At 46.0% G+C, this 1,153,433-nt stretch overlaps 1 protein-coding gene across 2 annotated transcripts; it reads left to right on the forward strand.

The window, feature by feature from the left end:
- The first annotated feature begins 108,783 nt into the window (after nt 1–108,783).
- LOC138575511 (phospholipid-transporting ATPase IK-like) lies at nt 108,784–659,590 on the forward strand. Of its 2 annotated transcripts, XM_069649489.1 has the most exons (28): nt 108,784–109,012; nt 205,637–205,711; nt 209,514–209,605; nt 219,282–219,395; nt 228,477–228,575; nt 271,804–271,865; nt 275,923–275,995; nt 276,528–276,598; nt 285,688–285,773; nt 293,094–293,252; nt 304,219–304,307; nt 372,382–372,575; nt 378,696–378,904; nt 392,541–392,572; nt 396,356–396,512; nt 416,391–416,579; nt 429,895–430,007; nt 440,779–440,943; nt 500,411–500,522; nt 503,145–503,220; nt 503,691–503,805; nt 521,146–521,419; nt 532,256–532,479; nt 555,324–555,407; nt 573,093–573,332; nt 585,647–585,776; nt 587,788–587,921; nt 658,238–659,589. In XM_069649489.1, exons 2-28 carry the CDS (start codon nt 205,657–205,659, stop codon nt 658,439–658,441), a joined length of 3,552 nt encoding a protein of 1,183 aa, XP_069505590.1. In that variant the 5' UTR covers nt 108,784–109,012; nt 205,637–205,656; the 3' UTR covers nt 658,442–659,589. The 2 variants fall into 2 exon arrangements, with proteins under 2 accessions (XP_069505590.1, XP_069505591.1); XM_069649490.1 differs by lacking the exon at nt 440,779–440,943 and having other exon boundaries at nt 658,238–659,590.
- The last annotated feature ends 493,843 nt before the right edge of the window (nt 659,591–1,153,433 follow it).

Below are 1,153,433 nucleotides of genomic sequence, written 5' to 3' on the forward strand. Positions count from 1 at the left end.
TCCTGGGCAGAACTTTTTCCCCAGGTATCCACCCAATTTCCAGCCCCAAAATCATCCATCCTTCTTTCCCCAATTCCCTGAGCCCAGACAACCTAATCCGGGAGAGGGGAGGCCAAGGGTGGAGGGGTACCAAAATCTTCCCAACCAGGGGTACTACCAGAGAAGGGATAGCTACCCTTCCCGGGATCAGCCCAGGGGAGAAAATAGAGCCCCGTATCAGCCTGAGCGGGTTTCCCAGTTACAGCGCCAGGTCCAAAATATGGCACGGGATCTGGGTCACATACTGAGGGCTGAACAGAACCCTCAGATGAGCATGCCACCGCAGAATGCCCCAAACTCTGGACGTGGTGCTCCAGAACAATGACGGGGGCAGCACCCCGATAACACACCGGTTCCCAGGGAGGAGGCACAAGTAGAAAGGGGGGTGTAAAGCCTTGGAGGAAGCTTCCTTCCCAACTTGTAAAAAGCCCCTGGAAAACCAGGAACCGGAAACAAAATCTCCTGCCCCTGAAAGCCCGCCTCCCAAGGAGCAGAGGGGGGGTAGGAGAAACAAAGGACCCAAACAGACCCACTTTGTGGAGGAGGTACAGGTCTTCCAATTTGAGGGAGAGGGATCCTCAGAGGATCCTGGGGAAAGGACCTTCTCCTTCAGAGATGGGGGAACTCCTCCCAAGGAAAAATGGGTCCCAAGGGATGCCAATTCAGACTGGGGAGATATGGAGACTGAGCTACCGCCGCCCATCATCTCATCCCAGAACCCACAATACCAAAATCCCCTGGTTCAAACCCATCCTGATGACTGCCTCCAAAAAGGGGGGGGGGGCCGCCCAGAACCGGAACCAGGGGAACCCACAATGGCTCTGATCTCCAGTTGCCAACTTTTTCTTTCAGATTCCCAAGACTCTCCACAGAATTCTGCCCAAATCTCTTCTCTAGCAATGTCCAAAACCAGAAAGTTAGCCCACCAGTTGTCCAAAAATGTGCATTATCTGTGCCCCCTTGAGGAGAAGGAGGGAAGATATTATGCCCCGGTACAAGTACAGGGGCAGGGTACGATTTCAGCGCTGGTGGACACGGGATCTCAAGCTACCCTTCTGTCCAGAAGGGCCTTTGATGAACTGAATGCAGGAAGGGGAGGGAATTACCAAATTCCTCTCACCTCACTTCCTGGACAACTCCAGAACTTTGACGGGAAGGAAATTCCCGTCGAGGGGACGGCAGATTTGGACATTAAAATTGGGCGACACAAGTTGAAACACCCGGTCATAGTTGTGACTCCAGAGGGCACCCCTTGTTTACTAGGGAATGACCTCCTGAGAAGGTTGTCACCCCTAATAGATTGCGTAAACAAGGTCCTCTGGACCCAGACTAGCCGACCCATAAAATTAAAACAGAGTGTCAACCATGTTAGTTTAAACGGCACCTGCCACATGGTTGAACAAAAATCTGACCAAGTAGAATTTCACTTCCAGAACAACCAGATTCCAGACGTGACCGTAATAGCAGTAGGACAACATACTGGTGATGGGGGGTCCTCTCTATTTCTGAAAATCAACCTTCCTTCCAGTTTAAGGTGGTATTCCACACTGGAAGGAAACACCCTGAAATTCTTTACCAATCCACAATCAGAAACTCCCACTCCTATAGTCCAGAAAGATGTGAAATCAGCTCAGAGCCTGGCTGATATTCAGCAAATTGGAGAGCAGTTGTTCATCCCTGTTCAGTTAAATGATGGGAAGGACTCTGTTCTCGCTCGAGTGTGCCTGAACAATGGTAAGAGCTTCATCAGCGAAGCCATGTTCCGCCAACTCCCAAAAGATCCAGCCATTCCCACATTCAAACTGATAGACAAATGGGAAATGGACCTGGAAGCACCTAATTCCAAACATCTCCTGCCAAGCAGGTGTATGCTCAAAATCTCCATTGGCAACAAGAGCATAGTCCACAATTGTTGGGTCGTGCGAGACGTCACTGCCGCTTTTTACTTAGGCAGTGACATTCTCAATCGCTTTGCAATTAGTTTGGACCTAATAAACTTCAAAGCTTGGTCCCGATTAGCGGATAATCCCATGGGCTTTGATGATCCAGAAAAAGCATTTAGGTCAGCTCAATTGCTACCTTATGCAGTTGAAATTCAGATTAAAGAGGAAGTCACCATCCCAGAAAGGACCCGACAATTCTCCCTGGAAGTGAAAGTTAAAAGAGGACAACATTTGAAAAACCCTGATGCTTACATACGTCTAAATGCTTCTCTCCAACAGCAAGGGTTGGGGGTAAACCCAACTCCATTAGTCAACATAGAACATGGCACCATTCTAATAGAGGTGGATAACAGCGACTTAAAGAGTATTACTCTAGCCGCAGACACCATTATTGGAATGGCGGTTGATGACCGACATTTTTCCATCGATTTGGGAAATTAACTGTTAGGACCAATCCCCAAGGACTGTTTTGACAGTGCCAGTGAGGACAATACAACACCAGACAGGATTTTTACCCACCATGGGGGGAACTTCCTGGTGTACACTTCTTGCCCTTATGGTAAGGAAGATGTGACTTGTGACTTCAGGAGGGATGAGGTGATTTTCCAGGTCCATGAGGGCTGCCTTTCCCACCTGAAGCCTCCAGTCCAAATCAGCACTCTGACCAGGGACTTCTCCACCCAGCTGGAGGAGGCCGCTGAGATAGCCAAACCAGAAGTCTTTCCAGGCTTCAGGCAGATGGTGGAAGAGAGAGTCAACCTAGCTGATGCCTGTGTGACTCTGGAACAGAAGCAAAAGTTGAAACAAGTCTTCTTGGATTTCCAAGATCTCTTTGCGGTAGACTCATATGACTGTGGTCGCACCGACATCCACACAACAACAATCCCCACGGACCCTGGCATGACTCCAGTGTTTGTGAAGCAATATCGCTTGCCTCTCGCATCAATGGAGTCCCTTACTGAAATAATTAAGAACCTTGAGTCCAGGGGAATAATCCGTCCCGTCCACAGCACCTTCAATAATCCGGTGCTGGGAATATTAAAGCCAAACGGCCAGTGGAGACTCTGCGCTGACCTTAGGGAGCTCAACAAACGGGTCCATACTTCCCGATGGCCTCTTCCCTACATTGACCAAGGGCTGGCCCAGATTCAGGGGTCACAGGTATTCACTGCAATAGACCTGACCAATGGATACTGGACCGTGCCGGTCAGTAGGGAGGACCAATACAAGCTGGCTTTTACCTTTGGGGGCCAGCAGTATACATGGACCCGGACTCCCTTCGGATACCACAACTCCGGCAATGAATTCAACATTTTCCTACATAAGGCCATGCCCGACCTGGGTGCGAGGGGTAACCTGGCTTATGTAGATGATGTCCTCATCAAAAATTCATCTGTGGAGGAACACATAGCGGAGATCCGTTATGTTCTGACCCAGTTGAGGGCCGCCGGAGCAAAACTTTCCTTTCAGAAAGCACAGTGGTGTAGAACCCGTGTTAATTTCTTGGGGCATGAGATTACTCCTCAGGGTCTCTGTCCCCAGGAAAAGAAAGTGGAAGCACTTCAGAAACTGAAAGACCCCGCAACTCTGCGGGAACTAAGGAGCCTCCTTGGACTGACTAATTACAGCAGAAAGTTCATTGAGGGCTACGCAGAGATCACCAGACCCGTAATTCATCTCCTGAAGGGGGGGGTCAAGTGGGAATGGGGTCCAGAACAAGCCGAGGCGGTAAAACAACTCAAAAGAAGCCTCTCACAAGCGCCTTGCCTAGCTTACCATGTCAGGAACAAGGAGTTCTTCCTGGAGACGGGGTTCTCTAATACGTGCTTGACAGCAGTATTATACCAAAAGCATGACAAGGTCAATAAAGTGATCTCCTATGCGAGCAAAACTTTATCCTCTGTGGAGGAAAAATTCAACGATTGTGAGAAGGCACTCCTGGCAACGGTGTGGGCATTGAAGAATTACCACCCGTTTATCCATGGGGAACACATCATAGTGGAGACTCCACACCAGCCTCTGCAATATCTCCAAAGTCACAGAATCCGGGCCGGAAATGTGAGTAATTCCCGAATTACTTCCTGGATTCTGTCAATGCAAGGCTTTCCTGTGGAGGTCAGATATGGCCAAAACAAGAAGAGTCCCCTCGCGCAAGGTCTGGCTGACTTGCATGATTGTGCCAGAGGAAACTGTCTCGAGGACGAAAGTCTAAAAATCAAGGACAACACAGAGGCATACCTTAATTCCCCACACAAAGTCTTTGAAGAGGACAAGTGTGAGGGAATGCCCACTGTCTATGTGGATGGATGCTCGTACCATGTTGACAACGTCGGGGAGAAAGAACTGGTGGCTGGCGTAGGGAATGCATGGGTGAAGGAGTTCCCAGAATCCTCCGCTGGATACAAAATTGGTCCCCGAAGTAGTCAGGTGGCAGAATTGATGGCTGTGCATCAAGCCATCCTCACTGCTGTCCAACATCAACTCCACGAACTGGTCATAATCACCGATTCGGATTATGTCCGGAACGGGTTCGTGGAGCACCTGGTTAATTGGAAAACCAGAGGCATGTTATGTGCTAATAACAAACACTTGAAACATGGGAAGTTGATCCAAAACATTGATGATCTGGTCACCTCGAATGAGATGACCATCTATTGGAAAAAGATCAAGGGTCATTCCAAAGTAGAGGGACCAGACAAAACTGGAAATGACTTAGCTGATCAGCTGGCCAAAACCGGGGCCATCCAAGGGGATCTAATAGAAATAGAGTCCCTGTTGGGGGAAATCCAGGTCACTGCTATCACTAGGTCCCAGACAAATGCTCACAATGATCTGTCAACTGCCCAATGGAGCAAGGAGACCCCTGATGCTGATTTAATTACAGCTCAGAAGGGGGATCCAATAATTGGTACATTTTACCAACACATTGAGGACCCTGAGAACTTTCCCCTGATGGATACCGATTACAACGGGAAAGAGGACCTTAGAGTGTTGATGAAATGTCCAAAAATGTTCCGGATCCAAGACGGTTTGTTGGTAAGGAAATCCAAAGCTGGCCACGATCAGTGGGTGGTTCCTACCTCATTCCGAAGCCTGATGTTAAGTCACGCCCATGATGCGGCCACCGCCGGTCATAGGGGGTTTCACACAACACTGGAAATCTTAAGAGAGGTTGCATACTGGCCACACATGGGCCAGGACCTCAACCAATACTTGAAGGGTTGTCTTGTGTGTGCACAATTTCAGCCAACATCCCTCACACACCGGGCGCCTCTCCAAAAGAGGGGGATGACACTGCCATGCTCAGATTTACAAATCGGCTTTGTAGGCCCTGTGATTCGCTCAACTAGAGGAAACAAGTACATGTTGACCGTTACATGCTTGTTTACCAAGTGGGTGGAATGTCTCCCAGCCCCAAATTGCAAGGCAGAAACTGCAGCTGCCCTGATGATTAACCATCTTTTCTCGGTTTGGTCTACCTCACAGAATTGAGTCTGACAGAGGTAGCCACTTTACCAGTGAAGTAATGACAAAGATGTGGGAGATACTGGGGGTCAAAAGGAAGTTGCATATTGCTTACCGGCCAGCTTCTTCTGGGGCAGTAGAGAGATATAACCGGACCATTGTGAGCATATTAAAGAAGTTTGTGGCAGATTCTTGGCCAAGTTGGGATATCCGATTACCTCTGGTCCTAATGGCCATCAGATCTACCCCTTCATCTGCAACCAAAATGTCACCATTTGAGTTGATGACTGGACGCAAGATGGTGCTTCCTCAGCATTTGCTCTACAGAACCCAAGAGCAAACATTGATAAATGCCTCCACAACTCATGAGTATGTGGAGAATTTAAGGAAACACCTTCAGCATGCTTTTGCCTATGCTCAGCGGAATCTAGAAAGATCAGCTGAGAGTATGAAGACCCACTATGACCTGAAAACTTCCAGGAAGGAATATCAGGTGGGGGACCGGGTCTATTTATTCAATTTGCAAAGGAACCAGGCCAAACAGCGAAAATGTTTGCCTACATGGAAGGGACCCTTTGAGATTATAGACAAGATCTCCCTGTGGCCTACAAGATCCGCATCCCCAAAGGCGGTTTGGCAGAGGGGGAAGACAAGTGGGTACATATAAATCAGCTTAAGTGTTGCCATCCCAGGCACACTCTGCAACAACTGGAGGAATCCTCTGGAATCCTAGAGGGTACTGTCTCAGATTAATTCAGTTCTAACTTAAAATATCCGACATATCGCCTATCAAATTCTGAGTTTCTCAATGTGGGTGTTTTGGTTTTTGAATGCAAAAAGAAATGTGCATGTTCATATGTTTTGACTATAAATTTATATGCCACCCCACTATATCAATGGTGGGGGAAAAATGTCTATGAATAGGTATTGCCGCTCTTCCTTTGTCGTCCTAGGAGAAAGAAAACCTTGAGACTGGCCAGGGAGGAAGATCCGGAGACCGGGGGCAGAGACGCAAGGGGCCCGGGGTACCGCCCAATCTTCCCATCAGGACTGGCGAGGAGAACCGATCGATCCGACCGGATGGAGAAAAAGATGCTGAACTGTGCCATCTATTGGAAGAAGATGAGGAAACATCCCAGATCTTGCGAGTTCCATCAGTGAAACAGAATGGCCATCGCAAGAGGGGGGCTTGTGGGATGTTTTTACCCATGCATCCGAGCCCTACCGCAAAAACTGTGCAGTACTGGCATTGAAAACATCATGATGGCCAGAGCTTCCCAGAAAATGCCCAGGGAAATGCATGAAGAATAGGCTGCCACCCATTTTTGCCGATGTTATGGGCACAGAAGGGCACTGCCTAAAACCACCATTGGACTACCCACACAGTAGCCTGAAACCATTGGGAATGGCAATGCTGATTGCCAAAAGCAACCTAGAACTGTGGGGAATTCATTTTCTTAAATCCCCAAAATGGTTGCATTACCAGTACTCACCACTATCAGAAAGCCGGCGTTTTAAAACCACCAGACTTTTGTGTAAAACTGAATAAATGAACCCAAAGCAGGCCAAAGAAAGACTTACTGAGAGGTGGATACAATGTAAAGTTATATTCTGAAGTGACTTGAATGTTCATAACAAGACTGGCTGAGCTCTGCAGGTCTGCAGCAGCCTAACTGAAACTGGATTTAAAACTACCAAAAATCGAAAATGTTTAAATTAACTGAGTGACCTACTTTTGAGTGTCACATAGTTTGTCACTGTTGAAATGTCATAGTTTTGAACTTAGAATCAGCATTCTAGCTGCATATGTAAAAATTGTCTTGACTTAAACTGGGGAACAAAAAGTGACATTTTATCTGAAACCTGGCTTAATGAAACTGAATTCTGCCCACCAGCTACCCCCCACAGGAGTTGAGACTTGCACAACAGCTGTGTTCCCAGGCCTAGCTGCCTTTTGCTGTTCCCACCAAAAGGGATATGACACTTCTCTGATTGAATTACCTGGGCTCTGCAGGAAATTGAACAAAGCCCTGTCCTGACTCAGGCAAATGTTTTATTATGGGGGTCGTAAAAGTGGCTTCCTCCTGGAAGGAATGGGGAGGAGCACTGCCTGTGAGAGCAAGCTGGCTTGGCAGAACTGGAAAAACCAGAAATTCAACCTTGTGCTGGGGGAAACCACACCCCTTTGGGGCCAGAACATAAATCTAAAAAGATGGATCATTCATAGAGCGGTCTTGTGAAAATTTTATAAGTAATATCATTATTCTTGTGATTTTTCTGTGCACATTTGAAGACGTGGTAGGACCCGGTGGTATGTTCAGGGGGGTTTTAGCGGAAAAGAGGACATTACTCTAAATGTATGTATGTTAAAAATCTGACACTCCACCACCTAATGCCCACATGCTTTGCGAACATTTGTGTAAATGCGGGGACAAATCCAATATTGGTAACCCGACCAAAAAGTGAAATATGTTGCCATTTTTGAACCCAAGCTCCTAGAAACGACAGAATTGGAACAGGGGCTTCCATCAGTAAATGCATGATGTGTGTATGCAATGCCAAACAACTGTCTATCGGGGAAGTATGTATTTGTATCAGATATAGATTGTGTGTAAAGTTGACAGGGGTGGGTTCTCTGTATCATAAACAGACCTCATCATGATGACACTTCATTTCATTCCCCCAATCAAGGGGAAGAGGAGGAAGTGGCCAATGACAAGTGGAGAGGGGTAGGGCCTAGAAAGCTAGCCTCTCCAACCACTTTCAAAACACATAAAAGCAGACAGTCAGGACAGATAGGGACATTCAATTCCATTTGCTGCGGAGCATGCTGCCGGACCATACAACATCCAGAGATCCAGACTTCAAATCCATCAATCTCCAGAACCTGTAGCAGTACTTAGAAAGCAGAGCAGTATCCAGAATCCAGAGAGGCTAGACCAGCAGAGCAGAGCTGACCCAGACCGCTGTTCGCAGAACCAGAGAGCTGAACCGGAGTCCAGTCCAAAACCTGACCAGATCCGTGGCGAGGCCTATTTTAAAATATATTGTGAGTACCTAGCAGAACTGTGCAGAACCAATCTCTTAGTTAAAATAATCTAAACCAAACTATTTTAATCTAAGTAGAACTGCCTCCTAGTTGTCACTTGTCATTTGCAAAGCTGTCACCTGTCATTTTCTAGCTGCAAGCTGTAACCTGTCGCTTTGAACTTTTAAAATTTCAAATCCTAAAAACTACCTTTATTTAATCGTCGGTATCTCTGGAACCGTTTGGGCTAGGAACTTGGTTTAACTTTCCTCTGAAAGCGTAGAATCTCAGCTTTTCAACGAGCCTAGAAGCGACTTCCTACTCCTTATCCTTTCTTCGTAATCACGATTCTCGCACTCGCGAATTTTACCGCGATTTGCGATTTGGTTAAAAATCCAGCCACGTGTGAAAACAGCAGCTTCATTGCTTTCCTTTGCCAAAAATTTGTTTAACCTGCTAGTTACTCCTAGATCCTTGCTAAAGTGAGCCTGAACTCATCCCAAGTATATTTCACTCACCCTGAACCTCCTAAAGGGAATTAAAACCATTTTCAGCATATTTCTCACTGCATTGTCACCATATTCAAAGCATTTTGCCTGTGTTTCAAAACTCCTATCTGTTGTATAAGCTGCTGGGGGGGAATTGAACTGAATTCTATTTGATTGCATTCCTAAGAACTGTGTCATCTTCATCTCCTTACAGTGCATAAAAGGGGGGGGGAATTGTCCAAGAAAGTGATTACATTGTCTTTTGCTGAAATCCTATCAAGTTAATTTCTGTACTGCATTTCATTCCACATTGCATCCATTTGAAACCATAAAAGTATTGTTGCTATCGTATCCATCCTATAACCACTCATCATTGATTATAAAGAAGTGTGCTAGTGCCGGACTATCCATTATTGATTACTGCTCAGATTAAGTGTGACATTCAATTATTAATTTATTATGAAGTGTGATATATATATATATTGTTTAAATTATCAAATAAACCGTTTAAACTTGCAAAACAGAACTACTTCGTGGCTCAGTGGGGTCAGGGGAATTCCAAGAGAGGGGTGTTATATAGGGGTAGTCATCCAGAACGCATGAACTGGATGTAAAGATATATCAATAAGGGTTTCCATTCAGTATCCCAGACTAGGCATTGACTTAGCTGTAGTGTTGAATTGAATCCTCTTACAGCAACAAATAGTTCAGAGGATGATGTCCAACAGGACGAGGCTGACACGGCAGGGCAATGCATGTCAGAGGACACTGAGGGAACACCATCTATGGGGCACACACCACAGCACTCCCTGGGACATGGGTCATGTGGTGGATGAGATGGCTGGACCCATATTCAGCCCTCAAAGCAGTCCAACTCCAGCTCCCATGCGACCCCCAGCACTCATTGACATATGTGACCTAGAGGCCCGCATCACCCGCATGGAGGAGCGTCAGCAATCTATGGACGAGATATTGCGACAATTCATCACAGTAGGGGAAGCCACACGCCAGGCCCACCGTGACAGCACACAGGCACTCACCCATGTTGTGAACCTCGTTGCCAGGCGGGTGCGCCAGGGCATGGAATCAGTCACCCAGGCACTCACACATTTGATGCCACCATGGCACAATGCCCTGCAGCACCTGCCGAGTCACAACCCCGCCATCCACGAGCAGTACCCCTGTAAGCTCGACTCAGACAAGTCCAGTGCGTAGGTCGCTACGCACCATGCACCGGCCAGGGGAGCCACAGCCTCCATGCAAAAGGGGCCGACTGTAGCCAGACAGAAATGCGGGAAGGAGGCTGTTAGAACTCATATTGTGCGCAGGGACGTGGGTGTGTGGGGGATTTTAGGGATGGGGGATGTTTGGGGGATGTGTGGGGGGGTTAGAGGGATGAGAGGGATGAGCGGTGGAGGGTGGTGGGAGGGGACAGGGTGGGTGGGTAGACTCAGTTGCATCGTGGGTGAGCTGTTCATATATGTAAATAGTTTCATTGATAATTACATCTCATTTGGAAACAAATAACATGACTGGACATTTTTATTGAGTGTGTCAGAATATAATGCCAAATAGTGTACACTGCCCAGAGTCCCCCTATCCCAGTGCACAGCGAGTGCGAATTGATGCACCCTGTTCATCACAGTCAGGGCCGGTGCTATTACTAGGCAAGGTTAGGAGCTTGCCTATATGTGGAAAAGTTATAGAGGCAAAATGCTGCTTTAACACCTCCACACTAATTGTATAATACTAACTGCCTTGCCTGGGATAGCACCGGCCCTTACTGTCTGCAGGCTGAGGCTGGCTACAGCAGCAGCAGACCAGGCGGCGCTGCCACGCTGCAAAGGTTGGGGTCGGATCAGGGTCACGAGTGGCATGGGTGTGGCAGTGCTGGCACGGTCCGGCACCTGCGCATTTGCACCCCACGTGGCAGGCCATGAACAAAGCACCATACGTGCCCTCTCGAGTCTCGACCGATCTTCGTGATGGTCATGGTGTGTCTCTATAAGGGAATGCTGCAGTGCACTGTGCAGCTTGATTGAGCCCCCTGCCTTGAGCGAGCCTGTTAACTTGAATTGGTCCACTGTCCGGACCATCTATCAGACGTGGTGGCCTACGCACGCTGGCTGGAGGCCAGCATCAACCTTTTGCTGTACAGCATCGGTGCACCAGGCTAGTGAGTACATATCGTGTAGGCCACCCATCCTGGACACGGCGGACCATGCTGTGCTGTGAGAGCGGCCCTGGGGCTGGGCCCTGCCTGTACTGGAGCCTGTGCTGAGAACAGTCCGACGTCACGCAGGTGAGGGCTCCACACTAACTGTATGCTGCCTTGTCTTGATAGGATCAACCCTGCTTCCTTCGCACACTCGCTCCTCCTCTTCAAATCCCCCTAGCATGAACTGGTACCTGCGTTAACATGTGTGCTCTGCTGTACTGCGCGTGCAACACTAGGAGACTGACACTGTGCAGATTGCATGCTCGTGTGTGCCCTGTCAGTGCATCCCCTGCAAGCACCTTTAAAACATTGTCTGGGTTGCACTCCCATTCGTACCCTTAATCTAAATGCAGTGACTATAACAGCAGAAAATAGCACGGAGTGTAGGCAGCGGTGCGTGCATACAATATATTATGCATTAACTTAGCTCACTTTGTTAACACACCTGCTGTAGACGCCCCGCCTGTGTACAGTGCAAACCCTTCCGGTCAATGACACTAATGCAAACAGGACCGACTCCACCTTTCAACTTTCCAAGGTCAATCAATAACATGGCTGCCATTTCCTTCTTGGGGCAACGCTTGTTCTTGACAGAGCCAATACCTCGAATAATGTAGCCAGTCCCCCACACTACCCATTTGGGGATTTGGAATATAGCTTTTCAACACATACAGGGGAGCTGGAGGAAAGAAATTCATGGAATGCCCCACGTGGAATAAATTCGGGATGTTTACTGAGACCCTGGAATGCAGGCAATCTCAGTGTCCCTGCAGGTCGCAGAGTCTTCCTGATTCTCTGACATTGTTTTAGTGATTACATCAAATGCGAGGAACATGGGCGGTCTGAGTTGCCCCATCTGCCTTTGTGGGACACTTGTGCCCATTTGAGCTTGCAGTTCATTGACTACCAAAGGCCATGCTAATCCCTATGGCCAGCCATTCCCACCCACTTCCTGGCCAAAACGCATCCACTCCTGGGATGTCTTTGAGCTCGCTTTACTCAAGCCAATAGCCCCATATCGCCCAAGGTCATCTCAGAGTCACCCCTCGGCCCCATCAGTCAGGCTGTTCCAATGGCAAAAGATGTTTTGAGTAAGTGCAGTTCATTACTGCTCGGTCACAGCACTGCTCAAGTAGGTCACTTTGAAAAACAGTTGTTGCTTAAAAAAGAAAAAGGGGAGTTGTGGGCTGTGAGGAGTGCCGGCTCATCACACTTCCTCTAGTACTGGAGTGCAAAGTAACCTATTTAAGGGAACATCATGACACTAATTTATTTATTTTTACTTATTTTATTGTTCGTTTATACAGCGCTTATACACAGGTGTAGTGATTCAAAGCGCTTCAAGGCGGGAAAGGAACAAGGAAATACAATAATCACTCTTAGGCCTTGAAGTTTCAGAGTGATTGACAGAAACTCTAGCATACTTGGCATGAAGTGTTACAGTAGCGTCCAAACTAGGGATAAGGGACACAAAAGGGTGGGTGGGTGGGGCTGGACGTTATGCAGTCATTATTATGAATACCAAAATAACTAATACCATTATAACGAACCTAAAATAACAAATTCCAAAATATGGAATTCAGAAAAAAACTAAAAAAGGGGTTTGGAGGGGGGATAGTGGTTTTGAGGGTGGAGAAAAGTATTATGAACAAAAAATGGGGGGTTTGGGGCAGAACCCCCACACCCCCAAAAACAATGATAAAGGAATTTTTTATTTGGGAATTCATTATTATGGTATTCGTTATTATGGTACTAGTTATTTTGGATTTGTTATAATTACATGTGACCGACAGAACAGACAAACTAACTAGTCCTGGTACATTTAGGTCCTGCATGCGTACAGACGGAGGTGCGAGAAAGGGAGGGCTGGGGGGAACAAATGAGGCCAGTCCAGCAGGGCCCTGGGTTAAGTGCAGAGAGGTTGCCCCGCTCATGGAGCGTGATCTGAAAGTGCAGTAATGCTGAACATAGTGCAGTGGCCCGGAAGCAAGTGTAAAAGACTGGCGGGGGAGCCTGGGACCTGTAAGGCTCTGGAGCTGAACCAGGCAACCAGTCAGCAAAACTGAACAAATTTAGGGAGGAGAAGAAGGGTGGAGAGAAAAAGAACGGAGGTTAGCAGGTGAGAGGGAGAGAGAAGGAGGAAGAGAAGAGGAAGGTCTTGAGGAGTTTACGGAACTTAAGGTGCTCCGGCTCAAGACGGAGAGAGGCTGAGAGGCTGTTACAGAGGGAGGCACCTAAAGAAGATAGAGATCTACCCCTAAATCTCTGTTTGCGAAAGTCGCTCGCCAACAGAGAGTTGGCGGACGATGAGTGGAGGACGCTAGAGGGAGAGTATTTAGGAAGAGAGCATTGTAGATAGTGCAGGCCCCAGCCCCAGAAAGCCTTGTGGATTATGCAGAGGGTCTTGAACTTGATCCTTGCAGCATGGGGAGCCAGTGGAGGGATTTCAGCGCCAGAGAGATGCCTACCCTGGGCTTGAGGCCAAGGATAAGTCTTGCGGTTCTGTTCTGGATGAGTTGTAGAGGACAGATAGTAGAGGTAGGAAGATTGAGAAAGAGACTGTTGCAATAGTCCAGCCTAGAGAGAACCATGGCTTGCGAGGTGGTGAGTCTCTGAGGAAAAGTGAGAAAAGGCAGAATACCTCTCAGGAGGTGCAGTTGGTAGTGGAACTTTTTGGAGATGTCTGAAATGTGAGAGGAGGAAGACAGATGACCCCTAGATATTTTGCCTCATTGGTAGGTGAGGGTGCAGGGCCGAGGGAGGTCGGACAGTGTGAGAGTGGGAAAGCGGGAGCAGGGGTCCCAATGAGTACGATCTCTGTCTTACTGGCATTCAGGCAAGGATCGTTAGCAGCAAACCAAGACTGATCTGCAGATAGACAGTCAGGAATGAGCAAGGAGGAGGAGGAGGAGGAGGAGGCCGAGGGTAGCCTGAAAGAGAGCTGCGTATCATCCCGGCATAACACTGAAAGTTAGAGGTAAAGGTAAAGCTCCTGTGGGCCAAGGGGGCCATGTAGATATTGAAAAATCAGGGGGATAGGTTATATCCTTGTGGGACACCACAAGTAGAGAGAGTAATAGAGGAGAGAAAGGACCCAAGTTCCACCTGGGAGGGCCGGTCAGAGAGAAAGAAGGTGAGCCACGCCAGGGCCTGATCTGTGATGCCCATGGTATCACAGAGACGGGTGATCAGGATGTTGTGGTTTACCATATTGAAAGCAGAAGAGAGGTCGAGAAGAATGAGGACAGAGGGAGAGTTAGAGTCAAAATTTGAGAACAGGTCTTCACAGGTGTTCAGAAGAGCAGTTTCTGTGCCTCTGGATACTCTAAAGCCACACTGATGGTCACGGAGACAACCAACAGAATCAGTGTGGAGGGTAAGCTGCGTGATAGCAAAACAAAAGAAAGCCAGACTGTGTTTACTTTACTTTATCAGCCAACATCAGTCATCAATACAAGAAAAGCCTGCTGTGTGCATCCCTGTGTACAATAAGTGTCACACTGACATGAACGCTCCATGCACTGTGAAACAGTCCCTTTGAATAATAACTCTGCACAAGCAATTAGCTCTCGGTTGCTGTTCCTGGCCATCTCTCAATCTACCATCACCTGCTGCGAGCATGTGTGCAGCTGATGCACAACCGCACCCAAGAGCCTTCACAAGGCAACCAGCCTGCCTGGATACAGTGTACCAGTGACATGCTAGTGCTCTTCCAGTTTAATGTGAATAAAGTCCATTGGAATCTATACACAGCTGAAGACGTGAGCAATGTGTTAGGTGAAGGTAATGTAATGGGTTGCAGCAATCAGTAACAAAATGGTGACGGTTGGTTGAGAACGGTTAGAACCCGGAAAGATCGTGGTGGGGGGGCGCCAATCAGACAGTTTGCCTAGGGTGGCAAAATTCCTTGCACCGGCCCTGATAACAGTGCATCAAACGTAAATGTCCATCACTGATTGGCGCACAGTACGTCCTTCATGGGCATTGGCACATGGCTGATGTACTACTCTTATCCTTCATCATCCCCATCTTCACCCGGTGTTTGCTGGTCAATGTCTGGTGGCAGGGGTAAGTTCCACCGGATGCACATTTTGAGCAGTATACCACAGACCATGGTGATTTTATCCACCTTCTCAGGCCCTTAAAGGAGTACTCCACCAGAACTGCTGAGGCAGCAGAAACGTGCCTTCAATGGGCTAAAGGTCTGCTCGATCACAACATGGGTACAGGAATGAACCCGATTTTGCTCCTCTTCTTGACTGGTCTACGGTATCTGAACGGGGGGGAGAAGCCACAGATTCAAGGGATAGCCACCATCACCAGCCTGGGTGCACAATGAGGTATGTGTGACTCAATTTCTGCCATTACATCTGTAGTAATCACTGTCATGGCTGCAGCTATTTTGTGTTCATATGCACATGTCCCTGGATGTATGCATACAGGTACATTTGTCGCAATGTGTGCTGGACAATGGTCTGCAGGTGTGGATTGCGTTGTCCAGAGTTTGCAGGGTGTTCACTTGCATGCTCTTGCAGATGTCCTGTATTGTGCTTTGCTGCATTCATGTGAGGCATACTCACTGCATGTTGATGGATTGTGTTGCAGAGGGTATACTCAGTTGATGTGCAGTGGACACGTTGAGGGATGTGGCCTGCTTCTACGTCTGGCGTATCGTCATTGATGTGAAACATTGGTTTTATGTAATGCGTTGTTGGGTCTGGTTCCGGTCGGAAACTGTAGGGCCACAGTGTTATGCAGTATGTGCTGTCTCCACTCACCCCCCAATCCCACCCAGGTGGAGTATTCATCCCCCCAAACTGCACTGCCTTGTGCCTGTCAGGTACTTACCGAGCTGCCACGCACGTCGTCCAGCATGTCACTCCATGTAGCGGGGTAGTGAGGGATTCCGCAGCACCATGGCATCGTGTGTGGATCTGGGATATCGGGCACAACAATGTGTGGTGATCTTGCTGGAGTCACATACCCTCTTCACCTTTATGGAATGGTATTGCTTACGATTTTGGTACACAACCCCTATAATAAGGCGCTTTGGCTGATCCAGACCTTTAGATGCTTTGAGACCCATTCCAGGGGCTTTACGACCAGATGAGTCCATTGAGTTCTCACTGCTATCCCGGACTAGTGAGGTTTGGTGTAGAGTAGCAGATCCTGGTCACCAGCAAGGGTCACACCAACATGCCCTGGTAGTGGGTAGGTAGCAGCCCTTGCCGCTTCCTTGGACAGCTTCTTCTTCACCTCAGTGTCTGGAGGCTTTGGTAATATCAACTTTCCCAAATGAGGTCCAAATTAATTCTTCCTTAAGTCTTGAAGTCCAAAAAAGATTCAAAAAAAGATTTAGACAACACCTCTTTTAAAGGCAAAAGTCCACAGATGATTGGGCAAAAGCCAGCCTACTTTAAGGGGTCTAAACCCTGTCTTTGAGAGAAGTGGGCTTTGCCTTTTGACTTCATACCTCAAGGGCTTTGTGCTAAAGGACGTGGAGGGGCCAGGAAGGGAAGAAAGGTACAGACAGAAACAATATTGTGAAACCTTTCCTACTTTGGGCTGAGCTCCCTCTCTATACACTAACCCCACCCCTTTTCAGTATACATAGCATCAAAGGCCCCTTGGTATGCAACACCTTGTTGGGAGGCAGGTCATATTGTATAGGATGTGCTCCTTGATGCTGGTTCCCCAGAAACATTTGTGCTGTAGAGAGGTGTTCCCTGACCTCATAAAGGATCAAAAGAGAGAGTGAGAAACCTGAAGTTGTCTCTCTGACTAGTCCCAGGGATTTTTCATCCAGGTAGCCAGGGCACAGCGATTGCTATTTGATCCAGTTCCTGGGGGTGGACCAGTGAGGCAGCATCACCTGGATGGGGGGTCCTCGGGGAGTGGAAGTGGTACACCGATGGGTGAGATGCAGGATCCCCCTTCTTCTAAAACCTTTTCCCCAGCCTACCACTTAGGATACTCCAAAACTCCAACCCACTCCTTTTCCAACATGAACACTTTCACACAATAAGAAAGACAACGGACTAACACCCGAGCCGTTTATCTGACATGTCCCAACACAAGGGTCAGGCAAAGTGAGGCAATTGACCATAACGATAAAAGGTGGAGCACAAGAGCACACTACGAGCAAGGCAGACCGCACAATGAGAGAGCTATCCAAGCATGGCAGTTAAAGAGGAGAAGAAAGACAGCGAGAACTGAAGGGGCAACAAGGAGAGAAGCAACCTTGCCCTTTCTGACCCAGACCTGTGAAGCCTCAGTGGAAGGAAACATAAAACTGCAAACAATAGCCAGAGTGTGTTGCAGCAGATATCAAAGATACAGAGCATACTTACGCTGATATGCCAGACAGAGACGCCTGCTACCGTGGTACCATCCTTGACTCCAGATACAAGTAAAGCAAAACGGTTCATCACAGCCAGTGAGTCGAGCAGAGAAACCGATAAGAAATCGAACTGTGTTCAATGAAATTCGCAAAGTGGCAAGTTAAGAAAAGCTAATAGAACTGTGAGCATTGCGGGAATCCAGCTGCAGATGGGTCCGGCACCACGGAATCCCGTCTTCTCCCGTACTAAAAACATGGGGACTTATCATTTATGAACACTAATTTCTTTCTTGTGAACCTTATCACACACTCTTTTTGTATTTAGTTGTAAGGATTGGCAATAGATTTTGCGAAGTTTAGGACCTTTTATTTGACAAGACGTCACTAGGAAAGTCATTATTATTTTACGGTTGTAGCTTGCTCCTATCTTAGATTTAGGTTTAGATTAGCCGTTTTTCCAACCAGCACATACAGTTTAATAAACACCCTTGATCTGTGATCACTTGTGTCTGTCTTTACTGTTGCCACCATGAGTTCCTTACAAGAGGCACAGTCATTCAGTGTCTTTCCCTGCGAGTGGCAGGGCCAGGATGTCAGACCAGAATACACTATATCTTTCTGCAGTTGGCGTAGGCTCACAGTGCCGACACACGTATGAGATAAATCAGATGTGGCTACTTATAGGTATGTGAATTACTATCCAACATACCTTAAACTCAAGTATGGCTTTATGTTTAGATTTTAAACTGCCACCAGACTAGTCATTTCTCATGTCTTTGTGGTTTTGGAAAAGGGCTAAAGTGACTTTTTTGTCTTAGCCACAGGAGAGCAGGTGCTGCAGATCAGGAGAATGATGCAGCATGGCACATGGCACTATGCTTTTGGCATGGAGCTTATGGTTGGCAGAACACCCTCTGTGAATCGATTTACCCACATTAAATTAATTAATAAAAATAAAAAGCCAGGGCAATTCCTCACAATGATCTTTTCCAAATGTTCATATGCTGCAGTGCTGCTGTAAACTACAATAGTCTTTGGGTTGGGTTATCCCATGAGCAGCCAGGGAGAGAGGAACAAACTCTTTAGGGAGACCATAATTATCCAAGCCAAGCCAACGTGGGTGGAACCTATCTGTTTGGAGGAAGGCTATTCCTCTGGACTTGCCGACAGATTGTCTAAACTTCTAATGAACAGTGACTTACATGGTGTACAGACCTGTGCTTTTTGTCTATTGTTTTTGTTTCAATTCTATTTAATTGAATTGTTGTAATACAACCAACCTGTTTGTTCTTATTTGCTGGTGACCTTCCCTTACAGTGAATTGCCCATGATGGTCGTACTGCATGATTTCTGCTGAGAGGCTGATATTTTATTTTGGAGAGTCCGAGTGTGACTATCTTACTGCAGCATGCATATGCGTCAGCACAGTTGCAATTATTCAGACATGGGCGTCATTATAGGTTTGCCGGTCCAGAATTAACGTGCCAGTAATTCCGTTTACCGACACGTTTCCACACAGGCAAACTACAAGTTTGCCGGTGGGGTGGCCTGATTTACCTCCAGCCAACAGTAATCGATAAGTCAGACTCCCCACCAGAAATAACTGCTGGTTTTAATTGTACTTGTATTACCGGTGCTGGCAATACCGGCCATCCCCTCATGGAGTCCTATGGGACTCCATGGAATGGGGATTAACGTACCCTTACTGGCACCTGTAATCTGCTTGTAATTCCGCCAGATCAGGTGCTGGTATCGCTTTTGCCATCTGGTGGTATTCTTACCACCAGATTTAGAATGAGCCTGATCGATTCATTTGTAGTAGCACAAGCAACAACTGAACTAATGCTTCAGAGCAATCGTTTAACACCAGACTTTGGCAAAGGCAAATTAATTTGCAGTTCACTCTTCATTACAGCCATTTAATGTGAAAGGCCAACACTTTTCAATCAAATCACTATAAATAAACAGAAGTGAATTTGGGTGTTTACAATTTATCCCAGAGTGCCCATTCACTGCTTGTCAACTATGTATACAAGCAACAACAAAACCATAACCTCTTTAACTTGTGATCTCATTCGGCGCACGACTTGAAAGCCATGCCCCTCTTCTGATCTCAGGGCCTCATTATGAGGTTGGTAGTGTGTGAAAAAGTGGCAGTAGTTCTGTTACCACCACATTTCCTGCACCTTCAAATTACAAGTTTGGTGGAATAACAGCCGGCAGAATTACTGAGTGGCCCTATTCTGATCTCAAGGCCTCATTTATCCATTGCGCCTGTCCAAACCGAGAGTGCTGAACAAGACGAATTTAGTAGCCGCCAGTGGCCAGAGATGGAACAGTGCTTAGTTTTGCAGGGGTCAGTCAGCGTGGAGGGCAGATAATAACACACTCCATAGGAGGACGGCAAACTTGCGTGTGTCAGAAGCATGCTTTTGTTTATATCCTGGCTGGGCTGGCTCTGTCATTCATACTCCAGCAATATATACAATTAGTTCTGTTTACTTGGGTAAAAGTGTAATTGGTTGTTTATTAGTGCTTGGCCAACTTGGCCCCCAAATACTTAGTAGACAAATTCTCCAGAAAGCAACCCTCCAGACCCACCAGAGCCAACTACTCTCATCAGAGGTTGAAGTGGGCGGGAGCGGTCGAGAGCGGTGCTCCTATTCTTTTTATTTTTAAGTTTCACCGTTCCTATACTTGTATTTTAAAAAGAAACTGTTCTGGAATGGTTTCGTTTTAAAAATAAAGTGTAGGAAGAAGTTGAAGCTTGCACTTCAGTGCACTGCACTGAACATTCCCATAAAGAGAAGGTGTGTTTGTTTGGGGATTTGGATTGTGTGTAGGAGGGGGTGTGGTGATGGAGTTTGTGGGGTGCGGGGGCAGGCCAGCAGGGAACATAGTTCCACTACTTCTTTCCGTACACTTCGATCACTGACTCTCATTGCTTAAACATCCCTAAGTTTAAACAACACAAAGCCGGCGGATCTAGCTTCCCGGTTTTGGCAGCCAAATCATTGAACTCGTTACCCCTTGAGCTCAGAATCGAACCCTCCTTCCTCTCCTTCAGAAACAAGGTAAAAACCTGGCTTTTCTCTCAGTTGTTCTAATATCCTACTATCCCTACTTCCCCTGGCCCCCTTGAATGCCAAAAAATTGCCTCCCCTTATGACGACTTTCGCCTAGATCTGTAACACTAGACGAAAGCCCTGGTGTCATCTCACTTGTTGAAGTTATGCTTCCTGATCTGTAACACAGGACAGCTCACCTATCCTCGATTGCACTTTTCTTCTCTTTTCATGTACAAGCAGCCTCCATGTCGGCACTGCTCTGTACATCTTTTGTAAGCCTCGTTTGTCATTACCCTCAATGTGCACTCTATGTTGTAACCACCTCTGTACTGTCAAGTAAGCACCCAGATGGGCTCGGCGTGCGATATAAGCAAATAAACTAAACTAAACTGCAAAGCTGCTGTGGTGCTACCGATCCTCATTGTGATGCAGTGTAGCAGTGGTGGAGTGGGCACTGGGAGTTTAAGGAGCTGGCTAGTTAGGTCTCTCACACTCTTTCGCTTGCTCTCTCTGACTCTCTCTTCTATTACCACACATTGGGAGACCCAGATTCTCTCCCAAATTTAGATGTCCCTCCACAGTCTGACACAACCACCTCCCTCCTGCCATGCTGGATACTCCCCAGTTGCCAGGGTTGTCCACACAAACAGTAAAGCTTCAAAAAGAATGGGGTCTGAGGCACGCTGGGATACTTAGTGCAAATGGGCACGCCATGGCAAAAATCATTGGCCCAACCATGACCAAACTCCTATTGTATTCAGTTTGGCACAGCATAGGCTTGACTGAATGCCACTTTCAAGTGCCTATTCCTTAAACATATGGGCTGTCTTAGGTAGCAGCAGCCCAGGGAAGCCCCTGGTCTATAATGATCCAGGAAATGCCCAAGAGAAAGTAATGATGTGTTACCTTCATTCTAGTGTCTGACTGAATTGTTGAAGATATTGGCCTCATTACAAGTATGGAGGTAGCCATGCCGCTATTAGTGGCATGGCTACCCCCATACCAGGTACTGCGTCCAGGTTCCCGGAATGGGGAAGTACCGGGGCATTCCGACCTTGGAGGGCCCGATAATTCCCCTTCCAAGGCACTCGGACCCAGTACATCCCATTCCCATAGGGCTCGGTGGGAATGGGGAGGATGCAAACAAGTTGTTTGCATCCTGGTCTGCTCGCGGGACCCGCTAAGGACACCTGGTTTTACCAGACATACTTAGCAGGTCCCGCAAGGAGACCTCGTAATGAGACGGTAGAGGGTTAAAGGGGCCAGCAGCTCTACCGGCCCCCTTAGCCCTCTACCGCCAGGGTCGTAATGAGGCTCATTGTCTCAGATATGGCCTTCCCAGTGAGCTGTCCTCCACAAAACGAAATAGGTTAATGAGCTTCAGCTTTGACGTCCAGATCTCTTTCTCTTTAATTAAAAGCAAATAAAAAAACAAACGGTATTAGTGTTTATAACTCATTTTAGCAAGCATATTATTATAGCAGTAACCACCTGACAGTGTTTGGGTGTGGGCGGCTGCACTCTGGTGTCGCCAACAGTGACGCCCTGTGCATTGATGTGACAAAGGACTGCTTCCCAAGTAGTTTCTATTGTAACGGGCAAGAGCCAAGCAGCAGGTGGGAGATTTAAAGAGAACATTTTACTGAGGATGAGCGTCGCAAACAAGTGGAGCTTTTCACCGGAGCGAATGGGTGCGTGTGGGACAGCGGGTTTGGTGTTGAGACTCGATTGCAGAAACTAGGACCTGATGTGTCGATCCGGTGAGAAATTGGGACAATAACTGGCCGTACGCCGTGACGTTGTTTTTTTTTACGTTCTGATGATACATGCTCGCCCTTGTCCACATCCCTTTTGTTTAGAATCTTGCTGTCTGGGGGGATTACGCCAGTGCCGTGTGGATTTACACCAGGGAGCGGGCCGCATATACTGTACTCTCAATGGGAGGAGTGTTTGGAGTCTGCTTTGATGACAGCGGTCTGGATATTGCAGGGTATGGTTTGCAAGCTTAACCGAGCCTCTCCAGACATCCAGTTGTCTGCCAGCTGCGTGAGCAAGGGCCCCCGCGCTGGTCCTTGAGTGTAGCATCTGCTAAGCACGTGGGCACCTTTAACAGCACATTATCAAAAATGCACACATATATTAAAGATGACGTCCTGCCAAAATTACTAAGGTTTATTTTAGGAAGCTCCCTTATTGGGAAAAGATGCATATTGTTTTATTAGATAAAGAAATCTGTATATTGCTTTAAAACCTTTTTTTAAAAATTGTGGTATAATTCAGGCGAATAAATGCCGGTAATTCAGGCAATCCCATCCATGGAGTCCTTTGGGAATTTACCAGCATCTGTGCTGCCCGTAAAATCCTGGCAATATGGTAAGGCAGTTTTTCTGGTATCCCGCCAGAACTAGCGGCGACCAAACTGTAACGAGCACCAATATTGAAGCCGATATATATTATGCACCAATAACAAATGATTCCAGTGTTCGTTTTTTTAATCATACTGCTGAACAAACCGACATTTCTCTGCCTCTGCAGCTTAGTCATGGTAACAAACAATGGGGCTGATAGGAAGATAAGTGTCATAAATTCAAATACGCCCAAAATGAGTTGTGGTGGAGATAACGTACACATATTTATGAAAAGGACTTGCGATAAAACAGAGACGGAAGAAAAAAAGAAAAAGAGCATAAGTCATGGCGGAACTTCCATCAAAGACGGAAGTTACGCAAATATGAAAAAACAAACGATATCAACAACACATAAAAATCAATATCTCTGAAACTAATAACCATAAATTACACAACAACAGCTACAATCACCACTAAAACACAGACTCAAAATCCAACACATGGGCTGTAACACACCACAAGTTAAAAGAATCACTGAAACTACAACGCCATAGGTTGAAAAACACAAAATATCCCCACTTAGGACAAACACCCCATGCCAAAGACACACATAAAACAAACAAAAAACACCTAAACACCAGACACACGCAGCTGCAGACCATCCAGCACCACCCAGGGGCAACCACCCCATACACTGATGCACACCAGCGCGCACAATCCCGATATAAAGTCACACAGCGCCATACCTCTCCTTCCTGCACTAGTAATGTATCACTGCGACCTGTTGATAGTGCTATAGGCGCAGGAATAGCATAATGCTGTTACATGCTGCCACTGCTGCACCCCAGCCGTTTGGAGGGGACGGAGTGAGCAGGGTCTTCCGCACCAGGGTCACCCTCTCGGCATGGCTGACACAGAGGTTTACAGAAGGTATCATTTCCCTCTGCATGCCATCATGGACATGTGTAGGAGTGGGGGGCTGATTTGCATGCCACATGGCTCATGCCACATGCCATCAGCCAAATGTGAAGCTCCTAGCTGCCAGGTATTTCCTTGGCCCTGGCTCTTTCCAGAAGACCAGTGGCATCACGGCTGTCATCTCCGAGGCCACAAAGTCATGCACCCTGTACCAAGGAGTGGCATCCATTAAATCACACAGTCAATGCCATGTCCACATGCCCTCAACCCAGGAGAAACAAAGACAGGTGGCACGCAGATTTTATGGAGCACACTGATTACCCTGGGTCATCTCGCCAGGCCACTGACCGGGGGGAATTAATTGCAACTGCAGCACGAGCAAGGGAGCGGCTGGAAAACAACTTCTTCATATGAGCTTGCACGCTGCTGGAAGGGAACAGTGACCACACACAGATGGTGTCCATGATGAAAGGATGGCAAGTGCCAGGATGAGTATGGAGAACAACAGCAACTCCATTGTAGATAGAAGAACTCAGCCCTTAGCACAACCAGATTTCTCATCAGTGTCCACATGTACACCCACACCATAACACATTTGGCCTATATGACATGTCACATATGCCAATCATCTATATGCCTTACCGACCCCAATGACCAATTTGTGCACGACAAATCCTGACACAATGACGTTACAGTCGAACAGAGTCAAATGGACAAATGAAACAACATTGTCTGAAATGCAATGCAGAGATTATGACATTCCCCGGTGAACATCGGCCACCCTCGTATCAGCAGGAAGCCGGTAATGGCAAGAAAGCACTGCACAACACTCGCTCACAAGACACTTATTCTGAAGGGGTAGAGGTGCACTGGGACACATCAGGGAGTGTGCATGTGGAGATACACATTCCCATTTTGCATGGATGTGGTGCCATTAGGCATGGCCGGAACCTCACCCACAATGACATTGCAGGCAAGCATGGCCAACTATTGTTTTACACTACTTTAGGTCTGCACGGACATGACACTGTGTCTATCTGGAGCAGGAGTCTCAAAGTGCACCCATGGAGTGAACAAAACAAACATTCTACCACCCAGAATTGCACCACAATGATTGACTGGAACACTGTGAGCATGGGCCCTGGGATGCACACATGATGGGCCATGGCCCGGTGAAGTGACACCAAGCATTAAACTAGATGCACTGGTACCACTGAGTACAAAGTCAGAAGGCAGATACATCATCTTCTCTGCAGTGTGGGGGGAGGGGGGCACACAGGTGAGCCGAGTGTGAATTCCAAAAGCAAAATCACCAAGAAACACCCAGAGAGTGCGGTGACACATGGGAACGTCTCGCATGCTGTGATGCTATGAACTGACACACAACATCGTCAACAGTGGAGGGTGTGGCTCAACATGATCTGGCTTAGCGACAGGATCATCGGCAGGCACGACAGGGAAAACTAAAGACAGCAATCCTGGGGTTGCACTGATGAAATAAGGCCCTGAAACTGCAGGCTACAACAAGCTGAACTTCAGTATGTATCAACGTATACAACCACACAGATCAAACAACTCATGATGACAATAACACCCCTAGCGTCTAGGGTACTAATAGTGAGGGCAGGTGTTGACTGGCAAATTCTGATGCACACTGCATAGATGTAGTGCCTGGCTTGAGGGATCAGAGGGAGAGGGCACTACCTTGACAACATTGACTCACATGAAAGGTCTACCCACACTGTGGCAACAACTCCAATTGGCCCACATAAGGATGTACAGCACCACGCCCACCCACTACAGATAAAAAAACACTCCCTAAATGTGAACCTCCCACATCCCTACAACCAACATGACAGCCCATCTTCAACTCAGCACAAGTGTGAATTCGAGCGAACTATTATTACCTGACGTACAACACAGCAACGGATGATCTGTTGGTAAGCACCAGGACACCTTTACCAGTAGAATGCAACAGGATCCCCGCATGATCCACAAGGATTGTCACACCTCCCCACAATGTCCCTTGCACCCCACATCCTGGCATAGCCACTCAGCATGCATCTGAGATAAGCTGCAAGTAGCCACAAATGGCCAAGAGCACCAGCATGAGCAGCAATCACAATGTACAACCGACATGCTCATGGTGCATGGGGCGACTGTGCTTATTATTGAAAATCACAATGATTGCTTCCCAGGGATAGTAAGAGGGCATTGATCACCATGCATAGCATAGCATGCAGGCAAATCAGTCCATACATTTCACTGTGCCATGATCAATAGATACCCGAAAAATGGCAGTTGAATGGCCGTCACATCTTGAAAAAATAATTTTTTGGAGACAAAAATCTTTCAACATCGACAAACAGCAACAATGTATCTAGGTACAGGGAGAGGGAATCCACAGTCAGAACCTATGGGATGTCAGACCCCATAATTTCCACAGTTTGCAGCAACACACATGCACGGAACCATGCTAATAAGAAGTGTTCTTACATCAAATGTAGAGATCCCAAAAGATAGACTTGTGTCGAGATCTTCACCCTGTGCACAGGTTCCATGCAGGTCCTGTAAGACATACCAGCACATGCTCATGGAAGGGCTGATAATACATACAGCTCTGCACACAGTCGTTCAGTGTTGGACACACTGGTACACGCATATTTGAAATGTATACACCTGTAGTCCGATAGTATCTGGAAGAGGAGCAGCCTGAAATCCAAGGTACACCCCGCCCAGACCCTTTCTGTGCAAAATACTAGCAGGACAGCATATGAGCCAATATACATAATCTGCCAAAGGAAATCATGTCCAACACACACATACTAACGAGTCATCCACTGTAGGACTCCCTCTCCAACAATCAGTTGAGGTAGGTTGCAATAAATAGTGTGTCCTTCACTGTTGCAGAGGAGCCTTTCAACCCACAACCCACAAGGTTGCAAGAAACAAGGCCCCATTTACCTTATCAACAAAGCTGGAAAGACAAATGTCAGTGTGGTGTTCCAGGATGTAGGCAGGCCATGGCAAATGTGTACATGAATGTATGGCAACAAACACACTCCGGCCCATCTCCCCTCACCCAGACTACAAGAATACCTTGGGTGTTACCATCCATGTGGGAACATGCCAGTGCAGCGCCTACTGTCCCGACCACGCTTGCACATGATGCAAGATGATGTGGACATGATGTATAGACCGATTCATGAGCAGATCACCTCCATGCCTGCAAATTACACTTCCAGCAGCTGGATGCCCTGACATGCACATCACGGATGGAGTGGATACACAGCCTCTATCACAGGACTACTCTCCTAATATACAAGTGGAGGCACATGTGCATATGTGAACATGTTTCGGGAAATGAGCTTGCATGGCACAAATCTGAATGCCTTACAGTGTCATGCTAAACAATACACTTGTCTTGACCATGTGCTGGTTCAGGCCAGACATCGTCCTCCACACTACAACCTACACTGGCACAAAGTACACACACATAACAAAATGGACATGAGTCATGGATGACACATCACAGCGATGCAAACAGTGGGGAAAAATGTGCACAGGAGCATACACAAATGAAATGGTCAGGGCAGGTTAATAAAACATACGGAATGAATGTGGCATCTAGCTGAGGACGTCAGACGTACAAGTGGGAAAAAGAAAGGCGAACAGAAATGTATGTACAAGCCACACTGTGCCGGGAGAATGAAATGGGATGGACAAAAAAGGGGAAATGACATACAATTATATTTCATCCTCTGTCCTCTCAGACTCACTGTCCCCCACGACTACCACCTCATTCTCCTTTTCCCTCACCTCACCATGCAGCGGTCCACTGGCATGGCAGGATTGTAGTAAATGAGATGGAGGTGCCACTTGTTATTCCATGCTAGCCACCCCTGGGCATAGGAGGAGTGAACGGGTAGGGGACCTTTGAGGCATAGAGGCTGTCTGTGTCAGTGACAGATGTTGTTGGATGACACAGACAGCATCTTTGATCTTCCTCAATTCCCCTCTCAGTACTATGACCTCCTCCCTCCTGGTCCTCTGTTTCAGCAACTGTCGCTCCCCTGTTTCCCTCACCTCATTTGCCACTTCCTGCAAGCCCATCCTGATGCCCCTCAGTATCCCCAGCAACTGTTGCTTGAAGTCCACACTACTGTCTCCAGGTGTGGGGACCTGAGCCATGGTGAAATTCCGGCTGGTCCCCTGAAGGTTCAGTAGCAGCGGTCGCTGGGGCGGGCACAGTTGACTCCGTAGTTGGGCGAGCTGCAGCCAGCAAAGATGGTCCAGTCCGCACAGCAGACAGTATGGGCCACACTCCTACAGCTGTCACAGCACATGGTCATGCCCCATTCAGGATGGCATGAGGCGTACACTCCCTGCGCACTCGTGCTGGCCCAAGATCCGGAAGGGCGATGGTCTCACGGGTCTCACAGGGGAACAAGAGCATGAAGCAATCTGGACTCTGGACTACTGAATGCCTGTGAGTTTGCTCAGTACACCTGGTGGCCCGGGATGCTTGTGCATGACACGTGTTTGTGAGACTTCACCGCTATATGTGTTCGATGTGTGCATATCAGATATCGCAGGACCAGTATCTCCATGCATGCACATGTGTCATGGCCCTGAAACCAGTGCATGACTCAGATGTGGAATCGGACTGTCGACTTTATGTTGTGCTGCCTCGCATGTGTCAACGTCGCCTGAGGTGAATTGACACTGTTGGTTCACTCTTGCTTGTGACATTGCACTTGTCCAGCCTATGTGCATGAGCCGTGTGTGTGGGTGAATGAAATACTGATGTTGTTACACACAGAGATGGTACTGGAATACTGCACAGCATTCAGTGTCACTAGACTGATGTGTTGAATGGACACATGTCAACTGCTGGAACAATAAAGTGTTACATGGTACATTGCCTTGGTAAAGGTCGAAGTGTGGTGTGATGTTGAATGTGCAATGTACGTTAATGAATGTGGCAGCCTATTCCCAATTTATCTCGCCCCAGGGCTCCACAAACACAGTTACAACTTCCCTCCACTCATATGCAAGTCATGTCTGCATCTTGCAAGTCACGACAGACATGTTTTGGTATTAATGATTTCATTTAATAGGTGCAGTACAAAAAGTACATTTGTGCCAATGTGTGGTAATGTACAAGGGGCAGTGGGTGATATGCAGGGGTTTATCTGATGCTGCCATTCTCAGTAGGAGGGTAATGCTTCAGGATTTGGTGGCACGTGTGGCATAGAGTGTGGTTGAGGGGGGAAAATTAGGTGAGTCCTCTGTGGGAGTCGGGGCCACTTTCTGTGCCTCACATGTTGCCATTTGGCCAGTGAATTAGCCTGGGATGCCAGGGAGGCCACCTGTCTTCTCCAATGCCTTGGCTGCTTCCTAACTGAGTGGCACTCTGGTGAGTGGTTGATCTGCGGGCAGGTTGTGGCACACAGGGTTGGGTGCCAGTGACCTGCACGGCCCTGTCTACCGGGTCTCCTCATCGGTGTGCTGTCCCTCATCAACAGATCATCAGATCTCCCAAAACTCCCAACTGTGCCTCAGTCGCATTATCTAAGGAGGTGCCTAGCTCAAACATTTCTCACCTTATGTCCTTGCCAGTGTTGTTAATGGCATACTGGTGGCTGAACACACCTGCAATGTTCTGTACGATGTTGCACCTGACCTCAGCCACGGTGTCTAATATCAGCCACTGCAGGAATTTGCGGAGCCACTTGGGCTACTCCACCCTTGATGGTTCTGCAGGCTGTGGTGGGGGTTCTGCTGCCTGAGGGTGGGGTCTGGTGTCAGCAGCAACTCGGGACGAGGTATTTGGGCACGGCACAGGTGAGGCACTGTGTTCAGAGTGAGGGTGGGGGAGGTGATGTGCGTGGAGTCTCCGCTGCTGGTGTCCTCAACGTATTCCCCCACCTGTGCAAGGGGCTTGCTGTCCTCAGCCAGCAACTCTGGTGCTGCCTCCTCTGCAGGCAGGGCGATTTACAGACACAGTGCTCCCCCATTCCTCCTGGGCCTCATCAGTGGGTAGGCTCCGGACAGCCAGGTGTGAGCCTCCCACTGAGATGTTATCATGTTAACAGACTCAGCAAGCACACCATTTACAACTGGAGTTTATTAGTAATGTTACATGGAACATTTGTCCCTAAAGTTCATTCATGTCCCACTTGTGATATCCATTAACTGTTCCCACCCTAGGCTCTGCTTACCCAGGGCCATCAGTCAATCTTGCCTATCGGGTTCTTTGCCTTACATCTGCCACTGATGTTCATCTGGGGTGGAATATGTTGATTGCTGGCAGTGCAGAGATGGCACATGTGGCATGGCGGTATGCTCCATTTGGTCGTAACTGAGATTCTCATGTGCCTAGTTTGTGAGTGTTTTCTGTGTAGTCGCTGATGTGTATATATATATATATATATATATAATGTGAACATTTGTTTTACAAGCATCAGGGTTAAAGCAACAAAAACTTAAAGCCTACAAACATTAGTAATAATAACCTTAAGGTGACAATATAAAACTATATTATCAATTCATCAAGCCCCTTAAGGCTATTGAACTTATGTTCCTTTGTGGTTAATGTGTCATGCAGTGGATGGGATGCAGAATACCTCTTACACTAACTCAGGAAGATGGCAAAGTCCAATTTACTGTTTTATTATCAATTGTCTAAAACAGGACGTTACAATTACAATGGACATCAACAGACGTTGCAAGCGTTCTCTCAAAGCATTTCATAAAAAAATCATACTTTTATAGTAAAAATTCATCATACGTCACGTCATACTATGTGTCAAATAAGACAAACCTACGGGGGTTTGTGATAGGCTCAAGGGGAATGTCTAAGTATACTGTCTATATTGGGTTGGGTTGTGAATGGGTATCTAGGATCAGGTGGACAATACATGCCCACCCCTAGTGCAAGTCATCTTCAGAAATGTTTAGATGCACGGTACATCATTGGCTCTCAAACTCCTTCGTTATACGGTACTCTACAATTAGTTGGCACACTGGTGCCATGTCTGGAACATTCGTCTTGTTTTGGACTTCCTGCAGAGGCAGTCAGCTGCTTCTCTACACTCCCTCCTCTGGTCGATTCATCAACCACTCCTTCATTGTTTTCCACATCTTGATACCTTCTTTTGAAGAAGTGCTTCTTTGGAGTCCAGATCTTCATTACTCCTTTCAAAGATCTGGTTGATTTTATATGTTCATACACAATTCAATTCATATACCTGCACTGCCCATTCAGGTTACAATAGACCCACCATCCCACATTTTTCTTCTGATTCCTTGGATACAGGAACTTTGTTCCCTCAGGTGCTATGATGCTGGCCTCTATACATTTTCTGATTACTTCATTCGTCCACTCATTGGGTCCACACCAATCAATCATGATCTTCATTCCTACTGCTTTCTTGGCTGTCTTCTCGCACTGTGTAATTATTATCCTTATCACACATAATCCAAACATCACCATGACTAACACTGCTCCAAGAAACTTGAAAATGTTCGCCATCCACTCTGGAAGAAATGAGAACATAGATGCAAACCAACTGTCGTCTGCAACATCTTCTGTCTCATCTTCCATCTTGTTATACAGGTTCGTCAACAACGTTATGGCCTCCGGCAAGGTCCCATTATCGTCATCGTGAGAAGGTATGAATGTGCAACATGATGGTCCGATTTTGGCGCAAACTCCTTCCACCGCAGTGATCAGGTCAAGGACATATTTGTTCTGGAGAGTCATCAGTCATATGGCCCTCACTCTTCCTTGATAGCATTGAATCCTTTTATAGTAGTGTTGATTGTTTGCAGAAGCTCCCATCTGGTAATCTGTAACCATTTAGCATTGGCCATCATCTGGATCCCAGGCATAAAGATAGTCGCGAAGATTGAGGCATTCTTGCTGAACAGTCTATGCTCATATGGGATGGCCTCAAAGGCTTCTATTGATTTAGCTGAGAAGTAGTTCTCTCTTTTGGTTCGATTGAGAAATTCGAGCGATCTCCTTCCGAAATGGGCATCTGCTTTTGGAAATTCTCCAATGTTTAGGTCGCTTTGAGGAATCACTAATGCTGGAACATGGATGTGTACCAAGGAACACATCCCTCCCCTGTCCTTGGGCAGCTTCATGTAGGCTATGGACCCACAAGCCCAATAATGATCATTTACGACTGCTGTCCCTTCCTTCATGCCTGATACATAACAAATGCAGCCACACTGGAGATTCTCTCTAATTTTCCTCATACCATTATTTCTAAACATTAGGACACATTCTTCAGGAGTAGTATCTCCAATGGTCCTCTCTTATCGTCGACCCATGTCAACAATCTTGCAATCTTTGGCCATTGATCTTTTCATTCTTTCTCTGCATTTTCCACAACTACTTCCCACTGTCTGGTTAATGCTGCTGCTATGCACAAAACCAGTTCATCAGTCCATCCTTAGTAAGAATTGTTCCTTTGATTTGTAGTTGACCCCTTTCCCAGCATTCCTGCATTTCCTTCCCATTCTTATCTTTGCATTGCAGAATCTTGTTTTCTTCTATCTTGATTCCGGCTTCATTTATTCCAGGCTGTTCATATTTCAATAGTTGATGCTTTGTTTCTGACTTCTCTCTTGTCTTTAAATCTTGCACATAATTGTCTTCTCTTTGAGATGCTGTTTTAGTCATCCACACTATGGATGCTATTCTGCCCTGGAACTGTCCTCTTGTCAGGCAAAGTGTGAGATGTGTCAGGCAAAGTGCTTTTTTCACTGCTACTTCTGTGGCTATGAATATATTAGAGGTTCCTAAAGCATAAGGTATCAGGGAACACACATAGCAACTCTCCTTAGATGTTCTCTCTCCTACCTTCTTCATGTGTTGATACCACATGTTATTATCCAAGTGTGCTGTATTATGTAGATATGTGTTTATCCCTTCATTATTTCCTTCTGCACTCCTCCTATACCTCAGAATGGTGGCGACATTGGGAAACAGCTCTGAAGCAGCTCTACTACAGGGAGACATCACAAAGGTTTTTGTCTCATCGGTAATGAGCAAATCAACAGCAGTTCCTGTAGTAGGGGGAACTATAAAAGTTTCTGTCTATGCAGAAGTGCTCGTGTAATAGTGGCTGTGAAACGTGAGGAATAGAAAGATAAAGAGTTGGTTATGCAGGCATACATGATACACCAAAACATGAGTAACCACCTTTTGTGACATTTCACCGATTTTGGTTCATCTTCTAGAACCACATCAGCTTCTATGTTCCTCATGTTAATGTACTCTACCAAATTGATTTTTACTCTCGCAGTTACAATGCTTGTACAATAATCACTGGCCCATTTTTAGGATCCTGTAAAAAAATGCAAATATCAATGTCTCTTCTTTTTTTTTAAACTTCTTTTTATTCATTTAACGTCGCAGCAAAAAAAGACAGGCGAACATCACCAGGCAGGTACAATACAAGTACAATAAATATACAGTGCAGGTAAACAGGAGTTACATCGGAGATGAACACAGCCATTGGGCACTTTTATAACATAAACAACAAAAAGTCTGGAAGCTATGGTGGGGGCGAGTGCCCGGGTCGGTGGGGAGAGGTGGCTAGAGGAGATGTGGCCGGTGTCATATTCAGATCTGACATATAAGATCGGAATCTGAGCCAGATATTCCTGGGCCTAGAGTGGGTAGGTTGTAGGTGAGACCAGGCTTCCTCCGAGTCCGAGGCCCACGTGACCGCTCTTAGCCATTGGGCGTGTGTGGGAGGCAAGGGGTGAAGCCAACACAGTAGGATGGATCGAACAGCAAGAAGCATGCAGAGGCCCGCTAGTTTTTTGGAGTTCCGGGAGAGGCCCGGGAGGTCGTGAAAGAGGCATACCACTGGGGAGGGACTGACGGGGTGGTCGAGCAGACTGCCTCCTAAAACTGTGAAAGGCGGGGGCAGGACCAAATCATATGAATGTAATCAGCTGCATCAAGGCCGCACCTAGGGCAGCTAGAGGGGTGGTCACTGGACATGCGGTGCAATCTGATCGGGGTGTAGTGGAACCTATGTAGGATTTTAAACTGTATCAGTTTAAAGCGGGAGTTGAAATACACCCGGTGTATGCGATCACACAAGTGTGCCCAGCGCTCATCAGACATTTCAACACCAAGGTCCACCTCCCACGCCCGCCTCAGTTTAGTGAATTCTGGAATAGATCTGGATTGCAGCATGGTGTGTAGTCTAGATATTTTACCTCTAGTGGGTGAGGGGGAGGTGAGCTCCTCGATGATAGGGTCATCCGGTGGTAAAGCCGGAAACATCGGATAATTACGCTTAAGGGTGCTGCGAAGGGATGAATATTGGAGCCACACACTCCGGCCTCTTCTCAAGGACAATGGGAGGTCGGGCCATTCGACAAATGTTCCCTGATCGAACACATCGCGCAGCAACTCATATCCCGCCTCAGCCCAGCGTCGGACCATGGCCGATGGCACCCGTGGGACCCCAGGTAGGAAGTTCCAAAGAGGGAGGTTACCATGGAAGGTGTGAACAGTACCAGACAATTTCCATGTTTTGGCCAGTGCCAGGGATGTGCAGGCAACCGGGCTCTGTGAGTCCAGCACCAGAGGGGTGGGTTGTATCACCAAGGAGCGAATGTCACAGTCGCAGACCGCAAGTTTCTCGAGTCTAACATGTGGGGGGGGGGTCCGTTGCGTTAAACCAGTAGGATGTATATTGGATTTGGGATACCAGCCAGTATTTAAGGAAGTCAGGGGCACCAAAGCCCCCATAAACCATAGGGGTAGATAAGGTATCCAGTTTAAGGCGGACCGCGCCCGAATGCCAAAGGAAGGAATTGACCGTGTGAGTCAGTTCCCGGAAGAAACCACCCCCCGGCCACAGGGGGATATTGGCGAACTTGTAGAGTAACTGGGGCAACACCACCATTTTCAGTAGGCCTATCCTGCCTGCGAGGGATATTGGGAGTTTGTCCCAGGCTAGAACCTTAGATGACAAATGTGTGAGATACTTTTGATAGTTCTCGTTGAAAGTCAGCGCCCGATGGCGCGTTATCTCGATCCCCAAGTAGGTGAAAGTAGACTGGGCCCATGTGAACCCCTGGGTGTCAGGGGGGGGGAGTGCATTCTGTAAGAGGGAAAAGTGTAGATTTCGAGCAATTCACCTTGAGGCCAGAGATTCGGCCAAAATGCTTGACGTCTTCCAGTATTGGGGATAAATTGACGGAGGGAGAGCGTATAAGCAACAAAGCATCATCGGCATATAGAGACACTATGTCCGCCTGGCCCGCCGTACGGAGTCCTCTATGTGCGTGGAATTGACGGAGCATGTCAGCGAAGGGCTCTATTGCTATAGCGAAGATCAAGAGAGAGAAGGGGCATCCCTGTCTCGTCCCCCTGGCGATCCCAAAGAGGGGGGAACAGTGGTCACCGGTACGGACCCTAGCCACGGGGTCAGAGTAGAGCAATCTGACCCAGGAGAGAAAAGAGGGACCAAACTTACAGCTCTCGAGGACCCGCCACAAATACCTCCATGAAACCGAATCAAACGCCTTTTGCATGTCGAGGGTGGCCGCTACCGCGTGTGTCTCGGGGTTTATTCTGTTAATTATATTAAAGAGACGCCTAAGTTTCAGGGAGGTAGAGCGACCGGGATGAAGCCCCCCTGATCCGGATGGATGACAGATGGCAAGAGGGGAGCCAACCGGAGTGCCAGTGCCTTAGCGAATATTTTGACATCGCAATTTATAAGTGAGAGCGGGCGGTATGAACCGCATTGTGAGGGGGATTTACCAGATTTAAGTAGTACCGTAATTGTGGCTTCACGGAGTGAGGGGGGAAATACCCCGGCTTCAACCGACTCCTCCCAGAGAGCCAACAGGTGAGGGAGCATCTCGTGACGGATAAGTCTTGCCAGAAATCGGCCAGGGCGCTCACCCTCCCCGTATCTCCTTGCCATGCCAGGGTTATCCAAGAATGTTTGTTTGCGTTCCGCCAGGGATCGGAACGTATCCAGCTCCACCCCGATGTCAGCCAGTGTTCCCGGAGTGGAGTGAAGTGAACATTGAGCCTCAAGGGTTGATAATTTGGATTCGCTCTCTGCGAGGTTTCTACGGATCGATTTAAGAACACCGTTCTCCTTCGATAGCGCCATCCCTCTAATGTAAACCTTGAAGGACTCCCATAGAATGGCCTGCGATGCTACCGAACCTGTGTTTGTCTCAAAGAACTCCTCGATGGATAGCTCGAGCTCAGAGCAAAACTCCGGGTCTAGCAGGGAAAGAGGCTTCAGCCTCCAACGTCGGATACAGCCCGGATCCGGTCCCCAATTCATGGTAATGGTCACAGGAGAGTGGTCAGACAGGGTCCTGGGGAGAATCTGTAGCTGTATGACATTCTTAACCAGGACATTGGAGATCACCCATCTGTCAATACGGGAATAAGAATCATGGACCGAAGAGTAGAAAGAATAAACGCGGGAATCCGGGTAAAAGAACCTCCATGCATCAACCATGGCGAGACGGGGAAGGGACGATAGTGCAGCATAGGCTGCTCTAGAGAGTTGACGAGGTTTGGACCCAGACTTATCGAGGGTTACATCGAAAATTGTGTTGAAATCCCCCCCACAGAGGATGGGGACAAGGGGGAAGCCATCGAGAAGGGACGAGACCTGTACATAGAATTCTGGATCATCTATATTGGGACCATAAATGTTCAGCAGGACTATCTCCTTATTTTGAAGCGTAGCATGAAGCAGTACATATCTGCCCTGAGGGTCTATGTGTGAGGAGATGAGAGTGAACTTGAGACTCTTATGGATGAGGGTCATGACCCCACGGCTTTGGGAAGAGAAATCGGTGGAGAATCTGTGGGGGCCCCATGATTTGGCAAATCTTATGCACTGTTCCGTGCGGGCATGTGTCTCCTGTAAGAAGAGAACCTTGGATCCATGACGCTCAGCCAGTAGCAGTAGCTGCCTCATCTTTTTGTAGTTACCCAACCCCCGAACATTCCAGCTCATAAAAGTCAAGTCGCTCCCAGACATTGATGCGAGGACAAATATATCAGAGAAAATACCAATAGCCAATGGGCCAGTTTAGCAACCCTGCAGTAACAGTCGTTGAGTACCACATCGCGGTCCGTAATTGCTGCCAACGCCAAGCTTTTTGTAACATAACCCCCAACATGTTCCACCGCCACCCACATCCCCCCCCAAACAGAGGGATGACAATCCCAAAACCCCTCAACAAAAACCAAACAAAGGGCATCAGCGCCTGGGGGCCTGTAGGCCGGATTGTCCGTGTCTCTCCGGGCACGGCAGGTCAAAGTGAAATGAAAGGTGCCAACAGTGAGAACTTGTACGTAGCTTGGGCGGAGATGTTGCACATGTTGACGTGGCACATATTCGTGACAGTTAACATTCTAAACAGGTTACAGAATAGAAAACCATTGTGACTCCAGTATAGGAAGGTGGCAGGGTGAAGGCCCTCCTTGACCGGGCTAAAGGGTAGCAGTAGGGCCTTGGACAGAGAGGGGGTATTAGCCTGGGAAATGTTCGTCCAGGAACTTAGAGGCCTCTTCTGGAAGAGTGAAGAAGAACACCCAGTTGGCGTGTTCTATACGGAGTTTGGCGGGGTAGAGCATGGCGTATTTAACTGAGAGATCACGCAGCCTGCGTTTTACCGCCAGGAAAGTCTTGCGCTCACGTTGGACGGCCACCGAGAAGTCTGGATAGAGGTGGATCCTCGCACCACCCAGTAAGAGCTCACCCTTGAGCCTCGCGGCCCTGAGGAGGGCATCGCGGTCACGAAAATTCAGCACACGGGCTATGATGGGCCGAGGAGGAGCGCCAGGCCTGGGTTTAGCCGTTAGGGCTTGGTGCGCATGCTCTATGGAAAATTGCGGGGAAAGTTTGGGTGAATCGAGGAGTGTCAGCAATGTATGTTCGACAAAGTCTTCCATTGATTCATGAACTTCATTCTCAGGAACGCCGATGATACGAAGGTTATTGCGCCTTGATCGGGATTCCAAGTCCTCGTTCTTCTTTTCCACGTCAAGGACTCGATTGGGAAGGGCGATGACCTCGGAGCGCAGGGCACCCAATGCATCCTCAGCGGAGCCCACCCTTGTCTCGACCTCCGCCACCCGGTTATCCATCCTCTCAATATGGGCCTTGATAGAGGATATAGTGCCAATCATGTCATCTAGTTTTGAGTGGAGTGCGGTGAAGCCCTCCCGGATAAAATCCATCATGTTTTGAGACTCCGGAGCTATGGCGGATGATGACGCTTTTGGAGCCTGCTCGGTGGTTTCCTCTGGCGGTCTCACCGATGACTTCACGAACATATTGATGGAGCTCTGTTTCTTTGAGGCCCCCTTAGTCATCCTGGCAAGGTTGGAGTTCCTATAGAGTAAGTGGGGGGTCACAGCAGCTCAAGAGAGGGAGGTATGGGAACCTCACGGGACGTGATGTAGAGCAGGTGATTTTCAGAGGGGAAGTCAGCGACTGTAGACCCGTTATGTGGGGACTGTGGCGGCCGGTGGGGCCCGTGGAGGTGCAACCAGCCCCCGCAGGTGCGGGAGGCAAAGCCCGGAGAGATCAGGTGTAGGCGACCCAGGGGCCGAGAGTGGTGGTGTGTAGTGGCCACCGTGAGAGCCGAGGTCAAGGAATGGTAGTCCAAGCGAGGCTGTAGGAGGGGTAGGGAAGAGCCCCAACCAGCCTTGTGTCCCACCGATGAAATGGACAGGCTGAGACTCCAGAACAGCGATGTGGGATGAACCAAACCCCGAGGATCTTCAGGCCAGGAGGTCCCTCAAAGTAGTTGATAATAATGTGGGTGACTGGCGTGGCCCAGAGCACCCCAAGTCAATTGCCGGATCCGCGGGGGAGAGGGGCACCCAGGTGATGTAAATTCAGGGCGAGGCCAACTGCGCTGGGTGAGAGCGCCAGCGTACAGCAAGGTGAGCCCCAAGTCACTGAGGCTGGCACCACCAGCACTCGGGCCACGGAGTGAGGCGGTACCCCCCCCACACACCACGTACCTTATTGGGCCCGGGGCCCTACGGTGTGTGTCAGCAGGGGAGCACGGCGCCAGGCGTCCAGGGGGGCACCGCAGCTCGACCCCTCCATTGAAGTGTCCCCGAGGGGGGGGGCCTCCAGCAGTCGGCTCCCCCGGCGAGCAGAATCACAGTCCGGGAAGGGCCAGGCCACAGCGGCGCCAAGGACACCCCACGAGGCGGCGCCCGATTGCGCTGCGGCCGCAGCCGTATGTGTGCCGCCCCTCCGCGAGGGGAAGGGGCGCAGGGTCCGGGCTCCGGGGAAGGCCCCATGGTCAGCGAGCACCGGCGGGAGTGGGTGAGGATCCTCGCCAGAGCTTGCGGCGGCTCCAGCAGATCCAAGAAGCCCGGCACGTCCCGCAGCCGAGAAAGGACGTCGGCGCGAAGCCGCCTCGCAGGTGGGGGAGGGGCGAAGAGATGTCCGGATCTCGGGGTCCCCGGCCCCGTTTCGCGCCGGGGTTCAGTCCAAATGGAGCACGGATCGTCCTCGATCGAGTCGTGCCCTCCAGAGTCCAGTGCGAATCCAGAAAGGTGCCGCAGAAAAGGATCCTGTGACTGCCTGCCGCGGAGAGTCACATTCAGGCGGCCATCTTGTTCGGCGCTAAACAGCGCACCCCATCAATGTCTCTTCTAACAAGAGTTGGATAAGCTTGGAGTATAAACACAATAACAGCTAACAGTTCACACCATGGGATTCAAATACTGTTACGCTCACCTGACTCGCATGGAGGCGCAGGCCTGATTTGGAGTGCTGTTGCCTCTTCTATGGTGAAGCGCAGGACTCGGAAGATGGACAGGACCGGACCCTCAAATCTGGCTTGTCTGGCTCGCAGAAATATCCTTCTGTGTGTGAAAAGGGAGTATTAACAATCTGCGGGATAATGTGTAAGCCTCTCACTCCCTTCTCACCCTCCACGAAACCCTTCTGCGATTCCCCGTGAAGTCTCACCTTAGGGTCTGAAAGGACGAGCTCTCCATCCTGCTTCTGATGCAGGGGCGCGTTGTAATCCAGTTACTTCACTGGATCATGGATTGTAAAGAGTTCAAGTTTGCTTGACCTTCCCGGTAAAGTACTGTGAGAATTCTGTTTATAAGTATGAGCCCGAAATAATAATTGTCCGTTGTCTCTATTTCAGGTTCGGAAATGCCGGAGATATGGCACCGACCCGAAGTGAGAGGTGCAGTTCCAGTAGATATCAGGTAAGTCTTTAATGAGCGTTCAGGTAATGTCTAGCATTCGCTCACTAACGCTGATGTCTCTTTTTTCCCCTTAGGGGCCGGGGTCCGGAAATGCCAGGATGGGGCACCGACCCGAAATGAAGTGGGAATGACCCAACAGGTAAGTCTTATGATGGCAAATTAAGGTTTTCTTATTCTCTTCCCTAGCTCACCTTTGTTCTTGTCTTTTTCTCCCTAGGCGCTGAAATGTGGCTGCGGATCCAGATGGTCGCTGATGAACATGGAGGCGCCTAGTAAAGGTGAGTGGAATGCGGCGCTGCAGCGATCGATGCGATGTGCTTTTAAAATGAATGTCTTCCTTTTTCAGGATCGTCGGCGAAATGTCTCCGGAATGCGGATTTAGCAGGTAAGGACTCTTCTTTCTCCTATTCTCTTCTCTTCTCCCTTTGCAGGTGTTCCAGGATGCTGGCGGGCGTGGCAGAAGTCAGGATGCAGGAGCAGACACGGTGAGCGTCCAGCTGCTAGATGCAGAACAACGCGAAGCGTGAGTTGCTGCTTGGGCGTGGCTTAAATAGCCTTCAAAGTAGTTCCAGGTATGTATCCTTCCTCTCAGGTATGTATTCTTCCTCCAGCCACACCCGTGTGGTTAAGTAGTCCCCAAAGATAAAGTAGTCCCATTCAGGCCTCTAGATGGCCTGGATGTTGCAGCATTGTCTGCATCAGGTAAGTTTACACCAAGCACCTTTAAACACAAAGTCATCTTTTATGAGCCTGGCGCCTATGGCGCCAGGACTGTTGTCCAATATGAGCCTGGCGCCAAAGGCGCCAGGACTGAGTCCAAAGGGCCCCTACTTGGGGCTGCTGAGACTTCCCTCGGGGACATGATGTCTGCCTCTGGGGTAGCTGGGCCTGGTCTGGCTCCTTGGAGGTAGGCATCATGACAGTACCCCCTCCCAAGGCCCCTCCCAAGGGTGTTCTCTCCGGGGGTTTTGGCTTGTTTGGGAATTTTCTGTGGAATTTTTGTATTAATCGCGGCGCGTGTACATGGTCGCTTGGTTCCCAAGATCTCTCCTGAGGTCCATACCCCTTCCAATCAACTAGACAGAAGAGTTTTGACTTTAACACCTTGGAATCCAATATGTCTTTAACTTCAAATTCTAATTCCCCATCAATCTGAATTGGTTCTGGTGGTTTGATCAGTCTGGTTCCTGGTTGCACCGGTTTCAACAGTGAGGCGTGAAAAACGGGATGAATTTGCATGTTCGCTGGTAGATCGAGTTTAAAGGCCACCGGGTTGATTATAGCTTTGATGGGATAGGGTCCTATGTGTCTGGGGTTGAAAGTCTGCGGTCCTTTGAGAGGTAAATGTCTAGTTGCTAGCCACACCTGGTCCCCTATTTGGTACGGAGGTGCTTCACTTCGATGTAAATCAGCATTTTCTTTGTACTTTCTCTTGGCTTGCTGAAGATGAGTCGTAGCTTCTTTGAAAGCTCGGGTTATCGTGGAATGCAAATGATCTACCGCAGGCATTTCCAGGTTTTGAGGAGGTTCCAGGTCTGAGGTTCGAGGATGATGACCATACAAGGTGTAAAAAGGGGTTTGTCCTGTTCCAGAATGTACAGAATTGTTATATGCATATTCTGCGATCCAAAGAATGTCTTTCCAATTGCATTCAGATTGGTGCAACATACACCGAAGATATTGTTCAAGGGTTTGGTTAGTTCTCTCGGTTTGGCCATCGGTTTGGCGATGGTCACTGGTGGATAGTCGTACATCAATTTGCGCCAGTTGACAACATTTCCTCCAAAAATGGGAAATAAACTGGCTTCCTCGATCTGAGACTAATATGGATGGAAAACCATGCATACGAACTATGTTCTCCAAAAATTCCTTGGCCAAGATGGAGGCTGAGGGTGACCCTTTTAAAGGGATAAAATGGGCCATTTTGGAGAAGAGATCCACAATCACCAAGATAGTGCTGTATCCATAGCAAGGAGGCAGGTCGGTAATAAAGTCCATCGACAAGGTGTGCCAAGGTGCCGGTGGAATATACAAAGGTTGTAGAAGACCGGCTGGTCTTTTCTTTTGACCTTTATTTTGGGCGCAAACTCCGCAAGACATCACAAAAGATTTTATGTCTTTTCTCCAGGATGGCCACCAGAATTGTCGCTTGATCTTTTCCTCAGTTTTAGAGATACCAGGATGTCCTTCCATTAATGTATCATGATAATGGGCAATAACGAGTTCTTGCAGTTCTTTGTTAGGCAGAAATAATCGCCCCTGGAAGTACGGTAAATCGTTATTAACGGAAAAGTGTGACCCCTTTTGGCTCCATTCTTGTAAGGCTGTGGAGTCTAATAGTTGTTTAACTCGAGTTTGAACGTCCTCAATAGTTTGTAAAGAGGTCAAACCCAAAATTCTCTGTTCAGGTATAATCGGTACAGGTTCTAAGCTTGAATTTGTTTCTTCCATCCCAATCCGGGATAAAGCATCCGCTTTGCCATTCTTGCAACCAGGGCGATATGTGATTACAAAATCAAATTCCGCAAAGAATAAAGCCCATCGGAGTTGACGTGATGATTGGGCTTTGGCCGTCTTTAAATATTGCAAATTTCTGTGATCTGTAATCACCGTGATGGTGTGTCTTGCGCCGAGGAGGTAATGACGCCAAGCTTTGAAGGCGGACTTAATAGCTAGTAACTCCTTGTCGGTGATTGCGTAATTAATTTCAGGAGCCGAGAATTTTCTGGACCAAAAGGCTACAGGGTGTAGTTGGTTAGTTATTGGATCCCTTTGAGACAGGACAGCTCCCATGGCTAAGCTGGATGCGTCGGTTTCAACAATGTAAGGGAGATCTGGGCGTGGATGCTTCAACACAGGTGTGGAGGTGAATTTAGTCTTTAGGTCTTGAAAGGCCTGTTCTGCCTCATGAGTCTATTCGAAGCGTTTATTCTTCCGTAAGAGAGCTGTGATGGGTTGGACCACTCGAGAAAATTCCGGGATGAATCTTCGATAAAAATTGGCAAAACCAAGCATGCTCTGAACCCCCTTCACAGAGCTAGGAGATGGCCATTTGAGGATGGCGTCCACCTTTCGCGAGTCCATTCGGACTCCTTTAGGTGTCAGGATGAATCCGAGAAACTCGACTTCTGTGGTATGAAAAACGCATTTTTCGAGTTTTGCGAACAGTTTGTGCTGGCGCAATTTTTCAAGAACTGCCCTGACATGTTTTCTGTGATCGGATTCCGAAGAGGAGTACACCAGGATGTCGTCGATATATACGATGACACAAACATCGATAAGTTCCCGAAGAACATCATTCATAAAGTATTGAAAGGCGGCAGGTGCGTTGCACAATCCGAAGGGCATCACCTGATATTCAAAGAGCCCATATTTGGTGCGGAATGCAGTCTTCCATTCGTCGCCTTCTTTTATACGCACCAGGTGATAAGCTCCCCGGAGATCTAACTTGGTGTACATACAAGCACCTTTTACCTGGTCGAGAAGTTCAGGGATCAGAGGCAGAGGATAACGATTCTTAATCGTTATTTGATTTAGGGCGCGGTAGTCAATACATGTTCTAAGATCGCCTTCTTTGTTCGGCACGAAGAACAGAGCTGAGGAAACAGGAGACTTTGACGGGCGAATAAAACCATTGGCAAGGTACTGATCTACATACTGACGCAAATGAAGGTTCTCAGGTTCAGTAAGAGCATAAATCCTACTACAAGGCAGTTGAGCATTGGGTACCAGATCGATTTGACAATCGTATGACCGGTGGGGAGGTAACGTGTTGGCCTGTTCTTTTTGGAAAACGGCTTGGAATTCTTGGTACTCAGCCGGTAGTTGGATAGTGGCGCAAGTTACTGAGGCCAGGCCCATATTTGGATTTCTTGGATAACAAGTTTGTTCACAATCAGGAAAGGTTATTCTCTTTGCTCGCCAGTCTATTCGAGGATTATGTGTTTCTAACCAAGGAATTCCTAGAATTACTTGAAACTGTGGGGCCTTGATTACGTCAAACACAATAGCTTCCCGATGTCCATCCTGACCCACTAGTGTCACTTCTGTAGTGGAATGAGTTACCGGCCCTGAGGCTATTTCGGTTCCATCAACTGCAGTAATGACATCCTCGTTAGTTTTCGGACGGAGAGGGAGCTTAATCCTGGAGGCCAATTCACGATCTACATAGTTTCCAATAGCTCCACTGTCGATGTATGCCTTTATAGCATGCAACCGCCGAGGCTGTTTCGGATCCACAAGGACCATTGGTATGATGAAATTCGAGGTCAAAGAGTTTGTTTTCAAGCTCGGCAAGCGGACCTCTACGCTTGTCGGGCTTGGTCGTTTCCCGAATCAGGTTCTGTTAAATTGTTGTCAGTGGCTCCAACCACCTTCTTAGGTGGTTTTACCAGACAATCTCGTAGAAAGTGACCAGAAGCTCCGCAATAGAGACATAATTGCTTTTGCTGCCTTCTCTCCCGTTCCTTCTGCGTTAATGGTCCTTTAACTCCACCGATTTGCATAGGTTCTGAAACGTCGGTACTCTTGGGGTTAGCATGAGTTTTGATCAACACTCTGGTTTCAAACTTGGATCGATCTGCTTTTCTATTCTGAAGTCTGTGATCAAGTTGGACCACAAGGTCTATGTACTCCGCGCAGACTTGGGGTGGATTTACTATTTGGGCTAGCACGTCTTTAAGTTCTCCGCGCAGACCTCGATGAAATAATGTGATCCTTTTATTCTCTGGCCACCCAGTTTCCACAACCAACCTATTAAAGGTAGCAATGTAAGATAAGAGATCCTGGTTACCTTGTCGTAAGGATAGCAGTTCGTTGTCTAGGGCCTGTCCCTGAGAGTGTCGAGCGAATAATCTTTCCATGCTTGCCTGGAAGCCTTGAAAATCCTGGAGAATTGGGTCATCTTGATTTACCAAAGGAACTGACCAATCGGCAGCACTTCTGCTGAGATAAGATAATACAAAAGCTACCTTGGTCTGGTCATTAGGGAAGGCCCGAGGTCTGCATAGGAAGTGTAAGCGACATTGGTTCATAAAAACGGCATATTTCTTGGGGTCCCCAGCAAAACGTTCAGGCGGGGCCAAAGGCATGTTTCTAGGTAGATTGATTTGTACCGGGTTATTCGAAATCATAGAAGTGGGATTACCCCCGGAACTAGGTAAAAGAGTTTGTCCTGCCTGACCCTGCAACAACCGTTTGGCCAGGTCATCAGTTCTTTCCTTAGATAGGATCAGTTCTCTTTTGAGAGCGTTAGTCTCCTGGCGGGCGGAGTGTACTTCTGCCCGTAATTCCCCCAAAAGCTGGGCCAGCTGGTCTGTCTCGGAAGTTTCCATAGCGCCCGGGTGGGAAATTGTAGGTAGGCTCTTCGCGTTCTGTTACGCTCACCTGACTCCCACGGAGGCGCAGGCCTGGTTTGGAGTGCTGTTGCCTCTTCTATGGTGAAGCGCAGGACTCGGAAGATGGACAGGACCGGACCCTCAAATCTGGCTTGTCTGGCTCGCAGAAATATCCTCCTGTGTGTGAAAAGGGAGTATTAACAATCTGCGGGATAATGTGTAAGCCTCCCACTCCCTTCTCACCCTCCACGAAACCCTTCTGCGATTCCCCGTGAAGTCTCACCTTAGGGTCTGAAAGGACGAGCTCTCCATCCTGCTCCTGATGCAGGGGCGCGTTGTAATCCAGTTACTTCACTGAATCATGGATTGTAGAGAGTTCAAGTTTGCTTGACCTTCCCGGTAAAGTACTGTGAGAATTCTGTTTATAAGTATGAGCCCAAAATAATAATTGTCCGTTGTCTCTATTTCAGGTGCAGAAAAAAGATTCCAAGATGAGCAATGGAACCGACGAAGGAAACTCAGGTGAGTTGTTTGATGAGAGATTCATTTAGTGTCCTTGCATTAATGAACTAATGCTTGTGTCTTTTTTCCCCATAGGGGCCGGGGTTCGGAAATGCCAGAGATATGGCACCGACCCGAAGTGAGAGGTGCAGTTCCAGTAGATATCAGGTAAGTTTTTAATGAGTGTTCAGGTAATGTCTAGCATTTGCTCACTAACGCTGATGTCTCTTTTTTCCCCTTAGGGGCCGGGGTCCGGAAATGCCAGGATGCGGCACCGACCCGAAATGAAGTGGGAATGACCCAACAGGTAAGTCTTATGATGGCAAATTAAGGTTTTCTTATTCTCTTCCCTAGCTCACCTTTGTTCTTGATTTTTTCTCCCTAGGCGCTGAAATGTGGCTGCGGATCCAGATGGTCGCTGATGAACATGGAGGCGCCTAGTAAAGGTGAGTGGAATGCGGCGCTGCAGCGATCGATGCGATGTGCTTTTAAAATGAATGTCTTCCTTTTCAGGATCGTCGGCGAAATGTCTCCGGAATGCGGATTTAGCAGGTAAGGACTCTTCTTTCTCCTATTCTCTTCTCTTCTCCCTTTGCAGGTGTTCTAGGATGCTGGCGGGCGTGGCAGAAGTCAGGATGCAGGAGCAGACACGGTGAGCGTCCAGCTGCTAGATGCAGAACAACGCGAAAAGTGAGTTGCTGCTTGGGCGTGGCTTAAATAGCCTTCAAAGTAGTTCCAGGTATGTATCCTTCCTCTCAGGTATGTATTCTTCCTACGGCCACACCCATGTGGTTAAGTAGTCCCCAAAGATAAAGTAGTCCCATTCAGGCCTCTAGATGGCCTGGATGTTGCAGCATGGTCTGCATAAGGTAAGTTTACACCAAGCACCTTTAAACACAAAGTCATCTTTTATGAGCCTGGCGCCTATGGTGCCAGGACTGTTATCCAATATGAGCCTGGCGCCAAAGGCGCCAGGACTGAGTCCAAAGGGCCCCTACTTGGGGCTGCTGAGACTTCCCTCGGGGACATGATGTCTGCCTCTGGGGTAGCTGGGCCTGGTCTGGCTCCTTGGAGGTAGGCATCATGACAAATACTTAGAACAGGTATATACCAAGAAACGAGTCTGAATACTGAGCACTTTTCCAGTTACAAATTAAAAAACGGACATTTAGGCATAATTTTGATTCGTCAATATATATCTAAAGTTCATTTTTCAAAATTCCTAGGGCTCTCGGCAAGGGTTTGCACTCCCACTATAATATCTATAAGGAGTGTCCATTAGGGACCTAATCCAAATGCAAAATCTTCATCATCTGCTGGTTGCTTTATCATCCTTCTTCCTCGTCATCGATCGAGTCTGCAAACACTGAAATTCTCCTTCTTGTCTTGCTTCTGGATCGGCAACAGTGGGAGGTATGGTCTCACCTTTGTAAGGTTTTATGTCATTTAAATGAAGCCAAGCTTGCCTGCCTTGGACTTTTACTGCTAAGGGGGTTATATTTTCAACACAGAAAGGACCATGGAAACATGGCTCGTGCCATTTTTGGGTAAAGTTTCTGATCAGAACGGTGTCACCAATAAACAGTTTAAGTGTTGATAATAGTTCCCTTGATCCGATTGCTTCATGGTCTTCATCTGTGTTCTGAGACTGACCCCCTTGGTACTTGAGTTGATCTGAAATGAGAGAGATGCTAGATATCATATATGTCAAATAGACATCCAATTCATCATCTAACAATTTTGCTGTGCTCTGGGCATCACTTCTATTCCTTGATGGAGGTGTAATGGGCATTCTCTTTCGCCTCACTTTTACTGGTTCATGTGGGGTGAGGTGGTTGTCGACCAAGGCTGATTCCATAGGGCATATAAAGCTAAGGGCAGGCAATAAAACCATCCCTTCTTCAGAGTTAGTTTAATTAAGTTTAATTAAGGAAAGTCTTTCTTTAAGGAGGCCATTGAGTCTCTCACATAATCCATTTGCTTGTGGGTGGTAAGCAGAAGAAAACATTTGCTTAATATTCAATAATAGTCCTATCTGTTCAAATACTTAATTAACAAAATGTGGCTCAGATCTCAACACTTCACACACACCCATCGTGGGAAGAGTTTCCGTACTAGAAGCTTTGCTGCACAAGTAGCATCAGGATGTGTACATGGGCCTGCCTCGATCTACCTAGAGAAGGGACATACCACCACTATCAGATACCTATATCCATCACACACACACCTGCAGCATATCAATATAATCAAAATGTAAATGATGAAATGGACCCTTCGGTTGAGGAATTTCTCCTCTAATCATTCTCAGTGTATGCCCAGCGGTAAACTCTTGACATACGATGCAGTTTACTACAAAAAATGCAACGTGTTCTAACAAATTTGCAATGAACCAGTCTTCTGCAATTGTTGCAACAAGACTTTCCCTAGTTAAATGTGCATGGTAATGCAGCTGGTCAAGCGCATCCTTTAATAATGCAAACTGGCATCAACCGCCTTCCCAGTGCGATCCTGCCGCCATAATGCTTCTGTGGGGGATAATGAACCGCCCCTTCACTTCCATAATTCCTGCTCTTCCTGCGGTGCACTTCCTTAAATTTCCATCAACTGGGTCATTGGCATTCTATGAAACCCTTCTTGCATCACCATAATTGTGATTATTTTCTCTTTGACATTTGGTGTATCAAAACTTGAAATATCTGGAGAATATTCAACCCTTTTGGCTACTTCATCCATGACTTTGTTCCCCCAAGAAATAAAATCTGTTTGCTTAGTGTGAGCTATGCATTTAACGACTGCTATGGCTACTGCGAGTTGTAGTGCCTTTATAAGCCTGTCCAATAAAGATGCCTGCTGTACTGGAGTGCCATCCACACAGAGGTAGCCCCTCCTTTTCCAACGTGCTAGACCTGCATGTACAGTTGACATCACATAGGCGGAGACACTGTACATCGTCACTTCCTCTCCTTCATGTTTCTCAAGCGCGACAATGAGCGGTACGAATTCTGCTACTTGTGCAGAAAAAAAGACGGTAGTCTTACACTTTCCACAACTTCAAATTCGGCATTCAATCTATGCCTCACTACAGCTGCACCAGAATGTCTTTCCACACTAGTCTGATCAATTTTCGAAGAACCATCAATAAAGAGAATTTCCCCTCCTCACACAGCATTTTCTTTCACATGCGGTGTTAGGGAGAATTCTCCAGAATGGCTAATTTCCATTTCCTACAGAGTCACTCAGCAGCTTTGCTGGGTTTCTAGGATTTCTTTTTACCTGGTAAGAGTGTGAGCCTTTTTTCCCACTCTTACATGTGTTTTTCTGTGTGTGTTTAACATTTTTGTGTTCATAGACTGTGGAGCTTCACCTACTCCATAGGCATCATCTTTTTACTATGTGTTACACAGCACCTTTAGTGCAGTGACACAGGGTTGTCTTTTTCAAACTTCCCACTTCAAACTCAATTTTCTGGGACTGACTACTGTCTCCCAGAACATGTAAATTTGCCATCGACTTCTTCTTCTTCGTCTTTTTAAACTCCCAGACCCAGTACAAACTATCTTACTCAGAGTTCTGGAAAGGATTTATAGCTATCCATTTTTGTCTGTTTCTTGTGGAACATTATTTCATTCCCCTTTCTTTAAGATTTGGCTGGTGGCAGTGGTATCTACCCTATTTTTCATACCGCGGTCTATTTAAATAGCCTTGGTACTGTTTTACTCTAAGTTAGTAGCCTCAAACTTAAATCCGCTGGACCCCATTTACTTTTATTTGGTTCCGGCTGGGTTTATTCACAATTTCTTTTTGTAAAGGTCTTTCTCGTGTTTTACTCTGCGCTTCAAACCAGGTTTGGTTCCTTTGTTCGCTGTCCTTTGGCAGGCTTCTGCACAGAAGCCCTCCTTAGGCGCCTGAATGTCCGAGGGGGACAGGATGTGAGGGAGGGGTTTGAGACTCCCTGCAAATTGTCTCTTTGGAGACCCATGTCACACTCTGTATGATTGGCTGTGGTGACTGTCCCGCCGGGACAGCCACCCTGCTGTGTGATTGACAGCCAGGCTGCGTGAATGGGGGAAAACTGCATAAAACTCAGATCTCTGGGACAGAGAAGGCAGAGTCGCCACTGGATGGACAGAAACCAAAGAGAAGCTGACAGAAGAGGACCTCTACCAAGACTGAACCGCCCAGTTAAGCCCTGCTGTGGGTCCGAATCTCCAAACTTCAACGACATGGAAGATCTGCAAGGAATCTTCTCTCCTTGAGCTGGTGGAGCCAACCAGTTCGCCAAACTGCAAACCAGGCCTCCTCCTCTGGTCGAATTTGCTGTGCACAGCTACAGTGAACTGGATAGCCAGGAGGACCGGACCTTTCTTGGGTTTTAAGGAGCACACCTTTTATTTGGTGCTTTTCTCTGCTGCTGGTTTCTTCCCTGGGCAGTGCAGGACCCTCCAGACTTCCTACTTCATGTCAGTCCAACAGTCGCTTCAGGAACCATGAGCCTGCAGGACCTGCCAGGAATGTCTACCTCAGCTATAGCCTTCTTCTCCATTTAAGGTACTGTTCAAACCTGGTTGTTCGTTCCGTCCGACCAGGGTGAAAGTGTTTGAAATCTTTCGCCAATCCGAGGGCTTGTCCTTCTCTATTCTTTAAAGTAACTTTTCATCCGACCAACTTCATTCTGAACTCTTGGCAAAGACTTAACCGCAAACTACTCTGAACTGTGTGATCCTAAGACTTTGGTCCATTGACCTTGGCCCAGGCCTCTTGATTTGATTTCCTCACCGTAGTTACTTTTTCTAGATTGCCCTGCTTACTTAATTGTTGGTGCTGCTCAACTTTTGTCTAACCTTGCCTTTCGCTCCCCTTTATATTGCTGGAGTGCCATTTTGCTCACACTTCATTTTGAGCTTAATTTGTCCAGAATCTATTGGGTGGGGTGTAGTGTATTAAGAGTGTGATTTTTCTACTGCTTTACTTTGGTGAATTGTTTTACAACTGATGTGTAAATAAATGTATATTCTTTTACTCAGAAACCTTGAGTAAGTGTTTGTTTGAACCATAGTAATTGCTGTCCTTTGTGTAACTATTGGTACTGCTCACTTTACTCTTGAGGTAAGTCTGATTGCTCAGCCATTGCTACCACTTTACTGTGTAGTACACGCTTGTACCAAAGGTGAATTTTTACTGTCACTTGTAGTCTTAATTGTGTGTGGTGTTCCCAAAGGGTACTGCATATGATATTGCCTAACACTGGTGTACAGCGGTGAGAGTCAAGTATAGTATTTACACTTAGAGTGCTCTATTAGCTTGGATCAACTAACCACAAGGCTAACTATCCATAAAAAGCAATATTAATCATGTCTGATATGGAAAGCTACAGTCAGCAGCGGGGTCGGACTGGGACAAGAAATAGGCCCGGTCACCCAAAATAAAGTGGCCCAACCCTCGCCTCAAAAAAGTGGCCCACCTCTTGCCTCATGACCTTTGACCTCTGATGACATCACCTTTCACCCCTTGACAAAACAGGACGTGGCATCAAATAGCATTGTTCCTAAGTACACTAAATTACTGTGAATCCAAGCAGACGTCCAGGGCCTAATGATAATATGTTATTGTATAGCACTTATGCTTAAAGCTCTTTTTTATACAACAAATATGCATACAATCTCACCCAGCCTGTGTTGGTACACATTTATCGACCTAAGAAAGATGAAAGGCTTTTTGGAAAAAGAAGAAAAAAAATTGAAAACAAAAAATATATATTTTTTCCATTTCTTTTTCTTCCAAACCGGCCCAGGCATGGCCAGAAACCGTGCCCCACTCCCCAGGCATGATTTCAGCCCGGCCACGGGCCAAAAGGCTGAGGGTCACATCCAACCCTGGTCAGGAGACCCTTCTTGATTGAAAGGTTGTTAGTGAAACAAAATCTGGAGGGTGGGTCTAAAATACCTAACCCCTCAGCAAAGGTGGAAAATGATGAGGACGATCATGTGTCTGTTATTGATGAGTTAGATGAGGCAGATGTGTCTCACAATGTAGGCTTCACTGCTCCTCTACCTGCTCAACAACCTCAACCTTTGTCCACTGGGGCCCTACAGGTCCTACACTCAGTCGTGAATTCATTGCTCTAGAAAAGATGAGGCTTGAATTGGAATTTAAACGCCTGAATGCTCAAACTGAACAAAAGCATCAGGAACTTAAGCTCAGAGAAATGGAGATGAATCATGTCTTAGAAATGAAAAAGTTGTCTTTGGAAAGTCCTTCTCTCCCAGAGTCTTCTAGGTCTTCCAGTCCTAAGAGACGCTGTAGGCCTGAAGAAATTGTTGATATGTATGAGGCTAAGCTTGATATTTTGGATTGGTTGGCAATGTTCAAATATAACCATGGGACTCAAGACATTAGAGGGAATCAGTTGCTTCCTTGGCTCTTCTCTAGGCTACCCACTGTTGCAACTGATGTGATGGAGTTGGGGGAGGTGGATAGAATGGAGTATGAGTGTGTGAAGCTAGCTTTAATTGCTAGATGTGGGGAGACACTTCCCAGTACCTTGAGAGGTTTAGGACCCTCAAAAAGCATGATGGTACCCCTTGGGCTACCTGGGTATGTGAGTGTTTTAAAAACTTAGATGGTTGGGTTAAGGGTTACAGAGTAAACACTTATGAAGGTATGAAAAATCTTGTTATGTTGGAGAAAATGCATGATGCCTGCTTTACTGAGTTCAGACAGCATTTGGCTGATTCTAAGGAGATAGATCCAAAGACGTTAGCTAAGGCAGCTGACTTGTGGGTTGCCAACAGGGCTACTCACAAGGATTCTGGGGCAACTCAGAAGAAGGATGAGGGCAAGCAGCCAAAGAAAGATAACAAGGAGAATTCTAATAGCTCCCATCCAAAAGAGGGCCCCAAACAGAACAATAAGGGTAAGCCACAAGGGACACCGAATCAGGCTAGTGTACCATCTGGACCCAAACCAGATGGAGGTCAGAATAAGCCCCCATTCATCAAAACATTTGGAAAATGTTATGTTTGTGGGTCAACTGACCATGTGAAAGGGGATCCCAGATGTAAGGGTAAACCTTCATGGGTCCACACTGTCTGCTTAGCCTTTTCCCCAGAGGAAGAAGTACCTATGGCAAGTGGAAACTTTCATCTACTGGCTGATGAACCCATGAGAGTCTCAGCTAGTGTTTCTTTGGTGTCTCTGGGGTTGTGGGAACAACAGAATTCAGTTGTCTATAGTTCCATCCCAGAAAATACTAAAGAGTATTATATAGATATTGTTCTTGTGAATGGCCAGGAGACCCCTGCCATCAGAGACACTGCAGCAAGCATAACTATGGTTGATGAAACATTTTTCAAGTTTCAGGGTGGAGGATGTTGCTAAGGCACACAAATGCCTAACCAAGTTAGCTGGAGGCCCTGTGCAAATGCTTCCCCAGTTACCAGCTCTCATCCTGTGTAATGAAATGACTGTCAAGATACCTGTTAGTGTGCAGAGTGAAGTGCCTGGGAGAGTCCTGTTGGGTAATGACCCGAAAACTCTCGGAGTTGCGTCCAGTAGCCCCAGGCCTCCCCATAAAAGGAAACAGGAGCTCACTAGGCCTGCAAGGGAGAGGACTTTGAGAGGCTCTCCAGAGGAGTTGGTAGAGGAAACTATCACTCCCAGTCCACAGGAGTTGCTCACTGTTATTTCTGGAAAGAAAGAGGCAAAGGGGAAACCCAAGACCTCCAAGAGAAAGACCGATAGCACCCTTGTGCTACCAACAAGGACATCCCCAAGATTGTCCAAAATCACACCTGTGACTCCTCCACCTGCTGAGGCAGAGTGTGAGGTACAACCCTGTGTGGTTGATCCAGTTTCTGGAGAGTCATATCTGGAGGAAGACAATGTTTTAGTTGGAGATCTAGACCCTGTTGACCATCTTAAGCTGCAGTCTTTACTGGCAGAAGGTGGACCCAACAGGGCAGACTTCAGCAGAGGACAAAGAGAGTGTCCTACTCTCGAAGGTCTTAGCCTACAGGCAGCTTCTCAGCTTGATGGGCAAGAGCCGGGAAGCATGGGTTGCACTGGGAATATGGCCTCTTCTACAGTGAACCGACTGAGTCTATCCCTGGGGACTTCAGAAAACCTGCAGTGCCCCTAGCCAACAGACTCCAGTTCCTACAGTTGGCCCATGAGATACCTTTGGCTGGTCGTTTTAGTTTCAAAATGACCAACGAAAGGCTCTCCTTATACTTCTACTGGCCTAAGATGGGTTCAGAAGTTGACAAACTCTGTAGGAGAGGTCACACTTGCCAAACCTCAGGCAGGAGTGTAGCCAAGAATGTGGCACCCCTGGTGCCTCTCCCAATGGTGGGAGTTCCTTTTGAGAGGGTGGGCATTGACATTGTTGGTGTGGCTTAGTAAGCACCCCGACCTCGGCCTCCCCAGTACACACACTCTCCTCACCTGAGCTGCTGGAAGTATCAAGGTCTTACAGGTGACGTCTCACTAGGTAATCCTTCTGTTTTTTGGGAAGATGGTGCTTGTCACGGAGGGAAGCCACAGTGACCGCTGTAAAAACAACTGTCCCGCAACTCTCTTCCGGAACCAAGCCAGAAATCAGGGAAAAACCCCCAAGGGGAAAAAACCCTGCAGTAGAGCAGTGACGCTCTTCAATCCAGATGTCAGTGTGGACCGTTGGCAATGTTCGAATCCGAGGCAGAGTATAGTGTCTGTAGTGAAGGGATGGTCCAGATGCGAGGAGTGTAGAAGTACGGGAATCTGCGACCAGAGTGACCAGAATGAGGCAGAGAGGAAGGCTAGACCTGGAATTGGGACCGCTGGAAGAGGAAGAGTCTCAGGGAAGCAGAGCGGTCAGGTAAGGAGAGGAAAGGAGAGAAAGAAAACAAGCGGCAGGAGGCGCGGAGGAGAGAGAGAGACCGGCAGAGCATGGCTCCGCATAGCGGGGAAAAGAAAGGTGCCGACTGCGTGGATCCGGAGAGAACAGGAGTGAAGCAGAGGCACCGAACAGCAAAGGTAGGAAAGTTTCTGTAAGAAAGCCGAAGCCAGAGGACAGAAACAACACAGCGTGTTAACCCGGAAGCAGGAAAACATCCAGAGGAGGGTTGCAACGCAGCGTCGTGCCGGAAGGCGGAGCCTTAAATACGACCGGCCGCGCTGCGCTGCATCACTGGAGACGCGGAAACAAAGAGGGGACTAAACTCTACCTCGGCGTCTCCAGCTCCAACGCGGTAGCAACCACCAATTTCGGCTACGGCCGGCCTGGCGGATGACAGTATGCCCCTCCCTAAATCGCACCCACCCCGGCTTCCCCGGGTGGAGGCGATGGTACTTGGCAAGCAAGCGAGGGGCATGCACCTGTGAAGCTGGCTCCCAGGAGTCCTCCGACTCAGGGTACCCCTTCCATGACAAGAGATATTCCAAACATCCCCGGTTATACCGAGAATCCCGGATGGTAGAGACTTCGTACTCCTCCTGAGAGGAGGCAGGAGCCGGAGACTGCCGGAAGGGAGTCCGGGGATGTGGATCAGGGAAGTAGGGTTTGAGAAGAGAGGAATGAAAAACAGGGCGAATGCGTCTAAGAGACGGGGAGAGTCTTAAGCGATAGGCCACAGGATTAACCCTAGAGAGAATAGAAAAAGGACCCAGGAAACGAGGTGAACGTTTGGAGGGTCTCGCCCACTTGGGCAGAAACCTGGTCGACAACCACACCTTGTCCCCTGGTTTCCAGGATGGGCACGCTCTGCGGTGTTTGTCAGCACTAGCCTTATTCTGTCGTCTGCTGTCTTCCAGGCTACGCAAAGCGGTGGTCTGAGCCTCTTTAATATTCCTCAAAACCTCTTCTGCCGTCGGAGAATTCGAGAACTTAGGCACATCTGAAAGTAGAAATCTGGGATGGACCCCGTAGGTACAAGAAAATGGAGAGAGACTTGTGGCAGAGTGCTTGGAGTTGTTGTAAGAAAACTCCGCAGTAGGGAGTAGGGAGACCCAGTTGTCCTGATGACTGGAAATGAAGCATCGCAGGTACTGCTCAAGTGTTGCATTGAGTCGCTCCGTCTGGCCGTTGGATTGCGGATGGAAACCTGAAGAAAGAGCCCTTTCAATCCCCAATCGGGTACACAGGGCCGACCAAAACTTTGAGACATACTGACTCCCCCGGTCCGAGATTATTTTGTCAGGTAACCCGTGTAATTTGAAAATGTCTCGGGCAAACACCTCTGCCATCTTGGTTGCTGTGGGGAGACCCGTTAAGGGAGAAAAATGAGCCAGTTTAGAAAAGGCGCCCACTGTTACCATGACACAGGTACAAGCTTCGGATTTGGGAAGATCCACGATAAAATCAGTGGAAATTAGTCCCCACGGGCGAGTCAGCAATTCCACTTGGGTAAGGAGTCCGAGGGGTTTGCCCGAGGCGTGCTTGGTCCTAGCACAAATGGGACATGTCTTAACATAATTCAGCACCTCCCTTCTGATATTGGGCCAGAGGAATGACCTTGATATTAGTTCAAGAGTACCGTCGCCACTTCTGTGCCCTCCCATGCGGGAGTCATGACACCAACTCAACACCTTGTTGCGTAGTGGACCTTCGGGGATGTACCACTTCCCTTAATAGAACACCCAGCCGTCCTTCATTTGAAAAGGGGAATCGGAACGGAAGGAGAGATGGGGTATCTTCTGCATGACAGTGGCCGTAACCTCCTGGAGAAAAGAGCCCACCGTGGCCAGTATTTGATTCCTGTGGAACGTGGGCTCGACCTTGATTGCCGTTCTTTCGGTGTGGGAATCCTTGCGAGACAAGGCATCGGCCAGACGATTGAGTGACCCAGGAATATAGGTGATTCGAAAGTCATATTGCGAGAACAGGTATGCCCATCTTGCCTGTCTAGAGTTCGAACATTCCATCTCCTGTAAGGCCTTCAGGTTTTTGTGATCCATACGAATGAGGAACGGGTGTCTTGCCCCCATAAGGAGATGCCGCCATTCATCACAAGCAGTCTTCATGGCAAGTAACTCTTTTTCGAGAACCGAGTAGTTGAGTTGGCTGGGTGAGAGCGTTTTAGACAGGTAGGCCACCGGGTGTTCAACTCCTTGAATAGTCTGAAGAAGCACGGCCTCAATGGCTATGGCGGATGCGTCCGTCTCTAGAATGAATGGTAGTGTTTGATCCGGATGTTGTACTATTGGGGCCGAGCAAAAAAGGCTTTTGAGACTGCAGAAACTCTGCTCCGCGGAGGCGGACCAAGAAAAAGGGTAGGCTTCTTTTTTAAGCAATCTGGTGATGGGAAACACGACCTCCGAAAAGTTTGTGATGAACCTCCGATAGTAATTAGCAAGACCTAAGAACCGCTGTACCTCCCGGATGGAAGTGGGGGCTGGCCAATCCAGTATGGCATTCACCTTTTCTTGGTCCATGGCAATCCCTCTCTCAGACAGGACATAACCCAGGTATTGCACAGAAGATTCCGCGAATCTGCATTTCTCTGCTTTAACAAGTAGATGATTCTTCCGAGGGCGTTCTAGTACCAGTCTGACCTGCTCAATGTGTTCGGTCATGTTAGGGGAGAACACCAGAATGTCATCCAGATAGATGACCACCAATATCAAGAGCATGTCGGAAAACATTCTGTCCATAAACCTCTGGAATGCCGCTGGGGCATTCACCAGTCCAAACGGCATAACTCGATACTCGAACAATCCTAGAGGGGTCCGGAATGCGGTTTTCCACTCATCTCCTTCTGCGATTCGCAGCAGATGGTAAGCGTTCCGGAGACCCAGTTTGGTAAATACTTTGGCTCCCTGTACTGCATCAATGATGTCAGTGATGAGGGGCATGGGATACCTATCACGAACAGTAACCTTGTTTAGACCCCGATAGTCTATGCAGGGCCTAAGATCGGTAGGGTCTCTCTTCTTGATAAAGAATAGTGGTGCTCCAGCCGGTGATTTTGAGGGTTGAATCAGACCGTTCTCCAAATTGGTGTCTAAGTAGTTCCGAAGAACCTGTCTCTCCGTCTGTGTGAGAGAGAACATCCGTCCGAATGGCACCAAAGCGTTGGCTTCCAGGTCGATGGTACAGTCTTCTGGCTGGTGAGGTGGCAACTTGGCATGAACGTATTTCTGAAACACCTCTGAGAATCCTGAACAGAAGTTGGGTAAAGCATGAACTCCTATGTGATGGCTGGAAGAGATCTTAACTGGTTGTAGGTCTCCCCGACATTCCAGTGAGAAACATTGGTTTGCGACAATAGGAGGAATCAAAACTTAGCTCAGTCCGATTTATTCGGGGATTATGCCGGCAGAGCCAAGGGATACCAAAATGATAGGGAAGTGGGCAGCCCTAATGATGTCGAAGCATAAGACTTCCTTGTGATGATCTATCGTTAAGGCTAAGTCCTCTGTGGTTTGGGTAATGGGGCCAGAGGATAAAGGGGACCCATCCACACCTTCAACCTTCTGACCCTCCTTCCGCTGTATCCGGCGTAGACCCACTCGGTCTGCCCACAGGGTGTCGACGAAGTTGCCCGCCCCACCGCAATCTAGTAGAGCTAGGGCCTTAATTTGTCGGTCGTCGAGGTCAAGAAGTACCGGAATCACCATAAGTCTGGAGTCGTCCTGCGACCCGGGTGAAGAAACCGAGAGGGATACATAGGGACGAGGAGAAACATTTGGAGACCCTCGGTCGTCTGTCCCTATTGACGCCGAGGGGGACCGTTTCCCGACCTCTTGCTTGGCAGCTCTGTGCAGTCTTTAAGAAGGTGTTGGCCCGAGCCACAGTAGGCACACAGACCTTTCTCCCGTCTGCGACGTCTTTCAGCCGAGGTCAGTGGTGATCGGGTGGTGCCGATCTGCATTGGTTCATCCGTCGGCGAGACTGTGGAACGCCCAGGGGAAGAGTGTGTAAGGGGTTCTGGAAGATAACCAAGGCCCTTTTGTTTGCGACGTTCAGCCCTCCTTTCTTGGAGGCGATATTCTATGTGGAATGCCGCAGCAAGCGGATCCGCGAATGTAGGTGAACGTGGAGACCTCGCAAGTTCATCCTTAATTTCTTCCTTCAAACCCCTTCTGAAGATGGCGTATTGTGTGGATTCGGCCCATCCTGATCCAGCCGCCAACGTTTTGAAGGTTGAGATGTAAGACAAGACATCCAGGGAGCCTTGTTTGACGTCCAGCAATTCTTCACAAGCGGTAAATGATAATTCCGGGCGTTCAAAAGTCTGCTTTAGCAGATCCTGAAAAGCCGAGAAATTCTGTAGAATGTCGTTACCGCTGGTCACTAGTGGAGTAGCCCAGGATAATGCGTTTCCTGTCATATTCGAAATCAGAAAGCCCACTCGGGCTTGATCAGAGGAAAAAGTGCGAGGGCGGAAGGTGAAATACACCATACAAGCTTCTAGAAACTCCTTCACCTTCTTGGGAGAGCCGTCAAACTTTCCGGAGGATAGCGCCATGGGTGGCAATTCAGGGGGAGCAGGTTCTCTAGTGGAGACCATCTGTTTTAGCAGAGCGTTCTTGGTCTTTACCCCTTGTAGCTCCTGAGACATTGCTTGGAAAGCTTTCCATAGCTCTTGGACTTGATCTTCCGCTGACATTGTGATTCTTTTTGACGTTGCAATCTGTGGCTTAGTAAGCACCCCGACCTCGGCCTCCCCAGTACACACACTCTCCTCACTTGAGCTGCTGAAAGTGTCAAGGTCTTGCAGGTGACGTCTCACTAGGTAATCCTTCTGTTTTTTGGGAAGATGGTGCTTGTCACGGAGGGAAGCCACAGTGACCGCTGTAAAAACAACTGTCCCGCGACTCCCTTCCGGAACCAAGCCAGAAATCAGGTAAAAACCCCCAAGGGGAAAAAACCCTGAAGTAGAGCAGTGACGCTCTTCAATCCAGATGTCAGTGTGGCCGTTGGCAATGTTCGAAACCAAGGTAGAGTATAGTGTCTGTAGTGAAGGGATGGTCCAGATTCCAGGAGTGTAGAAGTACGGGAATCTGCGACCAGAGTGACCAGAATGAGGCAGAGAGGAAGGCTAGACCTGGAATTGGGACCGCTGGAAGAGGAAGAGTCTCAGGGAAGCAGAGCGGTCAGGTAAGGAGAGGAAAGGAGAGAAAGAAAACAAGCGGCAGGAGCCGCGGAGGAGAGAGAGAGACCGGCAGAGCACGGCTCCACGTAGTGGGGAAAAGAAAGGTGCCAACTGCGAGGATCCAGAGAGAACAGGAGTGAAGCAGAGGCACCGAACAGCAAAGGTAGGAAAGTTTCTGTAAGAAAGCCGAAGCCAGAGGACAGAAACAACACAGCGTGTTAACCCGGAAGCAGGAAAACATCCAGAGGAGGGTTGCAACGCAGCGTCGTGCCGGAAGGCGTAGCCTTAAATACGACCGGCCGCGCTGCGCTGCATCACTGGAGACGCCGAAACAAAGAGGGGTCTAAACTCTACCTCTGCGTCTCCAGCTCCAACGCGGTAGCAACCGCAAATTTCGGCTACGGCCGGCCTGGCGGATGACAGTTGGTCCCATTGACCCTCCCACATCTTCAGGGAACAGGTTTATCCTGGTTGTAGTAGACCATGCTACTAGGTACCCTGAAGCAATACCTGTGAGGACTGTTACGGCTCAGGCTGCGGCTAAGGCTCTACTTGGTGTTTTTACCAGAGTAGGGTTTCCTAAGGAAGTGATATCCGACTGGCGATCCAATTTTATGTCCCTCTACATGCAAGCCATGTGGAAAAACGGTGGTGTCACTTACAAGTTCTCTACAGCCTACCATCCACAGACAAATGGACTGGTAGAGAGGTTTAATCATACTACGATGAGCATGAAAGGTGCTTAAGAGGAACCCCTTAAATGAAATTGGGACCTTCTACTGCCATGCCTTCTCTTTGCTTATAGAGAAGTCCCTCGGGAGGGAGGTGGTTACAGTCCCTTTGGCTATCCAGTCATAGGTCCATTGGCCCTAATTAAGGAGGGGTTGGAGAGTGCTCCTTCCCACAAGCCAGTCAGAGTGACTGACTATGTGATAGGTCTCCAAAGGAGAATGTCACACATGATGGCAGAAGCTAGTGATAACTTAAAAGCAGGTCAGCCTCTGGTCAAACATTGGCATGTCCAGAAGGCCAGCATGGTTGAGTTTACTCAAGACCAGCTTGTACTAGTTATGGTGCCAACAAGGCAGAGGGCCTTGCAGGACAAATGGATAGGACCCTTCAAGGTTGTGGGTAAACTTGGAGAGGTGAACTATCTGGTGGACTTAGGCAGAGCAAAGGTGGCTCCCAGAGTCTTTCACACCAACCGATTGAAGGCATATGTCTCGAGACCAGAAGTGGGAGCTTTGCTTCTAGCTTCAGCTCAGGAGGAGGAGGAGAGTGAACCTCTACCTGACCTACTCAGAGGCCAACCTTTGGATGAAAACATAGAAGGAGTTAATCTCACTTCTAGTCTGACATCTGAACAGCAGGATGAGTGCAAGTTTCTGTTGAATCAGTTTGCCTCCCTGTTTTCACTTTTACCAGGCTTGACACCTTGGGGCCAGCATGATATTCTCACTGGTGACTGTTTACCTGTTGTTAAGAAGGATTTCTGATCTCTGACCAGGAGGGGCAGAGGTTCAGAAGGCTAACCTAGTTTCTTGGAACAGGGTAACCTCTGGACAAGCCAGACCAATCAGGGTAGCTATGGCAGGCAGTCGGGACTAAGTCTGAGGAGGGGTGAGGGTGACTGAAGGACCTCAATGAGCACACAGAGTAAGGGCACTTACAAATTACTCCAGACAGGTGTTATATCCAAAAATATAGACACATTTATTACAAGGCCTTTGTAACATAGACCATAGCAAAGAATCACAGTAACACTAGGTAAACCAATACATCACACTCAATACAATATATATACAAGACCAGGGGGGTCTACAGGGGTGATTGCACGAAATATGTCGACAACCTAGATGGGAAGGAAACAGGCAGTGCAGTTAATCTTTAGTCCCAGTTCAACAACAGTTATTCACCTATCCAAGAGGCAGTCCAATCCCTAAGGAGAGGGGAGCCTTGTGCTCAATAGTACTTGTAATGCAAACACACATGGTTGTTCCAATGGGCAAAACAGGGTATCTTCAGGGGTCTCTAGCAGCTCGGGAAGATGGATAAGGCGATGAAGAATAAGTTCCTACTATTCAAGAAGGACCTCCACTTGAAGGCAGAGGCAGTCTGTGAGTTTGGGATGGAGTCGCTATTTCGCAATAGCAGTGGACAGGAGAAGGGCTCTCAGGGGCCACTCGTGCAAAAACATGGGCTCTTGCGCTAGGGGCCACCGGTTGGGGTATTGATTACTCACCGGCCCCTGATGCAAGGAGACTCAAACTTCAGAAGGTCAGTCCAATTCGCTTGCAGGTTCGAGTGAGGCAAAAAGGACGTCTCGGCACCTTTTAGTTCCTGAGATCCAGCAATGATTCCCAAATGGGACAGTGGCGATTTCTCCGCTCTGAGTGGATGAATCACCCCAGTTTCACTGCAGCAGGCTTCAGGGGTAAGAGGGTCACAAATGTAGAAGACTTTCAAAGGACTTTGCCGCAGCAGGGCAACACGGTAACCGCATTTTCTCCGGTTCGGGTGCACTTGTCTCACTTCAGACCTGGGAATGCCAAGTGTACGAAATTCGTTGTGAGGGTGCCTCGAAACGACGGCGGAGACAGAGCAAAGGTCCTGCGTAGGCTGATCAGCCCACTGGTTGGCCCAGGGACACTTCCGAGAAATCTTACTTGCAGGTTTCGGTGAAAGTGCCGAAAATAGTTGGTCCCACTATTCCAATGGGTCGAAGCATTTTCGCAGACCTTCTAGGATGACCAGATGCAGAGGGGTCCCATGGGACTACAGCGGGCTCAGGGTGCCAAACCTTCCTGCGGGTCACCAGCGGTTCCTCGACTCAGCTTCGTACTTGCAGGATACTTGGATCCTATCCTTTGTTCAGTGAGAACTCAGGAGATCGACCTGGTAGTGGTGTTTTCAGCCTCCTCTTATCCAAAGTTCCCTTTGCGCCAAAACGGAGAGGACCCAATGCGAGATCTGCTCACAAACACACACTCCATACGTGGACCAATCCCAGACCACAGTGGTCTCAGGCATTCAGGGCACTCCAGACTCTCTGGCACCCAGGATGTGTATTGGGACCAGACATCCCAGCCCACTTCCTGGAGTCACACACACAAGGCATGCAGAAGCCCGCGAAAACTCTGGGATTTGTGGGAAAGTGCATGCCCAAATAAGGACTGGCCTGGTCGACTCGACCTGGGGAAGGTGAAGGGGCAAGATGGCCAAAGGACAGGACAAAGAACCTCTTGGCATGGCCATTTTGGAGCCAGGCCACCTATGCATGCCAAACGCGGTTAACGTGGTAAACATGGCAGAAAAGGGTTAAAAATAGTGCAAAACGATAGCTGCCACCAGTCCTGTCCATGATACCTCTGCACAGTTCATAAAAAGTCCAGCAAGAGTATCTAGGGCCTTTGGAAATTACTATAGACCCAAGATACATTGCACACTTGTAACATGTTGCACAAAAGTTGCAACATGAGAAAAGGACTAAGTGAAACAAAATCTCCCAGTACTGACTGTCTTAAGGGCATGTCAGTTTCCCCATAAAAAGTGAGCGAAAGCCCAAAGGAGTGCAGCTGAAGGCTGTGCTTCTCTGGCAAAGTCAGTCAATGGTGTCTAAACAGTAGCAAAAAGTTTGGGGGTGGACACATGGGGGGAAAATTACATATACTATGATATCTTTCCTAACACTTGTGGAACGCAGAGATTACAGAATGTCAGAACATACGAGATCCCACATCAAAGGAGAGGTCAACAAGATGCTTGATCTCGGGGTTATAGAACACTCTACACGTCCATGGTCTAGTCCAGTTGTTCTAGTACCAAAGGCAGGATCCAACTAGTTGAGATTCTTTGTGGCCTATAGAGCTCTAAGTGCAGTCACTAAGACTGATGCCCATCCTTTGCCAAGGACAGATGAGCTGGTGGATAAACTTGGTGCAGCCAAGTACCTCAGTACATTTGATCTAACATCAGGCTATTGGCAAATAGCCCTGACAGACCATGCCAAGGAGAAAACTGCATTCTCAACCCTAGCAGACCTCTACTAGTTTAAGGTCATGCCTTTTGGATTAAAGAATGCACCTGCTACATTCCAAAGAATGGTCAATCAAGTTCTGAATGGGATTGAGGACTTCTGCATGGCATAATTGGATGACATTGCAGTGTTCAGCCCTACTTGGAAACAACCTGTTGATCGCTTAGGGTATGTTTTGCAGGCTCTTGAGTCAGCCCATCTGACCATAAAGGCAAGCAAATATCAAATTGGTCATAGCAAAGTGGTCTACCTTGGTCATGAGGTAGGAGGAGGAGAAATAAGGGCATTGCCTAGCAAAGTAAAAGCTGTACAAAACTGGGCCACCCCTACTACTCAAACCCAAGTGAGAGCCTTCCTAGGTCTCACTGGGTACTATAGGAATTTCACTGAAACTATGGGTCCATAGCTTCTCCTTTGAATGTAATCTCCTCTCCAAAATTCCCTAAAAGTTTAGATGGAATGAAGAGTGCACTCAAGCCTTTGAAAACCTGAAGAAAGCCCTTTGTCAAGCTCCAGTCCTAAGAGCTCCTGATTACCACCAACCCTTCATTGTGCAGACAGATGCATCCAATACAGGTATGGGTGCAGTCCTTAGTCAACTGGATGAGAAAGGTAGGGAGCACCCCATTTGCTTCATCAGTTGGAAACTGAAAGAACCATAAACAAGGTGGGCAACCGTACAGCGTGAGTGTTTTGCCATTGTGTGGTCTCTGAAGAAGTTTAGACCATACTTGTATTGATCTACTTTTGTGATTCAGACAGACCACCAACCCTTGAGATGGTTAATGCAAATGAAAGGGGAGAACCCAAAACTTCTAAGATGGTCAATCTGCCTGCAAGGGTTTGATTTCACCATTGAGCACAGGTCAGGATATCACCACCAAAATTCTGATGGTCTATCTAGGATGTTTATAACTAACTAGAGTGAAGAGATTCCCAGGAGTGGATTAAATCCTCCTGTCTCTTAATCTGGGGGGCGAGTGGTAGGGAGAATTCTCCTGAATGGCTAATTTCCCTTAGCTACTGAGTCCCTCAGCAGCTTTGCTGGATTTCTAAGATTTTTTTTTACCTGATAAGAGTGTGAGGCTTTATTCCCACTCTTACATGTGTTTTGCTGTGTGTGTTTAACATTTGTGTGTTCATAAACGGTGGAGCTTCACCTACTTCATAGGTAGGCATCATCCTTTTACTGTGTGTAACATAGCACCTTTAGTGCAGTGACACAGGGTTGTCTTTTTTAGACTTCCCACTTCAAACTCCATTTTCTGGGACTGACTACTGTCTCCAACATGTAAAGTTGCCATTTACTTTATTACTCTTTTTAAACTCCCACACCCAGTACAAACTATCTTACATAGAGTTCTGGAAATGGTTAATAGTTATCCCTTTTGTCTGTTTCTCGTGGAACAATATTTCATTCCCTATTCTTTAAGATTGGCAGTGACATCTACCCTATTTTTCCTACCGCGGTGTATTTAAATAGCCATGGTACTGTTTTAGGCTAAGTGAGTAGCCTCGAACTTAAATCCACTGGACTCCATTTGCTTTTTTTTGGTTCCAGCTGGGTTTATTCACCATTTCTTTTTGTAAAGGTCTTTCTCGTGTTTTACTCTACGCGCCAAACCAGGTTTGGTTGCTTTGTTCACCGTCCTTTGGCGGACTTCTGCACAGAAGCCCTCCTTAGGCGCCTGAATGTCTGGAGGGGCAGGTTGTGAGGGAGGGATTTGAGACTCCCTGCACAGGGTCTCCTTGGAAACCCATGTCGCACTCTGTATGATTGGCTGTGATGATTGTCCCACCGGGACAGCCACCCTGCTGTGTGATTGACAGCCACGCTGTGTGAATGGGGGCAAACCGCATAAAAAGCAGGTCTCTGGAACTGAGAAGGCAGAGTCGCCACTGGATCGAGAGAACTGAAGAGAAGCTGACAGAAGAGGACCTCTACCGCGAATGAACCACCCGGTGAAGACCTGCTGCGGGTCCGAATCTCCAAACTTCGATGACAGGGAAGATCTGCAAGGAATCTTCTCCCCTTGAGCTGGTGGGACCATCCTGTTTGCCAAACTGCAAGCCACGCCTACCTCCTCTGGTTGGATTTGCTGTGAACAGCTACAGAGAACTGGATAGCCAGGAGGACCGGACCCTGGAGCACACCATTTATTTGATGCTTTTCTCTGCTGCTGGTTTCTTCCCTGGGCAGTGCAGGACCCTCCAGTCTTCCTACTTCGTGTCAATCCGACAGTCACTTCAGGAACCATGAGCCTGCAGGACCTGCCAGGAATGTCCCATTTGTATGCCTCAGCTACAGCCTACTTCTCCATTTAAGGTACTGTTCAAACCCGGTTGTTCGTTCCGTCTGACCAAGGTGAAAGTGTTTGAAATCTTTCACCAATCCAAGGGCTTGTCCTTCTCTATTCTTTAAAGTAACTTTTTGTCCAACCACCTTCATTCTGAACTCTTGGCAAAGACTTAACCGTGAAGTACTCTGAACTGTGTGATCCTCTGCAAAGACTTTGGTCCATTGACTTTGGCCCAGCTCTCTTGATTTGATTTCCTCACTGTAGTTACTTTTTCTAGATTGCCCTGCTTACTTACTTGTTGGTGCTGCTCAACTTCTGTCTACCCTTGCCTTTCGCTCCCTTTTATATTGCTGGAGTGCAATTTTGCTCACACTTCATTTTGAATCTATTGGGTGGGTGTATTGTATTAAGAGTGTGATTTTTCTACTGCTTTACTTTGGTCAATTGTTTTAGAACTGATGTGTAAATAAATGTGTATTCTTTTACTCAGAAACCTTGAGTCAGTGTTTGTTTGAACCATAGTAATTGCTGTCCTTTCTGTAACTATTGGTACTGCTCACTTTACTCTTGAGATAAGTCTGGCTGCTCAGCCATTGCTACCACTTTACTGTGTAGTACAGGCTTTTACAAAAGGTGTATTTGTACTGTCACTTGTAGTCTTAATTGTGTGTGGTGTTCCCAAAGAGTACTGTATATGATTCTGCCTAACACCCGGTATGTCATCATAAAATTCAACATAATTAGCACAGCCATGCACATGGTCACCCTCTGTCACTGGCTCAGCTACAAACGTGGCAGGATTCACTATTTTACGCCTGACAATTTTGGGTTTGAAATCATTGCCTCACAGGCAGAAGCTGTCTGAGATGTCAATGTGCCTTTGGAATGGCAAACAGAGTATGTTCCACAAAGAGAGTCATAGAGCAGCCCATCACAATGCTTGTAGACATTTCAATTGTGAACGTGGCGGCTGCCAATGACTGTTCGCAAGGAAAGTGTTCTTTCATAGCCGGGTCTAAAATTCCACTGTAATATGCTAAAGGCTTGCACCCCAATGTAGTCGTCTGTGTAAGCACTGCTGTCATAACTGTCCAATTGGTATGCGAGAATAAATAAATCTCCTCAGCAAAATTGGGGATTCCAAAAATGAGAGCTGTACACATTGCCTTTTCAACTTCCCAAACCCTTCCTACATTTCTTCAGTCCATTCTATTGTAACTTTGTCCACGTGTGGTTTCTTTAAAGCTTGCAATAGGGGTCTTATGTACGAACTCTAATCCCAAAAACTGCTGCATTTGTTTCACTGCATTTGGTTTTGCAGTTTTCATAATCGCCTTAGCTCTTTCAGGTGTCACCTTCCTTCCCTCATGTGAAATCAACTGTCCTATGTATATCATCTCTTCTTGAAAATACTGCAATTTGTTTTTGTCTACCTTGTATCCTTTGTCTGCTAGGATAGTCATCAACTGAATCAAGCCTTGTCTACACTCATCTTCTATGGTGCTACAAATCAAAATGTCATCTACCTACTGTATCACTGCACTTTTCAAATCAACATTGCCTAAGTCCATCTATAGGACTCTGTTAAAGATCGATAGAGATTCACAGTACCCATGAGTCAAACGAATATGTTTCAGTCGAATTTGGCGGAACGTAAATAACGTCAAGTCTTACAGTCCCTGTGTAACGGGATTGAGAAAAACTAATTAAATATCGTGCTTCCACTGGGATACTGCATAATTTCATCGCTGGATTAGGAACTAGAGGAAACTCCGCCTCTACAATCTGGTTAATCGGTCTCATATCTTGTATACATCTCCATAACCCTCCCTTTGATTTTTTGATAGGATACACTGCAGTATTACCTGATGATTCTGATGGCACCAAAATACCTTGTTTCATCAGTGCTGAAATGTTTTTAAACATGGGGTACTGTTTTGCTCGATGTAAAATCGCCCCTGGCTTTAACTTTATTTTTACTTCCCCTATCCTCTTTAATAATCCTACGTCATAAGAGCCTGTGGTCCACAGGATACTTGCCACTTTCTCCAAGACTTCCTCAAAAAATGCTGGATGCTGAGGCATTATCGCCATTCGATGTGAGATTTCCCTCTTCTCTATTTTCATCCAGTATGCTCATAAAAAACGCTACTTCATCATCTGTTGAGTCTTCTCTAAACATATCATCAGCAGTAAGGTCAGTCAATCTATACCCTTCTTCGAGAGCTATTACTGTCTTCCATGGTCTACTCTCACCATCCGTTCCTTCGAGCATCACCATTTCCCTTTGTATTATGGCTGATTCTAACTCTAGACGGATAGTCTGTCCCCCCTCTTCCTCAAGAGGTATCTGTGGTCTGAACAAAAACGTATCCGGCATCCTCACAGTTTTTTCCCACTAAGCCAGGTAGCCATGGCAGTAGAATGCTCACTCCATACAAGAAAACCTCTGACTCTGCTGGAACGCCCTGCAGAGCTACTTGCCCTGTAAATGCCAGTATAAATATGCTTACATTTAAGTAGTATATTCCTGGAGTTGAACACACTATTACTTCAGCAGTAAATGAAATCGTCATGTTAAGCTTTGTCATCAAATCTCTTCCCAAAATGTTAACTGGTGCCTGTCGTGAATACAACCATGGAACAGACATGTTACATTCTCCCATTGAGACTGGTTATTCATCAGTGAAAGGAACTCAACTGGTAGCTCCAGAGAACCCTTGAGCATTCATAGCAATTCCCGACATTGGATATTTTCCATCTTGTATACATGAACTTGTAGCCTCAGTGTCTACTAGAAAAGAAAACGATTTGGCTCCTGTTGTCACATCAACCCATGGTTCCTATTGGGCGTCTGATGTCACTGATAGTACTGAACACATCAAGTCACCCTGTGAGCTGTCCTATTTTGGGTACGTGTATCCTCCTGTTCCTTTGAAAGGATTTATTCCCACTACAGTGGCACCTCCTATTCTGGGTGTAAGTAGTTGTCCAGTGTTTGCATGTATTTGTGTCTGCATGGGAGTGTTTTTTGTGACAGCCCTTGCAGTGGATTCATTTGCACTTGCTCTGATTGCTGTGTTGGTTGCATTCATGGTGCTTGCGCCTCATACACTGTCTGATCTTGGGCAAACCCTTCCCGTGTCTGTGTACTATATTGTGGAGGATAACCTGTCCCCGTTGCTTTGCAGATTGCTTAATAGGCAAGGTGGCCTCCGGGGGAGCCCACCCTTATCTCTTCCAGAAGAAGAGTAAGAGTAAGAAGCTAACCCCCAACAAAGAAAGAAGAAGGGCAAGTGCCCAGACACTTCCACAGGAGACACAGGTGTGGAGACAGAGGAAGAATCCTACAGTGGTACTCCATACACAGCCCTAGATTCTGAGACATGTCTGGAACATTCTGCTCATTAAGCCGCACTAAAGCTCATATCCAGGTGCTAGGAGGTGGATATGACTTTGCCTCCCCAGCCCAATTAGTCCAACATCTCTCATCACCCATGCCTTCTTCCATGAAGATTGTCTTTGAACTTGGCCTTGCAAAGTATCCTCGTCACTGGGAATATAAGGGAGTGTGGGCAAGCTCTTATCATAGTTCTGGAACTGAATGCCAATGCTATTTTCATCTGCTGCTCACGTGACAGGAGACCATAATTCAGCCTGTGAATCATGATTGTAAAAAATGGCTTTGGTTATAGTTGCTCTGACAGGCGACTCCTTACAATGCCTTGAATGTTGTCAAATGAATTAATAGATTGTTGGCCATAGTGGAATATGAACAGTCCTGTAGATGTCGCAGGTCACTGGATTCGGACGGTAGAAAAGCTTAACCATCGAACAGAAACAATATACCAGGAAATGAATCCAGGACTCAGAGCCATCAATTGCATATATGTTTGGGTTTAATGATCAACCAGCTATGTCATTAAAGCCCATAAAATGTAGATGACACGTGTTTCGGCTACCTTAAACCTTGTTCAAATCTGGGCTATTGTTAAGCACCAATAACATTTAACAAAGTTTTATGCAAATGTATCATAGCACATTATGAAAATGAGTTAGTTAGAAGAAATAATGCAAATCAAAGATAATAAGCAATAAATGATATAAATTGAATCGAAAAATATGAAAAACACCAATTGTGCGGTTAATATAACAACATACCGCAAAGAGCACAAAATATTTCGATTAAAAATGATTGATCATAGACAGAAAAACAAGGATTGGTGAAGGGGAGGATTGAAGGGGTAAAGAAAACAAAAGATTGGTCAACATTGGTATGCAGTGAAAAAAGGGTAAAAAAGAGAGAATACAGACAAAAACATCATTAGTATGCAATATGCCAATCAATCACTGCTGGCCTAAGAACCAGCACAAATTACAATACAGTACCTCACAGGTTAGCTTACCCGTGGATGTTAGGATCAATTCAAAAAGACAGTTGTCTCGAAAATAATAGCAGGTCCAAATCCCCAGGTCAAACAGAAGTCTGAAAACAAAATAATGACACAGATTGCTAAATCAACCATGGTTTCCCAGAACATGTGTCTATAGCATAAATACTTCGGGTGTGTCTTCTATTTAAAACATTAGCAGGGTAATTCATAGAATTTCGCAGAAAAGTGTCGCAAGCGGCTGGCGCAGAGTGTCCGCGTGCGATTGTCTGGGCCAGGCACGTGCGCTAAAACCGATTTCCGCGCACAGCGTATTCATGGATTTTAGGCTCCCAAACCAGCCGTGGCGCAGAGTATCGCAGCGACCCTGCAGCAGTGCCAGTAACGCCCCCAAGAACGCCCTCGCGCAAGGAAAAGCCATCAAAATCACTAAATCATCGCAAAGGGCTGCGCTAACCCTGGACCAGTTTACAGGGCTGCCAAACAAGGAACGCAAAGCGGGTAACGTTCATATCAGGGGTACGCGGGAAGTTGTACACGCGATTAGCCAGGGTACGTGTATTACAGGGGTACGCGGGAAGTTTAACACGCGATTGGCCAGGGTACGTGTATCAGAGGGGTACGCGTTAAGTTTTACACGCGATTAGCCAGGGCACGTGTATTACAGGGGTACGCGGGAAGTTTAACACGCGATTGGCCAGGGTACGTGTATTAGAGGGGTACGCGTGAAGTTTTACACGCGATTAGCCAGGGCACGTGTATTACAGGGGTACGCGGGAATAATCACACGCGATTTGGCTGGGTAGGTGTATTACAGGGGTACACGGGAAGTTTTACACGCGATTTGGCTGGGTACGTGTATTACAGGGGTGCGCGGGAATTATCACACGCGATTTGGCTGGGTAAGTGTATTACAGGGGTGCGTGGGAAGTTACACACGCGATTAGGCTGGGTGGGTCCTCACAGGTGTTCCCTGTACACCCTCCACGGCCCCTGCAGGCAGCCCACAAAACAGGGGACTACCCTGCACACCTGCTCATGTCCCCCTGCACCCCCACCCCCCAGCCACCAGGGACATCCTCCACCAGGCCCCCACCCATGTCTACCACCCCACCCCCCAGCAGTGCAGGGGCACCCTCCACCAGGCCCCCACTCATGTCCCCTTGCACCCCCACCCCCCAGCCACCAGGGGCAGCCTCCACCAGGCCCCCACCCATGTCTACCACCACCCCCGCCCCCCAGCCACCAGGGGCACCCTCCACCAGGCCCCCACTCATGTCTACCACCCCACCCCCACCCCCCAGCCACCAGGGGCAGCCTCCACCAGGCCCCCACCCATGTCTACCACCACCCCCGCCCCCCAGCCACCAGGGGCAGCCTCCACCAGGCGCCCACCCATGTCCCCCTGCACCCCCACCCCCCAGCCACCAGGGGAAGCCTCCACCAGGCCCCCACTCATGTCCCCTATCACCCCCAACCCCCAGCCACCAGGGGCAGCCTCCACCAGGCCCCCACTCATGTCCCCTATCACCCCCACCCCCCAGCAGTGCAGGGGCAGCAGGCAGTCAGGCAGCAGCAGGTGGGAGCGTGCTCGGGCTCTGGGGGGCAGTAGTTCGGCCTTCCGGGCAGGAGCGTGGTATTCCGTGTGCGTACGCGTGGCCAGCTTGGTACGGAGTGATTTTGCACGTGAAAATCCTGCACGTCAGCGTGAAAACTGAGGAAAGGCCCTCAGCGCGTAAGCGCGTCTGTGACGTGACCCGCACAGGTGTTTCCCACACAGCACGTGATGACAGAGCACACGTGGAAAGACTGCATGTCAGAGTGTAATCGCGTGTGATTGGTGGAAATGGCCCTACACGCAGAAGTGACAAAGCGTGTGATTGGTGGAAATGGCCCTACACGCAGAAGTGACAAAGCGTGTGATTGGTGGAAAGGGCCCTACACGCAGAAGTGACAAAGCGTGTAATTGGTGTAAATGGCCCTACACGCAGAAGTGACAAAGCATGCAATAGGTGGAAATGGCCCTAGCGCGTACACGCCGCGTAAGTGACGCTGGACGTGTGGGCCTGTATAAAAGGTACGTGTAGAACACGTTTTCCTTGTACGTGCTTTTCGTGGAGAGCGAGTGGGTGAATTCTGTACTTCTTGTTGTTTCACACGCGATTTACTTCACGGCGTTTCTAGTTCGTATTCCCTGTTACCTCTGACAGCTTTTTCTCTTTTCTCTCTTTTACTGGTTTACCTGGGCCTGTTCCCTCAAACAGTGTTCCCTTCTACTGTTGTCCTGTCTCCTCAGACAGCGTACAAATCTTCTTTTGGCGGGGGTGTTGCCAACCAAACGTGCTCCTTTTACACGCTCGTTTACCTGGCAGACGGTGATTCACGCACGTATCTAACATCTGTGCTAGCCCCGTGTGTAGCCTACCCCTTCAGAGGTCATTCTAGGCTGCGTGTGACACGCATACGTTCATTCTTGTGTTTCTGGGTGCCACAGCATAGTGCAGGTTTTTCTTTCTGCACACGTGGTCTAGGAGGGGTTGCGTCTCCCTTTTTTGGGCCTCCTGTGCGTTGCGTGACCCGTCATCTTTCCCCAGGGGTTACATTCAGCCTTGCTAGAGCACTAGGGTACAATTACCATCTGGTACCCAACCCCTTTGACCCCCAATTGCCCAGGACAATAGTCTACATCCACTCCCATACGCACATTAACATCAGTGCCATGGCTGGGAGGCGAGGATTCCGTAAGGGTGGCAAAGGTGGAAGAGCCACAAGTGGTGGCCGTGGTGGATCCGGTAGGGGACGTGGTCGTAACTTGCAGGGTGAGCCTGTCCCCCCATGTGTGGAGGACCAGTCACGGGCACCCATAATCCCCCCCCCCTCCCATTGAGGCTGATGTGGCTGACACCATCCATGCTCAGCCCTTGTTGGACCAGCCCATTGTGGCACCAGACCTGGCTGACTCCATGGCTGACTTCCAGGTCACGTGCGCTGGTGCACGTTGATGCCATCATGCCACGTGGATCTGGGGCAGCAAGGTCATCTGCTGCACCAAGGAGGCAGGGCGGAGAGGCTGCAGGGGCAGCTGCGGCTCCATCCACCCCAGCCCTCACACACCCAGCCAGGACAGTGTCGGTCCTAGTCCATGCTGCTGACATTCCCCCTGACACCATCACACTAGAGCTAATGCCTGCACCAACTCCCATGCTGAGTGTGCAATCCCACACTCCTGATACAGAGTCCACCAGGGCTCCTGCCCCTAGTGTCCAGAGTGGCGCAGGACACTCAGGATCACCACCACCTTCCAAGCGGAAGAGGAAGAGTGCTCGTCCGGCACAGGCTGATGCCCCAGACACGGCTACACAGTCCGGCCCGTCCAGGAAGCCCAGCTTCACGGATGACGAACTGAATGCACTTGTCGAGTATGTGTCCGGACATGACAACGAGATGGTCATTGTTGCAGGATCCAAGACCACATCTGCACAACGCCAGGCACACTGGCAGACCGTTGCGGACATCGTAAGTGCCCTTGGAATTGTGAGGCGCACAGCCAATGATTGCTATAAGCGCTGGAATGACCTAAAGCGCAGGGCAAAGAGTAAGCTGGCCTCAAGTCATGCCGCAACTCTAGTGACTGGAGGTGGGTCTCCAGTAGTAGACATGGAACTCACTCCACATGAGTCAGTCGCTGGGACCTACGTCACGGAGGAACAGATCCAAGGCGTGGGAGATCTGGCTGATTACGAGGCATTGTCCGGTGAGTGCACATGCATGTGTGTGTCATCCATGTGCATGGTGTGTGTGTGAGGGCTTCTGTTCGGGTGCCAGGTGAGAGTGTGTGCACCTGAGTCGCATGGGTCAGCCATGTGCTTCATGCAATCCTTCCTGCGCAGCTGCATTTGGCCATAGCAGTATCCCTTCTGCCAACAGTAGACATCTAGCCCAACTGCACGCCAGTTGCCCTTGAAGTGTCACCTTGCCACAACATATTTGCTTCTTTTTCACTGTTCATTCAGTCAGTTTGTTTGCATTCCACCACTTTCACTAGGCATGTCGCTGTCCACTAGTCACATGTCTGACATGGGTATGGTAAAGTGGAGTGACTTTGTTACCTGGATATCATTTGTACACACATGTCCCTGTGCAATTGGACCATTTCAGACTGGCAGCTCCAGGTGAAAAATCTGACCTGTTAGAATTAGAAAAGCAATTACATGCGGGAACTGGACTGAATGAATAGGTGCTGCCCTCCTCTCCATCTTCACTCAATAGCAATGGTACATGCCATCTGTGTGATGGCATGTGTGTTTCACCTGCCAATCACAGGCCAATGTGTGATGCCACTGCCAGGCAGCATGCAGAAAATGTGTTCATCTTCCATCTTGGTGTCATCAGTGTGTGCCATTTGCCTGCACTTCATACGCAGTGAGGGTGCATGCATGGGAGGGTTTTAGTCATGTGGGACATGTGTCAATCAAGTACTGGTTCTCTTGCTTCTCAGCCCTCAATGTGTGCCATGGTGCTAATGCCTGTTTCCATTTCTTTGTTTTCATGTCTTTGCAGGGGAAGACGCACCTGATACTGCTGGGGTTGTGGAGATGGTGCAGACCCAGGAGGGGTCCGAGGGCCGACCAACCACCAGTGAGGGACGTGGTGTGGTGGTGGGGGAGAACCGACAAGTGCTGCAGGTCGTGCTCTCAAGGGGTGTCTCTGGCTGCACCTCCCCCGAGCTGTACTCAGGTGTTGATTCGGATGAGACCTACGTGCCGTCGCAGGTGAGTGTTCCAGGGAGGGATTCTGTTCTGTCTCACCCACCTGCACCAGGGTCAGAACCCTCCATGGGGATGTCAGTGTTGGCAGCTACGCCTTCGGTGGTTACGGATGCAGGGTCACACTCCGCGACATCTGATCCTGTTCCTGGGCCAGCAGATCAGAGGGGGAATGCAGTCCTGCAGCCTCAGGCAGTGCCGGCACAGCAAGGCGCAGTTCGCCTTGCCCCAGACAGGTGTGGTGCCCGCCGACGTGGTGGCCGTACGCCACCCGGCAATACCGCACGGGAGCAATCCATTTACGGTATGGCAACCCAACAGGCTGCATCATCCGAGATGATGGCTCAGGCCATGGATAGGGTGGCCACTTCCATTGTCCCCCCAGAAAGGCTGATGGAGCGACTAGAGCAGGCAACCGACTCCATCTGCCAGTCACACAGGGAGGACATGTTGGGGTCCAACAGGGACAGGCGGGCGGCACTGGCGACTCTGCAGGAGGCCATCTCCATTGAGTCCCAGGGCCACAGGGAAGCCCTGAGGCAGGAGCTCCTTCACCTCAGGACGACTCTTGTTGAGCTTGAGGCTTCAACACACCAAAGGACAGAACAGCAGCTGGAGCGTCTCACCCGTACGCTCTCAGCTGAGATGCAGGCAACGAGGGCGGAGGTCCGGGCATCCCGTGAGTTGTTGCATGGGGACCTCCGCACACTCATCCTCCAGAACCAGACCTACCACACCCGCATGCTTGCAGCCATGGAGGAGCAGACTAGGGCCTTGCGTGGGCTGCCTCCCATAGTGCAACCACCTCCGGATGCAGCTGCACAGGGTGATAATAGCGACAGCAGTGATACTCCCACAATAGGGTAGCCGTGTGGGCCATGAGCCCATGGAGGTGTTTTATCTTCCCAGGATCCACGCAGGTGGGTTCTGGTGTGCATCCTGTCCTCGGACCTCCTGGGTGGCCTCCCCAACCCCCCCGGGCCCATCAATGGCCATTTTTGATTGTTTCTTATTTTTATTTTTATTTTGATTTCTTTTATTCCCAATTTTTTTGGGACGATCTGTTGGCTTCCATGGTTCCTGTGGGCATACGCTGCATTGTGGCTGGGCACATGCAGGCTTGTAATGTATTTGGTTCAGATGCTTGGGTTTGAGTCACACACACCCCTCCTGCTTCCCGTTTCCATGGGCTTGTAAAGGGTGTGCCCAAGTGACAGTGAATTACACAGTGACGTTGGACTCCCATGAGCTGTGTGGGCAGTCTGTAGTCAATACTGTGTATACATTCCTAGTGCATATTGCTGTTGTGTTGTACACTGCATGTTGCATTGATGTGTAACTCTTCTTCTGTGTCTACCTCCCAATTTGCAGGTCCCTTCCTCATGTCCACACAAGGACCTCTAGTCTGGAGATGGGGTCCATGTTGGCAGCAGTGCACCTACAACTCTACATGGCGACAACACTGCACAGTTGGTAGTGGTGGGAGTGCAGGCATTTCCAGGTGGTGAGACTACTAATATGTAACATTTGTGATGTCATGTTAATGGTACTACGTGCTCAAGTATGTTGTTGGTCCGGCATTGCTGTGAGCATTTCAGGTGTTGCAGGTTTCTAATAGTGCCACTGTACATAGTGAGACTGATGTCATGTTGTGGGGATTACTTTGTTTACCTGCAATTAGCATGACATGGCACGGTGTGTCGTGTGGCGGTGCTGGGGTTGGGTTGGCTGACATGGCACTGTCCTCTTGTTGCATTTTGCAAGTGGGTATTCATTTTAGCTGCTTCAATGTGTAACTTCACAAAACTGCATTGGTGGTGTCTGTGTGGGTGGGGATGCACACATTGTGACACTTCCAGGTGAACAATCTCAGGCTGACATGGTATTCCCGGTTCATTCTCCAGACATTCAGGATCAGTGTCAGGTTGAGTCATCATTGATTGTCAGATGGAATGTGCCAGGGCAGTGTGCACTCCACAGGGGTGTGATTTCTATGTGAAGTAATTAGCCACTAGCTGTGTACGGGCTGCCTCCCCCGTGCCCTTTCCCCTCAAATGCGCAGCGGCTGTGCATGTGGTTGGGGATGTGGGGCCACCACCATGTCCACGGCCAGGCCCCGGCGTGTTGCAATGTTGTGCAGGACACATGCTGCCACTATGATCCTGCACACTACTGGGGGAGCGTATAACAGCTGCCCGCCAGAACGGTCAAGGGAGCGAAAGCGTGACTTTAGCACTACGAATGTGCGCTCCACTATGCCCCTGGTTGTAATGTGGGCTGTGTTATATCTTACCTGGGGTGGCGTGGTGGGGTTCCGAATTGGCGTCATCATGTGGGGGCTGAGAGGGTAGGCACTGTCCCCTGTGGAGGTGGTGATTGGTATCATTGGTGGGGTTGTGACCTTGCCCAGTATCCAACATGCATGCATGTGCAGTGGCATACATACTCACCAAGCAGCCATGTATCGCCATGCCGCCCAGCTTCTAGGTCCCGGCTTAGGGTGGAGATTCGGTAAATGAAGCTGTCGTGGGTGGAGCCGGGATAGTTGGCATATACTGAGGTGATGATTCCCTTGGCATTACATGCTACCTGCACGTTGATGGAATGCCAGTGCTTGCGGTTCCTATAGATGTGCTCAGATGCCCTGGGGGGACGTAGAGCCACATGGGTGCAGTCGATGGCACCTAGCACTTTGGGGAATCGTGCCACAGCGTAAAAATCCAGGGCGGCAGCATGTCTTTCTGCAGGGGTTCTGGGCAGGTATATGTGCCTGCGGACTGATGGCCGTGCAGTGATGATGTTCAAGACCTGGTGTAGGCAGCGTGACTGGGTGGCCTGTGACACCCCACCCACTATGGCACTTGTCCGCTGAAATGATCCAGTGGCTAAGAAGTGCAGTACATTGAGGACCTTCTCCAGGGGGCTGAGTGCTTGGGAGCACAGGGTGGGTGATGTGAGGTCATCCTCCCACTCACTCACCAGGTCCAGTATAATGTGTGGTGGAAACCTGTACCTCCCATACACCTGGTCATCAGGCATCCCGAAAAGGCTGGTTCTGGGTGTGAATATTCTGGCCCTGACTATCCTCCTCCTCCTCCTTTGGTAGCCCACTGCCACTGCTGCTAGGAACGGTATGTTCATCCTGGCGTCTGAGCTTGTTATTGTTAAAGTCAGCAAAATTATGCTTTGCGCGTGTTCTAGGCGAGCGTGTGACCCGCGCACCCCTGGAATCCAGTTCCCAGTCCAATAGTGTGTGGAAATTCACACGCACCACGGGATACAGCGTGTGACCCGCGCACCCCTAGAATCCTGTTCCCAGTCCAATAGCGTGTGGAAATTCACACGCACCACGGGATACAGCGTGTGACCCGCGCACCCCTGGAATCCAGTTCCCAGTCCAATAGCGTGTGGAAATTCACACGCACCACGGGATACAGGTTCGCTGACGTACTTGCGTGTGTAAGTGCCCGCGCACCCATTAAATACACGTACATGGGCCAATCGCGTGTACGTGCACTTTTGTCCAATTACACGCGATGACACTCTGACGTGCAGTATCTCCACGTGTGCCCCGTCATCACGTGCTGAGTGGGGAACACCCGTGCGGGTCACGTCACAGACGCGCTTACGCGCTGAGGGACTCTGGTCCAATAGAATCGCGTATGCGTGCTGACGCGCTTACGCGCTAAGGGCCTTTCCTCGGATTTCACGCTGACGTGCAGGATTTTCACGTGCCAAATCACTCCATATCAAGCTGGCCACGCGAAAACACACGGAAGACCACGCTCCTGCCCAGAAGGCCGAGTTACTGCCCCCCAGTGCCCCGAGCAGCCTCCCACGTGCCATCTGCTGCTGCCTGCCTGCCTGCCTGCCTGCTGCCACCGTGCCCTGCCATTTGGTGCCTGCACATCAGCCATCTGCAGGGGTCCAGTTGCTGTGTCCACCCCTGCTGGAACTGAAGACTCCCGACTGGGATTACATCGCTCCACAGCCCAGCCCCAGGACCCAGTTGCCCACCCACACCTGCCTCTGGGGTTGCCATGTCGGGCACTTCCACATCTGGCACCAGTGGCAACCCCAGGCCAGAGGGGCAGAGGGGCACCAGCTTCACTGTCACCGAAGTTGGTGTCCTGGTGGAGCATGTCCTGGGGCAGTATGATGCCCTCTTTGGATCGTCCCGCGCCAGCAAGGAAGGACGGCAGAGGATCTGGGCCGACTGTGTGGTTGCCATCAACGCGGAGGGGGTGGCAACCCGCGACGTCCTGAAGATCAAGAAGCGCTGGGAGGACTTGAGGTCCAGGACCCTTGTGAAGGCCCGGCGCCTCGTGGAGGGGGGCCGGGGCCGCATGAGTTCCATCCAGATGAGGGTCCTGGAACGCGTACGCCCAGCGCTCCACGCCCAGATCCTTGAGAGGGAGGCCCGTCTGGAGTTGAGCGGTAAGTGTCCATGCATTACTGTGTGAGACAGGGCATGTTGCGGTGTGCTGGTTCTATGATACTTGCCTGTATGTGTGCCATAGGCCATGTATGCATGTATGTGTGCAGGGACATCATGGTAATGCATGTGCGACCAGTGATGTGTGATGCACATGGTTGTTGCATGTGTTGAAATGCCGCATGGGGAGCCCTATGCAGATTTAGAACATGAGAGCATGCCAGTCTCTGTACCTGGACATGGGTGGGGGTGAGGGATGGGTGCTGATGCCAGGTACATATATGGTAGCCATGTCTGTGTGCCTGACCTGCGTGTCTGTGACTTGTGCATGCCATGGATGCATGACACATGTGTGTGACAATGCACAGATTCAGTAAAGCAGCCAAATTACCCTTGTATCCGCTGTGTTTAGTGTGTTTGGGGCCAGATGGATGTGACTGAGTTGAAGTGTGTGCATGTGATAGGCATGAGCCATGATGCATGTGAGTTACATATCATTGAATGTTTCAAGAGTCCATTGGACATGCATGGAAATGTCCATGGCATGCACCATGCCTGTTACTGTGTGTGTTTTGCCTGGACTGACCCATGTGTTGTGGAGGGACATGATGGAAGTGTACTTTGACAGTGGTGCTCATCTGCTATTGCTTCCTGTCTAGGGGACCATTGTACAGTGCCCTGATGCTTGTGTTCTTTGTCTCCCTCTACGCAGCGGCTAGTGAAGAGGAGGGCGGAGACGGCGCTGTGGAGCAAGGCGGCGGGGATGCCCCCACGGCTGCAGCGGAAGGGGTGGGTGAGCCCCCACAGGGGCCTGCTACGGTGGGAGACGGTGAGGAGCCATCCAGGTTGGTGGTTTGCACAGAGGAGGAGGAAGCCGCCACTGGGGCACACATGGGGCCTGGTGGGGGCATCCCTGCTGGTGCAAGTGGTGCAGTCCAGGGCCAGGGGCAGGAGGCAGCACAGGTCACCGTGGAGGGGCCTGTGCATGTCGCTGTCCCTGACCCTGTGAGTGCACCACCATGCACCAGCAGGGATGCCCCGTCCCAGGCCTGTCCGCAGGTAGAGGGGATGTCCATGTCACCTGACTCCCCTCCACCTGCGGACGTGGGAACCCCTGGCCGTGCGGAGAAGGTCCTGATTGGGGTCGCGATGCGCACGGCTGTGATTCGTGATGCCGTGCGTGCTTCCCAGGAGGAGCACACACGTCATCACGAAGTGCACCGTGCCGACGTGGCCCAATTGGGATCGGCCATGTTCGGGGGTTTCCTGCATGTGTTGGCCAATGTGGCGGCCCTCTCCTCCTCTGTGCAGGCTATCCACCAGTCGTTCTCCTTGCCGTCTTCCAGCCCAGATGCCACCAGGGCCCCCTGTGGACCTGCCCCGACCAATGCAGCCAGCTCGGTGGGGATCCCATCCCTGCCACAGTCGGGAGTCAGAGATCCAGCAGGGGTGGACACCACAGCAACTGGACCCCAGCAGATGGAGGATGTGACGGGCAGGGCACGTGCACGACGGCGTCGGTGGTTTCCATCAGCCTGGATGCCGTCGTGCTGGCACAGGCAGATGCGTCGGAGGCAGCAGCAGGCTCAACGTGGGAGGCATCATGGCTCGGGGCCATCAACATCAGGGGTGCAGGCATCGGCCGGAGGGCAGGAGAACCCTGGAATGGGAGTGGCTTCCGTGTGGGAGCGGTTGTGCCAGCGGATAGGTGCGGAGCGGCAGCGGGCAGAGGAGGAACGGCTCACGATGGTCAGGGCGGAGGACTCCATGCGGAGGGCGCTGAGGCGGGCTGAGTGCCTCGAGGGTCTTCGTAGGGAGTTTGAGCTTGACACTGCGTTATCCCTGCGGGACCTCGGGGCCAGGGAACATGCCCGCTTCCAAGCCATTGACCAGGAGTTCAATGATGCCCTGGCCCATGACAACAACCAGTGAGCCGTCCGCATAGCCCGCTGCCTTTGTATATAGTTGTATAGTTAGGGTTAGGTTTCCTTTGTTTTTTTTTTGCACGTTTTTTTGGGGTAGCGATTGGACAATGCACCACTTTTTTTTATATAGTTCAGTTTTTAGTTAGTAGTCATAGTTAGGTTTAATTTGGTTGGGCTCATGGACCCAGGATGATCTTCTTCATGGTTCTTCATTGGCTTATTTTAATTTTTCAGATTATTTTCTTGGACATTCATCTTGTTTTGTTTGATTTGCTTTGTGTTTTTTCTTATTTCATTTCCATTCTACTTGCTGTTCAATACATTATTTTTTTTATTCTTCAATGTGTCGTATCATCTCATTGCTTTCAGGCATGTCATGTTGGGTGTTTTGTCATTCACTTGCAGCCATTGTGTGTGACAGACATGTGTTCAATTGCATTATTTAAATTGGGGGTGTAACATGTAATTGCCTTTGATATGTGGGTGGGTGTGATAGTTGTTTGGGCCTTTTGGCAGGGGAGGATGGGCATTACGGACATGATTGGGGAATGTTGGGACCCAGGTGCAGGGGGGCATGGATTGGACATGGGTGGGGGCCTGCTGGCAGGTGCCCCACAGTGCTGGGGGGGTGGGGGTGGTGGGAGACATGGGTGGGGGCCTGGTGGAGGGTGCCCCTGGTGGCTGGGGGGTGGGGGTGGTGGGAGACATGGGTGGGGGCCTGGTGGAGGGTGCCCCTGGTGGCTGGGGGGTGGAGGTGGTAGGAGACATGAGTGGGGGCCTGGTGGAGGGTGCCCCTGGTGGCTGGGGGGTGGGGGTGGTGGGAGACATGAGTGGGGGCCTGGTGGAGGGTGCCCCTGGTGGCTGGGGGGTGGGGGTGGTTCGAGACATGAGTGGGGGCCTGGTGGAGGGTGCCCCTGGTGGCTGGGGTGTGGGGGTGGTGGGAGACATGAGTGGGGGCCTGGTGGAGGGTGCCCCTGGTGGCTGGGGTGTGGGGGTGGTGGAAGACATGAGTGGGGGCCTGGTGGAGGGTGCCCCTGGTGGCTGGGGGGTGGGGGTGGTGGGAGACATGAGTTGGACATGGGTGGGGGCCTGCTGGCAGGTGCCCCACAGTGCTGGGGGGTGGGGGTGGTGGGAGACATGAGTGGGGGCCTGGTGGAGGGTGCCCCTGGTGGCTGGGGGGTGGGGGTGGTGGGAGACATGAGTTGGACATGGGTGGGGGCCTGCTGGCAGGTGCCCCACAGTGCTGGGGGGTGGGGGGGGTGGGAGACATGAGTGGGGGCCTGGTGGAGGCTGCCCCTGCACTGCTGGGGGGTGGGGGTGCAAGGGGACATGAGTTGGTGTTCATTAGTTCAAGGAGACATGTGCCTTTGCTGGGGGGCATGCCCATGGTGGGTGGGCTGCCTGCGGGACATGACCAGGGATGCAGGGTAGTCCCCTGTGGTGTGGGCTGCCTGCAGGGGCCGTGGAGGGTGTACAGGGTACACCTGGGAGGACCCACACTGTCAAATCACATGTGGAACTTCCCGCGCACCCCTGAAATACACGCGCCCAGGCTATTCGCGTGTGGAACTTCCCGCGCACCCCTGAAATACACGCGCCCAGGCTATTTGCGTGTGGAACTTCCCGCGCACCCCTGAAATACACGCGCCCCCAGGCTATTCGCGTGTGGAACTTCCCGCGCACCCCTGAAATACACGCGCCCAGGCTATTCGCGTGTGGAACTTCCCGCGCACCCCTGAAATACACGCGCCCAGGCTATTCGCGTGTGGAACTTCCCGCGCACCCCTGAAATACACGCGCCTAGGCTATTCGCGTGTGGAACTTCACGCGCACCCCTGAAATACACGCGCCCAGGCTATTCGCGTGTGGAACTTCACACGCACCCCTGAAATACACGCCCCAGGCTATTCGCGTGTGGAACTTCCCGCGCACCCCTGAAATACACGCGCCCAGGCTATTCGCGTGTGGAACTTCACTCGCACCCCTGGAATACACGCGCCCCCAGGCTATTCGCGTGTGGAACTTCCCGCGCACCCCTGAAATACACGCGCCCAGGCTATTCGCGTGTGGAACTTCACGTGCACCCCTGAAATACACGCGCCCAGGCTATTCGCGTGTGGAACTTCACTCGCACCCCTGGAATACACGCGCCCCCAGGCTATTCGCGTGTGGAACTTCCCGCGCACCCCTGAAATACACGCGCCCAGGCTATTCGCGTGTGGAACTTCACGCGCACCCCTGGAATACACGTAGCCCGCTCCCCCAGGCCCGATCGCGGGAGGAACTTCACGCGAACCCCTGTAATACACGTAGCCCGCTCCCCCAGACCCGATCGCGTGTGAAACTTCACGCGTACCCCTGAAATACACGTAGCCCGCTCCCCCAGGCCGATCGCGTGAATAACTTCACGCGAACCCCTGTGATGCACGTACCCTGCTGAAATCGCGTGTTAGACTTCCCGCGCACCCGGGTATACACGCACACGTATTCTTTTGTCAGCGGGTGTCCGTGTTTGTGGGTACCCCTTTGCACGTCATTTTTCCTGGAGGGCCACAGTATGGGACATTCATCATGGCAGTATATAGGTGCTATTTGTTGGCGCACCTTTTGGCGCACATTTCTTACAGCCGCAGAGACGCTACCGCCTGCTTTCTTGTGGCGGTCGTGTTTGTGCCTGTGCGCTGGTTTGAGCGTGCGCTTTTTTGCCCTATTCTATTCCATGAATACGTGTTGTAGGCGAGCGTGTGGGCGTTCCGCGCACTTGTGCCCTGTACTTCCCCCGTGACGCCCACGTTTTGGCAAGTTGTTCCCCATTCCGAGTGTTACGCCCGTGTTCCGCCTACTTTTGTTACGCTGTTAGATGGCCTGTGCGCCAACGTGCGCCGCACACTTTTTTATCGCACATCTGCTGGTTTTCTCACGCACGGCCTTCCATGAATCGACGTGCGCTGCTTTTCGTGCGATTTTCGCAATTGCACTGCGATTTTCGCTATTCCACTGCGATTCGCACGTTTTTGCCCACTTGCGCCGCGCTAATTATTCCATGAATCGGCCTGTAGGTCGTGGAGTGTGCATGCGAAACATAGGATGTTAAGGGCATATCCCAATACTCCTTCGTATACTTTTAAGTCTGTACTATCATGCAATAATTAAGTCTTTAAGTAAACTATGCAAAAATGCCTAAGATGTATTTCCCATTTGTTACAATAGGCCTTAACGAGTCCATGAAAAACGTAGGGTGTCTAGAGCATATCGCATTACTCCTTCGTATAATGTAAAGTCTGCAAACATCATGTATCATGTATGTTACATGACCTGTTTAATCTTACACTACAGGAATGAAACCATCTCATTATCACTGTTGAGACCTGAACATGTTGAGTTAAAGAAACAGATGGCATGTGCTTCCGCTTGCCTGAGTGCTTTCAACCTGCCCCCCCCTCTCTTATTAAGGGTTACTTGTTGTAAACCTATGAACCTAATTTCAGATTTATTATGCAGTTGATGAAAGTTCTGCCAATGTTCAGCAAGTGGGAAAGAGGGATTCTGGCTGCCCATCTTGGCCAGGTGTTCCCGTATTCTTATTCTCATCTCCCTCTTGGTACTCCCTATGTAAATCTTATTAAATACACAAATAATGCAATAAACGACAAACTTAGTCTTGCAGTTAATCCCCTGTTTGATGTTCCAATGTTTCCCATTCAAATCTTGATATTCGGTGGTCTTCTCATGTGCATATTTACATTGTGTGCACATGCCACATTTCCTGAAACCAATCTCTTTCTTGTGCAGCCATGTAGTTTGGATCTCTTTTGTTGGATCTGGTAGTAGGGATGGACTTCAGCGTACCTGCTCTGTTAAAGATCATACGCGGATGGTTGCCTACAAGATTACAAATGTATTCATCCAATTTCAATAAATACAATGTTTTCTAAGTATTTTCTGGATTTTCCAATGATCAGTACAATATTTGGTAATAAACCTTGGTCCCATGTTTGTATCTGTAATTGCCTCAGTTCTCGGTTGTAGTGTGTGTTGTTGTTGCATGTGCTTGGAATTTTGTAAGCCGCCTTAATAGATTTGTGTGAGTATCCCCTGTTTCTGAGACGCATTTTGTAGTAGGGCACATTCTTCTTCAAATTTGCTCTCCTCTTGACAGTTGCGTCTCGCTCGAATATATTCACCAAATGGTATGTTATGAATAGTCGGGTGAAAATGACAACTGCTCGTATGGAGCGTGGAGTTCCCTTCTGTCGGCTTCCTGAAAGTCCAGGTCTGCAGTTCGTGCCCATCAGAGTGCATTGTTAAGTCCAAAAAGTTAATTGTGTGATTATTGCATTCACCTACAAATTGAATGTCAAAATGGTTGGTGTTCAAAGTTTTAACGAATTCTTGAAAATCATCTTCATTCCCATCAATAATACAAAAAACGTCATCTATATATTGCATCCACATTTTGATTTTGTTCAAGAAGAAAGGTTCTTGATAGGCCACTTTGTCTTCCAGCATACCCATAAAGAGGTTGGCTAGGGCGGGAGCATATTTAGTGCCCATAGCCACCCCCTTCGTTTGCTGATATATCCTGTTATCAAAAGTGAATATGTTGATATCAAAAGTTAGTTGCAACATTTCTTTAACCATCGGGATTTGATTGTAATAAGATGCTGAGTCATTCCTGAAGTTGTAATCAATTGTGATCATTGCCCATTTATGCTGAATTGAAGTATATAGGGCCTTCACATCTAGAGTGGCTAGTAAAAATGTGTTGTTCCATGTAAAACCATGTAGTCTCCGTATAAGGCTTGTTGAGTCCTGCAGATATGAACGCAGCAAGCTGGTCCTTGGCTTGAGAATCAAATGAAGATATTCAGAAATATTTTCAGTGACCCACCCAATCCCACTCATGATTGGGCGACACTTTGGTATAGTATCATACACTTTATGGATTTTCGGAAGGAAGTTTATTTAATTATAATCGCTTTTTGAAAAATACTAATAAAAGTTTCTCGAAGTTTTTTGCCATGTTGTAACTGTCTCTAAGTCTCTGGCGCCCGGTTACCCCAGGGTTCGGCGCGCGGTACAAATAAAGAATCTAAACTAAACTAAACTAAACTATAATATGAATACCATTATGTATTTGCGCAATTTCTTCTGGGTATCATTATGAAAATTGCCAGAATCTGAGGAAGCTTGTAAAAGTAGACTTATATGTTATTAATATTAAAATAATGTATATTTTGAACTTGTGTTGCATTTTATTGATGCTGTTAGCTTTACATTTTTTAATTAGTAAAATCTATTTTCGGTGTTAGTATGTTTTGTACAGCATAAAGCAAAAGTTAGAATTATACTTTGTGTTGTATGCATTTTCAATATCAATGAATTTCTTTTTTTAAATTAGTATGAAGTGTATTGGTGTATGTTGTATTGTTTTATTAATGTGTAAAGTACATTTACCTGACTTATTACATTTTAATTTTATAAATAAAAATAATTTTACTTTTATAATAATGGTTCTTTTATAAGGTGCTTAATACCAATGAGTGTTTTCTAAGTGCAGGATCGGGATTGGAACCTGTGTTGTGTTGTCTTGTTTCCAAGACAAACATGTTGCCCCTGAGCTATCCTTCCTCCTCATATTATAATTACTTACATTAAAGAGGTAAATAAGTTGGATTTACATTTTGAAAATATATAATGTTGTTTGGGCCATATTATTGCTTTACTATAGTTGAATATTTGATATTTAGCTAACATGAGTATGTACAAAACATACTTTAGTATTTTATAGTTATACATTATTGATATATTTAATGTATGTAAATATATGTGACTTTTAATTTTAGACAATAATGTTAATTATGTATTAGTAAATTATTATCTAACACACATACATGTGTCTTAAGAGTTTGTAAAAATATTAATTGTTTTGTGGAGGAATTTATAATTATTTAAAAAAAATATAAGTTTATTTTGGTTTGGAAATATACAAATATGTTATTTTAATACATTAATTATTATTATTAAAAATAAATAGGCCATATTTACGAATATGCAAGAAAGTACACTTTTTAAAGTGCAGAAATGTATTTGTGTATTTTTGCTATATTGTAATAAAACATCTGGTTTTAATAAATATTAACTTTTTAAAAGTGTCTTAATTGATGATACTTTCATTTTTACAGACGAGTAGCAGCATTGGCTTCTCCCACTGTAATTATTGTTAGACTTTTTAAGCAGCCTTATACAGAATAAGCATACTCTGGATCAATAGTTGGTGACGTTTGAAGTGACACAGAATCACTTGATATATTTTGGGAACTTTCAAAGGTACAGGTTCATGTCCTTTTTTGTACTTTTACAGTTAATTTATGTTTTCTTTCATTATTTTGTTTTTAAGATGTACTGACTACAGTGGAACTGTTTTTTTAAGTTTGTTCAGTTATTTTATTTTTATGAAAATGTTTAAAATATATTCGATCATGTTTATTTTGCATATGTGCATATGTGCTAACATTGCTGAATTTCCTAAATTATATTTTTAAGGGTCCCCCCTTTTTAAATTAGCTTTGAAGATGGTGCATATTACTTGAGTAATATTCCGCACATCATCTGGTTCAGGAGTTTAAAAGTAGTCCCAAATCCAAGATCTTAATTTTCCAAATGTAATTTCTCCCGCAGTGGTTATATTTTTGGGATGTTTTTTGGTTTTGTTAATAACAGCGCTTGAAATGCTTGTATTACTGTCAGTAGTAGGGACATTGGGCCTCATTACTGGACTGGCGGTAACCCTGCCGGTAATACCGGCAGGTTGCCGCTGGACCCGTAAAAGATTACTGGTGCCTGACTTCCCGGTGCCACCGCGTCCGGGAAGTCAGGTGCCGGCAACTTTGTTACTCCCCATTCCTTTAGAGACCCATAGGACTCTATGGGACCACAAAAGCACTGGTACCATTGCTAATGTCTGTCTGCTGTGGCCGATGTGCTCGACAGGGTCAGACCTGTCGGGCACAGCGGCTGCGGCAGGCATATCTGTAGTATGCCGGTCTGGAAACAACGGTGCCGGAAACCTTACCGGCACTGTTGTTTCCGGACCGGCATACTTAAAATGAGACCCATTGTGTTGTGATGTGTATTCAGTAGTTGATCTTTCTGATGTATACGTAAAATAAGTGCCAGTAATAGGTACATTATCTTTTTTGATTTGTGGGCCATGCCCGTTTTGCTACTTTAAATAGAAGAAGTTTTAAGTTGTTTTTTGATGATGTTTCAGGATTGGCATTGGCAAATCACATGTTTTATTTCTAGGTATATGAGAAATTTTAGTTTTTGAAATACAAGTAGTCGAAGTGCTACGATGTATTTTGTTTTTTGGCTGAATAAAAGTACTTTGCACCGTTAAAATGGTACTAGTAGGTAATCTTTTTTGAAACTTCTATAATGACAGTTTGCAGTTTCAAACTCGTATTAGTAGTAGTGGTAGGTAATGTGTGGGTGTTTATTTTGGGGGAATTTGTGGACTTTCAACTGTTGGAATAGTAGTATGTTTAGTATTACGTGATGTATCTTTTGTCTTATTTGGTGTATAAGCACTTATTTGGAGTAACAGCACTTCTGATTATTAAAACAGTGCTAGAACTGGTAATAGGAAATGTAGGTTGTATTTCTATTTGAATAAGATTTGTTTGTACTGTTGAAACACATTAAACTTCAGACTGAGTACTTTTTGTTAATTTTAATTTGTTGACTTTAGGTGTTTGGCATGGTGAATGTAATTGATGAGGAGTGGTACAGGTAGCCTCAGTAGTAACATTGGGAATATTGAAAAGTATATTTGTATTTTCAGTTCTTTTTTAAAATCTTTTAAAGGACTGATGGATACTGAAGGAAATTGGTTCAATAAACAATGTTGTTTTCGTATTAACTCTTAAAGGGGCATGCTATGATGCAGAGCGGAGCAGCTGTGACTCTCTAAGATCACTCTTGTCGCTCTGTAACATATCCTAACATATCCTGTTAATGATCACATGAGGTTTCACTGAAGATGGGGAACCTTTGAGGATCCACCCAGCTGTACCCGACCCAAAATTGAGGTGTATTGCCAGTGTTTGGGACCAGATCTCTGCCAGAGAGTCGACAGCATTGTGCAGCCACCATCTTGTGTGAGCCCTGCCTGGTGGATCCCTGCTTGGTGTGGTGCCTCCGGGTGCGATACAGGATCTGCCTTTCGGGCTCAGTTTGTGTGTTTGTTGGCTGAGTTCCTAGTAACGGGGGGCACAGGAGTGACGGACCTCCACTTGTTGGCTCTGTGGAGCCCAGGCAGCGTCAGCAGCTGCGAATGGCCGGAGCACGAATTGAGGTAAGCCGTACTCTGCATCTCCCAGGCCATGATATCTATCCAGGTGGTGATAGCACTGGGGCGGCAGGCCTTCCCCCTCACCGCCAGCCTGTAGATGGGTGTGCATACAGTGATTATGATGCAACTGACTTGCAGCATGGCTACCCCCTCGTTGATGAAGGATCACACCGTGTTGGTAGGGGGGCTGGTGCTTGTGTTACCTAACCTGAGTTGAGGGCCACAGTCCAAGTTGTGTGTCTGGGACCCTGAAGACACTGAACACACTTGTGTGTGTATACTGGCTGCTTTTATCAATAAATGCCTACAAGGCAGGAGCTCTAGATATGCTGACAGCCAAGGTGATACCCTGCACATGCCTGAACACGCCTCCCTATGGCATTACTCTTGGTACATGTTTGTGTGGTGGTGACTCGAAATGGTGTAAGGCCAACAACAGCAGAAACTGGATCACTTCATAAGTGGTAGAGAGAAACATGCCAAATCGTCCCAACAGAATGGGGTTGACGGTTGGCTACCTCGGAGGAACAATTTATGGAGGCCATTAAAGACTCTCTTGACAATAAAGTGCATTCGGTGGTAGCGGAAGTGCCATTGGTAAGGGCTGACCTCAGGAAAGTGAATGAGAGGGTTGCTGAGGTTGAGCAGAGGGTTGGCGAGGTGGCAGATGTGCTCTCTTTCCTGTAGGCCAGGCTCAATTCACTGGCAGCAGCGACGTGATCCCTCCAGGAGAGGGCAGAGGACGCAAAAGGCCATTCTAGAAGATGGAATGTGAGGATACTCTGCATACCTGAAGTTAAAGAGGGGCACAGTACTGAGCTATTCATTGAAAAGCTCATTGCCAACCCGTTGCTCGTCAAGGGGCTGTCGCAATGGTTCATCATAGAGCGTGCACACAGAGTCTCTGGAAGAAAACTACCAGTAGGCACTCGGCCACACATTATAAATGCCAAATTTCTCAACTTCTGAGACAGAAATGCAGCACTCCAGGATGGCAGGCACCACTCGGCATACATGGTTGCTGGTTCTAGGGTCCTCAGGTTTCCAGACTTCACAAAGGAGGTACAAGGCCAGCGGAAATCCTGTCAAGAGGAAACTGAGTGAACTAAACCTAAAATACATGATGTTCTAAATATCAAGGTTGAAGATACTGGTACATGACAAATCTTTTTTTTTCACTAGGCCAGAGGAGGTGTGGTATTGGGTCGAGGAACAGGGACACCCTGATGGGGCTTGCAGATGTGGAAGGGAACATCAGCAGACCACTGAAAGACCATTGCCTCCGGGGTCTTTTGCAAGGGTGCCAACTGGTAGGGTGCTAATGACCTGGTGATGGATGAACTGGCCTGTGGCCCTGGTTTGGAGGATTCACAGGGCACTCAGCATGTTGGCCCGGCAGACTGACAAGGGGGAGAGAGCCATGCTGCGCTGTAGGGTAATAGGCTTTGTGGAGAAACTGAAAGGATTTCTTGGAGCTTATATATGTGTTCGGGGATCAGTTGTGTTTCTCTCTGTGCTGGTTTTGATACAGGTCAGGATCCATGGGAGCGTGATCACTTGGGGCTGGATATTTTGAATGGCTGTGATCTACATATAGGGACATACAGGCAGGAGGTAACCTTCTTGGTTAAAGTCTCCAATTTTGGTGCAGGTGCGCCTGTACCGAAGAAACTGCCCAAAGGGCAAGTCGTCACGCAACGCACACGGATGGTAACGCATATATTTCAGTAATGCATTACGCTCAGTCAGTTTTTTGTAGATTTTTGAGATAAGACTGGCGTCATGTGCAAATATGTGAAGACCCAGGAAATGGGTTTCAGTTTTGCCATAGTAATTTGTGAACTTCAAAAAGGGGGTACATTCATTAAGCCATCGATGGAATGTCAGTAGGTCATCCTTGTTGCCTTCAAAGATCATGTAGATGTCATTGATGTATCGTTGCCACACTATGATCTTTTTCAGATGTGTGTTGGTGGCAGGGTAGATGTTTTCTTTTTCAAAGTGTTCAACATATAAGTTTACAAGGCTCGGGGCAAAGGTAGCACACATGGCCATGCCTGAAATCTGTTGGTAGAATTGTGTATTGACCAGAAAAATCTTTTTGTCAAAGCAAGTTCAGTAAGTGCCATAATGAAGTCTCCATGGCCGGACGTGATGTTTGGGTTACGTGCCAGATGTCTTCTAACCATTTCCACAGTTTCCATCTGTGGAATATGTGTATAAAGGGACTCAATGTCCATCGTCACCAACCACTGTGTGTTGGCATTGAAATGCAGGGTATCCACTAGGGTGAGCATAGCATTGATGTCAAATGACCAACAACGGCCAGATCTGATTCGTCCAAAAGCTAACACCCTGTAGAACCCAGGTGCTAGATTCATGCATATACATCAGCATTCGTGGTGCCCATTGACATTGCTGGCCAAGAACAAGTGCATCTAAACTTGGTTCAACCAATGCACACTGTCCATAATCATTTGGAATCAATTAAACGAAGTCTGTGAAAATTGACCACTATATAGTGGATGGGAGAACTCCAAATGAAAAAACAGGTCATACACTACCCGACTGGCACCTATTAATATGGTACCCGTAGGGCCAGCGAAACGTGATCCGCATATACAGTACGTTGCAAGCGCACATTGCAAGCCTGTTCCAAAATGGTGGCTGCAGCGTGATCGCGTTACGTGGTGCGTGATCACGTTACCAGGAAGAGCAATCATATTACACGGCAAACAGGAAGGACTCGTGACTGCCGATAAGAGCAGCGCGAGATTCCACGATGGGAGCCTCGCTTCCCGCTTATAAAGAAACACGGAGGAGAAATAGGTAAGATCCTGTCTTTTCCCACACCTTGACCTCAAGTAAACATCCGGTGCACCTTTGCCGTGATTATGGCTTAAAGAGCACAAGTAATAGATGTAGGATACCGCAGAAATAGGGTCTCCCTCTCATGATTTCTTCATGCTTTTGCATGACAGAGTAGTGATCTGTAATCCTTATCGGGTCACCCAGGAATGCCATACCAGCACGGATGAGGGTCACCCTAACTTGATAACGTGAGACACTATCAGACATAGCCATTGATCACAAAGAGGCTGCATGCACTCCCAGAGCACGGGTGTAAACATATAACAATCTTAGCCACACTTGGCTATTGCATCTTAATGTGTTGTCCACAGTTCCACTTGTACTATAGGGCTTCCCCTTTACAGTATCCCCCCGTGAGAAGTTCCCATGTACAATTGAAGCGGGCGACATCGTTTAAAGAGTCTGTGAAATATAACCACCTGTGAGATACCATCCTGAGGGCAATGGCTGATTTGCTGCTAGGAGCTCGCACAAACAGGTAAACAGGGGTAAAGTGGTAGTCAATACGCCCAAACCAGGATATTGAAGTCCAATAGAGACGACCAATCTCTCCATGTGTCCCCTACAGTGCAGTGAGAATATACTGACCACATCTATGCCAGATCAAAGAACCAGAGTCACAAACAGAGGCAGCTTGATCAGCGGCTGCCCTAACACCTCCTGCAAAGTGTGAAGACCAGGTAAACTAAACTAATGATATAACTACAAAGTTACAAACTATGCAACATAAGAAAGACCTGATAATGGGAATAGTACATGTCCTCAGTACATCTGGCCCTGGGTGGGTGGGGGGGCCCATCCAATACCCAATGGGCCCCTTAAATAAATCTTCCTACATGATTAAAACAAGTGAAATGTCAAATGCCCTACTCCACTTCCGCCTCAGAGAAGTCACCCTGGATTTTCGATCTTCCTTTACAGAAGTCGCTGTGCCATTTCTGATGGGTAAACAGATTCAATGTCTCTGATGGAAGAAATCGGTCCTGAAGAAGATGACGAATGAAGATAAATGTCATTGAAACCGGTCGACCACCAATTTGGAGGTCTCATAATTAAGGGAGACCCATAGAAAGATTATCATATACATCGACTACTCTAGATCACTAAGGAATCCTTGGAGCGTAGTCTCTCTTTCTTACCCTCGATACCTTCCCACACAAAGCCACAGGAAGAACACTCCATTTTGAAAAAAGATGTTAAATAGGACATCTAAACAGAGAGAATTAATCATAGCTCTCTCGTCTCTTGAGCACTATACTGACTGCTGTATTGAAACTTCTTTTTATTAAAAAACACTCTCGAGCTGATCAGTCACACTTCATGGAGGGCAAATAAATTGTCCTCATGACACACAGTCGCGCGTGAACTGCCTGACCAACCGAGATAGGCAGTATGTTAATATGTACTGCTTCTTAATAGTTTACTTCTAAGCTGTATGCAAGAACTCATTTCTTTGTTTTTAGTGATGTATCCATTGTAGATTAGGGTGAGTTTCCCTCTTACCTATCTCTGTTAGATAGGCGATGCCACAGCGCTACCTAGGGTTTGTTCAGACCACCCAGGGAGAGGGTGTTCTTCTATTTAGGGTTAGTGTTAGGGTACACATTAATAGTGTGAAAAATAATGGCAGAATGATAGCCCTATATGTTCATTGTTTTGTGTGATACCATTATTATGGCTAACAAGGAGGGCAATATCCCATATTTTTTAGGTGAATTTTGAAGAATATGCACTATCCCTGTTTTGTTTGGAATTGCTCTAGTTAGCCATGATTCCTGCAAGGAGTTTGACTTTGTTGACTGGGGGTTCCAATGACAGGTATGTGGTCATGTGTTGCAATACCACTCTTGACAATGATCCTCCTTGTGGCCACGGCATGATGTGGCATGATCTAAAACATGACAAAGCACTGTTGTCCTTTTAATCAAGAAACTTCTTTACTTGTTTTCCCTTGAATCATGAACATTTTATCTGCTGTGCCCTTTACTCATTCTGCACTGTACTGTTTGAGCTTCGGCATATTTTCTGGCAGTGTCTTGCATAGGTGCATGAGAGGAGTATCCCCCATAATGACAAGTCTCAATTGACTGTCAATACTTACCAGGCCATTAAATAAACCTTTTACATTGGCTTAAATCACCTCTTTTCAACGTTTTTTTTAAAACAACAAATATGAGCAACCACCATCAATCACTGCTCAATCCTCTTTTTTCATTGGCCTATCTATTGTTTTGATTGGCACCACTGATCATGGGCAATGGGAGGGGGTGCTTTAGCGTCAGCCAAAGGGTTGGTGGGGAGTGGGGAATACTGTAGGTGAGTGGGGGGCCATGTTCCGGGACAGGCTCTACAAAATGCGTTCAATGCTATTTACATACACATATGCTACCCTTACGCCCATGGAGGCAGATGCTCAAAATATCACATATGAAAGCATAAAGAATGCACTCTTTGACTGGATGGTTTTAAGACAGATGGAGGTTAATTTACTTGCAAACGTGAGTTGCCGTTTTGTGGTGGGACAGCGCATCAGGGCATTGATGCGCTGGCAATACCTGCGCATGTATTTATGTCCGGAACATGCTCATGGTACTGTATGACTGGCTCCAATCACCCGTAAAATACCTGTCATTGTGAAATGACAAATAATAAGAAAAAACAACTCTGTAGATATTCGAGTGAAACAAATGGGAGGAGGGCAGTAGAATGTATACTCTCATGCAGAGGAGCCTACTTATGAATTTCCTGGGGGATGCCCAAATATAGGAAAGTGACATCGCCGGCAGTTATATGACCGCATTTGCACGTAGTCGCACACTTGGTGCAAGGGGGGGTGCAGAACAGTGGAAACATTGGCAAGCATGTACTGCATATACTAAAGTCAAGTAAGAAGGTGATGCAAGCCTTCCAGTTGGATTTCGGTAAACCATCACTGCCCCTTCTCCACCCCTCTATAATCATCCATGTTGTAGCAGTCCTCAAAAGGCAGAGCAACATGATTAGGATGGGAGACCAAAATGCTCGCGAAATAGAAGGTACAGTTGCAAGGTGGAGTACCAACACCAAAATAAAGTTTCCCAATTCAAGGGAAAACAAGTAGAGCAGTTTCTTGATTAAAAGGACAACAGTGCTTTGGCATTATCTAGATCATACCCCGCAAACCGGAGCATAACCATCACCCCAAAGGTGATCTAAATGCCCACCTGAAGCTATGGCAGGTTTTCCACTAAACCGTATTGCTGTACCAGAAGGATCCTCAGGAAGTTGGGTCACTGCAATCTAGTGGAAGAGAAACTACTACCACTGAGAACCGTGCAGACTTACTATTGGACACCAATATTGTTTTGGGTCCACCTTCTGTGTGAATATATGTATTGTGCTTTTTACCCATTTGTTGTGTTTTTGATTAACATTAGATGCTATCAGTATCTTCCCTACAGTTTCAGTAAACCATGTGCATTATAGTGGCTTCTATACTCAAATAGAAACAAATTAAAAAAGCTGCGACTCTTGGTTAGTTTTTATGTGTTATGTGTATATATTAACTTGTAAAGATAATGTATGAGCATTAAATATAGTATAGTCAAACAATACACAGTTCATTTCATATTGCTAATATTTGGGAGTAGATACCCAGTATCCTACTCTTCCATTTACTTAGAAAATATTTAAACTACCAAGCAACATGTGTGTGTGGTGCCATAGCCCAGTCAAACCTCAACAAATCAAACTCACAATAGTGATGCTGTGGATTGGCCAGACAGGAGAACAGGAGAGCTGTTTTCATTGCAGCACCTTCCCCATGCAAAATGTATTCTGACAAACAACAGTTTGTTGGATACATTCATCTGCAATCGCTTCAACATCCAGATGTGCAGCTTCATCTTTGTGTCCATGGAGCAAAGTAACAGCATTTAATCGAGTTTGTCCCATTGTAGCTCTCAGATATGCTTAGGTGCGCCGAAGGCTAGAGAATGAGCGCTTTGATGAACAAGAGGATTCAGGGATAGTGACTGCAATTTGAAGTCGTCGTGCCAGTTCTGGGAACAAATTGCGTATAGGACAACCCCTTTCACCTTAGAACAAGTCAAAGGCATTGTGAAAACACATAACCAGAGTCTTATCCCTCTGTATAAGTTCAAGGAACATATTTCTATGTAACTCTAGCTTGCATTCATGGAAGTCAGTCTTGTAAAAATTCATGACATATGTACTGGTGGTGTTCCGTGTAACACTTTTTCTATGTTAACCATATGGACACATGCAGTTGTATTGAAGCGTTCTGACAAAGCTACCAATGTACGGTCCATGAGTTCATAATAAACTTGTCTATAGCGGTCTTTGGGAGACTGGAAAATATGGGGAACTGACCCTTCATCCAGGCGCCATGGGATTTTCCTGGCCCTTCTTTGCACAACAATTTCTTCTAGTTCCACATCTAAATCAACGGCCGCTGATGTGGTTTTTGAAAAGAAGTATTCAAATCCCTCACAGAGCTGTACAATTATGGTCTTAAGGTTTTCAATCATAACCAATGCTTTATGGAACCTTAGATTGGCCTTCTGTAGGCTAGTGTTCAGTTTCAACATGGGACAATATCATGTAGAAGATGAAGTCCTCAAAAGGTTTCGAGTTTATGGAGCTGTAAATGGAACCCATTGGCTTTTGCTCCCGCTTCACAGCGGGCACTTGCTGCAAGTCACAGAAATTCTATTACAGAACTGTAGTTGGCGGGCACAGTCTTCAAAAATTTTGCTTGTACCGTCCATCAGGTAGGACCGAATGGAAGCAGTTTGACACTCCCTTCCTCTTGACAACGCTCAAAACAAGCAAGGTGTTTTGGGTAATTTTGAATGAACCCGCAAGTCCTTTACAAAAACCAATAGATCCCTGAACTTGTCAATGCCCATAGCTATATCCTGAACTACTACGTTCAGATTGTGTGCAAAGCAGTGCAAATGAATAGCGTGTGGTGCCACCTCCTGTACCAATGTCTGCAAACCATGTCTATGTCCAGCCATATTAGAAGCCCCATCATAACACTGACCCCAACAGTTTTCCATTTTATAGCCAAACCTTAGGAGAACATCTTTTAAAATGGCAAACAGAGTTTGTGCTGTAGTGCTAGACATTTGATAAAAGTCCCAAATAATCTCCTCCACCCAAAGATCCTCTTTTGCAATGTGAAAGACTACACACTACAGAGGTCTGCTCTTTTATTGACACATCAGCAGTCTCATCTAAAATAATAGAAAATAATGTTGCATCATGAATTGCTTTCATCAGGCCATGGAGCAAATTATGTGGTATAATTGCCAGCATTTCATATAATATGTCATGACACATCTAATTGTACTCCGTTCTTTGAAGCTAAGTTTGCAGTTCTGGGAAATATTTGCCACAAAGCGACAGAATTAGATTAAAGTGCTCGACGGTATTGCCCCAAATTACAAGACCTTGCCGACCTAAAGGCAACAATGTGGTCAAGATATATACCAGCGCACTTCTGTTATCCCTCATCTGCTTGAGGTGACCCAACGACAGAGCTGTTGCAACTTTCGTACCTCTTTTAACAGATGCTAGTGCCATTGCAGCTGCCCGATGAAGATTTGAACTCTGATGGCTGTTACATCTCCCTATGGCCTTCCTAAAATTGTTAAAGCCGTGTTTAATGAAAGAATTCCAGGCATCCTTATCACAGCTAATTTTTGGCAAAGGCACACCCTTTTCATTAGCAGACTGGCATACCTTACAGAAATATTTTTGAACAGGCTCATCATATGTAAGTCAGTTATAGGTTTCTAACCATTTCTTTTGAAAAGTGTGGCCCAGCTAAGAATTAAAACCATTAGATTAATTAATGTTTGGGCAGCATTCCTGTGTCACATTGCTGCTGTCAACATCACTGACTGTAGGTGCATCTGATATACTTTCTGCGCATTGTGCCTGGCAGTTTGATGCAACTGTGGAGCTTGAAATTACTCAACTGCTTTGGGACCTCTGCTTTGGTTTAGCAGGGATTATTGTAATAAACCTCTGTGATGCAAGAAATGCATCGGAGGGACAGGGCCTCCCTATCCTTGTCCTTTATTGCCTTATCATGTATGTTCTGTCTTGTTTTCCGTGCAGGAGTTCAGGTGGGACTCCTGGCGGTGCAGCTCTTCCTCTTTTTGGTTTGGTGTACAGACCCTGGGATACCCTTATAGCACCCATGGGCAGGAGTATGACCCTGTACTCCTAGTGTATGTTTTTGGGCACCTGTGTTGGCCCACAGGGCAGGGTACGTGCTGGCAGCAGCTCTGTGCTGAATTGACAGGTGCCCTGCACCTCCTCCATTTTGGGATGCACAGCCCCTGTCATTGGAATCAGTGGATTCCGAATAGGAAACAAGATGGCTCCTGTGGCTTCTTGCTTTCTATCGCCTGTTACCTTACTTTTCCAGAAGGCCCGGGAAGCCCTGACTCTGTCCCTTCCCCCTGACTGGCTATTGGGTGGAAGTTCCATATATGGTGTTTTGGGGAAGTCCAGGCCAGACTGGCTGGAGCGTTCCCAATGATTGCATGTTGTGGGTACGCCCGTGCGGTGGGACCTGGGTGAATGGAGTGTGTGACGAATATGCATTCTGTGTTATGGGTGTCTAGTATCTGGTGTTTGACATAATGACTGAGACAGCCTTGCCCGAAACTGGTATGAATGCAGTGTGTAGTGCTGAATGGCAGAGTACTTGTCTGAATCCACATTCTGTGTTGATAGTGTCTGGATGGAGAAGAATGGCCTGAATGCACTGTGAGCCGATTGGCTGCCTGACTGCCTGAATACCCTTCTGAATGAACGGTTGCCTGAGTGTGACCCAGCAGAGTGAATGGGAGATCAACAGTATATCTGGGGGCTTCTGACTGCTAGAAATCGTTCAGAAGCTGAAGTAGAAACTGACATCGAAACTGACGTCGTTCAGAAGCTGAAGTCGAAACTGATGCTTAACTTTGAAGCCCACTGGAAGAAGAAGAACTGCTGCTGCTGTCCCTCGCTAATCTTAGAGCTGCTGTGCCTTCAAGGAACTGATCCAAGAGAGAAACTGGCTCGGAGACCTGTTCCCGAGCTACAAGGGACCATCGTGCACCAGCTGATCTTTGTCAAAGCTCCCTGGTAGACAGACCTACAAAAGGCTGCTGACCGGAGAAGGGGACCGCCGAGGAGAATGAAGAGAAGCACCGGACAGCCATCCACCATCGCTGACTGCTGTCGCCGACCGTAGCCGCAGTTCTCCCTTTGCCTAAGACATTTGATCCAAGGACTCCCTTGCTCATCCTGGTCGACTGCTTTCATCCTGCCGGAGAAAGTCAAGGCTGCCGATGACCTAGGAGAATCTGCCGGTGGATTTCCCACCACCTGAAGACCTCAGAGACGCCAATGAAGCCACTGAAGCCAGCTGTGGTCCCCGTTCGCCAACAACCTGATGCCCTTGCTGGGCCAAAGTTCTTCATTGATTCTTTGCGGCAACACTCATCGTCGAGGTGTACCACACGCCTCAGTTTGCAGGACATTTTTTGACCGATCGTCAACGGGCACCACAATAACTGAAGCTGCTGCCACAACAACAGTGACTCCCTTTTTCCTTGTGGGATCTTGACGATCCGTGGCTCCTGCCTTAAAGGCAGCCACTCAAGAAGAATCCGTCGACGATGCAACGTCGAACTTTGCTATTCCAGGTACATTGGGATTGTAGAACTATTTAGAAGGAAATTAGACTCTTGTGAACAATATATGGACTGGGCTTGTATGATATATCTTTATTTACATGGTGCCCAGGTGGGGGGATCCTCATACAGAACTGTGTCTAGGTAATGGGGCCAGTATTCTGCCAATTGTTCTGCCCAACTGCTTTCCTCCTATGCCTATTGTTGGTTCTCTTAATTACTTGATTTGTGTGACATTTAAACTAAGTGCCGTTGGTGCACATTAATGAAATCATATAGTAATTGTGGTAACACGTAGAACTGTGTATATATTTGCCATTGTAGATTAACTGAGCACAAAGTGAGTTATTGTGATTGTGTATATAACCTTGTACCTTAATTAATACAGTGTGTAGACATTCCTTTGTGGGTGCTTGTGGACTACACTGTACTTAAGAACCAGCCTGCATCACCTCCTGAGAAGATAGACCTTGATTGTTCGACCATAGCTACCATAATAGAGAATCTTGGCTGGGGTCCTCTGTGCCTCTCCTCTACCATATAGAGAGCAGGAGTACAGACACCCCCCTCCAGTCTTTACAACCTCTCCATGATTGCTTTGGGGTTTCAGATGCATCTTTTCCAGGTGACTTGGGTGAAGCGGTCGCTGCTCGGTATGATGTCTCAGAAAACGTCTAACTGGCATACAACTGCAAGAAAGAAAATTGGATGCTGTAATTCATGCAAAAAGCATCTCTTGATGCAAAAAAAGTTCTCGTTGTGAGTTTCCTGACTTTACATTTTATTACGTTTAGTTCATCACCAATCAATGTATCCGCTTCAGGGCGAAATCTTTAGTTTTTTGTCTTTATCCGAGGGGCCATGAGGACCAGATGCCCGGTAATTTCACAATAGATATCCATAGGTTTCTCATGAGTTGATGCCATATGGTTCTCGTATGGGCTTAACATGAATTCCCATTTATCTTTTCAGAGGTTGCTTATTTTTTTAATAGCCACTGCTCATTTGCCTTGTGCACTTTTGTCTAAAAGGACAAATGAATTAAAACTGCACATTTCACTGTACTATATTGTTACTGCCTGTGTGTAGGTTAATGAGATCATTAATGAGACCCCACTTTATCTTGGACTGGAGACCTGCTGGTTTTGTTAACATTTAAAGAGCTGGAATCCACATCTGCTACTTCTGAATTAAAAGTATATTGCTAGTGTGGACAATATGGGCAAATAAACACACACACCACATGAATGCAATTGTGAAAACGCTGCAAAAACAGTTTACTTCAATTAGCAAAACACAAAGCACAATCACCACGGCACTGCTTTCCAGTCAGATAGTGTTTAAACCAAAGTTGCACGACCAGGGCTTTGGAAATCCCAGGGCTGTCTAGAACACTGAGACTATGCTTGTCCTGACTGAGATAGATTGGGAGAGGGGCACAGGTGGCAACTTTATTTTCTCTAGTGGGGAACGTGGGGGGAAGAAATCACCACACCCTGAATATAAACAAGAACTACCTGGATCGAAACGGTGCATTCTAGAACATAATATTTAGAAGGAATTGAGGGGAAAAAGTCAAAAAAGCTATAGGCAACACTGAGCATATAACATCTCAGCTGCAAGTCAACCGTTACTCAACAGGGAGCAAAATTGAGATTGGAGAAGGGACCCAGAGCTACCACTTGCGAACAAGGAGCTAGTACATAGCATCCCGCAAACTAACTTCCACATAAGATACAAACATATAATTTTGTCCATTGTGTATGACCCCATACACTTTAAAGGTCATATAGATATGCCCTAAGGTTTGTTCATAGATTGCCCCAAGCTCACAGAGTTTAAATGTAGATGGGCGTGTTTAGTGTTCATGTGCCTTTATGTGTGTATGTTTTTGGGTCGGTTTTCCTGAAAACCCATGTATGGGACCTGTGTAAGTAATGGTGTATTTATTATTGCACCTGTGTGTGGGAAATGGAGTCCGGAAAGGTCAATGCACCCTGGTGCAAATGTCACATTGACTGCCTTTAGTTAGCCCGATTCTGAGAGCTGCACCAGATCCAATGATTGGGATAATCACTCCTGTCCACCCAAAAGCAATGGTGGTGCCACTGACTAGTGGCGCTTATGTCTGGCCCTGCTTGTATTAACCTACTGTAATGCTGCCTTGTCTTTCTTTTTTTTTCTTTTTTTTTTTAAAGATGGGATAACACTATTTGTTCCATGGTCATTGCTGCTTATGCCGACACGAGTTTTGACCACATCAGTCTTTTTCGATGCACGAATTACAGCCTCAAGAGCTCTCAGCCTCCAACTCTCACCAGATTCGCCAATAGTTAGGGATGTAACTTTCTCTTAACCTGGGGGGGCGTGGCTACAAGGCCATGTAAGCGGACGTGCTTGCCGTGAGGCTCCGGGCGATCCTGCAAACATCATTTGAAAAAGTGCAGTTGCACTGGCCTGGCGAGCATGCAAAGATAAGCACCTTCCTATGAATATACGGTGTGCACCCGGTACTAATCTAGAGCCCGCATGATCCTTGGAACAGCTGCTAGAGGTGCGTGAAGTCCGGTGCTGATGAAGACCCGAAAATAAAAATGGCGACCCTCCGAGACAAGGAAGACGGGATGAGCGGATCGATGGAGGCGCTGGCTGGGGGATGGACACTGAGACAAGCGAAGCAGCAGGTGCGTGCACCCTGAGGAGTGACACCGGTATGCACAATTGCTCTGTGTGGCCTTGAAACGGGCAAAGAATCTCTGCAGGCAGCGCGAGTCGGAGGAGCTGCCGGCACTAGGACCGCGCGGGTGCCGCACAAAACAAAGCGGACCCTGCGGCCCGAGCGAAATTAGTGCCCAGAGGCATCTAGCGGGCAGGAGGAGAGACGGGCCACGGCCCCGAGTGAACAGCTGTGGGCCGGGACGGCGGATCAGGGACTGAGACACCCACCCATGGGCTCTGTCCAACCTGCGTGCAGCGGTCCGAACTGGACAGGGGACCGTGACAGGCATCAGCCTGGCCGGATGGTGCGGAGCCTGCGGGCTGGGTACGAGACGGACGTCAGCATGCGGAAAACACCGGAGCGGTCACAGCGCTCCATAGAGTGAGTGACAAGGTGTAGAGATACAGCTGGAGAGAGCTGCGGAGGCGAATGGGAGCACAATATCTCATATGCACCGCATGGAGTGGACGCATGCGTGATCATTAAAAACAATAGTAGCAACACTCAGGAAGCCTATATTGAGCCTGTGAACTGCAGGACACCCCCTGGCACAGCCACTACACACTGGATGGTGCAAATCATAAGGATGGTTACCTGACCACTGCCACCATCCTGACACCGGCCCAACAGCACAGAAGAAGAGAGTGCACAGGCTGGCCATCAGGGACACAATGTTTCCGAACGGCACATGGCCCTAGGAAATGACAAAAGACAAAAGGCCCAAGACCAAAAGGACACGCGCTAGCCATCCAGCAAGCCCGGTGAAGGGTGTACACAGGACGTGAATGGTGGCTTTGAGGCCCATGTGTGTGGCTTGATAACTGACACTGGGGCTGCCGCTTGTAGCAGTTACAAATCGGACACGAATCATAGGGCGTCCCTGCGGACACATAGAGGTATTGGAGGAAAGACTCATACAATTATGTGGAAGAACACAACCCATTGAGGCACACTCCTGAGGGGGCCTCCCTGAACGCAATAGACTGTATAGAGTTGCCCCCGCTGGGAGTGCAGATCACAAGTGGTGTGACAGACCCACGACCCATAACAACAAACCTCCTAGACTTAAGGGGAAGCAGCCCACGTTGGGCGAATACGCCAAGACACCGCCCGGCCCGGAAGGTGCCAGGAGTAAGGACAGGCCTCCTGGGGGTGGCATGGCCGTCACGGGCACGAACCAAGAGGTCCTAGCCGCAATTGCAGACCTGAAGGCAGCATGGGAAACCAAGCTTGAATTGGTGGTAACCGAACTGAAAAGAGCGCTGGACCGCAAGGTAGGAGAGGTGCAGGAAGAGGGGAATCTCCTCCGGCAGGATGTCAGGTCATTGGCGGAGCGCACTGAGAACCTCGAGAAAGAGGTGGGCCCGAACACAGCGGACTGTGCCTCACACAAGTCGGAACTACACGCCCTGGTGCAGCGGGTGGGTAATCTGGAGAACAGGGCGGAGGAGGCGGAAGGACGCGCCCGGAGAAATAACATCCGCATAGTGGGCTTGCCGGAGGGAGAAGAGGGCCACAACCCCACGGAATTTATTGAATCCATGTTGCTGCAAGAGATACCAGGAGGGGTCCTGTCTCAGAGGTTCGCGGTGGAAAGGGCGCATAGGGCTCTTATGAGAAAGCTGCCGCCGGGTAACCTGCCCAGGCCAGTGATTGCCAAGATCCTTAATTACCGGGATCGAGAAAGGATACTGGAGCACTTCCGCAAAGGGGGAACAATTCAAAGAGGGGCGGCAAACATAACGGCCTACCCACACTATACCCTGATGGTTCAGCGGAGCCGAATGAACTTTGGGGCGGTCAAGAGGAGATTGAGAGAATCGGGCCATAAGTACATGTTGCTTTACCCGGCGAAATTGAAAGTCTTTCATAAGAATAGAACCGTATTCTTTGAAACTCCGGAGGAGGACATGGGATGGCTCGATACGCAAGGTTGCCCACAGGAGCCGGACGAATGGAAGAGGTGGAGGAGATAAGTAATGTGCAGGGGGGGGCACCTTGAGGGGGTGCGGTTTGAGACTATGGGACTTGACTATAGTCAGTAATTTGGCCCGCTGGCCGGTAAAACTAGCTTGAAACAGAAAATGACACATGAGCACTGTAACTGATGCTTTATTAAGGAGCCTTGCAGAGCCAGTCTGCATACCCCCATTTAGGTATATTTAGTTAGGTCACTGTTAGATTGGTGATGCCCCGCGGGGTCCTAGTCCTCGGATACGAGACAGGACCAGACGCGGGTGGGCCTCAGATCCAGGGATGGAGCTGGGCATTTGTTGGGGTAGGGTAGGGGGGAGGGGTTGGGTTGTGTGCTGTGGAGTGGAGTTGGGGGACAGGGAGGGGGGGAATTGTTGAATGAGGGAAGGGGGAGAGTCGGAAAATGAGCCATTAAAGGGAGGGGTGGGTTGGGAACAGACCGAGTAGATGGCATTGGGTAATCTCCGAATTGTGACCTGGAATGTACGGGGCCTCAATAGCTATCTGAAACGAAATAAAGTGATGCTGTACTTAAAGAGGATGCGCATTGACATAGCCCTGCTGCAGGAGACTCATCTCACTAGGGAGAAGCTGGAGGTGGTCAGGAGAAAATGGAGGGGTAATGTTGTGGGGGCTACATACTCAGGGTACGCTAGAGGGGTTATTACTTGGGTGGCGCCGCATGTGCCGTTACAGGTGCTTAGCTCAATGGTAGACCCGGAGGGCAGAATGGTGGCGTTAACAGGGCTCCTGGAAAACAGGGAAGTGCGTATCATAAATCTGTACGCCCCCAACCACGACACAGCGGCTTATTTTAGGTCCCTTTACGGCAAACTTGGCCCCCTGGACTGGGGCGCGGTGGTGTGGGGAGGGGACTTTAATTGCACCCTGAATCCCAAAATGGATAGGTCAGTTGACAAGGCGGGGAAAATGGTGCCGGCGGCCAGAGCGCTGGGGACATTGTTGGAAGACCTAGGCCTAGTGGACGCGCGGAGAAGGCTGCATCCTATGGATAGGCAATATTCGCACTACGCAGTGCCACATGACTTGTACATGAGGCTAGATTATGTGTTTGTAGCGGCTGAGATAGCGGGAGAAATGGTAGGAGCAGAATACAAGGCCCGGGTATTATCTGACCACTCGCCTTTGGTGGTAGAGTGGCGACACCAACCCCCCAGATCGTGGATCCCAACATGGAGACTTAGGACAGAGGCACTGCAAGATGAGGGGTTCCGGGAAGAACTGAGGGATGCCATCGAGGAATATTTTGATATAAACACAGGCAGCGTACGCTCTGTGGGAATGTAAAAAAAAGAGAAAAACAAAAATAAACTTTCTCTTAACCTCTCCGTGGACACATCAGATGTTCCGGGTGAAGTATAACGCAATCACGTGTGGTTCCAGACTTAGGGGAGAGTGCTAACTGCTTTTAACATTGTAGTTTACCAGAAAATGTGGTAAAGTAGTGTACAATATTAAAAGCAGTTACCTAGGCTAATCCTGCACCCATGTGATGTTTGGGACTGATGGAAGAACTCACGTCTAAGTTGTAACCATGCTTGTTTCCATTTTTTAAAAACACCCACTTTCCTTGTTTCCAACATTCATTTTAAACACCCCTTATTCCAGAAATGAAGGAGTACAAAAAATAATTACACCCGACCTATGCTTAATAACATGTTACCTTCCAAGAGACAAGCATACACCTCTTTAAACTGCCTTATTGTATCCACAACACAGAAGCCGCTTTTTCACACAAGCATCTAGAAAACATAGGAAGCATGCAAAGCATTGTTAACACAGTTTACATATCAACAAATTAGACACTCACAGACTAATCATTGGTAAATTAGAAAATACACAGGTTTATGCAGTGGAGGTAGTCAGGGGCGTTGGAATGCCAATGGCCCCATCCCAGTGAGCTGGGACTTCCGAGAAGAGGGACATTAGCCCTCTCCACTAAGACTTGTGCCTGCCCCGCCCAGTAATAAAAGAAACAGACCTGGTGCATGACCAGTCAGTGGCCTGTGAAGCCGTGCAATGACTTCAGCAAGACTTTCTTTTTCAATCTGTTAATAAGACAGATCTCTATGAAATACACTAGGACGAGGGTGTGTATCACACAGCAGAGCAGCCTGAGATTCAGTCTCTGCCACCACCAGGGGGTTTAGGGTTGGTGGGGACTCGGGGAACGGTGTAGGTGAGTGTGGGGGGGCAGCGATTAAAATTTTAAAAGGCCAGGTCACCACAAAATACAGGGCAGGGGGAGGGTGGGGTTGCTTTACCGTCAGCCACAGGGTTGGTGGGGAGCTGGGAACTCTGTAGGTGAGTGGGGGTCATGTTCCCGGCCGGATGGGCACTGGGAGGGCAATTCAAACGACGGGGAAAAACAGGGCGCGGGGTGGGGGTAAGGGGCTGGGTAGTGTTGGCAAATAAAAGAATGGAGTGCATGAGGGGGAGACAAAAAGTAGCGGGTGAAGGAAGAAAAAGGCTGAAATGCCCAAAATGACAAAAATAAAAAAGTACCTGCTTCTCAACTTCTCTGGACCTGCTACTGGTATGATTCGGTTGGCATTATGTCCCGTGGGCCTGCTCCTCCTGCCTTAAACAGCAAGCGAACCGGAAGCAAAATATTCATTGCTTCTGGTGGCTAGTCCGTAAGCCCTCCCCTCCAGGCCCAACCAGCAATATGAGGCATAGAGGGGAGGGCTTTGTTTGAACTCTTTGCGGCATTGAGTGCCACAGGGTCAGAGAGAGAGAGATGCAGTATGGATCCCAAAAGAAAGGGCCAGCCACCCTGCGTCTTCTTTCCAGCCCGGGTTGTAGGGGGGTCTGCCCCAATTGATTCTACCGGTGGGTGTCCGTGCCCCGGAGCACCCGTGTACTCTGCGCCCCTGCTCTCATGCATCGTGCACCTCCCTGCACTTGTTTGAAACTGGCACAGGGAGATGCCTTTGTTTTCTACACGTTTCAATGCACATCCCATTTGTGAATTCGGGGTGCGCACACTCGGAAGACCTTTGTTCATAGGGTGCACCTGCTATCAGACCTTTGGTTAAACTTTGTGCAAATCACTATTTAAATATGTGGATGTCAGCGCTCAGAATGAAATGTCGTGGGAAGCTCGCTCTTCTTTGCAAGGGAGCACATTATGGCATTGAACATGGGTAGACGATTCCCTAAGGACAGAGTGAAATTGTCCAAAGTGACCACCTCCCACTGAAGACGACCTCCAGTTAACTATTATCCTCTCTTTGTCTTATCATTAATAGACGGACTGGATCTCTGAGAGGTGTCTCGCGTTGTTACCTTCAAGGAAGCGAGGAGGACAGATTCCTGTGCAGCGCTGGAGCCCCAGAGCACCCAACCGGGGAAGACCAGAGCCTGCAAACAACCCAGCAGAGGGAGGTATAGGACACCTGCACGAGGCAACCCGCTTCCTTCCCTGAACAGAGATTGATACCAGTGGGACGTGTCCTCAGCTAGTTCACACATACTTCAATTGCAGGTAAGTGCATATGTAATCTTAAAGAACAGGAAGTCAATGTGTCATCTCCTCTGTTACATGTATTCCACTACAGGCCTGGATGCTTTTTCTTTCTCCCAAGCCAAAGATAGAATCTGGTCGACTCAGCTCAGACGATCAAGCACTGCCCATTTCCCAAGTCACAGCCAGGCACAGAGACACGCACGCATGCACACACACAAACACACCACACACACCCCACCTCCCCACCATAGACGTTTTTATGGGAGGGCAAAAGGGGCACTTGCCCAGGGCCCCCACCTCGGAGGGTTCCCCACAAGGCTGCCTGATCTAAAGAAGTAAGATTCCTTTGTTCACCCGACTTATATAGCACACATCAGGATATTTTTTGGCATGGTACTGAAGCTCTACACCTATTGCCTTTTTTGGCAACTACATTCTGCCTCGATCAATTCATCATGTAACGCTTTCTGTGTTCACTGTGGTATATATAGTTTGTGTGTTTGTTCCTTGTGGCACAACTCCTCTAGCATTCTTTCCTTCCTGCAGGAATTATGTTGATCATGTGCAATAGACAAATTTGAAATCCATATTGGTAAATTGAGTGCCACGATGGTTCAAAAGTTAGCTCAGTGTGTTTAGCACACCTTGCAGAGATATGTGTTCCTACACAAGATTAGAATAGCACATTCCTGTAATGCTGGTTGAGCCTTTCCTATGTCTGAAGTTTATAAACCTGCCTGCGTATGTACTTGGTCTTGCAGCACAACAGGTGCTATTATCAGCAATGTACCTGCACCAGATGGGGTTGCTATAAAAACGAACATGTCATCCTTATGATGAAAGTCTAGAAATTGGTTTGTTCAGATAGGGGGTTGTAAAACCTAGGTAATCACCTTGAATGATGAGCAAAAACTGTTAGTGCAAGAGATGAATAAGTATCCAAATTTGGAACCAAAGCATTCACACTTGTATCCTGGCTTTACCAGCAGACAATACAGTGACCCTGGTCATCATCTAATATCTCGCACATTACTCTACCGTCTTCTGTGAAGTTTGCCTCTTTGCATGCTCATGGCATCGCCCATTACTTGATCTTTCCTCTTATGCAGGCAATTTGAGTTGAAGGGGTGGTAAACAGAAGGGAGTGGACCAGGTGGTGCAGGGCTATGGCAAGCATGTTTTAAAGTATGCTCATTTGACACAAAGAAACGCTTAGCATTTTTGTAAAAGTCAAAAGTTTTTCTTCACGTTTAAAAATAACAATTTCACAAGCCAGTGTTTTGGAACCATGTAAAGTTTTAAAATACAAATGACCATCCAAGATTAAATCTGTTAAATGACACTGATTGGTCTGCTGGTACTTATATAATTCTCTGATGGAGAGAATTAAGCTAGAATCATTCTCGGTTACACACTTCTATAATATTTTGTTTTAAAAAATGATCATGTTTGGTAATGTAATTGGTGCACTTTCCAAGTCAGTTTTGATAAAATTAGATAATTTTAGTTCATGGTAAGAAGTGGTAATGAAAGTGTTCAAATGCAGAAATTGCAGAGTTGACACAAATCCCAGATTCACCGCTCAACCAGTGTGTGTAATGCTGGGCATCTAATTTAATATTGTATTGCCTAACTTCTCGAAATTGCCAGTCCCTAAACCTTTCAGAATTGTCAGCCCTTCATAGAGATTTCCTTCTCAGTGTGTAATCTTCAAAACAGCCTCTCTCATATTGCAAAGCACAGGCACTTTATTTTATTATGAAACACCTGTGTATAGGCGAGTTATAAATGCCATATCATATATCATATCATATTCTTTTGATCTCTAATGGCAACACTATTTGAAAACCATGTCCCGTTTATAACCTCAGTCTGTCTGGATACAGACATCTTCCTGGTAGCTTGTAATCTGCATTCAATCTCCATGCTATGGTATGTTCAGCTTTCTCCTTCCTTACAGTTGGTCGCCTCTATCCTTGCTTGAGCATGTTTGCATTCTGTGAGGCAGCTAATGTGAGTTCTCTGTCGATTCTGGGTTACATGTACCTTTTACACACAGTCCTGCATGAATACTACAGGCTTCAATAACTCCTGGAGTCTATTGATAGAAAGTCTCCAGAATCTATGCTAGAACAGAAGTAACCTCTCTGTAGACTGATAATGTTGGCCTTCAAATGGTACTTGTTTATCATTCTGATTTGAGCATGAATGAAGAGGGTAAGGGGACTTAAAGCGAGTAAACATTCTTATTTTTAATGTGGGGAGGAAGCATATCAACCTATGGGTTGTGATTGTGGAGGGTGGTGGGGCAGATATTCTTGATTCCTTCATTCCTTTGGTTAGGTGGAGGAGCCCAAAGATGTCCGTGCCCAGGGCCACAAAAGTGCTTAAGATGGCCCTGCTCCCCACCCCTCCATGGTTCAGCAGCATCTTAACGGCCCTGCAAACACATTTCTTTTGTCAGCAGCAGAGACTTTCATATGCATGGTGGATCATTGCCAACTGAAAGGCCTTACTTTGTTTATATCCATGAGGACTATTGCTGGACATGCACACAATAAAGTTTGCTTTAAAGTAGATGTAGCCAAATGTTCTCAACAACATGCATAAAATGGAGTTTAAGAACATCCATATCTAAGTTATTATACAACTTGTTTTATTCGTGTTTTAAAGCCCTGAAAGTACACTTGGGTTAAATAGATTAAATTATTTTACATTCTGGGACTTAAAGTTTACCATTCAGGATATGGAAAATACAACTGAAATGATAATCGTTTGACTTAAGATGCTGCCATAGGAATGGACATGCAGTCATGTGGCTTTACTATGCGAATTGTATACTTTGTAAGTAAACTCTATAAGACCGTATTATTGTAGGCCTTCAAATCCAAAACTTAAATATTGTAGCAAGTAAAGATTGGAAGGTATGTGGTTACATTTGCAGAGTGGGTTAAAATCCCTGTTTCACTGTCACTCCAAAGTGTGGGATCCAGGTCAAATAATTTCATGTTACTCTAACTTAACTACAAAAAAAGAGGAGTCTTTATATGTGATCAAGTTCACACTATTTGAAAAAAGACACCCTTGCAATGGAATAGATTTGATGAGTAGGACCAGAATGGTGTACACTCGTGCTCCTCCGTTAGTGCTTCCAAAGCGGTCATCTAGAAGGGCATTATTGGTCCAGTGGGCCTCCCTCAGTCCTATATTCCTTGGTTTGACAGGCATATTATCCCAGCAGGCAGTCAGTCCGCTATACTAGAATCTTTGGTACACTAAGTACGGCAGAGACAAGATAATCATTTTCCCGATGCTGCCTGTCACAAACGTTGCATGGGCCATGCAGATTACTGCACCGCAGGAGAAGGAGTTACACCATTTGTTATGCCATGTAATGCTAGGTTATTGCGTCTCTTATAACACACCTTCTGCCATTTTCTCACTTTCTAGGGACTTCAGGGTCTGCAAGCAGTGGGGCAGGGTCTAATGCAGTAGCAGGGAGGAGCGAGCAGGGCAACTATAATTTGTTACAGTGTTGATGTGTGCCGATCTGAAGACTGGGCTCTGAGCAGTGTACATTTTAGATTTCTTGTGAGCTGTCTGGGGCAGTAATTAATCTGCACGCCAGGTTGCTAAGGTACTTGTTTGTCTGGCTGTCTGTGAATCTGGCAAGGAGTTGCTTAAGGAGTGTGGGGAGTTGTGTTGGTGTATCTGTTGAGGATTCATTTTTGGGTTTGGCATGTTTGGTGGTGCTAAATTGTAGTGTAAACTCGAAGAGTGAAAGGGAAGTTCGGGAGCAGACTCTCCCATTGGCATGGCAACTGACCGACGCTTACTGGATGAAATGGTCGAAGCACTGACTGGGCCTTGATTTGATTCTATGAGGGATGTGCTTCCTGGTCTATGTTAGCAACGCTGTGCTTCCTGGTCTACGAACGACAAGCCCACAGAGTGACTCAGCTTCTTCTGCTGCACACTGCACGCGAACGCAGAGACTATAGAGGACACCAGTCCCTTCGAGGCCAGCACAGATCTTTTTCAAAAGACCACAGCCTCATTGAGGAGGAGCCCATTGGGACCTTCACAGATGAGTTTGTGTCCCTTTTCAAGCACCTGGGGCATACAATCCCATAGCACTCAATGAACATCCATCTCATACAGTTCCTCCTTCTGAAGAAGGGAATGTAAGACATGAGGCATATACAGCCCCTATAAGATGGCTGAAACACCCTGGTGTAGACGCACCTTTTAACCACAGTGTATCATCACTGTAACTGGAAGAAAATGTGTTACTTGTTGTATTATCTATGTTCAAAATGTTCCCTTGTCTTGAGTAAGATACTGTCCATCATTTAATGACAGTGAAAGACTCACTCCTTGTTTTGACGCACAAACAATTGGATCAATTATTGTTCATGCTTTTGTGCTCTTTTTTCCTGTATGACTAACACTGAAAGTTCTATGATGTTTGTTTTATGTACCTTATCTCTGGTGACTTCATAAAAATACCAAGAATCGACCACAGTTCTGTTACCATGGATTGAGTGTTTTTTTCTAGCTGCCACGGTGGTAGGGAATAGGAAAGTGCAGGAGTGAATTTCCTGACCTATTCAAGTTTATCCTTGTTTCACAAGTAGCCTTCCTGGGCAGAATAGGGCCCCCACCAGGAGCCCAGATCTTTAAATCTATGAGGGATGTGCTTCTGCCATTGTATCCCATAGTAGTTCAGTTGCCGTGCCAAAGCAAAATGACCTAATGCTAAGGAGCTATGTCAGCAGATCGTAGGAAGGAGCGATTGCAGGAGTAGGAAGGTAGGAGTGGAGTACAGGGGGTCGGGCATTCAGACGCCCACCCTTGCCTAGAGGCCTTCATGGTGACCGGCACTTCCTCAGGGGGGCAGAGGATTTGTTACGGCAAGATGGAATTATTTCAAATGTTTGCTGCTGTAGGATTAGAGTGCGACCGGCACTATCATGCCTCACCCAGCGGCCACATTTCAGTGGTGATATCACCTACCACTAGCCCCAGACGTTACATGTTAGAGGGATCCGGAGCTACCACAGACGAGGGAGGCCCAAGTCAATGACATGAGAAGCAGAAGAAAGGGACCTATGCCTCTACGCATGCATCCATTCACCGGTACATCACGGAAGTTGTGGTTTATGCTACTTTGTTGACTAGCTGAAGCCTCAGCAGCTGCTCAGGAGGCGGAACTGCGATTCCTGCTGTGCCTTTGTCAAGACGCCAATTTATTTTCCACTATGGTTTTGTTGAATATGTTTGGGGGTGTGTTACTTTTGTTGCTACAGGACTGTTGTGGCTTATGTTAACTAGCTTCAAAGCTAGTGGATTTGGAATGGGACAAAATGATCAAGGGCAAAAAGTCTGACCCCCAAAGGTTTGACCCCCATTTTCTGCAGATATATATGTGGGGGGTAAAGTTAATAAAAATATATAGGGGTAAGGTTGGGGGCTCTAAGAGGTCTCCCCGCACATACATATTTGTGGAAAAATGGAAGTAAAAAAAAGGTCGGACTTTTGGTAGTCAGACTTTTGCATTCGGTCATTTCACGCAGATCTGTGGATTGGGGATTTGGCTCGGGCTAGGGGATTTGTTACATAGAGTGAAACAATTTTAAAACGGAAACCAGAGAAAGGGTGTTGAGCTTTTGTTACAAGGCTGGCTAAGTGCCAATGGCCAGTAATGTGTTTGAGTGTTTTACGTGTATCGTGACGTTTTAGGAGAGTTTCCAATGAAGCTTTTTACATTGCATTAGTTTGCATTCAGCATTTCTGCTGACAAATTCTTGCCGGCGCAGGGAAGGTTCGTCCGACCATCAGCTAAGAGTCATGTGCCAGTCACAGGTCGATTGCAAAATGCATTCTTGCATGAGATGTTGCAACCCTGAACTCAGCGCCAGTACCCCAGTACGTTACACTTGCGGAAAGCTCACTATTGTGCATTCAAATCTCACTCCTGTTTTTTCTCACACCTATATTTCGTGTTCTGTTGTTGGTTCGTGTTAATCTAGAGGACGATTAGGGGTTGGCAGATAAAGTTTCACGGATTTATGATCTGGAATTTGACCTGGGCGATGGGTGTCGTTTTCTTTTTATTGGAAAAGTCACGTACAGGCAATCACAGTTATACCCCAGCCTTTTGCTTAACATGTGCTGTGCTTTCTAATTGAATTTGGCGTCTATCCTGTCGTAAGTAGTCCAAGCACCTACCACCGGAAAGCACGCATTTGAGTTAGAAGGTGCAGCCGATGGATCATTCTTAAAGTTGGATACCTTTAGCTGCTGAGATCCTTATACTGTTGTTGCCGAGCTCAGTGCAATAGCGCCTACTTGTCTGTGGTGTTCAGAAATAGAAGTGCAAACTGACACGATTCAATTGTTTCTGAGAATGGGTGTACTCTTTATTGTTCGTATCCGCAGGACAGTTTGTAAAATGAAGTCACCTGATTTGAATGAGCTGCTCCACAGTACTGTCTTGTGGCCAATGCTGGATTTGACTTGTATGGACTTCATTGATTCACGGTGCATCACCCTTTCTCAACTCTCATGCTGGACTTCCTTTGCATGCTGTACTCTTGCATGCTAGCCCTGAATCATGCTGTTCCCATGCTCATCTTGTATCCTGGCTTACAACATTATGTGTTACTACTGACTTCTGCAATTGTATTTGATCTCCCCTCTTGCTTCTCCACTCTTTTTGTCTGCTTACTCTCTGTTCTCCTCTCCACTCCCTTTCCCCATATCCTGCCCTCCTTCCCTTACTTCCTTCTATGCACTTACTCGGTCAGATGTATCCCTGGACCTAGTATGATATCAACTTTGCCCATCTCCTCCCTACTCCCCTTACTTGTCCCCCCCCCCGCCTGCCCCCTCCAGCACTATCTGAAATATCGTCAAGCCTAGTAGGGTAGTCGCTTGTTTTGTTCCTCCCCTCCCTTTCTGCACCCCTCTCCCTCACCGTTTGTTTTTCTCCGGCTCTACCAGAAATGTCATCAGGCCTAGTACGGTAGTCACCTGTCTGTTTCGATTTCCTTCCCACTCTCCCCCTCCCTTCCTTATCTATGTCTTAGCTCTTGCACTATCTGAAATGTCGTCAGGCCGAGTACGATAGTACATTTCACATCCTTGCTGTTCATGGCCTGTAAGAATGTCATTGTATTTTCCCTTGTTCCCTCCCTTGCCTTGAAGCGCTTTGAAACACATTGTGTATGGGCGCTATACAAATAAGCTATCATATCACATCATATCATTACTCGTTGAGTAAACATCCCGATTGGTTCACTTTTGGCAGTGGAGAGTTTTTTTTAATTATAGAATTCGAGGTGCTACATTATTGGCTTTGTGGTTTTACTCAACTTTTTTCTCTCATTCAGTTTTTGTCTTTGCTTTTGCCCCAATTGTGTGAAACCTGCTGTAAATTAGACATGCAACAATGCTTCTTTATGTTACTCATGTTCGTTGCCCAGTTGAGACAGTTTCTGCGTGTCTGGGTTCCTCTACAGCCCCAGAATCCCAAACAAGCTGAGGCTAGATACATGAAGATTGCATGAGGAGATCCATGTTTGTGCTCAGTTAAATCATTATTGGTGCACAACAGGTTTTCTGAAATGTTACACCTATGCAAACGTCTGTCAGTCTGTCCTGGTTGTCAGCTATGCCAGACATTTGGGAGGCCAGACTATTTTAAAACAGATCGCCACCTGCATACGGATGATTCCTATGGTTAACGGGCAAGATTTGCACAGATCTTGAGTAGACCGTTTTGTCACAGATTCTGTCGCTACGCATGTCAATGTGTGATCAAGTGCTGAAATTGCAGAGTACGTTAAAATTCTTACTTCACTATTTAACCAAAGTATATTATGCAAGGACAAATATTCAATCTCACTCTGACTTAACTACACGTGGGTCCTCATAAGTGATTACATTTACTCTCTACCCCCAACCATCCTACCCCCTCTTTCTCAACTCAACTGCACCTCCTGTCCCTCTACCCCCACCATGCACGCTACCCCCTTCTCTCTAGCCCCACCCACCCTACATACACCCTTAATTGCACCATCCACCTTCTCCCCTCGCCCTACCCCTCTCATCCTTCCTCTCACACTCTCACTTTATTTGTTACCCTCTCACTCTCGCCCTTCCTTGTTAATTTTTCCTCTTACTTATTATCGATGGCACACTCTATCAAAAGCGCATTAAGGCCACACAAATGGGAAAAGAGCGCTATATTAATAACCAAATACAATAAAATACAATGGCAAGCGGTGCCTGGCAGCGTTTACTCACTTTGCACTGTGGAGTATAAATGTGAAAGGCAAAAGACGGCATACACGTTTGTACGCTTCCTTTTGCCATTTACATTTTCACCCAGCTGTGCAAATGATGAAAATCTGCCTGCGGGAAGCTGCTTACATTACGGTGTAAACGTCCAAGACAGCAATTTAACCAGTAGATCTCACTGTGTGATTCTACTCTTGCTTACTGCACATGTAAAGTAGAAAATCAATTCAACTTGATAAATTGTCACATACTTCAAAAACTTTAATGTGATTCTAGTGCTATGCTTTAAAAACAATACACATCATTTTGGTTGAACAGCAGAAACATGTTAATTATTAGTTTGGAAATTATGAATCTCGGAGTGCTGTGGGGGGTGGAGCACATCAACAGGCTGATGATTTCAAAGCAACAGCTTGTTATGATTTTTTTCCAACAAGCCTCTCCTGCCCTGCCAAAGACCAGAGTTGAACTTTAAGATCCTGGGAGGTTTGAGGCGGTTGAAAGCGATCCTCTTTAGGTGCACCGGTTTTACCCGGCATATGCAGCACTTAATCAAATATCAAACAGAATAAATGCTCACATGGCTCGCAATTTGGTAGCCAATCTAAACAATTAGGCTGCACCATGGAAATGTGGCTGATGAGCTCAGATTGCAGCATAGCATAACGATGCAATCTCAAGAAATAAAACAGTGGGCCTCATTACGACCCTTGCGGAAATGGAAAAATGATGGCGGAAATGCAATACCGCCATCGAACACCGCTCGTTGCGATCATGACCCGTCACCGTAAAGTACGATGCCATTAGCGACACCGCAGTGAACGGCAACGCTAACTGCACCAAGTACGCGCACGCGCGCCTTGCAAAACCGGAATCACCGCCATGGCGCAACGGTACGCGAATTCTGACCCTAGCGGACATGTACTGAACGCCATCAAGCACGTCGTAAAGTACCATTCCGCCATGGCGAGAAATACGGCAACGCGAACCAACCGTAAATGGCCCACTGAGTGCCTGTACTCCACTCCCTGGCCTCATTGCACAACTCCTGGCAGGCGCAATGTACTCACACTATGCAACCAGTGAAATCCACAATTCACCCATGCATGCCAACGTAGAAAAGCATGCAGGGGCTCAAAGCGCCCCGTGAGTGGGCATCCATGTACGGCATGTCACCATAGCCGTACTGACGCAGCACAGGCATGTGAAGGTACAATACATCAAAATGAAAATCAAGAACACATGACACAAAACAACAGTAGTCCCCCATCGCTTGCCACCAGCGCAAGGCAACATCCAAAACAGCATCCTGAGGGGGATTGCACCAGCCCTGTACTCATGCCAGTAAACAAACCAACCATCAGCAGAAGCATGTACCACACAAGTCGGCAGAGTGACTGAGCAGCCAGGCTCATCCCAAGAGGGGCCGATGGGAGCTGCAGGGCACAGATGGCATCAATACAGAAGCTATTCCAATGGACATGACCCCAGTCCCCCTCCAACAAACGCACGCAAACACAGTCACCTGTGACCAGCCACATTCTGAACAACCCATCATTCCACCAATCGACCTGGCTGACAGGCACCAGTCGGCCAAAAGCCAATCCCCCGCCCCTGAACAGCACATCATGTAAACAGTCACAATGGCAGCCCCTATCCGTGACCATACTGTGCTACGTAGGCAAACGCGGCCAGTACTGTACCACACAACTCAACTCAGAAGGCGGAACACAATGCAGATCATCACGCAATACATACCGCCACAAAGCGAAAATCGCCACATCACCTGCAAAGAACAACGCAACACGACAAATATCGGAATACAATTTAAATGCACATCCAAATGACAAAGGCCCCACAGCAATTTGCAAAATACCACCAAAACAACCATCATCACCGAGGGCTGCATCTGCAATAATTGACCGGCTTCCACTTGTGTGACGCCCTGTACCATCATGGCACACAGGGCCTACATCAACGTTCCAAAAGGCACCATGGAAGCGGCAAGAACCGCAGGTCCGTCCCATGAGGCAGGCACTAGTCGAGCTGAAAGGCCGAAATGTTGCACCTAGCCACCAGTACAGCGTAAGGGCATGTGGCCCATTGGCGATCGTCCCATATGATCGAAATGGTGCTCCACTGATTCACCCGAAGCTGCAGGAGTCGAGAGTAAAAACCATCTGGAGGAGTGGCGTAGAGATGGCATCTGCAATAGGGCAGGAGATACCTGTCACCCAAAAGAAACACAAATCAACCGATTGCATTACGGGACTCATGATGCATTACAATCTTCATTCAACACACCAAATCCACACCCATATGCATGCTAGCCCACTCCAAAGGAATATACACACCCCTAAATCAGTATCGAATCATAACGAAACCAATCGAGCTAAATACACCATTGTCAACGTCGGTTACTGTGCATGCGTCCGTCAAGATAGAACCCATGACATGGGATTAGTAACGTGCCTAGACACAAGTGTATGAAGGCGCGTCGAGACAGGGAGGATCCGACAAGGGCAGATAGACGTATGTCCCACTATGGCAGCCTTGCATCACATAACGCAGGGGAAGGGGAGTGAATCAAAAAACCCATGTACATGGCAGACCCTAAACGGAATCATCAGTCCATGCATCCACACATCATTCCCTCATCCCGCAATGAAAACGCATGAATATTCACTCACATAATATGTGAAACTTCCATCGCGTCTGTGCGTAATGCAGTCCGCAAAAACCACTGTGCCCCTGGCCGGATCTGTAGTGTTGTGAAGCAAGATGGATTTGGGAACGTCCTGCCTTATCGTCCACTACGCTGTTGCGCATCCCATTCAATTCATATCATTCATTGCCTGCTCGTTATGGGCCATGTCCCAAGGACATTCTACAATAGAACGTTACATTTCCAGCCAGACCTGTGGGCGTATCCTCGCCGCTACTTCAAAACCCAAAATGCTGGCCTTCGAATTCCTCACTTGCAACATTACGTCGAAAAGGCTTCTGTGAACGCTTGCATTCACAATTACATCAATGTAGTGCGGCTGTGTGTCATGATGCTAACTGGCTGCAATCACAAATGGCACGCCACGCCCGTCGGTGAAGTACGTTACTGTGCTGCATGAGGGTCGGCCATCGATCGAGCCCTACATACCACTGACTCTTCACAGGTATGGAAGCGGCTGCAATCATAGCATGTGTAACAATGGGAGCATAGCATGAAAATCAGTCAAAGTACATCACACTGCCATCGGGATTTGATACATGATTCAAATCCCAAGATGCCATGCGGCCAAATGCAGCCTTACGTGCGGGACGTGCTCGGCCAGAAGGGATTGCATCTGCCACAGATTCATTCAATCAGCACAGGTGGAGGCCATACAGGCCGACAGCACATATATTGCAGACCCAAACCCCTCCCACAACCACTCCCACTCCAAAATGCTACCGGCAGGACTAGCGATGTTGGGCCTGGGGTATCAGATAGCACTGCAAGTGCTACAACTACAAGAAGACGACGAACAACAACAGGTACAACAACCGGGCGCACAGGGGAGACGGAGGAGAAGGAGGAGGAGGAGGGCAAGGCAGGGTCAGCAAGGCCCACAAGCACTGCCACTACCACCACGCAGGCGGCCCGCAATCCCACGCCTCCGAGCCGATCCGTTCAACCTCACTGCTGAGCAGATCCACACCCTCTACCGTTTGGACCGGGACACCATAATCGCCATTGTGGACATGACACATGCTGACCTCGTGAGCATGATAGATAGCCCAACCGCCATCCCACCCCTACTGAAGGTGGTGTCTGCACTCCACTTCCTGGCCACAGGCACCTACCAGCACACAGTGGGACAGTTGCATGGCATTTCACAGCCACTGTTCTCACGGACACTCTTCCAAGTGCACGATGCCCTCCTGAAGCACGCCGACGACCACATCACACTACCACGCACGTACCAGGAGATTACCAACGCTAAAGTGGGATTCCATGCACTTGGCGGCATCCCGGGTTGCATTGGTGCCATCGACTGCACCCATGTTGAATTGGTTGTCCCACATGCCATGGAGGTCCAGTACCGCAACCGGAAACAATTTCATTCAATCAATGTGCAAATGGTGTGTGACTCCAACAAGATCTTTACGCATTGTTGTGCCAGATTTCCAGGATCTACCCATGATTCTATGGTCCTGAGGAACACAAGAATACCACGCTACATGGAGCGACACGCAGGGCACAGATCCTGGCTACTCGGTGAGTCTCATTCCATGCATGACATCGTGGCCCATTTGATGCGTCAATGACCTTGCAGGGGGGGGGGGGCTACTTAGCACTATCATTCCACTGACACCCTTTATTCGTCTCATACAGGTGATGCCGGGTATCCACTGAAGAGATGGCTCCTTACACCAATCCGGAACCCACAGAACGAGCATGAGGAGGACTACAACCATGCCCACTCACGTACCCGTGTGGTCATTGAACAGGCATTCGGCCTACTGAAGGCTCGTTTCCGCAGCCTCAGCAGGTCTGGCGGGGCACTCATGTACAGCCATGAGAAGGTTTCTAAGATGGTCATGGCATGTGTCATGCTGCACAACATGTGCATACGTAGGAATGTGCCCATGCCCCCTGACGCTGTACTGCATGCACCTGAAGATGATGATGGTGATGAGGGTGGGGATGTGGAGGCACCTCAAGGAGTCCATGAGGCACAGGATGTACGTGCAATCCGACAGAGCATCATAGATGCATGCTTCTAGCAACCACGCATGGTGCCTATTACACGGAAAGGGGACCTGTGGCACTGTGTGTGTGTAGTACAGGCACATTGTGGACTGTACGCCTATGAAGGCCTCGTACGCAAATATCAATGTCCACACATGTCATTGGATGATAATGAGGTGCTGTATTGTTAATGTGATTTGATTTATACACCCTATGGACCCGCCACCCAGTGAAGCCCAACACACCCCCTCCACCCTACTACCTCCCCCCCCAACACCAGTGTCCAAATATGCATGCTGTCCGTGGGTAGACGCTATTGCAAGCCCCCTCTACGGGTATCAGGGGCACCCCTGCCCGTGGAGCGCAGGTTCCTGCCAGATCTGCGTTGGGGGCTGCCCTGGACGGAACTTGCCACGGATGATGTCTCTGCCTGCTCGCGTCCATGCATGTCTCTGAGGGTTTGTGAGAGCTCCGAGAGCACACGGCGCACAGCAGCAAGTTCAGCACAAACGTCTTTGGACGTCGCATGCAGTTCCCCCCTCAGGCTCTCGGTGCTTTTCTCCATTTGTGCTCTCAGGCTCTCGGTGCTTCTCTCCATTTCTCCCCTGAGGCTCTCACTACTTTTCTCTATTTGTGCCCTGAGTGTCTCGGTGGATGTTTCCATGGCTGCCCTGGAACCCCCGCATTCATTTGCATGGTCCTTGAGTAGCGTGGACGCTTCCTGCTGTTGCTCGATCAGCAGGTCGAGGGACTGTTGCCTCTGCTGGGCCATGGACATTTGCGGTGGTGTGACAGGGGGGCTGCTCAACACATGTTGCCTTGGCACAGGACTTGTGGGGGTTGGCCAGTCGTCGTCTTCAGGGTGCCCCTGCGTGGTTTCGTCATGGTGTAGGGGATGGAACATGCAGGGGGATTGGGAAAGGTCATGGATGGTACCTACGTCGCCAGCACTGTTTTCCGTGTCGGAGCATGCTGGCATGACAGCTGTGTCACCTATGGTGCTGCTACCACCAGAGGCAGTGCCATCAGATACGTTCTTTGGGGGGACCTGTGGTGCTGGGGTTGTGGACTTGCTGGCTGCTGGGGTGCCTGTTGCAGTCCCCTCCAGTGTGCTGCCACTTGATTCCTGCTGCTGCCGTGTCTTGATCCTTGCACCTGAGGTGGAGGCTCTTGGGACGTTGGTCCTGGCCCTCTTTGCAGGCGTGCTGGTAGGGGTGTCCTGCAGCTCGTCGTTGGTATCGGACCCTGTGGTGGAGTAAAGAGGGGCGAGCGTTAGTTATGGGTCTGTCGGATTTGGAATGGCAACGTATCAAATGCATTGGGGTGGTACATGTGGCTGATTTGGGACTGGGCCTTGGAGGTGGTCTCATTTTCGTGTGGATTGAGGATGCATTCATTTGGCTGCCTGCAGTTAGGGGGTGCATGCTGCACATGTAGGGGTTGTTTATGGCTTCTTGATTGATTTGTTTGTTCATTCTGACTTTTAGAGGGCGCTGTCAGGGCAAAGTATGTATTGCACTATGGGGTCACATGGTACTGCACATGTTCGTGGTTTGTGGATTTCGCATTGTTTCTCTTGGCCAACCTACCTGATTCTCCGGATGTCGGCACTCCTTTCTCCATCCCTCCGACTCCCTCTATGCTCTCCATTCCTATGGTGGAGGCGCAGATTTCCTCCCAGGGGGTCAACTTGATGGGCGACTCTGAACCCCCCCCGGTAGCTGTGGCGATGTTCCTGTTCGCAGAAAGTATGCTGCGTACGCGGATCCGCAGGTCGTCCCACCGCTTGCGACATTGCTGTGGCGTGCGGGGTGTTGTCCCCACCGCACTTACGCGCTGTGCCACCAGGGCCCATATGGCCTTCTTGTTGGCAAGGGCCGTCCTGGTCATTTGACTGGAGAAGACGACGGCGGAATTTTCCTGGAGGGTCTCGGTGAGCACGGTCAGTTCCTCTCGGGAGAAGTGTACCTGCCGCTTGCGGTCACACGCTTTCTTGGCTACCTTTCCCATATTTATTTTTTTAACTGGGGTTGCTAACGGGTTGGGATGTGTGTCAGGGTCGGATTTTTTATGGTTGTGTTGGGATTCGGATTTTATAGTTGTGCGGCGTGCTGTTTCCCGTTCCGGCCACATGCTTTTACTTCCGTTTCCGTATATTTACGGTGGCCGTAATTTGCGGTGCACGCTCGTTACGGTGACCGCTCATTACGGTGACCGCTAAGATGGGTGGCGGTATTGCACCTGGTGCAGCGTACGGCGGCGGTAAGGGCCGTTTTGGGGTCATTTCCGCCATCGCAGCCTTTCGGATTCCGCCATGGCGTAATGCTCGTGCCCGATGGGTCGTGATTGGCCGCACTTTGCTCCTTCGTGCAATGGCGGAAACGCTATTTACGCTGTTGCGGTCCGGTCAGTCACTTTCCGCCAGGGTCGTAATGAGGCCCAGTGTCTAGTAGGTTATTCTAAAAATACATAACCATTTAGTGACAGAAAAATATCACATGAATCTTCTTTACAAAATCTATGGTTGATAAGATTATAGTGTCACACCAAAAAACCGCACAGGTTAATTAATTCTACAAGTTGAAATGTACCAACATGTTTTGCCATTATCTCAATCTTGCCTGTATCAACAGTATTTTTGCTAAAGAACACATGCTGAGTTGCAAGACTGGGCATGTGTCGTCTGCTATTCAAATGAATTGTTTCTAACTTTATTATGAATTCTATGTCAAGCAGAGGCAGTTAAAAAAACTAAGGAAAAAAACAAAACTTGCAAAAAAGTTGTCCAAAAAGGATGGAAAAAATCATCCTCTTATCTGGTTTTAGTTGATAATTTGTACGTACACAACTGCAGAGGATTCACTGCTGTAAGGGATATTTGCAGTTGATGAAATTTGTTAGTAGAGTGAGGATCCCACTTAGCCACCAGAGATTCCAACTAGTCGTTAGGTCGCTCTGTCCGATGGTCATGCTGTTCCTGATGTATCTCTATCAGTTTTTTAGAGAAAGATATAAAGAGAAAAAGCAACAACCCTCAGCTGTGACATGATATGCTTCTCACTAGACTGGGTTGTTTGTGAGTGGACCAGTTTCAGTGGAATGCTGCATGCCTTACATTTTTTAAATGCAGTGTTGTCTGCAGATGTTGGTAATGTGCCCACCCTTTCCATGGTTCCTTAACTCTGAATGGGGTTAATGATGCGCATAGTCGCAAATGCCTGGAACCTTGGCATGCCCTGTTACCTCCTGCGACTCGCCAGACTCTGCACGCGCTTCGTTGCAGAAGGTAACAGGGCATGCCAAGTTTCCAGGACATCTGTCATGAGGATCCGCATGAAACCTGCCTCTAAGCACAACACCTGGTATGATCTGCTCTAGCCTCTCTGAAACGCAGAGCAGAAGTGGCAGGCTTCGAGCACATCTTCTGACAGACTGGCCTGTCACCCGCTCCAAATGCAATGCAGACTCTCCATCCGCTCAAAGAAGCCCTATATCCAAGCCTGCATCTATGGGGCCACAACCAACAGTGGCTGAACTGTTCAAAATCTGCAAGTAACTCGCCAATCCTACTGCAGTCCCCACTTCTCCTCTGCCTTACCTGACCCTCTGTACTGCACTGGCCTCTAACTTCATAACCAAAACACGCTCTCAGGCCTCCTTTGACCCCCCTCTCCTCTTACCTCCTACTCTACTCTTTCTCACCCATATCACTGGGTGAGGTCTCTGGACAAGTCCTCTCTGTGAAAGTCGCTCCCAATCAAGTGGTCCCCTGCTCCTCCAGAACTATCAAGGACAACATTGCTTCCCTTGCTCCAGCCTTGGCTGATTTATGCAATCACTCCTTTGCCACTGGGTCCTTCCCGCCATGCCTCTAGCAGTCCTCTTCTGGATTAGTTGAAGGAAGGATTTAGCAGATTGAGGAAGAGGTTGTTGCAGTACTCCAGCCCAGAGAGGACCAGAGCTCTGGAGACATTGAGTTTCTGGGGGGAAGGAGAGGAAAGGGAGAATGCCTCTGAGGAGGTGCAGCTGAAAGTGGGCCTTCTTGGCAAGGTCTGTGCTGTGAGGAGAGAAGGAGTCAGAGGCGTCGAAGTTGACATCAAGGCTTTTTGTCTCACAGGAGGGTGAGGAGAGGGAGCCCATCGAGGGCAGTCAGAGAGTAGGAGGGAAGGAGGGAGCTGGGGTCCCAAAGAGAAAGGTCTCAGTCTTACTAGCATAAAGGCAGAGATCGTACACAGCAAATCATGCCTGAATAGCAGTCAGACAGTCAGGAATGAGAGAGTAAGAGGAGGAGGCAGTGGAGGGAAGCTTGAAGGAGAGCTGCCTGCCATCCGCATAACACTGGAAGTGAAGAGAGAGGTGGAGATCAAGTGGGCTAGATAATGAAGAGCCACGACAAGATGATAGAGCTCTGAGGGACGCTGCAGGTGGAGAATGTGATAGAGGAGAGAAAAGGGCCCAGTTGAACCTGGGATGGTCAGTCAGATAGGAAGGAGGTCAACTGGTCCAATGCCAGGTCCGTGATGCCAAGGGAATTGCAAAGCTGGTTTATAAGGTTTGCCTAATTGACCATATCAAAGGCAGAGGAAAGGTCAAGAAGGATGAGAATGGAAGGAGAAAGAGAATCGAGTTGGATATATGAGAGCAAGTCTTCACGGGTGCTCAGGAGTACAGTTTCCATGCTTCTGGCTGCTCTGAAGCCAGACTGATGGTCGTGGAGACAAGCAACAGATTCAGTGTGGTGGATCAGCTGGGAGATGACCAGCTTCTCTAAGAATTTGCCCAGGAAGTGGGTAGTGGAGAAAGGCTGGTACTTATCCCAGCAGGAGGGGTCGGCAGAAGGCTTTTTAGGGCCTGGGACTCTGCTAGCTCCAACTCTCTGCAGATCAGATGCATTTCCAGGCAGACAGTGGGAGGTAGATCTTTCTCATTTGCTGATGCCTCCCTCTGGAGTGGCCGACCTGCCCCTTTCAGACTTGAACCGTATCTCCTTAAGTTCTGGAAGCTTCTCAAGACCCTCCTTTTCTCTCCTTCCTTCCCTCTCCCCCTCCCCTGCTATTGTCCCCCTCTGCATAATTTTGACTGGCTGCCTGGTTCCTTCTGGTTCATTCAGGGCACGAGGCCCACATCGACCAGTGTAACCCAGCATGTGGCCTCCCCTGACCCCCTCTTCCTGCACTTGCCCTACCGGGCTACCTCCCCCTGCAATAGCCTGGCTGGACCTGCACCCCTATTGAGCTCATCCAGCCCTGTCCTCGCACTTAGCATGTGGACCTTCTTTCCCTTGCACTCTCTGCATTCCCCTGGCACTCATCCACCTGGCATCCCCTTAGCACTCGCCAGCCCAAGGGCCCTCTTCCCCCTTTCTCCTCCCCACCCCCCAGCACTTGCACGCTTGCCACTCTGACCTGACCTTGTTTGTTTATTTTATTTGTATAGCGCTCCAAACCCAGGGGTACACGGGCACTTAATAAGACGGTTACATAGTTGAGAAGTATCTTAGAGTTACATACTTCGTACATACATACTTATAGTACATGCAATATAGTATAAGGCATACAATTTACAGTTTAAATGTTAGAACAATATACAAGTAGCAATATACAGTTTCAATATACAGTCATGTACACTACTTGAGCCAGTTAGTGATCAGGTGTTAGGGGAGCTACTCTTTGTTCAGGAGCCAGCTGATGACCTGCCTCCTGAACTTCTGGAAGGATTCGATAGATTTGATGTTGAGAGGTAGGGTGTTCCAAAGTTGGGAGGCAAGTACTGTGAAGTTGGCCCCGCCAGCTCTTTTTAGGTGGAATCTGGGCACTGTCAAGCATAGAGTGTTGGTAGATCTGGTGGTTCTGGTGGCAGGTTTCAAGATGAATTTGTTAGCTATATATGGTGGTGCTAGGTGATTGAGGGACTTGTATGTGAGCCAGATGGTTTTTAAATCGATTTTCTGGTTTATGGAGAGCCATTTGTAGGTTTTCCTAGCAATGGAGATATGCTCTCGTCTGGGAATGTTGAGGGCTACGCGCAGAGAGTTATTTTGAAGTACCTGTGGTTTGTTAAGTACGGATTGGTTAGCACCTAGGTACAGGCTGTTGCAGTAGTCCAGTTTGGATTGTATGAGGGCTCTGGCGAGGGTGAGGCAGCTATTGGGTGATAGGAAAGGTCTGCTGGCCCTAATGAGCTTGCTGGTGTAGACAGAGTCTGAGGCGATCATATTGGTGTGTTTGGAGAGGTTGGTGTTGGCATCCAGATAGAAGCCGAGGGTTTTCACGCTTTTGGCAATAGGGATGGTGTGACCATCGATCGTGATGTTATTGTAGCTGGGATTGAGTTTAGTTAGGGTGTTGGGGGAGCCGACGATGAGGAGCTCTATCTTCTCATCATTCAGGCAGAGGCCATGAGAGGCCATCCATGCCTGAATGATGGAGAATATTTTGTTGATCCGGGTGATGTCTGCTTGGTAATTGCCTGTGATGGTGAGGAGTATCTGGGTGTCATCTGCGTAGTTTGTGTAGGTGACACCCAAACAGTCCAAATGGTCAAATAGAGGCTTTGTAAATATATTGTACAAGGTGGGGGATACACAGGATCCCTGTGGGACCCCGCATGAGATGGGGATGGGGTCTGCTTCAGCTGTAGTTGAGAAAACCTGCATGGTTCTATTTGCCAGGAAGGATTGTATCCAAGTGATGGCAGAGGAGGAGAAGTGGGCTGCGGTGGCTAGGTGAATACAGAGGATTTCGTGGCTGACCAGGTCAAAGGCCGCTGAGAGGTCTAAGAGGAGTAGAATTGTGGCATTGCCTTAGTCTTTAATTTCATCAATCTGGCTTTTGAGATCAACAAGGGCGGTTTCTGTTCCGTGTTGGGGTCTGAAGCCAGATTGACGTATGCCTAGCAGTTGGTTGGATTCCAGGTATTCCTGAATTTGGATGTAGGCAACTCTGTCTAGGATCTTTAGTAGGAATGGGACTGTGGTAATGGGCCTGTAGTTGGTGGGTATGGCTGGGTCTAGGGTTTTGTTTTTTCAGGAGTGGGAGAACCCATGATTGTTTAAGGTTGCTGGGGATAGAGTTATTGGTGAAGGATAGGTTAATAAGTTTGGTGATGAAGGGGGAGAGCTCTCTGGCTGCGTCTTTTATGATTTGGGTGGGACAACTGTCTCCTTTGCAGTTTGAGGGTTTTAGGGAGGTGATGATTTTTTGAACTTATAGGCTATAGTTTGTGAGCTTGTTATTGGAGAGTTGTTGGCATTTGTCCTCAATTTTGATTTGGTGTCCTGTAATTTTGTTGTTAAGGGCGTTTTGGATGCTGGTGCACCAGGATTTGTCTTTCAAACAGGTGTCTGGGGGTGAAATAGGGTTTTCTAGTTCCTTCAGAATTTTAAATAATTCTTTGGTGGAGGATCCTGCCTGAGCAATCCTGGTGTTGTATACATCTTTCTTGGTGCGAATTATCTCACTTTTGTAGAGTGAGGATAGGTTAGTGAGGTTGGATTTGTTTTCCACAGAGGGGTTGGTCTTCCATGTGAGATGTGCCTTGGCTTTCTTTTTACTGAGTAATTTGAGCTCAGGGGTGTACCACGAGTTCCGATGAGCTTTAGGTTTGTCTTTACGTAGTTTCAGGGGGGCAACGGTATCCATTGCCTTAGCCATGGAGTCATTGAAGGTGTCAATTAGCAGGTTTAAGTCAGTGTTGGCTGGGAGGGCGTTTAGGGTGGGTAGGACCAGGGGTAGCACGGCCACAGCAGTAATGTTGCATTTGTTCCTGGTGGGACAGGCTGGTGCCGGGGGGTATTTATTGGGCAGTACCTGATTAGTGTTGACCTCAAGAGGAATCATGTGTTGATCAGTCCATGCCAGAGGTTGGGGGTCCTTGCAGGTTGTGTTGCAATTGTAAGTTGCTACCCAGTCAAGGGTTCTACCCTTTTGGTGGGTAGGGAGTGCAATGAGTTGTGTGAAGTCATGCTCTGTTAGGACATTGGCTAGAGATGCAGCATATGCATCGTTCGGGTCCTGGTAACCAAGGTTGAAGTCCCCGAGGATCATAATTTGTGCAGACAGTTTGGTGATTTCAGTGATGAGAGACGTGATGTCTTCTTCAAAGACCCCCGGGGGTCTGTATATGAGGTGGAGGGTAATCGTGGTTGTGGGGGAGGTTTGCAGTTTGGCTGTGAGTATCTCGCAGGAAGTGAGTGACACTGTAGAGGCTGATCTGAGGTCTAGGGAGGATTTGGAGATGATTGCCACGCCTCCACCTCTAGCGTTAAGTCTATCAGCTCTGATGATAGAGTATTTGTCAGGGATGGCTAGCGATAAATGTGGCCCGGATGCCTCATGAAGCCAGGTTTCTATTAGGGCCAGGAAGTCGAGATCATTGGTAAGAATGAGGTCTGCGATTTCTGTGGGGTGGGCAGCCAGGGATCTGACATTGAGTAGGGCACCTTTTAGTGGGGGAGGTATGGGCTTATTCGGCGCATTGTGCTTCGTATTGGTTTTGGTGTTAGGTTTGGTGTTGGGCCTGATAGCTGTAGAGGGGAGCCTGGTGCCTAGTCTGTCGTTGCGGACTGTGAGGTTAGGGATGGAGGAAGGGGGGGTTAGGCCGGGAGGCTTGGAGCGGGTGGGATGTGCGGTGTTCAGTTTCGTTTGGATAGATTTAGCGATGAGGCTGGGGTGGCTGTGTGTTGTGTTGGGTGGAGGGGCAAGGTTGACGTGGGAAGTATGAGGGAGGTGGTGAGTGGGTGGGAATGGGGATATGGTGGGTAGGAACGGTGTGGGGCAGGGGATGGGGTGGTGTCTTGGGGACCCTAGTTTAGCCAGACCATCCTGGTAGGCTATGTAGCTGTTAAGGCTGCAAGGTACGTTGTCCAGCGTTATGCGGAAAGGGAGCATGATTAGGGCGAGCCAGGAGATCATGGTCTGGTAGCAGTGCGGAGGCTAGTGGCACTAGTTGGGGGGGCAGGACAAGCTAAGGCTGGTGGTAGCTAGTTTGAGCAGTAACACATTTGGCTAAAAAGATTCAGGTTCAATTGCTTCAAAATAATACATTTGGCTAAGAACATCCGGTTCGATTGCACAGTTGGTCAGAAATGCACCTTGAGGCAAGATAGTGACTTTGGTTAAAAGCATCTAGAATCGAGGTAGCATACCTACACCTAGATTTTGGAAACACATTTGGCTAGAAATACATCCAGATTCAATGGCACAGTTGGTTAAAGTGCATCTTGAAGTACAATAACACTTAGGAGATGCATAGTAGCGGGGGAGTGAGGAGCGAGTTGTCAGTACTCAGTATGCGCGCACTTGATAGATAAACAGTGTAGTGGTCAACATAGTGGTTATGGGCGATCACTCAGTGCTAGCAGGTAGCCATGTGGTGCAGTTAGGGTTCACAGGTAATGCAGAACAAATCACTATAACCTGCAATAGGGTAGTGACACCATAGGGTAGTGACATAAGTCAGAGCAGTACAATGCAGTGCGAGATTCACAAGGTGGTGCAGGGCAGAGAGACCAACCAAACAGTGCAAAATAGAGCTCATAGGGTAGTGTTGCAGACCAAGGCAATACAGTGCAGTACGAGGTTCACAGGATGGTACTAAGAAACAGTGGGTATCTTCTATGTTTGAAATAGCACTAAGTAGCACCTAGATTCAAAGTACACAAGTTGGCTGGAATGCAATGGGGTACTTACTAAATTCGAGCACAACTAGGCGAGGGGTTGTGGGTAGCACCTAGATTCGCAGTTGCACATTTAGTAAAATGCAGTAAGGCAGTAACTTGATATAGTGGGCTACATTAGAAGGAATGCATATTAAGAAAAATGTTGACGTGTAACGGGAGCTAACAGGGCTCAATGAGGTAAGTTGAACCGAGTGCTTAATATAGTTATGGGCTGCAACCAGTCGTTGTTTCAGTGGTATGCAAGCAGCTATGCAAATCAGAGCAGGGTGCGAAGGGTTCATGGGCCGTCTAGTTGAGTCTTGGCTGCAATGGGTTATGCCGGTGCTCAGTCAGACTGCAATGCTGTGGGCACACGTGTGCACTCAAAATGCAGTGGGGCACCATCTAAATTCAAGATATGCACAGTTAACTCAGAATGCAGTGGGGCACCATCTAAATTCGAAATATGCACAATTACTCAAAATGCAGTGGGCACCATCTAAATTCGAAATATGCACAGTTAACTTAGAATGCAAAGGGGCACCATCTAAATTCGAAATATGCACAATTACTCAAAATGCAGTGGGGTACCACCTAAATTCGAAATATGCACAATTACTCAAAATGCAGTGGGGAACCATCTAAATTCAAAATAAGCACAATTACTCAAAATGCAAAGGGGCACCATCTAAGTTTGAAGTATACACAATTGACTTAATGTAAAGGGGTGACAGCTTTTAGTCTTACTGAGGGGTCGAGTGCAAAGCTAGTTTTTATGCAGGCAAGGTTCGAATCAGGGAGTTGGGATCATGGTTGTAGAGTTTACCAGGTCCCCAAACAGCAATTTAGCAAGATGGGTCACCCTTAGCCTCTGGACATTCTCTGGACAGGCTCAGGACAGGTACACCAGCCTTGGTGCCTGCTCAGGACAGGTACACCAGCCTTGGTGACTGCTCAGGACAGGTACACCAGCCTTGGTGCCTGTGCCTTTGTGCTGGGGCCGGCGTGCGCCTGGACGGCGTGCGGATTTGTGCTAAAAATGCACCTTCAGCCAATCCGGCTTCTAGATGTTGGAGGATGGCTCTCTTACACAGGGACACACATCCTGGAGAATGGGGCGGCCATTTTGGGGTGTAGTTAGCCTCATGGGTGCCTATGGTGGCACAGGATGAGCCCAGTGAAATTTGGGCAGTAAAGAACACAATGCGGCGGTGCTTCACTCAGGAATCACGTCTATAAATAACCTTGCTTTCCCTCATTAGCATTTGTGCTTTCCGCAATGACCGGCACTTCCCCCACCTCCTCACTCCCCTTCACTTCTTGTTACTGCACTTGCACGATTTGAATGACACAAGACCTAGCAGGACCGTTTCTGATTTTCTTCATCCCTGTTACCCCTCGCCTCTTTTGTCTTGTTACATCTTGAAATACCATTTGCTGTATAGGAGCATTATAAATACCCAATAAATAAATAAATACATATTGCACAGAGTCCAGTGAACAGAGTTTCAATAATCACAATTACACGTGCATTGCTGATTCACAGTCACAAGATGAAGAGGGACGTCTGATACACAAGTGTGGCTTCAATGTGCTATGCGTAACCAAATCTTCACCTATTGCACAGGCTTCCACAATGGCATTATCCAATGTGGGTCAAATCTTGCAAGATGCCACTTTAGTTAACAGCTGCGATTCAAGAACATCTCCTCATGTACTACTGCAGGACACCCAAATCCCAAACAATATATAAGGGTAAGATAAGCATGGTAGCTCTTTACGCCAAATAAACTTTGCAGGCACACCAATTTTGAAAGGACCCCTAACAGCATGTCAAGAGGGGGCCAGGAACAACTCTGCTGGATCAGAGAATGAAGAATGATGTCTCATGATCTGGGGATCTCTAGTAGGTAAAACCGCATCCGTCAGTAAGAGGGAAGGAATCTGCATTCAGACAACATTTTATCTTCAAAGTTGAGAATACTCTCTGCCTGCACTATCAGAAAGCTAGTTTTGTGGACAAGGGCACAGCAGATTCCTCAGGGTGTGAAACCAAAGCATCGTGCAGGGGAGCAGCCAAACATGTTCTCTCTTTAAAAGCAGGGACGTCATTTGGGGCTGCCAGGGTCTCCCTTGATATCCCTGTTGTCTCCCTTGCTACCCCCAAAGAAAAAGAAATACAAAAAATGTTTTTTCGTTTTGTCCCTTTATAAAAAAAAATGTAAGCTCCTGGGCCGTGGCCAGTGCCATGTGGCTCTTTATTTTTGGAGTGGCTGGCTTCCTTGTTCAGGCCTCTTAAAAACCAGGGGGTTCCATAAGTGTAACACTTTCAGCAGTGACCCTCAATAAGAAAGAATACGAATAACAAATAATTTTCTTTCTGGAATTCTTTAGAATATTTGCTAGACTCATTAAAGGTTTATTTCAGGCACACTTCAGGGGGTGATTCACTGATTTAGTCTGTTCCTAAAGCACCTCAACTCAGCCTTTCATCCTTCTGAGGTCGATACATGAGTACCAACACAGGTTGGGCGATATTCTATGTATATTTGTTCTATGTAAAGCACTTAAGCTTAAGTGCTCTCTAATAACAAATCATTATCATTTGGCCTTGGATGCCTGCTTGCATTCACATTAATTTGGTAATATGGACCTATACACACTGATATTAATGATAAACATGGTGATCCATTCTTGTATTAAATGTATATCACCGTATAGTGATATCGTAACCATATTGTTCATAGTGTACTTAGGAACAATGCTATGTGATGCCACTTCCTGTTTTGTCAAGGGGTGAATGGTCGTGTTCCATTGCTTCCCGTGATGTCACTTTGGGGTGGGTGTCAAATGACACCACTTCCTGTGATGTCATCCGATATCAAAGGTCATGGGATGTCATTTCCGCTACCCCTGTCATTTTGGTGAAATGACGTCCCTGCTTAAAATGAACAATTACATCAGACCAAGGGGCTTTCGAGGGAGGGAGGGAAATCCTCCAAGTACAAAGTAACCGCCATTCAGATTCTCAGAAGTTTCTCAAGCGCTCTGTTTGCTAATTGGACATTCTTATTATATCAGCCAGACCAACATATGTCAGGCCACAGTGCTTTACTAGCTCCTGGTAACACCCATTTCGGAGTGCCTCAATGCTTTCCTTCAGATGTATATTCAGGGAGCTGATGAGGTGTCAATATTCCTCTCCAGCAGTTCAGATGTACATTTAGCACTGTCCTCCAGTCTCCTCTCCTGTCACTAGGATAGTGTAGGGCAAAGCACAACTGCATATCTGCACATTAACCCTGAACTACTGGCCTTCCTGAGCTTGGGACAGCGGTATAAAAAATATGGCACTACATACTTTTAAAGGGATTACCTAGTTTCGGTGGCTTCTACAAATATTTTAACCTTATTTATTTATTTTAAGATGCACGCCACCAGTCCATTAAAATGCCAGTCATGCAATGTTATATGAACTGCATCTTTCATTATTAACTCACTTAGTTCTCAATGTTTATAAAGAAAATTACTGCAAACACAGCACTCAGTGTTCACACTTTCATCCCACGTTAGAGGACACATGGAATAAAAACCTATCTGGGAGTTTCATTTTTTCCCACCCTTTGTGTGCAGAGCAGGGGTGGTGGTTTGATCAATCAAGAAGCACACAAAGGGCCCACAATTCATGGGAAAGTGCACATTGAACCCGCAAAGTCCCTGCACCGAGACCGGTTTTCAGCGTCCCTGCCCGCATAAGATTTTGTGTGCGCGCCGCCTATTCATGGAATGTTTCCCTCTAAAGTAACCCTATGCACAAGTAGCGGTCGGAACGCCCCCTGACACGTCCCCATGCCAAACAAATCCAGTCACATACACCTACCTTTGCGGGCTCCTCGGCCGTGAACTCATGCACCCCGGTAAAATGGCGTGTGGTCCCCTGCAACCAAGTCAGCACCCCAGAGACACCCCGTGTGGTCCTCCATACCCGTGTACAGCACCCCGACAACATATGTACCATTGTTCATAAGTGTGGTCAATCTGCATGCGACCACCCCGTAAACCACGGCTGCACCCCGCTACTCTGCATACGTGCACCTCTAACTGTGAATGGCACCCTAAGTGCGTGCACGCACCCCTAAACTCCCAATCAGACCTTATCTTTGCATGGCGATTCCTATGCGATTGGGGCCTTACGCCTGCATTCACATGGCAGTGTGGTCCTGAGCTTTGCGTGCTGATTCCCCCGACGTGATGTTGCACAGACAGATCCATCAATATGCTTGTTCTTGCGTGGTGCTGGGAATGCGATTTCCTCACGCATGCCGTCCCCCGACACACCCACCTAATGCCTTGTTCTTCCTCATTCTGCATGGAGAATGAGGAGTGTGCTGCATGGAGAATGGGGAATGTGCATGTTCCGCCCCCTATTTACATCTCTCTGCAGGCCCCACCCACACTCTTTGTGGAGTCTTGCATAATGCGTTTGACTGGTCGCAGAGGCATGCTGGACCTGTGCGAAGTCCCTGCAAGGTCTGGAAAAGTCCTACAAAGTCGACTCCATGAAACAACAAAGGGGTTATGCGTGCAGAATGGCCTGCAAAGTCCCTATTTACTGCCTAAAAAAATCCATGAATCAGGCCCAAAGTTTTTCAGAAATATATCACAAGGGCCTCGGATAGGCTAGTAAATACAGCAAAGAGTCGATGGCATGTCAAGCATTGCTTTACCTCACATATCGCTCCCTCTGCACCAGCCTTCCATAAGCAAAACAAAACATGGAAAAGAAGGCCTGGCAATGTCCACTCTTTCTTCAAGGCAAAACATTCCTGGGGATGTCCAGGCGTTCTACCTACACACAAAGGCATTGAGGTCCATTGGCACATTTCCCACCAGGTTGATGCGTTTCATAGAACAACAGATATGGTAAAGAGGCGTTAATGGGCCTCATCACGGGTTGGGTGGTAGCCCTTAAATCTGGCGGTAACGATATTAGCTAATAATGTCCCCATGCATAATGGCCCCACACGTTCAATGTAATAATGTCTCAGCAAATAACAGCGACTTTTTTTTCAGGAGACATGTTTGCAGGGACATTATTACATGGAACCGCGGTAATGTAATTTGCTCTGCCAATACCGCTCCGCCGAATCATGAGTTGGCAGAAATACCGCCGGCCACCAAATGAACCGGCGCTATTACAGTCAGCGCTATTATAGCCATTACTAATTGTGCTGACAACACAAAGCGCAGTTATAGCCGTATCCCAAGTGCATGTACGGCGGTATTAGCGCTGAAAACAGGCACTAATACAGCCGAGATTTACCTCCAGCTAGAGGTAAATGAACACATTTGTCAGAAATGAAGCCACAGATGCACACAATGCACACCAGCGGGCTACATAAGGCACACAACTACCCCAAACACTGTTTCCAACACCATGCTGCAATTATTTACTGCGAGGTAGGACAGGCAGCTGCTTATGCTGCCCCTGGATCTTCAGATGCAGGACAACCAGGCCAGGGCACAGGGAGCAGAGGGGGGGAGATAGGAGGAGGAACAGGAGGAGGAAGAAGAGGAGGAGGAGGAGAACTGGCTAAACAAAACATGCGCCCATCGCCAGGGTCAGCCATCTCCCTGGGCCCTGACTGACACCCGGTTGGTCACCCTGTACAGCCTCAACAGGGTGACCATCACTGAGGTTCTGGCCACAATCCTGGAAGACATAGGGACCAGGATCAACATCCGGACAGCTGTGCCCCACTGGTCAAGCTGGTGGTGCAGTCCTGCAGTTCCTGGGAACAGGCACCTTCCAGCACTCTGTGGTCATGATGCACGGCATGGCACAGCCCACATTCAGTGCAGTCCTGATCCAGGTGCTGGATGCACTGCCCACCACCCTGGCCCAGGACAACGACATGAAGGCATGGTTTGATGCCACTTCACAACTGCTTAATGTCCTTGCAGCCATTGATTGCACCCATGTGGTGTTGGTGGCACCCCAGGCCCATGAGGCCATATACGGGAACATGAAGCACTGTCACTCCCTCAATGTGCAGGTGACCTGCGACCCTGACCTCATCATCATCCACTATCGTGCCCGCTACCCAGGTTCCACCCACGATTCCATGGTCCTACGCAACATCACACTGCCAGAATACATGCAGAGGCAAAAAGGACAATGGATGTGGTTAGTAGGTCAGTACAATTGCCGCCAGATATGCACACTTGAATCACCTAACCAAAACTGGTGGGGATGTTAACACTGACGCAAAGCATGGCATGTAAAGTAAATGCACCAGCAGCCCCCGGCCAGCACCTGCACTAACATCAGGGGATAGCCAAGGGAGCATACACACATTGGACACACCTGGACACACAAGCTGAAGTACACATACAATTACAACACACATGACCACTTGTACCACAACGCATCAGGAATGAGACATAGGGCCTCATTACGACTCAGGCGGTAAGGGTTTTACGGCGGCGTTAACAGCGCCGACCCTTACCGCCTGAGTACGAGGTCCCTTAGCGCCATGGCGGACTTAACACCTGCTTTTAGCAGGTGTTAAAATCCATGGCGCTAAGGGACCATGGAGTTAATTACGCCACCGTAATTTACGGTGGCGTAATTGACGCCTTCCCCACTCCCATTATGCCCTATGGGGCAAAAATGGGAATGGGGAAGGGTAAATGGGGATTGGGGACTTACCGCCCCGCCAAGGTCGGAATGGGGCGGTAAGTCCGCCAACCACCATGGCGTAAACGTAGTTTATGCCATGGTGGTAAAGTCACGGCCCAGGCGGTAACTTACCGCCTGGGTCGTAATGAGGCCCATAGCGAGGAACCACACTGCAGCACCAAACAGCAGGCCAACCAGTGCCACAGCTATGTGCCCACGTGCATCCACCTTGGAATGTTGACCCACTGCCCTTCGAAGAGTAGTGTAGGACGCCAGTCAACCCAGTATGCCCCATGTATGAGAGCAGCACACAGCCACAAGACATCCACCAGGGACACACCACTAAAAAGCCGCCACAACACCACAAGGTGCATGTGCAAACAAACAAATGCATGCCACCATTGAAAAATGCTGCACAGACAACACACATAAACATGGCATGGGATGACCACATGCATGCACACGATGACCATGGCCAGAATACTGTGTGAGACCACCCCCAAGTATGACACAGTAAATACTGTGTGTGCTTCACCCCATTCAGGTGACTCCAGATATCTGCAGCTGGCAGGACTGATGACCCCTGTGAATGACCCACGTGCACTGCACGAGACCGCCTACGCCCATAACCAGACCCATGTGTGCATTGAGAGCACTTTCGGACTCCTCAAGACACAATTCTGGTGAATAGATTGTTCTGGCAGAGCCCTAATGTACGCCTCTGACAAAGTTGGCAACATCGTGCTAGTGTGTTCAGTGCTACATAACATCCGCCTTAGGGGGAATGTGCCACTACCGGCAGACGCAAACATGCCACACCCAGTGGAAGACTGGTGGAAGGTGCCAGAGCAGCCACTGCCAGGGATGACGTGAGGGATGGGAGACAAGCCTGGAAGGCACTAATAGAATTTTTTTTCAAGGACGATACTCTGGATGAAGCCACTTCCACCACTGTGAATATACTGCACATGAACACAATCAGGAATATCCTTGCATTGATGAAGTTCAACAGTTTAATGAAATATCATGCAGTAACTATCCCCACTACCCCCTCCCACCACCAACTCCCCAACACCATATCCCCCTCCCACCACCAATGCCCAAACACTCTATGCCCCTGCCCCCTCCTACCAACAAAACCCCAACACTCGACCCCCCTACCCCTGCCATCACCATCTCCACAGCATGGCGACTAAAGGCAATTGATGTCACGTCACTGATTATGTCCGTGGCCTCTCCCACCCCTTCAAAGCACCCGGTGATCTGGAGTGCAAATGGCACAGGGATTGACCCCTCAGCGTGCTCTGCTTGGAGTCCCCTGCTGGTGTTGTGGAACTTGAAGTGATGGAGCTAGGCACCCGGAGCTGTTGGCGTACCAACTCATTGCTTTGGTGGATGGCCTCGGCAAGTGCCGAGACGCCTTCCTTCATCTTCCTGACTCTCTGGCCAAATGCCGTCAGTACGGCTGTACTGGCAGTTGTCACTCTCTGGGTCCTTGTGTTGTCCCGCGCAACCCGCGGCCCCTGGTATACTGTTGTGTATGGCCTGCAGGTGTCCTGAGTGGGAGTGCCCAACGGCCACCATCTCCCTCTGTCTCTCCTCCATGTGCCCCAGCCTCTGCAGCATCATGCTGAGTGTTCCAGAAGGCAGCGGTGGAGAGGGGCTGCGCTGTCGAGGTGTGGGCTGTTGACAGGGGAGCCATATGATGGTATGTCAGTGTCTGTGTCAGGTGAATGCTTATTCCGGCGCTGGGGTGGGTTTTCAGGGGTCTCTCCATGCTGTTGCCTTTGGGGTGAGCTCTCAGGGATACCTCCACGCTGTTTCCGGCAGGGTGGGCTCTCAGGGGTCTCTACACACTTATTTCGGTGGAGTGCAAGCTCATGTGTAGTGGAGGGCTGCTGGTGGAGACTGTGCCCATGGGTTGGTGGCACTTCTGCATGTGCTGTGGCCAGGCTACTGTTTTTGCTAGGTGGCGTGGCCTCTGCGGCAGGATTCACAGCTGCAGGTGTGGGTGCCGCTGGCATTGCTGTGCTCCTGGTGGGCTGTGTGGGGGTGTGGAGCTGGTCCTGCTGTGATGCAGTGTTTCATGGCGGGACATATGCCTTTGCGTTGCCTGTCTGCCCCTTTGCAGGGCGGTGGTGGAAATGGTGGTTTCTGAGTCCCAGTACGTCCCACTCACAGCTGGGCCTTCACCTTGTCATCCTCGGATGCCTCTGGCATTGCTTGTGTGATTGTAGGGGACATAGATGTCATCAGGTTTCATTCACCTATGTGTTTTGGCATGCAAGACATTAATTACATTGTGATGAATAGGACCCCGGGCAATTGGGCTGATGGGCATGGTTGGTCAGGGGTGTTTACATGTGGATTCACAAGGATGGGGACGGATGCAGATATGGGTATGTGTCGCATGCCAGTCACATGCCAGTTGGTTTTTGGCCTGTGTGTGGGGATGGCAAAGGCTACATGCTGGGGCATGCATGCTTCTGGTCCCCATGCACTCACGTCCACTCCACAGGTGCCACTCAAATTGGGGGTGCTTGCAACATGGCACTTACAGGTCTCTATAGGGCACTGCTGTGCTGCCAGCATGGCTATGTAGCGCATTCCACTTGGATGGGTCCCTTGCATCCCCTAGTCACTGCTCTGACTCACAGGGGTGACCTTGGTGCACTGGCACATGACTGTTGTGGTAGGTGGCTGATGTGGCACACACTCACTGCACCCTGTCGCCATGGGTCTGTCCACTGAGGCATCTTGTGCTAGGTTGTCATTGATGAATGCACATGTGCTGGGTGGGGACTAGACTCATCTCCTGCCTCCTGGCTGATGGCACCCACCTCTGCACATCCAACTCCCTTGATGCCCTCCATGTCCAGCATTGTGCTGCACCTCTCCTCTCATGCAGTGAGCACCAGTGGCTCCACACTTCCTCCTCTGGTAGCCATGCTCTCCTGCCGGTGCTGTGACAGCAGTCTGTGTACCCTGACCCTCAGGTCATTCCAGCACGTACGGCAGTCCTCCCCATCATGGGGGACACTGGCCACCGCTGTCACCTTCTGGCTGATGGAATGCTAGATAGCTGTCATGTGCTGGGCTGGAGTTTTGCATTGCCTGTGCCCATACAGTTCATCATGGTGTGCAACCACCTCCTCAGCAAGCACAACCAGCTCCCCCTCATTGAACTTAGGGTTTTTAGGCGATCTTGGGCACCCTTTCCTTATGTGTCCCTCTCCTGGGACATTCTGTCTTATTTGTAGGTCCGGGTGGCAACAGGAAGTGGAGATATTTAATGGATTTTCAAAATGGCCACCACAGTGCTTCCCATTCCTGCGCCGGCTGTGGACGGTAACGCTATTTACGCTGGAATGTTCGTAGGTTGCCCTTGTTTCGGCGCAATTTCTGCAGGGCACAAATGGCATTACAGCCGGAGTCAGGTGCGCCTGCTCGCAATAATGTGATACGGTGCTATTTGCACCACGGGTTACGGAGGTAACGCTATTTACGCTCGGTAGTAATAGCCCGCTGCTTACCGCCCAACTCGTAAGGAGGCTCAATGTGAAAGCATCCATCAGTCATGAAACCAATAACCCGATAGGACTGTCTGCCCCTTGTTGTGGAGATAGTTTGGGCAATGAGTTCACTCCTTCCATCACTGCAAGCCCTTCCAATGTGTGATGTCAAGATCAGATGCTGTCTCTTTAAGAGTGATAGACATGGCAAGGAAAATGTGAATTACAAAGAATATATTGTTCAACATGCAAATTACTTTGTGTGTGCCATACTGGCCTTTAATGAGCTGTAGTCTATCATGGAATTACCAGATTAGCCTGCCCACCTCTCCGTGTAGAGCATAGGACGAGGGTCAAGCAGCGGCTTCCATCTCTTCAAGGCTAAATGTTATGTCACTGTGATATGTGCAAATTTTAGAAAGACTCTCTCGAGCCATGGCACAGTTTATGGAGGCTGTCAGACTCGCAAAACACTTTATTATATTGACCGAATATTGACCGAATAAATGCAAATTCTGGTGATTACAATTAATATTTACAAGCGCAGGTAAGCAACTCGTGTTGGATAACAAAAGGAATTGTGTAGGAACAGTCTTTAGATCAGTATGAACTAACAGGGGTTAACCAGGAACAGCCCATACAATGAGTGTTCTTCTATACCGGCTTCACAACACAACCAGAGAGAATTCAGATCAAATGCAATCTTGCGTTGGCTTTCTGGTTCTCCATCCGTCGCTGTATTTTTGCAGTGGTCTCAAAATGGCACAAACCCTTTGAAGAGGTACCCGGTCTCTGCTCCTATAGGTGGCAGGACTGGTAGCCCCTTTGTATGGGAAACCTGAGCTGTGCCTATAAGGCATTTAACCGTCTTTTATTAAAAATTAAAAAAAATCTATATTACAAATAATTTTGCAAAAGCCTTTTTATTGTTGTCAGCCGCCTTTGGGGCTGTTTCAGTGGCGCCCTATATCTCTTAAGCTGTAGCGGGCCAAAGGATGCCTAAGGGATTTGAAAGTCTGAAGAACCTGTTGTCATGATGCATACCCCCGGGGATCCAGACCACGTCCATCAGCCCCAGGAGCAGGCATCATGTTGCCTAGAGAAAACCCAGCAACCCCTGCTAGGGGCTGTCTGGGTTCAGTCCTGGCGCCTATGGCGCCAGGCTCATACGGGACATCAGTCCTGGCGCCATGGGCGCCAGGCTCATAGGTGCACACTTACCTGATGCAGACCATGCTGCAAGAAGATCCAAGCCCATGTGAGGCCTGGAAGGGACTACTTTACCTTAAGGACTATTTGGTTACTCGTGTGTGGTCGGGGAGGAATACCTACCTGGGACTACTTTGGAGGCTATTTAAACCACGTCCGAAGAGCAGCACACGCTTTGCGTTATTCTGCATCCAGCAGCGTAACGTTCACCGTGCCAGCAGCAGCATCCAGCCTTCTGCCACGCCCGCATCGAACCTGGAGCACCTAGAAAGAAGGAAAGAAGCAAAGGTTAGAACAAGAGTATTACCTGATTTCTTACCTGATCCCGGATTCATCGCATCTTCAAACCAGAGGAAAGACTTTGTTTTAAACGCGTCACATTGCCAGCAGCAGCGCCGCGCCATACTCACCGTTCTACGCAGCATCTCTTCGATCCGGCGCTGTCTCCATCTTTATATCGCCGAATCCCGGCACCTAAGGGGGACAAGAAACACAAGGTGAGCAGAGAGAACAGACAGAGACAATCTCTTTAGCCGCCATATGCTTTGCTGATTTTACCGCCGGAGGTATTATTCATCAGCACGCCACATCTTCTTATGCCGCACCTGTAAGAAAAGGAGAAAGCAGCAAGTTTAACCCTTGGCATTATTTACCGGACAGTGTTGTGTAACACAGACTTTTACCGGAGCGCTTTCAGCTGTCAATCTTCGTATTGGGTCAAAGCTGCAAGATAAAAAGAGGAATTGGACAGGAGTGAATTCCAGACATTTTGAACTCTTACGAACTATATACTTACGGCTCTTCGCCAGGACCTTTTGGAGTCAGGATTCATCTACAACTCTTCCAATATCTTCAGGCCAGTGAAGTAACTGGTCATCAACGCGCCCCTGCATACTTCGCAGGATGGAGGGCTCATCCTTCAAGAATATAAGGTGAGATTGCTGAGAGGACACCTCAGAGGTGATTAGTGGGGAGGACAGTGAGGGTGCTATCACTTGAATCCACAAGTGGCTAAATCCATCTCTCCACTTGCAGGAGAATATTTCTACGGGTCAAGCATACAAAATTAGGAAGGCATATCCAGTCAGTCATCGCTGCACTATGCATCACATGGGTTGAGGCCGCAGCAGTCCGGGTCCGACCGACGCCCCTGTGGGAGCCAGGTGAGCGTAACAGAACACGAAGCCTATCTACAAATCCCCACCCGGGCGTTATGGAAACCTCAGAAACCGACCAACTGGCCCAACTATTGGGGGAATTTAGGGCGGAAGTGCACTCCGCTTGCCAAGAGACTAATGCCCTCAGGAGAGAACTTATTTTGTCAAAGGAATGCACTGATGATCTTGCTAGACAACTGCTGCAAAGCCAAGCCGGCCAACCACCACTACCTGGACTCTGAGGGAATCCAGCTCCTGTCTCTTCGAGCAATCCTGTGCAAGTGGTTCTACCAGGGAGCATTCCTTTAGCTCCACCGAACGTTTTGCTGGGGACCCAAAAAGGTTTGCCGTGTTCATGAATCAGTGCCGCTTGCACTTTCTATGCAGACCAGGAGCTTTCCCAAAGGACCAAGCCAAAGTAACCTTGGTACTATGGTACCTTAATGGCAGTGCATCAGATTGCTCAATCCCGCTGGTCAACCAGGATGACCCTCTTCTTCAGGATTTTCAAGGTTTTCAATTGAGCATGGAAAAACTATTTGCCAGACATTCGCAGGGTCAGGCCCTGGATAATGAACTTTTATCCCTACGACAAGGCACTCAGGATCTGCTAACCTATATCGCAACCTTCAACAGGTTAGTGGTGGAAACCGGCTGGCCAGAAGACAAAAGAATTACTTTATTTCATTGTGGGCTTTGGGGTGAACTCAAAGATGTTTTGGCCCAAGTGGTGAACCCACCTCAGGACTGCACAGAATATATAGACTTAGTAGTCCAGTTAGACCACCGACTTCAGAATCGAAAGGCTGATCGAGCTAAATTCGAGAATCGAGTACTGATCAAACCACATGTTACCTCCAAAGGAACTGAAACATCAGAACCCATGCAGATCGGGGGGTTAAGGGACCCCTAACGCAAAAAGAGAGAGAAATAAGACAACAGATGCAATTGTGCCTTTATTGTGGGGCTTCAGGACATTTTCTAAGGGATTGCCCTATTAAACCATCCAAGAAAGTAGCCAGAGTAGCTGTTAGAAATCAAACAGAGCCTGAATCGGGAAACGACCACGCCCGACAAGCGTAGAGGTCTGCTTGCTGAGCTTGAAGAAGGACACTCAGACCTCGCATCTAATCATACCAATGGTCCTCATTGATCCAAGACTTCCATCACGTATGCACGCAGCAAGGGCATATGTCGATAGCGGGGCCATAGGAAACTATATGGACCATAAATTGGGTTCTAGGATGAACCTATCTCTCTGCAAAAATTCAGCTCCGGATGTCGTCACCACAGTCGATGAATAATTGCCTCAGGGCCTGTAACTCATTCCACTACAGAGATGACATTACTGGGTCAGGATGGGCATCAAGAGACTATTGTGTTTGATTTAATCAAAGCTCCACATTTCTAAATAATACTGGGGATATTAGAAACACATAATCCTTGTATTGATTGGTGAGAGAGGAGAATAACCTTCCCGGATTGTGCACACACCTGCTACCCGAAAAACCCTTGAACAAAGGCCTGGCCACAGTCACTACTCCAGTCGTGCAGTTACCTCAGGAATACCAAGAATTCCAGGACGTTTTCCAAAAAGAACAGGCAAATACCTTACCGCCACACAGATCATACGATTGTCAAATCGACCTCATACACGGTGCACAACCCCCATGCAGCAGGATCTACGCCCTCACGGAACCCAAAAAACCTGCATCTACGACAATGTTTAGACCAATACCTTGCTAATGGCTTCATTCGTCCATCCAAGTCTCCTACATCCTCAGCTTTGTTCTTCGTGCCGAAAAAGGAAGGTGACCTCAGAACGTGCATAGACTACCACGCATTAAATCAGATTACAGTAAAAAACCGGTACCCATTACCTCTTATCCCCGAACTACTAGACCAAGTAAAGGATGCTTGTATCTACACTAAGTTAGATCTCCGAGGGGCATATCATCTGCTACGTGTAAAGAAAGGCGACAAATGGAAGGCGGCCTTTCGCACCAAGTACGGATTATTTGAGTATCAGGTGATGCCCTTCGGGTTGTGCAATGCACCAGCAGCCTTCCAGTACTTTATGAACGATGTCCTTTCTGAACTCATTGAAGTCTGTGTTGTCGTATACATAGACGATATCCTTGTGTACTCCTCTTCAGAATCAGACAATGTTAAGCACGTACTTGCAGTCCTTGAGAAACTACGCCAGCACAAGTTATATGCAAAATTGGAAAAATGTGTTTTTCATGTTACGGAAGTTGAATTCCTTGGATTTATTCTAACTCCAAAAGGAGTCTGAATGGACTCACGAAAGGTGGACGCAATTCTCAAGTGGCCATCACCAAGTTCAGTTAAAGGAGTACAAAGCATGCTCGGAATTGCCAATTTCTACCGCAGATTCATTCCGGACTTCTCACATGTTGTACATCCCACAACAGCACTTTTGCGAAAGAACAAATGCTTCTTGTGGACCGAAGAAGCTGAAAAGGCCTTCCAAGATTGAAAGCGAAATTCACATCTGCGCCTGTCTTAAGGCATCCACGCCCAGAGCTTCCATACATAGTGCAAACTGATGGATCCAGTTTAGCCATGGGAGCTGTCCTGTCCCAGAAGGATCCTGAAACTGGTCAACTTCACCCAGTGGCATTTTGGTCCAGAAAATTCTCGGCACCCGAGTTAAACTATGCGGTTACCGATAAAGAGTTATTAGCCATCAAATCCGCCTTTAAGGCTTGGCGACACTATCTTCTCGGTGCCAGGCATAGCATTACTGTAATCACCGATCACTGGAACTTGCAGTATCTAAAAAAAGCCAAAGCCCAATCATCGCACCAACTTCGATGGGCATTGTTCTTTGCCGAATTCGATTTTGTGATCACTTATCGACCAGGCTGTAAAAATGGCAAGGCAGATGCCTTATCCCGAATAGGAATGAAAAAAGTATATGTGAACCCGGAGCCGGTGCCTATAATTTCTGAACAAAGAATTCTTGGCATAACTACTTTACAGACACTAGAAGAAATTCATTTAAAAATCCAACAACTCTTCGATCCAGCAGCCCTGCAGGACTGGGTAAAGAAAGGCCCGGATTGTTCAGTCATCAATGATCTACCCTACTATCAAGGACGACTATTTCTACCAAACAAGGAATTACAGGAACTTGTCATCTCCAATTATCATGATACCCGAATGGAAGGTCACCCAGGTATCGCAAAAACCGAAGCTAAAATTAAGAGACAATTCTGGTGGCCCACCTGGCGAAAAGATATAAAGTCATTTGTGATGTCTTGCGGCATTTGCGCCCAAAACAAAAGTCAAAAGAAAAAACCAGCTGGCCTTTTACAACCTTTGGATATTCCACCTACACCATGGCACATCTTGTCTTTAGACTTTATTACTGATCTACCTACATGTAATGGATTTAACACCATTCTAGTTATCGTGGATCTTTTTTCCAAGATGGCCCACTTTATTCCTTTGAAGGGATTACCTTCTGCTTCAATTCTGGCCAAGGAGTTCCTCGAAAACATCGTTCGAATACACGGGTTTCCTTCCGTATTGGTCTCTGACCGAGGTAGTCAATTCATTTCACATTTTTGGAAGAAATGTTGCCAATTGGCGCAAATCGACGTAAGATTATCAACCAGTCACCATCCCCAGACCGATGGTCAGACGGAGAGGACCAACCAGACCCTTGAACAGTACCTACATTGCATGCTTCACCAAACCGAAAGTAATTGGAAAGATATTTTATGGATTTCCGAATATGCATACAATAACTCTGTACATTCAGGAACCGGACAAAGCCACTTTAATACCATATATGGACACCACCCTCGAACCTCAGAACTCGATTCACCTCAGCACTTAGAAATGCCCGTAGTTAGTCATTTGCATTCTACTATTACACAAGCCTTCAAGGAAGCAACAGAACATTTAAAGCAAGCAAAAGAGAAATACAAGAAAAATGCTGGTCTACATAGAAGTGAAACTCCACAGTACCAAATTGGAGATCAGGTTTGGCTAGCTACAAAACACATACCTCTGAAAGGAACACAGACTTTTAATCCTAGATATTTGGGACTTCACACCATTAAGGCCATTATCAACCCAGTGGCCGTCAAACTGGAATTACCCTCCAATATGCAAATTCATCCTGTCTTTCATGTTTCACTTTTAAAACCAGTACAACCAGGAACAAGATTAACCAAACCACCAGATCCTATCTTGATTGATGGAGAACCTGAATTCGAAGTGAAAAACATCCTGGACTCCAAGGTTGTTAAATCAAAACTTTTTTACTTAATCGATTGGAAAGGTTACGGGCCACAGGAAAGGTCATGGGAACCTAGTGACCACGTTCATGCACCTCGATTAGTGAAAAGATTCCATCGGGACTTCCCAGGCAAACCAGGACCAAGGGGAAGAACGACTTTAGGAGGGGCCTTGAGGGGGAGTGCTGTCATGATGCATATCCCCGGGCATCCAGACCACGTCCATCAGCCCCGGAAGCAGGCATCATGTTGCCTAGTGAAAACCCAGCAACCCCTGTTAGGGGCTGTCTGGGTTCAGTCCGGGTGCCTATGGCACCAGGCTCATGTGGGACATCATTCCTGGCGCGATAGGCGCCAGGCTCATAGGTGCACACTTACCTGATGCAGACCATGCTGCAAGAAGATCCAAGCCCATGTGAGGCCTGGAAGGGACTACTTTACCTTAGGGACTATTTGGTTACTCGGGTGTGGTCGGGGAGGAATACCTACCTAGGACTACTTTGGAGGCTATTTAAACCATGCCCGAAGAGCAGCACACGCTTCGCGTTATTCTGCATCCGGCAGCGTAACGTTCACTGTGCCAGCAGCAGCATCCAGCCTTCTGCCACGCCCGCCTCGAACCTGGAGCACCTAGAAAGAAGGAAAGAAGCAAAGGTTAGAACAAGAGTATTACCTGATTTCTTACCTGATCCCGGATTCATCGCATCTTCAAACCAGAGGAAAGACTTTGTTTTAAATGCATCGCATCCCCAGCAGCAGCGCCGCACCATACTCACCATTCCACGCAGCATCTCTTCGATCCGGCGCTGTCTCCATCTTTACATCGCCGAATCCCGGCACCTAAGGGGTACAAGAAACACAAGGTGAGCAGAGAGACCAGACAGAGACAATCTCTTTAGCCGCCATATGCTTACCTGATTTTACCGCCGGAGGTATTATTCATCAGCACGCCACATCTTCTTATGCCGCACCTGTAAGAAAAGGAGAAAGCAGCAAGTTTAACCCTTGGCATTATTTACCAGACAGTGTTGGGTAACACAGACTTTTACTGGAGCGCTTTCAGCTGTCAATCTTTGTATTGGGTCAAAGCTGCAAGATAAAAAGAGGAATTGGACAGGAGTGAATTCCAGACATTTTGAACTCTTAGGAACTATATACTTACGGCTCTTCGCCAGGACCTTTTGGAGTCAGGATTCATCTACAACTCTTCCAATATCTTCAGGCCAGTGAAGTAACTGGTCATCAACGCGCCCTTGCGTACTTTGCAGGATGGAGGGCTCATCCTTCAAGAATATAAGGTGAGATTGCTGAGAGGACACCTCAGAGGTGATTAGTGGGGAGGACAGTGGGGGTGCTATCTCTTGAATCCACAAGTGGCTAAATCCATCTCTCCACTTGCAGGAAATATTTCTACGGGTTAAGCAGACAAGATTAGGAGGGCAGATCCAGTCAGTCATCGCTGCACTACGCATCACGTGGGTGGAGGCCGCAGCAGTCCGGGTCTGACCGACGCCCCTGTGGGAGCCAGGTGAGCGTAACACCTGTTGCATGTCACAGCCCCTACATCTTCAATACAATCCTTATTCTATTCTGTGCGAAAGGGCCACCCACAAGCAAAACCGAATGAAGATTGAGGTCACCTTTCTGGTGGCTCGACAAGGGACCCAGGTGGAGTCCTGAACCACCAGATGTGTTCATTTTTGCACAGCCAAAACGGCTGGCTTTGCCAGCACTTGTTCTTTCCTTAGGAAGATTGCTTGCTTTTCTGAGAGCTACAGTCAGTATGTATCGCCTATATTTCTGTTGCACAGTCTCTTGGTTTGTCCTTCTTCCATTACACTGAATAGCTTTGCCTCTCTAGGTTTCCCCCTACGCCTTTGCAGTTACTAAGCCTGTTCCTGGTGATTGGCTGACAGCATAAAGTACCCCTGGCAGAGAGGAAGTGGTTTGCTATGGTTTAGATCCTGTACAGGCATCTTTAATAGCCAGGCTAATCTTAATCTCCATGTTGTCAAGTAAGAACATGTGAAAAGTTACACGTTTCGTTAGCAAAATGAAACATTTCAACACCTGTGCATGGCGGGCACAAAATGGCCACATGTGATATGTTGTACAACTTGATCATGTAAGAGGTGGTCGACAATAAACCTATAAACCTCCACTACTTTACGTGCACCCATGCCTTCCTGATAGAAGAGGGATGTCCCACGCGTTGTGTATGTATGTCTGAATGAATTTATGTATGTGCTGGGTTTTATGCACTGCAGATCTAGCTGTGAAGAAACAGTGCTCTGTACAATAATATGGATACAGCTTGAAGCATAGATTGTTAAGAGCCCGGTTCGGAGGTCATGGAGAGAGGACCTGGAGAGAAGAGATACCAGTGAAGCATACTTGATGGTCTGCACCTAGGCTCCTCTTTTGCCATATTCAGCTATGAGTGAGAAAGCCAGGTGTGTCTCTTTTTAATCCCCTCAGAGGACTCCAAGGGGGCAAATCATGAAGCAACTGCTCCTACTTGTTTCCACACCTGTTTCTACGATTATCTCTTGAGCAGTACCAGATGACGGCACGCCACTAAGCAATGCCACCCACATTTCTCCACCGTTTATCTGCCAGTGTTGAGCAGCTTCATACGGCAAATCTCCAGGTTTTTAAACCTCTGATTTTAATACATGAAACTAGGATATAATCAGGAGAAAATCCACTCAACGAAGTTGAACCCCACTTCCTGGGGCAATCACTGCATAAACAAATAGGTGCCAACTTGTTATGCTGATAATGTCCCTGGACCAGTTGGGACCAGCTTTCTAGAATGCTCTTCAAATGCTCTGACTGTAGACGCCTCACTGTGAATCCTATACGAATCCTGAACAGAGAAGGCATGGACAAAGCAACTCGAAGAACAACTGCAGCCGACAGTCTGCCAGTGGCCATGAGCAAGCATTGTGGCATAGACTACCAAGAACATCTGTTGCCCGCAGGCTGCAATCTACAGCCCCTGAGGCTTCTCTGTGGCCCACCCCATCATAAAATGGCTACTGATGATTCAGGAAACCACTTAAACTGCTACAGTAGACAGGTACAAATCTTGCTACCGTAGTGATAAGAACTAGAACACAGAATGAAAATACTATACTCTTGTTGAAGTGGTGGTAGTTGGCTGATGATGACCCAAGCAACAACGCATCCAGTTCAAAAAGACAGCCTGGAAAGTGAGGCAGCATCATGTGTGTCTCCACCTGCCATCAGGAGGCTGGGGAGCAGAGGAGACCTCAGCAGGTAACGCACTGGTGGGAAGAGAGAACCTACTAAGACCGCTTGAGAGCAAGCTGTTTCCTCCTGAAGGAACTGAGAGGCAAAGGCTTTTGCTGAGAACACGCTTCATTTCTGGCACCAAGGACATGAGTTCCAGCCAGGATGATAGACTCGGACAAAAATAAAGCAGCTAGAATTACGCTGTTGGCCAGAAACCTGTGCAAATGGGGCCAGAACAGTGAACCACGTCAGTGCTGAGAAAGCTGGAGGGGAGAGAGTGATCCGCAGCCGAGAGAGGGATGGAATGCACAGAGAAGAGGCAAGTGAACTCCACTACACCACAAAGCCTGACAGAGACCCCTTTATGAACTTGAGCGTGAAGCCAAAGGAGAGCATTAAGGCAAAGCCTGGTTTGCCAGAAGGGATGAGTGTGAGCATCTCAAAGAGTCGAGGTGTAAAGCTAAATACCCGGTCGGAGGAGAGATGCTTGGAACACCGTCACAATCTAGAATTCAGTCAGGTGTTGGGAAGCCGTGTGTGAGAAAGCTGTATGAATCATGGTTGCAGCTTTGCTGTTGCAGCCCACAGACTTAAATCCGCACCAATTCAATCTTTAAAATATCTTGTCTAAATGCCCAGCACATATATTCAAGATTTCCTTAAAAATGTATAGCACGGTTATTAGCCCAGGACATCTTGCCAACATGTTTCATGCTCAGCCGGACAGTCTTAAAGTCTGTAGCGATTTGAACTTTTCCTCAGGTACACAGCTTGGCAAGCAAGTCTTGAACACCAGAGAGACTGAATGACCACATTATGCTGCAAGTTGGGAAGGGACCCCATGGGGTCTCCTGTTTTAGGATGACCTTCCCCTTGAAGCACCACTCTGTCTGTTTAGATATTCACGGGCAGAGTTGCGATTCAACTGAAAGAGCAAAAAATACCATCAGGCTGTAAAATGAATAAGGGATAGATTTAGTTTCAAGAAACGGGAGTTGATATCTAATAAACATAAGGATTTGAGACTAACCTGATCAGGAGGACGCTAGGCTTTTAAACCTGAGGAATCGTCTGATGGCAAAAAAAACTCAGAGGGAACTCACTGGAATTAAAAAGGAAAATCAAACAGGAAAAAACAATCAAAGGAAGAACTAAGAGCGGAAAGGAAGGGAAATTAGTGGTTAGTAGGGTATAAGCCTGGGCGGCACGAGGGCTCAGCTAAAGTTTATTTCCTGTGCACGAATTCTGCATAGCGTCCAGAGTATAGTGCACAGTTAAGTTCCCAGAAAAGAACTCTATGTCACCCAAGTTCCACAATGAGCGAAAGGCAAGAAGTATATCAATCAAAACAGCAAAAAGGAGAAAACTAGGCCATTCAGGACCGGAGCAAAAAGGTCAACTGCCATAAAGAGCAGAGAGTCAAAGGTACAAAATTCGAATTCCAAGAGGCAGTCAAATCCAACTTTCCTGGTCACAACAGGAATCAGCAGAGGTACGGCAATGAAGAAGGCAGAAAAACCAGCGGCACTGACCTTTGAACAGAAGTACCGGCGTTCGGGCGCTGCAGTGCTTTATGGGAATCACGGGAGACACACAACGTGTTTCCGCTGCGCCTCATCCATGGTAACCAAGGCGACCTGATCTTTACCCGACGCGCATGCATACACAACCTTACGTTGCATTTGTTAATGGCGTCTGGGTAAGCGCCATGGCAATCGCCAACATTGCAAAACTGAAAATTAAGGTTTACGCTGTTTGTGTAGACCTTGCTTCCCGCGAATCGTGACAGTAGGTTAACACAAATATAGCACTAGGCAGAGAAAGCGGGTCCTCCTCAGGGAGCTCTAGCACTTCAGGAAGGGGCTTGAGGTGATGAAGAACAGTGTCCCATTATTCGAGGAGGGACTACCCTTGCAGGCAGAGCAACTTTCGATTTTTGGGAATAGCTAGGGAGAGAGTGATCCGCAGCCGAGAGAGGAATGGAATGCACAGAGAAGAGGCAAGTGAACTCCACTACACCACAAAGCCTGACAGAGACCCCTTTATGAACTTGAGCGTGAAGCCAAAGGAGAGCATTAAGGCAAAGCCTGGTTTGCCAGAAGGGATGAGTGTGAGCATCTCAAAGAGTCGAGGTGTAAAGCTAAATACCCGGTCGGAGGAGAGATGCTTGGAACACCATCACAATCTAGAATTCAGTCAGGTGTTGGGAAGCCGTGTGTGAGAAAGCTGTATGAATCATGGTTGCAGCTTTGCTGTTGCAGCCCACAGACTTAAATCCGCACCAATTCAATCTTTAAAATATCTTGTCTAAATGCCCAGCACATATATTCAAGATTTCCTTAAAAATGTATAGCACGGTTATTAGCCCAGGACATCTTGCCAACATGTTTCATGCTCAGCCGGACAGTCTTAAAGTCTGTAGCGATTTGAACTTTTCCTCAGGTACACAGCTTGGCAAGCAAGTCTTGAACACCAGAGAGACTGAATGACCACATTATGCTGCAAGTTGGGAAGGGAAGATTTTGAAATGTCAGAATATTGCTTGGTCTCCAAGTGCTAAAGGCTGGAGAAGCGTCTCGTTCCCAGAATCAGTTGAACTGTTATTTGTCTATCACGCTGAATGTTGTGTAGCCCCTGTTTTCGAGCCCTGGTCTGTGGAAGAGTGTACGCTTTCCTTTCCTGGAGCAGAGATGGTCCCCATGGGGACCACAACCCCCCACCCCTAGACCCGCTGGATAGGGAGGGACATTGCAACTGTAAATAAAATTGCTGTTAATAAGAGATGGGCTACACCTTGAATTCCTACCCTACTAATGGACACAGACATCAGAATGGATTTTATAGCGATCCCAACGCGGACCCTTCTTTATTTATAAACCATGTATTTTTTTAAAAAACATTTCCTATCCACTCCTAACACTTTCCCTGAAATGAAGACAAACCTAACGGGAATCTGCTACATTAACTTATCCTTCATTGGATGGGTATCAGAGACTCATATGGGAAGTCTGACGCAACAGACACCTTCTCTAATTCTAGGCACCACCTACAAGGAGTGTGAGGCCAGAGGATGGCCTCTGTGGGTGGTCCCATCTCCCTAGGCGGCCTCAAGCAGTCCACCACACGCTACCTCATGCCAATGTTCCTCCCCTATACCACCCTATATAGTCTTAACATCCCACAATTACTTACCTGTCCTACTTAACCCTCTATATAATTCCCCACTCTATTATCCCCTCCTTAACATTTACACTACTTAACATTTATTAATTAAATATATACATATACGTACATAAAAACAAACAATTATATACTACATATAAACACATATAGTACATTACAATGGGGTGACTGCTGCAGTCAGTCACACGCTTTCATTGCCTTTCGTGCTGCCCATTGGCTGTCTCTCAATGTCCCATTACCAGGATTCCGTTCTCGGTGGGCTAATCATGTCATTTAGGGTCGAATGCGGGTGCTCTCTGAGGTCGAACGGTGGCAGTTCAATGATGCAGTTGTGTGCGGTGCTACGAACGCTTCACAGTTGTCCAAGTCGAGTCAGGATTTGGCCTCTCGGACAGGTCAGTGAATAATGCTCCAGTGGTTCGAGTCTTGGAAGTGGTAATCAATGGTGCGTCGAGGTGCAATCAATGAGATGGCGGTTCTCGGCTAGCTGGGCCGAGCATTGGTTGTAACTTCCGGTTAGAGTCAGTGAGTGACCCTCCCGAGAGCCAGTTTGTGTTCCGGCGTTGAGCACGCAATGCAGTGTCAAGGTGGTTTAGATGTAGTGCAATAGTTTGGCTGGTTGGAGTAACACAGATACCATCACCAGCACGTTCCCCATTGTTCAGGATGCAGGGAACACAAAGCAACCCGTTCGGTGTGATAGGACAGGGAGCTTCCGCTGGTCAAGCCCTCCGGTTGCTGTGAGGCTTTCACAAAGGATTCGAGGACAGGATGCTCCAGTTCAGTGTCTGCTCTTCTGGCACAGAAGATCTGTTGCAAAGTGGTTGGCCCAGGTCTACAGCACTGGTCACTCCCGATGTTACCTGCAGGTGGTTAGGGAACAGATCTTTGTTCTGTCTTGGGCGACTCCTTCACCTATATTGTTTCATTGGATAATTCATATTTTTTCCATGTTCTGAACTATCAGACTAGGTTTGTAATTATGAAAAATAGATTTTATCAGCTACCCTTGCGCAAGAATAAAAGGAAAATTGATAATAGTGCAACGTGCTTATGGCTGCAATAAGAATTCCAGAACAACAACAACAATGTATTTTTTTGTTTTGTTGGTGGTATGCTCAACACAGATGTTCTGTTTGTTTGTACTGCAGATTGTAGATAATGTCGGTCACCATATTTCATTTTGATGACAACCCATGATTTTGGTTGCTTGAAAAGTATCTTATTTGTGCTATGAATATTATATGGTAAATGCTAGCTGTTAAGATGGATTTCTAAACTCTGACCTGGTGGGCAGATGTTTTGGAGGCCACCCTAGTTTAGTGGAACAGGGGAAACTTCAGGAGAAGCCAGACCAATCACAGTAGCTTGGCAGGCGGTCAAGACTAAGGGCCTCATTACACGGTAGGCGCTAAGGGATTACCGTCACCGGTAAGGTCACCAGTGCCGGTAATCCCTTAGCGCCCTACTACGAGGTCCCTCAGCGGGTACCGTCCTTAACGTCTGGTCTGCCCAGGCGTTAAGGATGGGACCCGCTGAGGGACTTCAGAGCAAATAACGGAACCGCAAGTTGCGGTACCATTATTAGCTCCTTCCCCATTCCCATTGAGCCGTATGGGGGCTCAAATGGGAATGGGGAATGGTATTTGGAATGGGGACTTACCGGGTCCTCCGGGGTCGGAATGACCTGGTAAGTCCCCATACCTCCTACCCGGACCCGGTATGCGGTTAAGGGAGTAGCCATGCCACTAATAGCGGCATGGTTACCTCCTACCGTGTAATGAGGCCCAGAGTGATCGGAAGCCTATAATGAGCACACGCAGCAAAACTCCACAGAATAAGCTAAAACAAGTGTATATGAAAAATACATATACATTTATTATAGGCTTTAATAATGAAACTTGACTAAACCACAGTAATATAAAAGAGTTACCACACACGCCTTACACTTTTTAACATATACACAGTTACGTTTCGCCTAATGCTGTAAAGGGGAAAACACAGCCACAACCTACAACAGAAGAGAAGTTTTTAGTGGGACTCACAAACAGGATTGGAGGCCGGAAGATCAGTCTTCTCTGGAACAAACAAAACCCCGGACCAAGATATGGGCCTCATTACGAGGTGGGCGGTAAGAGATTACCGTCACCGGTAAGAGCACTGGTGCCGGTAATCCCTTACCGCCCTACTACAAGTTCCCCCTGCGGGGACTCCCTTAACACCTGTTTTTTTCAGGTGTTAAGGACGGGACCCGCAAAGGGACTCTGGAGCTAATAACGGTACCGCAATTTGCGGTACCGTTATTAGCACCTTCCCCATTCCATTGAGCCCTGTGGGGGCTCAAATGGGAATGGGGAATGGCCCTGGTGAATGGGGAATTAGCGATCCCGCCAACCTTGGAATGGACCGGTAATTGCTCCATTCACCAGGGCGGAGTCGGAACGAGTTTGGAGGCAGCCATGGCGCTAATAGCGCCATGGCTACCTCCAACCTCGTAATGAGGCCCATGGGGTCTCCTGTTTTAGGATGACCTTCCCCTTGAAGCACCACTCTGTCTGTTTAGATATTCACGGGCAGAGTTGCGATTCAACTGAAAGAGCAAAAAATACCATCAGGCTGTAAAATGAATAAGGGATAGATTTAGTTTCAAGAAACGGGAGTTGATATCTAATAAACATAAGGATTTGAGACTAACCTGATCAGGAGGACACTAGGCTTTTAAACCTGAGGAATCGTCTGATGGCAAAAAAAACTCAGAGGGAACTCACTGGAATTAAAAAGGAAAATCAAACAGGAAAAAACAATCAAAGGAAGAACTAAGAGCGGAAAGGAAGGGAAATTAGTGGTTAGTAGGGTATAAGCCTGGGCGGCACGAGGGCTCAGCTAAAGTTTATTTCCTGTGCACGAATTCTGCATAGCGTCCAGAGTATAGTGCACAGTTAAGTTCCCAGAAAAGAACTCTATGTCACCCAAGTTCCACAATGAGCGAAAGGCAAGAAGTATATCAATCAAAACAGCAAAAAGGAGAAAACTAGGCCATTCAGGACCGGAGCAAAAAGGTCAACTGCCATAAAGAGCAGAGAGTCAAAGGTACAAAATTCGAATTCCAAGAGGCAGTCAAATCCAACTTTCCTGGTCACAACAGGAATCAGCAGAGGTACGGCAATGAAGAAGGCAGAAAAACCAGCGGCACTGACCTTTGAACAGAAGTACCGGCGTTCGGGCGCTGCAGTGCTTTATGGGAATCACGGGAGACACACAACGTGTTTCCGCTGCGCCTCATCCATGGTAACCAAGGCGACCTGATCTTTACCCGACGCGCATGCATACACAACCTTACGTTGCATTTGTTAATGGCGTCTGGGTAAGCGCCATGGCAATCGCCAACATTGCAAAACTGAAAATTAAGGTTTACGCTGTTTGTGTAGACCTTGCTTCCCGCGAATCGTGACAGTAGGTTAACACAAATATAGCACTAGGCAGAGAAAGCGGGTCCTCCTCAGGGAGCTCTAGCACTTCAGGAAGGGGCTTGAGGTGATGAAGAACAGTGTCCCATTATTCGAGGAGGGACTACCCTTGCAGGCAGAGCAACTTTCGATTTTTGGGAATAGCTAGGGAGTGCAGGCAAGCCCAGGTAAGGTGAGTATCGTTTTAGAGCTCCTCGTGCATAAAGAACAATGGCTGTGCCAGGGGGCCACCAGAAAGTGATCAAAATACTCACCGATCCTCGACAGTAGTCCAGGCCAAACTTTGCCAGTTTAGGCCAGGTTGCTTGTAGGTTCAACGCCTGCAGTTGCACATCGCTCTGGCTCTCAGCAGCTGCGGGACTGTATGATCATCCGTGGCGGGACAGTACCCTTTTCTCAGCTCTCCATGAAGAAAAGAGGACAGTTCCAGTGTAGCATGTCTCAGGAAACATGTGGGTAGGCAGGGAAGGCTCCTAAAATGCCCATAACCACTGCAGGGCGACACAGGGAACGCAAATGCTCACGGTGTGGCGCACTCTCTTAAATTGCGACTGAGAAGAGCTAGGACTATGGAATTTGGCGGGAGAGGGCCCAGGACCACATGCTGGCGATTCCTTAAGTCTGGAGTGTCAACTTAGAACAGAAACACTCCTATATGATACACTGGGTTCGAGCTGGTCAGTTCGCTGGATGGCACAGAACCACTTCCAATGAGGCTCTCTGGAAGAGTAATCAGGAGAGTAGTTGCTCCCACTGCTCCAAAGGGTCAAAGCACCCTTCAGGCCTTCAGTGATCGATGCAAAAACAGGGGTCCGACAGGACATCTCTCTCAGGGTGCGAAACCTTACAGCACGTCTCTGGTGGTTGCATATGACTGCTTCAGCGTTTCAGGATACATGCCTCCTTCTTTAGTTCGGAGTGAACTTCAGGTGATCGACCTGGAATGGATGCAGAGCCCCTTCCATTAGCCAAGATTTTATCTGCGCTCAAATCTGGGATAATCAATCGGAGATCTGCTCTCTTGCATGCACATACTCAAATCTGGGACAAACAATCGAAGATCTGCTCTCTTGCATGCACGCCAGACGTGGACCAATCGCAGTCCATGGTGGTCCCAGTCCCACGCCGGATCCAGTCATTCAGGTATACCAGACCAGACATACTCACACCAGTAGTGTGGATTGAGTCCAGACAGTCCCAATCCTGTTCCTGGGCACTAGCGCATATGACATGGAGGAGCCCGCGAAAGTTGCTGTTTTCGCGGCAGGCTGAATGCCCAAATAAGAATATTCCCTGGTATACTTGACCTTGGGGAGAGGAAAGGGACAAAATGGCCAAAGGACAGAACAAATGACTTTGTGGCATAGCCATTTTTGTCACTGGCCACAGTCTTGAGCCAAACGCGGTAAACGCAAAGTGGTTAATTAAAAAGAAGTACAAATACTATGAAAAGTAAACTGCTGCCACCAGTTCGTGCTAGGCACACTTGTACTATCACCAAACAATCCTTTGATGGTGTCTAGGGCCATAAAACAAAAGGACCTATATGAGCGGTACTGTAAAGTACTTGGCACATGGATAAAAAGTTACCAAGAAATGGCAACATAGTCAAAGACTAAGGGAAAAATAGTTTCCTAGTACCGACAGTCTGAAAGATGTGTCAGTTTGCCCATTACAGATGAGCAAAATCCCAGGGAGGGCAGCCGATGGCTGTCCTTCGCTGGTTTAAGTCAGGTTAGGTTAGCCAGACAAAAGCAAAACCTTTGGGGGGGGGCATAAATGGACGGAAATTTGAACCTAAGGGAAATCTTTCCTAACACTATCGTCTGAAAATTGTTATTTATGGTTTTGGGTGATTATCACTTTTTATATGCTGTTATATAGTGTGTATGGTATGTATTGTTGTTTTATGGATTTTATCCAAAATGAACATATTTTCTTTTTCTGATACTAGTTGGGCACGGTTTTGAAGGCTAGGTCTCAGTGTGGATCCTTGTCCATGTGTTGGTTTTATGCTTTCCATCGTTGGTCTGAAATGTGCTTTAAGATGTTCTAGATTTACCCTTCATGTTGTCTTTTGATGATGCGCTGGCCAGGCTTATCCTCCTTCTCCCTAGAACTATGTGAATTTATGGTTCTTTAGTAACATGCATGCAATGGATGGGGTTCACAGAATAACTCTGAGTCCAAATAATCAAACTAACTCAGGAAGATGGCAAAGGTTGCTGTTTTATTAACAGTTATCTAAAACAGGGAGGTCACATCGGACATCAACGGACGTTAGCTCAGTTCTTGACAAATTTCCCATAAAAATATCCTTTTATGCAAACAATATGTCAGCAGTGGCATCATACTATGTAGAAAAGAAGAAAAACCTGCAATCGATTATAATTGGTTCAAGGGGAACATCTAAGTATGCTTTCTATAATCGGTTCACTTAGCAGCACGTAAGCTCATACTCAGGGGCCAGCAGGCGGACTTGAGTTTACCTTCCCACCCAATTAACCCAACATCTCTCATCACCCATGCCTTCTGCCATGCAGATTGTCTTTGAACTTGGCCTTGCAATCTATCCTTGTCTGTGGGAATACATGGGAGTACAGGCTTTCCTTATCGTTGTTCTAGGACTCCAAGCTCAACTCTATTTCCATTCTCAGCTCACGTGACAGGAGACCATGATTATGGTCCATTCGGCAGCATTTCACTGTCTTAAATGAATAAAACGTGGCACTCTTGGTGTACTTTCTTTGCCTGTTAATAAGGGCTGATTCATCTATCGCACATTCACTGCTTTCAAGAATAGATAACTGACCTTGACTACTTCTGTTTTGATGCCAGGCGAGAGCGTTGCCAGGCTCTTCACGATTTCAGCTTATTCTTGCTGTAACACAATTCTCTGCTCAACTTGTGTTTCAGCGTCTGTACAATTATTGAACAGTTGCATTTCTGTAGCACTTTGCATACTTGCAATCTTCTTTTCTGCATTTGAAAGTTTACTTGTTTCATAACTTCGTCATTAGTTTCTGGAAGATATATGCATTCTCTTCATCCAGTATTCTCAGGGCGTCATGCTCGTCCCTTGTGACGTCACTAACTTTTCTTTTACTCCTTTTCATATTCCTCCAGAAAGTTCCTCCTTCAGATTGTCGTCTCTTCGGGGATACGTTGGATCGAGTTTTATCAGTGGATACCTTTTCTCAAGTACTCGCTGTGGTATTGGCACAATTACTGGTGTCAAACATGGCATAGTCTCTGACTTCCAAAATATAGGAGGCAGGGGGCGGGATTTCCTGCAGAGGGATGCAGCTGCTCCTCTACACATGTCTTTGTTTAGAATTGATAGTTCCTGTTCTAGGTTTGCTCTGCTGTTACAAAACACTACTAGTCCTTGGGATACCAGTAACAAAGGTGTTCCTTCCTCTTTAGTGCTGCTTTTCTTTGACCAGCTTATGGCTTTTACTTGGTCATGGTTCTGAGGTATTTATGAAATTTGTGTTGACCAACGATTTTAGGTTGATTGTAAAGGTATTCTGTGTACTGACTGGGTCTTCTAATTGAAAACGAGGTCTCTGATTTGTTCGATTATTCTAGCTGTCTGCATTTTCCACTAGGTTTGCCCTTTTGCCCCATTTATATCACAAAATGCAAGTTTTGGCACTTTTTTGGATTAACTGGAAATGTTATGCATGAATCGAACAATGCATTCACTTTTAAAGTCCTGCAGACTTTCTTTATCAGATGGTGCACAGTGAAATTATTTGAAAAGAAGCACCTATTGGTGGATTCATTCTCAAAGCAAAACCAAGAGCATTTTCAGTTTAAACTCCATTGGGTGAATGAATAGTATGCATGGAGTGCAGGAATAGAATGGTTGCACTGTTTAAAGTGCCATGAAAAGGCTTGAAGCAGGGGACACATATTTCTAGCTGACAGTTACATTTTAAGAAAATAAACCTTAATCAAATATACCTGTTGAATATAATATATTCTCACAGTTAGGCACAGACAGTCGGGAAGTGAGTTCCTAAAATTGCTAATGTTCTTTTAGAAACATATTGAAGGGAATGATTTAAAAACACACAATTGGAAAGCAAGGAATGCTTTAGAATTTCCTTAGACATAGTCTAAGGGCCTCATTACGAGGTGGGCGGTAAGGGATACTGGGCACTGTTAAGGAGACCGGTGCCGGTAATCTCTTACCGCCCAATTCTGAGGTCCCTATGGGGGCTCAAATGGGAATGGGGAATGGCATTTGGAATGGGGACTTACCAGGTCCGCCTAGGGCGGAATGTCCCGGTAAGTCCCCTCTCCACCAGACCGGACTCGGACACGATTTTGGAGGCAGCCATGGCGCTAATAGCGCCATGGCTGCCTCCAAAGTCGTAATGAGGCCCTAATTTTTTTTTTTTCATTTCAGCCTCTATGGTGTGTCAGGACATTATAGTGATTTCAATAAAGTTGCTAAGGTGTACTGGCTGGTATTCAAGGTCACACTACAAAGTATGTCCTCATTGTTAAAATGGTGCAGTCTTCAATGTTACCTAAGTAAAGTGCAAGCTTCAAAATGGCTTCCTGGCTTGCATACAATACGGTATATGCAAAATACGTTACCCATTTTTTAATGGTGCAATATTCGCTGTTATCTCAGTGTGGCTTATGCTCGATAGCCATTTGAGTTTAAAGGCCAAGGTTTCCTCTGTTGATGTCCTGTGTCGACACCTATTAGGGGTACTGTCCAGCAACTGTTGTTGGGAAAGGTATGTGAGGGTTGTCTTCTGGCTTTGCTGATATGATTGCTTTGCTAGTCCTGGACTTAAAGTTGCCCATAGTATGTAATAAAAGGTATAACTAGGTTTAGACCTCTTTCTTTTAGCTTAAGGATGAGCTCCCACGTTCTTCTGGGTGTGGTATTCGAGAAATCACCTTTTAGAACCATCACTGATAGATCCTGCAATATGTGCCAATCCCGTGTGAAGTGTCGACCAACTGGTGTTTCTGTTTTGTGGTGAGAAATGATGTATCTATATAGGATCATCAACTCACCCTTTTGCAATTGATAAAATGATTAATGCTAATGTTGTATCCTGCTTCCTCTCCCTGTTGCCTGTATGTATTAGTATGAACTGTGACATAATGTAATGCCCTGCAGGTGCTTAAGAGGAAGCTAAGAATGTTATGATTTGTCTGGAGTTCCGCCCAGGACATTTGGAGAGACGTGTATTATGGGTGGTGGGAGCCGGTGGGATACTTAGGTCCTGCCTCCTATCTCTGATACCTGACATCATATATGTAGCCTGTAAGCGTGCAACATTAATAAAGAGCCTGAGGACTACTTAATATCAGCTAACACCTATTATAGCAGCACAAGGAGTAGACATTGGGTATTAATTTCGATATATAATCCTAATACTATTATTCTCGTTGCTATCATCAAAGGAGGTCCATTTTATTGCAAGAAAAATTAATGGTGTAAAAACAGTCAATATATCCAAGGATTCTCCCTGCGCCTGTGAAAATTCTTGATATCGTGCTATCGGGGGAGCTATCCAATGTGAATGTTCCCTTTCTACTACAGGTTAGGTGCAGATTTCAGTGGGAGACGGTAGCAGAGTCAGTGTGGAGAGTCGCTAGAGTACACCTTGACCCATACTTCCAGCCTGGGAAAGGCTATCCCAGGATGTCTAGTCGTAGGGAAAGGGAGAGTGATTGGTCCTGGTGAGGGTGAATGGAGGGTCGGCAGCATGTCTGGGAATTATATCAAACTGGCTCTGGCATATGCCTCAATTTAGAAAGCTACAATATTAATTGGGCATGGCCTTAAGTGATCACATGCTGACTTTGAAATAATCAACCAGTCTTGGCTGTTGGGCCCCCTTTCAAGTTGCATTCTGGTATTTGTATTTCTATGTTAATAAACCACAGAAGGTCCATGGCATTTATCAGAAAACCTACCTAGGTAATCCAATTCACTAACCAGTACAATTCTGGTTTCTCCAGGTATTTTACATAGTCTTGGGGTCTTTGTGTTTGAACTTAGAAACATGTCACACAATTTATCCGAACAAATAAATGCATTTTTGTATATCAAGAGCACACATCACTTGCAGGTTTTTGGTTTCATTTTCTCCAGTAACTGAAAGGATCATTAGTATAAGCCATGCCCTATGGAGTAGTGGACAGTGCAAGTGAAAGACTGCCAGAGTCTTCCCATTCTGGCAGACAAGGACACACCAGACAAAATAGCCTGCCCAGAGCTCCAACCCCTGACAAGCAGTGCAGCCATAACCTGAGAACAGACCGCAAATCAAGCCCCCTGAGTGCCCATCCTTCCAGCAACAGTCGGCAGGAGCATGTGATCGGTATTCAAGAATACCCCATTCCACGGAGATGTCCTGAAATGCACACAAATCCACTTACATAAGCCAAGCTGATCACCCCTTCCTAAAATGCCAGTGCCTCATTTGCCGTTAACCCATCCTTACCTAACCCAGAACCTACATTTCCTCAGTGCCAATATATAGCAAATGAACATCCTGAGAAATGAACATTTAAACAAATGTAAACAATCCTGAAACTAAACCATAGAGCAACAGCTGAGGGCCCTGCCTCATAAACTGCCTCCATCCTACCAGGAAGAGTGGAAGCAATCAAGATCACTCTGATTGGCTACAAGAGTCCCATGTGGCATGCTGTGTCCCTTGTTCTTGAGTCTCCCCTGGGTGCCCAGGCTGAGTGTTTCTAGCTAAGAGTGAAAAACGGCAAAGGTAAACTCTCTGTTTGGTCCTGTTTGGTCCAGAAATGGATTAAGGCCAGAGCCTCTGCTCAAACCTAGAGTTCACCAAAGTCACCCTTTGCCTAAATCCTATTTCAAAACGCGGGGATCCTTTGACTCAGTGAGTCACCATTCACACATGAATCTATTATCAACTTGAAGAACTAAGGGGCAGCCCTGTTCTGGGCCTGCTAGCTGTCTTTTGGTAGCCTATAGCCCCATTCAAGCCCAGTTTGAAACTTAGTCCTACTATTTCCCATGCAGCATTTCACTTGTCCCCCCTTTCTTTGCCACTCACACATCTACCCTCTCCTGCTTGGGCTGCACCCTTCTGTCTCCCTCCTTGTACTCACCCTTCCCCTCCTTTCTCTCATATCCTTCAGCCACAGCTCAGTCTATCTTATATCTCACTCTCCTCCCTCCCCAACTGTACCTCACTTACTGGACAACACCTGATCTTCTTCCCAACTCCTAGCCTTCTTTCAATTGGCCCCCGGAATACACAATCCTTCTGCAACAAGTCTTCCTACACCACTGATCACTTAGGCTCTTCACACCCCCAACTTTCACTTCTTGCTATCACAGAAACCTAGATCTCCCCTCCCCTCATCAATTGAACAGGAAGCACTGACTTCCCCATTGCTTGATGCCTTGCCCACATTTAAATCCTCTAAAATAGATACTTCTATCGATCCTCTAGGCAATTTCAATTTTACTGAACCCAATTCAGCAGAAATTTTGGAGTTATTAAAAATATGCACCCCACTAATTGCCCAGGGGAATTTTTTCCTTCAAAATATATACTGGAACTTTGAGATTTGTTTGCACAGTTTCTCTGCCGGTTTGTTAGTTCATCTTTCCGTACTTGTCCATTCCCCAATCTATTAAAAATGTGGCAGTTACCCCTTTGTTGAAAAAACCTGGTTTGGATCTGTTAGATGCTGCAAACTTAAGACCAATTACAAATACCTTGTTTTTCCTTAAACTCATTGATAAGGTAGCTACCACACAGCTACAATCCTACGTATGTCTCACCAGTAAACTACATGTGAAGCAATCTGGCGTCAGGAGCTTTCATGGAACTGAGTCTGCGCTCCTGGACCTACAAACACACATGCTAGGTAAATTAGAACACAGCAAGTCAGGGCTCCCAATGTTATTAGATCTCTCGGAAGCCTTTGACATGCTGGATCATAAAATCCTGCTAAATAGGATGGCAACTGTTGGAGGTCTCTCCAGCAACGGCACTTCCTGGCTTAGATCCTTCTTGGAGGGCCGCCAGTCATGCGTTTATTTGGGTGATTGTGTTTCCGAGCCACAGACAATAACATGTGGAGTTCCTCAAGGGGCATGTCTTCCACCATTATTGTTCAACATTCATATTTTACCTCTATGTGTTGAATTGGAATCCCTGGGGATTTCTTTCTGTAATTATGCAGATGATTTTCAGTTAGTACTGAACATAACTGGGAACTATGATGTTGATCAACAAACCCTGACCGTAGCATGCCATGTCATAAAACATTGGATGTCAGTGAACTGGCTCTGTTTAAATGCCGCCAAAACAGAGTTGATGCTTTTTGGTTCTCAGAATACTCAATCTAAATTAAGCCAAAAATATAATTGCTTCTCCAAGCACTCCAGGCACTCAAATTAAGATTGTGCAGAAAGTTAAGACCCTGGGCACGTACATGGAGGAAAGTCTTGATAGTGAGGCACATGTCACAGCCATTTCTACCAACACAAACTACCATCTAAAGGTACTTAGACAAGTAGCCCCGCTGATATTGGTGGAAAACCGAATAAAACTTGTAAGAGCAGTAAGTCTGCCACGTGTGGACTATTGTAATGCCTTACTAGGAGGAGCCAGTAAGGCCAATATTCAACAGTTGCAGAAAATACAAAATGCAGCCGTACGAATCATCTTTCAGATGAAAAGTTTTTAACCCACTAGCGCTGCCAGAAAAAAACTCCACTGGCTCCTGGTGGCAGCCCGTATTCAATTTAAACTGCTTACTACATGTAATAAATGTATCTTCGGCAATGCTCCTTTATATTTGAAGGAGAAGATTAATATCTATCAACCGAACAGATCTTTAAGATCAATGGAGGGCTCCCTGTTGGTACTGCCACGGACAAAAAGATCCCGAGGACTGGGACGGGCCTTCCATGTTCGGGTTGCACAAGCTTGGAACATCTTACCACCTAAGATGCGCAAGATTGAAGATCATCTTCTCTTTCGTAAACAGTTAAAGACAATCTTGTTCAGTCAGGATTAATTCCTAGTTTTCCTCTGCCACTTCTGTCTTTCGGCACCTGGATGCCCGCGGGCTTTGGCGCCTTATAAATCTGAATAACATAACATAACATCACTCTGCTACACTAGTGGCTCTCACACTGGCTCTGCTATCTTTTCCAACTCTGCTCACCGTTTGGGAAGGGTGGTGGAGTGCATTCCTTATCAATAAGGCCCAAACCTGTGCCCCTCTGCACACTTCAGACATCTTCTTCTCTTTTGAATATACCACTCTTCAACTCCTTACTTCGACTCCTCTCCCTTTTCTGGCTCTTTATCAACCTCAGTCTCCTTCTTATCTGGCCTCAACCTTCCTCTTGAGTCACTTCACACTGATATCCCCATTGCCATCCTGGAGTACTTTCAAAGTCTTCCACAGCCACCGCCTTAAGCTTTTCCCCCTCCTATCTGGGCACTCCCTCTACTCTATCCATGACAGCTTCCCCACTCTGGTGGGCACTCCCTGTACCCTTTCTTTCTCTCTACATCACTCTCCTACTCTGAGCACTCTTTTCACCCTTTTTCCTCTGATGACTGTATTGTTCACTTTACTGTTGCAATCCCTCCAATCCCTCCTCCTCCTCTCCCATCTTCAACGACCAAAAGAGAATTCAAGCAGGACTCTTATCCCTTGCCTTGTTGACTTGAGGACCTCTCTCCTGCCTCTCTCCCCTATTCTTGCATCTTCTGTTGACAATGCTTTTATTGACTTTCACTATGAACTTAAGATTCCCTTTGACCAACACTACCCTGAACGCATCACCTCTGAGATCCAGGCCCTCAAAATAAACATGTGCTGTGAATTTAAACACTGGCGCAAATCCCGAAACCCCATCCTACTTCTAGCCAGCAAAACAGCCTGCAGCATCTTACACCTAAACTCCTCCCACATCCCACATCACCCTTGCAAACTACCCTCCAAGTTTTGTTCACACCTCCCAAGCTCATATGCATTGCTGCCTCCTCCTCCTATGTTAATGAATTTTCTCACACAACCCTCTTGTGCCTCCCTTCCCTGTGCCATTGTGCCCCTTTCTGCCCTCTATTTCTACCCCACTATAGACTATTTTCTTAAGTGTGGTGTGAATGTGATAACAGTAGCAACCCAAACAACAATAGTACAAAAACTCCAAAATAAAAGAATGTCCAGTGAAGGTTCTATAAGAAATATACATATATACTTTAAAACAATATGCAATCAACTATCTAGAACTGGACATGTCATTTTTTACTGGGCATCTATGATACAGTATCATAAATGGGCAGTAAAAAATGTCATGCCATAGTCAGAAATGGATAGACTTACTACACCAAAATGTCACTCTAGGCACGTAATAACACATGTCATGCTTGCTTTAAAAGCATGATAAAGCAAGAATGCTGAGTTATTACATGACTAGAATGCATTTTGATCAAATTGGTCTAGCAGTTTCTTACTGTGGCATGACATTTTTTAGTGGGCATAGATAGGCAGTGAAAAATGTAATACCACAGTAAGAAATGGCTAGACTTACTATACCAAAATGCCAGTCTAGTTACATAATAACACTTATCATGCTTGATTTAAAAGCATGATAAAGCATGCCTAATATGTTTTATTACAGTCTAGCCATTTCTTACTGTAGCATGACATTTTTTACTGGGCATCTATGATAAAGCAGGCATGATAAGCAGTATTACAAGACTAGGCTGACATTTTGGTGCAGCCAGTCTAGCTATAATATCATACTATGGCATGTCTGACGAATTCCTCAATGTTGTCACTTCTCCCCGGGAGGGGGTCCTATCCCATGGGGCCAGAGAGGTGAGGCCGCAACCTGAAGGTCCCCCTGGGGGTAATACTCAGTGGGAGGATCCTTTGTGTGGGGACCCCCCTCTGTGGGAGATGTGAGGACAGTCCAGGGAGAATGCAGTATCTACAACATCATGCGGCTAGACCTCTATCACCCAAACATACAACTAGGAATCAGATACCCCATCCTCTCAAGCTCCTCTTCTATTAATTTCCTTATACATGTGCATCAGGTAGATAGTACTGTGATGAGCGAAGAGTGAATATGGATGACTCCAAATGTTCTGCCACTAGGAAGAGGACGGTAATGAAGAGCCCTACGCAGAACCGGTATGAACATGCTAGCTCTTGTAAGCAAGAAAGATAATTCAGAATAAAAACTGAGTAAGGAGACCACCAGGGGGCACGGGGCAAGATGGCCATGTAACTAACTTACTCATTTCACGCTTGCCTGTCATAACTGATTCACTATGCCCTGCAGAGACCCTATGGTGCTTCCCAGCAGGGAACCATTGCAGCAGAGTGTAGAGAGCAGACTGCCTTGGCCCTGGGTCTCAGAGACAGCGGGTGAGGAGGAGAATGCCCTGGACCCAGGCCACAGCAGTGTTCGATCTGCCCCAGGGCAGTCCAGAGCTGATTCTTGGATGAAGGAAGAGGCCGTTGCTGGAGGGAAGAGAGTGTTGCCTGGGTTGCGACAGAGGCAGCGGGCCATGATTGGAGCAGATAGAGGTTCCCGCTCCTCAGAGTGCCTGGAGCGCCTGTGATGTCGGGTCAGTATCACAGTTCTTACCTGCAGAGGTGCGCATACCATCATGGCGGCCCGGCAGCAAGCTGCCAGATCAGCCTGTATCATGTTTGTCAGCAGTGGTAGCAGATCTTCAGTGGGGCGAGGGGGCAAAGCTGGTGGAGTTGGCTCACCGCGGTCCTGCATTTTCCTGGAGGCTGTGGGACACTGTTGTCAGGTGGATGGGTCCACTTCTGGCTGCAAGGCTATGTGAAGACTGGGTCTGGTTGCACACAAAGGAGTCATGTCAGTGGACGGTGATAGAAGAAGGGCCTAGGGCAGGCTCTTGCATTGGGGGTGACTGCATTGACATAGGCTAGTAGATCTTGCAGCGGGCTGTCAGTGAGGGACTGGGCACTTATATCTGGATTGCGGCAGGGATCAGTGCTGCGCACAGTGCTGCACCTGGACTTTGAGTGGCTGCTGAGTACCCACAAGTGTTCTGGAGGCAACCACTAGCAGTTCCAGCAAATGTCCCACTGGACCAGAGTGTGCCTGACAAGCAGGGGAGAATGACAGACAGTGGTATTCCAGGACATTGGTTACTAGTGAGAAGGGGAAACTGGAGAGAGGTTTGTTACGAGGGAACACATGGTGGCCAAGGAGGGGAGGTGACTCCACAGTCAGAACCAGGTGGAGGTCTTCCGGTCCAACAAAGATGAAGTCAAGGATATCTTACAGAAATAAAGGCGCTAACGGGTGATACTCAGGCTTCCATCTCAGACCTGAGAGGTAGGGTGGAGGTGCGGGAGAAAAAATGTGAAGGGTTGGGGAACAATCACATCAATGCCGACTTATTCCAAATGAAGTATGACACTAGAATGACTGACATGGAGCTGCAGCAGTAAGATTTTGGATGACTTCGAAAATAGGGAGTGGAGGAACAATTTGAGGGTGTTTGGCTTGAAAGAACAGGAAGGGGAAATCCCTAACAACGTCCGCAAGAAGGTAGAAGGGATTGTGAACTCCCAGTTTGTGGATGTTGGTGGGAATGAGGTCGAGATTGTAAGGGCCTACAGGGGTGGTATGATGAGAGGCAAAGGTCTGAGGTTAGTTGTTGCAAAGTTCCTCCAAGGCAGAGGTGCTGAAAAAGGACAAATGCTTGTGAACATTCAATTGAGGGGGACACCATACAGATATACCAGGACTTATCAAATCTCACCTTATCCTGATGTAGTGACTGGTGTCCTTTGACAGCTTCGCTCACCGAGAGGGGACTTTGGTACAGCTGGACTTACCCATTCGCCATGGTCTTTGAGCTTAATTGAGTCTACTACCAGGTTTGCATGGGGTCAGAGGCTCAGCAGGTGCTGAAGCACCTTTCAGAGGGAGAATAGTTGGCCGTGCAGCAGTCAGAGGAGATGGGGGAGGCTAACTGTGGAGATGATGGAAAGGCACTGATGCAACTGATGAATACCCAGAGGGAGGAAGTACCAAAGGCTGAACACCCCAACACCAGTGAAGTGACCTGAACTGTTGTTGACTTGAGACTTTCTTTGGTCTATGATGGGGTGTTACTCTGGGAATAAGGGCATTGCTGCTTGGGGGAGGGGCTGTGGGGCAGTAGTCATAGTTGCATTATTGCGGGGGTTCTACATGTGCGACAGTGAGGGGGTGGGAGTGTGTCATTCTTGGTTGCCCATTTCTGAATGGGCATCTCCGTTTGTGCAGGGGAAGGGTTGGGGGAGAGGGCAGAGGGGAGGGAGCGGGGGAGGGACAGGGAAGTACAGATTTCAAAGGGTTCAGAAACAGTTGCACATTGTGTGGAGATTTTCATGAGAGTGGGACTTTTTTGGATGTATATTGCAGGGTTAGGGTTCGTTTCCAGGGGCAGAACAATCATTTGCTGGAAGGAATGTTAAATGTTAAGGGGGCAAACTTGCCCAACAAATGGTCTTTGATCGCCAGAGAATTCCGGAGGATGGGACTTGATGTGCAGATAATTCAGGAGACGAGGATGTTGACTGGGGAGGACCGTGGATACACAGTGGGCAAGTTGGGCATGTCTTTTGGGTGTTTGGGGACATAAAGAAAGTGTGTGTGGGTATCATGTTGCACAGGAGATTGAGGATGGGGAACCTGAAAATGTGGAGCCAAGCAGTGGCAAAGCACTCGTGGTGTCAGGCACTATACGGGGGGGGGCGTGTGTGGATAATATTGGCCACAGTGAACAGCCCGAGCCAGGGGCAGCTGACATTTTTCAAGAGCACCCAGGCACAGGTAACAACCACTGGGGCACTAATATTAGGAAGAGACTTTAACATGTGGGCCAATCCAAAGGTGGGCAAATGCACTCAGGTGCAGAGGGGAGCGGGAGACAACCTCAAGGACGGGAAGGTCTTTGGGGAGTTACTCGTCATGCAGGGTTTATTGCAGAGGCGTTGCTTGGGGGGCTGAAGGGGCTATAGCCTCTGGTCTTTTGGTTGTAGCCCCGGATAGAAGCTCATGTGCTACAACCAAAATGCTAGCTAGCCCCGAGTCCCGCCAGTCCTGACATTAGTGTAGCCCCGGATCTTTTCCAGACCTAGCAACACCCCTGGTTTATTGGATGTGTGGACGGAATCGCACCCGGAGAAGAAAGGCTTCACATTTTATTCTGTGCCACATGGGACCTATACCCGTATTGGTTACTTATGCCTATGCAAATAGCTGTGGGGGAGGCAAGCATCATGTGACCTGGTCCCCATTGGCTGGTCCGACCATGATCTGGTATTCATACAGTTTATGACGGCAGGTTTATATACTCAGGACTGGAGAGGGATGTGCACCAGGGAAGGGTTGAATAAGAAGAGAGAGAGGGTGCTATTGAAGGATAGATCACATGCTGAAATTATTACACTGGAAGGGAGGATACAGACGAGACCCCACGGGAAAAATGACCTCATAGTGGAAGTCAGAAAAAAGAAGGAAGAGCTACGGTCCCTAGAGATGGGGAAAGTTGTGCAGAAATTACAATTCTTTTGGTAATATAGAGACATGTGAGCAGGCAAAATATGCTGTTTCTGCTTTGACCCAACCCTCTTGGCCTTAAATAGGAACGTACCCAGAATTCCTTTTGAATATAAAACTTGCTGTATAAAAGCTTTCAATTAAAGCATATTACAGAATTAGATAGTGGGCCTCATTACGAGTATGGAGGTTGCCATGCATTTATACATTTATAAAATGTAAAAAATAAAATGCCCTTAATAAGGGCATAGCTGCCTCCATACCGGGTTCCAGCTGCGGGTTCTGTGAATGAGGAATTACCGGGTCATTGCAACCTTGGAGGACCCGGTCATTCACAAAACCAATCCCCATTCCCATTTGAGCCCCCATAGGGCCCAATGGAATGGGGGTGGAGCTAATAACAGGCCTGTTATTAGCTCCTTGGTTCCCTTGCGGGACCCGCTAAGGACGTCTGGTCTGACCAGACGTTCTGTGCGGGTCCCTCTAGGGGACCTCATAATCAGGCATCCCGTAATGAACGGTGCCGGACCGTACCGGCACCCATCATTACGGGAGCGCCAGGGTCGTAATGAGGCCCAGTGTCTCACAACATCTAAGATGATGAACACTTGGATGCAGTGCCTTACGCGGCAAGGGAAAACGAGCTGAGGTGTATCAGGGGGGTGGCCTACTGGTGGGGCGTCACCTACCAGCTCATTAGGCCACGCGTCCTTAGTCCCAGCTTAATGGGCCACAGGCACCCCTGACAGGCAGCACCACCATTAAAGGAATGGTTCGGTCAAAAATGTTTATTGTCCCTATGGGTCGGCCATGTGTTTTTAAGCCTAAGTCGCTTGATTTTAGAAAAATTTCCTATGGACCTTACCCGGGTTTTCGTCATTAAACGCACGTGAAAACAGGCATCAGGGCGCTGCCATTTTGTGATAATCCTATCACTTGCCCCATCGCCCTGGCTGACCTGCTTTTGCGGCACTAAATCATATCCCCTGCCCCTGAGCCTGACATTATCAAAACATTCATATTCCCCGCCTCTCTCTGTGACGTTACTGTGCTGCGTAGGCAAACGCGTCCAGTCGTCTTCTACGCGACTTCACACAGAACCCGGAAACCAACACAGATCATCTCACAACACAGCGCGCCACAATTCGGAATATGAAACTGTACTTTCAAATCAAACAGCAACACGGTACATTTGGCAAAGTACATTTATTTAACATTAAATGTTTATAGAATATTCAGCAATTGGCATATTAAATCGGAATGTGATTTATTTTCTTTTCGCTCTATCCGCAAATCCTGTTCCGTTTTATCGTGAGTCACGCGCTGTTCCTTTATGGTACACAGGGTGTTGGTTTTCGTTAAAAGAAGCACTTTGGTCGCACGGTGAACCACAAGGCTGTTCCATCAACTAGGCACTAGGCCAACGTAAAGGTTGATATGTTGCTTCTAGCCGCTAGTACCGCGTGAGGGCATATGGGCCCTTGGTGATCATCCCATAAGATCGTCAAAGTGGTGCAGTTGTTTACGAGAAGCTGCAGCTGGCGGTTGAAAAAACCATCTGCCGGGGTCTGAAACTGGTGGCAGTAGCAGTAGGGTAGGATATACCTGTTTTGAAAACATAAAAATTATAATTAGTCTCGCCAGCCGATCTTTATTAATATTATTCATTTTATTTATTACGGCCGATCTGAAACTATTTACTTGCAAGGATAGTGCAATGGAGTATGTTCGGCTCTAAAATCAATGTGAAAACTAACGAAATAAATCGAGGTTAACACACAATGAGAAACGACTGTTTGTCTACATGCGTGTGGAATGTGTACCTGCATGCCCATGTGCCCGGTACAAAGACAATCCCACAAACGTTTTACTTGCTCTTCATTCATTCATTCATTCATCCATTCATTAATTCTTCATTCCGGTATAAAAGCGCCTAAAGAGTTACTTACATTATATTTGCAATTTCCATTGTGTCTCTGCGTAATGCAGTCCGTAAATCCCACTGTGCTCTTGACAACGATTTTTCGTATACTGAACTAACATGAAACTCGGTCTAGTTTCAGAATTTTCTGCCTTATCGTCTCTTACGTTATTGCACCCCTCCTTCAAATGAAGTCCTTTCGGCATGGTGCCTGTCTCTCAAGGTCAAAAAACAATAGAACCTTATACTGCCAGTGCGAGTTGTGGGCCTCTTCAGGCCGCCAGCTGAAAATCAAAGCCGCTGACCTTCACTCTAAATGAGCATACATTCTTACTTTGAAACATCCTGTGTAAAGCCATCTTTGAGAACTTGAATTTTCGAATCCATCTATATACTAGGCCTCAATGTGCAAATGCGAACTGGCTTCTCTCCCATCTGCAACGGCTCTCTAGGCGCGTTCTAAGGCCCCCAATTTTGTCCTCGTTGCCCGCAAGCTTTGCAGCCCTAGAGAACCATAACTATGGAGACATTGACTTTTTGGGGGAAGGTCAGGGAAAGTATAACGCACCCGAGGAGTTGAGTTGAAAGTGAGATTTATACTTTGTTTGTTTTATTATTTGCAATACGCAAGCCTCCCCTCGGTTAACAGTGCGCAGCATTTACATGAGATTGTGAAACTTAGTTACAGCAACAAAAATATATACATACACATATTGACAAGGTCAGCGATATGAGGTGAATAGAGAGAGAAGTCAAAGATGACACCCAGGTTGTTTGCCACCCAGTATGGTGAAGGGAGGGGTTAGGGTTAGAATACTTTGTATGTACACTGTACAATAACATTTATTTACAAAAAGACAATCATATTACAATTATTTAAACCGGGATTTGTACTTCACAACCAGCTCTGCTTTGGGTGGACATGGCACAGTGGCAATGTTTGGTGACAATGCATCAGTGCTCTGCACAGAAACGTTCAAAATTCCATATCTGTGCTTCTCGAGTACAGCAAAAATAAGGCTTTTTACAAAGTCGAACTCCATTTCCTCATAGACTGGTTTGATCAACCATTGCTTACTTCTTTTTGAAAACACCTTAGTGTAGCGAGGCATCCGTACATTACCCGTAGTCCTAGATTGTTCACGGCAGAGATTCTCGTTATGGGCCAAGACCGCAAGTAGAGTCCTATGTCTCATGCCCTGTATGCTGAAATGTAAGCGCTTTGGCCTGTACTTTAGGCACATATTGTGGAATACCTCCAAACCTCCTGTGTGACAGAATTCTGTCAGTCCCCTCAAATCTCTTGATAGAGTTTTATCGAAAACAATCTTCTCAATGGCTTTGTGTGTCGGTGATGATGGAATCAACCACTTCTTCTTCCTTGCCTCCTCTGGGGACAAAGGGCCATGCTCACTTTGGTGGAAATGTAGGTTTCTGACCAGCGGTGAACCTTGTTACAGTGGTGCATCAGCGACCACCATTTTTCAAGTAGTATTCCCACTGACCCTTCACAAGTTTTGGAGCTCCACCAAAGATGGTTGCTGATAGACTGGGACCACTCTGAAATACTTTCCAAACCTTTTTTTTTTCCCTGCAGCCGAGATTTTCTTATTGATTGATTTAGCAAGATGCCAAACGTCAAATTGATGTTTAATATGTGGGAACTGCTCTCTCATTGTCTTGCCAATTGAAACGTGTCTGTCCGTGGCTATGAGGTCGATGTGCATTGCCCTCGATTGTAGATATTCCACTGATTTTATAAATCCTAGTTTCTCCATGGCCACTGAGGATGTACATTGTGTTACCTCCACGACCACCAAACCCACAATTTTCTTACTATCCATGTCCTGAAAGTGGTAGGTGCAGTACTTGGCAGAAAATTCAGGGCTGTCGCACTGTCCATCGCCGGCTAGCCTAAATCGTTTGCCTTCGAATGCACTTGCTAGAGACAATTGTTCAATTTTCCAAGCATCACTAATGGCCGGAAATAGATAATCATGTTGGAATTTGTAGTACTGCGTTTTAGAAATGAAATGGAGTCCCACAAACTGAAAGAAAGACTAACTTTCTAAAACTGGAGCCACTAAAAAGTGATCCAGCTGCACACAGTAGATTGCCTGCTGGCAGTTTGCCCAGCATCGGTTGTGCAGACCATGAGAACGTATGATTCAATCTACAGGCATGTATTTTGACGTTACTGCCTTGTTTTTGACGAGTCACATGAATCAATGGCCTCCGACATACTTTCCCTCTGACGGAATGCCCACATTTCAGCATACTTATAATATCCATCAAACAACTGTCGAATACTATGTATTTGCCCTCTTTCATTAGACTGTCATCCGGTGTCACACTTGTTTCGGACTGCATCGTTGAGGACATTTCACCACAACTGAAAGAAATATTGTTGATATCAGGTTCTGATGCGTCGGTGAATGCTGCTGCTAGTTCATTCTCTGTCATTTCAACATCTGTTACTTCAACATTGATGGGAGAACACAACAATGTCGATGCCTTTTTTGGTGGCAATTTCTTGGCGGGTATAGATTGTGTGAATTGATCTGCGAATACTTCCGAGCTATCCTCAATACATTCAGTATCATCTTCTTGTGGTGTTGCAGTCGCACTGTAGCAGTGGTCCAATAAAACTTTACTGGATTCTCCAGACACATTCATTTCATGTTCTAGCCATTGGACATGAGCATCTCTAGTCTCATTACGCCGCGTCTGAATTATTAATTAATAGTTCCTCCATAGTGTAAATGGTCTGGCAAGCAACATCTCTCATTCGCTTCACTGTCTGTGTATGTATAGTTCGTAGACCCACGGGTAAGTAACTACAGGACAGATTGGAAAAGGGATGTTCAGTTTAAACACAAGATAAAGTATAGTACAATTGACTGGAAAAAACATAAAATAGTCCCCAGCACAAAGAAATTCTAAAGTTATGAACTGTTTGTAACTAACCTTATTTTTGTTTCTTTTCTTTGCAACTTTCTTGACTCGACCTTCAACATCTGCACGCTGTAGCTCTGATTCGTTTCCGCATCTCTTCCCTTTCTCTTGCGCTGCAACGACTGTATTTTCTGTATCCGCATAGACAGCACGGAATGAGGCTCCATCAACTCCCTGAAACATAGTACTTTCATTACTATGTATCACAATATTGATAACATAAAACACACGTGAGGACGAACACACAGGTACATCTCAATAGCTCAACATGAATTAAACATTGTGTAGAACAATCAAACTACAAGTATTCGAGCTCTGATGACCTAGTTCCATGGAACTGTCAGTATCCATACCTCTGGCTCTGCATGGACTGCCATGAATGATTGTATTGGAGAGCAGGCATCAGCAACTCCCTGAAACACAGTACTTGTGTTAGTATGGTTTTCAATATTGTAAACATAACACACACTTGGGGTCGACGGCACAGGTACATATAAAGAGATAACCACAAATGATGCATTGTCTAAAAGAATCAGGGAATATTTAAATATGATCAGATTTAATCAACATATTTCTCCAATTTCTTTACATCTGTATCATCTAAATGGGATCTTGTGATTGTAGTGGAAGCTCCATCATCTCCCTGAAACACAGTACTTGCATTCATAGGGAAGAAAGTATAGCAAATGGAATCACGTTATATGATCACGCTCGATGGAGCTGTCAGAATCCATACCTCGTGCTGCTGAAGAATATCTATGGATGTTGTAAATGTGGTGCGCACTTCCGAAAGCTGTTGCGCCGATTCGTATACGCATGATCCCGCTTCCACTTCCCCTGGAATTACTTGAATGTCAGGCTCCGCATCAAGTGCGTGGGTTGACGCCTCAACAACTGCCTGAAACATAGTATTTGCATTAGTAAGGATTACAATATAGAAAATACAACACACACTTGGGGTCGACCGCACAGGTACATATCAATGGCTAAACACGAATGAAACATGGTGTAGAACAATCAAACGTGTTCCAGTCCCGATGATCACGGTTGATGGAGCTGTCAGTATCCATACCTCGTGCTGCTGAAGAACATCTAGGGCTGTTGTCAATGTGGTGGATGCTTCAGCATCTCCCTGAAAGACAGTACTTGCATTACTATGGATAACACTAATTATAACTGAAAACAAACACCAGTGCACGATAACTAAGGTGTATATCAATTGGAAAGCACTAACCAAACATTCTGTAAAATAATCACACGATACATAAAAACTATTACTTGACACTCATAAAACAAGTCTGTAGCGGAATAGCCAAGTAAGATTACCTGATACACGCTAGAAGTGGTTGATAACTGCGAACACGTCACGGAAGTAGAATGTTCTTGCTTCAGATTCAAGGGATAGTCAAGAAGTTGTAAAGGTAAATTATTGTTTGATAATGAAATGCCAATATTTAAAATTGCCATGTAAGGAGACAGAATACTTGAGAGTAATGCTATTGAAAATGCGCAATATCACACAGTTGCCTGTGACCATTTATAGATTTCGTTTGTGGGTTATGCAATCTAAAAAGAATATATTGATAAATGTCATTATTCAAAAAGCTATACACTCATATCAATGTCGAAAGTATTACAAATTGGAAACAACACCTAAAATATCAATTAATCCATCCGGCTACCTACACACTACCGCAAGGCCTAAAGCTAAAAACGGACACTTGACTCACCAGTTGCGGAATGTGGACGAATAGAGTGGGAATAGCGTTTGCGAGCAATTTTCGTGTTGTTCGCCGTTTATTCTTCTTTGTTACCCAAGATGTGGCGTACATGTTCGAGGAAAAGTGCCGGCTGCAGATGCGGTATCGATCACCCCTCTTGTCCTCTAAAACTTCTTGGACTCTACTTTCAAGCTCATCCAGTGGATATCCGCAATGTTTGGCCCATTCTCTTATTCGATCAACAGTTTTCGGGAATACATGCATTGTAGTGCCTTCAGATTTAGCATGGGTCTTCGAAGGACAACCGCTAATCGAACAGACAGGCATTGTTGAAAATTCTGAAAAGTAAATATCGACATTATTAAACAATCTTGATGAATAAAAATGTGATACAAAAGTAAATGAACCATACAATGTTCAATGCAAAGTATGTTTTACTCGCCGGAACTATACCAGTTCATCATGTGCGGCTTAGTATTTGCATAAGTTACAGAAATTTGTAAATGATGTGACTAAACTCTGAACATGTGACTCGTCCCTTGGATGTTCTGTCTTGCACGAGAAGGAAACATGCTTACATTATAGACTGGACCCCCGAAGGATGCGATTCGATGACAATTGACACAGATGAAAATAAATAGATCTATTGATAGCATAACAATTGAAACTCAAGTCAATAGCAATGAGACCAATGACCATAGCACTATTGGGTACTCTAATCGCAAATAGATAGAAATTTAAAAATGACCGAAATATGACTAGGATACATGGCCTTACCTTGACCAACAAACAGTTGGATTCAGCAGGCCGAGCAGTATGTTGCAGGAGAACAGGTAGATGGCCACAGGTAGCACACTGACGAGTTTGCTCGAAGCGGTCACAGATAGTACGACGATGAGCAGATTAGCATAGATCTCAGTGCTTCTCAGGTAGAAGGTGTAGGAGTTGACTTGCAAAGCACAAAGATGTTCTCATGAGACATATCAAGTGGTTTATAAAGTATTAGAAACAGGGGTGTGTTTGTGAATGAATGATTGGTGTATGTCGTGGTATTATGTGGTTTGCAGGGGGGCGGCCTGCCTCAGGGGAGGCCTGCCTGGAGACACAGGGTCTGAGGAGGCCATGTGAGCGATGGCCCCTGGGCGTGGGATACCTTTTGAAGTGTATATGCTGTTTGGCACCTTGGCCGTTTGCGCCCGTGACAGCCCCCCATGCCAGTGCTCATCCCTGGGTGCGAGCCGCGTTTGTTAGAGGGGTGTGGGATGGATGGGCCTGGGGCGTGCAGATAAGGCACAGGAAGACTGCTGAATGGAGACACACTTATGTGGATTGCAGGGGGGCGGCCTGCCTCAGGAGAGGCCTGCCTGGAGACACGGGGTCTGAGGAGACCATGTAAGCGATGGCCCCTGGGCGTGGGATACCTTTTGAAGTGTACATGCTGTTTGGCACCTTGGCCGTTTGCGCCCGTGACAGCCCCCCATGCCAGCGCTCATCCCTGTGTGCGAACCGCCTTTGATAGAGGGGGTGGGATGGATGGGCCTGGGGCGTGCAGATAAGGCACAGGAAGACTGCTGAATGGAGGCAGACTTATGTGGATTGCAGGGGGGGGCCTGCCTCAGGGGAGGCCTGCCTGGAGACACGGGGTCTGAGGAGGCCATGTGAGTGATTGCCCCTGGGCGTGGGATACCTTTTGAAGTGTACATGTTGTTTGCGCCCGTGGCAGCCCCCCATGCCAGCGCTCATCCCTGGGTGCGAACCGCCTTTGATAGAGGGGGGTGGGATGGATGGGCCGGTGGGCGTGCAGGCAAGTGTGTGGGAGCGAGGGGCCATCAGGCCCCTCTCATCCTTTACTTCTCAGTAGAAACTCGGACCAAGTGCCTACAGTAGTGGGTTCGCCCCTTGCCCTTATGTGATGTTACCTTTGGTTGACATTCGCGTAGATGGGACCACTGAGCAGGACACGGGGCATCCATTTTTGTAGCCCCTTTCCACTCCATCTTGGTGACCAGGCCTCACTGCGCAGAGCACATGGCCCCCACCCTCGTTCCCACTCTGACTGGAAAACTCCAGAGGTATTTGCAACAGCTAATAAATGTAACACATCACTCTTCCTCTGAGATCACTGTCCTGCATGTGAACCAGCCTGAACTAAGCACATAGCTCGTTCATCTCCACAAACATGTCCTTGCCCACGCACCCTCGCCAGTGGAAACTTACTGCCATTCTGACCCTGTGTCCCTGCAAGGTATTCTCTTCATGTGCATGACCACTGACCATGCCATGATGCCCACCTAGCAGATCCCCAACTAACATTAGACCCCTACTGCAGTATATCGTTGCCTATCAATAACAAATGCCACATATCGGAGATTCTTGTGAGCACAGACTCACACTTCAAACAGTGTATTATAGTGGTCAAGACCCTTAACCTAAGGCCTGTATAATCCAATGTTAATTGATAGTATAGAAATATGTGTGACTTTTATAGAGACATAACCTACTGAAAGACTTTGAACAAGTGTTATATAGTGCATGCATTATTGAGAATATATTATGTTAGCTTAGATAGTGACCACCCTGCTTCACAGCGACCTGACCTTCACCCATTCGGAGCACAGATGTCTGATGTCCATCCTTGAATGGAGACACACTTGATTCATTTAAAAAATCAAAACAACCGTTGTTAAAATATATGTGGTGTTTTATTTTGTATCTTATTTTGATGACACAAAAATACAAGACTTTACACATTGTACAGGTCAGGTTGCAGCACAGCGAGGGAAAATACCCTGTACTGACCTCTGTCACTTGGGAAAGTTTCTCTTATGGCACGAACGGCACAGGCGGTTATTTCTCTTCAAACGCGGTGTCCAAGCCTCCCGTGAAGCCACCATGTAAAGGAACGATAGGCCACCAGCCTGTACCACCTGTGAAAAGGAATGAAACAAACTGTTTTTAAATGACCAAGATAAGTTTAATAAACATTTGTTGTCAATGAAAATTCTTGTAACTAATGGCATTCTGCTCGGACAAATGCTATCTAGACACTGCACACTATTGAACGACATTCATGCGTTACAATGATATGTATATGTAATTTTGGATATAGTACAAGACCATGAAATAAGAGTGGCATGATAAGCAGAATATACTTACTCGTTACTCCGATTACGAGGACGAACAGTTGCGCGAAGTTCGTGCATAAGCACCATCATTATCCTCAACACGGACCATGTGAGGCAGGCTGCCCTGAAGTCTGGCAGCTCAGTGATGCATTGCGGCCGTGGATCGCCTTCCGAAATGTAGGCCACGCATCCTGAATTTTCACAGCAGCAGCAGTTCTCGTCCTCAGTTGGCATTAGCTTGCACCGATTGCATGTGCTCCAGGTGGAAACACCATCCATGCGACTAGGTCCAGGCTCTTCAGCTGTTGAATCGTCCTCCCAACTGCTGTCCGAAGACCCATTGTTTTCGCGTGTTTCCCTTTCCAGTAGTTACTCCTCGGTATACTCGGGCTCGTACATGTAGGGCATTATTGTAACCATTGTGTGTTAAACAAACTAAAATAATGTATAGCGGTGGTACTGGTATCTGTTCACACGGGCCACAAGCAATGAAGGTAGCTGACCAGAGCACAGAAACGAGTCACAGAATACTCAAAGTAACACAGAGAGAGGAATGGAATCGAAAATCTGCTGCTGTGTGTTGTGAAATGGTCCGTTTATACTTATTGAGGAAAGAGGCGTCCTGCCATTTCCATGGCGACACGTCATTAGCTGAAGCGCAGCGAATGTTGACACGAGACGTGCTTTGGCGTTGTGAAATGGGCGGTAAGCATCTGCTGATGACAGGCTCAGGGGCGGGGGATATGATTTAGTGCCGCAAAAGCAGGTCAGCCAGGGCGATGGGGCAAGTGATAGGATTATCACAAAATGGCAGTGCCCTGATGCCTGTTTTTGCATGCGTTTAATGGACGAAAACTCGGGTAAGGTCGATAGGAAATTTTTCTAAAATCGAGCGACTTAGGCTTAAAAACACATGGCCGACTCGTAGGGACAATAAAAAATTTTGACCGAACCATTCCTTTAAGGCTGAAAAGGTGAGGCCGCAGAAAGCTGAGGCATTTTATTTCTACAACTTGAAGTTCCTCTTTAGAAAAAAAGATCTCAGCTGCCTGGGGCCTCACTCTTTCTCCAATAATGGTGGCACCGCCCCACAGACATCTCTTGGTTGGTAAACCACAATGAAGAAAAGGCATTTCTTTCTAAAGCCTGAAGCTCCAGACTCGGGTCCCGGGAGGGAGCTGTCTCAGAACTATATTTCTAGATTGCCGTGGCTCCGCCTTGGCTAGCCCTGGCCTACTTAAAGCCCTGGTTGCCCACTTTCCTGCCCCATGATGTCTGAGGCAACACTGCCTCTTTGAATGTACCATTTCCCGCTTCTCTATCATTTTGTGTTGTGTTCCTTTCCTTCACTTACTTGTTCATAATCTCTCTCTTCCTTTTCTTATGCAAAAAGGGTCACTGGCACCTCTCCCTATTAGTTGCCTGGATTGTTTCCTAACAGGTGTGACTCACTATTAATCTGGAACAAATGCAAGTTACTGCTTTGTGTGCCTACTTTGGGATTTGTTTACATTCTGAACTTTGTGTATCCCTGCATTATGTATTTGGCCCCCATAGTAGAAAATCAGCTATCTTAAAAGGACCTCTTTAGTTTGCTCCACTTGCGTGCTTGCTGTGTGATTCTTGGCTTCCCTCTCTATTGTGAAGAATGGTTTTTAGTCAACTTCAGAATTCATACTTAAAAAGGGCAGAACCTGGGAAATAGCTCACCCTGCGTCAATCAATTACAGGGATGTTGGCAAAGCAGAGAGTGAGAGAGGACGGGAGCACACAAGGGGTGAATGCGGAGCCCATCAGAGAGATGTTGAGATTTGGAGAGAGAGAAGACGGCAAGATACTAATGGCAGACACAGGCCCTGATACCACAGTGGACTATGGGATCCACATGTGGCACCGGTCAATACCAGTTACACTACTTCACGGATGGTCATGGTGGTGTATTTGGATCTTACAGTAGGCCTGCAGGGGAATACTGTGGACGGGGCTGGAGGGTGTAGGAGGAGCCACCCGGTTACCCTCTCCTTGCTCTGCCACTGAATATTAAGAGTTCAGTGTAGACAGGGTGGTGGAAGAAAGGAGACACAATGTGGGCACCGAAAAGATGAGAGGATGAAGAAAAACAAATAAAGAGGAAACAAGGGTTCAAAGTTGTGGGTGCATGAACGCCATTAATAAATACACATGTGTTCTATTTAGTGGAGATATTTCATTTGCAAAAACAGCTATCAATGCAAGCCCAGACCAATGCCACAGGTTAAGATTAATTCTAAACCTTCTATGCATCACCTCTTTTGTTTTGCAAATATAATGAAGTAAGCATCATAAGTGTTATTACATGGCTATATTAGCATTTTGGTGCAGCTAGTCTAGCAATCGCTTACTGTGGCTTGACATCTTGTACTGGGCATCGTTGATAAAGCAATTATGATAAGTGTAATTACCTGGCTAGGCTGGCATTTGGGTGAAGCCAGTCTTGCCTTTCTAAAGTGGCATGATATATTTTTCTGGCGTCTATGATAGAGTAAGCATGATAAATGTTATGGGGTTAGATTGGCATTTTGGTGCAACCCATCTAGGTATGTATTAATGTGGCATGGAATTATTTACTGTACATCATCAAGGCTACAGAAAACATGATAAGTGTTATTACGTCTCTAGCCTACGTTGTGCAACCATATTTGACATGTTTTCTCATTGTGGCATTGCATTTTTAATAGAAAAACAGTAAGATAGATCAGCAGGTTGAGCAATCACCTTTTGAAACACTTGTGTATATGCGCGTTATAAATGCCATATGATATCATATGATATCATGTCTGATCTGCAGGTTGCAGGTTCGAATCCCGGCATGGCCAACTCAGCCTTTAATTCTTCAGAGATTGATAAATGAGTACTAACTTTGGTTAGAATGATAATTGTATTTCAATGTGTGCTATGTATAGTGCTTTGGCGAAAGCTATGTATAAATAACAAATCATTCTCATGAATCAAAGCATGAATGCTCCTGAGCACTGCTGGTGACTTGCATCTACTGGATACTGTAATATTGCAGCAACTAGCAATGTAGGGGCTCTACTTACAATATAATGACAATACCTGACATGCAGCTATAACTGGCATAATATGGAAATAACTGGTCATGCAATGCTGATGTGGCATATTTATGGCAGTGTCTCAGCCTATGTTGATTCTATTAGGTCTTACCCAAACAGATCATGACTCGATCCAAGGCAACACCCATGTTAGAATATGGTTGGAATCCAAGATATTCTTGTCTACTTACGTACCTAGTTGTTATTTTAAAAATTTTACATTTATGTACTTGTTTTACACCAGCAATCCCCTCTCGGTGTTATCACCAGGGTTAAAAAGGAATTGATGCCATCCAGGTCAAAGGTCATGTGACATCACTTCCTGTCATGCCATCAGGAGTGTGATGTCACTACCGCTACCCCAGGCATTTTTGTCAATTGACGTCCCTATGTGGTAGTGATGAATTGTTGCAGTCGGAGGTCGCTATCAAAGAGGACTCCAAAGTTTCAAGCCGTGAGCGAGGGAGAAAGAAGGTCAGTTGGAAAGGCGATAGGAAAGAGAAGGGACTTCCATTTTTTAGAGTTCAGCATGAAGCAGAAGGTAGCCATTCAATGACAAATTGAAGTGAGGCATTTGCCAATCCATTCCAAGATGACCAGGGTGAAGGAGAAAAAAATTATTTGAGTGTCACCAGCAAACAGGTGATAGTGAAAGCCAAAGGATGAGATAAGTCTTCCTAGGTCAGAGTTACAACGGGTAAAAAGCAGAGGTCCAAGAATTGATCCTTGGGGGATATCGACTGGGAAAGTGGTGGGGTGAGTGCTTTACAGGTTCCCAGAGATTTCAAAAGTTTGACCTTTCAGATAGGAGGCGATCCAGTTGAGAGCAGATTTGCAAACCCTGAGTCCCTGGACAGTGAGCAGGAGGGAGGAATGGTTGACAGTGTTGAAAGCAGCAGTGAAGTCCCAAAGCATCATAGAGAAGGTTAGAGGCATGCATGAGTGCAGTCTTCATAGAGTATTTACTATGTAAGCCAGATAGAAGTGGCTCTCCAAGGCCATTAGCCTCAACAAAGTACATAGTGATCTAATTGAAAACCATCCACTCAGGGACCTTTGAATAATGATATGATATGACATGATAAGTCATTTATAACACGCCTGTATTAAAGTGTTTCTAGGCACGACAAGACAAGGGAGGGAAGACAGAGGGAGGACAAGACAAACAATCTTACTAGGCCTTGTGTCATTCAGATCGTGCAAGTGTGAGAACGAGAAGAGCAAGGGGAAGTGCAAAGGAGAGGGGAGGGGAAAACAGGGCAGCAATGCTCGGAGTAAGTGCAGCCAGGGCAGCGCAGCTCTGGGTAAGTGCAACTAGAACAAGGGACTGTAGGGTTACAATTACAGCCCCTAAGAGTGTGGTAGGGACGGAGACAGTACAAGGGTGACTGATCAAGAAAGAGCCTGGTACCCAGTGAGACTCTGGTGGTAGTCAAGCAACCAGTCGGTACAGCAGACAGGTAGGTCAGCAGGGGAGGGAGAGAGAGAAAAAAGAGAAGAGAAATGTTTTGAGCTGCTTTCCGTACTTCAGGTGGTCCGGATCAAGTTTGAGAGGATAGGGAGGCCATTACAGAGGGGGGAGGAGAGAAACAGGGTGATGTTTTGCTTGGACTTTGGGTCAGCAAACAGATTCTTCAATAAGGGTGACACAGTTGCATACTTGAAGGAGACAGGGAAGAGCCCAGTGGAGAGCAAGAGAGGTTAAAGTGCTCAGAGAGGTAAGAGCAGTTGATTGTGACTAAGTTACTACTGCAGTAGGAAATGGGACAATAGAACAGCAATAACATACATACACTGTAAGGGGTAGATGTAGTCTACTAGGAATGTTCTGGACCTTGGAAGGGGAAGACTTGTGCTCTTATGCCGGCTTCAGCATGTGACCAAATATATGAGAATGTACAGTGGGCCCTCCAGTACTCTCCTTGTGCAATTACTTGGTCCCTTTTCCTTCCCTAACCCCCAACTTCATGATGCTCTGTGTAATCTTATCTCAGTCACACTGCTCATTGTACAGCACCCCTTCATTGAAATGCCCCTTCTGCATTAAATTTTCCCTGTGCAGTGTCTTGCTGTTCTTGGCGCTAGGTCCGCACTTTGTCAGTATGGTAAGATTGGAAGTAATGAAGTACCTATGACATTCTGGGATCAGGCTGCTTCCCATCCTCGCTGTGCAGTGTGGCAACCATTTACCACAGAGAAAATTGTTGTAGCGGGACTAGGTCTATCTTAAATTCTGTGGAACTCTATCAGAACTTTTGCTGTGGCTGCTTTTTGAAGAACACAGCATGGGTCATTTTAAAAAGTGCTGGAGTGCAAAATAAAAGCAAAACATGAATGTGCAATGCTTTTATGCCTTCATGTATGCTTCCGTTTTGTTCTGAGACACTGTTTCGTCCTAAGGGGACGAAACAGAGTCGCAGAACAAAATGACAAGAACAGGGGCACCAAACAGGGTTTGCATGACGTTTATGCCTCCATGATTATCTCATGTAAAATTAATGGATTCCATTACTGAATGACTCAAGCAGGCGGACTTTGTTTTGCACTTCAATGGAGCGTGAAAGTAAAGAGTAAAGATGAGTTTGCCTGGCTTTACTCTTGCACTCTGCCTTGCAAAAGTTGAAAGCTGCATGCAGGGGAGGACCAAAGTGGGGAGAGGGAGAGGGAGAGGGGGAGAGAGAGAGAGAGAGAGAGAGAGAGAGAGAGAGAGAGAGAGAGAGAGAGAGAGAGAGAGAGAGAGAGAGAGAGAGAGAGAGAGAGAGAGAGAGAGAGAGAGAGAGAGAGAGAGAGAGAGAGAGAGAGAGAGAGAGAGAGAGAGAGAGAGAGAGAGAGAGAGAGAGAGAGAGAGAGAGAGAGAGAGAGAGAGAGAGAGAGAGAGAGAGAGAGAGAGAGAGAGAGAGAGAGAGAGAGAGAGAGAGAGAGAGAGAGAGAGAGAGAGAGAGAGAGAGAGAGAGAGAGAGAGAGAGAGACGTTCAATGGCAGACACACACAAACTACTGCCTGCACATTACTGATAGAAAGGACAACGGGCATAATTAGGGATACCATCACTCGTACAAGCCAGACCTAAACAATGCCATGTTAACCTTTCTCCAGACCCAGCAATACTATAAGCCAAAGGGGCACAGGTTCCGTTGGAGTCGATCACAGGTGCAACCAAACAGAACCAAAAGCAGTCCTAAAAACCTCACTTGCTCGAGTCATGGAGACAGGTAGTAAATGAGCCTCTTACATTTGCAAAGGGTTTGGGTAGATAACTTTGATGCGAACACTCTTTTAATCAAATACAAACGCAAGACGTGTATACAAACTTGCAGAAAAAATAAACTGTGTAACAATATGGACACGAAAAAATTACTGTGTCCAAATGAAACATTGTTTTTCAACAGGGACGATAAAATAAACTAAATATAACTTAACTAACACAGTCTACATTGGCGGGGGAGAGGCCGACTGAACACCTGGGTCTAACTTCAATAGCCATTGAAATGCAAATCTTTCAATGTATGTATAGGTTGAACAAAGCACCAACCTAGCTGGAAGTAACAGAGCTCTCTACAGCCATTGGTTACAATAAGAATGCTAGGGCAGTAGAGGAATTGAGCTCTGCAAGGGGAGGCAGGGGCAGGGCAGTCTAGCTGGAAGTAACAGAGCTCTCTACAGCCATTGGTTACAATAAGAATGCAAGGGCAGCAGAGGAACTGAGCTCTGCAAGGGGAGGCAGGGGAAGGGCAGTCTAGCTGGGAAGCAGCAGAGCTCTACAGCCGTTGGTTACAATAAGAATGCAAGGGCAGCAGAGGAACTGAGCTCTGCAAGGGGAGGCAGGGGAAGGGCAGTCTAGCTGGGAAGCAGCAGAGCTCTACAGCCATTGGTTACAATAAGAATTCTAGGGCAGTAGAGGAATTGAGCTGGGCAAGGGGAAGCAGGGGATGGGCAGTCTAGCTGAGAAGCAACAGAGCTCTGTACAGCCATTGGTTACAATAAGAATGCTAGGGCAGTAGAGGAATTGAGCTGGGTAGAGGGAGGCAGGGGCAGGGCAGTCTAGCTGAGAAGCAACAGAGCTCTGTACAGCCATTGGTTACAATTAGAATGCCAAGGCAGCTGAGGAGCTGAGCTGGGCAAGGGGAAGCAGGGGATGGGCAGTCTAGCTGGGAAGCAACAGAGCTCTGTACAGCCATTCGTTACAATTAGAATGCAAGGGTAGCAGAGCAACTGACCTGGGCAGAGTGAGGCAGTGGAAGGGCAGTCTAGCTGGGAAGCAACAGAGCTCTGTACAGCCATTGGTTACAATAAGAATGCTGGGGCAGTAGAGGAGCTGAGCTGGGCAAGGGGAAGCAGGGGATGGGCAGTCTAGCTGGGAAGCAACGGAGCTCTGTACAGCCATTCGTTACAATTAGAATGCAAGGGTAGCAGAGCAACTGACCTGGGCAGAGTGAGGCAGGGGTGTGGCAGTTTCTTTGAATTTGCAATGAACAATAATGTATTTGGCCAGACGTCCAACCTGCACTTTACAAGAAACTCCCGAAGGTCACGCAGCAATTAATAGTTTCTGATGAATTGATGAAGCACACATTTATCATTCAAGGCCTTGCAGAATTCATACTTTTGAACCTTGTATGCCAGGCTCGTCTTAAAAACTCAGCCACTGCAAATCCTATGTCTTTATAAAGACTTTTCCATTTAGATCTATATTGGCTTTATGGTATATAATAATATTGGATTATCGCTGGCGGAATTTCCACCCCTCAGTAATTCCTCCTGACCCAGTGGAGAATAACAGACGCATCATTTTGTGGATTTACTGCTAAAACAGTGGGCAGGGTCATCACGAGAGAGGGGTAATGGGAAGGCATTGGTTTTTCTTTTGTTAATTAGTGGCAGAGCGCAGGGCCTCTGATTATGTTGCACTTTCATACCTTTGCCTCCCATCCTTAGCCAGGGCCCTCCCACTCTCCCCTGTAAACATCAGTCTGGCCAGGGTGTGAACTGCATATCACTTCCTCAGTTTACACCCATGCTTCACATTAGTACAGCTAACTTAGTCCCTCCTGGTGCCATTTCTCAGTTTTCCTCCACACACTGCCGCGTGGAGGCCGTACCAGGAGATTTAGTCCGCAGGACGTTTGAAGAGTGTTTCCACCTGGTGTTTCTCCTGAGTGGCACACACAAGAACACGATATATACAGGCTTTTTCTAGGGCTCCTGGTTTGCGCGAGATATTTGTTCATTTAGAAATGTAACCATCCATGCCATATCCAAGCATTGCAGCTGTGTCAGCTACTCCAAGCTGAAAAAGGATGCCGATGGCAGGAATCGGCCAGTAACATTGTGCAACCAATCGCAGCCTATGCTGAAGAAGATTACAATCCATGGTCAGTATCTATTAATCATATAATATTTTGGTGTCATATAGTGTCACAACAATCCTCCAAAGGACAGCAGCGTCAGGGTGCTTAAGTATCCAAAGTGTGGATTTCTTTGAGTTTGCATTGGAGGCATCTGGGTCCAAATGAGAGATATGCTTCCTCCAGAGCAAGCATTAAGGGGTGGAGACAATAACTGGGATACAGAAGTCACAATAACAAGCCATATTTGGGTTCCTCTGTCAATTTAAAGGCGGGTTCTTGTGTCTTTGGTTGGTGGTTCCCTGGTTCCAGAGCCAAAAATAGTAAGGGGCCCTCACCCTCTTTTTGTTGCTCCAGGCATCACCAAAACTTGTGACAACCCTGTGGCTCAGCGTTCCTTTACTCTTCTTAGTTTGACTATTTCTCGGTAGCATGACAGTTAAGCGCTCTGAAGCCATTTGTGCTATGTAGTGCTTCATGACAAATCACAGTAATATGAACAATTGAGGAATCAACTCCGGCAGTTGCATTCCTCAATGACCGATTCCTTTGAAAAAAATGATCTCCTTAATCTTGGCATTCAGAAGGTTTAGTTTGGTGCCTGTTCAACTGCTCTTGTTAGGGTTTAGAATCTGGGTTTACATGTAACAAAATTACTTATGTCCTGCAGGAGTACAAGGGTGAGTAATGGCTACAGCGGCTACTCCGCCCTTCTACAAACCAAGAATGAATCCACTCATAAAGGTAAAACAGGCACAATTAAGAGATATAACTCCTTCGCCTTTTTTGTAAGTCAGGGGAAGGCTATGCTCTCAAGAGGGGTCTGAATGGGATTCCGTAGCGACCCAAGCAGCAAAGCATAACAGTCCAAAATAAAGGGAGTGTCCCATTAAGGTTCTATGAAAATAGATTTACTTTTATTAACACACCAACTGCAAAGATAACATAATAGAAAAACATTACACAAAACCCAGCCTTAAAGAAAGAACAGCAAATTAGCAAAGATAGCACTTTGCAGCACTAGGGGTAATGAATCGCGGGTGTAATATAAGTCGGCTGCGTTGTTGCAGATTTGGAGCAGGCGTTGAGCCGGGGTCGAGCTGAAGTTCGTTCTGCTTTGAAGAGGAGTGGATAATGAGGGCCACTATTGTCGGTTCATCCGTTGGTTCGATGGAGATGCGACTGGTGAATAAATGCATGGTTCGAGACGAACGGCACAACTGCAGTGTTCAAAGATTGCTGTTCAAAGATTCCTCCAGGGTCTGGCTTACCACTGATGAAGATCTGCAGCAAAGATGCTGGTAGGCCAAACAAGCAGTTTGAAGATGGCAGGTGCAATGATGAGCTTCAGATTCAAGCCAGGGCAGCAATGCACTCAGCTGGTATGGTGCGTCAGGAAACTGGTTTGAATGTGCAGTTCAGCAGTCTGGGTGCAGCAGTCACGTTGTTGTCGATGGGGAGGGGTGTCGAGTTTGGTTTGAACAGGAGCTTGCTGCATTTTAAACGTGACGCTTGAGAAGGGCGATTCGTAGGAGCCACCAGGGTCAGTTCGGTCAGTTTGACTACGAAGATGCTGGAGACTGGATGCACATTTCTACTCAGACAGTTCGATCGAGCACTTGAGGAGCTGTGGATCATAAGGGACGAAAGGGTCAGTTTGATGGTTGGGTCAAAAGCAAATATGCTGGAGACCAGATGTGCCATTAATTTGAAGTGGCTCAATGCAGCATTCGATAGTCAGAGCTTGTTTGACCACCAGGGTCGCTTAGACTGGTGAGGGCTTCCGTGGTTGAAATAATCGTTATAACGCTGTAGTTAATGCGATACAAGATTTGCTTTATTAGTGATAGTGTCAGATTGTTTTCCATATAACATAGGTAAGTGTCATATACACTTGAAGGCAATTGTGCGCCTTGTTTGTCAGCCGACACGTGTTTCGACACGTGGGTCTTTATCAAGGCTATTGTCAAAGGTCTTGAGCCCCCTGTGGGGTCCTGATTCTGGCGTGGGTGCTGTCTTGTTGACAGTCGTGGCTCCTGTCGGGCCCTTGTCTGCGTCTCTATTCTACGGTCTGTCCGGCTCCCTCAGGGAGGGCCTTGATAAAGACCCACGGGTCGAAACACGTGTCGGCTGACAAACAAGGCGCACAATTGCCTTCAAGTGTATATGACACTTACCTATGTTATATGGAAAACAATCTGACACTATCACTAATAAAGCGAATCTTGTATCGCATTAATTACAGTGTTATAACGATTATTTCAACCACGGAAGCAAGATAGCCAGGGGACAAAACTTCTCTATCTACTCAACAAATTGGGGTATTGGCTAAAACCCCAACAGCTCCTGTGATCTTGCAAATGCCAAAATAACTCATTAGTCTCGGACAACAGAGGAGCCTAGCACAGGCTGTTTCCAGACCTAGAGCTAACCCAGATTCTAATGAATTTATCCTCAGGTTTATGTTGAGTGAATCAAAGAAGAAGTGGACAAAATCTAAATAAACAAAAGAGGGTTAGGATTGCTTGTCAGTGATTGGTAAGGGTTGTGCCAATCAATGTTTTATAACACGAAGAAGGAAGGGGTCAACATATTCTTAACAGCAGATTAATTCAGCTGAGCGTCTGTAATGCTCCTGAATTATTAGAACTGTCTCCAGGGGTGAGAAGGGCAGACAAAGCTGGTTAGATCATGTCATGTGTCTTGAGAACATAAGTGTTTTTATGGATTAATTCTAAATACTGAGCAAGGACAGAGAGTAGAGAGGGATAGAGAGAGATCTATGTTACCCTGCTTGTCTAATGCCCTATGCCTAGTTGGTGCTGTTATACCACTTATCTAATAGTGGATTGAGTAAGAAAAAAGAAAACTCAATTATATGTTTTTAAATTATTTATTCTCTCAGTTTCATTCTAAATCCTTTTCTGTTGTCTCAGGTACCGGTTTGTTTATAGATCATTTTGAGACAGACAGGAAAGCTAGCACAAGACCTTAGTGATATGCAATGTTAAAAGTGTATGCTGGGGATGATTCTCAAACAGTATTATGGAAATGATTGCTTTATTGGCCAATACTGAAGGTGAACGTGTCCCGGTTAAAACTAATACTTTAATTGGAGAGCTAAAAACTACTGTGAACACTTATAGCAGGAGCATAGACATTCTGGTTTTTAGAGCTGCCCTTGGTTCTGATGGGAAATGCAGCAGGACGTTTCCTGCTGTCTCCCTGTATGTGTTGACCGGTTTCGGCTGACTGTTTTGCAGAGTGTGTAGTCTGCAGTACATTGGACGTTTTGTTAAGGACTGGACCCACTCTATTCATCGTTCTTTCCATATCAAAACCAAGATTTACCAGGAAGAGAGCAGGCAGAGCAAGCTTCACTGTCATAGTTCCTACTCTGTGGAATGCCCTGCCACCATCCATCCAAGATGAGCCCTCCTACATAACCTTCAGAAATAAATTTAAAATCATACTATTCAACAAAAAGGCCACACCCACCTGACTACAAAAAGGACGACCACGCGCAGCAGCGCACACGCACCCAGAAGTGCACAGGAAGTGCTGTTTTGATGAGACATGCTGTCAGTTTCACAACTGCTGTTGCTGCTGACGAGGAGTGGAGAACAAGCCCTAACGTGGTTGGTGCCATATACCAGATTACATTGACTAAATCATGTAATGATATGGAATGATATGGACTTTAAGAATGGAGTTTAAGAGATCTTATAACTGCCACTCTGTTTTAATTGTTAATAGGATTGACCACTCCGACCCCGATTACAAAAAGGACGGCCACCCAGAAGTGCACAGGAAGTGCTGTTTTGCTGTTCTGTTGCGGTGTTGTGGCTGGTGGTGGTAGTGGTGAGGAGAGCTTAAACTGAGATTAACTGCTATAGTTACCATTATGACCCAAATCTAGCAAGAATACATCTACTAGAGCTCTACTAGAATCATGCTACCGTCTGCTACTAGATAATAGAAATGGGACAAAAATCTAAGCAGACTCTTGAAGCAGATGCTGATGTTGAGTTTGTGCCGTTTTGAATCTTGTTGTATTGTATTTTGATTTTACCTGAGAAAGCCTAGTTGAATACTTGCGACTCATTTTGTTGTGGTGGTTGTTGTTGCGGGTCCACTCGATACAGGTATCGTCAACTACGACTTATCTATAGAGCCGCACTGTGCTGTGTTGTGGTATAGCGTTGTCTGGTGAGTGTAACAAGTGAATATGCTTGTGTGAGAGTGTACCTTAGAGTGTACTTAAAGGAACTGGAACCGGAACCAAATATATTGATGGGAATGGAGGTGAAAGAGCTGTTGCAGGCTTTAACTGCAATAATAACATCAATATTGCTGAAACTGGGATACTTGGCTCTCCAGAACTTGCCGCTGTTGAATGTATCAACATGCAGGCAATCAAGGCAAACAGTACGCATAAAACAAACAAGACAAATGAACTTGTAGAGGAGCAGCTGCATGCCTCTGCAGGAAGCCCCTCCCCTCTACCTCCCATATGCTGGAAGCCTGAGATTGTGCCTTGTTTGACACTGGCAGTTGTGCCAATACGGCAATGGGTGCTCGAAAGAAGATACCCATTGAGATAACCATATTGAATGTATCCCCGAAGGGACGACAATTTGAGGTAGGAACTCCCCAAAGGAATATGAGAAGGTGCAAAGAAAAGAAGCTTGTGACGTCATAAGAGAGTATGAACAACTAGCTGAAGAGGGTGTATAGATCCTGAAGAGATTAATGACGAAGTAAAGAATCAAGTGAACTTTTAAATATGAAAAAGAAGATTACACTTGCATAAAGTGCCGCAGAGAATCAACCGTTCAATAATTGTAGAGACTCTGAAAGGCAAGTAGACTAAGTCATCATAGAAACTGGCTATATGTAGTGAATAGAATGCAGGCGAAGCTGCCATTGTATGGAAGCTGGTCATCGGTCTCATAAATTTAAGCCAGTACCCTTGAAGAGGGAAGAGGAAACTATGTCACAGCAAGAATAAGCTGAATTGTAGAGCTGCATGACGAGGCTGTATGGCTTGGAGTCAAGACTGAAGCAGCCAACGTCAGCTATCTATTCTGGAAAGGAGAAAATGGGCCTCATTCCGGGTTTGGAGCTAACCATGGAGTAATTAGCTCCATGGTTGCCTCCGAAACCGTCCCAAATCCGGCATGGTGAATGGAGTAATTACCGGTCCATTCCAGGGTTGGAGGGACCGGTAATTCCCCATTCACCTTTTGCCCTTCCCCATTCCCATTTCTGCCCCATAGGGCTCAATGGGAATGGGGAAGGAGGTAATTATGGCACTGAAAATTGCGGTACCGTAATTACCTACGAGGTACCTTTGCGGGTCCCGTACTTAACTCCTGCTAAAAGCAGGAGGTAAGGAAGGACCTGCAAAGGGAACTCGGAATACGGAGGTAAGGGATTACCGGCATCGGCACCCTTACCGGTGCCGGTAATCCCTTACCTCCAACCTCATAATGACCCCCAATGTATGAAGGATGAATCATCTTTTGATAAGGTGCAAAGAAAAAACACCAAGAGTGCCAAGTTTAATTCATTTAAGAAATTTAAAACCTTCTAAAATTGACCAAATTGGGGTCTCTTGTCACATGAAAGGATGAAAATAAAGTTTGAACTTGGAGTCCTAGAACATGATAGCGAGTGCCCACACTCCCGTGTATTCTCAGAGACAAGAATACTTTGCAAGGTCAAGTTCAAAGACAATCTTCATGGCAGAAGGCATCAACAATGAGAGATGTTGGGCTAATTGGGTGTGGAGGTAGAGTCAGGCCCATCTCCTAGCACTTGGGTCTGGGCTTCCATGCTGCTAAGTGAACCGAATGTTGCAGACTGGCACAAGTGTGCCAACCAATTGTAGTGATCCATATAACTTAAATTGGGATATTGTTGTAAGGAAATCAAAATGAAAAAAGCCAAAGACCCAGCAGAAAAGCTAAAGGCTATCACTTGGGTAACTACCACAGATGTACCTGCTCAATTTAGGAGTGGTCCCCCATCAAAGAGGCCTCAGTCGAACAGAATTGAAGCCAATATACTCCCAAATGTAGTGACAAAAGTAGCGCAAATTGATGAAGAACATGACAAAGCGTGATAATGGCAATGGTTATCCACAGTTTTTAAGGCCCACTTTGCAGAAATATCACAAGAACATTAGTATACTGTGTTCATGGAACACAAGAGGTTTTGCCCACCTATCAGCAAATGGTGGGCACATAGACAACATCGATTTGTTTAAAATAGTGGCTGTTCAAGAGACATGGATGAATGAGATTGATGGTCAAAGCACACTTAAAATATTGGCAACTAAGGGTCCAGTGGCTAGACCACGTGGTGGGCTACTTGTGGCAGTGTGCCATCTCCGGTTCTGGAAGCACCTCAAAACCTTCCTCTTTGCTTCTGCTTTTTCTCCCCCTCTCCCCTGCTAAATTCCTGACTGAAACTGCACTGAATCTGCAACTGGGCCACTCTCACCGATCTCGGCCCCTGGCCCAGCCACTCTCCCCTTGCACTGTCTCCCTGGCAACCCCTGCACTGCGGGACTGTCTCTGTATCCCTACAGCCCCCCCTTCCCATCACTTGCCTGCACTTACCTTGCACTTGCCACCAGCTGGCCCTTAATATTTATTTTGTTATTCTATTACCCCTGTACTGCACCTGTACTGCACTTTCCCCTCTCCCTATCCCCTTGCACTTTCCCTTCCCCTCTGCCCATGCACTTGCGCGATATGACACCTGGCCTAGTAAGATCGTTGTTCTGTCTTCGCTTTGTCCCCCCTCCCTGCCTCGTCGCGCCTTGAAACACTTGTGTATAGGCGCGTTACAAATGCCATATCATATCATATCATATCCTTGGCACCTAACATCAATGCTGACCACATCCCGATACAAGCAGTAATAATCAGTTGTAAAATACTAGTGCATCTCTACAAACCACCAAATTATGTGGCAACTAAAAACAATACAATAGTGAAAAGAATCCTCCAATCCTTGAACTGTGACATGCCAGTGTTCGTTCTGGGTGACTTTAATGCCAGAATGAATGCTCCAACTGATTCTGTATTCAAGGAAAGTAAATCTGGACCTCTTAATACTTCTAAAACTAATAGGCATGGCAAGGACTGGCTTGTGCTGTTTAATCTTTTCAATTTCTCCATGCTCAATGGTAATTACATAGGTGAACCAGCAAAAGCATTTACCAGAATTAGTGGGAAAAGTGCTTTGACTATTGATTATGGGCCTCATTACGGGTCCGGAGGTGACCGTGCCAGTGATACCGGCGGGTTGCCACCTGACCCGTAAATATTTATCAGCACCTGACTTCCCAGTAACACCAGGGATTTACAACCCCGCCTGTCAGGAAAGTCAGGCGCCAGTAAATTGTAAGTCACCATTCCCATAGAATCCTATGGGACGCTATGAGAATGGGGACTACGGAAGCACCAGCACCGTTGGTAACGGTGCTGGTGGGTTTGTGATGGCATTGCCTACCGTGACCACTGTGCCCCGCAGAGTCAGACCTGTCAGTCACAGGGACTCTGGCAGGCAGACCTGTAGTTTGCCGGTCCGGAAACAACTGTGCCATTAAGCTTGCCAGCACCATTGTTTCCGGACCAGCAAACATAGAATGAGGCCCTATGTCTTTGTCAATGATGGAGGAAGAAATATTGTGACCTGGCCATACTACACCATGAAGAAAGCGATTGCCTTCTGCTGTGTGTATTGTTGGATGTATGTGAGAGCCAGAGCGAAGTTGAACTAAATAGTAATATCTTTCTTAACTCCGGTAATAATCGCATATGCTGGAACCCAGTAAACTTTGAGGAAGCACAAAAAAGCTGAAAAATCCCTCCCTTGCTTTACCGGTCGATGGCTCCATACAGCTGAAATGAAGCGTAAATCTATGCTAATCCATTTTTCTAACATAATTGAATTGATTAGAATAGTCACACAGAAAAAACCCAGTTTTAAGACTCAGAGTGAATGATGTTAATGACTATAGCATCCAAATGGCAATAAAAACATTATGGGATGAAATTTCACTGTTAGGGAGAATTCTGCAGAATGGCTAATTTCCTTTAACTACTGAGTCCCTCAGCAGCTTTGCTGGAATTCTAGAATTTATTTTTTTCACCTGGTAAGAGTGTGAGCCTTTTTTCCTACTCTTACATGTGTTTTGCTGTGTGTGTTTAACATTTTTGTGTTCATTGACTGTGGCGCTTCACCTACTCCATAGGCATCATGTTTTTATTGTGTTTTACACAGCACCCTTAGTGTATGATGCCTGCTCTCTTGAGCTCAGACAGCACTTGGCGGATTCTAAGGAAATAAATCCAAAGAAGTTAGCTAAGGCTGTTGATTTGTGGGTTGCCAACAGGGCTACTCACAAGGATTCTGGGGCAACTCAGAAGAAGGATGAGGGAAAGCAGCCAAAGAAAGATAACAAGGAGAATTCTAATACCTCCAATCCAGAGGAGGGCCCCAAACATAACCAGGGTAAGCCACATGGGAAACCAAATAGGGCTAGTGAATCCTCTGGTGCTCAACGAGAGGTAGGTCAGCAGAAACCCCCATTCCAGAGAGCAGTTGGTAAATGCTATGTTTGTGGGTCAACTGACCATATTAAAGGTGATCCCAGGAGCAAGGGTAAACCTGCAGGGATCAGCACTGCCTCCTCAGCCTTCTCCCCAGAGGAAGAAGTACAAATGGCAAGTGCCCACTTTGAACTATTTGCTGAAGCAACCTTGGGTCTTCAGGCATCTGTATCCTTAGAGTCCATGGGTCTGAGTAAGAAACAGAATATGGATGTGCACAATTCCATTCCAGAACACTCTAGAGGGTATTATATGGACAGTGTCCTTTTCAATGGCCAGGATACTCCTGCCAGGAGAGACACTGGGGCCAGGAGAACCGTAGTGGATGAAAGCTTTTTCAAGCCTGAAGATTTTGATAAGGCACCCAAAGGTCCCACTAAATCATCTGGAGGCCCTGTCCAGTTGGTTCCAATTCTACCAGCTTTCATTCAATATAATAATATGACAGTGAGGATTCCTGTCAGTGTCCAGAATGAGGTGCGTGGGAGAATCCTGTTGGAAAATGATTTAAAAACTCTAGGAGTAGTAGCCAGTACCTGCAGGTCTCCCAGTGAGAGAAAACAGAACCAAACCAAATTGGCTAGAGAGGCAACCTTAAGAGACCACTCTGAGCCTGTAGGAACCTCTGCAGAGAACCCCACTGCAAGCCCTGGTGTTAGTAAGTTGACATCTAACCCAGGCAAATCTGAGGCTAGTATAGTAGGGAAATGGGAGCCCCAACCAAGCTCCATCATTGCCCATCCAATTGTAAAGTCTTTGACTCCCCTTGCTTATGATGAAGAGGTGGACAGACAAATTGGACCCCTCTCTAGGCCTGTGAGAACTGGTAATTCTCAAAGCTGGTGGAAAACCAGGAAACATAGGTATAATGCTAAACCCCTTAAGACTATTGGAGCTTCTACTGAAGACTCCAATGTAAATCCTAGTATTAGGAGAGAAACTTCTAAAATAGGTAAGGTCAGATCTCAAAGGAAGTGGCAGCATGTACCTTGCTTGACCACAGTCCCTCCAACCAAGATACCTGAGACCCAACCTGCTCTTACCAGAGAGGTGGTGTGGAACCATGGAGGCCCCTCTAGATCTAAGTGATCCCTTTCCAAAGACCCCTTGAAAAAGCCTATTATAGGTTCAGAGGTTGTTACAACATCTGAGGGACTGTTAGAACAGATTCCCTATACATTAAAAAAGAGAGGTGTACCACAACAGGTTTGTAGGTCATATAGTCTACAAATGAAAACCATTGCTAAAAAAATTCCTAGCAAGGGTTACAAAAGGTTGATGGTGTACTCAGCAGGCCATTTAACCGACTTGCAACAGGAGGTCCATCCTGGTGGGGATTACACCCTCCTGTCCCTTAGTCTGGGTGGGGCGAGTGTTAGGGAGAATTCTCCAGAATGGCTAACTTCCCTTACCTACTGAGTCCTTGAGCAGCTTTGCTGGATTTCTAGGATTTATTTTTTTCACCTGGAAAGAGTGTGAGCCTTTTTTCCCACTCTTACATGTGTTTTGCTGTGTGTGTTTAACATTTTTTGTGTTCATAGACTATGGAGCTTCACCTACTCTATAGGCATCATCGTTTTACTGTGTGTTACACAGCACCCTTAGTGCAGTGACACAGGGTTGTCTTTTTCAAACTTCCCACTTTAAACTCCATATTCTGGGACTGACTACTGTCTCTCAGAAAGTTGCCATTGACTTTATTAGTCTTTATAAATTCACAGACCCAGTACAAACTATCTTACATAAAGTCCTGGAAAGGGTTAATAGTGATCCCTTTTTGCCTGTCTCTCATGGAACATTATTGCGTTCCCCTTTCTTTAAGATTTGGTTGGTGGCAGTGGTATCTACCCTATCTTTCCTACAGCGGTCTATGTAAATAGCCTTGGTACTGTTTTAGGCTAAGTTAGTAGCCTCAAACGTAAATACGCTGGACCCCAGTTACTTTTATTTGGTTACGGCTGGGTTTAATCGCCATTTCTTTTTGTAAAGGTCTTTCTCGTGTTTTACTCTGAGCGCCAAACCAGGTTTGGTTCCTTTATTCGCCATCCTTTGGCAGGTTTCTGCACAGAAGCCCTCCTTAGGCGCCTGAATGTCTGAGGGGGAAGACATGATGTGAGGGAGGGGTTTGAGACTCCCTGCACAGGGTCTCCTTGGAGACCCATGTCGCACTCTGTATGATTGGCTGTGGTGACTGTCCCGCCAGGACAGCCACCTTGCTGTGTGAATGGGGGAACACTGCATAAAAAGCAGGTCTCTGGGGCTTGGAAGGCAGAGTCGCCACTGGATCGAGAGTACCGAAGAGAAGCTGAAAGAAGAGGACCACTACCACGAGTGAACCTCCCGGTGAAGCCCTGCTGCGGGTCTGAATCTCCAAACTTCGACGACAGAGAAGATCTGCAAGGAATCTTCTTCCATTGAGTTGGTGGGACCAACCAATTCGCCAAACACCAAGCAAGGCCTCCCTCCCCTGATTGAATTTGCTGTGCACAGCTGCAGTGAACCAGATAGCCAGGAGGAAGGGACCCTGTTTGGGTTTTAAAGAGCGCACCTTTTATGTGTTGCTTTGCTCTGCTGCTGGTTTCTTCCCTGGGCAGTGCAGGACCCTCCAGTCTTCCTACTTCGTGTCAGTCTGACAGTCGCTTCAGGAACGGTGAGCATGCAGGACCTGCCAGGAACTTCTGCTTCAGCTACAGCCTTCTTCTTCATTTAAGGTACTGTTCTAACCCGGTTGTTCGTTCCGTCCGACCGTGGTGAAAGTGTTTGAAATCTTTCGCCAATCCGAGGGCTTGTCCTTCTCTACTCTTTTAAGTAACTTTTCTTCCGACCAACTTCTTTTCGAACTCTTGGAAAAGACTTAACCGCAAACTACTCTGAACTGTGTGCTCCTCTGCAAAGACTCTGTACTATTAACATTGGCCAAGGCCTATTTATTTGAATCCTCATTGTAGCAAGCCTTTTCTAGATTGCCCTGCCTAGTTACTTGGTGGTGCTGCTTAATTTTGTATAACCTTGTCTTTCCCTCCCTTTTAAATTGCTGGAGTGCCATTTTGTTCACACTTCATTTTGAGCCTATCTTGTCCTGAATTGATTGGGGGTTGTGTAGTATATTAAGAGTGTGATTTTTCTGCTGCTTCACTTAGTGAATTGTTTTACAACTGATGTGTAAATAATGAATATTCTTTTACTCAGAAACCTTGAGTCCGTATTTGTTTGAACCATAGCAATTGCTGTCCTTTGTGTAACTATTGATACTGCTAACTTATTCTTGTGATAAGTCTGGCTGCTCAGCCATCACTACCACTTTACTGTGTAGTACAGGCTTGTACCAAAGGTGAATTTGTACTGTCACTTGTAGTCTTATTGTGTGTGGTGTTCCCAAAGGGTACTGCATGTAATTCTGCCTAACAGTCACAAGTAGTGAAAAAAAGAGAGGCTAGATATACTACAGAATGACATTCCGAAAATCATTACACATCTTAAAATTAAACATTGTAGCTGGTTGCATAGACACAAAGCAACAAATAAGAGCAAGCTATGGATGCAGCAAGCACATCATGCAAAGACTAACAATAATACTGGGATCCGGACCACACTGAGAGGGGCTACAAAGAAAAACTTGATTATCAGTGTGCCCGAAGAGAGTTGGCGTTGCCACATTAAGAACACCTTGGGGGCCACTCTACCTCGAGATGAAGAACATACGGTATTGATTGATTCCATGTTTTTACTAGGTCATACCCCCAGGGGTCTCTGGGTGTTGATCAACAACTCCTTGGGAGCAAACGCGTGATTTTTGTATTTAGTACAGTTAAAAAGGAACGCTTCAGCCTACTTGAGCAATAAAGGTACTATTGCAAATGTTAGCTGCTTGGAAGACTAATAACATCCCACCGACAGAAAATAGCTGGAGAAGAATTCAAGGGCAGGTTTGCGCTTTGTAATGATCTACTAGGCTGGTAGTTAATGCACTTGCAATAAGATATTTTGGAGAAAAGTATTGAGGGCATTTAAAAGTAAGACGAGCCAGCTTACACTGAATCCTGCTATAGGTTCGCATTCCTGTGAATGGAGCTTTAGGACATGTTTATGATTCACTATCAATATTATGGTGGGTCTGGAAGAAAAAGCAAGAAATAAATCCTTTATGTCTGTAATGGGATAGCCAAATAGGCCATTTCAGCTAAAAAGCCATACGTGCACAGGGCCACCTAGTAGCCATCACTGGAACTTGATCTTCAGATCCAAGCCACACAGCAATGTGCTGATGAGCTGGATGGCTTTCTTTCGGACCCATGTGATGGAATTGTGTAGTGTTTTACGGCAACACTATTTTATACATAGTTCTATGAACACTAGAAAGGCAGCTCTCAAGGATACATCAACCAAACACTTGCACATTTCACCTTCATTGAGGAAGTGAAGTGTAGCTTGGCATCCTTGAGAACTGGCACTGAAAAAGATCTCCTCATCAGGGATCAATGATGTCCTTCCTGGTCATCCGTTCATGCGCTGGGACCAACTCATTGTTCGATCTGGGTTACAAAAACAGCCAAAGCTAGCAGTTTTGGCTGACACCGGTGTTCCCTGCGGAGGCATACTACACTAACAAGCTGGGACTAGCTAGATCTGTTCTATACAAGTTTCAGAGTGGTTCACAAGGGGAGGACCATTGTGCTTATGGAAGTGTGGACCACCAGGTCATTTTCGGAGGATTTAGAAGCGGAATTTGGTTTAAGTTCCAATGATTAGGTATCATAATTCAGTGTACAGGGTTCATTCCCACATGGCCGGGCTGTGCCTCTTTTAGCCAGAGGGCTGGCGAGATGAGCTTTTTACATGGTGGTGGATTAGTTAAATGGACTATGAGTGCATTGCATTGGTCGCGACCAATCGCTTGACCTTTGTGCCTCGCTACTCCTTCTCACTGAAAGGAGGGCTACTGAGCTATACAACTTAAGTGCTTTCGTTGGGGGGAATAACGCTACGACAGATTAGGGTGTTGTGTATGCTCGTTGAGTCTCTTCATAAACAGAGTAGGAAAAATAGGTATGGGAGTTTTGTCACAATTCAAATATGCCGACAATTCAAGAGGTTCTGAGTTTGGCTGAAAAGGATTGCACCTGGAAAATTAAAATCTGTATGCATAATAAAGATACTTAACTGTTTAAGAAACATAGATGTCAACAAGGTGTTTTGTATGCACCATAGAGCGGTCCTACTGGCGTGTATATGACCCATAGTTACTCTAATATGTGTACAATCCACACTCACATGTGTACTGTATGCACCATTGAGGCACTCATGTGTGCAAGCAACGCAAGACCCTCATATTTATCTGAGCCCAGGATGTTCAAATGAGACTCGTCTGTGTGTAATCACTGCAACGTAACTTGGGTGTATGCACAATGAACACTGTCCCACGTGCATGAGCCGCAGAGCCTTTAATATCTGTACGTCTCATAGAGGGTTCTATGGTAGTGCAATGAAGGTCTTTTTTTCAATGGGTTTTTTACCAAAACCTTTTCTCGAAAAAACTCATCACATTTCTTTTTTGATTTTGGGAAGATTCCACAACTTGTTCCTCCCCTATTAATGTAACATTATTGCCTACACCCCCTATCCCTTATATACCCTTACGCACTACCCCATATATTTTATGATGAGTTTTTAAAAAAAAAACATTTCGGTAAAACACCGATTGAAAAAAGACTGTCGGTGTAACAACATTGCACCCCCATGGAGAGCCTCAAACAAATATCCACCAGCTCCTAAAAGGAGATATAGATTTTGAGCCTTCTTATCAATTATGCTTCATGTTTTTGCATCTCCTTAGGTCCAAGTAATGCTGTCAGCATGAGTGACGAAGACCCCTCACCAAAAAGAGAAGGTGGAAAGAAGAAAGTGCCCGGTAAGCAAGGAATCAAGCTGTGTGTTATGCAACTGTGAGTCGTATGTTAGCACCTTTCCATTTAAGAAGTGGATGTGATGTGCCCTTAGACTTCTCACGGATTAGTGGTGTGTGGCATATGGGGAACCCTTTTCAAAATATATGCCCTGATATTTGCGTGTGGTGGCCAAATGGGACCACTCATACCCACAGTGGGATTATGGCTCCTGACATCGGAATCAATTCTGGGAACTGCTCCATAGTTTCCACCACGTACCTCCCCTCCTGAGGAATCAGTAATTACAAGTTTGTTAAATGGGTCACCAACTCTCTGTGATCATGTGATTAGCCTTGGAAAAGACCAAGGATTATCGAAAAAGATGGTATGTTGACGTCTGTTACCGGTCTAAAAAGTACACAAAAGTGATTCTTTACGAATATGAAAATGTTTAATGTATTTCCTTTTTCCCTTTTCTCCCCCAAATGTTTACCAATGACTAGATGTGGGTGCCCAAAAGTGTAGCTTTAAGACTGATCACTGAACCCAGTTATGCTTAAACAGGATGCGCCTTTAGGTACTGATTTCGCATACTGATTAACTTTCTGGCACTTTCAGTGCTCTGCACAATTTTGTTAAAATGGTGTTATTGGCTAATGGCCCCATTATTTAAATTCTTATACCACTCACATAGTCACACTGAGGGTCATCTGAAGTCCTGCTAACTCACATAGGATAACATTAATCTCAAAGACCAGTTAAGAGGTCAATATTAACTTCCTACAGGGATCAGGACCAGGAACAAAAGTAAGAGGTGCATTTTCATGAAGATGCAAAAAACATATCTAGGCGTAAGGTGTGTGGTATTCATTGCTCATTGTAGAATTAGTGTTGTAACACTGGCTTCCTCACTAGACCACATTGTGTGATCCTTGGAAAAATACTGCACTGTCTTTGTGCCCAGTCATATCCCTTATTTGACACCTGAGCTCCTCGAAATGGGCTGTCCACAAAATAATGGTTACCTAAAAACTAAATAATGTTTATATTCTTCAATGAACATCTGTCCAAGTTGGGTTAAGGCGAAACACAGGCCAAAGACTTGTTTATGTAAATCCCAGTCTACTCATCTCTTTTCCTGTGATGATCGTGATATCATTGGATTTAGTGGCTGTTACTGTGGCAATAGGCCCCGAGCTGGCGGGCCATTAATGCTTAACTTAATGCCGCCCGAGCCCATAATTAACGAAGGCCCCAGGGGCATTACCTTATGCTGTAATGGCCTGCCAGCGAGGGCGTTATTGCCGTTAGTATTCCCGGGGTTGAAAGCCCCGGGATGCAAATGGTCTTTGTTTTCCCCGTCGTTTCATTATTACGCTGGCAGTTGCAGTATGCCCCTAGTGATACAAAATTAGGCTGCACATACTGCTTCATTACTATGGAACAGCAGGGCTCCATTTTGGGCTCTAGTTATTCCACGGTAATGAATGTGTTCACAATTATTATGCTTCAAAAGGATTGCAGAACGAATTTTAGGGGTCCCATTGTGGATAATTGAAGTGAATGAAAGAATGAAAGAAAGAAAATGGTAATATATGCAGTTGTTTTAATTGTTGAAACAACTTATGTTAAGCAACATTTTTAGGAAAATAGTTTTAAAATGCAGAGAATTTCAATAATTGAGAAGAAAAGAAGTACTGATATAGAGAGATTGCACCAATTTAGTGTCCAACTTAATGCAAACAAGGATTAAAATAATGTAAGCAATTTTTACAAGGTAGTCATATGAGGAAAATAGAAAGAAATCGTACAGACCTTTAAGGTAAAGGTGAACGTAAGTGGACGGAAAAGATTACAGAACATTACATTTATTTTGCGTTAAATTGAACATTTCCATGAAAAGTAAAGGAACACTGTGGATTAGGGTTATTTTCACAGATGTTCGACAGAATGGCGTTTACTGAATTATAAGGCGATGGAATAGGTGATGTTATACATGGTGCCTCAACATTGATAGTGGGTTCAGATGCAGATCTGGGTGGTATATATTGTGGAGCATGGCCCTGGTGGAGAATTGAAGACCAATCTTAACCTTGTGTTGCTTGGGGCTGCCAATAACTGGTCATTGATGTTAGGATTTGGTGTCCAGTCACAGACACAATTTCTCTGGTATCCAGTCCAGCATTGGAAAGTAGTTGGATTGCAGTTGCCTGAATGCAGTGATTGGTGTACACTTTACTTAAACAAGTGGACGGTTAGTGTACCATGTAGGTTCTTCTGTGCATTGATTTTGATGGAAGTGACGAAGCATAAGTAAAAACAAGGTGCGTGTGTAGGCAATTTAGAGATGTACAGGAGAAGTGATTTCACGGGGCATTCGGGATTGGTGGGAATTACATACATTCTGCCTCTCAGGTTGCTCCGGTTTCGCTCCAATAAATTGTGGTGATTTTTGGTTAATTCGTTGAATGTTAGTGTGGCATACTGCTACCCATTTTCATCAGCCACGACTTTGAAAGTATTTGGTGGGAGCAGCAGCAGTCCGTCACGTCCTCTTCTAGCAAAGTGTATTTTGATGTTGAACCATACTTTAAATTGTAAAGTTTCTAGAAATTTGATATTTAAAAAATTCCACAAGACCGTGGTCTGGTGGGATCCGTACGTGTGATTGGTGCCTTGTGTTGTGCCTGATCCCTCCCATTCCGGCATAGTCTTTTTATAATTCCAATGAATACATTGTTTGCTGCAATTAACTGGTCACTTTGCATTATGTTGGTATTCTACTGTAAGGTAGATTGTTGAGGTGTCGATTTAGACCTGAACGCAGTGAAGTCAGACGTTGTGGCTGATATTCGTTTCCATGTACAGTGCGCACCTCAGCATAAAATGAGCGTAGTAAAGATGAAGTAATGTTAAAAGAAAGCATTTCAAAAGAATATGATTGACCTTTCTGTACAAGCCAGCCCTTGAATGTGTCAACTGCCCATTTGGTTGCACATTGTGTGTTTTGTTCTGATCCATTTAATTCAATTTCATCTAGGTCTGTGTTGCCCAGAGAAATATGCCTGCAAGCAGTTTTAGTCATTGCTTGCTCATTCATGCTGGTTTTTAAGGCTGCTGTTGATATTAGTCCTTCTTCAGTTTCTGTGGTAGTTTCATTGAGCCACTCCACCATTGTCAATGGGCCGGTGATTGAGACGTTGATTACAGCAGGGGCCTTGTAGGAATCGATGCGGGCACTGCGGCAGTCATAATTACCGATGCAGGAGATGTGTGCTGCTTTGTTACAGTTTTGACAGGAATGGTATTAGATGTGGCAGAGATTACAGGCTGGGTATGCTGTCACGGTGTGCTTTCTATCGAGTTCACAGGAAATGTCGGCATTCCAATGAAAGGTAAGAATGAAGCCAACCGGCGCAAGGGGCATGCAGCTCTGTAACTAGTTTTACCATGTAGTAATGCTCAGAATATAACCAATCAGAATGTAGACTGTTTCGCTTTATTGGGAGACCGGGTACTAATGGGGTTAATGGTTTCATTTCCCAATGACACTTCTCTTTTCATTGGCTATGATATCATCTGCGAGGGATGATGGTCGATGTTAACTCATTTCTACAGTTTCCATCCTCACTCCTGAATATGGACCTATGGAAATACCCTCATACATATTAGGACAGGCTATTCAAGGTACACATATCACTCAATCTTTGCATGTCCAAAAAGGACTGCAGGCAAAAAGTGTCAATGTGCAGCAGGATGCTCGGTGGATATATCAGCATGTGATTCAGTGCAACAAGCTCCATTTCTGTCTCTTTGTCATTTCAGATTTCACATGGGAAGTGAGGTCTAATGGTAGCATCTATGACAAATCTGTCAAGAAGAGGAGTTTCTTATGTATCAAGCGACAGAAGTATGCGGTAAGTTCATCATGGGGAAATAAGTCTTTTTCATATAATATGTATATTGAAGTAGCAATTGTGAAACATTCGAGCCTCCACATACATAGTTATCTTTCAACATATCGTATTTATGCTACCACCCATACTTCATTGCCCATGTTTCCACTGACACCGTATTCTTCCATATACCTCACTTCATCACATATCATCACTCATGATAATCCACCTGCGGCACCAAGAGACAATGGGCCTCATTACGAGTCCGGCGGTAACCATGCCGGAAAAACTGGCAGGTAGCCGCCGGACCCGTAATGATTTACTGGCGCCTGACTTGCCGGAATGACCGGGGTATTACAACCCCGGCCTTCTGGAAAGTCAGACGCGGGTAAATTGTAAGTCCCCATTCCCATGGAGTCGGATAGGACTCCAGGGGAATGGGGACCATGGAAGCACCGGCACTGTTAATAACGGTGCCGGTGCTTCTGTGGAAGTCTACTGGCAGGTGTTGTTCTGCCCGCCAGGTCAGACCTGGCGGGACGAAACGGCACTAGCCAGCATACTCATATTCTGGCGTTCTGGAAACAACAGTGACGGGAGGCTTTCCGGCACCATTGTTTCCGGACCGCCAAACATGTAATTGAGGCCCAATGTCATTAATGGACAACACTGTACAAGAGCAACACATCGATCAATCAATTTATTTTTATTTATTTATTGCATTAATGAAATGCCCAGACACGGAGGTATCACAGCATTGTGTTACAGTGGAGACAACACCTAGGTAATTAAGAGGCATAGGATGGTGGGAGGGAGTTCCAAAGGGCCGGTGCAGTAACACAGAAACTCACGCCCTCTGCTTTTTTTGATTTTAAACGGGGCATGTGTAGGGAGATACTGGCATTGGATCTGAGGCCACATCTGTGAGTTGTAATGGAAATGCAATTGTTGAGGTATTGCAGGGACACACTATGAACACAGTGGTGCATGTGGAAGAGTCTTTTGAACTCCACCCGAGCTTTAATTGGTAGCCAGTATGCCACGCGTTTGGTGTCTGATATGTGATCTGAGTGCTTGAGGCCAAGGCCAGAATGGAGCACTTTATTGTGAAGCAGTTGTAGTTTGCTTAGGTTGGCAGAGGAAGTACCCATCAGCAGAATGTTGCAGTAGTCGAGCTTGGGCATGATTTAGTGCGCGAGACAGTTACCGGGGGAGAGGAATTGTCTACTGAGTGAATTGAGTCTCGCAGTGCAGGCTGTTGACGAGGCTAAGGAGCTGTTGTGTCTAGAAATAGAAAGATCAGCTTCAAGGTGAACTCCAAGTGTTTTGATGTTCTTCAGGACTGGGATAGGAGTGCCATCAATACAGAAGAAAGAGATGGAGGAGTCCAGGTGCTTGAGGCGGTATGGGGTGCCTATGATGAGGAGCTCCATTTTCTCAACATTAAGACAGAGATTGTGAGTGGCCATTGTTAAAATGGATTTCTGATCTCTGACCTGGTGGGCAGAGGTTTAGAAGGCCAGCCTAGTTTCTTGGAACAGGGTAACCTTCTGGACAAGCCACACCAATCAAGGTAGCTATGGCGGCGGTCAAGACTAGGTCTCAGGAGGGGTGAGGGTGACTGAAAGACCTCAATGAGCACACAGAGAAAAGGACACTTACAAATCACTCCCAGTCTGGTGTATATATTTCAAAATACAAATACATTTTTTCCAAGGCCTTTGCAATTCAAAACACAGTAACAAAATCACAGCAATACTATTAAACCAATACAATCCTAGCTATACACATATGGGTTCTAAAGGGTGACTGCACCAAATGGGTCCACAACCTAAATAGGGAAGGAAGCAGGCACTGCAAGCAGTCTTTAGCCCCATCTGCATCAAACACAAGCCTAACTGAAGGGCAGTCCAATCCCTAAAATGAGAGGAGCCTAATGCTCAAATATACTTGCGAAGCAGTCGCACGCGGCAGTTCAAATGGGCGAAGTAGGGTCTTTTGTAGGGGCTGTAGCAGCACAGGAAGGCAGGTAAGGTGATGCAGAATAGGTTCCCACTATTTGAGGAGGGTCTCCACTGAGGGCAGAGCAGTTTCCAAGAGTTGGGAATAGTTTGCCAGTTCGCACTAGCAGTGGAAAGTAGAGGGTCCCCATGGGGCCACTCGTGCATAAAAATTGATGGATGCACTAGGGGCCACCGGTAAGGTTTGCAATTACTCACCGACCCCGGGCACAATCTGGACCAAACTTCGGCTGTCGAGTCCACTTCGGTTGCAGGTTCAAATGTGGCAATCTCGCGGCTCTGCGGCTTTCAGCAGCGAAGATACAGCTTTGATTCCCAAATGGGACAGTGGCGATTTCTCTGCTCCTGGTGGATGGATCAAGCCAGTTCCACTGCAGCAGGCTTCATGGCACAGAGGACCACAGCTGCAATGAACTTGCAATGTTTGTCACCACGGCTGGGTGACACGGTAACCGCATATACCCTGGTTCGGAAGCACTCACTTTACTCAGGACCTGGGAATGCCAAATGTACAAAATTCAGTGTGAGAGTGCTAAGAACACCTTGAAACGGCAGCGTATCAGGGCAAAACTCCTGCACAAGCTGGTCAGCCCACTGGTTGGTCCAGGGACACTACAGAAATGAGTTACTTGCAGGTTTTGATGAAGGTGCTGAGAATAGTTGGTCTCACTATTCTAATGAGTCGAAGCATCTTCGCAGACCTTCTAGGATGACCAGATGCAGAGGGCTCCTATGAGACGACAGCGGGCTCAGGGTGCCAAACCTTCCGATCACCAAAGGTTCCTCGACTCGGCTTCTTAGTTTAAGGATACTTGGATCCTATCCTTCGTTCAGTGAGAACTCAAGAGATCAACATGGTATGGGTGTTTGGAGCCTTCTCTTTTCCAAAATCTCCTTCGCGCCAAAACGGTGAGGACCCAATGGGAGATCTGCTCACTTACAGGCATGCCATATGTGGACCAATCATGGACCACGGTGGTCCCAGGCATTCACAGCACTCCTGACTCTCTGGCACCAAGGATGTGTATTGGAACTAGACGTCCAGCCTACATCCTGGGGCGCGCACACAAGGCATGCAGAAGCCTTTGAAAGCTTGCCGTTTCGCGGGAGAATGCATGCCCAAATAAGGACTGACCCAGGTCAGCTTGACCTGGGGAAGGTGAAGGGGCAAGATGGCCAAAGGAACCAAGAACCTTGTGGCATGGCCATTTTGGAGCCAGGCCACCTAACCGTGCCAAACACGGTAACCGTGGTTTACCTGGCAGTAAAGTGTTAAAAATATATGAAAAGATAAGCTGCCGCCAGCCCTGTCCAAGGCACATCTGCACTTCTCCTAAACAATCCTTAGTTACTAGGGTCTTTGGAAATGACAGGAAGACCCAAGTGCACTATACTGGAAGGTACATTGTGCACTTTTAACATGTTGAGGAAAAGTTGCAACATTGACAAGGACTAAGGAAAACAAAGTCTCCCAGTACTGACTGTCTTAAGGGCATGTCAGTTTCCCCATAACAAAGTGAGCGAAAAAGCCCAGGGGAGTGCAGCAGAAGACTGTACTCCTCTGGCAAAGTCAGACTATGGTGTTTAAACAAAGCAAAAAGTTGGAGGGTACACAACTGGAGGGAAAATTACACATAGAATGGAATTCTTTCCTAACAGCCATCCAGTTCTGTATTGTGCTGTATACCTCATTTATAGTTAGAGAGTCCAATCTGTAATCACCTGAGAGAGGGATGAGGATTTGCATATCATCACCAAAATATGTGTAGATATCTCTAGCATCAAGGAGATCAAAATGGGGTCTGGTGTAAGTGTTATAGAGAGCGTGGGAGAGGTAAGAGCCTTCCAGACACCCAGTGGTGCCGGAATAGCATCAGCTGCTGAGTCTCCTATGAAACCCATGTAGTGCGGTCACTAAGGAAAGATTTAACCCAGAGTAGTTTCCTCAGAAAAGTGGAAGTGATTGAAGAGATGTTGGCAAAGAATATTGTGATCAACCAGGTCAAATGTCGCTGAGAGATCAAGCAGAGAGCAGGATACCTGAGTCTCAGATGGCATCCATTTAGATTTTAAATCAAGTAAGGCAGTTTCCGTGCTGTGTTTGGAGCAGAATTCCGATTGCCTATTACCAAGAAGATGGTTAATTTCCAGGAAATGCTGGACTTGGGTATAGGCGAGAAGATCTTAAATTTTGAGCAGGAAGGGGACAGTAGTGATGGGGCAGTAGTTAGTGGGGGTGTTGGGGTCAAGGGAAGGTTTTTTCGGAGCAGTGACACCCATGCTATTTTGATGGAGGAGGGCATAGAGATGGAGGAAAAGGAGGCATTGGTGAAGTCTGTGAGGATAGGAGTGAGGGTGCACATAGTTTGAATATGTGGGCAGGACATGCATCCCCATTTCAATTGGATGGTTTGAGCATTCTGATGGTGTCCGCTTCAAGCTCCTGGGAGACTTGAGAGAAGGAGAAGCAAGGGGTGTTCATGGTGGGAGACCTACTAAAGGGGAAGGAACATCAGAAGGGAGAGCTTTGCTAGTGAGGAGGGTCTTATTTTCATTGTTTTTGGTGAGCAGAGTCGATTTTAATCAGGAGGGCATTTTGGATAGTGGTGCACCAAGCTTTGTCCGAGCGAGTAGTGGCAGTGGGGAGGATGGGGTTTTCAAACTCACAGAGAATAGTGTATAGTTCTTTGCTGTTTGAACTAGCGTTGGTGATTCAATCATTATAATTGTTAGATTTTCAGGTTACAACTGTTTTCTTGTACTCCAAGGCTACAGTGGCAACCGCAGGGAAGTTTGTTGTAGAGGGGTGTTTTTTGCACGGATGTTCCAGGTCTCATTTGTCTCTGCGAAGCAAAACCAACGCCTCAGCAAACCAGTTTTTTTTTGCTTTGTGAGGTTTGGGAATTATGGATTTTATAGGTGCAGGCTGGTCAAGAGCAAGGAGCAGGCCCGCATGGAAATAATGAAATAATTGGCCAGGTCCTCAGCGGATTGTACTTGAGGAGTGGAGTTTGGATAGATTGTTGCAAGGGTGGGTGGTTTCAAGTCTTTGTGCTTTAGGTTGCACGTGTTGTGAAAAAGAATGGGGCTGAGCATCAAAGTGGGTGTTTTGTGGGTCTTCTGTAGTGAGAGATCAAAACGAATTAGGAAATGGTCGAACCGCGTCACTGGTTCGATGGAGGATATGGTGATGGTAGTATAAGCAGTGAGTACCCAGTCTAGAGTACTAGAACTTTAGCGTGTGTAGGGGCTCAGATACACTGGGAGATGTTCATGTCACTGAGTGTGACTGCAAGACCGGTAGTTTTGGTGTCGTTTGAATTGTTAAGGCCAAGGTTGAGGTCTCCTAAAATTATGCATTTGGTGCATGGTATTGGAGTGGCATAATGTGTAGTGGGATATCTAAGTGAGGCTGGCTAGGGCCAATGGGTTGCTTATAGATAAAGAGCAAATTCACTGTGGTTTGAGGGTCACATGTCAGCCTAGGTAGCAACATTTCATACCAGGGGGTGGAAGGGAGAGGGGAGGTTCTGAAGTTCAAGGAAGATTTGGCAATGAGGGCAACTCCACCTCCTATCCCTGTAAGTCGACCAGACCTACAGACAGTGTAGTCAGGGGGATGGACAAGGAGAAAAAGGGGCCGGAGGCATCATGGAGCCAGGACTCAGTGATGGCGAGGATGTCCAGGTTGAGTTCAATGAGTAAGTTGTGAATTTCCACTGCATTAGCTCCAAGTGATCTAGCATTTATGAGGGCGCACCTGAGCCGCTCAATATGCTTCTAATAACTCACTATTGTTTCTTGCCCAGATTCTTCCTAGGGTAATGCAGAATCTTGTTGTAGTACTCTTTGAATTACTAATTAAACAGGAGTATGAGAGCTTGCCACTAAGGACAAACGTGGTTCAAATAAACTGTTCTTTGGAATTCTTCCACTCAGGAGGTTCTCAGAAGGTTCTACAGCCATGTTTTAGCTCATTGCACCCTTCACAGAGGAGCAATATCCATTTGCATATCAGTCTAATCCCACGCACAAGGACAATCCTTCACTGAAATGCTAGGCAAATCTCCTCTGAACAAGAGTACCATCAACAACCCCAGACACCTGTTGTGGCTTTGGTGGGTCTCCTCATTGAGGTGAAGCTGAGACACTATAAAGCACAGTGAGCATTTCTTGGGGTAGTCCAAGTGGGAAAAATCCCCCTGTTAGTGCTATATGTTTCAAGGTAATGAAAAAACAGAAAAGCAAAAATTCTTGAACAAGGCATTTCTTCATTTTTCTTTCAGGTAAAGGATAGAACGGATGCATATTTTAACTTAGTTATCTTTAGTATTGATTCCACAGTACCTAGGTCTCTTGACATATATATTTTGTTCCCGAGGGTTACAGCTATGTCCCTCCTTTAGCTCAATTGCTTATATTTCCACTCAATTGCCTGTATCCTTTACACTATCACATGACAATCCACCTGTGCATCATCATTATAATGACAATCTACCTGTTGACCAATATTCCATTAACAAACATCTACAGAACTAAGTGTGGCATGATTCTGTACATGTACAAGGTTCCTTGCCCAGATTCTTTGCATAGTAATCCAGCGACTCATTGAAGTTGTAGTTTAATTACTGTTCAAACTTTAGATGTGACTGTGAGCTTTGGGCCGAAGAATTTCAAACAAAATACTTTTTATTGAACTAGCTGACAATATTATGCTGAGATGGTAAATGAATAAGTTTTAAAGCCCCATAGACTTTGTCAACTAATGGTGGACACACAATAAATTATCAAAGAATAAAATCACACACAGAGATAGACATATCTTTTACATACAAAGAAAAAAAAAACAATACATTCTCCCACTTTAATCTCCATTGGCTGCAGGAAGAAGGCGGCAGGGGGTTCAGTCCTGCATGGTCTCTTCATCTGCAGGGCCATAAAATGGGAAAGAAACAGAGACTGAAACATTGCAAAGCAGTTCCCGTCGCCAGTGCAGGGAAATTACATTTCAAGCAGGGTCAAGTAATTCACCCAATTGTTTGCAAGTAATGTGTCCAAACACTTAATAACGACTAATAAGTGGAATCCAGAATGAAAATAAATGATGCTGTTGTAGAGAAATTCTGAAATGTAAGATTCAAAGGCACACAATTTGAGAAAAAAGGCTTTGCTTTTTCACACCTTCCTTGCACAGTCTAAGTTCTTCACATGTACAATGGGCTTACATTTCCAATGTTTCGACCAACCTCATGTTTTTCCAACTAGATCCATATAAGTGCCTGCAGTGACTGTAATGAACAGCCGGACTAAGCATAGCACCTTTCACCACTGTGTTGAGAGTGAAACATAGTTATAGTGCATGTCTCTGCAGCCTGCATGCTGGGCAGGTCAACCAGAGTTACTTAGGCCTACTTGCACCAATACAGAATTATTCCCTAAGCTTCTAAGGTGCCATGTCCACATTTACCCTAGCTGTGCCTCGTGTGCTCATACGGGCTTGCACACTGGCAAATACCAAAATAGGTTGCTCATGTTAGAATGGTCCTTTTCATTGTTGGCTTGTTGACTGAGAGTGCCTCTTGCTCGATAATACGTACAAATCATCTGTACATGCTGCCAGAGGATGAGGAAGGGAAATTCTTGCACAGATAAATTCCTCAGCCCACAAAAGGATGCGCCATCTCGCATAAGAAAAGTGGCACTGTTGTCAGTAATTACCTCTGGTGGTAAGTGATCTATGAACAATACCCCTCTTAGTGCTGTGTGTTCTGCTGTAGCAAGAAAACACAAAAACATTAGTGTAAATTTATAAAATAGTTAAAAAGAACAAGATGATCCCTCTGTTTTTTCTGGCAATGAATAGAAGGGATAGGTTACACGTAGTCTCAATTTATCCCCGTTACCGTTGTTTCCGGACCGGCAAACTACGAGTTCTGCGAGTGAGTGCCTTTCAGTCAGCCAGGGCTGTACTGGTGGGCGGAACAGCACCGGCTCGCAGACCATGTCGGATGCACCGGCACCATTCATGAACGGTGCCGGAGCATCCGACCTCCCCATTCCCATTGAGTACAATGGGAATCAAATGGGAATGGGGAGTAATATTTTCTGGCACCCGGGAATGGGCAATTACCGGGTCCACCGGGGCTGTAATGCCCCAATAATTGCCCATTCCCGGGTGCCGGAAAATTCATGACTCCAGTATTTACTGGCATGGCTACCGCCAATGTCATAATGAGGCCAAGTAAGTTAGATGCTTTGCCTCCAGCTTTTTTCTGGAGGTACATCCTACACTTTGCCACTAAAACTCGTAGTACCACAAAACAGTATTGTGGTGTTAAAGTGGTGTAGCACCACTTTCCCACCACTTTTTGCAGCAAAGTGTCAGCTTGTTACTTTTTCAGTAATCTCTGCAAAGGCATCATTAGAAAACAAATGAATAATTTTGCAGTCTCATGAAACAATTACCCATTCTGCCCTATTGCTGCAGTGGAATTTCACACACTGACGTCTGCAGCCCTGCAGTACATGCCATTCCTTTGCATTCTGTAGCAGGGGGTGAAGCTGCCTGAAGCCGCCCTGGAGCTCATGGGACAGAGCTTTTTCTTTAGAACATTCTGAACAAGGCGTTTTTCTCTTCAGTGTTGTTATAGCCCAGAGCGTGGGGATATACATGCAGCAATTAGAAAACTGGAATGTTGGTAGTTTCGTTGCAGACAATGGGGAATAGGAAGGCAAATAATTGCTACAATATGCCCTCTGTGTCAACCTTCCAATATGTTTCCTCTGCTCTCCTTATTGACGTAGAACACACACTTGCACTTACAGGTGAAACCTTCTTATAGCATTGCAGCCCTTCGGACAAGGACTGTACCATCCCTAGCATGGACTCTTTCTAGTTTTAGATCCGCATTTGCAGCTCAGGTCTATAATGAGGCAAGAGGGCATTTACTTGCCAATATAGCCCTCAGTGACAGCGTAGAGAGTGTGTTAAAATGTCTACTCTCAAAATCACAAGGCACTAAGCTCAGAAATCTACATTCCTTCGTTGACCCTCCAGTGCAGTTGGGTGAGATTTGGAGAGGCATAGGGTCTTACAGGAGATTTTGATATGTAGAATAACTGTGTGCATATTAGTTAAATGTTAAACGTTAAATGTTAGAGGTATTTATATCGCGCACCATCACCAACAGAGTTGGTCCGCGGGTGCTCTGGCGGATCTGTAAATAAGCAGGGGCTTGGGGGTGGGTTAATCGGGAAAAGAGGGAGTAGGAGAGTGAGAGAGGCAGTGTGCTGTTGGCTGCTCCAGCTCGGTGCACACTGTGCTTTGGTATTAGTATTAGACCGGGGACAGACCACATGTGCTGTTGGTGTTTATGTGTTAGTTTGTTGATGCAGTGTGGTGAAGTGCGTGCGGTTTTCTGGTCAAGAGTAGGTTGTGTGAATTCTCAGGTGATTTAGGTATGCAGAGATTTGAAGGTAGGTTAAGTGAGGTGAGAATCCTGTTTGTGGCACATCTTGTCAGGTTTAAATTATATTACTACCAGTGGGATTAGTTGCCACTATCCTTTCTTGACCCTCTAACTGTCAAGGATTTTAGCGCGGCGCACTCCCTGTTGTATTCTAATGAACTGTGGACAGTGGTAATATTAGTAATATTCTTTCGATCTTTTTTTCAGGGCAATTCCATCACGACATCCAAATACAATGTTCTGACCTTCATCCCATTGAATCTATTTCAGCAGTTCCAACATGTGCACATACTCTACTTCACCTTTATGCTCATTATACAGGTAAGCAGTGCCCCTTGTCAGGTTTCATTAACAGCATGCAGTGCTCAATGGGAGGTTTGGTGCTCACATCTAAGTGGACATGCAACATGTTACAGCTGTTAAGGGTTTGTTTGATAAAGAACCTTCTTAGTGGACCCTTACAGATGGCAACCAAAGAGCTCATAGACCAAATGCATTGAGATATACTTTGAAAGAGGGCATTACATTTCAGTGGCATTTGCATTTTCTTATTATCCTAGACCTTCATTTAATTGAGATAACAAGTCCTTATCGTCCACATAGATAATGAGTTAGCAGTCAAGTTCCCCTTATAGAAGGCCATTTTGGGATACTACTGAGTTGGAAATGGAAGCAAACGGAAGCAAGTTTGTTCTGTTGACATGCCCTACCAACATGTTGCTCCACAGTGTAGTTTTCAGTTGCAATCTTGTAAAATAAGCATTTGCTAGTAAATTGTAATGGTTGATCATTGTTGACTGAACAGATCCTCGGACCCACCTGACCACCTCCCATGAATAGAGGTGTAGGTCTGTGAATCAATGAGGATTGGAGATTACCTTAGCAGGGTTGCTAATCAAGTGGACAGTGGTGGCATTCATTTGTTAGTAAAATGAAAAATCACATGTGCTACGATCTATGGAAATTATCTAAATTAACAGAATGTAACATTGGTGCAGGGGTGGAGGTAGATGTTCAGATGCGCTACACAAAAGTTTAGTCACTCTCAAATTGTTTACCATGAATTGTATTCAAGGAAAGACACAGAATTCGCTGCAGAAACATGATCTAGATTTTGTAATAACAAACATTTGAAAAAGTCAAAATTCAGTATTTTATTTAGACACATTATTTCACACTAGCTGAACTATGTAAGCATATTCAGTGTGTCTGATGTAAGTTCAAAAACAGAAAAGCACAAATAAAAAGCGCTATAAAGAATGTAACACTATGACCTCATATACCCAATTGCCCATACATGATATAGAGTTCCCAAAAGGTGATTGACCTCTTCTTATTTAACATCTACAGTAAAAACTCTCTCTTTAGGACAGCTGTGGGTGAACTTTAATAGCATGCAGATAGCCAGGAGTGGTATCCTGTGACTCTCAGATGACATCTCCAACAGATGCTAACTGCCTCCATAAAGCTTCTGTTTCCAATAAGGGAAGCTCTTGTCCCACCATTTAATTACATTTCTTTCCAGACAAAACACTAACTGTACATTCATCACAACTATCACTCATCCTTTTAGTTTCATTTTCCAAATGTGAGTTTGCACATTTGTATTCCCCTGACTCTTCCCATTTCCCGCTCCTAGAACCCATTTCCTTTTCTGTATGCCACCACAGCTGGGATCACAATTTGCCTCTACAAGCTTGGAGACATTTTGGTGACATTTTGGCTATAAGGACAAGGCTCAGCTCTTTAGGACAGCTACATAATGATGTATGCAGTATAAAAGACAAATACCATAACACAAAAAATCATAATATTTTAAAAAGGTCCATATCTGTATCTTCAGCTGACTCACTCAGCATCAGTAGACTTAAACTACATGTGAAGATGTTATGACAAATATTATCCTTATTGCAGTGCAATATATGCTACATACCACTACAACACCACTAAAATAATCACCTAGACGGAAGCTCAGCCAAATGTGGCCATAAGATATTGGTGCCTGCTGGCCACAGCACTCGCCTTAGTATTATCGTAGACCAAACCGATTAGAATCATGATGATTAAATCACGCTAAACAGAAATGTGAACGCTTATTAATTTACGATTTAAATTAAAGTGAATGCAAAGTGGCACATGTTAATCCACCAGTCCCATGTCTATTCTTATTACATCTTTAAGTATTGGTTTATCAATATTCCATCTGTTCCAGAAAACAAGTGTGATAACGTAACATCTCCAAATGGCTGTAAAAGACAACCTAGGAAGTATTTTCTTGCTTACTGTGGTCAGGTGATCTGGCATGAAGCAACGCAGTCAACTAGAAAAGCCCTCAGAGAGAAGAGGGCCCGGTCTTCATTAGACAGAGAGCCTGTGAAGGGCATGGAGGCTGCCTCATTTACCCTATCAATGAAAAGAGGAGGGGCCAAATGAGGCTGTTCTCAGGTGCAAACTCGCAAAGGGGGAAAAGGGGCCATTGCCCCCAGGCTGGCTGGGCAGTTGCCCCATGGGCCAGAACTAAAAAACGAAAAATAAAATTAAAAAAAACTAAATCCTTCAGAATATGGCCTGCTTCAAAATAAGAGTCCTGCAACAGATTCTGTGTAAATGAGGCGAGGCATTCGTCTTGATTTCAGCAATGCTGTAGGTGTGCCTGGATGGCCCTCACACATGGTCCCCCACAGTGAGGGGGAGGGAGACAATGCCAGGCTTCAAGGGCATGTTCATACCACCCACATGGCAATGTAGGCATTTAAAAAGATTCTGTGAAACTGGTTGGCCATTTTGGTACAACTGTTCCCCATACACCATTGGCCTGTTACAAACCACAGCAGCCTATCCAACTTGCCAAGGAAGTAAAGGGCTGTATCTTATTGGAGTTTGTCCTTGGTTTGATTCTGTATGAATGTTTCCGCTATGCTGTGGTGAATTTCTGGATCACGAGTGTGTTCATACAAGAAGAGTTTAATAGCACCCTGAATAGCACCAATGGATGTTACTTATATAGTGCTTAATGAAATGGCTGTTGGACTGTTTGTGGTACTTACAACATTTGGACACAGTTGTAAAAATACACATAGAAAGATGTAATATGCATGTATTAATTATTAGAAGACTAGAGACTAAAGGGGTCAATGAAAGCTGGGCCGATATTGTATTACTGATAAAGAATGTTACCAGGAATCAGAGATGCCTACCTTTTTACCCCTTCAACATGGCGATTTGTAAAAACTTGGTTCACTTTATTCAAGGGAAGTACCCATTCTTCCTTTCTCTGCCCTCCAACTTTAAGGTGGACGTAAAAATAGGTGGATTTCCACAAAAGGTTCTCTTAAAATAGCATCACCAGTATTGCAATGGAATACCACTGATGCCATTTGATCAAACCCTGAATTGGATGGACATTAAGATCAACAGTATTCAGAAAATGCTGTTGATCTTCCTATTACCAGCCAACTCTGAATGGCCCCCTAAATCTATGATCGTTTTTTGTTGTCTTGTTCACTCTTCTCTTATGTGACCAGCAAAAGACACATATGCAAAGCAACACCAGATTCAGATATATAGATACAAAATCACATGAACATAGACATCCTTCATCCTAAACTTTACACTGTCACAAATACACTCAAACAAATTAACCCCAACTTATTTTAAAACACACTTAACTATAATGGGCCTTTCTTGCTCCAGCTTCATGTCCACATCCCAGGCGTATTGCCCTTGCAGTTCTCTCTGCTTCTGTGAGTTGAACTATACAGTCACCTTTGCAAGAAAATGCAACTTGGGAGCACATAAAAAGCCACATCCCCTAACTTTCTTTTTCTCTGCATTATCCAAGCACAGACCCCCTGGTTGTGATTGTAAGGGGGACATAAGGGTGTGTGTGTGTCCCAACATTTGTGGCATATCATTCATTTTGTTCCACTCATTTGGCAGGGGCTCCTTCCATTTAGATGTCATGTCTTCCCCAACAATTTCAGCAAAGTTACTCCACTGACCATGGCTCCTTTTCGTGTTTGGCAGAAGATGACTCGAAAATAAAGGTGGTGGACTATCTAACTGTAAACCGGGGCAACAGAAGGTGGAAGGTGATGAGTGGCAATGAATGGGCTGGTGTGATGGGCAATTAAAGGGCGTGGGAGGCAAGGAATTAGTGATTGAGCAATGTAGGCAAGGGAAAGATGTGTGTGCAAGGTAAAGGGATTGAATAATAGTTAAAGGATGGAGTAAAAGGGGAACGGAGGTCTGAAAGTTAATTTTGAGAAACAGGGAGACATTGAGAATGTGTTGCAAGGAAAGGATACCGGAGGATAATGGGTAAGGAAAATAGGGTAAACAGAGCTACACATCTGGGAAAATAGGTCAGCAGGTTGACTGTTGCTGAGATTTATATCTGTTTTGCATGCCACTGCACCAGATTGTGGGACTGGCATTCGTTTTCAGACTAAGTGAAGCATACTTACTTTGTAAATATATATTTCAATTATTACTTATCTCATATTTTTCATATTATTATGTGACTTGGTGCTTTGAAAGTACACACAATTGTACAGATTAAGATTATCATCATTGTAGAGAAAGCCTCACTCATATGAGTTTATACTCCATTGTGTTACGCTATAAACCATGTTAACAATTCTGCTAAGCATACTGGTGTGGACGCAGTATGACAAGTGAGGGTTTTATGTTGTGTGGGGTGATTGAAGGTTTGAGTTTTGTGTTGTGGTCTGGGAAGGCAGACAGACAGGTATGGGTCTTTTGCCATGCCAGCTGATGTTTGACTCTGAGAGCAAACCCAGATCCCTTGGTTCAGCCATGGCTCTATTCTACTAATGAATTATCTAGCCTTGCTACCTATTTACATTGTTCTAAACCTGAAGATGACATGGGATGGGAGGGAATGCAGTCTGATGTCAAATTCCCATTACACCAGTTATATTATCCTGGTGAAATAATTTGACAATGTTTGGTAAGTGGGAGAATTCCCAGGGGTCTGAGTCACTAGGAAGCCACAAACATAACTGAAACATATGTTGCTTAAAAGGAAACTAGTGTCAATAATGTCTAATATATATACATGCTTGGGAATGTGTGGTGGGGAGAGATTGGTATTGAGATGACTTGTTCTGGAAGTTAGGGCTGCTGCACTGTGGGCTTGGGCCATTGCAATATAAGCCAGAAAAACTAAACTTGCTCCCATGCCAAATTTTGACAGTCCTCCCCTGGCTGTTCTGCTGCCAGGGAAACCTTTGAAAATCTGAGGAGTGAGACAGATACACGGGGGTCTTTTAAATTTCTGTCATTGAGCCAGTGAGCACGGGCTAGGACAAGGAAAGAATGGCCCCTGAACATTAAATGATCACAGCTACGCTGAAGGCTGGTGAGAGCAGAAGGTGAGAATGGCATGTGAACCGTTGGCGCTGAGTAGCCAGTTGAGAATGCAAAGTGAGAGGCAGGAGGCCAATGATGGTCTGAACCAAGGTGGGAGGGGGATACACCAGACCTGTCCCTGTAAGTGGGGTGAGAGGATGGCACAATTCAGTGGGAGTTGAGAAAGAGCAAGCAAGACTCCAATTTGAGAGTCCACTGGAAAGAAACCTGGACTAAATCTACACCGCAGGACCTGGAGTAAGATGCCCTTCAGCACCTAGCAAGAATGAATATGATAAGAAGCACTGCATGATGGATTCCTAGAATGCGTGAAAAAGGCTGTCTACTGGGACACAGAGCATGAACACTGGGAGCACACTGAGTAAGTCACCTGCACAAGAAACATGGTATTCTAGGACTTAGAGTGGAAGTCCCTAACAAACACTGATACATTTTATTTTTATTTTATTGTTTAAAGCGCTGACCTAGCTCGAGAGCAGCAGACCCGTACGGACAAGTCATGTTACTCACCCTACTCACCCTACTCTCCACACTGCTCACCACACATTGCATGCTGGTCATAAGCATCTGGGAAAGAAACACTCCAAGGGTTCATTGTATGCAACATGTAGGATTCGAAACACCTCTAGCATCGAGAGGAAGAACCCCAAGAGGATTATAATATATGATGGTTGCAGGAGGCAGACCTCCTTGGGATATAAGAAAGAAATGTTGTCAGGATTTCCTTGTATGTTTTTTGCCTTAGTCAGAACTTCTCTCGCATCCGAAGAAGAGACATTTGAGAAGTTTGGTGCCTAATAGTGTGACGGATCGAGGGAATTCGTCCCTTCTCCCCAAGTGGGATCCCTCCCCAATGAGGCTATGGAGGTGAGCCCACTCCGCAACATACTCCGTAGGGGTCAAGGCCAGTAGGACCTCAGTAGGAGAGACTCCCCCTTTTGGGACAAGGACTCCCATTCCTGTGAGGAACTCCCTTCACCAGTAAACCTAATGGCATACCTGGGATTATCAAATCTTATCAAACTTAATGACTGCGCCGGAGAAGATGCTGAAGGACATTACTCTTCACGAGAAAAGAAAATATCTCTTTAATGAAAACTGACCAATCTACTCAGATGAGTGGAGTGAGAGGAAAACACTCATCATATTAGGAGGGGGAACGAGTTTGGAGGGAGACAGTGCAGTACGTCTCCACGCGGGGGACGTAACCTGCTGAAGTAAGCCTGAGAAGAGGTGGAGCGATCATGGGACGCAGAACCTGCAAAATACAAACGTGGGGTCGAGCTAGTGAATGAATGCCGAACTCTCAGTGTACTGACAAGTTAGAGAGAAGCGGAATTGGTGGTGGTGTGACGCGGGAATAGTCAGGGTGGACAGAAGACCCATGCAATAATGCCAAGACCATCAGAGGGATGCCAATGCAGAGGACAGAGCTCCCTGGTGAGATACCAAAGAGAAAAGAAGTGCACAAACTGCAGGTGAGGAATGCTGAAAATGTCAGTGGAACTTCTGCCACACCCGTAAGAGTCCCAGGACCATTTCCAAGGAAGAGAGAAGGTAACGGGTGACCAGGGAGGCACAGGAAGAATAACGAGGAAAGTAAAACAGAACAAATAACTAATCCCAGTACCAAGTAAGAGTGACTATATATGAACTGTGATTAAATAAGTTTAAAGCACAGTGAAGGAGAATTGGATACAAAAGAATGACCATTATCAAAAGTGAAGAGGGATATTTTATGGAAAAGAACAACATTTTTCCCTGGAGGGGAGTAAAGTAGGAATACAGTACAATTACTAAAATGTGAACTTTGATAAAATAAAGAAGGAATGCATAACATTCCCAGAGAAGAACCTGCATGAAAGAGAAATACATCTTATAAATGTGAATACAAGAGAGAGACAAAGAGATCCTCAAAGAAGGGGACCCATGGAACATATTTCTATCTGGTAAAGAAAGGAAAGCCTCTGAGATACCCAAAGCCAAAGGGTGTGAAAAGAGAATATCAAAGGTTAAAGGCATACTTAGCCGTTACAACCAAACAAGTGGAACAAATTAAAGACTTTCCTAAAGTGGAACATAAACTGTCTACAGTGAGAAAAGAAAAAACTGTTGGAACTGATGAAACGAATTGCCAACGAAAACAGCATATATCAAGAGAACCAGTGCTGGGAGCATGGGGTTAGGGAAGGGAGTCATTCTCCTGCCTTTATTTTGTTAAGATTAATGATAGGGCCAGCTAATAATAGTTTTGGATGGTAGACAGATTGTTTTTGGACATTGAGAAACAGACGATTGACAAGTACCTTAATTATTCTTTAGGTAGGGAACACCCCATATCCATAGAGATAGCTAGACCTTGTTGACTATTATTTAGTAAAACATTCCTAAAATGTTGGTAAAGAGTCTGCGTCCTTCTTCTGACCCTTCACAATAGTTACAGGAGTCTGAACAGCTCCAGCACAAGAACACGGAAGACTAAACCTTGCTGAAAAAGGCCACCAGACAACTCTAACCACATTGGAAAAAAACATTATTCATTCAACTTTAAGTTGCTGTCTACTTTTTATTATGTCCAGTCTATACCACAATATACGCATTTTATTACAAGAACCTCCTGTCACTTATTTCACTCTGATGAGAGCACCTGTGAGGGATGCAGCTTGGTCCAGATATGGGCTAAGCTCTCGGTACACATCAAACTAAACCGCACAGAACTTTAAAGTGATACACATCATGCAGAACAGGAAGAGGGACTCAAATAATGTAAAAGAAGAATAGGAACTCAAATTATTCAAAACAGGAAGAGGAACTCAAATCATGTAAAACAGGAAGAGGAACTCTGTGTAAACCCCCATTTTAGTTGTAGAGCGTTCTAAGTGAAGCACTTTAATCGACGAGCAACCCTCCACATTGGTCCAGTCAGTCGCACATACTACAACAGTGTCTGCTGAACAAAACTGGTTTTAACTGCAGCCCTGTGTACTGGTATGTTATCTCTTACGGATTTAAACGTGTTACATTGTTCAAGTTTATAAGCGCTGGGCAGTGCCTGCCCAAGTGCAAGTATTTCGCGCAGTTCTGTTTCTGATGTTGATTCCAGAATAATCGTTTAACGTTAGATTTGTGGAATAGCATTGACAATACTTTGAGGTAGAAAATGACATAGGCATTTATAAATCCAATCAAAGTATTACAGATCAAATATTGGGGATCAGCGCCTTTTCCATGAAATGAACCACATCTGAATATATGGGCTAAGAGAATGAAAACATCAGAAAGTCCAAGAAAAAGCTAAAATGTCTACATGTAAGTAAGGGTTTCCATACGTGGATCATATTAGAGGTGGGCTCAGTCCTAAAATATTGCAATATAAAAAAGTACAACGTAAACAGATTTCAAGTTTTCTTTTAGTGATTTAGGTTTAAGACTGAAAAACAGATTGGTCTGTAGAAAATAACATTTTTAAACAAGTTAGGTTTGTTTTAGGTCCAAATTTGTTTGAAAATGTATTTTCAGAAAACATGTAGTTGAAAATATGAAGTTTTGATAGTTTAAAATGTATATGATGGAAATCATTTTTAAACTCTGTATTCTGCTACATTGCGTATGTATGTATTATCTGTGTATGGGATTTCTAAAACACAGCTCTAGGTGGAAAGTAACACACATTGTACATCGGGGAACAATGTGAGTAAAGACACGTTCCATTCCCTGACTGTTCTGAGACTGAAGTTGCAATACTTGTTTTATTTAGTCCTGCAATACTACCAGTGAAGTGTTGTGTAATTTAAAAATTCTATTTTTTCGAAGTAAAAGTTTCACAAGTACTAATTTATGCAAGGCACAACATTTTAAAATACATTGTTTATGACGGGATGTTTTGCACAAACATGATTTTGACCATTTGCCTACAAGAAAAAGACTGTCATCCGAAAATGAAGACCCAATCATGACCATGGGACGCTGTTATACAATCCTTAACTCTTCCTCTCTGCTCTTTTTCAGTGCATTCCTGCAATCTCAACCGCGCCTTGGTATGGGGCCACCATACCACTGTCTGTCCTCTTTCTATTACGAGCCCTTAAAGACCTGTCTGAAGATATTGTGAGTATGGAAACACATTGGTTGAAAGAATGAGAGGTTATCTTGGGGATATGAAAATGATCTACAAAAGACACAGGCCACTTTTTCTGAAATAATATCCACCGGAGAAGAACTTCCAGCCAGCACTCAGAGGAGAGTGGGCAGCAGGCACTTCATGCCAAGTCAATTTTCCATGTGTGTGACTGATGCAAGAAAATGTGGGAACCGCCATTTGTGCAATGGAGACTTCAGTTTAAGTTAGATGTGTGCAATAAAAGCATTTTAGGGAACATTGCACATTTATAAATTACACCTAAGCACATGGTATTTTATTTATGTGAATCGGGTATCCTTTCTGCATGGAAAACTTATCCCTGATTCACATGAAACACATCTCATGTGCTTATGTGTAATTTACAAAAGAGCAATTCACATAAAATGTGTTTTTTGCCTACGTGTAACTTACACTGAAGTCTCCATTGCACAAGTGACAGTTCCCAGTGGTCTCAGAGAGGCTAGAAGTGACCGCAAAGGGGGTAGTTAACCCCTACAATTGGACCTTCAATGGGCATCCACATGCCTTTTCTACTGCTTTACCCACACTTACCAACACAACTAATTTATACCAGAATTATCTAGGCATAAGTAGCCTAGTACGTATTGGCAAGTGCATACATTAGTACTGTTTTGCAAATGTGTGGGAGGGGTTAAGATTGTGTTGTTGTTGTTAATTCTGTTTATTGCTTTTTCTACAATTTACATACATAGCGTCAACATCATGGGACAAGACCAAAATAATTCACAACAACGAGAGCATAAAATAGGAGGACGCTAAATAACATACGAGAGACCATGAGGCACCCTTATTCTTTTCATGGAGGTATACACATTACATTCATGTTATTACCTTCCCTCTGGAGAGACCAACAGGCCGATTCATGGAATAATTAGCGCGGCGCAAGTGGGCAAAAACGTGCGAATCGCAGTGGAATAGCGAAAATCGCAGTGCAAGTGCGAAAATCGCACGAAAAGCAGCGCACGTCGATTCATGGAAGTCCGTGCGCGAGAAAACCAGCGGATGTGCGATAAAAAGTGCGCCGCGCACGTTGGCGCACAGGCCATCTAACAGCGTGCGCCAGGTCACAGCGAAAATCGCACAGGCCACAGCGAAATTCGCACATAGCGCGGCGCACGCAACAAAAGTAGGCGGAACACGGGCGTAACACTCGGAATGGGGAACAACTTGCAAAAACGTGGGCGTCACGGGGGAAGTACAGGGCACAAATGCGCGGAACGCCCACACGCTCGCCTACAACACGTATTCATGGAATAGAATAGGGCAAAAAAGCGCACGCTCAAACCAGTGCACAGGCACAAACACGACCGCCACAAGAAAGCAGGCGGTAGCGTCTCTGCGGCTGTAAGAAATGTGCGCCAAAAGGTGCGCCAACAAATAGCACCCATATACTGCCATGATGAATGTCCTATACTGTGGCCCTCCAGGACAAATGACGTGCAAAGGGGTACCCACAAACACGGACACGCTGACAAAAAATACGTGTGCGTGTATACCGGGGTGCGCGGGAAGTCTCACACGCGATTTGGCCGGGTACGTGGATTTCAGGGGTGCGCGGGAAGTTCCACACGCGATTCCATCAGGGTAGGTGTATTTCAGGGGTGCGCGGGAAGTTCCACACGCGATTCCATCAGGGTACCTGTATTTCAGGGGTGCGCGGGAAGTCCCACACGCGATTACAGCAGGGTACGTGTATTTCAGGGGTGCGCGGGAAGTTCCACACGCGAATAGCCTGGGCGCGTGTATTTCAGGGGTGCGCGGGAAGTTCCACACGCGAATAGCCTGGGCGCGTGTATTTCAGGGGTGCGCGGGAAGTTCCACACGCGAATAGCCTGGGCGCGTGTATTTCAGGGGTGCGCGGGAAGTTTAACACGCGATTTCAGCAGGGTACGTGTATTCCAGGGGTGCGCGGGAATTTCCACACGCGAATAGCCTGGGCGCGTGTATTTCAGGGGTGCGCGGGAATTATCACACGCGATTTGGCTTGGTACGTGTATTACAGGGGTGCGTGGGAAGTTACACACGCGATTAGGCTGGGTGGGTCCTCACAGGTGTTCCCTGTACACCCTCGACGGCCCCTGCAGGCAGCCCACAAAACAGGGGACTACCCTGCATACCTGCTCATGTCTCCCACCACCCCCACTCCCCACCATCCAGGGGCAGCCTCCACCAGGCCCCCACTCATGTCTCCCACCACCCCCACCTCCCTGCCACCATGGGCATCCTCCACCAGGCCCCCACTCATGTCTCCCACCACCCCCACCCCCCAGCAGTGCAGGGGCAGCCTCCACCAGGCCCCCACTCATGTCCCCTATCACCCCCACCATCCAGGGGCAGCCTCCACCACGCCCCCACTCATGTCTCCCACCACCCCCACCCCCCCAGTCACCAGGGGCACCCTCCACCAGGCCCCCACTCATGTCTCCCACCACCCCCACCCCCCACCATCCAGGGGCAGAATCCACCAGGCCCCCACTCATGTCTCCCACCACCCCCACCCCCCAGCAGTGCAGGGGCAGCCTCCACCAGGCCCCCACTCATGTCCCCTATCACCCCCACCCCCCACCATCCAGGGGCAGCCTCCAGCAGGCCCCCACTCATGTCCCCTATCACCCCCACCCCCCACCATCCAGGGGCAGCCTCCACCACGCCCCCACTCATGTCTCCCACCCCCCCACCCCCCAGCAGTGCAGGGGCACCCTCCACCAGGCCCCCACTCATGTCTCCCACCACCCCCACCCCCCCCAGTCACCAGGGGCAGCCTCCACCAGGCCCCCACTCATGTCTCCCACCAGCCCCACCCCCCAGCAGTGCAGGGGCAGCCTCCACCAGGCACCCACACATGTCCCCCTGCCCCCAGGTCCTGACGATACTCAATCATGGCAGTAATGGGCAGCATACCCAGCACAAACACCCAGGCAAGGATTGCATCCACCCACATAGTGAATGCAATTACATGATACAACCCCAATGGCAAGTATGTAAATGAACACATGTCCGTCACACACACATACACAACGGGTGCAAGTGAATGTCAAAACCCATATCATGACATGTATGAAACCAATGAAAAAATACCACAAGTGAAAGTTAAAAAAACATGTATTAAAGATGAAAAATAAGTAAACAAATCAAACATACAACAATGGGGATAACAAAATAAATGGTCCATGTCCGAGAACAAATGTAAAAATAAAAAATAAAAAGTAATCCAAAAACAAATGTAGTCCAAAGCAATGTCATGTGGAAGGAAAATAATGAAAAACCATTTCCTCATGGCGAACACAATAATCAATAAAAAAAATTATTCTTCAAAAAGCAAACTATATACACGAATATTCCAGGGTCCATGAGCCAACACCATTAATGAAACCTACTACTACCTAATGAAAAAAATATCTACAAAAAAGTGGCCATTGTCCGAGCGGTCCAAAAAAGATAAAAATGAATAAAGGAAAGCTAACACTAACTAACTAAATAACTATATACAAAGGCAGCGGGCAAGTCCTGCGGCTCACTCGGTGATGTTGCTGGCCAGGGCATCATCGAACTCCATGTCGATGTCCTGGAGGCGGGACTCTGTCCTGGCCCCGAGGTCTCGCAGGGATAACCCCATGTTCAGCTCAAACTCCCTGCGAGCTTCCTCGAGGCACTCAGCCCGCCTCAACGCCCGACGCATGGAGAACTCCGCCCTGACCATGGTGAGCCGCTCCTCTTCCGCCCGCTGCCGCTCCGCACCTATCCGCTGGACCAACTGCTCCCACACGGAAGACACCACCATCCCAGGGTTGCCCTGCCCTCCGACACGGAAGACACCACCATCCCAGGGTTGCCCTGCCCTCCGGCCGATGCCTGCCCCTCTGATCTTGATGGCCCCGAGCCATGATGCCTCCCACGTCGAACCTGCTGCTGCCTCCGACGCCACTGCCTCTGCCAGCACGACGGCATCCAGGCTGATGGAAACCACCGACGCGGTCGTGCACGTGCCCTGCCCGATGATGCTGTCACATCTTCCATCTGCTGGGGTCCAGTTGCTTTGTTGTCCACCCCTGCTGGACCTCCAACTCCCAACTGTGGCAGGGATGGGATCCCCACCGAGCTGGCTGCATTGGTCGGGGCAGGTCCACAGGGGGCCCTGGTGGCATCTGGGCCGGAAGACGGCAAGGAGAACGACTGATGTATAGCCTGCACAGAGGAGGAGAGGGCCGCCAGATTGGCCAACACATGCAGCAAACCCCCGAACATGGCCGATCCCAATTGGGCCACGTCGGCACGGTGCACTTCGTGATGACGTGCGTGCTCCTCCCGGGAAGCATGCACGGCATCACGAATCACAGCCGTGCGCATCGCGACCCCCATCAGGACCTTCTCCACACGGCCAGGGGTTCCCACGTCCGCAGGTGGAGGGGAGTCAGGTGACATGGACATCCCCTCTACCTGCGGACGGGCCTGGGACGGGGCATCCCTGCTGGTGCATGGTGGTGCACTCACAGGGTCAGGGACAGCGACATGCACAGGCCCCTCCACGGTGACCTGTGCTGCCTCCTGCCCCTTGCCCTGGACTGCACCACTTGCACCAGCAGGGATGCCCCCACCAGGCCCCATGTGTGCCCCAGTGGCGGCCTCCTCGTCCTCTGTGCAAACCACCAACCTGGATGGCTCCTCACCGTCTCCCACCGTAGCAGGCCCCTGTGGGGGCTCACCCACCCCTTCCGCTGCAGCCGTGGGGGCATCCCCGCCGCCTTGCTCCACAGCGCCGTCTCCGCCCTCTTCTTCACTAGCCGCTGCGTAGAGGGAGACAAAGAACACAAGCATCAGGGCACTGTACAATGGTCCCCTAGACAGGAAGCAATAGCAGATGAGCACCACTGTCAAAGTACACTTCCATCATGTCCCTCCACAACACATGGGTCAGTCCAGGCAAAACACACACACAGTAACAGGCATGGTACATGCCATGGACATTTCCATGCATGTCCAATGGACTCTTGAAATATTCAATGATATGTAACTCACATGCATCATGGCTCATGCCTATCACATGCACACACTTCACCTCAGTCACATCCATCTGGCCCCAAACACACCAAACACAGTGGATACAAGGGTAATTTGGCTGCTTCACTGAATCTGTGCATTGTCACACACATGTGTCATGCATCCATGGCATGCACAAGTCACAGACACGCAGGTCAGGCACACAGACATGGCTACCATATATGTACCTGGCATCAGCACCCATCCCTCACCCCCACCCATGTCCAGGTACAGAGACTGGCATGCTCTCATGTTCAAAATCTGCATAGGGCTCCCCATGCGGCATTTGAACACATGCAACAACCATGTGGGTCACACATCACTGGTCGCACATGCATTACTATGATGTCCCTGCACACATACATGCATACATGGCCTATGGCACACATACAGGCAAGTATCATAGAACCAGCACACCGCAACATGCCCTGTCTCACACAGTAATGCTTGGACACTTACCGCTCAACTCCAGACGGGCCTCCCTCTCAAGGATCTGGGCCTGGAGCGCTGGGCGTACGCGTTCCAGGACCCTCATCTGGATGGAACTCATGCGGCCCCGGCCCCCCTCCACGAGGCGCCGGGCCTTCACAAGGGTCCTGGACCTCAAGTCCTCCCAGCGCTTCTTGATCTTCAGGACGTTGCGGGTTACCACCCCCTCCGCGTTGATGGCAACCACACAGTCGGCCCAGATCCTCTCCCATCCTTCCTTGCTGGCGCGGGACGATCCAAAGAGGGCATCATACTGCCCCAGGACATGCTCCACCAGGACACCAACTTCGGTGGCAGTGAAGCTGGTGCCCCTCTGCCCCTCTGGCCTGGGGTTGCCACTGGTGCCAGATGTGGAAGTGCCCGACATGGCAACCCCAGAGGCAGGTGTGGGTGGGCAACTGGGTCCTGGGACTGGGCTGTGGAGCGATGTAATCCCAGTCGGGAGTCTTCAGTTCCAGCAGAGGTGGACACAGCAACTGGACCCCTGCAGATGGCTGATGTGCAGGCACCAAATGGCAGGGCACGGTGGCAGCAGGCAGGCAGGCAGGCAGCAGCAGATGGCACGTGGGAGGCTGCTCGGGGCACTGGGGGGCAGAAACTCGGCCTTCTGGGCAGGAGCGTGGTCTTCCGTGTGTTTTCGCGTGGCCAGCTTGATACGGAGTGATTTGGCATGTGAAAATCCTGCACGTCAGCGTGAAATCCGAGGAAAGGCCCTTAGCGCGTAAGCGCGTCAGCACGCATACGCGATTCTATTGGACCAGAGTCCCTCAGCGCGTAAGCGCATCTGTGACGTGACCCGCATGGGTGTTCCCCACTCAGCACGTGATGATGGAGCACACGTGGAAATACTGCACGTCAGCGTGTAATTGGACAAACGTGCGCGTACACGCGATTGGCCTATGTACGTGTATTTCATGGGTGCGCGGGCACTTACACACGCAAGTACGTCAGCGCACCTGTATCCCGTGGTGCGTGGGAATTTCCACATGCTATTGGACTGGGAACTGGATTCCAGGGGTGCGCGGGTCACACGCTCGCCTAGAACACGCGCAAAGCATAAATTTGCGCACTTTAACAATAACAAGCTCAGACGCCAGGATGAACATACCGTTCCTAGCAGCAGTGGCAGTGGGCTACCAAAGGAGGAGGAGGAGGAGGATAGTCAGGGCCAGAATATTCACACCCAGAACCAGCCTTTTCGGGATGCCTGATGACCAGGTGTATGGGAGGTACAGGTTTCCACCACACATAATACTGGACCTGGTGAGTGAGTGGGAGGATGACCTCACATCACCCACCCTGTGCTCCCAAGCACTCAGCCCCCTGGAGAAGGTCCTCAATGTACTGCACTTCTTAGCCACTGGATCATTTCAGCGGACAAGTGCCATAGTGGGTGGGGTGTCACAGGCCACCCAGTCACGCTGCCTACACCAGGTCTTGAACATCATCACTGCACGCCCATCAGTCCGCAGGCACATATACCTGCCCAGAACACCTGCAGAAAGGCATGCTGCCGCCCTGGATTTTTACGGTGTGGCACGATTCCCCAAAGTGCTAGGTGCCATCGACTGCACCCATGTGGCTCTACGTCCCCCCAGGGCATCTGAGCACATCTATAGGAACCGCAAGTACTGGCATTCCATCAAGGTGCAGGTAGCATGTAATGCCAAGGGAATCATCACCTCAGTATATGCCAACTATCCCGGGTCCACCCACGACAGCTTCATTTACCGAATGTCCACCCTAAGCCGGGACCTAGAAGCTGGGCGGCATGGCGATACATGGCTGCTTGGTGAGTATGTATGCCACTGCACATGCATGCATGTTGGATACTGAGCAAGGTCACAACCCCACCAATGATACCAATCACCACCTCCACAGGGGACAGTGCCTACCCTCTCAGCCCCCACATGATGACGCCAATTCGGAACCCCACCACGCCACCCGAGGTAAGATATAACACAGCCCACATTACGACCCGGGGCATAGTGGAGCGCACATTCGGAGTGCTAAAGTCACGCTTTCGCTCCCTTGACCGTTCTGGCGGCCAGCTGTTATACGCTCCCCCAGTAGTGTGCAGGATCATAGTGGCAGCATGTGTCCTGCACAACGTTGCAACACGCCGGGGCCTGGCCGTGGACATGGTGGTGGCCCCACATCCCCAACCACATGCACAGCCGCTGCGCATGGGAGGGGAAAGGGCACGGGGGGAGGCAGCCCGTACACAGCTAGTGGCTAATTACTTCACATAGAAATCACACCCCTGTGGAGTGCACACTGCCCTGGCACATTCCATCTGACAATCAATGATGACTCAACCTGACGCTGATCCTGAATGTCTGGAGAATGAACCGTGAATACCATATCAGCCTGAGATTGTTCACCTGGAAGTGTCACAATGTGTGCATCCCTACCCACACAGACACCACCAATGCAGTTTTGTGGAGTTACACATTCAAGCAGCTAAAAAAAATACCCACTTGCAAAATGCAACAAGAGGACAGTGCCATGTCAGCCAACCCAACCCCAGCACCGCCACACGACACACTGTGCCATGTCATGCTATTTGCAGGTAAACAAAGTAATCCCCACAACATGACACTAGTGTCACTATGTACAGTGTCCCTATTAGAAACCTGCAACACCTGAAATGCTCACAGCAATGCCGGACCAACAACATACTTGAGCACGTACTACCATTAACATGACATCACAAATGTTACATATTAGTAGTCTCACCACCTGGGAATGCCTGCACTCCCACCACTACCAACTGTGCAGTGTTGGCGCCATGTAGAGTTGTAGGTGCACTGCTGCCAACATGGACCCCATCTCCAGACTAGAGGTCCTTGTGTAGACATGAGGAAGGGACCTGCAAAATGGGAGGTAGACACAGAAGATGAGTTACACATCAATGCAACATGCAGTGTACAACACAACAGCAATATGCACTAGGAATGTATACACAGTATTGACTACAGACTGCCCACACAGCTCATGGGAGTCCAACGTCACTGTGTAATTCACTGTCACTTGGGCACACCCTTTGCAAGCCCATGGAAACGGGAAGCAGGAGGGGTGTGTGTGACTCAAACCCAAGCATCCGAACCAAATACATTACAAGCCTGCATGTGCCCAGCCACAATGCAGCGTATGCCCACAGGAACCACGGAAGCCAACAAATCGTCCCAAAAAAATAGGGAATAAAATAAATAAAAATAAAAATAAAAATAAGAAACAATCAAAAATGGCCATTGATGGGTCCGGGGGGGGTTGGGGAGGCCACCCAGGAGGTCCGAGGACAGGATGCACACCAGAACCCACCTGCGTGGATCCTGGGAAAATAAAACACCTCCATGGGCTCATGGCCCACACGGCTACCCTGTTGTGGGAGTATCACTGCTGTCGCTATTATCACCCTGTGCAGCTGCATCCGGAGGTGGTTGCACTATGGGAGGCAGCCCACGCAAGGCCCTAGTCTGCTCCTCCATGGCTGCAAGCATGCGGGTGTGGTAGGTCTGGTTCTGGAGGATGAGTGTGCGGAGGTCCCCATGCAACAACTCACGGGATGCCCGGACCTCCGCCCTCGTTGCCTGCATCTCAGCTGAGAGCGTATGGGTGAGACGCTCCAGCTGCTGTTCTGTCCTTTGGTGTGTTGAAGCCTCAAGCTCAACAAGAGTCGTCCTGAGGTGAAGGAGCTCCTGCCTCAGGGCTTCCCTGTGGCCCTGGGACTCAATGGAGATGGCCTCCTGCAGAGTTGCCAGTGCCGCCCGCCTGTCCCTGTTGGACCCCAACATGTCCTCCCTGTGTGACTGGCAGATGGAGTCGGTTGCCTGCTCTAGTCGCTCCATCAGCCTTTCTGGGGGGACAATGGAAGTGGCCACCCTATCCATGGCCTGAGCCATCATCTCGGATGATGCAGCCTGTTGGGTTGCCATACCGTAAATGGATTGCTCCCATGCGGTATTGCCAGGTGGCGTACGGCCACCACGTCGGCGGGCACCACACCTGTCTGGGGCAAGGCGAACTGCGCCTTGCTGTGCCGGCACTGCCTGAGGCTGCAGGACTGCATTCCCCCTCTGATCTGCTGGTCCAGGAACAGGATCAGATGTCGCGGAGTGTGACCCTGCATCCGTAACCACCAAAGGCGTAGCTGCCAACACTGACATCCCCATGGAGGGTTCTGACCCTGGTGCAGGTGGGTGAGACAGAACAGAATCCCTCCCTGGAACACTCACCTGCGACGGCACGTAGGTCTCATCCGAATCAACACCTGAGTACAGCTCGGGGGAGGTGCAGCCAGAGACACCCCTTGAGAGCACGACCTGCAGCACTTGTGGGTTCTCCCCCACCACCACACCACGTCCCTCACTGGTGGTTGGTCGGCCCTCGGACACCTCCTGGGTCTGCACCATCTCCACAACCCCAGCAGTATCAGGTGCGTCTTCCCCTGCAAAGACATGAAAACAAAGAAATGGAAACAGGCATTAGCACCATGGCACACAATGAGGGCTGAGAAGCAAGAGAACCAGTACTTGATTGACACATGTCCCACATGACTAAAACCCTCCCAAGCATGCACCCTCACTGCGTATGAAGTGCAGGCAAATGGCACACACTGATGACACTAAGATGGAAGATGAACACATTTTCTGCATGCTGCCTGGCAGTGGCATCACACATTGGCCTGTGATTGCCAGGTGAAACACACATGCCATCACACAGATGGCATGTACCATTGCTATTGAGTGAAGATGGAGAGGAGGGCAGCACCTATTCATTCAGTCCAGTTCCCGCATGTAATTGCTTTTCTAATTCTAACAGGTCAGATTTTTCACCTGGAGCTGCCAGTCTGAAATGGTCCAATTGCACAGGGACATGTGTGTACAAATGATATCCAGGTAACAAAGTCACTCCACTTTACCATAGCCATGTCAGACATGTGACTAGTGGACAGCGACATGGCTAGTAAAAGTGGGTGAATGCAAACAATCTGACTGAATGAACAGTGAAAAATAAGCAACTATGTTGTGGCAAGGTGACACTTCAAGGGCAACTGGCGTGCAGTTGGGCTAGATGTCTACTGTTGGCAGAAGGGATACTGCTATGGCCAAATGCAGCTGCGCAGGAAGTATTGCATGAAGCACATGGCTGACCCATACGACTCAGGCGCACACACTCTCACCTGGCACACAAACAGAAGCCCTCCCACACACACCATGCACATGGATGACACACACATGCATGTGCACTCACCGGACAATGCCTCGTAATCAGCCAGATCTCCCACGCCTTGGATCTGTTCCTCCGTGACGTAGGTCCCAGCGACTGACTCATGTAGAGTGAGTTCCATGTCTACTACTGGAGACCCACCTCCAGTCACTAGAGTTGCGGCATGACTTGAGGCCAGCTTACTCTTTGCCCTGCGCTTTAGGTCATTCCAGCGCTTATAGCAATCATTGGCTGTGCGCCTCACGATTCCAAGGGCACTTACGATGTCCGCAACGGTCTGCCAGTGTGCCTGGCGTTGTGCAGGTGTGGTCTTGGATCCTGCAACAATGACCATCTCATTGTCATGTCCGGACACATACTCGACAAGTGCATTCAGTTCGTCATCCGTGAAGCTGGGCTTCCTGGACGGGCCGGACTGTGTAGCCGTGTCTGGGGCATCAGCCTGTGCCGGACGAGCACTCTTCCTCTTCCGCTTGGAAGGTGGTGGTGATCCTGAGTGTCCTGCGCCGCTCTGGACACTAGGGGCAGGAGCCCTGGCGGACTCTGTATCAGGAGTGTGGGATTGCACACTCAGCATGGGAGTTGGTGCAGGCATTGGCTCTAGTGTGATGGTGTCAGGGGGAATGTCAGCAGCATGGACTAGGACCGACACTGTCCTGGCTGGGTGTGTGAGGGCTGGGGTGGATGGAGCCGCAGCTGCCCCTGCAGCCTCTCCGCCCTGCCTCCTTGGTGCAGCAGATGACCTTGCTGCCCCAGATCCACGTGGCATGATGGCATCAACGTGCACCAGCGCACGTGTCGTAGCCCTGCTGACCTGGAAGTCAGCCATGGAGTCAGCCAGGTCTGGTGCCACAATGGGCTGGTCCAACAAGGGCTGAGCATGGATGGTGTCAGCCACATCAGCCTCAACGGGAGGGGGGGCGGGGGGGGGGATTATGGGTGCCCGTGACTGGTCCTCCACACATGGGGGGACAGGCTCACCCTGCAAGTTACGACCACGTCCCCTACCGGATCCACCACGGCCACCACTTGTGGCTCTTCCACCTTTGCCACCCTTACGGAATCCTCGCCTCCCAGCCATGGCACTGATGTTAATGTGCGTATGGGAGTGGATGTAGACTATTGTCCTGGGCAATTGGGGGTCAAAGGGGTTGGGTACCAGATGGTAATTGTACCCTAGTGCTCTAGCAAGGCTGAATGTAACCCCTGGGGAAAGATGACGGGTCACGCAACGCACAGGAGGCCCAAAAAAGGGGATGACGTGCACGCAACCCCTCCTAGACCACGTGTGCAGAAAGAAAAACCTGCACTACGCTGTGGCACCCAGTAACACAAGAATGAACGTATGCGTGTCACACGCAGCCTAGAATGACCTCTGAAGGGGTAGGCTACACACGGGGCAAGCACAGATGTTAGATACGTGCGTGACTCACCGTCTGCCAGGTAAAAGATCGTGAAAAATGAGCGCGTTTGGTTGGCAACACCCCCGCCACAAGAAGATATGTACGCTGTCTGAGGAGACAGGACAACAGTAGAAGGGAACACTGTTTGAGGGAACAGGCCCAGGTAAACCAGTACAAGAGAAAAAATAGAAAAAGCTGTCAGAGGTAACAGGGAGTACGAACTTGAAACGCCGTGAAGTAAATCGCGTGTGAAACGACAAGAAGTACAGAATTCACCCACTCGCTCTCCACAAAAAGCAGTACAAGGAATTGGTGTTCTACACGTACCTTATATGCAGGCCCACACGTACAGCGTCACTTACGCGGCGTGTACGTGCTAGGCCCATTCCCACGAATTACACGCTTTGTCACTTCTGCGTGTAGGTCCATTTGCACCAATTACACGCTTTGTCACTTCTGCGTGTATGTCCATTTGCACCAATTACACGCTTTGACACTTCTGCGTGTAGGGCTATTTCCACCAATAACACGCTTTGACACTCGGACGTGTCACGCAACTTTTTCCTACGCATGCACGTGACTTCATAGACGCGCACACGCGTTTACGCGCTAAGGTCCTTTCATCGATTTACAAGCAGACGTGTGGGATTTTCACGTGCAAAATCACTCACTACGTATCAAGCTGTCCACGCGTTCACACACGAAAGACCACGCTCCTGCCCAGGAGGCCAAATTACTGCCCCCCAGAGCCCTGAGCACGCTCCCACCTGCCATCTGCTGCTGCCTGACTGCCTGCTGCCCACGTGCCCTGCCATTTGCTGCCTGCACATCAGCCAGGGGTGCTGTTGCTGTGACCACCCCTGCTGGAACCAAAGGCTCCCGACTGCTTTTCCGTCGCACCACAGCCCAGCCCCAGGACCCAGTTGCCCACCCACTCCTGCCTCTGGGGTTGCCATGTCGGGCACTACAACATCTGGCACCAGTGGCAACCCCCGGCCAAGGAGGCAGAGGGGCACCAGCTTCAGTGCCAGGGAAGTTGGTGTCCTGGTGGAGGATGCCCCTGGTGGCTGGGGGGTGGGGGTGGTGGGAGACATGGGTTGGACATGGGTGGGGGCCTGCTGGCAGGTGCCCCACAGCGCTGGGGGTTGGGGGTGGTAGGAGACATGAGTGGGGGCCTGGTGGAGGGTGCCCCTGGTGGCGGGGGGGTGGGGGTGATAGGGGACATGAGTGGGGGCCTGGTGGAGGGTGCCCCTGGTGGCGGGGGGGTGGGGGTGATAGGGGACATGAGTGGGGCCCTGGTGGAGGGTGCCCCTGGTGGCTGGGGGGTGGGGGTGGTGGGAGACATGAGTGGGGGCCTGGTGGAGGGTGCCCCTGCACTGCTGGGGGGTGGGGGTGATAGGGGACATGAGTGGGGGCCTGGTGGAGGGTGCCCCTGCACTGCTGGGGGGTGTGGGTGGTGGGAGACATGAGTGGGGGCCTGGTGGAGGGTGCCCCTGGTAGCTGGGGGGTGGGGGTGGTGGGAGACATGGATGGGGGCCTGGTGGAGGGTGCCCCTGGTGGCGGGGGGGTGGGGGTGATAGGGGACATGAGTGGGGGCCTGGTGGAGGGTGCCCCTGCACTGCTGGGGGGTGGGGGTGATAGGGGACATGAGTGGGGGTCTGGTGGAGGGTGCCCCTGTTGGCGGGGGGGTGGGGGTGATAGGGGACATGAGTGGGGGCCTGGTGGAGGGTGCCCCTGCACTGCTGGGGGGTGGGGGTGGTGGGAGACATGGGTGGGGGCCTGGTGGAGGGTGCCCCTGGTGGCGGGGGGGTGGGGGTGATAGGGGACATGAGTGGGGGCGTGGTGGAGGGTGCCCCTGGTGGCGGGGGGGGTGGTGGTGATAGGGGACATGAGTGGGGGCCTGGTGGAGGGTGCCCCTGGTGGCTGGGGGGTGGGGGTGGTGGGAGACATGAGTGTGGGCCTGGTGGAGGGTGCCCCTGGTGGCGGGGGGGTGGGGGTGATAGGGGACATGAGTGGGGGCCTGGTGGAGGCTGCCCCTGCACTGCTGGGGGGTGGGGGTGGTGGGAGACATGAGTGGGGGCCTGGTGGAGGGTGCCCATGGTGGCTGGGGGGTGGGGATGGTGGGAGACATGAGTGGGGGCCTGGTGGAGGGTGCCCCTGGTGGCTGGGGGGTGGGGGTGGTGGGAGACATGGGTGGGGGCCTGGTGGAGGGTGCCCCTGGTGGCGGGGGGTGGGGGTGATAGGGGACATGAGTGGGGGCGTGGTGGAGGCTGCCCCTGCACTGCTGGGGGGTGGGGGTGATAGGGGACATGAGTGGGGGCCTGGTGGAGGGTGCCCCTGGTGGCGGGGGGGTGGGGGTGATAGGGGACATGAGTGGGGGCCTGGTGGAGGGTGCCCCTGGTGGCGGGGGGGTGGGGGTGGTGGGAGACATGAGTGGGGGCCTGGTGGAGGGTGCCCCTGGTGGCTGGGGGGTGGGGGTGGTGGGAGACATGAGTGGGGGCCTGGTGGAGGGTGCCCCTGGTGGCTGGGGGGTGGGGGTGGTGGGAGACATGGATGGGGGCCTGGTGGAGGGTGCCCCTGGTGGCGGGGGGGTGCGGGTGATAGGGGACATGAGTGGGGGCCTGGTGGAGGGTGCCCCTGCACTGCTGGGGGGTGGGGGTGATAGGGGACATGAGTGGGGGCCTGGTGGAGGGTGACCCTGGTGGCGGGGGGTGGGGGTGATAGGGGACATGAGTGGGGGCCTGGTGGAGGGTGCCCCTGCACTGCTGGGGGGTGGGGGTGTTGGGAGACATGAGTGGGGGCCTGGTGGAGGGTGCCCCTGGTGGCTGGGGGGTGGGGGTGGTGGGAGACATGGGTGGGGGCCTGGTGGAGGGTGCCCCTGGTGGCGGGGGGGTGGGGGTGATAGGGGACATGAGTGGGGGCGTGGTGGAGGCTGCCCCTGCACTGCTGGGGGGTGGGGGTGATAGGGGACATGAGTGGGGGCCTGGTGGAGGGTGCCCCTGCACTGCTGGGGGGTGTGGGTGGTGGGAGACATGAGTGGGGGCCTGGTGGAGGGTGCCCCTGGTAGCTGGGGGGTGGGGGTGGTGGGAGACATGAGTGTGGGCCTGGTGGAGGGTGCCCCTGGTGGCGGGGGGGTGGGGGTGATAGGGGACATGAGTGGGGGCCTGGTGGAGGCTGCCCCTGCACTGCTGGGGGGTGGGGGTGGTGGGAGACATGGGTGGGGGCCTGGTGGAGGGTGCCCCTGGTGGCGGGGGGGTGGGGGTGATAGGGGACATGAGTGGGGGCGTGGTGGAGGGTGCCCCTGGTGGCGGGGGGGGTGGTGGTGATAGGGGACATGAGTGGGGGCCTGGTGGAGGGTGCCCCTGGTGGCTGGGGGGTGGGGGTGGTGGGAGACATGAGTGTGGGCCTGGTGGAGGGTGCCCCTGGTGGCGGGGGGGTGGGGGTGATAGGGGACATGAGTGGGGGCCTGGTGGAGGCTGCCCCTGCACTGCTGGGGGGTGGGGGTGGTGGGAGACATGAGTGGGGGCCTGGTGGAGGGTGCCCATGGTGGCTGGGGGGTGGGGATGGTGGGAGACATGAGTGGGGGCCTGGTGGAGGGTGCCCCTGGTGGCTGGGGGGTGGGGGTGGTGGGAGACATGGGTGGGGGCCTGGTGGAGGGTGCCCCTGGTGGCGGGGGGTGGGGGTGATAGGGGACATGAGTGGGGGCGTGGTGGAGGCTGCCCCTGCACTGCTGGGGGGTGGGGGTGATAGGGGACATGAGTGGGGGCCTGGTGGAGGGTGCCCCTGGTGGCGGGGGGGTGGGGGTGATAGGGGACATGAGTGGGGGCCTGGTGGAGGGTGCCCCTGGTGGCGGGGGGGTGGGGGTGGTGGGAGACATGAGTGGGGGCCTGGTGGAGGGTGCCCCTGGTGGCTGGGGGGTGGGGGTGGTGGGAGACATGAGTGGGGGCCTGGTGGAGGGTGCCCCTGGTGGCTGGGGGGTGGGGGTGGTGGGAGACATGGATGGGGGCCTGGTGGAGGGTGCCCCTGGTGGCGGGGGGGTGCGGGTGATAGGGGACATGAGTGGGGGCCTGGTGGAGGGTGCCCCTGCACTGCTGGGGGGTGGGGGTGATAGGGGACATGAGTGGGGGCCTGGTGGAGGGTGACCCTGGTGGCGGGGGGTGGGGGTGATAGGGGACATGAGTGGGGGCCTGGTGGAGGGTGCCCCTGCACTGCTGGGGGGTGGGGGTGTTGGGAGACATGAGTGGGGGCCTGGTGGAGGGTGCCCCTGGTGGCTGGGGGGTGGGGGTGGTGGGAGACATGGGTGGGGGCCTGGTGGAGGGTGCCCCTGGTGGCGGGGGGGTGGGGGTGATAGGGGACATGAGTGGGGGCGTGGTGGAGGCTGCCCCTGCACTGCTGGGGGGTGGGGGTGATAGGGGACATGAGTGGGGGCCTGGTGGAGGGTGCCCCTGCACTGCTGGGGGGTGTGGGTGGTGGGAGACATGAGTGGGGGCCTGGTGGAGGGTGCCCCTGGTAGCTGGGGGGTGGGGGTGGTGGGAGACATGGATGGGGGCCTGGTGGAGGGTGCCCCTGGTGGCGGGGGGGTGGGGGTGATAGGGGACATGAGTGGGGGCCTGGTGGAGGGTGCCCCTGCACTGCTGGGGGGTGTGGGTGGTGGGAGACATGAGTGGGGGCCTGGTGGAGGGTGCCCCTGGTAGCTGGGGGGTGGGGGTGGTGGGAGACATGGATGGGGGCCTGGTGGAGGGTGCCCCTAGTGGCGGGGGGGTGGGGGTGATAGGGGACATGAGTGGGGGCCTGGTGGAGGGTGCCCCTGCACTGCTGGGGGGTGGGGGTGATAGGGGACATGAGTGGGGGTCTGGTGGAGGGTGCCCCTGTTGGCGGGGGGGTGGGGGTGATAGGGGACATGAGTGGGGGCCTGGTGGAGGGTGCCCCTGCACTGCTGGGGGGTGGGGGTGGTGGGAGACATGGGTGGGGGCCTGGTGGAGGGTGCCCCTGGTGGCGGGGGGGTGGGGGTGATAGGGGACATGAGTGGGGGCGTGGTGGAGGGTGCCCCTGGTGGCGGGGGGGTGGTGGTGATAGGGGACATGAGTGGGGGCCTGGTGGAGGGTGCCCCTGGTGGCTGGGGGGTGGGGGTGGTGGGAGACATGAGTGTGGGCCTGGTGGAGGGTGCCCCTGGTGGCGGGGGGGTGGGGGTGATAGGGGACATGAGTGGGGGCCTGGTGGAGGCTGCCCCTGCACTGCTGGGGGGTGGGGGTGGTGGGAGACATGAGTGGGGGCCTGGTGGAGGGTGCCCATGGTGGCTGGGGGGTGGGGATGGTGGGAGACATGAGTGGGGGCCTGGTGGAGGGTGCCCCTGGTGGCTGGGGGGTGAGGGTGGTGGGAGACATGGGTGGGGGCCTGGTGGAGGGTGCCCCTGGTGGCGGGGGGTGGGGGTGATAGGGGACATGAGTGGGGGCGTGGTGGAGGCTGCCCCTGCACTGCTGGGGGGTGGGGGTGATAGGGGACATGAGTGGGGGCCTGGTGGAGGGTGCCCCTGGTGGCGGGGGGGTGGGGGTGATAGGGGACATGAGTGGGGGCCTGGTGGAGGGTGCCCCTGGTGGCGGGGGGGTGGGGGTGGTGGGAGACATGAGTGGGGGCCTGGTGGAGGGTGCCCCTGGTGGCTGGGGGGTGGGGGTGGTGGGAGACATGAGTGGGGGCCTGGTGGAGGGTGCCCCTGGTGGCTGGGGGGTGGGGGTGGTGGGAGACATGGATGGGGGCCTGGTGGAGGGTGCCCCTGGTGGCGGGGGGGTGCGGGTGATAGGGGACATGAGTGGGGGCCTGGTGGAGGGTGCCCCTGCACTGCTGGGGGGTGGGGGTGATAGGGGACATGAGTGGGGGCCTGGTGGAGGGTGACCCTGGTGGCGGGGGGTGGGGGTGATAGGGGACATGAGTGGGGGCCTGGTGGAGGGTGCCCCTGCACTGCTGGGGGGTGGGGGTGGTGGGAGACATGAGTGGGGGCCTGGTGGAGGGTGCCCCTGGTGGCTGGGGGGTGGGGGTGGTGGGAGACATGGGTGGGGGCCTGGTGGAGGGTGCCCCTGGTGGCGGGGGGGTGGGGGTGATAGGGGACATGAGTGGGGGCGTGGTGGAGGCTGCCCCTGCACTGCTGGGGGGTGGGAGTGGTGGGAGACATGAGTGGGGGCCTGGTGGAGGGTGCCCCTGGTGGCTGGGGGGTGGGGGTGGTGGGAGACATGGGTGGGGGCCTGGTGGAGGGTGCCCCTGCACTGCTGGGGGGTGGGGGTGATAGGGGACATGAGTGGGGGCCTGGTGGAGGGTGCCCCTGCACTGCTGGGGGGTGTGGGTGGTGGGAGACATGAGTGGGGGCCTGGTGGAGGGTGCCCCTGCTGGCTGGGGGGTGGGGCTGGTGGGAGACATGGATGGGGGCCTGGTGGAGGGTGCCCCTGGTGGCTGGGGGTGGGGATATAGGGGACATGAGTGGGGGCCTGGTGGAGGGTGTCCCTGCACTGCTGGGGGGTGGGGGTGATAGGGGACATGAGTGGGGGCCTGGTGGAGGGTGCCCCTGTTGGTGGGGGGTGGGGGTGATAGGGGACATGAGTGGGGGCCTGGTGGAGGGTGCCCCTGCATTGCTGGGGGGTGGGGGTGGTGGGAGACATGGGTGGGGGCCTGGTGGAGGGTGCCCCTGGTGGCGGGGGGGTGGGGGTGATAGGGGACATGAGTGGGGGCGTGGTGGAGGCTGCCCCTGCACTGCTGGGGGGTGGGGGTGGTGGGAGACATGAGTGGGGGCCTGGTGGAGGGTGCCCCTGGTGGCTGGGGGGTGGGGTGGTGGGAGACATGGGTGGGGGCCTGGTGGAGGGAGCCCCTGGTGGCTGGGGGGTGGGGGTGGTGGGAGACATGGATGGGGGCTTGGTGGAGGGTGCCCCTGGTGACTGGGGGGGTGGGGGTGGTGGGAGACATGAGTGGGGGCGTGGTGGAGGCTGCCCCTGGATGGTGGGGGGTGGGGGTGATAGGGGACATGAGTGGGGGCCTGGTGGAGGCTGCCCCTGCACTGCTGGGGGGTGGGGGTGGTGGGAGACATGAGTGGGGGCCTGGTGGAGGGTGCCCATGGTGGCAGGGGGGTGGGGGTGGTGGGAGACATGAGTGGGGGCCTGGTGGAGGCTGCCCCTGCACTGCTGGGGGGTGGGGGTGGTGGGAGACATGAGTGGGGGCCTGGTGGAGGCTGCCCTGCACTGCTGGGGGGTGGGGGTGCAGGGGGACATGAGCAGGTGTGCAGGGTAGTCCCCTGTTTTGTGGGCTGCCTGCTGGGGCCGTGGAGGGTGTACAGGGAACACCTGTGAGGACCCACCCAGCCTAATTGCGTGTGATAATTCCCGCACACCCCTGTAATACACGTACCCAGCCGAATCGCGTGTAGAACTTCCCGTGTACCCCTGTAATACACGTACCCAGCCAAATTGCGTGTGATAATTCCCACGTACCCCTGTAATACACGTACCCTGGCCAATCGCGTGTAGAACTTCCCACGCACCCCTGTAATACACGTACCAAGCCAAATCGCGTGTGATAATTCCCGCGCACCCCTGTAATACACGTACCTGGCCAAATCGCGTGTAGAACTTCCCGTGTACCCCTGTAATACACGTACCCAGCCAAATCGCGTGTGATAATTCCTGCGTACCCCTGTGATACACGTGCCCTGGCTAATCGCATGTAGAACTTCACGCGTACCCCTGTAATACGCGTACCCTGGCTAATCGCGTGTATAACTTCACGCGTACCCCTGATATGCACGTTACCCGCTTTGCGTTCCTTGTTTGGCAGCCCTGTAGACTGGTCCAGGGTTAGCGCAGCCCTTTGCGATGATTTAGCGATTTTGATGGCTTTTCCTTGCGCGAGGGCGTTCTTGGGGGCGTTACTGGCGCTGCTGCAGGGTCGCTGCAATACTCTGCGCCACGGCTGGTTTGGGAGCCTAAAATCCATGAATACGCTGTGCGCGGAAATCGGTTTTAGCGCACGTGCCTGGCGCAGACTATCGCACGCGGACACTCTGCGCCAGCCGCTTGCGACACTTTTCTGCGAAATTCTATGAATTACCCTGCAAATCTTATCCCACTAAATAATAATATCAGACAAAAACTAAACCCCTACCCTTAGGCCAACCTGGCCCATCTCACCCCCCAACCTCAGTCTCCTGGTGTATAGTCAGTGTTGTAAAAGCATGGAAGTCCGGACAAGGGCTATATGTGAAGGTCGTTATGGACTGTCCCCCCTATGCATCCCCGGGTGCGAGAATAATGGGGCCACTCTCTATAGGCATAACAGCGTTTAGGTTGGGGGACATTGGGCTCCTAACAGAGCACCGGGGAGGGGGGTATCGGATAGTCATAGTCTGACACCTATCCCTGTACGAATGGATCCAGTAGCCTGTCGGCCTGTGGGTTAACATCCAGATTTAGGCGTTTTATTGCAGCCCGTTCCAGTGTGCAAATCGTGGCCAGTCGGCTTGCCCATTGTGACTTAGAAGGAGGGGAGGGTAGTCTCCAATGTATGACCAGAAATTTGCGGCCGGTAAAAAGCATAATGCCTATGACCCTGCATACGAGAGCATCCGAGTACCGGTCTCTGTGTACAGCTCCAAGAAACATGGTATCGGGAGATAGGGATAGTTCTGATTCTGGGAACGCTGATGTAATGTGTTTATGTATTCTGCGCCAGTACCCCGTTAGCTTGGGACAGGACCAAAGTATGTGCCCCATGGTGCCGTTATTCGCATAGCCACACCAACAGCTGGGGGAAGAGATCAGACCCATCCTATGCAGTCTGGCAGGGGTGTAGTAGGTGCGTTGAATTATCTTAAATTGAATCTCCCTGTTTCTAATATTCACAATGGCCCTCATTACAACTGAGGTGCTAAGTGCACCAACTTTACCACCATGGTGTAAACTACGTTTACACCATGGTGGATGGCGGATTTACCGCCCCATTACAAGGTGAGTGGGGCGGTAAATCCCCATTTCCCATTTTCCCTTCCCCATTCCCATTTTTGCCCCATAGGGCATAATGGGAGTGGAGAAGGCGCTAATTACGGCACCGTAAATTACGGTGCCGTAATTAGCACCAGGGTGCCTTAGCACCATGGAACTTAACGCCTGCAAAAAGCAGGCGTTAAGGTGGGAATCAGGCGTTAAGGATTAGCGGTGGCGTTAACCCTTAACGCCTGAGTTGTAATGAGGAACGGCCGAGGAGAAGTCATAGGGCCTCATTACAACCTTGGTGCTAAGTGCACCAACTTTACCACCATGGTGTAAACTGTGTTTACACCATGGTGGATGGCAGATTTACCGCCCCATTCCAAGGTGAGTGGGGCGGTAAATCCCCATTTCCCATTTTCCCTTCCCCATTCCCATTTTTGCCCCATAGGGCATAATGGGAGTGGGGAAGGCGCTAATTACGCCGCCGTAAATTACGGCGGCGTAATTAGCACCATGGCAGGTTAGCGCCATGGATTTTAACGCCTGCTAAAAGCAGGCGTTAAAATCAGAATCAGGCGTTGAGGGTTAACGGTGGCGTTAACCCTTAACGCCTGAGTTGTAATGAGGCCCATAGATATCCCCCGTGTGTAAGGTGAGGTGGAGATCAGTGTAGCAGGCCGCCGCCAGATCGCTGTTCCTAACTACTTTGTTTGGAATGCTCATATTATAGAAGGTGCAGAGTCGGGGGTGCTCGCATTGTTGCCGCTCCAATTCCACCTCAAACAGGGCTGGGGTAGCTTGGCGGGAAATGCCATTGGTAAGATATAGAATTAAAGCACGGACCGTCCTATACTGCAACCAATGCGTGGTGTTAAGGTACAGCAGCAGGCATCCAGTGTGAAAGGGTATGATTTGCGGGCCTTCGCACAGGTCCATGATCTTTACTTGTGACCATACTATGATCTGACGCGGGTGTAGCCGGTGCTTCCCCCCAATTGCCATCAGCGTGCCTATGCTCATCCACGTGGGTGCCAATCTGACATCGACTCCCTGTTGGGAGCGTAATTTATGCGATTGTGTGATTTTTTTGGGCCCAGTATTGGTTGTGATTTAATGTGGCCTGGGAGACGGGTTGGGGAATAGCTAAGATTTCGATGGGGGTCCGCGGTGCAATCTGGGTTAGTTCTATCTGTTTCCAGCTCGTATTATCCCCCGCATTCAGCCATCTTTTTGCCCAGCAGATCTGCACGGCCTGATAGTTGCTCTGCCACAATGGGAGGGCCAGGCCCCTGTAAGCTTTGTTGGCTGTCAAAGAAATCGACCGCCTGCGCACTTTCTTACCTCTCCATATAAATCTCGAAAGGGTTCTATCCAGCTCTCTATAAAGCTTAGAGATGGGGCTGCATAGGAGCATTGTGGCCAAATATATAAGCTGAGGCATGGAATTCGTTTTTACTGCATTTATCCTGCCTGTTAGGGATAGAGATAACGTTTCCCACCTTTGCAGGTCATTCGGTATGCGTTCGACCATATGGGGTTGATTGAGATCTTTTAGGTCGCCTATGCGTGTGCTGGCTTTGACCCCTAAATATGTAATGTGGAATAATTGGAGGCCAAAGGGGGCCACCCCTGCAGGGTCCCAGGGGATATCTTGATGTAGAGGGAGACTTTCTGATTTATTCCGCCATCTGCCCAAATTCCTGCAATAATTGCTGGACGCGTGGGATGGAGGTCGGGTTCTTCCAGATGTAGAGGTCATCAGCATACAGGGAAACTCAATGTTCCTCCTGGCCCTAGAGTAGGCCCTGACATTGGGGATCTGAGCGTAATTTAATAGCTACTGAGTCTATGGAGAGGGCATAAAGTAGTGAGGAGAGCGGACACCCCTGACATCGACCTGAGTGGAGGTTAAATTATGCTGACGTTGTACCATTAGTGGTTACCGTTGCCACCAGGTCGGTATATAGTAGACGGATAAGGCTGATCAGGGACGTGGGCAACCCATATTCTGCGAGAGCCAGGAACATAAAGTCTCATTTCACTTTATCGAATGCCTTCTCGGCGTCAATGGCTAAGATCGCATCTTCCGAGTCCGGATCGTCCACAATAATGTGTAGCAATAAGCGGACGTTGTCACCCGAGGGCCTCTAAGTGATCAAACCAGTCTGTTCCTGGTGTATTAAGTGCAGAAGGACCCACCTCAATCTTTTGCGCTAGGCATTTCGCCAACATTTTTGCATTCAAGTTTATTAGTGAAATTGCTCTAAATGAGGGGTCTTCCCTTCTTGTGAAAGACAACATAATTTGCTGCTAACATTGATTTTGGCAGCCAGCCTTTTAGTGCTGCCTCATTAAAGACTGCCTCAAGTCTAGCGGCTATGTCTTCGGTCATGGAGCGGTAAAAATCTTTCAGGAGTCCATTCGGACCCATGGCTTTGCCGGATGACAGGGAATGGATAGCTCAATCTACACCTATGGGTGATATTGGGTTGCTTAGCGTGACTTTTTGGGCCTTGTATAATGTCGGAAGTGGAATGGAGCTCAGGAATTGTTGCATTTTTTGGCGCAGAATGTGTTCCCGGGTTGCGTACAAATCAGCATAGTATTCGGCGAATCGGGCATTGATAGCACCATCGCCCAAGAGGGGGTTTCCATTCTTATCCCAAACAGAGGCGATCGTCTGGGTGGCTTGCCGCTGTTTCAAGGCAAGCGCAATTAGGTGTAATGGTCTGTCGTTCTCGGGACTATGTTTGTGTGGCTTCCCCAGTGAGTAGCACTTCTTTTTCTTTCCATTGTTTTAATTTGTGTGGCCATCTTGATATGCATTGGCCTCTCACAAATGCTTTAAAGGCATCCCAGCACGCATGCGTGTCATACGATTGGTTTATGTTGTTGTCCCAGAATCCTGTCATGTCTTCCCTAAGTTGATCGACAAAGTCTGTATGTGTCAGTGCCCTCATATTAAAGCGCCATGGTATGCGTTTGCGAGGAATGTCTGGCAGTGTCATCCGGAACCGCACCGGAGCGTGGTCCTAAATGGTGATAGTCAGTATGGTGCAGTTATCTGCCCTTTACATGGCATTGTGTGGGATAAACCAATTATCGATCCTGGAATAGCTGAGGTGTTGTGGGAGTAGTGTGCGTAATCTCTGCAGGATCCATGTAAATGTCTCCAGGCATCCCTTTGACCTAGGTCCGATAGAAGAGTGTTTAGAGTGGCATGTTTCCTAAATTTTATCGGGCCAGTCATGTCGGTACTAAATCGGTCGAAGATTAGAGAGTTTCTGGACTAAATTCCTACAACGAGGGTCGCAGGGGTGTTTCACCTTTACATTGCACCAGCCGGTGCATTCATTGCAAGTCATTAGGAGAAAGACGACGACGATTTCCCAGCATTGTCGGAGCCTCAGCAGCCCGTGGCCATCTTGCTCTGGCTATAGAGTGCCCCCGCTGGAAGGGATAAGAGTTATGGGAAAAATATTTGTATATTTGTATCTAAGAAAGTAAAAGTAAATACAAAATAACACTTTTCAAAATCCTTTTTTGCAAACCTTTTCATGGGTATTGTTTGAATTGCGTATTGTATTCACAGTAAAGCATCAAGTTGATCTATATGCATATTTTCTGTGAATGCCTACCACATGCACTCATAGGAGCACACCCTAAATAACTAGCACAAAAGCAATAAGAGCAAAGGATGCACTTGTTTTCCTTTGCATTTGTTATAGAACGGCATGGATCGAAGAGCAAAAACAAAAAAAGTGGAACTATGCTCCCCTGCCCTGAACTCTCCTTCCATTCCCCTATCCCTTCTCTGCTCCCCAATGACCCCATTCTTGCCCTTATCCTCCCCAATTCAAACTCTACACCTGTGTCCTCCCTTTCCTCCACTCAATACCACAACCCTGTTTTAAAACTGTGCTATCAAGAATGAAGAAAACAAAGTGAAAGAAAATGCATTTCAATGAACACAATTAGTGTGTCCCCCACCTCATACAGCTTTATTTTTTTACTGTGCAATTTATTACAAACTTCAGACACATGTGAAAGAAAATAAAATTATAACAATAAAAAAAATTATAATGCTATATACATACAATACTGTTAAAATATCTAAGTAAAATTCACATTTAAACATCAACATCCAAACATTTTATTTTGTCCGGTGTTCAATTGATATAGCTAATTTGCATATTAAAATTGCTGCATAAATATATCAATTTGTAACTTTCTTCAAAACTTCTTTCCATATATTGAAAGCAGCCAGCGTAATTATGATTGATGTTGCACTCAACATGGTGGGCCAAAATTGGTCACCAGTGCAATTGTCGATATTAGTGAGGAAATCATTATAACCACGAGAATAGAGAATATGCAATGATTTACAATTCGTCAAGACATGCCAACATTTCTCTGTATTACATAATCGATAAAGGTGATCTTCATAAGGAATCGTTTTCCAGGCTCCAAGTAAATCCATAGTGGGAAGCAAATTCAAACGTAAATACAAAATAATACATTTAAGTTCACTAGTACAGTACTTTAACAAGTATGTAGATATGTGAAAACCTAGTCTTAAAAAATAATGATATCTAGATTTACCATATAGCTTGCTCACTATTCTTAGAGAGGCACAGCTCCTCCCTACTGATGAGGTCCAACCAAACCGAGACACGTGTCTGGGGATGCTGTTGGTACTCTTGTTCAGAGGAGAATTGCCTAGCATTTCGGTGCCGGACTGCCCCAGGGCAGGACAAAGACTGATATGTTTGGGATATTTCTTCTCTGTGAAAGATAGTGAGCTAAAGACTCTGGGTAAGTCCCTCGTAACCAGGACTAATGTCTGGCAGAGGGACTCCCAGGACCCCCCTTGTCAATTTGTTTACGTTATTAGCCATTTCCCAATGTCTAGCTTTTCTTTTGATTTTTTCTATGTAATTGGGGTCAAGCTCAGTTCAGAAATAAATGTTTTTGCGGTATGCGCAGGTTTGACAAGGACATTCTTTTTAGCACCCTGGTGGGTCTCTTTACCTATGATCAAAAATAGGTAATTTGAGATCTGTTTATTACGCAAGAACTTCACATATAAAAGAGTTCTCTGTACATACCAAGAAGTTTTCAGCGAAGTGACCCCAAACTCTAATCACAACGCCTCTACAGGAACACAGTTAGGAACGTTTATGACCAATCTCAGTATTTTACCTTCTAACTGTTCCAACCAGTCGACCTGTTTGTAGTTCAGGATAACATGCTATATAATACAACAGGTACCATACTAGTTACCATACTAGTGCGATAATGAGAATATACCCCTAGTTGTCCTTCAATATTATTACCACCATAATTTGTAATAAAAGATTTAAGGGTTAGCCATTTTCTCCATGCTTTTCAGAGTGATTTTCTCTTGATAATAGGAGACACCAGGATTTGAAGTGATCGGAAAACCCAAATAGTTATACTCGAGTATTTACCCTTGTGGGTGCCTTTTTTACTTATACTAAATGTTTTTGATTTAGCTGTATTAATAACCATGGCATACTTTTGGGCATAGTCTGCCAAGTTTTTAATAGAGCGCTGTAAACCAACTGGGGTAAGGTCAAGCATTATGATATCATTGGCATATGGCCACAGTATCTTTATACCATTCATGCTCGGAGGAAAGTTGTTTATAGAGGAGAAAACTGTACTGAAGTCTGCAGTGAAAAGATCGGTCCCAGCACACAGCCTTGATTGAGGCTGTTGTTAGTTTGCATACATTTAGTGCAGATACCCTCCGAATTCAAGCGAACTGTAATTGAAGTATTAGTATACAATTGCTGTACATAATACAACAGATCGCTGTCTACACCCCAAGCTATGAGTTTGTCCAAGAGTAAATCTGGTGTAACAAGGTCGATGGTTTTGCTGAAATCGATACAACAACAGTATAGGTATGGTCTATTATGTTTCTTCGTTTTCCTTGCTAAATAATGCAAGACGGTTATATTTGTGATAGTATTATATTTTTTTCTAAATCCTGTTTGAAAAAGGGCTAAGTATGTCTCTGTCAGCCCATCTAGTAGGTTTACGCAAGAGGATAGTGGCAAATATTTTTTGACTTGTGTCCATCATGGCGAGTAATCTATAATTTTAGGGGTTAAGCCTATCAGCCTTCTTAAAAATAGGGGCTTCCGGTTTCTTCAATATGCCTGTACAAAAGAACTAATATCTGTTCGCACAGAGAAGGGTGAGCCTCAAGTACGACATTTGGTATACTGTCAGGTCATGCAGTGCGAGAACCTTTTACATTTTTAATGATAATACACAAACGTTCCTCGTCGATATCAAAGTTGGTCATACTGTGAGTGGTAAACTGAGTTTGATTTTGATCTGGCGCTGTTTCAAAATCAAAATACAGGCGAATGATGTATTCTGCCCATATTTTCTCAGAGATAGGGTTAAGTTTGCACGGGCTGATACCCTTCTTGTGGTCATTGAAGTAAGCTGAAAATTCTTTACTATCGTGCATTTTCAACCAACTGAACAACAAAAGCCAATTGGAATTGTTTGTCGGAGATGTATAACATTTATGCCAGTTCCTATTTTTTGTTGTCAGGTTTTTCAAACAAATCAGTTTTTCCTCACAGCCGAGTGATGTTTCTTTTATAACCATGTTTCTGGCTTTACCATAGGCTTTCCTTCTTTCTACAATATTTATCTCATATGCATGATTAACTTTTTTGAAGTGCCATTAATGATCCTTCCTCCAACATTTACCTTTTGCGTTGGGTTAACATATATCTTTTCAAATCCCAATTTGCGTTGGTTAGGGCTGATACTATAGAATTCTTGTCCTGTGAGAAGGCGTCATAAAGACCTTAATTCTTTTTACTGTCCAACTTATACGATTACATCTTATGTTCACACCGACACTGGCAGCCATACCATTTTGTGCATCAAAGAAAGGTAAAATGACAGTGCCATTTGAGCAGAGCATGAACTCAGATTGTTGAATACAGACCTGACTTCACTGAACATAGTTTTAGACTCTGGGTCCACAATGATGTAATCAATATGTGTCTTAAAATTACCATTCGACCATGTGTAGGTCCTCCCAGTATCAGTAGCCTTGTAAATAGTCAAAAACTCAACTCGTACCAATCTAAGAAGGAAAGACAATCACGTGAGCTGTTTAGTTTACAAGAGGTTGAACAATGTAGATCTGTTGCATTTAAGTCACCAGCTTTGATCACTGGTCCAATATTTACCAAACTGGACCATTGAAGGATAAAGTCTTCAATAACTGCGATGATGGTCTTGGTTTGTGATCCACCTGGAGGATCATACACATTAATTATCAACATCGAACTAGCAGTACCCTCATGAAAGTGTAAAACAGCAGGTAGTACGTGTGGTGATGCTCTTTCATGAGAAAAGGTTTGCAGAGAGTGTGTTAATTTAGTGCCTATAGCGAGTCCCGCCCCCCCGAGGCCTAACACGATCAGCAGGATTATATACAATCTGATAGCCATCTATGTAAAACGATGAAGTACACCAGGTTTCCTATAAAATAAAAACTTCACTTGTAGCTATCAGAGCAACCCCCTCAGGGTGTAAAAGAAAAGACTGATATCCTCGTGTGTTCCAAGACAACCATTGCACGTGTTTCTCTTGGGCACAGTGTCAATTTGCTTTGTTAATGATCCGCGTTGGCAACCAGCATTCTTTCTCACAGTGGTTTACCAGTGCAGAATTGTTTCTATTTTGAAAAGCACGTAATGAGTCTCTCTCTGTAGAGTAGTCAACCATAGCGGAAGATATGTGCATTTCAATTGGCGGATAAGGAACACAAGGATCTGCTTTTTTTCCCTTTCCAGGAAAGATTAAGAGATGAACCAAATTGCGTAAATGCCTCGGCATGCAACTTGAGAAGAGCAATAACAAGTACTGAGGAAAATTCTATAGGTGCCCAATTGGATGGGCTACCAACCTGGGTAGCTCTATCCCTTTTATTGTCCGTGGAACTTATGAGGATGAGTTGTGGTATTTCCTGTAGTATAGCCAGTAGTTGAGATCTATTTAAGTATGGACTACCAGCGGTTGGATTTGTTTCCTCAATTATGGCCCAAGTCCCCAGGTCTTTACAATGCCTTTCGTCTAGGTTGGACTGCCGCTGTGCAGGTGTTTTTTCACTTCTTGTAAGCAATCCTTAGTAGGTCATTTCTACCACATTACGTTCCTTGGCTGCGCCTACATTTGCATCACGACTATTACGAGATTCTTTATTTTTGTTTTCTTCAATTTCTTGTTGCGGGGGCCATTTAGGACTACACGACGTGCAGTGCCATGAGGTAAAATGCTTATAACTATTCTCTTCCTGGACAGGTCGTTCTGTACTTTTTGCGACACAAGGACTTTATTAAGAGGTATTTGGTTTTGCAGTTCATTTACTCTGGAAACGTGCACATTTTACACTTTTAGGTGGTTGGACTTCCTGGGCAGCCGTAGTTGTCTCGGCTGCGTTAACCGATTTTGGCGAGATGAAAATGTCCTCGTAGTCCCAATTAGGGATCGCTGTGTCAGTGTGCCTAGAGTGAATAAAAGGGCAAGGTGTCAAGTTCGGTGAGGCTACAGCATCTCGGATCATGATGGGCCGGCTCTTGGTAGCTTTCTGTGCCTTTTCTTGCATCGTTATTTAGTAGGCTGCATTAATGCTATTACAACGTCCAGTCTGGCCATAGTCTGTGTAAATTAGTCCTTAATTGTACTCTGATCCTTGGCGGGGTGACTATTAATGTCGACAGGGCATACATTTTGGCCATGATTGTGTTTAGGCCTCTATGGATGGCCCTGTTGCTATCAGGTCATCTTCACTGTGGCTATATTCTTCATTTTCTTGAGAAGTAATGATGGATTCAGAGGCTGAAGAATTTGTGGCAAAGGCGGCAAGATCCAGTGAGTTTGACAGATCGATGTCGAGGATATTGTCATCAATGTCCAAAGAGGAGGGGCCCTTGGTTTCGCCCAAAGAGACCCTCCTCAAGCCCACGCACAACTTAGGTTATTATTATCAAAGGTACGAGATTGTGAGTTATTAATTGACTCGTCTGTCAATGGGCCTCATTACGACTCAGGCGGTAAGGGGTTTACGGCGGCGTAAACAGCGCCGACCCTTACCGCCTGAGTACGAGGTCCCTTAGCGCCATGGCGGATTTAACACCTGCTTTTAGCAGGTGTTAAAATCCATGGCGCTAAGGGACCATGGAGTTAATTACGCCACCGTAATTTACGGTGGCGTAATTAACGCCTTCCCCACTCCCATTATGCCCTATGGGGCAAAAATGGGAATGGGGAAGGGTAAATGGGGATTGGGGACTTACCGCCCCGCCGACCTCGGAATGGGGCGGTAAGTCCGCCTACCACCATGGCGTAAACATAGTTTACGCCATGGTGGTAAAGTCACGGCCCAGGTGGTACCTTACCGCCTGGGTCGTAATGAGGCCCAATGTAGATTAAGCAATCGTCGCCAATTTTTCCCTCTCAATTTTAAAGAAGGACGAAATTTCAGATTACACTAAAGTGTTTTTTGTGGTAGTCTCGTTGAAGGTTGCCCATGTTTTCCAAATACCACCGAAATGTTATCTCTGATTCCACTCTTTGTGCAAGCAGCAGCACTACGCGGAGTAGCCCTGTGACCAGTGTGTGCCTTCATGGTTATGCAGTTTGCAAATCTGTTAAAGTTCTTTCCTAACAACCTTGCACACAGATGGCAAAACACTGGGCCAGGCACACCGTCACGCTCAAATGCCAGTGGCTTCCAGGGGCTCAAAGGTTACCAAACTGCAGTCGCCCCTTGGAGACCGGTGCAGAGACCTAATGGTTATTAAAAGTGAAAGAGGGCTAGAATGCACACTCTGACCACGACACACTTTGTTGATAGATGTTTAAAAGGTACTAGTGAGTGGAGGCACGAATATTCCTTATACCACAGGTATCCCACTCTTTACTTTCACAATACTTTCTTTGCCTAAGTCGGCGGCTCAAAAGGGGCACACTCCTGCAGTCACCCGGCGAGAGGCACTGATGTGGAAGCAATCGATTGCGCAAGGTGGAAAGAATGCCCGAGCAGGAAAAGAGCCCAGTAATCAGTTTTGTTTGATGGTTCTACATTTTCACAGTCAAAAAAACGTTTGCACAGACCACAGAATGAGCAGAAATGACATTAAATATTCTGTACTCACTATAGTGGCCGTCACCGGTTGGTCTACCCCTGATGGTCATAGAGTGTCAGCCAGCAGCTCTGTAGCCTTCTGATAGCCGACTGCACACTTAATGGCCGCAATTCGCATAACCTGGGCATTTGTCCAATAGCTATGCCGTTTGTATCCAACAATACTCATTTTGTCAGCCCCTTTTCGTTTCCCCTCCAGTAAGGTGCTGCATGAGACATTTCCTTTGGTTTGGCATAACAAGGCCGCAGATTTATTTTTACATATACATAACCACTGCAAACAGGTATTAAAAATTAGTTCCAAAAGGTGTGGCGACTGCTCCTCGTCCTGCTTCCCCCTTTACCTCCATATTGATTGCAGGCACAACTCCCCCAAGGCCTTCGAGTCTGAGAAACCGCCTGCCCCTGCAGGTCTTTGCGGACTGGGGGAGCGCCGTTTGTTGGGGGGAAGTTGAGCCCCAATTGCTACTGCCAGACACCCCCGCCCCCGAGTTTAGGCTCCCAGGAGGCGCTGTCTAGAATGGGCGAAGCCCCTTCCGGTTTAGCAATGGCTCATTCGGAGTCTTTGTCTTATCATAGGTTGCCACAACCCGCCTGTCCATCCTGCGACAACGACGTCCAGGCTCTGTCATAACTGTAGGGTGGGAGGGTGGGAAAACGAAGTCCTCCACTCTTGGCGGGCGCCCGGCTGCTGGAAGAGCTGCAAGTGCTCCTGCGCCGGGCGCCCGCCGCTTTTATGTCCCAAGCCCCGCCTCCTTCCTTTGTTGCCCTTCGCGGGCTTTCCCGGGCTCTTGGCGTCCTTTCCCCTGGCTCCTTTGCCGCCCTCTCCCCTGCCCCTGGGGGGGAGGGGCAAGAGAGCGTAAAGGAGGAAGGCCCCTGCCCCGGTTATCGGGGTGCCTCCTCCACTCGCTGCGCTCTCCCTTCGTCACCTTCAGCCCGCTTCGCAGGTAAAACCATTTTTTAATGATGGTTAAGGAGGGGCAATGTCCAGTCCTCAATGGAGACAGAGAGCAGACCGGCAAAGAAACAGCAATACTTGAGTGTGCCGACTGCAAACTTAATGGCCACACTTCGCGGCCCGCTTCGCATGTGAAACCCATTTTTAATGAAGGCGGAGGTGGGGCAAAGTCAAGTCCTCAATGGAGACAGAGAGCAGACTAGCAAAGATACAGCAATCCTTCAGTGTGCCGACTGCACACTTAAAGGCCACACTTTGCAGGTGAAACACGCTTTTAATGAAGGCAGAGGTGGGGCAAAGTCCAGTCCTCAATGGAGACAGAGAGCAGACTAGCAAAGATACAGCAATACTTGAGTGTGCCGACTGCACAATTAATGGGCACACTTCGCTGCCCGCTTCGCGGCTGAAACCCGTTTTTAATGAAGGCGGAGGCGGGGCAAATTCCAGTCCTCAATGGAGACAGAGAGCAGACCAGCAAAGATACAGCAATCCTTCAGTGTGCCGGCTTCAAAATTAATGGCCACACTTCGCAGGTGAAACCCACTTTTAATGAAGGCAGAGGCGGGGCAAAGTGCAGTCCTCAATGGAGACAGAGAGCAGACTAGCAAAGATACAGCAATACTTGAGTGTGCCGACTGCACAATTAATGGGCACACTTCGCAGGTGAAACCCATTTTTACTGAAGGTGGAGGCGGAGCAAAGTCCAGTCCTCAATGGAGATGGAGAGTAGACCAGCAAAGAAACAGAAATTCTTCAGTGTGCCGGCTGCAAAATTAATGGCCACACTTCGCGGGTGAAACTTGTTTGCAAAGAAGGTGGAGGCGGGTCAAAGTCCAGTCCTCAAGGGAGACAGAGAGCAGACTAGCAAAGATACAGCAAATACTTGAGTGTGCTGACTTTATGCACCCTCCTCTTTCCAATCACCCACTGTGGGACATGGCCAGGGCTATTGCCACACACCTGCCTCCAATCACCTTTAGAGGCAGCTGTGCTTGCAGCAATTCAAGCTTAAATGCAGAAGACAAAGGCAGATCACTGCCAAACAGCGGCTCAGGAATGGATGATACATCCCAAGCGGTCTATTTAAATGAACTAAAGCAATACAGCGTGCAAGATAGCTGAGTAAGATGTGGAGTTGGTGTGTTGCCAGCAGGTGCCTGGTTCGAATCCCCAATAGGAGAGAAGTAAACAAAAACAAAAAAAGGTGTGCCTCCCTGCTGATCGGTGCTCGCGGTGTCATAAAGTAAGGGAACAATGGTGGATTTCACCAAAAGGTATGGGAACGTCGTACCCTTTAGTCCCCGCTCCAGTGGCGGTGGTCATCAGTGGTGGAAGCGGGCGGGAGCGGTTGGGAGCAGTGCTCCTCTACTTTTTTAAATTAACTTTTACTGTTCCTATACTTTTATTTTAAAAAGAAACCGTTGGTTTCATTTTAAAATAAAAGTGTAGGGATAAGTGGAAACTTGCACTGCACTGAACGTTCCCTTAAACAGCAGATGCAAATGTTTGGGGGTTTGTATTGTGCGTGGGAGGGGGTGCGGCGATGGAGTTTGTGGGGAGCGGGAGAAGGCCAGTAGAGAACATAGTTCCACTACTTCTTTTCGTACACTTCGACCACGGGTGGTCAGCACCCACCCTTACGTACCTTTGTGGCTCGCAGTACCCAGGTGAGTGCTGCGAGTGAATTTCAATGTGGCAGAGCCTAAATGTGCTTGTCACTGCAAAGTTCTAACAAAAGATAAAAACATTTCTCTGAAGGCCGTAAATGCAAGTTGGACCACAGTGGTTCATGCTGCTGCTGTTCTATTTAACCAAAAATGCATGACAAGGTGGCAAATGACACTGTTATGCAATGCACAGCCCTCTGTGTCTGCTCCAAACAAGTGCAGAGAGGACAGTCTGGGATTTCTACACCGTTTAAAAAACAAATAATTTTTTAGAACGGGTATGCTTTAAAAAGCGCAGAAACACATCTTGGTTTGCACATGAGTGCAAAGGTGGTAAAATAGCACATTTGAAGGCACACAGTCAAATGCCCTTTCAGAATAGGGTGCATCTCCTTAGTGCAAATGATGTGCTGCCAACTCTAATGTATGCAAGGGGGCTGGCTGGTGCATTTATTTCACTGCTGTCTTCCCCCCTCACATGTGCAAGTCATCTTTGAGAATAAGGAGCCCTGCAACACTAATGTGTGCAAGGGGGCTGGCTGGTGCATTTATTGCACTGCTGTCTTCCCCCCTGAACTGTGCAAGTCATCTTTGAGAATAAGGAGCCCTGCAACACTAATGTATGCAAGGGGGCTGGCTGATGCATTTATTGCACTGCTGTCTTCCCCCCTGATATGTGCAAGTCATCTTTGAGAATAAGGAGCCCTGCAACACTAATGTATGCAAGGGGGCTGGCTGGTGCATTTATTGCACTGCTGTCTTCCCCCCTGAACTGTGCAAGTCATCTTTGAGAATAAGGAGCCCTGCAACACTAATGTATGCAAGGGGGCTGGCTGATGCATTTATTGCACTGCTGTCTTCCCCCCTGATATGTGCAAGTCATCTTTGAGAATAAGGAGCCCTGCAACACTAATGTATGCAAGGGGGCTGGCTGGTGTGTTTATTGCACTGCTGTCTTCCCCCCTGATATGTGCAAGTCATCTTTGAGAATAAGGAGCCCTGCAACACTAATGTATGCAAGGGGGCTGGCTTGTGCATTTAATTCACTGCTGTCTTCCCCCCTGATATTTATTTATTTATTTATTTATTTAAATTTGTATAGCGCGCAAGCAGCCGAGGGGCATTGAGGCGCTGTTACTTGCATGAGCTTAGTTACAGGCATGGTATCAGTAAGAGGCATATTACAGATAGGAACAAGCAAGGTTATCATTACAGCTTATGCGGTTGGTCAATACAACTTAAGCAGTGGGTTCTATGGTTGGTATTATGCTGCTGCGAGGAACCTTATGAGAAGAGGGTGGTTTTCAATGCTTTGCGGAAGGCTAGGAGGGAGGGCTCACTGCAGATGGTGGGAGGTAGGGCATTCCAGTGAGTGGGTGCGAGATAGGGGAAGCTGGATCCCCCTGCTCTGGATCTTTTTACTAGTGGCACAGAGAGCATGTTGGTGTAGGGTGATCTTGTTGGTCTTGTAGAGGCGACGGAGTGGATTCTTTGTGAGAGGTAGTCGGGGGCAGTGAGATGGATGCATTTGTGTGTCAGTGTGAGCGCTTTGAAAATTATTCTCTCCTTTATTGGGAGCCAGTGGGCTAGTTTTCTGGCTTCCGAGATGTGGTCCCTTTTGGCAATACCTTGGGCTGCTCGGAGAGCACTATTCTGGAGCCTCTCCAAGTTTCTTTTTGAGGTTCCTAGGAAGAGTATGTTGCAGTAGTCTAGCCTGGAGCCGGTGATGGCTCTGGCTATGTTTGTGCAGTTCTCTTAGTTCATGGGGGAAGATATGTGCAAGTCATCTTTGAGAATAAGGAGCCCTGCAACACTAATGTATGCAAGGGGGCTGACTGGTGCATTTATTGCACTGCTGTCTTCCCCCCTGATATGTGCAAGTAATCTTTGAGAATAAGGAGCCCTGCAACACTAATGTATGCAAGGGGGCTGGCTGGTGCATTTATTGCACTGCTGTCTTCCCCCCTGATATGTGCAAGTCATCTTTGAGAATAAGGAGCCCTGCAACACTAATGTATGCAAGGGGGCTGGCTGATGCATTTATTGCACTGCTGTCTTCCCCCCTGATATGTGCAAGTCATCTTTGAGAATAAGGAGCCATGCACATTTCTGATAGGAATGCAGATAAAAAAAGACCTCTCCTGCACATTTCTTCATTTGTGTTCGTTTTTTTAAAAAAACATTTTCATTAGTGTTTGAGAATATGCCCCACTTTTCCAATCACTCATGTTTTCTGTGAATAACACGCCAAAGCATCATTTATAAGCACACATTGGCACAAATTAAGCATGCTATGAATCATGTGTGCAATCGCTTCCCTTTGTGAAACAGCACCTTCCTGTTTACCAGTTCACTTAGGGACTTAGATGCACCCTTTAATGCACCTTGGTCAGTTTGATGGAGGCGATTAAATAACAGACACGCATTGTTCATTTAACGAGACACACACAACATCCTTCCTTCCTGAAGGAATGTAGCAGCATTAATCATACTCGGATTGCTTTTGTTTGAAAACATTGTGAAACATGAAGGTTAAAGATTTATTTAACGTTAGATTATATGCGAATACAATGATATTTTGGGACTTCACCATGAAGAAGCTTATCAGTGAGCAATCATTAAAGGTTGTCTCGCAAAAATAAGTTAAGTACATAGATTAATTTCCTTACACCATTGCCAAATACAATCCAGTCTATATGAAATTAGAACCGTAGTTCACATCAGTCAAAGCCCTTCAGAATGCTAAATTTGGTGAGGATTGGTGTAAATGTTCGTTGTTTATATGGTGGTAATTTTTTGTTTTTTGTTTTGCTCCTTGTTGACCATAGAACAGAAATAGGAGACCACTAACTACATATTTTAAATACATCAAAACCAGAGGATTTAGATTATAATTCTGGTAAAAATAAGTAAAATGAGAACCTGGCTCGGGTGCAGTGGTGCACAATCACAATGGACAAAATTGCATGTAGACAAAATATCTGACATCTCTGTTGACTGAACACAAAAATATGGCTATGTCCGTTCAGTTTTCGGAATCGTTCCTGAAATCATCACGATTACATCATAGTTAACGGATTTCTGTTTGGAAATTGATCATAAGGTTGCTACGCCTTTCCATTTGTTGAATATAATCAAAAAGAAGGTATGGTGCAACATTTTATTTTATACATTGCAACTTACTGATTATATGCAAGAAGGATCTATGTAATTTTGACAAAAAACTGATGCCTAACAATTTGGGAAAATGCTAACAAGCAAATGTACCTGAAAATCCAACTAATATTGAAGTTTAATCAGATAAACAATTGTTGATGAAATAATTCCAGAAATGTTGTATCTGACAATTCTTTTTAAAATAACTTTAAACAAGTGGTGAATCCATTATACCCATCATTTTCGGACACTTTTCTCTCTTCGCCAATGCACCTATTTCCAACACAGCACCTGTATCTGTCAGTCTCCTGTTCATACACATTATTTTTGTTTTCTTATTCTTGCTGTCTGCTTCTCCTCCTACTTTTATTCATTTTAATTAGGATTGTTTTCAAATCAGTATTTTTTCAAATCATTCATATGCCAAGCCAACCCCAACAGCTGCTGTCTTGCTTGCTCGCTCATTGCATTAAGGAAGTTGGGAGATCCTTTTTTCTAGCCAATTTATTTTCCTTTTCATTCCTATTTGTCAAATCAAATTTTGATGGATTGGATTGGATTTCTGAACCGCATTTTTTGGTCAGTTCGAGTTTTGTCAGAATGTCATCCTTTGCTTTTGTAAAATGTACTCCAGCATTGAGGTAGGAGGAGGTCTCTGATGCAGCAAGACACACTATAGAAAAGAAAAGGAGTGCTATGACGAAATCAAGAAAGATAGGGAAGATGAAAGAAAGAGAGGGATAGAGAGAGATAGAGAGCTTGCATTGCAACACTGTCTTTTATTACTGTGACACAATGGGGGTGGGCCCAGTGTGTGCCTACCTCGTAGTCTGACTAGTTACTACTATTAATTGGTTGACCCTATTTCAACAGAGAGTAGGACTTATTTATAGTAAGAGTGGCTGGAATTGGACATCCGCCTATGGTGCATCTTGACCACTAATTACAGAATGGGCAAATATTTCTCACTAAATAAATGTAGAAGCCAGGTTACATTGGGTAGTAAAGCATTTCCACTAGTAGTGAGCACATTTCTACCTTGGTAATTACTTTTACCCTGTAATAGTTTTTAGAAGATAACCAACTATTGCCAAAACAAGTGCTTACATGAGATCAACACATAGCGAGCTAATAAAAGAGGAGCTAATTTATATGAACTTGAACATCCAATTTAACAATATTGATTCCTACAGCCTCTTTTCACTGTAGGGGCAAGAAACACACAGGGTTGCACAGAAGGTACATTTCTGAATGAAATAAAAATAATGTAATCAATTTAAACAAATAATACATATATGAAATGTCAATGTCAATTGTGACTCCCTAATTTTCAATGCTACATTTACAGGAATAGAGACTTTTGTAACACACACATCACCATATATACATGTGGTTTGCCACAAGCACGTATCCCCAATGGATTGAAAAAGGCATGTGATTTCAGGATAAAGAACATCCCTGCTTATCTAAATCTCTCCATGTATTTAGAATAAACGTAAACAGTTCCCCTCTACCCAATAAACATGTGAGCATCTCAAACAGCATTACAGAAACTCAATTTTAAAAAACCTGCTACTTTAACTCCTGCATGCAAATTGCTTCCAAAACGCAAATGTATGGTTAACATGTATATTTGTTAGATTCCTTTCAGTGGTGTTTCTATTGCATTCATGTGTACAAATGTGCAATATCCATTTTCAATGGACAATTTAAAGGTGGGAAAATGAGTCACAATTAGTAAACCTTCCCCTTGGGTGGATCAGCACCAGTAACAGGAAATTCCTTAAATTATGTTATTTTTCTAGGTATGTATTGGCTCCCAATGTTTGCTTTATCTTTACTCAGGGGGGTAACAGGGATCTCCCCATATATGCACAATTGGGATCTGTGTTGTCAAATCTATCATTCCAGAAGCACATATGATTCTGATATATTCCCCAGAATGTACAGCCAATGTATATTCCCCTCCCCCTCAGTACATTCACAAATAAAAGGGCTGGGATTTAATCTATTCCCCTTCAGCATATCGCTGTCCTCAGAATGATGCCCCCTTAATATTATATTGACATAGGAATTTCTTTTGGGCTGTCTCACAGACAGGTAGGAACCTTCTTAAGGACTGGTTCAATTCTCACTCTCTGGTAACAAGTGGGCAGCAGTCAGGACGATGGGGTCAACTTTCCTCTACAGCCTGGTTTCCCTCCTTTTGTATTGGGCATACCTGCTGTCTCTTTCACTGAAGAATGCATGGGGTATACATTCCATGTAGGCATCATTTAATGTGCTCTGCTAATTATCCAAAATGAGTCCAAATGAAAGCAATCTATTCTGTTCTCCTTTTCAATTCTCCTTTCACTCCTTCTTTCCCTCAATCAGTCAGTCAGTTAGTGGGCAAGCGAGTGTCCCCAGAATCTATGGGTAGGGCCTTTATAGACCAGAAACCACTGCCTTTAGAGATATGTATCATGTCTCTAATCTAAATGGTCACTGTATCTGATTGGAGAGTTTTCCAAAAGTGACATCACACTAAGCCATGCCCATTGTACTGAGTCGGTATATTAATGAAGAGGGCAGTCTAATGGGAGTGACTTCTAAACCCAGTCCCCCCCCATTTGATGTGATGTCATCTTGGGTATTTCTACATTAAACAATTGTAATATTCTGACACATCATGTTTCTCACATGTGATCATGTTACTAATTATGTGATCTCACATGTGATCATGTTACCAATTTGATGAACTAATTTGTATTTATTTGTATTTATAAATGGTTAATTGATTTAATAGAGCTTTTCACTCTGAACAATTTTTTAAAAAGAAACTTTATCTGACCTTCCAGTCAAGGCTATTTACAAAACTGTGAATCCATATGTAATTTTTAACTAGTGTGTTTTTTTCCTTTACATGTCAGAGGATGAATCAGAATATAAAATGGCATTGCTAGTTCCTGGCTGGTAACAGTCATATGGTGTCAGTTTCTTTAGAGCACAGAACTGATCATTTATGACTGCTGAGAAGGCTGGATATCATGGCACACGTTCTTTGATATTTAGTTTCTCATAGCCACATGTTTATACAGCTCTCCCCTACTGAATGCTCACAGCCCCTTTCCGTCACTTTATCCAGACTCCAAGTCTTCGAAATTGTCAATGGTAACCCCTTGGAAAGAGTTGGCTGATGCAAGATTTGTTTGCGTGGAGAGCAGACCACTGCTCAAGATCTATTTGTTGTATTAAATGGGATTGTTAATGGGTAGCATGTGTTTTGTTTATAAGGCCTTGCCTGGCTTCTGAGAACAAAACTCCAGGCAGTGTCATAAAGTCTATAGTTCAGTTTCAAAAGCCTGTGTTCACACTTTTCTCAAGGGAAAGCAACCCTCAATCCGGTAGCTGTTGGGAAGATTTTACCTTCTAGGCCCAAAACTGCTGAATTATTCTCAAATGCAATCTTTCTTTCTTTTATCCATTGCAACTGTCTCGTTAAACACAGCAACATACATTTTCTTTGCAATCTATCTCCTGTCAAATATTTTCTTTTTATCAACTGTAGATTTAACTTTTTAATACTGATATTTAGTTCTGTAAGGATATAAACAGAAATAATGCAGACCCAATTCTATTTTTATACTAGAAACAGGTTGCTTCCATCTTCTGCATATGGCCTGCTATGTCTATAAATATTGCCAGTGCTAATCTTGTTATTGGCCAGTCATCTTTATTAGTATGTTCTGAGCATTGTGACAAATTTAAGCCGATAGGTGCTTCGACCAATATGGACTTTATCAAAGCTCTAAAATATGTAGATTAAATATTACACAACATGAGACTCTGAGTATATGTTGTAATCCCACCGTTATACAACATGTACTTGGAGTTTCATGTAGTTTAATATTCAATCGACATACCAGGCAACATTTGCATGTTTGAAGCAACCTATTTCTAGTATCAGTATGTTTTTGGGTGACATAGAGCATAGTCACACTGGTTGCATCCACGCTGCATTCCTGGAATATTTCTCAGCCAGAGGGCAATACAAGGTAATGGTAATGGCCAGCCAGCACAGCATTAGACTGTCCTCCTTGCCAATTCGAATTTTTGTTTTCTGTCACATGCTGTGTCTTTACATTCCAAATTGTCTGTTTTTCCATTCAACAAAAGGTTGATTGACACTCCCTGGTAAATGGAAAGATTTATTTTGGGTCTTGTGAGTTACTTTGGACAAATAGATTTGTTGTAGATGGGCTACTGAATTCAAAACACTTTCTTGCATGTATCATTTTCAGATGCTTTTCGCAGGATGTAGATCACATGTTGTTTTATAAATGTAAAGTTATACTTTGCATCCTTACCTTTTGCACAGATTTACCTATGAAGGGAAGAGTCAGAAAAGACAACATGTAGGGGAATGAGAGAGAGAGAGAGAGAGAAAGAAAGAGAGAGAGAGAGAGAGAGAGAGAGAGAGAGAGAGAGAGAGACCTCCTGCTTCGGAAATGAGGACCATTATTCTGCTCGATCTCTCTTCTGCCTTGCCTTTGACACTGTCAACCATGCCATCCTGCTCAACCGTCTCCATGATAACCTGGGTATCACTGCTCAGGCTCTGGCATGGCTGACCTCTTTCCTTTCCAATCGACCCTCCCAGGTCCAACTGGGGTCCTTCCTCTCTGACAACTTTTTCTCCACCTGTGGTGTCCCCCGGGATCTAATCTCTCTCCCTGGCTGTTTAACCAGTATCTGGCACTCCTTCCCCACCACATCGCCGCTCTCTGCCCCAATTTTCAGTGCTATGTGGACGATACCCAGCTCATTTTCAGGCTACCCTCTGCTACCCTCGGCCTCCGGACTGTCTGTCTGCTATCCAGGAATGGTGTGCCGCCAATGACCTCTGCCTTAATGCCAGTAAGACTGAGATTCTACTCATCGGCACACCCACTCCCTCCTTCCCTGCAGCTCTCTGGCCAGCCTCTCTTGGCCCTCCTCCTGCTCCTACCTGCATGGCAAAAAACCTCGGGGTCATCTTCGACTCCACACTCTCCTTCTCTCCTCATATCTCTGACATCTCTTAGAAGTCCCACTACCAGCTGCACCTCCTCAGAGGTATTCTTCCCTTCCTCTCCTTCCCCCAGAAGCTCACTGTCTCCTGAGCCCTGGTTCTCTCGAAGCTGGACTATTGTAACAGCCTCTTTCTTAATCTGCCTGCCTCCACTCTCCGCCCTCTGCAACTCATCCAGAACAGAACTGCGAGACTTGTCCTTGGCCTCAAGCCCAGGGACCGTATCTCTCCAGGACTGAAATCTCTACACTGGCTCCCAGGGGCTGCGAGGACTAAGTTCAAAACCCTCTGCATTGTCCACAAGGCCATCTGGGACCTGGGGCCTAAATACCTTCAACTCTCTCTTCCTAAATATCTTCCTTCCCGAGCCCTTCGCTCATCTGTCTCCAACTCCGTCAGGGTTAGCCGCTTCTCGAAGCAACGAGCTGGGGGTAGATCTTTCTCCGCGGCAGGGGCCTCCCTCTGGCACAGCCTTCCTGCCTCCTTGAAACTCGAGGAGAACCATCTCCGGTTCCGGAAGCACCTCAAAACCTTCATCTTTGCTTCTGCTTTCTCTCTCCCTCTCCCCTGCTAAATTCTTCACTGAAACTGCACTAAATGTGCAACTGGGCCACTCTCACCGACCTCGGTCCTGGGCCCAGCCACTCTCCACTTGCACTGCCTCCCTGGCAACCCCTGCACTGCGGGACTGTCTCTGTATCCCTAACGCCCCCCTTCCCAGCACTTGTCTGCACTTACCTTGCACTTGCCACCAGCTGGCCCTATTTATTTATTTTTATTCTACTTACTTTGTACTGCACTTCCCCCCTCCCCTTCCCCTTGGACTTTTTCCCTTCCCCCTACACCTGCACTTGCGCGATCTGAATGACACCTGGACTAGTAGGATCGTTGTCTGTCTTCCCCTTGTTCCCCCCTCCCTGCCTCGTCGCGCCTTGAAACACTTGTGTATAGGCGCGTTACAAATGCCATATCATATCATATCATATATTTCTCTTTTACTACTAGGCCCGACATAAAAGTGACAAGGTTGTCAATAACAGGCCCTGTGAAATCCTACGAGACAGCAGGTAAGACACATACGCATAAACTAACTCTATGCGATCCATTACTGATAAATGGTGTTACAAAACTGTTCCCTTTATCCAAGGCCAGGAAGTACTTAGCTAAGAAACGATCTCCGGTTAGCAAACCACCATCCCCACTTCCGAGTCTCTGAAACATGGCTACTTACCCGTGATGTATGTGATCTTTGGCATGACCACTATGCACGGTCTATTTAATTTGTAATTGTGGCTATTATGTGGTGAGTAAACACCACTTAGAAGCTGAAACTATTGCATTTGCGTAGAGGCATGAGGAAGATGGACTGTGAGTTGCGATGCACACACAGCTTGAGCTCTCTGGTAGATCTATCAAACAATAACTTCAGATGTTGTGCTGTATGGAGCCAGCAGTCTTCTGAGAGTTAATGCCTTAACTGCAGCTGTAAATGCGCTGCCAGTTTAATAGAAATGCCTTAAACAAGGGCACCTTCAGCCACTTCATTTATAATCTGCCTGTTCCTTGCATTGAAGTCCTATTAAAAACAAGCATTGGCAAAGCCAATATTTGCCAGGCACTTCTGTCTTTGCCGTTACCGTAGAACATTTTGAAAACATTATTTTGTATGGTATAATTGTTCGCATTTTGGCTGTACCAAAATTGGGTACAACCGAACATCTTGAACAATTATACCATACCTTGTCTTGCACTCCCACACTTAACATACATGTGCCTGCAGGCGTTTTCCTTCGAGAATGCTTGTCCCCCGCACAATGACTTTCATTCTCTCTCGCTCCCGTTAGACATTCATTATTTAATTTACTAATTTCATTTGGCACTTCCCCATTGAGCACCCACGTGCTTGCAGCTGTTAGCCTTCGAGAGCGCTTGTTTCCCGCGCAAATTACTTTCACTTTACCTCACTCGCGTTTGATATTCTTTTTTAATTTATTAAGTTTATTTTGCACGTCCCCATTGTGCACATATGTGACTGCATGTGTTCACCTTCAAGAATGCCGGTCCTCCGCTCTTATACTTTTACTTTGCCTCAATCGCCTTTCAGTGCATCATTTATTTATTTAATTTGCACAGCATTTTTTGGCACACTTGACCGTTTGCGAATTCCTGTTCACTTACCACTCACTGCCTCCCTCATTTTCGTTCGTATAATTATTTCTTCCCCACCACAGCACGCTCACCATACTTCACATAATGTTTTAATATCATCAGTACAGTTATTTTAAATCATTTCCCTTCTTTGCCGTTAGCATTCTCATTTTTCTGGATAATTCTTGTGTTCTATCTTTTTTCATTTCATTTTCACCTCCATATATGCATCCAGTCCCTTCATTTTTAATCAAGTATCAAAATGATCTGTTTTTAAGTAACACAACATTTATTTTATCACACATTTCTTTTTTAACTTAAATAAATAATTAACTCATTAATAGTTCAAATGTGCAATTGTAACCCTTCCAAACAGTTGGTTTCATTTCAAAGGTTTTTTCTTAGCTAAATTGCAGTCTTTTTTTAACAGTTCTTTTCACCGGTTTTCACCACTCTTTTTTTAGTACAATGAAGTTTATACTAAATGCCATGCTTTCTATGTAGTCACTTAAACGCAGTGTAGAATGCTTTCTGCAATGTCCTTAATTTTTTTATATTCTGGATCGTTTTCTGATTTTTGTGCACATTTTGTCCACTCATTTTTTGGACAATCGTGTTTTTCTGTATTGCTTGTTCGATTTGTAAAACATTTAAACATTTCCAACTCCATGACTTTGAGTGTCCCATAGCCACGTTTAGGCTATTATGCCAACCTTCAAGTTTATTATTTGTTTTTGCTGAACCACTCAACATCGCACCATAACAGTTCCAAAAGTCTACTTTGATTTTGGCTGTTTTCAGCCGAACCTCGTTTGTGAACCAATCCAGGTTTCCTGAAAATAATTCTAGAAACTTGCCAATTCGGTTTCATTTCTTTGATAATAACTTTCCGTTATCGTGCCCATGAAGCCATCAACTCCCTCTTGTTTCGGTACAAATGTAAGCGCGCCAAGCTTTCTCATGTAGTATTGGAACTCACTGTCTGCACAATATTTACTCTGAGGTCCATGCTTTTGAGTATTTGGCCAGAACGCATGGAAATAACATCCTTGGATTTCACCATTAGGAAATATATGGTTGATACCTTTTATTGCCGATAATTCGAAATCCAGGCTGCATGTTTTTGGGTCACTAAATGTGCATGCGTTCTTTTTTTTGTTTTTTTTTTTTGAACTTCACGGTATCCTTTTTCAGTTTTATTTGTCATCAGTACGTAAACAAATGGGAACAATTCATTTTCTAGTTCACCGTGAATAATATATAATTGCTTAAATCGTTTCGGGCAACTTTTAAAAGTGCCATACATCATCCAATGTTGGTTAGTACATAGTCTGTTCAAGTTTTGATATGTTTCAAATATCAGAATTCTGTTTTCCTCATCTTTATTGTCATAATGTAAGATATTATCCCGCTGCAGTGTTACTCTATCATTTTCCGGGATTTTCAATTCATGAATCTTTTTAGGGATCGTTGGCAGTTTTGTTTCCTTATTTCTGCGATAAATTACTTGCCGTTTTAGTAGATTTGAATGTGGCATCTAGCCTGCCAGATGTTGTGGTAATTCGCCAAGGATCTGTCTCATCACCTGTCCATTTGTACTTGCCTTGGCAATTGCTTTTCTTATTAACTACTCTTTCATTTCTCTCTTACTTGCATTAGATTAATCTGGTTATGAACCCTTACATAAACAATCAAATCATTTGCTGTGCATGCTCTCTCCTGCGCTTCCACCAGCTTTCCTCATTTATTGCTGCGTTCCACATTATATAGATATCCATTGTCACTTAGTTCATTTCTGCCGTTGTGTGACAAAATATAATTTGCCTTATCCATTTTTCTTTTAATTCCTAATGTAATACAATTTAAGCACACTATATTAATTTTCCTTCTTAATCATCTGTTTCATAATGTATTTCTTTGCATTTCCAATAAACATTAATAAAAATACCTTAGATCTCCTTTTTCACTAACAATATGTGAATATATATCCACATTGTGCTTTGTGCTGAATTCTAACTTGCTCTAGTCAGAAACACATGCACAGCAGTGTAACTGTCCTTTTTTTCCTCAGCCGTGTGCTTCCTTGTTTGACGATCACACACGAAATATCGCGAGTGTTCGCAATCAGGAAGAGTTCAACATTCACCCTCGTGCAACGTACCTCCTTTCTCTTATTAATACTGCATGGTAACTTCACTTTAAACTTATGATTTTATAGCGTTTATGCCCGCATGTGTAATTCAAACATTAATTCGGCAATACGAAATTATTGTACTATACGTCCAAATTCACTTTGTTTTTTGGCAGCGTGCAATTTCCTCGTTCAGTATTTCATAGCTCTCAACCATTTGTGTCGAAAAGGCGCATGAAATCACCCGATTTTGTTTTTGGCGGGTGAGACGCCCATTGGAATGAATGGGCGTGCAGGAGGCTTGGCGGTTGACACCGCCAAAACGTGTTAGTTGAGAGCTATGGTATTTTCACGTACATCCAACATTGCAGTGCCTGGAAAATGCCTGTCCATTCCCACACAAAAGTGAAATCTGTTGGCTTTAATGCTTGATGTGCTAATTGTTGACCTCAGACACCGCCATGCAAAAGACCACATGTACATTGGAAAGCAAACTGGCTATGCTTCCTTCTCCTCTTTTCCAATTTTCCCAATCCCCTCTCTTGCATGGTCTGAGTTATTGTGTTCTCCCCCCAAGCCAAAAGGCCTGAGTCTGGCATAGAAATCCAAGTTAGCAATAATAGCTATCAGTCTGATTAAACTCAGTATGCCCTCATCCCTCTAATACACCTTGCAATCTGTGAAATGGATGACATATAAAACCAATGGCAGGCCTCATTCTCTATGGGCATACCAAATGATGCTATGGACACATTGACATGACACAGTCTGCCACAGGCCATGCTGGAACACTGTGTACCAGGGGTCTCCAGGCAAGTCAATTACATTCTCTCTTTCCCTTGAAGATTCTGCCAAATGAAATGGAAACACATCCAAGTCGGGGACATTGTCTGCCTGAAGAAGGACGATCTTGTTCCGGTAAGTGTCAGGTTTGAGGGTTTCTCATCTTTTATCTTTCATTTGTAATTGTAATTGATTAAATAGGTGTTGGTCAGATATTGTGCAATAACTTTTACGAACCCAAGCATGTCTTGAATGAGACAGGTTTAGCTTCCTTGCGGCTCCTCAGTAGAAGTCTGGCAGTACGCTTTCCTTGGCGGCGTGTTTGTCACTTAAGGAAAGGTAAATGCTTTAGTTGGGCATGTAAACTGAGGAGTGGCCTGCCTGAAACCAGGGCCACCACGTTGTTTACCACCTTAGATTAGGCTTTGACTGTGTGCACAGGTGTCAGGGCTTGGCAAGAGTTATGGAATGTGCAAAAGGTGAGATGTACTAATGGACTCTGCTTGTGCAATAGTATTGCATAGTCAAATATGGATCTTAACACAGTTGGAAACATTGTGTTACTACCTCACCCCCACCAGCTTGATGTCTAAGATTAAAATGAAAACTTAAGATCTTTTACATAATGTGTTCAATGCTAACGGGTGCTTCCTTCCTCATTTGCCAGGCGGACTTGCTGCTGCTGCAGAGCTCAGAGCCCAACAGCCTGTGCTACCTGGAGACATCTGGCATTGATGGGTAATGTCAAGAGGAGCGATGAGAGCATACATGCTACCAGGATTACTGACCCGCTTTAAGATCACCCAGTGGAGCTAAATGTGGATAGTTGTAGATGGCAAACACGCATAAATACACATCCACCTTCATGGTGTCTCATTATGCCCCCCTTTTGAATGCTTTGGAATTTTGGTTGGCTGAAACGTGAGCATTCCGTTTGTGCCGTTGTTCTAATGGGTTGTCTCTGCTGTCAATCAAATGGAAACAATTATGAATGTTCCAGACTTGACAGGACAGTGTTCCTTTTTCCTACTTCTTTTGTATGGAGTGTGTGCCTGTTTTGTGTTAAGTACTTCATCACTCGCAGTGGTAAGAGCATTATTGCTGTTCTTTAGTGGGGACATGACATTGATTTGGACATCTGAGGATGCATTTGACATATTTAATGATATTCTGGTGCTGCACTTCTAATATTCCACACCTCTCAGACATGCAAATATCTTGCATATATTTGGGGGTATTGGCCAGTGGGGGCCCATACAGATACTTTTGTCCAACATTAAAATTTTCTGATCCCCCAGACCTATGGTGTGTCATGTTATTTGATATTGGTATAGTTATGACCTCAAAGTGCTGTGGGGTGGAAGTCCCTTCTGAAGACCATAGTCTGTGCAGACCTGAAAATATAAGAACATCATATTGCATGCAAATAGTAATTAGAAATGTGGTTACTATTCAATTACAAGCAGAGACGACGTGTGTAAAACGTTGTGTTCAGGCTCAAAGATGACTGCTATGTCAGTGACGATGTGACAGCTTGACCAAATTGTTTGTGGGACTTATCTGTATTCTATGGGTAGAAGCAAAAAAGGGAAAAATTATATTATAAAATAGTCTGTCAACCCATAGGGCAACTGTCTTACAGGTAAGACTTCTACTATACTTTAAACACAGAGCACATGCACACGGAAATTGTATACACATTTGTCAGATAAATCAAAGATACAGTCAACTCATGTCCTTTTGTCTGTGCCACTAAGTTATTGCAGTACAAATGTTTTATATTGGATACAAACATAATGGCAGTAATACATAGCACTCTATTTTATTTTTATTTTGAATCATTTGTAACGCGCACTTAATGAACAAACTCGTGTCTAGGCACAGGTTAGAAATAAACAACAGGAAAAGAGAGCCAATACCACTTATCCAGCAGACCATGTGATCAGAAACCGCATTTAGGTGTCTCATCCATCCAGATTACTTAAATAGATGGGTTTTCAGCTCCCTGCAGAACTGATATAGGGAATTGAGGTCCTGAATCTCCAAAGGGAGGTTATTCCACAATGTAGGCCCATAAACTCAAAATCTGCGTTCTTCTCTGGAAATTGACTTCCAAGGGGGGATTTGCAATAATAGTTTGTCACTTGATCACAACTGTCGACTGGGTGATACAAATTGATTTTTTTGGATAGATAAGAAGGGGCTAAATTGTTTACACATTTAAAAACTAAGCACACAGTTTTAAAAATCGGATCTATAGAGAAACTACCCTGTGTGCTATCCCTGCAGGCTGAGTTGATAGAATGTGCAAAAGGCGAAGGTATGTCATGAAAACGTGTGTCAAACAGAAAGGTAAGGGAAGAGGAGAAACAATCAGCTTGAGTCCAAATGATTAAGTTCCTCAGCTGTGAGCTAGCTGTAATTCCTCATAACTTTTAAGGGTGCTGGACAATATGGATAAGGACTGTGATGGTCAGGTGGGCATCAGTTTACTTTAAAACCACTTGAGAATCCAGTCAATGTTCTATGGCCTTCCCACCTTAAGCTCGAAGACGATTGTTGTAGTGACTGAAAAGGCTAATCCGAGATCTTGCTGCTCTCTTGCATGTGCAACCTAAATGCCCAGAGCAAGAACTGCATATTTTGAAGTTATCCTTGTGGTGCTGGGCTAGATAAGGACTGAGAAACCCTGGAAGCCTGGGTATGAGTATCAAATAGAGGCAAAGAGATGTGAATAATAAATAGCATGGCATGGCTACTGCATGAGTCCAACAGCAGGCAATTGGTGAATGGCCATCAGCAGAACTCTCCTCCCCTGTCGGTGCGCTTCGAAATCTGACCATGTATGCGCCACTTTCTCTCTCAACATCTAGCCGAGTGGCCATTTCACCAGCCGCTTTTATTCTTGGAGGCAAAATTAGGTTTTTCCATATTTGCTATTAATGTTTTTCTTCTGCCGATTTCCCAACTAAAAATGATCTATTTTTTATTTATTTTGAAACATATCTGTAGCAGTTTTTCTTAGTTGCGTTCTCTTCCATTTTGCGAACTGCCTTCCATCCATGAAACAGGAAGATCCATTAGAGCAACACAGCCAGAGCGTGTCAGGGTGCATTTCCTTTTACTTGCCAGGGACAGGTTTACTTATCCAGTACTCCTCTCCCACCAGTACCCTTAATGCAAATATCATTAGGAGCACTGCCAAAAGTGGTAGTAGTATCAGTTGTTACAGTACCATACATAGTAGAACTTGTAGTACTCGTACTATTAACAGTGATACTACTCCCAGCAGTGCATGTTACTTTTATTTAAAAGAGGTATGTAGTGCTTCACGTTTGCCTTCTTGTCCCTTCTTTATTTTTATTTATTATTGTTATGCTATTCATTGAGCGCAGACCTAGCTTCGAGAAGCAACAGAGTGCTTGTTCACCTGGAAAAGAAAAGAAACTTAGCCAATCAAAGAGCATACAAATGTTGTCATTGCGGGGATACTAGAGGGGCTAGATAGGTAACAGCTGGTTGCCTTTTCTCTGACATTTGTGGAATTAACAATCTTAACAAAAATAGTGGAGGGAAACTACAGTAGGTTTGTTGCATGGAGACAGTCTGTGGCAAGGATTGGGAGCCAGTCATTATCATTCTCTAGTGTCGCGTGTTAAGAATCCGGCCGGGGGTGACATTAGTCATTCACTGTGCTGAACCAGTCCTCATCATTGAAAATGTCTATCTTCAACATTTTCAGAAAGTTTGGCTAATTTCTCAATGTAGGTTTAAGGCGTTCCACAATTTGGGGACGTTGGCCGAGCTCAGGCTTCTAGATAGGGTATGGTGTGGGGTTTGCAGGAGTAGTAGTGCTGGTACTATTATTAATACTACTACTACTGGATCTGTCACTACTAATGCTAGGGTGATACTATTATTGCTTCTGCTACAGCGACAGTAGTAGGGGCATTAGGAGGTGTAATAGTTCTACTAGTTGTAATAGTAGTAGAACTAGGACTGTTGTTACTATTACTAGATACAGTATTGCACTAGTATTCCCATTACGAGTAATAGAAGTACTAGTAGTGTCAGTGATGTGACCAATACTACTATAACTACTATACATGCAACGTCTGCAAGCAAAACTACTACCAGTATGTTTGTGAGTAGGTTTCTTGCACAGTGCTTTCTACCCTCCTTATATCCGTTCAAGATGCTTAAGAGGCAGACGATAAAGGGAAGCGGACAGGAGGGCAAACAGGAAAGAGGTGAGCAGTGAGGAGTATGAAGGGGCGTAAGGAGCTCGGAGGAGAAAAGAAGCAGGTTCTAGGACTCAATCAGTAGCTCTCTTACTATTCCTAGTCTGCCCTGTGTGCCGTGACTCTCGCCCACCTGGATACATTTTCCTGGGATCCGAGAGCTATAGTATGGGAGAGGGAATAAGAGTTGGGCCCCTATGAAGCACATACCCCTAATTTACCTAGCCCGAGAGGGCACTTGGCAGGGTATTAGGGCTCAAGGGAGATGACCCAACTTGGGGTGTGCTGCAACACTGTCGTAGTCCCTTGTATCCTGGCCTATGATCCAGATTTCCAGACCCGTCTCTAGGCTGCTTGGTTGACTGTGCCTTAGAGGCTCCAATTAAGAGAAAGTGCATTGTCCGACAAGGACCGTGGTCGCTTTCGAGAGTCTTAGGGACGTGTGGAGGATGTAAGGTGCAGGTGTCACTCCAGGATCAGACCCTAACCGTGCAAAGAGATAGTTACAGAGCAAGACCCTTGTAACTCGATGGCAGGATGAAAACATATCTAATGGTAGAGGAGGAACATAATGCAAACCCCAAATCATACAGACATATTGCAATGGCAAAGGGATACAGAAGGTTGAAGCGGGAATAACTCTTGGGTAAGATGTGCTGCAACAGCGCTGCTGAGTCAAGGTAAGAGATCTGCTCAATATCTATTGCATGTGACTGAATATCATTCACTGTGCATGTACACTGCGTGCAGCACTACGCACCATAGCACACAGGTGACACCCATGAAAAATGTGGTCCAACTGTCACATAGTCTCTACTGTATGCATGTACACTGCATGTAAAGTATAACAAAGCCCTCAGCTGCACACAGTTGCTCTAGTGGTGTATACACTTGTCATTGCAGCTACTTTCGTCTTTTATCACTGTGCCCCATATTAATATAGCTGAATCCTCCAAAAAAATAATTTGGTCCAGCTGTCACACAGTCTCTATTATCTTTAATATTGTCCTTGCCTCTTCACTATCTATTCTTTGGCTTCGGATCTCTCCACACTAGACATTTCTGCTTTCTGTACAGTGCCTTAGCTACCATTTCTGTTGCATGCCTTAATTTGCTCCTTTCTCTTGTCTTTTCGTATGCTGGAAATACCTGTTATATGGTAGCAATTCCTGCCTACTCATGTAGGAACAAGTGCATACCATGGCAATACCAACTCTATGCTGTCACCTGGGTTTATGATACCTGGGCGTGAGAACCTGGGTATGAAATGGCAATAGCCAGCAAGACAGATGATGGGTCCGCTGCCCATAAATCAACACTCTTCGTGCTGTCAGTGCTTGTATTTCCTGTTTGCTGACTGTCCTGATCTTTTTCATCTTATCCTACTTCATTTTGTCTTTTGCTCTTGACTCTTCCTCTTCTCGCTTTCTCTCGCCGTAATGAAGGAAGACTATACTGGCCTACATTACAGTGGTTGAGAAGCATCCTTTTTTGGCACATTAAGACATTAATGAGGAGACACAAAAGTAATAAGGAGTAACAAGGAGTGGCAATCAATTCTGCCCCATATTGACCTCATTGGTATCTCCTCACACGTAGGTCAAGAAGCTGATTTTCCACGTTGTCCTGTGTTGTGATATCACACATAGGACCATACACATTCAGTTTACTTTTAAGACAGGATTCTTCTCTCTCACAGAAGACTGGGGAATTGGCCGTAGCACATTTTCTGCCAGATCAGCATGTCCTAGCAACTTTAGTCGTCCTCTCTCACCGCAGACAGATTTCAGCCAAGAGTGGAAAGGAGAAGTCATGGCTAGAAGAATGCACTTAAGCCAATAAAATGGCTCAGTTTAGTGAAGCATCTGTAACAGCAAATTTTGCATTTGTATTTTGCTTAAATAAATGAACATAGCTAGAGAGCAATGGAGTGATGTACAGTTGTGGCCCCGGTGGGCAATTTGCGTACAAACTGCGGATCACAGATGTGAATCCAAGCAGGTTATCTTCCTGGGTCAGCAACGTCAGTCACTTGGGTAAGCAAGACTGGTGCAAGGATTAACTCTTAACTGGGCAGATTACTATTTAGTATAACTCAACTATGGGCCAGATATAATGCTTTGAGGACCACTGGCAGTGGGGGCATAGCAAGTTGCCTAGGACTGCCCTATTGTAGCAATGTCCATGTGGGTAATAGCGTAAAGTCTGTGCCTAAATGACTACTGCTCTGCAGAGTACAGGGATGAGTAGTGGATAAAGCACCTACACAGCCACGCACTGTTACTAAAGCAGCAGTGACCCCGATCATAAAGGTGAAGAAGACACAGCCAGACCACTATCCCCCATTTGCTACCTTTGGTAACTTCGGCCAAGAGCAGGCTATACCCTGCACTAGGGATATGAGCTAGCACAGAAGCATCCCAAAAGGCATTAGTTCTCTGGTGCCAAAATAAATGAAATATCCAATCAAGGTTCTATAAATATACAAAACTTTAATTAAATAAAAAATCCCACAACTAATAAACAGCAATAACCAGCTGTTGTGAAGGAAAACACACAGAGTTCAGACTTTGAAGTCAGGGCCAAACAGGCAATAAGTTTAGCAGCAAATCTCAGGTTCATTAAAGATTTCTTTTGAAAGGTAGAGAGTGGGGTCTTAAAAGTTCCTATTGTCCTTTAAGGCAGATTTGGAACACAGGATGACTTCAAATATCCTTAGATCTTGTTCGAAAGGGCACATCAGCTTTTGGCTAGGCTTCTAGGAGTGTCTGGAGGTGATGATTCGACGGTGGGTTGGTGAGCTGGTCCAACAAGTTGTGCGGTCAGTGCAGCAATTGGATGTGGCATGAAGAAGAGTGGGACAGGCAGGCAAGGTCTGAGTCTGTGTGGCTCACAAGTGGTTCGAGGGGGGAACTGGGGCCCAAGGTTGTACCTTGACATCTGGGTTTCTGGTAGACCCAGTCCAGGGTTTCTAGGGGCAAGATGAGCCATGTGTTCTGCCCTTTCACTTCTGGAAGGTCGCCAGGGAGCACCTGCAGGTATTTTTCACCTTCAGTGAACAGGCCTGGTTCCAGTATTCAAGCGGCAGATGGTCTTGTCCACACAACCTTCACCCCAATTGGTCCTCTAGGATGATTGGGGAAATTATCTTGCCTCCTTCTTGGAGCTCCTGATCCTTACCTCTATCAATCCGTACTCCAATCAGGATGCAGTGAATAATTCCTTTTCTTCTGTCGGTCCTATTAGGAGGGTGTCTTCGCCACCAAATAGAGACAAGGTGTTATAGTGGATTTGTCTAAAGCAAACCTGTTTTTAAGGGTCCACATCTGGCTGCTCAGGCAAGTCTTCTCTGCCTTCTGATGTCATACTCAGAGAGCCCTGTCTGCAGGAAGTGAGGCGGGTACAGGAAGTTTGGGAGCCCTAGCAAAATCAAAAATGGCAAGATCCCTCTCTGAACTGAAGATCACATCTGGGCTATTCTAACTCTGCCCTTTCCGCTTTCTGCCTCCATCAAAAGAGGACTCATAAGGGGACTCAAGTAGGATGTGATTTTTGACCCACTGTGGTCACCTTGTACACGTGGCTGACCGCACTTACCAAAGAGTCTCACCCAGACCAGGGTTCCACTACTGATCTACCAGACCCAGCTTTGGCACATACCTCTAGCCAGATAACAGCACCACTAACCTTGACTAGGGTTCTGCTTCTGATCCACTCAGGCTCCCTTGGACACATGCTGCCTGCAGCTGCCAAAAAAACTCAGCCAGACTAGCGTTCGACTTGTGAACAACTGAGACCATACTGCTGTCACTTTGATTCCAGCTGCCAATAAGACTTATCTAGACTAGGTTTCCACCCAGGCCCACTGCGGCAGCAAGGTCATACAACTAACCCCCAGACAAGCGTTTTACCTCTGACACGTTAATTTCACACTGGACAAGCGCCTAATCTAACCGCTAAAAAACTCCAATAGAGTAGGATCCTACCTCAGACTAAAAGATGCCTCTTAGACACACGGATCACCCCAGCTACCCCAAGACTCAAACAATGACCTCCATGCTTAGGTTCCTGCTGTGGTCATGTACTGCTCCTTTATCAAGCCTCACCTTCACCTGTTAGGTATTCATATGTTTTACTGTATTTGTTTGTTTATGTATTTATTGTGATTTATAAATGTGCCAAATGCAGGGGCTAGTCGCTCCAGGATGCTCCCATTGAAAAACATACAGGAGCATGGAACATCACAGGAAAGCGTTAATGTTCCATAAACAGGTGCGCATTGGAGAAACAAAAATAACTTTGGTTACACATGAAAGGGTAGCAACAATCCTTTGGAGGCCAAGAGGACCTACCCCGACTGCAAAAGGTGCTCTAGTGTGCTTAGTACTAGTGGGCTATGAAGGGGGAAAGTCAGGGCAGGAAAGAATTGAAGATCTTATATCTGGGTGTCTTTGAGCAATTTCTTTTAATGGGCTCGATTGAAACGCTTGTGATTTAGCGTTTGCCTTAAATCAGTGTTCATTTCCTTCCACAACGCTGGTTCCTCGGTCACAAGGGATGTACTATTAAGGCTAATTTCCTTAGAGAAAGCGTATCTAATTGATGCGAGGTTGAGGACCTTAGAATTCCAGGTGGAATGTACTGCATGAACTGACGGGAGAAGTATCAGGGCTTTGTGTGTTGGGTGCATCTCATGTGGGATCCATTTTAGAAAGTGTAAAGCTGATGATACATGGTCAGAGGCCGGAGAATAGTCCAGCTGCTAGCTTTTTCACTGATTACATTTGTTTTAGAACGTACTCTGAGAGAGCCAGGTACGTCATCTTGCAACATGTCTAACCTGTAAAGGCCAAATGTATTACACTTAAGACAATGCAGATTTGAAAATAATCGCCAGAATGTTGAACTGTATTTGCCAGAATGGCGAGTGCATCGGTTGATTGGCAAGTTGAAGGCGATATACAGTCTAGGATTGGTTTCTATTTTAATATGGGTTTTTTTCAGGATTAAAATAGGGTTTGTTTGTCATCATCCACTTTGACATTGAAGAGAGGCCTACTGGCATTTTCTTATTTCGGTTTATGTCAGATTGGGTCTCAAATACTAGCTGGATATCGTCAGCACGGAGCTGAAAATACTGTGTCTACTCACTGATTATTTCTACCATTGAACCCATGGATATATTAAATATCCCGCCTAAGATCAAAGAGACCTCGGAGACTCCATATTCCAGGTGTAATGCGGCTGCTGTGAACTCTTTCCTTTTTGGTGTGAACCTGTTGCTAACCACCTATCCTTTTCTAGTCACTTCGTTAGGCTGCTTGCATCTATCTACTTTTGGTTTGTACACTGTCCCTTCTCACTTTCATTCTTATTGTATATCATGATGGCCCTAATAAGTGTCAATGAAGATTCAAAAGGTGATAATAGGATGAATGGAAGGATGTTTGGGTGTATATGAGGAATGGGTAAGTGATAGATGAAGGGTGGGAGAGAGAGGGAGAGGAGACAGGGAAGAAATAGGAAGGGAAGAAGAATATGAAAGATTTTGTCAAATTGTCATTTTCTATTTACCACTCCATTTAGGGAAACAAATCTCAAATTTCGCCAGGCTCCGATGGTTACACACGTTGCACTGAGTCCACCTGCGGAGGAACTGACAAGATTTAATGGTGAGTTTAACCTCAGGGAAGTCATCACCAGCTGTGTATGGAATGCTTCAGCAAACGTGTTGCAGAGGGACTCTGGATCAATGGTAATTCCCTTTCATGGCTTCACATTTCCGAGGACGTTTTGCAACATATGCACAGGCACACCGTTGGGAATACCATGGGATTCGCTTGGTAAAATTAAACATTCCCCAATCAAATGCACTCTCCTGCCCACCCCAAACTCACCAACTACATATGTTGTTCTTTATTCCGCTCCTTACATCTACACTAACATGAAATCACCCTTTTCCCTATTTCAAATGCTGTTTGAGAACTCCTTTGGCATTGCGCAGGATTTCCACTGTAATTACTCACATTGAGCAAAAAGAAATAAATGGCAGATTTTCATATGTGAAAAGCTACACTGTTGCAATGCACCATGGGAGATACATAAAGATTTTATGGCCCAGGCACTCCCTCGTCTGACAATTCTATTTTTAAACCCGCGGATGGATTAACACCAAAACCAAAAAAAGGAATATCTGTAACACTTAGTACCCAACTTGTTTCTTATTTAGTTAAAATATGTCTTTGTGGCAAAATGAATGGGAGAAGGCTGAAAACAGCTTTCTGTTTTTTTTTTAATAACTTTTGGACCATTGAACGAGTTGTCCATGAATTGCTTAGCTAAAAGGGGCCCATGCCAGACACTGTGTTTGGAAAATGTAATCCAAATCTGTCCAGCAAGTCAAAAGTTATTAGCAATAACATTTTGGAAAATGTCAGTGCAAATAAAACTTATCCTAACCATAGGGTGGTGAAATACATATATATAATATGCCTTAGCATCACCGCAGGGCATAGTTAAGGTTAAGACAAAGTCTCTATGGTGTTTCAGAAAATCTCTTTTCTCAATACCTTGAATGAAAAAATCTGAAATTCTTCCACAGTAATATTTCGACGCAGCCACTTGCGCATGTAAAATTCCAGAATTGTACATTTACGGCTTCAGAGTTTAAAGCATATTTAGTTTGATTGCATTTTGAAAAGCTTTTAGCATGGATTTTTCAATATAGCCCAAAAATATTTTTTCAACCCTGAAAATCTCTAAATTGGCTACTGAAATGTTTACATTATTTTGCAAGCACCTAGATTACATCTGGAATTGGTGTACTGAACAAAAATGTGAACATCGACTTGGATGTTTCTATACATGACGGAGGCTCAGAACGTGCATATTTCATATGAACTGTACAGAGAACATATGACTTTTACAGTTCGTAGATTGCACAATTAATAGTTTGCACAATGCACAATTAACATCTCCTAAAACTCTCATCAATGGCAAGTCTCAGTTGACCTTGATGTCAATTTTAAGGTGATGGAATAAATGTACACTTTTCATACGAACTGTACACAGAGGGTATAAGTTTTACAGTTCAAACATTGCACAATTAGCATGTAAATCTCATATCAAAGGCAAGTGACAGTTTTCAAGTGATGCAATAAATGTACACCTTTCAAACAAAAAGTAACACTTTGCATATGAATATGTACATTGTCAGAGGCATACAATGCATGAGAGAATGAAGGTAGAGTTCATATTAAAACCCCACTTGTACATTTGTGCTATTACTATTGTGTATATTTACATTAATAACGTGCTCCTACAAAATGCACACCTAATACACGTGTGCTTACTGCACATAACATATAGATATACAAGTGCTCTCACATGCACCTAGGACAAATGCACCTAGGACACATGCACCTACGATGCATGCTCCTAGTACACACACTCTTACGACAAAAACATACTGCACAATGTTACAGCACACATTGTAATGATACACACTCTGACGACACATGCTCCTATGACATGCGCTGCTATAACATGTGCTCCCAACAATATACACTCTTGTAATACATTTTCTGATGACAAGCACACCTTTTACACGTGTGTCTACTACACGTAACATGTGGATGTATGACACTTGCTCTTATGACACATGTTCCGACCCCACATACTCTTATGATGCACACTTACCGCACACTCTTATGACACAGATTCCGATAAGTGCTCCTACAAAATGTGCTCTTCTGACAGCTTATACACCCGCTCCTACTACACGCCCATATGCTCCTATGACACATGCTCTTACAACATATGCTCCTGCAACACATGCTCCTATGACGCACATTCTTACAACACATACACCTTCCATACAGGCGCCTACAGCATGCGCTGCAATCACGTATGCAGACCGCATGCATTTTACAGTTGGTACAGGACAAAATGAACAACTCCTGAAAACTCACATCAAAGGCAAGTCATGAGAACTGTACACAAAGTGTATGAGGTTTACTGTTCATACATTACACAATCAACATTGCCTAAAAACTCACATGAAAGGGAAGTCACAGCTGACTTTGATATCAGTTTTAAAGTGATAGAATAAATGTTTTTTTTTTCATACGAACTGTACACACAGAGTATGGGTTTTACAGTTCATACATTACACAATTAACATCTAAAAAGTAACATCAAATGCAAGTGACAGCTAACTTTGATGTCAGTTTTAACGTGATGGAATAAATTACACTTTTCGTTCAAAGATGTTCACTTTAGGAGGCATACAATGCATGAGCAGAATGGAGGTACATTTTATATTTGAAACCCGACATGTGCATTTGTGATATTAACATTGTGTATACAATAATGTTTCAAATGTTACACATCAATATTTAAAAACACAAATGTATCTTTGTCAGAGTTCTAGCCCAGCGGTCAAAATTTGATGCTTAGACTGCAGACTAATCAATTACCTCTTTTGGTCATCCAGGGAGCATACACCAAGATGCTGTTTGAACAAAGGGAGTGTCGCATTTGTAAAATACCTCAAATGATAGTGACTGTGAAACACGTCTTTACAGAATGTATACAACTGGGAGCAGCCTATATGTGTACATTTGGTTAATATGTGCATGAGTACGACACTATGAAAACAATGGAATTTTGGGACTATGATCTCAATTCTGAGTCAAAGAGCCTACATATTGCATTTTATCGGTTGTAGCACATTATTCCTAAATTTCTTTCTTAAATTATAGAGGACATTGACAGGAAGCTATTACTAATGTCTAGACATGTTTTCAAGTGTTATGTTACATTTTATTTACTCTTAATTCTTTTAGAGTTCAGTTCCATTTTTGTGTCGGTATTTGTAATTTGTAACCGAGGTTCTAAGATGATTGGAATGATGTTCTTTTTAGTAATGAATTGGAAATGGAGTTCTTTACTGATTACTCAATCACTTTATGTATTCATGAAATAATATTGTACATATAGATTGATGTTTCTGTAGAGGTTCTTTTAGAACCAAAGACAAATAAATAAATAAATAAATAAATAAATAAATAGAAAACATACACTGAACAAGTAAAAAACATGTCATATGATAAATTAATGCAAATTGTAGATGGTAACAATAGCAGCACAAATGTAATACACATTAAAAACATAAATTAATAAAAACAGTTGAATTTCAAGAGTGTTGATGCATTAAATAGGAACAAATTAATTTTCCCGTTACTAACTCTATTTTGCTATACTATAGTTTGTTCAGGGCTCACTAAGCATGGCTTTTCGACCGCAGCCACTGTGCTTGTTGGACAAATATGTTTCTTCAGGGCCCACTAGCCATGGCAAAAGGCCATGACAAGTGGCCACATGTTGCACCAATATGTTTCTTAAGGCCAACAAGCAATGGCCAAAGGCTGTGGCCACTGTACATATTTTGCCAATAAATCCCTTTGGGACCCAATAGCCATGGCTGAACTATACATGTTGCATCAGTAAGTATCTTTGGGGGCCAGTAGCCATGGTCTTTGGCCACGGGCACTGTACACGTTGCACCAATATATTACTTTGGGCTCCACTCGCCATGGCCTTTCGGCTGTGGCTACAGTACTTATTACACCAATATTCTTTTACCAGGACTCACTGCCCCTGACTAACAGATGTGATTGCTACAGGTGTAAAAAATTCCACTCCCTCTTTTCAACTCCTGTGGTTGTATAGCGGTGTGCCAATTTTCATGGTAATGGAAAACATGCTAGAAAAGTCTTCCCTGTCCTCACAGGCACTTACCATGTGTCCCCCACCTCTTTTCTTGGTCTCCCCACTACCCGCAATTGCTATTTTCCCTGCCTGACCATCTCCCATTACCCCCTATTACATTTCGTTTTGTGTGATGCTGTTTCTTTTCCTAGCACGTCTTGCAGCATTGACGTGGTAATGTCGCTCGATTCCCAGGTATTCCCTTGATAAGCCAGGATTTGGCTGTGTGTAACTGGCTCCCCAAATCACCCCCAGCTCCCCAAATTCACATGGTGTCCTGTTGCCCCCTAACCATATCTATCCTGATGTTATCACATCCTTTTGCTTCCTGCAAATAGCATTTTGAGCACTTTTCATTTTTGCTTTGACCAGTATCACGTGAATTGCTTACATCCAACACAAAACAAGGCACCTGTTCCATTCTGAAAAGCCACTCAGCCTCTCTGCTGCAAATGCTCCATGGGAGATATATAAAAGCTTTTAGAAAGCAGGGTGCACCCTACTTCTCCATCGAATATTTTAAAAACTACTGGACAGATTTGGCCCTAAACAGCAAAGGAAAGATCTTCAACGCTTTGTGCCCAAGTTGTTTCTTATTTGATTAAATTTCGTCCATTAGTTTCTCTATGGGAAATGAGTGAAACAAGCCCGAAAAACAGCATTTCTTTGTTTTGTTTAATAGCTTTTTCGATACTCTTTAACACATTTATTACCATTACCATTTGTGGGGAGTAACCAACTTTTATGTTTTGAAAAAGTTCATTGATATCCATCCAGTGGGTCAAACGTTATTAGCAATATAATTTTGGGAAAAGTCTATGTACACAAGCATCACTTAACTATAGGGCATATTTACATTCATCTACATTGCTATAATGTTGGTCTAATGTTGGATATGTTTAATTCATTGCACCAGTTCATTTCCTAGAGGCCATTTTTTCTTCTTTAAGATCATCATAGAACAAATACTTTAATGAGGCTGCTATGGAATTTTGCATTTTCCCCCAAATATAACAAGCCACATCTTCTCTCTTTATTTAAACCCTATAGATCCCCAATTCAGATAAATAATGTTCACCCTTGCTAATTGTCAGAAAAGGAATAACTTATTAATGCATTACTTTGGTTGGTTTATCCATTCAATTTTACATTTATTAAGGCTCGAATCCTATACAATAGGATATAGGCTATCTTTATGTCATGTAGATTTATCATTGGTATGGTACAACCCATAGTATTTCATGATGTCCTTAATCACAAATAAAATCTTTATAGGACATTTTGATGAGGCCTCAAATATAAGTTCATATAGAATTTGAGTTCTAAATAGTTATATTCCAGAACACCACCTCTATGTTTTGCTTTTTTTTTAACAATTACATTTTCATAAATGTGTTTGGCATTAAACATCATGATTGCTGATATTTATAGTATTTATTTCATTGGCGGTTTCAATGTATTATTTCCAGAAAAATCTCATTCATATCATCCATATATAAATTGAACACGACTGAGCATACTAGGCATGCTTGTTTTAATGCACTCAATTCTATTTTATTCAGTTGAAATATTGTTTTGAGAGCATCAAGCACAGGCCAACAATTTGTATGCACTTTAATGAACACTGCAAGCAAGAACCCAGGAATTCCACATGTGGCTAACTTTTGCCATGATAAATGTCTATCAACTCGATCAAAGGAATTAATTAAGTCAATAAAACAACAATAAAGCAGAGATTGGTTTCCCAGGCATATATTTAAGAACCAGCTGATTGGAGACTAACACATTATTGATTGTAGTCACATTCTTAATTAAACTAGTTTGGTTAACCAGAATGACTACCTTTTTTCTACCCATTCTACCAAAGTCCCTAAAATATGCTTTAAAAATAGTTGGACATAAGTATTCTGTAATGGTCGCATGCTATAATTCTTTGCATCCATTCAATCCTTATATTTAAATATGGAGTCCCTGACGTTAACTTTCCAATAAAACTGAGATCATTTTTTGAATTAATATTTGAATTAAATACTGGAGTCATAATATGTGTCCAAAACTCTGTTCTTTTTTTCAAGCAAGTCTATTGAAATGTTCTCACTGCCCTTGATCCTTTCATCCATTTTATATAACTATTTAACTCTTGTTCGTATATATTAAAAGGTATCCACTAGTCCTATCCCTATGCAGTGAGCCCTCTTGTGCCTTATATACATTTAATAAACAAGATGCCCTTTGTTCACATGATACATCAGATGTGATTAGCTTATACAATGTTACCAACCCATATTTAATATGTTTGGGCCCGTATGATGTTCTGCTTGTATCAGTTTGACCTGCTTCACTTAGGAAATGGCAAATAAACAAGATTTTTAGTAAAAAGGTTGCTCCAGTACTTACTAAGAGCACAATCAAACCAATTGTGACTATACTTCAATGTACCAAATGTCAAGATACCATGTCCTGGCACTTTCAAGAAGGCCGCAGCTTTCCTTCACTACCACGGGCATATTAGAGTTCAGCAAATGTCTACTAATTCTTGCACGCCACTGTAACTTCAGAACACCCTCGGGCGCTTTCGGAAATTATACTGTGTACCCTAACTGACCATAACCTTAATGTACCTCTTACCAGTCTGCTCCACTTGACTTGAGAAGGATATTGGGAATTGCCTTAATTTCCTTTCCTAGCAAGCAACCTGACCTATCCTGGCATGAGCACTGCTGATTGAATTCCATGTACCTCTCAGATCCCTCCGTCTGCAGCATTCGGTGCGCTTGAATACTGGAGATTCTGGATGGTCTTACCTCGTTTATGGAATGATCTGCTGATTGGAATGATCATGCCAAATCCCTTTTCTTTTCTTTATAAAGCTTTAAAGACTTTTTCTTTTACTGAATTGCATGTCCTTCGGATTCATTACTGTTTTTCCATATATACTGTGTGCCTAGTTGCAGTTTATTCTGCTGAGTTTGCACAGCATATATAACTCAAACCAAATCAAATGACAGATCTGTACATAGGATGCCAAAGCCCTCCAATCCATAAAGAGTGGTGTCACAGAGGGGCATTGTATCAAGGGCATCTGCACCGAATATTGGATGTATATGGATATTGTCCATTACATCAGCCATTGCCATACGATCTTATAGCAACTTGACATTTGACCTAAATATCCTTTGAAACAGTGTTTGCCTGTAAAATGAGTTGTGTTTGTGATCCAGGTAAAGTTCTTTGCGAGCCTCCCAACAGCCATATGCACACGTTCATTGGAACCCTTGAGTGGAGAGGGGAAAAGTACCCCCTGGATAATGAGAAGATGCTCCTGCGTGGGTGCAGAATACGGAACACTGATACCTGCTTCGGGCTGGTGGTTTATGCAGGTAGGTGTCCTTTATTTCACCGGCTCCTTTAGTTTCACAGATGCTTGTGAAATGGCCATATAAGCTTCTAGTCTTGGTAATTTATGAGTGGCTGAGTGCTTTTAACTTTTAAAAATATAGGCTGCGCAGCAACTGTTTCACGCCAGTGGGCTCAGTGAAGAAAAGTGGGCATAAGCAACCAGAGAATGGCCAACAATGGACTGTATCAACTTCATTTGGTGGCTTCTAACTTGCAGCAAGAAACCTGCGCAGTAAAAAACCAGCACCATACTATAACGTGACATGCTGAAGAAGTGCATTAATGGCCATGTAGTAGCTCCTGCTTCACACCACACCCATGATTAGGATAAATCATTATGGTAAAAATGTATGGATGTGAATGTGTTACTTTCTATGTCAGTCATGTGATTGCCTTGGGAAAGCTGGAAACTCCAATATACATAAAGTACAACATTATTTCCTCCCAGAAGAAGGTGCAGAGAGGTCAAGAATCAATTGATCAAGAAAGGTTGAGAACTGCAATGTAAGGAGGTCATCAATCTTTTCCCATGGAATGCTGAGTACTAGGGTGTCCTCACAGAGAAGAAGGTCTCCAGCAGAGACTATGGATGGAGACAGAGGGGCCATACGTTCAGCTTGCCTGAAAGTGATTTTGTGTGAAGCAGTTGAATTTGAGCAGCCTTTGGAACGAACGAGAGAGAGAGAGAAAGAGAGGGAGGGAGAGCATTCTATGTTGCTATGTCAAAGTCAGTGCTCTGACCCTGTCCCAAGTCAAGGAGGATTCTACATCTTTTTGGTCTGCAGCCCAGGAAAGCCAGTATGCCTGGGCATTGTCAGAGCTGTGATCTACCTGGAGGTGGTGGTAGAGGGTTGGATCTGCAGAGCCCATCCTTCAAACCTATAGCCATACCCAGACCTGAAGCTCTAGAAGTGTGTCTCTTGTCCTTTACTTTTTGCCGTACCCGCTCTCCAGTCTGGGTAAGGTTTAGTTCCTGGTGGCAAATAATCCATTGGAGGATACGAGCTTATCAGCAGGGTAATAAGCCATTTTGTAAATAATAATTGATAGATGGTGGGGCCTGTTTTGCACTTCCCAACTGAATAAATGCCATTCGGAATTTTGTCGATAGAATTGAGAATTCCATTACACGAAACATAATTTAACACTCAAGCTCGTTGTCCACCACACATCGCTTTTGGTCCACAACTTTCAAAAGCTACAATTTAGGGGTATATTCATTTCACAAAATTCATCATCTTAAGAATGTTCCACTATTTGCGTTGTAGAGTTCATGTAGCAATGTACTATAATGTATCACCTGCATCTAACCTAGCACCTACCAATGAGACATGTTCTTCTTATACTATAAGCTTTATGCATTTACTAAACAGTTTCAGGCTCTGGATTATCTATAAATCTGGACAATCATGGGTTTCCTTTTTGACTTATGTCCTTTTACCAGGATATTGATTAACCCTCACCATGTTTCAGCCCTCATCTCTAATCACTCTGGGACATCGGTCAGCATACTAATTGGGCAAAGCATTTTTATCGAAACTATTGTGACCAGGTGCAAATCAACTCTTCGTTAGCATTTCACTCCCGACACCCTCTGATTCCAGTGTGTCTTGAAAGCAAAAAGCCAGAAACCAACATACATTCTATTAGTCAGTGTCATCCTCGTGACACACCGCATGATAACTGCTGCATCACAAATCAAACATATTGCCTTCATTCTCCTGAGAGGACCTTTCTTTGATTGCTAAGAACACATCTTTGGTCCAGCATCTATTTATTAAAGGGACCTATTGCAGTGTACACTAAATTAATGAATGGCATGGCAGTGAGATCACATTTTCCCCCACTCTTGTGTGCACATGCGTTGCTTTTGCTTGCTTATCTCTCCCCTAGGCAATAGATGGAGGGTATCTGCTTTTGCGCTTGAGCCTTTGCAAAGTCTATTTGACTCTTTTATCTTCGCCTTATCCCTGTGTCTTGGCTTGTCTATATCTGTGGACAAGTATAGTGGAGAACACAAATTACTCTCCAGAAATGTGTTAATATATCTGTCTGTCTGCGTCTCTTCTACCTTGGTAGGTTTCTAGTACGATCTCTGGATTGACGGCATTGTTGCATCTCTGCACATATGCTGTGGTCACCTCTCTCTGGAGTTGCTCTTCTCTTTTCACAGCAGCATGCGTGACCTGAGCTTCATGATGTCATTGCAGGTCACGTGTGGATTGCCAGGCATCCCCATGACTCTTGGGAAAGGTCGTTTTGCACGTTGAGCCTTGTTCTACTTTTATAGAAAAGAGCATTATACTGTTGAGAGTACATAATGCAGTCCTTTACAGTCCCCCTGGACCAGTAGAATAACTGTGTCATGTTCCATTGCTCCTACTTGGTTGACTATAGGGGCAGTGCTTTAGGAATATTATCCAACCACAAGACCTAATGGTCTGTGTTATGTTGCATTTGATGTGCTTTTCTCCCACCTTCGTATTACTTTATGCAATTCTACAATTTCCAAACAGACACAAGGATGCATGTTCAACACGCATGCCCCTGTAAACCCCTTAAAGAGGTATTTGAAAATATTCCGACTGAATTAACTAAAATGTACTTCTTCATGTGCTCGCAAAATTCCTGTTCTGGTGATTGGTGTTGGAGCAAAAGAACGTGGGCATTCACAAGTTTTAATATAATCGGCCCTGGGTATCTTAAGGGTTTCTGAAAGATTTACCCGAGTAGGTACCACGCAATGCCCCATTAGTAATGCTGCTGACAAAGTACCCAGGTGTGTGAGTCGTCCGCGGAGGAATTTATTTGTGTTTTACAGGTTTGATTGGAAAAACTGTGAGAATTTTGTCTCTGAAAGTTGTTTGTATTTTAGTGGACACCTTTTGTCTGCCATCATGGAAATGTTAGCCCCCCAACACACACACAGACACTCACACACACTCCTATTGGTCACCCACTCCTTTCCATTCTTGTGGTTTATGTTACTATTTCCTTCCAAAATATGATTTTGTTACCAGTGGCAATTCCTTATGTGTACAGGAATTTTGCTCGTTTTTCTTTATTCCCAAAGTCCTTTAAATATTTTGAACTTAACAGCAGTGTTGTGACAACGGCTGTGAAGCCACAGGAATGTGACATGTATCACTCCCCAACCCCTCAAAGAATTAAATAATACAGGTTAGCGGCACTCAGTTTAGGTAAAGCGCTATGTCGACTAATACAAACCGGAAAAAGCAGACTCTACAACCTGTCTAAAGCTAGTACCACGCCACTACCTTCTATTAGCAAGAGGAGTAAACAACAGCCCACATTGAGAAGGGGAGTCAGGGCTGGATTATGTAGATTAACCCCCACAAGAGCACAGCTCACGCCAAGAGGAACCCAGCCTCCTACACTACTATTACCATCACCATAAAATACCAGCAGGCCACAAGAATTCCGGCAGCCCTGTGCACTTTTAAGAGTGTCTGTGGTTCCTCACAGCTTTCCTGTTTATAGAACCTGGTCGTTCTGGGACCAATGAGAATGTGGAAGGGTGTGTGTTATGTTGCTCCTTTGGGCATCACTTAAATACACATTGCAGGAAGGTCTGAAAGCCTCTGCTTAAGCACCAGAGAGCCAATTTCTGGTTTTAAGCAGGCTCAACTGTACCAGTACCACCTCCAGTTTAGCAGGAAGGAATCCAATATGTTTATCTGGTAAGTAGTCCCCACAACTGATACGAACTCTTGAGCACACATCAACGCCACCTTGCACCCACAATATGACTTAATGTAATACCATCATTACACTTGTAATGGCCTCCATGAAAGTTCTGCCAATCAAAGAAGGTAAACTCTAGCTCCTTCATTTTCTTACATGTTCATCTGTTCAAAACACTAAAACTATACATAATTTATATAATTTCTTGTTTATAATGCACTTAATACCCAGAGGTTTCTAAGCGCGGACAAGGGGATCGAACCTGTGTTGCTGCGCTTCATCTTGCTTCCAAGGCGAGCGCGTTGCCCCTCAGCTATCCTCCCGAGGTTTATGGCTAACACCAGTTATCTTGCCTTTCAATGTCATAGGTCTAGTCATTCTCATATGCAACCTAACAAGGGGATCCCTTAAGCCTTCATTGACTTTACACTGTGAACCTCATCTTTCTCACAGAAACTGTAATAACCGGTCCTATTGCTTGCCTGGTGCTTGACTGCACCATGGGGCCCAAAGCTGCCCGCCTGCAACAATGACCCTTTCATTCCTCCTCATCTGCTGACTCTGGCACTCATCGCCACTCCTTTTCATCTGCTGCCTTACTCCCCTGACTCTTGTTCAAGCCACCCTTGGAACTGCCTGTTCCTGCCTAGACTCTCCTGTTGGTGATCTATCCCGCTGGAAATGCCTGCTCCTGCCTAAGGCTTTCTTGTTGGACATCCATCTGCCACATTCGGCTGCTAGGCCATCTGTTGGGTCATTTTGTGCCTGTACAGTCTCTCCTTCTATCCTTCTACTCCCCTCTCCACCATCTCTAGGGCTCTCAACATCTCTCCCATCTACTCTAACTGCTATTCAATCATCTATCCTCCCTCTCTCGTGAAGAATGGAAGAAAAAAGTTCAAAAAAGATCTCCTGTTCTCTAATCGTGGCTTACCTATCACAGACACCAATGTCTGCGCTACTTCCAGACAGATTGTCACTGCTATCCTTTTTTCTGTCCCCTCTTCAGACCTATGGACTCCTCATCTGATCTCCACTCTCTCCCCTTTCTCTCCCTCACCCATTAACGGTGGCACTAGATGGGAAGTACTCTTGGCTCACTTCTCATCCTCTAGGTGCTTCATTCATGTTTATCACAATGGCACTATCATGACTCAGGTTCCTCAACCCATTCTCCTCCACTTTGCCCTGTGCCTGCCATCTCTAATCAACTTCCTTCCCACTGCTGCCATCCCTCCTTCCTCTCTCTCTGCACCTCCTCCTCCCCCACCAATTGGCATACCGCCCCCATGTAGCCCACCTCGAAAAGCTTTCAAAGGTGGTTACCGGCTTCACTTAGCCATGTGTAATGCTTGCTCTGCTATCAAACATTCTTCTGACATCTGCCTCCTTATTGGAAATGTTGATGTTGACGTCCTCGCTCTCACCGAGACGTGGTTCAGTGCCAGCTCAGCCATTGTTTTTGACTCCCTCCTCCCTGATGGCTACAAGATCGTCTCCGAGCCTCGTCCCAACCAATCTGGTGGTAGAGTAGCCCTGATTTTCCCTGTGCGGGTCCCTTCTTCCCTGATACCCAGCCAGCACTACTCCTCATTTGAAAGCCTGGTCTGCAAGCTTAGCATCTCTCCTACCTGTTGTCTTATCCTTGCCACCATCTACAGGCCCACTGGCCCTCGTTCTCCTTTCATATCAGAATGGGCCAATTTCTCCTCCTCTCTCCTGTCTTCGACCTCTAAACTACTCCTCCTGTGTGACTTCAGCATCCACCTTGACTCTACAGTCACTGCCTCCACTTTTTTCCATGACCTCTGCGGCTCTCTCTCCCTCACTATTCTCCCTTCCAGCACTATCCTCTTTGCTGGAGAAACTCTCGATTCCTTCATACATGCAGATCTTCTGCTCTGTAACCCTCTCTCCACCCTGCTTTCCTGGTCTGACCACTACCTCCTTTCCTCCCACCTGGGACCTCTCAGCCCCTGACCGAGCCTCCTCCAGCACTGCCAGCCTCCTTCGCGGTCATCCCTCCAATGAATCGAGTGTCAGTTGCTACATCTGCCTCTATTTCTTCCCTCCTCCTCCCCACAATGACTCACCCACTGCCTCTGTTCTCAACAATCTTCCTCTCGCTGTCACTTACACTCTCGACATTCTTGCCCCTGTCATGTGGATCCACCTAAAGCCTATCACCAAGTGTAATAGTTGATATGACTCTGATCTAACTGCTCTGAAACTCAAGTGCAGAGCCGCTGAACGGAAGTGGCAGACCTCAAGCTCATCCTCTGATAAACTGGCCTGTTGCCTACTCCAAAGGCAATATTGTCTCTATATTTGCTCCAAGAAGAGGACTTACACCCAGGCCCGCAGCTCTGGATACTCTAACAACATGACTGAACTCTTCAAAATCTGCAAGGAACTAGGCAATCCATCCACAGTCTCTACCTCTCTTCTTCCTTCCCAGGCCCTCTGCACTGCACTAGCTACCCACTTCACTTCAAAAACTCAGGACATCCCGATTTCTCTGTCTTCCTTCCCTTGCCCCACTCTTACCCCTATCCTCCTGCCTCCCTTGGCCTTCCCCCTCCCCCATCCACTCTCTCCTCCTTCTCTCCTATCACGTTGGACAAGGTCACTAGAGTTGTCTGCTATATAAAGGCCTCATCCAAACAGCTCTCTCCCTGTTCTTCCTGAAGTATCAAGGACAATATCTGTTTCCATGCTCCAGCTCTCGCTGATTTTCACCCTCTTGCATCTGGGTCTTACCCTTCCACTCTCAAGCACTCCCTTGTGCACCCCCTCTTAAAAAGCCATGTGTTGACCCCTCGTGTCCGGCCAAATAGTGTCCTATCTCTACCACCCCCTTCCTTCGGAAACTCCTGGTGAAGATGGTCTTCCCCCAACTGACCCAACACACTGAGCTCGTTGGTTCTTGCATGACCATCAATCTGGATTCTGAGCATCTGGAGCCATGTAAAATGCTCCCCTTAACACTTATTTTCTGTGACCTTTCTTCCGCCTTTGACACGGTCAACCACTCCATCTTCATAAAGTGGCTCCATGATACTCTTGGTATCTCAGGCAAGGCACTGGATTGGTTGAACTCCTTCCTCACTGACCACCCCTCCCAGGTGATTCTTGGTTCCTTCTCCACCTCTCTCTCCACCTGTGGTGTCCCCCAGGGCTCTATCCTCTCGCCTTGGCTCTTTAACTTCTATCTTGCTCCTCTTGCTCACCTGATCTCTACCTTTTCCCCCACTTCTACTGTTATGCAGATGGCACACAACTCTTCTTCAGACTCCCTACTTCCTCTCTTCCCACTTCCTCTGTCATCCCTGATTGCCTGTCCGCTATCCAGAATTGGTGCACATCTAACGATCTCTGTCTCAATGCCAGCAAGACTGAGATCTTTCCCATCGGGACTCCTGTTCCCTGTTTCAATCTTCACTCTGGCCACCCTCTATGGGCTCCCCCCTCTCCTTCCTCTGAAACTATAAACCTCAGATTCATCTTCGACTCCTCTCTCTCTTTCATTCCTCACATCTTAGACATTGCCAAGAAGGCCCATTTTCAACTTCACCTCCTCAGAGGCATTCTCCCTTTCTTCACTTTCCCCAAGAAGCTCAATGTCTACAGATCTCTGGTGCTCTCCAGTCTGGACTACTGCAACAGCCTCTTCCTTAATCTTCCTTCTTCCACTCTCCACCCCTTCCAACTAATCCAGTACAGGGCTGCAAGACTTATCCTTGGCCTCAAGCCCAGGAACTGTATCTCTCCAGCCCTATAATCTCACCACTGGCTTCTGGTTGCTGGAAGGATCAAATTCAAATCGCTCTGCATCATCCATAAGGCTGTCTGGGGCCAGGGACCAAACTATCTGCACCTCGCTCTCACGAAATACTCTCCTTTAGATACCTCCATTTCTCCGACTCCAACTGTTTTGCTGGTCACACGCTTCTCTAAGCAGAGAGCTGGTGGCAGATCTCTTTCCTCAGCTGGCTCCTTCCTTTGGAACAGCTTCCCTCACTCTCTCCGTTTTGAACCGGATGTCCTCAAGATCCGCAAGCATCTCAAGACATTCCTCTTCTGTTTATTCCCTCTTTCCCTTCCGTGCTAATTCCCCACAGTGCTGGGATTGACAACCAGGTCCCTTGAGAGTCCTTGGCCTTCTGCCCAAATGCCAACAGCATCTGCCCCTACCCACCCCACCTTGCACTTGCTTTCGGGCCCACACTGGCTTGTGACGTTGTCTTAGATCTGCACTTATTTGATTGGTGGCAGACCTCCCTCTCGCCAGGGTGTCACTGCCTTTGCACTTAACTGTTGCCACCGCATTTGGCATTCAGGTTTTTTTTCCACTGGGAATCCTCCAACCCCCGTCCCCTCTCTTTCTCTGCACTTGCACGCTCTGAAAGTCACACGCCTCGTAGGACCGCTGTTGTCTTTTCTACTTTCATTGTCATTTTCATTCATTCTCATGTTATGTTCCTTTGTTTCCTTCCCTTTTGCTTTGTTGCACTTTTTTAAACACGATTCTAGCTGTATAAGCGCCTTATAAATGACCAATAAAATAAATAAATAAAATACATGCATTGAATGTATCTTTGACATATATGGCAAATGTGAATTTTATTTTTATGCAATTGCATGTCATTCACTGTGCATGTTTACCACATATAAAGAATAGCATGGCCCTCAACTGTAAGCAGTTGCTCTTGGAGTTGATAGACATTTACACTAGCGCATGTTCTTGTTCTGCCTTTAGTGTAGTGCCCCATAGAACAACGAGATGCCCAAAATGTTCAGCTCAGCTGTCACATAGTCAGAGATAACTTCATCCACATCACACCTGAATACTCTTCTTACATCGCCTTTATAATGTCACTATAATAGTGATGTGTGCTAATAATTCAGCAGTTGCGTGAAATGATAAATGCTAATTGCGTGAAATATTATTCTCTTTTTTTAATGTTTCTGTTCAGACTACAGTCTGCCAAAGGACCATTCACCCCACAGCACTTTGAAGCCATAACAATGGAAGTAAGGCACTATACACATATCAAGTTAGATAACATACCATTTAATCTGTTCACATGGCACTGTGTGTTAGAAAAATCTTTTCCAGTCTCTTCAGATAGGTTTGTTTGCAGCCCCCTCATTGTTTGGCCTCATCATTTTTTATAATACTTGGGAAGAATTCAATACCAAAAGCTGACCGAGGAGAACAAGTGTAACATTTTGACTACTCGATGCAAGCAGTAAGTCTGGTACATAAAACCTTCTAATACAGCCTCATTGCGAGTTTTGTGGAATTTCTTCAGAATTACCACCAAAATCAGTTACCATTACCACTACTTGGTCGGGCTGAGTTACCCGTTGATCATGAGTGGTAAGGATTTGTTAATTCCCCCTTTTGAATTCCTTGGGAACCATGTGGATTTTTCTTTTCGAATTTAACATGAGCAATAACTCCACGTGTTAACTGCACAGTTTCTTGGCTTTAAAGTGGAGGGCAATCTTCTACTTCAAGTCAATTTCGGGATTCAGTGGCAAAAAGATATCATTACATTACTGGCCAAAAATGTGATGGTAACGGGATTCCCACCATTTTTTAACGCACATCCAAACTTGTAATGAGGCGCAAGGTATGTTGTATTCTAGTCCTGAGCTTTCAAGACACAGTGGAGCCCCAGGTTTCAGAGAGTTAAAGTAACAAAACATTGATTTACACCTAATCAAAATATTATTGATGAAAATTCTTTGTGGAATTTGTGACGTGACAAATGTCAGAAAATGTTTGTAGAGATCAGGACAGCAACATGTTGGGTCATATTCAGGTTCCTAGTCAAAGGACCTGAGTCAAAGAAAGAATCCATGTGTTCAAGATTTGGAAATATTGGAGGTCGTTACAGAAACTAAAACTGTTTTGCAAATGCACAAACCTAAGAGTATAGGAAATTCCATCTACCAATAATAGTTATGTGCTTGGATTAGACACCCGTGCTTAGCGAGAGGATATCACTAGATGAATTGTACAATGTAAGAAGTGTAAAATGCATAGTGGGCAAATTGTTCTAAGAATAATCTCATGTATGCCATAGAGTCTCTTTTTTAAGTGATGTATTCTGTGCAATAAAGTAAAAACAAAGACACCTAGATTGTTATGTTTGAAAGCTGAGGACCAAAATAGCAGATAGACTATTAAGTTGCTGTAGGTTTTGAACATGTCTTGCAGAGGGGGTCGTGGTAGTTACATCAGGATGGGGGCAATATGGATCTATTTACACGTGCCTTCATCCAGCTAGCCAATGCACAGTGAGTGGGGCTGGGAAGTCCAGTGAGTTTAACGTTGCACGTTATTTGTGTGTTATTTGAGCTTCTATGGTGACATGGAAACTGGCCTTTTTGAAACCTTTGATTTCTGACGAGCACTAAAGACTGGATTTACTATCTGGTGCAAGGGACGGGATAATTCGATAATTCAATAGTATGGAAATAATCTGATTTGTTTTATTTATTGAATTGGCTATATGAGATAAATCTATCATGAACTTGAAAAAGAGTCACTACATTGGTAAATATGCCAGGAACCAATATCAGCGTCCTCTGATTGATCCTCCCTCCAACAATCATGATGCAAGGAATGCAAGCTTAGTGTGCTGGTACTGGCCAGCCCTCCGTGCTCCCCTGTGTTTGACTGTAGGCGCCTCTACCCTAAATGTGCTTCCCCACACTGCTACTCTAGTAGCTGCTGGGGCAGAGAGTGGCCCTGTGCTGTTGGGATGGGATGACCATGGTCCTGCTGCCAGCTTCTTTCATCTTTTCTAGGTCCCAGTGAGCATCATGTATCATTTCACAACACATCTCTCCAGTCCACCTTGCCTGCTCGCTCGATGACGACCTCTCCCTTTCTGCTGCCCACCCAACTTGTATACAGCCCCACCTTTCTTAATTCTTTGCCACACCGCTCTCATTTTCCCCACAAGCACCCATCTCCCACCACACGCTCAATCATGGCCACTGCATGGGTGTGGCCAGTAACGCTTAAGTGACAAAAAATGTGCTTACCAATTCATGCTGATATTTGTCAATTGACGCTGCACTCACATTCGTGGTGTTGTTTTCTGTGATCCATTGTTTACATATTTTGGAATGTAATTTGAACCAGGACGACACTGAAATTGGACCAAAGTTGTACTCAGGCTAACTAGAATTGTTTGAAGCATTGTTTTCCTACTTCTTTTCTAGGTGTTGACACTAAAATAATGAAAAACTCTGGGAAGGTCAAGACGAAGAAAACTAAACTTGACCTCATGATGAATAAGATTATATTCTCGGTAAGTGAATCTATGGCATTTAAATTATTCATGTCCTGGGAAATATATACAAACTGAGCACTGTCCCCTGTGCACTCCCCATGTGAGAACTGGACCAGTTCACCGATCTGAGGGACTTTAAAGGCATGTGATTTGCAATCAGTCGAGAGTGAGGTGAGGCAATGCCCACAGTGTGACTTACCTCAGTGAGATACATCTACAACAGCTAACTTTAAGTAAAGAAAATAAAATATATATATATATATATATATATATATATATATATATATATATATATATATTTTTTTTTTTTTTTTTTTTTTTTTTTATTTTTTTTTACTGGGCCTGCAGTAGCAGTTAAGTTGCTAAACCCATGGGAAGAGCACTTTTTGGGCATCTTATAACTTCGCTCCCCCTGGATGAATCCTCACCATACTTTGCAAAAAGAGTATGTGGCCCGCTCCAGTAATTTTCGCTAAAACGGGCTAAACGTAAGTAAAAAAAATTAGTGATATCTGTGTTTGGTCCGCAGACCCATTTCCCTGTGCGGTCTGCGGACTGTCATCTGATTGACCAATCGAGCAACGTGAATTCTGCGGACATCAGGCGTGCTCGCTGATTGGATGGAGAAAAACGTGAAATGCGTCCGTTTTCCTGAGATGGCCGCCATCTTGGATTTGCAGACTTTTGGCGGTGTCCGCGAACACCGCAGCAAAAAACAAATGCAACATTACACTTGTCAAACTCAACAATCTCTGGGGAAGTGGGAGGGATGAGGATGGGATGGGATATTGCCAAAATAAAGGTGGTTTGAATCCCCGAAAGATGTCCCAGGACAGTCCAGTGGTGTTCGCGGACACTTCAGCTGTCCTAGGACATCTGTGCCCATTTCTGCATTACAGGGTTGGTGAAAAGCAGTTTTTGGATGGCTTATAACTTTGGCGCCACTCAATAAAACTGCATGTAATTTTGGTATTTTATTCTAGACCTAATTTTGAATGGTTTTGCATAATTTTGTGGGAATCTGTCAAGAAGGGGCAAAGTTAGAGGGGAGGTCCCAAAATATTGTAAAAGCTTATAAATGTGGTGCCATTTGATGGATCTGCACAACAGTTGGCAAAACGGTTTTGGATCTATATATAAATGGTTTTGTAAAGTTGTGGATTCTGTCAAGAGGGGGCAAAATTAGAGGGGGGTACGAAAATAATGTAAAGGTTTATAAATGTGGTGCTATTTGACGAATCTACACAAAAGTTTGCAAAAGGATTTTAGATCAACATATACATGTTTTTCTAAAGTTTGGTGGTATTTTTTCAAGAGGGGCGAAATTAGAGGGGGGTCAGAACATTTTTAGATGGCTTATAACTTAGTTGCTATTTGACGAATGTGGACAAAGGTTTTGAGAAAGATTAAAGACCCAACCTTCAATATTTGTGTAATGACTGAATGCATTTTGTCAAGTGGGGGCTAAGTTGTCTGACTATTGTATGTACATACATTTTGACACTTTAAAAAAAAATAAAACATGGGCGGATTTCAAGCAAACTCGTTCAAGGAGCATTGGCAAGGACATTAAAGCATGGTGTTGCTAAGGCGCCTGTGTTTTATGTTTTTACTTGTGTCATAATGTAGGTACAAAAAATAGTGATATACCTCTGGTGACTGAGGTATAGCCTGTGGCCATGGGCAGTGGCCAGATTGTCCTGGTCATGGTATAAGGTCATGACATGGACAATCTGGCTACTGGCCATGATTGCAAGAGACAAAAAAATGGTGTTAAAGTGGCCATGTCTGCTTGGGACCGGCTATGTGATAAAGTTATTCGAAGGTAGGATTGGTTTGAAAGGGAAAAAAAAATTGCTTGTGGTAATATGGTTATAGGGTTCTGCAGGCTGCCATGGAAAGGGAAGAGGGGCTCTGTATGGAGCCCTGCCCTCTCTTTCCATGGTGGCTATCTTGGAAAAGGATTTTCCTTCCTACAGCGGGATGCTGCACGCGTCCCGCTGTAGGAACAAAACATCTATTTTTTAGCACCCCGGGCTCCCAATAGGGTGCTAATGGCCTTTATCCCCCATTGCAGGGGCTGCAATGGAGGAATGGGTCAGAGCCCTCATTATTTATTTATTTATAATGCACCAAAGCCTGCAGACATCAGGGCGCACACAGACACACTTCACTTGGGCCGACAACTTGGTCTGCCGGGCTGTTATCCCCTGTTCCGGTCCCTGGAACGGGGGATGAACGTCACATTATTCCCATTAGCATAACCGAAAAATGATAATGGAAATGTTGGAAAAATGTATTGAGCCTATGTACTTTACTGAGAAATGTAAAGTAGATGGAGTCTTTAAGATTTTTTTTAAGTTCTATTTATTAACTGTGAACGGTGGTTCCTAAAGGAACCTTCCTTTTGTTGTTTTAAAAAAAAGAAATTTGCAGGAGAGGTTACAACGTAACGTGAGGAGGGAATTGAGGGAAGACGCACCAAGCACTAATATGGAGGGGCAAGTGGACAGGGGAAGATGTTGCGAGTGTGTTACTTCTAAGGCAGTGGCCAGTGTTTCACATGATCCTTGATTACAGCTTCAAATGCACATCATTATTGCTTCCCCCTGCACAGTGGTGTGTTGCAGTATATTCAGAGGACTGTTGTCTTCCAAAGAAATGGATCAACAGCCTCTTTAATTGCTTGCAAGGTAGCTGCTGGGATTTTGTGTCCCACAGAAGCAGGCTGTGTGGTTACAGTATTGGTTGAGGAAGAGGAGGTGGAGGAAGACAGCCTACTATTTGCTGAGAAAGGAACAACCTTTCTGAGAGCAATGGAGTCCTCCGGATCCTTTCTTGCATAACCCCGGGACTGGGAAGCAGACCTGCCAAGAGAATAGATGTTTAGAGAGGGGTTGGTGAATAGACTTCAAAACCTCCCCCCGCCCTCCCTGTGTCCCTGTGGAGTGTCTACCCTTACTGGAGTGTGGCTCACCTTTGGTATTAGAGTGGTGCGCTCTCCATCCTGCCTATCTGCAGGGGCGCTGAAGTCTGGGATTTAGAGCCAATTGCAGGCAGTTGAGTGTGCAAGATGCACTTTCTGGAGTTCTCCCAGTTACAGCACTGGGTATGTCCATAAATTCAATGAAAGACGAGCCCACAGGTAAGTCCAAACGTGCGTGGCAAGTTCAACCAGTTGCTTCACTGGATTGCGCGTTGTCTTTGTAAGGTGGGTGGTTGCGTGAGAAAAGATTAACGTAGTAACGCTGTTTATTGACTTTCACAGGTTTCAAAATGGCCTGCTAGCTGGTTGCAGGAGTAGAGAGAATAGTTCTGCTAGCCACAACTCAAAAGGTAAGTTATGTGATAGTGCGGGAGACTGATGTTTTATTTTGCATCCATGTGCTTACTTGCACTGACTTTTGTTCTCTTCTTTCTTCCGTAGCGTTTATCCGACACTCGAAAGAACTGTTGAGCGGGTTCGGAGCACAGAAGAACTGCAGAGCTGGTCCAGAGCGCTGGAGGACGGAAGATCGGGTCTGGACACGTGGAAGGGCAGAGATCCACCTGATCGCGAAGAAAAAACAGCTGATGGTGATCCCAGGATATCCGAGCGATAATAGAGGAAACTGGTAGGTTCGCTCCAAGCTTAGGGCGGCTGAAAAAAAGGTCGGTATCCAAGCGGCGGTGAAAGTGTGCACAAGGCAACAGAAGGCACACAAAGCATGGACCAAATCTTGGGTGTGGCTTATATAGGCAGCCACACCCAAATACTAGAGCGTGCCTTACAGTTCTCACATTTCTTGGATGTCCCGAAGCAGCCATGTTGAGGGTACAGGAAGTGGATGTGAAAAAACAAGCCCCTAAGAATGTGTTCCTACCACACGTTTCTCAGTGCATGTTTTGCTTGCCAGGCCCTCACCCATCTAACCCCAGCTTGTGTTACAGGCCTTATCCCACGTGTTACTGTTCCCATGCGGGTACCCATGTCAGTCCTCCCCCTCAAGGCCCCACCCAAGAGTGTTCTCCCTGGTCCAGGTTTGGTGGAGCTATCCTGATGGAATTTACGCAATAGCCGGGGGCATGAATGTTCTCACTTGGCTCCCATGACCTATCCTGTGGCCCATACTCTTTCCAGTCTATTAGATAGTATAGGGATCCCTTGGTTATCTTAGAGTCCAGAATCCTTTTGACTTCATATTCTGGTTCGTCACCTTCTACAACAATTGGAGCTGGGGGTGTTGCTACTCGTGTATCCGGGTGCATTGGTTTTAGCAGTGAAACATGGAACACCGGACGTAAGCGCGTGTGGGGTGGTAAGATTAGTTTCATAGCAACTGGGGAGATTATTGCTTCGATTGGAAATGGGCCTAAGAACTTAGGTTGGAATTTCTTTGGACCTCTTAATGCTACATGTTTCGATGCTAGCCACACCGAATCTCCGATCTAGTAGTTTGGGGCCTTTTCTCAGTGTTGATCTGCATACCTTTTTTGTATTTCTTTAGCAATCTGTAAATGTCTCACTGCTTCCTTGGCAGCCTGGGTGATCTGTTCATGCAAGGTCTTGACCGCCAGCATTTCAACTGCTTCTGGTGGATCGTATTTCGAAGTTCATGGGTTCCGTCCATATAAAGTATAAAAAGGAGTCAGTTGAGTAGAGGAGTGTGTAGAATTGTCGTATGCATATTCTGCCATCCATAAGATCTCTAACCAAGCATGATTTGTTTGGTGTAGCAGACAACGAAGGTATTGCTCCAGGGTTTGGTTCGTGCATTCCGTCTGCCCGTCGGTCTGTGGATGGTGACTGGTGGATAAGCAGATTTCCACTCCTGCTAATGCACAACATTTCCTCCATTTCCTCCAGAATTGGGATATAAACTGACTTCCTCTGTCAGATATTACCACGGTTGGAAACCCATGTAATTTCAGTATGTGGTTGAGGAAGTTCTGGGCTAATACTTGAGCCGAAGGTATTCCTTTCAAGGGTATAAAGTGGGCCATCTTAGAAAAAAGGTCAACTACCTTCAGGATGGTGGTGTACCCGGAGCAGGAAGGTAGATCCGTGACAAAATACATCGACACTGTGTGCCAAGGAGCTGGAGGTATATTCAGGGGTTGTAGTAGACTGGCCGGTCTTTGCCTTGATGCCTTATTTTGAGCGCATATCCCGCATGAGTTCACAAAATTCAATGTGTCGTTCCGCCAGATCGGCCACCAGTAATTTCTCTTTACTTAGGCCAAGGTTTTGCCCATTCAGGGTGACCTTCCAGGGGCGAACTGTGGTAACTAGTTAGAATCTTTTCTTGAAGTGCATGTGTAGGTAGATATAGGAGCCCCCTCTGGTCCCAGGTTCTTAGTTCTTCAGCGGGAATGCTATTCTTCACTTCTTTCTTGAGCTCATCCAGTGGGGAGAGAGAACTATCGCAAAGGCCTACGATCTTTTCACTGGGAATTATGTCCACTGGGCCAGGATTATTGTAGGCCTCTTCTCCTTTGCCGATGCGCGATAATGCGTCTGCCTTGCCGTTCTTGACTCTGGGTCGATAAGTGATTACGAAGTTATATTCGGTTAACAACAATGTCCAGCGAAGTTGTCGTGATAACTGGGCTTTAGCTGAGCGCAAGTATTGTAGGTTCCGATGATCGGTTATGATCGTGAAGGTTTGCTTAGCGCTGAGTAAATAGTGCCTCCACTCCTTAAGAGCGTACTTGATTGCAAAGAGCTCTTTGGCTGTTATGGCATAGTTTAGCTCCGCCGGAGAAAAGTTCCTTGACCAAAATGCCACCGGGTGTAAGTGGCCAGTTGTTGGATTGCGCTGAGAGAGGACGGCTCGCATGGCTACACTGGATGTGTCGGTTTCTATGATGTAAGGGAGATCTGGTTGAGGGTGCTGTAGCACAGGGGCTGAGGTGAACCTGTCTTTCAATGCAAAGAATGCTTCTTCGGCAGCTGGTGTCCACTCAAACTTCCGGTGCTTACGGAGAAGTGAGGTAATCGGATGCACCAGGTGAGAAAAACCGGGTATGGAGCGTCGATAGAAATTTGAAAAGCCTAAGAAGCTTTGCACCCCTTTTAGAGATGTTGGTGAAGGCCAAGTAAGTATGGCCTCAACTTTTCTATTGTCCATCCAGATGCCTTGCGGAGACAACACGAACCCCAAGAATTCCACCTCCGTGACATGAAACAAGCATTTCTCAAGCTTGGCGTAAAGATGGTTCTCACGTAGTTTACAGAGTACAGCTCACACATGCATGATGTGTTCTTGCATGTTGGACGAATAGATTAGGATATCGTCGATATACACTACCGCACACACTCCAGTAACTCCCGCAAAACATCATTCATGAAATGCTGAAATGCCGCTGGCGCATTACATAGTCCGAACGGCATTACTTAGTACTCATATAAGCCATACCTGGTGCAGAACGCGGTCTTCCATTCATCTCCTTTTTTAACGCGCCCCAGGTCGTAGGCTCCACGTGGATCTAATTTTGTGAAAACTTGCGCTTGTTGTACCTGGTCTAACAGGACTGGTATTAATGGCAGCGGGTACCTGTTTTTTTATTGTGACTTTATTTAATGTGCAGTAGTCAATACATGTGCGGAGGTCACCTTCCTTCTTGGGGACGAAGAATAGTGGTGAAGCTGCAGGTGACTTTGAAGGACGGATAAATCCGTTTGCCAGATATTGATCTAGATACTTCATTAGGTGGGAGTTCTCTTCTTCAGTCAAGGCATAGATTCGACTGCACGGTACTTGGGACTCAGGTAGTAAATCAATTTGGCAGTCATATGAACGATGGGGTGGAAGAGTGTTAGCTTGTTCTTTGGTGAACACGTCTTGGAATTCCTGGTATTCTAGTGGTAGGACCCCAATTATGCCTAGCACTGGCACTGATTTGGGGGACGCAAGTAGTGGGTATTCTGGGCACTTAGAAGTCCCATAACAGCATCTTCAGTCCTCTGAGAAGGTCAGTGTCCTTGCTCTCCAGTCTATACGGGGTTTGTGAGTCTCCAACCAAGGTATTCTGAGAATCACTTGGAATTGTGGAGCCTTAATCAAATCAAAGGAGATTATTTCCCTGTGACCATCTTGGCAGAGGAGCGTGACATCAGTGGTGCGATGAGTAACTGGGCCAGAAAGCAATTGAGAACCATCTACTGCGGTTACGTTGTCAGCTATGGTCTTTGGGCTAACTGATAACCCCATCCTGTCAGCCATCCCCAGGTCCATGTAATTGCCTGCAGCCCCACTGTCGATGAGGGCCTCAATTGCATGCATCTTGGGCGAGTGTGGTGGATTCAGGATGACTGTAATGGCAAAGTAGGAGGTCTGAGGGTTCTTTACCATGCTCGACAAACCAACCTCTATGTTTGCCGGGAGTTGGAGTTTTCCGCCTCCTCTGTGTTTTTGTTTCCATCCATGGCACCTACGGTCTTCCGGGGTTGCTTTGCTGGGCAATTGCAGAGAAAATGGCCTGATTGACCACAGTAAAGGCATAGCTGCTCTTGCCGTCTCCTGTCCCGTTCCAACTTAGTGAGTGGGCCCCATACAACGCCTAATTGCATGGGTTAAGGGTGCGTCTCTGCAGAGGGTCGAGCAGACTCCTTAGGTCGGAGATAGAATGTTCTACTCTCGGAATGGGCAGAATCTGTCTTCCAGTTTTGTAGCCGATGATGAAGCTGGAGAGCAGGATTTATGTACTCAGCAAAACCCTCGGGGGGGGGGGGGTTTACCACCTGTGCTAGTACGTCTTTTAATTCCCCACGTAAGCCCCTGTAAAACAGAGTAACTCATTTTTCTTCCGGCCAATTTGTCTCAGCAACCAGCCTATTGAACATGGCAAGGTAAGCTAGAAAATCTTGATTGCCCTGTCGGAGTGATAACAGCTCGTCGTCGAGGGCTTGACCTTGCGTGCGACGGGCAAAGAGCTTTTCCATTTCATGATGAAAACCAGCCTAATCTCGTAACAAGGCATCGTCTCTGCTTACTAACGGGACAGACCAGTCTGCTGCATGACCCCCTAGATACGATAGCACAAAGGCCACCTTGGATTGGTCAATGGGGAACAACCCGGGTTTGCACAAGAAATGCAAACAACACTGGTTCATAAAGGTTCCAAATTTCTTCGGGTCTCCCGCAAATCTTTCTGGTGGTGCTAATGGAATATTACCCGGAAGTACCACCTGTACAGGGGTTACGGATTGAGTCTGTGGGACTGAGGAAGCAGCAATTCCACCGGGTAATGGTGACCGCCCTGCCTGGGTTTGGAGCAGTTGTCGGGCTATCTCATCAGTCTTGTCTCTGTTGATTATCAACTCGCGCCTCAAGGCGTTTGTCTCAGCGCGGGCTGCATGCACTTCAGCTCGCAACTCCCCCAAAAGCTGGGACAACTGATCCACATATGAGGTTTCCATTGCTCAGGCAGAGTGGTTTACGGTAGGCTTCATGTTCTGTCACGCTCACCTACTCTGCGGGAGCAATGGAGTCTTCCGGATCCTCCCTCGCGTAACCCCAGGACTGGGAAGCAGACCTGCCAAGAGAATAGATGTTTAGAGAGGGTTTGGTGAATAGACTTCTAAACCTCCCTCCGCCCTCCCTGTGTCCCTGTGGAGTGTCTACCCTTACTGGGGTGTGGCTCACCTTTTGTATTATAGTGGTGCGCTCTCCATCCTGCATATGCAGGGGCGCTGAAGTCTGGGATTTAGAGCCAATTTCAGGCAGTTGAGTGTGCAAGGTGCACTTTACGGAGTTCACCCAGTTACAGCACTGGGTATGTCTGTAAGTTCAATGAAAGACGAGCCCACAGGTAAGTCTAAACGTGCGCGGCCAGTTTAACCAGTTGCTTCACTGGATTGCGCGTTGTCTTTGTAAGGTTTGCGTGAGAAAAGCTGAACGTAGTAACACTGTTTATTGACTTTCACAGGTTTCAAAACGGTCTGCTAGCTGGTTGCAGGAGTAGAGAGAATAGTTCCGCTAGCCACAACTCAAACGGTAAGTTCTGTGATAGCGCGGGAGACTGATGTTTTATTTTGCATGCATGCGCTTACTTACTTTTGTTCTCTTCTTTCTTCTGTAGGGTTCTTCCGACGCTCGGAAGCTGCTGAGCGGGTCCGGAGCACGGAAGAACTGCAGAGCGGTTCGGGAGAGCTTGAGGACTGAAGATCGGGTCCGGACGCACGGAAGAGCGGAGATTCACCTGATCGCAAAGAAAAACAGCTCATGGTGATCCCAGGATATCCAAGCGATAAGAGAGGAAACTAGTAGGTTCGCTCCAAGCTGCTGGGCGGCTGAAAACAAGTAGGTATCCAAGCGGCGGTGAACGTGTGCACAAGGCAACAGAAGGCACACGAAGCATGGACCAAATCTTGGGTGTGGCTTATATAGGGAGCCACACCCAAATACTAGAGCGTGCCTTACAGTTCTCACATTTCCTGGATGTCCCTAAGCAGCCATGTTGAGGGTACAGGAAGTGGATGGGAAAAAACAAGCCCCTAAGAGTGTGTTCTTACCAAACATTTCTCAGTGCATGTTTTGCTTGCCAGGCCCTCACCCATCTAGCCCCAGCTTGTGTTACAGGCCTTATCCCACGTGTTTGTGTTCCCATGCTGGTACCCATGACAGTGTGGTGGCGCATGGAGGTGCTCCTGTAGGAGTACTGTCCAGGTAGTCCGCGACTGAGTACAAAGTTGCACTCACTGCATGTCACTTTGGTAGCTTTAGCCTTTGGTACACTCTCAACAGTGGTGAAGAACTGCCACACCCATGATTATTTTTGGGTGCTAAAGTTAGGCACTTCCTCTACCTCATCTTCATGGTCCTCTTCATTGTCTTTGGAAGTACTTTGTTTTTTTTGTTGTGTAAGGTCCTCCAGCTGGTAGTGGTGGCTCTTGGGGCGGAGGGATGGCAATAGCTGTTGCCATTTTGAAGAGAAATAGCAGTTTTGCTAATATTCTTCCAAGTATGTGCTTTGTACTAGATTGTTAATGGATAATGAGTAGGTATAGGTGTAGTAGATGTGCAAGGGTAAATGTTGAGCTTGAAAGTTCCTAGATCAGTCGAAAAATGCAGTTCCAAACAGTCCTCAAAGCATGGACCTGATCGCGAAGTGCAGACACATTTTCAGACACGTCACCATGCTGCGTGCAAGTGCATGGACACGTGGCACTGTCCTGAAGGTCTGTGATGACATCAGACGTTCGCGGACGTCGATGGATGCAAAAACAGTGGAAAAAGTTGCAAAAAGTGTATAGAAGTGTTAAAAATGATTCTAGAAGGTGGGAAATGCCAGAGCTTTAAAGTGAAACATTGTAAATTGGATAGAGGTGTTGCTATAGTGGGGTAAGCATGATATTAATAAGTTGTAGGAAAATAGCATGCACCTGTAAAAACCCATGAAATTCAGTGAAAAAACTTTGTTAAAGGGACATTATGATTAAGTTGCGCTAATAAAATCCTATCAAATTCAGTGAAAAAACTTTGTTAAAGGGACGTTATGGTTCAGATGACCTAACAAAAACCTAGCAAATTCAGTGCAAAAACATTGTTAAAGGGACGTTATAGTTACATTGCACTAATAACAACCTATCCATATTCGCCAGTTATGGTAAGATAAGTAACCATAACTCACGCCACCACTGTGCACTGCTAAGACTAATAGCAACTGGCCCAAAAGAAGGCTCTCCATCTTTAAGCCAAAACGTCACTGCAGCAGGTGCTACCTGCCGTCAGTTCAATATCCTGGAAGTTTTCTTCCCGACGTAGACCAAGGATTGGCCATTACCCATTTAATGTGTAACATCTGAATATAAACAACAAGGTTTTTTGTTCTATTTCCAAACAAATAATCAGGTCTATGTTTTCTTGTGACATTGGACCTGTAGTATGTTTTCATGCCTAGCAAAGTGACATGTTCACAGATAGCTACTGTGCTTCTCAGTAGAACGTACTCAACCTTTGTTGTGACTCTGTTTGTTTAACTTTATCACCATTTGTGCAATACTGGATATATTGAAGTTCACCAATGTTTTACAAAAATTGTAGAAACAATGCTCCTTGTCTTTTGGTTTGAATGTCAGGAATGGATTGTCTCATGCTTAGAGTAATGTCCTGTCAAATCCAGTACTGTTAGCCACTCCTATTCTAGGATTTATGCTTAGTTATGTTGTGGTTACAAGTAAAACCTAAAAACCCCAGAAATGTGCCACTTATGGTAACCTAAGCAATCATAACTCACACCACCACTGTGCACTGCTAAGACTAAACTAACACCCAGGACATAAAAGATGACATAACAAATGTCATTGATGACTGGCTAACTACTGGAGCAGAGGAGTCCCAAGGGTGGGATGCATCCTAACCGTAATATCCCTTCAACAAAGTTTTTTCTGTCAATTTAATAGGTTTTTGTACATAAGTTATTAATAATTCCTCTTTTCATATAGATGAAAAAACTATAAACCTAATTTAAGAAACATGTTTTTGCATGTATGTTGTTATCAGCAGTGCATGCTAGGGATGCATATCATTGTTCAATTGTATACAGCATATGGCTCAACCATGACCCCAGCCGTACAAAACCACCACTATTATTCTCTGCACCTACCCTGCATACTAGCTCAGTGTCCTCTATACCTTAATAATGTTACCAATGGCCAGTGCTCATGGCTTTCAGTCATGGCCAATCTCCAAATCCATGGGGAATGGACTTCGGCTATGCCGCATTCCCGCATTCCCCTATTAGCAAATCACAGTACACATTTGCATTTGTGGAGGACCAGGCCCATTACCCAGACACCAAATCTATATCACTAGTTTTTCTACTTACATTCTTACACTTTGGAAAAATAAAACACAAGACATATTTCCAAAAACATGGTTTCAGGTCCTTGCTAATGCTTGTTGTGCATATTTGTTGTAATCTAGTCCACCACTTCAGGCTGTAACCGCAAGCAGAACATAAGCAAATTACAGTTAATTTTTCTCCTTGCTGACAGCCAGCCCATTGCCCAGACACCAATGTTATATCACTGTGTTGTGTACTTACATTTTCACTCTTTCAAAAAAAAAAACCATAGGACATATTTGCAAAACCTTGCTTTCAAGTTCTTGCTGACGGTCCTGTGCCCACGAGCAAATCATTTTTCCCGTTCAAACCTATCCCAATTCCGAAAAACGTTACCACATAGTCGCTCCCTGGTGGCCATGCCGACTTTAACCCGATTGATGGTCCCTTGTGGTCATGGCCATTAGCCAAAGGCCATGACCCTGACAATCTGGCCACTACCCATGTCCACAGACTAAAGCTCTGTCACCAAAGGTATATCACTATTTTTTGTACTTATATTGTGACACTTTTCAAAAAATAAAACACTGACACATTTTCAAAACCATGCTTTCAGTTTCTTGTCAAAATTTACATACATAAAATAGTCATATAACATAGCACTCACTTGACAAAATCCATTCTTTCAAGGTTGGGTCTACAATGTTTCTGAAAACTATTGTCCACATTTGTCAAATAGCAACAAAGTTCTAAGCCACCTACAAATGTTGAGACCCCCATCTAATTTTGCCCCCTCTTCACAAAATCCCACCAAACTTAGCAAAGACATTCATATCTAGGTCTAAAACATTTTTGCAAACTTTTGTGCAGATTCGTCAAATGGCACCCCATTTATAAGCCTTTCAAATATTTTAGGACCCTCCCTCTAATTTTGTTGGCAAAACAGCACCACACTTTGCAGAAACATTCAGAGTCAGGTCTGTCTAGAATGGACAGATTTGTCACCAAATTTGTGGGAGGAGCGGCAGCCTGGTCCCGAATGTGTGCTTTTGTAAATTTGGTGTAAATCCATCCAGTAGTTTTTTTTTTAAACTCCCAAAACGTATGTAAAACAGAATTATTGATATCTGCATCCAGTCCGCAGACTCATTTCCTGGTTCTGTGTCTATGGACACCTCTGGACCAACCAGAGGGTAGTGTGGTGTTCGCAGACATCAAATGTGCACGCTGATTGGTTGTTTAAAAACATGAGGTGCGACAAACCTTCTGAAATGTTCGCCATGTTGGATCCGTAGACCATGACCTTTGTCCACGGACAGTGGAGTGAGAAGAAACTCAGGAAAATAATCTGGGGTTATTTTATGGCTGAAAGAGTGTCTGGGAAGGGTGGGGGAATGGAAAAAAGTTAATATGGAGCCAATTTTTATTGGAGAAAAAGAATGTGCAGGTGTCGCTGAGTGTGTATAGTAATTAGAGCTACTGTAGTGGGCTTTGAATTTAGACACTGTCTATGGCCATAGTAATAAATATGTGTATAGTAATTCTAAATAGCGTAGAAGGAGTATGAATCTGAACACTGGCCACGGTCACAGTAATACGTGTATAGTAATTATACGTTCTCTAGCGTGAGTGTATAGTATTTGCAATATGGTGGAACAATATCATTGAAGTGAATATAGTATTTATAATCCTACTACAATTGTGTACACTCCGTATGGTGACAATATTTTGTCTTAAATGATTTTGGCTACAGTAGTGTACTGATAGTGGGGATGGATGCTTTCTTGAATATTGTAAGAAGGCTGTAATGTTGTTTTGTAGATGCTGGTGAAATGTATAGAATTGTGTCCTTAGTAAATATGGCCTAAGTAATATGCCAAGGCTGGAATCTATGGATGCTTCTCTATGAAGAAATAAAAGTATAATTTGTTAAACAACATACTCTAAAACCTTGAATTACATACAGTTATACATATAGATTTACTTTTTGACCCTCATAAATAGTACATTGTATGTACTATGTTTGGTATAACATTGCTGCGTGGTGGATTAAAAAACATACAGTTTGTGGCATTTACATGGATTCTAAGTATATAGTTGTTAAAGAATCTTAAAGTACTGTGGATGTAGTATGTAGGTATAAGTGTGATAGCATGTTTATAGTGTATTTTTATGAAGGGTATGGTTAAAGTAGTTATATATCTGTTGGCGTGTTCTAACTGTGTTGGTTGTTACAAGTACTATTGTAGTATTACATACGTATTATCTAAGTATAACTGTGATGGCATGTTTGAAGTGTATTAACATGAAGGTTATGTCTAAAGTAGTTAGATGTCTGTTGGCATATTCTAACTGTATTGTAGTATCCTTTAGTGAGTAAATTTGGGTTGCAAGAATATTAGGTAGGCATTTGTAACATTTGTTGGTAACCTATGTTTTGGAGTAACGCAAGGGTTGTTATATTCAAACCAGCCACTTCCTTTTTCGACATCTCCGCAATATAGTGGCCTGAAGTGATTGTGGCATCACTGTGGTAGATTATGCCTAATGTTGTGAAGATACTTGGCCGTGTGTATAGCTATTGAGCTTGCAGTCATTTTTGGTACCATCTGCCTTGTACCACAGAAGCATATGTATGACATAATGGACATTTGAGTTTATTTGTTTGCAGGAGTGATTGTCTGAATTGCAAAAAGAGCATAATAGCTGGTTAAATGGAAAGCATTCAGAATTTGGTATGGATACATACACAGACGGTTCATTAGGGATGTGTTGTGAAACATGGTTGCAGAGATTGCATGCATGTTCCCACGTGTATGAAATCTGAAAAATGTCATTTATAGGGAATGGTTTTGGTTTCTAGTACCTGTAGTAAGTAAAGTAGAAATGTATGTGGCTATTCCTGTGTGTTTATGGTGAATTTTACCATTCCTGCAAAGTAGACCAATTCTTGCCTTATACCTGAGACACTGTAGGTGCTGTCAGAATTGTTTGTGGCATTTGTATGAAGGATGAGCATTTGCAAACACAATTGGTCTGAGCCGTTTAAGTAAATGTTGTGAACAATTGGTAGCAATTGGAAGAGATTTGATTGTTGCTTCATTTGCATAGCAATTTATTCCAGTTGTGTTGCTGAATTTAAATGGACCAGAGAGTTGTGCCTCTGTATTTTTTTATGGGATGCAGTTGTTTTTCGACAAGACACTCTTTTTGTATTTTGATGGACATGCACTTGTTTTTAGACTAGTGCGTTTTGTGCTCGTAGTATTTGATGGACCAGCAGTTTTTCTTTGTTTTTTTACTTTTATAGCAGGGAGATCTGCTACAGATCATTTTTTATTAGTTTTTGTTTAAAAGGTTTTCTTTTTTGAGGTACAGGGTACATATCTAGATGGGGGTTTACAGTGCATTTAGCCCGTTGTATTCTAGGATGCAAAGATTGTCAGCATTAACTTTGTTTGCATCAAAGTTATCTAGGAATAGACCTAAAAGTGATACGTAACTCATACCTTCTTTGAAGACTGTTCTGCCAATGTCGATCAGTGTGTGGTGTAGCGTTAGACCTTACGACTTGTGAATAGTGACAGAATATATGCAAGAGATCAAGAGAATTGTTCTCTGCGTATATACATGTTCTATGAAAAGAAGGAAATGTAGTATTCTGTGGCCTATTCTTTTAACTTCTGTAAGTTTGTCAAAGTGGATGTTGACTAACAGAATGTTGTTGGCATGTGAATAGTTTTGGAATTCAACAGCTGTACCAGTTGCTCCATTGACTAAACCTTGTTCTACATCAAGGTTACATTTTAGAAATACTATGCAGTTTGGACACGGAGTTAATACGTTTTCTAATACAGCTGTGTCGGAGATACATTTTTTTAAGCTTTTTAGTGGTGCTGTTGCTTGTTGACACACAAGAAGCGCCATATCTTGCACTTCTAGGTTGTCTGTGGAGCTGATATGCATTATGGGCTGCATTTCTTTTTTCAACATTATATCATTGAATTGGCTACAGCTTGCAAGTGTTGGCATTCAGCACATGCATTTTACATTTTGTTGAGTTAATTGTTCCATGACTTCAGGGCAGATGTCTTTTTTATGCATAGAGCTCATGGATTACTCTAGTTTTTAAGATGGATTTAGCATCTTTGGTAAGCAGCCCCATTCTAATTTTGTTTAAAATATTAGCATAGGTTAGATCTGCAGACTGACAAATGTTTTGGGTTAGTCCTCTGTAGGGTAAATGTTGCCAGAGATTTACATTCCCACTGCTGTTGAGTGTATTACTGCATTGTTTGTGTCCCAATGTTTTGGAAATGGGTTCACCTTTTACTGGTGTTAAATGTAGGAGGACTCCAAAAACAATAACGTATTTTCCTCCAAACAGTTGTTCATAGTCAGTGTTCAGGACTTCTTGCATACAGAGATTAATTAAAGGCAGCATGAGGTTGGAAACCATGCTTAATTCATCAACCAGGCATTTTAATTGTTGCAAATTGTTGCGTACTTCAGTAGCATCTTATCCTGATCATTATTGGTGTTCTAGTTTGTTTTGGTGTTCTACTGGGAGGAGAAGTAGTCATTTTAAAGTTACACCTCATATGTTGTAGGAAGCTAAACCAGTGGAGGCTGTTACAACAGCTGAAAGATTGTTGTTTGTTAAGCTTTGTAGAAATGTCCTGATTATTTTAATTAAAAAGGTTTGCCAGAACCTGCTTCTCCCTTATATACAAGAGCAGAGGTTTATAATTTTCACAGCTGCAAGTTTTAGTTTTAGTTTCCATGTTCAATTTGTTCAGTAACTTCTAGGTAAATGGTGAGTTGTTAATCATTTAGTTGTGATTTGAGCACTGACAAATCTTCTCCAGAATGTTTAGAATGAGTGGTTCTCCAAGTGGTTCTTGGCTTCCTGTAAGAGTAGGTTGACTGCCTTCAAGAGTGTCTTTATCTAGTAAAGTTTCAATTTCTTCCACTTATTGGCGTTCATTGTCCAATATTTGTTTGTATTTTTTAAAATTGACATTTGTTATACTGCTTTCATTTGCTTTGAAATGCAGCTTCAAATGTGTCATGGTCACCTAGTAATTCTTAATTTTTCCAAGTTTTGAAAAGTTGCAGTAGGGCCATGTCATAAAGTTCTTTATGCTGTGGAGTTTTAAACGATAAATGTATATGATTAATTAGGCTGGGCTTGGTAAGATTTACTAGGCTTCCTTTCCAAGTTGAGACTGAATATTAGCCGGTTGTCTCATCTGGCATAACATTGTTTTTGTAGGAATAGTTTTGTGCTATGTGGTACAGGCACATGTTTTCCAAGGCAGTACTATTTGGCTAGTATGTGTCAATTCAATTGTTTTTTTTAAATGTCCTGGCTGTTGGTATCATTTGTGGCTATTGTTTCTATCTCTTGGTAGGATTTGTGTGCCCTTTTTCGTGATGAAGCTGGGCCAAGGTTTAGTCAGACAATGTGTTCCCATGTAAGACTCTACCTGTTAAATGGTCTGCAGTTATGGAGTACCCGCATTCTCTATGTGACAGCATTTTTATACCAAAGCAGTACATTTTTTGTGACAGAGTTTTGTCAGATGATATGTCATCCCAAAGTGTTTTTGCTCTGTCCGCTCAGCTTTGGTGAGATAGGCTGTGACATATCTTTCAACTGCAGTGGAATTGTTTGCAGTATGTTGTATGTCTATATTTGCATTCCACAAGAGGGGAATTATCGTATTTTAATCATTGATGTACCAGGATGCTTTGTCTCTTTTAATGTTGCATGTGTTTTTAGGGGATTTCCTTTTTACACTGTGTCTAACAGAAGACATCAAGCTATTTACATGTAATTTGTTCAAAACTGGTCTAGGGAAGTCAAAGCGGCATTTAGAATACTAATTAAATTTTTTTTTATATTGACATTCGCAGTATTTGCCACACTTCATTTTGAAAGCGTAACATTTGTGTACATAGGTCACTATGTGTGGTTTCTGAAGGGATCTCACAAGTAATGTATTTTTGAAAACATTGTAAAACAGTGGCCTCACTTTCATGGCAACATGTGGGAGCATCTTTTATCCATAAAAAGCATGTGGATGTGTGGTGCTCCTCTGGACTGATATTCTTCTCATCAAAAGAACTGTTCTACTTCTCCGAGTGGAGGGGTAGTTTTATTGCAGATGAAATGCAGCATGGCAATAAATCGATGATGAAACTATCATGAAACATTGACAGGGTCAAGATAACAGAGCTCTCCTGGTGTTTTAATGTCTATTCCCTCTTTATTTTGGTTTGCAGTATGTACAAAGTCATGCAAGTCATCTGATGCATATTCTGTACAACTTAAAGTAACAAACCATGTGGCTGGGCCTAGGTTCCTTAGCATACAGCACACATCATGTATGACTATGTGGAGGCAACAGTTTTGGGCATGTGACTGGAAAATCCTTGCAGTTTGCCATGCAGGACACATTTAAAATGTTAATGGAACTGTTTCTAGCTTCAAAGATTATTGTTTCACAGCATAACTCAAAGCCAAATGTGGAAAGGTTCAAACTTGTTTTGTACACAAATTGAAAAAGCCAGGAGGAATGTGAATAAGGCTGTGTGTGCTTTTTTTACAGGATGTCAGAATGGCATCTTTCCACGATGAGAATATAAAGTTTGATGGGAGTGAAAAATGTTTGAAGAGATGGAGTACATGTAAGAGACCTTGGAAATTAGATTTTTCTTTCCAATGTTCAGAATGCCTTGGAACAGTTTTTGTGAGAAAAATAAATAAAACGGAACACGTAAAATATGTAGTAAAGCATTTGTTAGTAGCTAGGTATATATATATATATAAAGGTCAACATTTGATCGTGGCGGGATTTGTGGTGAAGCATTGTTCCTTATACAATTCCACACAGTTTCACCAATCTGTACCAAATTGTGAATGTCTGGAGGTTGTGGGGACCTTCCAGACATTACTCGCTACATGACATTCGGACACCTCACCCCTTTCCCCGGATTTCAGCAAAGGTCAGCATTTGTTTGTGGGTTTGTGGTGAAGCCTTGTTCCTTATACAGTTGCACACTGTTTCACCAATCTGCACCAAATTGTGCATAGTTACCTATTAGGACCCCCCGGACATTACTAGCTGCATGTCATTTGGACACCCTATCCCTTTCCCTGGATTTCAGAGCAATCACACGAGACGGCTGCCTGAAATCAGCAAAGTATCAATGTTGTCATAGACGGACCATTCCCAGCACAAGGAACAAAACCCAAAGTCCAGGCCCTAGGATGCACGGTTTCCAAGATATTTGGACCACAATGCACTGCAACAAACTGTACCACCCCAGGGTGAGGTGACAGGTGGGGTAGAGAACAGAAGGTCCCAGTATGCAGCAGCACACCAACTCTCGCCTCCCCACATTGTCTGCTCTGGGGTATGTCGGCCAGCTGCATGTGCCCATTCTCAGTGCAGTTTACTCCAGGGTGCCAAGCACATCAAGCGATAAGCAAATCGGAACAGCAACCTACAAGATCATTGTTATCATGTCTGTCTACAGAACCCATTCGGAGAACAGGTACTTCTGCTAGTAGTACATAAAAATCAAAAACACCAAAAAACTTTGAAGCAGTTTTTGTAAAACTTATAAAAAACAAATAAGTACAGTACAGCATTTGTTATTATAGTACGTAAAAGAAAAAAAAAGGTTATTTTAAGAGCCACCTTTGTGAGCAGCCTGGGAAAGGGGAAGGCGGACCAAAGTATCCACAGACTAAATAGAGTCAGACAAGGCCCATAGGAAGTTATTGTGTTGGATGGTGTAATGTGTATAGAAGTGTAAAAGCCTTGAGCATGGCTGAAACACTTAAAATGCATGTTACACTTTATGTTTGTTTGTATGCTTGAGAAAAGGATTTGGGTCAGAACTTTTATCTTTTGTATACAAAGCTCCATTATTTCCATTACCATAGAATAAAATGCTAAAGAATATTTTGGAGAGACTTACTGAGTCTAAATACTTTACTGAAAAATGTAAAAGTAGATGGAGTCTATAACATTACTTATTTTTTTAGTTCTATTTTTTAACTGTGAAAGGTGGCTCCAAATTGAACCTTTTTTGTATTTTCTTTTTCTGGAGGGGGAGGCAAGGAGGTAAGGTGTGGGAGGGAATAGAGGAAAGGGGCACAAACCACTGATAAGGAGGGACAGTTGGGCATAGGAAGATGTTGGGCCTTACCAGGACTGGACTGGCCTATAGGGAACTCTGGAGATTTCCCAGTAGGCTTCTGCACCGTAGGCCTCTTTTCTGTGGTAACCTATTTAATTTTCACATTCTCATAGGAAAAGTGTTGGGCTTGCTGAAAATATTATGAGGCTACTTTGAACATTATTTCCAGGGCTTCTTTTGGTTCCCAGTTCACCCCTGGACCTGACCTTAAATCTAAGGTAAGGCGCACTGCATCTCATGCTCCTTGACAGCAGCCTCAATGGCACTTTGAAGCTGCTCCCCCTGCAGAGGATTGTGTTGCAGTGCATGCAGAGAACTGTTGTCCTAGATAGGAAAGGATCAACAGCCTCTTGTATGGCCTGCAAGGAAGCAGGAGGAATCCTCTGCCCCATATCAGTAGCATGTTTGTTGGCAGCAGCAGTTGAGGAAGATGGGGTAGAGAAGGTGAGCCTACTCCCTGAGAAAGGAACAGCCTTTCTCAGAGCACCCAGGTGGAATGTGTGGGTGTAGCGGCGCATAGAAGTAGTACCAAATGAATACTGCCCATGTTGTCCGCAACTTAGTGTGGCTCCCGTGCATATCACATGGGCAGCCTGAGCCTTTGGTACTCCTCCTATGGTGGTAAAAGACCATACCACACCCATGATTCCTTTTGGGTGCTCATGCTAGGACCTACTCTACCTCATCTTCGTCTTCCACTTCCTCCTCTGCTTCAGTCCCCCTGTTCCCCTGTCCAGGCCCTCAGGTGGTGGTGGCCCTTGGGGAGGAGGGATGGCCATAACAGGTTCTATTTCTCTCTTGCAGCTCTCGAAGCACCTCTCATAATTGGGTGCTCTCAGGATCTCTGCCAGAGGAATCGTCCGCAGACCTTTCTCCTGTCTGCAGACTTGGGGGTTTTAAAAAGATTGTGGGAAGGTGTGAATAGTGTTACTCTTAGCAGTGCACAGTGGTGGCGCGAGTTATGGTTGCATAGCTTACCATAAGTGGTGAATTTCCTGGGTTTTCTCGATTTTACCTGTAACCATAATGTTCCTTTAGCAATGTTTTTTCATTGAATTTCACAGGTTTTTACTAGTGCAACTTAACCATAACGTCCCTTTATCAAAGTTTCTTCACTGATATATATTTATAAATATATGTGTATACAATGTAGTATTGTGTGACTACATTTATCTTGATGCCTTTTCATCAATAGCAGAACTGTTTTCCACTAAGGCCACTACATTGATATCAACAACACTGAAGCCCCACCTTTTTTTGCCAATTGTCTCTGGGGTGGCAAGACAAAATACGGGATCCCCAGTTCTTTATTGAACTCATACAGTGTCTCTTCTATACATAACCCTCATCTTTTTTTCCACCGCATATCCCCTATAGATATGTTTGGATTTTCTGGATACTCTCTATTAGTTTCTATATCATCCTGTAACCATCTGTAGTCTTTCTGCTCTCCAAACGTAATTATCGTGGGTCACTCTTGGGAACACGCTGATCTCACACCGCAATGGGTTGCATGAGGGAATGAACAGCAATCTGTGAAACTACTTGAATGGAATACAAAGGTCACACTGTGCTAAAACAAAATCGGTGACATTCAGGGCCCGATTATGTGCTTGTACTAAAAGTAATGAAGAAAGGTGCCATTCTCCCCTCCAGTTTCCAGCAACACCACTTAGTTGTCTGGAAGGATTAGAGGGGAGATGTCATGCTTTCTAGCAGCAAAAGCTGCTTAAAATCTGTCACTGTGGGAGAACCGTGCATGAGTGGCACAGCAAGCTTTTCTTAAGACTGGCAATTTTCTAATTTGTAAAAGTGCCCTTAAGCTTTCAGTAAATTAGAAAAGGGGTGCTGCAGTCTGGGAAATGGTGTTTCTATGAAGGAAGAAAACATGTGCATTAGAATTTAATATTAACTCAATTTCTTGACGTGCAAAATCAGGCCTTTTGCAAGGAGATTTACCTTGCAGGGCCTGCCCTGCATTCCTGATGGTTTCTAGGACTGTTGTCAAGCTGTAAATCAGGCACATGCAAAAGTCGAGGCTTTCATGCCAGGCCGCCACATTTTCACTTTGACAGAATATGGTGCCTTTAAGGAAAGTGTTCTCCAATCATGCAATAACAATTTCCTATTTTTGCATGCACCTCAGAATGAATATGAATACTTTATTGATTCAGTGTGGAAAAGGTTCATAGGGAATCATGAACGCTATGCAAAGTTTACCTCAGTGTTATTAAAGAAATACTACCATTCTATAATCTGAATCAACAAAACATCATGCAAAAATGGAAATGCGTTTCACCATGATTTATAGTATTACAAAATGCAGTGTTTAGAATATGCTCTCTGATGGCTGCTAAGGGCCCGGACCAAGATGGCTGCATAGAACTTAGGTCTGTGTGAACCCACCAATCTATAATGAAGAAGAGATTTTGAGTTTTCAGCCCTCCAGTTCAGAGACGGAGAGCAGGATTGAGGTGCTAGTCTCCTGGGGAAAATGGGGTTGTGTTTGGTGGAAGGGAAGAGGTTGTGGTGATGCTGTGAAGGAAGCAGCCATAACGGCAGTGCTGGTGATGCTGCCAGAGGAGAGGGTCATGGAGGAGCGTACCAGAAGGCACAGCGAGGATGGATGCGTTCGGAGCCAGACTCAGTGGGTGGGTGCCTGCAGGCTCTAATCGCTGGTTGAAAGCAAAGGGTTGCAGCATTACCAGAGAGACCAGTGCAGTTGCCAGCCCACGTGGAGGAGAGAGAGTAAGTGCTGAGGAAGATCCTCAGAGTAGGGCAAGGATCGAGTAGGCCTTCCGGGTAAACCGGTAATCAATGGGACAGAAGAAACTTGATCATTGTGTGATGTGGCGGGCTGGAGGAAGAGGAGTGAGTTGAAAGCATCATTAGAAGTGGGCTGGAGCCCATTTGTTGGGGTGGCTGGTTGAGTGTGGCTGTACTGAAACAATCAGAAGAGTCCTCAGCCCAGGAACCAACGAGCAAGTGCCTACCGTGAGTGGTGGCCTGCAGGTGAGAGTGAAGTGTTCAGCCCCCGACAACAGGTAAACACATGGGATGCCAGAAGGTGGGCCTGACATAAGGATGAGGGGTTGCAGACAGGAGGAATAGGAAGGAGACCCCCATGAAGACACCAGAGTGACTGGGGGTGTTCGTCTAGAGGCCCTGCACGGACTACACATGCACTCTGGCTCGTGGTAAGACAGTATCCACAGGGTGCTGAAGTGGCATCCAGAGTGGACAGTGAGATTAGTGGGCAACCCTGTTGCCATGGAGCCGGAGCAGGCTCAACAAGGGCCCCCTTCAGGGATCCAGGCGTTGCAAAAATATCACAGGATGGAAAGTGCACTGTCGCCTGATGGGTAGCAGAAGTCATCAGAGGGAGCCATCCAGTGCAGATGGAGCAATGAATGAAAGGAGACATTTTGAACATTCTTCAGGAAATTAGAGCTCTCTGCATGAATATCCTACCCTCAGTCATGAAACTTCAAGGTCGTATTGATAAGATGGATGAAAGGATGGAGGGTTTAGAGCCAACTCATTGCAGATGTTATGGAAATGAAGTTGGATGTGAGTCTCATTGACTTTGAGACTCGGGAGGCAGAGCTATAAAGGAAGGTGTATGACCTTGAAAATAGGGTGCAGAGAAATAAATTGAGGGATGTGGGGTTAAGGTAAATGGATGGTGAATCGCTGAGAGATGTTGAGAGGAAGGTGCAGGCCATAATAAATGTTCTCTTTAAGAAGGAAGGTGGGAAGGAAGCCCCACTGGAGAGGGTTCTCAGAGGCGGAGGAGGGGTGAGTGGTCTGAGATCCAGTGTGGCAAAGTGCTCCAGCTTCAAGGAGAAAATGGAGGTGTTGCAGAGGGTGCGCAAGGTGGATAATGTAGATCACAAAGGATCTACAGTGAGGATTTATCAAGACTTATTGGGGATGATACACAACAGGTGAAGAGACTGCAAACAACTCATGACCAGACTGACTTACAGTTGGAATTTTCGTGTGCCCTGGTTTTTGTGTATGGAGGGGAGGACTTCAAATTTACCAATGCAGAGGAGGCAAACCAAGCCCAGAGAAAACTGTTGGAAGTGGGGCCAATGCCACAGGGATATGCAAAGGAGTAAGAAGGGATTATACCTAGCAGCCTGCATTTCAACTGGCTTCTTGGTATATATTTTTGGTTATGAGGGTAATGTTTGGTGTACAAATTTGTGTGATGGGGAAAGTGATGGTGAGATGGGGAGTGGGGATAACGACAGCTGATACTTGAAATTTGCAACTTGAGGGTTAGAGGTTAAAAGGAGGCAAGGACACACTGGGTTTGCAAAGGAGAGGAGCTACGCAAGTGGGTGATGCAGTCTAGGAGGGAGGAGGAGGTGGGCAAAAGATAAAAAATTGGCCATTCTGCATGTAATTAACTCGCCTACAAAAAGATCCCTGGTGGGAAGGACGTTTGAACGTAACACACTGGACATTCTGATGTTGCAGGAGACACAGCTGATAAAGGGGACGTAATGCAGGATTTATAACAAGCACATTGGTCAGGCATATTGGACATCAGCGACTTGTAAGAAAGGTGGGCTGGGAATTCTCCTGAGAAAAATGCTGAACACTGAGAATATAGAGATGTTTAGGGGCCACAATGCGAGATGGTTGACCATTAGATGGACAGTGAATGCAGATAGGATAATAGTCAGCTCTGTCTATTGCCCGAATCAAGGTCAGAGTAACTTTGCAGATACAGTGCCTGGGGAAAATGATAGATCGGAGGGGCTGCTGGTGGTGGGAGGGGTCTTCAATGTGTGTGCTGTAAGGAACTCATGGTGGCAACAGTAAAAACAGACACACGTGATCAAGATTCAAGGGTGTTTATTTAAACCATATCTAGGTTGGAAAAACACCTGATCCAACCTAAATCTAAGATGGGAGCAAGCGTTGACCATCAAATAAAAAAAAAGGCAGTCCTTGTGGCGTATTGATTGGTAAAGTAAAAGGACTATCATTTTTTTTAAAAAGCGATATCCTTACAACTAAGTATAGAAATAGTGTGTGATATGGATTTCAATAAGGAAAGAAAGGTTCACAAATAATAAGTCAGTATGTGAATGTCAGGGTTCTCCCTTCCCCACGTTTTGAGCACGGGACAAGGTGGGTCTCCTGAGCACAGCAGCCACTCGAGCTTCCGCAGCAGTTTCACTCCAGCTATCAGGTTCTTGAACGGTTAAGTCTCTTTTCAATAAAAGTCTCTTGCCTTCCAGGCCTGATGTTCTCAACAAACAAAGACAAAGTTCTGTTTTACAAATGGCTTTGGGTGATGGCTTCACTCCTGGGCCCACTCTTCTGGCGCATACCCCAAAAACACAAAGTTCTGTTTCACATATGGCTTTGGGTGTTGGATTCATCCCTGGGTCCCCCTCTTACAGGCACAGACCCCTCACCAGTCGTATTCGACAAATTAATTAAACAGTTCCTTTCTTTATGAATTTTGGGTGATGACTTTCCAACCCTGGATCTCCCTCGGCCGGGCTCAGTCCCCAAGTGACAAGGGGGACACTTCACTTCACCTTGTCTTGCAATAATTGTTGCTTTTGTAAATCTTAATGTCTTTTTTAAACAGTTCCTCTGGATTCACCAAGCGGGATTAATTTCCCTTAGTTTCCCAATCATCCGTCGGTCAAAGACTTTCGACTGTACAGAGGATTTTACAAGACCCCCTGTATGACTACTTTCACCCCCCTTCTTGCATTTTCTCACAAGGACTACTGGGAACTGTAGTTCAACACTCGGGTAATCGCCTCGAGTGCACACCCATGTGTTGCTTGATTCTGCTATGCTGGCTTTCCCTGTTCTTATATCAACAGTTCTTTGTTAGTCAAAGTTCAATTAGTAGCTGCTTGACACTTTCGTTTAACACAGTTTGGTTTCTTTACCGGCTCTCCCCTCGACTCACCGGCGGTGATAAACTGCTTTACTTTGTCTGTAGAGTTAAGACCAGTGCCATTGGGCCATGCGTCTCTCCCTGGCTTGGCTGTCAGTGTGTCAGCGGAGGAGGCACCTGAGTACTGTTGACACCTGCTGCAACATAAAGTGGCTATTGTTGATGGTTTTACGTTTGCTTCTCTTGAGGCTTCACAGGTCACTTTCGATAAGGGAAAGGTCACTTCTCCCCTTGGTATCCTCTCGACTCTCGCCGTCCTTCTTCTCCTTTTGAACTGCCGGACGAAATTAGTTCTCACGTCGTGCGGTCTGCCTTCCTTGTCCTGTGCTCTCATGCTCCACCTTTTATCCCTGTGTGAAAGTTAAAGTGCCGTAAACTGTGTGTGATTCTGGTCGAATGCCTGACTTTGTCTGACCCTTGTATTGGGACATGTCAGGTAAACAGCTCTGGTGTTAGTCTGTTATCTTTTGTGTTGTGTGAAAGTTTTTGTTTCGGAAAGGGGGGGCAGTGTTTTGGAATATCATATGTGGTTGGGTGGGTTAAAGGTGTTCGAAGAAGGGGGATGCAATGTCTCACCCATTTGTGTCCCACTCCCACTCCCCAAGGACCTCCCCATCCAGGTGATTCTCCCGCACTGGTCCACCCCCAGGAACTCGATACAAAAGCGATGGATGTGTCCTGGCCACCTGAATGATAGATTCCCGGAGACTTGGCAGGGGGACACCTTCAGGTTTCACACAGTGCAGACAGAAACACTGATAGGAAGTAGGGAACACAGGGAGGTGACATTGGTGCCAGAAACACTCTTCAACCGGTTTTAGACAAGTATCATTTAATTGACACATGGAGCGAGCTACACCCACAAGAGAGGGATTGTTCATTTTTCTCAAGTGCACATCGTACCTTCATGAGAATAGATTATATTCTTTTGGATAAGGGGCAGGAGTATTGGAACAGTGTGAGAGACATGATTGAGGTAGCATTGTCAGACCATAACATGGTTATCATGCAGCTGGCCATAGGGCGCATGGAAAAGACTGATAGGATATGGAGTAGTAATGGCTATCACTTGAAGGATGAGGTATTCAGAGGGGAATGGAAGAAGGAAAGAGAGTTCTTCTTCCGGTAGCACGATAAGGAAAACATTAGGTGTAGTGTGCTATGGAAGGAAATGAAGGCTACAGTATGGGGCCTGCTGACAAATGAAGGAATCCAAGAGAAAAAGGGAAAGAGCTTTGATAGAAAATAAACTCAAAAAGGAGATCAGGGAGCTGGAAAAACATGTAGTTGATGGAGTGAGAGATGTAAAATTGTCACTAGAAGACATACAGGGGAAAAGAAGGAGTTGAGGGGTTTGGACATGAACACAGTATTTTGGCTGGTTATGAGCCCAAAGAAGGATCAAAATGGTGGGTCTTTTAAATGGTAAATTGGGGGCACAGGTGAGGAATGCACAGGGCATAGTGAAATGCATTCGGAACTTCTATCAAGAGCTTTGTAATGTAGTGGAAAGGATAGAGAGAGAAGGAGTCAGGGCTAACCTGAGGGTGTTGGCCTGCTGACCCTGGAAAAAGAAAGCGATGAGTAAATAGATGCAGCAATAATGGGTGAGGAGGTGCAGGCTGCAATCAAGGGTACAAAATCCAGCAGAGCACCAGGAGAGGATGGTTTCATGGTGTGGTTTTATAAACATTTTGAGGGTACTCCGATGCCGCATTTTGTTTAATAACATTATGGAGGAGGGGACTCGGCCACCCTCATTTTCAAAGCATTAATCGCAGTGATTCCCAAGGTGGGTAGAGACCTGATGGAGTGTGCCTCGTTCAGGCCCATCTCCTTGTTGAATGTGAATGCAAAAATCTGTGCAAGGGGGCTGGCAACGTGGATTCACAGGGTTCTTCCAAGACTGATAGGTGCAGACCAGGTAGGGTGGATAAGGGGATGGCAGGAGGTGCTTCCAGTCAGGAAGCACCTGAATCTGATGAAGTGTTAAAAGTCGGTCACTTAGACCCGGTGCTGGTATCCCTCAACATGGAGAAAACTTTTCACTGGGTTGGGTGGTCCTTCTTATTTGGGATTTTGGAGCAGGTGAAGCTGGGTGGAAGGCTGAGAGGGCAATAGATGCCTTGTATACAAATCAGACAGTCCAGGTGGTAGTGAATGAGAAATGGTCAAGTTGTATAGATTTGAGGAGGAGCACAAGGCAGGGATGTCTGCTGTTGCCCTTGTTGTTCATCCTGACGTTGGAACTGCTGGTGAGGAAAATAAGAGTGAACCATGATATTTGAGGAATTCTAGTGGGAGATAAGAACTTCAAAACTCTTTGAGGATGACATTCTATTACACTTGCAAGAACCACTGCATACCATTTCGGGAGATGGAGAACTATGGAGAACTATGGTCACCTCTCAGTCATTAAAATAAAGAAGGAGAAGTCAGCGGTATTCCTCTTTCGGCAAACACAATGGGGCGGACATGAAATACCTGGAAAGTATCCCCCTAAGGGTTACTGCAACAAACCTCCAGTATTTTGAATAACCATTACAAAGGACGTTGGGGCCCTTTGTGAGGCAAACGACCCACCACTGATAAGGTCAATCTACAGGGAAATGGATGACTGATCCAACTCAGCCTGTCCTGGCTAGGTAAAGTCAACTAATTTAAGATTAATATACTTCCATGACTGGTGTTCTTATTTCAAATGCTTCCAGTCAAACTGCCAGACACAATCTTATGGGAAGTACAGTACAGGCTATTACGATTTTTGTGGCTAGGGAAAAAGCCCAGGAGTCTCTACCGGATGTTAACACAGCCGAAGGAAGAAGATGGGGTGGGTCTGCCGGTCTTGGATCACTATAGGGAAGCTCAAATAAGGGTTCTGGTTGTGCATTTTAGGGTGGGCAGGGAAAAGCAATGAGTCTTTTTAGAAAATCAGCTGTTGCGTCTGGTTATGTTGGGGGAATGGAAGGATGTGGGGAAAATAGGATGCCAAAATGTGTGAGAGAACACGGACATTGTGGGGACTATGGGATGTCTGGGGAACAGGAGAAAGATGAATGGGATTACAACTTGGCCGTCCCCTCTCAGCCATATATGGGCACCACTGATCGGTGGTGCGATTATGGAGCCATTGGGATTCCAACCCTGATCTGAAGCAGGATTAGAAAGAGCGGGGCAACTGTGGGGCAAGGGTGAGGTTAATACCATAGCCAGGCTGGAAGAAGATCTGCTTATAGGGAAGATTTCCGTTTTTGCTTGCATGCAGTTAAAGTGTGTCCTGGTGGATAAACGCTGGGAAGAAGAGATACAAAGGGAGTTGACACTGTTTAAAAGTCCTTGATGGATGCTCTGGATCGAACATGCTCATATCAGAATTGTGTAAGGCAAATTGAGAGAGAAATGGGAGAGAGCTCTTTCAGACAGATATGTAGGATGCGGATGGCTCAGTGCTGAGTAGAGCAGCCTTTAAGATGTCCATATCATATCAATACTAGGTGCATGGAGTTAAACGTCTGCAGAGATGGCAGTACGACCCGTTGAGGCTGTCAAAGATGTTCCCTGTGTTGGACCCGCAATGCTTGAGGAAATGTGGGGAGGTGGCATCTTTTTGGCATATGTGGTGGGCTTGTGAAAAGGTGCAGGGCTATTGAAAGGAGTTGTTGGGTGGATAAGGGATCTGGGGAGAGTTCCCAGGGATTGTGGCACCTGGCTGTTGCTGTTTGGTCTTCAGGAGGAGGAGGGGAAGAGGAGGCAGGTACCTCACTTGTTGCACTTCCTACTGTTGGTGGCAAGAGCCCGTCTGGTGACTTGTTGGAAAAGGGAGACCCTGCCCACTAAAAGTGAATGGGCTAGGAAGATACGAGATATTGATGAAATGGAGAATCTTACACGGCTGTTGCATGACAAAACGAGTGAGTTTGAGATGGCCCGGACTCCCGAAATAGGCTTTGAGTGTTGGATAAATGAGAACTTGTAGGTGGAATTCGACTTAGTGGTGATTAAGTAGTCAGCAAATGGTGGATCCTCAGATGGTGGGAAGTGGTAGAGGGAGGGGGCGGCTGAGATTGGATTGTAATTTGGATTGTGCACTGATTGTAGAGGATATTGATGATGTTCTTTGGAAAGTTTACAAGAAAAATGTACAGGGTAATTCATAGAAATTCGCACAAAAGTGGCGCACGCGGTTGGCGCACAGCGTGCCCGTGCGAATGTCTGCGCCAGCCACATGCGCTAAAATCGATTTCTGCGCACAGCGTATTCATGGATTTTCGCATCCAAAACCAGCCGTGGCGCAACGTGGCGCAGCGACCCTGCAGCAGCGCCAGTTACGCCCCCAAGAACACCCTCGCGCAAGGAAAATCCTTCAAAATCCCCAAATAATCGCAAAGGGCTGCGCTAACCCTGGACCAGTTCACAGGGCTGGTAAACAGCAAACGCCAAGCGGGGAACGTGTATTTCAGTGGTTCGCGGGAAGTTCCACACGCGATTGTCCTGTGTACGTGTGCATCAGGGGTGCGTGGGAAGTAACGCACGCGAAAGCAGCAGGGTACGTGTATTTCAGGGGTGCGCGGGAAGTATCACACAGAAAAGCAGCAGGGTACGTGTATTTCAGGGGTGCGCGGGAAGGATCACACGCGATTCCATCAGGGTACGTGTATTCCAGGGGTGCGCGGGAAGTATCACACGCAAAAACAGCAGGGTACGTGTATTTCAGGGGTGCGCGGGAAGTATCACACGCAAAAGTAGCAGGGTACGTGTATCTCAGGGGTGCGCGGGAAGTATCACACGCGATTCCATCAGGGTACGTGTATTCCAGGGGTGCGCAGGAAGTATCACACGCAAAAACAGCAGGGTACGTGTATTCCAGGGGTGCATGGGAAGGATCACACGCAAAAGCAGCAGGGTACGTGTATTTCAGGGATGCGCGGGAAGTATCACACGCGATTCCATCAGGGTACGTGTATTACAGGGGTGCGCGGAGAGCACCACACATGAATTGCACGTGTGGGTCCTCCCAGGTGTTCCCTCTACACCCTCCACGGCCCCTGCAGGTGGCGCACACCACAGGGGCCTACCCTGCACATGTCCTGCAGGCACCCCATCCACCATGGCCATGCCCCCCAGTCAACCCACATGTCACCTTGCACTACTGCCCACCAACGCATGTCCCCCTGCACCCCCAGCCACCAGGGGCAGCCTCCACCAGGCCCCCACACATGTCTCCCATCACCCCCACCCCCCAGCCTCCAGGGGCAGCCTCCACCATGCCCCCACTCATGTCTCCCATCACCCCCACCCCTCAGCCACCAGGGGCAGCCTCCACCAGGCCCCCACCCATGTCTACCACCACCCCCACCCCCCAGCAGTGCAGGGGCAGCCTCCACCAGGCCCCCACTCATGTCTCCCACCACCCCCCAGCCACCAGGGGCAGCCTCCACCAGGCCCCCACTCATGTCTACCACCACCCCCCAGCAGTGTAGGGGCAGCCTCCACCAGGCCCCCACTCATGTCCCCTATCACCCCCACCCCCCAGCCACCAGGGCAGCCTCCACCAGGCCCCCACTCATGTCTACCACCACCCCCACCCCCCAGCAGTGCAGGGGCAGCCTCCACCAGGACCCCACTCATGTCTCCCTGCACCCCCACCCCCCAGCCACCAGGGCAGCCTCCACCAGGCCCCCACTCATGTCTCCATGCACCCCCAACCCCCAGCCACCAGGGGCACCCTCCCCCAGGCCCCCACTCATGTCCAACTCATGTCTCCCTGCACCCCCACCCCCCAGCCACCAGGGGCAGCCTCCACCAGGCCCCCACTCATGTCCCCTATCACCCCCACACCCCAGCCACCAGGGGCAGCCTCCACCAGGCCCCCACTCATGTCTACCACCACCCCCACCCCCCAGCAGTGCAGGGGCAGCCTCCACCAGGCCTCCACTCATGTCCCCTATCACCCCCACCCCCAGCCACCAGGGGCAGCCTCCACCAGGCCCCCACTCATGTCTACCACCACCCCACCCCCCAGCAGTGCAGGGGCAGCCTCCACCAGGCCCCCACTCATGTCTCCCTGCAGCCACACCCCCCAGCCACCAGGGGCAGCCTCCACCAGGCCCCCACTCATGTCTCCCTGCACCCCCACCCCCCAGCCACCAGGGGCAGCCTCCACCAGGCCCCCACCCATGTCTACCACCACCCCCACCCCCCAGCAGTGCAGGGGCAGCCTCCACCAGGCCCCCACAAATGTCTCCCTGCACCCCCAGCCACCAGGGGCAGCCTCCACCAGGCCCCCACTCATGTCTACCACCACCCCCACCCCCCAGCAGTGCGGGGGCAGCCTCCACCAGGCCCCCACTCATGTCTACCACCACCCCCACCCCCCAGCAGTGCAGGGGCAGCCTCCACCAGGCTCTCACTCATGTCCCCTATCACCCCCACCCCCCAGCCACCAGAGGCAGCCTCCATCAGGCCCCCACTCATGTCTACCACCACACCCACCACCCAGCCACCAGGGGCAGCCTCCACCAGGCCCCCACCCATGTCTACCACCACCCCCACCCCCCAGCAGTGCAGGGGCAGCCTCCACCAGGCCTCCACTCATGTCCCCTATCACCCCCACCCCCAGCCACCAGGGGCAGCCTCCACCAGGCCCCCACTCATGTCTACCACCACCCCACCCCCCAGCAGTGCAGGGGCAGCCTCCACCAGGCCCCCACTCATGTCTCCCTGCAGCCACACCCCCCAGCCACCAGGGGCAGCCTCCACCAGGCCCCCACTCATGTCTCCCTGCACCCCCACCCCCCAGCCACCAGGGGCAGCCTCCACCAGGCCCCCACCCATGTCTACCACCACCCCCACCCCCCAGCAGTGCAGGGGCAGCCTCCACCAGGCCCCCACAAATGTCTCCCTGCACCCCCAGCCACCAGGGGCAGCCTCCACCAGGCCCCCACTCATGTCTACCACCACCCCACCCCCCAGCAGTGCGGGGGCAGCCTCCACCAGGCCCCCACTCATGTCTACCACCACCCCCACCCCCCAGCAGTGCAGGGGCAGCCTCCACCAGGCTCTCACTCATGTCCCCTATCACCCCCACCCCCCAGCCACCAGAGGCAGCCTCCATCAGGCCCCCACTCATGTCTACCACCACACCCACCACCCAGCCACCAGGGGCAGCCTCCACCAGGCCCCCACCCATGTCTACCACCACCCCCACCCCCCAGCAGTGCAGGGGAAGCCTCCACCAGCCCCCCACTCATGTCTACCACCACCCCAACCCCCAGCCACCACTGGCAGCCTCCACCAGGCCCCCACCCATGTCTACCACCACCCCCACCCCCCAGCAGTGCAGGGGCAGCCTCCACCAGGCCCCCACTCATGTCCAACTCATGTCTCCCTGCACCCCCACCCACCAGCCACCAGGGGCAGCCTCCACCAGGCCCCCACTCATGTCTCCCACAACCCCCAGCCACCAGGGGCAGCCTCCACCAGGCCCCCACCCATGTCTACCACCACCCCCACCCCCCAGCAGTGCAGGGGCAGCCTCCACAAGGCCCCCACTCATGTCTACCACCACCCCCACCCCCCAGCAGTGCGGGGGCAGCCTCCACCAGGCCCCCACTCATGTCCCCTATCAACCCCACCCCCCAGCCACCATGGGCAGCCTCCACCAGGCCCCCACTCATGTCTACTACCACCCCCACCCCCCAGCAGTGCAGGGGCAGCCTCCACCAGGCCCCCACTCATGTCCCCTATCACCCCCACACCCCAGCCACCAGGGGCAGCCTCCACCAGGCCCCCACTCATGTCTACCACCACCCCCACCCCCCAGCAGTGCAGGGGCAGCCTCCACCAGGCCCCCACTCATGTCTCCCTGCACCCCCACCCCCCAGCCACCAGGGGCAGCCTCCACCAGGCCCCCACTCATGTCTACCACCACCCCCACCCCCCAGCAGTGCAGGGGCAGCCTCCACCAGGCCCCCACTCATGTCTCCCTGCACCCCCACCCCCCAGCAGTGCAGGGGCACTTTGAAACTGCTGGCTGACAATGGGACAGAGTTAGGACAGTCAGGGAGCACAAGAGAGCTTAAGTGGGCTTTTCACTCTTTCATGTCTCCTCCAATTTCTGCAGAACAAGGTACCATGGCTATAACATCAGTAGGCATGGGTCACTTTTCTCAAGGACAGGGATGGTACCTCTTAAATGAGGCTTGCTTTCATCCATTTCCCTGTGGTCTTTTACCTATAAAGGTGAGTGTCCTCCACGCTTTCCTTCATTTTGATTAACTTTTGGACCATCAAGAGCATCAAGTAAATTATTTTGGACCCTGTTGGGCGAGCAGTCCTTTCCAAACCTCTCTGCCAGAGTTGAAGACAGATGTTGTAAGGCAGAGAAAAGCTCTGTTCCATTCCCATCCCTGGGGAACAGTGGCGGTGACTTTTGTTGAGGACCAGAGCAGAGACTTAAAAGGTCTCACCTTGCCATAGAGCATACTACAGTGCTACTCACAGCATCCAGAGGGCCAAAGCAGCCAGGTCTCCTCTTTTCATCGCTCAAACCACTACAATCCACTACAATCCACATTCAAACCATGTTCGCAACTTTGAAGACGCCAGGATGCATCTTGTTGCTGCATCACTGAGCCGTACTTGACGCCGCATTGTCTCTGAAGAGCCTTGTCACCTGCCCGGCACAAGCACCAGTTTACCATGTCGGCGACTTTCAACCACTGCATCGAACCAAGCATCGAATAGTCAGAACTTCACATCGTACTTCAACTCGAACAGCTGGATTTCACTCATTGCTGTCACCCACCCGTACTCATCATTTCGAACTAAGTTTGATCGTCAGTTCACACCTGGTATTCCAGCAACCTGCATTACTCAACAATGCCTCAGAAACCTCACTGCTCAAACCCACCTCGACACTAACTTGCCCTTGACTCGCCACCTGGGATCAACGCAACTTGCTGCTCTCTAACCGCATCTCAAAGTCTGGATCGACCCCATCGAAACGCCTAAGAACTGTAATGCTAGTGAGTTAAGTGCATGAAAGCAAAAGCTGTTATTGTGAGTGCACGGCAGCACGTTTTTTGTTGCTTGATGATTTTAATGCCAACTTTCACCGAACTTTTTATCTTGTGGATAGTTTTGTAGACCTCATCCGAGGGCAAACATTTATGGAATGCCGATGTTGTGTGGTTTTCTATGGAGCAGCTGCTGCCATTTTCGTGGTTTCTTGACGGTTTAATATTATCCTACCTTTGGCTGCTGCCATGGATAAACCTATATAAACTATGGAACATTAACAAACGAAATGTGCTCGCTATTTCTGCCTTGCCCTTTTTTCAATACCTTGCTCGAGAATACTAGTGTGTTTTGTAGGAAATAACAGATTCATTTCTGTGAGGGTTTCTGTTGTTGGAATTCGGTGAAGTGTGAAGGCTTGGTCTGTGGGATGTCAATAATTGTCGCCTTCCAGCGAAGAATAACGCAGTAAGTAAATGATTTCCGGGCCCCATTTAACCCCTGACTGAACCCGTGCTATATGTAGGGGAGGGTGTTTTTAGAATTACATTTGAGTTCAAGCACTTCAAAGGTTAACCCATTTTTGGAAGTGGTCAGCTTTTTTCACCAATACAGATTATCGCGCCAAACTAAATAAAGTGTGAGTGAACTCTTCCATTTTGAAACATTTTATTCACTCACACTAAATAAAGTGTGAGTGAGCTCTTCCAATTTGAAACAGACGCTGTGCACAGAGCACAATCCCGTGGTCAATACAGCGGTGGGTGTTGGATGGTTTGTGTAAAACTAACCATGAAAGTTAAGGGGGAACTGTTTGGTTTGTCCCATGCGCGTGTACATGTTTAGTACAGTTAAAAGGGCGCTTTTTTGCTTTCTCCAGTGTGATGCCGCTGATCAAAGGCTTTTAAAACATGTCATTGACTGTCCTACCAGGGCTTGGCTGGCTGCATGGCTGGTCTGAGAACCAAAAGAGGCCCTGGAAATAATGTTCAAAGTGGCCCAAATTACACATTTTCAGCAAGCACAACACTTTTTCTTATGGGAACATTTGGAAATACCACACAAAAGAGGCCAGGTTGGAGAGGCCTACTGGGAAATCTCCAGAGATCCCTACAGGCCAATCCACCCATGGCTGGCTGGCTACGTGTCATATCTTTGCTCCTCACATTATGTTGAACTGCGCATTCAGTACTGATTTAATGCGAGGCTGCATCACGGAAGTGTGAAGCGAAGAGTGAGACAAGGCCAATAGTGCAGGCAGCTTTTGGTGCAGGGGAGATGGGGGATGATAGGGTGCCAGCGGGAGGCTGGGGGCACACTGGGCACCAAGGGGAAAGCTGGGGTGGGGCTTCTGCCCCCTGTTCTCCCTGGCTCTGCCACTGGACGAGGCCTGTTTTGCTGTCAAGTCACACCTCCCTGGCATCATTGCAACCAGTGGTGAAGGTAGGCTGTGACCTGAGGAGGAGCCAGGCCCGCCTTTGCCCTCCTTCTCTCAGGGAGAAAACGATCACCTGACATGCAGAGGAGGGACTGGGGCTGGAGAGAGCAGCCATTGCTCTTCATGAGTTACACGAATGCTGCTCACATTGTGCAGATAATCTCACAGGGAGAAGCAGAGAGCAGGACATGAGGGAAGTAAAAACATTTACAATGTGCACAGGAATGCAAAAAGGCATAATTTGCACCAAATGGCAAAACTTACAGAACATGATTTGAGAGCACGGTTTCAGCATTTGTTTTTTTTTTTTTTTTTTAACAAAAACAGGCTTATGTCTGAAGTAATAATGTTAGGTGAGAAAAATGGGGTGGTGGGAGACATGAGTGGGGGTCTGGTGGAGGCTGCCCCTGGTGGCTGGGGGGTGGGGGTGGTGGTAGACATGAGTGGGGGTCTGGTGAAGGCAGCCTCCACCAGGCCCCCACTCATGTCTCCCACCACCCCCACCCCCCAGCAGTGCAGGGGCAGACTCCACCAGGCCCCCACTCATATCTACCACCACCCCCACCCCCCAGCCACCAGGGGCAGCCTCCACCAGGCCCCCACTCATGTCTCCCTGCACCCCCACCCCCCAGCCACCAGGGGCAGCCTCCACCAGGCCCCCACTCATGTCTCCCACCACCCCCCAGCAGTGCAGCGGCAGCCTCCACCAGGCCCCCACTCATGTCTACCACCACCCCACCCCCCAGCCACCAGGGGCAGCCTCCACCAGGCCCCCACTCATGTCTCCCACCACCCCACCCCCCAGCAGTGCAGGGGCAGCCTCCACCAGGCCCCCACTCATGTCCCCCCTGCACCCCCACCCCCCAGCAGTGCCGGGGCAACCTCCACCAGGCCCCCACTCATGTCTCCCACCACCCATACCCCCCAGCAGTGCAGGGGCAGCCTCCACCAGGCCCCCACTCATGTCTACCACCACCCCCACCCCCCAGCAGTGCAGGGGCAGCCTCCACCAGGCCCCCACTCATGTCTCCCTGCACCCCCACCCCCCAGCAGTGCAGGGGCACTTTGAAACTGCTGGCTGACAATGGGACAGAGTTAGGACAGTCAGGGAGCACAAGAGAGCTTAAGTGGGCTTTTCACTCTTGCATGTCTCCTCCAATTTCTGCAGAACAAGGTACCATGGGTATAACATCAGTAGGCATGGGTCACTTTTCTCAAGGACAGGCAGGGTCGGACTGGGACAACAAATAGGCCCGGACACCCCCAAAAAAATGGCCCACCCCTCTCAAAAAAGTGGCCCACCCTTCGCCTCAAAAAAAGTGGCCCTCAAACCATCATCCGTGAATCGCGTCAATTCACGACTTTACAGAAAATGGTACTCATGGAGGGTTCATGTGTCTGTTACATTACAACACATTACCACTGTAACACATTTTCATGCTGCCTGCCTCTTGTCCCAGTTCTGCCCCACCCATGTCACTCTTGCTGAAAACTGCTATCCCTGCTCGAATTCCACCTCATGGCTGCCATTGTATTGCCCATATCAAATTCTATCGCAGGGAGAATGAGATGAATTATTAAATTTGAGTGTAATAACATGTTGGCATACAATGACTTGGATTCACCTAGTAGTAGTTAACATTGATGTGTGCAGGGTGGTTGGGATCGACCTAAAATAAGCATGCACTGGCAAAGCCAAGAGTTTTGGCATGGAATAGGCATTTGGCAGGCATTGCCGTAATGGTACTACCTGGGCATTTGATGTCAGTGCCTGGCAAATGCCTCACCAATACACAAGCCAGCACTGTTGGCTTTGGCACTGCTTGTTTTTAGCAGGACTTCAGATCAAGGAACAATTGCAAGGACAAACATTTTACTTATAAATAGCTAAAGGCACACCTGGTTAAGACATTTTTTTTACAACAGGGGCTCTTTTACAGCAGAAATTGAGTCATTAACTCTCAGCAGACTGCTTAGATAACACTAGCCGACCAACGTTTGATGTTATTGCTTGATAGAGCTAGCTCAGATCCCAGGATTGAGTTTGGTGGGAATATACATTAGCATGGTTTTGTGCAATCAATGGGTGAGTACAGGCCATTATGCGCTGTACCAGAAAATGCAGATCATACAACGCATTACGCATGCAGCTTTCCCACACCCACCCCAGGCACTAATGGGGCACTATTACTCTCCTGGAATGCAACACCCTTGCCACTGAGAGAGAAACTCAGACAGCAGCAGTCGGGGTGGGCAGTACAAAAAAGAGAATTAACAATTCACCTTTGGTTTTGAATCTTCTCTGCTGGCCGGGATCTAAAGTAATGCGCTGGAAATTCGGTGGCTTAAATGTCTAACATTAGCGACAGCCCTGCAGTAATGAAACAAGTGCTTGGCGTCAAGACACATTCATAATGGTGTATTTGTTTATCACAGTGCTATGAAGCAAAACCAGTTGGAGATGTGTGCTATGCAAATGCCAACTAACATATCAACGGTACACAGAGGTAGAGCAACAACTCACCAGGTCCCTATTAATAAAGGTAGTTAGCATTTGCTGTGCATTATTAAACCAGCAAGCGTACATTTTTTTGCACTGCTGCAAACATTTGCATTGCAAGCAACTGTGTAACGTTCTTGTAATATGTGCATCGAAGTGCAGAATAAAGATCACTAAATACACAGTCCTGCAATGTGAAGCATGATAACTATTGGGCATGCAAATGCATGTCAAATGATGCTTCTATAACACACAGATCACATGGCTAGAATTAGCGAATCTCTTAAATGATGTGAACATGGTTTCTGTCACATGGCGCACATGACAGTGTCTATCGAGGACAGGCTATTTCCATACACATCAATTGGGCCTAGTTTACTGTGCCTTCTCCTAACCACCATCACTCACAGAGAAGCGCAGTGGCAACGTTACATTTTCTACTCTGTGTGGGGCGGCGAGAGACATTCCAATAAGCAGGCACTTGGGCAGGGCAAACTTTGGAGGAGTGGCCCACTTTCTAAATACTACAGCAAAAAAAAGGTGTTCTTCCTGCAGCTGGCCGAGGGTAGATGCGCTCGAAACCGGGTGGCATGTTGCATCCTCACATATAGTGCCCAAGGCAAGACACACCATTGGTAGGCAGGATAGCAATAAGGGATCAATAGAACATGCAGTTTCGGGCTACCATGGTCGCCCAACAGGTTGAGCGACTGTTGCTGAGAGGTTATATGTTGGGAAATTGGTTAATTCTATGACTTTTGATATTAGAAACAAGGGGGTATATTAAAAAGAAAAATGCGTTGTCACAGTCCAGGGGATGGGTTGGGTAGGCACCAGCAGCTTGCTTATATTGTGGGTGGAGGTGGGGGGCGGGGGGTTCTCGTCAGCATAACAGAGGCAACTTTTTTATGGTATGAAGCATTGAGTTGACAAGCAGCATATGAAACATCCGAGAGTATCAAGTTGACACTATCGGATGGATCACCCTGATATGCCTTGCACTGCACAATCACATAGCCTATAGGGTGGCTTAAAGGCAGTGTGACTGCTACTGGCAACTTGGCAAGGGGCATGAGCTTGCGAGATCGGGGCACGCACGGCACAGAGGGCTTATGGGGGTATCTGCTGACTCGATAGCGCACGTTGGGCGCCTCACTGGCACTACCCGCGCAAAGGGCGGTGCTGCTCTGCACCACACACCAACCCTACAGTTCAAAGCATGGGTCCCGTCCAATTACTTTTGCACACCATATGCATAGCACACTTCATTCATGGCCTGACAATATATACAAATGCAGGTTATAACAATAAAATGCTCTACGTTAATAATTGCCACTGGACGCTGAAGAGGGAGACTCTCGGGTCAGAGTAGATGTCTGGATGGCTCACGTTCTGCAACATTAAGGTGGCGACTTGCTTTTTCTTAACTCCCAGCCCATCCATCCATACTTTCCTACCAGGAGGTGTGGGGCCAAACTCAGAGGGTGGGAGTCGAGGACGCAGTCATGCAGATCTGTACATTCTGATGTGATGAGCAGCAGAGATCCCTGGACCATGGGCTGGGCAAGAATAATCGGGGCGCTCTCTGGGGAGGGTTGGAAGGAGGCGGGAGATTAGCGCAATGTGTTTAAGTGGGCGTGGTGATGATAATGTCTGCAGTGCAGCATTGCACATTTATTTTATGATAAACTCGAAGAAATGTTGGTAGATCAGGCCGCCTGCCTATTCACGCGGGATCTAATAAGGAAAAACATGTTAACAGGAACGGCAGGATTGTGTGGCATGGCAGCCTGACTAATTGAATCATTTTCCTTGGACGTTCACTCAACTGTGCAATAAAGGAGCTTAAATGTCCCCAACCCATGGAAAGAAACTATGAGGGTCAGGTGCAGAGCAGATCGCATGCAGAGGACAGATGTGGGTTACAATTACAAACAAAGGGCTGGTTCCTGGCTGGCAATGTATTGCTTCAGGGGGCAGACGCACATGGGGTCAGAGATCATGGGGGCACGATTATCTTACCTAGTAGTGCCAATCCAGACTGCCTCAGGGGGTCTCTCTCCCTCTCTCTACTGCTGTTGCTGGCTGCCTGTGTGCCTGGGGGCCGGGCCAACCTGAGCGGAGGCTGCACTGCACCTCGGACTCAGAGGTGGAGGAGCAAGTGCTGAGCCGGGCGGCTGTCAGGCGGACCGGTAGAGACTGTGCCTGGCTCTGGCTGCCAGGCCAGCCACACTGCGGTGCCCTGTGTGCCCACTACCAGTGGTGCTGCCTAGTCCTTCTGCTGCACACTGCCCAAGGGCCAAGGCCTGCTGCTGCTGTGCTGGACGGCGGGTGTCACAGTCATGACTCGTGTCTTGTGGGTGGTCTTCTGGCTCTGTCTGAGAGAGAGAGTCACGTGGTAGTCCACTTGGCGTTGCGTTGGCGGCACAGAGTCTACTCAGCCGTCAGCCGCATCCCTAGCCCCCAGGCACAAGTTGCTTTCAACTTTGTAAAGTGCAAAGTTGAAAGCAACTTGTTATTATATGGCATGAACTTCTTGGTGGGGGAAGGGGGCAGCCCACCCCCAGGGCAGCTCCCAGCCCAGCAGCAGGCACAGGAAGCAGCCAAGCCAAGCCAGTAGATGTTAAATATGTAACACTTGAAGCGGGGCAGCCAGCCAGCCCGAGGCGAGTACGGCATCCCCGGAGTTAAGTGGCTGCAGCCTGAGGCTGCCTGCCACGCCTTAGTCACGGCCGCCGCCGCCCGCCGGCCTGGTGGCCCAGGCCCACCAACGCCGTGGCGTGAATGAATTATGCACATGCTTGCATCTGCATCTGCATGCATCATAAATTATGATGCATGCATGATGCAGATGCAATCATCAAAGCAAGGTAACATCTAGTGTTACCTTGCTGCTATGATGATTGTGCTGCAGAGTCAGACAGTGCTGCCGGCGCGCGGCGCCTCCCCCTCCTGGCTCCCTGCCATGCCCTGCTGCGCAGCCCAGCCCTGATCCCAGGTGGCTCAACCACCCCTCCCCCTCCAATTCCCCCTCCCCCCCCATCCCCATCTGACTTCCCGCCGGCCGCGAATACTCGCAACGCGAGCTCCACACGGCGCAGCTCAGCAGCGCACACACACTAGGCCGGGGCCGCTGGCCCGGCATGCCAAAAAAAAAAAAAGACATTTAAAAAAAAAAAAAAAAAAAAAACGGCCCCAGAGGTGGCTGCCGGAAAACCGGCCCCAGGGGACCCCAAAGTTGATCGGCCACGGGCCGAAAGACCGAAAGGGCCAGTCCGACCCTGAGGACAGGGATGGTACCTCTTAAATGAGGCTTGCTTTCATCCATTTCCCTGTGGTCTTTTACCTATAAAGGTGAGTGTCCTCCACGCTTTCCTTCATTTTGATTAACATTTGGACCATCAAGAGCATCAAGTAAATTATTTTGGACCATGTTGGGCGAGCAGTCCTTTCCAAACCTCTCTGCCAGAGTTGAAGACAGATGTTGTAAGGCAGAGAAAAGCTCTGTTCCATTCCCATCCCTGGGGAACAGTGGGGGTGACTTTTGTGGAGGACCAGAGCAGAGACTTAAAAGGTCTCACCTTGTCATAGAGCATACTACAGTGCTACTCACAGCATCCAGAGGGCCAAAGCAGCCAGGTCTCCTCTTTTCATCGCTCAAACCACTACAATCAACTACAATCCACATTCAAACCATGTTCGCCACTTTCAAGACGCCAGGATGCATCTTGTTGCTGCATCACTGAGCCGTACTTGACGCCGCATTGTCTCTGAAGAGCCTTGTCACCTGCCCGGCACAAGCACCAGTTTACCATGTCGGCGACTTTCAACCACTGCATCGAACCAAGCATCGAATAGTCAGAACTTCACATCGTACTTCAACCCGAACAGCTGGATCATTGCTTCACTCATTGCTGTCACCCACCCGTACTCATCATTTCGAACTACGTTTGATCGTCAGTTCACACCTGGTATTCCAGCAACCTGCATTACTCAACAATGCCTCAGAAACCTCACTGCTCAAACCCACCTCGACACTAACTTGCCCTTGACTCGCCACCTGGGATCAACGCAACTTGCTGCTCTCTAACCGCATCTCAAAGTCTGGATCGACCCCATCGAAACGCCTAAGAACTGTAATGCTAGTGAGTTAAGCGCATGAAAGCAAAAGCTATTATTGTGAGTGCACGGCAGCACGTTTTTTGTTGCTTGATGATTTTAATGCCAACTTTCACCGAACTTTTTATCTTGTGGATAGTTTTGTAGACTTCATCCGAGGGCAAACATTTATGGAATGCCGATGTTGTGTGGTTTTCTATGGAGCAGCTGCTGCCATTTTCGTGGTTTCTTGACGGTTTAATATTATCCTATCTTTGGCTGCTGCCATGGATAAACCTATATAAACTATGGAACATTAACAAACGAAATGTGCTCGCTATTTCTGCCTTGCCCTTTTTTCAATACCTTGCTCGAGAATACTAGCATGTTTTGTAGGAAATAACAGATTCATTTCTGTGAGGGTTTCTGTTGTTGGAATTCGGTGAAGTGTGAAGGCTTGGTCTGTGGGGATGTCAATAATTGTCGCCTTCCAGCGAAGAATAACGCAGTAAGTAAATGATTTCCGGGCCCCATTTAACCCCTGACTGAACCCGTGCTATATGTAGGGGAGGGTGTTTTTAGAATTACATTTGAGTTCAAGCACTTCAAAGGTTAACCCATTTTTGGAAGTGGTCAGCTTTTTTCACCAATACAGATTCTCGCGCCAAACTAAATAAAGTGTGAGTGAACTCTTCCATTTTGAAACATTTTATTCACTCACACTAAATAAAGTGTGAGTGAGCTCTTCCAATTTGAAACAGACGCTGTGCACAGAGCACAATCCCGTGGTCAATACAGCGGTGGGTGTTGGATGGTTTGTGTAAAACTAACCATGAAAGTTAAGGGGGAACTGTTTGGTTTGTCCCATGCGCGTGTACATGTTTAGTACAGTTAAAAGGGCGCTTTTTTGCTTTCTCCAGTGTGATGCCGCTGATCAAAGGCTTTTAAAACATGTCATTGACTGTCCTACCAGGGCTTGGCTGGCTGCATGGCTGGTCTGAGAACCAAAAGAGGCCCTGGAAATAATGTTCAAAGTGGCCCAAATTACACATTTTCAGCAAGCACAACTCTTTTCTTATGGGAACATTTGGAAATACCACACAAAAGAGGCCAGGTTGGAGAGGCCTACTGGGAAATCTCCAGAGATCCCTACAGGCCAATCCACCCATGGCTGGCTGGCTACGTGTCATATCTTTGCTCCTCACATTATGTTGAACTGCGCATTCAGTACTGATTTAATGCGAGGCTGCATCACGGAAGTGTGAAGCGAAGAGTGAGACAAGGCCAATAGTGCAGGCAGCTTTTGGTGCAGGGGAGATGGGGGATGATAGGGTGCCAGCGGGAGGCTGGGGGCACACTGGGCACCAAGGGGAAAGCCGGGGTGGGGTGGGGCTTCTGCCCCCTGTTCTCCCTGGCTCTGCCACTGGACGAGGCCTGTTTTGCTGTCAAGTCACACCTCCCTGGCATCATTGCAACCAGTGGTGAAGGTAGGCTGTGACCTGAGGAGGAGCCAGGCCCGCCTTTGCCCTCCTTCTCTCAGGGAGAAAACGATCACCTGACATGCAGAGGAGGGACTGGGGCTGGAGAGAGCAGCCATTGCTCTTCATGAGTTACACGAATGCTGCTCACATTGTGCAGATAATCTCACAGGGAGAAGCAGAGAGCAGGACATGAGGGAAGTAAAAACATTTACAATGTGCACAGGAATGCAAAAAGGCATAATTTGCACCAAATAGCAAAACTTACAGAACATGATTTGAGAGCACGGTTTCAGCATTTGTTTTTTTATTTTTTTTTAACAAAAACAGGCTTATGTCTGAAGTAATAATGTTAGGTGAGAAAAATGGAGTGGTGGGAGACATGAGTGGGGGTCTGGTGGAGGCTGCCCCTGGTGGCTGGGGGGTGGGGGTGGTGGTAGACATGAGTGGGGGTCTGGTGAAGGCTGCCCCTGCACTGCCGGGGGATGGGGGTGGTGGTAGACATGAGTGGGGGCCTGGTGGAGGCTGTCCCTGCACTGCTGGGGGGTGGGGGTGGGTGGGAGACATGAGTGGGGGCCTGGTGGAGGCTGCCCCTGGGGAGTGGGGGGTGCATTGAGACATGAGTGGGGACCTGGTGGAGGCTGCCCCTGGTGGCTGGGGGGTGGGGGTGCAGGGAGACATGAGTGGGGACCTGGTGGAGGCTGCCCCTGGTGGCTGAGGGGTGGGGGTGGTGGGAGCATGAGTGGGGGCCTGGTGAGGCTGCCCCTGGTGGCTGGGGGGTGGGGGTGCAGGGAGACATGAGTGGGGGCCTGGTGGAGGCTGCCCCTGATGTCTGGGGGGTGTGGGTGGTGGTAGACATGAGTGGGGCCTGGTGGAGGCTGCCCCTGCACTGCTGGGAGGTGTGGGTGGTGGGAGACATGAGTGGGGGCCTGGTGGAGGCTGCCCCTGGTGGCTGGGGGGTAGGGGTGGTGGTAGACATGAGTGGGGGCCTGGTGGAGGCTGCCCCCTGCACTGCTGGGGGGTGTGGGTGATGGTAGACATGAGTGGGGGCCTGGTGGAGGCTGCCCCTGGTGGCTGGGGGGTGGGGGTGCAGGGAGACATGAGTGGGGGCCTGGTGGAGGCTACTCCTGGTGGCTGGGGGGTGGGGTGGTGGTAGACATGAGTGGGGGCCTGGTGGAGGCTGCCCCTGCACTGCTGGGGGGTGGGGGTGGTGGTAGACATGAGTGGGGTCCTGGTGGAGGCTGCCCCTGCACTGCTGGGAGGGTGTGGGTGGTGGGAGACATGAGTGGGGGCCTGGTGGAGGCTGCCCCTGGTGGCTGGGGGGTGGGAGTGGTGGTAGACATGAGTGGGGGCCTGGGGAGGCTGCCCCTGCACTGCTGGGGGGTGGGGATGGTGGTAGACATGAGTGGGGCCTGGTGGAGGCTGCTCCTGGTGGCTGGGGGGTGGGGGTGCAGGTAGACATGAGTGGGGGCCTGGTGGAGGCTGCCCTGGTGGCTGGGGGGTAGGGGTGGTGGGAGACATGAGTGGGGGCCTGGTGGAGGCTGCCCCTGGTGGCTGGGGGGTAGGGGGTGCAGGGAGACATGAGTGGGGGCCTGGTGGAGGCTGCCCCTGGTGGCTGGGGGTGGGGGTGGTGGTAGACATGAGCGGGGGCCTGGTGGAGGCTGCCCCTGCACTGCTGGGTGGTGGGGGTGCAGGGAGACATGCGTGGGGGCCTGGTGGAGGCTGCCCCTGCACTGCTGGGGGGTGGGGGTGGTGGTAGACATGAGTGGGGACCTGGTGGAGGCTGCCCCTGCACTGCTGGGGGGTATGGGTGGTGGGAGACATGAGTGGGGGCCTGGTGGAGGCTGGCCCTGCACTGCTGGGGGGTGGGGGTGCAGGGGGACATGAGTGGGGGCCTGGCAGAGGCTGCCCCTGCACTACTGGGGGGTGGGGGTGCAGGGAGACATGAGTGGGGGCCTGGTGGAGGCTGCCCCTGCACTGCTGGTGGGTGGTGGTGGTGGGAGACATGAGTGGGGGCCTGGTGGAGGCTGCCCCTGGTGGCTGGGGGGTCGGGGTGGTGGTAGACATGAGTGGGGGCCTGGTGGAGGCTGCCCCTGCACTGCTGGGGGTGGGGGTGGTGGAGACATGAGTGGGGGCCTGGTGGAGGCTGCCCCTGGTGGCTGGGGGTTGGGGGTGCAGCGAGGCATGAGTGGGGGCCTGGTGGAGGCTGCCCCTGGTGGCTGGGGGGTGGGGGTGGTGGTAGACATGAGTGGGGGCCTGGTGGAGGCTGCCCCTGCACTGCTGGGGGGGTTGGGGTGCAGGGAGACATGAGTGGGGCCTGGTGGAGGCTGCCCCTTTTGGCTGGCCCTCACTCATGTCTCCCTGCACCCCCCACTCCCCAGCCACCATGGGCAGCCTCCACCAGGCCCCCACTCATGTCTCCACCACCCCCACCCCCCAGCAGTGCAGGGGCAGACTCCACCAGGCCCCCACTCATATCTACCACCACCCCCACCCCCCAGCCACCAGGGGCAGCCTCCACTAGGCCCCCACTCATGTCTCCCTGCAGCCCCACCCCCCAGCCACCAGGGCCAGCCTCCACCAGGCCCCCACTCATGTCTCCCACCACCCCCCAGCAGTGCAGGGGCAGCCTCCACCAGGCCCCCACTCATGTCTACCACCACCCCACGCCCCAGCCACAAGGGGCAGCCTCCACCAGGCCCCCACTCATGTCTCCCACCACCCCACCCCCCAGCAGTGCAGGGGCAGCCTCCAACAGGCCCCCACTCATGTCCTCCTGCACCCCCACCCCCCAGCAGTGCAGGGGCAGCCTCCACCAGGCCCCCACTCATGTCTCCCACCACCCATACCCCCAGCAGTGCAGGGGCAGCCTCCACCAGGCCCCCACTCATGTCTACCACCAACCCCACCCCCCAGCAGTCCAGGGGAAGCCTCCACCAGGCCCCCACTCATGTCTCCCTGCACCCCCACCCCCCAGCAGTGCAGGGGCACTTTGAAACTGCTGGCTGACAATGGGACAGAGTTAGGACAGTCAGGGAGCACAAGAGAGCTTAAGTGGGCTTTTCACTCTTTCATGTCTCCTCCAATTTCTGCAGAACAAGGTACCATGGGTATAACATCAGTAGGCATGGGTCACTTTTCTCAAGGACAGGGATGGTACCTCTTAAATGAGGCTTGCTTTCATCCATTTCCCTGTGGTCTTTTACCTATAAAGGTGAGTGTCCTCCACGCTTTCCTTCATTTTGATTAACTTTTGGAACATCAAGAGCATCAAGTAAATTATTTTGGACCCTGTTGGGTGAGCAGTCCTTTCCAAACCTCTCTGCCAGAGTTGAAGACAGATGTTGTAAGGCAGAGAAAAGCATCCCTGGGGAACAGTGGGGTGACTTTTGTTGAGGACCAGAGCAGAGACTTAAAAGGTCTCACCTTGCCATAGAGCATACTACAGTGCTACTCACAGCATCCAGAGGGCCAAAGCAGCCAGGTCTCCTCTTTTCATCGCTCAAACCACTACAATCCACTACAATCCACATTCAAACCACGTTCGCCACTTTCAAGACGCCAGGATGCATCTTGTTGCTGCATCACTGAGCCGTACTTGACGCCGCATTGTCTCTGAAGAGCCTTGTCACCTGCCCGGCACAAGCACCAGTTTACCATGTCGGCGACTTTCAACCACTGCATCGAACCAAGCATCGAATAGTCAGAACTTCACATCGTACTTCAACTCGAACAGCTGGATCATTGCTTCACTCATTGCTGTCACCCACCCGTACTCATCATTTCGAACTACGTTTGATCGTCAGTTCACACCTGGTATTTCCAGCAACCTGCATTACTCAACAATGCCTCAGAAACCTCACTGCTCAAACCCACCTCGACACTAACTTGCCCTTGACTCGCCACCTGGGATCAACGCAACTTGCTGCTCTCTAACCGCATCTCAAAGTCTGGATCGACCCCATCGAAACGCCTAAGAACTGTAATGCTAGTGAGTTAAGCGCATGAAAGCAAAAGCTATTATTGTGAGTGCACGGCAGCACGTTTTTTGTTGCTTGATGATTTTAATGCCAACTTTCACCGAACTTTTTATCTTGTGGATAGTTTTGTAGACTTCATCCGAGGGCAAACATTTATGGAATGCAGATGTTGTGTGGTTTTCTATGGAGCAGCTGCTGCCATTTTCGTGGTTTTTTGACGGTTTAATATTATCCTATCTTTGGCTGCTGCCATGGATAAACCTATATAAACTATGGAACATTAACAAACGAAATGTGCTCGCTATTTCTGCCTTGCCCTTTTTTCAATACCTTGCTCGAGAATACTAGCGTGTTTTGTAGGAAATAACAGATTCATTTCTGTGAGGGTTTCTGTTGTTGGAATTCGGTGAAGTGTGAAGGCTTGGTCTGTGGGGATGTCAATAATTGTCGCCTTCCAGCGAAGAATAACGCAGTAAGTAAATGATTTCCGGGCCCCATTTAACCCCTGACTGAACCCGTGCTATATGTAGGGGAGGGTGTTTTTAGAATTACATTTGAGTTCAAGCACTTCAAAGGTTAACCCATTTTTGGAAGTGGTCAGCTTTTTTCACCAATACAGATTCTCGCGCCAAACTAAATAAAGTGTGAGTGAACTCTTCCATTTTGAAACATTTTATTCACTCACACTAAATAAAGTGTGAGTGAGCTCTTCCAATTTGAAACAGACGCTGTGCACAGAGCCCAATCCCGTGGTCAATACAGTGGTGGGTGTTGGATGGTTTGTGTAAAACTAACCATGAAAGTTAAGGGGGAACTGTTTGGTTTGTCCCATGCGCGTGTACATGTTTAGTACAGTTAAAAGGTCGCTTTTTTGCTTTCTCCAGTGTGATGCCGCTGATCAAAGGCTTTTAAAACATGTCATTGACTGTCCTACCAGGGCTTGGCTGGCTGCATGGCTGGTCTGAGAACCAAAAGAGGCCCTGGAAATAATGTTCAAAGTGGCCCAAATTACACATTTTCAGCAAGCACAACTCTTTTCTTATGGGAACATTTGGAAATACCACACAAAAGAGGCCAGGTTGGAGAGGCCTACTGGGAAATCTCCAGAGATCCCTACAGGCCAATCCACCCATGGCTGGCTGGCTACGTGTCATATATTTGCTCCTCACATTATGTTGAACTGCGCATTCAGTACTGATTTAATGCGAGGCTGCATCACGGAAGTGTGAAGCGAAGAGTGAGACAAGGCCAATAGTGCAGGCAGCTTTTGGTGCAGGGGAGATGGGGGATGATAGGGTGCCAGCGGGAGGCTGGGGGCACACTGGGCACCAAGGGGAAAGCCGGGGTGGGGTGGGGCTTCTCCCCCCTGTTCTCCCTGGCTCTGCCACTGGACGAGGCCTGTTTTGCTGTCAAGTCACACCTCCCTGGCATCATTGCAACCAGTGGTGAAGGTAGGCTGTGACCTGAGGAGGAGCCAGGCCCGCCTTTGCCCTCCTTCTCTCAGGGAGAAAACGATCACCTGACATGCAGAGGAGGGACTGGGGCTGGAGAGAGCAGCCATTGCTCTTCATGAGTTACACGAATGCTGCTCACATTGTGCAGATAATCTCACAGGGAGAAGCAGAGAGCAGGACATGAGGGAAGTAAAAACATTTACAATGTGCACAGGAATGCAAAAAGGCATAATTTACACCAAATGGCAAAACTTACAGAACATGATTTGAGAGCACGGTTTCAGCATTTGTTTTTTTATTTTTTTTTTAACAAAAACAGGCTTATGTCTGAAGTAATAATGTTAGGTGAGAAAAATGGGGTGGTGGGAGACATGAGTGGGGGCCTGGTGGAGGCTGCCCCTGGTGGCTGGGGGGTGGGGGTGGTGGTAGACATGAGTGGGGGTCTGGTGAAGGCTGCCCCTGCACTGCCGGGGGGATGGGGGTGGTGGTAGACATGAGTGGGGGCCTGGTGGAGGCTGTCCCTGCACTGCTGGGGGGTGGGGGTGGTGGGAGACATGAGTGGGGGCCTGGCGGAGGCTGCCCCTGGGGAGTGGGGGTGCAGGGAGACATGAGTGGGGGCCTGGTGGAGGCTGCCCCTGCACTGCTGGGGGGTGGTGGGAGACATGAGTGGGGACCTGGTGGAGGCTGCCCCTGGTGGCTGGGGGGTGGGGGTGCAGGGAGACATGAGTGGGGACCTGGTGGAGGCTGCCCCTGGTGGCTGAGGGGTGGGGGTGGTGGGAGACATGAGTGGGGGCCTGGTGGAGGCTGCCCCTGGTGGCTGGGGGGTGGGGGTGCAGGGAGACATGAGTGGGGGCCTGGTGGAGGCTGCCCCTGATGTCTGGGGGGTGTGGGTGGTGGTAGACATGAGTGGGGGCCTGGTGGAGGCTGCCCCTGCACTGCTGGGGGGTGTGGGTGGTGGGAGACATGAGTGGGGGCCTGGTGGAGGCTGCCCCTGGTGGCTGGGGGGTGGGGGTGGTGGTAGACATGAGTGGGGGCCTGGTGGAGGCTGCCCCTGCACTGCTGGGGGGTGTGGGTGATGGTAGACATGAGTGGGGGCCTGGTGGAGGCTGCCCCTGGTGGCTGGGGGGTAGGGCTGCAGGGAGACATGAGTGGGGGCCCGGTGGAGGCTGCTCCTGGTGGCTGGGGGGTGGGGTGGTGGTAGACATGAGTGGGGGCCTGGTGAAGGCTGCCCCTGCACTGCTGGGGGTGGGGGTGGTGGTAGACATGAGTGGGGTCCTGGTGGAGGCTGCCCCTGCACTGCTGGGGGGTGTGGGTGGTGGGAGACATGAGTGGGGGCCTGGTGGAGGCTGCCCCTGGTGGCTGGGGGTTGGGAGTGGTGGTAGACATGAGTGGGGGCCTGGTGGAGGCTGCCCCTGCACTGCTGGGGGGTGGGGATGGTGGTAGACATGAGTGGGGCCTGGTGGAGGCTGCTCCTGGTGGCTGGGGGGTGGGGGTGCAGGTAGACATGAGTGGGGGCCTGGTGGAGGCTGCCCTGGTGGCTGGGGGGTGGGGGTGGTGGGAGACATGAGTGGGGGCCTGGTGGAGGCTGCCCCTGGTGGCTGGGGGGTAGGGGTGCAGGGAGACATGAGTGGGGGCCTGGTGGAGGCTGCCCCTGGTGGCTGGGGGTGAGGGTGGTGGTAGACATGAGCGGGGGCCTGGTGGAGGCTGCCCCTGCACTGCTGGGTGGTGGGGGTGCAGGGAGACATGCGTGGGGGCCTGGTGGAGGCTGCCCCTGCACTGCTGGGGGGTGGGGTGGTGGTAGACATGAGTGGGGACCTGGTGGAGGCTGCCCCTGCACTGCTGGGGGGTATGGGTGGTGGGAGACATGAGTGGGGGCCTGGTGGAGGCTGGCCCTGCACTGCTGGGGGGTGGGGGTGCAGGGGGACATGAGTGGGGGCCTGGCAGAGGCTGCCCCTGCACTACTGGGGGGTGGGGGTGCAGGGAGACATGAGTGGGGGCCTGGTGTAGGCTGCCCCTGCACTGCTGGTGGGTGGTGGTGGTGGGAGACATGAGTGGGGGCCTGGTGGAGGCTGCCCCTGGTGGCTGGGGGGTCGGGGTGGTGGTAGACATGAGTGGGGGCCTGGTGGAGGCTGCCCCTGCACTGCTGGGGGGGTGGGGGTGGTGGGAGACATGAGTGGGGGCCTGGTGGAGGCTGCCCCTGGTGGCTGGGGGGTGGGGGTGCAGCGAGGCATGAGTGGGGGCCTGGTGGAGGCTGCCCCTGGTGGCTGGGGGGTGGGGGTGGTGGTAGACATGAGTGGGGGCCTGGTGGAGGCTGCCCCTGCACTGCTGGGGGGTTGGGCTGCAGGGAGACATGAGTGGGGGCCTGGTGGAGGCTGCCCCTGATGGCTGGCCCTCACTCATGTCTCCCTGCACCCCCACTCCCCAGCGACCATGGGCAGCCTCCACCAGGCCCCCACTCATGTCTCCCACCACCCCCACCCCCCAGCAGTGCAGGGGCAGACTCCACCAGGCCCCCACTCATATCTACCACCACCCCCATCCCCCAGCCACCAGGGGCAGCCTCCACTAGGCCCCCACTCATGTCTCCCTGCAGCCCCACCCCCCAGCCACCAGGGGCATCCTCCACCAGGCCCCCACTCATGTCTCCCACCACCCCCCAGCAGTGCAGGGGCAGCCTCCACCAGGCCCCCACTCATGTCTACCACCACCCCCACCCCCCAGCCACAAGGGGCAGCCTCCACCAGGCCCCCACTCATGTCTCCCACCACCCCACCCCCCAGCAGTGCAGGGGCAGCCTCCACCAGGCCCCCACTCATGTCCTCCTGCACCCCCACCCCCCAGCAGTGCAGGGGCAGCCTCCACCAGGCCCCCACTCATGTCTCCCACCACCCATACCCCCCAGCAGTGCAGGGGCAGCCTCCACCAGGCCCCCACTCATGTCTACCACCACCCCCACCCCCCAGCAGTGCAGGGGAAGCCTCCACCAGGCCCCCACTCATGTCTCCCTGCACCCCCACCCCCCAGCAGTGCAGGGGCACTTTGAAACTGCTGGCTGACAATGGGACAGAGTTAGGACAGTCAGGGAGCACAAGAGAGCTTAAGTGGGCTTTTCACTCTTTCATGTCTCCTCCAATTTCTGCAGAACAAGGTACCATGGGTATAACATCAGTAGGCATGGGTCACTTTTCTCAAGGACAGGGATGGTACCTCTTAAATGAGGCTTGCTTTCATCCATTTCCCTGTGGTCTTTTACCTATAAAGGTGAGTGTCCTCCACGCTTTCCTTCATTTTGATTAACTTTTGGACCATCAAGAGCATCAAGTAAATTATTTTGGACCCTGTTGGGCGAGCAGTCCTTTCCAAACCTCTCTGCCAGAGTTGAAGACAGATGTTGTAAGGCAGAGAAAAGCTCTGTTCCATTCCCATCCCTGGGGAACAGTGGGGGTGACTTTTGTTGAGGACCAGAGCAGAGACTTAAAAGGTCTCACCTTGCCATAGAGCATACTACAGTGCTACTCACAGCATCCAGAGGGCCAAAGCAGCCAGGTCTCCTCTTTTCATCGCTCAAACCACTACAATCCACTACAATCCACATTCAAACCACGTTCGCCACTTTCAAGACGCCAGGATGCATCTTGTTGCTGCATCACTGAGCCGTAATTGACGCCGCATTGTCTCTGAAGAGCCTTGTCACCTGCCCGGCACAAGCACCAGTTTACCATGTCGGCGACTTTCAACCACTGCATCGAACCAAGCATCGAATAGTCAGAACTTCACATCGTACTTCAACTCGAACAGCTGGATCATTGCTTCACTCATTGCTGTCACCCACCCGTACTCATCATTTCGAACTACGTTTGATCGTCAGTTCACACCTGGTATTCCAGCAACCTGCATTACTCAACAATGCCTCAGAAACCTCACTGCTCAAACCCACCTCGACACTAACTTGCCCTTGACTCGCCACCTGGGATCAACGCAACTTGCTGCTCTCTAACCGCATCTCAAAGTCTGGATCGACCCCATCGAAACGCCTAAGAACTGTAATGCTAGTGAGTTAAGCGCATGAAAGCAAAAGCTATTATTGTGAGTGCACGGCAGCACGTTTTTTGTTGCTTGATGATTTTAATGCCAACTTTCACCGAACTTTTTATCTTGTGGATAGTTTTGTAGACTTCATCCGAGGGCAAACATTTATGGAATGCCGATGTTGTGTGGTTTTCTATGGAGCAGCTGCTGCCATTTTCGTGGTTTCTTGACGGTTTAATATTATCCTATCTCTGGCTGCTGCCTTGGATAAACTATGGAACATTAACAAACGAAATGTGCTCGCTATTTCTGCCTTGCCCTTTTTTCAATACCTTGCTCGAGAATACTAGCGTGTTTTGTAGGAAATAACAGATTCATTTCTGTGAGGGTTTCTGTTGTTGGAATTCGGTGAAGTGTGAAGGCTTGGTCTGTGGGGATGTCAATAATTGTCGCCTTCCAGCGAAGAATAACGCAGTAAGTAAATGATTTCCGGGCCCCATTTAACCCCTGACTGAACCCGTGCTATATGTAGGGGAGGGTGTTTTTAGAATTACATTTGAGTTCAAGCACTTCAAAGGTTAACCCATTTTTGGAAGTGGTCAGCTTTTTTCACCAATACAGATTCTCGCGCCAAACTAAATAAAGTGTGAGTGAACTCTTCCATTTTTAAACATTTTATTCACTCACACTAAATAAAGTGTGAGTGAGCTCTTCCAATTTGAAACAGACGCTGTGCACAGAGCACAATCCGGTGGTCAATACAGTGGTGGGTGTTGGATGGTTTGTGTAAAACTAACCATGAAAGTTAAGGGGGAACTGTTTGGTTTGTCCATGCGCGTGTACATGTTTAGTACAGTTAAAAGGGCGCTTTTTTGCTTTCTCCAGTGTGATGCCGCTGATCAAAGGCTTTTAAAACATGTCATTGACTGTCCTACCAGGGCTTGGCTGGCTGCATGGCTGGTCTGAGAACCAAAAGAGGCCCTGGAAATAATGTTCAAAGTGGCCAAAATTACACATTTTCAGCAAGCACAACTCTTTTCTTATGGGAACATTTGGAAATACCACACAAAAGAGGCCAGGTTGGAGAGGCCTACTGGGAAATCTCCAGAGATCCCTACAGGCCAATCCACCCATGGCTGGCTGGCTACGTGTCATATCTTTGCTCTTCACATTATGTTGAACTGCGCATTCAGTACTGATTTAATGTGAGGCTGCATCACGGAAGTGTGAAGCGAAGAGTGAGACAAGGCCAATAGTGCAGGCAGCTTTTGGTGCAGGGGAGATGGGGGATGATAGGGTGCCAGCGGGAGGCTGGGGGCACACTGGGCACCAAGGGGAAAGCCGGGGTGGGGTGGGGCTTCTGCCCCCTGTTCTCCCTGGCTCTGCCACTGGATGAGGCCTGTTTTGCTGTCAAGTCACACCTCCCTGGCATCATTGCAACCAGTGGTGAAGGTAGGCTGTGACCTGAGGAGGAGCCAGGCCCGCCTTTGCCCTCCTTCTCTCAGGGAGAAAACGATCACCTGACATGCAGAGGAGGGACTGAGGCTGGAGAGAGCAGCCATTGCTCTTCATGAGTTACACGAATGCTGCTCACATTGTGCAGATAATCTCACAGGGAGAAGCAGAGAGCAGGACATGAGGGAAGTAAAAACATTTACAATGTGCACAGGAATGCAAAAAGGCATAATTTGCACCAAATGGCAAAACTTACAGAACATGATTTGAGAGCACGGTTTCAGCATTTGTTTTTTTATTTTTTTTTTAACAAAAACAGGCTTATGTCTGAAGTAATAATGTTAGGTGAGAAAAATGGACTTCAGTTTTTTTCTGCATTCATAGCTTTAATAGGATTTCAAATGATCATATTCAGCTGTTACTTTTTCTGCATTTTGCTGTTGTGCAGAAAATGGAAAACTGAGCTTCTGAGCCGTCTTTCACTTTAATGTTTACGCAATAAACAAAACAAGTCCCATTTAGTTGGGTGATGTAAACATGTATTAGTAAAAACTACCGAAATGTACCTGTACTCCGCACGGTTTCTGTAGACAGACATGATAACACACTCATCAATTGTTGAAAATCAATGATCCTGTAAGTCGCTGTTATGAGTCGCTTATCGCTTGATGTGCTTTGCACTCTGAAGTGCACTGCACTGGCTATGGGCACCCGTTGTGGCCTCTAAACGTGGTTTTAGTATTCAAGTTTTGTTCCTCGCATCGAGACGCTTAAAATTAGCACTGTCTGGTCCTTCTGCAACCACATTGATGTTTCGCCGATTTCAGACAACCGTCTCATGTATGAAGTGGCTGAAATTCGGGGAAAGGTGTGGGGTTTCCAAATGTAATGTAACCAGTAATGTCAATAGGGTCCTAACAGTTAGCAATGCAAAATCTGATTCAGATTGGTAGAACGGTGTGGAATTGCATAAGGAACAAACATATTTTCTGATATATATATATATATACATATATATATATTACACGGCCCGCGGTAGCAGACGTGTAGTTATGGTTAAGTTGCTAAACTCATAGCAAGAGCACTTTTTCGGCGGCTTATAACTTCGCTCCACCTGGACGAAACCTCACCAAACCCGGCAAAAAAAAAGTATATAGCCGGCTCTGAATTTTTTCACCAAGTTGGGTGAGGTTTCGCGCAGGGGGGGCAAAGTTATAGGGTGGGTCCCAAGAAAAATGTTTTTCCCCATAGACTGAATGGGCAAAATCTTTGCACACGGCTACAGCCCAAACGGTTGGATGGATTTTCACCAAATTTGCGGCAGGAGCTGAGACTTGGGTCAGAAAGCGCGCTTTTGTGTGTTTGGTGGAAATCCAACCAGTACTTTTGTTGCAAATGACTGAAATCTACATCATAAAAATATTTTGATATCTCTGTCCGCTCAGCGGACCCATTTCCCTGTTCACTCAGCGGACCGAAGTGTCATTGGCCTGCGGCACGCTGTGATGTCGGCAAACGGACGTGGCCGGTGGTTGGCTGGAGGCAAGCGTGCTGTGCATCAAAGTTTTTGGGAAATGCCGCCATCGTGTGTCGGAGGGCAGTGCGCCGCCGAAAGGGACTGACAGACATAATGCATCATGTGGTGGTGGAAAGAGGGGATGGAAAGGGTGGGAGAGAGAGAAGTGGTTCATCACAGATAAGTGATTATTAAGTGGACAAAGACAGACCAGGGCCTGCAACATTAGTGCGTATTGCGTCAATTCGCCGGTACGTAGACAGCCGACTACTTTGTGTGGTGATGTAGACAGCTGTCGTAATGGCCGGATAGCTTGTGCCGCAACCTTTTTTGTGGCGACCACTTACCGTGGTGAGGGGTGGCAAGTGATTTTTAGAAGGCGAGTGAATTGCATATGGCATAGGCTGGGTGGGAGCGCAGATGCCTGTGCTATGTGGATGCATAGCGGTAGTAGGCCACATGGGGACATGCATGCATGATGTATCAGTGGGTCTCTTGAAGGATTAGACTATTGAGTGCATGGCCGAAGGCCGTAGGCTGGCGGCCATGCACTGAAGAGCATAGGGCTTGAGCTCACCAACCCTAGCAAGACTCTGTATCCAGTAGAGGGGGGTGCGTGGATAGTGTGGTGTGTGCAGATTGTTTGGAGTAGGTTTACTGTTACGAGCAGTATGTGGGTAGTTTGGCTGTGACACAATACTTAGTGAATGGAAGTCGGTACATTCGTACAATGTGATTGACAGTGTGCAGGGGTGCAGGAGACAATGTTTTATTTTTACAATATGGTAAATGTGGCAATTTAGTACTGGATAGCTAAATGGCGGTGAGCGGTTGGGTAGGAGTGCTGGTGGGATTGTTGTGCAAGTGGATTGTGTGAGTTGGTGAGATGGTAACATTTATTGTGCCATTACATTGGGGTGGGTGTGTGCAAGGACTAGACTATTTGGTGCATGGCCGAAGGCAGTAGGTCAGAAGCCATGCACTCAAGAGCCTAGGCGTTGAGCAGAACGACGGCACTAATGTATTGTTGCTTCTGCATCCTGTCAGTATGGTAGATATATGTGGTTTCTTAGTGTGCTATGTGCGGATTGATTGTGTAATGGGCACTGGTTGTGAGTAGTTTGTGGTTAGGTTGGCAGTGACACAATACTTTCTGAGTGGAAGTGGGTAAGACAATAGTATGTGAATGAAAGGGCGTAGGGCGGAGACAGTGTATGTCAGTACATTATGGTGACTGTTGCATTTAACGCTGTGCATATGCATTGTGGTGTGGAGGTTGGGTAGTAGCGCTGGTGCCGTGCTGCGTATGTGCATAGAGGTACGTGGTGAAATACTGACATGAATGGTAGAGTTACGGAGCGGGGAATGTGTGCAAGAAGGACACCTTCTGCAGCTTTGCAGGTTTGACAGTGTATTAGGCATAGGGTGGTGATGTTTGGAGAATGGGTGTGGAGCACATTGTACATGTGCTACAGCAGCACAAGTGAGTTCCTAAGGGTGTATTGTGCGTTCCATGGTTGTGGTGAAAGTTGGAACATGGTACAGTATTTGGTGTATGGCAGGAGATGGTGCAGTGAGAAGTTGTGCAGTGTGGCCACAGGGTGCGGTGTTTATTTAATGTGAGTATGGAAGAGGGTATGGTGGAAGTGGCGCTTACATGTGCTTTGTTACTTTGGTGTGTGTAGATTTCTTTGCAGTGGGTGTGTTGAAGGATTGGACTATTGGGTGCATGTACGGCAGGAGATGGTGCAGTTAGAAGCTGTGTAGTGTTGCCATAGGGTGCAGTGTTTATGTAATGTGAGTATGGAAAAGGGCATGGTTGAAGTGTCGCTTACATGTGCTTGGTTACTGTGCTGTGTGTAGATTTCTTTGCAGTGGGTGTGTTGAAGGATTGGACTGTTGTGTGCATGGCCAAAGCTGTGGTGGGTGCGCTTCTTGATAATTGTGGATGCTGCAATCGTGCATTCTTTAGCAGAGGTTTCTGGTGGAGGGGCTTTGAAATGAAACGGGACATGTACTGAGAGTGTGTAACGGTAAATATGGAGTGGTGTTAAATAATGATGGTGTGCTATGCAGAGGTTTTGTATGTGAATGCTGCCTACGTGTTTGACAATTTCCAAGCACCTAATGGGGGAGTGGAGCAAAAATGCTTGTGCAAAGGGAAGAAGTATTGTGTGTGTGTGTTACTTGGCCGTGGTCCTACCTGTAGATGGGAAAGCGTACGTGCCACATTTTGCCATTATGAGCATGGTGGAAATGGAAATGGAATTGTGGGAAATAGGCAATTAGGTGTTTAGGGTGTGGTTGCCAAGAAGGGGTGGTTCAAAATCATCCCAATACTGTCTTGTGAGGTTGGTCAAGATGGTGAGACTCACAGTGCTCATCGTCAGTGACACCTTTGTGCCCAATCTGCACAGGTGTTGCGTGCAAAGAGGCGTTGCTGGTAATTTCGGGGTGGAAGGAGTGCCCGCTTTCTGGGGCTGCCAGGGTGACTGCAGTTTCGGCGGAATGGTTCGAATTTGCAGATACGTGGCATCCGTCACGAACGTGGACTTTGTTGTTGTACACTGTGTTAGTCTACCTTTGGGTTATATGGACGTTTAATCCGCCATCTGAAGAGATTGCTGAATGCAGTGATGCAGATTTTTCCTACTGCTAACGTCGTTTTCTCATGCATAACACCAAGAGGAGAATGGGCCCATGACAGTGTAATTTGTCCCCAGCCAGAGGTCGGAAGGCATGTAACGAGCAGATTTATGCGTGTTTTTATGCAGATTGCAGGCATGTTCTCCACCCATTATGAGGTGATGAGGTTGTACAACATGTAGTGGTTCAGTAGAAATGGCATTTATTTGAGCGCCAGTAGCAATGCTGTTTTCTTATACACTGTGCAAGAAACATTGCGCAGAATGTGGTAAAAAAGTGAGGAGACGCAAACAAAAAAAGCAAATAAAGAGGCAAAACAAAAAAAGTTGCTTGCACACCCGTTAAAAACAAAACACAAAAAAAACCTTTATACATGTACGACGGAAGATCCAATCCCATTGTGAGGTTCATATTACTTACCCCGCCACCCCTCCGCACCCCCCTCACTATCACGAAAAGGTCATAGATTGTGCGGTACTTTTAGGATTAAACGTGCCACATCCTGGGTGGCCATGTGTATACATGTGGATGAAGAAAACGTACATAGTTTTACAAAACTTTGTAGTGGATGTGATTTGCAATGGCGCGCCGCTTGTACTGTAAATGTGTGACGGTACATTTGAAGTGTTGTACAGACGTGACAGTGTTGTATGATGGCAGCTTCGATGCGATTGGTGGATGCGTGTGTGCCTGTTAACGCCTAAACCAATGAGTTAGTGCCGCAGAGAAGATAGTGCCAAGGGAAGAAGGACTACTCCTGCTTTACTGGGGCGCAGCCATGGCACTACTTGGGGAAAGGCACGTGCCAAATTCTGCCCTTCTCAACATGCTGGCCAATGGAAATGGGACTATGGGCCTCATTACGAGGTGGGCGGTAAGGGATACCGGGAACCGGTAAGAAGACAGGTGCCGGTGATCAATTACCGCCCAATTCCAAGGTCCCTTAGCGGGAACCATAAAGGACGTGTGGTGTAACCACACGTCCTTCACGGGTCCCGCTAAGGGACCAGGGTGCTAATAATGGGCCTGCTTTTCACGGGCTCATAATTAGCACCTTCCCCATTCCCATTGAGCCCTATAGGGGCTCAAATAGGAATGGGAAATGGTTTGGTGAATGGGGACTTACCGGGTCCGCAAGGGTCGGAATGACCCGGTAAATCCCCATTCAACCAGAACGGTGCCGGACCGGGTATTGGAGGCAGCCATGGCACAAATAGCACAATGGCTACCTCCAATCTCCGAATGAGGCCCTATGACATTTGGCCAATCAGGTGTTCAGGGAGTACGTGACAGGAAAGAGCACCAACAGGGAGAAAGACTCCTCCTGCTTCACTGGGACGCAGTTCTTGCGCTAGTTCGGAAAGCGAACGTGCCACATTGTGCCCTTGTGAGCATGCTGGGCAATGAGAATGTGCCTGTCAGGATTATCCAATTAGCTCTTAGGTTCCGCTTCACAGGAAGGGGCTGTAACAAATTGTTACAGTGCTTTGTGCAGTCAGACTGGTAGAAATGGAGAAACGCAGAGTGCTGTTACTGGGTGATGGCTTTGTGGTAGATTTGCACGGGTATGCCCAGGAAAAAGACTTGGATGGCAATTTCATGTTGGAAGGAGTGGAGGCATTGTGGTGCGCTGTCGAAGTCTGCAATTTCAGCATTGTCATTGACCTTTGCAAAGAAGTGGTCACTTTCGGGTCTTTTGACATTGTCGTGCTACACTACGGAGCTCAGCATGTGGGTTGCGCCTCTTCTTCATATGTGGTGCATCAACTGAAGAGATTGTTGACAGCAGTGAGGCGTTTCTTTCCCGCTGCGAAAATTCTATTCTCATGTACACCGCCAAGAAGAATGTGGGCCTGTTGGAATGGAGTTTCCTCCCACCCACAGGGTGAAAGGTGTACCATCAATGGAAATGCGGTTTTCTTCCATGACAATGACATGTCTTTGTCGAACATTGGCAATGGTATTTTGTTGCAGCATTTACTAGATGAATTGAAAACCTTACTTTAAGAATGCGCAGAGTACAGGAAAAGGATAATCTGTATAAAAAGCGAAAACCCTTTGTATTATCCCTACCACTAACAAGACTATGCACTTGTTCTAAGGCAGTTTGTTCCCTGCGAGAGGGCGGAACATGTGTCAGCAATGGAAACATGTCTACATTTTTGTATGATGCTGCAATGTTTTTCTGCAAGATTGACATTATTCTGTTGGGATCTCATGTGAAGTCGAAGTCTCACCAGACCTCGGGCGACCCCCGAAGTGCCGGTAAGAAAGAGCGCAAAGCCTTCACTGACTCAGACTAAGCCGCCTGAGAACACAGAGCAGGTCGAACTTCTGGGCCTCCTCTCAAATGGACTGTAAAACGACTCCAGAGTCTGCATTTCATTGCATCACCCTGCACTGTTGAAGGCCAGCCACCTTTAGACTAAATGCTGCACTTGTCTGTTTTGCACTGCTGATTTTGCTGCAGTAATAAAGAGTTAAGCTTATAACACAAGAGCTTCTGCTACATCATTTCACAACACATTGCTTCGAAAAATGCAGACTTATTTGATGACAATGGCATTTCTTTGTGCAATATTGGTAATGGTGTTTTGCAGTTGCATATACAGGATGCAGCGAGGGGGTTGTTGTAATAATGGGCAGAGTGCACAAATATAAAAATCTCAATAGAAACAACAGAAAGAGTTTTCCCTTAAAAGCGTCTACACAAACAAAACCGCGACCACCTCTTTTTTTAAAGCCATCGCTACATATAAAATACACTGTCCTGGTTGAAATGTATTCTGCCACGTCTGCACACAGCACGAAAAGTACACGTAAACCCTGTTACTTCCAGGATTCCACGTGCACATCTGGGCCATTTGCAGAATGGCGCACATGGAACTGGGTCTGTGGAAGCTACGACATTGTGCAATACGGCTTCTGGGTGTGGTGTCAGCAAGAAATCTTGGAAGCATAACGTTTGTAAATTAGTCACCAACAGAATATTACAGTGCTGTATATGATGTTGTTAGCAGGTAATTGGAATAGCTACTGCAAAGGGTGGGCAGGGACTTGGACACGCATTGCCGTCGACTGTTACTAGGTTGCAATACGCACTGTGTTCCTTTCATTTTGCCTGTGAACAAAGGGCCACTGTACAGGTTGCGATCAACAGTATAATAGAACAGCGAATGTACATATCCAACCTCTCATGCACTACTTCTACACAGCTTGTGCAGTGGTGCTGCCATATGTGTAAATGGCTCACCACGGGTAATTTGTTCTCATACTTATTGATGTGCACCATATTCTATGCCATATGTTACACCACAACACTGCTATTTGTACGTCTTCTAATATAGCAATCTGTGCATCCAGGGAAAAGTTCCCTCACTTAACAATATTAGTGGTATCTGTAGCAATTATGGAGATGAGTACATTTTGCCACATAGGACTGCTTTTCATTAGGAGACACACAGTTTCATTAGGAAGCGCAATAAGACAGTTGTTCAGGCAGAGCCACGCGGCCACAATACTTTTGTAACCGGCACTGTTAATGTTTGAGTATCCAAGGTTTTGTTGTTTACTCAGATGGGCTCACATGCAACCGTCTGGGATTTAGCAAGCAGCAACAGCGTTCATATTTTGCAGAGTCACTACTGATTGTCATATGTGCAGTGCAAAATTGTATGCACTTGTGCAAATGGTAGTGAGGAACTTGCTACGTACCTTCACCTTGCTAAGTGCAGAGACAGTGTGTGAGTTTCCCACGTAATGCAATGACAAGCAGCTCATGAATCAAGGCAATGGGCTATTTAACACGCCGACTGTACACTGGAGCATCCTGTTCCTTGCTCCCAATGGGCCCCAGGCAGCCAGCCGTGACGCAGTCCTAAATTGGTAGCTTTGCAACACGAAATTCGTAGGCGGCAGCACAGTTTGAAATGAGGTACTGTGTGGCATGATTCGGTAGGTATGGTGACATGGGCTGCATTAACAGAAAAGAGGATGACTTACGCAAACGTATAGCTGTGCAACTAACAGACATCCGGTGCCACAACTAATTAAAAAGGGAATGAGAATATGCGGACATGAGGCCATTTCTGTAGTCGTATGGACACTTACATTGTGATTGAACATACGCCGGCCACATGCACTCTCAGTAGGAAATCTCCATTTTGCTGACCTGTAGGCATCTGGGGCAGCACTGTGTGCTACAGAGTCACAATGCATTGACAGCACCAAAGCAACAAATATGCACACAGTCACAAACAGTTAACATGTACACGTTTAGTTTGTAAGAAACATCGGCTGTATTTGGACATGGTAGGGGTACTAGTAATTGTTTAGCAATTGTTCCATTTTTACGTACTGGCTGTGTACATTACTTTTTACAGTGTCTCATAGATTTCATGTGGCTACATGCTGTTGTGGAAGAGGTGCCGCTATTGTGCGTTCCTTCAATGGAGAGTATGTCCTATTACACCCAAACATATGTTTGAAGTGTACATAAAGCAATACATATAACCTACATTTATTTTTACACTATGCTGCTTGCCCATGCAGTTAGTATCCTTACTTATTTAGGGAGGAGGGGCGTTCTTTTCCAGCTATTCTAGTGTGCTTGGCATTGTTGCAAAAAAATAACAAATATCATGGTTTGCTATTGTGGTACACCTGCAGAAATTAGTCATTAATAGGAGGCACTTCAGTGTAGTTACCAAATTGGAGTTACGTTTTGCTGTCAATACTTTGCATTTCTTACTCTGCTATTTGTTTCTTCGTTTTCATGTGTAGCGGCAGTGTGGTAATATTGCTGGATGCACATGTGACTTTGTGTACTGGTTGTTTCCATTATGGTGCATACTGTATGCCTTTGGTCTGTGTGTTTCGCAAGTACAGAGTTTGCACACTTACCTTACTTCATTCTCCTTGCGATGTACATACATGGTGATATTTATACATGTTTATTCACTTTGATGAATGGTAGCAGCATGTAAGACAACTAATGTTCTTTTCAGCAGTTGGAATGCTAGCCACTATATGCGCTCAGACGTACATTTTGTGGTTATTGTGCTCCTTGGCATGGAGATATCAACTTCCTATGCTGTATGGTACATCTACGCAACCCAATGGCTTTGTGGTGAAAATCTATTAAATTCAGTGATAAAACTTTGTTAAAGGGAAGATATGTTTACATTGCACTAATAAAAACCCATGAAATTCAATGAAAAAACATTGTTAAAGTGACGTTATGGTTAAGTTGCATTACCAAAAACCTATGAAATTCAATGGAAATACATTGTTACAGGGAAAACCGAAAATCCCAAGAAATTCACCAGTTACGGTAAGGTAAGCAACCACAACTTGTGCCACCAGTGTGCACTGCAAGGACTTACACCCATGGAATCGAAGATGCCATCACAAATCTCATTGATGACATCACTGATGACATCACATGTGCATTTAGGTTTTGACCATTCTAGTTGTTTGGTGAGCTTCAGTTGCTGTGAAGGCGCAGCTGCACAGCTGCATGTGTCAACTGCCGGGTTGATTTATGAGACTGTTGTGGGGAAAAAGAGCATTGCTCAGTGACATGCTAGGTAGTTTTTACCATTCATTTCAATCATGCAATCTATTGTCTCTTCCACATACATCCTGTATGGGCTGGGCATGGCACATCTCTGGAACTGAATACACATGATGGCTCAATTGTGCTTTGTCACTGGAAGGGGATGTTTCCTTCTTCACTCATTAGGACAGGGATGCTGGACCACCTGAAACCTCTTCAGTTCAGCTGTTTGGTTACCTCAAAGGCACTTTGACAATGTCAATCTCACGTACCCAATCTCACGGCCTAAAATATAGGCCTATTGTTGAGATTGAGAGATGGGGTTAGTGGAAGTGGCATCATTAAAGTCCCCTAGAGGCATCGGGTAGTGATGTTGCCAGGCACATTTATGGATACAGGATGTACTTCATAATGAAGGTAAAGGGACATGTGATGTGATTCATGACAGCAGCATTGAGCTGGCAGCCAGGATTCCACATTGCAATCATCTATATCACTCGTATGGCCCTTTAGGTTCTATTCCATACTGCAACAAACATGAAGAGTTGCTGCCATATGTATGGGTCCAACATGCTTTAGGGTAATTTGCCCTGCTGTCTCAATGGGCCTCATTACGGGTATGGAGGTAGTCATGCCGTACCCCCATACCGGGTACCGGGTCCGGGTTCCAGGAATGAGGAATTACCGGGCCATTCCGGCCTTAGAGGGCCCGGTAATTCCCTTTCCTGGGACCCAGACCCGGCTCATCCCCATTCCCATTTGAGGGACTCAATGGGAATGGGGAGGATGCTAACAACGGGCCCGTCATGGTCTGCTAGCGGGTCCATTCTATTCATCCCTGTCAGGTTGACCTGTGCTTTGTGCAATTTGTCAGGTGTTCACTTAACGATTCGCATGGATATTCTGCTGTAATCTACCTTACCTCGATGGGGTGTCCTTATGTGTTTGGTAATCATACTGTTGTTTTACTGTGATTACTGTGATTACTGTGATTACTGTGATTCCTGTGATTATTCGGACAAACTTGGTTGACATGAAAACTTGGTTGACATGACTGCCATTCAAAACGGGCCACATGTTCTCTGACACTAGGATGGTGACATGTCAGTGTTTATCCCCATTTGAGAGTAAATGTCACTGCATTGGTGTTATGGAAGTGTTTCCCTGTGAGGGTATCCAGGGGCCCTGTGCTATGGCAGGATTTGTACATTGCTTTGAAGGCTATACTTGAGATGTCCATGGTGTGGTTTAAACATGCAATTATTGTGGACAAATTCAGGGTGATGCTGTATGTAATGCCATTTGCTGCCACCCCAACATACTGGGGTAAAACATTGTTTCATCTGCTGTGTGGCCTGAAGCTGCACACATGACACGTATGCATTTCCTTCTCATATGTACCCTGTGTCCTCATTCAAACTCACCTTGGTCAAATTGACTGGTTACTCCAGCCTCTGCTGTGCCAGGTCCCTCTATGCCAGCCATGTCTATGAAGCTGGCCACGTGTTCCTCCCAGGGTGTGAGGTGTAATGGCTTCACGGTTCCTCCTCTTGTGTCTAGCAGACGTTGGGAAGCAGAGTCCGCACACATGCCTTCAGGTCGTTCCAGCACATCTTGCAGTCTTCAACATCTGGCTGCACTGTGCCACCCGACACCACCACATCTGGCTGCACTGTGCGACCCGACACCACCGTGTCCCTGATGTCATTGCAGATGATGTTCTTGCGTTGTATGGAAGTCCTCCGTTCCTGCGCACTAAACAGCTCCTCAGCATTGGCCACCACCGCCTCTGCCAAGGGCTGCAGTTCCCCCTCCCAGAATTTAGGCTTGCCGGTCTGCACTTCTGGCACCTTTCCCTTCCCATTGTCTTGTCGCATCTTTCTCGTGTGTATGGGGTATGGATGGCTACAGGAAGTGAGGAATTATAAATGCATTGTGTTTATTAAGATCCCAAAATGTTTGGTTCCATTGCACCCCAAATTATACAGATATCAATCAAATATAATAATTAGAAATAAGATCTAAGGTCCATTCCATGATATGTGTATCGTGCTATTTATTCATAGTTGCCGACATGTGTTTCGACCAGCTGTTCTTTTTGAAGTCATTACATATCATATCCCTCAAAAGTTTCTATTATTGCTCTAATTGTACTGCCATGATTTGTCAATGGTATTCACAATGTCTTCAAACTCTGTGTGTCTCTAATGTAGAATTAATTTCCTCTGTCAGTGGCATTGTCCATTGACAGATGAAACTACATAACTCCTTTTTTGTGGTCACAGGAGAATTCTTTTTTTTATTTTACTGTGTTTTTAAAGATGCCAGCCGCTGAGCTTCCCACTTGACGTTATTTCCGCTCAGTGGTAATGAGGGCCAGAGTGACTTTGGTCTTATAGTTGGAACCCTCTTCACCCTTAGGATAGATGTTGACACACAACTCAACAGAGGGCTGTGGAAAAATCTCACTAACTTGTCCAAGAACTAGGTCCCAGAGTCTGTTCGACTAGTGCACACCTGTTCTGATCTGTTTTTGGCATTGGTGATGAAATAGCAAGAAAGAAAACTTTATGGTGTGCAATTACCAACGCCACATTTTTTATCCAACCCTCTGCTGTCTGAGCGGCTGCAGTTATCAGGCAGTCAACACCCACAACGCAGAGACTGGATCACAAAGTTGAAGTGGCATACAAATATTATGGAGTAGGTTTTGTCTACCGAAATGTTATTTGATATTGCGGAGTAGGATGTGGCAGTCCTCGTCTCTTGATGAGAGAAACAGCCACTGAAGAATGACTGCTCTTCTGGAGGGGGAGGCCTTCTGCTCGCCGACAGGTCATCCTCAGCTGGAAATTGATGGTTTTTAGGCTCCCTGCTCTTTCCTTCCCGTAGACCTGCATGATCCTTGTGAACTAAGGTAGATATCCTAACTGTGCATGTTAGGGTTTGCTTGATACACATGCTTTGGAAACTGCTCATCTCTGCCTACTCTTTATTTCCAGTTTTTCCTGATGCTCATCACAGCAGCTGCTTGTCTGGCCGCCGGTGCTGCAGTTTGGCAACAGACGATTCAAGCGAAACACTACTATATAACAAAGATGCCTCCACAGATCTCAAGTTCTTTGTATGGATTTTTCCTCTTCTGGGGCTTCATCATCCTCCTCAGCACACTGGTGCCCATGATCCTCTACATCACGTAAGTCTATGCCACCAAGTAGCGTGAAGCGCACATCACACCACACATCTCACATGCTCAATACTCCCAGGCACATGTGCAGAGAGATTGGTGGAAGAATGTATTGATGTTGTATTTTGTAGCATGCCGTTAGCATGAAGGATTATTTAGAGCGCTTACGTTGAAAGAGAGGGAAGAGTGGAAAAGGAGGAGGCAAGGAGGTCACACCTTGTAGAATAGATACAAGTAAGGACAATGCTTTGAAGGCTTTTGCGACAGTAGATAGTGGGGAGCATAGTTCTCGCACACTCCGCCCCTGATAAAACATTGCCTCTCAGAAGATTAATCATAAACACCTGTGAAATATTCCAAGAGAGACGTGTTTCCTATCATGTTGCTAGCAAAGAAACTGTATTCAGATATTTCCTGTACAATCCGAACAAGCAAATTCACAGGCAACCGTATCAAGACATTAAACGTGATCTTGTGGGTGAGTGTTGTGACCCTGGTCCTAATGACCTGGGTTCAAATCCCACCTTTGGTACTAGGAAAATCAGCCTGAACGTACTTAACTAATAGTAGGGTACAAAATGTTTTTTTTCTGAATCTGGGTACAGATTTGTTGCTGGATGCAATATGCAAAGAAATTGCACCCAATGCCAGAACTGGGTTATCGGTTACAATATAGATACAGTTTTACATCTTAAGTGTCTAGTAGTATCATGGACCTTAAATTCCAGGCTTGCTATTAAAAGGCATACGTTATAAAGCCTGACGATGAAAGAACATAGAACCGTTTAATCTCATTACTGGTCAAGGAACACCTTTTTGAATTGGAAGGTTGCCAATGATATGATGTAGAGTGGGGAAGAAGGGATGGAATGATAGGTTGGTCAAGGCAGGATTGATGGCCGGCAAAAAGGGAAAGGTGTACCAATACATGTGGGTACTGGTGGAACGAGGGGAGTCTACAGGGGAGGCAGAGAGAGAGAAGGTCATGCATATGAAGGAGTTGTTGGAGGGGAGATTAAAACAAAGAAAGCTGGATAGATAGAGTAATTGATTAATAGTGAGAGGGGTGCATACAGGGTCGAATAGCAGAGAAAAGTATACTGTGGCATAGACGGATTGTTAAAAGAAGAAGTAACAGAGGAGAGTAAAAGAGACTGAAGCGTGGTGGAAATGATGGAAGGAGGAGAGAACAGGAGGGGAGGACGTTTTGAAGGGTAGATTGAATCATGGGGCGAGTGATGGAAAGTCCTGGGTGCACAAAAGGGAAGAATCGGTTACCTGAGACCCTAAAGGAAATGATGAAACGATGTGTGAATAAAAGATAGTGGTACATGGAAATATAAATGGAAGGTATCAGGAAGGAAGGCTGGCAAGGATGAAATTAGAGATTAATTTATGCATTCAGCAATTGATAAAAGCTAGCTGACTAGAGGGGAGAGTGGTTTAGAGGGACTGATGGAAAGAGGAGTGCATAGAGAGGTGGGATGAATATATATGGTCTGCTGTGTGATGGGATTGATGAAATGAGCTAGGAATAAAGGAGAGGGAGGCATATATAGACCTGCATCAAGAGACTGGTTTAGGGTGGGCTATACTAGGGAAAGGAGGAAGGCATAGGTTAATGATAGAGGAATTGATGTTATGTTATGTTATTTGGCATTTATGTAGCGCTCCATAAATCATTGGTATGACCTCAAAGCGCTGGTAGATTGAATGCCCTCGGGGAGCATAGTCCAGGTCAATTGAGAGAGTAAGGTGTCAAAGGGTGCTTGGGTGCACCAGTCATGTGTGCCGATGATGCATTTGCCTGATGGTAGCTGCATCGTATCATTAGGTGTGGTGGAATTGCTATCAGTTGGATGTGTGCAGTCTGAAGGGTGGACTCAAAGACTGGGTTCTGGCTGCGTTAGGCCTATGTAGGATGCTTGGGTGTGCAGCTAGGTCAGTTTGTGATGGGATGTAGCTGCGTATTATTAGAGTGATGAGGTGTTGATGTGGTAGTGTTCATATGTGAGCAGCTAGGCTGAAATTGATCGAGTTATTTTGGGGGACAGTCCTTTGTGGCAGGATGCAGGGCACAACGGGGTGAGAGGAATGAGTGAGTGTTTAAGTCAGGAGTCGAAGGAATCGATGGTTAAGGGGCGATCGAGGGGCAGCATTGCAGGAGGGTGAAGAAACAGGGCTTCGGTTAGGTCGGGGAGGATCTTGACTTTGTTCCAGCATTTGAGATCAGGGGTGGGGGCCGGGGGAGCTGTAGGAGGAGGAGCAGGTGTGTGGATAGAGAAAGGGATGGCAAAGTGGTTGGTCCCAATGAGTGGTTTGGGACGGGATATATATAAACAAGGTGATGGGAGCTGAAAATTGCATCAAGGGTGTGCCCACCTAAGTGGGTTAGACCAGTGGTTTGATGGGAGAGATTGGGCGTATTGAGGCTGTCAACCAGCGGATGAGTCATGGGGTTGTTGGGAATATCGAACCAGATATTTAAGTCTCCCAGGAGTGTAAGTGAAGGGTGATTTACTTGAATGGTAGCTATTGAGTCACAGAGGTTGTTGGCGAAATGTCGGTCATATCCCGGTGGGTCTGTAGATGAGTAGGAAGTTGTGGGTGAAAGTCGGTGGTAGCGAGAGTTTAACTAGAAGGGATTCAAAGGAGGCAATGCATGTCTGGGATTCTATGAGTGACACAGATACAATTAGGGGAGGTAATACATAATTTGGTGCATCCTAGAATCATTTGAGGGAAAGTTGATTAGAGAGAGGGAGTGAGTGAAGAAGGGAAGATATGGAAGCAATTGATGGAAGATGGGGTGAATGGTATGCATACATTTGATCATAACCAAATACTTCCCTACAAAACAGACCCAAGAGGAGGACATTTAGATTTCTGGATTGTGGGTGGGGGTGTTCAGGGATGTGGTCTGGTCTTTAGGCAGGGATATTATGGTTGCAGGGACTCAAGAACTACATGGAGAGGTGCGTGGAAGGTGGGACAGTAGATTACTGTGACAGGAAGGGTGGGAGATTATTGGATCTTGGGGTAGCAGATCATTGAGACCTGGCCTTTGCAGGGAGAAAGCAGGTTTTAGGGCAAGAGGCTATGACTCAGGGTGGGAAACTGGGCAAAGAGATGAGCAGATGAGCAGTACTTTCAAAATGAGATTACTGTGAGTGGGGATTCACATTGACAGGATATGGGATTTGGTGTATCAATGTGAGTTGGATTTAGGGCAGGGAATCAGTCACTGCGGGAGTAATGAAGCGTGTCAGAAGTCGGGGTGGGGGATCACTCTGGCTGGGTGTTGGTGAGGATCTCTGCAGGTTCGGTATAGGTTATCACAGTGACTTGAAAGTGTTCTGGAGTGAGGTCAATTATCACTGCACTTGTGTTGGGACACGGGCTGGGAAATGAGGAGACAAAAGACAGGTTGTCAGCTAGAATAAGTGGTGGATGGAGACATGAAAAGGAAGGTTGGAGAGAATGAAGACCTGAACACTGTAACCTGCAGGGAGAGTAATGTGGCTTGGGGTATTTGGCAGAGGTGGCGAAAGTGAAAAGGGAGCTGACTGAACTGGAGGGTTGTCATAGTGTTTCAAACTATCCGAAAGAGAATACCCGGGGAATCATAGCAGAGTTTCTCATGCTGCTACTTTAATCATGGAGAAAGCAGGGTTGGTACTTTTTTCAATGTGTTCCCATTATTGGAAAATTTTAATGTCAATTGACATTAATCCCAAAACAGTGTGCTAGATTGGCCCATGCATGACCAAGTGTATAAAACAAGTAGCCAATAGAGTGTGTAGAGATGTAGGAGGAGGAAATGATCGAGAGCAAGAGACAGAAGGCCAAATAGGCGGAAGAAAAAGTGGAGAAGAAAAAGGGGGTTGTATAATTAATAAATGGTGAAATTGGAGGAGGCGTGTGTTGACGAAGGGCAAGGATTGTATACACGTGAGCAGAAGGGATTATGTGTGCAGGAGGGAGTAAGGAGAGAAAATAAGAGGCAAGGATGAATAGTCTGATCTACAGCTGGATTTATGGAATTAATAAAGGGGCATGAATAGAAGGAGGGAGAAGGAGATTATAGGATGAGGGTGAGATGGAGTAGATGAACTCATGTTCAGTAGAATGGACCTTATGATCACTTGTAGCATGCTGGGTGGCTTTGTGAAGTACAAAAAAGGTAGCAGGCGCCCCTCTCTAGAAGGAACATGGCTGATAACCTGTTCTGTGTTTTTGTTTCTCCCCATTTTGAGAGTCTGCAGCCATCACTTTTTGCTCACTGTACTTTTCCCAAAGGAGGAATAACCATTTGCATATCAGTCTTTGTCCTGCCCACAAGGGCAGTTCGACACTGAAATGCCAGGAAACCTCCTTTGAACAAGAGTACCAAGAGCAACCCCAGACACGTGTTTCAGCCTTGTTGACTTTGTGAAGTAAATGGTGCAGGATTCAAACGAGAATTTAATCAAATGTTTTTACCACAATTTCGTATTTCACAGGAAAAATGTCATGGGTTTTTGCTGTGATAAGTTTAAACAAAGACCTCTGCGTGCAAAGTGCATAGCATTTTTGATCTACTAAAATACCAGTATGGACATCCATTTAACACAGTTACAGAATGATTAAATAGCTTCCCCAGTCATGTCTATTACTATTATGGTCAAGCTTATGACTCACTATATATATAGTTCAACCAGCACTAGATGCAATCCCACCCATGGGAAATAACAAGGTTAATTTTTTATGAAGAATTATAATTGTCAGCAAAATAACTATCAAGCCCTTTTTAAAGTTTGTATGGCAATAAAAAGCACATCAAATTCCCAATTTAGGAAAAAGTAATTAAAAACATAATTTGTGCTTTGAAAATGTTCCTCCTTGTGTGTGAGTTAATTTTAGATTATGCATTACTGATGTTGATTGTTGATTCACTGTGGGTTGATATATAAGCTCATCACATGCTTTTATTCACCAAAATAAAACTCTATTTCCTAAATAGACTTTTTAATAAAGGGTTTACATTAAAACAATTTTGCCAGTGACCTAACCTTGCTACTGAATACTATTTTGCAACAGAAGATATGTAGTCAAAAAATTCCTAGCACTGAAAATTATAGTAAGTTGACAGATTTTGCAATTGAAATGAGTTGGTGTGATGGTGTTTGGAAATTAAGGCTAAGCCGGCTCTTGATCTGGTGTTCATAGGAGCATAGTGGATGCCGACTGTTGTGGCAATGATTAGAGGAGATAAGTCTGACCTTAACGCTCATGTTGATAAGCAGATGAGATGGAGATCTGATAGTAGTGTTGGTGTTTGTTCAGTGAAGATAAACCTGATTTTGATCTGTTCTTAATGAAGTGTTGAATGGCAGAGATGGTTATTGGTGATGAAGTTTGGCAATTATAGATAGACTGAACTTGCCCTGTTTTACCCAAGGGGTGGGATGGTGGATATCGTTTTTGGAAGTGCCATTTGGTAATTGAATATTTGTTGATCTTGGAAAGTCATTGTTGTAGTGATGTCCGATAGAGATTGTTATTGACTGTATGGTTTGTTGACCAGAGATACGCATGTCTTAACCTGATATTGACAAGTGTTTTTATGGTGGCAGTGCAGATTGTAAGATATAGATTGATCTTTGCCTGACGTTGTTAATCATTGCATAGTGTCGGTTCAGTTTGGTAACCGGGATATTCTGCTCTTTTCCACCTATTGATAGAGAGTTTGATAGAAGGGTATTAGTTGGCAATGCAGTCTCTTAAACAGGGAAACACGCTTTTGGCCCCATATTACTATAGGTTGGAGATCATGTGTAGTTGCTATGGCATGCTGACCTCTACTTGATATGCCCTAGATGTGCATTATGTTTGTTGTGGTGTAAAAATGACATTATGTAAAGGTGCACACAATCTGCATGCTACTATGAGTAAATTTGTACATGGTGTGTCTAATGGTAGAGTTTATGATGCAACTCTGTTGCTAAAAAGAACAATAGCATGTTATCCATTGCATGCCAATGGCACTCGTAGTATGCATTAGACATGTTTGTCATTCAGAGGTTTTTAGGGGTCAAATTGTTTTTTTTTTTACAATTTGCAACATGATTCTTTTTTTTTTTTTGACAGGATGGAATCCATATACTTGGTGCATAGTTTATATATAAACTGGGACTTAGAGATGTATTATGCGGAGACCGACACACCAGCCGCAGCCAGGTCCACCACCCTCAACGACAACCTTGGCCAGATTGAATACATCTTTTCGGACAAAACCGGAACTTTGACCCAGAATATTATGACCTTTAAGAAATGCTGTATCAATGGACATATTTATGGTAATGCCAAGTGAAGTCTCTTTTGCCAATGGTTACTAAATTATTCTAGAAATTAGCACAACTGAAAGCTTCGGTGCCTGCACTTTTTTATTGATTTCTTTTAATTTAGTGAATTTCACACCAAGGGAAGGGCACTCAGCCAATCAGGTGGCTAAGAACACAGGCAGAATCTGCCAGTGGCCACCCAAGTTCTCCCAGCCATTTCTCCAGGTGCTTCCATTTACTTTGAGTTTATCTGTGATGGTGCTTGGCTGCTGGGTCCAGGAGGAGGGCAGGTTGGTTTGGCAAGTGGAAGGTAGTGCGACCGCTTCCGCATCGATGCGCACAGCCATGTTGTCTGCATCACGCATGCACAGAGGGTCAGGATCTGCCTATGCGCAGTATGGCTCTGGCTCCTTACTTACTGCATGGCCATCCAGTTGCTCCTGCCGTACCTCACTCCTAGCTGTGGACCACCTGACTTTACATCTGGCTTCCCTGTCAGTGCTTGACACTGTCTCCACACCATGTAAATCAGGGAGGCCCATCTGTTGTGTTGGGAGTTGGTTCCATGGAGCATGTCTGTGATCCATGGCGGAGAGCTTGCAGGAATCACATTCCAGCATTCACTCATCCCTCTGGGCCATTGAAGACTGTTACACTATCACCTGACCTGTGGTTAGGGACCTTCACCCTGGAAGCACCTCAAAGAACAGGTATCCAGCAAAAGTGGGATGCTGTGCTTGACACCATGCTCCAAATAAATATGCCCCACTCTCTCTACTTGCTCCGCTCCCCACCCAAACTATCTACTATCAATGTGGCCTCTTCCTCCTGGACCGTTGTGCTCGCTTGCCATATTTTGCCACCCTAGAAATAGAAGAGGGACTCTGTCCCTCTTCTATTTCTATGGAGGCAGCCATCTTCTTTTTTTAATACAGATATTTCAGCTCACGCAATATGTGCAGCACCACACTCCCATAACAAAAGCATATTTGGAATCTGTAGTATTTGTGATACAGGTTGTGTGCAATGCCTTTGAAATGCAAATGTTTAATGAAGCCTTTGTGTAGCCCCTGATTTCTGACACGGGTCTGGGCAAGGGGTGTGCCTCCCCTACCCCAGACCAGAGGCAGTCCCCATGAGAATCTGCAAAATAAAATTGCTGTTGACAACAGATGCGCCACGTCCTGAGTCCTTACCTTACACCTTCATTAGACACAGACACCAAGGTGGATTTTTAGGGATCCCAGCTGTGACCCCACTTCATTTATAAAGCACATATATGGGCCTCATTACAAGTTTGCCGGTCTGGGAACTACGGTACCGGTAAGCTTGCCGGTACCATAGTTCCTGGACCGGCAAACTGCGAGTTGTGCTTGCGGGTGCCTTTCTGCCCACCAGGTCGGACCTGGCGGGCAGAGCAGCACCCGCGAGCACAGCAAGTCGGATGCACCGGCACACTTCTGAATGGTGCCGGTGCATCTGACCTATGGGCATGGGGAGTAATGCATTCTGACACCTGCGAAAGGGCAATAACCGGGTCCGGCTGCGTAATAATGACCCAGTAATTGCCCATTCGCAGGTGCCGGAATTTCTCTGAAGTTTGGCGGCAGTCTGCTGTTTTACCAGCAATGCTACCGCCAAACTCACAATGAGGCCCATAGACTTTTCATATTAAATATTCATCCGTTCTTAGTTAATAAACTCCTTCTAAATTCGTCCCTAGCATGAATCTAAAGGGATCAGCCACAGCAGTCCACACTTACTTAGAGGGGCTGCAGAGAGACTCATAGGGTGGAACTGATGGAGCAGAACCTTTACCTATACCTGATAAAACCCATTGTAGAGGGAGCCCACAGGATGTCCTGTGTGGCTGGTCCCACCCCATAGACGGCCTCTGGCAGGCCACTACTTTCCTTACCTTCCTCACACCAGGGTCCTAACACACTCTACCCCTTACACCATTACTTAACATTCCCCCTTTTCAAAATGTCCCACTTAACCTTCCCCCTACGTAACATTCCCCCTACTTAAAATACCCCCTACTTAACCACAACTATACATTAAACATTCATATACAACTATAAACATTCACTTAATTATAAACATAACCATACACAAACAGTGATATGAAGCTTATGATTTTACACAGGAGTGCCTGTTGCATTCAGCAACCCATTGTCATTACCTTTAATGGTGCTGTCCCTGTGGAGACTGGTAGGAGGGAGTCTGCCCCCTGATGAAATTAGGGGTATTTTCCACCAGTTTATTCTTCTTGGTAGTACCTACCACCACGTGGGTCTACCCAATATCATTGTGTGTTGTCCGTGCCATCCATCAGTACATATGCAGCCCCATGCCTGGGTGTGTGACAGCTATGCTTATCACTGCACTCGAGGGTTATTGATAACTTCTTGGTTGGCCCTGTGGCCTGGGGGGGCTGTCCAATGTCACTGCCACAGACCCTCTTTTTCTTCAGGCGGCATCCCCATGGTGTCACCACTGTTATCACTGCAGCACCACAGCGTCACCTTCAGTCTTGCTGCCCCTCCCCCTCTGCATTGCAAAAGAGTGACACAGGGGGTTACCACATACTCAACGAGCTCCGGTTGACGTGCCGGAGCCCTGATCTTCAACCGGGCCACTCCTACTTGGCAGCGGGCTGCTCGACAGACCAGGCCAGGACTTCCCTACCTCTCTCCTCGCTTTGCCATTTCTGCCCAATTGGGCAGCCCGCAGTGTTTTCTTCAGTGATCCACTGTGCGGGCAGAGGGGGCTTCACTGTTTCTTCACTCCCCAAGCTGTGTGGCATACTTGGCTTCAGAAGACCTTTCTGCAGGGCCTGCCTTGCCTACCAAGAGGCAAGTCTTTAATGGGCATGGCTGCGTTGCCAGGTTCGGGTCGTCACACACACGAAGTCCGGACTGGGGAACTCTTTAGCTTCTCCCTGGGCCACAATGTGCACGTGGCTCATGGTCTTTGAGAAGGCGCCCGTCCAGTCTGGCTGCCGGACACCATGGCCCAGTGGATGCCCTGGGTGCCCCGGCCACACATCCGGGGTCCACAGTAAGGATGCTGAGTTGCCGCTCACACGTGGCCTGGCTAGAAATGTTCTTTAGGCCCTAGACGACCTGTCGAGGCCACTCTCTCCTCCTAATCAGCGAGCTCACTCCTGTCTTTTTCCCAGCCGTCCTCTTTACCCATCGTGGGCTGGATGGATCAGTCCAAATAGGCACTGTAACATGCAGACATACTACACATAATATACACACTAAATACAATATTTTATTTACACACCCTGGTGTCTGTGTATTTATTTCTAGGTTCCCCTTAAGGGACAAGCACGGAGCCATCCCTACTCGGGTCCAATTTGGGCCATGGGTTACATTTGTTGAACTGAGATTCAAGTTGGCAAAGTAACGAAAACCTGTTCTGTCCTTGTACAGAAACATAATAGGTGTTTTGTGAAAAGCTTCAGTGAGCACCTGGACACATATCTGGACACATATGGACTGAATGGAGGACTGTTAATGTTTGAAATGGACAGGTCTAAAATTCTTTTTTTTAAAAAATGATTCCTCACAAGGTGCCCAAACCAACAATGGTCCCAAACAATTTTTGCAAAACTCCCTGCATAACTGCCCAACTTCCCTACCAACCTCCATGCTCCATGTAACTCCAAAACTATTGGCCTCCTAGGAAATACTATATTTTTGTCAAAATGGAAAGAGCGCGTATTCGCCTTCCTTCAGCATGTCTGTAGGCAAATGGAAGTGGAATGCAAGGTTAGGGTCCCATGCTTTCTCTTTGCTGCACTGCCCATACATTCTGCTGGCTGCTGGAAATATTTCAGATTTACAGGGGCTCCAATGCAGTCCCTTTCTGTACTTCAACAAAATACTTCCTACTTTATGAATAATGGTACCCCTGCACAGGGCAGCTCAACATATCCACCCTTGCCTCTCAGCCTGAGGCCTACGTAGGTGTCTATGTGGTGGAAATCTCAATGGCTCCTTACAAAATTTTTATGGTCCATATTAATTCTGTTTAACCACTGCCTATTTATGTATGTATCATGTTTAAGCCCTCTCCTGCCACTTCCCACTCTCCCAAACGGACACAGTCACTTCCTTCTCATCTACAGACCACACAAAACGAACACCACGTTCATTAGAGACTTCCCCCGGCCTGGTCACCACCATGTCCCACATGCATGCCAACATCTTCCTAGTTGACTTCAACCTCCCAGGCAACAAGGCCACCAAGCTTGACTGTTCTGACCAACTAGCCGTGCCTTTCAACATCCTGCACACCACCCCAGTCAAGCACTCCCAGCAGAAACCCATCAGGCAAACCTTCAGGTCCTTCAAGAACTTCCTGGTGGAAGCACTCACGGAAGACCTCGCCAACCTCCACCTTACATGGAAGAAACACCCCCAACCGAACTGCGACTTTCTACTGGAAGCAATCAACTCCACCCTCCTAGCCACCATTGATCAACATGCGCTTCTGAAAAAATGCACCAGCAAACCAAAACCGTCAGCACCCTGGTACATGCAAGAACTCAACCTCTGCAAAAGAGTCCTCAGGAAATACTTCCTACTTTATGAATAATGGTACCCCTGCACAGGGCAGCTCAACATATCCACCCTTGCCTCTCAGCCTGAGGCCTACGTAGGTGTCTATGTGGTGGAAATCTCAATGGCTCCTTACAAAATTTTTATGGTCCATATTAATTCTGTTTAACCACTGCCTATTTATGTATGTATCATGTTTAAGCCCTCTCCTGCCACTTCCCACTCTCCCAAACGGACACAGTCACTTCCTTCTCATCTACAGACCACACAAAACGAACACCACGTTCATTAGAGACTTCCCCCGGCCTGGTCACCACCATGTCCCACATGCATGCCAACATCTTCCTAGTTGACTTCAACCTCCCAGGCAACAAGGCCACCAAGCTTGACTGTTCTGACCAACTAGCCGTGCCTTTCAACATCCTGCACACCACCCCAGTCAAGCACTCCCAGCAGAAACCCATCAGGCAAACCTTCAGGTCCTTCAAGAACTTCCTGGTGGAAGCACTCACGGAAGACCTCGCCAACCTCCACCTTACATGGAAGAAACACCCCCAACCGAACTGCGACTTTCTACTGGAAGCAATCAACTCCACCCTCCTAGCCACCATTGATCAACATGCGCTTCTGAAAAAATGCACCAGCAAACCAAAACCGTCAGCACCCTGGTACATGCAAGAACTCAACCTCTGCAAAAGAGTCCTCAGGAAACAAGAGAAACCCTGGTGCCACTCCAAGACCGCATTCCACTTGGCGCTTCTCAAGGAACTCTGAACAACCCACTGACAACTAATCAACACAGCCAAGGCCTCCTACTATCAGAACACCATAGCAGAATCCAACAACAAAAGCAGAGCTGTCTTCAAAGCGGTTAAGCACTGTGTCAACCCGCTACCCTCCCCTGCCATACCACACTCCATCGAAAAATCCACCACCATCAACACCTTCCTCATTGACAAAATCGATCAAAAAGATTTGCAAGCATATAGACACCAGCTCTACATCCACAGACCCACCTCATGACCCAAAATCTCCACACCCTGGACAATATTCAAGACATTCTCAACAGCGGATGTGGTAAAAACCCTGCCCACCCTGAATGCCACATCGTCTACAGATGAAATCCTCCCAGCATCCATCCTCACGACCCTGCCCGCAGAAGCTCTCCTTCCATACCTGGAAATAATCAACATCTCACTAACTCAAGACACCTGCCCATTGGCCCTAAAAACAGTACAAACCCTTCTTCTGTTCGAGAAACCCACACTGGATCCCAACAACCAAGGTAACTATTTCCCCATCACCCATCTACCCTTCTTAGGTAAGAGTATCGAGAAAGTGATAACCTCACAACTGCAGCAACACATTGACACCAACAATCTCCTCCAAACCTACCGATCCGGGTTCAGACCCAGATGCAGCACAGAGACAGCAACCATACAGGTGGTTGACAATGCCCTCAACATCATTCACGATGGCCACCCCTGCTTCCTGGTTCTCGTCGAACTCTCGGCTGCTTTCGACACAGTATGCCACCAGGTGCATACAGACATTCTATATTGGCGCACAGGGATCAGCAACCTTGTCCTATGCTGATTCACGTCCTACCTCCCCAACCACCAGTAGTTTCAAATGGAATTCGCTAGATCGCCGATGCTACCCTGTGGAGTCTCGCAGGGTTCCATTTGTTTTTATTTACTAGCAAAAGTACACATTCTACGAACGGGTTCTGTAGACAGATATGATAGCACACTCATTTTTTAGTTGAAAAAGAATAATCCTGTAGGTCACTGTTCTACCTTACCCTGGTGTGGTGCATGGCGGAGCAAATATCTCAGAAATCGTGCATCCTATGGCCTTGAAACTTGGTTTCAAGGTCCCTGACTATTGTTCCTTGTGTCAGAATGGGTTGAGAAACAATATTTTTTCTTTCCCTTCCCGGTGAACTTGGTTTACGATTTCGTCTGCAGGCACCAGCTCGGAAAAATCCTCTGGAAATGTAATTTCACCTGATGCAGCAATATTTTTTGCTTCCCATCCCGGTAAACATGGTTTACAGCATTGTAAAGCTTGTTTAGAAACAACATTTTTAGTTTCCCTTGCCCGTGAAAAATGGTTTACAGCTTCGTCAGCAGGCACCATCTCACAAAAATCCTGCGGAAATGTAATTTCACCTGATGCGGCAAAAATGTGGAAACCTCTGGAATGCGACCCAACTTCACCTTTGCCTCTCAGGTCCATTCATACATTTGTTTTGTTTCCCTTCCCGGTGAACATGGTTTACAGCTTCGTCGGCAGGCCAAACACCCACAAATTGTTTTAGCTTTTGCTGAAATCTGGGGAAAGGTGTATACAAATATCATGTAATCAGTAATACCTGGAGGGTCCTAACAGGTATCTACGCAAAATGTAGTGCAGATTTGTGAAACAGTGTTGAATTGTATAAGGAACAATGCTTTGCGCCATAAACCTACAAACCTGCACACAACTTTTGACTTTTATATATATATATATATAGATTTATTTCATTTGTTGATAGTGCCCAGACTCAGAAGTATCACAGCGCTAGTACATGTTACAATAGGAAAAAAACTGTCATGAGAAGGTCGATCAAGTCCTATACATATTTGTTAAACAGTATGCTTGTCAGTTTATTTCTGAAGATTATGTAAGAGGGCTCATCTTGGATAGATTGTGCCAAGGCATTCCAGAGAGTAGGAGCTATGACAGTGAAGCTTGATCCACCTGCTCTCTTTCTGGTAAATCTTGGTGTTGCTAGGGTTAAGTTTGTGGAAGAGCGTAGGCAGCATGGTTTGGCACTTTAGAGATACACTGTTTAAGGTAGGTAGGAGCATCGTTGTGGATGCATCGGAGCGTGATAGAAAGAATTTAAAACTCAATACAGGCATTGATAGGCAGTCAGTGAGCCTCACGCGTCACTTGGGCGATGTGATCCATTAATTTCATCCCCCGACTGCCCGAATGGAATTGTTTTGTATCAGTTGAAGTTTGAATAGGTAATGTTCTCAGAGAGTATGGCGTTACAATAATCCAATTTTCTGCCGATGATAGCTCTTGCAAGCGTGAGACAATTGTCAGAGGAGAGACATTTTCTGCTGAGATTGACAAGATTGATGGAACAAGCTGCTGATGAGGTAAGGGCCTTAAAAGCTTTTGCATGGAGAGCTTTGATGCAAGGTACACTCCCAAGGTTTTCACATGGCTGGAGACGGGGTTGATGTTGCCATCATTGGAGAATGAAGCAAAGGCCGGGTCCAGGTGTTTGAGTCGATGCGGGGAGTCTACAATAAGGAGTTCCATCCTCTCCCACGTGATCTTCAATCTATACATGGATCCGTTGGAACCCCTGCCAGCCACATACAACATATTCATCCACCAATACGACGACACACAGCTACACCCCAAGATCAACTCCATCAAGGACACCCATAGGCTCAAAACCTGCCTCTCACTGATCCATTCTTGGATGTCCAGGGCATACTTGAAGATCAACCCCTCCAATACCGAATTCCTTCTCCTCACCAACAACACTGAACACCCAGACATACAGACCTGGCTATCATCCATGAACTCGAAAGGCTTCACACCCGAGCTCACCTCCAACGCCAAGTCTCTTGGGTTCCACATTGACAAACACCTCTCCTTCAAGGCACACACAACTAAGAAAACTCAGACAGCTTGGTATCAGCTCTCCCTCCTTTGGAAAGGCAAGCCCTTCCTCCCTCTGGACAGCTTTAGATCCAACATTCAAGCATTGGACCTATCCCACTTGGATGGGGCAATGCACTCCTCAAACGTCTCCCATCATAATCCCTTGTGCCCCTGAGAAGTATCCTACATGCGGTCACACGTCTCATCAAGGGTCAATGCAGCGTTTGATGGGGGTTACCTTCTCCAAAGTATTTAGGGACAGCAAAAGCTCAAAGCCCAGTGTTCACATTTGGGAGAATAAGGAACCCACAAAGGTTGCAGGGCACAGAATTATTCATGGATTAGCAGGTTGCCCTGTTTCAGACCTGCAGTGAGGGTTCTGTTTACATGTTGTAGTGGCTGTATCCTATTCTTTATGATATGCCCTTGCTTCTGCTCTGTCAGTTTGTGATTGGTTAAGACTCTAGCAAGGGTTAACGTCTGGACTCACTCCATTTAAATGATGAGGTGCACTCTGATTTGCACTTGGAGCACCCCTGGTATGCATTATTTGCTTCTAAAAGCTAAAATGGAAGCATTGTGCTCTCAAGTGCATACAAACACATAGGAGTTCATTTTCCAAGTCTGCGTACCATAAATGAAGGGCCTAAAGGCAAGTGTATTTATGCCCTTTCTTGCATGTACATGCAAACATAAGCACTACCCTCCGGGCAATGACACTGTTTTTAAGCATGAGCTCCATATTGTTTTGAAAATATTGTCCATTGTACAACTATGGAAAATTCTGAATGTATATACTCTGGATTTTGAAAGCTGCAGATGTTCATGCATCTCCATTACACACACAGACCATGTCACATCAGCATTCGGCCTCAAATTGTACACATATTTGTTCCTTTGTATGTATGAGACTTATAAAGCACATACTTAGCGGAGAAGCAATGGATCGCTGTGCAAAGGGGATGAACCCTGAATTGACAATTCATTTAGTGGAGGAGCTGAGATGGGTAGGGGAGCTGGCGGGAAAACTTCAGAGGGGTAGAATAGGGTGGGGTGGAGAGTTCAGCGATCTGACAGATTTTTGGAAGAGTAGGGTCTTAAGGTCCTCCCTGACATGTGGGATGGAGCGGGTCAGTCTTACCTGTGTTGGTAAATTGCTCTAGAGAAAGTGGGTAGCGCTGGAAAAAAGCCTGTTTCCTAGTGTTTGCCTCTTGCAGTTATTTGTTTACAATCTGGTGATGTTGTGGCTTCTGATGGTACGCTGGTCTCCAGAAGGTGAGTTTCTCGGCCAAGCAGAGTGGTGTTCTTATTGTGGCTGCTTTGTAGGTGATGCAGGGAATCTTAAACATGATTAATGCTAGAAGTGGTAAGCCAGTGCAGCTCGTTGACGATAAGGGTGATGTGATTGCATTTTCTTAGTATTGTGCTGAGGCCTGCTGCAGCATGCAAGATGGCTTTTAGAGGGGCCAAGCTGGTATTTGGGGCTACTCTGACTAGGGCATTGCAACCGTTTAGATGGGAGAGGACCAGTGCTTGGATAACTGTTCTGAAACAGGGATGAAAGGCTTGACTTTGCAGAGGAGTGCAAGCTGGTACCGTGCTGCTTGTGTTTTCTTGGCAATGTGTATTTTGAATCACAGGTCACAGTCAATATTAAAGCCAGAGATTTTATACTGGGTGAGAGTTCAGGTATGCCTTTATCAAGCTTCATGTCAGTCAGCCAATTCTGGACTTGAGTGTGCTCGGTGGGAATTCCTAGAAGAGTGAAAGTGGTCTTTGTAGGGTTCAGCTTTAGCTAGATGCTTAAGATCCCGGCTTGGATGAGGGACAGCCAGTGCTTGGGTCAATGAATGCAAACAATGCAATTGATCTTTAGGTAAAGCTGTGCCCTCTGCATCTTGATGTCACTGTTGGCAGGGTGTTCCCTCAGAGATTTCATGTAGAGGTTGAAGGACAAAATGGGGCCTTGAATACTTCACAGGTCTCTGGGCGGAACTGGGATCTGTTTGTTTCCATGTGTATGAGTTGGTCTCTGTGCGAGAGGTATTAAGCGAGCCACTGCAAGACTGTTCTATCAAAACCAATGTGGGTGACAAGGATGTTGGAGTGTGCTTCTTGGTCAAATATATTGATGTCAACAGAGAGGTTGAGGAGGACAGATAAGCAAGGGTCCACTTTGTCAGTGATGTGTAGGGCATCTATAACATGGAAAGTGGCAGTTTCTGTGCTGCCTTGCAGTTAGAAACTGGATTGGTAATCTGTTGGAGAATGTGCTGAGTGATCATTTCATGTACTGGACGGAGACAATCTTCTCAATCACTTTGCTGTGGAAAGGTAGATGTTCAATGTTGTGATCGTTAGCCTGGTCATCTCGGTTGAGTGTGGGATTCTGAAGCAGGGGAAGGATCTTTCCCATTTTCAGTATATATGGGAAGGTGCCTTGTGTGAGGGATTTGCAGATGATGCTGAGAGGTGTGAAAAGGGATTCACCTTAGTTTACTTTCACAGTGGATGAGGGGAGAATGTCATTGTTGTTGGTGGGTTTGAGGGTTGGGCATGCCTTGGGGAGGAATTGTCCTGAATGTATTCCCATGTTGTGCATTAGAATGGGTGGGTGTTCTGTGGCGTGTTTGGATCTATCTCTGTACTGCCTTATCTGATCTATCTTGTCTGTGAAGGAGCTGTTGAATGTGTTGCATTTTTGTCAGTGGATTGTGTTATTGCAGGGTCTGGCAGTAGGTTGATGCAGTGCCTAATGCTTTGGAAGTGCACTCTGCATTTGGTGAAAGCGTCCATAATCGTTGTGTGTACTAGCTTGCTTTGGCTGTGGTTATGAGTGCCCTGCATGCTCATGATTGGAGGGATCTCATAGTGATGAGGTCTTCTGGTTGGTGGGATTTTCTCCAGAGCTTTTCTTTTCTGTGTATCTTGTGCTTGCTATCGATGAGTATTTGTGTGTACAAATGTGTGGAGGGCTTAGATTTGAAGAGTTGAAGGTTCAGTGATGCACTGGTGGTAGTGATCTCAGGGTGAGGGTGTGGTTGAAGGTGCTGAGCTAGCTGTTAACATCCTGTAAGGGGTCAGAATTGAAGGCCAAGGTGATGAGATTTTCTTCAGAGGGAAAGTTACTGAAAGCGCTGTGTTGTGTCTTGGCCAGTTTGGGTTGGCCTGAAAGTGGAAATGCGTGTAGTGGAGAACTATGGGCATGGTTGTATGGTCTGTTTAGTCCAAAAGTTGGGGGTAGACATACGATGTCTGGAAAGTTGGTGAATACATGGTCGAGTATGTTACCTATGTTGTGAGTTGGTTCTATGTTGAGTTGCTTGTTGTCCATGTTGTGGAGCTATTTGAGGAGAGTCTAGCTGGTTTACCAAGTGGCTTGTGTCCAGGGCAAGTTGAAGTGTCTGAGGAAGATGCTAGTTGTGTTGTTGATGAATTCTGTTGTGATGTGGCCTTTGATTTCATTGCAAAGGCCTTGTTGGTTTGGGGTAGTCAGTGGATGAAAGGTAGCTTCTGTTCATGGGTGACTGGGAAAGGAGAAGGGATAAGTTCCAAAGATGCATATGTGGTGTTCTCCTGGAGGTTGCATGTCCATGAGGTCTTGTGGATAAGCTGGCCTCCACCAGGATTCCCTAGGCGGTCATTTTGTTGGATGCTGTAGCCTGTGGGATTAAGAACATGCATGATGTGTGTGGAGGTGGGGGTGAACCATGTTGCTGTGGTAAGGAGGTCAGCAGTGTCGTGTCAGCTGCATGTAGCACTGCAGAATGAGCGTTAATGAGCATGCAGATGTGATTGTGTTTTGTAGGTGGAGTGTGGGTGGTGAGAAGAGGGATGTGGATGAGGTTCTGTTGGTTGGTAATGTGTGGGAGTTGGGTGTAGACTGGTCGTTTGCGTATGAGGGTGAGAATAAGGTGCGGTACGATGCACATACACCCCATACAGGTTTACCTGGGATGGGGGCCCTTGCAGGAGCCTAAGAAGACTAAACAGAAATTCTCTTTTTCTGTATTTGCCCTATGTTTTGGACGCCTGGGCAAGAGACACCCTGTGATCTAAGAGTTAAGAAAGGGAAGGGGCAAAGCTAACTGTCTGCTGTTATCTGAAAATTAAACATCCAGGGTCAACAGTCTTCTTAGCCCTCCTCGTGGAGGCCATGCATTCCTTCCTTGAACACTGTGATCAATTGTCACCTGCAAGTTAACTAGGAATAGATTATCTGACTGATCCCATGACCACCATCATTGAGGCACTTGAAAAACGGGCTTGACTTTATTTAAAAATAAAAAAATGTTAGGGGAAAAAACTGTGACACGAACACAGTTAAAATTCATAGAATATTGCTGTACTCCTGTATGTTTACAGACATGTAAACACGTCTCGTGAAGTGGAGATTTGACCAGCTGGACACTCTGGTGGTCCTCAGTACTCTTATGAAAGTCGAGGAGAATGTAAGATTATGCATAAACGGAGGCAACAAGAAGACATTGGGGGTCATTACGAGTTTGCCGGTCTGGAAACTACGGTATCGGTAAGCTTGCCGGTACCATTGGTTCTGGACCAGCAAACTACGAGTTTGCGAGCAGGAGCCTTTCATCCCGCCAGGTCTGACCTGGCGGGCGGAAAGGCACCCGCTCGCAGACCTTGATGGATGCACCGGCACCATTCACGAATGGTGCCGGTGCATCCGTCCTCCCCATTCCCATTGAGTCCTATGGGATTCGAATGGGAATGAGGAGTAATATATTCCGGCGCTCGGCAATGAGGAATTACCGGGACCACCGGGGCTGTAATGGCCCGCTAAGTCCCCATTACCTGGCACCAGAAAAAAAATGACTGCGGCGGTAGCCATGCTGTTTTTACCGGCACGGCTACCGCCGGACTCCTAATGAGGCCCATTGAAACATCTGATGGTCAGTTTAAATGCATTGGGCTGAAAATGATTATCGGAGATTTGTGACTGATGTAAAATGAATTAATACTGCTCATGTTTAACTGTATCTTACTTTTGCTCTACTTGACTGCTTGTATTAGGTGAAAATTATTTTGAATCTTAAAAAATGTGTAAATTTATTTTATGATGCAAATGAACTAATCATTTTACACTGCAGGACTGCTCATTAATTAAATAAATTCATAATCTACTGTGTAAAAGCAGCATCATGTGGCTTGGTATAAAGCGCCTTGATGCACTTAGCCGGTATAAAAGCTCTACATACGTCTATTACTGTATAATGCTTCAGGGATGTCCACTGTGTGATCTGTTATTACTTCTGTGAGCCTTCTGTGTAACTTAAATGTGTGTTTAATGCAATTTACCAAATGCAGAAGAAGGTGCTTTCATTCCAAGTTAGTTTGTAATTTGTGACTCACGTGCTGTGTCATGTCTGCGTGTATTTCTACAGGTGCAGGATCGGATGCCGAAGCCAATAACCAGGTGCGTAGAGAATATTGTAATGACCTTGTAAAACCGTAAAAGCATCTGCTTGTTGTCCGTAAACTGAAGCAGAGTCAGAAAACCAGGGAGCGGAGTAGGAAAAGGAGAAATGGGAATGGAGAGTTAGGATAGTTCGCTGAGTTAAGCGGTATATTTGTATTTGTTTATTTGTATAGCACGCCTAGCCTGTGGGCATCTGGGCGCATTTCTTACAATGGAGGTTACAGAGGGTGCATTAACAGTGACAGACAGATAACAGAGAGCTTAAATGTACAAGTATTTACAGGGCAGTAGATAATTACAAGTAGCAGAGATCAAAATGTACATAAGTAAACAGAGAAGCACACATTTGCAGAAGTATACAGAGCAGCAAACAATGAAGGACTGCAGGTTTCAAACTTGTGGTTCAGGTGGTGCACAGATAGCAGAGGCCACATGAACAGAGCAGCAAACAATGACAGTGTTGTCGGTTTCAGGGCCGAAGGGCAGAGCAATATCCATGAATCTTGTGCGAGAGGCCAGGTTTTGGCGTTCCTCCTGAATAGGTGGAAGGCAGGTTCAGCTCTTAGCGAGTGTGGTAGGGAGAAAATGAACTTAGCTGCGAGTACCGGGAAGCTGCTCCCTCCAGCCTTTTGCAGCTTGAAGCCAGGTACTTTAAGGCAATGAGCCTGCGCCGATCTCGTAGGACAGCGTGAGGTGTTACGTGTGAAGTTTTTGGTCAGATAGCTAGGTGTGAGATTGGCGAGACATTTATGGGTGAGTGAGAGAGTTTTGTAGGCGATCCTTTGCTTGACCGAAAGCCAATTTAGGTTCCGTCTAGTCTCCGATATATGATGGGATCTGGGAATGTTCAGCACAGCCCTGATGGCATTAGTTTGGAGGATTTGCATTTTTCTCAGGTTCATGTGGCCTCTGCTATCTGTGTACCACCTGAACCACAAGTTTGAAACCTGCAATCCTTCATCGAGAAACTGAATGCATTTAACTTAAGTGATAATAAAGCCTATTATTCCAGCGTTTTGGCGCTGTGGAACTCTGACATAAAGCACTATAATAAGACCTGACATGATGGACCCTTTTATTTGAAGAATATGTGCCCATCGGGAACCTGAAAGCGGCTATCCACGTTGATCTTTGAGAATGGCTGTTACAAGAGGAAGAGTCTGGAATAATATCTTTCTGAGTTTGCAGGTGATTTTCCAATCACTGGCCTTCCCTTGGCAGATCTCCCACGGCTCCTAGATTAGAGTGTGGAGGCGGCTGCCTGCATCTGGTGATGGTGCCAGCAGCAAGCTTTCATCTCTGAAACAACTTGGTGGCATCTGTGTGGATTTACCACCCAGATACCACCAGACTCATAATGAGGTCCATGAGTTGACTCTAATGATTGTGGACCAGAGTGTACCAACTAGGATGGGCCTTCTTTAATTAGAGACCCTTTTCATTCCTTGTGTGATCATTAATTACTCAATTCCTAAATTTTGCCACTTGCTTTGCCTCAATTGCACCACTTGACTTCACGAGGTTGACCCTTCTCAAAGGGTGGGCGGGGGGGCAAGATCAAGGTCTTACATTACATCAAACATCTGGTTGTGGCCATGTTAGGTAGTTCTTGTACATCATGAGAATTGGGTGATGAAGAGCAACTTTGAGGTCCATACAAATGATGGTGATTAGGTGCTGTGACGTTAGATAGGGTCTCATGTACACCAGCCTAGGCTGCAGCATTTTAGTTTCATTATGCGGGTGTACTGTTGTAACATCAGATGGAGGTCCAAGTAAATAATGGGGGCTGGGATTTGAAGGTTCCGTTGGAGTTTAATTTACATCAGGAGCATGTCATGGCCTCTGATTATCAAGTTGATGGTGCAGGGTGGGTGATTTTCCTTCAGAAGTTGTCTTGAGTGCACCGTGTGGTTTTGGTGTTGTAACCTTAAACGGATTCCTAGGTACACCAAAGGGTTGGATCATATAACCGAAGATGGATTTGCATGTGCAGTATAGGGATTGGATGATGTCAAACCAGATACAGTCTCATGTACGTCAAGATACATGACCTTAAGAACCAATTGGCCAACTTCAGAGATGCTGGCAATCCTGCTCTCCTCTTGCTCCTTGATCTATCTGCAGCATTTGACCTGGTGGATCATAATACCCTTTGCCACCATCTCTCATCCACTGCCAACTTCTCCCCCAAAGCCATTGCTTGGATCACCTAATTCCTTCAAGAAAGAGTCATGAAAGTCTTCTCTGACTTTGCCTGTGCCCTTCCAAGAAACATTAAATGCGGAGTTCCTCAAGCTCATGCATTTCTCCTACCCTCTACAATCTGTTTTCAAGGCCACTGTTCCTCATTCTGGACGCCTTGGGCATCACATATACTAATTATTCTGATGACACACAAGTCATCAGCCCCCCTGACTGGTTACTATGAGGTTGACATAGCCACCCTCATGTCCATATACACCACCATCCAAACCTGGATGGCAGAAAACTGTTTATGCCTGAACGGGCAAAAAAACGAACTTCTGCTTGTGGGTTCACCTGTCACCCTGAGGAAACTCGACAAACAATACAGCTCTTTCACTATTGACCATATCCCTATCCCTGTATCGCAAGCTGTCAAGACCTTGGGAGTCTATCTCGACTCTCCATGAATCGGCAATTTAATGCCATTGCCTCAACCACAGCCTAGCACTCCAAATTGCTCAATGCAGCCAGACCTTTCCTGTCGGAACAGAATTGCCTCACTATTGCAAGGGCAATAATTGGGTCTCGGCTGGTCTACTGTAATGCCCTCTTCATAGGGACTTCAGCAGAAAACCTCTCTAAATAGCAGACTATCCTGATTAGTGCCCTAAGGGCTGCTATCGGCATCTCTAAGCGAGAGCATATCTCTGAAACTAGGAGGCAGGTCCATTGGCACCCCATTAAAGAAAGGATAGTCTTCAAAACTCTTGTGCTAATGTACAAATCTGTTCACAACAGGGCAACCCTATGCCTTTTCAAAAGAGTGGTCAAGCCCACGCCAGATAGACCTACAAGATCTGCCTACATAAACAGGATATCTATTCCCAAAACACTGAGGCTGCTGGCAGGCAGATCAAGTTTTCTAGTCCTGGCAGCAACTCACTGGAACGCTCTGCCACCCCACATTAGGAGTACTGAATCACATCTAGCCTTCAGGAAAGCACTGAAAACCAGACTGTTTGTCTAAATAACCGTAAGCACCATGACCTTGGTCTATCCACTCGGCTTGTATTACTTGTGAGTGGCAAGTCTGAGGCAACCATGACCAAAGTAACCTGCATCAAAGTAACGTAATGGAACTACCTTGGACTTTATCAAAGTAACGTGAATGTAATTACCTTTGACTGTTCTGCACGATAACTGTAACCATGAGCAAAAGTAACCTGATTGTAACTATGACGTTTTCATGCAACAGCACCTCGATGCCCCTGGGCTGTTAGTGCGCTTTACAAATCCAAATAATTAAAGTAAAATAAGATGGTGGGATGTTGCGGCCTCAGATGGAGTCTCATGTATGTCATAAGGGCGTGGGGGTTTAAAGCCTCTGATGTACATGCACTGATCTTGAAATTAATGGAGCAGAAAAGGCTTGAACTAGTAGGTTTTCAGCAATGTCCCAATTTCCAGCCAATTTTCAGTAACTGATTTGAGCTGAGCAGAAAGGAATGAGCTCTGAATGCCAGAGGTACAGACATTAGGAGTGTGCACATTATTTAACTGAGTTCCCTTACTGTGACTCTCCACCTTTTGCAGGAGGTGAATTTCTGCTGGAATCCATACGCAGACAAGAAATTCCAGTTTCACGACCAGGTGCTGGTGGATGTGGTCCGCAGTGGAGAGGGGCGAGAGGCAGGGGAGTTTTTCCGACTGCTGGCCCTGTGCCACACGGTGATGGTGGAGAAGAAAGAGGGTGCGTGGCTCAACTGGTAACGTATTGCAATGACCATTAAAAATGAAGGCTGTGAACAGGGAGCCAATAGTGTCTTGAAACACTAGAACATAGGTCTGAGTTTACTTATTGATTGGCTTAGATTTTATATTGCTTACCAAATTCGGTAGTCTCTCTCCCCCTCATTTCGCTTTGCTTCCTAAAATAACAACATCTCATTTATCAATCAGTATAACCATCTTCTCCCCAAAACAATCCTATCCACCACTCTCCACCGTGCTACACCTCCAAAAATGCCTTCTTGTTCATTGTTATCAGTCAGTACGACTGTCCCCACCCGACCCGATCTCCCCATAGAATACCGGCAAAGTAAACTGATGGCATCACAACAGGTCAAGCAAGAAACCTAAATGGCTGCCGATTCCCAGCTAACTCGAACTGAGAAGCTCAGCATCCAGAGCAGATGTGAAGCGTGTCTGATGAAAGATGCGCCAGCAACAAATCATGGCTTCTGGCTGCATGACTTCAGGTCATTAGGACGTTTCAGAGATGAAGGGTTGGCTCGATATCTTCCCTCTCCGGCTCCCAATATGGACTTCCTTTTGCATCCGTAAAAAGTTGCAGAGCTTTCCTGTTCCTCTTCGCTTACACCCTCAGAGCCTCCACAATGAGATCCCATTAGTGTTTCACGAACTATTGGATTCCTTACTGAGGAGCCTTGGAAAATGTTGCTTAACCACTGTGGCCATTGCAGACTATCTGGGGACAAGACAACCAGATATAGTAACTGAGCCAAGGTTTTCTTTCTTGCTTAGCCAACTGCATCGCCTGCACTTGAAAGCGTCATTTGTACAAATCACCTTTTTCATATCTGTCAAGTCGCCCATCTCTCAAACTCATCTCGGAATTATTTTGGGCCCAATGTATCTTCGATATAGACCAGGCACAGTCTTCCATGACGCTGTCTGTTATTTCACCACGAGGTAGTGCCTTACCATTCAAGGGGAAGGTCGAAGCACCTGTACCTTTATACCCTGGCCACCAATGCAATGTATGATGAGGGCACTCCAGTCATTTCAAGCCCAGAGGTGTTCAGGTGTCTGTGTGTCTCTGTAATAGTGCTGGTTACGTGGTATAACATTCACAGGTTGGGGCTGGGATTCATGCGTTTCTTCTACTAGGGCAGTGCCTTATAACCTGGGTGACCCATAATTCACCTGGAAGCCAGGATCGATTCCACCGTTGTATTTTGAATGTGTTCAGTAAAAAGTGTGTTTAACGCCGAGATATTTATTTATTGTTTAGTTATTCTGCTGCCTTATTCCCTGCTTTTTATTGGATGTGTTTATTTACTCTGTGATGTTTTGGGGGGGTATTTGAAAAAACAGGGGAAGCTGTTAATGAGTTACCTATTTATTTTTTATTTATCGACTGCTGTTTTACAGTACACAATCAGTGAGCTTTTTATTTCTTGTTTTTCTGAGACACAGAATCTCACAGATACATTTCTGTTTTTATCATTAGAAAACTACATGTCCCAAAAGGCCATGAGCGTATTGGTATGTCTTAAACACGAAACACATATACTGAGCTTGTATTCTGAAAAGGATTCTAAATTGTACACAAAAACGAACTCCATTTCTCAATGATCTCCTCAAAGCACCAACTTGCTCAAATGTGGTGTGCTGCCGAGGCCTACAGTTTTCAGCCCATGATTAAGCTGGCCGTCTCCCAGCTTAATATTCACACGGAATCTGTTGGTTGTCTCCATGACCATCAGTCTGGCTTCTGTGAAGACCTGCTCTCTAACCTTGACTCTAATCTCCCCTCTGTCCTCATCCTACTTGATCTCTCCTCTGCTTTTGACATGGCCAACCGTACCATCCTGCTCAACTGGCTCCATAATAACCTGGTTATCATTGATCAGGCTCTGGCCTGGCTGACTTCTTTCCTCTCTGACCGACCCTCCCAGGTCCAACCTGGGTCCTTCCTCTACTCTATCTCTCTCTCCACCTGTGGTGTTCCCCAGGGGTCTAACCTTTCTCCCTGGCTGTTCAACCAATACATGGAACCTCTCGCCCACCGCATTACTGCTCTCTGCTCCAACTTCCAGTGCTATGCGGATGAGACCCAGCTCGCTTTCAGGCTCCCCTCTGCCACCTCTTCTCCTTCTCTCATCCTGGATTGTCTGTCTGCAATCAAAGAGTGGTGTGCTGCCAATGATCTCTGTATGAATGCCAGCAAGACCGAGATCTTCCTCATCAGCACACCTGCACCCCTCTTTCTTGTCATTCTCTGGCCGGCCATGCTTGGCCCTCTTCCTGTTCCCACCTGTGAGGCTAAGAACCTCAGGGTTATCTTCGACTCTACACTCTCCTTCTCTCCTCACATCTTCGATGTCTCTAAGAAGTCAAACTACCAACTCCAACTGCACTTCCTCACAGGTATTCTTCCTTTCCTCTCCTTCCCCCAGAGGCTCACTGTCTCTAGAGCTCTGGATCTCTCTAGGCTTGACTACTGTTACAGCCTCTTTCTAAATCTGCCCACCTCTACTCTCCGTCCTCTGCAACTCATCCAGAACAGGACTGCAAAACTTGTCCTTGGCCTCAAGCCCAGGGATGGTATTTCTCCAGCAATGGAAATCTCTCCATTGGCTCCCAGTGGCTGCAAGGATCAGGTTCAAGACCCTTTGCATTGTCCCCAGGGACCTCTGGGGCCTAGGACCAAAATATCTCCAGCTTTCTCTTCTGAAGTATTGTCCTACTCAAGCCCTTCACTCCTCCACCTCCAACTTCTTGAGGGTCAGTCGCTTTTCCAAGCAACGAGCTGGGGGCAGATCTCTCTCCTCAGCTGGTGCCTCCCTCTGAAACAGACTCCCTGCCTCTCTGAAACTTGAGCAGAACCATCTCTGATTCCGGAAGCAGCTCAAGACTTTCCTTTTTGCTTCTGCCTTCTCTCTTCCTCTCCCCTACTGATCTCCTGTCTGATACTGCACTGGCTACCCTCTGAACCACAGGCCTAGGTCCCTGCCCTCCCATTTGCACACCTGCACTGCTTCCTGGCAACCCTTCAGTTAGGGCTGTATCTGCAACCTTACAGTCCCCCTACCTGCACTATCTAACACTTGCTGTCTGCACTTAACCCATGCACTGACACCTGATGGCCACATTACTTGTTTTGTTATTTATTTTCTTGATGTTTCTATCCTATGTCCTGCATTTCCTCCTCCTCCCCTTCCCCCGGCACTTCTCCCCTTTCCTCTCCTCTGCACTTGCGAGATCTCAATGTTCCTGGGCCTAGTAAGATCGTTGTCTTGTCCCCCCCTGCTCCCCTCCCTGCCTCGTCGCACCTTGAAACACTTGTGAATAGGCTCACCATAAATAAAATATCATATCATATCACGAGGCGCCACCATTCTTTTTATTTCTTAAATTTGTAATGCGCCACTTGCAGACTGAATTGGGTTTCATGCGCATGAAACCCAGTGGTGCAAAGCTTGCATGAACAGAAGCATGGAGAAAAGGAGAAAAGGTGGTCAAAAGAAAGAGGGGTATTAAAAGAATGACCACTTGTTAATGGCATTAGCGGAAATTAAGAAAATTATCCACATCTCAGATAAATTGTGGTAGAGCATTGTACAGTCTGGGGGTGGCAACCAAAGAGTGTCGGTCCCACCTTTTCACAAAATTATATAAAGGAATTTTCAACACATTTTGCTTTTGGATCGTAAAACGCTTGATCGGAAATAGGGAAGCATTTTACTTTGAGGATAAGAAGGTGTTAAATCATGGAGGACTTTAACCGTGAGGCACAGTGCTTTAAGATCAATGTGTTTGTTCACTGGGAGCCAACCAAGGTCACAGCATTGAGCAAAGACAGAGTCGACCCATGACAATCAGAACAAAAGACCAACAGCAGCCTTTTGGACTTCTTAGAGCTGATTAATGCAGTATGTCAGGAGGCCTTGGTAAAGTGAGTTACAATAATCAATCTTTGAGTTTATTAAATCACCCACTGTATCTAGCATCGAGTTAAAAAATCAAGGAGATCTTTGAAGGAGTTTAAAAAATGCAACTTTAACCACATAATTAATTTAGACATCGATACCTAGATCTCATTGCTAATGCCAAGATTGTTTTACTTTGGTCGAGTATTTCATAGGTATGGCAAAAAGGGTGTCAGCTTCCAGAAGGCTGTATTTCCTTGAAAATGTGTTGTTAGGGCTCAATACGATGACATCGTTTTTTCTGGATTAAGCTGAAGAGCATTGTTAAGGATCCAGGACTCCACCTAATCCAAAAATTCTGCCAGCTTGTCAATGCCTCTATTCTTCTCAGGCAATCACAAATACATCTCAGTGTCTTCAGCATAGGCATAAAAGCTGAGATCAAACCTCTCAGGATATCAAACAATGGTCTCATATAGATATTGAATAATAGAGGAGACATAGAGGATCCTTGCGATACTCCACAAGGTAAACCATTTTCCGAAGATAAAAAATGACCTATTTTCACCTGCTGGGTTTTGTCTGCTAAGACGGGGCAAAACCAAATGTATCAGGTAATATTATCCCCACCAAAAATATCGCTGTATATATGGTCGTCGAGAACGCCATAGGCGATATTTTTGGGGGGGTAATTTGTGGGAGCAGGGGTTTCGGGTGTGTCACCCGGACATTTCAAAATAATGCAGTGGTTGCGGGGGTGTCCCCCGCAGGGTCCATGCCTCAATATCGTCGCAAAAATATGGTGATATTTTTGTATCGCAATATTTTTGCGGGGATATTAACACATGGAACCAAACCAAAGTAGTGCCGGCTTGGGGATCTTTACATCATGCTCAAGCCTGTGAAGGAGGGGTTGGTGGTCCACTGTTTCAAACGTGGCTCATAAATACAGTATGACTAACGTTGAGAAACCACTCTCATCTGCCTGTTCCAAGATATCATCCCATACGGTCAGTAAAGCAGACTCTGTTCTGTGTCTTGGTCGAAAGTCTGATTGCAAGAGGTGTAGGAAGCTATTGGCTTCTAAATATTCTTGTAACTGAGCAGTGACTACCTGCACTAAATTCTTGGACAGCCTGGGAATCCCAGTAACAGGTCTAAAATTGCTTTAAGTATGCAGATCTAAAGAAAGTTGTTTTATTAGGGGGTTATTAAGGCTAACTTGATCCAAATATGAACAACACCCTCCTCTAGTAATTTGTTGATACAAATCATAATGTGGTCAGCAATTATTTCAGCAAACAGGGGGTCCTGTAGGGTAATAGTGGATTTACATTTTTTAACAGATCTAAACTATCTGCTAAAGTAACAGGATGAAAGCTGAACATGTTATAAGCTTGTTCCCCAGCCGCTGGAGTTGACTGTCTGGAATTGGGCATTTATCATTTTGGGATACTTTGTTGCCTATCCAGAAAGATTCTTCTGTATGTCTGGGATCTTAGACGTGAAATAATCATTAAGTTACACGAAGTTTTCAGCTGATTTGGGAATTGATTGAGCCATAGCCTTAGGACGTATAATGGAGGACACGGTTTGGATGTTGTCAGACTCAAGAATTTGTTTGTGCCGATATTCCTTTTTTGCATTACACATTGATGATTTATATACCTTGTATTGAAGGCAGTGTCAGAATCCAATTTGTTCAAGTTCTGTTCATCCTTCAGTACTTAAGTTTGAAGATTCTTCAAATTATCAGAAAACCACAAAGAGGAGGGTTTTCTTGTTTCTTTTAGTGACTATTTTAGGAGCCACTAGATCACACATATTTGTAAAAGAGTCCATAAGGTCACATGAGAAAATCAGACCAAATGATCAGACCAGGAGACTGTCAAATTATTTATAAAAGAAACAGAAAGGTCTCGGTAAAATAGCTGATCCAAGCAATGAACTTTCCACTGAGAGGAAACGGTGGCCAGCGGATTAAATCTATGAGAACAGAAAAGTTGACTAAAGCTTTTAGACTCAGGGAGAGACTCAACTTCTAGACAAATATTAAAGCCACCAAAAATTAAAAGATTCTTTGTGTATAATAAATCATGACAAAGTCTATATTCAAGGCTAAAACCACATGATTTGGACGAGCCAGTGGGACAGTAGCACAGAACCCTGTTAAAGATCTTTCTTCATCAATATCACATCTCGTGGCAATGCATTCTGTCTCAGCACTGCAGTAGAGTCTGAATCAATTACCTCGAGGTGAACCACTGTCGTAGCGTGCACTTAAAACCAAAGGAGTGATTGCCAAGAGCATTTGTGCTGCTGACTTTTTTTATTATTTTCTAAGACTTCATCCACTACTTCCAAGATTTCATCCGCTACATATGCACTTATCGCGAGAAATAGAGGTTCTACGGCAAGCAGTGGGCCAAGCCACTCACCAGCTCTCCCTCATCGATAACCCAACATTGTCCTGTTAGACGCCTTTCATGAAATACAGGTGGAAGAGACCCAAGACGGTGAAGAAGACAGTGCCATGGAAATCTGAACAAATAAAGCAAAGAACAAGGTCCTACTAAACTGCCAGGATAAATTGCTGCACTGAAATTGTAAACTTCTGCAATACTCTTTCCACTGTTATTGCTATTGGGAGGGTTTGAAACCGTATGAGGGTAAAGTACTTTCTATTTGCTGTTCCCATGACAGCATTTTCCATTATAAATGTCTCATTCATTCACTATTGGCATCGGCATGGTTTCATACTGTACTGTTGTATTGAGATCCCATGTCATTAACATGCTATATGTTTGTTTCTTTAGCACAATATATGTGCCAGTGCTGGTCATCATCTTGGATGCGAATTGTCCCTGAAAGACACCCTCAAGTGGGAGAAAGGTCAGGGACTAGTCCAACCAGCTCGCGTTCAAACAGTAGATCCCTGCACAGAACCTTATCTTGGGTATGGGTGGAGAGACAAGGGGCCTCATTACGACCCTGGCGGTAAGTGAAAAACGATGCCGGTAAAGGATTACCGGCATCCCTTACCGCTAGGGCCGATTATGAACCGAGATAGTGCTATCAGCGGCACCGTAATCAACGGTGCCGCTAACTGCGCCAAGGGTGCGGGCACACGACCTCCCACGCCGTAAATACCGGCATGGCGCAAAATGGGGATGAGTACGAGTCAAGCGGACATGCTCTTAACGCCCTTGTGAATGCCGTAAAGTACTATACCGCCATGGTGCTAATACCGCCATCGCGGACCAACCGTAAACGGCCATGTGCAGTATTCCAAAGTGACACAGGTGCACATAATCAGCACAGGTGGAGGCAATACAGACTGGCCAAGCACAAAAGGAGCACACCCCACCCCTTCCCACACCCAGTCACACTTCACAATGATCCCAATAGGACTAGCAATGTTGGGGCTCGAGGACCTGATTGCAATGGAAGTGCTACAACAACAACAACAACAACAACAACAACAAGCACAACAGGCAGCACAGAGGAGACGCAGGAGGGGAAGGAGGGCAAGGCAGGGCCAGCAAGCCCCACCAGCACAGCCAGTGCCACCACACGGGCAGCCCCCAATCCCACGCATCAGAGCCAGTCCATTCAACCTCACCGCTGAGCAGATGCACACCCTGTACCGTTTGGACCGGGACACCATCACCACCATCATGGACATGATACACAACGACATTGTCAGCATGATTGAAACACGCACCGCCACCCCCCCCTACTGAAGATAGTGTCTGTGCTCCACTTCCTTGCCTCAGCACACAGTGGGGCACGTGCATGGCATTTCACAACTATTATTCTCACGTACGCTGAACCAAGTGCTTGATGCCCTCCTCAAGCATACAGACGATCACATTACTTTACCACGGTCTGCCCAGGAGATCTCAAACACCAAAGTTGGTTTCCATGCACTGGCCGGCATACCTGGTTACATTGGTGCCATCGACTGCACCCATTGAGGTAGCGTACCGCAACCGTAAGCTATACCACTCAATCAACGTGCAAATGGTATGTGACTCGAACATGATCATCACACATTGTTGTGCCCGATTCCCCGGATCAACCCATGATTCAATGGTCCTGCGCAACTCCACAATACCACGCTACATGGAGCGACATGCAGGGCAGAGATCCTGGCTACTCGGCGAGTCGCATGTCATGGCCATGGTAATCTGAAGTGTTTAGGTGATTGAGGTACAGATGCATACTCTACCTGGCTGATATTGGGGGTGGGGGGGAGATGCATACTCTACCTGGCTGATATTGGGGGGGGAGATGCATACTCTACCTGGCTGATATTGGGTGGGGGAGGCAGAGATGCATACTCTACCTGGCTGATATTGGGGGGGGAGAGATGCATACTCTACCTGGCTGATATTGGGGGGGGAGAGATGCATACTCTACCTGGCTGATATTGGGGGAGGAGAGATGCATACTCTACCTGGCTGCGAGTACCAGAGGGAATGGTGCAAGCTCATACCCCAAAGCAGGCCAGACTTGAGCTCACACCTGACCACATAATGCGAGATGTAAGCACCCCTACCATGTGAATGAAGCTGTGTCCCAACCATTCCACAGCCATCTGCATGTCCACTATACCAAATCAGACCGCATCCACCCTCAACAAAATGCAGCTACATGCAACGACTTCAGCCAATACACAGCACCAAACACCATCTACTGAAAGGCCTTTGCCCCATCACTGCGTAAAAAGGAGTCACATGACGGTAAAAAACATCAATACACCACTACACTGACACAGAGGCCCACCTAAATAGCATAACACCTACTGAATTGCTCAGAGATATCATCATGAGGCTGAAAGCAATGGTGCCAGGATGAAAGCATTGATATCAGTGGACATCTGCCAGATCACCAGAACAACCATTGTGGACTAATACAGTGCATGGGCACTCGCAAGGTACTGGACCCCCCTGCGCACACTAGTTGATGGCATGCAAAACAGTCTATAAGAGGAATACACATATAGCAGTCACATCGTGTGACTCCATTCAGGCATTGAAATGGGGTTCAAAGTAAGAGAGGAATGCATGCCATGGTGTCACTTGATGAGGTAAAATCTGATGTTATGACTAACACGTACAGTGTTGCCCACATACAGGTGATGCAGGCTATCCCTTGAAGAGATGGCTCCTTACCCCAGTCCGGAACCCACAAAACCGGCACGAGGAGGACTATAATTGTGCACATACACGAACCCGTGTGGTGATTGAGCAGACATTTGGCCTCTTGAAGGCACGGTTTTGGTACCTCAGCAGGTCTGGTGGGGCACTCCTGTACCGTCATGAGAAGGATGCAAAGATCGTCATGGCATGTGTAATGCTACACAATATGTGCATCAGACGGAATGTACCCCTGCCCCCTGATGCTGAACTTCAACCACCTGACGAAGAGGATGAGGAGGGTGGGGATGGTGCAGTACCTGAGGGAGGAAGCGATGCACAGGAGGGACGTGCCATGCGTCAGACTCTGATTAACCAATGCTTCTAGCACACATGGACGGGGCTTGTCACATGGTGATGGCACTTGGGGCACTGGGTGTGTCTGGGACACGCACACTGTGGACTGTTCAACAATAAAGCACACGTACGCAATGAACAATGTCCACACATGTGATTTGTGCATAACCAAAATGTGTATTGAAATAGAAAATTTAAGTGAACACACCCACTCCCTCCTCCCCCCTCAACTCCCCAACACACCCACTCCCCACTCCCCCCTCAACTCCCCAACACACCCACTCCCCTCTCTCCCCTCAACTCCCAAAAACATGTTGTGGATGCCTGTGCTCAAGTGCATCATGTGGGATTGTTCCACAGGGCGGCCTCTATTGGCACCCCCTCTGCCGGCACCCGGTGCACCCCTGTCTGTACGCCGCAGGTTCCTGCCCGATCTGCGGACGGGGCTGGTTCGGGTAGAACTGGCAGCCGAGGAGGAACTGGGCTGCTCACAAGGACGCATGTCCCTCATAGTTTGAACAAGCTCAAAGAGTACGTACCGCACCACGGCTAGTTCAGCACAAATATCCTTGGAGGTGGATTCTATGGCTGCCTTTACAGTTTCTGAAAAATCGCGCATTTCCCCCCTTGCGTTGGCGCATTCTGCCACATGCTGTGTCAAGAGGGAGGACAGTTGTTCTTGCCGCGTGATGATTTCATGCATCGGGTTCTGTGTTTTTTGGCCTGTGGATGCTGCTACTGGCATGTCCATTGAGCTGCTCCCCTCCTGGACATCTGTCACTGGGCATGGAGTGGTCGGCCATGAGTCATCAGGAGATTGTTCATGTGTGCCATCGTCATGCTGGCTGCATGGGGACAGTTAAGGGGAATGAAGGGTGGGAATGGGGGTACCCACAACAACATCAACATCCCCTTCTTCATTGTCTGAACTGGCAGCGTTGGCAGCAGTCTCCCCAATCGTGCTGCTTCCTGCAAACCCAGTGCCTTCAGTAGACACCACTGGGCAGATGGTTGTCGTTGGTGGTGCCGTAGTACCTGACTTGCTGCACATCAGTGCCGTGGACTGTGATGTGCTTGTTGATTTTGGCTGCTGTGGGGGTTTGATTTTTGCACCAGAGGTGGAGGGACGGTGTTTTGGGTCTTCAGACCTGGCCTTCTTGGCAGGTGTAGTGCCAGTGTCTTCGTCGGCACTGTCCGAATGAGAGCCTGTGATAGACCAAAGGAGGGAAAGGGTTAGTGATGGGTCTGCGGACATTGGAGAGGCATTGAGATGGCTGCATTCATTTTGATTACTAGATGGTGCACATTGGAGGCAGTGACATACAGGTTGTCTCCCTCGTAGGCGATAGAGGCATGGAGGCATGTGGGTGGCTACAGAAAGGGTGTGCATAATGCATGTGTACAAGGTGGAGGTCAGCACTGCCTGTAGGCAGTCTTGTGCTAATGTGTCATGTTGACCCTGTTAGGCATCATTGCACTCCCCATAAATCTGGTCTTGAGTGAGTTTTGCATGGCTGGATTTAAGGCACCTACCTGTGTCGCCTGATGTCGGGGCTCCTCTCTCCATATCTCCGACCCCCTCTATGCTCTCTGTGCCTATGGTTGCGGCACATATCTCCTCCCACGGCTGCATTTTGATGGGCGAATCAGCTCTTCCGCCAGTCGCCATCCCCAGATTTCTATTTGCTGACAGTATACTCCTGACGCGGAGACGTAGATCATCCCACCTTTTTCTGCACTGTCTTGCATTTCGGGGTGTTGTGCCAACTGCACTGACCCTCTGGGCTACCATGGCCCATATGGCCTTCTTCCTCATGATCGCCGGTCTGTTCATCTCTGTTGAGAATACTACATTGGCATGCTCTTGTAGGGTTTCAGCCAACATATTTAGCTCCTCCCTAGAAAAGCGCTCCTGCCGCAGCCGATCTCCATTTTTTTTCAGAACTTTAGTCATTCTGATAATTGATGGGTGTAGGAGAAGGTTTGAAGAGGTCATAATGAGGGCCAAGGAGTTCACAAAAAGCTGTCTCACATCACAATCATTTGGAACAGGGGCAGTGGAGGTACAAGGACTGGATCATGATGATGAGGCAGAAGGGATTTTGGAGGCTGGCAAAAATTAGCTGTCTCTGATCCTTGATGAAGAGAATTTACTCTGAAATGTGCACCCAGAGGTGGCATATACACCACTTAAAGATCACTGCGCACCTACTAATGAGAATGGTGCCTGTGGACTATGGTAGACTTACAATATATCATAGAGGTACAGCCACAGTCTGAAGAACTCACAACCATGACCCCAGCATTCTAGAACTTGTGCCCCTGCACCGTCGAATGCCACTGACAGCTACCTTGGGACATACACTCGCCTTTTCTTTACCAATCTTCCAGTACCCATGTTCACACATCGATATTGTGAGGAGTTGCCTTCTGGCAATGGTGAAGAAGACCTGGCTTTTTTCATTTGTATTAATTAATAATTGACGGGGGGTAATTCAATCTCGGAAAGGGTGGCCTGCTAATAAGACCCCATTTCAGAAGCTCCGTGCCAAAAGCATGACATACATATATGTCCGGTGGCAGAGAGCAGGTGCAGAGGTCACAGGGGCACTTTTAACTGCTGCCTTGACTAACAAGTCCCTGCAATGCAAAGGCTACATTTAAATAAGCACCTCTGCCCCAAAACCACATAATTATGAATGTTTGGAACCTGGTCGCAGTTGTACACTTTTGATAAAAGCCATATCTGAATTTAAGATATGGTGGCTAGTATTTCTCATAATTATTGAAGCCATATCCAATTTGTATCATACTGATGTCTGTGCCTTGAGCCCAGCCCAGCATTGAACAGACTATAGGTATTCCTTCTAAACTGACTGTATTGCTCCACCCAGCAGGTCAGGAGCCATTTGGAGCTGCATCTCTTTTCATCCTTTATGAGGAAAGGAAAAACCTAATTCCGGCAAGACATCCCCTCAGAAGGAGTTGTGCTGGGAAACAGGACTCAAAGGCACACCATACACAAAAGAACTAGCCTCACGCCAGGGTGCTGCATGACAAAGGGCCTTTAATGCTAGTGCAGACAGATGGAGCTCAGCACAAGTGGGGAAGGTTCTACAAATATGGGGCTAGACCTCCATCGATCTAAGGATCATCCATAAGATGCATTAAACTTGTTGCAATTCTATTCTTATTAGTTAACAAGGTATAGAGTCTGCAGTGGTTGCACCAGGTGACACAAGCCCAAGGGTCACCACAAACACATAACCTTCTGCGTTGTGTGACCAGAGCGCTACCACCCTAATTCTACTATACAGTCTTTCAAATGCACAAAAGGTAAGAACAAATCATTATGGACTTGTTGCATAAGTGATGTATAAGTAATGCCCTTATTAAGAGCACTAGGGCATGGTGGTGCTGTTTGGTGTTAATCAGAATCCAATTTTGAACCAATTAATGGTAGTCATTGATATATATTTTGTGTCTTCTTTCCATAACCTCTGACACCCACGTTTGGTCTCTCCATGTGCTGATTTCTGAATCTACCTATGAAATACAACACACTGTATGAAATATGACCTTGCATTAATTGGGTAAAGTATTGACAATTTTGGTTGTGCACATGTTGAATGATTAACATTGTAACTTTTATTTTGGTTAATATTCCGGTTCCTCTAGCCCTGAAGAAGACCTGTGGTTTCAGGTTGAAACGCATGTTGGCAATTCGACTACCCAGTAAAAGAAATTACATCACTTATGCAACAAGTCCATAATGATTTGTTCTTTCCTTTTGTGGAAGTGGGGAAGGGTTCCACTGTCTTGTTTCTCTCTGTAAATCTCTTTTCTTCCTGTCTCTGCCACTCCCTTTTGCACAAAGTACTTTAGGTATGATGTCAGAAATCAAAGACTACTTGTTTAAAAATCAGGGATTGATCCCCTTAAATCAGGCTTGCTTTTGGTCCAAACAATTGTGAACATTTGCCTGTAAAAGAGGGGGTCTCCTGCTTTTTCTTTGATACACCTTTGGACCATCCAGGCAAAAGGAAGAATTCATTTAGACCTCTTTTGGGAGAGTTTATCTTTCCAGATTCCTCTGCCAGTGAGTTGAAGACTGAGTGTCCAAGACAGAGGCAACCTTTGCTCCATAACCACCCACAAGGTCCATTGGGGGTGACCTGCTGCTGGAGCAAGACCTGCTTCGCTGGCTGAGGGTCAGAAGAACCTGAATCCTTGTAATTTGCCATTGAACCCCTTTGAGCTGACATCAAACGCTTCTCAATCCTGTTCAAATTATCAATACCTACCAGTGCTGCTTTTGGCACTCTCCCAACTTCAAATTGCTGCTGCTTGCATCCCTGAAAAAAGTCGACTCATCCCAAGCTGGTCGCATCATTGTCCGACTCAAACCAACTGCTCAGTGTCTGACCTTGTGCCGAACCTGTAGAATGGTCATGTCACACACCGACCCCACCTAATTGTTACCAATGACTCGAACCGGCTCGACATCGAATTGCTGCCTCATTGAACCGCGCATCGGATCATCAGTATCACAGCTTTGCACCATCACCGGACCTCGCCTCGAACTACTGCAGCATCACTCACCGAAACTAACCAGCAGTTACCACGTCTCAAATTGGACCGATCTTCAAACTGCTTGAACACTGAACTCAAACTGCTCTAAGCCATCGATCTGAGCCGACTGAACACCCACTCACCGCTTGAATCTACACAACTTGCTGCACCTGAACCTCATTTGACCTATTTGCGCAGCACCAAGGAGCCTGGTTCAATGCTGTCAAACTGCCTAAGAGCAGCAAGAAGGTACTATTGAATCATACCTGCCTCCTGGCCCATGTTTGGGCCCTGGAGACTGGTTAGGTCACATTTGGCCCTTTCCCTACTAAAGACATATCCTTTTAAATTAATTGTGGTTGCTTATTGCCTTTTCACCCCTCTTTAATTACCCAGAGTGCTGCATCTTCTGTGTTCTCTCTACAGGGGTGGGCTGTTATAATGTTTTTAATAGTTATCTCTACATTGGTGTGCTTTATTAAAGTGTATATATTTGTATATATACCTTAAGCTACCACCTTAACGAAAGACACCGCCAGGTGCAATAGTATCCAGGCAGCCCTGTTACTACAAAATGACACGCTAAAAAAGAAAATCTCCACTAAACAATCCAGACTTGCCCTCCTGCACAGACCCTCACCTGCCCCCACCTCAAATAAGCCTAGAGTCCCCTTATTCAGCTTCAACAAAAGTACCATTCAGGAAAAGGTAGAAACCCTATGCTTTCTGCTTAGCCTCAAGCCTTCTAGAGGTAAAGGAGATGTCTGCCTAGCCGCTCTGATCAAAGACTGTGCTAATACATAAGCACCTTTCATCGCAGCATTCAGTAAGGCCTCCTTCACCACCAGAGTGCTACCAGCCTGCCTAAAGGAAGCCTGGGTACTCCCACTTCTAAAAAAAAAAAACCTCGACCCAACTTCCCCTAACAACTGCCGACCCATCACCAATGGTTCCCTTTCTCCTCAAAATTGTTTACAGGGCAGCATATATTAAAATTCAACATCATCTTGAGTCAGACCACATCTTCGGGATGCGCCATTCTGGCTTCCGCCCAGGACACGGCACGGAATCAGCGCTCTTAGACCTGAAAAATCAGATGGAGGAGATCAGAGATGAGGGGACGCTAGCCCTGCTTTTCCTCCTAGATCTATCTGCCGCCTTTGACCAGGTGAATCATAACATAGTATGTCAACATCTGACATGCTCAGCTTCCTTCTCTAAGGAAACAGCCACTTGGATAGCCTCCTTCCTGGAAGGATGGCTGATGAAAGTCTTTGTGGAGAATGCCTGTGCATCACCTTCCCCATCAGCTTCTCATCATTGGCTCCACCTCAGCTCTAAAGAAATTGGATCGTATGTACTCAGCCTTCAACATTGATGGCTCAGTGATCCCAGTCTCTGCATCTGTGAAAACTCTAGGAGTTTACCTCGACTCTACCCACTCTGCCATCTCCTCAGCGGCAGCCTACTCCACTAAACTCATTAATGCTGCCAGACCCTTCCTCATCAGCGCCGCTTGTCTAACTATCGCCTGCTCAGAGAGAGTATCACGAATTTCAGAGATTTTGGAGGGAAAGTAGTGAGCCAAGCCATTAGCAGAAATGGAGGAGGTGATGGATATCGGCTTGAGTGGCATGAGAAAAGATTAGAAGGTAGATGAAAGTGTTTGGGGGTGATTGCGAAGGGAGGAGATTAGGTTTGTGAAGTAGAAGGATTTGGCAGAGGTTAAGCTGGCAAGGACATTTATGCAGGCTAGAAGTAGGGAAGGTGTCAGTAATTTGCACCAGCAACACAGGTCATGATGCATGTCTGTTTTGAGGGTCTGAATTCCAAAGGTAATCCAAGGCTGAGGATGGGGACAGGAAGGTTTGATTGTGTGAGCAGGATAGTTTTGATCAAACAGAGTCATATCTGCACAGTGAAGGTCAGAGAAAGTACAGTCAATGGAAGAGGCTTGAATAGGGGAATGAGACAGGAGAGACGTCCTCACATCAAGGTAAGGGGCAGGAGAGTCCTGCCTGACTTTCCTCTTGGTCATTGAAGAGAGAAGATGAGGAGTAGCAGGTGGAAGGACCAAGATGTGAAAGGGAATAATGGAGTGATCAGAGAGAGAGAAGTCAGTGGAGAAGTGCAGCGGAGGAAAGTCAATTAGAGAGAAAGACATGGCCAAGAAAGGTCATACCAGAGTAGGTAGGCTGGTCGTGGAGGGAGTAGAGGGTGTGGTCAGATAGGAGCGTTTAAATTCAAGGCAGATGGCTGCAGAGGGCTTGGGAAGGTTAATGTCCCCCACCATTACACTGATGATGTCAGTAGGAAGTGACTCAAGGAAACGGGTCAGCTCAGGGAAGGAGTTAAGAGGACCAGGGGTTGAGAGAGAGACAGAAGAGTGAGAAGAGTAGGTGGAAGGAGTTGAATAGTGGCATGTTCAAAAGAGGTAGAGTTTATGTCAGAAAGGGTAGAGGGGATGGGTTATGGGCCTAATTGAAAAGGAACCTCACATCGCCGGCCTTGCCAACAGGTTTGGGAGAGTGGGCGAAGGTAGCAGAATCAGTGTGGAGAGGAGCTGTTAGTGTAGCAGAGTCGTGATGGGAGATCCAGATTTCCGTGATAGCAAGAAGTGAAAGTTGAGGGTGATAGTCACGAAGACGCTTTGGGGTGATGTGGGAATGGGCAAGCTTTGCATAACACAGGAAACATAAGAATCCAACCTAGGGACAGACAGGTACTGCTACCCTCAAGATCAGAGTGATTCGCCGCACCTGGGCCGAACACTCCCTTTCTTGGAACTTTAAGAGGGGAACGGATTGTGCTTTGAACGTTTGTTGTTTTTTAATTTTCTCCAAGGCATTCCTTTATCTTTCTGAGACTGCCTGCGATTGTTCACTTCCATGGCACCCGTTCCTTACCTCTGACTTGACGTCTGCAGGCACTCTTTCATTTAAGAGGATTAGTGGAAGTCAGCCACTTGCCAATCACTCCCTCCACTCAGGTTGGGAGTGGCGGCAACAGCTGGCACCTGTGTGCAGTAATTATTGTTTCCATATAGAGTTCCCTTCCTGGAATCCGTCTACTTACTGAGAACACTTTCTTTCTTCCATGTTTAATCGTGTTCCACTTCAGCTGCCAGCCCTGTGTAGGCTGAAATCTGACTCGGGAATCTTAATCTGTGGCACGTGGCCATTAGGTACCTTGCAGTGGCGTAGTTGCATTGGTGAATGCTGGTGGCCTGGCTTTATTGGTTAATGCCTGGGTTTATCCACTAGCTAATGGTTATCACATAGCTTGTGTGGTCCGTGTATCTCGTATAGATCAGGTGGGTGCTGGGATCTTTCAGCTGGTGGATAGTGGATGTAGAGCTGAGTGCACTAATCAGTGGGATTGTTCAGTTGAGTAATGATTACTGGAGAACAAATAGGGGTGGAGCTTGCATATGCCACTGGAGTCATTCTTAGGAGATGTTGCAGTTGCCAAAGGCAGATTGCGTACATCTCTAGGTTAACAATCGGGTTGCTCAGTTTGGTAATGTTTGTAAAGCGGCTCTATTAGGGGAATTGCAGACTCATTTGGATGATGATAGTGGAATGGCAAGGTTGACTAATGCTGGAGGGGCAACCGACCGGAATAAGGATAACCCAGTTGCTTAAGGATTACACAATTGCTCGGCTGTCTAATGCTGGGTTGATTAATGATGATGTGACATAACAGCTGTCTATGCTATTCTGAAAGCTTGGTTGTCCCATGATTGTCATTGCTCATCCCTCTAATGCCTGTGTCAGGCCAATTGGCCCGAAAGTGACCATTAGAGGTATTTCAACATTATTACATTGGCGGCAAAATATGTTGTCTGGTCGATGTAAAGGGGAATATTGGTGCACTGTTGCAAAGTGCATTTGTGGGGAGAATAAGGCTGTGCCCCCTCTCAAATGAACAGCTTTGAAGTTTAGTTTCAGTCCAAACAAGCCACTTTGCTCGGGATCAGAGGAATGCATTGCTGCATATTGGCCACGAACCAAAGAACAAAGAGGAGACACAATGTGTGTTGATCATGGCCATGCTTTATTCCTTATAATGGCCTCTTTGTCCATGAGGTTCCTCCTCTTCCTCCCTGAGGCCCCTCCTCTTCCTCCTCTGACAGGGTCCCTCTTAAAGAGCACCATACATCCCCTTACAACACCTCCCTCTCACATATCTCCGTACGTCCAATGTCACGCTCTACGATGTCATATAAAACAAACAAGGTTTGGTTAGCCTGAGGGACAGGTAGCAGAATAGGACAGATACAAGAATCATCAACAAAAAGGGGTGTACTGCTACCATAGGATGACAGCTACAGTAGCTATAATGTTTGAAGGCTAATTGGTTCAGCCAGTTATTAAATTGGAACTCATTATCAAATAATTCCCATTTGGTGCCTGATGCGCCTGACACTGCCAATCATTCGGGACAATATCTTGAACATCTACACATTAGAGGAGGACAGTCACAGCGCTCACGGTGGTGTGGTACACACCAGTGATTAAAAGGGGTATCCAAGCTCCTGTGGTAAGCTGCCTTCTTCCACGGCAAGCACTTTTTCCTTTGCCATGCAACAATTTCATAAACCGATGATCCTGTTTTGATTTAGATGTCTACTCCAGGTGCCAGAAAAAATACATGCAGATCTAAGGTCTCTTTTGCCTTACAGGGTCCGTAATCTTCACTCTGACGAAGGCGGCCATCTTTAATTTCCAACAATATCGCTGCCGAAATGCAATTTTGACAAGAGGGCACACATTATCTCTTCAATTGGTCCATTCGTAACCATCAATATATAGGCTACATCTTTCACACATCAGCCTGCCCACTGTCGCGTCGACACAACTTGCTTCCGATCAAGGACTTCCTAAGGCACAATCCCTTTCTGATAAAGGACTTCCTTGAATACAAAAAAAGACTTTGCGGACATAGAAATTGCAACACAAATAGTTTGCTGCATCATGGCTTTATCTGCCATATGATGAAAATGTTTTCCTTTTGAATGTTTCTATTTAGTTACCACATGAGGCATATGTTTTTCTTTTGAATGTGCTCATTTATCAACACAACAGAATCAGTTTTTACATAATGAAAACATCTCTTTATTGAATATGTTTATCTATGTTTAATTCGTAATTACTATTCTTTTCCCTCACAGTTATTTCCACTGTTGGGGCTAGATTCTACCCACATTTCATCATTACCAATTTTATTGTTCTATTGCTTTTTTTTACTACTAGTTTTTAGGTCTCTATTACCATTTACTTTTTTTTTTTTTTTTTTTTTGTTCAATACATATACAGAGTGTTTGCAAAAAGTAAATATATAACCTTTGTTTTAATCACAACACCTGTTTGGTTTTCTGCGTGTTTTCTTCTGGCACCAAATGCGAATGATTTGATCATTAGTTCCAGTTTAATCACTGTTTGAACCGATTAGGCTTCAAACATTATAGCCACTGTGGCTGACGCTCTATGTTGTCATTTGACCTTTGCATTTTGGCGATCTTTTCCATTTTTCTTTATGTGTATATGTACGGTCAATATGGAAAGTCATCACAATGAAGTCGGAAAATGTGGATTGGCAAATTTGTTTTCGAGAATCTTGCTGCAAACCATGTAGAAATTGTGTAACAAGTTACATATCCTTCCCAAATTATTACACTTCATTGTTTAAACATTTTCTACATGTTACGGGACAGTAACTGTTTTTCCAAACAAGAAACTGCAATCAGATGCCTGGTGCATAAACCAGGCGGTAGTGTGTATCTCATAACCAGTGTTCCACATTGCTACCCAATTAGGTTGTCCCTAAAAGTACGCTGGCCTGTAGATCCTGTTCCCTGCTCACGCGCACCTCCTTTTTCAGGTGACCTGGTTTACCAGGCAGCTTCCCCGGATGAAGAAGCCCTGGTTACGGCTTCCAGGAATTTAGGCTACGTCTTTCTCGGCCGCACGCAGGACACTATCACGGTCAGTGAGCTTGGAGTTCAGAGGACCTACGATCTGCTGGCGCTCATGGATTTTACCAGCGTTCGCAAGAGGATGTCTGTTCTAGGTGAGCTAAAATGTCCGTGTGGTCTGCTGAAAGTGGAAAGAACAATCTATGGGTGTCCAATTCCAGGCCATGAGGACCAGATCCATGTTGGATTTTCTTGATACCCCTTATTCATTTTCATGAGATTTATTTGCATATAATGATTCTAAATATATGCCCAGTTTTCCTCATGAATATTAATGACAATATCCTGAAAACCCATCAGAATCCCAACCCTCATGGCCTGGAGTTGGACAACCCTGACTGCCCAAAATGTTCTGATGTTCTGTCAGTTTTGGCATGCAATACTTTGAGGATGATGTACTCTTGGACACTTCTGACTCATTGTGGTCGATTATTTTTGATACACAAAGCATTCCACCCAAGTGTCATTGCCACGCAACCAACGCTAGTTTCCTGATAAGGCTAGTTTCAGCCTTAGAATTTAGCATGGGTTAAACAATATTCTTACTGGCCAGTTGTTGTATACCATATCACAGACTTTGATTGGTGGCGTTGTAATGTTAATCCCCATTTTTGGAGTACATAGGACACTTCATTGGGGATTTGGCAGATTTACCATGGTTGGCGAATCATACTGTGAGAAATACACCACTTTTATGGCATTACAGTGAGAACTCCTCCACTTTAAGGTCCTCCAAGGTCCAGCATATAATTTGGCAGATTATTTAAAGTACTAGTAGGTCCGTTACTGCCAAAGTAAAACTGGCAGTATCTAAATCACTGCCAATGTTTTACATCACTACCAATCTTGTAATCAGGCACGTCGTTTTACACCACTACCATCCTTTCAATGAGGCCCATTGTTTTAAAACACCATCACCCTTGCAATGAGCCCCATTGTTTTACACCACTGCCATCCTTGCAATGAGCCCCATTGTTTTACACCACTGCCATCCTTGCAATGAGCCCCATTGTTTTACACCACTGCCATCCTTGCAATGAGCCCCATTGTTTTACACCACTGCCATCCTTGCAATGAGCCCCATTCTTTTACACCACTGCCATCCTTGCAATGAGCCCCATTGTTTTACACCACTGCCATCCTTGCAATGAGCCCCATTGTTTTACACCACTGCCATCCTTGCAATGACACCCATTGTGTACCAGAGTTTAAGCCGTTCTATTTCTGCTGTAATACAAGCACAAGCAGCCGACCACAAACACCAATGGAATTAAATGTGCACCACAGTATTCTTCTTAGATGGCCTATACATATTCATATTCTAGAAGAGTACTAACATAGCTTTTGTTATTTTGCTAAAATGTTAATATTTCTAGGTGTACACAATCAGTGTATCAGTTTAAAGTGTCTATAATGAAATGTTTCGGCTCACAGGAAAAGAACTAAACAGCAAGCTTTTTGGTAAATACTTCGCCGGAGCTCCTGAACTGTCCCATGTGCTGTTTTTCTTTGCATTCTCGTATCTTTAGCCCTACAGTTATTGAGTTATTTAGTATCATAAAATAGAGGAATACAGTGTTCAGAATGCCCGACTGTGCTGACTCCACCCCAGCCCTACCGACCTGGAAGAGGCACAGGCCTAGAGATCCCCTGATTTTGGTAAAGGCCAGGCAGGAAGATAGAAAATATATTGCCCTACCATTTGTCCCTTCATGCTACCCCCGGAGCCTATTTCGCACCCTTTGGTGGAATTTGGAAGTGTGCTGTAAAAGCTTTCCTGAGGGAGTAGCGACGTGTATGGAATTGGGCTGCAATGTATCCGTTTTTCTTCCTGGACCTTCATCTATAGAACTATTTTAATGAAATATAATGTTCAGACTTTCTAGGGATGGTACTGGAAACCTAAGATAGGGTTGCTAGATGACTTCATGTCAGGAGGGATAGCATGTCCCAGGACTGGATTCTCACTTTATCAATTGCCTGCTGGGAGTTGTAGTGCTGGGTGACTTCAACTGAATAAAATGGACTAAAGCAAAAATATAGGTAAAGCTAAGCCTAGGGGTGGAGCAGGGAGGCCTAAGGTGAAGTAAGGAAGTATTTGCATTAAAGATGTCTCCATTATTAATACATCGTAATAAATGTAACAGACCTTAGGATCAATGTGACAACAAAATTATACTACGTAAAGTAGAAATCCTCCTAATGAGTGCTCTAGAAACATAATTATATAGATTGTACACATTCTTCACCATTGCAAACCATTATCAGACAAATTGCATCACGATAAAGTCTAACATTTTTAGCTTTAAAATAAGAATTAAAAAAAGCTTTGTGGAAATGTAAATAACAGGGACAAAGAAGTAGAAAATGTCCCAGGTCCTCCGCCCTGCCCCTGTTACAGTGGCAATTCCTAGACGTTGCATTTATATCCAACCTCAGTCTGTCTTTCAATGGTAGCAGATGCAGTCTAGTCATGAGCACGAGCCTCCCACAAGCCCCAAGTCGAATTAAACATATTTCACCACCCCACTGCGTGGGATCACGAGAATCAGCCATCCTCAAATTCCTCTCCAGATCCCACTGCATTGCCTTCTGCTTCACCATAGGCACAATATTAGGCAATGAGTAAAAAAAGAGGGCAATCCGTAAATGGAATACTCCACATTGTCAATAGTGTACACCCCTCATAATACCATTGATATTTGAACATGGCAGGGGATCCTCTGATTTCCCCAACCACCTTCTTTAGGTTTGGATTGGTTGGCTGGTCCATACAAACCTTTCAAAAATAGATTTGTGCCTGGACCTCAATTGTTAAGATCCCTAACTCTAGGCGCACGCCACTATTTGGGGCGGCTTGAGGGAGACCCAATAATTTCTTCAAGATTCTATTCTGAATCTTTTGTAGAGCTGTGCAATCAGCATAGCCCCAAATCTCACTCCTATATGTCATCAAAGTGCGAACCTTGGCTTTGAACACCCCCAGACATTTGTCTAGCATGCAGCCACCATACACATGGTAAAATCTAATCTGGCTACCCAGCCTTGCTGCGGCCTACTCAGGAGTTGCCACGCCATATCCTGACCATTTCCCGTTCTTGGTGAAAAGTCATCCGAGGTAGCAGTATGTTTTTACCACCTCTCTCCTTTCACTACCAACGGCCCAAGTTGAGCGATTTCTGCCCTTGCCGAAGACCAAAACTTTGGTCTTCTGTTTGTTCAGTTACAAGCCATGAGAAGAGAAATATTCTTCAGCGCAAAGAAGGCTCCGCTGAAGCCCACCGGGAGTTAGATCGATCAGGTCAGTGTTGTCAGCCTACAAAAGAGAGCCAAAGGTAGACCATTCAAAGAGGGGGTTAACCCCGGTTTGCAGGCTTTCTGGATTAAAATCAGACACGTAGAGAATAAATAACATTGGGCCAGGGTGCATCCCTGCTTCACACCCTTGTTGGTTTGCAATGGTATCGACAGCTGACCTTCAGAAGAAACATGCACTGAAGCATGAGTGTCCCCATAACAAAGTCGCAGAAGATTCAGGAGTCCAACCGGCATTTTTAAAGCAGCTAGCTTTCCCCATAGCCTTTGCCTTGGGTTCGAGTCAAAGGTCTTTTCCAGATCAATAAAGGCCAGATATAGCTTCCCGCGTCTAACCAAGCAATGTTTATTTATCAGTGTGGAAAGCACCAGACAATGATCAATTTTCGAATACCCTCTTCTGAAACCAGCTAGGGATGAAGTGATACAAACTCCTCTTTCCTAATGTAACATTTCAGTTGTTTTAACTCGTGGCTGGAGTTAGATGTTTAAGCTTAACTGCAGGAGTGAGCAGAGCCTACAATGATTTGCTATGGGAATCCAGGACGAACATACTCGTCCTTAGATCTTAAGGGGATGGCTCTTTGATGTGATGCCACGATGGAACTGAATATTCTGTAAGGCAAATGACTAGAGAACATTTTAATTTATACTGTTGAGAAATGTTTGCCTTAACTGCAGGTGTGGGTGGGGCCTCCAATGATTTTCTATGGGAATTCAGGACGAACATATCCGCCCTTAGCACTTAAGGGGATGGCTCTTGGGTGTGACGCCACGATGGAACTGAAGAATCTGTTATGCAAATGATTAGAGAGCATTTCTACTGTATTTTGTTGAGAAATGTTTTGCCTTTTAATAGATTGTAAAACTATTCAAGGCAATGGGGCTCATTATATGTTTGGTGGTATCCGCTGGTAAATCGGGCGGGATAACAACAAACCGAATTACTGCTACCGGCACTTGGTCTGCCAGAATTACCAGCAGATTCCAAGTGCCAGTAAGGTTAAGTTAATTCCCATTCTATTGAGTCCTATAGGACTCCATGGGGCGATTGCTGGTATTACCAGCACCAGTATTATTGGCGCTGGTAATAGCGGCTATTTTTTGGCAGTGGGGGGCCTGACTTATCTCCAGCTCTTGGCTGGAGGTGAATCAGGCCCCCACCAGCAAACTGGGAGTCTGGCGGTGTGGTAAATGTTCCGGTAAACGGAATTATCGGCACGTTAACGCCGCACCGGCATTTTCCTAATGAGGCCCAATATGTGTATTTCGAGTGCTAATATGATAGTAACGTTTGTTGTATCCGTGCGATTTTAAATGAAACAGAATTTCAAGCTTTCTGAATAGAATACAAGTCTGTCATCGGGACATGCCCATCTGGGGCTGCATCTAGTGTATGAATGCTGTGGCTGTTTTATGAGGGTATATATTGAACATTGCGAAAGTACCTCGTTTTATGTGGCTGTACAAAGCACATTATAGCACCACATGGCCATGTGAAGCTGCTTTTAGTGAATGATGACATTGGCATGTGAGGCTAAAACTGGCACTTATTGGCATTAACTGGCCATCTGATGCTCCATAGGGACATTCAAACAGTATCCTGGGCCGATGATGGTTCTACAGGCTGTGGATGACTGCACCTGGAATATTAGCCTAGTTAATGTCAGTATGCCGTGTTTTGCTGGAGCGCTTTGGGCGACAGTCATTTCATCCAGGCACTTTTGGCACAGGTCCCTTTTACGCATGCATTGTTGGCAGCGGCCAACAGGGCGCAGAGACGCACCGAGATATTTATGTTTTACTTAAATATTTTGTCAACGAAAGCACTGGAAAATGCAGTGCTTTGGTTGACAGTTGACAGCCGCTCAGCACAAGGAGCTGCACTTTGAGTGTACGCTCCATCCAGAAAAAGAATGCTGTGTCCCCAGGGATGTCATTTCACCAAAATGTCAGGGGAAGCAGAAGTGACAACACATGACCCTTGACCTCTGATGACATCACAGGAAGTTATGGCATTTGACCCCACCCCCAAGTGACATCACGGGAAGGGAAGGTACACGGCATTCAGATGAGTCTAACACCGGTGTTTCTAGGCACTCTCCTTCAGCCAGATATAAGAGCCAAGGCACAGAGGGAGGCATGATTTGTCCACAATCACACATTTGGGGAATGTCTTTCTCCAGATTCGACATGGGGCCTATATGTGAAACTTACATAATACAGTACTTGTAACAGAGAAACTGAAATCTCTAACACAGGCTACAGCTGGTGTATGAAACATCTATAGATCAATGGACACAGAAGTACTCGTTAGCTGTGGCATTGATGTGTTAGACAAGCAAAAAAAGCACTGACCTAGGGAGATGTGCGCTGTCTGTTTACCCAGGATCAAAATGCTGCATTAGCAAGGACTTAAAATTAAATCATTGACCAGGATTTAGTATCAGCAAAATTCCCTGGTTATAAACGTATCTATGAGTCAGCTACCACTACGCTAGACCGAACCTATTGTGCGGATGTAAGCTGAGGCCATCTGTCTCTGTGTGCATTTATCTTTAAATTATGTGACAAGCAACCACATCATTTCCCCCACAACCCAGAGCCGAACACAAAATCTTAATGTCCAAGGCTTTGATATGTTAAGGATTACAATCAGGCAATACACCCGGGTCTCAGCCTAGCATACAATGCATACATTAAATACTTATTTATTGTGTCTATAGGTTCAATATTCTGAGTGATATACCACTAATATCACACCCCTTCTCAAAATACCCCAGGTCACAATGGACCCGGAATCAGGCTTGTTGGTAAAGGGAATATTTATTTATTTATTTATTTATTTAAAATTCAAATCAAACATAGGTTTTAATATATGGGGCAGCAATCACCAATGTGGTGACAACACAATAAGAAAGTAGGTAAGGCAGTTGAATTCACATTTTAGCAACACAGAATATAAAACACAGAGAAAAGAACAGTTTTGGCTGGTTTGAAAAGATAGCGCTTAAGTTAAGATTTCCCCCTGTAAATTTCTCAACTCACAAAAAAGCAATTCTACACAGGTGTAAGGAAGCAGCAGGTATTCAGGAAAATGAACAGTATACAGGGTTTAAATACAATCGTCCCTCCCCAAACAAGAGAGAAAAACGTTTTGAAAATGTTACACTAAAATGACCTTTGAAAATGGCTTAGAAAAACAATGTAAAGTGTACAAAAATCCTTAAATTGATATACATCTCTATGATAGCAACACTGAAAAGATCCTAACAAACATAAGCTATAATATAAGCAACAATACACACTTTGAATGAGAATGGAAGTTTGGAAATACTTTGAATGGGAAAAAAACATGTGCAAAACGTTTGCTAAATCGCAAATTCCCGCCTAAATTTCATTTCACTATGTGATTATTAGGAAATGGATGCAGTTTGTAGGTAGGGATGTAGCGAACGGTCTTAGGTTTAAGTCAGAGTTGAAATTAAGTCACCAGCTATTAAATTGAGGAAGTTATGCAAGTTTGAATGAGAGGTGTTTTTAGAAAAATAGAACAGAGAAACACAGAAACTACTACTTAAACTAGATTAATGGCTAAGAAAAAGAAGAATGCCACCCGTGAATCTCCACAGTCACTTGGCCACTGTAACCCTTCATATGGTGGATACCCCATTTTCTTTATGGGAATTACTTTATTTAATCCAAATCACTAATGGCTTATGGTCTTGTAAAACAGAATGAGGAGAAATCAGCGCTAACACTCGGAATCACAAATAGGGTTGCAAGAATTGTTCTGACAATATTATGTTTCTTAAGTTAAAGATGGGATAGGTTGTAGGTTGGGATAGGATAAGGCAATATACTCTGGTTTACTGTGATTCCTATTGATACCTACAGTCCACTTTAATTCAAGATCTGGACCGTCAGGTTCTGGTCATCACGGATCGGGTCTCCAGACAGCAGGGCACTTTTGGCGGGATAGGTCAGCTGGGCGGTCTGGTCACCGGACTGCTCACTGTACTGGATTGGATTAGATTGGCCCTTCTGGTTGTTGGACACTATAGATCAGTGGGATGGCGAGTTTCAGCAGGCAAACCTTAATGGTAGCAAGCCAAACTGGATCAATTTACTTCCCTTTGGTTTTGGGATGGTTTCAGGATTTGAGCCTAGCTGAAAAAGGAGTTCAGCAATTCTGAGGCCTTCGATTTGTAAAGAAATCTGGAAACAACAAGCAAGTTGGAGAATTCAGGAACAAGGCGCCACACTGAAATCAGGATGGAGTCAGGAATCAGTGTTTCTGTGTGTTGTGAGTTTCCCTTATTTATCCTGCCAAATGACATCACTAAGTTTATGGTAGGGGCAAACTTACAACCCACACCCAACAAGGCTATGATTGGTCAAGGACACAGTTCCTGCCTTGCTTTTCGCGGGTTAGATGACAGAAAGGGTTGTCATATTTTATGATGTGACTTGGGAACCTCCCACAGTTATTTGGAACAAAATGTAACTTTCCCACAAAAACATGCCCTCTAATAAAATCGGACACATACATTACATATTTTGTGGGCCACATTTACATACAACTCCCAAGTCGGTGGAACCTGGCTTTGTCTTTCTGTGGAATTTTGGCAATTTTAATCATAAAGGTTTGCCCAAACATTTCCTACTTTGGTACATATATGTGCAATCACTCCTAGAACATGGGTACACAATATTAGATTTGCAGCATTAATATCTTCTGCTCAATTCATAATTTTTCATAACTTCGGTTCCTTACGCAGTAAGAAATCCTAACAAGTCTTCACATGTCTGTCATAAATTCAGATTTCAATGTAGGTACTTTTAATTCCTTTACTTATTTTTGCTGCCAAGTTAAATGTCATGAAGTTCAGTGGCAAAATAAGCAATTTAAATTCAAAATCAAAGGTCAGTTTTTTTTTTCTTGCTTCCAAAATGTGAGTAAATGGCCAGTCCTTTGAAGTTCACTGAGAAGCCTCTCCCAGCATCCTGCCCCTCCCCTGGTGGGATGTGTGTCCAAGCTTTCTATTGTCTTTGCCTGGGCCACAGACACATGTCTAATGAGTCCTTTGTCATGAGTATGCAAGGCCTCCCAGCAGCAATTATTCCTTTCCTGCCAGCAGTGAAGTGTCAATCTTTCCCAGGCTGAGGATTGTCAAGGCAGAATTGTTTTTTTTAAAAAAACAGTGAAATACTCGACTGGGTTTTAACTTTAAGTTTCCCTAAATCTTCCATTAAACATATAAAATTAACACAGTTTATAGGTGGATTTTTACATTAGCAATTCTTTGACATTTCTTAAAGAATTAGGCCTTTCAAAAAAACATGCTTTCAAAACAGGCGATTTTGCACTTTCTTCATGAAAAAACACATTAAACTGAGTTTTTTTAAAACCGATTATCCTATGCAGCACATACACATTTCATTCAGCAACAGTTCTTCCCTTGTGTGCTGGGATTTTTTGCAGTCTGGATACATGTATTCAGCCTTTCTGTCTGCACATCTGATTCTGTTACATGTTGCAATTGTAGCCACGTTTTTCCTGTGGAAACGAAAACCAATGTCCCTGGGCTGCTTTTTCCTTAGATACATTTCATAACTGCTGTCAGTCAATGAGGCCCGGTTCCTCTGTGCCACACTGGATGATCCTGACATTTCAGTACCCTTTAACATCTCAATGATTCAATGGACATTAATGAATCTAGCGCCAAAAACAGCACTTTTGAAGGTTGCAAAGCTAACATTTTAAAAGGCATTTTCAGTTTTCAGCACAATTCTGCTGCTTTGCTCCATGTGAATGTAACATGACCCACTGGCATGCTCCTGCAGTGAGAACTCTGTTTTTCACTCCCCCTGACTGTGTGTGGCAGGGTGTGCAGCTTTTTGTGGTTGTGACCCAAATGCAGTTTTGCAGATTTTGGCACGCACTGGAGTCAGCGCATCCATTTTGGACTGTTTCTTTCACCATTTGTGAAGTGGTGTAGTGGGGCACATTGGAATAGGTCAAATTTCCCACAGATACATGACTCTTCTTCAATCTTTTTTAATGGAGTGAGGTGTGGGGAGGGGGAGCTGCACTCAAGAGTGGGGCTCAATGCATCTATGACTTTCAGAGCTGTATGTGTGAGGTGCGTTATTTTTTTTATTGTGATATTAGTCAAAATCTGACTTTTTACATATCCAAAAGAATACATACTTAAAACAGTTTCACAAAACAAGTAAGAAAACCAGCAAAACCACCTTAAAAAGAGATATTCATACATAAAGGTAAAACAGAGCAGATCATAGAATATAATAATCAACTTAATTGTGCACGAAAACATTCACTTATCCATTCTCAGCTAATAGGTTCATTCATATCCGTTAAAAAACGAATTATTTCAAAGGTAAGGAAGGTTTCTTGACCTTGCACAAGTCTTTCCCAAAACAGAGTAGAGTTCAATACTTGCGGATTGTGCACAAATCTTTGAAATCTTTTCTGTCTCAAAGGCCACGTTCCGAAACACTTTGACAACAAATGGATCGTAGTCTGCTTTACACCTTCTTCGCATTTATCACAGATGTTACATGGATAGGCTGTTGGGTCTCTAATATGCTTCCATTCTAAAGTGAGAACCAAATTTAGTCTAAACCTTAGAAAGTCTGATATTATTCTTTGATTAGATGATTTTTAAAGATATGCTGGGAGGGATAGAATAGGCTTATCAATTTTTGTCCAGGATGCCGATAATTTGGCCTCTCTCATCTTAGAGATAGTTCGAATCCAATCCATTCGGGTTAGATATTTCTTTATCATTAGAGGGTTCTGGATTAGAATATCAATGGTAGTATCTGCTGCTACTAATATGTTTTTACAGACAGAGCTCAATCTATTTAGAAAGAGGTTGTCTCTCTTTTTCATCTTATCTGCTGCTTCAACATACATGACATTGGTATACAGTTTGGCAATAGTAATACCCTTTTCCAGAGCTGGCACTCTATTTTTTCCCAATTGAGTTCAAAGGAGTGCGGATAACACTGTAACCCATAGCTAATAGATGGGAGGACCTTCGCCCCATAGAATTTCATCAGAGGTATAAGGGAGAATTTACAGTATTTACTGTGAACTCTTTTCATTTGCGCACCCAATTTTCTTTTTTTGGGTTTGATTGTTGTTAAGAGATGAGTCATAGATGGGTAAGATGGAATCTGACACTCCAAATAAGTAACCTCTTTGTCTATTGGTACCAGCGTGTTATTCAGTTGCCATGCATAGGATTTAGTTATGTTGTGGGGATGTTTAAAGATTACAGTCTTTGACTTAGCTGGATTTATAGTCAGGTCATTCAGATAGCATAGTCAGATAGTGCTGTCATTAACCTCTGCAGCCCGACTTGGGTGTGATCCATTAGCACTATATCGTCTGCATAGGAGAGCCATGCTATTTTGCCCGCCCCAAACCTTGGCGCCACCAGTCCTTACTCCAGCAACCAATTTGACAAAACCGCCATAAATATTATGAACAGAAAAGGAGCCAAAAGGCAACCCTGGCTAACCCCCTCTCTGTTTTAATAATATTCGATAAAAGACCAGACTTATAGCGGAGTCTGAAAATGTAAAAATGTATTAGGATATTTAGGAGGCCATCCGGTGAACCCCGATTCTTTTTTATTTGAGCCACAACCTCTTCCTATTGATAGCATCAAAAGCCTGGGACAGATCCACCCAGGCAGCAAAGAGGGGAATACCAGTTTTGACAAAAGACGATGATGAGATACAGGTGAGAATGAGAATATCCAGTGTAGTTGATAGGCCCTTCCGAAATCCTGGCTGTTCCTTGTGGATTATATCATTAGATGTCACCCATTTCTCCAGTTCCATCAGGACTAGACCACTGAAGATCTTACCATCTGCATCCAATAAAGATATTGACCTATAGTTAATTGGCAAAGATCAATCTCCCTTCTTGTAAACCGGAATAATTATTGCCTGTTTCCATGTGTCCGTAGTTGTTTTAGAGACAATAATATTGTCAAACAGGATCTTCAGTAATCGGGCCCACAGAGGTGCGTTATTCATTGCCCCACCCCTCCCCCCAGGACCGGCCCGTGAATGAAGCTTCCACTAGGCCCTTTCCAAGAAAGATTTTGAGTGAGGAGGAGTGGGTCACTCCATTGCACTCTTACTTCTTAGACTGTGTGTACAGTGCTTATTTTCTTAAACAGCGTTGCACCAGAGCAGGGTCCTGGTTGAGTTTGTGGCCCCTTTCAACTATTCACATCACATTTGATTGCGTTCAAAGTGAGCAGAGCCCAATCTGTGGTGTAGCCAAAATGCAGGCCTCTCCACCCCCACGCCCCCAAGCTCCTTAACAAAGCACAGGGCATGCCAAACCCTGGACCGCCCAGACCACCACATGTGTGCAATGTCCATGAATATTATGCTGCTGCAGGGGCAGGCACTACTCCAAGTGAAAGAAGTAAATATGTTATTTAATCAAAGCTTAAATGTTTCACCTAGCGTAGAAAGAAGGTGTCAGTGTCTGGTACCCAAATATACCAGCCACCAGTAGTGTTTGGTGAGCTGTTTTATTGAAGCGTGTAAATATTTGCCACAAGTATGCGATTGCAGCCAAGCATAGCGAGTGGCCCCGAACTAACAAAAACGGGTTCGAGAGGTTCTTCCCCCTCCCATGAGAAAATATTTTGAATATTTGGTTTTAAATGGTGCATAACACAGCACACTTTCTGTGAACGTTTGGGTAAAAGGCCAGACAGTTTGCAATCGGTTTTGCAGCGTTTAGGGTAAATCATGAAAAAAAATACAATAGATGCAAGTCACCAAAAGTGCACAAGCACATTTCCCAATGCATTGCCATGCCGGTCCCTTCAATATATGCCAGTATAAAATACATTTTCATGCTGGCTGTGCCCATACATTTTCATGCTGGCTCCACCAGCATATGCTAGTATTCCCATATAAGAACATACTCATGTTTGCTTTTAGATGTTTCTTTATAGTATCATTACTGTCACTAGGCACAAAGCTAGCTCTGCCAATATATGCCAGTACTCCTATGTTAGAAAATACTCCAGTTGGTTTGCTAATTAAAAGTGACATGTCACAATAACAAAACATATCCAAACTGGTTCCAATGTAAGCCAGCCTATACCCATAAGAACACTTAGCATCCTTACTTCATTCTAGATGCTCAGTTCATAAAAACTCATGCTACAGTGAGAAATATACAGGCCCAAACCCCAAAACGAGATGGTGTTGGAGCTGAACGTGGCATGTGACACGTGCCACATGTCACGGTCAGCTCCAACCCCTACTGGGTGTTTCCTTCTTGTGCTGCAAGTCCCGACCCAGCCTTCACCCTGTTGAATGATGACTGGGCTGGGCCCCCCCCAGACCTGGTGGGGCGGGGCCCCTACTACTCCAGTGCCCTGGAGCTTCTGTTTAAAAAAAATAAAATCTAATAAAGGTATAGCAAGGGAGACTGTAGGGGTAGCAAGGGAGGCCAAAATTAACATCCATGTGTGTCCTGCATGTTATTGTTTGCAGGACACAGCATCCTATTTCTGCATGGAGCATGCACTCACAGCGCATCTCCATGTGCTGAAGGCTACTGTTTGCTTAAATGTACTGCCAACCAAAGCACTGCATTTTTCTGTGCTTTGGTTAACAATATATTCAAGTAAAACATAAATATCTCAGTGCCCTGATGGCCACGGCCAACAAGGTGCACCTAAAAGGGACCTGCGCCAAAAGTGCCATGCTGAAATGGCTGGCGACCAACGCTCTGCGCCAAATGTCCGGCTTAGGTTATGTATGGTTAGTAACCAAAAAGAAATGTGTCTGTTTTGGAATCTGTTTTAGGGCCATTTTGAAAACATTGCTTTACAACTGTGATGCAACTTCCTGGGGCGTCATTGAAAGGGGGTTGTAAAAGGGTTTGTGATGTCACTTCCTGTGATGTTATTGGGTGCGTGATGTCAATCTTGGCATTTTGGTGAATAGACACCCCTAGTCTGACATCTACCCACGAGTAAGTGACTGACTCTTTTTCACTTTGTGTTGTTTTTCTGCACACAGTGAGAGACCCGGAGGGAAAGATCATGCTTTATATGAAGGGTGCAGATGATGTCATCTTCCCGCGTCTCGATCCAGACTCTGCAAAGAACGAAGTCACAGAAAAGGCACTGGATGTGTGTACATTGAGACCTCCTGGGAATCCATGGCCTTTGTATTTACCTGCACTTAGCCCATTAAAAGATAGTCATGCTGGGATCTGTGCAACACTTCCCTGGTCTGAATTCGCACATCACCATCGAGAAAACAAGCATGGTCTCTTTACTAAACACCGTCTTTTTGTTGACATATTGTTCTTGAAATTATGCACTTCAAGGCCTTCACTTTGATAATCATGTCAAACAGGTTTAATGACTCTGTGGTTCCACAAAGCACGCTGCTGGTGATGTGGCGTCTCAACACCAAAATTTCTCTGATGATATTAGTGGGAATGGGGCAATTTTAAAGCACATTGGATGGGCAAGATTGACCAAAACATTATTACATTTAACGCCTCTCTGCAGTGTGTTTGTGGTTTCTCCGGAAATGGTGCCAATTAGTAGCAAATGGTGCATTCTAAAATACACTGGGTCATTAGGCAGTATTAGCAAAAATGAACCAATCAGGAATTATTACCAGTAATCCTGTCACCCGTCGATATTATCAACAATAACCCCACCAGACGGCATTTACAATACAATGATCCATTGGGGGCTCTCGATACCAGCTCTCCCACCGTTCTCATCCTTCTTGACCTTTCCTCTCCCTTTCAATATGGTCAGTCATGCTACCCTGATAAATTGGCTTGTTGATATCCTTGGCATCATGGACCTGGCTCTGGACTGGTTGACCTCCTTCCTCTCGGACAAACCTTCCCAGGTTCAACTGGGTCCTTTTCTCGCCACCATCTCACTCTCCACCTACAGTGTCCCTGAGGGCTCTATCCTCACGCCTTGGCTTTTCAACATCTACCTAGCCCCTCTAGCCCATTTGATCTCTACTTTCTCGCCTAACAGCGAACGCACATCTCATCCACCATCTACTCTTTCAAACCAGCATAAAAGGTGCATTAATAAATGCCCGCTCTATGGTGGCCCACGCCACAGATATAGCAGACTTAATCCACAATGAAAAAAATTGACCTCCTGGCCATTACAGAATCCTGGCTTCACTCTGCGGCAGGTCCCGCAATTATGATAGTCATTCTGGACAACTATACTCTTATAAGACTGGATCGTACCACCTCCAGAGGTGGAGATCTTGCTATAATTACCAAGAATAACTTAACTCTAAGACTCTCCACACACCATAATACAAACTCCTGTGAATCCCTTACTGCCAAACTCACCATTTCTAATACTCAAACTATCACCGTTCATGTGATATACCGATCACCAGGCCCTTTGAGCTCCTTTGAGGAAGACCTCACAAATATATTATCCGATAACCTTAAAAACTTATCACAATGCCTTATTCTAGGAGACTTTAACCTTGGATTCAATGACCCACTGGATCCCAATGCCGCACAGATTAATAATTCCCTGGAAGAACTAGAATTCACCCAAAAGGTCACAGAACGATTGGAATGCTGAACATAACTGTCCTACTACTATCACTTCCATACTGCCTCAACCTTGGTCTGACCACTACTTGATATCCTTTACGCTAGAGGTCACACTTCCCACAAATACTAGCAGTATAGCACCTGCCGTTCCTACAGGAAACAAAAGAAATATCACACCTGAAAATCTCATCGCCCTAATCCTTCCTACACTGAACTCTATCTCAGACCAGACTGACCCATCTATCATGGTAGAAATGTACAATAAAGTGATGCTTGCATCCCTTGACGTTATTGCACCTTTGAAGATTAGAAAGAGCAAACCCCACCAACACCTAAACACTTGGTTCTCACCACATCTGAAGGCAATCAGACAAGAGAAACGTTTAAGTGAAAACATTTGGAGATCAGACCCCTCAGACCTTAGTAAAAATAACTTGAATAAACTAGCCGCCCTCTACAAAAAAGAAATTATCCTAGCCAAACAAATCTCCTATAACGCCCGTATCTCCCAAGCTAAATCAAACACCAAAGAACTGTTTGCCATCCTCAAAGAAGTAGAATCACCAATTCAAGCTCCTGACTCCTGTCTCAAGGACAAAAACTGGTGTACAAGTATACAAAATGCTCTGGCCAACAAGATAACAACTCTCCAGGTGAAGATTAACAATAAAAAATACAACTTTACTTCCTCTAGGACCGGTACTGATGCCATTATCTCCAAGACTGGCTCTCCACTACTTAAGACTACCTCGACCCCACCCACACTTTTGACCCCTGGCTTCCACTTTCATAAAGTATCCATCAAAAAAGTCGAAAAAGTTATTCTTACTCTCAAACCTTCTAATTGTCATGGTGACCCTTGTCCAGCCCAAATCATAAAAGATGCCGCACATGAACTCTCTCCATTAATCACCAAACTTATAAATGCCTCATGCACATCAGGCACAATACCTAGCAACCTGAAACATATATGGGTCCTCCCCCTCATTAAAAAACAAACTCTTGACCCATCTATCCCCACTAATTACCGCCCCATAACTGCAGTTCCATTCCTACTTAAAATCTTGGATAAAATAGCATATCTATAAATCCAGCATCATCTGGAACAAAACCACCTACTAGGAGTTCAACAGTCTGGCTTCAGACCTCAACACGGCACAGAGACTGCGCTCATAGACCTTAAGGCACAAATAGACGCAATGAGAGACGAAGGCAAGACAGCACTTCTGCTACTCCTCGATCTCTCAGCTGCGTTTGACTTGGTAGACTATTCGATACTCTGCAACCACTTATACTACGCGGCCTGTTTCTCTCAGGAGGCAGTTGCCTGGATCCAGTCCTTCCTTGACAACAGGACTATGTGTGTCTTCTCTCCTCTTGCAGCAGTGGACCCCACACCCATATTGTGCGATGTACCCCATGGTTCATGCATATCTCCTACTCTGTATGACATCTTCACAAAATCCCTTTTCGATGATCTAGATAGTCTAGGTATCACCTACACAAATTACGCCGATGATACACAGATCCACATCCCGTTGACGGGAGATTATGACATGGATTTGGCCTTTATGAACAGAGTATACCTCATCATCCAGGCATGGATGGCTTCTCACGGTCTATGCCTGAATGATGACAAAACAGAACCTCTCATCTTAGGTACCCCTTCTAACATCAAAAAACTAAGCCCAAACTATTCATCATTCACAATTGACAACAATAACATCACTGTGGCTAAGGTAGTCAAAACCCTTGGCTTCCACATAGACTCTCCGCTTACCTTCGGCAAACAAGTAAATGCTATGGCCTCAGCTACATCCTACACTTGCAAGTTAATCAGAGCAGCCAAGCCTTTCCTTTCACCTAACAATTGCATTACCTTAGCGAGAGCACTCATCCAAATAGGATTATTGCAAATCCAAATTGGATTATTGCAAAGCCCTCTATATAGCCAGCAATAAATACATTACATCCAAAAGACCCTTCAAAACAATGCCTTAAGAGCTGCCCTAAGTTTCCCCAAAAATGCCCATATATCTGACCTCAGGTTATCCGTCAATTGGCTTTCTACGAAAGACAAGATCCTCCTTAAAACTGCATTTCTGACACATAAATCCCTCAACCAAACAGCCCCACAATACCTCTCAGCCAGATTTACTAGACAAACGGCCTCTCGCCCCTATTAGTACCCAGATTTAAGCGTACTAAATCCGGTGGGAGCAGCTTCCCCGTTAAAGCTGCACAATACTGGAACTCCCTGCCCCCTGCCTTAAGGGAAGATCTACCTTACCCACAATTTAGAGCGAGTCTCATTTGCTGGCTAAAGGAACATGACGTCTGACCCAACCTCATCTGCAACGTCCTAGCTTTATTGTATATATGTGACGTCATTGCTTCTGTTATATACTCGTGTCCTACATTTACTCTTTGCATTCTTTGTATTTATTGTATAATACTTATCCACTTGCCTGTTGCTCATGCATACAGCAGTGTAACCAGAGCTGTACTTATTATTCATGTCTACTATGTAACATAAGCTTAACAACCCTCTTTATGCCTTTGCGCCCTTATACCTTTGGGTCTGGTGCGCAATACAAATAAATAAACAAACAAACAAACATAACTTCCAGTGTTATGTGGATGACACGCAACTCTCCTTTAAGATTCCCTTCTCTGCCGCCTCCTCTTCCTCTCTCATTCCTGACTGCCTGTCTGCTATTTAGACATGGTGTACTGCTAACAATCTCTGCCTTATTGCCAGTAAGGCAGAGATCCTTCTCATCAGGAACCCTGCTCGCGCTTTCCCTCCCGCAGTCGGGCTGCCCTCCTTGGGCCTGCTCCCCTCACCCTCCCATGAGTCCAAAAATATTGGTGTCATCTTCGACTCCTCTCTCCTTCTCTCCTCACATCACGGGCCTCGCCAAGAAGGCCCACTTTCAGATGCACCTCCTCCGAGGCATTCTCCCCTTTCTTACCTTCCCCCAGAAACTCAATGTCTCCAGAGCTCTGGTTATCTTCAGGCTGGACTACCGCAACAGCCTCTTCCTCAATCTACCGAACTCCTCCCTTTGTCCTCTTCAACTAATCCAGAGCAGTACTGCAAGATGTATCCTTTTCCCTCAAGCACAAGGGCTGCATCTCTCCATACCTAACATCTCTCCACTGGCTGCAAGGATCAAGTTCAAGACACTTTGCATCATCCACAAGGCTTTCTGGGGCCTGGGACCCCTCTACATCCAACTCTCACTCCTTAAATACCTCCCTGCTGGAGCCCTTCGGTCATCTAACTCTAACTCTCTGCAGATCAGACTCTTTTCCAAGTGGAGAGTGGGGGGTAGATCTCTCTCCTCCGCAGGTGCCTTCTTCTGGAATGGCCTCCCTGCCCCTCTCAGACCTGAGCCGGATCTCCTTAAGTTCCAGAAGCTTCTCAGGACCTTCCTGTTGTCTTCTTCCTTCTCTCTCCCCCTCCCCTGCTAATGTCCCAACCTGTCTCTTGACTGGCTTCCTGGTTCATTCAGAGTTGTACAGGGCACCAGGCCCCCTAATCCAGTCTACACCTGCACTTGGTCTCCCCTGACCCTCCCCGTCTTCCCCCCTCAACCTGCACTTGCCCTTCCGGACCTCTTCCCCCGCACTAGCCTGGCTGGGCATGCACACTTCTAGCCCTTCCAACACCTTTCCTTTCACTTAGCTTGTGTATCTTCCTTCCCCTGCACTCTCTGCCTTTATTTAGCTCTGTCTACCTGGCCTCCCACGGCAATCATTTTTTTTTCTCATGGGCCCTTCTGCCCTGAGCGGCACTCTCCCCCACACCCCTCTCCACTGCACTTCTCTTTACTGCACTTGCACAATCTGAATGTCACAAGGCCTAGTAGGATCGTTTTTGTTTTGTCCTCCTTTTTCCCCCATTCTCTTGTCTTATTGAGCCTCAAAGCACTTGTGTATAGGTGCATTACATATACCCAATAAATAAATAACATAGTAGCAATATTAACCCCAGAAAGCACTTTGTAAAAGCACCATCTTACAGTCAAAGTAACAATGACCCTATAAGGTAGTGTTTGCAATAATGGTCCAATCTGGCAATATAAGTAATAATAGCCCTCACCGTTGGTGTAACTATTAATGCCCTTCACGTCACAAGCAGTGCTATCAGTGCTGGTTTGTTGTGCCAAGTATAAGAAAGTGACGCCATATAGATAGTCTTAGCCCCAGGAAGTAAAGGTAATGTTAGTCACTTTGAGCATATACAATTACGACCCAGGGATAACATAGGAAATAATAGCTTCAGGCAGAAGGAAAGACAAATATGTCTTTCCTTTTTTTTTACATCTTATGGTACCCCTGTCTATATTAGCTTCGTCAGCTATATAAATGTTTTGACTGTGGCTGTGTGACACCTCTCCGTGTTAGGACGGGTAGCTGGTTTGTGGCATTTCAGATGTTATATTTATATATTTTTGTCCTTCTGCCACCCAGCCCCCTAAAAAAGAAGGACACCAGAGCTCTTGTTTTAACTCACCTAGTTTCTCATGTTACATTTTTATGTTACCCTTTCTACAATTAATGGCTGGTGGCAGTGGTTTACTGTTTCCTACCATTGTGTGTTTTTACCGCGGGCTGCAATTGCAGCTGCAGTAAGACACCCATTGGTGCCCATTTCATCAAAATGGCCCTGGTCTTCTTTTTTTGCCATTTCTTATTGGAAAGGTCCTTCTGGAGATGGAATCTGTGCGCCAAACCAGGTTTGGTCCCTTTGTTCATTTTGTCTTTGGCAGGCTTTATTGCTGAAACCTGCCACTGGCTCCAGCATGTCTGGCAAGGGCAGGAAGTCAGGGAGGTGCCCGAAACTCCCTGTGCTTAATCGCCTTGGTTAGCAGAATGCACCGAAAGGTGATTGGCCGGCTGGCTGTCCTCCGAGGACAGCCACCCTGCTGTGTGATTGACATCTAGGCTGCGAATGAATGGGAGAAACCTGCATAAAAGGCAAGGCTTGTTGCTTGGAAGACAGAGTCGAAAACTGGACGAAGGAATCTGAAGAAGAACTTGGAAGAGACGCCTGCTGCAACTCCTGGACTGTTGGTTTGCCCGGTGAAGCCCTGCTGCAGTGCTGAAGCTCCGAAGTCGCCTCGACGAGAGAAGACCTGCAAAGGACAACTTCTCCCCTTGAGTTGGTGGGACCAATCGACCCCAAGAGAGCTCATCTGGAAATCATCTCGGAGCTGGCTGTACTTCCATTGCTGCTGCAGGAACTGAGTGCCAGGGAGAGGAACACTAGAATTGAGTGAGTCTCTTTAAGTCAGACCGCAACGTGCCACTGATGTGAAGTTTGCCCGTTGCTGCCGCCGTCCTTCTATTTGTAGTGTCCCCAGACGTCCTCCCTCTTGTCCCCACAACTGAGGCCCAGGAACAACAGATCTGCAGACCTGCACAGGAACAGAAGCCAGCTGGAAGCAGTTTTTCTTCTAACCAAAGGTACTGTAGAACTATGAGGACTTACCTCTTGTCGTGCAGCCTTGCTAGCTCTTAGTTGAGACTTGTCTCACTTCCCTAACAGGGGTATTCAGAAAGGCCCAGAAGCTGCTTTATGTGTATCTTAACAATTGGGCAACTATTTCAAACTTTCCGAGCAGATGTCTTTGGCTATAGTTGAAATGGTGAGCATCTGGAAAGTTTAGGTCTGTTGTCCCTCACAGCTGCAAATGTGCCGTTCCAGGAAGAGACAACTGCAGTTTAGATATCCTTTACAATGATGGTCCCTCTGAAGCGACCCCTTTTTGAAAGAAACACCACCTCAGGGCCCATTGCTTTTTTCACTGCAATAAATAGTGGATCTTCACAAACTCCAGTGAAATCTGCATATTAAATTGTTCTTAGATTATTTTTTTAAATAGTTTACCCAAAATGTTTGCTCTGTTCTAAATTAAGAAAAAAAGGAAACCTATGTTTCAAATTGAATGCAAAAAAGTCACAAAACAGAGCAAAACTATAAAATACTTCTGGCCAAGGAAAGTATGGATCAGGGCAGGTGAGATGTGCAGAGGTGGGTTGGTAGGGTGTTTGTAGGTCAGAGATGAAAACAACAACCATTTTATTAGGCAGTAATGCTGGCCGTACTACACTTTGCCTCCTGGGCTGTACCTGGCATACGTAGATGGGGAGGAGATTTCTTCCGGCCCGCCCTGTCAGGCCCCAGTACAGGCCGTCATGCGGCATGGCCACTACACATGGTCCGAGCCACCTCACACATGTGGCTCACTCCAGGTGACCCTGTTCTTCTCCCCTGGCTGCACTCATACGCACCCAGCAAACGTTAATGTTGGGACTACCCAGTCTGTCTCCCTTGTGAGCCATCAGCACCCCATGACCCAGTGGGGGACCCAGTTGCTCCTAGCACACAGCCCGGGCCACTCCAAACACTGCCCAGTATTGGAAATGTTTGTGGACCCGGTCGCCGCCCGATACCACCACTCCCACTGAGAGCCTCCTGTTACTGCTGCATTCCTCTGCAATGGTCTTCAACAGTCTTTTTTAGAATGTTCTCTCCCATTCCCAGCCCACTCCTGGGCAGGGGAGGTTCTGTGCAATGTTCCTTTTTTCCCTGTTCTTCTACTTTCCATCCATCCCCATGGTGCAGTCCAGAGAAGTTCACTCAAACTCTACCAAACACAACATTAAATAAAATATTTCTGTCTACACTCTGGTGTATTTGTCTTTATTTCGTTCTTTCCCTCAGGGGACAAGTATGTAGCCCTACCGAGCCAGGCCACAAATTGAACCAGGGGCAACAGGTACAATACATGTTTTTAAGCAAACTAGATGTATTTTAGACAGATATGCTAGTGGAAAATGAGCAAGGCAAGTTCCACTGCAGAGCCTTGAGAATGTTGGATTTTGAGAAACACAATGGCTCCAGATGGCATTATACCAGAACTGGAATCACTCAGACACTTTGGTGACCTATATGTGGCCTATGACTAAGCCATGGACCTGGTTCAATGGCATGATTATTTATTCTGTGATCAGGCAGTGTACATAGAACCAGCGACAAGGCATGATCTTATAGTGTGGAATAAACCATGTTGATTCCCGAACATGATGTCCGCTCTTTTCCTCTATGTAGGCTGTCGCCTTCATGGTAGCCAAGTCCTGCTATTCCCAGAAATCTGTGGGAGAGACTTCCTCCCTAATTCATGGGTGATTTCCACCATTATGCATATCTCCAAGAAGGGGTGTGTGGCGAGCCTGCTGAATGCCTACAGACATTCTGCTGCCCAATCTCTTCCCTACTACAAGGATCTAAGTTTGTTGTCTCTTGTGTATCTACCGTTCCTGTTCGACCTGTGATTGGCCAGTATGCTTTAGGGTATTCCGGAAAACATGTTTCCTTCTACAGTAGCACACTTGGCCACCTGATGTATGTTGTACCCAGATGACATAAAGTGCTCAATCAGATCCAAAGGGGCCTCGGCGACAGCTTGCAGGCTGGAATAATAGTGCCATGTAGTTGATCGCAATACTAATTCCATCACTCAATCATTGGAGTTTGGGAGGGATATTATGCTTATATAGGCATTTAAGGAAACACTTTGCAAAACATCAAGGAGTTTAATGTATTTGGATGTTTAAATGAGACACACCCTAAAGCAAATAGTTTCTGATATTTTACGTGCGGGGGGGAATGAGGATTCGTCTTGAGAGAGAGGTGTAATGGTAGGCAAGTGCATTCGCTTATAGGGAGGTAGGGCATTTTCCGATGGTTACATTCCGTGCATTCCCAGTGCTTATGGCAAAAGGGACATGCTTCAATACAGAGGTGCAATACACTGGTGCAATAGTTGGAATGTTCATGTCTTAAACCACACTCTAGTTAAGAACAGGAGTGATGGACATCCTCGTATATTGGTTGGATGGGTAGTTAAGATCAGGAGTGATGGATATCCTGTTAGTAGGTTGGATGGCTAGTTAAGAACAGGAGTGATGGATATCCTGTTATATTGGTTGGTTGGGTAGTTAAGAACAGGAGTGATGGACATCCTGATATATTGGTTGGCTGGGTAGTTAAGAACAGGAGTGATGGACAGTCTGTTATATTGGTTGGCTGGGTAGTTAAGAACAGGAGTGATGGACATCCTGTTATATTGGTTGGATGGGTAGTTAAGAACAGGAGTGATGGACATCCTGTTATATTGGTTGGGTGGGCCACTTGAACCACTTGAAGTGGTTGTGCTGAGTGCAATTTTCTTTCAATATTGTAGCCCACGATTAAAACCCATTTATAATGTGAATAAGGGTGGCCTAACAGTTTACTTTGAAGGTGTCCATGTCACTGACATGAGGTTTGGTCTAGTAGGCACTAAAACCAGAAGATAGAAGAACATAGGGCCTCATTACGAGGCATGCGGTAGAGGGATAATGGGGTGGGTAGAGATGCCGGCCCCGTTATCCCTCTACCGTCCCATTACGAGGTCTCCAGGCATCCTTAGCGGGTCCCGCGAGGAGACCAGGATGCAAACAATGGGCCAGTCATTAAAGGGCCCGTTGTTTGCATCCTCCCCATTCCCATTGAGCCCTATGGGGGCTTGAATGGGAATGGGGATGTACCGGCTCTGGGTTCCCAGGGAGGGGAATTATCGGGCCCCCCAAGGTCGGAATGGCCCGGTACTTCCCCATTCCGGGAACCCGGTATGGGGGTAACCAGGCCGCTAATATTAGGATGGCTACCTCCATACTTGTAATGAGGCCCATATTCTTTTAAAGACATTGGGCCTCATTACGAGGTTGGAGGTAGTCTTGCCGGTTTTGTCGCATCCCGGTCCACCACCCACGAATTCTGGCCCAGCCGGACCCGGTAATTGCCCTTTCGCAGGTCAGACCTGGTGGCTGCAAGGGCACTCGCGAGCAGAACTCTGAGTATGGCGGTACGGTAGCAACAGTGCCAGTAGCGATACCGGCGCCATTGTTGCCTTACCGCCATACTTGTAATGAGGCCCATTCTGTCTCTGTAGGCCTTATCATTTCAGAGGGACACCGGATACATCAATTCGTGACATGGAATTCTTTAGCGTGCTTTAGAAATGTGTGTAAGTATGAGAAGCAGGTTTTCAATTTTTTTATGTGGTTTGTTTCTTGTGTATTGTTTCTGTATTGTATTGGATGTGTTTTTTATCAGCTGTACAGCCGAAATAAAAATGCGAAAGTATCAAATAGTAGTACAAACACAAGTGGTAAGTAGCACAGTATTTTTGAAATCACTTTATACTCACAGAGAAGCTGCAATGGACAGCCAGTGTGGGATAACATTGATGTTTGCATGACCCCATCTTCCCTTGTTCATCCAACAGAGATTTGCCAACGAGACTCTGAGAACCTTGTGTATAGCGTGCAAAGAAGTGGAGGACCCTGTGTACGCGCAGTGGAGCAAGAAGCACAAAGAAGCCAGTGTAACTCTAATGGACCGGGAGAAATCTCTCCACGCTCTCTATGAAGAAATTGAGACAAATCTACAGGTAACAGAAATGGGTGAATATTTGAGAGAAAAAGGAAGATTTGAAGTATGAGCTGATATGAAAGAAAAGTATTAACGGGTTCCTTCTATGGCAGGGGCCTGCAACCTTTGCTCTCTGTATGATTAGAACTCCAACTCCCATCAGCCCTATTGAAGATTGTCAATTGTTGGAAGTCGTAGTCCAACATGTGGAGAGCGACAGGTTGCAGATCCGTGTTCTAGGATAATTTGCAGCAGGAATAATACCCACACTATTGTCAGCAAACGAAACAACTAGCAGCTTTCATCCTCCAGCTCGCATAGAGAGGAAGCTATGGGCAACCAGGGGGACGCTGAACAGCATCCAGTTATGATGAGGCTTCTGAATGAAGATGTAAAGGAAAAGCAAGCACTGTGTCTGGAACCAAGATATCTAAACCAGAGGAGAAAAATGTTACTATTAGCATGTCTGAGGCCAGCAGGCAAATTAGAAGCAAGCCCAGGCCTCTTAAGAGGACACAGGAGCTACTGTAGAAACTCAAAAGAAATTCCAAGGGCTTGCTCGCACAATAGCGGTACATGGATATCGGGGTTAATAACTAAGGAAACATTGGGTGTCTACTACGACCTAGTATCCTATAAAGTTCACAGATACTGCCAAAGGGAAATTGCATGTTTTTGCTAATATTATGGCAGCACCAAGATACCTTTTGGGGAGTTTGGATCTTAACCTCTGCTCCAGCGCCTCGATGTCTGCGGGCTGTTTGTGCGCTTTACAAATTCAAATAAATAAATAAATAAATAAATGTTGAATTGACAGTGTCAAGTGCGCATTCTTTTCGGTAGGTGATTTCATGGATTTGGGTCGAGTTATGATGACACACTTTGCTAGTTACATCGATTGGCCCTGATAGAGGAGATTTACATTTGTACATTCAATTTGTGTGCACAAAATCCTGCACAGTTCATTCGTCTACTGTTGTGCAGTCAACCTGCACCAAGATTCCTAATGCAGCTACACACATTGGAAATAATGTTGGCGGAACACATATAATGTCTCATCTCCATTCTATAATTCGGAGGGATAGAGCACTTTCAAGGATGGGGACGTAAAGGTGCAATGCAAATGGAGAGATCCACACCCACAAAGCAGCAAGTTTCACGGAGCGTATGCCGATTCCTAAAGAAATTAGCGCCCATTTGCTTGCAGATATATCTGGCTTACCGTATTCAGTTCCAGGGGCAACGTTCAAAATTAGCAAGTCCCCATGAACACTTTTGCGAAATGGCTGCACCATGGGCTTGAGAATCATGCACTAACGAGACGCAGACTGGACTAACCGCTCTGGCATATTGGATGAAGACATACAGGGGTGGCTTTGTTTCGCCACCACATCCATACTGGGTAAGGTGAAGGAGCAGAAGGGTGATCTAACTTTGCACACTGCCCTCTAGCGTGCACTGCCACCACATGTCAAAGGGCCGGCTGCACTCTACTTCAGGGCAGATGGGTCATTCCTGAGGATCAGCGACAACAATGGTGATAAGAATGTTCAAAGCACAGATTTTTACCAGCCACGAGGTCCCCTAATCCTGCAAACCCATTCACAACCCTGCCCGAATAGTGTGCTCATGCTGCAAACATTTCCACTCAATGTTTCGTAGAATGCTCAGTGGGCATGCATATGTCACGTCTTTGGTGCATGGACCAGACAGATGGGGTGTTGCTCTAATGAAGGATCCTTGTTTGTAACCTCATAGTGGCCTGTTTTATTGGACAACATCAGATTGCAAGGTCTGCAAGGTGACAGCGGGCGTGTAGTTATGGTGAAGTTGCTCATCCCATAGGAAGAGCAGTTTTTGGGCGGCTTATAATTTCGCTCCCCTTGGACGAATCCTCACCAAACTTCGTAAAAAAAAGTATATGGCCTGCTCTAAATTATTTTGCAAAGTTTTCTGAGGTTTCGTCAAGGGGGCAAGTTATAGGGGGGGTCCCAAATTTTCTTTTCCACAGGCATAATGGGAAAAAGAATTGCTCACGCCTACAGCCCAAACCGCTGGATGGATGTTCACCAAATGTGCAGCAGGAGCGGCGGCTTGGTCCCGAAAGCGTGCTTTTGTAAATTTGGTGAAAATTCGTCCAATAGTTTTTTTAAAAAACAGGTAAAATGTAGGTTTGTGATGTCATCTTTGATGTCATGGGTGTTAGTCTTAGCAGTGCACAGTGGTGGTGCGAGTTATGGTTGCTTAGCTTACCATAACTGGCGAATTTCTGGGGTTTTTGGGTTTTACTTGTAACCATAATATGAATAGGTTGTTATTAGTGCAAAGTCACTATAACGTCCCTTTAACACATTTTCTGCACTGAATTTGCTAGGTTTTTATTAGGACAACTGAACCATAATGTCCCTTTTAAAAAGTTTTTTCACTGAATATATATATATATATATATATATATATATATATATATATATATATATATATATACCCGTTATGGCAGGTTTATAAAGGATTGAGAAAAACCTTTCACCTGCAATGTTAAAGTAGGAAAGTCCATTTGAGCCGAGTCACACACTCCACAGCTCCAAAAAATGGGACTTTCCTACTTTTACATTTCAGGTGAAAGGTTTTTTTCAAACCTATTTAAACTCTCCATAACTGTCTTGGTGTTGTGAAAACATGGCCAAATACTCCAACAAATCTGTCAGGACTATACTGCACTGATGAACCCTAATAAGGGTGAAACCGGGTATGCAGTTGTCCTGGCAGCCTTGCAAATGTCTGTCTTGGGTTGATTAAGCTATGCATAAAGTAGCACTACCCTTTTAGACAAAGTGAATTTCCTGGAGAGAAAGGTTTGCATTAGGGCTAATTTTCATACCCACAACGCCTTGCTGTTGTGGCTCAGAACTGGAGGTGAACTTCCAGTGATAGATACTAGGTCGCGTTGTGGATATATATATATATATATATGTAGGAATGTCCATTTGAGCCAAGTCACTCATTCCAAACGCCACCTAGTAGCTATCACTGGAATATATATATATACCCCCTTGTACTTTTCATTAATATTTATTTACTTTGAGAATTCAGCACAATTGCTTTTTCTTCATAAATAAATGTATACTCAAATAGCAACAGAAGCTACATTTCAAATATGAACACAATAATTTGATACCAAGCCCCAAAACGTCTCGAATTTTGCTGTTATCGGGAACATGTCAACATGTCCCCGATGGAAACACAAAGGAACTGATGTCCTCTTTTTTTGGCAGAATCACTGGAAAATAATCTAGTGCAGAACAATGAACTGTTTGAGGCACCTGAGAGCAGGATTTCATATCACGGCATTCATTGCTTAATGGGAACTGGTTACCACACGCCCCCTTCATCCTGGGAATCTGATCCCTCAAGGAAAAAACACAAAGCTGAGAGGGATTTGCAAGTCCATTCTCCAGCTGCATTCCTGGATAAACCCTAAAAGGTTTCACGTAGCTCTTTTAGCAGCAAAAGAAAAAAACACATGTCAGGTGTTTACTCATAAATGTGTTCAAGCACAGTGTGCTCGGTGTACACAGCAGCTGATCAGTGGCATTCTATCATTGGGCCGCAGCTCCAGCAGTGTGCAGCACTCAGGAGTTCCGACCCTCTGGTTATAGACTTCTCTGAAGTCACATTCATATGAGATGGTCATAGTCCCCTTCCTTTTGAGGGTGATATTGACACTCAAGATACACACATTGGTGGACGATGGAGAGGTAGCAAATACAGATATCAGATTGTCATCAGTGTTTAATACTTGCCGAGTGTTGTGAACTGAATTCCAAACATTACATATTGTGTACATCGTACATTCATAGAAGTGTGCTGGAAAAAGAGAGACACAGCACGGACTGCTCCCGAGGAAGGGGAGAGACAAAGGTGTGCCTGCAAATTCTAACCACTGAAGCTGTTAAGGCATGTTTTCGCTTCTAGTACCTGCTTTGTATTTTTTATCCAAGATGTGCATACATGTTTGATCGAAAAACCTGGCAATGGTGTATGTGGCCTGGATGTCAATAGCCGGTACAATTGCAACACCTGTCATATGTTGTGAGTATCCAAGTAAATGATCGTAGTTCCTGGGCATATGATGGCAACCGATCTCAAATTGCAACCACCTCCCAACCGCCTGCATAATTCCTGCAGAAAAGCCAAAATGGTTTGCTATTTAAGGCCTGTGTTTTCCTTATAGCACGACATATAAGTCTATGCACGAGGGTCCACTAAAATCTGGTAACATTTGTGGCTATCAAGACAAGATGGTTTTTTGTTTGACAGCAAGAGGGTAGGGAGTGATTCTCTTCCTCATACATCCATACATGTACAATAGGTACATTCTCAAAGCAATCAATTAATGCTACACATTGATTCCATTTTGGAAGCGCAGAATGCACATTACTGGGCTGCAAAACTCCACAATGTGTGCAATTGTTATACAGCCTAATATAATACCTGTATGATGCTTATTTATTTATTTTATTTTATTGTATGTATTTATTTATTTATTTATTTAGTTACATTTGTAAAGCGCCCAAGGCCAAGGGCATCAGGGCCCTGTTGCATCCGGTTACACTGTGATTAGAAACAGTAGGAAAAAGTACTGAGTGTCATGAAACAGAGGAGGACCTGTTTAGGTGAATAGCCAAATCTTGAGAGCTTTATGGAAGAGCAGGTAGGCGGGTTCTGCTCTTAGTTCAGGAAGGAGGGAGTTACAGTGTTTAGCTGCGACCTAGGGGAAGCTAGATCCTGCTACTCTTGATCTTTTGGTTTTGGGCGTCTTTAGACGGTTGGCATAATTTTGCCTTACCGGTCTAGTGGAGGTTGATCTTTCAATGTTCTTGCATAAGTATTGTGGAGCTGTGTTTTGGTAGACATTTGTAATTGGTTATTTATAACGTGCTTAATACCCAGAGGTTTCTACGCGCGGACCTGAGGACCAAAACTGTGCTGCTCCGTGTCGTCTTGCTTCCAAGGCAATCGTGTTTCCCCTCTGCTATCCTCCCGAGATGCGTGATGGAAAGAGTTTTGAAGATGATCCTTTCCCGGACAGGTAGCCAATGGACTTTTTTCTGGTGTCAGTGATGTGGTCTCTTCTGGAGATGTGTAGAGCTGCTCGAAGTGCATTATTTTGGATGACCTGGAATTTGTCCAAGTTATGGTGTGATGTGCCAACAAGGAGGACATTACAATAGTCCAGTCTTGCTCCGATGATAGCTCTAGCGATGGTTAGGCAGCATGCTCGTGAGAGGAAGTGACCGGCTGCATTAATAAGTTTCATTGTGTAGGTGGCCGAAGAGGTGACAGCATTCACTCGCTTTGTGAAAGAGAGGGTGATGTCTAGATGAACCCCAAGCGTTTTACTGAGGTGGATACTGGTATCTGGATGCCATCAATGAAAAAGGAGGGGAAGTTTTCTCCAAGCTTATCGAGCAGCGTGGGTGAGCCCACAAGCAGGATCTCAGTCTTCCCATCGTTCAGGCATAGGTGATTGGTTGGCATCCACGTTTGTATAGTGGAGTAGATTTCGTTGATGGTCAAGGAGTCCTTATGGTGGGAGCCAGTTATGGGGAGGAGCACTTGGGTGTCATCAGTGTATTTCGTGTATGAGACACCCAGAGAGTCAAGGAGGTCGAACAAGGGCTTCGTGAAAATATTGTAAAGAGAGGGGGACACACAGGACCCTTGAGGGACCCCGCAAGGAATGGAGATGGGGGGTGCATTGTCGGTGTCTGAGAAAACTCTCATTGACCTGTTGGAGAGGAAAGATCTGATCCATGATATGGCTTCTAGTGAGAAGTTGGCAGCGAAGGTGAGGTGGTGACATAGAGTGTGTGGTCAATAAGATCAAAGGCTGCCGAGAGGTCTAAAAGGAGGATGATGGCTGGTTTGCCTTCATCTTTTAGGGAGTCTAGTTGCATTTTTTAAGTACAGGAGGGCAGATTCAGTACCATGCCCAGGTCGGAAGCCAGATTGGCGTGATCCTAGGATATGGTGTGATTTGAGGCACGCTTGAATTTGTATACATGCTGCCCTATCCAGGGTCTTGAGTAGAAAAGGTACTGTAGTATTTGGGCGATAGTTGTTCAGTGGGTCGAGTGAGGGTTTCTTTAGTATTGGGAGTACCCATGCTTCCTTTAGACTGTTTGGGACTAAGCTAGAGGAGAAGGATGCATTGATGAATCTAGTTAAGGAATGGACTAAGGTATCTGAACATTCTTTGAGGATCTTGGCTGAGAAATATCCCCTTTGTACCTAGATGGTTTGAGAGTTTTGAGCATCTTTTCTGTTTCTTCAGTAGTCACATTTCTGGATTTAAAAGTTAGGATGGAGTGATAGGACCTGGTCGGGCAGGTGGGTTATTGAAGGTGGTTGCCCCTTATTTCTTTGCAATTTTGCATTGAAGGGATGTTATTTTGGCGTGGATCGCATCCTGAATACTGCAGCATCAGGCTTCATCCTTGACAAGAGTATTGGGTGGGGCGGAAGGTGTTTCTAGTTCCCTGCATATTCTAAATAGCTCTTGTAAGTTGGAGGTGGCGTTGGCTATCGTCGCGTTATAGGTTGATGCTTTAGCCTGGATGATGGCCTCCTTGTATTCGTTTGCTAGGCTAGTGAAGGTGGCTTTGGTGGTGGTGGGGCATTTTTTCCAGGTGCTTTCTGCTGACCTTTTTTTTTTAGATTGTAGGGTCGAGAGGCCTGCAGAGAACCAGGAGTTGAGGTGATCTCTGGGCTTACCTTTCCTTGGGAGGAGGGGGGCAACTGCATTGACTGCATTGGTGAAGGTTCTAGTGTAGAGATTGGCCAGGATTTCTGCGTCCCATGAGTCTGAGTGGTCGGTAGTGAGAGGGGTAAGGAATGGTGTGATGGTGTCTTTGGTAATGTTTCTGCAGCTACGTGCTAGAACAGGTGGTAGATTCTTGGAGGTAGGGGGTGAGGATTTCAGTAGCGGAAGCATATTATGTGGTGGTCTGACCAGGGACATGGGAAGTTGAGTGTGATAGATATATGGCAGTTGATGTCAAAGATCCAGTCCAGAGATCTCCCTTTGATGTGAGTGGGTTCACAGACTCAGTGAGTGAAATCCAAGTCAGTTAGATCTTTTGCTATGGTGGCTGCAGTTAGGTCGTCAGGGTCAAGGAGGCTTAGGTTGACGTCTCCTAGGAGTATGACTCAGGAGTTTAATGTTAGTTCCAATGGAATGTGAGAGTTCTACTTCAAGGGATATGGGAGGGCGAGGTGGTGAGTATAAAATGTGGATGGTGATCGCATCTGATGGGGAGGATATGAGTTTAAGAGAGAGAAATTAGCAGTTTCTTACTACTGGAGAGTGGGTAAATTGCACTTTGAGTGAGTCTTTGTGGATGAGGGCAACTCTGCCACCCCAGATTCCATTCTGTCCTGTCTGAGTATGGTGAAACCTTCTGGAAGGACCAAGGAGAGTGCTAGACCGGAGGCAGGATGGCGTCAGGTTTTGGATATGGCAAGGAGGTCTACATTCTGGGAGGTGAGATCGTTTATGTCCAAGACATGTGCCTACAGCGATCTAGCATTGATGAGGGCAGCATGGAGGAGGTGAGGTTTGGGGGTGGCTATTTGTTAGATGTTGTTGGCTGTGTCAGTCTGGGAAGCGGGTGCTTTCTTAGAGATTCGGTTGTGCTGGATTGGGGGTGTGAGTCATTGCCTGTGGTATGTCTATTATGGCTGCTTGCAGTTTGTGTGATTCCTTTTGGTTTTGATGACCTGGTGGCTTGGATGGGAATTGACTGGCTAGTGGCACTGGCCTTCAGCGAGAGATTTGTCAGGGAATGCGCCACCTGGGAGCGTTCGGAGCGGGTTGCTTGGCCTCTATGCAAGAGGAGCCGAGGGGCTTTGGTAAGGGTCCTAGTTCTGAGGTGGGAGAAAAGGGTACTTTTCGTGGTGAGCAGCCAGTGCTGGGTGGCTGCTGCTGTCCTCAAGCATTGAAAGGTATTTCTAATGGCTGTGGCCACTGCAGTGATATGGGAGGTGGGTTGGAGACATGAGAGCCTCTGCATTTGGTTGTGGTTTGCGCTCTCTGTGTTGTAGGTTGTTATGCTGGGTACTGTTGAGGTGGGCACATCGAAGTTGTTTTGGCTCTGTATAAGGCGGGTGGTAGGAGCCGGTGGGCGGTCAGCGAGTTGTGAGCAGGGGGAGATGCAGTGGGTGACTGAGCGGAGCACGTGCATGCAGAGTCTAGGGGGGCATTATTCTGTGTACCATATTGTCGTGTGGGGGCTGATTTAGGCTGTAATAGGCACATGGCAGTGGCGCATATGGTCAATGCATTCGCAGGTATGATGCTGCTAAATAATGTCGTAGGAGTAGGCTGCGCAACCTGGAAGGTTGGAGGATGGCAGATGGCCAGCTTGGAGTAGAACACTGGGGTGGATGGTAGGAATAGAGTTGGACAAGACAAGGGGGAGTGCTGCATGCATAGCACCTTAGCGAGGCCATTGTGCAGGGGAAAATATGCGCCTTTAGAACAAGTCCAAGCATTAGGCTTACCTTGCCTGGTAAGTGACTTGGAGACAGTGGGCGAGCGGGTCTCACGCAGCGAGCAGCGGAGAGCTGCAGAGAGGACAGAAGGTCTTTGTTCAGGGCCTTTGCACGCCGGCTTCACTGGTTGCAGTGTGCAGCAGTTATAGGGTCCAGTGGTGACAAATCTCATGCCGGGAGGCTGCAATGAGAAGCAAGGGAGTAATTCCTGTTGTAGATGGCAGCCATTTTATTGCAGGTCTCATCTTATCTTATGATGCCTCCACCTGAGTTATTAGGGCAGCCCTGTTGAATTAAGCCAGTTTGGCATTGTGAAATACCTGAAGCAATGAAGAGACTTTCACTCTAAAGCAGAAAATAAATAGATCACAGCCAGTCTATGCTTAAAACGTAGCAGTTGGATTGTAGGATCAAGTAGAAGGTTTTCATGAATGCAGACTCACAGCCCAAAATGATGTATACGGCACGCTCTCCTGAATGGGAACAGTTAAAATCCTTGCTAGAGTTTCAGTAAGATTCTCCCAGGGTAAACCCTTCTCCTCAACAGAGTCTGAAGAATTAATTGTGTGCCAACTGGATGAGCTTCCACCTATGTTTTGTAAACAGTATTGGTGATTTCATTTTAAGGTCTTAAACAGTCTTTAAAGTGTAGAAGTAGAAGACATGATAGTAGTCGTCGGCAATAAAGCACCAAAGACTTTGGGGCATCCAAACATTATGTTGTCTGTCTTACCACTGTGAAGTAATTTGCCTGTCGATATATGGCCTGCCCATTTTAGCATGCTAGTGGCCGAACTAGGGAATATAGCCCACTGTACTCTGGAAGGCCTACCAGACGTCACTGAGTGTCTCCTGCTCCGAGGCAGCACTGTGTCTCTCCAGAACCAACACACTGCAGTTAAGGTTATGTTAGCCAGAGAAATACTCAGGAGCTTTTGAGTGCTGGGCTGAGCTGCCGCTGCTTCAGTCAATGCCCCCTACTGCTCTGAAGCACCAGGGCTCTGAGGAACCTGAGATGGCACTGCTGTGTGACAGTGTTGATGAGGCATCACAGCTTCCTGAAGTCAGGAACTTGTAATAAAGGATCCCGATCCTCAGCAGAGTGCAGGCGACTGAGCAAGTACACAATCACCATCTCAAAGCTCTCCTCAGATTCAATCTCAACATCTATTCTGAATCTCGGTTCAAAATCAGTGGTGGGCCTGCGTGTTCTCAGGTGCCACCACTTCTCTATAATGGGGGGCTCATTGTTCACAGATTCTGCAAGTCTACGTAGATCATAGTGTGATCACTGCAGTTACATAAAATATGTGAAATACATATGAGCAAATGTATAATGTGCACATTTCTCTTGGAAAAGGTATGTCTTCATTGTCAACATAGTGGCTGCACCCTCACCTCTCAGCTAAGGACTTCTTGAATATAAAGCAGAGTTTGGACGTCTTCCATAATCAGATTTATTTTTCCTTACTCGTAATCCATAGCTACATTTACATTCCATCAATGTGTTAAATATAGAACTATGTCAATCAAAGACAGGTTCACAAACTTTGTTGCCCACTTACAGTGGGTGGAGTGGAGTGGATGGAGTCGTGGAATGGGTGGAGCGGATGGAGCGGATGGAATGAGTATAGCGGATCGAATGAATGGAATTGATGGAGTGGATGGTGTGGATAACATGGATGGAACAGGATGGAGCGAACGGAATCGGACGGAGTGGACGAAACGGACGGAGTGGACAAAACGGATGGAGTGGATGAAACGGATGGCGTTGACGGAATTAGATGACGTGGATGGAACTTAATGACGTGAATGACGTGGATAGAGTGGATGGAATTGGACGGAATTGGATAGAACACTTGGAGTGTTCGGAGTCGAAGCAGTGGATGGAGTGTAAAGAGTGTAATTATGTTGGTGGAGTGGATGGAACGGATGAGGTGTAATGAGTGCAATGAGTGTAATGAGATGGGTGGAGTGGATGGAGTGGATGGAATGGACAGAGCTGATGGAATGGACGGAGCAGATGCAACGGACAGAACAGATGAAATAGATGGCGTGGATGGAATAAATTAACTGAAATAGATAGAAGGGATGAATTGGATATAATGAATGATCGAATAGAATGGATGAATTGGACAGAATACATGAATTGACAGAATCGATGAATTGAATTGGGTGGATGAAATAAATAATAGATGGTTGGAATGGATGGAATGGAAGGGATGGGATGGATAAAATGGAGGGAGTGGATAAAATGGATGGAGTGGATAAAACAGATGGAGTGGATGAAACGGATGGAGGGGACGGAGTGGACGGAACGGATGGAACGGACGCAGTCAACAGAATGGATAGTGTGGATGGAATGGATGCAGTGGCAGAATAGATGGAATGGATGGAACGATGGAGTGGATGGAACGGATGCAGTCGACGGAATGGATAGTGTGGATGGAATGGATGGATTGGACAGTGTGGATGGAATCGATGAATAGATAGAATGGACGGAATTGATGAATAGATAGAGTGGACAGAATAGATGAATGGATAGAACGGATGGAATTGATGAATGGATAGAATGGAGGGAATAGATTGAATAGGTAGAGTGGTTGGAATAGGTGGAATGGATGGAAAATATAGAGTGGATGGAATAGGTGGAATAGATGATATAGATAAAATGGATGGAATAGATAGAATGGATGAAGTAGAACAAATAGACGGGAGTGGACGGGATGAATGGGGCAGAATAGAGTGAGCTGAATTTGATGGAATCCGCCCCACACGTTGTATCACTGTATCACTGTACCACTGTGCACCCTGTCCCCCTGTTCCTCATGCTGTTGCAATATATCTGTACAACTGTGCACCAGAGTCCCCCTGTTCCCAATGCTGTTGTTATATATCTGTATCCCCTCTATATATACTATATATCTGTATCCCCCCGTATATACCTGTATCGCCCTTGTCTCTAAGTGTCTGTCGCTATATTCCCACCATCCTGTTCACGTGCCTGGTCTCGGGCAATCTAAAGACAACCACCACATCACATCACTACTCTTACCCTCTACTATACACCATCACTCAACTAGAACACAGCTATACCCCTGATTAATTCGGCCTAGCTGTCCACATACGAATGCGCGTCCTTCAGGCCTAACGCAGCCAGAACCCAGTCTGGATGTCTACCCACCAGACTGCACACATCCAACTGACATCTCCAGCACCACACCTAAACACTAGGATGCAGCTACCAACCAGCAATTACACCAGCTGCACACATATCTGGTGCACCCATGCACCCTACTTCACTATCTCTCTCTACTGACCAGAACTACGGTTCCTGAGGGCGTTTAACCTACCAGCGCTTTGAGATCATACCAATGATATATAAAGCGCTATATAAATGCCAAATAACATAACTTGACATAACATGTTCCAAGCACCAAACAGAAGTGGACAACACATTTGCATGTTGCAGGTGGACAAATCAAAAAAGTGAATCTGCCTTTGCATGGCTAGATTCAACTTTGCCTGTCACCCCATTCTCCGATTGCAGACAGGGGGCATGTCGCGGGAGTGGATGTCTCAGATCCAAGTGCACCATGACACACAAAGGGATGGGCTTTAGTTCCACATACATGCAATCAGCATCTAAAACATACTTAGCTCGGGAGCACGCCTGACAGTTCTGCATGGGTGGGCTGGCTTTAACTCCCACATTCCTGCAGACAGTTCCTTCTACACCTCATAAGGTCTTGCTCTTACCTGCGGGTGCAGATCTGGGAAGGGTACGTATCGCCTCACATTCTGACTCATAATCCATCCACGGTTTTAAGCCCTTAGGGATTCTAGCAGTTATTTTGTGATTCTTTAAGAAATGCATATAGCTTATGATGACTGAAGGTAGCTTAATCTATAGAATCTAGAAGCATAGATAGTGCCCAGTCAGACTAATAATACTAGAGATACAGCAATATTAATGGCAAAGAAAGCAAGAGTAAGTATGGGGATCTCCCTATTGAAACCAGGTGGGCGGTGTTTTATGGGCAGGCCATATGTTTCCACATGGAAAGTTATATTCCTAATATAGACCATTTCTGCGGTTTTCCCAAATGTCTTTTAAACTCGCAAAAGTATTCGGCGATTACTGGAACCAAACTCCATATTCACTGAATGAATCTACTCTAAGGGAATTCCTGACTCCCTGAGGTCCACGCGATGGTAAATTGGCATAATCTTAATAGGTGGAGGGTTATTTTTTGGACGAAGGCCAGATTCTCGTCCTTTCATAGTTGTTGTCTTTAGTGGGTTATTATCAAATATACAATTCGTATCAACGTTATGCAGCCTCATAGGCACAACCAAATATTGTCCTAAATATCCCACTGTCTTCCTTACAACGTTCTAACTATTAACACCCTTATCCTTGTGAATCGTCACCACATATCCACTTCTGCATCCATGGAACTAGCCATTACCAAGGGGTTAACCTCAGAATCTGCTCCCAACAGATGCAAACAGAGTGTCTTCCCCAGTCAAGCCTGAATGAGACCTGGCCAGGGCTGATTTGCAAGGATCAAAGATTGTGAGTGGAGAATCAACACAATCAGGTCCCAGTGCATTTTGCTTGAGGCCTGGAGAGGCATCGGTGAATGCAGTGTGATCTGGTAGTAAATCCACTATCCGGAGTAACCGTACTCTATTGGACCACTATTCATGCTCTGAACTCAGTTGTATTGAGGCTATCAAGTCACCTTGTGCATGATACAGAGCTATGAAATAATAGAGCGTTTCCTGAATCCTTCCCAATCTCGGAATCCCATATCAAGTCTTCCTTCCTCTCAGAGAACTACAGCCTTTATATAATCAAGACAGGCCATTTAAATCCTAGAAAGAGATTCTGTGACATCTACCATTTTCTTCACTTATTTTAAACGTGCGCTTTGTCTTGGGGCAAAGCACTCTCTTTTTTTATCATGATTCCATACAGCAGTTAATGTCTGCTGTGTTTAAAAAAGACTTACATGTAAACACAATTTTTATTCCTTCTGCTGGATCTAGAATGTGCTTTCAATTACCTCAGGGTATAGCCATGGGTGGACTAGGAACCAAAAGAGGCCCTGGAAATATTTTTCAAAGTCGCCCCATATTACACATTCTCAGCAAGCGTAACACTTTTCCTATGCGGAAATGTGGAAATACGCCACATAAGAGGCCCAGGGTGCAGAGCCTACTGGGAAATCTCCAGAGTTCCCTATAGGCCAGTCCACCCCTGGGTATAGCACTGGAGGGCACGGGATTGAAATAAAAGAAGGAATAAGCTCTTTGCTGATGGTAATGAAATTCAGATATGGAGCTTGTGATACAGGTCAAAACCCATGAGCCCTAATTCCAAAGAACAACCTAAACCTTGATCCACATAGAAAGATGAATATTCTAATCAGTGCCATAGGTTTAATGCTTGGTCCTATTCTCAAAGATCTCCAGATGTCATTCTTTCTGCTAATACCTATTACCATAAATGTTCCAAACCAACCCAATGGAACGGCTTTCCCCTTCGGGATAAATCGAAGGCCTGTGGCGTTAACCTTGAATGTAAATATAGTCACAATTACCACTTTTAAAACTGCAAAACCAGTAATTGGCGAAATGGATACCTGAATCATTTTCCACAAAGCTTAAGCTTGGAGTAAGGACATCTATTGCTCCTTTACAATGCAGAGCCTAGCATTGGTGCACATAAAGACAGTGATTGCACTGTACCACTGTTCTCATAATCAACACCAAGAGGTGCTAAAAAGTGCTACAAACACACAGGGTACATGTGAGCATCGAGCACTCTGACCAAGACGGTGAGAAATGAAAAGTGTAGAATTAAGGCAAGGGAATTATCAATCTCCCTAGTTACAAGCAAGAGGAACTGGGCCGAGAAAATCCCCTGCACCAAAAACGGAAGAGTCCAGCCAGGTGACAAAAGGTTTGCTGTTTATTTAAAAATCATCAACAGGGATTAAGATAGGGACAATGCAGCATTCTCCAATACACACCCAAAAAACCTAACAGGGATCAGGATTGGTTAGTAAGGTAGGCTACATATATATTGCATAGGGGCTTAGTACATTGATTGGGTAAAACATATCTGGTGGCTGCTCCTGCGACCACCTCCTAAATGTTGCAACTACAATTATCTCAGGCTAGTGTGCTGTGATTCAGTGATGCAACAAAGTGTGAGCCTAACGTGGAAGGTGGATAGGGATTTGGCAAAGAGGGTCTTCTCAGCCTTGGAGCTTTGGAAAGTTACCAGGCCAAATGCAACTATTCAAGGTTGTGAAAATGGCACGAAGGTGCTGTATGTTCTCAACAAGTTACCATCTCTGATCTCTTATGCCTTGAGACAGAAAATTCGGCCTTGAACCTGGTATTACCTTTGTATCATCCTGCCTTCGGCTGGATGGGAACAGCTACCTTAGCCTGGCTCGAATGAATAAAATCTGTTTCCCAGGTTCAGATCATGTGTGCAGGGACCACAAACTTGATTTCTCTTGCTTGCATTTATGAGGATTTTATGCCTGTATTCTTGCAGGTGCTCTGTCTCTTCTGTTGACTTGAAACTTTCTCTCTGTGTCCTCGGAAAGGCTTTGCACAATGACTGCACTGGAAGCCTGGTTTGCACGTCTCAGCGAAATCAGCCTGTCAGCTTCTTTCTATATTCTCAAGTCCTTTTAGCTCCTTCCATTCACTCCATTGTAATAGTGGCTTCCATCTTGATTTACATGGACACCCATCCTAGTTGCTTTTAAGCATCAGCAAGCAGTTCATATGTATTCTTGTGCCACTTGCGGTTTCTGGATAGCAAGAGTGTGTCCTTCCCCTTTCTAAGTGAGTCATAAGCATGATCTTCCTGGCTACCAGAAATTAATCCAGGATTCTGCGTAACTTCATGCAGGGATGCCTATGTGCTTTATGTCTAACGCATTTAAGTCACGAGGTCAGTCGTGACGTCATCAGCTTTCTTCGAGGTTACAGTCAGTTGTCTTGCTCCATCGATAGCAGACTCATCTCTTCAATGATGTCATCAGGATAGGGTCTAAATTACTGTCTGAGCAAATAGCATTTCTCACACCTGCGATACATCAACGATGGGGAGGAGGGACTGTAATAGATTTTTGTCTTATTGGGGTAAATTTAAAATTTGGTGGTATTTTCTTACTGCAAAAATATTGGCAGTAATTTGGTGGTAAATTAGTCTTGCACTTAGATTGGGTTTGGCATCACATTATTTTAGTGACCTCACCTTGTTAGCTTATATTGGTGGTAATTTTAGTAGTATTTTGTTTTGTGGTAATTATTTCTGTGGTATAGTGGTGAGCATGGTTTTCTTCTTTATACTATAACCCCATCGTAAAACAAAACTTTCCTTTATATTAGAATACCTGTTAGTTGTCTGTAGAGAGTCCCAGACTTATGCACTGTTAGAACCCAATAATTTTATTCAAAGCGCCACCTACAGCTTGTGGCTGGTATCATTGGCTTATCTACATACAGTAATCTATCTGCCCTTAGGCATTACTGGCTCATGGACGTCCAGTGATCTATATATCATATCAGATTCCTTCCCATCAGCATGCAAGGAAGGCACACACACACACACACACACACACAAACCTGCTTTATCACTGAATATTATTATCTTCTTCTGGGTTGTTATTTTACCTGCAGTAGTAAATTGGCAAATGCACTACTGAACAGAAATGAACCTCCCCTGTATGCTTTATGTATATAAATGACTTCACAGATGCAAAAATGACACTAAATTCCATTTGTTTTCATGAATACATATTATATTGAATCTTATTTACATGTCATCAAGTCTTACCATAGATACATTGCATCATCATCTGAAATACAAAAGAAAGCAAAACAGAACAAACAAGCCTTTTGAAACATGGGTTAATGTTCCCCCATTCTGGACATGATGAGAAATAAACATGCAGTGATTTCCTAATCTTTCTACACTGTAACAAATCTTAGCCAAACATACGGCATTCAAATGATCCTCACTTGGCACATGTCTTACCAAGATTAGTGTTTCTTTGAAGTTCCCAGCATGACCATGCTCCACTCGCAAAGGCAGGCCCAGTGTTAGCGCAAAATGATTCTGTAATCTTGTGTGGGGAGCACCGGGGAGATATCTCTCACAGCCAGCGCTCTGACCCCCTTGGAACAGTGTCAGTCTTCTCAACCCAGCACAAACTAACTCTTTCCCCGCATTTCCTGTCCCAAGAAACCTTCTGTCCTTTCCCTTTTGACATTTCTTGTCTGCCTATAATTTCCCCCAATCAGGTTAACAAAAATGTGTCTTGCATCGACCCACATGTTTAGAACAATGAGAGCTTTGGGCCTACCTGAGTAAATGTTTCATTTGGCTTCCTGCTGCCTCTTTCCCGCTGCTCTCCACAAGCTAATACAGAAAAGAAGATGAATTACAGCAGTGCCACTAAAAACATGGATTTTCACCTCATTTTGTATATGAGACTGAATTATAATGTTAGGGAAGTTAGAATTTAGTATTTTAGCAATGTTAATTATATTAGTCAGTTATATATCTTAATGTAGTCTCCATATATGAGGTATCCAACAAAATATGATGCACTTCATTATTTGGCCTGGCAGCACTAAGCTTTTCTATGCGTGCATTTCATTCTCTGCAGTTTCAAGTAGGACTTGGCTGTGTTGTAAAACCTGTACTTTGCATGCCACCAACAACACCTTTACATGTCATACTGGAAAAAATATTACATGGACGCAGTAGTTTTTTTTTAAAATGACAAAAATGTAAAGCAAAAAAATTAGTGATATCTCCGTTCGCTTTGCGGACGGACTTCCCAGTTCGCTCCGCGGACAGTGCCCTGATTGGCCGAGTGGCTTGCGCGATGTTCGTGGACATCCGACGTGTTCGACTCTGATTGAGTGTTTGGGGAGGGTGGGGGAGTATGAGATAGGTGCAATGTTGTATTTTTTTTATGTGCTAGACGCTTTTGTTGTGTTCGATTTGTCTGCGGACAACATGACTGTTCTGAATGTTCGTAAATAAGCAGAATGGATTCGGTGTCAAGTTGAAAGTGTTCTAAGAAGACTCGTGGGGTCCTGGAATGTTTGCAGGGGGTGTCGTGAAGACGTTGTCTGTATTGTTCATTGTCAAGCTGAAAGTGTTCTAAGAACACTCGCGGTGTCCTGAAATGTTCGTACATAAAGAAAATGGGGGTGTCCTGAGGACGCTGTCCGTATCGTCCTCTGGCAAGTTGAATGTGTTCTAGGAACTTCCTTGTGTCCGTGGACATTAAAATGGTTGCAATGCTTGAATCTATGGGTGTGATATGCTGCGGTGGTTGTGGCCAGGGTATAGAATGTTGGGTGCATGGCCATTTGGCCATGCACCCAAGACTCTATGCCCTGGCCACAACCACCGCAGCATATCACACTCATATGCCATGCACCCAAGAGTCTATGCTCTGGCCACAAGCACCGCAGCATATCACACTCATAGTGGCTTATAACTTTGGGTCAAAAACAAATTTATAAGGAACATTGTTATAAGCCAGTACTATTTGGTTTAGTAACGGGAGTCCATGTTTTTCTTGTTCATTTCTGTGATAAAAGAAAATAGCATGTTAGTATTAGTATTTTATAAAGACCTTATTACATTACCTAACCCACCGATGTCTCTACGGCACGGCACCAGCATACCTTAAGAAAAAGTTCAGGTGGTATGAGCCAAGTCGTAGCTTGAGATCCGCCAAGCAAGGACTGATCAATCCTAGCTTTCCAGGCAAAGCCACTGGTCTAGGTCGAGCTTTTCCGAGTTTGGCAACTTCCCACTGGAACAAACTGCCTTGCAGCCTTAGACTGGAAAGCAACACCCAACTCTTTAGGAGGCATCTGAAGACCTTTTTCTTCAAATAACTAGGCAATTTCTACACCGAATCATGTTGCCATCTTTCTGATCCCCTCTCTTTAATTCTTTTGTGTCGTCCTGTTAATCTTCGTCCTCGTGTCTTTTTCGTGCCCTGATGCTTGCGAGCTACGGCGCGTTACAAATAAATAAATAAAATAAAATAAAATTGTACAATCAACATTTTCTTCTTTTTTTTACCCTCATATTTAGTAGATGACAAACCATAGTACTGTGCAATTTGCTCAGTTTCTGTGTTTGTTGCTAAAATCATTGGGTCTGTGGGAGACAAAAAATCCATGTTGGATTAACAAAAAAACATTTTTGTGTTCTGCTACAGTTTATTTGTTTGTTTTCAGTGTTTACTTGTTGTTTCTGGCTAATGCTTTATACATTGGATTGTTCCAGTTTTTGGGAGCAGTAAAATATTAGGTATTTGTTTGGATATTGTAAAATTTTGGAGCAGTTAGATGCCAGTAGGCGTATTCTAACTGTTTATTTTTTTATATAATTTCGTGGTATTGATTTATCTGTTTGGATGTTTCTAAATTTTGGGACAGTTAGATACCAATTGGCGTATTCTAACTGTCTGTTTTTATTCTCTATTTGAGTGGTATTAATTTATCTGATTAGTTGTTGTAGCATCTTTGGGCAGTTAGATAGCTTTTGGAATATTGTGATAGTTTATATTTTTTTACTACAAGTGTACTTAAGGTTTAAGTACAGTTTAGTTATCAAATTTTGGTTTTAAGAACATTAAATAAGCGTTTGTAAGATTTGCTGGTAATCTCCGCTTTAGAGTAATGGTACTATCATTACATTCAAACCATCCACATTTCTTTTTTACATATGCAGTGTAGTGCCCTGAATTGGTTGTGGCTCCTGCGTGGTAGATTATACCTATTGTTGTGAAGGTTTTCCTACCACGTGATATTTGACCATGTGTGAATCCAGTCAGCTTGCAGTTGTTTTTGGTACCATCTGCATTGTAACATAGAAGCATTAGTATTACGTATTTACTATGTGTTTGTATTACTAACGTGGAAAGATTATCTGAATTGCAGGTCGAACATAATCTACCATGGTTTGCATTTTGTACAAGTTGCTGAAATGAAACGGATTCACAATTAGGTATTGATATATACACAAAGCGTTCATTGTAGATTTGTTCTTGTGTCACATAGGTGAAGAGAGTGCATGTATGTTTCCACATGTATGAAATCTGGAAGATTTCATTTATAGGTATGTTTTTGTTTTCCAGTACTAATAGTAAGTACATTAGACATTCTTGTGGATCTTCCTGTGTGTTTATAGTGAATTTCACCATTCCAGCAAAGTAGTCCAATTGTTGTCTTATTCCATAAACACTATACGTGTTGTCAGGATGGTTTGCTGCGTTTCTGTGAAGTACTAACAATTGCAAACACAATGGGTCTGTACTCTGTAAGTAAATGTTCTCAAAAATTGGTGGTAATTGAAATAGAATATTCATTGCTAAATTTGCGTAGCAACTTACACCAACTGTATTTGCGAGTTTAAATGGACCTGGTAGTTCTGTATCTGACTGCTTTTTTGGGGGTTTGTCTTCCTTCTTTGAAGAAGTACCTGGTTTACTTTCCCTAATTGATTCTTTTTTGCTTGTGGCACTTGATGAAGTATTACTTTCTTTTACTCTCTTTGGTAGATTTGCAGTGACATCCTCTTGCTTTTCTGTTTGATTTATTTTTCTTTTATAATGTTTTACTTTTTGTGGAACAGAATATGTGTTTAGATGGGGAGAGTATAGTGAACGAAGTCTATCGTATTCTAAAATGCAAGGAATATCAGCGTTTATTTTACTTGCATCAAAGTTGATTAGATATAGACCGTCAAGTGTACGTAAGCGTGATAGTGCTACGTAGCTCATGCCTTCTTTAAAGACTGTGTTACCAATGTCTATCAATGCTTTGTCTAGGGTAAGACCTTGTGATTTATGAATGGTGACTGCGTATGCAAGAGTTAGAGAAAATTGTTCTCTGCGTACATACATGTCTTTGAAGAGAAGGAATCGAGCTGTTGAGCATTCTATTCTTTTTACTTCTGAAAGTTTGTCAAAGAGAATATTGACAAACTGAATTTTGTTGTCACGTGGGTATGTTTGAAAGCCAACAACTGTACCCAGTGCTCCATTAACTAGTCCTTGGTCCACGTCAAGGTTACGTTTCAGCATTACTCTGCAATTTAAGGATAATTTTAATATCTTTTCCAAGCCTGCTGTGTTTGAGATTGATTTTTCTAAACATATTTAGTCTTGTTGTGGCTTGGTCACACATGGGTAGTGTCATTCCATGTACATCTAGTTTGTCTGTGGCGCTAATTTCCATTATTGGTTGCGTTTCTTTACTTAACATTATTTCATTGAATTTGAAACAGCTTGCAAGAGTTGGCATTAAGGCCATACAATTGACATTTTTGTGGGCTAATTGTTCCATAACATCTGTAGCACATGCATTATCACCATAAAGTGCATGAATGTGCCGGGTTTTCAATATTGCTTCTGCTTCTTTAGAAAGTATACCAACTCTGATACTTTTTAAGATGTTGGCATAAGTGAGATCTACAGATTGGCGCATGTTTTCTGTTAATTCTTTGTATTGGAAATGTTGCCAAAGGTTGACATTTCCTATGCTGCCAACAGTTTTATGGCAGAGTTTGTGTCCTAATGTTTTAAAAATAGGCTCACCTTTTATTGGTGTCAATTGAAGAAGATCTCCGAAAACAATAATGTGTTTTCCTGCAAAGAGCTCTTCATAGTTTGTTTTGAGTACTTCTTGTAATCTGAGGTGAATCAAAGCCAACATTAGGTTGGACACCATGCTCACTTGATCTATTAGTAGCATTTTCATTTGTTTCAATACTCTGCGTAGTTCCATTGCAGCTTCTGCAGAAAGTTTGTAAAATCTAATTTGTTTTGGTGTTCTACTGCCAGGAGTAGTAATCAGTGTAAAGTGACACCACCTATGTTGTAGGCAGCTAAACCTGTGGGGGCAGTGACAACAGCTGACAGTTTGTTGTTTGTCAATTGTTGAAGGAACTTACTGATGATTTTGATTAGGAATGTTTTGCCAGAACCAGCTTCACCACTGACATACAATAGTATAGGTTCGTAATTTTGACAGCTGCTTTCTTTGTTTTCATGTTGTACACCATGTGCAATTCTTTTGTTACTTCTTGAAAAATGCTATGTTGCTCATTGTTTAGCTTTGATTGTAGTATAGTTAAGTCTTCTTTATCTTCATACTGACACATGGTGTTTTCTACTTCTATCATAGCTAATTCTGCCTCATTTGTTATTAGTGGGTCTCCCAGTGGTTCTTGGCTTCCTGTGACAGAAGGTTGACTACTGTCAGGAGTGTCCTTATCTAGTTGGGCCTGGAGTTTTTCTTCGTGTTGCTGTTCATTGTGCAACAATGTTTTGTACTGTGCAAAGTTTACATCAGTTATACTGCTGTCATTTGCTTTGAAATCGTCTTCATATGAGTCATAGTTATCTAGTATTTCTTCTTCTTTTCTCCACGGTTTAAAGTGTTGTGCGGGAACATGTAATATACTTCTTTATGTTGAGGAGTCTTTAATGACAATTTCATATGATTAATTAAATTTGGTTTGGTGAGTTTTACTAAGCTGCCTTCACAGTTTGTCACTTTGTATTTACGGTTTTGTTCATCAGGTTTTATATTATTTTTGTATGTGTAGTTTTGGGCTATGTGGTATAGACACATGATTTCCAAAGTGGTACTCCTGTTCGGTAGTATGTGTCCAATAAATTGTTTTTTAAAATGTCTTGGCTGTTGGGATCATATTTGGCTATTTTTCTATATCTTCGTATGATTTTAGAACTCTTTTTCTAGATTTATCTGGACCAAGACTTAGCCATGCTATATTTGCAGATTTACCATACAATGCAGTACCAGTTAATCGATCAGCTGCTTCATAGGATCCACATTCTCTTTGGGACAGCATTTTTATGCCCAAGCTGTATAATTTCTGAGACACTGTTTTATCTGATGACAGGTCATTCCAGATGTCTTGGAGCTCTGTCTTTTCTGATTTGGTTAAGTATGCTGTGACATATCGTGCAACTGCAGTAGAATTGTCTGCAATGTACTGCACATCTATGTTTGCATTCCATAAGTGGGCAATGATTGCATTGTAATCATTGATATATATATTTTTTCTTTTCTTTTTATGCAATATGTATTTTGAGGTGACTTACCTTTAACACTATGTCTAACTGAAGACATGAGGTTGTTCACTTGCCCTGTATTTGTAACTGGTCTAGGGAAACCAAATTGGCATTTGGTGTAGTATTTCCCTTTGTTTTTGTATTTGCGACGACAATATTTGACACATTTGTGTCTTTGGAATTGTAAAATTTTTGCATGAAGATCACTATTTGTGGATTCTAATGGAATTTCACAAGTGACATATTTTTCAATAAACTGTAAAACAGTGGCATCACTGTCTTGGCCAAATTTAGAAGCATCTTTAATCCATAAAAGCATGTGGACATGTGGTGCTCCTCTGGCTTGGTATTCTTTTCTCCAAAAGAAGTGTTGCACTTCTCCAAGGGGAGGAACAGTTTTATTACAAATAAAATGTAGCATAGCAATGAAGCGATGGTGAACATATCTTCAAACATTAACAGGATCCTGAGAACAAAGTTCTCCAGGTGTTAGTATATCTATGTTTGTTTTGTTTTCGTTTGATATGCGTAGGAAAGCATGTAAATCTTCCCATGCATATTCTGCACAACTTAATGTAACAAACCAAGTGGGTGGGCCAAGGTTTCTGATCATACAACGTACATCTCCATGACGTCGAAACCAGTACTCTTTAGTACCACGCATATTTGCTAATAGATTTGTAAGATTTGCTTGTAAAACCTCATCTTTTTGTTTAGCTTTTTGTAATAATTGTGTAGCTGTCATATTTTGAAAGTGTCATCCTGATTTTAATATGTGTGCAACTCCGTAACATAAAGTTGCTAGTTCACTTTCAAAGAGTAGGTGGAATATGTATTCCACATTTTGTCGAAATCTGGGATCTTTAGAATACATTCGTAATGAGCGATAGTCTGATGCTGATATTTGAATAGGTCTATCATCGTATATTCCTCCTTTGCCAGTCGGAAAGAGTAGAGGAAAAGCACGTGCTTCTATACTTTTTTCCCATATGCTGATTGGTGATCCTTTTGTTTGACGCATTTGGTACATTTCCAGTGCATCTTCTATGGTGTCCTTAGAGTGCAATGGATGAATTGTATAATGGTCTAAAGTGTTTGATATTGTAGCAGGATCTAGGAGCTCAAATTGACCAGCTTCTTGTGTCTCTTGAATTATTTCAGTTGTATCTTCCAAGTTTTCTTCAAAATTAATTTCTTTGCAATATTCATTATTCTCCTTAAGATATTGCAGGGCTTCTCTAACTTTATGTAAATCTCCCAGTTGTTGCCAAATTTTTTTGTCTTTTGTAGGTACTCCATTTACCAAGATAATTAAAGATTGTTGCATTGGACGTTGCACTCCTAGTGTGTGCACATTTTCTTTTAGATCTAATGGTAAATACACTACTTTTCCACAAATACCTTTCACTAATTCAGAGGGAGGTAATTTTGCAGTTTTTGGTTGAAGGCGTATTATTGCTTGAAATGGGTGCACTGTTTGAATTATGATGCTTTCATATAAATTAAGTTGTTGAAGGGGTTTTGGTAGTGGATATAATTCCAAGTTATTTGTGATAGCACGTGAAGGAGTTTGGTTGTTGTCAGGTTTTGTAGTGCAGTAACTGCAAAGTATTATGGGGTCAGTCATTTCGTATTTGTTTTCTGCTATATGGTAGAGAGCTAATTCAAACCATTTATATTCTTCATTGTCTTCTAGTTTGTATGATAGGTCTACAGTTTTTGTGTTACTTTTATAAAAGGTTCTGCAGCAACATACACACACGTGGTTTGGTACTTCAACTGAAGTACTTTCAAATTTTAGTATTTATTTTTTGTATGTGTGTAGTGAAAGGTAGCCATGTGCAGAATTGTTACGAAGTTGGTTTACAGCTAATTCATCTTGTGAATGGGTTTCACTTCCAAAATATTTTGTCTGGATATAGTCGATTTCTTTTAGTAGGTCTTTTGCTGTACCATGTAGAAGAATGTTATTTAAATTGGCTAGTGCTAAAGCAGGACTTTTAGCATAGTACAGTTTATAAACTAGATTTCTTATACTTGCATGATGTGTTGATATCCTTTCGATATCATGGAAGGTTGTTTTGCAAGTAGGTCCTGTAATGCAGGCCAATGAATGTCCTTGTAGTCCTGTGTACTTGCGTACTGGACAAGCATCCATATTTTGCAGTAGTTTAATTTTGATTTTGTCTTTGCTTTTCACATATTGATTGAGGAATTTGCGTAAAGACTTGAACATTTTTTTGTGAATGTTACACATTGACGTGCATGGCCATTTGTACACTAGATGTTCTGATTCAGTTGAATGGAAGGGTAAATCTATGTTTTCAGGGCATATTTTTGTAAGGAGTACTTCTTGTTCTATTATGGTATTATTAACTTTTTCATAACCTCGACCACTGCTATGTATGGCAATTGTATTTGTTTGCTTTCATTTGTACGCTTCTTCATTAAAGTATGGTTCTGTGCTTGAAGTGTGACTCCATTCACCTCCACAGATATTTAAGAAGTTATTTCTGTTGACATTTTGTTTATTGAGAAGTCTTTTTTGTAATTTAGTTATTAGTTTGTTAGTGGTTTTATTCTGTTTAACACTAAAATAAATAACTTTATTTTGAGAAGAATTGCACTGTCTATCAAAGCTTCTAAGATTACTTTTCTACGATAGGTTTGAAGTGTTGAACCTGGTTTCTCTCCTGTTTTCATAAGATTTTGAAGGACTTTCTGACGGAACATTTTGGCTAAAATACTTTTCTTGGTATGCTTACTTTGTACTACATCAAGATTTATAGAAGAAGTTTTATTTGTAGTGATAGTTGATTTTCTGTTAATTGTATTTTGGTTTGTTTTACTTTTTGATAGAGGAGGCAAAGTTTTGTACTAGAAACATCTTCTGTTTCACTACATGACTGTATTAGCTGTTGTGTTTCAACTTTTTTTTACAAATTCTGCTATAGATGGATGTTTATGTTGGAGAGTTTTCTTTTCATTTGCTCTACTTCTGCGTTCCTTTCTACGGAGTTGTTTTTGGTAGGCATTCTTTAGGGTCTGTTGAAAAAATTACAGAAGGTATGGGTTGGGGTGTTCTGGAATGCATGTGTGTTGTGTGCATGAGTGTTTGAGTAAGATGATAAAGATGTGTGTAATGGTGTGTGATTGTGCTTTGGGAAGTACAACTACTAGGGATGGGTATTCTTGAATTAATGTGTTACTAAACTGGGGTTCAGATGACAGAAATAGAATATAAATAGTATATCTAAACCTATACAATTAAAACAGTTGTTTGTTCTACAACATCTAAATTCTAGCGGCTGAGTTGGGTAATTTGTGTGTCGAAAAATAGGAAGTTGTGGGCCATTCTGCCAGTAAATCACTGTTTAAGACGGGGGGATTTTTGGCCACATTGGTGCAGAATCTCTATTTTTAGGCACAGAAATAGAATGAATTAACCTTACAGTGTGTTTGAGTAATAATTCAAATATTATGGTAACATTTTACTTACTTTTTTTCTAAAATGAGCAGTTTACTTCTTAGTTGTTCTTTGTACTTCAAATGTGGCTGCTTCTTTCTGGAGAATGGTCTTCACTGCAATTGTAAAAGAAAGAAATTAGTAATTTGGTTTGTGTATAGCACTGTTACTAATTCAAACATAGATTTTTTAAATTGAAATGCTCAGCGCCTTCCTCAAAACCATTAAAACTATCTTATGACTAACTGTAGGAAAGAAAATATCTTTATTATGGCTTGTGAAATTCATAATGTACCACTGTATACCACTATTCCTGTAACTAAGCTTTTCCACGTAATAGTGAGTCAATGTCATAGCCTGCTTGTCCTATATAAATGTAAGTTATTATATAAAAATTGTGTTTGTACAAATAATATTGTTTGAGATTTGATCATAGAGTGTGCATGTACTTTTGTTTGATTATATGTAGTCTATATATTTTATTTCAAAAATGTTGGTTTAACATTATTTGCGTGTGTGTATGAAGAAATTAAACGGTATAAAGGTTTGTAAGTCACAGTTCATTTTAGGACAATGAAAAAATGATCGTAGATTCATTTTACAGATTATACAAGGTAAAAAACGGTTAGAAAATGTGTTCAGGGTACTGTATAGAAAATATGCATACCTGTAGTTTGTGTTCATGCATATGGATATGGACGAAGCTGCAAGTGGAAATCTTGGAGACTTGTATAGTATTTCTCGTAGATCGTGCTTGCCAATGGTATGAGACTTGTACTCCGAGAGATTCACCGTACATTTGCAGTGCTGATCTATGATGATGCAGTTACATGTAGAGGTCTTGGATTTGATTGGTGGATGGTCATGTGATTTCTTAGCTACATCCAAGGAGGGAATGGTACAGAGAGTGAAGTGGAAAGGGTAGAAGGGCTGTCCATGTTACGATATGTTCGCGGACATAGCGGTAGTTCTAGGACACCGCGTATTACATCTGCGGAATTTGGGATGGGGAGGCATGCAAATGAGATTGAATGTAGCAAGGGATTGGTCAGTAAAGTTTAGTGAGTATGTTGTGCTAGGAGAGGTTTTCTCAGATATTCTTTTTGCTGAGAGAAGAACAGATATGGCTGAGTGTTTCAAAAAACAGATTGTGTGGATTTTGGGAGACTCGTGGATGCATTGGTTGAATGTGCATGCAGAAAGCTGTGGAGTATCTATAGATCTTGAATTCCCACATGTGGAAGTGCACTGGCATGGAATGTGTGGAATGAAGTGGCTGGACTTGCTACCTCTCTGTGCAACTTTGAAGATAGAGGAACATCCAGACATAATTGTAATTCATTGTGGAGGGAACAGTTTAGGACATGTGTCTGGAATTTATTTGCAATTTGCAATGAAAGAAGGACTTCAGAAGATCATGGACATGTTTCCAAACTCCAAAGTAATTTTTTCACGGATTGCGCAGAGACAAATGTGGCTTCGTTCTTTCTCATGTGGTCCACAAATGGAGAAAGCAAGGCGTAATGTCAATGAGGCTGTTTGTGCCTTCCTAAGAGATTTTGGCATGTCCTCTTTTCACAATGAAAATAGGATGTTTCGTAGTGCATACATTTTTCGCAGAGATGGAGTCCACCTTACTTATGCTGGCAATCAGATTTTTCTGAGAAATGTAGAAAATGGATTGCAACCTTTTTTAGAAATACAGCATCCATTTTGAAGTAGGTGTTAAGTATTTATAATTTTTGACATACAAACACCTCCCAAAGGCTCTTTTCAGAGCCACCACTTGCTCCCAGAGAAAAATGCAATGGTTACAATAGGGTAGCACCCCAATTTTTTTTATGTTCGCGAACTGTCCGCAGACTTTTAAGATATACAAAGGGCCCTGCTTTATTTATCTTCAGTTCTATTTTTTAACTGTGAAAGGCGGCTCTGAAAAGAGCCTTATTTTTTTTTTTGGATTTTTGTTATTTTGTATTTTGTTTGGTTTTTTATACATGACACACTAGGAGAGGAGGGGAAAGGAGGGTAAAGGGGGGGACACCAACCACAGGGATAAGAAAGGGCGAGCTGAGAGAGGAAGATGTAGAGTGGGTTTTATTTGGGAAGTGAGCAGGTCTTCTCGTGCTCTGAGACAATAGTCTCAAAATCTCTCCGAAGTTGCTCCCCTCTGCAGAGTTCTGTGTCACAGTACATACATACAACTGTGACCCTCGAAAGGTAAGGGTCATCAGAATTCTGTATGGCCTGTGAAGCAGCTTGAGGAAGACGCAGTCCCACAGAGGTGTTCCTTGTGGTAACAGGATCAGAAACGGAGGATGACGTAGAGGCAATCAACCTACTACGCTCTTCACAAGATACAACCTGGCGAATGGCCCCAGTGTAGAATGAGTTCAGGCGTCGCTTCATGGTCGTTTTCCCAAAGCTGTACGCACCATGCCTCCCGCGACTGAGTACCATTTTGCACTCATTGCAGGTGACACTGTTCGTACGAGCCTTAGGAACATTCCCATGAACGGTAAACAACCGCCACACCCAAGAATCACGCCGAGGGCGGGTAGTAGGGATTTCCTCTACCTCATTCTCGTAATCCTCTTCTTCCTCCTCTGTATCCTCACTCCTGTTCCCCTCTTCAGGCCCTTGTGGAGATGGTGGTGGTGGAGGGGGTGGGGGTGATGCTGAGGCAGATGTAGCACCAGGTGGCAATAGTGGAGCCATGGATGTCATCGTCTTGGAGATGGAAATCTCAAAATCTGCAAAGTATGCAGCAAAATGCAGTGTGCTCTGTGGAATAGCCAGAAACACAATGAGAATGAGCTCTAGGGTGTGGTCTTTTATAGGGGTGCTTGTACGCGGTTCGCGGACATGCGCGCTGTCCGCAAGACAGATCGAACACCAAAAAAGGTTCAAAAAGTCACAAAAACTATGGAAATTTAGGATCAGTATGTGGGATTTGTGGTATGGTGAGTTTTTAATGAGAAATATTGTGGATTACTTGGAAATGTACTTTTAAACTGTTTGGCGATACGAACAGTGTCCGCATTCAGAACACGCGATCAGCGTGGGCGCGGTCACATGATTGCTTCGTGAGCATGTTCGCTAAGGAAGCGGCCATCCGCAGGACACCCAATGTACAGACATTGTTTTGCGCATGCGTGTGGATGTTCTACGGACAGTGTTCGGGTCCTGAACTAATTAAAAGTGTGTCACACGTAAAACGAACAGTTACGGACAGCCGTTTGTCCTTAGCACAGTTTAACTTACTTGCGAACAATACGGACAGACATAGCGTCCCCAGCACACCTCCATTTTCGTTTATTTACGAACAATACAGGACACCAGGAGTGTTCTTAGAACAGTTTCAACTTGCTAGCGAACACTATGAACAGGCATAGTGTTCTTAAGGACACCTCCATTTTCGTTTACTTACGAACATTTCAGGACAGTACGAGTGTTCTTAGAACAGTTTCAACTTGCATGAGAACATAACGGACAGATATAGTGTCCTCAGAACACTTACATTTTCGTTTATTTACGAACATTTCCGAACAACCGCGCTGTCCGTGGACACCTAAATTGGTTTTAACACAAAGAACTGAAAGTAATTACAACACAATATAAAAAAGTAACTTTATTTGACATATAGAAACAATTTATGACTGAGAAGCTGGGGCAGAAACAGAAACAAAAACAGGAGAATTAGGGATTTCAACATAATTGGGATCAGGTGAAGAAGGGATGGAAATGTCATCAAAACATTTTGGTCCATGGAGAGGGTTTGGGGTTAAATGAGTGTGATATGGTGAGGGGGGACAAGTACAGGTGGGACAATGGTATGTTGTTGGTAGGTTTAGGTGATCTTCCACAAAGTTCTTTAAATCGTTAAAATTTGGTTAATGTATTCCAGAGTGTTATCCACCACTTCTTTTTCTGTGGTAGTCGCAATTTTTGTATGGTCTGTAAAAAAAATGTATATGTTAAATGTATAGAAAATAATATTTATTAATTGGTTTATATAGTAAAGTGTGTACCATTAGGTGCATTATCTTCTGACATTTCGTCTTGTGGGAAATGCTCCTCTAGCCACTCCAGAGTAGTACACATTTCTGTGAGAAAACAAAAAAGTAATATTTTTTTTATCTAATACAGAAAGTTTATAAATATATGAGTAAAATGAAGTGCACTTACTATTTCAGGAAAGTATGTGATGAGTAGTCTGTACGTCTGGTCTTGCTCTTAGTTGTGGAGTGTCTGTGAGGTAATTATGTTGGAAGCCACTTTATCTTCTTTTGGTATTGTTAGTGTGTTACATATATGGGTTACATTTCTTAAGTATTACTACATATACTTTGTATGTGTGCTGCTTTGTGAATTTGTTAAATGTTCCTATGTTATGATATAACAATTACACATACCCCCACAGAGTTTTTAGGTGGTGGTACTGTTGTTCGAACATGTCCGCGGACAGTCAAATTTAATAGAAAGTGTTCAGTATGTTCCATATTACATGTACATAAAGTCAAAGTTATTATTGTTAGGTTGTGCTACTAAAAAACTATGAAATTCAGTAAAAAAACTTTGTTAAAGGGACGTTATGGTTCAGTTGCTCTACGAAAAACCTATGAAATTCAGTAAAAAACTTTGTTAAAGGGACGTTATGGTTAAGTTGCGCTACTAAAAACCTATGAAATTCAGTAAAAAACTTTGTTAAAAGGGACGTTATGGTTAAGTTGCGCTACTAAAAACCTATGAAATTCAGTAAAAAATCTTTGTTAAAGGGACGTTATGGTTCAAAGTAAAACTGAAAAACCCCTGAAATTCGGCAGTTATGGTAAGATAAGCAACCATAACTCGCGCCAACATGCACTGCTGACACTAACGCCCAGGACATCAAGGATGACATCAGAAATGTCATTGATAAATGTCATCTCTCGTGTCCTCCGGTCCTACGACCTCTGACATCGACTAAAGAGCAATTAATTTTTCTAAATTAAATAGAAACGAGACCGATTAAGTACATAGCACAATACCAATTTTACCCTTTCTACCATAAAAAAATGTAGTCCAAAACATTTTGCTGGAGTCTTCTGATTTCTGAAACTAAGCACATGTTAAAGAGAAAACAATAATATACATAAGACACCATTATACATCAAAATTATTTCAACATTGTACCATAATAATTCCGCCTAATTAAGCCCCTTATGTCAATGTTTATAAACCTATGGTATTTTCATTTACATTTATCTCTACAATAAGGACTATATCTATTTTTATTTCTATGATGTGGGATACTATAAAGAAAGCTACTGTGTCTTTCTTTCCATGTGTTCAGGGCACTTAAGCTGTTTCTACTTGCTCAAGCCTCCTGATTTCATGTTTGGGATGACAGGGCTTAATTTGGTTAACATGAACAAATTGCTCTGTCACCGTTTCACCCTCTATCTTCAATATTTTGTAAACTACTGGGGACACCTTATCCACAATTTCAAATGGCCCTTACCAGGCTGCAAGAAATTTAGAATTTTTATGTTTACCTTTTCCAAAATGAAATGTATATACCTGATCCCCTACATTATACTCTTTCACGGATGTCTTTCGATCATAATATGACTTTGCACTGTCAGCAGCTCTCTCCAAATTTCGCTGGCCAAATGCAAATGCATGTTGTAAATGCTTCCCCATTTCTTCCACATATTCATGAACTGTAGATGCACTCACAAGTGTCTGCTCAGGGGGCCTGTATAATAAATGTTGTGGCAGTACCATCTTCCTACCTGTCAACACCTCATGAGGGCTGATACCTGTTGCTTTGGCAGGAGTCGATCTGAGTACCATCAAAACCAGAAGTAATCGTAAATCCCAGCTGGAACCTGCCTCTGCTACAAACTTCTTTAATATCTCCACAACAGACCTGTTGCAACATTCAATATTCCCAGAAGAGGCAGGTCGGTATGCAATATGCAGTTTCTTTTTCACCCCCAATATCTGCCACACCTTACTCATCAAGGTGCTTGTGAAATGACTTCCTCTGTCTGACTCTATTCTTTGTGGTAATCCAAATCTTGGAAATATATGATTTACCAGTAATGTAGCTGCTGTTTGCGCACTACAGTCTGGTGCAGGAATACAGTCTACCCATTTTGACATCAAACAAACCACTGTCAAAAGATAACGGTTCCCCCTACTCGACCTTTTTACAGGCACTACATAGTCAATTTGCAAATCTGACCATGGAAGGGTTATGCCTCTTCATCAGTGTAGCTCTATGCATTGGTGAGGCAGGTTTAAATTGGGCACATACTAGACACCCCGTAGTGTATAATTACACAACTTGGGACATATGTGGCCAGTAAACATAATCTTTCAGTATTTCTAAAGTCTTTTGTGAACCTCTGTGTACTGCAGTCATTGCATCATGTGAATGGTGTAGCATTAGCCCTCTACATGAAATGGGTACCACCCATTGTATCTGTCCTGTTATGGATTCCCTGATCATGAGTCCATCCTGTAGTCTAATTCATTTTTTATTCTTTAACAACACCCTCAACTCTTCTTTTCCTGTACAATCATTTTCAGTTAAAGGATTTTGTTCGGGGTTCATCAAATGATTATAATAGATCCCCAATATTGGATCATCTTTTTGCACTTTAATCAGATCTTGATCTGGTGTATCATAACTCCATTGCACTACTGGTTGTTCTACCTCTTTTGGAGCCTTAGAGTGTGTAACTGCATCTATCTGTATTTCACCAATTAAATGTTCAATGGGTAATAACTCTCCCATAGTAGCCCCAATCTTGGCTAATTGATCTGCTTTATCATTTCCCTCCTTATCTTCCCCTGGAGTTTTCAAATGCCCACAAATTTTCCTCCAGTACACTGTTAAATCATTTTCTGACACTAATTTGTCTATAGCCTGTATCATTTTTCCATGTTTGAGTTTTTTTTAATTATATGTAAACAAGCCTCTTGTTTTCCAGCCAGGCAAATACTCTACAAAGCTATTTCGTGCATAATCAGAATCAGTCACCAGGACAATTTCACTGAATTTATTATCAACTGCAGTAGTAATTGCTTTATAAATGGCTGCCAATTCCGCTACCTGACTACTCCAAGCCCGAATTCTCATCCCTATACTAGGAATGTCCTCACATTTCAACCAGACATTTCCTATCCCTGATACCTACTGTTTATTGCTGTCATTTTCAATGTAAAAGGCACAACCGTCATCATATATAGTTGGTAAATTCTTACATGTATTTTCATCAAAAGCTTTGTGTGGTGATTGTTCAAGCTCCTGCAAGCCAGATTCCAGCTCTACTTCGTCTGATACACATTCAGCTGCACAGTCATGTAAATCTGCTAATCCTTGAGCAACTGGGCTCTTTTCATTCTGGCCATACCTCACTTCTACAGGAAAGCCTTGCAATGCCAATGTCCATGAAGTAATTCTGGACTATGCTAGATTGCCTGACCTAATCCTTTTACTCTGTAAAAACTGCAATGGTTGATGATTTGTCTCAATGATTACCTTTTCCCCTAGAACAATGGGGCGGAAATGCTGCAACGCCCATACAGTGGTCAAAAGGGCCTTTTCACATTCACTGAATTTGATCTCAACCTGGGAAAATGCCTTACTTGCATAAGCAATGGTTTTGTGGTTCAAGTCATGTTTTTGAGATAACACTTCTGACATACAATGTTCACTGAAACCTATTTCTATAAAGAAATCTGTTTTTTATGGGATACGCTAAACATGGTGCTTTTATGAGACATTCCTTCAATTTAGCAACTGCCTCAGATTGTTCCTTTTCCCATTTCCAGGGTGTATTCAGCTTCAATAGTTTAGTCAGTGGTTGAGTAATTTCAGCATAATTTTCAAAAAATGTCCTGTTATATCCGGTCATTCCTAATAAACCTTTTAAACCTTTCAGGTTTCTAGGATCTTTCAATTTCTGTATGGCCTCCACCTTTTTCTTTTGTGGATTTAGCCCATGATCAGTTACCTCATGGCCTAGGAATTCACCTTTTTCTTGCACCATTGGGCCTTCTGCAAAGATACTTTGGCACCCGCCTTTTGCAATCGGCCAAGTACATGTCTAATTTCATCAAAATGGCTTTTCAGGTTTTCATTTTTTATCAGGCATCATCCACATAAACTATGGTTCCTCTTTCCGCTGCATCTGCCATAACCTTTCTCAAAAATATGCCAAATTCGCTCCCACTATTGACATACCCAAATGGTGTTCTAGCCCATGCGTATTGTGTTTTATCAAATGAAAATGAAAATAAATTCTGAATATGCTCTGCCAGTGGCACACACCAATATCCAGATGTGAGATCTAATGTGGTAAACACCTTTGACCCATGCACTTGAGCAAGGCCTTGATCAATGAATGGCAGCGGCCATCTAGACACTGGTACTCTTTTATTTAACTCTCTCAAGTCTGCACACAAACACCATTGACCATTTGGCTTTAACGCACCCAAAATAGGAGTGTTGGAGGTAATATGAATGGGCCTGATGATTCCCTGAGACTCCAAGTTTGTAATTATCTCTGCCAATGACTCTAAGCATGCCAGTGGCAATCGATATTGGTGCACAAATACTGGATTTCTACCACACCCCTCCCGTAATGTGGCAACAAGTAAATTAGTTAGGCCGCAATCATATGCATCTTTGGCAAAAACATTTTTAAATTCCATAAATATTTTTCTCAATTCATTCTTATCCTCTTCGCTATCACATGCATCTGCTAACAGAATCTGCTCCTCTACCATTTTTGAAAATTCAGGGAAATCCTCCAGTGGAGGAATCTCTGTGCTCTCTTCTAACTGTGTGGCTGTATCTCTTTGCAAAGTTGCCACTTTTAAATATTTTGGCATATCAGCCTCCATTTCAATGCGCTGATTTTCTGTTTCATTTGCATTCAACTTAAATACTATACAATTCTCTTGGTGACAGCACACTGTCTCATTGGAATCATAAGGGGTACACAGTTTGAATTTTGAATATCCCTTTGGGTTAAGAATCCAGATACTCTGGCAAGACACCCTGTGCATCTACATATCTCTCAGGGATATTTCCAATCACCATGCTATTGAAATCTGCAGTATAATGTGATTTCTGTATGGCCATTCCTAATAAAGAATTCTCTTCTAAATGAATAACCTGACATCCTTTATTATTCACCATAATTTTGACAGACCCTTCCCCAACATCTATCAATGGGGTGTATCAATAATCCAGGCCTTGCTGTTTCATGGATTCATTCAAGCACACAAATGCATTAGAATCTTTCATTTGCTGTCCATTCTTGCATGTTAGTGTTATAGCAACCTGCTTGGTGAATGCAGGAATAGTAATATCCTTCTTCACCTGTAATTCAATTGCATATGGTACCAATTGTGCATAATGATAATCCTTTCTCTTATCATCAAATTCAGGTGCAGGCCTGCCTAACTGGGATCATACTTTTTGGTTAAGGAAATCTAGCACCATACACATTCTGTGCATGATATTGTTGCCCATGTAAAAATCATTTTGTGTTCCACTCACTATCCACACATTGTGGTACATGGTTTTTTGTCCAATGTTAATCTTTAGCATGCACCTTCCTGCAATTCGATTTTCAAAATCATGTTGGTTTCTAATTCTAAATTGTGGGATTTCCTCCCTTTCCATTATTCTCTGCAGTAATTTCTCATTAATAAAACTCCTTTCCTGTTCAAGCGCCAAAGCATCACTTTAGAATGGTCATTTATACCAATGTGAATCCATGGCTGTTCATCTTCCATATGTATTTCAGCAAGGGTGGTGATGTGTCTTTCTGTGTCTGCTATAGGAATAGTGTTCTGTTTGCATTTCTTCTCTTTTAAATAGTGTGTTCATCTATTTCAGTTTGCCATTTCTTCCTAGGATCCAAATAAATCTGCACAGATTGTTTTTCTTTTTCACTTTGTATTTTACTAGGCACAAAGCTATTCTGTAGGTATACCTCCACTGCATCATTTGTTTTGGCAACAGTATGGCATTCACTTACATTGCTGTTTTGGTACTTTATTTTGTTAGGTCTTAATGTTTTTTTTGGTTAAGGACCACAGTACTCCATTTACTCCATCTATGAGAGGAGACAATCTTTTCAGGCAATCAGTTCCCATCAGGAATGGAATTTCACAGATGGATGTGATCAACACTTCCTGTTTCATTCTGTGTTTTCCTATCTGTATGTCAACCTCGGTAACACCCACAATAGGCACCTTCTCACCATTAAGGTTATGCACTGGCCCTTCACTCTGTCTCACTGTGATCTGATTCTGTGGAGATCTCCCTTCATTGATACTTTTTACCAATTCTTTGGACATAATTGGACATAATTGTGGCTTGTGCCCCTGTGTCAATCATGGCAAATGTATTGCATTTTTCTTGCACAGTAATGGGAGCATAATATTTGTCCTCAGCTTCCTCTAACACACACAAAAAGTGTAAATTCTTACAAATTTCAGGACTCACTTTTCTCAGACCTTTTTCACTTTTGGCTAAGCACATTGGTAAATGAAAGGACAGTTTTCCCTCCTTTTTGTCCATTTACGTTTGAGAAACCTTACTCATTTCCCCATATTCAGAGGTCCTTTGGAGTGTGGCCACTGTTCGCCCTTCCATCCGGGGATCATTAGAGTTCACACTACAATCCTCCAACTGAATAAGCGTAGAAACATTACTTGATCATTTTTCACTTTCTAATTCTGGGCATTTGTGAGTGTTTGGCATGGTACCAATCTTTTTAACTTCCTTAAAAATCTGTGCCCCGAAGAACCCTTCAGGTGACTGATTTGTACCCTCCTTTTGAGTACTTATTCTTCCTGCCTGTGTTTTGTTAGTGTTTTGATTGTCTAGAGAGAGCGTTCTAACATCCCCACTTACTCCCTGATCAATTGTATTACCCATGCATGAGTTGTCTTTCTTAAATCTGTCTCTTTGTTCTTTTGGAATTTCATGTTTTCCTTTTTCATTTGTGAAAATCTCCAATGTTTGATTTAACCCCAGGTTAAACCAAGCTTCCCTTTTAGATGTATTTGCAATTTACATCACACGTTCATTTGCCGGTATTTTCATTTTTAAATCATTAAGCATCTCAGAGTCATTATGCAAAACCAGATCATGGCAATCTTTTTAGCATTGCAGGTATCATGAATATTAAGTCACTTATTATCGGAAACCACCCGGTCATTGCTATGGCCTTCTGCCCTCTCCTTTGATGACTGTTTTTGAACTGTACATAGTTTTCCTATTTGTTCAGCCAACATTTTCACTTGGGCCTCGAAACACTGGAATCTTTCCATCTCTCTAGAATCTTCTCTCTGTGGCCTAGGTCGATATTGGTTGTTTTTGCCCTGATTGAATCTATTCTAATATCTCTCAGGAGAATGATTTCTATTGGAGTTGTTTCTGAACTCTTGATTCATGTGGGGCGGGGAGAGGGGTGCACCTATACTTTGGTTGTAGTCCTCCATTGGCGATGATTGTTTGTATTGACGTGGGGCATAATTCATACTCTGCCTCATGTCCTGTCTCTCATTTTGGGAGTATTGTCCCCTATGCTGATTCCCATTTTCAGTAAATAGATCTACATACCGGGGTCTGTTCTGATTACCATAGATCATGGTGTTGGGGTCAAATCTTCTCTGTGCCCCCAATGTCTGGTAGGGACCATTATTTCTTTGATCCTGATTTTGTCTCTGATTATTGTTCATACCTGACATGTCAGGCTGATATCCTGCCCGGGGCCTGTCTCCTAAGTACCTACGGCTAATGTAGCTCTCCCTATTACTAGGATCATGTGATTGAAACATTGTTGCAGAGAGCGGCAACCTTTGTTGATTACCCCTTTGTTCGGGTATCACATTATTTTTACCTGGACTTTGAGCGGACTCAAGTGACATTTTAGCTGACCTGATCTCCATCACTGTTGCTGAGGAGTCTTTAGATTTTGGTCTAGTGTCTTTCATTTTATCACTCTCTCTACCCTGACAATATAGCACTTCATATAGTTTTGTACTTTGGTGCACAATCCACTCAAGGGACTTGTCACGGTCAAATTCACGGACTAACTTTGATATGAACTCTTTCTGCAACCCATAGAAATAGACAGTTTTAAACTCATTGGAATTGGGGTCAAAAGATACATCAAAGCGAGAAAAAGCTCTTTTTAAGTCTTGCAAAAATTGGCAAGGGGATGTATTTGGCCCAGCCGTAATCGTGTTTGCCACTTTCTTTCCCTCCTGTAATGACTGGAATGGAGAAAAAAGACATCAAAGCTCTTTTTCAAACTCTGCCCATGTCATGTTCTGCTGTTCATTTAATCCTTTAATGATACTTGCTGTGGGGGCGTCCAGAGGAGTTAAATGAAAGTATTGTCTGTATTGTTCTTTAGGCATCTGGAGGGCTTTAAATAAATTATGCACCGCTTCTAAGTGGTCTTCTATGCAGCACTCCCCTCCTTTTTTGAATGGTTTGATTAGGGCCTTGATTAATTTCATTATTTTGATAGGGCTACTTATTGCGATACTTGGGATTGCACTACTTTGTGATTCAACCCTTGTTTTAGGCGTATGGGATTGGTGGCGGCCCCCAATAGGTGTGTCAAATCCCCCAAGAGCGTTACAACCAAGTTCAGACACCGGCACAGCGACTGGAGCACTATCTCTCCATGTAGAAATAGAATTCACCTCAACTCCATTGAATGTGGTGCCCTGTCATTTGTCTTGGGACCTCAAAATGCATATTTGCTATTCCAAATCCTTGCACTTTTTAAGGAGTCTATCTGCCTCCTTACGCAAGTGATTGTTTTCATCACCCATCTTATTAATCACATTTTGCATATCGCTCATTTGCATTTGGCATTCATTGAATTCTTTGTCTCTCTTGTCTCTTTCTTGAAACATTTTAACTATCTGTTGTTCAGCATTTTGAAGATCACTGCCTTTCTCAAAATGTTCTTTTTGTAAAATCTGCATTTCCAAAATAACCTCATCTTTATCTTGTCTAACAAAATCTACTAACCCTTTCAAGTGTTTTAATTCTTGCTCACTATCCTCAAACTGTTTCTTCCTTTGGGACAATTGAGTGTCGAGGTCTTTAGATTTTGACTGCATGTCCTTTTGACATACCTCCAGTTCTGCTTTTAACTTTTCCTCTTGTTCATTAGCTCCATCCAGTTCAACTTTTAATCTGCTAATCAGCTTGGCATCATTTTCTTGCATTCGCAGAGACCTATTCAAAATGAACCATGTCTTGGCACATAGCCGTATCAGTCAATCTTTCTCTGCATGTTTATCAGCAGCATTTAATAATCTCAAAAGACAATCCTGGATTATGTTACCTTCTGCAAAAATGCTGTCCAATGGTTCTTTCTGCACTTCACCACAGATACGGTCATGCCACTCTGTGGTGTTATTTGATGACCATGTTCAATGTGCGTATAACTTTGCCTCCAGATATTGCACTAACTCTGGGAATGTGGCCTCCATTTGAGACATTCTGAAATTCATTTCCAGTGTCACGCTGCTCACATAAAATGGGTTCCCTTCAATACACGTATGGCAGTGTTAGACACACTTGCCACGCCCAGTAGGTGCTCTACAGTCACTTTCCCGGCCAACGCAACATTATATGCAATAGATTTTTGTATTATGGGGTAAATTCGGAATTTGGCGGTATTGTTTAACAGCAAAAATATTGGCGTAATTTGTTGGTAAATTTGTCTTGCACTTAGATTGGGTTTGGCATCACATTATTTTAGTGACCACACCTTGTTAGCTTATATTGCTGGTAATTTTAGTGATATTTTGTTTTGCGGTAATTATTTCTGTGGTATAGTGTTGAGCATGGTTTTCTTCTTTAAACTATAAACCCCTCATAAAACAAAACTTTCCTTTCTATTAGAATACCTCTTAGTTGTCTGTAGAGAGCCCCAGACTTATGCACTGTTAGAACCTAATAATTTTATTCAGAGCGCCACCTACAGTTTGTGGCTGGTATCACTGGTTTATCTACATCCAGTAATCTATGTGCCCTTAGGCATTACTGGCTCATGGACGTCCAGTAATCTTTATATCATATCAGATTCCTTCCCCTCAGCATGCAAGGAAGGCACACACACACACACACACAAACCTGCTTTATCACTGAATATTATTATCTTCTTCTGGGTTGTTAGTTTACCTGCAGTAGTAAATTGACAAATGCACTACTAAACAGAAATGAACCTCCCCTGTATACTTTATATATATAAATGACTTCACAGATGCAAAAATGACACTAAATCCCATTTCTTTTCATGAATACTTATTATATTGAATCTTATTTACATGTCATCAAGTCTTACCATAGATACATTGCATCGTCATCTGAAATACAAAAGAATGCAAAACAGAGCAAACAAGCCTTTTGAAACATGGGTTAATGTTCCCACATTTGAACATGATGAAAAATAAACATGTAGTGATTTTCTAACCTTTCTACACTGTAACAAATCTTAGCCAAACATACGGCATTCAAATGATCCTCACTTGGCACATGTCTTACCAAGATTAGTGTTTCTTTGAAGTTCCCCACACGATCTTGCTCCACTCGCAAAGGCAGGCCCAGTGTTAGCACAAAATGATTCTGTAATCTTGTGTGGGGAGCACCGGCGAGATATCTCTCACAGCCAGCGCTCTGACTCCCTTGGAACACTGTCAGTCTGCTCAACCCAGCATGAACTAACTCTTTCCCCGCATTTCTTGTCCAAAGAAACCTTCTGTCCTTCCCCTTTTGATGTTTCTTGTCTGCCTATAATTTCCCACAATCAGGTTAACAAAAATGCGTCTTGTATCAACCCTCATGTTTAGAACAATGAGAGCTGTAGGCCTCCCTGAATAAATGTTTCATTTTGCTTCCTGCTGCCTCTTTCCCTCTGCTCTCCACAAGCTTATACAGAAAAAAAATGCAGTATGCATGTAAAAATTAATTACAGCAATGGCACTAAAACATGGATGTTCACCTCATTTTGCATATGAGACTGCATTATAATATTAGGGATGTTAGAATTTAGTATTTTAGCAATGTTAATTATATTAGTTAGTTATATAACTTAATGTAGTCTCCATATATGAGGTATCCAACAAAATATGGTGCACTTCATTATTTGGCCTGGCAGCACTAAGCTTTTCTATGCGTGCATTTTATTCTCTGCAATTTCAAGTTGGCTGTGTTATAAAAGCTGTACTTTGCGTGCCACCAAAAACACCTTTACATGTCACACTGGCAACAACAAAAATATATATATATATATATGCCATATTACTACTGGCAACAAAAATGCCACTATATTTTGCAATAAAAAAATGCCATTACATTTTGGTAAAATATATATGTCCTTACAGGACCAAGGAACGATGTACACCTTTCATTTCCCTGCCGCCGAGATGAGAGTGGGATAGGTGCAGCGTGGGCATGTTTAGGTCTCCATCTTCAATTTCCCCTCTGGTCGATAGATCAACCACACTTCCTTGACCGTTCTCCCTGTTCAGGGGTGGCTTTTGGATCCATACTTTTGCCACTGCTCCCATGTGACTCTAATACTTCACTTGTTCATCTAAATTCCAGGTCATATAGCAGCAGTCTCCGGTGGGCTTGCACCATACTCATTTTCCCATATAGTTGCGTGGATCCGGGGAAATTGAGAACTGTGTGCCAGGTGTGACTGTAATATGTCAAAAGTCTGTGTCTCTTTGTTTTCTTTTGTCTCTACGTCCAGTAATATTTTCATCCCTATTGTCTTCTCGGTGGTCTTCTCGCACCGTGATATAGCTACTCTAATAACACAGAAGGCTAGCAGTACTAAGGCAGCTATGAGTACCTTCAGTCCATTAGCCATCCATGATGATATCCAGGAAAAGATAAAATGTCAGTCAATCTTTATTTTCTCCTACTGGGTTTGTTACTGCCTCCATCTAGGCATGTAGGTCTGATAAATGCATTATTGTCTCTGCAAGTGTTCCATTCTCTCCATCGTGGGAGGGCAGGTAGGTGCACCAAGACGGCCCAATCTTGGTGTAGACACTCCTTCCATGGCTGTGAGGAGATCCATAACAAATCTGTTCTGCACGGTCATCAGTCAGCCAGCTCTCAGTTCTTCTTTGATAGCATTGAACCCTTCCACTGACTAATGTATTGTCTGCAACAGTTTCCATCTGGTTATCTGGCGCCATTTTGCATTTGAGTTTGCCTGGACCCCTGGAACAACTGATGCAAAGAACATTTTAGTTCTGCTGAACAGTCGGTGCTCTGCTGGTATTGTATTGAGTGCTTCATACATTTGGATGAGATGTAGTTTCCTCTTTTCATTCTTGTGAGCCCCACAAATCTCTTCTTCCTTTGGTGTGCCTCCATGTTGAACCCATCTACTTGTATGCCCTTTCACAGCACCACTAATGTTGGCTTGTTCAGTTGTACTAGAGAGCATATTCCTTACCAGTTTGGCAGTAGTTGCATGTATGCCTTGGACCCACAGGCCCAGTTGTGATATATTATCACTTTGGTACCAACCTTCATAACCGTTATCTTTGATGTTCGTTTGAATGCTTTGTTCACTCCAACTTTCACTGGACCATCATTCTGGAAACACAGGGAAGCATTCTCAAGTTGTATGATAGGCATAGGACCTGCTTCATTATCCACCCATGTGAGCAGCTTGGCACTTGCTGTCCATTCCTTGAGGCAATCATAATTTTCCTTCTGTACCACTTCTACTGGAAATGTCAAGAATGCATGTGCTTTGCACCCCACCATATCTTCGATCCTTCCTTCTGCTTTGTATACTTGTCCATATACCAGCAGCTGAGGTCTCTCCCAGCATCCTGGCTGTCCTCCTGTCTTCTTTTTTTCCAGTCTTTGGACTTTGCAACTCCTTTTGTGTCACTATCCTGGCTTCTTCTTTGTTGGGGCCATCCAAAATGTATTCTGTTGTTTTATCTGCACTCCACTAGTCATCTATCATTGCTTGAGTTTTGATGTAGCTATCTTCATACGGGAAAGTCTTCTGTGACATCCATCACAATGTGGCCCATCTTCCTTGGAATCGGCCTCTTGTGGTGCAGAGCGCTAAGTGCATAGGGCATTCTGCTCTGGCTGCGAATTCCTGTGGCTATGAATGATCTGGAAGCACTCATGGCATAGGGGATGAGATAGCAGCTCTCCTTCGTTGCTTCTCTCCCCAACTTAATCATATGCTGATACCACACATTATTAGACACATGGACTAAATTAGCTGGATAGGCATTTCCATGTTCAAAATCCATGTCTGTGCTCCGCCTGAGTCTCTTTACCTCTCGGGCAGCGCTGGTGACCAGTTCAGATATGGCTTCAGCGATGGCAGGAATTGGGGTTGTGCTCACATATACTTCAGTGTGTGCATGAGATAATACAACCTTTCGTAATGCAAAGAGTATAAACAGGTGGAGGTAGCATAATGAAGAACATGTCAATACAATTGCTTTAGCTGTAAGTTCCATGTCTAGTAGAGCTTTGCGTTTCTTCCTCTGACCAAAGATTCGGCATAAAGATGTACCAAAACTTTTCATGTTAAACATTATCATTTGTTAGAATAATTAAACTCTTCTGTGGTAATATCATGCTAATGCAGCAATAAACAGTTGCTCCAAAACGAATTGGAGGTTTGAGTCCCCAAGCAAAGTAATAATAGGCACACTTCTTCTTTTCCATATTGGATATGTGTGTGTGCAACAGAGAGAAGAAAATCATAGACAAAGACTGCTGCTGGTAGCATCTGTTCCGAGGTTACTATGAGTTCATGAAGTGCTTTTAATGTTCGTGAACGTGTGAAATTACTCGTCGAATGTCAGTTCAAATACTAGCAATAGCCACATAGTGTGAAGAAAAGACAGTGTGCCTAATCTAGCTTTCAATTTGCACTTGCCTAGCTCTAGTTCTTGATTGTATCTGGACTTGTCACTGTGTTTCTTCCTCTTCTTCTTGTTCTTCTTGTGTTGGATTGCCAATGCATTGGGCCAGTAGAGTCTCACATCTGCAGGGCTTGACATCTCCAAGGTAGTTCCAAGCCTTTTTCCTACAAGCTTGATGGCTCTATCTGTTGCTTGCTCTACTTTGAACGGACCGTCAAATCTCAGTTTGTGCCACGCTCTAACCAAGTTTCTCAAAAGCACTCTATCTCCTAGATAAAAAGGTGGTTGCTTAAGCAGTTCAGATTGTTCTACTGGTGTGTTGTATTCATCATTCTTCTTCGATCACCCCAGCGGGGACTTCCACTGTTGAAAGATAAAAGAGGCACTAGCCATTATCGAAGCGAGATAGTCATGCATTTCATCACTGAGAACCGTAGCAACATTTTGGGCATCTGTCAATGCTCTAGTTGGAGGAGCAAGCGGGAGGCACATGGTGGTCAGATCCAGGTTGCTTGCACAATGTGAATAGGGCTAAGGGCAGGCAATGTAGCCATCCCTTTTTCAGTGTCACTTTTGCCTTGCCAATTTTATCTTTGAGCAGGCCATTGAGGCATTCACAAATCCCATTCGCTTGCAGGTGAAAAGAGCATGAAAATGTATGCTTAATCCCCAGCAGGGCTCAAAAACATTGGTTATGAAGTGAGGTCCATTGTCTGAATGCAGGACCTTGCACACCCCCACCATAGCAACACCTCTCTAATGAGGAATTTCACTGCAATGAGGGCATCGGGGTGTGGGCATGGACCATCTTCGATCCAGCAAGAAAATGGGCACACTAACACAATAATGCACCTATATCCACTGTATACATGAATCATATCCACGTAATCAATGTGGAGATGTTAGAAGGACCCATTAGGGCGCAATATTGCTCCTCGCACTACATGCAACATGTGACCCGAGTTGAACTTCTGGCAGACTATCCAGTTGTGCAAGAAAGTGCGGATATATTCCACCAAGTTGGGACAGAACCAGTCTTCCCCTATATGTGCTGCAAGAAGATCTTTACTAAGATGGGTTGGGTAATGCAGCTGTGTAAGAGCAATCAGCAGTAAGGCAAATAATGCAAAGGAAATCACTGGCTTTCCGGTGCTTTCATGTTGCCACAGTGCATCCGTGGGAGATATTGAACACCCTCTCTTTATCCGCAACTCTTTCTCCTCTGCTGGTGCTGGCTTGGCACTTCACTACCACTATGTCTGATGGGAGCTTCAGCCATCTATGAGTCTAGCCAATAGGGGTGCATGCTGCACTGGTATGCCGTTGGCATGTCGATAGCCCCTCCTTTTCCAATGTGACAGTCCTGCGTGTACTACTGATGTCACATAAGCAGAGTCAGAGTAAACTGGGATCTCCTCGTCCTCATGCGCTATAATATCATCATGTGAGCTACTAATTCTGCTGCTTGGGCTTGCTACTACTTCAACTGTCCTGCTCGGCTTTAGCTTTACTACTGCTGTCCCAGTATGTCTCTTTCCTATTGTCTGGTCAATAGTTGAGGACTCATCAATATAAATGACCTCCCTGCCCACAAGGGCATTCTCCCGTGCTCTGGTATGTCATCATAATGTTCTGTGTACATGATACAGTTGTGTACGAAATCTCCTTCTTCTACTGGTTTCATTAAGAATGGTGCCAGGTTTACAACTCTGCACTTAATTACTTTTATTACCGAATTTGAGATAATCACCTCTTATCCAGATGCTCAATGCATGGTCAATGTGCTTTTGGGCTTATCAAGAATGAGGAAAAAAGGTCATGCTCCGCGTACAGTGTGGTGCTACAGTCCATTATGACATTTGCTGGCTTCTCTACTGCAAAGGTAGCAGCAGCCAATGCTTGTCCGCAAGGATAGTGACTTCTCAGTATTGGATCTAGAAGCCCACTGTAGTAAGATATTGGTTTATGCCCTAGGTTCATTTTCTGTGTGAGCACTGCCGTCATCACCACACCGTTGGAGTGTGAAAAACAAGTAGAATTCTGCATTGTAGTCTGGAATCCCTAACAAAGGAACTGTGTATATTGCCCCTTTCAGAAGGCTTCAGTCTTTTCCCTTGTCCATGCCAGTTTACTATCCCCCTTCTGGGCCTCCGTAAGCCTGTTTAGTAGAGGTCTGGTGTATGTGCTGTACTCAAACACCCAGGCCCTGCATTAACTTCAGAGACCCAAACATTGCTGCATATCTCTCACAGTCTTTGGTGGTGGTATTCTAAAAATTGCCTCCGCTCTTTCAAGGGTTAACTACCTGTCTTACTGCAATGTTAACTGTCCAGTATATAAAACCTCGCTCTGGCAATATTGTAGCTTCACATTGTCCATCTTGTAACCCTTTTCTGCTAGTATTGAACTGTACGGTATCCAGTGATAGTAGTGAAAACAATTACAGAGACTACAATAACAGCAAAAAGAAAACAGAGTAAAAAACATCAAATATTTAAAAAAATATATGTAGATTAAGGAAAAAGTCTATGTATAAAGCACTTTGACAATTAAGAACCCTGCACTTGGGAGCTGCAGAGTTTATTGTGGAGAAATAAATCATACTCAATGAGTATAGAAACTGGGTACGAGGCCAAAAACATCTGCTCTATCAAAGAAATGGAGAATTAATGTTGCAGACCTTGGGTTATAAGAACTCTCATAATTTCTGGGAGCTGGTCAATCATTCAAAAAAGTCACAATTAGGGAAACAATGCAATGTGGTGGCAGAGAGGGAGTGGCATGATCATTTCACCCAGATTTATAGGAAATCTCTAAATTAAATCCAGTATAAGGGGAAGCCCTCCAAGTGGTCTTTAGAAATATCAAAGGGGACAATAATGGAATTGATTATAAAGTCCTCTGCATCCAGTGCCTCGGGTCCAAACGGATTGACCAATATAATTATGAAGGAAAATGCGCCTCTCAGGTCAGAGTTGTTGAAGCTGCTTTTGGGGAGGTAGTCAGGGAGAGGCAATTTCCTGTAGCTTGGAAATCTTTGTTGGTAATCCCTATTTACATGGGGGATATTGGGTGATTTCTGGGAATTATCACCCAATCTCCCTCCTTGATGTAGAATATACATTCTTTGCAGGGTTGATTCTGAGAGAGTTGGAGGACTGGATCAGTAAAAACAAGATCCTGGGAAAATTCAAGACCGTATTCAGAAGAGGTCTATCAACCTCTCTGGATGGGCTGGTTTTGAATTTGGTGGGAGGGAGATTCTGGGTTCAGGGAGGTAAACCGCTCTATGGTGCCTGGATCGATCTCTCGAGGGCTTTCGATACAGTGAGTAGAGAGAGACTTTGGTCAAAGTTGAATGCCTGGGGGATACCAAGGTCACTCCTGGCAATCCTGGTAGCATGCATGACGATATTTCTTTGAGGATCAGATTAAATGCAACCGCCCATTTATCAGACCCGGTGAGGGTGGAGAGAGGGTTGAGGAAAGGTTGATACCTAGCCTCACTTCTTTTCAACCTTTATCTATCAGACCTAGATGGTCATCTTGGTTCTTCTGCTTTTGTGAGCCCAAAAATAGATGATGTGAATGTTAGATGGCTGGCATACGCAGACGATATTGTGCTGTTGGATCATTTGCCAGTGGGGTTACAGAGATTATTAAATGCCATGGGGGAATATGCAGTGGAGAATGATCTAAGTAAAAAAGCAGAAAAATCAAAAATAATGATCTTCAAAAGACCAGGGAAGAAGGTCCACAGACGAAGGTTGGCATTACGGAAGAACATAATCACAGTTGAGTAAATAGTGACGTACTTGGGCTTTAGACTGTGTGCTTTCCCAACACTTAAACAATTGGACATGGATCAGAGAGCCAAGATATGCGAGTTGGCATGTTAGATGGGAAAAGTGTTATCAACTGTTTGTAAGTTCTCTCGGACACCACCAATCAGATTCTATACAGCAAATATTCTGCATGCTCTGCTTTATGGGATCGACACAAAACCTATACTATGGCAAATTAACTGGGAAAGAGTCGGGGGTTGGCTTTGGAATACTACCTTGAGTCTCCCTAAATCAGTTCCCTTGACAGGTTGAGGTTTGAACTGGGGATCTTATCTCTAAGGATGCATGTAGAGTGGCGCCTGATTTAATTGTACGGGTCAATATTGGTCCCCCTCACAGATTATCTATACGAAAATATGTCAAACAGAAATTCCTCTGGGATACTTAATGAAGTTAAAACAATGTGTAATGGGTATTCCGGAGGAATGTGGAAGTGATGAAAAAACTTTAGTAGAGAATCCAATGTATATAAAGAGGATACTTAAAAGAACAGATTGGATCCGTACAATAGAGGGGATACGACGATTAAAATTGGCTAAATCCTTCCTCTGGATTGATACAAAATTGGGAATTATCCTGAGGTATCGGAGACTCTTCCCAAGCTCAAAGATCAGGCAAGAATTTTTAAGAGTGTGCATATACCTGATCCCGACTGGAGAAGCGGTTTGTTATCGGAAACAGGTGAGATCTGAGGTGGTAGGGTGCAATCTATGCAATGAAAAAATAACCCAGTCACCAAAACATATCTTGTTGGAATGTAGTGGTTCATGGGAAATCAGGAGAGTTCTTTTCAGTAAATGTGTGGAGAGGGAAAGAAGCATACATTCGGAAATGTTATGGGATACGTTAATGACAGGAGAAGAGGTCTACCTAACCTTTCAGGTTATTCGGGTGTTACAGACTTTGGGCTTTGTTTCAAATTAGAAAACTATAAAGGAAATTAAAGTGAAATAATTCATGTATTTTAGAGGCATGTATGTATATTATCTATTGTTCTTAAATGTAAAAATGAAAGTTGTTTTGGTATGAATATTTAGAATGTATTTTATTGTAATAATGACAGCGGGAAAAGTTACTTGTTAACTATAGTACAATGTATAAATAAAAATAAATAAAATATATTGGGTGGGGTAAAGGGGTTGAGGAGGGGGGTGGGATGGGGTTAAATGTCTAGGAAATTGTGGTGCTTGGGGGGAACCCCCAAATAGAAACAAGAAAAAAATGGATATTGTGTTCACTGTTTTCTATTCAATGTCATTGTCATTCACGGTTTTCTATTAGGTAAAATCACATAGATCCCAACTGTACCGAGTCCTTCCGACACTGCTCTTCCGACCTCCTACATATCGAAATGTCATCTATGTACTGAATGACTGTGCTGTCCAATTGTACATTCCCTGGGTCCATTTGAAGGAGCCTATTAAGTATAGAAGGAGACTCACAGTACCCTTGAGGAAGTCTTGTAGGTTACCACTTTTTATTCCTGTATAGAAATGACGTCAGATCCTGTGACTCTTCGTGAAGTGGGATAGAGAAGAAAGCATTCTTCAAATCTATCTACATGAAATGAGTAGCTTCCGGCGGAATGCTACACAATATTGTTGATGGATTGGGAACTAACGGGAACTCTGCTTCAACAATGTTGTTCAGAGGGTGCAAATCCTGAATAAAATGCCATGATCCCCAAGTCGCCTTTTTCACTGGGTACACTGCTCTGTTGCACTGTGATTCTGATGGCACCAAAATCCCTTGCTGCACTAACGCATACATTGTCTAAAAAATGCCTTTGTCTGCTTCCTTAGATAAAGGATATTATTTTGCCCTTGCTAAAATTGCCTGTGACTTGAGCTTCATTTTGACAGTTCCCACCCCTTTCAGCAAGCCAATGTCATATGGGCTGTTGGTCCATAAGATGCTTGTTACCTGTGCTAAGTCTTCCTCAAGAAAGGGCACTGGTGCCTTTTTCATTAGGGCCCATCTCTGTAGTACTTCCCTATAACGGATTCTCACCCAATAAGTAATGCTCACAAAGAACACTGTCTCAAGGTCCAAATGGTCATCTCAAAACAATTCTTCATCTGTCAAGCCAGTCAGTCTAGGCCCTTGTTCTACCACGATCACTGCTGTGCATGCTTATCCTGCATCATCAGTCCTGTGTAGGACTATCCTTTCATTCTAGTGGAAACACATGTCCTGCTTCCTCGTCTAAAGGAATCTCTGGTCTGAACAAAAACTTGTTGGGCAAGCAAAGCAGTTTGCCCTGTATCCCTCGAAGCCAGGCTAATAGCAATTCCACTCCATATTGAAATAACTCAGGGTCTAAGTGCACCCCCTCAATGCAGTCTGACTGCCAAATGCATGAATACATTCTTGTGCGTTCATGTAGTGAATTCCTGGGGTAGAACACACTATCCCCTGCTCAGTGAATCACATTTATTTATTTAATTTGTTATTTATAATGCCCTAATACCATACCTGAGTTTGGTTTCTAAGCGCAGATCGCGGATTTAAATCTCTGTTGCTCTGCGTTGTCTTGCTTTCAAGACCAGCGCGTTGCCCCTGTGCTATCCTCCGCTCACTGGTCATGTAAAGTCTGCTCATCAAGTCCCACCCCATTATGTTAACTGGTGTCTATTGGGAATATAACAGTGGCATATACTCCTGCTTGCCTTAGAGGCAAAAGCACTATCCCTCCTGCTCATATACAGTATCCCTATTCTCCTCCCTATACCTTCTTCCTCATCATCGTTTAAATGCTTTGAACCTGTCATAATGTCCTCTACCTCCTTGAGTCATCTCTGTCTACTCCTTTCTCTTTCCCGCTCCTGTCTCTTATCTCTTTCCTCTTCCTCTCTGCGTCAATGTTCCTTAACAAGTCTTTCCATTTTCCTCTTCTCTCTCTTAACTTGCAACTGCCTCTCCTTTTCTTCCTCAGCCTTTCTCATCACCTTCTCCTCTATTTCGTACTGCCTTCATTTCTCTCTTTACTGTGTCTCCTTCTCTGCCTCCTTCCTCAATCGTACCTGTTCTTCCTTCTCTTCTTTCTCTCTTCTCTTCACTTTCTCCATTACCTCTGCCCATTCTCTGTCTTCTTCCTCTTTCTCCCTTTGTTTCTTTGCTTCCTCCTCAATGTTTCTATGCTCTACTTCAGGCCTTTCATCCAGTTTGAGCAGCATCTGTTCTCTCACCCACTCATTTGGTGGAACTGTTGCCTTATTGTCCTCAATGCATCCCTAAGCCCCCTCATTGGCCCCAGTCAACGTTGCAGTGTTCCTTGCATTCATCAACTATGGTCCCTGTTTTCTTATTCACCAGCTTAGCGCCACTAGGGGTGTCTTCGCTACTATATGCAGGTGGTGCATATAGTAACAGGATTAGTGTATCCTGAACTGCTTTTAACTGTTTCAAGGGGTAAAATCCCTGGCCTTCTGTTGGTGGGTCTGTAGTTTGAGGATGAGGAGCTGAAGGCACTTCGCCCCTACCTCATGCTGGCTAAGCATCCACTCTCTCTTGAGTGGGTCTTCTACCGTGTCCTCAAACATTTGTCATAGCTCCAACATAGTAAATCGGTTACTCACATTTTTCTCTTTATAGGGTTCGCCATTTTTCCTCTGTATCGCGAGTCCATTCTGTGCTATACTTGCATATTTTGTCCTGATACCACAGAAGGAACTTGTACAAATGCTTAAGGGGTATATACCCCATGATGGCAAGTCACTTTCTGACTGCTGATACTTACTTGACCTCAAGTCAGGATTTTTACACTTGAACAATATCAGATTTAATGTCACCAGCCTCTCTGGCTCACCAATACCAACAAGAGCAGGCTCCGCGCACCGCTTGCACTCTATTCTCTGCCCTCAAAGGCCAACCCACAACTCTCCCACGTGCCCCTCAATCCCAACCCAAATGGTACAATGCTGGTCTATAGCTTCACATCACCTCGTCTAGTTATAAACCACCATCTTTTCCATGTTTTCTCTTTCTTCTTTGCCAACAATTTCCTGCCGCACTGCAGCCTTTACTCTTGCATCACGCATTATGTCCTATTAACAACCTAAAGTGTGACGCCACAAGCTCTTATGCAAAACACTACTTTCAATGTACTCTCAAATCCCACAATACCCCAAGACACAACAACACAAATACCCCACAGCCGTCATCCTGCATCTTGAATCACAGGAGATACCAACTCCTGAAAAAATGTGGTCCTGCTACTACAGCACAGCATAGGAATACATCTATAAAGATATACTATGAAACCACCTGCCTTGACCTAAGCTAGTGCCTAGACACAGGTATACATCTCTTCATCCATAAACTAAGCTGACCATCTAGAAACAGGTATATATACAAAATGAATCCATAAACTAAGCTAGCACATAGAAACAGGTATACTTCTCTTCATCCGTAAATAAAACTAGCACTTAGAAACAGGTATAAACAGATAATTAATCTGTAAACTAAGCTAACAGCTAGAAACAAGTATACTTCTTCATCCGTAACCTAGCTAACGCCTGGAAACAGGTATATTTCCATAAATAACAAAAAAATTGCAATTTTCCTCCCTAATATTTGTCAAATGGCTGGACCTATACTTACACTCTGGGGATCCGTTGAAGCCCTCGGGCACCGCCACACCCACAAACTGCCACTCTGCCATCTGGTTTGCTTGGCATCCCACAGGGAGCGGGCAGGAATTTCTCCAAGGCGGATCCTGATGACCTTCTCTGTTTCCAAGCATTGTTTTCAATCGGGTCCCCGCTAGTCGCAACGCATCCCTTCATCACGCTACAGGAAATAACAGTAATATTGCCGGGGTTCTTAGCAAACGTCCTCTGCTACCACCTATATTAAGGCAGAGGAATTATCAATCTCCCTAATTACAAGCAAGATTAACTGGGCCAAGGAAATCCCTGCACCAACAACCGAAGAGTCTATCCATGTGACAAAATGTTTACTGTTTATTTAAAAATCATCAACAGGGATTAAGATAGGGACAATGCAGCATTCTCCAATACTCTCTCGTCGATCTTAAGCCTGTCATCCAGTTTTGGTGCTGTGTGACATCACAAAAATAAATATACACCCACAAACCTAACGGGGATCAGGATTGGTTAGTAAGGTAGGCTACATATATATTGCATACGGGCTTAGTACATTGATTGGGTAAAACATATCTGGTGGCTCCTCCTGCGACTACCTCCTAAATGTTGCAACTACAGATATGTCAGACTATTGTGCTGTGATTGGGTGACCCAACAAAGTGTGAGATTATCGTGGAAGGTGGATAGGGATTGGGCAAAGAGGGACTTCTCATTCTTGGAGCTTTGAAAAGTTACCAGGCCAAGTACAACTATTCAAGGTGGTGAGAACGGCCCTGAAGGTGCTGTAGGTTCTCAACAAGTTACCATCTCCAATCCCCTAGGCCTTTAGACAGAAAATTCGGCCTTAAACCTGGTATTACTTTTGTATCATCCTGCCTTCGGTTACATGGGAACATCTACCTTAGCCTGGTTTGAATGAATAGGCTCTGTTTCCTAGGTTCAGATCACGTGTGCAGGGACCATAAACTTGATTTCTCCTGCTTGCATTTATGAAGATGTTCAGCTTGTATTTCCCTCTCTCTGTGTCCTTAGCAAGGCTATGCACAGTGGCTCAGCACAGTCAGCCAAGTCAGTCTGTCAGCTTCTCTCTGTAGTCTCAAGTCCTTTCAGCTCCTTCCATTCACTCCAATGTAATAGTGACTTCCTTCTTGATTTACATGGCCACCCATGTTATTTGTGTTTACGCATCAGCAAACAGTTCATATGTATTCTTGTGTAAATTGTGGTTTTGCATAGCAAGAGTGTGGCCGTCCTCGATCTAAGTGAGTCATAAGCATGTTCTTCGTGTGTACCAGCAATTAATCTAAGTGTCTGCATAACTTTGTGCAGGGATGCCTATGTGCTTCACGTCTAAAGCATCTATGTCATGGTGTCAGTCATGACATCATCAGCTTTCTTCGATTGCAGACTCATGTCTTCAATAATGTCACCAGGATAGGTCTAAATGGCTGTCTGAGCGAATAGCGTTTCTCAGACCTGCGATACATCGACGATGGATAGGAGGGACCCAGGAACAATGTATACCTTTCATTTCTCTGCCCCCGAGATTAGTGTGGCATAGTGTGGGATAGTTTAGGTCTCCCTCTTCAGTGTGGTCTTGACTGATTTGCTAAATTGGAAAGAGTTTCGCATGCTACAGCAATGCAGTGCAAAAAATAGTACCGTGGTTCACAGAAGCTTTTCCCAGGTGTGTGGAAAACATAGGCCACATACGAGACCCGTAGGTAGGAAGCCTGCTTGTCTTGTCATGTTTTTATCTTGTCTCTGACTCATTTGCAATTATGAACAGTCGTGACCCAACAAGGCATCCGCTATTCCTCTCTTCTTGCTTCACTTGCGCAGAATTCTCTTCCCCCAGACATCAGAGAAACAGTCCACACAGATTTCTTCGCAACCAAACTAAGAGCCTACCTCTTCACCTCTGAGTTACCCTCTTAACGTACCTCTCATCTGCCTGAAAGCTAAAAATGCTCCCTCACCTCTAGCCTGTCTCTGTTTCTCACTTTCTCTGCCTTCATTCTAGCACTTCACCCATCATGGTCATGTCCCGAGCACAGCTGGCCGTACCACCTACCTACAATTGAAAACGTCCAATGTTGGTTGTCCTTAATCAATGTATGTCCACTTATGTATTGTCCCCGGTGACTATTCCATTTACTCCCCTCCACAACCTGGTCAGAATGTCCCTCAAACTCACCCCATTGTAAGAAGCTCACAGCTTCCTGTCAAATCCGATTTCTTATCTATTGTACTTTGTTTGGTGATCAAAAGAGCATTGTTCCGCTTGTATATAAATACATCAAATGAATACATAAAATAAATAAATGAAGCTCGTCATATGGTAAGCCCATCACCTTTACTAAAACACCTTAACTATCACAGTTTATTCGTATTGATTTCATTTGTAAGGATCAAACTCTTTAGAGGTTAAGATCTTTACAGCGCAGCAGATGCTGACCAATGAGGATCCCCAATGCACTCTGTCAATAACTGTAAACAAACCAACAAAGGCATAAGTAACAAATACAATACATTCCAAGTTTCTGTATGAGTTTCTGTATGAGTTATGATCATTCACATTCACATTAGTACCCGGCGCGCCGATGCCATGAGATACACTTTACGTGAATTGGCTGAATTCCAAGCCATACCATAGTGTAATCCTGTGTAGGCATTTGTGTGCATCGCACGCCGGATCAGAATGCTTCCTCACTCACCTCTCTATTCATTACAATGGATCAACTTGGCCCAAAATGGTGCCCTGTTGATCCGTACTAATAAAGCAGTAGACGCGTTCTAGTCTTTGTACTGCTTTTTTTAACCAGCAAAACAAAAGCCGATTGAAAAAAATAACGCCATTAGAATCCCGGGGCTAAAAACCCCGGAATACTAATGGCAATAACCCCCTCGGTGCTGGCGGGCCATTACCGCCTGAGGTAATGACCCCGGAGCCTCAGTTAAGGTCCTTGCTACGCTCAGGCCTATAACTATGGGTGCCGGGGGCATTACCTTATGCGGTACCATATAAACCAATAGAAAAATGCATTTGAAAAAATGAACTTCATGATGACATTTCATACCACATTATAAAAGTTGCTCTAAAACATATTCAAATCAGTTGCTACATCTCAGATGTTAAATTTATGATATTGCTAAAAATCATTTAGCAGCATTAAATCATCCCACAGACTAAAATAATTAAAAGAAAGTGCATCAAATAAATAGCTACTGACAGCCCATTCAACACCCCAAGAAACACTGGGCCTCATTACGGCTTTGGCGGTAGCCATGCTGCTATTTTCATCATGGCTGCCTCCAAAACCGGGTCCGGGTCTGGGTTCCCTGAATGGGGAATTACCGGGCCATTCTGAGTTAGGAGGGCCCGGTAATTCCTCCATCAGGGAACCCGGGCCCGGACCTTCCCCCTTCCCATTCGATCCCCCATAGGGCTCAATGGGGATGGTCCCCTCGCGGTAATGGCGCCTGGTTTTACCTCGTAATCAGGCAGAATGGGAATAACGGGTCTGCATCCATCAGCGGACCCCGTTAACCCATTCCGCCTGACTCGTAATGAGGCCCATTATCTTTAACACCAAGAGAGGGCTACTCTGATATGTCTATTTCCACTATTCTGTATCATTGGTCTTGACCATCTAAATCTAATGACCAAATGAAGTGGGCGTACAAATAGAAAATGAGACATCTTGGGCTAATGTCATAGCTGAGCTCATCCATAACAACAAAGGAAGAATTTCAAGTTGGCATTTTAAATGAATCTGTGTTACCTGGTCTAAACACCATTAGTGTTCAAAATCTGATTTAATATTCAAATAGTTGCATGTTAAAGACGGAGACATAACCTTGATAACCATATCTAGTATAACCCAAACGTAATACAGGTCTTTATTTTCCTCACATCTACTCTGCTAGCCTACGCAACAAAATCACTTCATCCAATACCGTTCAACATTGATTTAACCTGCCTGCATCAATATCCCCTATAAACATGTAACTTTCTGTACCATATCCCCTATAAACTCGTGTGCCGTATAAACTCCACTGTAGGTACCGTATTTCCTATACACTTCTTCAGTCTCTCCTTATAGGACCCCTACTTGAAACATCCTCTAGATCCCATATGCAAAATGCTCCATGTCTGTCATTTTCTTTATAGTGACATGACCCCCACAACTGAACACATGCTGCAGGCAGCACCTTGTAGTTGATACATGTAGTGTTAACATGACCTCTTTGTTCTGATTGTTATAACTCCTGCCGTGAGAACCGCTTTCTTGCCTGCGGACAAACAGATCGAGACTGAATCCAAAGTGTTGTGCCCGCAGCCCCTAACCGGCCGTCCTCACCGCAGTCCTACACGCAGATGTAGTTTTGGATGTCAACCAGGATGCCAGTTCATCCAAACCTCCTTTCCTCCTCTCCCCTTTCAAAACAAATACAAATAAAGTGGAGCCAAATGCAACTCAGGACTTAACAGGGTGTTCTTAATCTGATTATCCGCATGAATAGACTTTGTTCCTGTGCTTGCATGCTACGTCTGGGAAGCTCCCATTCATTGGACATGACCTGGAACACTGCCTCGTTACATCAGACCACATTGCCTAATTTCACCCTCCCAGGTCTAATTATTATGGAACGCTGGGCACACTGGTTCATTCAAAGGACACATGTGTTGTTCTGCATGTAGGAGATCCAGGTTGGAGTGAACTTTGCAACATTTCTATTGGAGCTAAGGCACATTGAAATTAAGCAGACTTGAGTCTGATGCAGGGTGATAGCTAATCCCATGTGAAAGGTCTGTCCATGCAACATGCATGACATTGGATCTCGCACCACCACTGCAAACATAGGACAGACAGTGCTGCTTTGTTTTATGTGCTAAATGCTTTCTAAACCTAAACGACACAATGCAACAGCGGTCATAGACCAAGCCAATGATCTGTTTGATACATGAACATATAGAGGTTAGCAGGGAATTTTTCGATGTAATGCTACAGGCTAATACGTCACAAATGGTGAAAGGAAATCATCAGTTTCAAATATGTCTTTTTCCATAGCCAGGAGACCTTTGATAAATAGCTAGAGACAGCCCATGCAACACCCCAAGAAACATGATCTTTTACACCAAGAGAGGGCTACTCGGGTATGTCTATTTCCACTATTCTGTATCATTGGTCTTGACCATCTAAATCTAATTACCAAATAAAGTGGGCATTCAAATAGAAAATTAGACACCTTGGGCAAAATGTCATAGTTGAGCTCATCCATGATGCAGTATATAACAACAATGGAAGAATTTCAAGGTGCCACCAACTTCAGCTCTCTAGATGCTTTGGGGTATGACTCCTATGACTCTCATAACCTCCCACCATTGGCTATGCTGGCAAAGGCTGATAAAAGTTGCAATCCAAAACATTTGTAGAGCTCCTGATGGCGGATCCCGGCTTTAGACCAATGTGTCCCACCGTTGGCATGGCTTCTGCCAGCAGAAAGCACATTGGGCTTGGCAATAATCAACCTTTCACTCTCTGTGCGTTGAACAGAACAGGTTGCTGATAGCTGGAGGTAGGGTGAACACGGTGAGAGAAGGGTGAGAGTATAGAGGACTCTGTAATTCCTTCCAAACTGAGGGCCTGATCATGACTTTGGCGATATAACTTGTGGTAACAATGACAAACTGCTTTACCGTCACTGCATGTGGTATGGTCATACTGGGCACCCGAAATAGTCATGCAGACCTTTCATTTAGTTCCCATTTCAGAGCCCCATAAGAATCCATGGGGGCCGGAATGTACTGAAGCGTACATTAATTACCACACATGGTAACGGTTTTGTATGGCGGTAATTACCTGCACTCAAAATCAGGTGTTAAACAAGAGTTTTGGTAATAAAACTCTTAGTCTGGTGGTGCAGTAAATCATCAGGTAGTGGTTATTACCAGCCGTTTACTACCACCGCCAAACTCCTACCAGGCCCGTGGGTTTTGCAACTGAGGATCAGAGAAATCATGTCTTTGAACAAGTGGATGAACTGGACTCCAAGTGCCGTTCCCTAACCACAGGATTGGGGGCAGTGTGCACCTGTAGGAGTCAGGCTCACACACGGAGGGACCGCAAAGAGGGTCACTGGGATGAAATGCAAAGCTCTACTCACTTCTCAAGAGGGTTCCATGTGTTTGCGCCAACTCCCCCCTCTCCAAATCCATCACCCCTGAATCTCTGCCACCAAACCCCCCTCACAGAAACCACGCCCACAGCGTGTGATTCCGTGTGATTGAATGTGGCCGCCTGCCAAATTCAATCACACGGAATCAGCCGTACCCAAAACCCTTATCTGCTCTGCAATGGGAGTTACCAGAAATTGATTTTAGAAAAATGTGGTACTCTCCCTAGATTTGCTTGCAATGATTTTTATTGAACAGGCACATGACTGTCACACCCCATCACTACTCAATGGTTATGGATCCTGAGTAACTTCACAGACCGACAACTAATACCTGAAGAACAAATGCAATAATTTTAAAACAACATTTGGAGGATATGGTTCAAAAAAAGATTGGTGTGTGGGTGTTGGTGTCTCTCCCCCTCTCTCTCTCAATGTGGGACCACATGCACAAAAGCACCTTTCACTTTATCAAGCCCCATCTTGAATCATAGGACTTGGGAAGCCATTTTTCTTCTCTGTCCACCCATTGGTTCCTGGAAGAGACAGTGCAGGCCATGCATTTAGGCTCTGTGCAATAGAAATATTAAGGCATTCCAATCAATAGCCTGGAGGTGCTAATGCACGGGGTGAAAGCTCACGTGGTGCAATGCCTACTTCAGATGATCTGATTTGCCTATTCTTTCCCCAACAGTTGCTGGGAGTCACTGCCATTGAGGATAAGCTTCAGGAAGGGGTCCCCGCAACCATCCAGCTGCTGCAAAAAGCGGATATAAAGATCTGGGTGCTGACTGGTGACAAGCAAGGTAAGCAGTGCTGCGGTACCATTCTCTGCTGCGGGTTTGTGTTCTCTAGTCTTTGGCATTCTGTCATCACGTCTGTTGGTGTCATTTGCCACATGCCCAAAATACACACCAGACGTGCAGATAATCTGGCAGTAAACAAAGCCATATGGCCCTCTATCTTTTGAACCATGAGGGCCTGGTCCCTTCTCATTTTATTCCGCCACTGCTACGCATTTTAAGAGTTGAGGGATACTATCTTCCCTGCACCGTTTTCTCTTTTTTCAGGTCCTTCCAGTTAGGAAGGTTCCCAAACTGTGACTGGCTATTGTGTGGGCCCCAACTAAGAGTGGCTATTTTATGTTCTGAAACGTATGATTATTCCCGCCTCCAAAAATGATTAAAATCCTGCCAGGCCTGTCAGCTGACTAATTTAGTTTATCTACACGACCTAAGCAAGATTACCTGGACCCAGGAACTTGATGGCATATGTTTGCATCAAAGAATATGGTGCAGCATGAAGAAACATTACCTGCGACCTTAATTTGTCTTTTCAAAATTCTCCTCCTGCTGTACATGTCAGACTGCAATTTGCTATAGACTGCAGAGAGTCAGAGATCGCTTGAATGCCAAGTACCATGAAGCAAGGCTAATTTCAGGGCTGTAATGCATTTGGGTGGAAGATTTATATTTTGCAATAGCTTGTTGGTTCGAGTTAGGATTAGAATAAACCTGAACATGATGATTTGAGTTAGTGTTAGAGTAAATGGTCCCATGCACAACAGGCCATCACCCTCAGGCTCGGGATCTGGTTGGGGTGTGAACAGGTGACTTATTGAACAAAAAGAACACAAAATATTGCAGAATGCTACCAAAAAAAAGTACAGGTGGCTGAAAACAGATGCCATATTATGTTAATATGAGTGCAGTGCATGTGTTTTTAATTTGATGAGTCATTCCTCTCCACCCCACAGGGCAGCCGCTCACTAATAATAATGATCTCATTGCACACTGGCAGAGGTATGCAAAAGCCGCTACATGCCGCTGCATGCCATTGGCTCACTATACACTCCTGGAAATGGATGCGCTGGGCAATATACGAATGGTGAGAGTGGACGATTCCAAGCTAACGGCACTTGATGGCCAACAATTTATATATCTATTTTAAGGATCAACATGGGTAACTCTTCTGATCCCTGGAGGGGCTGGATGTTATATGGACACAGGAGCCAGAGACGCCAAAGCACTGGCCTCCAACGCAGCCGCCTCCCCTTCCCAGCCCCTCACTTCTGATATGACCTGTCCGGAATGTACAAAAAAGGGCCCACATGTCTAACGTCTGTGTTGACTTTGCACTGCCTCTCGAATTTCCTATAGTCTCTCTATGGTGCAGTACTTCCAATAAAAGCTCAGCTAGCCGCCGCGCCGGGTCCTTGCTCATCTTTGTCCAGTGCTTGCTACTGAAACTGTGGAGCCTGAGCATAGGGAGATGAGCCTGTCACTCTCTGCCTCACTCAGAGTCTGGCAGTTCCCACATAGAGTGCTGCCGGTGGCTCTGTCCAGGAAGCCATCAGCCTCCATGCGCACATGTGGCTTCACCGCTCATGCCCCATTCTGAGCTTCGGCCTCTAACAGCTCTGTGCCACATCACCAGAAGTCTGTTAACCAACTCTGTCGTGAATATATGCTCATGTTTCAAATCCGTTGCAAATAGGTAGAGAATCATTGACAAAATATCATGAATCCTGTGCAGGCCTTGATTGCATAGCCATGCACTTCATCCAGCAAGTTGCAGTATCGACATTGGGGTCCAGGGGTTTGAGGTCAGTGGGTTTTATTTGGATGACTGGTATGTTGCCAGATCGTTAATGTACACCATTTAAAGACCACATGGATGCCTCTGTGATCTCTTCTTAGAGAAAGCACACAAGCAGGCAGACCCCCAGGCAGGCAGCCTGGCATCTTTGTTCACAATACACATCCACCTCATAGCTACTCCAGAGCCTACCCCCAGACGGCCCACACCCACAGACTTGCATGGCAGACTGCAACAGTCTGACTTCCAGGTAACTGGGATTAGCCTGGCGCCATCTAGGGAGCATCTGTGGACAATGCATTTAACACATACCAAGATTGTAGAAGGAACACTCGATCACAGGGTTGAATAGCATAAAAATAGAACACGTTTCTCCTCAAACGTACTGAACTATGTTTGGGGTCAAGGGATTTCACAAGACCTGCTATTTCATGTGAATGTTGTGTGTGCCCAAACTATGAGTGACGAGACAGTTGTGTGTTCCCAAACTGTGAGTAACTATTGTGTGTGCCCAAACTATCAATGATTGTTGTGTGTTTGCAAACTCTGAGTGACTATTATATTTGACCAAAATGTAAGGGGCAATTATGTACGGTGTCATATGTCTATTTAACCACAGACGGGGTAACAGTAAGTTGTTCTCTAAGGACGCTTGACTGTCCGTAAATCAGTATAAGTAGAGCTGAAGTGTCTGTGGTACACAGAAATTCAGCTTGTCTCTTTGCCCCACTCCTTAGTTGGGAGCCCATGTGCAGTAAGGGGGGCCATCATTAATAGGTGACGCTGACATGAGCCTCTCATTTTATTTCACGGTGACTTCTGTGTTGCAGAAACAGCAGTGAATATCGGCTTCTCCTGTCGGCTGCTTTCGGAAGGCATGGACATCCTGGATGAAAAAGAGGTCTGGTAAGAATGGCTATCCATTCAGAAATCGGATTTGTTTTCTTGTGCAGAAATATTTTCTAGTCATGTGTGGTGGTCAATTGTGCTTGGACAAGGTGACGCAATGCAGAGGACCTGTTGTAACAAAGTGACACTTAAATGAGTCACCATTGCACAGGTCTGCTGGGCTGAAAACACCTCCATTTTGCTTCAAAGCCAGAAGATTTGAAAGCCCCATCTTGGAGTTGATATGTACAGGCTGCATAATGAGCGCCGCAGAACTAAGAGGCATGCTTTAGCCAGGAATCTGATTATTGGGCCAAGTGTTGCTTGCACACAACAAATGGAGAGATGTTACAGCCACTCCCAAAGCCAGAAATGAATGTTCCTAGCATATTTAATGTATTAAAGTTCTAAATGCTGGGAATGCATTCATGCTTGTAATCATTATTACCCCAGATTCCAGTCTGTTTAATGGCCTTTCTTTCACTCAGTGATATCCTGGAAGCCAATTTGAAAAGTATCTCCCGTGGTAAGAAGGATGTTCTGGAGATCAAACAGAAGGAACGGATCCGACAGAGGGCACTTGTGATCACTGGGGAATTCCTGGTAAGACCAGACTCTGCTTTATCCATATCCTCTAGGACCCTCTGCTATTGTTGTGCTTTTAAGTGGCCATAATGGAGTAGAAACTAAAGTAGCAAAGAAATTCAAACAGAGGAAATGCAAAAACAAACAGAGCGCTATACATGCTGATATACAGTTCTATGTAAATTGGACGAACATACTCACCCTTGGAATTAAAGGAGTTAAAGTACAGTATGTTGCCAGAGCAAGACCTGTATGCATGCGAAGATACCTATGCGTTGTACTAGTACAACGTCATAAACAAATAATGAATGAGTGAAACGATTAGAGAGGTTACAGATATGTGGCCTCATTGGGGCTCCTGCATCCGAGAAGAATTGCCAACTTAGAACCACTCGGAGGCTCGCACAAATAGGCAGCCAGCAAAACCACTGTACACTCTAAACCCATTGTGAACATTTCTTCTGTAGCATGACGTATTACTAGAAAAACATAAAAAGCAGCGATTGAGGGTGGAAGATCTCTCCCTTGAGTCGTGCACGTCAATCAGTGGTTAACAGAAAAGAATTTGAGGAGCCTATGGTCTACACCGACCGCTATGGCTACTGGCAGTACAAGCCAAGTGAAAAATGCTGCGCTAACATTATCATGGCAAAAGACAAAGGAATCCTGTCTTTTAATGAGCTCCGAGAGCTGTATTTGGACACTAAGCAGGAATCTGGGTTTGAAGAGTATATTGATATTGTTATCCCCACCCATGCACAAGCACTTTATATTGAGTTTAGGTTGAACACGCTGAGAGTGGCAACATTTACGAGGAACTGGAGAGGGCATAACTCCGCTATTTGTCCCGTATGTGGACATGATGAGACTGTAATACATGTTATGTTAGTCTCCGAAGATTTTAAGGAGTTGAGGGCTATGTATTTGCTACCTATGTTTAAAATTGTACGCATTCATCATGTGAAGGACATTATGATCCATTGCAAATCCACTGTGGATCTTAACGTTGTTTATTTTGTTGCTAAGTTTATTTACCGCGCATAGATCAACAGAACACGGCAGGCCTCCCAGTCATCAGTTAATACAAATGTAGACATGATACCTCATTTGGAATAATAACATAATTTGGTCTACACTGGCAAGAGAGCTGATGCTGGCAGCAAGGGGGACATGTGAAATTTGTAGTCCAGTACAATGCTATATGGATTCATTAAGAACCAATGTTTTTATGAGGCACTATTAACCAACAAATGATATCCTTTTTTTATTTAGAACGAAGAATGTCCTTTTTATTGCATGGTATTACTATTAACTGAACTCTTTATTCTTCAATTTTTTTATCTCTATGCTGTGTCAATGCATTGCATTAATGCTTCACTGTTTGTGTTTTTAATTGTTGGTATTTGGTATATTTTATTAATGTGTTTGCTGTGTTAAAGATTTACGTGAAATAAAGCTTACTTAAATTGAATTGAGAAAAACATACAAAATGTTCTAGGCTGGGTGCGAATCAAGCACGAGAAGGATATCTATTTGGGTTTTGTGTCCTTCAGTAGACACTAGTCAAGCCAAACAATTGAGGTATGTATCATTGATTAAAAAGATATTCCCCTGCCTTGCGTGTCCACAAGAATACAACGGCAAACAAGCCGTGCCCGCATCAAAACACCACCCCAATGCTTGGTTAAAGTTCTGGCTGTTAATTCTACAGCATGTCTAGAAATGAACAAAAAAGTCATTGCGACTTCCAGAACTTTAAAAAAAACATTGTATTAAACAGTAACATATGAAGTTATGGACACTTTATCAAATGTTATAATTTCATATTGATCATGAAACAATTTGAGCTTCAACAAGGAAGTGAAGGTCTGGCTGTTAATTCTTTTACATTTCAAGTAATAAACAATACATCATTGCGACTTTCAGAACTTTAAAAAACATTTTATGGAATAACACCATATCAGATTATGTACAAAACTTCAAATATTATAATTTCATAACAATCAAGAAACAATTTCAGTTTCAACAAGAAAGAGGAGGTCAGGCTGTGAATTCCATTGACTTTCAAGAAATAATCAGCAAACTGCTCCAAAAGCTATTTTCAAGCGCTACAAATGTAGTAAATATATGAACATGCGCGTGGCCAACCAGCACTGCAATATTGACGGCCAAGGTAAAAGAAGACAGCTTATAAAGAAAAATCCTCCTTTCCTGAGCCTATATAGTGTTAGCACATGGAGATCGTTATTGACCTTTTCTCAGCCAATTAGATTGTTTAGAAAGCAGTTAATAATTACAGGTATTGACTGCATTCTGAACATTCTGTCTTCAAAAGCAGACAGGACAACAACAATGCAATTTCCAGGCAAGATGTCCTTCAACAAGACACTCTCTCTCTGGCAGGACCTTTTTTTGATGCAACCTGAAAAAGATAGCTACTTTTACATCACACCTAATGCATGCTCATGTTAAATCTATTTCAGATCAACCAAATTCCAATTAGAATGCTTAATTTATGAAGACAAACATGTTATTTAAATACTACAAAATAAAAGCACATTAAATGTACTAATTCAGTCTGCTTACTTTACTCATTCTTAAAGTAAAATTGTGTACTTCACATCCAAAACATCTATTGCTACTACCACCATGTCCTAATAGCCTTAGGGACCTCGGGAAGAGTCATTATCACTAGGGATAATGACCCTTCCCCAACATATAGCCTTCAGCTTTGCCTCTGCCTATAACTTGGTGGTGGGTCATTATCCTGCAATATTGACCCACAGATCTGATCTATTAGACAAAGAAAATAGATAACAATAAGGAAAGAATAACAGAAAGCAAATTAATACAAGGGTACAACAAAATAAATGCAACTAGCACATGGAGATCGTTTTTGACCTCTTCTCAGTGGGGTTGATAACTGCGTGTCCAAATTGGTCTTTGGAAAATTGGTTTCAATTTTATTTGCGCATTTGTGCATAGATATGTGGTGGGTGGGTTTATGGATATAATTATTGGAAAAGTGTTAAAGGGGTTTGTGGGGGGTTTCCCCCACATAGATATGTGCAAAATGTACATGTCAAAAAAATGTTTTGACCAATTCTCTAACGACCAATTGGATTCAACGTAATCAACCCAAACCCTCTCAGTCAATCGGTATGTTCAGAGTGGGAGGGAATAACTACTGGTATTGACTGCACTCTGAACATTCTGTCTTCATAAGCAGACCGGAAAACAACAATGCAATTTCCAGGTACTGTTTTTTTCAACAAAAAACTCCCTCTCTGAGTATACCTTTTTTGTGCTGAAACATCCTATTTGACACACGAAAGACAAAGCTAAAACATGGGAAAATGTTTTCTCTTTCTAATAGAGAAACCATTTACTTTTACATGACAACTAACACATGCTCATGTTAAACCTTTCATGTAAACCAAGTTTGCAAGTAAAATGCTTAAATTATGAGGACAACAATGTTATTTGAATATTACAAATTAAACCACATTTAAGTTGCTAATTAAGTTGCCTATTTACTTTATCCTATATTAAAGTAACCTTTTTTTTTACTTCGCTACCAAAACTCCAAAACATGGATTTCTACTACCACTATGTTCTAATAGCCTTATAGACCTTGAGAGGGGTCATTGTCGCTTGGGATAATGACCCTTCCCTCGGTCTATAAGACTATACTAGAAAATCCACTTTGAGCATGACTCATGGTTGAAGAAATCATAAGAACCTAATAAAAAAAATATGAACTCTAAAGATTGGAAGAACAATAGCATTGTTGTTTTCAAATCAGGAAAAGAATACCCTCTGATTAGCTTGAGTTGTAATGTCAAGCAAGAGTCATACATGTTTTGTAATTGTCCAAGTCCTGAGGCAATGCATCATATGAGCCCATGGAGAAAAAAAACAACATGCAAAATACAGTAAGAGATCATTAAACTCATCGGGAAAGGGATAAGAGATGTAATGAAATTAATTGCCTACTTCCAGGGACAAAAAGGGGGAGTGAGGGGGTGACTTGGGGTGACTCAGGGGGCACCTACCCAAAACTAGTGGATGTTGGGCATGAAGGCAGAATGGGGAGAATCAACTAGTCACCTTCCTATGGTCCCGGTCACAGAGCACGGGACAATCACACTAACATAAGGAGGCACAGCCCGGGTAGCCTAGACCCTTCCCCACACATCACTGGACGGATGCATGACAGTCTGGATAGCCTTGTACATCATAAAAAACAACAGATTGCACACCTAAGATGATGGAGCGCTTATGTTAGTGCAGGATGTACCCCTGGACAACAGAGTGGCTATTCCAATTCAAACAGAACGACAGCAATCCACTTCCGTTGCTCTGTTCGCACATTCATTTATTCACTTTAATTCATCACTTCAAAATCCAAATGTTTATCACATACACACGAGATTGCACAACATGTTTCGGAAAGTTGTGATGGTCCTTTCTTCAGTGCCTAATGAAAACAGGCACTCTGCCAATGGCTCCGCCGGTCCTGCTCTGCATTTAGCTATTCCAGCCGGTTACAATATGCTGAGACAGGATAGAACGGCGGGTAGGGGAGGAGAGGTTGCCCTTATTCTTCAGTGGGCCTCATTACGACCATGGTGGTCCGGAAACTACAGTACTGGTAAACATGCCAGTACCGTAGTTCCCGGACCACCATACTACGTGCTCTGCTCGTGGGTGCCGTGAGCAGAGCATGTCGGAATACACCGGCACAACTCTGTATGTGGCGGTGCATCCGACCTCCCCATCCCCATTCAGCCCTATGGGGGTGTGGATGATGCTATGGCACTGCCTATCTCTGTGCAGTTTGGAGTGCCACAGAGCGCTTGCATGTCGCTGTGTATTTATAACATCTTCATGGCTCCCATTTGGAACAGGAAGGGGTCCTACTCTCTAACTACGCAGATGATACTCAATGCGTCATTCTGCTCACAGGGTCTCATCTCCAAGATGAAATTGAACTGAATAGAATATTTTCTATTATTGATCTTCGGATGATGCAGAATAACTTAACTGACCCCTTAGCATTAACCGACCCCTTAGGATTTTCAGCTAGGGTATGTGGATATCTCTCCGCTTCACAAGGTCAAAATACTGGGAGTTATTCTTGAGCAGGTGTTGAACATGAAATCTTGTGTGGGAAGTACGGTTTCAATAGCAATTTATTATATTAAACTATTATCTCATCTCAGACCATATATCTCCCAAGACAATGCAGAAGCCATTGCACGGTCAATAATAGGAGCCAAAATTGACTACTGTTGTAGTCTCCTGGCAGGAGTCAGCAAAGTTACCATAAATAGACTCCAAGTGGTCCAAAATGGCGCAGTTAGAGTCGTCAGTGGTCTGGCCTCACGCGCTCATGTAACAGAGACTAGACGCTCACTCCACTGGCTTCCTGTGGAAACGCGTATTAGCTTCAGGCTATTAGTCATTACATTCAAGTGTCGAGTGTGTACTATGCCGTCCTATATCCAAGATCATATTATGGGACAAACCTAACTACATAAATCTGAGATCCAGCAACCAAAACTACCACTTTTTACCAACATGTAAAGCAAAGAAGGTCCAGGGAGGAGCATTCTTCTTTGCTGCTCTCGTATTATGGAACTCTCTACCCTCTTCATTAAGAGGTTATTCCTCTCTGACTTCGTTTAAGAAAGAGCTCAAGACCTGGCTGTTCTAGTATCTCTCTGCTGGCCGATTGCTCTTTTCGTTAACCTGGACTGCTTGTGTCTGTCTTTGTCTGCGCCCTCATGCCCACGGGTTAATGGTTTGTGCTCTACAAATTAAATAAAGTAAAGTAAAAATAAAAGAGAAGAAAGAAAAAAACAAGTGAAAAGTATGCAGTACAGTTTCTCTGAACCAGGCACCAAAGGTGAAAAGAGGGCGTGGCTACAGACAAAGTGCATGAAAACACTGAAAACAGACTCATGTACACAGCATCATGGTATCTGTAGTTCTGAATGACGAATGAAAGCATTGGAAATAAATCCCAAATAAAGTAAATCATTCACATACAATGATCAACTGCTGCAATTCAGCCATATGTCATGCAAAAAAAACGAATTAGCAGTGTTAGGGAGAATTCTACAGAATGGCTAATTTCCCTTACCTACTGAGTCCCTCTGTAGCTTTGCTGGATTTCTAGGATTTATTTCTTTCACCTGGTGAGAGTGTGAGCCTTTTTTCCCACTCGTACATGTGTTTTACTGTGTGTTTTACATCTTTGTGTTCACAAATTGCGGAGTCTCACCTACTCCATAGGCATCACCTTTTTACTGTGTGTCACACAACACCTTTAGTGCAGTGACACAGGTTTGTCTTTTTCAGGCTTCCCACTTTAAACTCCATTTTCTACTTTACATGTTCTAGTAGACTATTGTCTCCTAGAACATGTAAAGTTGCCATTGACTTTATTAGTCTTTTTAAATTCACAGACCCAGTACAAACTATCTTCCATATAGTACTGGAAAGGGTTAATAATGATCCTTTTTCGCCTGTTTCTCATGGAACATTATTTCGTTCCCCTTTCTTTAAGATTTGGCTGGTGGCAGTGGTATGTACCATTTTTTTCCTACCACGGACTATGAAAATAGCCTTGGTTCTGTTTTAGGCTATGTTAGTAGCCTCGAACCTTAATCCGCTGGACCCATTTTAATTTTATTTGGGTCCGGCTGGGTTTATTCGCCATTTCTGTTTGTAAAGGTCTTTCTCGTGTTTGGTTCCTTTGTTCGCCGCACAGAAGCCCTCCTTAGGCGCCTGAGTGTCTGGGTGGACAGGATGTGAGGGAGGAGTTTTAGGCCCCCTGCACAGTGTCTCCTTGGAGACTCAAGTTGCACTCTTGTTTGATTGGCTAGGTGACTGTCCTGCCAGGACAGCCACCCTGCTGTGTGAATGGGGGAAAACTGCATAAAAAGCAGGTCTCTGGGACTTGGAAGGCAGAGTCGCAACTGGATCGAGAGACCGGAAGTGAAGCTGAAGGACGAGGACTACTGAACCTCCCTGTGAAGCCCTGCTGCAGGTCCGAATCTCCTAAACTTCGACGACAGAGAAGATCTGCAAGGAATCTTCTTCCCTTGAGCTGGTGGGACCAACCAGTTTGCCAAACACCAGGCAAGGCCTCCCTCCCCTGGTCGAATTTGCTGTGCATCGCTGCAGTGAACCGGATAGCCAGGAGGACCGGACCCTGTTTGGGTTTTAAGGAGCACACCTTTTATTCGTCACTTTGCTCTGCTACTGGTTTCTTCCCTGGGCAGTGCAGGACCCTCCAGTCTTCCTCCTTCTTGTCAGTCTGACAGTTGCTTCAGGAACCGTAAGCCTGCAGGACCTTCCAGGAACTTTTTCCTCAGCTACAGCATTCTTCTTCTACTAAGGTACTGTTCAAATCCGGTCATTCGTTCCGTCCGACCGCGGTGAAAGTGTTTGAAATCTTTCGCTAATCCGAGGGCTTGTCTACTCTTTTAAATAACTTTTCTTCCGACCAACTTCGTTTTGAACTCTTGGCAAAGACTTAACCACAAACTACTCTGAACTGTGTGATCCTCTGCAAAGACTCTGAACCATTAACATTGGCCCAGGCCTATTGATTTGAATCCTAGTTGTCGTAAGCCTTTTCTAGATTGCGCTGCCTACTTACTTGTTGGTGCTGCTTGATTTTGAATAACCTTGTCTTTCCCTCCCTTTTTAAATTGCTGGAGTGCCATTTTGCTCACACTTTATTTTGAGCTTAACTTGTTCAGAATTCATTGGGTGGTGTGTAGTGTATTAAGATTGTGATTTTATGCTGCTTTATAATAGTGAACTGTTTTGTAACTGATAGTGTAAATTAATGTATATTCTTTTACTCGCGCGCACCCGGAAGTACCACGAAGTACATTGTTGACTGTGGAGATCGCTGATGAACACGCTCGCGCTTTCTGTGGATTTTCTTTCAGTGAGACCTCTACCGTGGCGAAGCGCTGACTAAGAGAGGACGTCTATAGCAGCAACACGGAAGTTGCCTGACTAAATTACACTGTGACTGGCCTGGCTGCCTAAGCCCCGCCCCCAATCCCGCTCCACAGCAGTCAGAAGTTCCCAGTGTGCAGCGAACCGGCGCGCGCACCCGGAAGTACCACAAAGTACGCTGTTGACTGTGGAGATCTCTGATGAACACGCTCGCGCTGCCTGTGGATTTTCCCTTCAGAAGTACCACGAAGTACACAAAGTACACGGAAGTTGGAGATCTCTGATGAACACGCTCGCGCTGTCCATGGATTTTCCCTTCGGAAGTACATCAAAGTACACAAAGTACACGGAAGTTGCCTAACTAAATTACACTGTGACTGGCCTGGCTGCATAAGCCCCGCACCCGATCCCGCCCCACAGCAGCTAGAATTCCCAGTGTGCAGCGCACCCGCGCGCGCACCCGGAAGTACCATGAAGTACACTGTTGACTGTGGAGATCTCTGATGAACACGCTTGCGCTGTCCGTGGATTTTCCCTTCAGTGAGACCTCTACCGCGGCAAAGCTCTGACTAAGAGAGGACATCTATAGCAGCAACACGGTAGTTGCCTGACTAAAGTAATTTTCCTTCCATGCTGCTCTGAACTTGTAGATTTAATTGATTGCCCTCTGCTACACAGAGGATATTGAAGGAGACGCAGATACTGAGTGTGTGTAAAGTCATTAGCCAATCCTCGCTAGCGTCATGACACTCTCTCCTTTCTTTTGATTTTTAGTTACACTGTGACTGGCCTGGCTGCCTAAACCCCGCCCCTGATCCCGCCCCACAGCAGCCAGAAGTTCCCAGTGTGCAGGGCACCCGCGTGCACACCCAGAAGTACCACAAAGTACACTGTTGACTGTTAACTGTGAACGGTGAGAGGTAGCTAGCATATTGCTATAGATTACAACCTTTCCTATGATAGACAGTTTTGTTATTCTTTAAGAGAACGCAGATTTCTGCCCTACTGTGGTAAGCTAAGTCTTAGTGCTTTAAGCAAAGACATGGAACTACGATCCAGAAAAAATACGTATGAGCAATGGTATGACCCAGGAAATTCTAAAATAAATCAGGCTAATGTCGAAAACTTGAATAGCTTAAAGGCCCCTAGAAATAATTGAGCATGAAAACGCAGAATTATATCTCAACCTGGGCTCTTGACAGACTGTAAACTTGCTAAAATGACTACCTTCTTCAATAAAATAGAGCAACCAAGCACTAAAGTGATGCGAGCAGCAATACCACCTATGACTGCTAAAGAAATAGAATGTAGCACCTCAGAAATTATGAGCGAACTTTCCATAGCTTTTCCATGTATCAGTATTAAACTATTGACGCAAGTGATAAGTTCTACCATCCCTCCTAATTCAAAGAGGAACTCTACTGCTCTAGCTAAACCTAGTATAGCTGAGAGTATCAACTCTGAAATTCCTACTGAGTACATTTTTGAAGAGAATGAGAAAGAAAATATTGAATTTTTAAATCCTGGTGAGCGGTTTGAGATCGACCCAAGCTCTGGATTAATTGTAATTGGTCAAACACGTTTGGCCATTAACAATAATATACCAGAACAACATCCGGATAGCCCTCAAGAGAAGAAAGTCAACACTAGTAAAATAGAGATATTAGATGAGACAAGTTTTATTAGTATGAATACAGAAGAGTTATTCCAAGCACTTGAAAATGTTCTAGTGACACTAGTTGAAAAAGGTGATTCTATAGAAAGTAAACTAGCAGTACATTCTTTGTTACTGTATGATATTAGCACTAAAAATCAACACAAGGTCTGTGAGAAAAGTACAAATACTGTGAATGAAAGAGAAAAAGAAGAAATACAAGCAGAGACACAATTAATGATCTAACCAGACCTAATAAGCTAGATGAGCACAATAATGAATATAATGTGTTAGAACACTGTGCACCAATTAAGAAAAAACGAGGAAATAAAGTGAAAAGTGAATATCAAAGCTCTAAAAAACAAGTAAAAATAAAAAAGAATGGTAAGAAGAAAAGCTATGGTCAAGCAGCCATGTATGGCACTATTAAGTTTAAGCAAGTCAACAATGGATGTATAGTTGAGGCTGATGAAAGTGGCGAAATAAGTGACTATGCTATCGATGAGACTGTGAACAAACAGATGTCCAAAATAAATAATTCTAAACAATTGTCAATATATAAAGAACCTAATTTTGCTGGAGACCATAAAGCCATAATACATGAAAATCCTGGGAAAACTAGCATCAAAGCTACAAGCAAAAAAATGAAAAAGGTTAGCGATGCAGATATTAGAGAGTTCTTTGCCAATCCTCCTAAGAAACAACTGAACAAAGCGGAAAAAGAGTTACCAGGTCCGCAAAAAAAGGCGGAGATTAAGAAATGCAAAAAACAGAAAAAGGAGGATCCCATTGATGATATACTAATTGATGTACACAAGCTATATGAGAATACTATATGCTTACAAGGTGAAAATGGAAGAACGAATAAGATAAAAGCAAATAAGAATGGGGAAGAAATGATTGAAAAATCAAAACAAGCGAAAACAACTAATGAAAAGGAGGAGAAAATAACTGTGCAAAAATGGGATGAATCGGGTGAGAGGAGACGGGTGATACAAATTGAAAAAATAGATATAGCCAAGAGTGTTGTCCTTAGTAGAAGACAATCCTGGCTCTATGTTCTTCCCTCGTCCCCTTGCGTATGATTGTCGCAGATGACTTTAAGATAGTAGACCAGCTAGTAAGCACTACTAGAATAGCCACAAATGTATGGTGCTTTGAATGGTCAATACATGAATTTATTTTGAGTCAAGGTAAATTGTTTGAGAAACTAGGATATACCTGTAAAGAAATTTATATGTCAAAAGTAAAATATGAAGAAGAAAATTGTAAACAAAAAGGTAAAACGAACAATCAAGAGGGTAAAACAAATAATGTAGATGCAACAAATCATAAGATGCCATGTGAAGAAATAGCCATTAGACCGATTGATAAAACAATTCCTGAAGGCTATTGGCAATGGCTCCCTGTAGCATTTAAATCCCACTTTGAAGCGAGTTCCTGATGAAAATGAACTTATATTATCTTGGAACACGCGAGGAAATGCGCATTATACATCTAAAGATGGACTTTTAGACAATATAAATATGTTTAAAGTTATCACGTTACAAGAAACTTGCATTGTAAAAGAATGTGCACTTGATGGACGCAGTAATTTCACATGCAACGCCACCCAAGGACTTAGAGGTCGACCGAAAGGAGGACTAATGATTTCAATCAAACAACCATGGAGTGGAAATAAACATACTGAATCCACTAACATGGTATTAATAGTGACTGTCTCCTGTATTTCGTCAAACATAGAAGAATTTGTATTAATCAACATATACAATCCACCTGGTGGAAAACATAATAAATAGAACATATTAACAACTGCTAAAATACTTGATGAATTTAGCAATAAGATTCCTCTGATAATAGTGGGCGATCTAAACATAAAATTAAACTGCAAGTCTGAAGCGTTACTAGAACAACGGAGCTCTGAACCTTTTGCTATACAAAATAGCTCTAGATAAAGTAAGGCGTGGTTATCTTTATTACATAAATATCCTTTGACTGTACTAAAAGGTAGTACCCCTGGAGATAGTATGAAAAGTGTGACTAGAATATGTGGAAAGAGTATGAGCACCCTTGACTATATGATTGTGAACAGAAAAGCACAAGAGATAGTTACCGATATGGCTGTAGGATGTAGAGAAGAAAGCGATCACTTGCCTCTATATCTTCTGCTAAAAGAGAAAGTAAAAACCAGCAGCATATACCAATTGAAGGGTGAGATTGGAGTAAATATGGCAGGTAATCGTATTAAATGGAACCCCACTAATATTCAAAAAGGCAATGCAAGAGATATTCCACTTCTAGATACTTTCATTGAGAGGTATGAACATACTCCAATGAAATTAGAGAGTGATATCTTTGATGAATTGTTTGTTTGTTGTTTGTTTATTTATTTGTAATAAATAAACAAACAAACAAACAATGCATAAATGAGAATGTAAAGGACGGTACAGTGAAGATCAGTAATCTCAAGAGTCAATATAAGAGATGGAAAAACGCTCATCAGAAAAAGAAAAAACATGAGATATGGCTTAACTTGGCTAATGCAGCAAAAAATAAAAATGACCAAGGAATGTGGGCCATCATAAATAATAAGAAAGATAAAACTCTTCCGGTTAACTGCATTCCAGAGAGCAGTGGGAATGCTCATGAAAAAAAAAACTCTGGGGAGTATGACATGTGAAACACCGAGTTACAAAAAAAGAGGAGATGATCTGGAACGGAATATACACCGTTGCTTCATTGATAACACTAATAAAGACATTGCCAAAGTCGAGAGCTGCGGGACCAGATAGCACATGCAATGCCCTCTTGATGCAAATGCCTGAACGATGGGCTAAGGTGTTGCATATTCTATTTGAATGGATTGCTAAATTTGGAAAAGTCCCTGATTCATGGAGAGTATAATTCTACCTATATAAAAAAAAGGTCCACGCAAAGACCCAGGAAATTACAGAATGTTAGCAATGCTTGATATCCCTGCAAAATTATTTGCAAAAATTCTGCTAAATGAGTTAAATCAATGGATATCTAGCAGTGCGATACTTCCCGACAATCAATCTGGATTTAGAGCAAAGTCATCCACATCACACAATATATCTATTTTAGTTAGTGCAGTGGAATACTCTTGGAAGATGCGTAAACTGCCTATATATGTTGCCTATATAGATTTTTCTGCAGCATTTGATACGGTATCTCGTATGGAATTATGGGACAAATTGAAAAAATGGGGTATCCCACATGCTCTGCTACACATGATACAACTATTATATCAGGACACATCTGTCAGAGTGCGTCTAGATTTAGAAGGAAAATTGTCTAAAGCTATATCTACGACACGCTGTGTCAAACAAGGTTGTACTTTAGCAGGGACACTGTTTAATTTATATTTTGCAGATTTTTTAAGGAAAACAGGTCCAACTAATGTTATTAATGATATTAAATTGGGCATAGCGAGGCTGGGATGGCGTGGCTACGCTGATGATCTCCTTTTAATAGACTACACTCCAAAAGGACTACAAAAGGACTGCAAGCAAAGCTGAATGAACTTGAAAGTTTTGCAGAAGCCAATGATCTAATTATTAACATTGATCAAACTAAAATGATGATGTTTGAGTGTAAGATGATGAAGAAAAAACCCAATATGGCGGATAGATAAGAGACAGATTGAAGTCGTAAATGAATACAAATACTTGGGTATCATCATCAACAATAAACTTAAGTGGAAGAAACATTGGAATGAAACCAAGAGGAAGTGCATGATTGCTACAATGGCATTAAACACATTTATTGGAGGGCAAGGGAATATCTCTATAAGTACCATGATGAAACTGTATTCTACAAAAATAGTAGCATGTTTGGTGTATGGTGCTGAAATATGGTGCTGCTATTTCAAAAATGAAATTGAGAAATTTGAAGCAATTTTTCTTTTTATTGAGGATGCCTAAAAATCTGCCATATGAGTATATACTACTCGAATGCAAGATGTGAATCCAATTAATGACTGTTATGCTATATGTCAAATTGACTAGACTCAATAATAACACATTTGCAGTAAAACTAATGCAACAATTTAGATACGGTGAGAATGATGTTGCATTTCTAACATTATATAGATGGAGAATGGAATACCTCAAATGGATAGAGAAAGATACGTTCAGCTGGTTACTCATGAGTATTGGCCAAGTAAAAAGAAAAATGAAAATGATGTTAGATGAACTTGATCATGATCAAAGAATAGTGAATCTAACCATCAAATCAAATAGTAGGTTCTTTCTCGAGTATCTAATAGTAAGAGAAAAGAAACCCTCTTATCAGAATGCTTATCCAGACTGTAATACCATCAGGTGGTATCTGAAGTTCAAATTTAATATATGTGATGTATTAATTATACTTGGAGCAAAGATTGATATACCTAAAGAACTCAGATATTGTAGATTATGTGGCATAAAGACATTAGAAACTGCTTATCACATATTATGTGAATGTGAAAGTCTGACTGGTGTACGTTATTCTCATATCATGAAATATAATATGTATAAATGTAACACTTCAGACATATGGCAAAGATTACTTGAAGGGCACGAAATGAATTTGATATTTTATATGATGAAATGTTATGTGACTATTTTAGATATTTTAAATGAGCTATCAAATGGAATCTATGTGTTTTAAGACAAAAATGTATATTATGTAGGATGGATTTTAGATTTTACATGATTGATATGCAAAACTTTGTAAAGTTATAAGCATATTATTATTAATAAATAAATATTCTTTTACTCAGAAACCTTGAGTCAGTGTTTGTCTGAACCATAGCAATTGCTGTCCTTTGTGTAACTTCTGATACTGCTCACTTTCCTCTTGAGATATGTCTGGCTGCTCAGCCATTGCTACCACTTTACTGTGTAGTACAGGCTTGTACCAAAGGTGAATTTGTACTTTCACTTGTAGTCTTAATTGTGTGTGGTGTTCCCAAAGGGTACTGCATATGATTCTGCCTAACACGCAGCATGACAAGCATGATATAACCAGTACTTTCATACTCAGAATTCTGATACATGAGAGAGTTCTACAAAGTGGCCACGAGATGTCCTAGTTGTGGAAAAATATGCCATTATTTGTGCTTAAAAGGGTGCCCAATATTGGCGAGATTTGTATTTGTATTTATTGTATTTATATATCGCCTTAATCCAAGGCGCTTTACAGTTTAACAACAAGACTACATCAAACATGGAACAGTAGAAGCAACAATATACAGGAATCAAACCAAAAAACAGTATGTAGAACAATTTGCATATGAGAAGGAGGAGAAGAGGAGGGGGGTGGGGAAGGAAGGGTGAGGGAGAGAGATTAGGGAGTAAAGTAAATAGTAGGAAGAGAGTTCATAAGAAAGAAGGGATGTTACTGGTGCTGATGTTATTCACCCGCTCAGCATACAGTCTCGGATAGCACAAAATAAATGTACAATTTGAATTGCTCACATCATAATGATAATGTTTTGAGAACTTGTGAGTTTTACAGGGAAAGTTATTAATCTAAAATACTATACCATGTGTTTAAGTTAATTTGCTGTATAACATATCGACACTCATATGTTTAAATGCACTACATTGAGGTGGGGTCATTATCGCAGGTTAATGACCTGCGCCCAGAATAAGAACCCATGTGCCTTAAGCTTAGAAAGCATCGTTATCAGAAATGAAAATGACCTTTGCTAAGGTGTAAAAGGGCATTATCACATATAGATATGGTGGTGAAGTAAACACCACTGTTTTAACAGTGAGGAAAGTAAATGCAAATAAGGTGTTAGTAAATTAAACGTGGTTTTATCTTGTAGCGTAGTTATAGAACACGATTGTGTTTGTAAGATCATTGTAAACTTGCCTGAAGTGGAACGGTTCAGCATGAGCATGCATTGGGTGCAATGTGAAAGAAAACAGTTTCGATATATCAAAGAACGCACTTTGCACGTTTTAGCTTTGCCATGTTTGCCATGCTGAAGTTGCATTGAAAAAAGATAGTCGCAGCGCCTTGTAAAAAGGCATCTATACTTACAATTGATTGTCTGTTTCTTGAATGCTTGGACATGTTTCCTGCTGTTTTCCTGTCTCTTCTGACATCCGAATGCCCAGAATACAATCAAGAGCAGGTGCTCAATAATGGCTTCTGTGTACTAATCCAACCTACCACTTCATTGTCCCTCAAACTCTATGGGTGCTTACAAAGTAGCAGCATTTGTGCATACCACCTGTTATTACCATTACTGGCACCCTCATAGCGAGGCCCATAACGTATATACCATCAATAACTCTAAAGGATCTGTGCTCGTGCTATTAACTCAAAACCTATGTGTAGCAGATATGGTAAGCAACATCACTAAGTTGTGAGAAGAGAATGCGTGTTTGGTTTTTCCAATACAGCCCACATGTTCTCACTGCTGATTGGCCGATCGGCCTCGTCAAGGACCGAAAGAGTAGAAGACATTACATACAGAACACAAAGCAACCCCCAACCGTAAAAACAAATAGACAAAATTGGGTAGGAGAGAATTGATCTGAAGAGGAAGGCGACACAGTCTTGAGCTAGAAGGACTTCAGCAACTAACTCCTGTATCACCATGGTAAACGTGGGCTATTTGCGCTCAGACACCTTTGGGTCATGACATATCATTAAATACCAAATAGTGTTGGAGCCCTTTCATCTGCTCCTTTTTCCTTGTCATTTTTCAGTGCCTTTTGACCTGAACCACTCATACTTCCCTATATTTCTTTGGCAACTTTGACATACAGAGACAGTTGTTCTGCATCTCACCAACGACTGTACTCAGTCCTGGCTGTGGATCCATGTAGCTCCTTCACCCTCAAAGGTCTTCCAATCCCAGGTTCACCTACTGACAGTTGGAATGTAGGCGGAGATGTATGTATCAAGCGTCCCATAATGGAGGCGCCTGGAATGTTCATTAAACCAAAATGCCATCAAAATGAATCCTTTGAGTTGATCAGTGGATAATTTAATGGCTATACAGATAAATAGTTGCACAGATACACAGCTAGATAAATGACAACAAGGCTTAAACTGACCCCATAAGCAAGTGGGGGAGGGGCTCACCAATTAGAGATAATATTCCAGAAACTAGAAGACCCAACGCGTGAGACAAAGAGTCCTGCAGAGCTATAGGAAAAAAAAGGTGTTGGGCATATAGACAAAAGTGCATCAAGTCTCTAGAAAAATCAGACAAAAATAGAAGGCTCATTAGAGGAATATATTGTTCATAAACAGTGAAACTCACAGAGAAGTTGTATGAAATACAGATGTGTGAGAGCAGAAACATGTAGGCAGTAGCAGGTATAAAGACTTTGAGAAAGCCAGAAGACTAAATGCATAGAAATGGCGGACAACTGATCAGTACTGAGCAGTATATTGGTAGAATGCCGTGAAACCTATCCATCCCAAGGAGAGCATGACCTGCATAGAGCACCATAAAAGACAGCATAGCATGTGGATAAACTGACACCAATCATGCAAGCCATGAACTTATAAATCTTATTGGATGACTAATAAAAGTCGAGCTGGTGGGATAGGAAATATTTGGAAATCCCATCAATTTAGTCTTTAGGCATTAGCGCATTCCTCCCACCGTGTAGACAACTACTTCCCAGAATCACATGTAGAATTGCCTTTGAAATTGTCTAACCACTGTTTTTGTCCAAATCTTCCTGAAGAGCAAGATCCTGAGTACAGATGACAGGAAGGTGAGGAAATCGTACATCGCAAAGAAGCTGGAAGCTTTATGGTGCCGGAAGGAAAGGGAAAAGGACAACGAGAAGACGATGTTGGAGAGGGCCTTTGTAGATCTCGCATCTCGTTGCCAAGCTGTGATCTGCTGCAGGGTTACACCCAAACAGAAAGCCATTGTTGTAGAGATGGTCAAGAAGCATAAGAAAGCCACCACTCTGGCCATCGGGGATGGAGGAAATGACGTCAACATGATCAAAAGTAAGAAACACTGAAATGTCGTCTTGGAATAAAATCTTATCAGGATTGGGAAAAGCAGTGGCGCACCAATGTGAAGTTGGAATTAGGTGTGCCGCTGACAATCATTCAAACACTGTTCACAGAAGAAAGACGGTTTGGTTTGATTTCATCGAATTTAATTGGTCAAATGAGAATTGGTCGAATAACTTTTTTTGACAAGTGGAATTTGCTGCATATATTTATGCGGGGGGAAACCCCACACAGCCACCGCTTCACATCCCGATGAATAATTCTTACAATAAATATTACCCTAAACTCACCCCCACATATATATGTAGCAAGATCTGACAAAAAATTTCCAACCAATTCTCCTTCGATCAATTCGACTGTGCAGTAATCTGCCTATCCCAGGAAGCCATTGACAGGGTGCACAATGTACACCTGCCAGTAGCCATTGACTAGTGATAATTGACTCTTGGGCCCTCATTACAACACCGGCGCTAAACCATGGCGCTATTAGCACCATGGTTGGTGCCGGTGTTGTAACGGGTGCGCCATGGTTCAATGGGGAATTACCACCCCATTCCAAGGTTGGCGGAATTACCACCCCATTCCAAATTACGGTACCGTACTTAGCACCAAGGTCCCTTTGCGGGTCCCTATTTTAACGGCTGGTGTAGAACAGCTGTTAAGGTCGGGTCCCACAAATGGACCTCGTAGTAAGGTGCTAAGTGTTTAACGGCGCTGCAGCCTTTTACGGCGCCGTTAAACACCTAGCGCCAGGGTCGTAATGAGGCCCTTGGTGTGTTGTGTGTGTATAAAATTGAGGTGATAATTAACTTTTTTTATGGGTGGCTAGCTTGCAACTTGACATTTTCCTCCACGTGTCATTTTTTGGGCCCTTAATGACTGTTAATTTGCGTGACATTGGGAGTATGTAGCTTTTTTCAAAATTAATGTTGTGCTCTCCTCGATGTGAGTACTGGTGAAGGAATCCTGAAGGTCAAGATCTCAATAGGCCTTTTACAAGCTCTTTTAGAAATCAATTCAAGAATAAATGTAAGTGTTTACTTTTTGGAAATGTAAAGACCACCTGGCCTCATTCCCTTGTTTTCCTCATCTTATGGCGGGACCCAAATGCATCATAAGGGAAGGTCATGCTGTCCTTCAGAATGCAAGGCAGGCCCCCGACACACATCCTCCTGGCTATTCTAGTTTGATTTGTAAGGCTTATAACTACAAGACGTCATAGTCCGAGACTCAAGGTGCCAAGTTGGCATCTGCATAGCCGTGCACCTTCTCCCGGCGCTGCCCTGCTCCACCCCACAGCTGTATCTAAGCACAACTATGATGGAAGTGGATCAGAGGGCCTTCACCATTCAACCAAGTCCTGTTAAATTGGTGAATTTGCACAGTGATGAACCATTTTGGCAGGGGCACCATTTAGAGTTCCCCTTGGTACCCTTGGAACTCCTCTTGCAACATCGGGCGTGGAGATACCAGGGGCTGTGCAAAGTGACTTACCTTCAAGGCATAAATCTGTGTATGGAGACAGGCCCCATGCTGAGCTTCCGCAGCTGCTTGAATACTTCTGACTTGTAAGTGATGCGCTTCACATTTCATGTCTGTTCCTTCACCCGGTCTCCTCCAAGTGCTGGTGGGTCTTCCTCTTCATCGCAACTGGTCTGAACTGCTGAGTTCTTCCAATCCTATTTCTGCCCCCAATACTGCTAAATACACCTGGATTCAGTTAATCAAATGAGGGCCACTTTTTAAACATTTCAGTTTTGTTTTAGTGGAGAAAAGTGTCTTTTTATCGTTATGAATGTTTTACTACAAGGCCATGGTGTAAGCAGTGTATGGAATGCTAACATGCTAAAGAGTATACATACTTGTGACGTGCGAGTCACGGCATGCGCATGCACGAGCCTCGTTCCGGCTACGCGCATGCGCGGTGTGAAATAAAGTGCGCCCGTGCGGGCAGTTGCCGCCGGGACGCTAACCGGACAACACCGTGTCCCGTGTGTTCCTGTATGCGTGAGTGAGTGCACGAGTGCATGCCGACAGGCCCGAGGCACGGGCGGCCACACAACATCGTGGCGACGAGGATGGGATGAGGCTCGTGTACAGGCCAGGCACCAACAACCCAGCGGACTACCTGTCGCGTCACCCCAACACGGTGAGTGGGGACACGAATGAGGAAGTGTCGGACTGCCAGGGACTACTCTGCCACGTCTTGGAAGGTGCGTTGCCAGTGGCGCTGTCGAGACTCACCATCGCAAGAGTCATCCAAGGATGAGGTGTTCCACATCATCAAGGCGGCAGTGAGGAGTGGTGACTGGAAAGCTGTGCTAAGGGACAACTCCAGGCGGCAGTTAGAAGCACAAAAGGACCTTCAGGCGCTCTGGAAGGTGAGGGATGAGTTGTCTATTTCGGATGACGGACTGTTGCTGAGAGACAAATTGTGATCCCGCAAGCTCTGAGGAATCGCGTCCTGGAATTAGCACACATTGGGCACCAAGGGGTCGTCAAGACCAAAGCGAGGCTCCGTCCGAAGGTGTGGTTCCCTGATCTTGAAGGGATGGTTGAGCGCTTTGTGGGAAGATGTCTGCCGTGTCAGGCAGCGGCTCCAGGGGACAAGGCCCCACCGATTAGGTCGATGGAACGGAGTGAAAAGCCCTGGGGAACTGTCCACGTGGATTTTGGGTCGACTGGTCGGGGGCATGTATTTCTTAGTAGCCGTGGACCAATGGTCGCGATACCAGGAGGTGGAGGTGGTGGAGCACACGGCAACCGAATACACCACTAGGGCTCTGGACAAAATGTTTGCGACACATGGGTTCCCGGAAATAATATGCTCTGACAATGGACCCCCGTTCACCGGCAGTATTTTCGCCCAATACCTCAAGGGCAGAGGCATCCACCACCGGAGAGTATCCCGTCTGTGGCCTCGCGCCAATGGGGAAGCCGAAAGGTTAACGCGCACATTGAACAATTGAATTTCTGCTCACGGGGGGGAAGACCTTCCGAAGAAGCTTGTAGAATTCCTAAGAGAGTACCGGACCACCCCACACCAGTCAACGGGGGTAGCCCCTGCAGAAGCACTGTTTGGACGCTGCCCCAGAGGCATGATACCGGAAATTGATGGCCGCGGGCCAGGCGTCATTGACAATGAGAAAGTAAGAGAGGATCGCATAGCACAGAACCAGCGAGAAAGTGAAAGGAGGGGTCTGCAAGACAAAGAAGTACGTGTATGGGATGCGGTGCTAGTCCGTAACCGCCACCCTGAGGGCAAGTTATCACTGCCCTATGAACCCCACCCGTGGAAGGTCACACACGTAAAAGGGACCATGGTGGCGGCAGCCTATGCACGCGGCACAGTCACTCACAACAGGTCATTCTTTAAGAAGGTTGACACTTCATCGGAGACAAGTGAGCAGAGCGAGAGCAGGGCTTCGGAGGAAACCCCAGATGGTCCAGTGGAAGACGGCCAGAGGGATGCCGGCCCAGCTGAGGATGGTCTCAGTGGAACTGTGCCAGAGATGTCAAGGTACCCTGTGCGGAGGGGTCGCAGACCGCCCTCATACCTCAAGGACTATGTCCTGGACTCGGGAGACTGAGCCGAGGCAGGGGGAGGCGTTCAGTGAGAGAAAGAAAATGTTTGGGTGTTCGAAGTTTGAACTGTTATTTCAAGGTACGTTGGGTTGTGTTTTCGTTAAAAAAAAAAGGGCTGTGACATGCGAGTCACGGCATGCGCATGCGCGAGCCTCGTTCCGGCTACGCGCATGCGCGGTGCGAAATAAAGTGCGCCTGTGGGGGCATTTGCCGCCGGGATGCTAACCGGCCAACACCATGTCCTGTGTGTTCCTGTATGCGTGAGTGAGTGCACGAGCGCATGCCGACAGGCCCGAGGCACGGTCGGCCACACAACAATACTCATTCTCTTAAAATCTTTCTGATTTCCAATGAGCAGAAAGGGCCTGATTCTCAAAGCTTATTGGTGCAGCTGAGGCAATGCGTGAGCGCATCTCCGTTACCTGCACCAGAAAATGTTGTGCAGAAAGGACAAAGGGCCCCAGAATGGGTGCACCTGTGATGCGCAGATTGAGATGCCCAGTATCACCCGCTTTGCTTGTTTCTATGAGGAGGGCATGTCTGTGAATTTTAGTAGGCATGCCAAATGCACTGCATGTGCTTTCAAATGTGTTTGGAATATATTGCATGGAAGGGTCATTTCTGGCCGTATCAGGCACTTCCTTTGAAGTGGGACAGCAGTGGCGTAAGGAAACCACTGCTGTCCCAATTGCATTTCTGCCCCCCAAACAGAAATCAAAATGTGTTTTTCTTCTTTTTGTTGAAATTTCACTTTTCACTGTAAAATGTGCTCATAGCATCACTTGGGAGGTAAGTGCCTGTTATTCATTGGTATCAGGATCGTGCTTCTGACATAAATACATGCTAGGAGGCTGGTCAGTGCATCAGTGCCTGTTATTCACTGGTTTCGGAATGGTGCTGGTCAGGCCAGTGCATCAGTGCCTGTTATTCACTGGTATCAGGATCGTGCTCCCGACACTAATGTATGCTAGGAGGCTGGCCAGTGCATCAGTGCCTGTTATTCATTCGTATCAGGATCGTGCTCCCAAAATTAATGTCTGCTAGGAGGCTGGCTAGTTCATCAGTGCCTGTTATTCATTGGTATCGGGATCGTGCTCCTGACACTAATGTATGCTAAGAGGCTGGCCAGTGCATCAGTGCCTGTTATTCATTGGTATCGGGATCGTGCACCCGACACTAATGTATGCTAAGAGGCTGGCCAGTGCATCAGTGCCTGTTATTCACTGGTATAGGAATCGTGCTCCTGACACTAATGTATGCCAGGAGGCTGGCCAGTGCATCAGTGCCTGTTATTCATTGGTATCAGGATGGTGCTCCCGACACTAATGTATGCCAGGAGGCTGGCCAGTGCATCAGTGCCTGTTATTCATTGGTATCAGGATGGTGCTCCCGACACTAATGTATGCCAGGAGGCTGGCCAGTGCATCAGTGCCTGTTATTCATTAGTATCAGGATGGTGCTCCCGACACTAATGTATGCTAGGAGGCTGGCCAGTGCATCAGTGCCTGTTATTCATTGGTATCAGGATCGTGCTCCCGACACTAATGAATGCCAGACGGCTGGCCAGTGCATACGTGCCTGTTATTCATTGGTATCAGGCTCGTGCTCCCGACACTAATGTGTGCCAGGAGGCTGGCCAGTGGATCAGTGTCTGTTATTCATTGGTTTCAGGATCGGGCTCTCGACACTAATGTATGCTAGGAGGCTGGCCTCTTTCGTGCTAGCTGGCCAGTACATCAGTGTCTATTATTCATTGGTATCAGTACGGTGCTCCCGACACTAATGTATGCCAGGAGGCTGGCCAGTGCATCAGTGCCTGTTTCATTGGTATTAGGATCGTGCTCCCGACACTAATGTGTGCCAGGAGGCTGGCCAGTGCATCAGTGCCTGTTATTCATTGGTATCAGGATCGTGCTCCTGACACTAATGTATGCTAGGAGGCTGGCCAGTGGATCAGTGTCTGTTATTCATTGGTTTCAGGCTCGGGCTCCTGACACTAATGTATGCAAAGAGGCTGGCCAGTGCATCAGTGCCTATTCCAGTGCATCAGTCAGGATCGTGCACCCAACACTTATGTATGCTAGGAGGCTGGCCAGTGGATCAGTGTCTGTTATTCATTGGTTTCAGGTTTGGGCTCTCGACACTAATGTATGCTAGGAGGGTGGCCTCTATCGTGCTAAACTGGCCAGTGCATCAGTATCTGTTATTCATTGGTATCAGGATGGTGCTCCCGACACTAATGTATGCTAGGAGGCTGGCCAGTGCATCAGTGCCTGTTATTCATTGGTATCAGGATCATGCTCCCGACACTAATGTGTGCCGGCAGGCTGGCCAGTGCATCAGTGCCTGTTATTCATTGGTATTGGGATGGTGCTCCTGATACTAATGTACAAGGTTATACTTGACATAAAGGCAATCTACCTAGCCATCAGTGCTTAATTTATGGGGATGTTTGCTGGGAGCTGATTTCTGAGCCCGGCACTCAGACTCAGTTTGATTATGATTTGGTGTTTTGGCAACTTTATTATTATAACAGTCAGTCACATAATACATACATATAGAATCAGAGCAAAATGTAGATGATGATTGTGTTTAAAGACACACTTAAAAATGTGTCTCATGTCAAGACACAACAAGTATGTTATTTTATGTTTATGTTGATTGGTATTTGTAAATCACACATCTGCCGTAGTGAGTACATCTGTCAACCACACTAAGCCATTGGGAGTTATATATTAAGACAGCATGAGGAGTAGCTGTGGGTGGTGGTAACAGTGTGCGGGGAGCTGGCCATCCTGATGTGTCATGGGCATGTTAGAAAATATTTGTGCCGCAGCACGTAGTTATTTTACAAATTAAGCACTGATGGCCATACAAGATTGCTTATTTTTTGCACAACAGTACATGGGCATATCAGGCTGCACTTTGCATTTCATGGCAGTATAGGGGTTTAAAAGTTGGTCTCTATCATATGATGGATGTGCTTGTCACATGAGGCTGTAAATGCAAAAAAGCTGGAAGTATGATAAGATTGGTTATTTATAACACACTTAATACCCAGAGGTTTCTCAGCGCGGACCCGGGATCGAACCTGTGTTGCTCTGTGTTGTCTTGCTAGCAAGGCAAGCACGTTGCCCATGAGCTATCCTCCCGAGGTCAAATACCAGCACTTATGTGGCTGTACTTAGCATTCATGGCAGACCATGTCCGTATGTAGCCGCAAATTCTGGGAGCACCTCAGCATGTGAGACTGCATTAAAGCTAAGACGACAATAACAGACATGTAAGGCTATGACTGGCATCCAGTGGAAGACATTTGACATCAGTGACTGTAATCATATGAAAACGTGCAGTTTGTCTAGTATAGCTCTGCTGGTTTTGCCTCTGGCAAATCATGACTGCATGCATGGCAGATGAAGGGGGCACAATATTGAATATATTGATGTAACTAAATTAGCCTTTTGTCTGCTTTTATATGATATGATATGATATGATATGATATGATATGATATGATATGATATGATATGATATGATATGATGAGTCATTTATAACACGGCTGTACACAAGTGTTTCTAAGTGTGACAAGATAAGTGAGGGAAGACAGTGGGAGGACAAAACAAACAATCTTACTATGCCTTGTGTCATTCAGATCGTGCAAGTGTGATATGCAAAAGTGCAAGGAGGAAGGAGAGGGGAAGTGCCAGGGGGAGGGAAGGGGGAAGTGCAATCAGGGCAGCAGTACTATGAGTACGTGGTGCCAGGTCAGCATAGCTCAGGGTAAGTGCAAGGAGGCAGGGGACTATAGAGTTCCAGATAAAGCCCCTAAGTTCACGATAGGCCTGGCAACCTGTCACCACAGCATACAGGTTGGTTATCAGAAGAGAGAGAGAACGCGGAAGGGAAAAGGAAGGTCTTGAGCTGCTTCCAGAACTTCAAGTGGTCCAGCTCAAGTTTGAGAGGAGCAGGGAGACTATTCCAGAGGAAGCACCTGCAGAGGAGAGATCTACCACCCACCCTCTGCCTGGAGAAGTGTATGACCTTCAGAGAGTTGGAGGTGGCTGAGCGAAGGGCTCGAGAAGGAAGGTGTTTAGTAAGAGAGAGTTTGATGTAGTGCGGGCCCTGGCCCCAGAAAACCTTGTGGACGATGCACAGGGTCTTGAACTTGATCCTTGCAGCCACCGGGAGTAGGGTGGAGAGATTTCAGGGCTGAAGAGATATGGTCCCTGGGCTTGCGGCCAAGGACAAGTCTCGCAGTCCTCTTCTGGATTATTTGCTGAGAGTAGAGGAAGGCGGATTGATAAAGAGGCTGTTGTAGTAATCCATCCTAGAGAGAACAAGGACTCTGGAGACGGGGAGCTTCTGGAGGAAAGTGAGGAAAGGAAGAATACCTCTGAGGAGGTGCAGCTGGTAGTGGGCCGTCTTGGCAAGGTCTGTGATGTGAGAAGAGAAGGAGAGAGTGTAGTCGAACATGACACCAAGGTTTTTAGCCTCACCGGAAGGTGGAGGAAGAGGGCCCAAGGAGGGCGGGCAGCCTGAGAGAGGGAAAGTGGGAGCAGGGGTCCCAATGAGGAGGATCTCAGTCTTTCTAGCATTAAGGTAGAGATCGTTGGAGGCGCACCACTCCTGAATAGTGGATAGACAGTCGGGAATGAGCGAGAGAGGAGGGGAGGCTGAGGGTAGCCTGAAGGAGAGATGAGTGACATCCGCATAACACTGAAAGTTAGAGGAGAAAGTAGAGATAAGGTTGGCGAAAGGGGCCAAGTAAACATTGAAGAGCCAGGGTGAGAGGATAGAGCCCTGGGAAACACCACATGTGGAGAGAGAGGTGACAGTGAGTAAGGACCCAAGTTGGACCTGGGAGGGACATTCCAGGAGGAAGGAGGTCAACCACGCCAGGGAATGATCTTTGATGACCAGGTTCTCATGGACACGATTGAGCAGGATGGCATGATTGACCATGTCAAAAGCAGAGGAAAGATTAAGGAGGATGAGGACAAAAGGAAGGCTAGAATCCAGATTGGTGAGTAGATCTTCACGGATGTTCAGGAGAGCTGTTTCCATGCCTCTGGCTGCTCTGAAGCCAGACTCATGGTCATAGAGGCAACCCACACATTCAGTATGGAGAGTAAGTTGGGAGATGGTGAGCTTTTGCAGGCGTTTTCCCCGGAAAGGAGTGATAGAGATTGGGCAATAGTTTGCCTGACAGGAAGGATCGGCAGAAGGCTTTTTCAGGAGGGGTTGCACAAGAGCAGGCTTACGGTGAGAGGGGAAGATCCAGTGGCAAAAGAGTGATTGCAGTATTTGGCCAAGGCTGGAGCAAGGGGGTCAATGTGGTCCTTGATTGTTCTGGAGGGGCAGGAGAGCATCTGCTTGGGCAACACTTTCATAGACCGGACTTGTCTAGAAATCTCGTCAGGAGCGGTTAGAGAGAAAGGGGAGAAAGGAGGAGGAGAGGCAGCCAGAGGGGGGCCAAGAGAGGTAAAGGTAGAGGAAGAGGAGAGAGAGGACATGATGTCCTGCGTTTAGTGGTGACGTGAGAAGCCAGAGCTGTGTAGAGGGTGTGGGAGGGAACAGGAGATGTGGAGACTGCAGCAGGATTGGCCAGCTCCTTGCAGATTTTAAAGAGTTCAACCGCGTTGTTAGAGGCTGCAGTGACGCAGGCTTGAATGTGGGTGCTCTTCTTGTTCAGTGCAGAGACTCTGTATTGCCTCTGTACTTGCGTTTCAAGCTGGCGAGATCGGATTCATACCAAGAGTTGCGCTTGAAGGTAGGATTCAGACGGATTCTCATGACAGGGGCATGGATGGTAGAAAGATGCAGGTTTGAGAGGGCTGTGTCAGAGTGTGAGTCAGCCACAGGCGTAGGCAGAGCAAAAAAAGTAGTGGCAAAGGCCTCCACTGACCCATGCATCATAGGCCGAATGACTGAGAAGGTAGGTGGCAGTGCTGCAGTCACCTTCGTCTAGGGGACAGAGAGCTTCAGATGAGAGGAGAGCAGAAAGTGGTCTGTCCAAGAGAGAGGAGTGGTGAGAGGCTTAGAGAGGGGGATGTCTCTAATATCTATTTTGCGCTTAAAGTAATTTCTTACATTAGTGAAGCCACTGTTGATGTCACCAAGGGCAAAAGTCATATGATATCACTTCCTGTAATATCATCGGACATGTGATGTCACTTTAACTGTCCCTGTCACTTTGGTTAGTTGATACCCTTGCCTCATGGGCATTTGTTAGTCATGTTTTAAACAAGGTTCTTGCTTGAAAAACGTTAGTAATTTCAAAAACACTTCATAGCTTTATAGCTTAATGTCAGGAGTTGTACATAAATGGTATTATGTCCTGGGGGAATAGCATGGCAGTCCTCCGTTGGCCAATTTCCGGGCCGTACGAGGCGGTATGGCTTAGAAATTAGGGGCAAGCCACATAATTCCCCCCAGTGTTGCTGCTCCGAAGGCTCTGACACCAGCGCTGCTCCCCACATTGACTGGGCCGCAAATGGCAGGTGTGGTCCGGACACTCTGAATTTCCACCTTGCTGCTCCCGGCCTTTAACTCAGTCTTCCGGGTCCATAACTCTCCGTATGGCCCTCAGGCTAGGTATATAAAGCTTAATTATGGCTTTACCTTTCTATATGTAATAATACAATATACACATACACATCTGGTGCATTCAGACATAATATAATATTGTTTTCTGAGTGCTGCGATGTTCACTGTGTAAAGTGTCAGGTGTGCCTATGTTCACGAGTATGTAGTGACAGGGTGGCACCCTGCAAATAATGTTCAGTCTGTGGCAATGGTAAAGTATGAAGTTCATTTCAAAGTTACACAATCTGCATTTTATGTCACGTGACATTTCTGTAGTGCTAACCTGTCATTGGTATGGCCTCAGAAAGCTGTACATTGTCTGGTGGTGGAATGCTGCAAGTTTCTGAGTTTTTGATAGATAGTGGTCTGACATTGCATAACAAGATAAAGGTGCATCACAAAACAGAAAATAGAGCTGCATTGGAAGAGATGGGGTTATGATGTACTACGGATTTGACTAAGTCAGCTGGCAGTGGGATGAGTTGAAATGATGCATAACTCGCACCACAAGTCACAAGATGCAGCAGTTAGGAAATGCAAGCAGGTTCCCTTGGACAAATCGCTTTACGATGACAACCAATGACCTTGCGAAGAAGAGACACGCCATAGCACAGGGTAGACATCCTTCTTGATTTGATCTGGTATTTCTGTCTTGCAGCTGCTCACATTGGCGTAGGCATCAGTGGTCAGGAAGGTCTGCAGGCTGTCATCGCCAGTGACTACGCCCTGGCACAGTTTTGCTATCTCCAGCGCCTCTTGCTCGTCCATGGCCGGTGGTCCTACTTCCGCATCTCCAAGTTCCTCCGTTACTACTTCTACAAGACCTTCGCCTACATGCTTCTGACCATCTGGTTTTCTTTCTACAATGCATTCTCAGCCCAGGTAATTCATTGCTTTTGGGAAACCCTGTGTGCATATACCTGAGGGAATTAATGGGGTCTTCCTCCATACTGCCATCGAAGTGCCTCATCACCTCTATTCCTTTCCTGCCAACTTAAGGGATCGCTGTGGGGTGTAGAGAAGACGACCTAGCTCTCTTGGGCTGGATTTGAGCATTTAGCGCAGGAGGAGTCAGATGTCGACACTCCCCCTGTAAGGATTGGCTGGGGCGTGGGACTCCAGAGAAGGCCAATTCTAACAGCCTTATCAGTCAAGCTGATGTGTCAGCCTTCGCATAAATCGAACAACTTGTGGTGCTGAAAAGGTGTTGGTTTTGCTAGGAATATTACACGCGTAGCACGCGGATTCAGAAGCCATCCCCTGCTAAACCCTCTTGGAAAGATTATTTTCACCACTGCACAAATTAGAATTAGGCTGTCGACGAAAAGCAAGAGTTCAACTAGAAGGAATTGGTGTCTGTCAGATCTACGTTAAAAAGTCAAATATGACGTGTTAAAAGCCGAACTCAAAGTACTCCAGTGCAGTTTACTCAGGTGTTTCAGTTCAAACGAAAAGAGATTTGTAATTGCGTAGATAAGCTTCAGTGTTGAAAGCTGTGTTCAATCAACAATAAAGTAGGAACATTATTCATAATAAAGCACTGTCCCTCCCAGTCACTGCCTCCTCCACCCACACACAGAGACACAAACGCACAAATCTCATTTAATATACTCTTATGAATTAACTTAAATAAGCATTGGGACACCCCATGTCTGCCATGTTCCTGCTGCAAATTGACCCCAACGCTCGTTCTTTAAACATCGTTTGTTAAAAAGAGGAGGGACCCTCTCTCCTCTCCTCTGTAATTTCAATTACTTGGTTCACTTCATCATTATCCTTCTCTTGTAAAAATCTTTAATCTTTTAACATCATTTTTTTTTTTTAAATAGTCAAAATGTATCCAGGTCCTCTAAAGGAAAGACTACCTGTAATGGCTCGGCTACTTTGCATGCCTCTTCTGCACATCTGTGTCATAAGGATTGCCAGGGGGCAGGTTAACACTGCAGATGCAATACAGTTGTGTTATGTTTAATAAATATACATTACATGTGTTTTTTGTTAAAGTGAAAATGAATAAACAATCACCCAGAGGAGTATACCCCGGGAGTTTTTTTGAAGTTTGATACTTTTTACTGTGACACTAGGTCTTACTTACCCAGGATTCGAATCTCAAAAAATAGAAATATCACTATATTATTTTAGCAACAAAGACAATCTGAATGTACTGTTTTTAACTTACAATCCTTCTGAATTGTATGTACATAACACAGCGTAAGCCAAAATCAGTGCCCGAAAAGGCTACTTGTTGGTGGGCCAAGCGAGTTTCATGACTGTGTTGGAATATCTATTCTTTGCTGAGCATGGATGCTGCTGTTGAATACTTGTGATGTCATGCCTAGAACGGGGAGTGGGATGCTGATTGAATGATGTGTTTGAGTGACATCGTTCCACCTGTCCTCTGTGCAAGAAAACTGGGTGCCTGGGAAAGGCTGTGACCAAGATGGGAGCTATATCCTTACAGTACCACATGTTGCAACACCATACACAGAACTTGGTTAAACCCAGAAACCCTCTATCACTGCCTACTTGCCAGTGTCCAGTCACATTACCACTCCAGTCTGTGCTGTCGCCCCATAGAATGTTGCTGTGTTGCCATAGCTCTAGTGACTGACTGCAGACATGAGCGACTGCAGTATTTAGGAATGTCATTAGCGTTGGTGCTACTACTCTTCTGTTCTTGAGTCCTGCTTCTGTTATTTTACACCCACTGTAATGCGCAGAGATCCACCTTCAAACAGGGCAGGCAGTCCACCCGGCATCATTTTTCAGTCCATATGTTGGGTAATCCAGACACCCCTACTTGAGCACAATCAGGGTCGAACTGGGACAAGAAATAGGCCCGGACACCCCAAAACAAAAGGCCCACCCCTCGCCTCAAAAAGTGGCCCACCCCTCACCTCAAAAAAAGTGGCCCTCAAACGATCATCCGTGATTCGCGTCAGTTCACGACTTTACAGAAAATGCTACTTATGGAGGGTTCATGTGTCTGTTGCATGTTATGTTTTGTGTAAACGCTTGAGAAAGTGATAAGGCAGATGAAGACTGCACGGCTGGGTACCAGCTGCTCCCGATGCCTCCTTTCTGAACTGATAAGAGAGGGGGGTGCTTTGAAACACAATTTACTTGATGTATAAGCACCTTACAAATGCACGATACATAAAATGAAATAAATAGGCCAAATAGGCCTCTGGTGCCAGCCAGTGCCATGCCCAGTCACAGCTCACCTTCACTATGCCATGACCTGCCTGGCAGAGTCCCTTTGCCACATTCAGGAGTTTCTGGGCAGGATGTCACCCACCACCTCGCTCTACATTGACCCTTCCTCCATTCCCTCACCTCATTCAGCCGCATCCCCTCCCAGCTACCCCCACAATAAGCTCCCACCACAGGTCACGCGTCCACGAAAGTGAAAGAAGTAACCCTTTGCCCCTCTTTCCTGAGATCACATTTCTTTCTGAGGAGCCTCACAGCTTGGAAATCTGCACTACGGTGATGCACTATAAAGGGATCCAAAGGGTGAAAGGACTATTCAAAGCTGTGACATATGGGAGAAGCTTACGAGTTTGATGTGTGATTCAATGTCGTGAGATGGTGACACCTATGCGGAATTGCATAATGAGACAGATAAAAGACATGGGTAAGTAAATGAAGTAATGATGTTAGTGCGTCCGAAAAGCAAGCTAGCACACTGTGTGGCCCTACCTTGATGATCTCACTGACCACCAGAAGAAAACATAGAGAACGAAAAAGAAACACCAGCGCGAGAGACATACAACAGAGCACAGAACAAGACATAGAAAACAAAAAGGAAGCAAAGAAAGTGGTCAACAATAGAAATAAGAAAAACGAAATAATGAACCTAGTCTAAATACAAAAAACAATCATACATCTAAATCATCATCAGCATCATTACAAAAAATGTGTTCTTCACTAAACGTGTAAAAAACGATAGCAGACAATAAACGTCTTGGTAATAACAAAAGAACACCAGAAGAGAAGGGCAATGCAATGTAGGGCCTGCCATCCTGGTCAAATAATATTAGCAGGGGCGGCCAGTCGGGCACCTGGGGTGGGGGTGAACAACCACAGGCCTGGGGCCAGCCACACACCACCGCTCGCCCACTGAGGGAGTCACACTCTGGGAGGGTGGACTCGTGGACGGCTGACGGGCTGTCTGTCAGCAGGTGAGACTAGGTACTGTTTCATAGGGGGCCAGATCCTGGTGGTGGTCCACCACCGGTCCCGACTCCCTTCATGCCAGGCAGCAAGATGTGATGGCAGCAACGTGACTGCAGACGTTGGAGGGCAGATGACGGCTGCATGGCTGGGTACCAGGCACCAGTTGCTCCCGATGCTTCTTTTCTGAACTGATAAGAGGAGAGCTTAAACACAATGTACTTGATGTATTAGCACCTTGAGGGGACATGCTACTCCCTGGAGGTCAAAGGGGATGAGCTCTAATAGTGCCAATGTGATCCCAACTTATAGTTTAATTCCAATGTTACCCTGTCAGGAGGAAGTGACGCATGCTGGCACTCGAGATGCCAAGTCCAGGTCTGCATTGGCATGTAGCTTTGGGGAAAACCAGTGAAACAAAAAAACGGAGAGATAACACAGTTAGGGATGCAGGCCATCTGTCTAGTCCGAGTGAAACAGACACCTGCATTTTTAAAAGTTGACTGTGCCCTTTTATACAAAGTAAAGTTGGTAGACTTTACTTAATGTGGTTTAATTGCCTATCCCATTTAACAACTGTAGAAAAGTATTAAATGTTACATGGTCTGTAACGTGTTGCTTATGGAAGTCATGATGAGCCCAGGCTATGTGTGACTCGCTTTAAATATAATACAGTGCATTGAACACCCCTTTCCACTGCCGTATCCACGGGAGCAAGTGTAATCACTTCATCCAGTCCTGGTGCTTACTTGAGGTCATTTTGCGGTTGCCAATCAATATCCACTAATAATCCCATACATAAGGCAAGTTACTTTACACAGTTTGGACAATGCATGATAAGGCAGTTTTGAACTCCTATCTGTACTGTACGATTGAGAATGCACCTATTTCTGTACTCCAGTCTAGCATGCATCTCTTTCTATGTGTGCACACAAATGCACGATACGTAAAATGAAATAAATAAATAGGCCAAATAGACCTCTGGTGCCGTGCCAGCCAGTGCCATGCCCGTGCCCAGTCACAGCAGGGCGACACGATACACACATCACCGCCGGCCCACTGAGGGACTCACGTTCAGGGAGGGAGGACTCGTGGACGGCTGACGGGCTGGCTGTCAGTAGGTGAAAGGAGGAGAAGAACTGCCAGGCCAGTGCAGTCAGTGCCTGGACTTTATTCTTACCTTACGGGCCGGCTCCTAGCTGCAGAGTCTCTCTCTGTCTCCTCTTGGATGTTGTCTGCTGGGCTGGCTGCTGCTGGCTGCCGCGGGGGCTGGCAGACCTGGGCTGAGCACTGCTGAGCCACCAAGTGAGGTGGTGGCGCAGGTACGAGGTGCCAGGCCAGGGCGGCAGTCAACAGCAGACAGGGTACAGTGCTGCCTGCCTGCTAGTACCACCAGTGCTGCAGACTGAGTTGGCAGTGCCACTGCAAGCCGGTCCCTGGCAAGCAGCCGGATCAGCAAGAACTTCGGACCGTGTGCTGCCTGCAGCCGGTGTGGAGTAACGGTCCACTGTCTCGGTCTGCTGGCTGGCCTCTGCTGTTCTGCACGCAGCCCGTGGTGGTGTCGTGTTGTGGCTGGCTGACAGTGGCCCGTGGCAAAAATCATCATGCAGGGCAGGGAGGAGAGGCTCAACTAATATCCTTTCTCTCCAGGGAGAGAGGGTCACATGTCACACGTCCAATGGCGGCACAGAGTCTGTGCCGGATCAGCCTCATCCCCATCCCCAGGCACAAGTTGCTTTCAACTTTGCAAAGTGCAACAAATTCGTTGTTGTTACTTCCTGCAAAGTTGAAAGCAACTTGTTATGAGACTGCACTTGGTTGGTGCCCCCGTGCCCCCAGTGCCGGGCCCAGGTCAGCCCAGCCCCAGGCCAGCGGCCCTGCAGGCAGGAGGCGAGCAAGCCAGCCAGCCTGAGGCTGAGCCTGGCTGCAGTAGGTGTTGTAGTTGTAGCCGAATTAGCATTTCAGAGGAGCCGGGGCAGGCCCGAGCGGCGACTAGCACTGCACGCCGCGGCTCCCCCTGGAGTGGCTGCACCATGTCAGCGGCCCTACCCCAGGGTCCAGGCTACTTGATCAGGCATTAATAATATGCATGCATCATAATTATGATGCATGCAAATCACCAAAGCAAGGTAACAACTTGTTTGTTGTTACCTTGCTTTGATGAATAATTATGCGCACAGCCCCAGCCCCTCCTGCAGAGTGCCAGTTTCCATCACTGGCGCTGCCTGCTGCTAGCAAGGCGAGCTGCTGGTGTGGCCACTGTCGGCAGCAGCCAAGCCAATCCATAATTGTACAAACACTGCAGGCAACAAATAAAAAAAATGTTTCAAATGGCCCAGCTTGGCCTGCGCCCACAGCGCTGTACAGCACACTGTGACTGTGTGTCACTGGCTGGCTGCTGCAGCGCTGTGCCGGCAGCGAGTCAAATGTAATAATAAACAAACATTTTATTTATTTTTTTAAAACCGGCCCTGGGGTGGCTTCATAAAAAACCAGCCCATGGTGTCGCGGCCTGCAGCATTTATCAAAGGAAGGTAACACTTAGGTGTTACCTTTCTCTGCCTCTGCGGCGGGCTGGCGGCGGCGGGGCTGCAATTGCAAAGGATCTGTAAGATACTTACTTACAGATCCTTTGCAACTTGCGTCCGTCCGGCGGCGGCGAGGGGGAGGCCCTGGGGGCCGGTTCCTGAAGTGTGAAGGCACAGACTTGAAGCCCATGACTGAGCCGGAGACCGGCCCAGCGTGGGCTTCAGGAACCGGCCCCCAGGTCTCCTCCATGATTTTGTATCGGCCACGGGCCGATTGGCCGACGGCTCAGTCCAGCCCTGAGCACAATAATCAAAAACATGCAGGTTTGAGTATTCTTGGCAAAGTTTGCATAGCACTGAATTACATCCGATATTTAGGTGGAGAGTCTTTCTAGATCCTTCAACTTCTCAGGCTGCTTATCCAATTTCATATTCCAGCACTTTTTTCCTGCAGGACATATGACTGTCCCGGGAGGATGGCTCAGCGGCAACATGCTCGCGTTGGAACCAAGACTACACGAAGCAACACAGGTTCGATCCCCGGGTCTGCACTTAGTAACCTCTGGGTATTAAGCGCGTTATAAATACGCAACTAAGAGACATATTCCTGTAACAGCGCCTCGATGCCCACAGGCTGTGTGAGCGCTTTAAAAATAAATAAATACATGGTTTATAGGAATAACTGCTTTCGTAGTTGTTTCAGAAAACACAGGCCAGCCTCATACCATTAATGACAAGATGCAAATCTGCAGAACTAAGTATGTTCAGGCAGTCTTAGTATTATATCTGGTGTTGTGTTATAAAACCTCACTACCTCTTTAAAGGTTTATATTGTTGCTTGTTCTGGCATGTTCATGTTGACACTGGATTCAGTGGCTGCTTGATGCATTTTCCTTAAGTCAAGTACACATTGGAGCTTATGTTCCTGAAATTCGTAATTCGATGGCGGGGAGCCCTTAGGTGTTAACATATACATTGGCAGCTCCCTGCCACCACATTTTCATCATGTGCACGGTGGTGTGCAAAAGTGCACAGAAAAAGGTGGCATACACAAGTGTACGGCGTCTTTTTCCCCTGCACGTTTGCACTGATTTCTGCAAAGCAAGTAAACGCTGCCTGAGATGCTTGCATGGTAGGCAACATTGACTTTTAATTGTGAGTGCCGCTTGCAGATTCTGGGGAAGCCCATTTTTTTTTATCGCTGATCAGTTTAGACTCCTTGAGGTTCTCATATACACGGCGATCTTCTTTGGTGTGGATGTACCTTAGTGTGTGCAGTTTGGCTGCCAAAGCTTTGGATGGTGCACTGTTGAGGATTGGTGGGCATGGTTACCCTTACCACTGTGCGTGTGTCTTTGTATAAATATGGAGACCAATTCTACTGTCTTCGTGTGGCCCTGACCTTTTTTTGATCCCTATATGTCTCTCTGCGAAGGAGGAACAGCTTGACAAGCTCCTGCTCTGCTTCTCTCCAGCAGTGCATGCTGGAATCCCAACTTTAAGCCCCTGATGCTCTCCTGAAGTACTCATTAGACTGAAGGTGGGAGCCCCTATGTTGCGGCTTTCTGAAACTTGAGTGGAATGCTGCTACACTTCTTCACCTCTGCATTAATTGGGACACCTCTTATCAGCACCTGCACCTTTGCCTGGGGTTGCTTGGTCACTTGTACAGATGAGAGTGCCCTAGCATTTCGCATCTGTGAAGGGTGCAGTCAGTTAAAACATTATCTGGGTGCTGTACTCTTTGTTCCCAAGGCCATCATCAGATGGGGGCCCATAGCAACAACCCTATTAACTTCTCAAGCACTCTCCCTGTCCTTTGCAGTAGTGGAACCACCTCAGCTGCTTGCAGCTCCAATCTTCCATCCTCGTTCACTAGATAGGATTTCAATATGGGCTTCAAGGATGCGTCTTCGAGGGAAAAGTTGTCATTATTGATAATATTGACGCCTTGAATTTGATTTACCAGACTCTGACCCCATGATTGGCCTAGACTCTGACTTACTAGACTTCATCCCCATGATTGGAAAAGGGTAGAGATCAGCCTGGAGAAGTCAGGTACTGGGAACGCCCAGTGGGTCTCTTGTGAGCAGGCACGTGGTAAGCCTTCGGTGGGCTCTTGCACCCAGTCCCCATCCACCCTGCAACTTCAGTGTCAGATCAGATGGCCACGTGTCACTCAGTGCTTACAAGGCCTCTGTCTCCAATTCACCTGCAGGTCCTTCCTTCTGCAAGGCAAGGAGATGAGCGCATGCTCCCAGTGCTGACACTGCTCACTTGCATTGAAGAATAATGACTATAAGATAAGTGTCTCGGGTAGGATTCGATGGACACCCAATCTTTAAATGGTGCAGGGTTGTGGATTTTGCTGAGTTGGGTTACCCCAGCGTGTGCCTCGACCTACAGAGATCCCACGCTTTTCATCAGACCCCCGTTGGAAAGCATATATGGAAGGCTTGAGATGGACAGCTCATGTGTCCTGGCTTGGTCGTGTCCGTTTGTGAATTCCTCTGTGTCTCCATGCTGGGAGAAAATCTTGCCGACGGCTTCTCCTTCTACATTCTAGCTTCTAGCCTAGTGTGCTCGAATTCCAAGCCTGCAGTCTCCGATGTTCTTGTGAAGCCTTCCTGTCCCCATAATATTCGTTAGACTGAAGGGAGAGGCCCTGGTTTCCTTGAAAGTAATGCTTCACCACCCGACTCTGCACCATTGTGGAAACCTTGAAGAGCCTCCTGCTGCTTCCATTTTCAAAAGACCATTCCTCCTTCCTAACTAACACCTATCTCCACCTCAACCTGAGAACTGCTTGATAGATCTTTCTCAAACCACCACGACGCGGTCACTCCTCTGGCTCTCTTCTTCGTCATGGCTAATCCGCAAATGGTCCTTTGGGTCATTGTACTGCCACCTCCTAGTCCTCTAGTCTTTAAAACCGACGTCTGGCCAGGCCTTATGCCAAACCTTAAACTTCACACTGCACCAGGCTTCCCTGGGCTATCACCGTGAGATGCCATCCCCGGCTCCTCTGCTCCCGATACAATCACTGGTCCTGCCCTCTGCAGTGTGTCTTCAGTGCCCCATTAGCCACAACTGTATCATGTTTCTGGGCTAGAGCCTCACATTGCAGACATCATCCTCCAGGTCTTTGGAACTGGAATTGGGTAGGGGGGGAGTCTTCTGGCGGGGTTCCTCAGACTGCACGGATTGATTGTTACCACCTCCCTTGACCTATGAACTGTAAACGGCCTTTACTTACCTCTTCACTCGTCACATTAAAAATGAGGGAACTATTGGCATTGTTTATTGGTCAAACTTTTGGGAATTTCTAAAACTCCATTCAAGTGACATCTCATGTACCTATCTGTAAATGGCCATTCTACATTTGTCTCCCTTGTGGACCTGGAGTTTTCAGAGCAATTCCTACATTTTTAGTTTTTGCTATTAAGTGGCCTAAAGCACTACCTATAAGTCGAAACCATTAAATTAGAATACAGCTAAGGAGAAATGGCATATGAAGAGGCACAAAGATGTTGCGTGTTGTTTGGTGGTTTACCCACCCATTGACTGTCCATAACCATCCTAATCTCTTGGGCCATTCCCATCCACTTCCTGCTCCTCCTACCCTCCAAAAAACATTATGGGATCTCTTTGAGCTAGCTTTACCAAGCCTTATCATCAAACTGTGCACTCGAAGTGCCTGCCAGTGTTTTTTTACAAAGCAGCCTTCTGAGAGTTACGGACTTGATTAAAGGTGTAAACGTGCTCGTTCTGTAATAAAACGTCTTCACCAGGTCTGCCTTCAGCCATTCGAATTATAAGCACCGTGTGCATCCCTCAATGAACAGTTTTGGCTTGTGTATACGTATAAGGCATTTGCCAGCCACTACTATTATATGCCCAGCTATTCACACCATGCTGCATTTGATATACCATTGATGGTCAGTGAATGTTATTACTGCAGTGCCTGTCAAATGCCTTTCCCACGCCTACCCCTAAACCAAAACTGTTGGCTTTGCCAATGCTTGTTAAAGGTCTCCTGTGGTTTTGTGTGTGGTAATTCACTCCTATTCCCTATCCTCTGAAGCAGCTGAACTGTTCTTCATTGTCTCTCTATACGCCTAGTGTTTTTTTCTCTCTATACGCCTAGTGTGTTTTTATGGGTGAACTATATCCTTTTTAGTCCTGCTACTGCATTTAATGTATTTGCAATCAATCACTCAATTTTATTTAACAATTCCGTAAAATAAGGATTACAAAAATGTCAGTTCAGTCACCATGTACATTCAATAAGTATAATTAATTAAAAAACCATTAAACATGCTCAATGCAGTGTACAACGAGATCTTTTAACAACAATCCAAAGACTTAAACCTCTTGCCTTTCTTCGCATTTGCTATGTGCATCGAGACAGCGTGGACCATGTCACCTCATTGCTCATCCGCGACAGTGATCTAACTCCATAGTTAGTAACACAAGTGTTCAGATTGCGGTGATGAATATTAACATGAGCAAGACACAAAAATATAAACTGTTGCTGTAAAAATTCAACCAAGTCCCGGCAAAAAGGACAACAATCAGATGCGTGATAGTCCCAACGTGTTTGGACACTGGCAAGTGGCAAGATTGCTACTCTCATTTTCAATGACCTGGACCTAACAAATAGTCATTTCATGTCTGTAAAATATTGTTCTATACCAATATCACCTTTAAAAGCTAAATATGCCACGCGAGAAGGCAACGAATACACTGAATTCGAGTTTCTAAATACGCTATTTGTATTACAGTTATTTATTTTAATTTAATTTATGGAATATTTATAAGGCACTTATACAGCAAAGACAGTGTTTCAAAGCGCCACAAGGCACAAGGGAAGAGAACAAGGGAGCAAATAAACAAAGAAATTGACAATGAATAAACAGAAATGGACAGTGGTCCTACTAGGCCATCTGACATTCAAAGTGTGCAAGTGCAATGAAAGAAAAAGCAAAAAAAGGGGAGGTGGGTAAGGGGTAAGTGCTATTAAGTTCCCCCCAGGGGAGGAAGTGCCAGAGGTTAGAATTTATAGCAGGCATAATAAGTCAAAAGGTCTCCATAATTTTGCTAGGTGCTAGATATGCCTAATCCAGGGGAATGATGGCCGCCTTCATAATTGAAGACATCCATTTCAACCTCTCCATAGTTTCGAGACAAGTAATAGACCAAAATCAAGCCCAAAAGATTAGAAGTTTGAACTTTATTTTAGTCAGGTTTATGTCTCTTTCTTTGGGTGAACACAATTGAGTGAATCTTTTTATCTTTTTCTATCGGGTCCTTGGTGGGTGGCAGGTGGCATAGCGCATGGGTCATCTCCATCTGGACATCCCGAGTTCCACCTCTCATTTTTCCTGGAGCCGCGACACACAGCGGTTCGGCAGTGTGGTTGCTGTCTTATTGGCCCCATTGATGCATGCGTCAGGGACCAGCATCTGTCCTACAGACATGCACACTTGCCCTTGCGCTCTGATGTCTGCACGGAGGCACGTCTTGCCTTGCTTCTGTGTCTGCGTCCTCATAACGTTGTTGGATGGTCCTCTCATTGCGTCTCAAATCATTTCTGGTGATTGACTCTTGACCTGTGGCCGTACCTTTCTTCTGGCCGGCTTTCCTTCCTTTCCTTATCCTTTGTTTTCCTTGTCCTGTCCTTGCCTGGGCCATTGCCTTTTCGATCCTGATTCCCTTGCTGTGTTGCTTCCCCTTCAGTCACCCTGCCTATCTGCCCTCTTCTCTCGCCTTGCTTGCTTTCTTCTGGCTTACGTTCTTGCCACTTGGATTCCAGCCCTCAGTGCCATGGTCCACAGCTTCTGATCTTTTGGACTGGATCTGGTTGCATCCCGATTCCAAGAATCTACAAGAATACGTGACTGTCCTCTCAGTGTTGGCACTGTCCTTACTCCTGTACATTGTGGACAAGGAACTTCCAGATCCTGTTTATCCCAGGAGCTGTTAGTGGTTCATTATTTTACTTTTACCCGTCATCAACCCTGAGCCAGGGTATCGGACCTGCCACTGCTCACACCTTCAGAAGACCAACAGGTGCATGTCACCAAAACACACTCCATGACATTTATGAACCCATTTGAAGTTCTGCAGATCTGAGCTGCGTCATCTGCAAACAAAAGGATACGTATTTTACCTCCCCCAAAAGTTTGAGCGTCCACATTTAAAGATAACATTCCCTCAATAACTCTAAAATAAGGAAACAAAATCAGCACTAAAGCAAGCTTCAAACGGTACAGAACAAAGACCTGAGAGCAGCCCTAGACATCGACAATAGAGAACACATCTCTGAGGCTAGGAAAGCCCCCCACTGGCTGCCTGTCAATGTCCTCACCATCGCTCACTGCTGCCTCTCAAACAGTGCACTGCCCTACATTGTAAGCAAACTCCAAAAAACTTCTCAACAAGACCTCTAAGACTGGCCTAGAATCACTGCCTCATCATCCTGATATTCAATCGGAATTCAACCAAGCTGCCACTCTCTGTAATTAGCCACCCACGCACTGATGCAATTAACTGTCCTACAATATCTTCAGGAAGAAACTAAAAACCTACCTCTTCAAGTGACATTTGCCTTTGCTTCTCCTATCCCCCTACCTGTTGTTTTTGTTTTGTTTCTATCCCACTACTGTAACCAGCGCCTAGTTGTCTACGGTCTTTGTGCGCTCCATAATTGTCCAAATAAATAAACCACAGCCTTGATGGACCCCTTTTTTCTACAGGGAAAATATTGTATTTACCTCTTTCCCAGGCCCGACCTCACGGATGCTATGTTAATCAACTGCAATTGTACTAAAGCTCCCAACACAGGTCTATGCATATTAATTTCATTTAGTACCCAGCGAGGGCGCAATCAGAATGAAAGAAGCATTCTCGATTCTCGGTCGGGATTCCAGCTGCCTTTTACCCGGTGGGGGTTGTGGCAGCCCCTCAGCCAATGAGGCGGCTCGATGCGGGGCTATCCCCGCTCCGAGCATCCCCACGGCTGAGAAGCTGCCTTCGCCCCCCACCGGGTACTGAGGTATGTTTTTTTCCCTCCCTTCTCCCCACATCCCCACCCCACTAACCTAACGCCTGCTTTGTCGCCGGCAGGGGACGATGGCAGCCTCCAACCATGTGGAGACTCGAAGCAGGGCCATCCCCGCTCCAAGCCTCCACACGGCTAGAGGCCTCCATCGTCCCCCGCCGGGGACCCAGGTATGTTTTTTTTTTCTCCCTTCCTCCTCCCTCCAAACCCCACTTACCATCTTGTCTTTTTTTTCGGGAGTGAATGCGTTGAGAACAGAAGTGTTCCTTTTCCCTGTGGCCATTTTCTTGGTTGTTTTTTTTTTCTTCTGTCCTGAAATATTTCAAGACTGAAAAAAAGGCTTTTAGTGCTCTGGTCACGCAGATCTTGCGGGCCATTTGACCAATATAGTCCAAAAGCGAGTTTGGACAGTATTTACCTGAAACATGACAACATATCTTTTTATTAATTGCAATAATTTCTGATTTTTCTACCTTGATTCTGGTACTCTACCTAAACTGCAAATTGCATTAAAAAGTTGTAACATTAAAAACACCCATATTATGTTTAGAAAAGTCCAGCAGAATCCTACCAGGGCCAGGTACCTTCCCTGCTAATAGACTTTAGAGCGCCATCAAGACCTGTAGGAGCAGATTTGCAAAATCATCAAAATATATCATAACAGGTACTCTATCTTGCTTGTATAACCTTGAAAAAATATCAAACGTTTTAGGTCCAACAATGGCCAATTCAAAGACCAATTCAGTATTACCCTTCTGAACAACATGCTAGAACTTCTTGCTCTCTTGACTTTTGTAGGCAGATATTAATGTTTCGCACCTAGCTTCAGCAAAAACCTTATTCTTTTGATAAATCAAAATTGTTTACTTTTAAAAAAAATAAGAATTGTATCAGTATAACATGCATTCAAAGACTTTAAAGTCTGCAATAATTCCTTTTTTCTTCTGGCAATCTCTGTTAAACCATACTTTCTAAGTGGAGGAGATGGTTTGAATAAGACAGTGGCCCTCATTACGACCCTGGCGGATTTTTTCCGCCATCGACGGACTTTCCGGCCATGGCGTAAAGTCCGTTTACGCCATGGCGGATGGTGGACTTACCGCCCCATTCCGAGGTCGGCGGGGCGGTAAGTCCCCATTGACCCATTTACCCTTCCCCATTCCCATTTCGGCCCCATGGGGTATAATGGGAGTGGGGAAGGAGTTAATTACGCCACCGTAAATTACGGTGGCGTAATTAACACCAAGGTCCCATAGCGCCATGGATTTCTCCGCCCGCAAAAAGCGGGCGGAAAAATGACCATGGCGCTTTGGGAACTCGTAGTTGGCGGTAAGGGGTCGGCGCAGCTAACGCTGGCGTAGACCCCTTACCGCCAGGGTCCTAATGAGGCCCAGTGACCTTTGTCACATATGGGATTATTAATGAAGGAATTTTGTAAATAGAATCCAAAATAAATCTTGAATTTTCCCTATCTGTCAAAGAATAGTTACATGGTTGTTAGACGCTCTTGGTACAGCCAAGGAACAACATGCCCAGATTCAAATCTGGCCAAATCTGTGGAGTTCAGCAACACTCTCCTCTCTCGCCCACTCTTATGTACGTGTGTGGTGTTAAAACTACTGGATTGTGATCACTCGCATTTCTTTGTAAAACTTGCAAATAGTCTATCCTATTCGAGTTCATGGTATTTAATAAGATTGAATGAATGTGACTATCTTTCATACCACTCGAGTTTGTTGGAGCACGTGAAATATCACTGGTAACTCTCCCATAAAAAATTCAAAAGCCTAATTTAAAAAGAGCATTTCATTTGTTCAGTCAATGTGGCTGTGAGAACATATGGTTTTGAACATCAAAGCTTGTGTGCCACAATTGGTCAGTCCAATAATAACCGTTAGCTCTTTGGAACCTTGGTCTTTGGTTAGCCTTTTTGCGGACCAACGCTAGCCGACCCTCAGTAACAGAATAAGGTAGATTTGTAGATTTGAGAATACATACCTACTTCTATGGTAGAGGGCTCGACATGGTGGTCGCCCATTTTCGTAGTCCAATTTAAAAAGAATTTGATCAGTTTGCAAAGCATTTTTGTATTGATGTTTGGATTAACATTTGGGAAGATTCAAATCCCATACCAACAAAAGCATATGCAGTTTTGTGATGTTATTTTACCATTTGCCCATCAGAGAGTCAACAATATACATAGCTTCTTTTGCCTTTAAGGACGATATTTTTGCCTTGTGGTGACTCAGGGATTGGAGGTCAGTGGATCTAGTGTCTAAACATTTGGCTTGTGCATTAAGCTTATTATTAATTCCGATCACCAGACCCTCACTTGGCCCTGTTGCCAACCATTTTATGTGCAGGAATATTATGATGTGAGTACCCTTCAATAGATAGCAGAATGCAAGCCCATGTTCCCTGAAAAGAAGTCTATCTATTTTCCCAATGAGGTTAACCCAATCAGTATCAGCAAGATTGTTTAGCTAGCCCTGCTGTGATCCATGTTGCCATACAGGTTTTACCTACTTGTAACTTTGGGTTGCTATTTTCAATGTTGGCCCAGTGGAGTATCTAGAAGGAGAATTTCTTCAAAATTCTTTCTATATTGTTCTGAATCTATCAAGGAGGGAGAGATAGTGATACTTGCTGGGTCAAGTAATACACAAGTTCTGATGATGAATGGTAACTTTGCCACTAAAGGATCGGGTGCAATAACAGAAGGACTTTGATTATAAACTATATTCACAGGATTTGAGGCAAGAGGGTTATTCTGGACAGGGTTCAGTAGGGTTTGAAACTCCCTGCTTGGCGGCCTCCTTTTAATTCAATCTGTATCCAACCCGGGAGGTGGTGGAGCACAGTAATCAATTGATAGTTGCTCATCAGCTACTACAGTATAAAAGTCATTTTAATATAATCTCTATTTGTACATCCCAGAACACAGACTCGCACAGCATCAGTAATATTGTCCCTCATAATTGAGCATCACCCTTTTTTTGTTGAATCTCGTGTAGGATCTTGTTTATCAGAGAATCCAATATTCTGTCTGTCCCTCTAGTTCCCTCAACCTCCCACCTCACCCAATCTGTCCTGGATGGAGTTCATCTGCAGTGAACCTATGAACTTATTACTGAGGTCAATTCAAGGTAAATTAAATCATCCATATCAATATTCTCTTGTACCTTGCCAATATTCTTCATCTGGCTGTACAATATTGTCAAGCGTCTTCTGAGTTACATGCAGACTACGCTTGCTACCATCATTTTGCCTAACTTCTTTATTTCTAAATCATGGGGAAGTCTTAGTTACATTATTTTCAATAACGTATTATCAATAATGTGCATCCTTCTCTTTAGCAGGGACATCATTTGGGGGTCGCCAGGGGTTACAGTTGCGAACCATTTTTTAAATGTTGGTTTGGGGAACAGAAGATCCTGATGTAGCAGGGCCCCTCCCCCCCGCAGCTCCTGTGGTGCAAATGAATGTGAGAGGGGATGTATGGTTGAGCGACCGGTGAGTGAAAGGGAATACATGTGTGCATGTGTGTGTAAGTGCGTGGGAGCCTGGGGATCACTAGCATATTTTTGGTAAATCCTTTACTGACTTTGCATGTTTTACTGGTATTTTCTGGCAAAGCCAAGTTCATGTGTGTCATTACCTGGCTAGACAGGCATTTTTGGTGCAGTCAGTCTAGCCATTGCTTACTGTGGCATGAGATTTATTAGTCAGCATCTTGAAAAAAGCAAGCATGATAAGTAGTGTTACCTCACTAGACTGATGTTTTGGTGTAGCGGCCTATATATTTTTTACTGTAGCATGACCCATTAACTGAGCATCAATGATTAATCAAGCATGATAAGTGTTCTTATGGGTCTAGACTGGCTTACATTGGAACCCGTTTGAACAGGTTTTCATATTTTGACATATCACTTTTAATGGCCAAACCAACGGGAGCATGTTCTTACATAGGAATACTGGCATATATTGGCAGAGCCAGTTTTGTGCCCAGTGCCAGTACTGATACTATAAACATCTCAAACCGAACATGAGTATGGTCTTCTATGGGAATACTAGCATATGTTGGTGGGGCCAGCATGGAAATGTATGGGCAGAGCCAGCATGAAAATGTCTTTTATACTGGCATATATTGCAGGGACCAGCATGATAATGCATTGGGAAATGCCCTGTGCAATTTTGGTGACTTGCATCTATTGTACTTTTTTTCAGGATTTACCCTAAATTCTACCGAATGTTGGCCTTTTACCCAAATTGTTGGCCTTTTAGCCCTATTTTCACAAATGTGTAATGCACCATTTTAACCCATTATTCAAAACATTTTCTCAGTGAAAAGGGAGGAATTCCCCAAACCCATTTTCGTTAGTTTGGGCTCCCTCGCTAGGCTCTGTAGCAATTGCATACTTGTGGCAAATATTTACACCCTCCAAAAAACCAACTCAACAGTCACTACTGGTGGCTGGTATATTTGTGAACCTAGCACCGCCCCTTTATTTCTATGCTACGTGAAACATTTAAGCTTTGATTAAAAAACATATTTACTGCTTTCGCTTGCAGTAGTGCGTGCCCTTTCAGCGGCATAATCATCATGGACATTGTGCACACCTGGTGGTCCGGGCCGGCCGGGGTGTGGTGAGCCCAGTGCTTTGTAAAGGAGCTTGGGGGGCCCCCACATGATGGCTCACAGGGTGGTTCCCAAATTTTGTGCTACGCCATTGTCTGACAAAGGGGTAGTGTGCACCTTTAAGTCTGAAAGTGTGCAACAATGATATTACATTAAATGGTGGGGGCTTTTTAAGTCCTCTGGCACCTAGCATTAAGCTTACAAAATAAAAACCACAGCGGGTCTTGGGTATATTGAAAGAATCTTGTCAAGGTATAATACTCCAGCAAAGATAACATTATCAGGTGCTCTCTCTCCTGTGTGCATGCAAACCAGTCTAATAGGTTTCTTCTCTCGTAGTGGTAGCTGACTCATAGATACATTTATAACCAGGGAATTTTGTTGATACTAAATTCTGGACAATAATTTAATTTTCAGGCCTTGCTTGTGCAGCATTTTGCTCCTGGGTAAACAGCAGCGCACGCCTCCCGAAGTCAGTGCTTTTTTGGCTTGTTTAACACAGCAACGCCACAGATAACTAGTACTTATGTGTTCATTGATCGATAGATGTTACATACACTAGCTGTAGTCTGCGTTACAGATTTTGGTTACCCTGTTACAAGTACTGCATTATGTATGTTTTACATATAGACCCCACGTCGATATGGAAAATGACATTCCCCAAATGTGTGATCTCGGACAAACCACGCCTCCCTCTGTCCCTCGGTTCTTATATCTGGCTGAAATGAGCATGCCTGGAAACACAGGTGCTAGACACATCTGAAAAATCTGAAGTTCGTTTGCCATCACTTCCCGTGATGTCACTTGAAGGCGGGTCAAATTACATCACTTCCTATGCTGTCATCAAGGGTCAATGGTTATGTGATGTCACTTCCGCTACCCCTGGCATTTTGGTGAAATTACATCCCTGCTCTTAAGATGACGGGGCCACTTGCATTGTATCAAATAAGTGGCTAAATAAGATTGACTTCTGATCAGTTACAACATCCCTTAATTCCTTGATATCATTCGTGGTAACAACATCTCACTATTAAATCCTAAGATCATTATTTTTAAGGATTGTATCTGATGTTTCAACATACAACCATCAATACACAACACTGGCCTTGTAACATAGCACACAGTTGAATGGACAACAGATTTAAATTCCCTAATAATACATTGTTTGTGTTACCTACACATTACAATATCATATGTATGATTAGGTTTAGCTTCTGGATGGGTTTCTGGTTGAATCTGGATACCTTGAGCAAGAGATAAATATCTGTTTGACAGGGAATCCCCGTCTTCTACAGTAAACAATTCTACTAGGGCGTCTGTAGGAAAACTGACCTTATTTAAATTAATATTTGAGACAGTAGCTGAAGATAGCATCGGTGAATTGCTGCTCAGTATTTCAGCAAACATCTTTCCATTTTGTTTATCAAAGAGTTCACCTTCTTTATGAGAGCTATTATTATAGCAGTTCTTTTATTAAAAGACAGGAGATAGGGGGTCATTCCGAGGTTGGAGGTAAGGGATTACCGGCGCCTGTAAGGGCACCGATGGCGGTAATCCCTTACCTCCGTATTCCGAGTTCCCTTTGCGGGTCCCTCTTTACCTCCTGCTTTTAGCAGGAGTAAATTACGGGACCCGCAAAGTGACCTTGGAGTAAATTACGGCACCGTAATTTACGGTGCCGTAATTACCTCCTTCCCCATTCCCATTGAGCCCTATGGGGGCAGAAATGGGGATGGGGAAGGGCTATGGTGAATGGGGAATTACCGGTCCATCCAACCTTGGAATGGACCGGAAATTACTCCATTCACCATAGATACATTTATAACCAGGGAATTTTGTTGATACTAAATTCTGGACAATAATTTAATTTTCAGGCCTTGCTTGTGCAGCATTTTGCTCCTGGGTAAACAGCAGCGCACGCCTCCCGAAGTCAGTGCTTTTTTGGCTTGTTTAACACAGCAACGCCACAGATAACTAGTACTTATGTGTTCATTGATCGATAGATGTTACATACACTAGCTGTAGACTGCGTTACAGATTTTGGTTACCCTGTTACAAGTACTGCATTATGTATGTTTTACATATAGACCCCACGTCGATATGGAAAATGACATTCCCCAAATGTGTGATCTCGGACAAACCATGCCTCCCTCTGTCCCTCGGTTCTTATATCTGGCTGAAATGAGCATGCCTGGAAACACAGGTGCTAGACACATCTGAAAAATCTGAAGTTCGTTTGCCATCACTTCCCGTGATGTCACTTGAAGGCGGGTCAAATTACATCACTTCCTATGCTGTCATCAAGGGTCAATGGTTATGTGATGTCACTTCCGCTACCCCTGGCATTTTGGTGAAATTACATCCCTGCTCTTAAGATGACGGGGCCACTTGCATTGTATCAAATAAGTGGCTAAATAAGATTGACTTCTGATCAGTTACAACATCCCTTAATTCCTTGATATCATTCGTGGTAACAACATCTCACTATTAAATCCTAAGATCATTATTTTTAAGGATTGTATCTGATGTTTCAACATACAACCATCAATACACAACACTGGCCTTGTAACATAGCACACAGTTGAATGGACAACAGATTTAAATTCCCTAATAATACATTGTTTGTGTTACCTACACATTACAATATCATATGTATGATTAGGTTTAGCTTCTGGATGGGTTTCTGGTTGAATCTGGATACCTTGAGCAAGAGATAAATATCTGTTTGACAGGGAATCCCCGTCTTCTACAGTAAACAATTCTACTAGGGCGTCTGTAGGAAAACTGACCTTATTTAAATTAATATTTGAGACAGTAGCTGAAGATAGCATCGGTGAATTGCTGCTCAGTATTTCAGCAAACATCTTTCCATTTTGTTTATCAAAGAGTTCACCTTCTTTATGAGAGCTATTATTAGGGTATTAGGGACATTCCGAGGTTGGAGGTAAGGGATTACCCGCGCCTGTAAGGGCACCGATGGCGGTAATCCCTTACCCTTACCCTTACCTCCGTATTCCGAGTTCCCTTTGCGGGTCCCTCTTTACCTCCTGCTTTTAGCAGGAGTAAATTACGGGACCCGCAAAGTGACCTTGGAGTAAATTACGGCACCGTAATTTACGGTGCCGTAATTACCTCCTTCCCCATTCCCATTGAGCCCTATGGGGGCAGAAATGGGGATGGGGAAGGGCTATGGTGAATGGGGAATTACCGGTCCATCCAACCTTGGAATGGACCGGAAATTACTCCATTCACCATGCCGGTATTCCATGGAGTAAATAGCTCCATGGTTGCCAACCATGGAGCTATTTACTCCATGGTGTAGTCCTAACTCGGAATGAGGGCCATAAACTTTCCACGGTCTTCCGAGGTACAAAATGCACATATAACAGCCAAGTAATATTTTCTATCAAAATCTGTGCACAAATGACAATCAAACACCAGCTGAAGGAAAGCTATTTGGTTTGTTTTATATTGGCGTATAGGCATTTTGACAGGCACTAGCAAAATGAATGGTCAATAATGAAATTATAGACAGACTGTATACAAGCCTGGGACCCAAGTGCGAGATAATTTGAACAGGCGGCTTGGCTCAGCTTTCTGGGGACTTCTAGGGCTAGCAGTACTCAAACTTCCAAGCGAGCACCAAGCTCAGCCTAAAGAAACCTGAACCGGATTTATTTTATTGGTTTTATTGGTTTTTATAAGGCGCCTAATACCATACCAGAGTTCGGTTTCTAAAACGCGGATCCAGGATTCAAACCTATGTTGCTCTGCGCATTGCCCCTGTGCTATCCCATGATAACCAACAGCCTTTTGGGATTGTGTTTGTATATGTGTATAGTGAAATACCTATATTGCAGAGGGAATATAAAGAGATATATTGATCTATATTTTTCACTGAAAAACCTTAGTTAACGTGCACTTCAGTTGCGCATATTTAAAGCAACAAAACTCTTGAAATTCAGCGGATGTGTGAAGTCATGACTGGCTTAACTCAGTACGCTCCTGTTGATGGACCCCATAATGCCATCTCCCCATAATGCCATTTTGTATGTCATTATGAATTCCTTCTCTTATAACATATGTATGTGCTCATGGGTTTTGCAACGGGAACGCACCGAGTTTAGCTGGTCATGACTTCCCACATCTGCTGAATTTCAAGGATTTTGTTTAATTAAATCTGTGCAATTTAACTGCTCATTAACTAAGGCAAATATTTCAAAAACTACTAGAAAGTCCATTTGCGCTGCAAAAATACAATTTGCACTGCTCCATGTATCAGGGTGTTTGTTGGCAGTGCAAAATCATACAATTCCGGGCCATATTTTAAATGCAGTGCAATCTGTGGATTTCTTTGACTTCCTGGATTCAATTTCTCTGAGGTTTTAGAGCTTGTTCTGGACACAAATTCTTCCACAGGGTCTTAAAGGAAGCACTAACCATGAGAGGGGAGTGCACAGGTGAAGAAATCGGCTACTCTCCAGAAGAGATACAAGGCAAGGAAAAGGCCCACACTATGCTGTAACGTGTACCCTAACTCGACTCACTGGTGTGTCTGTCATAAAGGTTGAACAGGTAGAAAGTAAAAGTATAACTGCTTCACGCCTCAATATTAGTAACACGGGCTGAGGGATAGGGAGGAGCAGTAGAAGCCTACAAGCAAGAATAGTGCAATAAATACCAGAATATTGGGAATGTCCATAAGGCCAGAACATTCTGTGCATTCTGATTGGTCAGAATTGCCAGAATTCCAGCCAGTCAGTTGATCACAATGCTTTGCTCATTTTCAATGGTTCGAATGGGGGGGAATTACTGGAAATTACGGCCTAGCTCTGGCCCAGCACTCCACCTGCCAAAACTGGAAAGGACCTCTTGCAATTCTACCCATAAACTGATGAGTAATCAGGGGTATAATCTGCTTTGTCAATTAATATTTCACTTACCCCTTCGGATGATCATTTCTGGCTAGTTAGTGGGTGTTATTATATAGATGTGTTGTAGGACTGCAATTGCGAAGATCACTCACGCAACAACAAAAATAAAAATAAAACATAAAGGGAAACGTTGTTTGGACACTCTCTCTTGAATCTGCCTGTCTGTCAAATTATTAATCTGGAAATATGTTGCTGTTTTATTGATTGATCCATGTGATATGTATTGAGATAAATGTATTTGATTATTGTCATAGGGCTGCTCTTTTGTATTTTACTTGTACATTTGATGGTTTTATCTGAATAAACTTACTTTGATGAAATAAAAATAAACATGATGATGTCACCAGTTTATTCATTCTAAGTGTAACTTCTTCCCTCTCCCTTAGGTTATTTTTGAAGTTTGGTTCATGGCCTTCCATCCTTTGGCCTACACCATCTTCCCTCCAATCTGCATGGGGATGCTAGACAAGGTAAGTGATAAGACAGTCGCGTTAACATCCCCATAAATTCATTTGTATGCCTCTCTCCTGGCCCCATTACAAGTTTGGCGGTCCGGAATTAGGGTGCCGGTAGCAACGTACTCGCACCCTTTCCAGACTGCCAAACGAAGAGTTTGCCGGTAGAGGCACGGAACTCCCAGCAGGCCTGACCTGCCAGGAGTTCAGGCCCCCACCGGCAGTGTTTTAATGGAAGTGACCCCATTCCCGTGGAGACTAATGAGACCCCATGGAAATGGGGATTTACCGTTCCGGCTGCCTGCCGTGATGTCCCTGTGGCACCGGAAGTCAGGCGGTGGAAACGGTTTTAGGGGGTTGCCGATAACCCTCCGCCTAACGGCAGGTTTTCCACAACCCCGCAATGAGGCCCAATTTCTTGCTAAAAGTGAGAATAACTTTGTGAAACCATGAATTATACATTTCCAAACCACAATGGTGGACACTTCAATAGTGAAAAGGAAAAGTAATGGCTATGGAGGAAGACCCATCAGTGGTATGTGATTTGGGGCACAAAAGGGGGGGTTAGCCTCAAGAAACGTAAGAGGACGTAGACTTGACATACCTTCACAAGTTGTTAAGATATTTTAGCCAATTGGGAATTATCTGAGGAACTGATCTACAATGCCTTAGATGCAGTGCTTAATTTGTAAAAAAAATATATAATAAGTGCCGGGGCTCAATTATTTTCAAACCTGCCCATGACACGCCAGGGTGGGCAGCTCCCCACCCACTATTGCCACCACCTACTGCTGTTCCCCATGCTGTCAACATATATGGGGTTAACTCCCACCGGCTTAGTGAGGTTGATGGATATACTCGGTCACTACGGCAGATGTGTGATTTACAAATAACAATCAACATACACATGAAATAACATACCTGTTGAAATGAGACAAATGTTCAAGAGTGTCTTTAAACACAATCATCATTTACATTTTGCTCTGATTTTATGGGTGTTTATTATGTGACTGGCAGTTAAAATCATAAAGTTGCCAAAACACCACATCATAATCAAAATGAGTCTGAGACAATAAGTGCCTGGGCTCAGAAATAAATGCTGGGTTCAGAAATAAGTGCCAGGGCTGAGCCCTGGCAGACACCCCCACAAATTTAGCACTGCTTAGAGGATCTGTGATGGAGGGAATGCTTAGAGAAGAAGTTAAACAAAACAAAATGTTTATATTTAGTGGAAAGTAGGGGCTGTCTCTTGATCTTCTCAATGAACCCCTACTTTGGTGGTAACCATGGCTGCACGCTTTCCACCTGACTGTCATAGGAATGCAGTGTTTCAGAAGAAATCCTGATTGATGTTTTGGGGACAAACTTGAACATGTTGCAGAGGAGGACTAAAATGTCACCGGAATGTATGGGATGGAATGCAAGGATAATTGAGGCCAGCAAAGACTAAACAGTAAACTTTAAAAGAACCTTGAGACAGCCCCTCAAAACAGCAAGAGAGCGGTGCCATCTGAGGGAAATGGGCCACCTAGCTGCGTGAGCCCAATTGTGGGTGAGTTCCCATGAGGATTGATGACCACTCTTGTCATCCAAAACCACAGTGAACAAAATTCACCATCCCAAGCCTTAGGCGGTGCCCTGAATGTCAGGCCTGGAGTGAAATACCCCAGAGGCCAGGACAGCTTTCTGGTGGGACTCACCAAAGCCGGGGCATTTGTTCCAGGCCTTTGCACCACTGGACTGCACTTGGGAAGAGGGCAGTCACGAGGGAAGCGAGCAGGAGGGCGGGCAGTTGCGGGGGGCCTCGCATGAGGGTCTGTCTTCTGTTGTCTTCCTGTGCTGTAGGTCTACAATGATTGTCTCTGTAGTGTGACGCACTCAGACAGCTCCCTGACAATGCAATGTTTTCCCGATTAGAACCCCGCACAGAACGTAATTAGTTGTTTTTCTTTTGGGGAAAGAAAGATTGCAATTCGTTTTTATTAACTTACAACACATCATCGCTAGATAGTTCCCCAGGGTTCACACGTTTGGAAGAAATCAGAACTCTTATGAAGGTTCCGGAGTTGGCTGAGGTGTAGGTACTGTGTCTCTGTGGCTCAGCTCCTCTGATCGACGGGGCTATGATGGAGTTCCGTATGCACTAGACTTGGTCTACTTTCATGCGGTCTGCTTTCCCACACGAGTAACTACTTTTGATTACACATAATCATACATTTCATGTAAGCCTTAAAGGCCAGGAATTCACCATGTGACCGTGCTGCCTCATTGATGCCTGCAGTGCATTCAGTCTTACGGCCGCCTTTCATGGTTAGGTTGTCTGCCTATGAGACCCATCTACAGGCAGTCTATATTAGGTCGCTTTTACTGCCATCAGGAGAACTAACATCCTACCATATGTGTACAGCTAAAGTGGCATTTGGGTAACTAGATGGAAGCACAATGCCTGCTGCACCTATCCCATGCCACCTGGGCCTTCAATTCTAGCGATCACCACCTGCACGTCTTACATCTCTCAAATACACACTGCAAGGCACGGCTCCAATGTTACATTCTGTTATTTGTGGACCTTAAAAGGCCACACCTGCACTTCACTGTGGCCACCTTGAACTGATTGACCATTCTGTGATGAGCTGATGTACTTAACTTGGTCTCCACTAGGCCACACTTCTACCATCAATGGCCAGTTAATAACAATACAGCAGTGACTTGTTCATGCCTACGTAAAAGCCCAAACTGTTAGCATTGCCAAGGCTTGTTTTGCTTTACCCTTGATGCATAGTGCCATGCATCAAGGGTAAAGCAAACATACTGCATTGGCTATAATGAACCACATTGAATAAAGGCCAGTCTAGTCGGTAATAACATTTATGGTGCACAGTCAGCCTGGACATACTTTCTGTGGCATGGCATTTTTTCTGGCTGGGAGTCCTTATATGGCAATAATGGCATATATTGGTGCAGCCTGCATGTACATACATGGGAACAACCAGCATGAATATATTTTAATATTAGCATATGTTGTTAGGCAAAGGCAGCATGAAATGTGTTGGAAAATGTTCCTGTGCTTCCACACAAAACCAATTGCAAACTGTTTGGATTAATACCCAATTTTGCTAATAAAGTGCTGTAAAATGCATCATTTTAACCCAATGTTTCAAACATTTTCTTGGGAGTGAGAAACCCCTCACCACCCCTTGCTTGGTTTGGGCTACCTCACTGTGCTCTGTCGATCCCACATAATTTGCACAAATATTTAAGCCTCTTCAGTTCAGAAATTAACCTGTCTCCAGTTTACATCATCTGTCACTGTTTATGATGTGTGTTTTAATGCGCATACAGGGGCAGGGTGCTCCTTAATGCTGGCGTCCAGCACCATATGCCGTCATGCCATCGTATATATATTTATGCATAGGATGCAAAAGTTTGTCTGGCAAGAACCTTTCTTCAGTATAGAAATCTAACTTTGCTGTAGTTGATATGCAGTTGTAATAATAAACCATATTTGGGTTCCTCTGCACGCAAACTCAAGGGGATATTTCTCGTGTCTCTTTTTTGCTGCAGTGCCGGCACTGGCCGAGTGCAAAATACTGAAAGGGGGCCTCATCCAGTGTTTTGCCCCGGGCCTCGCCACACCTTGTGACAGCCCTGCTTGGGCAGGTTCGTGTTTTCTGAAGTCAGCACGAGTGTTGAGCTGTGTTCATCGTTACACCCTTTTTGGTGCCGTTTCCAAACAAAAGTTAATTGTGAGAGTTGGGTAATTAGGTGCATTATCAGCTTTCATAATCTACCTGAAAATACATTCAGGACACTAGTGAACTAAACTTAAAATAAGCACAGTGTCATGTACTCTGCTGCTTGATGGCTAATTCCAACCTGTGATTGCCGGGTGAAAATAAATCTGTGACCTGAGTGTGGAACTTGCCGAGCTATCTTACTGGTCAGTGTAAGGCTATATGGATGGATGCAGGGTCTTATCCTAATTTTCTCTGAAACTGTTTAATCCTATATCTGTGTGCATTATAAATGTTATGTGTCAAGGAAGAGTATTGGAGAACAATGCCAATAATAGTAAGTGGGTGATGTGGGTAGGGCGAGGTGATGAGGTTGGGTGGTGGGGTGTTGTGCATTCTGGTGGTACAGTGAGGTGTGTTAAAAGGGCGGGGCGGTGTAAGGTGTTATGGTGTGGGCAGGAACATAGTTATCCCTTCAGAGGTTTGTTTCTGCAATATGTTGATAACATCAGCCTATGAAGCACTTTGAGTTGGTTGGTCCTTCCTTTGCATTGTCTATAGAGGATAGCTCAGGGGCAACACCTAGTCTTAGAAACAAGAGGAGGCAGAGCAACACAGGTTCGATCCCCAGGTCCGCGCTTAGAAACCTCTCGGGCTTAAGCGTGTTATAAATAACCCATTACGATTACAACTCCATTTCGTCAGAGTTCCGAAATATTGAGGAAGGCACAATGGAGAACCAAAGAAGATTTGTATGTCAAGTATAAATGGGGACTCATTTGAAATGCAGTCACACATTGTCCCCGCCCTTTAATGCCCACCCTTACATGTTTGGGGCAGATCAGCCTTTTCTGGGAAGTCACTTCCAGCTCAGTCAATTGTTGTGCTTTAGGATTGGCCCCCTCCACCCAACACACAGAGTACTACTATTTCCGATCGGCAGTTTGCTAGACTCCTCTGCAAACAACACAGCAGAACCAAGGACCCAATGGGAAAAGGTGTAATGTAAGGCCTACAAACTCCAAACTCTGCAATCTGAAAACCTGAGCTCACAGCCAGTCCCACCCACTTGACCAATCGAAGTGATCCTGGGCAAATCAGCCACCCTTAAGGGGTCTTATTTTCTTCAGCTGCCGACATTGGGATCATCTGATAGGTGTCCAGTGCACAACACGGCAGACTCATATGTATTGATAATAACATCAATAGTTTATATAGTACAATAGGCTGAATTGCCCCTTGGCACCACCACGTGTGAACAATGGATCTCTCCTAACAGAAAAGTAAAGTCAATGATCTTGTGTTGTTGAGTTTTATTCAGCACTCTGCTGCCATTTGCATGGTCACATGGCACTAGGAGAGTTGAGAAAGATGTCTGCTGAGTTTCATCAGTAGGAATGGAGAGAAAATGCTAAGTACCTTTTCTATTTGCAGGTGCAGGTTGGAAGTACCTGTGTTGTTCTGCGTGCAGGTGTGTTTCTAGGAGGTGTGTGTCAAAAGCACTTGAGGTATCTGTGTCCGTAGGGGAGCCTAATGTGCCCACAGTGTGAGGATGTGTGGGTTCCAATTGGTAGGTGAAACGCAGAAATTGAGGTTTTGCGTGTGCTGGGAGGGGTGTTCAATTGATGTGGGCGGGTGGTTTAGTAGGTTTTCATATTACGGGGTAGAACGTGGAATTTGAGTGTGTTAGTGAGAGGAGCAGGCAGTGGGGGCCCTGATAGGGCATTTGAAGCATCTTATCTGATGTAGCCATGCAAATGTCAGAGTAGCGGTGCACGGCAGAATGTAGGGCCTCATTATATGGTTGAGATAGGGTTGAAAGAGCAGAACAAAGGGTTCTCAGGGGTTGGGGGGTGGAGGGTTGAATCATGTAGAGGTGTTGGGCAGGTGGACAGGTTGGAAAGTTTGGCATTGAGGGTGGCCATCTTTTCTAGGGGTGTTTTGTGGAAGTGTTCAGAGAGTGATTTGCAGAGCTTTTGAGAGGAGGCAGTCGGGGCTGCGGTGCCGGAAGGGTTCAGGAATTCTGTGACGATCCTGTGGAGCTCTTTGCTGCCACTATGCCAATTCATGATCCTTTTACTGTAGTGCTCTTTTTTGGCCTTTTGGATCTCTGATTTGTAGTTTCGGTGGTGGAGGACGAATACTGATTCCCTTTGCAGGGTTCTGGAGGCTCGCAATTTGCGCTCGAGGGGGCGGTTATGGGTTTTAAGAGTTCTTCAGGTGGGGGGTGAACCATTTGGGGGTAGGTCCTTTGTAGTCAGGAGTGAGGGGAGGGAGCGTAATAGTGTCTCAGCCAGGTCTGATAGTACCTTGACCTTGTTCCAGCACTTTCACTGAGATGTAGGGGTAGAGGAGGCCTTGGAGGGTGGTGGCAGTGTGAGGAGAGAGAAATGTATGGCAGAGTGGTCTGTCAAGATGAGGGGTTTAGGGGTGGATGTGGAGATGAGGTCAGAAGAGCTGAACATGGCGTTGAGGGAGTGTCCAGCAGTGTACATGGGCCCTATGATATAGTAGATGAGATTGAGTGCATCTAGGCTGTCGACCAGGGGTAGACTCATGGAGTTGTTGGACACGTTGAACCAGATATTGAAGTCCCCCAGTAATTTGAGTACAGGGTGGATAACTAAAGTGGCTGCCAATTAGTCGCATAGGCTTTTTGGCGAAGTGTCCATCGTATCCGGGAGGCCTGTAGATGAGTAGTAAACTGTGTGAGAGAGTAGGCAGGAGAGACAGTTTGACTAGAAGGGATTCACAGTTTGCTGTGCTGGGTTGTGTTTCAGTGGAGGTGATAGAAATGTGTGGTTTGTGGAGGATGGCTAATCCGCCTCCTCTAGAAGGTCTGTTGTGGAAGATTAGTGAGTAGTCGGGTCGGAATCCTTTGTGAGGGATAGGCTTGGGGTTGTCCAAGAACCAGGTTTCTGTGATGAAAATAAGATCGGGGTTCGCTGTGGTTACGAGATCAAAGATGCTGTCTCGGGGTTTGGCAGGGCTTGGATGCAGACGTGTCATTTCAACAAAATGCCAGGGGTAGTGGAAGTGACAGCACATGACCCTTGACCTCAGAAGTACTTGTCATCTGTGGCATTGATGTGTTATACAAGCCAAAATACCACAGACATAGTGAGGCATGCACTGTCTGTTTACCCAGGAGCAAAATGCTGCATGAGCAAGGTCTGAAAATTAAATCATCGACCAGGATTTAGTATCGACACAATTCCCTAGTTATAAATATATCTATGAATCATCAACCACTACGATACCATTTTGGGGGTGGAAGCTGAGGCCACCTGTCTCTGGGTGCATTTATCTTTAACTTATGTGACAAGCAATCACACGTTGTCCACCGCCACTCATAGCCGAACATAACAGCTTAATGTCTTAGGTGTTGCTACAGGACTCTTAATCAATCTTTTTGAACTTTTGAGGTGAGGGGAGAGGACGCTGCATCTATGATCTTCAGAGCTCTATGTGTCAGCTGTGTTATTCAATTATGCCCCCCCCCAGGACCGGCCCGTGAATGAAGTTTCCACAAAGTCCTTTCCAAGAGCGAGTTTGAGTGGGGAGGGGTGGTCACTCCATGGCTCTCTGTTATGATGTTGCTTGGTGCATTGGTATGAGCTGGCATGGAACACTGTGAAAGCGCTTGGAATGTTTGCCTATGAGCTTCGCTCTAGAGTTCCATTGCTGTCAGTTGATCCTGGGTGATGGGACCCGGTGGTCTTTCTATACTTAAGAGCTCATGTAACTTACAATAAAGAACTTACAAGTAACCTAAGAAGTCTACAGAACCAGCTATTTAACATCAACGACGAGGATCTTCAAGAACCTGAAGCAGAAGCAGAATAAAGCTGTGGTGTGGGAGCAGCAAAAGAAGAGAGAGAGACCACTGGCCCCAACCATCCTAAAGTAAGTCCCATCACCCAGGGGCCCAAAGCACAGGGGTTAAGAAGAGACGGGCGTTGATTGAGTAAAGCAGTTAAGCCCCGAAGTCAGTTAAAATATGCGCAAGATCAAGCTCGAAGGAAAGTGCATGGGGTTTGGAAATGGAGCAACCCCATGTGGGCCATAAAGACAATTGTGGAGTGGAGGCCCAGGGAGAGGCAAGCAGGAATGCATAAGGACTATGGCTGAGAAGAAAGCTCTGTTGTCCCTGGCGAGGAACCGCACCTGAGTTGGAGGAGGAAGAAGCTCTGTGCGTATTCCCCAGCGCTCTGTGCTCCCTAAAGCGAAATGCAGACTCCGCAAGAAGAAGTATATTTTGTTCAGTAGTGGTGGACTGTGATAGTGGATGCCCCAACAGTGTTAGACGTTTAACTTGTGGGCTAAGACAAAGGTAGTCAGGGGTGAACAAAATCGTTGTGGATGAAGAGCGGGGCAGCCGTTACCAAGCAGAAGGTAGTTCTGCCTGCAATAGCAATGAGAAGCTGGGTAAATGAGCCGAAGAGGGAAGCATTAAAAGTAAGAGGAGAATAAGCAGTGCAGTGAAGGTGGAAAGCCGTGTTTCTAAAGTAACCTGAACTTTATACCATTGAAAGTTAAGTGCAGCGTTGGCATACCCCGTACCTCGGTTGTGGCTTGCCAGATGTTGACTGTTGGTCAGCAGGAGCTCTACAATGCTCCGCCGCCGCTCTGTGACTGAGGACATCACACTAAAGGCACCCGATGATAGCAGAGGGTGGAACGCCGCCACTGTAGCCAGAACCAATAGTGATTGCCTCATGAAAACAGCCATGCTGTGATGGTGAAGGTAAATGAAGTCCCGCAGTACAGGGAGCAGTGAGGTTCAGAGCGATATGAGGAAAAGACCTCCTTGTATCGGGCACAACGTCAAAAGCAGGAAGCGGAGTACAACGCTGAATGAAGGCTGGGTAATATGTCTGGTGTTTTGTGTTGGATGTGTCGGACAGTTAAAGACTTAATGGTGACTGCAAGAAAGCGATCAGAGAAGGGAAGCAAGCTCATAAAATAAAGTATTACGCGGCAACACGAAACGAAGAACTTAGAAGCAGCGTTGTGAGAGCAGGATAGGGGAAAATAAAGTTGTCACGCAGCAATACGAAAACAGGTGCTACCAATGAAGAAGCGGCACTGGTTGTGCCCGGAGAGGTGGCAGAAAAGTGTATCCTTTCTGTGTTCCCCAGGATAGAAACAATGTAAAAGCATCCAGCATGGATAAGATATCGATGCACGATGTGGTGTTGTGCCTTTGGTATGAAGTGAGGCTTATAGAGTTAACCATATTTGAGGATTTCTATAGTTAAAAAGGACTCATTTGGACCTCCTGAAAACGTACACAGTGTATGAATATGTGCTTGTGTGTGACAAGATGTAAAAGTGGTTAGGATAATCCCTTTCATGAATTTCAGGGTAGGTTGCAGCGCAACATGGATTTATAGGATTTAATGTGCATGTTTCTGTATTACCTCATTGTATATGCAAGTGTCAGTATATAATGTGATGTATGATAGTGTGTTCTCCAGCCGAATGTGTGTGGGTGAGTGCCACAAAGTTTTAGGAGGTAGCGACTCCGTGTGTGGTGGGTGAGTGCCACAAATGTGTAAGGAGGTGGCGACTCCGAGTGTGTGTGTGTGAGTGCCACAAGGTATTAGGAGGTAGCAACTCCACAAAGTGTTAGGAGGTAGCGACTCCATGTGTTGTAGGTGAGTGCCACAAATGTGTAAGAAGGTAGCGTCTCCGAGTGTGTGAGTGAGTACCACAAAGTGTTAGGAGGTAGCTACTCCCTGTTGTGGGTGAGTGCCACAAAGTGTTAAGAGGTAGCGACTCCGAATGTTGTGGGTGAGTGCCACAAAAGTGTAAGGAGATAGCGACTCCAAGTGTGTGTGAGTGCCACTAAGTGTAGGGAGGTAGCGCCTCCAAGTGTGTGTGTGTGGTTGAGTGCCACAAGGTGTAGGGAGGTAGCGCCTCCGAATGTTTGTGGGTGACTATCACCATGGTGGTCAGTGGTGTCACCCTAGATGTTTTGAGTTGCATCATCTCTAAAAGATGGAATTTCTTTGGCATAGTTCTCCGGAGTGAACATTTCTGTGAAAGTTTACCTTGGCATGGGTGTTGCTTTCTTGGTGGTGTCATGTAAGGAAGGTATGCATATGTTGGAAGTGTTCACTTGGTCCTCAATCACAGCGCTTTTCCTTGTTAGGGTTGTCTTTGTTAAGCAGGGGTGTGAGTGTGGTGGACATCTCATGATTGGTTGTCATCGGAAAGGGAGGAGATGTGTTATGATGTTGACTGTGTTGGACATCTCATGTGTGGTTTGTCATCGGCATGGAACACTGTGAAAGCGCTTGGAATGTTTGCCTATGAGCTTCGCACCAGAGTTCCATTGCTGTCAGTTGATCTTGGGTGATGGGACCCGGTGGTCTTTCTATATTTAACAGCTCATGTAACTTTCAATAAAGAACTTACAAGTAACCTAAGAAGTCTACAGAAGCAGCTATGTAACACTCTCTCACATCTGGGACTGTGTCCAGTGCTTATTTTCTTAGACTGTTTAGCACCAGAGCAGGGTCCTAGTCCAGTTTGCGGCCCCTCTCAACCATTCACATCACACTTGAATATGTTCAAGGTGAGCAGAGCCCAATCATTGCCCCTAAACTCCTTACCAAAATACAGGGTACACCATACCCCGGGCCGGCCCAGTCCACCACGAGTGTGCAATGTCCATGAAGATTTTGCTGTTGCAGGTGCATGCACTACTCCAAGTGAAAGAAGTAAATATGTTTTTTAATCAAAGTTTAAATGTTTTACCTAGTGTAGAAAGAAGGGGGCAGTGCCCGCTGGTCCCCAAATATACCAGCGACCAGTCGCTGCTAGTGAGTTGTTTTATTGTAGGGTATAAATATTTGCCGCAAGTATGTGATTGCTACCGAGCATAGCGAGGGGGGCCAAACTAACGAATGCGGGTTTGAGAGATTCAAGGTGATTCTTCCCCCTGCCATGGGAAAATGTTTTTAATAATTGGTTAAAATGATGCATTACACAGCACACTCTGTGAACATTTGGGTAAAATGCTAGACAGTCTGCAATCGGTTTTGTAGGGTGTAGGGCAACTCATGTGAAATGAACAATAGATGCAAGTCACCAAAAGTGCACAAGCTCATTTCCCAATGCATGGTCATGCCGGTCCCTTCAATATTTCCAGTATAAAAAACATTTTCATGCTGGCTGTGCCTATACATTTTCATGCTGGCTCCACCAACATATGCTATTATTTCCATATAAGAACATACTCATGTTCACTTTGAGATTTTTTTTATAGTATCATTACAGGCAGTAGGCACAAAGCTGGCTCTGCCAATATATGCCAGTACTCCTAGGTAAGAAAATACTCTGATCTGGCAATTAAAAGTGGCATGTCACAATGAGAAAACATGCGCAAACTGGTTGCAATTTTAACCAGTCAAGACCCATAGGAACACATATCATCCTTGCTTCATTATTGATGCTCCGTTAATTACAAGTAAAAAATATACAGGCCGTTACACCAAACGTCAGTCTAGTGAGGTAATACTACTTATCATGCTTGCTTTATCAAAGATGAAGAGTAATACATGGCATGCCACAGTAAGCAATGGCTAGACTGGCTGTACCAAAATGCCACTCTAGCCAGGTAATGGCACACATGAACTTGGCTTTGCTAGAAAATACCAGTAAAACATGCAAAGTTAATAAAGGATGTGTGAAAAATGCTCTAGTAACCCCCAGCCTCCCAGGGCCTTACACACACACACACGCACGCATGCACGCATGCACGCACGCACACACACACACACACACACACACACACACACACACACGCAGACATCCCCTTTCACCCAGCAATACATCTCCCCTCACATTCATTCACACTGCATTTGCTGCACGGATATGCACCCACCCACCCAGAACATTCACAAACACACTCACTTTCATAACCATTCACCCAACAGTCACTCACCCATATACCTTCTCTCATATACACTCACAATGGCACCCACCCAGAACATTTACACACACACACACACAAACGCATGTACATGCTCACATTCCTACTCACTCACTCACCATTCGCTCACCCATAAACCTCTAAGGTCCAGTTGCACTGCATTCTCCACACAGGAATGCACCCACCCACCCAGAACATTCAAACACACACTATCACATTCACCCACCACTCACTGACCCATACACCTTCTCTCGCGTCCACTCACACTGCATTCTCCACACAGACATGTACCCATCCAGAACATTGAAACACACTATCACATTCATACTCATTCAACCAATAGTCACTCACTCATACACCTTCTCTGACATCCACTCTGACTGCATTCTCCACACAGGCACACACCCACCCAGAAAATCCAAACACACACCCTATCACATTTCTTCTCCTTCCCCACCACTCACTGACGTATAGCACATACGTACATCTGACACGCACTTCACGCATGCAAAATATACATCAAATAAATGTCTTAAAGCATTCTTACCTGTTTTTTCAGCTTCGATCCGTCACTGCAGGTCACCCTCGACTCCTCCGTGCTGCTCACAAATAGGAACCAGGGAGCTGGGAGAGCTTTCTGGTTCCTGTATATGAGCCGCGAAAAAGCCAGTGGAGAAGGGGTTGGAGCTGAACGTGGCCCCAACTGAACGCTTCCTTCTCGCACTGCAAGTCCCGACCCAGCCTTCATCCTGATGGACCTGGTGCAGAGGAGGACCCTATTACTCCATAGCACAGGAGTGTCCTTTTTTTTTCTTTCAAATACGGGGGTAGCAAGGGAGACTGCAGGGGTAGCAAGGGTGACCCCATGGGTCGCATCTGCAAACCCCAAATGACATCTCTGCTGGGATGGTCAGATTCACTGGTAGGTTGGTGCGGTTGCAGGCAAAGGGTTGATAGGATCGGACAATGTAGTTGGATGGACGGAGGAGGTCAGGCGGAAGGATACTGTTGGTGTGTGCGTAGAAGGTTGTGGTTGGTTCAGGACCGGGAAGAGAGGGTGGGCAGTCACAGGGCTTCAACAGAGTAGGAGCGTGGGATGAGGGTTCAGTTGATAGCGAGTGGCTCAGAGGATTGAGGCGAGGTAGTGCGATGGGCTGGGTCGTTCGGAGGTGTCGGGCTTGATGCTGTTACAGATTGGTGCATGCGGGCTAGGAGAGGGGGAGATGGTGTGGGTTGAAAGAGAGGGGAGAGGCTGTGTTCAAGGAGGGAAGTGGGAGGCAGGGGTGACAGAGGGGAAGTGGTAGTGGGGCTATGAAAGGGGAGGTGGGTCAGGTGATGCAGGGCTGGTGAGGCATGTCAAGATGAGGGTGAGGGCGGCCTCTACCTCTGCGTTTTGTGCATTTGGGTGCTGAAGGAGGGTGCGAGAGGGTGGGGGGATATGTAGGGAAGAGGGTTGAGGTGATGGTTAGGGAAAGGGCAAGACATGCCATGCTGAGAGAAGTGAAGGGTGTGACCAGAGGTGGTCTTCTGGTAGTGGTTGGTGTGCTTGAGAGGATGGGAGGTTGGTGGGCAATGTTTGGCGAGGGAGGTGTGGACGGGGCGAGGGAGGATGGAAATAGCACTGTATTGGCGGTGGGGGTAGGCCAAGGGAAGGGTGGGGTTAGGCGTTGGCTGTCACAGCTCCCCTGGGGTTCCTGTGAGGTGGTTTTGACAAGAGGGTGTGGGACGAGTTATAAGTGTATATGAGGAAGTGTGAGTGGTTGATGCTGTGGGAGAAGAGGTGGGGCAGTTGGACTGAGGAGGGGCTCCCCTCGTATGAGAGATAGGCTCATTGTGATGTGTGGTGGTCCCTGGGGTTCTAGCTGTGGGGAGATGGACAGGACGGGGCCAGAGAGGAGGGTTTGTTCCCAAAATTAGGCACAAGGGTTGAGCTCGTGGTGGGGGAATGTTTTCTGGTACGCCAGAGGGGTCATCTGGTTTGAGAGTTGGAAGCTGGGTGATGGGGTGCTTTGGGTGGGGGAAGGCCTTATGCCTGAGAGAGTGGGATGGAGAGGTGGGGGAGTGGGAGGGAGTGGGAATGAGGTTTCTGAGAGTGGTGCCTGGTTCAGTTGTTTATGGGTGCGCCAGAGTGCACCTCTGGGCTGAGAGTTGGAAGATGGGTGCTGAGAGGTTGTGGGAGGCTGTGAGTTCTCAGGGAAGGTGGGCAGGAAATCGGGATTGGAAATGAGTAGAGGGTTAGCACAGGTAGTTAGGACAGGGCTCAGTCAAGGGCAAGTGAAGGTGGGCCAGAGAGCTCCATTGGTCTGAGAGTTGGAGGGTGTGTGGTGCTTGCTGGTGGCATTGGGTTTGTATGTGTGTAGGGTTTGAGTGGAAGGGGCAGAGGTGAAATGGTTTTACAGGGTATAAGGTGGGTCCAGGAATGAGAGTGCGAGGGTGAAGGGTGACGGGCGGATGGGATGTATTGCGAAATGTCTGAGAGCTTCTCGTGTATGTGGGTAGGTAGGTGTGTGGTGGGAGGCAGAGTGTGCGTGAGTGATTTTGGGAGAGTGTGGTACTGAACTCAAGAAAGAGGGTGCGAGGGTGAAGGATGTAGGGCGAGTATGTATGTGAGTGGGGATGTGTGTGGTGAGTGGTAGTGTGTGCATGAGTGAGTCTGGGTGAGTGTGGTTCTGATGGACGGGAAAATTGTGTGGGAGGTGGTGTTCTTGGTTGTCGGTGTGTCCGGCTCAAGTGTGTGCTAATCGCCATAGAGATATTAGGCTGTGGCTCGAAGGTGGACGGGTTGGAGGGGCTGAGAGCGTCTAAGCAGGAGATACTGCCATAGGTGGGAATGACAGTTAATGCGGACATACCAAGGTCAGGTGGGGTGTATTCCGGAATTTCTGAGAGCTACATTTGTATGTGAGTGGGGATGTGTGTGGTGAGTAGTAGTGTGTGTGTGAGTGAGTCTGGGTGAGTGTGGTACTGATGGATGGGACAATGGTGTGGAAGGTGGTGATCTTGTTTGTCGGTGTGTCCAGCTCAAGGAGGTGCTGATTGCCATGTAGATGTTAGGCTGTGGCTGGAAGGTGGACGGGATGGAGGGGCTGAGAGCATCTGAGGAAGAGATTCTGCCATAGGTGGGAATGACAGTTAATGCAGACATACCAAGCTTTGGGACACCCGGATAGAAGGAGAAATGCTTAAAATGGGGGCACAACAGTAAACGCAGACACACCTAGATTTGGGATACCTGGTTAGGGGGAGAGACGCCTAAAATGGGTGCAGAAAAGAGACATACCTAGATTTGGGATACCTGGATAGAAGGAGAGACGCCTAAAATGGGGGCAGAAAAGTAAATGGATTAATACCTAGGTATGGGATACCTGGATAGAAGGAGAAACACCTAAAATGGTGCTGGAGGTAAATCCTCTGCTTTAAGGCAACAAATTGGCAGGGTTACTCTGCAGATTACATGCTTGCAGTAACTCTGACAAAATCCCCATGTAGTCCTATGGACTCCATAAATGTGTGTTGAGACTGCCCTTCTACCATTCATAATCCCATGGTAACTCCTCGGGACCTAGTGGAGGTACAGGGTGCAAGTTTGGCATAATTGAGCTGATTTGCTGCCGAATTACTGCCAAACTCGTAACGAGGCCCCATAAGATACAATTACAAGGATTTATTATTAAGTGTACTCTTGAAAGAAAAGAGAAACACATGGGGGAAGAGGTTTGCTGCAGGTATTCAGGCTCTGAAGAGAAAGGCAGCCCCAGTGTTGATTACTTTGTGGTTTTGCAGAGATGGTCCAGTTGTATTCCTTTTTGAGTTCCACAATCTGGCCTTCCGCACTGTACTGTTGATCCCTGCATCCGTATTAGCGATTCCTGCACTTGCCTTCTGCTATAGGAGGGTTTTACAAAGAATGTTCTATTATAATCCCCTCCAATAGATTGTTACGCTATCATGGTAGACCAAGCTACCCAGAGTGCCCCAAACGTGGACCCCTTGTTCCCTGTGCTTATCATCACATGGGCCGCCAGGATTAAAAGAGGGATTGCAGCCTAGGCACAGAACTCACCAGCAGCAGCATGCACAGCTTGCTCATCCACCAGAGGGAATTTAAAGTACACATTTTAACAGCCACCTAAAACTCATAGACCTGTCCTTTCTGCGCACCAACAAAGTTGCATCCATTTTCACCAGGAAAGTGGTGTTCTTCAAGCAGTAAATGGATATGAAAATGCTTGAAAGCATTATGAGTTTGCACTTAGTCCAAATATGTGGGACGAATTTGTTATGAGCACAGACTTTTTTAAATCACCTGCAGATTTTGAATTGTTTGGACTGTTCCAGTAGATTTCCTCTCTGTGATTATGTAATGTCCTACTCCACAGAAGTATGAATAATATTTCTGTAGATTTGGACTGCCTCTATCCATATCTGACCCCCAGAGACATGTAAAGAAGAGGATGAGATGTATGTGTAAGTACAGAATAATGTGGCAAACAGCACAGCAAATCACAGTAGCATCACTAAGCAAGCATCATAAAGTTGCAGACATTTTATGACGATACATCATAGTACCCCACAGCGAAGCAAAACATTGCATATGGTAGGAAGTGAGTTCCATGTTCATATTCGTTGTTGCTTCCTCTCATGTTCTCTCTCTCTCTCTCTCTCTCTCTCTGTCTCTCTCTGTCTCTCTCTCTCTCGCTCGCTCCCTCTTTATCTCTCTCAAGCAATGCACCCCTTTTGCCACAGAGAGTAGGGACTGGGAAATAAAGGGTTGGTTGGTGGCTACCTGAGAAGAAGTTCCATAAGAGCCTTCCTATTGCTTCTTGGAGGTATGGGCTTTTAGGTTGAGATAAAGCACACCCAGAGATATTACACAAATACGCCCTCTTTTTGATTGCGCAAGGGTTAGCAGAGAGCAGTATGATGCCTCAGATTGATGGCGTGCTCAGTGGTTGTGTATCAGTGATGCACACTGATGGTGCGTCCCATGGCACGTCCTTGTACTTTGCCTGTCAGAGAGAGTATGGTGAGAGATGTGCCAATCGTATAGCCAAACACTTTGTCATAGCACAAGCGCCAATATGCTGATGGCTGATGAGGATATTCTGATCCATTCATGATTCATTGCATTGCATTCTGGGACTTGTAGTTGTGCGCCCCCATTGCATTTCAAATCCCACAATTCACAGAAAATTGGACTGTGGAAACATCTCCTAAATGTCATGCTATGTCATATGGGTGATAACATATGCCTGGCCAATCAAAAACCTTTATTTACACTGCCACTTCAATAATGCAATATTGTTGCAATACGGTGGAAAGGTGGGGAAGTGTGTGAGGTGAGCCATAGTTGCCAACTGGCTCCATGTCATACAGATTCCCCTGAAGAAAGTTCATGCATCCAAAACTAAGAAGAACTGAAACTTGTTGGGATATGTGTTTGGAAAATGACACTTTTGGAGTGTATAGTGTGCTAAAGTCATTTATGTTTGTGAAATTGTTAAATGTGTTTAATTGTATGTAATTCAGTCAAATAGGCACATGATATACCCACCATGTGGGTGAAATCCTGGGTCTGTTTTTTAGAATTTTTTAGGAGCATTTTTTCATATTGGAGAATGAATTAAAATTGTTAAACTTGTACAAATGAATTGTGTCCCAAGTCCCTTTTTTCAGGACCAATGGTAATAGGACGTTATACAGCACCCAATCAATATAGATGAGAAAGTTGTGGGATTAAATTACATGAACCTTCTCTTTTGTGTATAAATATCCATGTCATAAGGCACATCTCCAACCTGTATTGTTCTTTTAGCCAACAGTTCTCTGCATCCCGTAATGTGTGGTGAATACCAGATTCCAAAGTTATCTTACCTAAAACAAAATAGTCGAACTGAAGGGGAACCTCATGGCATGGGTCTAGTTGTGAACAAGGGACAACTTGCATGCCAGCGTGCTAGCCTTGGCACTAAATGTTCTTGCACTTTGTAATGTCTTCTATCTCTTCTTCGTCCTGGTTGGCAGGATGTGGATGCCCAGACAAGCCTGCGGTTTCCGGAACTCTACCGGGTCGGCCAGACAGAATCCCTCTTCAACTACAGGATCTGCCTAAAGTCCATTAGCTATGGGATCTACAACTCTTTGGTGAACTTCTTCATACCAATGTGGGCCTTCATGGACCATGCCGGGCCAGAGGGGATTTGCGACCTTCAGGCCTTCTCGATCACCAGCAGCACAGCAGTGGTCTTTGCAGCGACTATTCAGGTGAGAGGCTGTCTCGTGATCAGGAAGAAAGGCGCCTGACTTCAAACATGGTTTTAGGGTCCAAATGTACACATCTAACTCAATAGCTCAACACCAGCTCACCTGTGGTTCTAGTACTGGTCCAAACTATCACCAAACTCAAATTCCTGATGTTCCAGGAATCAACATACTTCTGTCCAACAACCATGAGCCTCCCTTGCTGTCCCAGAACTCGATCCTCAGAACAGCTCTTTTACCTACAAAACAGACTAGTTTACTGACTGTGTAAAGTTAACTCCATGTCATTGGACACACCAGGCCCCAGTCCTGGGCTTTCATTTATTCATCAATGAATCTGAGAGTGTTTGTTTAATCGAAGCCAAGGACTGGAAGAAGTGGTCCTTGCTGGCATGGAGTCATCTGGGACTTGTATGCCTGTGTTATGATCTAACATGGGTCAGCGGATCTACCACAGTGATAACATGCAGTACAGATATTATGCCAGCATGTATGCATGTATGTATGCATGCATGTATGTATGAGATTTCTACGTGCAACACTAGCTTGGAAGCAAACTGGCATCGAACAAAGGAACCGCATCCAGGGGGTTACAAGTAAGGTTGCAGGGTAGCAGAGGGGCTAGGGTGGAAAGTAGGAGCTCCAGAGCCGGAGAACTAGGAGGATTAGGCCTGAGAGGAGTGCCTATGTTATGCAGGCTAATCGCCATTACACAGTCCTAGTTCCTATCCCCCCTTCTGTTCTTTTCGATTTTGTCATGCTTTCAGGACAATCCCCCTTTTCCTTATTCCAAACCCTAGCTGTGACATTAAGGGGATCCTCAGTCTGGCCAAATCCTAAATATTCAAGTACCCCTTGTCAGAACTCCTGAAGGAGGGTCAGGAGGGTTTGGGATATAGAGACTAAGGTGAAAACCATACATTACGTAGGCCCAACCCCAGGGTTGCCTTTCCTTGTCCCAATCCTCCCTCATTTGAGAACATACCCACTTAGAGGTTGTGAGGAAGAGTGGCATGAACAAACACAGGGACTTGCAGCCAAAAACCTGTGTATATTGATACACATTATTTCGTCAGTGTTTTTCAAGGCAAACCTGCTGCCTGCCATATTGTAGTGCCAACACATTTCTCACTGTCCTAATTAACATGAAAATTATAATGATTGATAAAAGTGGAGGCAGAATCTTATGTAAACGACCAGCATACATCTACGAGAGGAACCGCCAGAGCCTCTGCCCAAGAACCTCCTGCACCCCAGGTTTATCTTCCATGTCTGCCAAGGTGAAAGGGGGATCCGCTGCAGGCTTGTATGGTCTGATAATTATAACTTTCATGCACTCACTAAGAGTGGTAACTAACGGTTTCAAACTCCTCTTAGAAACAAAAAGGTCTCCCTGTCCTCAGAACAGCCCTTGTGAGGTCTAGGGATTGGCTGTGCTCTGCAGACCCTGGGAGTCCTTCTCAAGCGAGTACATGTAAAACCACATCCTGTGCAGGAACCGCAGGCCAGGCTGAAGAATGGGGGCCTCCAGGAGGACCCTAAAGTAAGGGGAGGTGCAAACTGAAGAAGGGGGAATCTATGGTGGCTGGATCAGTGCGGGTCATGGAAAGAACCCCAGCTTTCTCTAGTCTACAATTGGCCAGCACCATGGGGATCAGGAGGAAGGGAGGGAAGACATACAGGAGAAACACTGTGCCATGCAGGAGACATAGATAAAGGACGAGGCTTCCCTACAGAACATGTATAATGATTCACAGAATAATTAAATATTACATCCCACAATTTAAACATAGAAGAACACAAAAATGACACTAATTTTCAAATGGCAATTCAAGGTTTTTAATGCAATGGTCCAAATGTGATATGTGCCTAGTGAAATCCACCATATAGAGGGGTCATATAACACTTTATAATTTACATAAACAATCAGCCCACTCGATGGAGGACACAAAGTCTCTCACGAACGTGTTTTCTTTAGTTCTTGACAGTTTTTCGTTTATAAAAGCCAACTTTTCAACTCCATGCACGTTAGGCAAGTCTTCTTCAGGGGTGCAATCAGTTCAGGGATCACACTTCATGTTTAATTATAGTAGGGCTACAGGGCAAGTAGAACAAAGCCCCATTTACCGAGTGCCTATTACTAGTGATGGAAGATCTCAAAGGGGGTGCCTGGGTACTTGGTTCTGGGATCTTTTGCTGGCAGGCGACCCTTGCTTCCATACTAGAGCCTAGACATCCACTCCCCATGCTAAGGACTCCTGATACTGAGCACAGCACCGGGAGACCTGATTGATGTCTCTGTCTGCAAAAAGTTCCCTCTGAGGGACTCCAAACTTCCTGCAGATATCCTGAGTCAGACCCCCAAGGAAACGGGGAAATTGCAACTGCGCTGAACTGCAACTATACTGGGATCCCTTTGAATGGGCACAGTCTGCAAGGATAGGACATTTGATTCTGCCCACTGAGTCAGCCTGGCAGCTGAAATGGTCAGGTGATGATACTGAAACCCCCATCTGCGCTCAAGCAAGCCTTGGCATTGTAGTGTCGGTCCAGATCAAAACCAGGTAATCCCTACGCTCAGGCCTGGAAAATTGCACTCAGCACCTTCCATCTGGAGGATTGGTGAATCTGACTGTTCTCCCATTTTCCCTCTGCAGATGGTGTGCCCAGTGAAGCCCCCGTCACCATCCTGCTGGAATATGTAGTTAACATCAGCGCATAAGATGTTTTGTGAGAGACTCCTTTTCTTAGGAACTCCTTCTTTGGCCACCAGATTAGATATGTCTGAATGTCCAATGAGACGCACATTTGGAAGGTACCTTCTGATGTCTGGTTCTAATGCAGAGGTCTGCAACCTGTGACTGACCAGATATTTTGGACCCCAAATCCCATGATCGCTCACTTTGAATATGCTGGCCAGGACTGATGGGGGGTGTAGTACAAAGCATCTGAGGATCCTACAGTTGCAGACCTCTGTTCTAGTGCCCTACTAGATCTCCAGCTAGTCGTTTGATGTGCACTATGGCCCATGGAACCAAAAAGTAATTGGCAGTGAGAGCCCCCTGGATGGCCAAACAATCAATTGCTAAAGTTGGGTGGGTGGGAAGACAAGATGGCTAACAGCTGGTTTTATAATTTGGCAGCCGTGGTTGCTGGAAGTATATGACCCACGTCCTCCCGTAAATTTTCTCCACTAAGCTCAGTTATGGGTGCTGATTATGGGGGGGTCTTCTCCTATTCCAGTTCATACTTCTAAGAGGGCACCTTGCATTCCCATGGGTCCCCTATCCAATGTGACCAAAGTGCCTTGAATCCTGCTGTCCTTTCCGCTAATTTTCCCACATCCTCTGGAGCCGGCCCAGAGTAGTCATAATACCTGGGCTTTTGTGAGAACGGGCCCTGTTGATGTCTTGTTCCTGATGGATTGGGGTGGGCGTGACCCCTATGTTTGGTGCAGTCTGGACTTGATGGCAAATGACCTATTAGGGTAGTCGACTGGCGACCAGTGAGCAGACGTTCCCCCAGGCCGCAGCCGCACGAAGAAGCACTACTCAATGCCCAGTATCATGCCATGCAATACGTCCATTCACAATCATCATACATGAGCCAAACCCACACGCCTTGATAAAGACCCCCATGTGGTCGAAAGACGTGTCAGCACTTCTAGTGACGTTAAAAACCAATGGCACAAATGGAACCAATAGGTTATCATTTTTTGAATTGAGACCAATCAAAATGACCACTAATACAATTAAATCAAAATACTTGGACTATATGTGCAGCGCCATTCGTAAGAATCCCCAACAATTCTGCAAACTCCTCGCTTGGGGCATTGAGAACTGCCCCATTGGATTCTTACAACAGGCTGCTAGCACGCACCCACTGCAAGGAAGCAAGCACAAGTATGGTAGCCAAACATTCCCGGTGCTCCCAACTCCCTTTCTCCAAATAATGTGCATAGCATTCTCAGTTCCACAAAAAAGGTTTAATGTGTCTTCACGCACCAAACAGTGAAAGAAGCACACCTCTCACGAACTGACCAGACACGTTCAGGACAAAAAACATGAATAATTATGTGTACGCAATTTTCAAGATTCTGTGACGTGACTAGTGCAGGAGAGACTGAGATTCCTGCATGATTGAAAAGGTGGGTGGCAACCAGGAAAGGCACCCTTTTATTCCCCCACCCCACCCCAAGTGGCACGAAAGTTCTCAGAGCCTCTGACTTCCGTAATGTCACGTAGTACTTGCATCGCATCATCGATGCATGCAACATGCATCGCAAGTACTACGTGACTGCCAGTCAGAAGAGGTAGCGGCAGCACCTGCTACGGCACTGTGCTGCGGTTACTCTGTGCCCGAACAGCCGTCTGCTTCGCCCGGGCCAAGAAACGGGCCTGACTGAGACGCTAGGGTGCCGGTGCCACAGCTGCTAGTACTTATCACAAAACCAATGCTTGCCACCTGATGACGATCCTGAGAGACTGCAAGATGTACATGTTGTGCCATGTTATGCACTTTGGATGTATTAACCTAGGATTACTTTATGTAATGGGATGAGAATTTCGATGACAAGGAAATAAAAATGAAATACATTTCAGCAGAAAGCTAAGTGGATGCTACCTTGTGTTCGGCCCCCTTCGTAGGGTCATGTCACACATACCAAATGATTCTACAGGACACATTTCGCTCCATCCTTCTCTATATTCCTCCATTACATGACTGACCCCTTCCTCCTTTGCTCCTCCCCTTCCTCCCCTTCCTCCCTCCTCACGCTCCCTCGTACCCTTGCATGCCCTCTTTCTCTTAAAGGGGCCCCTTCTTTATTCACTCACAACACCTCCCCCTCTCTTAACATGAGACCCTTTCACGGGCTACATTTGTTCGATCAGCCGTTGGGGTCTCTTTATCGTCCGATAGGCTCTGTTCAGCAATTCACGGGTCTCGCCCGCGGTTTCTGGTTGCGGTGCTTCATGTGTCCCTCCTCTCTCTGCTCCTTCCTTCTCAACCGTTTCTTCTTTCATTGGTTCAGGTTCTTCTAGGTATAATTCGGGGAGGATGGAGGCTTTTTGCGTCCTTTCGCTGTGGTCCTTTCTCGTTGTTGGCACTTGTTCTTTGTCCCTTGTGACTGGGAGGAGGTCTGGAGGGTATGTCCTTTCTTTGGCTTTCCTGTCTCTCCCACGTCTTGCTCAGGTGTGCAGTCCTTCCTCTGGGTAACTTTGAATGATCTATAGTGGATGTTCCATGAGGGCGCGCTGTAGTGCCGTCCGATGGCTGAGATGGCTGTTCCCTACGGCGGGACTCGGTATCGTGCGGATGGCGGCGGGTACTCTGTGGTCTCCCTGGGTTGGGTTGCATCGTGACTGACTTTTTGGCTGTACCGCCTGTGCTGTTCCCCACTGGACTGCGTGGGTTTGGGATTTGTCCAGGAGTTGTTCTTCCACCCTTGTTTGGTGGTGTCGCCCTGTGCTGACGTTTGCTGTGGCCTTCACACCCCCCCCCCTGGTTCGACATCTCGAAGGGTCCTGGGTGGTTGCATCACTCACAATCCTCTTGCAGGACGGGTGAGGTTCATGTGTTGTGTGTCGGTCCCGGTCCGTATCTCTTTGGGTTGCATAGTTCTAGTTAGAGGGGGTGTTCATACCCATATAGTCTTGCTGGGTTAGTGTCCATGTCCTCAATCTCTTTCCTGACATGTGGCTGCCTCATGGGCGGACTTAGGTATCTTGCTTGGATCAGTGGTGCCCGTTATCTGTACATGACCGGTGATGGTACGGGTTGGCCTGCAGAGTGTGTAGGCGGCCATACGCGGCATGCTGCCTGAAAGTGACCTTCCTGGCCACATCGCCGGCATCTCTGTCCGGAGGCCGGGCATGGTCGTCTGTGTGGGACCTCTCATCCACACCTGTGACATTTTGTGTTGCACCGGGTTTGTTGCCGTAGGTTTCTGAGTCCACTTCTCTGCCATGGTTTTGTAGGCCTGGGGTATCCTGGCTGTCCTACTGTGAGGACGGCAACGTAGTCACTTTGGGTTTTGTTTTCAATGGTGGCTGATTGTGCGTCCACTCGCTCATGCGTCTTTGCTAGGTTGAGTATCTTTTGTAGGGAGAGGGGCTTTCTAAGGAGATGTTTCCTGAGTGTTGACGAGGTACACCCTTCTATGATCCTCAACCGTATTGCCTCCTCATTATTGAAGTTGGCGAAGTCGCATTGCTCTATTCTCTTCTGGAGACGGATGACGAACTCCCCCACAGATTTGTGTGGATGTTGCACTTGTTGACTGAATGCGTAGTGTTCATAATCCTTGTTGGAATTTATTGTCAGTTTGTCGTTGAGTGTGGCGAGAAGACGTTGGTGCGTGTCTCTTTCCTCAGTGGGGATCATTTTCATGATCCCTTTGATCTCTTTTCCTGCCAGATTGATGAATATGGCTATTTTGTTTGGCGGGTCACGGTCTCCTAATGCTTGTGTGAAGTCTTCAAACTGTTCGACCCATTCTTCCCATCTTTGTCCTTGGTCGTTGTGCGGGAGTAGGGCGAACGAGTTGGTTCTCCGTAGGACAAGGGTGTATGATGCTGGTGTAGCATTCTCAGGGGTCTGGGCACCGGCGTCTGCTGCACTTTGGCCGTAGTCCGTCATGTTGCTGGTTGTGTGGTGTGGCCGTGTGGCTCACCGGTGTGGTGGCCTCGCGTTGGTTTTTCTCTTCCAGCTTGCTCTCACCTCCTTTCCTGCACGGCTGGTGGAGTTGAGGGTTTCTGATATTCGGTGCCACTGCTCTTCCCAGCCCCCTTCTTTTTGCCATGGGGTGCACTGCCTGTGTTGAGGGGTGTACGTTGGGGCAGGTTGCTGGGTGCGGGCTTTGCTGGGTCGTAGTGCCCTTTGGTTTGATGGATTGGGTACTGGGCGTTTGCTCAGGCTTGTGTTGTAGTGACCTTCACTCTGGTGGGGCTGCTGGCAGTATTCAATGGGGCACGCTGTGTGTTTGCAGTGACGTAAGAGGTATGTTATGTCACCATGTCTTCCCACGTTGTGGGTAAAAGTAGGGCTCTGTACTTTTACTGAGCTGTGCAGGGAGGACTGCTGTGATGGCGGTGGCGAAGGTTGCCCCTCACGGTTGGCCTTTTGGTGTTCTTCCGTGGGCCTGGGTTCCTGTAGCGGGAGTCACGGGCTGGCGCTCCAGTGTTGTCACATCTGATATTGTCCATACTATTTTAATTCCTTTCCTTTCCGCGATTGCTGTGAAGCTTGCTTTCCACTTTTTTTCCCGTTGTTTCAGAAGTTAGTGTTTTCTGAAACTAGTGGGGTTTTTTTTCCCGTTATTTAAATTGTTTTGTTTGGGTTTTGGCGGCCCTTTGTAGTGGGGGCTGCCTTGTTCCGCCGCTCTCGGCCTCTTCCCTTCCCTCGCGCGCGGGTTGGCGCTCTTCCTTGTGGCTGCTTTGTCTCCTGGTTCGTGGCTGCCATGCGGTGGTGGGGGAGGGGCGAGGGCTCCTTACCGGTGTCTGGCTTCTTTCCGCTTGGGCTGCCACTTCGTGTTCCTGGGATCCGGGCTCCTTCGGTACTTCTGCCACTTGCCGGTCCTCTGTGACGGTATCCTTCTTTCTTTTCTTTTGGTCCTCACTTGTGCTGCTGGGCTCTTCACTGCGGGCTGACGGCAACCAAGGCCCTCTTTGTTTCTGTAGTGTCCGATGGCTCCCCTCTGCTGCAGGCGACGTTGCCTGCTCCTTCCATCCGCCTCTGCTGGGCACCCCAGCCACTGTCGTGCCGCACGCCGTGGGTACGGCGCCCTCTTCTCCTGCATACTGCGCGGCTCACCGGTCCCTCCTCATCCGCTGGGCACTTCCATCCTTGCTCTGCTCCATCCGTCACGGTGTGATCCTCCGGGTGCTGCACTGCTGGGTCCTTCACCTCCTGGCTCTTCACTGCTGGGCATAACAACCTTCCATTGGTCCCCTGGTCCTCTTACGCGACATTCCTCTTGCAGCGGGCTCGCTGTGCTCCAGCTGCTGTGTTCCCCATAGCAGGGTGCTTCCTTCATGGCACTACTGGCATTCGTTTCTCCTCGTCGCCAGTTGTTGGCCCCCTTCGTAGGGTCGTGTCACACATACCAAATGATTATACAGGACACATTTCTACTTCTCCCTCCTCCCGCTCCCTCCCATCCTTGCATACCCTCTTTCTCTTAAAGGGGCCCCTTCTTTATTCACTCACAACACCTTGTTGCATGTAACAGAACTTTCTCATTGCTCAGGAACTGGCTTCTGTTGAGTACTGCCCAGAACACAGCTCAGCTGTGGCCAGAACGTCAGGTTGGGCCCTTGGGCAATGAAGTTGGGCCTGCACTCTTGTGCCACGCACTGTCTGCGCTACTGCATTCCATTCTTGACATACAGTTTCACCTGCTGTAGAAGCACTGGTGCATGCATTCAGCTTTACCTGATATCTTAGAGGCATATCTCAGGATTGGGCGGCATCGTCGCATGCCAGCGGATCTACAGTGCTGCACTTTTGCTGAACACGGACAACACGAGAATGTGATGTCCTGGAGCTCGCCTGCTGGTCATGTAATGCAACTAAGCCTTGACACACACAGTGGTGTGTCCAGACTCGCGTGGCCTTAGTGGGGGACTGACTGATGCAGAGGTGACATGAATTACGAGCGCACACACACACACACATAAGGATCATAGTTTAGGATACTGGGTGTGGTGGGGGCTGCCTCCGGTCTCCGGGGCAGCCCTCTAGGGCCGTCGGGATCACCCGGCAGCAGCGTGCACGTCGGCGAACAGCCGGCGTGTCTCGGACAGGGAGACACCCTGCAGCGCCCGGTGTCACCGGGCGCAAGATCCAATGAGTGGGGGTGTCACCCCCTGGTCCCAAGCGGTCGCGGCTCCGAGGGCACTCGGGCCGCGCCGCACACACAAGGCCACGACCACGTGGCAGGCCCCAAACATGCAAGGATCACAGACACGAGTTGCCACTTCCTGGGGCTCTGCTGCTCTGCCCTCGCAGCGCAAGCAGAGCCCCTTTTATTAACTGGGCACGCGAGCGTCATGACACAGTCATGACGCTCACGTTGCCCACAACAACTAGACCCCCACACAACATCCCTCCTTTATTATAAACAAACAAAACGACACCCCACCGCAAACATTTGGTGCATTCCAGTCCGCACACCAGCTAACAGCTACTCCAGCCCAAACATATTTCTTTTAACACCGCAAGACAAAACAGGTGTGCTCCAGTCCCCACACTATGGGGCCCCATGACGGGGTCCTCCCACTCAGAAGATTCCGGGATCAAACTGGCTCTTGGCGCCACTGCAGGACACGAAGAACACATTCTCTTCGTACTCCTCCCCCACCTCATACGGTATTTCTCGGGGACTCTCCACCACCTGGACCGCCGCCACTTTGGGAGTCTTTCTCCCCTTTACCTCACTCCCCCCTGACGCCCCCATCATGCCGGCCGGGGCTGGAGCGAGACACACTCGTGCGAAGTGGTCTCCTTTCCCGCACCTTCCACAGATTTGTCCCATCGCCGGGCAGTCCTGCGGGTGAGGCAGATCCCACCCACACTGTTGGCATATTGTGGCATTGGGGTCTCTCTTCGGCCAGTCTCCCCTCCTCATCACTCTTCCTCCTGGCCACCTGCTGACAGCCGCCACCTCCTCAACCTTCACTCGGTGCGTGGGGACCTCCATCTTTAACTGGTTTCTGGAGGAGTCCATGACCGAGGCCCGCACCTCCGCCAGTTCCTGGGACCGGCCAAGCTCCAGTATTCGATCAAGGGTCAGCGCTGGGTCCCTCAGAACCTGCTTGCGCAACTTGGTGGAGCTGCAGCCATAGATGATTTGCGCCCGGATCTCATCCTCCTCGAAGTTCCCCAGGTCACAGCCAAGTGCAATGCCGCGCAGCTTCCCGTGGAATGCATCAAGGCTTTCCCCTTCCTCCTGCTTCGCACACCTCATCCTGAACCTCTCATAGTCCCTGTTGACCATGGGTCTGAAGTATTCGTTCAGGGCTGCGACGGCTGCACCGTATGATTTATTTTGGGGCCTTAGTGTCTTGAACAGTCTCTGGACGGCCAGCCCGGCAGAGTATAGGAGCGTCGGGCGTTTGGCGGCGTCTTTGATCTCCATTGCCTCAAAGTACAACTCCAGGTTCTCCACCCAGGCCACCCACCGGGCCCCCAGGCTTGCCGGCGCACCGAGGATGTCAAAATGGGGTATCGGTGCTAACTGACCCCTACATACCCCTTCATCGTCCGACATGCTGTGGGCAGGTGAGGACGTCATCCGCCAATCACCAGTGTTGGTGGGCACTTGCAGTTGCCCGGCTCAGGTAGTCGTCGATGGGTGCCTGGCGTCCTCCCTGCCCAGGGGCGCACGAGCACTCCAGGTGGAGCCGCAACCCCAGGGCTTGACACCAGTTTGGCCTGTGGGTCACTGCCCGTTTCCCGGTGGCCACACCCTTGTGTAAGGGCCTTCCTCTTCTGGCACCCTAGAGGGCGCACCAGCACTCCGGGAGGAGCCGCCACCCTCGGGCGTGGCACAAAAGCAGCCTGTGGAGGGGTTATTGTCCCCTTTTGTTCGAGCAGGCCGTTCACCGCTGAGGCATGGAGCCTTCCTCCCGGCTCCACCCACGAGACAGGGACCGGCCCCCCCCGCCCCCTTTCGATCGTGGGGCTCACCCGTGGGCCACGCCTCCTTCTTTCCTCCCTGCGAGCAAAGAAAGCCTCACTTCTTTTTTTTTTCGAACAGCGATTTTCACCCGTGGCAGCCCGGGAACTCGGCGGGTGTCCTCCCCGCTCTGTGCCGCGTCGCCGCGGGTCGGAGCTCCAGGCCCCGCCTCCTCACTAATGGAGGGCCGCTCCGTGCGTCCTTGCACGGCCGCCGACTGCGGCCGTGCGCGCGGGCCCACGACTCCGCCCGCCGCACGCACCAGCTGGCGGGCGCGACTTCCTCGTCGCCAGTGTGGTGGGGGCTGCCTCCGGTCTCCGGGGCAGCCCTCTAGGGCCGTCGGGATCACCCGGCAGCAGCGTGCACGTCGGCGAACAGCCGGCGTGTCTCGGACAGGGAGACACCCTGCAGCGCCCGGTGTCACCGGGCGCAAGATCCAATGAGTGGGGGTGTCACCCCCTGGTCCCAAGCGGTCGCGGCTCCGAGGGCACTCGGGCCGCGCCGCACACACAAGGCCACGACCACGTGGCAGGCCCCAAACATGCAAGGATCACAGACACGAGTTGCCACTTCCTGGGGCTCTGCTGCTCTGCCCTCGCAGCGCAAGCAGAGCCCCTTTTATTAACTGGGCACGCGAGCGTCATGACACAGTCATGACGCTCACGTTGCCCACAACAACTAGACCCCCACACAACACTGGGGTGGCACTGGGGTTGGCCAATCAGATTCCAGGGGTAGCACGTGCGACCTCAGGCGACTCCCTGGATACGACGTTGGCACACACAGCAGTCCTTGTTCTTTCCATACTGGTCCATACATTCAGCGCTGCAATGCATCAGAGCCTAGGGCTGCATCGCTCTGCCGTGTGTTTCCGGCTTGATCTGATCGCGTCACTCTGCTTCCTTTCCAGTGCTGGTAGGGGCATTTGCCTACTCCTGCAACGCCTTTTTCGGTACTGGCTCTTGATTGAACTCCACAACGAAGCAAAAATGGATGGCGTCCTTCCCCTGCAACTCCTTCTGTTTGCCTAGTATTTGTACATGCATTCAGCGCGGTACGCCCTCTACTGGCACAGCCTTTTCCGTGCCGGTAGTTTGGCTGTGGTCCTCTTGGCGTAGGTGCCTTTTATGTGCTCCCTGCTGTCTGCGGCCAGAAAGGTGCAGGGACCGAAACATGTTGGGGATATTACGTTTTCCTTAAATATAGTGTCACCCAAATTACTAATAAATGCAGTGTTTCCGGTGACAGTTTATTTAAGGAAAAAACATCACAGCAGTACCTGGAGCTGTACTGTAGCTGAATGCTCCATGTACAAACTAGATTGCTTTGTCCCGCATGCATGAGTGCTTTGGGTGACAATATATTTGAGTGCATGCAAGAGTGCTAAGCCAGAGCTCCACCAAAATAGCCAGCGAACAACGCCTGCGTAGAATGTCCGGCTTTGGCGGTGGGCTATATACAACGCACCTCAGCATTGACCTGCAGCGCCCTCTGCTGTTTCAAGGTTAGAATTATTTCCCCAAGTATGACCAAGGTCCCTCAGAGAGCAACAAAAAGAAAGGCAACTTTACATTTTAAGTGGAAGAATGCAAAGAAGACTGTCTTTTTCACGGTTCTTTTCCCCACTTGCTTCCTGCAGGCCGCCATGGAATTCTCCCAGTGGACCGTTACTTCAGCGCTTTCTGTCGTCATCTCTGTGGTGCTATTTTTCATCATAACGTTTCTAACTCAGCTTCCTTCTGCCAACCCCGTCATGTTTACAATGGAAGGTAAAAACGAAAAAAAAATCTCTCAATTTCAAATAAGAAAACACAGTCGGTAATTGATTGGCAATGATTTCGTTTTGTTTTGCTTATTTGCTTACCCATAATTTGAGCAGGCGTTCTAGTTTCTGTGACCAGCACAATGATTCCTCCACCTTCCACGGCACCTGCATAGCTGCAACCTGGCCCCATGGCAACGTGTCAAATGTGACGCAATTAACCCGTCTGGTACTTGTAGCTTTGTTTCTCTTGTTATTTGCTTGGATGTACACGTCCTGGCATGCAAAGTGTTGCTTGGGTGACACATGTCACGCATGACAAAGTGAATGGGAAAGACTTGAATAAATCATAACCTATGGCAAGTCCTTTAACCAGTCTGCTACTCCATCCATTTTCACCGTACTTTAACATTACAGAATGTGAAAAACCTTATCCAAACCAAGTGGCGCTACCCCAAAAGGGGTAATCTAGCCTGAATTGCTAGGTTAAATCTCTCCCGCAGAAGCCAGCGAGCAGCCCCAGGCATGTTTTAGCCTCACTGGGCATCGTTGGCAGTTTGGGCGAGACAGCTGCCATTGGTGGCAGCACTAAGACTGATTTGCATGTAGCTGCTTACCTTCTGCAATGTTTCCACTGGGATAACAGAAAAAATATATGAAAGGCTCCCCAGATCGATGCCAGTGAATATGATTAATTCTAAACCTTCCATCCATCACTTTGGCATTGGGATTGACTCCACAAATGATACAGAGCTAGTTGGCGGCTGTTTATACTCCAGGGTTCCTTCCACCATATACAGTGGCCTAACATCCCACCTGGGCTTTGTAACACCACCACGAGTGCGGTCTGTTCCACCCAACCCCCTCTCCTCCGTTTGCAGTTATGTTATGTTATGTTATGTTACTGACATTCCTACTGTGCTCTGCTGCCATTGACATTGTCACCAGGCACTCTGGTGGATCTGAAAGAGAGTGAGGAGGGTTAGGTGTGTGGGTAGAGAGGGAAAGTGCTGTTGTGTTGATGCATGCAGACTGGAAGTAACCTAAGCTCTGCGTGCAGGGCCATTTCTAAGCGCTCTTTGTCCAGAGCATAACGCAATCTCAAGGGGAGCCTCATGGGCCTGTGCTGGTAGTATGCTGTCTCTGGGGATGGGATGTGTAGTTTTATTGTATTAGTGTAGCGTTCTGAAGTTTGTTGTCTGTTGGAAGCTTTGTTCAATTATCTTGTGCGGGTGGTTTAGTTGGTGTGTCTACTATGTGATGGGAATGCAGAATTTGAGCATGCTTGTGCAGAGAGCAGCCGAGACTTTCGATTGGCAGGTTGGTGGGGGGTGCAGAGAAGACTGAAGTCACACATAGCAGCAGATCCTAACATGACATGGCATGGAAGGCATAACAAAGCATTAGAAGTAATAGTAAGTCATGGTGTGAAGGGATACAATGGAACACCCCATACACTGTGCCAGTGTGCAATCCACACCTCTCCCCTTTATCCAGAGGCACACTGTTAATTCCTCTGCTAGGTTTTACACTCATCAACCACAGCAAGAGGAGACAGTACTGTGCCGCTGGCCACATGGCGAAAAGTCAGAGTCCCAGTCCCAAACAAGTCATTCCTTGAAGAGGCTAGTGAAATGTGTTTATTTATTTATTTTAATTCTTATTGACACGTCAGATCACCCAAACGCCTCAAGGTGCTCATGACGGGAGTTTATATCAGCGGTAGATTGGCTCTCAGATGGGAACATAGATTTCACAGAAGGCCAGTGCTTCCGAAAGGCCACTATTGTTGAGAAAGAGTCGGTCAAAAACCAGGCTCTGTGACTGACCCTGCACCAGTGGCATTTCAGAGACACCCTCCTTTGTTGCTATCAACCAGCCTGCCTCTGTATGGAGGACCTTTGTAGAAGTGACACGTGAAGCGTGTCGGTGTGGGCCATGCAAAGAAAACTCCCCTGGCTTCCTCAACCTCTCATTCCCAGACACTGAAATGCTGGTATGTGTTCTCTTGCCTCCAGATGCCGGCAGAAATGCCTTCTCCAAGCTGTACATCTGGCTGGTCATCATTCTGTCCACCGCTGTCTGCGTCATCCCATCAATGACTGTGCGGTGCCTGGAAAGAGTTACATCCCGCAGCATCATCAGCAAGGCGGTACGTGTTTCTCAGGGGCAGAGGACCCCCAGCATGCCAGCAATGGGGCGTGAACTAAGGGGAAAAGTCCTGAATTTCTGGGAGCGGTGAGGCTGGGGGGGCAGTGGGGTGCAGGATGTGGTTCTCCCCATGTGTGGTCAATGAAGGCTCGAGACCTAAGCAGCCATCTTCTTGGGTCAATGAAAGCCATGAGGCTGGTCTCAACAATATAGTCCAGCATTGCCATTATAACAATATGTTCATCAGTATTTCATTTGTGCCGGTGTTTGATAGTGGGCAACACCTGCACTCTTTTTTGGGCACCGGAACAGAAGCGCACGACGTGCGGTGTGTTTTAACTTTAAAAAGCATTATCCAACAGAAATGAGTCAACAAACAAAGCTCATTTTGAGCGGAATTGTGTCCTCTGACGTATTCCACATCTATGACAGTAATGACCACAGCGGTGCTGCTTCAGAAATTTTTCTGGCGTAGGCGTCCTGCGTCGATGACGTCGATATACTGTCCCTCGAGGGCATCCGTCGAGGGTCGACGTCACCGGATGTTATATATAGGATGTACAGCGCCCGTAGCCTCAGTTCCGTTTTTTCTGCGAACGTGTTTGTTTCGAAATCTCGGCGCGCTCAGTTCTTCTACTTTAATTGAGAAAATGTCTTCATCTTCTTCTACCCCGAAGTCGGGCTTTAAAAAGTGTCGGGACTGCGGTTCCAAATGTCCATCACAGACCCGCACAACGTCTGCCTGTGGTGCCTCGGCGAGAGCCACGCTACCGATGATTGCCAGTCCCTGACATCGAAGGCCTTGCGGGAGCGGAAGAAGAAATTAACGGTAGCTAGGGTTTCTAAAACCCATAAGTCGAAATCTGCTGGCCTTTTGACCGACGACTCGAGGGGCGACTCTCTGCGTCGGCGTAAGTCCAGGGGGTCTCGGAGTGGGTCCTGCCATTCCTCTGCCTCTTCTAGGCATTCTCGGAAGCGCCGTCACCGGTCGCCTTCCCCGTCCTCATCGGAGGACTCCGCCAGATGGCAGGTGACTTGTCCCACCAAGTCTTCATCCCGGCGGAATAGGACGCATTCCGCCAGCAGATGATGGCGATTTTCAAATTGTAGGGCACCGTTCCGTCCGCGCCTTCAATAGAAGCCGGCAAGGAACGAGCTAGAGCCACCACTCGCACGCGTTTGGGCTCGGGCGGTCGGCGCGATCATCGGGAGCCGTCGAGGTCCCGATCGGACAAGGTTGATCGCCATAGCCGTGCCAGGTCCAGGTCCCGGTCCTCAACGCCCTTTAGACTGGTGGAACCTGTGAGGCCTTCCAAGAAGACATTGAGGCCATCGGCGCCGTGCCCGTCGAGGGACTCTCTCGAGGCTCCGGCTCCGAAGAGGTCATCAACGCCATCGGCGCCGAGGCTATCGAAGGACACTCTCGGGGCTCCAGCCTCCAAACAGTTGTCGAAGTCACTGGCGCCTCAGTCGACGTCGACGCCAATTCCATCGGTGCCCTCGATGCCTTTTGAGGAGAATTTGCCGGAGGTGCCCTGGAGGGCTGTGGAAACTCTGAGGAAAGCTCTCAGTAAGTCAGTGAGCCTGTTTTTGAACCCTTCTCTGTTCCTCCCCCCAGGATGGATTTATTCCAACCTTTGGATTACATTTCAGAGGTGGAAGAAGGGTCTGATGAGGAGGTGGTGGTGCCTCCTGAGGTTCCTGATGACCTGTTGTTTGGTCTCAGTCAAATGGAAGACCTCCGTCAGTCCTTACATGACGCCAGTGGTCTTGACACCTCTCCGGAGGTTGAGTTTGGCAGGCCTGAGCCTGGCACGCATGCCGAATCCTCGTATAGGCGTCTCATGTCGAGGGTGACGGAGTACTTGGGGTGGTCTGCTCCATCTGTTGATTTTCTTCAGGATGATCTGACAGATATCCTGGACCAAGGTCCACCCACTGACCCAGTGTTGCCATTTCATTTGGCTTTGCAAATAAGGGTGGTGGCGGCTTGGACTGCTCCAGAAAGTCTCACGGCAGTGAATAAGTCGCTTCTGAAAAAATACCGTCCAGCCAGTGGTGACCCCTGCTACTTGTCAACGCAACCCACTCTGGAGAGTTTGGTGGTGCAGGCGGCTACGGCCCCAGGGAAGCAGGCTGCGTACCCTACCATCCCTCCTGATAGGGATGACAAGCGCTTTGATGTTTGGGCAAAGAAGGTATTTTCTTCTGGGGGTATGGCTTTAAAGGCAGCCACCTCCGTTTTTGCCTTGGCAAGATTCACTCACACTCTGTGGAATTGTGCATCTTTGGCGGCTGAGCATATTCCCGAAGGGGAGGAACGGGATGGTTTTCTAGCCCTCGTGCAAGATGGCAAGGATGCCATGTGTGAATCCGTTCAGTCAGGTCTGGCCATGGCAGATTGTGTCAGCCGGTCCATGGCGGTGAGCACCGTGATACTCAGGTTTGCGTGGTTGCGGAAGTCAGGGTTTGCTCCTGATGTGCAATCCCGGCTTCTCAACATGCCCTTTGATGGTGTCCATCTTTTTGGCAGCAAGGCTGACGAGAGCCTTGAGAGGTTGCAAACCTCCAAAGCTGCAGTGAAGTCTTTGAGCGCTGCAGTACGTCAAACTCTGCCTTTTCGTCCTAGGGGACAGCAATGGAGGGGAGGTTCCTTTCGGTACTACACTTCCTTTGGTAGATCGAGAGGAGCTGCCAGTCAAAGGGGCCACCCTAGGAGTACCAGAGGTGGAAAGCAAGGTACTCGAGGTGCCAAGGCCACTCAGGCAGTTGCCTCTTTGCCCTCGGGCACTGCCGCAGCTGCGTCCGCTCAGTCATGAGGCCATGTCCCATGGTTCGCCGGTTAGGGGCAGACTGGCGCAGCATCTTGAAGAGTGGCGTGCCATTACTTCGGTTGTGTGGGTTCTGGAGATTATAACCCACAGCTACTGTCTGCCTTTTCGGCAGAGGCCTCACGACAATCCACCGGAGAAGCTCTCTTTGAAGCATCCAGATTCGCTCCTTGCGCAGGAAATCCTATCCCTGCTGGAGAAAGGCACCATAGAACTGGTGCCTGTAGCGGAGAGGAACAAGGAATGGTATTCCCCTTATTTTTTATTCCAAAAAAAGACGGGGGATTGAGACCCATCATGGACTTGCGGGGGCTGAACAAGATCCTCATGAAGGAGAAGTTCAAGATGGTAACTCTTTCTCAAGTCCTCCAGGCCCTTCAACTGCAAGATTGCTTGGTGTCTCTTGACCTCAAGGATGCTTACTTTCATGTGCCGATTCATCCAAAGCACAGGAAGTACCTGAGGTTCGCGGTTGGCGACACGCATTTTCAGTTTCGGGTCCTGCCGTTCGGATTGACCTCCACCCCGAGGGTCTTCACCAAGCTGATGGTGGTGGTGGCAGCGCATCTCAGGAAAGGGGGGATTCACGTCTACCCCTACCTGGACTATTGGTTGATCAGCGCGCGTTCTCCCGAGCAAGCTCTGGATCATCTGTCCATCACCTGCCACTCCCTTCACAAGCTGGGCTTCTCCCTCATTTTAAAGAAGTCCCATTTGACTCCTACCCAGCCGCTCCAGTACATCGGAGCAGTGCTAGACACATCCCTGGGGCAGTGTTCGCCTCTCCAGGTGAGGGCTCATCACATTCTGCAGATGGTGGACAAGTTTCAACATGCCCAGAGTCTCCCAGCGTTTGAGTTCTTGAGGTTGCTCGGCCTCATGGCATCCTGCATTTTCCTGGTGCCAGAGGCAAGGCTGCAGATGAGATCTCTGCAGTGGGTTCTTAAGATGCAGTGGTTACAGTTTTCTGCCAGGATGTTGGATCACGTTCAGATTCCGCCCTCGGTCGCACAGGATCTTCTGTGGTGGGCCGTCGAAGGAAATCTGATTAAGGGTGCTCCATTTTGGCAACCGTGGCCGGAGGTGATGATCGTGACGGACGCATCCTTCACGGGTTGGGGAGCTCATGCCAACGAGCTGACAGCCAGCGGTCTCCATTGGAGTCCAGCCTCTGCATCAATCTGTTAGAGCTGTGGGCTGTCAGGCTAGCCCTGAAGGCTTTTCTGCCATCTGTGCGGGGCAAGAATGTCCTGATTATGACGGACAATACAGTGGCCATGCACTACTTGGCAGTGTCACTCCCATTGTGCAGGAAAGCGATGCAGCTCTGGTTCTGGTCCATCCAGCAGGGGATTTCGATCTCGGCAGTTCATCTGGCCGATGACGAAAACGCAGCGGCAGACGCTCTGAGCAGGCAGAGCACAGTCTCTCATGAGTGGGAGCTGGCTCAGGAAGTTCTTTTGGAGATCTTCGTCACCAGTATCAACCGGAAGTGCAAAAGATTCTGCTCGCGGGAATTTCCTCCAAGAGGAGCATTAGGGGACGCGTTCATAGTGCAGTGGTCCTTCCCACTGCTGTATGCGTTTCCTCCAGTCCCCATCATTCTGCAAGTGTTGAGGTGGTTACGGAGGTTCAGTTCCCGAATGATCCTAATTGTTCCGGCATGAAGCAGGAGAGCATGGTACCCAGACCTTCTAGACATGTCCATCTGCCCTCCACACCGTCTTCCCTACCGAGATGATCTGCTCTCATGGGAGGGGGGTCGGGTTCTCCATCCAGAGGTCAAGTCTCTCAGCCTTCTTGCTTGGTATCTGAAAGGTTGAGGTATAAGGATTGGGACCTCCACAAAGACGTGATGGAGGTGTTGCTTTCGGCCAGACTGCCCGCAACAAAATCCCTGTACCGTTGCTGTTGGAGAAAGTTCTGCGACTGGTGCAGGGTACAGAATGTGGATCCTTTTCAGTGTTCCATTCCTTTGGTCTTGTCTTTTTTGCTTTCTTTAGCACACAAGGGCCTGCAAGTAGGTACCATTAAGGGGTACCTGGCGGCGCTGTCCATATTTAAGCGCTCTTCTGAGGAATGTTCTTATTTTAAGAGCCCTTTGATTTCTCAGTTTCTAAAAGGGCTAACTAATGTGTTTCCACCATCGCCTTTCCAGGTGCCAGGATGGGATTTGAATTTGGTTTTAAAGTTCCTAATGGGAGCTCTGTTTGAGCCTTTACATTCTTGCCCACTGAGACTGTTGTAATTTAAGACTGTATTTTTAGTTTTGGCTACTTCTGCACGCAGAGTGAGTTGCAGGGACTTTCTGCCAAACCACCTTTCACAGTGTTCCATAAGGACAGGGTTGTTTTTAGGGTTCGTCCTTCTTTTCTTCCGTAGTTTGTGTCGGAATTTCATTTAAGCCAGAAGGTGATTCTTCTGGCGTTTTATCCTCCTCCACATCCTGGTAAGGAAGAGGAGAAGCTCCATAGGTTGGATCCTAGGAGAGCTTTGAGTTTCTATCTCTCACGGATGCCCCGGGCCAGAGTGGACGATCAGCTCTTTGTTGGTTATGCTGGAAGGCATTTAGGTCAGGCTGTTTCCAAGCAGACCTTGTCCAGATGGATCATTTTGGTGATCTCTGAGTGCTATCATTTGGCGGGTAAGGACCCCCATATGCTTACGGGCTCACTCTAGTAGGGGTGTGGCTGCTTCCACGGCTCTACAGAGGGGCGTTCCAATTCGCAGTATTTGCGAAGCAGCCACTTGGGCTTCTCTCCATACCTTTGTGAGACACTATTGCCTGGACTCCATCCATGGGCAGGATTTGGCCTTTGGTAAGGCAGTCCTGTATTCAGCAATTTGATTGGGCATTCTAAAATTCTAAATTTGTAAATTCTTTTCCCACCTCCATATGTTGGCACTGCTCTTTGTCATAGATGTGGAATACATCGGAGGACACAATTCCCTCGAAGAACAAGTTACTTATCTTACCTGGTAACGTTCTTTCGATGGGATGTTACTCCGACGTATTCCACATCGAACCCTCCCAGCCTGCCCCTCTACAGAATTTCTTATGCGATTGCAGCTTACATTCCGCAAGGCTTTCTGTAGTCATACTGGCAAGAGATTGGTGCCACACGTTCTGTGAAAAATCTACAACTGAGGCTACGTGCGCCGTGCGTCCTATATATAACATCCGGTCACTTTGTGTCATTGATGCAGGACGCCTACGCTAAAACATGTTTTTCCGAAGCAGCACAGCTGTGGTCATTACTGTCATAGATGTGGAATACGTTGATGGAACATCCCATCGAAAGAACCTTACCAGGTAAGATAAGTAACTTGTTCTTCTGTTGGATAATTTATTTTGTGCTCAGAGCTCTGCTTGCAGTCCCGGCACAGCCCCTGCCGCCTGCCTGTCTACAGCAGCGCAGTGTGAAATGACAACAGAACACTGAGAACAGCCAAGGAAAACGAACATTTTGTGTTACTATACAGTATTTGATACATTCTGTATAGTAACACAAAATGTTCGTTTTCATTGGCTGTTTGCCAGCCAATCAAATGGTCACGTCACGTGTGGTGTGGGGGTTGGCACAGTGCCACCTTCACTTCAGAGTAGGGCGTGGTGGAATCGTTGTCGTCTCGTCGTGACTACTGAACCCCCTGCTGCCTGACTGAGCTAGGCCCGTGGCCCAGTTGCTTGTATTGCTTCCGGCCCTCCCCTCAGCCCTTGGGGTCAACGGATTATTTGTTTCTTGTGTGCCCCACTGCCTGGCCACTCGGGCCCGACCCCCCCGGACCTGCAGAGACACCACGGCCGGCGCAGACAGCTTCAATCAAAGGTAAGTGCGTGAAGACTTATGCCAATAGATTAACCACATTTAAAATGTTATCAGCCTTTTTATATAGGGGTTGTACCTTTTAGTCTTATCCAGCCCTTGCATACACTGATCTCCTTGTGGTAGGAATCCATGCATGGGCTCAGGGTTAGACTGAGGCAAAAATTCCCGGCCATCGAATTGCAACTCATGTTTTATCATGGCACGTTTTTGATGAAAATGCATAGGAACAATACAGCTCCCCAGTAACATCCCCAGCAAGTACTAGCTGCAGAGTAATTAAAGTAGCCCGCTTTGACCTTGAGAACTGTCCCACACTGTTCTGACAGGTCGGTTGTTCGGGCGTTGTTGTGTGGGCCAGGCAAAGTTTGATGGCATGCACTTCACATACTCGCTCGCCTCTCAAGAACTATATCAGTAAGGGTTCTGCCTTTGGACTGACGCTCCTTTGCATGGAAACTATTCTGCGCCGTCAATGCTCTTAGACGTCGCAGGCGCAGCATATGACTTTGCAATGTGTCAGAGGGAAGTGAAGGGGCATTGGAACTACATGGAAAGTCCGATGTTGTGTTCTAAATACTTGAAAATGTCAACTTTGGTAGATACATCAGTGGCTCCTACTAGTCCTCAAGAAGGCCTTATAAACATGTCTGCTAACCCCTTCTGTGAAGTAGATCACGTTAGCAGTAGTAACACTGAGGTCGGTGCTTCACAATGCACACATACAAGCCCGTAGTAGAGGGGTAAGCTCATGCTCCGGAACTGGAGTCATTTGACATGCAGTCTCTAGAATGTGGACAGTACGGGAATAAGTCATATTCGACCGTGTTAAATCATGCCCCCTTCGTCTGAAGGCATGTTGTGTCTGGTGCATGGGGGTGAGCTTGTCACGTGGGATCAATGTTGATTTGAAATGGAAATCCTTGACCCTGAAATTAAAGGAATTCAGCTGCTGCAATTTGCAGCGCTCTTGGTAGTTACGCGGCATGAGGATTGGATTGGATATGGCCATAAGAATTCAAAAAACGGGTTGTTTCACTTCCCGAAAGTCCGCGAACACTCCAGATGTCCTGTCGCGATGCTGTGGTGTTCGCAGACACTTCAGATGTCCTAGGACATCTGTACCTATTTCTGCATTACAGGGTTGGGGAAAAGCAGTTTTTGGATGGCTTATAACTTTTGCGCCATCCATATAAATGGTCTTCTAAAGTTTGGTGGGATTTTCTCAAGAGGGGGCAAAATTAGAGGGGGGGTCTTAACATTTATTAGATGGCTTATAACTTTGTTGCTATTTGACAAATGTGGACAAAAGTTTTGAGACAGATTATAGACCCAATCTCCAATGTTTGTGTAAAGTCTGAATGGATTTTGTCAAGTGGGGGCTAAGTTATATGACTAATGTATGTACATCCATTTTGACACTTTAAAAAAAATAAAACATGGGCGGATTTCGAACAAACTCATGAGGAGCATTGGCAAGGACATCAAAGCATGGTTTTGCAAATGTGCCCGTGTTTTATTTTTTTACAAGTGTATTAATGTATGTACAAAAAATAGTCATATACCTTTGGTGACTGAGGTATCAGATTGTCTGGGTCATGGCATAAGGTCATGACGTGGACAATCTGGCTACTGGCCATGACCGCTATGGACGAAAAATGGTGTCGAAGTGGCTTTGTCTACCTGGGACCGGCTATGTGGTAAAGTTATTCCAAGGTAGGATAGGTTTGAAAGGGAAAAAAAGTGCTTGTGGTAATATGTTCATAGGGATTTGCAGGCTGCCATGGCAAGGGAAGAGAGACTGTGTACCGTGCCCCGCCTTATCTTTCCATGTTGGCTGTCTTGCAAAAGGATTTTCCTTCCTACAGCGGGACGCTGGAAAGTGTCCCACTGTAGGAAGAATAATCCTTCCTTCCTACAGCGGGACGCCACAGGCCTGTGGCGTCCCGCTATAGGAAGACAAATCTATGTTTTAGCACCCTGGCTTCCCGCCTTGGGAACTAGGTGTGCTAATGGCCTTTATTCCCCATTTCAGGGACTGCAATGGACGATAATGGTCTGTAGCCCTCCTTATTTATTTATTTATAACGCACCAATGCCCGCAGACATCAGGCTGTGTGGTTACAGTATTTGTCGAGGAAGATGAGGTGGAGGAAGACAGCTTACTACTTGCTGAGAAAGGAACAACCTTTCTGAGAGCCTTGCGGTCATTGGATTTGGTGTGGCAACGCATGGAGGTGGTCCCTTAGGAGTACTGTCCAGGTAGTCTGCGACTGAGTTCACTCAGTGAATATCAATGATATTTGTGATGTCATCTTTGATGTCCTGGGTGTTAGTCTTAGCAGTGCATGGTGGTGGCGCGAGGTATGGTTGCTTAGCTTACCATAACTGGCGAATTTCAGGGGTTTTCGATTTTACTTGTAACCATAACGTCCTTTTAACAACGTTTTTTACTGAATTTCATAGGTTTTTATTAGTGCAACTTAACCATAACGTCCCTTTAACAAAGTTTTTTCATTGAATAAATATATATACATTTAAGTCTTTCTAACTTTACATTTAATTTCATTGGTCTTTCTATTTTCCTACTCTTTTCAACCCTTCTCTTTTACTCAGACAATTCATTTCCCCTTTCTTTATTTCCTCTTTTCTGTTTCTAAATGCCTCCATAGCATATATCCTTAGAGCTGCTTGTCTTATTGTTCGCTTATTTGATCTCTTAGGTTATTCATTCATTACCTTCGCTGTCTTGCTTCACTGCACCCCAATGCCCCCCACTCCAGCCCTGGAGGAAAGCATTTCTCTTGTTCCACCTGTAGAAATGTTTCTAGATGTATCTATTGATTCTGCTAGGGCGGCACAACCAGTCTGATATTCCTGATGTACAGCTCCCCAGACATGCACACACCTCTGGGCAATAAAAAAGACAGTGATTTCTCAAAACTGAAAAGGTATTTAAAGAATTGAGTCAAATTAAACACAGGTGGTCTCTAGCTTTATACCAAGGAAATCACGGCAATGTTATAGACCCATAAACAATAATTAAACAAAACACATTTTCCCCTGCCTATATGAATCTTGCTACTTCCATTCACACAAGCAATCATAAGTATACTATCAGAGGAAAGTTGTTTGAACAGTTGACATTTAGAATGTATTGGCTTTGTGCAAGTCATTTAATTGTGGGCAAGAACAAGTTGCATATAACTCATACAGGTTTGGATTAGGAAATAAAAAATCTGCAGTCTTCTCTGAACACGTGTGTGCATTCTTCTCAGAATATGTATGTACAGCTTTCTCTGAACTGTGTAGCTTTCAGTCTTTATGTATGTGGCTTTCTGTGTGTGTGTGTGTGTGTGTGTGTGTGTGTGTGTGATAACAGTACCATGTTTTGAAGCACCCTCACCCTGTCACATTATATATGGGCCTACCATATGCATTTTCAGGATAAGGGATAGCATTGGTTTTTACACTTTGCATAACTTTCTGTTAATAGAATGAATTCTCTGTGCTTATTTTTGTTGTGCAAACATATGATTTATGACTAGACTCACACTGGATGCAACATCAGCAGATCACATTAGACAATAGTGTGTCATGACTACAATATGGCCTGTGGATTCTCTGCCAGCAAAAACCAAAGATTCTATTTAATGGGGCTTAGTTTTATAAAAAACACTTCTGCATTTAAGTTGCACCAAAATGCTGTCTCTAGTAAATTGTGCCTCTCAATACAAAAATGCACTACGTTTTAAGGAAGTTACATCTCATTGTGTACTCATTGTAAATGGGAGACACAGGGCACCATATTTAACACTACACCTGTATCTTTCTGAAATTAGCATTCCTCTTAATTCCCAGCCCTCGATTCCCCTGATTTACCATGGACAGTCTATATGGAGCATTTTGATTTATATGTCTATACTTACATTGTAAATGTGACTTCTGATTTTAGGGACACAGCTTAGATCTTAAATCTAGAGCTGCTGTCTCAGCAAGGTCCCTTTTCTGCTGGCTGTCCGGGAATCAGTTTCCAATGTGGGTTGATCACCTCTGCCTGGAAGGGCTTCTGCCTCCACACTATCCAGGAATCAGTCATCCACAATGGTTTCAGCTCTGCTCCCCCAACCTCCTTCCCCCATTTGTATCCAGAAATATATTCTTCCATGCTCATCTACCAATATTCATAATAATAATCATCTTCGGAGGATAGCTCAGGGCAACGTGCTCACCTTGGAAGCAAGACGGCACGGGGCACCACAGGTTCGATCCCCAGGTCCGTGCTTAGAAACCTCTGTGTATTGAGCACTTTTTAAATAACCTATCATATCATAGCTATCTGTGTGTCAGCTACTTTATAATGCTTGGCTCCTCCCCACATCTTGTGACTGAGATGTGGCTTCCACCAGTCCATGACTGATAAGGTTGGAGGGAATTTCACTCATCATGTTATGGAGAAGCATTTGTTTATTTTTATGTAACTTTGGATGTGAGTGTGCACGTTTAATGCAATACAGATCATTGAAATCTACATATCAGGGGGAGAATTCAAAACATGGAATGTGGCTGTGCACTAAATATTTCCATAGACAATTATTGTTCCAATTTATTTAAAATTCTTTTTCATTATGCCTCTGGTGAATTTTAAATAGGGTGGAAGATAAAAAAAATGTTTACTTTAAACAGCTATTTGTTTTAAATTGGTCAAACCTTCCTTTCTAAAGATATGATTTTTCAAATGATTACATTTTTGATTTCAAAGGCACACAAAGAAAATGTTCCTCGGTTTCACAAGAATTATAAGTTAAATAAATGGCAATTTCAGCCTGCAGATGGCACTGGTAGTGCATGGCAAATGGACACATTTCCATTTTACTGACATAGGAAGCTCAAAACCTGAGGTCCAAACACCATCCACCCCCACCATATGTGAGACTGGGTGATCTGATTCACACTGTTTCCTCCCATGCTTACTTGCAGAACTATTGCTGGCAATTGCATTCCCTTCCCTGTTTCTAGATCCTGACTGCCTTGTTTCTCTTCTCCCTAATGTTGTTCTTCCCCCTATGATTATAAAGTTCTCCAATGATTCCTGAAGCTAGGTCCATGCTCAATAAATAACCTAATAATAATAGCAATAATATGATTTTTAATGCAATACACTTGTGGTTTGTCTTGTGACATACATTAGCTCTGAGACTGGTTAAAACAGGATTAATGCAGGGAAAGCTCCCATGAAAACAATAACAAAGTGTTAGCCTGTGATCTGGTTCTTATGACTGCATTCCTTGGGGGGGAGGGGGCTGCTGGAGTGAGGTGGATTCTAGGTCAGCTCAAGTCAACACCAAGCTATATGTTCATACATGTTTCATTTTGAGGTAAATAACATACAGTGTTATTCAAAGTTAAGTTAAATGAAGTGTATGGCAAAATACAATGGAACTTTGAATAATGCCTCATTTCTATCTTACATTATGCATTATTTTAGTTAAAATTACCCATATTACAAACCACAATCATTTCAAACGAATGACAGGTTTGTAATGCAGAATCAGATTTTGCTACTATAATGAGAATCCAGGAACATAGCACTTGTGGTGAAATCCTCAAATTGTCCCTTGAGGCTTTAAAGCTCTGAATATATGTCCTTAAGCCTGGTAAATTCTCTTGCATGTGGTAAACACACCCTTTTTACATGTGTCTTAGTTCTACATCCATGTGCATTTTTCTGCATGTCGATGTAGGATTTCCATTAGTGTCTTTCAAGCATGGAATCGGGCCTTTTGGCACATTTATATGTTGAGTTCCATATAGAAAGTGTAGTAAATATATGCAGTTCTCTGCATTTACTTACAGCCAGACTCTGGAATCAACTGAAAGGCCTTAGAAATGGTTGCAATCTGAAAACATTTCTTTTACTGTGTTGAAAATGTTCATGGGTGCAAGCTTAACTATTCATATTTCGCTTTTTGTCAGGCATCCTTTTCATCATGGCAGTGAGCAAGAGGCATACATCTCCTACACAACACAAACTCTTTTGGGCAATGCAATGCATTTTCTCGAACACACCCTACCCCCAGGAGGTATTCAAAGTGCTGGACACTCAGAAGGAATACTTGCTAATCTATGGCAGGTGTTAAACCCTCCCAAGGCAATGATAAAATGATCCTTTATCTGCAGGAGGTGAAGTTACGGTGTGAGAATGGCAGGCTTGTACTTCTTCTGAATCTGTGGCCTCAGCCATTCTCAGTAGCAGAGACTTATTCCTTTTTCACTGCATCACGTGCCTTGGAGTGTTGTCTGCTTTGCCCATCCCTAGAAACATCACCGGGCCTGCCTTTATGGAAATCACCCAGTAAATGGGTATCTTTAAAAGGGCATTGGCTCACTGCTTCATGTCCTGCCAGCCTTGCCCAAGTACCAGGAAGCTGCATGATTTCCATATGGGCCAATTCACCTCAGGCCTTTTCATGTTAGAGCCCCAAATAGATTGAATTTCTCCCTTTGAGCCATCCAACCTTCACACACCTTGCTTTATGGAATGGTATTCTCATATGTCGAACTTCTGAGTGGCTGATGCTCATCCTAATGTATTTCCGGTCCCATCACTAGGTCTAAGGGCTGATATTAACATTTCTTTAATATCCATCTTTTTTGGCAACACTGGTTGAAGTTTTATTTTAGAATTTGGTTCAGTTTATGATCAGTAGTATTCTGGGAGGTCAAATATATTTTGTTAAGTCTCTAAAAGTTGGCTTTAGTTTGGATGTCAGAATCAATGGTTTTATATTGGTGGTAAGCCATTGATATGTCTTATATCACCTTAAAAGCAAAGATTTGTTTATTTTTGGTTGTAGAAAGAAAATAGATCATTAAAAAATAGGAAAGGAGAATTAAAAAACGGTGGCACAGGAAGTTTGCGTCACTAATCCCCAAAAAAAAGCTCACTTTAAAAGTGTTGCTTTTGTGCCAATAAAAAGACTGCAAGCCATTTAACTACCAAAACAAGACTAGGTAACAGTGCATAGTAAAGGAAAGCATAGAAGTCCGGGTAGCAGTTTTGAAAAATGAGCGGTGCCTAATGAAAGCAGGAGACGCTATTTTGAATATGCTACCATAAGCCTCAAACTGCTCTGGGACAAAACCCTTTATCAATTAAACAATTAAACTAAATTAAACTAACAGAATACAATAATAGCTATTTTTGCAATGTGACTCACATGAATAGTATTTTCTTTCTTCTTGCATAGAAAAAAAACTAGTTGCTAATAATTTCTCGTCTGAAATTCCCAAATACTCGTACCAAAATCACGAGCTTTCAGAGAAAATTCAATTATTCTGTCTAAAACTTCAAAATGAGGAAAAGAAGAATGTACACTGAGTGGTCATGCCATGTTAGATTCTCTATCTGCGAAGCCTGTAAGAACATCACCAACGTGAATTACTCCTGATCATGCCTGATATTCATCATATCACTACTTTAAAGGACCCCAAGCTTTCAAACACAATCGACCCCCTAAAACTGAGTTGGCAGACTTTAGCCAAGGAGAGCCATTTGGGGGGAATTCGCGAAGCCCTGTATTAAATTCAGAACAAGAAGATTTACCATGAAAAAATAACATCTAACATCTTGATCTCCATTGCTCTGTTGCCTCTATAGGGACTTCCTACTAAATTGCTTGCTTTGAGTTTTGCAGTACCAGTAAAAACAGTCAGTATTTCTGACACTTGCTAGATTATTGGTACGCCTGGGCCAAATTGTCTGTCCGAATCCTGAATTACCTAATTTATAGCGTATTTGGGATCCACCAAACTTCATGAACTTTTGAGGAATTTGGGTACACAAATTCAGACAGGCAGTTTCACCTGGCTGTACTCAGGGAAGCTGCTGCAGATCCTCAGCAGTGGCTGGGAATCTTTAAGAGATGGAGGACAGTGTACTGGACTGGTGCATGTTGCTGTCTGATAGCTGGAGCATTTCACTTTCTTTTCTAGGTAGGGATTTTTGGGCTTTTGCATTTAATAGATTAATAGGGAGAGGCAGATAGAAGGAACATTTTAAAGGAAAGGAGGCTTTAAGTGTCTTGCTGTTGGAGTGCTGGAGTACTTTACGTTCACTTTTAGGTTTGGCTTTTTGGACTTTGAAAAAAACATCATTGCATGTAGTACATTTAATATTATATGAGAGAACTTGGGTTGGGAAATTTTAGGCAGTGCTCAACAAAATGTATGTTTTATTTTTGCAAACAACACTTAAAAACAATCTGCATTTCAGTGAAATGCAGATAAGCCTTTGGGATTTTCTTTTGAGAGATTTCACTTTCAGGCAACTCAGCAATTTGCTTTGCATAAATGTACCGGGGCTGCTTAATTGAACAGATTCTTGCCTACCAAAGGCTAAATTTAATTTATTTGCTATACTTTTGGAGGAACAGTAAAAATTGCTCTGATCACTGGTGGGGAACATTAAGGGCAGATTGATTGGTTGTTGATTTTGTTTGAGAGGTAACATTTTTCTGCAAGCACCTCAACAATTTATTTTGAATATTTGCATTGGGGATGCATGTTTCAACACACACTTGCACACAAGCAGTTGAACTGAATTTATTTTAACTGGTTACAAGCCAACCTAACATCATACAGGGGCACAGAAGGCCTTCAATGAACAAGAAGAAGCTCTTTGCATGCCTGTATTAATAATGCCTGACTTCACTTAATAAGGAATTATTGAAACAGATACTTCCTCTATTGGTCTTAGGGTTGTGTTGTCGCAGTTATTGGAGGGCGTTGGGAAGCCTGTTCATCAGTCGGAAACAGTTTCCCTGAGAGAAGAACTATCCAGTGGTCGAGTTGGAAAGGTTAGCCATCAAATGGGCTGTATTTAGCTCACAATACTACCTATCTAATAGTCATTTTAAACGTATTGCTGATGAGGCCCCATACATCCAGAGGGCAAGAAACAAAGACACCAACTATGTATCCCAGTGCCGGATTAAACCCTGTGGAAGCCGATAGGCAGTCGAAATATCGGGGCCTCCCTCACAATTTCTCCATCTACCGGCCGGATTCCCCACCTGCTGTTGCCATCAGCTGAGGCCCCTATGTGCTCAAGTTTACACGCCCTTCTTTGCAGTGTCCATTTACATACACGCGCAACTGCAAGATTAGATTCTCACATGCGCACACTCTGGTCTAACAATACTCTTGTTCCAGAAAACAATGGTGCACTGTTACCTCTCATATCAGCTGCACTCTGGTGGGGGTGTCCCTAACACGCACACCCCGGTGCAATATACACATACGGGTGTATTTCAGTGACACAATCTGCAAAAGCGTACTAGCTGTTGCAGTTTGTGTCGGTTGCAGTTTGTGTCGGTCTGGCACAGAGTGGCACTGGACTGGCTTGTTAAGGTTATAGGTGACATTTTCTGCACAGATTTTCTCACAGTTGCTCTTTCTTCCGCCCAACCTGTTCCCTCCACTCATTCCTCTCTTGTACCCAGTCTCCTCTCAGCTGGCTGCGTTGTCTCCTCTGCAGCCTTTTCACCCAGTTGGTCCTCCCTTTCTCGCCTCACTTTTGCTCGTCCTCTGTGGGCCTCTGATGATGACGTACTACTAGACTGCCTGCTGATGCTGGTGCTCCTGGGCCTGCCTGACCGTGTGTCTCCGAGTCTGCTCTTGGGCCCTAGCTGGCACGCACGGGCACGCAAGTAGAAACTGAAACAAACTGGAAATGCTGCAAGTCGGACTCGGCAGGGACTAGGAGGTCCCACACACACGTGAACACGGGGAGACAGAGACCAATATGAGTTCCCCCCAAATAAATTCTTACGTGGCACAGGCTGCAAATTAAAAAATAGATAATCCAATTTAAATCCAAACTAAATACAAAAACCAATTAAAAGGAGCAGGGCCCATTGGCCGGTGCCTACTTGGCCTAATGGATAATCCGGCACTGCCGTATCCTGAAATGGTTCAAGGTCCCACAACCCTACTTCTTTAGTGTCAAACATTGGGCTGGGATCATGCAAGCCATTGTAGATTATCTATCATACGATCCACTGATATCTAGTGGCCCATTCAAAGAGAAGGGTTTAGGGGAAAGGGTGGAAATGTGAAAACTTGTTGTGATGTTATAGGAAGCCCTCTCAGCCTGTGGTGGGAGGCCTACCACGGTGGAAACCAGAGCCAATTCTATCCCAGATAGATAGAGGTTGGAGGTAAGGGATTACCGGCACCGGTAAGGGTGCCGATGCCGGTAATCCCTTACCTCTGTATTCCGAGTTCCCTTTGCGAGTCCTTCCTTACCTCCTGCTTTTAGCAGGAGTTAAGTACGGGACCCGCAAAGGGACCTCAGAGGTAATTACGGTACCGTAATTTACGGTGCCGTAATTACCTCCTTCCCCATTCCCATTGAGCCCTATGGGGCAGAAATGGGAATGGGGAAGGGCAAAAGGTGAATGGACCGGTAATTACTAAATTCACCATGCCGGATTTGGGACGGTTTCGGAGGCAACCATGGAGCTAATTACTCCATGGTTAGCTCCAAACCCGGAATGAGGCCCACTGTTGCAGACGAGAAGGCCCCAATTCCTGTCCCCTCCCTATGTGGCAGTTTGTACATGGTCAGTACCCCCTTGCTATATCGTATGTCTCTTGTCATCTAGGCTGGACAAGTTTTCTTTTATTTTTCTAGAGTCAATGTCAGAACTCTGCAGCAATTGGGAGAGAGCAGGGGAGAGTGCACAACCCAACAGAGCCCCACACTACTTACAGACGACCAGCATTGGAGTCTCTGAACCAGCAAAAAGAGACGCAGCAGAAGACAGAGCCGAGAGATGATGCAGCCATCTGACATGCCATGCACTGCTCTCCAGAGCAGGCGCATTAAGCTGTTGTGGGCCCCTTAAAACACCAGAGACTTTCATGAAAGCGCCAGACACTAGTATAGACTGTACTCACCTGGGGGGAAGACATGCCAGCATCCCCTAACATGAACTTGGACACTGTGCAGCGTGGCCCACCTTTGATACCTCTTGGCAGCCCTGTGCAGTGAAAAGGGGCAGGGCTTAACCAGATATTTAAAACATCTTCTGTTTGTAACACCTCCTGTATGGGAAAAATCGGGCCAGATTGGTTAGGGCCAGTAAGTCACTGGGAGAAGGAGGCGACGAATAAGAGGAGCGACAGGTAGCAGGAAGTTGTGGTTTGTTCTGGGGAGGTCAGAGTAGACAGATGTGGGGGTGGCAGAGCAAAAATGTAGCAGAAGAAGGACGATGCAATGGATTGGTGTGTGTAAAAGGGGTAGGATGGAAATGTCGAATCCCATCACTGTGAACCTGAAAATGTAGGTTTTTCTGGGTTGAATGTTTGCCCTTCTTTTTCTCACAAATATAGATGGTAAGCGGGGTAGGGGTAATAATTGGGCATGGGCGTGTGGGGATCTGTGGGAAGTCTCCCACCACATTTATTTGTGAGAAAAAATGCAAAAAGGCAGAACAAAAATTGACATTTTCAGGATGCGCAGTGTTGTGAGTGTGAATGCAAGCTGGGGGAGGGTGTTTATTTATTTATTTAGAGGAGCATATGGAGTGAGTGAGAAGTGGTTATGTGAGTGAAAGAAGTGCGACTGTGGATAAGGTGGTGTGGAGCAGTAGTAGTGTGGAGGAGGGAGTAGTAGTGTGGAGATAGGAGCAATAGTGTGGAGATAAGAGTAGAAGTGTAGAGGAGGAAGTAGTAGTTTTCAGGACTAGAAGTAGTGTGTAGTAGGGGGTACTAGAGTAGAGCGGAGGAAGAGGACAGTGTGAAGGAAGGAGTACTAGTGTGAGGCGGGAGTAACATTAACTGGTAGTGTCAAGTGGTAGGAGGAGTGAGAGATATCAGAGGGAGAGAGAGAGAGAAGACGTAGGGAGTAGAAAGAGTGAAGGTGAGTGTACTTATGATATGTGATATGATATATGATATGATATGGCATTTATAACGCACCTGTACACAAGTGTTTCAGGTGTGACAAGACAAGGAGGGGGAAACAAAGAGAGGATAATACAATGATTTTACCAGGCCGTGTGTCATTCAGATTGTGCAAGTGCGGGGAAGAGAGAAGAGAAGTGCCAGAGGGGAGGAGAAGGGAGAAGTGCAGGCAATTTAATAAGTGCAGCCAGCGAATGACTCATAGGTGCAGAGAGAAGGAACAGTAGGGTTGCAGGTACAGACCCTTAAGTGCTGGGGTGCCCGGAGGCAGTGCAAGGGCAACATGACATGGAGGAGCCTGGGCCCGTGTTGCGAGGGTATCCAGATGACCAGTGCGCAGAGCAGTCAGGTACATCAGCAGGGGAGAGGAAGAGAGAAAAGGAAGGTCTTGAGTTGCTTCGGAAACTGGAGGTGGTTCTACTCAAGTTTGAGAGAGGCAAGGAGGATGTTCCAGAGGGTGGCCCCAGCCGAGCAGAGAGATCTGCCCCCATCTCTCTGCTTGTAGAAGTGTCTGAGCCTCAGAGAGTTGGAGGTGGTTGAGTGGAGAGCTTGAGAAGAAAGATGTTTTGGAAGAGAAAGTTGAAGGTAGAGCAGTCAAAGGCCCCAGAAAGCCTTGTGGACGATGCAGAGGGTCTTTAACCTGATCCTTACAGCCACGGTCAGACATTGAAGGTATTTCAGGGCTGCAGAGATACGATCCCTGGGCTTGAGGCCACGGACAAGTTTTGCTGTCACGTTCTGGATAAGTTGTAAAGGTTGAAGAGTAGAGGAAGGCAGATTTAGAAAGAGGCTGTTGCAATAGTCCAGCCTACAGAGGACCAGAGCTCTGGAGACAGTGAGCTTCTGGGGGAAAGTGAGAAAAAGGAAGAATACCTCTTAGGAGGCGCATTGATAGTTTGACTTCTTAGAGACGTCAGAGATGTGAGGGGAGAGGGTGGAGTCGAAGATGACGCCAAGGTTTTTAGACTCAAAGGAGGGAGCAGGAAGATGGCCCAGAATGGGCGGCCAGAGAGAGAGAGAGGAAAGGAGGGAGCAGGTGTCCCAATGAGGAGGATCTCAGTCTTACTGACATTAAAGCAGAGTCTGGTATGAGAGAAGGAGCAGTGGTGGCTGAGAGGAGCCTGAAAGAGAGCTGGATGTCATCCGCATAACACTGAAAATTGGAGCAGAAAGTAGCAAGGGGTTACACAAGGGAGTGTTTGAGGGGGGAGTGGAAAGTTCCAGTGGCAAAGGAGTGATTAAAAAAATCAGCCAAGACCAGTGCAAGCGTCTCGCTGTGGTCCATGATGGTCTGGATGAGCAGAAGAGAACCTTCTTTGACAAGACTTTCACAGATCGGACTTGTCTAAAAACATTGTCTGGGGTGAACAGGGGAAAGGAGGAGAAAGTAGGAGGAGAGACGGTCTCAGACAGGCCAGGGGTCATAGAAGAGGAGTAAGAGGAGGTAGAGGAAGAGATGGTGGAAGGGAGGTCCTGAGTTTTAGTGGTAAAATGAGAAGCCAAGGCCATGGAGAGGGCCTGGGAGGGAATAGGAGAGGTAGAGACTGCAGCAGGATTGGCCTGCTCCTTGCAGATTTTGAAAAGTTCATCTGAGTTGTTAGATGCTGCAGAAACACGGCCTTGGATGTAGGATCCCTTCTTAGAAAGTACAGAGAGTCTGTACTGCCTTTGGAGCAGGCGCCAGGCCAGTTTGTCAGGGGGTGCCCTCCACTTCCTCTCCACCATCCCACACTTGCATTTAAGAATGGCGAGGTCGGAATCGTACCAAAACCTGCACTTGGATTTGGCCTTCAAGCAGATCATCATGACAGGAGCAAAGACATCCAGAGTGTTAGAGATAGAGAGATTAAGGTTATAGAGGCTGTGTCAGGGTGTGAGTCAGCCAAAGGTGCAGGAGGAGAAGAACAAGTAGCAGCGAAAGCCTACACTGACACACACTTCATAGGTCGGATGACCGAGAAGGTAAGTGGCAGTGATGGAGTCAGCTTGACCTAAGGGGTAGAGAGAGAGAGAGGTGGGTGGAAAGGAGAAAGTGATCGCTCCAAGAGAGAGGAGTGGGGTGAGGGTTGGAGAAGGGGAGATCTTAGGAGATCAGAACATCCAGGGCATGCCCTGCAGAGTGAGTCAGGTCAGAGGGAAGAATAGAGAGAGAGACAGGGAATTGCAGCAGTTGCGAAAGAGTCCCGAAGAAGAGCTAGTTGCAGCCAGGTGGATCTTCAGGTCTCTGAGGAGGAGAAGTTGAGAGGTAAAGGGAAGGAGGGAGGACGAGAGGTCAGCCCACTCAGAGAGGAAGAGGGTCGACCTGGCCAGGTGTCCTGTTGATAGTGGCCACAGTGAGAGAGAGGCCAGGAGAGATGGAGAGCCTGCAGACCAGGCATTCAAAGGAGGAGGAGTCTTGCATTGGAATGATAGAAGCAGGGATTAATTCCAGGAAAATCAAGGCTGCACCCACACCGGATGGTTGGTTCTGGGTTTGGAGAGGATCTTGTAGCCATCAGGAAGGAAAATGTCAAAACACATGACAGAGCTGGCCATGAACCAAATCTCAGTGAGACCGAGTACCTCCAAATCAAGCTCTTCCATGTGACGGCAGATGTCAGAGGAATGTTTGGCAGTTGAGAGTAGCGATGTGGAGCAGGTTGCCACATTTGAAGGACTTCCGGGGAGGGTTACAGGCCAGAGGTATACCCTGCGGAAGTGTTTAAGGTGCCAGAGCAGGAAGGAAGAGAAGGCAGGGTAGTCAGAGAGGAAGAAGAGGGTGCCATAGCGGTGGCAGAGGATGGAGGCAACAGGGTGGCCAGAGAAGCAGCAAGTGGATCCAAATAGGTGGCTCAGGAAGACGGTGGTAGGGGAGCCAGTGAGGGGTAAGAAGGGATAGCAGGAGAGGAAAGGAAGTTGATAAGGCATGGGAAGTGTCTATCAAAAAGGAGGAGATTGGCCTGATGGTCCTGGACCAAGACGGTGCCATTGAAATAGACATTAATGATGGTCTTAGAGGAGTGGAAAGGGCCAGGAGAGCATCCCACTGGGTGCCACCATTCATGAGAGAAAAGGAAATAGGAGACAGAATAGAGACCATATGAGGGGTCCATAGGCCTGGAGAGGGAACAACAAAGAGTATGTCGGTAATGGTCTGTCTGCAGGAAGCACTGGTGTAGGTATCAGCAATAAAGTGGCCTGGGTTGGAGACCAGGATGTCCCTTTTGAGCTTCCACCTGCCAGATTTAGTGAGAGGGATAGGATAGTCGATAGAAAAGCAGTTAGAGAAGATAGGTGAGACAGAGAGCACCTTAGGGAATACAGGGAGGAAAGAGGGGGCATAGGGGAGCCCAAGCAGGGTACAGAAGGAGGTATTACGCAGGGGAGGGCAGACAGGAGGTAGGCACAAGGGGGGACACAAAAGGGAAGGGAGTACAACAAAGAACAAGAACAATGAACCTACAAATCAGATTCAATACTGAACCAACAGCAAAGCACAAAGTACAACAGGGAACCTAGAAGTAAAGAATGCAGATGTGATGCAGAACCAAAAGCAAAACACAGAGCACAACAGGGAACCTAGAAGTAAAGAATGCAGATGCAATACAGAACCAAAAGCAAAACACAGAGCACAACAGGGAACCTAGAAGTGAAGAATGCAGGCAATGCAATGTATTGCCACAAACCGTCGAGAGCAACACAATATCAAAACCGTAGAGAACAACGCCCAAGAGAAAGGCCCCAGAAACCACAACCGATAAAGACGATGACTGGTCATGGTTGGCTGCGACCTTAAATAAACAACAGAAGAAGTAACGCCAGGAACCCAAGGGAACCAACGTGTGTACCATGGGTTCATGGAACACTCGCGGCTTCACGCACTTATTTGAAACAACATGGGCCACAGGACTAGATATACTGTGCCTACAAGAAACTTGGCTCACGCACAACCCGCTTCTGGAAGGTTTTAAAGTAGCAATTAACCCAGAGATAAAGCAGGCAAAGGGCAGACCTATGGCTGGTCTTCTCTTGGCTGTAAGGAAAGCATCTGGACTTCGGATCCTGAATTCCTGTAATCCATCTCCATATATTCAGGTCTCCACCATTAGTGTCCAACAGAACGGAAACAACAAGGAAACATGCTTATATATCATCAATGTATACTGGAATCATCTGACCAACGATGATCTGTTTTTATCGATCAAGTAACAGCATTGATCGATGATTTACTAATAAAGGAGCAACCATTGGACCTAATTGTGTGTGGAGACCTAAATATTGTCTGCACTTTAAATACAGATAGAATTGTCGACAAGAGTAGGAAGGTAAACAAACATGAAAAAGCAGCGTCCTAGTGGTGTTTGGAAATGGATTTCCGAGGTCTATCAATGCTCAATGGCCATACGGTCGGCGACATCCCGGCATGTCCTACATGGAGAAGACTAGCTCAACAATCGGTACTTGATTATATATTTATATCTGAAAACATCCACAAACGGACTAGAAAAATGGAAGTCGCCAAAATAAAGCACAGTGACCACGATATGGTTCAATTTACATTTGACTATTCTACTTCGCGTGCCAAGGCATGTTGGCCATTTGTGGTAAGCACAGGGTCTGGCAGGATCAGATTAAATCTTTTGGACACGGAAGCAGCTGCTATCACACACAACTTCTAACACTCCTCGGAGTCCCTCGAATTCCAACATCTCTTGTGCAATTTTGAAGAACGGAAACATAACATGAAACATAGTGGCCCTCATTACAAGTTATGCCGGTAGCCATGCCACAATTCGCGGCATGGCTGCCGGCAAAACCGCATCCGTGTCCTCGGAATGAGGACTTACCGGACCATTCTCAGTCCGGATGGCCCGGTAATTCCTCACTCGAGGACACGGACACGGTTCATCCCCATTTCAGCCCCCATAGGACTGAATGGGAATGGGAGAGGGAGTAAACAACGGGCCATTACGAGATGGCCCGTTGTTTGCTCCCTCTTCCCCTCGCGGGACCCGGTATGCACGCCTGGTTTTCCCAGGCGTGCTGAACGTGTCCCGCGAGGGGAACTTGTAATGTGACAGAACGGGTTGAACGGCGCTGCAGCCTTTACGGCGCCGTTTAACCCGTTCCACTAGGGTCGAAATGAGGCCCAGTGAGTTTCGACCAAAACATAAATTTGATATGTCTATTCTGCAACGGAAAAGAACCATGCGTCAAGAACTAAGGACCCTAAAAGGTCTAAGTATCAATTCCATGAACGAGCGCAAAAGGGTGATCAAACAAAGTTATCGGAATTGGCTTAAATCACACGCAGCCATTATGCTGCAAAATGATTCAGAAGATATGTTCCAAAAAATGTCTGGCAAAAAGTCTGCTGACTACTGGAGACTGATAAACAACAGCATGGCTCCCCAACATGCGCTACAGGCCAACGCAGTCCCGGAAGCAAAATGGGCTGAATTATACTCAAATCTATATGCTAAAGATGTACCTGTCATAGCTTGGGAACCCATGGTGCTAAATGAATGGGACTTGGTGTTTGAACGTCTCGACATACTTCATGTAATTAAAAACGTGCAAGTCTCCAGAGCTCCCAGGCCTGATGGCCTAACAAACTTTACGCTCAACAAAGATCCAGAACTATGGACAGACGTCTGCGTTACCTTGTTTGATAGAGTCATCAAGAGTCGCTCAACCCCAAAGTCTTGGAAAAGCGCTGTGGTGGTACCAATCTTCAAAAAAGGGGACCGAACTAATCCGCAAAATTATAGGCCCATAGCGCTACTTGACGTATTGGGGAAGATCTACGCCAGCCACTTGCAACAAAAACTTCTGAAATGGGCTACAGAATCCAACCACGTAGACCCTAGACAAGCAGGCTTTATAAAAGGGGTAGGATGTGGTCTAAATCTGCTACTGTTGAATCTCTTAAAAATGGAAGCAATGAAGTCAAACTCGAAGATCTATCTGGCCCTGATAGACCTGTCACAAGCGTTTGACAGTATAAACAGGGAGATGCTGTGGGAAAAACTTATCAGATGGAACTGCCCTTCCAGCTTAGTGGACGCAATTTGCAATCAAAATACGGACACATCCATCAAGATCTGCTTGGATGAGAAAGGTATGTTGTCTGCTGCTATCAGTACATACAAGGGTGTGAAACAAGGCTGCCCGTTGGAAGCAATTATTTTTAACCTCTTCATATCCGATGTAAAGCAAGCATTCAACGGTGTAGTCACGTTTCCTCCAAAACTTCATGGGTCGCCCATTGACTACTTGCTTTACGCAGACAACCTCATTCTGATAGACTTGACCCCTATAGGGCTCCAGCGAAAACTGAATTGTCTTGACTCCTATACATTATCCAACGGACTCCAAATTAATAAACAAAAAAGTGAAATCTTAATTTTTGAGAAACTACAAGGAACTAGGGGACGAAAACAGAAGTTTCGCTGGCATCTTGCAAATGAGTGTCTACAAACTGTAAAGAGCTCTATCTGCATGAAGATCAGCGCCAGTAGAAATGACGCACCTTGGTGTGACGCCGGCAGATGTCATGCCAAGCCCTACTGATCAATAAAAAATGTGGAAAATTCTCACTAAAACCAACCATTATGTTCTTCGAGCAAAAAGTTGTACCTGCTCTAATTTATGGTGGGGAAAATGCATTTGGCTTCTCTAGTGTTGTGTGGAACTCACTTGAAAACATCTTTTGGACTCGAGTTCTGTAGCTTCCAAAGGGCTCTTCTATGGTATGCCTACGGTATGAGCTGGGGCAAGAGTTACTTGGAACCTACTGAGCCTGTTCAGAAAAACGATGGTCAAAACTCCTGTGTCCCAATTCCGAATGCTGCGTAAGCCCGACAACGCCGCGGTCCATACTACATTATTTGAATGGAATCTACTCTGCCAGGCTCTACTGAAGGAGTATGACATCAGCCTCCTAACGTTATTAGAGAACCCAGATCTTGCAAAGACGAAAATATGGAGAACTGACTGGATAAATACCTGTGACTCAAGAACAAAATCAAAACTGATGCATGAGGTCCTGGGAGAAGCAAAAGCATACGGTCAGCGACATACTTACTTAACCTGTTTACCAGATCAGTACTCAAGAGCCCTGGACATGCGCTTCAGATTGAATCTGTTACCAAAAAAAGAGCGTCTGGGTACTTGGGCGAAGTATGCTGACATTGACCCTGTGTGCAGATTTTGCAAGAAGAATAAGTAGACCCTCAAACACCTGGTAATGTCGTGTACAGCTTTTGATCAACAAAGAGAGACACAATTTGGGCAAATGATCAACGAGCATCAGCTCATGAGTACAGAAGACTGGTGGAAAGCACTTTTTGAGGAGCACAACAGAGCAGTTTTATTTGCTCTAATAAACCTTCTGCGAATGATAAAAAGCGGTCTGGATACCGAGAAAGAAAAACTGGGAATATGCAAACCGGAGAATCCCGCTGTAGGAGGCACTTGAGTCAGTATTTGTGGTGATAAATTACCATGTTTCCAACTGTTAATGAAAAATGGAGGGATGGAGGGAGGGACGAAAGTTACCTGTATTGCGTCTTTTTAAAGGTTTGAATAAACCAATAAAATAAAAAAATAAAAAAAGAGAACAATGCACAGTCAATACCATCAACAAGACACAGAACACAACAGGAACCTAGAAGAAAGAATGCAGGCAATCTGAAGTAATACCAAAACCGTGGAGCACAACACAGTGTCAAAAACAGTACACAATAGATCGAGGAAGGGAAGGGCTATGATGTGAGAGGAAGGAATGGCCCGCACGGGGGGGGGCAGTATGCACGGACCTATGATGCGATGGAGCGCATGTGGCTAGAGAAGCAAGGGAGCGTTTGTGGCCCATTTGTGAAGGAGCCACTCACGCGAACAGGATGCAGGGACCTACGATGCGAGTGAGTGCACGTGGCTAGAGAACAAAGCAGCACACACAGCCAAGTAGCGAGGAAGCACACTCACACGTACAGCATGCAGGGACTTATGATGCAAGGGAGTGCACATGGCTATTGAAGCTCAGGAGAGCACGTGGCCAAGTTGCAAGGGAGTGCACGTGGCCTATTTGCGGGGGAGCCCACACGGCCTGAAGTTGCAGGAGGGGGCATGCAGCCTAAGTTGCAAGGGAGCGCACATAAGAAGGGGAGACACGAGCGTGTGGGAGGGGACATGGGGGGGCAAGGATCGGTTGCAAGGGGAGCAATGCGTATACAAGAGGGAGAAGGGGCACCAGGTCATGGGGTTGCGTGGAGTGTAGCAAAGCTAATTCTCCCCGCACCTTCTTTCCTTGCGGACGGAGACAGGAGGGTGAGGTAATTCACGCTCACAGTCTGCGCTGCTACCCCATTGCCGCCAAACACCTGCGTCGCTCATCAATGTGGCATTGTCCTGCGAGGGGTTTAGCCCATAGGGTCCAAACCTCGGTTTGTATAGGAACTGAAGCATGGACATAGCGTATAATCGGGCAGCCTCCCCTGCGCACCTGCATCGCTAAACACTGCAACCTTGTCCTGCGAATGTTGAAGAGCAGCGACAGTAGAACATCAGTCAGAGAGAGGGAGAGAAATATGTAGATGTTATAGGAAGAAGGCTGTGTCTGAAAGGCACACCCTATAATCCCTTTCAGACAACTATCAAGATTGCTAGTGTTGGGTCAGTCTAAGAAGTACCTGGTGGAGTTTAGACAGATAAGGCATTGGCATTTAGGTTGTGCCTTCTAGAGAAGTCAGAACCTACAGAGTATGCAGACAGCAGCAGAATACACTAACCTAGGGGGTAGACATTCCTGGCCTAAGCCTAAAGTGGGAGTGTTAATTTTAGACAAGAGAGAGGGAGATGGCCCAGCACCCTGAAAGCAAGTTGAATAAAACCCCTTGAACTGTCTCTGGGAATTGGAGTGTTTCTAGAGCCATCTGTGACATGTGGTGTCATAAGAGGGAACCTGTAGACCCTGATACAGAGGTCACCCCCGGCCATTCAGAATGTTAAGGGTAGTGCAATGGATGATTAGGGCCCGAATTGCCAACTCCTGGAGCAGCCAGATAAGATCTTTATGGGGACTAAGAATTTACCATTCCACCAAAAGGCAAGGGCCTAATCCACAACGGTTACAGATGGAGTTACCAGAGGGCATTTGCCCCAAAGTCTATTTTGGACCAGAAACATTCCCTTGAAGTTGAAGCATTTGTCATTGATAGAGATTACTATGAAGAGGTACAGGTAATCCTATTTAACCTGAAGAAAACATCTCATATTGTCTGGCTGGGCCAACCCATAGCACAGATGTTGTGGAAAATGATTCTTACACTGGACTTCGAGGAGGTAGAAACACTAGAGGCCACCAAACAAGTGGATTCCAGATTCTGCGGCATGATGGAGAGGCAAGAAGAGGGGACCTATTCCCAACGCTGTCCAGGCCCTGCCACCACAGAGTTCGCTGAAGTCCAAAGAATAGATCCGATTCTGAAAGGAGCCCAAAGAAATGTTGTATCAGAAGCTGTGAGCCAAACTCTGAAGACACTGCATTTCCTCAGTAAAAGGTGAATCTTGTATAGAGCTGACGTAAATTTTACGGGTGAAGGCAACAATTACCACGAGCTGTTGGTAACAAAGCAATCCTGGAGAGCTGTGTTAGAATTGGCCCACTCAGCCTAACAGCGCGGCTTCTTGGGTTAGAGAAGACCCATAAGCCACATCTCAGTAGGTTTTACTGGCCGGGGAATATGCATAAGTCAAGCAATTCTGTGCCAGCTGCCCGATATGCCAGAAGATGTCCCCAGAGCCCCACTAGAGCCATTACTGATTATAGAAGTCCCCTTCTTCAAGATCGGAATGGACATAGTCGTCCCTATAGGACCATCTTGAGCAAGGAACTGATTCATCTTGGAAATTGTCAACTATGCGACCCAATATCCTAAAGCCTTTTCTGTAAGGCGCATTACCACGAAAGCTATTCTCAAGGTCCTCATACTGTACTTCACCAGAGTGAGGTTCACTTCAGAGAATCTGACCGACCAATGAAGAAGCTTTATGTCAAAACTAATGAGCGACATGAATTTCCTGATGAACATAAAGACCTTATGGACCTTGATATACCATTCCCAGACCAAATGACTCATAGAAAGTTTCAGCCAAACTTTAAAATGAATCCTGTGCAAACTGGTGGTGGAAGATGGGTGGCATTGGGATGACCTTGTCCTTTGGGCTCTGTGTGCTTTCTGGAAAACACCCTAGTCATGTACAGGCTTTTCGCTGTTTGGGTTGGTGTACCAATGGAACCCCCATGATGTGTTGCATATCATGTGAGAAGAATGGGAAGGGCTAGACAGCGCACAGACCAGTGACCATCTCATGGTCAGAAATACGAGACAGTATATGGTGAAAATGCATAGATTGGTCTGATTAAATCTGCAAGAAGCTCAAACCTGATGAGAGAATGCCTATAACAAAAACACCAGGCTACATGCCTTTCAAGTTGGGGACATGGTGGTGGCTTTAATCCCCAGCACCCAAAACAATCTATAGTCAGGGGTTACAGCCCATTTGTCATCACTGAAGTCGTCTCCCAAGTCACCTACAAAGTCCAACAAGCTAATCGCCAAAATCCTTTACAGGTATACCATGAGAATAAACCCAATGATGGAAAGAAAACAGCAACCCCCAACATCGGTTCCTTTTGCTATTAACACACAAGAGACTCCATTGCTCATCGATGTTTATGAGATTGCAATGCTTCTGGTTCTTTCAATGATCAATCACCAAGAACTTGCTCCACTGATTTGAAGACACCCAAACATCTTTTCTCCTAAAACCTGGATGGATGAAGGGAGTAGCACATAAAATTAGACACCTCAGAGGAGGGTGCTACATCTCAAGCCATACAGACTACCGAAGGCAAAATAATCAGGGAGACACTAATGAAGATGCTCAACCTGGGAGTCATCAAGAATTCTTACAGAGAATGGTCACCCCAAATAGTCCTGATTCTGAAGCCTGACAATAACTGGACATTTTATATTGACTTCCGACGCCTTCACAAAATCTCCTGCTTTGATCATAGTCAATGGTCAGAATTGATGAGTTGATTGAGACCTTGGAAAAGCAAAATATATCTCTAGCATAGACCTGTCAAAGGGTTTTTGACAGGTTCCATTCAATGAAAAAACAAAACAAAAAAATGCTTACTGGGCTCTAGCGGGCCCCATTTCTATTCACTGGGCCTCATTACGACCCTGCCGGTCCGGTAACACCGGTGCTGGTATGCTCATCGGCACCATTGTTACCGGACCAGCAGAGTACAAGTCTACAAGTCTGCAAGCCAGTTACCTTTCTGCACCCGCTCACAGACTTTGACGGAAGCACCAGCACTGTTGCACACGGTGCCGGTGCTTCCATCCTCTCCATTCACATTATGGGACTCAATGGAATGGGGAGTTACTTTTTCTGGCACGACTACCGTTGGGGTCATAATTAGGCCCTCTGTATTGCTATTTAGACTGCACAGGGCCCTGCAGTGTTTCAGAGATTATTGGATTGTGTGTTGGCTCCATGGGGATTCTTTTCAGAAGCATATAACGGTGACATAGTTGTATCATGTAGGAGGCCCATCTCAACCATTTTACAGCTGTCCGTGATCAAAATATATAAGGTCCATTTAACCCTCAATCCAGCCAAATGCCACCTATCCCGCTTGGCAGACAGGGCACCAAGTGACACACATCACTTCCATATACATATTCATACATATTCAATGAATTTTTTGTTCAAATTAAAATTCACAAAACATATCAACAATACATTAAGATAAAATAGACAAATCAAGCAAATACATTGTCATAAAATATTCAAGTTAAAAACAAACAAAACTTTAAATATTAGTATTTAAGCATTACAACTAGTTTGTTTCTTGTATAATTAAATTGTCATTGCACACAGGAAAACACGTGTAAGCATGGGCCTGCATTAAATAGAAATATCTAGGTCTGCAATATTTCAACCAATTATTACAAGGATCCTCATATCACTTTCAGAAAAGAAGACTGTGCACATTTGTTTACAAAGATATGTTATCACAGTCACAACTTTGATCACTATCCAGATTCCATAAGGATTGATATACAGCTAGAGGCAATTGACTAACACATAAATGAGTAGTTAGTTTACGGGTGGATGCATTATAAATACATGTTAAAATGCCATTGCAAATAAGGTAAATAAGCTTTCACCAGACCCTTAGATAGATCTATATCTAACAGAGCATAAATGAGACGATTATTATAATCCTCAATTACCATTTTCCAGGTCTGGGATGTGACTGGAGTTAATTCTTTATCTGGCGAATTCATCGAAAACCCAGTCAGAAAATAATATAATATAGCCAGCTCGATTTTCCTGGTGTCTAATGCCTGCTTTGTAAATGATTAATAATCGAAAGTAACAGTACCATTTCTTCAATATTACAAATTGAAAACCAAAGTGAAATGATAGCAAATTTAAGTTTAATTGTGAAATTTTCAGTTTTAATGTATTCACTAGCTGTTACAGGGGAGACCCATAAGGCTATGTAAACATCATTTTCCTTCCTCTGCACCTATGAACATGGAGTATATCACAAACACCTGCAACAAATCAAGCAATACCACATGTTTTTGCTTGGCACATTTCCAAAGTAGGCGTTATGTCAGTGCCACCATTTTCATTTGAGAAACCAATTAATTCCTGCAGTCGTCTGGTTTATAGAGCTTACCATTTTGTCCATGTGTGATTGCTAAGTATTCTTTTCATGAAATTATACACCCAAATAGTCAAATTCCTGGGTTTCAAGAGTGTACAATTACCATTCCAAAAAGAATGTGTATTGTTAATACATCTGTTGAAAATCATCACATAAGATGTTGATATGTTAATTTACATTAGTTTTGAACTCATAAATGACATGTACTCAACAAATAGCTATTGCAGGGCCATTGAGCTCCTTGCCATAATGACTACAACATCGGCATATGCCAGACAAGGTGTAGCCCAACACAATGTGGCACATCCATTGAGGCAGAAAGTAGATGACACTCTATCCCATCTGCATACATGTGTCACGCTCATCTGATTCCCACGGAGGCGCAGGTCTGGCTTCGAGTGCTGATGCTTCTTCAATGGTGAAGCGCAGGACTCTGAGGATGGACAGGTAGGGCCCCTCTACTCTGGCTTCTCTGGCTCGCAGGAATATTCCCCTGTGCGTGAAAAGGGAGTATTACCTACTGACGGAATAATGCTCAAGCCTCCCACTCCCTTCTAACCCTCCACGATACCCTTCCACGATTCCCCGTGAAGTCTCACCTTAGGGTCTGGAAGGATGAGTTCTCCATCCTGCTTCTGATGCAGGGGCGCGTTGAAACCCAGTTACTTCACTGGATTGAGGTTTGATGGGAATTCAAATAAGCTTGACTATTCAGGTGAGGCGCTGTAAGAATTCTGTAGCAAGTTCAAAAGTTCAAGCTTAATGATAATGTTCATTGTCTTATTGCAGCAAGCGCTAACGCTTATGTCTTTTTCCCCTTAGGGGCCGGGGTTCGGAATGCCGGAGATATGGCGCCGACCCGAAGTGAAACATGCAGTTCCAGTAAATGACAGGTAAGTTCTGGATGAGCGTTCGGGTAATGTCTTTGCATTCGCTCATTCAATGTCTTTGTCTTTTTTCGCCATAGGGGCCGGGGTCCGGAATGCCAGGAAGCGGCAGGACCCGAAATGAAATGGGAATGACCCAACAGGTAAGTCTTAGAAGGAAACTGAGCTTTTCCTATTCCCTTCCTTCTCTCACCTTGTGTTCTTGTCTTTTTCTCTCTAGGCTCTGGGAAGTGGCTGCGGATCCGGATGATCGCTGCTGAAAATGGAGGTGCCCAGGAAAGGTGAGTGAAATGCAGCACTGCAGCGATCGAAGCGAAATGCTTTTAAAAATTATGTCTTCCCTTTCAGGATCGTCGATGTGAAGTCTCCGTGATGCAGCTTTAGCAGGTATGGTCTTCTTTCTCTCCAATTCTCTCTTAACAGGTGACCCAGGATGCTGACAGGCGTGGCTGAAGTCCAGATGCAGGAGCTGACACGGTGAGCGTCCAGCTGCGAGGAGCAGAACAACGCGATGCGTGAGTTGCTGATCGGGCGTGGTTTAAATAGCTTTGGAAGAAGTTCCAGGTATGTATCCTTCCACCGATCAGGTATGTATCCTTCCCCGACCACACCCAGGTGGAAAGTAGTCCCACAGGTAAAGCAGTTCCATTCAGGCCTCAAGAGGGCCTGGATGTAGCAGCATGGTCTGCATCAGGTAAGTGCACATTAAAACACTTGAACACATGTCTAGCTTTATGAGCCTGGCGCCTAAGGCGCCAGGACAGGGGACCAACATGAGCCTGGCGCCCAAGGCGCCAGGACTGTGTCCAAAGGGCCCCAGCTTGGGCCCACTGGCACTTCCCTGGGGGGAATGATGCCTGCCTCTGGGGTTAATGGGTCGGACCTGGCTCCTTGGAGGTAGGCATCATGACAACATGTTATCCAACATTGATGGACTCCCTGGTTAATGGTAAAACACAGTCTCATTTTTGCCATATCTTACTTAAGCTTTTGTATTAGACCACAGCAACATAATAATGCCCTGTAATTGTGTATCAATACTAAGACTAACTACAGTTTTCCAGAAATGTTCCTTGTTCAGCTTGCCAATGCCTATCAACAAGTCCATTAATGCCAAGCAAAGACAAACTTTCTTGGCTCCATAGTACTCATCAATGACAGGTAACAATGATATTTACTATACTACCAGAAATCATTTGTTGGACAGACCACACACTCTCCCAAGGAATACACCTATAATCAGTTGCTTAATTGTTATTCATCTTTTTAATAAATTAATTTCTCAGAAATACTCATTATTAAATAAACTCATATTATCTCATCATCTACATATGAATCAATCTGCCTTTTGGGTACATTGTCATCAGTTTGTCTATCCAAAAGGTGTCTCTTTGTTGTAACCATTGTGTGAGATTTATTTCCGTCTTTGGAATTCTAACAACCTCCAAAATTACATACTTAAGTTAAGCTATCATGTGTCTTTTTTCTCTGCAATGTTGTGCTACTGGTGATTCCATATTCTGCATTCTAATGTTGGACTTGTACTTTTACATCTAGTCTTCACTGTCTTTGATGTGAGTCCTACATAGTCGATCCCACAAGGACATTTGATGTCATGAACCACACTTCTTGTGGACATTTGATACCATTAACCACACCTGCCCAATTTTGTACAATGTAGAAGAATGATTGTATGTTTAATTGAACTCAATTCTAATGTTTGATATTAAACAAAGTTTTGCAGAACTATGTAGAAGATGAGATATTTTGGGTCTATTTAATGAGTATTTGTAATTAATTAAAAGATTAATAACAATTAAGTAACTGATTATAAGTGTATTGCTTTGGAGAGTATATGCTCTATCAAACAAATGTCATCTGAAGGTACAATACATTTTTTTACTTGTAGAACTGAGTGCAGGTTCATGAGTCTTTACACCCAACAATTCAGAGCTTTTTTTATAAGTTTTAAAAATGCTCTTTACATATGTAGTGCATCTCTTAGTCTTCTTAAGTAACAATGATAGGCATTGCTCTGTAGTTCCCTTCTTCCTAAAACCCAGTTGACAGTCTGATAAAATGTTATTATTTGAGACCCAATAATATAACAATTTAATAAAACTTCACTTATTATGTTAAGCAAATATTTCTATTTGAAGCAAATATCGCTAATTGAAAATGGTTGATAACACTTTGGGCTTTTCCTTTTACATATTGATACAATACTGTTTCATGACTATGTAGCAGGCAAAATATGCATTATTAAAATATTCTTGAATGAGATTGTTAAAAGAGATATCCACAGACCTGGTAAATATGTATACAAGTCACCAGGTGGACCACACATAACTGGTGCTTTTTGGACACTTGTATATTTACCTCTGTAATTCTGCTAGCCTCAATAACCTGATCTCCAGATCAGGCAAGCCAGAACTCCCATTAAAGTATTTAAACCATTCCTGATCAGTTATTGTACACAAAATTGCATCTTCAATTGAGTTCTCCCATAGCAACCAGCAACCAACCTCCAGAATTTCCAGTAGTCTTTATTTTTGCTTGCTACTGTAAATGTTGACCAAACATTGAGGTCATAATCTCTTTTTGCTATGTCAAAATTCACTTAATATGTTTTCCTTTCAAATCTACAGTCAAACAATAACTTTCAACGTCCTTAAAATTGATACTTTTGATTTGCGACACCCTTTGTTAAACGAAAATTGCCTCACCTTTTCCTGAGCTAAATTTATTTCAAGAGACAAAGAATCCACAATGATCTTATTCAACATTCCAAAAGCATTTATGACATACATACAGCGCATATTTTTATCCTATTTGGATTTTCTGCTCCATCTTTTCTTTTTGATTGATTTTATTCTGTTTTGGGCTCCTCCTACAGGCTGGAAAATGTAAACTTCCCGGGACGATTTCATTCTTACTTTGGAAATGAAAATCCACTCTAAACCTAAATTCTAGAGGAAAGTGATTACTCTTCACTCTTAGGAAGACTTCCAGATCTTTAACAAGCTACCAATCATACATTTTTGTTGCAAAGTAATACATTTTCCCAACCAATCATCTTAAAAAAGTTCCTTTACTGAGAGTATCAGCAATAGTTCTTCCATTGATTATTTGTAACATTTAATCATCAAACGTTTTCTGCCATAATTATACTGGCTTATTAGAAAAAGTAGATTGCAAAGTAATGTCACAGATTCACCAAATTACAGTTTCGTTTCATTCATAATTCACAACCGATTACAATCTAGGGTGCCCATGCATTCATTTATGTCTACCCTTATAAATAATAAATGATTACAAATGATTATAGTATTGCTGCTGATCTTTTCAAATTACACAAGCCTTTCCTAAAAACGTCAAAACATACAGTTATGTTCTCCAGATACACAGTTATAAATATTTACCATTTAGCAATTCAATGTATGTATTTTTAGCACATATATATTACTGATCACCATATTTTCCACGGGACAAATTAGTCTACATTTAATGGCAACCCACACTAATGTGTTTCCCTTGGGTCTTTCATGAACCTGAAAGGATAACTGAAGTAAAATAAACAGAATAACCTTCTAGATGTTCCTTGCAACCTAATATGAAACCCTAGCAGGAACTCACACAGATCGCAGTCATCCGATTCTGGAGACAAACCGAAAGATATTCCATGAGAGGATCATAAAACACAGCTCTCAATAAACAGTCACATGTCTGTTGACTACCATGCAGGGTTCTCTTTCCCACCACATGACATTACATCACAGTGTGCCTTTTACCACTGCCCTGTAACTGCCCAGAATTGAGAAGGCAAATGCACGTGTAGCCCCTGGCCGAATGAGGGCCCTGCTAGTAGAGTTATATTGCTCACCCCCTGAGGGAAGGGTGAAATAAAAAAGGGCACAGACACCTCTTTGAAAACATTTTTTATTATTTGTGTATGTATTTTATGCTGAAAAGCAGGTTGGGGTATAGGTGCACACCTAAATGCGTTTGTAATACTTAAGTCAGAATTATCATACTAGACTAGCTGGTTTTTAGATATTTGAGGTGCAAGGGAGGAAATAAGGCCTTGGTATAAAGGCCCCGTTATACACATAGAACAGAAAAAAGATCCAACAATAGAGATCCTCTCGTCCCTCGCACACTATCAACAATCCACTGAATATGGTGTTAAACAGTAGTTAATAGACATCAATCAATGTAAGTTTGATAATTTCAAAGTAACAGCAGAAACAAAAGATTTCAGAGAATATGGATATCCTAAAATACACAGAGTTTTTTTTAATCAGATCAAGTAAACATATTTTTCAAAAATCCAAGACACATAATAATATGGCTTTACGCGTTTCGAGGGCATCCCCTCTTCTTCAGAAGCCTTGCTTGGACTGATGATGATTTGTAATTCAAGTTCCAAAAGTACATTATCAGTGAAAAAGGAAAATAGAAAAACCAAACATTAATAGATATAAGCAAATAATAGATAAAGCAGTTATAAGTCACTTAATTATGTACTGGCTCATTGTCCAATGCACATACATCAAACAATCTTTGTGGTTTATGTCATCCAAGTTTACATAAGTCCAGGGATGCCTAAATCCATGGGTATTTGCAAATTCCTGTGCCAAATGGTACAGTAATCAATAGACTACGATAATTCATGGCATATGACTAAAATGGCAGATTTACCCAGCATCAAGACTGGTCTTGAATCAACTAGCCTCTAATGGAATATGTAAAGGAAAGTGGACTCGCCTATTAGAGTGTGGGTATCTTGTAAAAAAAAGGAAGAAGAAGCAGCCAGTGTGGCCGCCAGTAATTCAAGTAGAAAGGTAGCATACATCTAGACCTATTAAAGAGAGGGACCGGGTTACCAAAGTTAGTAAACTCATAGCAATGCTTACAGGTTTTTAAATTAGGGTCGGTGCATGAAATTGAGCCAATTCAGGTGCAAAATGTTAAGCAACTAGAAATGAAGCATAGGTCAAGTCCCACTACAGTTTGCCATAGAGTTATGATCATATGACAAATATTATTGACAGTTAAATAAGATGCGTATATTATTGCATACCTTAATTGCAATTCCAGAAGTTACTACAGCGCCCCATAAGGGCACAGGTGCTGCAGAAAAAAAGATTAAGTTCCTAGGTCGCGGTGATGATTACATAGCATCCCACGTAGACAGGGTGAATCACCAGAATTAAAGGATCCCCAGGATGACAGCAGCACCATGCACTGCTTTAAAGATGAGTAGGACCCTGGTCCTGTCAGGTAGCAGCAAGAGAGTCAGGCTCCAACCCATCAACATCAGCAAAATAAAGGTACTGTTATGCCTGGGCCCAAGAAAAAACTGGAGGGCCATTGGCTTGGCTGACTGCATCATTCACCCCTATTTATTTATTTATTGATTTATTTACTTATTCGCATTTGTTTAAAGTGCACACTCAGCCCGTGAGCATCGTGGCGCTGTTACATGTAGAATATTGGCTGGTTACAAAAAAGCAGGTTACAAAAAGCCGGTTGATACAACCAAAAGTTACAGAGTAGGTACGATGATGATTACAAGTCATTTTTGTTTTACACTAGCAATTTTAGATACATGAGCTAGCAGTGTAGGCATGGCGCATTAAGGAGCAGTTCATATCAGCGGGTGGGGTAGGATTAGGTAAAGAGAGTAGTTTTGAGGGATTTGCGAAAGGAGTACAGAGGGGGTCCAGCTCTGAGAGCGATGGGGAGATCATTCCAGAGCTTAGGTGCTATGTGTGGGAAGCCAATGCCTCCAGCTTTAGCTCTTCTTATGTTTGGGACTTGAAGTTGGTTAGCAAGGTGGCTTCTTATGGGCCGGCAGGAGGATTTCCTGATTATGGTTTCTGATAAGTAGGAGGGCACAGTGTGGTTAATGCATTTGTGTGTGAGGGTGAGTATTTTGAAATGTATTCTTTCCTTGACTGGGAGCCAGTGGGCATTTCTTCGGGCCTGCGATACATGATCAGATTTAGGGATGTGCAGGGCAGCACGGAGCGTGTCATCAATGATATTTGTGATGTCATTTTTAATGCCCTGGGTGTTAGTTTTAGCAGTGCATGGTGGTGGCGTGAGTTATGGTTGCTTAGCTTACCATAACTTGCGAATTTCTGGGGGGGGTTTCGGTTTTACTTCGAACCATATCGTCCCTTTAACAACATTTTTTTCACTGAATTTCATAGGTATTTAGTAGCGCAACTGAACCATAACGTCCTTTTAACAACGTTTTTTTCACTGAATTTCATAGGTTTTTAGTAGCGCAACTTAACCATAAAATCCCTTTAACAAAGTCTTTTTCACTGATTTCATATATTTATAAACATTCTGTATTAGGTACAGTAAAAATAATATATATATATTTCTTTTTACACAGAAATGTCTACTACTTTAGAATGGCTGGAAGAAAATGTTCCTCGTGATGAAATAAGTGAAAACATTGATACTAACTTTGCATCAGGCCATGCAGGCGGCTGCCTGATGTGCCAGCCTCCAGGGGGCGCCACCACCAGCAGGTGTGAATGGGAGTGTGAACGAGGTGCAAATGGGAAGCAAAATTAAAACGCAGGATTGAAAGAAGTGCTCACACACACACACACACACAATACACACACTCTCAGATAAACGTGCGCTTGACGCACTTCAAAACTCTTGCGCCCATGCTGAACCTTCAGACACCCAGGGGCACCTGTGGCATAGGAGTTAAACGCTGTGGGGAGACTCGGGATGTAACACCAGACCACACGTGTGTCTGAGGAGCAGGACTGGGTCCCCGTCAAGTTGAACCTGCCTAGTCACTCGTCTCATAGCACTTAACTTAGATCTCTGTGCCTTCTATGTACTATCATGCATGTATAACCGAAATTGAAACCCTAAGAACCTCAGTTTAAACTGATAGGACTTAAGAAAATAACCATTTGCTGAAAGTCTCACTACTGTGGCCACAATGATGTGTTCTCAGAAATAAGGGACAGTCTTCTTAAAAATATAGGACGCACACATGGTTTAGTTTACCTAAAAACCCACACGTGGTAACACCTCTGCTACAGGAGCATTTAAAAGCACACTACTTGGCATAGCAGAGTGTGAAGAGCAGTCGCAAAACCTGCCGGGAGCATGAGATTTTGATTAACACTTGCATAGCTGTCAAGTGCTCCCATATTATGCCTGATAACACGAGCCTGTTCTTGCTTTTGACTTTAAATGCTGGAATTTGTAGGTCCATACTTAGCACGGGAAACATTAAACTACAAATCCAATCATGCAACGAGAAAAGTCACCAATGGCTCTTAGTGGCTCACATGGCAGCTATTCACTTGGACATCAAGTAGTGGCAGGGAGTTTGGAAATGCAGGCAAAGCTCAAAAGTGCACTGACTGGACAGCAGGATAGGAAGACGACCATTTAATGTAGCGTGAAGCATATCAGACTGAAACCAATGTTTGGCAGACTAGTTACGGATACAGTGATTGGAAGCATGTGTATATTTATGCATTGAAACGACTTCCTTTATAGCACAGAAATCCTCCTTCGTCATGTTTGAAAATGCCAGCATAGTCAGTTGTATACAACCTCTTACCAGAAGTATGCTAAGTAGGCTCACAGTGTGCACCCCCTCAACGAACAACTCAGTGGCATTCCTTTTGTAAATGCCTGCGCATTCTAAGACCGGCCCTCCTAATGGAAAACACCACCATTCTCTATATAAACAAATAATTGCCCATTACCTTATGTGTACTTTCCTCCCAAAAATGCTACAAACACACCATACAGACATTACAAATAATACAGAAACAGACCTTAGAAAATCATCTGCAGCGAATGCAGCAAAAAATTGATCTATTAAAATAATAGTGCACTCAGAAATATTATTTTCCCAAGTGTTCGGGCATGTACTTCTAAGCATACATTCATCGATCGTACAAACATTTAGTATGCACCTTGCTATACTTTTACTCTTTTTTACACATGCAAAATCAGGCAGCAGGGCGTGCCCATCTTGTGATAATCTTATCCATTCCTGCATCGCCCAAGGTGAACTGCCCTGGCGGCACAAATGCATATGCACCGCCCCTGAGTCTAACATCACCAAGCCTAGTGATATGCTCCACCTATCTCCAGAATATTACTATACAGCGTAGAAAAGCGCACCTAATCATCACCTACGTGATAACATTACTTGACGCACAACCCAGAATATCAACACACATCCTCTCACAACACAGCGTGTCCCAACTTTGAATATGAAACCATACTTGTAAAGGAAATACCAAATTGTACAATTTGTAAAGTACTTTTATTTCACAATAAACGCTCCGAGAACATCCGGAGACTTACATATGCAAGCAAATAGGTAATTGTTTTCTTCGTTCTTGATCCACAAATGTTTATCGTGAGTCACGCGATATTCCTGTGAAGACTTCGCATGAACTTCCGCTAGGCCACCACAAAACATATGAAGTTGCTCCATATCGCTGGTATGGTGTATGGGCATATGGGCCCGTGTCGATCATCCCAAAAAAGTGTCACTAGCATCCAACCACTGATGTATATCTGTAGCTGATGGTTAAAAAAACATCAGTTGGTATCTAGAATTCATGACAATCGCAGAAACTCAAGATGTAGCTGTTTAAAAAAAAGATAACAAAAATGTGTCTCAGTAACCAATCTTATTACAGTTTATCATTTTAACCATCAATTTGGGCCCCTGTTACAACTATTGATAAACATGGACGTCAAACATTGGTAACTCAAACAAAAGAACGTGCAAATTACTCTTCAGTTTGCTGTACATGTTACTGCTACGGAGTATGGTGAGCTCGAAATTGGATGCTAACGCTGATGCTACAATCAGAGAGCTAAATAAAACCAAAAAGAACAGATACACAGAATTTCTATGAAATATTAGTGTTCAATTACGCGTTTGTGATCCTGGGGGAACCCACGACTGCACTACACCCATCTCGATGCTGCACTGCCCATATCCCCACGGCAATACACCCTCTAAGCTGTGCGCATGTGCGCTTGCCCAGCTTCCTTCTGGGTACCGCTCAGAAGGTTTTTAGCAGCGCACACAGACAATTCTCACCTATTCAAAATGATTTAATACGGCACAAGCCACAGCAATTACCTGAAATGTTCTTTCTCTTAAAATAAGCAACTGGTCTTGATATTCTGCTCATTTGCATTTGCAAGGGTGGCCGTAAACATATAAAATCCCTAACAGCAAAATGCACACACAAGAGGTTAAAACTAATATGAACAACTGGCTCCATGAACAGAAGAATCTAACCAAGATATGCCTGCACACATTAACCAAATAATGTTCCCTCCACACCCTTGACTCCTCAACTTGACTACAACACTTTCACCTTATGACTAACTTCTGCCCCAGACACATTAAGATACTAACGCACAACATTGACTTTGCCTCTGTTAGCTCTGCGAAAGGTTAGCAGACGTGCAACTACATCCACTTGTTTTATGTTTGTTGTAATATGAATAACGTTCACGTGCCAGAATTTCTGTTACTCATTGTGCCTTACCAAAAGCGTCACCCACAATATATAATCGAACTGCCAGCTCAAATATCAGATACTGACTGTAAGCAAGCAGGCTACTTGGATGTGTAACCTTATCCCATACTTCCTTTTCTTTGTACATATGTCACACAAGTGCTTTGAAGCAGCCCCCTTCCAAGTTAACGCATTATAACACTCAAATATGATTTTGCCCTTTAAGGATTTTGAGAAAACGAAAGTGATGCTCAGCATCTCCTACTTTAGCATTGCTATCATTACCCTATAAGTGGAGAGCAACATTGCAATATCATTTACTTTGCCTACAAGGGATAATGGGTATGGACTATGCCTGGAATTACTCGTCCATAGTATCAGGGCACTGGATATTCAGACAGGAGAATGTTTTTCACACAATCTGCATCGTTTCCAAGTGTTCATAGTTCCCTTAGGCATAGATCTTCACACATTATATGGTAACTCGGTGCTATACAAAAACGGTTTCAATAAGCACTTGTGTAATCCTACACAATGACATAAGGGTGGGAAATGTTGCAAACAATCTTGTATGCACTACAAAAGAATTGTATATATGCAGAGTTATGACATTCTTAAAAATGTACATAATATGTTGAGGCATTAAATATGCCTTGCTTGCCAAGTATTGTGGGTCTACACATTTCCCAGTGGATGTTTACTGCTACAATACCTCCGTTTTTACAGTGCTCTCTCAACTAGTATTAGAGGCTAGTACAGGGGCCGGGTAAGGGTATGGGTGGAACAGCAGAGGTATTCACTCCTTGCAGCACATTTCAAAAACCAAGGCAGACATTTTGGCAGTACACTGAAGGAAATGTGTTGCTTGTTTGCTAAAGAATAGGAAATTTTAGTACCCTTCTAGATGGTTCTATGTGATATTTCCACATCCGAAAGACCGAACACAAAAAGACTGATTTTTTTCTGGCCCTTTTTGTGTTGTCTTTAAAATGCCAAAATATCACATACTGCCCCTGCAAGTTGATCCCTTCCCCACCCCACCCTCTCCCGCCGGTTGTCTTGCTAATCGGGGGTTTTAACCACTGAATACCCCATTTCACCACCCGCCACCCCCTTCCCAGCATAACACACACTTACTCTTCACACATACGTACACAGACACACACATACACACACACCCACACACAGACAGACAGACACTCACCTGATCTGACACTCCTGCAATGACTCCTCTGGGTCTCGCCATGCATGTCAGCCTCTGCATGCACTTGTGTGTTGTAGGGGCGTGACAGTTCGTTTTAGAAAGACTGCTCTGTATGCAAATAACACCGTCTAGACACCAGCACCTTGATTTTCTTTCTATGCTTAGCTGCTGAGGGCTTGCCAATATAACGATGTGTTCTGTGTGTATCGTCTCTAGCATCTCCCTGCATCTTAGTTAACTGATAACAAAGAATTACAGAAGAGGGATCCATAGTTACAGAAGAAGGCACTCTGTTGCATCTCTGATGAATTGATGCTATCAACTTAAAAGGCATATATATGTGATTTTCTTGAAGGGGGTTCTATAATAAACCTCAGTAAGGCTCTTGTTTACATTTCATCTAGGCTGTGGGGCAGAAGTGTGGGCAAAACTAATGACTTTATTATGTGCCCTTTAATTTCACTCCATATGTCAGAGGTAGAAACAGGGCTCTAATCAGATTTTGCTCCCTACCTGGAGTCAAAATGAATTTTGATGGAGTAAAAAAGTAATTAGCTTCGCCGAAAGGGATCCTTTCTGTGTATTAAAAGATGTACTTTCCCCTTACAATTCCTCTTGAGATCGGGCATTAATATTATTAGAGTTCCTTGTGGTCACTGATTAAATAAAAAAATCAGTGGAGCTTTGTGGGTTGAAGCAGTGATATGTGTAGTATCTTGGGTGGCAGGGATTATCAGGTAGTAAGCAGGACCCACTCCAGAGCCATATATGTACAAAAGGTAAGGTTGCATTATTGTTCCAGTTACAGGGGGGAAGGTGAGTAAGGAGAGCAGATAACCATCTTTTCCCCCACCAACCGTCATCCCTGGAACCTAGGTGCCACCTAGGGTCTAGACCCCTCACCACATTCCAACCTCCACTTCACTTACACACACACACAGCTCATGCTTCCAGGTGCTAGGCCACTACAATATGTTCATTGTTTCTCGGTTTTGTTAGGCACATTTGTTTAGGGAGTAAAAATGGATGGTGCATATGTCTCTTAGCTGTAAGGCTAGTGTTATCACTACCCACAAAACAATGTAATGTGGATAGTAGGCAGAGGCACAGGAATATTTGATCATCATATTCTGAGGTGCAGTTATTTTGATGCAATTATCATGCTTACACATTATTACGAGCATGTTCTCCTGGCCCTTGAATTGCTTCATTGAAGTGAGACTTGAACTCCAATCAGCATGTTTTTTGACACATTGCTTTTGATTGCCATTCATCCATTGGCAAATGTTGTATTCTTTCTGAATTTCTTGTCAGCCACATCAGTTACGACACTAGATATTTGTGTTTTGGAATACAAGTGACATGAGTGATTTTCCAGTGGCGTAAAACATAAATATTTCTCTGCATAGAAGTACGTTTGCAAGGTACTTTGGCAGATGTTAAAGTCTTGGACTGGTTGATGAGTTTTCTGTATAATCACATATGACATATTGTATTTAAGCCTATGTGTTTTTGAAAAAAGTGTCTTAAGATTTGTAAAGAATTGCAGTGGCTGGGAAGAAGACATTCCTTTCCAAACTCTCTTCTGCGACGGTAGTTCACTAAATATGCATGCTCACAAGGTGGCTTACCTCATTAGTCAGTGGCGCACAGAGAAAATAATGTGCGCACAACAGTCAACCAGTTCCGCACATAGAAGAAAATAATTAGAGGGAACATTGCCCCACGGCAAAAGAAACTACACACACAAGTTCTAATTGCATGTCATTGCAATATACCACACACAACACACAATACAATTGACCCCAGCAATATTGTCACCAAATTATAATTTGACTAGTTTGGGTACAAAATCGTCCAAAGTAAAACGTACATAATATTCGGCATTTCCATTGTATCGGCGTAAAACAAACACTACGTCCAATTCAATGAATTTTCATAAAATGAAATTACATGTTCCTTTCTCCAATTTTTGAATGGTGAATATTATCATAATTGAAAGTCTTACATCCCTCCCTTCATGCATTCCGTTCGCAATCCTCCCTTTGTTTCAAGGTAAAAAAACTATTGAACCTTATACTGTGTACCATGCGTGAGTCTGCTCAGCTAGGAAACAAAAATTCTACGGCGCCAACCTTCACTCAGAATGGGAGCAGATAGCGCTTCACAGCACAGAGGCATTTCAAATATTTTTGAAAAACATATGAATTGTTTGCTACCAGTCACCAATGCGGGCGACCCACAGACACGCCACACCACCTGTCAGCTCAGCCCATCTTCTGTTCACACAGCAACTCAAAACCAACATCATACTAAAGTGAAACAGCCAGTAGTACATTGATTATATCCACAGACAACCACTATGACTGCGGACATGGTGAACACATCAGGGGCACCTGCCACCTAAACAAATACAGTATTTGACCCATCTCCTACTCCCCAATCCCCCAAGCACTTCTGCACACCAACACACTCCTCAAAATTGCATTTTGCCTCTGTTTGCCGCCACGCTGCTAGTACACCTTCAACAAAAACAGTAAAATTACCTCCCTCTAAATTAGTGAAAGGCATTTGTGGCAAAGTAGTTCGTTTACGATAAGATCTAAAAGAAAATGTACACAATCATACACCACAATCCAAAATATCTACTTCCAAAGGTATCATATAAGGCAGTCCTATTATAAACTGTACAATCTTAACTGCATAGCCTACCCAAAACTTCACATACCAACTCTACAAATGAAACAGTACACAAACTTTTGCGTTCTGGATATTTGATGGGTGTTTGATTCTATGGGTGTGTTATGCTGCAGTGGTTGTGTCCAGGGCTTAGAGTGTTGGGTGCATGGCCTATGGCCTATGGCCACGCACCAAAAACTCTACGCCCTGGTCATAACCATTGCAGCATAACACACCTATAATACCAAACATTTTGACTGTGGTATGTGGGCTGCTTATAGGGGATATTGACCGCTGACATGGCGAACATATCAGGGGCACCTGCCACCTAAACAAATACAGTACTTCACCCATCTCTTACTCCCCAACCCTCCCCAAGCACTTCTGCACACCAACACCCTCCCCAAAATTGCATTTTGCCTCTGTTTGCCGCCACGCTGTCGGCGGATCCAAGATGGCAGGCGCATCGAAACAATGTGACGCACCTCACGCCTCACCCCAGCCAATCAGAGAACATTTTGTGTGTCCGCAGACATGACGCAAGCTGATTAGCCAATCAGTGTCCTGTCCGCGGAGCGAACAGGGAAGTGTGTCCGCAGATATCACTAATTTTTTTGCCTTACATTTTGGCCATTTATAAATAAAAACTACTGGATGGATTTACACCAAATTAACAAAAGCACGCCTTCGGGACTAAGCCGCTACTCCTCCAGCAATTTTGGTGGAAATCCATCCAGCGGTTTGAGCGGTAGGCATGCACAAAGTTTTTTCCCATTATGTCTGGGAAAAAAAGAAATTTTGGGACCCCCCTATAACTTTGCCCCCCGTGGACCCCCTGGACCAAACCTCACTAAAATTAGCAAAATAAATTCAGAGTGGGCCATATACTTATTTTTTACAACGTTTGGTGAGGATTCGTCCAGGGGGCGCAAAGTTATAAGCCGCCCAAAAAGTGTTCTTCCTATTGGATTAGCAATTTAACCATAACTACACAGCCACTACTGTGGCTGTGTGATATATATATAAACATACATACATATACATATATATATCAGTAAAAAAACTTTGTTAAAGGGACGTTATGGTTAATTTGCGCTAGTAAAAACCTATCAAATTCAGTAGAAAAACTTTGTTAAAGGAACATTAGGGTTCAGTTGTGCTACTAAAAACCTGTGAAATTCAGCAAAAACAATGTGATACGGGGACATTATGGTTCCAAGTAAAACCAAAAAACCCTTCAAATCTGCCAGTTATGGTCAGCTAAGCAAACATAAATCACGCCACCACTGTGCACTGCTAAGACTAACATCCAGGACATCAAAGATGACATCACAAATGTCATTGATGACATCACTAATGATAACACATGTACATTTAGTTTTCATGCAGAGGCTCCACAAGAAATTTTCATTATAATATTGGCAGAAAAGTATCAGAGATGTTTGTAGAACTAAAATATGCCACGTAGTTCATTAAGCAATGCATTGCTGAAAAAAACCCATTGCATTACTGAGCTATTTCAGTACATGAACGCACTCATGACAAAATGTAAGTATTGTCTGTGGCATACACTAAAGAGGTGCAATATTTGTAATCTTCCCATGTTGCATACTAAATTGATAAATGCCTCCATTACAGATTTTCACATACTGTGAAACATAAGTATCTACGTATGCTTCCCTTCCCTTCCTTACCCTCCTTTCCCCTCCTCTCCTAGTGTGTCGGGTGTACAAAGAGCCACAAAAAATTTATAAAACAACAAAAAGTTTTTAAAAAAGGCTCTTTTCAGAGCCGCCTTTCTCAGTTTAAAAATAGAACTATCATGTAAACGGTGCAGGCCCCCGCACATTTTTTAAAAGTCTGCGGACAGTCCTAGGACAGATAAAATTTTGCGGTGCAACCCTAGCAAAACCAATGCACTTTTCTCTGGGAGTAAGTGCTGGCTCTGAAAAGAGCCTTTTAGTGGTGTTTTTTGTGTTTTAAAAACTTGGATTCGTCAACATATAATGCAAAATAGGTGACTTCACTTCCAGAAAAGGTTGCAATGCATTTTGTACATTTCGAATAAAAATCTGATTGCCAGCATATGTAAGATGGACTCCATCTCTGCGAAAAATGAATGTGCTGCGAAACATAATATTTTCATTGTACAAAGACGACATGCCAACATCTCTTAGAAAGGCACAAACAGCCTTATTGACATTGTGCCTCGCTTTCTCCATTTGTGGACCAAATGAAGAAGAACGCAGCCACATTTGTCTTTGCGCAATACGTGAAAAAATTACTTGGTAATTTGGAAACATGTCCATCACCTTTGCAAGTCCTAAACTTTTCCCTCCACAATGAATTATAATTATGTTAGGATGACGCTCTGTAGCACAGAGAGGTCACATAGAGGTACCAAGTCCAGCCACTTCATTCCACGCACTCCATGCCAGTGCACTTCCACATGAGGGAATCCAAGATCTGCAGATATACCACAACGTTCTGCATGCACCTTCAACCAATGTATCCATGAGTCTCCCAAAATCCAGATAATCTGTTTTCGAGCACACAGAACCATAGCTGTCTGTTCTCCTCTCAGGAAAAAGACGTCCTCACTAAATCTCTCCGCACACAACACACCCACTAAACTTTACTGACCAATCCCTAGCTCCACTCATTCTCATGTGCATGCCTCTCCACCCCAGAATCCCCTTATGCAATACGCGCTGTCCGCAGACTACCGCCATGTCCGCAGACATGAAGAAGATCTGAGCATGGCGAATGTACATTTAAATAGTGTTTCCCATTTCCCCTTTAAGGTGGGCTCTGAAAAGAGACGTTTTTTTGGTTTTTTTGCAGATGTCTGACAGACACCTGTTATTTTGTATTTTTGGGGGGTTTTTTCTTCTTAGTTTACTCCTAAAATATTCAAATAACCTGTACCAAAGCAACCCTTACATTCCAAAAAAACATGTCATTTCCCAAAAAAGATAAAGAAACACCATCTGCTTCGAAATTAGCCGCATTACTCGAAACAATGTTCTCGTGGCTACAGAAAAACATACCAGTTCTTAGCATTGAAATCAAGCATGCCTCGATTGATTGCACACCTAGCAATGCTTTGATCAGGACAAAAAACAGAACGGTTGTCCCATTTTGCTCTAGGAAGTAATCCAGAAAAAATTACTTTCGCAGTTGGAAAGATGTTGATTACTGCTTCAGCCAACTTTTCCAAATCTCCCAACAAAGTTGGGGAACTTACGTAGCCCAAATGGAAAGCACCATAGTGCAAAACTACCACATGGGGACTGTTCATCCTACGCATATCTCTGCAAACCTGGAGAATTGCCTCTACATTGCAGTCAGTCGCAGCGCTCCACACCACCTCCACTCCTCTAAAATCGAAATTGTTTGCCACATGCCTGCATTGAGAATAGTGCTGTAAACCATGGACAAACATATCTCCAAGCAACAACACCCCAACTGTCTCCACCTCTGCCATCTTCACTACACACACTCTCTTTCTACACAAATCAACAACGTCAACATCTGATGGGCTTATCCCTACAGTCCCCTTTCCATGCTGGATTTGCTGTAAAACCCTGTATGTGGCACGCCCTACCCGCAGACAGGCGCAGTGTCTGCGCCGCACGTAACTCTTAGCCAGCCCTTCTACCCTTTCCACATCACTCGCAAATCCATTCTCTCATTGGACACAGCTAAGCAGTCGCACAACCATCCACCAATCACATCCAAGACCTCTACATCTAACTCCAGCATCAGAGTTCCGCACTTCAAATGTACTGTTGATCACTCTGAATACAAGTCTCATATCATTGGAAAGCACCTACTACAAAAACTACTGTGCAAGTCTCGAAGATTTCTACTTACAGCTCCATGCATATCCACATGCATGATTACAAAGTACAGGTATGCAAATTTTATTCAGAGAACATGTACAACTCTTATGAATCCATATAAAAAAAGTAATGCCACTAAATCTGCATAGCCAATACATACATGCCAACGCTCCCGCTTTAAGCCAAGACTTCTGATTTTTCATTGAAAAATCGCACTACTTTTTACTATCTCCCCCATAAACTATACATACATACCAACCCTCCCGATTTAGGCACGAAACTCGATTTTCATTAAAAAATGTCACAATTTTTTAGTGTCTCCCGCCTAAATTAATGCTAATCCCAATGCGATTGTATGAGAAAAATAAACGTTCCCGATTGCTGTGGTGAAATCTCCCTCTCAGGTGCTCTCGATCATTTGCATGTCTAGTTATAATATGACATTATTCAAGTTTTCCCATCTACTATAATGAACTATCACTTCCAAACCTCTCTGCTATCTACAACACAGCTGCAAAACAACAAGTGAATTTCATGAACTTAAAATTGTACTCATTTGCGAAGCAGGTTGAACTAACATACTGCAAATAGCATATAAAAGCTGCACATAGTCAAATAAAATGGTTGCATACACTATGTTCAGATATCAAATGAGAATACAACCACAAAAACATAAAAGTTAATGTGTACATTAATATCAGTGCTATAGACACACATTATTACTAACTTCTTCCTATTACAATTGCAGTGAAGACCACTCTCCTGAAAATCAACAGCATCTAAACTACAAACAATATATCAGAAGAAACCTGCTCATTCTAAAAAAAAAAAGTAAGTGGATTAATACCTTTATATTCTTACTGTTCCTCAAAGAGGCTGTGTGGGTCATTCATGTAATTTGCGCACCAAAAATAAACATCGATTTCTGAAGCATTCTACCCACAAATCCCCATTTAGTAAACAGAGATTAACAGGCAGATTGGCACAGAAATACCTGTTTTTTTGGAACACAAATAACATACTGAAGTCTTAGAATGTTAGTACTACAAAACAAATAACTGTTTTCATTTTATACCATTACATTTACTATTAATGCTTCTCCTCACCACTAGCTCACTTTCCACTCTCATCTGAACCAGAGTGTAGTAACATACAAACAGAAAAATAGCCTTCCCAACTCATTGTAACTGCCCAATGCACATTCACACACCACCACAAACAACGTCCCCATCAAACTCATACACGCATGCACACAGCACACATACATTGTAAAACAGACCAACCCATACCTTCTTTTTTTTTTAACAGACCCCAAAGAATGCCTACCAAAAAGCAAGTCCGTAGAAAGGAACGCAGAAATAGAGCAAATGAAAATAAAAGTGTCCAAAATAAGCATCCATCTCTACCAGAGTTTGTACAAAACATTGAAACAAAACAGCTAATGCAGTCATTTAGCAAAACAAAAGACGCTTCAACTACAGAAACTTTGCCTCCTCTATCAAAATGTGAAACAAAACAGAAAATGCTTAACAAGAATTCGGCTACCACTACTGCTAACACTGCTCCTATAAATCCTCATATACTAGCACGAAACTAAAAAAAGTATTTTAGCAAAAATGTTCTGCCACAGAGTCCTTCAGAATCTAATAACAACAGGAGTGAAACCATCCACAACCCTTAAAACCTACCGTAGAAAATTAATCCTAGAAGCTCTCATAGACAGTGCAATCCTTCTCAAAAGGAAGTTATTTATTTTAGTTTTAAACAGGATGAAACCACTAACAAAACTAAGAACTAAACTACAAAAGAAACTTCTCAATAAACGGAATGTCAACAAAAATAACTTCTTAAATATCTGTGGAGGTGAATGGAGTAACACCACTACCACAGAACCATATTTTAATGAAGAAGCATACAAACAAAACCAAACAAACACAATTGCCATCCATAGCAGTGGACGAGGATATGAAAAAATCAATAATACCTTCATGGAACAAGAAACACTGCTTACAAAAGTATCCCCAGAAAACTCAGAATGACCTCTCCATTCGACTGAACCTAAACGTCCAGTATACAAATGGCCGTGCACATCAATGTGTTATATTCCCAACAAATGTTTCAAATCTTTACACCAGTTCCTCAATCAGTATGTGAAAGGTAAAGACAAAATCAAATTGAAAGTGCTTCAAAATATGGATACCTGCCCAGTGCGCAAATACACAGGACTACAAGGACATTCATTAGCCTGCATTTCAGGACCTATTTGCAAAAGCACCTTCCATGATATCAAAATGATATCAACACATCATTCAAATGTAAGAAATCTAGTGTATAAACTGTACTATGCTATAAGTCCTGCTTTAGAACTAGCCAATTTAAATAACACTCTTCTACATGGTACACCGAAATACCTACGAGAAGACATGACCGTATCCAGACAAAATATTTTGGAAGTGAAAGCCACTTACAAAATGCAGTAACTTTAGAACAGAGTAGCAACAATTCTGCACATGGCAACCTTCTACTACACCCATACAAAAAAGAAATACAAACATTTAAAAGTACATGCGCTGAAATACTAAACCATGTGTGTGTGTATTGCCGCAGAACTTTTTACAAAAGTAACACACAAACTATAGACGTAATATACAAAATAGAAGACAATGAAGATTTCAAATGGTTTGAATTAGCTCTCTACCTTTTAGCAGAAAACAAATATGAAATAAGTGAACCCTTAATATGTTGCAGTTACTGCACTACAAAACTTGACAACAACCAAACTCCTTCACGTGCTATCAAAAATAACTTGGAATTATTCCCACTACCAAAACCCCTGCAAGAACTCAATTTGTATGAGAGCATAATAATTTAAACAGTACACCCATTTCAAGCAATAATAAACCTTCAACCAAAAACAGCAAAATTACCTCCCTCTTAATTGGTGAAAGGCATTTGTGGCAAAGTAGTTTATTTGCCATTAGATCTGACAGAAAATGTGCACACTCTAGGAGTGCAACGTCCAATAGAGCATTCTTTAATTGTCTTAGTAAATGGTGTACCAACAAAAGACAAAATAATTTGGCAACAACTCGTGGACTTACATAAAGTTAGACAAGCCTTGCAATATCTGAAAGACAATAATGAATACTACAAAGAAATAAATATTGAAGAAAGCTTAAGGGAAACAACTGAAATAATTCAAGTGTCAACAGAAACTGGTCAATTTGAACTTCTGGATCCTGCTACAGTATCCACTCTTTTGGACCATTATACAATTCATCCATTGCACTCTAATGAGAGCATAGATGATGCACTAGAAACTTACCAAATGCGAAAAACCAAAGGTTCACCAATGAGCATATGGGAAAAAAGCATAGAAGCACCTGCTTTTCCACTACTGTTTCCTACTGGCAAAGGAGGAAGATATGATGATAGACCCACTCAGATAACAGCATCAGAATACCGCTCATTACGAATGTTTTCTGAAAATCCCAGATTTAGACAAAATGTGGAATACATATTCCACCTACTCTTTGAAAGTGAACTAGCAACCCTATGTTACGGAGTTGCACACATATTGAAATCTGGAACCCACTTTCAAAATATGTCAACTACGCAATTAATACAAAAAGTGCAAGAAAAAGGTGACGTTTTACAATCAAGAATAACTAATCTGTTTGCAAACATGCGTGGTACGAAAGAATACTGGTCCGACGTCACGGAGATGTACGTTGTATGATCAGAAACCTTGGACCACCCACTTGGTTTGTTACATTAAGTTGTGCAGAATATGCATTGGAAGATTTACATGATTTCCTACGCATATCAAACAACAACAAAACCAACATAAATATACTAACACCTGGAGAACTTTGCTCTCTAGATCCTGTTAATGTTTTAAGATATTTCCACCATCGTTTCATTGCTATGCTACACTTTATTTGTAATAAAACTGTTCCTCCCCTCGGAGAAGTGCAATACTTTTTTTGGAGAAAAGAATACCAAGCCAGAGGAGCACCACATATCCACATGCTTTTATGGATTAAAGGTGCACGTAAATTTGGTCAGGACAGTGATGCCACTGTTTTGCAGTTCATCCAAAAATATGTCACTTGTGAAATCCCTTCACAAACTACACATAGTGACCTTCATGGACAAATTGTACAATTTCAAAGACACAAATGTGACAAATATTATTGCGCAAATACAAAAACAAAGGGAAATACTACATCAAATGCTGCTTTGGTTTCCCTAGACCAGTTACAGAAACAGGTGAAGTGAACAACTTCATGTCTTCACTTCGACATAGTGTTAAAGGTAAATCACCTAAGAACACATATTACATCAAAAGAACAGAAGAATCAAAATATATCAATGATTACAATGCAATAATTTCCCTCTTATGGAATGCAAACACAGATGTGCTGTACATTGCAGACAATTACACTGTAGTTGCACGATATGTTACAGCCTACTTAACAAAAGCAGAACAAACAGAGCTTCCAGACCTCTGGAATTACCTATCATCAGACAAAACACTATCTCAGAAATTGTACAGGCTAGGCATGAAAATGCTCTCTCATAGAGAATTTGGCACCTACAAAGCTGCAGATCGTTTGACCGGTACTGCTTTGCATGGAAAATCTGAAAATATAGTATGGCTAAGTGTTGGTCCTGCTAAATCTAGAAAAAGAGTTCTCAAACCATATGAAGACATAAAAACAATAGCCAAAAATGATCCCAACAACCAAGACATTTTGAAAAACAATTTACTAGACACATACTACCCGAACAGGAGTACCACTTTGGAAACCATGTGTCTTTACCACATTGCCCAAAACTTTGCATACAAAAATAATATAAAACCTGATGAAAAACAGATAGATATAGAGTGACAGTTTGTGAAGGCAGCTTAGTGAAACCTACCAAATGAAGCTTAATTAATCATGTCAAATTGTCATTAAAAACTCTTCAACAGAAAGAACTATATTACATGTCCCTGCTACAACTTTTTAAACCATGGAGAAAAGAAGAAGAGATACTAGATAACTATGACTGCTATGAAGACGCTTTCAAAGCAAATGAAAGCACTATCATTGATGTGAACTTTACGCACTACAAAACAATGTTGCACAATGAACAGCAACACGAAGAAGAACTCCAGGCCCAACTAGATAAGGACACTCCTGGCAGTAGTCAACCTTCTCTAATAGGAAGCCAAGAACCACTGGGACAGCCACTAATAGCAAATGAGTCAGAATTAGCTATGACAGAAGTAGAAAACACCATGTTTCACTATGAAGAAGATACAGAAGACTTAACTGTACCAAATCAAAACTTAACAAAGACCAGCGCACCATTTTTGAAGAAGTAACAAAAGAAATTGCACATGGTGTACAACACGAAAATAAAGAATGTACCTGCCAAAATTACAAACCTATACTGCTGTACGTCAGTGGTGAAGCTGGTTCAGGCAAAACATTCTTAATCAAAATCATCAGCCAGTTCCTTCAACAATTGACATACAACAAACTGTCAGCTGTTGTAACTGCCCCCACAGGTTTAGCTGCCTACAACATAGGCGGTGTCACTTTACACCGATTACTACTCCTTACAGTAGAACAGCAGAACCAATTAAACTATTACAAACTTTCTACACAAGCTGCAACGGAACTACGCAGAGTGTTAAAACAAATGAAAATGCTACTAATAGATGAAGTGAGCATGGTCTCCAACCTAATGTTGGCTTTGATTCACCTCAGATTGCAAGAAGTACTTAAAACAAACTACGAAGAACTCTTTTCAGGAAAACACATTATTGTTTTCGGAGATCTTCTACAATTGACACCAGTTAAAGGTGAATCTATTTTTAAAACCTTAAGACACAAACTCTGCCGTAAAACTGTTGGCAGCATAGGAAATGTCAACCTTTGGCAACATTTCCAGTCAGAGAATTAACAGAAAACATGCGTCAATCTGCAGACCTCACTTACGCCACCATTTTAAAAAGTATTAGAGTTGGTGTACTATCTCAAGAAGCACAAGCAATATTGAAAACCCGGCACATCCATACGCTTTATGGCGATAACACATGTGCTACTGATGTTATGGAACAATTAGCGCACAAAAATGTCAATTGTATGGCCTTAATGCCAACTCTTGCAAGCAGTTCCAAATTCAATGAAACAATGTTAAAAAAAAGAAATACAACCAGTAATGGAAATTTGCTCCACAGACAAACTGGACTTACATGGTATGACACTACCCATGTATCAGCAAGCCACAACAAGACTAAATACCTTAGAAAATTCAATCTCCAACCCAGCTGGGTTGGAAAAAATATTAAAATTATCCTTAAATTGTAGAGTAATGCTTAAACGTAACCTTGACGTGGAGCAAGGACTAGATAATGGGGCGCTGGATACAGTTGTTGGCTTTCAAACATATGCACGTGACAACAACATTCGGTTTGTCAATATTCTCTTTGACAACAACATTCGGTTTGTCAATATTCTCTTTGACAAACTTTCAGAAGTAAAAAGGATAGGATGCTCAACAGCTCGATTCCTTCTCTTCAAAGACATGTATGTACGTAGAGAACTCTTGCATATGCAGTCACCATTCATAAATCCCACGGTCTTACCCTAGACAAAACATTGATAGATATTGGAAACACAGTCTTTAAAGAAGGCATGAGCTACATAACACTATCACGCTTACGTACACTTGATGGTCTATTTCTAATCAACTTTGATGCACATAAAGTGAACGCTGATATTCCTTGCATTTTAGAATACAATAGACTATGTTCACTGTACACCCCCATCTGAAATCTTATACTGTTCCACAAAAAGGAAAACGTTGTAAAAGAAAACTAATTCAAACAGAAATGCAACAGGATCTGACTGCAAATCCTTCAAAGAGAGTAAAAGAAGCTAATACTTCATCAATTACCACAACCAAAGAAGAACCTATTAGTGAAAGTAAATCAGGTACTTCTTCAAAGAAGGAACACAAACTCCAAAAAAATCACTCGGACACAGGAATATCTGGTCCATTCAAATTTTCAAATGTAACTGGTGTAAGTTGCTATGCAAATGTATCAATGAATATTCTATTTCAATTGCCACCAATTGTTAACAACATTTACTTACACAATACAGACCAATTGTGTTTGCAAATGTTAGTCCTTCATAGAAATGCAACAAACATTTCTGACAACATATATAGTGTTCACGGAATAAGAGAAGAATTGGACTACTGTGCTGGAATGGTGAGATTCACTATAAATTCACATGAAGATCCACAAGAATGTCTAATGTACTTACTACAAGTACTGGAAAACAAAAACATACCTATAAATGAAATCTTCCAGATTTCATACATGTGGAAACATACATGCACTCTCTGCAACAATGTGACACAGGAACAAATCCCTAATGAACGATTTGTGTATGTATCCATACCTAATTGTGAATCCATTCCATTTCAGCAACTTGTACAAAATGCAAACCAGGGCATATTATGTACTATCTGCAATTCAGATAATCGCTCCACCTTACTGATACAAACACATAGTAACTACATAATACTAATGCTTCTACGTTACAATGCAGATGGTGCCAAAAACAACTGCAAGCTGACTTGATTCACACACGGTTAAGTGTCACTTGGTAAGCAAACCTTCACAACAATAGGTATAATCTACCACGCAGGAGCCACAACCAATGCAGGTCACTACACTGCATATATTAAAAAGAAATGTGGATGTTTCGAATGTAATGATAGTAGCATTACTCTAAAGCAGAGATTACCAGCAAATCTTACAAACGCTTATTTAATCTTCTTAAAGCCAAAATGTAATAACTAAACTAAAATAACTTCAACATTAACAAAAATGCAATTAAAAGACTATAAACAGTTAGAATACGCCAACAGGTATCTAACTGGCTCAAGATTGTATAAAAACCACACAGATAAATGAATGGCACTGAAGTGTAACAAAACATAGACAGAATATGCCAACAGGTATTTTACTGGCCCAAGATTGTATAACAACCACACAGATAAATGAATGGCACTGAAGTCTAACAAAAAATAGACAGTTAGAATATGCCAACAACTGCATCAAAATGTGCAACAAGCCAACAGATAGAACATTAACCAGAAACAACAAGTGAACACTCAAAGGAAACAAACAAATAGTGTGTAGCATAACAAAAAGGTTTTTTTTTAATCCGACAAGGATTTTTTTCCCCCAGGCCCAATGATTTGAAAAACAAACACAGAGACTGAGCAAAATGCACAGATCACTGGTTTGTAAACTAAATATGAGGGTTGAAAAAAAGCTAAAATGTCTATTATGCAATGTAATAAGTCTTTATAAAATACATACACTAACATGCTCTTTTCTTTTATCACAGAAATTGAAAAAGAATATTTCCTCCAAGTACTAAAGTCATGTAAAAAAAATATTGAAGCTCACCAAATGAAACAGTAAGTATATTTTCAAACATTTCATACATATTCAAATCTATACGTGTGATCTATGGCTGTAATATGGTGCGGTGGTTGTGGCCAGGGCCTAGAGTCTTGGGTGTATAACCTACAGCCTATGACCTTCAGCCATGCACCCAAGACTCTAGGTCCTAGCCACAACCACCGCAGCATATCACACCCATTGTATCAACTTACAACTTTGGTCTTCAACTTTCAATGCTTACAACTTTGGTCAAGCACCCAAGACTCTACATCCTGCCCACAACCACCACAGTATATAAAACCCATGGTGGCTTATAACTGCACTGCTTATAACTTTGGTCTTGGTTGCATGGCCTTCAGCCATGCACCCAAGACTGTAGGTCCTGGCCAAAACCACCACAACATATCACACCCATTGTGCCTTATAACTTTAGTACTTAGAATTTTGGTCTTGTGTGCACGGCCTTCTGCCATGCATCCAAGACTGTAGGTCCTGGCCAAAACCACCGCAACATATCACACCCATTGTGCCTTATAACTTCATTACTTAGAACTTTGGTCTTGAGTGCATGGCATCATTAGCACCTGCTGCCTAAACAAATACAGTATTTCACCCATCTCATACTCTCTTAACCTCCCCAAGCACTCTGACACACCAAAACACTCCCCAAAACTGCATTTCGCCTCTGTTCGCCGCCGCACTGTCAGCGGATCCAAGATGTCGGGCGCATCCGAACAATCTGACGCAGATCACAACTCACTCCAGCCAATCGGTGGACACGTCGCGTGTCCGCGGTCATGACGCAAGCCCATTAGCCAATCGTTATCTTGTCCGCGGAGCGAACAGGGAAGTGTGACCGCGGAGCGAACATAGATATCACTCATTTTTTGAGACATACATTTTGGTTGTTTTAAAGAAAACTACTGGACGGATTGGCACCAAATTTACAAAAGCACGCTTTCGGGACCAAGCTCCTGCCGTAAATTTGGTGAAAATCCGTCCAGCGGTTTGGGCTGTAGGCGTGCGCAAAGTTTTTCCCCCATTCAGTCTATTGGAAAAAAATACGTTTTGGGACCACCCTATAACTTTTCCCCCCATGGACCAAACCTCACCAAACTTTGCAAAGAAATTCAGAGTGTGCAAAGTTTGGTGAGGATTCGTCCAGGGAGAGCGAAGTTATAAGCCACCCAAAAAGTACTCTTCCTATGGAAACAGCAACTTAACCATAACTACACAGCCACTAGCGTGGCTGCGTAATATACTAGAAAAAGTACCCGTTCTCCAAACAGGTTCTGTAGACAGACATGATAATATTCATCAGTTGTTGAAAATGCATCTTGTAGGTCGCTGTTCCGCCTCACCCTGGCATGGTGCATTTCGTTGTAGTACATTTTTGGTGCAGATATCTTGAAAACCGTGCAGGGGTGTTGCTAGGTCTGGAAAAGATCCGGGCTATGCTAATTTTGGGACTGTCAGGACTGCGGGCTAGCTAGCCTTTTTGGTTTTAACCCCTTAGTTTCTATCTGGGGCTACAACCAAAAGACCCGGGGCTATAGCCCCCACAGCCCCCCCTAGCAACGTCTCTGAAACCATGCAACCTAGGGCCTTGAAACTTGCTTGTCGAGGTCTCTTAGGTACCTTAGGTTTTGTTCCACGTGTCGGGATAGGTTGAAAAACAAAAATGTTTGTTTTCCTTCCCACTAAACGTGGTGTACAGCTTTGTTGGCAGGCCCCATCTCGCAAAAATCCTCTGGAAAAGTAATTTTGCCTGAAGCAGCAAAAACGTTTCTTTCCCTTCCATGTGAACATGGTTTACGCCATTGTAAAGCTTGTTTAGAAGCAACATTTTCTTTCCCTTTCTGGTGTACATGGTTTACAGCTTCATCAGCAGGCATCATCTCGCAAAAATACTCTGGAAAAGTAATTTCACCTGATTTGACAAAATTTGGAAACTTCTGGAATGCTACCTGCCTTCACTTTCACCTCAGGTACATTCGGCTCACATACATTTTTGTTTACCTTCCCGGTGAACCCACAAACCCATTTTGACTTTTGCTGAAATCCGAGGAAAGGGGTGGGGTGTACGAATGTCATGTAGCCAGTAATGCTCTCAGGATCCTAAGAGATAAGTATGTAAAATGTGGTGCAGATTGGTAAAACAGTGTGGAATTGTACAAGGAACAACACTTCGCTAAGCCACAAAGCCACAAACAAATTTTGACTTTTGATGAAATACGGGGAAATGGGGTGGGGCATCCGAATGTAATGGAGCCAGTAATGTCTGCAGGGTGCAGATTGGTGAAACGGTGTGGAATTGTATAAGAAACAACGCGTCGCCACAAATCCCGCCACAAACAAACATTTTGACTTTCATATATATGTATATATATGTATTTGTATTACACGGCCCGCGTAGTTATGGTTAAGTTGCTAAACTCATAGGAAGAGCACTTTTTTTCAGCGGCTTATAACTTCGCTCCCCCTGGACAAATCCTCACCAAACTTTGCAAAAACATTATATGGCCAGCTCTGAATTGTTTGGCCAAGTTGGGCGAGGTTTCGTCCAGCGGGGTAAAAGTTATAGGGGGGCTCCCCATATTTTTTTCTTTCTAGAGACGGAATGGTAAAAAACTTTGCGTACAGCTATAGTCATAAAGGCTGGATGGATTTTAACCAAATTTGCACCAGGAGCGGGGGCTTTGGCCTTGTTTGTTTGGTTGAAATTGTTTGTTTGGTTGAAATCGGACCGGTAATTTTTTTTGTAAAACACTGAAATGTACGTACTAAAAAATTAGTGATATCTGGGTCCGCTCCCCAGACCCATTTACCTGTTCGCCCCGCAGATCGCTGTCTCATTGGCCTGCGGTACTCAGTGTTGTCGGCGAACAGTGGATGCCGCCGGTGGTTGGCTGGAGGGAAGCGTGCTGTGCATGAATGTTTTTGGGAAACAGTGAGGACAGTGTAGCAATGTGTGTGGCAAGGGTCTACACTAATGTGTGCATGGCTGGTACACAGCAGTCTCCGTACTGAAAAAAGTCACATGTGGAACCGCTCCACCGTCCTACTTCCCTGTTTGCAGCGCAATCAAAAGTTTGATTGCACTGCAGTGTGCGGTGATGGATTGTGTCAAAAGTGTTTCATGCCCACGGTATGTTGTATTGGAAGACAATGCGGTAGCAAAAGGATCGGAAAATCATAGTGTACGGCATCTGGTGGTGGGAAGAAGAGATGGAAAGGGTGTGGGAGTGAGAAGAACGTCTCGTGATATACATCATTATACAAGAAGACGGTGGTCTGACAGCGGTGTCTGGTGGCAGGCACATTTGCTGAAGGGAAGTGCATTCACCGACACATGACGATGTAAACATAGCATGTACTATGGTGTGCTGTGTGAGGTAAGTTTGTAGGCCCTTGGCTGCATACCTGCATAAAATTATGCTTACTGGTTGAAAAGGTAAGTCGACTGGTTGAAAGCAGGTGCCACTTTGTTGCTTAGTGTGTCACATTTGGCTTCATGTCACACAATGTTGGTTGTATGTGTGTGGTGATTGGTAGAAGAACATACAGCTGTGCGTGTATGGGTGGAGATGGTGCAGTGTGTAGTTATGCAATGTGTCCACTGGGTGTAATAACGGAATAGTGTACATATAGAAGAGTTCCCGGTGCAAATGTTTCTTGTATATTGTTGCATAGTGTCCATTGCGCAGATTAGTAATTGTTGTAGCGCAGTGGCACCATTGGTTCTGTGCACTTACTAGAGTGGTGGAAGCAGGCTGAATGTTGTGAAGATTGTTTTGTTTGGTTGGCATGCTTATACTGGTTTCTGATTGGAAGTGGGTAGCAGTGCCAAACACAGCTGTATGTTGCTGCATCACGGTAAGTGGAACACATGTCCTTGCGTCTCTGCTTTATGCTGTGGCGGTTGGGTGGAAGTGCTGATGCATATGTTGGTTTTGTGATATTTAAAACATGTGTACCTGTTCACCTGCATGGCTCTGTTATGTTGTGGTGAGTGTGGCCTAGGCCTAGACTGTTGGGGTGCATGCCCATGCACCCCAGAGTCTAGACCTTAATCACAGCCTCCACAATATAATGCAGCAATGCAGTTGTTACTGTGCATGCTTTTGGAGTTGGTGAGTAGCACACAATGGTTGCAGAGGACATTGTGCACTTGGTGTGGAACAGCAGAAGTGAGCTGCTATGCCTTCATTACAGACTGCATAATATAATGCAGCAATGCAGTTGTTACTGTGCATGCATTTGGAGTACGGAGTTGGTGAGTAGCACCAAATGGTTGCGCAAGCCATTGTGCACTTGGTGAAACAGCAGAAGTGAGCTGCTACGCGTACATTACTGTTTTGTCTACATCGTTGCACAATGGGGAGCCACATGTCACCACCTGCATTTGCTATGGGTAGGCCCTTATAAGACCCTTCCTTGATGAAGCCTTTTAACACATTGCGCCATGAAAGGAAGTCATCAGCATCAGAAAGTTTCAAAATGCAAAATGTACACAGCCACTCACATACCGGTATGCACAGGCAACACAATGTAATTGAGCAATGTATGTACAGTTGTGGCCAACTGATGGGGCCTGCATTACACATGAAATGAGAAGAAAAACATAAGATGCACTAGGGTGTTGAGTGTGTGGGGAGGCCCAGCAGTCAGTGATGGTAGAACAATGGCAGAAGGGGAGAACAATGTAGAACACATGAAACTTGCAAACTACACTGCAGTACAGTGTGTTGCGTGTGCTAAGTCTGTAGACCCTTCCATGAATGGGTGGCCACCTTGTATTGGCAAAAGAGTGTTGTGGGTTTAAGTAGGTTTTACAATGCTGTCCTCGATATGTGGTTTGTGATCTTTGCACAAAATGTTGTTTTTATAGTTATGGCTATTGGTTGCAATTATTACACTGTGTAGTATACACTTGGACCTGATGGAGTGCCGACTCCTTCCGTGTGTCCTCTCGCAGAAGTGCTGAAGTAGTGGATGCTTACAAGTGGCTACAGGAGACCTGCATGTACCTGGCCACTTGTTCACCTGTATAAGTCTGTTATGGTGAGCTGGGTGTGGCCAAGGGCAGCACTGTTGGCTGTATGCCACAAAGCATGCAGCCCGTAGACATGTCACCGAAGAGGCTATGCTTACTCAATAGCACGTCACCATAACGCTGACATGCACTTTTAAATATGCATGTCTCTTCTGGTGGCGACATTGAAAACATTGTTGTGCAGGACCTTGTAGACGTGGTTCAACAGCACAAGTGCCCTGATATGCATCCGATACAATATGGTACCCATTATGCCACCTACTTGCACACTAGGGAGATACATGTTGCTAATTGTGGTTGATATCAGTTGCCTTTTGCAACACCCGTTATATGTTACGTTTCTGGATTGTGGTATGTGGGAAATGTTCTCTTGCATGAGGCCATTATGTTGTGCTGGGTGTGTTATGTTTCTGGACTGTGGTATTTGAGAAATGTTCTGTTGCATGAGGCCATTATGTTGTGCTGGGTGTAGGTAAGGCCTACAATATTGGATACATGGCCATCGGCTGTAAGCCGTTGGTTATGCGCCCAAGAGCCTATCCCTTGAGAACACCCAGCATACCATACTGCAGACATGTACAGTTGCCTCTGTTTGTGTCCGAGGACGGTGACCTTTGAATAATGGGTGCAGAGAGCATTTTACTCCTGGTAGAACAACCACAGTGAGGTGCTATGCGTTCGCAAGCTACAGGTCGAGAGGTGTTTCATAAACAAAAGCCTGTGTGCCTTTATGTGCAGTGCTGGGATGTTCAGTACCGACTATGACAGCATTAAGGAGCAAGATTTCCACTGAGTGCAAGGAAATGGAATTTTTTTGCCCTCCATTGGCAATGCTGCTTTGTTTGCCACTCTGCAGGCAGCATTGTGTACAATCCTGTAGAACTGTAAGAGAAGCATTGACGTTCAGTACGTAGAAGTGTGAGGAGGAGAAGGGAACAGAAACGCATCGAAAGACATAAAAAACAAAAAAATGTCTAAGCAAGCATGTATATAACAAAAAGAGGACAAAAAAAGTCAAAAAACCATTTCTTTTCTGAGACAGTACTACAGACCCAACTCCTTATCATGTTTTACATTTACGTAAAAAGAGCCTGCTGTAATAGTGCAGGCTACCCAGAAGTACAGCTGTGCAGACAATGATTTTTTGGAAAGTTGCTTTCCCTGGGTATGATGCAATTAATGCTGCTGTTACATTAAGTAAAGCTTTTTCACTGAAATCCAACTGTTTTGTTATGCTATACCTCCCACCACCAGTAATGATACCTTTTTTCTGACATATAATTTGTTATCAATATCTGTCAGACCAACTCCCAACGCTAAAAGTGATTTCTGCAGCAGCGACCCCGGGACCCACTCAAATGGAACTAATAGACAAAGCAAGTGCACCAACAGATTCAGAAACCTCAGAAGTGGGTTCTGATAGTACAGAAGTGGGTTTACATATCTAATTCTACTGCCCACCTCCTTCCATAGGTTTGAACAGGTGCAAGGTCTTCACCCTACCTCTGCCTGGTCATGATGGGTAGAGTTCTAACCAATAACCCCCTACCCCCTGAGCTTCCCCTATGGTGGTGGGATTTGGGGAGGACCCCTCAGCAAATTTGCTTGCTTTGTGCTTCATTACTTGGAACACTTACACCTTTGGCAACACTTGTTCTGCCTTCTTAAAAGACTCCTAACGCCCTACAGAAGGCTAACTTTGGAGACTTTTAGTACCCCATAGGCAAGGACGTTTTAAGCATAAGATCTTATTTTATTTTTATAAGGTGTTGTAATTGTATTATACAGTTCTTTAATGACCTTCCTGATTCTAAATAATGTTATTATTACTCACCTTTTTTCTTCACATGCATTCATTTTACAGTTCTTAATTTTATCTGATATACTGTAAGTGCCAGTGCTCTTTAAGCACCCCATGGTAGATGCACATATGTTGATAGTGTATGTTATGTTTAATAGTTTTGGCATTCTGTGATTTACAAGGCCTAATAAGTATTACTGTATATTAATACATTCCACTTAACTTGATTTTTTACAAGTGCTTAGCTGAATCCTTCATCACCCGCTCACTCTCACTCTAAGTCTAAGAATTACTGCTTAGTTACAAGTTACACTATGGTCGTTTATAACAGACTTAATACCAATCAGTGGTTTCTAAGCGGGGGATCAGGATTCAATCCTGTGTTGCGCTATGTTGTCTTGCTTCCAAGAAAAATGCGTTGCTCCTCAGCTATCCTACCTCCCCAAATGATAGAGATTTACTAGACCTTAGCCTTTTCCTTTTCACTAGAATAGGGTGGCCTCTCAGAATCTGCCCACAGGGTTGATTCGGAAAATCCACCTTAACAGCTAGACATTCTCCTTGTAGAAGTGACAAAAATAAATTAAGTATACATTTCAGAGAGTAGCGTTTGAGTGGAAAAGGTCTAGGAGATGTGACAGAGGGTTCAGAAAGCTGTTAATAAAAATATGAGATACAAGTCAGAGTAGGTTCGGTAATCGAGTCAAGCATCTAACCTTCATAAAATAAACCTGACTTTAAATGCTTCGGGAGAAAACATTTTTAATAGTGCTCTTCTAGGTTTTAGGTGAAGCTAAACAAAGTTTGCATTTTATTTTATTACAAGAGGCTCTGCTTGTTGCTTGAACGTAATGCAATAAAAGTCTAAGCAGCGATATGTGTCCTTATTTCCTCCGAAGATGGGTCTTTAACTTGCGGCTCACAAGATGTTTTACACTATTACTCCCATGATACCTCACCATTGACTCTGCTAGCTAAACCAGATGGGTATCTTATTCCAAATACTCTGGAGAGACTAGCTTTGTAGACCCCTCGTATAGAGCATATCAGTCTTGAGTGGTAAAATGGCCAGTTCCCACCAGTGGAACACTGAGCAGCAGTCGCTTGTGTAGCCCAGGTTATGTTTGCCCTGGCCTGGCAGCTGGCCCACTTGCCACCAGGCCAGAAAGGGGAACAGCTCATGACCACCCCACCAAGGACAACTTAAAATGAAAGGCATTCTAGTCAACCAGTGTAAAAGGATGGGAGGAGAGTCCCTAGGAACTGAAGATGAATTGGCATAACTGACTCTGATGTCTCCTCCATTCTTGCTAAGGATAACCTCACTTCTGTTCCCCCTGATGCTCTTCCCTTCTCCCTTCATCTCTTCTGTTTACCCTTCTCTTATTCGTTTTCTCACTGCTCTTTTTAACTTTGCATTTCTAATGCTGTTTTCTGACATCTTTTAAGCATGCCTCTATTTCACCTATCCGCAGGAAAACCAATTCTCGATCCTTCTTCTCTGGCTAACTTTCACCCTATTTCTCCTCTTCTGTTTATTTTTAAGCTACTGGAATACATTGTTTAAGTGCATCTCTCTTCCCGTGTTAATTCGAATGCTCTTCTTTCTTCTCACCAATCCAGATTACGCCCTTGTCACCACCGAAACGGCCCTGCTCGCTGTTTCTAACTCTCTCCTTACCGCCCGTTATTCCAAACGTTCTTCTCTTTGTGTACTTCTGGACCTTTCCTCTGCTTTTGAGTCTGTTGATCATACTATCCTCCTTTCCTCTTTACAGCACCTTGGTTTTCATCTATCCATCTTACAATGATTCAGCTCCAATCGTTCTGCCTGCACTTTTCCAGCCTCTTGGCTTAAACAAGCTTCCTCAATTTCCTTCTTACCTGGGGGGTTCCTCGAGACTTCCTTGGCCATCTTCTCTCTTCTCTCTATGCCATCCCGCTTGGTTCCATCATTTCTTCTTTAAGAGTCTCTCATCATCTTTATGATTATCTGCATCTGCGCAAATGTATCTCTCTTCTGGAAAGCTCTGAAAAAATGTTCTCATTCTGCAATAGGTGCTATTTGTGTCATGATGCATTAGTTTCAGTCAGCAGATAAATATTGGTAAAATCTTGCCTACATGTGATTTGGTCCACTGAGCTCCCGATACAAATGTATCAAATAAAATCAAATAAAATCAAACCTGAACCACTCTAAAACAGAGGGTCTCCTCTTTCCAGCCTCTACTATTCCTCATACACTTCCCCCCTCCTCTATCTCTTCCCTTCCTCTTCTATTGCTCCTTCGCACTCTGCACGTAACTTTGGAGTGATTTTTGACTCCTCTTTGTCTTTCTCTGCCCACATCTCTGCTATTCCTCGGCTATCAGCTATATGATAACCATAAATCCCATCAGTTTCTTACCACTGAAGCTACCAATTCTATTGTCCCTGCTCTTGCTTTTTCCACTACTTTTCTACTGCTCCTCTCTTCTTCTTGGCCTCTAGGGTACAGACTCACTCTTCTGCGTTCAATCTAGAAGTCGTTTATCCATCTTCCTCTCCATCAAAATCCTTGTGAATCTACTTCCAGCCTCCACCTCTTTGCTGGCATTCTTTTGACTCCTGTTTGCACTTCCATTTTCTTTGGATAGTCTTTAAATGCTTCTATGGTCTTGCCCCTCCTTATCTCTCTTCTCCTGTCTCTTTCTACACCCCCTTGCGCTCTCTTAGGCCTCAGTCCCAATGTGTTCCTTCTATTCCCTTATGCCTATGCATGTCTTTCCATTTTCGTTCCTTTCCTTTACTTGCTCCAAAATTATGGTATGCTCTACCTCTAACTCGTCGTTCCATACCTTCTCTCTCTCTTTTCAAAATTCGTTTAAAGGAACATTTTAGGTCATCTTGCTTGTGATGTCCTTATCCATTCATTTATTATCATTTATTGTACTGTTCTAAGTTTGTTCAGCTCTTTGGTGTAAAGTGCTATAAAAATCCAATAGAATGGAAATGATATAATATGCCCCAGCATCGGAAAAATGCTCAACACAGTTTAAAAGTTTACCTAATAAAATCGGCACATTTAACACACAGTATTACAGCTTGCGGTAAATCCACCAGAAATGCGGGACTCCAAAAATATAAATGTAAAATATGTATTTACACCACTCTAGCACCACTCAGTATCCCCGGGGTAAGACCACAGGTCTAAGTGATGGTAATGGTAAACAGGTATGATGGTAAATCGGTGGAACCAAGCATGAACAAATGTGTCCCTATTCGTGTCTAACAGCAATACAGTAACTTTAAATAATACTGCAACCTCTGGCATATTGGTTCCCTAGCCCTGCTGATCCCATACACCCCTGCCACCAAATGTCAGGCTCCAAGGGAGCCTAGGGGAGTGGGTTGAATGGGACTGAAACCTCTCCAACATCAAGGCCACCTGAACAGCAATTAGACCCATCCCCCTCAGTCTACGCCCAATTCTGGTGGCTTGAGATGAGTGTGGAAACTGGACTGAAAGAGGTACCACCGCCCTAACTCACATCCGTCTAAACACCACAATGAATTTAGCAGGCAGCTTCCATCTGACATAGGTTGGTGCCTGGCACAACTAAAGTCTATATTTGAGGCCCCACCACTACACATAGATGTCATTTCCATTGCCACCTCTTGATCCTATGATGGCTGTCGTTTTACCGACAGCCATAGGTGGCCAACCAGAGGCCTCTCCTCCCTTAGTGTCTGGCCCCATCTCTGCCAGATTGGGTGGGTGGTCCACACCTACAAACGGGAGCATAGGACGGGTTCAGTGCACTCCCGGGGCCGATCTACCAGCACACAGTGACACTGCAGAGAGGCAACTGTAGGAGCGGGCACACCCCGAGCTGCCCCGTGCCAAATGTCTGAGTGCACACACTAGGCTGAACCCGTTCTATCCTCATCTTCCATGCTGGACAGGATCCCCCTTTCCCACACAGCGCTGCTCTGCCCACCAGCACTCAGTGCCTCTTTTTCATCTGAGCCGTCCAACTGACATGGTGACTGAGGTCTCTGGTGTCATTAGGAGGGCAGCGCATCCTCTCCCGTAACCTGGTGCCACTTTGGTCCTGGGACTGGCATATTTTGCTGCGCTCCTGTCCTGCGTCACTCACAGGCATTGCCCTCTCTGAATTGTGCTTCCAGGAAAGACCCTCTGCTCCACTATGAGGCATCCCACTTAAGAGCACTGCGCAAACCCATCTCCTCTGCCCCTGTCGATCTGCACCTTAGGGCAAATGTGTTCACTGGGTGCGACCCGCCACCAGGCTAGTAGCATCCTGCCATGGCCCCCAGTCATCCTGGCTTTGCCTTCCCGGATTGCAGCCTCCAAACAAGCCTTCGGCATGCACCCAGGACCACCCTGGACAGCTTACCACTGAGGAAAAACTCTCTACCAGCCTTCTCTTTTTTCAACTGCTGAATTTCTGTTTTCTCCTGTAACCGTTGTGCTGGATACGTCCACTCGGCTACGCCACCGGGGGGACCCAATCTATTGTTCCACAGCTGGACAGTACTACTGTCCCCTATGAAACGGCATTCGTTGAGCTGGTCAGTGAACAATCCCGTCAGCATCGTAAAATAAACAAACCCCATACCACAAAAACAAATACAATTGACAAAAAAATGCCTTTATTGGCCCGGTGCTGGAATACCTTTGGGGGGGGCAGAGGGGGATGTGTGTGTGTGTGTCTGTGTGTGTCTGTGTCTCTACGGCACAGTAACCCTAACATAGCCAAACATAGCCACGCCCGGTCGGTCAGGGTTTACACTTGTGTTACCTCATAGGCGGTAATCACCTCAGTCTGCCCAGTAGAGGGTGCTGCATTTCTTGGGAACAGCTTAAAGCAGTGGTATTCAAACTGCTGAGCCCCCCTTAAGTAATCCTATTGTTGCCAAGCCCCCCCCCTCTCCCCTTGAGTACAAAAGTTGTTGCCAGACCCCCCTGGATGCATATATCTGCTAATATTGTCTAATGAAAGCAGACACCACACTCCCCTTTCAAAGAGCTTCAGCCCCATCCCCCAACCCCAGGGCATCCTGCGTGCTCCCCCTAGGGGGCAACAACCCACAGTTTGAAGGCCACTGTCTTAAGGGGTTGGGTGATTGGGGAGGACTGGAAACGTTTACTGGCTAATGAAATCCACGTTCTCTCACCACCTCAACTGTATTATTCATTGCATTCCTATCACTGAGAAACCTTAGGTAAATAATCAGAATGGACAATACTGGGTGAGCTGAATGTAAGGGGATGGATAAGCGTTCATTAACTAGGGGAGGCTGTGTGCCTGAAGTAATGCTTTCCCCCAGAAATGTTACATGAAAATCTTCGATTTCCGTTGTACTCTGCATCCGTCAATTCAAAGTTCTGATTACTTTCCAAATGCTATGCCTAAAATTCTCTAACACAAGTATTGTACCTTTTAGGAGGATAGACCTTGCGGGGAAGTAGCAATGGAGGACAGCACTGTTGAACTGGAGTCATATGAGCGGAACGCTTGGATGCGTAGAGCCAGCAATGCATTCTCCCACGATGAAGGCTACGGTGACCTCATCACCCGCGGAATCAGCATCTGCAAGCGGCGGAAGGAAGGCCCTGTGTCTGAGGAAGGAAAACAAACACAACTCTAGAGAACCTGCGCAACAGATACAAAGACTCAGACCCTCCAGGATAGGGGGCCCATTACATTGCAGAAGAATTAACAACATGATGTTTTGCCTTTGAGAATTCAAGTGTGAGAACTGCAGCCTGGACAATACCGGATCTGCTGCAAGAGGGGGATCTGGAATGCACTGCCATCTACTACCCCCAGGGCAAGAGGCTCACACTCCATCAGAGACACTCACTGTCAGGGTTGAAAAGGATAAGGCTAGTAGTACTCGTAGGAACGCAGAACCTGTAGTTGTTTGGTCACAAGTGCTCTGTGCAACCTCTTCTCAGGTCACACCTATAACAATCAATACTTTGCAAAGTTTGTGTACAAAAAATGCATTGTTTTATACCTGTGTTTCATTTGCTAAACACGTGTCTTGATGATGCACATTAAACATTAAAGACAACATTAAAGATGCCTTAAATGTTCGAAGAGCCCTTGAAGACCTGCGATTATTTCGAAAGTGTCAAAAGTATATATCAGTCCAAATGACAGGCAGGTTATGCTACCTCCCACAACTTCACTTATATAAATTCAACGGGCTCCTTTCATCTGTTTGAATATGATGTCTAAAGGAGTTAACAGCTCATACGCGTTGAGTGTGTCTGATTCAGAGCAAGATGTGAGAGCGGGCAGCAGTCGTGGTAAGCCCATATGGTGGCAGAAGTGGGGTGACATCTCCTGTAGGGGCCGCATGCGACATGCTGGTAGCTGAACAGACCAGTAGGTTTATTGCAAGGAACAGTTATAGCTCAAATTGTTACCAAGAAATGTCATCTAGGACACTTATCAAAGTCTCCTTCTTACTCCCCCAAATCCACATGGGGGCTTGGCAAGGCTCATTGAGGAAATGCCCCGGCTGAAAAATAATGTGGAGTTCCTGATTAGGTATTTGGAGGCACACTGCAAAGTGCAGCAAATTGTCTTAGTTACTTTCAGAAGGGGGAGGATACTAGCATTTATTTTTAACCAAAGTTCTTATATGCTTTAGAAAGTTGGGGAGCAGTTTACAGAACACCAGTGGGAATCATGAAGGAAAAGTCAAGGATTACTAGTGTTTTGACTGTATGTTAGGAACCACTTTGAGGCTGGCAGGTGCCAGTTTATGTTGGGAAGAATCTGAAGTAGTAACTGATCTAACAGTGTCTTTTGGTTAAATTTGCTATTTCTAGAATTTTATCTTTTTTATGTGAAATTGAAGAAAAACATTGACAGAAAAACAATACTGAAAAGAATTTGCCCAATTTAAACAAGATTAATGCGAAACAGACAAAAAATAACAGGCAAAACCAATAAAAGGAAACATAATAATGAGAGTTGGCGGTGTGGTCCTTTGTTTCGCCCTGCACAACAACAAAATTCAAAAGTAACTGTATGCACCTAGAAACAGCACAAGAAGAACAACAAACATCTAATGAATGCATAAAACGCAGTTCCAACTCAGATGAACGAGGCAAGCAATTTGATGTACTTTCTTCACCAATTTGTTTCCTTTCCATTGTTCATTAAAGGCATTCACCTTTGATATCCCCATTCAGAATTCAAAATCAATTGAAGGGGAAGTTCTCTCCAAAATGTTACTGTCCCGATCATTGGTGCATGTATTTTTAAGCATACTGTAATCAATCTTAAAATATTTTCCTATTCATTTTACCTTAGTTTTCTTCACTTTTGCACATGCGAAAACAATGGGTTGGACGCAGCCATCTTGTGCTAATCTCACCCGTTGACGCATCGCCCTAAATTCAAGTACGCTCGTGGCACTAAATCATATCACCCGCTGCTGAAGCTGACATCCAAACGATATGCTCCACCTATTTTCATGACGTTCGTGGCCAGCGTAGCCAAACGTGCCCCATCATCACCCACACCATAACATTACTTAACGCAGAATCAGAAAGATAAACACACACGTCCTCTCACAGCACGTAACCTTTCTTTCTTGTCCCAAATAGGATAGCAAAACATAATGTTTTAAGAAAACAATAATCTGCAATGTACTGAGTGCTTTTATTTATCAAGGATGGCTCAGAAGAGAATATTAAGTCCCCAAAATAAATGATATGTGTTTGCCATACAAGTTACAGCTAGTGAACATTGCATGCTTCGAATGTTGTTTATAACTTCCTCATGATGTGCCGAATTGCGATCAGCGATCGATCAATCCCATTACTCCAATTCTTGTGTGTCCTTATGTTACACAAGCAAAACTTTCTAATGACGCACATGGTGTTCCGTTTGTGAGAAGATATGGATTCTTTGTACTTTCAAGCACAACGCTTTAGCTTCAGCATGCTGTCTCTTACATCATAAATGATGACAGGTTGCTCCTTATTTCTGGTACAGCCAGAAGGCAGATTGGTCCCTGTCGGTCGTCCCACATAACTATAATCAAATAAGCACCGTTTATGATTATCCGCCAATGTTGATTGAAGAATCCATCCAATGGTAGCTGAAAACTATGGCATACGCAGAACAGTACAATATATCTGTGTAGATAACAGAATAAAAGAATATATTTTAGTAGCCATTCTGTAATCGAATATAACAAGTTACTGTATAATTCAGAACCGGATGAAACCTAATCATAAACACAAACCACACAGAATTTACACACACACGACAACATGGGGGAGTTTTTGAGACCACGACGTGCATGATAGGTTATCGCTGTGACGTAGGTATAGCTCCCAATGGGATGGAAGCGGGCCATACCAGAGAATAAGGACAGAGATAGTAACATTTTATGTGGAACCACAGACACATGGCATTATAACGTAAAAGGATCTGCCCCCGCCCCTCTCCTCAACCCCCACTTTATGGTGCACAAGGATGCAACAGTGACAGTACACCAAGATATTCCACGGGACAAAGCGGTTTAGGTATAGGTTGTGGATGCGGGTGTTCGAGGAATAATCGTCACAATATGCTCCAGTTAACAGCCCATAACAAGGCCAATAAGCAATATGTCCCAAAAAATCAAACCTCTGTTCACTCCTCTTTAAACTATACTCAAATAACAATCATTACTAGAAAGATAAACAAACCGTGAGCTACACACTCTTTTTTTTATAGTGCGCAGTATAAATATCATTCAACATAACATAACGTATTGTGTCAATTCTTTTGGTCATATCGCACATTCGCACGTCACTGAATTAGTCATTATTTTAATCGCACAAATATAATGTATAATTGAGCTTACATAATTTCAGGAAGTTCGATTCTCTCGTTTTCTAGCTGAGTATCTGCTCCGAACAACAGATCGCATAAATGGAAAATACATTTTCGTATGTCCACTTTCAATATAGTAAATGTTATAATTTTTTGTGGGTATTCGAGACATTGTGTCCTTCGAGCAGTGACTTTCGCTGAAGCCCAAATAACAATAGCTTCCTGTTTTCAGTGATTGAAGCCAGAGAAGGGTGGGTTTCGATTTTGTGAAATAATGCCACAAAAGAAATCTGGACAAGATGCTGCTCCGGGCAAGTAGTTCAGAAAAACAAGGACAGTTACAAACAGCTATGTAAAATATGTTTTGCGACAGGAATGTAGAAACAATCCATAAAGGTATGTTTAGCTGCTACCTCTGGGGATATATCATCTCTGTAAGAAAATTCTATCGAAACACCACCTCTCCCTCGTCCAGCTTTGTTTCCTGGCACAACACGGAGAATGTGTGGGTTAATGTGACTGTATTTCTTCCTCCCTTCCCCCTGGCACCAGCCCACGTGCCTCCCAGGTGCATTCCATAGTGATGTACTAGTAGGCTCAGCATATTATTGTACTTTTCACAATGTAACATGAGAAACCTGACCTTCACTCCATGGAGAGATGAGCCCAGCTGACCCACATGGAAATCAACAGCTGAGAAACAAACCAATGTCCGTTTGGCATCCCCTATGGAGCAGGATCATGTATACTGTCTTACCAATAAACTGTGCGGGTTCAAACCCTATATTTGATGTCATCACTGATGCTCTTGCCTCTCAAAAAGCTCAAACATTAATTCTGGAGTCCAAACGTCCTCGAGCAGCAGAGTCCATTGCTGATAATTTTTGTATTCTGTACAATTTAACCTTGTTATCCTTGCTAGCTATCTCTTGGCTTCTTTCCCTAGAGGCTTGTATTCATTCTGGTGTGAGCATAACAGGGGACTGCCTTCAATTGCACAGCGTTTACTATAATTCATGCATGTCCGTTTATACTCCCTTGCGCACCTGAGGCAGCCCTATCTAACATCATGTGAGAAAGGTGACATTGCGTGCCCATACTAAATAAGTTACATTCCTTCTGTGACTAGGCCTTGTGCCAATCGGCTGTGCTAGTGCATAGGGTAAGGAAGGAGGAGCCTATGGGTGTACAAGTGCTGGAGGGGGTGTTAAGATGCATTTCTAAACTCTTACCTGATGTGCCGAAGTTTAGGAAGCCACCCTCGATTTAGTGAAAGAGGGGAACTTTCTGGACAAGCCAATCTAGGTAGCTTGACAGGCAGTCAAGACTAAGTCTCGGGAGGGGTGATAGCGATCGTAAGCCCACAATGAGCACACACAGCAATGAACCACAAAATACTCTTAGACAAGTGTATATGAACGATATCTATATATTTATTGTCGACAGGACCAATAGATACTAGTAAGTATACAGCATTGTTACAACATGTTTCATAATGTGACAAATGAGGAAAACACAGCTAAAACCTGTAAAGAGAAGGGTTGGTTAACATGCTAGGATGATTAGACAATTTTTCGGTGTCATTCCCTAACTTTCTAGTCTAGCACTGAGAAGTAGGCCTTGTGCTCAACAATGCAGTAGTGCGTGAAAGCGCACGATCGTGCCGATGCAGCAAAAAGCGGTTCTTCTTGGGAAGGCTGTAGCAAGTCAGGAAGGGGCCTGAGGCGATGAAGAATTGATTCCCACAATTATAGTAGGATGTGCCCTTGGTGACAGATCAGTTTTCAAAAGGTGGGAATAGCTGGGGAGCACAGGCTAACTCAGCCAACATTGAATATCTTTATGGGATTTTCGTGCATAAAAGGTATCGTAGTGCCGGTCGGAAAACACCAAGTAATGCAAGGGCTAGGTTTTATGTCTACAATGACATCCTTTTTTATCCCTTTCCATTACCCTTTCATCAAATTTATTATTGATGGGACGCACCTCCACTTCGTACATATATAAAAACCTATACCTTATTGTAATGACTTATTGCGTCTACTACGGGGAGGCTGTTAGGACAGTTTTTCTGAAGTCCAACTAAGCCCTTAGGAAAAGCATTCAACTGTGGCAGTCCAATGCTTCAATCTTAGTATAATTCTGTACAACCTGAGTTCAGGGTAGCATATATAGAGCAGCCTGGCTTCTCTAAGGAGGGAGAGGGAGCTGTGGAATCAGTACAAATGAAATTGTAATACAAAGGGTCCAAAGAAATACTGAAACACTATTCAATTAAAAAAATAAATGGTTTATTTAAATACAAGTAGGCCTGGATAAATCTTGGGGGAAATAAGTACTATCGCATCACATATAACCACAATTATAAAAACACAACACTATGCTTGAAGGTACACAGACCAAAGCATATAACCTTATTTGGAACACCCAACAGGAGTTCTTGAGAAGTCAAAACCAATAGTTACTTTTAGATTACTTTAGTAATACAAGGGTAGTATACCCTATCAGTTGTACCGTGATGCTCAGCAAGAAATCACATAGTTTAATCAACTGGACAATATATCTTTTTGATCTAGTGAAACACAGATACTAGGCACAGTATAAACCTCTACATCTGATTCAGGATAACTATTCTAGGGGAGATGGACCATGGGGTGTAATATTCAATTACAGTTGGTTTTCAGTTCACAGACTAAGGGAAGCAATAACTCTAACTTATTTTAGGATAGCACAGTTACACTCAAGGTAAGTAAAACCTATTCTATGAGCAACTGAAAGGCAGGTGTAACCTAAGACTCTTTTTGTGCCTGTCTAAAACAGACCAGGGAAAGCAAAACCCAGTGTTACATTTTATGAATGACCCAAAGTTATTCTAAGTAGGTAAAACCTAAAGCAGACTTTTTCTGGACAGGCTAACAGTAAATCAGAGGGAGCAAAACCCAGTTGTGGGACACTGATACAATTATCCATAAAGAAATAATAAAGTTAAACCAACAGCATTACTTTTGTGGAAGAGGCCCTACCAAATTACAGGTGAGCAAAATAACCTTATACCTACTTTTCCAGAATGGCAGAACATGTCTAAGGTAAGTAAACTAACATTTGATATACTTTACAGAAAGGTGAGAACATAATTATTTATAATGTGAAGACAATTTGATGCCTCTAATGAAGTCTAGGTAAGCCTTTCACATCAGTAAAAGTGTTCAACAAATGACTGCCACTAGCCATTAATGGTAAGTTTTTCTGTGTAACATAAATGTTACATGTATTTAAAATGAGAAAGGGGATACTCACTGTCACCCCAGCACTCCACTTAAGGTTGGGGGTGCTGGTCTCACTTAATAAAATGTAGAAGGGATCCAAAGATCCTTTCTACCCTTGAGAACTATAGTTCTCTCAAGGTTAGCCAGAGAAGGTTAAAAGTGGAGCCCCTGCGGCGACCTAGGAACAACAAGCACTTATTGCCAAAATGTTGTCAAAGAGGATACATTTTAAAAGACACTATGGAGAGCCCAAAACATCACAACCCATAATAATATTAAAATATTCTGTGCAATGAGGTTCCCACTCACAGAGGTATGAGAAAAAATTATCCACCAGTAAAACTAAAAGTTCTAGAGTTGATACAGGTCAGGAAGATTTATCATTACTATGAAAATCTTACCTAACAGGGGCCATCAGCGCAAGTGTCATGAATTGCATGTGTGCATGGGGTTTGGGTCTAGCAGTGGGTTTGACAGACACCAAGTCTCAGTGTACCTTTCACAGATGGGAAATATCCATTTACATATCAATCTTTCTCCCACTTGAATGGGCAGTCCAGCACCGAAGTGCTAGGGCAATTCTCTTCTGCACAACAGTACCAATAGCAGCCCCAGACACGTGTCTTCTAGACAGAGGATAAGTAATATAAATGAATGAAAAGTAAAGGGTATACATGAATGCCTCATAAACCCGATTATATTAGCGTAAATAAATACTTTGTAATACATTATCTAGCATTGAAATTGCAAGTGTAATACCATTACATTGTTTCTGTACAATGTCCAAACATTGCGGAAAATACCAAAAATGTTATTGCGTTCAGATTTTGAAGACAGCTAAAAATCATTTAAATCTGTAAGTCAACCTTTCAACAAGTTCCGATTTTGAAGGACAAGGATTGTTTGCAATGTTTTGTGGCATTGTATGTGTACTGGGAACAAAATCAGAATCCATTCCATGCATACGCATGGCCAACACAGTCAATGTCAGATCTTTCACAAATTCAAAATCCATTTCCTGGTATACTGGCTTGGCCACCCATTGTTTGCTTCGTTTTGTAAAGGCCATGAGGTAATGAAGCATCCCAAATGTTCCTGCAGTTTTTGCTTGCTTGTTCCCTCCCAACTTTCTCGTTGTGCGCAAGTACAACTAGTTTTGTTCTGGCCTCCATACCATCTATGCCGAAATGCAACCTTTTGGGCTTGTAATTTAGGCACATATTATGGAACACCTCCAAATATCCAGCATGACCGAATTCGGTGAGTCCCTTAAAGTCTCTTGAAAGTGTGTTATCGTACACAATCTTTTCAAGTGCTTTGTGTGAGGGGGACATGGCACCAGCCACTTCTTCTTGAGTTCCTGCTCCTTCAATAAAGGTCCGTGTGCACATTTGTGGAAATGTTGGTTTTCTGTCCATGAGTGTATGTTGGAACACTGGTGCATCAATGAATGCCATTTTTCAAGTAGAACTTCTAAAGATCCATCACAAGGTTTGGAGCTCCACCAAAGATGGTTGCTGATAGACTGACACCACATTAAAAGGTTTTCCGAAACCTTTCTTTTACCAGCAACTGTAATTTTGTGATTGATTTGGCAATGTGTCATACATCAAATTTGTGCCGAATGTGTGGAAACTGCTCTCGCATGGCCTTGGCGATTGAAACAAGCCTGTTAGTGGCTATCAGGTATATTTGCATTCCCCTGCTGGATTCCAGCTGTTCAATGGATTTAATGAAACCATGTTTCTTCATGGCCATAGAGGATGTACATTCAGACAACTGCACGATGACCAAACTTACAATTGCTTTACTTTCCATGTCTTGCGTGGTAAGTGCAGAAAATCCTGGACTGCCACACTGTCCATCGCCAGCTAGCCTGACATGTTTGCCAGAGAATGTACTGTCCATTGACATCTGTTTGAGTTTCTAGGCATGACTAATAGCGGAGAATAAAAATTCCCTCTGATATTTGTAGTACAGGGATTTTGCAAAGAACTCAAATCCCACAAGTTGACACAAACTGGAAATCTTCCTGAAAGTTGATCCGCTGAACAGTAAAGCTGCTGTACAAAGTACATTTCCAGCAAGCACTTTGCAGAGCATCGGTTGAGCAGACCATGAAAATGTGATATGTAGGTGGACACAGCTGGCCAGGATTTTCAGGTTGGTGCCTTGTAATACATGAGAGAAATTCACCAATGGCTCATTGCATGTGTTGCCTCTGAATTTATGATCACATTTAATCATGTGTACAAACTCTAGCAGGCAGCAGTCAAATACAATGTATTTTTGCTCCTTCAATAGCCAATCATCGTGCAGTAGTGTGTTTTGCGACTCAATGCTTGTGGCCAATTCGGCGAAACTAGGCAAACTGAAGCTGAGATCTTGAGCAAATTCCTCAGTCAATTGTGTTGAAGTTCATCCATTGTTGGTTCAGGCTGTGATATTTTGGTATGAATTGGAGAAAAGGGTAACAATGAATGTGTGTTGGGTGTAACATTTTTAGACTGTTTAGATTGTGTCAAAGGGTCTGCGAGCAATTGCAGTGCATCTACATTGTCTTCAGTTTCATCTGGATGCATCTACATTGTCTTCAGTTTCATCTGGGTGATTTTGCACAAAGTAGCAATGGTCCATGGTAACTTTGTTCGGTTCATAGGTGAGATTCCATTCATTTTCCCGCTACTGGACAAATGCATCACAAGTCTGAATATTGACTGGACCACGTTGTGCATCAAATAGTAGTTGCTCCATTGTGAAATCCATTTGGCAAGCAACATCTTTGCTTTCAGTTGCTGTCTGAGTCTTTATACTCCTCTTCGTTGTGGACCTCTAACAGATTGGAGAGAAGAATCATTAAAGAAAGTTAAATGTCAGTCGACCTGAAATGTAAAATCTTTCATCGCACAGAGCACTTCCTCACAAAGTAGCTTAAAATGATTGTAAACCTTATGCTATAAGGTTTGTTATTGCAACACAAATAGAACATTCATATGGACATACACTCAAGAACTGGGCACGTGATTTGGTCATAATATAGGTTTCAGATTTCACATGATAACCTTCATGATGACACATGGACTTGATCTGAAATCACCCTGCAAAACACAGTGATTATAATGTTGCCTCAAAAGTAGTTTTCTTTGTAGTGAATACTTTCAAATCTATTCTGCATTACGGAGGAAATGTTATGTTAGAACCAAAATCAGAAAAGTTTGAAACAGTGCAATGTTACATGCTTTTCAGTTTCAAAGTAGATACTTTGAAAAATTTACTTTCATTCTAGCAAGGAAACTGTAAGTATGCATACCTCATACTCTGGACCTGTTGCAAAGGAGGAAGTAATTGTAGTTAAACTTCCAGATTACCCCTACAAGATACATACTGCTTGTTTTAATACGAATGAAAAAGCAAAATGAAACTGAAAAAATGAGATACAGATGATGGTACATACAGAGAGACACCCATACATGCTACTTTGTGTAAATAACCAATACTATACATAATAATTTTCAATATGTTGAAATTCCAAGCATAACACATGTATGTATTGTTCATTTGCTTGTAAAGGACTATTACAATATAATTACTTCATAGGCGAGTGAGGTTGATGTTGACTCTGGAAAAGTAATTGATGCAGAATCTTGATCCTTCATTTTCAGTACATTGCCAGAAAAGAGTACAATGGAAAAGGTAAATTAGTATTAGACATGTGGCCATGTCCAATGCTCTAAAATATCACTTTGTGCAAGTTGGTGGGACTCACCATTGGGATACTAGACGTGTGGTGAGGGTACTGTGCTTCCATCAGTTTGCTCTGCGTAAAGAAGTACATGTCAACCAACACATTTTGAAAACATTAAGCGACTTTTAAAGGGCACTATGGAAGTTTTTAATAAGGGTCACATTTCACTGATTTATTAGAGGGTCCTGAAAGTGGGGCTGGATAAAGTATATTAAAGTGAAACATTTTTAAATTCGGGTGATTCTGGTAACTATGGAAACTTGAGTAATACAACATTGTTAGAAATAAATACTGAAAAATCTAAACTGTTCATGAAGTTACCTTTTCAATACACTATTGTAAAAAAATCGAGAGATCATAGAGAATACCTATTTATACAGACCACTGTCCTACATACCAACAAACATAAATTCATCGTCCACTACTCACCTGAGCCAGCATGTGGTGAAATTGAGTCGGAATTGCATTGCGAAGCAATTTACAAAGAATTTGGGGTCAACCCATTTTGTGTACTTTGTTCGTACATATCATCGGTAAAGTGCAGGCTGCAGACGTGGAATGGATAGGCCCTCACGTCTCCCAAGACAGTCTGGCCTCTACTTTCAATCTCGTCCACTGGAAAACCGCAATTTGTAATCCATCTCTTTATCAAATCACTATCCTTTGGGATACATGCAGGACTCTGCCCTGAGTTTTGGCATGGCTCACAGAAGGGCAACCGATAACAATACATGAAGACATTCTTGAAAAGTCCCTAAGATCTGTAGAAAAAATACAAATTTTATTACAAGTAATATTGTATGAATGTGAATAAAGCATGTATTACACAGATTTGTCTGTATATTATTGTTTTAAAGAAAGAAATAAAACCTGTGTAACCTAGTTGAATTAACACGGCAATAACTTTCATACAGAATTGATTGTTATACTGCAAATCGTAATGTATTACTCGTCCATTGAATGCTTTCAAACATGGATCATGAACAATTCTATTCTATTACAATGCACAGTGATACAACGTGCTATTTACCGAGATAAGATCAAAATACATCAACATTCGATATGGTGAAGTCTTTGGTATGATTTGATATGATATGATATAGCATTTATAATGCGCCAATACACAAGTGTTTCAAAGCACGACGCGACAAGGGAGGGGGAACAGAGGGTAGACAGAGATAACGATCCTACTAGGCCGAGTGTCATTCAGATCGCGCAGGTGCAGGGGAAGGGGAAGAGGAAAAGTGCGGAGTGGGAGGTGGGAAGGGGACAGTGCAGTATATGAGGTAAAAGAATAAATAACAATAAGAACTAGGGCCAGCTGGTGGCAAGTGGAGGGGTAAGTGCAGACATCATGAGGAGTCAAGTGCTGGTGGGGGACTGTAGGCATACAGAAAACAGTCCCCAAGTGTGGGGGTTGCCAGGGAGGCAGTGCAGGTGTGTAACTGGCAGGGGAGGGGACCTGGGCCCGATATCAGGGGGTGGCCAAGTAACCAGTACAGTTTAGCCAGACATTCAGCAGGGGTGAGGAGGAGAGAAAGAAGATGAAAAGAGGAAGATTGTGTGGTGCTTCCGGAACCGGAGATGGTTCTCCTCAAGTTTCTGGGAGGCAGGGAGGCTGTCCCAGAGGGAGTCCCCAGCTGAGGAAAGAGATCTACCACCAACTCGTTGCTTGGAGAAGCAACTGACCCTGAGGGAGTTGGAGGCAGATGAGCGAAGAGCTCGAGAAGGAAGATATTTAGGAAGAGAGAGTTGAAGCTATTGAGGCCCTTGGCCCCAGAAGGCCTTGTGGACAATGCAGAGGGTTTTGAACGTAATCCTTGCAGCCACTGGAAGCCAGTATAAAGATTTCAGTCCTGGAGAGATACGATCCCTGGGCTTGAGGCCAAGGACAAGACTTGCAATCCTGTTCTGGATGAGTTGCAGAGGGCGGAGCGTAGAAGCAGGCAGATTAAGAAGGAGGCTGTTGCGGTAGTCCAGCCTAGAGAGAACCAGAGCTCTGGAAACAGTGTGCTTCTAGGGGAAGGAGGTGCAGCTGTTAGTGAGATTTCCTAGAGACGTCACAGATGTGAGGAGAGAAGGAGAGTGTGGAGTCGAAGATGACCCCAAGGTTTTTAGCCTTGCAGGTGGGAGCAGGAAGAGGGCCAAGAGAGGCCGGCCAGAGGGTGACAGGAAAGGAGTGAGCAGGTGTTCCGATGAGGCGAATCTCAGTCTTGCTGGCATTAAGGTAGAGATCATTGGCGGCACACCACTCCAGGATAACAGACAGAGATGAGACACGAAGAAGAGGTGGCCGAAGGTAGCCTGAAAATTAGCTGAGTGTCGTCCACATAGCACTGGAAGTTGGGGCAGAGAGCAGCTATGCGGTAGGCAAGAAGTGCCAGGTATTGTTTGAATAGCCAGAGCGAGAGGTTAGACCCCTGGGGACAGCACAGGTAGCGATAAAGATAGAGGAGAGGAAGGACCCAAGTTGGACCTGAGAGGGTCGATCAGAAAGGAAAGAAGTCAGCCAAGTCAGGACCTGAACAGTGATACCCAGGTTATCACGGAGACGGTTGAGCAGGATGGCATGGTTGACCGTGTCAAAGGCAGAAGAGAGATCAAGCAAGATGAGGACAGAGGGGGTGTTGGAATCAAGGTTTGAGAGCATTTCTTCATGGATGTTCAGGAGAGCAGTTTCCGTGCTTTTAGCAGCTCTGAAGCCAGACTGGTGGTCATGAAGACAGCCAACAGATTCAGTGTGAAGATTAAGGTGGGAGATGACCAGCTTTTCCAGGAGTTTGCCCAAGAAGGGAGTGATGGAGATTGCGCGATAGTTATCTGGGCAGGACGGGTCAGCAGAGGGTTTCTTAAGGAGAGGCTGCACAAGGGAATGCTGCACGGGTGATGGGAAGACTCCAGTGGTGAAGGAGTGGTTGCAGAAGTCGGCCAGCGCAGGAGCCATGGAGTCAATGTGGTCCTTGATGGTTTTGGAGGAACAGGGATGAACCTGTTTTGATGAGACTTTCATAGATCAGACTTGTCTAGAAACCTCGTCTGGGGAGAACAGGGGAAAGGCAGAGAAGGAGGGAGGAGAGGTGGCCGAAGAAGGGCCAGAGGAAGGGCAGGGGATAGATGGGAGAGGGGGAGAGGAAGAGAGGGAGGACAGGAGAGAGGACAGGATGCCCTGAGTTTTAGAGATGAAATGAGAAGCCAGAGCCGTGCAGAGGGCCTGTGAAAGGACAGGAGAGGTAGAGATTGCAGAGGTTTGGCCAGTTCCTTGCAGATTTTAAAGAGGTTGGCCAAGTTGTTAGATGCCTCAGAGACGCAGGCTTGGATGTGAGCTCTCTTCTTGGTGCGTATAGATAGCCGGTATTGCCTTTGGAGCAGGTGGCAGACCAGTTTGTCAGAGGATGCCCCAGAAGCACGCCATTTCTGCTCAGCAACCGTGCACTTGCGTTTGAGGTTGATGAGGTCTGAGTTGTACCAGGAATTGCACTTGGCTTTGGACTTCAAGCGGATCCTCATGACAGGGGCAAGAACATCGAGTGTAAAAGATATAGCAGAGTAGAGCATGGAAAGGGCAGTGTCAGGGTGTGAGTCAGCCAAAGGGGGACGAGGGGGATGAGAAAGTGGTGGCGAATGCTTCAACTGACATACGCTTCATAGGTCGGATAATCAAGAAGGTAGGTGGCAGTGCTGGAACTGGCTTATCCTGGGGGGAAGAGAGGGTGAGATGGGAAGAAAGGAGGAAGTGATCACTCCAGGAAAGAGGAGTGGGGAGAGGGATAGAAAGGGGAAGGTCTGAGTAGATCAGAGCATCCAGAGTGTGCCCTGCAGAGTGAGTCGGGCCAGGAGGTAGGATAGAGAGAGTCGCAGAGGTCACGAAAGAGTCCAGAGGGAGGACAGGGAGCATCCAGGTGGATGTTAAAGTCTTCAAGAAGGAGGAGTTGAGTGGTCAAGACCAGGAGGGAGGAGGAGAGGTCCGACCATTCAGAGAGGAAGGAGGAGATCTGACCAGGTAGCCGATAGATAGTAGCCACAGTAAGGGAATGGCTAGGAGAGAGAGCCTGCAGACGAGGCATTCGAAAGAGGAGTAGGCCTGTGTAGGAATGACAGAGGCAGGAATCCACTCAGGGAAGATCAGGGCTACACCCCCCCCCCATAGCGGTTGGACCTGGGTGTGGAGAGGATCTTGTAGCTGTCAGGGAGGAGGGTGTCAAAGCTTGTGACAGAGCTGGCTGTGAACCAAGGCTCGGTGAGACCGAGTACATCGAGGTCAAGTTTCTCCAGGAGGCGGCTGATGTCAGAGGAGTGTTTGACAGCTGAGTGAGAGTTAAGAGTGGCAATATGGAGAAGGTTGCCATCCTTGAAAGACTTCTGGGGAGGGGTACAAATCAGAGGTATGCCCTGCGGAGGTATAGAAGAGGAAGGGGAGAGGGCAAGGTAGACAGCCAGGGAAGGTGAGGAAGCCATGGAGGGAAGAGAGGGGACAGCAGGAGAAGGAAGGAAATTGATGAGGCGCAGGAGGCGTCTATCAAAGAGGAGAAGATTGACCTGAGGGCCTTGGACAAAGATGATACCATTCAAGTAAACATTAATGTTGACCTTAGAGGAGTTGAAGGAGGCCAGGAAGGCCTCCCACCGGGTGCCACCATTGATGGGAGAGGAAGAGAAAGGAGAAAGCACAGAGACCATATGAAGAGTCCATATGTCTGGCGAGGGAATGACAAAGAGGATGTCAGTAAAGGTTTGCCTGGAGGCAGCACTGGTATAGGTGTGAGCGATAGGGAGGCCTTGTTTGGCGACGAGGATATCCTTTTTAAACTACTTCCTACCAGATTTAGTGAGGAGAGCAGGATAGTCAATAAAAAAGCACTTAGAAAAGATAGGAGAGACAGAGAGAACCATAGGGTAGGAGCAGATAGAAGAGGAAGGGAGTGGGAGGGGTAGGCAAGGACACAGGACAGGGTGCATTTGGACGAGACAGAAACAAGACAAATAGAAAATTGGACAGTACGACAGGCACTCAGACAATGGTGGACAGTTGCTAGATGAATGCCTAGCTAAGAGGTCGACCACAGAAGGCAATCCTACCACAGTGATATTTAGATACTGGAGAAGCACACCTAGGTCTGACAGTCCTGTAAGGGGGAGAAAGGCCTAGGTTTTACAATGCAATTTTAGAATACTTTGCAATGCAATTTAAGCTTGAACGCACCAAGAATAAAAAGCACACCTAAGTCTGACAGTCCTGTAAGGGGGGGGGAAAGGCCTAGGTTTCACAATGCAATTTTAGAATACTTCACAATGCAATGTAAGTTTGAACGCACCAAGAAAAACACACCTACGTCTGACAGTCCTGTAAGGGGGGGGGGAGGCCTAGGACACACAATGCAATTTTTAGAACATATGAGAGAAATTAACATTAATATACTGGTTATATTAGGTGGAAATCGATTGAAACTTTCAGAGCAACGATTGATGAAAATAGAGAAGCAAATAGGTGACCTATCCTTACTTGGACAAACAAATGAGTCAATTCAGCAAGCAGTGGAACAAGTAGCTGTGGAACAGGTATCCGGGGAACAGGTAGCTCGATGAAAATATACCTTGTAGATTGCAGAGATGTTCTACTGGTAAATGTCAAGGTATTTATAAAGGCTTACAAAAGTGGGTGTGTATGTGAATGTGTGATGTGTTGGTTGACACCCAGCATCGATGCCAATGTTTCACATCTGCTATACCCACCCACCCAGCCTCCTTGCTAATGCACAGGCATAGGCCTGCTCGTACTGCCTATAGGGCAATACGGCCAGGGTTGAACCACAAATGCAAAATGCTTGTGTGTGTAATTTCCTTTTATGAAAGTGGCCAACTTTTTTGGGCCATGTGTACCAGTTTGATGAGTTACTTCAATATGCGGCCAGTAGTAGTGAACACTGATGGTAAATATATTTTTTTTTAAATGCACAATTAGCATCACCTTTTAATAAAAATTCTCACCTTTGGGTAACATTCAAACGGTGTACGAAAAGGAATGAATAGCGACTTCTAACTGTGTGTCACGTTTTCATTGGTGCCCGAGACAAACGTATGGCCCAGTACGACGCTGTTCATATGTGCCAACTGCCATTAATACTAGGGGGAGGATGGATGGGGACGAGGTGAGCGCAAAAGTCCCGGAACATTGCTAAACAGACAAAAACATATGTTGATTGCAGGGACGTGATATTGAAGAGGGAATTCAGGAGACACTGGGTCTGGCCTGGCCATGTGGAGAAACAGATTTCACACAATTTGGGACGCATTCTTTGAGGATAGTCGCAGCCACATCAGCATGGCATGGAGGCATGGAGACACAAATAGTCAACAAGATTATTATACATTATATATTTTTTGTATAAATACACAAGAATGATCCTTGAGGTTTGAAAAAGGCATCTGAATTGTCAGTGTGTTCTTTTCTGGGGTTCTGTTTGGGACTGCCGTGACCAATTGTGTTTATATATATTGGGGATTAGCTGGTACGTTCAGGGAAAAGTCAGGTCCCCGTGTTCCTATCTAGTATGCTTAAAAATACATGCCCGAACGATCGGGACAATAACATTTTTGAGCAAACTTGCCCTTTAAGAGCCTTTATCTGAGCAAATGTATGTATGAAAACGTTTTCCCCAAGAAATCATAACCAAAAATCAAATCATTATTTTTATTTACTAAATATGTATATTCCAATGTTAAAAAAAAATCATGTGATGCCATCCTATAAATATGTAACCATTCCACTAAAATTATAAGAATGAAATGGTTGGATTGTGGGGGATTTAAAAATGGCTGCCGTGTGAACTGGTAAGGATACGTTTGTGGTGGAAGGATTTGCACTTGCTGGCGTTCACATTTAAATGTGTTATTTTTAACTTTAACCTTTTAAAAAAATTAAACACACAGCACGTTTCATCCAATCAAAGCTCTATGAGTAGCAAGAGCCCCCCTTTTGAGGGCTCCGCAACAGGTAGTGTAAAAGGGCACTAACTGTTAGGGCAATGCCTAGATCATTTATACCCAGGGCAAAATACAAAAATGTGCCCGTTCATACAACAAAGACTGACACAACTATATTAAATTAAAGCAATATAAAGAAAAGCTGTTTTTATTAACTTATAATAAAATTACCTAAACATATTAAGGATGCACCGCAAAGTAGGCACAAATATTTCAAAAACACAATTTATAATCTTATGTTATTTTTTAATTTTTTTCAGTCAGTAATCTTTTATTTCTGAAAGATTTAAATGTACAGCAATCGATAATGTTACGATTAATTTGTTTTCACAAGTAACGAGGGCAAAACATCCAACCATAAGGTTTAGCTCTCAATCCCCAACCAACTATTTTATGGATATTCTCACTGTCCAAATATTGCACAATCTCCTAGAATTCTCTAGCTAAAAAGCGTGCATTGCTGCTGCATAATCTTACTTTCTCTATCCTCTACAGCTCATCGGCCACAAAATACCATTCATATGTATTTATCAATATGTATTTATTGAAACGCTGCTTACAAATCAGCAGTGTCTGAGCCTAGGGCATAGTGAGTTTAAGTGACTTTGCCAGGATCACACACTTTGGTTAAGGGATGAAGCCAGGATTTTAGTACACCTTCAGTTAGGCACTTGATGACATTTCTTCCTACCTCTGGTTGTTACAAATACTTGTTAAATGTGCATATATGGCAGCATGCCTCATTCCATTCGGGACATACTAGTTCAGTTCTGGTTTTAACTTTGCATTCCGGTACATGTAGTCCTGGACACCCCGCATTATAAGCGATGGCGTACAAGTAATAGAAAGCCAAGTAGAAAACCAGGACTGGAGTACCATCTTCCGGATGTAATGGAACATGTTGCCATGTGTGATGGTACTTGTGGTCATTGTTTCGGAGCATGCCACTCGTTAAGTACCTCTCTTCTGTTTATTCACCCACCATTAGCATTTCTAAAGGGAGAGTCCACTCCCAAGGACACACCCTCTACCAACAATCACTTGCCTTTTGAAATGCGCCGCTGATAAGAAAAGAATGCATTTGATGTTTCAAGGACTTGTCAGCAATGCACTGTGCTTAGGTTTTTTCTCTGTGCTTGAAATGCAAAGTAGAAAAACAGGAACAAAGCTCTTCTCTTGAGCACGGAAATCCGAGCGTCTCATCGAGCACCCTAAAAGCGCCTGTGCCCTGAGCAGCCGCCCACTTCACCCACCACCAAGAAGCAGCCCTGCTATCTGTCCCCACTGCTCCCTATTGGGTTACATGGACCCAATGCTGGGAGCCAAGGCTTATTTCCCCGACTGATAAAGCTTCATGTGGGAAGGGACATTGTTGGATTGGTCCAATAGGTACCTTTTGTCATCTGCAGATTGGCTGCGTGCTGACTAGAGAAAAATGCATTCTCTGGGTCATTAAACCATTATGAAGAGGACACTGGGTGAGGAGGATGAAACAGAAGATCCCATGTCGTGGTGTGGGGTGGTACTAAAAGAGTCCTTGAAAGGTGTGGAAGGATATATGCTTACAGTACAGGAACTTCTCACAAGTGAGTGATGACATCGGACTTCTTTGGATACGAGCAAGTGAATCATAAGGCACAAATGACCTCAGGATAGCCAGGGCATGTAACCTGTCCAGAGTCCCTTTACATCTAGCGATGTAACTAGAGGGGGAGGAAGGGGTAGCAACATGATGATACAGAATGCTGACCATGAGGGCAAAGGTCCTGGGATCCAGCCGGAGAATCCTTGAATAAAGAGATGATAACTAGGGCTGGTCCTTACTGAAGACACCAGATGACCACTCCTACTGTTACTTGCAAGAAAAGCCATAGCTGATTTTATGGTATGAGAGTTACATGTACTGTAAAGCTATGTTGTGTTATGCTATGTTATTAGGCATTTGTATAGCTCCTTTTGCCATTGGTATTCATACCAAAGCTCTGTGGGTTGAACGCTCTCGGGGACCGCAGTCCATTTCAGAGGAGAGAGTAATGTAGTGAAACGTGCTTGGGTGCACTTGGTGTGTGTTCAGCCAGTGAGGAATAAGTGGTGTGTAGCTGCATGCTAGGTGTGTTGCAGTGGTTGTGTGAGATCAGTAGAATGTGTGCAGCAAGGCCTATGGACTTGGGTATCTGCATTCTGGTGGCGCTGGAGTTTACGAATAAGTTATGCATGCAGCTAGGCCGATTTCGAGGGGTATAGCTGCATTCTAAATACTGTTGAGGTGATCGTGAAGGTGTATAAGTATGTGGGCAGCTAGGCCGAATTAATCGAGGGGTACAGCTGGATTCTATTGTTTGTTGGTGCAGAGGAAATAGTTAGCATAATGGTGTGTTTGAGTGTCTGTGTGCTTTCCAGGGGGACCCTTTTCCCTGTTGAGCGTCCTTTGACTGTCGAGGGGGTGGTATCTCCCTTTGTGTTTCAAGCTGTTAGGCTAAGGTCCTCCTTGTGTTTTGTTGGGTCAAATTGCTTTGGCGAAGACTGACGGGTGGTGACAGGTCGTTCTGTCCCAACTCATGTTACTGTTTAGGTGCTAGAGACGCCCTTGGTTGGTATTTCTGCTAAATAGATTCCCGGTAGGTAGTTCTGCATTCCCAGCTAGTTGGGATGAGCAAAGAACAAGTGCTAGACGGTCCACAGTAAATAGTTCTGCCTAGGGATTTCCAGATGTGTAGGATTAGATATGGGCCTTTCGTGGACTGATAGCGTAGTGCATATTTGCAGGGCAATGATCAAGTCCATAGGTGCTATTAGTGCTTGGTTTGATATTTCTGCTAGATAGATTCGTGGTAGGTAGTTCTGCTAAATACCTTCCCAGATAGTTGTGATTAGCAAAATAGGTGCTAGACGGCTCCCGACATCTACTTCTGCTCATGATTTCTAGATTAGTAGGATTAGCAAACATGTGCATTTCTTGGACTGATAGTGTAGTGCATAATTGCATGGCATTGATAATGCTCATAAGTACTATTAGGGCTGGGGTAACGAGTCTAGCACAATCGGTCCAGATTATTGGAGATAACTATCTCTAGGCCTCAGAGCATACAGTATTCCGGGTGGAAGAAGGCAATGAATCAATTCTGTCATGTCCATAGGTGCAACTATGATACGGGTTTCAAGTCTGAGGCAAAGGCTCCAGATAATGGGGTAGATATGGTCTGGCCTGAGAGTCTATAAAACGCCCTTATTGAGCGGGTTACCACACCATTTTGTGGTTGTGGTGTAAGTCGAGTGGTCAGGAAATTCCCTTATGTGTTTTTAGGCAAAGAGCCAGGTTTTGAGTGCCTTCCGGAAAGCCATGTAGTCTTCGCTGTGTCTAATGTGGGAAGGCAGTGAGTTCCACCAAGTTGGCACCAGGGTTGAGTAAGCGGACCTTCCGATCCTGGCCGAATTGGAGGTGGGGACACCTAGGAGGAGGTCAGTGCTTGACCTTAGGGTGCGAGTTGGGTGGTAATGAGTAATCTTTTCTTGTAGAAATTTGGGTCCTGCTTTGTGTGCCGTTCGGTGGGTAACACATACCAATTTGAAGGTGGCCCTGCGTCCAATTGGGAGTCAGTGTAGGGTGTGGAGAGCAGGTGAGATGTGGTCCCTTCATCCCAATGCAAGAAGCAGTCTGGCAGCCGAGTTGTGTACTCTTTGGTGTTTGCTTAGCTGGTAGGTCAGTGCATCCAGGTAGAGAGAGTTTGCATAATCAAGTCTGGACATGACAATGGACATAATTGCAGCCAGTCTGTTGGGGTAGGTGAGGTAGGGGAAGATGTGCTCTAGGAGCCTAAGTTGGAAATTACAGGATTTGGATGCATTGTTGATGTGGTGAGACAGAGTTAAGTCTGAGTCCATTGTGCAGCCAAGGTTCTTGACAGTGGTGGTGGTCGATGGGGTTGGTGGGGGGCGGCCAAGTGAGGGTGGCCAGGGAGTTGCTTGGGGAAATAGAGCATTTTTGCCACATACCATGATCTCTGTTTTCCCTGAGTTCAGAAGGAGATGGTTAGTCGTCATCCAGCGGTCAATGTCAGTGAGACATGATACTAGGTCAGGGTGATGGCAGGCGGTCGATTTAGGAATTCTCAAGATGATTTCTGTGTCATTCGTTATAGCAGGTGAGGTTCTTTAAGTAGAGGATCCTGGGCAGGAGGGTCATGTAAAGGTTTAACAGAAGAGGAGAGTGGCAGGCGATTTGAGGTACTCCAGTGTTCACTGGGTGTGTGGATGAGAGAAAAGGGGGAGATGGGTGATTTGCTGTTTATTAGTGAGGAATGAGGCGATCCAGGTGAGCGCTGTCTCTCATAATCCTAGGGAGCGCACTCTGTCAAGGAGTATCATGTGGTTAATGGTGTCAAATGCTCTCGAAAGGTCTAGAAGAACAAGTGCTGCGCATCCTTCTGAGTCTGCTGTGGCTTTGAGGTCATCCCAGATAGAGATCAGCGTGGTTTCTGTTCTGTGGTGCAGACGGAAACCTGATTGCATGGGGTCTAGGAGATTGCTTGATTCCACATAACTGTTGACCTGTGAGTCTGAAGTGGGGTCAGTGAGTTTTGCCAGGAATCGGGTCTTGGAGATAGGCATGTAGTTGATTGGTAGGAGAGGGTCGAGGGATACGTTTTGTTAAGCAGAGGTTTGACATGCACAGTTTTGAAGGATTCTGGGAAGTTGCCGGAGGTGAAGGAGTCATTAAAAATGGACCTCGCCACCTGCGCACGTGGTGGTGAAGTTTTCTTTGAGGAGAGAGGCGGGACAAAGGTGGAGAGGGGTGCCAGTGGGCCGGGTGTCGGATAGTAGTTTGAGGAACTCTTCACTCAAGATAGGGTTGAAAGAGCAGAATGAAGTGTTCTTGGAGGAGGGGGATGGAGGAGGGTTGGTTCTTGAAGAGCAGGTGTTGGGCGGGCGGACGGGATGGAAAGCTTGGCATTGAGGGTTGCTGTCCTGTCTAGAGCTGTTTTGTGGAAATTATCACAGAGGTAGTTACAGAGCGTTTGTGACATGGCAGTCAGGGCTGCGATGCAGGAAGGATTTAAGTATTCTGTGATGATCCTGCGGATCTCTTTGCTGCTGCTATGGCTACTCAACATCCTTTTATTATAATAGGCTTTTTTGGCCTTTTGAATCTCTGATTTGTAGATTTGGTGATGGTGGGAGAGTAGGGTTCTGGAAGCTCGCCATTTGTGCTCAAGGGAGCAGTTATGGGTTTTCAGAGTTTTCAGGTGAGGGTTGAACCATTTGAAGATAGGTCCTATGCGGGAGGGAGCTGACTTGGAGGGGGTATGGGAAAGGAGTGCGTCAGTTAGCCAGTGGTTGAAGAACTCTATGGGTAAGGGCCTATCTGTGGCCAGGAGCAAGGGAGGGTGTGTAGCAATGTCTTGGCAAGCTTCGGTAGTGCCTTGACCTTGTTCCAGCGCTTGAACTGAGATTTAGGGATAGCAGCAGCCTTGGGGATGGCAGTGGTGTGAGGAGAGAGAAAGGTATGGCAGAGTGGTCAGTCCAGATGAGGGATTTGAGGACTGTGTGCATGGGTCCTGTGATATTCTGGGTGAGGTTGAGTGCCTCTAGGCTGTCAACTACGGGCAGGCTCATGGAGTTGTTAGCATGTTGAACCCGAAATTGAAGTCACCCAATATGGTGATTGCAGGGTGGGTAATTAATGTGGGTGCTAGTGAGTTGCATAGGCTGTTGGTGAAATGGCTGTCCTATCCAGGGGGCCTGTAGATGAGTAGGAAGCTGTGCAAGAGAGTCGACAGGAGAGAGAGGTTGACTAGAAGGGATTCGCAGTTAGCTGTACTGGGTTGTGTTTCTTTGGAGGTGATAGAGATGTGAGGTTTGTGGAGGATGGCTAATCCCCCTCTCTAGAGTGTCTGTTGTGTGGTGATAAGTGTGTAGCCTGGTGGGAATGTTTTGTGAGCTATTGGTTTGAGGTTGTCCGAGAACCAGGTTTCTGTGATGAAGATGAGATCGGGATACCAAGAGGTTAGGAGAGATTGTAGATGCTATGTCTGTTTTTAGCCACAGAGCGGGCATTGAAAATTAGGCATGTGACTTTGTGGGGAGTTGTGGGGGTAGTATTTGTCTGGGTGACTGAAACTGGCAGGGATGGGATTGTCTGTGTGGCCGGTAGGAAGGTGGTGGTGGCGGGGAGAGGATGGATTGGGTCATAAAATGTACTTGGGCAGACAGACTTGGTCAGGGGCGGGGATGCTGTTGGTGGGTGCGTAGAGGGCAGCGAGTGGTTAGGGACCGGGAAGAGAGGGCAGGCGGTCGCAAGTCTTCAGCCAGGTAGTGGCACGGGATGGGCGGTCCGTTCTGATGCGAGTGGCTCAGCAGTTTGAGGGGGTGGTGAGAGGAGCTGGGCCCTTCGGGTGTGTCGGGATTGGTGCTGTTACTGAATGTTGCCTGGGGAATAAGAGAAGGAGAGATAATGCGGGATGCATGAGATAGAGGGGAAAGAGGCTGTGCTCAAGGAGGGAAGCGGTAGGCAGGAGGCAGGGGTGACAGAGGAGATGTGGTAGTGGAACTAGGAGAGGCGGGTCAAATGATGTAGGGCTGGTGAGGCATGTAGAGTAGAGGGTGAGGGGCAGCCTCTACCTCTGAGTTTTGTACGTTTGGGTGCAGAAGGAGTGTGCAAGAGGGTGGGCGGGGTTTGTGGAAAAGGGGGTTGAGGTGATGGTTCGGGAAAGGGCAAGATGTGCCATGCTGAGAGAAGGGTAAGGTGTGGCCGCAGGTTGTCTACTGGTGGTAGTCGGTGTGATGGGGATGAGGGGTGGTCAGGGGGCATGTGTGTCGAGGGGGGTGTGTTTGGCTCAAGGGAGGTTGACATAACGCTGGAGGTGGTCGAGAGGGTAGATCTGGAGAGTGGAGAGGTTAGGTGTTTGCAGTCGCAGCACCATTGGGATTGTTCGGGTGTGTAGTGGGAGAGGGCATGGGACATTGTCCTAATTGTGTGTGAGGGAGGATGTGTGGTTGAAGGGATGGTGAGATGGGATATATGGGCATTAGGAGGGCCCCCCTCGTATTAGAGAAAGATGGAGAGTGATGCAAAGTAGTCCCTAGGGTTCTGGCTGTGGGGGGCGAGGGACAGGAGCGGGCGAGGGAGAGGTGCAGGGTGTGTTCTGGAAGGTACATGCAACAGTTGTGTTGACAGTGGTGCAGTGTTTTTGGAGTACTCTGGTCTGAGAGTTGGATACTGGGTGGTGAGAGGCTGTGGGTCGGAGAAAGCCTCCCGCCTGTGAGGGTGTGCTCGGGAGGTGGGAGGGTGGGGAGAGATTGCTGAGAGTTGTGCAGGGTTCAGTTGATTCTGGGTGCACGAGAGTGCCCCACTGGTCTGAGAGTTTGAGAGCGGGCACTGTGTGGTTGAGGGAGGTTGTGAGTTATCTTGAAAGTTGGGCAGGAAGGAAGGATTGTAAATGGGTGCGCGGCCTGCAGAGGTAGATGGGAGCGGGTAAGGAGTGGCCGGGTCTTGGAAACCCTGAGAACTCCTTTGGTCTGGGAGTTGGAGGATGTGTGGTGCATGGTGGTACCTTTGCGTCGGAGTGTCTGTAGGTTTCCAGTGGAAGGGATTGTGGTGCATAGGTCTTGCGGTGTGTAAGGTGGATTCAAGAAGGAGGGTTCAAGGGTGAAGGGTGAAGGGTGTAGAGCAGAAGGAGTTTATTCCGGAGTGCCTGAGAGCTCCTCTTGTATGTGAGTGGGGAGGTGTGTGGTGAATGGCAGTGTGTGTGTGTGTGTATGAGGGATTCTGGGTGAGTGTGGTACTGGGTTCAAGAATAAGAGTGTGAGGGTGAAAGGTGTCGGGTGGAACGGGTGTATTCCAGAGTGCCTGAGAGCTCCTCTTGTATGTGAGTGTGGGAGGTGTGTGGTAAGTGGCAGTGTGTGTGTGTGTGTATGAGTGATTCTGGGTGGGTGTGGTAATGGGTTCGAGCATGAGGGTACAAAGGTGAAGGATGTAGGGTGGCTGCAGTGTATTCCGCAGTGCCTGGGCGCTCCTCTTGTATGTGAGTGGGGAGGTGCGTGGTGAGTGGCAGTGTGTGATTCTGTGATTCTTGGTGAGCGTGGTACTGGTGGATAGGAAAATGGTGTGAGAGGTGGTGATCTTGGTGTTTGGTGTGTGAGGGAGGGTGTGTGGTTGGCAGGTGTGGACAGCAAGATGGGACATATGGGCTGAAGTGCCCCCCTCCTCGTATTAGAGAAAGATGGAGAGTAATGCAAAGTAGTCCCTGGGGTTCTGGCTGTGAGGGCGAGGGACAGGAGCGGGGCGAGAGAGGTGCAGTATGTGTTCTGGAAGGTACAAAGTGTGTATTGGTCACCAGTTGGTGGGTTGGAGTGGGCTTTGACCGTCTTACGGTGGGAACTTCTGGAAATGGGGCCAGCTAGATGTGAGTGAGCCTTATCAGTGTGTGGAGATGCCTAGATCCAAGGTACCTAGGTTTGAAACACAGCAGTAAGTGATAAAATGCTCAGAGTTCGGGTACCTAGATAATGGAGAAAACGCCTGAACTTGGGTTTCAACAATGCATACAGTCACACCTAGGTTTGAAACTCAACAGTCAGTGAATAAATGCTCGAATTTGGGGTATCTAGATAAAAGGAGAAACTCCTAAAGTTGGGACTCAAGAATACATGCAGTGACACCTAGGTTTGAAACACAGCAGTCAGTGATAAAACGCTTGAATTTGGGGTACCTAGATAAAAGGAGAAACTCCAAAAATTGGGACTCAACAGTAAATGCAGTGACACCTAGGTTTGAAAGACAACAGTCAGTGATAAAGTGCTTGAATATGGGGTACCTAGATAAATGGAGAAACTCCAAAAATTCGGACTGAACAGTAAATGCAGTGACACCTAGGTTTGAAACACAGCAGATTTGGGGTATCTAGATAAATCGAGAAAAAGCCTGAATATGGGACTCAACAGTAAATGAAGTGAAACCTAGGTTTGAAACACAGCAGTCGGTAACAAAACGCTCAAATGTGGGTATCTAGATCATGGAGAAAAACACCAGAAACGTAGGCTTCAACAATAAATGCAGCAGCACATAGATTTGTTACTAAGTAGCAAATGAACAAGCAGCTTGATCTGAGACCATTGGGCACTTGGAGTGGACCCCTACATTTGAGAGTCAGCAGTCAACGGATAGACATGTTACTTGACCATACAGCAGTGATAGAGAACCTAATAAATGGTGTGACTAAGGTGGTTGTGCTTAGGATAATAAGAGTAGTAGGGCTTAGCTGGAATCCAGTGATTGCTGCCCTCCTCACCCAGAGCACACTTACCTTGCCAGTCGCTGCTGGTTGACAGCTGGCTTCACAGGTGAACAAGGGCAAACACAACTGGAGCTGCTTCTTCAGGAGCTGCCCTTCACCGACGGGGCTGCACAGGCTGGGGGCTGCCCTAGTGCAATGTATAATATGGGGCTATGGGCCAATCAGGGAGCGGGGGTGGGTCAGGGGGTGGGACAAAACTGCTGGCAAACATGGGAACGGGTATGGAGGGAAAGTGAGAGCACAGGTAACAAGAGAGATGGAAAACTGCAAAATGAAATACACAATAGGGAAATAGGGGCATAAGGCACCAAGGGCACCTGTCTCACCTATGCCTGAGACCAAAGAGGCGCATTGAGACCACAAATGCAGGGTATATACCCACGTTGTTTCAAGATGGAAACTGGCCAATCAGTGAGCGGAGTGGGTCAGGAGGTGGGACTAGACCGCAGGCAAACAGAAAAACGGGTCTGGAGGAAAAGGGAGAGCACATGGAACAAGCGAGATGGAAAAATGCAAAACGAAATACAAAATGAGGAAATAGGGGCACTAGGCGCCAAGGGCACCTGTCTCACCTAAGCCTGGTACCAAAGAGGCGCGGTGAGGTCGCAAACTCAGGTTCTAGACCTGCATTGTTGCAAGATGGAAACTAGCCAATCAGGGAGCAGGAGTGGGTGAGGAGGCGGGACAAGACTGCCGGCAAACAGAGAAACGCGTTGCGAGAGAAAGGGAGAGCACAGAGAACAAGCAAGATGGAAAAATGCAAAACAAAATACAAAATGGACACTGGGCTCGGCAAGCAATTAAGGCAACCCAAGCAATCTACTATCGACTGGGTGTACCTTAGCCGGCGGGCTACGTGAGCGGCACTGGCAGTCCCGGTAAACATGATAGAGGAAGGGGGCAGAAGCCTGATGGCGGAGTCTATTGATCCCAAAGGAGTAGTTGGGGCCATTTGGGCCCATGTGGTCTCTTTAAACTTAAAGGACCAAATTGGCACGGAGGCTCTGTCTGCTGAGAATATGGCCAATATGGACAATATGGATAACATGGACGTGCTAAAGGAACCACTGTCCAGGCTTCAGCAGTGTGAACAAGGTGTCATTGGGGCAGAGTAATGTTGGGCAGACCTGGGCACCTGGAGTATGACTCCAATTGTCTACACTTCCACCCCGGCGCTGGGTCTTATTGTAAGTGGCCTTCGGGAATCGCCTGAGCACAGGCCCGGAGTTGGCAATGGACCTGTGGCTACCATCAGCAGAAGTGCAATGTTGATTTTTCATCTAGAACGTCTCTGCAGAAACTCCAAAGCTCCATTTACCGCCATTATGCTGAGAATTGCTTTCCGAGGTTGGATTGAGCAGGCCATAAGTGAATCAATAGAGTCTAGTGCTCTTTTCCCCCGGCCAACTCAGGATGCAACTTCTCAGAATGGGGAAGTCTTGGGGGGCATATTTCTACAGTGATCATGGACTGTGGCAGTCCGCAATCTGAGCTCCCAGAACTTCGACTGCCAGAGCAACAGACTGCTGTTGAGCAGACGGAATCTTGTTTTTTGTATCCTGAAGATGCCCAACCTATATCATGCTCAAACACAGCCCAAGCACCTCTTCTTGTTCGCCATCTTATTAGTCTTACCGCAGCTTTTTTAGAATTCAAGATGGAATTTAGGTCTTTTAAAGCCTGGTATGACAAAGATACAGGGAGACTGGACTCCTGCCACTCGAGCTGTGGTGGCTAAAGCTGCTGTGGCCTTGAAAGCTGTCTCTGGACAGTTTGATCACTCTGACCCAGGTGTCATCTGCAATCGAAGCAAGAAGCGCATGGGTCCTGGTCGTGGACCAGTGCACTTGGATAGGGAGGCTCTGAATTGCAGGCATGGTCTTGGTGGAGCAACAGCTTTAGCGATTCCAAGACCCCTTATAGGAACAAGATCAATTTCACTGCAGTCTGATGGCCTTGTGACAAACTCTATAGGCCTTCCGAATATTTGCGATCCTGATACAGTGACTGTACACTCTGTCACTGAGATCCAGACGAGACCCAATGGAATGCCACATGGCCATGGAGGCTCTAATCACCAGAATGTTGAGGTTCTCCCGGCCTCTCAGGCTGCTCTCGGTACCACACTGGACCACAGGAGCACAGAGGAGGATCCCTCAGAGGCTGTCAATATCAGAATTCTATCTGTTGTTTTAACGGCCTTACACATGGCAATACAAATGTCTATAAAAGATTATTAGTGCACGGTTTGATGGTGGTGTTGGGGGTGAATAGCATTTCTTTCAAACTGTCCCCAGTCGTCCACATTCTATCGGACTGCATGGTTTGCAAGGGGTGTAACATTCGTTTTTCTTTCACCAATTTCAACTTTCCCACCTGTATTTGGAACTGCAGCGTGATTCTGGCTTTTAAAGGGATTGAAGTTTTTGAAGATATCAGGGCGGAGCTGTGCCACATTCATGACTCTTGGTATCACTGGCAAGATAGGGGGGGGGGGACGGAGATTCCAGTGGTGCTTTTTGTTTTGGGCCCACACTTGTGGATCATCAATGTTCTAAGCGCATTAACCATCCTGACTTGGCCATATCTGAACTGGAGGCGAGGCTGAGGCAGCCCCCTCCAATATCCTTCCATATCTCACAGCAGGCCAGGGGTAGGGTGTATGCCTCGCCATCTGGGCTTCATGGACAAAGCAACAGTAGGCAGGTTAGGGCCCTAACAGCAAGGGAGCCCTTGCACTGTCTCGGCAATGGCCTGCTCAACACAGCCTTCCGTCCTGCCTATGAAATGTTTGTGTTGTCTTCATGCTTTAAGCCTATGGAAACCCTGGTATTTATGCCTTGGAATGTGGTGGGTATCAATTCTAAAATAGGACATTTGAAATCTGTGTTGCTGTGTGAAGGAATTGATATTTTTTTAATAAAGGAATCCTGGGCTATGGAGAGCAGAGTTGTAGAAGTATTCACAACCCACTCTGTACCGGCCCTGAAGAGTTCAAGGGGGCGACACCATGGTGGGCTATGTATATTGGTCCTTCTCAGTCTTCTGAGCAAAGTTTTCCTTTTTGAGTCTTCTCAGCCCTTCTTGCAAGGGGTGAGAATATGTAGGAGTGGTGACAAGATATGCTGGTGATTAATTTCTACAACATCCCCCATCCTCAATTTGGTAAAAAGTGTCTTTCAACTTTAACACTAGAGATGAAGGCTCTGGTGAGTTGGGCGGCCACGAATGAGGCATTCCTCATTTTGGGAGGTGGATTTTAATGCTAAGCTGGGCAGTGAATTAGGTGACACTCTGTTTGATCCGTTCAAAGATGATTCGGCTGGTGAGCCGCCTCCAGTAATGAAAGATGCTCAGATTGGTATGGAGGGGGCTAGGGTCAGGTAGCTTCTTTACGAATGGGGATTGCATTCAGTCAATGGTCGGTTTTATAGTGGACTTCCCGGGGAATTTTACTTTTTTTTCCACATTGGGATGTTCTACCATTGATTACTTTTGTGTCCCAGTCAAGTTTTGGAGCTGTACTACTGGGTTTAGAGCACTGGACGATCTAGGCAGTGATCATTTTCCAATCTGGCTCGAATTAAGACTTCAGCGTGTGCCGCCCCCTGTACGCTTGGTTGTCTCTCAGAGAGTGCCTTCTCTTGCTCTGCACTGCAGGGTGAAATGGCAAGCAGAGGATCTCCGGTGCCTGAAGAGTGTTATTGTTACAAATAACTGGCAGATTTTGGAATGATTACTTAGTGAATGTATGGAACAGGGGGCTACTTGGGCAGATTTTTTGCAAAAAGTACAAAACTGAAGTCCTCCCGGTTAAGAATTCAGAAGAATCCCTTATCTACAAAGTTGAGCATAATTGGGGCTCAAGCAGCATATAAGAAAGTTATTGCGCGTAGGAAGGAAGAAATTGAAAGAGAGACATGGGAGGGTTGGATTAATTCCACAGTCTCTAACAATGCTAATTTGTTCTGGAAAATTGTTAGCAAGGCACCTGTTTATAAATTCAGGACTTGTGGGCAACCTGTGGTGGTTTCGGAACGGTCATGGGTAGCTCATTATTCCTCCCTGTTTGATAGCGACTGTGTGAGTATGTATAGGGAAAGTCTGTCTGGCTAAGGCCCCAAACAGGCAACTTGTGATACAGTGGTTAATGTTGCCTTCATGGTGGAAGAAGTTTTCTTGGCTATCCGAAATCAGGGCAGGAACAAGGCTGCTGGCCCGGACAATGTTCCAGCAGGCTTGTTATGATAAGATATATTTTATTTCTATCGCGCTCGTACACACGTGTTTCAGGGAGCAACAAGGTGTCAGGAATAAGGGCAAGCATGTGTACACTGGGCTCAGAGGGCTAAAACACTGAAAAAGTCCAACAAAACTACAATTCCCAGCAGTACTTGGGAGGCTGGGTAGTTTACTGCCGTGCGCGCGTGGGGCCAGCTGATCATGATTGCTAACGGTTTATGAGCGGCCCACGCCGCGCGGCAGGTGTGGCTTATTTTGTTTGGAGGTCGAAGCTGCGTCGGTCGGAGCAGCATTCGGAGAAGTCAGGAGCCGCCCGCTATGAAATTGGCAGGAACACGGAGGTGGCGGGCGTGAGCACTTTGCAGCGGGGAGAGGAGTGATCTTCACGGCTGCTACGGGCAACAGCATTCAACGTCCGGGAAGGCTCAGGAGCTTCCCGGACACAAGATAAGTGCGGAAAGGGTTTATTGGTCATTAATGAAATGCACATGTGATTACGAGCATGCTCATAGAAGTACTCGGCGTTGAGAGACTGTGCACATTTTTCTGTTCTGCTGCAAGGAAGCATTCGACAAATCTTTATGTTCTACACGTTTAATTATTGTCGTGCTTGTTGTACTTGTTAGTTGCTATAAGTGTTGCATATACCAGCCCAAGGGGCCATGTGTCATGTCTTCATCTTGGGGGTATTCCCATCGTATGTTTCATCTGCTAATCATGCTTTGTTGTTTCATGTCAATGACATACAGTGTGTGAGATACATGTATTAAGATGTTCTCAAGGTATGGGTTATCAGGTAACAGGCAGTAATACCACATATGAAATCAAGTAATCAGAGTATTGCAGAGTATGATGTTATAAGTATTACTAAGTGTAGGCTTTTTCCCTGTACTTCCCCCAGTCCTATCCAAACTAGGTTTTCCTATACCCTCTATCCGGTGTTCCTAAAACCCCTCACCCTGTCCACAACCTCTCCCTAACCCTCTTCCCCCCACTGGCTGCCATGTGGTGTCCTGTCTATATATATATATCAGGTACCTGTGCCAACCACGGTGGGAGGGTCGACTTCATTCGGCTTCTGTGGTTCGGGGGAGAGTGTCGACCTCTCCTCCTATTATTGTGTATTATGACATAATAAGCCACCCCCATATTGGGATACTCAAACCACCCAAGCCAAATGGAAGCGACTCCTCCGCCTTTGGCCGATGTGCTAAAGGCCCTACAAGATATGCAGTTAGAATTAGCTCAGACAAGACAAGAAGCTGAAAATTTGAAGACTCAGGTTCAAAGTTTGGTTGCTCAGAGAACTCCTTTGGAGGGGGTAGGTGCAATGGGAGTTGCCTCTTCTCGTCAGAATTCCACGGTAATTGTCCACCCTCCCAGTAGTGTCCCCTTGGCAGCCCCCGAGCGTTTTTCGGGGGATCCCAGAAAGTACATGATGTTCCTTACACAGTGTAGATTACATTTCCTGTGTAAACCTACGGCCTTCGAGACTATTCAAGCTAGAACGGCTTTTGTCATTTCCTATTTAACCGGGGATGCTGCAGCATGGGCATTGCCCTTGGTACAAAAGGATGATCCCCTATTATATAACTGGGATGGGTTTTTGACGGAATTTGGCCGGCTATTCGATCGCCGAGAGGTATCTCTAGCTCAGGATAAGGAATTGTTGGGATTAAAACAAGGAGTGCGGGACCTAGTAACGTATGTAACTCAGTTTAACAGGCTAGTCATAGAGACAGACTGGCCAACAGCCAAACAAACAGTATTGTTTTACCAAGGATTACGGGAGGAATTAAAAGATGCCATTGCACAAGTGGAGCCTCAACCGAGCACATGTACTGCTATGATAGATTTAGCGCTGAGGTTGGATCATCGCATGAATGAAAGGAAAGGTGATAAAAAGAGACCGGAAGTAGCACCTTTTGTACGACTAGACAGAAGTAGAGGAGGAAGGGCAAGTGAAGCAGAACCAATGCAGATTGGAAGTGTCAGAGGGCCATTATCGGCGGCAGAAAAGGAACAACGTAGGTCCAATAAGTTGTGTTTGTATTGTGGGCAAGCAGGGCATTTTATACGAACATGTCCCAATACTCCTCAGAAGAGTGGTGAAAAGAGTTCAAAGGAGGCGGGAAAAGAATTGGGCCGGCCTTGAGGGGAACACAGGTGTCAGGCCCATTAGAAGTAAGATTCCCCAGGTGGATTGCAAACACGGTGGGTGGGACAACTTCCCATTTTTACATTTTTGTTACATTATGTTTTGCTTTGACGAAACAGGAGGTTAGGGCGATGGTGGACTCAGGGGCCACAGGTAACTTTGTAGACATATCACTGGCTACTCAGTTAGGGTTACCTGTAGTTGACAAGCAGCAGGTAGAAGGAGTCCAGTCGGTAGATGGTTCAACATTAATATCAGGTCCCATACGACAACAGACTGAGGAATTGGAAATGATTTGTGAAGGAGGTCATCAAGAACTAATTACCTTTGACCTTATAGCAGCCCCGTAATTTGGGTTGATTCTGGGAATGCCATGGTTAAGATTACATAACCCGCAAATTGATTGGGTACTACGGACAGTAAGGTTTGATGAACAACGGTGTCAAGAACACATGCTGCTTGAAACAGGCCCCACAGCATTGTTAATTGAGAAGGTAGTAGGGCCCCAAGTGGTGGGAGCAGTGGAAAAAGGAATTCCCTCACAGTACATGGAATTTGCAAAAGTGTTTGACAAAAGAGTGGCGGAGCAGTTGCCTCCTCATAGGACCTATGATTGTTTTATTGAACTAGAAGAAGGGGCGAAATTACCTTGTAGTAGAATATATGCCCTTACAGAGAAGGAAAATGAACACTTACGAGAGTATCTTGATGAAATGTTGTCTAAAGGATTTATTAGGCACTCTACTTCTCCAGTTTCTTCTCCATTATTTTTTGTCCCTAAAAAGGAAGGGACGCTACGCACATGCATAGACTATCGGGCATTAAACAGGGTGACCATCAAGAATCGATTCCCTTTACCTTTGATTTCGGTTCTATTGGACCAAGTAAAGAATGCAAAGATTTATACCAAATTGGATTTAAGGGGAGCCTATCATTTGATACGGGTGAAGGAGGGAGATGAGTGGAAGACGGCATTCAGAACAAAGTTTGGATTATTTGAGTATCTTGTCATGCCGTTTGGTTTGTGTAATGCCCCTGCTGCTTTTCAGTTTTTTATGCAAGAAGTATTGCATGATTTTATTGATCTCTTTGTAATTGTGTACATTGATGATATATTGATTTATTCAGATTCCCCAGAACAACATGTAAAACATGTAACAGCAGTGTTGAAAATGTTACAAGAATATCAATTATGTGTGAAATCAGAGAAATGCGCATTTCATGTAAGTCAGGTGGAATTTCTGGGTTTTATATTGACAAACACCGGGATTGTGATGGACCCAAGGAAGGTGCAAGCAGTAGTGAATTGGCCTTCTCCACAATGTATAAAAGATTTACAATCCTTCTTGGGGTTTGCTAATTTCCACAGACGTTTTATTGGCAATTTCTCCAAGATCGTTAGTCCAATTACACAACTACTAAAAAAGGCAGTGAGATTTACATGGAGTCTGGAGGCAGAGCAAGCATTTCAACAACTAAAAACAGCGTTTACTACCGCTCCTGTGTTAAGGCATCCTAAACTAGAGAGAGCCTTTCAGGTGGAAACTGATGCTAGTAATGTGGCAGTAGGAGCTATTCTATCACAGAAGGATGAAGAGGGAATTTTGCATCCTGTGGCTTTTTTTTCTAAGAAATTGTCAGGGTGTGAACAAAACTATTCTATTACGGATAAAGAATTATTGGCCATTCGATTAGCATTTGTGGAATGGAGACATTATTTGATGGGTGCAAGAAATCAGGTGGTGGTGGTAACAGACCACAAAAACTTGCAATACTTCACAACGGCACAATCGCTAAGCCCTAGGCAACTACGTTGGTCTCAATATTTTAATGAATTTGACTTTGTGGTTACATTCAGACCAGGTAGTAAGAATGGAAAAGCGGATGCTTTGTCTAGACAACAAAATGTGGATAATTCAGTAGGGGAAATTAAAACTGTTATTTCACCTGAAAGAATTGTCGGGGCTATTACACAGAAAATCATTGAGCAGGTCAAGAAGGCTTTACCAGTTAGACAACTGCAGGAATGGTGTAAAACACATCCCGCACGTACCCTACGAGAAGGCTTACCCTATCATCAGGGTAGACTGTACTTGCCCACCAAGGAATTACAGAAGCAAGCATTATACTGGTGCCATAATTCTCCATTGGCAGGGCATGCAGGTTTGAGAAAAATGCAAGAGATGCTAGGGAAATATTTCTGGTGGCCAACAGTAAAACAAGACTCGGAGAAGTACTTAAGGTTGTGTGAGAATTGTGCACGTAACAAGGCAGAGCATGGGAAGAAGAGAGGGTTGTTACAGCCCTTACCAACCCCAAGTCAGCTATGGACTTCCATTTCGATGGATTTCATTACAGATTTACCTCCTGATAATGGTTATGATACCATTTGGGTAGTAGTGGACTTCATGTCTAAGCAGGCTCACTTTGTTCCATGTGCAGGAATACCAGGAGCAGGAAAGTTGGCAGAGTTATTCTTGCAACATGTGGTCAGATTGCATGGGTTACCAAAGTGTATAATATCGGATAGAGGTTCACAATTCACCTCCAGGTTTTGGCGTGCCTTTTGTCAGATGCTGGGAATCAACTGTGCACTCTCTACCAGCTATCATCCTCAAACTGATGGGCAAACAGAGCGCGTTAATCAGACCCTAGAGCAATATTTAAGAGGGTACTTGGGAGATGGCAGAGATTCTTGGGTACAAGCGTTATGGTTGGCAGAATTCACATACAATAATACCTATCACACTTCCCTGGGAATGGCACCAAATGAATGTTTATATGGACAAGTGCAGAATATGCTACCCGAACATTTGCCAGAAGTGGGACAAATCCCCGCGTTACAAGAGCGAAAGCAGTTGCTTCTGGAGATCAGGCAAAAGGCACGGGCAAATTTAGAACAAGCCAAAAGACAATATAAAAGTCAAGCTGACAGACATAGACAAGCAGGTCCTAAATATGCAGTGGGAGATAAGGTGTGGTTATCCACACGAAATTTAGCCTTGATAGGCTCGCGAAAATTTCTGCCTCATTTCATTGGGCCCTACGTGATAATTAAATGTGTGTCAGCCACTGCAATGAAATTACGTTTGCCAAAAAATGTACCTATCCATCCGGTATTCCATGTCTCTTTACTTAAACCCGCAGCTCCGGGGATGACTGCTAAGAGACCACCAGCCATCATGAAAGAAGGTCAGATGGAGTATGAAGTGAAAAGTATTCTGGATGCAAAAATAAGGAATCAACGGTTATGGTACCTGATTAACTGGACAGGTTATGGGCCGGAGGACTGTTCTTGGGAGCTGGCGGAATCAGTACATGCTCCAAGGTTGGTTAAACAATTTCATCGACAACATCCGGGTAAACCAGGTCCTGGGAAGGGCCCTCGGAGAGGAGGTAATGTCAGGAATAAGGGCAAGCATGTGTACACTGGGCTCAGAGGGCTAAACACTGAAAAAGTCCAACAAAACTACAATTCCCAGCAGTACTTGGGAGGCTGGGTAGTTTACTGCCGTGCGCGCGTGGGGCCAGCTGATCATGATTGCTAACGGTTTATGAGCGGCCCACGCCGTGCGGCAGGTGTGGCTTATTTTGTTTGGAGGTCGAAGCTGCGTCGGTCGGAGCAGCATTCGGAGAAGTCAGGAGCCGCCCGCTATGAAATTGGCAGGAACACGGAGGCGGCGGGCGTGAGCACTTTGCAGCGGGGAGAGGAGTGATCTTCACAGCTGCTACGGGCAACAGCATTCAACGTCCGGGAAGGCTCAGGAGCTTCCCGGACACAAGATAAGTGCGGAAAGGGTTTATTGGTCATTAATGAAATGCACATGTGATTACGAGCATGCTCATAGAAGTACTCGGCGTTGAGAGACTGTGCACATTTTGTCCAAATATTGCACAATCTCCTAGAATTCTCTAGCTAAAAAGCGTGCATTGCTGCTGCATAATCTTACTTTCTCTATCCTCTACAGCTCATCGGCCACAAAATACCATTCATATGTATTTATCAATATGTATTTATTGAAACGCTGCTTACAAATCAGCAGTGTCTGAGCCTAGGGCATAGTGAGTTTAAGTGACTTTGCCAGGATCACACACTTTGGTTAAGGGATGAAGCCAGGATTTTAGTACACCTTCAGTTAGGCACTTGATGACATTTCTTCCTACCTCTGGTTGTTACAAATACTTGTTAAATGTGCATATATGGCAGCATGCCTCATTCCATTCGGGACATACTAGTTCAGTTCTGGTTTTAACTTTGCATTCCGGTACATGTAGTCCTGGACACCCCGCATTATAAGCGATGGCGTACAAGTAATAGAAAGCCAAGTAGAAAACCAGGACTGGAGTACCATCTTCCGGATGTAATGGAACATGTTGCCATGTGTGATGGTACTTGTGGTCATTGTTTCGGAGCATGCCACTCGTTAAGTACCTCTCTTCTGTTTATTCACCCACCATTAGCATTTCTAAAGGGAGAGTCCACTCCCAAGGACACACCCTCTACCAACAATCACTTGCCTTTTGAAATGCGCCGCTGATAAGAAAAGAATGCATTTGATGTTTCAAGGACTTGTCAGCAATGCACTGTGCTTAGGTTTTTTCTCTGTGCTTGAAATGCAAAGTAGAAAAACAGGAACAAAGCTCTTCTCTTGAGCACGGAAATCCGAGCGTCTCATCGAGCACCCTAAAAGCGCCTGTGCCCTGAGCAGCCGCCCACTTCACCCACCACCAAGAAGCAGCCCTGCTATCTGTCCCCACTGCTCCCTATTGGGTTACATGGACCCAATGCTGGGAGCCAAGGCTTATTTCCCCGACTGATAAAGCTTCATGTGGGAAGGGACATTGTTGGATTGGTCCAATAGGTACCTTTTGTCATCTGCAGATTGGCTGCGTGCTGACTAGAGAAAAATGCATTCTCTGGGTCATTAAACCATTATGAAGAGGACACTGGGTGAGGAGGATGAAACAGAAGATCCCATGTCGTGGTGTGGGGTGGTACTAAAAGAGTCCTTGAAAGGTGTGGAAGGATATATGCTTACAGTACAGGAACTTCTCACAAGTGAGTGATGACATCGGACTTCTTTGGATACGAGCAAGTGAATCATAAGGCACAAATGACCTCAGGATAGCCAGGGCATGTAACCTGTCCAGAGTCCCTTTACATCTAGCGATGTAACTAGAGGGGGAGGAAGGGGTAGCAACATGATGATACAGAATGCTGACCATGAGGGCAAAGGTCCTGGGATCCAGCCGGAGAATCCTTGAATAAAGAGATGATAACTAGGGCTGGTCCTTACTGAAGACACCAGATGACCACTCCTACTGTTACTTGCAAGAAAAGCCATAGCTGATTTTATGGTATGAGAGTTACATGTACTGTAAAGCTATGTTGTGTTATGCTATGTTATTAGGCATTTGTATAGCTCCTTTTGCCATTGGTATTCATACCAAAGCTCTGTGGGTTGAACGCTCTCGGGGACCGCAGTCCATTTCAGAGGAGAGAGTAATGTAGTGAAACGTGCTTGGGTGCACTTGGTGTGTGTTCAGCCAGTGAGGAATAAGTGGTGTGTAGCTGCATGCTAGGTGTGTTGCAGTGGTTGTGTGAGATCAGTAGAATGTGTGCAGCAAGGCCTATGGACTTGGGTATCTGCATTCTGGTGGCGCTGGAGTTTACGAATAAGTTATGCATGCAGCTAGGCCGATTTCGAGGGGTATAGCTGCATTCTAAATACTGTTGAGGTGATCGTGAAGGTGTATAAGTATGTGGGCAGCTAGGCCGAATTAATCGAGGGGTACAGCTGGATTCTATTGTTTGTTGGTGCAGAGGAAATAGTTAGCATAATGGTGTGTTTGAGTGTCTGTGTGCTTTCCAGGGGGACCCTTTTCCCTGTTGAGCGTCCTTTGACTGTCGAGGGGGTGGTATCTCCCTTTGTGTTTCAAGCTGTTAGGCTAAGGTCCTCCTTGTGTTTTGTTGGGTCAAATTGCTTTGGCGAAGACTGACGGGTGGTGACAGGTCGTTCTGTCCCAACTCATGTTACTGTTTAGGTGCTAGAGACGCCCTTGGTTGGTATTTCTGCTAAATAGATTCCCGGTAGGTAGTTCTGCATTCCCAGCTAGTTGGGATGAGCAAAGAACAAGTGCTAGACGGTCCACAGTAAATAGTTCTGCCTAGGGATTTCCAGATGTGTAGGATTAGATATGGGCCTTTCGTGGACTGATAGCGTAGTGCATATTTGCAGGGCAATGATCAAGTCCATAGGTGCTATTAGTGCTTGGTTTGATATTTCTGCTAGATAGATTCGTGGTAGGTAGTTCTGCTAAATACCTTCCCAGATAGTTGTGATTAGCAAAATAGGTGCTAGACGGCTCCCGACATCTACTTCTGCTCATGATTTCTAGATTAGTAGGATTAGCAAACATGTGCATTTCTTGGACTGATAGTGTAGTGCATAATTGCATGGCATTGATAATGCTCATAAGTACTATTAGGGCTGGGGTAACGAGTCTAGCACAATCGGTCCAGATTATTGGAGATAACTATCTCTAGGCCTCAGAGCATACAGTATTCCGGGTGGAAGAAGGCAATGAATCAATTCTGTCATGTCCATAGGTGCAACTATGATACGGGTTTCAAGTCTGAGGCAAAGGCTCCAGATAATGGGGTAGATATGGTCTGGCCTGAGAGTCTATAAAACGCCCTTATTGAGCGGGTTACCACACCATTTTGTGGTTGTGGTGTAAGTCGAGTGGTCAGGAAATTCCCTTATGTGTTTTTAGGCAAAGAGCCAGGTTTTGAGTGCCTTCCGGAAAGCCATGTAGTCTTCGCTGTGTCTAATGTGGGAAGGCAGTGAGTTCCACCAAGTTGGCACCAGGGTTGAGTAAGCGGACCTTCCGATCCTGGCCGAATTGGAGGTGGGGACACCTAGGAGGAGGTCAGTGCTTGACCTTAGGGTGCGAGTTGGGTGGTAATGAGTAATCTTTTCTTGTAGAAATTTGGGTCCTGCTTTGTGTGCCGTTCGGTGGGTAACACATACCAATTTGAAGGTGGCCCTGCGTCCAATTGGGAGTCAGTGTAGGGTGTGGAGAGCAGGTGAGATGTGGTCCCTTCATCCCAATGCAAGAAGCAGTCTGGCAGCCGAGTTGTGTACTCTTTGGTGTTTGCTTAGCTGGTAGGTCAGTGCATCCAGGTAGAGAGAGTTTGCATAATCAAGTCTGGACATGACAATGGACATAATTGCAGCCAGTCTGTTGGGGTAGGTGAGGTAGGGGAAGATGTGCTCTAGGAGCCTAAGTTGGAAATTACAGGATTTGGATGCATTGTTGATGTGGTGAGACAGAGTTAAGTCTGAGTCCATTGTGCAGCCAAGGTTCTTGACAGTGGTGGTGGTCGATGGGGTTGGTGGGGGGCGGCCAAGTGAGGGTGGCCAGGGAGTTGCTTGGGGAAATAGAGCATTTTTGCCACATACCATGATCTCTGTTTTCCCTGAGTTCAGAAGGAGATGGTTAGTCGTCATCCAGCGGTCAATGTCAGTGAGACATGATACTAGGTCAGGGTGATGGCAGGCGGTCGATTTAGGAATTCTCAAGATGATTTCTGTGTCATTCGTTATAGCAGGTGAGGTTCTTTAAGTAGAGGATCCTGGGCAGGAGGGTCATGTAAAGGTTTAACAGAAGAGGAGAGTGGCAGGCGATTTGAGGTACTCCAGTGTTCACTGGGTGTGTGGATGAGAGAAAAGGGGGAGATGGGTGATTTGCTGTTTATTAGTGAGGAATGAGGCGATCCAGGTGAGCGCTGTCTCTCATAATCCTAGGGAGCGCACTCTGTCAAGGAGTATCATGTGGTTAATGGTGTCAAATGCTCTCGAAAGGTCTAGAAGAACAAGTGCTGCGCATCCTTCTGAGTCTGCTGTGGCTTTGAGGTCATCCCAGATAGAGATCAGCGTGGTTTCTGTTCTGTGGTGCAGACGGAAACCTGATTGCATGGGGTCTAGGAGATTGCTTGATTCCACATAACTGTTGACCTGTGAGTCTGAAGTGGGGTCAGTGAGTTTTGCCAGGAATCGGGTCTTGGAGATAGGCATGTAGTTGATTGGTAGGAGAGGGTCGAGGGATACGTTTTGTTAAGCAGAGGTTTGACATGCACAGTTTTGAAGGATTCTGGGAAGTTGCCGGAGGTGAAGGAGTCATTAAAAATGGACCTCGCCACCTGCGCACGTGGTGGTGAAGTTTTCTTTGAGGAGAGAGGCGGGACAAAGGTGGAGAGGGGTGCCAGTGGGCCGGGTGTCGGATAGTAGTTTGAGGAACTCTTCACTCAAGATAGGGTTGAAAGAGCAGAATGAAGTGTTCTTGGAGGAGGGGGATGGAGGAGGGTTGGTTCTTGAAGAGCAGGTGTTGGGCGGGCGGACGGGATGGAAAGCTTGGCATTGAGGGTTGCTGTCCTGTCTAGAGCTGTTTTGTGGAAATTATCACAGAGGTAGTTACAGAGCGTTTGTGACATGGCAGTCAGGGCTGCGATGCAGGAAGGATTTAAGTATTCTGTGATGATCCTGCGGATCTCTTTGCTGCTGCTATGGCTACTCAACATCCTTTTATTATAATAGGCTTTTTTGGCCTTTTGAATCTCTGATTTGTAGATTTGGTGATGGTGGGAGAGTAGGGTTCTGGAAGCTCGCCATTTGTGCTCAAGGGAGCAGTTATGGGTTTTCAGAGTTTTCAGGTGAGGGTTGAACCATTTGAAGATAGGTCCTATGCGGGAGGGAGCTGACTTGGAGGGGGTATGGGAAAGGAGTGCGTCAGTTAGCCAGTGGTTGAAGAACTCTATGGGTAAGGGCCTATCTGTGGCCAGGAGCAAGGGAGGGTGTGTAGCAATGTCTTGGCAAGCTTCGGTAGTGCCTTGACCTTGTTCCAGCGCTTGAACTGAGATTTAGGGATAGCAGCAGCCTTGGGGATGGCAGTGGTGTGAGGAGAGAGAAAGGTATGGCAGAGTGGTCAGTCCAGATGAGGGATTTGAGGACTGTGTGCATGGGTCCTGTGATATTCTGGGTGAGGTTGAGTGCCTCTAGGCTGTCAACTACGGGCAGGCTCATGGAGTTGTTAGCATGTTGAACCCGAAATTGAAGTCACCCAATATGGTGATTGCAGGGTGGGTAATTAATGTGGGTGCTAGTGAGTTGCATAGGCTGTTGGTGAAATGGCTGTCCTATCCAGGGGGCCTGTAGATGAGTAGGAAGCTGTGCAAGAGAGTCGACAGGAGAGAGAGGTTGACTAGAAGGGATTCGCAGTTAGCTGTACTGGGTTGTGTTTCTTTGGAGGTGATAGAGATGTGAGGTTTGTGGAGGATGGCTAATCCCCCTCTCTAGAGTGTCTGTTGTGTGGTGATAAGTGTGTAGCCTGGTGGGAATGTTTTGTGAGCTATTGGTTTGAGGTTGTCCGAGAACCAGGTTTCTGTGATGAAGATGAGATCGGGATACCAAGAGGTTAGGAGAGATTGTAGATGCTATGTCTGTTTTTAGCCACAGAGCGGGCATTGAAAATTAGGCATGTGACTTTGTGGGGAGTTGTGGGGGTAGTATTTGTCTGGGTGACTGAAACTGGCAGGGATGGGATTGTCTGTGTGGCCGGTAGGAAGGTGGTGGTGGCGGGGAGAGGATGGATTGGGTCATAAAATGTACTTGGGCAGACAGACTTGGTCAGGGGCGGGGATGCTGTTGGTGGGTGCGTAGAGGGCAGCGAGTGGTTAGGGACCGGGAAGAGAGGGCAGGCGGTCGCAAGTCTTCAGCCAGGTAGTGGCACGGGATGGGCGGTCCGTTCTGATGCGAGTGGCTCAGCAGTTTGAGGGGGTGGTGAGAGGAGCTGGGCCCTTCGGGTGTGTCGGGATTGGTGCTGTTACTGAATGTTGCCTGGGGAATAAGAGAAGGAGAGATAATGCGGGATGCATGAGATAGAGGGGAAAGAGGCTGTGCTCAAGGAGGGAAGCGGTAGGCAGGAGGCAGGGGTGACAGAGGAGATGTGGTAGTGGAACTAGGAGAGGCGGGTCAAATGATGTAGGGCTGGTGAGGCATGTAGAGTAGAGGGTGAGGGGCAGCCTCTACCTCTGAGTTTTGTACGTTTGGGTGCAGAAGGAGTGTGCAAGAGGGTGGGCGGGGTTTGTGGAAAAGGGGGTTGAGGTGATGGTTCGGGAAAGGGCAAGATGTGCCATGCTGAGAGAAGGGTAAGGTGTGGCCGCAGGTTGTCTACTGGTGGTAGTCGGTGTGATGGGGATGAGGGGTGGTCAGGGGGCATGTGTGTCGAGGGGGGTGTGTTTGGCTCAAGGGAGGTTGACATAACGCTGGAGGTGGTCGAGAGGGTAGATCTGGAGAGTGGAGAGGTTAGGTGTTTGCAGTCGCAGCACCATTGGGATTGTTCGGGTGTGTAGTGGGAGAGGGCATGGGACATTGTCCTAATTGTGTGTGAGGGAGGATGTGTGGTTGAAGGGATGGTGAGATGGGATATATGGGCATTAGGAGGGCCCCCCTCGTATTAGAGAAAGATGGAGAGTGATGCAAAGTAGTCCCTAGGGTTCTGGCTGTGGGGGGCGAGGGACAGGAGCGGGCGAGGGAGAGGTGCAGGGTGTGTTCTGGAAGGTACATGCAACAGTTGTGTTGACAGTGGTGCAGTGTTTTTGGAGTACTCTGGTCTGAGAGTTGGATACTGGGTGGTGAGAGGCTGTGGGTCGGAGAAAGCCTCCCGCCTGTGAGGGTGTGCTCGGGAGGTGGGAGGGTGGGGAGAGATTGCTGAGAGTTGTGCAGGGTTCAGTTGATTCTGGGTGCACGAGAGTGCCCCACTGGTCTGAGAGTTTGAGAGCGGGCACTGTGTGGTTGAGGGAGGTTGTGAGTTATCTTGAAAGTTGGGCAGGAAGGAAGGATTGTAAATGGGTGCGCGGCCTGCAGAGGTAGATGGGAGCGGGTAAGGAGTGGCCGGGTCTTGGAAACCCTGAGAACTCCTTTGGTCTGGGAGTTGGAGGATGTGTGGTGCATGGTGGTACCTTTGCGTCGGAGTGTCTGTAGGTTTCCAGTGGAAGGGATTGTGGTGCATAGGTCTTGCGGTGTGTAAGGTGGATTCAAGAAGGAGGGTTCAAGGGTGAAGGGTGAAGGGTGTAGAGCAGAAGGAGTTTATTCCGGAGTGCCTGAGAGCTCCTCTTGTATGTGAGTGGGGAGGTGTGTGGTGAATGGCAGTGTGTGTGTGTGTGTATGAGGGATTCTGGGTGAGTGTGGTACTGGGTTCAAGAATAAGAGTGTGAGGGTGAAAGGTGTCGGGTGGAACGGGTGTATTCCAGAGTGCCTGAGAGCTCCTCTTGTATGTGAGTGTGGGAGGTGTGTGGTGAGTGGCAGTGTGTGTGTGTGTGTATGAGTGATTCTGGGTGGGTGTGGTAATGGGTTCGAGCATGAGGGTACAAAGGTGAAGGATGTAGGGTGGCTGCAGTGTATTCCGCAGTGCCTGGGCGCTCCTCTTGTATGTGAGTGGGGAGGTGCGTGGTGAGTGGCAGTGTGTGATTCTGTGATTCTTGGTGAGCGTGGTACTGGTGGATAGGAAAATGGTGTGAGAGGTGGTGATCTTGGTGTTTGGTGTGTGAGGGAGGGTGTGTGGTTGGCAGGTGTGGACAGCAAGATGGGACATATGGGCTGAAGTGCCCCCCTCCTCGTATTAGAGAAAGATGGAGAGTAATGCAAAGTAGTCCCTGGGGTTCTGGCTGTGAGGGCGAGGGACAGGAGCGGGGCGAGAGAGGTGCAGTATGTGTTCTGGAAGGTACAAAGTGTGTATTGGTCACCAGTTGGTGGGTTGGAGTGGGCTTTGACCGTCTTACGGTGGGAACTTCTGGAAATGGGGCCAGCTAGATGTGAGTGAGCCTTATCAGTGTGTGGAGATGCCTAGATCCAAGGTACCTAGGTTTGAAACACAGCAGTAAGTGATAAAATGCTCAGAGTTCGGGTACCTAGATAATGGAGAAAACGCCTGAACTTGGGTTTCAACAATGCATACAGTCACACCTAGGTTTGAAACTCAACAGTCAGTGAATAAATGCTCGAATTTGGGGTATCTAGATAAAAGGAGAAACTCCTAAAGTTGGGACTCAAGAATACATGCAGTGACACCTAGGTTTGAAACACAGCAGTCAGTGATAAAACGCTTGAATTTGGGGTACCTAGATAAAAGGAGAAACTCCAAAAATTGGGACTCAACAGTAAATGCAGTGACACCTAGGTTTGAAAGACAACAGTCAGTGATAAAGTGCTTGAATATGGGGTACCTAGATAAATGGAGAAACTCCAAAAATTCGGACTGAACAGTAAATGCAGTGACACCTAGGTTTGAAACACAGCAGATTTGGGGTATCTAGATAAATCGAGAAAAAGCCTGAATATGGGACTCAACAGTAAATGAAGTGAAACCTAGGTTTGAAACACAGCAGTCGGTAACAAAACGCTCAAATGTGGGTATCTAGATCATGGAGAAAAACACCAGAAACGTAGGCTTCAACAATAAATGCAGCAGCACATAGATTTGTTACTAAGTAGCAAATGAACAAGCAGCTTGATCTGAGACCATTGGGCACTTGGAGTGGACCCCTACATTTGAGAGTCAGCAGTCAACGGATAGACATGTTACTTGACCATACAGCAGTGATAGAGAACCTAATAAATGGTGTGACTAAGGTGGTTGTGCTTAGGATAATAAGAGTAGTAGGGCTTAGCTGGAATCCAGTGATTGCTGCCCTCCTCACCCAGAGCACACTTACCTTGCCAGTCGCTGCTGGTTGACAGCTGGCTTCACAGGTGAACAAGGGCAAACACAACTGGAGCTGCTTCTTCAGGAGCTGCCCTTCACCGACGGGGCTGCACAGGCTGGGGGCTGCCCTAGTGCAATGTATAATATGGGGCTATGGGCCAATCAGGGAGCGGGGGTGGGTCAGGGGGTGGGACAAAACTGCTGGCAAACATGGGAACGGGTATGGAGGGAAAGTGAGAGCACAGGTAACAAGAGAGATGGAAAACTGCAAAATGAAATACACAATAGGGAAATAGGGGCATAAGGCACCAAGGGCACCTGTCTCACCTATGCCTGAGACCAAAGAGGCGCATTGAGACCACAAATGCAGGGTATATACCCACGTTGTTTCAAGATGGAAACTGGCCAATCAGTGAGCGGAGTGGGTCAGGAGGTGGGACTAGACCGCAGGCAAACAGAAAAACGGGTCTGGAGGAAAAGGGAGAGCACATGGAACAAGCGAGATGGAAAAATGCAAAACGAAATACAAAATGAGGAAATAGGGGCACTAGGCGCCAAGGGCACCTGTCTCACCTAAGCCTGGTACCAAAGAGGCGCGGTGAGGTCGCAAACTCAGGTTCTAGACCTGCATTGTTGCAAGATGGAAACTAGCCAATCAGGGAGCAGGAGTGGGTGAGGAGGCGGGACAAGACTGCCGGCAAACAGAGAAACGCGTTGCGAGAGAAAGGGAGAGCACAGAGAACAAGCAAGATGGAAAAATGCAAAACAAAATACAAAATGGACACTGGGCTCGGCAAGCAATTAAGGCAACCCAAGCAATCTACTATCGACTGGGTGTACCTTAGCCGGCGGGCTACGTGAGCGGCACTGGCAGTCCCGGTAAACATGATAGAGGAAGGGGGCAGAAGCCTGATGGCGGAGTCTATTGATCCCAAAGGAGTAGTTGGGGCCATTTGGGCCCATGTGGTCTCTTTAAACTTAAAGGACCAAATTGGCACGGAGGCTCTGTCTGCTGAGAATATGGCCAATATGGACAATATGGATAACATGGACGTGCTAAAGGAACCACTGTCCAGGCTTCAGCAGTGTGAACAAGGTGTCATTGGGGCAGAGTAATGTTGGGCAGACCTGGGCACCTGGAGTATGACTCCAATTGTCTACACTTCCACCCCGGCGCTGGGTCTTATTGTAAGTGGCCTTCGGGAATCGCCTGAGCACAGGCCCGGAGTTGGCAATGGACCTGTGGCTACCATCAGCAGAAGTGCAATGTTGATTTTTCATCTAGAACGTCTCTGCAGAAACTCCAAAGCTCCATTTACCGCCATTATGCTGAGAATTGCTTTCCGAGGTTGGATTGAGCAGGCCATAAGTGAATCAATAGAGTCTAGTGCTCTTTTCCCCCGGCCAACTCAGGATGCAACTTCTCAGAATGGGGAAGTCTTGGGGGGCATATTTCTACAGTGATCATGGACTGTGGCAGTCCGCAATCTGAGCTCCCAGAACTTCGACTGCCAGAGCAACAGACTGCTGTTGAGCAGACGGAATCTTGTTTTTTGTATCCTGAAGATGCCCAACCTATATCATGCTCAAACACAGCCCAAGCACCTCTTCTTGTTCGCCATCTTATTAGTCTTACCGCAGCTTTTTTAGAATTCAAGATGGAATTTAGGTCTTTTAAAGCCTGGTATGACAAAGATACAGGGAGACTGGACTCCTGCCACTCGAGCTGTGGTGGCTAAAGCTGCTGTGGCCTTGAAAGCTGTCTCTGGACAGTTTGATCACTCTGACCCAGGTGTCATCTGCAATCGAAGCAAGAAGCGCATGGGTCCTGGTCGTGGACCAGTGCACTTGGATAGGGAGGCTCTGAATTGCAGGCATGGTCTTGGTGGAGCAACAGCTTTAGCGATTCCAAGACCCCTTATAGGAACAAGATCAATTTCACTGCAGTCTGATGGCCTTGTGACAAACTCTATAGGCCTTCCGAATATTTGCGATCCTGATACAGTGACTGTACACTCTGTCACTGAGATCCAGACGAGACCCAATGGAATGCCACATGGCCATGGAGGCTCTAATCACCAGAATGTTGAGGTTCTCCCGGCCTCTCAGGCTGCTCTCGGTACCACACTGGACCACAGGAGCACAGAGGAGGATCCCTCAGAGGCTGTCAATATCAGAATTCTATCTGTTGTTTTAACGGCCTTACACATGGCAATACAAATGTCTATAAAAGATTATTAGTGCACGGTTTGATGGTGGTGTTGGGGGTGAATAGCATTTCTTTCAAACTGTCCCCAGTCGTCCACATTCTATCGGACTGCATGGTTTGCAAGGGGTGTAACATTCGTTTTTCTTTCACCAATTTCAACTTTCCCACCTGTATTTGGAACTGCAGCGTGATTCTGGCTTTTAAAGGGATTGAAGTTTTTGAAGATATCAGGGCGGAGCTGTGCCACATTCATGACTCTTGGTATCACTGGCAAGATAGGGGGGGGGGGACGGAGATTCCAGTGGTGCTTTTTGTTTTGGGCCCACACTTGTGGATCATCAATGTTCTAAGCGCATTAACCATCCTGACTTGGCCATATCTGAACTGGAGGCGAGGCTGAGGCAGCCCCCTCCAATATCCTTCCATATCTCACAGCAGGCCAGGGGTAGGGTGTATGCCTCGCCATCTGGGCTTCATGGACAAAGCAACAGTAGGCAGGTTAGGGCCCTAACAGCAAGGGAGCCCTTGCACTGTCTCGGCAATGGCCTGCTCAACACAGCCTTCCGTCCTGCCTATGAAATGTTTGTGTTGTCTTCATGCTTTAAGCCTATGGAAACCCTGGTATTTATGCCTTGGAATGTGGTGGGTATCAATTCTAAAATAGGACATTTGAAATCTGTGTTGCTGTGTGAAGGAATTGATATTTTTTTAATAAAGGAATCCTGGGCTATGGAGAGCAGAGTTGTAGAAGTATTCACAACCCACTCTGTACCGGCCCTGAAGAGTTCAAGGGGGCGACACCATGGTGGGCTATGTATATTGGTCCTTCTCAGTCTTCTGAGCAAAGTTTTCCTTTTTGAGTCTTCTCAGCCCTTCTTGCAAGGGGTGAGAATATGTAGGAGTGGTGACAAGATATGCTGGTGATTAATTTCTACAACATCCCCCATCCTCAATTTGGTAAAAAGTGTCTTTCAACTTTAACACTAGAGATGAAGGCTCTGGTGAGTTGGGCGGCCACGAATGAGGCATTCCTCATTTTGGGAGGTGGATTTTAATGCTAAGCTGGGCAGTGAATTAGGTGACACTCTGTTTGATCCGTTCAAAGATGATTCGGCTGGTGAGCCGCCTCCAGTAATGAAAGATGCTCAGATTGGTATGGAGGGGGCTAGGGTCAGGTAGCTTCTTTACGAATGGGGATTGCATTCAGTCAATGGTCGGTTTTATAGTGGACTTCCCGGGGAATTTTACTTTTTTTTCCACATTGGGATGTTCTACCATTGATTACTTTTGTGTCCCAGTCAAGTTTTGGAGCTGTACTACTGGGTTTAGAGCACTGGACGATCTAGGCAGTGATCATTTTCCAATCTGGCTCGAATTAAGACTTCAGCGTGTGCCGCCCCCTGTACACTTGGTTGTCTCTCAGAGAGTGCCTTCTCTTGCTCTGCACTGCAGGGTGAAATGGCAAGCAGAGGATCTCCGGTGCCTGAAGAGTGTTATTGTTACAAATAACTGGCAGATTTTGGAATGATTACTTAGTGAATGTATGGAACAGGGGGCTACTTGGGCAGATTTTTTGCAAAAAGTACAAAACTGAAGTCCTCCCGGTTAAGAATTCAGAAGAATCCCTTATCTACAAAGTTGAGCATAATTGGGGCTCAAGCAGCATATAAGAAAGTTATTGCGCGTAGGAAGGAAGAAATTGAAAGAGAGACATGGGAGGGTTGGATTAATTCCACAGTCTCTAACAATGCTAATTTGTTCTGGAAAATTGTTAGCAAGGCACCTGTTTATAAATTCAGGACTTGTGGGCAACCTGTGGTGGTTTCGGAACGGTCATGGGTAGCTCATTATTCCTCCCTGTTTGATAGCGACTGTGTGAGTATGTATAGGGAAAGTCTGTCTGGCTAAGGCCCCAAACAGGCAACTTGTGATACAGTGGTTAATGTTGCCTTCATGGTGGAAGAAGTTTTCTTGGCTATCCGAAATCAGGGCAGGAACAAGGCTGCTGGCCCGGACAATGTTCCAGCAGGCTTGTTATGATAAGATATATTTTATTTCTATCGCGCTCGTACACACGTGTTTCAGGGAGCAACAAGGTGTCAGGAATAAGGGCAAGCATGTGTACACTGGGCTCAGAGGGCTAAAACACTGAAAAAGTCCAACAAAACTACAATTCCCAGCAGTACTTGGGAGGCTGGGTAGTTTACTGCCGTGCGCGCGTGGGGCCAGCTGATCATGATTGCTAACGGTTTATGAGCGGCCCACGCCGCGCGGCAGGTGTGGCTTATTTTGTTTGGAGGTCGAAGCTGCGTCGGTCGGAGCAGCATTCGGAGAAGTCAGGAGCCGCCCGCTATGAAATTGGCAGGAACACGGAGGTGGCGGACGTGAGCACTTTGCAGCGGGGAGAGGAGTGATCTTCACGGCTGCTACGGGCAACAGCATTCAACGTCCGGGAAGGCTCAGGAGCTTCCCGGACACAAGATAAGTGCGGAAAGGGTTTATTGGTCATTAATGAAATGCACATGTGATTACGAGCATGCTCATAGAAGTACTCGGCGTTGAGAGACTGTGCACATTTTTCTGTTCTGCTGCAAGGAAGCATTCGACAAATCTTTATGTTCTACACGTTTAATTATTGTCGTGCTTGTTGTACTTGTTAGTTGCTATAAGTGTTGCATATACCAGCCCAAGGGGCCATGTGTCATGTCTTCATCTTGGGAGTATTCCCATCGTATGTTTCATCTGCTAATCATGCTTTGTTGTTTCATGTCAATGACATACAGTGTGTGAGATACATGTATTAAGATGTTCTCAAGGTATGGGTTATCAGGTAACAGGCAGTAATACCACATATGAAATCAAGTAATCAGAGTATTGCAGAGTATGATGTTATAAGTATTACTAAGTGTAGGCTTTTTCCCTGTACTTCCCCCAGTCCTATCCAAACTAGGTTTTCCTATACCCTCTATCCGGTGTTCCTAAAACCCCTCACCCTGTCCACAACCTCTCCCTAACCCTCTTCCCCCCACTGGCTGCCATGTGGTGTCCTGTCTATATATATATATCAGGTACCTGTGCCAACCACGGTGGGAGGGTCGACTTCATTCGGCTTCTGTGGTTCGGGGGAGAGTGTCGACCTCTCCTCCTATTATTGTGTATTATGACATAATAAGCCACCCCCATATTGGGATACTCAAACCACCCAAGCCAAATGGAAGCGACTCCTCCGCCTTTGGCCGATGTGCTAAAGGCCCTACAAGATATGCAGTTAGAATTAGCTCAGACAAGACAAGAAGCTGAAAATTTGAAGACTCAGGTTCAAAGTTTGGTTGCTCAGAGAACTCCTTTGGAGGGGGTAGGTGCAATGGGAGTTGCCTCTTCTCGTCAGAATTCCACGGTAATTGTCCACCCTCCCAGTAGTGTCCCCTTGGCAGCCCCCGAGCGTTTTTCGGGGGATCCCAGAAAGTACATGATGTTCCTTACACAGTGTAGATTACATTTCCTGTGTAAACCTACGGCCTTCGAGACTATTCAAGCTAGAACGGCTTTTGTCATTTCCTATTTAACCGGGGATGCTGCAGCATGGGCATTGCCCTTGGTACAAAAGGATGATCCCCTATTATATAACTGGGATGGGTTTTTGACGGAATTTGGCCGGCTATTCGATCGCCGAGAGGTATCTCTAGCTCAGGATAAGGAATTGTTGGGATTAAAACAAGGAGTGCGGGACCTAGTAACGTATGTAACTCAGTTTAACAGGCTAGTCATAGAGACAGACTGGCCAACAGCCAAACAAACAGTATTGTTTTACCAAGGATTACGGGAGGAATTAAAAGATGCCATTGCACAAGTGGAGCCTCAACCGAGCACATGTACTGCTATGATAGATTTAGCGCTGAGGTTGGATCATCGCATGAATGAAAGGAAAGGTGATAAAAAGAGACCGGAAGTAGCACCTTTTGTACGACTAGACAGAAGTAGAGGAGGAAGGGCAAGTGAAGCAGAACCAATGCAGATTGGAAGTGTCAGAGGGCCATTATCGGCGGCAGAAAAGGAACAACGTAGGTCCAATAAGTTGTGTTTGTATTGTGGGCAAGCAGGGCATTTTATACGAACATGTCCCAATACTCCTCAGAAGAGTGGTGAAAAGAGTTCAAAGGAGGCGGGAAAAGAATTGGGCCGGCCTTGAGGGGAACACAGGTGTCAGGCCCATTAGAAGTAAGATTCCCCAGGTGGATTGCAAACACGGTGGGTGGGACAACTTCCCATTTTTACATTTTTGTTACATTATGTTTTGCTTTGACGAAACAGGAGGTTAGGGCGATGGTGGACTCAGGGGCCACAGGTAACTTTGTAGACATATCACTGGCTACTCAGTTAGGGTTACCTGTAGTTGACAAGCAGCAGGTAGAAGGAGTCCAGTCGGTAGATGGTTCAACATTAATATCAGGTCCCATACGACAACAGACTGAGGAATTGGAAATGATTTGTGAAGGAGGTCATCAAGAACTAATTACCTTTGACCTTATAGCAGCCCCGTAATTTGGGTTGATTCTGGGAATGCCATGGTTAAGATTACATAACCCGCAAATTGATTGGGTACTACGGACAGTAAGGTTTGATGAACAACGGTGTCAAGAACACATGCTGCTTGAAACAGGCCCCACAGCATTGTTAATTGAGAAGGTAGTAGGGCCCCAAGTGGTGGGAGCAGTGGAAAAAGGAATTCCCTCACAGTACATGGAATTTGCAAAAGTGTTTGACAAAAGAGTGGCGGAGCAGTTGCCTCCTCATAGGACCTATGATTGTTTTATTGAACTAGAAGAAGGGGCGAAATTACCTTGTAGTAGAATATATGCCCTTACAGAGAAGGAAAATGAACACTTACGAGAGTATCTTGATGAAATGTTGTCTAAAGGATTTATTAGGCACTCTACTTCTCCAGTTTCTTCTCCATTATTTTTTGTCCCTAAAAAGGAAGGGACGCTACGCACATGCATAGACTATCGGGCATTAAACAGGGTGACCATCAAGAATCGATTCCCTTTACCTTTGATTTCGGTTCTATTGGACCAAGTAAAGAATGCAAAGATTTATACCAAATTGGATTTAAGGGGAGCCTATCATTTGATACGGGTGAAGGAGGGAGATGAGTGGAAGACGGCATTCAGAACAAAGTTTGGATTATTTGAGTATCTTGTCATGCCGTTTGGTTTGTGTAATGCCCCTGCTGCTTTTCAGTTTTTTATGCAAGAAGTATTGCATGATTTTATTGATCTCTTTGTAATTGTGTACATTGATGATATATTGATTTATTCAGATTCCCCAGAACAACATGTAAAACATGTAACAGCAGTGTTGAAAATGTTACAAGAATATCAATTATGTGTGAAATCAGAGAAATGCGCATTTCATGTAAGTCAGGTGGAATTTCTGGGTTTTATATTGACAAACACCGGGATTGTGATGGACCCAAGGAAGGTGCAAGCAGTAGTGAATTGGCCTTCTCCACAATGTATAAAAGATTTACAATCCTTCTTGGGGTTTGCTAATTTCCACAGACGTTTTATTGGCAATTTCTCCAAGATCGTTAGTCCAATTACACAACTACTAAAAAAGGCAGTGAGATTTACATGGAGTCTGGAGGCAGAGCAAGCATTTCAACAACTAAAAACAGCGTTTACTACCGCTCCTGTGTTAAGGCATCCTAAACTAGAGAGAGCCTTTCAGGTGGAAACTGATGCTAGTAATGTGGCAGTAGGAGCTATTCTATCACAGAAGGATGAAGAGGGAATTTTGCATCCTGTGGCTTTTTTTTCTAAGAAATTGTCAGGGTGTGAACAAAACTATTCTATTACGGATAAAGAATTATTGGCCATTCGATTAGCATTTGTGGAATGGAGACATTATTTGATGGGTGCAAGAAATCAGGTGGTGGTGGTAACAGACCACAAAAACTTGCAATACTTCACAACGGCACAATCGCTAAGCCCTAGGCAACTACGTTGGTCTCAATATTTTAATGAATTTGACTTTGTGGTTACATTCAGACCAGGTAGTAAGAATGGAAAAGCGGATGCTTTGTCTAGACAACAAAATGTGGATAATTCAGTAGGGGAAATTAAAACTGTTATTTCACCTGAAAGAATTGTCGGGGCTATTACACAGAAAATCATTGAGCAGGTCAAGAAGGCTTTACCAGTTAGACAACTGCAGGAATGGTGTAAAACACATCCCGCACGTACCCTACGAGAAGGCTTACCCTATCATCAGGGTAGACTGTACTTGCCCACCAAGGAATTACAGAAGCAAGCATTATACTGGTGCCATAATTCTCCATTGGCAGGGCATGCAGGTTTGAGAAAAATGCAAGAGATGCTAGGGAAATATTTCTGGTGGCCAACAGTAAAACAAGACTCGGAGAAGTACTTAAGGTTGTGTGAGAATTGTGCACGTAACAAGGCAGAGCATGGGAAGAAGAGAGGGTTGTTACAGCCCTTACCAACCCCAAGTCAGCTATGGACTTCCATTTCGATGGATTTCATTACAGATTTACCTCCTGATAATGGTTATGATACCATTTGGGTAGTAGTGGACTTCATGTCTAAGCAGGCTCACTTTGTTCCATGTGCAGGAATACCAGGAGCAGGAAAGTTGGCAGAGTTATTCTTGCAACATGTGGTCAGATTGCATGGGTTACCAAAGTGTATAATATCGGATAGAGGTTCACAATTCACCTCCAGGTTTTGGCGTGCCTTTTGTCAGATGCTGGGAATCAACTGTGCACTCTCTACCAGCTATCATCCTCAAACTGATGGGCAAACAGAGCGCGTTAATCAGACCCTAGAGCAATATTTAAGAGGGTACTTGGGAGATGGCAGAGATTCTTGGGTACAAGCGTTATGGTTGGCAGAATTCACATACAATAATACCTATCACACTTCCCTGGGAATGGCACCAAATGAATGTTTATATGGACAAGTGCAGAATATGCTACCCGAACATTTGCCAGAAGTGGGACAAATCCCCGCGTTACAAGAGCGAAAGCAGTTGCTTCTGGAGATCAGGCAAAAGGCACGGGCAAATTTAGAACAAGCCAAAAGACAATATAAAAGTCAAGCTGACAGACATAGACAAGCAGGTCCTAAATATGCAGTGGGAGATAAGGTGTGGTTATCCACACGAAATTTAGCCTTGATAGGCTCGCGAAAATTTCTGCCTCATTTCATTGGGCCCTACGTGATAATTAAATGTGTGTCAGCCACTGCAATGAAATTACGTTTGCCAAAAAATGTACCTATCCATCCGGTATTCCATGTCTCTTTACTTAAACCCGCAGCTCCGGGGATGACTGCTAAGAGACCACCAGCCATCATGAAAGAAGGTCAGATGGAGTATGAAGTGAAAAGTATTCTGGATGCAAAAATAAGGAATCAACGGTTATGGTACCTGATTAACTGGACAGGTTATGGGCCGGAGGACTGTTCTTGGGAGCTGGCGGAATCAGTACATGCTCCAAGGTTGGTTAAACAATTTCATCGACAACATCCGGGTAAACCAGGTCCTGGGAAGGGCCCTCGGAGAGGAGGTAATGTCAGGAATAAGGGCAAGCATGTGTACACTGGGCTCAGAGGGCTAAACACTGAAAAAGTCCAACAAAACTACAATTCCCAGCAGTACTTGGGAGGCTGGGTAGTTTACTGCCGTGCGCGCGTGGGGCCAGCTGATCATGATTGCTAACGGTTTATGAGCGGCCCACGCCGTGCGGCAGGTGTGGCTTATTTTGTTTGGAGGTCGAAGCTGCGTCGGTCGGAGCAGCATTCGGAGAAGTCAGGAGCCGCCCGCTATGAAATTGGCAGGAACACGGAGGCGGCGGGCGTGAGCACTTTGCAGCGGGGAGAGGAGTGATCTTCACAGCTGCTACGGGCAACAGCATTCAACGTCCGGGAAGGCTCAGGAGCTTCCCGGACACAAGATAAGTGCGGAAAGGGTTTATTGGTCATTAATGAAATGCACATGTGATTACGAGCATGCTCATAGAAGTACTCGGCGTTGAGAGACTGTGCACATTTTTCTGTTCTGCTGCAAGGAAGCATTCGACAAATCTTTATGTTCTACACGTTTAATTATTGTCGTGCTTGTTGTACTTGTTAGTTGCTATAAGTGTTGCATATACCAGCCCAAGGGGCCATGTGTCATGTCTTCATCTTGGGAGTATTCCCATCGTATGTTTCATCTGCTAATCATGCTTTGTTGTTTCATGTCAATGACATACAGTGTGTGAGATACATGTATTAAGATGTTCTCAAGGTATGGGTTATCAGGTAACATGCAGTAATACCAGATATGAAATCAAGTAATCAGAGTATTGCAGAGTATGATGTTATAAGTATTACTAAGTGTAGGCTTTTTCCCTGTACTTCCCCCAGTCCTATCCAAACTAGGTTTTCCTATACCCTCTATCCGGTGTTCCTAAAACCCCTCACCCTGTCCACAACCTCTCCCTAACCCTCTTCCCCCCACTGGCTGCCACGTGGTGTCCTGTCTATATATATATATCAGGTACCTGTGCCAACCACGGTGGGAGGGTCGACTTCATTCGGCTTCTGTGGTTCGGGGGAGAGTGTCGACCTCTCCTCCTATTATTGTGTATTGCGACACAAGGCAAGGGAGGGGTACAGGGGAGAACAAAACAGCGATCGTATTAGGCCCAGTGACATTGAGAATGCGCTAGTGCATGGGAGAGGGGGAGGGGAAAAGTGCATGGAAGGGGGAGAAGTGGAAAGTGCAAAGCAGAGGAGAAACAGATAAATAACAATAAATAAATAATAAAGGCAACAAACTGTTTTAGTGCAGCCAGCAATTTGCGAGTGCTAGGTTTAAGGCAGCAGACAGGGTAGGTCTGCTAAGTGCAGGAAGAAAAAGGGGGGCTGTATGGGTACAGATACAGACCCCAGTGCAAGGGGTGGCCCGGAGGCAGTGCGGGAGGGTTGCACAGTGAGCAGGTACCTGGGCCCGGAGGACAGAGGGTGGCCAGGTGCATGGTGCCAAGAGAGAACAGATCAGCAGGGGAGAAGTGGGGCAAAGGCAGAAGAAAAGAGGAAGGTCTTGAGGTGCTTCCGGAACCGGAGATGGTTCTCCTCAAGTTTTAGAGTGGCAGGGAGGCTGTTCCAGAGCTGCGCTGTTCATGGCACAGCCGGACATGTGGGCTCCTGTTTTGACTGTGGGTTTTAACGGTGTCTGTGCAGGAAGTCCTGTCTCTGCCTCTTGGTCTTGTTCGTTGATTTGTCCAATATGTAAAAAGGCCCCAAGGGAGCAGCCAGAGTCTTATAGACTAATCTCCCTGTTAGATTCAGCTTTCAAGATCTTGGGACGGGACATTCTAGGGAGACTCAAGTCCTGGGCTGAGAATGCAAACATCTTCTCCCCTATTCAACTGGGCTTTAGGTCGGGTCTGGGAACAGAAGAGCAGGCTCTGAATCTTTATTTGATTGCAGCACATTTGTTGTTTGTTAAGAAAGAGACTGTTTTCTTGGCGTTCATGGATCTGAGCACAGCATTTGACAAGGTCATTCGTGATAGGTTGTGGAACGTGCTCAGATCCATGAACTCCCCTGGTCCACTGGTGGATTTGATGGCAAGATTGCACCTCTATACAATGGCCCAAGTGAGAAATGGAGCTGCTGGACGATGCACCCCCTCTTTCCAGGTGAAATGTGGGCTGCGTCTGGGGTGTGTCCTGGCTCCCCGTGCTTTTTTGTCTTTACACTAATAGCTTATATGAACATTTATTTGATATCATATACTGACTTCCCCAGGCTGGGCAATAGACATCTGTCAGTACTTGCCTGCGTGGATGACGTAGTCTTATTTGCCCGCACCCCCAGGTCATGACGTTTGGTGGATGACTACTCTGGTTTCATGGATAATCTTGGGCTTAAGATAAATGCCTAGGAATCAGCCGTTGTGGCCTGTTGCAGAAGGAAACATCCCCTTAGGTCTCTAGCTATCTTTTGCAAAGGAGATTTCATTCCTAGAGTGCACTATCTTGGGGTGCGAGTCTCTGCAAATATTGTGCCAGAGGTACACATTGAGAAGCAGTCACAAAGGTGTAAGCAGTCAATTGGGGGGACATCCAGAGCTTTGGGCTAATTTAAAGCAAAACCGGTAGAATTGGTAATGAAAGTCTACCATGGCAAAACCGTGTCTGTAGCAAGATATTGTATGGATCTGTGGGGCTTTGTCAAGTTGGAGCCCATCCAGGCATCTGAGAATGACTTTTTTAAGAGCATTCTGGGGCTGCCTGGGTCCGCTCCTAATTTTGCAATACACCAAGAGCTTGGTTGCCGGTTCTTGGGTGATATGGTTGTAGCTTTACTGGTCAGCCATTGGCTCAGAATCTGGGGAAACACTAGAGCCACTGTGACTCTGGAAATATTTAGCTATTTGGTACCCCAAGATCCTGATCTAAAAATACCTTGGCTTAGGCACGTGAAAATGTTGCTGGCTGATATAGGGGTGGGTTATTTTTTCCCTACACCTTCTGAGACAAGACATTCTGTAAGAGGAAGTGTGCTTCAGTTTCTTTTGGCCAGAAGAGTGTCTTCAGAGCTTATGAAGCCTACCAATAGGACACATTCACTGATTACATCTGTCGCTGTTTGTAGCTAGTACCCCCTCCTCATCTGATTCTTCTTCCGTAGAAAGTGCCTCCTCTTGGCCAGATGGAATCGTGGACCCCTTCTTCTTTGATATCTTTCTCTCCTTGTAGAGATATGGCCAACCCTGGGAGGTAGCTACTATGCCCGCAGGGAACACAGCCGAAGCAAGGGGCCAACCTCCCAGGAGTCGCCAGAGACGAGGGGAAAACGCCAGAGGCACAAAAAACCCTTCTAGCTGGAACCTGGCATCTTTCAGCTTCCTTGGATCCAGCAGGTAGTGGTTGAGTTCTGAGTCCAAGAAATATCCAATGTGGAGGTAAGTAGAGGGAAGCAGACAGAGTTCTTTGTGGAATGACACAGTAAGAGAGGCGGGAGTAAGGTGTCCGGAAAGATTGGCAGCTGAACAGAGAGTATGAATTAGAGGATGGTTGTTAATATGGATTTCTGAACTCTGACCTGGTGGGCAGAGGTTCAGAAGGCCAGCCTAGTTTCTTGGAACTGGGTAACCTTCTGGACAAGCCAGACCAATCAAGGTAGCTATGGCAGCAGTCAAGACTAGGTCTCAGGAGGGGTGAGGGTGACTGAAAGACCCCAATGAGCACACAGAGTAAAGGACACTTACAAATCACTCCCAGTCAGGTGTATATATATAAAAATACAAATACATGTATTCCAAGGCCTTTGCAATTCAACACACAGTAAGAAAATCACAGCTATACTATTAAACCAACACAGTCCTATCTATACACATATATATAAAACCTATGGGTCCAAAGGATGAATGCACCAAATGGGTCAACAACCTAAATAGGGAAGGAAGCAGGCAGTGCAAATAGTCTTTAGGCCCTTCTGTAATCAAACACAATCCTAACTGAACAGCAGTCCAATCCCTAAAATAAGAGGAGCCTAATGCTCAAATGTACTTGTGAAGCTGGCGCACGCGGTAGTTCAAATGGGCAAAGAAGGGTCTTTTGTAGGGGCTGTAGCAGCTCAGGAAGGTAGGTGAGGTGATGCAGAATAGGTTCCCACTATTCGAGGAGGGCCTCCACTTGAGGGCAGAGTCAATTGCAAGAGTTGGGAATAGTTCGCACTAGCAGTGGGAAGGAGAGGGGCCCTCAGGGGCCACTCGTGCGTAAACATGGATGGATGCGCTAGGGGCCACCAGTTAGGGTTGCAATTACTCACTGACCGCCAGCGCACTCTGGACCAAACTTCAGCAGTCGAGTACACTTCGGTTGCAGGTTCAAATGCAGCAATCTCGCGGCTCTGTGGCTTTCAGCTGCGAAGTTACAGCGTTGATTCCCCTATGGGACAGTGGCGATTTCTACGCTCCTGGTGGATGGATCAGGCCAGTTCCACTGTAGCAGGCTTCAGGGCACAGAGGACCACAGCAGCAATGAACTTGCAAAGTTCGTCACCACGGCAAGGTGACACAGTAACCGTGTAAACTCTGGTTCGGGTGCACTCACTTTACTCCAGACCTGGGAATGCCAAGTGTACGAAATTCGGTGTGAGAGTGCCATGAACACAGAGCTTGCGATGTGCCAAGTTTCAAGTGCCTCCTCAAAACCGCGGCGGTATCTGACCCAAACGTCTGCGCAAGCTGGTCAGTCGAATGGATGGTCCAGGAACACTTCCGAAAAGGCTTACTTGCAGGTTAAGATGAAGGCGCCGAGAATAGTTAGTCTCACTATTCCAATGGTTCGAAGTGTCGCAGACCTTCTAGGATGATCAGATGCAGAGGGGTCCAGCGGGACAACAGTGGGCTCAGGGTGCCAAACATTCCAGCAGGTCAGCAGCGATTCCTCGACTCAGCTTCTTAGTTTCAGGATACTTGGATCCTATTCTTCGTTCAGTGAGAACTCCAGAGATCGACATGGTATGGGTGTTTGGGGCCTTCTCTTATCCAGAATCTCCTTCGTGCCAAAAATGAAGAGGACCCAATGTGAGATTTGCTCACATACATGCATACCATACGTGGACCAATCATGGACCACAGTGGTCCCAGGCATTCACAGAACTCCAGACTTTCTGGCACCCAGGATGTGTATTGGAACCAGACGTTCCAGCCTACATCCTGGGGGCACGCACACCAGGCATGCAGAACCCCGCGAAAGCTTGGCGCGTCGCAGTAAAATGCATGCCCAAATAAGGACTGACACTGGTCGGCTCGACCTGTGGAAGGTGAAGGGGCAAGATGGCCAAAGGACAAGACTAAGAACCTCGTGGCATGGCCATTTTGGAGCCAGGCCACCTAACCATGCCAAATACGCTAATCATGGTTTACCTGGCTAGAAAGGATTACAAATATGCCAAATGATAAGCTGCCACCAGCCCTGTCCAAGGCACATCTGCACTTCTCCTAAAAAATCCTTCGAGAGTATCTACGGTCCTTGGAAAAGACTAGACCCAAGTGCACTGGACTGTAAGGTACATTGTACACTTGCTACATGTTGCAGAAAAGTTGCAACATAGATAAGGACTAAGGGAAACAAAGTCTCCCAGTACTGACTGTCTTTAAGGGCATGTCAGTTACCCCATTAAAGGTGAGCGAAAAGCCCAGGGGAGTGCAGCAGAAGGCTGTGCTCCTCTGATAAAGTCAGACTATGGTGTTCAGACATCAGCAAAAAGTTGGGGGGTTTACAACTTGAGGGATGATTAGACATGAAATGGAAATCTTTCCTAACAATGGGCTATAGAGTAGAATGGGAAATAAACCCTTGAATACAGCGGCTCCAGGAAGGATGGTGACAGGGTACTGTAAACAGGAGAGCTGAGGGGATCCCTGCCTAAGGATTTGCAGCGGAGATGGAAGCGGCTGCAGAAATGCGAGAGGCGGCAAAGCCGCAAGGAGAACAACGGTTCCCAAAACAAGGCAAGTCACAGCAGTAGGAGAGAAGGTAGCCATATGCAGTACGGAGGAGCCGCAAATGAAATAACCCAGCTGTCAAGCCGTAACGAGGGACCGCTGCATACAACGCAGAGGAGTCACGATGCGAATTAGGAAAAAACACACTGGTGTGCCGTGAGCCAACACGAGGCAGGCGCAGGGCGCCAAAGATAGAAGGCAAAAGCGGGCTGGAAAGAATAGCCCAAAGGAAAGAAAAGCAAAGAGAGTTAGTGGGATAGCAAACTTTACAGCGTGCAAAACCAAGCGGGTACAGCAGCACGAAGGTTTCAACACGCCGAAAAGGGGGTGGGGCCTATTTTTTAAACTGGCGCGGAAAGAAATACTGTAAAGGGCACTGATGTGCTGCAGGGACGTAATGGCATGTTGAATGGAGGATCTTCCATCTCCTCCGCACACTCCAATTGTGTACGCCGGTGACAACATCCTCGGGTCTTCAAGAAAACCTGAACCGGGCCAACCATCCGTCTCAGGGTTTTCCTGTTGCAAGTGCTCGTTTCAACTGCATACACCTGAGAGCTGTGATGGCGTTTTGGTCCAAAGGGAGGACAGACAAGTTTTGTCTACTTTGTAGGGCACCCAAAGAAGATCTGGCACACTTTTTTCTATTTTGTCCCACCTTTTCAACAAATAGGGAACAAACATTAAAACCTGTTTTGCAGGGCCTTGGCCTGCGACGCTACGAGCCTGCATTACATTATTTGTTATGGGTTGATTTTGTCCAGGTGGGGAGGGCTATTCTGATGTTTTAAAAGCGTGCTCTGTCATTAAGAGAATCTTCATTAAAGCTTTACTGTATATATTTTTAGAGTTTTGTTTTTAAGTCTATGTGATGACTTGTTTGATGTCTTTATGGCTTTTGTGATGTTAGGGTGCTGTGTTTTATGGTATGCCACGGCTTACCAAAATAAATTTCTTTTGATTGAATACAAAATGGGGAAAAAGGGGCACTAGGCACCAAGAGCACCTGTCTCACTTACATCTGGGAACAAATAAATGTGTAAATGCAGGCGTATTCAACTGTGCACCTTTGTATTGCATTTTGCAGCGCTAATAGAGTAAATACTGCTTACAATTTAAACAAGGCAGGCAACATTTACAATGGATTCCTATGCAATCGGCCTGCTTTTTTGCTGGTGTAATATGCAAGCAGATTTAAAGGAATCCCCAGCATTTACACTAGAATGAACAAGTCATGCTAGTGTAAATGCTGTTGCATTTGTATGGCGGGGAGGATGGGTAGGCAGAAAAGCATATTCTGTTCCATGTCCCACCTCCGCCATACAAATGAATGAAAATGTGGAGTAGAGGAAACTCTGGACGTAAAATGTTTACACGTGCAGCTTCTACAAATAGACCATTCCCTGAGTGAGATAAGGCAATATAGTACTAAGTCCTAATAAGTCTGAAGAGGTCTCTTAAAAGGCGGTCAAAAGAGGTACAAGCCCAGATACCCATCATGGGAGGGTCCACCACTACCTAGATTCCTTATGCAACAATGTCAGTGCACATTTTTCACAAAGCATATGGTTTATATCATTATATTGCACAGGGCTCTGCTGAGGCGCCGAGCCTGCTGCCTGGCTATTGTTGACATTTAATCTCTAATCTGATCACTTAATCCTTTAATGAATTCTGTTTCACTGTACTTCATGTAGGTGTTGCATTCACTATAGCACAAATTGTGTGGCATTTCCGTTTTTCCTTGGGAAATATATTGATCTTAAGCAATAACCAAATTGGAAAATAATATGTTTCTGTGCAACAATGGTTAAGAAGAGAGAACAGTGTTCACATGCCCGATCACAATCTCAACCAGCTTTGTATGGATGTTTTAATGTACATGGAATCCAGTTTGCTGAACCAAAAAAACATGGGGCGCTCGGATTCCTGTCATGCAAGTAAAAACCTCAACGAGACAGATGTTAGAATGAGACACATTGGGCCTCATTTCGAGGTTGGAGTTAGCCTTGCCGGTAAGCGTGGCGAGGATACCTCCATACCGGCATGAAAGTCCGGCACCCGCGAATGGGCAATTCCCATAGGACTCAATGGGAATGGGGATGTCCGTAGCACCGGCACGGTTCATTACCGGAATGGCGGAATGAAAGGCACCCGCAGCACAACTCGGAGTTTGCCGGTCCGGTAACAACGGTACCGGCAAGCATACCGGTACCGTTGTTACCGGACCGCCAACCTCGTAATGAGGCCCATTGTATTCTTCATAGCCCTACTGCACCAAAATGAGAAAGAATTGTGCATTTCTCTCATCTCTGTAATGTATCATCCCTTTAGATACTTGTTGTTAAGGCGAAACTTTATCATATGCATTAGCATTTCTCTACATAATATGCTATTCCGTACGAATTGCTTTTAGCATCTGCAAATTAAAGATGTGCAATGACAATTACACTGTATTGAAAATGCAAGAACCTTTTTAAATTGTGTTTCAAACACATGTCCCTTTAAGAGCAAGAACTTAGGGCAGATCTGTTATCTGAATACATGCTTTTGAAGTCTCAGTTGACAATACAAAGAGGAGTTGTCATTACCAGATATCAGACATCTCCCAAAGACTGACCCCTCTTAAACTTTGTATAAATCGATTAGTTTGGGCTGCACCCACGCAGATGAAGGCCCACCTTGAAAAAGAAAATAATAGGAGAAAAACATTTTTATGATCTCGTTCAACTTTAGATCCACTCAGCTTTGACGTTTTTTTAATGCATGCTCAGCCATGAAATACCATGAAATACCATCTGTTCATGTGTTTTTTCATGGTTTGAAAATAAGAAACCCAACCTCAAGTTAACGGTCAGTTTAAAAAGACCCACATTTAAAATAAATTCCATTTAAAATGGGCAGTTAAACTGCCCATAATGTCATTTACAAAAAGGACCATAGCTTTTTATCTGCTTGATCGTTTGTAGAAACTAAGACAGTTTTCAGTTCAGGGGAGCAGGCCCCACAGTATAAGTATATGCATGATATATATATAATATATATATACGTATACATCACACGGCCCGCGGCAGCGGGCGAGTAGTTATGGTTAAGTTGCTAAACCCGTAGAATGACCACTTTTTGGGCGGCTTATAACTTTGTTCCCCGTGGATGAATTTGGATTAAACGTTTTTCCCAAAAAGTATATGTGGCCTGCCAAATTTTTTTCAAAAGTTGGGTGAGGTTTCGTGGAGGTGGGGCAAAGTTATAGGGAGGGTCCCAAACATTTTTTTTTCCTTAGGCTGAATGGGCAAAAACCTGCGCACGCCTACAGGCCGAACGGCTGGACGGATGTTAACCAAATTTGTGGCAGGAGCGGCTGCTTAGTCCCGAAAGCGGGCTTTTGTTTGTTTGGTGGAAATCCGACCAGTACTTTTGTTGCAAAGAACTGAAATGAACGTCTAAAAATATTAGTGATATATGGCTCTGCTCCGCGGACCCATTTCCCTGTTCGCTCCGCGGACAAAAGTCGCATTGGCTTGCAGTACGCTGTGATGTCGACATAAATTGGACGCGGCCAGTGGTTGGCTGGAGGGAAGCGTGCTGTGCGTCAACCTTTTTGGCAAATGCCGCCATGGTGTATTGGAGGACAGTGCGTCACCGGAAGGGCCTGGAAAACATACTTTACGCCATGTGGTGGTGGGAAGAAGGGATGGAAAGGGTGGCAGAGAGACAAGTGGTTCATCTGATATATCTCATTAGGTGGAAGAAGACGGTGGTGTGCCTGCAGTATCCGTGTGTATTGCGCCAATTCGCAGGTACCTCCACAGGCGACTACCTTGTGTGGTGAATGCAGGCAGCCTGCATTACGGCACGATTGTTGGTTCGGCAACCTCTTTCCGTGGTGACTGATGGCAGATCAATGGCAGAAGGGAAGTGCATTGCACATGACATGGAAATGTTAACATACAGTGTACTATGATGTGTTGCGTGCGACAAGACCGTAGGACCTTCGATGCATGGGTGGAGGCCTTGTACTGATAACTATGTACCCTGGTTGCAAGTAGGTTTCACATTGTTGCCTTGTGTGTGCGGTTTGTCAACATTGCATACACTGTTGGTTCCATGGGTGTGGGGATTGTTAGCACATCCTACAGTGTATAGTCCATGGCTGGACCTGATGGAGTGAACAGTTCTGCAGTTTATCCACTGGGTGCAGTGTTGAAGTACTGTGTGCATAGAAGTGGATAGGGTTCAACTGCATATTTTATTGGCTTCGGTACTGTCCATTGCACGTGACTAACTACTGTACTGCACCAAGAAGTATCGTTTTTGTGCACCTATTAGAGTGCCGGGAGCAGGGCCACTGTTGTGAAGATTTTGTGGTTGGGTTGGCAGTAATACAAAGCTATGTGAATAGAAGTGGGTAGGGGTGCCGGACCCTGTGGTATGTTTGTGGATTTTGCTAACTGTTACATATGTGCATGCTTTGCTGTATTACTGTGCGGGTGTTGCGTAGAAGTGTCGCTGCCTATGTTACGTTTGTGGATTGTGGTACCTGGCCACTTGTTCACCTGCATGGCTCTGTTATGTTGTGCTGAGTGTGGGCAAGGCCTACACTGCTGGGTACATGGAGAAAGGCTATAGGCAATAGGCCATGCACCCAAGAACTAGGCCTTCACCACAGCCACCACAACATAATACTGCCAAGCAGTTTTACCTCTGCTTCTCTCTGAGGGTGGTGACCTTCAAAGAAAGGTTGTGGAGGACATTTTAGACGTGGTAGAACAGCAGAAGTGAGATGCTATGCACACATTATCATATGGTGTAGGTTACTGCACATGATGCACATTAGGGAACCACATGTGACTATTTGCGTTTGCTATGGTTTGCCCTTTATAACACCCTTCCTATGGTATGTTGGTGGTACATACATGGTACGTGGCCACATTTTCGCAATCATGACTCTATTATGTTGTGGTGGGTGTGGGCAAGGTCTACACTTTTGGGTGCATGGCCAAAAGGCGTAGGCCTTAGGCCATGCACCCAACAGCCTAGGCCTTGTCGATAGCCACCACAACATAATGCAGCCATACAGGTTTAACTCTGCATCTCTCTGATGGTTGTGACCTTTAAAGAATGGTTGTGGAGGACATTTTAGACTTGGTAGAACACCCGAAGTGAGGTGATATGCGTACATTACCATATGGTGTAGGTCATTGCACGTGTTGCACATTAGGGAGCCACATGAGCATTTGCGTCTGCTATGGTGTGCCCCTTATAAGACCCTTGCTGTAGGAAGTGCTTTAAGATATTGCGCCATGAAAGGAAGTCCTCAGAAACACACATTTCAAATATGGACAATACCGTTCCCCACACCCAACGCAACGTGATGCAGCCATGCATGCAAACGTAACCAGGGTGAAAGTTGGCAGGCTCAATTGCAGCTGGGGAGTGCATTGCACATGACATGAGCATTTCAACATAGGGTGTACTATGGTGTGTTGTGTGTGGTGAGGCTCTAGTGTCTTGGATGCATGGCTGGAGCCCTTGCACTGACAACTATGTGGCCTACTTGCGGTTTGCCATTGTTGCGTTCTGTGTGTGGTCTGTGAGCATTGCATACATTGTTGGTTCCATAGGTGTGGTGACGTTAGCACATCCTACAGTTTTAGTCCATGGCTGGAGCTTATGGCGTGAACACTCCTGCAGTGTGTCCACTGAGTGCTGTGTTGAAATACTGTGTGTACAGAAGTGAATAGGGTTGAACTGGATATTTTATGTGTTTGGGTAGTGTGCATTGCGCAGATCACTGACTACTGTACTGCACTTTAAAATATTGGTTATTTGCACTTGCTGGAGTGCTGGGAGGAATATAAATATTGCTACCTGGGGAGACCGCCAGGGGGCGCGGAGCATGACGGACCTGTGAGCTCACGCTCCGTCTGCACCACAGGGCCTAGTGCACTTTTAGGATCCCCGGCCAGGATTTCTAAGCGGCCCCAGAGGAGACCCCAGTCCTCTGACCAAGCCCCACCCGCCCAGCAGCCCAAGAAGCCAGCCTCCCCCGGCGCAACCCTGGGGAGAGCCACTGTGAGAGGGAGAGACACAGCCCGCCTAACGTGACCGGCGTTCAAGGCTGGGGAGACACTTTCGCGCCCTTGCTGGGCGGGCGCTCCGGAGATCCACAGGAGCCGCCAGCGGGGCAGGAATCACCACCCCCTGCATCTACCAAAATAGTGAGGTAGCCGGGCATTGGGGGAGGCACCCCCACTACCGTTGTCCGGAGGGAGACACCAGGTGCCAACATCCAGCACGCAGGACCCCGCGAGGCGGGGAGAAAAGTCGAGGCCGTCCCGAACCCACAGCGGTCCCCCTGGCCAGAGAAGATGGGCCCGCCCCACGCAGTTCCAGGCACTCCTCGTCCGTCCTCCGCGTGAGCGCCCAGGTGCCCGGAACACAGAGGACTCAGAGAAAGCAGGCCCCGGAGAGCTGCGCATGTGAGGGAACCCGCTCCAGCTGACCCCGGCCTCACGGAGGGGCCCGACCCGACACCAATATAAGGTGAGGAGCCGAAGGGGGGAAAGCGAGTTGGTGTCGACGTGGTGGCTTGAGCCCCCCTCCCACCCTCAACCCAACCTCTCAGCTTCACACGGCGCATGGACGGTGGGGCCCAGTGGGGAAACGGCGAGGCAAGGGAGCGCGGAAGTGGAGGCGGCAGGGGAGAAGTATAATACCGGACGCCCAGGCTTTGGCACCACACCAGGGCCCCTGAAAAGAAAGCCCCGGCCCTGACCACAGAATTCCCTTGGTGTCCCGGAGATAATACCTCCCAAAGCCCCGACCTGAGCTTTTAGATCTATACTGGGGTAACCGGCACAGAGACACCGCATCCCGAGTGCCCGGCCTGGACTTGATCCTGGAGCAGACCCCACTCCCCAGAGCGATCAGCTCCCTGCAGCAGTTTCGCCGTCGGCCCCCACCCCAGTCCGAGGCCCCCGGAGCCACTATGCCTGCCGTAGGGGATCCACCCCCAACCCCACTCACCAAGGACGACCTCAAAGATATCCTCCAAGAGATTAAGGCGATCCGCAAAAAATATACAAGCCTCCATTGTAGACCTCAAGGGGAGAGTGGAAACCCTGGAAGACAAAATGGAGGGGATGGAAAGCAATCATCTCCAGGCGGGCCTCCTAGATATGAAGTATGAGGCCAGGTTAACAGACCTGGAAATGAGAGAGGAGGACATGATTCTCAAGATGGACGATTTAGAGAACAGGGAACGTCGAAACAACCTACGCATTATGGGGGTGTCCCAGGAGAGAGGGGAGACACCTGCGGATGTGGGGAGAAAAGTTCAGGGCCTGATTAATCAACTCTTCGCACTGGAGGGGGGCAAAGAGGTCCAGCTAGAAAGGGTGCACCGAGGTGGAGGAGGCGCCGGAGGTGGCCCAAGGTCCATCATTGTGAGGTTTCTCCGCTACAGGGAGAAAATGGAAGTATTGGAGAAAGCAAAAAGGCTGGGGAGCTTCGTCTTTGAAGGTGACACCATTAAGACATACCAAGATCTATCTGCTCTTACGTTCACACGCAGGAGAGAATGCCACCCACTCACACAGTGGCTAACAAGCCAGGACATGAGATGCAGATGGTCCTTCCCATTCGCCCTATCCTTCGAACAAGCAGGGGTGGACTACAGAGTGAGTAGCGGTAAGGAGGCTACACAAGTCCTACAGGTGCTCAAGGGAGACCCTCCAGAGGAGCGAGAAGGAGCAGGAACACAGCCTAGAACAGAAGCTGATAGGGGACCGGTGGGCCCCTGGTCGACAAAGAAGAAAACAAAGGGCAGGAGAAAATTTAAAAAACCTAACACCCCTCCGCCGGAAGCGGGAGGTGACTGACAGAACGAGAGCGAGTGGCTGGGACTTATCAGGACTCTAGCGACACAACCCCGGCCGGGTACATGATCTTCGACTAGGAGAACTGCGGTGCACAATCATGCTTTTGCCCTGGCGGCTTGCCTGTTGGCAGGTGTCACAAACAGGGGGGGAGGGGGAGAACGGGTTGGGGGAAGAAGGAATTCTCGGGCTCTCCTCGGATCCAGCTTTAATGGGGGACAGGGCAGCCCCCGCCGAATCAGGAAAGTAATGAACACCATGCATAGGGGTAATGGCAGACAGTGAAAGAAAGGGCCGGGTCGAGACGATCAGACTTGGTTCACTCAAAGCCAAAGGACTTAATCCCCAACCAAGCGCTCCCTTCTGGGGCGAGAAATGAATAACGCAGGGGCAGATGTCCTCTTCGTGCAGGAGACTAGATGGGTGAGGGGTGAAGAGAGGGCCAGGGAATCCTTGTGGAAGTGCAACGATTTCTTATTGATGGACACCGTCTTTAGAGAAGAAATGTCATCAGCAATTAGAGAATCTTTCGAGCTAAATGACACGGGCGAAGTGGCTCAGGAAACTGTATGGGAGGCGGCGAAGGCAACCTGGAGGGGTAGGCTGATAAGTGAAGGCGCCTCCAAAAAAAGGGTAAGGACCATCCTAGCTCACAGCTTGAGGTCAGATATACTCTCCCTAGAAAGATCTGAGGGGAAGGGGGAAGGAGAGAAAGAGAGAGACTTAGACTTGGCGAGAGAGAAGAGACAGGAACTCAGGGACCTAGAATTGGGCAAAATAGTAGCCGGACTCCAACACCTGCGTCAGAAGTACTACGAAAAAGGGGATAAGACCGACGCCATGCTGGCGGCCAAACTCTGAGGCCAGAGAGCGGACAGGTGGGTCCAACGAATTGGGAACGATGCAGAGGAGGAGAGTACAGACCCGGAAGGCATAGCAGAGAAAATCTCTAGTTTCTATGAGACCCTATATGGGAGGGAGGGAGAAGTGGAGAGGGAGGCGTGGGAGGTGTACCTGGAGGGGGTCTCTCTCCCGACCCTGGGAATGCTGGAGTCCACAGCCCTCGATGCTCCCATCACAGAGGAGGAGGTGCTGAAAGCCATTTCGGGCCTGAAGGTGGGAAGGGCCCCGGGGGAGGATGGATTTACCGCAGGCTTCTACGAGACCTTCTCGGGCCTACTGGCGGGCTTCCTAGCGGGCCTATTCTCGAACATAATGAAGACAGGGAAGGCACCCCCGTCATTTGGTAAAGCACTGATCACAGTGATTCAGAAGGAAGGAAGGACCCAGCAGACTGCCGCTCTTAAAGACCTATCTCCCTCCTCAACGTGGACGCAAAGCTATTCACGAGGATTATAGCAACGAGGCTGGACGGCCATATGCCGAACCTAATCCACTCTGATCAGATGGGGTTTATACAGGGGAGACAGGGGGCCGACACCCTGCGTAAAACTCTACACCTCATGCGGATCGCAGCTCCGATGGGTGAGAACCCAGTCTTAGTGTCCATCGACGCCGAGAAGGCGTTTGATCGGGTCGACTGGGAGTTCCTACATGGGATCCTAGAAAAATTGGGGTTTGGAATAGGGATCAGACAGGCCATCAAAGCACTATATGTGTCACCATCTGCCAGAGTCACAGTCAATGGTCGCCTGTCAGGTACTTTTGGCCTCCAGAGAGGGACGAGTCAGGGTTGCCCCTCTCCCCCCTTCTCTTCGCCATGACCATGGAGATCCTTGCAGAGTACCTCAGGGGTTCCCCCATGGTGCGGGGCATAGTGGTGGGAGACCGCACCTTTAAACTCGGCCTGTACGCAGACGACATCCTGCTGCACATGAGGGAACCCACGCGCTCAGTCCCGGAGGCCCTTCAGATAATCGACCAGTTTGGTCGTTTCTCAGGCTTCAAGGTTAATGTAGGCAAGTCGATGATCTTCCCATTTGCTTCAGACGGGATAGGTGCATAGCTGAATTGCCCCCTCTGGGCCTCCAGGTCTGTGTGGGTGGGATGAAATATCTGGGGATCAACATTGTAAGACCTATTGAAGACCTGAGCCATGCAAACTATCCCCCCCTGTTTGAGAAATTGTTCAGGGAAATGGAGGATTGGGGGAAGGGGCACATTTCATGGATGGGTAGAATAAAAGCTATAAAGATGAACCTGCTCCCTAGAGTGCTCTACCTCTTCCAGATGCTTCCACTGGAGGCCCCTGAGGCATACCTCGGAGAAGCCAGGAGGCGCATAGTGAAGTTTATATGGCAAGGCCAGAAACCCAGAATAGGTTATGAGACCCTCACCCTTCCCAAAGAAAGAGGTGTTGCACTCCCAGATCTCGATACATATCATAGGGCCGCCCAACTCAGAGTTCTTGCCCCCCACCTTAGAGAAGACCCTAACAAACAGTGGGTCTACATTGAGAACTCCCTCGTAAGCCCAGTTACCGTAGGTGAATGGTTGTGGGTCCCACTAAAAAAGCTCCCGAGAAGGATTAGGGGCCATCCGATTATGGGAACTATGTGGAAGGCACTAGCAGGGAAGGGACACAACATGGCCCTCCCCACTCAGTCACATATGGTCCACACCAGTTCTGGAAGAGATCCCAGGACACGTGCATTACCAGTCCTGGTTCGAAGCGGGGCTCTGTAGGGTTGGCCAACTGGTGAGGGTGGACTCCTTCATACCTATCCACGAACTAGAGGAGGCTTTAGGCAAAGGCAGACTTTCGCCACTCCTATACCTCAGACTTAAGGGAATCCTAATGAACCCAAAACTGAAGGAATGCATACAGAGGAAACTCACCCCGTTGGAAAAAATATTGGACTCCCACACGGAAATGAAGGGCCTCATCTCCCTCCTGTACACTGCTCTTCTGACCCCCCGTGAGGGAACTACCTGGAACCTCAGGAGAAAATGGGAAAGGGACCTAGGCTGCACCATCGGGGATGGTCTCTGGGGGAAACTCTGTACTAGGGCCTTCAAGACGTCGATTTCATGCCAATACAAGTCCCACGCTGTCAAGCTCCTCCACAGGTGGCAGTACGACCCGATCTCTCTTTCTAGGATGTTCCCAGACATAGTCCCAATGTATTGGCATGGATGCGGGGAGAGAGCCGACTACTGGCGCATGTGGTGGACGTGCCACAAGGTCCAGACCTACTGGTCAGAGGTGCTTAGTTGGATTTGGGAGGTGGGGGAGGGGGACTACTGTTTGGACCCCATACTGGTGATTTTCGGCCTGCAACACAGAGATGAGCACTGGGAAAAGTTACCAGACGTGACACACTCGCTATTGCTAGCAGCTAGAGCGGCTCGAGCCAGGACCTGGAAAAGACCAGCCCTTCCAACAAAGAGGGAACGGGTGGCAGTGGCCAAGGACATCTACTTTATGAATAAACTAACGGCCGCAATACAAGGCTCAAGTGCGCAAATCGAAACCGACTGGCTGCAATTCATGGAGGCGTTTGCCAACACAGAGGACAAGCCCTGAGGTTAGCCGAGCTTCTCCACCCGGCCCAAACTATTTTTTGTGTGGACCCCTGGACCCCTTTGCATGGGAATCGTGGGAGGCAATTGTATATAGTTGGCCACGGGCCCGGCTGGTGCTGCCCAAAGAGAAGACTTTTAAAATGTGGTCACTGAGCCCCGAGAATGGGGGGGGTGGAAAGCATTAAAGCCTTATGACTCTGTTATATTTTGAAGTTGTTATGGGTGTGCGCCCAATGTATACTATATGCATAAGCTTGCTTTTCTTTTTCTTGAAAACCAATAAAAATTGAATTTAAAAAAAAATATATTGCTACCTGTACTTAGTGGTGATGGGTGCCGCTCTGGGTGAATCTTGAGGCTGAAAGTGTGGATACTTTTGGCGAACTTTTAACTGGAGGTATTTTGAAATCACAGGAGACGTGTACTCTGAGTGTGTAACGGTACATATGGAGTGCTATACAGAAATGATAGTGTTCGATGCAGATGTCTTGGATGTGATTGCTGCATGCCTGTGTGACCATTTGATAGTACCTAACGAGGAAGAGCTGAAAAAACAATGCTGCTTTACTGGGGTACGGCCCTCACGGTACTTGGGGAAGCGCACTTGCCACAGTCTGCGCTTCTCACCATGCTGGCCAATGGAAATGGGACTGTGGGGATTATCCAATCAGGTAATGAGGGTGTTGTTCACAGGAAGGGGTGGTAATACTATTTTTCATTACTCTGCGTAGTGAGGAGGGCTGATATGGAGAAACGCGTTGTGTTGATTTTGGGTGATGCCTTTGTGGTAGATCTGCACAAGTATGCCTAGAAAAGACACTTTGATTGCGATTTCGGTTTGGAAGGAGTGGACGCATTATGGTGTGCTGTCCATGTCCAGTTTGCAATTCACAGAGTTTCTTTCGTTTCCTGTGTCCGTATGTTGTTGTGGAAGGGGTGCTGCTTCTGTTGCATTTCTTTCCTCTCCAATATGTTCTCTTAAAGAAAAAGAAATCTGTTAGGTGTACATGAAGCAATAGGTATTAAATATTTCACATTTCAGACTGCTGTGTGTACGAATGGGTTTACTATCGTAAGTGATTTCGTCATGATGGAAATTCTTTTCCAGCCACTCTAAGGTGCTTGTCGTTGCTGCGTACAAAAAGAAACATTATGCTCATCTACCATTGTATACTGCATCACCTGTGCAATTATCAGACAAACTTTAGTGTGCTTACTACGTTGTAGTGACGTTCTGGTCTTAGTACTTTCCATTCCTTACTGTGGCCATTCGTTCTTTGATCCTATGTAAAGCAGCAGTGCGGTAAGATTTTCGAAGACAGACGTCACTTCTCTTATTGGTGCATTATGTTATGGTGCACTCTCAATGCCTTTGTTCTGTTTCTTTCATAAGTACATAGTTTCCAGACCTACTCTATTTTCCCTTGCATTTCACGTACATGGTGCTGATTTTATATGTTCCTTGTGTTTGCTGAATGGTACCACTATGTACGACAATCTGTGTCTTTCTAAGCAGCTTGGATGCCACCTGGTGTCCGCAACCAGACGCATACTCCACGAATGTTGTGCTCATTAACATGGTGCCAGCGGGTTCAGTATGTTGATGGTACATGTTTAAAAACTAAAGGTATCCTGGTAAAAAACTATGAAATTCAGTGAAAAAACCTTGTTAAAGGGACGTTATGGTTAAGTTGCACTACTAAAGACCTATAAAATTCAGTAAAAAAAACCTTGTTTAAGGGACGTTATGGTTTAGTTGCCCTACTAAAAATCTATCAAATTCACTGAAAAGACATTGTTAAAGGGACGTTATGGTTCAGTTGCCCTAAGAAAACGTATCAAATTCTGTGCAAAAAATGATGTAAAGGGACATTGCAGTTACTCTGTAGTAATACCAACATATCCATATTATGGTTACATGTAAAACTGAAAACCCCCAGAAATTCGCTAGTTATGGTAAGCAAAGCAACCATAACTCCCGCCACCACTGTGCACTGCTAAGACTAACACCCATGACATGAAAGATGACATCACAAATGTCATTGGTGACATCACTGATGAGAACACATGTCTGACTCCCTCTTTTTTTGTTCACGGACATATCTAGGCCAGGTGGTTTTCTTCAGTGACAGTCAGCAAGTAAACAGCCAAAAGGTACTATATTTGTAGAGCTTACCCTTCTCGTATGGTTTTAAACTAGTTTCTTTAAGGTATACTTACATCATTTGATACATATACATAGGGGAAGGTATGTGTTTTATTTGAATTTTAACATGTTATTCACTTACAAAAGACACACAGAAAGAAATATACATCTATGTGCATGTGTTCAAGCAAATGCTGAATTTTACACCTTCATTTCTTTTCTACACATATATAAATTTAGAGTAATCATCACTTTTTTTCAATACCCATGCATGGAAATCTTAAAATATATCCCAATAGATAGTTGATATGTGCACACATTTTGGGGGTAATTCATAGAATTCGGCACACAAGTGGCGCACGCGGCTGACGCACAGAGTGCGCGTGCGGCAATCTGCGCTAGCCGCGTGCGCCAAAACCCATTTAGGTGCATAGCGTATTCATGGATTTATACATCCATAAGCAGCCGTGGCGCACAGTGGTGCAGCGACCCTGCAGCAGTGCCAGTTACGCCCCCAACCCCGCCCCATGCGCCAAAAACATTGCACAAATACAGTACATGTCGCAAAGGCTAGTGGACCAGCATACAGCCCCACAACCACGAAAATGCGTGTAAAACTCCCTGCGCACCCCTCGGAATACACATACGCCACTCGCGCCATCGAAAATGCGTGTAAAACTCCCCAGGCACACCTCGGAATACACGTACCCTGCTCGCGCCAGCGAAAACGCGTGTAAAACGCCCCGCGGACCCCTCGGAATACACATACCCCGCTCGCTCCATCGAAAATGTGTGTAAAACTCCCTGTGCACCCCTCGGAATACACGTACCCCGCTTGTGCCAGCGAAAACATTGTAAAACTCCCTGCGCACCCCTCAGAATACACGTACCCCGCTCGCTCCAGGCCTATTGCGTGTAAAACTTCACATGCACCCTCGGAATACACGTACCGCGCTCGCACCAGGCCTATCGCGTGTGAAACTCCACGTGCACCTCCGGAATACATGTACCCCACTCGCGGCAGGTCTATCACGTGTAAAACTTCACACGCATCCCTCGGAATACATGTACCCCGCTCGCGCCAGGCCTATCGCATGTGGAATTGCACGCGCACCCCTGGAATATGCGCAGGCAGCCCATCCACCCTCCCCATGCCCTGCAGGTAGCCCATCCACCCACCACCATGCCCCGCAGGCAGCCCATCCACCCTCCTCATGCCCCACAGGCAGCCCATCACCTCTGGGCATGCCCCGCAGGCAGCCCATTCCACATGGGGGACTTTTTCCACTACGAAAAAACCTACCTAATAAATAACTATGTACAAAAAGGCGGGGCATAGTCCATGCGCACCAAAGGAAATTAATAAGTAAATGAAAGCTACAACTAAATAACTATTTACAAAGGCGGCGGGCTAGTGCCACCGCTCACTGTTTGATGTTCTGGGCCAGCGCATCATCGAACTCCACCTCGATGTTCCGGAGGCGGGCCTGTTCCCTGGCCTCGAGGTCTCGCAGGGATGCAGCCATGGACTCCCTCAACTCCCTGCGAGTTTCCGCGAGGCCCTCCACCCGCCTCAAAGCCCGGTGCATGGAGTTCTCCGCCCTGACCATCCTGAGACGTGCCCTCTCCACCCGCCGCCTCTCCGCATCTACCTGCTGGCCCAACCGCTGCCACATGGAAGACACTCCCAGTCCGGGGTCCTCCTGCCCCTCGGCCGATGCCTTCCCCCGGGGTTTTGATGGCCCCGAGCCATGATGCCTCCCAGGCTGAGCCTGCTGCTGCCTCCGATGCAACTACCTCTGCCACCACGACGGCCTCTGGGCTGATGGAATCCCCCGGCGCCGTCGTGCACGTGCCCTGCCTGATGATGCCGGCACATCCTCCATCCGCTGGGATCCAGTTGGTGGGGTGGCCACCCCTGCTGGACCTCCGATTACCGACTGCGGCAGGGATGGGATCTCCACCTGGCTGGCTGCGTTGGTTGGGGCAGATCCACAGGGGGCCCTGGTGGCATCTGGGCCGGAAGAAGGCACGGAGAATGACTGACGTATAGTGTGCACAGAGGAGGAGAGTGCCACAAGACTGGCCGACACATGGAGGAAACCCCCGACCATGGAACCTCCCAACTGGGCCACATTGGCACACAGCTCTTCGTGATGATGTGCGTGGTCCCCCCAGGAAGCACGCACGTCATCACGAATGTCACATGTGCGCAACGCGAGACCAATCAGGACAGACTCCATCTGGTCACGGGTCCCCTCGTCCGCAGGTAGAGGAGTGCCAGATGACGTGGACCTCCCCCCTACCTGCGGACGGGCCTGGGACGTGGCATCAACCTGTTGGTGCATGGTGATGCAGTCACAGTGCCAGGGACAGAGACATGCACAGGCACCTCTGCGGCGACCTGTGCTGCTTCCTGCCCCCTGCCCCTGGACTGCACCACTTGCACCATTGGTACCACCCACACCAGGCCCCATGTGCGGCTCTGTAGCGGCCTCCTCATCCTCTATAGACACCACCAACCAGGATGGCTCTGCACGTTGCAAGCCCCTGTGGGGGCTCATCGGCCCCTTCCGCTGCAGCCGTAGTTGCAGACGCGGCACCAGTCCCCTCGCTCCTGGATGATGGAATTTCCTGGGAGGGTGACTGGGCCTTGCGTCGCCGTCCGGCGGAGGCATCCCTGCCGCTTTCCTCCACAGCGCCGTCTCCGCCCTTTTCTTCACTCGCCGCTGTGTAAAGGGAGACATTGAACACAAGCACCAGGGTACTGTACAATAGTGCCCTAGATAGAAAGCAATAGCACATGAGTGGCACTGTCAAACGTCATTTCCATCATGTCTCCCAACAACACATGGGTCAGTGTAGGCAACATTTGTATCCATGTCCACCGCACCGTAGAAACATCTAATGGTGGGCTGAAACTCACATGCATCATGGGACATGCTGATCACATGCACATGCATCACCGGAGGGTCATGCATCTGGCCCCGTGTGCCCACAGACACAGGGGATACAAGGATGAGTAGGCTGTATCAGTGATTCAACACATCGTCACGGACATGTGTCATGCATCCATGGCGCACACACTACTCAGAGAAACACGGACATGTACATCATGCATGTCCATGACAGCAGCACACATCTCTCACACCCCAAACATGTCATAGTACAGACACAGGCATGCATACATGTGTGCATTCCGCATGCTGCTCCGCATGATGTTTTGTAACACATACACCATCCATTTGGGTCACACCTGACTGGACTCACATGCAGCACCATCATGTCCCTGCACACACACACATCCATACATGACCCATGTCACACATGCAGCCAAGTAGCTAACTACCAGCACACTGCAACATGCATTGTTTTAAAAGTGAATGCATGGCCACTTACCACTCGACTCCAGACGGGCCTGCATCCTGCGGATTGGTGGTAAAGCACTGGGCAAATGCGCTCCAGGACCCTCATCTGCTGGGTGGTAAGTGGGGCCCAGAGCCCCACTGCATCCGCTGCCTCCAAGAGGCACCGGGCCTTCTTGAGGGTCCTGTACTTGTAGTCCTCCCAGCGCTTCTGGACGTGTTTCATGTCACAGGGTGCCACCCCCTCCGAATTGATGGCACCCACTATGTCCTTCCAGATCCTCTTCTGTCCTTCATTGTCGGCGCGCGATGGTGTGAAGAGGGCATCATAATGCCCCAGAACTTGCTCCACCAGGATACCAACTTCCTTTTCACTGAAGCTGGTAGCCCTCTGCCTCTGTGCTGGGGGGTTGCCACTGGTGCCGGAAGGTGTTGTGTCGGACATGGCAAACCCTGAGTCAGGTGTGGGTGGGCAACTGGGTCCTGGGGATGGGCTGTGGAGTGATGGAACATCAGTCGGGAATCTTCTGTTCCAGCAGGGGTGGTCACAGCAACTGGACCCCTGCAGATGGCAGATGTGCAGGCACCAAATGGCAGGGCACGGTGGCAGCAGGCAGGCAGACAGTAGCAGTTGGCTCGTGGGAGGCTGCTTGGGGCAGGGGCAGTAATTCGGGGCAGTAATTTGGCTTTCTGGGCAGGAGCGTGGTCTTCCGTGTGTTGTCGCGTGGCCAGCTTGATACTGAGTGATTTGGCACATGAAAAACAGCACGTGTGCGTGAATTCCGAGGAAAGGCCTTTGGTGCGTAAGCACGTAGGTGATGTAACGTGCACATGGGCATTTCCCTCGGCACAGGTTGAAGGTCCCACGTGGGTTTCCATCGCTCTGTACATGCTTTTCGTGGAAAGCGGTGCGTGTGTTTTCCAGGCATTGGGTTTCACACGCGATTACTTCACAGCGGCTACAGTGTGTACTTTTTCTTTTGGCGTGGGTGTTGGGTACGCGTTCTTCTTCTACACGCAAGGCAGACGGTGTCCCTGTTAGTCACTTACCCCTTTTTTTTCCGGCCGTACTAGCCTGCGTGTTGATCACGTACGTATTTTTGGTGTTCCTGGCTGCCACAGCGTTCTGCGTGTGTTTTCTTTGGATGCCTGAGCGTTGGGTGACACGTCATTTCTCCTAGGGGGCCACAGAATGGGACATTCATCGTAGCTGTAAATGCATGTTTGTTGTTTGCGCACACTTTTGTAATGCGCAGGGACGCTACCGCCTGCCTTTGTGTGGCGGACGTGTTTAGGCCTGTGCGTGTCTTTGGCTGTGCGTGGGTTTGCCCTACTGGATTCCAGGAATACGTGTGGTTCACGTGCGTGTGGGCATTCCGTGTACGTCCCAGCAGTACATCCCCAGTTATGCACTAATTTTCACGCCTTGTTCCCCATTCCGCGCATTCCGCCCCGTGTTCTGCCCCGTTTTTGGTGTGTGCACTAACATTGTGCGCTTTCGCTGTGCGTGTTGCGCATGGCGTTCTGGATGTTGCAATGACATGTGCGCCACACACGGATTTGGCACACATTCGAGGGAAAATATGCACAGGCCCTTCCATGAATCAAACGCGTGCATTTCGCACGCGTGCGCCTGCTTTTTCACGCTTGCTCCAGCTTGCGCCACTTATTTCGGTGCACATTTATTGCATGAATTACCCTCTTTGTGTTTATTTTAAAACATAGTAAATAATTAGGGTTCAACATGTGTCTCTTCCTTTTTATTTCTACTAATTTAATTTGTAAATGTATATATAAATTATATTATAGCAAACCTGTCTTAGATATATTTGTCACAAACAGGCACATTCTAAGCAGTGTACTATTTATAATTCAGATATCATCTTTTACCAAAGTACTACAAAGGAAAGCTACACAAGTAGGGATATGATGCATGTGTAGCTGTTTACTGCTTTAAACAATGTACTCATTGTTATGAACTATTTTAAAATGCTAATATCACATATGTAAAAACGTAAGGGTGGTCTAAATATGGGCAAATATCTAGAGTAATCTTATGTCTGATGTCATAAGTCATATAATCATTGATGTCATATATGATGTTATTAGCGATGTCACCAGTGATGTCATAGACAATGTCATTAGTGAGGTTACCAGTGATGTCATCTGTGATACCATTATTGGGGTCATAGGCTGCGCAACAGGGGGTGCAAAGGTAAGGTGGCATTAGCTGAATTTTGGGGGTTTTGTTGCATTAAGTTCTCACCTTAACGTCCAGGCAACTAAAGTGTTTTCCTTGAATTTCAAGGGTTTGTTACAATGGATCGCTCATCTTAATGTGCCCACAACTAAAGCTTTTCCTTGAATATCTTGGGTTTTGTTATTCCATAGATTTTTTCCACACATGGTCAGTGGCCACGGCCTTCAGCCGTGCCCACAGCTCATTTTAAAACACTACCAGACCACTAGCCGTGGCATGTGGCCATGTCCAGTGAGCACAGCCACTCTATATTTCAAAACGCTTGCAACCCATCGCTGAAAGACGTTCATCGATCACAAACTGATATTGACCTGTTTTGACAGTGGTATTGTTATGTATAAGAGATTGCAGGCTTTGAGAACTTACAATTATTTTCCATGGGCCACACACTTTGGTTAAGCAGCGTGCTACAGGCCCCTTGATGTATGGCCAGTGTCTTGGTGACTGTCGTGAAATATCACACAACCCCAACCAACCACATTTAAGCAGCACGTAAAAGGGAAAAGAATTACCAGCTGCAAAAATAACATATGCCCAGGTACTTTTGCCATTATAGCGAAAATCAGAAGCTGGCACCCATGAATATACGCACAGTAAGTGAACATATATCTTAAAGTGAAATGTACACATGTACAAGACAAAATAGCATTGGACTTTAAAAAAAAGTAAGGAACACCAGAAAAATAACCTGAGAGAAGAAATGTTCCAATAAATATGCTAGCAAAGTATAAAAGGTGCTCACATTATAAAACCCAGCAATCCGTTGTGAAATATTCCCTGGAAAACAAAAAATCCCAATATGAAACAATTGCTTGTGGTCTTGTGGATAAGCGTTGCACTGTGAACATGACAACCTGAGTAAAATCATGTTAGCCAAATACTTGAGCAAGCTTGCCAACCTAAAAAAAAACAAGGGGTTGCGTCCGCAGTCTGAAAAAAAGTTATGCTGTCCACCCACATGTATCCTTTACTTGCACCCTGAAAAGCAGCTACAATTAGGGGAAAATAAAAGCAAAAGTGTCCAGGATTGTAAACTGTCTTGCCACATTGTGGGCAAATACTCATGACTTACTTGATCTCTAATCATTTCCCCTCCTCACCCCCATGCCTGCCTTTCAACAATATTCTGCTTTATAAAGATAACTTGAAAAGTACACATTCCATAGTGTTACTTAAATATATAAAACCTTATAGAACTATGTTGGGCAAAAAGTGTACAATTGTGGCATTATTCCCAGTCATCTTGACTGGGGGACTACAAATACCAGAATGCAATTCAGCAAAACGCAAAAAAATGGTCCCTGAATGCAATACTTTCAAGGGCTGACAGTAGCACAGTTTAAAAAAAAAACAATTTGGATGCTTTGTTTTCTTAGTGTGTTATGAAATATTTAAAACTGAGAAAACAGATGTCATCCGGGACTGTGGACTGTCTCCCATCAATGCATTAAACGGGAGCTTAGCGTCAAAGCAAGGAAGGGACCTGCCCCCTCAGCCCATGTTGCTCAAGGTGGTCTTGCAACTTGCACTCATTTATTAGGCAAAATGGGCTGATGAGCTGGCTGCTACATTGCTTTGAAACTAAGCAGAGTCAGTTGCGGTTTCTGCATGGATGGGAGTCCGGAATGCCTATTGTATCACAGTGGTTTTTCACCCCGAAGTCACTGTAGCTGTAAAAATATATTTTTTCTATAGCCACATTACCAAACTACTGATACTCTCGGCTATCTGTACTCATTTTATGTATGGACTACAGATAGCCGTGGCTGTCTGTCATTTTATAGCCGCACATATCAGAAAAACGGAAGGGGGAAAAAATGATTTCTTGCCCCGCCAGGCCCTCATCAAGTGCCCCCTTATCTGTGCCAGCTCCTCTCACTCCCCAGGTGGCCTCATCCCCTCCCCCGCCCTCTCCCATTCCCCCACAACAAACGCTGTTTCTGTGGCACAGTTTGCTTTAAGAGATGTCAGCTATTTGCAGATATAGCCGAGGTTACAGAAATGCTTTGTGTTGCAAACTCAGTCCCTAGACCCTGCAACTCGCAAATTTCACTTGGTGCCCTCGAGTCAACACCCACCGCCAACCCCCACTTCTAGCTTATTGGCATTTGCATGATTTCTTTACCTACAAATTGTTGTTTTCCTGCGTTTCATTTTCCAATATCATTGGCTATAGGCGCACAATCTCTCACATCGAGAGAAAAACAAGATGGTGGCTGTTTCATTTCTAAAAACACCCAGTTTTGCCAATTTGCCCAAGATATAACAAGATATAGATATAGCTATTCTAAATAATATTTTTAAAAAACGACTGCAAGGAATAACCACAAACCACAAAAAGGCCTCCAGTAAACGCATTGTGTCCAAGTTATTTCGGATCTGGTCCAAAATCCAAAAGTGCGTTGGGCTATGCCGTCCGGAAAAAATCAACCTTTTTGTCTATGGGAAAATGAATGGGAAGAAGGCCGCAACTTTGTTTTATCAATATTTTTTTATTTTGTAATGAATGTTTACCAAACAGTGCAGTCTGGGAGGCCCGCGCGTCCCTGATTGCCTTCAATTTCGGTCAAATCCGTCACACGAATCAAAAGTTATGAGCAATTGAATATTTCGAGGTTCCTATGGGAGTCTGACTCACCTTAACAATATTAATACATTTACATAATTAAATCACTTTGTAATCTTTCATGCAATTGGAGCATGTAACATATCTACAGATGAGGATTTATTGTGTGATTCTGAAAATGTACCCCTCTTTACTGAGATAAGTTGAGAACAGAAATGATAGTGGAAATGGATTTTGGTCAAAATCTGGTCAGAACCGCCAGTTGTCATATAGCTGACATGTGCTGGACCTATCCTGATAAAGGGGAACATTGCTTGGAGTGTCAGCATTTGAAGGAACCCAGTGGGAAAACTTATCCATTGAAAGGTTCCTATGTCAGATGACACTGTGTGAGAAGTTTAACCTCTATATAAGTCTGAACGCACAGGAAATAGCGAGAGCTCTCTGGCAAGTCTGTAGATGAGCAAACCATATTCCACAGGAGAGGTGTTCAAGTCGGGTAATACCTTTGAGGTCATTATTTTAAACTACCATATCTAGAGGAAACCTGATGCAGGAATTTCCCTAAATAGGACCAGATTCCCTGATAAGGATTTGAAGAGGAAAGCAGAGACCCAGAGTCATAGCGGACTGGGTGAAGCTGCCTGGAACTGTGAGATGTGATACCGGTCCTGTGCATTTAAAAGACAACCCCAAAATGGAGTATACATTTCTTTGAAACCCATGCAATTAAAAATCCGTCCTCAGAATTAGTTTGACCATGTAGGCCACTGAATGGAGTTGGGCTGTAAGGGAAGCCATAGGGGAATGTGAAGAATCCAAGTCTCCTCCCAGGTAGCCAAGGGAAGGTAGACACTTCCTGATCCAAGCCCCTGGGGGTGGGGTACTGCGGGAGGATCACCTGGGAGGAGATAGGGCCCAGGGTGGTGAGGGAATTTTGTGGGATGACACACAGCATTTGTCCTCTGACAGAGAGACTTTTTCCACTGTACCAAAGGATGTCATAGCCTATCATCATTGCAATATCTCTCACTCTGATATGAGATCTAAAGTTGTGAAACATAAACGTATAAATTCAGAGCACATTATATCAAAAGCAAGACCCTTACTGGTGATCCAAACTAAATACCCTTCTCAATCAAAAAAGTGGAAGATAAAGGAGTATGGAAATGTTGTCTTCTCTGCACCACCTTCCTTTGGAAGAGTTAAATCTCACAGTGCCTCTGTTAAACATATTAAGGGAATAACATCTACCTTTAAAAAAGAGTGTTGAAGTTGAAAACCCTAACTTTTATAGGAACAACTACAAGTCCCAGAATCCTAAAGGGACTAAGAGGAAGAAGGGGGCTGAAGAGGCATGCAGGTATAGTGGTCAGGCAATCAAGCCTAGTGGCCATTGTAGAAGCCAGGCAATTGAACCTAAAGGCTCACACCTGAAGACAGTTAAGCAAGCTGGGAGGCATAAAAGGCCCCAGCCAGGAAGGAGTAGTAGAAGGAGCTGGAACGAGGACTGGAAGGCTGGTGGAAGTAGCAGTAGTAAAGAAGAAGCACAAGGCTGCCAAATCACAGGAAAGTGGCAGGATAGAAGGGGTACCAGAGCATGGAGACAGCAGATTTCAACGGCAAGCTTTAAGAGAATAATTTTCTGTCAAACTCCCAATAGCAGAGGCTGTACAGCGGACTATGTGCAGAAGACTGAGTTTTCCCCATGTGAGTTGCGTTGCAGTGATTGCAGAGCGGTGGAAGTGCTGCAGGAGACTAAGGCAGAAGGAAAAGGCAAGCCGAGGTTCGTGGAAGAAAATGAAACTCCCACAACAAGTGGCCAGGCCAAAGACACCAGTGCTGGAGAGGGATGTGGGTCCCCCAGCAGGCCAGAAGTAGCAGAAGAAATGGAGAAAGTCGGGAAAGCAGTGTGACCCACACAACCAGTGTCACTGAAGCCAGTGAATGAAGCAAGGTATTCAGGTGCACTGTGCAAACCTTGCCGGTAACTGTAACCAGCTCCTAATTTACTCACGTTAGAGCTAATGCGAAAACAAACTTTGTTGCATTGAAAGACTTCTCATAAATGAAGTTGTAGCACGTGTGTATACCATTGAAGATTCTTGTTCGTGTGAGAAACTAACACTCTTTACACCCATTGCTGATGTATCCAAGACTGTTTGCTGAGCAACAAAATGGGTTTGCATCTCTAATTAAGTTAAGAGAACGAGTCCTAAGACTTACTGAATACGGAACATTGTCTTTTACATGTAGCAGAGTGAAAATGTGAAAATGTATAGAAAGAAAGGTTGTGTGTGCCTAATTATATCTCCCGAAAGAAGCCTGAACCTCATTCTTTACTATTATACTATTATACAGGAACGCAAGGTTTGTGTCAACTTTAAACTGTGTGTGTGCCTTATTATGTTTTCACAGTGAAGTCTAAACTCTGTATTGAATCCGGAATTGACATTTGAACTAATTTAAGGAGTAAAGAGGCTAAAGGCCTTAAGGAGAAGAACAAACATTACCCAAGCCAGTAGATATTCCCTTTTCAGAGTAAAATTTGTTTTGCCAATCATCACAAAACCAACTAACTGTTTATAAGGTTGTAAACAGTTACGTGGCATAAGAAGCAAGAAACAAGCAAAGGGGGGTCCTGGGAGTGTTTCTTTACCGGCCTACATCCCGGGTTAGAGTCTTGACCCGAGTCTTTAGCTCACCATCCTTTCACAGAAGAGACATTTCCACATCAGTCTTTGTCCTGCCCAAGGACAATCCAGCACCAAAATGCCAGGCAATTCACTTCTGAACAAGAGTACCAACAGCCACCCCAGACATGTGTTTCGGCCTGGATGGCCCTCGTCCGTGAGGTGGAACTGTGCCTCTCTAAGAACAGTGAGCAAGGGTTCCACGTCTGAATTACCCTAGTAATTTAGGGTGAAAACCCAAAGCTACTTAATATGCACAGACAAGGGGGGTTCTGGGAGTGTCTCTTTACCAGCCCCTATCCTGGGTTAGAGTCTTGACCAGAGTCTTTAGCTCACCATCCTTTCACAGAAGAGACATTTCCACAACATATCAATCTTTGTCCTGCCCATGGGCAGTCCAGCACCGAAATGCCAGGCAATTCACTTCTGAACAAGAGTACCAACAGCAACCCAAGACACATGTTTCAGCCTGGTTGGGCCTTGTCAGTGAGGTGGAGCTGTGCCTTTCTAAGAACAGTGAGCAAGGGTTCCACGTCTGGATTACCCTAGTAGCTTAGGGTGAAAACCCAAAGCTACTTAATATGCAAAAACAAGGGGGGGTCATAGGAGTGGTCTCTTTACCAGCCTATTTCCCAGGTTAGAGTTTCAACCAGAGTCTTTAGCTCACCATCCTTTCACAGAAGAGATATTTTCACAAAATATTAGTGTTTGTCCTGCCCAACGGCAGTCCGTCACCGAAATGCCAGGCAATTCACTTCTGAACAAGAGTACCAACAGCAACCCCAGACACGTGTATCGGCCTGGTTGGGCCTCGTCAGTGAGGTGGAGCTGTGCCTCTCTAAGAACAGTGAACAAGGGTTCCACGTCTGGATTACTCTAGTAATTTAGGGAGACAACTGAGAGCTTCTTACTATGCACAAACAAGGACTATAACCTGGGATATAGGCCGGTAGTTAGAGAAACTCCCAGAAACCCCCTTACTTGTGCTTATTAAGTAGCTTTGGGTTTTCACCCTAAATTACCAGGGTAATCCAGACGTGGAACCCTTGCTCACTGTTCTTAGAGAGGCACAGCTCCATCTCACTGGCGAGGCCCAACCAGGCCGTAACACGTGTCTAGGGTTGCTGTTGGTACTCTTTTTCAGAAGAGAATTGCCTAGCATTTCGGTGCTGGACTGCCCATGGGTAGGACAATGACTGATATGTAGTGGACATTTCCCTTCTGTGAAAGGATGGTGAGCTACAGAATCTGGTTGAGACTCTAACCCGGGATTCACATTACTTGTGAATAAGAAGCAAGTAACTTATCATTAACTAAAGCTGTGAAGGTGGCACAGATGCTTTTAGGTAACTCTTTGGGAATACCTGGTGGAAGGCTGTGTGCAAAGCTAGGGAAGGTGAAACCAATGCTTTTTACCCTAAACTAGAAAACAACCTGTGGTACAACAGACTGCTTGTCACCGCCTGCCCTCCCTGGCGGCTTTGGAATCAGTGTTGCATAAATCACCATTAACGTTTCACCATGTAGCAGCCGACACTAACTCCTTGGTCTAGTCTTTTTCCAACATGGCGGACACTTTCTGTTTACATTCAGAGTTCGGCATTAGTGCTGCACGTTGCAACCCTTGCCTATTCACTTTGGGGAAAGACACTGTTTTCCTGCTGCTGTGTTTCCTTGGCTCTCTCCCTTTGGCTCCCTGCTGTCTATTTTCTCTTTGTTTTCCTCTGGCTCGCCAGCTCTTACGAGGGCTGCTCACTCTACCACACCCTCCTGGGTTCATCCTCCATTTTCTCCTGTTCTTCTGGGTTTCGGCCCCTCGCTTTACTTGGCTTCCTTCTGCCGCCTTCATTTGCTACCTACCTTGCATATTGACTGCTTTGCGCTATCCCAACATGCACCTGGAGGAGTTGCTGCTCCTCTTTCTATTCACAGAGGTTACTCTCTGCTTTGTTTTCAACTCCACCCAGATCTGAAGAACAGGAATCGGACACCTGTGGTTTCTGCTTATGAACAAGTGTTCACAGCTGGGAGCACACTGTGATTCTGCACTAACCCATCAGCAGACTTGGACAGAAGAGTTTTTTCAACTTATTGGCTTTTTCCCTTCTCTTTGTCGTTTCGGGCAGGAGCCTATTGCCTTGGCTGAATCCCAGCAGGTATAGTGGCTTCTTCCTGAGACAGGCTGTATCTCTTCAAGGATAGAAGGTTTGCCAGAAAGAAAGGATCATCTCCGACTCCGGAAGAATCGTCTACTCCATCATCTGAAGAAGATTCAGGTGAGCATGTTTTTGCCGTTGGTGACACTGCTGAAGCTAGAAGGGGGAGAATCCTGTGAGCAGAAACAGGTTGCTCTGGTGGTAGTTAATATCCACTAAAGAGGCAAAGAGGCTGCCCCATTTAAGAAAGCTACTAAAAGAAAGAGTGCCTTGCCTACCTGAAGAGATTGAGTGTCTGGTTAAAATCTACCTAAAGGTCATAAGTACTGAAGCAGTAGTAGTTACACTTGAACTGTGGTGGTGTATACAATTGTCAGTCGATGTCACATTTAAGTGGTTGAAGCAGTCTTGTACTATGAAAACAAGAAGACTGCTCTCATAGTGCTAAAATTAAACGTGTGGTGGTTGGAAGTAGAAGTAGTAGAACATCCTGACAAATATACCAATTGTACAATTGAAACAGAAGAAATTGATCATCATATCCAGGATTACCATTGGTGCTGTTCTTCTTCCTGGAAGTTGGAAGAGGATCTTTTCATACAAGGATAAAGAGTGGCTACCAGTGGATGTCTGTTTGGTGAACCTTGATTTGACTTTGAACATTCAAAAACAGATTTGAAACCTTTCTTTTTTTTTGTTGAACATTTGGAAGTGACTTTGAAGCCTGGGAAGGGAGTCTACCCAGCACAGGAGAAGGCCATAAAGACGTTGTGCTTATATTGTTTATTATATTATTATTTTTATATTGTATTGCTATATAGTTTTCTTTGTATATTGGTTGATTCGAGTGAGGGCCAATTTACCCATGCTAGAGAATGTTAGTCTTTTGACTAGATAGGGAATTCCTGTGTAGAGTACGGCACGCAAGGTATTATTCCAATATATTTTCTTTAATAAAATGGCCTATTTTGAGAATTCTACAAGAGTTGTCCACCTTGCATTACTGACCCCTCACAGGAAGTGATTTAAAATAGAATGACATCGTATTTTCTACAGGAATTGAACAATGCTTTCTGAAAATAGCCAAAGCCATTGGGGAGTGATTTGAAATTATGTGCCATAGCATTTATTTTCAGTGCAAAATGTACATTGTTTTCTGACTGTAGCCTAGTAAATGAAACATTGTTTTTTGACATGTGTATTATAGGACTGGAACTGTGAACTGATGTGCAACAGATTCACAGGTTACAGGGGATTATTTAGCTCCTGACCTGTAGAAGCCATAGTTATTTAAAAAGAGACATGTTGAGTAGCTGTAGACCATTTTAGTGGGGTGAGAAGGAGATTAGATCGTCCATTCCCAGAAAAGGATGCCAATCTAAATGACTAATGAAATATTTCAAATAACATTATTCTGAAAAGAAATTAATCTGCATTAAGAATACCAATGATTGAGGGTTATTTCCTATCTCTTCAGAGAATTATATTGTCATGTGTATGTGATTGTTAATTGAACCAATATGCTGTGCTCTCACTAGAAACTGACAGAAGCACATAGATACAGGAGAATACCACAAAAAGTGGAGAGGTTTGCATTGAATTTAATGCATATGATGTAGATTATCTCTGATGCCAATACCTGTCATTGACGTTGAAAAATATCCAGTGAAATTTCTATGCTGGATTATTCCCCCAACAGTTGTCATTGAAGTTGTAGAAAATAGAAATAGGATTATAACGCTTAGTAGTGTGTAAAATAAGAAAGGATATGGAAGCTGACAAGCAGCGTTAATTTAAATATAGAGTGTATGTTGCTGCATAGAACAAGTAACACTGATTTGATTTATACAAATTAATGTGTGTGTGAATTGACAATGCGCATTTTGTAGATAAACTGCCTGTAGTTGTACAATACTGTGGATGACTTCACCAGCATGAAATTAGGGGACCATCTTTGGTTTTGATTTACTATTTTAACAAAAACAGAATATTCAGACTAAATACAGCCTGTTTATTGTCGCAGAATTTTGAACTGGTGTAACAATAGGGCGTATTATACTAGAGGTTCCGGCTCATTGAAATAAATCATAATTCTACAAATCATTTAAAACACCTCACCACTTGAGATTATAAAATATGATAATATCAACATATTCTGTGCTACAAAACAACCTGCCTGCACCCGAAAGCGCTAGCATTCAAACTAAGGCAGCATTGATATGGTGAAGGTCTAGTGCTCAGTGCTGCCAAAGTTTGTATTGGGAGATGTAGTTCAGTAACCAAAATGGATACAATGAAAGCAAATCAGTAAGGTTCATACCCTGGCTTTGCCACTAGACGGTATTGTAAACCTGGACAGATCTTATCTCACGGTATAGTACTGTGCTGCCTCTTGTAAAACAGCTTGCCTTCTCACATCCTGACGCTGTTCTTCCGCCCACTCCTTGTGCTTTGAAGGCCATTTAAGTGGAAGAGGTTCCAGATAAAAGAAAGCAGCCAAATATCACAGGCATCAGGCAATTTTTTGGTCTTGTTTGCCTATTTGACACAAAAACGATTTGCTATGTTCACGAATTCCAAATGTTCTCCACATCAGGAGTAACCATTTCCAAACTTGTGTCAAGCAATGAGTATAAGCATGAGATCTCGCCAGACTTTCCTTTGGATGGATGTATTTAAATATTTTAAATCCAATAGTAAAACCCAGATGCGATCGTTTAGTCTCACATCAGTTAGTAGTATGGTACTCGCAAGCTCCCATTCATAATGGAGAAAATAAAGGTTCAATCCCACTCCTTTTTCATAACATGTTCCCATAAAGATATGTTTCAATGTTGGCTTGTTGCTTTATTATATAATGTGTGCACATCCCAAATCAGATCTACAAAATAGTGTATTAGGTGAGTGTGACAGTCAAACACAGACAAATAATTCCACCTGACTAAATAGAACAAACAGTAAATCAGTGCCGACTTGATTCAAACACTGTTAACCAGCCTGTGGGATCCTGGCCACCACATTTAATCTCATAGTACCGGACACATTGCCACTTCTTCTATATAGCAAAAATGGTATTGCCTAACAATGGTTTATTTCTCATGGTACGTTCTTTAAAAAAAAAGGCTTACGCGCGTTTTAGTGGGCTCTTGTGTTGCTTCGTATATGATAATCTTGACCAATTATGTATTAGAAATTACAAAGATATGTGTTAATTTGCTCAATAATAGCAACACCATGTGAAAATCATGGCCCTCTTCTAATGTTAGTCTGTGTTCAGATACGTGCACCTATTCTGTGTGTGCCTTTTTCGTTGCTTCCCCACAATTGTGCCTTTGTACATTCTGTGAGAATGCTAATCTGTGTCTTGCATCTCTGATAGCTCTGTGTGTATTTTCCTCAGAGCTTCTAATTCCTTTCCTGTCTTGGTGCTAGTGCCTGGAAAATGGCCCCCCATCTGTAGTTTCTATCCACCTTAGGGGCTTCTAATCTCATAATCCAAAACATCTGCTCTGGTATATGCACCTAAATCAGGATGTTTAACATGAGTTCTATATCGATTCTGAGGTATTTGTGCCTCTTTTATACGTGTTCTGATCTGCCTCCTGCATCTATATTACAGTGCATATACCTTTCCTGTGGCTGCTATTGTTAAGAACATCTGTGTACAAGATGTGTGCCATAACACAAGTATTTGCATCATAGACTGCCAATGGTGCCCTTGAAATTGCATGTTTGTTATTCCGATTCCAATGTGGATGAAGTGGGCAGAGGACCGCAATGTGTTCTCATTCCTTTTTCCTTCTTTACAAATGCAGATTATCAAACTGTGGGTTGTGACTGGGCAGAAGGGGCGGGGAAGTGAATAGAGATTCTTGGATCCCTTAAATTCATTTGTTGGGTGGGAAACATGCCCAAAAACACGTAAGGTGGCCCTGAAGTGCACTGCATGTCTAGAGGTATATGGATGACCGTCATATTTGCATGTTAAACGCAGGGGAAACAAAGAATCTCTGGATACAGGAGAATGGCATGTGTCAAAGGAGGGCATCCTGAAAGGTTCTGGACAGGGGCCATTTATATGACAAAGGGGGGGCTTCTCAGAAGTTCAGGAGAGTGGTCAGTTAGTTGTCAGAATGAGAAATTGGACAATATGTCATATTCCTTACAGAGGAAGGGAAGCAGACTCAATCCTAAGAATGCCCATGACCTGGGGTTGAGTGGCAACAGCTGATATATTTATATGGCCTTCGGGTAAAAGGTTTAAAACCAAGCATAGTCAGCTCAGTCTATCAATCTTCAGAGATAAGTGAAATAAGTATCATTGAGTTCAGATAATGATAGTGAGACTAGAGCTAAGCGCCCCACACTATGTGCAACATTGGCTCAGCCATGAACCAGAGGGAAGGCGATACAGTGTGAGAGGTCCGCAGCTGCGTTTGGCGTCTGATTCATAGACTTTGGCTCACAGGTGTCGCTTTAGCAAAAGCTATTGTTTCTTACAGAGGTAGATGGCAAAAGTGCAAGAACACCAATCTGATATAGTGATTGTATTCCTCTGTCCTTGTTTATGTTCCTGCCATTGTCGTTTTTTGAACACACTGTATGTGCCTTTGTTTCAATTGGTTGCCTCAGCTGTAAATTTGATGGAAAGAGTCATAGATGCCCAGGCTTGACAGATCAGTGTTAGCTTTGCTCCACCTGTGCCTGCTTTGTCTTAAGTTAACCAATGATTGTTATAAATTGCAATGATGCAAACTTCGTTGCTACTCTTTAGTCGTGTCATGACGTTCACTGGGGCATTTGAAATTACACTTGACATGTAAATGCCAAACTGAATTGGCTTGCCAGTGCTTGCTTACTGTGAAGTTCTGCCTGTCTTCGAGATCACAGAGCTGGATGAAATGAAATTTCTACCTCTACATTTGAACTATCTACATTTCTCACAGGGAAAGGGAGAAAATAGGGGTTTAATATTTGATTTCATTGCAGGGGTGCGGAGGGTTTTGGTTTGCTCTGGGTACACTTTGTGCAGGCATGCGCCCATATGGCATACATCTTCCTGCAATCTTAGGTAAGACCAAAAGGTGGGTGGAGGAACGAGATGGGAACAGGAACATTACCATCAGATCAGAGAGACACAGAGAAAGGCGTTCTAGGGAGCAAACCTGAAGGTTAATAAGAGGCCTGCATGCTAGAGGCTGATCAAAGGAACACCTGCTGCTTCTCACTTCAGCGTAAGCTGTACCTACAGCAATTTGGGATTGTTTTACTGAGGTAGAAATGTTCGAGGGAGAAACGACCGAAGATTATTTGTTCTAAATAATCTTCAGTCTTTTCTCCCCTGAACATTCCCAATGGGCCCAAACCCCTAACCACATCCCCACCCACACCCCCATCCCTTTACTTACCTTGCATTCCGTCTAGCCGTGTCCCTGCGGCATCTGTTCCCTTTCACTTTGGTGATCGGGAACCAGCGCCGCAAGTTCCTTTCCTTTCTTTTAATTTTTTTTCTTCGGTTCAGCTGCGGGGGTGACCCCCGCAACCCCTGCTCACTACACTGCCTTTTTTTGGTTGGGGGACTGCAGGACAGCAGGACAGCTGCAGGGGACACCCCCACAGCTCCCGTCACAGTATAGTGAGCAGGGGTCACGGCTGCCCTTTTTCTTTTTTTGGGAGGGCTGTAGGGGACACCCCCCTGTAACCCCTGTTCACAATATAGTGAGCAAGAGTGCAGGGGACACCCTTGCAGCCCCCAGCACCGAATGCATGATCTGGTCGAACTTTTCAGCCATTTGGAATTTTCGAACAGCCGAAAATCGGCCAAATCACACATTCTGACTTTTTTTGCAAACATTTTGCCCTAACCGCCCTACAGCTGCTGAAGACTGCACATGAAAAAATCAAGGAAGAGCAGCAAAAAGAAGATCTGGGCCTGGACCACTGGAGAACTGGCCTTTCTTAGCCATGGGTATGGGACCCAGGAAAACCTACATCCAGTTAGCCTACAAGAACAAGCCACCACCGTGCGAGGAATGGACTTGGCACCACAGGCTGAGAGACTTTGCTTCATGGATGCTATTACCTTTTCTGTTTGCAATTTATTTGATTTTCTGTTGCATTTTTTGCATTATAATGAAGGCTATACACAGTTTCTTCCAATATTAGTCTTTTGTGCATCCCTCTAGATCTCTGGGACATTTGGTGTCAGAGGTGGGATGTACGAAGATTGTGGTGGAAGTCTGTCCTGCTCCTAAAATGAGAGTGCAACAAACTATACCCATAGCCCACATTTCCATGAGAGCCAACCCGGTTTCAGCAGGGGAGTATCTGTTCATTACTGACTAGGTGGACATTGCTATGAAGGTACAGACCCTGGTTTCTACTGGATTCAGAAAGGCACTTCAAGAAGTAACCGATGGACACACTGGGGGTCATTACAAGTTTGCCATTAAGATAGCGGAATGACCTCAAACTCTTATCTGGAGGTCAAACCACCACCTTGCTGGCAAACTTGTAGTAGCCCGGTGCCAGTATACATCAAAATTGCCACATTTTTACTGCACCGGCCAACTCGTAATGAGCACCATTGCCTCTAAATTCAGCCTGGCATTCAGGAATGGGATATGCATAAAGGCTGCGCTATTGACCACAACTACCAGGGAAAAATTAAAGTCCTCCTTTTTAATCCTGGCTGTGAGAGCTTTCTGGTAGGGGAGTAGAACCATGTTACCCAGTTTATTTTTGAGCCATACACCATAATTGAGCCTGAAGAGACTAATGAGGTGGACACAATGCTAGAGGGGTAGCCAGATTCAGTTCCTCATACCTTCATTGTGTTGTGATGTATTAGGCGGTCACTCTCAACTCAGGGAGTTCCTTTCCCACCCAAGCAAGGTGGCGCTTATACAGATTCAAATTTAGTGATGCATCCAACCTATCTTGCACCATCCCAGCAAATATCCTCTGTACCACCAATGAGCTAGGAGCCAGGCCGGTGTATAGTAAGAATATATATTTATTTAAGGTTTGACTAATAATAATAGCAATCAAAACATCAACCACCAACGCCGTGACACAGCACCATGTTACAATTTCAAATGACTTGCACCAATTGACTAAATTGTATTTCTTTTTTTTGTTTAATACATTTTTATTGATAGTTTAATGATAATAGCAGATGACAAAAATGATTAGCTCAATGTAACAGAAGTGATGGAAAGAAAAATAAAAAGTGATAGAATTAAGCAGAGGCCATCTCAAATGAGAGAATAATAACAGTAAGGTATGAATACAGTGATCAACAAGATCAATGACCTAGTTATCATATGAAGATTATGATGGGACAAACAATGGATAGACAAACTAAAGACAAACAGAGAGTGAAGGGATAGGAGGGTGAGGGAGCAATTCCATACAGTAAGATTTGGGTACATGATACATAATTGTACACATGCAATCATTAATTTGAGCTAATGAAATATTTGATATTCATGAACCATGAGTGGACATATTACGATACGTGAGTTAATCAGTAAAAAGAGATCATTTAACATCATGTTTAGATCTAGCATTGAGACGTGCTGCCATGCAGTGTTCCAATCTGTAGATGTGACATATGTTGTTCCACCAACCCTTAACAGATAGGTTTTTAGAGTCTTTCCATTTGGTTGTAATTAGCTTGATGTACAATCGCAATAAACAAGTCATATAAACCATAGGTGGGGTGTGATTTTTTTGTACTATCAAGAGCTAAGCTCCCCAGGAGTATGTTCAAGAGTGTTAGGGGAGGATCAACCTTAAAAATGATATTCAAGAGAGACCATACCTCTTGCCAGAATGAATGCACAAAGGGGCACTGAAAGAACATATGACAGTATGATCCGCAGATGTTGCCACAAGTCCAGCAGTTTCCATCCGTTCTAAATTTGGTTTTCAAGAGGCACATTGGGTAATAAAGTGCATGTGAAGGAAGAAAAATCAATTTTTTGAAATGTTGCCAGCAGTGGAGACAGTCTTGACCTTAGAGCAGCGTGATTCCCATGTTTTGTTATCAAACCCTTTCCCACAGTCCATTTCCCATTGGGTTTGGATAGACCATCGATCAGCAGGAACTCTTTGGTACCTAATAGTTTATAGAATTGAGCCGCTTTGATATTGGGAGTAGAAGTCATGAACAGGATTCTTGTAGAGTTGGGAATTAGCTCATTCTAAGTGAAGTGCGGAAAACTATTAAGGCATGCGTTAACTAATTTATTGTAGAAGTCAAAGTTTGAGGAGGGCAAGGAGAACCTTTTTTTTTTAAATCATGGAAGGTTCCCCCATCAGGTAGTGTGATAGATTTGGTGAATACATCTAATCCCCTTGCAAATCCAGGACTTTCTATAAAGTGTCCTGTTGTTGAATGTAATATGTTTGTTGTTCCATAGAAAAGGTGAGAATTCTAGAGTCAGCGACTGAGTGGGTTGGAAGAGAAAGGTTCTAAGGGCAGAAACAGCCACCATAATCAGGTTAGTAAGTTTAGTAGTGTAAGATCCAAAAATATAGATCAAATCTTGGGTTCTGATGGTTGTGGTTAACTCCCTTTCAAGAATGATCCAGGTAGGGAGGTCCTCGAATTGCATTATGGTATTGTTTGAAGTCTGGAAACTTGACACCACCGTGTTCAAAGGGGGCTTTAAGTTTGCTTACCGAAATTCTTTTATTTTTACTGATGCCCCATAAGAAGTTGAGTAGGATAGAGTTTATGGCAGAGAAGAAGGAAATGGGAAGGGGGATGGGGAGTATTTGGAGGTAATAGAGAATGATGGGTGAAAGCATGATCTTTATAGTTTCAAGACAATCCCACCAAGAGAAATATAGGGGTGACCAGAGAAAGGTAAATTCCTTAAGTTTAAGAAGAAGAGATCAAGAGTTTAATTTTATAGTATTTTTAGTAGAAGGGGTAAAGAGTAAGCCCAAATATTTAAATGAGTTGTCACACCATTTAAAGCCAAACATATCGATTTCATGCTTGAGGCAAAATGAGTTAAGAGGGAAGATCTCTGATTTATCTTAATTTAATCTATAGCCAAATGCTAAAGAGAAATCATTGAGGACTGACAAAAGGTGTGAATATATGATCTTTTGGATGTTTTAGAAGAATTAGAATTTTGTCGGTGTATGTTGCTAATTTAAATTCATATTTGCTGCAGGTTACACCAGGTTAGTTCTTATATGTTGCAACAGAGGCTCAAGAGATCAAACATATAAAATAGGAGAGAAAGGGCAGTCCTGTCTTAGTGCCCCTTTTAAGGGGGAACAAAGATGATGATTGACCGTTAATGAAGATAGAGGATTTGGGGTTGGAGTATAGAAGTTTGACCAGCGAGATCCGCAGCCATGCCAGAGTGAAGATTGGAACCAAAAGTCCCAGTGCACTCGATCAAAAGCTTTTTCAGCGTCAAGCGCTATGGCGGCATAGCCATGATTATCTGTTTTGTCTTTTGTTATAAGATTCATGGCATCCAGTAAAAGTCTTGACTTTGAGGAAATGTTTCTCCCTTTTACATATCCAACTTGATCTGATGTAATTAGTTTGGGGTGACAGGATTCAATTCTGTTAGCGAGTATCCTTGCAAATATCTTACATTCAATGTTTATTATGAAAATGGACTCATAATTATTAAGGCAGGTCAGAGTCTTTTAGGGCTTTAGGGAAGAAAATCAAAGTGGCTTTGGCAAATGACCCGGAAGAGGAGTTTTCGTTAGCGAAATAGGTAAAGAATTATTTGAGTGTAGGCGATATGATACTAGAAAAATGATGAAAGAACTCAGGAGAGAGGCCATCAGGGCCAGATGCCTTCCCAATCTTAAGATCTTTAGTTTCCTGAAAGATTTATTGGGTGGATATTTCAGAGTCAAGGCTGCTAAGATCTATTGGGGATAAGAATCTCTCTTAATGTTTTGGAAGAAAGAGAGCAGGTTATCAAGAGCAATGGTGACATCTGGGGAGTAAAAGTGAGAGTAAAAGGTTTTGAAGATATCTAGAATCTCATTAGAGCTTTTAACGGTAGTGCTCACACTATTCTTAATGTGTGAGATGAAGGTTTTCGCTTTGCAGGATTTTAAATCCGAAGCAAGAGCCTTCTCTGCTTTTTAGAGGTTTGGTATATTTGAATGGTATTAGAAGTTAGTTCAGTAAGTTTCTTATTAATTTGTGTATGCAATAATAAAACTTGATGAAGTTTAGGTTGAGCAGGGAATTGATAGTATATTTTCTCAGTTTTGGAAAGTTCCAGAAATAATTAATCTAACACCCTTTCGTATTCTGTTTTCTTTCTGCTAACATATTGAATAACATGTCCTCTCAGTGCCGCCTTAAATGCATCCCAATTGTTGCCCGTAAAGGTATCCTCATCCTTATTTTCAAGAAAGAACTGTTGCTGAAAACTGGAAAATGACTTAACAAACTGATCAGCTTGTAATAGTGTATTATTGAAGCACCTTCTGCCGGAATGTTTATTAATATTAAGAAAGTCAAAGGTAGTAACGACAGGGGCGAGATCAGAGATCACAATGTTGGCAATACGATAATCAAGAACAGTGTGTGACCGTGATTTAGTGAAACAATATAATCTAGATGTGAGAGGGACTCATGGGGCAGTAAGTGAAATGTGAAGTCAAAGTCTGAGGGGTGCAAGAGTCTCCAAGTATCAACCAATCCAGTCTCTGCTAGGCAGCGGATAAATGTGTCATGGGACTTGGAGCTTCGGAAGACAGACTTGGATCTCCTATCCATAAAGGGCTCAAGGACATTATTAAAGTCTCCACATACCACAAGGTTAGTAAGGTCTGATTGTAAGATGTTTTGTTTCACAGAGTCCCAGAAATGGGGGTCTGGCGCGGTGGCATCATCAATATTCATAACAGAAATAACAATAGCCCCAATCTGTAGTTTAACCCACCGCCCATTATTATCTGAATTTTTATTAATAATCTTGTAGGGGAGGCTCTTGCTAATGAGTATAGCAACACCTATTTTTCTTTGCTGGGGCAGGGCTAGCAATAACATCCTGGACTCACAATGATTTCAGCTTCATTGATGGACAGGTGGGTCTCCTGTATACAGGCAACAGAGGGGCCAAATCTTTTGAGATGTGAGAGAATCTTACATAGCTTAATTGGGTTCTTAATCCCTTTTACATTCCAGGATATGCATTTAAACGTGCTCATTATGGATAAAAGATTCTAGTAAATATGAACAATCATGTAAGACATAGCAATTGAATAATGGAAATACCCGCCGTGGAATTATGATGGAAAAACAAACATAAATGTCATAACTTGTGTAATGTACCAATTAAGAGAGAGCTGGATACATAAGGGTAATACATAAAAAAGGTGGGAAGACGAACAACCCTGACATCTGTATGACATGACAGTAAAATAAGAGATGTAGAGAGAAAAAGAAATGAGGAAAATGAGAAGTGCTGACAAATAGAAGAAAAGATAGGTGTCAGGAAAAAACAGAAAGATGAACCAAGTGAAGATGAGGGCAAGGAGACCCCTAGCTGGACTACAAAATTAGTCCTGCGGGTTGGAGGGCGCCCGGGCCACAACAACCACGCCCGCAAACTATATCAAGGGTAACTAAACATAAAATCAATGCGTGCAGCGAAAGATAGGAGCTGTACCACAATGAGATATGTTTGACTGAGTGGAAAGTCAATTGGCAGAAGTAGAGGACAAGGGTGGAGTAGAAGTGTCCATGCTATCAGCCTTGAGGGATCTTATAAAGGATTTGAGGTACACAGGATCATCGAAGACCGATGTCCTTCCATTGTATGTGACTTTTAAGGAGCAAGGATAGAAAAGGCCATATCTGATATTCATTTGCCGAAGAGCAGGACAATATGAGAGGAATTCCTTACACCTCTGAGCTGTATTTTGAGTGAAGTCCTGCGAAATGTGAATCCTGCTGCCTGGCCAGATGAGATTGCGTTTCTCTTTAACTTTGGAAATGATGAGCTGAGTATATTCCAGTAGTAAAAAAATAAGAGTGCGTGGCATGGGATGTTGAGCATGAGCCAATTTAAGAGGCCCAGTTTTGTGTGCCCGTTGAATAGTGAGGACGATGTCTGATGTAATATGGAGAAGGGATGAAAGCATTTTCTGTAGAAACAAGATGGTATTGTTTCCTTCGCATCCTTCAGGAAGTCCTGAGATACAGAGATTATTCCTTCTGCCACGATTTTCCAGTTCTTTGTTGTGTTTCTGGAGCTCTTCGACAGTAATTTCAAGAGCATTCACTCTGGGAGATAGATCCTCCACCAGGTTTACTCTTTTTTCCACCTCCTACATTCTATTTTTCGAATGTGCACCATCTGTCATTGAGTTGTTGCAACTTTGAGTTGGTAGTTTCAATAAAGGGCTTTAAAGACCTGATCTCCTGAAGTAATAATTCCATGCTGGGGTCCACTTAGTTAGCTGGAGGAGGAGATTCGCGTTTAGGCCTGTTTAGTGTGGCAGGGGATGAGGCTAACTGAGCATCCTTGTGAGGTTGTACTGGCCTTTTCTTGAGGCCATGATGCTTAACTTATTTCTTTTCCCTTTTTTTCTTATTTGGTATAGTCAGTTGTAGTGACAGAAAATGTGGGGACTTGGCCAGTAATATGACTGAATTAACATTATAAGTGATAGCAAATATGATATTTCAGTCAAGTTTGCCACATTATGAGGCTAGGAGTATGATGAGCAGCGTCTTTGAAATAATACAATTAAAATTAAAATAAAATAAAAAGATTCTCACCGCAGTATAAAGCAGTTATTGCTGAATTAGTGCCTTCATTTTCAATTTGTAAGGTTTCTTTTCCACTTAGGTGTTTATTGTTTTTTGGCCCAGCAGATGGCGTATGTGAGAGGCCTGGCTCCGAGACCTCCAGTGTTTCCTGATGAGGCTGCTGAAATTCTAGCCAGCTGTGCCAGCTCCCTGCAAGAGGAAACCGCAAAGGCTACCTCCAACCTCGTAATGAGGCCCAATTAAAATAAATTGATTTGGGTTTTTTATTTGAAAGGCAAAGTCAAGCAAGGAACTCAATGGGGAAGTCATTTGGAGCTTTTTATTTGCATGAGTTACAGGGCTTTGGGAAAATCGTTTTGGGATGCAAGTAAATAAATGGGAAATTTTGTTTTGCACCATTTACATTCACTTGAATGGCAGTGTTTTAGGGTTCCGTATTTTGGGATTATGGACACACCCCTTCTGTACAGAAGACACGGGTTTCAGAAAGGGAGAGTCACCCAAGTACTTTATTGTCAATACCAGCTCTAACACACCGGGCATGAACTTTGTTAGTTTCGAAGTCTAACCAACACTCATCCGGTGATTTTCTATATGGGAATTAATTGATTTAACTTCAATTAAATACGCTAAGGATCTACACAGCTTCCCACTCCCCACAATTTAATGGAAAGTAGTATATCATGAAGTTCCCAACACAATTCAATTTAAATGGATAGGGTGATTTTCTATAGTGGAATTCATTTGAGTTGGATGTTATATAATGTGCCAAGGGTCTCCCAGTTCCACCCTCCTACCCGCTATGCAAGATGGCGATTAAGGCTGGCAGACTCCCCCCACACTTTTGTTGGCATTTAGATTAATCTACTTACATGGGAGGCCTTGGTTATGGGGCATCCAGAGAAACATCAGGGCTCCTCTGAGGACAGCCCATATCTGGTCACAGGCTTCAGTCAAGGGAAGTCCCCTGCACCCAGACTTCCTCTGGCTCCACAAATGGCAGACCCAGCAAGCTTCTAGATGTCCCAGTCTTTGTTTCCACTGCAATGTTTAAGGCATTGGTAGCTCTTCCTGTCCCTCTGATAGTCCTTTGCAAGAGTACAGAAGCAGGCTACCTCCAGCAATAGAGTGGGAAAGTCAAGGGAAAAGGCAAAAGTCCAAAGAAAGGTCCCTAGAGTCGAAAAGCCAAAGAAATATCCTTCTCAGATTGAAAACTGATCTCTTATAGGGCTGATGACACTCCTTCGCGCGATTGTTCTGACAAGAAGGACCGCTTTGTTGGGAGACACTGAAAACAGCACCCTGCTTCATCGAACAACTGTGCACTGCAAGCTTGCTGAAGCTCCTGCCGACGAGCTCTTCGCTTCCTGGAGGAGGCAGAGTCACCGGCAATCACGTGACTGCTCACGTGAACTAACGGCAGCATTTAGAGACTGCCAAAGCGCCCGAGCGGCGCGAGTGTTCTGACAAGAAGGAGCGCTTTGTTGGGAGACACTGAAAACAGCACCCTGCTTCATCGAACAGCTGTGCACTGCGAGCTTGCTGAAGCTCCTGCCGACGAGCTCTTCGCTTCCTGGAGGAGGCAGAGTCACCGGCGATCACGTGACTGTCACGTGAACTAATGGCAGCATTTAGAGACTGCCAAAGCGCCCGAGCGGCGCGAGTGTTCTGACAAGAAGGACCGCTTTGTTGGGAGACACTGAAAACAGCACCCTGCTTCATCGAACAGCTGTGCACTGCGAGCTTGCTGAAGCTCCTGCCGACGAGCTCTTCGCTTCCTGGAGGAGGCGGAGTCACCGGCGATCACGTGACTGCTCATGTGAACTAACGGCAGCATTTAGAGACTGCCAAAGCACCCTTGCGGCGTAAGCCCTGGTGGCAGAAGGGCTGGTGCTGTTAGGCAGGGCTGGTGCTATTAGGCAGGGCTGGTGCTGTTAGGCTGTTTGGCTGGAGAGCAGAGAGCAGTGCCCTTGATGACCGCAAACTCAGGGCCACAGACCAGGAGGAAAACGCTCCAGCATTGGCGGATGTTAAATCCGTGGACCACATTGAAAGCGGCGACCGGCTCCCAAATGGCTCAGGTAAGTGAGCGGGGTGATGGGCTTACTGGCCCTGTGGCGACGACTGCATTCCCCCCCTCTCTCCCATCCACACATCCAACATCCGATGACAGAAGCTCGTCATCACCTGCACATTCGCCTCTTGTAGTGGCTGAAGCAAACGAACTTATTGAATACAATGAAACAAACATTGCAAACAAAGTTCCTGTCACTCACATGCAATCACAGCCACATGAGCCCTGCGACGTGCACCCTCGGGTGGCTGACCCAATTGATTCAATTCCTGCTTCTTCTGGCCGCCTGTCTCCAGCATTAGCATCAGCACTTGGTGAAACTATAAAGCTAAATGAGACTGTTGGGTACAAGGGGAATCTAACACTAGTTACACCAGTTGCACGGCTTTCCACCTTACCTTCGCAGGAAAACAACATGCACATACCCCCTATGGCAACTAGCCCGGAAGTTTTTTACTCGTCCTTTGACCTGACGGATGCCGAAATGATCGAAGCGAACCCCCAATTGTGAATATCTCAGTTGAACTTCATTCCTCTCATACAGCCACTTCTAGTGCTGCAACTGGTAGACCTGCAACATCCGTCCTGAGTGAAACTTTGCCTATTTTCCCCGACACGTCAGCAATATTGGCTCCATTAACTACCTTGTCATCACACGATGGCACCCCAATGATCACAGAAAACACTAGTAAATCTTGTGCTCCGATTGGTACCCGCAAATTTACGGACTGTACTATTTCAAACATAATGCCGATTACACCTTCTTCGTCAAGGAAAAAGACTCATAACACATTTAGACCAACACCCGATGTGAACATTCGAAAAGAACCTTCAAACCCTGTTAATAATCAAGATCTTGACCTTCTCCCGCCAATTTCTAAAGGGCAAAAAAATGGTCATCCCAAAGAAGTCCAATCTGAGCCACCTATCAAGATCAATAAGTTAAACATAGTAGGAAAAATTGTCAATATTGGAAAAAACAGTAGAAGTTTCAGTACTGAAGGACGTGAATTGCGCCTGATGGCACAACTTGACGCTGACTATGCCATAGCAAAGCAAAGATTAATAACCTATTATGATCAACGTCATCAATCTTGTCTTCGGCCAATGCAACAAATCAATCTAAGTGAATCAACTGAATTGGTCACTCCGGGAAATCATCCTCGGCAAGACCACTCGCAATCAAATGTTGAAGGAATCGACCTGACTAAGCACTCCCCTGGCTCTGCCAATGGAGAGCCTGAAATAAATCAGAATGTATCTTCAAATAACAGTGTGGTCGAAGGACGTCGAATAATCAACTTAGCATCTTCAAGCACTCCCAGAGCTAGCGCTTCCTTCTTGAAGAAACAATTGCCTGATCACTCGAAAAAAGCTCAATCGAGCACTCAACCATCATCACGTGAGGACACTTCCTCGAGCCTACACTCTGGTACTGTTGGCTCCTCATCGTCAGCCCAAAAATCTAGTCTTTCGACTGCAGCCGCCACACAGCTGTACAACAATGTGCTTGCTGCGACCACGATGGCGATAATTCCCTTTACAAAACTTTATGAATCGATCCATGATGCTTTAAAAGATCAGACAGCTTTAATTGCAGCCTTATCCGACAAAATGGTGAAAACCGAAAACTTTAATAATTTTCTTAAAAATCAGATCGCGAGAGAAGCTGATTTTACCACCCGGTGGCAGGAACGTCTGACTGACTTAGCCGCACGTCACCACTGCCAAAACGACACCTTGTCGGAAGGACTATTGGACGCCCTAAAGTGGATGCAGCATAATGTTGATGTTGCCTCCTCCAACTCAGTACCGCAAAATCCACTAATCGCTAAAACGTCAGGGCAGCGACCCACAGAGTCTATAATCGAATGTGCGACAGATGATCTCTCAAACTCGTCGGCCAGGCAAAAACCTAGCTCGGATATTACGTCTCCGGCATCCTTGAATGTGTCTCAAAATGGACAACCCAACCAACCAATTCTGCCTCCTAATTTTCCAGGCTGTCAGTCGCACCCTGACGAGCCTAAAAAAAATAAGGACAACACAGAGAAGGAAATCCCTACTCCAAGTAAGAGTCCAAAAGGAGCACCTTCTAACGTGGAACAGTCAGCAGCAACTCTATCAAAAGACAAGAGACAGGTCTCTGTGTTTTCAGTTCCGCAGTGTTCGTCAAACTCGTTTGGCATTTTCACGGGAACTGCGAAATCTATAACTGCGCCTCAGTTCGATCCATTAACCAAAACTTCACAAACTGCGAAGAGCTCACAGGTCTCTAATAAGCCAAATCCGAAAACGTCCTCGTGCTGCAATTGATAAATTGAAAGTAAAAAAATGTATCAGAAATTTATCATCGCCGAAAAAGTTGGGGCTGTTCATTCGAACAGCCCAACCAGAAGAGCTTGTCGCCAAAATCTCCGCTCCATCAGTGAAAGATGTAAGACCAACTTGTGTATCGACTCGCCTTGCAAACAAAAGGCGAAGAATAGAGTCTGAGAGTGGGACAGTTGAGTGCATAGACAGTAGCTCTGAAATTGACCTTTGTGATCTTTCCACCTATTCACACCAGGACGACCTTCTTGAGAGACATAATGCGAGTGAAAATGATAACTCCCATTTCCTCCCAACCGATGTCCAGGGTCCGTCAAAACTTAACAGAAATCAAAGGTCCAAGCCTGCGGTCCTCTCTTTTTGTGTTGGAAATGAAGATCCTAGAGCTCGTGAACAACGTGTGCATCCAATTGAACACCCATCAAGATGGAATCCTAAATGTACCCAAAATCAACAAAGTAAGAAGGTGCACTACGTATCTAGAGCTCATCAAACTCTCTCTTCTCCTTCAATTGCCCAAACTAGGAAATTGCGCCTTCAAAATATTCAAGATGATGACAATGACGTCAATTTAAACCGTGCTAATGTGATGAGCCTATTCAAATGTATTCCGATATTATGCACAATTGAATCATCCAACATCAAGATTGTCGAATATGCAACAGAACGTTCAGCTGATCAGGTTATTTTGCACATTGCTTCTGCCTCTGTTTGCAATACCATCATGCGCGCCTCTGACAAGCTACTGGCTTTTGGTTTGGACATCTCAATCGAACCTCCGGCACAGCCAAAGAGTTCCAATGTTTGCACTCTTTCGCAACCATCAAATACCAACGCCACTATAAGCTGTAATGAGCTAAGGCAGTCGCTTGCTTACATTTCATCAAGGCACAATCAAAATCTCCAGAGTAGCCGAAAGTCAAAATGGGATAACCAAAACTCACGTTCCCGTGACATGAGATAATAGCCATGACCAACTGGCCGTGAACCCTGGTGCGAGTTCCTATCATGGAACACGAGAGGGTTCACGCATCTTTTTAACAACTTTGATGCTGATCTTCAACGAGTGGTTGTAATCTGTTTACAAGAAACGTGGCTCGCTGAGGCTCCAACGAGAGATGGATATGAAGTTCATTTAAACCCTGCGGTAAAAAACTTACAAGGTCGCCCTTATTCTGGGCTACTTACAATGATCAAATTTACCAACTACTGGAAAACTTTGGAAGTCTCCAATCCAAATTCTTTCATTCAGGGGATCATCATGCAAACAACTCGAGGTACTATAGAAGATCGGCAAAACCTTCTGATCATCAATGGATACTGGAATCCTCATAATATCAGCACAGCTCTTTTTTTAAAGGCCATTACTAGTCTCATAGACAATGCTGTCATAATATACAAATATTTGTCTATAATTTTCTTTGGGGATCTTAACTGCTCTTGGTTTGGATTTGACTGCACCCGACAGTTATACTTACCACTGGCCGAACACTAGCTTTCTAGCCGAAGCAAGGCATGGACGAAGGCCCTTCAAAATCGAAATTGCCATTTGGTGAATGGAAATGTCAAGGGTGATGTGCCTCCATCTGCAACCTGGCATCGTGACACCTCTCACAGTGCCCTGGATTACTTTTGGGTGTCTCAAAATATGGTGGACAAGATAAACAACTTGAATGTCGAGAAAATGCGTAACAGCGATCATGACCTCTTACGCCTTTCATGCACGATGGCGTGGTCATTCTCAGAAGGACACTATGAAATCCCCATCTCAGTAAATGCTGCGGGCAACCGCTTGTGAATAAATGGACCTAAACTAGAATTATTGAGTGCACAGTTTTTTAATCTTTATGAAGATCAAAATGTCAACTATGCACCATTGGTTAGCAAAATGAAGTCCACCATAGCTTCAGCAAGATCAATGGGAATGTCCCATAAACATATGGCAAGTACAATCATCTCCGATCAAAAGAAAATGATGAGAGCCGACATAAGACTGCTGAAAAGGCTCTCCAGCTCCTCCAACAACGCAGAGATGATAAGAAAAGTAATTAAACAAAGGCGCCAGGTGTATCGTAACTGGCTGAAATCTCATAAGATGATTATTCAACAAAACAAGGCTGAATTAATGGTGAAAATACTGGTGACCAAAAATACCCGTCAGATTTGGGATATCTTAATCTCTGGTAACTCTCGATGCTCGGCGCATATATCTAACGCAATAAACAGTGCAACCTGGGTAGAGCACTTCTCTGAAGTTTATCAGCGGCCCCAAGAAGAACGTCAAACGGATACAAAGCTATCTGGAGCTGTTTGGGAGTTGACGATGTCTGTTCTTGAAATAGAAAACATGATTAAGATCTTGAAGAACTCTCATGCCGCAGGTCCCGACATGATCACCAATATCATGTTGAAAAAACATGCTCGGAAATGGGCCATCTTGATTGAAGCCTTGCTAAAAATGATACAAACAACAAAGCAAATGCCTGATTCATGGCTAGAGGCAATCGTGGTTCCAATATTCAAGCGGGGCAATCGAGCGACACCAACTAACTATCGCCCGATTGCCCGCCTGGACACTATTGGAAAAATCCTGGGTTCGCACCTACGTCAAAAACTAGACGCATGGGCTTCAAACGCAAACATTTTGGACATCAGACAAATGGGTTTTACTAAGGGAGTGGGTGTTGATGTCAATTTACTTATACTAACCATCTTAAAGCTGGAAACCTTGAAGACAGGAAAAAAACTATTCTTTGCCTTTATTGATCTACGTCAAGCATTTGACATGATCAATCGCGAGCTGCTCTGGACAAAATTAAAAAACTGGAATTGCCCGAGATCCATATTAGAGCCGATACAAGCCTTACACTCGGGCACATCAATGCAAATACGGCTAAATAACCAAGGCCTGTCACCAAAAGGTTTCACACATAGAGGAGTGAAGCAAGGCTGCCCAATGGCAGCTGAGCTCTTTAAGCTCTTTATTGCAGATGTTCCAGCAAGCTTGAACCAGGTCCAGTGTTTCTCTCCTAAAATCAATAACACTACAATAAAATGCATAGCATATGCAGATGACCTTGTTTTAATTGACCGCACCCAGATTGGCCTTCAACGGCTGCTGACCAACCTCAGCGACTATCTAAAACAAAACGATCTGAAACTGAATGTCGACAAAACCAAAATAATGGCTATTGGTTCAATAACATCCCGCAAAGACAAAGGGCCTCATTACACGGATGGCGGTAGGGATTTACCGGTACCGGTAAAATACCGGTACCGGTAAATCCCTACCGCCTTACTACGAGGTCCCTTTGCGGGTTGGGGGATTTAACGCCTGCTTTTTGCAGGCATTAAAATCCAACCCGCTAAGGGACCTTGGAGCTAATTACGGCACCGCAAAATTGCGGTGCCGTAATTAGCGCCTTCCCCATTCCCATAGAGCCCTATGGGGCAGAAATGGGAATGGGGAAGGGCAATGGCGGAAGGGGGATTTACCGCCCCTCCAACCTTGGAATGGGGCGGTAAATCCCTTTTCCGCCAAGGCGGTGCCGGTATTTTACCGGCATGAGCCATGGCGCTAATAGCGCCATGGCTCACCGCCTACCGTGTAATGAGGCCCAAAGCCTTTAAATGGACTATCGAGAATAAAATCTTGTCAACAGTGAAGTCTATTCGCTATCTTGGCATCATGTTCAATAACTCCGTAAACGAACATTATTGGAGGCAAGATCTAATTGCACGGATGAACCAGTTTGCAATTCAAGGAGCCAAGATTAACAGCGAATACGGAAAATTCAGTCTGTCTCCAGTTTTGACATTTTATGCCCAAAAAGTAATTCCAGCAATTGCCTTTGGTGCTGAAGCCGGCTGGAATTTGGATGAACAGACGTGGCACAAACTTGAAGCAATATTCTGGAGGCGTGCTCTAAGACTCCCAAACTACGTATCCATTATTGCGATCCGTTATGAATTATCTCTGAATTCTCTATACTCAGTGGTAATTTGGAAATCACTGTGCGCATGGAGAAAAATGTGAGTTGCTGCACCAAGACCTCCTTACCAAAATCTAGTTGGGAAACATGAAGCCGCCAATAATCAACTGCTGGATGCCTGGAAACAAGCCCTGGACAACCAGCTAACTAATGCGGACATATCAATTGACGATCTAATTAACTTGCCACAGTTGGCAAAAAAGAAATTAGAAAATTGGTCTTGGATTTGCAACTTAGATCATCGAAGCACATTGAAATCCACACTGAAATCAGAAACTAGTGTTCACAAGTTGAACAAACCTTGTAGATATTTGGTAAAATGTCCTGATTCACATTACCGTGAAAACATTTTGAAGTTCCGGCTAAATGCTATTCAGACCAAAGAAATACTGTGGCAACGCAGGAACAAGGATACCATAGATAACATCTGTCAATTTTGCTTTGATGCCATAGAATCGTCACAACATCTGGTGACGGCATGCTCAGGGCTAAATATTCAACAACAATGCCATCTTGGGAAATTTGCCCCACTTGACGGTGACATGGCAAACTGGTGGGGCCGTGTGATTGCCGGACATGATATACAATTAACATGTGCTGTTGTCAACTTTTTGGACTCTCTCTGCTTGCGTTTTGAGGCTTAGCTAACCACTTCCTCTTTTTTTTCTTGCATTGGCACTTATAGAATTTGAATCCAGTTGTTTAATTTTATTAGCACTCGAACTGCTAATCAAGTCTTTATTTGATAACTGGACCTGATCCTTGCAGGCTTATGCATTCTTTCAGTCTAAAACAACCTAGATATTGCGTGGAAACATGACACAATGTCATTCTGTTAATGTTTTTTTGATGGCTGGACGTAAGAAGTTCTTCCGATGTTTAGGTTTTCTTCTATGTAACAAAAGTTATGCTTGACCGACTTTTTTTAAAGTTGTGATCTTATAGCTGAAGTTTCAATAAAAAAAAATTAAAAAAAGATGACACTCCTTCATTACCATAATTCCCATGCTACGGATTGGGCAGCTCTCTCTCTCTCCCTCCCCCCAATACGCCCACTGCCTGCTAATAGGACAAGGGAGTGTGAATGATTGAGGCTGAGGGAGGAGAAAGATTCATCATCCCAAAATGACAAGTGGGTTTTTCAGATAACTGTAGGCACATATATATTTGTGAGTTCTATATTTTATGTCGAGTCTGAAAATACTAATCATATCTCGCCACGCCCTTCCCAGGAGGAGGTACCGTTTTTATAGATTTACTCCTGAGCCAAAATATTCACAAATATGCCCCTTCCTGATTCAAACCTTACTACCACAACCTATTATCACATCAATTTACTATTCCCTCTAATTATGAGACGGTCAGAATCATAAGTGTCTTCGTAACTTAAATTGTATACATCACACAGGATTAATATTTACATGGTATCACCAGGTGTGTTATCCCCTTTAATCTGAGTCCGTGGTGAGCTCACTGGGGCATACGATTCTTTTTTAATTAAAGAAAAGGTGGCCCAATGTTAATCATATAGCAAGGCATCACATGGGTCCCTCGGTTCACATAGCCCCCACCTATTCCTAAGTTGCATTTCTCCATCGTCAAGTGACCCTAACATCTGCTTATCAGCAATCTGTTTCAAACACAATGTTTGATCATCCATTAGTGGCTCTCAAGCCATTTCTTTAGGTCAAATTAGCCCTGAAAATGTCATTTCTCTTAGCCACTAGTGCACAGTTAATGGGGAGGCCTAACCTGAAAGGTCATTTCTGCTGGCTGTGTTATCTGCAACTCCCACATTTTTTTGATCTAATTCTCTGCTAATTCTTTGTATTTAATACTCATGCAGGGTGCTTTTCCTGGTGGGCCTAGCCCACAGGTCTTGAGGTCAAGGATTTATAGGCACAGACCTTTCACTCAGTGGGAAAAACACTAGCTGCATCCATACTTCAGAAAACACAGCTTTAAATTGAGAAGATGTGCTTACATGTAACATTTTAGCATTATATCTGGGAATGTTGTTTGAATTACAATCTTTCTTGACAGACAGTTTGGACAGACGTAAATTCACTTTAGGTATTATTTACACATTGGCCTCAGTTACATAGAAAAATCCAATAAGTGGGCCTTTCCATTTGATTGTCAGTTTATTTGTGAAATGTAAGTGTCTCTCCAAAATATGTCACTTGGCTCCACATTTTAAATAAATGCAAGGCACAATTCCTCGTTGGTATTTTTTACATGCCTATCTTTTCCATGTATACTTTCCCATGTGTACTGCTGCAGTTTTTAATCTGTCAACAGGTGCCTTTTCCCAATTCACACAAAGTCAGCATCTGCAGCACCACATGTTATGTCACATTCGGTGGGCAGCATATCCATCATTTTTAAGCTCTCAGGTAGATTCCCCTTCACTTGCGCACCTGTCAATTTAAAAAAAAAAAAACATATTTTATTAAATTTCACAACTTGAGCAATAACATCACATTTCAATAGTCAGTAACCTCCAATGACATGTATAACATACAAGCTACAATACTCCCTTTCCCCCTCTCCCCTCTATAGTCTCGCTGACAGGCCCCTTGTTTTCCAGATCGTCTCTCCCACTCACTTCTCTGCCTTCTACCGGGCCCAAGTATATCCGGACCAGCCGTAGCTTAAAAGTCAGAGCGGGGAACTTGTCATCAAATTCCAGTAGGGGAGCCCAGATTGCTTGAAATTGATGGAGCTTTCCCTCCTTTGTGGCCGAAACCCTTTCGACGACCAAAATGTCCCAGACTTTGATCCACCATTGTCCCAGGTCAGAGCCTTCTGCCAATTTCCAACAGCGGGCGGTAGTGATATGCACTGCCAGCAACAAATGGGTCATTAGCTTCACCCACTTCCCCGATTTTGTGTATTTCCCTTCACATGGTGCTCCAAGTAACAGGGTCTTTGGGCACAGCAGGAGGTGGGTGCCAGTAACATCATGAATTACCCGTATAATGTTCTCCCAGAAGTTCTGCATTAACGGGAATCCTACCACATGTGGAAATACGAGCCCTGTGCCCTACAATTTCACCAGCAGGTAAGGGGGATTACAGCTTGGAAGTGGTAAATTTGCACTGGCGCATAATACCACCGAAACAGCAGTTTCAAAGCACATTCATTGTCCGTCACACACTTGGACAAGGCTTGGCTTCTAGCCCAAATCTCTCTTCATGCCACATCATCAAGCTGGAGACCTAGGTCTGCCTCCCAGCGGGACATGTAGTCTGGGGGACGCAGGGATAGGAGGTCTATCTGCAACAATCTGTACAATCTGTACAATTTTGAGATCCCCCCTTATACATGGGCTCCCTCACGGTATATTCCAGTGAGCTTAGGGGTTGTGAAGCTTTCTCTCTTATTTCGGGATGAGAAATCCAGTGGCGGTGCTGGGAGTATGTGAATCTATCCCCCTCTGAGAGTTTAAACTTTTTTTTGCAGTATTCAAAAGAGTGTGGTTGGCCCTCTGTATAGAATTGCCCTAAAGTGGTCAAGCATCCCTCTTTCCAATGTTTAAATGCTCCTCGTGGGATGACAGGTGTGAAGGCTGGGTTGCCAAAGACTGGAGTCAGAGGGCCCATCCCCTAGCGATCTTTTTCCCCTGGAGGACCCTATCCTATACCCTCAAGCTGACTTTGTGGACAGTAGCAGGTGGGGCCATTGCTTTCGCAATGCATGGGGGACAAAGGGAAGAAAATGGAGGGACAAAGCACATTTTGCTTGTTCTATTTCCATCCACCTCGGAACCGGGGTCTCCACCGACCACATGGGAAAGTGAGACAATTGGGCGGCATCTGCATATTTCAGTAGGTTCGGGACCCCAAGCCTGGATCCCTCATCATCACCATTCTAGGGATCCTAGATTGCTTCCCACGTCAAATGAACCCCAATACTTTATGTTGGAGTCTTTCCAATAAAGGCTTGGGGATCTCTATTGAGAGGATTGAGCAGTAATACAGCAACCGGGGGAGGAGTTTCATTTTGACGGCAGTAACCCGTCCCATCAACGAAATGTCTTGCTTCGCCCATCTGTCCAGGTCCTGTTCTAATGTCTTGATCAACAGGGGGAAATTAGCCCCATAAAGGTCTCCCATGGAAGCTGTCAAGAGGACCCCTAGATAAGCTATAGCAGTGGCACTCCAGCGGATCGGGCAGATAGCCTGGATCGCCCCTCGTTCCTGTGCAGATAGGGCCACCACTAGTGCCACCGATTTCCCAAAATATATCAAACCCCGCAACCTGCCCAAATGCGTGGAGCTCCCGTACGGCCGCCTGTAGGGAGGGAAGGATGTTGGTGATAGAGAGAACATCGTCATCATATATTGAGACCTCATGGGATGAGTTTCAATTACTGGATATTCCCACGTATATGTTGGGCTAACGGCTCCATTATGAGTGCAACCAGGAGGGGAGATAATGGCATCCCTGGCGTGTACCACATGTAAGGGAGATTGGGAGGGAGCGTTCCCAGTTAATTTGAAGAGAGGTGTTCGGGGCAAAGTAATTGGCAGCTATTGCCTTTCTAAATTGTGGACCGAAGGCAAACGCCTCCAGAGTAAGGTGCAGAAAAGACCAGTCCACTCTGTCAAACACTTTTGTAGCATCTAGAGCCAGGAGGGCCATTGTCTCCTTATTATGCACGGCCAGTTCAATCAGGTTGAGCGCCCGTCTGATGTTGTCCCCCATTTTTCTGCCCAGGATGAAGCTCGTCTGGTCTGAGTTAATTTGACAGGGAAGAAGTAGGGCTAAGCGATTCGCAAGCACCTAGGAATATATCTTAGCATCAATATTCATGGGTGTGATTGGCCTATAACAGGCACAATCTTTTGGATCCTTCCCTGTTTTAAAACCAGAATTGTATTAGAATTTCCCATCAAGGGCATTACATTTCCCACCTCCCGGAATGAATGAATTAAAGAGTGCCGTTAGGGTAGCCAGCAGTTGACCACTAAACAGTTTGTAAAATTTAGGGGAGAAGCCAGCTGGGCACGCGGTGCAGGACTTCAGGGATTTAATTACTGTATCCACTTCCTCCTGTTGCATCAGCACTTCCAGAACCTCCTTGTCTTCCTGTGTCAGTTGGGGTAGGGTGGCCACCGCAATGTATTGCTTCTGTGCTTCCCTTGGTCTGTCCAGATTTATCATAATCTCTAGCAAATGATATTGTGCAATTCGCAATTTCTCCTGTTCCCCATACTGTGTTACACCAGCTTGGGTCCGGAGGCCGGCGATAAAGTTCTGCCTTCTAGTTTTTGATAGTTTCCTCATCAGGAGGTGATTGGCTTTATTACCTTTAGCATAATAGGTCTGTTTAACTGATAGCAGGGTCTGCAAAGTCTCCTCCGCATATAGGGCTTCCAGTTTATTACATGCCACCCAGAGGGCAGAATGCACTTTTGGTGACCATCCCTTCTTGTATCTCCTTTCAATGACTGCTATCTCCTGCTCTAACCGTGTATTCATCTGTTTCTTTCTCTTGTAATATGCCGCTGTGTGTGCTATCAGGTGCCCTCTAATAACCGCCTTCATGGTGTCCCATGTTGTGGCCGGGGAAGTCAATTCCGCTGGGTTCTCCCGAAAGTCGTTTTTAATTGCCTTTGCCACCTCATTTCTTAGGGCCAGGTCGTGCAGTATCGGGTCGTACAGCCGCCACTGTGGTCTAGCTATGGGGGTTGGGTTCCAAGATCTGATCTGAAGGGATACCGGGGCATGATCTGTAAGATGCTTCGGGTGATATCCACCTTGTTCGTGAAAGACAAGAGCTGGGGAGAGACTAGGAGCAAATCGAAGCGTGAAGAGGTGTGGTATACCTGCGAAAAGAAAGTGTAATCTCTTTCCTCCGGGTGAAACACTCTCCAAGCATTCACTACACCCAGGGATCTGAACAGATGGAGAATCCCGAGTGCAATTTTGCAGTCTCTGGAGGCTGGTGCATGTGATTCGTCCTTATCTGGATCAGGCACCCCGTTGAAGTCTCCTCCAATAATGAACTGGCCTTCTAGGAATGGGAGGAGGGCTGTCTCCAAATCCACCAGGAATCGTCCCTGACCTTCATTCAGGGCATACATTGAAACCAACAAGTGTGGTTGGCCAAGGAGCATCCCTTTCACACCTATAAAACGGCCCCCGGGTCTGTGATAGTGTCTAATACCTGGAACGAAACGTCTCTTGCCACCGGATAGCTGTACCCCCTTGCTTAGTGAACCCCTGCCACCCCCGAGGCCAGAAACTTCTTTGGGAAATTTCAGCTTCTGAGACGGCTGTAGTCTTCTGGCAGTAAGTGAGTTACCTGGAGGAATATCACTGCTCCTTCCAATTCTCTCAAACCTTTTAATAATTTTAACTTCACTGGGGCGTTGAGGCCCTCGACATTCAGTATGATGAAGTTTACCACCTGGATTGGGAATTTAAATTCTCTTCAGTGGAGTGTGGCAGGGGGGGTGGGGAGGGTAGATGTTCAGAAGTTGCCATTTAGAGTCCAAAGATTTCTGTACACATGCTGAATTTTTCTTTAACAAAAAAACATATAACTGTGAACTGAGCCTGACCTGGAGTTGGGCTCAGACCGTGTGAAGTCTGATGGTACTAACATTACGTATCCCGATTCTGTTAAATTCCATTAGTTTGGCAGTCCAGGACATCAGAGGACAGCTGTGTACCCTTTAGCTCCCCATAAAGATCTGTGGATTGTGGTGACCAGCTACAGGGGGCTTTATTTTCTGTTTTGACCCTTCTGGACCTTTGACCAAGATCTCCGGTGGAGGTACTTGCAGAGCTACCCGATTTGTCCGGGGTGGCGGGGCTCAGAATTATTTCTGCATCCTCTAAGTGTGCAATCGTTCAAGAGATTCCTTTGTAGGAAAACTGGACTGCGGTGGGGAATAACCAGCAATATCTAATTTTTTGCTCTCGGAGGAAGAGTGTCAGTGGCCTAAGAGCCCTCTGTTTCTGTATTGTCACCACTGCTAGGTCCTGGAAAACTTGAAGGGGGGAACCCTGGAACGAGAGTTTGTCATGGGAGCGGCCAATTGCCATTATTGCCTCCTTGGTCATGTAAAAATGAACGCGAGTGATCACATAAGGAGGGCATTCAGTGTCCAAGCCTCTGCAGGGCTGAAGTCTGTGGGAGCATGGATTGAAATAGGTCTCCTATGTATTCCGCCAGGTTCTGATCTGGAACTGCTATGGGGACTCCTCTAATTCGTGGGTTATTTTGTCGGACCCTGTTCTTTAAATCCTCCTGCTTGTACTCCAAGATCTCATTCCTGTCCGTCAGGGCCCATATTTGTTGTTATATTTCAAGCAGCGACATAGCATGCTCCCCAGTTAGGTCTTCCACTTCTCCCAGTCTTTCATCTGCCTCTGTCACTCTTTGATCTGTGTGTTCAAGTTTGGTGGTGAGTTCCGTCATACACAAGTGGAATTCTGTTTTAATGTCCAACATAAAGGCCTGAATATCTTCTTTGGTGGCCAGTTGTCTGGTCCCTCCAGGTGACGCTTGCGGGGTTAGTTTGGCTGACCACCTTTTTCCCTTTATCACCTGGGAGCAGCATGGTGGAGATGTCCCCACTCTTCAGGGCTTTCTGTAGTTTGGCCATAGTGATGGTGTCTCTCTTCATGCCCCGCAGAGCTATTGTAGGTTTTATGGGTGGTTAAAGAGTTCCCTTCTAGTAACGTTCACTATTACACTGTGGAGCTTGCAGCTTCAGACTCCGGGCTCTAAAGAACTCGTTGGGGAGCCCCCATGCTTTCGTGGTCGTGCGTTCCCCCTTCTCTGTAGTGAGAGGCGTAGAATGTCAGCACGATATAGGTCGGAGACTCCTCTGGTAATTCAACCACCCCAGCACCCTGCTGGACTATCATAGAGGTCTCAGCGTCAGTTCTGTGAGCTTAGATTCCTGGTGGTGCAGCACCAAGGGGGATTCCCCTCGTGGCCAGGGGTGTGTATGCGGCAGCGTCTTCCTTATGAGCTCAAAATAACCAGCATATGTGGGGCAGGGGAGGGAGTCCACCTCCAGTTCACTGTATAGCTATCCCTAGCTTAACTGTGTCCAGGCTCTGGTTGCTTCAGAGGGCCGGGCTGAAGATCCTCCTGAACCGCTCCTCCTGTGACCATGTGGGATACACAGCGTGGGGGGGCAGGCATCTCCCCTCTCGCCTACAAGGCACCTTAGTATGTATTCTTCCTGAGGGGAGTGCCTCCCCCCTTCAGCCTTAGCTCCCCTGGGTTCTAACCGCCTTCTTATCAGCAGCGGAACAGAGCAAGTATGTCTTCAGTCAGCGTAGGGAGACCGCGTAGGATGAGAAGCTGTAGTGAGCGGCGATGACGTCTCCTGGTGCTCCGTAGCACTTTCTCCAGCCCTGGGCTCTTGAGATGGGGGAGAAGCGGCTGCTCATATAGCACACCCCGAATGGGGTCTAGATCTTCCTCCACGCCATGCCGTCATTGTCATTGCGGGGGAGTAGTGGAGTTCCTCCCATACCACTGCGTCGGAGCTCCAACGTCCCTGCTAGGGTCAAGGGCACACTCTGCCCAGCCGGTCAGCCCGGCGACGCCGAGCGGGTGATCTCACTTCCCATTACTCGCTTTATCAGGCAGCCGAAAGGGTTCTTCCAGGCATCTCCTCAGCATGAGCCCACCTCAGCTTCTTGCCTGGAAGCGGTGCATGTCCGCCATCTTGGAGAGCCGGAGCAGCGGATGTCGGGTTAGCAGCTGATTTTAGGTATTAGCCGCACTCTGAATCGTCCCATCTTGGGACAGCTCGTGGATGGTCCCTTCCGATCGTCAGAATCAGGTATTATTACGTAGGCTCCAGGCGGAGGCCATCAGCAGAACAGCCACATTGGTGGCGCTGCTGGCCACGCCCCCCCCCACACCTGTCCATTTTAGTGGAGTTGGCTAGGCCCATTTCTTTCCATTTCACTAGGCCTTATGTCGAAAATCACTGTTTTCTACTGGCGATTATATTCCAATGGAACTCCACATTAGCAAGCTTCACTCTCACAACAGGGCCTCGAACGGCCTCTCCATCTCTGTCCCTCTGGCTGTCTTTTCACCCCACAATTGGTGGGCGGGCAAATCACTTCAAGTGGTCCAGACCCCAGGTTCGCTAACATCCTGCTCAACCTGGGGAGCCTGAAGGAGTCAGCTCCACGTAGGCGTTTTCTTTGGTCCAGCAAAAAGACCCTTACTTAAGGCTGGCTTTTGCCACCATCTCAGCTGATGAAGGCCGAGGCATGCAAGTCCTTATTTTGTGGAGGAAAGGTGCTTCTCTGCAGAGGAGTTGATAATGTAAATGGAGATGGACAGACCTTGGCTATCTATCTACTATACGATGCAGGTCGAGAAACAGAAGACATGCCTTTTAGGCACTCAAATCTAAACTTAGACATCTACAATTGAAGCTGAGGGTCCCAGCCAAGATGAAAACCTTACACAACCACAGCACGAACAGGAAAATAATATTTTATAATAATAATATATTTCATGAACAAGAAACGTTCATGAAACTTCACTAAATTGAGCGTGCGTTTTCTAATGTGGCCACATCAGACTCTTGTGTTGTTGTGTTTGTTGTTGCTTTTGTTATTGTTGAACTTTCATAGATGGTTCAAACTTCACAGAGGAACATCCTTTTTTTGTTTACATTTGTAATGTGTCATGTAACCTTAATTATAAAGTTGTGACAGTGCAGAGTGTGAAAGTGAGATGAAAGTGGCACATAACGGGCAAATGGGAAAACACTGTCAATGTCAGAGGTGTTTCGAACAGGATGCAGCTGCCATTGGTGTCGTTTCTCAGAGCAGCTTTATTACTTGCACCCCTTAACCTCATCCACTCACTGCTCCATTTTTAGTTTTGTCCCAGTGGGGCAAAAATATTGGTATAGAAAGTGTAGAGTGGCGGATGGCATTCCGAAGGCAGAAAAACCTTACAGGCTGCTTTGTCTTGACTTGTGTTGTGCTTTAGCAACGCCACTAGTTATGGCTCACAGGTGACTCTTTAATTCCAGCATTAGTTTAGGCTCACCGGTAGTTGTGTAGTATCAGAAGCAACACGAAGGGGATGATGGCGGGAAGGTTTACAATTAATCTTGACCTCTGGCATAGCTCTGCCAAACCTGCAGACCACCGTCCTTCAGCCTGCCAAGTCATTACAGAAAGGGGCAGGACCATATGCAAATCAGGAGTGGTCACACCCCAAAAGGGGCAGTCCAGCCTGAACTACTTGGTCACATCCCATCTGCATGAGACCATAAAAAACCCCAGACATGTTTCAACCTTATTGGGCATCATCTTTGAGGGGTAGCACGTTTTAAAAAAGACAAACAATATTGGTGAGTTTTTTTGGTTCTGTCATTATTTAGATTTTTGTAGGTCGCGTAACCAAAAAAACGTTTTTTTAAGCCGATTTTACACAGTCCAGTAAAACGTTGCTCAATGTTGCAGAGGCTGATAGGGCTCCAGGCTTCAATAGTTTTCCTCCAAGAAACTCATCTACTACTGAGGGATGAAAAGCATATGGCAAACAGAGCATTCCCTGTTCAGTACTTTTTCTCCAGTGGCTAAAAGACCAAAGGAGTTGGGATACTTCTGCATGGAGAATTGGGTTTTCAGAAGGTGTTCTTGTATAGGGACCCATAGGGGAGATACCTAGTGCTCAGGGGAACCCTGGGGTGACAGGTGTTTGCATTTTTGACGATTTACGCCCCAAATGATCAATAGGACCGACACGTTGCAGCAGAAAATGGGGTGCTGGTGCGAGGGACAGGTGGTGGTGTGCAGGGACTTCAATTGTGTTATGGACCCCATGTTATACAAGACTCTAGCCCCTACAAATAATGATAATAGATTTTGACAGGCCCTGGGTAAATGTTTTAGGGACCTTGACCTAATTGAATCCTGGTGTTTTCTTCATGATACCTAAAGGGATGAAACAGACTTTTCTGGGGTGCATAGGGGATTCTCTAGGATAGATATGGTCCTAGTCTCAGCGACATTGATCCCCCAAGTCACGGTGATAGATATAGTGGTACGGTACCTATCGGATCATGCCCCAGTGACCCTCCAAATTAACTTGATCAAGCCGCAGGAATGACTCCCAAAAAAGTGGGCATTGAACTAACTGGTCCTAAGAGATGCAGCTCTATGGTCTCATATGGAGAAGGTAATTGGTGACTACTTTAGGGAGAACAATACTGGAGAGGTGGATTGGAGAGTGGTGTGGGATGCGGGCCACCAAATGCTATTTTCACTGATGTGAAATTGTTCTAAATTCTGTTTCATTTTGCAGCCAAGCATCTAAATACTTTTTTTTAAACTCTGAAATAAAAGCATGTTTGTGTGTCATCTCTGTGTATCTGTGTGTCTGTGTGTGTGTGCTGTCATGGCTGCGTAATCAACAGGTGGGCATCTAAAAGCTTACAGTATTGTATTTTTGGTTCATAGCCAGTCATGATAGGGTCTGTGTGTTTGATCTTCCATGTCCTCCTAAGCCTCCTTAAGGCTGTGATCCTCAATGCCTCCCTTGCCCCCTCTTTGGTTTACGGGTGCCTCCTTGGGAGTAAACAGTCACTCACAGTCTCTGGGATTCATAGTGCTCTGCATTTCTTTCCTGTTTTGGTGTTGCACTTCTTTCCTGTTTTGATGTTTCCTGGTTGTGGCCAATGTCCTTAAGGTCACACATAGCTGCTGCCAGACTCTCCCACCAGCTACCCACACCTGGTATCTTTAGGTCCTCCAGCGGGGTCCAGGAAATGAGTATCTGATGGGATTCCAGGCGACTGTGACCCTTCTCTTCCTGGTTGGTCTCCATTGAAGGCTGTGGTCTTGTCTATCCTGAATCACTGTACATCATTCCCAAATTCATTCAGATAGTCATGAGACCACACAAGCTGGTATGAGCGGGCCTGAAATGTTTCTTGTTAGCGGCATCAGCAAACATCTGGCCCTCTGATAACCTGTTTTCTCCAAGGTCACCACGCACCTCATGGATGCTTACTGATCATTCCAGTTCTCTATTATTTTTTCCTCACTACACCTATGCCTCCTAGGCCGCCACAGAGACCGAGCCATTGGGATCGCACATTACAATGGCTGGTCATATGCATATACCTCCTCCGGGGAATACATCACAGAGCGGGTAGCAGTGCCAAGCCCCCAGAGTCAACCTAGTTCCATCTCCTAGCCAAATCCATTTAACTTAGTCACAGTTCATTACGTAATGTAAAGTAAAATGGCATTTTATGGCACATCTCTACGATTTTGGCGGCATCTTTCACATGGCTCTGCAAGAGGAGGGATTGATGTATTACTTCAACCAAGAAGGAGATATATGGAAAGCCTGAGATGTTGATGAGTGCAGGCTATAAGTACCTGAGTCCTGGCTGCTGGTATGATCCTATGCAGTTTGTGGCAGTGGCGCTTGAATATGAATTTTATCCAAAGTTGTGAAGCTAAGATCACTTGAAAGACAGAGCTGCAAGGCAAGGTTGGCCACTAGCCAGGGGGACGGGATGTGATAGAGGAAAATATGTATGCATTGGCATTGTTCCATCAGGGTTAATGAGGTAATGATAGGCAGCTCACTATCATGTGCTAAGGTGGTGTGTGCGAAGGTATGCGTACACGCACGTGTGTGTGTGCGTGCACTCGCGCGCTCGTGCATGTTTGTGTGTGGGCAGAGTACATGGTCGGAGATGGAAAAGTGAATTGTTTAGTTGTGTCAGAAGAAGACATTCGGGATGAGTGGGGACTCCATTCATTCGAGATTAATGCTAGACTGAACCGTTTGAGTTCTAGTCTGTTGGTGACTTGGGACTGGCAGTGTTATCGTGCTCTTGTCCATCAGGATGCAGAGTTCTTACTGTGCTTGGCTCCATTGCATGCAAAGGGCAAGGCAGACAGACGCAACTGAGCCTGCTCAGCCAAGTTCCTTGACTCTGGCATCGCGTGCGTTTCTATGGCATTTGTTTGTTGGGGAGAGATACCTGAAAGGGCTTCTGATTTGAGAAGTTGGTCTTCTGATGGTTGTTTGCTGTGGATGGTCTTTGGATCCGTGTATGTGATCTTTATTTTTTTGTGAAATGTATGAGGTGGTTCACCTTTGGTATTGCATTTCAGTTTCCCTGATTGCCAGATTGTTTCTTGTGGGCCTGTGAGTCCAAATCTGTGGTGGCTGTCAGATGAGATATGTCTAGAGTGCTTCGCTTTGGTGTGTTGATCATTATACATCTGTGTTTCCCATTATCTAGTGTTTCGTGTATGGTCATTCAGTGCCTAATATGCTTAAGTTGTTTTTTATTAAGTTATTTGTAAATGAGATGCTTGACAAATTCTTGGGCCGAATTCTGTGGACGGGTCACACCAATGGCCAGGCGTTAGTGATTTATGAATGTGTTTGGAGTTGCCCATGTTGCCTCATTGCAAATTTCTTTTAATGACACTGCTTGTATCTGTGCCAAGAGGCTGCCATACCTCTAGCTGAATGTCCCTGTGGTACTGCATGTAAGGTAAACTGTAGGATGGAGATGGGTTAATTGTTAGTAGAAAAGAGAACTCTGATGCTGCACATTCAACAGTGAGAACAGTGGCATTTGCATCCAGTGAGGAGAACATAGTTTGATACTTCCTTCGTTGCCTTGTATCTCCTGAAGGACCTTGCACAGGAGAGTGAAGAAAGAAGGTGTTCTGGCCAGCAGGCTGACAGAGCATTGACCTTCCAAACGCAAAGAGTGCTGCATACCACAGGAGGCTAACAGGTCCAACGACGGGTGGTCCCCTCAGTCTATGAAGACCTTGGAAAACCTGTAAATACCGGAAATATGTGCGTGAAGGGAGAATACACTGCTTAGATGATCAATTGCCGAATTCTAATGTCCGGAAAGGTGGGCTCCCGTGAGATCCTGCACATGTAGCTCTGCTTAAGAGAATATAAAATGAGTGGTTCTGTTCAGGTGAGTTGATGTGGTGCCATCCTACCTGTTGGCATTTTCTTTTTCAATGTGATTGTCGGTTCTGATCAGGGCCGGTTTCCTTCCACCATCTCCTGGAAACCAAAAAAACCTCTGACGATGGTTCTTAATGCACAGCAGTAGGATTAAATCTAGGCTTCAGTTGGCGTCCAAATGCCCTGGATTCAATAGGTTCCCAAGGTAGTGCCCCAGTCCTTCTTGCGTGCATCAGATATTATGCGTTGTGGAGTCTCAGGATACAGATCCAACCAGATTACTGGGTTCTGAAGACTCTTCAACCATTAAAGGGATCTTTCAATGTCCTCAGAAACCCGCATGGTTTGGTCGTAATTTATGGAAGCTAGAGACCAATGGTTCAGAAAATACTAGGGATGTGAGATGGAAATGGGCCCACAAAACTGGAGTATTAACCATGTCCATGACATTTCCTCTGGTAGTGGCAACACCAGCTACAAGTGTTGCTGCAAATTTAGTGCACACGACAGAGGGAGAAATGCTTTCCTCAACTTCATACGAAAAGGAACCCCAATGAATTGTAGGTCTGGCAAATGGACAAGTGAAGACATTTTGTAATTGACCTGGAATCCATGATTTTGCAGGATTATGCACACTTTGGCAGTGTGTTCTGTGCATAGATCCTCTGAAGGGATCTCTATCAGCCAGTGACCCGGGTAAGGGGGATGGCTATTCCTTCCTCATGTAGGAGAGCCACAATGTGGGCAAGCATTTTTGTGAAGACCTTAAGGGCTGAAGAGAGGTCAAAGGGCAAGACAAGACAATGGTAAACCCTTGTGTCCAAATAAATCAAAGGAGTGACTGGAGTAGAGGAAGCTGCTGTGCAGGCTCTACTTGGGACTCCTCTGACTCTTCCTCTGAATGAACCTCAATTTGCTGTGGAGGACAGCTTGGAAATACACGACCGACTCTAACATCTGTACGAAAGGGCATGCTTGCAGTCACTAAATGAGTTATCCAAATATGAATACAGCGAAGGTCCAAATAAGTAAGGCCCTAGAGAGGTACGCTTGCTCAAGGCTGTCTTCAGTTCCATCACAGTCTTTCAGTTTCTCAGCCACAACCAAAGTGTCTTCTGGCTGCCACTAAAGGTCTCCTACCGGAGGTGGCTCCTCTCAAGATGTCATATTTAAAGTCTGAGAGGTTTTCCAGCTGCCGCACCACCATCTTCAGTAGCGGGAAGTTCAGCAGGCAGCGCACTTCAAATAGGTGTCTAATCTAATTATAAGGTTTATGCCCTAATAGGTTGATTTAAAGGCCGCCTCAATCTTCTTATTCGCCAGATCTGCAGGCAGAGCTTCATCTGGAATATAGCTTGTGTGGCCTTTGAGGATGCCCACCTGTGCCGCCAGTATACTATTGTCTGGGTATTTACTGTCAAACACATTCAGAGAGTAGAGTTTGAATTTGTAATGGGGAGAAGGACTGCTTCTCTATATCATTCCATTCACAATGTCCTCTTTCATGAGAAAGGTAATAGTAGGGAAATCCTTACAGTGTTTAAACAAACTTTTCCTCTGGGACCTGGGTGGTCATCGGGAATTCTAGGTTCATCCTCATATGTTGAAGAATTACATTTAATTCTTCTCTTTGGGTGTACTTTTCAGCCTTCTTCGTCTACAACAGGTTCAGTAGGATCCATCCCCTTGGGAGCCTCCTCACACCACACTGGGTTCGCTTCTTCAGTGGCCACAGCTGGCATGGTAGAATCTGTCATCAGCAAAAGAATCCTTAACCAGTTTGACAATGTGAGCCTCTGTCATATGATCAGGAGACATGGAACAACTTCTATGCTTATAGGTAATGTACATAGCGACCACCTTGGAGGTGTAACGTGTGATGTTATGAGGGCCCAGATAGTCTGATGTCTATGGCGCATGCTGGCAAGGGCCAGGCTTTGTGCCCAGCATTCCATTCCTTATGCGCTGCAGCTGCTAACATGCTCTTACCTGAATCCCTGTTCTGGCATCTCTTCTCCGGCCTCCAGATCTACTCTTTGTTTGGTTGGCAGAATCTTGTTCCTGTCAATTATGGGATCTGCTCAGAACGGCCTGAACACTGGCACCAGAGCCTGCTCAGCGCATTATGGATGGGAGGGGTTCAACCATCTGCAATGAGGCAATCATAATGTATTGATGAGAAGGCCTGCAACAGTATGATAATCGGGAGAGGGGAATCACAATGGAACGAAGTCTGCAACAATGCCCAGGACCTACCTACTTGCATCACTGGTGACTGATAAAGAACTGCCAGAACTAAACAATAGGTAAGTCTGCCAGTGGACAGAAATCACCGATCAGCAGAGGGAGGCGCCATACAGTCCCTGCAAGCGATTGGGGTGAAATGTGCAGAACATTTTCTATATTCAGGGTATCTGCTCAGGAACCACTGTTACAAGGAAGGGAGGTGTGGGGGATGAGGGGGTGGAGAAGGTAATGGCGTTCATGGTGAACGTGTGTGTATTGCGCATCTCATAGTCCGAGTGTACTGTGTATGTGTGTGTTGTATATTGTGTGTGCATTGGAAGATTCCTGAATATTGTCTGAGCTGATTCATGTTCTCATGTTCTGTGAGTATTGTATATGCGTACTGGGCTTACCTCGGCTCTGAACATAATACGTGTCTGTGCATATTGTTTTCATTATATTCCATGCATATTATATTTGTGTATTGTGCTTCCTCACATATTGTAGTTGGGGAGACTTATTCTGAGCATATTGTTTCTAATGGCCTAGTGTATGTGACTACTCTGGGGGAATCTTGTGGGTGGCTGGACAGTTGGGCAGATGTGTGTGTGTGGGGGGCAGAGGGGACAGCGGCGGTTGTATGTGCAGAGGATTTAGGGTGTGCGTGCGTGTGTTTTGTGTGTGGATTTGCATACTGTGATGAGGTCACCTGCAGGGTACATGTTGGGAAGAACCAGGAGAGCAAGGGAGGCAGTGGATGCTGGCTGACATGCAAAGTGACCCTAGGAGATGGTATAGTGGGATCCCAGAGTCTCTCCCTCACCTCCCCAACCTTCTATGTAGGCGCCTTGCTTGCCCAGATAAAGAAATCTCGCGGTAGCATGTCTGCCCCAGTCCCTGCTATGCCAACCGACAGCACCCAGCCATGCAGGGCCAAGACCTGTCATGACAAATGCTCTATCTCCATGAAAGGGTTAAATGTGATATCATCTCTGGAATAAACCATCGAGGGTGACTCGATATTTTATTAAAGGCACTAAACACCCTCCCCAACGTATTTACGGTCTGGTGCAATTATATAAACAAACTCCAGTCCTAGAATATCTGGGGAAAGTGTTGGAAAGTATTTGTATTTGTATTTGTTTTATTTGTAACACGCACCTTCAGGCCCGGAGGCATCAGAGCGCAACTTTAGACATGGTTACAGAAGCATACATATATTCAAAACTTTAAACAGTGCAAAGTATTCAGGGATACAGCAATATATACATATTTACAGAGTATAGATTAGGGCAGGTGGTTTCCTGGGGCAGGCTCCCAAGAACATGGTAGGTCCAGAAATCAAGGCTGGTTGAAGAGCCAGGCTTTGGTTTTGGATTTGAAGGCACTAAAGCATTCTTCAGATCTGATGGTGATGGGGAGGGCATTCCAAAGCTTGGAAGCTAGGACGGGGATTGTAGTTTGAACCTAGGAATGGTTAGACAGTGGGTCTGGGCGCTTCTTTGCGGGCGGGAAGGCGCGTGGCGGGATAGCCGGCTGCAGAGATATGGGGGGCTTTGTTGGCTAGGCATTTGTGGGTAAGGCCTAAGACTTTCAGTGAAATTCTCTGTTTGACCGGTAGCCAGTGTAAGTTGGATCTAGATTCCGAGATGTGGTGGTTTCGCAGGATGTTTAAGGCCGCTCTAATGGTGTTATTCTGGGTGATTTGCAGTTTGTTCAGATTCTTTTGGCTAGTTACAAGGTAAAGGGCGCTCCCATAGTCATTTTGGACCTGATGAGATTTCTGGCCAGTGTGACCGTGTTAGGGGTGGTCAGAAATGGCCTGCAAGCTGCAATGAGTTTGCAGGTGTATGCTGAGGAGGATCTGACTGCATTTGTTTGTCGGAATAGGGATAGAGTGGCGTCAAGGTAGACGCCTAGAGTTTTGGTGTCTTTCGAAACTTGGATGGTGTTGCCATCGATGATAAATGATTGGTAAAATGGCTCAAGTTTACTAAGGCGTTGCGTAGTGCCCAGGATGAAGAGCTCAGTCTTGTCATCGTTAAGGCATAACTGGTGTTGTGCCATCCAAGTTTGGATAACCAGGTAAACATCGTTCAGGGCCTTAGTGTCAGCCAAGTAGTCTCCAGTGATGGGAATGAGTATCTGGGTGTCGTCAGCGTAATTTGTATAGGAGACACCCAGATGGTCAAGTGCATCAAAGAGTGGTTTTGTAAAAACATTATAGAGCGTTGGCGACACACAAGAGCCCTGGGGGACGCCGCAGTGAATAGGGGAAGGGTCTGCAGCTGCAGATTGAGAGAAGACCCGCATAGATCTATTACTCAAGAATGATTTGATCCAGGCCATAGCTGATGTTGAGAAATGGGCATCCGAGTGAAGATGCTTGCATAAGATTGGTGATTGACCAAATCGAAGGCCGCAGAGAGGTCAAGTAGAAGTAACAGGGCAAATTTGCCGTTGTCCTTTAGCACTTCGATTTGAGTTTTTAAGTCTAGCAAAGCTGTCTCTGTTCCGTGTCTAGGGCAGAAACCAGATTGTCTAAGACCTAGAAGATTATTGGCTTCCAGGTGCTCTTGGATTTGCAGGTATGCTGCACGGTCTAGAATTTTTAACAGGAATAGGACAGTAGTAATGGGTCGATAGTTAATAGGTATGCTAGGGTCGAGGGAGGGTTTTTTGAGCAAGGGGATCACCCATGCATCCTTAAGGTTGTCAGGGACAGTTCCTGTTTTAAAGGAGGCGTTGATGAAGGATGTGATAAATGGGGCCAAATCGTGGGCAGATTCCTTAATAATTAGGACAGGGCATGGATCACCCTGGCAGTTGGACGGTTTGATGCTTAGGATAATGTTTTCTACCTCTGCAGTGGTGAGCGATGAGAATGCAAATCGTTTGCAGTTGGGCAAGTCAGGGGAGAGGGCCCCTGCTGAGGTAGGAGGGTGATTGTCCAGTTTCAGGCTATCTTGTTTGGCTATGATTTTAGATTGAAGCATGGTGATTTTATTCAGTAACGCTGCCTGAATGTTAGCACACCATTTGCTATCTTTAATGCAAGTGTCGGGGGGTAAAGGGGGTTTCGAGCTCTTTTAAGATCTTAAATAGTTCCTTAGAGTTGGAGTAAGCATGCAAGATGTGATTATTAAGGGATTCTTTTTTCGCCTCTATAATGGCTGCTTTGTAGGTGAGTGATGCCAGGAAGAAGCCATCTTTGTGCGCGTGAGAAGGGTGGCTTTTCCAACGGTTTTTGGCACAGCTTTTGGTTTTACGGAGTACTCTTAGCTGTGGGGTGAACCAAGAGTTCAGGTGTGCTCGTGGTATGGCCTTCCGCAGTTTGAAGGGGGCCATAGAATCTATAGCTGTCAGCATGCTGCAGTTATAGATGTCAGCTAAGGTGGTAGGGTCATTACAGGAGCCAGTGGCCGCTTTAAGTGTTGGGAGTAGCAGAGGGAGAAGTTTCTCCTTGGTTATGTCCTTTTTGTTTCTGGTCGGGAGAGCAGGCGCTATCACGGTCGGGATACGGGGGGCGCTTCAATATTAAAGTTGATAATGTGGTGGTCTGACCAAAGGCAAGGGGTAATGGCCAGGACATTGATATTGCAATTAGAGCTGGCTAGCTAGTCAAGGGTCCTGCCTTTAGAATGTGTGGGCTCTTGGATGTGCAAGGTGAAGCCAGAGTTGGAAAGGGCGTTTTCCAGATCAAGTGCAATAGGATCTTTGGGGTCACCAAGTCCCAGGTTGAGGTCTCCAAGGATGATGATTTGTGAGTTAGTTTTAGAATTGTCAAGGAGGAGGGTGGATATTTCGTCAGCAAAGGAGGGTGCAGAGTGGCTGTTTGGTTAGGTGTTAGTGCGAGTTTGACTGATAATAGTTCAGCAGACTCAAGTTTGGTGTTGGTCATTACTCTTAAATCCAAAGTGATTTTGTGGATGATGGCTAGGCCACCACCTCTAGAGTGGGAAGCAGAAGTGCGATCACATCTCATTATGCTGAAGCCGGGTGGTATGGCAAGGGACAAGGAAGGGCCGGATGCGGCATGTAGCCAGGTTTCAGCTATGGCAATGAAGTTAAGATCTGACGATGTTGTAAGGTCTGCCATGTCTAGAGCATGCGCTGGGAGGGATCTGGTATTGATAAGGGTGCCTTTGATGACGGGCAATTTCGCCTCTTTAGAGGGGGGTTTGCTGTTGTTAAGTGCAGTGGGTGAGAATGGGAGTGTGTGTCGTGTTTGCTTAGGGAGGTTACTACGAGTGGGGCGTATGCAGAATCTGGTGCCTAGTCTTTTATTTCTAAGAGATAAGGAGCACGGTTGGTTCGGAGTAGGTTTGCTAACAAAGTGTTCCAACCAGAGGGCTGGGTCATTGAGGTAGGGGTTGATGTCGGTATTGGGGTGTAGGAGGCCTATGGTGGGTGTCATAGGGTCCATTGTAGGGGTCGCCATGCACAAAGTCTGAGGGACAAGACTAGGGAGAGACATGGTGTCTGATGGCTGAGGGTGTGTCCGCCGTGTCGGATGTGTGTGTGGCAGAGTGAAGATTGTTGCTTTAGAGGGCAGGATGTGGTACAGTATAAGGAGGAGCGTCCTAAGGAGCATGGTGGATGAACACCTAGGGGATGTGCTTCGTAGCAGGTTCGGTTTTAGCTAGGGCAATGCAAAATCAGCAATAGGCAGGTTCGATTTTAGCTAGGGCAATGCAAAATCAACAATAGGCGGGTTCGATTTTAGCTAGGGCAATGCAAAATCAACAATAGGCAGGTTCGATTTTAGCTAGGGCAATGCAAAATCAACAATAGGCAGGTGTGATAAAGTGCCTTTAAGAAATGTCCAGTCAGTCTTGATGTTATTTCCTCGATATTATCTCACTGGATACCCATGAAAGAAAAGTGCGGGGGACTCCAAACCCTGCGACTGTGAGTGAGTAGAGCTTGAAACTAAAATAAATAAGGTATGCACTTTGGACGCTGGGTTTCACCTGCATAGTTTTTTCTCCTGTGTCATAGGTTAACTTACCAAGGGCCCTAGATGTATTTCTCCAATCCTATCCTTTAGAAATGCAAGGGCTGGGTCATATTTACTTGCGTTGTGAGTTTCTGTTGACCCCCCAGGACATCACAAAACATAGTTATTCAGAGCGTGTTGGTTGTGTGTATGCCTGATCCAAGCTTATTGTCCACACTCATTAGGTTTCTGCATGTAGTGTGCATCCATGAGTTTAGGGCATAGTTCATGTGTACATGCATTGTCAGAGCATATGCACGGTGGCAAGCCTAGGGCCTCATTACGAGAATGGAGGTAGCCATGGAGCTTTTAGCTCTATGGCTGCCTCCGTTCCGGGCTCCATACCGGGTTCCTGCAATGGGGACTTACCGGGATACTCAGACATAGGAGGACCCGGTAATTCCTCCTTGCAGGAACTCATCCCCATTCCCATATGAGCCCCCATATGGTTCAATGGGAATGGGGAGGGAGGTAATAACGGGCAGATTACATCTGGCCTGTTATTGCCTCCCTCTTCCCCTCGCGGGACCCGGAAAGCACATCTGGTTTTACCAGGCGTGCAATCCGGGTCCCGCGATGGGAAGCTCGTAATCGGCGCTCCCGGAATGAAGGGGGCTGGTCCCATACCGGCCCCCTTCATTCCGGGAGCGCCAGCCTTATAATGAGGCCCCCAGTGTTTGAAGTCAACCTGTGTGTGTTCATTCACATACTTATTCCAGTGGGCACCTGTTTTGTAACATTTCGTACGTGCTGCCCGGGTCCGATTAAGGATACATTTTATTTTTTTTGAAAAGTGACTTTGTCAGGTGGTGGACCTGATTTTCTAGATGTAAGGGCTGGATGTCTGATCTAAAATCCCAAAATTCAAAAGGTGAAATTTGAAGATATGCGTCCGCAAAGCCTGTTTTTTTGGGATCTAGAGAAAGCCCAATGTAAAAAAAAAACACATTTTCAACATTCTTTTTCTGACAGAGGGACGCCCTTGAAACGTCACTAAGTGCAGTATGAGTATTTGGATGAGGCTAGAACAGGTGCTGGCGAAATCTGGTAGACTTGAATCGATGGTGTCAAAAGTCACATAGGGACATATTTTCTTATTTCGCAACTTGTCATGCAGCAACATGTTCCTACTGTGACACTATAATGGATATAAAGGGTGTGTCATGCAACAGACAACGCACACTGAAAGGAGCCATGCCTCGGGTGGGGCAGGTGCGGTGCAGGGATCCTGCCTAAGATCTGGGAGGAGGCTTGAGTGACAGAATGAGTTCCTTTTAGCGATGCCAAAACCGATTCATGATGTCAGGGCTTTTATTTTAGGACTATGATTAAAGTTGGCCATGAGGTTGTGGCTCTTAGTGACTAGTACTGGGCTGACACTGATTTATAACAGAAGCGCACAGGTACCCCTACCCCATTCTCAATAGGAACTAAAAACCTACAAGCAATAGCTGTGTCTTGCCTAAGTTAAGACTCAAACGCTACTCTCCATGGAAATCGGCACCTCTGTCAGGTATCCAGGTAGGGTATTGAGTGTAGTCTCGGGGCTTCTGTTGATTGATAAATAAAGTTGCATGTCAATGTCATAGGATGCCGCGACAGCCATGCCATCAGGTGATAGCCCCCACTTGTCTCACACATGTGCTGACCAGCTGAGGGGACAGCACAGACACATGATGAAAGCCAATAAGAACCATGGCTCGGTAGCAGCATGTGGGAGGCCAAGTTCACGAAGGGCTTTGCCTTGCAATAATGAGAGCCACTAAAAAGTCACTTGCAACCCCAACGAGGTCCTAACTCCTCTCAACAACACTCTCTGGTCAGTCAGGGGAGAATGCTCCCTGCATGGTCCAAGAAGTGACACCTATATGTAGACCCTATGAGGGGGGGCATCAGATACTCAGGCATGGCCCGGACATGAACTAGTCACATCCAAAAAGGCCACTCCGTCAAAACAGCTCTACAGCCGGTGAAACGCCACTCTTCACAATCTTACCAAAAACAAGGGAATTTGAGGTTGGATGACCAATGGTGACTGACCACCATCAAATCCAAACAGTTTCAGAAAGCGGTTGGATGCAAGATCTGTCTCCAAATATCATTTCTGGAGTGATCAACCTTTTCCACTAATGACTCTATCTCATCCAATAGACATACCATTCGAATGGTGCAATTGGGATGAAAACGGGATTCTACTATCCCAAAGAAGTCTGCAGGATGACCAATTGCAAGGAAAGCCTGCGGGGAAGTTGGAGGGGACCCAGAATGTGTGGCACTAATAACTGCCTGTTTATATCCCTGCTGTAAATTAATCATAATTCCAAATAGACACCAGGAGATGTGTTTTGGTTAACATTGCTCATTCTGCTGGAGTGTATGCCTTCAGGCACTGTCAGATCAGAATAGCATAGTGGATTGGTCCCAGACTGGGCCCTTTGACGTTAAAGTTTTTTTCATTTCCCACATAAAATATAAGCAAAGTTTATAAAGGATTTAACCATTTTAAAAGAATTAGCCCTTCACCAACAGAGGCGATTTTTGCCATTTTAATCAGGAAATAGAAACACTTTTAAACTGGGTTCGACAGCCAATTTCTTTAGGCAGCTGTCAGGCAGTGATGCCTGGATTCCTCTGACTGCCTGGAGAATCCATGATTTCAGCACACTTTCCTTTCAATAATTCACTGGGGAAAATGACTGAATTTAGCGCCAAAACCGAACTTTGAAGGTTGCCATTGATTAGGAAACTGTATTTAAGAGCATTTTTCGTATTTTAGCCCTTCTGTGTCCTTATTTCAGGTGGCAGTGACAGATGACAGATGACAGCAGCGATTCCTGTTTTTACACCAACTCTGCCTGTGTGTGTGGCAGGTTGTGCAGCTCTTTGTTGGTTGTATGCACCATGCACAATTTTGCAGATTTGGCACGCACAGAGTTACTTCCTCCATTTTTGACAGTTTTCTTTCCCCATTGGCAAAGAGGTGCAGTGTGGTGCAGTGGTGTGGATAAAAATATTCCACAAGAAGTACAGCCACATGCTATGTTATATTATGTTATTTGGCCTTTACATAGCACCCAATGTATCATTGGTATGACCTCAAAGCGCTGATAGGCTGAACGCCCTCAGGGACGGTTGTCCATGTCAGTCAAGAGAGTAAGGTGTCATAGAGTGCTTGGGTGCACTGATTGTATGTGCAGCTGATGTGATTGCCTGATGGTAGCTGCATCCTAGCATTAGGTGTGGTGGGATTTGATATCAGTTGAATATGTGCAGTCTGGAGCATGGTCACCAAGACTGAGTTCTGGCTGCGTTTGGCCTGTGTACGACGCTTATGTGTGCAGCTAGGCTGATTTTTGTGGGGTATATAATTGCGTTTTATCAGAATGTTGAGGTGTTCATGAAGTATTGTTCGTATGTGAGCAGCTAGGCCGAAATTGATAGAGGGGGTAGCTGCCCGCTAATTGTGTGTTGGTGTAGAGTAGACAGTGAGCATAGTGATATGAGAGGTGAGTGTCTGGGTGGAGGTTTTGATCTAACAAGCCCTTTATTCCGGATTTCAAGTGCGCGTTTGCGATTGCTGCGTTCAGAATAAACGTATTAGTGACTTAATAGCCGCATTCAGTGGCGTCATTGCTCGGGATCTCTTTGAACATTTGTCATCAGGTTGCAAGATCTCAGCAGCCTTAGATGGTCTTAATCAGAATTATGGAAAGAGCCAGGTTTTTAGAGCTTTGCGGAAGGCCAGGTAGTCATGGGTGTGTCGAATATGTGGGGGGATTGAGTTCCACAGAGTTGGGGCCAAGGTTGAGAAGGCGGATCCTCCGATCCTGACAGAATCAGAGGTTGGAATCACCAGAAAGAGGGGAGTGCTTGATCTTAGGGTGCAGGATGGGAGGTAGAGATGTATCTTCTCTTGTAGTTACGTTGTGCACTGCTCGGTGGGTAATTCATAGGGTCTTGAAGGTGGCCCTTCGTCTGACTCAGAGCCATTGGAGGGTTCGGTGAGCAGGTGGGATGTGGTCTCTGTGTCCCGGGGCGAGGAGGAGTTTGGCGGCAATGTTTTGGGCTCTTTGGAGCTTATTCAGTGGGTATGCCGGTGGTCCCAGGTATAAGGAGTTGGCATAGTCGTCATAACAATAGACATAACAGCAGTGAGTCTGTTGGGGTAGGAGAGGTAAGGAAAAATGCGTCTTAGAAGTTTGAGGTGGTAGTGACAGCATTTTGAAGTGCAGCAAGGGTAGTATTGCCGCACACCATGATTTCAGTTTTATCAGCGTTCAAAAGGAGGTGGTTACATGTCATCCATCGGTCAATATCACAGAGACAAGCTTCAAGGTCGGAATTGGGTTGTGCTTGTCTTGGTGATTCTTAGGATCATTTGGGTATTGTCGACGTAGTTGTAACAGGAGAGGTTGTGCCTGCGGATGATTCCTGGTAGAGTAATTAGATAGAGATTGAAAAGGAGAGCAGAGAGGCATTCACAGGCAGAGCAGTTGAGACAAAAGGGGAGAGGAAGGCGGTTTGTTTCTTGTTGCTGAGGAAAGAGGCAATCCATTTGAGTGCCGAGCCACAGATTCCCAGGGAGTGGAGGCGGTCAACTAGGATTGAATGGTTAACAGTGTCAAAAGCTGCAGAGAGATCGAGGAGAATCAGCACTGTGCAACCCTCAGAGTCTGCCGTGACCTTGAGATCATCGCAGATCGAGAACAGAGTGGTTTCTGTTCCATGTCAAGGTCTGCAGCCTGATTGTGTGGGGTCGAGGAGTTTGTTGGATTCTACAAAGCAGTTGAGCTGGGAGTATGCTGTCCAGTCAATGAGTTTCGCAAGAAATCTGGTGTTGGAGATCAGCCTGTAATTCTTAGGGTCAAGGGAGTCGAGGATGCCTTTTTTTAGAAGTGGCTTTTGACATGCGCTATTTTAAAGGCTTCCAGGAAGATGCCAGAGATGAGGGAGTTGTTTAGTATGGCTCTTGCATGTTCTCCTGCACATGTAGAGGAATATATTCCTTTCAGAACAGAGGCAGGCAGGGGTCGAGGGTGATCCAGAGGGTCTGCTGGCTGATAGCAGGTAAAGGAACTCGTCTGTGGAGATGGGTTTAAAAGAGTCGAAGGTTGGTAGAGTGGGCATCGGAGCAATGGGATCAGGAGGGGTCGGTGTAGGGTAGGGTGTCAGTGAGGACAATTTGGAGTTAAGGGCTGCCATCCTGTCAAGTGCAGTGTTGTAGAATTGTAGCGAGAGGGAGTCGCAGAGTGATTGCGTGGGAGTGCATTGGGCAGAGGTGCAGGTAGGTTTCACAAATTTAGAGAAGATCTCGTGGAATTCTTTGCTGCTGCTGCCACAATTCAGAATTTATTCATTGTAATAGGATTTTTTAGCCTTTTGGATCTCGGATTTGTAAATACGGTGGTGGAGGGCGAACAGGGATCTGCTGAGATCGGTTTTAGATGCTCAGAGAGTTATTTTATTTTTTTGAATGTCCTCAGGTGGGGCGTGAACCATTTGGGGGACGGTCCTTTGCGTGAAGTTGCAGGGCGCCAGGGAATGAGCGGTATTAGGGATTCTTCAAGCCAGGAGTCAAAGGATTCGATGGTTAAGGGTCTACCACAGGACAGCATTGCAGGGGGATGGAGTATCAGGGCTTTAGCTAGGTCTGGGAGTACCTTAACTTTGTTCCAGCATTTGTGATCAAAGGTAGGGGCAGGGGGAGCCATAGGAGGAGGGGCTGTTGTGTGGATAGAGAAAGGGATGGCAAAGTGGTCTGTCCAGATAAGTGGTTTGGAACTGGATATACAGACCAGGTCATGGGAGCTGAAAATCGCATCAAGGGTGTGCCCACCTGAGTGAGTTGGACCAGTAGTATGGTGGGAGAGGTTGAGTGCATCAAGACTGTCAACCAGAGGATGGGTCATGGGGTTGTTGGGCATATCAAACCAGATATTGAAATCTCCCAGGAGTGTAAGGGATGGGTGATTTACCTGAATGGTAGCTATTGAGTCACAGAGATTATTGGCAAAATGTCTGTCATATCCAGGGGGTCTGTAGATGAGTAGGAAGCTGTGGGTGAATGTCGATGGTAGCAATAGTTTTACCAGAAGGGATTCACAGGAAACGTTGCATGTCTGGGATTCGATGAGGGAGACAGAGAAATGGGGTTTGTAGAGGATTGCCGCTCCTCCACCTCCGAAGGGTCTATTGTGGGCGATAAGCGAGAAGCCAGGGGGGAAGGCCTTGTGCGCGACTGGTGCAAAATCATCAGGGGAACCAGCTTTCTGTGATAAAAATTAGGTTGGGGTGTCAGAGGATAGGAGGTCAAAGATGCTGTGTCTGTTTCCTGCTACAGAGCGTGCATTAAAAAGGATGCATGTGGCTTTGTGAGGGGAGGTGGTTTTCGTGACGCTCATCGCAGGGAGTGCTTGGTGGACATGGGTGCCCAATGAGGTGGGGGCTGTGGTAGGATCATTCTGGGTGCTTGAGACTGGCTGAGGGAGGGTAGAGGGGGGACTGGATGCTTGTGCACTTTGAGTGTTGGGTGAGAGGGTTACGTCATTGGGGTGGAAAGAGTAGGTGGGCGGTGGTAGGTATGTGAGAGATGAGGTGGGGAGGATCAGAGGGGGTTGGGAGGGTGGTGAGTGGAGCACTTGAGGTGTGGGGGTTTAGGCGGGTTGATTCTGATTCGAGTCTGGAGGACTCTGGGGGTTTAGGTGTACTGGGTGAGAAGTCAAGAGCAAAGAGGTGGAGACTGGGAGAGGGGGCAGCGGAGGTTCAGAAGGTAGGGGTGGGAAGGGCTGGGAGGTTTGACTGATGGAGAAGTGGTCAGGTATGGGGGGTCAAGGGAGAGGACCAGTCAGCCTTTTGGCACTTTTTGGCTTTTGGTGCCATAGGAGTGTGAGAAAGGGTAGGAGGGTCAGAGGGGGAATGAGATGAAGCAACTGTTCTAGAAAGGGCGAGACAAGCTACTTTCAGAGAAGGGAAGGGATATGAAGGGGGGGTCTGTGGGTGGGGGTCGAGTAGGGGTTGAGGGGGAGGGAGCGGGCGGTTTGGGAGGTAGGTTTAGAGGGTTGGGAGTTCCTCCGTGGGCACAAGGATGGCGTGGTAGTGGAGGGGGACTTGTGATGTTTGGAGCGCCAGAGAGCTCATCTAACCTGTGAGTTTGATATTGCACGGGGTGTATGGACGTGGAGTGAGGGGTTGTTCTCAACAGATGCTAGAGTGAAGATGGATGGTGGTGTGTTTGGGTGGGTTGAAGGGGACTTGTGATGTTTGGAGCGCCAGAGAGCTCCTCTGGCTTGTGAATTTGATATTGCATGGGGTGTATGGACGGGGAGTGTGGGGTTGTTCTCAATAGATGCTAGAGTGAAGGTGGATGTTGATGTGTTCCGGTGGGTTGAGGAGTAGGGGGTGAGCGTTTGAGGAGACGGGTGTTTGGTGTGCCAGGGTGCTCCTCTAATCTTAGAGTTGGAGGTGGAATGCTGATAGGGGCGTGGGAAGGCGGGGTCCGGATGTATCGTTGTTCGGGGGTAGGAGTCAAGGGTTGCCACCTGAAGCGGGATAAAGGGGGGTTTCATGAATTTGGATGCTAGAGCGCGGGTTATGCGCCGGGAGGGGTGAGTTATGGGGAGAGGGTGTGGTGCACGAAGGCCAGGAATGAGGAGGGGTCGGAGAGGTGGTTTTTGTTGATGTGGGATGTCCATCCCGGGAGAGAGCTAAGGGCAGTGCCTAGAAATTGATGTACTTGTAACAGTAGATGCAGTGACCCTAGATGATTGTCCACCCTAGATGGTGTCCAGATTCTGGACACCAGGACAGTGGTATAGAGTCAAACAGGGGACAACAGTAAAATACAGCAACTCTAGATGCAATAGCAGCGCCCAGATTTAGGACACCTCGACAGAGGGAGAAAGGCCTAACACGGGGACACCAGCAAATGCAGTAGCAAATAATATACAATCACCCTAGATGCAACAGCAGCACCTGGACTTGGGACATCTGGATAGAGGGGGGAAAGGCCTGGCACGGGGACAGCAGTACGTGCAGTAACAGAGAACGCAGTAACCCTAGAAGTAACATCAGTGCCTAGACTCGGGGCACCTGGATGGAGGGGGAAGGCCTAACACAGGGACAACAATAATTGCAGTATCAGAGAATGCAGTAACCCTAAAGGTAACATCAGTGCCTAGACTTGGGGTATCTGGATAGAGGGAGAAAGGCCTAACATGGGGACAACAGTAAATGTAGTAACAAAGAACGCAATAACCCACTAGTAAACGTCAGTGCCTTGATTTAGGACACCTGGATAGAGGGAGCGGGCCTAATATGGGCACAATAGTAATGGCAGTAACAGAAGACGTAAATAACCCTAGATGCAACAGCAGTGCCTAGACTCGGGACACCTGTATAGGGGAGAAGGCCTAACACGGGGACACTAGTAAATGCAGTAACAGAGAACGTATTATCCCTAGATGTAACAGCAGCGCCTAGACTTGGGACACCTGGATAGAGGGAGAAAGGGCCTAACACAGGGGGCACTCCATACTGGCACTCTATAGATGTGACACAATGCAGTATTAACAATTTTCAAGGCAAGCGACACAGGTCAATATTCATAGTTCACGAGTAGAGTGATGCAGGCTAGTATTCGCAGTACTATCTCAAAGTGGCACTTTCTAGGTGTGAATAAATGTAACATTAACAATTTTTTAAGAGTGCGACGGAGGCTAATAACTCACAATACCATCTCAGGGGGTACTTTCTAGGTGTGAATCAATGCAATATTAACAATTTTCTAAGTGTGTGACGCAGGCTAATAATTCGCAGTGCTATCTCAGTGGGCACTTTCTAGGTGTGAATCAATGCAATATTAACAATTTTCTAAGTGTGTGACGCAGGCTAATAATTCACAGTGCTATCTCAGTGGGCACTTTCTAGGCGTGAATCAATGTAACATTAATGGTTTTTTAAGTGTGTGACGCAGGCTAATAATTCACAGTGCTATCTCAGTGGGCACTTTCTAGGCGTGAATCAATGTAACATTAACAGTTTTTTAAGTGTGCGACGCAGGCTAATAATTCACAGTACTATCTCAGTGGGCACTTTCTAGGTGTGAATCAATGCAATATTAATCATTCTCCAAGAGTGTGACACAGGCTAATCATTCCCAGTAATATCACAGTGGGCGCTTTTTAGGTGTGAATCAATGCAAAACTAACAAATTCGCCAAGTGTGTGACGCAGGCCAACAATCGCAGTACTGTTTTAAAGGGGCTTGGCAATTGTCATGAATTTCACCAGTTGTGAGACCAACTAGTATTAGTATCCTGGCATGATATGTTCGGAGGGTAGTTGAGGTGGCAGGGCTTCCGGAGTACAGTGATTGCTCTACTCCACACCAAGGCCACATGCTGAGCATGAGGCAGGAGCAGAGAAAGGCACCCTGCAGTGTAATGCGTGACAATATGCAGGAAAGCAAGAGGAGACTGGTGATGAGGTATTGAAAGGGGCCAAAGGTGAGGAACCAAAATGCAAAGTGGGAACGGGGAGCAAATCAGGATGTAAATGTGTTAGTTGGTGATGGGTTTGGAAGGGGGATTGAAGAGAGTTATGGGAAGTGGTGGGCTTGGAACCAAAAGTGGCCTCTGGAAATGTTTTTCAAAGTAGCCCCACATCACACCTGCAAGCCAGCAAACACAAATACACAAACAAATGAGTGGGGAGTCTCCCACAAGAACAGTTAAAAAAATAGGCCTAAATGGTGAATTTTCAAGCACGTTTGCCCCTATACTTGAATTAAAACGTTTTTATTTAAAACTGTAAATAATACTGAAATAAAACACGTGTTAGGATTAAGGAATAATATGCATTAAGATCTATGACAAATTCTTTGCTTCTAATGATGTGGTTGCTGACAAGCATGGAACCAAGGGGGGCGATGAGCAAAGGAAACAAAGTAAGAGGAACACTATGAACAGGCTACCTACAAGAAAGAGGCCCATGGTGCAAAGGTCCACTGTGAAATCTCCAGAGTTCCCTTTACGTCAGTCTTCCCCTGGTAACAGGGTAAACAATGTTGTACGAGAGTTTTTCCCCCAGAAAGGGTAACCCAGGTGATCATTCCCAAACGAGATAAACATGTGAGCTGTCAAGAAGGAATACGGATGCATGTGCTAGTTAGGCTAAGACTAAGAAGTTTGGTCGCCACTGGCATTATCGAGAATAGATAGTGCAGGGAATCGGGGAAACAGCAGGTTGGGTTTCCTGCATAGTTCCTTCCAAATGACTATGATCGCACCTAGAAACACTTGTGTACGGGCGTGTTATAAATGACTTATCATATCATATCATAGTAACAGCATTATTTGCTTAGTGGCATTGTTCATTCTATGGGGTCTTCTAACAGTGGCTCGCCAGATCTTTTGGTCTATAACTCTGCTGATCTGTCAATATTGACTATCCTCTCTAGGGCGGATGGAATGTATAGGCAAAACATCTGGAGAGCTCTATGTGGCATACCCAGCTGCTGTGAGGTCCTCAGTAGCTGTTGTGATGTTCTCTAGAGCCATGCACACAGATCCATCTGCACACATCTTGCTTCTACTTTAGATACAGTGACTAAAGTTTAGCCAAATAACACACACATTGCTCATTCTATTGCTTTAATTATAACATTTATACTATAACAGCAGTGTCCGCACACCGTGCTAAGGAAGCGAAGGGACATTCCTTACATATCAAGCTGTCTTATTACCTTTATGCAAACCCAAATGCACACATCCACTTTGCTGATAGTAGGTGTGATAGTTTGTTTAAACACACCCATTGCTCTGCAGTTCCCCCTTTCACTGGAGGACACCTGTTTTGGCACCTGGGATCCCCGATATGATATAAGATATGATATATATGATATGATATGATAAGTCATTTATAACGTGTCTGTAGACAGGTGTTTCTAGGTGCGACAAGACAAGGGAGGGAAGACAGAGGGAGGACAAAACAAACGATCTTTCTAGGCTTTGTGTCATTAAGATTGTGTAAGTGCAGGGTGGGAGGGATAGGGGAAGTGCCAGGGGGAGGGAAAGGGGAAGTGCAATCAGTGCAGCATTGCTCTGAGTAACTGTAGCCAGGGCAGCACGGCTCTGGGTAAGTGCAAGGAGGCAGCAGACTGTAGGGTTCCAGTTACAGCCCCTAAGTGCATGGTATGCCCGGAGGAAGTGTAGGGGCTACTGATCGTGGAGAAGCCTGGCAACCAGTGAGATTCTGAGGGTAGCCAGGCAACTTGTTAGCAGAGCAGACAGGTTGGCTAGCAGGGGAGAGAGATAGAAAGCAGAAGCAAAAAGGAAGGTCTTGAGCTGCTTCCAGAACTTCAAGTGGTCTGGCTAAAGTTTGAGAGGAGGAGTGAGGCCATTCCAGAGGAAGGCACCTGCAGAGGAGAGAAATGTACCCACACTCTGGCTGGAGAAGCGTCTGACCCTCAGAGAGTTGGCAGTGGCTGAGCGAAGGGCTCGAGAACTAAGGTGTTGAGGAAAAGAGAGTTGGATGTAGTGCGAGCCCCGGCCCCAGTAAGCCTTGTGGACGATGCAGAGGGTCTTGAACTTGATCCCTGCAGCCACCAGAAGCCAGTGGAGAGATTTCAGGACTGCAGAGATACGGTGCCTGGGCTTGAGGCCAAGGACAAGTCTTGCAGTCCTGTTCTGGATTAGTTGCAGAGGGTGGAGAGTAAAGGAAGGCATATTGAGAAAGAGGCTGTTGCAGTAATCCAGCCTAGGGGGAACCAGGGCTCTGGAAACAGTGAGCTTCTGGGGGAAAGTGAGAAAAGGCAGCTGGTAGTGGGCCGTCTTGGCAAGGTCTTTGAGGAGGGAAGGAGAGAGTGGAGTCGAAGTTGACACCAAGGTTTTTTACCTCAAAGAATGGTGAAGGAAGAGCGCCCAAGATGGGCGGCTATGGTGGGAGAGGGAAAGCGGGAGCAGAGGTCCCAATGAGAAGGATCTCAGTCTTACTGGCATTAAGGTAGAGATTGTTGGAGGTGCCCCACGCCTGAATCGCAGATAGACAGTCAGGAATGAGCGAGAGAGGAGAGGAGGCTGAGAGAAGCCTGAAGGAGAGCTGAATGTCATGCATATAACATTGAAAGTTAGAGGAGAAGGTAGAGATAAGGTGGTCCAAAGGGGCCAAGTAGACATTGCAGAGCCAGGGTGAGAGGTTAGAACCTTGGCGAACACCACATGTGGAGAGAGAGCTGGTGGAGAGAAAAAATCCAAGTTGGACCTCGGAAAGTCAGTCCAGGAGGAAGGAGGTCAACCACACCAGGCCCTAATCCGTGATTCCCAGGTTCTCACAGAGACGATTGATCAGGATGGCGGGATTGACTGTGTCAAAGGCAGAGGAAAGATCAAGGAGGATGAGGACAGAAGGAAGGCTAGAATCGAGAATAGTGAGCAGATCTTCACAGGTGTTAAGAAGAGCCGTTTCCGTGCATATGGCTGCTCTGAAGCCAGACTGATGGTCATGGAGGCAGCCAACAGAATCAGTGTGGGGGTTAAGCTGGCAGATGGCCAGCTTTTCCAGGAGTTTGCCCAGGAAAGGAGTGATAGATATCGGGTGCTACTTTGTAGGACATGTAGGATTGTCAGAAGGCTTTTTCAGGAGGGGGTGCACAAGGGTGTGGTTGAGGGGAGTGGGGAAAGTTTCAGTGGCAAAAGAGTGATTGTGGAAAATGGCCAAGACTGGAGCGAGGATCTCAATGTGGTCCTTGATGGTTCTGGAGGAGCAAGGGAGCACCTGTTTGGACGACACTTTCATAGATCGGACTTGTCTAGAAACATCATCAGGTGTAGTCGGAGAGAAAGAGGAGAAAGGAGGAGGAGAGGGAGAGGCGGCCAAAGGGGGACCGAGAGATGTAGAGGGAGAGGAAGAGGAGAGAGAGGACAGGAAGTCCTGAGTTTTAGTGGTGAAGTGAGAAGCCAGAACCATACAGAGGGCTTGGGAGGGAACAGGAGAGGTGGAGGCTGCAGAAGGATTGGCAAGCTCCTTGCAGATTTTGAAGATACACTGGCTTGGATGTGGGCTCTCTTCTATGACAGGACAGAGAGTCTGTATTGCCGTTGGAGCAGGCGGCAGGCAAGTTTGTCAAAGGATGCTCCTGATGCCCTCCACTTTCTCTCAGCCAAACCTACACTTGCGATTCAGGGTGGTGAGTTCAGAGTCATACCAAGAATTGCACTTGGAGGTAGGCTTCAGATGGATTCTCATGATAGGGGCAAGGACATTCAGAGTGTTGGAGATAGTAAGATGTAAGTTAGTGAGGGCTGTGTCACAGTGTGAGTCAGCCGCAGGCATAGGCAGAGCCAAGAAAGTAGCGGCAAAGGCATCCACTGACAAACGCTTCATGGGCTGAATGACTGTGTAGGTAGGTGGCAGTGCTGGGGTGGGCTTCGCCAGGGATCCGAGAACATCGGATGAGAGGAGAGCAGAAAGTGATCAGTCCAAGAGAGAGGAGTGGTGAGAGGATTCGAGAGGGAGATGTCTGAGGAGATGAGAACATCCAAGGTGTGCCCGGCAGAGCGTGTCCGACCAGATAGTAGAATCGAAAGAGAGAGAGTGTCGCAGCGGTTGCAGAAGAGCACTGTGGAGCAATTAGAAGCATACAGGTAGATGTTGAGGTCTCCGAGGAGGAGAAGTTGAGAGGTAGAGGCAAGGAGAGAAGAGGAGAGGTCAGCCCACTCTGGAAGGAAGAGGGTGGCCTGGCCATGTGTTCTGTAAATGGTGGCCAGATTCAGAAAGAGGCAATAGAGATAGAGAGCCTGCAGACCCGGCATTTAGAGAAGGAGTAGGCCAGTGTAGGAATGACAAAAGAAGGGACCCACTCTGGAAAGATGAGAGTTACTTCCCCCCAGGGTTCCTGGAATCCTGGATCAGTTAGTGGAAGCTCTGGCGGCCTTCCGCAGAGCCTCTATTGTCAACGGGGCACGCAGTGAGAAAACACAGAAGCTAATTGTGATTGTGTGCACTCTGAGTGGCTACATGTCACACCTGAGCACTACATCCTCTTTACTTTAGCCGTCCCGCACGGCACTACACCAAGGACTGCAACATTGCTTGAGAAAGCAAACTCCTCCTAATTAAGGGAACGTCCACCGTGTGCTCTGCATTAAAGACAAAAAGGAAATAAGGAAATGTGTGACTAGTCAAGGCGTTACAGCCAACATCACAGTAGCACTAGGTATGAATATTTATTAGTACAGCGTAATTCTTTGTGCGTGACAAACAGTATACAAGCACTAGATGAGAATAATGATGCCAGCACCGGAAGAGATCCACACCAAGGAAAGTACTCAAGTCAAGTTTATTAAACAGCGTTCAGGGGTGTGCCCGAAATCTCACAGCCGTCCACTTGCCATTGTTTTAGCTTTGGCATCCTATGGCAGAGCCACCTGATGGCAATGTATGTATGTGGGCTTGGTGGCAATGTTTAGTTGAACTGAAAGGACTCTTTGGTTTCGAATATTTGTGTTCCTCCGCTGCTGTCGTCGCATTGGTTTTGTTTGCTTTGTTCATGCAGCCATGTAATGACGCTCTCAAGGGCACAGCTTCCACAATCTCCTTTGGGGGTTCCTCGTGATATTAGGGAAGTGTTCTTCAACAAACACTGTTAGAGCAATAAAGTTATAATGACCAGTAGCCCCACACGCGAGGTAAAGGCTCAGTGCCTTTCCATGTGGGAAACCGGTGAAAATTGAACACTTTCTCAGCTGGCTAGACCACTGACCATTTGACAAGCATCAAACTCCATTTCGAAAAAACAAATGTCCCAAATGTATACCACCGCAAGAAAGTGCACAAGATCTGACATTGTTTGCTTCAAAATAATATGTATCACAAACATAATTCCAACTTGGAAAACATTTACAAACTGAAAAGATAGGAGACCTAGTTTTGCTAATCTTTCAGGCAATTTGTCAAGGCCACTTTGAGTAACACTCAAAATTTGCTACAGTTAATTTATTGATGAATATTTTTGTGAAGCATGGCAACATTTAAAAGATTGAAAAGGGAGAGTCAGGAAAAAGAAAGTCGTATCATTCCATTATCTGTAGTGGGAGAATATGAATACTCAAGAACAACAGTCAAAACGACATAAAATGGCCGACAGTCAGTTGGCGAGGTGATATGTGGGTAAAGCGTGAATGTCCAGTTGTTGATATAACGCCCAATAACTGTGGTTGGTTAGTTTCGAAGTGCTTCAATATTTGACAGATAAGGGAGATGAGGCGCATGGGGGTAAAGCAATTTATTTGCATTGCTTTGCGGCCTCTTCAAAGTGCTTGCACACCTTGTGGGTGGTGTTCTGGTGGAAATCTGTCATTGTGTTGTTAGGCTTTGTAATTGTCTGTTAGGCTGGTGAGTTGCTTCATTTGGAGTTACAAGGAGAGCAACCAGCGGCGCGCTCCTTGATTAGTGAAGCATGGTCGCTCAGCCGAGGGCAGTGTGGACCCCAGTCCTGTTGGGGAGGCCGTTATGCTTCCTTTTCCTTACCTGGAAAATCTAGGATCCCTTAGACATAAGAAGGTTCCCCTTCCGAGCAGAAAGGGTCATGTGTTGCCTTTTCTTACCCACCCAGGGGACTGCACTGGGCTCTAGCAATAACCAGAAGAAAAGTAAATGCCCTCTGGCACAATCCATGACTGGCCAGATTCCATGAACACGTATCCTGGATGGAACGATGGGCACTCTCAAATTTGGGAAAACTTTAATCTACCACTCCTCTTAGTTCAATTGCTGTGACTGGGCTGCCTGGAAGTACTCGAGGCCTGCTAGAAGCTTAGTGGAGGGGAGCAATAGTGGTATGGCAGGCTGAACGCACCTCTGGGCTGTGACTGGGCTCTAGATGGAGTTATATGCATAATCTAGACATATTTGACAAGATCACAGATTGTAGTAAAGTTAGGAAACTGAGACTAGAACCCCTGTGTTCTGGATCCCCAATTGCTGAAAGGATGTGTCCAGTACACTCGAAAGTGACTTTTTTGCTCACGATCTTGATTGTATTTTATGTTGTCGATTCAAAAGGTTGAAAGGACGAGTCAGTTACACCTGCCATATGGTTTACTCTACCCCAGCACTATCAGCCTTTCAGATGTTCAACTTTGAATGAAGAGTTTAATATTATGCCTTTCAGTCTTTTTGATGTTGTCACGCAAAGAGAAAGTGATGAATGAGACCCATCAGACATTCATCTCATTCGTCCACAGCACATTGCGCAATGATGGGCCTACGTTGGAGGCCAGGTGCGCTTTGCTGATCCTTGATGAAATAGGATAGGATAAGCCTACGTTGGAAGCCAGATGGGCTCTGCTGAACCTTGCTGAGATGCAGTAGGATGGGCCTATGTTGCAAGCCAGATGGGCTCTGCTGAACCTTGCTGAGATGCAGTAGGATGGGCCTATGTTGGAAGCCAGATGGGCTCTGCTGAACCTTGCTGAGATGCAGTAGGATGGGCCTATGTTGGAAGCCAGATGGGCTCTGCTGAACCTTGCTGAGATGCAGTAGGATGGGCCTGTGTTGGAAGCCAGATGGGCTTTGCTGATCCTTAATGAGCTGCCGTAGGATGGGCCTATGTTGGAAGCCAGGTGGGCTCTGCTGAGCTTTGCTGAGATGCAGTAGGATGGGCAGATGGGTTCTGCTGATCCTTGCTGAGATGTGGTAGGATGGGCCTATGTTGGAAGCCAGATGGGCTCTGCTGACCTTTGCTGAGATACAGTAGGATTGGCCTATGTTGGAAGCTAGATGGGCTCTGCTGATCTTTGCTGAGATGAGGTAGGATGGGCCTATGTTGGAAGCCAGATGGGCTCTGCTGATCCTTGCTGGGATGCAGTAGGATGGGCAGATGGGCTTTGCTGATCCTAGCTGAGATGCAGTAGGATGAGTAGATGGGCTTTGCTGATCCTTGCTGAGATGTTGTAGGATGGGCAGATGGGCTTTGCTGATCATTGCTGAGCTGCAGTAGGATGGACCGATGGGTTCTGCTGATCCTTGCTGAGATGCAGTAGGATGGGCCTGTGTTGGAAGCCATATGGGCTCTGCTGATCCTTGCTAAGATGTTGTATGATGGGCAGATGGGCTTTGCTGATCCTTGCTGAGATGTTGTAGGATGGGCAGATGGGCTTTGCTGATCCTTGCTGAGATGTAGTAGGATGGGCAGATGTGCTCTGCTGATCTTTGCTGAGATGCAGTAGGATGGGCAGATGTGCTCTGCTGATCTTTGCTGAGATGCAGTAGGATTGGCCTCGTTCTATCACAAGGCAGAGGATGGTAGAAGTGTAGGAAACTAAAGTTATCAGCTGCACCCGCAATACCCCGTCAGATTTCCCAGTTGGGGGTTTGTTTAGTTTATTTCCGCTTTTGGCCAAAAAGTATTAAGCATCTTCTTGTATGACAGTGTATGTTTATGTCAAGTGTAACATAGTATACCTGAATCAGTAACAGGATCTTTGTGCGCTCTAGCTGTCACAAGTGTTGCATTACATCATAGCCCTGTAGTCGTGATGTCCGCGAACACTTACAGACAGGACGCTAAGCTCGTCATGGGTGGCAGCAGCCCGCGCAGGCCGGGTGGCATGAGCCCACAGAAAGATAGATTTTAAAGTCAACAACTGACTGCTTCCAGAAGGAGAATTTCCATTTTCTATTTAATATTATATAAAAGAAATGACATTTTAGGTCATGATAAATCTCCTTCAAGAATGCAAATAGCCTAAGGCCTCATCTTGTATGCTCCCCAGAGCCTCCAAGTGACCTCAAATAATCTTTTAGTGAGCAGCTCGGGGCGCACTATTCCAGGCGTATTCACTGTCCTGATGCAGCGTCACTGGCTGCGGGTGCAAGTGAGGCATACATAACCACAACACTTAATTACGGATTCCGGCAAATATCAACACATTCACAAAAATAAACTGACTTCTGGCTCAGGACATTGGAGCCAGCCCAGAGCAATGCTTGTGCCAGTGCAAATTATTGTGCAAGTGCAAATACGAATTGTTTTAGTGCATTTTGGCCCTGGTGCCTTTTTTTCACTGCCCATAAAACGGAAGTGCCCCGGCGCAAAGTTTCTGTAATATGGTCCATGAAAGCCCCACACAACATTGAAACCATCAGAGGATGGTGTGAAAGAGGAAGGCTGGCCCGTGGGCATATCAAGAGGTTTGCGTACCAGGACCTTGCCATTGAAAAGAGTCCATCGGGACGGGTGATCTGCAGCTGAGCTGGCATCTGGTTCGTCAGAGGGTATGCTCTTCTTGCTAGTGCCCACTACGTGTCGTGACTTTTCTCATAGTTTCATGTACACTGAACTTGATACACGCCGCAGGTGAAAAGGAGAGCCCTCATTTTTTACCCCGGTCCTGGATCATTATGCCCTTGAAATTCCAATGTTCACCATTCTTGGCCAGTTGAGACCTTTGCCAGTACCCCAAATATGAAAATAGCAGCACCCCCGCGCTACCATGCACCACACATGTACGCAAAGCCCGGCATGTTCAGAGTATCGTGTGTCACGTGGGCATCACTGGATAGTCTTCAAGCGTTAGTGCCTCAAGGCCAGTTTGGTCAGTGTGTGGCACTCGTGGGCTAGGGACATGCAGAGCTCTCAGTGAGAAGTTCACCCTGGCTATCTAGCTCAGATCACACGAGGTTGTGGTCCTGCCATATGATGGGGTGATTACCACCATGGGTGACCAGTCAGAACTATGCAGACTTGCATGATAAAAGATGGGTATTACAATCTCTGGGCTGTCTTCCCATTGTCTCCTTACATTCTTGTGGTGTGCTAGAGCAGGTGGTTCTGATGGAGGAAGATGGCCGCTGTTGGTATTTGAGGCAGTGCCAGAAAAGCGAACCTTGGCAGGCCTAAAACCAGGAGTATGGCACGAATGGGAATTGGGGCAGGTAGCCCAGCCTTGGCAGGTCCCTTCCTTGGGCAGACATGGCCACGGTGTCACCCTTCGCCCCTGGCCCAGGCCGGTCTGCTGCAGGTCCTGTCCTGAGCTGTGCGCCAGGAGCCTTCATGGAGGATGAGGAGGGAAGCGGGTGGTTGGCCCACAGCATGGACTCCAGGAAGCCCCCTTTCGGGGGAGGTGCTACTGTACACTGCTGGATCTCTGTGTGTGAGCCCACAGTATTCCCCTCGCTCTTTTCAGTTGGTGCTGGTGGTGGGCTGGCATCGTCCACCTGTCGCTTCTTCTTCACCTCGCATCGCTGGCCTTTGCGGAACTTGGCCCGGCGGTTTTTAAACCACACCTGAACAAAGAAAAGGAATCATGGGTTTTAGTTGCAACTCACTAAAAGCACACATTTCAGCCCTGATTAGAGGAATTATTTGCGTGTAAAACGGGGATTTGCGGCCATTCCGCTCTCAAATCCCAATTCGTCAAACAGGGGTTTGCGGGCAGAATGGCACGCAAATCCATGCTTTACACACAAACAATTCCATGAATCAGGTCTACACCAAGAAGGGAGGCAAGGAGGCACAGGGATGGGGGGAGGGTGGAGAGAAGTGCTTCCGGGCCAAGCACTTTACAGAGGCAGAGATCTACCTCATTGTTGCCACATGCAGGGGCATGAGCATACACTCTTCTGCCTCCCTGGGCACCCCTCCACCATTGCTGTGCACATTCCCCTCTGGCCGGAACTCCCTAAATATAGCAGGCCCTGGTCTCGGGAGGATAGCTCAGGGGCAACGTGCTCGCCTTGGAAGCAAGAGGATGTGGAGCAACACAGGTTCGATCCCCAGATCCGCGCTTAGAAACCTCTGGCTATTAAGCACGTTATAAATAACCAATTACAATACCCTGGGAGTGTGCAAGTGTAACTCCAATGAGGCGAAGAAGCGGGAAATGCAATGAGGCGCACAAAGGATAAAGTGGTACAGATGAGAGGCCATGCCAGTGGGAGTGGTGGGGAACCTGCCTCTAAGACGATCCCCACCCCAGAATTTCCTTTGCTAAGAGAATGCGAGACTAACGGAACAAAGTGAGCATTCACACAAGGCCTGTGTCAATGCATGTGCTGTGTAAGGTATTGGCAGGGCTGGACTGGCCTACAGGGAACCCTGGAGATTTCCCAGTGGGCCTCTGCCCCCTGGGTCTCTTTTGTATTTTATTTCCAAATGTCCCCATAGGAAAATGGTTGTGCTTGCTCAAGATGTGTAATATGGGCACACTTTGAAAATTATTTCCAAGGCCTCTTTTGCTTCCCAGTCCACCCCTGGGTATTGGGGGCAGGAAAGCTGAAAGCCTGAGTGTATATGGGATAAATCGCTCAGCTAGGCCAAAGGAAGCAGTCCAAGGAATATCGGGGGTGTTCACTCTTGTTTTTGGGATTGTATTATTATTTGTATTTTATTTTGCATTTATTAAGCGCTTTACACCAAAGCAACCTAGCAAAACAGCGGCTTCTCGTCGCCGCAGGGCTATGTTCAGTGCACACAGAAGGGACATGCCAGACAGCACTGCTGCCGGGATGATGTGTCCATCGTGGATGTACAGGGAGCCTCTGTATGTGGGCTGTGCATCCGGGGGCCACATCCTGTGGGGAGGCTGGCTTGCCCAGGGTGTGAGGATCCCCGCAAAGGACCAAAATTCGGCAGTGGGACCCGTCTACGTGTAAGTCTACATATAACGGGTCCCGCCACCAAATTCCACGGGACTCGACAATTAGCCACTGAGTTTTAAACAGCAGAGGTTGCAACATTATGGCAGTTGTGATGAAACAGAATCCTTTCTAAAAAACGTTAGTCTGGAGGAAGCAAATGATAAAACTTGCAATTTGGCACAAGAGGTAATTGTATTATTAGGTTTTACCTTCCCTCGGGTCTGTAACTGTGGGCCCCAAGGCATTACCTCAAGCGGTAATGCCCCCCTCACCTCCCCACCGCTCGTGGCTTATTGCCTAAGTATTGAGATTGGAATTTCCGAAAGCTAGAAAAGAAAAGACATGCAGACAGGGTGTTTCCTATTATACCCCAATATTCTGGATCTTTCGTCCAGCAACCCTATGTTTAAATCCACCCCTTTTGTCTTTCTGGAAACATATAACAAGCTATCTGTTTTTAGATGAAAACTGCACTTTTTTAGTTGAATGAGAGGGTTTTTACTTTTTATTTCTGTTTTTTGTTGTATTATTGTGTGCTTTTTTTCACACTATTGTATAAAATGCTCTATGGTGTTCTGCTACATGATTTGGGCTAAGTGTATACCTGTACAGCTGAGAAATGAAATAATAAATAAAAAAGGGCAAGAAGTGGATGGTGGAAATTTGGCATCAAGCAAACTATGGCACAGAGAGAAATAAGTAGGGCACATCTCCTTCCCAGTTTAAAAGGAGAGTCTTAAGCCATAAAACAGGCACATATTTGCTGCGCATCTTTGGTGATGATCTGTTCTAACCTCTGCTTGTGGGGTACTCATTTTAACCAGTGCTTTAAGCGATTGGTACATTGAGGGGGGCTCTCGTTGGGGTGTGTGGCCTAAGTACAAGTGCTTAGGCCACACCCCACAACAAGAGCCCTCCCCCCAGCCTTTGCATTCAAGAAGCCGTGGTTAAAGAAATGTCTGCGGGTGTCGCTGACCCTCCCAGGCAACTCTTTATGGCTCCTTCAAATGGGCTGCCTGCTGCATGATATCTCTTTATTCCATAACAGGAAGAGAGCTGGGTAGGACAGCCTCTCCTTTTGGTTCTGAGTAAAAGAGATAACTCGTAGGAGAAGCCCTTTATCCAAGCACGGTTAATGGGCTTCCTGCTGCATATTATCTCGTTACTCAGAAACAGAAGGAGAGGCATGGTCAACCTAGCCCTCCTCCAGGGTTTATAGTCAAAAAGTCGAATCCAATAATGTCGAAAGTCAAAAAGTCGAAAACAAAAAGTCGAAAACAAAAATGTCGAATTTTTTTTTTTGGTTCCTTTTTTTTCGAAATGGGGGGGTCCTCCCCCCAACCCCCCTTTTTTTATTTTTTTTTTGTTTTACCCCTTTTTTTTTACCCCCGGAGCCCAAAAAAAATATATAAATAAAAAAATAAAAATTCGACATTTTTGTTTTCGACTTTTTGGATTCGACATTTTTGTAATTCGACATTATTGGTTCGACATTATGACTGGACACCCTCCTCCAGTTTTGGAATAAAGACACATCACACAGCAGGTTTAGCCGGAGCGCTGCTCAGTTACACGGCTGACGTCAGGTGTCAGCATTTCGAATTAGAAAAAGAAAAGCCAATAACTTTTCCTTTTTCTAATCCAAAATGCTGACACCTGCAGGCAGCCGTGTAACCGTACAGCACTCGGCTAAATGGCTGCCTGAGAGATCCGCGTGGCTGGGGCTATCAGGGTGAGCCCCGGCTCGGGTGCCAATCTCAGAGACTGGCAGGGATTGGCCCCAGCTAGCACCGGCCCACTTAAAACCCTGCTTTTAACCTTAGAAAATACCAGTTGTGAAAAGTCCTAAAGCAATGCAAGAAATTGAAACAGGGAATGCAGAGGGCTGATATACAGGCGGCATGAGGTTGGGCGTTGTGAGTAGGGGGATAGTTTCGAGTCAGCATTATGAGCAGAGCAGCAGCCAGTTTGGTAGACGAGGAAGGGGCTGTGCTGCTAATGTGGCAGCAAGGTCACAGAAATGTATCCTGTTACCTGAACTCGAGCTTCGGGCAGGTTGACGTAGATGGCCAGCCGTTCTCTCATCACCACGTCAGGGTACTGCGTCTTCTCGAAGGCTTCCTCCAGCGCTTCAAGCTGTGGCATAGTAAAGGCTGTGCGACTGCGACGGTGCTTGGGGTGGCTGCCGTAGCGAGCCTCCAACAGAACCTCTGGGGAACAAATCAAAGAAGAGCAGTCAGGAGACCAGCAGTGTACAGGTCACACGGGGAAAAGCAAGATGGCGACTTGCAGGTCACACGGCGAAGAGCAAGATGGCGACTTTCACACAGGCCTGTAGATCATATCACACGCCATGGCAGCTGGGCAGGCCTTCGAATAAGAGGCCAGACCACTCAGTCACTCAGCCTCATGCACACATGTATCACCTTCCATAGTGCTAAAGACAAAGGACACTACTTCAGAACACTGAAGCCAGGCCTCTGTGTAACCAAATGGCCATCAACAACAGGGTTTCACTACAAAGACAGGGGTCTGCCAACAGGGCACGATAGGTCATCAGTTTGCAGTCAAGAGAAGATGGGCAAAGTGGTGGGAGGGGGTGACAGAGTTAAACCCAACCACAATATGTGAAAAGGTATGCGAGCGAAAGACAAGTGCTAACAACAGTCACATGAAGTGAAAGGGGTGAGAGCGGATGACAGCATCCACAGCAGTCACATGAAGTGAAAGAGGTGAGAGCGGATGACAGCATCCACACCAGTCAAATGATGTGAGGGAGGTGGGAGCGGAAGACAGCATCCATAACAGTCACATGAAGTGAAAGAGGTGAGAGCGGATAACAGCATCCACAACAGTCACATGAAGTGAAGGAGGTGGGAGCGGAAGACAGCATCCATAACAGTCACATGAAGTGAAGGAGGTGGGAGCGGAAGACAGCATCCACAACAGTCACATGAAGTGAAGGAGGTGGGAGCGGAAGACAGCATCCACAACAGTCACATGAAGTGAAGGAGGTGGGAGCGGAAGACAGCATCAACAACAGTCACATGAAGTGAAGGAGGTGGGAGCGGAAGACAGCATCCACAACAGTCACATGAAGTGAAGGAGGTGGGAGCGGAAGACAGAATCCACAACAGTCACATGAAGTGAAAAAGGTGGGAGCGGATGGCAGCATCCACAACAGTCACATGAAGGAGGGAGGTGGGAGCGGATGACCGCATCCACAACAGTCACATGAAGTGAAAGAGGTGGGAGCGGAAGACAGCATCCACAACAGTCACATCAAGTGAAAGGGGTGGGAGCGGATGACAGCATCCACAACAGTCACATGAAGTGAAAAAGGTGGGAGCGGATGGCAGCATCCACAACAGTCACATGAAGGAGGGAGGTGGGAGCGGATGACAGCATCCACAACAGTCACATGAAGTAAAGGGGGTGGAAGTAGAATGCAGCACCCACAACAGTCACATGAAGTGAAGGAGGTGGGAGCGGAAGACAGCATCCACAACAGTCACATGAAGTGAAGGAGGTGGGAGCGGAAGACAGCATCCACAACAGTCACATCAAGTGAAAGGGGTGGGAGCGGATGACAGCATCCACACCTGTCAAATGATGTGAGGGAGGTGGGAGCGGATGACAGCATCCACAACAGTCACATGAAGTGAAAGGGGTGGGAGTGGATGACAGCATCCACACCAGTCAAATGAAGTAAAGGGGGTGGAAGTAGAATGCAGCACCCACAACAGTCACATGAAGTGAAGGAGGTGGGAGCGGAAGACAGCATCCACAACAGTCACATGAAGTGAAGGAGGTGGGAGCGGAAGACAGCATCCACAACAGTCACATCAAGTGAAAGGGGTGGGAGCGGATGACAGCATCCACAACAGTCACATGAAGTGAAAAAGGTGGGAGCGGATGGCAGCATCCACAACAGTCACATGAAGGAGGGAGGTGGGAGCGGATGACAGCATCCACAACAGTCACATGAAGTAAAGGGGGTGGAAGTAGAATGCAGCACCCACAACAGTCACATGAAGTGAAGGAGGTGGGAGCGGAAGACAGCATCCACAACAGTCACATGAAGTGAAGGAGGTGGGAGCGGAAGACAGCATCCACAACAGTCACATCAAGTGAAAGGGGTGGGAGCGGAAGACAGCATCCACACCTGTCAAATGATGTGAGGGAGGTGGGAGCGGATGACAGCATCCACAACAGTCACATGAAGTGAAAGGGGTGGGAGTGGATGACAGCATCCACACCAGTCAAATGAAGTAAAGGGGGTGGAAGTAGAATGCAGCACCCACAACAGTCACATGAAGTGAAAGAGGTGAGAGCGGATGACAGCATCCACAACAGTCACATGAAGTGAAGGAGGTGGGAGCGGAAGACAGCATCCACAACAGTCACATGAAGTGAAGGAGGTGGGAGCGGATGACAGAATCCATAACAGTCACATGAAGTGAAGGAGGGGGGAGCGGAAGACAGCATCCACAACAGTCATATGAAGTGAAAGAGGTTGGAGCAGATGACAGAATCCACAACAGTCACATGAAGTGAAAAAGGTGGGAGTGGATGGCAGCATCCACAACAGTCACATGAAGGAGGGAGGTGGGAGCGGATGACAGCATCCACAACAGTCACATGAAGTGAAAGAGGTGGGAGCGGATGGCAGCATCCATAACAGTCACATGAAGTGAAAGAGGTGGGAGCGGATGACAGAATCCACAACAGTCACATGAAGTGAAAGAGGTGGGAGCGGATGACAGAATCCACAACAGTCACATGAAGTGAAAGAGGTGGGAGCCCACAACAGTCACATGAAGTGAAGGAGGTGGGAGCGGATGGCAGCATCCACAACAGTCACATGAAGTGAAAGAGGTGGGAGCGGATGACAGAATCCACAACAGTCACATGAAGTGAAAGAGGTGGGAGCGGATGGCAGCATCCACAACAGTCACATGAAGTGGAAGAGGTGGTAGATGATGAGAGTGTTAACAACAGTCACATCACGTGAAAGAGATGGGAGAGGGTGACAGTGTAAAGAGCCACATTACGTGGAAAGGAGTGGGATCGGATGACACCACAGGTAATAACAGCCTCATGAAGGGAAAGGTATGGGAGAAGATGACAGAAACAACAACAGTCACATGAAGTGAAAAGGGGCGAGAGAGAATGACAGTGTTAACAACGGTCTCATGAAGTGAAAGGGATTGGGAGAGGATGACCACTCAACAACAGTCACATGATGTGAAAGAGATGAGAGAGAGTGACAATGTAAACAACAACCACATTACGCGGAAAAGGGTGGGGTCGGATGACACCGCCAACAACAACCACATGCAGTGAAAGGGACGGGAGAGGATGACAGCATTAACAACAGTCACATGAAGTGAAAGGGATTGGATAGGGTGCCAGCGTATAAAACATTACGTGGAAAGGAGTGGGAGAAGGAGAGTTAACACCAATCACGTTAAGTGGAAAGCGTGTGAAGGATGTTACAGGCATCATTACGTGGAAAGGTGGGGGATGGCAGAGCCAACAACAGCTATATAAAGAGGAAGGGGCTGGGAGAAGATGACATTGTCATCATCAACTATATTAAGTGGAAAGGGGTGAGAGATGATGACAGCATTAACAACAACCACATGAAGTGAAGGGGTGGGGGAGAGGTTGCGTGTTAACAATGGACATATACAGCAAGAAGTGGTTGTAAGAGAGGAAGCACTTTAGTTTCCATCAGATGGAAGGAAAGTAAAATCACAAGTGATGAAAGTGATCTTCACATTATTTCTGCAAAGTCCTCTGTGTGACACACACTTCTGAGGGAGAAGATGTCAATCTGGTAATAGGCACATCCACAACGTCTGCAGAATAGACCATCCAGGCCCACCTAGTCTAGCGAGGCCACGTGTCTCGGGAGGATAGCCGAGGGGCAACGCGCTCGCCTTGGAAGCAAGACGATACAAAGCAACACAGGTTCGATCCCGGGTCCGCGCTTAGAAACCTCTGGGTATTACGCGCGTTATAAATAACCAATTACAATGTCAGCCACTGCCCTGTGTGTGTATATGGCACATCGATATGATCCGGGTGTTTTCATCTATGAAAACAAATGTGAGACCAACGCCTCCTCCTGGCTTCCCTCCTCACGCAGCCCATGGCCGAGGTCTCCGGCTACACAATACCTGCCAAGTGGTCCACCAGAGTGATGCCATGCAGGGACGATGCCGGGACGCCTGGGCAGAGAGGCCGGGCATAGGGCTCCAGCGCTTGCTGCTGGAGACTGTAGAGCAGTGGCATAGAGCTGACAGCACCCCCCGCGGCGATCGGGTAGCCGTTACTTCCCAGGTAGTAGTACATCATGGGGCGGGGTCACAGTGGCAGAGGACTGACCCCCGACCGACAGCTTCTGCAACACCTGCAGGGGCCAGAAAAGAAAAAAAACAAGCATTGGCAAAGCCAATAGTTTTGGCGTTTACTGAATGTATCTGCATTTTGCATTTATAGGTACCATGGTGAAAGGAGGAGGGTGCAACGTTATAAAGGAGGATGCGATAAGGGGCGCGGGTGTGCAAGTGAATGAGAAGGAAGGAGACTAGCACAATAGCCCAATATGAAATAACTGCAGCTAGTACATGGAAAGCCAGGCGCCTGACCTGCTTCTTACAAAGCTGCTGATTGGAGCAAATACTGTTGTACACAGCACACATTCAAATACAATGATCATCCCAACCATAGCCAGTACTCATTTATCGACCTTGGAAAATTGAAACGTTCAGTTGTCTGTGCCAGGATCTGAACCTCAGAAATGCCGATCCTGCATACATCGCTACAGCAGGCGCTCAACTCACTAAGCTATCTCACCGCAGTAACAAAACCCTGCTGTTGCCAAACCCCAAAACATAACCTGCGAGCACCAACCCTGGTCACGGCTTTCACACATCGCTGCAGCAAAACAAAACATCTTAGGCGCCAGCACGCCATCTTGGCGCACTCCCATTTCAATACCCAGAGAAGTAGTAGTACGCCCAGCTATGGCCCCTATTATTACTGCTCCATTTCCAGCCTACAAAATCTGGATAGCTCTCAATAGTGCAGGAGGACTCCCCACTCCCAATAGGGTGCCCAAAACCTTTCTCTCGGCACCCTATCGAACGCTGTTTTTAAATCAATAAAAACAGCATACAATCACATTTTCCTGAGGGTGACATATTTATCACAGAATAGGCGCAACCTCCGACTTTGGCCCACGGTGCTAGTATCCCTATAAAAACTCAATTCACGACTCAAAATGAACTAGGGCCTCCCTGGCAAAGGTTTTGCCGCCTGCATCCAGCAAGGAGATAGGCCCATAGTTGCAGGGTTGCTCCCTATCCCCTTTCTCTAAAACAGGCCCTATCACCGCTTGGGTCCAGGAGACAGGAACCCTATTGGATTCCAGCGCCGCATTAAACAGTTTCATCAGGTAAGTGCCCACGGGAATCATGTCAGGGCCTGGTGCCTTACCAGCCTTTTGGTTCTGGAGTGCTAGCCCGACTTCCGCCAGGCTCAGCACCAGAGTCCAGTCATCCACTGGGGTGCCTGCATCACAACCACTGCTTTTTAACAATGAGGGCAGCAAGGTCCCTGGTTTCATAACATAAGCTCTCAAAATGCTCCATTCACCTAAATTCAGGGATACAGCCCTCTATGGAGCTCTGGTCCATCACCATGACTTCCCAGAATCTTTTGGTATCCATAATATTAATCGCCAATAATACTGACCCCCAGAGATCCTCTAGGTAGGGCAATTTATTAGCCTTTGTTATGTCTCTGTAGTTTTCCTGGCCTCGCGCAGCGCTACTACTCCTTCTGCAGCCATCGGCTTGGCTTGCCTAATCTGCATTGCCTCGGCACGGCATCACCGGCATGCCAAGGTGACTTGTGTAGTGTATGGGTTTTAACTACTCTCTTGGTTTTAGGAAATAACCTGCCATGGTCCCTGCCGAGACCCTCATGAGTAGCACTTATCTTTGTACATTGCCCATTGGCCAGCGATAGAAAGCCCTCTAGAGTTGGCAAAATGCTACTGTATATCACCGGGACGGTGGTATCGAGATTCAAACTCTCCCATTTAGTGGAGCGTCTAGAGTGGCCTATGATAGATATGGCGAATGTAGAGGTCTCTGATGTCTCCTCTACTACACCCAATAAGGCCCTGACTGCAGTAACAATTACTGGATAATGATCACTCTCAGATCTGGGTAGCACTACAAAGTTCTTAATTAATGCACAAATCTCCAGATTCACTAATATCTAGTCTATCAAGCTGGTGCGATTAAAGGCATTCAATGTTTTATTCACTAGAGAGTCAACCCGGAACCTGCCATGGCATGCCATCAAACTGGATGACATGACCAGGCTGGCTACTGCTTCTGCCTTTTCATACTTCTTTTAGGGCGTGGGGCCTCCCGCTCACCAGTACCCCAGATCGTATCTCCCCATCACCCCCAAAATTCTAGCCGTAATGTCTAAAGGCTCAAACCGGCGGTTAAAATCGCCCATGACTATGACCCTTGCTCTGACAGAACACTTCACCCTCCATGCGTCCACCATTTCCGGCAGAAGGACAGAGAATCTGGACCCTCCCTGCGTGGCCTGGCGGTTATATTGGTTAATTAATAACACCTCTGTTCCATTCACGCACCTCATATGTAGTTTAAAAAGTTCTTATACCGTGTGTCAAAAACCCTAATACTAGTAGAAAGTGTTGCACAGACCCAAGTCAGTAAGCCCCCACTTGGTCTCCCTCCCAAGTCAGTAAGCCCCCACTTGGTCTACCTCCCAAGTCAGTAAGCCCCCACTTGGTCTACCTCCCAAGTCTGTAAGCCCCCACGTGGTCTACCTCCCAAGTCTGTAAACCCCCACTTGGTCTACCTCCCAAATCTGTAAGCCCCCACTTGGTCTACCTCCCAAGTCTGTAAACCCACACTTTGGTCTACCTCCCAAGTCTGTAAGCCCCCACTTGGTCTACCTCCCAAGTATGTAAACCCACACTTGGTCCACCTCCCAAGGCTCTAAATCCCCACTTGGTCTACCTCCCAAGTCTGTAAACCCACACTTGGTCTACCTCCCAAATCTGTAAGCCCCCACTTGGTCCACCTCCCAAGGCTCTAAATCCCCACTTGGTCTACCTCCCAAGTATGTAAACCCACACTTGGTCTACCTCCCAAGTCTGTAAACCCCCACTTGGTCTACCTCCCAAGTCTGTAAGCCCCCACTTGGTCTACCTCCCAAGTATGTAAACCCACTCTTGGTCTACCTCCCAAGTCTGTAAACCCCCCCTTGGTCTACCTCCCAAGTCTGTAAGCCCCACTTGGTCTACCTCCCAAGTATGTAAACCCACACTTGGTCTACCTCCCAAGTCTGTAAACCCCCACTTGGTCTACCTCCGAAGTCTGTAAGCACACACTTGGTCTATCTCCCAAGTCTGTAAGCCAACACTTGGTCTACCTCCCTTTCCTTGCACAGCTAGAAATAGCAATGGTAGCATACCCCTGCAAGTTGGGGGTCACCGTGGCCCACGTCTGCTGCAAGCTTACTACCTCATGGGTGGGAATTAACTGCATCCAACCCTCATCAATCATATGCTTATGGTACGACGTCCTTTCATCGCGGGATGACACTTCACTGGGTTTTTGTTTGTGGAAATTTCGTTGAGAAAAACTCATCGGATTTTTAGATGGGGGTTAGAAATATATATATGGGGTGTGGGTGTTCGGGAATAGAAACATAATTAAAGGGGGTGGGGGCTTGAGGTGGAACCCCCAAAAAATAAAATAAAAACAATTTGATTTGTTTTTTCGATGGCATTTCCGCTGAGAAAATCCCAGCAAAATTGCTTATGGACCCGCACTATGTGCCATGACACAAGATGCCCCTCCAGCGCTGTGGAAACCTCAGCCAAGGGAGTGCATGCCTCAGAGACGCTGCCAACACAACTGGCCCCACCAACAAAATGAGTTTCAACAGTGGTGGGGTGCAGGACCCGTCAGTCAAGTCTCCCTAAGACTGAACGGTCACCTCTTCAGGCTTGTTAAAGCTATGTACTAATAAGGGAGTGTCGCCTGGCCTACTGTCAGGGTTTTCACTTCAAGCGGCTGTCGAGGCTAGAGAGGAAATTGCTAGGAGAGCCCAAATATTCTCTCCCAATATGGCCACCAAGGAGTCCGTACTGGCTGGTACATATATTGCTGAAGCCGAGCCATATCCATAAGATTTGTTGATCAGACTGTCATACGGGTTGGAGAGCGAGCCATCCCGCCGTGCTCCTGCCTGGTCTCTACGAATCCTTGGTATATTAGATTTGGCTATCTCCTGTATTATAGGAGAGCTTGTGCTAATTACAACTTCCAGTACTGCTGGCGAGAGTGCCCTCTGTTCTAGAACAAGCAAACCCTCTATCAACAAAATCACTGAAAGTTGGCTTCTAACATGAATCCTAGTTGAAGTACCCTTTAATCGTTCACATATTACGATGTCATCTCTTATTATAGCATAAAAGCCTCTTTTAGCTCTCAGCCAATGAATGGTTTTGTTCACCAAACTGTCCTTAGCTTCTTTTTGGTTGGTAACCAGCTTTTGGACATTGAGTAAATAAAAGCAAGGCCTATGCTCAGGAAGGCTGGACAGTGCCTACCGATAGGCCTGCTCAGTTCGTGTTGAGTTCTAACTATCCTGAGCAGCGATTTCTTGAGGTCAAAGGCATTAATTACCCTAGTGATCTTATCCGTTGTACTACATGTACGCAGTTAGTTTGGAGCTGTTTCCACCCTAATAACGGGCTGTTATACAGATACCTCCCTTTCTCTCGCTTTACCATTCAAACCCAGCCTCAGTGCCTCAACGGCAGCTTTAATAAGATTAAGTTCTCGGTGGAGGACTCTATAGTCTACGTTTACCGTAGCAACAATGTAATGTGGGTGTTTGCACCCTTCGCACTGGGCGATCTTTGCCTGTGCTAATTATTGCCTATTCCCCCGTCCAGGGCTGTCTATGTAATCCCCCGGCCCCTTTCTAAGCCCGCCAAAGGACTAAACCTGTTCTGCGTGGGAACAGCCGGTGAGATTTCTGGCGGGAGAGGATAGTTCAATCTGGTAGCTGAAGTTCACCCACAATATCAGCCAGCTTTTGTTTCCTCTCCCCACCATGTTGATCCAATATTCCCCAATGGAATGGTAGACCTATCACCACCACTTTGGATTGGGGGGTTCGGGACCTCATAGCCAGGAAGAAGTTCACCCATATCTGCAAGCACTGGGAGAAGGTCCCTTTAGATGATCCAAAGCCTGCCTCCTCATATCCGCATGAGAGGTCTGGGCTTTGGGCAATGGTCTAGCTGTAGCACTTTTACCGCTGGCAATGGGTGCACCCCCTATTAATGTTAGCTCGCCATCATCTTCTGTAGCACAATTCGAGATTGGGCAACCACCCTCTTTGCCCTTAGTACCTTTTTTAAGTGTGGACTTAGGGAGGGTGGACGTGGGTTCTATACATACAATAGGGAAGTTATTTCGTTGATCAATCATTTGCTTCTTCTACATGTTCAGTGAGCATGGCTGCTTGCTTCCCAGCCTGACCATTGGGAGGTGACTTTGGTGTCTTTCGTTTCGCCTTATTTACAAGGCTAGGGAATCGATGGGCTTATTAGACACTAGCACGATACACGTCTTGAGACACCAAGTAAATACTCTGGGCCTCATCGTGCGATGGGAACTTGGCCCTTAAATGCAGCAGTAATGCTATTAGCGCTGCATTTAAGGGTTGTCCCAATCATGAGTCGGGTAGTAAGTCGGAGTTTTAGCGCCTGTAAAAATGTCTCCTTACCAACCGTTTTCGGCCATTCGCAGTAATAGCGCTCCCCAACTCCAATGGACCCAATGGGGAATGGGAACATACTGCTGTACCGCTAATCATAATCCGGCGCTAATAGCGCCAGACAAAGTAGCGGTAACGTTATTTGCACTGGTGGTATCCCAGCGGTGTTACCGCTGGGATACCACCAGACTCCTGATGAGGCCCAGACCTAAATGGCTAAACCCCCTTTAGACACTAGATACAAAACACTAATTAAGAATTCTAAAAAGTCCTAAAAACAGAGCTGGACAGAGTAAAAACAATGAAAACTGGCCTCGACTTAATATACATGCACATACAAATAATAACCAAAACACAAGGCTAACACTGCCCAGAGCACCATCTTCTTTGTCCGTTCCTCGATAGCCAGCCGTCGCCTCTACGCATCTGCCATCTTTTTTCCCCCTCCGCTGCGGATTCTGTGCTCTGGTTTTCGTCTCCCCAAATAAAAACTCCTGCCCCCCCACACCTACACCTGCTGCCAAATGCCTTCTCCTCTGGTTGCACTCCCTGGGTGCAAACGCGGGAATAGGCTTCAAAAACATATTGACTAAATTCCGAAAGGTTAGGCTTGGGATTGTATGACCTCTTGCAAAAACCTTAACTAAAACTGTACTCATGACCTGCGCGTTACAAACAAATCCCTGAGCACTGTCTAAAGAACCATAGGGAACCATCTGCTAAAGCCTTCAGCATGTCTTCATCATAGACTATTGAGGACAATGAGGATCTGCAGGCAAGTTCTGTTGCCCACCTTGTGCCTTGTCTTGTATCATAGGTGCCGCATGATCTTCGTCCTCAACGTCGCTTCTTTGAGGCTAGCATGGTAGCATGGTGGTCCATTTCAAACTACATAAAAACAAGGCAAAACATGCTATCTGTATATTGTGTGTTTCACTCTAGGACATCTACGTTTCAGAGCACTGCTTTTTATATACTTGTTCAAGCTGTTCTCTAACCTCTTCTGTGATATATTAGTCTTTTGCAACTCATTCTCAAGTTTTGACTCCGATCAACAAGAGCTGATTCGTATTCGACTTTCCTAATTCGGTGTGCCAAGAAGCATCCTCATTTATGCCCACTGGCCGATATGCCAACATCAGAGTGTTTTCATCTCTTTCAGTGTCATATTTATTAATTTTGTACTTTTTTAAAATTTCTAATACAAACAGACTCATCTTTACCCCAGCATCATCGCCTCCACCGATGTTCCACAACCTAACCACATGCCTTGAAAAAGACCCAACGAGGGTCGAAACACATGTTGGCTAAAACTGTTATTAAAACCACCATATGAAAAAACCTCATCTGTTTTAGACAAATTCTTGCAAACAGGAGTATTACAAATCAGATTATCGACCCAGTGCCTACGTAACCAGGGCTCTAAACCATTAGGATCTTTATCAGACTGTGGCTTCAGAGGTTCCCTGCTGCAGAGCCGAGCAGGTCAGGTTCTTCATCAGACAGGGGCTGTGGATGCCCCTGCTGCAGAACCCAACAGGCTAAGTTCCACAGCTGACAGAGGCCACAGGATGTCACTGCTGCTAGGTTCTTCAGTAGAAGCTATAGGAGTCCCTGCTTCAGAGCCCAGCAGGCTAGGTTATTCAGTAGACATTGGCTGTAGGGGATTCCCTGCTGCAGAGCCCAGAAGCTTAGGTTCTTCAGCAGACATTGGCTGTAGGGGTTCCCTGCTGCAAAGCCCATCTGGCTGGGTTCTTCAGCAGATTGAGGATGCAGGGCTTCCCTGCTGCAGAGCACCCCAGGCTAGGTTCTTCTGCAGACAGAGGCTGTAGGGGTTCCCTGCTACAGAGTCCAGCTGGCTAAGTTCTTCGGCAGACAGAAGCTGTAGGGGTTCCCTGCTGCAGAGCCCATCCGGCTAGGTTCTTCGGCAGACAGAAGCTGTAGGGGTTCCCTGCTGCAGAGCCCATCAGGCTAGGTTCTTTAGCAGATTGAGGCTGTAGGTGTTTCCTTTTGGGGTTCCTTGCTGCATAGCCCACCAGGCTAGGTTCTTCAACAGACAGAGGCTGTAGAAGTCCCCTGCTGCAGAGTCCAGCCGGCTAGGTTCTTCAGCACAGACAACCACTGAACAGGTTATAATGCCTTGTTCTTCCGAGAGAGGGGCGCCTGCTACCTTTGTTGAATTTGTTGAAGGAACTTGTGGTTGGTCACCCTAGGTTACCTGGGGGCAACCAGACGTGGACTCCCTGCTCACTGTGCTTAGAGAGGCTCAGCTTCACCTCACTGATGATGCCCAACAAGGCTGAAACACGTGTATGGGGTTGCTGGTGGTACTCTTGTTCAGAGAGGAATTGCCATAGCATTTCGGTGCTGGACTGCCAATGTGGGCGGGACAAAGACTGATATGCAAATGGATATTTCCCATCTGTGAAAGGTACAGTGAGCAAAAAGCAGATGGCTGCGAACTCTCAATGTGGTTAACAACCACTGAACAGGTTATCATGCCTTGTTCTTCCGACAGAGGGGCGCCTGCTACCTTTGTTGAATCTTCAGCAGACAGAGGCTGTAGGAGTCCCCTGCTGCAGAGTCCAGCTGGCTAGGTTCTTCAGCAGACAGAGGCTGTAGGAGTCTCCTGCTGCAGAGTCCAGCCGGCTAGGTTCTTCAGCAGACAGAGGTTGTCGGGGTTCCTTGCTGCAGAGTCCAGCTGGCTAGGTTATTCAGCAGAGGCTGTAGGGGTTCCCTGCTGCAGACCTCAGCAGCCTGGGTTCTTCAGCAGACAGAGGCTGTAGGGGTTCTTTGCTCCAGAGCCCAGCAGGCTAGTTTCCTCAGTAGATAGAGGTAGCAGGGGTTCCCTGCTGCTGAGCAAACCAGGCTTGGTTTTTCAGCAGACCGAGGCTGTAGGGGTTCCCCGCTGCAGAGCCCATCAGGCCAGGTTCTTCAGCAGACAGAGGCTGGAGGGGTTCCCCGCTGCAGAGCCCATCAGGCCAGGTTCGTCAGCAGACAGAGGCTGTAGGGGTTCCCTGCTGCAGATCCCAGCAGGTTATGGTCTCCCAACACAGATGGGCGTGGTGACCCAAAGGACAACACTGCAGGTCATGCACTGCCACTTCACGAGTCTGTAGTAGTTACACGATACACAGCCAAATTTGTGTTCCCACACAAAGGCTTTAGGGGTCATCTAATACAGAGCCCAGTGGGCTACTTGCTCCCACAAACATAGGATGCGGTGGTCATTTAATGCAGAGCCCAGTAGGTTATGTTCTTCCACAGACAGAGTTTATAGGGGTTTCCCTGATGCAGGACCTAGGAGATTATGTGACCCCACAATCACAGGCTGTAGGTCATATTTAGTGCAACACCGAGAAGGTTATATGCTCCCACAAACCGTGGATGTGTCCCCACACACCGACGATAGCATGGTCATTTACTGCAGAGCACAGAAGGTTATGTTCTCCCACAGCCAGAGTCTGTAGGGTTTCCTGGCACAGAGCATAGAGGCGTATGTGATCCCACAAGCAGAGGCTGTAGTGGTAATGCAGAGCCCACCAGGTTATGCATTCCATAAAATAAAAGATGCTCTGGTCACTTAATGTAGAGCTCTGACGGTTATGCGTTTTCTGCAGTGGTTAGCTGGTACAGACTAGACTAGTTTATGGTCATTTACTGCAGTGCCCAGGAGGTACAGCCTAGACTAGTTTATGGTCATTTACTGCAGTGCCCAGGAGGTTATGCATTAGATGTAATGGTCACCTGGTACAGACTAGACTAGTTTATGGTCATTTACTGCAGTGCCCAGGAGGTTATGCATTAGATGTACTGGTCACGTGGTACAGACTAGACACGTTTAGGGTCATTTACTGCAGTGCCCAGGAGGTTATGCATTAGATGTAGTGGTCACCTGGTACAGAGTAGACTAGTTTATGTACCGCCACAGGCGAAGTGAGAAGTGGTCACCTGATGCAGAGTCCACTAGGTTATTGTGAGAGCGAAGGTTACATCTTGTCGGACATTATCCTTTCGAGAGAATAAGTGTGATATGCGTATGGTCATATATGGTCGTGGCTGCCATCTGCCTTCGAGAGTGATGGCTACAGTTGCTAGAACCAGATATGATCGGTTTAATGATGGTGTCTGTAATCAAACCTGGCTCTACAACAGCCTGCAAAATGTGATTGTGGCAACCCTCCAGTGACTGGGTGGTCACCAAATGTGTCCACGAATATAACCCTGCAATTGGGAGCCGAGTTACCCCTTCATTCCCTAATGTCCTGCTTAATCCGAGTATCCTCCTCATCCTTACTTTGGCGAATCTGGGGATGAGTCTGGAAGCACAGAAGTAGACGTCTAACCAAAGAGGAATCGTGAGGACGCTCTGCCTATTCCCCACTCCTTCCAAGAACTGCCCGGAGGCTGTAGGCCTGCTCATTTCAGGCGGGCATCAGACATCTATCAGCTCGAGAGGCAAGGGTGTGGTGCTCTCTCACCTCCACCCGGAAGGAACTGGTTCTATCATCTGCTGTTTCCGAATTTCAAAACCACAAACATGTCTTTTTGTGAAGTGTTCTATTCCTTTCAATGGGGGTTCTATCCTCACGCTCCCCTTTAACGCCCACTTTCCAATACCCTCTTCTTTCGAACTTGGCGACCTGGGGGGAGTTGATCCCACATTGTATTTATGTGACCAGGCAGGTTTTGCTCCTTTTCATTAAGTTAATGTCAGGAAGAACGGCAATGATCTAGTTGATGCAGAGGTGAGAGCACGTGCCTCGAGATGACCTATCACTGAGACAGGCTGAGGCCTACATTCTCAAATCTTTACCCAGGGGAGAGTCCGTGGGGCCCCCACATCTCCCCAGCAACGCAGAATGTGTGTGACATCTGGAGCCACTGCTGTGCTGCCCACAGCTCACCACAACTAAGACTGACCGACTGTGTCCATCACCAGAACTGAGGCTCCGCCATACCGGAAAGGGCGCAAAATGAACATTCGTCCATGACTCCTCCAGAACATTGACTCCACGCCCTCCTATGGAGGAAACGTTCACAGCCTCACAGACTAGCAAGACCTAGCCTAAAATCTCTCTTCCGGGCATCTTCATCTTCATATGAACACCCAGTGGCTTTCAGTGCCTCTGCAGAAAACAGTAACACCCTTTTATAATCCGGTTTCACCCAACTACCAAGGGTGGGCCTATGCGTTCATGCTATTCGTTCTCTACTGTGACTTAGATGCTAGTTTCCTCTGCCCCTGCAGGCATTCTGAATCCGTGTGTAGCTTGCAGAAAAGCAACCCCATTGTATGTAAAAGTGACGCTTAGATGTGGGTGAGACCAAAGAATCCATGGGTAGAGCCGAGGCAGAGAGTCTGCAAGTGTTCCCTGCCAGCCCCTGTCAGCCAGCACTGGTGCAAGGGCAGCAGAAGGGCAAGCTTCACTCACACAGAACTGGCACAGACTTTGAAAGCTGCACCTACACCTCGCCCCCGAGCCCTCTCTCTCACCCTCATCCCTTCTCCCCACTGACCTCACCCCCCACCCCCGCCTGTGTTATACATGCAATGCCTGGAAAGGCGCTCCCCATTCTTCATCCTTCAGAGGTTGAAGGATCGAGTACCTTGAGAACTGCACTTCTTTTTTAGGTCGATGAAGTTATAGTGCACAATGCCCAGGTGCCTCTGCACACAGGAAGATCACTGCGTCTTCAAAACATCTCTCGAAAACAGGCTGCACACTACACCTCAAACTACAAAGGAGCGTGCCACCCTCTACAGGCCCAACCAGGGAGGGGGGAAGGAAGGAAGGAAGGAAGGAAGGAAGGAAGGAAGGAAGGAAGGAAGGAAGGAAGGAAGGAAGGAAGGAAGGAAGGAAGGAAGGAAGGAAGGAAGGAAGGAAGGAAGGAAGGAAGGAAGGAAGGAAGGAAGGAAGGAAGGAAGGAAGGAAGGAAGGAAGGAAGGAAGGAAGGAAGGAAGGAAGGAAGGAAGGAAGGAAGGAAGGAAGGAAGGAAGGAAGGAAGGAAGGAAGGAAGGAAGGAAGGAAGGAAGGAAGGAAGGAAGGAAGGAAGGAAGGAAGGAAGGAAGGAAGGAAGGAAGGAAGGAAGGAAGGAAGGGCAAAGTGATGGAAGGAAGGGTGGGAGAGAGGGAAGGAAGGAAGGAAGGAAGGAAGGAAGGAAGGAAGGAAGGAAGGAAGGAAGGAAGGAAGGAAGGAAGGAAGGAAGGAAGGAAGGAAGGAAGGAAGGAAGGAAGGAAGGAAGGAAGGAAGGAAGGAAGGAAGGAAGGAAGGAAGGAAGGAAGGAAGGAAGGGAGGGAGGGAGGGAAGGAGAGAGGTCGATGAAGTTATAGTGCACAATGCCCAGGTACCTCTGCACACAGGAAGATCACACCGTCTTCAAAAAATCTCTCGAAAACAGGCTGCACACTACACCTCAAACTACAAAGGAGCGTGCCACCCTCTACAGGCCCAACCAGGGAGGGGGGAAGGAAGGAAGGAAGGAAGGAAGGAAGGAAGGAAGGAAGGAAGGAAGGAAGGAAGGAAGGAAGGAAGGAAGGAAGGAAGGAAGGAAGGAAGGAAGGAAGGAAGGAAGGAAGGAAGGAAGGAAGGAAGGAAGGAAGGAAGGAAGGAAGGAAGGAAGGAAGGAAGGAAGGAAGGAAGGAAGGAAGGAAGGAAGGAAGGAAGGAAGGAAGGAAGGAAGGAAGGAAGGAAGGAAGGAAGGAAGGAAGGAAGGAAGGAAGGAAGGAAGGAAGGAAGGAAGGAAGGAAGGAAGGAAGCCCTCTCCCGTGCTCTGATGGATGGCCTCGGTCTGCAGGTAAGATACAATGAAAGCCTTGGCACCCTGGCTCGCTCGCAGTCTTTCGAAGTACCCGTAGGATTCTCTGTAATCGTCGCAGTGAGAGCTTTACGCTCGAGATTAAGCTACATCTCACCTGGGGGGCGTTATTGCTGCTGGCCTTGCACCTCCCGGCAGCTCTACCGAAAGACTCCTCTCTCCGACGCCCGAATAAGTTCAATGTCTTCAACCGAAAACTTCTTCCAACTCCTGACCACTTGGGGCTATTTAAAAGCTGCAGACCCCCTCCCCACGCAATTCATGTGAGGCCAAGGAGGCTACCAGCCAATAGAGAGGGGGGCGCGCGCAACAGGATTAAAGATTTGCAGTCGTCGAGAGGGTGATGTGTTTGAAGCTTTGTGTTACCAGAACCCCTCACCCCACGCCGACCCCTAAACCTGAAGCGACAGACTGCCTTGGAAACAGCTAAATCATCAGGCCAGGGATGCTGGGCCCCACTAATCCACGGGCCCCTTTATCAACCATCACTGCAGGTTGGTGCGGCCTGAGGGCACTTCCTCTTTTCTGCCTGCGCGGTCATGTTGCCACAACCTGTATGGAGAGTCCAACTATGTATGTGTCGCTTTACAAAGCGAAACCTTCATGCGCATGATAAGAAACCGTCAGTGCACATGATAAGAAACCTTCAGTGCATGATAAGAAACCTTCAGTGCACATGATAAGAAACCTTCAGTGCATGATAAGAAACCTTCAGTGCACATGATAAGAAACCTTCAGTGCATGATAAGAAACGTTCAGTGCATGACAAGAAACTATCAGTGCACATGATAAGAAACCTTCAGTGCATGACAAGAAACCTTCAGTGCACATGATAAAAAACCTTCAGTGCATGACAAGAAACCTTCAGTGCACATGATAAGAAACCTTCAGTGCATGACAAGAAACTATCAGTGCACATGATAAGAAACCTTCAGTGCATGACAAGAAACCTTCAGTGCACATGATAAAAAACCTTCAGTGCATGACAAGAAACCTTCAGTGCACATGATAAGAAACGTTCAGTGCATGACAAGAAACTATCAGTGCACATGATAAGAAACCTTCAGTGCATGACAAGAAACTATCAGTGCACATGATAAGAAACCTTCAGTGCATGATAAGAAACCTTCAGTGCGCATGATAAGAAACCTTCAGTAAGCATGATATACGCATGATAAGAAACCTTCGGTGCACATAAGAAACCTTCAGTGCGCATGATAAGAAACCTTCAGTGCACATGATAAGAAACCTTCAGTGCGCATGATAAGAAACCTTCAGTAAGCATGATATACGCATGATAAGAAACCTTCAGTAAGCATGATATACGCATGATAAGAAACCTACAGTGCGCATGATAAGAAACCTTTAATGCGCATGATAAGAAATCTTCAGTGCATGATAAGAAACCTTCAGTGCACATGATAAGAAACCTTCAGTGCATGATAAGAAACCTTCAGTGCATGATAAGAAACCTTCAGTACACATGATAAGAAACCTTCAGTGCATGATAAGAAACCTTCAGTGCATGATAAGAAACCTTCAGTGCGCATGATAAGAAACCTTCAGTAAGCATGATATACGCATGATAAGAAACCTTCAGTGCATGATAAGAAACCTTCAGTGCATGATAAGAAACCTTCAGTGTGCATGATAAGAAACCTTCAGTAAGCATGATATACGCATGATAAGAAACCTACAGTGCGCATGATAAGAAACCTTCAGTAAGCATGATATACGCATGATAAGAAACCTTCAGTGCACATAAGAAACCTTCAGTGCGCATGATAAGAAACCTTCAGTGCACATGATAAGAAACCTTCAGAAACCTTCAGTGCGCATGATAAGAAACCTTCAGTAAGCATGATATACGCATGATAAGAAACCTTCAGTAAGCATGATATACGCATGATAAGAAACCTACAGTGTGCATGATAAGAAACCTTCAGTGCGCATGATAAGAAACCTTCAGTAGTAGGGGGCGTGGCTAACCGCCATGTAGAGAGGACGCATCTTCGGTGTGCTCCGCTCGATGAATACTGATAAGCTGCCCTACGGGACACCGATGCTTCACCCGAGCCCGCCGGCGCATCACGAGTGACACTGAAGCCAGGGAGAGGCTCCTGGGCCCCCCACACACGAGGGCTGCAGCCCGAGAGACCTGAACGCGGCTGCGGGAAAACCGCGTATCACGAAGCCAAGATGGCGGCCTCCCCTTGCTGAATCCAGAGAGGCCTGCGCTGGCCCGGCGACCCGCGGAGGCGGAAAACCTGCACAGCGCCTGGAGAGGAGGTGTGTCGGAGAGCGGCCGAGAGGAGTCCCGCCGGGCTCGAGACCTGGCCCGCGGGAAGCGGGCGCAGCGAAGAAACTGCCTGCGCCGCTGGGGCACACCGTTGGCTGGGGCGGCCCGCAGCGGGAACCAGTGGAGCTCGGGGGCCTGACGCTAGCGGCCCCGCGCCTGGACTGGCCTCGCCGGGGGGCTCGTCGGCGCCGCCTGCCCTGCCGGGCCCGCGCCATCGACCGGAGCGAATCCGGAGAGGCCTGCGCTGGCCCGGCGACCCGCGGAGGCGGCAAACCTGCACAGCGCCTGGAGAGGAGGTGTGTCGGAGAGCGGCTGAGAGGAGTCCCGCCGGGCTTGTGACCTGCCCCGCAGGAAGCGAGCGCAGCGAAGACACTGCCTGCGCCGCTGGGGCGCACCGTTGGCCGGGGCGGCCCGCAGCGGAGACCAGTGGAGCTCAGGGACCTGACGATAGCAGCCCCGCGCCTGGACCGGAGCGACGGAGCAAACGCCAACTGCCCTGCTCCTAAACTTGTCCCGCCGGGGGATCTACTAGGGCCGTCTGCCCTGACGGGCCGGCGGCCTGGGGGTGGAAGCACAGATGTGCGGGCCGACCGGAGACTAGAGAACTTCCCCCCCCCCTGCTGGGCCTACCTGCCTGGGGACCAGAGTGAGACCGCGGCCTGCAGACTTAAGGAGAGGAGGTCTGGGACAGTAAATCCATCCACTAGAGGTGAGCGGAACAGGGGCTCTCCCCGCGCGCCATAGACCGGACAACTCCTCGCCGCCGGACAATAGAAAAGAAACTCCCACCACATGTAGCGGAGTGCGGCCCCACGCCAGGCCAATCATCGCACCCCTCCCCGCGCAATACACCTATATTTCAAACGGCGCTGGCATTGAGGCGGATTGTAAGCGACCCGAGGAGACTGGGGGAGCTGGAGACTGTCCCCCCGCGGAGCAGGTCCGCACACCATCCGGGAGCCGGGACGTATCAACCGCCCTTACATATAGAAGCCGGGACCACACCCAGGGCCACGTCCCGGTGCCGGTGCGAGCCTGAAGTCCACAAAACCGCAGGAATGTCAGGCCTGGATAGATCATCGGGAAGAGGAGCTAGGTCCAAGCAGCGACAGACCACCCTGGACGCTTATACAGCCGGCGAGCCCCCCGGCCCCGGGTGCCCGGATGCGGCGGCGGCTGGTGGAGGGGCGGGCCCTACTGGAGCGCCAGCCGAACCCAGCAACACCCAACTCCTGGAGGCTATCACATTGTTCCAGGCGACAAACGTGAACAAAATTGACGCGGTGGCCATAGACCTGGGCCTCCTGCGCCAAGACGTCCGCTCCCTGGCGGGCAGGACCGAGGCGCTTGAGACCCAGGTGCGTGAAAACACTGAAGCGAAAACCCAGCTCCTGCACGAAGTGGATGGCCTGCGGCAGAGGGTCAGGAACCTGGAGGACAGGGCTGAGGAGGCCGAAGGGAGGGCTCGCCGGAATAACATCCGACTGCTTGGCGTACCGGAGGGCATCGAGGGCCCAGACCCCACCAACTACGTAGAGAACCTCCTGTTACAGGAGATCGGAGCTGAGAAGCTATCACAGGGTTTCTCCATCGAAAGGGCACATAGATCCCTCGCTAAGAAACCTCCACCAGGCGGCCCTCCCAGGCCTATGATAGCTAAAGTATTAAACTACAGGGACCGCGAGATCATCCTAGCTTTTTTGCGCTCTGGGGGCCAGATCCTGAGGAACTCTGCCAAAATCGCGATCTACCCTGACTATACCTTCCAAGTACAGATGGACAGAGCTCAGTTCATACACACCAAGGCCAGATTGAAAGCTGCCGGAGTGAAATACATGCTTCTGTACCCCTCTAGGTTAAAGGTGATATACAAAAATAGAACCTACCTGTTTGACACCCCGGCGCTGGCTCGGGACTGGATGGACGAGCAGCAATTACCGGACATTGAAGATAAGAGACGCAAGCCGCATTGAACCACCCTCCAAGACTGCAGAGCTACGGCTCTTACACCAAGTGCGCAGCAACATAAATCGAGCCCTTTGAGCAGCTGAATTGATCTTAAATACGCGGAACACCGAAGCAACAGCTCCCTCAACCCCCAGGAGTTTTCTTTTCTCTTCTCAGGGTACAATTACCCGCCCGTAGGGCACCCGAAGACCATGCTTGGTCTCAAGGAGCGGAAACGGGACAGTCATGACGGGGAACCGCCCGTTGGACCAGTTCTATGTTGGGGAAGTTTATCGGGGGGGAGGGAAACACAGGGGAGTTATACCCACGTTGGGACCTTTGATCAAGATATACCGAGACCTCAGAATGACCTCACTACAGATGCATCTCTAATAGGACCCCGATTGAGTCAGTGGAGGAACTTTGGGCACAACCATGCTCATGGCTGAAACGATTAAAATAATGACGTGGAACGTCAGAGGCATGAACAGTTATGTAAAACAACGCCGGATCCACACATACCTGCGACGCTGCAAGGTCGGAATCGCTATGCTCCAAGAGACACATCTAACGGAGGAGAAATTGAAGGCGCTAGCCAAAACATGGCGAGGGACCTTGATTGGATCCGCCTATTCCTCATACGCAAGAGGGGTCCTGATTTGGATCGACCCGTCTGTCCCCTTCAGAATCACGAGCACCAAGACAGATGACGAGGGCAGGATGGCACTTGTGCAAGGTACGGTAGAGGGGAAAGGCCTGTGCCTGGTTAGCACTTATGCACCCAATCACGATGCCACTCCCTTTTTCCACTCCCTTTATCCCAGACTAGGCCCATATGTAAACGGTGTTGTGATTTTGGGCGGCGACCACAACTGCACCCTTGACCCCCTCAAGGACAGGTCCGATGCCAGACACTCCCGACCATCCCCCCCAGCCAAGATATTGTCCAAACTAATGACCCAACTATCACTCTGCGATCTGTGGAGGGAACTAGGCCCAGAGCGACGAGAATACTCCTTCTTCTCCCCACCACATAAAGTCCACACCAGGCTGGACTACATGCTGGTCAGTCAAGAGCAGCAAGCCACCTTTCGTGATGCACAGTATTTACCTAGAGTACTGTCAGACCATTCCCCTTTGATAGTCACATGGGAGGTATATCCGCCCAGACCCCCGGTCCCCACGTGGAGACTGCGGGCCGAGGCCCTGTTGGATGCTGCCTTTCGGGATCACATTCAAGACAGCACAGACGAATACTGGCAAGACAATCTGGGCAGTGTAGATTGTATTGGCACCGCATGGGAGGCATATAAAGTGGTCATGAGAGGGGACATGTTAGCATCGGGGGGAGGGGCCCAGAGATCCATTGTGAACTCCCTGGCGGATGCAGAAAAAAAGCTGGGGGAGCTGGAGAACAGGGTAGACGTGACCCCCGAGTGTCTACAGGAAATAATCAAACTGCGGCAAGCCTGTCTATCCCACTGGGAGACACTGGGGAAATTAAATTTCGCCAAACATATAGAAAGATCACACGCTCTGGGAGATAAACCCGGCAAACTCTTAGCTTGGCTGTACAAAAGGGAGACCCCTAGCACCCCCATTTGCCACATACGCAAACCCGATGGCACCACCGCGCACACACAAGCAGAGATTAACCAGGTTTTTTCCGAGTTCTACCGTGACCTTTATTCCCAGACCCCTCCCTCAGCCGACACTGGGATCGAGGACGCCCTAGATTGCATTAAGTTACCCAGGTTAGACCCACAACTGGCTGAAGCACTAGACGAACCAATTACCCCTGATGATGTGAAGGCAATAATTAGATCACTTCCCTCCGGAAAGGTGCCGGGCATGGACGGCCTCCCTGGGGAATTCTATAAGACATATGAGGAGTCCCTCGCCCCCCTGCTCGCACAGGTATATAACGAGGCCTTCGAGCGAGGCGCTCTCCCGAACTCCATGAGTGAAGCAATAATAATCCCCATACTAAAGCCTGGTAAAGAGGGGACAGATTGCGGGTCGTATAGACCTCTCTCTATGTTAAATGTAGACAGCAAAATACTATCGGCACTGCTTGCCAATAGACTACGCAGAGTGATTCCCCTTCTAATCCATCAGGACCAAACGGGCTACGTGCCCGGGCGCTCTATTACTGAAAACCTACGTAGGTTACACCACATCATATATAGTACCGAGGGGAAATCCCAGAAATATGCCGTGGCGTCACTCGACGCCACCAAGGCCTTTGATTCGGTCAGATGGGAATGGTTGTATGCCACTATGACCAGGATGGGGATCGGACCCGCCTTCCTTAAATGGACTCAATTGATCTACACCAATCCCACCGCCAGGGTGCGCACCAACAAGACTTATTCTGACAAATGGACCCTCCACAGAGGCACACGACAGGGATGCCCCCTATCCCCCATGCTCTATATCATAGCTGCAGAGCCGGTGGCTGCATATCTCCGTCAGGAATATGGTGACGGAGGCATCGAGCTAGACGGGGTGTCACATCTCATCTCCATGTATGCAGACGACATGCTGCTCTACCTGCAGGATCCCGAGCTCCGCCTGCCCTACATCCTGGAGACATTGGAGTGCTTCCACACACTCACAGGCATACAGATAAATAAAGACAAGTCCTGCCTCTACCCCCTCGCTGCACTGCATAGCGAGGAGTACGGATCCCTCCCCCCACTAGACCTCCAGTGGCAAGTAACGTCCTTTAAATACCTGGGTGTTACCATACACCGTAACCCGAGCACCGAACACATTCTTAACACGGTCAGGGCAAGGGACGCTCTCGCTAAATCCATGGAGTTTTGGGGGAAGCTCCCTCTCTCTGTAGCTGGGCGGGCGGGACTCCTCAAAATGGTGGCGCTCCCACGCCTACTACACTGCTTCACTAATGTCCCCTTTAACATCCCCACCACGTTTTTCAGAGACCTGAACAAGCTCTGTAGAAGGTTTCTGTGGCAGGGGGGCAGGCACAGAGTGGCGCTGGATATTCTCCAAAGACCCTATGAGAAGGGGGGTTTGAAAGTCCCCAATTTCGAACTGTATTATCTGGCTAGTCAACTAAGGCACGTAACGCACTGGATGGCGGATGAAGCCACCACTGATACCCGACTCCTCCAACCGGCCCTGCCGCGACTGCTACTCCGAGACCTCCTTTGGGTCGGGAAAGGGGCTCTACAACATCACCCCTACCTAACCAAACTTGGAACGCAGCTCTGGAAGCGAGCCTGCAAGGCAGTGGGGGTGACAGACCCATATTCCCCGCAGATCCCCATTGCGGCCGTCATGGTGAAAACCTCATGGGGTCTTGTAGGCACGCGCACACAGTGGGAACCCTATGGGGTGGCGGTGCTCGGAGACCTCATCCATGAACAGGAGCTAATGACGTTTACTGACCTCTGCGAGTCCACGGGCCTGCCCACGGGACAGTTCTTGCTCCACAGAGCAGTAATAAAGGCCCTGAAGGAGAGATGGCCAGAGGCTGCCAACCAACTTACGCAGAACGAAGCCATTGAATCATTGCTGGACACTGCCGAAGGAGGTCATGAAACCTCCAGAATATATGAAGCCCTGCTGCAGGGCTCGACAAAGGTCGCACTGAAATGTAAAAGCGGATGGGAGAGCGAAATGGACCTCGAATTCGAGGACAAAGCATGGGAGCAAATAACCCATTACCATAAAAAAGTCTCCAGAAACGCTCGCCTCCAACTTATCCAACTGTACATCACCAACAGAGCCTACCTCACGCCTAAAGCCATATCAAAGTTCAAGGGAGCCACGATTCAGACTTGTCCCAAATGCCACGAGTCCAGGGCGGGTATGACCCACATGTTCTGGAGCTGCCCGATAGTTCAGAGGTTCTGGGCCCGAGTGCAAGAAAAAGTAGCGACGGCTGGAATTAAGGTGATGATCCATGAGCCAGCAGCCTGCATATTGGGGAGTTACAAGCGAAACAGCAAGAATAAGCCCCTAAATAGACTCACTGACTTGATATACATAACAGCGAAAAGGCGCATAGCCATGGGTTGGAAGAGCGCAAGAGGGCCATGCGAAGCCCTTTGGTGGGACGACCTCAAGAGATGGATAGCCGCCGAGACTGCGGCTTGGGAAACGGCGACCCAGACACAAAGGCTGGACTCCAGCGCAGACCTACTCCGATGGGTGGCGCTAACGGTGCCACTACTTCACCCAGTGACGCAAGACGGCGCCTCTAACAGCACTGCCAGTCCCGGCCCGGCTCGTGCCTAGGGACATCTGAGGACTTCACTGTGGTCTCGGTGGGAGGGGGGAGGGGCGGGAGGGTTGGGCACGTTAAGACATGTTGTTTTTGATCCACACATACTGCGTCATCTAACCACTGTTTATATGTGTTGAAAAACCAATAAAGAAATTTAAAAAAAAAAGAAACCTTCAGTACTCATGATATACGCATGATAAGAAACCTTCAGTAGGCATGATAAGAAACCTTCAGTACTCATGATATACGCATGATAAGAAACCTACAGTGCATGATAACAAACCTTCAGTGCACATGATAAGAAGCTTTCAGTGTGCATGATAAGAAACCTTCAGTGCATGATAAGAAACCTTCAGTACACATGATAAGAAACCTTCAGTGCATGATAAGAAACCTTCAGTAAGCATGATATACGCATGATAAGAAACCTTCAGTAAGCATGATATACGCATGATAAGAAACCTACAGTGCGCATGATAAGAAACCTTCAGTAAGCATGATATACGCATGATAAGAAACCTTCGGTGCACATAAGAAACCTTCAGTGTGCATGATAAGAAACCTTCAGTGCACATGATAAAGAACCTTCAGTGCGCATGATAAGAAACCTTCAGTAAGCATGATATACGCATGATAAGAAACCTTCAGTAAGCATGATATACGCATGATAAGAAACCTACAGTGCGCATGATAAGAAACCTTTAATGCGCATGATAGAAAACCTTCAGTGCATGATAAGAAACCTTCAGTGCATGATAAGAAACCTTCAGTGCACATGATAAGAAACCTTCAGTGCATGATAAGAAACCTTCAGTGCATGATAAGAAACCTTCAGTGCACATGATAAGAAACCTTCAGTAAGCATGATATACGCATGATAAGAAACCTTCAGTGCACATAAGAAACCTTCAGTGCGCATGATAAGAAACCTTCAGTGCACATGATAAGAAACCTTCAGTGCGCATGATAAGAAACCTTCAGTAAGCATGATATACGCATGATAAGAAACCTTCAGTAAGCATGATATACGCATGATAAGAAACCTACAGTTTGCATGATAAGAAACCTTCAGTGCGCATGATAAGAAACCTTCAGTACTCATGATATACGCATGATAAGAAACCTTCAGTAGGCATGATAAGAAACCTTCAGTACTCATGATATACGCATGATAAGAAACCTACAGTGCATGATAACAAACCTTCAGTGCACATGATAAGAAGCTTTCAGTGCGCATGATAAGAAACCTTCAGTGCATGATAAGAAACCTTCAGTACACATGATAAGAAACCTTCAGTGCATGATAAGAAACCTTCAGTAAGCATGATATACGCATGATAAGAAACCTTCAGTAAGCATGATATACGCATGATAAGAAACCTACAGTGCGCATGATAAGAAACCTTCAGTAAGCATGATATACGCATGATAAGAAACCTTCGGTGCACATAAGAAACCTTCAGTGCGCATGATAAGAAACCTTCAGTGCACATGATAAGAAACCTTCAGTGCGCATGATAAGAAACCTTCAGTAAGCATGATATACGCATGATAAGAAACCTTCAGTAAGCATGATATGCGCATGATAAGAAACCTACAGTGCGCATTATAAGAAACCTTCAGTGCGCATGATAGAAAACTTTCTGTGCATGATAAGAAACCTTCAGTGCATGACAAGAAACCTTCAGTGCACATGATAAAAAACCTTCAGTGCATGATAAGAAATCTTCAGTGCATGATAAGAAACATTCAGTGCATGATAAGAAACCTTCAGTGCGCATGATAAGAAACCTTCAGTGCACATAAGAAACCTTCAGTGCGCATGATAAGAAACCTTCAGTGCACATGATAAGAAACCTTCAGTAAGCATGATATACGCATGATAAGAAACCTTCAGTGCACATAAGAAACCTTCAGTGCGCATGATAAGAAACCTTCAGTGCACATGATAAGAAACCTTCAGTGCGCATGATAAGAAACCTTCAGTAAGCATGATATACGCATGATAAGAAACCTACAGTTTGCATGATAAGAAACCTTCAGTGCGCATGATAAGAAACCTTCAGTACTCATGATATACGCATGATAAGAAACCTTCAGTAGGCATGATAAGAAACCTTCAGTACTCATGATATACGCATGATAAGAAACCTACAGTGCATGATAACAAACCTTCAGTGCACATGATAAGAAGCATTCAGTGCGCATGATAAGAAACCTTCAGTGCATGATAAGAAAGCTTCAGTACACATGATAAGAAACCTTCAGTGCATGATAAGAAACCTTCAGTACTCATGATATACGCATGATAAGAAACCTACAGTGCATGATAACAAACCTTCAGTGCACATGATAAGAAGCTTTCAGTGCGCATGATAAGAAACCTTCAGTGCATGATAAGAAACCTTCAGGACACATGATAAGAAACCTTCAGTGCATGATAAGAAACCTTCAGTAAGCATGATATACGCATGATAAGAAACCTTCAGTAAGCATGATATGCGCATGATAAGAAACCTACAGTGCGCATTATAAGAAACCTTCAGTGCGCATGATAGAAAACTTTCTGTGCATGATAAGAAACCTTCAGTGCATGACAAGAAACCTTCAGTACTCATGATATACGCATGATAAGAAACCTACAGTGCATGATAACAAACCTTCAGTGCACATGATAAGAAGCTTTCAGTGCGCATGATAAGAAACCTTCAGTGCATGATAAGAAACCTTCAGTGCACATGATAAGAAACCTTCAGTGCGCATGATAAGAAACCTTCAGTGCACATGATAAGAAACCTTCAGTGCGCATGATAAGAAACCTTCAGTGCACATGATAAGAAGCTTTCAGTGCGCATGATAAGAAACCTTCAGTGCATGATAAGAAACCTTCAGTGCGCATGATAAGAAACCTACAGTGCGCATTATAAGAAACCTTCAGTGCGCATGATAGAAAACTTTCTGTGCATGATAAGAAACCTTCAGTGCATGATAAGAAACCTTCAGTGCACATGATAAGAAACCTTCAGTGCATGTCAAGAAACCTTCAGTGCACATGATAAGAAACCTTCAGTGCATGACAAGAAACCTTCAGTGCACATGATAAGAAACCTTCAGTGCATGATAAGAAATCTTCAGTGCATGATAAGAAACATTCAGTGCATGATAAGAAACCTTCAGTGCGCATGATAAGAAACCTTCAGTGCACATAAGAAACCTTCAGTGCGCATGATAAGAAACCTTCAGTGCGCATGATAAGAAACCTTCAGTAAGCATGATATACGCATGATAAGAAACCTTCAGTAAGCATGATATACGCATGATAAGAAACCTACAGTGCGCATGATAAGAAACCTTCAGTGCGCATGATAAGAAACCTTCAGTACTCATGATATACGCATGATAAGAAACCTTCTGTAGGCATGATAAGAAACCTTCAGTACTCATGATATACGCATGATAAGAAACCTACAGTGCATGATAAGAAACCTTCAGTGCACATAAGAAGCCTTCAGTGCGCATGATAAGAAACCTTCAGTGCATGATAAGAAACCTTCAGTACACGTGATAAGAAACCTTCAGTGCATGATAAGAAACCTTCAGTGCGCATGATAAGAAACCTTCAGTAAGCATGATATACGCATGATAAGAAACCTTCGATGCACATAAGAAACCTTCAGTGCGCATGATAAGAAACCTTCAGTGCACATGATAAGAAACCTTCAGTGCGCATGATAAGAAACCTTCAGTAAGCATGATATACGCATGATAAGAAACCTACAGTGCGCATGATAAGAAACCTTCAGTGCGCATGATAGAAAACCTTCAGTGCATGATAAGAAACCTTCAGTGCATGATAAGAAACCTTCACTACACATGATAAGAAACCTTCAGTGCATGATAAGAAACCTTCAGTGCATGATAAGAAACCTTCAGTGCGCATGATAAGAAACCTTCAGTAAGTATGATATACGCATGATAAGAAATCTTCAGTGCACATAAGAAACCTTCAGTGCGCATGATAAGAAACCTTCAGTGCATATAAGAAACCTTCAGTGCGCATGATAAGAAACCTTCAGTAAGCATGATATACGCATGATAAGAAACCTTCAGTAAGCATGATATACGCATGATAAGAAACCTACAGTGCGCATGATAAGAAACCTTCAGTGCGCATGATAAGAAACCTTCAGTACTCATGATATACGCATGATAAGAAACTTTCAGTAGGCATGATAAGAAACCTTCAGTACTCATGATATACGCATGATAAGAAACCTACAGTGCATGAAAAGAAACCTTCAGTGCACAGGATAATAAGCCTTCAGTGCGCATGATAGGAAACCTTCAGTAAGCATGATATACGCATGATAAGAAACCTTCAGGTCGCATGATATGCGCATGATAAGAAACCTTGAGTATGAATGATAAGAGCCCTTCAGTACGCATGATAAGATACTTCCAGTATGCATGATAAGAAACCTTCAGTACGCATGATATACGCATGATAAGAAACCTTCAGTACACATGATAATATACTTTCAGTACGCGTGATATACGCATGATAAGAAACCTTCAGTACGCATGATAAGAAACCTTCAATACGCATGATAAGAAACCTTCAGTACACATGATAATATACTTTCAGTACGCATGATATACGCATGATAAGAAACCTTCAGTACACATGATAATATACTTTCAGTACGCATGATATACGCATGATAAGAAACCTTCAGTGCGCATGATAAGAAACCTTCAGTACGCATGATAAGAAACCTTCAGTACTCATGATATACGCATGATAAGAAACCTTCAGTAGGCATGATAAGAAACATTCAGTACTCATGATATACGCATGATAAGAAACCTACAGTGCATGATAAGAAACCTTCAGTGCACATAATAAGAAGCCTTCAGTGCGCATGATAAGAAACCTTCAGTAAGCATGATATACGCATGATAAGAAACCTTCAGTACGCATGATATGCGCATGATAAGAAACCTTCAGTATGAATGATAAGAGCCCTTCAGTACGCATGATAAGAAACCTTCAGTACGCATGATATACGCATGATAAGAAACCTTCAGTACGCATGATAAGATACTTACAGTATGCATGATAAGAAAACTTCAGTACGCATGATATACGCATGATAAGAAACCTTCAGTACACATGATAATATACTTTCAGTACGCATGATATACGCATGATAAGAAACCTTCAGTACGCATGATAAGAAACCTTCAATACGCATGATATACGCATGATAAGAGCCCTTCAGTACGCATGATAAGAGACCTTCAGGACGCATGATATACACATGATAAGGAACCTTCAGTACGCATGATAAGAGCCCTTCAGTACGCATAATAAGAAACCTTCAGTATGCATGATAAGAAACCTTCAGTGTGCATGATAAGAAACCTTTAGTACGCATGATATACGCATGATGAGAAACCTTCAGTACGCATGATAAGAGCCCTTCAGTACGCATGATAACAAACCTTAAGTACGCATGATATATGCATGATAAGAAACCTTCAGTGCGCATGATAAGAAACCTTCAGTGCGCATGATATACGCATGATATTCACATGATAAGAAACCTTCAGTGCATGATAAGAAACCTTCTGTACGCATGATATACGCATGATATACGCATGATAAGAAACCTTCAGTGCGTATGATAAGATACCTTCAGTGCGCATGAGAAACCTTCAGTACGCATGATAAGAAACCTTCAGGGCGCATGATAAGAAACCTTCAGTGCATGATAAGGAACCTTCAGTACGCATGAGAAACCTTCAGTACGCATGATAAGAAACCTTCAGTACGCATGATAAGAAACCTTCAGTGCGCATGATAAGAAACCTTCAGTGCATAATAAGAAACCTTCAGGGCGCATGATAAGAAACCTTCAGTGCATGATAAGAAACCATCAGTGCGCATGATAAGAAACCTTCAGTACGCATGATAAGAAACCTTCAGTACTCATGATATACGCATGATAAGAAACCTTCAGTAGGCATGATAAGAAACCTTCAGTACTCATGATATACGCATGATAAGAAACCTACAGTGCATGATAGGAAACCTTCAGTGCACATGATAAGAAGCCTTCAGTGCGCATGATAAGAAAAATTCAGTAAGCATGATATACGCATGATAAGAAACCTTCAGTACGCATGATATGCGCATGATAAGAAACTTTCAGTATGAATGATAAGAACCCTTCAGTACGCATGATAAGAAACCTTCAGTATGCATGATATACGCATGATAAGAAACCTTCAGTACGCATGATAAGATACTTTCAGTACGCATGATAAGAGCCCTTCAGTACGCATAATAAGAAACCTTCAGTATGCATGATAAGAAACCTTCAGTGTGCATGATAAGAAACCTTTAGTACGCATGATATATGCATGATGAGAAACCTTCAGTACGCATGATAAGAGGCCTTCAGTACGCATGATAACAAACCTTAAGTACGCATGATATATGCATGATAAGAAACCTTCAGTGCGCATGATAAGAAACCTTCAGTGCGCATGATATACGCATGATATTCACATGATAAGAAACCTTCAGTGCATGATAAGAAACCTTCTGTACGCATGATATACGCATGATATACGCATGATAAGAAACCTTCAGTGCGTATGATAAGATACCTTCAGTGCGCATGAGAAACCTTCAGTACGCATGATGAGAAACCTTCAGGGTGCATGATAAGAAACCTTCAGTGCATGATAAGAAACCTTCAGTGCGCATGATAAGAAACCTTCAGTGCGCATGAGAAACCTTCAGTACGCATGATAAGAAACCTTCAGGGCGCATGATAAGAAACCTTCAGTGCATGATAAGAAACCTTCAGTACGCATGAGAAACCTTCAGTACGCATGATAAGAAACCTTCAGTGCGCATGATAAGAAACCTTCAGTGCATAATAAGAAACCTTCAGGGCGCATGATAAGAAACCTTCAGTGCATGATAAGAAACCATCAGTGCGCATGATAAGAAACCTTCAGTACGCATGATAAGAAACCTTCAGTACTCATGATATACGCATGATAAGAAACCTTCAGTAGGCATGATAAGAAACCTTCAGTACTCATGATATACGCATGATAAGAAACCTACAGTGCATGATAGGAAACCTTCAGTGCACATGATAAGAAGCCTTCAGTGCGCATGATAAGAAACCTTCAGTAAGCATGATATACGCATGATAAGAAACCTTCAGTACGCATGATATGCGCATGATAAGAAACTTTCAGTATGAATGATAAGAGCCCTTCAGTACGCATGATAAGAAACCTTCAGTATGCATGATATACGCATGATAAGAAACCTTCAGTACGCATGATAAGATACTTTCAGTATGCATGATAAGAAAACTTCAGTACGCATGATATACGCATGATAAGAAACCTTCAGTACACATGAAAATATACTTTCAGTACGCATGATATATGCATGATAAGAAACCTTCAGTACGCATGATAAGAAACCTTCAATACACATGATATACGCATGATAAGAGCCCTTCAGTACGCATGATAAGAGACCCTCAGGACGCATGATATACACATGATAAGGAACCTTCAGTACGCATGATAAGAGCCCTTCAGTACGCATAATAAGAAACCTTCAGTATGCATGATAAGAACCCTTCAGCACACATGATATACGCATGATAAGAAACCTTCAGTACGCATGAGAAACCTTCAGTACGCATGATAAGAAACCTTCAGGGTGCATGATAAGAAAGGGGCAGAATATTTGCAAATCAAATTCACTCCCTATCAACCAACTCGCACCCTTCAATCTCTTACCGCCCGCCGGCTAATGGTTCCTCGGTTCAGGTTAGCCCGTAGGGGTGGCCATGCCTTCTCTGTTGCTGCCGCTGAAGCATGGAATCACCTTCCCATCGCTTTGCGAGACATCTCTGACCATCTGGCATTTCGGCGCAGATTGAAAACTCTGCTTTTTTTAGTGGCCCTACATGATCTTGCCTCACTCTCTGTTTGCTCAGCGCCAAGATGCCTGCGGGTGTACGCGCGCTTACATAAATGTCGTTAACATAACATAACATGCCTACATTGATTTTGAAAAAAAGAGGTTGCCCTGCACAATATGAAAAGCTTTGTGGAAAAAGGCCAAATATCTAGGAACGTGATTATGGGTTTAATGGTACAACCTAAGTATGACTACCTGCTGCACTGCTCCGGCTCATTGTCAGTTAATGGGCCCGAACGGAGGATAGCACGGGGCAACGTGCTGGTCTTGGAAGCAAGACCACCCAGAGCAACAGAGGTTCTAATTCCGGATCCGCGCTTAGAAGCCGAACTCAGGTATTAAGCGCATTATAAAAACCAATTAAATGAGTATAAATAAATCTTCTGGGAAATGGTAATTTTGGGGTATAATTGTTAAAAGGACAGGTTTGGGTAGATGATGGGGGACGTAAAAAGATTGTTTTGTTAGTTATTATTCTTATAAACTATCAATAACATACTACAAGGTTATCACTCTGAAACTGCCTTCATGAAAAACTCCCTTATTTGTGGAGAGATGATATAACTCACAATCATTCTTCTGCACCCTAATGTCCATCAACATGTATCCAAAAGCCCAACAACATTACTCTTGAACCCACCCTTGCACGTCTCTCTCCAAGTTTCTCTCTGGTTGTCTAACTCTCCACCCACTTTACCCCTGTGGGGTACATTTACCATCCCAGCAGAACTTCCCCTACATCACCAAACTGCATTTTCAGCAGTTACAAGTAGAATGGCAGCGCTGGCTCTGCTGAGCACTTATTCCTTTGCACCAAAACTACGTTTTGCAGTTACAAAAATAATGGCTGCGCTGTCTCTGCCGAGCACATATGGGGCGATATGAAACATAGAACACCCCGAGAATTGCTGCAGTTATTTTCTTCATGTGCACCAAAAAGAAGAATTCAAAAGTAGCCTGGTGCAGCGCTGCTATGCTGAAAGCTCAAGATTTCTAACTGAAAGAGAAAATGTTCTGTGTTTAAAATGACTGCGCACTGATGCTATTTACATCTTTTCAAAATTACACAATTTGGTTGCTAATAAGACACACCCCTGCCCATCTATATTCAGGTTGTACACCAGCAAAGGAGGGAATTCCTCACTGAATGGCATGTGTGTCAAGTAAAAACTGTAAAATAGCAGAGAAATTCACTCCAGGCCGTGCGGCAAGCGTTTAATCGTGCAACAAACTGACACTGGAAAAATTCCTCACAAGAAGCTCTCTGTCTCCCTTTGCTTATCTCAGTTTCAAGAACCCTTGTTTTTGAAAAGATTCCTGTGTGTTAGGAATTGACCAGAACTATGGAAATGTTCAGAATAAAGATTCGAGGAAAATCGCATTCGTAAATGACCAGGAAAGTAAACCCGTGTTGTACTTCTCTGCAAAGCAGTGAGTGGATATTGTACAAACTCAATGGAAATAATGCTGTGACATGCCCTGAAACAAAACTATATATGTTGGGAAGAAAAGTTTCCAAAATAAAAGTAAATTGTACTCTGTGTACTGTATTTTTCCCCACACAAACAACTTCAAACCTCATGGCTAGGCCCTGAAAATTGCTGCCAAACCTGTTCTTGCAAGGCAGGCACTTCTAAAATGTACCAGCCCCATGGGAAAGGAAGGTCCTTTACGACATGAACGGCCCTGAGGTGTGGGATGTGGCGACATCGTCAGACGAAGTGGCATTGCTGCAGCAAGAGACAATGGACTGCCCTGGCACAGAGGTGTGAAATCCCCTGACACCTCTCCTCAGCTTCAAACTGCCTAGGATCAAAGGGGAGTCATAGCAACTCCATGTGCTAGTTGAGCAGGGAAGGACATTTGCTTGGGGGTTGGAAAGACTGCCCATATTTGGAAACAAAGCCAGCCCATTTGATTTCAAAGGCTGTGCATATCATGACATTTATTTCAGTAACCTAAAGAAACAGTAATGTGAAATTATGATTGTTTAAATGTCATTTTTGCGTCATTACAATACGACATTGTAGGTTCTTCTGACATTTGGTGGACGCAAATGCCATGAAATGGTCATTTCTGGGGAGAGCGTACATGGTACCATTTTGAAAATTAATTATAATATGCCCAGTGATAAGATGTATATATGTAGACAATTGTAGAATTTTAGATGAGATGCTTTCCATGGAAATGGCAAAAGATTGCCAGAATGACTAAACAATATCGCACAAACTTGGCGTTTGGACAGAAATGTCCCTTGTGAAATATGCTCCTGATGATAACATTTGTAAATATAAGTGGTTTGCTTCATAACTGACTTTGGCAAAAGTAACTTTGGTAGAACAAAGCACATTGTGAAAAACACACACACTAAAATTGAGTCACTACCTTCAGTCCAATCGGCTGACAGGGAGGCGGCGACATCACAGGCTGACCTATCCGATTCTTAGAGGTAGGTCTAGCTTAGTTCTGCCCACATCTTAAACATCCTCTGATGTCATCCGGCCTTTATGAGGAGGAAATTTAGCGGAAGTCAGGACATTCAAAAATCCAAGCTTCAAGGAAATCCAACTCAACATCCAGAGATCCAGACATCCAACAATCACCCGGCAAGATTCCAGATTCCAGTGCCAGGCCAGGGGTAGCAGATAGCCGATCCAGCCAGAACCTCTTTCCCAGGCTGAACCACTAATCCAGAATTAAACCGTACAAAAGAACAAAAGAACCCCAATCATTCAGGGGAAAAGGGGAGAAGGCTGCTGAACCCTTTTGGGATTATCCTGCTATGCCCAGTTACCTGCAAAGCCCAGCTGATGCACCCTGCTGTCCACTGAGACCAGACTCCGGTTGTCCCGCAGTGTCCCCAGAGGACAGCCCAGCTGTTGCCCAAGTGACCAGATCTTGGTCCCGTGTCCCGAGGCCTGGCTGGCTGTCCGAACTATTCCATTCAAGTGCTTGTTGTAAGTGTTTCCCTTCCCCAGTAACCAAAAACTGCATCCCTTGCTTTGTTACCTGATAGTATGTCCAATCCCATAGAAATCTTATAAATACCCTAGTAAATCCTTAAAATTGTCATAATCCTCTGTGTATTGTCCTGAGGAAAATCAGTAGTAATCTCCATGTGTTAGCGCCATTCTTTCCAAATCATTTTAGTACGTTGTTTAAGTCCTTAGTACTATTTTGAATAATTCAATCAATTCCCATATAGAGCTGAACGCGGCGTGGATAGGTTGACCTTGCAAGTAACCTCCTTGCGTACTGTGTCTTTCTTTAACAATCTAGCCATTAAAAATATAGTTGCAGTAGAATAAATCCTTTTTCTAACAAAACCGAGTTGCCTGTGAAACTGCTTTCATTTTAAAAAAGCAGAATTTTCCTTTCCCTTTCAGAATCCCATACTGTCATCCATCCAGAGTTACCCTTTCACTTTCATATCATACCTGTGATGTGCCTTTGTACCTTAGCTTTAAAACCACATTCCAATTTTCAGACTAATTCATGGAAGTGTTTTATAATGGCGCAATCCCATAGGAAAACGTTCCATGAATCAGGCCCTTTGTCTGTTTAGCTCAATTTCCAAACCGTTTTGCTATTTTAAACCCGTAAAAGTCAAGAAATTGCAATCCTGCCACGTGTGATTTTGCTGCCCCTTCTTAAAGTCGATTTGCTAAACTATATGCCCACTGTATAGTACTTGCCTTGTAGCTTGTCAGTTTTCATTCTTCTTTGATACAGCCACCCACATTCTTGCCTTATTCATGTTAAATGACTCCAATCAAGCAATCCCACTAAGTCAGTGCCTGGTCTGGGAAGTCCAAGGGAAGCCCTTATTTATATATTTTTATGTCCAGTTCGTGTACTCTGGATGACACCCTTATATAACACCCCTTTCTTAGAATCCCCCTGACTCCACTGAGCCAAGAAGTAAGTTTGTTTTGCAAATTTAAAAGGTTTATTTGAGAATTAAAAAATATATATATATTACACTTTTATAATAAATTAATAATTGATAGCAACTTGTGAATATGAGCAGTAATCAGCAATAGGTAATCCTATAGTAGCACAGTTCTTGGTTACTTATGAATAAGAACAGAGTACTAAGGTAGCAGAGAATGCTTTATATGGTTCAAGGAAATGCAATGTGGAAAAGAAGCAACACAGGAATAAACTTGATATGATTTCAGCAAAACATAATATAAGCACTTTTCCCCTTTTGGCAATTCACCCCGCTCTATGCAATGTAAGGAGGTGGAAGTAACACACACAGTCTTCAGGAATACAATCACAGTACAATACGAATTCAGTTCCTCCCTAGCAAGCTTAGAGAAACAGGGATGATTTTAAACACAAGCAAAGTACTTTAAAGGTGGTATGCGAAGAAGGGAAAAATATGCTAAAATGATTTGTAATTCCCTCTAGAGGTTCAGGAGAGTGATAGCTACTTTAAATTAGTTCAGGATCACTTTAGCAATGCTCTATGAATGATTGTCAGGTTGCAAACGAATTTCAGCAAAGGAAAGCAAGGAGCTGCTATTTTGACACGTGAAGAAATTTGAGCCAAATCGCAAATCGCCGCACTTTTTCAGAGTGCTTCGAGCGCGATAACAGGAAAAAGTATAATGAATCTCGCTTCTATCACAAATGGTTCAAGAGATACGGACCATTTTGTGCAGGTAGATTTTCAGAAATTAAATTTTAAAGTTTCAGAATGACAGATGACAGTTTTGCAGCTTTAAAGTCACAGAAGGGCACACAATGCTATGGTGTAGTTTTAGACAGGTTAAAATAGTTTGAATTAGATTATTTTAAACTAAGAGATTGGTTTTGCACAGTTCTGGCTGAGTACTCACACTATATTTTGGACAGGAATGCGACTTCGTCACGGATCGGGTCAGGATTGGCTGCGGTTCTCTCGCCACTGGGTACTGGTTCTGCGCACAGAGATTTGGGTCATCTCTCAGCGATCTGGTCTGGGTCTGGTCTCTCTGGATCTCTGGTCTCTCTGGATAATTCTGCCTTCTAGGTCTGCTGCTGGTTCTGGCAAAAGTTCTTGGCAAAGAATTCAAACAGCTCGTCCGGCTGTTGAATAGTTTGCAAATGATTTGGAGGCCTGCTGAAAAAGGATTCAGCTTGTGGATTCAGGCCTCTCTGCTACAAGTTCTGGAGTTAAGTTCTGGTCTCTGGGGATTGATGGATTTGAAGTCTGTAGTCTCCCAGCAAAGCGTCCCGCAAGAAAGTGGAAAGTGAATGTCCCTGTCTGGCTTCCAGTGGCTCTTTATATGTCTTTAGAAAGTGGGTGTATGCGTAGCATAACTGAGCCTGCCCCTCTCAACTTACCATTGGCTCAGTTCTCCTCTCTCCCTTGATTGGGGGAACCGAGTTGTGAGTCAGAGTGATGAAGTAGGTTTATGGTCAGAGGATCCTCCCCTTGTCAAATTGCACACAAATCTATTTCTGATCCAAATACATATTTCCCAGATACACAAGTGGTTGACATTACATGTACATATTACAGATTACTTATGGTACATTCTGCTCCAACTCTGATGTTTCTAAGAGCTTGCATTCAAAAGTGACAACTTATTTTCGTTTCTAGTTGGTTTACCAATATCGGACGTTTACCAAAAATGGCACACATGTACACTGCCTTTCTACATATATTCCAGTAAATTTTCATTTTTCTAGCGTGAACCCGTGTCTGCAATCTCCATAATTCATGGGATTTTGCCTCAGAACATGGTATAGAACACCATAGGTATAGAGTTCTAACACCTCTTAAAATGTGCACAGAAAAATCACAAGAATGATGATGTTAATTATATAATTTTTACAAGTCCGCACTATGAATTATCCATCTTTTTAAAATTATGCTCTGGCCCAGAGGGGTGTGGTTTTCCAAAGCACATGGTGGAATTTCTGGTTTATCCACTTCCCCAAGCTCAGCTTGCTCACCGATGCAGTGCCCCTCCCCGTTTCCTTCTAAGAGGAAGCCATTTACGACCCCCCTAATTTAACATTTGCCTGGGCCAAGGACAGTGCTTTGTTTAGTTTCCTGCAGTCCCCAGGTGCCACTCCCCTAATTCAATCAGAGAGGTGTCATCTCCTTTTGACAGGGGCAGCAGAATGCAGCGAGGCCTGGGAACACAGCTGCTGATCAAGTTTCAACTCCTGTCGGGGGTAGTTGCCGGGCAGAATTCACTCTCTTCAAGCCAGGCTTGAATTTATAACCACCTATTTTCATGCTCTCCCAAAATATATAATGACCCAGCTGGTAAGGGATTTTCACAACAACAGGACCCTGGACTGGGTAATAGAGCAGGCTACCCAGATCTATGAGGTCCAAAAACCTGCAGAAAGCAAAAATCCAAAAAAAAAACCACAAACCAACAAACATTCCCACTGCTGCTAAGGTGGCGGAGGTGAAGGTTGCCCCCATTTTGGACCTAGAAATAGGTGGGCCCAAAAACACACCTTTCCAGAACCAGCCAAATCAGAGGCAAAGAAGGCTTTCTGATCAATCAGCAACAGGGGGTAGTCAGGTAGGTAACCCCACCAATGTGACCACAAACTATATCAGTCCTAGATACAGGGGCAACAGACCAATCTTGGGGTACGTGTGGACTCCCCCAGCCCAAGGGGGGATCCAACCAGGTAAGTACTGCACCAGGAAACTTCCCTCATAACCTCCCTCAGGAGGGCAGTAATCCCCCAAATCCTAGGTTAAGCTTTTCCCCTGGTACCTTCCAAGCCCCAATATACAGGACAACCCACCTTACTCTCCCCGTTTTCAGGAGTCCAGACCACCCAATTTGAGAGACTGGAAGCCAAGGGTGGAGGGTTACCAAGGGAATCCCCAGTACCCAGGGTACTTCGGGAGAAGGGATAGTTACCCTTCCCGAGAACAACCTAGGTATGAGCAAAGATCCCTGTGCCAGCCCGACCGGGCGTCCTAACTGGAGCGTCAGGTCCAGAACCTCACTCAGAATCTGAGTCGCATGTTGAGGGCTCAGAACCCTCAGATGAACATGGGGGCTCAGAACCCCTCAAACCAAGGGTCTCGTACACCAGAACAAAGAGGGGGAGAGAACCCTGACAAATCACTGGTTCTAGAGGAGGAGGCACGGGAGGATTGGGGGTGCAAAGCCCTAGAAGAAGCTTCCTTCCTCACCCATGAAATGCCCGTGGACACCCCAGAACCGGAACTAAAATGTGTTGCTCCCGAAAATCTGCAACCCAAGGAACAGAGTGGGTAGGAGAAACAAATAAATCAAAAAGACCCATTTTGTGGAGGAAATCAGTGTCATTCAGTTTGAAGGGGAAGAATCCTTGGAGGATTCTGGGAAAATAATCTTCTCCTTCAGACACGGGGGAATTCCTCCCAAAGAAAAATGGGTCCAAAGAGACCAGAATTTAGACAGGGTAGGTGTGGGTACTGATGCAGAATCGCTCATCCTTGAACCCCCGAATTGTCATCCAGAAAATAAAATATTGATAGAGGGATCCTTCCTACAAACTGGTCCTAGTGACTGCCACCAGGTAAAGGGGGGTAGCACAGATCTAGGGGAAAAGGGGGATTTCGAAATCCCACATATTTCAGGATGCCACATTTTTGTAACAGATTCCCAGGCTCCGGCACAGAAAACTGTCCAAAATGCCCATTACGTTTGTCCCTTGGAGGAGAAAGAAGGTAGATTCTACGCCCCCGTCCAAGTGCAAGGGCAATGTGCATTTTCAGCATTGGTGGACACTGTATCCCAAGCAACTCTTCTGTCAAAAAGTGCCTTTGAGCAGCTAAAGTCAGGAAGGGGAGAGAGATACCAGATCCCTCTCACCCCTCTTCCTGGACAACTCCAGAATTTTGACGGGAATGAAATTCCTGTCGAGAGGACTGCGGATCTGGAAATTAAATTTGGGTGACATAAGGTGAAACACCTGGTCATAGTCGTGACTCCAGAGGGGACCCCATTTCTATTAGGTAATGATGTCCTCCTGAGGTTATCTCCCCTGATAGACTGTGTAAATAAGGTCCTCTGGATTCAGACTAACCGACCAATAAAATTAAAACAAAGTGTCAACCATGTTAGTTTAAATGGCACATGGTTGAACAAAAATCTGATCAAATTGAGTTTCATTTCCAAAATAATCAAATACCTGACATTACAGTAATTGTTGTAGGACAACAAACTGGTGATGGGAACTCCTTTCCATTCCTGAAATGCAACCTTTCTTCCAGTTTCAAGTGGCATTCTACACTGGAAGGAAATACTTTGAAATTTTAAACCAATTCACAATCTGAAAATCCAAGTCCTATAGTCAAAAGGGATGATAAACCAGCTCAAAGCTTAGCTGACATTCAGAAAATAAGAGAACAATTGTTCCTCCCTAGTCAGTTCAATGAGGGGAAGGAGCCTGTTCTCGCCAGAGTGTGCTTAAACAACCGAAAGAGCTTCATCAGTGAAGCCATGTTCAGGAAACTCCCAAAAGATCCAGCCATTCCCACATTTAAATTGATTGATAAGTGGGAAATGGGCCTGGAAACTCCCAATTCCAAGCATCTCCTGCCTAGGTATATGCTCAAATTTCCATAGGTGACAAAAGCATAGAGCATAATTGTTGGGTCGTGCGAGATGTCCCTGCTGCATTCTATTTAGGCAGTGACATTCTCAATCGGACCTTATAAATTACAAGGCCTGGGCCCGACTGGGGGGCAATCCCATGGGCTTTGATGATTCTGAAAAAGCATTTTGTTCAGCTCAATTGCTGCCATATGCGGTTGAAGTTCAAATTGGGGAGTACTTCACCATCCCAGGATGGACCCGACAGATCCCACTGGACTTAAAAATTAAAAGAGAACAGAAACTACAAAATCCAGACACATATGTACACCCCAATGCCCATCTCCAACAGCAGGGATTGGGGGTTAAACCCAACACCATTATTCAATGTAGAACAGAACACCATTCCAATAGTGGTGGATAACAGCGACCTCAGGGGTATCACTCTGGGGGCAAGCACCATTATTGGAATGGCGATTGATGACCAGCATTTTTCCATGTATCTATGAAATGAACTTTTAGGACCAATTCCCGGTGACTGCTATGACGATGACATACCACCAGAAAGTATTTTCACCCGGCAAGGGGGGAATGTCCTGGTGTACTCTTCTTGCCCTTACGGAGGGACGGAGGGGGAGAGGTGACCTGTGACATCAGGAAGGATGAGGTGATCCTCCAGGTCTACAATGGCAGCCTCTCCTACCTGAAACCCTCTGTCCAGGTCAACACCCTAACCAGAGACATCTCCACCCAGCTGGAGGAGGCCGCTGAGATAGAGAAACCCAAAGTCTTTCCAGGCTTCAGGCAGATGGTTGAAGAGCGGGTCAACCTCACTGATGTCTGTGAGACTGAGGAGCAAAAGCAAAAGTTGAAACAGGTGTTCTTAGATTTCCAAGATATCTTTGCTGTGGACTCGTTTAACTATGGTCGCACCGAGATACATACTACCTCAATTCCCATGTACCCGGGAATGACTCCTGTGTTTGTGAAGCAATATCACTTGCCTCTCGCATATATGGAGTCCCTGATGGAAATAATCAAAAACCTAGAGTCCCGTGAGATCATTTGTCCAGTCCAAAGCACCTTTAATAATCTGATGCTGGGGATTTTAAAACCAAATGGCGAATGGAGACTTTGCGCAGACCTTAGGGAGCTGAACAAATGGGTCCAAATGTACTGATGACCTATTCCCCACATGGACATGGGGCTGGCCCAGATCTAGGGGTCAAAGGTGTACACCACCATTGACCTGACAAATGGATACTGGACCGTGCCCGTCAGTAGGGAGAACCAGTACAAGCTGGTCTTCACCTTCGGGGATAGCCGTACACATGGACCTGGACTCCCTTTGGATATATAAACTCTGGCAACAAATTCAACATCTTCTTACACAAGGCCATGCCCGACTTGGGTGAAAGGGGTAACTTGGCCTACGTGGATGATGTCTTGATTAAAAGCTCAAATGTGGAGGTACACATAGCGGAAATCTGCTATGTTCTGCCCCAGTTGAGGGTTGCCGGAGCAAAACTGTCCTTCCAGAAGGCACAGTGGTGCAGGACCCATGTCAACTTTGAACTGGATGGTCCCCAGCCGGCCTACTGGACTTGCGATCTCCAAACATCCCTTTAAGATGAGTAGCAGCACCCCCGAGACGACAACTCACTAGTTTGGCAAAGGGAGTCCGTTAAATGACAAGTACAAAAAACGGGGAGTACAATGAACATCAGCGACTGCTCGATCTTCTTTCTTGCTTCAACTCCACTTAATTTCAGAAAAAACACAGTATTTATATCAAAAACTCGTCATCACTGGCGCGCAATCTTTAAAAACCTAACATGCAACGTGATTGGTTATAAGAAGGTAACTTTAACATAGGTACTATAACTGTATGTGGTAATGGGGAGAGGGGATTGGATAATCAATGTCAGGTGGGGCAACTAAGCCCTTCCTTCAAAATGGCCACTATAATCGTCACTAAAAGTACGACGTCCCATTGGTTCTACTAACAATAGGACCATAGATTACACAGTCCACTATGATTGGGTTGGCATCAACCCCACTCATACTTCTCCACTTATGTCTTGCAGCATGCAGAACAACCAGCCAGGTGCTGGGAGTTTATCTGCACCCAAGCTTCCCTCCAATTGTGTTACAATCACTCATCCCCTCTGCCTCTTGGTCTGAGAAAGTGTAAGGTATATGGGTATGGCAAGGATGCATGCGTAGGTTTGAAAGTCTCATCCCTTCCTGCCTGCCTTGTCACGTGATTTGGACACTGTGAAATCGACCTCTTTTTCATGTATTTTTGTATATTTGATTTAATTCTGCCAGTCTTCTGCCATCTGTGGACCTTTCTGAACAGGATACTCTGTTCTTTTGCTCTTTCAACTGTATCCACTGTTGGCCTTTTCCAGCCAGACACGACCTTGACTTCTTGGCATGGTTACCTTCAGCTGCGTTTCTCTCTGTCTTAATTCTCGATTTGTTTGCTGCAACACTCTCCTCTTGAGACCTTTAGTAAGCTTTGTTCAATTCTGCTTGCCGCAATCTATTTACTACTAGGCATAAGCAAACTTAACAATTTCTTTGCTTCTCGCGGTTTCTTACATCTGTACACGTTTAAACTCACTGAATATCTTCATAATGCATATGCCATAAGTTTCTGCATCTTCACATCAACTGCTTCACCTTAGGCTCAAGATGTCACTTATCCAGGGCATTTCATCTCTTTGTCAGTATTCTTAGGTCATTATATCATCTATATGTGTGTCAGTCCGATTTCTTATGACGTCACCATTCGTCTTCCTTTATTATCTTCTTGGCTTCTTCGGGTATTCTTTTTTGACAAATGTTATTTTGTCTTGCCTGTAGATATGGTTTTCTCAATGGGTACCTTACTGGCCAGGTTTTCTTAGGTGTCAGTACTTCAATAGGTTCTGTTACTCTGATAGACACTAGGCAGAGCCCGACTGTGGCTCTCTGCTGGTTTATCTGTTCTTCATATGTTACATATTTTGGCGTGAACATACCTGGTACTATGAAGGGAGTGGCTGGAGTGTGGATGGTGCTTGGCACTTCCTCTTCACTCCCCCCTCTGGGCGATTCATCGACCACTCTCACTTCTTTCTTTGTATGTACTTTTATTTCATCCTCTGGATCTAGACATCTAGGTCTGAAGAAATGCTTCTTTTGGGGTCCATATCTTTATGACTCCCTTCAAGCATCCTGCTGTTCTCACATGCTCATCTTTGTTCCATGTCTTTAGTTGACATTCTCCACTTGGATTGCAATAGATCCATTTCCCCATATATTTTCTATGTTTCCTCGGATACCGGAACTTCGTTCCTTCTGGTGCATAAATGCTGGCCTTCACAAAGTCTCTGATCTCTTTGTCAGTCAAGTCCTTAGGCTTCCATCCTGACTCGGCATCCATCATGATTTTCATCCCTATGGCCTTTTTGCAGTTTTCTAGCACTGAGAGATCATTATCTTGATAACACAGAATCCAAGCAATATCATCACCAACAGGGCTCCTAGAAACTTGAATGCATCTGCCATCCATTGTGGAACCCATGAAAACATTGCTCCAAACCAACTGTCATTGTCAACTTCGTCAACTTCATCTATCATCTGATTCTGTAGTTTTGTCAGCATACCTATAGCTTCTGTTAAGGTTCCATTTTCTTCATTGTATGATGGTATATGTGTGCAAAATGATTCTCCGATTTTTGCACCAACACCTCTATCTATAGCTGTGATCATGGCTAGGGCATATCTGTTCTGGAGCGTCATTAATCAAATCGCTCTTAACTCGTCCTTAATTGCATTGAATTCCTTTATGGTTGGGTTGATGGTCTGCAGTAACTCCCATCAGGTTATCTACAACCATTTAGTATTTGCTCCAACCTGAATTCGTGGCATCAGGATTGTATCAAAGGCTTCTATCGATTTGGCAGAGAAGTAATTTTCTCTCTTCATTTGGTTTATCAGTTCTATAGATCTCTTCTTCCTCAGGTGAGCATATGTTTTTGGGAAACTATCAATATTCAGATCACTTCTTGGATTCACCAATGCTGGAACATGGGAATTCACCAATGTACATATACCTCCCCAATTCTTTGGCATTCTGATATATGCTTTGGATGCACACACCCAATAATGATCCATGATCACTGCTGTTCCATGCATCATTCCTGTAGCATCAAAGATTCGTCCACAGTTCTGATTTTCTCCATTTTTTCTTGTACCATTGTTTCTGAAGCATAGCTTGGAATTCTCCAATGGCACTATCTGCAAGGGTCCTCCTCTGTCTTCGACCCATATTAGCAGTCTTGCAAGTCTCGGCCACAATGACTTGCATATTGTTTGTGCATTTTCAATTGTTTCTTTATGGTATCCAATGATCATCCATGCTCTGCACATCACCACTCCTTTCTCCCATCCTTCTGGAGAAAGCACTGTTCCCCAAATTGGCATTTGACCATGATGTCCTTCATCTTCGAGCTTCTTCTGTAGATTTTCCTTTGATGTTCAGCTTTTTGTTTGTTACTCTTCTGATCTATACTCCTTTAACTCCGGCTTCTCATATCTGATCACAACGTTCTTTTTTGCCATTATTTCTCTTCTTTATGTTTTGGACATAGTCATCTTCATCTGGGCCAGTTGCTTCAGTTGCCCATTTGAGTGAAGCATCACTTCCCATGAACTGGCCTCTGGTTGTGCATATTGCTATGTGTGATAGGCACTGCGCTGTCTTGACATCTATTTCAACAGCTATGAAGATTTTGGACTTCCCCATGCTGCACGGTCGGAGTGTACAACAAGGAATTCTCCATCTGAAGTTCGCCTTACAACTTCCTTCATATGTTGGTACCATATGTCATTTCCCAAGTGTGCTGTGCTGTCCAGGTAATCATTCAATTCATTATTGTCTTCTGGTGTGCTTCTTCTGATTCTCAAAGTCTTTCGGTAGTTTGCTAAAACCACATCTTTGAACACATCCGCATAGCTTCTTTTTGCTGGAGGATTCTCAGATATCTCCATTAATGATCTGGGCATGTCCACATGTATTATTCTTGTATGATAAGGTCCGGTAAGTCTGGTCCAGTAAGTGTTTCCTTGTCCTCCTGTCTCTTTTTGACTCTGTTTATGAAAGTCCATATTGATTCTGCTATTATCTATGCACGTGATTGAGTAAGTGTACCTTTCATCAACCCCTTCTAGGGTTTACATTGCCGACCCTGTCTCCTGCGTTTCAATTCATTTGTTCCCTCAAGTGTCGTGTGTGTGTCATTGTTTATCACGTCCATCTCAAGCTCAGTCACTCTATCATTCTTTCTAGGAACTGAAATGACTATGTAAGGTCTAGGCACCTTTGTAGGTTTCATGCGTACATCATTAGGTGGGTGCACGGGAATGTGAACGCTTTGTGCACCGATGAAAAATGCAGTCCTAATCGTCAATGACAATAATATGATAATGAACACAATGCATGTGTAAATGATACATTTATAAGTCAATTTGCAGCATATGTTCCTGGGCCAATATGAATGTCTCTCCTCATGAGGGAGGACAACGTTGCTGTTCTGGTTTTCCATCTCGATCATCTAAGGAAACAAAACTAATTCTTTAGTACATTCTAAACATTTCCACTTTATCTCGATTCTGCTGCCTCAGCTTGCAGGTCACGAGTGCTGGACTGATTATCCTCTTTGTTCAAATAATAGACTGTCTCTTGTCTCTGGAAACAGTTCCTTTTCTATTGACAAAAGTTCCAAATGAGGCAATAAGTTCAATATGTCTTAATATGCATGTTCCATGTAAACCAATTCCCAGTCTATGGGCCTCATTACGACAATGGAGGTAGCCATGCCGCTATTTAAGGCATGGCTACTCCCATACCGGGTACTGGGTCCGGGTTCCCTGAATGGGGAAATAATGGGCCATTCCGACCTTGGTGGGCCCTGTATTTCCCCATTCAGGGAACCCGGACCGGGTACATCCCCATTCCCATTTGAGCCCCCATAGGGCTCAATGGGAATGGGGAGGATGCAAACAACGGGCCCGTTAATGACAGGCCCGTTGTTTGCATCCTGGTCTGCTCACGGGACCCGCTAAGGACGCCTGGTTTTACCAGGCGTCCTTAGCGGGTCCCGCGAGGAGACCTTGTAATGAGGCGGTAGGGGGGGTAAAGGGGCCGTCAGCTCTACCGGCCACATTAACCCCCTACCGCCTAACGTGTAATGAGGCCCTATGTCTCTAATCTGTTTCACTCCAGACGACATGTTGTTTTCTTGCCAGTAGAACCAAAAGTGAAGATTCTGATGCTGAATAGAAAGTTCGACCTGCATTACGATACCATGCAGGAGCATACTCAGATGTGTAGTGTTCGCTGGGTCTCTGATGAAAGTGAGGATGTCAACATTGGTATGTCTCCCCACAAGGTCTGGAAAGTCTTCAATTAATAGAAAAAATATATTACTAGCTAGCCTGCTATTCTCTTGTGACAAGGACAATTGTCTTGTCCTCGCTGTACTCCGGAAGTAAAAGAAACTGTTCTGCAATCACGAAGAGCAGCCTCTTTATTGTCTTTTCATTTTCAGGATCCTGAAGAAACTCTGTTATGTTCGTGAGCCTTCCCACCAACGACGGGTATGACCTCAATATTAACTCGAAATAGATCAGAATTTCTTTGGTGAGGTCACTATTGCGTGACACCATAAGTGAGTCCAAACAGGGAGTCTGTGTCAAAAGACTCAGGATACTGTATTCTCTTCCAATTTATGTATCCTCAATCAAAATTTGGGATATATTATCTTATCAAGGCTTCAGTGTGCCTCAGTCCAAAGTTCAAAGTCAACAAGCTATTTTGTGGCTTTATACGTGCGTGCAATTATTCTCCTTCACCCTGCAACTAAGAGGCACAGAGTGTGTGTGTTTTTATGTCCTTCTTCCCTTATTTTGCTCAAAAGAAGTGTCCAGAACTAAGCCACAACTTTGCAAAAAAGTTCTTTGCCTTTTGCTTGGCTGGTCATGCGTCCTTCTTCCTCGTCATAGATCTTGTCTGCACGTGCTGTGGTTCTGCCCATTGTCTGTAGTCTCTTCGCGGTGGGGTGCAGGCAGAGGGTTTTCTCTGATGTATGGCTTGATGTCGCCCAAAAAGATCCAAGCTCTTCTTACCTGTAACTTGACTACAGGGGGTGTGACATCCTCCACACTGAATGGCCCGTAGAACCTTGGCTCATCCCACTTTTTTCTTGTGTGATTTCTCACCAGGATTGTGTCCCCAGGGAATATTGGAGGAGCACGTAATTCTGAAACATTGTCTGTTGCAGCATATCCTTCTGTGTTCTGTACTGCCCTACACCCTTCTTGTCGTCGCCGCAGCTGTCCTGAAATTACAATAAGACAAGATGTCATGCAATTCAAGTACTTTTGCATTTCCAATCCTAATACTTCTCCTATTGGCTGAGCATCACATCTACCTCTATTTCGAGGTGTTAATGGCGTTTGCATCCTTCTGCCCGTCACGATTTTGTGCGGCGTGAGATGGTGGTCAGAACCAGGCTGGGTTTTGAGTGCATACAGTGCCAGTGGAAGTAGTAAGCTTCAACTTGGCTCTCATTTCCTTTAATAAGCCATTGAGCTTCTCTCATACCCCATTCCCTTGAGGATGATACGCTGAAGAAAACCTGTGCTTTATACCAAGCAACAAGCTAATCTGTTCAAATACTGCATTAACAAAATGAGGACCATTGTCTGACCTCATCACTTCACACACTCACCATCTGGGAAACACATCCCTCACCAGGAATTTGGCTGCACAGGTAGAGTCTGGGTGTGTACATGGCCCTGCTTCTATCCATCTAGAGACTGGACACACCACAACAATTAGATACCTGTACCCGTTACATACTTGAATCATATCGACATAATCGATATATAAAAGTGCTGAAAATGCCCATTAGGCCTTTGGATAACTCCTCTAATCACACGTAGTATATGTCCAGCCATGAACTGCTGACAAATTGTACAGTTTACCATAAAAAATGCAACGTGTTCCGCCAAGTTCAGTATAAACCAGTCTTCGGAAATTGCTGCTGCTAGATTCTCCTTTGTCATGTGCACTGGATTGTGTAACTGTTCCAGTGCTATTTTCAATAAGGCTATAGGCATCACCATTTTAACAGTACTGTCTTGTCGCCACAAGCTCTCGGAGGGGTTTAAAGAACACCCTTGTCGCTCCCATAAGTTCTTCTCTTCCTTTGGTGCTTCTCCTTGGAGCTCCATTTACTGAGTTTTTGCCATATTGCTATAGCCTTCCGGCTCACTTCGTGCAACAATCATTTTCTCATGCACATCAAATATTTCCACATTCATTATTATTTCGTCTTTGGTTGCCACACGCTTGGCTTCAGTGTCTGCTGCTTGATTTCCACGTGAGATAAAATCTCTCCCTTTCTTGTGGGCTGCGCATTGCTATGCCCACTGGCAGTTATAGCGCCTTAATGAGTGTCCAATAAGGCTGCGTAGCCCCTCCTTTTCCAGCGCACTAGGCCTGCATGCAGTTGACATCACATGGGTGGAGTCACTGTACACTGTCACTTCCTGGTCTGCGTGATTCTCGAGCGCGAGTATCAATGCCAATAATTCTACAGCTTGTGCTGAATAATGTGAGGGTAATAGTGCACTAATAAGTACTCAAAATTCCACTTTGACGTGTGCGTCACCACAGTGGCACCTGTATATCTCTGCCAATCATTTTGATCAATCCTTGAAGAACAATCAACAAAGACAATTTCTCCTTCAGCCAATGCATTTTCTTTCACTCTGGGAATCTCATCATAAAATTCTTCATAGTTTGCGCAATCATGTATTGGCTCTCCTTCAGTGACTGGCTCTGCTATAAACATAGCTGGGTTCACTATTTTGCATTGTACTATTTTAATCATTGGATTTGATATGACCACTTCATAAGCAGAAGCTCTCTGAGATGTCAATGTGCCTTTTGGCTTCTCTAAAATGGCAAATAATGCGTGCTCGATGAATAACGTAATTGGGCACCCCATCACACTGGTTGTAGCCTTCTCTATGGCGAACGCTGCCGCAGTCAGACTTTGTTCGCACGGGAAGTGACCCCTTATCACTGGGTCTAAATTCCCACTGTAGTATGCAAGGGGCTTGTACCTCAACGTGGTTTCTGTGTGAGTAAAGCTGTCATAACACTGCCATTCGTGTGTGAAAACAGGTAAAATTCCTCTGCATAATTGCGGATCCCTAAGACTGGTGCCGTGCAAATGGCCTTTTTAGTTCATCAAACCCTTCTTCCATGGTCTTGGTCCACACAATATTTTCTTTCGTTGTCTGTGCTTTCTTTAAGGCTTGTAACAAGGGCCTGGTATAAGAGCTGTAGTCAAAGACCCATGCCCTGACGTAATTACATAATCCTAGAACACTCTGCATTTGTTTTATCGTGTGTAGCTTGGCTGCTTTTGAAATGGCTTCAGCTCTTTCAGGGGTAATCTTTTTCCCTTCATGTGAGATCAGCTGGCCTATGTACAGCACTTTTATTGTAGCTTTTCCTTTTCAACTTTATATCCTTTCTCAGCCAGCATAGTTAATAGCTGAATAGAATCGTGTCTGCACTTTCCTCTGTTGTGCTGCAAATTAGAATGTCATCCACGTATTGCAAGACAACATTCTCTAATGCAATATTGCTTAGGTCCATTTTCAGGACTCTATTGAAAATCAAAGGAAACTCACAATATCCTTGAGGTAACCTTGTGCTTTTCAGGTGAACTTGTCTGAAAGTGAATGATGTCAAATCTTGTGAGTCTTTGTGCAATGGGATTGACAAAAATACATTTTTCAGGTCAATCACTGTGAAATACCTTGCTTCAAAGGGTATATTACATAGGATTGTGAACGGGTTCGGGACTAGAGGGAACTCAGCCTCTACTATTTGGTTTATCGACCTTAAATCTTGTATTAAACACCAAGACCCTCCCTTTGATTTGATAATCGGATAAACCGAAGTATTGCATGACAATTCTGACGTCACTAAGATGCCCTGCTCCATCATGGCAGAAATTGTCTTAAAAATCCCTTCATCTGCCTCCCTAGACATGGGATACTGTTGTGCTTTTGGTAACATTGCTCCTGGTTTCAATTTAATCTTCACTTCTCTGACTCCTTTCAGTAAGCCTAAATCATAAGGGCCTGTAGTCCACACTGAGACAGGCACGTTTGCCATGTCGTCATCAAAATATTCAGGACGTTTTTGTGCCAGCATCATTCTCTGAGGCACCTCTCTTTTGATCATTTTCACCCAATAAATGAGATTACCCTCAACTGTCATCTCATCTTCACCTATTTGCTCTTCAAATAGATCGTCATCAGTGACGTCATTCAATCTTAACCTTCTCCAATGGCGATTACTATGCACCATTGTCTGCCTTCATCATCATAACCATCAAGCAACGCCATCTCTCCTCGCATTATGGCTGCTTGTATTGATATGGGAAACACTTGTCCCTTTTGCTCATGCATAGGTATTCTTGGTCTGAACAGAAACTCATCTGGGGTTCTCATTGTTTTGTCTGCAAGGCCTGGTACCCATGACATTAGGATACGCACTCCATATGCAAATATTTCTGGTTCTAATGGAATAGTGCTCATAGCCATTCGTCCTGCGTATGCTCTAATCATTTTGCACATGTTCAAATAATGCATTCCTGGAGTTGAACATACCTTGCCTTTCTCCGTGAACAAGATCATCATGTTTAACTTTGTCATTCGTTCTCGTCCGAATATAGTTACCGGTGTCTGCCTCGAGTATAGCAGTGGCACTTTCATGTCACATTCTCCAATGGAAACTGGAAGTTCTTTTGTAAAAGGAACACGACTTGTTGCTCTGTGAAGCCCTGAGTATTTAAGGCATCGCCGGACAAAGAAAGAATATTCCTTATCCCCTATAAAGACATCTACCTTTGGTCCCTCGTGAGGGTTCGGTGTCACTGATAGGATAGAACACATCAGGTCTCCGAGTGAGCTGTCCTAGTCCATATATAATCTTGTCCCACTCTGAGTGAATGGATTTCCCCCGTCACTTGTGGCATCTCCTATTCCAGAATTCAGTACCTGTCCTGTGCCTGTTGTTTGTAACAGTTGCATTGGCGACTGTTGAGACTGCCCCTGTGGAAAATCTGTTGCCTTCTGCTGTGGTTACAAGCTTTGCTGTACTCTTGGCGCTTGCTGCTGCACCGTGTGATTCTGTACAAATCCAGTTCCACCCTGCTGCGAATTGGTCGTTTTGCACCATTCCTTGACTTCTGCATGTGCGTGCTAGATGCCCTGTCATCCCACACGTCCAACATGTTGGTGGTGGTCTGATTATTTGCCCATTTTGCATGTCCTGGTTTCCACTTTGCATATTTTGAAAACCTCCTGGATTATTTTGAATACCTCCCTGATTACTCTGCCATCCTCTTCCTCGAAAGCCTCTTCCTCTTGGGTAAAACCTGTTATTGCTTTGATCAAACTGTCATTGGCTATTGGCCTGCTGCATGTTTGATCCATCTGTATTAGTTATCATTGCCCCCTCAATGGCATACTTTGATAATTTTTTCTGCACTAATTTAGCCTCTTCACCTTTTCGTGCAGCATCCTTTTTGCGATTCTTCTCTTGCAGCAGTCTGCAATAGTGCGCAATGGTCAGCTGTTTTTCAGACCATTGCGTAGCCTAAATCGCTACCAATTTCTTGAGCTGCTTCTGTACCTGTTCTGGCAGCCCTTGGTAAAATACGGGTTTCCCCCAAGATTCCAGGGTTTCCAGTACACACGCGTCTTGAAAATTCTGGATGTAAAGCAATGGATCATCTCCCTCCTTCATCTTGTGTGTCATTATAGCTCCCATATCAGAAGTGTATGGGTATAGCACTCGAAGCGCTTTCCATACCGCAGTTCTGCAATTGTTAAACGGCACTCCATCATGCGCAGTATTAACTGTAGTCACCCCAGGGTAACCTGCGCGTGTCCACAAATCCTCAGCTGTATCACCAAGTATGGCAATTAAAAGACCCTTAATATCCCCTATAGCTAACGTGTTCCCTCCCATAATTTTTTCTAACTCATGTATCCATTTTCTGGCTCCAGATGTCAACATTGGGAGCTTATTTTTCAGGATTTCTCAATCCCTCTTTAGCCAAGGTATATATTGTGGCCTTGTACCTCCTTTTTCTAGTGACACATGACACTCCTTTTCCTCTCTCATCATTTTTCTGTCTACCATAGGGGTAATATTCCTGCATCACTTTCTACCTGGCAATGTCCTTAATCTGCCCACATAGGGTGGTGGAGACACCCCCCTCTAGCCGTATCATACTCCTTCATGCCAATCTGATTGTATGGCTAACTCTGATGCCTTAGGTGCAGACCCATTAGAATCCAACCATCTTATCCCCTTTCCCCTAGAGAAGCGTCTTTCGCAACTTCTCTGGTCTTCTCTTTCTTCACATTCTTCTCTTTCTGCGTCCGATATTGTCTGCGCCCAACTCGTGCAACTTCTCTTATCTTCCTCATTTCTATTTTGATTCAGCCTATCTAATGACAGCTCGTTATTTCTGCTACTTCGGGAGGCGTCCTCAGTATCGTACAACTGAGTGCTCTCAAGACGCTCATCTTCTCCTTTCCCTTGGGGTACCGTTTCTAGTCCCATCTCATCATATATTCTATCGATTGTCTCTCAGATGCTTCTGGTGTTGAAATCATCTTCTATATTTGCTTTAGACGTGCCTGGTACTGAATCGTACTCAGGAAATAATTCTTCTATATCTTCCCAGTCTACTACTGCATCAGGTTTCTTAACCTCTCTTTCCAGATATTCGAGATCCCGTGCTCTCTGTCTTTGCTTGCGTTCTATGTCATCATCAAATTCTCTACACTTCCTCGCCTTTTCTCTGACCCTATCTTCTTCTTGCTTCCTAGCATCTCTTTGTTCATTTGCCCTTCACATTTCCTCATCTTTTCATCATTTTATTCTCTTCTCCTTTAGCTTTTGTTCTTCTTCTTCTATTCTTCTCTGTTCTATTCTGTCCTGATCATCAGCTGTTCTCTGCTTATGATCACGTTTTCTTTGTTCTTCCGCCTTTTCCTGTTGTCTGACTTGCTCATCACGATATAACTGCTCTCGTTTCTGCCTATCTCTTTTCTTAGCCCTTTCATCTCTTAATCATTTTTCCTTTTCTTTCTCTTTCCTTTCTAATTCATCTTGTTCTTTCCTTTGTATCATATCCTCAATGCCTTCACCATTGAGTTTCAATAAAATCTGACCTCTCATCCATTCATTCTGTGTGAATGCCATCTCATCTCCTTTCCATCTCTTTACCTCTCTTCCCGTATCCTTTTTGCATCTCTCCTTGTCCTTCAGGACTTTGGAGGCAATATCTCTTTCTCTATCCTTTTCTGGGCTTTCGTCAATACTTTGCATAGGCGACTCATATGACGGGTTGCTATATCTTGTGGCTGATTTAAGTTCCCTCAGTGGGTATAATCCTTTGTTTTTACCTGCTTCGCTTTTTGTTTCAGCCGGGGCGGGTGGCTCAGAAGGATCTTCACCCACCTCTGTGCATTTATTCAGTATCAAATCTAATGGTGGCTCCTCCTCCTTTTCCTCTTGGTTCATTTTCCAAAGTTCTAAATGAGCTAGGCGTTTGTCTAACTTTTAGCCAGTATATGTGGCATGCAAATATGTCGTCATGTGCTGCAGGACCATTTAGATAGCGATCCGCCTTGGGGCCATGGCATAAACATTTTGTTTGCGGTCCCTTTAACCTATTCTGCAATGTACTGTTTAAGCTTGGGTGCATGCTTTGGCAGCTGTTTGTACAAGTGTATCAATGGGGTAATGTCTTCCATGCTCAACCTATTTATCCTCTCCTATATAACACTTTGTTATGCTTTATTTTTCACAAACAAGATCAACAATATGAGTAAGCACCAATCGTTGCAAGCTCCAATACTGTTTTTTCAACAATAATTTCACTTTTATTTGTGTTAACTACAACCATCAATCCATGCCATGCAACATCTTATCATTACAATCGTGCAATTTTCATGCTATTTTAAAAAGTGTTTTACCTTATGATATCATAGATGTACCAAAACATATAAAACAGACAGACAGACTCCGGTCGGCCACACAAATGTCATGCCATCTGCTTCCTCAGATGCATCCTACCCCTAATTTGTATTCCGACATGGAATTTAAGCCCATTTCTTTTAGATCATCTTTAATCGATCTGGTCTCCTACGGCATCCTATCAATTCAGGACCTTAAATGAAGGCTTCTTCTAGCGCTCTTTAAAACCTAGGTACTGGGCGTATACTCTTATCTCGGCCACTCCCGGTATCTCTCTATATTGCTCGGCCACCTTTGAGTCAATGTTTTCCCCTTATATATACATTATACTCTTACTCTGTCATTATTTTTGTCCCATCTCCCTCTGTTATATTCCCTTTACTTGTTTTTAAGGCATGCACTTTTTTGCAAAAGCATTCAGTCTTTTTCCCTTTTGCATTTTTTTCCTCTCCGGACGCTCGGGATCACTGCCGTCGTTACTGCCTTTCCGTGCCGCTCATTCGATCAGCTGCTCGTACAAGTGAGAAGGGGTCCCTGGGGGAAAATAAAGTTCCCTTCACACCTAACATGCATGGTTTTTAATTAAACTAACCACTGTCTACAGGGAGCTTCTCGTTCTTTCAGCCAGATGGCAAAGGACTCGTGATATTGCTGAGGAACCAAAGTTACTTATGTCAACGGCCAAGGGGTACCTTATCTAATCAAACCATCTAATCTCTGCTACCAAGTGAACTGGATGGTCCCCAGCTGGCCCACTTGACTGGGGATCTCAAAACAGCCCTTGAGGATGAATAGGATCCCCCTCAAGATAGATGGGGATGCAGATTCGTACTCATGCATCAAATAACTATGACAACTCAATAGTTTGGCAAAGGGAGTCCGTTTAATGACAAGTACAAAAAACAGGGAGTACAATGAACATCAGCAACCGCTCGATCTTCTTTCTCGCTTCATCTCCACTTAATTTCGGAAAAAAACAGTATTTATATCAAAATTCGTCATCACTGACGCGCAATCTTTAAAAACCTAACATGCGTTGGAATTGGTTATAGGAAGGTAACTTTAACATAGGTACTATAATTGTATGCGGCAATGGTGAGAGGGGATTGGATAATAAATGTCAGATGGGGCAACTAAGCCCTTCCTTCAAAATGGCCACTATAAATGTCACTAAAAGTACAACGTCCCATTGGTTCTACTCACTACAGGACCCTAGATTACACGGTCCACTATGATTGGGTTGGCATCAACTCCACTCATACTTTTCCACTTACGTCTTGCAGCCTGCAGAACAACCTGCCAGGTGCAGGGAGTTTGTCTGCACCACAGCTTCCCTCCAATTATGTTACAATCAATCATCACCTCAGTGGTCATGTGTCAATTACTGCTTTGTAGTTTGGCCCCGAGTCTGTTTCTTGGTCTGAGAAAGTTTAAGGATTATAGATATGGCAGGGATACATGCGTAGGTGTGAAAGTCTCATCCCTTCCTGCCTGCCTTGTCACGTGATTTGGACACCGTGAAATCAACCTCTTCTTCATGTATTTATGTGTATTTGATTTAATTCTGCCAATCTTCTACCATCTGTGGCTTATCTTGACCTTTCTGAACAGGATATTCTGTTCTTTTTCTCTTTTAATTGTATCCACTGTTGGCCTTTTCCAGCCTGATACGACCTTGGCTTCTTGGCATGGTTACCTTCAGCTGGGTTTCTCTCCATCTTAATTCTTGATTTGTTTGCTGCAACACTCTCCTCTTGAGACCTTTAGTAACCTTTGTTCCATTCTGCTCATGTGTGTAGTGGATTTACACTCATCTATAAAGTGCTTTTGAGGTATATTTATGTTTATGTTTTCACTTGCCGCAATCTATTTACTACTAGGCATAAGCAAGCTTAACGATTTCTTTGCTTCTTGTGGTTTCTTGCATCTGTACACGTTTAAACTAACTGAATATGTTCATCATGCATATGGAATACATTTCTGAATCTTGACATCAACAGCTTCACCTTAGGCTCAAGATGTCACTTATCCATGCTATTTAGTCTCTTTGTCAGTATTCTTAGGTCATTATAACTTCTATATGTGCGTCAGTCCAATTTCTTATGACGTCACCATTCGTCTTTCTTTATTATCTTCTTGGCTTCTTCGAGTACTCTCTTTTGACAAACATTATTTTGTCTTGCCTATAGATATGGATTTTTCAATGGGTACCTTACTGTTCAGGGTTTCTTAGGTGTCAGTACTTCAATCGGTTCTGTTACTCTCATAGGCACTGGGTAGAGCCCGACTGCGACTCTCTGCTGGTTTATCTGTTCTTCATACATCGCATATTTTGGCGTGAACATACCTGGTACTATGAAGGGGTTGGTGTTACGCTCACCTGATATCCACAGGGACGCCACCCAGCCGGGTTACTCGCTGGTATGCTTCACTGCTTTGCCCTGATGTGGTCTGCGGGGAAGGTTCTGCCTTGTGGTAGAATTAGGCGTGCTCTCTGTCCTGCCTTCTTTGCAGGGGCGCGTTGTCTTTCATGGGCGAGTGCTCTCCAGTTACTTCACTGACGCCAGCCCGTTTGATATTGTTCAGGTAGGACTTATTGCTGTTCTTTAGTTTTGTTGCTATCCTGCATGCCTTTCTTTGTTTAAAATGTCTCTTTTTCTCATTTAGGTATGCGTAGCTTCAAGCCGGGCGAACTGGCTTGGTTGAGCCCCACTAGTAAATGATGGCGCATTAATAGCACTATGATGCGGTAAGTAAGCGCTATGCGCAGCGCTGCGAAGTCTTGCCTTTGCTAATCTTTGTTTTCCTTCCTTGTAGGTCGCTGTGTTCTTCAGCGTGAGTGAATGTCCGGAGTGGTGCCAGTCGAGAGGTGACCAGCCAGGTAAGCCTTTTGAGCAGTTTGTAATTTGTAAATGTCTCTACTGCTTTCTTTAATGTTGCCTCTATCTTCCTCTTTCAGGTCGTTCTGTCCGGGAGGTGTGCAGATTCGAGGAAGCTGTTCTCAGTAGCTGTGAGTGTTTAAAGATGAAGACTGCAGGCAAGATGCTGCTGCTAATGATGTTCCTTTTGTCTCTTTGCAGGTTCTGCTTCTCCGAGGTTCGAGGGAATAGATGGACACTGTGAGCGTCACGTTGCAAGCTGCAAAGTAACGTGAAGCATGTTGTCTTGCTCAGGTGTGGTTTAAATAGCCCCAACAAAATAGTCCAGGTAAAGGAGTCCCTAGGCTACCACACCCAAAACACTAAACTGCATAGCTTGGTTCTTAGGAACCAAGCTATGTGGATGCCTCCATGTTGGCTGACAATACAATAAAGTAGTTCCCAAGCACATTGTTTTTCATGGTGTATGAGCCTGGCACCATAGGCACCAGGACTGGCCCCATGAGGGCTTTTGAAGAGGATGCCAGGCTCTAGAGGCCCGAGTCCTGACTCCACCTGGCCAATGGGTTTGCCAGAGGGGATTTTTGGGCGAGGGTCGTGACAGTTGGCTGGAGTGTGGATGGTGCTTGGCATTTCCTCTTCAACTTCTTGGGACATGAAATAACCGCTGAGGGTCTCTGTCCCAGGCAAAGAAAGTGGAAGCACTACTAAAACTAAAATACCCTACAACTCTGTGTGAGCTAAGAAGCCTCCTTGGACTGACTAACTACAGTAGGAAGTTCATTGAGGATTACGCAGAGGTCACAAGACCCTTGGTCCATCTGTTGAAAGAGGGGGTCAAGTGGGAGTAGGGGTCCAGAACAAGCCAAGGCAGTAACACAACTCAAAAGAAGTCTTGTCTAGCTTACCCTGTCAAATACAAGGAGTTCTTCTTGGAGACGGGGTTCTTGAATACATGTTTGACAGCATTATTATACCAAAAGAATGACTAGGTCAATAAAGTCATCTCCTATGCAGGTAAGACTTTATCCTCTGTGGAGGAAAAATTAAACGATTGTGAGAAGGCACTCCTGACAACGGTGTGGGCATTGAAAAATTACTGCCCGTTCACCCAGGGAGAGCAAATCATACTGGAGACTCCACACCAGCCTTTCAAATACCTCCAAAGTGACAGAATACGAATTTTGTCCATGCAAGGCTTTGCTGTGGAAGTCAGATATGGCCAAAACAAGAAGAGTCCCCTCGCGCAGGGTCTGGCTGACTTGCATGATTGTGCCAGAGAAAACTGTCTCGAGGACGAAAGTCTCAAAACCCAGGACAACATGGAGGCTTACCTGAATTCCCCGCACAAAGTCTATGAAGAAGACAAGTGCGAGGGGATGCCCACAGTTTATGTGGACCGGTGCTCCTACCATGTTGACAACAACGGGGGAAAGGAACTGGTGGCCGGCATTGGGAATGCCTGGGTGAATGATGCCCCGGAACCCTCCTCTAGGTACAAAATCGGTCCCTGCAGTAGTCAGGTGGCGGAGTTGATGGCAATTCACCAGGCCATCTTCACTGTTGTGCAACACCGACTCCACAAACTGGTCATAATCACAGATTCAGATTATGTCCGGAACGGGTTTGTGGAGCACCTAATCAATTGGAGAACCAGAGGCATGCTTGTGTGCAAATAACAAACCACTTAAATATGGCAAGCTCATGCAAAATATTGATGATCTGGTCACCTCTAATGGGATAACGATCTATTGGAAAAAGAGTAAGGGTTATTCCAGAATAGAGCGGCTAGATAAAACTGGAAATGACCTGGCTGAGCAGTTGGCCAAAATCAGAGCAATGCAGAGGGCATGAGATTCCTTGAGATTGAGTCTCTGTTGGGGGAAATCCAGGTCACTGCTGTCACCAGGTTCCAGACAAATGCTCACAATGAACTCTCAACTGCCCAGTGGAGTAAGGAGACCCCAGATGCTGATTTAATCATGGCACAAAAAGGGGATCCGATTATTGAGAAATGTTACCAACACATTGAGGACCCTGAGAACTTTCCTCTGACAGAAACCAATTGCATTGGGAAAGAGGACCTGAAGATGTTGATGAAGCGTTCCAAAATGTTCTGAATCCAAGATGGTTTGTTGATAAGGAGATCCATCTCTGGATGTGACCAGTGGGTGTTTCCTACCTCATTCCAAAGCCTGATGCTAAGTCACGCCCATGACGCGGCCAGAGCAAGTCATCGGGGGTTTCATACTACTCTGGAAATCTTGTGGGAGGTTGCGTACTGGACACATATGAGGCAGGCCCGAGAACCAATATTTGAAAGGGTGCCTTGTGTGTGCACAATTTCAGCCAAGTTCACTCACACACCGAGCTCCCCTCCAGAAGAGGGGGGTGACACTGCCTTGGTCAGATTTACAAGTAGATTTCATCGGGCCTGTGATTCGCTCCTCTAGGGGGTACAAGTACATGTTAACAGTAACGTGCTTGTTCACACATGTCTCCCGGACCCAAATTGCAAGGCAGAAACCGCAGCTGCCTGATGATCAACCACATCTTCTCACATTTTGGGCCACCCCAAAGGATTGAGTCAGACCAAGGAAGTTACCTCACCAGCGAAGTGATGACAAAGATGAGGGAGATACTTGGGGTAAAAAGGAAACTTCATATTGAAGACCGCCATCCTCTAGTGGGGGAGTCGAGAGGTACAATAAAAAAAATTGTGAGCATTCTAAACAAGTTTGTGGCAGATTCTGGGCCAAGTTGGGACATCCGATTACCGCTTGTTCCGATGGCTATCAGATCTACACATTCTTCTGTGACCAAAATGTCTACATTTGAGCTAATGACTCTCTGAAAAATGGTGCTACCTCAGCATCTTCTCTATCTATCGAACACAAGAACAGACACTGATAAATGCTTCCACAACTCATGAATATGTTGAGAATCTAAGAAAACACCTTCAGCATGCTTTTGCATACGCTCAGCGGAATCTGGAGAAATCGGCAGAGGGGATGAAAACTCAATTTGATTTAAAACAACCAAAAAGGAATACCAAGTAGGAGACATGGTCTACTTGTACAATTTTCAGAGGAACTAGACTAAGGAGAGAAAATGTCTCCCCTCCTGGTGTGGTCCTTTTGAAATTGTAGACAAAACATCGCCTGTCACCTACAGAATCTGCATCCCCAAAGGAGAGCTATCAGAAGAAAAATGGGTCCACATTAACCAGTTAAAAAGTTGTCACCCCAGACACACTTTGCAGCTGATTGAGGAGCCAAAGGAGAGTCAAATAGAGTAGACACCTGGAGAATAAGAGAAAGAAGAAGAAAAAGCAGAAGGTAATAGGTAGATACATAGGTATATCTATGTAAGAGGGAGTGCTTTGCATTATTGTTATTGATCACGAAACTATGGTGTAAAAGTTCAATCATGTCTTTGCCTTGTGGAGTCATTGTTTGCTGAGATTTTTCAAGTACTTTAGTAAATATAAATGTATGTGTTGTTCCACTGATTTCAACCTTCCGGGAAGACTGTCAGTAAACGATTCTAAGACCTGTCTTTATCTATCTCCTATTAGAGTACTAATTCCATTCCCCCATAGACTGATGAGGACCTCCAAGGGGACCTGGAAAGGGAAGGAAGATCTGGCCGTGTCGCTCCGCAGTCTCTAATGAAAGACTGAAAGAAGATCTTGGCGTGCTGCTCCCAGATGAAAGAGGAACTCCACTAGATGAACCCCACTTTGCCCTACTCTCCCTCAACAAGAAGTCTTGGGAAAGCAGGTGGGAATCTGTGGGGTACATTTACCAGCCCAGCAGACCTTCCCCTACATCACCAATCTGCATTTTCAGCAGTTACAAAAAGAAGGGCTGCGCTGATTCTGCTAAGCACTTATTCCTTTGCACCAAAACTGCATTTTGCAGTTACAAAAATAATGGCTGCGCTGTCTCTGCCGAGCACGTATGGGAGCACGTATGGGGTGAGATGAAACTTAGAACACCCCGAGAATTGCATCAGTTATTTTCTTCATGTGCACCAAAAACAAGAATACAAAAGCAGCCAGGTGCAGCGCTGCTATGCTGAAAGCTCAAGATTTCTAACTGAAAGAGAATGTGTTCTGTGTTTAAAATGACTGCACACTAATGCTATTTCCATCTTTTTAACATTACACAGTTTGGTTGCTAAGACACATCCCTGCCCATCTATCTTCAGGTTGTACACCAGCAAAGGAGGGCATTCCTCACTGAATGGCATGTGTGTGTCAAGTAAAAACTGTAAAATAGCAGAGCAATTCACTCCAGGAGGTACGGCAAGCGTTTACTCTTGCAACAAAGTGACACTGGCAAAGTTCCTCACAGGAAGCTCTCTCTCTCCCTTTGCTTATGTCAGTTTCAAAGAAACTTTGGTAGGAATTGACCAGAGCTATGGAAATGTTCAGGATAAAGATGCGAGCAAAATCGCATTTGTAAATGGCCAGGGAAAGCAAAAATGAACCTGTGTTGTACTGCTCTGAAAAGCATTAAGGGGATATTGTACAAACTCAATGGAAATAATGCTGTGACATGCCCTGAAACAAAACTATATATGTTGGGAAGAAAAGCTGCCAAAATATAAGTAAATTGTACTCTGTGTACTGTATTTTTCCCCACAAAAAGAACTTGAAACCTCATGGGTAGGCCCTGAAAATTGCTGCCAAACCTGTTCTTGGAAGGCAGGCACTTCTAAAATGTACCAGCCCTATGGGAAAGGAAGCTCCTTTACGACATAAATGGCCCTGAGGTGTGGGATGTGTCAACTTTGATCAGATAGTGGAACATTGTATAACCTGCACTTAGATGCAGTTTAGTCCATGAAGAGAGAAATCTAAATATACCAAATCAGAAAGTGGGGGTCCCCCACTACTTGTAGGATTTACTTTTCAACCCTTGGGGACATCACGAAAAATGTATGTTGACACTCTTGTCGGAGCAGTCCTTCCCAAAGCCCTCTCCCAGAGGGCAAATTGGGGGTGACTTTGCTAAGGACGAAGGCCTAATACTCTACTAGCAAAACTCTCCTTGTTCTGGGAAAGCACAGACTGCAAAGGACTCGCCTTGTCCTGGATCCCCCGATAGTGGGTCTCACAGCATCCAGATAAACCAGAGTAGCCAGGCCTCTATTTGCAGTGCTTGAAGCACTTTGAACTGAATTCAAACAGTGTTTGACACTTTCAAGCCACAAGGACCCACAGTGCAACCTAGGGCACTCACCTTTACACCACCGCTTTCATCCATTGTTCCCATCACCTCTCCAGCAAAAGCACCAGTACACCAGGCAGATGACTTCAAACCACTGTGTCTTTGAGCCAAACATCGAACTACCAGGGCTTCACATCAAACCTTGACTCAAACCCCTGGAGCATCTCATCACTCATTAGCCAGGCATGTTCATCAAATTGGAACCACACTTGATTGTCGAATCGCTCCTCTTGACCCATCGATCTGCAATTCACGATACTGTCTTCGACGGACACAGAGCACCAATTTGAACCCAACTCGATGCTGACTCCCAACCTGGGATAAAAGCGACTCGGCACCTTTGCACCCAGTTCAACTTGAATCCTGGTTCAGCCCTGTCGAACTGCTTAAGAACTGGAATCGGGTAGTATTGAGAGAATCTGTCCAATTAGTTCATTTTGGGCCTTAGTGACTGATGAAACCCATTATTGCACCTTTTTCTTCAAGCGCACTTCCTTTGAGTAACATTATTGCAATTTGTACCATTTCTCTTCGGGATTAAGTATCCAAAAGGCGTTTACATTCCTGCTCTCCTTTTTCTGTCTGTTTTTACATGGGTGGGCTTTTTGAAGTGTTTTTAATAGTTGTATGATTGATTTGTTTAATTAAAGTATATTTTTCATAGAACCTTGGTTGGACATTCTTTTATTTTGGAACTGTTGCACTATTGCTGTTTGGGTTGCAACACTCTCATGTTCACACCCTTTCTAAGAATATAGCCTTCCCTTAGCCGAAGTTACCACAAAAGGAAAAAGAGGTATATCTCTTGGCTGTGTCTGTTTTACCTTTATGATGGAGAACACTGTTGGTCTGTAGAAGTGTGACAGCTGAGTGGATCATCCTTGATCTCCTGCAGGGCAATAGTCATTTCATCACCCCCTGGATGGGGCACAGTGTGCTAATTGCCAGACAAAACTCTGGGCTATTAGACAACTACGTTTGTGATTCGCACAGTAAAAAATACACTTAGTGATACTGCAAGAGCTGAGAAATTGGGCAGAGACGTCAAATCGACTTCACCCACTACAAACTGGTTTCAGCATGGGTGTCGGCACGGTTCAGAGTGGAATGACTCTTCATGCCTGCCTTTCCGAAATCGAAGGCAGCGCACTGGAAACTCTGTATTTAGCTGCCATCGATTTATCCGCAGCCTTTGACAATGTGGATCATTTGCACCTCTGGAAGAAGTTAGCAAGTTGGGACATCGACCCGGGCTTACTGGGAATGATGTGGATGTTATATACTGGCAATACCACCAAAGTGAGGCATCAATAACAGTGAATAGTGGTTAGACAGCATCAATAACAGTGAATAGTGGTTATCAGTTAGACAGCATCAATAACAGCAGATAGTGGTTCTCAGTTAGACAGCATCAATAACAGTGACGAGTGGCTAATGCGTGTTTCGCACTCTGGAGTTTCATGTGACTGCCTGTCGTGCTTCCTCAGAGCCTACCTTTTGGCTCCACATTATATGAGTAATGGTCTTATGCCAAATACTCTTGTGTTCGTTTTGTAGACTTTATTAATTATTGGTTGTGGTTTCACTTAGGATTAGTTTTGCTGCTATTTATCCTCCCTCCTCAATACATTAGGTTCTAATCTAAGTCATTTGCTCATGTTTCATTTTTGGTGCACTCGCTGCGGGGAGTATAATACGTTGCCACACAGCAAGCCAAGCACCTCTCTCTACCGCATGTTCACAAGTTTCGTTTAGTTGTTTAGGGCATTCATTTATGCATCAAAGTTTATGCGAGGGGCATCCAGTCCTCAGTGTTCATTTCACAATTATATTTTGAATCGGGAAGCCAACAATCTGACAACATCCCAGTGATAGTATCTTTGCAGATGCCCTAATTCTATTGAAGGCTGTCCGTTCCTCTCGTGCCATGTGCAGTCAGATCTTTGAATCTATACACCAGCTCAATCATTACATGTGGTCTTAATTCCGCTGGAGTATTGACACTAGACCAGGTCTGAAATATTGCATCCTTTCATCGCTGTATAAGTCACCCACAGTATTGGGTCCTTTCTAACGCTAATCCTCATCTGGAGTATTGCCTCTCCCTTTGCCTGTAGACTCTTGATTCTAGACATCAGCTAGATTATTGCATTTCTCTTGATTTAGAGGTAACCTGGAGTATTTTGTTTTTTCTTGATTACCACACGAGATGCCCCGGGACTGCACCAGTATCTAAACATAAACCAAAGTATGTATGACCTTCTCCATTTCGCATCCTCACTTGACTCTTGACATCGCCGGGAAGATTGCATATTTCCGGACTCTATGCTTAAAGTATTGCGCCTATTGTTGACTTTAGACTTCTACTGGAACTCTACGTCCACTCTTGTGCACAAACAATAGTGTGCTGTTCTTGTTTATAAAAACTCATCTGGAGTCCTGCACTTTCTCTTGACTCTAGACTCTGAATAGAGTATCGTGTCTCCTCCTGACTCTGTCGCACCTGAAGTACTGTGACAACCTGACCTGGACTGGAGCCTTGTGCCTGCCCCATACTCTTTAGACCCCACAGGTGAATTCTCTGTCCTTCTAACTCTAAATTGCAACCCCTTTGATCTCCCCAAGACTATTGAGTCTCCTCTTAGAGTGGTGACGGACCAAGAACAACATTAGATGAATCTTAAAGCGTGGGGCAGAGCATTCCAAACCTCTGGCACCTCCTTGGCCGCACTCCATAAGGCGGGGTCACATACAACACTCTTGGCATGGTGAGGGGCATTTGATCTGGGGACCACAGGTAGTGTGTGCGTGCCACACGGGAAAGCGGATGAAGTGCCTTAAAATCTCTAATGGCAATGATAGTCAGCGTGCCCTTAACATGGACAACCACAGGGCCCACAGGATACCACTGCGGGGGCATGAACAAAGAGAGAATCATGTTGCATCATTCAAACAGCAGTGTTCTGCAACTTCCATACTATGTGCGTCAGGCACATAGAAAGCTTTCCATGGGGAATTGTAATGCCAGCCAATGGCGTTTACTGAACTTTGCTTTGCGCCATTTGAGGGTGGGCAGAGGACACACATTACTCCTGCTGACTTTAGAAGCACAAGCACCCAGGTGTCAAACTCATTTGGATATTCAATGGCCTAATTCATCACCTGCTACCATAAAGGGTGCTTTGTAGATAGAACAGTAGTTGTGTGGCCTTCCGCTCTACCCCATAGCAGTTTCAGGTCCATGGGCGGTCTTGGTGCAAGGGGACAGGGCTCAGAGCGGACATTCTCTACCTTTATTTGAGCGAGAGGCTTGTACTACAAAACCCTTGACGTGCAAAATAGTTTTTTGAATAAAATTCCCATCAGCCCTACCCAGCATAGTCAATGGAAGGTATCACGGGAGGTGTAGGTGCCAGGGGGTTGTACATCCCATGTTGATCATTTTGTCCACAGGCTGCCTAGTGCATCTCTGATGTTTAATCATATCAATTGTAGTGATTTTTTTAATGTTTCACCGGTCTCCCCCCACCCCCCTGACATTAGTGCTTATAAACAGGTGTGTGCAGAATATTTGTTCTTTGTTTACAAACATTGATTTACCAGGCTGACATAAATAAATGGCTCCACAAATTAATGAGTCCACATTTGTCAAGGTTGCCACGTGGGGCTAGTGGGGTTGGAATCTGTGGCGTGTCGAGTAGAGTTGTGTTAGGCAGAAACCTGTGCAGTTCCCTTAGGGACCACTGCAAAAAGTTTAAGACTACAGGTGTTAGCAGTAAACCCAATTGGTAGCAGTCTGTACCACCCAGATTTACCTGGTAGCTGTGGCTTAGCAGTCAGACTTCTGTCAAGAGGAGTTAGGCAGTATATAGAGTATACACATTAGATACAAAAATACAGTAGCACAAGCAAACACTGAACAGAGCTTTGGTATAAAAGTATATAATTATTTATTTAAAAACACACTTGTAAAAATACACTGGCACTAATATGTCAAGCAAGTTCAAACACAGTCACTAGAAATATATAAGCCTCCCTGATTAATTATTCGACAAGTCTTAGGAAAAGAACACCACTTATTATCAACACAGAGGTGAGTGCTTAACCCAGATGGCACTCCAATAATTATTTAAAAAGGGAGAGAAAAGGCAGAAATAGGAAAACACACAATACCAACACTTTTAAAGAACCACAGCAAGTCAAGAAAGGCAGGGTCTACTGTAGAGCAAAAAGTTCATAGGCCAGGCCCACTCTTGGAGAGAGCAAGGCGGAATGTGCCCAAGATCACACAGTTGAAGTACACTTTAAAAGTCTTTGCAGATAGTTCAAAAAGGAGTTAGATCAGTTCAGAAAAGTTAGTTAACAGGTCCGAGGTCACCCCAGGATAGAGAGTCAAGGATTTACGGGACACCTTGAACAGTCTGTTGCAAGTGAGACCAGGCGGGACACAGTACCTGAAATGGTGAGAAAGCTCCAGCGGGGGCAGTTGTTCCTGGCAGCGGGTGCAAGTCGGTGCTTCGTCCAGGGGAAGAGAAGATCTCGACTTGGAGGAAAGCTGGAGGTCGTTGCACTGCCAGGGAAGAAACCAGCCGCAGAGTTTCCCGGGTAAAAGGTACTACCCTTTTATTCGCAGTAGTGGTGAAGCGTGGCTATCCGGTCGCCGGGGTGCTTGGCACGGGCTATTCGACCACAAGACGATACATGAAGGCGAAAAGAGGGCAAACTGGTTAACCCCACCGGCTCAAAGGAAGAAGACTCTCCAGGAAGAAGATCTTCTCTTTCGTTGGGAGGTGGTGAGTCGGTTCAGCATGGCTCCACCAGTGGTGTCGTCGTTGCAGGTTGGCTCAGCTGCTCCCTCTTTGGATTCTTTAGGTCCTGTGGCGACTTCTGAAGTTCCAGTCCCCAAAGCCCTGCTTTTATGCAGAAAACCCCCATTCATCAGTCCTAGCTGTCACCCAAACATGCTAAGTGGTGAGCGGGGCGGCTCACCACTGGGCCAATCACACAAGAGTGTGACTTGAGTTGCTGAGGCAACTCAATCCAGGGTGCCTATTCCCCCCTCCCACACATCCTGTGGACCCAGACAGAGTGGCACCACTTTTGGACGCTTCTGTGCAGAAGCCTGGCAAAAGTGGAACAAAGGGCTCGACTTGGGTTGGAGTTAAAGAGGTGAATATAAACGCCATTTTAAAACCGAGTCCTGTCAAAAAGACCCAACCAGGGAATACATATTAAATAAATAACCCGGCGGTATCTTTAACATTGCACCAAAAAAGTGGTGCGTTTAAAATGAATGCGAAAATCCCATAGGAAATATTCCGGTGGAATATTTCACGTGGTAACCACTGCCAACAGCCAGAAACTCGACAAGGGGGGACTGGACAGTGCCCCCTTGAAAAACAGACCCAGGGGCAATTGAATTACCCCTACCAGTACTTCCACAATATGATGGTTTGTACTGGTTCTGTTCACAATTTAAGACTAGTAAAGTCAATGGTGACTTTACATGCCCTGGGAGACAGTAGTCAGTCCCAGGGTATGGAGTCTATGTTTGGGGGTCACTATGACACCCCCGTGTTACTGCACTGAGGTTGCTGTGTAACACACATACCAAAAACACATGAAGCCCTATGGAGTAAAAGACCCCATAGCCCATAAAACACATTACATAGTCAAAGGACATTCTCAAATCATGCCTAAGAGTGGGAGAAAAAGAGTCTCACTCTAAGCAGGAGAAAAAAATGAACCCCAAACATCCCTTAACCTTCTGTGTGTGATCCCTGCGATTCTTGATCGTACAAAGAAAAGACTTGCAGTTTAGGAATGCCTTGTAATGTTTGAACAGAATGCAGGCCACCTCACCCAGACAAAGATGACGTCCTCATCCCCCAGTGCAATAGCACACAATCAGTAGCCTGGCAATGGGGCACCAGTGCTAATTTTCCTTGTATTGATGGGACAAGGGCGGATGAGTCATACTACCATGGGGAACAAACTGGGCATGAGTTTGCAAGGAGAGATCATGGTTAGTGGGTTGTCGATCTCCATTACACAGGATTTCTGAGGGGTGTGGGAAGCTGCCACAGGCAGTGCTGTCAAGGGCAGAGGCGTTGCTAGGGGGGGCTAAGGGTGCCATAGCCCCTGGTCTTTTGGTTATAGCCCCGGTTAGAATCTCAGGAGCTACAACCAAAAGGCTAGCTAGCCCCCAGTCCCGACAGTTCCGACATTAGCGTCGCCCCAGGTCTTTTCCAGACCCAGCAACACCCCTGGTCAAGGGGATAGGTATCATCAGGGGATAGATGAGGCATGTAATGAGGGTCACTATGAGGGAGCCGACAGTCAGGTCACTCGTTGTGACAAAGTTTTCTGACTTGCTAAATGTGTTGTGGATTGGATTACCAAGAGAGCAGGGGCTACCGCCCCCTATGTTATGCTGCAACTGGGGATGGCATCGGAAGAGCCCCTGGTCTAACCAAACCATGACCCATGGGCTTGTCAGGAACCTTCCACAAGGACCTAGCAGCCAGCAATGTTCCTTTACGGTTCAGCCAGTAGAGCTGCAGGGAGATGCTGGAGTATCATCCACGGAGAAACCAACACCACTGGACAGAGATTACCATATGTGTGATTTACTAATGGAACCCCATGACCATGTCGCCCAAAGCAGGGGACACCTGGCCCAATCACAAAAGTGGGTTCCTAAATACCACACCTGAGGCCAAAAGGCCAAACACCAACCCCAGGAGTGGAGTTAAGAGCGTTTAGAAGGCAAGCAGAAAGATTGGGTAGTGTGGGAGTTTGAAGAGAGTGGAGGCAAGGAGAAGCATGTGCTAGAGATGAGAAAGACATTACTTTAACGGTGGTGTGATGAGAGAGGAGGAAATGACTGGTGGGACAGAAGGAGGAGGTACATTGGAGGAGAATAGAGAATCGTTTGGGAGTAGGAAGGAGGGCTGGGGAATATCAGAAGGACAGTGGAAAGAGAAAGTCCTCAGAGGTTTCAGAGAGATAAAGACCCTAGAGGATGGGGAGAGAGAGACCGCGGAGGTTGAGGAAAGAGATACTTGGGAATTGGGAAAGAGGGGAACACAGGAGTCTGGGGCCCGGACAGAAGGGAAGAACCCCAGGACAAGGAGGAGGCAAGCGGGGAAAAGTGTTGAATTACTGAAAATAGAGGCAGAGGGGACTGTCCCATAAACAGAAGGAGATGTTGGTAATATCTGAGGAGATAAGGAGAGATTAAAGGCAACCAGGAAGGGGATAATGAACCTGGAGGAGAAAGGAGGGAAAGATTATCCCAGACCAGGCGAGACCAGAATGAGGGATCGAGACCAGAGGGAAAGGCTGGACAGACAGAGAGGGAAGGTGCCACAGATATGCCCTCATCTGGAGAGACAATGGGGCACTCCACTGGCTTCGGGGAGTGCTGGAATTACATTTAAACTAGCTTGTTTACTGCATAGAGTTATAAAGCCTCAAATCTACAAATATCAGGTGGCCTGCATGATACCTCTGTTCCAGAGTTTATCAACCATAAAGGAGTCTTGCTCAAGTTCTGCAGCGTCTGGAACTCTCTCCAACTTCTACGCAAAACACGTTGTCCCTTCAGATCTTTCAGAAATCATTGAAGATATGGTGATGGTACTAATCATTTGGTTAGGTCTTCAGTAAAAGCTTTCTTACATTTTCCTTTTAGTTTATTTTAATCTATTTTATGAGGTAGTTCTTTTATTATTTCAACTATTGTAATGTGAAATTGGAGTATATTGTTGTATTGTGATTATGTGCACAATATGCTTGTAAAGTGCAATGATACTTAATTTCATGTCATTTTTGTGCTATTGAAGAAATCTCTACCAACCAGGTATCAAGGTCTCCTTGATGGATGGAAACTGAAGGACTAGGATACAAGTCACTGGAAGTCAAATTCACAACAGTGGGTAGTGTGATGAAACTGATGATGTCATCACTCCTTTCCCTGAGGTAGCCCCTTGTCATGTGGCCAGGGGATGCCACAGTCACTACCGCTGTTCTTGCTACCCTGTCTAGGCTGAAATCCACATCCCCAGCTGACCCAATTCTGCTACATATTCCTCATGATCTTCCTTACGAAAGCACTTGAATACTCTTGCACTACTGGTTTTATTCCCAAATCTCTTAAACATGCCATGATCTCACCTCTGCTAAAATAAAACTCATCTTGACCCGTAAGCAGCTGAAAATTACCACCCCATCTCTCTTCTCCCAGCCATGATGAAACCGCTTGAGGCCATTGTCACCCCTAAACTTTTGGCCTTTTTGAAACTAATCGCATTCTCCAACCCCTTCAGGTTGGCTTCCGTCCAGGTATGGGTACTGAGTCAGTGATGGTTGCCCTTCATGATGACATTGCGATGTTGCAGGACTGCAGACAGGTTTGTGTCCTGATTCTTCTCAACCTCTCTGCAGCCTTTGATATGGTTGATCATCAGAGACTTCTTCAGTGTCTTTCTGATGCAGGAATCTCGGGTGTCCCTCTCAAATGGTTTTCTTCCTTCATTGGCAATTGAACACAGATGGTGCCCTCCCCCCCTTTCACATCGTCCCCCGTGGCGTTTGACTGCGGAGTCCCCCAGGGCTATTCTCTTTCCCCATTGCCCATTCAACTTGTCTATGGTGGCGTTGGCCAAGCTCATTTCAAGCTATGGTGTGCACTTCTTTACCTATGCAGACGACACCCAAATTCTCTTTCGTTTAAATGTTCCCAAGGAAGATCCTCCCCAAAAGCTGAAAGACTGCCTCTCAGCAGTGGGGATGTGGATGGCCAATAATTGGCTTAAGCTAAACAGAGAGAAGACTGAGGATGTGGTGGTTGGCCCGGACTCTGCTGGACTGTGCTGGACCTCTAAATATTGGACTTCATCTCTCAGTCCCTGTCCTGAACCCTCTGCCTCAGTTAAGAGCCTAGGTATTAAATTCATGGCCTCTGGCTCTAGAGAAGCACAAATCTCCTCAGTCTGTCAGACAGGCTTTCCGATGTAGGAATCTTGGGTATCCCTCTCAAATGGGGTTCTTCCTGTCTTTGCAATTGGACACAGACGGTGTCCTTCCCCCCCTTTCACTTCGTCCCCCATGGCGTTTGACTGCGGAGTCCCCCAGGGCTATGCTCTTTCCCCATTGCCCATTCAACTTGTATATGGTGGCGTTGGCCAAACTCATTTCAAGCTATGGTGTGCACTTCTTTACCTATGCAGATGACACCCACATTCTCTTTCGTTTAAATGTTCCCAAGGACTATCCTCCCCAAAAACTGAAAGACTGCCTCTCAGCAGTGGGGATCTGGATGGCCAATAATTGGCTTAAGTTAAACAGATATAAGACTGAGGTTCTGGTGGTTGTCCCTGTCTCTGCTGGACTGTGCTGGACCTCTAAATATTGGCCTTCATCTCTCAGCCCTGTCCTGAACCCTCTGCCTCCATTAAGAGCCTAGGTATTAAATTCATGGCCTCTGGCTCTAGAGAAGCGCAAATCTCCTCAGTCTGTCACACAGACTTTGCCAAACTCAGAGTTCTGAAAAAGTCCTTCCCTTTCTCCCGAATGAGTCTAGGTCAAAAGTTGTGACCGCTTCCATCATAGGATCGATTGATTATTGCAATGGAATCTATCTCAGTCAACCTGAGGCACTACTCCATCGCCTTTACATTCTCCAAAATGCAGCAGCCAGGCTTGCCCTAAATGCTCATAGAAGATCGCAGTCCGCTGATCTTCGTAACCTCCCTGGCTTCCTGTCAGTAGTCGAGTGAATATTAAAATTCTATGTATCGTCCATCGTGCTATTCATCACGTTGGGGCTGAATGTCTTCAGTGCAGACTTTCACTCTATCAACCAAAGAGAAGTCTTCACTCAGCTAATCAGTCCCTGCTGGCTGAACCCCACTTCCAGCGAGCGTGGGCGGGAGGCAGATCTTTTTCTGTACTCGCTCCATCACTGTGGAACACCCTCCCCCACAGGTACGGGGTAGCCCTGTTTTTGCTTCCTTCCGAAAGCAGCTCAAAACTCTGCTTTTCTAATTGCCTGTTCCAACCTTATCCTCTCCATTAAGCGCCTTCCTGCTGCCAGATCTTTGCTGCACTTTATAGATATATATACAATACAATACAATACCCGATCCTGACCCTGGGACTAGCTATTTGAGGGAGGATCACATGGGGGTAGGCGACCCTCGGTGGGATGACATGACATCATCAGGTGAGAGATGGTACCGCTTTCCCTTTTAGGTATATTCCCCCCATTCCTCATGCCTTTATGGCATACTGCCATAATCCTCTTCAATAACTTGCCAAGTCTATTGGCAGTACTGCTCAGTATCAGAAAATGAAAAAAGGGACAAAAACTGAGGTGAGGAAGAGGCAAGGAGCAATGATGATTACTCCCAATGAGAAACAATACAAGCAGTCTAGTAGCTGGAAGACTCCAATTGGCCCGACATGGTTTAAAACCATACCGAGAAGAGAAGTATGGAGATCAAGTTCTTTTTGAACCTCGTGCAAATCGAGGACGCCGCGAGATGGGAAATCCAACAGGCTGGGTGCTACAGAGGACAGAGTGGCAGGTCATAGCGAGAAGGCATCCCGGTGAGCGACACACTCAGGGAAGATTTTTACGGAGGCTTTTGCAAAGCAGGAGGAAGCAAGCTGTACTTCCTGACAGCCGAGTGAGTTGGAATGACGACCGAGGACCGAGCGCTTACTGAAAGTGCTTACAGGGTCTGAGAGAGCTGCGAGAGTGGAACCCACAGTACGATCCTGGGGAAGACCAAGAAGGGAAAACCAGAGGGACATTGTATATTAAGAAAGTCCTGGCAGGACAGTATACTAGGCAAAGCCAAGTGTGTGAAGTGAACTGCATAAGAAAGTCCTGGCATGAGAGTATACCAGGCAAAGCCTGGTGTGTGAAGTGAGCTGCATAAGTAAAGTCCTGGCAAGAGAGTATACCAGGCAAAGCCAAGTGTGTGAAATAAATTGCATAAAAGTGCCTGGCAACAGAGTATACCATCCAAACCCAAGTGGGGGGAATGAACTGCATAAGAGAATCCCTTGGAAGACACATGTCCTTAGAATTATGAATTGCATTTTGAAATACATTGAATGTTGAAGAGAACCTGGCAGGGGAATATACTAGGTGTTCTGCGAGTCTGGGACCCGCGCCCAAGTTGTGGTATTGCGAAGAGTGAATCCAAAGGAAGACACATGCCTTTAGGAGTGTGAAATACAATGAATGTGGAAAGAAACCTAGGGAAGGTAGTCATTTCCCCGGGAGTGGATTGCGACACCAACAGGAGGGAGCTATCCTCTTGATCTATAAAGAACTTGATTATTTGTTAAACTTTTGTTTTGGTGGAGAAAAACCTGGTGAAGGGAGTAGTTCCAGCGGGCGTGGCTATGAGGCCATGCGATTAAACAGGATTCAAATGGGAATGGGGAGCAATTATTTCCGATGCCCAGCAATGGGCAATTACAGGGACCGCCAGGGGTGTAATGCCCCGATAAGTCCCCATTGTCGGGTGTCGGAAAAACAATGACTCCGACTGCAGCCGTGCCGTTTTTACCGGCACGACTACGGCCGGACTCATAATGAGGCCCATTGTATTTATGGCTAAAGAGGGAAGACTTTGTCTTGCACCAGTTCAAGGTACAATGCGTCCCTCCAAGCCTTCCTCAGGACACCCAGCTCAAGACGACTCAAGATAAACACTTCCATTGCTTCTGCGTGTCTTGGGCTACTTGCTTATAAACATATCATAAGTGCTTTGTGTATTCAGCGATTTGTTACTTTCTAGTTGATGCCTCTGGTGCTGTGCCCCTCATAAGTGGGTTATTTTCGACTGACACTCAATCTGATGGCACTCCAAGTGAATCAACTTATTAGTATTGTCTCTAGACGAAGACCTTTTTCATGAACATCTTATGAAACAGAGAGCCGATCTCCATCCGTCCACTGCACACCAACCCAGTAGCTCCCACATATTGGCCACTGACTACAAGTAGCTCTTGCTAACATTAAGGTTGGAGACCCCTGCTCTAGATAATAGTACCGGTAGTATAGGACAACTACTGCTCATATTGCTGTTAGCACAACTCTCCATCTAGTTCTAGCACTACTGCCACTGATAAGACTACTCGTGGTAATTCTAGTTCTGCTACATCCCTTCATAGTATTATTGGTAGTATTAAAGCTAACAACCAATGTACGTAATATGCAAGAGGTCTATACTGCATGAGTACTAGTAGAGGTAGTATTAGTGGTTCGGGGAATATTAATAGTAGTATTAGTATGTGGTATCATGGTGTGCTAGTGGTAGTTGTAAGAGCCATGGTACCAATATTGCTTGTACTAGGACCAGCAAAACGAGCTATAGTACAGGTCCTAGTACTAGTATTAATACTATCAGTAGAGTACTGAAGGAAGTACACTGGGTTTGATTTTTATGGTACATTAGTTAGAGAGTAATGGGGCCAAAGCTACAGGGTGTCCAGAAATGTTTATCAATGGTGGTGCAGGGCAAGCTCGCCCCGCCTTTGTCTATATGAGTGAAGATATAGGACACCGAGTTTTAGTGCTAAGTCTTTCAAGTGGCAGGATTGTGAAGTCTACGCTGCAAGGGTGGAGTGGGGCTGTACGGGGGAAATGCCCCTTTACTGCTGTCATTGTTGGCTGACAGCGCTTCCTCGCCTCTTCTGTTGTCAATTCCCGCTCTAGGAACTGAAGGCACTTAAAAAACTGTAGGACAATCTGAGCAAGAAAAGTGCTCAGAGACCTGTTAAAAACGAGACAGGTGGGGAGCATTTTTTTTTCTGGGTGCCAAAATATTTTGAGGTTGTTTTTTTCCCCTCCATAAATTGCCTAGGGAATGAGTCTCTACCTCTAACCCTGCTCTGAAGTGGATGTGGAGCGGTCTGTAAGTGATCATTTCAGCATGATGCATATTTGAAGATGGCGCAGGTCACTTATAACATGCAGATTCTGCTTCCAGATCTTCCAGTACTTCAGCACAGTGGATTCTGGGAGATGCAGTTCTATCTCTGTGGAACACCGCATGACTGCATTAGGAAGCTTGGTAATTGCATACTAGGTTTTGTGGTCCTCCACTAGCTTAGAATCGTTGTTTAGCTTGCAAGATGCATTTTCAGGGTTTGCATTATCCGGCATAACAACATCAGGAAGTTTGAAAAGTGGAGACTCTGGCTTATGACATTGCAGCAGCTCAGAGCAACGCATTGTGGGGGGAGTGGTAGTCATTATCGTGGCCTTAACACATTATACTGTTCATTGATAAGGTCGAGTTACCCCTTCACATGACTACCTGTTCAATAATGCACTAGCTTCATTGTACCCCTGCTGCCAATGGTGTCAGCTCCCCAGCCTTCAGAGCCATGTCCCTAAGCCCTCCAACACCCTATTTCAATGGCTTATCATGTGGGACTGCTGTAGCTGATTTGCCGAGTGAAAACAGGAAGACCGTTTCCACTGTTGGATAAGCCAATGGCCTCCCCGATTACGAAATCATTCATACGGGAAGCACAATGAACAATAGTATAAACTGATACACGTCCTGCCAACATCATATGTGATCCTCCAGAACACTCATAGAAAAATATGGTGGGTTAAGGGAAAATAAGGGGCAGGGAGGGGGAGGATAGGGAATAAATAATAGGGATGGGGAGATTAGGGGGACCCCCCCCTATCCCCATATCAAAACATTGATTCGTCTTTTCAGCCAAAGAATTTGGCAAAAGAAACTCAGCTAAAAAGAAAATGGGGCTGAATGAACATAGAACGGTTACTATTTCTTATTAGGTTTCACCAGAAGGTAGGTTTATGTCTGCTCTTAACTCTAAGTGTAGACCTTCTCTGCTCTTGTCCTCAACTAGAGCTGTGGGCCTCCTTCTCACTCCTGTCTTCAATTGAAGTCTTGCGCCGTCTTTTAATTCTTTTTAATTCTAGATGTTGCATACAGTTGTCCATCTTCTTTGGAACATGCATAGAGGTTTTACCATGTGTGGAGTTTTGAACCTGCTATTTACTTTACCTCTTCATTCTAGAGCTGCTCTGAAGTAATCTCTTATCTCTTGACTTTAGGCCTCACCAGGAGTATTGTATTGCTAGTCTACCCACCTGCAGAGTTATCTCTGCTCCTGTACTCCACTAGCGCCGTGTGCCAATTGAAGTATTGCACCTTCTTTTAACTCTAGATCTCATCTGGAGTTTTCCTCCTTAGACCTCACAAGCAGGGTTGTGTCATCCTCACACAGAGTATTGTTTGTACTTAAAACGTTTCACCTTGTGTGGAGTTTGGAGCCTTCTATTTACTTCAGCTGTTAACTTGATTCTAGAGATTCCCTGAAGTAATCAGTTATTTCCTGGCTCTAGACATCACCCCCATTATTGAGTCCACCCTGGACAACTTTAGACCTCATCTTTAGATCTTTTCAAACAGGTTTCCCCTTTCTCATCCTGAACCATCAAAGACAACATTGGCTCACTTCCCCCTGCACTCGCTGATCTCTGTAACCACTCCTTTGCTACTGGTTCTTTGCCATCCTCCCTCAAGAACTCTGTTGTGACCCCCTCCTTAAAAAACCCTCAGCAGACCCTACCTGCCCAGCCAACTACGGCCCTATCTCCATCACCCCCTTCCTGGGGAAACTTCTGTAGAAGTTGGCCCAGTCGCAACTCAACCCACATACTGAACTTGGTGGTGGCCTCCACGACCATCAATCTGGATTCCAAGCATCCAGAGGCACGGAAACTGCTCTTCTGAATACCCGTGAAAAACTGCTTGCATCGCTTGATTCCAACTCCCCAACTATCCTCATCCTGCTTGATCTCACCTCTGCATTTGACAAAGTCAACCAATTCATCCTCATACAAAGGCTCCACGACACCGTTGGTATCTCGGAGCCGGCACAAGACTGGCTGACCTCTTTCCTAACTGACCGCTTCTCCCAAGTCATTATCGTCACCTTCTCCTCTCCAACTTCCTTCTCCACCTGTGGCGTCCCCCAGTGCTCTATCCTTGGCTCTTTAACATCGACCTTAATCAGCTAGCACTCCTCATCTCCTCCTTCTCCCCCAACTTCCAGTGTTATGCTGATGACACACAACTCTATTTAAACTTCTTGCTTATCCTCTTTCACCTTCCATCATCCTTGCCCGGTGTACTTCCAAATATCTCTGCCTCAATGCCAGTAAAACGGCATTAGGCCCCCTGCTCCCATTAGGCCCCCTGCTCCCTCCTGCTTCCCTTCACTGTGGCCTCCCTCCATGGGCTCTCCCCCTGCTCCCACTTCTGAAGCCACGAACCTTAGAGTCATCTTCGACTCCTCTCTCTCGTTCCTCCCTCACATCCAGGACATTGTCAAGAAGTCCCACTTTCAGCTCTTCCTTCTCAAAGGAATTCTACCTTTTCTCACCTTCCCCCAGAAGCCCAATGTTACCCGATCTCTAGGCTTGACTATTGCAATAGCCTCCTCCTGAATCTACCCCTCTTCCACTCTGCCACCCCTCCAGTTAATCCAGAATAGGGCAGCAAGACTTATCCTTGGCCTCAAGCCCAGGGACTGCATCTGTCCTGCCCTAAAAAGTCTTCACTGGCTCCCGGTTGCTTCACGGATTAAATTAAAATCCCTCTGTATCATCCACAAGGCTATCTGGGGCCAAGGACCACACTATCTGCAACTCTCTCTTACTAAATATTACCCCTCTAGACCTATGCGCTCCTCTGACACCAACTCGTTGTGTGTAAAGTGTTGCATTAAACAGAGGGCAGGAAGCTGATTGCTTTCCACAGCTTGCTCCCTTTTTTGGAACAGCCTCCTTCTCCCTTTTTGTCTTGAGCAGGAGTTACTTAAATTCCTGAAGGTCCCCAAGACTTTCCTCTTTACCTCCTCCTTCCACCCTCTCTCCTCTGCTAATCTCACAGTTGCTTGTTTGGTGTTAAGGGCCCTTATGCATTTTCGGGGGACCTGGCCTCCTACACCGAATCCCTGCCAGCTTCTGTCTATCCTCAGGACTTGCCTCGGCTCACCCGCCACCCTGGAGGCTGCACTTACCTTCATTGCACTTAGCTGATGCTCACCCATGCAACCATCCCATTCCCCCTCCCTTCCGCACTTGCACGTTCTGAACACTCGCAAGGCATAGTAGGTTTGTCCTTCCCCCTTCCCCACTGTATTTAATATTTGTTATGTTTTTCATTGTCTCTCGTCCTCTGTCCCCTCACTGTTGCCCCGTGGGTGCTTTGAAATAATATTTACTTTCTGTATAAGTGCTTAACAAGCGAACAATAAATAAATAAACAGAAGTATTGCATCTACTTACAGCTCTAGACTTTGCGTGCAGTGTTACGTCTTCTGTTGGCCCTACACCTCACTTAGAATATTGTGTTTTCTTTTGTACTTTAGGCTACACACATAGAAGTGTGTCCTTTTGACTCTAAACTTCATTTGGAGTTCTGCGCCCGCTATTGACCAGGAGTATTGTCACTCTTATGAAGTGTAGTCATAACCTAGATTATGTTCTGCCCTTGTGAATTTATCTGACTTATGATGTTTTCTATTTCCTCCAGCACTCACCTGGACTATTGTGTCTTCGATTCACTCTAACCACACATGCCGTATTGTACGTCATCTCAAATTTAGAATAAAATATGAGTATTTTCATGTCTGAATTTTGTCTTCAAATGGAGTATTTTCTTTTTACTCCTTACCTTATTTAGTGCATTTTGATTTATTGCATTTGTTGATAGCGCCCAAACCCACAAGTATCACGGCACTAGGTTACAGTAAGTTACAATACAGATAGTACAGTACGAGTATTAGGACAACAGTTAGAATCAAGGCACTAGATTACAGTAGAGTGCCATAGCGATCATACAGTATGAATGGTAGGAAAATAGTTAGGCATACTTATTGAATAGAACAGTTTTGAGCTTTTTTCTGAAGATCAAGTAGGAGGGCTCTTCTTGGATACATGTAGGGAGAGCATTCAAAAGGTTAGGATCTCTTCCTGCTCTTTGTCTGATGAATCTAGGTATCACAAGGTGGACGTGGAAGATCGCAGGCAGCGAAGGTTCTGTTTTTTGGATATGTGCTCGTTGAGGTAGGTGTGTGCGGCATTGTGAATGCACCAGTGAGCGATTGAGAGGATTTAGAACTCAATGCATGCCTTGATAGGCAGCCAGTGAGCTTCACATATCGCTCGTGAGATGTGGCCAGATCTTTTACAAAATCAAAACTGCCTGAAGGGCATTGTTTTGCATCTGTTGTAGTTTAGATACATTTTTGATAGAGGCTCCTGCAAGGATGGCGTTGCAGTAATCCAGTTTACTGCCGTTGATGGCCCTGGCAAGAGTAAGGCAGCTGTTGGGGGATAGGAATTTTCTAGAGAGGTTATGAGTTAAGTAGAGTAGGCTGCAGAGGAGGCAATGGCTTTGACATGTTTGTGCATGGTGATTTTAGAGTCAAGTTGGACTCGTAGGGTTTTCACAGAACTAGATACATGGGTGGTATTACCATCAATGGAGAAGGAGGCAAAGGCCTTGCCTAGGTGTTTGAGGTGATGTGGGGAACCTACAATGAGGAGCTCTGTCTTATCATCATTCAGGCATAGGTGGTGGTGGCGCTTGAATGATGCTATAGATCTGGTTGATGTTGGCGGAGTCTAAGCAATGATTTCCAGTGAGTTGAAGGAGTATTTGCGTGTCATCGGCAAAGTTATTATAGGGGATTTCGAGGTTGTCAAGGAGATCAAACAGAGGCTTAGCAAACATCTACAGTGTGGGTGCGAGGTATGATCCTTGAGTGACCCCGTAGGAGACAGGGATGGTGTCGGCTGCTTACGACTCTGTGAAGATCCTAGAGGGTCGCTCACTAAAGAAGGAGCTGATCCAATTGGTTGCTTCTTTAGAGAGGTTAAAAGGTAGATGTGAGGTGGTGACATAGGATATCATGATCCATTAGATCCGCGGATAGGTCAAGTAGGAGTTGTATGGCAAGATAACCTGCATCAAGGATGATATCCAACTGAATTTTAAGGCCAAGGAGGGCTGACTCAGTGCTGTATTTCTTGGTCTAAATCCAGATTGGCGCGTATCAAGGAGGTTGTTGGCTTCCAGGTAGGTGGTGTGGTCCAGAATTTTGAGTAGATACTGTACCGTTGTGATGGGATGTTAGTTTGGGGAGAGTGGGATCGAGCAAGGGTTTTTGAGGAGGGGAGTGACCCAAGCATCTTTCATGGTTTTTGGCACCTTGGCGGAGTCAAAATAGGTGTTGATACATTCAGCAATAATAGGTGCGGTCTGTGCACAACTTGATGAAAAGAAAAGGGGGCATGCTGTGCTCTGGGTGAGGTATTGGGGCTGTGGGGGGTGGTGTGGGTCGGGAGCAAGGTTTCTTTGAGGATAGTTTTCTCTCTGAGGTTGTGGGTTTTGTTGGCAAGTGCAGTCTGTACCAGGGAGCACTGTGCTTTGTCTTTCGGGATGCTCGCAGTGGGTGGGGTTGGGGATTCGAGCTCTTTGAACATTTTGAAAAAATCTCTTGCATCTGCGGTGGCTTCATTGATCATAGTATTGTAAATGTTAGCTTTGGTGGTCACTATTGCAAATTTGTAGGATTTGGCAGTAGTGAGAAAGGCCTCCTTGTGTAATGTGGAGGTTTTTTCTTCTCCATAAGTGTTCCTGGGCGCGTTTCAGTTTACTGAGGGTGGATAGCTCCTCTGTGAACCAGTTGTGCTGGTTGCTTTTTTTGTGTCATAGTTTTGAGTGGGACATGCAGGTCAAGTGCATTGAGGAGGGTGGAATGATATATAGCGAGATTAGTTTCTGAATCGGTGCCATCAGGCATCAGGGCCAGGGAAGCACAGATGGTTGGTAACATCATCTCTTTGGTAAATTTGCAGGTGAGGTGTGTCTCACAGTGATTGGGAGGGCGGATGCTAGCTTTATATGCTGTGGTGGGATTGGTGGATAAGGTAAAGAGGATCAGTGAGTGGTCCATCCAGGGCACATAGTCAATGGCTGAAACCATGATAGTAATATTAATATTCAAGATCCAGTCACACGTCTAGCCCTTTGTGTGGGTGGGAGCAGAGACATCTTATTTAAGGTTAATTTCTTGGAGGGCGATACTAAGCGCTGTGGCCTTCAGGTCAGAGGAGTTATTGAGTCCAAAGTTGAAGTCACCAAGAAGTAAAAGCTTAGTGTTGGGTTTAAGGATTGGTGTGATGAGGGAAGGGATGTCCATGTCCGGTGCGCTAAGGTTGTTGGGTTGGCAATAGAGAAGGATGATGTTCACAGTGCTTTGGGGGCTAGGCTTAATTTGGGTGAACATGACTTTGCAGCCTAGCATTGTGGGGAGGGGAGAGGTTCTGATGGGGAGAGAGTATTTAGAGATAATAGCAACTCCACCACGTAGATTGTCTTGTATGTCTGCTCTGAGAATGGAGAATCCATTGGGGATGGCGAGAGACAGTGATGGGCCTGCAGCGTCATGTAACCAGGTTTCAATAATTGGGAGAATATCAAGATTATTTTCCAGGATAAGGTCGTGTATATCTGGGGTGTGGGTGGAACGTGCGTTTATGAGGGCGCAGGCGAGGTGATCAGGTTTAGAGATAGTGGTGGGTGTAGGCGGGATGGTCAGGGTAGGTGGCTGAAAATTATTAGAGAGAGTAGGTGGATCAGTCATTTGGGAGGTATTGTTAGGGGTACGAGTTCTTGGAACTGGTAGTGCACCGAAGTTTAGGGGCATACGTGCAGGATCGGAGGCGATGTCATCTAGTTTACCTTGTACAAGCTTGGGGGCTAGTTTTCTCCTGGGTGATTGTAGTACTAGAGGTCAGGGGTGTGGTAGCCTTGGTAGGTAGCAGGTAACAAGCACTCTGGGGAGTGATGGGGTGTTCGTGGATGGCAATGGCTCACTTCCGGGTGGGGTTTGGTGATAGGCAGTTGGGCAGTAGGATTTGTCAGTTGGAGGGACGGCATATGGTTGGGTAGTAAAACATATGGAGAGCCAGGGCAATTGGCAGCACTAACATTAGGGGAGGCTTTGGTGGTGCGAGGTGTGCCAAAGGGAATAGCGATGGGTTGGGACTAGGACCATGGGAAGGTGTAGGGCACAAGTGAGGAGTTAAGGTATTAGGTACAGTCAATATGGCAGGGACGATGCCCCATATATTTGATGGTATAAAAATTCTGCCAAATGGGTCATGGGTACTGGGTATAAGCTAGGCAGAATGATATTAGGCATCTGCAATATAGTAGGGGGAGTCCCCTTAACTCGGTTGGCCGCAACACTCTGGCAAATGGGTGCAGGGAGCAAGCTAGGCAACATTGTATTAGGCACAGGGAGTATAGCAGGGGTAGCCCTCTTATCTGTGTTGGCAGCAAAACTCTGGCAAATGGGTGCAGGATGCAAGCTAGGCAACATTGTATTAGGCACAGGGAGTATAGAAGGGGTAGCCCTCTTATCTGTGTTGTCAAAAAAACTCTGGCAAACGGGTGTGTTAGGGAGAATTCTCAGAAAGGTGCTAATTACCTCCACCTTAGAGACCCCCCGCAACTTTGCTGGATTTTGAGGACTTGTTTGTTTTTTAATCCTGGAGAGAGTGAGAGCCTTTTCCCACTATCTCGTGTATTTTAATGTGATTCCTGAACTTTGTGTTTCTTTTGGTTATGGAGTCTGATAAACGCCATAGGCATCATCTTTTACATTGTGTCACACAGCACCTTCAGTGCAGTAGCACAGGGAACTCTTTCAGATTTCCCAAAGGTTTAAATACATTTACTTACATTTGTAACTTTTTAGACCCAGCACACACTATCTTACAATAGGGTGCTGCAGGGGTTAACTAGTATCCCCTTTGTCTAGCTTCTCATGTACCCTTTTCTCACTGACTGACTGGTGGCATTGGTTTCGTTTTAACTACTTAGGTGTGCAAGTAACGCGGGCTGCTTTCGCAGCTGCAGTAAAGCACCCAAGGGTGCAATTTTTGTCAAAATGGCCCTGGTCTTCTTTTTTTGCCATTTCTTCGTGGAAAGGTCCTTCTTGAGATTTACTCTGCACGCCAAACCAGGTTTGGTCCCATTGTTCGCTTTGCCTTTGGCGGGATTCACAAGTGAAGCACGCCTCTGGCTCGAGGGTGTCTGGGGTGGACAGGAAGTGAGGGAGGTGCCCAAAACTCCCTGTGCTTAGTCTCATAGGAGACCCAAATGCACTCTATAGTGATTGGCCGGCTGACTATACGGCTGGGTGACTGACAGCTAGCCTGGAATGAATGGGTAAGAACTGAATAAAAGGCGAGTCTGTTACGCTCGCCTAGTCTCTGCGGAGGCGTTGGGGCATGGTTGCAGCCCTCCCTGAACTTGTATCAACCCCTTCAGGCCTCTCCCTCAGTAGAAAAGCTGTGAGCAGTGGTACGTGGTGATACTGCTCCTGCATGGAGATAAGAGTGTGTGAGTGCATCAATCTGTGATTGCTGTAACTCTGGAACCTTTCACCCCAAAGTACGGTTTCTGTGAGCATACGCCAGCCCATAAAGCTCACCTGTGAATTATGGAAGATAAACTCTCCATCCTGCTACTTCTGGCAGGGGCGCGTCGAATGGGATCTAGTTCCTTCACTGATCCCTGATAAGGATTAGTCCAGCCCAGCTGCGACTATGCTTCTCCTTATGATTGGTAAGTCTTTCTTGAGCTCTTGTGATGCTGTTCGTTCGGTTTAATGTCTTTATATGTTGCTCTTATTTATGCCTGCAATAATGTCTCTCTTCTGTTTTCTTCCCTTAGATGGAAATGCGGCCTCAATGCAGCTGTGAGACGCGAGACGCTGCTGGATGGAAGATGGATGCTACCGCAATGTTCGACAGCAGGTAAGTGATGGTTTAAGGAAACGCGCGAAGTATGAAGAAGCGCAACCTTAAACTGACTGTTTTTTCGATGTCTAACCTTGTTTTCTGTTTTTCCTTGCAGGCGCTGCTGTCGACGATGGAGCGTGTCGTGCTACAGTGCCAAGATTTCGGCGTTCTGGAAAGTGTAAAGATGAATACTTGGTTCACCGAAGAGATTTACAGGTAAGAACAGCTTCCCCCAGTTGGTAAGTATGCTGGCAGGAAGCAGGATGTCCCGGAAGCAGGATCTTCAAAGGTAAGTCGGACCTCAGGCGACGGTGAGCGTTACTCTGCTTGCAAGTGCAGAATAACGTGAAGAATCTGTCTTGAGGATGTGGGCAGCTTATATAGGTGAGATCGAGGGCACGCTCATTAGGGCTGGTTTACCGCCACACCCTGCCACTCCTAGAGAGTGAGCATGTGCGAAGGCAATCCATTAGCAGCCACACCCAAGAATGCACTTGGGGCTGCTTAATGGATGGAATGTTCAAGGTTAATGCATCCTGGTTAATGGATGGAATGTTCAAGGTTAATGGATCTGAAGTGGTATGTCCATAATAAAAGCTTTTTGGTGTTAAATTGATGTTCTTGTTTACTTTTGTTCATGAGCCTGGCGCCAAAGTCGCCAGGACAGTGTCCAACCAGGTCTCCTCTGCATGCGACCCCTGCATGCCTGTGCCCCTGATTTCATGACCATGACAGAGGCTTTTGGCTTGGAAGGCAGAGTCGACTGCTGGACGAAGGAACCGAAGAAGAACTTGAAGAGGACGCCTGCTGCAACTCCTGCAACTCCTGAACCATTGGTGTGTGTTTTGAAGTGTAATTTGAGTGTTACTTTTATATTGCTCCCTTCTGAAGAAGGTCTACTCTAAGTGACTGATAAATACATGAATGATTGTTTATTCAAGAAACCTTGTGTGTAAGTGTTTATTTGAATACTTGTCACTGTGGATCTCGATGTAACTCCCCTACAGCTCACATTGACCCCTCTTGAAATAAGCCTGGCTGCTCAACACGCTACCAAAACTGTGTCATACAAGCATATACCAAAGGTTGACCATTAGTCAGAGTTGTTGTAGAGCACCGTAAGGGTAATGCATACAAGTTTGCCTAACAGGGTGCAAGGATCAAACTAGGCAACATTGTATTAGGCACAGGCAGTACAGCAGTGGCAGTCACATTATCTATATAGTAGGGATGTAACGGTATAACGGTATACCGTTAAAGATACCGTGAACCACTTAATTGAACAATAATAACCGTCACATTGTTTATACCGGTATACCGTTTATACCGTTAAGTGTGCTTTGCAGTCTGATTTGGAAAGGCTGCAGTAAGCAAGTGCTGCACAGTCTTGGTCTTGCACTGTTGGATGTGCCGTCTGCCAAGTAGTTTCAGTTGGAGCAGTTTTTAATGCCATTCCATAAACCACACATGCCTGACATAAAATCAATATGTTAGCAATAGGAACAATAAATACAGTGCCAAGAAGGAAAAGGGTTTACTTTGGGATGGCGGATTTGGGATTTATATATTTATAATGGATATTGTTTGCTAAACATATGACAATGGGGGATTTCCCTGGTTCCATCATTGAATTTACATATAATAAGTCACACTGCGAAATTCACTCAGCTCTGTGGGTATTCCCTGCTGCCATACCAAAGGGTAACATGTCCGTGATTACTGAACACCTTTTGACCCGCAAGGAAACTAAAGGCTGTAAAGCAAAGAGAGCGTGTGTGCGTATGCGCACAAGCGTATACTACCATCAGCCTCCATTGATCTGTGGCATGGAGGTTATCAAGATGGCAACATGTTCACTTCACCAGTAGCCAATAGGGGAGCTAAAAGCCTAAATGACCACTTAAGAAAAGCTATTCAGTTTGCTTTGCCAGTCGCAGCAGGGCTCCCCCCACAATCCCCTCCTCCTCTTCACACGTGTGTTTGGTGGAAGCAAGCGGTGGCATTTCAGTGGAAAGTATGTTGAAAAGCCCAATTCTGGCACTGGGTGCCTGGTTTTGTTTGTGATGATAAATCTGACAATTTATGACCTTTTAGAAAATATTTGTTAAGATTAGTTAACTCCACCTGCTATACCGTGATAACCATGATATACCGTCATTTGGCAAGAAGGTTATCGTACCGTCATAAAACTAATACCGTGACACCCCTACTATATAGGTATTAAAAAGATGGCATGTGGGTACAGGTTATGGGCTAGGAAATGTGGCAATAGGCGCAGACATATTAGCACTGTTGGTCCCCAGCGTACATTTGATAACAGATACATTACAGGTGTGAGCAGGGCATGGTGCTATGCAGAGACATTTCAGTAGTGGCAGCCCCCATAAGTGTAGTGGTTAATTGGTCATTGTAGGTGGGATTAGATAGCTTATAGGATGCAGGCCAGCAGTAGGATCATTGAGGGTAAACAGATGGACTGTAATAATGTCAGTATAATACAACAAGTTCACGTTCACACTGCGTTGAACAAAATAGCGTATCAAAAGAAAATCAATTTTAATCAGAAACAACAGGCGACATATGTTTCGACCTCACAATCCTCTTCCAGGTGGAACATTTTCATGAAGTACCTCCCAGTATGGTAGGTATAGATTCGCCCTCATCCTACCATCACACCAACTGGCAGGTTACTATAGCTGTTAATACCGAATTTCACTGCACTGTCAGATTATAATTTAGACCATCAGAGATTTAAATCAGCCTAGACATCATCCCAAGGACATGCCCTATAGCTGCAGATGGGGGAGCACTACCCAATAACTACCACTCCTGAAGCCATGAGAGCACCACGCCCTCGGAGGGTGGGGATCCCATCCAAGGAGCTTGGAGAGTCACTCCCCCTTGACAACCTAAGAGCAAACCATCCAGCCTCACCCTTCTTCTGCCAGGAGAGGGAGGAGGCCCTCACCATCTCATGCCCATTAACTGGTAGACATTTAGAGAGGAATGCCATCACAATGCACAGAACCCGGCGAACAAACTGCTACTAAATGCCCAGCACACAGCACAGGGAGAGATGCTGAGTGCAGAAGTTGCAACCAACGAGGTAAGAACATTCCCACTAACCCAACTCTAATCCGGATCCACATACACCTCTCAAACACCAAACAAACACAACCCCTTCTGTGGACAGCAATCTGCAGGCACTTCACTACACGGCAACAACAAACAAAACACACATAGTTTCGCACAACCGCACATGGGAGTCTGCCGAGCCGTAAATCGCATCCAAGGTCAGCGAATGGTGCAAACCGAACTGAATCTGTCAACAGGACTTCCCAACTCTCGCACTTCCTCTTCCCGCTACCCACTACTAATCCACCCAACAATCTTTCCTTTCAGATCCGCCAGAGCGCCAGGGTCCACTATGGTGGTAATATAGCATGGTATAAATGATTTTTAAAATTAACATCCACATCTTCCTTTGACTCTATCCAGTACTGTTTTATCATCTTTGGAACGTTAGACCTCACACAGGGTATTGCTTTTACTTATAACTCTGTACCTTACATGGACATTTCAGCATGCTATGTACGTTAGCTCTCATTTTGGTTCTGGATCTCACCCGAAGTAATCACTAATTTGTGATTTTTTTGACTCTAGACCATGTCTGGATTGCAAAGTTTTCTTTTGTTATGTTACACTATGTTATTTTATGCGATACTATTTTATTATATTTTAATTTGTAAAGTGGCAGTCTATGTCCCACGGGGGCACTACAGCGATGAATCAGACTGAAGAGAAACTGGTGGAAGGTTTGGGGAAGCCTCATGAGTACAATTTAAAGTTCACAGAGATGTGTTTTCAAATGTCCAACACTGTGTGTGTTTTCTACCATATGGTTAAGAGGTCTCTTGAACTTAGAACGGTTATGTAACTATCACCTAGCACAATATTTTGTTAGTCTAATAAAAGGTATCAAAACTTGGATTTTGCAAATGTTTCTTTAAATTAAAAAGACAATTTGTGAAACTGCGATCCAGTGGGAGTTTTGGCATGCGAGAGGATGGTCCCACCAAGAAGGCGTGTTCACTCCATGTATTCAGATCGTGAGTGCAGTAGACTCACAGGTTGCAAAAAAGAGGATCTAAGTTCTAAGTGACAGTCCTGGGATGATCGAGGAAAGTCTGCTAATGTGGCATCTAGGTCACATACAGTAGACAGCATTGAGCATTAGACACAAAGATTTGGAGGTGATCCATATGGCTACTCACTAAGCTCTGCCTCCTTTCTTGCACCTTTGCTCCTTCTCCAACTCCTCCACGACGCTGTACTGCTTTCCCAAGTACCTCGCTTTGTAGTTCACTCACTCCCTTGTTATGTCTTTCAGGTTGTCTTAAGTGCCCCAGTAATGCATTGGCTTGGTTGGGCTGTTTATCAATGAACCACGGCTGGCTAGAGTTTCTTGGTAGTACCTTCCCACTAGGTCTTTGACCTTTCCTATTTATCATTCTCTTGTGTCTTTGGTCTACCTCCTCTCTGTATCTCTTTACCTCTTAATTTTCCAAGAGGGCATGGGCTAAATTCTCATAGACCTCTTGCATGCAGAAACGTAATGGCTTCCAGGAGGATCCCCTTCACTGCTAGCAAGCCATCTGCTGTAATCACCCTGTGTGGAACCAGGCTGCATTCCTCTGGGACCCTATATATCTGTGGTGAGCATTACTCTTCCCGTGCCCTGTATATTCAATGTTTCCCTGCTGCTGCTTTGTGTGTGTACAGCCCGCAGGAGGGTCTAACATTTCCACATCATTACTGCTCTTGGTTCATGTGCTTTTGGGATATCACTTGACCCGATAGATTGGAGAGGGAAGACTGATGCTGGTAGATCCTCCGTCTACTACCTGATCACATAGTGGTGCAAGGCCCACCTGACGTCTAATCTCTCCTCATCCTCCCCAACCTGCTTCTGAAATGGGACTTTTTCACTGTCTCTGGTGTGCCCAATAAGCCACCTTCACGTACAATGACCTAAAAGGATTGTTCTGGAGGAAATCCGGAGTGGGTCTGCTAATATGCCTTTTATTGTTGCAGAAAATTATGGTGGCCTGTATATATATTATAACCAATAGGCTTTACACTATTTATTCATTTTGGTCCCCATCTGTCTCAAAATCAGCTCTTTTTTCATTAAGACAACTATTTGTGCACCGAAAAAGATTTAGACCACTCAGGCCTCTATTCTGTGCCTTTCCAAAGTGTATTGCCTCTAGATTTTGGGAAAGTGTCTTTCAATAGCATGAACATGTTCCATCCATTGGGGGGCGTGGCTAAAGAGGCATGTAGGTGGATGTGTCTCCGTAAAGGCTCCTGCCGATCCGACCAACATCCTGTGGAAAACCGCGTGAAAACTGAAACCCAAGATCCACAAATATAGGATCAAGAAGCTGATGCCTCAGGGCACAACTGGGAACAATATGGCGGCGAAAGACGAAAGGACAGCAACACTAGCTGCCTGGAAGCTCCGGATACTCGACTGCCAGGGAGGGGAAGATGGCCGCCAGGTGTTAACAAAGGGAACAAAGGGAAGAGCCGGAGGAAGGCAGTTTGGGTGCCGCGCGGCGGCCCGAAGCACATCCTGCGGCGGATTGCGGCGTCGGCCTTGCTGGCAAACAACTTGCCTTGGGATAGCCACAGAAGTGCGGGGGACCACGCTAGATGTAGGGGACCGACCGCTGAGATAACAGCATAAGCGTCCGACAATGTTCGTGGACGCTGTGACTGCGACCTGTCGTATGAAAAGCGACAGCAGGACCCATTCGTGGGGTCGGACAAGCCCGCGTGACCCAGCCAAGGGGCCGGACTGGCCTGTGGGATCCAAGGGTATTGGGAGGGCGAGGTGGAGTGCTCTCCCAGGGTTTCACAATGGAAAGAGCCCACCACGCACTGTCAAGAAGACTGGCCCCGGGGGAACCGCCGAGGCCGATCATCGCCAAGATACTGAATTACCGGGATAGGGAACGAATCCTGGAGTACTTTCGCAAAGGGGGCACTATAAGAAGAGCATCCGCGGCAATAACAGCATACCCAGACTACACACTCCAGGTACAAAGACGCTGACTAAACTTCAGAGCAGTCAAGAGAAGGCTGCGAGAGGTAGGCCTCAGATACATACTGATGTACCCTGCGAAATTTAAATTTTTGTACAAAATCAAGGCCCTGTTCTTTGAGACCCCTGAGGAAGCTATGAACTGGCTGGATGCGCAGAATAGCCCGCAGACGGCGGAGGAACAATGCGAGAGTCAAGATGAGAAGTGAAAAGTCAGCCCAAAATACTGAGGTGCCGTATACATATAACCAATGGACTGGAATATAGCTTTGTATAAACTTGGGGAGAATATAGGAAGAACAAGCAGCTTGTAGGAATATTGAAGCTACTTGCAGGAGCATAGCGGACCCACCCCACACCCCAATAGATAGACTAGATAGGTTGCCAGTAGTGCAGCAACCTCCTGCTGGGTTCCCAAAACCGACTTAGAGGGTAGGACCAGATGCGGGCAGGCCTGAGATCCAGGGATGGAGCTGGGCTACAGTTGGGGAATGGGAGGGGGGCGGCAGGGGGGGAACATTGGGGGGTTTGAAGTGTGTAAGGTTTTAGTAGTAAGGGTAGTTGTTTGGAACCGAGCTTGTAGATTCGGGCCCCTGGGCACAATTAACTGTAAGCATAACTAGAGGGAAGGACTAGAATGGAGGAAGGAGAGAAGGGATGTACACAATGATGGGAGACCTTAGAATAATAACTTGGAATGTCAGAGGCCTCAATAGGTACCTGAAGAGGAATAAGGTAATGATGTACCTGAAAAGACAAAAGGTGGACATAGCCCGATTGCAGGACACCCACCTCACCAAAGAAAAGCAAGAGGCAGTAAAGAAAAGTGGCGAGGGACTACTGTGGGAGCAGCATATTCAGCATATGCCAGGGGAGTAATTATCTGGGTGGCGCCGCCACCCAGATAATTTCCAGATGTTCCAGATGCCTTTCCAGATGTTACAGGCCACTGTGGAATCGGATGGGAGGATGGTAGCGATTCGGGGACTAATAGAGAACTGAACATTATAAAAACCTATGCACCCAATCAAAATACAGCCGCCTACATCAAGACGCTATACAGCAAGATCAGTCCCCACATCAGAGGGGCGGTTATATGGTGGGGGACTTTAATGGTACGCTGATCCCCAAAATGGACAGGTCAGATACAAAACTAGACAAGCCCACCCCAGCAGTGAAAACGCTACAAGCCCTGTTGGGAGGCTTCGTGCTGGAGGACATATGGAGGCAGCATCACCCTGATAGGCAATACTCACACTACACCCCCCCCCACACAACCTATACGCGAGGCTGGATTATATGTTCACCTCTCCGTAGTTGGTTGGTTGGGGAAATAACGAGCTCGGAATATAAGGCGAGAACATTATCTGACCACTCTCCCCTCGCTCTGACGTGGAGACATCAGCCCCTGAGGGCCAGAATCCCAACATGGAGACTCAGAGCCGAGGCTCTGAAGGATACCGCCTTCCGGAAGGACTTAAGGGAGGAGATAATTGGGTATTTTGAAAATAATACAGGGAGCGTGGAGTCGGAGGGTACACTGTGGGGCCTTTAAGGTGGTAGTGAGGGAAGCAGCCGTATCAAAATCCAAAGGGCTCCAAGGGGGGATAGTCCGAGAATTACAGGAAACAGAAAAGAGACTAGAAGACCATATGAAAAAAGGGGGCACCTCACAGGAGGATGCAGAACAGGCAAGCCTACTACAACAGGCAAGCGCCGAGCTCTGGGAGAGACTGTGTAACCTAAACTATAAAAAATACATTGAGAGACAACATGCGGGGGGAGAGAAACCAGAGAGGCTGCTCGCCTGGCTATACAATAACGAGACACCAAAGATAGCAATTAGAGAGATAACGGGAGAGGAGGACCAGGTCTGGAACACTCAGGAAGGTGTGAATAAGAGATTCCTCAGATTTTACAAACATTTATACGAAGATACTGGGGTTGAGGTGGGGCAGGAGATCCGAGATATTGGACTCCCCCAAGTGAGCGAGGAGGACAGGGAGGATTTAGATGCCCCCATCACAATAGAGGAACTAGAAGCAGTAGTAACACAACTGCCCACGAGCAAAGTCCCCGGGGCACATGGGCTTCCTAGTGAATTTTATAAAACATTAGACAAGAGGTACTCCCCGCGCTATTAGCAATGCTAAACGAGGCCTTTGACAAAGGGATACTGCCGGAATCTCTACGGGAAGCGATCATTGTACCACTCCTCAAGCCCGACAAGCCGAGCACAGAGTGTGGTTCATATAGACCACTATCCATGCTGAACCAGGATAGCAAAATTCTCACGTCGGTGCTGGCAAACAGACTGAAAAGGGTAATTAATTAACTTGTACACCTGGATCAAACCGATACATCCCAGGTAGAAGCATATCTGATAACCACAGGAGGCTTCATCATATTATAGAGAGAGTAGATGATGACCCAAGCGAAATGGCAGTAGTTTCGCTAGACGCAGTGAAAGCCTTCGATTCTGTAAGATTACCCTGGATGATGGCAGCCCTGCAAAATATACGGAATGGGACCAGGGTACCTGCTCTAGGTGAAAATGGTATATAGCGCCCCAATGGCCAGGGTCAAGACAGGAGCGGTTATATTGGATAAATGGCAACTCAGTAGAGGCACAAGACAGGGTTGCCATGGTCCCCGTTGTTGTACATCCTAGCACTGGAGCCACTAGCGATATGCGTGAGACAGCAGTATGAGGAAATAGGGATCCACACCAAGGGGGGCCCACACTTGATATCTTTGTATGCAGATGACATGTTATTATACCTGCGATACCCGGAAGAGAATTTACAATATATCCTGGAGGTGATGTACTCCCTTGGGTATTGCAGTAAACCCTAACAAATCATGCATGTTCCCCTGGGGAGATATAGAAGGGTCCCACGGAAGAACCTCCCAGTCCTGCAGATAGCCTGGCAGACCAGAACTTTTTAGATAGCTGGGAATCAACACATACCATACAATTGAGGATGAATACAAACACAACACAGAAAGTGCAGTGGAAGGTATTAAGAACAGCCTGGGGTTCTGGGCCAAGCGCCCCCTGGCCATGGTGGGGCGAGTGGCCCTGCTTAAGATGGTGGTCCTGCCTAGGTTAATACATTTCATTGTGAATATCCCACATATGCCGCCCAGGCGATTCTTTACTAAACTCCAGAGCATGTGTAGAGGTTTCCTGTGGCACAATTCCAGGAACAGGGTGGCCCTTTGGAAACTGCAAAACACGTATGATAGAGGCGGTATAAACTTGCCGAACTTTGAAATGCATCACGTAGCAGCGCAACTACAACTTGTTGAGAGGTGGCTGTCGGAAGATGAGACAACAGAATCCAGATTGTTGAGGGGCGAATGTGACCTTTATTTCCTAAAAGAATTGATATGGCTACCCAAACCAGAGATCAGGGGGCGACCAAGATTGCTGAAAATGGGGTGGAAGACGTGGGACAAGATGTGTCGAGCTATCGGCAACCCGACCCCATGCTCCCTGCAGGTGCCACTTGTGGTGCTGCATGGGGGGGGAAGAGCAATTGAGGAAAGTAATCCGTAAATACTGGGAGCCGGTAGGTCTAGCGACCTTGGGCGACTTATGGAAAGAAGGGGAGGCACTGGAATTTCAAACATTAGTGGATGAAACAGGAATACACATGGGGCAACATATCAATTATACCAGAATAATTAGATGGGTGAAGGAAACGTGGCCCGGAAGAATATTAGCAGAAGAACTGGATACTGTCATAGAAACTATGTATGATATTTCAGAGGGAGGGCACGAGACATCTCGGATCTACGAACTGGTAGTGTCTAAAGTGGGTAGGGAGCTGCTCCAATTGAGGCAGAAATGGGAGGAGGAGGCAGGAGAACCTATGAAAGTTAGACGTCACTCATAGGGCATACATGACCCCCCGAAAGATCTCTAGGTTTGGAAGAGCGGAAGTATAAAAATGCCCTAAGTGTGGGGAGGAAGATGCCGGGATGATCCATATGTTCTGGGCATGCCCGGAGGTGGGAACATTTTTGGTTGAAATCAAGACACGGCTAGCCGGAAAGGGGATTAACTTGGACGTGGAATCTGTATGGGCCTGCCTGTTGGGGGGATTCACTAGACCACGCAAATTGAAACATGTATGGAAACATAAGGATCTGGCTTACATCCTGGCTAAAAGGAGAATTTCTATGAGCTGGAAAGCAGCCAGCAGACCTAGATTAGAGGTATGGTGGAATGACCTCCTGAAGTGGGCAGATGCCGAAACAATGGTATGGTACGAGTCGGCCACCAGGGGGGAGGACGATAAAGTAGGACCTCTGGTGGCATGGAGACAAATAGTAGCCACACAGTCAGGAACATCCCAGACCATCTCCAGTGGATATGACACGGCCGAGAGTGGCAAAGGGGAATAACCCCAAAGCAGGGAAGCCCGGAATAATTGTGGAAGCTCGAGTTGCAAAGGAGGGAGGGGGGAAGACATCCACAAAGTACATGAAGTTGTATGCCAAAAACTTGTAACAGAAATGTCGGGTGTGATGGTTATGTTTTGGATTTGTTGTTAATAAAAATAATAAAAATTGTTAAAAAAAACATGTTCCATCCATTCTTAATTTTAAAGGCCTGTTCGTGTCGCCAACATACCTCACATTGTAAGGGCAAACTAGTAGGTATATAACACAGCCGTTCTTGTGATTTAGTCTCCATCATCCTTTTGTGCCTATGGTTGTGGTATTCCTTAATTTCATTCCAGCCAAATGTATACATTACACAGCTTTTACATGTGCAATACCTTATGGCTGGTTCCCTCAATGTGTGCGATCCCTGTAATAGCTGTGAACAGAACTGTCTTGAAATGTGGACAGTTTTCTGAATGTAAGGTCGAGATATTCACAAACCCCTTTTTTATCTTTTCCTGTTTTATTACACCCCAGTATTTTTGTAATTATTTTATTTTATTTTATTTTTTATTTCATATTTAGTTTAATTTTAAAAAAATGTTTTCAAAATATTAAACAATCAGCCAACCGTTAAACAGCAGGAGGCATGTTAGTCATAAACAATAAACCAGGCCCAGCCCTAATACCAATCTCAAATCCCCCCATCCCTAAAGGTTTGAAGCTTTTCCACCCATTCTTCTCAAACATCTTACTTTCCCCAGTGGCCCTAAACAGTCCTTTACAAATTTCGGGGCTGCGATAGACAACGAGGTTCTCTCCCCTCTCATTAATAGCTGCCACCATGCGGCGGCCGACATAGACGAACAGCCCTCTATACATTTAGCAAATACATAAATCTCGTTTTAATTAGTGCAGGGCAAAAGGTAAACAGATGCAGTAGATCTTCCACCACGCCCTTGCCCTTGCAAAATCTAAGGATTGCCATTGCAAGGCCTGGACCGGTTCTTATACGATCTCCATTGTACTGCAGAGGTTTGCCCTAATCCTCAAAAATTGGTCCCTTAACTGTTGGTTGGGGAATTTCTCTAAGTACAATGGGATCTGACCAAGAGCTCTTGTCTCATTTGCTGAATGGGGAAACAGTTTATAGCACTTTGCCTGGTCGTGGGTCGCAGTCCAGTCTTTTTCCCAGAGCTTTCTTTTTACCTTGCTTGCATCAGCCAATAACTCTTCACGGGAAGACGCCAAATCGTCCAATGGGGCTTTACAATCCGATCCCCATGCAGCACCTGCTGCACTAGCCCCACTGCCCGTTTCTGCTTTTAGAGCAGCCAGGATTGGGGTAGATATGTCTTTCGAACATTTCCCAAAAAAGGCCAGAGTCTTCCAGTCTACCACTGCTTTCAATGAAACCAGGCCAAGTTCTCTTCTGATAACCTGAATCGGTGTAGATCTTGGAAGATTCAACACTCCTTCCACTAAACCCCCTCCAGTCTGTTCCAGTGCTTTTTTGGGACTCGTGGCATGGCGTCTGCCCCATAGGTCATGGTTGGGACTACTTTTGCTCTATAAAAGACCAGGAGGGGTTGGATGGAAAACCGACAAAACGTGCTTCAAACTGAAGGATGGGTTCGCTAGGGCGGACATTTTCGATTTTTGGCTTGCAACGTTATGGGCTTCCACTGTACTGTTGCTGGTTTGAATTCCGGGGTATTTAAAAGAGTCAACTAGCTCAATATTATTTGCACCTAAGTACCATGTAAACATCTCCCTCTTTTTTCCTGGACTTTTTGCAGAATTAGAATCTTTGTTTTTCCTGCAATGATCTTCAGATAGTTTTGCCTGCTGTATTCCTCTAGTCGATTTGGATGACGAAGTCCAATCAGGGTTGAATCTAGGAGGATTAGATATGCCGTCAGGGCCTGGTGCTCTGGAAGCCTTCGATTGCTTTATCAAGGCTAACAGATTATCCTGGTCATAGGGCAGGGTCCAAGTGACTGATTTCACAACGGTTATCTCTTGCAAAGGCATCTCAGGGAACAGAACTCTAAAGAACCTTTTCCACAGTCACCTGCGATTTTGATAATGGCCCAGGTTTCCGAAATCTTCTTCTTGGCTAGTGCTCTCAACATTTTCTCAGTGTCCTTCTGTGCCATTTCATGCCTATGGCCCTTTAGCAAGTTCTTGTAGTTGTTTCTCAGTCTCCTAATATCTAATATCTAAGGCTTTTGACAACAACGGAACCCTCTTTAAATGGCCATTTACCCACCTCACTTCACGACTTTTAAGCACTACCTGTCGAATTCATGTTGGTTGTTCCTTGCCGGACCCATTTTGTAGAAATTGCATACCAAGTACGTTGACAACAGGGGGAAGTAGTTGGCATTAGCCAAGGCCGGATCTACCTTATTGGCTAGGACGATTTTCGAATAGGAGGTACTTAGGTGCTCCAAATCGAGCTTTGACATCTTAAGCCTGGGGCCGTTATTCTCAGAGTCAACAGTAGTGGGCATTTAAGATAGTTTTCTTTGGCTCCCAGTTGGCCAGCATTTTAAGCAAGTTATGGTCACTCACTTTAGTTGAGACTACCTCCAGAGAATAGATGGCCACTATCAAATCTCTAGACACAAAGATGAAGTCGATCACAGAAAATTGCAGGCCATGGTTCCAGGTGGGATGACAAAGCTTGCCCTTTTTAAAGTTACCATTTAGCATATGGAGATCACAAGACTCCATTAGGTCGTTCCAAAGAAGACCTCTGTGTTTCTACAAATTCCAAGCTGTTCCACTTAGGTTACCATTTTTGTTCGCACAGTTAACATTGAGGTCGCCACATATAATTATTGACGGGTTCTCCAAGGTGTAGGCTTCAACTATCACCGATGTAACCACATCGATCATCTCCTCTGACTTGATTCTAGAGGTATTCCAGTAAATGTTCATTATTAGCAGATGGTTAATACTAGACTTCTTCCACGGTTTGTAGTCAGGTCTTAAAGTAAGAATAGTCAGCTGGACGTATGGACCCTGGTTGGTGGAACAGGCAACTTCAAACTCGTTTCCTGACTTTATCAAAGTCAGGAGGCCGGCAATTGGTCGACTTGCTGAATTTAAAAATGTTTCGAATTCATCCATGACCGGTTGAGTTCTTAACCAAACATCCTGAAAGCAGATAAAGTTTATCTCATCCCACCTTGTCTCCCCCTTTGTAAACAAGAGGGAGAAGCCCCGCATACTACAGGAGGCTAATGACAAAAACCTCCTCTTTTCCTTTTGAAGACTCAGCTTTTCGTTGTTGTCACTCAGCGTGGCTGCCAACCAGGACCACGATTCCAGCTCTGACAATTCTGATGGGTTCTGCATGATTAATTCAGGGTTACCTTCGGTGTCATTTCTGCTTTCTTGAGGAATTGTCCTTATTAAGTATAACCGTTGAAGTGAGTTAGAGACGTCCTCAGTTTCCAGGCCGCAGGGACCTCGCAAAGATGGTTTAGAGCCTCCCACAGCCATCAGCCCATGTTTCTCCAGACTGATTACTGGCTGCAAGCATTTTTGCTTCCTTTAGTGAGCAATGTGGTCTTAAGAAGGTCGTTTGGGCTTGCATGGTGGCATTTCCCGCCACCTGGTCACGCAAGTCCGTTAAGTCAAATCCTAGGAGTAAGAAGCTTGTCGCCGATGCAAAGGGCAGTTTTTATAACAATTGAGTGGAGATGGAGATAAACCAGATTGATTCGGTCCTCGCGAACAAACTCAATTATCAAGTAGTCGTGTGTGTTGATTTGGCAAAGGGTGGGCACACAGTGGCAAAGTCGTAACATGTTGTATCAATTTAAAATGCACTCATCACCTTTGTCCACCTCTCTTTCTAGCCTAAGGCATCTGGCATAGTCTCATGATGAGGTTTTTAGGCCGATTTTGCCTGCGTCTTGACATTTTATGTGTCTTCAGTCTGGTTCCACACAAGTGGGTTTTTTAAGTTTGGTATGTAACCCCCCACTTTTGTTTGTATGAATTTGATTCAGTAATGTTTTCTGGTCTCGTTGTGAGTTTATCCAATCCAGTAAGGGGGCCTTCATGGAAGGGAGGACTCTCCCGTGGCTGTCTCACAACATTTCCTGGGGGACATTTGCCTTCTATGTCATTTTCCACAGAGTGTCCGTCCTCGCCTCTTGTCACCCTGCTGGCTCTGTATTTTGCCACTGCTATCTCACTTTTCTCTGCTAATGTCAGAAACGGTCTTTAACTTTGCAGGGTGGTGGTGGCCACCAAGTGGGTGTGCGGTACTACATTCAAATCTGAGGGTGAGCTTTCAAATTGAGTTTCGACACAGGCATTCTCCTCCCCATCGAATAAATAGATAGAGCTGTTTAGTAGAAAATCTTCAACGTCACCAATTGTGGTTTGAGTGGGTTCCACCGGCAAAGGATATGGATTTGATTAAGTCCTTTTGGCTAATGGACTAGCCTCTCAGTTTGATTCAGTTTGTGTAAGCAACAACTTTCTCAGGAAACTCTGGGAATCCTTTCCTTTGACCATCGGTGTCGCTTTGGGACGCTTGGATGAGCCATTCAGTAGGGATCCATATTTTTCAGGTTTAGAAAATATGGAGTAAGCCTCAGAGGTAGATTGGTTTGTTGTTTCTGGCTCATCAGACCTCACTGTCCTCCCTGGGTCGAGGCCACAAGATCTTTTCTCTGGGATCACACCAGCCAGCTCGACCACCATTTGGGGCCATGTTACTGAGGCGGATCCTGCGTTTGTAACATCGGCCTCGTCACTTCAAACAGTTTGGTGTGGGTCTTCGTGGACCCTGTCCCTACTCGCTGCTGATGGTTTGGCCCTGCCCAACGGAGATGACACAGAGGCTTCACTAGCACTGCACTGATGGTTTCCGGCTAATATGAAACCTTCGATATAGATCATCTTCATATGAACCATCGCCAACAGCATTGTTTGATACTTTAGGGTGTTGTTTATGGCTTCATATAGCTTCATAAAAGGAGCCATTGTGATGGTTACTACAGACAACTGTGCTAACGGATCAACTGATCGCTTATTTCCCTTTCCTTGGGGAGTTGCTGGTCCCAAACTCTGATTTGGCACGTTCCAGTATTTTGCCAAAGGGGTGGATGATCCTCTGGACTGTGGGCCTCAAGCTGCCCTCCCAGTAGTCTAGGACCTCTCCTGGGAGTTTGGTACAGCATGTAAGCACTCTCTGATTGGAAGTATGTGTCGTTGGTGATAATAGGGAGCTTTGCCGGTTTTAACCTAGCGTTCAGGAGTTCAATAGTTTCCCTCAAAGCATCAATATCTTGCCGGAGCTCGGGTTCAGTAGTGGTTGAGTTATTTGATGTTTCCTTGTGCAAGATTGTCAGCAACACCTCAGCGAACACAGCAGATGGTTCCTTTTATTTCGTCGTAATTGGTAACACTGAGTTTGTGCACACTCTTTTTTGGGTGGGAGTTCGCCCCCATAGATCTGAGTCGTCTAGCATCGCACAGGCCGGGGTTGAGGCTTGGACAGCCAGAGCCTCTGCATCTTCCAATATTTTCTTGTCTGTTAGCTGCATGGTGGGGGCTCGCTGGATGGGTGTCTTTCTAACCTGTTGGTTGAAAAATGGCAAGTCTGACACATTGCGCCTAGTCAGGCCAAACGAACCAGACTTTTTCGGCCCTCCTCTAGACCATTTACACCTCACCGGAAGCAAATTATTTGCAGGTTTATCCGAGTTCTTGGCATGGTTCAGGCCAGAAATGGTCTTTTGTTTTCTCAAATCCGTAAAGGAGGCTGCCTCCATGGAAAGGCAATAAGCCCCTTCTGCCTCCGCCAGGGTCAAAACTAATGTCCTTTCATGGTCTGATGGCCTCCCAGGCTGATTAGAGCTACTAAGTGGTGTAGACTGTGCATAGGGAGAGCCTTCATGACCTGGGTATCCTGTGTCGTTGATTCCACCCCTGTTGCCGACACTGGACAAATAGTTCTGTGTGTCGTTACCAGGGACGGGTCAGCTGAATTTGATTAAAAAGCAATGAACTGGAATCAGTTCCCTCGCTCTCCAAAAACGGGCTCTTCAAAACTTCATCTGTTGTCAGATGGATATCACATATTTCTCCCGCAAGCCCTCATATTCATGGCTTAGTTTCCTGGGTCGATGTACTTAAAGAGGCGTTGGTGGCTTTTGAGTCTGTTTGAAGGACCCTCTGGGAGTTCAATACAGCTGTTTCTTTAGGGCTCCCCAGGTCCCCTGCCTGGGTCAGATGGAAACCAATTTCAGGGGATTTATTTAGGTCACCCAAAACTCCCACAGCCTCTGCTGTACTCAGAGACGACAAGGGATGGAACGGGGAGGATGATTGACTCTTACCCGCTTGATCGTTCACCAGAACAGCTTCTCCTCGGTCACCTCGGTCTCCAGACTCCATGCTCGATTGGTCCTCCCCTGTCAAATGGGCAATACGGATGGTGCCGGCTCGATCGAAGACCTCATTGACGTCGCTGCTATCACGATTCAGCAGTTTTCTTGCTGCTTTCCGCATGGGACCAGCCTCCATCAGCCCCATCGAGTCTCTCGTCTACTCGGCCTCAGTTGGTTGACTAGAGAGTGACTTGACTCGACGTCAGACGCCACGCAGGCGCTCTGCGCCTTGCCCGGGGAACATGTAATTTTCAGAACTGTAGCTATCTTGCCAATAGAATGTAGCAAGCTCCTTTTCAGCACACAGAATACACCCCAGTATTTCCATTTCGAGTTACAATGTCCACTATGTAGTGCAGTGACACAATGCGGTCCTCTATGTACACGTAGACAGAGCGTAACCTCGGCTGAACAAGGTCAGACTTCCATCCATCAATCCGTATCTGTTACTTTGTAAATTCTACAAGGGCTCCTCACAGGAGGACTATTGAGGGATCATTTGGGAGACTAATTCACATATGCCCGAATGCTATTCTTCCAGGTGGCACCCATAAATGCGTCCATGTTTTACATGAAATATGACGCTGTAGCATAAGAAATGAACTAAAGAACAGTTGGGCAGAGTGTCTCCACTTTCATTGCAGGTCTTACTTTCTTCCGGAGGAGCGTCATGTTTTCCCTTAAATCTCTGAAATAACAGGACCCTGGAAAGGACCCCACTCCATGCCTCGACTGAACACGCCCACGGACTCCCAGTTGTTGGCTTGTAAAGAACGTTTACCTGAAGAATCTTGTCCAGGAGGCCTCCATCTTACAAACGAAAGGTTTAACTTTAAAATTGTGCCGGATAGAGAATCACAAACTTCCTTTCAGAAATATGTATTGAAAGGCTTGCTGAGAATCAAGGCTTTCTGAGTCTCGCCTCGAATACATACACAAAGGCACTCGACGCAAACCCCTCCACCCTAGCCCCTCACCCAACTTTCCGCCGGGTAAAAGTTTTGTTCCTTCAATAGTTTTATAAAGAGATTTGAGGAGGGGCCGGTTGTGGAAGTCCCCTATATGGCTGTCACTGCACGTTAGTGTCCCCCACAAATAAGTTATTTTGTTAAACCCTTCCTGAAAACCCGCTGTCCTTTGAAAGAGAGAGGATTATAGGGCAAGGCCTTTGTAACCGGCCCGGGGGGATTAGTCAAGATTTGTTGTTTAAAAAGGGGTGGCCGGTACGAACGTTCATCCAGGCCTTTCTGAGCTGGTTCGAGATTTAGGGCTGGGAGCACTGATGGAGGGGCGCGGGAGGGGGGGGGATAGGGGCAGTGGTGAGGTGTGTGAAAGGAGAAGTTGACCGTGTGTACGGGAGACAGCGATGGTTGGACATGTGAGGGCAGTGATAAAGGGAATGTCCGCTGTTTGAAGGGCAACGCGTTCACAATTCTCTTAATTTCTTCTTATGGGCGAATTCGCATTTCGTGTCTTTTACAGTCAGATAAACAGACTGTAAACAGTGCACGATTTGTATTGTGTGTTTATTGCAGGCAATCACAGAGAATGTAAATGCCTATTTGCATTGTGTAGGCTGTCACATGGACAGGTTGTGAACACTGCACTGTGTGTGTCATGAGCGAGGTGTAGTCAGAGCAGATCCACAGAGTGCAAATAGCACATATTCTGTAAACAGGCGCATGAACTTAATACGCCATGAGAAGCTCGTCCATAATGAGCAAAGGGGCGCAGACCCAACATCCATTATGGATGATCCAAGCCAGCCCAGTAAAAACACTAAGCGCCCCCTCCCCTGCAACAAGAAGATGAGAGAGCATTCCTGGGCCAGCTAAAACTGTTCAGGGATACAGAGTTGCCCTTTGACAGTTGTCATTCCTCCAGTGAGCATGCCCAATGTGCCATGCAACTCCTGGGGTGTCTTGCTTCCCCAGCCTTGCGTGGCCCATTGGATTGCAGTTTGGGGTACAGCAGGGCTAAATGTGCATAGGGGTGCTCCTGCACCTCTTCACTTATTTGGAGGCCCATAGGCGGTGAGATGAGGGCACTCTGGCTCCACTGCACATGTGCAAGAACCAGGAAGCTGTCCTGCTTCATGCTTTACTGATGCGTACTACATGGGAGCTGGAGGGCCATCATGACCATGGCTACAGGTAAGAAAACATGTATGTAAGTATATATATATGTGTGCATGCAAGGGTTTGTATCTGTAAGTGCACGTGTGAATGAGAGAGTATATGTTGTTTGGGTGTCCATGTGAATAAGAGAGGGTATGTTGTACTGGTGTTTGGGTGAATGAGAATGTATTTAAATGCTGTATACATGCGAGTGTGCTGGGCCCACGAGCAGGCTACTAATTGGGGTCAATTAGTGCAGTGCAGCAAGTGTGGACATATTTTCTTACTGTGGCAGCGTGGCATTTTTTACTGATCATCAAGGTTAAAGCCGACATGATGAGTGTCCTTTCATGGTCATACTGGCCTAAATTAGTGGAGCCAGCCAGGACCTATTATCTTACTGTGGCATGGATTTTTTTTTTTTACTGATATGAAGGATGAAGCTAATATGATGTTCTTACGTGGATGTGCTAATCCACATTGATGCAGCCTGTGTGAACATATTTTCTTATGGCATGGAATTTTGCTGGGCATCAAAGGTATAGACAGCAGGATGGGTGCTCTTACATAGCCATACTGCCTTACATTGGAGGAGCCAGTCTGGATATATATTCTTACTATGGTGTGGCAATATTTACTACAATAAATGATAAATCCAACACGATGATTCATACATGGGGATACTGGTCTACATTGTTGGAGCCAGTCTGCACATATTTTCTTTCTATGGCATGGCATTTTTTTAATGTTATCAAGGGAAAAGTCAGCATGATGAGTGTTCTTATGTGGCTGTACTGGCCTACATTGGTAGAGGCAGTCTGGACATATTTTCCTACTGTGCCATGCCATTTTTACTGGTATCAGTGACAAAGCCAATATGATGAGTGTTTTTATGCAGCCATACTGGCCTACATTGGCAGAGACAATCTGGATATATTTTCTTACTATGGCGTGGCATTTTTTATTGGTATCAATGGTAAACCCAACATCATGAGTAGTTATATGTGGCTCTACTGGCCTAAAGCGTTGAAGCTAGGCTGGACATATTTTCTTTCTGTGGCATGGCATCTGGTTTACTGGTATCAAGGGTAAATCCAGCATGTTGTGTATACTTAAATGGCCAGTCTGGAAATGTTTCTTTTTTTTTTACTGTTGCTTGGCAATTTCTACAGGCCAGCAAGGGTATAGCCAACATGAGGGCTATTATTATATGGCCGTTCTGGCCTACATTGGTGCCGCCAGTCAGGACATTGTTTCTTACTGTGGCATGGCATTTTTTTACTGCCTATCAAGGGTAAAGCCAACATGATGAGTGACCTTTCCTATCCTACCTTGCTGAAGGCATTGTGGACATGTTTCCTTACTGGTGCATGTATCTTTTTAGTGGCCATCAAGGGTGAAGACAGCATGATGGGTGCTCTTGCGTGGCCATACTGGCAACATTGGTGGACCCATTCTGGAAATATTTTCTTACTGTCGAATGGCATTTTATATTGGCATCAATGATAAAGCCAACATGATGGGTGTTCTAATGTGGCCTTACTGGCCTGCATTGGTGGAGGCAGTCTGGATATATTTCCTTACCATAGTGTGGCATATTTCATTGTAATCAATGGTGAATCCAACAGGATGAGCATCCATATGTGGTTATACCAGCATACATTGTACGATCCAGTCTGAACACATTTTCTTTCTGTGGCATAGCATTTGTTTGCACAAATATCAAGAGTAAACCTGTGACCCGGCTATGCGTTTTAGTAGCAGTATGAACCACTGCAATTCTATATGCATTTCCATCCCCAAATCGGGAAGAACATGCATTTTTAAATATTGACAAGCATGACATGAAATATTTGCAAAATTCCACATGTTTTCAAATAGATTAGCAGTGTGGCAGAGACCATCAGAATTCCACATACAGTAATAGTAATTACCACATACAAAAATTCAGACTGGAACACAGCAAAACCTATGATGATCACCCTGAAGTGCTACATTTAAAAACATCCTATTGCCTTTTTTAACCTTTCATGTGACAGTGTTCCTCTATCTTAAGGATAATCTTTTATTATTAGAAATTATTATTAGCAATCACTGCTGATCTGTTGGTGCCTTCTGGTTTTGCCACTCGTTTTCTCTCTAAGCAGCCTTCCATACTCGTGTTGTTTGCAGATGGTCAGCTGGTGCAAGTGGACCTAGGTCATGTAACCTCTGCCCCACACACCTGCTTAGACCTCACCCTTCCTTTCAAGAGCAGACGAAGAAAATGGAAACTCCTGTTGGACCTATTAAAACCAAATACTTGAGAATAGTCAGTGCTCTGACACTTAGATTGTTTAATTGTTTTAGAATGTAAGTTATTGCACTATATGAATTTTAAAATATGTGGTAGTTGCACATACATTCTTCTATTCCAAGAGATCATATTTTGATCCATGGATTACAAATAAACTTCACTAAATTTGCAATTTTCAGTTGATTACTATTACAAAAGTTGTCCATCTACAATTTGGTTTGTAACTAACAGTCCAAAAATTAACTTTCAATGGCAGTTAATGGCTAACACGTGGTTCGCACTTTGGTGGTTGATATTGCCCGCCGTATGTGCGTCTTCCGAGCCTTTTTAGTTAGTCACGTGCTCCTCCCTATGAATAGCACTCTGTGTCTTCTCAAAGTTCGAGCCCCACTCAATAAATACCATAAGAATAAATAAATAACGCTCGGATTATTGTGTGGAGGTGTGTTATAAACGCCACATCATTTCATATCAAATTATTGTGAGGTTGACGTAGCTCTTAACCCGAAATTGCTTAGTCCCCTCCCAACTACTGTGTTCATCAATAGGTAGTGCATTTTACGGGATGCACCAGAATCTTCATACCAAGTGAAAGCTAGCCGTTATCCATGGCATTGTGTCACTTATGCAGTGGTGAATTGGGCATGTGGGATGCATGGATTTTCACTAGTGGGATGCTGTGGCTGGGGCCGGTTTAGTAACTCCCAGGGAACACACACACCCCCCGAGAAAAATCAAATTCATGATCTACTTTTGAACATACACTTTTTTCTGCAGTTTCGGTTGGGGGCAAGAATCTTCTGCCCGGTTGTGGGTCAACAGGGGGTACTGTGGTGGTTACTAGTTTTATTTTATTTATTTATTTATTTATTTATTTACTTATTTATTTATTGCATTTGTTACACTTCCAAACCCAAGGGTTTCACAGCGTTATGCAGAAGGAAAGGAAAAAATACACTGCATATCAATGCAAGTCCAGTTTTACTGCTCCATGTTTTGACGTTATGAATTGTCTCCCGGTAGAAGAACTTGGAGTGGAGGGTGGTGGCTGGCCATCATGTGCAGGGTCATTCGAATGCAAGTCAGCAGCAGGCGTGGAGGCAAGCCAGGCGCTGGCAAACCGAGCTCTCTGAACCCAAGTGAGGCTGAAATAGGCTTTTACTATATGCACCTCAGTTGTTCCACTACATCTACAGATCATGGTGCATTCTGAGATCATGAACTGTGCTCTAAAAGATATAACTTGTCACTCAGCATATGGGTACAAAATAGTTTGTGACATGCACCGTTTTGACCCATTCTATTCAAATGTTTTCTTGGGGGGAGATCCCATTCCACGCACTCAACTTTAGGTAGCTGAACTCACTTGGATAAATATGGGGCGGATTTGCCAGCAAACTCCAGGGCTGCTATTGGTTTCTTATCCATCGCTGCACTTGTAGAGTGCCCTTCGAAGTTCCAGTGAACAGGAAGAGGAAAGCCTTCCCTCCCCTCTAGTTTCCTCTGACCATTCTCTGAATCTCTCACTATCGGGTTGCTACCTGACCTTTTACTGCTACACCCCATTCTAATGCCTGTGCATTGACACTTGTTCCAGTAATCCCATTATACAATCACTGTCAATATCACTGTCATATCATGTTCCATTCCTGTGCTTCAGATGTATGTAAGGCTTGGGCCCGCCTCCTATGCTTCCCATTCAATCCCAAGGCATACTTCTGGTTTTCAAAATCTCTTGTTTTTACTTCTTCACCCAGTACTAAAAGAAGCTTCCTGTGCAATCTGAACCCGTCTTCCTCTCTTACTCTCTGCCTTTATGAATGTATGCGGCTCAGGGCTCCTCGAGAGTAAGAGGGTGACAATGTGCCCTTGATAACTGGACTCTCTAGAGTTATGTGAAAGGGCATGAGCCCTGCAATAGCTGAAAACTCTGAGGATATGAAGGAGATGACTAAATTTTGAAGAACGGAACACTACGATGAAACATCAGCAGAATAATGAGACTTTAACCACTGGAGACTTGAGAGACTGGCAAGAGTTGACACAATCTCAGGAGCTGGAGACCCCAGCATGACAAAATGACTACTGCTCTGCAGGAGTACAGGGATGAGTAGTGGCTAAAGCACTTACACAGCCCCACACTACTATCAAAACAGCAGTGATCCCAATAACAAAGGTGAAACAGGTGCAGACAGCATGCACACTTCTTTTGCCTCTTTTTGTTTTGTGGGCTGGAGTAGACTATGCTCTTCACGAGGGTTGTGAGCTGACACAGAAGCAACAAAAACAACAACTGTACGGTGGTACCAAAATACAAAAATGTCTAACCAAGGTTCTATAAAAATAGGAACTTTAATGAAACTAACAAAAATGCACACAACTAATAACATCACTACTTCTCCACCAGTGCAAGGGAAAACACAGAGAATGTAGAGGGGCATTGTGTATTTGTAGACAGGCTAAGATTTGAGCCAAAATTTCAAAGTTTATGAATGTCTCTCATAGGTAGAGAAGGGAGGATTAAAAGTCACTAGAGTTCTTTAAAGTAGACCAGGGGTACAGGGCCTATTCAACTACCATATGCTCTTGTATTTGGGACTCAACAGCATTGAGCCAGGCTTTTCAGTGTCAAACATGGAGTCTGGCCACTCGCATACCCGAGCCGAGGTCAAGTCGGTGAGTGGCGGTAACAGGTTCCAACAACACAATGCTGTCCAGCTGCAGTGACAGTTTGTGAGTTAAAAACACTGGCATGGCAGGTGATGTTGGGTCGGCAGCGCTGGAAAAATTGGCCCCCTCGAGTGTGCAGAAGCAGAGACTGTCCTTCATTAGTGAGCAGGTTCAGCTGGCTCAACACAGTTCTGCGGTACTGAAGCAACAATGGCTTGAAGCTCGCTCAAAGAAGTGTGTGATCAGGCAGCAGTGTCTAGTGGGGGATCCTAGAAGATTCATAGGTCTCAGCTAGCGAGATGACATAGCTTCAACGTTAGCATTGAGTGAACCTTGGAGGTGCAGAGGTGTCAATCATCGAGGTTGAGGATGGCTCCGGCCGTTCCCTTGCAGCAGCTTGGATGGCATTGAAGGTGACACACATGCCTTGGGCAGTTCAGGGATGCTAGGAGGGCCAGAAGCCGCTTCCTTGTTTCTGTGGTTTCTGGGAGATCCAGGGGAAAGATGAGTTATTTTATCTGTGTTTTCCAACCAGGAACATTTGCAGGGGTTCAGTCACTTTCAGTGACAGTGTCATGGGTACCTGGCCTTCAGTTGCAGTAGGCGTTTTACAAACAACAGTTTCACCACCCCAAATGTACCTTTGGAATGTGTATGGAGGAGAGCTTCCCTCTTCCTTGGAGCCTTCTGTCTTCACCTCTATGGCAGAGGACTTTGGAATAGACTGTATTCCCAACAGAGTTTCATATGAATCCTTCTTGTCTTGAATTGAAAAGAAGAATCAACTAAGGGGAGGGCCTTCCCCTTATATAAGCTCCATGTTACAGCAGATTGCTTCAAGGTAAGCCCATTGATAAGGGTCCCATCTTGGTGGCTGTAACAGATGTCCTTTACCTGCTGATGTCATACCCAGAGTACCTTGTCTGCAAACGTTGAGAGGAGGCAGTAAGTTTGGGGAGCCCTAGCACAATTCAACAGACACCAGGGAAAATTAGGAACATATGAAGAGCAATATCAGTTTTTAAACCAGGTTCCTCACATTTCTATGCACTGTGATAATAGCTGATATTGTTACACAGTTTAATGGTACTCAATGGGCCTCATCAAGAGATGTAAATATGGTGGTAGTTCCTCCAGACAGAAGCACAAACGTGGTCGCCAGAATATATTGCCATGTTATGGGCCCATGGCCGTGAGCATATCAGCCTGGTGGTAATGATCATTCCGCCTGGAGGAATTCACGGCAAAACCCTTTATCAAGCAAAAAGTCTGCCACTTTTTGAGGATTTACCATTGACATAATGATTCCATGAAACTGGAGGATTGCCACTGGCCAGAAATAGTACCGCCACATTTGTAATGAGGCCCAATCGCTTAAAAATCACACATTTCTTCTTGCTTACATAGACAGAGGGAATATTTAAACATGACATGGGGTGAATCAGAAGCTAAAGCGACAGAAATGAGATTGTGGAAGCACACATTCATGGAGGCTGACCGCACTGTAATGATTGACAAGGTTGTGGCACATGTAGACTAACTACTTGGTGGCCAAAGTAGGAAAACCACATACCCGAGGAAAACTGGCATCTGGACAAAAGTGCTGAATAGGTGGTGGCGGTTGAAAGAGAGCTTTGTGACACCCAAGACATTAAAAGCAGTGGAATGACCTAAAGGCCATGGTCCACGCTCTCCTGGCACATCACCGGAAGGAGAAAGCTGCCACAGGTGGAGGCATTGTAGACCCCTAAACTGACCCACTTGGGGGAGACTATCCGCAGCATCCTGCACGTGGCTGTCTGGGAGGGTGTTCAGGGCAAAGAGGTCAGAGGTGGCAACCTCAACGTCAGAAATCTACTGGGCCAAACAGCCATATTCTGGACATAGGTCACCTATACATGGACCAACCAGCTACAACAACGCTTGTGCACCAAGGATTAACCATCTATCACGGGACACAACATGATGAGCAGCACCACACCTCAGAGCTCAGAACATCACATGTACCCACTCAAGTTCCGCTATCAGCTCACATCCCCTATAGCATGCAGGTTGCCCACCTGTAATGTGTAGGCTGTGAACAAAATGGAGCCGCAACGTCTCTAATGTCCCTTATGTGCGAGCATAAGAAATACAAAGCCATGCCATCCCAATCCAGCAACAGACACATCACTGGGATCATGTACCCAGAATGCAGGGTCACGACATCCCATGGGTCATGTCTACGCCCTTCCCTACATGATTTGCATTGAGTTTCTTATACATTGCATGACTGTAATGCACAGCCATCTCCTTGTGAGCAATGCAAGTGCCAGCATGCGACAGCTTTCAACAGGTACCTAGTCCAGCCAAGGAAAGGAAGAAGGCACCAACGCAGCAGAGACTTCCGCAAATGCTACCTGCCCCTCAACAGCAACCTCCACTCACAGCTCCAGGTTGGATGACACAGAACAGGGAGTCATTGGAAAACACTGGGCAAGACATCTGCAACCTCTCTGTCTGTGGCCACATCTGTCTCCACAGTACCCCAGGACACACCCGCCAAAAGCACCAGCCTCATCTCTGGCATGAGTGGCACTGGTGCTACTACCATCATTGCCTCTGCCATTCGAAACGCGGGATCTCCTAAAACAAATGTTGCCACAGCCATCTCCCAGCTCTGTGCGTCTCTCGGCTGCTAGCAACACGATGGCTACATCCATCGCAGCCTCATATCAGCATATGCCAGTTCCCAGCTCCACCCCATGCACTCCTGTTGATGCCCGGGTGGGCATTCGCCTACTGGACTCCTCTTCCCACCCTTTCTCACCCGCCACCACGCCTTCACCCTGGCACTGCAGTGGCACCATAAGCAGGACACCAATTTCATCTTGGATAATGATGACAGGTGCCAGGGCAAGAGCCTCAGATACGAGGCAGCCCCAGGACCCACCGTCCCCAGCCCTCCAGCAAACCTCCCACACACTATGGGAGTGACTCACGCAGAACAAGCAGCGCCATATGCGCATGGAACACTGTGTTATGTTATGTTATGTTAAAGGTACTTGTAGAGCGCACCGTCACCAACGGAATTGGTCCCCAGGCGCTATGGCGGATCTGTAAACAGGGAGGACGGGTAGGGTTAGTCAGGAGGAGGGGAGCAGGAGAGTGGGAGAAGTGATGTGCTGTTGGCAGCTTCAGCGCGGTGTACACCGAGTGCTGGGCATTGGTGCTAGTATCGGATCGGGCGAGGCCTCGAGTGCTGTGGGTGAAGTTTATGTGTTGTTGATGAGGGAACAACTGCACAACTCTCAGTCTATGTGCGACGCTGTGTCATGAAGGTGACGAAGGGGAGCGCAGCGAGTGGAGGAGGCACCCCGATAACCGGGGCAGGGGCCTTCCTCCTTTTCGCGCTCTTGCCCCTCCCCCCATTAGGGGAGGAGAGAGGAGGGCGAAAGAGCAGAGGAAAGGGCGCCAAGAGCCCCGGAAAGCCCACGAAGGGCAACAAAGGAAGAGGGCGGGGCTTGGCGCATAAGTACAGCGGGCGCCCGGCTTGGGAGCACTTGCAGCTCTTCCAGCAGCCGGGCGCCCGCCAAGAGAGGAGGACTTCGTTTCCCACCCTCCCACCCTACAGCTATGGCAGAGCCTGGACGTCGTCGTCGCAGGATGGACAGGCGGGTTGTGGCAACCTAGGATAAGACTAAGACTCCGAATGAGCCATTGCTAAACCGGAAGGGGCTTCGCCCATTCTAGACAGCGCCTCCTGGGAGCCTAAACGGCGGGGGTGTCTGGCGGTAGCAATTGGGGCTCAACTTCCCCCCAACAAACGGCGCTCTCCCAGTCCGCAAAGACCTGCAGGGGCAGGCGGTTTCTCAGACTCGAAGGCCTTGGGGGAGTTATGCCTGCAATCAGTATGGAGGTAAAGGGGGAAGCAGGACGAGGAGCAGTCGCCACACCTATTGGAACGAAAGTTTAATACCTGTTTGCAGTGGTTTTTGTATATGTAAAAAATAAATCTGCGGCCTTGTTATGCCAAACAAAGGAAATGTCTCATGCAGCACCTTACTGGAGGGTAAACAAAAGGGGCTGACAAAATGAGTAATGTTGGAAACAAACGGCATAACTATTGGACAAATGCCCAGGTTATGGAAGAAACATATGGTAAAGAGAGCGTTTGTGATTGAGCTGCTGCTCTGTCTCACTTTGTAATACTGTGCGCGTAGCCTCTGTTTACGTCATCGTCATGTACATATGGATATCCTCACCCACTTGGAGTGCGTGTATCTTCAAATGAGGAATCCCCAAAGGTACACAGGCCGTCGCGCTCCATAGCAATTGTGTTCACCACATTTTCAAAACTGCCACCCCAGTGGCATCATACCAAGCCCAATCGCTACCCTTGCCTAGGCAACCTGTGCTGATTGCGCCCTGCATGTGTGTGGGCATGGCCGTGTCCCCTAAATTAGGATGAGTTGCATGATGTGTCGGAGTCCATGCCAACAATGGGATACTGGGTACCTACTTCCCTGCATATCAATGTGACCAACGGTGTATTGCATCATTTCACTCTGTGTGGGGGGCAGCCAGCTGTGGGCTCTTTTACACTTCTTTCACAATGCACTGTGATACGTACCTGTAGTGCCATCATGCACAATGCATGAAGGGGCCAATAAGACAGTCACTTCTGTGATGACGATGCTCAGAAGGGCGGCAAGGTGTTGACCGTGTAATGAGGTGCCCTTGCAGCCATGGGCGTCAATTGCAGGGCAGCATGCATGAATGCATGTCAACGTGCGTTGAAGGTCTCCTCTCCCTGCTCCCACCTTCCCTTTTCCTCGCTTGCTTCCAATGGTTATCTCGATTGGCTACATACCCAAAATCACAGTACACTTTCCTATCTGCGTCTCCTCGTATCCTGGCAAGGCGGACCCTGAGAATCGGGCACAGCAGTAAGTCATGGAGCTGACGACGGAAAAACCAGCTCAAAATGGAGGAGGCAGCAGGGTAACCCCTGCGGGGTCATGCCGCCAGGACCTGGGACCCTCCCCTGGGGGTCAAAAGGCGAGGGGCGGAACGGCGCCAAAGGCTTAATAGCCCAAAAGCCCGCGAAGGGCTGATCAAAGGAAAAGGGGCGGGGCCATCAGGATTTAAGCAGGCGGGACCGGGGTGCCAGGCATCTCGCTCCTGCACTGGGACCCGGTCGCCGCCTCGCAGGTGGAAGAAATTTCGGTGATTGCATTGGAGTGTCCTTCGTTCGTGTTGCTGCCTGGGTCGCGTTCCAGAGACGGAAGAAGGGTTCCAGCCAGAGAAGAAGGGCTCCGGCGCTCGTGGGTTCCAAGCAGCAGCATGTTGCAGCCAGGAGGGTGCGTCGGGTAAGGAGCAGGGTAATGCTGGAGGTTAAAAGCGGGACTGGGCGCAGGGGTGCCGGTCGCGGCGGAGAGCAAGGTGCGTGCGGTGGTGGCTTGGGGCGTATCTGGGCGTCTTACAAAGTTTCGGTATCGTACGAGTTTTTGCCGGCAGCGGCGTTCAAGGGCATGCAGCAGTGAATGCGGCCGCCTGGCCGTTGGCTGCCGTTCAACAGCGAGTGGCATATTGGTCGTATTTACGAACCATGTATTGAGGGCAGTGAGGGGCTGTCTGGCGGCGAGAGGCATAGTGCAGCTAAACCGGTGTAGTGTAAGTAGCAATAGGAAGGGGCACCGTACAGCATAAGGGTAATAACGTGACAAAATCTCAGCATAGAGGCCAATCGTGGAATGGGCGGCCGTGCTCCACACGCGGCAGACAGACACACAGGATTGCAATATTGGGGGTCGATGGCAGTGCAGGGCATGAGGGAAGCACATTGCATGGGACACGTGCCAGGTTCGGGGGGGACGTGAACCTTTTCGCGGGTGTGCCAGTGTTTGGGGAAGGCCGTCACGCTGGATGGCTGCAGGGGCAACTTGCTCGCATTGGGAGCAAGGCGTTACGGAATAACACATGTCCGATCCCCGGGGCCGCGCTTAGAAACCTCTGGGTAGTGAGCAGGTTATACATATTATATCGTAACTACTGAGAATAACTTTGAAACAAGGCTTGGGTGCCCCCGTTCTGCTCAATCAGGGGAGACGCCAGCTGCGGGGCCGGAGCAGCCGAGTCCACCTTCATTAATGTACGCAGGTTTTTCTGTGGCTAACTAGAATGACATTAAACGCGACCGTTCGCAGTAGGGTAAAAGCTGACACTTGTGTTACATACGATAACATGAAAGTACTGCATGCAGGACGAATAGTCTCTCATGCAGCGATGGTGTACCACTGTTCCAGGAAGGATAAAGGGGGAACGGGGGAAACACAATGCAGGCGTACACATAGCATTCTACTGCGGCGGGCCAGCGCAAAGCCAAACCCCAGCAATTATAATGACTCCAAAGCGCTTGTTCTGAACGCAAGATTGAAGTGGGGATTGGCAGGGTGCAGGGGTATGCGCGGAAATGCCCCAATCCGGCACGTAATATTGGGCACTAACAGTGCAACCAGGGCAACTGAATATAGGCCTCTAGGAGGTACACAACTGAGGGCCGATTTTGTAGTATAAGGGCAACAATCCAAGGGGAACGGAGTAAATACAGACAGGCCAAATAAATAAAGGAAAGAGCGTTAAGAATAGAGTTTTGAATTAGTTGAGCCCCCTTTTTTATAAAGGCAATCTAACATCACTGCAGAGCAAATGCAGGGAGTAGAGACGGCAAGTCTGCAGACACCGCCCGCCGGAATTTTACTGGAATAATGGAAATAACTACCATGTTAGGTTCCTAGGAATACGTTGGTGGAAGAGGCACAATTTTTGCAAATACACCAAATTTTGAATGACGAATGGGTTTCAGGATTTCTATAGATTTACAATACAGCTGATCGAACAAGTCGCACGGGTATAGGAATAGCAATTTATCTGTCAAAGTAAGGGACATGGCTGATTCGTTGCTAAGAGCCTAGTGCATGAATAACTAGTTACCAGTTTAAAGGGTTGCAGCCACAGCTAAGAATGCAGCAGGGAGGAATAATCAAGGAGCCTGGAGTCGGGGTAACTACACTAGAGCAGGGACAGTTGAAATAGCCGCTTTGGATAAAGGCAACGTGGGGTGAGGCAGACATGCAGCACTCAGAGTGCGGTGAGGGACTAGCTATGCAACACTCAGCCAGACTGCAATCAAAGCAGTCGGGTTATCAGTGGCAAGGCAACCTACACGGAAGGAAGTTCTACCGAACAGGAAGGGTGGTTTTCATTTGAGTTGTACCATTGATTGCTCGTGGTTTGCCACGTGTTCGTTGTAAATGTTTTGGAAGGATGAGCAGGAATGGAGGTTTGTCCTTTGAGTACTTACAGTCTGTGACTTTGGCGTTTGTTACATATCTGGCCAGTTTCTGTTGGGGCGTCAGCAATGGCGCGCAACGCCGAATAATGCGTTTGCAAAGCCCGGGGGCAGTTTGGTTAGGCCTCAACAAAGGGGATTATTTGGAGGTATGTTACAGCAGCGCGCTAGCAGAAGGGGAATGTGAAGTGGTTTGGCCACGGCCCGGGGAAGAGTAGATAGGGGAAACGGACTGGGGAAGGTAATTTTTCGGTTTGCTAAGGGTTGTGCGGTGGTAGGCTGCAGTTTCCTTGGTCAGGAAGCTCGACTTGACAGCTAGGCATACGAAACGAGGCGCCAAATTAATTATCATGCAGGGTACAGGGTGGTACAAATGGCAGGCTCCCCCAGATAACTTTCATATGAATATTATGCATGTTTTGACAATGGCGTCAGTACTCCGGTTAAGAGTGAGGGCATTGGGCATATAAGGGGTGGCGCAGGGGCGGCCGGGTGGCCTTTTGGGACGAGGCCGTTGCAATTTAAAATGTGTGCACTATGTTAACAAGGGAGTGGACACATGGCTCCAAATTAACGATCTGTGCAGGGGACAGGTGGTTCAAATTACAGCGCGCCACAGAGAAGGTTCTAAAGGAGAGATAGGCACGGTTGCAATCGGTGGTAGTGCACCTGGTACGGGTGAGGGAAGGGTGCCTGGTGGGAAAGGCCGATACAATAAGCACACTGGATCCCCATAGGGGGAGATGCCTAACGTTACAGTTGTGGAGCAGCTTCAATGGTTGGGTCCGGGAGATAGTGCAAGGAAAGCAGCCCCCACGGTTATGCACGGGTCAAGTCCACCTTAGTTGGCCGCCACGGTACGCAGGGCTTTCTGGAAACAGGCGGGGAGCTGCAACAAACCCACATGGCAGTCTGGTGGCATACATATAATGGGAATAGCCACCAAGCGGTGGCATGCGATTTCTCCAAAAACCTTGCTGGGGGGCGGTCTGTTGTCTTGGGGGCTCACAGCCAGCTAATGCCTTGGGGTATGTTGATTGGAGCAATCGGCATATATGGACGCATTTAGAGTCATTGCATGTGACGTTTCCACAGTGAGCTGGGACTTCATGTCTCCGAGTGCACTCTACCTAGACGCCAGAAGGTGGGCCAAGGGTGGCTGACGGGAAGCAAGGACAAGTCAGATGGGGGGGGTCGGAAACAGCACCCCATCAGCCTAGTACCAGCGGCTGGGAGGCAGGCTGCGGGGTCTATGGCAGGAGAGCTTTGGCCGGCTGAAGGAATGGAAAGGTCCCATCCGCAGATGATTAGAAGGGGGAAATGGGCCGGACATGACAAGGGAAGGGGGGACCTCCCAGTTAAAGTATCGGTTGACTATATCAAGATCAAAGCTCAAGCAACCCGTTAAGGAGTAAGGGTCAGGGGAATTGGGCCAACATGATAAGGAATATGGAAAGGTTGATCCTTCCTTTAAAGGAAAGGAAGGGATAAGAGTAAGCGAAGGAGCAATGGAGGCAAAGTGGTTTTGGAAAATCAAGCAAAAGGAATGCAGCTCAACCTCGCCCGCCAGGAATGGCGTTCACCCAGCAGGGTAACTCTTGCAACTTGCAAGGGCAGGCAGAGCAAGGTTAAATTGGTTGGGGAGTGTTTTGCTGAATAAAAGTGGTGAGGAACCTATTACGGGTGTAGTAGGAGGAGCAAGTTGGAAAGGTGGCAGGGGCAGGGAAGTGTCCCGGAGCGGGCCAGCCCAAGGCTAAGATGGAGCAAGGTGGTAGGGGCAGGAGTGTCCCAGAGCAGGACCACCCTGGTTAAGGTGGAGCAAGATGAGAAGGTGGTAGGGGCAGAAGTGTCCCAGAACAGGCCCACCCTGGCTAAGGTGGAGCAAGATGGTAAGGTGGTAGGGGCAGAAGTGTCCCAGAGCAGGCCCGCCCCGGTTAAGGCGGAGCAAGGTGGAAAGGTGGCAGGGGCAGAAGTGTCCCAGAGCTGGCCCACCCTGGTGGAGGTGGAGCGAGATGGAAAGGTGGTAGGGGCAGAAGTGTCCCTGAGCAGGCCTGGCCGGAAGACATCAACAAATTGGGGAGATGGTCTCCAGGATATTACAAACGAGATATCAGGCCTGCAAAAATATAAGTTAACCATGCCGTTCCCTCCTTTTTGTCATTTCATAGCGGCACAAGGAAGGAGGAAACGTACCGTGTAGGTAGTGGGGCACTCATGCAGCTCAAAGGCTAATGCGAGCGGGACTCAGCAGCAGGAGGCGCTGACGGCCAGCGAGTTCAAGAGTGAGGGGCACGTGGTGCCAGAGATGAAGTGGGCTCAGCTAGAGGGGCAACTATGGAAAGTGCTGAGTAGGCGGCAGAAGCTAGAGGTGTTGGTAATACACTTGGGAGGGAACGACCTGACCAGCCGGGGGAGGGGTGTCCGGCTGAGGGACATTACGAGCTCATTGCAGGTAATGCAGCAGAGTTGGGCGAAACTGAAATTGGATGGTCGGAAGGTATTCCCCGGGCGCAGTGGAGGGGGGCAGAGAGCCATGCAGCAGTTAGTTGAGAAGTCAAGGAGGAAGCTGAACGGGGCCGTTGCAAAATTCGGCAGGGGCAGGGGTTTCCATCGGAACAGGCATGGCTTGATTGAGGGGAAAACACCCGAGTACTTCCTAACGTACGGATGAAAACTTGTTCACGAAGAAAAAGGAGCTCTTTTTCTGGGACACCTCTGCCATACTGGAATGGGAGAAGGAGACAGGAAGAAGGGGAGCCACAGTGGGCGAGAACCCACTCAGTGGCGTGGCGGTGTTTGGGCAACCAAGCACAAATGATAGACTCCGGACGAGCCAGAAGGTAACGGAATGGGTCTTCGCTCTTCCGGACCAGCGCCTCTTGGGGGCCTAAACGGCGGGGGCGTCTGGTAGGGACAAATAAGGCTCAGCTTCACCCAAAAACAAACGGCGCTCTCCCCACCCACGGACACCTGCACGGGCAGGATTGGAACAGGTACAATGGGTCGGGGGAGTTGGGGGCCTACTATACCAAGTATAGGGGGAAGCAAAGGAAATCCGGCAAGCAAGCGCCACACGGACAGAATGAAGTTCACAAAGGTGTACAAATAATTCTGTTGTCATGGAAATAAAACTGCGGCCAAGTTTGCCATTTGAAATTCTGTGTCATGCCAATTTGTGGGGATAAGGATTAATGTATTGGGGTGCATGCGCAAAGAATAATTGGCAGTAAAGGCAAATGGACGGCTGCAGGGGTTATGGAGCTGACGACGGAAAAACCAGCTCAAAATGGAGGAGGCAGCAGGGTAACCCCTGCGGGGTCATGCCGCCAGGACCTGGGACCCTCCCCTGGGGGTCAAAAGGCGAGGGGCGGAACGGCGCCAAAGGCTTAATAGCCCAAAATCCCGCGAAGGGCTGATCAAAGGAAAAGGGGCGGGGCCATCAGGATTTAAGCAGGCGGGACCGGGGTGCCAGGCATCTCGCTCCTGCACTGGGACCCGGTCGCCGCCTCGCAGGTGGAAGAAATTTCGTTTCCACCCACCCACCCACGAAATACGAGCAAGGAGCAGGAGACCTGGGGCGTTGCTGTCGCAGGACACCCAGGCCAGGATATGACAAGTTGGCGGTGTTTGGGCAACCAAGCACAAATGATAGACTCCGGACGAGCCAGAAGGTAACGGAATGGGTCTTCGCTCTTCCGGACCAGCGCCTCTTGGGGGCCTAAACGGCGGGGGCGTCTGGTAGGGACAAATAAGGCTCAGCTTCCCCCAAAAACAAACGGCGCTCTCCCCACCCACGGACACCTGCACGGGCAGGATTGGAACAGGTACAATGGGTCGGGGGAGTTGGGGGCCTACTATACCAAGTATAGGGGGAAGCAAAGGAAATCCGGCAAGCAAGCGCCACACGGACAGAATGAAGTTCACAAAGGTGTACAAATAATTCTGTTGTCATGGAAATAAAACTGCGGCCAAGTTTGCCATTTGAAATTCTGTGTCATGCCAATTTGTGGGGATAAGGATTAATGTATTGGGGTGCATGCGCAAAGAATAATTGGCAGTAAAGGCAAATGGACGGCTGCAGGGGTTATGATCAGATCAGCACAACGCGTCATCCGTCGGTTCATGGAATTGCACTTTTTTTGCTGGTGCTGCTCCACTGCCTGGGGGCAGCAATGCCACATAGATGCAGCCTAAGGATCGGATCACGTTAGGAGAGTAGCTGTTGCTGCCTTTGTGGCATTATTCTGAGCTGGGGTGGTGGGGCGGGAAATGTTATTTGGCGCATGTCTGAGGAGTGCACCCAGCACCTGGACCAGCCCTTTGGAGAAGGTCTGCTGTGACATGCAATGCAGCATTCCAAGGGTGTGCTGAAATGTGCTAGTGGTACAGCAATGCAGAAGAGCTGCCAGCTTCCGCAGGGTCGGGATTGCAGTCCTGGTGTTGGTTGCGCTCTGGAGGCTCACCTGAGTCAGGGGCCGCAGTTCTGCAATGATGACTCACTTCAGGCCATGTAGTGTGATTCTTTTTTCATCGGTAAGTGCCGGGGGAAAGGTCTGACATGACGTATGGTCAGCCTCTTCTTTGCACGTCTCCTCTGCCTTTGGGGTGCAGGTTTCCTTAGCTGCTGCTGCACGACACCCCTCCCTGCGGGTCGATGAACAGCTGCAGTTTGTGGATGCTGTAGTTCACGTCTGCTAGGGAATGCATGCTGCTTTGAAGTGTGTTTGGGAAAGGTGCCAACCTTACATGATATGTGATTATATGATAGGATATGACGTGATGTGGCATTTATAACACGCCTGTACACAAGTGTTTCTAGGCGCGAAGAGACAAGGAGGGGGAAACAAAGGGAAGACAAAAACACAATCTTACTAGGCCTTGTGTCAATCAGATCGCGCAAGTGCAGAGAAGAGGGAGGGGGAAAGTGCCAGGGGGGAGGGGAATGGAGAAGTGCAGGTAACTCAATAAGTGCAGCCATCGGGGGGCTCAAAAGTTCAGGGAGAGGGACTGTAGGGTGCAAGTACAGACCCTGAATTGCTGGGGGAGCCCAGAGGGAGTGTGAGGGCAACTGGACATGCAGGAGCCTGGGTCCGTGTTCAGAGGGTATCTAGGTGACCAGTGCATGGAGCAGCCAGGTGCAGCAGTAGGGGAGAGGAAGGGAGAAAGCGGAAGCGAAAAGGAAGGACTTGAGTTGCTTCCGGAACCGGAGGTAGTTTTGCTGAAGTTTGAGAGAGGAAGGGAGGCTGTTCCAGAGGGAGGCCCCAGCCGAAGAGATAGATCGGCCCCAACTCTCTGCTTGGAGAAGCGTCTGACCTTCACAGAGTTGGAGGTGGATGAGCGGAGAGCTTGAGAAGAAGTCCCAGGCCCCAGAAAGCCTTGCAGACGATGCAGAGGGTCTTGAACCTGATCCTTGCAGCCACGGGGAGCCAGTGAAGGGATTTCTGAGCTGGAGAGACACGATCCCTGGGCTTGAAGCCCAGGAGAAGTCTCACAGTCCTGTTCTGGATAAGTTGTAATGGTCGAAGAGTACAGGCAGGCAGATTTAGAAAGAAGCTGTTGCAGTAGTCCAGCCTAGAGAGGACAAGTGTTCTGAAGACAGTGAGTTTCTGGGGGAAAGTGGGAAAAGGAAGAATACCTCGGAGGAGGTGCAGCTGATACTTTGACTTCTTGCAGACATCAGAGATGTGAGGAGAGAAGGAGAGGGAGGAGTCGAAGATGACACCAAGGTTCTTAGCCTCACAAGAAGGAGCAGGAAGAGGGCCCAGAGTGGGCGGCCAGAGAGAGAGAGGGAAGGAGGAAGCAGGTGTCCCAATGGGGAGGATGTCAGTCTTACTGCCATTAAGGCAGAGATCATTGGTGGCACACCATTCTTGAACTGCGGCCAGACAGTCTGGTATGAGAGAAGGAGAGGAGGTGGCTGAAGGGGACCCTGAAAGGGAGCTGGGTGTCATCCGCATAATACTGAAAATTGGAGCAGAAAGACAATATAATTATAATTAAAAAGTAGCAATGCGGTTGCCAAAAGGTGCCAGGTAGTAGTTGAAAAGCCGGGGAGAGAGGTTAGACCCCTGGGGAACACCACAAGTAGAGAGATAGAAGAGACAAAGGGCCCAAGTTGGACCTGAGAGGGTTGGTTAGTGAGAAAGGAGGTCAACCAGGCCAGGGCCTGATCAGTGATAACGATGTTGTCACGGAGGCGATTGAGCAGAAGGGCATGGTTGACCTTGTCAAAAGCAGAGGATAGATTGTGGAGAATGACGGCAGAAGGGAGATTAGAATCAAGATTGTAGAGCAGGTCTTCATGTTTGTTCAGGAGAGCTGTTTCCATGCTTCTGGCAGCTCTGAAGCCAAACTGGTGGTCGTGGAGACAACCAACAAATTCAGTATGCAGATTAAGCTGGGAAATGCCGGCTTTTCCAGGAGTTTGCCTAGGAAATGAGTGATGGAGATTGGGTGATAGTTAGCCAGAGAAGAAGGATCGTCTGAGGGCTTATTTAGAAGGGGGTGCACAAGGGAGTGCTTAAGGGGAGGGGAAAGTTCCAGTTGCAAAGGAGTGATTGCAGAAATCAGCCAAGGCTGGAGCAATGGTGTCGATGTGGTCCTTGATGGTTCTGGATAAGCAGGGGAGAATCTGCTTTGATGAGACCTTCATAGATCGGACTTGTCTAGAAACATTGTCAGGGGTGAACAGAGGAAAGGAGAAGAAAGGAGGAGGAGAGATGCCTCAGACGGGCCAGGAGTAGTAGAGAATGAGGAAGAGGAGGTAGAAGAAGAGAGGGTGGACAGGATGTTCTGAGTTTTAGTGGTGAAATGAGAAGCTAAGGCCGTGCAGAGGGCCTGGGAGCAAACAGGAGAGGTAGAGACTGCAACAGGATTGGCCAGCTCCTTCCAGATTTTGAAAAGTTCAGCTTAGTTGTTAGATGTTGCGGAGATGCAGGCTTGGATGTAGGCGCTCTTCCTAGAGAGAACAGAGAGTTTGTACTGTCTTTGGAGCAGGCGGCAGGTCAGTTTGTCAGGGTGTGCGCCTGATGTGCTCCACTTCCTCTCTGCCGCCCTACACTTGCGTTTAAGAGCGGCGAGGTAAGAATCATACCGAGATTTGCACTTGGATTTGGGCTTCAAGCAGATCCTCATGACAGAGGCCAGGTCATCCAGAGTGTTAGAGTTAGAGTGATGAATGTTAGAGAGGGCTGTGTTAGGGTGTGAGTCAGCCAAAGCTGCAGGAGGAGGAAAGAAAGTAGCGGCAAAAACCTCAACTGACACAAGCTTCTTCATGGGTCGCATGACCGAGAAGGTAGGTGGCAGTGCTGGAGTCGGCTTGACCTGAGGGTTGGAGAAAGAAAGGTTGGAGGATAGGATAAAGTGATCACTGACTGCAGGAGAGAGGAGGGGTTAGAGAAGGGGATGTCTGGGGCGATCAGCACACCCAGGGCGTGCCCTGCAGAGTGAGTTGGGCCAGAGGGAAGAATAGGGAGGGAGAGAGAATCGCAGAGGTTGCGAAAGAGTCCTGAAGAAGAGCTGGTAGCATCCAGGTGGATGTTCAGGTGTCTGAGGAGAAGCTGAGAGGTAGAGGCAAGGAGGGAGGAGGAGAGGTCAGCCAACTCAGAGAGGAAGAGGGAAACCTATTCAGGCAGCCTGTAGATGGTGGCCACAGTGAGAGGGGGGCCAGGAGAGATAGAGAGCCTGCAGACCAGGCATTCAAAGGAGGTGTAGTCCTGCACTGGAATAATAAAAGCAGGGATCCACTCTGTGGAAATCTAGGCTACACCCCCAACAGGATGGTCGGTTCTGGGTTCAGAGAAGATCTCCTAGCCATGAGGAAGGAAGGAGAGTGTCAAAGCTTGTGACACAGCTGGCCAGGAACCAAGTCTCGGTGAGACCGAGGATATCCAAATCAAGCTCTTCCAGGAGACGGCAGATGTCAGAGGAATGCTTGACAGCTGAACGAGAGTTGAGAGTAGCGATGTGGAGCAGGTTGCCACATTTGAAGGACTTCCGGGGGGATACAGACCAGAGATACGCCCTGCGGAAGTGTTGGAGGTGCCTGAGGAAGGGCAAAGGACTAAGGAAGAGAAGGCAGGATAATGTGAGAAACCTGAGGGTGTTGTCACTTCTTTTCTCCAACAATCCTCCCCTCAGGTGACCAGGGAAAGGCTGGCGCTTACGGATCCTGACTCTGGGTGCGGATATGCGAGGGAGGATCACCTGGGAGGAGGAGACTTAGGGTGAAAGGGTGAGAACCCCTTAGGAGAGATGCAGTATCCCCCATTTCCCTTTTCCCATGAAACCGATGTTCCCCAAACTTTCATGGGATATGTTAAGTCCTGCTCCATCTACCCCCCCCCCAATTTCCAATAAACACTGGGAAGAAGAAGAGCCAACTGAGAGCAGTGGAGATTACCTCTGAGAAACACTTTAAGAAGCAGAGAAAAGACTACTACCACCACCACTAGGTTGTCCCACTAATAAAGCCAGGCAGGAGCTGGGAGTATAAAGGCAGCAGCCAGAAACATCATTTTGAGCGAGCTAGAACTGCAGAGAGGACCTGGAGAGCACAGACGCAGGAGGGAGCAGAAGAAGCTGCAGAGAGAGTCCAGAGGAGAACGACAGGACCAGGCACTGGCCAAGTGCCTGTGAGGGGCTGCAGTGCAGCTGAAGAGCCGTGGCCCCTAAGGGTCAGAGAAGGCAGACTGCAGCCTGCTGGCTGTGTCCACTACGATGCTCGTTTCCCCTGGGCATGTGAAAGGAAGCCCAGGTGTCTGAGGGGCATGTGGAGAGACCCTGACCATGACCCAAATTCCCAAAAAACTGCCCACCAGCGCTGCGTTAACCAGGTGAGTCTTGTGATCAGACAAAGAGAGTAACCCGGTAAACTTGTGTGTGTGGCTGGAATGGCAGAAGGAAGCATAAAGGTTAATGAAGGTGAAAGGCATTTTGGGACTTGCAGTTTGTGGAACAGCAAGAGTAAAGAGCCAGAAAATCGAAAGGCCCAAGAAGAAAGGCATTGTGGGACTTGCAGTGCGAATGACAGCAAGATTCAAAATTCCATGGAAATAAATGTGCAAGAGGCACGAGAGAGAGAAAGAAGGAAGAAAAGTCAAGTATACATTTGCAAGTTGTTTAAAAAAAAGGAACTGTGAACACTGACACCAGCTCTCCGAAAGTGAAAGTGAGCGCTAAGTAGAGAGCAAGTGAAGCGGAGCTACTCAACAGGGGAAAAGCAAGATAAGACCTCAAGAAAAGTGTGTGTACATTGACATACTGTGAAAGGCCATAGAAGCACACTACTGATGAGGTCCAACCAGACCGAAACACGTGTCTGGGGATGCTGTTGGTACTCTTGTTCAGAGGAGAATTGCCTAGCATTTCGGTGCTGGACTGCCCCAGTGCAGGACAAAGACTGATATGTTTGGATATTTCTTCTCTGTGAAAGATAGTGAGCTAAAGACTCTGGGTAAGTCTCTCGTAACCAGGACTAATGTCTGGCAGAGAGATTCCCAGGATCCCCCTTGTCAATTTGCATATTCAAGTAACTTTTGCTCTCACCCTAAGTTACTAGGGGAATCCAGACGTGGACCCCTTCCTCACTATTCTTAGAGAGGCACAGCTCCTCCCTACTGATGAGGTCCAACCAGACCGAAACACGTGTCTGGGGATGCTGTTGGTACTCTTGTTCAGAGGAGAATTGCCTAGCATTTTGGTGCTGGAATGCCCCAGGGCAGGACAAAGACTGATATGTTTGGGATATTTCTTCTCTGTGAAAGATAGTGAGCTAAAGACTCTGGGTAAGTCTCTAGTAACCAGGACTAATGTCTGGCAGAGAGATTCCCAGGACCCCCCTTGTCAATTTGCATAGAAGCACAGAGGCATTCCCTGGAAGTGAAAAAGGAATGGTGAAATGTTCAAGGTGAGGGCACATTGGAAGGTATGTACAGTTTGTGAACTGGAATAGAGTGCCTGGGGCACGATCCTAAAAGCCTGGGTATTGGAGTGGTCCTGCACAGGGCTAAAATAATACTGTGCACTGTCGAAAGTCTCTTGTACCAAGACGTAGGGAGAGTTGTTGAATTGTTGGGGAAGGGAACCCCATTGTGAAGTACTATTGAACTGCTAAGTGCCAAGATTGAAGGTGAAGGAACCCCCGGAAGAAACCAGAGCAAAAGAAAATCTTGTGACCTCTTTAAATTGTGAACTGTGATTTGTGAGTTTCCTGAATGACGGTAACTGTTAAGATGGATTTCTGTACTATGTCCTTGAGGGGCAGGGGTTGAGAAGGCCAGCCTAGTTTCTTGGAACAGGGTAACCTCTGGACAAGCCAGACCAATCAATGTAGCGATCGCGGCGGTCAAGACTAGGTCTCAAGAGGGGTGAGGGTGACTGAAAGCCCGCAATGAGCACACAAAGCAAGGACGCTTACAAATTACTCCAAGTAGGTGTTATATTAAAAATATAGACACATTTATTACAAGCCTTTGTAATATTGACCATAGCAAAGAATCACGATAAAATTCAAGTAAACCAACACATCACCATCAAATACAATATATATACAATTACCAAAGGGTCTAAAGAGTTCGAAGCACGAAATATGCAGACCACCTAGATGGGGAGGAAAACAGGCAGTGCAAGTAATCGTTAGACCCAGTTCGCCTTCAGAGGCCACCTAACTAGAAGGAAGTCCAAGCCGTACGAAGAGTGGAGCCTTGTGCTCAAAAGTACCTGCACACGCTGGTGCCAACAGGCCAAGGGGAGTCTCTTCAAGGAAATCAGGCAGTTCAGAGCGGTGAACAAAGGAGGGCGAACAGATCTCCGCTACTCAAGCGCGCCCTCCACTTGCGGGCAGGAGCAGAGCGTGAGTGCGGAAAAGGTGTGCTGTTTAACACAGCGAGGAAAAGCTACGGGCTACTGCAGGAGGGCAACCAGTTCCTAGCGTTGCTACTCACCGGTCCCCGATGCAGGCAGACCCAGGCTTCTCCGCGTCAGTTTCAGTCCTGGCAGGTTCAGATACGGGCAGGGGACGTCTCGGCGGCGTGTAGATTCCGCAGCAGCAGAAGTTAGAGTTGAGGATGTCCCAAACGCAGTGAACCCACACAGATTGTTACCACAGCAGGGCAACGAAGCGGCTGTGTGTATTTCAGCCCAATGTACGCTTCTCACTTCAGACCTGGGAATGGCAAGTGTACGAATCATGTGAGAGTGTCAAGGACTCGGAATACAGCAGCAACCTGACGGCGGTTACAGAGCAAGACTCCTGGGTAAGCTGGTCAGTCCATTGGATGGCCCAGAGACGCTTCCGAAGGCTTACGTGCAGGAGATGATGAAGATGCCGAGAATAGTTGTTCCCACTATTCCAAAGGGTCGAAGTACCAGTACAGGCCTTCTCGTTCGATCAGAGCCAGAATGGTTTCAAAGGTCGACAGCAGTGCAGAGGAGCAGTCCTTCAGCGGGTCACCAGAGATTCCTCGGTTCAGCCTCTTAGTTGCAGGATACTTGGCTCCTGTATCCGTCGTTCGTGAGAACTCAGGAGATCGACATGGTAGTGGTGTTTCCAGCCTCCTCTTATCCAGAGTTCCCTTCGCGCCAAAACGGAGAGGACCCAATGGGAGATCTGCTCACAAAACACTCACACCATACGTGGACCTATCATGGACCACGGTGGTCCTAGGCATTCAAGACACACTAGACTCTCTGGCAGCCAGGATGTGTATTGGGACCAGACATCCCAGCCCACATCCTGGAGGCACACACAAGGCCTGTAGAAGCCCGCAAAAGCATCTGTGTTTCGTTGGAAAGTACATGCCCAAATAAGGAAGGCCCCGGGTCAGCACGACCTGGGGAAGGTGAAGGGGCAAGACGGTCAGCGGGCAGGACAAAGAGCCTCGTGGTCTGGCCATTTTGGGAGCCAGGCCACCATTTTGGGCTAAGCACGAGAAACGCACTTAAACAGCCAAAAGGAGCTCAAAACACAAAGAAACGATCGCTGCCACCAGTCCCGTCCGTGATTCACTTGCACTGTTCGTTAAGAATCCAAAGAGAGTGTCTAGGGCCTGTAGAGTGACTAGAGACCCAAGAGAGCAGTAACTTAGCTTACAGTGCCCTCTTGTGTCATGTTGCGCGAAAGCTGCAACATGATAAAAGAACTACTGAAAACAACGTTTCCCGGTACTGACTGTCTTAAGGGCATGTCAGTTTCCCCGTAAGAATGGAGCGAAAGCCCAGAGGAGTGCGGCGGAAGGCTGGCAAAGTCTAGATCAGGGTGAAAACAACAGCAAAAAGTTTAGGGGTTGCCACATGGAAGGAAAATTACCTACAATTAAGAAATCTTTCCTAACAGTAACAAGGAGGGCTTCAGGAGGAAGAGAGCTCTTAGTAACCTGAAGGTAATGTTTTTGGAACTATTGGATTTGAAGAACCTTTGAGAAACCGTTTGTAAACTGTTTAAGTCTATGGAATTTTGTTAAATCCTGAGTATCCTAAACTTTGGGAAGGGATGTCCACCTTGACATTCCTTTTGATTCACACTTTTTTTTATTAATCCAATTCCACACACATTATTTTTATGGCAAAGTGAGGACAAGCTTCGTTTTTGACACAGAAGGGATAGCTGGAGAGGAAAGGAAGTTGATAAGGCGCAGGAAGCGTCTATCAACAAGGAGGAGATTGGCTTCAGGGCCCTGGACCAAGACAGGGTCGGACTGGGACAAGAAATAGGCCCGGTCACCCAAAATAAAGTGGCCCACCCCTTGACTCAAAAAAGTGGCCCACCTGTTGCCTCACGACCCTTGACCTCTGATGACATCACCGGAAGTGATGTCATTTGACCTCACCCCAAAGTGACATCCCAGTAAGCGATGAAACACAACCTTTCACCCCTTGACAAAACAGGAAGTGGCATCAAATAGCTTTGTTCCTAAGTACACTAAATTACTGTGAATCGAAGCAGACGTCCAAGGCCAAATGATAATATGTTATTGTATAGCACTTACGCTTAAGGTCTTTTTTATAGAACAAATATGCATACAATATCACCCAACCTGTGTTGGTACTCATTTATAGACCTAAAAAGGATGAAAGGCTTTTTGAAAAGAAAAAAAATGAAGAAAAAGAAATATTATTTTTTTCTATTTTTTTTTTCCAAACCGGCCCAGGCATGGCCAGAAACCAGCCCGCACTACCCAGGGACGATTTCGGCCCGGCCACGGGTCGAAAGGCTGAAGGGCCAATCCGACCCTGGACCAAGACTGTGCTATTTAATTATCCATTAATGATGGTCTTAGAGGAGTGGAACGTGGCCAGGAGGGCCTCCCACCAGGTGCCACTATTAATGGGAGAAGCGGAAAAAGTGGAGAGAACAGAGACCATATGGGGGCTGGATGGGCCTGGAGAGGCAACAACAAAGAGTATGTCAGTAAGGGTCTGTCTGGAGGAAGCACTGTTGTAGGTATCAGCAATAGGGAGGCCTGGGTTGGAGACAAGGATGTCCTTTTTGAGCTTCTTCCTGCCAGATGTAGTTAGAGGTATAGGATAGTCGATAGAAAAGCAGTTCGAGAAGAGATAGGTGACACAGAGAGCGCCATAGGGGTGCAGGGAGGGGATGTGGGTGGGGAGAGCCATGCAGGGAAGGGTGGGTCACACAGGGGGAGCAGACAGGAGGTAGGCACAAGGGGGGGACACGAAAGGGAGGGGAGCACAGCAAAGAACAAGAACAACGGACCTACAAATCAGATGCAATACAGAACCAACATCAAAGAACAGAGCACAACAGAGAACCTAGAAGTCAAAAATGCAGGTGCAATACAGAACCAAAAAACAAAACACAGAGCTCAACAGGGAATCTAGAAGTGAAGAATGCTGGCAATACAATGTAATGCCACAAACCGTGGAGAACAACATAATAGCAAAACCATAGAGAACAACAAAAACTCAATACCATCTACAAGGCACAGAACACAACCTAGAAAAATAACATATTGCAGACAATGCAATGTAATGCCAGAAACGTGTAGCTCAACACAGTGTCAAAAACAGTACAAAATTGATCGAAGAAGGGAAGGGCTAAAATGCGAGAGGATGGAAGGGAATGCAGGCGGGACAGTACAGGATGCAGGGCTCTACGATGTGTGGGAGCGCACACGGCTAGAGGAGAAGGGGGTGCACACATGGCCAAGTTGCGAGGGAGCGCATGTAAGAAGGGGAGACGAGAGCGCGAGGGGGTGGTGCGAGAATCGATTTCAGGTGGAGCAACATGTATGCAAGAGGGAGAAGGGGCACAAGGTCAGGGGGTTGCGTGGAGTCTAGCAAAGCTAACTCTCCCGCACCTTCTTACCTTTTGGCTGCAGATAGCAGGGTGAGGTTGTCTGTGTTTAAAATCTGCGCTGCTACACCATTGCCGCCAAACACCTGCGTCACTCAACACTGCGGCCTTGTCCTGCATGGGCTTTGCCACAGAAGGTCCGAACCTCGGTTCTTATAGGCACAGAAGCGTTTACGTAGCAAAGCATCCTATGTATAATCAGGCAGCGTCTCCTGCGCACCTGCGTCGCTCAACACTGTGCCCTTGTCCTGCGAGGGATTTGCTGCAGAGGGCCGAAACTCTGTTCATATAGGCACGGAAGCATGGACATAGCGAAGCCTGCTATGTATAATCGGGCAGCATCTCCCGCGCACCTGCGTTAATCAACAACGCAGCCTTGTCCTGCTAGAGCTTTGCCGCAGAGGGTCCAAACCTCAGATCTTATATGCACGGATGTGTGGCCGTAGCGAAGCATGCTACGAATACATACCCATTTGAAACTTTTTGGATGCACCTGTGACTTCATTTTCATCACCTGGATGCATTTATCTCCACTTCTTACAGGGAGATAACTGCACTGCTTTTTTGGGAAATTACAACCTGTTTTGGCCTTATTCCTGCAGGATTTTACCTTACAGTACTGTGGATTTAATATTTTCATTTTTGTTGAGGAATTAGCATTGGAGGAATTAAGGATGTTTTTGGTAGTAATTCCTCCTGTATTAATTCCTCCAGAAAAAATGTCAATGGCGGCATTTCCGACAGATGTTTGTAACCTGGAATTATGAAGAATCGTAAAAAAGTGGTTGTAATTCCATTATCGCCACTTTTTGTCTTTAACGCCAAACCCCTATTGAGAGCTGATGTTTTTACACTTGAAGGATGAAGGGGTGAGTAGGCCCTGCTCAGAGTCGCAATACAACAGCACAGGCTGGCCCCACGTCAGTAGTCGAGCATTGAACCAGCAAGCTGCTTCAGAGCCCGCTTAATGTTGCAGTTTCCAGAGACATGAAGGAGATAATGAGGCCATAAGAAGTTGTGCCTGCTCAGGTCTGAGTGATATGATTAACTACAGGGGGTGCTGATATGGTGATATGAGGAGAAGTCCTACAGATAGCTTAAAGAGATGACAGGAATATGTTGAGAGTTTGAAGATGAGATGAACTTCTGGAGTGATGTGGTCCGGTTTGGAGAGGATTAAAAGAACATGTTGAACAATGAAATATACTGTAAGTTTGTTAGGTATGGTACTACACCAGTGTAAATTAGAGCCTGTTCAAGAGTGAATAAAGCAAAAGGATTTTATGTACCAAATTCTCTGTCCTTTGATACATGTCCTTTTTAGGAATTACAGCAGCTTGCAGGTGTGATGGTGGTGCTCCACTGGTTAGTCTGGATATATAGACAACTAATGGAATGCGATTCACAATGCCACTAACACACATACCTGTGATTTGGAACAGGGAATCCTGTTGTATATCCGTGATGTATAACGTGAGCCCCTATGCACGGTGAGAACAGGGGTAGCCGGGATACTCCTTACTAACACTCCTGAAGAATAACTGGCTTCACAGATTCTCGATGGCCTCATCTTTTCTTTTCGTTTGCTCCCAAGTATACATCCACGTTTTCCTACAGTGGTGTTGGGTTGTTTGACTTCAAAGATATTTGTCCCATGCGGTATTTATGTATGTATATCAAGTTTTTGCCATTTCTGACACATCTGGCTCTGTGATGGCATCAGGGGACAGGTAAGCCCTGCCAATGACTCTAGAAGCAGGCAGGCAGACATGACTAACGGTATGGGTTCAGCAGGCCAACCTCTCATGGCAGAGTTTAAAGAAGTATCCTGAATTTAACAATTTTAACGTATCATTTTTCGAAAATAATCCATTCAAACTGCAACTACTTCTAAACATCAGTCCTCCATAGTTTTAGTAAATGCCCAATTGGCAGCAGAATTATTTACTGTGCAAAGCCAGTGTGGGTGCCGGGTGGTGTCCTGTAGCTTTCGACCATCCTTGGTTCCATCAGAGATACCACTGCACCATCGCTGGGAAGTGTTAACCTAGTAGTGCAATCCTCTACCACGTAATTCTCCTGGCACACCCTGCATCTTCTTTTGCACAGTCTGCGCTACCCATCGATGAGTGTGTTAGTCTATGTGCTTTGCTTGTGTTGTGTTTCCTCTACAGTTTGGTGCAACATACAGTAACATCTAACATCTGGACCAATGCGATCGCAGCTGAAGATCATCCAATGCAAGCTGTAAGCGGAGAGTATATGGAGCGGAAGCCTTTCAAACCGCCGTGATTCTGATGGGTGCAATAGCTATTGGCTGCTTTTGTGTGGTCGTTATGGGGCAATAGGGAATAATACAGATGGTATTTATTTTATTTTGCATTTATAGCAGCGCACAAAGCCCTGAGGCTTCTAGGTGCTAGTTACAGAAAGTGCACAGTACAGTTCAGTGCAAGAGCACGCCTATGGGTTACAGCATAAAGGTAGGTGGTCGAGGCACACTTTATAAGCGTTCATGGTACAAGGGGCTTCAGGTGTGCAACCAGTATGAAAAAACAAAGTTGGTAACTGTTTACCTTCTAGAGAAGCCTCGCCTCATGGTACGGGGGCTACTTCAGGGTGCAAACAAGCATGAGAGACCTAATTGGTGTGAGTACACATTCTGGGAAAACCTCGCCTCATGGTACGGGGCTACATTAGGGTGCAAACAAGTATAGGAGAGATAATTGGTGTGAGTACACATTCTGGAGAAGCCTTGCCTCATGGTACGGTGAGTGGGATACTTCAGGGTGCAGAAAAGACATAACATAATTGGTGTGAGTACACATTCTGGAAAAGCCTCGGCTTGAGATACAGGGGGCTACTTCATGGTGCAAACTAGAGCAAGAGACATAATTGGTGTGAGTACACATTCTGGAAAAGCCTTGCCTCATGGTATGGTGCGTGGGATACTTCAGGGTGCAAACTAGAGCAAGAGATATAATTGTTGTGAGTACACATTCTGGAAAAGCCTCGGTTTGAGATACAAGGGGCTACTTCTCTGTCCGCCGTACATACAGGTTGCGTAGGTCACCGACAGTAACACAGGAGGTGAAACGACAGCAGTGTAGACAAATGAGTAACTACTATAGAATTTAAAGGCGATAGACTTTTGTTACAAACTCTGCATGCTATGTACAAGTAGTCAGACAAGGGAGGAGGAGGGTAAGACCAAGGATCGTTCCGAGGAAGTCTAATCCCAGGAGGCAAGGGCCTACAACAGTTGCAGCACGAGACGTTGGCGCGAAAATGACCTCATTACCCTAAAGCAGAGGTCTTCAAACTGTGGGGTGTGCCCCCCCAGGGGGTGGCGCGAGAGCTGGACCATAAAACGGCCTTAGGCACCAATGAAAAAGTAGCCAGCAGTTGCAAATGGATATTCAGTCCTTTAGTCACTGACTGTTTGAATAGTACCCAAAGGGGTGTTTTTTGTTCAAATGTAAACAAATGGTGATATTTAAAGAATATTTCTTCAGCAACAATGGCCAAAACTACTAGCTGCATAGTGAAGTAACTCCTCAAACTGGCCCACATTGGCCAAAAAGGTGGCCCGTTTTGACTGGCCTACACTAGAATTTTTGATTTTTGGTACGGTCATCGCCCTATTGCCCTACAGGCCAGTCCAAGTCTGGCGGCTCATCCATAATGCGTGAGGGGCGTCCACCCACTGGCCCCCTCACCCATTATGGAGGATCCGAGGAGCCAGCCCAGTAAAACACTGAACACTCCCTCAGCTGCTTTTTCCAGCTGAGGGTGTGCTCCTGGGCTGGCTGAACTGTCAAAGGGAAACCCCGTTTGCCTTTGACAGTTCAGTTCCCCAGCCGCACATGATCACTGAGCCATGCAACGCTGGGGGTGTTTTGCTTCGCCAGCCTTGCATAGCTCATTGGAAATGTTGGCTGGGGCACTGCATGTATGTATGTACGTACGTACGAGAGGGTGCTCCTGTGCCTCCTCGCACATACGGGCAGAGCAAGCTGGAGCGGGGCATTTTAGCAACCACTCGCAGGCCGATGCAGAAGGTAAGTTTATGGTGATTTATTTTTTATTTAAATATGTGTATGGATGCATGTATGATTGTGTTATGGGACTGTGGTGGGAGGAGGATGGGCGGGAGCACTGGGATAGTGGTGGGAGCAGGGTGGGGAGAGGCTAGGGTCTGTACTGGGAGTAGGGTGCGGTGACGGCACGCAAAAGTTCATCTGGCACATTTGTGGGGGCCCGGCCTGCCCACCTAAATTTTGCTCAGGGGGGGCCCATGCCAAAAAAGTTTGAAGACCACTGCCCTAAAGTGACATGGTTAGCATGGCGGCAGGTGTCGCACCCAGTGGAGCCCACATGATGTGCAGGGGTGCATTCGGAGAAATTCGGGGGAACAGAAGTGGAATATGTAAAAATCGCAGGAAGCGCCCGGACAAGGGTTGTCCGCGACCCTTAAAGGGTGCCCTTTGGGGGGCGGGCGGGCTTCCCCAATATATTAACATAATGCAATCATTGAAATCATGTTTATTGGAAGCTGGTCTCTGACGTGATGAGGCCTTGGTACATTGCTCACACATCTGGGTCACACCCTTTTAAGTTCAATAACAGACTGAACAGGGTCCAGATTAATTACTTTTCAAACGTTAGGTATGTGTTGGTGATCTTTGGTAGGGATTTGGGATGCTTCAGGGGTGCAGTCCTTTCGCCCATTGAGTTTGGGTGCGTCGTGGGGTTCATGGACTGTGGGGCCAGAGGGTGCAGGTTGGAGCAAGGCAGGGAGCAGCTGACTGAGAGTGAAACGGCCTCATGATGAGGGCAGGTGATTTCAAGAGGATGTGCGTAGCATGGGGCATCAGTCTCACTCGGGGACCCCCGGGGAGGCGGGGGAATAAACGGCGACCCTGATCAAAGGCCAGTTCAATATTTCAAAGTAATCATCCTAAAGCCATCGTGGCAGAGTGCACAAAGGGATGATAACGGATAGCTGGCCGAGGGGCCAGTATGACCTTCACGGGGATGTCTGCGGAGATCCACGGCTGGCAGCTGTGACCGCTGCCCGGGTCTATCTCAATCGATGGCAGCCGTACCTTGACACCGCCCTGTCACTTGGTAAAGCGCCTGGTAAACAGCTTACCCCTTGGATCCAGCAGATTTGTAGCAAAGCCCCGATTTCTGATCAATATCGCCCCCTTTTCTGGCGGCCTTTGAGCAGCTCAGATCTGAGCGGCTGCCACCGCAGGATGAGCATCAAATGGCGGAGAGGCGAAAGAAAGAGAGAGGACAAAATGGGATAAAGACTCTTTAAAGAGGGGATCGATCCTCGCGGCTCACCTCTGACCCCTCCGGCGTGGCCCGCTCTATGGAGGAGGTCGGAAGCGCAGACGCCGGGTGAAAGCAGCTCCGCGGGGGCCGCGGCGCCACGCTGGGCTGGCGCTTAACCCGCGAAGCCAAGGACAAGGCCCTGGAAATCGGACCCCCGCCATCACGCGCTGCTAGTCCTCGAAATGAGACCACGCACCGCCGAGACCGCCGAAAATCCTAGTTTCCCCTGCCTTGATAACTCAAAAGGTTTACAGGTGTATGTATTAGCTTATGTATAAATTGGGGTCTCGAGCCAATATCGGTCACAAACTCGGGGCTAAGCAAAAGGGCCCTCATTCTGAAGCGGATAAAAAAAACATTGTTAACAAAATGAATGTCATTGTGACCATACCGCTAAATTATATATTTGAAGGTAACGAGGTAATTCTACCAGAAAAACTAGACGAATTACCGCCGCCAGTAATTCCTCGAATCCACAACAGAGCCCTATGGGATTCCATAATGGGGAATAAATAAAACTCGTAATTTGGCAGATAAGTACCGAAACAGCCATAAATAAAGGTATAAGATTGTTCCAGAATTAGCACAGCTAATTCTGCTAAACACGAAATGAGCACAAAGGTCCCCGCAGCCACTTCTCTCGTACTTGGCCAATAAACGTTGTGAAGAGCAACCTTTCAGGCTGCGTTGGTCAGGGTGGGCTGAGAACCAAAAGAGGCCCCGGAATCATTTTTCAAAGTGGCCCCATATTACACATTTTCAGCAAGCACAGCCCTTTTTCTATGAGAACATTTGGAAATTAGTTTACCGCACAAAAGAGGCCTAGGGTGCAGAGGCCTGCTGGGAACTCTCCAGAGTTCCCCATAGGCCAGCCCACCCTTGGTGGTGATGGACCCATAAGAACTTTGTGTTCTGGAAAAACATGTTTATATGAATAGCAATAGCATAACATACAATTGTAGGGCAACATACATTTCCCATATGATATAGCACATATCATAAAACATGCATGTATCTTAACCCAACACATAGCATATATTACAATGTATGACCTAATTTATAGTATTACATTTAATATAACACTTAATATATAACCTACCACGTAAACACTTGGACCAAATTTATAACTAAGACTGGGTCAATAAATTGGGCTGCGCCACGAATCACCAGAATTCCATCAGTATTTGGGATTTGCTAAACTTCTGAAACCTCTGCTAGTGGCGTGTGGGTAGCCAGAGTCACCTGCCTATATATGGAGCTTGCGAATCTTTAGCGGGAGAGGGAGGTGATGTCGGTTGCTGATCGAGAGCGGCAGCATTTTTCTCTTAGCTGGGCATTTAGAAATTGATTGCAGCGGAGCTTTTAGACCGTGCTGAATAGGATATCATTGTATTTTTTATTTTTGCATTTTTTTTCAAAAGAATGATATTTACAGAATAATCTGCATTTCATAGAACGGCCAGCTTGCTTAGCTTGGCCCGGGCTTTGGTATTTTGCGGGAGTCGGGTTTCACTTTGTCTGCAAGGTCTATCACTAACTTGCATATTTTTTGGTGGGAGGGCTGCATGGGAGGTGTCTTCACACATGGCTTTGTTATGGGCAATGCTGCATGGGCATCCCACAAGCGAGGCAGGGTAACTGCTGTTACCATCGGCAGCTGGGAGAGGGGCAGCCTCAACCCCCCGCGACTGCTCCTCTCCTTCCCCCCAGCTACATAGACACGCAGTCTCGGCAGCACAAAAGCCACGGAAGGGTAAGGTGCGAACAGTCATCGCACCCTTCCTCCAAACAGCAAGGTGCTAAGCGCCATAAGGAAACAACCATCAGGCAGGGCCCAGGTTCAAAGATCTGCCCCCAACAGGGAGTCAGTCAGTCGGCTATCCGGCCGGGGGCTGTGACAACAGCGGCCCCCACCACATGCACAACAAAGACCCAGGGCCTCCTGGGGTCCTATAAATGAGAGCAGCATGCTCAGAGTAAACACAATCTGTTTGTGGACCCTGAACGGGGACCCAAGCAAACAGGAGGTTCACTGTTTACTCAGTGTCTCCCAAATCTTCTTGCTTCTTTAGCAATTCTTCAAGTTCACTGTACATCGCAGTGTCTTTTTCCTTCCTGAACATTGTACTGTTCAAACCAATTGCATTGCAGTTTTAACGAAGGAAGAAACGACAACCGAACGGCCAGCGCGGACGCTGTCAGCTTCAACATTTTCAGCATAGACCGAAAAGCGAGCGGCAAGTTTGTCCAATCCACAGCAAACAAAGACGCATGTTGCAGAATCAGCCACAAAACCAGTGCGAACGAAGGAGAAGCGCCACTCGAACATCACGGCAAGGACGTTTTCCGATTCAACACTTTTCAGGTGAGCCACCGCGCTGGGGCTACGAGGGAGAAAAAATAGACATTTATGCCCAGAAAAAATACATTTTATTACAGTGGGCTGGAACCCCCGCGTTATAAGGCAGACCGGGCAGGATAACGCAAGCCAATTTTAAACTGGGCAGAGGCACAAACCAGCTTGGGAGCTTGTCTTTGCTTGACAGCAACGCAGAGCTGCAAACACATTTTGAAACTCGGCGGGCCCAAAGACTGCAGATTTAAAATAATTTCTGTAATATTGCAGGGGGATCGCACAGCAAAACCAGTAAATCCAGTAAATCAAGCTTGGGGGCTGCCCATTTTTCTGAAACCCGGGCAAAAGAAGGCACCAGTCAACAGTTACCCACCACGGGCAACAAATAGAACAAGCGCAAAGAACTCGCCGATAACAACGGTTTAACGCTGTGATAAAAAAAACCCTTTTTTCTTTTTCCTATAGCAGGCCTAGAAAAACATGGGGCCCAAACGGAAAACACGGGCACCCCCAGCACCGGCGCAGAAGCCGAAATCACCACAATTGCTAGCAGCCATTGAAGCGGCAGAGCACTACGGACGGGCATGGGTTAGAGAAAACATGTACGGCCTACCCAGGGAAGGAATTTCCAGCCCACCCAGCCAGGAGGAGGTTCCTGCACCATTGAAAAAGAGAAAAATATCCGAAGACGCCAGAAAAGGTACCAAAAAATTGTCAACATTATGCGAGAATATAGCGGAATTACAGCAACTAATGGTAGAAATAAGGGGGAAACAGACGCCGGCCGCAAGGGAACCTGGGGCCTCAAACCCCCCATCACAATAGAACCTACTATAACGGTTGTCAATCCACCCGTAACACTACCGATAGCAACTCCGCCACAACAAGTACAGCAGTTGCCAATAGCGGCCACAGCTATAAATGCAACAGCCTCCACAATTCTAGCAACTGATCCAACAGGTGCCCTAAAAGCATGGACAACGCCAGGCGCAGATAACAGAGGCACGACAGGGACACCCGGCAGCAATACAACTGACATTATATCAATCTGTAATGCGCAAGTAGAACAAAAAATGAAATCTTTCCAAACAGAGATATTAAATAGATACCAAAGATGCCTGGCATGGAACATTGATACCACAATCAAAGAAGCCATATGGGCCAAAGAGTTTATAGAAATCTTTTCCCTAATAGAAGCACAAAATCGCAAAGGGAAAGACGCTTTTAGTGATCCCAAAAAAATAGAAGAGAAAGCCATTGCCAGGAACGCCCAGGTCGAACAAAACTGGGACAACTGGTTACAGGCCTTTGCCATACTAGCACCAATATATGAAGAAAAATTTCCCATGGATGGTAGGAAGATCTGGGCATACGTTGATAAAATAAGGGAAGTAAAAGTAACACAGAAGGGGAAGACATGGCTTGCATACGACATCAGATTTAGGAGAAGCATGTCAGAAAGAACGGCCATCGAGTGGGATGAAGTCCAGAACGATTTATACACCCTCAACGCCGAACCTCCCCAGGAAGAAGATACCATGCATTCTTCTTCCAAAAATAGCAAAAATTCGCAAGTAAGCAAATCCCATGACACCGATTGATCCAAAAAAGGGGAACAGCCCTTTCGGAGGAACCATCCTGGGGCGGCTAAGAATAATGCTCACAGACAGAACAAACAGCAGGCTGTCAAATCCAACATCCCATGCAGAAATCTTGGGAAAAAACAGTGTACATGGGGCAAAGAATGCTGGTATAAACACGCCTGCACAAACTGCAATGGCGACCATGCAACAAGCAATTGCACCAGACTACCAGCCAAGAAAGAATGATATCCCAATTTTAGAACCAGGACGAATGGCCATCAACCCGGGCAACTTTAGGGACGCTCTAACCAGCTACCCAGACACAGAAACCAGCACGATAATATTGCAGGGTTTCACCAAAGGGTTTTTTATACCATTTATGGGCACTGGGTCACAAAACATCCCGATAAACCTAAAGTCAGCCAGGGACAACCCCCATATAGTAGAAACCAAAATCAAGAAAGAGCTGCAACTTGGCAGGGTGGCAGGTCCCTGGGACGCCATGCCTCTAAAGGACTATTTAATATCTCCACTAGGCCTAGTCCCCAAAAAAGAACCTGGTAAAATTAGACTAATCCATCAGCTTTCCTACCCAAAAGGCCAGTCTCTAAACGATGGCATCCCACACACAGAATCCGCTGTAACTTACACGCATTTCCAAGAAGCGGTAAGGCTCATACAAGAGTGCGGCAGAAATGCCTTGATGGCTAAACTGGACATCGAATCTGCTTTCAGACTCTTGCTCGTCCACCCAGAGCCACAACAGTGGCTAGGTATCACTTTTAACAACACATTCTACGTAGATAGATGCCTTCCCATGGGGTGCGCAGTGTCCTGTGCACTATTTGAGCAATTCAGTTCCTTTTTTCATTGGGCTTTCCTAAAGTACAGACCAGGGACAAAAATAGTGCATTACCTAGACGATTTCATGGTCATAGGGCCACCAAACTCCGAGGAATGCGGCCAGGCTTTAACAAAACTGGAGCACATGGCCACTCAATGGGGAATTCCCCTAGCGGGGGAAAAAACCACCAAACCAGACACAAACATAATCTTTCTGAGCATCGAAATAGACTCGGCAAAGGGGCTCTGCAGAATCCCTGAAACAAAAATATCAGAACTCCTGGCTAAAATACAAAACCTGATAAAGAGAGATAAGGGGACTGTAAAGGAAATACAATCCTTAGCAGGCAGCCTCAATTTCGCATCCAAAATAATACCTCAAGGGAGGATATTTTCCAGAAGCCTGGAGTTCAAAATCAAATCACTCACCAAACCACACTTGCATATCCGACTAGGCAGAGAGGTGAAACAGGACCTGGAAACATGGGGAAAATTCCTCAGAGATTTCAACAGGTCTTTACTTTGGCGAACGCCTTTAAATACCCGGTCAAACAGGGTCCTATACACCGACGCAGCTGGGAGCAAGGGGTTTGGAGCCATACTAGACTCCGAATGGGTGGCAGGACACTGGCCCAATTCATGGCAAATAGCAGGGTGCACAAGAAACATCACCTTACTAGAAATATTCCCCATCTGGCTAACATTAGACATCTGGGGCAGGCGACTAGCGAATACGGAACTGTTGATTTGGTGCGACAACATGGCTGTAGTGGGCTCCATATACAGAAGGTCCTCGAAATGCCCTTTAGTACTAAAAGTATTACGAGCCATTACAACAGTCACACTACAAGTAAACGTTGTACTCAAAGCGAAGCACATTTCAGGGGCAGATAATAACATTGCTGATGCCTTATCTCGCTTCCAGTGGACAAGATTCTGAGAGCTAGCGCCGCACGCCCAAGAACAGATGATGCCAATACCAGCAGAATGCTGGGCAATAATGGGAAGACAAGGATAACGGCATCAACACCAACGCCAGAGAGCACAGGCCGGGATGCCCAACGATAACTAGGCACCTATAAAACGGGTGCCAACAACACATTAGCATCAACGCCAGCACCAGAGAGTGCAGGCCGGGATGACCAAGACAAAGCAGGCACCTCTAAAACGGGTGCCAACAACACATTGGCATCAACGCCATCACCAGAGAGTGCAGGCCGGGATGACCAAGACAAAGCAGGCACCTCTAAAACGGGTGCCAACAACACATTGGCATCAACGCCATCACCAGAGAGTGCAGGCCGGGATGACCAATACAAAGCAGGCACCTCTAAAAAGAGGGCCAGCTACACATTGGCATCAACGCCAGCGCCAGAGAGCCCAGGCCGGGATGCCCAACAAGAATCAGGCACAACAACAACGGGTGCCAACAACCTCACAGGCTTTCTAACAGAGATGGTGGCAAACACCACAGCAACACAGTACAGTAAGTGTTTGCAAACAGAATTCAAAGTCACAGGTTTAAACCATGTAGAACTAATAACGATTAAAGACATAGAACTATTTTTAAAATGGGCCCGGGAACAAGGTTTCAAAAGGGACTGGGCTAAAAGACACCTGGTGGCAATCTCATACTTTACGAAAATTCGGGGCAATTCAGATCCCACTCAGAACACACTCATTTCTTATGCAATGACGTGATGGGGCAGAATGGAGGGGCCGCAAGTGGACACCCGCCGACTCCTTGATTTCACCAAACTGGTACAGATACCAAGCCATTTGAAAGCCATATGTTGGCACCCTTACGAGATAATGTTATTTAAAACAGCCTTTTTCCTAGCCTACTTCGGGGCTTTCCGGGTAGGTGAACTCATCGCTTCCAGCACCAAGGCCACAAACGGCCTGGGCGTCATGGAAATCCGGGTGAGACAGGAGTGTGTTAATATAAAAATGCAACAGTCGAAAACGGGTGCAAAAAGAACCATCAACATTTGTTGCATCGATGAGGCAACAAACTGCCCCATCGATGCCCCTGTGCATCACCAACCTCTATTACGCACAACGACCCAAAGTGGGGGGGGAGTTTTTTAATCCACAAGGATGCATCAGCCCTAAGCCGCTACCGATTTAAAGGAGTGCTGATGATAGCAATCAGCAGAGCAGGGGGGGATCCCAAACATTTTGGCACCCATTCCTTCAGGATAGGTGCCGCCACCGCTGCATGGCAAGGAGGTTTAGCACCGCAACTCCTAAAAAACATAGGGGGATGGAAGTCAGACTGTTATAAAAGATATATCAGACCGCAATCAATATAGCCATCCACCCTAATAATTTGTCTTACTTTTTCCTCCCTCCCACCACCACAGAAACAGGCGAATTGAGGACCACACTCCGATCAGCATGGATAGTTGGCCACTCATTAGTTTTCAGGACAGGCAGGTGGGCAGAAGAGACTAAAGATGGGCCACCTTTCAGAAACACCATTACTTCATAGTGGGATACAGAGGCCTACGTTGGGCGGACGTCCACAAAACATTAGCGGAACTGGTGGCATACAGGGACCCACCAGAATTCCTGATCATACATCTAGGGGACAACAACCTAGACCACACAGCTAGATGCACCCTATGCGAAGAAATTTGCTCCCCCCTAGCAGGCATTTCGCACAACTGGAGGGGTACCGAAATATTTTCTCAGCCATTTTACCAAGAAAGAAATGGCTAGGGGCCAACTGCTACAAATCTATAGACATATCCAGAACAAAACTGAACAGGACTATAGAGAGATTCTGTATGACTAGAGGACTGTGTTTCATAAAACACCCAGCCATTACACTAGGCAACCCAGACCTTTTTCTCGACGACGGCACCCATCTGTCTAGCCCGGGCATGGAGCATTTCTTTCGGGAAATCAACACAACTCTTGCTCTCAGGGGCTGTCTCTAGGGCATACTCTTGGGGGAACACGGCCAGCCGGGAACCTGCCCGTGTGTGGCGGCACGGGTCCGAGGGGGTAACCTCAGGACCCGGTGCCCAAAAGTATGATGCCATCATGATATGTGATATTGTTATTGTCATAACCCCTATCTGTACAATAAAATCCTACGGCCTTTTTATTGCCAACACTTGAAACAAGTTGTGAGCCTATCATTATGGGTGAGAGTTTGGGGTTCGGCCATTGCTAATGCATGCATATGGGTTCAGCAGTTAAGCGCAATAACTGAGACAAGCACATTTACATTTATGCTCACACTTCGTGGGAAGGAGAAAAGTGCTTAGGTCATGCTGGGAAGAAATACTTGCAGGTTCTTGCTGATCACTCAGGCAGCAAGCGGCATTCGTGGGTGACTGGGTGTGTGATTTAACACACTGGGGTGAGAAATGTTCATTAGGGTGGTTTGATTGAACACACGCTCCCACACGATTTGGTTTTGCACAATAGCTGACACTAGCACGTGAATTTATTTCAGTGGGCTTCATTATAAGTTTGTCAGTCCGGAAATAAGGGTGCCGGTTGCAATGTACCGCCACCCTTTCCAGAAAGCCAAACTACGAGTCTGCCGGGAGCTCAGGCCCCTACCGGCAGTGATTTCACCGAAGCACCGGCACTGGCACTGTTACCAACAATGCCGGTGCTTCAGTGTTTCCATTTCCATGGAGTACTATTGGACTCTACGGGAATGGCGATTTACTGTTGCGCTGCTGGTGGCGGAAACTGTTACGGGGTCGGCGGTGGCCCACCAACGACAAGCCGGTTTTACCACCGACCATGTAATGAGGCCCATTGTTGTCACACTTTGCGGAAAGGGGAGATGTTTTTATGGTGTGTTGGGAAACATTGCAGGGTATTGCTGATCTCTTGGATGTTCATCAGGCCGGTATCACCTTCCTGCAGCCAAAATTAACCCATAAAGGAAATAGGAAGTTGCAGGTTCCTCATCCAAGTTACCATACTCGCTTCCCACCTAAGAACTCACCAAATCCCACGTGAAACTCGCAAACTTATCCAAAACCTTATACCAGACTTCGTGTACAGCCTTCCTAATGTCACCTGAAAAAGTTTGGGTGCCTCGTTTTGTCACGGTAGTCGCAAAAGTCCCATACAGACCCAAAGGAACTGGAGTCACTTTAAACCAGACTCACAGACGGAGTACAGAAAGCACAAGAGAAAATACTGCTTTATTATCGTTGAAACAATGCCGCGATAGCATCCAAGCATTCAAATCCTGTTACTCTCAATAATTTAACAAGAAACAATTGTGTAAGTACTACAAACGCATGATCTATGACGTCATAACATAATCTCATTTTACAAAACCTACTGGGATCGGTGATACGTTATTGAGTTTGGCTGCATATAGATTGTATGGGGTTAAACAGTTCATTGGATTACGGATATCTGATGGCTCCACCTGGAGCCACCCCCTATATTGATAAAGGTAAGAATACATAATTTCTACAAGTCATTGGTTGGCCTAAGAGATTTGATAGGTTGGCTCCTGTTAGGCAAACATTGTATGCAGTACCCTTTGGGTGCACTGCAACAACTCTGACTACAGGTATAGTAAACCCAACCTTTGGTATAAGCTTGTACTACACAGTTTTGGTAGCGTGTTGAGCAGTCAGGCTTATCTCAAGAGGGGTCAATGTGAGCTGTAGGGGAGTTACACAGAGATTCACAGTGACAAGTATTCAAATAACCTCTTACACACAAGGTTTCTTGAATAAACAATTATTAATTTATTTATCAGTCAGTTAGAGTAAGCCTTCTTCAGAAGGGAGCAATATAAAAAGTAACACGCAAACACACTTCAATACTATTCACTCTCAGTTTCTAAATTAGAAAAGACCCCTTTGGGATGGCCGACAGACATAACCTACGCCCTCAGGTGACTTCAATAGCTAGGGTGCTGGGGATATTAATATCTTACTGTTTGCATTTAGAATACTGTTAGAAGTTGGTAAAAGGAAAAGGTGATTAGAACAACAAGAGACCACAAATACTCTTAAGCAGGCAAATACTTTTGGATCCCCTAAGCAGAGTCATTCAATATAATAGGCCTAGCCAAAGTCAATGGGCAAAAGTCTTATATAGGATGAAGCACTTCTGGTGGGTAAGTAGAAAAGTCTTTGCACAATGTTTTAGAAGTCTTAGAAAAAAAGAAGAATCAAATGTAGGGCCACCAGCTGATTAGACTTGTGAGTAGTAGAAGATGCAAGCAACTCTACAATAGGTACATTCTCTCAGCCTTTACAGTACCTTTGTATTGAAGAAAAAGTGCAGCAGATTACTACTGTTCCTGTGCAGCTCCTGTGCAGCTCTGGGCCTCAGTCGTGGGGACAAGAGGAAGGACTTATGGGGACTCCTGTACTGCAATGGGACAGTCACCGCTCGCAACCAGCAATCTTTCCTACAAGTGGCACTTCGGTGTTTCAGCTCCTTGCGACTACCGCAAACAGCAACACCCCGGATCCTGGCTGTCGAGATGGACTTTCCTTACTTCTGGGGTCCTGCACTCTGTTGAGGGGGCTAAGGCTCGGTCAGTCCTGCTTCCTGGGGGTCTGGAGGATCTTCCTGGAGCTCTTGGCCAACTTAAAAGCACCAAACACAATCTGGTGTTCCTCTCCCTGGCTATACGGTTTCTAGCAGCAACTCTGTGGAAATTTAACCAGATATGAGAAGGATGTCCAGGTGGCTTACTTTGGAGTTGATTGGTCCCACCAACTCAAGCGGAGAAGTCCTTGCAGGGGCTTCTCTGTCGATACAAATTTGGAGTTTCAACACAGCAGCAGGGCTTCACCGGGAAATCCAACGGTCCGGGGGTTGCAGCACGCGTCCTCTTCAAGTTCTTCTTCGGTTCCTTCGTCCAGTGGTCGACTCTGCCTTCCAATCCAAAAGCCTCGCCTTTTATTCAGTTCTCTCCCATTCCTTCCAGCCTAGCTGTCAGTCACCCAGCAGGGTGGCTGTTCTTGCCGGACAGTCAGCCGGCCAATCACTACAGAGTGCATTTGGGTCTCCAAGGAGACTAAGCACAGGGAGTTTCGGGCACCTCCCTCACTTCCTGCCCACCCCAGACACCCTGGAGCCAGAGGTGGGCTTCACTTGTGAATCCCACCAAAGGCAAAGCGAACAATGGGACCAAAACTGGTTTGGCGCACAGAGTAAATCTCAAGAAGGACCTTTCCACAAAGAAATGGCGAAAATGGCACCCATGGGTGCTTTACTGCAGCTGCAAACGCAGACCGCGGTAAATGCACACCACGCTAATTGAAACGAAACCACTGCCACCAGTCATTCAGTGAGGAAAGGGTAACATAAAATTGTTACATGAGAAGCTGGACAAAGGGGATACTAGGTAACCTCTCCAGCACCCTATTGTAAGTGTGTGCTGGGCCTAAAAAGATACAAATGTAAGCAAAGTCAATTTCACTTTACTGCTCTGGGAAACAGTAGTTTATCCCAGAGAAGGTATTTAAACCTTTGGGAAATCTGAAAGACTTCCCTGTGTCACTGCACTGAAGGTGCTGTGTGACACGATGTAAAAGATGATGCCTATGGAGTTTGTCAGTCTCCATAACCAAAAGAAACACAGAGTTCAAAATCACATTAAAATACATGAGAGAGTGGGAAAAAGAGTCTCACTCTCCCCAGGTTAACAAATCAAGTCCTAAAAACCCAGCAAAGTTGCTGGGGGACCCTAAGGTGGAGGGAATTAGCACATTTCTGAGAATTTTCCCTAACAGCTCCCTGCTAACCAACCTTGGACACTTGACCGGTCGTCAAGATAAGATCGAGATGGAGAGTAGTGGGAGAGATGCCCATGGACTGTCAATTGTTGAATTAATGTAGTTACCACCCCTCATTCTCAGGCCATGAGACCGGGCAATCTCTTTGTACTTGACCTTGTTGGGCAGCTTGTGTCTGTGTGTGCTTTTATTGAGTATTGCAGGTGCCCTATCTATGTTGGTTTCTAATGAATATTCAGTGCTCTCCAATTATAGGTCATGTGCTAGAGGATTGTGTATGAAATGGAATTACCTTCTATTTATTGAGCTTTTAGCTAATATTAATGTGTGTGTGTCGTGTTTTCTGTTTCCACCAGAGACACTCTTGAACTGTTCTTCATAGAGTCGTTTTTCTTACTGTGTTACTGACCCTAGCTTACAAAGACTGGTTGTATCCTTATAAAACTTTAATTAATCTGGAAGTAGCCTGCTTGTGTTTTGGGAACTGCTATCTCGTGCCTTCTCTCCGCTGTTCCCATCGTCCCTTATTTCTCTTTAACCGTGGTACCAATTGTCAGCTACCGTCTGAGCTCTGCACGGAACTGTATTTCTGTGGATTCAGCTCTTTCAGTTTTCCCGAGGTCCTGACGCCCTTGCTCATTTGAAGGCATGCTGCAGCTTCTATTTTTTTTTTAAACCAAGTTTATTTTGGATCGAAGGCATACAGGTAAATACAACATAACATTTCCCATCAATTATTAATTAGGTCCTGTATCTTACTTGTGTTCGTACCCTACACCCTACAGTTCGTAGAAGTTCCCTTAGCCTTTGAAGATGTTTTATTTTCCAATTTTTCCTCCCGCTCTCCCCTTTCTTCCATCCCTCCTCCCATTACCTACCCCTCCCCCACAACTTTAACCACTACTTCACACTATAGATTTCAGCAGATTTAAGATCTTTTCCTGACGCTCGGGTCCCGGCGTCTTTCTGCCTGGTGTTCTGGTGTAGGCAGGGTTTGAAGAATAGGGCTTCTCTGTCCCGCACCAGTTCATGGAATGGGTTCCATGCAGCTTCCATTTTTAAAAGGATGGCTGCCCAATTACACTCTTGTTTCTGTGTTAGTGAACTATATTTGTGCGTCATTCATATTGCATTCAACTTATACATTAGTTATGTTTGTTTTCTTCATGTCTCATGGATGCTCTGTTAATATTCTTCATGTATAAATGCATATATTACCTAGTGTGCGTGTTCTTCACGTGGAGTGCATGTTTGCTTCGTGTCTAATGCATGTGCATGTTACTGTTAAATTCTTTTGCCATCTTCAGCTTAAATTGTCTCCACGTCCTGCCGTACCTGCTTGTGATATGGGCGGTATGGTTGTCTTAGTGAGTAACGTGTCTCACCTGTGCGGTATTGGGCCATGGGAGTGGCAGAAGCTATGGATGATATATTGATCTGCCTCCTAACAGATTAATCCGTGGGTTCCCATCAGATGCACTCGAACCCGCTGTTTGAGCCTGAAGAAATGCGCTTTCGGTAGATTCCCCAGGCCATAACATCTAATACAACATGTAACAAAACATGTAACATACCACACAAAAACAATACACATAGCATACAAAATAACTACCACCCTGAAGATTGCTTCATATTTCATTGTTCAAAAGGTATGGTGAATGTGTGTCTGAGCGCCAATGTATAGTATACACATATTAAAAGTCACGATATGGAGTGCATGGGTGTCAGGGCTGCATTAACCTAACTAAGGGCCTGATCACGAGTTGGTTGGTAGCCTTAAATGCGGCAGTAATGCTAATATAGCGCATTTAAGGACTGGCAAGATCACGAGTCGGGTGTTAAATGGGCTGTGTTACATCCAGCCTTTTTGTTGGCGGTGAAAATCCGATTTAGCGCCCTGTTTTTGGCGCAATTACCACTGTCAGTATTAGCATGAGGTAATTGAGCAGAAAATGTCCCATTTGGTCCAATAAACCCAATGGGGAATGGGGATTTCCCATTATCGCTCAACCCGTGATCCAGCACTAACAGCGCCGGACATTATTCAGGTATGGTACTACGCTAGTGTAAATTAGAATCCGTTTTGGTACAATCCTAGGTCATCCTAGGCTTCATAAAAAACCTTTTAAACCCAACATTAACCAAATGGTGCCACATGCTAATATTTCACACTAAATTGGGCTTTCTCAAGGCGCAGCAATGCATTTCCAACAAGCGGTCACATCTAACAGTTACAGGAAGCCTTGTGTCTGCCATGGAAGCTACTCAGACTATACTGACGGAGGAACATCTGACCCTTTTTTTTGCGCCATGCTTTGCCCTTACAAAAGAAGACCAACAACACCCAAGCCAGTATGAGACATCACTCCAAGATGGGTGCCTCAGCTGAACAGCTAGGCCCCATCCCTTACACGTGGGCCAACAAGGAACCACCCTGTGTTATTCTGCTTCTTAGGGCTTACATTACGTACATTTTTCTAAAGTCCAACTGGTGTGGGACTTCATGAGACTTATCTCTTGGTATTATGGACCCAACTCTTGATATATAACTGTACTACACACCTCGGTAGAGTGGCTGAGCAGCCAGGCTTATCTTAGGAGGGAGTTATATGAGCTGTAAAGCAGTACAATTAAATCAGTTCACACAGGTATCCAAGTAAACACTCACTTAAAATAATATTAAAATATATGTATTTATATATACACACCAGGCACACAAGCAAATATAGAATGCAGCAACTACTAATAACATGGAATGTGAAATGGAATCAATTAATATAAGAAACAATAATGCAGGTGAGTAACTTTTTCTATGCTTTACAAATCCAGCACACAGAGTGACGTCAATTAAGGTCAGTATCAGCACTTACATATATCACCTTTGCAAAAATGAGGTGGGAGGGAAAGTTTCAAAAAGTTAGGCAGAACACAACCAGCAACTGTAAATAACTAATACACTCTCCCAGAGGGGTGTTGGCAGTCTGTTTCCTAGCAATAAAAGTGTTCACAATTAAAACCTATGAAGGAACCAGCATTGCCAAATCCAATAGGATCAGAAGATGGACCTTTGTGAAACAGGACAGCCAAAGTCAAATGTACAGTTCCAGTTCTGATGAAGATCTTCAGGTGAAAAGTTAATTAACCAGTCAGTGGTTCTCGAAAAAACACAGGAGCTCAAGGATAGCCTACCTGACAGTACACACGCTACAAGGCCTGCACAAAGGAGTTGAGGTGAACTCTTAATTGAAGAAAACAGCACTTCCCAAGACAGGAAGCACCGCAAATAGGACAAGGTAATTACAACCTAAGACACGCAGTACCTTGAAAGTGAAGAAGTCATTTTAACAGGCTTCCTTCTAAGTGAAACGTTGCAGACCCCAATTCCTGTTTGTTGGTTGTGGTGATGAAAGGGGGGACCTCTGGCAGGCATCTGCAGCAGCGCTCGGGAGAAGGGGTTGGCAGCAATGGGTTTAGGTCACTCCAGTGGCTCTTTGTGGTTTTGGCGCCTTTTTCTTAGTGCCAAGAAGTAACGAATATCGCTGGCCAGATTCTCTTTCATTACTTCGTTTCTGAACTCAGGTGAGGGGACTTTTGGTGATGAATTCCTGCCTCTTGAGGTCCACATGGATGCCTGCAAAGTTTCAGCCAGATTCGATCTTCGGAAGACGGTGCACTCGATGTTGACCCTGTTCCCCGGGTATTGGGATTATGCAGCTCAGGAAAGTCACAACAAGTCGGGTGGTGGCCCAAACTGAAGAAGGCCTTAAGGCTAGTTGGTCCTACCAGCATAAGGGAGGAAGTCGTCCTTGGCGGGTCTTCCCTGTCAATGTGAAAACTGGGTCAGCACAGCTGCAAGTGCTTTAGCTGTGCTTTTGCGGTCCTGGAAGGAGCTGTTGGCATCTCTGCTCGTCTTCTGCTTCAGATTCCTTTTTCCAGTGGTCAACTCTGTAGACTAAAAATCCTCGCCTTTTCTGCTGGATCCCAGTCAATCGCACACTCAGAGCTGCCAATCACCTGGGGTTAGCTGTCCTCAAGGACAGCCAGCCACCCAGTTAGAACTGGTTTCAGCCAGGCACTCCTACAGATAAAGGACAGTGAAGTTTCAGGGTCCTCCCACACTTCCTGGTGTCCCAGACACACTGGAGTCTGGGTGGTTTTCAGGGCTAGACCCGCCAAAGGCAAAACTCAGAAAGGACTCCAATCTATTCTAAAGAATAGAAGAAAATCCCAGAAGGAACTGACAATCGGAAAATGGTGAAAAAGAAGACAAGGGCAATTTTGGAAAAATGGTCATCCATGGGTGCTGCACTGCAGCTAAGAAATCAGCCTGCTAGTAACCTGCACAAAAGGTAGTAAAAAGTAACCATTGCCGCCAGCCATTTAAGTCAGTTGTAACAAAATGTTACGTGAAGAGTGGGAGGAGTTACAATGTCGCAGCACCCCACATAGGGAGGTGTGTGCTGGACCCACAAAAAGAAAAAGGTAAGTTAGATAAAAGTCAACTTACTATTTATTCTTGGGAACTGTAGTTCCCACAGGAAAAGCTATTGAAACATAAAGACACTGCACAAAGGGTGCTGGGTGTCACAAAGCAAAAAGCAGATGACTTTACTAAACATATGGAGTTTACCAGACTCCATAAAACAGTACAAAAAAAAAATCACAGTCAGAGAAATAGAATAAGTGAGCGTCAAAAAGTTCCACTCACTCAGGAGATCAAAATAAAAAAAAGTCCAGAGTCCAGAAAAAGTTCTGGGGGTCTCTCAGGTTAAAGGGAATTAACGCAGACACTGGGCCTCATTACGACCCTGGCGGAAATCGTGGCGCCAAATGCACCATGGAGCACGGCGGAAAGCTGCCGATAGCGCCATGGGGGTTGGCGGATTTACCGCCCCATTCCGAGGTTGGCGGGGCGGTAAATCCCCATTCCCCATTTTACCCTTCCCCATTCCCATTTTTGCCCCATAGGGTATAATGGGAGTGGGGAAGGCGTTAATTACGCCACCGTAAAATACGGTGGCGTAATTAACAACAAGGTCCCGTAGCGCCATGGATTTCTCCGCCCGGAAAAACCAGGCGGAAAACGCTCCATGGCGCTACGGGAACTCGTAGTGGGGCGGACGGGTCCGCCGCGAATACCGCTGGCGTAAACCCACTCCGCCAGGGTCGTAATGAGGCCCACTGACAATTCTCCCTTACACCGCTATAGTAGGCAGCATTCTTATTTTGAGAACTAAAAAGGCATATTGTGCCTGTTTCTCTTATTAAATATTGATTTCAATGAGGATTTGAAAACAGACCCCCGCTTGTACCCCCAAATCACTTTATTTACAACTCCCCTTATACTAGCTGGCATGGGTCGCTGGAGGGCAATGCTGCTTAAAGCGGATGCATGCATAGCCAGCCAGCCCCCACTCCTCCACAGTAGATAAGGGCCAGCTGGGGGACACGTGGGTGGGGGGGGGTAAAAAGCAACCCACAGGCTGTGTGTCCTTCCTCACATCGCATTCTTTTCTATCCTCACTTCCCATGTCAATAGTTTTGGCTAATAGGCAGCATCTACAGCACCACCATAAAACATTGACAAATGATTTTTGCAAATGAGCCCAGAACAATAAAGCCACTTACTATTGCAATTACCACTCAGCACCTTTAAACTTATGAGCAAAATACCCTCACTATACTACTCATTCAGAATACATTCTTACTTTGGTATTACTTTACTTACCTAAACATGACTACTATCTTGTTAGCATTTCCCGTGTGCTTATCCTTAGGTATTAGCATCTTCGGCGGATGCAGCAGCAAAGCCGATTTCCCCAGACCAGGCTGAATGGAACAGTCCAAGGCGGGCTTCAGAGCAAGCTGCCAGTTGCACGCATCTAGCCTCCTCCCAGCCCAATCTCTACGCTCTCCCAACGGCCCTGCATCGCAATTCCTCCCTCGACTTCGCACCCTGCGCCCACGCCACTCTCTTCCTTCCTCCTCGCCTTTTTGGGAGGTGAAACGTCCTACCATGCAGCTCTCCTCATTACATGACTGCCCGCCAAAACTGCCATGGAAATGGAAGAGGGGCTCCACTCGGCGCCCTGCCTTCCATCTCCATGCCATCCTTTTCATTGCAGTGCCACCACGGGCCACAGACTCACTGCAGGACGTTTATTTTAAGTCACCTAGACCTTGAGGATTTTCCTCGTGGTGCTATTGGCAATATTACCACGTTCCACGGCCCTCATCAGCCATTCACAGTGCCAGTGCCCAGCGATAAAGCCCATGTTTCGCTCAGGCCTATAAATCTGTCCACGGGCTGTTACCGGCTGGTGAAATACGTGGTGGACCTGCCTAGTCTCCAGGTTAAGCCGGAGACTTCAGGTTTTTATGCTCTTCACCGGATCTCCCACGAAGGGCTTTCTGGCAATCCAAGAAATTCTGCCCATGCCACCATGTGATTGGCTGCTACAGTCCTTCCTGTACGCCAATCCCATGGAAGTGTTAGTGGAGGCTCAGTATTCAATGTAAACCCCGTCCATATCTGGCATTCTGAACAGTATAGCAACACTACAGGGTAGTCCTGTTTTTTCTTTTTTTAAATATGTGGGCAGTGCCGGTGGGTGAAGCTTTGTGGAGATGTGTGCATGGCTTAGGTGACGTAATCCTCTGGGTTTTTGTTTCTCTAATGAAGGCAGGTCTGGTCCATGGATTGCAGTATTGCTTCATTATCAACCGGCGCGTGTGCTGTGCCTTTCAGATTGCAGGGCATCAGGGCTGTAACTGAAATTGGCACCTGGGGTGGGGAGAGCAGCCAATCAGGTTCCATGAAACACGGGCTGCCATTTTACCCCACACTCCCTTTAAAAAAAAAAAAAAAAAGTTTTGCAACCCCAGTCCCACTTACATGATGGTTGCAGCGGCGACACCTGCTGCCGCCGCAGCAACTTCCCTCCTCACTTTTCCAGCTGCCATGGCAATAGAAGAGGGGCTCCGTACAGAGCCCCGCCTTCTACAACCATGGTGGCACTGACTGAAAATACTTTTTATTTTTAGCACCCGAGTTACCGCTTTGTTAACGCAGGGTGCTAATGGCTATCGCACCCCATTCCAAGCTCTGGACTGGGCGGTGGGGGGGGAGGTAATGGCCCAGAACCCTTGTTGACCGCCCTTGCTTTGCTCGTGCCATTGACTCGGGATGCCGGGCTGTTACCCATCTGTTCCAGCCCTTGGAACGGGGTGCTAATGCCACAATCCAAACCTGCATTCTTTCCCAGCCACCATTTTTCTGCCACCATTCCCTTCGCTGTATGTTCACCGCCTGTGCTCTCATGTACTCTGCCTTCAGCGGATAAGGTTTGCATCCGCTTCGTCCTTCCTCTGGCGTCTGGCGTCTGTATGACCAACAGGAGGAATATACATCTTAGAAATGTGTCAAAAAGTACATCTTATCCTTTTGTTTCAACGTCTTGCAGTGTCCTTACGACTTGGGCGATATTGGCAAGCTAGCACCTCCTAACGGAATACAGTTAGCACCAGTGGTAGCTGTGGAGTCTCCTCGGATTATGAGTTTTTCCTAAACCCCTTTCTGAGGTCCCATTGGACTTCACTAGGGAATCCACGTGCTCCACGCATTTCCCTGTCCACCGAACAACCAATAAATCGGCTGCCCAAGCAGAGACGTCTTTATGGGAGGGCAAAAGGGGCACTTGCCCAGGGCCCCCACCTTGGAGGGGGCCCCAAAAAGGCTGCCTGATCTGAAGAAGTAAGATTACATTGTTAACCAGTCTTATCTTAAATAGCACACATCAGGATATTTTATGGGGTGCTGCTGAGTCATTAAACCCATTGCCTTTCTGTTTTGACAAGTATATTCTGCCTTGATCAAATCATCATGTATTGCTTTCTGTGTTCACTGTGGTATACATAGTTTGTGTGTTACTTACGGCACAACCCTGTAGCATTCTTTCCTTCCTGTGGGAATTATGTTGATCATGTGCAATAGGCAACAGTGAAATGCATATTGATAAATTGAGTGTGACGATGGTTCAGAAGTTAGCTCAGTGTGTGAAGCACCCATTGCAGAGATATGTGTTCATATACAAAATTAGAATATCATTATTCCAGCAAGGCTGGCTGAGTCTTTCCTATGTCTGAAGTGTATAAAACTGGATGCATATGTCCTTGGTTTTGCAGAACAACATCTGCTGGTATCAGCAATGTACCTGTACCAGATAGGGAATGCCATAAAAACTAACATGTCATCCGTATGGTGAAGGTCTAGAAATTGGTTTGTTCAGATGAGGTGTTGTAAAACCTAGGCAATCGCCTCCGCAGATGGCATCAACTGTTAGTCCAAGAGGTGAATGTGAGGTTTGCCTTCTTACATGCTTCTGGCATCATTCAGCCCATTACTTGATCTGTCTTCTTATGTAGACCATTTGAGTGGAAGGGGTGGTAGACAGAAGAGAGCGGACCAGATGTTGCAGGCCTTAGGCAAGCATATTTCAAGGTCTTCTTTTTTGACACAAAAAACAGTTAGCTTTTTGGTAACAGTCAAAAGTTTTTATGCACGTTTATAAATGAAAATGTCACAAGCCATTGTTTTGGAAGTATTTAAAGCTTTAAATACAAAAGACAAACCCAGATTACATTTGTTAAATCACATCGATTGGTATGCCGGTACTTATATACTTCCCTTGATGATGGAGAGAATGAAGCTAGAACCTCTCCCATTTTGCATAGAACCCTTCTATAATATATTGTTAAAAATGGTCATGTTTAGTAATGTGATTTGTGTACATTCCAAATCCATTTTTATAAAATGAGATTGTTTTAGTTAATGGTAAGAACTGGAAAAGAAAGTGTTCAAATGTAGAAATTGCAGTGTTGGCACAAATCCCAGCTTCACCCCTTCTGCCCATAACCAATGTGTGATCCTGGGCATCTTATTTAATCTTATATTGCCAGTCCCTAAACATTTCAAAATTGTCAGTCCTTCAGAGTGATTTTCTTCTCATGGTATGATCTTCATAAAAGACTTATTCGTGGTTTCACTGGCTATAGGGTTGCTTCCACTTTAATAGTGAGCATATTTATATCACACACCACAGGCATTTGTTCCTTTCATGTCTAATGGCAACACTATTCGAAAACCATATCCCACTTCTAATCTCAATCTGTCTGGATAAAGACACCTTTCTGGTAGCTTCTAATCTACATCCACTATCCATGCTACGGTATGTGTAGCATTGTCCTTCCTTCCAATTGGCCTCCTCTGTCCATGCATGATCACTTTTGCATTCTGTGAGGTAGCTAATGTGAGTTCTCTGTCTATTATGGGTGACATGTACCTTTTACATATGGTCCTGCATTAATACTACAGGCTGCACGCCTTCCTGGATGGTATTGATAACAATTGTTCTGTATGCACTAGAGCAGTAACCTATTCGTAGACCGGTAATGTTGGTCTTCAAATGCTACTTGTTTATCATTCTGACTAGAGCAAGAATGAAGAAGGTAAGGGGACTTAAAGGGAGTAAACATGCTTATTATGCTGCGAGACAGCATATCAACCTATAGGTTGTGAGCGCAACGGGTGGGGGTGGTGGGCGCAACCATTATTCTTGATACCTTAATTTGTTTGGTTTGGTGGAGGGGGGCCCCAAAGATGTCCTTGCCCAGGGCCCCAAAAGTGCTTAAGATGGCCCTGTGCCCAAGTCCTTCCTCCACTGCGGTTCCTACAGCAACCTCCCCTCTTCCACGCACCCCACTCTCTCTGTTGTACTAATTTAGCTTTTCTGGTGTTTTGAGGTGCAATCACTAGCACTCGAAGTGCTAATGGTGAAAATGGTAAGGAAGGCCACAATGGCTTTTTGAATACCAGATGTTTTGCCATAATGCCAAATTACGAGTTTCATATTTGTGAAAGCTAGTTTGTGTGTGCAGGCAATTACCGCCAAACAAAAGCGTTACTGCTTCCAGTAATTTCCACATGCGGTAATATGAAAGCCCCAAGAAGTACTATGAAACTCCTAAATGGGGATAACTGAAGAGTTTGAAACTCAGAATCATGCATACCCTTTATCGCATGACATAGCGATAAATGATTTTGACGGTATTACCAGAGCCAATACTGCCAAATTCATAATCATTCCCTGTGTATCTTAGTGCACTCTTTTTATACTGTACCATTTGTCCTCTCAAACTCTCTAACAAAAGTGGGCCTAGTCAAGTACCCCCTCAACACTTGGGCCTCATTACAAGTTTGGTGGCATCTCGAGATACCACCAAGCAGATTTACCATTATCTCCATTTGCTGCGAGGGAATTACCACAGGATTACAAGTGGGAGTATGGCTGTATTAGACTCCATCAGGATTTTGGCAGAATTATCACCAGTGGTAATTTGGCCAGTATTTATTCTGTCAAAATTACCTTTTTTTGGCATTAAATTGGCGGAATTACCCCAACCATAATGTTGGAGGTTTTTCATCCACCTTACCTCCAAACCAATACTTCGGCGGTGCAGTAATGCAGCAGTAATGCAGTGGCAACTCTGTTAAAACTGCATTACCACCGTTTTTGGCCACACCGCCAAACTCTTGATGAGGCCCAAAGTGTGGTATGATGTTGTGAAAAACATTGTGAAATAAAACACCCAGTTACCTTACGTCACATTATTTACTCCATCAAGATATGATTCACTTTGTCTACAGCACCATTGCTGTTAGGATGATGGAGTGACGTTCTCTGGTACGTAAAGCCATTCATTTCTAGAAAACCCGCCATGCCTTTAGAGGCATGTGGCACCCCATTACCTGTGAATATGGACTTTGAGTAGTCGCCTCTTGAGGGAATGATGTTCCAAAACATAATCACTTTTCTTGTAGATATCACACCTGTAAAACACTTCCAGCCACCTTATGAAATTACCAAACAATACAATTACATACAGCTGTGAGTGGCGGCTTGTCCACACTAGGCGATCCGTGTGGGCCCCTCTGTTATGGAGAGCTGCTACTGGAAAGCCGGGCACTCTACTCTACCTACCTCTACCTCCAGTCTGTCTGTTTGGAACTTTAAAAAAGCACTCCTTTCACTTGGTGGAACTGCACAGTTTATTCACAAAATGCGCAATAACGAGATGAATGCCCCTTTCAAACAATGACAACATCAAGTGATTTTATTTGAGAATGCAATACTCAAGTCGCCGCAGGCTATGTGTCGAGTGCACATTCAGCCCCCCCTCCTTCCAATGAAATCTGAACCGTGTACTGCTTGGGAAGAAGCTTCTATGTGGAGGGTCTTTTGCTTTTTTTTGTAGCCCGTAGCACTTTGAATCTGGAGGTTTGTGGGACAAACCTTATGGGAAAAGCAAACCTACAAGTCCCAGAATGCAAAGTGCTGTTAAATGAAGAGCCTGGGTTGTATTGATTTTTTCATGGGAGACCACTTAGTGATAACTTATTGGAATGTAAACCCCACTCTGTTGATATTTAGGCTGCCCCATCTCAGTACACCCTGTCTGTCCTGGCACCCATGCCCACGCACACATCCCGGACGTCTCTAAAAAGTCAAACTTCTTACTGCACCTCCTTAAAGGTACTCTTCCTTTCCTCTCCCTCCCTCAGAAGCTCACTGTCTCCCAAGCTCTGATTCTCTCTAGGTTGGACTACTGTAACAGCCTCTTTCTAAATCTACCTGCCTCCACTCTCCACCCTTTACAACTAATCCAGAACAGGACTGCAAGACTTGTCCTTGGCCTCCAGCCCTGGGATCATATCTCTCCAGCTCTGAAATCCCTTTATTGGCTCCCAGTGGATGCAAGAATTAAATTTAAAACCTTTTGCATTGTCCACAAGGCTTTTTGGAGCCTGGGTCCAAAATACCTTCAACTATCCCTCCGCAAATACCTCCCCTCTCGAGCCCTTCGCTCCTCTACTTGTAACTCCCTCAGAGTCAGTCGTTTTTCAAAGAAACTAACTGGGGGTAGATCTCTGTCTTCGGCTGGGGCCTCCCTATGGAACTGCCTCCCTGCCACCTTGAAACTTGAGGAGAACCATCTACGGTTCTGGAAGCTCCTCAAGACCTTTCTCTTCACCTCTGCCTTTGCCCGTCTTCTCCCTTGCTGATCTGCTTTCTCTCTCAGCACTGTTGCACCTGGCCACCCTCTGTCCTTCGGGCACAGGTACCTGCTCACCCTACTGCACTGCCTCTTGGCCACCCCTTGCACTTGGGCCTGTATCTGTACCCATACAGCCCCCCCATTCTCTTTCTGCACTTATTAGATACACCCTATCTGACAAACCTTGCACTTTGTGCCACCCATAGGCTGCACTATCACTGTTTCTGATCACCTTATTTATGTCTTTACTTATTATTTATCTTGTTCTCTCCAATGCTCTGCACATTCCAATTTCTCCCCCTTCCCATGCACTTTTCCCCTTTTTCCCTTCCCCATGCACTTGCGTGTTCTCAATGTCACTGGGCCTAGTAAGATCGCTGTTTTTGTTTTCTCCCCTCTTCCCCTCCCTTTGCCTGGTCGCGCTCTGATACATCTGTGTACAAGCGCAACATAAATAAAATATCATATCATATCATATCTCAATGGAAATCTGCTCCCTGTAGTCCTGCATTTCCAGTGGGGAAGTTAAACTTCAGTATTATATCTGAGCCAGAACAAGAGCATTGGCCGAATATCCCAGATCTTGCAAGGGACAACACAGGAGCTTGGTTTCTGCACATTCTAGCAATATAAGTTCTAATGAAGGAGTTAAGTTAGATGGCAACAATGGGTAGTAGTTTGTCAACATTCTTAGCTTTATTGATTGTCAAAAATGCTCTTACTGAGTGGCTACTGTGCATGCAATTACTACTCTTTGGTAAAGTAAGCCAAAGAGTAGAAGCGTCTTTTAATCTTCCCATGAGCATAGGGATTTGATCCAGTAGATGGCAGTTTAAGGAAAGCAGCACTTTCCAGGTAAAGAGTGACAACATGTTTTGTTGGGTGTCCTGACCCACGTTTGGACTATTATGCTGCAACACTTGGTGCTGTGGGCTTAGGAAATCCAAGAGGGCGGAAAGCCCACATTTGCACCAGAATCCTGGAGAACCGCGCAGTCTTTGCGCACAACAAAATGGTCGCCCGACCTGCCACCCACCAGGGTGAGCGTGAGGGGCCAGAAGCGCCATGAGCGAAATCAGTGCTAAGGAATATGGTGCTGTTCAAAATCTGTTATTAATGTCAAAAAGGAGTGCAATACTGGTGCCAGAAAGTCGGCGTTTTAATACCACCAGACACTTGTGTAAAACTGAACAAATGAACCAAACCAGGCCAAAGAAAGACTTACTAAGAGGTGGATACAATGTAAAACTATATTCTGAAATGACTTGAAGGAAGTAATTGTCTAATGTATGTATTGAAAATAGCTGGGGATGTCAGCAGCTTAAGTGAATTTGGGTTTAAAGCCACTAAAATCGAAATGTTTAAAATAAATGAGTGACCTACTTTTGAGTGTCACATAGGTTGCAATTGTTTAAATGTCATAGTTTTGAACTTAGAATCAGTGTTCTAGCTGCATGTGTAAAAATTGCAAGTTTGGTTTGAATGTAGAAAACTGGGAACCAAAGTAACATTTAGCTGAAGCCTGGCTTAAAGAGATTGAATTCTGCTTGACAACTACTCCCGACAGGAGTTGAAACTTGATCAGCAGCTGTGTTCCCAGGCCTGGTTGCATTCTGCTGCCCCTGCCAAAAGGAGATGACACCTCTCTGATTGAATTAGGGGAGTGGCACCTGGGGACTGCAGGAAACTGAACAAAGCACTGTCTTGGGCTCAGGCAAATGTTATATAGGGGGGGTTGTAAAATAGCTTCCTCTTGGGAGAAGTGGGAGCAGAAGTGCCTCTGTGAGCAAGCTGAGCTTGGGGGAAGTGGACAAACCAGAAATTCCACCATGTGCTTTGGAAAACCACACCCCTTTGGGGCCAGAGCATAATTTTAAAAAGATGGATAATTCTTAATGCAGACTTGTAAAAATGATATAAATAATATCATCAGTCTTGTGATTTTTCTGTGCACATTTTAAGAGGTGTCAGGACTCTGTGGTATGTTCTGGGGAGTAGTAGCGGAAAATAAGGTTGTTACTCCAAATGTATGCATGTTAAAAATCTGACACTTTATCATCTGAAACCCATATCCCTTGTGCACATTTGTGTAAAATCTGGAAAAGTTTAGAGGTCGTTATCTGGATGAAAAGGGCAGAATTCTGTCAAAAGTGGACACGACATCTTACAAAGACAGGGATCGGATGGTTTGGCGCTACAGAAAATATGTTAACTGGGCATATAATATTAGAAAAATGGTACATAGATAAATGGGCATTTGGATCAGAAATAGATTTGTGTGCAATTTGACAAGGGGAGGATCCTCTGACCATAAACCTACCTCATCACTCTGACTCACTGTTCCCTTCTCAAATCAGGTCAATGAGAAATCCTTGACCTATCAAATCGTGAGTGGGTTGGGCAAAGAAAGTTAGCATCTACACCCATTTTCAAAAGACTTAAAAAGAGCCACTGGAAGCCAGACAAGGACATTCATTTTCCAACCTTCAACTGAATTCCTGCGCAGCACGCTGACGGAGACTCCAGACTTCAAATCCATCAATCTCCACAGACCAGAACTTTGAACCCAGGCTCCAGAACTTGTAGCAGAGAGGCCTGAATCCACAAGCTGAATCCTTTTTCAGCAGGCCTCAAAATCATTTGCAAACTATTCAACAGCCGGGCGAGCTGTTTGAATTCTTTGCCAAGAACTTTTGCCAGAACCGGTAGCAGACCCAGAAAGCAGTGCTGTATCCAGAGAGACCAGCGATCCAAAGAGACCAGACCCAGACCAGATCGCTGTGCAGTGCTGAGAGCTGACCCAGATCGCTGTGCGCAGAACCAGTACCCAGTGGCGAGAGAACCACAGCCAATCCTGACCCGATCCGTGACGAAGTCGCATTCCTGTCCAAAATATAGTGTGAGTACTCAGCCAGAACTTTGCAAAACCAATCTCTTAGTTTAAAATTATCTAATTCAAACTATTTTAACCTACTGAGAACTGCATCATAGAAATCGTGTCCCTCCTGTTGATTCAAAGCTGCAAAACTGGCATCTGTCATTCTGAGCTTAACTTTTATTTTGAGAATCTACCTTCACAAAATCGTCCGTATCTCTTGAACCGTTTGTGATAGAAGTGAGATTTAACTTTTATTTTAAAGCTGAGCTACTCCTCCGTGATTGCACTCGACGCACGCGACTAAATCGCCGCAATCTGACATTTTGCTTCATTCCAGCCACGTGTAAAAACATTTGTCTTTTGCTTCCATTACGGAATTCCGTTTTCAACCTGGTAACCATCCCTGAATCATTGATAGGGCTGGCCTGAACTGATTTAAAGTATCTCTCACTCACCCTGAACCTCTAGAGGGAATTAAAATCATTTTTAGCATATTTTTCCCTTCTTTGCATACCACATTTAAAGTACTTTGCCAGTGTTTAAAATCATCACTGTTTCTCTAAGCTTGCTAGGGGGGAACTGAATTCGTATTGTACTGTGATTGTATTCCTGAAGACTGTGGGCCTCATTACGAGTTCGAACGGTAGCCGTGCCTGCATTATAGGCACGACTACTGCCGAACTTGCATCTGTCACCGTCACCCGCGAATGGGCACTTACCGGCCCATTACGAGTTGAATGGGCCGGTAAGTGCCCATTCGCAGGTGGCGGTAATGCCGTGCTCCTCATCCCCATTCTGCCCCATAGGGCAGAATGGGGATGGGAGAGGGAGCAAACAACGGGCCATTACGAGATGGCCCGTTATTTGCTCCCTCTTCCCCTCGCGGGACCCTGTAATGAGTCGTAATGAGGCCCTGTGTGTGTTACTTCCACCTCCTTACATTGCATAGAGGGGGGAGGGGGTGAATTGCCAAAAGGGGAAAAGTGATTATGTTATGTTTTGCCGAAATTATATCAAGTTTATTCCTGTGTTGCTTCTTTTCCACCTTGCATTTCCTTGTACCATATAAAGCATTCGCAGCTACCTTATCCTCTACACTACTCCTAAGTAATTAAACCAGTGTGCTAGTATAACATCATCCATTGTTGATCACTCACTGTCATATGTCCAAGTGTGATATCAAATATTAATTTATTATAAAAGTGTGATATATATCTATTGTTTAATTTTTCAAATAAACCTTTTTAATTTGCAAAACAAACCTACTTCTTGGCTCAGTGGGGTCAGGGGGATTCTAAGAGAGGGGCGTTATATAAGGGTTTATCATCCAGAGTATAACTGGTCATAAAAATATATAAATAAGGGCTTCCCTTGGGCGTCCCAAACGAGGCACTGACTTAGTGGGATTGCTGAATTGAAGTCACTTAACAGAGTGGGGGCTCGTAGCCGGGGATTCTGGATTAGATCTATCACTTGTGCAGATTAATACAGTGTGCTAACTGACAGAATATATAAATTCTGTTGGATCACCACGCCGTGTTACACTGTAAAAACACCCCTCAAAGGAACGCTCTAAGGAAACGGTCTGTTTTGCAAAATAAATTACAAACTTCTGTAAGTCAGGAAGGAAATCAAGTTCCAGAATGACGACCTTGGTAGATATCAAAATAACCAGAGAACACCTCTTATATAAGCTATTTGTGAGAGGTGAGTGGGCTCATCAGGACCGGGCGGTCTGGTTGCAGGCAATCGCACCCCAGATCACTGAAACAGGGTCAGATATATGGAGAGATCAGAGTCCCTTACATGTGGCCCTGAGTGAACTATATATGGCCCCTAAGGCCGAGGATGAGCACAACAAGATTGCCAGGGTAGCGGCATATTTATATTTACATATGGGAGCCATATAGGTCAAATGTGCTGAAGGCCAAGATCTGGCAAATAGGCAACTGATGGCATTAGAGAAGGCCCAATCTGACCTGGTCTCTTCTGAGCAGACGCTGCAGAGGAGCCAGGAGTCAGAAAATGATAGTAGGGAGTATATTAGTAAAATAAAGAAGGATATGGATATCCAGCAACAGGAAAAGGCTGACCAGGATGCCAGATTTCTGGCCTTGCAGAAGGAGTACCAAGAAGGTTTGGACTCCCTACTGCAGAGCCAGAAAAAGCTGGAGCAACAACTCGACTTTAACAGGGCATGCACAGTGCAGGTAGCCACCCTGCAAATCCGACTAGACAGAGAGAAAGAGGAAAGCAATACATTGATTTTGAAAGACCTGGATACCCAGGCAGAGTTTGATCAAGAACGCCAGAAAGCTGGTGCCTTTCAAAGGCAGAGGGACAACCTGGCGGCGCAGATGCAGGCTCTTAGTCCGGAAAGGGACACCTTAGGCCAGGAAGTCTGCCAATTAAAAGAAAACATTGAAGGAAATCACCTGGCCCTCCAAGAGCATCAGAACTTGTTAGAGCACACCAGGAGGGTGGAAGATGCTCTGGCAAGAAAGGAGCAGGCCAGTAGGGATGGGACTCAGGAGGTAACCCTCCTGCAGCAAAGACAGGCCCAGTATTCCAGGACCAATCAGGAGGCACAGAGAGAGAATGAGGCTCTCTGTCAGCACAATGATAGGCTCCAGCAACAGGTAGCCATGCAGGAGAGACTGATAGAGTCTAGTAAGGCCTTAACTGAGGAACTGAAAGCGCAGGCTCTTGCATTGCAACAGGGAGCAGGGGCTGATAGAGATGAAGTTCGCTGGGAAAGGGAAACACCTGAGCATAACCTCAGGAGCCCTAGTACCAGAGGCCTTCATCTCTCCCAGTCCTTGGACTCTGCCACCCCCATGTCCCTGGCGCACATGAGCACAGGGCCACAGGGAGAGCAGATTACTATCCGGCCAAAAGTATGGGGTTCATAGGCCAGTACCTCCCAGGAATGGATGGGCGGGCATCCAGGTATGGGCACCCAAGCACAGTGCTATTAAGTGGGGAACCCCAGGAAAGTAGACCCACTAAGGGCATCCTAAAAACATCTGCCCAGTTAGGTCAGTGGGGGTGTGCCCATCAAATCCTGGCAGCAAGGAGGGATCTGAAGACTCCTCTGAGCGGCCCAGGACACAGGAGACCAGGTCCCCACATTCTACCAGCCATTCCCAGGCTCGCAGAATCCGGGAGAGCCTGGAAGATCAGACGGGCACCTCTGGGAGCAGTGCTTCTGAGTCAGAGGAGGAATGGACCAGGGTTACCCGAACCAAAAAGGCCAATAAGGCAAAAAGGGCCTTGCTTAAGGACCCCTTAAAGCAGATCAAGGCAATCAGGAGTGTCATCACGCCTTATCACAAGAACGCCAAGTATTCTGTTTGGGAACACTTGGAGCTCTATGAGCAAATGATGGAGACGTTCCATTTGAAGGACAGCAGTAGCTGCATTCAGTATGTCAAATGGACATTCTCCCCAGAATACTCCAGTTTCTTTGCGGGGCTGGAGGACCAAAACCATTCAAGATGGTCCACATATAGGGCGGCCATCTTGAAACATTTTTCTGTTCACCGGAATTCCCAAGAGGCTCGCAAGGCAGCCTACAACTTGCAATGTGGGGAGGATCAGGCCCCACAAGAATTTGTGCAAGAATTGAAGCATGCCTTTGCGCAGACCACCAGAAGGGTGCGCACAGACAGCAGAGAATTCATCAACACATTTTTCCATGCACTCCCCAAATACATAATGACCCAGCTCATGAGAGATTTTCACGAGAAAAGATCTTTAGACTGGGTCATTGCGCAAGCCACCCGCATCTATGAGGTGCAGAAACCGGTGGAAAATAAGAATCAGCCCAAAAACCCCAAAACCAACAGCACCCCTGCTGCTGCCAAGGTGGCAGAGGTAAAGGTTGCCCCCGTTTTAGATTTGGAGATGGGGGACCTAAAAACCTGCCTGCACCAAATAATTCACAGCCCAGAAGGCCCTCGGGCCAGTCACAGACAGGGAGTCAAGGAGGTAGTCCCACAAATGGGGTCCCCCGCTCCCCTGACTATGTAAGTCCCCGCTATAAGGGAAACAGTCCAATCCTGGGTTATGTGTGGACTCCTCCGGCCCAAGGGGGGAGATCCAACCAAGCGCCCAACCCAGGGAACTTCCCTCCACACTTCACCCAGGAGGGCAGAAATTCACCAAATCCTGGGCAGAACTTGTTTCCCAGGTATCCACCCAACTTCCAGCCCCAAAATCATCCATCCTTCTTTCCCCACTTCTCTGAGCCCAGACAACCTAATCCGGGAGAGGGGAGGCCAAGGGTGGAGGGGTACCCAAATCTTTCCAACCCGGGGCACTACCAAAGAAGGGATAGCTACCCTTCCCGGGATCAGCCCAGGGGAGAAAACAGAACCCCGTATCAGCCTGAGAGGGTTTCCCAACTTGAGCGCCAGGTCCAAAATATGGCACGGGATCTGGGTCACATACTGAGGGCTCAACAGAACCCTCAGATGAGCATGCCACCGCAGAATGCCCCAAACTCTGGGCCTGGTGCTCCTGAACAATGCCGGGGCAGCACCGCAATAACCCACCGGTTCCCAGGGAGGAAGCACAAAGGGAAGGGGGGTGTAAAGCCTTGGAGGAAGCTTCCTTCCCAACTTGTAAACAGCCCCTGGAAAACCAGGAACCGGAAACAAAATCTCCTACCCCTGAAAGTCTGCCACCCAAGGAGCAAAGAGGAGGTAGGAGAAACAAAGGACCCAAACAGACCCATTTTGTGGAGGAGGTACAGGTCTTCTAATTTGAGGGAGAGGGATCCTCAGAGGATCCTGGGAAAAGGATCTTCTCCTTCAGAGATGGGGGAACTCCTCCCAAGGAAAAATGGGTCCCAAGTGATTCCAGCCCAGACTGGGTAGATGTGGGGATTGAGCTGTCGCCGCCCATCATTCCATCCCAGAACCAACAATACCGAAAACCCTGGTCCAAACCCATCCTGGTGACTGCCTCCAAAAAGGGGGGGGCGGCCCAGAACCGGAACCAGGGGAACCTAAAACCGAGTCAATAGACTGGGTAGATGTGGGGATTGAGCTGTCGCCGCCCACTATTCTATCCTAGAACCAACAATACCAAAATCCCATTGGTCAAACCCATCCTGATGATTGCCTCCAAGTAGGGGGGGCGGCCCAGAACCGGAACCAGGGGAACCCGAAACCATTTCAAGTTGGCAACTTTTTCTTGCAGATTCCCAAGGCTCTCCACAAAATTCTGCCCAAATTTCTTCTCTCTCAAGGTCCAAAACCAGAAAGTTAGCCCACCAGTTGTCCAAAAATGTGCATTATCTGTGCCCCCTTGAGGAGAAGGAGGGAAGATATTATGCCCCGGTACAAGTACAGGGGCAGGGTACAATTTTGGCGCTGGTGGACACTGGATCTCAAGCTACCCTTCTGTCCAGAAGGGCCTTTGATGAACTGAATTCAGGTAGGGGGGAGAAGTACCAAATTCCCCTCACCTCTCTTCCTGGACAGCTTCAGAACTTTGACGGGAAGGAAATTCCCGTTGAGGGGTCTGCAGATTTGGACATCAAAATTGGGCGACACAAGGTGAAAGACCCGGTCATAGTAGTGACTCCAGAGGGCACCCCTTGTTTACTAGGGAATGACCTCCTGAGAAGGTTGTCACCCCTAATATATTGCGTAAACAAGGTCCTCTGGACCCAGACTAGCCGACCAATAAAATTAAAACAGAGTGTCAACCATGTTAGTTTAAATGGCACCTGCCACATGGTTGAACAAAAATCTGACCAAGTAGAATTTCACTTCCAGAACCACCAAATTCCAGATGTGACAGTAATAGCAGTAGGACAACAGACTGGTGATGTGGGGTCCTCTCTATTTCTGAAAATCAATCTTCCTTCCAGTTTACGGTGGTATTCCACACTGGAAGGAAATACTCTGAAATTCTTTACTAATCCACAATCAGACATTCCCACTCCGATAGTCCAGAAAGATGTGAAATCAGCTCAGAGCCTTGCTGATATACAGCAAATTGGAGAGCAGTTGTTCATCCCTGTTCAGTTAAATGATGGGAAGGACTCTGTTCTCGCCCGAGTGTGTGTGAACAACGGTAGAGCTTCATCAGCGAAGCCATGTTCCGCCAACTTCCAAAAGATCCAGCCATTCCCGCATTCAAACTGATAGACAAATGGGAAATGGACCTGGAAGCACCTAATTCCAAACATCTCCTGCCAAGCAGGTATAAGCTCAAAATCTCCATTGGCAACAAGAGCATAGTCCATAATTTTTGGGTCGTGTGAGACGTCACTGCCGCCTTTTACTTAGGCAGTGACATTCTCAATCGCTTTGCCATTAGTTTGGACCTAATAAACTTCAAAGCTTGGTCCTGATTAGCGGATAATCCCATGGGCTTTGCGATCCAGAAAAAGCATTTATGTCAGCTCAATTGCTACCTTATGAAGTTGAAATTCAGATTAAGGAGGAAGTCACCATCCCAGAAAGGACCCGACAATTCTCCCTGGAAGTGAAAGTTAAAAGAGGACAAAAATTGAAAAACTCTGATGTTTATATTCATCTAAATGCTTCTCTCCAACAGCAAGGGTTGGGGGTAAACCCAACACCATTAGTCAACATAGAACATGACACCATTCCAATAGAGGTGGATAACAGCGACTTACAGAGTATTACTCTAGCCGCAGGCACCATTATTGGAATGGCGGTTGATGACCGACATTTCTCCATTGATTTAGGAAATGAACTGTTAGGACCAATCCCCAAGGACTGTTTTGACAGTGACGACAATACAACACCAGACAGGATCTTTACCCGGCATGGGGGGAACTTCCTGGTGTACACTTCTTGCCCTTATGGTAAGGAAGATGTGACTTGTGACTTCAGAGGGGATGAGATGATTTTCCAGGTCCATGAGGGCTGCCTTTCCCACCTGAAGCCTCCGGTCCAAATCAGCACTCTGACCAGGGACTTCTCCACCCAGCTGGAGGAGGCCGCTGAGATAGCAAAACCAGAAGTCTTTCCAGGCTTCAGGCAGATGGTGGAAGAGAGAGTCAACCTAGCTGATGCCTGTGTGACTCTGGAACAGAAGCAAAAGTTGAAACAAGTTTTCTTGGATTTCCAAGATCTCTTTGCGGTACACTCATATGACTGTGGTCGCACCGACATCCACACAACAACAATTCCCACTGACCCTGGCATGACTCCAGTGTTTGTGAAGCAATATCGCTTGCCTCTCGCATCAATGGAGTCCCTTACTGAAATAATTAAGAACCTTGAGTCCCGGGGAATAATCCGTCAGGACACACAGCACCTTCAATAATCCAGTGCTGGGGATATTGAAGCCAAAACGGTCAGTGGATACTCTCTGCCGACCTTAGGGAGCTCAATAAACGGGTCCATACTTCACGATGGCCTTTGCCCTACATTGACCAAGGGCTGGCCCAGATTCAGGGGTCACAGGTATTCACTGCAATAGACCTGACCAATGGATACTGGACTGTGCCTGTCAGTAGGGAGGACCAATACAAACTGGCTTTTACCTTTGGGGGCCAGCAGTACACATGGACCCGGACTCCCTTCAGATACCTCAACTCCGGCAATGAATTCAACATTTTCCTACATAAGGCCATGCCCGACCAGGGTGCGAGGGGTAACCTGGCTTATGTAGATGATGTCCTCATCAAAACTTCATCTGTGGAAGAACACATAGCGGAGATCCGTTATGTTCTGACACAGTTGATGGCCGCCGGAGCAAAACTTTCCTTTCAGAAAGCACAGTGGTGTAGAACCTGTGTTAATTTCTTGGGGCATGAGATTACTCCTCAGGGTCTCTGTCCCCAGGAAAAGAAAGTGGAAGCACTTCAGAAACTGAAAGACCCCACAACTCTGCGGGAACTAAGGAGCCTCCTTGGACTGACTAATTACAGCAGAAAGTTCATTGAGGGCTACGCAGAGATCACCAGACCCCTGATTCATCTCTTGAAGGGGGGGGGGGGTCAAGTGGGAATGGGGTCCAGAACAATCTGAGGCAGTAAGACAACTCAAAAGAAGCCTCTCACAAGCGCCTTGCCTAGCTTACCCTGTCAGAAACAAGGAGTTCTTCCTGGAGATCGGGTTCTCTAATACGTGCTTGTCAGCAGTATTATACCAAAAGCATGACAAGGTCAATAAAGTAATCTCCTATGCGAGCAAAACTTTATCCTCTGTGGAAGAAAAATTCAACGATTGTGAGAAGGCACTCCTGGCAACGGTGTGGGCATTGAAGAATTACAGCCCGCTCATCCAGGGGGAACACATCATAGTGAAGACTCCACACCAGCCTCTGCAATACCTCCAAAGTGACAGAATCCGGGCCGGAAATGTGAGTAATTCCCGAATTACTTCCTGGATTCTGTCAATGCAAGGCTTTCCTGTGGAGGTCAGATATGGCCAAAACAAGAAGAGTCCCCTTAGGCAAGGTTTGGCTGACTTGCATGATTGTGCCAGAGAAAACTGTCTCGAGGACGAAAGTCTAAAAATCAAGGAAAACATGGAGGCATACCTTAATTCCCCACACAAAGGCTTTCAAGAAGACAAGTGTGAGGGAATGCCCACTGTCTATGTGGATGGATGCTCTTACTATGTTGACAACAACGGGGAAACCATGTTGACAACAACGGGGAAAAAGAACTGGTGGCCGGCGTAGGGAATGCATGGGTGAATGAGTCCGCAGAACCCTCCGCTGGGTACAAAATTGGTCCCCGAAGTAGTCAGGTAGCAGAGTTGATGGCTGTCCAACATCAACTCCACAAACTGGTCATAATGTACGGAACGGGTTTGTGGAGCACCTGGTTAATTGGAAAACCAGAGGCATGCTATGCGCTAACAAAAAACCCTTGAAACATGGGAAGTTGATCCAAAACATTGATGATCTGGTCACCTTGAATGGGATGACCATTTATTGGAAGAAGATCAAGGGTCATTCCAAAGTAGAGGGACCAGACAAAACTGGAAATGACTTAGCTGATCAGCTGGCCAAAACCGGGGCCATCCAAGGGGATCTAATAGAAATAGAGCCCCTGTTGGGGGAAATCCAGGTCACTGCTATCACTAGGTCCCAGACAAATGCTCACAACGATCTTTCAACTGCACAATGGAGTAAGGAGACCCCTGATGCTGATTTAATTACGGCTCAGAAGGGGGATCCAATAATTGGTAAGTTTTACCAACACATTGAGGACCCTGAGAACTTTCCCCTGACGGATACCGACTACGTTGGGAAAGAGGACCTAAGAGTGTTGATGAAATGTCCGAAAATGTTTCGAATCCAAGACGGTTTGTTGGTAAGGAAATCCCAAGCTGGCCATGATCAGTGGGTGGTCCCTACCTCATTCCGAAGCCTGATGTTAAGTCACGCCCATGATACGGCCACCGCCGGTCATAGCGGGTTTCATACAACACTTGAGATCTTAAGAGAGGTTGCATACTGGCCACACATGGGGCAGGACCTCAACCAATACTTGAAGGGGTGTCTGGTGTGTGCACAATTTCAGCCATCATCCCTCACACACCGTGCACTTCTCCAAAAGAGGGGGATGACACTACCATGGTCAGATTTGCAAATCGACTTCATAGGCCCTGTGATTCGCTCATCTAGAGGAAACAAGTACATATTGACGGTCACATGCTTGTTTACCAAGTGGGTGGAATGTCTCCCGGCCCCAAACTGCAAGGCAGAAACAGCAGCTGCCCTGATGATTAACCACATCTTTTCCCATTTTGGTCTACCTCAAAGGATTGAGTCAGACAGAGGTAGCCACTTCACTAGTGAAGTGATGACAAAGATGTGGGAGATACTGGGGGTCAAAAGGAAGCTACATATTGCTTACCGGCCAGCTTCTTCTGGGGCAGTAGAACGCTACAACCGGACCATTGTGAGCATATTAAAAAAGTTTGTGGCAGATTTTGGGCCAAGTTGGGATATCCGATTACCTCTGGTCCTAATGGCCATCAGATTTACCCCTTCATCTGCAACCAAAATGTCACTGTTTGAGCTGATGACTGGACGCAAGATGGTGCTTCCCCAGCATTTGCTCTACAGGACCCAAGAGCAGACGTTGATCAATGCCTCCACAACTCATGAGTATGTGGAGAATTTGAGGAAACACCTCCAACATGCTTTTGCCTATGCTCAGCGAAATCTAGAAAGATCAGCTGATAGCATGAAGACCCATTAAGATTTGAAAACATCCAGGAAAGTATATAATGTGGGAGACCGGATCTATCTATACAATTTCCAAAGGAACCAGGCCAAACAGCGAAAAAAATGTGCCTACATGGAAGGGACCGTTTGAAATTATAGACAAGATCTCCCCAGTAGCTTATAAGATCTGCCTCCCCAAAGGCAGTTTGGCAGAGGGGGAAGACAAGTGGGTCCACATCAATCAGCTAAAGTGTTGCCATCCCAGGAACACTCTGCAGCAACTGGAGGAGTCCTCTGCAATCCCAGAGGGGGCCGCTCCAGAGTAATTCAGTTCCAACCCTAAAATATCCCACATACAGTCTCTAAAATATTATGATTCTTAAATGCCAATGTATCCTGTTATATCTTGTTTTTTAAAATAAGACTGCAAAATGTATCCGGATGTATAAAATGTATATGTTCGCCACACCGTAAATAGTGGTGGAAAAATGTCTAGGAATGTGTATTGCCGCTTTGCTTTATCATCCTAGGAGAGAGGAAACCATGGAGACTGACCAAGGAGAACGACCCGGAGACCGGGAGCAAAGATCCGAGGGGCCCGGGGTACCGCCCAATGTTCCCATCAGGACAGGCGAGGAGAACCGATCGATCCAACCAGATGGAAGAAAAGATGCTGAACCCTGCCATCTGCGGAATTGGAAGAAGATGATGCGGACATACCAGTGCGTGGATCAAAACATCCTTTGCACCCGACTCCCCCTCAACTCAAAATCAAAGCAGAGTCGGGTGGGGGGCTTGTTGGGTGTCCTGACCCACGTTTGGACTATTATGCTGCAACACTTGGTGCTGTGGGCTTAGGAAATCCAAGAGGGCCGAAAAGCCCACATTTGCGCCAGAATCCTGGAGAACCGCGCAGTCTTTGCGCACAACAAAATGGTCGCCTGACCTGCCACCCACCAGTGTGAGCTTGAGGGGCCAGAAGCGCCATGAGCGAAATCAGTGCTAAGAAATATGGTGCTGTTCAAAATCTGTTGTTATTAATGTCAAAAAGGGGTGCAATACTGATGCTCACCACTATCAGAAAGCCGGCGTTTTACAACCACCAGACACTTGTGTAAAACTGAACAAATGAACCAAACCAGGCCAAAGAAAGACTTACTAAGAGGTGGATACAATGTAAAACTATATTCTGAAATGACTTGAAGGAAGTAATTGTCTAATGTATGTATTGAAAATAGCTGGGAATGTCGGCAGCTTAAGTGAATTTGGGTTTAAAGCCACTAAAATCGAAATGTTTAGAATAAATGAGTGACCTACTTTTGAGTCACATAGGTTGCAATTGTTTAAATGTCATAGTTTTGAACTTAGAATCAGTGTTCTAGCTGCATGTCCCCGACAGGAGTTGAAACTTGATCAGCAGCTGTGTTCCCAGGCCTGGTTGCATTCTGCTGCCCCTGCCAAAAGGAGATGACACCTCTCTGATTGAATTAGGGGAGTGGCACCTGGGGACTGCAGGAAACTGAACAAAGCACTGTCTTGGGCTCAGGCAAATGTTATATAGGGGGGGTCGTAAAATAGCTTCCTCTTGGGAGAAGTGGGAGGAGAAGTGCCTCTGTGAGCAAGCTGAGCTTGGGGGAAGTGGACAAACCAGAAATTCCACCATGTGCTTTGGAAAACCACACCCCTTTGGGGCCAGAGCATAATTTTAAAAAGATGGATAATTCTTAATGCAGACTTGTAAAAATTATATAAATAATATCATCAGTCTTGTGATTTTTCTGTGCACATTTTAAGAGGTGTCAGGACTCTGTGGTATGTTCTGGGGAGTAGTAGCGGAAAATAAGGTTGTTACTCCAAATGTATGCATGTTAAAAATCTGACACTTTATCATCTGAAACCCATATCCCTTGCGCACATTTGTGTAAAATCTGGAAAAGTTTAGAGGTCGTTATCTGGATGAAAAGGGCAGAATTCTGTCAAAAGTGGACACGACATCTTACAAAGACAGGGATCGGATGGTTTGGCGCTACAGAAAATATGTTAACTGGGCATATAATATTAGAAAAATGGTACATAGATAAATGGGTATTTGGATCAGAAATAGATTTGTGTGCAATTTGACAAGGGGAGGATCCTCTGACCATAAACCTACCTCATCACTCTGACTCACTGTTCCCTTCTCAAATCAGTTCAAAGAGAAATCCTTGACCTATCAAATCGTGAGTGGGTTGGGCAAAGAAAGTTAGCATCCACACCCATTTTCAAAAGACATAAAAAGAGCCACTGGAAGCCATACAAGGACATTCATTTTCCAACCTTCAACTGAATTCCTGCGCAGCATGCTGACGGAGACTCCAGACTTCAAATCCATCAATCTCCAGAGACCAGAACTTTGAAACCAGACTCCAGAACTTGTAGCAGAGAGGCCTGAATCCACAAGCTGAATCCTTTTTCAGCAGGCCTCAAAATCATTTGCAAACTATTCAACAGCCGGGCGAGCTGTTTGAATTCTTTGCCAAGAACTTTTGCCAGAACCGGTAGCAGACCCAGAAAGCAGTGCTGTATCCAGAGAGACCAGAGATCCAAAGAGACCAGACCCAGACCAGATCGCTGTGCAGTGCTGAGAGCTGACCCAGATCGCTGTGCGCAGAACCAGTACCCAGTGGCGAGAGATCCGCAGCCAATCCTGACCCGATCCGTGACGAAGTCGCATTCCTGTCCAAAATATAGTTTGAGTACTCAGCCAGAACTGTGCAAAACCAATCTCTTAGTTTAAAATAATCTAATTCAAACTATTTTAACCTACTGAGAACTGCATCATAGAAATCGTGTCCCTCCTGTTGATTCAAAGCTGCAAAACTGGCATCTGTCATTCTGAGCTTAACTTTAATTTTGAGAATCTACCTTCACAAAATCGTCCGTATCTCTTGAACCGTTTGTGATAGAAGTGAGATTTAACTTTTATTTTAAAGCTGAGCTACTCCTTATACTTCCTCCGTGATTGCGCTCGACGCACGCGAATAAATTGCCGCAATCTGACATTTTGCTTCATTCCAGCCACGTGTAAAAACATTTGTCTTTTGCTTCCATTACGAAATTCCGTTTTCAACCTGGTAACCATCCCTGAATCATTGATAGGGCTGGCTTGAACTGATTTAAATTATCTCTCACTCACCCTGAACCTCTAGAGGGAATTAAAATCATTTTTAGCATATTTTTCCCTTCTTTGCATACCACATTTAAAGTACTTTGCCTGTGTTTGAAATCATCCCTGTTTCTCTAAGCTTGCTAGCGGGGAACTGAATTCGTATTGTACTGTGATTGTATTCCTGAAGACTGTGGGCCTCATTACGAGTTCGAACGGTAGCCGTGCATGCATTACAGGCACGACTACTGCCGAACTTGCATCTGTCACCGTCACCTGCGAATGGGCACTTACCGGCCCATTACGAGTTGAATGGGCCGGTAAGTGCCCATTTGCGGGTGGCGGTAATGCCGTGCTCCTCATCCCCATTCTGCCCCATAGGGCAGAATGGGGATGGGAGAGCGAGCAAACAACGGGACATTACGAGATGGCCCATTGTTTGCTCCCTCTTCCCCTCGCGGGACCCTGTAAGCATGCCTGGTTTTCCCAGGCGTGCTTACCGTGTCCCGCGAGGGGACCTCGTAATGTGGTGGAACGGGTTGAACGGCGCAGTCACCTTTTACGGCGCTGTTTAACCCGTTCCGCCAGGGTCGTAATGAGGCCCTGTGTGTTACTTCCACCTCCTTACATTGCATAGAGGGGGGACGGGGTGAATTGACAAAAGGGAAAAGTGATTATATTATGTTTTGCCGAAATCATATCAAGTTTATTCCTGTGTTGCTTCTTTTCCACCTTGCATTTCCTTGTACCATATAAAGCATTCTCAGCTACCTTATCCTCTACACTACTCCTAAGTAATAACACCAGTGTGCTAGTATAACATCATCCATTGTTGATCACTCACTGTCATATGTACAAGTGTTATATCAAATATTAATTTATTATAAAAGTGTGATATATATCTATTGTTTAATTTTTCAAATAAACCTTTTTAATTTGCAAAACAAACCTACTTTTTGGCTCAGTGGGGTCAGGGGGATTCTAAGAGAGGGGCTTTATATAAGGGTTTATCATCCAGAGTATAACTTGTCATAAAAATATATAAATAAGGGCTTCCCTTGGGCGTCCCAGATGAGGCACTGACTTAGTGGGATTGCTGAATTGAAGTCGCTTAACAGTTTTCAACTTATAAACAACAGGCCACAAGTCTTTGTTTCTGCATGGCATTAATAGGCAATATTATTACATGACATAATGATAATCATATTATTGCCTTTGGACGATGAAACAGTATCTTGGCCCACCAAGATTCAAACTTGTGATACTGAGACTACAACAATCTCTGCAATGGGTGTGTAACTCACTGAGCTATGTCATCATCATTGTCAGGCGTATTAAGGTATATCTTTATATAAGCATACTCCTGAACAAACTACACAACACAATCACTACATCATATTTGGAAGTATTTTTTTATTGCCCAAGTTTGCCAACATCTTGAATAATTACAATAAAGTAGTGGCTATTACTGATTTTAACATGCACCGCTATTTCCCTTCCTTGTGAGCGTGTATGGTGGAGAACAACACACATGAAAAATGTTTTAAAACACATTGATTTCCTTGTAATAATCTTGGAGGCACACCCTCTCTTTTGTGTTCTTTTCCTTTTCAGAGTGAACAATTCTCTCTTTGCCTAACATGTTTCTGTTCTCTATTTGTATATATTGTTTGGTTGATTTACCATGTGGTTAATGTATTTACTTTAGCTTTATTGAACAGAGGGTAGCTTTTGAAAGGCAGCTCTGCGGCATTACATATTGGTGCCGAGCTAAAGATGGGATCAGTTGAGGGATAGGCTAATGCTTTAATTTCTGAATATGTAAGCAACAAACATGGCCTCAACTATCTGATTACTCACTTTATCAAAGTATGCTATCCTGGGCAAATCACTACATGACTCTTCTACATTGCCAAATCATTGAAGGTTATCACCCGGGTTGAGCACAATTATGACCCCGTCTGTCTTGTATTAGACCCATAACCTTTTATCAAAACAGGGTTTCCTATGGATTTACCAGATAATGATGTTATGCTTTCTAATAATCATAGGAGATTATAATGGACTGATATTGATTATCGCTCCATCATCACCCTGTTACTTTATGGCCCGCTAATACCGATTATTGAGTTCTATAATCCCGAAGATGACTATGACTTGCTTTGAATGAAATGATTTGCCCAATCTTTAATGGATACCGTTTCCCCTTTTGTAACCAAATCCGTTCTGTGCATTATCCATTCAATAAGGAAACTAAACCCTTGGTATGATGAGGACTGTAGAATAGCTAAATGTGCTCTATCTGAGAACAAATAAACAAAAGATCTTCATAAAATCCCACTGCTGCGCGCAGTTTATACAAATTTAGAGGGTAATTCATAGAAATCGGTGCACAAGTGGCGCACGCGGCTGGCGCACAGTGTGTGCGTGCGGCAGTCTGTGCCAGCCACGTGCGCCAAAACCCATTTCAGTGCACAGAGTATTCATGGATTCCAACATCCAAAACCAGCCGTGGCGCAGAGTGGCGCAGCGACCCTGCAGCAGCTCCAGTTACGCCCCCAACTCCGCCCGTGCGTCATGAACAGCGCACAAATCCAGTACATGGCGCAAAGGCCAGTGGACCAGCATACAGCCCCCAACCACGAAAACACATGTAAAACTCCCCGCGCACCCCTCAGAATACACGTACCCCTCTTGCGCTAGCAGAATCGTGTGTAAAACTCCACCCTGTGGTGTGGACAGCCAGTGGGGCATGCACTGGGGCGATGGGCTGCCTGTAGGGAATGTGCAGGGTGGATGGGGTGCATGCGTGTAATCCTGGGGTGCGTGGGGATTTTCACACGGGACTTCGCTGGGAGTGCGGTGTGCGTGTATTCTGAGGGGTGCGCGGGGAGTCCTACACGTGATAGGCCTTGTGTGAGCGGGGTACGTGTATCCTGGGTGTGCGCGGGAAGTTTCACGCGCGATAGGCCTTGTGCGAGCAGGGTACGTGTATCCTGGGGGTGCATGGGAAGTTCCACACACGTTTTCGCTGGACGAGCGGGGTACGTGTATTTCTGGGGGTGTGCGGGGAGTATCACACGTGATTTCGCTGGGCGAGCAGGGTATGTGTATTTCTGGGGGTGCGCGGGGAGTTCCACACACGATAGGCCTGTGTGAGCGGGGTACATGTATTTTGGGGGTGCGCAGGAAGTTTCACACGCGATTACGCTGGGCGAGTGGGGTACGTGTATTTCTGGGGTTGTGCAGGGATTATCACATGCGATTTCACTGGGAGAGCGGGGTACGAGTATTTCTGGGGGTGTGCGGGGAGTTCCACACGCGATAGGCCTTGTGTGAGCGGGGTACGTGTATCTTGGTGGTGCGCGGGAAGTTTCACACACGATTTGGCCGAGTGGGACATCCCAGGTGTGCCCTTTCCTCCCTCCCCAGGCCCTGCAGGCAGCCCACACCACAGGGGACTACCTTGCACCCCTGGCCATGCCCCGCAGGCAGCACATCCACCCAGCCCATGCCTCCCAGCCAGCCCACATGTCACCATGCACCAGTGAGCACCGACTCATGTCTCCCTGCACCCTCACCCACCCAGCATTGACGGGCATCTGCCAGCAGGCCCCGACTCATGTTCCCCTGCACCCCCACCCACCCAGCAGTGACAGGCACCTGCCAGAAGGCCCTGACTCATGTCCCCCAGCACCCCCACCCAGCATTGATGGACAGCTGCCAGCAGGCCCCGACTCATATCCCCCTGCAACACCACCCACCCAGCAGTGACGGGCACCTGCCAGCAGGCTCCGACTCATGTCCCCCCCAACACGTCATCATGATCCACAATCATGGACCTTATGGCACCCCAAATCCCACTGCACCCACCCCTGTGCAAAGACCCAACCAAGTATCCCATCCACCCCACATTGAAATGCACATTACATGATACAACCCAAATAGCAAGTATGTACATCAACACATGTCTGTCACACACACTCAATGGGTGCCGGTGATTGTGAAAACCTACATCGTGACATGCATGAAACCAATGAGAGAATACCACACATCAAAGTAATAAACCAAAATGTATTGAACACAAAAAGAATGTAATCAAATGAAAACATACATTTAAAAAAAAAGATGAAATGCAGCATGTCCAAAACACACAAAAAAAACTATGAAGTCTGAATCCAAATTAATCCAAATGAAAATGTGTCCAAAGTCTCCGGCCACCAAAGCAAATCCAAAGGAAACAGAAATAGTAAAATCCATTGCTCCATGGTGAGAAAAATAATAATAGAGAAATCCACTATTCAACTATGTACAAAGAAGTAATCCAGGGTCCATGAGCCCAACGAATGAAATGAAACCTACAAAAAAACCACCTAATAAAGGATTATATACAAAAAGGTGGGGCATAGTCCAAGTGCCCCAAATGAATGAAAAACATAAAGGAAACCTAAAACTATGAACTATATACAATGGCGGCGGGCAAGTCCTACAGCTCACTTTTGGATTTCCCAGGCCAGGGAATCATCGAACTCCTGGTGTATGTCCTTGTTCCATGGCCCGAGGTTTCGCAGGGACGATGCCATGTCCACCTCCAACTCCCTGAGAATTGCCTCGAGGCACTCGGCCTGCCTCGGCGCCCTGCGCATGGAGTTCTCCGCCCTGACCCTAGTGAGCCGTGCCTCTTCTGCCCGCCGCCGCTCCGCATCTATGTGCTGGCCCAACCACTGCCACACGGAAGACACTCCCATCATCGCTCCCACCTTGAGCCTGCTGCTGCTGTGCCTGTGCCCTGCCTCTTGCTGACTGCACGTCCTCCTCCGGCTGTGGTGCAGTTGTTGGGGTGGCCACCCCTGCTGGATGTCCGACTCGCGACTGTGGCAGGGATGTGTCCTCCACCAGCCTGGCCGCTGGGTCAGAGGCAGCTCCACAGGGTACCCAGGTGATACATGGGCCGGAAGATGGCACGGAGGACGACTGGCACATAGGGGGTTCAGGTGAGGAGGGGGTCGGAAGAAGGTCCAGCACACGGAGGAATCCAGCACTGGTGACCTGTCCTAGTAGGTCAACGCGGTCAAAGAGGAATCCTAGATGACGTGCATTGGCTTCACGAAAACACTGCAGGTCAGCTCGCATGCCCCGTTGACGCAACGCTATCCCAGCCAGGACAGGCACAACCTGGTCCCGGATTGCCACGTCCGCAGGGAGAGGAAGGCCAGTTGTTGTGCGCTCATCCCCTCCCAGAAAATGGATCTGGACGTTGGCATCCCTGCTGGTGCGGGATGATGCAGTCACAGGATCGGGGACACGATTACACACAGGCACCTCCGTGGCGGCCTGTGCTTCCTCCTGTCACTGCCCCTGGACTGCACCACCAGCACCAGTGGAATCCCCCCCTCCAGACCCCGTGTGTGTCCCTTCCACGGCCTCCTCCTCAACCAAACCCCCCACCAACCTGGATAACTCTGTGCCATCTTCCTCCATCGGACCCTGTGGGGTCTCAGCTGCCCCTTCTGCTGCCGAGGAGTCCACCTCCGACCTCTGCCTCTTGGACGTACCCTCAGCAGCTGCGGCCATGGACGCGGCACCAGACTCCTCACTCCCCGACGAGATGACAACATGGGAGGGGAGCTGGGCCTTGCGTCTCTGGCTTGCGGTGCGATCCCTGCCGCTTTGCTCCACAGCACCGTCTACGCCCTCTTCATCAGTTGATGCTGCAGACAGGGAGAGATAGAACACAGGCATCAGGGCACTGTACAATGGTCTGATACACACATGACAGTTGTACATGATTGGCAGTGTCAAACTTCAAACATGGCATCACACCCCCCAACACACATGTCATTTCAACTCTCACACATGGGCACATCAACAGGATTGTTGCACCAGGCAGCAGCATCCATATACAAACAACAGCATGAGCAGCCGAAGGTGAGCCTGACGTCACATGCACCATGGGGAGTGCAGATCACATGCGCACACGCCACCAGACATTAATGCATCTGTACATCTCCACCACCTGTCGCTGTGATAACATCCCCATCCATGTCACATCTGGCAATCAGCCTCCTACATGTCAGTGTCACATGCATCTATGGTGTATCACAGATGCACACTTGTCAAATACACATGCATGCAAATGTACATAGTGCTGATACATGCAGGTGGAAGCAGCATCCATGTGTGACAGCACAACCATGCCACAGTACATACACAGATAATCAAAAATGTGTGCACCCACACCTGCATTTGCCAAGCATGCTTACCAGCACATACACCATAGATGTGCCTCACACATGAGAGGACTCACATGTGTCAGATTTTTCAGTGTATGGCTTTAGAACTGTGAGGCTTTGCAGTGCTAATATATCATTGGAGTGCCCTATTTGGGATCAATGTTTTGTTCCTCTTTTTCAATTGCCTATGTGCTAGGTTGATTTAATCATCTAATCAATGTATTAAATGAATTAAATTGTTATATTCATTAGTGTCCAGTTGACCTGGCTCCTCTCGTCGGAGAGATTATATTTTTTCCCCCCGATGGAGAAGGTGGCCTCGGCAACGGAATAGTCATTTGAGGGATTATTGTAATTTCTCCCCTGAATAGTTCATTGGCATTGAATTGTTTGCTGCCTCCCTTTGTGGCCAGCACTTTTTACCACGCTTTGCACTTTATATTTTTGTATGTTTATTCCTGTGTTTATTTCTAACTATTTAATATCTTTTTAAATGAAATTTGACTAAAATAATAAAAATGAATTAATCTTTTTACAATAGGTTTTTTGTGGTCTGTATGGGGTGATCAGCGGAGTTGGATTTGGGTTGCTGCCTTCATGTTCTTGTTGGAACCATGTTTTCCTAAGTGAACTTAGTTTCATATCCGCTGGTTTGACCCTGTTCAATATTGTTAGTTGCTTCCACTACTTGCCAGCGTAGTAGGGGTTACCCATCCATTTAGCATTGTGCTCGACTGCCACAGGATCTCCTGTTTACATGGTTCTCATGTGCAAGTAATGGAATGCTTGTATGATACGTGCCTGCTGTGCAGGATAGTGGACAGGTAGAGCAGACAGGGACTGTCCTCACCACCACACTTGCACCCTAATCACATGCTAGTCACCCAGCTGCCCCTACAGTCCATGTTTCATCTCTATGGCCCTTCTGCATGTAGCCTGGGGTGTGTTTCCTCTCAGCACTGGGACTGTGTCATTGCATGACTGACGTGCATGTGTCCTTTGCATGCATGCGGGTACTCCACAAAGCCATGCTTCCTTGCCCCTCCACCAACCCTGTGCCCCAATTTCGTCATTGCAGAGGTGTGCATCACGTTGGCATACTGCAATGGCCTGTTCAAGACTCCTGTGTACATGCAAACTTCCACCAGCCAACCTGCCAGACACATGCAGGGGTGTACATCCTCTGCACTTCATGCAGGTTGTATCACTTGGACTGTGCAGCTGGCAGATGCTCTGCTGGAACATGATTTCACGTTCATGCTCCATGTGTATTCCATGCAGCCCCCTATGTGTTCTTGACTGGATGATCATTGTAGTACATGTCCAGGATGACGTACATTTCTTTGATTTTGATCATCCATTCCATGCCCACTATGGATCAGTTCTGCACCACACACATGTTTTGGGTGTCATAGTCTGTGCAGAGCACAGGCCTCACCACGTTTCAGGCCCACTGACTCCGTTCAACTGGTGTAGGGGCTTCTGCACACATGTCTGTACTACTGAGGGGTCATCATATGTCCTGCTTGCTGGCACATCATCATCTGGTGTGTTGTCAGTTGAGTCAGATGATGCAATTGATGTTAGACAGCACTGTCTGCCAATTCACAGGTCTCTGGTCGCCCTTTTGCTGACAAGCAATGCATCGCTGAATTTTCACTTGGGGGGGTTTCTTGCAGCCATGCAACACATTGCATGCAAATTGCACATGATGCCTGGACTTACCCTTGCACTGCCTTCAAGTCAATTGATACACATCATGATGTGCTTGCTCATGTGGATAGTGGATAACGTACGCATGTCCTGCACTGCATCAAACCACTTCACAGCCATGTTACAACTTTCTGCAAGCCTAGTCCCTGATGCTATGTCAAAGTGACTGGCCATGCATGCAAGGTTCACATTTGTGTGTGACATGTGTGATTCATCTGTTTGCTGTCAGTGTGAAGTCTATGGCCCTCATTACAACACAGGCGCTAAACCATGGCGCTATTAGCACCATGGTTGCTGCCGGTATTGTAACGAGTCCGCCATGGTGAAATGGGGAAGTACCAACCCATTCCAAGGTTGGCAGGGCGGTACTTCCCCATTTCATCATGCCCCTTCCCCATTCCCATTTTTGCCCCATAGGGCATAATGGGAATGGGGAAAGGCGGTAATTACGGTACTGCAAATTGCGGTACCGTAATTATCGCATGGGTCCCTTTGCGGGTCCCTGCAATAATGGCTGGTTCCAGCCGCCTTAATGGGAATTGGGCGCTAAGGGATTACCGGTACCAGTACCCTTACCGGTACGGTAATCCCTTAGCGCCAGGGTTACAATGACCCCCTATGTCTGTGTGTGTTATGTGCTTCAGACATGTGTACTAATGAGATATTTTTCTACACTTTCCAGATGATGACGCAATGGAGCCAGAGGGTGATGTTGTCATGCCAGACATAGGTTTGCTATCACACCAGCAACCCGGCACAAGTGGGGGTCGTGGGGTGGTAGGCCACGAGAACCCACATGTGTTACAGACCATCTTGTCTGTGGCTGGCAATGAGTCAAGCCCGGACGATCACTCTGACGAACATGTCGAATTGGATGTGCATCGGGTCCATTCGTCAGGGGTGAGTGATTCTGATGTGGACGCTCCTCTGTCCGTGACACCTGCGCTGAGGGGCCAGATGGTGGTGGAATCTCGCACTGCGGTGGATCGGGATGCAGGATCACCCTCCACACCAGTTTCTGATGTTCCTGGGGCATCACGTAGACGGGGGACTGTAGTCCTGCAGCCGCAGGCGGTGCCAACCCAACAAGGTCGTCAGCACCTTGGGCACTGCAGGTGTCAAGCCCAGCAACGTGGTGGCCGCGCGCCACTGAGGTATACTGAATGGGAGCAAGAAATGACTGCCAATTCAGAACGCCAGGGGGCAGCAATGGAAAACATTGCTGTGAGCATGGAGCGTGTGGCCCAATCCGTGCTCCCCCCTGCTAGACAGGTGCTTCTCCAGCAGTGGGCAGCACAGTCCACGGCCCGTTCGCTCAGGCTGGGCATGACAGCCTCAGACAGGGCACGCCAGGCTGAAATGTTGTCTTTGCAGCAAGCAATTGCTGGTCACGCACAGGCACACATGGAGGCCCTGAGGGAGGAGTATGCTTCCCTCAGATCCAATCTGGGTGTCCCCCTTATGTCCCAGAGGGAGCGGTCATAGGAAAGGTTTGCAGAGCTTGAGCGTACCATCTCGGCTGAGCTACATGCTTTCGGGGAGGTGCATCAGTTGTCCAGCCAGGCCACGCAGGAAGAACTCTGTGTTACACGTGCAACCATGCAAGAGGAAGCACGCGTATCACAAGAGGTTCTGCATGCTGACCTACGTGTCATCGCCGCACAGAACCAGGCTCACCCGTCCGGCAGACTTGCTGCCGACGAGGGGCAAGCTGCGCCTGGGCATGGTCAGGCTCCTGTACTGCGTCTACCCTTTCAGGAGGATACTGACTCGGACGACGAGATATCTTCCTCACAGGTCTAGCTGTGCAGGTGTTGAGCCCATGGAAGTTTTTTTTCCTCAACATCATTGCATGTAGGTGTTGAGCTGCACCCTGTACCTCCCTCCTCCTGGGTGCCTCCCCCAGCATCGTATGTGGCCATTTTTGATTTTTATATTAGTTTAGTTAGTTAACATTTATTTGATAGTTAGTTTAAATAGGTAAGGTAGATTTTTCATAGTTAGTTTAACTAGTTAAAATAGTTTAAAATTGCTTGTCTATTGTGCTTTCATGTGATGGTGTGGTGCTTTGTGGCTTTTGAAAGCATCCACTGTCTGTTCCAGATGGGCCCTTCAAGCTTGTCTCGTGTATGTGTTTGCAGCGTGGGGTCCTGACTCACATAAGCCACTCTTGCTTCCCTTATCCATGGGCTCGCAAGGATGGTTCGGTGTTACAGTCTATTTCACAAGGGCTTTGGACTGTCATATCTGTGGCCTGTCTGCTGCTGTACTACTTGTGTTAACACCCCTAGATTGTAGGGGTCTTATCGACCGCATTTCTGCATTAGAGATGGGTGGTTTCATGATTAATGTGTCCATTGATTGCTATACATTGTGTTGTATGTTTTTCTGTTTCATGTACATGTGCTTGATGCACTTCATGCTGTAGACAGTGGCCGCCACACTTTGCCTGTCAAAGTCAAACTGATGGTGGATGGAATAGTGATGTACGTCTCTGACATGGCCCAGTCACAACCTGCATGAAGAGACACACACAGAGAACTTTCCAGCATTAATTATGTGTTTTGTGCCCTTTCTGCAGGAGATTGAGCCTACAGACCACCTTTTCCGGCAGACATGGCCCATTGTACGTCTGGCAGCTGGACACGTTCGGTGGTGCAGACAGGCGCATGTGTGCGCAAGCAGAGCCACAGGGATTGTGCTCATACATCCAACAGAAGCAGACGTCTTTCCAGGAACTCCAGGCAAGGTGAGCAGCACAAGGGGCACACACCACACCCAACCTTCCACCGGGCCAGTTGCACATGCATGCTAAGTAGCGCCACTGGCAGTGAGCCTGGACAGATATTGGTGTTGAAGCCCACAGTACAGCTAAGATGCATTGGTGAACTAATGGCAAGTTGCTTTCTGAGTTGTCAGGGGCACACTCAGGGGCAGTTGCACATATCCTCTGGTCAACCATGCTCCATTGAGGCAGATATATTAGCCCTGTAGTGTTCTGAGCCTGAAAAAGGAGCAACGCACAAGGACACCCAGCGAGGGACAGACTCGTGTGCAGTGCATATCATTTGCATGTTCCAATTGACACATACACTACCTATTTTATGTTGGGGATGGCGATAGGCGACTTGTACTGAAGTCGTACCTCCCTATATGCGTCTAGCTGCTTACCCAGGGGCCATTGCATGATGTGTGAATCTTGACACATTGGTCTTCCATTTGCCACGCACCCACGTGCGTCTGACTTAATGCATTGACAGTGTATGCACCATCATGGGGGGATTCTTACGTATGGGTACAAAGCAGCAGACAAGAGTGTTTGTTTGTGGAGGAGTTACTTACTTTGGGGCATGTATGGTGGTGTGGGTGTGTGTTATAGACACACACAGATTAGTAACTCTGACTCTCTTTGCAGCATTGAACTTATCCTGTTACCGGACCTGAGAGTGTGCAGGCAGGACGCCAGCACTCAACCCAGAGATAAGTCTCTCTTTGACTTCCATTTGACTCATTTGGTACAATGTGCATGATGGGCACGTTTTGTCTGATTGAGTATGTGTTAATGTGTATAGTATATTTTTGTATTTTCCCTACTTTCCCTTGACAATCCGACTCCTCTCTCCTGCCCCTCTTTCCGGTTATCCTGAATACCAATGCCTGTCCAGACAACATATCCCTGACCCTCCTTCTCCACCGGGGTCTCAGAGGCCTGTCTAAGTTTGACCTTGCAGGCGCCCAGGCCACAGTGGGGGTGGTTGGTTCGTGCCACTCCTGTGCCTGTACACCGGAGCTGTGACACTACACATCAGTTGGTGCTGCATCATTGTATATTATGTACCAAACATGGTAGACATCCTGTTGTGGCATTGTTTAACTGTGCTATATTGGTTGTTCCATCATAGTGCTTGTACTTGTGCTTTGTGATTTACTGCTACTTCAAGTCATCTACTGGAGACTCTTCATGTGTTTTGGCTGCCTACAGGCTTTTTGCCTGGCTTGTGTGTTTGGCTCCTTTGAATTATCTTCAATTTGGTATTTTTGCCAGTGAAGGTGGCCTCCGAGGGTGCTGGACACTATTCAGATGCAAGGTGGAAGATGGAGACAAAGGGGTAGGGTGATCCTGTGACCAGGTAGACTTCAAGAAAGAAGGCTACATACCCCAGGCAAAGTTGTTCAGTAGGTCATGGTGATATGTGAATGAGGGAGGGTCTTTGGTTGTTGGACAGTTGTCTTGGCCTACAGTGTGATGGGCACCCTGACAGTGTAAATGTGGTGTCCTATGTACATGATGTGTTCTGCTGGTCAATGCCTGTTCCTGTGATGTGTTTGCCTTTCAGGTGTGAGGGGTTTGGTGTTATTTGACATGCTGGGGTGTACACTTGGGGAAGGTTCACATGTGATGTGTAGAGGGCACTGATGGTCACTTGATTGCACATGCATGTATTGAGTGCATGTCCCTACTGACACACACAGTCACACTATGAACCACAACATGTACAACCACCCTTCCATGTCCACAGGTGCACACAGTTAGCCTTCTGGGGACCACTGTGTCCCTGCAGCACATGATCTATGACCATTTGTGGATCCTGTACATGCATCAATTGTTAATTTATCATGTGATGCTCAAGGTGTGCCTCACACACAATGGCTGGTCACTGTGCTGTGTGCTGAGCAGTGTGTTTTAGGAGACGCACACAGCACACGGATTCAGGAGTAGGGATTTTAACGTGCCAAATGTGTATGTGAACAGGTATTCATTGTTATGTTCATGCTACAACTGTATGCATTTGGGTATGACTTGTTTTGTGTGGGAGGTTGTTGGTCAGTCATTTCATCCGAGTCCATGACAAGCGTCGTTGTCTGAAGCCACTTTCCATTTATCACATGTCACTTTGTATATTATTATTACCATGTTGGCCGTTTGCTATTGCTTGCCATGTTATGGTGTGGCAGACAAGGGTGATGTGGTCTTGGAGGGTGTGGTTGGGGATGTGTGGGCACCACCATGTCCACCGGTACGCCCTGCCGTGTTGCAACATTGTGCAGGACACATACTGCCACAATGATCCTGCACACTACTGGGGGTGCATAGAGTAGCTGACCGCCACAGCGGTCAAGGGAGCGGAAGCATGACTTGAGCACTCCGAATGTGCGCTCCACTATGCCCCTGGTTGCAATATGGGCAGCGTTGTATCTTACCTGGGGTGGTGGGGTGGGGTTCCGGATTGGCGTCATCATGTGGTTGCTCAGAGGGTAGGCACTGTCCCCTGGAGAGGTGATAATGGTTGAGATTATTGGGGTTCGTGTATTTGACTGTGTGTGACATGCATGCATGTGCACGGGCATTTGTACTCACCTAGGGGCCATGTGACGCCATGCTGCCCAGCTTCCAGGGCCCGGCTCAGGGCGGACATTCTGTATATGAAACTGTCATGGGTGGAGCCAGGGTAGTTTGCATAGACAGAGGTGATGATTCCCTTTGCATCGCATACCACCTGCACATTGATAGAATGCCAGTGCTTGCGGTTTCGATAGATGTGCTCAGTGGCCCTAGGTGGACGTAGGGCCACATGGGTGCAATCTATGGCACCAAGCACTTTGGGGAAGTGTGCCACCCTGTAAAAGTCCTGGACAACAGTCTGCCTTTCTGCGGGTGTTCTGGGCATGTATATGTGCCTGCGGACTGAGGGGCGTGCAGTCATGATTGCCAACACCTGATGTAGGCAGCGTGACTGCGTGGCCTGTGAGACCCAACCCACTATGGCAGTAGTCTGTTGAAATGACCCAGTGGCCAAAAAATGCAGGACATTGAGCACCTTCTCCAAGGGGCTCAATGCTTGGGAGCAGAGGGTGGGGGATGTAAGGTCATCTTCCCACTCCCTGAGCAGGTCTAGGATGATACGAGGTGGAAACCTATACCTGCCGTAGACCTGGTCGTCAGGCATCCCAAAAAGGCTAGTCCGGGGGGAAAAAATGCAGGCTCTGACTATTCTCCTCCTCCTGCGGTGTCCCACGATCAGTGCTGTGACAAATGGGGCATTCATCGTAGCTGTATATACTTGTTTGTTGTTTGCGTGCACTTTTATACTGTGCGTGGGACGCTTACGCCTGCCTTCCTGTGGCGGACGTGTTGACGCCTGTGCGCGTCTTTTAGCGTGTGCTTGTTTCCTGTATTCAAATCCATGAATACGAGTTGTTCGCGTGCGTGTGGGCATTCCGTGTATTTCCCTGCAGTACTTCCCCAGTTACGCCTTCTTTTTCACGCATTTTTCCCCATTCCGCGTGCTACGCCCCGTGTCCGCCCCCTTTTTGGTGTGTGCGCCGACGTTGTGCGCTTTCCCTTTTTCACGCTTGTGCCACCTTGCGCTGAGATTTTCGGCGCACATTGGTTCCATGAATCGGCCCCTTAATCTCCAACAAGAAAAATCTGCAGAAGTAGAGAAATGGGAATCCATCAATAATGCTAGAGAAAGTAAAGAAGCAAAAAGCTTTTGGCAGATAAGTTACAATTTGTTATCAAGCAATGTTGGTTACCACCATGAAGCCAAAGCCTTTATTTCCAAAAGCGACCTGTTCATTCATTTTAGCCCACGATATGATCATGAAGCAGAGAATTTGCCAACTGAAGTGGTGCAGGCCTAAGGTTGGGATCCAAATAAGATCTCGCAAGCACAGGTTACGAAGGCTTATCATTCACAAAAAAAGGGTAAGGCCTCTGGCCCAGATAACATTCCCATTCATTTCTTTTAAAGAAGAGATGGCTATATGGATCCAAATCCTAACCTGTTTTTTTTGGGTTTTTTTAACTGTCTCTTTTTGGCTAATTCTATACCAGCAAATTAGCAAACTGACAAAATTATTCCAAATCTTAAAAAAAAGGTAATCGCCCGCTTCCTGGGAATTGTAGCCCCATTAGCCTTATAGGTAGTCTAGCAACGGTGTATGCTAAGATCCTTTTATATTGGCTGGAGAAATGGGTCCAAGACGAATGCATCATCACTGACTTGCAGGCTGGCTTTACTCAGGAAATAGCCCCATAGAACAGGCCTTTTATCTTTTGTTAATTTGTATCAAATTTGTAATCTTGAAGAAGGAACCCTTATATTTGGCTTTTATAGATTTTAAAGTCGATTTTGACTCAGTGAATCGTAATGTATTGTGGGCCATTCTTCCTAATTTAAGATTTCCTGCTGATTTTTAAAACCGCATCCAGAGATTGTATGAGTTCAACACAGCGGTGGTTAGATTTGGCCAGAATGGCGAGATGACAAACCCATTTTTGGCAAACTTAACGTTGCGCAAACGCACAATGCACTTTAAATTGTCACTTGGGGAACTGCTACCCTCTAACAGCACTTGAGATATAAAGGGCTCAAGCGGTTTCCGCAGCACTTTATGGAAGTGAGCTTTGGGGCACGGATAGCCCAGACCATGCAGTTAAATGCGAAAATAAGTTTGTGAAGCGTGTCCCTTCGCCTTACCACAAAGCACCCCCTTAAATTCTCTCCATTTAGAGGCAGTGACGCAGTCCGTGGATTTTATTGCGCAGAACAGACCTCTTTTTCACTGGCTGCGCCTGCATAAGGTTCTTAGTTTATTTTATTTATTTATTGGGCACTTGTATGGCGCCTATACACAAGTGTTTAAATTATCAACAAGCAATGTTATGGGATGTTCTAAATTCACCAGGGGGATAATCATGGAGTTGGTTCCATCACGTGTCAACTCTGTTGAGTAGGATAAATTCGGCCCATTAATTGGACAAAAAGGTTACCATTAATGAAGAAACCTATAAAGAAATAAAGTGCAAAGTGTATTCTGTCTGATCATGTCGGCGGTATCCCGGCGGTAATGGCACCTGGATACCACCAACGCAAATAGCGTTACTGCTTCTCGGTCGAGCGAGTACCGGTAAGGCGGTAGGGCTCATTCCCCATTGGGTTCATTGGAACCAATGGGGTTGGGGGTCGCTATTGGCGCTGGTGCAAATTGCGCCAGGGTGATAATAGCACCGAAAATGCCCTCTCCACGGGCGTTCACCGCCAGCTCAGAGCTGGAGGTAAATGCGTCTTGGCAAACTCATGAATGGGCCAACCCTTAAATGCGGCGGTAATAGCATTGGCGCCGCATTTAAGGGCTACCCCCAAACTCGCGATGAGGCCCTACACTCAGACAAGATTTCCCCGATATATTGTACACAAGAACGATCTTACACCTGAGAACTATTTGAATGAGATTGTTCCTGTTTACAATAGAATATTATATGCAAAGTTCCTCCTGCACATCTTCCCGGTTGCTAAGGTTTCACACAGGCGGTCCACTTACCCGAATGTGCTGGAAACTATTACTCAATTTCTTTTGGACTGTCCAAAATACTCACCCTTACGAAACAGGTGCATATTTCCGGTTCGATTCAAATGCCAAGCCCGTTCCACCAGTGATGCTTTTGTTATTTGCAAGATGGCATGTTATAAAGAAGTGGTCTTTGCAGTCTCGGGCCGTTTGGCTACAGCTCGGTGGGTAAGAGCAAAGCATTGTGGGATTTATCCGCTGTGGGCTCACATTCTTGCTGTACACTTCAGCTGCTGCATTTAGAGCAGTTACAATAGATTTTATGCAAACAATATTTATTATACACTTCATGTAGGGTTTCCCTCGAATTTGCAGGTTTGTCTTCTAACAAATAACATGTGTCGTCTCCCCTCCTGATGTTGCAGCCACACAGCTCCCCTGCACTGGCTTAACAGGGGCCCCCGCAGCCCCCACGATGCGTGGGGCCCCGCCAGCACATGTTCTGGGCGGGGGGCCCCCACTTGAAGAAAAAAAAAAGATTTTTTTTCCACAAAAAAAGTTTTGTTTTTAATTCACTCTGCATTAATAAAGAAATTAAATCTGTAACAGAAATAATTTCTTTATGAAGGCAGAGTGACTACAAGAATAAACTTTCTTTTTGAAGGCTGAGGGCTCCCCCTAACACATGACATTGAAGACCCTAGGCTGGAGGGCTCCATGTCATGGGGTGGGTGGGAGCCCTATGACTTCAAAAATAAATAGTTTATTTTTGTAGTCACTCTGCCTTCATAAATAAATGATTTCCGTTATGGTTCGGTCCTTAACTGAATAATTTCTTAATGAAGTTAGAGTGACTTCAAAAAGAAACAATGGGTCTCATTCTGACCATACCGGCCCAGAAACAACGGTGCTGGTAATCTTACCGGCACCGTTGTTTCCGGAACCGGCATATTACAGGTCTACCTGCTGGGGCCGCTGTGCCGGACAGGTCTGACCCTGCCAGGCACAGAGGCCACGGTAGGCAGACCCATCATGGAAGCACCGGCACCGCTAACACCGGTGCCGGTGCTTCCGTGTCCCTAATCCCATGGAGTCCTATGGGACTCCACGGGAATGGGGATTAATGAAATTACCGGCGCCTGACTTCCCGGCCACTGGACATGGAAGAGCCCGGTGGCACTGGGAAGACAGGCGCTGGTAATTTTTTACGGAATTGGCAGCACCCCACCGGTAGCACCGGCACGTTTAGCGCTGGACCCGTAATGAGCCACAATTTCGTTTTGAACTAATAGGGCTCCCCTCAACCCCATGACGTGTGCGTGTGTGAGTGTATGTGAAAGGGTGCACACTTAAATGTGTAAGTGGCTGCCTGTGTGAGTGTATGTGAAAGGGTGCACACAAATGTATGGGTCACTGGATGTGCGGGGGGGGGCAGGATTGTGTGACAAATCATAATGGTTGTCCAGGTCCAGGCTAAGCAGGCATGATATGTGGTATTAGTGGCTAGAGAGGCATTTTGGTGCAGCCAGTCTAGTCATTCCTCGGTTTGGTATGACTTTCTTTTAACTGGGATGTATGATAAAGCAGCCCTGCTAAGTGTAATTACCTGGCTAGATTGGCATTTGGGTGCTGCCCGTCTAGCCATTTCTTACTGCGGCATTGTATATTTTTGTAGGCATCTGTGATAAAATGATATGATAAAAGTCAAGCGACAAGCGAGGCAAGACAGAGGGAGGACAAGACAAACAATCTCACTAGGCCTTGTGTCATTGGCCCTCATTACGACCCTTGCGGAAAGCGACTGACCGGAGCGCCACAGCGTAAATAGCGTTTCCGCCATTGTACGAAGGAGCAAAGTGCGGCCCATTCCGACCCATCGGGCACGAGCACCACGCCACGGCGGAAGTGCAAAGTCCGCGATGGCGGAAATGACCCCAAAACGGCCCACACCGCCGCCGTACGGCGCCCTAGGTGCAATACCGCCACCCCTCTTAGCGGTCACCGCAGTGTGCGCCTACCGGAAAGTACGGTGCCCGGAAATATACGGAAACGGAAGTTAAAACATGGGCCCGGAACGGGAAACATCCCGGCGTACACCTATAAAAACACCAAAACAACACAACCACTAAAATCACTACCCTGAAACACACCCCAACCCGTCAACCACCCTAGCGAAACCAAGAAAAATGGGAAAAGTAGCGAAGAAAGCGTGCGACCGCAAGCGGCAGGTCCACTTCTCCCGTGAGGAACTCACCGTGCTAACAGAGACCCTCCAGGAGAATGCTGCCGTCGTCTTCTCCACGCAAATGACCAGGACGGCACTTGCAAACAAGAAGGCCATATGGGCTCTGGTGGCACAGCGGGTAAGTGCGGTGGGGACCGCACCCCGCACCCCACAGCAATGCCGCAAGCGATGGGACGACCTGCGGATACGCGTCCGCAGCATACTCTCTGCCAACCGCAACATTGCCACAGCCACCGGGGGAGGTCCTGAATCACCCATCAAGTTGACCCCCTGGGAAGAAATCTGTGCCTCCACCATCGGAATGGAGAGCATAGAGGGAGTCGGAGGGATGGAGAAAGGAGTGCAGACATCCGAAGATTCAGGTAGGTGGGCCAGATAAAACAATGCCAAATCCACACAGTCCATCCATGTGAAGTACCATGCGTCCACATAGTGCAACAGAAACACATGTCCAGGAGAACGTCCACACACATCGGCCTGAAAGCGCACGTCAAAACCCACAATAAATACATAAATAATTAAAAACCCCTAATACACGCACTACACGTGCAGCAGGCACACCCTAACTGCAGGCTGCCAAACAACTGCACCCTCACTCCACACACAAATCAAAGCACCTCCAAGACCCCGACCCAAATCACCCTCAGGTACCACCCCAATGCATGTGATACAATGCCATTCCAATTCCCACTGACCCATCAATAACCCTCGCCCTCCTTTACTCCACCACAGGGTCCGATCCAAACGACGAGCTACAGGACACCCCTACCAGCACACCTGCAAAGAGGGCCAAGACCAACGGCCAGAGACCCTCCACCTCAGCTGCACGCATCAAGACACGGCAGCAGCACAAATCAGGTGGCAGCACAGAGGAGGGAACATCAACAGGCACCCCAGCAGCCAGCATGGCCACAACACCACCACCACAGGTCCCCCCAATGGATGCCACAGAAGGCACTGCCTCTGGTGGCAGCAGCACCATAGGTGACACCCCATTGATGGCAGCATGCTCGGACACAGAAGACGGGGATGTCGAGGTCAGATCCATCCATGACCTGTCCCAATCCCCCTGTCTGTCCCCTCCCGTACAACATGAGGATACCACGCAGGTGCAGCCACAAGACGACGACTGGCCATCCCCCACAAGCCCTGTGGCAAGGCAACATGAGGACAACAGCCCCTCTGTGACACCACCGCAAATGGCCATGGCCCAGCAGAGGCAACAGTCCCTCGACAAGTTAATCGTCCAACAGCAGCAAATGGCCACACTCCTCAAGGGCCATGCCGATGAATGTGGGGGCACCAAGGCAGACATAGAAACATCAACAGAGACACTTAGGGCAGAAATGGAGAGAGGTACAGAGACGCTAAGGGCACAAATTGAGAGTAGCACCGAGAGCCTGAGAGTCCAAATGGAGAGTAGCACCGAGAGCCTGAGGGGGGAACTGCATGCGACGTCCAAAGACGTATGTGCCGAACTTGCCGCAGTGCGCCGTGTGCTCACTGAGCTCTCGCAAACCCTTAGGGACATGCATGGACGTGAGCAGGCAGACACATCATCCGTTGCAAGTTCCGTCCAGGGCAGCCCCCAACGTAGATCTGGAAGGAACCTGCGCTCCACAGGCAGGGGTGCCCCTGATACCCGCAGAGGGGGCATGCAATAGCGACAGCCCACTGACAATGAGCATCTTTGGACACTGGTGTTCGGGGGGGAGGTAGGAGGGTGGAGGGGGTGTGTTGGGCTCACTTGGGTGGCGGGTCGATAGGGTGTTCAACATGATATCACATATGCCATAAAAAGTGCACGATCAACCAATGAGAAGTGTGGACATTGATCTTTGTGTACTAGGCCATCATAGGCGTACAGTCCATATTGTGCATGTCCCAGACACACGCAGTGCCACGAGTCCCGTGTCCATGTATCAGCCACCAGGCGTGAGTGCTAGAAGCATACATCAATGAGATGCTGACGAATGTCACGGGCCTCCGGTGCCTCGCAGACTCCATGAGGTGCTGCCACATCCCCACCCTCATCATGACCATCATCAGGTGCTTGCAGTTCTGCGTCAGGGGGCATGGGCACATTTCTACGTACGCACATGTTGTGGAGCATGACACATGCCATCACCATCTTTGCAACCTTCTCATGGCGGTACAGGAGTGCCCCGCCAGACCTGCTGAGGCAGCGGAAACGGGTCTTCAGTAGGCCGAATGCCTGTTCAATGACTACACGGGTACGTGAGTGGGCATGGTTGTAGTCCTCCTCATGCTGGTCCCGTGGGTTCCGGACTGGTGTGAGGAGCCATCTCTTCAGTGGATATCCAGCATCACCTGTATGTGGACGAGAAACGTATGATGTGGAATGCCATTGATACGTACGCACACCCCCCCCCCCCCTTCCTGGCAGGTCATTGACAATTCACATACCCCACATCATCATGCATGTAATGAGACTCACCGAGTAGCCAGGATCTGTTCCCTGCGTGTCGCTCCATGTAGCGTGGTATTGTAGAGTTCCTCAAGACCATAGAATCATGGGTTGATCCAGGGAATCGGGCACAACAATGTGTAATGATCCTGTTGGAGTCACACACCATCTGTACATTCAGGGAATGAAATTGTTTTCGGTTGCGGTACTGGGCCTCCATGGCATGTGGGACGACCAATTCAACATGGGTGCAGTCGATGGCACCAATGCAACCCGGTATGCCGGCAAGTGCATGGAATCCCACTTTTGTGTTGGTTATTTCCTGCTCCGAGCGTGGTAGAGAGATGTAGTCGTCTGCGTGCTTCAGGAGGGCATCGAGCACTTGCAATAGTGTCCGTGAGAACAGTGGCTGAGAAATGCCATGCAACTGTCCGACTGTGTGCTGGTAGGTGCCTGTGGCCAGGAAGTGGAGTACAGACACCACCTTCAGTAGGGGTGGGATGGCGGTTGGGCTATCTATCATGCTGACAAGGTCAGCCTGTGTCATGTCCACAATGGCGGCTATGGTGTCCCGGTCCAGACGGTAGAGGGTGTGGATCTGCTCATCAGTGAGGTTGAACGGATGTGCTCGGAGGCGTTGAATTGCGGGCTGCCTGCGTGGTGGTAGTGGCTGTGCTGGTGGGCCTTGCTGGCCCTGCCTTGGCCTCCTCCTCCTCCTGCGTCTCCTCCGTGCGGCTGGTTGTAGTTGGTGTTCGTCTACTTCTTGGAGTCGGAGCACTTGCAGTGCTATCAGGTCCCCCAGGGCCAACATCGCGAGTCCTGCCGGTAGCATTTCGGTGTGGTTGTGGGAGGAGACTGGCTGTGCAATTTATGTGTTTTCAGGCTGTATGGCCTCCACCTGTGGTGATTGATTCCACCTGTGCAAACTGCTCTCCCCTTTGGCCGAGCACGTCCCGCGCACAACGCTGCAATTCGGGGAATTGTATCTTGCTATTGCAATCATGTTTTTGTACCCGATGGCCGTGTAAGATTGGTTGATATGTTCATTCTGCTGTGGTCCCATTGTTTCACATACTATCTGTGCAGTCGCGAACAGACTTGTGAGGGGTCAGTGGGACGTAGTACTCGAGTAACGGTGGGCCCTCATGCATCACTGTACCGAGTTGCAACGACGGGCGGGGCGTCCCATTCGTGGGTGAAGGCAGTTGCCATTTTCACACACAGCCGCACTCGATGGAATAATTAGTGATTTCAAACGGCCACAGATGCCTTTTCGACGTGATGTTGCAAATGAGGAATTCGAAGGGCGGCGCTTTCGGTTTCCAGCTAGCGGCGAGGAGATGCCCACAGGTCTGACTGCAAATGTAACGTTCTATTGTTCTATGTCCTTGAGACAGGGCCCATGGCGAGGGAGCAATGATTGATATGAATAGTTTGGGATGCGCAATAGCTACGTGGGCGATGAGGCCGTCCGTTCCCAAATACATGTTACTTCACAACACTGGAATTACGGGCTGGGGCACTGTGGATTTAGCAGGCTGCATAACGCACAGACTCAATGGATGTTTCTAATGTTATGTGAGTAATTATTCAGGCATTTTGATCCCGGGATGAGGGAATGATGGATGGATGCATGGGCAGGTGATTTGATACAGAGTTTGCCATGTACAGGGCTTCTTGGGATCTATCCGCCTCCCCTACGCTATGTGATGCAGGGCTGCCATAGTGGGACCATCGTCCATCTGGCCTTGTTGAGCCCTCCCTGTCTCGAGGCGCCCTCAGACACTCGTTTGTGATGGTGTTTGCACCTCGATATAGATGGTTATGAGTCGCAAGTGGTTTTGGGGTGGTGATGTTCCTTTGGAGTGGGCTAGCATGCATATGGCTGTGGATTTCGTGTGATCATTGAAGTGAGTTGTTGGTATGTAGTTCTGATGGCCATTCTGTTCTTTTTCTTTTCTTTTGGTTGACAGGTATCTCCTCCCCTTTTGCCACTGCCATCTGTATGCCACTCCTGCAGATGGATTTTACTCCCGACACCTGCTGCTTCGTGTTAATCAGTGGAGCAGCATTACGATCTTATGGGACGATCGCCAATGGGCCACATGCCCTTACGCAGTACTGGTGGCTCGGAGCAACATTTCGGCCTTTCAGCTGGACTAGTGCCTCCCCATTGGGACGGCCCTGCGGTTCTGTGCGCTTCCATGTTGCCTTTTCGTACGTGAATGTGGCTCTGTGTACCATGGGGGAACAGGGCGACACACAGGTAGTGGCTGGTCATTTCTTGCGGAAGCAGCCCACAATGGTGATTGGTGTTTTGGAGTTCATGGCCTGATGGCTGTATGTGCTTTGTGATTTTGATGTGCATAAAATTTCTATTCTGATTTGGCCCGTGTAGCGTTTTTCTTTGCAAGTGATGTGGCATATGCCTATTTGGGGGGCGATGTATTGTGAGGAGATCTGCATTGGGTTCCAGCTTCGGGGTTTAGTTGCGTGGTACTGTGCTGTGCGCGTTTGCCTACGAAGCCCAGTGAGGTCAGGGATGGGGGCTGCCAATATGCCAGTTTGAATGTTGTCATGCTCAGGGGCGGGGGATTGGGTTTTGTGTAACAGATGCCGGTCAGCCAGGTGGACTGGTTGAATGATGTGGTTTTCGGAATATTGCTGGTCACAGGTGCCTGTGTTTGCGTGCGTTTCTTGGTGGGGGACTGTGGTCATGTCCATTGGGATGGCTTCTGTATTCGTGCCATCTGTGCCCTGCAGCTCCCATTGGCCCCTCTTGTGTTTCTTTTGTTCGTTGGCATGCATGGGTGACTTGTACATTTCAATGGTTGCATTGTGGCTTCATTGCACCTACGGGGAGTTGTACTTTGTGGGCAGGGAGCGGTGTACAGGCACTCAGTGGGGCCGTTTACGGTTGATTCGCGATGCCGTACTTCTCGCCATGGCGGAATGGTACATTCCGCCATGCCTGATGGCGTTAGGTACATGTCCGCTAGGGTCGGAATTGGCGTACCGTTGCACCATGGTGGTGTTTGCGGTTTGGCATGGCGCGCGCGCGCGTGCTTGGTGCAGTTAGCGTTGGCGTTCACTACGGTGTCGCTAATGGCTTCGTACTTTGCGGTGACGGGTCATAGTCGCACCGAGCGCTATTCGATGGCGGTATTGCATTTCCGCCATCGTTTTTCGATTTCCGCCAGGGTCGTAATGAGGGCCATTGTGAGAATGAGAGGTGCAAGAGGAAAGGGAGGGGGGAGTGCAAGGGAGAGGGAAGGGGAAAATCGGGCTGCAATGCTCTGAGTAAGTGCAGCCAGGGCAGCACTGCTATGGGTAGTGCAAGGTGAACAAGGGGCTGCAGGGTTACAGTTACAGCCCCTAAGTGCATGGTAGGCACGGAGACAGTGTAAGCGTGACCGATCAAGGAAGAGCATTGACTCAGAGAGACTCGGAGGGTATCCAAGCAACCGGTCAGTACAGCAGACAGGTAGGTCAGCAGGGGAGGGAGAGAGAGAAAGCAGAGGAGAAAAGGAAAGTTTTGAGCTGCTTCCGAAACCTCAGATAGTCCGGCTCAAGTTTGAAGGGGCAGTGAGGCCATTCCAGAGCAGCAGAGGGGAGAGATCTACCCCCCACTCTCTGCCTGGAGAAGAGTCTAACCCTTAGAGTTGGAGGTAGCTGAGCGAAGGGCTCGAGAGGGAAGGTATTTTGAAAGAGAGCGTTGGATGTAGTACGGGCCCCAGCCCCAGAAAGCCTTGTGGACAATTTGAAGGGTCTTAAACTTGATCCTTGCAGCCACTGGGAGCCAGTGGAGAGATTTCAGGGCTGGAGAGATATGATCCCTGTGCTCGAGGCTAAGGATAAGTCTTGCAGTCCTGTTCTGGATTAGTTGCAGATGACGTAGAGGAAGGCAGAATGAGAAAGAGGCTGTTGCAGTAGTCCAGCCTAGAGAGAGCCAGCGCTCTGGAGACAGTGAGCTTCTGGTGGAAAGTGAGAAAGGGAAGAGTCCCTTTGAGGAGGAGCAGGTGGTAGTGGAACCTCTTGGTGACATCCGAGATGTGAGGAGAGAAAGAGCGAGTGGCATAGAAGATGACACCAAGGTTTTTTGCCTCGCAGGAAGATGAAGGAAGAGGACCCAAGGTGGACAGCCAGCTGAGAGAGGGAAAGCTGGTGCCAGGGTCCCAATGAGAAGGATCTCTGTCTTACTGGCATTAAGGCAGAGATCATTGGATGTGCATCACTGATAGACAGTCAGGAATGAGCGAGAGAGGATAGGAGGCTGAGGGGAGCCTGAAGGAAAGCGGAGTCATCCGCAGAACACTGAAAGTTAGTGGAAAAGGTAGAGATCAGGTGGGCCAAAGGGGCCAAGTAGAGGTTGAAAAACCAGGGTGAGAGTATAGAGTCCTGGGGAACACCACAGGTAGAGAGGTGGCAGAGAAATTGGGACCAGGTTGGACCTGGGAGGGGGGGAGCGGTCGAAGAGGAAGGAGGTCAGTCACTCCAGGGCCTGATCTGTGATGCCCATGTTCTCACGGAGTCAGGCTGAGGAAAGAAGGAATGCTGGAATCAAGGTTAGAGAGCAGATCTTCATGGGTGTTCAGGAGAGCAGTTTCCATGCCTCTGGCAGCTCTGAAGCCAGACTGATGGTCATGGAGTGGTCATGGAGACAACCAACAGATTCAGTGTCGATAGTAAGCTAGGTGATGGCAAGCATTTCCAAGAGTTTGACCAAGAAAGGGATGATGGAGATTGGGCAATAGATTGCCGGGCAGGTAGGATTAGCAGATGGCTTCTTAAGGCGTGGGTGCACAAGGGAGTGCTTAAAGGGGAGAGGGGAACGTTACAGTGGCTAAAGAGTGATTACAGCACCTGTTTGGATGACGCTTTCATAGATCAGACTTGTCTAGAAACCTCGTCAGGTGTTGTCAGAGAGAAAGAGAAAGAATGAGGGGGAGAGGTAGATATGGCCAAAGGGGGCCGAGAGAGGAAGAGGGAGAGGTAGAGGAGATAGAGGACAGGATGTCCTGAGATTTAGCAGAGAAGTGAATGGCCAGAGCTGTACAGAGGGCCTTGGAGGGAACATGAGAGATAGAGACTGCAACAGGATTGACCAGTTCATTGCAGATTTTAAAGAATTTGGCCGTTTTGGTAGAGGCCGCGGAGATGCAGGCTTTAATGTGTGCTCTCTTCTTGATGAGTGTTATTGCTTTGACTGGCATTTTGGTGCAACCAGTCTAGGTATATCTAAATGTGGCCTGGTGTGCTTTACTGTAATGTTATTACATGTCTACACTGGTCTACATTGTGCAGCCAGTTGGACATGTTTTCATTGTGGCATGGCATTTTTAATAGCAAAGCATTAATGTTCCTGTGCACTGTTGGTGACTTACATGTATTGGATTGGTGTTACCATACAAAACAATTGCAAACACTGTGGCTTTATAGCCAATTTCTCTCAGAAAGTGTGCTGTATATTGCATTAAAATACATATCTATATCTTTCTTCTAGTGCAGTGTGCGGCATACCCCTTCAGCAGCACGTTTGTGTATATTGCGCATATGTGACAATTTAGGCCGTCCCAGAGTGTGGCGCGACCCGTGATTTGCTGCTGAGTTGGGGGGCCCCCTCAGCATGGCTTGCAGGCGGGCCTCCACATTTTGTGTTACACCACTGCTCCCTTGCTGCGCATTCCTGAAACAGCACGAACGCACATGCTCCTACACACACCACTTCATAGTCTTCTTTTAGGAAACACCCCATTCCTGCAGCCTGACACCCATGCGGATAGAAGGCAGTGTTCTAGACTAGGGTGCCATGCAATGATGTACTAGCAGACCAAGGGTGCCATGCAGCGATGCAGTAGCAGGCCAAGGGTACCATGCAGTGATGGAGTAGTAGACCAAAGGTGCCATGCAGTGATGCAGTAGCAAACCAAGGACGCCATGCAGTGATGCACTAGCAGACCAAGGGAGCCATGCAGTGATGCACTAGCAGACCAAGGGCGCCATGCAGTTATGCACTAGCAGACCACCGGTGCCATGGAGTGATGCAGTAGCAAACCAAGGGCGCCATGCAGTGATGCACTAGCAGATTAAGGGCGCCTTGCAGTTATGAACTAGCAGACCACCGGTGCCATGCAGTGGAGTAGTAGACCAAAGTAGTAGACCAAAGGTGCCATGCAGTGATGCAGTAGCAAACCAAGGACGCCATGCAGTGATGCACTAGCAGACCAAGGGAGCCATGCAATTATGCACTAGCAGACCAAGGGCGCCATGCAGTTATGCATTAGCATACCAAGGGAGCCATGTAGTTATGCACTAGCAGACCATTCAAAGAACTGCAATACTGTGCCAATGGTACATGCTGTGAAGTGCCAATGGCATCATTTACGTTTCTGCCTAGTTCACATCCACCTTAAGGTTACAGGCTTGGGTTTCTGTCACATTTTGAGCATACAACTAGCTAATCTAATGCTATGCTCACTTGCCAGGTGCTCCCAAACCTAGGGAAATATTGTACTTGAACAGGTATTATCATTATCACACATTATTCAATAGCTTTGGCCATTCCTTGGCTTGATTGTTGTAAATGGATAATGGTAACATTGGGGCGGGTGATCTATGATCCGCCGCTGGACTATTTTAAGTTAGAAGGTAAATTGAGCTGAGAGTAGTTTCTTTCCAAAAGAATGAGTAAACCTTTGCTCTGGAATTCTCAGGAGAAGACTGTCAGTGGCAGCCATTAATGTGTTTCACTAACAGTTTTTAATCCAAAACATAACCTTGTCTGGCCCTTTTATGACTTGAGATGGTCAATCCCAGAGAGAGTTGTTGTCCCCTTGGCCACATCCTGCTTTGTCAGAGGACCCTTTGCATCCTTGCCATCATTGCCCGGTGCATTAACTGGAGGGGCAGCCCAACTGGCGGAACCTTAGGCTGAGGTAACAATATGTCACATGCAGGTGTAGCCGCCTGACAATAGTTAGAGCATACTCTTGGTACTGTATGCCTTTTATTCAAAAAGGAGGTTGTGGTGTTTGCAAAAGTCACCACTAATCTAAACTTGTGTCAAAGTCTAAAGGGCCCGAAGGGGGTAAGAGCTCCATGCACATTTATTCGTACATGTGAGCACAAAAGTTATATAAGATGTACATTTATTACAACAAACTCATCAACGAACAACATTCATGGTATAGCAACTTTTTGCTTTCGAGAGCAATCAGGTAGCATTTTAGAGACATGGATTCCGAAGACCTTATGCAGCAGAAAGTTTACAGAGGTGTAGGTTATTCGCATGTACTTATACTTCATCAAGAAAACACATTAGTTATAGACTGATGAATAATAAATGCAGAAAAAACATAAAATTCAATTACAACAATTTAGTGCAGTGAAACATGGTGATAGACTGTAGTAAAGCATAAGCATGTCTAGTGGGCACTATTTTCTAGTGCAGACGCAAATGTATCGACAGGGAGCTCGTCCTTATAGTCAAGACAAGACCTGTATGTATTAGACATTAGTCTATTAATTATAGGTGACCAACCCTTGGTCTACGTCGGCAACAAAGAAAAATTCCCAAAGGTGTAACTGGGGCCAGCATGAATGGAGCTGGACCCTTGGACGTTTCGGCTTCCAGGATATGGTGCCTTCTTCCGGGCCAAAGGATTGTGTCTCCCTATGGGTGATAAGCACAAGGTGAGAGAGTGTTAGACTGAGCACAAAGTGAAGGGTGTCACAGGTAGTGCCAATGCACAGTCCTGTGTGGTTAAAAAGAGTAAGTATTAAAGTTAAAAACAACACAAAAGCAAGCCAACCTTGAGCTTGAGTCCAGGGGGAGTGGGTGGGGAACTCAGTAGTAGAGTACACTGCTGGGTCCTAATTCATGCATCAATGAAGAAATGGATGCATCATGAGTCAAGGGAACCAGGTTGCGGGCGTCTCTTCCTCGGAACCAGCTAAAGCCAGAGACAAAAAGGGACGGGGGGAGAGGATCCTCCTGTTATTACACGAAGTGTACTTAGCAGCATTGTGGCGACTCCGATTGAAAAAAATGGCGGGCGATGCATTGCTTACCTATAGGTCCTGGTTATATATAGGGAGCCTGTTAGGGAGAATTCGCTGTTTAGGCTGAATTTCCTAACCTATTGAGTCCCCCAGCAGCTTTGCTGGATTTCTGGAGTTTGTTTGTTTCCATCCTGCCAAGAGTGAGACTCTTTTCTCCCACTCTTGGACATGAATGTGGTTAATTCCTTTGAATGTCAATGTGTTCGATAGGCTATGGGGTCTTTTACTCCATAGGGTCTCATATGTTTTACTATGTGTGTTACACCGCACCCTCCGTGCCGTAACACTGGGGTGTCCTAGAGGATCCCCACCATAGACGCCATACCCTGGGACTGACTATTGTCTCCCAGGGCATGTAAAGTCACCATTGGCTTTACTAGACCTAAATTTACTAATAGAACTAGTAAAAACCATCCTATTGTGGACGTACTGGTAGGGGTAATTCGATTACCCCTGGGTCTGTTGTTCGAGGGGGCACTGTCCTGTCCCCCCTCGTCGAGTTTTGGCTGGTGGCAGTGGAAACTACTTGTTATATTCGACCCCTAATATAATTCTATGGGATTCTTCCCATTGTTGGAGGCTAATACTTTTCCCCGTTAATCTCTAACATACCGCCGGTTTATTTGTCTTAAATAAATCTACCGGTCGGTATTTTCTGCCAGAACCCGGTTTTTTGAAATGGCGTCTGTGTTCGCCTCTGTAACTCCGAACCAAAGGTTGAGCCCTTTGTTCCACTTTTGGCGGGCTTCTGCACAGAAGCCCTCCAAAGTGGTGCCATTCTGTCTGGGTACCACAGGGGGTGTGGGAGGGGGTTTAGGCACCCTGGACTGAGTTGCCTTGCCAACTCAAGTCGCACTCTGGTGTGATTGGCCCAAGTAGTGAGCCACCCCGCTCACCACTTAGCATGTGTTGATTGACAGCTAGGCTGAATGAATGGGGGTTTTCTGCATAAAAGCAGGGCTTTTGAGACTGGATCTTCAGAAGTCACCACAGGACCTAAGAATCCGACAAGGGTAAAGCTGAGCCGACCTGCAACGACGACACTGGAAAAGAGATCCCAGATGCAAGGGTAAACCTTCAGGGGTCTAGCTTGTCTCCTTAGCCTTCGCTCCAGAGGAGGAAGTCCAAATGGCAAGTGGAAACTTTCTACTACTGGCTGATGAACCCACTGGAGTCTCAGCCAGTGTTCCTTTAGTGTCTCTGGGTTTGTGGGAACAACAGAATTTAGATGTCTATAACTCCTCCATCCCCGATAATACTAAAGAGTATTATAAGGACAGTGTCCAGGTGAATGGTCAGGAGACGCCTGCCATTAGAGACACTGGGACCAGCAAAACTGTGGTGGATACATCTTTTTTGCAGGCTGAGGATGTTGCTAAGGCACCCAAACGCCTCACCAAGTTAGCTGGAGGGCCTGTGCAGATGCTTCCTCAATTACCAGTTCTCATCCAGTGTAACGACATGACTGTGAAGATACCTATCAGTATACAGAGTGAGGTACCAGGACACATTCTGTTGGGTAACGATTTAAAAACTCTCGGAGTTGTGTCTGATACCCCCAGACCTCCTAGTAAATGGTTACAGGAGCTAACCAGACCTGCAAGGGAGAGGACCATGAGAGGTACTCTTGAGGAGATGATGAAGAACGATATCACTCCTGCTCCACTAGAATTGTCAGCTGCTGTCTCCAAGGAATCAGAAGCGAAAGGGAAACCTACAACTTCTATACCAAAACCAGCAGCCAGCACTTCAGTGCAGCCAAAACGGGCTTCCCCGCGGTTGTCCAAAGTTACACCCGTAACTCCCCCTCCAGCTGAGGCTGAGAGGGAGGTACAACCCTGTGTGGTAGAATTAGACTCTGAGGAAGAGCTAATGGAAGGCCAGGAACTAATTGGAGATCTGGATCCTGTTGACCATCCTGAGCTGCAGTCGTTACTGGCAGAAGGTGGACCCAACAGGGCAGACTTCAGTAAGGGACAGAGAGAATGTCCAACTCTGGAAGGTCTTCGCCACCAGGCAGAAGCTCAGGCTGAAGGGCAAGAGCCTGGGAAATACAGGTTGCACTGGGAAGATGGCCTCTTCTACAGTGAACCGACCGAGTCTGCACCTGGAGACTACAAACGACTTGTAGTACCCCAAGAGAACAGACTACAGTTCTTGCAGTTAGCCCACGAGATTCCTTTGGCTGGTCACTTGAGTTTCAGAAGACTAAGGAAAGGCTCTCGCTCTACTTTTATTGGCCAAAGATGGGGGCCAAAGTAGAAAAACACTGCAGGAGCTGCCACACCTGCCAGACCTCTGGTAAGGTTGGCTCCAAGAATGTGGCACCTTTAGTGCCTCTCCCCGTTGTGGGAGTCCCATTTGAGAGAGTAGGGATTGACATTGTTGGTCCCCTTGATTATCCAACTTCCTCAGGCAACAGGTTTATACTTGTTGTAGTAGACCATGCTACTAGGTATCCTGAGGCAATTCCTATAAGGACTGTTACAGCTCCGGCTGCGGCTAAGGCTCTCCTTGGTATTTTTACCAGGGTCGGGTTTCCTAAGGAAGTAATCTCTGACAGGGGGTCAAACTTTATGTCCCACTACATGAAAGCCATGTGGAAAACCTGTGGAGTTACTTACAAGTTCTCAACAGCTTACCACCCACAAACCAATGGGTTGGTAGAACGGTTCAACCGAACCATGAAGAGCATGATAGGTGCTTTAGAAGAACCCCTTAAACGAAAGTGGGACCTTCTACTGCCATGCCTTCTCTTTGCTTATAGAGAAGTCCCTCAGGAGGGAGTCGGTTATTCTCCCTTTGAGCTTCTCTATGGTCATCCCGTCAGAGGTCCATTGGCCCTGATTAAGGAGGGGTTTGAGAGTGCTCCCTCCCCCAAGCCAGTCAGAGTGACTGACTACGTGATAGGTCTCCGGAGGAGAATGTCGCACATGATGACAGAAGCAAGTAATAACTTGAAAGCTGGACAGGCTTTGGTCAAGCACTGGCATGATCAAAAGGCTAACATGGTTGAGTTCACTCAAGACCAGCTAGTTCTCGTTATGATCCCAACAAGGCAGAGGGCCTTGCAATACAAATGGATGGGACCCTTCCGAGTTGTGGGTAAACTTGGAGAGGTCAACTATCTGGTGGACTTGGGCAATCCCAAGGAGGCTCCGACAGTCTTCCACACCAACCCACTCAAAGCGTATGTCTCGAGACCTGATGTAGGAGCGTTGCTTCTAGCATCATCAGAGGAAGAAGAAGAGAGTGAAGCTCTTCCGGATCTCCTCAGAGGCTTACCTTTAGACGAAAAAATTGAAGGAGTAAACCTCTCTTCAAATCTGACACCTGAGCAACAAGAAGAGTGCAAATCCATGTTAAATCAGTTTGCCTCTCTGTTCTCACTTTCACCAGGCTTGACCCCTTGGGGCCAGCATGATACACTCACTGGTGACTGTCTGCCAGTCAAAAGCAGAGGATACCGAATGTCAGAAAACGTACAAACCCACATCAAAGTTGAGGTCAGCAAGATGCTTGATCTCGGGGTAATAGAGCCCTCTACTAGTCCATGGTCTAGCCCAGTTGTGTTAGTACCAAAGGCAGGATCTAAAGAACTTAGATTCTGCGTGGATTATAGAGCTCTTAATGCAGTCACCAAGACTGATGCCCACCCTTTGCCAAGAACAGATGAGTTGGTGGATAAACTTGGTTCCGCCAAGTTCCTCAGCACATTTGACCTGACGTCGGGCTATTGGCAAATAGCCCTGACAGACCATGCCAAGGAGAAAACTGCATTTTCTACCCCCGATGGCTTATACCTGTTTAAGGTAATGCCTTTCGGATTGAAAAATGCACCTGCTACATTTCAACGGATGGTAAACCAGGTTCTGACTGGGATGGAGGACTTCTGCATGGCATACTTGGATGACATAGCAGTGTTCAGCAATTCCTGGGAAGAACATGTAACCCACCTAAGAGATGTTTTGCAGGCTCTTGGACGAGACAATCTGACCATAAAGGTGAGTAAATGCCAAATTGGACAGAGTAAGGTAGTCTATCTTGGACATGAGGTAGGAGGTGGAGAAATAAGGCCTTTGCTCAGTAAGATTGAAGCTGTGCAAAATTGGACAACACCTACTACTCAAACCCAGGTGAGAGCCTTCTTAGGTCTCACTGGGTATTACAGGAATTTCATTGAGAACTATGGGACTATAGCTTCTCCTCTGAATGTCATCTCCTCTCCCAAATTTCCTAAAAAGGTTAGATGGAACGAGGAGTGCAATCAAGCTTTTGAAAACCTGAAAAAGGCTCTTTGCCAAGGCCCAGTACTCAGAGCTCCTGATTACCACCAAACTTTCATTGTGCAGACAGGTGCTTCGAATGTAGGAATAGGTGCCGTACTCAGTCAGCTGGATGGGAAAGGTAGGGAGCACCCCGTTTGCTTCATCAGCCGCAAGCTGAAGGATCCTGAAACAAGGTGGGCAACAATCGAAAGAGAGTGCTTTGCTATCGTGTGGGCTCTGAAGAAGTTTAGGCCATACTTGTATGGTTCTACTTTTGTCATTCAGACTGACCACCAACCCTTGAGATGGTTAATGCAAATGAAAGGGGAAAACCCAAAACTACTGAGATGGTCGATCTGCCTGCAAGGGTTTGATTTCACCATTGAGCACAGGTCAGGGTGTCACCACCAAAATGCTGATGGTCTCTCTAGGATGTATGCCATCGACTAGAGGTATGAGATTCATCCAGGAGTGGATTCAATCCTCTTGTCCCTTAGTCTGGGGGGGCGGACAGTGTTAGGGAGAATTCTCTGTTTAGGCTGAATTTCCTAACCTAGTGAGTCCCCCAGCAGCTTTGCTGGATTTCTGGAGTTTGTTTTTTCCATCCTGCCAAGAGTGAGACTCTTTTCTCCCACTCTTGGACATGAATGTGGTTAATTCCTTTGAATGTCAATGTGTTTGATGGGCTATGGGGGCTTTTACTCCATAGGGTCTCATATGTTTTACTATGTGTGTAACACCGCACCCACCGTGCCGTAACACTGGGGTGTCCTAGAGGATCCCCACCAGAGACGCCATACCCTGGGACTGACTACTGTCTCCCAGGGCATGTAAAGTCACCATTGGCTTTACTAGACCTAAATTTACTAACAGAACTAGTACAAACCATCCTATTGTGGACGTACTGGTAGGGGTAATTCGATTACCCCTGGGTCTGTTGTTCGAGGGGGCACTGTCCCGTCCCCCCTCGTCGAGTTTTGGCTGGTGGCAGTGGAAACTACTTGTTATATTCGACCCCGAATATAATTCTATGGGATTCTTCCCATTGTTGGAGGCTAATACTTTTTTCCGTTAGTCTCTAACATACCGCCAGTTTATTTGTCTTAAATAAATCTACCGGTCGGTATTTTCTGTCAGAACTCGGTTTTTTAAAATGGCGTCTGTGTTCGCCTCTGTAACTCCGAACCAAAGGTTGAGCCCTTTGTTCCACTTTTGGCGGGCTTCTGCACAGAAGCCCTCCAAAGTGGTGCCATTCTGTCTGGGTACCGCAGGGGGTGTGGGAAGGGGTTTAGGCACCCTGGACTGAGTTGCCTTGCCAACTCAAGTCGCACTCTGGTGTGATTGGCCCAAGTGGTGAGCCACCCCGCTCACCTCTTAGCATGTGTTGATTGACAGCTAGGCTGAATGAATGGGGGTTTTCTGCATAAAAGCAGGGCTTTTGGGACTGGATCTTTAGAAGTCGCCACAGGACCTAAGAATCCGACGAGGGTAAAGCTGAGCTGACCTGCAATGACGACACCTCCGGTGGAGCCCTGCTGAACCGACTCACCACTTCCCAACGACAGAGGAGATCTCCCTGCTGGAGAGTTTTCTTCCCCTGACTGGTGGGAACAACCAGTCCCTTTGCTTTTTCTTCGCTTTCAAGGCGTAGTGGTCGAATTGCCCGTGCTGAGCACCCCGGCAACCGGATAGCCACTAGCCCGTACCGCGACCAAAAGGTGGTGCCTTGTGACGGAGCACTCCGCGGCTGGTCTCTTCCCGGGTGGTGCAACGATCTTCAACTTTCCTTCGAGGACGAGAGCATCTCATCTCTTGGCAAAGCCCCGACTTGCATCCACCACCAGGAACAACTGCCCCCGCCGGAGCTGTCTCTGCACTTACAAGGTACCGTGTCCGTCTGGCTTCCCTTGTGTCGGTTAGCGTGAGGTGTCTTAATCCTTACCTTGCCGTGGGTCGCCCCCAGACCTTCTAAACTTCCTGTTCTAAACTGGTCCAACTTTTCTGTGACATTTTGCTACAAAGACTCAAAGTGCATTTCCACTGTGATACTTTTTGGGACATATCGCCTTGCCTCTCTCCGAGTGGGCCTGGCCTCTGAACTTTGTGATCCACAGTAGACCCTGCCTTACTTGCCTTGCATTTGCTTCGTAAAAGTGTTGGTACCGAGTTGGTTTCATACCCTGCCTTTTCTCTCACGTTCTAACGAATATTAGAGTGTCATCTAGGTTAAAGCATTCACCTCTGTCTGCAAATAAGTGGTGCCATTGAACCTATACTTGTCGAAATATTGTTAGGGGCTCGATATACTTATAGTAATTGTAATTGAAGTTGTTTGCCGTATTAGTGCCAGTGTGTTTTTCATAGATGTGTTTTTATAAATAAATAACTATATATCTTTACACCCAAGCTCTGCTCCGTGTCTGCTTGTTCTACTGTGTAAATTGCACTATTTTGTATACGCCACATACTGCCTAACTTTTCTTGAGAGAAGTCTGACTGCTCAGCCACAGCTACAAGGTGAATCTGTGTGGTACAGACGGCTACCAAGTGGGTTTACTGCCAAACACCTGTAGGCTTAAATCTTTTGCAGTGGTCCCAGAGGGAACTGCACAGGTTTCCGCTTAACAGAGCCTTGACAGGGTGCAGCTGCGTGTGTCGGCCAGGGGCTAGGCATGCAATGCCTCCATGGATGATTGCCTGGGGAGACGCCGTGTGATGAACAAAGCACAGTAGATGCCAGGGGTCCTGGTCGTGTAGTAGTAGGTGCGGTGCTGTGGATGGAAATCACAGAGTGTGGACATTAGTAAAATCCACATAGGGAACGCCCGTGAGAACGTCCCATAAAGAAGGGAATGGAATGGGGGGGCGCTAGAATTTTAGGCAGAGTAAATCGATCGGGATTGTAGCAGGGAGCCAGAGACCGCTCTGCTGCTTACCTCACAAAGGCACGTCTCGCGAATGAAAGCAGTGCAGACACCTACACAGTTCGGCACAGAGCCGTATATGCAGGCAGAGGGGTTGCATCGCGCATGCTCGACAACCGAGTACTGCTCCCCGGCGCATGCGCGTTGAAAAACCTGAATGGTGTCGGGTGTGGGCAAAACAACAGCCCGTTGTCAGGGTAACATGGCGGTAAGCCCTGTAATCCTTAGTGTATGAAGGCTGATTGAAAGGGTACAACCTGAAACAGTATGTCAATATAGAGATTTATGTTGGGGGACTGGCGGGTGATTGTGTGGACCGGCAGGGGTCTGGGCTGACTGCGAAGACCAGGGGGAAAGATAAAAGGGAAACGTATGCAAGCAAATGGCCAGAGACTGGAACGGATGAAATGTCATAGTGTGCAATGGGCACAAAAGAGCAGGACCTGGGTGGAGGGGCCAGGTGGATGCTAAAAGATAATACAATGGCAGAACTCATACGAACACAGGAGCCAGAGCTGGTGTGGATAGGAGCTACTATTGGGCTATAAAGTGAAATATAAATGTAGGGAGGTAAAATGTAGCGAGAAAAATGCGCGAACATGAGGTCAGAGGGGGATTCAATAATGGCGACTGTCCAGAGGCATAGCTTCATTCAGTCCTTTCTCGATGGATCGCAACTTGAAAACCCACCATGCTTCCTTGTAGTTGAGAGCATTTTTTACATTCACTGTATTTTGGATTTTCTCGAGTACCCACCACTTCATTTGGTCTTGATTGTGTTGGAATTCTACGAAGTGGGGTACAAGTGGGGATGTTAGGGTCCGGCATCTAATTCTGGAGCGATGTTCCACGATGTGTTTATGTATTGGTCTGGTGGTTTGACCCACATACCTCAGGCCGCATTGGGCATTCTCTTGCATAGACCACGTTGGCTGTTTTGCAGTTGGTAAATTGGCGTAACGTCCACTCCCTGCCTTCAATTTGGAAAGTTTTAATTTTGTTGGTAAATCGACATGCTGTACAGGAGCCGCATGGATGGTGTCTGAGGTTCCACAGGCCTGTTCTGAGCGTTTTCTTCGGGAGTCTAGCATGTGTGAGCCAATCGCTTATGTTTTTGGACCGTTTCAGGGCCATTTGATGAGGTGGTTCATCAGGGAGTATCTGGTGAATCAGTGGCCAGAAATGTTTGGTGATGCTCTTTATCCTATTGGTGTTGGGTCCAAAGGTGGAAACGCATGTTATTCTGTTAGTTTCTGTGGCTATGTTTTTAGGCTGGAGCAGGGTCTCTCGGGGAATGCACAGGACTCTCTTTCTTGTGTTCTTTAACAATTTCTTGGGGTAACCCCAAGCTAGTAGTTTGGATTCAAGGATTTCTGCATGTAGTCGGTAGTTGTGAGTGTCGGTGCAGTTGCGTCGCAGTCGCAGGAACTGGCCGAATGGGAGGTTAGTTTTCAGGCTTTGAGGGTGATTGCTGCGGTAGTGCAGTAACACATTTCTGTCCGTTTCCTTTCTATAGAGGGTGCAAACAAGTTTACCCTCCTCAGACTTGATGGTAAGCTCCAGGAAGTTAATTGCCGACCTGCTGATGTTGATGATAAACTCTAAAACAGTGGAGCGGGTGTTAAGTCAGACATGAAAGTCAATGAGTGCAAGGGCAGCTCCTCTCCAGATGAAAATTATATCGTCGATGTACCGAAACCAATGGGTAATGTTATTCCAAAAAGGGTTGTGATGGTTTTGTACATGGAGGGATTCAAATTAAGCCATAAAGATGATGGCCAAGCTCAGGGCCCGGTGCATCATTGCCTGTGCAGATTGCCAGAGAGACTTTCACCGACATCCTCTTTGTCGTTCCTTCTCCCGATTTATGGACTCTACATATGGTCTCTCTGCTCTCCCCCCACTCTTCCTCAAACATCAATGGTGGCATCAACTGGGAGATCCTTCTTGCCTTCTCCTCGACTTCCAGGGTCATCATAAATGTCTATCGAAATGGTACTGTCTTGGTACAAAGGCCCCAACCCAACCTCCTTCTTTTTGATAGGCTCCTCCCTCGTCTTATCAACTTTCCACCTTCCTCCTCACTGGCTCCCTTGCCAACTGCACCTATGGCCTACCTGCCTGCTAGACACACCTTGGCTAACTTGCCTCCGCCTCTCTTACTATGGCTCCTTTGACGTCTTCTACTATCATGGCTCCCTTGCCCACACTCTCTGCACTGACAGCCTTGTCAGCCTCTCCCACGCTGGTGCCCTCTCCACCCACTGTCAATGCATCTGGGGCTCCCTTGCCCCTGTAAGAGGATTCAATTCAACACTACAGCTAAGTCAACGCCTAGTCTAGAATACTGAATGAAAACCCTTATTGATATATCCTTATGTCCAGTTCATGCGTTCTGGATGACTACCCCTATATAACACCCCTCTCTTGGAATCCCCCTGACCCCGCTGAGCCAAGAAGTAGTTCTGTTTTGCAAGTTTAAAAGGTTTATTTGATAATTTAAACAATAGATATATATATCACACTTTATAATAAATTAATAATTGAATATCACACTTAATCTGAGCAGTAATCAATAATGGATAGTCCGGCACTAGCACACTTCTTTATAATCAATGATGAGTGGTTATAGGATGGATAAGATAGCAACAATACTTTGATGGTTTCAAATGGATGCAATGTGGAATGAAATGCAGTACAGAAAATAACTTGATAGGATTTCAGCAAAAGACAATGTAATCACTTTCTTGGACAATTCACCCCCCCTTTTATGCAATGCAAGGAAATGGAAGGAAAGCACACAGTTCTCAGAAATGCAATCAAATGTAATTCAGTTCACCCCAGCAAGCTTAGACTACAGAAGTTTGAAACACAGGCCCAAAATGCTTTTATATGTGCTGGCAATGAAGTGAAAAATATGCTAAAATGCTTTTAATTCCCTCTAGAGGTTCAGGGTGAGTTAATATTAGTCCCGGCTCACTCTAGCAATGATTCAGGGGTGGTTCTTAAGAGGCAAACGAATTTTTAGCAAGGAAGCTGCTGTTTCCACACGTGGAGAAATTTGCAAATCGCGGTAAAATTCTCAAGTGCGTTTTTCGCGATTGCAGCAAAAGTATAGGGAATAGGAATGCGGTTCTAGGTTCGTTGAAAAGCCAAGATTCACAGCTTTCAGAGGAAAGTTATTGCAAGTCTCTAAGACAAACGGTCACGGAGATATGAGCGATATGGTAAAGGTCGTTTTTCAGATTTGAAATTTTAAAGTTCAAAGTGACAAGTGACAGCTAGCAACTAGAAATGACAGGTGACAGCTTTGCAAATGACAGGTGACAGTTAGGAGACAGTTCTGGTTAGATTAAAATAGATTGAATTATATTATTTTAACTAAGAGATTGGTTCTGCACAGTTCTGCTAGGTACTCACAATATATTTTAAAATAGAATGGGCCTCGCCACGGATCTGGTCAGGTTTTCTTCACTCGCCACGGACGGTCTCTGTGCACAGCGTCTGGGTCAGCTCTCTAGTTCTGCTGGTCTGGTCTGGGTCTCTGGTTCTGATCAGGTCTGTGGGTCCGGATACAGCGGTCTCCGGTTCAGCTGGTCTCTCTCTGGATACAACACTGCTCTCTGGCAAATGGCAAGAGTTCTTGCAAAGAATTCAAACAGCTCGCCTGGCTGTGATAATGGCAATGATTTGAGGCCTGCTAAAGAGGGATTTAGCTTGTAGTTGACCTCTCTGCTACAAATTCTGAAGTAAAGTCTTGGTCTCTGAAGGTGGATAGATTGAAGTCTCTATGTTGGCTCTCTGGAGGTTGATGGAGGTAAAGTATGGATTTTCCCGGCAGAGCGTCCCGCAGCAGATGGAATAGAATTTCCCTATCTGTCCTGACTGTCTGCTTTTATGTGTTTTGAAAGTGGGTGGAAAGGCTAGCTTCCTAGGCCCTACCCCTCTCCACTTGTCATTGGCCACTTCATCCTCTTCCCCTTGATTGGGGGAATGAAATGAAGTGTCATCATGATGAGGTCTGTTTATAATACAGAGAACCCACCCCTGTCAACTTTACACACAATCTATATTTGCTCAAAAAGACATATTTCATAGATACACAGTGGTTTGAAATTACATGCACCCATCACATATCACATGAGATATACCCTGTTCAAATCTGCTCTTCCTGAGAGCTTGCATTGGGAAATGGCAACATATTTCACTTTTTGGTCAGGTTACCAATATCAGATTCTTACTCAAATTTACCCAAATGTGTGCAAGGCATGCAGGCATTAATTGATGAAGTATCAGACTTTTCACATGCAGACATTTTAAGTAATACCCTCTTAACTGCTAGTTTGCCCCCAGATCATGCCACCGGTTCTAAAAACCTCTTAAAATGTGGGCAGAAAAATCACAAGAATTATGGTATCATTTAAATAATTATGACAAGTCCGTACTATGAGTTATTTATCTTTTTCTAAAACCATATTCTGGCTACAGGGGTGTAGTTTCCCAAGTCACATGGTGTAGAAACCAGTTTGTCCAGTTTCTGCCAGGCTCAGGGCCCTGCCCCTCCCAGCTTCTGCCAAGAGGAAGCTGTTTTACGGTCCCCCAAAAAACCATCTGCCTGGGCCCTGGAAGGCCCATTGTTCAAGAGAAAGCCATTTATGGCCACTTCAATAAACCCTCTGCCTGGGTCCTATGTTTAGTCTCTAGCAGTCCCTTGGTAATTCAATCAGAGAAGTGTCATATCCCTTTTGGTGGGAACAGCAAAAGGCAGCTAGGCCTGGGAACACAGCAGTTGTGCAAGTCTCAACTCCTGTCAGGGGTAGCTGGTGGGCAGAATTCAGTTCCTTAAGCCAGGCCCCAGCTAATGTCACTTTTAGTTATCCAGTTTTCTGCATTCAAATAAAACTAACCATTTTTACATATGCAGCTAGAATGCTGATTCTAAGTTTCAAACTATGACATTTAAACAATTGCAACCTATGTGACACTCAAAAGTAGGTCACTCATTTCTTTTAAACATTTAGATTTTTAGTGTCTTTCAGTCCAAATTTACTTAAACTGCTGAAATCCACAGCTCAGCCAGTCTTGTTATAAACCTTCAAGTCACTTCAGAATATAACTTTAGATTGTATCCACCTCTCAGTAAGTCTTTCTTTGGCCTGCTTTGGGTTCATTTATTCAGTTTTACACAAAAAAAAAAATCTGGTGTTGTTTTAAAACGCCGGCTTTCTGATAGTGGTGAGTACTGGTAATGCACCCATTTTTGGGATTTAAGAAAATGAATTCCCCACAATTCTAGGTTGCTTTTGGCAATCAGCATTGCCATTCCCAATGGTTTCAGGCTACTGTGTGGGTAGTCCAATGGTGGTTTTAGGCAGTGCCCTTCTGTGCCCATAACATCGGCAAAAATGGGTGGCAGCCTATTCTTCATGCATTTCCCTGTGCATTTTCTGGGAAGCTCTGGCCATCATGATGTTTTCCATGTCAGTACTGCACAGTTTTGAGGTAGGGCTCGGATGCATGGATAAAAACATCCCACAAGCCCCCCTCTTGCGATGGCCATTCTGTTTCACTGATGGGACTCGCAAGACCTGGGAAGTTTCCTCATCTTCTTCCAATAGATGGCACACTTCAGCATCTTTTCCTCCATCCGGTCGGACCAATCGGTTCTCCTCGCCGGTCCTGATGGGAGTATTGGGCGGTACACTGGGCCCCTTGCGTCTCTGCTCCCGGTCTCCGGATCGTCCTCCTTGGCCCGTCTCCAGGTTTTCTTTCTCCTAGGACAACAAAGGAAGAGCGGCAATACCTATTCATGGACATTTCTCCCCCACCATTGATATAGTGGGGTGGCATATCAATTTATAGTCAAAACATATGAACATGCACATTTCTTTTTGCATTCAAAAACAAAAACACCCACATTGAGAAACTCAGAATTTGATAGGCGATATGTAGGATATTTTAAGTTAGAACTGAATTAATCTGAGACAGTACCCTCTAGGATTCCAGAGGATTCCTCCAGTTGTTGCAGAGTGTGCCTGGGATGGCAACACTTCAACTGGTTTATGTGGACCCACTTGTCTTCCCCCTCTGCCAAGCCGCCTTTGGGGATGCGGATCTTGTAGGCCACAGGGGAGATTTTGTCTATAATTTCAAACAGTCCCTTCCATGTAGGCAAAAATTTCCTCTGTTTGGCCTGGTTCTTTTGAAAATTGTATAAATAGACCCGGTCCCCCACCTGATATTCCTTCCTGGAAGTTTTCAGGTCATAGTGGGTCTTCATACTCTCAGCTGATCTTTCTAGATTCCGCTGAGCATAGGCAAAAGCATGTTGAAGGTGTTTCCTTAAATTCTCCACATACTCGTGAGTTGTGGAGGCATTTATTAGGGTCTGCTCTTGGGTCCTGTAGAGCAAATGCTGAGGAAGCACCATCTTGCGCCCAGTCATCAACTCAAATGGTGACATTTTGGTTGCAGATGAAGGGGTAGATCTGATGGCCATTAGGACCAGAGGTAATCGGATATCCCAACTTGGCCCAGAATCTGCCACAAACTTCTTTAATATGCTCACAATGGTTCGGTTATATCTCTCTACTGCCCCAGAAGAAGCTGGCCGGTAAGCAATATGCAACTTCCTTTTGACCCCCAGTATCTCCCACATCTTTGTCATCACTTCACTGGTGAAGTGGCTACCTCTGTCTGACTCAATCCTTTGAGGTAAACCGAAACGGGAAAAGATGTGGTTAATCATCAGGGCAGCTGCAGTTTCTGCCTTGCAATTTGGGGCTGGGAGACATTCCACCCACTTGGTAAACAAGCATGTCACAGTCAACATGTACTTATTCCCCCCAGCAGAGCGAATCACGGGGCCTACAAAGTCGATTTGTAAATCTGACCATGGCAGTGTCATCCCCCTCTTTTGGAGAGGCGCACGGTGCGTGAGGGATGATGGCTGAAATTGTGCACACACAAGACACCCCTTCAAGTATTGGTCAAGGTCCTGCTCCATGTGTGGCCAGTATGCAACCTCTCTTAAGATTTCCAATGTTGTGTGAAACCCCCTATGACCGGCGGTGGCCGCATCATGGGCGTGACTTAACATCAGGCTTCGGAATGAGGTAGGGACCATCCACTGATCGTGGCCAGCTTTGGATTTCCTTACCAACAAACCGTCTTGGATCCGGAACATTTTTGGACATTTCATCAACACTCTTAGGTCCTCTTTCCCAATGTAATCGGTATCCGTCAGGGGAATGTTCTCTGGGTCCTCAATGTGCTGGTAAAATTTACCAATTATTGGATCCCCTTTCTGAGCTGTAATTAAATCAGCATCAGGGGTCTCCTTACTCCATTGTGCAATTGAAAGGTCGTTGTGAGCATTTGTCTGGGACCTAGTGATCGCAGTGACCTGGATTTCCCCCAACAGGGACTCAATCTCAATTAGATCCCCTTGGATGGCCCCGGTTTTGGCCAGCTGATCAGCTAAGTCATTTCCAGTTTTGTCTGGTCCCTCTACTTTGGAATGACCCTTGATCTTTTTCCAAAAGATGGTCATCTCATTCGAGGTGACCAGATCATCAATGTTTTGGGTCAACTTCCCATGTTTCAAGGGTTTGTTGTTAGCACATAACATGCCTCTGGTTTTCCAATTAACCAGGTGCTCCACGAACCCGTTCCGTACATAATCCGAATCTGTGATTATGACCAGTTCGCGGAGTTGATGCTGGACAGCAGTGAGGATGGCCTGATGCACAGCCATCAATTCTGCCACCTGACTACTTCGGGGACCAATTTTGTACCCAACGGAGGGTTCTGGGAACTCCTTCACCCATGCATTCCCTACGCCAGCCACCAGTTCTTTCTCCCCGTCGTTGTCAACATGGTACGAGCATCCATCCACATAGACAGTGGGCATTCCCTCACACTTGTCCTCTTCAAAGACTTTGTGTGGGGAATTAAGGTATGCCTCCATGTTGTCCTTGATTTTTAGACTTTCGTCCTCGAGACAGTTTTCTCTGGCACAATCATGCAAGTCAGCCAGACCTTGCGCGAGGGGACTCTTCTTGTTTTGGCCATATCGGACCTCCACAGGAAAGCCTTGCATTGACAGAATCCAGGAAGTAATTCGGGAATTACTCACATTTCCGGCCCGGATTCTGTCACTTTGGAGATATTGCAGAGGCTGGTGTGGAGTCTCCACTATGATGTGTTCCCCATGGATAAACGGGCGGTAATTCTTCAATGCCCACACCGTTGCCAGGAGTGCCTTCTCACAATCGTTGAATTTTTCCTCCACAGAGGATAAAGTTTTGCTCGCATAGGAGATTACTTTATTGACCTTGTCATGCTTTTGGTATAATACTGCCGTCAAGCACGTATTAGAGAACCCCGTCTCCAGGAAGAACTCCTTGTTTCTGACAGGGTAAGCTAGGCAGGGCGCTTGTGAGAGGCTTCTTTTGAGTTGTTTTACTGCCTCTGCTTGTTCTGGACCCCATTCCCACTTGACCCCCCCCTTCAGGAGATGAATCAGGGGTCTGGTGATCTCTGCGTAGCTGCGTAGCCCTCAATGAACTTTCTGCTGTAATTAGTCAGTCCAAGGAGGCTCCTTAGTTCCCGCAGAGTTGTGGGGTCTTTCAATTTTTGGAGGGCTTCCACTTTCTTTTCCTGGGGACAGAGACCCTGAGGAGTAATCTCATGCCCCAAGAAATTAACACGGGTTCGACACCACTGTGCTTTCTGAAAGGAAAGTTTTGCTCCGGCGGCCCTCAACTGGGTCATAACATAACGGATCTCCGCTATGTGTTCCTCCACAGATGAACTTTTGATGAGGACATCATCTACATAAGCCAGGTTACCCCTCGCACCCAGGTCGGGCATGGCCTTATGTAGGAAAATGTTAAACTCATTACCGGAGTTAAGGTATCCGAAGGGAGTCCGGGTCCATGTGTACTGCTGGCCCCCAAAGGTAAAAGCCAGCTTGTATTGGTCCTCCCTACTGACAGGCACAGTCCAGTATCCATTGGTCAGGTCTATTGCAGTGAATACCTGTGACCCCTGGATCTGGGCCATCCCTTGGTCAATGTAGGGCAGAGGCCATCGGGAAGTATGGACCCGTTTGTTGAGCTCCCTGGGGTCGGCGCAGAGTCTCCACTGGCCGTTTGGCTTCAATATTCCCAGCACTGGATTATTGAAGGTGCTGTGGACTGGGCGGATTATTCCCCGGGACTCAAGGTTCTTAATTATTTCAGTAAGGGACTCCATTGATGCGAGAGGCAAGCGATATTGCTTCACAAACACAGGAGTCATGCCAGGGTCCGTGGGGATTGTTGTTGTGTGGATGTCAGTGCGACCACAGTCATATGAGTCTACCGCAAAGAGATCTTGGAAATCCAAGAAAACTTGTTTCAACTTTTGCTTTTGTTCCAGAGTCACACAGGCATCAGCTAGGTTGACTCTCTCTTCCACCATCTGCCTGACCTGGAAAGACTTCTGGTTTGGCTATTTCAGCGGCTTCCTCCAGCTGGGTGGAGAAGTCCCTGGTCAGAGTGCTGATTTGGACTGGGGGCTTCAGGTGGGAAAGGCAGCCCTCATGGACTTGGAAAATCACCTCATCCCTCCTGAAGTCACAAGTCACATCTTCCTTACCATAAGGGCAAGAAGTGTACACCAGGAAGTTCCCCCCATGCTGGGTAAAAATCCTGTCTGGTGTTGTATTGCCATCACTGTCACTGTCAAAGCAGTCCTTGGGGATTGGCCCTAACAGTTCATTACCTAAATCGATGGAAAAATGACGGTCATCAACCGCCATTCCAATAATGGTGCCTGCGGCTAGAGTAATACTCTTTAAGTCGCTGTTATCCACCTCTATTAGAATGGTGTCATGTTCTATGTTGACTAATGGAGTTGGGTTTACCCCCAACCCTTGCTGTTGGAGAGAAGCGTTTAGATGTATGTAAGCATCAGGGTTTTTCAAATGTTGTCCTCTTTTAGCTTTCACTTCCAGGGAGAATTGTCGGGTCCTTTCTGGGATGGTGACTTCCTCTTTGATCTGAATTTCAACTGCATAAGGTAGCAATTGAGCTGACCTAAATGCTTTTTCTGGATCATCAAAGCCCATGGGATTATCCGCTAATCGGGACCAAGCTTTGAAGTTTATTAGGTCCAAACTAATGGCAAAGCGATTGAGAATGTCACTGCCTAAGTAAAAGGCGGCAGGGACGTCTCGCACGACCCAACAATTGTGGACTATGCTCTTGTTGCCAATGGAGATTTTGAGCATACACCTGCTTGGAAGGAGATTTTTGGAATTAGGTGCTTCCAGGTCCATTTCCCATTTGTCTATCAGTTTGAAGGTGGGAATGGCTGGATCTTTTGGGAGTTGGCGAAACATGGCTTCGCTGATGAAGCTCTTACCATTGTTCACGCACACACGAGCAAGAACAGAGTCCTTCCCATCATTTAACTGAACAGGGATGAACAACTGCTCTCCAATTTGCTGAATATCAGCCAGGCTCTGAGCTGATTTCACATCTTTCTGGACTATAGGAGTGGGAGTTTCTGATTGTGGATTAGTAAAGAATTTCAGGGTGTTTCCTTCCAGTGTGGAATACCACCTTAAACTGGAAGGAAGGTTGATTTTCAGAAATAGAGAGGACCCCCCATCACCAGTCTGTTGTCCTACTGCTATTACTGTCACGTCTGGAATTTGGTTGTTCTGGAAGTGAAATTCTACTTGGTCAGATTTTTGTTCAACCATGTGGCAGGTGCCGTTTAAACTAACATGGTTGACACTCTGTTTTAATTTTATTGGTCGGCTAGTCTGGGTCCAGAGGACCTTGTTTACGCAATCTATTAAGGGTGACAACCTCCTCAGGAGGTCATTCCCCAGTAAACAAGGGGTGCCCTCTGGAGTCACTACTATGACCGGGTGTTTCACCTTGTGTCGCCCGATCTTAATGTCCAAGTCTGCAGTCCCCTCAACGGGAATTTCCTTCCCGTCAAAGTTCTGCAGTTGTCCAGGAAGAGAGGTGAGAGGAATTTGGTAATTCTCTCCCCTTCCTGCATTCAGTTCGTCAAAGGCCTTTCTGGACAGAAGGGTAGCTTGAGATCCAGTGTCCACCAGTGCCAAAATTGTACCCTGCCCCTGTACTTGTACCGGGGCATAATATCTTCCCTCCTTCTCCTCAAGGGGGCACAGATAATGCACATTTTTGGACAACTGGCGGGCTAACTTTCTGGTTTTGGACATTTCAAGAGAAGAAATTTGGGCAGACTTCTGTGGAGAGCCTTGGGAATCTGAAAGAAAAATTTGGCAACTCGAGATCAGAGTAAACAGAAAGAGGATTCAACTTGGGAACCCTCCCGTCCCCTGCACACTTTCAAATGTTTGGATTAATCCAATACAGTTGTTTAAACTGCGTTATATGCATTGTACATACATTTGTTTCTAACACATATGGTCAGACACAGGAGTGTGAGATAAAAAAATATATATCTTTATAGTCAGGCTGTATTATTTTCAGCAAGAATTATAGTTCAGACAAAGATTATTTACAGTGCATAGAAACAGTATCAATAGATAAAGCTCAAATTGAAGAAAAATGGAGTCCAAATTGATTAGCGACGCGTTTCGAGGAAGTTCTCCTCTTCTTCATAAGGCCACACTTGGACTCTTAATGTAAAAGGAAAGCATAAATTCAGTAAAGAAAATTTTGTAAGCACAATGCATAGACTGTTCATGTCATATTAAATGTATACAGTTAAAAAATAAATGGCATTAATTGTATTTAGAACATTAATCTGTCCCTAAAAAATAGGGAATTGAAACAATGTAACATGTTCTAATATGCATTGTAATTCATGCAACATTATAAGATTAACTAGGTTGCCCCTGCTCGAGAGAGGGGCTGAAGGTCTACTGAAGCATCTTTTCCTGCAAAATTAACTGTATAACAATGCATATTAGAACATGTTACATTGTTTCAATTCCCTATTTTTTAGGGACAGATTAATGTTCTAAATACAATTAATGCCATTTATTTTTTAACTGTATACATTTAATATGACATGAACAGTCTATGCATTGTGCTTACAAAATTTTCTTTACTGAATTTATGCTTTCCTTTTACATTAAGAGTCCAAGTGTGGCCTTATGAAGAAGAGGAGAACTTCCTCGAAACGCGTCGCTAATCAATTTGGACTCCATTTTTCTTCAATTTGAGCTTTATCTATTGATACTGTTTCTATGCACTGTAAATAATCTTTGTCTGAACTATAATTCTTGCTGAAAATAATACAGCCTGACTATAAAGATATATATTTTTTTATCTCACACTCCTGTGTCTGACCATATGTGTTAGAAACAAATGTATGTACAATGCATATAACGCAGTTTAAACAACTGTATTGGATTAATCCAAACATTTGAAAGTGTGCAGGGGACGGGAGGGTTCCCAAGTTGAATCCTCTTTCTGTTTACTGTTTATTGTCGGGGTCTTGTGCCATGACCTCAGTTTTCCCCCCCGCACCTAAAAGTTTATACAACATAATCCTCGAATCTCTTTACTAATCTTACTTACTATAGGTGTGCGCCTCTATCTAAACCCTTCGGTAACTCGAGATCAGAGCCATTGTGGGTTCCCCTGGCTCTGGTTCCGGGCCGCCCCCCCCTTTTTGGAGGCAGTCACCAGGATGGGTTTGAACCTGGGGATTTTCTTGCTGTTGGTTCTGGGATGAGATGGTGGGCGGCGGTAGCTCAGTCTCCACATCTCCCCAGTCTGGTTTTGCATCCCTAGGGACCCATTTTTCTTTGGGAGGAGTTCCCCCCTCTCTGAAGGAGAAGATCCTTTTCCCAGGATCCTCTGAGGATCCCTATCCCTCAAATTGGAAGATCTGTACCTCCTCCTCAAACTGAGTCTGTTTGGGTCTTTTGTTTCTCCTACCCCCCCTCTGCTCCTTAGGAGGCAGACTTTCAGGGGCAAGAGATTTTGTTTCCGGTTCCTGGGTTTCCAGGGGCTGTTTACAAGTGAGGAAGGAAGCTTCCTCCAAGGCTTTACACCCCCCTTCCCTTTGTGCCTCCTCCCTGGGAACCGGTGAGTTATCGGGGTGCTGCCCCCGTCATTGTTCTGGAGCACCAGGTCCAGAGTTGGGTGCGTTCTGCGCCGGCATGCCGATCTTAGGGTTCTGCTGAGCCCTCAATATGTGACCCAGATCCCGCGCCATGTTTTGAACCTGGCGCTCTAACTGGGAAACCCGCTCAGGCTGATACGGGGCCCTGTTTTCTCCCCTGGGCTGATCCCGGGAAGGGTAGCTATCCCTTCTTTGGTAGTACCCCTGGTTGGGAAGATTTGGATACCCCTCCACCCTTGGCCTCCCCTCTCCCGGATTCGGTTGTCTGGGCTCAGGGAATTGGGGAAAGAAGGGTGGAGGATTTTGGGGCTGGAAGTTGGGTGGATACCTGGGGAAGAAGTTCTGCCCAGGGTTTGGTGAGTTTCTGCCCTCCTGTGAGAAGTTGGGAGGGAGGTTCTCTGGGTTAGGTGCTTGGCTGGATCCCCCCCTTGGGCTGGAGGAGTCCACACATAACCCAGGATGGGTCTGTTTCCCTTGTAACGGGGGCTTACATAATCAGGAGAGTGAGGGACCCCATTTGTGGGGCTGCCTCCCTGGCTCCCTGTCTGTGACTGGCCCGAGGACCTTCTGGGCCTAGCATTATTAGGTGCAGGTAGGTTTTTAGGCCCCCCCCCCATCTCCAAATCTAAAACGGGGATGACCTTTACCTCTGCCACCTTGGCAGCAGCAGGGGTGTTGTTGGCTTTGGGGTTTTTGGGCGCATTATTTTTATTTTCTATTGGCTTCTGCACCTCATAGATCCGGGTCGCCTGTTCAATGACCCAGTCTAAAGATCTTTTCTCGTGAAAATCCCTCACGAGCTGGGTCATTATGTATTTGGGCAAGGCATGGAAAAACGTATTAATAAATTCTCTGCTATCCGTGCGCACCCTTCTTGTGGTCTGTGCAAAAGCACGCTTTAACTCCAGCACAAACTCTTGTGGGGCCTGATCCTCCCCACATTGTAAATTGTAGGCTGCCTTGCGAACCTCTTGAGGATTTCTATGAGTAGAAAAATGTTTCAAGATGGCCGCCTTATAGGTGGACCATCTTAAATGATTTCGGTCCTCCAGCTCCGCATAGAAACTGGAGTATTCCGGGGAGAAGGTCCACTTTACATATTGAATACAGCTTTGGCTGTCCTTCAAATGGAAAGTCTCCATCATTTGCTCAAACAACTCTAAGTGCTCCCAAACAGAATACTTGGCGTTCTTATGATAAGGCGTGATGACGCTCCTGATTGCCTTAATCTGCTTTAAGGGGTCCTTAAGCAAGGCCCTTTTTGTCTTATTGGCCCTTTTGGTCCGGGTAACCCTGGTCCATTCATCTTCTGACTCAGAGGCACTGCTCCCAGAGGTTCCCGTCTGTTCTTCCAGGTTTTCCCGGATTCTGCGAGCCTGGGAATGGCTGGCAGAATGTGGGGACCTGGTCTCCTGTGTCCTGTACCGTTCAGAGGAGTCTTCAGATTCCTCTTTGCTGCCAGGATTTGATGGGTACCCCCCCCACCGACCTAACTGGGCAGAGGTTTTCAGGATGCCCTTAATGGGCCTACTCTCCTGGGGTTCCCCACTAAATTGCACTGTGCTTGGGTGCCCATACCCGGATGCCCGCCCATCCATTCCTGGGAGGTACTGGCCTATGAGCCCCATGCTTCTGGCTGGATAGTAATCTGCCATCCCTGTGGCCCGGTGCTCATGTGCGTCAGGGGACATGGGGGTGGCAGAGTCCAGGGACTGAGAGAGATAAAGGCCTCTGGTACTAGGGCTCCTGAGGTTATGCTCAGGAGTTTCCCTTTCCCAGCGAACCTGGTCTCTATCGGCCCCTGCTCCCTGTTGCAATGCAAGAGCCTGCGCCTTCAGTTCCTCAGTTAAGGCCTTACTAGACTCTATCAGTCTCTCCTGCATCGCTACCTGTTGTTGGAGCCTATCATTGTGCTGGCAGAGAGCCTCATTCTCTCTCTGCGTTTCCTGATTGGTCCTGGAGCACTGGGCCAGTCTTTGCTGCAGGAGGGTTACCTCCTGAGCTGTGTCCCTATTGGCCTGCGCCTTTCTTGCCAGAGCCTCCTCCACCTTCCTGGTGTGCTCTAACAAGTTATGGTGTTCTTTTTGGAGGTCACCCAGTCCCTGGAGGGCCAGGTGATTTTCTTCCATTTTCCTTTTTAAGTGGCAGACTTCCTGGCCTAAGGTATCCCTTTCCTGACTAAGAGCCTGCATCTGTGCCGCCAGGTTGTCCCTTTGCCTTTGGAAGGCACCAGCTTTCTGGCGCTCCTGGTCAAACTCTGCCTGGGTATCCAAGTCTTTCAAAATCAGTTTATTGCTCTCTGCCTTCTCCCTATCTAGGTGGCTTTGCAGGGTGACTACCTGCTCAGCACATGCCCTATTGAAGTCTAACTGTTGCTCCAGCTTTTTCTGGCTCTGCAGTAGGGAGTCCAAACCTTCTTGGTACTCCTTCTGCAAGGCCAGAAATCTGGTATCCTGGTCAGCCTTTTCCTGTTGCAGGATGTCCATATCCCTCTTTATTTTAATGATGTGCTGTCTACTCTCATTTTCTGACTCCTGGCTCCCCTGCAGCCTCTGCTCAGAAGAGACCAGGTCAGATTGGACCTTCTCTAACGCCATCTGTCGCTTATTCGCCAGATCTTGGCTTTCAGTACATTTATCCTGCATGTCTCCCATATATAGGTACAGGTATGCCGCTATCCTAACCATCTTGTCTTGTTCATCCTTAGCTTTAGGAGCCATGTATAGTTCACTCAGGGCCACATGTAAGGGACCCTGATCTCTCCATATATCTGACCCTGTTTCCGTGACCTGTTGCGTGATGGCCTGCAACCAGACCATGCGGTCCTGGTGAGTCCACTCACCTCTCACAAATAACTTATGTAAGAAGTGCTCTCTGGCTATTTTCATGTCTACTAAGGTCGTCATTGTGGAATTTGAGTTCCTTCCTGACTTACAGAAGTTTGTATTTTATTTTTGCAAAACAGACCTTTTCCTTAGAGCGTTCCTTTGAGGAGTGCTTTACAGCGTAACACAGCGTGGTGATCCGACCGGATATGTGTATCTGGTCAGCTGGCACACTGTATTAATCTGCACAAGTGATAGATCTAATCCGGAATCCCCGGCTACGAGCCCCCAATTTGTAAGAGGATTCAATTCAACACTACAGCTAAGTCAACGCCTAGTCTAGAATACTGAATGAAAACCCTTATTGATATATCCTTATGTCCAGTTCATGCGTTCTGGATGACTACCCCTATATAACACCCCTCTCTTGGAATCCCCCTGACCCCGCTGAGCCAAGAAGTAGTTCTGTTTTGCAAGTTTAAAAGGTTTATTTGATAATTTAAACAATAGATATATATATCACACTTTATAATAAATTAATAATTGAATATCACACTTAATCTGAGCAGTAATCAATAATGGATAGTCCGGCACTAGCACACTTCTTTATAATCAATGATGAGTGGTTATAGGATGGATAAGATAGCAACAATACTTTGATGGTTTCAAATGGATGCAATGTGGAATGAAATGCAGTACAGAAAATAACTTGATAGGATTTCAGCAAAAGACAATGTAATCACTTTCTTGGACAATTCACCCCCCCCTTTTATGCAATGCAAGGAAATGGAAGGAAAGCACACAGTTCTCAGAAATGCAATCAAATGTAATTCAGTTCACCCCAGCAAGCTTAGACTACAGAAGTTTGAAACACAGGCCCAAAATGCTTTTATATGTGCTGGCAATGAAGTGAAAAATATGCTAAAATGCTTTTAATTCCCTCTAGAGGTTCAGGGTGAGTGGTGTCAAGTTAATATTAGTCCCGGCTCACTCTAGCAATGATTCAGGGATGGTTCTTAAGAGGCAAACGAATTTTTAGCAAGGAAAGCAAGGAAGCTGCTGTTTTCACACGTGGAGAAATTTGCAAATCGCGGTAAAATTCGCAAGTGCGTTTTTCGCGATTGCGGCAGAAGGAATACGGTTCTAGGTTCGTTGAAAAGCCAAGATTCACAGCTTTCAGAGGAAAGTTACTGCAAGTCTCTAAGACAAACGGTAACGGAGATATGAGCGATATGGTAAAGGTCGTTTTTCAGATTTGAAATTTTAAAGTTCAAAGTGACAAGTGACAGCTAGCAACTAGAAATGACAGGTGACAGCTTTGCAAATGACAGGTGACAGTTAGGGGACAGTTCTGGTTAGATTAAAATAGATTGAATTATATTATTTTAACTAAGAGATTGGTTCTGCACAGTTCTGCTAGGTACTCACAATATATTTTAAAATAGAATGGGCCTCGCCACGGATCTGGTCAGGTTTTCTTCACTCGCCACGGACGGTCTCTGCGCACAGCGTCTGGGTCAGCTCTCTAGTTCTGCTGGTCTGGTCTGGGTCAGCTCTCTAGTTCTGCTGGTCTGGTCTGGGTCTCTGGTTCTGATCAGGTCTGTGGGTCCGGATACAGCGGTCTCCGGTTCAGCTGGTCTCTCTCTGGATACAACACTCTCTGGCAAATGGCAAGAGTTCTTGCAAAGAATTCAAACAGCTCGCCTGGCTGTGATAATGGCAATGATTTGAGGCCTGCTAAAGAGGGATTTAGCTTGTAGTTGACCTCTCTGCTACAAATTCTGAAGTAAAGTCTTGGTCTCTGAAGGTGGATAGATTGAAGTCTCTATGTTGGCTCTCTGGAGGTTGATGGAGGTAAAGTATGGATTTTCCCGGCAGAGCGTCCCGCAGCAGATGGAATAGAATTTCCCTATCTGTCCTGACTGTCTGCTTTTATGTGTTTTGAAAGTGGGTGGAAAGGCTAGCTTCCTAGGCCCTACCCCTCTCCACTTGTCATTGGCCACTTCATCCTCTTCCCCTTGATTGGGGGAATGAAATGAAGTGTCATCATGATGAGGTCTGTTTATGATACAGAGAAACCACCCCTGTCAACTTTACACACAATCTATATTTGCTCAAAAAGACATATTTCATAGATACACAGTGGTTTGAAATTACATGCACCCATCACATATCACATGAGATATACCCTGTTCAAATCTGCTCTTCCTGTGAGCTTGCATTGGGAAATGGCAACATATTTCACTTTTTGGTCAGGTTACCAATATCAGATTCTTACTCAAATTTACCCAAATGTGTGCAAGGCATGCAGGCATTAATTGATGAAGTATCAGACTTTTCACATGCAGACATTTTAAGTAATACCCTCTTAACTGCTAGTTTGCCCCCAGATCATGCCACCGGTTCTAAAAACCTCTTAAAATGTGGGCAGAAAAATCACAAGAATTATGGTATCATTTAAATAATTATGACAAGTCCGTACTATGAGTTATTCATCTTTTTCTAAAACCATATTCTGGCTACAGGGGTGTGGTTTCCCAAGTCACATGGTGTAGAAAACAGTTGTCCAGTTTCTGCCAGGCTCAGGAGCCTGCCCCTCCCAGCTTCTGCCAAGAGGAAGCTGTTTTACGGTCCCCCAATAAACCATCTGCCTGGGCCCCGGAAGGCCCATTGTTCAAGAGGAAGCCATTTATGGCCACTTCAATAAACCCTCTGCCTGGGTCCTATGTTTAGTCTCTAGCAGTCCCTTGGTAATTCAATCAGAGAAGTGTCATATCCCTTTTGGTGGGAACAGCAAAAGGCAGTTAGGCCTGGGAACACAGCAGTTGTGCAAGTCTCAACTCCTGTCGGGGGTAGCTGGTCGGCAGAATTCAGTTCCTTAAGCCAGGCCCCAGCTAATGTCACTTTTAGTTACCCAGTTTTCTGCATTCAAATAAAACTAACCATTTTTACATATGCAGCTAGAATGCTGATTCTAAGTTTCAAACTATGACATTTAAACAATTGCAACCTACGTGACACTCAAAAGTAGGTCACTCATTTCTTTTAAACATTTAGATTTTTAGTGTCTTTCAGTCCAAATTTACTTAAACTGCTGAAATCCACAGCTCAGCCAGTCTTGTCATAAACCTTCAAGTCACTTCAGAATATAACTTTAGATTGTATCCACCTCTCAGTAAGTCTTTCTTTGGCCTGCTTTGGGTTCATTTATTCAGTTTTACACAAAAAATAAAAATCTGGTGTTGTTTTAAAACGCCGGCTTTCTGATAGTGGTGAGTACTGGTAATGCACCCATTTTTGGGATTTAAGAAAATGAATTCCCCACAATTCTAGGTTGCTTTTGGCAATCAGCATTGCCATTCCCAATGGTTTCAGGCTACTGTGTGGGTAGTCCAATGGTGGTTTTAGGCAGTGCCCTTCTGTGCCCATAACATCGGCAAAAATGGGTGGCAGCCTATTCTTCATGCATTTCCCTGTGCATTTTCTGGGAAGCTCTGGCCATCATGATGTTTTCCATGTCAGTACTGCACAGTTTTGAGGTAGGGCTCGGATGCATGGATAAAAACATCCCACACCCCCTGTGGCCCCTCCTCCACTCGCACCCTTGTCATCTACCACTGTCCCGGCTCCCTTGCCAGGACTCCCCTCAGCACCTCTACCTTCTCTTGCTTCCATCTCTCAGGAACCCTCACCGCTTATGGGGGTGATCTCTGTCCACTGCACCCCCCATAAGTCTTTCAAAATGGCCATCTGCTCCAAGTTGCCCCGCTTAACTCTCGTTCCGCAGTCGAGCACTCCTCCGACATCTGCCACCTCCTTGATCACCTGAACATGGATGTTCTTGTGCTCACTGAGACCTTTAGGACAGTTCTGTCACAAATTATGACACACTTCTCCCTGAAGGCTACAAGATCCTCTCTAAGCCCAGGCTCAACAGGCCAAGAGGGGGTGTTGCCCTGATCTTTCCAGAGTGGATCCCTGTTTCCATCATTCCCACTCAGGCCTATTGCTCTTTCGAATGCCTGGTCTGCAGACTCTCTCTCTCTCCTGTCTCCTCTCTTACTCTGGCCACCTTCTATCGGCCGCCGGGTCAGGCAACCCTCTTCTTCTCGGAATGGGCTGACCTGGCCTCTTCTCTTCTTTCCTTCTCCTCTCAACTCCTCCTGCTGGGGCATCTGAACATCCATCTCGATTCTCCTGACTCTTCAGGAGCTTTCGCAACCTATGAGACTCTCACTCTCTCTCCATTCTACCCTCTGGTCCAACGCACACTGCCGGCCACACCTTGGATGCTCTCATCGCCACAGACATCCCTCTCTCGATCCCTCTCACTACCTCACTCTCATGGACCGATCACTCTCTTCTCTCCTCTCACTTGACGCTTTCTTCTCCTTTAGCACTGGCACACCCTGTACTGCCTCCCACCTTCATGATCACCAAACTCATGAAAAAAGTGTCAGTGGCTGCCTTAGCCTCCACCTACTCTCCTCTTCCTATTCTTGCGGCTGACACCCACCCTGACACAGCCCTCTCTAACTTTCACCTTCCCATCCCCAATACTCTTGACATCCTTGCCCCTGTCATGAGGTTCCGACTGAAGCCAAAAAGTGCTACTCTTGGTACGACTCTGACTTGGCTGACCTTAAACGCAAGTGCAGGGCAGCAAAACGGGAGTGGGGATCTTCAGGTGCACCCTCTGACAAGCTGGCCTGCCACCTTCTGCAAAGGCAATATAGACACTGCATCCAGTCCAAGAAAAGAGTCAATATTCAAGCCTGCATCTCCGTGGCATCCAACAACACGGCCAAAATCTTCTAAGTCTGCAAGGAACTGGCCTGTCTATGAAAGCCTCTTCCAAACAGGTGGACCCTGCCCCAGCAAAACCATCAAGGTCAACATTGAGTCTCTGGCTCCAGCCTTGGCAGACATCCGCAACCTCTCCTTCGCCACTGGAGTTTTCCCTACTTCTCTCAAGAATTCTCTTCTACACCCTCTTCTCAAAAAACCCTCTGCCGACCCTTCTATTCCTGCAAACTATCGCCTGATCTCTGTCACTCCTTTCCTAGGCAAACTTCTGAAGAAGTTGGCCATCTCATTTTACCCTCCACACTGAATCTGTTGGCTGTCTCCTTGACCATCAGTCTGGCTTTAGAGCATCCAGAGGCATGGAAACTGCTCTTCTGAACACCAGTGAAGACCTGCTCTGAAACCTTGAATCGCACGCTCCCTCTGTCCAAATTCCTCCTGACCTCTCCTCTGCTTTTGATACGGTAAACCACAAGATCCTGATCTCCCAGCTCTGTGATACCCTGAACATCACAGATCAGGCCCTGGTGTGGCTATAGTCCTTTCTCTCTGACCGTCCTTCCCAGGTGGAACTTCGGTCCTTTCTCTCTGCTATCACTCTCTCTACTTGTGGTGTTCCCCAGGGGTCTAATCTATCCCCCTGGTTTTTCAAGGTCTACATGGCCCCTCTGGCCCACAAGATCTCTGCCTTCACCTCCAACTTTCAGTGTTATGCAGATGACACACAGCTCACTTTCAGGCTACCCTCCGCAATTCATTCCTGGTGTGCTGCTAATGATCGCTGCCTTAATGCTGGTAAGACAGATATCATACTCATTGGGACCCCTGCTCCCGCTTTCCCACTTTCACTCTGGCTGACCTCACTTGGTCCTGGATCCTCACCCACCAGTGGGGCAAAGCATCTGGGGGTCATCTTTGACTCTACGCTCTCCTTCTCTTCTCACATCTCAGACATCTCCAAAAAGTCCCACTATCAACTGCCAAAAAACACAAGTAGAGGTGTAAGGGAAAGGTAAGCCCTCCAATAGCTATCCCTCATATAGGTTTGGCAACCTTTAACAACAAGCACAGACGCTATGGGGCAACCCACGCTGTTATCAAACAGGTAAGAACCACCACAATGCTGGTTAAATTAGACTGATGCCTATATCAAAACTGAAACACATATCAAATTATCACAAATTTAATTCCTATTAATACAATATAAAACCAACATAAAAATACACAAATATTAATGACCTCTATTAAATGTATGGTCATATTAACAGTGCAATCAGTATCAGGCAGTTTAACACCAGACACGCATTTCAATTGCTATTTTCTTTTGTTTTACAGAAAAAAGTGACTTGTGCTGTGCAAAACATTTATACAATGTCGCTCAGCTTTTCATGTTTCTTTGGAAGACCGTGTGCATGGCGCCTGAATAAACTGCAATACTGCCATGGACCACAGTGCCATCACGAAACACTGCCTTCCCACTCCTGGGAAGTGGGTAAGCTTGGGAAATAATTTGCTTGCGCTGGCTGTGATAATGCTAAATAGAAGTGCATGGGGCTGGGGTGTTTGATAAGGAGCTTGGAACGTCGAGTTAACACAGGAAACAAAGTGACATGCCTGTATTGGCAGCGTCAAAGGGGGTATATTCTTTGTTCATCCATTTACTATCCGGGTTGGTAATGGTGGAAAATCCTTTAGTTTTCCATCTTCCATTACCAACCCAGATTGTAACAGTACATTGTACGATATTTAGCTGGCTGTTTATCAGCCAATGATATTCGTTATAGTGTGGTGGGGTGATGAGCACGCTAAGCGCACGCCTGCGTGGGTCTGGGTGGCCACCTCCTTCTTCCTGTTCTGGACTGTTCTTAATACTGAGGCGCCCTGGTCCCTGAGAGGCACGTGCGCAGTGTGTTTGATCCCCCAGGTCACAGTGACGTTATGGCCTGCTTGTCTTGTGGCCGAAGCTTCTGATTCACAGGACTCAGGAGTCAGGACAGCCCGGCCCTGGAATCGAATTAACAGCAGGTAAGAGAATGAGCATTGTGTATCACTATTTTATTTTTAATGTTTTTCTTTTGTTGGCACAGACCACAAAATGAAGTGTGTGGTCTGTGCTCACTGACACTGACATGAAACGTGTCTTGTAGTCGTCAGGGATTAAAAGAATGACAAATTACAGCAAGAGGCTGGACTGGAGGCCTTTGGCTACTCCACGCTCAGCTTCAGGATGCCATGAAAAACGGCACGGAGCATTGACAAATGAAAAGTGAGAGGTAAGGGCTTGTGGTAATGGGGCTAAAGACAAATTCGACAAATATGAAGGGCAATCCTAAATTACAGTGAAACATATGTTATAAAGGTGAAACTCCCGGACGACAGAAAGGGAAAAGTGCAAACAACACGCTCAATTTGTGGGGTGTGTTTGTGAATTTAAGACTGGTTCAAGCTCAGAGCTCTGATGACATCTGTGGAAGGTGTTCTTTTTATGAACTTCTTCCGATTATCATTTAATTAGTTCTGCCACCCAACTCCCCATACCCTACAGCTTCAGTAAATGCATCTCAAACGTGTCAAAAAAAGAGCCCACAAGTTGCCCTTAGTCAGTATGACTAGCTTCAACACAGTCCTGATTTTTCACTTTTCAATCTGTGATTTGTGGTCCATCTTTGACAATGGAACGAATGAGACAATCTGAAGGGGGGGCAGAAATGTTTTGTTCTCTCGCTCAGGATGGAAGGGTGTGATCTGACATAGCATAGCGTGATTCACTTCACCCCAATGCCCTCTAGGCTTTTTAGGTAGGATGATTTTGTTAATAAAAGGTGTATTAGAGATTGGGCTATCTTTCTCTGGGTAAGTGGGATGTGAAGGTTATGCTGCAACAGGGACTTAAACAGGAAACGTTGATTGGGTTTATAATGCTCACACTTGTGCACCGTGGCGGGCCAAGCATGGACTGAGATTTAAAGGTACAGAATCTTATGTACACGGATGTTGTGGACGGTAGGTGACTGGAACCATCTATCTAGGTTGCATGAGTCTTTGCCATTAGTAGCAGTTCACTGTACATCCCCCAGGTGTGTGCTCTGTATACCTACAGCATTTAACCGTGTATTCAGATGTTTTTACACACTATCGTGCTAGTGCTGGCCCTGTTGAATTCTCCCAAAAGTCAATACTGAGTTTTTTGGTGCCGAATTTGCATTGCTGACAAAAAGCCCCAAATTTGCAAGTCTGGTTCTTCAAAAAGGAAATGATTGGTCTAAAACAATATTGTTTTCTCCAAAACAACACAATTTAATGAAAGGATTCTTTAAAAAAATTATATAATTTAGAAAACTCACTTTTTATCAGAAATTAACTGACTCCAATGTAAAGAAGCAATTTGCTAAACTCGTTGAACGGGAAAATAGTTCACAAGTTGCATTTTTCCGAAATGCAGAAATATGGCGTTTTCTATCCTATTTGCGAGGGGAACAAAGTTTGCCCAGTTGCTCAAACAGGAACCTAGTTTTTAGTTTTGGCTATTAGGTGGATTGTTAGGCCAAAATGATTGCATTGAATTACAGATAGGAGGGAGCTGGAATATGAGGAGGGACACTTATTGTTTATTCATCCACCCATTGACCGCCCATGACCATAATAATCCCAGAACCATTCTAAGCACTCCTACCTGTCCTTCCTAGCCCAAATTTTGTATTATGTCTATATGATTGTTTGAGTCAGTGCCCTGGTGGCAATAATCAAACACCAGCTCCTTCAGCCTGCTTGCAGGCCCTCTTCAGGTAGAGGGGGCGCCGCAGTTTTTTTTTACTGTTGTCAGTGCAGTGAACACTAAAGACCAACTGTGGTGTTATACGTTTCAGAAGACTTGGGTGTTTTCCGAATTGAATTTTAAAGATGCCCACCAGTCTTATGAAAGTTATGACAGAGCGTTGGCAATGGACTTTTCTTGTGTAGTAGTTTAGTCTTATCCCTCAGTGCCGCCACTGTCTGCCCCTTTCTTTCAGTTATCATGATGTCCCCCCAACATTTTCAGCAAAGTTACTCCACTGACAATAAAACACATCTAGCACTCCATTCACACTTGCTAATTTTACATTCATACCAATTCATTCTACAACAACCATCATCCCAGCATGTTTCTTTCCATTCTGTTTGCAGCAAGAATGCATAGGAAATTCTTCAGGGCCTACATGAATACACCTAACACACTGTTGTTTTAAAATGTACACAAGAAAAACAGTGATACTAAATTCCTCAATCAAACTGTCAGCCCGACTTGATGGCAGTTTTTTTCTTTCTTTTCTCTACTGGGATACTAGTTCCCAAACAGCCACCAGACCACTTGGAACCAGCATTGAGGATCATACCCTGTAACAGAAAAATAAACAACTATTTTTAATGACTTCTAGTTAATTTATGGTCATATTAACAGTGCATTCAGTATCAGGCAGTTTAACACCATACAAGCATTTCAATTGCTATTTTCTTTTGTTTTACAGAAAAAGTTCTTGTGCTGTGGAAAAAAATAATACTATAAAACACATCAATCACTCCATTCACACTTGCTCATTTTACATTCGTACCAATTCATTCTACAACAACCATCATCCCAACATCTTTCTTTCCATTCTGTTTGCAGCAAGAATGCATACGAAATTCTTGAGGGGCTACCCGAATACACCTACCGCACTGTTTTAAAATGTACACAAGAAAAACAGTGATACTAAATTCCTCAATCAAACTGTCAGCCCGACTTGATGGCAGTTTTTTTCTTTCTTTTCTCTACTGGGATACTAGTTCCCAAAGCCCATCAAACCACTTGACAACCAGCATTGAGGATCATACCATGTAACAGAAAAGACATCAATGTAATCATACATATGTCTTAAAGGGACTTTTTTTTACTTAAGTCACGACCCACCTTTATTAATAAGAAGGGGCACAGATTAGCTTATATTGCAACTGCTTAGTGGCTTACACAGTCTCCATAGTATATACAAAACAAACATGGACATTAGCACTTAACATGCCCAGGTGTAGTCAAATAAAGCATCAACCAGCCCCGCTCAGGTAATTACAAAGGACAAAATGACTGTCCTGACTGGGGACACCACGGCTACACTGTGTTTACTGCACTTTTCACAAATTTACCAGAACAAACTTTGTATTACTTCTCCACTCGGCAGGGGTGAATAGCACCCAATCCCACAACTCGACTTGTGACCCATAGTTGTTGATACTCACTGCCGCTTTTCATAAGACATTGGCCTCTTTTAAAAAAAAAAATGATTTACTTTCATTTCTTAACCCAGAGAACAGTCCCTGTAGCATAAAGCCAAGGGACACACTAACCATCTTAGCCACGCAAGGTCTAATGGATACATTAATGACCGCCCTTAGCCAACCACAAACATACCCATTCCTTTCAAATTACCTGACGTAATGAGTGTCTTCCCGTCAAAATAAAAGGGAGAAAGTAGGAGCCCGTAGCATTATTCAGACTAGTCTCATACTTCGTTTCGCTATGTATGCTCGCTTCAATGCGATGGTCAAAAACACATGTGCCATCGTAGGAACAAAAAATCTGCTCAAACTGTAATATTCATACAGCCATATGCAACAACACCAATGCTGACAAGAGTTGCAGCAGCACTATTAACAAGGCTGCACCAATAACTAATATACACAACTGGAATACACCAAAGTACCTGTTATTAGGTTTGGATGCCTGTCTCGAAAACAATTTCTGAGCTCTTCATCCACGACCCGGCGTAAAGGGAAGAACCAGTTTTTTTTAGAAAATGAAAGCTCCGACCACGCAATATACACAGCGTTCACTCATGCCATGAAGCAGTAGAGCTCCGCGATATTCACCTTCGACAGATGGTAACAATCCAGTCGGGTAAACAAAAAGGGGAGTGTATCAAACTCTCAATTTTTTTTATATGTATAGGGCAACTCCAAAAAGGACTAACAGAACTTGCTTACCCGTGTCGTAACAATTATAGTCCTCAGGCTGGTTGTCTGCCTAACGGTCGTTTTGACGTACAAGGACACATGATTTTCCAATTTGTTTTACACGTACTCAGCGTGGGGCGGGGTCCTAGAACTCATTTTTTCTGTGGTTCCAGTGTTACTTAAATTTGTTGCTCGGATTATAAACACATATGTTAATAATGTGTATTTCTAATTGAATGGACGTATTTCAGCTCCATTGTGCCAAACTAGCCGCCACGATAGTTTATTTGTCATTGATTCGCAATTACATCCAGCAGCCATACATTTCAGTGGCTAGCTGCTATGTCAGTATCCCAACACCGAGATCAAAAGCACAGCAGATGTTTGAAAACCCATTGTTTCAGATCCCATCAAACACCTACTGTTCTAAGATGATTAATTTAATAAATGTTTACAAAATCGCTTGTTATAAATATAACAGCCACTCTATCTTCCGCTCTTCCAAACAGCTATATTGTTTGATAGCGATGTGCACAGACATTTTTTTCTCTCTAAATTGACCAAGTCAACTTTCTCATTCAGGCCAATCATGGCACTTTTGGTCAAAAAGATTAGCTGATGTTCTTTCTGTAATAGAATTATTTTGTCTCTATTGGCATCCATGCTGGGAATGATTTTTTAGACAATTGACCATCTTTATTCTTCAGGGGTGTGTTTTCTTTCCACCCAATGGTCTACCAATGGTGCATTGGGTGTACACCTCTTTAAACAACTCTTGTGTTCTCCAATTCTCACTTTAATTTTTTTGTTTACAAGGGAAACGTAAGCCTAAGTCAATCTTGGTGCTCTTAAAAGTGAGTTGGCAATAAATACACTGTCTACAAGGGTAGTGTCCCACCACTTCTGGAAATCCTCAATCATGTGCCAACATCATCTGTTTCTGTGGTTTGATGCTGATATCATTGCGAGTGTGTTGGTCCTTCAAGTTTTTGCTGTGTCTGAATGCTACAATTGGGGGGCCGGTACAGGCTGTTCGCCCTTTTCTAAGATTTTCCAATTATTTAAGATGATTTTTTTAATGGCACTATAGTTGTGGCTAAATGTATTGTCAAACACCAATTTTTGTTCCTTTTGTTTGATTTGCGACCGGTCCTTATATTCTAAAAGGGCTTCCCTATCATTGTTCTTGGCTCTTTTCATAGCCCTTCCGGTAATCTCTTGTGGGTAACCTCTTTGGATTAAACGTTGTTCCATTCTGCAGGCTTCACTTCACTAGAGAAACCAGATCTTTTTGTACTGTTTAGTCACAAAAATTGTCCCAACGGGAGGTTGTCCCTCACATGTTTAGGGTGAAAGCTGCTGTAGTGTAATGTCGCGTTTCTATCTGTGGGCTTATTGTATGGTTTTACAAAGATGGTTCTAGAGCCCACATCTGCTGATATTTTGATATCCAGAAAATGTAAAGCTTCCGTACTGGAGTTCGACATAAACTTCAGAAATATGTCTTGGGTATGTAGCCATCGACAGAAATCTTCCAGTTCTGCAGATATTCCATTCCAGATGACCAAGATGTCATTGATATAGCGTCTCCAAACTCTTACATGTTTGGCGTATGGTGTATTTGTGTGCATTATTTTGCCCCGCTCGAAAGCCTTCATGTATAGGTTAACTATACTGGGTGCCAACGTGGCACCAATAGCCATCCCATGGATCTGTTAATAAAATTCTCCATCAAAATGGAAATAGCTTTCTACGAGGCTCATCTCTGCACACCACAGTATGAAGGAGTTAGGGGTTGCCGCTACTGTATGGTCTTGAAATAATTTTTTTTTCTAACATTTCCAACAACGCTCACTGAGGAAATGCTAGTATAAAGGGCTACAAGGTCAAACCCCAAAACAAATTCAGTGGTAGAGTCAAAATGTGTATCTTCAACTTCCTTTATCATCTGTGTGGTGTCCTGCATGTAATATGCCATCCGCCATACCATCGGTTGCAGAAACGCATCTGCGAACCTTGATAAGGGTTCAAGAACTGAATTTACCCCTCCTATCAACTGCCCTTCCTCAAAAGCATTCTACCTTTTCTCACCTTCCCCCTGAGGCTCACCGTCTCCAGAGTCCTGGTCCTCTCCAGACTGGACTACTGCAACAGTCTCATTCTCAATCATCCTTCTGCTACTCTCCGACCTCTTCAACTTATCCAGAACAGAACCAAAAGACTTATCCTTGACCTCAACCCCTGGGACCACATCTCTCTGGCGCTGAAATCTCTTCACCGGCACCCCGTGGCTGCAAGGATCAAGTTCAAGTCCCTCTGCATAATCCACAATGCTTTCTGGACCCGGGGCCCGTACTATTTACAACACTCTCTTCCTAAATACTCTCCTTCTGGAGCCCTCCGCTCGTCTCCTCCAACTCTCTGCGGGTGAGCCATTTTTTCCAAACAGAGATTTTGGGTAGATCCTTATCCTCTGCAGGTGCCTCCCTCTTCTCTTCCTCTTTCTCTCTCCCTCTTCACTACTAACCTCCTTCCTCTTCTTTTCTGCTTCCCTCCTCCTTTCTCTTCTCAACTTGCTCAGTTCGCGGACAGGTTGCCTGGTGCACCTCCAGAGCCTCACTGGTCCCAGGCTCCCCCCTCCAGTCCTGCACTTGCTTTCGGGTCTCTGCACTCTGCTTGGCACTACTGCACTCGGAATGCACTCCTTGAGAGGGGAACCACTCTGCACTTAACACAGGCTCTTGCTGGACTGAGGAAACACTTGCCCCCCCCTTTCCTCGCACTTCCCGTCTCCGCACTTGCAGGGCCGTGAACGTACTATGCCTACCAAGTTTGTTCTGTCTTGTCCTCCCTCTGTCTCCCCTCCCTTGCTTGGTGTACCTGGAATACTCGAGCATAGGCGTATTAGTGACGACCAACCAACAATCAATCTGAAATGTCGCCAGGCCTAGTACAGTAGTTTATTGTTCTGTATGTCCTTTTCACTCTCCCCCCACCCTTCTTTCCCCACTCTTTGTCATGCACTTGCACTATCTGACAAGTACATAGTACAGTAGTTTATTGATTGTATGCTCTTCTCTTCCCCCCCACCCACCCTTCTCTCATTCCTACCTGCCAGGCACTTGCACTAGTTGAAATGCACTGCCTCCCTTAGCAAAACCAAAAAGTGATGGCTGAAGGTTTTGAATTAATTATAACCACTGGCACTGCTCTGGGCACCGCTCCAGACCAGCATTTTTCAGCCTGCTAAGCCATTACAGAAGGGGAAAGACCATATGCAAATTAGGATTGGTCCCACCCAAAAAGGAGTCATTCCAGCCCAAACTTCTAGGTCACATCCTTTCTACATGAAACCACATGCATCCCCAGACATAATTTGGCCTTGCTGGACATCATCAGTGAGGTGTAGCTTGGGTCTCGACTTCCAGCAGGCTTGGTCCCTACGTCTGGGCATACCCGGGCATTCGGGGGGTGACTTTAGCAAACCCAAAAAGTGATGGCTGGAAGGTTTTGAATCAACCATAACCACTGGCACAGCTCTGGACAGTGCTAGTGGGTCAGATTTATTCAACCCTTCCACCCATCAATTTTGTGGTTAAAGTTGGTCTCCCTGTGTGAACGATGGTAAGCCCAGATGTGGGTGCCTTGCTCGCTGCGCCTTAGGAAATCAAGCTGCACCTCACTCATGAGACCTAAACATGTCTTGGGTTGCTTGTGTTTCTGTGCAGATGTGACCTGGCCTAGTAGGTCAGGCTGGTCTGTTCCCATTGGTGGTAGCATCTGACTGATTTGCATACAGCTGGACACCTTTAACAATGGAACAAACGGGCTAAAAACGATGGTATGGAAGGTTATCCAGAGCAGTGTCAGTGGTTCATATTTATTCAAAACCTTCCAACCATCACCTATTTGGCTATACACTGCCTCCCTTATTAAGGGGGTGCAGCCCAAGCATCTCCAGCAAAGGGCAGCTCCCTGTTTGGGTCTGTTGGGGCCAGAAAGGACATAGGGCAAGAACCCCTGCTCAAGCCATGACTTAGCCAAGCTCACCCCTTACCTGCTTTCTGCTTCCATGCATAGGGATCAACCCATTGACTATCCATTCACAGTGAAGATTCTATTACCTCACAGGACATGGGAACATTTTTGTTTTGTGTCTTTTAACTATTATTCAGTTACCAATAGGCCCGTTCTAGCCCAACTCTGAACTTTCACCTCTTACATCTCAGCCAACCATCCACCCCTTCCCTTTACGCTCAACCACCCACCCTCTCTCTCTTGGGATGAACCCTTCATTGTTTCCACTTGCCTACCTCTTCTGCCCTCCACCATGCTTCTTGATTTCACTCCATTCCTCCTCCTACCTACTCTTCTCCATCCCTTCTATTATAGCCTTCAGCCTCAACTTGGTGTAACTTCTGTATCACTCTCTGGCCTCCCCTTACCACTTCTTCTCCCCTGCACCACACCCCTCAAATAACATGCTACTATGCCTCCAGGATCTGCAACCTCACCTATCCCCCTCACCTAATGCACTACACCTGCCCCCCCCCCCCAACACACATCCTGCCACTCTTTCACATGGCTTTTGGAATATACAATCCCTCTGCAACAAATCATCCCACATCACCAACCACCTCGACTCTTATCACCCTCAACTTTCACTTCTTATTATCACAGAAAGCTGGATCACCCCCTGATGACTACTACAGTAACATATTTCCACACTAACTCCGCTATCCTCTGCCAAAGCTGTTGGGAAGGGCAACAGTGTGGGGTTCCTTATCAACAGGCCCTCAACACTGCCCCTCTACCACCCTCTGACATAAACTTTTTTTGAAAATGCCTCTTGTCAGCTTGTCCCTCCTACTCCTTTCACCGTTCTCGCTCTCTATCAACCACCTGGTTCTCTTCTTCTTCTTCCCTGATCCGACCCTTCTCCTTTAGTCACTTCCCACTGACATCCCCAGTGTCATGCTGGGCCCTTTACCCTTCCCAAGCACTCTGCAGCCAACTGCCATGAACTTAAATATCTCCTATCTGACCACTCCCTCTACTCCCTCCATTACCAGTCTACCCATTCTTGTGTGAATTCTATTGATCTTGAACACAGATGTTGTGGACGGGCACCACACATTAAAGATGTGTTCTAATCAATTGCAAAATAGGCAAATACAACACAGGGTGCAAGTCTCCTAGAAGGTGCGCTGCATAAGACACATATGAGTATCTGTATAATAGACCCAGGCAGATGGACCAGAGTGGAAACTGCACAAACCTACAGGTAATGTGCCAATTCAATATAATACTGATAATTCGTATGATAACAAGGATAATAAATGCTCTACAACAATTTTTCACATTCATAGAACAATACGTGATCACTTGGGCAGTCTTTTCCAAACCAGCGGTTACGTTTGTGAGATTTGACAGTATACACATTTCTCCAGTTTTTGTTGTTGAATTGAATGTGAGTAGTGGCTCGTAGACTGATTTGTGTTTTCCTTTTGCCGGTTTGAACTGATGGATCGAAGTACGTTCTATGAATGACATTGTTGTGATTAGGAGGAGTAGCGTATCCATGGTGCAGCTCACACCCACTGCGTTCAAAGCTACATGGGTGTCTATTTTCCATGCTGGGGTACTTTTAGTTTTAGTGAAGGCTAGATTACACCCTGATGTTTTATTAATTTGAACAATTGTTGTAGAGCATTTATCTTTGTTATCGAGCAGTTTATCATATTGAACTGACACATTGCCTGTAGGTTTGTGCAATTCTATTGATCTTGTCTTTCTCTCTAATGCCACTCTCCTCCTCTGACCTCTCCATTGACCCCTCTTATTCTCATCACTCCATTGTATGCTTTAATATCTTGGTCCCTCCAACTTCTGCTCCTCATCTCCCCTATTCAATGACTAAGAAGGAATTATGGCAAAACTCTCTTGCCCTTTACCTTGATGATGTGAAGACCTCTCTCCTGTCTCTTTCCCCTATTCATGTCTTTTCCATTGACCGTGCTTTCTCTGACTTTCACTATGCATTTATGACTCCATTTGGCCAGCCATATCCTGCTCACACATTCACATCTTCCCGTCCTGAGCCTTAGATCACCTCTAAAAATTCAGACCCTTAAACAAACATGCACAGTGACCTACGACACTGGAGCAAATTACAGGCACCTTCCCTACGCCTAGCCTACATAGAGTCCCTTTGCTGCCCTAACCTCTGCACTGCACTCTGCCAAATCCTCCTACTTCACAAACCTAATCTCCTCCTCTGCAAACTTTGATCTACCCTCCAATATTTGCTCATCCCTGCCAAGCCAATATCAGTCGACTCCTCCCTTTTCCACTAATGACGTTGCTCACTACTTTTAATCTGAAATTTCTGAAATTTGGGATACTCTCACAGCCCTTCTCCTTCCCTCCAAACCTCCTTCTGTAGACAACCTCTACTCCTACCTCTCCTACTCTCAACTATTTCTCCCCTACCTCTCCTATTGAATTAGCACCCATCCTTCAAAGTGCCAACTCATGGTCTACTCCCATTGACCCTTTTACTCCCGAAATGGGCATAGACTTAGTCATAACCACTTGCCCGTATCAATCCGGGTTCTTTAACTGCCCCCTCTCCATTGGAATCTTTAAACCTGCAACTGTCTTGCCATTTTGAAGAATCCAACTGCTGACCCAAACATCCCATCAAACTATCACCCAGTTTACCTCCCTCCATCTCCATTATTCAAACATCCTTGACTGGATGGTCTTCAAATGGATCACTAAATACTTTGAGGATAATGTCCTTGGAGATCTTCTATCTGGCTTCCGCAGTAAACAGTCCACTGCGAATGCATGCATGCATGTCTCCAACTTTCTCTCTAATGCTCACCACTCCAAACTCTCTTCTATACTCACCCTTTTGGACCTTTCTGCCATTTTTTCGAAACGGTCAACCACTTCGCTCTCCTTCTCACTCTCCAGGACCTTGGTTTTCACAAATGTAATCTTGCCTGAATCACCTACTACCTGGAAGGTGGATCCTTTAAAATCTCTTGGAACTTGCAACCCATTTCCCTGTTGCCGTCCCCCATGGAGTAGTCCTTCGACCTCTGTTCTTCACCCTCTTCACCTTTGCCCTAGGAAGACTTTGGCTTTCACCATAACCTTTTTGATGGGGACACTCAAATATTGTTCACATTTCCCTCCTTCAACCCACCCATCTTGGAACAGATTACAAACTGTCTCACTGTAATTGGTCACTGGATGGCTCCTGTGGACAGGCTCCTGCTAGCGTAGGAGACAATGCGCTTCAGCGAGTTGGACCCCTTTTTGTATTGTGCCAATATGGCCCCTAGCCCCACAGGACTTCCGTCCACCGTGACTTCCATCTCCAGTTCCTGGTTATAATGCTACATGCAGGCAGACAAAGAGATGCACGACTTTATCTCCTGGAACGCAGATTTGTACTCACGAGACACAAAGAACTCATGCCCTTTCGCCATGAGGGTGCGCAATGATGTGCTGATGGAAGCAAAGTGCTGAATTTACCTCATACAATAACTGGCCATCCCTAATAAGGTCCGCACTGGCGAGATCAAAGACGGGGTGTGTGTACCAACCAGCGCCTGGACTTTCGCTGGATCCAGCTGTAAGCCATCACATGAGAAGATGTGTCCAAAGAATTTCAAAGTGGACTTGCTAAGCTCGCAGTTGTTGAGATTTATGGTCAAATTTGCTTGTTATAGCACCATGTGGTCCCAAATACCAGAATGTCATCACTGTAGTACAAACATTGAGGAATGTGCTTTATGACCTGGTGAATCTCGTTTTGAAAAATGTCAGCGGCTGATGACACATCGAAGCTTAGTCGCTTGTACCTGAAAAATCTGACATGTGTCGTAAATGTGGTGATGTAACTGCTGTCCGGGTGTAACGCCAGCTGATGATAACCTTTATTAAAGTCTAGTTTAGAAAACACTTTGGAGCCATGTAGCAAGTGCATCATATCAGTCATCCATGGTGAGAAAGGCCCTTTTCTCTCTATTGCTTGACTTGGCATTCTCATGTCCATGCATAAGTGTATTTTGTTGCCATGTTCTCTTTTAGGCACTGGCACAATGGGGGAGTGTCATAGCGTCGGGCCTTTCACATGCTCTATGATGTCTTGGTCAAGTAATGAGTGTAGCTCCTGTTCAACTTGCACTTGTTGTTCAGGGGAATCCCTCTATAGCGGTGGTCTTCAAACTTTTTTGGCCTCCCCCCAAACCCCCAGAGCAAAATTTGGGCAGGCCGGGCCTCTCAAAAAATGACAAATGGACAGTATGTACAAATGGGAACTAACTATTGCGTGCCGTCACTGCACCCGACTACCAGTATAGTCCCTGGGCTCCCCCACATTTGCATTTTAGAGCATACTTTAAAAAAAAAATGAGTAAAAGGCCAAACATTTGCAATTGGCGCTGGGGCCAAAGGGGAAAGCATGGTATTTTTGACTGGACATCTATGATAGATATCCAATAAATAAAATACCATCCCTGTCCCCTGGGCTCCACAGCACCTCAAAAGGAGAGCTGCTTTTGGCAGGTGGGTAGGGTGATTGTGCAACAAAGGCATTTTTAAAAGGCCTTTGTTGTACAACCCTTTTTTCCCCCTTTAACCCCCACTCGCCAAAATCAGCTCAACAGACCAAAACAAACTCAGACATTCACACAGCAATCAATCTATCATTCATACGAGCACCCATCACCGTACACTCACTCATAACACAAGCATACATGTGTCCATGCACAAATTTACATAAAAAATAAATGTACATAAGTGTACCTTCTGCAGGGGCCTGCGCGTGTGTGCTGAAATGCCCCGCTCCAGGTTGCTCTGTCCGTATGTGCAAGGAGGTACAGGAGCTCCCCTTCACACATGCAGATATGCATCGCCCCAGCCAGCAATTCCAATGAGCTATGCAAGGCTGGCGAAGCAAAACGCCCCCAGCGTTGCATGGCTCAGTGAGCATATGCGGCTGGGGAACTGAACTGTCAAAATAAAATATTGTTTCCCTTTGACAGATCAGCCAGCCCAGGAGCACTCCCTGAGCTAGAAAAAGCAGCTGAGGAGGCGCTTAGAGTTTCACTGGGCTGGCTCCTTGGCTCCTCCATAATGGGTGAGGGGCCACTGGGTGGACGCCTCCTCACCCATTATGGATGAGCCGGCAATAGGGCAATGGCTATACCAAAAATGCAAAATGCTAGTTTAGGCCAGTCTAAATGGCCCACTTTTTTGCCCAATTTGGCCAGTTTGACGAGTTACTTCACTATACAGCTACTAGTTTTGACCATTGTTGTTGAATAAATATTTTTTAAATATCACAATCTGCTTACATTTTAACAACAAAAAAAACATGGTTACTTTTCAAACAGTCTGTGACTAAAGGAATGAATATCCATTTGCAACCGCAAGCCACTTTTTCATTGGTCCCTGGGACAGTTTTATGGTCCAGTCTGACCATGTGAGCCGCATTTCCTCCAACCTAAAAAAAAAAATATTTTATTTTTTTTAATTATTTTTTTTTACATTTCATACTGGGCTCTCGCGCCACCCCTGGGATCCAGCCACGCTCCCGTAGGGCCTGGGGGTGCACCCCACAGTTTGAAGACCTCTGCTCTGTAGTGTTGGGATGTTGGTTTTATATGTTTATCACTATGTAGTTTTATCTGCTGTCTCTTTAGTTTTCCCAAACCTTAAAATAGTGAACTATCATGTCTTTTGGGCTGGAGATATACGCCAACATTATCCTGTACATGGTGTTCACCAGACCCATCTTGATCGCTGACTGAAACTCAGAATGCTGCCTCAGGCACGTCACCTTTTATTACGTACATTTTTACTTTCTCAGCCTTGTCCTTGTAGGAACAGGCGCACTCAAACATTCCTTTCTATGGCAGAGGTTTGTGTGAGCCGTATGAGTAAATGTCAATATCTGAGGACCGTAACTTGGAAGGGCGCTTTAACAAGCAATACATTGTCTCACTCATGACATTCACAGTGGCACCAGTGTCGATGAGAAACTGCTGGGTGATGCCATTTATATGCAGAGCCTAATGTCAGCCTGAATTCAGTCGTCGTCCTCTTGCCGATGGCCTGGACATATCCTCTTTTCTTCTCGCAGCTGGAGGATGACTCAGATTCGGAAACGACTCAATGTTGAGCACATTTTGCCTTGTGGACCTCTGCTTCTGTTTGTCAGGTGTGCTGGATCTGCGACTCTCATAACGCCTGCCAGTGGTGTGCTTGGGACTTCGCAAGACAGGCAGCACCTTTGCGGGGAGCTCCGCCTACTGCAACGGGGCGATGGCCTGCAGGGCGTGGACTTCCAACCATCAGATGCCCTTCCTGCTTTTCTCCAATATGTGTGATCCATATTTGGGCAACTTGCACATGGACCTGTAATGGTTTTCTTCCCCACAGGCATCACACTGGTTACCCATGGCACCGGTTCCCTTCATGTGGGAAATCATAGCCGCATCTTGTGCACTTCAGCGCTTCCTTCTTGCGCATCTTTTCTGACACCTGAATCTGACATAAAAGGGCTGGGGATGCAAGGGAGATGGTGGTCTTCCACATAGATTCAGCTTGTCTGTCAATAGCTATGTCAGCTCTTGCCAACATGAGAATGTCCTCCAGGGATCTCCTCTTCTGGAGTAGCTTCTTGCGAAAATCAGGGGACTCGCAGCCGGCGATCAACTGGGATTGGAGGCCCTCATCGGTAGAGTAATTGTCAAAATCTCAGTACTTCACTCGGTCCCTCAGTCTCATGACAAATAGCTCTAGGGTTTCACCCTTGTTTTGAGTGGTAGTATGAAAAACATGTCTCTCGTAGTCAATGTTACGATGTGGGGCGAAATTGGCATTCAGGGCATCAATTCCATCCATACAGGAGACAGTGGTTTGAGGAGGTAGTTCATAAACCATGTGTCGCATTGTGGGCCCCAGCAAGTGCATCGAAATTCCTCTCAAGCGTCTTGGTTCCCACATCCCCCAGTGTGTCTACATAGACGTCCAACAGCCATCGAGCCCACCTGGGCCCCAGACTACTCATGTCCGTGATGTCAAAAGGCAGTACTCCTTGCAGCTGGATGCTCTCCTGTGGCGGTTGAAGGTTGGTGGGCGTAATGGGCGAGAAAAGGGAGCGGGTGGTTGGCGTGGAGGCAGAGGGCTCTTCAAACATCTTGCGGGTGTCTTCTCACCTGGCATCCTCTAGTAGTGCAACTCTGTCGCAGCTCTCTGCCATTGTGCTCCTTGGGATGGATGCATGTTCCCTTACCCATTCATGAGTCTCCAGAGGAGTGTTTGCATGCTTTTTCACTGATTCAGTGCACAAATGCCACAGGGCCTGCAGGGTTACAGCGTGCAGCGCTCAGTTCACCCTGTTTCCATGGCCGATAGAGCACACAGAGATTCATCAACAGTAATGCACAACACTGCTCATTGACATAATCATGGGCTGTGTGGCCTGCTTCCAGCATGTGAGGAAGTATCATGCTCTCCTGGGCTCTGTGCACTGCCCCACGTGGTGCTGGCAATATGCTCCCAGGAGCGAACGTAAATGCCTGCTGCGGTGATAATGGGACGGGCCTGCAGGAGACTCCATGCCGCAGTGGGTGCACTGATTCAACACTGCGCACACGCGGACGCGGTGCGCAAGGTGCATGTGCATCTCGTGATGATCCGCGTCGCCAATGTAGTGTTCCCGGCGACCAGCCCATGGACCTAAGGTCGCCCGGGAAGCTATAGGAAAGAACGTCACGGCACAGCATTAGGGTAAAACACAACGTCTTTATCCCTTTCCTTTACGAAACTGAACTTGCAGGAAACGCGTCACTGGTGTTCCCTGCCAAACATTTATAAGCACCAAAATGGGCTCTGGGTGCCCAAACTACTAGAACGCTACATCTTGTTGGAGGATGTTGGGGCATAGCCCTGGCCATGCTCCAGCATTGAACTCTAGAGATTCTTACTGGCTACTGTGGGTGAGTGAGAATTGGACCCTGCCACATATGGCCAAGTTCGGAAAGTTTCTAGTGTCAGGCGGAGATTGGCTGGCCTGGGCTACCAAGGAGAACAGGCTGCTTAGACACGCTGCTACCTTGAGGATAAGCCTATTTGGCTTCTAGCTGTACCACGTGTGGTGAGGCACTACTGTGAAATCGCTGCCACTGCGAGTAGGGCTAGCATCAAGTCAGTCCAGCGTCAAACCAGCATCCATCTAAATGCCCTGGGATTTCAATAGGACTCCATGCAACGACCAATGCCTGAGAGAAGTGGATGCCCAAGTGTCACTTATTCGATCTTATGGAGTCTAAGTGACTGGCTCGAAAACATGCACAATAGAGAATTTTCATGAAATTGAAAACATTTGCCAAAAGTATCCCTGAAATGCACACACTACATTCAGACTACTACAAATCTTTGTGATTACTTGGGAATACCGTACAATGTACTGTGATCACTTCTCAAACAGCCCGAAATGTGTGCCAATGAATGCAAATGTTCAAAAAATGTTTCAAAATCATTGTCCTTGTGCGCATGACATGGACACAAATGACATTGGACCCCCCCTTTAATCTGCAATGGTGAAAGGTATTCATGACATTAGTACATACATTAAATTAAATACATTCATATTTGTTTTTGTGCTTATTGGGGAAATGTTGTTTCAACAAAAAACGCATACATAAGAACATACGGTAGGTAGGACAATGCCAGAAGTGGGTGCTATACAATGGGCTTTGTGCAAGATAAAAAATGATCATCTTTTGATAGGCGTTGGCATAGAACATGACTTCAAATACAGACAAAGAACGAGCAGGGAATGTGTACAGGGAGATGTGGTGTAATCATAGAAGTGGCAGAGACAAGGGAATTTGATGGGGGCAATATGCCAGGATAGTGTATGTGGCCTGCCAATACACAGCTGTGAGGAATTCAATCATCAACATGGTGGGCGTGTGCTCGCCGGGGTTCTTAATTTCTTTTAATTAAATGTAAGGATGGTAGACCAACCTCAGGAAAATGTGGGGGGCTCATCCACACACAATTTTCTATGCTCACACAACCATAAACGCATAGACCTGTGTACTCTGGGTGGACACAGCCTACAGGCACAGTCCGCCCTGTAATATTTAGTTGGAATCTGACAGTCAGGAGTACACAATGTCATCTCCAGGAAGGGGGAGGGCCAACTTTCCCCTTGTCATGGCCAGTCTGATTAACTAACAAAGGCTCCATGGATCCATCCTGCTGCTGGTGGCAGTGATTAACATATCAATAGACGGTACTTCAAATACGCCCACATGGGGCCTGGCTTCAGAGGTTAACAAAGGAGACAGGAAACCCAAAAACCTTTCATATGTAACTGTGTCAACCTAAAACCAGCTCCCACCCTCTGTATCAATGGCAGTGAATTGTCATGTCTGGAACTGTAGTTTACAATAGGCCACCAAGCTAGGTGGACCCCATTTATAAGGTATAAGAATGTGGTTGGCAGGAGCCAGAGAGTCTGGTCTCATTGCAGCTTCAAGGGAGACCTGCTGCTTTAACAGGGACCACACAGTCAGGACCATTAACCAGAGACACACTTTGAAGACAACAAAAAGGAAGATGGGCGGGACTTCGTGTGCCAAGGCAGTGAGCCCAGGTCTTTCTGCTGAAAGAAGTATTCTGCCATTTTATTTCTGGGACACACCTTGCTCCTGTTTTCACCCCTTTACGTTTTCTGATGCAAATCACCCTGGTTATGACCTCAGGAGATTGTTGGTAGGGACCCCAGGATTGGTCCATTAAGGTAGACTTAGCCTACACCAATCACTGTGGCTCACTTGGCTTTAAAAGAGGGCCAATCCCCTCTTTTGGCAGATCATCTGAAGACATCACAAGAAGTAAGAAAGGAGAACTCAATCTTGGACCCTGGCTGAAGGTAGAGCCTGCCTTACATCTTTTGCCAGTGAAGGAAGGCCAGGATATCCAAAGAGGGAAGCAAGATCCCTCCTCCAATAATCTCACAGGGAACATAGGGAGATACAGAACTCGGAGGACCCTCAAGCTACTCCAGAACCGGTACCCAATCAGCACGCAGTATGCCATGCTAGGCTCCGCAGCAGGATTCCTTGATCAGGAGTTCCAGACGGTCTCTGAACCTACAACCAAGGACAAGGCAGCCTACCTACAACACACTCCTCTGCTTTGAGCTGTCTGCCTTAAAGGACAACACAAGTCCATTGAAGAAGTTGGGAGAAGTGCCTCGACAAGTATCTGCCATCGTCTGCCTTAAAGGACATTTTCAAATCAGTAGAGTTCCTTGATCCGCAACCGACTGCAACGCTGACTGTTGTCAAGCCACCATCACTTAAAGACATCTGAGACGTGTCAACTAGTGCTTCAGAACTGCCGATCAGCACGGAGTCAACGATTCCTGACCCCGAGCCTCTGTGTAGGCCAGCCTGCACCCGTTTGTCCAGCTTCACTCGCCAAACCATCATGCCGCCTGATACCCGCAATTACTCCCATCTCAAACCGTGTCAAACCCTGCAAAGTGCCCTAAAGCCAACTCGACCCTGTGGAACACCAAGAACATCAACAGCACAAAGTACTCTGTGGTTCTGTCTCCCTAGTCCTTGCTAGAAGTCCCCTAGAAACATGTTAAGACCCATTGCTCCCTTTGCACTAAAGCTTGTGGTTATTAATCATACCAACTCCCCTCCTGTCATTTGCCAGAGTGTATGATATATGTTATGATATGGCATTTATAACGCGCCTGTACACAAGTGTTTCTAGGCCCTTTTCCTTCTTTGAAACTGTCTGTCCTCTGCATTCCTTTACAGGATGGGTTGTATTTCATAGTGTTGTTAGATTGTTGTGATTCATAAAGTAGATATTATTTTAATACAAGCTTGACTGGACACTGCTTTCATCATTGGGTAATAATTGCATTTTCTCTGAGTTGCAACTAACCAGCGATCAACGACCTTTCAGAGACAAGCTTGCTGTTCCGTCCACATTACCAAAATTGAACCAAGAGGTTTATAATTTGGTTGTTATTCCAATCTGCTAAAATCCCTTCTGGTGTATTGGAGGTGTGGGGCTGATATTCACACTTGGAGCAGTGGTAACGCGGAAAAGAGCAGATGGAGCATCACAACCTTCTTGAATGCTTGAATGTTGCGGGGGGGTTGATTTCAGCATTGGGAAGCTCCAATGGAGAGGAGGCAGAAGGTGCAGAATTGAGTGGAAGAACAGAGTGGGAACAGAGTGGGAGAAGGACTGTGAGATTAGGAAGGGTGATAAAGTGGAGGACGCAAGTGGGGAGCAGCGGGGGATAGAAAAGTTCATTTACAGGGGGGCTATCCCACTTGTAGTTGAAAAGCACAGCACCGGTCTGGAGAGGTGGTGTACGTTGCAAAGGAGAGAGTTTTCTCATTTCCAATTCTTTATTTTATTGTTAATAGGTTTCAACCGCAATGGTACAGCATTCAAATCATGAAAATAATTATCAGCTCCATTTTAAAATACGGTAATAAATCAAAACATCAAATTCTAATGTGCACAATTTAGTCTACATTAATTTAATGAAAGATTTACAAAATGTCTGTTTTCTAAAACAAATGTTGTTACCAGGTGCTAAATATAATAGGCATACTGTGTCTTGGAGATATCCTTACTCCATGGCTTGGACTGGCTTTAAATACCATTTTCTAATATCTGTAAGGTTACAGCAGATAAAGATAACTTGCAAGACCTCTTCTGCTAGAGTAGGGTACAAAGGGCAGATTTTACCTCTGTTCTCCATCTTTTCCCAGGGTCCCACAACTACCTTAACTTTTAACTGATAATGTCGAAATCTTTAAAGAAAACATCTTTGTGCCACACGGTCTAGTAATCCTTCCAAATACCCTTGCATTTGGCGTTGCCGTCCAGCCAATGCCATCCAGATGTTTATGTTAACTTTTACTATATTTTTGTCTATAATATATGGGCCATTGAGTTTCTCTCTCACCCATTTACGTGTGTTCATATCAACTCTTGCACAGCTGAGTGTGTTCCTATGCTGGGAATGGGCCTGACGGTTCTGGCTATATTCATGGTACATCAGTTATTCCAATGACACAGGAGCTGCTAAATTCAGCTGTTCCCATGTTCCCACAATTGCAGTTTATCCTTTATGTATTAAGCTTGCAAGCCCCAACTCTATTCTTAGTTCTTCAATGGGGAAGGACTCACAGACACAACAATTGTCAGTTGACTAAATTTTACCAGGATACTTGAAGAGTACCACTCAGTCCTGTACAGGAGGAGAGGATGAATTTTAAGATTGCATATGGTTTTCATTGATTGAACACTTGCATAGCCGTGATCTCTAATACTTTGCAAAATGGCATTCACTTTTAATTGTGCTCTTTTTTTCAGAGATTGGAGTTGTATTTCTATCACAGATTACGATCAGTTATAATACCTAGATATTGATAACACTTTACCTGATCAAGCTTTACTGTAGGAAGATAACCAAAATAAAAGCTTGGGCATCGGGGGCTTTTTGGTGAAAAAAACAGATACTTTCGTTGTTTTAATAGAGATTTTTTAATAGTAAGCTATGCAGAAATCCTTGAAAGTTTACAGGGCACTTTGGCGTCCAATAGGGGTGTGATCTAAGGTAATGGTGTCACTTGCATATAGTAGCGCTTGAATGGGATTATCTGCTAATATCGGTGGCAATTCCGAAATTACTTTAATTCTGCAAGCAGGTCAGCTAAATGAAGAGAAGACTATGCTTGGTGTTACACTGAGGAGACAGTTAATGACCTGCCAGGGTACTATTTAACAAAAATGCTTTTTGGATTGCACCTTGTGGTGACGCACTTTTGTATATGTGACAGCTTTGTACATACTTGAGTGAATGTGTGCTCTGGGCCTGTGTGTGCTTTCACAATCTAGTTCCTACTCAGTTAAAGGAACATTTCCCATTACATCTCCATATATCACAAGCTTGTCTAACCAATGAATCCTGTACTGAGAACTCCCAGGAACGTCAAACAAAGATCCCTGCATGTCTTGCTTCTAGTGAGACGTGACCAGTCGCCAGTGCAATCTATATTGAAACAGGATCACAAGACTGCATCCCATCACAGATCACAAAATGGACAATTATTGGAACTCCATTCTAAATTCCATTACTAGATCCTCAATCATAAAAGCACATTGATTCAATTCACTTAGCTTCTTCTAATACCAGGGTGTCAAACTTCACTAGGAATTACTAATAGCGCCTTGTAGCAACACATAATCAGAGGAGCTATATTCTATACAGCAACCATCATTTTGCCTCTGCTCCTCTCATGTGAATATCCCTTGTGTGTGTTGCAGTACTGATTGGAGCAGCCTTACAACCACGACTGGGTGGCTTTATGCTTGTCTGATCTAAATGCATTAGATGCCTTGCTTGTATTTCAATCTGCTTGGTTGCAGAACTATACTGGTAGAAGAGGCAAGCATTTAACTGCTGGTGCTATCCAAGAGGTGATCTAGCATTTTGCCTGCGTTACGCTGTGTAGCATAATGGCAGATGTCTGTATAAACGGGTTCTAGTAAATACCACATAGTCATGTATGGCCTTTCAGAGTGGTAGTCTTCATATCAGTTCCATAGCTTATATGTACTATGACATGGTTTCGACTCGAGATGCTTCACCCTGCGTGCGCGCTTTTGTGAATGTCCCCATTTTATACTGCAGGTTTTGTATTCACTTATGAATGTTTGCTTGGCATAGCTTCCCCATGCTTTGCTATGTTTTAGCTATGTTATGGCTGGTTGCTGATTGGAGGAGTTTACATCACCGTCGTGCTTGTGTGTAAGCATGCTGCTTTAAATGGCATTTGCTAAAGCACTGTTCTGCTTTTGTGCACGTTGCCAATTCAAATGTAATGGACTGAGTAAGCCCATTCTAAACCTAAAGGTTCTAGGTTTTAGGCATTGGTGCTAGATTGTCCTAGATTGTACCAGGAACTTGGGTTCCAGGCGTAGGTTCTGAATTCCGGGTCTATTCTCTAGACTATGGTTCGAGTTTGTGGGTGCAGAGCGTCAGACTCATGTTTCTATTATTGGGAATTTACGTTTCCTAATTCTCTCTAGGTTTGTGCTTTGTAGCTTATGTTAAGGAGTAGTGCCTTGTATCATGTTATGTTCCCGAGCCATGCACACTTATCGAGGCAAGCGTTCATAGATAGCAAAGCTTGCCCTGTGCTGTTTTTGAGTCACTGCTTGCGCTCAAAACAGGAAGGGGGAGAAAAGAGTCACATCGGCACAGCGCTGTCCCACTCAGCACTAGAGGAAGGAGTGGGCAATACTGTGGACCTCTTCTCACGGTGTTCACAAAAAAGAATGGTTTCTGCTCCTCTAAGCCAGCGCCCACTTTTTTTTGCCTGGAATGATTCCCAGACTTGTTATGGCTTCTACTGGAGGCCTTCGGCTTCTGCCAGTCACGCAGAGGTGTGCTTTATTTATTGCGAGAGGTCTGGAATGTGCCTTTCTCATGTAAACATTGCCTCAGCCGGCAGGTTTCAGCACAGTGTATAATTTACAGCCTGGCTTCAGCAACAAGCCATGCTTTCCTGCTTTCATGTGTAATTCTGTTTACATTCTTAAAATGTGGTTATTCTTGCATAATGCATTTCAACGCTGGAATCTCCCTTACAACCTATTACTTCCAAAGCGCACTCATTTTTCATGCAATCAAGCAGCCTTTTCCAAAGCATTTTAATTGGCTTTTCAGCGCTGTGTTGCCTCACTATTAATTCAAGAATTAAACAGGCCTTGGGCCTGCCTTTGCATTCACTCTGTTTAGGAACCTTGTTTGCGTGAGCGTTAAACAGACTACGGTTACTCATGTTGAAAATACCATTATCTCATGGAGGGGTCATCATGGATGGCCTATGTAAGCTATTCTTACACACACTCACTGACCTGTCTGAATTCTATGTATTGCTGCCTGTCTAAGCCTTACACATGCTTTTGTTTTAACCTCATCGAAATGGTGCTCAATTCATCGCACCCGTAAGTACTAAAAAGTACTGTTTACTGTCGCGTCGCGGAGTGCTGTTGAAGCTCTTGTGGAACGCTGTGGATTTCAGTGTTACTGCTGTGCAAGGACTTTCAGCGCCGTGTAGACGAACGCCCGCCGAGAGGACGTCTTAGCGCATAACACCAATTTGCCTGGCCTTCAGAAGGGAAAAGAAGGTGACTGTTGTATGCACGTTGTGTGCACGTCTGTCCTGCTCCCTCCTGGAATCGCCCTGCTTCACTGCACACTCAGCAACACTCCAAAATAATAACACGGGAGACCAGAGGTAGAAGGGTATTTGCATATAATGAAAGCACATATCCAAACCGCCAGGGGGACTGCTCTGCTCCCCCAAGCCGGCAACATCCTTATATACAGTTTAGGTAGCTATCCCAGTCCTCAACAACATTACTCATGTCAAAGGTGATGCCTGCGGCCTGCATCCGGGCCCATGTATGGAGTGTAGCAATCAGAACCCAAGCGATTAAAGTGTTCAAGTCCTTACAATGGACTGTTTCCTGAACACAGGGCAATGTGGCCGTGGGTTTTGGTTACAGCTTGTTAGGCACTGTTCGTGCTGTGCACATTCTCTCAGAAATGGTTTTCCATCCCTGGAGGCATGACGGTCACGCATTCCACAGCCACAGTGACCTTGCCGGTGCCAGATCCCATCACCTCCTGCGCATGGGCCTCCAAGAAAATAGAAAAAACACATAATTAGATCACATAACAGTACGCACGCTGTGTGCACAGTGTTCACTTTGCCCGCTAACACTGGACTATTATACCATCTGTGTGCTGAATTTTTTTTTTTCTATCCCTATTCAAAGGTGTCCCTACGGAATGGTGGCTCCTCCCCCTCGTGGTGGATCTGCCCCCTTGAGACTTAACAAATATCCAGAGCCCAGCACACCCACGCGCGCACCCTTAAGTACTAAGAAGTACTGTTTACTGCTCACGGTGCGCGACGCGTGGCGCAGGGGTTCTGGATAATTGACTTTGAGCTTCTAGGTTGCACAAAAAAAAAATATCACAATTAGATTGGCCCTTCTATGATTACTACAACTACTTCCAGGTAATTGTCTGTCTATTACTGCCAGAGGGTGATTGCGTTTGACGAGCCGTTGTATTTTTTAGGCCTGGTTCACACATGAAATGTGGGAGCTCATGCATTGGTGAGTACTGAATGAATATTTCTGCACAAAGGGAGACTGGGTGCTTGCCAAGCCTCTGCACTTAGTGTCGGCCACTGATTCTGAAAAAATGGGTTGTGTTTAAAACTGGTACTCACTTCTGCACGCTGTAAGGAGTTGCCGTCACTTATGCACAAAACATCCTTAATCCCGTGGGGTAACACTGTTCACCGTACTTGACGGTGGAAAGATGAAGTGAACTTCAGAAGTGGACGGAACGCTTGAATGTTCTGTAGGGCGATGAGGTACCAGTGGACTAATGTGAAACATGTTTGCTAGTACTTTGCATTTACACTCATTATGATCATACTGTAAGACCCACAACATACTTTAATGTTCAAGCTATAAGGGGTTTTCATTTTGCGATTTTGCATGCTGGTTTCTGCGCAGATCATGCTTTTCTTGCTCCTGGCTAAATAAAAACGGTTGTTCTGATTGTTGTCGCCGGAGCATGGTCAGCAGCTTCGCAACGGCAAATCTGTTCGACCTATTCAGGTGTTGAAAAAAACGTATGCATTGGCTAAACCTGTTTTTGTGTTCAACATGGATAGTCTTCCAATTAGAGGCCAGCTGCCCGAACCGTTCACCGAATGAGGTACTAAATGGTCGTAGTGATTTAAGGGAGCATCAGCCCCTGGGGAATAGTACGGAGAACACTACAGGTGCTGCTTCTACTCTATGGGTGGAGGAGAGTATAGGGGACGGATTTACAAACTTAGGCCTAACTACGACCCCAAATCAGAAAAGCTTATTGAGTGTACGGGAAAATCTGGGCAGACACTCAATGGGGGAGATAGAGGAGGGAGCCAAACTGAAATTTGGGGTTCACACCTCCCTTCTGGTGCCGGTTGTACTGGCAGAATTAGATAGAAGGGTCCGTCTATCTAAGGGGCCGTCCCCTCCTGCTAGACCCAGAGCAGAGGGCTTTGACAACGTGCATTTACACGAAGCTACTGGTGAGGCTTCATTGTCCCCCCCCCCCTCCTACCACCACTTTTATTGAGCAATCCCTTGGCACTAACTTTGGGGTTAAGGAAAAAGGGCCATATAATATGGATCGAGAGTAGCTGGGTAGCCAGGCTGCCAACCCCTTAAAATCCTCAAGTCCCGCATGCCTGATACAATACCAGTCATTTGGACCAACTGATCCTCTCATAGGACCTCTTTTTGAAGGCATTAATTCAGAGGATACAGCCTCAACACATGCCACATTCCCTGTCCTTACAAGGATTGTTTGTTTGTTTGTTTTATTACTTGTATGTCGGAAGGTGGGGTATGGTTGAGCTGTCCGCAAGGTGGATGGTAGGGAGTTCCATAGTTGAGTTGCTTTGACCTGGAAGCTTCGGCCACCAACTCTGGACAGTTTAAATCTAGGTGTTGAAATGTTGTTGGAGTTAGAGGTTAGAGATTCTAAATCTTCTTGATAAGGGTCATGAGAGGACCCACTTGGACATCCAAGAACTTAGATCCTTGATATTAGGCAGTTCAGAGAAGATCTGTAAATTGGAGGGCTATCTTTTGGCTTTGGAGAGATTCGTATTGACAGGGGGGCACTGTAAAGCCCAAAATCGAATTTATTGCAATGATCAGACCTCGCAAACGGAAATGGAGACTGCGGCTGTCCAAAATCCTATGCAGAGGTTCTGACAAAAGGGAACAATGACTCATCCTCCGCTCAACTGAGTAGTATGGCAGAGCTTAAAGTTCTGGTGACCACAAATGTTAGCCAGATTCAAAATCTAGGAGAGTATTGTTCTAGTGAACATGAACCTTAAAAGGATAGAAGTGAAGCTGGTAACTAGTGAAAGTCCCTCCTATGCCCTGCTGCCAGTTATCAATATAGACAGCCCCTCGGCACTCTTAAGGGAACTGGAGAAAGGCGGTGATCTAGATGGTGATGAAGGGGGACCCAGGGACAGGGACTCTTCCACAGAAGGTGCAACTATCTTTAACCAGCCCACTTCGCGTAGAGAGAAGAAAATGAGGGCTAGGGCCATCAAGCGCTGGGTGGCTAGGGCTCACATTTCTATCAAAAACCAAGAAAAAAAGTATGAACTTAACTTCCTTAAAAATTGCCAACACTAACTCCAATATAAAAGATATATGTGGACTCTCCGTGGAGGGTGGTATTGATTTGTCACGTCTTGACGAGGAAAGCAAAAAAGTGCTAGAGCTGAAAGAACTGGGAACTCCAAAAAAAACAGTGTCCAGTGCCCATCGGAGCCCATAGTCCCGGAGGACGGTGATTATGGGGACGCCTCTGACACCCTGATTGAGGCCATGCGCCATAAGGGCCACAGTCAGACACGTGTACAAGTAAAAAAGGAAATGGCAAAAAAAAATGTACAAATAATGGAAGAAGGTCAAATGGGGGGAGAAATCCCTCAGGGTTTTAAATGCTCGAATGACGTTCAGTCCTCTCTAAAGAATACCACAAACAAAAAAATTAAAAAAATAACGGGTCCTATTGCTAATACGGACATTAAGCTTTTCTTCACACCAAAAACTAAAATTAGTCACTGTAGTGGTGGGGAAAATGAGGGCATTTCCTCCATCCCTCATTCCCCCACTATACCATCAACACAACGATTGAGTAATTCCATTGCTGTAACCCAAGAGAAAGCCAAGGTTGGGGAATTACTATCTGGAGGGTTAACGGGAGTGGATCCTATCCCAAATTCAGGAGAGGCCACTAATGCGGGGGAATCCCACGCTCTAGGTGTACCTATGAGTGGGACAGAAGGGGGATCCTCCGCCTTCATTGGCATACATCCTGGTTCCTATTGAGGACATTAAAATCTTGGTAAAAAAAATCTCTAAAGAATCTGTTAGAAGATTCAAGCAGGCAGGGAGTAAGATTCCCAGCCACCTCTAACTGGATTGAAACAAAGCAGCATTTATTTGAGAATAATGACAACATAGAAGGATCTTCATGACACTAAAGTATTTAGACCTCCAAAAGATTATGTTGGGATAGAAAAACAGCAAACCGATCTCCCTACCAAGATTGGGCTGGGTCATGAACCAATCAACTTGGCTCACAGCACCTGTATTCCACTGAGGCATGGGGGCCTCAGCGATGGTCAGTCCGCTATGTATAATTATGCAGCACGATCCAATGAGGGACCGGCAGCACTGTTTTACCAATCTTGCTTAGACTCTTCCAAATTACCGCAAATTCCTACGTCTGAGCAGTATGAAATGAGAAACATCCCTGAAAGAAATATGAACTCCCATTCATCCAAAGAATGGGAGAATCTGGCACGTGCTGCGCATTCCTCAGAAGGGGACAACTGCAAGCCTTATAGGCCCTGTGTTCGGGCACTATGTAATGATTTACGGAAAGAAGGGGAGAACCTGGTATGTCCTGAATATTCCATAGGGGGCGGGGGAATTACATTCCCTTCATAAGGGATGCATTGCCATGTTACTGCACTGAAGGAATTTATTCATCTGATTGATGGTATGATTCAGGAATGCCAAATGTTGTGTAAAATACTGAATATCATGGTCATGGGTGATTTTAATTCTGAAGCTGACCTGCTTCCAAAGGGGGCACTCGAGGAGCCAACTCTCTACCCCATGAGTCATGGCTGCTCTAGGAAGCAAGTGCAGGGATTGCAGTGGAATCTTTTTTTGACGGGTTGGGGCTTAAACTGTGTAAATGAATATATGAGACAGGGTGCGACCTGTTACACATGGACAAACGGTTCCGAGTTCTCCAATATTGACTACATTTTTGTGAATATGCATCTAGTTAACATCATATCCGATTTTACAATTTCACCCTCAATGGTTAGTGACCACAGTGTTCTTAAACTGACCCTGCAGGCGCATATTGTGGCTGTCCCCAAGGATTCATATCCATTGATGGAGCGTAATAATGCTGTGAACAGAATTAACCGGCATTGTGATAACCTCCAGAAAGTAAATAAGGTATTTTTTCAGGACGACGATAAAAATAGTTTTGATTAAAAAAAAAAGAAATCAGAATTTACACACATGGGGATTTTAATTGTTACGTTAAGGGCGTTATCCTGGGTCCTCACGGGATCAGGAGATCCAAGAATTTAGGCCTTTCCCATTGGCATGTCTTTGATCCCTCTATGTACTTACTTAAAAAAGATAGGAATCGTGAGATTTGACTTTTAGCTAAGCTGCCGTTTACTCTCAAATTGGGGGAAGCGATAAAAAAAGGTTAAAAATAAATGGAAAAACAAAGCACGTACATTAAAAGCAAAAATCTTCCAGAAGGATGCGGAAAGTATATTAGAGGCCCTATCCAAAACAAATACAAGAAACTTTTGGACCCTTATCAACAAGAGAGGTGATTCCCAAGCTAGAGAACACGGAGTGTGTATTTCCTCTGTGGTTTGGGAGGCGCACTTTGGTTCCCTGTACTGTTCACCTACCACCAATTGCATGGTGCCGGCAGATATCCTCCCAAGTCAATGGAACATCCCATTCACATTACTTGATATTCAAAGACTTATATCCAGATGCTCGTCATCACGGGCACCAGGACCAAACATGCTCACTAATGTTGTGTTTAAGGATAACCCGATTCTGTGGGCAAAGATTCTGTTTCTTTTGTTTAAGGATATCCTTATATCCAGGGTATTTCCAACAAGCTGGCACTTGTCGTATGTGGTTCCCATCTATAAAAAGGGCGATAGATCTATGTCGTCTAGTTATAGACCTATCGCCCTGCTGGATGCCGATTCAAAAATCTTTGCGTCCTTAGTTTTGGAACACATTCATACCTGGATGGATGCAGAAGGAGTACTCTCACCCCAGCAATTTGGTTTTAGGAAAGCTGTAGGCACGGACGCTGGAGGGCTTCTGCTGTCTATCATGCAGCATCAGACCAGGTCAAGAGGCAGTCAACCAATTTACCTGGCATCTATTGACTTGTGTTCTGCTTTTGATTTGGTGGATCAAATTATATGCTCTAAACATGCCTGAACAGTTGTTAACCATTATCTATCACCTCCATATTGAAACTAAAATTAGGGTCCGATTCAGTATTGAGGGAACTCTCTTGGAGGAAATCCTTATGAATAATTGTCTTAGACAGGGATGCATATTTGCCCCAACTATTTTTAATTTGTACTTATCAAATGTAGGCCCGTATCTGAAGGTGCATCTTTTGCTGCACCCAAAGTTGAGGGCACCAAGATTGTTTGGATCGCCTATGCTGACGACGTACTCCTGTTTGACCAGACGCCCATAGGCTTGCAACGTGTGCTGTCCTCATTTAAGAAATATACTGAGGAAAATTCCCTGGCCATTAATCAGACAAAAACTGTCATCATGTGCCTAAGCTACAGGAAATGTGCAATTAGGTTTGCCTGGTTTTTAGATCATGCTAAACTCTTAATATGTCATGCTTTTCGCTATTTAGGCTATCCCATATTTGAGTACGTAAATAGGGTGAATCTATGCATCTATTTGGATAAGAAAACTACTCCATTGATTTCCCAACTGCGCAAAATTGATAACAAATATGGAAAATTCTCTCTGCTATGTTGTATTGATGCTTCAATTTGTATTGAAGTAAATCTGTTGCTCAGTTCTGTTATGGGATGGAATTGGCCCCTTCATGGTTTAGAATTGAATTTCCCAAATATGAGGCCCGTCTGCTGAGATCTATGGTCTGGTGCCTTCCGAAATGTGTTCCACTAGCAGCGATATGCTACGAACCTGGGCCGTTTTCCTTTTTAAGTATAATTGTGTGGCGTAGAGTATCGCTATACAGGAAATTGCTTGTGGGTAAAGGATTCCAACCTTTATGGAATTCTGGGACGGCGTCTGGCCGTCAGCAAGGACTCGTCCTCGATACTGCAGATTCTTGAAAGGGAGGCCCAGGAGTGCCTCACAGATGTTGGTGTTTCTAAAGAATTACTTATTTCGAATCCCATGAGGGCTAAGAGATTCTTGCAGCACGCGGACTGGAACTCTACGGTCAGTGTAATTCAAACAAAAAACTGTATGCCCATCTGGTCACCAATAACAAAGAAATGGGCACTATGGAACCTTATCTCATAAAATTCCCAAGCAAAGCGCTCAGACAGGAATTTATGAGATTTCGTTTTAATGTTTTGGCAACTGGCCTTATTATGAGTGTAAGGTAAGGTTTGCTTGCTACAACTGCAGAATACAGATTCTGTAATCAAGATGCTAGGGATGTAACACTTGTTGACTTTATGTACGGGACTTAGACAAGCATGTATTGAATATTTTTCTAAATTTGTGCCAAATCTAGAATGTGTTAACCTTAAAGCACTTTCGATGGATATGTTACACGGCTCCAGGGTTAAACTGCAATTGGCGGTTTTACGCTTTCTAAAAACAAAATGTGAACTGTAAGGATGAATGTTGGTATTATGCTCAGGGTTTTAGATCGCTTCCTTAAAAATTGGTTCAGGAAGTGGTTTTGATTGTAAATGAAAAGTATGAAAAAGAAATATGACACGACTTTAGTATTATGTGGTCAATAATTGCAAAGGTTTGGAATGTCTTAATGAAAAAACTGTTTAGCTTTATTGAGTCGTATTTTTCCTTGTAACAAGGCTAGGCAAATGTATTTGAGATTTCGTTTTAATCAACTGCATACCAATGAAAAACGAATGACTTGGTCTTGTGCCAAAGATAATCTAAACTGGGGACAAAGTAGATTCTGTGAATGTGTGAATGTCTTAGAAACACTCAAACATGTAACAGTTTATTGTACATTTTATGAACCTGCTAGGAGACAAATACTGGGTGTTCACCTTTTTTCTGATTCTAGTTTAAGCAGAGAAAGTTTGTGGCAAAGATGCATGTGGGGAAGGAGCCAATCCCTGATTCTTAGTCTAACGAAATTTATAAGACTCATAGATGAAAAATTGTTAGACAAGAGACTTACTGCTATGATTTAGAAAAGTGAATAATCCAATGCTTGAATTGGACAGCTGCTTGGCCATGTGATAATATGGTTAAGATGAATCATCTAATTTCTATGAAGTATCTAATATCGATACTAGAACGAGTATCTGTCTTTTGATTATTATCACCATGAAAATGTATGTTTTTTCTCTTTTTTTCCTTTTGAATTTTAATTGGTTGATTTTATCTGGATATCATATGTGTTAGTATTTTTTTATTTTAACATTTTGATAATTTTGAATGATATTAATAGGAATTTTTGTGATTATGAGGTATTGTTGTTTTATGTCATATGATGTTAATTTTCCAAAATATGTTTTATACTATATATGTATTTATTATGCAGCCATTGATAGGCTAAAAATGTTCGTCAGGCATACAGCACACTTTAACACAGAAGGTTAGTGTGCACACTTGCTGAACAAATATTCTTAGGCTCGGGAAGAGCACTGATGTCCAGGAAGTGGTGCTTTCTTGTTGTGGCAGATGGGCATATCACAAATGACAGCTAACTGCCTGTTTTAACTGCACACCATTAGGTATGAACTTTGACTGTGCCATTAGGTTTTATCTGAGAGCAGCTGTTCTGACATTGCAAGGGAAAGCGTTATATCTGATAAAGATTCAAGAACAGGAAATTGACAGACACTAACAAGAAGCATCAGACATGTTCGCGCAGGTAAGGTGCATAAAGTACAGTAGAGGTATTCACTGAACAGGTGCATAGCTCTCACTGAGAGGTACGAAAACCCACCTAATGTAGTTGTACATAGGAAGCCTAACTCAATGAACGCAGTGACACTCTAAGCCTTAGGCCTCGGTGTTCAAAATAGCGGAGATGACAATGTACACTTGCAGGGGAACCATGTTACTTGATACATATAAAGCCCAAGCACAAAAAGGGAAAGAGAGGAAGCCCACCAGACTTGCCAGTTCATTGAAGCCGGCGGGGCTGCGGAGGAGTGCAGAGCAGAAGAGAAGGGCAGAGAAGCAGCAGCATAGGACTGAGACTGCCAGGCCCAGCTAAGCAGAACTCAGCAACCCAAACAGGAGCCGTTTCATTTGAAGCACACTCCGCGCTAGATGTGAGTGACAGGTGGGGGCTTGCCGAGTTCATTTAGACTGATGGCATGTAGTATGGTGCAGTATTGTTGCATGACATATAAAGGTTACACTTGCTGTTAAACTAAAACCACCACTTGTTCTATTATGTATCTATTCAAACATGCTCTTTGCCCACATGGCAATCTTGTTCATAGGTGTGATGTTATGTTATATCTGCTTTTGATTTGGCTTGTTTAATGAAAATAAGAACCCCCAGGAGATAGGAGGTCAGTATGCATGCGAGGGGTATCTCTTTGAGTCAAAGAACTTTACAATTCCTGACTGTATAGGTTTAACCATGTTGAAAAGCACATGAACCTAGACATGCCTGCCTTTTAGCTCAGACACATCCTGGGGTGAATTTTGACATGAATGACTGATGATCAGGTGTCTGTTTTCACAGCCTCAAACAATGTGGAGATAAGAGGCTCATGGTCACGCCTAAATCATAGGCAATCAAGACAACTCCCTGTGCACCAACATATCAACCGGTGTGAGTCGAAATTGCTTATACCAATTTATTTACATTGCCAATGAAATAAGCTTTTTTGGACATGAACCTTTGTCACTTCTGTTTAATTTGACATCTCATTGTTTAGGATGCCAATACATAAACTTTGTCCTGCATGTATTTTTTGTTTAAATGTGATTTATTCTCAACATTTTTTGAACTGCAAATACTCATTAAAAATTCTTGCAATTGTTTGTTATTTTCACAGCAGCATCTTTTCAGATCGCTGCGCTGATAGGGTGGCTAGGTGATACACCACAATATGTTTATGTGTCAATGATGTTATGATTTATGTAAGTATCTACAGCATGTGGGTTTGCCCTTTTTTCGTTCAATTTTGTGTTTTCCTTACTGTTTTGATTCTTATTTGAGACCAATTTAACAGATCTCCCTTTAGTAAATAAATTGATAAATGCAATTTTCACTCGCACTGGTTGATAAGTTGGTACACAGGTAGTGCCCTCTCTTTTGTAAATGCCAACTTGGAGGCATATAATTTAGGTATCTCATCCAATATTATTTTCTTTGTGTCTCTTTCTTTCTTAGCAGACCCTGCTGTGTAGGGCCTTGTAATGTCTCCTTGGACTAAGGAGCAGAACACTTAAACACCCTGGGGCCAAAAGGGTCAGTGAACGTATATGGCTTATAGTTGTTTTACCCTTTACAGAGTCGCTAGCAGGCATTAGGATGCCCACTCCTACCACTCACACTTTCGTGCCCATTTCCAAGCCTCCAGAGAAATGGTGGACTCCACTGATCCATTGGATGCAGTTAACACAGAGGACACAGCCAAACGGCAGTGGTTTTGCAGGATTGCTATGAAAACAGAAGTCAGGAAAGGTCAAGTAAATGTTTTGAAAAAATGTGCCATGTCCTCTGTTTGGTAGCACTTCAGTGGCACACCAGGCACCAGGATCAATACCTTCATACGAGAGCATTTTGAAGTAGGACACTTTTATGACTATTTCCTGTCATTTCTTGATTTAGCCCCATCTGTGAGACCTTTTTCCTTGTGTACATGGGTGGCCATAGAAAAATAACTTCAAAGGCTCACCATGCTCCTGGGCATGGATACGCCACCTATTATTCAGAGGACAAGAAGGGAGGTCTCAGGTTTCAACACAAATGTCCTGCCTGCACAGGCCTGTGGTATTTCACCTTCTCCCTCTTCAGCAGCACCACCTCTCCCAGCTGCATCTTTCCCTTCCCCTCCTGCACCATCTGGTCACAGCGTACATGAGGAGATGGATCAGAAGAACAAAGGCAATAAAGTTAAAGGGGCAATTCTTCAAGAGACTGTTGCCCATTTATATGCTAGCTAGGGTTTCAAGTATCTACTAATTTTGAATACTTCTACAGATGCTACTTTGGGGAGGACATGTTCAATAGCTATATCCTCTCTCTCCATGAACTGACCTTGAGAAATCGTGTATGCCTCGATACTGGCCCCTCATGTTCCCTCTCCAGGGATTCAAATCACACTTTCCTGATACCCTCAATATGGGCTTCCCACCTTCAATACCTGTCCTCCTGTGGTGCTCCCCATCAACAGGAAAGTTAAGGGATATCTAAGGCGATCTTTTTTATCTGCAAACTTTTCGATTCACGCCAATACATGTGCATCAGAAATTGTAGGGTCCATTGTGAGAGAATAATTGCAGTGCATGAGACAAATTGAATCTGTTTTTGAATGGTGTCAATAATATCCGAACAGTTCGATCCTTCGTATATAGCATGAGGAAGAGCTCGGACAGGACAGGATCACCTACAAACACGCTCCTATTGAGATTATTTCACACCAATCGCTTATAAGAACCTCACAACACAGATTTTTCTTGTGTTTCCCTGCTTTTTCTGATCCCTCATCTTTTTCTTTTCTGGAATTTTGTTTTGTAGTTATGCTGGCACATGGCGTCAGAGAAACGCCAAACTGATTTGTGCTCATCCACTTGAAAATCAGTAATGTATATCCATACCAAACAGACATATTTTTTCATTTATGGATGACTATCTGTTTCACAAGTTTGTTATAATATTTGTTCCTTGTTGTCTTGTACACCATATTCCAAATAAGACTTATATCAAATTCATAGTTTGAATTTTTACCAAAAATATACTCAACAGCTCCAGCAGTGTACCTAGACCCCCCAGACCTGAACAGAAAGGGGGGAAGCAGGAAGTTGAAAACATTCTCCGCAGTTCACTTACGTTAGGCTACAGAAGATGTACACTCTCTCAGCAACAAAGAGGTGAAATGGAACCATGGATGTGAGGACATGGGTGGAAATACACGCCATTAGGGGCGTAATGATGTCATCAAGTTAACGCTCAGTGGCATCAACACACCTGTGCATGCTGACGTCATATGGTACTGCAGAGCGTGCAACAAATTGGAACGCTGAAATTTAATAGGAGGAATGTATTCGTGCCTCCACTCAATACAATTGTGACTCACGTTTATCATGTGTTAAAGAATAGCACTCTCTGGACAGCAAGGAGATGGCGTGAACCCGTCTCCAAATGACAGTGATTCATTCGGGCCTATACTGAAAGCAATTATGGGTAATGTTGCCATGTATTGGCAACAAAAGAGAAATACATTTGTAGAAACAGAAAAAGTGGGACATATAATGTAACAAGTATGACAGAGTGGAAGAGTAAACTGCAGAGCATTTGTTCAGAAAAACCTGTTTAAGTCTTTCATACAACTGGCAAGGGAAAGGGCCTAAGAAACATTAGATGTACAGTGGGGGTGACAATTGTTCATTAAGGCCTGTTCTGTGTGCCCACATTTTGTGAATCCATCTGGCCTCCTTAGCAAGCAGAAAACATACTATATTAGTGGAAAATATTACAGTATCTACAATGCAATAGATTAGGGGCCTCATTACACGGTAGGCGGTGGACCAAGGTGCTATTAGCACCTTGGTCCATGCCGGTAAAATACTGGCACCGCCTTGGAGGAAAGGGGAATTACCGCCCTATTCCAAGGTTGGCGGGGCAGTAATTCCCCCTTCCCCCATTGCCCTTCCCCATTCCCATTTTTGCCCCATAGGGCATAATGGGAATGGGAAAGGTGCTAATTACGGTACCGCAAATTGCGGTACGGTAATTAGCACCCTGGTCCCTTTGCGGGTTGGTTTTTAACGCCTGCTAAAAAGCAGGCGTTAAAGTACCAACCCGCAAAGGGACCTCGTAGTAAGGCAGTAAGGGTTAACGGTCACCGGTACCATTACCGGTGGCCGTTAACCCTTACCGCCTTCCGTGTAATGAGGCCCTAAATCATCTATTGTGTGTGTGTTGGAATTCAAAGTAATGTGGGACCAACAGGGTTGAAATATTCTTGCATCTGATGCGAGATATGTGTTTCGAGATGTGTACCTGTGCAGCTCTCATAGTTTGGCTTGGCCTATGCATTTTAGTCCACATGGGCATTCAATACAGTAAATGCCTTTTGTAGTTGTACAATTTGTCATATCTCTTATTTGTCATTCAGGATCTGATTCAGAGGTGCGAGTAATAATGGAAAAGTTCCCTTAAGACATGCATTCCGGTGTATTACGGGAATAAACAAAGCCTGCCACTCCTTTAATGGCGTCATTCACGGCATGGTAACAGCCTTGCCAACCACCTTGCATGCAAGAGGCTGGTAAGGACTGTGTTCAGAGGCCAGAACACCCTTTCTCCACCAGCCAAAAGAGGCATACATTAACGTTACCCAGGGAGGTACCGTTAAACTCTACAGCACACTTTCTCTGATTATGTACATAGCATTTCTTAGCTTGCAGCACCACTTTTCTAGTTCAGTGAAAGTTTAAGAAAATGTTCTTGAATTAGAAAAGTGTCTGTCTTTTGAAAAATGCTTGCTAAGCCACTGGAGCACGTGTTTCCCCCACAAAGATCGATTTTAGCAACTTTTGCTATTTCCATTCCAATATTTCCACCCATCTCAGAATGATGGTGCTGGAAACTACAAGGGAGAATGTCGGCTTTCCTTGCTATATTTAGTATGGGCTCTGAATTAGGCCCCAGTATCACAAAACTTGAACACATTTATTTTCCTGGTGAATTTGCAAACAGTGCACGGGCAAATGTCCTGTCTGTGGCTACAGAGGTAGGACGTCCTAATTTCTTAAGGACTATGACGAGGAAGGATAGGACACATTGTAATGAAGATTACTAGTAAGTGATCACTGCAACAGTAGTGGCTATCCTCATGTTTGTTAGGTAGAATTTCATTTTTTTGCAATATTCTCCCCCTTGTGAATTCAGCACTTTTTGCAGGACTCTTGGATTTTTGATTCGTTCTCCTGAGTGAGTGGGAACCTTTCTCCCCACTCACACACTCTTTTACTCCATCTCTGGGGACCTTTTTCAACCCTTTTGGTTGCATTTTTTTTGGAGTGATACTTCCCTCCACCTTTTAAGGCATCTGCAATGTATTATTGTGGCAATAAGCCCCGAGACAGCGGGCCAATATAGCCCCAGGTAATGCCCCCTGGGCCCGTAGTTACAGGCCTGAGCATAGCGAGGGCCTTAATGAGGCCCTAGGGGCATTACTGTGGGTGGTATTGGCCCACTGTCGAGGGGTTTATAGCCATTAGTACCCCGACCCGTTAGACCTGCGTACTAATAGCATTTTTTTCTGCTCTGAAACGCTAGCACGTTGCGAAACAGAAAAAAAAAAAACGTCAAATAAAATGGCCGCTGGGAAAGGGAAAACATACTCCGTTTTCCCTTTCCATGGCGGCCATCAGGAGCGGACGTGCTGGGAACAGAAGTGTTCCCAGCGCGTTCACTCCCGAGAAAAGAAGAAAAAAGTAGGTAAGTGGGGTTGGGAGGGGATAGTTGGCAGGGGAGGGGGGGGAGGAGGAAAAAAAACCTACCTGAGTCCCCAGCGGGGGCCGAAGGTAGCCTCCAGCCTTGGGGAGGCTCGGAGCGGGGATTGCCCTGTTTCGAGCCTCCTCATTGGCTAAGGGGCTGCCACGCCCCCCCCTGCCGGGAACAAATGCAGGCACATATGTGCGTCCACGGGATTACCCTGAAGTATGGCTCAGAAATGAGCCAATCACCTTTCAGTGTAATCCCGTGGAACGCAGTGCCGGGTACTAATGCAGAAAGCAGCACTTTCTGCGCAGGATTGCTGGGAGCTCTTTGAGCTGCCCTTATTTTCCTTGTGATAACTACTGTTTCCAAGGATATGGGGATACTTTTTATCCTACCTTACTATTATTTTGTGAAATTAGCACACCCACCAATGTATCATTATTATTATTTATTTATTGTAAAGCGATGCATGCCCATGGGCCTCAGGGCGCACAAATAAGAATCAGGACCTGAACAGGACAGTCACAAATAAGGGGTCAAAGCAGTGGGTGGGTTAGAGGGAAAAGTGGGAACACTTCAGGCTGGTTTGAGATTGAACAGATGGGTTTTAACCAATCTTTTGAATTCTGTGAGAGAAGCAGCAGCTCTCAGTGCGACTGGGAGGCCATTCCATACTTTCAGGGCCTGTATGTCGAAGCTGATGTCACCAAATTTAGCCAGCTTGAATCGTGGTTGCACCATTTTGAAGTTATCCCTAGACCGCAAGTTTCGACATTGCTGACTCACTGTCAAGCGGTCTATGATATATTAGAGGCTATGGAGGTCCAGTATTTGTGTGACAGTGTCAAAAGCTTGTGTGTATTCATGCTTGACCAGATGCCAATGTAGGGCCCTTGTGGTAGTTGTGATATGGTCTTGTCTTTATGGAATCATGCGGACAGCACCATTTTGGGTGGTTTGAAGGGATTGAATGTTAGCTTGTGAGGTTCCAACCAGCAGCCTGTTGCAATAATCTAGCCTGGTGTAAACTAAGGCAGTGGCCAGAGGTGATCTGCTACTGGTGGAAATTAAGCTCTTATATGGTTTAAGAGCTTAATGACATAGGCACAGGTAGAGCGAGTGTAAAAAACCTGGGATCTCATAGATAGTTCAGCATCCAAATACACACCCATGGTCTTTACACATTAAGCTACCATGATCCTGCTGCCTACGATGGTAAATCTTTCATAGTGAGAGTTCAGTTTCTTAATTCAAGTTCCTGAGGCCACAATAAGCTCAGTTGTATCCCTATTGAGTGCCAGACAATTTGAAGGCATCTAAACCTGAATGTAATTGTCAGACAACTCAAACTGGGTGTTGTCGGCGTAGTGGGTGTACTGAACACACAGGTGGTCCAAGAGGCTGAGGCCTAATATAGAAATAGAACATGGCAGAGGCGATACAAAATCCCTGTGGGACTCCACAGGTCAGGATAGCTGGTATTGATTTAACACCTTCTGCTACCACTCTGGCAGTACGGGGTCCCAGGAAGGAGGTAATACATCGAGCAGCCACGTCAGAGCAACGTGGCAGGTCCTTTAATCTGTCCACCAAAAGTTTGTGGTCAACCAGCTCAAAGGCTGCTGAGAGATCCAGTAGCATCAGCAAGGCTGGATGACCTATGCCCACTATTATTGTCAGGTTGAACTTGAGATCCAGCATAGCAGTTTCGGTTCCATGCCGGGATCTGAGGTCCGATTGGTGGGAGCCCAAGATGTTGTTCTCTATGAATTCCTGCAGGTGTAAATATGCCACTCTGTCCAGGATTTTTAGCAGAAATGGCACATTAGTTATGGACCAAATATTTCTTGCCACAGCTGGATCGAGGTTACTCTTTTTCAGGAGAGGCGTGATCCACGCCTCCTTCAGTGACTGTGGAATTAAGCCTTCCCTGAATAAGAGATTAGCAAATCTGGTAACCAATGGAACCAGAACATCCAATGAGTCTTTAAGGATGTTGGCAAGACAGATATTTCCCTTACAAGACGTATGTTTCAGATCTGAGATGATCTTTGGTTATGTGGATTATGTGGTGTATGTAGAACTTCCTCAGAGCCCATGAGTCTCAGTTGTTGGTCCTGAATGGTACGTTGGTGCTCTGCGATTTTGGCTGAAAACTCATCATGCATTTCCTGGCACCACGCTGAGTCTCTGATGAGAGTTTGACTGTGGACTTACCTTCGAATTATTTAAGAATTTTGAAGAGTTTGCTGGGACTAGATCAAACTTTGGAGATTCTAGTGTTAGCATTCATAGATTTGGCTTCCACAGCAGCAGACTTGAACTTTTTCACAGACTCTTTTTTTAAAGACTTAGGGTGTCATCAAGTCCGGCGATAACCCTTAAAAGCAGCGGTAACAGAATTACCACCACCGATACCGCTCCGCCGGACCATGAGCCAGTGCAAATACCAGTGACTGCAAAAGCAGCCAGCTATATTACAGCCGGCGCGATCATAGCCAGCGCTATTACCGCTGGACACACGAGGCGTAAACACAGCCGCATCACAAGTCCATGTTCGGTGCAATTAGCGCCAAAAACCGGCGCTAAACCCGCAGAAAACACGTTGAATTTACCTCCAGCTTTCAGCTGGAGGTAAATGAACACAGGTGCCTGAAATGAAGCCACAGCCAAACCCAATCCACCCCAGAGGGCTACATAAGGCACGCCCCCACTCCAAACACTGTTTCCAAAACCATGCTGCCACTAGCCACTGTGAGCTGGGACAGGCAGCTGCTCATGCTGTGCCTGGACATAGAGGGGCAGGACAACCAGGGCAGGGCACAGAGTACGGAGAGGAGGAGGCGAGCCCAAGCAAGGTGTGAACTGATCCCCAGGGTTAGGCCTTCACCCTGGACCCTCACCGACAGCCGATTGGTCACCCTGTACCGCCTCAACAGGGAGACCATAACAGAATTGCTTCCCGCAATAGATCATGACATAGGGAGCAGGAACAACATCCGGACAGCTGTGCCCCCACTGCTGAAGCTAGTGTCTGTCCTACAATTTCTTGGAACTAGCACCGTCCAGCACTCTGTGGCCATTATGCACTGAATTGCCCAGCCCGCATTCTGCACAGTCTTGGCCCAGGTGATCAAAGCGCTCCTGCGACAAATTCAAAGTCACATATCACTGCCTACCAGCCCAGGTCAATGCCATGAAGGCACAGTTCTATGCCATTGCCCAAATGCCAAATGTGATTGCTGCCCTGGACCTTACCCATGTTGCACTGATGGCCTCCCAGACCCACGAAGCAGTATACCGAAACTGCAAGCAGAACCACTCCCTGAATGGGCAGGCTACCTGTGACCCCAACCTGTACATCACACACTGCTGTGCCCACTACCCTGGTTCCACCCACAATGCTATGGTCCTACGGAACATTACACTGCCAGGATACATGGGGATGCGCAGAGGACAACGGACCTGGATAGTGGGTGAGTAGAAAAGCCTGCACACATGCGCCGTAAAGCACATGCCCAAATGGGGGGGTGGATTGCAAATTACTTCACAAAGGACAGCATGACAAGTTAATGCAAAATCTGTACTTCACCTCCTCCTGCACCATTGTCACAGTACAGGCCAGGGAGCATGCACATGTCACACATACCTGCATGGAGAAGCAATAGTGCACATACAACAGTAGTAACCATTTACACCAACATGAATACAGGTACCACAATGCAACATGCACTTACCAAATCAATGCTGACAAATGGCCACACACATTGCCTCACACAACTACCCTGCCAGTACTACAGCCATGCCCCCATGTGTGGCCAATTCACAACGCACACCCGTTGGCACCAGATGCCCAGGGAGTGCCCATGGGGAACCCAGCATGCCACATGCACGGTGGAAATACACCCCCACATGACAGCCACCATGTCTGCTGCATATGTCACTGACAGACACCGTGTGCAACATATGCTGCAAGGAAAGAGTGTATGTGAAGCAGTAGCACCAACAATGCATGACATGAGTGACACTGCATGCACAGACAGAGAATAGCCACATGCCTTGAAATGAATGTGCATGCACAAGTAGTGGAATTTACCTGATATTGTGTAAGTCCACCCCCACACCTTACACTGTGTCTAATGGCTGTGCCGCCCCCATGCAGGTGACTCCAGATACCCACAGCTGCCCTGGCTAATGACCCCTGTGTGTGATCCACAAACACTGCAGGATATTGCCTACAACCATACTCGCAGCATGACCACTGTGTGTGCATCGAGCGTACCTTTGGCCTCCTGAAGGACCGTTTCCGCTGCCACGTCCGTACTGGTGGAGCCCTGATGTACGCTTCAGAGAAAGTGGGTAAAACTGTGCTTGTGTGCCATGTTGCACAATATCTGCCTGAGGAGAAATGTTCCACTACCCCCTGACTTGGACATGCCACCCCCCCCTGAGGATGAGGAAGTAGTGCCTCAATGTCTCAGAGTCCTTAACAACAGCGGCCTCTTTCCCTCCCTGGCAGCCCGTGGTACATTTGGGTGCAGAAGGCACCGTGATTGATGCCTCAGCGTGCCCCGCTGTGACCCCTCTTTGGGTGTAGTGGAAGTGGCAGAGCCTGTCCCCAGGTATTGTTGGCATTGCACCTCTGTGCTCTGCCGGATGGCTTCTGCCAGTGCAGAGACGCCTTCTGTCATCTCCCTGACCCTCTGGGCGTATAACGTCAGGGCGGCCATGTTGGCGGTTCTCTCAGTCCTGCTGCACGCAATGTCCCGCACAATCCTGTGGGTAGCCCCTTGGATACAGTCCCTAATGGCCTGCAGGTGTTCGGAGTGTGTTGCCAATTGCCTCCATCTCCCGCTAACTGTGCTACATGTTCTCAAGCCTCTGTGACAATATGCTGCTTGCTGCATGCTGGTGTGTGCTGTGTTGTTCAGGGCCTCTGTACTGGAACCTAGGCTGTATTCAGGGGAGCCATATGAGGGTGTGTCGACGTCAGACTCAGGTGTGCGTGCACCCTGGCAGCATGATGGGCTCTCTGGGTTCTGCGGACTTTCGGCAGGCAATGACACTGGGCTGGTGTCCCCCTGTGCCTCCTCAGTCACCCTGTCAGCAGGTGTGGCCTCTGTGTCTGTACCACTGGGTGTTGATGCAATGTGCCTTGCACTGCTCCTGGTAGCCTGTGGTGTGGGCGTTGGCCTGGCCCTGCTCTGTTGCGGTGTTATGCAACGGGACATCCACCTCAGTGTAGCCTGAGTGGGCCTTTGCAGGGTGGTGGTGGTGGCAGTCCTTTAGGGCCTGTGTGCTCGGCTCACAGATGGGCCTGCAACATCCTCCTCCACCTCTGGTGATGTGTACGTGCCTGTAGGGGACATAGGAAATTTAGTCAGGTATGGTACCCCTACGTGCGTTGGTATGAAAGACACACTTGTTATGGTACAGAGTGGGACCCTACACATCTGGGCAAATGGCATGGTTGGTCAGGGGAGATTGTATGTGGGCCTATCATCATGGCATTGCTTGTAGTGATGAGTGTGACACACATGGCCAGTTGGTCTTTGGCCTGTGAATGGGGAGGGCAGGGTGTACATACTGGGGCAGATTATGTCTGGCATGCATGCTTGTGGTTCTCCATGCCCCACATCCCCTCCCTGGGTGGCACTCACATGGTGGGGGAGGGGATGGTGGCCTAGTAGATGGCACGGCACTGTCATGGCTCTATGGGGCACTGTTGTGCAGCCAGCAAGGATATACTGTGGTGCACAGTGATTGGCAGGCTGGGCACATGTCGGTGTGGGGGACGTGTGCTTTTCTGTGGCTTATCTGCAATGCCAACAAGGGGCAGGCCAACTGGGCCAAGAACATGCTGGTGTGGCTGCTTCACAGTGTTGTGGTCGCTCACACACCTCAATCCCGCTGGCACAGTGTGCGCCAGTGGGGGTGTCATGCACATGGCCTTTGTGTGGGTCACTTGCCACCCCTTCCTGCTGCTGTGATGCCGAGGGGTGCCCTTGGTGCCCTGCCCAATGGGGCTGCTGTGGAGGTTGGCTGATGTGCACCCCGTCACTCTGCCCTGTTGGCATGACCAGCTTTGGGGTGTGCTGGTATGTGTCCCTGTGCACTGTGGCATCTCATGCTGGGCTATCATTTGCGCATGCACTTGTGTTGGGGGGGGGGGGTGACACATCTTCTCCCTCCCGGCTGCTGGCACCCACCTCTGCACTGCCGACTCCGTCTATCCCTTCGATGTCCAGCACCGTACTGCATTTCTCCTCCCAGGCGGTGAGGACCAGTGGCTCCACAGTGCCTCCTCCAGTCGCCAGGGACTTCTGGCGGTGTTGGGACAGTAGTCCCCGCACCCTGGCCCTCAGGACATTCCATCACTTGCAGCACTCCTCTCCATGACAGGGTACACTTGCCACAAATGTCACCTTATGGCAGATGGCATTCCAGGTGGCTGCCCTGCGCTGCTCAGTGGTCTTCCGTGGTGACTGCCATAGAGTTCCTCACAGTGGGCAACAACCTCATCTGTGAGGACCACCGGCACCCCCTCACTAAATATGGGTTTGCGCAGGAGATGTTCTGTCACCTTGCCTCTTATGCTGTGCTGGGATATTCTTGGTTCTTTCCAGGACCGGATGGCTGCATGAAGTGGAGATATTTATTGGATTGTGTTTTTCAACCAGACTCCTCCTGTGCTTTCTGATATACATTGGGGTGGACAACTCAACTGTTGTCTCCCAGGCCTAAGGACATTGGCTTTTGGTCTACAATCCTCCAGGGGTTCTGCCTGGACTCCCCGAGCCACCTTTTAACTAAACATTTAACCTACCTGCAACATAGAAGAAACCTGCAATTTCTTTTTTCTTTTATTTATTGTGTGCTGACATTACAACAGAATCAGAGCTCAACTTTCTGATAAAAGCAGGTACATTTTGGCAAGCATTATTGTTAATCGTACAGAGACTGCAACATAAAATATATAATAGAACATAATGAGGGAGGGACTAGATACTAGGCAATACGATAAGACAGGCGCTGGATATGTGGTTACTTAGACACAAGATGCCTTTAAAACTATTGATCGGGGTCTTGCGTTAGCAACAAATAACTGCGGAAGGGGGGCCATATGTCTCTGGATTTACTGTTAGAGGGCTTCAGTAAGGCCCACCATTCTTCAATGCCTCATGCCCATGTGACTGCAGAGGCTTGCCAACCTGCGATAATTGCATGGTAATTGGTCATTTTGGTGGAACATACACTTTAATGGGGTAGGCTCAATAGTCCTATTCAAGATCTCTGACATGATCCCACAGACCCCTCTCCAGTAGTCCCCCAGCCTGGGACAGCTCCAGAGCATGTGGAAGTATCCTGCATTCTCGGCTCAACATTTGGGGCAGTGATTGGGATGGAACTGGGAGAAACCTGCTATTTTGACAACTTTCACAGCATCTGCCTTTCTTTTTTCTTCCGCCCATGTGTCCCAACTGACTTTAAGACTCATTCCCATATAGGGCTGGACTTTCTAAAGTATGGGTGGCCTAAAAGTGCTTACCAGTATCTGTGTTGCTCACTTTAAATGTTGCTTATAAGAAAGGATTAGCTAAACTTGAATGCTACTTTTAACTACTTATGTGTATACCATCTAAGAGTTTACTCTTGAACTGTGCACGGTCTTACTGTATCTAAATGTGAATAGATTTACTTAGCTATAATTCTAATAATGTGTTGGCTGCCTTAGTGCTTACAATAAATAACAATAGTTTTATAAAATGACGGTGTATAATTGTATTCTTGACTATAGGTGTGCCCTGAGGTCTTTGTACTTACATACAGCCTGTCTCCCTTCTAGACTAAGAGTGGCTGCTAACCCATTGCTAACAAACCTTTTGGGTAGTTCAACCAAACCTAAGAGTTGGAGCACTGTACACTTAAGAGTGAGTCTTCTTCAGTTCTAACATGGGTGGACTTTAGTAAAACTCCCTACCAGGGGGTAGCATTGGTGGGGTACAGTGTGGGCTAAGATACACTGAGTCCTGGAGACACCAGTGGTCAAGAAAACCCTCCACAAGGACTGCTTTACAGGAAGAGTTTTGTTGTGAGAAAACGGCATTACATTATGAAAATATACAAGCAGAAGGCTCCCATCTCTCCCAGAGTAGAACAAAGAGATTTGTGTAAGGAGAGAGGCCTAAGCTGTAAAGGAACCAAATCTGAACTTGGTAAAGTGCTGATGGACTTCTAAAAGTCTCCAAGCAAATCTACATCTAAGAGATCCAATATTGACTTAAACTAGATTGAAGAAGAGGGTGATATGGAACTTGATCTGGAGGAAGATGTTGAACTGGAGGCTCATGAGGCACCAGTTGGAAGACAGCCTCCAACATATCCCCCAACCCCTTCCAAATCCCAAGCCATACCTCATGAAGTGCTTTTGGAGCTTGGGAAACAGAAAACAAAAATGTAGAAATTAAGCTACAGTTGGAGTACAGAAAACTAGAACTGAGCAGCACAATATCAACCATATACTCAGAGAAAAGGAGATGCAGCGCATGAGTTAGAAATGAGAAGAATGTCCTTAGATAACTTCTTCCATTTCAGGGTCCTTACCTGATGATGCCTCTAGCCAGCACCAAACTGCAAAGAGAATTGGTGAGTCACTATGAAATGAAGAATTATGTTATTGATTGGCTGAAGACATTTGTACTTGCATGTGAAATGCAAGATGTGCGTGAGAGTGAACAAGTACCTTGGGCTCTTTCCAGGCTCCCCCAGAAAGGATGTGATGTGATTCTGGAGATGGATGTTGCTGATATAAGGGACTACAGCTTGGTCAGGCGAGCTGTCATTGCTAAATAATGGAAGAACCCTTCCGAATATCTGAAACAATTTAGGGAACTTAAAAAAGAAGGATGATGTGTTGTGGGCTACACAAGTGTGAGTATCCCTGAAGAACTTAGATGGGTGGATAGAAGGCCACAAAGTGAGAACATTTGATGCCATAAGGAGTCCTGTCATGCTAGAAAGCATTTCTGAAGTCTGTTCTCTTGAATTGAGACAGCACCTAACTGACTCAAAAGAACTGAACCTCAAGATGTTATCACTAGCTGCTGACTTATGGGTGGCCAACAGGGCCACACATAAGGATTTGGGGGCCCCTCACAAGAAAAAGGAGGCAAGCACAAAAGGAAGAGACCCCTAATATCCAACACACTGAGGCCCCCAAAAACAACCAAAACCAGAAACCCCATAATAAGTTTAAAAAGAATACGAACCCCTCTGGATTCAAACCAGAAGAAGGTTATCACAAAATCCCATTCTACCAAACCTTTGTTCATGGTGCAGTTTGTGTGACTAGTGTCAAGATCGACCCCAAATGTGAAGGCAAGGTCCTGGGGACACCCACTGTCTCCTTAGCTTTTTCTCAGGAGGAGGAAATCCCAGTGACAGGTAAATTGTTTCACTCCCTGTTCCAAGAATCTTATGGGGTTCAGGCAAGAGTTGCCCTGGTGGTCCTTAGTTCTGGGAGTCAACCCAACCATTCCTCTCTTGGTAATACCCAAAAAGGCTGAATATAAAAGACTGAATGGGAGATTTGGTCGAATTTCAACCAAATCCCTCATTCAGTGGCATTAAAGTGAACAAGGGCAGCAGGGGGCCACACGGGAGTCCCTCGCACCCTTGTTCACAATGTCAGTAGGGGTGTCCCCCACAACCGTTCGCATAAAGAAAAAAAAGGGCCCTGCGGCATCCGTTCCCGATCACGGAGGTGGGAACAGGGAAGTGTGCTGCCGCAAGGCAAGTGAGGGGAGGGGAAGGAGCAGCTAAACTATTGGGTTTGGGTTGTTTTACTGTAATGGAAAAAACAGATTTTCAGCCACAACCTCTACAGTCTTTTCAACCATGTTTTTTTACATCACGGTAAAACAACCCAAAATCTCCTCTCTCTATCATAGAAAACAATAAGTGTTGTATACAGAACATTGTACTTGTTAATGGGCAGGAGCCCCTGCCATTAGGAACACATGGGCAAGTATATCTATGGTAAATGAGTCCTTGCTCAACCCAGACGATGTAGCTATAGCTCCCATAAGACCTGTAAAGCTTGAAGGAGGCCCAGTACAACTGCTCCCCATACTGCCCGTTACAATAGCATGTAACAGAATAACTGTCAGGATACCTGTCGGTGTCCAGGAAGATGTGCCTTGTGCTGTGCTTCTGAGCAATGAACTAACACTTTAGGCATTGTCTCAGACTCACCAAAACCCCAAGTAAAAAGGTACGGGCTCCGACTAAGGAAGCCAGAGAGGCCACCCTTATGGACCTCTGACCATATACCAGAAATACATTCTGTCTCTACAGGGTAAAAGTGCTTAACACCCCATGCTTCCATTAGGAATCAAACTACTAGGCCCAAAAAGAAAGAGGCCATTCCAATGGCCCCACAGACAGCTGAGGCTAAGGTGACTGAACCCCTTGAAAATCCTCCTATTGGTAACAAACGTTGAAGAGGTTCAACTAAGTGACAAGTTAAATCTTTTGGTCAATACCCAAGAAAAGGCCCCTAGCAGAATGCCACTAGGGAGTCATTTAGAGAAGAGAGATATCTTTAGAGATACCACTATTGTTTCAGTATATGTGAGGTTAAACTTGCCTCCTTCATTGGATCAGAGTGTCCAGAGGGCAACCCTAGGCCTGAAAAGCTGACCAAAGCCCAGAGGAGAGGAAGGCTAAGACTACAGAAGGCTTGGATAGAATTCCTGTGAGGCCTACGGTCTGCATCTCTGGAGACCACTCTGAAACTTGAGGACCTTCCACTGAGGGCCCTGTTAAAAATCCTAGTTTAGGTACAAAGAAGTTACAAATCCCAGACAAGCTCTTAAAACAGACTCCTGCTATTAAAAAGAAAAGTACATGGTCCAAAAACTGTTGTAGGCCCTATAGCCTGCAGAGGCTTAGACTTAACCATAAGAAACAAAGAAACAGCTAAGGAAGTCCCTAGGAGCAATACAAAAAATGGATCCTGTAGATAGAATACAAAAAACCAAAAGCATAAGACAAACATACTGAAAATGGCTTAAAAACACAAGAGTCATGATTTCCTAAAATGATGCAGAATCCATGATGAAAGCCCTGAACAAGCGAAACAATATGGACCTCTGGACTCCACTCAACCAAAACCATGCCCTTCAACAATGATTGATCGTAGACGTGCCTGAGAGCGAATGGGTTCACCACTTCAGACTGCTATACAGTCCCAACCCGGACCACAAAATCTCCACAAGCTATGGTAATAAAGACTGGTACAAACAATGGGATTATGAAGAAATCCTGCTACTTATCAGGCAATTAAACACCTCATGAGCTCCTGGCCCTGATGGTTTGAGTAACAACACCTTCAAGAAACTGCCAGAAGCCTGGGCCAAACTATGCATTCAAATCTTTGAATTAACTTCCGAAAACAAATGTATTCCAGACACTTGGGAAACGGTGATCATAATTCCTGTCTTCAAGAAAGGCAAAAGGAATCAACCCAAAAACTATCGTCGGCTGGCAATGTTAGATCCGATAGGGAAGATCATTACCTCCATCCTTGTAAAGAGATTCAACGAATGGGCCAAGAAAAACAGAAAGCAGGATCTTCGTCAGACCGGGTTTGCTAGCAATGTAGGCACCAACATCAACCTTTTGATTCTCAATTTATTAAAACAAGAATCCCTACGAATACAGACTGATACTCACGCCATTTTTGTTGACCTTCAAATGGCAGTTGATAGTGGCAATAGAAACAACTTATGGAAGAAACTTAAACAGAACTGCCTGGGGCGTGGCCGGGAGCCGACCGAGTGGCATGGCTTCCTGAGTGCTCCTGGACGGCCCCATCGTCGGAGAGTATTTCCCGCAGATTGAGGCAGTCGCCGAATCTTCCCGCGGACTGAGGGCACTATGAATATTCACTGCCACTGCTGAGTGGGGAATTTTGACGATTGAGGCGGCCCTGATGCGGATTCAGGAGTTCAGACCGATGTGAGGCAAAATGGCAGCCGGGCGCCTGAGGTGATCGCGGCCTCGGTGGGGGAGGGGCGCCCCTCTGTTGCTGCGGCCCCGAGTTTTCAGTGTTTCGGGCGCCTGTGGGTGCCCTCGGCCCCTCCCCCCTCCTTGCACCACATCGGCGGGCTCCCCCCTGTGCGAGTTCCCCGAGGGGAGCTCTGCGAGTTCCATCGTCAGGGACATGGCCCGGCTGCGGCACCGGGAGGAGGACTATTTGCGGCGCCCGGCTGCATCGTGGACGAAGGCTGATGTTGGGACCCGACCCACGGTCCCAAGCTCGCATGAAGGTGTGGTATCCTGGGCTCAGCAGCATCCTGTTATCTCCCTGAGCAGGGGCCCCTCATAGAACTTACCTGCCACTGCACATCCTGCTCCGGTGCCGTGAGGGGCCGTGATATTCAATAGCGCCCGGTCTAACATCTCTGTGGTGCTCAACAGGCGAAATAATAACAGCAGCGGCCTCTGCTCCACCCTCACCACCCAGCAGAACCATGTCTAAAAGTGGCAAATCGGCGAAACAGGCAGACATCGCGACAATGATGTCCAACTCCGGCCAGAATAAAACAGCCAGGGCTGACTCCGCCGCTGCAGTGACACCCGGGGTTGCCCCCCCCCCCACTGGAGCACCCACGGTCTGAGCAATTCAACACCAAAACGGACCTGAAAGATCTTCTATTAGCCCTTACCAAGGAGATCCAAAAGGGTACTGAGGAGGTCACTAAAAAAATTGCCTCTCTGGATAGGAGGGTAAAAGAAGTGAAGAAGCGCACGGAAGAAGTGGAGAACGGCTTGTGTAATAATACATTCGAGCTAGAGTGTGGCCTAAGCAGAATAGCATCCCTGGAAGCCAGATGTGAAGCTATCGAGTCCAAACAAGAGGACAGCGAAAACCGCTCACGCCGCAACAATATCCGCATTGGAGGGATTCCCACCTCAGTCGCCAACGCAGATCTGGAAAGTTTTGTCAATGACTTGCTGAGGTTTATAATAACTCTTCCAGACAGCGCTCCACTTGAAATTGACAGAGTCCACTGCACAGCGCCAAGACAAGCATCATCCCCTCCAGATGTTCTGGCCAGGATTCACTTTTTCAGGGTCAAGGAGGAGATAATGAGAGAGGCCAGGTCCACGAAACAGATCACATTCAGAGGGGCCAACATTACGTTTTTTCAAGACCTTGCGAGCATTACTCTTCAGAAAAGGAGAGCCCTTCGCAACCTGACGGAGTGGCTGTAAGAAAAGAAAATACAATACCGGTGGGGGCACCCCACATCCCTGTGCTTCGAGTGGGAAGGAACACGCAGACAAATCAGCAACCCCAATGAGGCGGGTCAATTCTTGGGAATAAAATCCACAGAAGGGGACTCTGATTCTGCCACTCGCTCTCAGTCCGGCTCGCCGACACCTGGCCGCTGGTCCCGGGCTGGCGGATGTCGCAGGCCTCGGGGCCCCCGGAAACAGCATAATATGGACTGATGGGTGGCCCTCACCTTTTCTCTAAGGCCGGTCAGTCGGTTTGTGTTATCCCTTAACCGGAGTTCCTTAGTGCCATGCTCACTCCTCTAGTTTCCCGGCGCCTCTCATCACCCCGGGGAGAGACTGGGTCGGTTTCTGGCAACTGGGGAGGCATCTATAGGTAGTCTGCTTGGCATACACCCCCAGGCCCATATTGTTTACTTGACATGGTGCCTGTCTCACTGCATCCCTGCAGTCTCTCTTTCTTCTCCGGCGGGGGTCGGCTCCCGACGACGGGGTCTTCCAGTGATCCCCTTGGGTGAGCTTTATGGTCTCATTCTTTCAGTTTTGGGGGAAGGGGGTAGTGGGGAGTTCTGGGCCCGAGAACCCATTTACTCCCTCGGTTGCCCTTTTTTATGTTGTTTACACTTTTACTCATTGAAATCAGTAACTTTAGCATACTCCAATGCTCATTAGGGAATTTCCCAAACCCTTGTAGCCCCTATGCAGCCCATCAATCCAGCATAGACTGCGCTCCTGCATATCATAGGCTCGGATAAAGCTAGAGAGATTTGCTTCCTGACCTGGAATGTCCACGGTCTTAACTCCCCAAGGAAGCGTAAATAGGTAGAGAATAGGCTGGCAGTATTAAATGGCGATATAGTAAACCTTCAGGAGACTCCCCTCCTCCCGGCAGATGAACACCGTATTAAGTTTAAGCGCTTTAAACAGAGTTTTTTCACCTCTAGCGGTGAGAAGAAGCGGGGGGGTTGCGGGCCTCCTGAGTGATAGGTTTCGACTATCCAACCCCACTGTGAAGGGGGATCCGGCAGGCAGATACCTCCTCATTCGGGGACACATCGCGGAATAGCCGATCACTGTCGTGGGAATCTACGCCCTGAATGTGAACCAGGGCACATTTTTAGCAGAGCTCTTCCCGCTGCTCCAAACCTTCGCCCTCGCCTAATTGGGGGGGACTTTAACACAGTTCCGAATCCCGCAGTGGACAAGTCCCTGCCCCCATCTGATCCGGACCTCTCCCGAGCCCTAGCCTTTGCCAGATTCCTAAAAGAATCCGGCACGGTTGACATCTGGAGGGTAGCCAACCCTGACGCCCGCGATTACACATTTTCCTCAAACGCGCACGGCGGCCACTCCCGAATTGATCCGTTACTAGCCACCAGCACCCTATTTCCATGTTTCAGTAGCGTTGAAATCCATACTAGGATGGTATCTGACCACGCCCCTGTCTCGGCTGTTCTCTCTATTCTCGGGGGCCCCGACCCTCCTCCCAGATTCTGGAAGCTTAATGACAATCTGCTCCTAGATCAGGTGCTTAGAGGGGGAGGCGGAAGACACCTTGAGTAACTACTTCAAGGAAAATCAGAACCCTGATACCCCAATTGGGCTATTGTGGGAAGCCACGAAGCCGGTAATGAGGAGTATTTATTAGCGTAGCCGCTGAACAGCGCAGGGTCTCCAAGATCCACACACAAACTCTGAACTCCAGTGTCGCTTCCCTCGAAAAAGAGCTAAATACCCATTATTCTAGACGGGCAGACAGGGAGCTAAAAAAGGCCAGAACGGCTCTGGAGATTCACTGGGCCGATCGCAATGCGAAGGCCCTGGCATATACTAAACAATTCGATTACCATAATAGCAATAAGGCAAATCGGTTATTAGCCTAGAAACTGCAAAAGATTCACACCAGAAATAACATTATAAGTCTCAAAGGCCCAGATGGGTCGAGTAAATTTGCCACCCCAGACATAATCGAAATCTTAACGGACCATCACAAGGCGGTCATGCAAGGGCCTCCCACATCTCGAGAGGATGGTGCCCGTCAGCAGCAATATCTGGAATCATTTGACGCCTCTGTCGCTTTTACCCCTTTGGACCTCCTAGAAGCCCCAATCTCCGCAGAGGAAATCCTAACCACTATAAAGTCGCTCAAGAACACTGCCACAGGCCCAGACGGGCTGACGCCCAGGTTTTATAAATCAATTGCCCGCATACTTGTTCCACAGTTAACTCTGCTATTTAACTCTTTCCTCTCCACTAAAAGTGTAACACGCTCCATGGCCGAATCAACCACCATCTTGCTTAAAAAGCCAGGGAAGGACCCAGAATGTGCGGCCTCATATAGGCCAATTGCCTTGATGAATACCGATGGGAAAATCTCTCCAACGTGCTAGCGGCCAGGCTGGGTGGGATTCTCCCCAAGTTAATACATAAAGATCAAACAGGCTTTATCCCGGGCAGGGGGACCCACGATAATGTTAGATGCACACTTAACATCATTGAGTCCGCAAACAAAAGAAAAACCCCACTCCTTGTGATTTCCATTGACGCCCATAAAGCGTTTGACTTAGTGAACTGGGATTACATTAGGTCCACGCTATCCCGCATGGGCTTTGGTCACAACTTTATAACCTGGACGATGGCAATTTATGCACACCCAACAACGCAACTCCGAGTCAATGGGAGGAAATCAGCATGCATCCCCATATCCAGAGGGACCCGCCAGGGGTGTCCGTTATCGCCCAACTCATATACCGGAAGCAGACCTCGCCTCCTTGCAGCGGGACATTATGAAATTCATCTGGGGGTGGGGGGAAAAACCCTGTATCGCCAGGAAAATGATGACCCGCAGTCGCCAGCTGGGTGGACTGGGGGTCCCGGACATCTCCAGATATAGACGTGCGGCTCAACTCGCACATGCTTTCGCATGGATGCGCACCGTGGACCGCCCATCCTGGCTGCAACTGGAAGAAGCGTGGTGCGGGTCTCCCCTGTCGGATCTGCCCCACATTCAGCCCCAGAAGGCCCCCCATGCTCTGGGACCGCTTTCAGCCACTCGCAACATGGTGGACAATTGGGGAGTTGCGAATAGGGAGTGGGGAATCAAGAGCTTGTTGGGCCCATTAACCCCAGTCTGGGGCAACCCGGGTTTCTCCCCCGGACTCTGTGTCCGCAGCTTCGCCACATGGCCAGAGGGCGGCCTTCATAGAATCTCAGACTTTCTAATAGAGAGCCGGCCGCTCTCCTTCGAGGACTGCAAGGCGAAGTTAAACGTCACCGAGGAGGAGCGGTTCTGCTATACACAGATCCGTCACTGGATTTCACAGCGTATCGTTAGGCAGCGCGGCTCCAGGGACCTTACACCCCTCGAACTCTCACTGACTGCTCCCCCCTCCAAGGGGCAAGATCTCCACTCTCTACAAACTTTTGGAGAAATCCAGTCCGGATGTGAAAGAAAATTACATGCTGAGTTGGGAGAAGGACCTGGGGCACTCCCTGGAGCTAGAGGTTTGGGAGAAAATTTGGACAAGACTCCACAGGAGTACTCAGTGTGTCACTAATAGAGAGAGGGGTTATAAAGTTTGCTTCAGGTACTACATCACCCAAGCACAGCTGCATAAAGCAGGCGTGAGGCCCTCGCCGAACTGTTGGAGGGGCTATCTGTGAGAGGGCTCGCTCTTCCACCTCCTGTGGGACTGCCCTAAAGCAGCACACTATTGGAAGGGGGTCCTGAGTCATGTTAGAGCAATCACAGGCCTCAAGATCCCGTGGGATCCCGGTATCATTCTGTTGGGAGACCCGGGGAGAGGGGACTTGCCACTGTCGGGGAGTGCTGCCCGCCTGTGCACACACCTGCTCTTGGTGGCCAAGATAGCCCTTGTCCGCCTCTGGAAGCATCCCGAGGGCCCTTCCATTCCACTTTGGTGGGCCAAGTGTTGGGACATTGTCACGGCGGAAAGAGTCGCGGGTCTTCGCCTGGGCAACCTTGCCCCGTTCCAAAACACCTGGGCCCCATTTATGGACTATGCGGACCGCTACCCAGCCCTCACCCTAAGCCGCCTAGTGTCCGTTGGCTGAGCTGATTTGCACATCATAGCGCTCCGCTTTAGCTAAGAGACAATCCCCAAGGACAGCGATCTTTTCCTGCTGAATACCCCCCGTGATGGATTTTGAGGCTGATTCCTTCTGTTTTTTCTTGCATTATTTTCCCATACTCATATTTCTACTACAATGAACTGTGCCTTATATGCTTGTCATTTCTGATGTCTGTTTGTTCTCGTGTTGTTTGTTTTCTTCGGTTATTGATTAATAATGAATAAAATGTCTACTCTGAAAAAAAAAATTGTGAAACTGGTTACCAGATAGGTATGAAGGTAACTGAGAAGAGATTGTATGGAATATTCAATACCCTCAAATGTTAGACCACAGAGTAAATATCAAGGGAGTGGCAACATATCTCTTTCTTTTGGTGTGCCATCTGTGGTATACTGGGGACGTTACCTTTCAGTGGGCCAAGAGAGAAATCCACAGTACACTACTTCCTAATCTCTTGCTACTACTGGTTAGCTCTTAGCAGGGGAGGACTAGCAGTGTGTCGCCTGGCGGCAAGCATCAAGTTCTTGCCCACTGTGCAATGCAGTGGTCCAGGCCACAAGGCTGCTGCCCCAACTTCCGAAACAAGGAAACTACCTGCTTGATGTGCTTATGGGTTGTGGAACAAGACAGTGTAAACCTGCCTTTTTCCTGCTTCAATCTCCTGCTTCTAAGTCTGCTTTTAAATGTGCATGCTATTTGCAATACGCTTGGAAACGCAGACCTTTACTTCTTACGCTGTTTTCATAAGGTTTTTATTGATTGTAACAAATTGTAACAAATGTTAGGGTCGCTGTGTGTTATATGTACAGGCATTATGGGGCAATGACATGTTTTAACTGACTTCAACCTGTTAAGCAAGGAATAATTGCATGTATTCATGACTTTTGCATTATTTATCATATTATGTTATGAATTGTGCTGTTTTATGGATTACACAAATCTGAAATAAACTGTTCTGACTGACAAACAGAACTGCCCAAACGAGCTACTAGAAACCATAAAAGTTCTTTACACTGATACCACCATTTGAGTTCGATTGACCCACGACGGAGCTCTCTCTTCTGTGAGCAAAACTACAAATGGCCTCAAGCAAGGATGCCCATTGGCTGCCACTCTTTAATTTCTAGCTCTTTGATCTTGACGATAACCAAATAAATCACTGCAGCCAATCCTCCCAGACTAAACGCGATACGTGGACCTTACATGTTATACGCGGATGGCATTGTGGTAATGGACAAGACACAAATTGGCCTCCAAAAAAGACTGAACACCCTTGAAAACTTTATTGAGAAAAATGGCATGAAAATAAATTCCAGCAAAACTCAAGAAAATGTCTCTGGGATATTGCTCTAACAAGCAGAATGCCTTTCTACGTATATACCTAGAGGGAAAAAAGCTCAAAGTAGTCAAGGAAATTAAATATCTTGGCATTTGGTTTAATCAGTCTCACGTTGGACTGAACTGGTCCATCCATCTGAAGTATAAAGCTTGTACTCTGGCCAGACGAGGATTGATCATCCACATGAAATATGGCCAATATGCAATGAAGCCAATCATAGCCTTTTACAGGCAGAAAGCCTCTGCGATACTGCTATACGGAAGCAAAACATTATTAAACATCTCTCGAACGGTATGCACCTCGGTAGAAGGTATATTCTGGTGCAAGGTTCTTTCCTTAGCCCCATCCATCCCGATGCCCAGGATACTGCTATACGGAAGCAAAACATTATTAAACATCTCTCGAACGGTATGCACCTCGGTAGAAGGTATATTCTGGTGCAAGGTTCTTTCCTTAGCCCCATCCAGCCCGAAGCCCAGGATACGATATGAACTGGCACTTCAATCACTTGATTCCATCAGAAACTGGAAACAGACATATACCAAAAGGTAATTAACCATGATGATATACCAGCAATTAATACCCTGAATCAAGCGAACAAAACATCAAATGGTTTCACTTTGAATATATGGAAAGAAGCCTGCCTGCATTTACTCAACCAAAATGACATCTCAATCGAGACATTGACAGACCCTTGGAGGCAAAAAAAAGAATCAAAGAGAATGATTGAATAAAAACAATCCGAGATAAGACTTTATATAAAATTAACTTAATTCCTGAGCTGGAAACCAGAGCCCTCAATTAATTGACCTTCAAGATCTGTGATCAAATTAACTGCAGGTCCAAGTATATAGTTTATGCCATATTGTGTGTGTGTAAAAGGGTATACGTTGGAAGTAGCATATGGGAACTTCGAGTTTGTATACAAGAACATTTGAACAACCTTAAAGGACAGGATCCAAAGCTGCCACTCGCCATACATTGGCAAACACCACACCAAACCAAATGGATGACATTAAGGACATTCGTTTTGTTGGTCTACAACAAGCACAACAGCATGCAAGAGGAGGAGATCGACAGCTTTTTCTACCGCAGCTGGAAGCACGCAGGATTCGTCATTTTAGATGTACCACACTTAGTTTAAATCACAACCATGAAATGAATGTATTTTTATAGGACTAGCCGTAAACTGGCATTAGATGTAAGCTACCTTATTCTGTAAATTATATCTTTATTTGTTTTATGCAGTGGTTTATTTATTTTCAGGATTTAGAGGATTCCAGATAGATTGTATTTCCTGTTTAACGCAATAAGCTTAACACATGATTATCCTATCACCAAACCTGCAGGTTGGAGGCACATCCCCAAAGCAGCATCACATATTGACACTGGTTAATGTACTTTATATTCAGGAACAAGGAACATGTTCATACTAGATAGATGCACAGGGAGAACAGAATACAATCCGTTATATCCACTTTGCAGCCCTTAAGGTTTGTTTTTTTAGGGATAGGTTATAACATTCCACAATGCATTTATGTTGGTAAGATGGTAAAGATAATTTAGGAAATAGATTTAGACACCAACAGGGTGACATTAGCCATTCTCAGCTTAACGGGCCATATGTGGGCTGATATTGATACGGTCACGTGATGACAAGAACGCGATCACATGTTCGTATGAACGCGATCACTTTGTTTTCAAAGGCAGCCGTGGGGTATCTTTACAGGACTTTGTACCGACGGACTACTTGTTTTCAAGTGCCGCTTCCTCTCAACATTGCGGCATTTAAGCCGGTGATTTGACACAGATACAGTAAGTTCTGAGGTAAGCTATTCAGCTATTCTGAAATCCGGCTTCATTGACTGATAACCTGTTAGTGACATAGACTTAAGATGTTAATTCTAAATATTATAATTTAGGCAACTCATAATAGATTTTGTACAGATGTCGACATTATGAGATGGGTGAGACCGGATTCACAATGGTATCTTACTTGACCCTTACAAAGCATAGGAGCTCCGGGTAAATATGATTCTTATTTTGGCAAACAATTGAAATGTGCACACAACTAGCGGTAGCATATCACGTTATGGCTGCATTTGTTTCCGATAGATTCTTGGGGAAGCATAAAGCTTCAAGAAAGGACTATACTTCTGGCTCGTACTAGGCGCTTTCTGTTGATATGATTGACTATACATGAATCAGGCAATATGGCCTAGCAGAAGCACGGAAAACACATGGAAGACAGTTCATGACTTTGGTTAGTATATGAACATAACATCTATGGCATGCAAATAATTTGTAGATAGGCTAGAACCACAAAGTATGGATCGGGGAAAACACACTCTGAGGTGAAATGTGATGCATTACATCCTCACAGTTACTGCTTTGGGGATGACTACCACTGGGTTTTGGTGACAGGCAACTAACAGGAGCTGGAGCACAGTTTAGGTGATATTGCACTAGATCACAAGACCTACTCAATTGTAAAAGAAGCTAAACAGAAATACAAGGTACTGATTTGACTGTTCTCTTTCTACTTTTTCCCCTTTTTGTATTTTCATGTCTATTTTATTTCTAAATATTTTCTGTTTTACATGCCTTCCGACACATGCATTGATTTGCACATTGAAATGTACTATGGGGGACATACATTGGAAATGATTGGTTATTTGGTATTGACCATTGCCATAACATCGCTTTCATGGCTAACATGTACTTAAACATTTTCATTATGCATGTTTCATATGTGGGATTATCATTGACCCTAAACAACCATGGTCTACCATTTACACCTTCCATATCTCCGCCTGTTCTCCCCCTGTTTTCCCCTATTCCTCTTATTTCCCCTATTCCCCTGTTTTCATTTCTGTTTACTGTCAAAATATGGGATTTTTTTGCTTTGTGAATGTACAGGACATTATAATCTTTGCAATTCACGAACTGACTGTATTTCTTGCGTCGTACAGGTCCAGCCTTGAAAAGGACCCAAGTGGGTCGAACCACGTGTTGGCTTTTTTATGGGCTTCTAAAGGGGCAAAAAATAAGACCCTCATATGTATAATAGGTTTTGAATTGGGCAAGAAATAAGACCCTTGAAGGTGAATTTAGGCTTTTCAAATGGGCAACGAATAAGAGCCAATATGTGTAATTAATTCTCAATTGGGTAAGAAATGAGACCCTCATATGTGTAATTAAACAAGTCACTCAATAGTGGCACCTTACACACATTTCTTGTTGGTATTTTCATTTACACTAAGAACGAGACTATTCAGCAAATTGGGTTGAATTTGATACTGGCTCATATATCAAAGCAGAGGCAGTGCAAACTCCTTACAAAACATAGCGTGTTTTTCGAATTGCCATTATACTTGACAAGATTTTCCTCCAGAACAATTAGAGACATGTATCTAAAACTTCGCCTTAACACCCTGCCTACTTGAGAATACTGAACAGCAACCAAACAGATACCTGACAAAGACAATTTCTGCAGATTTTTCAAACAAATACATCAAAACGAAACTATTCACCATATCCTATTGCAATGTCCTAACCTCTCTGAGCGTAGGATGTAGTTCAAAAACACGATGAACCATCAAAGAACAAGCTACGGAGAAGACAAAATATGTCTACAGATAATCTCGGGAAAAAAAAAGGCCGTTTATCATGATAATCCAATTTTGGATACACATCACAACAAAAGAAAACTGCTAATAATAGAAATATACCCCCAAATTTCCATGATATCTAATGAATGACTGGCGATAAGAAATGTAAAAGTTTATATGCAAACTATAACATTTAAAAAAAATAAAGAAAAATTTAAAATCCTTGACGATCTCTTGAAACAGACTCCTGCCATTAAAAAGAAAAGGAACTGGTCCAAAAACGGTTGTAGGCCTTATAGCCTGCAGAGGCTTAGACTCTCCAGTCGAATTTAACGGACTGAAACAAGCGTTTCATCCAGGAGTTGATCAAATCCTCCTGTCCATTAGTCTGGGGAGTGTGAGTGTTTGGTAGAATTTCATTTTTGTGCAATATTATCCCCACTTGTGAGTCCCCAGCACTTTTTGATGGACTCTTGCATTTTTGTTCAGTTCTCTTGAGTGAGTGGGAACCATTTTCCCCTCTGGTAGGGATGATTCTCTAGAATAAACTTTTCCTTCATAGACAATGGACCACCAAACGTTTTGCATTCGTTTTTGCATCCCAGCCTGACTTTTTACAGTGGAATACAGACTTCAGCTGCACTCCACTGGGCTTTTGCCCATTGTCATGGGGAAATGGACACGTCCTTCAAGCAGTCAGTAATGAGAAACGTTGTTTATCTTAGTGTTTTGAATTTGTTGCCACTTGTTGGTAACATTTTATCATTGCTCAAAAAACCTTTCTGTACCGCACAATGGGGGCGCTTGTGTTTTATGGCACTTGACAGCCTCTAGGGAATGTTTGGGTGATTGTACAATGTGCTACGGAAAAGACGGTGGCAGAAGTGGCTTTTTCTTGTATTTGTATCACTTTTTACCGAGCCTCACCGTGTTTAATGTGTGTGTCTATATACTTTGGCTAGTGTCTAACATGGCCATGCCATGAGTTCTTTTGTCTGTTCCTTTGGCCATTTTGTCCCTTTGCCTTCTCCCTGCCTTTCCAGGACCGGGATTTCCCTTTTTGGCCATGCAGCTGCCCACTAAAGCTGCTTCTTTTGCGAGTCCCTGCAGGTCACGTGTGTAGGCACCCATGAAGTGGGCTGGGACTGTCTCTTCCCAATCCACACTACTGGTGCCAGGGTGTCTGGTGTGCATGTGAGCATGAGGACCCCCACGGTCCCTGATTGGAGCACTGCTGGTGGGCATGCATGGAGCAGATCGTACCATTGGTAGGCTGGGTTGGAGCACTCACCTGTCACTGGATAAGAGGAGAAATCCTACATTTATTACAACAGATCAGAAGAAGGAACTAAGTATCCTCAGAAGCCTAACAGAACCAAGAACGATCCTGAGACACACTTGAAGAGGTGTGGCACCTGAATCCCATTGATCCCGGTGAAGACATGTGAAGGTGCCTCGAACCCCTGGAGTGGTTGTACCAATCATTCTCAACATCTCCTGGTAACCCTGCAAGTGAGCCTTCTTTGGAAGTGTCCGTGGGCTGTCCAGCTCGAACCTAGGTTGCCATGCAGGAGCGTCACCGTTTTGAACCAAGACTTTGGGGAATCCCAGCTTATCCAACAAAGCACCCTTCTGTAGAATTTGGGATGCGAAATAAGAGGCTACATCATACGGCGAGAGTTGGGTTCTCTTCTGTCACTGTGCTACAGTGCCCTGAGACCTACTGCATCAGTGTTTTCTTCATTCTTCGTCGGAACCAAGAGTAACAGCACCAGTCCTGTAACAGACCTGTATCCGCACCTGCAGCACCTGTGCATCTGGAAGCCGAAGGAAGGATGGGATATTGTACCTCTGCTGACTACCTCTAGACCCACCAAGTCTGGACCAAAACCAAGCTAAGAGCGGTGAGTAGTGAATCACTTACCGGTACCCCTTTGGTCATCTAAATGCACTTATAAATTGAAGGTTATTTTTGGCCTTGCTGTTGGCTGCAGTAGTGTACGCTGCTTAAGGCACTCTGAAAGTCAGGAACAGCTTTGCTCATCGAAGGAAACCTCACCTGACACCCTTCAGAATTCTTCCCCTAACTTGTTCCTGCTCTCTAAGAAATACTTGTGAACTTTATGCAGGCATTGAACATTGAGTACAAGGCTCCATTCATCTTAGGGCTGGGCTTATAAAGTTAGGGTTGCCATCTCTGAAGACTGTCAGTGCTACAAAAGTTATTCACCCTTTTCCTTTGCAGGTATTAGTGGCGTTAACTTTCTCGCACTAACTCCAGTGAGTATATATGTATGTATTACAGGGCCTGCGGTAGCGGCCCTGTAGTTATGGTTAAGTTGCTCAACTCATAGAAAGAGCACTTTTTGGGTGTCTTATAACTTTGCCCCCTTGGACAAATCCTCATCACACTTTGCAAAAAAAGTATATGCACCCCCAGAATGATTCTGCCAAGTTTGTTGCGGTTTTGTCCAGGGGGGAAAAGTTATAGGAGGGGTCCCAAAATTGTATAATCCTCAGACACAATAGAAAAATGATGTTGCTCGCGCCTACAGCCCATTTAAAATACTCCACAGATTCCACTACACTCCGATCAGATTACATTGCATATCGAAAGACCAACCCCCATATGCCCAAGATGTGGTTCGGATGATGCAGACTAGATGAACATGATGTGGTTCTGCCCCCGCCTCTCCCTGTTCTGGGAAGAGGTATGCACCACCGTATCTGGCATATTAGATTGCACTATTACACCATCTCCATTAAACTGTTTCTTTAAACTTAAACTTCCCCGGCTTGGGCGTGACTCCAAGAAATTGGCTGGTCTATGTATACTACTAGCGACCCATTGCATTCTACTGCTTTGGCTTCGTCCTGAGACCCCCACACATGCTCAGTGGCTTTGGGCTGTCACTTGGGCCTCTGATACCAAGGAGTGCTGGGCAAGCCTGCAACCAATAGTCACTAGACTCAGGAATATTTGGACCCCTTTCCACTCTTATATCTCTTCTTTATCTGTTGACTCCGAAGATGATACCAGCGACAGGATTTCCCCAGTTTCCAACACTCTTTAACCTATGTGTTTTAATTGTCACTGTGTTTGTTACCTGTACCGCTGGTTACTGTAACTCCGATTGGCGTTTGCTGTTCTGTATAATCTCCTACCAGACTATGTAAATGGAATGTATACTTGCCGACTATCTGTATGCTGCTCGTGCTCTCGGTTGCAATGTCAAGCTTAATAAACAAAGTTTAAAAAAAAGAAAAACATTCATTAAGAACATTACATTTTCAAAGAACCATATCAATCATTACATTACATTCCAGTCATACACCATAAAATCATTTTACACATTTTTCACAAATTTCCATTCATATTTCATAAAGTAAAATATACATACAGAACTGTCAAATAAAATCATATGAGACATATCCTCCAACCAACAGCCACTACTGGCTAAATGCAGTAATCCTTAAAGTTTTGTAGTAGGGAGATACCTCACCAAGATATCTTATCTACACTATTATTAAAGCTGACTGCCTTACTATTCAACGTTTCTAATCAGGAGATCCTCCCGCTGAATCGGAGGCAGCTTTTTTTTCAATTTCTTTCCAGATATAATATGCCGCACCCGCATAGACTATCGTTTCAGCTGTGTATATTGCGTCCCAAAATTGGTCCAATGGTACCATTCTTGAGTCACTCAGCAGATCTCTGTACCCTTTATTACAGAATTCTTAGCAACTTATACAGTTCATCAGCAAGTGTCTGCTGGTTTCCACCTCCTTCTGGCACAACCAACACAATCTATTCTGGTGCGGTACCACCTTCCAGCTCCCCAGGTATTCAAAACAAGGAAGTACATTGAACCGGAGCAATACGAAAAAGAGTAACAAACCTGGATTGCAAATTTGTGTAATATATCTCTTTGTTATCCCAATTTCATAGCCCATCAACGTATATTGAATATACTTTTTTTTCCTACTGAGTATGATGAAGTTGTTACACATATTCCACTCCATAGCTCTCTTTTAAGGTGTTTGCGGAATGTAACAACCTCAGTATCGGCCCCAGGCATCGGTAATCCTGATGTCTTGCATGAATACTGTCGCATTTCTTTGCAACCCGGTTAGGAATTCATTCATCTTTTTATTGTTCATGTTTTTAGCAATGATGCTCATTAGACATTCACCATTCCTTGCAGACAATTTTACTCTTACCAACAATTTACAAAACTGTATTTTCCATAGGGTGTTTAGGGAGATCAAACCTAATTCACATCTTATGGCTTCAATAGGAATCATGTTGGGGATCTTAGGTACAGGGTGCCATAGTTTCCCTTCCAATTTATCAAACCATGATAGGCGTTTCAACTCTATTGTCTCTAGGGCATATATAATCCCTGGCACTATACTACTTTTATAAAGTTGTATAAACCCCTCAAGGGAATATCCCCCCTTTTTAGCCATATACTGTTTCATAACATTCCATCTACCCTACATGTTATTAATTTTCACCACTTCAATGACCTCATCATTCAATTTTCAAGTGTATCCTTACTTCTTTTTCCAATTCCACCTGGAACCCATGATCATCATTTTGGTTTTCTTTACATTTATCTGAATTTTTTTTTTTTTTTTACAAAACCCTTCTAGGGCATTTAGCATGCAGGCCTGCTGGTTTTCTTTCCACGATGACCGTGTCATCCGCATAGGATAACCAGCCTACTTTAAAGTAATCGATATTTGGGGGGTAATCGCGCACCATCAATAGAGCTTCCTTCATATCAGCTACATACAGGTTCTACAGGACCGGCGAGGTTACACAACCTTGTTTCAGTTCCTTGTTTGTGCTAACTGGTGGTGTGATAATAGCCCCCTTATCCAGACAGATGGTCACTGTTGTGTCTGTATGCATCTCTTTCAGGGAGTGTAACACCCCCAGGCCCAATCCCCATTTCAACAGCTTGCTCCATAGAACATTCCTATCCACACAATCAAGAGCACCTGAATAGTGAATGAAACAGATGTATAAATGTGTCTCTTTTTTGTTGTTGATGGTGTCTGATAGAATGTGATTCAAGATGGTTAGATTGTCTAGTGTGCTAAGCCCTTGTCTAAAACCAGTTTGTTGGGGGGGGGGGCAATAAGTTTCTCTGTACAACTCCATTGATTAAGGATTTTTAATAAGAGTGTACAGAATATTTTACAGCACCTATCTGCCATGGCCAACAGCCTATAATTACCCAGTTTGGATCCCTCTCCCTTCTTAAAAATTGGGACTAATATAGCTTTCTTCCAGCTGTTAGGTATCTCCCCACTTTGCCAGATCTTCAAGTACATACCCTGTAGGAAAGCTGCCAATTTCATTGAATTACATTTTATAACAGCATTGGCAAGGACATCAGGGCCCGGGGCTCTAAATGTTTTCCCATTACTGATCATTTTCAGGATATCAACTTCACCAAATGGGAAATCCATAGTATTTTGGATCCACACTCCCATATGAGGACTTATCATGTCATATTCCTCAAAATATAGATGACTCACTTAGGTGTCCCATTCGGCCACTGGTATGATGTTAATGTAAATGTCATTATTTTCCGTCAGATGCTGTCTGTAAAGATACCAGAATATCTTACTATCTGTGGTTTTACATAGTTTGAAGACTTTCCTCCAATTAGCATTATTCGTATTATGACGGTGTACCTTGAGCCAGTTGTTAAATCTCATTCAGAGGGTTGCTTCCCCCTTACGTTTTTGTTCCCCATCTAAATCATCTAATAGTTTAATGTTCCTAATATCTGCCTTAAGTTTCTTTTTCTCATTATGGATGGTCTGATCATACACATTCCGATGTTTCCTTCCTGATGCCTGTGTAATACTAATTATTTTGGTAGTCTTTAGGATAAGTTCGATGGATGGACCTAACCCTGTCAGACCAGGCTCGGCATTATCCATATTATCGAGAGGGAGATAATTAAACATCTCATTAAAGAGGGACAGATTCCTTTCCGTCCAATTCCCTCTGGCTTTAGTTTGGATATTAATGGAACTTTTCATAATATGTGTTTTTTGCATTTCTCCCGCCTTAAATGTACATTTAAGTATCAGGTGATCACTTTGTTTCATGGGGATATGCTCGATTTTTTTACATGTTTCCAAAGACCCTTAGAAACGACATGTAATCTAACCAATAACTCACCGTGCCGTTGGCCCATGTTATTTTATGAGGGTCTAGGTTATCAGTGTCCAAACAGCTAAGGCCCCAATGACTAAACATTTCTACCCATCTCCTTCCATTAACCCTCTTGAGTTCTCTATTGGGGATTTTGCCTTCTTTGCCCAGGCAAGTGGGTATAATCACTTTAAACTCTCCACACAGATGTTCCCACTCATTCACCGCTACTTGAGCTTCCTCACAATGGGCACTGAAATCGGCAACCACCATTATATCTGCATCTGAAGCCTCCCTTAACCACCTCTCTATAGTATTTGTAATCATGTTTATAATAATTTCCACTTTCCCCCCCCCCATCAGGGTGGGAATACAAATGAATCACCAGAATTTCACTAGATATGCCTTTGTTTTCAACAATTCCACATAGTCCTATGATATCATATTCCCTTACAATCAATGGGCTCTTCACACCTATACAAAGACCCCCCCCCCCCGCAGGTCGTCCCACCCCTCTGCAGGCAGCAGGTTTAGTTATAACATTGAATCCATTAATCAGGATAGTTCCACTTACCCAGGTCTCTTGCAATGCGAACATATCACAGTTATCAAGACATTCTTTACCTTCACCATACATAAAGGAACAATATCCTCTAGTGTTCCATGATATAATGCCCAATTCCTTTAACTTCCCAGTCACTGAATCCTCCTCAAAGTGATCGGTGTCAGGTACCCACATATCACACCAACGTATTCCACTCAGGGGCAGCAACGTCCAAGGCCAAGCACTAATAAGTCCCACCTCTTTATTATCCTTTTCCTCCACTTTTTTGCAGATCACCATTTCATACTTATTGTTCCAAGCGTCTCCACATTCAGACCAATTCTCCCAACGTGTCCCTTTCACAATGTCAGCAGATGTGATCCCGCTTAATTCGGACACCTTGTGTAATTGTTCCAAAAGCCATTTCCTAATCATAAAGGGACTTTTCTCGCTGGTATTCCTCTCAATGAGTTTCAGGGATATTCCCAGGACCACTTTCTTCTTACCCTCACCCTCCACTTCGTAATTGTTAATGCCAATGTTATTCTTTATGTGTGCAGTGCATCGCTATTCTCTCCATTTCAGCCATATACATTTCCTTATCCTTAATCGAATGTTTATCCACAATCTTATTAATAGCTATATGTACACATTTCACAATCCCGCCCCCCTGTACAGCACCCTTCCCCCCCAACCTCTGGTATTAGTTCAATCTCTGGGGTGTTCATCATAGAATACCCCACCATCTGAATATCATTCATTGTACCATTTATCCAATTGTCCAACAGACCTTGATTTTTTATTTGTTCCCTTGTGGGTATCTCTGATAAATTTTTTTGTCCTTTTTTCCTCGACTACCATTTTTAAGTCAAATCTGTCCACCTTAAGCTTGCATACAACATCCTTTTTCCCGGTCTCTGCCAATGACACTCCATTCGCTCTGCTTACAACTCTCCTTCCTTTTTTACCCCTCTTGCACCTCTGCCTTGAACCTTTTTTATAATTACGTTTTTCTGCGGGTGCATTTTTTACTTCCATAGAGGGTGCTGATTTCCCTCCCTGACCCAGTGTCCACCAATATACTTTCCTCTTTAGATTGATCTATACACTCTACCCCAATGGCATCCTTATTGCCATCCTCCTCCACCAAGGCATGGCAAAGGTCACTCAGGTCGTCACCACCATCACCAATTTTTCCCCCTTCATCAGTTGTTTGTTCTACTCCTCTCAGGCTCTCCTGTCCCTTATTTACTGCTAGGCTTACCCCCAGAGCATTTAAATCTCTTTGTTCTTTCATAATGTTCCAGCACAAGGCAAACACAGTGTGTCCAGTGTCGCTGCAATGGCCTCTAGTCTGCTCAACAGATTCAATGAGCCTTCCCAAATTTCCCTGCTCACATCCCAATAGCTATTATCTTTATCGATATGCGATTTCTCTGAAACCAATAATTCAAGGTTGATTGTAGCCGAGAGATTGCATCCTACAATATTGTCCATGTTAACTGCTTGTTCAGTATTATCATCCAGCAGGCCTTGTCTCGATGCCCCTTTTATTACCATGGATTCGTGAACCATATTCAGAAGAGAGTTATCAATCATGGAGCTGTTGATAGGCTGGGATATAACACCATCATTCGCATCCTTCCCTAAATCCACAAGCTCCTCGCCTCCAGCTGAGTTTAGATCCCATATCTAAAGGTCAACTATGTGAGAGGGCTTTCAAAGTATGGCGTTATATCCCAGTAACAAAGGGCTGAACACAGTACCACAAAGCTGGTGCACAGCGGTAAGTCTGTATGTAACAATTACTAGCAGTGTATTCCTTACGTTCAGTTCAGAGCAACCACCCCAGAATTTCAGTATTCAGTATTTTAAAATGCAATGATTAACCAGATGCAGGGTTACAACCATAAAGCTCCCCCCTAAGATTGTCAAGGGTAACGAGATATAAAGCACTGCTCCATCCCTGATAATGTAACACCATGTTTGACCATCTGCAGTGTTAGCCCCCGCATTGGAGGCAGGCAGAAGTGGCTGAATTGGGTGTCTAGTCAAAGGATCGAATCTAAAGGGTCGACAGGTCAAAGGATCGACACTAAAGGGTCGACAGGTCAAAGGATCGAATTATATATATATTTTTTAGGTTTTCGTTTAGGGAAAAAAAAGAGTTTTTTTAGCAAAAAAAGGGGGTTGACGGGGGGACCCCCCAAAAAAAAAAAATATATATGTGAAAAAAAAAAATTCGATCCTTTGACCCGTCGACCCTTTGGTGTCGATCCTTCGACCTGTCGACCCTTTAGATTCGATCCTTTGACTGACAACCGCTGAATTGTGGATGCAATAAACATGTCCGGTTGCTGATTGCACAAGATTACAAGTTCTGACGGTATTATTTTATATAGTTTGGTTATAAGGCACAGTGCTTCAGGCAGCTAGGATTTCAAAGCTATCTGGATAACAAATCAGAGGCAACACGCCCTACGAAGACCAGCGTATGTTGCTGTTATGGGCAGGAAATGTTGTAACGTTTGATTATCAACAAACTTCCATTCATAGCATTTGAAGTGGCCACATAGAGATGGAAAGAGAAACCACGTTACAAACCGGACACGCAGTCAAAATGAGTAAAGGAACAGTCAAATACCAGTAGAACGACAGACCAGGCCCTTGCCCGCAGCCCCCATTTAACAGCAAACAGCACTCAGCTGATGCACTCTTGCTGATGCACGCGCGCATTCCAATATATGCTGCTTACTGTGTAAAGGGGCGGGGCCTCACATTCTTTAAAGTTTTTTAAATTGTCCCAAAGTAAAAGCACTGATCCAACAAGCCTGGCCATCTGTAGAAAGGTAGACAGCAAACAGCACTCAGCTGATGCACTCTTGCTGATGCATTTTTCCCATATAGTTCATGGATTAGTCTAGTATTTAAGATGGATTTAGCATCTTTAGTAAGCAGTCCCATTCTAATGCTTCTTAAAATGTTAGCATAGGTGATATCTGCAGACTGACGCATGTTTTTAGTTAGTTCTCTGTAGCAAAAATGTTGCCAGTGATTTACCTTCCCAATGCTGCTCAGTGTGTTACGGCATTGTTTTTTTTCCATATGTTTTGAACATAGGTTGACCTTTTACTGGTGCTAACTGTAGGAGTTCTCTGAAAAACAATAACGCTTTTCCTCCAAACAGTTGTTCACAGTCAGTATTTAGGACTTTTTTCATTCTGAGATTGATTAGAGCCAATATAAGGTTGGAAACCATGCTTACTTCTATCAGGAGCACTTTCATTTTTTTCAGAATTCTGCATTCTTCAGTAGCAGCTTCTGCTGATGGTTTGTAGTATTGTAATTTGTTTTGGAGTTCTACTGGGAGGAGCAGTAGTCGGTGTAAAGGTACACCTCCTATGCTGTAGGCTGCTAAACCAGTGGGAATTGTTACAACAGAGGAAAGGTTGTTTGTTAGGTTTTGTAGAAATGTGCCGATTAATTTAATTAAGAATATTTTTCCAGGAGCAGCTTCACCACTTAAATACAGGAGTAGAGGTGTATAATACTTAAAAGCTACACGTTTCCATTTCATGTTTAAAACCCTGTTCAATTTTTTTCAGTGATTTCTAGAACAATGGTGAGTTGGTCATCAATTAGCTGTGATTTGAGCACTGGCAGGTCTTCTTCAGAATGTTTAAATTGATACATGGTATTTTCTACCTTAGTCATGGCTATTTATGCTAATTTAGAATGAGTGGTTTTCCAAGTGGTTCTTGGCTTCTTGTAAGAGAAGGTTGACTGCCCTCAGGAGTGTCGTCATCTAGTCGAGCTTCAATTTCTTCAAATGCCCAACATTTGTTTGTATTGTTTGAAATTGACATTTGTTATACTATTTTCATTTGCTTTGAATGCAGCTTCAAATTAATCATGGTCACCAAATAATAATTCTTCTTTCCTCCAAGGTTTAAAGAGTTGCAGTAGGGCCATGTGATAAAGTTCACTATGTTGCAGAGATTTGAATGATAACTTTATATAATTAATTAGGCTGGGATTTGTACATTTTACTAGGCTTCCTTCACAAGTTGAAACTGAATATTTGCCAGTTATCTCATCTGGCGTGACACTGTTTTCATAGGAGTAGTTTTGGGCTATGTTGCACAGTCACGTGTTTTCCCGAAGCAGTACTTCTGTTTTGGTAGTATCTGTCAATTAAATTGTTTTTTAAAATGTCCTGACTGTTGGGATCATTTGTGCCTATTGTTTCTATCTCTTGGTAGGAGCTTAGTACTCTTTCTCAAGATGAAGCTGGACCATGGTTTAGCCAGCGTGTTCAGATTTGCCATATAATGCTGTACCTGTTAAATGGTCTGCAGCGGTCTAGGGGAGGGGATTTTTATACAGAAGCAGTACAATTTTTGTGGCAGTGTTATGTTAGATGATATGTCATTTCAGAAGTCTTTTAGCTGTCTTTTCTCACCTTTGGTGAGATAAAATGTGACATCTTGCAACTGCAGTGGAATTGTCTGCAATGTATTGTATGTCTATATTTGCATTCCACAAGTGGGTAATGATTGGATTGTAATCATTGATGTACTTGGATGCTTCGTCCCTTTTAATGTTCTATGCATTTTTAGGGGATCTGACTTTTACACTGTGTCTAACAAAAGACATCACGTTATTTACTTGTCCTTTTGTGTAAAGTGATCTAGGGAAGCCTAAGCGACATTTGGTATAGTATCTACCTTTGTTTTTACATCTACGTCGGCAGTATTTACCACACTTGTTTTTGGAAGTATTATATTTGTGTACATAGGTCACTATGTGTGGTTTCTGAAGGGATGTCGCAGGTAATGTATTTTTCAATAAAGTGTAAAACAGTGGCATCACTGTCATGGCCAAATTTGGGAGCATCTTTTATCCACAAAGAATGTGGATGTGTGGTGCTCCTCTGCATTGAAATTCTTTTCTCCAAAAGAAGTGTTCCACTTCTCTGAGTGGTAGGGTAGTTTTATTGCAGATGAAGTGCAGCATGGGAACGAAGCGATGGTGAAAGTACCTTGGTACATTAACAGGGTCAAGAGTACCGAGTTCTCCTTGTATCTATTCCCTCTTTATTTTTGTTTGCAGTGTGTAACAAGTAGTGCAAGTCATCCCATGTGTATTCTGCACAACTTAAAGTAACAAACCATGCGGGTGGGCCTTGGTTCCTTAGCATACAACATTCATCAGCATGACGTCAGAACCAGTATTATTTTATGCCACGCATGTTTGACAAGAGATTTGTGATACTTGACAGCAAAACTTCATCTTTTCTTTTATCTTTTGATGTAGATGGGTTGAGGACATGTTTTAAAAAAATAGAGCCTGTTTTTAATGTGTGTGCAACTACATAACAGAGTTGCTAGTAAACCTTCAAACAGTTGGTGGAAAATGTATTCTACACTGAATCTGGGGTCTTCAGAATACATTCGTATAGAGCAATATTCTGATGCAGTAATTTGTGTGGATCTTTTATCAAATTGTCCTCCTTTTCCTGTAGGAAAGAGTAGAAGAAATGAACATGCTTCTACACTTTTCTCCCATATGCTCATTGCGGATCCTTTGGCTGGATGCATTTGATATGTTTCTAATGCATCTGCAATGGTGTCTTTACAGTGTAGTGAGTGAATTGTATACTGGTCTGACGTATTGGCTGCAGTAACATGATCTATGCGATGAAACTGGCCAATTGGTGGAGAATCTTGAATTATTTGGGTGGTTTCTCTTAAGTTTTCCTCTATGTTTATATCTTTGTAGTATTCATTGTTTTCTTTGAGATATTGTAGGGCTTATCTAACTTTGTTTAAGTCGACTAGTTGTTGTCAAATCCTTTTGTCACCATAAACTAGATTGTTGTACTCCTAGAGATTCTACATTTTCTTTAAGATCAAATGGCAAATATATTACTTTGCCACAAATGCCTTTTAGTAACTCAGATGTAGGCAATTTGGCTGTTTGGGGTTGAAGGCGTATTATAGCTTGAAATGGGTGTACTGTTTGGATTATAATGCTCTCATACAAGTTAAGTTGTTGGAGAGCCTTTGGAAGTGGGAATATTTCTAAGTTATTAGTGATAGCACATGATGGCATTTGGTTATGATCAAGCTTTGTATTGCAGTGTGTGCAAACTATTGAGGGGTCAGTTATTTTGTATTTATTTTCTGTTAGATATAAAGCTAATTGGAACCATTGGGAAAACTCATTTTCCTCTATTTTGTAGGCCATATGTACTGTGTGCTCTTTTTATAAAAAGTTCTGCAACAACAGACACATACTTGGTCTGGTATCTCAGCAGATGTGTTTTTGAAACTTAGCTATTTGTTTTTTGTATGTGTTTGTTAGGTGGTTGGTGTTTGTCAGACTTTCGCTAATGTTTTGTGAATTTACTGAATTGTGTAAATCCACTTCAGTTCCAAAATTTTCACTTTGAATGTGCTCTATTTCTCAAAGTAGTTGTTTGGCTGTTCCATGTAGGAGAATGTAATTAACATTTTGGAGTTGTAGAGAAGGACTTTCTACATAGTATAGTCTATTAACAAGATTTTGTATAGTGTAATGGTGTATTTGCTAACATTTTGAGGTGGTGGAAGGTGCTTTTGCAAGCTGCTCCTGAAATGCAGGCTTATGAATGTCCTTGCAGTCCATTGCGACTGTGCAGGAGTGTATGGTTTCTAAAGTTTTCATTCTACTTTTGTCTTTTAGTTTCACATAGTGATTGAGGAATTGTCTTAAAGATTTGAAGGATTGTTGGTGTACGTTACATATTCAGCTGCATGTCCATTTGTACACTGGACAGTTTGTTTGAGCGAAAGGAAAATTTGGTTGAAAGTTTGTTGGGGATGTTTTTCCTATAAGGTTTTCTTTTTCCATAATGGTGTCTCCTACCATTTCATACCATCAGCCATTACTGTCTGTGACAATTGTTTTTTCTGTTCTTGTTTATAAGCCTCTTCCATGAAATATGATTATGTGCTGCTTGTGTGAATCCATTCACAGAAGTTTGAAAAGGTATATATATTGACATTGCACATGTTTAGAAGTACTTTATGTAATGTATTTATTTAGTAAGTTTCATTCTGTTTAAAATCAATATAAACAATTTCTCTTTAGTAGAAATGCCCTGTCAATTAGAGCTTCGAGGATTATGCTTCTGCCATAGCTTTTAAGGGCTAATCTTGACTTTTTAGCTGTCTTTACAGGATTGTGAAGAATTCTACGGTGGAACAGTTTTTATAAATTTTATTTTTTTAATGCTTTGCTGTGGCTATGTTAATATTACTAGAAATAGTGTTGGGTTCATTAGTAGGTCTGCTTTTGTTTGTACATTTTTTTTACTTTTCATTTTTGCAAGAGGGTCCACAACTTCTTTAGTACTACTAGCTGTTTTGTTTTAATGTTTTCTATACATTGTTTTAGAGGTGGATGACTATATGGCTTGCTTTTATTCTTATCTGCTCTATTTTTTCTTTGTTTCTACAGAGTTGATTTTTAGGAGGCATTCCGTTTTGTCTGTTGGGAAAAAGAAAGTTTGGGTTTGAAAGTTGTGGAATGTATATGCATGTATTGTGCATGGGTGGAACTGTAGAGGTGGATATAGTGCTGTGTGATTGTGTAGTGGGATGATAGGGTGTAATGGAAAATGCGGAAGGAAGTGTGTGTGTATGTGTCAAGAAATGCTTCTTTCTCCTCCGAGAGGTAAAAATTATCCTACCATTCCTCACAATCGCTAACAAAACACTCACCGTCCTCACTCTCGTCATGTCCAGAGTAGACTACGCCAATAGCCTATATCTGGGCATGCCAGAACGATGCTTTAAAAAACTCAAATGCATACTAAATGCGGCAGCCAGACTGCTCCTCAAACGACCTCAAAGAGAACACATCACACCAGCACTGAAAATGTTACACTGGCTACCAATAAAACAGCAAATCAAGTTCAAATCAATGTGCATAATGCACAGAGAAATCCAAGGCCAAGAGAAAAATAAATGTACACCACCCAACATGGCCTCTCAGATCCAGCAGCGACATCCATTTGGAACCAAAACCATACAACAACAAATAATTCGGAGAATCCTCCTTCACTCACCTCGCCCCAAAAACCTGGAACGAACTACCAAAGAAAATACGTAACACAAGAGATCACCTCTTATTCAGAAAACTCCTCAAATCCTTTCACCCCGTAACTAGAAAGAATACCTATGGGGACACATACACAGCTGAAACAATGCTGAGAGAGGAAACCGATCCTCCCCGACTCCCTAGGCTACCACGCACTAACTGAAATAAGGGAAAAACAATGTACAGCATATAATCTTACCAATTGAAAGATAGATATGCTAGAATTCTTACCAAAGAACGACCACGTAGAGATCGGGATGGAAGGGTAAGGTTGATATGTCAATAATACCTTGGCCTACAAAGTAAACACAGACAGCAATGGATCACCGGCAGGAAATAGATAGGGAAGTAGCCGGGATTGTAGCAATTAGAGAGATATACATGCTATATTAATGTACTTACTTTGTAGGATGTGAAGAGTGTTTTCTTTTCAGTGGCTGTCTTCGGCAATCTTATTTTTTCCTGCAATTATAAAAGAGAGTTAGTAGGTAAATGTGGTAATGTTCAAGTACTTTTAGTAAGAGAGTGTGTTATTTATGGAGGTAAGAGGAGTTGTTGGGAAAAATAGTTAACAATGTTATGTTATGGGTGGTGCAGTAAAGTATGTTAACTATGTTGTTAGAACAGTTGGAGTAGTGCTGTTTGGGACATTACAAGGAACAGGGAAAACATGGGTGTGAAAAAAAGATGCATACTAAGGTTATTTTTGTGCTGGTGATTTTAATAAAAGAAGTGCTAAGAAGTGCTGTGTTTGTGGTGCAATGTATTTGTAATGCGTCGCAGTGTTTTTAAATAATAGGGAAACTGTGGCCTAGTGGTAATGCAATGGTGGATTGATGTTGCAGCAGTGTCTGGTGTCTTATAGTAGAGGTTGGGAAAGAACAGTACTTTATATGCAAGGTGAAGTGTTGTATATAGATACTTTGGCAGTATACACATTTATGAGCAGGTGGAGAGTGGTAGTAGTATAAGGGATGTAATGAGTGAGGTTGGAAAGTGTGACATTTACATGGAATGGAATATGCTGAGATTTTAAAACTGTTTCTTTTTAGGAGCATTTTCATGAAAGTAAAAACATAATGAATATGTGTGTTTATATCAGCATTGTGTGTAACTTTTTTCTAAAAGAAAGGAAAAGCAGATGGAAAAGATTTGCAGTGGCACGTGGTGTGTGGAAGTTTAATATGTCTTGCCATTCCAAACTGTAGGTGCTTATCAAGTCGTGTTTTTTTCTAGCATTCTGGGACTTGTATTTCCATTTTCCCCATTATAAAACTTGGACTACAAGTCCCAAAATGCAGAGAAAAAACTAGGACTGGATACCCTAAGAAATGACATCAAAGAACTTTTAAATTATGTAAAGAAATCATGTTATTAGAAATGTAAATGATCACTGTGCCAATTGCACATGTCCCTCTTGCCCCTCTCCCCCGCTCCCTCCGCAATCACCCCAATCAGATTTACAAAATGTACAGGAAAGACAGTTTGATGAAACTTCTGTCCCTCCCTCCCTCCCCCGATCATGACTTCCTAGGAATTCCAAATTCTCCCATTCATGTTTTCCATTCTGATACCCCATCACTTTCATAAATAGATAATTCTCCTATAAATGTTGTGTATATTATTCTGGGAAATGAAAAAAAAAAAGCTCCCAAAATATACTATACGGACAATAGAACTGTTTCAGATGTCTGTTTTCAAAAAGGGGCATCCACCGACAGCGCGCCGTGTCCGGACATGTCTGTTCTTTCATGATGCACTTTTAATTAGTCTGCGGACAGCGCGCCCATTTGCGGACACCCATGCGCATAAACCCAGCATCTCCTGCCCGAGGGGTGTCTGCAGACACCAGCCATCCCTGCAGATGTCCCGGACAGTGTGACTCCCAGAACCCCCTCTGTTTTGCATATTAAGTAACTTTGGGTCTCACCCTAAGTTACCAGGGGAATCCAGATGTGGACCCCTTGCTCACTGTTCTCAGAGAGGCACAGCTCCACCTCACTGATGATGCCCAACAAGGCTGAAACACGGGCATGGGGTTGCTGTTGGTACTCTTGTTGAGAGGATAATTGCCTAGCATTTCGGTGCTGGACTGCCAACGATCCTACTAGGCCAGGTGTCATTTTTCTGCACTAATAGCACTTTTTCACTTTCCTATTATTATTTTTCTTGCAGTATTCTGCACTAATGTGCGATGGTCAGCTCAATATCTGACCCTGGTTTTTACTTCAATACCCACTAACTTCTTAAGCTGCTTCTGCACGGTTTCTGACAGCTTTTGGCATTTTTTATAGCCCTTACACTGAGTCTGAATACAGCACTCTAAACGCTTCCCAGGCTGCCGTTTTTTAGTTATTGAATGGTGCTCCATCATGAGCAGTGTTAACCCGTGGGAACACTAGAATATCCTGCCCTTTACCACTATGTCATCAGCCCTCTTTCCATGGCAATCGGAAGACCCTTAATGTCCCCTATATCTAATGTCTGTCTCTCTCCCTCTCTCTGTCATTTTGTCTAATTCATATAACAATTTCCCAGCAGCAGGGTAAAAATCGAAAGTTTACACCTTAAGTTATCCTTACCCATCTGGGGTCAAGGCATATATTATGGCATGGCTCATTGCTTTCTTTAACAAAAGAAACTTTGTGAAATCCTAAACTCACATTTACCTCATCTCTCGTAGTCTGCCTGTTTATAGCAAGGGCAATGGCTCTGTCTTCTTCCTGGCAGTAATCTCAATTTTGCTCACATGAGGTGGCAACTTCCCCGCACTCACCATGAGGATGTCTTTTAAGTTGCTCTAATGTAGCCAGTGATTCTGATGCCCGAGATACAAAACCTGACCATCTCCTTTTTTATACACTGAAAAATACCCACAAAGCCACATTGTCATTTTTTCCTTTTCTCCACTGAAAGTTGCTCTGTCCTGACCTGCATGCTTGAGGCAGAACAAACCTTTCACATGTTCAATCTACATTGGTGCAATCAATTGATTCAAAAGCCTACCAGTGGTGCACCCATTTGTATGTGATTTGTAACTCTTCCCATTACTTCTTAAATATTTTCTTTGTTTAATCAGCTGTGGCCTTCGCAAGCTATTCTGTACAAAAGCCTGCTTAATTATTTTGTCAGTAATGCATGTATGCCGCATTCTTGACTCTCCTTACCATGAGCCAATTTTAATTTTGCCAGAATTTTCCTCAAGGATGATCCATCGTGTGGTATTGCTGCATTCCTGTCCTGTAATCTCAATACCACTCCCTCGTGTTTTGAAACAGCCTTTGCCTATGACCACAGTGAAACACAATTACTGTTTTTCATTCTTGCTTGCGCACTGCAATTATCTCAATATTTCTAAATATGAATACACAAATCTCTGCCCTTTTTGTTCTTTTTTGTTTTTTCTTTCAAAAGGGACTAACTATTGTCTATGTCAATTTCCAATTTAACTGAAAAATAAAAATCATTTTGTGTACTCACTAGTGTACGCTTTCAAATGTGTGTGCATGTCTTTTTTCTCATGTTTTAGTCCAACTGTGTTCATACCTTCTCATGTGCATGCTTTCACACTTCATGCTATTGCAATACACCTTTCCCAATCATGGCACATATAAAAAAAACATTTGTCACGTAAAATCACCTGTGAAACATAACACCAAATAGCCTATAAATTATTGCTCATAATGCATTTATCAAAAAATATCCATTATCAGCTTGTTTTTAGCATGATCAAAACACTCTTCTCATGCTTGGGACACAGCACACATACTTTCTAAAAATGTATTTGCAACAATATAAATCAACCCAAAACTCTTCAGCTCTCTAATTTTAAAACATCAATCTTTTCAATATCTCAGTCCCTTTAAAAGTTAACTTGCTTTGTCTTTAAGCAAAAAACCTTCCTGACATCTGATTCTGCCTCAGTGCCACGCACACTACTCATTCCATTCCAAAAGACCATACACTGCAAACATAGCTCATCTCTTTTTAACTGCATAGCTCGCTTTAGTGCAGGACTTATCTTAGCCAACTGTCAAGCTATATAGTTTCAACAGTAAATCTCCTTTGCTCTACACTGGAGCGTCCGACACAATTACTGCAATTTGTTCTGTAGCAATGCAGTTTAGAAAGGGAAAACCTTAATCTTATCTGGGGGCTCAATTTTTTAAGAAATTCAGCACGGTTTTATATTGTACAACATTTTTCAGGTCTTTAAGATGTTAACTTCATTAATATAAGGGAGTTAACCTTCTGTCTGCTGGCATATCTCTACCGCAGAGCTATTTTTAGGTGCCTACGCACTTACATTCATCATTCATTTTTTATTTTTTATTATTACTTTTTTTGTTGAAAACTCATTTTCCAGCCTTATCCTTTCAGCTGCTTGTTTCCATCAAAATGGACGCAGATTTTCGCCGTATGGGGTTCATTACATAAATTGGCTTGTCTAGTTTGAGTAAATACAGGAATTAACTCCGTAGGTGCTGGTTTTTGGTTTTTATGAAAGCTTTAAGTGAACCACTTTCTCAACTGCTTCTTTATTTATTTTCACTAAGTATTGTATTTATCAACATAAAAACAACGCAAACCTGTTTACTTTGATACTTGACATTTTTATCTCAGTTATTTTCATAATTGATCACTTTTAATACCTGTCTTGATGCCAACTTTTTCTAAATCAACTAAAAAATGCATTTCTTACTCATTTCTTACTCCTAAATCATAAACAAAATGTACAGTGCACATGTGACAGACTTCAATACATAAATAAATAACATATTCACATAAAACAAACAGACAAACTGAACCGGTTACATAACTATTTTACGATCTCTCGAAGACTCGTCTTGCCCCTTAAAAATACTTCAAATGAAGTGTAAACTACCCCTTTAAATCCGTCTTTAATCGGATCCGTCGTCTACATGTTCCACTATGGGACTCCGGGTTCAAATTTCTTCTAACACTCTTTAAAGCTTAGGTACAGGGTGCATCCTCTTTATCGTGGCCTCTCTCATGATTTACTTGCTTGGCCACACTGAAGTCAAGTTCGCAATAACTCCTTAATACTCAACGTCTTGAGTTAATTCCCATTCTCTGTTACTTTTCCTAAACTACTTATACTACACTTAAAAAATATTACTTTTCCAAAAATGTTTAGGGAGGTTCCCTAAAGGGGTAAAAATTATATCAGAGAGAGCAACAACAGATAATCTGAAAACATTTTTCTTAGAGGGGTTCCCCATGTGTGCTTTAACATTGTTTCTAAAAGCTGTTAAAAAATGTACTAAAAAAAAATTCTTCTAAGAGTAATCTCCCCAAGTGACTTTAAAGTTTTTTCCTAAAACATTTCAAAACAATGTTTTTCCTAAAGTGCATCTCCGGAAAATGAATTTTTAAATAATTCATTAATAATTTTTTTTTGAAGACCCCTCAAAAATATACTCAATTTAATTTCTTTGGACGATTTCCAAATAGGGACTCTGAAACAGTTTTTCTTGGGAAATTGTCAAAAATAAAATAGACCCCTTCACTGGCCTAGTGCCAAGACCCTCTGCTATGCTGTCAGGCCTGCAAGTCACTTCTCTTCTACCGGTGGGCTGGCCACTGCAGTTTGCCCTCCCCCATCTGTCCTCCTGCCTCATTCTATCTCCCCTCTGTCAGGCGTGATAGTATAGATTACCTTATCTTCCAGGTTCAGTTAGTCCTGGAGACATCAGCTCAGGACTCCTGGCTTAGGCTCACCAAGTGTTTAGGAGGGTCCAACCACCCCACTCACTCTCTGGGCCTTGGCATTTCTTGGGATAAGGAAGACACTGAGCAAGCAGCAGGCTGAGGCAGGTTTTTCAAAAATACAAGTTCTTTATTTTCTTCCAGGCAAGACACAGGATACATGGTATACATTATCAGAAACATCTCTGGACTCTGCTAAAATGACTATGCTCACCCATCCTTATATTCACATCTAGAGAGGTGAGGTAACGGTTTGGTCACAAGTGCAACCCCTTTCCTATCTGTGATTCGCTGTTGATATGGCATTATCAATGTGCTGTTCCTCTTCCTACTTGTGATTCGCCGGCCTATCTGCCACTCAGACCTAGTCAAGACCGGTTCTACCCACTCATTTCCCCCACCTTTGTCCCCTGGATGACTTTTAATAAAAAAGATCTCCACTGGTGTCATCATGACTCACAGCAATCCACCATTTAAGGAATCGCCTGACCATGCCCGACTTATCACAAAATGGTGGATCACCCTATTGCCGGTCATATTTTGATACCTGGTCCAATTCAAGTCTAGTTTTTTAGTAAAATATACTTAGCATGTACTATTTAACAAGCCTTCTATCATTCAAGACATTCTAGCCTCATAAACATGGATCGTCTTTTTAAAGCGATTTCCTGCGAAGCACTATAATTCTAATGTCCACAACATTTAGAATCATTGATCACCCCACCAAGTTATCTACGTTTGGTTTGAGGGGGAGTGGTCTATCACCACTACATTCAGTATGAGGGGGAGGGGATACTCATTCCTTTACACTACTCTAACTACTAACCTGTATATCATCTAGGAATGTACTAATGAACTGAATAATGCTTACCTTAAGTCTTACTGTATATAAATGTGAATACGTTTACATGCCTGTAATTCAAATACTGTGTTAGCTGCCATAGTGTTTATAATAAATAACAATATTTTTATAAAAGTACTGTGTATAATTGTATTCTTGGCTGTAGGTGTGCCCTGCGTCTTCTTACTTACCTACAGCCCTTCTCCACCTAGATTAAGCCTGTATGCACATCCATTATTACCAAACCTTTTGGGTAAGTCAGGCTAAACCAAAGAATTGGATCCCTGTACTCTTAAGAGTGGGTCTTCTTCAGTCCTAACATAGGTGGACTTTAGTAAAATTCCCTAACAATGTTGATTTCAGCTCACTTAGTTCTTTCGCAACTGGTTGGAAATTGCCTATATGATACAGGCTCAGAAAAGCATCTCACAGGTAGTGTGGTGCTGTAACTTTAGCTTTCATAGAACTCTGAACACCGGCCCCTATAAATAGGATATCACCAAATCAAATGCGACTCCTGTGTCCATTTCCCCAATACAGCATGGTTGCAGCAGGGACGTTATTTAGGGGTCACAACTGCGACTTCCAAAAGTTTTTTTTTTTCTTTTTCTTTTTATAGTGCAAGCTCCTGGGCTGTGGCTAGCACCATGTGGCTCTTTACTTCTAGAGTGGCAGGCTTTCTTGTTCAGGCCCCTTAAAAAAAGAAGAAAAATAAGAACAGGAGTGCCACAAGTCTAACATTTCAGCACTGACCCCTAAGTAAGAAAGAATATGAATACCAAATAATGTGTCATTCTGGAATTCTATACAATAAGTGCTAGACTCATTAAAGATTTATTTCAGGCACACTTCAGCGGGTGAGTCACTGATTTAGTCTGTTCTTAAACGCTTCAACTCACCCTTTCATCCTTCTAGTGTCGATAAATGAGTACCAACACAGATTGGGTGTATATTTTTTCTATATAAAGCACTTAAGCGTAATTGCTATATAATAACACATCATTATAATTTGGTCATGGACGTCTGCTTACATTCATAGTAATTTGGTAATATGGGCCTATACACACTGATCTTAACAATACATATGGCCATCCATTCTTGTATGAAATGTACATCACATTATAGTGATATTTTAACCATATTTTTCGTAATGTACAATGCTATGTGATGCCACTTGCTGTCTTGTCAACGGGTGGAACGTCGTGTACCACTTCAGGGTGGGGGTGAAATGACAACATTTCCTGTCATCAGGGGGTCAAGGGTCGCATGTCGTCACTTCCGATACCCTTGGCATTTTGGTGAAATGACGTCCCTGGGTTGCAGCAAGGCATAGTCTCAGGAGGATGGAAAGGTACGTTCTGTAAAGTAGGGTGGGAATGAACCAAAACAACCAGAATCAACATGACAGGCATTTTTCCTTACTCTGGCATTCTGCTCTCCCACATGCCCAACGTTTCGGGAATCAGATGTTACAGCTCAAATCATTGGGAGGTGTCGACTGCATATACCAACTGGTTTCAAGCAAATGCATTGTGTAGAACATCCTGGCTGAAAAATGCATCTTTTCAGGAACAAGCATCTAATGAATAATGCTTGAAAAATCACGTGAGGGGCATACTTGTCTCCCCTACATATTTCTGAGATTGGGATGTGTCTTTGGAAATCAACTGATGCTTCCTTCAGTCTGGTGGAGTGAGCATGAAGCTCTGCGAAATGTGAAGACCACAAAGCTCATAGGAAGGAGCTTGCAGAAAACTATGAATGTTGTGATAGCAATCATTGCAGAATTTCTGCAAACTGTAAGCACACCATAATTCACAAACAGGTGATCTGATGCTCTGAAAAGATTAGTATGATCAAGATGACATTTCAGAGCTCTTGCCACATCCATATTATGCGATTCCCACTCAGTTGAGAAAGCATGAGGTTAAATTAAAAGAAAGATTAACTCCTAATTGAGATGAAACTCTGATAAAACCTTAGAGGTTAAAGAAAGAGCTTTTGTTAGAACAACTGTACCCATATGAAAACAAAATAATGTTCTTTAGAAGAATGTTCTTGTAGCTTGCTAACTGTCCTGAATAACATGGGAGTCACAAAGGAACACAGTCATCCAGGAAATATGATCGAAGGACACCTGATGACATAGGCTCAAATGGGTGTGCATTATGGATGCCAGAACTACACTGATGTCCCATTGAGGGTTCAGTTCTTGATAGGAGGCTAATCATGAAGTGAACAATTGAAATCCAATTGCTTATTTCATGTTTTTTATTTATTTATTGGATATTTATAATGCACCTACACAGCAAATGGTGTTCAAGGGGCAACAAGACAAAAGAGGATGGATGGGGGGCTTGGGGGAGCAGGCGACGGGGAAGAATAAAATAAAAAAACAATCCTGCTAGGCCTTGTGTCATTCGAATCATGCATGTAATAACAAGAAGTTCAGGAGAGCGGGAAGGAGGGATGGGGAGGGTGGAGGGGGGGGGGAGTGCTGATCAGAGCGGAATGCGATAATACTAAGGTGGGAAGGGAAGTGATATGATATGGCATTTATAACGCGCCTATACACAAGTGTTTCAAGGCGCTAGGTAGGTAGGTAGTGCAGGTAGGATTGGAGAGCGCACAAGTGTTGAGGGGGGCGGGAGGGAAGAGGGCCCCTGGGATAGGCAAGTGCTTAAGGAGACAAGGCGGACAAGTGCCAGGGGAATGCAAGCAGTGCAGATAATGAAGGTCTACATGCTAAGTGCAAGGACGGGGCTGGATGGGCTCAGAAGGGGTGCATGCCCCACCAGGATAGTAGAAGGGGAAGGAGCCCAGTAAGGACAGTGAAGGTTTGGGGCATGGGGGTCAGGGGCCAGGGAGACCGAAATGCTGGGTAGACTGGGCGAGAATGGCCTTGTGCCCTATACGAATTAGAAGGAACCAGGCAGCTAGTCAAAATGTGGCAGAGTGGGATATTAGGAGGGCAGGGGGAGAGGGAAGGAAGAAGAGAAAATGAGGGTCTTGAGAAGCTTCTGGAACTTAAGGAGATCTGCCTCAAGCCTGAGAGGGGCAGGGAGGCCATTCCAGAGGGAGGCTCCTGCAGAAGAGAGAGATCTGCCCCCCACTCTCTGCTTGGAAAAGCGTCTGATCTGCTGAAAGTTGGAGCTAGAGGACTGAAAGGCTCCAGCAGAAAGGTATTTAGGGAGGAAGGGTTGGATGCAGCGGAGTTCCAGGCCCCAGAAAGCATTGCGGATGATGCAGAGAGTCTTCAACTTGATCCTCACAACAACTCGGAGCCAGTGGAGAGATTCTAGGGCTGGAGAGATGCAGTCCCTGGGTTTGAGGCCAAGGATAAGTCTCGCAGTCCGATTCTGGATTAGTTGAAGGGGGCTAAGGGAGGATTTAGGCACATTGAGTAAGAGGCTGTTGCAGTAGTCAAGTCGAGAGAGGACCAGAGCTCTTAGGACATTGAGTTTCTGGGGGGAAGGAGAGGAAAGAGAGAATGCCTCTGAGGAGGTGCATCTGAAAGTGGGCCTTCTTGGCAAGGTCTGTGAAGTGAGGAGAGAAGGAGAGAGAGGAGTCGAAGATGACACCAAGGTTTATTACCTCACAAGAGGGCGAGGGGAGAGGGCCGATGGAGGGTGGCCAGAGAGTAGGAGGGAAGGAGGGAGTTGGGGTCCCAATGAGAAGGATTTCGGGCTTCATTCTATCATGCTGAGAGAGATTCATGAGCATGTACATATGCTGTGAAGGTTGATACGTAATATTTACAGGAATCAACCCGAATCCTGTGGAGGCCAAATAAGGCAAGAAAGACATGTTGCCTTAAGTGACAATAAAAGGTCACATCTGCCTATCTACTGCATAGGGCAATAGCAAAACCCAAGCAATGTGATTTTGTATTGCATTTGGTTGAACTGTTTCCTTGCACCATGTCCTTCAGATTTTCTTTAGAAATGCCAAGATGCAATTAGACTAACAGCTTAGGTACCAGGCTCTCCTGTTCAGAAATTGTAGGGAGGGGCGGCGAATACAACCACTCTGCTGAGTGAGCACATCCAGGACTGTTAGGTGTTCCAGAAACGTGCTGCTTTCGAGTTATAGGACATCTGAAAAAGAATTCAGGCTGGCCAACTTGGACCATCAGAATAAAACTAAAGTAGCATCTAATCTAACAAGTATTCTACTGTACCTTATTGGCTATAACCAGCATCTAGATGCACTTGAGCTTTGCACGCTTTATAAATGGAAAATAAATAAATAATGGGATGAACTGAACTCCCCATGAGTCTGTAGAATCAGAGGAACTGAAGCTAAAGTATATAGGGTCTTATTGGAACAGTCCAGCAGGAGAGCGTCTCCTGGGGATTTGTGGCCAAGACCAAAATGGTACACAAATTTGAGACATTGAGAATACAGGTTTGAGGCAACTAGATCTATCTGGGGAAGATCCCAGTAGGACAAGACCATTGGAACCACTTGAGTTGCCAATTGTGTGGTGCATAATGACGTCTGCTTAATGCGTCACTCTGTAATGCTCTTCCTTTATACAAGGAAAGCCAGGAGGGTCATTTTGTGAAAAAACAGCCATGTCCCAAATCTCCATTGCTCGCTTGCAGAGGCATTGGGAGCAGGGACCTCCTTGTTCTTACCCATATCCATGGTGTTTGCTATTTTTTCCCAGAAGTTGGATGAGAAAGGATTTCAGTGGCAGGAATATTTCTTTCAACTCAATAACAATGTGTCAGTGGAGTGCCAAAGATAGTGAAACCTGGGGAGTCGACACTCACCATTATTTGTTGGAGAGGGGTTTTTGAAATATTATTTGGAATAAACCACCACTGAATTGAGATCAGTAATTTGAGAGCGATTTGAATTTTTTTAAATGAGACTTTGACATATGTATCCAACTTGAGGCCAGATACACTGGGGTGGTAGAATCTACAGTCTTGCTAAGGGAATCGCTTAAATACCCCAGGCCCAAAACCCTCTGGAATCACCATCCAGACATACTTGGAAGGCTAGAGAAGTGCTTGTCGACATTCTGTATGGCAAGACGCTGTCTTCAGGTGGACGGGTTTTCTTTCTTGCAGTCCAGTATCAGGCTGATAAACGGAATGTTCTTTGTTAGTAAAAACAACTGACAAACCCCTAAGAGTGTTCTGGAGAAGGAAAGGGGCATGCTCCACTGATGGTACACAAATCAGCCAATCCTCAAGATAGTGATTATAGTCTCATTCCTGTTGAAGATAGGTGGCTACCACAGAAGAACATTTGTAGAAACTCTCAGATAGTGCTTATAGCCATGTGCAGAGAGCCAAATTGCTACTGCATGCATTTGCAGTGAGGGCAAATCAGAATGATTTCCTGTGAACCGAGTAATATAGTTGAGTGGGGTCCAAAAAGAGGTTAAGCAACCTTCTGAGGGCAAAGTAAATTGTATTAAAACAAACAAAACTCTAAGGGCAGAAAGCTCCAGCAGGTCTGTATAGCTTTAAAAGAAAGTTCACTCTCAGTCTTAAAATATTCCCCCTGCTTGGCTTGCGTGGTCAGTGGGATAGACACATCTCTGATGCATTCTGTAGACATTGTAGATGCCAATGATTCTCTGTCAAGAATTGTAGGTATTAGTTACCCATCTCTGCTAGATGGAGACCGAGCAAACTGGACAGCCTTCCCCCAGTTTCCAGAGGCAGACATGAGAGTGTCTTGTAACACAAAAAAGAAAGGGTGTCCTGGATCTCCTATCTTATAAGAAAGTAGCATAAATGTCAATGTAGTAAATCAATGAGGGATTGCCTTCAACCACGTTATCTCACATAGCTAGCTACGGATACAAAATTGGATTTACACAAAAGTGGCCAGTGCGCTTGCACGGTTTGGACAATTGCTGCACACTACCCTTAGTATGCCTAAACAGTAGAATTCTACACATTTCAAATTGTAGCTTTTAGCAATTTTATAATATATTTAATCATACAATTTCTAAATCATTATTGAATACTGATGTGCCTTTTTACAATCTCTAATTTGTACATTCTTTACATTTTTTTTTAACAAGTAACAAAAACAGAGCACATTAATAGTTTAACTATCTGACGATGACCAGCATGATTTGTAGGGCTGTTTAACACGCTTCGAGTATAACTCTTCTTCATAGATTGCCATCTAGATCAAAGTACAATATATTTACAATGTTCAGAACTTTTATATTCCTGCTGAATAGGATTAGCACAATAATGTAGCCAGACAGACGAACACCAAGTTCCAAAGATATCAATGGTTAAACACGCCACTGATCTATTAGTTACGGCATATGAATTAAAGAAACCAATTTAAGCACAAAAAATCCTAATGTATTCCATTGTATCCTTCCAAGTGAATATAATATTCCCTCACTCCAATTACTGTGAATGTAAGAATCAGACACCTTTGGCACCCATAAGTGTTCTACTCTATTAATACACCAAGATTAGCAAAAACCACCTTCACCCTGTCACGGTGTCAATAGAACCACACTTCTCATGGTCCATAAATCTTGCACCTAATCAAAACTATGTAACCAGAACAAAAAACATTAGTAAATTGCATGCCACATTATCTCTTAAGTAAACGCTCAAAAAGGTAAAGAAAGTTTAGCTATCACCTACCTGGCAGCAATCCATCTATGTCAGCAGTCACAATGGTAAAGATTTGAAACCCCACACAACACAGCTGTTTAAAGGCAGCGTCCCATATCACATGATACAGACTACCACAGAAACAGACAAAATACTAACTTTGGTAATTCCCAAACTACCAACTTCTACCTAAAGCAGTTGGGAGAAAAGAAAAGGGGAGGCACGGTTAAGCCTCTCTTCTGCTCTAAATATAAAATCTCCTTAAGTGTCAATATCTCACACCATTTAAAGTTACAGTGGACAAACTACATTCCATGTGATGTATTTTTCAATAGATCACTTATGAGTCCATAGATAACCTAATGATGTACCACTTTAAATACCAAACACTCAACGGTGTTGAGATACTCAAAACCTTTGAAATTAAAAGAAAAACACCAAGAATCTCTGGCAATGTCCAATGCATTTATTCTATGTGCTAGTATTACGTTGGGTGGAATCAATTTAAATATCAAGGAAAACAGAAGCAAAACAAAAGAGAAAATAAAAGTCTGATAAAGAAGGTTTATTGGTTGGTTTCAGTAATTCACCCCATTAGCAGGCAGTAAGCGCCTGCCAGAATTAATATTTTGTGTTATTGGAGTTAGTCACTTATCACATTTCATATTTTCGATGGCTGGTATCCCTGGCCCACATTACAGCATCAGAGAAAAAGCTTTTAATCATGCATTACATATGAAAGTCAAAAACAACTTTAGAAAACTCACTGCTTCCTGGCCACTACAAATGTAGGACTACCATACATTGAGTGGTATACATATTGTCCTATTATCTAATAAACCTGTCATACTGGGAATTTAAATCAACATCAATCCAGAATATCTCATTTTATTGATATTACATACATCACAGGAAACAATATAAAGCCTATTCCTCATTCATCCTTTTAGGGGACATTGTGTCCAATTTTTGAATCCAGAATGCTTCTCGCGGAAGCATCTTCTGTTCCATATCGTCACTTCTGTAATAAGTTTTTTAAAATTTTGTTTTATTTCTAATGTGGTACAGTCAACAATATGACTTTTCAAATATAATAAATGATACGCTTACATATACACTCTTTTAAATCAAATCAACAAATCAAGAAATAATTGTTAAAAAATGTTCATAATTTTTTCACTTTAAAAGCCCCACATGAGTCAATATTCTTAATGCTTCCAGAGTTAAAAATGATTCATGACTAGAGGATATTCGTTACTAGAATTCATCCACATTCAACAAGCTAGCATTACTTACAAAGCGATTGAAATGTAATTCACGCTGATCTTGTAATGCTGGACATAGAATTAAGATATGCCTCAGTTTTGTTTCAATGGGTCCTTACAAAATGAACACTGGCTATCAAACCTATGCCCCCTTAGCACGTGCTTCCGTAACTTTGCCAGTAGATAACAAATTTAGGCGAATTCTCACAAATTGACCACGCCAATAGGCGCTTGGAAATCATCATAAATATGATGTTAAGAAGCCCCGGGGCTTACCTAGGCTGGAAAATGATTTATGCAAGTTGTAACTTCGCATCATATTCATTGTATTCATCCAGCCTAGCCTCAGGTTCACCCCGGTTCCTCCAAAACTATCAAGGACCACATCGACTCCCTGGCTCCTGCCCTGGCTGACTTCTGCAATCACTCCTTCATTTCTGGAGTTTTCCCTTCTCCCCTTAAGCACTCCCTTGTGCACCCTCTACTTAAGAAACCCTCTTCCGACCCCTCCTGCCCGGCAAACTATCACCCAATCTCCATCACTCCCTTCCTGGGCAAGCTCCTGGAGAAACTGGCCATCTCCCAGCTTAATCTCCATGCTGATTCTGTTGGTAGTCTTCATGACCATCAGTCTGGCTTCAGAGCTGCCAGAAGTATGGAAACTGCTCTCCTGAACATCCGTGAAGACCTGCTCTCCAATCTTGACTCTAACACTCCGTGTGTTCTCATTTTGCTCGATCTCTCTTCTGCCTTTGACACTGTCAACCATGCCATCCTGCTCAACCGCCTCCGTGATAACCTGGGTATCACTGGTCAGGCTCTGGCATGGCTGACCTCTTTCCTCTCCAATCGACCCTCCCAGGTCCAACTGGGGTCGTTCCTCTCTGACATCTTTTTCTCCACCTGTGGTGTCCCCCAGGGATCTAACCTCTCTCCCTGGCTGTTCAACCAGTATCTGGCACTCCTTGCCCATCGCATCGCCACTCTATGCCCCAACTTTCAGTGCTATGTGGATGATACCCAGCTCATTTTCAGGCTACCCTCGGCCTCCTCCTCTCCTTCCCTTATCTCGGACTGTGTCTGCTATCCTGGAATGGTGTTCCGTCAATGTCCTCTGCCTTAATGCCAGTAAGACTGAGATTCTACTCATCGGCACACCCACTCCCTCCGCTGCAGCTCTCTGGCCGGCCTCTCTTGGCCCTCTTCCTGCAAGGCAAAAAACCTCGGGGTCATCTTCGACTCCACACTCTCCTTCTCTCCTCACATATCTGACGTCTCTAAGAAGTCACACTACCAGCTGCACCTCCTCAGAGGTATTCTTCCTTTCCTCTCCTTCCCCCAGAAGCTCAGTGTCTCCAGAGCCCTGCTTCTCTCCAAGCTGGACTACTGTAACAGCCTCTATCTAAATCTGCCTGCCTCTACTCTCCGCCCTCTGCAACTCATCCAGAACAGGACTGCGAGACTTGTCCTTGGCCTCAAGCCCAGGGACCGTATCTCTCCAGGGCTGAAATCTCTATACTGGCTCCCAGCGGCTGCGAGGATTAAGTTCAAAACCCTCTGCATTGTCCACAAGGCCTTCTGGGGCCTGGGGCCAAAATACCTTCAACTCTCTCTTCCTAAATATCTTCCTTCTCGAGTTCTTCGCTCATCCGCCTCCAACTCCCTCAGGGTCAGCCGCTTCTCCAAGCAATGAGTTGGGGGTAGATCTCTCTCCGTGGCAGGGGCCTCCCTCTGGAACAGCCTTCCTGCATCCCTGAAGTTTGAGGAGAACCATATCCGGTTCCGGAAGCACCTGAAAACCTCCCTCTTTGCGTCTGCTTTCTCCCCCCCTCTCCCCTGCTAAATTCCTTACTGAAACTGCACTGATTCTGCAACTGGGCCACTCTCACCGATCTCCGTCCTTGGCCCAGCCACTCTCCCCTTGCACTGCCTCCCTGGCAACCCTGCACTGCGGGACTGTCTCTGTATCCCTACAGCCCCCCTTCCCAGCACTTGTCTGCACTTACCTTGCACTTGCCACCAGCTAGCCCGTATTATTTATCTTGTTTTTCTTCTACCCCTGTACTGCACTTTCCCCTCTCCCTTTCCCCTTGCACTTTTCCCTTCACCTCTACCCTTGCACTTGCACAATCTGAATGACAACTGTCAAAGCAATAAACAGCCGCTGGAAGCCTATCGGAGCGTAAGCGAACAGCACAATGTTGTCCGCATAGGCGATCCAGCTAACTGTTTGATTACCAAACTTAGGGCTAACAAACGCATATGGATGCAGAGCCTCACCCAAATCTGTCAGATATAGGTTAAAGAGTAAGGGGGCAAAAATGCACCCTTGCCTTCCACCTTTCTTCGTAGGTATAGGGCTAGTTAAATGACTCTATCTAATCTACTTTGTACTTGTGGGTTCTCATGAAAATGGACTATGATTAACAAGTTAAACGGAAGACCCCACTGTTTGAGCTTCCACCAAAGATGCTCTCTATTGATGGCATCAAATGAGAGGCCTACCAGGGCTCCATACAGGGGGGACTACCCTTTCAACGGGCTTTACCACGCATGATGTTGAGGATAAGGTTATTTAAGGACATTGACCCTTTCTAAATCCTATTTGGAACTTAGCTAAGATGCCCATATTGCATGCCCACATTTCTAATTCTCTCAAGACCGCCCTGGCAAATACCTTATTATCTGCATCTAGAAGAGCGATCTGGTAATAATTAACTGGATCAGCGCGATCGCCCTTCTTATAAATGGGTGTAATTATCGCTGTCTTCTAAGTCGGGGCATTGCCTATTCTGAATCACGCTATTAAACAGGGACAGAAGTATTCTTGACAATCAATGTCGGATTTTAAGGTGGAATTGGTAAGACCATCTGTACTGCAGCTATTGATGATGAACATTTAGAGATCAATAATGCTATGTTATCGATAGTAAGATGTAACTTCCACTGTACAGTTTCTTTCCATACCCTGGTGCCCCAGGTCGTTTCTTATAGAGTTGTATGAAGTGTTCACTCCATGAACTTTCGATCGCAAAATTACTTTGCATGGAACTCTGGGGATTCAAGTACTGATTCACCAAGCACCAGAAATTCTGCACATTGCTTGAGGCCAATATTCTAAGCATCAATTCTCCCTCTCTTTGATTCAAGAGAAAGCGATCAGCTCTGGACCAATTCTTGTATTTCATTCTGAGTCACCTTTTTCACCTTTGACATTCCACCTGTTTTAAGTTTAGGTTCTTCAAAGCCGGGTGTTTTTTCTCAAATTCCTTTATGTTCCTGGGTAAATCCATGCTTATGATTTACATTTGGATTTACACCAGTATATGATGAATGATCCTGCTCCCTGGTTATCAGACGTGCACCGCCCCCTCTAAACTTAGAGATTCTATTACCTCGAGGATTTATCACCAGCATATCCCAGACATTAGCTCAGCCCTCTTAACATCCATTGATAATTTGGTGGTTACCATGTTATGATCGCTGTACTAGGTCTCCTGAATTTCCATTCCAGTACAACATTCAAACATGTCCCTCGGGAGGACAAGATAATCAATGGTTGAGCTAGAGGTACCACTTTTCCAGGTAGCTGCTGAATGGAGATCCCATTAATGTTCCCCTTTGTCAGATGCAAATCCCAGTCCTCAAAGTAGCTCAACCACTTTAACCCATTCTGACAGGTAAGAGTTTTTTTTCATGGAAGCAGGAGGGAACAAGCAACATGAATTTAGGTCATCTGCCATCACTAATCCAAGCAGGTCCTGAAAGGACATACCATTAAACACTATGGGCCTCATCACGAGTTGGGCAGTAACGCCGGCGCTATTAGCGCCGGCGCCAATAGCCCTACCGCCAAACCCCCCGGCGCTATTAGCGCCGGATGACGGGTTTGGCGGAAGGGTTATTGCCCATTCCCCATTGGGCCCATTAGGGAATTCCTCATTCGCCATTGGGCCCGATGGGGAAAATAAGTGCTATTACCACCGATGGATTTCCCGCCGGCGGTAATCGCGCCGAAAATCGGCAATTTAATCCGCCATAACCATGATCTGGTGGACCCTTAAATGTGGCGGTAATAGTGCTACCGCTGCATTTAAGGGTTACCGCCAGACTCGTGATGAGGCCCTATGTCCCAGAAATTCTTAAGAAAATAATCTAGGTTAGAACACGCAGGGTTCCAGTAGAGACTATGTGAAACACTGCAGATTTTGATCCGCCCATAAATATAGTCTTGCTGCTAGAATAACTTGGCCATTAGATGGTATAACCTCTAACTTCTGTATGATTGAGTTATGTGTGGCAATTAAGCCCCCAGATGGACGGACGGATGGCCGGCCGGCCGGCCAGCCACCATTGTTATGGGATGCCATTTGCTGTAATATTGAGAATCCAACTATTTTAATTCCAGTAGTCAGCCAGGTCTCCTGCAGCATAACTAAATCAAAATGACCAAATATATGGGCCTTTGTCATGTTATTCATAAAGCTCCTAAAACACCTCATGTTCCAACTTATGAGTGACATACACTGGTTGGTTAAAGTGCCATATTACTTTTCCCCTAGTTTTTGTCATGATCACTGTGAGGGGGCACAAGTTGTGCCACAAGCAGACTCCCACCAGAACCCCGAGGGCCTTAAAACCACTGCAAAAGGGCTTCTGGAGCCAGTCCTGGCACCTTTGGCACCAGGCTCATATGTAGGAAGGAAGGGTTGTTCAAATTAGGTCCCATTTATGTACATGGGCCTTTAAATCCAACATGGAAGCACCCACACAGTCTAGTTCTAAGAACCAAGCCATGCAGTCTAGTGTTTTGGGTCTGGCAGGCCTGGAACTACTTTCCCTGGTACTACTTTACCTGGGCTATATAAACCACACCCTGACTGCAGAACACGCTTCGTGTTCATCTGCAACCCACAGCGTGACGCTCACTGTGTCCATCTCCTGGTCTTCAACATCTTCCTGTAATCCTGCAAGAACAAGATTATTCTGTCTTACCTGAGAACACACCAGCCAGCACTCAGCATTTCAAATGGTCTGCAATCTGTGGAAACCGAGAGAAGAAGAAAAGAAACATCACTCACCTGTGAGTAGTACTAGCTTAAGGACTTCCGGCAAACCGCTACCACAGCTGCTGTTCGAACATTGCAACCTGCAATAACGAGAAAGGGAAAAACAATATTAGAGAGCGTGCTTCCAAAACATCAAATTCCAACAGTCTTACCTGAATTCCATCGCGCCACGCTTCCATCAGGAGCACCACAGCAACATCTGGAAAGGAAAAGAGACATATTCAGGTTTGCTTTCAATATTAAACAACCGCACAGCGGTGTACTTACCTTAACAGATTCCGGGGGCCTGTTTTTCATCGCACTCTCATCCACTTGCAGCACCACAGCGTCCTGTGAGGAGAAGAAGAATAAAACACAGGTTAGCTTTAAAAGACAAAGGCGCTGCGCTTCGCACTTTCTCTTACCTAAAAAGCGTGCCTCTCCATCCGGCACGCCAGCATCAAGACCTTCGCACCTGAAAAGAAGGAGATTGTAACGCTCACCTGATTCCCGCAGAGGCGCCGGTCTTGATTGGGTGAATGCCGTATCTTCAAAGGTGATGTGTAACACACGGTTGGCTCTTTGGGCTGGACCTCTGTGCACTGTATGTCTGACTCGATGAGTAAGATGTCTGCAGATAGAAAATATAGGATTAATGAACTGGGGTTATTGGGTGCCTCTCTCCTCTTCCCTTTCTCTTCTCCTGTAGAACCCCAAAGGTTAACGCCCTCACCTTAGGTAAGTGAACGCCGAGCTCTCCATCTGCCTCGGGGCAGGGTGCCGTAACCAGTTCCTTCACTGGATAAGGGTGCAGGCCTCTTGACCTCAGAGGACTGCTGTCCGTCGTTAACTGCACGAACGGTAAGTTCTGGGCGCTTCAAATGTCTTAAAAGTCTTTTGTAATGATATCTCTTGTTTTGCAGCGTTCCGGCGATGGCGGATGGCGGGCTGATGAGAGTTGAGGATCGAACCCGTGTGAGGAATAGAAGCGCCTGGAAGCACGTAGGTAAGCGCTTGTAGCCTGCTTCACGATGCGCACTAACTGTCCCTTTTATCGTGCAGGTACAAGTTCGGAGCTTTAGAGAAGCTGAAGGGTGCTGGAATACCCACTGGATTCGGCGTGGGAAGGAGTAATGGCACGTGAGTAATAAAGTTGCCCAATGTCTTTAAACGCACCTTCTTTTGTCTTTCAGATGCGGGATGCAGCGCCGAAGGCCTCCGGAGCGTGCGAAGAGCTGGTAAGCTTTTGTCTTTCAGATGCCGGAATGCAGTGCGAAGACCTCCAGAACATGCGAAGAGTAGGTAAGCCTTTGTCTTTCAGATGCCGGAATGCAGCGCGAGGCGTTGGTGACAGCCGATGGACCAGGTAAGAGATGTGCTGCCACTGAAGACCGTAGTGCTAACCTGTTCTTTCTTTGTCTTTACAGGTGCTGCTGAAGACTGGATTCCAGGATGGTAAGCCTTTGTTTCCTTAGGCCCAGGATCAGAAGACACGATGAGCGTTCTGCTGCAGAGAATGCAGAACAACACAAAGCAAGATTCATCCATCGAGTGTGGTTTAAATAGCCTCCTGTAGTGCTTAGGTGTCTCCTTCCACAGCCACGCCTAGGTAAGAAAAGAGTTCCTGCTTTCCAGAAGAGTTCCAGTGTTCTGAACCTAGGGAGTGGCTCCTGCCCCACCCAACAGGAAAAGTAGTCCCAAACAGAAGAGGATCCGGGGTTCAACTGGCAGGTAAGTAAGCAGCATGGTCTGCTGCAGGTAAGTCCACCCAAGCATTATGAGCCCGGCGCTTCCAGCGCTGGGACTGGGCATCTTTATGAGCCTGGTGCCACTGGCGCCAGGACAGGGTCCAAAAGGTCCCAATTGGGACTGGCTGGCACTCGGAACCGGGGTTATGGGTCTGCTTCCAAGGGAGTCGGGCAAGTCCTGATCTTTTGGAAGCAGAGATCATGACAGAGATAAAGACATTAACAAATTCCCACCATAAACAGAACAACGACTTACAATTAATAAACCTACCTGCCTACCAACAGATTCGGGGTCACATCAGGCCTGGGCCCAAGGAAGGCGTACTGCACCAGTGAAGCAACACGGGAAGCTCGCCAACAAATGTCAAGCGCCCCTGGATGGATAGCTCACCCTACAAATAACTAAGGTGAGAAAAGAACACAGTGGAAAGGGAATCGGTCAGAGGGAGGTGGGAGATTCACCCATTAGAGACATTTATCAAAAATCCTCCCTTCTGTAATTGCAGATTCATTATTTAGCACTGGGCAACTACGCATCCAGGGTTCCAGATCTCAGAGCCTTCCAGACGCCCCCGAGGATATCAGGTGAGCGTAACAGTTTTTTGAGGACCTGGGTCAAAATATCAGGTAGCAGGGACCACATATTACTCATAGAATCTGGCTTGAACAGGTAGTTGGTTTAACATGTCCACATGTCCTCTTGAGATTACATCAGTATTCCACGGTTAAGAAGCAACCTCTAAAGGTTCATTCATCCTGCTCCCCATATTTCTATTTTCATTCAGGGCCTTTCTCTTTTTCTATGGAGCAGGATTAGAGACTGCATAACCAAGTTTATGAAGTTGCTCCGATACTTCCTGTAGGGCCTTAGACCACAATTTAGATTTAAAACCATCTTGCATAACATGTGCACAATCTTCAAAAGGGAAATGCATGTAATCAATATCATGGGTTGAAAAAAGATAAAGTTCCGGGATCTCTCATCAGTTGCAAGCATATCTTTACAGAACATTGGGTTCCGAATATATGGTATTGTTAGGACCCTTTGTTCACAACTATGAAGCAATTAAGGGTGATGACTTTTGGGCATACTGCCTTAACACAGATGGCCAAAAGGTGTAGATTGCTCTGTATCAGCTGTGGATAATAATTAAAGGATTGGTTCGGTCAAAATTTGTTATTGTCCCTAGGGGTCGGCCATGTGTTTTTAAGCCTAAATCGCTCGATTTTAGAAAAATTTCCTATGGACCTTACCCGAGTTTTCGTCCATTTAACGCACACGAAAACAGGCATCAAGGCGCTGCCATTTTGTGATAATCCTACACTTGCCCCATCGCCCTGGCTGACCTGCTTTTGCGGCACTAAATCATATCCACCGCCCCTGAGCCTGACATTATCAGAACATTCATATTCCCCGCCTCTCTCCGTGACGTTACTGTGCTGCGTAGGCAAACGCGCCCAGTCGTCTTCTACGCGACTTCACACAGAACCCGGAAACCAACACAGATCATCTCACAACACAGCGCGCCACAATTCGGAATATGAAACTGTACTTTCAAATCAAACAGCAACACGGTATATTTTGTAAAGTACATTTATTTAACATTAAATGTTTATAGAATATTCAGCAATTGGCATATTGAATCGGAATGTGATTTTTTTTTCTTTTCTCTCTATCCGCAAATCCTGTTCCGTTTTATCGTGAGTCACGCGCTGTTCCTTTATGGTACACAGGGTGTTGGTTTTCGTTAAAAGAAGCACTTTGGTCGCACGGTGAACCGCAAGGCTGTTCCATGAACTAGGCACTAGGCCAGCATAAAGGTTGATATGTTGCTTCTAGCCGCTAGTACCGCGTAAGGGCATATGGGCCCTTGGCGATCGTCCCATAAGATGGTCAAAGTGGTGCAGTTGTTTACGATCAGCTGCAGCTGGCGGTTGAAACTGCCGGGGTCTGAAACTGGTGGCAGTAGGGTAGGATATACCTGTTTTGAAAACATAAAAATTATAATTAGTCTCGCCAGCCGATCTTTATTAATATTTTTAATTTTATTTATTACGGCCGATCTGAAACTATTTGCTTGCAAGGATAGTGCAATGGAGTATGTTCGGCTCTAAAATCAATGCGAAAACTAACGAAATAAATCGAGGTTAACACTGTCTACATGTGTGTGGAATGTGGACCTGCATGCCCATGTGCCCGGTACAAAGACGATCCCACAAACGTTTTACTTGCTCTTCATTCATTCATTCATTCATTCATCCATTCATTAATTCTTCATTCCGGTATAAAAGCGTCTAAAGAGTTACTTACATTATATTTGCAATTTCCATTGTGTCTCTGCGTAATGCAGTCCGTAAATCCCACTGTGCTCTTGACAACGCTTTTTCGTATACTGAACTAACATGCAACTCTGTCTAGTTTCAGAATTTCTGCCTTATCGTCTCTTACGTTATTGCACCCCTCCTTCAAATGAAGTCCTTTCGGCATGGTCCCTGTCTCTCAAGGTCAAAAAACAATAGAACCTTATACTGCCAGTGCAAGTTGTGGGCATCTTCAGGCCGCCAATTGAAAATCAAAGCCTCTGACCTTCACTCTAAATGAGCATACATTCTTACTTTGAAGCATCCCGTGTAAAGCCATCTTTGAGAACTTGAATTTTCGAATCCATCTATGTACTAGGCCTCAATGTGCAAATGCGAACTGGCTTCTCTCCCATCTGCAACGGCTCGCTTGGCGCGTTCTGAGGCCCCCAATTTTGTCCTCGTTGTCCGCGAGCTTTGCAGCCCTAGAGAACCATAACTATGGAGACATTGACTTTTTGGGGGAAGGTCAGGGAAAGTATGACGTACCCGAGGAGTTGAGTTGAAAGTGAGATTTATTGTTTGTTTGTTTGTTTTATTATTTGCAATACGTAAGCCTACCCTCGGTTAACAGTGCGCAGCATTTACATGAGATTGAGAAACTTAGTTACAGAAACAAAAATATATACATACACATATTGACAAGGTCAGCGATATGAGGTGAATAGAGAGAGAAGTCAAAGATGACACCCAGGTTGTTCGCCACCCAGGATGGTGAAGGGAGGGGTTAGGGTTAGCATACTTTGTACGTACACTATACAATAACATTTATTTACAAAAAGACAATCATATTACAATTATTTAAACCGGGATTTGTACTTCAAAACCACCTCTGCTTTGGGTGGACATGGCACAGTGGCAATGTTTGGTGGCAATGCATCAGTGCTCTGCACAGAAACGTTCAAAATTACATATCTGTGCTTCTCGAGTACAGCAACAATAAGGCTTTTTACAAAGTCAAACTCCATTTCCTCATAGACTGGTTTGATCACCCATTGCTTACTTCTTTTTGAAAACACCTTAGTGTAGCGAGGCATCCTAACATTACCCGTAGTCCTAGATTGTTCACGGCAGAGATTCTTGTTATGGGCCAAGACCGCAAGTAGAGTCCTATGTTTCATGCCCCGTATGCTGAAATGCAAGCGCTTTGGCCTGTACTTTAGGCACATATTGTGGAACACCTCAAAACCACCTGTGTGACAGAATTCTGTCAGTCCCCTCAAATCTCTTGATAGAGTTTTATCGAAAACAATCTTCTCAAAGGCTTTGTGTGTCGGTGAAGATGGAATCAACCACTTCTTCTTCCTTGCCTCCTCTGGGGACAGGGCCATGTTCACATTGGTGGAAATGTAGGTTGAACGTTGGTACAGTGGTGGATCAGTGACCGCCATTTTTCAAGTAGTATTTCCACTGACCCTTAACAAGTTTTGGAGCTCCACCAAAGATGGTTGCTGATAGACTGGGACCACTCTGAAATACTTTCCAAACCTTTTTTTTTCCCTGCAGCCGAGATTTTCTTATTGATTGATTTAGCAAGATGTCATACGTCAAATTGATGTTTAATATGTGGGAACTGCTCTCTCATTGTCTTGCCAATTGAAACGTGTCTGTCCGTGGCTATGAGGTCGATGTGCATTGCCCTCGATTGTAGATATTCCACTGATTTTATAAATCCTAGTTTTCCATGGCCACTGAGGATGTACATTGTGTTACCTCCACGACCACCAAACCCACAATTTTCTTACTATCCATGTCCTGAAAGTGGTAGGTGCAGTACTTGGCAGAAAATTCAGGGCTGTCGCACTGTCCATCGCCGGCTAGCCTAAATCGTTTGCCTTCGAATGCACTTGCTAGAGACAATTGTTCAATTTTCCAAGCATCACTAATGGCTGGAAATAGATAATCATGTTGGAATTTGTAGTACTGCATTTTAGAAATGAAATGGAGTCCCACAAACTGAAAGAAAGACTAACTTTCTAAAACTGGAGCCACTAAAAAGTGATCCAGCTGCACACAGTAGATTGCCTGCTGGCAGTTTGCCCAGCATCGGTTGTGCAGACCATGAGAACGTATGATTCAATCTACAGGCGGCATGTATTTTGACGTTACTGCCTTGTTTTTGGAGAGTCACATGAATCAATGGCCTCCGACATACTTTCCCTCTGACGGAATGCCCACATTTCAGCACACTTATAATATCCATCAAACAACTGTCGAATACTATGCATTTGCCCTCTTTCATTAGACTGTCATCCGGTGTCACACTTGTTTCGGACTGCATCGTTGAGGACAATTCACCACAACTGAAAGAAATATCGTTGATATCAGGTTCTTATGCGTCGGTAAATGCTGCTGCTAGTTCATTCTGTCATTTCAACATCTGTTACTTCAGCATTGGTGGGAGAACACAACAATGTCGACAGCTTTTTTGGTGGCAATTTTTTGGCGGGTGTAGATTGTGTGAATTGATCTGCGACTACTTCCGAGCTATCCTCAATACATTCAGTATCATCTTTTTGTAGTGGTGCAGTCGCACTGTAGCAATGGTCCATTACAACTTTACTGGATTCTCCGGACACATTCATTTCATATTCTGGCCATTGGACATGAGCATCTCTAGTCTCAACAGCCGCGTCTGAATTAATAGTTCCTCCATAGTGTAAATGGTCTGGCAAGCAACATCTCTCATTCGCTTCACTGTCTGTGTATGTATAGTACATAGACCCACGGGTAACCACAGGACAGATTGGTAAAGGGATGTTCAGTTTAAACACAAGATAAAGTATAGTACAATTGACTGGAAAAAACATAAAATAGTCCCCAGCAATTCAAAAGTTATGAACTGTTTGTAACTAACCTTATTTTTGTTTCTTTTCTTTGCAACTTTCTTGACTCGACCTTCACCCTGTAGCTCCGATTCGTTTCCGCATCTCTTCCCTTCCTCTTGCGCTGCAACGACTATATTTTCTGTATCTGCATAGACAGCACGGAATGATGCTCCATCGATTACCTGAAACATAGTACTTTCATTACTATGTATCACAATATTGATAACATGAAACACACGTGACGACGAACACACAGGTACATCTCAATAGCTCAACACGATTTTAAATATTGTGTAGAACAATCAAACGACAAGTATTCGAGCTCTGATGACCTAGTTCCATGGAACAGTCAGTATCCATACCTCTGGCTCTGCATGGACTGCCATGAATGATTGTATTGGAGAGGAGGCATCAGCAACTCCCTGAAACACAGTACTTGCGTTAGTATGGTTTTCAATTTTGTAAACATAACACACACTTCGGGTCGACGGCACAGGTAAATATAAAGAGATAACCACAAATGATGCATTGTCTAAAAGAATCAAGGAATATTTAAATATGATCATATTTAATCGACTTATTTCACCAATTTCTTTACATCTGCATCATCTAAATGGGATCTTGTGATTGTAGTGGAAGCTCCATCGTCTCCCTGAAACACAGTACTTGCGTTAATAGGGAAGAAAGTTATATGATCACGCTCGATGGACCTGTCAGTATCCATACATCGTGCTGCTGAAGAATATCTATGGATGTTGTAAATGTGGTGCGCACTTCCGAAAGCTGTTGCGCCGATTCGTATACGCATGGTCCCGCTTCCACTTCCCCTGGAATTAGTTGAATGTCAGGCTCTGCATCAAGTGCGTGGGTTGACGCTTCAACAACTGCCTGAAACATAGTATTTGCATTAGTAAGGATTACAATATTGAAAACACAACACACACTTGGGGTCGACCGCACAGGTACATATCAATGGCTAACCATGAATGAAACATGGTGTAGAACAATCAAACAACAATTGTTCCAGTCCTGACGATCACGGTCGATGGAGCGGTCAGTATCCATACCTCGTGCTGCTGAAGAACATCTAGGGCTGTTGTCAATGTGGTGGACGCTTCAGCATCTCCCTGAAAGACAGTACTGCATTACTAAGGATAACACTAATTATAACTGAAAACAAACACCAGTGGACGATAACTAAGGTGTATATCAATTGGAAAGCACTAACCAAACATTCTGTAAAATAATCACACGATACATAAAAACTATTACTTGACATGCATAAAACAAGTCTGTAGCGGAATAGCCAAGTAAGATTACCTGATACGCGCTAGAAGTGGTTGATAACTGCAAACACATCACGGAAGTAGAATGTTCTTGCTTCAGATTCAAGGGATAGTGAAGAAGTTGTAAAGGTAAATTATTGTTTGATAATGAAATGCCAATATTTAAAATTGCCATGTAAGGAGACAGAATACTTGAGTAATGCTATTGAAAATGCTCAATATAGCACAGTTACCTGTGACCATATATAGATTTCGTTTGTGGGTTATAAAATCTAAAAAGAATATATTGAGAAATATTATTCAAAAAGCTATACACTCATATCAATGTCGAAAGTATTACAAATTGGAAACAACACCTAAAATATCAATTAATCCATTCGGCTACCTACACGCTACCGCAAGGCCTGGAGCTAAAAATGGACACTTGACTCACCAGTGGCGGAATGTGGACGAATAGAGTGGGAATAGCGTTTGCGAGCAATTTTTGTGTCGTTCGCCATTTATTCTTCTTTGTTACCCAAGATGTGGCGTACATGTTTGAGGAAAAGTGCCGGCTGCAGATGCGGTATCGATCACCCCTCTTGTCCTCTAAGACTTCTTGGACTCTACTTTCAAGCTCATCCAGTGGATATCCGCAATGTCTGACCCATTCTCTTATTCGATCAACAGTTTTCGGGAATACATGCATTGTAGTGCCTTCAGATTTAGCATGGGTCTTCGAAGGGCAACCGCTAATCGAACAGGCAGGCATTGTTGAAAATTCTGAAAAGTAAATATCAACATTATTAAACAATCTTGATGAACAGAAATGTGATACAAAAGTAAATGAACCATACACTGTTCAATGCAAAGTTGTTTTACTCGCCGGAACTATACCAGTTCATCATGTGCGACTTAGTATTTGCATAAGTTACAGAAATTTGTAAATTATGTGACTGAACTCTGAACATGTGACTCGTCCCTTGGATGTTCTGTCTTGCACGAGAAGGAAACATGCTTACATTATAGACTGGACCCCCGAAGGATGCAATTCGATGACAATTGACACAGATGAAAATAAATAGATCTATTGATAGCATAACAATTGAAACTCAAGTCAATAGCAATGAGACCAATGACCATAGCACTATTGGGTACTCTAATCGCAAATAGAAATTTAAAAATGACCGAAATATGATTAGGATACATGGCCTTACCTTGACCAACAAACAATTGGATTCAGCAGGCCGAGCAGTATGTTGCAGGAGAACAGGTAGATGGCCACAGGTAGCACACTGACGAGTTTGCTCGAAGCGGTCACAGATAGCACGGCGCCTAGCAGATTAGCATAGATCTCAGTGCTTCTCAGGTAGAAGGTTCAGGAGTTGACTTGCAAAGCACAAAGATGTTCTCATGAGACATATCAAGTGGTTTATAAAGTATTAGAAACAGGGCTGTGTTTGTGAATGAATGAAGTGTGCATGTCGTGGTATTATGTGGATTGCAGGGGGGCGGCCTGCCTGGAGACACGGGGTCTGAGGAGGCCATGTGAGCGATGGACCCTGGCCGTGGGATACCTTTTGAAGTGTACATGCTGTTTGGCACCTTGGCCGTTTGCGCCTGTGACAGCCCCCCATGCCAGCGCTCATCCCCGGGTGTGAACCGCCTTTGATAGAGGGGGGTGGGATGGATGGGCCTGGGGCGTGCAGATAAGGCACAGGAAGACTGCTGAATGGAGACACACTTATGTGGATTGCAGGGGGGCGGCCTGGCTCAGGGGAGGCCTGCCTGGAGACACAGGGTCTGAGGAGGCCATGTGAGCGATTGCCCCTGGGTGTGGGATACCTTTTGAAGTGTACATGTTGTTTGCGCCCGTGACAGCCCCCATGCCAGCGCTCATCCCCGGGTGCGAACCGGCTTTGATAGAGGGGGGTGGGATGGATGGGCCGGTGGGCGTGCAGGCAAGTGTGTGGGAGCGAGGGGCCATCAGGCCCCTCTCATCCTTTACTTCTCAGTAGAAACTCGGAGCAAGTGCCTCCAGTAGTGGGTTCGCCCCTTGCCCTTATGTGATGTTAACTTTGGTTGACATTCGCGTAGATGGGACCACTGAGCAGGACACGGGGCATCCATTTTTGTACCCCCTTTCCACTCCATCTTGGTGACCAGGCCTCACTGCGCAGAGCACATGGCCCCCACCCTCGTTCCCACTCTGACTGGAAAACTCCAGAAGTATTTGCAACAGCTAATAAATGTAACATATCACTCTTCCTCTGAGATCACTGTTCTGCATGTGAACCAGCTTGAACTAAGCACATAGCTCGTTCATCTCCACAAACGTGTCCTTGCCCACGCACCCTCGCCAGTGGAAACTTACTGCCATTCTGACCCTGTGTCCCTGCAAGGTATTCTCTTCATGTGCCAGACCACTGACCACGCCATGATGCCCACTTAGCAGATCCCCAACTAACATTAGACCCCTACTGCAGTATATCATTGCCTATCAATAACAAATGCCACATACCGGAGATTCTTGTGAGCACAGACCCACACTTCAAACAGTGTATTATAGTGGTCAAGACCCTTAACCTAAGGCCTGTATAATCCAATGTTAATTGATAGTATAGATATTTGTGTGACTTTTATAGAGACATAACCTACTGAAAGACTTTGAACAATTGTTATTTAGTGCATGCATTATTGAGAATATATCATGTTAGCTTAGATAGTGACCACCCTGCTTCACAGCGACCTGACCTTCACCCATTCGGAGCACAGATGTCTGACGTTCATCCTTGAATGGAGACACACTTGATTCATTTAAAAAATCGAAACAACCGTTGTTAAAATATGTGGTGTTTTATTTTGTATCTTATTTTGATGACACAAAAATACAAGACTGTACACATTGTACAGGTCAGGTTGCAGCACAGCGAGCGAAAATCCCCTGTACTGACCGCTGTCACTTGGGAAAGTTTCTCTTATGGCACGAACGGCATAGGCGGGTATTACTCTTCGAACGCGGTGTCCGAGCCTCCCGTGAAGCCCCCATGTAAAGGAACGATAGGCCACCAGCCTGTACCATCTGTGAAAAGGAATGAAACAAACTGTTTTTAAATGACCAAGATAAGTTTAATAAACGTTTGTTGTCAATGACAATTCTTGTAACTAATGGCATTCTGCTCTGACAAATGCTATCTAGACACTGCACACTATTGAACGACTTTCATGTGTTACAATGATATGTATATGTAATTTTGGATATAGTAGAAGACCATGAAATAAGAGTGGCATGACAAGCAGAGTGTACTTACTCGTTACTCGGATTAGTTGCGCGAAGTTCATGCATAAGCACCATCATTATCCTCAACACGGACCGTGTGAGGCAGGATGCCCTGAAGTCTGGCAGCTCGGTGATGCATTGCGGTCGTGGCTCGCCTTCCGAAATGTAGGCCAAGCATCCCGAGTTTTCAAAGCAGCAGCAGTTCTCGTCCTCGGTTGGCATTAGCTTGCACCGATTGCATGTGCACCAGGTGGAAACACTGTCCATGCGACTAGGTCCAGGCTCTTCAGCTGTTGAATCGTCCTCCCAACTGCCGTCCGAAGACCCATCGTTTTCGCGTGTTTCCCTTTCCAGTAGTTCCTCCTCGGTATACTCGGGCTCGTACATGTAGGGCATTATCGTAGCCATTGTGTGTTAAACAAACTAAAATAATTTATAGCGGTGGTACTGGTATCTGTTCACACGGGCTACAATCAACGAAGGTAGCTGACCAGAGCACAGAAACGAGTCACAGAATACTCAAAGTAACAGAGAGAGAGAGAGAGGAATGGAATCGAAAATCTGCTGCTGTGTG

Source organism: Ambystoma mexicanum, chromosome 1p (assembly GCF_040938575.1).
Source record: "Ambystoma mexicanum isolate Mex_15411 chromosome 1p, UKY_AmexF1_1, whole genome shotgun sequence".
NCBI lineage: Eukaryota > Metazoa > Chordata > Amphibia > Caudata > Ambystomatidae > Ambystoma > Ambystoma mexicanum.

Coding starts and splice junctions, on each gene's coding strand:
- LOC138575511 (XM_069649489.1), top strand. CDS start 205,657: ATGAGTGACGAAGACCCCTCACCAAAAAGAGAAGGTGGAAAGAAGAAA. Junction 285,774..293,093: donor GGAACTGACAAGATTTAATG/GTGAGTTTAACC, acceptor TTTGTGATCCAG/GTAAAGTTCTTTGCGAGCCT. Junction 500,523..503,144: donor GCTGACTGGTGACAAGCAAG/GTAAGCAGTGCT, acceptor TCTGTGTTGCAG/AAACAGCAGTGAATATCGGC.